Consider the following 1,098,798-nt stretch of genomic DNA (forward strand, 5'->3'; position numbering starts at 1 on the left):
GGAGAAGTAGAAGGGGTGGCACCTGAAAGTGAGGTGATGCTGACTGTCTGGAGATCCAATAAGGAAGTATAGTTAACAGATTGGGTAACTGATCCCTGTGGAAGAGCTAAGGTGGATAAAGGAGCCTCTGGGATACTGGGATTCATTGAGGGAATTTGGGCCATCAAGGGAGTTTGGATCAGGGGTGGGGTCAGTGGGAGATTTGCCTGCAATGGAGAGGTGAGATCCTCTGAGAGCATGGGATGTAATGGTGGGGCCATGGCCACCAAAGGGGTGGTTTCCATGGAAATGCCTGGTGTCAAAGAAGTGGGGACAACAGTTGAGGTATGACCCAATACAGATATACAGGTCCTGGAAACCATACTGGACTGTGAGAACACTGGGACTGCAAAGGGGGATTTGGTCTGAAAAGGGGTAGTAGGTGAAGATGGGGAATGGGGTAAGGAGAAATTGATGTCCACTGGGTGCATGAGAGAAAGAGAATGAGGATGATCTGGTAAGATATTGGCAGCTGAAGACGAAGAGGAATTGAGGGATGAAATTGAATCCTGTGACAGGCTGGGGACCAGGGAAAAGTTTGAATGCAAATTGAGAGGTAGATCTGATGGCAGGGCCCTGTGGGCCAGTTCAGGCAGAGTAGGGTTGAATAGTAGATCAGAGTCCAAAGCCACAGAATTGTACACTCCAGAGCAGTTGTTTGTGTTTAGCATCTGCTTGACGCTGCCCTTCTCCAAGAGCTTGGCCCTGTGACTGCAGGAAACAGGAATGACTAGCTGAAGGCTGGACAAGGTTAAACTGGCAGGAACTAGGGAAGGGGCATTTGAGGTATCCTTGTCCCTCCTGTTCCAACCCCCCATTCCCCATCCCATAAACCCCCCTCAGCACGCAGGCCTTTCATTAATTCTTAAGTCTTTGATTCTCCCACTCTATGATTGACACAAAGACCTAGAACTGATGCAGTTGGGAAAAGGGCATAGGTTACCTTTTCAGGAAAGATTGCAACTCCTGGGAGAGCTTTGTTTCTTCCTGGTAAAACCTCGAAGCTATGAAACCAGAAAAAATAGTATAATATTTACAGCTGGAAAAAAAGGTTTCAAGATCAACTAAGTTATGTGCTGGGTGGGGAAGAATTGTGGGGGGCACTGAAGAGTCAGGAGTTATGTTGGGAGGCCACACTCCCCAACTACCCTGAGTCCATGAACAAGTTCAAATAGGCCAGGACAGTGCAATTAGTCACTCTCCTGCCTTCCATATCCTTCATTCCCTGAATAAATAAAGAGCAGAGAATAAATTGTCCTTATTTGCTTTTGCAAGTCACCAGACTAAGACTAAATATAAATATAAATACATCCAATCATACCAGGAGAATTGACCAATACCATTGATGGCCAACCTTAAGTGATGTTTGAAAGATCACAGACACTTTAATCCGTAGATACCACTACTAGGCAAATAGTGCAGTGGAGTCAAAGAGAAAGGAAAAGGTACCAGTATTACCAAAATATTTATGACATAACTTTTCATAGGATTATAGATTGGGAACCAGATGTAACTTTACTGGCCATTGAATGCAAACTCAATAAAAATAATTGTATAAATGATAAAACTAAGAAATGGAGGTTAAGTGACTTGCCCATAGTTGCACAACTACTTAGTGTCTGAAGTGGCATTTGAACTCAATTCTTTTTGACACCAGCTCTAGTGCTCTACCCATTATGACTCTTAGCACCCTACCATGGCACTTAGGTGCCCATTAACTTGAGAATGGGTGAAAAAAATGCAATACGCAATGTAATATTATCCCATGAGAAATGATGAATAGGAAAAATTCAAAGAAATAAGGGAAGACTCCTATGAAATGATGCAGAGCAAAGTAAGCAGAACCAGAATGATTAACACAAGGATGACACTAAGAGGAAAGGAACATTGAAGGACAACAGAACCTTGATCAATGCAATGGCCAATCATAACATCCAAGAACTGATGAGAAAGCATGGTACCTACTTTCAGTGGACAACTTACTGTCAGATATAGCACATGTGTTCATTTGTTTTGATTATACTTTGTTATACTTTTTTGGCTGTTGTTGGTTTTGGTTTGTGTTGTTTTGGTGGGCAATGAGGGTTAAGTGACTTGCCCTGGGTCACACAGTTAGTAAGTGTCAAGTGTCTGAGGCCACATTTGAACTCAGGTTCTCTTGAATCCAGGACAGGTACTTTATCCACTGGGTCACCTGGCTGCCCTAAGCTATACTTTTGGCATAGGAAAGATTCTATGGTGAGAGAGGGAAAGTCAGAGGGAAATATTACTGATGGAAAAAATGATATGAGTATTTTTAAAAAGAGTGAGTAATCATAGAAAAGGGGAGAGTTACCAAGGAAGTGGAGAAGGGCAAATATCCTGCCTTTCCATAAAGGGAAGAAATAGCATGGAGTCTTCCAGCTATCAAGCAGTGAGCTTGATTTAGATTCTTGGCTAAATTCTAGAATATAATATTTAAAATGGGGGGCAGCTGGGTGGCCCAGTGGATAGAGCACTGGCCTTGGATTCAGGAGGACCTGAGTTCAAATCCGGCTTCAGACACTTGACACTTACTGGCTGTGTGACCCTGGGCAAGTCGCTTAACCCTCATTGCCCCACCAAAAAAAAAAAAAAAAAAAAAAAAAAAAAAAAAAAAAAAATGACTGGTTAACAGACATAGAAAATAGGAAACAGGGATCACAACAAGGAAAATGGCTTGATGACGAACAAGTTATTTCAGATCAAGTTTACTTGCTTTTTTACAAGGAAGAAACTTGCATATATGGCCTCCTTAGACTCTACACAAACAGTTGAGTAGTGCTCATGCTGTTTTTGGGGTCAAGATGAAAAGTTGTTGTTTTGTGGCTTGGCTGGACCCAAAGAGTAGTCAATTCAGGAAGAAAGGGAAGAGGAGAAACATGAAGTGCCAATTATGTACCAAGCACTGTGCTAAATACAAGTATCTGATTTTATTCTCACAACAACCCTGAGATAAAGGTGCTCTCATGATCCCCATTTTACATTTGAGAAAACTGAGGCAAAGAGAGTCTTAAGAGACTATGTCAGCACCACACAGCTATTATGGGCCCTAAGTCTTCCTGACTCCAAGTCCAGCACTGTAACCCCTGTAACACCTAAGTGCAGTGGAGTGCCCCAGTGGTCTGGATTTGGCTTGTTCTGGTTAACAATTTTATCAGTGAATTAGATAAACACATAGAAAGTGTGTGTGTGTGTGTGTGTGTGTGTGTGTGTGTGTGTGTGTGTGTAATTTACAGATGAAAATCAAGTTAGAAGGCAATCACTAATACATTGTATGACTGAGTTGTAATCCAAAAGGATCTCAACAGGCTCTCATGTTTGAAGCAAAAGCAATAAAGCAAATTTCTTTCTTTCTTTTGTTTTTTGGTGGTTTTTTTTTTCAAGGAAAATAGAGTTAAGTGACTTGCCCAGATTCACACAGCTAGTAAGTGTCAAGTGTCTGAGGCCACATTTGAACTCAGGTCCTCCTGAATCCAGGGCCTGTGCTTTATCTACTGTACCACTAAGCTTCCTCTAAATAAAATAACATTTAATAAGACTAAGTGCAAAGTCTCATACACGGGTTCAGAAAATAACCTTCACAAATATAGGCTGGGAGGGGCATGGATAGATGGCAGTTCATTTGAAAAAGTTCTGAGGAAAATAGCAGATATTAGACAGTGGAAAGACAATAAGTCTGGGAGTACTGTGAGTGAAACATTGCCCTTGGTGCAATGGAACTGACTTGGGAAATCTGGGCTCTGGTTTCAGTTTTACCACTGGCTAGCTGCATGACCTTGGGCTGATCCCCTTATCTCAGTCTCCTCAGTTTCCTCTTCCATGGAATGAAGGGGTTGGAATAGATGATCACTGAGTTTCTATCCACCTCTCAAATTCCATGATCCCATATGACACTTTTTGAATGGGGAAGTGAGGAGAGTGTTTCAGAGGTTAAGGATAAGACATGTGCCAGATAGCTTTCTGCTTTATTCAAAGATGGTTCCCATTTCTTTTTCAATCCAAAGCCACAGGGCTATGGTTGACATCTCAGAAACATTGGAAACCCAAAGTTGTCTAAATGTGTCAGCTCTGACTTGGAGGTGCCATATTAGGGAAGAGCAAGCCCAGCCAAACACATCATCCTGCTTCAGAAGCCCAGATAAAATCAATATGTATCCAACTGTAGTTAGAAAAAGTGGGAGGGGATAGGAGAGGGAGGAAGAGGGATGGATGTATAGCAGATGATGCTACAGTGGGAGACAATATCATTCTTATCTGAAAATTGGCCACCCCCTTCTTTTCATGGATTTTTTAGTTCAATAAACATTTTATTTTTGGCCACTTTTCCCTGTGGCCCCTTGCCACACATACAGAAAGAAAAGAAATGTCCACAATAGGATATAGCTACCATGAATGCAATTTCCTACTTAGGCTGCAAACTTAGTCATGTTGTCCAGAACCAGTAGGTGATTTTGTGAATTTGTACCATAGCAATATGTTGTTCAGTTCTAGGTGATCACATATTTGGAGGGTGATTGATAATAAGACAAGAAAGAGCCTCAAGATCATGCTGTGTGAGGGATTCTTAGTGCCTCCCCTCTGAGAGTACTTCCAATTTATCTTCCACATATCTTCTTCGTATATAGTTTTTTTCTCTGTTGTTCTCCCTCTCCCCCTGCCATCATCCCCTGTGCTTCTTGAAAACACAGACTCTTTCCTTTCTTTGTAATACCAGTGCTTACCATAGCACCTGACATTTAGTAAGCATTTAAGAAATGATTCTTGAATGACTGACACAGTCTGAAAGAGAGCATATTTTCAGGGGGCACAATAACTGTCTTGTCTGAAGGGCTTCCCCATGAAAGGAGGATTTCACCATTTCTTTTGTCCCAGAGGAAAGGACCAGAAGCAAAGGGCAGAAAAGATGCAATGAAGCAAATTTAGGTTTCAAATGAGATGGAACTTCCTAATAATTAGAGCTGCCTCAAGCTGAAATTGACTGCCTTAGAATCTATTGGATTTCCCTTCACTGGGTGTCATGTAAAACCTTTATCAGTGGTCATTGCATATGGGGTGGGGGAATTTTTGTCCAAGGATGGGTTGAGCTAGGTAGCCCTTGATATCCATTCCGACTCTGAGTCTGTGACTGAAAATGGAGATGGGAATGAAATTTGAGATGGGGATGAGATGGGCATGGGGATGCGGATGGGAATGAGCTGGGGATGGGGTAGATAGGATAGACTGCACCTGGGGGTGGGGTGGGGTACGGGTGAGGATAGGAATGAGGATGGGGATGGGCCCTTGAGGGGATGGATCACAAGCCTTGGGGACCCAATCCCAAAGAAGTTCTCTCTTACCTCTCTCTGCAGATTCTCTCCTCCCTGGTCTAATATGCTGAAAGACAAAAATGAGGAAAGAGTTAGAAAACTGATCTGTCTGAGAAATTAGAGAAACTTCACCTGGAACCAAAACCTGTCCCCAAAGGGCCCAGTCTCCAAGCTAGATTCTATTTAGAGCCTCCTGTGCATGGAAAAGAATTGGACTCAGCAGCAAGGAGGCTGGGCTAGAGAGATGGGTTAAGGGAATCCTCCATTTGACCCCTGGGCCATCCAATCACTAACAGCTCCTTAAAACTAGCACCGAATTAATTATAAATGCCTGCCAGTGGAGACTTACCTGATAAGTCTGTCTACTTTCAGAGATATAAACAAGTATAAGTAAAGCATTTTGCAACCCTTAAAGTACTCTATAAAGGCTAGCAATTATTATCATAGAACATGCTCACCTAGACCATGCTTCAAATAAACCTATGAAAATATCCTCAGGGGACCTGATTGAGCCTCAGGAGCCACAAATAAATTGAGGGAACTTTCTAACTGTAAGGTGAGGAGTGGTGTGTGTGTGTGTGTGTGTGTGTAAGCAATCAATGCAGATTCTACTCTTCCCTCCACCCACCCAAAAAAAACCCCTTGGCTAATGGGAATTAGAAATGGAAGGGACCTTCAAGGTCAACTAATCCAATCCCCTCATTTTATAGATGAGGAAATAGAGATTCAGGCAAGGGATATAACTTTCTCAAGGATAATTTATGCAGAAGCTTTATGTCTACTAAGGCCCACTCATCACAACCTCTGCTCCTCTACCTCATCTCTCATAATTTTGACCTCCTCCTCATTACTTCATGCCTGGATCATTGTAATTGTGTCCTCTTCAGTCTCCCAATCTACCACTCTTTTCAGAAACACAATGTTTCATCCACAGTCATTTTGATTCTCACCCCACTGCCCGTGGAGGCAGGCAATGACAAAGAAAAGCAAAAACATACAGTTTAGGGACCCCACTTGACAGTGGATACAACATTCTGCCCTAGTTGTCCTCTGCCTCTGTATAATGAGCCAGAAGGCATGATTTGTCTGTGACATGGGAACTTCTCCAGTTATTCAGTCACTCCAAGTTGTGACCTTTTGGGGATCCCAGCTTAAAATGTTCTCTTGCATCACGAGTTACTGTGAATCTTCCCATGTTTCTCTCAATTCTTTACATCCCCAATTTCTCTGTGATAATTTTCCATTACATTCATGTACTTGTTGCTGCAGCCCATCCCCATCACTAAATCTATGACCCCAGGGTCTTTTCTGGGTGAGGGAAAATGAGTAGTTTTGTGTAGTAGCTATGTGCCAGTAATAGTAGGACCACTGGGCCAAAGGGTATAGAAAGATTAGCTATTTCTATTGTCTAATTCAAAAATAATATCTTAGTCAGTTGGCTGAAGTCAGAGTTCCACCAACAGTGAATTAACATGCCTTGTCTTCTCACAATCCTACCTATATTAACTTCCCATTTTTTATCACCTTTGCAATTTTTTTATATAAGATGGAATCCTGGGTGTTTAATCTTGGGTGTCTTCCTCTTAATATTAGTGATTCAGAACATATTTTCACATGGTTATTTCCTTAGCCTATCCTTTATAAGGCCAACAGCTATATTAGTCTTCAGCCCTCTCCATGTCTAGATCAAAATGGAAATCGACTTCCTGCTTGTCCCTATGGCAGGGGTGGAGAACTTCTGCTCCATGGTTTGCATCAAGCCCTTAGTTTAATTTCATTCCTACAGAGTACCAGCAACAGATGTCCTGCTTTCCAAGGACCACCCACCACATCCATGCCATTTCTACTACAACTATCACATCTATTTCAGAGCAAATACCAAGAGGAAATCTTCTCTCTTTTTCTTCTGTGTATAGTTTTAAATGGATTTAAAAGTTTTTAGCATGAATCTCCTCAGAGACCCCAAGGTGGAGATGAGTTCTTTTCTCTGCTTTCTGTGAGATTGTCTTTGGCTTTCCTGTTTCTCTTCCCTTCTATAGGTCTCTTTCTTCTTATACAACTCATGTATTATTTGTTGTACTTACTTCAACAGTTCTATGTTCCTTCTCTGACTTTATTGGCAAAAGTTCTTAAGGAATATTTTCTATTCCTTTGTCACTTAAAGAAAATTATAATGACCTGCATTTCTTTATGCTTTCTTCTTTTTTCTTTAATTTGCTTCCTCTTCATCACTTATAATTCAATAATAAAACAAAACAATGTTGACCTTAGTACAATGATCAGATTTGGCCTGGGAGGAAGAGATGAGATGATGGTAGAGGCAGAAGACTATAGGTTTAGAATGTTGCATATGCCATCAGACATATTTTGTTTTCATGATATTCTGTCTTTGTGTGTGTGTGTGTATGCATGTGTGTGTTTTAATTTTTGTTACAAGAGAAGATTCAGTAGGGAGGAGTCAGGAGAGTAATATGCTAGGTAATGCAAAACCAAAAGACATCAATAACATTGTTAAATGATAAAATTAAATAAATATTGTTGGTTACTATAAATTATTAAAATAATGTCACATGAGTATATTATTAATTATATCAATTGTTAATTAATATCGATTAAATAAAAATGTTGATAAGCAATAAGCAAATTCATACTTATTCTCCCAAAAGAAAGAAGGTTCTCAGCCTCAGGCCTATATGATTATGGTGCCTGTCAGATTGATTTTATTTCCAAATCAAGCTATCTCCTATCAGAAAAAGGCAGAGCTTCTGAAGGGCAAAGTCCTATCTTCTCTTTTCTCATTTCCAATAACAATGAGTACAAAGAACCAATTGAGCCTTGAAGAATTCCCCTTATGAGTAACTGGTCTGTAAGGGACTCTGTGCCCTCACTTAGGGGCCCTCTTAGTGCTCAGTCACATTCAGGCTTTTCCTGTCACTTGCCATCAGGTAACAGGCACATTCTCTGACTCTAAAGGGATCATGATCCTTTAACTCAATTTACGTTACCCAGGACACTCTGTGGGAATTGAGGGAAAACCTTTTAAGAGGTGATGCTGAGAAAAGAAAGAAATGAACATAAGTCAGAGTCACCAGAGCAGTTGAGGGAGAAGAGGGGACAGGGAGGGGAACAGAAGAACTGGTCTCCATGGCAGGCCAACCTCACTGAAATGGCCTTTCCCCCTAAACTGAGACTTTGCATAGAGGCTTCCAAGGAGAAGAATGCTGCTGCAGTAGATCAAAGAAGTCATATCTCCTATAGTCAGGACTTGGTTTATCTGTATCTGAAGTAAATCCCAGGTTGGCCCAAAAGTTGCTGACATTCATTTTCTCCAAAGAGAATATCAAGAAGTGATTCTGGCCCTAAGAGTATCCAAACTGTAGTAGGGGTTCAACCTCCACATCACAGCCCTGGAACGTGGGTCATGGTGACTGTCAAAAAGGTACCTTTATGGCTTGGTTAAGCTCTAGGTAGGAGGGTGCAGGGTAGTGGGGGCAAAGGGAGATCAGAGGGAGGGTGACAATCGCCCCTCTCTCAATAGTCCATCTTAGCACTACCCCATTTTTGCCTCTGAGATCAGGGACTTCCATACATGGACACTTATTCATCCTACCTCCAGCTACCTCCTCCAGGGAGTTTTCCATGATTATTTCCTCCATTTCCCATCTAACCAGAAAAATCCTATGTTCTCTCAATGTATTTCTGTAATGAGATTACAAAGAATTGGGTTTTTTTTGTTTGTTTTGGGGTTTTTTTGTGTCTTGTTATTTTGTTTTGTTTTGTTTTGGTGGGGTAATGAGGGTTAAGTGATTGCCCAGGGTCACATGGCTTATAAGTGTCAAGTGTCTGAGGATGGATTTGAACTCAGGTCCTCCTGATTCCAGGGTCAGTGTTTTATCTACTGAACAACCTGGCTGTCCCACAAAACATTGTTTTTGAGGCCATCAGGATTCACCCAAGATGTTCCAAGAGTCACACAGTTACTAAGTGCCTGAGATTGAATTTGAACCCAAGTCATAGGTCAGTCTTCTATCCACTGGGCTACATACCTGCCTGAATCATAAAACACTTGTAATCCACAGCTCTGGGTCTCCTACACACCAGTTTCTGTCCTGGGAAACAGGCGGAACATGAACCTAAATCTTATTCCTGCCTCATTTTGTAGCCATATAAAATTTCCTCTAGTATCCTCAGAAGATCCCTCATTGTCTGTCTCCGCAGATATCACAAAAGGGTCTCCACTTCCCATGAAAGTCTCCTAAGGAGCTCCATTGAATAGAAAACAGCCTTTATTTGAACCCATAGCAAATACTAAATATTAAGGATTCAGCGGTTCCTAAACAGTAGCAAGAACACTCCCCCTTTCTTGGATTCCCACCTTCTAACCCAGGAATATATAGCATCTCCCATGTTTAGAATCCTCCCTTAAAGTTTGGCCTCCTCCTTAGAAGGAAAATATTCAACAGGCAACTCCTCACATTGCAGTGATGAGCACCTTCCACGCCAGTACACCTAGTACTCTAGTCCTGTGCTACTTAGGAAGGCTGGATAAATAATAGAGGAAGACTCATATCTCCTGTTGCTCTTTTACCTCAGTTTTCTCATCCCTAAAGTGAACTAGAGGAGAACATACCAAACCACTCTAGGATCTTTGCCAAGAAAACTCCCATTGGATTGACAAAATGTCAGACACTACAAAAATGACTAAACAAAAACAAAGAAATACCTCCTTCTCTGTCCCACCCCTCTTCATTGATCATTGGTTCCTCCAGAACACCTGTTTGAAATCGAGTGGGGAAAAAAGTGTTGTGGAAGGTAGAATGGTAGAACAAAAGGGAAACTAAGAAACATCAGTCCTCAGGGAAGAACAGGGAGGCGAATGGAAAGGTAGGGGAAGGAAACTTTTTTACCTGAAATCAGACTGGTTCCCCTTACCTTAGGGCATGTTTTCTTCCTCTGGAATGGAGGTTTATGGTCAGGCTTATTGACACAACAGAGCATTAAGAGGAGCAACAAGCAGCCCAGGATATAAAAGTGAGGGTCAATCCCATATTCTCTCAGCACTGAATCCAACAGGCATTCTGTCCTATTTAAGGTCATCTCAAGGTTCCTCAGGAGGAGAGAACAGAGTTCCATCTTCTCCAGAGGTCAGTCTCAACAGAAGCAGCTCAAGCAAGCAGAGTGCCCAACCCTAGACAGAATTCCAGGTCTGCATCATAGAGCCCCAGAAGCTGGGTCATGGACACTGTCATAATGTGACCTTCACAACTTGATGAAGCTTGAGGTGTGGGAGCAGAGGGAGATCAGAAAGATATGAACAACAGCCCCTCTCCCCAAGGTCACTCTTAGGACCTCCCCATCTTTTCCTCTACCTCCCACTCTGTTTCAGGGCTCTGAGACTTCTTTACATGGACATTTACTCATCCTACCTCCAAGCTACCTCCTCAAAGGGAGTTTTCCATGAATGTTCCCTTCCATCTGCAATCTAACCAGGGAAGTCCCATGCCCCTTTAATGTGCTCATGTAATCAAACACAAATATTTTTGAGGGAATAAGCATGAAGGCAGGACTTGTGAAGGGTCATAGGAGGACTAAGTGTCTGAGGCTGAATTAAACACAAGTCCTCTTGACTTCAGGGCCAGCCTTCTAACCATTGGGCCACCTAAGTAATTGTAAACCAAAGCAGTTGACCTGGAGAGGCTGTTTCTGCCTCAATTGCTCCCCACCTAAAATTTCCTCTGGGAACCTCAGAAGACTCCACATATGTCTAGGTTTCCACTGACATCAGGAAAGGGATCTCCAGTAGAGTAGAGCCTTTATTTGACCCAACAGAATACACAAAATAATATAAAGCATGCAGTTGGTTGCTAAACATTAGCAAGAAAACTCCCACGTCTGACATTGCCACCTTGTAAGCCAGGAACCTAAGGAATCTCCCATCCATAGAGTACTCTCTTCAAGGTTTCTTCTCTGCCTAGAAAGAAAATTCTAACTAGGCAGCCCTATTTAATCCCTCCTACTACCCCAATACAGGTAGGTCTCTTGGCTAGGTTGATCAGAGGATGGAGCACCATGTCTGAAGACTCATTCTGAGCTCACATCTCTGCTGCCCTTGTTTGCCTCACTTTCTCCAGTGGTAAAATGATCTAGAGGAGAAAATGGTGCAAAGAGCAGAAAAGTGTCAATAAATTAAGATATGGCTTGAATGCTTTTACATAAGGAATATTGTATATTTTATGGTTTTAATAAAACCATTATACTATTCCAGGAAGTCAGCAGAGACTTGTTACATCTTTTTCTTTGCTGAGAGCTCTAGTTTTAACTGAAGAAGAAGCCCAAACATGTTAAGGGTCATCACCTTTTACAGGGTCCTCTGCCTACAGAGTTACTGGAGTAATTAGGCTGGGCAGGGGGTCCCAAACACCGCCGCCTGTCTGCTCGTCAGGGATGTCCCAGCAAATGATGTGGATGCCTGTGTATTCAAGAATCCTGAGAAAGGACTGAGAGTTGCATAACTCAGTACATCATTTACATAGGAAACTGAACACCAGGGAGAGTAAATGGGTATAAGATACATCAGGGGGTTTATTGAATATCATTGGCAATTATTCCTGACTCTTTGTAATTCTTTGTTTGGGGCAAATAATTTCTTCTTTTGGTACAACCTTCCATCTTACTATATACTTTTGGTATTCACAGAATGTATGCTAGATGAATAGAAATTCCATTGTATAAATCAATTGTGTAAGGTTCCTGGGTAAATGTTGTCAGAAACCTCTTGAGCAGTATAGACATAAAATTCTTTCATTCATTCAAAAACACTTATCAAATGGAGGCTGTTTACAAGCCTTTGTTCCTTATACTGAGAGAGATATAAATTTAGATCAAACACAATTTCTACCCTCATAGAGCTTATAGCCTAATAAAGGATGTAACTCAATCACAATAAACTTCAAAATGTGATATTCCATGAGACATTAGGTTTGCCAAACAAAATGCTATGTGAATTCCAAGTGGGGGAGGGGAAATCACTACAGATCAGGGAAGGATTCACAGAGAAGATGGTATTTGCCCTGATTACTAAATGACAGGTAGGAATCCAACAGGTGAAGGGGGGAGAGAGACATTCCTAATAGTGAAAACCCCATAAACAAAGGCAAATGGGCAAGAAAGTGTCTAAAGAGAGCAGTATAGACATTGCCCTTAAAAAATATTAATGAATATTAATTACCTCAGGAAATGGTCCACAGAGGGCTAGTGCCATTGCCTCTCAAGGGCTTAATTATCTCTGGGAGGATAATTCCCTGATCCAAATGAATCAATTCCAGGCCTCTCAAACTCAGAGCTCATGATTTTCCCCCCAACACTCCTCCTCCAGACTCTCCTATTCCTACAGATGGTACCACAGCTCCTGTAGCAGCCCGGATTTGAGGCTGCTGCTGTCCTCAACTCCTACTACATGCCTATTCAGTTACCAGATCTCAGCAATTCCACCAGACTCTGTGGTTCCTATCTCCCCAAACATCCTTGCTTAGTTCAGGCCCTCATCATACCTTGACTGGACTACTGCTCAATTCTCTTATTCTGTCTCCCTACCTCAGGTCTCTCCCCACTCCACACAGTGTAATTGCCAAAGTAAATGTTCAAAAGCACAGGTGTCAAAATTATAGTGGCTCCCTATTACTTCTAGGTTAAAATCTATGCCTTTGCGGGGCAGCTAGGTGGTGCAGCGGGTAGAGCACTGACCCTGGAGTCAGGAGTGCCTGAGTTCAAATCCAGCCTCAGACACTTAACACTTTACTAGCTGTGTGACCCTGGGCAAGTCACTTAACCCCAATTGCCTCACTAAAATAAAAGTTAAAAAAAAAAAGAAAGTTAATAAAATCTATGCCTTTGCTTGGCATTGAAAGCCCTTCACAAGCTGGCTCTCTATTCTTTTTAATGGGAATGGGTGCTGTATTTTGGCAAAGGTCTTTTCTGCTTCTACTGAGATAATCATATGATTTCTGTTGCTTTTGCTACTGATGTGGTCAATTATGCTGATTTCAGATTGGACTTGTATGAACTAATGATGAGTGAGATGAGCAGAAGCAGAACATTGTACACAGTATCATCAACATTATGTGTTGATCAACTGTGATAGACTGGATTCTTCTCACCAATACAATGGTACAAGAAAGTTCCAAAGGACTCATGATGGAAAAGGCTCTTCAAATTCAGAAAAAAAAAAAAAAGAACTGTGGAATATGGATGCTGATTGAACCATACTATTTCTTTTGTTTTTGGCACTATTTTTCTTTTTTGAGGTTTTTCCTTTTTGCTCTGATTCTTTCCTTATAACATGACTAATGCAGAAATATGTTTAATGTTATTATATATAAAACCTATATCAGATTACCTGCTGTCTTGGGGAGGGGGAGAGGGAGGGGAGGGAGGGAGAAAAAATTGAATTTGGAAATCTTATAAAAACAAATGTTGAAAACTATCTCTACATGTAACTGGAAAATAATAAAATACTTTTATTCAAAAAAAACTTATGGAGGGGAGGGGAAGAGAGGGAAGGAGTAGGGGAGTGAGTGAACCTTAATATCATCAGAATTGGCTCAAAGAGGGACTAACATACATACTCAAGTAGATATAGTAATATATTTTTTTTGCCCTGGCAGGGGAGGGAGACAAGGGGGGTGGGGTGGAGAAGAGGGGAAGGAGGGAAGGACAGATTGGGGGAGAGAGCAGTAAAAAACAAAACACTTTCCAGGAAGGTGAAGATGTTCTGCATTACTGCACAAGTATGACATATTGAATAGCTTGATTTCATAGGCAGGGTTGAGAAGGGAGGGAAGAAGAAAAATTTAGAACACAGAATTAGTTCAAAGACCTTCACCTCATCAGAGTGGGCTCAAGGAGGGAATAACATTCACACCCAATTTGGAGGAGTAATCTAAGGAAAGTATTTTAAGGAAAGTAGTTAAGTATTTAAGGAAAGTAGAAGGGGAAGAGGATAAGGAGAGAAGGGTGAAAAAAGGGAGTGTAGAGTGAGGGAGGGGACAGTCAGTAAAGCACTTTTGAGGAGGAATAGGTAAAAAGAAGATAGAAAATAGAGTAAATATCGATGGAAGGGAATAGGATGGAGGGAAATAGTTATGATTATTGATTATAATGGCCAAATGTATGGTACCTACTTTAGCATCAATATTCATTAGGGAAATTGGTCTATAATTTTCTTTCTCTGTTTTTGCTCTGCCTGGTTTTGGTATCACCACCATATTTATGTCATAAAATGAATTTGGTAGAACTCCTTCACCTACTTTTCCAAATAATTTGCATAATATTGAAATTAATTGTTCTTTAAATGCTTGGTATAATTCACCTGTAAACCCATCTGGCCCTGGGGATTTTTTCTTAGGGAGTTCATTAATGCCTTGTTCAATTTCTTTTTCTAATATGGGCTTATTTAAGGATTTTATTTCCTCTTCAGTTAACCTGGGCAGTTTGTATTTTTTTTTTAACATTTATCCATTTCATTTAGATTGTCAAATTTATTGGCATACAGTTGGGTAAAATAGTTCCTAATTATTGCTTTAATTTCCATTTCATTGGTGGTGAAATGACCCCTTTCATTATTCACCCAATTGGGAGGAGTAATCTATTTAACCCTGCAGGAAAGTAGGAGGGGAGAAGGATAAGGAAGGAAGGGTGAAAAAAAGGAGTGCAGAGTGGGGGAGAGGATAGTCAGAAGTAAGACACTTTTGAGGAGGAATAGGTAAAAAGAAGATAGAGTAAATGTCATGGGAAGGGAGTGGGATGGAGGGAAATAGTTAAGATGATTGATTATAATGGCAAAATGTATGGTACCTACTTTGCTGGGCTATTATGAAGAAAACTCTGTCAAGCTTAAGGTACTATATACAGCTTATGTTGAACAGGATACTATCAGAAAAACCTGGAACGACCTACATGAACTGAAGCAGAGTGAAATGTACTGTATACAAAATAACAGCAGTAGTGTGAGATGATCTGCTGGGAAGCATGTGGTTATTTTTAGCAAGGCAATGATAATATAACCCTGAAGGACTTATGAAGATTGCAGCCCATCTGCAGAGAAAGAACTGATAGTATCTGAAAACAGATGAAAACACATTAAAAAATCTTTTATTCTTTTCCTCTTTGACAATTCCTTAATCTGAAGTTTTGGGGGTTTTTGACTGTTTTCTCTCACAACTAGCTAAATTCTCCCATGACTACTCATGCATAACTTATTTTGAATTGCTTGAGTTCTTGTGGGTGGGGTTCGAATGGAGGGAGGAAGAGAAGTTGGAACACAAAGTTTTTAAAAACTGATGTTAAAATATGTTTTTACATATATTTTGGAAAGTAAAATTCTATTCACAAAAAAAAAAAATCAGCTTCAGGCCCATAATAGCTGTGTGGTGCTGAGATAGTCTCTTAAGACTTATCTTGGCGACCCTGAAGGGACCTTAAGGACCCCTCCCACCCTCCCTAGTTTGGCCACAAGCTGGCTAATTCGGTGGATTTTCCAAATACCACCCCCCCCCCCACGGACTTTCTCTTTGTCTAATCTCCCTTAAAGACTTTAAGCCTCTAAAAGCCTTGTTTTAAAAAGGTCTATCTAGAAAACCAAAAGCTTCTTCCATTTATTAGTCTGGGAGATAAATTAAGGGAAAGGTTAAGTAGGGGAGATTTATGATCTAATATCCAATTTTAAATCTCCAAATCTCCAAAATTTCCAAGGGCCTTCACCTGTGGGAGAGGGTGAACAACCACACCCAATAGACCAAGGGACCAAGGACAAAGGACAAGGAAAAGAACCCATTTCTTTAAAGGACCAGACATCTGATAATAGGTGCCCATCTCTGAGTCCTCCAAGCCAAGTTTTATGTGTCCTAAAGGAGGAGAAATTTCCCCAGTGCAAAGGGAACCTCCCTAAACACCAAAGAGACCAAGGAATGAAGGAAAAAGGACAGGGAAAGGACTCTAGTTCATCAAAGGGCCAGCCTTCAGAGAGTAGATGGCCATTTCTGAGTCCTACAAGCAAAGTTTTATGGGTGACAAAGAACCAGAAAGCACCCCAGTACAAAGGGAAGCTCTGCAAACCCCAAATAGACCCAGTGATGAACAACAAAGAAAAAGGAAAGGACCCCAGGCCACTAATGGACCAGAGCTCTGATAGTGGGAGGCCATGTCCAGGTCCTACAAGCAAAGTTTTATTGGTCACAAAGAACCAGAAAGCACCCCAGTGCAAAGGAAAACTCGCTAAACCCGAAATAGAAAAAGGACAAGGAAAGGACCAAAGTCCATTAAATGGCCAGACCTCTTATCGTAGGAGGCTGTCTCTGAATCTTAGAAGCAAAGTTTTATGGTTCCTTTTTTCTTAAGTTTTATGTTTCTTAAAGCAAAAAGTAGCCCAGTGGAAAAGGAACCTCCACAAACCCCAAATAGATCATGGCATACAGGACAAAGGACAGGGAAAATCCCCAATTCATGACAGGGCCAGACCTCTCCTAGTGGGCACCCTTCTGTGGGTCCTCCAGGCCAGGTTTTATGGTTCCCAAAGAAAGAAAAAAGGCCCCAGTGCAAAATGTTTAAAAAGCATTTAGCTGAAAAGATGAAGAGCTTCTTCAAGTGGCTTGTCTCCAAGGAGAAAAGCAGAGGGGCAAAAGAGCCTAAGGCAGAGGCAGTGAAAGCTGGGGAAGAGACCTCTAAGCAAAATCCATTCACAGTCATGCCTCCCTGCCAAGGCAGTAGGGCTTCTTTCAGAACTGAGACTCCTTCAACTCCAGAGGACATGTTAGGTGCTGGCCTGATCTTCAAGAAGAAGACAGGGTCGGAAGAGGAACAGGCTGCTTGGGAAGAGAACAAGCAACAGCAGAGGAAGCTCCAGATCCTAGAGACCCAAACAGAGGCCACTGGTGGTAAATTCAAGGAGCTCAGGGCACATACCTCTGCTAGGGCTCAAGAGAATAACAGCAAGTCAAGTGGTCATGCAAAAGGTTATGAAGACCATTGGACCCTCAGTTTGGAGAGCAGGTGCAGGACAGAGAGAAAAGAAGTAAGAAAACTGTAAGATTCAAGGATCAGTCAGCATCTGCCCCCTGAGAAGCTAACTTCCAGTGCCAGTGAGGTGTCAGTCTCTTCTGAGCAATTCTGTTTTCAACAGAGAGGGACAAGCTTCTCTCCTACTTGAGGCCACTCCCAATACCACTCCAAGCCACCTCGTGGGGAATCCTACTCCCTTCAGCGTGGATCCCCAGATCTTCCTCCTCAGCATGCAGAAATTTGACTCCCTCCAAGAGAATGCAGGATCTCAGAGGATAACTAACTTGTTCTTATGCCATGTGACACCATTCGTCCTTTCAAAGAGGATGGTTATGATTCGGTTAATCATCCTTCCCTAATAAATTAATACTTTATAATACATTGATTAATAAACATAATTCATTGTACTACATAACAAGGGTAGCTGTTCTCTATGGCCCCAACCAATGTTTTTTGAATTGCTTTGGGTGGTCTGGGTGAGGGGGGAGAATTCTTTTGATTGCCCAGGAGATACATGCTCAGAGGCAGCTTTTGTTCAGGAAAGCACTTTGAGGTCAGGTGCTATGTCTTGGAGATAACCTGCTGGTTACTAGGGGTCAGCTCACACATGGGGCTGTTGATTATGGGCCTTCTGGCTGATTTCTAAAAGATGGGAGTGATATAGGTCTAGCCTAACTCAGGTCCTCTCCTGGAGAAGCTAAGCTAAAGGATGGACACACCTAAGAAGTAAGGCAGATAAGCCCATTAAGTGTGTCTGCTGACTGATTGGTGCCAGGGATCAGAGATAACTCCAGAAGTCAAGAACCCCAATCCTCATTCAAGCCTTTCCCATCCTTCCCCTCATTCAAGCTTTCCCCACCCCCAAAGGAAACTTTCCATAGTCAGATAGTCAGCCCATCCATCCCCCTCTCCTCCATTTGTCCTCTCTAAAGACCTTGGCCTCCCTTCAGGTTGAGGACAGAGAATCATGCCTCTAAGCCACTTCCTCCCCTAGAGGCAAAGGCTTTACCTTCCCTCTTGGTCCCTTTCTCTAAGTGCCAAAATGAAAGACCATTTTATTCTAGATTGTGTTTGGAGAGTTGTCATACTTTTTAATATTCTTTTTTATCATAAATGTATTTTATTATTTTCTAGTTACTTGTAGATATAGTTCTGAACCTTTGATTCTATAAGATTTCTAGTTCCAATTTTTTATCTCTCCCATCCTTTGCTCCCCAAGACAGGAAGCAATCTGATATATGTTTTTTGTTTTGTTTTGTTTTTGGCAACAAACATTTATTTTATTTTCCAGTTACATGTAAGGGTAGTTTTCAACCTTTATTTTCATAAGATTTAGAGTTCCAAATTTTTCTCCCTCCCTTTCCTACCCCCTCCACAAGATTGCAACCAGGTTATATATGTACAATCTACAAGTGTTCTTATCAGTTCTTTCTATAGGGATGCATAGTAAGCTTCCTCACTAGTTCCTTGGGATTGTCTTGGATCATTGCACTGCTGAGAGTAGTTAAGTCATTCACAATTGCTCATCGAACAATACTGCTGTCACTATGCACAATGTCCTCTCAGCTCTGCTCACTTCACTATACATCAATGTTCATTAGTCTTTCCAAGTTTTTCTGGGATCATCCTGTTTGTCATTTCCTGTAGCACAAGACCATTCCACTACAATCATATAACACAGCTTTTTCCATCATTCCTCAATTGATGGACATTCCCTTGATTCTCAATTCTTAGCCTCCACCAAGAGTTGCTATAAATATTTTTGTACAATTTTTCCCCCTTTTCTCTTTTTCATGATTATTATTGTTAACTGTTTCCCTTCCATCCTATTCCCTTCCCCATGATATTTATTCTATTCTGATATATGTTTTATATGTACAAACACATTAAACATATTTCTGCATTAGTCAGGTTGTGAAAGAAGAATCAGAACAAAAGGGAAAAACCTCAAAAAAGAAAAAACAAAAACAAAAGTAGAAACATTATGATTCAATCTGCATCCAAATTCCACATTTTTTTTCCTGGATGTGCAGAGCAATACAATGATACAAGATAATTCCAAAGGACTCATGATGGAAAATGATCTACACATCGAGTTGTAATTCTTTAAAGAGGAATACCTAAAGATGCCCACACCACCTACTTTCCCCATGACATATTTCTGGAAACCATTAAACCACAAAAGCCCCAAAACCCAGAGGTAACATCTCCATTATGTTTATTCTCTCTCTCACACCGTGACTCTATCCTTTGCCTTTGCAAGTGGAGGATACTGTGGTTCCCATTTGCGGTGGACAACAATGGGCAGCAAGCTGTCTTCGTCCCTCATGAAAAGCTCAGCAAGACATCCAAACCAGGTTCAGACCCTCCTGTGGAACAGAGTGCAAATATTCTGAGGGATTCCCCTTTGGGTGTATTGGGCTAGATTTGACCTTGAACCTTGGATCCTTGATGAAAACACACCACCAATTGGACTCATCTTGTGCTAGAAAAAGTCCTCATGCCCTTAAGCCAAGTCAGCCTGATAGAAATGGTGTGTCTACCTCATTTGGCAGGATACATTTTTCAAGTCCTGGAGCCTTCTCCCCCATCTCCACCATTCCTTCCTTTTCCCTGCTGAGTCAACAGAGGTTTTCTAAAGTTAGATAACAAAGAATCATAAATTTTCAGGGTCTCATCTTCCCAGGGGTGTAGGCAGCCACTGTGGTGCCACATCTGGGGGTGGGGGTGGAGAAGGGGGTGGTCTATATGTTTAGAAGTGTCAGTGAAGGGGGCGGCTAGGTGGCGCAGTGGATAAAGCACCGGCCCTGGATTCAGGAGTACCTGAGTTCAAATCTGGCCTCAGACACTTGACACTTACTAGCTGTGTGACCCTGGGCAAGTCACTTAACCCCCATTGCCCCACAAAAAAAAAAAAAAAAAAAGAAGTGTCAGTGAAGAATGTGAACCCAGATAGGGGAGGGACCTTGCATTAGATCTAAAATAAAAGAAGGGGACTTCACTGGAACAAACTGTAGTACCCAGAAGCAGTATTTGCCCATCCTTGCAAGGTCGGGAATAAATGGCCTTCCTGCTTTGCATGGCCTTCCTGCTTTGCATCAGCCTGGGGCTCCTGTCTCAGTTCACCTATTTCTTACAATTGGGGGCCATCCGGGATTTGGAGGTGGTCAGGTGAGAGGAGATTCCACCAGGGACGATGGGAGGTGCATCCCACTAGTGTTTGGTGACCCGTGGGCCCTGGTGGCTTCCCCTCTGACCAGCATCATGGGCCAGAGACTGTTGAATGGGATCTGATGCAAAACATGAAATGCAGGGGAAAGCTAGCTAGCTGACTCAGCCATGGGAGCAGAAAAATCTATGCACAGATCAAGGTCTGAAATGTGTCATCACTGGGACACAAAATAAGGCCTTGTTGTTCTGGGGGTCCGACCTGGAGACTGAGATAGGCAGATCCCAGTCAGGAAGAGGGGTAGGATGTGGAGTCAGGAAAAACGTGGGAGAGCTAGCTAATTGACCCGGCCGATGGGAGCAAGCAGAACAAGGTAAGAATGCTTTGTCACTCCAGAGGGTCCTACAGGGAAAGACTGGTTGTGTGTGTTGTGTGAATGTGAGACACACTTTGGGTGTGAAGTGAGTGGGAGTCCTAATTCACAGTTCTGATAATCTGTGAGGATTTCCATCGGAGAAGGACGAAACGTGACTATACTGAAAGGCACCAGTCAGTGGTAGGATGGGGGTGGGGGTGGGGGGGTCAGGGATCTAAGGTACCTGGGAAAAATTAAGAGAATAGGATAAAATTCCCAGAAAAAGAGTAAAAAGGAAATGATAAGGTATTGCTGTTTTATATGGACAAGGGAAAGCCTTACCGTCCTTCCCCGGACTTCTGGCCCAGACATGGATCAGAAGAGGACTGGTTGTGCCAGAACCTTAATATGAACAGCAAGAAACCATTCAATCAAGAGGAATTAGATTATGCCCTTTGCTGGTTAAAGGGGAGACCAGTAGGAATGCTTCCCCTTAAGGCTTCCCAGGCAGACAGGAATGAGGGAGGAAGTGAAGGCGAGGAATTAAAAAAGAGAGACTGGGACACCCTTTCAGCTCTTCCCCCTCCTTATGTTCTGGGGATTACTGGGGAAGATAGGGGAGAAGCCTAAGGCCCCCATGCTAAACTTCTGAAGGCATTGGAACAGTTCCAGAAGGATGTTTAGAATTTCCCCCTTCCAGGGAAGGGAGACACTGAGAAACCTGAGCCCTCCTCCAACTCCAAGGGCACAGGAAAAGAGGTTCCCCAACAGGAATTATTCCCTCTTAGAGAAGTTCCCCTAAGCAGGGGAGAAATCAGTTTCATTAATTCCCCACTTTCCAGCTCAGAAGTGAGATCCTTTAAGAAAGAGACAATGTCACTGGTGGAAGACCTGGTGGGGTTAGCAGAACAATTAGATCAGTTTCTTGGACCTAATATATATACTTGGTCTGAGTTAATGTCTATTATGAATATCTTATTTTCAGGAAAGAAAAAAGGAATGATGAGGAGGGCTGCCATAAAACAATGGGAGGATAACAACCCTCCTGGGCCAGGGATAGTCCAGGCTGAAAGAAAATTCCCTAATCAGGACCCCATGTGGGATAATAATGATCAGGAAGATAGGGGCCATATGTAAGACTTTAGGAGAATGATTCTGGAGGGAATAAAGAAGGCAACCCCAAAGGCTCAAAATTTGTCCAAAGCTTTCAAGGTCCAACAGGATAAAGAGGAGTCATTGAAATTCAAGGGGGAAGATAGCAGGATTGTAAATTACTCAGAATTTGAATTAAGCCACTGGAATGTGGATTCCCTGCTATCCATTCACAGCCTTAGGTAAGAACTGAGCTGCTGACCACAAGAGAAGGGGTATGTATGATTCGTTAATTTCAGCTTTGTTCAAGGAGTTCTTAGGGAACACCTGAATTTTGTAACAGGCAGATTAATGAAGAGAATCCCCTGGGTCTATCTTAAAAAAAAATATATATATATATATATGTATATATATATATATATATATATATAGAGAGAGAGAGAGAGAGAGAGAGAGAGAGAGAGAGAGAGAGAGAGAGGAGGTTTTTAGTGAAATATTGGCTAACCTGCCACTTTGCTAGTTTCAGATTGTTTAAGCATGTTGAGGAAGTTTGATTTTGTTTTAAGTAATGTAAGGAATTAATTGTGATTTGGGGTTTTTATAACCCTATCTTTGCTTCATTATGATCAGACTGAAAAAAATGTAAACTTAAAAGCCTAAGAGAAGATGAGTGTGTACTTTGGGAGGTAATTGAACAAACAAGAGGAACTCTGACCACAGGGAACATTTATTGAGTCAAAGTATCAAATTAAGTAACCAAGCCTCCCCAGATAGCTCCCCCACACCCACATGGGCCTGGCCAGATTATAATGGGGACAGCCCATGTGGGTGTGCTGAGCCAATTGGAGACTCAGCATGGCTAAGAACTGCCCCTTCCTGTGGGAAAGACAGAGGCAGTTAGAGGAAGAGGGAGAAGGGAGTTTTTCTGAGGAGAGTTTTCTGACAGAAAAGGGAAGGAAGGTAGGGACAGGTAAAGGAGTTGCTGGTGTTTGACCTTCAGACAAAAACAGAAGAGACTACACGGCTAATTCTCCTTGGAGCTGAGTTTGTGTTTTTGAGGCAAAGCTAGCTCTTTAGGCTGGAGGCAGGTTTGGGGTGCCTGGGGCCTTTTTACCTCAGAGATTTAGATTCTTTCTCATTGTTCCTAGCTCTGTTAGCCTCACTTGTGTTTTAAATTTGTTCCCATTAATAAACCTGTTTTGTTTTTAAAGAGTCTATTTCTTTTCTTACCCCAATATTAATGTGAGCCTCCCAATTAACTCTTCCCATACTAAATTTGGCCCTTACAGTAAGAAGGAGGAATGAATGGTTAGGAAGCTGTTTGCTGACCAACATGGTCTGAAGTACTGTGTTTAAGACATTGTTTTAATCAAGTATTTATGATTGGTAAAAGAAAGGTGTGCCCTGTTTGCATTGACAGTGTGAACAGGAATATTAGAGTAAATAGTTGGGAATTTTTGAGAAAAAGAAAAAAAGAAAGAAAGAAAGAAAAGCCCCCCCCTCCCCCTTTCCACATGGCAGTTTCTGCTGTGGGGGGAGGAGAGAACCAACTGAAAAACATCTAGTATCTAAGTATTTGATCTGTCTTAAAGTCTTTTTGTAGTGGAGTAGGTTACAATAAGGAATTATTTGTAATGTGTGAAAGTTTCAAGGAAAAATATCTTTTTTAAATCTCTAATCATTGAACCACACTGCCTAAGTGCAGTTTTTGGCTTGGAAATACAGGATAGCCATCAAACTATTTCTAGGGGCTAGGAATGTCTCAGGGTAAAAGGTGGGGGCATATCTAATTTAGTGGAATCTTCCTTGAGATCTGTTGCACTGCAAGTGGTTAGGAAATATGCTTTTGATGTGCACAAAGGTTGTTTAAAAATGATTAGAATTAAGTAAAAATAATAAAGTAAATTGGCCTATTGGAACTCCTTTAACCAGTCTAAATTAGGTTTAAAAAAAAAGAAAAGCTAAAAAGAAATTATATGTGTCTAAGTTTGTGCTTGGAATCCAGAAAGAAAAGTTTTATTTAATTGTTTGATAAAGTGTATGGGATAGGTGGACTTGAGTCAGTTTAGACTCTGAGGATGGGGTCTGGAAAGTACTCAGCCCCCAGTCTCTGTTATAGTCAGTTCCATTTGTCTCTGTCTAGTTTTATTGCTTGTCAACTCCATTTTAGTTGTATTGCTTGTAATAGAAGTCATGTATTTTGCTTTGCTGAGCACCCTGGTACCCCCTTTCCCCTCCCTTGCATACATTCCAAACCCCCCAGTCCTTGTTATGGATTAATTAGGCCATTGCTACCAGACAGGAAGATGTTTCCTGCCTCCCCCTTTTAGATTCCTAAGCCCTGGCTCCTGGTACCCTTACTTCCTTCTTCCCCCTTCGCTCAGTTTGACCTTGTTCCCCCTCCCCTTTCCCCCTTGTTCTTGGAACACGTATACATGTATCTATACCTTGATCACGAGCTAAACACACACCCTGGGTGAGACAGGATTGGATGTTAGATTGTGAACTCACCCAGTACATGAGGGGACATCCCCCCCCCCAAATCCCTATAAAAATTCAAAGCATGAGCCCCTTATTGCAGTCCTCATTCCTGGCATTGAGGTTGCCCATTCTCATGAGAATGTAATAAATCTGTCTCTGTTTGACTTGGTAGTCTCCTCGAGTTATTTGGGTAAGCTGAGGCAGTTTGTCCCAAACATAAAGCAACCCCAAAAACCTGGCTAGGTCAAGGAAATGGGGGAGAGGGAGGGGCAATCTTGCTGCTCTGGCATTGTCTTGCAGACTGATTAGAGGATTGAATGTGGCATTAAAATATTCATTTAAACCAGCACAAGAAAAGTTTGTGTTATTAGGAAATTGGATTTAATTGGGCTATCTATTTTAAAAACTTTGGGAATCATACAAACTATATACTGCCACTTAAAAAAAAACACCTCTTGTGTGGTGGAAAAGTTCAAAAAACAAGTGCTTAGATTAAGTGGTTATGGGATGAATTAATACTAAAATGAAATTATCAATGAGGTTCTATATGATATCATTTGGAAAACAAATTCAGGTGTAATTGAATTAATTCTGATTTAATTCTAAGTGAAATATATTACTGTGATGCTCTATTTGTATAGTTTTAAGATGGCTACCTTAAGGTGATTTGTAATATGTAAAGGAAAAGTGCCCAACTGTTTAATAGTTCATTGTATTAAAGATATTGTCAGATTTGGATTCTCTAAATTCCTTTGGGTTATGACTTTAATTGAATGTGATAATGGTTCTCTATGAAGTGGGCATAGTAAGAATATTCTGAGCTGTATATTAAGGCTTTAAGATCTAACAGATCCTCAGTAAAATTCAATGATTTTCTTTTTTTTAAGAGTTAGAATTTTGATGGGATTTTTTTGTGAAATGCAATTTTGTGTTGGGGGGATGGGACTTGAAATCCTTAGCGCAGTCTCTTATCTTGAAGGACAGGAAGCAAAGAAATCTAAAGATAAAGACCTGGTCTGGCTAAAAAGAACTTCTGGGTTATTTTAAGTTGTATTGTGATCTGGGATACTGTAATTTGAAACAGCAACAACAATAACAACAACAACAAAAAGGAGATAATGAGAGAATTTTTCAATGGGCCTAGTAAAAATTTGTTATTATAATAAAAATAAGTTAATTGAATATTTCCTTTTTGGTTTCAAAGAAGCTGAAACTCCTCCCCACTGAAAACACTTTGGATGAGAGAGAAGGAGAGCAGGGGTAAAGTTAAGTTAACTTTCCTCAACTTAATCTTGGAAATTTCTAATCTTTTTTTTTTTTTTTTGCAACAAACATTTATTTTATTTTCCATTTACATGTAAGGGTAGTTTTCAACATTCATTTTCATAAGATTTAGAGTTCCGAATTTTTCTCCCTCCCTCCCTCTCTTTCCTCCCCCCTCCACAAGATTGCAATCAGGTTATATATGTACAATCCACAAGTGTTCTTTTTATCAGTTCTTTCTATAGGGGTGCATAGTAAGCTTCCTCACTAGTTCCTTGGGATTGTCTTGGATCATTGCACTGCTGAGAGTAGTTAAGTCATTCACAATTGCTCATTGAACAATACTGCTGTCACTATGCACAATGACCTCTCAGCTCTGCTCACTTCACTATACATTGATGTTCATTAGTTCTTTCCAGGTTTTTCTGGGACCATCCTGTTTGTCATTTCCTGTAGCATAAGTCCATTCCACTACAATCATATAACACAGCTTTTTCCATCATACCTCAATTGATGGTGTGAGGGAAAAATTCATCCTCTTCTCAATAATTCTCAGGAACTCAGCAGCAAAGTGACAAAAGCTCTTTTATTTCCTTCTCTTGAAGAGGCACCCTAGTGGGCAGTTAAATTGGTGCAAAGAAAAGGGGCTCGAAGGTCCTGTTTTATACCCTAGACCCTGGCACAAATGGGCCTTCCCTTTTTTCATCATTGGTCTGATTACTCAAGGGTTATAATCTACACACAAAAACTAGCTAATCGGAACACAGTGTTCCCATCCCTCTTCCTTATGGATACAACTCGGGAGGACCTTGTTGAGAACAGGACTCTTTGAACCATGTGACTTTAGCCTGAGGGGGAGGAAGGGATATGAGACCTTTGTCCTTCAAGCAGGTAAAGAAGGGTATGATTGACTGCTGTATCCACATTGAGAGGAGGCAACTACCCATTTTCTCACAGATGGACATTCCCTTGATTCTCAATTCTTAGCCTCCACCAAGAGTTGCTATAAATATTTTTTGTACAATTTTCCCCCCTTTTCTCTTTTTCATGATTACTATTGTTTTTCTTTTTTGTTTTTGTGAGGCAATTGGGGATAAGTGACTTGCCCAGGGTCACATAGCTAGTGTCAAGTGTTTGAGGCTGGATTTGAACTCAGGTCCTTCTGAATCCAGAGCCAGTGTTTTATGCACTGTGCCACCTAGCTGCCCCATGATTACTATTGTTAACTGTTTCCCTTCCATCCTATTCCCTTCCCCATGATATTTATTCTATTATCCATCTTCTTTCATCCTATCACTCTTCAAAAGGGATTTGCTTCTGTCTGTCCCCTCCCCCACTCTGTCCTTCCTTCTTTTGCCCCTCTCTCTTTATCCCCTTCCCCTCCTATTTTCCTGCAGGGTTAGAGAGATTACTCCACCCAATTGAGTGTGTACATTATTCCCTCCTTGAGCCAATTCTAATGAGATTGAGGTCTTTGAGCCAATTTTGAGGAGTGTTAGGCTCATTTACTGCCCAGTTGGGTGTGTCTGTTAGTCACTCCTGGAGGCAGCTCTGATGAGTTTAAGATCTTTGAGCCTTTTCTCATGAGTGTAAAATTCATTTACTGCCCTGTTCCTCTCCCATCTCTTCCCCCACTCCATAAGCCTTTTCCTGTTACTTTCATGTAGGATTTCACTTCTGCCCTTCCCCCTCCCCCAGTGAATTCCCTTCTCCCCTCAATTTAACTCTAAAGATGTTATCATCTAGCTAAGTGACACAGTGGACAAAGCATCAACCCTGGACCCAGGGGGTTCCCAGCCAAAACCCAGCCTCAGACACAAGACAGTCGCCCACTGTACAACCCCAGGTATGTCCCCCAGCTCCAATTTCTTATGGTTCTCTAGGGTCTTGTATTTGAAAGTCAAATTTGCCACTCAGTTCAGGTCTTTTCATCACAAATATCTGAAAGTCTTCTTTTTCATTAAAGTCCCAATTTTTCTGCTGAAAGATAATGCTGAGTTTTGCTGGGTAGGTGATTCTTGGTTGTAATCACATTTCCTTTGCCCTTTGGAATATCATATTCCATGCCCTCCAGTCCTTTAATGTAGAAGCTGCTAGATCTTGTGCTATGCTGACTAGGGCTCCACAGTACTTGAATTCTTTCATTTTTGGCAGCTTGCAATATTTTCTCCTTCACCTGAGAGCTCTGGAATTTGGCTATAATATTCCTAGGAGTTTTCTTTTGGGGATCTCTTTCTGGAGGTGATTGGTGGATTCTTTCAATTTCTATTTTAGCTTCTTCTTCTAGAATTTCAGGGCAATTTTCCCTGAGAATATCTTGGAAGATGGTGTCTAAGCTCTTTCCTTGATCATGGTTTTCAGGTAGACCAATAATTTTCAAATGATCTCTCCTGGACCTATTTTCCAGGTCAGCAGTTTTTCCCAGAAGATATTTCACATTGCCCTCTATTTTTTTATTCATTTGAATTTGCTTTATTGGGTCTTGGTTTCTCATAAAGTCACTGGCTTCCATTTGTTCAATCCTCATTCTTAGTCAATTATTTTCATCAGAGAGCTTTTGTACCTCCTTTTACAGTTGACTTTTCAAGCTGTTGACTTTTTTCTCATGTCTTTCCTGCATCACCCTCATTTCTCCTTCCATTTTTTTCCTCTACCTCTCTAATTTTACCTTCAAAGTCCTTTTTGAGCACCTCTATGGCCTGAGACCAATTCATATTTTTCTTGGAAGCTTTAGATATAGGGGCCCTGATCTTGACATCTACCTCTGAGGGTGCCCCTTGGTCTTCCTTGTTACTGAAGAAACTTTCTATGGTCCTCACCTTTCTCTGTTGGCTCATCTTGCCTTTCTTTTACTAGACTTTTAGCTCCTTAAAGTGGGACACTGTTTCCAGGCTGCAGTATCCCAAGCTTAAGAAGTCCCAGGTGGTATGATTTAAGGAGAATCAGGTTCTTCCCTTGCCCGGCCTGTTTCCTGGTCCTAGATGACCCCAGACCAATTTGCTAATCAACCAGCTTTGTGTGTTGTGGTTGTTAGCTCCAACAAGCCTGTGCCCCTCCCCCACCTGGGCCACTTCAACTTGAGCCTACCTCCTGGTTCTCAGTAGGGGTGTAAAATCCAAGTTCTGCCTTAGCACCAGCATAGACCCCTGTAGTCTCTCCCCTGCCCAGGGCTCAGTCCACTCACCAGACTGTGAGCTTAGGTCCAGATACACTGGTGCTTCAGCTGATTCAGAGGCTCTGGGGGTCTCCTTCTCTGGTGAGGACTTCCTGAGACTGGATCTGTGTCAGGGTGACTGTGGAGTTGGGCCTGGCTCCTGTATCAGCACAGCAGCTCCCTCCTTCTAACCTTCCAAGCCGTTCTTGGTTAGAAGATGATTTCAGCACATTCTTCTGTGAGTTTTGTTGCTCCGGGCATTTTCCTATGGCATTATTTGGATGTTTTTGGAGCAATCGTGTCATGAATTCAGGAGCTCACTGCCTTTCCTCCGCCATCTTGGCTCCTCACTTTGTTTTTCCCCGGAAATTTCTAATCTTAAAGGTTTCTTTCTGACTTTGAGGATTGAATAAGAGAGATATATTTAGCATTTGAAAGTATTTTATGTCATGAAGGGTTGGTGAATATTCCTTTGCACATAAGGATAAATTTTAAGCTGTTTCTTATAAGGAAAAAGTAGATTTTTCAGGATATAATGTGTAACATGTGTGATTTTGTAATCTGATTTGTTGCAATGGCAATTTGATATTGATAACAATCATGTCCAAACCTACTGTGATTTGTGAAATTATATTAATTGATGGAAAAAGCTTTTGTGGAATCCTGAATATTTGAATATTTGAGTTTCATTCTTAAGGTATATTTCTATTATGAGAGTAGACAAAGTGGAAGTTTGTTATTGCAACCTTGAATCAATTGGTTATTGAATTAATACTAGAACATCTAAATAACTAGCAAACTATAAGAAAGATCTTGCTGTTTTGATCTGAATTTATTGGTACTAAGCAATAGTTAAATTGGTGCCTGAACTTGTCATGTATGACATGTCAGTGGACAATAGTAACTTATGAGCTGTTTTATATCATCTTAATGGGGAATCTGAGTTTATTCATGTTGTTAATTGGAATTAGAACATGTGTATAAACACATGTGTTAAGGCTAGAATTCTAGCTAAACTGTCTAAAATATCTAATGAGTGGTCGCCAATAAATTATAAGCTTTAGCAAGAGTTAGGCTTTTAAGCATTTATTAAGGAGAATAAGAATTTGGTAAAGAGAGAGAGAAAGGCCTACATTCATCTATCTATTAAAGGGAGAGCACATTTCTAGCTCCGCTCTCCACCAGAGTCCAAAGGAAAGAGAGAGAGACAGAGCACCCGGCTCCCCCTTCCTCCTCCCACCAGCACTTCCTGACGCCAAAGAAAAGACGCATGGCCTTGCCCTCAAAGACCTTCCTTTCATGGCGGAGCTTTTCTACAGTAAGTCTCCAGCAGGTGGTGTCATTCCAATCATTACACATGCAAATTAGTTGTCACTTTAAAGATGTTCCCATTGTCTAGGGGAAGTCTGAGGGCAGTATCTTATGTTTAATACCTAAATTGTTTTACTATGTGCTATTGTGTGGGACATTTCCTAGTTTGTTCCCAGACTGCAATTTAATATTGTTGACACTCATTTCAACCATTGCTTGTTATTGAGCATCTCAAGGCAGATTCATTTGTGTACTGCTAACTTAGGGATGAAAAACCTATTTAAGTACAAGCATAGTTAAAGCTTGCTATCTAGGATATGTGATCCTTGAGAAGTGAATTCCCCTTTAGTACTGATTGTTGGGACTTGCTATTTCAGACGTTATGGGACTATTAACCATTATTGCTCTGAGTCTGACTCCAGTTACGACCATCAAGGAAGGATGAGCCATAGGATCCATGATGTCAGCAACCCTATGGGGTTTTTACATGTGTGCACTGCAGGTGGAGTTCGCTTGGGAAAGACTGGGAGACCAACTGTTTGGAAAAATCTGAGGCAGGTGTCTCCTAACTCAATTTCCCTAAATATTACATATGGAATGTAAACTCTCCCACCTGGCTGATGTTAAGTCTGGCATATTGCATTGGCTGTATACAGAACTTCTACTGGGATTTGGGAAGCATCTTTCCCTCAGAGCTTTTGTTCTTTTTCTTTTATGTAAGTTCCTATAATCATGTCACTTGATCAGCATGAACACAATATTGTCTCTCTCTCTTTTTTTTTTTTTGGTGAGGCAGTTGGGGTTAAGTGACTTGCCTAGGTTCACACAGCTAGTAAGTGTCAAGTGTCTGAGGCTGGATTTGAACTCAGGTCCTCCTGAATCCAGGGCCGGTGCTCTATCCATTGTGCCACCTAGCTGCCCCACAATATTGTCTCTTCATCCCTAGGTTAATACTGTAATATCTGGGTGAGATTCAAGCTATTTGGCTAAGAAATTCTACTCCCTTTCAGATTCTAAACAACTAGAATGTATAATCATTCAGCCTTGACATCTGTCTGTTATTAGTTGTACATTTCAAAACTGAACCAGAAACATCTCAAGTTTGTTTCAAGAAAAGTAGAAGTGGGGTAACTTATAGAATGTTTTGTTACACCTATGGAAAGGTCAACTATAAGTTTATTATGTAATGTGGAAATAACATCTGTCTATAGATCATGTCCTGTAATACAAATATGGTTTATTATGGACAACTTATTTGACATGCACTGTTTTGAAATTAATTGGTTAAGTGTCATCCTAAGTCTTTTATTAGAATTGAAGTTAACTTGGTAACTTTTATGTAAGTTCATTTGTGGTCATCTTCTTACAAAGGTATTCTGTAAACTAAGTTTTATGTGAAGATTAGATCTTAAACAATTGAGTGAAAATTTTTGGAGAAATAAGGTGAAATGGATATATATGTAACTTGGAAAGATTTAAGGGTTCTGCCTTCTGTGGCATTTTGAAACATTTAGGTTATATGGCTTGCATGTAGCAAGGTAGTGGTAACCCTTTGATCTGTTGTTAATAATGTCTGTCAGATACAGAATTAGGCATTCGTGACATCTCTCACTGGATGGACATTTGTGAACAGCTTTTCACTCCTGAGGTAGGATCCTGGGGTTCCTGGATTCTCTCTCTCAGTTTGCCCCTCTTCCCTATAGTAATACTGGTTCTTGTCCTTTTAATTTTTAGCCTTTGTCTCTTTAACCTCTTGGTAGTTTGTTTTATCTAGGCTCAAGGCTTTCAACCTTATGGTAGCAATTTCAGCCTATATACCTGCAAGGATTTCTGCTCCTTCCACTACCAGTTCTACACCCATATTCAGCTTGAAGTAGTTACAGAAGAAGAAATCTTCTCCCTCTTTTCCCTTAGCTATTGGAAGAAGGGGTGGGGAGATGTAGTGGTAGCCTGGTGGGCCTAAGTCCACTTGGGGATACCCTGGCCTGGAAGGAGTCAGTTAGATATTACTCTTTTCTTGGAAAAGAGTTGGGGAACAGTTGTATTTGCTATTAAAATTTGTTTTGTAAGATGTTTTAATAGGGACATCTGAGGAGTCACCACAAGGTTCCCCAGGGACAAGACATCTTCTAGACTGCCCCAGGAAAAGGACTTCCAGAGACCAGATAACTACATGAGACACCTGAGATCCAAGATGAAATTGCTAATTGAATGGACACTGGGAGCAAATCACTGATATGACAAAGAGACTTTAGCCATGTATGCTGTTATAATCTTGGTAGTTACTGACATCAGTTCCTTGTGTTATATCTGACGGTTGTTACCAAAAATATGATGAAAATAGAATTTTTCAAGGAACAAAACCAGTCTTGAGAGGACACTATTGGATTTGTGACCAAAAGCTGCTTACACATGCCTTCCCAAGAATTGGACAAGTATATGGTGTATTGGGATAATTAGGCACCAATTTTCCTCCTGAAAGATACCTATGGGACAGGATTAGATATTCAGCTGTTAAAGCTATAGCCACAGAAATTAGGAAGGTGGCTCATGTACCTGTTCAGAAATGGAATTCTTGGTTTGAGGGTGGATGGTTTTCATGACTAAATGGAAGCTAGAGGAGGCAACTGGAGCTCTTTCTCCTATGTGCCCTGGCAGCTCTATTAGTCATACACTGCCTAATTCCCTGCTTTATTAACTTAATTATTAGAGTGGTGGAGGGAATGCAGGTAGTAACCCTACCGAAAAGAGTAGAAGGGTATCAAAGGATGATCCTTCAATGAGGGGTTAAATAAATTCTAGATCAGGAGATGAAAGAAATGGTGGATATGATTTATTTGGCATGGGAGGAGAACAAGGGGTGAAGAGAGACACAAATGAAATAAAAAGAGAAGGGATTGATAGAAATGGTATGTCTGCCTCAGTTGGCAAAATATATTATTCAAGTCCTGGGGCCTTCTCCCCCATCTCCACCATTCTTTCCTTTTCCCTGCTAAGTCAACAGAGGTTTTCTAAAGTTAGATAACAAAGAATCATAAATTTTCAGGGTCTTGTCTTCCCAGAGGTGGGGGCAGCCACTATGATGCCACATCTGGGGGGGGGAGGGGGGGAAAGGGGGTGGTCTATATGTTTAGAAGTGTCAGTGAAGAATGTGAACCCAGATGGGGGAGGAACTTTGTGTTGGATGTAGGATAAAAGAAGGGGACTTCACTGGAACAAACTGCAGTACCCAGAAGGGGTATTTGCCCATCCTTGCAAGGTTGAGAATAAATGGCCTTCCTGCTTTGCACCAGACTGGGAGTCCTGTCTCAGTTTACCTGTTTCTTACAAGCCCCGACTACACAGGAGTGGGCTCTAGTTCCCTTAGTTTGTTTCTGTGTCTAATGTGCATTTATGTGTCTATCAGTCACCATAATTGTGTGTCTGGCTTACAAGGGTAATCACTGCAAGACCATGAGAGAAGGATGAGTATGATGGATTTTGTTTTTAATTTCCAAAATCATTACAGGGGGCTAGAATCAAAATGGAGGGTGCCACGTGTCCTAAAGCCCCTCTCTTTTCATGTGGCATGAACAGCTCTTCACTTCTGGCTCTGGATCCTTTGGTTCCTGGCATTTCTCTTGGTGGATCTCCTTTCTCCCTATAGTCCTTTTGATTCTAGCCCTTGCCTCTTTAACATCTTTTTAAAGTCTTTCCCATCCAGGTTCAAGGCTGCAACCTCATGGCAGCTACAGCCCATGCGTACAAGTCTCCTCTCACCCTCCAGACCAGGGCCTTCCCCCTACCCCCTCAACCCCATGATTTCTTCCGACCCTGTTCAATCTTGAAGCAGTTACAGAAGCAGAATCTTTGCACCTTTTCCCTTAGATATTACAGAAAGGGTGGAAATGATATAAGTCTGGCCTAATTAGAGGTTTTCTCCTTGAGAAGAGAAACTAAAGGATGGACACACCTAAAAAAATAAGGGAGATAAGCCCATTAGGTGTGGCTCTCTGCTGACCTCCTGGAACAAAATAATCGATTTCTTAAATGCATAAAATATACAATATTACTTATTTAAAAGTATTACAGGGACAGCTAGGTGGCGCAGTGGATAAAGCACTGGCCTTGGATTCAGGAGTACCTGAGTTCAAATCTGACCTCAGACCCTTGATGCTCTATAGCTGTGTGATCTTGGACAAGTCACTTAACCAGCATTTCCCCACCAAAAAAATGCTACAGGCATAGTTTATTTATACTTTTCTGCTCTTTGCACCATTTAATCCTCTAGCTCCTTTTCCCTTTGAGGAAACTGAGGCAAACAAGGGCAGCAGAGATATGAGCTCAGGAAGATGAGCCTTCAGGCCTGGTACTCCATCCACTCAGCAACCTAGACTAGAGACCTACCTTTACTAGAGTGGAAGGTGGGACCAAATAGGGCTATATATAGGAGCCCAACCCCCATTTGTGCATATTAGTATTTGAGGACCTGCCTCTATGCTAATCAAGTCCCCTGCTGAACCTGAGTCCACTTCCCAGACATTAAATCACCTGTAATTGTTCCCCCAGGCTGCTCTAATCCACTGAGAGGAGCCCAACTTTTCCTCACACAGTAGAACAAAAAGGTAAATAAGAAAAAAAAAAGTCATTCAATGAAGCTAAACAGTTGCTATCCCTACAGGGGCAGATAATCCTTATAACTCTTGAGAACTGTATCTTTATTGGGGCATATAGAAGGAGTTTACATAAAGGGTATAGGTATAAATAGACTTTGAGGTAATGATATTGTTGTGGGCCCAAAGTTCCCCAGAAGTTCTCTGGGGCACATAGAGGAATCTTCTCCTTGAGAAACTAAACCAGAGGACAGATACACCTAGAGAGATAAGCGGAACCAAATCAGACTGAGTTAGCTTCTGGGACCTCCACCCTTCATTCTGGTCTCCCTTACCCCATGGAAGATAACTTTGGGTGTGGCTGCGGCCTTTGTGTCCTGAAGAGAGAGATGGTTTGAGAGATCCATAGCCACCCCTCACCCAATTCCTCCAGTCACTACCAGTGGGGGGATGGTCCTCCCTCACTAAAGGAACTTTCCACAGGCCCGTATGAAAGTACCTGCGGGTCTCCTCCTCGAGGATATTGGTACCTCAGAGCACGTGCTTTGTTCCATACCTCTCTCCCCATGAGAAGTCCAAGGATTTCTTTCATGGTTTCCCTGCCCCCCCTTCCCTTCCCTTGTCCCTAAATAAACTACCATCTTATTCAAATTGCTTTTGTGTGCAAGAGGGTGTAATTCTTTAAAGAGGAATTCCTAAGAACCCCAACCCCTAACCCAAACCTGTACCCCACTTCCCCTCATAATATTTTGGCGCCCAAACGTTTGAAGGGACACAGGAATTTCCTCTTTCCTCTTAGCACACAAAACCGGGGGGGGGGGGACCTCCCTTCTGGGTTTCCTTTCTCCCTCTCCCGCCTGACTCAAACTCCCGTTCGAGTCACAGAGAGGTAGAGAGAGGGTCAGCTTCCACATGAGAGCTGAGGACAGCCTGGGTATCCCTTACTGAAAGCTCAACCAGACGTCTGGACCACTCTTGGCACACAAAACCTGGAAGTAGGACCCTCCCTTCTGGGTTTCTCTTCTCCCTCTCCCACCAGACTCAACCTCCCGTTTGAGTCACAGAGAGGTAGAGACGGTCGGCATCTGCACGACAGCAGAGGGCAGCCTGGGACTCCTATATGTCCGAACCACCCTCAGACTCCACGTTTCTGGGCAAGAACTTTTTTGCTTGTGTGTCTATCCCTCGCCAGCGCCCTGATCTTCCACGAGACAGGCAGCTGCGTTTCTCTCCCTTGAGAAAGTTAACCTCATGTCTGAACCATGTTCAGACCATTCTCCTTAGACAGTAGTTATGGGACAGAAAGGGAGCGTTTCAAAAAATTCTCCTCTGGGGTGCATCCTAAGAGATTGGACCAAACTAGAACTTAAAAATTTGAGAAAGAGATCCATGATACATTTTTGTAACAATTTATGGCCACATTATCTGCTAGGAACTGAAGGAAACTGGCCTGTACACGGCACCCTTAATTGTAATACCATTTTGCAATTGGACAAGTTTTGCAAGCGTGAAGGGAGATGGAAAGAGATTCCATACATATCAGCTTTTATGACTTTAAGCCAGAAGTCAAAAGGAAAGGATGAGGTTCCCTTGCCAGTTGAGAATCACCGCAAGTCCAAGCAATTAGCTAACCCTTTGGGCACCTCCTCTGAGACCCCAGCCCCTCCTGTTCCTCAAACTCACTCTCTACCTGCTTCTTGTTTCACTCCTTTCCCAACTGCTTCTGTACCTATGGATCAACCATTGTCATATCACTCTATGTTTGTTTTTTGTTTTTTTTGTTTTTGTTTTTTCAGGGCAATGAGGGTTAAATGACTTACCCAGGGTCACACAGCTAGTTAAGTGTCAAGTGTCTCAGGCTGGATTTGAACTCAGGTCCTCCTGAATCCAAGGCCAGTGCTTTATCCACTGTACCACCTAGCTACCCTATATCACTCTATGACTGAGACCTCTCCTTGCCCACCGGCTGATCTCAGAACCAATTCCCTGTGCCCTCCACAGCCGAGCTCCAGCCACGCAGGAAGTGAATGTCAGTATCCTATCCTGCTCTATCCCATTTACAATCTGGGGGGACTCCAATACTTTCCCATTTCTCCTGTTTTGTCCATTCAGCAGCTGATCCCATCTGCATTACCTGGTCTACAATCGCCTATGCCCTTTGCTCCACCTCCACCCACGATGGCCATCCCTCCCCCACCCACCACCCCCTCCACTCCTCTCCCTCCATGTGACCCTCCACCCGCTGATCAGACAACCCCCTCCGCTCCTCTCCCTCCACCTGATTCTCCACAGGTGGCTATCTCCACTCCTTCAGTGACCACACCCAGTCCTACTCAGCCCTCTAGCCTGGCCAGGCCTCAGGAAATCTGCATACCAATTCCACCCGCTCCTGTATCCCCGCCAGCCCCCCTGCTCCCCCTATGGGAAGTCCCCATGGGGGATTGCACAACTAGGGTCCATATTCCTTTTTCGATGGGCAATATGTATCAGATTAAGGAGAAATTAGGTGTTACTCAGAGAACCCCACAAAGTTTATAGATGGCTTTAAGTCTGTGACACTGGAGTTTGACCTTTCCTGGACCAATTTGCAAATTATTCTTGCCAGCTGTTGTACCCCTGATGAGAAAAAACAGATTTGGGACCTGGCAGTACAAGTTAGGGATGAATACTCACAGGTTGGAAATTGGGTTGGGGTCCCTGGATTTACAGCTGTCCCAGTTGTAGAACCGAGATGGAACTATGATAACAGGGAAGACAGGGCTTGTAGAAATCACATGGTCACCTGCCTGGTTGAGGGAATGAGAAGGGGGGTCAAGAAACAAGTCCATTATGGAAAGGTGAGGGAGATAACACAGGGGTCTGACGAAAATCCTGCTGTCTTCATGAGCCGCTTAGCGGACTCTCTGAAGAAATATACCAACCTAGACCCCCCAAAGAGATGTAGGAATAACTGTCCTCAATATGCACTTTATAGGCCAATCCGCTCCTGATATTAGGAGGAAACTCCAGAAATTAGACTGGAGTCCCCAGATCCCATCCTCACAACTTCTTGATATTGCTTTTAAGATTTTTAATAACAGGGACCTGGCAGTAGCCAAAGAGAGAGAAAAGAAGGCTTGTGCCCACTCCATAGACCAAGCTTCTATAATAGCAGCAGCCATCACCACATCTGTTACCAGCAGAACTCCAGGTGGCTGAGATTCTGGCAGTTGCAGTAAACTGGGACACAGAAGTGGGGGACGCCGCACAAAGGTGAGGCCAGCTCTCCTACCTCTTTGTCCCCAGGGTAGCACCCAAGAGATCAGCTTAGTGAAAATCCAGCGCTCTGCAGCTTGCTCTCCTGGCCAGCACCTTGTCAGGCCCATGGCCAAGCTGGACATAGGACGCAAGCCTAGGAATAGTTTGGGGGCGGCCTCTGCCTTACTCTCTGGTTCAGGTCCTAGCATTCAATCAAGGCACAAAGTGGGGATGGGGTAAAAGGACCCTAAATGTAAACAGACACTGCCTCACATAGAACTGGGCTTTGATCTGAGTACTTAACTTCTGTAAAGCAGGCCACGTGCTGTCCTGCATTCAGCCTTTCCAGCTTCCACTGGGAAAAAAGCAGTCACACTTTACTCCTGATCTGATAAAGTCCCTTTTCATGTTTGCCCTGGTCAGTTTCAATTTTTTGTTTAAGTCTGTTCCATCTAGGCTCAAGGGTTCATGGCACTGTGCCTACCTGTCACCTCTGGGCCTCTCACAGCTCCTCACACTGGGGACCAGGCCTTCTCCACTTCTCTACCCTCCCCCTCCCTTGCGCTGTGATTTCTTCGACCCCCAGTCAGCATGAAGCAGTTGCAGAAGAATCTTCGTCCCCTTTCCTTATATATAGAGAAGTGGGGAAATGTTGTGGGCCTAAAGTTCCCCAGAAGTTCTCTGAGGCACATCAAGGAATCTTCTCCTTGAGAAACTAAACCAGAGGACAGATACGCCTAGAGAGATAAGCAGAACCAAATTGGACTGAGCTAGCTTCGGAATCTCCACCCTTCATTCTGATCTCCCTTACCCCTGGGGAGATAAATTTGGATATGGCTGCAGTCTTTGTGTCCTGAAAAGAGATCCTTAGCTACCCCTCACCCAATTCCTCTAGTCACCACCAGTGGGGGGTGGTCTTCCCTCATTAAAGGAACTTTCCACAGGCAGATGGTCACACCCCCATCAGCCCCCTATAAAAGTACCTGCCAGTCTCCTGCTCCAGGAGATTGGTACCTCAGAGCCACATGCTTTCTTTCTTACATACCTATCTCCCCATGAGAAGTCCAAGGATTTCTTTCATGGTTTCCCCTCCCCCCTTCCCTTCCCTTGCCCCTAAATAAACTACCAACTTATTCTAACTGCTTTTGTGTGCAAGAGGGTGTAATTCTTTAAAGAGGAATTCCTAAGAACCCCTACCCCTAATCCTACCCCATACCCCATTTTCCCCCATAACACTCTTCAGTGCATTTACTTCCATGATTCCAGATTACTTCATGTTGGAAGTCCAAATCTAAATACCCCTGGATTTAAAGTAATTGCAGAAAAAAGAGGACCACCAATGAATTTCCATAAAAGTTATCAAGTGAACTTCAGTTATAGTAAAGGACTTAAGGTGACAAGGAATTAATTTCAAAAGAATGCATGTCAAATAAGTTGTAGTTAAGGTGTTTCAGATTCAGTTTTGAAATTCGTAACTAATAGCAGACAGAAAACAAAGCCAGATGCTCATGTACTTTAGTAGTTTAGAATATAAAAAGGAGTAGAATTTTTAGCTTAATTAATTTAAACCTTATATGTGCATCTCACTCTAGTAACCCATTTGTAGCAGTAAGATAAGGGATGAAAAGTCCCTATGGTGTTCATGCTGATCAAATGATATGATTATAGGAATTTGCCATAAAAAGAGGAGGGACAAAGTTCTAGGGGAATAATGTTTCCCCAAACTTCATGTTCACTCCAGGCAGAAGTGGTATAGATAGTCATTTGCAGTGAGCCCTTCTTAAAATCAGTCAGGAGGAATAGTTTTCAATGCATATGTCATATTGAGGAAATTAAGTCAGGAGAATCCTACCTCAGTCCTTGCTAAAAGTCATTCTCAGGGCAGCTAGGTGGTACAGTGGATAGAGCACCGGCCCTGGAGTCAGGAGTACCTGAGTTCAAATCCGGCTTCAGACACATAACACTTACTAGCTGTGTGACCCTGGGCAAGTCACTTAACCCCAATTGCCTCACTAAAAAAAAAAAAAAAAGTCATTCTCCCAGCCTTTCCCATGAAAATCCCCCACCTGCAAAAACCCCTTAGGGTTGCTGACCCCATGTCTGATTGACTCTGTAGTATTCCTCCATCATCATACCTAGAGTCAGACTCAGAATAATATAACAGTCCCATAATATCAGATGCTTTTCATGCTTAAGGCAGTATTACACAAATGAGTTTTGCTTTAAGACACTTACTAACCAAAGAGTTGGGATAAGGGTACTAGTAGCCTTCAGTATTTCTTAAAACAATGAGAACAGGTGGCAAGGAATTGGAAACTGAGGGGATGTCCATCAATTGGGGAATGGCTGAACAAGTTGTAGTATATGAATATAGTGGAATACTATTGTGCTGTAAGAAACGATGAGCAGGAGGAGTTCAAAGAAACCTGGAAGGACTTGCAGGAACTGATGATGAGTGAGATGAGCAGAACCAGAAGAACATTGTACACAGTATCATCAACATTATGTGTTGATCAACTGGGATACACTTGATTCTTCTCACCAATACAACAGTACAAGAATGTTCTAAAGGACTTATGATGGAAAAGGCTCTCCAAATCCAGGAAAAAAAAAAAAACCAACAACTGTGGAATATGGATATACATTGAACCATACTATTTCTTTTGTTTTTGGTGCTGTTGGTTTTCTTTTTTGAGGTTTTTCCTTTTTTGTTCTGATTCTTCTCTTATAACATGACTAATGCAGAAATATGTTTAATGTTATTTTACATATATAACTTATATTGGTTTACCTGCTGTCTTGGGGAGTGGGGGAAGGAGGGGAGGGAGGGAGAAAAATTTGAAATTAGAAATCTTATAAAAACAAATGTTGCAAAATATCTCTACATGTAACTGGAAAATAAAATGCTTCTATGGAAAAAAAAACAGTGAAAACACATTTAAAGGTGACTCGACTAGTTTGCATGCAGTTGCATGCATGTTTTAATTCCAGATTAAAAAGCAAAGATAGGTAAAGTCAGATTTCCCATTTTAACAGAATTTTTTTAAAAAATCTGAGAAATTGATTTTCCAACATAGCTGATACAATTGCTCACCAATTTATACCTTGTAAGGAAATTTAGAAATGCAATACCTTAAAACAATATTGGGAAATTTGAAATAAAACCAGTTAATTACCAATCAGGTGTTCTTAATCCAGTGGCATGTGCTTTTGCTCTATACACAGAGATTTTATCATCATGCCCTATGATACAGTAAATGGAAAATTTTAACTTTCAGATAAAAATTATCAGATAATGATTTGGAATTAAAATGTGGCTGCTTTTGGTATTTTGTTTGTTTGTTTCTCTGTTTGTTTTTGGTCAGGGCTTTTTTTTTTGGTGAGGCAACTGGGGACTTGCCCAGGGTCACACAGCTAGTGTCATTTGTCCAAGCCTGGATTTGAACTCAGGTCCTCCTGAATCCAGGACTGGTCCTCTACCAATTCACCACCTATCTGCCCCTGCAGCCCACAAGTCTTAATGCAGGCAAGGTGTGGACTATTTTAACAGAGTTAAATAATTAAACCAAAGCCAAAAGATGCTCTTAGGGAAGTGTGGTTCAATGGTTAGAGATTTTCAAAAACCATATTATTCTTTGCAACTATATGGGATAGGTAGACTTGAGTCAGTTCAGATTCTGAGGATGGGGTCTGGAAAGTACCCAGCCCTCAGTCCCTGTTATTGTTAGATTATTCTGTTCATCTTTTATTCCATAGATTATAATAGGAATCATGTATCTTGCCTTACTGAACCTGATGTACCCTGGTACCTCTTCCCCCCTCCCCCACCTGCCTACATTGCAAGCCCCCAGTCCCTGTTATGGGTTAGTTATGCTATTGCTATGACCAGGCAGGAGAAGATGTCTCCTGTTAGTGCTAGAGCAGACCCCACCCAGATACTACCTCTCCCCTCTTGCATTCCTAAGTCCTTACTCCCCCAGGTACCAGCTCGTGGTACCATCACTCCCTTCTTCCCCCAGCCCCTCCTTCCCCGGGTGGAATGGTTTGTAGGGGTTTCACCCTTTCCCCTTCTCTTGGTTTGACCTTTTCCCCCTCTCCTTTCCCCACAGCTCTTGGACATAGCTGAGCATGCATCATACCTTGATCATGAGCTGAACATGCACTCTGGGTGAGATAGGATTGGATATTAGATTGTGAGCTCACCCTGTGTACAGGAAGAACCCCCCCCCCCCAAACCTCTATAAAATCCCCACTCATGAGCCCTTAACTGCGTTCCTCATCCCTTGCAATGGGGTCATGGGGCTGCCCATTCTCATGAGAATGTAATAAATCTGCCTCTGCTTTACTTGGTGGTCTCCTTGAATTATTTGGGTAAACTGAGGCAATTTTGTCCCAAACACAACTTTTATACATTACAAATAATTCATAATTTTAAACTATTCCACTACAAAATGTTTTACAAGTGGCAGTATATAACAGTATTTTCAACCATGCTAAATTCTTAGGCACTAGATGCCATCAGATTGCTCCCCTCCCCCATAGCAGAAACTGCCATGAGGAAAGAGAGTTCAGCCCCACAGCACAAACTGCCATGTAGAAAGAGAGGGGCTTCAGGACATGGGGTATCCTCCATTTTGCTTCTAGGCCCCTATAATGATTTTGGAAATTAAAGACAAAATCCATCATACTCACCCTTCTCTCATGGTCTTACAGTGATTAACCATGTAAGCCAGACACACAGTTATGGCAATTGATAGATACATAAATACACATAAGACACTGAAACAAACTAAGGGAACTAGAGTCTGCTCCCAGTGTGGTAGGGGCTGATTTGGCTTAAGGGCATAAGGACTTACTCTAGCACAAGATGAGTCCAATTGGTGTGTTGTTTTGTTTTGTTTTTTTCAAGTATCCAAGTTTCAAGGTCAAATTTAGCTTAATTGAGGAGAATGTGCCCAAAGGGGAACCCCTTAGAATATTCTCTCTCAGCCCCACAAAAGAATGTGAACCTGGTTCAGATGTCTTTTTGAGCTTTTCATGAGGAAGACCCCTTGCTGCCCATTGTAGTCGACTGCAAATACTGACCACACTACCCCTCCACTATCAAGGGCAAAGGATAGAATCAGGGCAGGAGAGAGATAATAAACATAAGGGAGATGTAACCTCTGGGTTTTGTGGATAGAAGAAAGAGAAATTTCCCCTGCCCCACTGTTGGGTACCAGAAATATGTCACACATAAATAGGTGGTATGGGGGTCTTTAGGTATTCATCCTTAAAGAATTATAACTCTCCCAACACAATCCAATTAAAATTAAATGGACTTCTATTTGGGCACTTAGAGAAAGGGACCAAAAGGGAACTCAAAGACTTTGCCTCCAGGGTAGGAGGTGGCTTAGAGACATGATTCTCTGAGACATCTTTCTCCTCAACCTGGAGGGAGGCCAAGGACTTTAGAGGGGACAAATGGAGGAGAAGGGAATGGATGGGGTGACTACCTGACTATGGAAAGTTCCTTTTGGGGGTGGGCAAAGCTTGAATGAAGGGTGGGATGGGAAAGGCTTGAATGAGGAGTGCTGGTCCTGACTTCTAAGTTATCTCTGTCCCTGGCACCAATCAGGCAGCAGACACACCTAATGGGCTTATCTGCCTTACTTCTTAGGTGTGTCCATCCTTTATCTTAGCTTCTCAAGGAGAAGACCTGAGTTAGGCCAGATCTCTATCACTCCCATCTTTTAGAAACCACCCAGAAGGCTCTTAATCAACAGACCCATGAGTGATTTGACCCCTAGTGACCAGCAGGTTATCCCCAAGACCCAGCATCTGACCTCAAAGTGCCTTCCTGAACAAAAGCTGCCTCTGAGCATGTATCTCTTGGGCGATCAAAAGAATTCTTCCTCCTCACCCAGACCACCCAAAACAATGCAAGAAACACTGGTTGAGGCCACAGAGAACAGATATTCTTGGTCTGTAGTATAATGAATTTTATTTATTAGTGTATTAGGGAAGAATGATTAACACAATCATAACCATCCTCTTTCAAAGGACTCAGTGTCACATGGCATAAGAACAAGTTAGTTATCCTCTGAGACCATAGATTCTCTTGGAAGGAGCCAAATTTCTCCATGCTGAAGAGGAAGATCTGGGGATCCACTCTGAGAGGGATAAGATCCCCCACGAAGTGGCTTGGAATGGCATTGGGAGTGGGCTAGAATAGGAGAGAAGCTTGCCCCTCTCTGTGGAAAACCCAATTGATCTGAAGAGACTGACACCTCACTGGCACTGGAAGTTAGCTTCTCAGGGGGCAGTTGCTGATCCTTGAATCTTACAATTTTCTTACTTCTTTTAACCCTTTCCTCTCTGTCCTGCACCTGCCTCTCCAAACTGAGGGTCCAATGGCCTTCATAACCCTTCCCATGGCCACATGACTTGCTGTTATCCTCTTGAGCCCTAGCAGAGGCATGTGCCCTGAGCTCCTTGAATTTACCACCAGTGGCCTCTGTTTGGGTCTCCAGGATCTGGAGCTCCCTCTGCTGTTGCTTGTTCTCTTCCCAAGCAGCCTGTTCCTTTTTCAACACTGTCTTCTTCTTTAAGATCAGGCCAACACCTGACGTAACCTCTGGAGTTGAAGTAGTCCCACTACTGAAAGAAGTCCCATTCTCTTGGCAGGGAGGTATGAATGTGAGTGGACTTTGCTTAGTGGTCTCCTTCCAAGCTTTCGCTGCCTCTGCCTTAGGCTCTTTTGTTCCTGTGCTTTTCTTCTTGGAGACAAGCCACTTGAAGGAACTCTCCATCCTTTCTGCTAAATGTTTTTTAAACATTTTGCACTGGGGACTTTTTTCTTTCTTTGGGAACCATACAACTTTGCTTGTAAGACTCGGTGATGGCAACCTACTTTGAGAGGTCTGGCCCTTTAATGGGTTGGGCTCCTTTCTGTGTCCTTTGTCCCTCATTCTTTGGTCTGTTGGGGGTTTGGGTAGGTTCCTGTTGCACTGGAGAACTTTCTCCTCCTTTGGGAAGCATAAAACTTGGCTTGGAGGACTCAGAGATGGGCACCTACTATGTGTTGCCTGGCCCTTTAAGGAAATGTGTTCCTTTCCTTGTCCTTTGTCCTTTGTGCCTTGTTCAATTGGGCATTGTTGTTCACCCTCTCTCATAGGTGAAGGCTCTTGGAAATTTGTAGAATCTTCAGCTACTTCATTCTCTTTCCTAGAATGGTGTCGGTTTTTTGAGGCCATTTCTTGAGACTCCTTTACCAGTAAGGGAATGCCCCAAACCTTTTCTACCATCTTTTTCTTTAGATGAAAATTGAGCTTTGAGAAATTGATGGAGTTACTCAATAGACATGGTTTCTCAAGGAGGTAATTTCTTTTTTGCCTTGCTGCTTCTTTCTCTTCATTGTCCTTGACAAGGGAAAATGCCCTTTGCCTCTCTGTTCCCTCTCCTTGATGTTGCTTCCTGAAAATGGGAGCTAGGTCCTCCTTTTTTAGAGATGAAGCTGAACTCCCAAACCCCGTCTCAATCATGTATTTTCTGGCTCTCTTATCTATTAAGGTAGGTGTGGGGGAAAATGTCTTTTCTTCCCAGTCCCCTACAGCCTGAGGTGCCTCCCACATTTCCTTCCCAATATTCCAGGCACTCTTCTCTGCCTCTAAGATATTAAAAACAGCTAAGCCCTCTCTTGCAATACCACCTACCCGGATTTTGCGGGAGGTTCTTTTCCCTACCCTAGTGTCAGTCCCCAGGTGGCAGGTATATACAGTAGGGGAAGAAACACCATGTAAACGATTTTTTCTTTGAAACATGTAGATGGACTCAAGCACCCTTTTAGGTAGACCCTGTTTCAGCTGTATGTTCATATGGCGAATATGTGATTCTAGTGTTTTCTTCATCTCTGCATTAAGGAATGGAAGGTCCTTGCAGAGCTCTGCTTGGTAAACCATTTCTTCAGTGGCTGAAAGTGCCTGGAGGTGGGATTGTGGTTGGGGCTGGATTTGGGCTTGGGGTTTAGGCTGGATTTGAGGTTGGGGTTTGGGCTGGATTTGGGTTTGGGTTTGGGACTGAGGTTGGGTTTGAAGATCTGTATTTTCAACAGATGAAATTGAACAGACAATCTCTCTCTCTTGGGAGTACCCATGTATGAGCTGAGTTGGCTGTAATGCTAAAGACGAACTGCTTGCAGTGTCCCAGGGACGGATCACATGCTCAAGAAGAATTTTTTGTTGTATTGCTACATTCTTCCTAAGAAGATGTTTCTGCAATAACTCCTTTTGTCTTGGAAATGGACTCATCTTAAGATCCCTCTTTGGGCTCTTCCCTGTGTGATTAACTGGACCTATCTCTGGGACTATTGCTGATGCCACACCTGGACCAGCTGCTGAGTCACTTGCTGCATCCTTTTTACCAGAGCTCTTGAGGCCTTGGAAAACAGAAGGCTTAGGATTTATGGGCCTTGCTGAATCTCTCTGAAACATGGTATGAGGCATAAGGTGTTTGATAGATTCTTCGACCCTCCGGGCTGGGCCCCCATGGTGTTGGATAAGCCTCCTTCGGAGATGGGTCTCCAGTACCTTCTTGATATCATCAGTTAAGAAATGTAGGTCTTGGGGCACAGTGGAAAACTGCACCTGGGAGCAAGGGGACTTTTGGAAGTGGGGCAGCTGAAGTGGTGGAGGGTTAAAGGCTTCATAAGATTTCTTAACAATATGGGGCACACCCCATAACTCCTGGAGATGTTTCTGGAGCAGGTGCCATTCCAAGGCCTCAAACTTGGACAAGGGGATACTTGGGATTTTTACTGAACTGTTTTCAGGGCCAGTGCTGAAGGTCCTGATCTGGGCTGGGAATGAGGATAGGGATTGGGAAGGTGCCAGAGGTGGGGATGGGGGTGGAAGTGGAGTTGGGGGTAGGGATGGAGGTGGTTGTGGTAACGGGGTCGGGCATGAGGTTGGAAGTAGTTTTAAGTCTTGATTTGCAGAAGGCAGAGTGGGTTGATTTGCTGGGGTAGGCAGGTGGAGGTAGGAAAGATTGAATAATTCTAGGGAATTATCCCCTGCTTCCAATTTGGTGGTAACTCTAACCATCAAAGGTGTTCTCCTAGGAGTATCACTCTGAACTGGTGCAGAGGTGGACTTCAGCAATGATGTGTGAGTGAGAGAGCCTCTATGGGCCCTGGGAGGGTTGTGGACTACAGGAGTAGTGCTGCTCAGTGGAAATCTAATGATCTGAGAATCATTTGTTTCCTGGAGGGTAGCCGTGGTTCCTGAAGTTTTGGGAGCCATAATCTGTGAGCAAGCTTTCTTTTGGAAGGTGGAAGAGGCCTGAGAGAAGGTAGTGGCCACAGACATGGTGGCAGCTGTAGAGGTGGTACAGGCTGTAAGGGAAGTATGGACTACAGAGGGAGAGCAGACTGTGGAAGAAATAAAAGCCTGGGAAGGGGTGTGGGTAAGAGATCCAGTGCAGCTCACTGTGGGGGTACAGATCAGAGAGGGCATATTGACCAATGGGGGATGATGAGCCACAGAAGAGGTGAAAGCATGTGCTCTGTCTATAGATGAAGTTTGGGCTATACAGGCCTTGGGGGCTAGTGGTGAGGTATGGAATCTTGATGTGTTGACACATTTTGTCGATGTAGTGGGAAGTTTTAAGGGGCCTATTGAAGGTCTTGGATGTAAGCAGAAACCAGGGCTGCTTGAGAAGGGGGCAACTGAAGGGACCTTTGAGGAGGTGAAGGCTGATGAATGTGTGGGAGCTAAGGAGGGAGGAGAAGCCACAGATGTGGTGTAAGTCCTTGAGTTGTCAGAGTCCAGTGAGGAGGTAGGTGTCACATAAGGAAAATGGCAAAGTTGAGGGTAGGCCTGTAGGCAAGCAGGGTCAATTAAAAACGATCTGTCCAATGCTGAAGTTTGGTCTTTGGAGAAGTCAGAAGCCCCAGAAGGGGTGGGAGCAAAAGATGTGGTAGGAATAATAGGAGAGGTGGGATTAATTGGAGGGGGAGGGGGAGTAATAGAAAGGTTGGAAGCAATGGGAGGGGGAGGAATCACAAGAGGGGCAGAAATAATAGAAGGGGGAGGAGGCAAAGGAGGGATGGGAGTAATAGAAGGGGAAGGAGCCACAGGAGGGGTGGACCCCACCAAATTGGGGGCAGCTACAGGAGGGTTGGGAACCACAGGAGGTGTGGGAGCAATAGAAGGGGTGGGAGCTGAAGGTGGGGTGATGCTGACTGTCTGGAGTTCCAATAGGGAGGTATAGTTAACACACTGGGTAACTGATCCCTGTGGAAGAGCTAAGTTGGATAAAGGAGTGGAGGCCTCTGGGATACTGGGATTCCTTGATGGAATTTGGGCCATCAAGGGAGTTTGGATCAGGGGTGGGGCCAGTGGGAGATTTGCCTGCAATGGAGAGGTGAGATCCTCTAAGAGCATGGGATGTAATGGTGGGGCCATGGCCACCAAAGGGGTGGTTTCCATGGAAATGTCCGGTGTCAAAGAAGTGGGGACAACAGTTGAGGTATGACCCAATACAGATATACAGGTCCTGGAAACCATACTGGACTGTGAGAACACTGGGACTACAAAAGGGGATTTGGTCTGAAAAGGGGTAGTAGGTGAAGATGGGGAACGGGGTAAGGAGAAATTGATGTCCACTGGGTGCATAAGAGAAACAGAATGAGGATGACCTGTTAAGATATTGGTACCTGATGAAGAAGAGCAATTGAGTGATGAAATTGTGTCCCGTGAGGGGCTGGGGACCAGGGAAAAGTTGGAAGGCAAATTTAGAGGTAGATCTGATGGCAGGGCCCTGTGGGCCAGTTCAGGTAGAGTAGGGTTGAATAGTAGATCAGAGTCCGAAGCCACAGAATTGCACACCCCACAGCAGTTGTTTGTGTTTAGCTTCTGCTGGATGCTGCCCTTCTCCAAGAGCTTGGCCCTGTAACTACAGGAAACAGGAATGACCAGCTGAAGGCTGGACAAGGTTAAGCTAGAAGGAACTAGGGAAGGGGCATTTGAGGTATCCTTGTCCTTCCTGTTCCCACCCCCCATTCCCCATTCCATAAACCCCCCTCACCATGCAGGGCTCTCATTAAGTCTTAAGTCTTTGATACTCCCACCCTATAATTGACACAAAGACCTAGAACTGATGCAATTGAGAAAAGGGGATAAGTTACCTTTTTGGAACAGACTGGAACTCCCAGGAGTGCTTTGTTTCTTCCTGGTAAAACTTCCAAGCTATGAAACCAGAAAAAACAGTATAAGATTTACAGCTGTAAAAAAAGCTTTCAAGATCAACTAAATTGTGTGCTTGGTGGGGAAGAATTGTGGGGGGCACTGAAGAGTCAGGAGTTATGTGGGCAGACCACACTCCCCAACTACCTTGAGTTCATAAACAAGTTCAAATAGGCCAGGGCAGTGCAATAAATCACTCTCCAGCTTTCCATATCCTTCATTCCCTGAAGAAATGAAGAGCAGAGAATAAATTGTCCTTATTTGGTTTTCCCCAATTCAGAAAATTGCCCAAATTGGGCTTTCCTTTTGATGAGCCTCTCTTTTGGGAACTTTCTTCTCTAAAAGCCACAGGCAGGCCAAGGACATCCAGGGATCAAAGACGATATACTCATATGAGAAAACCTAGGAATCAGAGTTGGGAAACATGGTGGAAGGCATTCAGGTGAAGATCAACAGATGGAGAAATAGAAGGGAAATTGTCGTTCTGGTATTATCATCTGTCTCCCAAAGAAAGGAAATACATCAGAAATTTCAGAAGTTTTAGAATTCAGAAATTTGAAACAAAGAAATTTCAGGTAGTAGGTGATATCATTCAGTTGGCAGAGAGGCCTGATATTCAGAGGGGCTGGAGCACTTTAATTCAGGTAGCATTTATTTAGGCCTACTCTGTGGACATAAGATAAACCCTGGAAGGAAGCAATAAGTCCATTTAAAATAGCCACAAAGTTAATTACGGGTGGGTAGCACAAACATCTCTTGTAGGGAGATAAAGACAGACTTCTTCCTAGATGAGGTGGCACTTGAGGTAAGTCTTGAAGGGACAAGAGTTATTCAAAGTGTAAGAGGGGAAGGGGGAAATCATTTTTCCTTAGGCATTCCAGGTCCATGGAATCATCTTTAGAAAGGTCCAGAGTGACAAGAAGAATGTCTCATTAGGGGAACAATAGGTAGAATAATTTGGACTTAATTTGTGTGAGGGAGATTCACATGAAATCAGTCCGGAAAGGTTCAATTGGATCCAGATTATAAAGGACTTCTAGATGAAATCTGAAGCTTCTAGATCTACAGGCTGATTGATCAGATGTCCCTCTTCCTAAATTCCCTTTGTAGGGCACCTCCATTCTTCCAGGTATCCAGGTTTGAAAGCTAAGAGTAAGAGAATAGGTATTTATATAGTACTTACTTCATGCCAAGCACTTTTTTTTTTACTACATGCTAAGCACCTCTTTTTAATTTTTTTAACAGATATTTCATTTCATCCTCAAATATCCCTGCAAAGTAGGTGCTATTATTATCCTCATTTTACAGTGGAGGAAATTCTTTATTCTAAGGCGAGTCTTTAAGTTTCACCAGACTGTCCAAGGGGTCCAGGACACTAAGAAGCTAAGAAGTTTTCTTTTCTTGACAAGCAGACAACAGTAACAGCTCCTCTCAATTCACTTATGTTTTCTGTTCTAGTCTTTGGTCAGCAAAGTAGAGAATTTTATAAGTGGTTAATAAAAATAATGTAATAGCTATCATTTATGTAAAGTTTGCAAAATGCTTTACATATATTACCTCATTTTATCTTCACAATAACCCTGGTAAGTAAATGCTAATATGAACCCTATTTTCTCGATGAGTAGCCTGAGGCAGACAGGAGTTAAGTGACTTGCCTAGGATCACATAGCTAGTAAGTGTTTGAAGCTAGATTTGATCTTAGGTCTTCCCGACTTTCTAGGTCTGGTGCTCTACCCATTGTGCCACCTAAGCAGGAAAGAGTATGAGAGGTCCTAGATGAACTCAAGTCACCAGGCTAAGACTAAATATAAATACATCCAATCATACTAGGAGAATTGACCAATACCATTGATGGCCAACCTTAAGTGATGATTGAAAGATTACAGACACTTTGACCCACAGATACCACTACTAGGCAAATAAATAATGCAATGGAGTCAAAGAGAAAGGAAAAGGTCCCAGTCATACCCAAATATTTATGACTTAATTTTTCATAGAATTCTAGATTGAGAACTGGCTGTAACTTTACTGGTCATTGAATGTAAACTCAATAAAAATATTTGTATAAATGATGAAACCAGGGGCAGCTAGACAGTACAGTGGATAGAGCACCAGCCCTGGAGTCAGGAGTACCTGAGTTCAAATCTGGCCTCAGACACTTGACACTTACTAGCTGTGTGACCCTGGACAAGTCACTTAACCCCAATTGCCTCACAAATAAAAAATAAAATAAAAAATAAATGATGAAACCAAAGCAAACGGAAGTTAAGTGACTTGCCCGTAGTCACACAACTAGTTAGTTTCTGAGGTGGGATTTGAACTCAATTCTTTTTGATTCCATCTCTAGTGTTCTACCCATTATGCCCCTTAGCAGCCTACCATGCCACTTTAGGTGCCCATTAATTTGAGAATGGGTGAAAAAAATTGTGATACACAATATAATATTATTATCCCATGAGAAATGATGAATAGGAAAAATTCAAAGAAATAAGGGAAGACTCCTATGAAATGATGCAGAGCAAAGTAAACAAAACCAGAATGATTAACACAAGGATGACACTAAGAGGAAAGCAACATTGAAGGACAACAGAACCCTGATCAATGCAATGACCAAACATAATGTCCAAGAACTGATGAGAAAGCATGGTACCTACTTTCAGTGGACAACATACATACATATACATATATATACATATATATATATATATATATATATAAAACATGTGTTCATATCTTTTGCTTAGCTATATGGTTTTTGATTGTTGTTGTTGTTTTTGGTGGGCAATGAGGGTTAAGTGACTTGCCCTGGGTCACATAGCTAGTAAGTGTCAAGTGTCTGAGTCCAAATTTGAACTCAGGTACTCCTGACTCCAGGGCAGGTACTTTATCCACTGGGCCACCTAGCTGCCCCAAGCTATACTTTTGGTATAGGAAAGATTCCATGGTGAAAGAGGGAAATCACAGGGAAATATTACCAATAGAAAAAAATGATCTGACTATTTTTTTAAAGAGTGAGTAATCATAGAAAATGGGAGAGTTGGGGCAGCTGGGTGGTGTAGTGGATAGAGCACCAGCCCTGGAGTGAAGAGTACCTGAGTTCAAATCTGGCCTCAGATACTTGACACTTGCTAGCTGTGTGACCCTGGGCAAGTCACTTAACCCCAATTGCCTCACCAAAAAAAAAAAAAAAAAAAAAAGAAAGAAAAGAAAATGAGAGAGTTATAAAGGAAGTGGAGAATGGAGTCTACAAGCTATCAAGCAGTGAGCTTGATTTAGATTCTTGACTAAATTCTAGAATGTAATATTTAAAATGACTGGTTCACAGACATAGAACATTGGAAACAGGGATCACAACAATCAAAATGGCTTGACCAAGAACAGGTTATTTCAGATCAAGTTTACTTGCTTTTTTACAAGGAAGAAACATGCATATATGGCCCCCTAAACTCTAGTCAAATAGTTAAATAGTGCTCATGTTGTTCTTGGGGTCAAGATGGAAAGTTGTTGTTTTGTGGCCTGGCTGGACCCAAAGGGTGGCCAATTCAGGAAGAAAGGGAAGAGGAGAAGCATGAAGTACCAATTATGTACCAAGCACTGTGCTAAACAACTTACAAGTATCTTACTTTATTCTCACAACAACCCTGAGATGTAGATGCTGTCATGATCCCCATTTTACATGTCTAGGAGACTATCTCAGCACCACACAGCTATTATGGGCCTGAAGTTGAATTTGAAGGCAGGTCTTCCTAATTCCAAGTCCAGCACAGTATCCCCTGTAACACCTAAGTGCAGTGGAGTGCTCCAGTTGTCTGGGTTTGACTTGTTCTGGTTAACAATTTTATTAGTGACTTAGATAAACAAATAGAAAGCATGTGTGTGTGTGTGTGTGTGTGTGTGTGTGTGTGTGAGAGAGAGAGAGAGAGAGAGAGAGAGAGAGAGAGAATATGTGTGTGTCTGTGTGTCTGTGTCTGTGTGTAATTTAGAGATGACACAAAGCTAGGAGATGATCACTAATACATTGTATGACAGAGTTGCAGTCCAGAAGGATCTCAACAGGCTCTCATGTTTGAACCAAAAGCAATAAAGCAAATTTCTTTCTTTCTTTTGCTTTTTGGTTTTTTCTTCAAGGCAAAGAGGTTTAAGTGACTTGCACAGATTCACACAGCTAGTAAGTGTCAAGTGTCTGAGGCCACATTTGAACTCAGGTCCTCCTGAATCTGCAATAAGGTAAAATTTAATAAGACTAAGTTCAAAGTCTCATACATGGGTTCAGAAAATAATCTTCACAAATACAAGCTGGGAGGGGCATGGATAGATGGCAGTTCATTTTGTGATGAAATAATGGGATTTAGCAGATACTCAAAGACCCACCTGGAGATTAATCAAGACTGATTGAATCAAGTGAGAGTAATTGAATGCTGATTAAGCCTACTTCAAGTTAATTGGATTGTAATCACACCTGGCTATCCCTTAAGAAGGTATTGTTCTCAGAAACTAGACTGTGAACTCAACTTGAGAACATCTTCAAAGACAATGGATTTGGATGATGCCAACCAATCACCTTGAAGCAGTGTGTAAGGACCACCTCTGTTCCAGATCTATAAAAAAGCTTCCACAAACAGCTTGCTGAGGAAGGCTGATTAAAACAGGCTGGTGAAGGGGTTCCTGATTAAAGCAGGCTTGGGAGGAGGACTTCAGGAAGAACCCAACCAAGCTGGAACTCTAGGCTAGGTAGGACTTCTTTTTCATAACCTTCTGAACTCTTTGTAAATATCTGTATGTTCTAATAAATGTTTAATGCCCAAAGACTGGTACTGAAGCCTTTCAATTATTGGCAACCTCAATTAAGATTTTAAACATCACAATTTGAAAAAGGTCTGAGGAAAATGGCAGATATTCAACAGTGGAAAGACAATAGGTCTGGGAGTGCTGTCAGTGAAACATTGCCCTTGGTGTAATGGAACTGACTTGTGAAATCTAGATATTCAACAGTGGAAAGACAATAGGTCTGGGAGTACTGTCAGTGAAACATTGCCCTTGGTGCAATGGAACTGACTTGTGAAATCTGGGCCCTGGTTTCAGTTTTACCAATGGCTAGCTGCCTGACCTTGGGCTGATCCCCTTATCTCAGTTTCCTCAGTTTCCTCTTCCAAGGAATGAAGGGGTTGGAATAGATTATCACTGAGTTTCCAACTACTGATCAAATTCCATGATCCCATATGACTCTGTTTGAATGGGGAAGTGAGGAGAGTGTTTCAGAGGTTCAGGATAAGACATGTGCCAGATAGCTTTCTGCTTTATTCAAATATGGTTCCCGGGGGCAGCTAGGTGTCGCAGTGGATAAAGCACCGGCCCTGGATTCAGGAGTACCTGAGTTCAAATCTGGCCTCAGACACTTGACACTTACTAGCTGTGTGACCATGGGCAAGTCACTTAACCCCAATTGCCCAGCAAAAAAAACCAAAAACAAACAAACAAAAAAAAACAAAGATGGTTCCCATTTCTTTTTCAATCCAAAGCCACAGGGCTATGGTTGACATCTCAGAAACATTGGAAACCCAAAGTTGTCTAAATGTGTCAGCTCTGACTTGGAGGTGCCATATTAGGGAAGATCAAGCCCAGCCAAAGACATCATCCTGCTTCACAATCCCAGATGAAATCAAGTGGGATGGGATAGGAGAGGGAGGAAGAGAGATAGACATATAGCAAATGATGCTACAGTGGGCATGCAAAAGAGTATGAGCCAATATCATTCTTTTCTGAAAATTGGCAACCCCTTTCTTTTCATGGACTTTTTTGTTCAATAAAAACTTTATTTCTGGACAATTTTCCCTGCACCTCCCTTTCCCAGCCCCCCCCACACACACACACACAGAAAAAAAAAAGTCCACGATAGGATATAGCTACTGTGAATGCAATTTCCAACTTAGGCTGCAAACTTAGTCATGTAGTCAAGAACTCAGGCGGTGATTTTGTCCATTTGTACCATAGCAATATGTTGTTCAGTTCTAGGTGCCCACATTTTTGGAGGGTCATTGATAAAAAGCCAAGGGAGAGCCTCAAGATCATGCTGTGTGAGGAATTCTCAGTGCCTCCCCTCTGAGATTACTTCCAATTTATCTTCCACATATCTTCTTTGTACATAGTTTTTTTCTATATTGTTCTCCCCCTCCCCCAGCCCCCACCATCATCCCCTGTGCTTCTTGAAAACAGACTCTTTCCTTTCATTGTAATATCAGTGCTTACCATAGCACCTGACATTTAGTAAGCATTTAAGAAATGATTCTTGAATGACTGACACAGTCTGAAAGAGAGCATATTTTCAGGGGACACAATAACAGTCTTGTCTGAGGGACTTCCCCATGAAAGGAGGATTTCACCATTTCTTTTGTCCCAGAGGACAGGACCAGTAGCAAAGGGCAGAAAGGATGCACTGAAGCAAATTTAGGCTCCAAATGAGATAGAACTTCCTAATAATTAGAGCTGCCTCAAGCTGAATTGACTGTCTTAGAATCTATTGGATTTCCCTTCACGGGGTGTCATGTAAAACCTTTATCAGTGGTCATTGCATATGGGGTGGGGGGAATTTTTGTCCAAGGATGGGTTGAGCTAGGTGGCCCCTGATATCCATTCCAACTCTGAGTCTGTGACTGAAAATGGAGATGGGAATGAAATTTGAGATGGGGATGAGATGGGCATGGGGATGGGGATGGGAATGAGTTGGGGATGGGGTAGATAGGATGGAGTGGACCTGGGGGAGGGCTATGGGGTGAGGATAGGAATGAGGATGAGGATGGGCCCTTGAAGGGATGGAGCACAAGCCAAGCCTTGGGGACCCAATCCCAAAGAAATTCTCTCTTACCTCTCTCTGCAGATTCTCTCCTCCCTGGTCTAATATGCTGAAAGACAAAAATGAGGAAAGGGTTAGATAACTGATCTGTCTTAGAAATTAGAGAAATTTCAGCTGGAACCAAAACCTGTCCCCAAAGGGCCCAGTCTCCCAGCTAGATTCTATGTAGAGCCTCCTGTGCATGGAAAGGAATTGGCCCCAGCACCTAAGATGCTGGGCTAGAGAGATAGGTTAAGGGAATCCTTCATTTGATCCCTGGGCCATCCAATCACTAACAGCTCCTTCCAACTAGCACCGAATTAATTATAAATGCCTGCCAGTGGAGACTTCCCTGATAAGTCTGTTTACTTTCAGAGATATCCACAGGTGTAAGTAAAGCATTTTGCAACCCTCAAAGTACTCTATAAAGGCTAGCAATTATTATCATAGAACATGCTCACCTGGACCATGCTTCAACCTATGAAAATATGCTCAGGGGACCTGATTGAGGCTCAGGAAACAACAAACAAATTGAGGGAACTTTTTAGCTGTAAGGTGAGGAGTGGGGTGTGTGTGTGTGTGTGTGTGTGTGTGTGTGTGTGTGTGTGTGTGTGTGTGTGTGTGTGTGTGTGTAAGCAATCAATGCAGATTCTGCAGATTCTACTCTTCTCCTCTACCTACCCAGAAAAAACTCTGGGTTAATAGCAATTAGAAATGGGACCTTCAATGTCAACTAATCCAATCCCCTCATTTTACAGATGAGGAAATAGAGATCCAGGCAAGGGAAATCACTTTCTCCAAGATCATTTATGCAGAAGCTTTATGTCTACCAAGGCCCACTCATCACAACCAGCTCTCATCTACCTCATCTCTCATAACTTTTACCTCATCCTCAGTACTTCATGCCTGGATCATTGTAATTGTGTCCTCTTCAGTCTCCCAATCTACCACTCTTTTCAGAAACACAACGTTTCATTCACAGTCATTTTGATTCTCACCCCACTGCCTGTGGAGGCAGGCAATGACAAAGAAAAGCAAACACATCTAGTTTAGGGACCCCACTTGACAGTGGATACAACATTCTGCCCTAGTTGTCCTCTGCCTCTGTATAATGAGCCAGAAGGCATGATTTGTCTGTGACATGGGACCTTCTCCAGTTTTTCAGTCACTCCAAGTTGTACGTCCTTTTTGGGATCACGGCTTAAAATGTTCTCTTGCATCATGAGTTGCTGTGAATCTTCCCATGTTTCTCTCAATTCTTTACATCCCCAATTTTTGCGTGATAATATTCCATTACATTCACGTACTTGTTTGTTCAGCCCACCCCCATCACTAAATCTATGATCCCAGGGTCTTTTCTGGGTGAGGGAAAATGAGTAGTGTTGTGGAGTAGTTATATTTGCTCAGTAATAGTAGGACCACTGGGCCAAAGGGTATAGAAAGATTAGCTACTTCCATTGTCTAATTCAAAAATAATATCTTAGTCAGTTGGCTGAAGTCAGAGTTCCACCAACAGTGAATTAACATGCCTTGTCTTCTCACAATCCTACCAATATTAACTTCCCATTTTTTGCCACCTTTGCAATTTTTTGATATAAGATGGAATCCTGGGTGTTTAATCTTGGGTGTATTCCTCTTAATATTAGTGATTCTGAACATATTTTCACATGGTTCTTCTCTTTCCTTAGCCTATCCTTCACAAGGCCAACAGCCATATTAGTCTTCAGCTCTATACTTGTCTGGAACAAGATGGAAATAGACTTCCTGCTTGTTCCTATAGCAGGGGTGGAGAACTTCTGCTCCATGGTTTGCATCAAGCCCTTAGTTTAATTTATTTCCTGCAGAGTACCAGCAATGGGTGTCCTGCTTTCCAAGGACCACCCACCACATCCATTCCATTTCTACTGCAACTATCACATCTATTTCAGAGCAAATACCAAGAGGAAATCTCTCTTTTTATTCTATGTATACTTTTTAAAAGGTTTGAAAAGTTCTTAGTGTGAATGTCCTAAAAGACCCCAAGATGGAGATGTAGTTCTTTTTTCTGCTTTCTGTGAGATTGTCTTTGTCTTTGCTGTTTCTCTTCCCCTCTATAGGTCTCTTTCTTTTTATACAACTCATTTATTTTTTGTTGTACTTACTTTGAAAGTTCTATGTTCCTTCCCTGGCTTTATTAGAAAAAGTTCTTTTTTTTTTTCAGCAACAAACATTTATTTTATTTTCCAGTTACATGTAAGGGTAGTTTTCAACATTCATTTTCATAAGATTTAGAGTTCCAAATTTTTCTCCTTCCCTCCCTCCCCCCTCCACAAGATTGCAACCAGATTATATATGTACAATCCACAAGTGTTATTTTTATCAGTTCTTTCTATAGGGGTGCATAGTAAGCTTCCTCATTAGTTCCTTGGGATTGTCTTGGATCATTGCATTGCTGAGAGTAGTTAAGTCATTCACATTTGCTCATTGAACAATACTGCTGTCACTATGCACAATGTCCTCCCAGCTCTGCTCACTTCACTATACATCGATGTTCACTGGTCTTTCCAGGTTTTTCTGGGATCATCCTGTTTGTCATTTCCTGTAGCACAAGACCATTCCACTACAATCATATAGCACAGCTTTTTCCATCATTCCTCAATTGATGGACATTCCCTTGATTATCCATTCTTAGCCTCCACCAAGAGTTGCTATAAATATTTTTTGTACAATTTTCCCCCTTTTCTCTTTTTCATGATTACTATTGTTAACTATTTCCCTTCCATCCTATTCCCTTCCCCATGATATTTATTCTATTATCCATCTTCCTTCATTCTATCACTCTTCAAAAGGGATTTGCTTCTGTCTGTCCCCTCCCCAACTCTGCCCTTCCTTCTTTTGCCCCTCTCTCTTTATCCCCTTCCCCTCCTATTTTCCGGCAGGATTATAGAGATTAGTCCACGCAATTGAGTGTGTACATTATTCCCTCCTTGAGCCAATTCTAATGAAATTGAGGTCTTTGGGCCAATTCTGATGAGTGTTAGGCTCATTTACTGCCCAGATTAAACAGATTACCACACCCAGTATGGTGTGTCTGTTAGTCCCTCCTTGAGGCAGCTCTGATGAGTTTAAGGTCTTTGAGACTTTTCTGATGAGGGTAAAATTCATTTACTGCCCTGCTGCTCTCCCATCTCTTCCCCCACTCCATAAGCCTTTTCCTGTTTCTTTCATGTAGGATTTCACCTCTGCCCTTCCCCCTCCCCCAGTGAATTCCCTTCACCCCTCAGTTTAACCCTAAAAATGTCATCACCTAGCTAAGTGACACAGTGGACAAAGCATCACCCCTGGACCCAAGGGGATCCCAGCCAAAACCCGGCCTCAGACACAAGACAGTCATCCACTGTATGACCCCAGGTATGTCCCCCAGCTCCAATTTCTTATGGTTCTCTAGGGTCTTGTATTTGAAAGTCAAATTTGCCATTAATTTCAGGTCTTTTCCTCATAAATATCTGAAAGTCTTCTTTTTCATTAAAGTCCCATTTTTTCTGCTGAAAGATTATGATGAGTTTTGCTGGGTAGGTGCTTCTTGGTTGTAATCCCATTTCCTTTGCACTTTGGAATATCATATTCCATGCCCTCCAGTCCTTTAATGTAGAAGCTGCTAGATCTTGTGCTATGCTGACTGGGGCTCCACAGTACTTGAATTCTTTCTTTGTGGCAGCTTGCAATATTTTCTCCTTCACCTGAGAGCTCTGGAATTTGGCTATAATATTCCTAGGAGTTTTCTTTTGGGGATCTCTTTCTGGAGGTGATTGGTGGATTCTTTCAATTTCTATTTTAGCTTCTTCTTCTAGAATTTCAGGGCAATTTTCCCTGAGAATATCTTGGAAGATGGTGTCTAAGTTCTTTCCTAGATCATGGTTTTCAGGTAGACCAATAATTTTCAAATTATCTCTTCTGGACCTATTTTCCAGGTCAGCAGTTTTTCCCAGAAGATATTTCACATTGCCTTCTTTTTTTTTTTATTCATTTGGATTTGCTTTATTGGGTCTTGGTTTCTCATAAAGTCACTGGCTTCCATTTGTTTAATCCTCATTCTTAGGCAATTATTTTCATCAGAGAGCTTTTGTACCTCCTTTTACATTTGGCCAATTTGACTTTTCAAGCTGTTGACTTTTTTCTCATGTCTTTCCTGCATCACCCTCATTTCTCCTTTCATTTTTTCCTCTACCTCTCTAACTTTATCTTCAAAGTCCTTTTTGAGCACCTCTATGGCCTGAGACCAATTTGTATTTTTCTTGGAAGCTTTAGATATAGGGGCCCTGATCTTGACATCTACCTCTGAGGGTGCCCCTTGGTCTTCCTTGTTGCTGAAGAAACTTTCTATGGTCCTCACCTTTCTCTGTCGGCTCATCTTGCCTTTCTTTTACTAGACTTTTAGCTCCTTAAAGTGGGGCACTGTTTCCAGGCTGCAGTATCCCAAGCTTAAGAAGTCCCAGGTGGTATGATTTAAGGAGAATCAGGTTCTTCCCTTGCCCGGCCTGTTTCCTGGTCCTAGATGACCCCAGACCAACTTGCTAATCAACCAGCTTTGTGTGCTGTGGTTGTTAGCTCTGATGAGCCTGTGCCCCTCCCCCACCTGGGCCACTTCAACTTGAGCCTACCTCCTGGTTCTCAGTAGGGGTGTAAAATCCAAGTTCTGCTTTAGCACCAGCATAGACCACTATAGTCTCCCCCCTGCCCAAGGCTCAGCCCACTCACCAGACTGTGAGCTTAGTTCCAGATACACTGGTGCTTCAGCTGATTCAGAGGTTCTGGGGGTCTCCTTCTCTGGTGAGGCCTTCCTGGGACTGGATCTGTGTCAGGATGACTGAGGGGTTGGGCTTGACTCCTTTATTAGCACAGCAGCTCCCTCCTTCTGACTTTGCAAGTTGTTCTTGGTTAGAAGATGATTTCAGCACATTCTTCTGTGAGTTTTGCTGCTCCAGGCATTTTCCTATGGCATTATTTGGATGTTTTTTGGAGTGATTGTGTCATGAGTTCGGGATCTCACTGCCTTTCTAGAAAAAGTTCTTAAGGAATATTTTCTATTTCTTTGTCACTTAAAGAAAATTATAGTGACATGCATTTCTTTATGCTTTCTTCTTTTTTCCTTTAATTTGCTTCCTTTTCATCAGTTAGAATTAAATAATCAAAGAAAACAATGTTGAACTTTTGTATAATGATCAAATTTGGCCCGGGAGGAAGAGATGAGAAGATGGTACAGGCAGAAGACAATAGGTTTAGAATGTTGTATATGCTGTCAGACACATTGTGTTTTCATGATATTCTCTGTGTGTGTGTGTGTGTGCGTGCGTGCGTGCGTGCGTGCGTGTGTGTGTGTGTGTGTGTGTGAGAGAGAGAGAGAGAGAGAGAGAGAGAGAGAGAGAGAGAGAGAGAGGGAGCATACATTTCTGTGCTTTAATTTTTTTTTTGTGAGGCAGTTGGGGTTAAGTGACTTGCTCAGGGTCACACAGCTAGTAGTTGTTAAGTGTCTGAGCCCGAATTTGACCTCAGCTCCTCCTGAATCCAGGGCCAGTGCTCTATCTACTGCACCACCTAGATGTCCCTTAATTTTTGTTACAAGAGAAGGTTCACTAGGAAGCAGTCAGGGGAGTAGTATGTTAAGAAATGCAAAACCAAAAGACCTTAATAATATTTTTAAATGATAAAATTAAATAAATATTGTTGATTACTATCAATGATTAAAATAATGTCACATGAATATATTATTAATTTTATCACTTGTTAATTAATATTGATTAAATAAAAATGTCGATAAGCAATAAGCAAATTCATACTTATTCCCCCAAAAGAAAGAAGGTTCTCAGCCTAAGGCCTATAGGATTATGGTGGCTGTCAGATTATTTTATTTCCAAATCAAGGTACCTCTTATCAGAAAAAGGCAGAGCTTCTGAAGGGCAAAGGCCTGTCTTCTCCTTTCTCATTTCCAATAACAATAAGTACAAAGAACCAATTGAGCCTTGAAGAATTCCCCTTATAGGGAACTGGTCTGTAAGGGACTCTGTCCCCTCACTTAAGGGGCCCTCTTAATGCTCAGTGAAATTCAGGCTTTTCCTGTCACTTGCCATCAGGTAACAGGCACATTCTCTGACTCTAAAGGGATCATGATCCTTTAATTCATTCTACGTTACCCAGGAGACTCTGTGGGAATTGAGGGAAAACCTTTTAAGAGATGATGCTGAGAAAATAAAGAAATGAACATGAAGGGGCAGCTAGGTGGCGAAGTGGATAAAAGCACCGGCTCTGGAGTCAGGAGGACCTGATTTCAAATCCAGCCTCAGACACTTAACAGTTACTAGCTCTGTGACCCTGGGCAAGTCACTTAACCCCAATTGCCTCACGAAAAAAATTAAAATAAAATTAAAAAGAAATGAACATGAGTCAGAGTCAAGAGAGCAGTTGAGGGAGAAGAGGGGACAGGGAGGGGAACAGAAGAACTGGTCTCCATGGCAGGCCAACCTCACTGAAATGGCCTTTCCCCCTAAACTGAGACTTTGGATAGAGGCCTCCAAGGAGGAGAATGCTGCTGCAGTAGATCAAAGAAGCCATATTTCCTATAGTCAGGACTTGGTTTATCTGTATCTGAAGTAAATCTCAGGTTGCCCCAAAAGTTGCTGACTTTCATCTTCTCCAAAGAGAACATCAAGAAATGATTATGGCCCTAAGAGTATCCAAACTTTAGTTGGGGTTCAACCTCCACATCAACTGAGCCCTGGAACTTGGGTCATGGTGACTATCAAAAAGGAATCTTTATGGCTTGGTAAAGCTCTAGATAGGAGGGTGCAGGGGAGTGGGGGACAGGGGGAGATCAGAGAGAGGCAGACAACAGCCCCTCTCCCCATGGTCCATCTTAGCACCACCCCATCTTTCCCTCTGGGATCAGGGACTTCCTTACATGGACACTTACTCATCCTACCTCCAGCTACCTCCTCCAGGGAGCTTATCATGATTATTTCTTCCACTTTCCATCTAACCAGAAAAATCCTATGTTCTCTCAATGTATTTCTGTAATGAGATTACAAAGAATTATTTTTGTGTCTTGTTATTTTGTTTTGTTTTGTTTTTTTGTGGGGCAGTGAAGGTTGAGTGACTTGCCCAGAGTCACACACCTAGTAAGTGTCAAGTGTTTGAGGCTGGATTTGAACTCAGGTCTTCCTGATTCTAGGGCCAGTGCTTTATCTACTGAGCAACCTAGCTGCCCCACAAAGAATTGTTTTTGAGGTAATCAGGATTCACCTAAGATGTGCCAAGGATCACACAGTTACTAAGTGTCTGAGACTGAATTTGAACCCAAGTCATAGGGTCAGTCTTCTATCCACTGGGCTACCTACCTGCCTCAATCATACAAAACTTGTAATCCACAGCTCTGAGTCTCCCCCACACCAGTTTCAGTCCTGGGAAACAGGGGAACATGAACCTAAATCCTATTCCTGCCTCATTTTATACCCATATAAAATTTTCTCTAGAAACCTCAGAAGATCCCTCATTGTCTGTCTCCGCAGATATCACAAAAGGGTCTCCACTTCCCATGAAAGTCTCCTAAGGAGCTCCACTGAATAGAAGACAGCCTTTATTTAAACCCATAGCAAATACAAAATATAGAGGATTCAGTGGTCCCTAAACAGTAGCAAGAACACTCCCCCTTTCTCGATTCCCACCTTCTAACTCAGGAATATATAGCATCTCCCATGTTTAGAATCCTCCCTTAAAGTTTGGCTTCCTCCTTAGAAGGCAAGGACTAGGGGGCAGCTAGGTGGCGCAGTAGATAGAGCACTGGACCTGGATGCAGGAGTACCTGAGTTCAAACCGGGCCTTAGACACTTAACACTTACTAGCTGTGTGACCCTGGGCAAGTCACTTAACCCCAATTGCCTCTCCAAAAAAAAAAAAAAAAAAAGGCAAGGACTAAATAGGCAACTCTTCACATTGCAGTGTTGAGCACCTTCCATGCCAGTACAGGTAGTGCTCTAGTCCTATGGTACTTAGGAAGGCTGGTTAAATAATAGAGGAAGACTCATATCTCCCGTTGCTTTTTTTCAAGGGCAATGAGGATTAAGTGACTTGTCCAGGGTCACACAGCTAGTCAGTCTAAGTGTCTGAGGTTGGATTTGAATTCAAGTTTTCCTGAATCCAGGGCTGGTGCTTTATCCACTGTGCCACCTAGCTGCCCCCTCCTGTTGCTTTTTTACCTCAGTTTTCTCATCCCTAAAGTGAACTAGATGAGAACATACGAAACCACTCTAGGATCTTTGCCAAGAAAAGTCCCATTAGGTTGACAAAATATCAGAGCCTATAAAAATGATTAAACAAAAACAAAGCAACACCTCCTTGTCTGTCCCCCCTCCCCCCACCCCTGTTCATTAATCATTAGTTCTTCCAGAACTCCTGTTTGAAATGGATGGGAAATAAGTGTTGTGGAAGGTCGAATGGTGTAGAACCAAGATAAAACTAAGAAGGATCTGTCTTCAGGGAAGAACAGGGATGGGAAGTGAAAGGGAAGGGAAAGAAGCTTCTCTACCTGAAAACAGACTGGTTCCCCTTACCTTAGGGCATGTTTCCTTCCTCTGGAATTGAGGTTTATGGTCAGGCTTAGTCACATAACAGAGCATTAAAAGGAGCAACAAGCAGCCCAGAATATAAAAGTGACGGTCAATCTCATATTCTCTCAGCACTGAATCCAACAAGCATTCTGTCCTATTCAAAGCCATCTCAAGGTTCCTCAGGAGGAGAGAACAGAGTTCCATCTTCTCCAGAGGTCAGTCTCAAGAGAAACAGCTCAGGAAAGCAGAGTGCCCAACCCTAGGTAGAATTGCAGCTCCGCATCATAGAACCCCAGAAGCTGGGTCATGGACACTGTCATAATGGAACCTTCAACTTGGTGAAGCTCAAGATGTGGGAGCAGGGGGAGATCAGAAAGATGTGGACAACAGCCCATCTCCCCAAGGTCACTCTTAGCACCTCCCCATCTTTTCCTCTACCTTCCCACTCTGTTTCTGGGCTCTGACCCTTACACATCCTACCTCCAAGCTACCTCCTCCAGGGAGTTTTCCATGAATGTTCCCTTCCGTTTGCAATCTAAAGGTCATACGAGGAATTAGTGTCTAAGGCTGAATTAAACACAAGTCCTCTTGACTTCAGGGCCAGCCTTCTAACCATTAGGCCATCTTACTATCACAAAGCAATTGTAAACCACAGCTGTTGGTCTGGAGAGGCCATTTCTGCCTCATTTTCTCCCCACCTAAAATTTCCTCTGGGAACCTCAGAAGACCTCCACTGACATCAGGAAAGGGGTCTCCAATAGAGTAGAGCCTGTATTTGACCCCACAGAAAACACAAAAGAATATAAAGGATGCAGTTGATTGCTAAACATTAGCAAGAAAAGTCTCGTGACTGAAATTGCCACCTTCTTAGCCAGGAACCTAAGGAATCTCCCATCCTTAGAGTACTCTCTTCAAGGTTTCTTCTCTGAAAGAACATTCTTCTTAGAAAGAACATTCTAAATAGGCAGCCCTATTTTATTCCTTCCACCCCAATATAGGTAGTTATCTTGTCTAGGTTGCTCAGTGGCTGGAGCACCATGCCTGAAGACTCATTCTGACCTCATATCTCTGCTGCCCTTGTTTGCCTCAATTTCTTCATTGGTAAAATGATCTAGAGGAGAAAATGGTGCAAAGAGCAGAAAAGTGTGACTATATTAAGATTTGGCTTGAATACTTTTACACAAGCAATATTGTATATTTTATCAAATTAATAAATCCATTATACTATTACAGGAAGTCAGCAGAGACTTGTTACCATCTTCTTTGCTCAGAGCTCTACTTTTAACCCAGGAAGAAGCTCAAACATGTTAAGGGCCATCACCTTTTACAGGGTCCTCTACCTACAGGAGTTACTAAAGTAATTAGGCTGGGCAGGGGATCCCAAACACCACTGCTTATCTGCTTGTCAGGGATGTCACAGCAAATGATGTGGATACTTATTAAGAGTTGCATAACTCAGTACACCACTTACATAGGAAATTGAACACCAGGGAAAGTAAATTGCTATATGATAAATCAGATGATTTACTGAATATGTGAAATATTTTTAAATTGACTAGTCTAATTTTGCGGGGGCTAAAGCTGATTGGGGTACTTAATCTGGGACTGTTGACTGTTTGGCTGACTGCTATTAATTTAATATGGGGCTTTTATAAAGGTCCACCACACTGCTCCCAAATTGATAAACTAAATATTAAGAAGCCTCTTAACTAAATAATCCAAGCAGAGTTTATTTATTAGATACTATTTAAAATTAAGAATACAGGGAAATAAAATGTACAACCTGACTGCTTTCCTGCAGTCTCTTTCCACTGCATCTCTTTCCCACCTACTGTGCTTTGAACTTCTTGAATACAACAAGGGCCTTAGCCGCCTCTCACCTCAGGGCACGTTGCTACTTTCTTCTAAATCCTCTTAATTTTCACTTTCTCAACCTGTACCCTGTGCTGATCACTACTTCTATGCTCTCCGCTGCCTCCTGCTCAGTCTGCCCTCTGCCGCCTTTGCTGCCCCTCTAATCTTGTCCGCCTCTCTTAATCTTGTCCACAGGCCTTTTCTCCTTGCTCCTAGTCCTGCATTACTGTTCGTCTTGTCCCCCTTGGCAGATCCCCTTCTAATCTCGTCAGCTGCCGATTGACCTCTTCTCTGCCTCGTCTCGTCCGCCCGAAGCGCTCTGTCCCCCTTCTCAGCCTCTCTCGTCCCTCCAAACCTCTTCAATCTTGTCTCTCTATCTAGTCCGTCGCCCCCTCATCCGACCCCCCCCCCCCTTGCTATCTAACTCCCAGGTCTATATATACCCTTCTTATCTCCACTCAAATCTCAGGGCTTTTTTTGCCCCCAGAGACCAAGCTGATCCACCAGCCAGGGCTGCAGCTGGTGGGGGGCGGGGGATGTGCTCTCAAACCTCAGCACAGGCTACGCCAGAGCCCAGCAACTCTCAGATACCTCCGCTCAGGTCGGAGGGAGCTGGGGCCTTTTATTCCCCCCAGCTGTCTGACCTGGCGTCTTGTACAGCCCACGGGGCTTTTTGACTCAGCTGAAGCAAGGGGGAGGGGCACCAGCCCCTCTCACACAGAAGAGACCCTGAGGGCCTAAGGCTTTCCAATCTCAGCCCAAAGGTAGGGTCCCCAAATCAAAATAAATTTCCACAAATATCATCATTGGCAATTATTTGTGACTCTGTAATTCTTGGCTTGGAGCAAATATCACTTTCTTTTTTGTTACAACTTTCCATCTTACTATATACTTTTGGTATTCAGAGAATGTATGCTAGATGAATAGAAAAGTCTAATGTATTAATCAGTTGTGTAAGGTTCCTGGGTAAATGTTGTCAAAAGCATCTTGAGCAGTATAGACATAAAGTAGGTATTCTTTCATTCATTCAAAAACACTTATCAAGTGGAGAGTGTGTACAAGCCTTTGTCCTAGGTACTGAGATATAAATTTAGATCAAACACAATCTCTACCCTCATAGAGCTTACAGCCTAATAAAGGATGAAACACAACCAGAAGGAACTGCAAAATGTGATATTCCATGAGACATTAGGTTTGCCAAACAAAATGCTATGTGAATTCCAAGTGGGGGAGGGGAAATCATTACAGATCAGGGAAGGATTCACAGAGAAGATGGTTACTGATTACTAAATGACAGGTAGGACTCCAACAGGTGAAGGGGGTAGAGAGACATTCCTGATAGAGGAAACAGCTTAAGAAAAAGCACATAGGCTAGAAAGTCTGTAAAGAGACTGGGATAGATGTTGCTCTTAAAAATTATTAGTCTTATTAATTACCTCAGGAAATGGTCCACAGAGGGCTAGTGCCATCGGCTCTCATGGGCCTAATTATCTCTGGGAGGATGATTCCCAGATGCAAATGAATCAATATGAGGCCTCTCAAACTCAAACAGAGTTCATGATTCCCCCACCCCACCCCCACCCCCAGGGACTTGGCTGCCACTCCCCCATCCCAGGTGGTGAGGGCTGCTGAGGCATGGGGCTAGGTCTGGTGGCAGAGGTCCCCTGGCTGCTCGAGAATCCACCCTCCCTTGCCTTGTGGAGGCCTACAGCCTTGAGCATTGCCGGTCTTGTAGACTCATCACCTGCCAAGCATGATACACAGTAGGCACCTAATCAATACTTTTTGACTTGGGAAAGGACTTGTCGTTGCTTTTTTTTTTTTTTGGCAGGGCAATAAGGGTTAAGTGACTTGCCCAAGGTCACATAGCCAGTAAGTGTCAAGTGTCTGAGGCTGGATTTGAACTCTGGTCCTCCAGGATCCAGGGCCGGTGCTTTATCCACTGTGCCACTTACCTGCCCCCATGGTCGTTGCCTTTTGCACCCTGCAAAATGTCTGACAAAATGACCCTGCCAGGACCCAGAAGGTGCTTTGGGATCCCATCCTCAGGAGCTCCCCCTGAACTTGACCATGGGAAGGAACTGTGGGGAAAGGGCCCTGGAAGGTGCTCAGAGAGAAAGTTGGAGCTCTGTAGTTGGGGGAGGCAAACTAAGAGGTATAACAATTATTTTAACTTATGGGCCTAAATCTGTGGATTGTCTATTTGAGTGCTTTTAAATTAGTATGGGCCATTTAAAAATTCCCACACTGCTTCTCCCAAATTGATAAGCAAACAGCCTCTTTTATTTTTAATAAACAAAGCAGGGTTTACTTATATGAAACAAACTTAGAATTAAATGTAGAAACAAGCAAGGAATATGACCTGACTGCTTTTTAAACTTTCTTTCCTGCAATTGCGGTTTCGACTGATGGTATGCTGGCATCAGCCTCATCTCTGTGTTAAGGAATGGAAGGTCTTTGCAGGGCTCTGCTGGGTAAATCATTTCATCAGTGGGTGAAGGTGCCTGGAGGTGGGATTGTGGTTGTGGCTGGCTTTGGGGTTGGCTTTGGGGATGGGGCTGCATCTGAGTTTGGGGTTGAGGCTGTATCTGGATGTGGAGTTGGGGTTGTGGCTGGATTTGGGAATGGGGTGGGGGCTGGCTTTGGGGCTGGAGCTGAATTGGGGTTTTAGGTTGAGGCTGGAACTGGGTTTGGAGTTGGGGTTGGGGCTGGATTTGGGGTTGGGGTGGGCAGAAGGGGAAAGGTCATACACACCACATATGTTTACTTTTAGGCTTAACTAAGGGGGCTGGGAGGGATTTTTGCATTTTTGTACTGGGCAGCTCTTTGGTGCTGCTAGCCTTGACCAACACCTTCTGGGAATGCAGGGTCACAGCAAAGATGCCCTGGCCTCCCTGACACAGGGCTTCAGGCATGTCAGAGCAGGTCTTTCCAGGCCTAGGGCATTCCATCTCTGTGGTCCTTTCCCTGGCCTGTGGAGCTGTATTTGTCCTGTCCTTGGAGTCTGGGGAACCCGTAATGTTCCACACACTTGATGTTCCGCACTGTACAAGTGTATATTCTTCTGAACAGCTAGGAGCCTGAGGAAGGAGTTGTTGACTCTGGCCTGGTCTGTGGATACAACCTAAGGAAATGGGGTGAGGGCTTTCTTGTCTTTTCTCATTTTGATGAGCCCTGGAATCTTTTTATAGTCTGTTTTGGCATTTTTTTGTAATGACAATATTTTTAAAAAATAAAGTATTTTAAAAATAGAATATCTGCAAACAACTGAACTACAGGAAGGTGAGGAGAGGGGGCAAACAAGGGAAAAGGAGGGATTATAGTATCTTTTCAACCAGCACCCCTTTCTCTAGGGTTTCTTCCTCTCATGGGGAGAAATATCTTATAGGGGAAATAGGTGGTGGGGGGGGGGTTCTTAGGTATTACTCTTTGTTTTTATCTGTTTCCTTGTTTGTTTTTTGCTGGGCAATGAGGGTTAAGTGACCAGGGTCACACAGCTAGAAAGTGTCAAGTGTCTGAGGCCAGATTTGAACTCAAGTCCTCTTGAATCCAGGGACAGTGCTTTATCCACTGAGCCACCTAGCTGCCCCCTACTATACTTTCCTTTGGTTTAGTTTGATTTTGTTTGGGTTTTTTGTTTGTTTGTTTGTTTGTTTTAGTTATTGCTCTTTAAAGAATTAAAACTCTGGCACACAATCCAATTTGAATAAAGTGATCTTTTATTTGGCCGTGTAGAGAATGTGACCAAGAGGGAAATCAAAGACTTTGCCAAGGACAGATATGAGGGGGTTGGGGGGGTGGGGAAAGATGGGGAGAAACCCTTCCTATGGAAACTTCCCTTTGGGATGGGGAAAGTTTGAATGAGGAGTGGGATGGAAAGGCTTGAATGAAGTCCTGACTTCTCCAGTTATCTCTGTCCCCTGCCAGCAATCAGGCAGCAGCCACAACTAATGGGCTTATCTCCCTTATTTTTAGGGGTGTTCATCCTTTAATTTATCTTCTCAAGGAGAAAACCTCTAAGTTAGGACAGACCTATATCATTTCCCCCCTTTCTCTAACATCTAATGGAAAAGATGCAGAGGGAATGCCCTGCGCTGGAGGGTGAGAGGAGACTTATAGGCATGGGCTGTAGCTGCCATAAGGTTGAAGCCTTGAGCCTGGATGGGAAAGACAAAATGTTAAAGAGACAAGGGCTAGAATCAAAAGGACTGTAGGGAGAAAGGAGATCTACCAAGAGAAAAGCCAGGAACTAAAGGATACTGAGTGAGAAGTGAAGAGCTGTTCATGAGTGTCCATCAAAAAAGAAATCCCACTGTGCATTGCCCATAGTATTTGCAGGGGCTTTGGGGTTCCTCTTCAGTGGATTTACTTCCAGAATTCCAGATTACTTCATTTTGGAAGTCCACATCTAAATACCCCTGGATTTAAAGTAATTGCAGAAAAAGAGGACCACCAATGAATTTACATAAAAGTTACCAAATTCACTTCAATTGTAGTAAAGGACTTCAGGTGACACTTAAGGAATTAATCACAAAAGAATGCATATCAATAAGTTGTATTTAATGTGTTTAGATTCAGTTTTAAAATGCATAACTAATAGCAGACAGAAGACAAAGCCAGATGCTTATGTACTTTAGTACATATACATATACATATAGTACATATAAAAAGGAGTAGAATTTTTAGTTTAGTTTAAACCTTATACCTGCATCTCACTCTAGTAACCCATTTGTAGTACTAAGCTAAGGATAAAGAGCCCCTATGGAGTTCATGCTGACCAAATGATATGATTATAGGAATTGTCCATAAAAAGAGGAGGGACAAAGTTCTAGGAGAATAATGCTTCCCCAAGCTTCATGTTCACTTCAGGCAGAAGTTGTATAGATAGCCATTTGCAGTGAGCCCTTCTTAAAATCAGTCAGGAGGAATAGTTTTCAATGTATATGTCATATTGAGGAAATTAAGTCAGGAGAATCCTACCTCAGTCCTTGCTAAAAGTCATTCTCCCAGCCTTTCCCATGAAAATCCCCCACCTGCAAAAATCCCTTAGGGTTGCTGACACCATGTCTCATTGACTCTGTAGTATTCCTCCATCATCATACCTAGAGTTAAACTCAGAATAATATAACAGTCCCATAATATCAGATGCTTTTCATGTTTAAGGTAGTATTACACAAATAAATTTTGCTTTAAGACACTAACAAAAGAATTGGGATAAGTGCACTGCCTCCAGTATTCCTTAAAACAGTGAGAACATGTTTAAAGGTGACTCAACTGGTTTGCATGCAATTGCATGCATATTCTAATTCCAGATTAAATTGCAAACCTAGGAAAACTCAGATTTCCCATTTTAACAGAATGTTTGTTTGTTTTTTTTAAATCTGACATCCAGATATAAGAGAAATTGCTTTTCCAACATAGCTGATACAATTGCTCCCCAATTTATGCCTTGTAAGGAAATTTAGAAACATAATACCTTAAAACAATATTAGGAAATGTGAAATAAAACCAATTACTAATCAGGTGTTCTTAATCCAGTGGCATGTGCTTTTGCTCTATACTTTACACAGAGATGCCATCATCCTGCCTTCTGAAACAGTAAATGGAAAATTTTAAGTCTCTGAGGAAACTTATCAGATAAGGATCTGGAATTAAAATATGGCTGCTTTTGGTGTTTTTGTTTGTTTGTTTGTCTGTCTGTTTGGTTTTGGTCAAGGCTTTTGCAGCCTAAAATTCTTTTTGTTTGTTTGTTTTTTGGTGAGGCAATTGGGATTAGGTGACTTGCCCAGGGTCACACAGCTACTAAGTGTCAAGTGTCCTAGTCTAGATTTGAACTCAGGTCCTCCTGAATCCAAGGCTGATGCTCTATCCAATTCACCACCTAACTGCCCCTGCAGCCTATGAGTCTTTATGTAGACAGAGTGTGGCCTACTTTAACAGAGTTAAATAATTAAATCAAAGCAAAAAGATGCTCTTAGGGAAGTGTGGTTCAATGGCTAGAGACTTCAAAAAACCATATTATTCTTTGCAACTTTTACACATTACAAATAATTGCCAATTTTAAACTATTATACTACAAAATGTTCTATAATTGGCAGTATATAACAGTATATTCAACCATGATAAATCCTTAGGCACTAGATGCCATCAGATTGCTCCCCTCCCCATAACAGAAACTGCCATGAGGAAAGAGAGGGGTTCAGCCCTGATGTGGGCTGGAATTTGGGGTCAAACTGATCATGAATTGTCCCAAAAGAATTATAAGACTCAGTGACTCAGTTTCCCAAGTTTTATTGCAATACTGTGAGTGATCATAGGGAGAGAACCAGAAGAACAGAAAGATAACTCTCAATTAAGGAAAGGTAGAAAGTTATATTTATAGTATGTATAAATTGATTATCAGTCTCATTATAAAAATCTACACCGTAGGGATGTACGGGGGAGGGCCTGTCCTCATTATAATATTCTCCACCTTGGGGAGGTACAGGGGAGGGCTTATCCTAATTTGGAGTTCCTGGGGTCCTAAGCCACCCTCTGAGGTGGGTGCCTTTTTCTGTGGAGTTGTGTTTTTGGGGTTCACATGGCATAAGGTGAATCTGGGGACAAATCTGGCCTTTTCTGCACGTTTCTTTCTGGTTCCCATGCTTAGTTTCAAAACATCTTCATTTATCATTTATTCCTAGTCTAAATTTCTATAGTCTGTCATTTAGTCTAAGGTCTTCATGGCCTCTTTCCTTCTCTTTCCATTATGGGTACTGATTGCTGTGGGTATAAGGACTAGCATCCTGAATTGTAAGTTATCCATTAACTGGGGGTCTGAATCCTTCTTAGAGCTCATATCTGAATTAGAGCTTGGGCCTTAGGTTTTTCTATTAACCCCTTTTTTTCACCTCCTACATCAAGCCCCACTGCACAAAATGCCACATAGAAAGAGAGGGGCTTTAGGACATGTGGTATCCTCCATTTTGATTCTAGCCCCCTGTAATGATTTTGGAAATTTAAGGCAAAATCCATAATATTCACCCTTCTTGAAGTCTTGCAGTGATTAACCTTGTAAGACAGATACATAGTAATGGCAATTGATAGACACATAAACACACATAAGATACCCCTAAGACACAGAAACAAATAAGGGAACTAGAGGCTGCTCTCAGTGTGGTAGGGGCTGATTTGGCTTAAGGGCATGAAGACTTTCTCTAGAACAGGATAATTCCAACTGGTGTTTCTTTTTTTTTCAAGTATCCAAATTTCAAGGTCAAATTTAGCTTAATTGTGGAGAATATACGCAAAGGGGAATCCCTCAGAATCTTCTCTCTCTGCCCCACAGGAGGGTCTGAACCTGGTTCAGATATCTTGCTGAGCTATTCATGAGGAAGACCCCTTGCTACCCATTGTCAAGGACTGCAAATACTGACCACACTATCCCTCCACTATCAAGGGTAAGGGATAGAGTCAGGGCAGGAGAGAGAGAATAAACATAAGGGAGATGTTACCTCTGGGTTTTGCAGTGAGAGGAAAGAGGAATTTCCCCTTCCCCACTGTTGGGTACCAGAAATACCTCACAAGTAAATAGGTGGTGTGGGGGTCTTTAGGTATTCCTCTTTAAAGAATTACAACTCTCCCAACACAATCCAATTAAAATAAAATGGTCTTTTATTTGGTCACTTAGAGAATGGGACCAAGAGGGAAGTCAAAGCCTTTGCCTCTAGGGGAGGAAGTGGCTTAGAGACATGATTCTCTGAGACACCTTTCTCCTCCTCAACCTGAAGGGAGGTCAAAGACTTTAGAGAGGACAAATGGAGGAGAGGGGGATGGATGGGCTGACTACCTGACTATGGAAAGTTCCCTTTGGGGGTGGGGAAATCTTGAATGAGGGGTAGGATGGGAAAGGCTTGAATGAGGAGTGGTGGTCTTGATTTCTGGAGCTATCTCTGTCCCTTGGCACCCATAAGGCAGCAGCCACATCTAATGGGTTTATCTCTCTTCTTAGGTGTGTCCATCCTTTAGCTTGGCTTCTCAAGGAGAGGACCTGAGTTAGGCCAGACCTATATCACTCCCAGGGCCAGAAGGCCCTTAATCAACAGTCCCATGAGTGAGCTGACCCCCTAGTGACCAGCAGGTTATCTCCAAGACCCAGCACCTGACCTCAAAGTGCCTTCCTCAACAAAGGCAGCCTCTGAGCATTTATCACTTGTGCAATCAACAAAATTCTCCCTCCTCACCCAGACCACCCAAAGCAATGCAAGAAACATTGTTTGAGACCACTGAGAACAGCAATTCTTGTTATGGAGTATAACAATTATGCTTATTAATGTGTATGGAAAGGATGATTAACACAATCATAACCATCCTCTTTCCAAGGACTAATATACTAATAGACTCTATTCACTGTTATACTGACTTTCATTCTCTTCCCAAGAATGTTCTAAAGAAATATGGGAGGGGGCAGCTAGGTGGCGCAGTGGATAAAGCACCGGCCTGGGATTCAGGAGGACCTGAGTTCAAGTACAGCCTCAGACGCTTGACACTTACTAGCCTTGTGACCCTGGGCAAGTTCCTTAACCCTCATTGCCCTGCAGAAAAAATAAAAGAAAATAATTTAAAAAAAAAAGAAAAGGAAATATGGGATATCAAGGGGTTCCAGCCTTAGCCATTAAGCTATTCACTTAGCTGTTAAGGCTATAGCATCAGAGTAAGATTCCCTCAGACACCCCAAGCACACCCAGTGGGTGGCCCTTCCCCCTGAGAGCCTGGGCAATCTCAACCAACAAGCACTTCCATCCTCACCGTAGGTTCTCCCTAGTTCTTTGCTGAGAGCACCCAGCTCTCCTCACTAGTCCCCACCCCAACTTTTTTACTTACCTGCTACTGTAAATAATTTATCTGCATTGGATGCAGCTGTTCAAGAGAAAATAGGGATGTAACACACACTCCCCTGCCTACACCCACACTCTCTTGCTGTCAAACAGATACTTCAGACAGACACATCTCTCACTTTTAGTTGGCTGAAATCCTTTTGTCCAAGCTGTCCTTCATCACTTTCTCCCCTATCCTTCCCAACTTGCTCTTCTTCCTTGCCCAACCTGACATCCCCCACCTGGGATCCTTTCCATCCTTCCCAAAAGGTCCTTATTCTCTAACATTTGTATTCTCCTCCCCTTACCCAAAGTCTGTTTCCTGGTAATCTCCTATGCATAGAAACAAGTGAGCCCAACTCTATCTACTAGCCAAAGAAACAGTCCTGAAGTTGCTGATGCCTGGCAGAGCCACTGCTTGGCTCACCTTACCACCACCCACCATACTTCACTAGACAAGAGACTTTTTCTTAAGTAGGATTTATTTAACAAGAACAAACTTAAAAAACACAAACAGGATCAGTAGGATTAAGGGAAAGGAAATAAAATGGGGAAAGGGAAATAATACAACCTGAATAACACCACCACCCAGGAATCAGCTGAGAACTCACAGCAGCATTCTGTTGCCTTCCAGCTTCCAGGTAGAATGGCGAAAAACCTTTCTTCCCAGCAGGATCCAGGCTGACCACTCACAGCCCCAAGCCAATTAGCTGGAAGCTCTGACTGACAGTCACATGACTGCCCTCACTGGGCTTCCAGTCATTATAGTTTTGCCAGGCCCATGTAGGCATTGGCAAGTGGTGGTGACGTGAGATGCCAGCACCATGGTGACGGCAACAACCAGTGGATTGAGCACCATGCCATTTGCAGAGGTGCTGGCCTGAGCCCCAGGCCAGTGCGCACACTGGGGTTTTTTAAATTCTAGCCAAAAGATGGGGTCATAAAAACCTCAAATAACAATTAATTCTATACAGATCCTAAAAATTTTGCTTGTAGGACTCACAGATGGCTACTTCCTATCAGTGGTCTGGCCTTTAGTATCCTGGGGTCCTTTCTTTGTCCTTTGTTCTTCATTCTATGGTCCATTTGGAGTTTATCGAACTTCTCTTTGCACTGGGGGACTTTTTGCTTCTTTGGGAACCAACAGATGTTGCTTAGAGGACCTGGAGATGACTGCCCACTATCAGAAATTTGGCCCCTTGATGAATTGGGGTCCTTTCCTTGTCCTTTGTCCTTCATTCCTGGGTCTGTCTGGTGTTTAGTGAGGTTCCCATTTAACAGCAGGTCTTTCTTCTTCTTTGGGAAACTTAAAACTCTGCCTGTGAGACCTGGAGATGAGCACCCTCTCTCAGTCTGGCCATTGGAAGGACTCCAGTCCTTTCCCTATCCTTTGTCCTTCATTTCTTGCTCAACTTGAAGTTTAGCAAGGTTTCCTTTGCACTGCAGTACTTTCTCCTTCTTTGGGAACCTGAAAACTTTGCTTGTAAGACCTGGAGATGACCAGCCACCCAAGTTAAAGAGGTGAATAGAATGTTAGAAAAGTTAGATATGATAGATGTCTGGAGAAAATTGAATGGGGACAGAAAGGAATATAACTTTTTCTCAGCAGTACATGGCACATTTTCAAAAATTGACCATGTATTAGGGCACAAAAAACATCACAGTCAAATGTAGAAAGGCAGCAATATTAAATGCATCTTTTTCAGATCATGATGCAATAAAAATTACATGTAATAAAGAGCCATGGAAAGGTAGACTGAAAATCAATTGGAAACTAAATAATCCCATTCTAAAGGATGAGTGGGTCAAACAACAAATCAAAGAAACAATCAATAAATTCATCCACGAGAATGACAATAATGAGACAACATACCTAAACTTATGGGATGCAGCCGAAGCAGTGCTTAGGGGAAATTTTATATCTCTAAATGCTTACATCAATAAAAAAGAGAAAGAGGAAATCAATGAATTGGGCGTGAAACTTAAAAATCTAGAAAAAGAACAAATTAAAAACTCCCAATTAAATACTAAATTAGAAATCCTGAAAATTAAAGGAGAAATTAATAAACTTTAAAGCAAGAAAATTATAGAATTAATCAATATAACTAAGAGCTGGTATTATGAAAAAAAACAATAAAATAGATAAACCATTGGTTAATTTGATTAAAAAGAAGAAAACCAAATTACCAGTATCAAAAATGAAAGGGGTGGCTCTTCCTTCTTGCACTTGGGACCTGTGAACATGGGTTCTCTTCTCTCTCTCTCTCTCTGGCCTGGAGTAAGGGGTGCGGGGGAGGGGGAAGAAAAGGGACAATCAGAATTTGCCACTCACCCGGCACCCTTCCTGGGACTGACTCACACACACACACACACACACACTCTCTCTCTCTCTCTCTCTCTCTCTCTCTCTCTCTCTCTCTCTCTCTCTCTCTCTCTCTCGTAGTGCTTCTGAACTCTACTTTGGAGCCTTATGCTCCCCATGGTGCTGGGAGTTTTTGGCTTGTGTTAAATGTAGTCAACACTTTACTAACATTTAATATAATTTAATAAATCCTAAATGCCAAAAAAAAAAAAAAGAAGAAAGGGGTGATTTCACCACCAATGAATTGGAAATTAAAGCAATAGTTAGGAAATATTTTGCCCAACTGTATGCCAATAAATTTCATAATCTAAATGAAATGGATGAATATTTACAAAAATACAAACTGCCCAGGTTAACTGAAGAGGAAATAAAATCTTTAAATAAGCCCATATTAGAAAAAGAAATTGAACAAGACATTAATGAACTCCCTAAGAAAAAATCCCCAGGGCCAGATGGGTTTACAGGTGAATTCTACCAAACATTTAAAGAACAATTAATTCCAATATTATACAAATTGTTTGGAAAAATAGGTGAAGAAGGAGTTCTACCAAATTCGTTTTATGACATAAATATGGTGGTGATACCAAAACCAGGCAGACCAAAAACAGAGAAAGAAAATTATAGACCAATTTCCCTAATGAATATTGATGCTAAAGTAGGTACCATACATTTGGCCATTATAATCAATAATCATAACTATTTCCCTCCATCCTATTCCCTTCCATCGATATTTACTCTATTTTCTATCTTCTTTTAACCTATTCTTCCTCAAAAATGCTTTACTTCTGACTGTCCTCTCCCTCACTCTACACTCCCTTTTTTTACCCTTCTCTCCTTATCCTCTTCCCCTCCTACTTTCCTTAAAGTACTTTCCTTAGATTACTCCTCCAAATTGGGTGTGAATGTTATTCCCTCCTTGAGCCCACTCTGATGAAGTGATGGTCTTTGAGCTAATTCTGTGTTCTAAATTTTTCTTCCTCCCTCCCTCCTTAACCCTGCCTATGAAATCAAGCTATTCAATATGTCATACTTATGCAGTAATGCAGAACATCTTCACCTTCCTGGAAAGTGTTTTGCTTTTTACTACTCTCTCCCCCAATCTGCCCTTCCCTCCTTCCCCTCTTCTTCCCCGCCCCAACCCCCCCGCCCCTTATCTCCCTCCCCTCCACCAGGACAAAAAAATGTATTACTATATCTACTTGAGTATGTATGTTAGTCCCTCTTTGAGCCAATTCTGATGATATTAAGGTTCACTCACTCCCCTACTCTTTCCCCCTCTTCCCCTCCCCTCCATAAGTTGTTTTTGAATAAAAGTATTTTATTGTTTTCCAGTCATATGTAGAGATAGTTTTCAACATTTGTTTTTATAAAATTTCCAATTTCCAATTTTTCTCCCTCCCTCTCCCCAAGACAGCAGGTAATCTGATATAGGTTTTATATATAATAACATTAAACATATTTCTGCATTAGTCAAGTTATAAGAGAAGAATAATACCAAAAAGGAAAAACCTCAAAAAAGAAAAAAATAGTGCCAAAAACAAAAGAAATAGTATGGTTCAATCAGCATCCAAATTCCACAGTTCTTTTTTTTTTCCTGGATTTGGAGACCCTTTTCCATCATGAGTCCTTTGGAACTTTCTTGTACCATTGTACTGGTGAGAAGAATCCAGTCTATCACAGTTGATCAACACATAATGTTGATGATACTGTGTACAATGTTCTGCTTCTGCTCATCTCACTCATCATTAGTTCATACAAGTCCAATCTGAAATCAGCATAATTGACCACATCAGTAGCAAAAGCAACAGAAATCATATGATTATCTCAGTAGATGCAGAAAAGACCTTTGCCAAAATACAGCACCCATTCCCATTAAAAACAATAGAGAGGGGCAGCTAGGTGGCACAGTGGATAGAGCACCAGCCCTGGAGTCAGCAGTACCTGAGTTCAAATCCAGCCTCAGACACTTAACACTTACTAGCTGTGTGACCCTGGGCAAGTCACTTAACCCCAATTGCCTCACTAAAAAAAAAAAAAAACAAAAAAAAAACAATAGAAAGCCAGTTTGTGAAAGGTTTTCAATGCCAAGCAAAGGCATATATTTTAACCTAGAAGTAATAGGGAGCCACTATAATTTTGAGACCTGTGCTTTTGAACATTTACTTTGGCAATTACACTGTGTGGAGTGGGGAGAGACCTGAGGTAGGGAGACAGAATAAGAGAATTGAGCAGTAGTCCAGTCAAGGTATATGAGGGCCTGAACTAAGCAAGGATGTTTGGGGAGATAGGACCCACAGAGTCTGGTGGAATTGCTGAGATCTGGTAACTGAATAGGCATGTAGTAGGAGCTGAGGACAGCAGCAGCCTCAAATCCAGGCTGCTACAGGGACTGTGGTACCATTTGTAGGAATAGGAGAGTCTGGAGGAGGGGTGTTGGGGGGAAAATCATGAGCTCTGAGTTTGAGAGGCCTAGGATTGATTCATCTGGATCAGGGAATTATCCTCCCAGAGATAATTAGGCCCATGAGAGCCAATGGCACTAGCCCTCTGTGGACCATTTCCTGAGGTAATTAATATTCATTAATATTTTTAAAGGGCAACGTCTTTACTGCTCTCTTTAGACACTTTCTTGCCCATTTGCCTTTGTTTATGGGGTTTTCACTATCAGGAATGTCTCTCTCCCCCCTTCACATGTTGGAGTCCTACCTGTCATTTAGTAATCAGGGCAAATACCAACTTCTCTGTGAATCCTTCCCTGATCTGTAATGATTTCCCCTCCTCCACTTGGAATTCATGTAGCATTTTGTTTGGCAAACCTAATGTCTCATGGAATATCACATTTTGCAGTTCACTTTGATTGAGTTTCATCCTTTATTAGGCTGTAAGCTCTATGAGGGTAGAGATTGCGTCTGATCTAAATTTATATCTCTCTCAGTGCCAAGGACAGTGGCTTATACACAGTCTCCACTTGATAAGTGTTTTTGAATGAATGAAAGAATACCTACTTTATGTCTATACCGCTCAAGAGGTTTCTGACAACATTTACCCAGGAACCTTACACAATTGATTAATACAATGGATTTTTCTATTGATCTAGCATACATTCTGTGAGTACCAAAAGTATATAGTAAGATGGAAGGTTGTACCAAAAGAAGAAATTATTTGCCCCAAACAAAGAATTACAAAGAGTCAGGAATAATTGCCAATGATATTCAATAAATCCCCTGATGTATCTTATACCCATTTACTCTCCCTGGTGTTCAGTTTCCTATGTAAATGATGTACTGAGTTATGCAACTCTCAGTCCTTTCTCAGGATTCTTGAATACACAGGCATCCACATCATTTGCTGGGACATCCCTGACGAGCAGACAGGCGGCGGTGTTTGGGACCCCCTGCCCAGCCTAATTACTCCAGTAACTCTGTAGGCAGAGGACCCTGTAAAAGGTGATGACCCTTAACATGTTTGGGCTTCTTCTTCAGTTAAAACTAGAGCTCTCAGCAAAGAAAAAGATGGAACAATTCTTTGCTGACTTCCTGGAATAGTATAATGGATTTATTAAATCCATAAAATATACAATATTCCTTATGTAAAAGCATTCAAGCCATATCTTAATTTATTGACACTTTTCTGCTCTTTGCACCATTTTCTCCTCTAGATCATTTTACCACTGGAGAAAGTGAGGCAAACAAGGGCAGCAGAGATGTGAGCTCAGAATGAGTCTTCAGACATGGTGCTCCATCCTCTGATCAACCTAGCCAAGAGACCTACCTGTATTGGGGTGGAAGGAGGGATTCAATAGGGCTGCCTAGTCAGAATTTTCTTTCTAGGCAGAGTAGAAACCTAGAAGAGAGTACTCTATGGATGGGAGATTCCATAGGTTCCTGGCTTAGAAGGTGGCAATCTCAGACATGGGAGTTTTCTTGCTAACGTTCTGCAACCATCTGCATGCTTTATATTATTTTGTGTATTCTGTTGGGTCAAATAAATGCTCTGCTCTACTGGAGACCCCTTTCCTGATGTCAGTGGAGACCTAGTCATGAGGGGTCTTCTGAGCTTCCCAGAGGAAATTTTAGGTGGGGAGAAATTGAGGCAGAAATGGCCTCTCCAGATCAACTGCTTTGGTTTACAATAATTTAGGTGACCCAATGGTTAGAAGGCTGGCCCTGAAGTCTAGAGTATTTGTGTTTAATTGAGCATCAGACACTTACTTCTTCTATGACCTTTCATAAGTCCTCCCTTCGTGCTCATTCCCTCAAAAATATTTGTGTTTGATTACATGAACACATTGAGGGGACATGGAACTTCCCTGGTTAGATTGCAAATGGAAGGGAACATTCATGGAAAACTCCCTGGAGGAGGTAGCTTGGAGGTAGGATGTGTAAGGGTCAGAGCCCAGAAACAGAGTGGGAGGTAGAGGAAAAGATGGAGAGGTGCTAAGAGTGACCTTGGGGAGAGGGGCTGTTGTCCACATCTTTCTGATCTCCCCCTGCTCCCACTCCTCGAGCTTCACCACGTTGTGAAGGTCACATTATGACAATGTCCATGACCTAACTTCTGGGGCTCTATGATGCGGAGCTGGAATTCTGCCTAGGGTTGGGCACTCTGCTTGCTTGAGCTGTTTCTGTTGAGACTGACGTCTGGAGAAGATGGAACTCTGTTCCCTCCTCCTGAGGAACCTTGAGATGACCTTGAATAGGATAGAATCCCTGTTGGATTCAGTGCTGAGAGAATATGGGATTGACCCTCACTTCCATATCCTGTGCTTCTGCTTGTTGTTCCTTTTAATGCTCTGTTATGTGACTAAGCCTGACCATAAACCTCCATTCCAGAGGAAGAAAACATGCCCTAAGGTAAGGGGAACCAGTCTGATTTCAGGTAGAGAAGTTTCCTTCCCCTACCTTTTCCATTCCCCTCCCTGTTCTTTCCTGAGGACTGATCCTTCTTAGTTTCACCTTTGTTCTACACCATTCTACCTTCCACAACACTTTTTCCCCCTCCATTTCAAACACGTGTTCTGGAGGAACTAATGATCAGTGAAGGGGGGTGCAGGGAGACAGAGAAGGAGGTGTTGCTTTGTTTTTGTTAAGTCATTTTTTGTAGGGTCTGACATTTTGTCAATCCAATGGGAGTTTTCTTGGCAAAGATCCTAGAGTGGTTTGGTATGTTCTCCTCTAGTTCACTTTAGGGATGAGAAAACTGAGGTAAAAAAGCAGCAGGAGATATGAGTCTTCCTCTATTATTTATCCAGCCTTCCTAAGTAGCACAGGACTAGAGCACTACCTATACTGGTGTGGAAGGTGCTCATCACTGCAATGTGAGGAGTTGCCTGTTGAGTATTTTCTTTCTAAGGAGGAGGCCAAACTTTAAGGGAGGATTCTAAACATGGGAGATGCTATATATTCCTGGGTTAGAAGGTGGGAATCCAAGAAAGGGGGAGTGTTCTTGATACTGTTTAGGAAGCACTGAATCCTCTATATTTTGTATTTGCTATGGGTTCAAATAAAGGCTGTTTTCTATTCAATTGGGCTCCTTAGGAGACTTTCATGGGAAGTGGAGACCCTTTTTGTGATATCTGCAGAGACAGACATGAGGGATCTTCTGAGGATTCTAGAGGCTACAAAATGAGGCAGGAATAGGATTTAGGTTCATGTTCCGCCTGTTTCCCAGGACAGAAACTGGTGTGTAGGAGACCCAGAGCTGTGGATTACAAGTGTTGGTTGTTTTTTGATTGAGGACAGTTGGTAGCCCAGTGGATAGAAGACTGACCTATGACTTGGGTTCAAATTCAATCTCAGGCACTTAGTAACTGTGTGACTCTTGGCACATCTTGGGTGAATCCTGATTGCCTCAAAAACAATTTTTTGTGGGACAGCTAGGTTGCTCAGTAGATAAAACACTGACTGTGGAATCAGGAGGACCTGAGTTCAAATCCATCCTTAGATACTTGACACTTATAGGCCATGTGACCCTGGGCAATAACTTAATCCTCACTGCCCCACCAAAACAAAACAAAATAACAAGACACAAAACCCCCCAAAACAAAAAAAAAAACCAATTCCTTGTAATCTCATTACAGAAATACATTGAGAGAACATAGGATTTTTCTGGTTAGATGGGAAATGGAGGAAATAATCATGGAAAACTCCCTGGAGGAGGTAGCTGGAGGTAGGATGGATAAGTATCCATGTATGGAAGTCCCTGATCTCAGAGGCAAAAATGGGGTGGTGCTAAGATGGACCATGGAGAGAGGGGCTGTTGTCCCCCTCCCTCTGATCTCCCCCTGTCCCCCACTCCCCTGCACCCTCCTACCTAGAGCTTAACCAAGCCATAAAGATTCCTTTTTGCCAGTCACCATGACCCAAGTTCCAGGGCTCTGTGATGTGGAGGTTGAACCCCAACTAAAGTTTGGATACTCTTAGGGCCAGAATCACTTCTTGATGTTCTCTTTGGAGAAGATGAATGTCAGCAACTTTGGGGACAAACTGGGATTTACTTCACATACAGATAAACCAAGTCCTGACTATAGGAGATATGGCTTCTTTGATCCACTGCAGCAGCAGTAGCAGACTGAATAGGACTCAATTACAATGATCCAGACATGAAGTACTGAGGAGGAGGTAAAAGTTATGAGAGATGAGGTAGAAGAGAGGAGGTTGTGATGAGTGGGCCTTGGGAGACAGAAAGATTCTGCATAAACGATCCTTGAGAAAGTTATATCCCTTGCCCGAATCTTTATTTCCTCAACTGTAAAATGAGGGGATTGGATTAGTTGACCTTGAAGGTCCCTTCCATTTCTAATTCCCATTAGCCAAGGGGTTTTTCTGGGTGGGTGGAGGGAAGAGTAGAATCTGCATTGATTGCTTACACACACACACACACACACACACACACACACACACACACACACATACACACACAAAGACATAGCATTCTTCACCTTAGAGCTAGAAAGTTCCCTCAATTTGTTTGTTGTTTACTGAGGCTCAACATAGTTTTATTTATTTTTTATTTATTTTTTTTTTTAGTGAGGCAATTGGGGTTAAGTGACTTGCCCAGGGTCACACAGCTAGTAAGTGTTAAGTGTCTGAGGCTGGATTTGAACTCAGGTACTCCTTACTCCAGGGCCAGTGCTCTATCCACTGCGCCACCTAGCTGCCCCATTTTCATAATTTTATTGGAAGCATGGTCCAGGTATGCATGTTCCATCATAATAATTGCTAGCCTTTATAGAGTGCTTTAAGGGTTGCAAAATGCTTTACTTATACCAGTGGATATCTCTGAAAGTAAACAGACTTATCAGGGAAGTCTCCACTGGCAGGCATTTATAATTAATTCGGTGCTAGTTGGAAGGAGCTGTTAGTGATTGGATGGCCCAGGGGTCAAATGAAGGATTCCCTTAACCCATCTCTCTAGCCCAGTCTCCTTGGTGCTGAGTCCAATCCTTTCCATGCACAGGAGGCTCTACATAGAATCTAGCTGGGAGACTGGGCCCTTTGGGGACAGGTTTTGGTTCCAGCTGAAATTTCTCTAATTTCTCAGACAGATCAGTTATCTAACCTTTCCTCATTTTTGTCTTTCAGCATATTAGACCAGGGAGGAGAGAATCTGCAGAGAGAGGTAAGAGAGAACTTCTTTGGGATTAGGTCCCCAAGGCTTGTGCTCCATCCCCTCAAGGGCCCATCCCCATCCTCATTCCTATCCTCACCCAGTACCTCACCCCCAGGTCCAGTCCGTCCTATCTACCCCATCCCCAACTTATTCCCATCCCCATCCCCATGCCCATCTCATCTCATCCCCATCTCAAATTTCATTCCCATTTCCATTTTCAGTCACAGACTCAGAGTCGGAATGGATATCAAGGGCTACCTAGCTCAACCCATCCTTGGACAAAAATTCCCCCTCCCCATATGCAATGACCCCTGATAAAGGTTTTAGATGAAACCCAGTGAAGGGAAATCTAATAGATTCTAAGGCAATCAATTTCAGCTTGAGGCAGCTCTAATTATTAGGAAGTTCCATCTCATTTGGAGCCTAAATTTGCTTCAGTGCATCTTTTCTGCCCTTTGCCCTGGTCCTGTTCTCTGGGACAAAAGAAATGGTGAAATCCTCCTTTCATGGGGAAGCCCTTCAGACAAGACAGTTATTGTGTCCCTTGAAAATATGCTCTCTTTCAGATTGTGTCAGTCATTCAAGAATCATTTCTTCAATGCTTACTAAATGCCAGGTGCTATGGTAAGCACTGCTATTACAAAGAAAGGAAAGAGTCTGTGTTTTCAAGAAGCACAGGGGATGATGGTGGGGGCAGGGGGAGGGGGAGAACAATATAGAAAAAAACTATGTACAAAGAAAAGAAGATATGTGGAAGATAAATTGGAAGTAATCTCAGAGGAGAGGCACTGAGAATCCCTCACACAGCATGATCTTGAGGTTCTCCCTTGGCTTATTATCAATGAACCTCCAAAAATGTGGGCACCTAGAACTGAACAACATATTGCTATGGTACAAATGGACAAAATTACCTACTGGGTTCTCGACAAGATGACTAAGTTTGCAGCCTAAGTTGGAAATTGCATTCACGGTAGCTATATCCTATCATGGATAGGTAGGGGGCCGCAGGGAGAATTGGCCAGAAATAAAATGTTTATTGACTAAAAATATCCATGAAAAGAAGGGGGTTGCCACTTTTCAGAAAAGAATGATATTGGCTCATACTCTTTTGCATGCCCACTGTAGCATCATCTGCTATATGTGCATCCCTCTTCCTCCCTCTCCTATCCCCTCCCACTTTTTCTAACTACAGTTGGATACATATTGATTTTATCTGGGCTTGTGAAGCAGGATGATGTGTTTGACTGGGCTTGATCTTCCCTAATATGCCACCTCCAAGTCAGAGCTGACACATTTAGACAACTTTGGGTTTCCAGTGTTTCTGAGAGGTCAACCATTGTCTTGTGGCTTTGGATTGAGCCATCTTTGAATAAAGCAGAAAGCTATCTGGGACATGTCTTATCCTGAACCTCTGAAACACTCTCCTCACTTCCCCATTCAAAAAGTGTCATATGGGATCATGGAATTTGAGATGTTGATGGAAACTCAGTGATCATCTATTTCAAGCCCTTCATTCCATGGAAGAGGAAACTGAGATAAAGGGATCAGCCCAAGGTCATCCAGATAGCCAGTGGTAAAACTGAAACCAGGACCCAGATTTCCCAAGTCAATTCCATTGTTCCAAGGGCAATGTTTCACTCACAGCACTCCCAGACCTATATTTTTCCACTGTCTAATATCTGCCATTTTCCTCAGACCTTTTTCAAATGAACTGCCATCTATCCATGCCCCTCCCAGCCTATATTTGTGAAGGTTATTTTCTGAACCCACATATGAGACTTTGCAATTAGTCTTATTAAATGTTACCTTACTTCAGGGGCAGCCAAGTGGTGCAGTAGATAAAGCACTGGCCCTGGATTCAGGAGATCCTGAGTTCAAATCTGGCCTCAGACACTTGACACTTAACTATAGCTGTGTGAATCTGGGCAAGTCACTTAACCCTCTTTGCCTTGAAAAAAAAAAACGGAAAAAAAAGAAAGAAAGAAATTTGCTTTATTGCTTTTGGTTCAAACATGAGAGCCTGTTTAGATGCTTTGGGATTGCAACTCAGTCTTACAATGTATTAGTGATTGCTTCTTAGCTTTGTGTCATCTTTAAATTACACACACACACACACACACACACACACACACACACATGCTTTCTTTGTGTTTATCTAAGTCACTGATAAAATTTTTAAATGGAAGAGGCCAAACCCAGACCATTGGAGCACTCCACTGCACTTCAGTGTTACAGAGGATACAGTGCTCGACTTGGAGTCAAGAAGATCTGCGTTCAGGGGGCGGCTAGGTGGCGCAGTGGATAAAGCACCGGCCCTGGATTCAGGAGTTCCTGAGTTCAAATCTGGCCTCAGATACTTGACACTTACTAGCTGTGTGACCTTGGGCAAGTCACTTAACCCCAACTGCCTCGCAAAAAAAAAAAAAAGATCTGTGTTCAAATTCTGCTTCAGGCCCATAATAGCTGTGTGGTGCTGAGAACTATCTTAGACTCTCTTTGCCTCAGTTTTCTCAAATGTAAAATGGGGATCATGACAGCACCTACATCTCAGGGTGATTGTGAGAATAAAATCAGATACTTGTATTTAGCACAGTGCTTGGTACATAATCGCCACTTCTTGATTCTCCTCTTCCCTTTCTTCCTGAATTGACCACTCTTTGGGTCCAGCCAAGCCACAAAACAACAACTTTTCATCTTGACCCCAAGAACAGCATGAGCATTATTCAACTGTTTGTATAGAGTCTAAGGAGACCATATATGCAAGTGTCTTCCTTGTAAAAAAGCAAGTAAACTTGATCTGAAATAACCTGTTCTTGGTCAAGCCATTTTCATTGTTGTGATCCCTCTTTCCTATTTTCTGTCTGTTAACCAGTCATTTTAAATATTACATTCTAGAATTTAGCCAAGAATCTAAATCAAGCTCACTGCTTGATAGCTTGCAGACTCCATTCTATTTCTTCCCTTTATGGAAAGGCAGGATATTTGCCCTTCCCTACTTCCTTGGTAACTTTTCCATTTTCTATTATTACTCCTTTAAAAAATACTCATATTGGGGCAGCTAGATGGCACAGTGGATAAAGCACCAGCCCTGGATTCAGGAGTACCTGAGTTCAAATTCGGCCTCAGACACTTAACACTTACTAGCTGTGTGACCCTGGGCAAGTCACTTAACCCCAATTGCCTCACCAAAAAAAAAAAACAACTCATATCTTTTTTTTTCCATCGGTAATATTTCCCTATGACTTCCCTCTCACATCATGGAATCTTTCCTAAACCAAAAGTATACCTTGGGGTAGCTAGGTGACCCAGTGGATAAAGTACCTGTCCTGGATTCAAGAGAACCTGAGTTCAAATCTGGCCTCAGGCACTTGACACTTACTAGCTGTGTGACCCTGCGCAAGTCACTTAACTCTCATTGCCCACCAAAACAACACAAAACAAAAATAGCAACAACCAACAAAGTATAGCTGAGCAAAACAAATTAACACAAGTGCTATATCTGACAGTAAGATGTCCACTGAAAGTAGGTACCATGCTTTCTCATTAGTTCTTGGATGTTATGATTGGTCATTGCATTGATCAGGGTTCTGTTGTCCTTCAATGTTCCTTTCCTCTTAGTGTCGTCCTTGTGTTAATCATTCTGGTTTTGCTTATTTTGCTCTGCATCGTTTCATAGTCTTCCCTTATTTCTTTGAATTTTTCCTATTCATCATTTCTCATGGGACAATAATATCACATTGTGTATCACAATTTTTTTCACCCATTCCCAAATTAATGGGCAACTAAGTGGCATGGTAGGCTGCTAAGGGGCATAATGGGTAGAGCACTAGAGCTGGAGTTAAAAAGAATTGAGTTCAAATCCCACCTCAGACACTAACTAGTTGTGCGACTATGGGCAAGTCATTTAACCTCTGTTTGCCTTAGTTTCATCATTTATAAAATTATTTTTATTAAGTTTACATTCAATGGCCAGTAAAGTTACATCCTACATCTAGGATCCTATGAAAACTTATGTCATAAATATTTTAGTAATACTGGCACCTTTTCCTTTGTCTTTGACTCTACTACACTATTTGCCTACTAGTGGTATCTGTGGTTAAAAGTGTCTGTGATCTTTCAATCATCACTTAAGATTGGCCAACAATGGTATTGGTCAATACTCCTGGTATGATTGGATGGATTTAGTCTTAGCCAGGTGACTTGAGTTCATCTAGGACCTCTCATACTCTTTCCTGCTTAGGTGGCACAATGGGTAGAGAACCAGACCTAGAAAGTCACGGAGACCCAAGATCAAATCTAGCTTCAAGCACTTACTATGTGATGCCAGACAAGTCACTTAACTCCTGTCTGCCTCAGGCTACTCATCAAGAAAATAGGGTTCATAATAGCAATTACTTACCAGGGCTGTTGTAAAGATAAAATGAGGTAACATTTATATAGCATTTTACAAACCTTACATAAATATTTGCTATTACATTATTTTTATAAGCCACTTTCCAGAGTGATTTCCTACGAATCCCCCACACATATTAAGTCCATATTATTCTACCTATTGTTCCCCTTATGAAACATGCTGTCTGTCACTCTGGGAATTTCTGAAGATTATTCCATGGGCCTGGAATGCCTAAGGAAAAATGATTTCCCCTTTCCCCTCTCCCTCTTAGAATAACTCTGGTCCCTTCAAGACTTGCCTCAAGTGCCACCTCATCTGGGAAGAAGTCTGTCTTTATCTCCCAACAAGAGATGTTAGTATAACACACCCTCAATTAACTTTGTGGCAATTTTAAATTAACTTAGAGCTTCCCTCCAGGGTTTGTCTTATGTCCACATAGTAGGCCTTAATAAATGCCACTTGAATTAAATTGCTCCAGCCTCTCTGCTAACTGAATGATGTCACCTGCTACCTGAAATTTCTTTATTTGAAATTTCTGAATTCTAAACCTTCTGAAATTTCTTATGTATTTCCTTTATTTGGGAGCCAGATGATACCAGGATGACAATTTACCTTCTTTTTCTCCATCTGTTGATCACCTGAATGCCTTCCACCATGTTTCCCAACTGTGATTCCTAGGTTTTCTCACATAAGTATATCTTCTTCAATCCCTGGAGGCCCTTGGCCTGCCTGTGGCTTTGAGAGAAGGAGGTTCCCAAAGGAGAGGCTCATCAAAAGGAAAGCCAAATTTGGGCAATTTTCTGAATTGGGCAAAACCAAATAAGGACAATTTATTCTCTGCTCTTCCTTTGTTTGGGGAATGAAGGATATGGAAGGCAGGAGAGTGATTTATTGCACTGCCCTGGCCTATTTGAACTTGTTCATGAACTCAGGATAGTTGGGGAGTGTGGCCTCCCAACATAACTCCTGACTCTTCAGTGCCCCCCACAATTCTTCCCCACCAAGCACACAACTTAGTTGATCATAAAACCTTTTTTTCCAGCTGTAAATCTTATACTGTTTTTTCTGGTTTCATAGCTTGGAGGTTTTACCAGGAAGAAATAAAGCTCTCCCGGGAGTTGAGATCTATCCTGAAAAGGTAACCTATGCCCTTTTCCCAACTGCATCAGTTGTAGGTCTTTGTGTCAATCATAGGCTGGGAGAATCAAAGACTTAAGAATTAATGAAAGGCCTGCATGGTGAGGGGGGTTTATGGGATGGGGAATGGGGGGTGGGAACAGGAAGGACAAGGATACCTCAAATGCCCCTTCCCTTGCTCCTGCCCCCTTAACCTTCTCCAGCCTTCAGCTGGTCATTCCTGTTTCCTGCAGTCACAGGGCCAAGCTCTTGGAGAAGAGCAGCATCCAGCAGAAGCTGGACAACAACAACTGCTGTGGGGTGTGCAATTCTGTGGCTTTGGACTCTGATCTACTATTCAACCCTACTCTGCCTGAACTGGCCCACAGGGCCCTGCCATCAGATCTACCTCTCAATTTGCCTTCCAACTTTGCCCTGGTCCCCAGCCTGTCACAGGACTCAATTTCATCACTCAATTCCTCTTCCTCTTCAGCTGCCAATATCTTACCAGGTCATCCTCATTCTGTTTCTCTCATGCACCCAGTGGACATCAATTTCTCCTTACCTCATTCCCCATCTTCACCTACTACCCCTTTTCAGACCAAATCCCCTTTTGCAGTCCCAGTGTACTCACAGTCCAGTATGGCTTCTAGGACCCGTATATCTGTATTGGGTCATACCTCAACTGTTGTCCCCACTTCTTTGACACCGGACATTTCCATGGAAACCACCCCTTTGGTGGCCATGGCCCCACCATTACATCCCATGCTCTCAGAGGATCTCACCTCTCCATTGCAGGCAAAACTCCCACTGGCCCCACCCCTGATCCAAACTCCCTTGATGGCCCAAATTCCATCAATGAATCCCAGTATCCCAGAGGCTCCTTTATCCACCTTAGCTCTTCCACAGGGATCAGTTACCCAATCTGTTAACTATACCTCCTTATTGGATCTCCAGACATTCAGCATCACCTCACCTTCAGCTCCCACCCCTTCTACTACTCCCACCCCCCCTGTGTTTCCCAACCCTCCTGTAGCTGCCCCCAATTTGGTGGGGTCCACCCCTCCTGTGGCTCCTTTCCCTTCTATTACTCCCATCCCTCCTTTGCCTCCTCCCCCTTCTATTATTTCTACCCCTTTTGTTATTCCTCCCCCTCCCATTGCTTCCACCGGTTCCATTCCTCCCCCTCCCCCTCCAATTAATCCCACCTCTCCTATTATTCCTACCACATCTTTTGCTCCCACCCCTTCTGGTGCTCCCACCCCTTCTGGGGCTTCTGACTTCTCCAAAGACCAAACTTCATCATTGGACAGATCATTTTTAATTGACCCTGCTTGCCTACAGGCCTACCCTCAACTTTGCCATTTTCCTTATGTGACACCTACCTCCTCACTGGACTCTGACTACTCAAGGACTTACACCACATCTGTGGCTTCTCCTCCCTCCTTAGCCCAAACACATTCATCAGCCTTCACCTCCTCAAAGGTCCCTTCAGTTGCCCCCTTCTCAAGGGGCCCTGGTTTCTGCTTATCTCTGATACCTTCAAAAGCCCCCATAAAATTTCCCACTACATCCACAAAATGTGGCAACACATTAAGATTCCATACCTCACCACTAGCCCCCAAGACCTGTATAGCCCAAACTTCATCTACAGACAGAGCACATGGACATGCTTTCACCTCTTCTGTGGCTCGTCATCCCCCATTGGTCAATATGCCCTCTCTGATCTGTACCCCCACAGTGAGCTGCACTGGATCTCTTACCCACACCCCTTCCCAGGCTTTTACTTCTTCCACAGTCTGCTCTCCCTCTGTAGTCCATACTACCCTTATAGCCCGTACCACCTCTACAACTGCCACCATGTCTGTGGCCACTACCTTCTCTCAGGCCTCTTCCACCTTCCAAAAGAAAGCCTGCTCACAGATTACGGCTCACAACACTTCAGGGGCCATGGCTACCCTCCAGGAAACAAATGATTCCCAGATCATTAGATTTCCATTGAGCAGCACTACTCCTGTAGTCTACAACCCTCCCAGTGCTTATAGAGGCTCTCTCACTCACACATCATTGCTAAAGTCCACCTCTGCACCAGTTCAGAGTGATAGCCCTAGGAGAACACCTTTGATGGTTAGAGTCACCAACAAATTGCAAACAGGGGATAATTCCCTAGAATTATTCAATAATCTTTCCTACCTCCACCTGCCTACCCCAGCAAATCAACCCCCTCTGCCTTCTCCAAACCAAGACTTAAAACTACTTCCAGCCTCATGTACAACCTCATCCCCAGCACCACTTCCATCCCTATCCCCAACAACATTTCCCCTCCTACCCTTTACCCCACCTGTGGCCCCTTCCCCATCCCTACCCTCATTCCCAGCTCAGATCAGGACCTTCAGCACTGACCCTGAAGACGCTTCAATAAAAATCCCAAGTATTCACTTGCCCAAGTTCCAGGCCTTGGAGTGGCACCTGCTCCAGAAACGTCTCCAGTCCTTATGGGGTGTGCCCCATATTGTTGAGAAATCTTATGAAGCCTTTAACCCTCTACCACTTCAGCTGACCAGGCTCCAAAAGTTACTTCCCTCCCAGGTGAAGAATTTCAATGGGCCCCAGGAGCAACATTTATTAACTGAAGATGTCAAGAAGTTACTGGAGATCCAACTCCTCCAAAGGAGGCTTATCCAACATCATTGGGCCCTAGCCCAGAGGATGGAAGACTCCATCAAACACCTTATACCTAATACTATGCTTCAGAGAGAATCAGCAAGGCCCAGAAAGCCTAATCCTTCTATATTCCAAGGGCTCAAGAGCTCTGTTAAAAAGGATGCAGCAAGTGACTCAGCAGCTGGTCCAGGTGTGACTTCAGCAATAGTTCCAGAGACAGGTCCATCGAATCACACAGGAATTAGCCCAAAGAGTCATCATGATAAAAGTCCATTCCCAAGGCAAAGGGAGGCATTGCAGAAAAATTGTGTGACAAGTGAAGCACAAATGAAAGTGCTTCCTGAGAGTGTCATCCATCCCTTGGCCACTGCAAGGCGTTTTTCTATGTCATTAGATCCTTCACAGCTGTCACAGAGAAGCCCCCCAAAGAGAGTGATTGTCCTTCCAGCTTCATCATTAGAAAACACAGATCTTCAAAGACAATCTCAGCCTCAACCCCAACCCCAAGCCCAGGTCAAGCACCAATCCCAAATCCAGATCCAACCACAATCCCAAACCATGCACCCAGCCCAACCCCAACCCCAAATCCAAGCCCAACCTCAAATCCAGCCCCAACTCCAAGTTCAGATCCAGCCTCAACCCCAAGTCCAGATACACACCCAACCGCAAAACCAGATGCAGCCCCAACACCAAACCCAAACTGAAATCCATCCCCTACCACACCTCCAGGAAACTTTACCCACTGAAGAAATTATATACGAAGCAGAGCCCTGCAAGGACCTTCGGTTCCTTCTCCCAGAAACTAAAAAAAAACTAGAATGGCACATTCAACATCTAAACAAGATTCAAAATCCCTTAAAAAGAATGTCTTCCTCTACTGTAGGTAGCCACCGACGGGGGACTGACACTAGGGTAGGGGAAAGAAACCCCCGACAGATCTGGGTAGGCAGTTTTCCCAGAGGGGCCTCAGCTGGTCTTTTAGATATATTAGAGGAAGAGAAGAGTTCCTGGAATATTGGAAAGGAATTGTGGGAGGCACCTCAGGCTGGAGGGGACTGGGAAAAACATACAATCTCCACGAGATGTACTTTAATATGTAGGAGACCTCAACCATACATGAGCAAGACGGGGTCTAGGAGTACAGCTTCATTTCTAAAAGAGGAAGACCTAACTCCAAGGCTCAGGAAGCAACTTCCAGGAGAGGGAACACAGAGGCAAAGGGCATGGTCCCTTGTCCAGGACAAAGAGGAGAGAGAAGCAGCAGCAAGGCAAAACAGAAATTGCCTCCTAGAGAAGCCATGTCTATTGAGTAATTCCATCGAATTTTCAAAGCTCAATTTTCAAAGGAAGAAAAAGATTGTAGCAAAGGTTTGGGCAATTCCCTTCAGGGTAAAAGAGTCTGGAGAAATGGTCTCAAAAATCCCACACCATTCTATGAAAGAGAAGGAAGTAGCTAAAGGTTCTAAAAATTTCCAAGGGCCTTCACCTGTGAGAGAGAGTGAACAAGCCCCCCCAACAGACCAAGGGATGAAGGACAAAGTAGAAGGAAAGGAACGCATTTCTTTAAAGAAACAAACATCTGCTAGTAGGTGCCCATCTCTGAGTCCTCCAAGCCAAGTTTTATGCTTCCCAAAAGAGGAGAAAGTTCCGCGGTGCAAAGGGAACCTCCCTAAACACCAAAGAGACAAAGGATTGAAGGGAAAAGGACAGGGAAAGGACTCCAGTCCATCAAAGGGCCTGCCCTCAGAGAGTAGATTGCCATTTCTGAGTCCTACAAGCAAAGTTTTATGGGTCACAAAGAACCAGAAAGTACCCCAGGGCAAAGGGAAGCTCTGCAAACCACAAATAGACAAAGAACAAGGAAAAGACACCAGTCCATTAAAGAGCCAAACCTCTGATAGTGGGAGGCTGCCTCTGAATCCTCCAAGCAAAGTTGTATTTATCTTGAAGGAAAAATTAGCCCAGTGGAAAACGAACCTCTGTAAACACCAAATAGATCATGGCATGCAGGAAAAAGGACAGGGAAAAAACCCTAGTTCATTACAGGGCCAGACCTCTCCTACTGGGCGCCCATCTCCGGGTCCTCCAGACCAGGTTTTATGGGTCCCAAAGAAAGAAAAAATACCCCAATCCAAAATGTTCAAAAAACTTTTAGGTGAAAAGATGAAGAACTTCTTCAAGTGCTTTGTCTCCAAGAAGAAAAGCACAGGGACAAAAGAGCCTAAGGCAGAGGCAGTGAAAGTTGGAGAGGAGACCAATAAGCAAAGTCCATTCACAGTCATGCCTCCCTGCCAAGGGAGTGGGGCTTCTTTCAGAAGTAGGACTACTTCAACTCCAGAGGGCATGTCAGGTGCTGGTCTGATCTTCAAGAAGAAGACAGGGTCACAAAAGGAACAGTGTGCTTGGGAAGAGAACAAGCAACAGAAGAGGGAGCTCCAGATCCTCAACACACAAACACAGGCCACTGGTAGTAAATTCAAGGAGCCCAGGGCACATGCCTCTGCTAGGGTTCAACAGCATAACAAGTCACGTGACCATGGAAAGGGTTATGAAGGCCATTGGACCCTCAGTTTGGAGAGGCAGGTGCAGGACAGAGAGAAAAGGGGTAAAAGAAGTAAGAAAATTGTAAGATTCAAGGATCATCTGCCCCCTGAGAAGCCAACTTCCAGGGCCAGTGAGGTGTCAATCTCTTTAGAGCAATTCTGTGTTCAACAGAGAGGGGCAAGCTTCTCTCCTACTCTAGGCCACCCTCAATGCCATTCCAAGCCACCTCGTGGGGTATCCTACTCTTCTCAGAGTGAATCCCCAGATCTTTGTCCTCAGCATGGAGACATTTGGCTCCCTCCAAGAGAATCCAGGATCTCAGAGGATATCTAACTTGTTCTTACACCATGTGACACTATGAGTCCTTTCACAGAGGATGGCTATGATTGGGTTAATCATCCTTCCCCAATACATTAATACTTTATAATACATTGATTAATAAACATAATTCATTATACTCCTTTACAAAAGTAGCTGTTTTCTGTGGCCTCAATCACTGTTTCTTGCATTGCTTTGGGTGGTCTGGTTGTGGAGGGAGAATTCTTTTGATTGCCCAAGAGATACATGTTCAGAGGCAGCTTTTGTTCAGGAAGGCACTTTCAGGTCAGATGCTGGGTCTTGGGGATAACCTACTGGTCACTAGGGGTCAGCTCACTCATGGGGCTGTTGATTAAGGGCCTTCTGGTTGGTTTCTGAAAGATGGGAGTGATAGAGATCTGGCCTAACTCAGGTCCTCTCCTAGAGAAGCTAAGCTAAAGGATGGACACACCTATGAAGTAAGGGAGATAAGTCCATTAGGTGTGGCTGCTGACTGATTGGTGCCAGGGGACAGAGATAACTCCAGAATTCAGGACCCCCACTCCTCATTCAAGCCCTTCCCATCCTACCCCTCATTCAAGATTTCCCTACCCCCAAAGGGAACTTTCCATAGTCAGGTAGTCACCCCATCCATCTCCCTCTCCTCCATTTGTCCTCTCTAAAGTCTTTGGCTTGCCTTCAGGTTGAGGAGGAGAAAGGTGTCTCAGAGAATCATGCCTCTAAGCCACCTCCTCCCCTTGAGGCAGTCTTTGACTTCCCTCTAGGTCCCTTTGTCTGAGTGCCCAAATAAAAGACCACTTTATTCTAGATTGTGTTGGAAGAGTTGTCATACTTTTTTATGTTCTTTTTTAAATCATAACAGTATTTTATTATTTTCTAGTTCCAAATTTTTCTCACTCCCTCCCTTCACTCCCCAAGACAGCAAGCAATCTGATATAGGTCTTATATGTACAAACACATTAAACCTATTTCTGCATTAGTCATGTTGTGAAAGAAGATTCAGAACAAAAGGGAAAAACCTCAAAAAACAAAAACAAAAAACGTAGAAACAGTATGGTTTAATCTGCATCCAAATTCCACATGTCTTTTTTATTTCTGGATGTGCAGAGCAGTGCAATGATCCAAGACAATTCCAAAGGAGTCATGATGGAAAATGATCTCCACATCAAGTTGTAATTCTTCAAAGAGAAATACCTAAAGACCCCTAGAGCACGTATTTCCCCTGTGACATATTTCTGGCACCCAACCGTGGTGCATGGGAAGTTCCTCTTTCCTCTAGCCACAAAACCTGATGTGGGATGGCATTTGGGAGCCAATTGATCATGAGTCATCCCAAAAGAATTACAAGACTCAGTGACTCAGTTTCCTAAGTTTTATTGCAATACTGTGGGTGACCACAGGGAGAGAACCAGAATAGTGAAAAGGTATCTCTCAAATAAGGAAAGGAAAGACAGTTATATTTATAGTATGGATAAATTGATTATCAGTCTCATTATAATAATCTCCACCTTGGGGAGGTACAGGGGAGGGCCTGTCCTACTCATTATAATATTCTCCACCTAGTGGTGTTTCAGGGGAGGGTTTATCCTAATTTGGAGTTGCTGGGGTCCTAAGCCAACCCCCGAGAAGGGTACCTTTTTCAGTGGAGGTGTGTTTTGGGGATTTAGACGTCATAAGGTGAATCTGGAGACAAATTTGGTCTTTTCTGCCCATGTATCTTTCTGATTCCCATGGCTAGTTTCAAAATGTCTCCACTTTTCATTAGAATTTCTATACCCTTATCATTTCCTTTATTGTTATATGATGTGTCCCATGGCTAGTTTCAAAATATAATCATTTTTCATTAGAATTTCTATAGGTTGGCTTTTTCCTTTATTGTTATTTTGACCTGACCTGTTCTGGTCCGTTATGGATGTTAATCACTATGGGTACGAAAACCTAACATAAGTTATACGTTAACTGAGGTCTGACTCCCTTTTAGAGCTAATATCTGAATTAAAGCTTGGGTCTTAGGTTTTTTCTATTAACCCCTTTTTGCCTCCTACATCAAACACAGAGGTAACATCTCCGTTAAGTTTATTCTCTCTCTCCAGCCCTGACTCTATCCTTTGCCCTTGCAAGTGGAGGGAGAGTGTGGTCAGCATTTGCAGTGTATGACAATGGGCAGCAAGGCATCTTCCTCCGTCATGAAAATCTCTGCAAGTCATCCAAACCAGGTTCAGACCCTCCTGTCTGGCAGACAGAAAATATTCTGAGGGATTCCCCTTTGGGTGCATTGAGCTAAATTTGACCTTATGGGGCAGCTAGGTGGCACAGTGGATAGAGCGCTGGCCCTGGAGTCAGGAGGACCTAAGTTCAAATCCAGTCTCAAACACTTAACACTTACTAGCTGTGTGACCCTGGGCAAGTCACTTAACCCCAACTGCCTCATCCAAAAAAAACCAAAAACAAAATAAATGTTGAAAATTTGACCTTGAAACTTGGATACTTGAAAAAACACACCCCACCAATTGGACTCATCTTGTGCTAGAGAAAGTCGTCATGCCCTTAAGCCAAATCAGCTCCTCCCACACTGGGACTGGGCTCTAGTTCCCTTAGTTTGTTTCTTTGTCTTATGTGCATTTATGTGTCTATCAATCACCATAATTGTGTGTCTGGCTTACAAGGTTAATCACTGCAAGACCATGAGAAAGGTGAGTATGATGGATTTTGTTTTAATTTCCAAAATCATCACAGGGTGCTTGAATCAAAATGGAGGGTGCCACGTGTCCTAAAGCCCCTCCCTTTTCACCTGGCAGTTTGTGCTGTGGGGCTGAACCCCTCTCTTTCCTCATGCCAGTTTCTGCTATGAGGGAGGAGCACAATCTGATGGCATCTACTGCCTAAGGATGTAGCATTGATGTGGGCAGGAAATTTGGGGACAAATTGACCATGAGCCGTCCCAAAAGAAGTACCAGACTCAGTGACTCAGTTTCCCAGGTCTTATTGCAATACTGTGGGTGACCAGAGGGAGAGAACCAGAATAGTGAAAAGGTATCTCTTGAATAGTGAAATAAAAGACAATTATATTTATAGTATGGATAAATTGATTCATCAGTCTCATTATAATAATCTCCAACTTGGGGAGGTACAAGGGAAGGCCTCTTCTACTCATTATAATATTCTCCACTTTGGGGAGGTACTGGGGAGGGCTTATCCTAATTTGGAGTTGCTGGGGTCCTACGCCAACCCCCGAGGCAGGTACCTTTTTCAGTGGAGGTGTGTTTTGGGGGTTTACACGTCATCAGGTGAATCTGGGGACAACTTTGGCCTTTTTTGCATATGTCTCTTTCTGATTCCCATGGCCAGTTTCAAAATGTCTCCATTGTTCATTACAATTTTTATACCCTTGTCATTTCCTTTGTTATATGACCTGATCCTTTATGGTCCCGTTATGGGTACTGATCCCTGTGGGTAAGAGAACCTAGCATAAGTTATCCATTAACTGGTGTCTAACTCCCTTTTGGAGCTAATATCTGAATTAGAGCTTGGATCTTAGGTTTTTCTATTAACCCCTTTTTGCCTCCTACATCAGCAATCTTAAATATACTGTTATATACTGTCACTTTTAAAACATTTTATAGAGTACAGCTAGGTGGTGCAGTAGATAGAGCACAGGACCTGGATTCAGAAGGACCTGAGTTCAAATCCAGCCTCAGACATTTAACACTAGCTGTGTGACCCTGGACAATCACTTAACCCCCAATACCCTACCCCCCCAAATCCAAAAAACATTTTGTAGTGGAAAAGTTTAGAATTGGGAATTAATTGTAATGTGTAAAAGTTGCAAAGAATAATATGTTTTTTAAAAGTCTCTAACCACTGAACCACACTTCCCTAAGAGCATCTTTTAGCTTTGATTTAATTATTTGACTCTGGTAAAGCAGGCCACAGCCTGTCTGCATTAAGATTTGTATACTGACAAAGAATTTTCTTCACAATAGCCTAGCAAAGTATGTACCCTACATTTTGCTATTATACTTAATCATCATAACTATTTCCCTCTATCCTATTCCCTTCCCATGATATTTACTCTATTTTCTATCTTCTTTTACCCTCTTCCTCCTCAAAAGTGTTTTAATGGGGGTAACTAGGTGGCACAGTGGATAAAGCACCAGCCCTGGATTCAGGAAAGCCTGAGGTCAAATCTGGCCTCAAACATTTGACACTTACTAGCTGTGTGACCCTGTTGCCCCACAAAAAATAAAAGGGGTTTACTTCTGACTGTCCCCTCCCCTGTTCTACCTTCCCTTCTTTCATCCTTCTCTCCTTATCCTCTTCCCCTCCTACTTTCCTGTAGGGTTACATAGATTACTCCTCCCAATTGTTTGTGAATGTTATTCCCTCCTTGAGCCCACTCTGATGTGAGGAAGGTCTTTGAGATAATTCTGTGTTGTAAATTTTTCTTCCTACCTCCCTCCTCAACCCTCCCTATGAAATCAAGCAATTCAGTATGTCATACTTGTGCAGTTGTGCAGATCATCTTCACCTCCCTGGAAAGTGTTTTCATTTTTACTGCCCTCTCCCCCAATCTGCCCTTCCCAAGTCCCCTCTTGAATAAATCCTCTTCTGGGAAGAACAGAAAGGAAGTCAGTCAGAAGTAATGGCACCAGCCCTCCGTGGACCATTTCCTGAGGTAATTAATAAGACTAATATTTTTTTAAGAGCAACGTCTATCCTAGTCTCTGTACACACTTTCTTGCCTATGTGCCTTTTCTTAAGCTGTTTCCTCTGTCAGGAATGTCTCTCTCCCCCCTTCCCATGTCAGATTCCTACCTGCCATTACTAATCAAGGGAAATACCATCTTCTCTGTGAATCTTTCCCTGATGTCTAATGACTTCCCCTCCCCCACTTGGAATTCACATAGCATTTTGTTTGGCAAACCTAATGTCTCATGGAATATCACATTGTGCAGTTCCTTCTGATTGTGTTTCACCCTTTATTAGGCTGTAAGCTCTATGAGGGTAGAGATTGTGTTTGATTTAAATTTCTATCTCTCTCAGTACCTAGGACAAAGGCTTGTACACAGTCTCCACTTGATAAGTGTTTTTGAATGAATGAAAGAATACCTACTTTATGTCTATACTGCTCAAGATGCTTTTGACAACATTTACCCAGGAACTTTACACAACTGATTAATACATTGGACTTTTCTATTCATCTAGCATACATTCTGTGAATACCAAAAGTATATAGTAAGATGGAAGGTTGTCCCAAAAAGAAAGTGATATTTGCCTGTGAGAAAATGGGTAGTTGTCTCCTCTCAATGAGGATATAACAGTCAATCATACCCCTCCTGACCTGCTTGTAGGAAAAAGGTCTCAGATCCTTTCCTCCCTCTCTGGCAAACAAAATCACATGGTTCTAGGAGCCTGAGCTGGTCTCAATCAGGTCAATAATTAGGGTTGGAAACACTGCATTCTGATTAGCTAGTTTTTGCTAGTAGATTATAACCCTTGAGTAATTGATTAATTAGTGATGAAAAAGGGGAGGGTCTATTCTTGCTAGGGACTAGGAGATAAAATGGGGACTGCAAGCCTCCATTCTGGGCACCCACTAGCTGCACACTAGGGTGCTTCCTTCTCACAGGAAGGAAATAAAGAGCCTTTGTCACATCGCTGCTGAGTTCCTGAGAATTATTGAGAAGAGGCTTGTTTTTTCCCTCACATTGACCCAAACCAAGAATTACAGAGTCACAAATAATTGCCAATGATGATATTCAATAAATCATCTGATTTATCTTATAGCAATTTACTTTCCCTGGTGTTCAATTTCCTATGTAAATGATATACTGAGTTATGCAACTTTCAATAAGTATCCACATCATTTGCTGTGACATCCCTGAAAAGCAGATAGGCAGTGGTGTTTGGGACCCCCTGCCTAGCCTAATTAATCTAGTAACTCTATAGGCAGAGGACCCTGTAAAAGGTGATGGCCCTTAACATATTTGAGCTTCTTCCTGAGTTAAAAGTAGAGCTCTGAGCAAAGAAGAAGATGTAACAAGTCTCTGCTGACTTCCTGGAATAGTATAATGGATTTATTAATTTGATAAAATATACAATATTCCTTATGTAAAAGTATTCAAGCCAAATCTTAATATAGTCACACTTTCGGGGCGGCTAGGTGGCACAGTGGATAAAGCACCAGCCCTGGATTCAGGAGTACCTGAGTTCAAATCCGGCCTCAGACACTTGACACTTACTAGCTGTGTGACCCTGGACAAGTCACTTAACCCCCATTGCCCTGAAAAAAAAATATATATATATATATATAGTCACACTTTTCTGCTCTTTGTACTATTTTCTCCTCTAGACCATTTTACCAATAAAGAAATTGAGGCAAACAAGGACAGCAGAGATGTCAGCTCAGAATGAGTCTTCAGGCATGGTGCTCCATTCTCTGAGCAACCTAGACAAGAGACCTACCTGTATTGGGGTGGAAGGAGGGATTCAATAGGGCTGCCTATTGAATATGTTCTTTCTAGCAGAGAAGAAACCTTGAAGAGAGTACTCTAAGGATGGGAGATTCCTTAGGTTCCTGACTTAGAAGGTGGCAATTTCAGAAACAGGAGTTTTCATGCTAATGTTTAGCAACAAACTGCATCCTTTATATTCTTTTGTATTTTCTGTGGGTTCAAATAAAGGCTCTACTCTACTGGAGATCCCTTTCCTGATGTCAGTGGAAACCTAGACATAGGTGGGGTCTTCTGAGGTTCCCAGAGGAAATTTTAGGTGGGGAGAAATTGAGGCAGAAATGGCCTCTCCAGATCAACTGCTGTGGTTTACAATTACTTAGGTGGCCCAATGGTTAGAAGGCTGGCCCTGAAATCAAGAGGACTTGTGTTTAATTCAGCCTCAGACACTTACTCCTTGTATGACCTTTCATAAGTCCCCCCTTCGTGCTCATTCCCTCAAAAATATTCGTGTTTGATTATATGAGCACATTGAGGGGGCTTGGGACTTCCCTGGTTAGATTGCAAATGGAAGGGAACATTCATGGAAAACTCCCTGGAGGAGGTAGCTTGGAGGTGGGATGAGTAAATGTCCATGTAAAGAAGTCTCAGAGCCCTGAAACAGAGTGGGAGGTAGAGGAAAAGATGGGGAGGTGCTAAGAGTGACTTTGGGGAGAGGGGCTGTTGTCCACATCTTTCTGATCTCCCCCTGCTCCCACTCCTCGAGCTTCACCAAGTTGTGAAGGTCACATTATGACAGTGTCCATGACCCAGCTTCTGGGGCTCTATGATGCAGAGCTGGAATTCTGCTTAGGGTTGGGCACTCTGCTTGCTTGAGCTGCTTCTGTTGAGACTGACCTCTGGAGAAGATGGAACTCTGCTCTCTCCTCCTGAGGAACCTTGAGATGACCTTAAATAGGACAGAATGCCTGTTGGATTCAGTGCTGAGAGAATATGGGATTGACCCTCATTTTTATATCCTGTGCTGCTTGTTGCTCCTTTTAATGCTCACTAATCCTGACCATACACCTCCATTCCAGATGAAGAAAACATGCCCTAAGGTAAGGGGAACCAGTCTGATTTAAGGTAAAGAAGTTTCTTTTCCCTACTTTTCCATTCCCCTCCCTGTTCTTCCCTGAGGACTAATTCTTCTTAGTTTCACCTGGGTTCTACACCATTCTACCTTCCACAACACTTTTTTCCCCTCCATTTCAAACAGGTCTTCTGGAGGAACCAATGATCAGTGAAGGGGAGTGGGGGGGGCGAGAAGGAGATGTTGCTTTGTTGTTGTTTAGTCATTTTTGTAGTGTCTGACATTTTGTCAATCCAATGGGACTTTTCTTGGCAAAGATCCTAGAGTGGTTTGGTATGTTCTCCTCTAGTTCACTTTAGGGATGAGAAAACTGAGGTAAAAAAGCAACAGGAGGGGGCAGCTAGGTGGCACAGTGGATAAAGCACTGGCCCTGGATTCAGGAAGACCTGAATTCAAATCTGGTCTCAGATGCTTTTACTGACTAGCTGTGTGACCCTGAGGAAGTCACTTAATCCTCATTGCAGTCTTCCTCTATTATTTACCCAGTCTTCTGTGAGATTCTAAATTGGATATATGAGCATTAAACTCCCACTTTTAACTTTTCCCATACATATATATATATATATATATGTATATATATATATATATATATATATATATATATATCTCCCAGACCACTAAGAAAAAGAAGCCTCTAAGCTTTAATCTGTGAGGGATTAGTTTTTATTGTTTGGGAATTAATTAGACAACAAATGGTGATACCAATTAGGGAAATGGAGAAGTAGAAATACAAATGAATAATCTTAGATCTAAGCTTAGTCTATTTTCCTTTATAAAACTCACCGAATCCCAAACTGCCCACGAGGTCAAGAACCAGCACACCCAGAGCCGAACACCAACCGCGTGCACCGCCATGGCTAAGTTTAAAAGCCAGAGAAAGCGAAAAGTTATATCCAGTTCTCAGTCTAGAATTCTATGAAAAATGAAGTCATAAATATTTTGGTATAACTGGGACCTTTTCCTTTCTCTTTGACTCCATTGCACTATTTGCCTAGTAGTGGTATCTTTGGGTCAAAGTGTCTGTAATCTTTCAATCATCACTTAAGGTTGGCCATCAGTGGTATTGGTCAATTCTCCTGGTATGATTGGATGTATTCATATTTAGACTTAGCCTGGTGATTTGAGTTCATCTAGGACCTCTCATACTCTTTCCTGCTTAGGTGGCACCACACCTAGAAAGTCAGGGAGACCTAAGATCAAATCTAGCTTCAAACACTTAATAGCTTTTTGATCATCCTAGGCAAGTCACTTAACTCCTGTCTCCCTCAGACTACTCATTGAGAAAATGGGGGTCATAATAGCATTTACTTACCAGGGTTGTTGTGAAGATGAAATGAGGTAATATACGTAAAGCATTTTGCAAGCCTTACATAAATGTTTGCTATTACATAATTTTTATTAGCCACTTATAAAATTCTCTACTTTCCTGACCAAAGACTAAAACAGAAAACATAAGTGAATTGAGAGGAGCTGTTACTGTTGCCTGTGTGTCAAGAAAAGAAAACTTCTTAGCTTCTTAGTGTCCTGGACCCCTTGGACAGTCTGGTGAAACCCAGAGACTCCTCCTTAGAATAAGGAATTTCCTCCACTGTAAAATAAGGATAATAATGGCACCTACTTTGCAGGGATATTTGAGGATGAAATGAAATATCTGTTAAAAAAAAAAAAAGAGGTGTTTAGCATGTAGTAAAAAAAAGTGCTTGGCATGAAGTAAGTACTATATAAATGCTTATTCTCTTACTCTTAGCTTTCAAACCTAGATACCTGGAAGAATGGAGATGCCTTACATAAGGAATTTAGGAAGACTATGACTCCCCTTCACACACATTAAGTCCAAATTATTCTACCTATTGTTCCCCTAATGAAACATTCTTCTTGTCACTCTGGACCTTTCTAAAGATGGGCCTGGAATGCCTAAGGAAAAATGATTTCCCCCTTCCCTCTCCCTTTTAGAATTCTTCTGTCTCTTCAAGACTTGCCTCAAGTGCCACCTCATTTTGGAAGAATTTTGTTTTTATCACCCCACAAGAGATGTTAGTGCAACCCACCCTTAATTAACTGTGGCTATTTTAAATGGACTTATTGCTTCCCTCCAGGGTTTGTCTTATGTCCACAGAGTAGGCCTTAATAAATGCCACTTGAATTAAATTGCTCCAGTCCCTCCGAATACCAGGCCTCTCTGCCAACTGCACGATATCACCTATTACCTGAAATTTCTTTATTTGAAATTTCTGAATTCTAAAACTTCTGAAATTTCTTATGTATTTCCTTTCTTTGGGAGCCAGATGATAATACCAGGATGACAATTTCCCTTCTATTTCTCCATCTGTTGATCTTCACCTGAATGCCTTCCACCATGTTTCCCAACTGTGATTCCTAGGTTTTCTCACGTGAGTATATCATCTTCAATCCTTGGAGGCCCTTGGCCTGCCTGTGGCTTTTAGAGAAAGAAGTTCCCAAAAGAGAGGCTCATCAAAAGGAAAGCCCAATTTGGGCAATTTTCTGAATTGGGCAAAACCAAATAAGGACAATTTATTCTCTGCTCTTCCTTTGTTTGGGGAATGAAGGATATGGAAGGCAGGAGAGTGATTTATTGCACTGTCCTGGCCTATTTGAACTTGTTTATGAACTCAGGGTAGTTGGGGAGTGTGGCCTCCCAACCTATCTCCTGACTCTTCAGTGCCCCCCACAATTTTTCCCCATCCAGCACACAACTTAGTTGATCTCGACAGCATTTTTTTCTAGCTGTAAATGTTATACTATTGTTAAGGCTAAAATTCTAGCTAGTCTGTCTAAAATATCTAATGAGTGGTCACCAATAAATTATAAGCTTTAGCAAGAGTTAGGCTTTTAAGCATTTATTAAGGAGAATAAGAATTTGGTAAAGAGAGAAAGGCCTACATTCATCTATGTATTAAAGGGAGAGTGTATTTCTCGTTTCCTTCTCTACCAGAGTCCTCACAAAACATCCCGAGTCAGAGCACCAGGCTTCCCCTTCCTGCTCCCACAAGCAATCCTCACTTCCTGACCCCAAAGAAAAAAATGCATGGTCCTGCTCTCAGAGGCCCTCTCCTCAGGGCGGAGCTTTTCTATAGTAAATCTCCAGCAGGCGGCATCATTCCAATGGTTACACTATTTTTGCTGGTTTCATAGCTTGGAAGTTTTACCAGGAAGAAACAAAGCTCTCCCGGGAGTTGCGATCTATCACAGAAAGGTAACCTATCCCCTTTTCTCAACTGCATCAGTTCTAGGTCTTTCTGTCAATCATAGAGTGGGAGAATCAAAGACTTAAGCCCTAATGAGAGGCCTGCATGGTGAGGGGGGTTTATGGAATGGGGAATGGGGGGTGGGAACAGGAGAGACAAGGATACCTCAAATGCCCCTTCCCTAGCTCCTGCTAGCTTAACCTTCTCCAGCCTTCAGCTGGTCATTCCTGTTTCCTGCAGTCACAGGGCCAAGTTCTTGGAGAAGGGCAGCGTCCAGCAAGTGCTAAACACAAACTACTGCTCTGGAGTGTGCAATTCTGTGGCTTTGGACTCTGATCTACTATTCAACCCTACTCTTCCTGAACTGGCCCACAGGGCCCTGCCATCAGATCTACCTCTAAATTTGCCTTCCAACTTTTCCCTGGTCCCCAACCTGTCACAGGACTCAATTTCATCCCTCAATTCCTCTTCCTCTTCAGCTGCCAATATCTTACCAGGTCATCCTCATTCTGTTTCTCTCATGCACCCAGTGGACATCAATTTCTCCTTACCTCATTCCCCATCTTCACCTACTACCCCTTTTCAGACCAAATCCCCTTTTGCAGTCCCAATGGTCTCATAGTCCAGTACAGTTTCCCGGACCTGTATATCTTATTGGGTCAAACCTCAACTGTTGTCCCCACTTCTTTGACACCGGACATTTCCATGGAAACCACCCCTTTGGTGGCAATGGCCCCACCATTACATCCCATGCTCTCAGAGGATCTCACCTCTCCATTGCAGGCAAATCTCCCACTGGCCCCATCCCTGATCCCAACTCCCTTGATGGCCCAAATTCCATCAATGAATCCCAGTATCCCAGAGGCTCCTTTATCCACCTTAGCTCTTCCACAGGGATCAGTTACCCAATGTGTTAACTATACCTCCTTATTGGATCTCCAGACATTCAGCATCACCTCACCTTCAGCTCCCACCCCTTCTACTACTCCCACCCCTCCTGTGGTTCCCAACCCTCCTGTAGCTGCCCCCAATTTGGTGGGGTCCACCCCTCCTGTGGCTCCTTTCCCTTCTATTACTCCCATCCCTCCTTTGCCTCCTCCCCCTTCTATTATTTCTAGCCCTCTTTTGTTTCCTCCCCTTCCCCCTCCAATTAATCCCACCTCTCCTATTATTCCTACCACATCTTTTGCTCCCACCCTTTCTGGTGCTTCTGACTTCTCCAAAGACCAAACTTCAGCATTGGACAAATCATTTTTAATTGACCCTGCTTGCTACAGGCCTACCCTCAACTTTGCCATTTTCCTTATGTGACACCTACCTCCTCACTGGACTCTGACTACTCAAGGACTTACACCACATCTGTGGCTTCTACTCCCTCCTTAGCCCCCACACATTCATCAGCCTTCACCTCCTCAAAGGTTCCTTCAGTTGCCCCCTTCTCAAGCAGCCCTGATTTATGCTTATTTCTGATACCTTCAACAGCCCCCTTAAGACTTCCCACTGCATTGACAAAATGTGTCAACACATCAAGATTCCATACCTCTCCACTAGCCCCCAAGGCCTATGTAGCCCAAACTTCATCTACAGACAGAGCACATGGACATGCTTTCACCTCTTCTGTGGTCCATCACCCTTCATTGGTCAATATGCCCTCTCTGATCTGTACCCCCACAGTGAGCTGTACTGGATCAATTTTCTCCTAAAAAAAAGAGTTGCAGAAAAGATTTGTGGAATTCCCTTCAGGGTAAAAGAATCTTTTTTTTTTTTTTTTTTCCGTTTATAACACCTCTATTGAGGAGATGTTTTTTTTTTTTTGAGATATTTTATTTTTTCCGTTACATGTAAAGATAGTTCTCAACTTTTGTTTATACATGCTTTACAATTTCAGATTTTTCTCCCTCCCTCCCTCCCCTCCCTCCCCCCTCCCCTAGACAGCAGGTAATCTGATATAGGTTATATCTATATATATCTATACATATACATATAGATATATATATACACACACATATATATACACATAATAACATTAATCCTATTTCTGCATTAATCCTGTTACAAGAGAAAGAATCAGAGCAGTGATGCAAAACCTCAAAATAGAAAAAAAAACAACAGCACCCAAAACAAAAGAAATAATATGGTTCAATCAGCATCTATACTCCACAGTTCTTTCTTTCTTTTTTTTTCTTGGATTTGGAGATCCTCTTCTATCATGAGTTCCCTGGAACTCTTCTGTACCATTGCATTGGTGAGAAGAATATAGTCCATCACAGTAGGTCAACACTCAATGTTGATGATACTGTGTACAATGGTCTTCTGGTTCTGCTCATCTCACTCATCATCAGCTCACGTAAGACCCTCCAGGTTTCTCTGAACTCTTCCTGCTCATCATTTCTTACAGCACAATAGTATTCCATTGTATTCATATACCACAACTTGTCCAGCCATTCCCCAGTTGATGGGCACCCCCTCAACTTCCAATTCCTTGCTACAGGGTAAAAGAATCTTGACAAATAGTCTCAAAAAACCCACACCATACCATGAAGAGAAGGAAGTAGCTCAAGGTTCTAAAAATTTCCAAGGGCCTTCACCTGGGAGAGAGGGTGAACAACCACACCCAACAGACCAAGGGAAAAAAGGACAAAGGACAAGGAAAGGAACCCATTTCTTTAAAGGACCAGACATCTGCTAGTAGGTGCCCATCTCTGAGTCCTCCAAGCCACGTTTTATGCTTCCCAAAGGAGGAGAAAGTTCCCCAGTGCAAAGGGAACCTCCCTGAATACCAAAGAGACCAAAGAATGAAGCAAAAAGGACAGGGAAAGGATTCCAGTTCATCAAAGGGCCAGCCCTCAGAGAGTAGATGGCCATTTCTGAGTCCTACAAGCAAAGTTTTATGGGTCAGAAAGAACCAGAAAGCACCCCAGTGCAAAGGGAAGCTCTGCAAACCCCAAATAGACCCAGTGATGAACAACAAAGAAAAAGGAAAGGACCCAAGACCACTAATGGACCAGAGCTCTGATAGTGGGAGGCCATCTCCAGGTCCTACAAGGAAAGTTTTATTGGTCACAAAGAACCAGAAAGCACCCCAGTGCAAAGGAAAACTCACTAAACCCAAAATAGATAAAGGACAAGGAAAGGACCAAAGTCCATTAAATGGCCAAACTTCTGATAGTGGGAGGCTGTCTCTGAATCTTAGAAGCAAAGTTTTATGTTTCTTTTTTTCTTAAGTTTTATGTTTCTTTTTCTTTTTTCTGACCAGTTTTCTGAGGCAGTTGGGGTTAAGTGACTTGCCCAGGGTCACACAGCTAGTAAGTGTTAAGTGTCTGAGGCCCAGTTTGAACTCAGGTCCTCCTGAATCCAGGGCCAGTGCTCTATCCACTGTGCCACCTAGCTGCCCCAAGTTTTATGTTTCTGAAAGCAAAAAGTAGCCCAGTGGAAAAGGAACCTCCACAAACCCCAAATAGATCATGGAATACAGGAGAAAGTACAAGGAAAAGTCCCCAATTCATCACAGGGCCAGACCTCTCCGGCACCCTTCTCTGGGTCCTGCAGGCCAGGTTTTATGGTTCCCAAAGAAAGAAAGAAGTCCCCAGTGCAAAATGTTTAAAAAGCATTTAGCTGAAAAAATGAAGAGCTTCTTCAAGTGGCTTGTCTCCAAGGAGAAAAGGAGAGGGGTAAAAGAGCCTAAGGCAGAGGCAGTGAAAGCTGGGAAGGAGACCACTAAGCAAAGTACATTCACAGTCATGCCTCCCTGCCAAGGCAGTGGGGCTTCTTTCAGAACTGGGACTACTTCAACTCTAGAGGACATGTCAGGTGTTGGCCTGATCTTGAAGCAGAAGACAGGGTCGAGAAAGGAACAGGCTGCTTGGGAAGAGAACAAGCAGCAGCAGAGGGAGCTCCAGATCCTGGAGACCCAAACAGAGGCCACTGGTGGTAAATTCAAGGAGCTCAGGGCACATGCCTCTGCTAGGGCTCAAGAGGATAACAGCAAGTCACGTGGCCATGGGAAGGGTTATGAAGGCCATTGGACCCTCAGTTTGGAGAGGCAGGTGCAGGACAGAGAGGAAAGGGTTAAAAGAAGTATTCCAGCCATATCTTAATATATTCACACTTTTCACTCTTTGCACTATTTTCTCCTCTAGATCATTTTACCAATGAAGAAATTGAGGCAAACAAGGGCAGCAGAGATGTGAGCTCAGAATGAGTCTTCAGACATGGTGCTCCATCCTCTGATCAACCTAGCCAAGAGACCTACCTGTATTGGGGTAGTAGGAGGGATTAAATAGGGCTGCCTAGTTAGAATTTTCTTTCTAGGCAGAGAAGAAACCTTGAAGAGAGTACTCTATGGATGGGAGATTCCTTAGGTTCCTGGCTTACAAGGTGGCAATGTCAGACGTGGGAGTTTTCTTGCTAATGTTTAGCAACCAACTGCATGCTTTATATTATTTTGTGTATTCTGTTGGGTCAAATAAAGGCTCTACTCTACTGGAGATCCCTTTCCTGATGTCAGTGGAAACCTAGACATAGGTGGGGTCTTCTGAGGTTCCCAGAGGAAATTTTAGGTGGGGAGAAATTGAGGCAGAAATGGCCTCTCCAGATCAACTGCTGTGGTTTACAATTACTTAGGTGGCCCAATGGTTAGAAGGCTGGCCCTGAAATCAGGAGGACTTGTGTTTAATTCAGCCTCAGACACTTACTCCTTGTATGACCTTTCATTAGTCCTCCCTTCATGCTCATTCCCTCAAAAATATTTGTGTTTGATTACATGAGCACATTGAGGGGGCTTGGGACTTCCCTGGTTAGATTGCAGATGGAAGGGAACATTCATGGAAAACTTCCTGGAGGAGGTAGCTTGGAGGTAGGATGAGTAAATGTCCATGTAAAGAAGTCTCAGAGCCCTGAAACAGAGTGAGAGGTAGAGGAAAAGATGGAGAGGTGCTAAGAGTGACCTTGGGGAGATGGGCTGTTGTCCACATCTTTCTGATCTCCTCCTTCTCCCACTCCTCGAGCTTCACCAAGGTGTGAAGGTCACATTATGACAGTGTCAATGACCCAACTTCTAGGGATCTATGATGCAGAGCTGGAATTCTGCTTAGGGTTGGGCACTCTGCTTTCCTGAGCTGTTTCTCTTGATACTGACCTCTGGAGAAGATGGAACTCTGTTCTCTCCTCCTGAGGGACCTTTAGATGACCTTGAATAGGATAGAATCCCTGTTGGGTTCAGTGCTGAGAGAATATGGGATTGTCCCTCACTTCTATATCCTGGGCTGCTGCTTGTTGATCCTTCTAATGCTCTCTTATGTGACTAATCCTGACCATACACCTCCATTCCAGAGGAAGAAAACATGCCCTAAGGTAAGGGGAACCAGTCTGATTTCAGATAGAGAAGCTTCCTTCCCCTACCTTTCCATTCCCCTCCCGGTTCTTTCCTGAGGACGGATCCTTCTTAGTTTCACCTTTGTTCTACACCATTCTACCTTCCACAACACTTTTTCCCCCTCCATTTCGAAGAGGAGAGATACTTCAACTCGAGAGGACATGTCAGGTGCTGGCCTGATCTTCAAGAAGACGACAGGGTCGAAAAAGGAACAGGCTGCTGGGAAAGAGAACAAGCAACAGCAGAGGGAGCTCCAGATCCTCGAGACACAGAGGCCACTGGGGGCAAACTGAAGGAGCTCAGGGCCCATACATCTGCTAGGGTTCAAGAGCATACTCCAAACCCAGGTCAAGCACCAACCCCAAATCCAGATGCAACAACAATCCCAGCTGCAGGCAACCTCTCCCACTGAAGAAAAAGCGTTTACCAAGCAGAGCCCTGCAAGCACCTTCTGTTGCACAGCCGTAAAGGAAGAAAAAACTACAATGGCACATTCAACATATTAACAGAGTTCATCGCTGAACTGAAAAAAAACAAAACAAAAAAACCTTACATAGAATATCATCCTCTACTGTTGGTAGGCACCAACTGGGGACTGAGACCGTATAGGGTACGGGCAAGAAACTCCCCCAAAATCTGGGCAGGCAGGCAGTTTTCCCAGAGAGCCCTCAGCTGTTCTTTTAAATATCTTAGAGGAAGAGAAGAGGTCTGGGAACATCTGAAAGCAATGGTGGAGACAGGGAAGAAAAGACATTCTCCGTGAAAAGTATCTTAATATATAGGAGACCTCAACCAGACATGAGCAACATGGCATCGAGGAGTACAGCTTCATTTCTAAAGGATGAGGACCTAGCTCCCAAGTTCCGGAAGCAACTTCCAGGTGATGGAACACAGAGGCAAAGGGCATTTTCCCTCATCCAGTACAATGAGGACAGAGAAGCAGCAGCAAGGCAAAAAAGAAATTGCCTCCTCGAGAAGCCATGTCAACTGAATAATTCCATCTGTTTCTCAAAGCTCAATTTTCAAATGAAGAAAGAGATTGTAGGAAAGGTCTGCGCAATTCCCTTCAGCGGAAAAGAGGCTCCAGACATGGTCTCAAAAAGCCCACACCATTCTATGAAAGAGAAGGAAGTAGCTCAAGGTTCTAAAAACTTTCATGGGCCTTCGCCTGGGAGAGAGGGTGAACAAACTCCCCCAACCGACCAAGGGACCAAGGACAAAGGACAAGGAAAGGAACCCATTTCTCCAAGAAACAGACAGCTGCTAGTAGGTGCCCATCTCTGAGTCCTCCAAGCCAAATTGTCAGCTGCCCAAAGGAAAGTTCCCCAGTGCAAGGGAAACCTCCCTGAAGGCCAAAGAGACCAAGGAATGAAGGGAAAAGGACAGGGAAAGGACTCCAGTTTATCCAAGGGTCAGAGCTCAGAGAGTAGATGGCCATTTCTGAGTCCTTCAAGCAAATGGCCATCGTTTACAAAGAGCCAGCCAGCACCCCGGTGCAAAGGGAAGCTCCCTCGGCAAACCCAGAATACACCCAGTCGTGACCAACAAAGGAAATGGAAAGGACCCCAGTCCACTAATGGGCCAGACCTCTGAGAGTGGGAGGCCATCTCCTGGTCCTACAAGCCAAGTTTTATGGTTCACCAGGGAAAAAGTAGCCCAGTGGAAAAGGAACCTCCTTCAACTCCAAATACATCGTGGAATACAGGACAAAGGTCAGGGAAAATTCCCCAGTCCATCACAGGGCCAGACCTCTCCTAGCCGGCACCCTTCTCCGGGTCCTACAGGCCAGGCTTTATGGTTCCCAAAGGAAAAAACAAATACCCCAAAGGAAAGCATTGAAAAGCCTTTTCGCTGACAAGATGAGGAGCTTCAAGGGGCTTGTCTCCAAGAAGAAAAGCAGAGGAGCAAAAGAGCCTAAGGCAGAGGCAGTGAGAGCTGGGAAGGAGACCACTAAGTAAAGTCTCTTCACACTCATGCCTCCCTGCCAAGGGAGTGGGGCCTCTTTCAGAAGTGCGACTACTTCAACTCCAGAGGAGAGATACTTCAACTCGAGAGGACATGTCAGGTGCTGGCCTGATCTTCAAGAAGAAGACAGGGTCGAAAAAGGAACAGGCTGCTTGGGAAGAGAACAAGCCACAGCAGAGGGAGCTCCAGATCCTCGAGACACAAACCTAGGCCATTGGTGGTAAACTGATGGAGCTCAGGGCACATCTCTATGCTTGGGTTCAAGAGCATAACAGCAAGTCATGTGGCCATGGAAAGGGTTATGAAGACCATTGGGCCCTCAGTTTGTAGAGGCAGGTCCAAGACAAAGAGAAAAGGGTTAATAGATGTAAAACAAGTGTAAGATTCAAGGATCAGCATCTGCCCCCTGAGAAGATATTTTCCAGTGCCAGTGAGGTGTCAGTCTCTTTAGATCAATTCCATGTTCAACAGAGAAGGGCAAGTTTCTTTTTTTCTCTGGGCCACTCCCAATACCATTCCAAGCCACCTCATGGGGTATCCTGCTCCTCCCCAGATAATTCCTCCCCAGCATGGAGAAATTGGCTCTCTCCAAGAGAATCCAGAATCCCAGAGGATAACTAACTGGTTCTAACACGATGTGACACTCTGAGTCCTTTCATAGAGGAACGTTATGATTGGGTTAATCATCCTTCTCTAATACATTAATACTTTCTAATGCATTGATTAATAAACATCATTCATTGTACTATGTAACAAGAGTAGCTGTTCTCTGTGGCCTCAACCTGTGTTTCTTGCACTGCTTTGGGTGATCTGGGTGAGGGGGGGAGAATTCTTTTGATTGCCCAAGAGATACATGCTCAGAGGCAACTTTTGTTCAGGAAGGCACTTAGAGGTCAGGTGCTATGTCTTGGAGATAACCTGCTGGTCACTAGGGGTCAGCTCTCTCATGGGGCTGTTGGTTAAGACCCTTCTGGCTGGTTTCTAAAAGATGGGAGTGATTGATATAGTTCTAGCCTAACTCAGGTCCTCTCCTTGAGAAGCTAAGGTAAATGATGAACACACCTAAGCAGTAAGGCAGATAAGCCCATTAGGTGTGTTTGCCTCCTGATTGGTACCAGGGGATGGAGATAACTCCAGAAGTCAGGACCCCCACCCCTCATTCAAGCTTTTCCCATCCTTCCCCTCATTTAAGTTTTCCCCACCGCAAAGGGAACTTTCCATAGTCAGGTGGTCACCCCATCCATCCCCCTCTCCTCCATTTGTCCTCTCTAAAGTCTTTGGCCTCTCTTCATGTTGAGGAGAAAGATGTCTCAGAAAATCATGTCTCGGGGCAGCTAGGTGGCCCAGTGGATAGAGCACCGGCCCTGGAGTCAGGAATACCTGAGTTCAAATCCGGCCTCAGACACTTAACACTTACTAGCTGTGTGACCCTGGGCAAGTCACTTAACCCCAATTGCCTCACTAAAAAAGAAAAAGAAAAAAGAAAATCATGTCTCTAAGCTACCTCCTCACCTGGAGGCAAAGCCTTTGACTTCCTTCTTGGTCCTTTTCTCTAAGTGCCCAAATAAAAGACCACTTTATTCTAGATTGCGTTTGGAGAGTTGTCATCCTTTTTTTATTATATTCCTTTTTATCATAAATGTATTTTATTATTTTCTAGTTTCATGTAGAGATAGTTCTGAACATTTGGTTCTATAAGATTTTTAGTTCCAAATTTTTCTCCCTACCTCCCTTCACTCCCCAAGACAGCAAGCAATCTGATATAGGTTTTATATGTACAAAGATATTAAACATATTTCTGCATTAGTCATGTTGTGAAAGAGGAATCAGAACAAAGGGGTTCAACCTCAAAAAAGGTAAAAGGAAAAACCAAAAAACGTAGAAACAGTATGGTTCAATCTGCATCCAAATTCCACATTTCTTTTTTTTTTCCTGGATATGTAGAGCAATAAATAAAATGATCCAAGATAATTCCACAGGACTCGTGATGGAAAATGATCTCCACATCAAGTTGTAATTCTTTAAAGAGGAATACCTAAGACCCCCACACCACCTATTTCCCCCATGACATATTTCTGGAACTCAGCAGTGGGGCATGGGAATTTTCTCTTTCCTTTAGCCAGAAAACCCAGAGGTAATATCTCCATTATATTTATTTTCTCTCTCCTGCCCAGACTCTATCCTTTACCCTTGCAAGTGAAGGGAAAGTGTGGTCAGCATTTGCAGTTGACAACAATTGGCATCAATGGGTTGTCCTCATGAAAAGTTCAAGATATATGAACCAGGTTCAGACCCTCTTGTGGGGCAGAGATAGAATATTCTGAGGGATTCCCCTTTGGGTGCATTGAGCTAAATTTGACCTTTAACCTTGAATACTTTAAGAAAAAATACCACCAACTGAACTCATCTTGTGCTAGAGTAAGTCCTCATGCCCTTAAGCCAAATCAGCCCCTACCACACTGGGAGTGGGCTCTAGTTCCCTTAGTTTGTTTCTGTGTCTTATGTGCATTTATGTGTCTATCAGTCACCATAATTGTGTGTCTGGCTTACAAGGTTAATCACTGCAAGACCATGAGAGAAGGAATAATATGATGGAATTTGTTTTTAATTTTCAAAATCATTACAGGGGGCTAGAATCAAAAGGGAGGGCACCACATGCTCTAAATCCCCTCTCTTTTCATGTGGCATGTACAGCTCTTCACTCCTGACTCTGGATCTTTTAGTTCCTGGCTTTTCTCTTGGTGGGTCTCCTTTCTCCCTATAGTCCTTTTGATTCTAGCCCTTGCCTCTTTAACATCTTGTTAAAGTCTTTCCCCTCCAGGCTCAAGGCTTCAACCTCATAGCAGCTACAGCCCATGCCTATAATTCTCCTCTCACCCTCCAGACCAGGGCCTTCCCCCTACCCCCTCAACCCCATGATTTCAAAGTGTCCATGAACTGGGGTGAGGATAAAAATGATATCTCAATTTCAATACAATTTATTTCCTTTGTAATTCTGTGTTTTTTATTCTATTCATTTAAAGTCATTCTGAGAAGAGGTTCACAGACTTCAGCAGACTCCCCAAAGGGTGCCAAGTCAAAATTAGGGATGGTACCCTGTGCCTGAGTTCCACTAAATCCTTGCAGTATTCAGCCTATCTAGAGCTCAACTTAGTTAAAAGGAGAGAGTTGGAAGGGACCTTAGAAAACACTTTTATATCATCAACATTGAGTGTTGATCTACTATGATGGACTATATTCTTCTCACCAATGCAATGGTACAGAAGAGTTCCAGGGAACTCATGATAGAAGAGGATCTCCAAATCCAGGAAAAAAAAAAAAAGAACTGTGGAGTATAGATGCTGAATGAACCATACTTTTTCTATTGTTTTTGGTGCTGCTGTTTTTCTATTTTGAGGTTTTTCTTCATTGCTCTAATTTTTCTCTTATAACATGACTAATGCAGAAATATGTTTAATGGTATTATATGTATATATATGTATATGTGTGTATATATATATATATATATATAAAGTCATTGCATAAAAAGAGGACAACCAATGAATTTACATAAAAATTACCAAATTAACTTCAATTGTAGTAAAGGACTTATGGTGACAGTTAAGGGCTTGATTTCAAAAGAGTGCATGTCAAATAAGTTGTACTTAAGGTGTTTTAGATTCAGTTTTAAAATTCCTAACTAATAGCAGACAGAAGAGGAAACCAGATGTGTATTTACTTTAGTAGTTTAAAATATAAAAAGGACTAGAATTTTTAGGTTAGATAGTTCAAACTTTATACATGCATCTCACTCTAGTAACCCATTTCTAGTACTAAGGTAAGGGATGAAGAGCCCCTATGGTGTTCATGCTGATCAAATGATATGATTATAAGAATTTGCCATAAAAAGAGGAGGAACAAAGTTCTAGGGGAATAATGCTTCCCCAAGCTTTATGAGTACTCCAAGCAGAAATTATATAGATAGCCATTTGCAGTGGGCCCTTCTTAAAATCAGGCAGGTGGGATAGTTTTCATTGCATGTCATATTGAGGGAATTAAGTCAGTAGAATCCTACCACAGTCCTTGCCAAAAGTTGTTCTCCCAGGGCAGCTAGGTGGCACAGTGGATGGAGCACCGGCCCTGGAGTCAGGAGTACCTGAGTTCAAATCCGGCCTCAGACACTTAACACACACTTACTAGCTGTGTGACCCTGGGCAAGTCACTTAACCCCAATTGCCTTACTAAAAAAAAAAAAAAAAAAGTCGTTCTCCCAGCCTTTCCCATGAAAATCCCCCACCTGCAAAAACCCCTTAGGGTTGCTGACACTATATCTCATTGACTCAGTAGAATTCCTCCATGATTATACCTAGAGTTAGACTCAGAATAATATAAGGGTCCCATAAAATCAGATGCTTTTCATCCTTAAGGTGGTATCACACAAATGAGTTTTGCTTTAAGATGCTTACTAACAAATAGGTTGGGATAAGTGTATTGCCTTCAGTATTTCTTTTCTTTTCTTTTTTTTAAGGATGTTCCTTATCTTTTTTTTTCTTTTTTTTTTTTTTGTGGGACAATGCCAAGGGTCACACAGCTAGTATGTGTCAAGTGTTTGGGGTCAGATTTGAACTCTGGTCCTCCTAAATCCAGGGCTGGTGCTTTATCCACTCTCCACCTAGCTGCCCCAAATGTCAGTATTTCTTAAAAGAGTGAGAACATATTTAAGGTGACTCAACTAATTTGCATGCATGTTCTAATTCCAGATTAAATAGTAAGTGTAGGAAAACTCAGATTTCCCATTTTAACAGAATTTTTTTTTAATTGACATCTAGATATGTGATATTGCTTTGCCAACATAGCTGATACAATTGCTCACCAATTTATACATTGTCAGGAAATTTAGGAACACAATACTTTAAAACAGTATTAGGGGAAATAAATTCAATTTGAAATAAAATCAATTAATTACCAATCAGGTGTTCTTAATCCAGTTGCATGTGCTTTTGCTCTATATTTTAAACATAGATTCTATCATCATGCCTTATTAGAGAGTAAATGGAAAATTTTAACTTTCTGAGGAAACTTATCAGATAATGAGTTGGAACTAAAGTGTTGCTGCTTTTGGTGGGGTTTTTTTGTTTGTTTCTTTGCCTGTTTTTGGTCAAGGCCTTTGCAGTCTACAAGTCTTTTAATTTTTTAATGTAAAACAATGCCACTCCATTTATTAAATTTATTTTGAAAAATATAGGTTTCTTTTTTTTGTTTAGAATTTTATTTTCTGAGGTATACATAAAAACAAATTTTGACATCAATTTTTTAAAAACTTTGTGTTCCAACTTCTCTTCTTCCCTCCTTTCCCACCCCACACCCCCAAGAACTCAGGCAGTTTAAGATAAGATATACATGAGTAGTCATGGAAAACATCTCCACATTAGTTAGGTTGTGAGAGAAAACTGTTAAAAAATAAAGTTTCAGATTAAGGAATTGTCAAAGAAAAAAAAATCTTTCAAATGTGTTTCAATCTGTTTTCAGATACCATCAGTTCTTTCTCTGTAGATGGGTTGCAATTTTCTTAAGTCCTTCAGGGTTATATTGGATCATTGCCTTGCTGAAAATAACCACATGATTCTCAGCAGATCATCTTACACTATTGCTGTTATTTCGTAAACAGTACATTTCACTCTGCTTCAGTTCATGTAGGTTTTTCCAGGCTTTTCTGACAGCATCCTGTTCATCATAACTTTTATATAGTACCTTAAATTTGACAAAGAATTTTCTTCACAATAGCCCAGCAAATAGGTACCATACATTTTACTTCTGACTGACTTCCTTTCTGTTCTTCCCAAAAGAGGATTTATTCAAGAGGGGACTTGGGAAGGGCAGATTGGGGCAGAGGGCAGTAAAAAGGAAAACACTTTCCAGGGAGGTGAAGATGATCTGCATAACTGCATAAGTATGACATACTGAATTGCTTGATTTCATAGGGAGGGTTGAGGAGGGAGGTAGGAAGAAAAATTTAGAACATAGAATTAGCTCAAAGACTTTCATCTCATCAGAGTGGGCTCAAGGAGGGAATAACATTCACACCCAATTGGGAGGAGTAATCTATGTAACCCTACAGGAAAGTAGGAGGGGAAGAGGATAAGGAGGGAAGGGTGAAAGAAGGGAAGGTAGAACAGGGGAGGGGACAGTCAGAAGTAAAACACTTTTGGGGGGGGGGGGGCAACAGGGGTTAAGTGAGTTGCCCAGGGTCACACAGCTTATAAGTGTCAAGTGTCTGAGGCCAGATTTGACCTCAGGTCTTCCTGAATCCAGGTCTGGTGTTTTACCCACTGTGCCACCTAGCTACCCCTAGTAAAACACTTTTGAGGAGGAAGAGGGTAAAAGAAGATAGAAAATAGAGTAAATATCATGGGAAAGGAATAGGATGGAGGGAAATAGTTATGATGATTGACTATAATGGCAAAATGTAGGGTACATACTTTGCTTGGCTATTGTGAAGTAAATTCTTTGTCAGCATACAAATTTTAATGCAGACAGGCTGTGGCCTGCTTTACCAGAGTTAAATAATTAAATCAAAGCTAAAAGATGCTCTTAGGGAAGTGTTGTTCAGTGGTTAGAGACTTAAAAAAAACATATTATTCTTTGCAACTTTTACACATTACAAATTATTCCCAATTTTAAACTTTTCCACTATAAAATGTTTTTTGGGTCTTTTGGGGGCAGTGTAGTGGGGGTTAAGTGACTAGCCCAGGGTCACACAGCTAGTAAGTGTCAAGTGTCTGAGGCAGTATTTGGACTCAGGTCCTTCTGAATCCAGGTCCTGTACTCTATCCACTGCACCACCTAGCTGCCCTCATATAATGTTTTAAAAGTGGCATTATATAACAGTATATTTAACTGTGCTGATGTAGGAGGCAAAAAGGGGTTAATAGAAAAACCCAAGATCCAAGCTCTAATTCAGATATTAGCTCCAAAAGGGAGTTAGACACCAGTTAATGGATAACTTATGCTAGGTTCTCTTACCCACAATGATCAGTACCCATAATGGGATCATAAAGGGTAAGGTCATATAATAAAGGATATAGAAATTCTAATGAACAATGGAGACATTTAGAAGCTAGCCATGGGAATCAGAAAGAGACATGCTCAAAAAAGCCCAAAGTTGTCCCCAGATTCACCTGATGACGTGTAAACCCCCAAAACACACCTCCACTGAAAAAGGTACCTGCCTTGGGGGTTGGCTTAGGACCCCAGCAACTCCAAATTAGGATAAGCCTTCCCCAGTACCTCCCGAAGGTGAAGAATATTATAATGAGTAGGACAGGCCTTCCTTTGTACCTCCCCAAGGTGGAGATTATTATAATGAGACTGATAATCAATTTATTCATACTATAAATATAACTGTGTTTTCTTTCACTATTCAAGAGATACCTTTCCACTATTCTGGTTCTCTCCCTGTGGTCACCCACAGTATTGCAATAAGACTTGGGAAACTGAGTCACTGAGTCTGGTACTTCTTTTGGGATGACTCATGATCAATTTGTCCCCAAATTTCCTGCCCACATCAATGCTACATCCTTAGGCAGTAGATGTCATCAGATTGCTCCCCTCCCCCATAGCAGAAACTGCCATAAGGAAAGAGAGGGGTTCAGCCCCACAGCACAAACTGCCACATGAAAAGGGAGGGGCTTTAGGACACATGGTACCCTCCATTTTGATTCTAGCACCCTGTGATGATTTTGGAAATTAAAAACAAAATCCATCATACTCACCCTTCTCATGGTCTTGCAGTGATTAACCTTGTAAGCCAGACACACAATTATGGTGATTGATAGACACAGAAATGTACATAAAACACAGAAACAAACTAAGGGAACTAGAGCCCACTCCCAGAGTGGTAGGGGCTGATTTGGCTTAAGGGCATGAGGACTTACTCTAGCACAAGAGGAGTCCAATTGGTGGGGTGTGTTTTTTCAAGTATCCAAGTTTCAAGGTCAAATTTAGCTCAATGCACCCAAAAGGGAACCCCTCAGAATATTCTCTCTCTGCCCCACAGGAGGGTCTGAACCCAGTTTGGATGACTTGCTGAGTTTTTCATGAGGGAGGAAGACGCTTTGCTGCCTATTCTCATCCACTGCAAATACTGACCACACTATCCCTCCACTTCCAAGGGCAAAGAAGAGAGTCAGTAATGGAGATGTTACCTCTGGGTTTTGTGATTAGAGGAAAGAGGAACTTCCCATGCCCTACTGTTGGGTGCCAGAAATATGACACAGGGGAAATAGGTGCTCTAGGGGTCTTTAGGTATTCTTCTTTAAAGAATTACAACTCGATGTGGAGATCATTTTCCATAATGAGTCCTGTGGAATTATCTTGGATCATTGTATTGCTCTGCACATCCAGAAATAAAAAAGAAATGTGGAATTTGGGTGCAGATTGAACCATACTGTTTCTACATTTTTTGTTTTTGTTTTGAGGTTTTTCCCTTTTGTTCTGAATCTTCTTTCACAACATGACTAATGCAGAAATAGGTTTAATGTGTTTGTACATATAAAACCTATATCCGATTGTTTGCTGTCTTGGGGAGTGAAGGGAGGGAGAAAAATTTGGAACTAAAAATCTTATAAAACCAAGTGTACAGAACTATCTCTACATGTAACTAGAAAATAATAAAATACTTTTATGATAACAAAAGAATATAAAAAAGGATGACAACTCTCCCAACACAATCTAGAATAAAATGGTCTTTTATTTTAGCACTTAGAGAAAGGGATCAAGAGGGAAGTCAAAGACTTTGCCTCCAGGGTAGGAGGTGGCTTAGAGGCATGATTCTCTGAGACATCTTTCTCCTCAACCTGAAGGCAGGCCAACGACTTTAGAGAGGACAAATGGAGGAGAGGGGGATGGATGGGGTGACTACTTGACTATGGAAAGTTCCCTTTGGGGGTGGGGAAAACTTGAATGAAAGGAAGGATGGGAAAGGCTTGAAAGAGGAGTGGGGGTCCTGAATTCTGGAGTTATGTCTGTCCCCTGACACTAATCAGGCAGCAGCCACACCTAATTGACTTATCTCCCTTACTTCATAGGTGTGTCCATCCTTTAGCTTAGTTTCTCAAGGAGAGGACCTGAGTTAGGCCAGATCTCTATCATTCCAATCTTTTAGAAACCAGCCAGAAGGCCCTTAATCAACAGCCCCATGTGTGAGCTGACCCCTAGTGACCAGTAGGTTATCCCCAAGACCCAGCATCTGACCTGAAAGTGCCTTCCTGAACAAAAGCTGCCTCTGAGCATGTATCTCTTGGGCAATCAAAAGAATTCTTCCTCCTCACCCAGACCACCCAAAACAATGCAAGAAACATTGGTTGAAGCCACAGAGAACAGCTACTTTTATTATGGAGTATAATGAATTATGTTTATCAATCAATGTATTATAAAGTATTGATGTATTAGGGAAGGATGATTAACCCAATCATAACCATCCTCTTTGAAAGGACTCATAGTGTCAAATGATGTAAGAACAAGTTCGTTATCCTCTGAGATCCTGGATTCTCTTGGAAGGAGCCAAATTTCTCCATGCTAGGGAGGAAGATCTGGGGATTCACTCTGAGAGGAGTAGGATCCTCCATGAGGTGGCTTGGAATGGCATTGGGAGTGGCCTAGAGTGGGAGAGAAGCTTGCCCTTCTCTGTGGAAAACCCAACTGATCTGAAGAGACTGACACCTCACTGGCCCTGGAAGTTAGCTTCTCGGGGGCAGATGCTGATCCTTGAATCTTAAAATTTTGTTACTTCTTTTAACTCTTTTCTCTCTGACCTGCACCTGCCTCTCAAAACTGAGGGTCCAATGGCCTTCATAACTCTTTCCATGGTCACGTGACTTGCTGTTATGCTCTTGAACCCTAGCAGAGACATGTGACCTATTGTTCCCCTTATGAAACATGCTGTCTATCACTCTGGACCTTTCTGAAGATGATTCCATGGGCCTGGAATGCCTAAGGAAAAATGACTTCCCCCTTCCCCTCTCCTTTTGAGAATTCCTCTGTCTCTTCAAGACTTCTCTCAAGTGCCACCTCATCTAGGAAGAAGTCTGTCTTTATCTCCCCACAAGAGATGTTAGTATAACCCACCCTTAATTAACTTTATGGCTATTTTAAATCAACTTTTTGCTTCACTCCCGAGTTTGTCTTATGTCCACAGAGTAGGCCTTAATAAATGCCACTTGAATTAAATTGCTCCAGCCCCTCTGAATATCAGGCCTCTCTGCCAACTGAATGATATCACCTATTACCTGAAATTTCATTATTAGAAATTTCTGAATTCTAAAACTTCTGAAATTTCTTATCTTTTTCCTTTCTTTGGGAGCCAGATGATAATACCAGGATGACAATTTCCCTTCTATTTCTCCATCTGTTGATCTTCACCTGAATGCCTTCCACCATGTTTCCCAACTGTGATTCCTAGGTTTTCTTACATGAGTATAACTTCTTCAATCTCTGGAGGCCTTTGGCCTGCCTGTGTCTTTGAGAGAAGGAAGTTCCCAAAGGAGAAGCTCATCAAAAGGAAAGCCAAATTTGGGCAATTTTCTGAATTGGGCAAAACCAAATAAGGACAATTTATTCTCTGCTCTTCATTTATTCTGGAAATGAAGGAAATAGAAGGCAGGAGAGTGATTTATTGCACTGTCCTAGCCTATTTGAACTTGTTTATGAACTCAGGGCTGTTAAGGAGTGTCGCCTCCCAACCTATCTCCTGATTCTTCAGGGCCTCCCACAATTCTTCCCTACCTAGCACACAACTTAGTTGATCTCAAAAGCTTTTTTTTTCTAGCTGTAAATCTTATACTATTTTTTCTGGTTTAATAGCTTGAAGGTTTTACCAGGAAGAAATAAAACACTCCCGGGAGTTGCGATCTATCCTGAAAAGGTAACCTATGCCCTTTTCCCAACTGCATCAGTTCTAGGTCTTTGTGTCAATCATAGGGTGGGAGAATGAAAGAATTAAGAATTAATGAGAGGCCTGCATAATGAGGGGGGTTTATGGGATGGGGAATGGGGGGGTGGGAATACCAGGGTCAAAGATACCTCAAATTTCCCTTCCCTAGTTCCTGCCCCCTTAACTTTCTCTAGCCTTCAGCTGGTCATTCCTATTTCTTGCAATCACAGGGCCAAGCTCTTGGAGAAGGGCAGCGTCCAGCAGAAGCTAAACACAAACAACTGCTGTGGGGTGTGCAATTCTGTGGCTTTGGACTCTGATCTACTATTCAACCCTACTCTGCCTGAACTGGCCCACAGGGCCCTGCCATCAGATCTACCTCCAATTAATCCCACCTCTCCTATTATTCCTACCACATCTTTTGCTCCCACCCCTTCTGGTGCTCCTGAACTCTCCAAAAACCAAACTTCATCATTGGACAACTCGTTTTTAATTGACCCTGCTTGCCTACAGGCCTACCCTCAATGTTGCCATTTTCCTTATGTGACACCTACCTCCTCACTGGACTCTGACTACTCAAGGGCTTACACCACATCTGTGGTTTCTACTCCCTCCTTAGCCCAAACACATTCATCAGCCATCACCTCCTCAAAAGTTCCTTCAATTCTCCACTTCTTCCCAAGCAGCCCTGGTTTCTGCTTATCTCTGATACCTTCAAAAGCCCCCTTAAAACTTCCCACTACATCAAAAAAATGTGTCAAGACATCAAGATTCCATGCCTCACCACTAGCCCCCAAGGCTTGTATAGCCCAAACTTCACCTACATACAGAGCACACGGACATGCTTTCACCTCTTCTGTGATCCGTCACCCCTCATTGGTCAATATGCCCTCTCTGATCTGTACCCCCACAGTGAGCTGTACTGGATCTCTTACCCACACCCCTTCCCAGGCTATTACTTCTTCCACAGTCTGCTCTCCCTCTGTGGTCCATACTTCCCTTATAACCTGTACCACCTCTACAACTGCCACCATGTCTGTGGCCACTACCTTCTCTCAGGCCTCTTCCACTTTCCAAAAGACAGCCTGCTCACAGAGTATGGCTCCCAAAACTTCAGGAGCCATGCCTACCCTCCAGGAAACAACCAATTCCCATCTCATTAGATTTCCACTGAGCAGCACTACTCCTGTAGTCCACAACCCTCCCAGGGCCCATAGAGGCTCTCTCACTCACACATCATTGCTGAAGTCCACCTCTGCACCAGTTCAGAGTGATAGCCCTAGGAGAACACCTTTGATGGTTAAGAGTCACCAACAAATTGCAAACAGGGGATAATTCCCTAGAATTCTTCAACAATCTTTCCTGCCTCCACCTGCCTACCCTAGCAAATCAACCCACTTTGCCTTTTCCAACCCCATGACCAACCTCATCCCTACCACCACATCCATCCCTATCCCCAACCCCACTTCCACTCCTACCCTTTACCCCACCTGTGGCCCCTTCCCCATCCCTACCCTCATTCCCAGCCCAGATCAGGACCTTCAGCACTGACCCTGAAGACGCTTCAATAAAAATCCCAAGTATCCACTTGCCCAAGTTCCAGGCCTTGGAGTGGCACCTGCTCCAGAAATGTCTCCAGTCCTTATGGGGTGTGCCCCATATTGTTGAGAAATCTTATGAAGCCTTTAACCCTCCACCACTTCAGCTGACCAGGTTCCAAAAGTCACTTCCCTCCTGGGCCCCAGGAACAAAATTTCTTAACTGAAGATGTCAAGAAGTTATTGGAGACCCATCTCCTCCAAAGGAGGCTTATCCAACACCATTGGGCCCTAGCCCAGAGGATGGAAGACTCTATAAAACACCTTATGACTCATACTGTATTTCAGAAAGACTCAGCAAGGCCCAGAAAGTCTAAACTTTCTACATTCCAAGGCCTCAAGAGCTCTGGGAGAAAGGATGCAGCAAGTGACTCAGCAGCTGGTCCAGGTGTGGCATCAGCAATAGTCCCAGAGACAGGTCCAGCTAGTCACACAGGGAAGAGCCCACAGAGTCATCATAATAAAAGTTCATTCCCAAGGCAAAGGGAAGCATTGCAGAAAAATTGTGTGATGAGTGAAGCACAAATAAAAGTGCTTCCTGAGAGTGTCATCCATCCCTTGGCCACTGCAAGGCATTTTTCTATGTCATTAGATCCTTCACAGCTATCACACAGAAGCCCCCCAAAGAGAGTAATTGTCCTTCCAGCTTCATCAGTGGAAAACACAGATCTTCAAAGACAATCTCAGCCTCAACCCCAACTCCAACCCCAAATTCAGCCTCAAACCCAACCCCAAACCAAGGTCAAGCACCAACCCCAAGTCCAGATCCAACGACAATCCCAAACTCATAACCCAACCCAACTCCAACCTCAAATCCAGTCCCAACTCCATGTTCAGATCCAGCCCCAACCCCAGATACAGGCCCAGTCCCAGGTTCAGATCCAACACCAACCCCACGTCCAGATACACACCCAACCCCAAACCCAGATGCAGCCACAACACCAAACCCAAACTGAAATCCATCCCCTACCACAATCCCACCTCCAGGCAACTTCACCCACTGAAAAAAATTGTTTACCAAGCAGAGCCCTTCAAGGACCTTCTGTTTCTTCTCCCAGAAACAAAGAAAAAACTAGAATGGCACATTCAACATATTAACAAGTTTCAAAATCCCTTAAAAAGAACTTCTTCCTCTACTGTAGGTACCCCTGACTGGGGACTGACACTAGGGTAGGGGAAAGAAACCCCCAACAAATCTGGGTAGACAGTTTTCCCAGAGAGGCCTCAGCTGTTCTTTTAGATATATTAGAGCGGGGGCGGCTAGGTGGCGCAGTGGATAAAGCACCGGCCCTGGATTCAGGAGTTCCTGAGTTCAAATCTGGCCTCAGACACTTGACACTTACTAGCTTACTAGCTGTGTGACCTTGAGCAAGTCACTTAAATCCCATTGCCCTGCAAAAAAAAAAATTAATAATAATAAAAAAAAAAGAATAGGTTGCAATATATATATTAGAGGAAGAGAAGAGTGCCTGGAATATTGGAAACGAATTGTGGGAGACACCTCACACTGGAGGGGACTGGGAAGAACATACAATCTCCACAAGATGTATTTTAATATGTAGGAGACCTCAATCATTGTGGTAAAAAATTATTTGTGGTAAATATATATATTGGAAGTTTTAGCTGAATCGTTTGAGAGATTGCACATGCTACTGAAGGGGCTTTTGAAGGATCTCCATTTTGGGGGCAATGAATGGGCAATGAACTTCCAGATGCCAGCTTAAAAGTGAGTGAGGAATCGAAGTTCGCTCTCTCTGGCTTTTAAACTTAGCCAAGGAAGTGCGCTCGGGTGAGAGGAAACACGTGGTTGGTATTCGGCTTTGCGTGTGCTGGTTCTTGTCCTGGTGGGCAGTTTGGAATTCGGTGAGTTTTATAAAGGAAAATAGACTAAGCTTAGATCTAAGATTATTCATTTGTATTTCTACTTCCCTATTTCCCTAATTGGTATCACCTTTTGTTGTCTAATTAATTCCCAAGCAATAAAAACTAATCCCTCACAGATTAAAGCTCAAAGGCTTCTTTTTCTTAGTGGTCTGGGAGATATATATATATATAAGGGAAAAGTTAAAAGGGGGAGTTTAATGCTTGTATATCCAATTTTGAATCTTACACCATCCATGAGCAAGATGGGGTCTAGAAGTACAGCTTCATTTCTTTGTTTGTTTGTTTGGGTTTTTTTGTTTGTTTGTTTTTTGGATGGGCAATGAAGGTTAAGTGACTTGCCCAAGGTCACACAGCTAGTAAGTGTCAAGTGTCTGAGGCTGGATTTGAACTCAAGTACTCCTGAATCCAGGGCCAGTGCTCTATCCACTGCACCACCTAGCTGCCCCCACAGCTTCATTTCTAAAAGAGGAAAACCTAGCTCCCAGGTTCAGCAAGCAACTTCCAGGAGAGGTAACACAGAGTCAAAGGGCATTTTCCCTTGTCAAGGACAATGAGGAGAGAGAAACAGCAAGGCAAAAAAGAAATTGCCTCCTTAAGAAGCCACGTCTATTAAGTAACTCCATCAATTTCTCAAGGCTCATTTTTTACCTAAAAAAATTGTAGAAAAGGTTTGGGAAATTGCCTTATGTGCAAAGGAATCTTGAGAAATGGTATTTAAAAACCCAGACCATTATAAGAAAGAGAATGAAGTAGCTGAAGATTGTAAAAATTTTCAAGGGCCTTCACCTGTGAGAGAGGGTGAACAACCACCCCCAATAGACCAATGGAGAAAGGACAAAGGATAAGGAAAGGAATCCATTTCTTTAAAGAATCAGACATATGGTGGTAAGTGCCTATCTCTGAGTCCTCCAAGCCAAGTTTTATGCTTCCCAAAGGAGGAGAAAGTTCCCCAGTGCAAAGGGAACCTCCCTAAACACCAAAGAGACAAAGGATTGAAGGGAAAAGGACAGGGAAAGGACTCCAGTTCATCAAAGGGTCAGAACTCAGAGAGTAGATGGCCATTTCTGAGTCCTTCAAGCAAAATTTTATAGGTCACAAAGAACCAGAAAGCACCCCAGTGCAAAGAGAAGCTCTGTAAACCTCAAATAGACCCAGGGATGAACAACAAAGAAAAGGGAAAGGACCCCAGTCCATTAAAGGGCCAGACCTCTGATACTGGGAGGCCATCTCTGAAGCCTACAAGCAAAGTTTTATGTTTCTTTTTTTTTTTTTTTTTAGTGAGGCAATTGGGGTTAAGTGACTTGCCCAAGGTCACACAGCTAGTAAGTGTTAAGTGTCTGAGGCCGGATTTGAACTCAGGTACTCCTGATTCCAGGGCCGGCGCTCTATCCACTGCACCACCTAGCTGCCCCGTTTTATGTTTCTTAAAGGAAAAAGTAGCTCAGTGGAAAAGGAACCTCCGTAAACCCCAAACAGATCATGGAATACAGGACAAAGGACAGGGAAAAGACCCCAATTCATCACAGGGCCAGACCTCTCATAGTGGGTGCCCATCTCTAGGTCCTCCATCAGTGCATAAACGTAGCTTCTTCTTGGCTTTGTGGGAAGGCATATAAAAATTTATTGAACGAAGCTCAGCTAACCAAAAATGGATGCTCTCCAAAGTTACCTGACTGATTGGATCAGCATATTAAATGTTCTATCCTTTCAATGCTCTCTTTATACAATCTATTGTTCTTTGAATTACAAAAATAATCACTATTTAAATAAAAAATCTCAGTAGTTAGTAATACTCCTGTAATGATCTTTGTAGTTCATTTAAAAAAAAAAGGATTCTGACAAAAACTTCGAACAAGTATTCACCAGCACAAAGCCACCTTATGTCTTGACTAAGCTCTCTGTGAGATTCTGCATTTTTCTTACCTAAAATGGCTCAAATTCCTTGGCCACACTAGGTTTGTATGTGCAGCAGTACTGTAAGAAACAAGAAAACCATCAAAATTAGAACCTCTGGATGTTAAACAAGCTACTTTTGTAAGTGACATAGCTTTGATTTTGAAGAGAAACTGAGGATGCAACAGAATAGCACTCTGCTAATGATGCTAACTTACTTGCAACTTTTGATATGAGCAAATTAGAAACTGTGCATAAAAGGTAACTTGATTAAATACTATTTTTAAATCACTGTGATTTGTTTCTGGGATGCTTTGGGAAATTTGCAAAACCAAGCTTAGTTGCAGGACAACTGGTAAAAAAAAGAGAGAGAGAGGGAGAGAGGAGAGAGGAGAGAGAGGGGAAATAGAGGAGAGAGGAGAGAGGGAGAGAGCAAGGGAGGGAAAGATGGAAGGAAGGGGAGAGGCAGAGAGAGAGAGAAGAGGATGCTCATCTGCTTGATAAAAAGCCTCTGGCTAGTGAAGTATGGTGGGTGTTGGTATGGTGAGCCAAGCAGTGGCTCTGCCAGACCTCAAAATCTTTATGACTGTTTCTTTAGCTGGTAGATAAAGCTGGGGTCACTTGTTTCCTTGCCTAGGAGATTACCAGGAACTAGAGTTTGGGGTAAGGGGAGGAGAATACAAATGTTAAAGAATAAATCCTCTTTTGGGAAAAACAGAAAGGATCTGAGGTGGGGGATGGAGGGTGGGACAAGGAAGAAGAACATGTTGGGAGTGAGGGAATATGTGATGAAGGGCAGCTTGGACAAAAGGCTTTGAGCCAACTAAAAGTGAGAGATGTATCTGTCTTGAAGTGTCTGTTTGACAGCAAGAAAGTGTTGATGGAGGCAATGGAGTGTGTGTGTGTGTGTGTGTGTGTGTGTGTGTGTTACACATCCATTTTCTGTTGAACACCTGCTACTAATGCAGATAATTATTTACAGCAGCAGACAAACAAAAAAGCAGGGGTGGGGACTGGTGAGAGCTGGGTGCTCTCAGCAAAGAACTAAAGAGAACCTACAGTGAGGATGGATGTGCTTGTTGGTTGAAATTGATGAGGCTCTTTGACGAAGACCACCCACTGGGTGTGCTTGGAGTGTTTGAGCAAATCTTACTCTAGTGCTATAGTCTTAACAACTGAGTGAATAGTTGAGACAAAGACCATATTTGGACTCTTCTCAGAACCCTAAAGATAGAGAGTTTAGTTTCAAACCCCACAACTTTGTTGCCCACATGCCCCAGTAAGGGGTGACCCAGCATACAAAGCTCTGAGAAGCCAAGGTCCCTGGGACTTAGGCCTGAACAGGGCTTGGAACAGGGCCTCTGCTTTGTGGGAACTGAGCTAAACTGGGAATTCAGGATGAGGTGCCTGAGGTGATTCCCATGTGACCCCAATGTTCAAATCCCCACTTAAGTTTTTTTTTTAACTTTCCTACATTTATTTATGTTAACACAGCACTGTTCTAGTGAGGAATGGACATTTTTACTCAGAATAAGGTTAAGCCCTAGTGTCACAATCTGATTGGTCAACTGATTGGTCAACTGATACAATCAGATTGGTCATTACCATTAGCATATATAGGGGATTGGTAATATATGCTGTGATTGGTTGTTTCTATAATGCTGGATGTAAATGGAAACTGTAACATGATTGGTCAGGAGAAACCCTTGGTGGGTATAAATAACGGTGTGGGACCTCATTTCAGTGCACTGTCCAGCACATTTAGAAGAGTGCCCATCATTGCAATTAACCACATTCTGCAGGCTGCTTGGATTCTTTGAGCTGCCAGCAACACCTGAGCTGTTAACACTTGAGCTGCACCATACTATTTGAGCTGTTAGCTGTGTTTCTAACAGCTTAATAGCTAAGGCTGAGACCCCTTGGTCTCATATTTCTTTAGAATATTCTTAGGAAGAGAAGGAAAGGCAGTAGAACAGTGAATAAAGTCTTGGAGTAAGGATGACCTGAGTTCAAATCTCACCTCTGACACTGAAAGCCTGTGTAATCATGGACAAGTGACTTAAGATCTCTCAGCTTCAGTTTCTTCACTTGGAAAATGGTGGCAATAACACCTGTTGTTTCTACCACTGGGGGTTGTTGTGGGGTTCAGATGATATAATGAATGTATGGAAAGTGTTTTGCAAACTGAAGAGCTGTTTCTCTCTGTCTCTTGTACATAGTAGATGAGCAAAAACAGTTATTGAATGAATGTGTTGTGGGAGACTGGGAAGAGCTTAGCATTTATTTTAGTTCTTCCTCAATAATAGTAATCTACATTGACATCGCCCTTGACAGCTAAAAATTATTTTCACATATATTATTTCATGTGATTCTCATAAGAACTTTTTTGGGACAGCCTAGATAAGTACCCAGGATTTCTAACTTCAAGTCCAAGGGCTCTTTTTATAACCATATTAAAAAATTTCTCAAGATGGAGAAGTAAGGTTCAGTGAGACTAAATACTCACCAAACATATACCATCACTTACATCTATCTTGCTTCCCCAGTAGTTAGGCTGCCTAAGAAGTAAGAACAGGTTCAGCAGAAATGAAAGAGATTCAGCACAACTGATGGCAGTGTGGTGACTTCTCTGACCACAGGACACAGCTAGCTAGGTGTGGGTTTTGGTACTCATCCAATTACATAAATCACACTGGCAGAACAAGGGAGACTAACAATGCCAAAGTCAATATGGTGCCCAGTGCTGGGGTCATGTCCTGGAGTACCCAGTCCTCCCACCAAAGAGAGCTCTTGGCCTTCCACAGTGTGATGAGGTTTGATGTCTATTCCCTCAATCTAGTAGAAATGTATATCTTGAGTTCCTGCTGATACATAAGGATCAAGGCACTTAGCACTCATCTTTCTGGAGAATTCTAAGAGCTCAGTTTCCTCATCTCTAAAAGTGTTTTCTGAGGTCCCTTCCAATTCTTTCCTTTTAACTAAGTTGAGCTCTAGATAGGCTGAATAATAAAAGGATTTAGTGAAGCTCAGGCACAGGGTACCATCCCTAATTTTGACTTGGCACCTTTTGGGGAGTCTGGTGAAGTCTGTCAACCTCTTCTCAGAATGTCTTTAAATGCATAGAATAAAACACACAGAATTACAAAGGAAATCAGTTGTATTGAAATTGAGATGTCATTTTTCCCCTCACCACAATTCATGGACCCTTTGAAATCTATCCTACCCACCCTTTGTGGTCCTGTGCACCCCAGGTTAAGAACTCCTAGCTAAGTAGACTATCTTTTCATCCTTGGGATCTTAATGCAGCACATCCACAAACACATTCTTTCCTGTCTCTAAGTTTGCCTTCTCTCTTACCTTCTCCTAACCAAAAAAAAGCACTCAGCAGCTTTCTGCATCACTAGCTAAAATCCACCTACTTGGCTTTCTCCTTGTTCATTGGCTTTGTCTCCAAGCTGAATACAAACCAAGCCAGGAATGCACATACAGGTACACCACCTACATTTAAAGCAGCATAGAATTTGACATGGCACTTGGGAACCTGTATACTATTCCTAAAAAACCTAAAGCATCTTTCTGGAATGCCTGTGCCAGCAGACCAAATACTCCCCAGTTTGGAAATCTTTTCCCTTTCAGAATCTTTCCTTTTCCATTGTGACCACCATGCCAAAACCTTGCATCTTTCTCTGGGTTGCCTCCACTGACTACAGAGCTCCAACTTTGGCTCTGAGCACCTGTCTCAGGGGCCCTTTCCCCCACAGTTCCTTCCTATGGTCAAATTCAGGGGGAGCTCCTGTTGATGGGATCCCAAAGCTCCTTCTGGATCCTGATGGGGTCATTTCCTCAGACATTTTGCCCGGTGCAAAAGGCAACGACCAGTCCTCTCCCAAGTCAACAAGTATTGATGAAGTGCCTCTTTTGTACCATGCCTGGAAGGTGGTCAGCCTGCAAGACAGGCAATGCTCAAGGCTGGACACTGCCACAAGGCAAGTGAGGGTGGGCTCTCCAGCAACCAGGGGACCTCAGCCACCAGACCAAGCCCCATGCTATGGCCCTCAGAGGCCTCACCACCTGGGATGGGGGAGGCATTCACATCCCAGGGGAGCTCAAGGCAGCGTGAAGCCAGGGTGAGGGCAGGTCTTCAGGCCATTGATGGCTGTGGGCAGTCCCTGGACATGATCTTGCTCAGAGGGTGCTCCACTACCCTTCCCTGCCCAACAGCCAGGTCGGGCCCCAAGTTCATACCTCACCACCTGCCTCCCCTTCTTTGACTCCCGCCCCTTAACTGGGGAATCACCTCCAGCTCCAGTCCGGAACTTAGGATGTAACTCTCTCCCTGCACATCTATCCAACTGACACCAGCAAGGTCGGTAACAAGCCAAGCCCTCCCTTGCCAGGCCCCTTGGCCCAGCCCGGAGGGAGGGCATCTCTGTGCATGCATGCATACATTCATTTCAGCTGCAGATTGCAGGGAGTTTGTAGAAGTATACATGCATTCATCCATTCCTTCAGTCATCCTTCACCCATCCATCCACCCATCAACCCATTTATTCAATCTTTTTTTTTTAATTTTTTTTTTTTTTAGTAAGGCAATTGGGGTTAAGTGACTTGCCCAGGGTCACACAGCTAGTAAATGTTAAGTGTCTGAGGCCGGATTTGAACTCAGGTCCTCCTGAATCCAGGGCCGGTGCTCTATCCACTGCACCATCTAGCTGCCCCCCATTTATTCAATCTTGAGCCCTCATCAACTTCTCCTCTGGACTCAAGTCTCTGGAAGCATCTTACAGAGAGGGGGCATCAGAGGGACAGTTGCTCTGGGAGGAGTCACCAGTCCAATCCAATGTGAGCTTCCTTTCTGAGGATCTCAATTGACATAAGGAAAACGGATACAACCCGAAAACTGAAACTGAGGTCAGGCCTCTCCCCCACTCTCCTCCCATAAATGCAGAGGGTGACGGGGGCCATCCAGAGGGCTTCACCTTTGGCTGTAGCTTGCATTCACTCCTACCCTGCCCCTAGTTGGGTGTACAGGTGTAAGATACCTTAGGAAAGCATTCCCACTTGAACCCAAGAAGGGAAGTGTAAACCTACAGGAGAGCCAGGTTGGCAATTTGAGAGGTACATGAGCCTCTGCATTGCACACCTGTCTTGGGAAACAGGAATGACCGATAAGGAGGTTTAGCTCCAGCTGGAAGATACCTTCCAGCACTTCTAGCCAAGTCTTTGCTTTACATGGGAGGAAACTGAGGCCCAATGAGTTTGTGGCTTTTCCAAGGTCAAGAAGGCACTAAATGGATTCAGGACTAGAGTTGTTGTCTCCCACCCTTTCCCTTGCATAGTGTGGGAAAAAGTACTCTGATCTTCTCACATACTTTGGGACTTTGTCCTTCCCTTCCTTGACTTGGTTCAGGCAGAGCCTTCCCATTACTGGAGCTCATTTTCAGCAGCTCTATCATTGTTTTAATATATGCCATCTGTTGGTTGCCTGATGCTACCTGTTGACTAGTCATATTGTTCCATCAACAAGCATTTATTATTATTATTATTATTATTAGGCAATATCCCAGATTCTGGGATAGGAACTCATTATTTGACAAAAACTGCTGGGAAAACTGGAAGAGAGTATAGCAAAAATTAGGCATAGACCAACATCTTACACCTTATACTAAAATAAGGTCAAAATGGGTACATGATTTAGACATAAAAGGTGATACCATAGGTAAATTAGGAGAGGAAGGAATAGTTTACCTTTCAGATCTTTGACAAGGAGAACAGTTTATTTTATTTTTTTTTTAGTGAGGCAATTGGGGTTAAGTGACTTGCCCAGGGTCACACAGCTAGTAAGTGTTAAGTGTCTGAGGCCGGATTTGAACTCAGGTACTCCTGAATCCAGGGCCAGTGCTCTATCCATTGTGACATCTAGCTGCCCCAAGGAGAACAGTTTATGACCAAACAAGAGATAAAGAATATTATGAAATGCAAAATGGATGATTTTGATTACATTAATTTAAAAAGGTTTTGTACAAACAGAAGCAATGCATTCAAAATGAGAATGGAGGCAGAAAGCTGAGAAACAATTTTTATAGCCAGTACTTTTGATAAAGGCCTCATTTCTAAAATATATTGGGAACTAAATCAAATTTATAAGAATCCAAGTCATTCCCTAATTAAGAAATGGTCAAACAATATGAACAGGAAATTTTCTGATGAAGAAATCAAAGCTATCTATTGCCATATGAAAAAATGCTCTAAATAACTATTGATTAGAGAAATGCAAATTAAAACAACTCTGAGGTACCACCTGACACCTATCAGATTGGCTAATATGACAAAAAAAGGAAAATAATAAATGTTGGAGAAGCTGTGGAAAAATTAGAACACTAATGCATTGTTGGTGGAGCTGTAAACTGATCCAACCTTCTGTAGCAATTTGGAACAATGTCCAAAAGGCTATGGGACTGTTCATACCCTTTGACCCAGCAATACCACTATTAGGTCTTTTTCCCAAAGAAATCATAAAAAAGGGAAAAGGACCCACATGTACAAAAATATTTATAGCTGCTCTTTTTGTGGTGGCAAGGAATTGGAAATAGGGGCATTGCCCATCAACTGGGGAATGGTTGAACCAGTTTTGGTATATGAATGTAATGGAATACTATTATGCTGTAAGAAAAAATGAGCAGGCTGATTTCAGAGAAACCTGGAAGGACTTGCATGAACTGATGATGAGTGAGATGAGCAGAACCAGGAGAATATTGTAAACACTATTATCAACATTATGTGTTGATCTCCTGTGATAGACTTGATTCTTCTCAGCAATACAATGGTACAAGATAGTTCCAAAGGACTCATGATGGTAAGTGCTCTCCAAATCCAGAAAAAAAAACAAACCGTGGAATATGGATGCAGATTGAACCATACTATTTCTTTTATTTTTTGGTGCTGTTGTTTTTCTTTTTTGTGGTTTTTGCTTTTTGCTCTGATTCTTCTCTCACAGCAAGACTAATGCAGAAATATGTTTAATGTGATTGTACATATATAACCTATATCAGATTACTTGCTGTCTTGGGGAGGGGGGAGGGAGGGGAGGGAGGGAGAAAAATTTGAAACTAGAAATCTTATAAAAACAAATGTTGAGGGGGCAGCTAGATGGCGCAGTGGATGAAGCACTGGCTTTGGATTCAGGAAGACCTGAGTTCAAATCCAGTCAGACACTTGACACTTAACTAGCTGTGTGACCCTGGGCAAGTCACTTAACCCTCATTGCCCTGCAAAAAAAAAATGTTGAAAATGATCTCTACATGTAACTGGAAAATAATAAAATACGTTTATAATTTTTTTTTTAATTAAGAAACTGAAGTCCAGAGAAGTTGAAGGATTTGTCTAAGGTTGCAAAGTTGGTAAATAGCAGAATCTAGATTTGCTATTTGCCAAGGTCCTCTGACTCCATATCCAGAGAAGAATGGTCAAGAATATGTGTATGGTGGGCGGAGCCATGGTGGCAGAGGAAAGGCAGTGAGTTTTAAAACTCACGACATGACTGCTCCAAAAAACATCCAAATAATGCCATAAGAAAATTCCTAGAGCAGCAAAATCCACAGAATAATATTCTGAGGTCATTTTCCAGCAAGAATGGCTTGGAAGGTTGGAAGGAGGGAGCTGCTGTGCTGAGACAGGAGTGGAGACCAACCCCACAGTCACCCTGACACAGATCCAGTCCCAGGAAGACCTCACCAGAGAAAGAGACCCCCCCGGAGCATCTGAATCAGCTGCAGTGCCAGTGTCATCTGGAACTAAGCTCACAGTCTGGTGAGAGGGCTGAGCCCTTGGCAGGGGGGAGACTACAGGGCTCTCTGCTGGTGCTGAGGCAGAACTTGGGTTTTCCACCCCTGCTGGGAACCAGGAGTTGGCTTGAGTAGCAGTGGCCCAGGTGGGAGAGGTGCACAGGCTCTTCTGAGCTGACAACCATAGCACACAAAGCCGGTTGATTAGCAAGTTGGTCTGGGCTCATCTACAGACCAGGAAACAGGCCAGTTGAGTGAAGAAACTGCTCCTTAAATCATACCACCTGAGATCTCCTGAAGCTTAGGATAGTGCAGCCTGGAAACAGTGTCCCACTTTAAGGAGCTAAAAGTCAAGTAAAAGAACGGCAAGATGAGCAGACAGAGAAAGGAAAGGATCATAGAGAATTTCTTTAGTAACAAGAAAGATGTCAACATCAGGACCCCTATATCTAAAACTTCCAAGAAAAATATGAATTGGTCTCAGACCATAGAGGCACTCAAAAAGAACTTTGAAGGGGGCAGCTAGGTGGCACAGTGGATAAAGAACCAGCCCTGGATTCAGGAGGACCTGAGTTCAAATCCAGCCTCAGACACTTGATACTTACTAGCTGGGTGACCTTGGTCAAGTCACTTAACCCCCATTGCCCTGCAAAAAGAAAAAGGACTTTGAAGATAAAGTTAGAGAGGTAGAGGAAAAAATGGAAAGAGAAATGAGAGTGATGCATGAAAGACATGAGAAAAAAGTCAATAGTTTGAAAATCAAATGGAAAAGCTCTCTGAAGAAAATAATTGCTAAGAATTAGGATTGAACAAATGGAAGTTAGTGACTTTATGAGAAACCAAGAAACAATAACGCAAGCCCAAATGAATTTTTAAAAATAGAAAGCAATGTGAAATATCTTCTTGGAAAAACTGCTGACCTTGAAAATAGATCCAGGAGAGATAATTTGAAAATTATTGGTCTACCTGAAAACCATGATCAGGGAAAGAGCTTAGACATCATCTTTCAGGAAATTGTCAGGGAAAATTGCCCTCATATTCTAGAAGCAGAAGGTAAAATAGAAATTGAAAGAATCTACCTATCATATCCTGAAAGAGATCCCCAAAGGAAAACTCCCAGGAATATTATAGCCAAATTCCAGAGCTCCCAGGTCAAGGAGAAAATATTGCAAGCTGCCAAAAATAAAGAATTCAAGTGGGGCAGCAAGATGGTGCTGTGGATAGAGTACTGGCCCTGGATTCAGAAGGACCTGAGTTCAAATCTGGCCTCAGACACTTGACATTTACTAGCTGTGTGACCCTGGGTAAGTCACTTAACCCCAATTGCTTCACAAAAAAAAAGAAAGAAAAAAAAGAAAGAAAGAAAGAATTCAAGTACTGTGGATCCCCAGTCAGGATAGCACAAGATTTAGCAGCTTCTACATTAAAGGATCAGAAGGCATGGAATATGATATTCCAGAGGGCAAAGGAATTGGTATTACAACACATATCCAACAAAACTGAGTATAATCTTTCAGAGGAAGAATAAGTATATGACACTCAATTGGGTGGAGTAATCTATCTAACCCTGCAGGAAAGTAGGAGGCAAAGGGGATAAGGAGTGGGGTGAAAGAAGGGAGGGCATATTGAGGGAGGAGGCAGTCAGAAGCAAATTACTTTTGAGGAGGGATAGGGTGAAAGAAGATCGAAAATAGAGTAAATATCATGGGGAAGGGAATAGGATGGAGGAAAACAGTTAACAATAGTAACTGAAAAAAAATTTTGAAGCAGAGGCAAGAATAATGTAAGATGATGATAATTAATTGATTATTGGATGAAGATGGGAATTGATTGATGACAAGGATGGGTTGATGATGATAAAACATATAATACTTACTTTGTTGGGTTATTGTGAAGAAAATTCTTTGTCAGGTATAAGGTACTATATAAATTTTATGTATTACTGTTGCTGCAAGAATCAATCTCATGGGTTTGTTGTAAGGAAATCTCTCTTTAAAGTACAATATAAATGTAGTTTACTATAAAAAAAATTATGCTAGCAGGATACTATCAGAAAAACCCAGAAAGACCTACATGAGCTGAGGCAATGTGAAATATACTGTATACAAAATAACAGCAATACTGCAAGATGATCTGCTGTGAATTAATTACTTATTTTCAGCAATGCAATGATCCAAGTCAACTCTGAAGGTCCTATGAAAAATGCAATCCACCTACAGAGAGAGAACTGATAGTGTTTGAATACGGATTGAAACATAATTTTTTGTTGTTGTTAGTTCCTTTATCTAAAGTTTTGTTTTTGTCTGTTTTCTTTCACAAACTGGCTAATGTGGAAATGTTTTGCATAACTGCTCATGTATAGCTTATATTGAATTGCTTGAGTTCTTGGGGGGGAGGGAGGAAGAGAATTTGGAACGCAAAGTTTTTTTTTGTTTGTTTTGTTGGTTTTGTTTTTGGTTTTGTTGTTTTTGGTTTTTTTGCAGGGCAATTGGGGTTAAGTAACTTGCCCAAGGTCACACAGCTAGTAAGTGTCAAGTGTCTGAGGCCAGATTTGAACTCAGGAATTCCTGAGTCCAGGGCTGGTGCTTTATCCACTGTGCCACCTAGCCGCTCCCGAAGTTTTTTTTTTTTTTTTTAAGGCAGCTGAATCAGTAGTGAAGTCTGGAGAGTTATAAGCACAGCAGGGAGGATCTTGAAAACTATTCTGATTTTTTCTATTCTTTTAAAACAAAACTTTAAGAGGCTTAGAAAAAAATAAGTGCTAATATCTCTTTGGAAGCATTTTTGCTCTACAATAAAGCCAGATAATCACTACAGTTTATAAAAGAAATGAACTGATGCTCATAAAAGTATTTAGTAAAATTGTGAGTAATAAGAAAATGTATTATGCCATTTTTGGTTTTTATCCCCATCACATAACAGTGACAACACATAATAATAATAATAATAATAATAATAATATGTGTAAGGGGGCAACTAGGTGGCACAGTGGATAAAACACTGGCCCTGGATTCAGGAGGACCTGAGTTCAAATCTGACCTCAGACACTTGACACTTACTAGCTGTGTGACCCTGGGAAAGTCACTTAACCCTCATTGCCCCCACACACACACAAAAAGAATATGTGTGTGAGTAGAGATAGGAGACAAAAGGGATATTGTGGAGGTTGAATTTATAATATTTGACTATTGATTGGGTATGGGAAGGTAAAGGAAAAGACAGAGTTGATAATTTTGAGGGGGTTAACAGTGGTGTCTGGAAATACGGCTGGACCTTCAACCAAAATAGGCAAGTATGGAGAAGGGGAAGATGAAGGAAATAAGAAAATAGGCATGTTCTGAACCCAGGGGAGTGATGAATTCTCCAATGTGTTGAGAGAAAAGAGAAGAGTCCAGAGCAGAGCCTCGGGGTGAAGCATGGTCTTATTTTAAATGTAATTTCTTTTCCAAACTCTTCCTTTGGGATTTTGTTAGTAATATATAAGAAAATCAGATTAAAATTTTTTTCCTGTCTTTTCTTTTGAAGTGGGGAGAGATGAAGGTGAAAAAAAGAAACAAAGTAGAATAGAGTCATGTTCCACCAGAACAATAGAGAAATAATAGAAGTCCTAGAGGTGTATTCATAAAATTGTAGCATTAAAGCTGGAAGGCACCTTAGGAGTCCATTTTGTCTTCTAACTCTGACTCTGGTTCATGTCCTGGTTCTGACATTTGCTTGCCATGTGACCCTGGACAAGTCCCTTAAGCTCCAGGAGGCTAGTGTTGACTGTAATAATAATCTTTGCACCCACCAGGTAGTTGTGAAGAAAATGACTTTTTTTAAAAAGTCTTACTCTGTATAAATAGGTTACAATGTGAACATTCCAAAGGACTGGATTTAGTTCAAGCTGTAGTGTATCTCTTGAAACATTAATACTGGTATGGTCCTGTATCTTCCTAACACCAGAACAAAGACTTCAGGCCCTATTGTGTATGTGGAGTCATTAATATTTGATAACTGGTCCTTTATGTTTTTGTAAGTGTGTCTCCAGACCTATGATTTTCATCTGTATGGGGAACTCCCCAACAAATGCAGATAGGCCTATATCCTGCAACTTATGGTCTTAGAAAGTTGTTTAGGATGCATAAGTCAAGTGACTTACCCAAGGACACACAGTTACTATGTGTGAAAAGTGAGACTTGAATGTGGGTCTTCCTGATTTCCAAGACTCCTATGTTATACTTCTCTTTTTGCATTTATTTTTGTTGATTCAGTCTCACTTCAGTTGTGTCCAACTCTTCATGACCCCATTTGGTGTGTTCTTGGCAAAGATACTGGAGTAGTTTGCCACTTCCTTCTCCAGCCCATTTTATAGATGAGGAAACTGAGGCAAACAAGGCTAAGTGACTTGTCCAGGGACACACAGCTAGTAAGTAAGTCTGAATTTGAACTCAGATTTTCCTGACTCTGGGCCCATTCTATCCAGTGAACCACCTAGCTGCCCTTAAGCATTTATACCTCATTCAAAAAATAAGCAAAAGGGAGCCGCTAGGTGGCATACTGGATAAAGCACCAGCCCTGGATTCAGGAGTACCTGAGTTCAAATCTGGCCTCAGACACTTGACACTACTTACTAGCTGTGTGACCCTGGGCAAGTCACTTAATCTTCATTGCCCCACAAAAAAAGGACAAAAAACAAGCAAAAAACCCCAACTACTTCAGAGTTTATGAAAGATGAACCTATCAGAAAAGTAGGTATTTCAAAAGATCCACCTCCTCCCTGATTTTCCTTCTTCGCCTCCCTCCCCAAACCCAAACCAGAAAGCATTTTCTCTCTTTCCAGATTCTCTATGGAACCTTGAATCTCTTCTTTGCCATCACTATTGCCTATTTTGTTTAATACTTACCTCTGCTTGTGTACCTTTCCTCTGCTCCCTAGCCCACCATGTAAGTTCTTTGAGCATAGAGACACTTTCTTGGCACCAACCTTGCACAGAGCACAGACACTTGAAAAGGATGTGTTGCATCAAATGAAATTCATTCACATTTATTTATGTGCTCAAACATGGCACTTCAGGTAAATTACCATATAGGAAAAAGTCTCAGCAGATTAAACAAACAAACAAGCAAGCTATTTAAGCAAATGCCTCAAAATACAGGAAATTTTTACATCCCTGACACACTCTCCCTTAGAGCCCTCCTTCTAGGAACTCTTTTTTTTTTTTTTTTTAAGTAAGGCAATTGGGGTTAAGTGACTTGCCCAAGATCACACAGCTAGTGTTAAGTGTCTGAGGCCGGATTTGAACTCAGGTCCTCCTGACTCCAGGGCCAGTGCTCTATCCACTGCGCCATCTAGCTGCCCCTAGGAACTCTTTTTGACAGACTAAAATGTCTCTTTGGACCTATTGGGATAATTGCAGGCTGCAATCCTCATTTTGTTCCTTTAATAAAAAGGCCCTTCATTATGTAGTCGTGAATTAGAGAAGGTGACCCAAAGATCCTTTCATGGAAACTTGATTCTTTACAAAGAAATGGATACCGCTCCCCCCCCCCAAAAGGCCAAGCAACAGCTATCTGAGGGGTCCTCAAGCACTGTAGCTTATGTGGCCATAGGAAGGATGACATAGCTTGTTGCTATGTCTCCCTTTTTAAAAAAGTGTTACTTCTGTCTATGACAACAATTTTGGAAAAGGGGGGGGAAACCAAGATTTCCATGGCAACTAATTCTGGAGCTAAAAGGGCTGGGAAACTACACCTTTGATTTATTTATAGCATATTGGCCTGAAGCAGGGGCAGCCAAGACAGCTATTTCTGGATAACCATCTACAGCATGGTGGATGAGACTGAGCACCAATCTATGACCCAAGGCCTCATAGGAGAGTTGAGAAATACCCCCAAGTTTTGGTCTTTCAAATACCTTTCTTGGGGAAGTTCTCTATATCACCAACAAAATCTGGCAGCTTCCTTGTGAAATTAATTTTGAAAATAGAAGTTTTCCTCCACCAGTATAGTGTTTCTTTCCACCCAGTAAGGAACCCTTTGAAATAGCTGGTTCATGAGGCCGACCCCCCACCAGGTGGCACTCTAGTTTTCATGATCAGTTTCCCTGGTCCAGCTACTTTTCTTCAAATGGGATCCACACCACAAGCGATTCTGGTTATGGGGTTTTAGGCACATCAGCTCAGTCATTTCTCAGTGATCTCTCCTTGCTTGCAGGCTACAACCCTGTTAGGTTTGGAGACAGTGGGTGGAGAGATAGTGAAAAAGAGGAAATTTAGAGGAATGTTAATAACAGCAAAGTTTAGCCACCAAAACAAACCTACTGCTTTCTATCAAACCAGAGTTCATGGGGCTGGGGGTGAATCAGTCACTGACCACATATTCACTAAAGATGTGACAAGGATTTAAAAACAAAAACAGAAACAGGCTATGGACAGACATCACCTTGGAGGGAGGCAATAGCAGATGTTTACGAGCAGGCAGTGCCCATTGCTGAGATGTGCCATGCATGTCATAAAATGAAATTAATGACCCCTCGAGGACAACTTCCAAGTGCCTAGGTAAGCCTGCCAAAAACTCGACAGAAGCCCTTCTTCCCTCTGCTCCAAGATGTTTGGACATCTTCACCTAGATCAAGCAGCCTTCTGGTCTCTTCCTTTAGCCCCTTTAAACATGCCTTTGTTACTTCACTACATAATTCCCAGTGGGGAAGCCCAGGGTCTCCCAGGCACGTCTGACTGAGAAACTGCGACCTGGTCATTCAGCTAGAGTTCCTTCCTAAGTGAAGGAAGCATGATGAAGGATGTAAAGAGGTGACAGTCTTTTACCCACACTGAAGTGTCGAGTTTGGGACCACAGTAAAGGCAAAGATGATAATAGATTTGGGGGGGGGGTGAGGCAATGAGGGTTAAGTGACTTGCCTAGGGTCACACAGCTAGTAAGTGTCATGTGTCTGAGGCCGGATTTGAACTCAGGTCCTCCTGACTCCAGGACTGGTGCTCTATCCACATGATAATAGATTTAGAACAGGAAGGGACATTAAGTCTCATCCCTTCACTTTACAGATAAGGAAACAGAGACCAAGAGAGATGAAATGACATATCCAAGGTCACACAGATTGTGTCAAATCTTTGATTTGGATTTGAGCTGTCTCCAAATTCAGGATTCTTTCCTCTCTACCATAGTTCCTCTTTAGGGCTTGGTCATTTCCCTCAAGAAGGATGGCTTTGCTGGATCACCCTTTTCTGTCTCAGCAGAAATGTACCATGCATGTAGGGAGATGAATAGCAGGACCTTTGCTGCTGGGATCAGACTAGAAACCCACACAGGGTTCTCATAAAGTGATTCTGGGGGATTTTTTTGACACTACCTGGTCTACTGGCCATCACTATGGCTCCAACAATGACTGTCCAAAATTGGCTGGTGTCTCTGCAACAATAAGTGAAATATATATGTGCAATTTTGTTGCAAAGAGGTCCAGATCCATGGGAAAGTATGTCAGCTTTATTTCTGCAGAGCCTCTATCTGGGCTAGCCAAGTTTTAGATAAATCCTACTGCACTAAATATACTCTGTGAGCTGCCATCCTCTCTACAGATAGATGTGTGTGTATGCAGATACGCTGTGTATAGATAAACATGTATCGCTATAGAGACACATATAGGTATATATTCAGTGTATAATATATAACAATCTCCTGGTTATTCTGTCAATATTGTCAACATAGGAGAGTGAACACTGAAGCCAGAAAGGACATTGGCACCAATCCCAGCTCTGCTACTTAATGCATGACCTTGAAAAGTCCCTTCTGCCTCTTCATCCTCAGTTTTCTCATCTGTAAAACGAGGGGGCAGAGAAATTGACCTCTGAGCACTCTTTGAGCTTTGAGTCTATGATGCAATTACAGTCTGTGCCTCATATCAACCTAGAGTTGATGGCTGCAATTGCATGTATTCACTCAGCTCTTTTTACCTTTTGCCAGACAGTAGGTAAACCTTGTAAATTAAATTGCTTAACCATTCCTGGAGTGCCTGCCTGACCACAGCAGTATTGTTCTGAGCTTGAATGTCTCATTTATTTTTGTGGCAGGTGGGAGGGCTGTAAACAGGCTTCTGGGAAAGGTAAGAACTTTAACACACAGGAAATAAGAAATAATATCAACAAAGTAACTTTTTGTAGCAATTCATAGTTTACACTACACTTTCACATACATTATCTCATTTGAACCTTATAGTCACTCTGTAAGGAAAAGCAAAAATATAGTAATAGTTGACCCTTATACAACATTTTAAGATTTTCAAAGCACTTTATACACAATCTCATTCGAGTTTTACAATCATCCTTTGAAATAGGTGCAATGGGTATTACTATTTCTAATTTTTTTGGATTAAGACACTCAATATAAATGACTTGTTACAGTTTAACAAGGAAGTGGTGAAGCCAGGGCTAGAACTCAGGTCTCCTGATTTTTAATCTAGTATTCTTTCTCTCTTCCAAAAACTCCTTTCCTTAGGAGAGGAGGTATGGAGATGATGAAGTTTTACAAAAGTTTGTGGCACACAATGGGGAATGATATACTTGACTGTTCAGAGAGCCAACTTTTTAAGGTGAAAAGAACTTAGATAGGCACGTGCCTACTTAGTCTACTAAGATACTTAGTCTACAGTTTTGTTTGGAAGGTAAGTGGTTAAATGACTGTGAAACTGACTGACAATCCAAATGGTCCCAGTCACTCTTTGGGAAGCTACTTAACAACAAATGCATCACAGAAAAGACAAAATAGCCACAAGGTTGGGGGGAAGGGGCAGCCAACAGCATCTTCAGGCACTTGGAAGATAGTTATGAGAGGCATCATCTTTACCTTACAGACTTGAGACCTGAGACCTATCTCTGTCCCTTTATTAGCCCTTGGCCAAGCCACTGGACCCTTCTACATCTTAGTTTCCTCATCTGTTAAATGGGAATAGTAAAACAAACTATTGGACCAACTGGATGGTACAAAGGATAGAGCACCAGGCCTTGATTCAGGAAGACTTATCCAACTCTGGACTCCAACACTTACTAGTTGTGTGACTGTGCAAGTCACTTAACCTGTTTGCCTCAGTTTCCTCATTTGTCAAATGGAGATAACAATAGCAACTCCCAGGGTTCTTGTGAGGATAAAATGAGGTATTTCTAAAGTGCTTAGCACAGTGCCAGGCACATAGTAAATGCTATATAAATGTTAGTTGTTGTTATTATTATTATTATTAGCCTCACAGAGTTATGAGAAAAGTGTGAAAACTTTATAAATTATAAAGAGCTATTCAAACTTTTATCATTTACTGTTGCTATTGTAAGCCTCCATTTATGTCCTCATCATGCTGTAGAGCTGGCTTGAGGTTTTGAAAACTAGGCTAGTGTATTCTGAAGGTTGTACAAAGCTAGAAAGACTTTGAGTGTGGGCTCAACAATAAAATATAGGCTTGGGCCGGTTCTCAGATCACACATCACTATATTACTGGGTTTAATAACATTTGAACACATTTCATCAGTCTGGTCACTCCTTCCACCAATGCAGATTTAAACTCCTCTATACCTTTTGTAAGTTTTTTTGTTTTGGTTTGGTTTTTTGTGGGGCAATGAGAGTTAAGTGACTTGCCCAGGGTCACACAGCTAGTGTCAAGTGTCTGAGGCTGGATTTGAACTCAGGTCCTCCTGCATCCAAGGCCAGTGCTTTATCCACTGCGCCACCTATCTGCCCCTATCTTTTGTAAGTTTAATGAGCATTTGTGGTTAAAAACAATTATCTATTGACCAACTAAAGATAAGCAGTAAGTTTCTCCTAACTTAGGCTGGTCCTCAGATGACCATGCATATAAAACTAGTCCAAGCTGGGAGAGGCTCGTCACTTTCCCCTAGATAGTCAGTGGATAATTTTTTTTAAATCACAATCATTCATCAAATCTTCCACTAAGGCACTGAGGAATTTAAATCTACATTAGGATAAAGAATGCCCAGATCAGTGAAATCAGGTTTAAAATGTTATTATACCCAACCATTATGGGCTAGTGGCCTTTTGGAAACTAAAACAAAATAGAAAAAAATTTGTCACCACATATTTCTCTTCCTCTTTTCTGATGCAAAAATTTTTTAAAATGACTAAAAATCAAAGTGCAGTCTATATCTGTAGCTGAGAAGAACAATTAGCAAACTCATGAGTGCTTTGCACATAGTAAGCATTCAAAAATGTCATGTTCATACATCATTTGGAAAGGTCCATTTCATGAGCTTAGATAATTTACTAGGAACTGGTTACATGGATTAGTACTGGAGTAGATCCACTGAGCCTAGATCCCTGCTGCAAAATTCAAGCTAGGTAACATTTTAAAAGCATTTCCATTTGTTAAAGCACTTATTAAAGTGAATATTAAAAAGCTAATTTGTTCTTCTCAGCTATAAACATAGGCTATAATTTCTTTTTGTTTTTGTTTTTTGGGAGTTTTGGGGGGTGGGGCAATGAGGGTTAAGGGCTTGCCCAGGGTCACACAGTAAGTGTCAAGTGTCTGAGGCCGGATTTGAACTCAGGTCCTCCTGAATCCAGGACCAGCACTTTATCCACTGCACCACCTGGTTCCCCCCTACAATTTAGTTTTTAGTCAAACATTTGCTTCAGAAAAGGTAGAGAAAATATGTGGTGACATAAGGTTTTTTCCTTTTGCTTTGTTTTCCAAAGTTAATACTATATTATACTAATAATATTAAAGGTGGGCAATAGGATCACCTCCCTTAAAAATCTGAAAGATCTTCTATAACTTATCATTTTAGAGAGTTACCTGGGGCACTAAGAAGTCATATAACCAGTATATGTATTCCTAATTCCAAGACCAGATCTCTATCCCCAGTGTCACACAGCTGACCTTAGTATAAAAGGGATTCCAGTATATGAGTTCTGTCGTTGTTCCCATTGCTACAAATGTTAGTGTAGTCTTTGGCCATGACACAGAACATCACTCTGTGAGAACTGGAGGGTGGAAGGGGGGAGATTGATTGGTAGGTTTGTGTCCATAGCTTACCCAGAATTTCCTATCCCTCCTACTCCATCCTCTCCTGGGAGCAATTTCAAGCCCAACCCCTATCAGATCTCATCCTATGCCATAGCTTCAACCTCTTTGGAGATGTCTCCCAAATCAACATCATGAGATCATAGATCTAGAACTGGAACACAATTCAGAGGCCCTGTAGGCCAACCTCTTCACTTTACAGATGAGGAAACTGAGAAACGGATAGTGACCAGCCCAGAGTCACAGAGGTCAAAAGCATCAGAGGCAAGACTTAAACCCAGGTCCAGCCCTGACTCTTTACTCTTGACTTTTCATTTCAAGTGTTTATTGGTTATATCCATCTGGATGTCCCACCAATATCCCACATTCAGTATGTTGACAACTGAATTTATCATTTTCTCCAAAGCTGGCCCCACCCAATTTCTCTATTGCTGCTGATGGTGCCCATAATACATCTACTCATTCAGGCTCAACATCTCAAGTGTTATCTTTGACCCTTCCCTCTCATTTCACTCCCACATCCAGTTTGTTACCAAATCTTTTTGGTACTATATCTTGCAACATCCTTTTTGTTCCTACTGCCACCACCCTAGTCCAGGCTCTCATTAACAAGCTATTGCAATAGCCTGCTTTTACCTTTTTCAGTCTTGCCCCACTAAAGGCTGTCCTTCACTTTTCCTTTTGCAAGCCCTAATCATACACCTCCATCCAGTACTCAGAACTCTTCAATGGCCCAATTGCCATTAATTTAACAAATTAGAGATCCAAGGACCTCTGTTGCTTGACATCAATTTACTTTTATGGCTTTATGTCAGCCTTCTCTTTTCTCCACTTCATATGTTCTATGCTTCAGCAAAACATCCCGTGTTTTCTTATCCCTTTGCTTTTGTTTACTTCTTCGCACCCAGAATTAGTTTTCCTCCCCACATCACTTCATTTCGACTTGCAGAAATAATGCCCATTCTAACAAGACCCAACTCAAAAGCCACCTTCTCCCCAAAGCCTTTCTTGATCCCCTGAGTCAGAAATTATTTTCTCTTCCTCAGACTTAGAATAGAACTTTATTTACATGACTCGTGTATTTATTCTCTCTTGGGTATCTTGGTTACTTGTGTATCATATCCATACACACCCCCCACTGGATTATCAGCTCCATGAAGGCAGGGACTGGGTCATTCCATCTTTGTATCTCCCCCGTGCCTACAAGTAATACTCTACACATTTGGTAAACATTGTCCATGTTCGATACATTTTGGTTGAACTGAATTGAATTGGGAAGAGATTGAATTGAATATAGAGGGTAAGGTGACTAAATGAAACTGATCTCAGATAGAATGTTACCCTTGAGTACTGCAATTTTAAAAATTTTGTGTGTGTGTGAGGCAATTGGGGTTAAGTAACTTGCCCAGGGTCACACAGCTAGTAAGTGTCTGAGTCGGGATTTGAACTCAGGTCCTCCTGAATCCAGGGCTGGTGCTCTATCCACTGCGCCACCTAGCTGCCCCAAGTACTGCAATTTTTAAATGGAAGACCACCCCAAAACTTTTAACTTGCCATTGTTTTAGCCCAAGAGTTAAGGGGGAAAGATCTGCTTCTGAGGTTCATTTTTCTAAGTAAGGGCTATCTGTCCACCCAACATTGTTCAACCACATCCAGGAGACCTCAAATTCAATTCAATTTAGTTGAATGCTTAATTTAGGGCCTCCTATGTGGGCACTGTGGAAGACACAAAGTTTAGACAAGATAGTCTAGTTAGATGGGATATATACATAAAAGGAGGAGGGATGAATGAAGGATTATAAATATCTAGCAGAACACATGTATAACTTATACTGAATTTCTGGAAGTCTTAAAGGAGGGCAGGGAGGAAGGGAGGAAGAGAATTTGGAACACAAAGTTTTAAAAATAGATGTTAAAATTTGTTTTTACATGTAATTTGGGAAAAAATAAAATTCTAAATTAAAAAAAGAAATATATAGCAGATTTAAGATTAGTCTGACTAACTACTACTCCTCAGGACAATTCAGTATTGATAGGTCCAAATAGGCCATGAGAATGTCTATTTCTTTAAGGAAATCTGTTCTTATTTATCCCAGAAATCAACTGTTTGCTTTTATGTGATTGAGCCAAGGGGATGCTGGTCCTCAGCTCTCATTTTCTCAGCCCTGATATGGAGGTCATTCAGCTTCCTAATGTCTAAGTTCCTGTTGCTTCCATGGTGCCACAATGGTTCTTCTCTAATTGTCTTGGCTGTTCTTCCTCCCTTTGAGAAGATAAGTTGTTTCAGGATTCAAAATCATTCTGAAACTATAAAACCTGCAAGGGTAGGAAGTGTGTCTTCCTTATCTTTGTGAGAAGACACTGTGTCCTCATATGCAAAATAATCAGAGGGTGAGGTGACTTGGTTGACCTCTGAGTGCCTTTCCAGCTCTAAGTCTATGCTCCTACTAAATGAGGACCCTAAATCACAATACTTGAATGAGTATACCATAGACAGCCCCCTTAGAATGCATATGAGAGGAGACCCAATGTCTTGGCAATTTAAGGTTAACACATTTTGTTCAGGGCCGGTGTGGAGGAAGGAGGTACCCGAAATGGTGAACCCTGGTAGGTGTCTAGAATGGGAAGTAGTACATATTCACTGTATCCCAGAAAGAGTCAACTGTTTATGGCAGGAAGCCCAGGCAGTTAATTAATACAGTTGATGACAAATAGACTACTGCTCTTCTTGGGAGGCTTGTTAATTATTAAATGTAGGGAGGCTATTAAATGTGGCCATTTTTTTTTTTGCAGGGCAATGGGCGTTAAGTGACTTGCCCAAGGTCACACAGCCAGTAAGTGTCAAGTGTCTGAGGACGAATTTGAACTCAGGTCCTCTTGAATCCAAGGTCGGTGCTTTATCCATTATGCCATCTAGCTGCCCCAAATGTAACCATTCTTAAGGAAGGCTGAAGATGGGTGGAAGAATGTGGCAGAGACAAAAAGAAGAAATATTTTTAGCTAAGGAAGGCTAAGCCTAGTAGAAAGATCCTACACTGGACTATGGCTCTTAGCTCAGAATTCTGGGGAGTTACTTGCAAAGGAAACTTGGGTCAGTGCTCCATGGAGTAACCGGGCATCCTAAATTGGTGGGTCTCAAACATTTTTTTAGTCTATGGACAATTTCAGGAGAGCTAAAGGTTTCACAGATTCCCCCCAGCCTTGATCTCTCTCCATCCATTCCAGTACAATCCTCCCTTCTTCCCTTTCTACCCCGCCCCCACCCCCACCCCCCCATGCTAATGGGAAGAATGGAACTTCTTGGGGTGAGGCACTAATGAGTGGATGCTTCCTTCTTATCCAACTTAATTCTTATTCAACGTAGCTCTGATTGCTCAACAGTGGCCCCGTAAATGATTAATTTGGGCTAAGAACCACAAGTATAGATGTGCTCATGTTAGAAACATGCACAGTAAAAGAAGGCAGCCCCAGGACTGGCTGCATTCTTGTTAATATTTGAGAACTACTGTTACAGTGTAAGGTTTTTGTAGGATAGGAAGAAGATAGAAGGAAAGAATTATCCCCCACCCCCTCTACTCTTCCCTTTGCCCAGCCAGGCTGCCAGTGTTTTCTTTTTACAAGTGATGTTATATGTCTCAGTATGACCCTGGTCCAGTACTGTAGGAAGAGATAGACCTTATAAACAAAGAGGTTATCGAGTGCTGGGCCACCAAATGCCCAGATGCCTTTAAGGCAGTAGTTACTTATCAGTTGATATGAACCAAACTAAGCTTAAAAAAACTATCTGTGATTCAAAGGGGGTTCTTTATACTTATGCCAGTGTCTGATTTCAAGAAGTAGAACGGGGATCCTCTAAATAACTTTTCATTGCCAAATGACCGAGTCTGGTTTTCAGTTTACCACATGTACTAGTGGGAAATTCTTAAGTTGTCGTACTTTCAGCCTGGGATTTCTGTGGGGAAGATAGCTGCATTCAACTTCTTCCTCTTGAGGTCACCTCCCCAGGACTTTATAAATGGGATGATATGAATGCCCTTTTCCCCCAGAAGCTCCCTGCAGATGAACCATCTCTCTTGCTCTCAACTGTAATAATAGCAGCACCAACAGAATAGAACACACACAGTGACCCTTACCCAATAGGAATGATGCTCAAGAAAGCAAGGAAGGATGAGAGGGCAAAGCAAAAACCCGTGAACTTATCCATGGTGAGTTGATAGATCTCATTGAAGGTTGTGGATGTCACCACCCCAGTGAGGGCCAGTGCCAGCTGCAGTATCACAAACACCTTTCCTGTAGGAGGATCAGAAGGGTTACTGAGAAGGACTTTGTCACGATATCCCCTTCTATTCTGGAACTTCAGAGAGCTTCTATGGGCTCCTTCACAATGTTCCCTCACCTCCTTCCCCTTCTAGGCAATCACAATCTCTCTTCCAGAAATCTTTTTTCCTGTATCTCTTTGGACTTTCTAGAGACAGCTTGGTAACAGGACCAAGAAGAGTGTTTTCAGAGTATTTCCCACTTTTTCTTGGGCTCTATTCTGATTCTTACCCAACACTATTTGTGCACTGACCAGCATTTAGTGTGCTCTCTCTATTCTATCCCATCTTTTACTGGAAGCTGTCCCCCAACCCATTAATTAATTCTTCTTTCCTTTCCTTTTTTTTTTTTTTTTGCGGGGCAATGAGGGTTAAGTGACTTGACTGGGGTCACACAGCTAGTAAGTGTCAAGTGTCTGAAGCTGGATTGGAACTCAGGTTCTCCTGAATCCAGGGCCAGTGCTTTATCCACTGCACCACCTAGCTGCCTCCCATTGATTAATCCTTAATTCTAGTGCCTTCCCTCTCTTATCTCCCATTTATCCTATACGTAGCTTGTGTGTACATATTTGTTTGCTTGTTGTCTCCCCCATTAGATTGTGAGCTCCTTGAGGTTAGGGACTGTCTTTTGCCTCTTTTTGAATCTCCAGCACCTAGCTCAGTGTGGGCCACATAATAAACGTTGATTTGTTGGGTAGCAGCCAGCAGTGAGCATTGTTTACTGGCATAACCCCATGAATTCTCCAAGACCTTAAAGTATGCCCTGGGCTTCCCCATTCCCCCAAACCAGGCCAGGTTATCTGAGAACAGCAGTAATCCATAGTCAATTTCTCCTCACCATAGGAAGATCCCTTTATGAGCTTGGACAGTGCCGATCGGATGGTCGTTATGGGGATGAGAGCAAACAGCATGACAGCCCGGGCTGCAACATGACCAAACGAGAAAAATTAGTGAAGCCTGACCTTGCCTGTAACTCAGCCTCCTCATCAGGGTTCGGTGTTGACCTTGGTGTCTGTCCCAGAGGACCGAACTGCTAGGAAGCTGGGTGGGGTCTATGCCTAATCCTGCTGGCAGGGCACTTGAGGCAGCCCTAAGGTGAGATGCTGAAGTAATCCTCCTCGTCCTCATTGAGAACAATAAGTGCCTCTTTGTGCTCCCTCCCTCTCACCCTCCTTCTTTCTTTGTACCCAGTGAAAAACAATACTTGGAGGAGCTGTCTGGAAATGGCTTTTTCCTGGAGCTAGATCATAAAGCTAGAACTGCTGGAAGAGACTTTAGAGATCATCCAACCCACCCCCCTCCATTTATAGTGAAAAGTGAGATCCAGCGAGGTTAAGGGACTTCCCCAAGGTCACACAGGTAGAAGGGGGCCAGTGCAGAGTCAGGATCATACAACAGGATTGTCAATTCAGAGCCTGAAGGGTCCTTAGAAATAATCAAATCCACACCCCTCATTCCTCAAATGAGGAAACTGAGGCACAGAGTGGTTAAGTGGTTAAGTTGCCCAGGGTCACACAGCTAGTAAATATATGAATCAGGATTTGCACTAGGATCCTTTGATTCCCAAACCAACATTTTTTCCTACTGTGCTACAATTACATTTTGGATTAAAATCTTCTTCCTTCCATACATCAAGGCTACTTTTCCTAGTGTTTGAGTCTGATGGAAATTGCTCTCAGGAGCAGGTTAGTCTGTCTCTGAAAACTGTTCTTGAGGAGGAGAGGGAAGGGGGATTTGAAAGAGAAAGGGGAGGGGACCAGAGTCTTTTCTTCTCCTTCCGTCAGTTGGGGAGCAGCATCCCTCAAGAGCCAGTTCCTTGCCACCGATGACCTGTCTTCAAGGAGCAAGTCCCTCTATAGATAGAGCCCCATTCTCATCCTGTCTCCCAGTGCTTTTCCTCTGTCCTTTTGGAACCTAAGAGGGAAGCCTCACTGGGAAGCTGTGGTACTTCAGCAGCATGTTTTCAGAACAACAAATAGTAGCCGCTCCAATCAGCCCACCATTTGGGAAAGAAAAAGGAGAGAAAAGGGTGGGGAGACAATGGGGTATGATGGAAAGACCTCTGGGTTCCAAGTCAGAACACTGGAGATTGAAACCCACCTCTGCTATTTCCTACCCGAGGGATGTCAGGCAAGCCCTTTTACCTCACTAGGCCTCAGTTTCCTGATCTGTACAATGAGAGGCTTGAACTCAATGGCATCTAAGGTCCCTTCCAGCTCTCAATATATGTCCAAACGTTATCTGAACACTTATGAATACAATAAATGATGTTCATATGAATTAGCATAAATGCATATCCCTTTTAAAGGATGCCCAAAATACTCTCAGCATAACCAGTCCTTCCCCCATGCCACCTAAGGATTATTTTTTTGTTTTGTTTTGGTTTTTTGTGGGGGGGGGGGCAACGGGGGTTAAGTGACTTGTCCAGGGTCACACAGCTAGTAAGTGTTAAGTGTCTGAGGCCGAATTTGAACTCAGGTCCTCCTGAATCCAGAACAGGTGCTTTATCCACTGCGCAACCTAGACGCCCAATGATTATTTTTTTTTAATGTAAAGCCTCATGTGTGCACCTTCTTCCCTCTGTAAGAAGCCTTGGGGTAACATCCTCATAAGTCTAGAGGTAAGAGTTGCTCATGCAAACCCTGACGGGACAACATATTAAGCATGACAATAACACAGAGTCCATTTGTGAAGAAAACAGGCAAGGGCAAGAGTAGATATAGATCCAGCAGGCTTCATCCTCTGTGATTACTAACCTCCTACCTCCCCCACCTGTCCTCCACCATCCACCATCCAAACTTTACTAGAGTTCGAGCCTTAATCTTTCCCATGAAGCCTTCAGGGATCATTTCCCCAAACTCCCAGCACTTCTTATCTCTATTAGTCATTCTAGCACCCAGTCCATTCAGTTCAGTCATTTTTCAGTCGTGTCTGACTCCCTGTGCCCCATTTAGGGCTTTCTTGGCAAAGATACTGGGAAAGGAATCTTATAGAACAGGATGAGAAGGAAATGGCAAACCACTCCAGTATCTTTGCCACATGGGTAGTAAGTAAATAAGTAAGTGACAGAGCTGGGATTCGAACTTGGGTCTCCTGACTCCCCTAACCCCCTTTCTACCATTTGAATTGGAAGCAGCCAAACTCACCAATATAGAACATGTAGGTTTCCTTCACAAAGGTCAGGAGCAGTGAGCCGGCTCCAAAGGAGACCATCCCTATCATGATCATGGTGGTGTCCCGGCAGCACCTAGAGAAAACCAGGACTCCCAGGAAGCTGGTGATGAAGATGGTGTAGCCAGCTGCCATCCCATAGCCCACTTGCACATGGTTCCAGCTCAGTGGCTCCCTTAACACAAAAAGGGGCATCACATCAACTGTACCCACCACGGCCAAATCATAAATGATGGCCCCTGCAAAGAGCAGAGCAATGATAGTTTTGCGAGGCTCTCCTTTCCCCAGGGAAGGAAGCTCCACCACCCCTCCCCTCTTCTCTGGATGGTCAGGGTCCAGAGTGCGATAAGTGCCTATGGTCCCAGACACGGTGTCCACTACACCAAAGGCTTTACTAGGCTTGACCTCAGGCTCTGGGACCTTAAGGACAAAGAGACTGTAGAGGAAAGCAAATGTGGCACAGCCCACACTAGAGACGGCAAGGACGACACCTTGACGGTTGCCTACTCGAAGCAAGTTGAAGAGGTGACCGGAAGCGATGCTCCCACAGAAGCCTGCCAAGCCCAGGATCAGGTCAATGATGATGAGCCTCACAGAGCGGCGGCCCTTAGAGGAGCTCAGTGAGCCCAGGGCCATGACCCCAGACCAGAAAGCCGTGAAGCCCCCTGAGAGTCCTGCCAGGGCTGCAGCCCCATACATCACTTCCACTGGCCAGTCCAATAGGATCTTCAGCAAGAGGAGGAGGCGGGAGAGGAGGTAACCCAAGAGGGGAACGCAGATGGAGATTTTCCGGTTGTAGCGGTCGCTGAGCCATCCCAGGCCATAGGCTGAGAGCAGTGGGGTGAGGCCTACCACAAGGTTGTAGATGATGTAGAAGTTGGAGATGGCTTTCTGCTGAGCATCCTCATTGGCCCCCCTGGGAGTGGAGGAATTGGTGTGGTTAGAGAAACTGGAAAGGTTGTAGTAATTCTTGACCACCAGTAACAGCCCCGCATCATAGAAGGAGGCTGCTACCTGCGCTGAGGCCACCACTGGTTCAATCCAGGTCCTCATCACTCCTGTCTCCAGACAGCTCCTCCTCAGGTCCTGGTCCATGGTGACCAGATCCTCACTGAGAGCTGGGGTCCTGGCAGCGGGGTGTTGGTAGTTTAAGGGAATGAAGGGAAAGAGACCTGCTGGCCCAGCAGAGAAAATCTCATAATTTGCTCCCTCTCAAAAGGAGAGATGAGTGAAGTTCAATGAAGTGGGAGAAAAAGGAGGGAAGGTGACAGAGTCAGAGAGAGACACTGATGGCAAGAGTGCCCCTCTCTGAGCTGTGTGTGCGTGTGTGAGGGAGGCTGCCTTTCTAATAGACAGAAGCAGCTCCAGAGAGGCCGTGCTTCACTTGGCTCTCTTCTTCCCTCCCACTGTCAGGAGAAGCCCAGCTGCTGAGAAATCTACCTCGAGCTCCCCGCCCACAGTGGGAGGGATCGCTTCTGCTTTCGTTGCTCTGAGAGGCTACAGGGCAGGAGCCCCTGAAGTGGGCACGGTTCACTGTGTCACTCTGGGGGGGAGGAGGAGGAGGTGGCACTATTTCCACAGACAAGTGACTGTCCCTGGGATTTGATGCACCCAAAGCCAGATGACTGTATTCAGTAGGGGCAGGGGTGGAGCCAGGTCAGGAAGAAGGAGCCTTAGCTGTAGCTCAGGGCATTCAGCCTGAAAAGGGCAAAGACCGTGGGGAGGGAAGGAGGGATGTATGGAGAAAGAAGGTATGGTACAAGGGAAAGTGCACTGGTTCGGAGATGTGGGTTCAAATCCCGGCTTTGCCATTTAACTTTGGGCAAATTACTTAACTTCTCTAGGCTTTGGTTTCATGTATAAAATGAGGAGGTTGTATTAGATGACCTCTGATGTCATCAGGATCAGAAACTTAGAGCTAGGACGATCAAATACCATCCCTTCTCTCTGTAGATAAGAAACTAAGGTCCAGAGATATGTCATGACTTAAGTAAGTGTTGTAGATGGGATTTGAACTCAGGTCTTCCTGATTCCAAGTCTACAGCCTTATCAATGGAACCAAAGTAAATCCCTCAGTATCCAAACAAACTTTCCTTGGGTCCATGTGGGCAGGTTCCTATCCTGGAACTGATTGGTCAATGACATACAGAGGGGGCAGAAGGGGGAGACAGGTTTAATTTTTTTTTCGTTTTTGTTTTTTTGTATTTTTTTTTTGTAGGGCAATGAGGGTTAAGTGACTTGCCCGGGGTCACACAGCTAGTAAGTGTGAAGTGTGTCTGCGGCTGGATTTGAACTCAGGTCCTCCTGAATCCAGGGCCAGTGCTTTATCCACTGTGCCACCTAGCTGCCCTGACAGGTTTAAATTTTAGGGTAAGTAACTAATAAGCTTCTGATCAGGTCAATTTCTTTGTAGCCAGACTGAACTCCTCAGGGAAATCTTTCAACTGTAGAGAACTCACAGTGATGCAGGGTAAAGGACCTTTTCTTTTTTTCAACAAAGTAAAAACTGAGAACATTTAGTGCCATTCTTCCCATTCAGCATAGAATGTTCTGGAGAACTGGAGAACCAAGGGTCTGTCTTCAAATCATCTCATTTGTGAGGAAGCTAGGTGGCAAAGTGGATGAAGTATTGGACCTGGAGTCAGACAGACTTGAAACTAATCTAGACTCTAACACTTCTAAGTTGTGAGACCCTGGACAAGTCTGTCTACCTCAGTTTTCTCATCTATAGAATGGGGATAATATTAGCACCCAACTCCTAATGTTGTCATGAGCATGAAATGAGATAATATTGATTAAAGAACTTTGTAAATACTCACTATTATTTACAAATCCCATCACTATACAGAAACACATCTGTGGCAGCTGGCAAGTAGCCAAGGGTATGGATGCTGTGCCTGAAGAGATATAATCCAGTCCAAGTAGCACAAAGGCATCCCCAGTTTCAAACTTATCCTCAAGGGTAATAAGTGGGGTGGGGAAGATTCTACGGAAGGGGTTGAAAACAGGAATCGGAAGTACCCACTGATAGAAACCAAAGGGAGCCTGTGTTGGCAGTTAAAAAAATACTACAATTCTAGAGATGGGGGAATTACTTCTCATTTCTGACAGACAAGACTTCCTCCGTAGGCTTTGTGGTCCTTAGCTTTCAGGGGCAGGGAAAAGGAGGGATCCTTGAGGTAGTAGACACTATGGCAAGGGCATTTTTTACACTCTGGGCCCTTGACTAGTCATAGAAAGAGGAAAGGAAGACCTGGGACTAAATTGAGAACACAGGAAAGGCCAGAGGTACAGGGGTGATATGGACCCCACGCCCCACCCTTGTAACCCTCATCCTCTGAATCGATCCTCTTGGCTTGAATTGAGAGCTCCACATTTTCCATAGCTTCCTTTTCCTCACCTGCCCCCACATCACCAGCCTCTGCTGCTTGAGATCAGCCTTTCTAGGCCTCAGTTTAAGGTGTGTGTGTGTGTGTGTGTGTGTGTGTGTGTGTGTGTGTGTGTGTGTGTGTGTGTGTGAAATCTGTAAAATGAAGGGGTTGAATTACATTGGGAACTCCTAACTTGGGGTTCAGATTCCATAGATCTGGGAGTTCACAAACTTGTATAGAGAAAAAAATGACATCTTTATTTTAATGTGATGGTCATCCTGTGTATTCAATACATTTAAAACCATCATTTGGAGAAGGGATCCAAGGAAGTCAAAGGCACACAGCACACATGCATGCATACATATGTGTGCACATTAAGAACCCCATGGCCAGATCCATTCCCTCCCCCCACCATCTCTCTTCCCTCTCTCTTTCTCTCTGTCTGTATGTGTGTCTTTCTCTCTGTCTCTGTCTCTGTCTCTTTCTGTCTCTCTGTCTTTCTCTCTCTGTCTCTGTCTCTCCCTTCCTTTTTTTTGTGGGACAGTGAGGGTTAAATGACTTGTGCTGGGTTACACAGCTACTAAGTGTCAAGTGTGTGAGGCCAGATTTGAACTCAGGTCCTCCTGAACTCAAGGCCAGTGCTTTATCCACTGAACCACCCAGTTGCCCCCTCTAAGGTCCTTTCTTTTTCAAAACTTTCAGGCCCATCATCTTCCTTTCTGCCACCAAGGTTACAGAATTGTGAGGCAAGCGCCTTCAAGAAGGTTGACATGGCACTGTTGGGCCCACAGTAGAGGACTAACGGGCCTTTCTCCTCATGTGTGGACATCTCCCCAATAGTCCCATCGAAGTGAAAAAAGGGTAAAAATGAATATTAAAGCAATTTTGAAGGAGGAGATGGTCACAAAGGGGAGAGTAGGGAAGAAGTTTGAATCTTGGTCGCAGATTTCACAGAGAGTATGATGACTATACCCCTGTGCGGGTCCTTGATTTAGAGATACAAGGAAGCCGGAAAGCTATCTAGCTGAGCTCCCACTAGGGGCTTGCTCGTGGTGACGCAGCTGATCTTCAAGCCCTGTTGTTGGTAAGACTCATCTCCTTTTCACTCACACTTGTAGTCACTTCCTGGTTCACTTTTAGTCACTTTCCTGAAGTCTAATTGTAGACTCAGGGCTTTGTAGTTAGAATGGGTCTAGCTTCTTTGCTTTACAGAAAGGAAAACATAGAAACCTCTCTGTTTATCTCTTAAAGCCCTATGCAATCTGGTCCCACCTCTATTTTCAGGTTCATTAGCTTCTATTCCCCTTCCTGCAATCCTTGATCCAGCCAAACTGGCCTTGATTGTATTTCTCACAAGTGGCATGTGCTTGTTCCTTATACATGGTACAACATCTCCCATTTCTATACCTTTGCACTGGCCATGCTCTGTGTGAGGGATGCCCTTCCTCCACACCTCTGATTCACAGAGGCCCTCTCTCCCTTTAAGATGCAGCTTAAGCATCATCTTCTCTGAAGGGCCTTCTTTCATACTCCCAATGGCTAGTGCCCTCCTGCCCCAAATTTTCTACCTTGAATTTAACTACTTTGCATATCTTGGTGTTTATTCAATTCCTATTTATGCTGTGTATATTAAATATATGATATCTTTATATAGAATTGTATTGATTATATCTTATATTACATATATTAATTCTACATAGCATATGTGATATGTTTTATATAATTCTATATAAATATAAATACTGGTTTTCTCCCCCCTCAGAAATATAAATTCCTTACAAGGAGTGATTGTTTCCTATTTTGTATATCCCCAGTACCTAGCACATCATAGGCACATTGGTTACAGATATAAAAAACTGAGGTTGCATAATTTGCAGCTAAGACATGTCTGAAGCAGAATTTGGAACCTGGATCATCTTTCTTCTAAGTCCATATCTCTAGCCTCTATACCAGATAGGTCAAGCACAGAGCCTACAGGTCACAGGAGACCCACAACACCCCCGAGTGTTTCCCAAATCTACTGTAATTCTTGTCTTCTCAATGGGTAGGAGAAGGCCTGGAGAAGGGTAGAGAATTTGGAACAAAAAATAAAAATGAAATTGATTTTTTAAAAGAAATGTAATTAGAAAATATTTAACAAAATAAAAATGCAATAAAACAGATAATGTTTTGGGTTTTGGGTTTTTTTTTAAGAGGCAATGGGGGTTAAGTGACTTGCCCAGGGTCACACAGCTAGTAAGTGTTAAGTGTCTGAGGCCGGCTTTGAACTCAGGTCCTCCTGAATCCAGGGCCGGTACTTTATCCACTGCGCCACCTAGCTGCCCCCAGATAATGTTAATATATAGTTTTCTGGGGGCAGGTAGGTGGTACAGTAGATAAGGCACCTGCCCTGGATTCAGGAGGACCTGAGTTCAAATCCAGCCTCAGACACTTGACACTTAACTAGCTGTGTGACCTTGGGCAAGTCACTTAACAACCTTCATTGCCCCACCCCACCCCCCCAAAAAAGAGAGAGAGAGAGAGTGTGTTTTCTAAGCCAATATGCGGCCTTCAGAAATCTTTATGTAAGGGGCCCCATTTCTATTTGAGTTTGACACCACTAGCTTATATCACTTGTCTTCCAGATCTGGGGTTTATTGTACCCAAGGAATAAAACTCTTGTCTTTTCCTTTGAGAGAAGAACCCCCCAGATCCCTGTCTGCACTAAGCAAAGACAACTCTGTGGGCTAGCCTGGGTATCTTAGCTGAGGGCCAGCCAGTTCTCCTCTGGCTTCCTCACAGGTTGTTTAGGTGTGCCCCTGAAAACTTGGCTACTACCCCCAAAAGACTCCACCGAAATCTTGCCTCCTCTGCTCTTTGCAGGCTCACCCAGGGAGGTGCTGGTTTCTGCCTTAGTCCACTGGGAGTCCTCCCCCTCCATTCCTAACCCTGCTCTGCTGGAGTCAGAGAAACCCTCACAGCAAGGTGCCGAAACCAGTGGGGTTTCTTTAGCATGAGGAGGGGCAGAGTTATAAGGAGAGCGGCCTCTAATTAGATGTTGGAATTGAAGACAACACACTAAACCTGCGGAACCACATGACTGGAGGAGGTGGAAAGGAGAGCAAAGAGCTACAAGCCAGGCCCATCCCATTGGATCAAATTCTTACTTAGTCACATGACCTCTCTTAAGGTCTTCCTCTATTCTAGGAGCTGTGAACATTTGAACGTGAGGGTTTCATAATAAGTGTCATGAGCCCTGAATCCAAAATGCTGGATCTGGGTCTAAACAGGTCCAGGAGTCATCAAGTCCTCTCCACACCATAGATTGCTTAGAAATCCAGGGCAGTTTGGAGACTGGCTAACTTGGAATCTAGTGCTAACTTGGAATCAGTTAAATAGAACTTTAGAGTCAGGAAGAACTGAGTTCAAATCCTGCCTGTAAGGGACATTTCCCATTCTACAAATGAGGCAGTTGAGTCCCAGAGAGGCTAAGTGACTTGCCTAGCATCACTAGCCAGGCTTATAGGTAGGCGGGAGATGAAGAGCTATTATCATTTGACACTGAATTCCCAATGAAGTGGCTTTACTCTTGGCACAATTCAGTAGCTCAATTCTCCTTTCCGGTCCCTCATCAGTGTCCCCTTAATGTAATATATTCCATTGGCAAAACAATAACAACAAGAACAAAACAAAACAAAACAAAACCCTGCTATCTCTTCCTTGTTCCTTCTGTACACCCTCTTTAGATTCCTCTTTCGCCTTACATACATTAGAGAATTGCAAAACAAAGCATTATGTAATGTCCAAAGGGAAATGTGGTCCAACAAAAGCAAAAATGATAATAATAAATATTATAATAATAATAGCTAGAATTTCTATATTGCTAACCCCCTCCTACATTTCCAGTCTCCCTTTACCTTACTCCCTATCAAGTACTCTTCCATTTTAGTGACATTGGTCTTCTGGCTGTTTCGCGAACCAAATACTCCATCTTGACTTGGATTTCCTCTTTCTGTCCCCCATCCTGAGAATCCTCTCCTTGTTCATCTCCACCTACTGGCTGTCATCATAATAATAAATGTGAACACGTTTGAGGCAAAGTGATACACATGGGGTGAATGTAGAGAGTTGGAGCTGGATCTATTATGCTTTTTTAGCTGGAGCAGGGTTAACAGTCATGATTTCAGACAGAACAGAGGCAAAAATAGATCGAGTTGGGGGAGATGGGGAGGAAAACTATATTTTGCTGAGGGGTACCATGGAAAATTAAATAATATCAATACTTAACATGTATACACCAAGTTTCTTTTGAAGGAGAAGTTGAATGAGTTACCCAGGCTTACTTAAAGACTTTCCCAACCCTTAATCGTAGCACCTTCCTTCTGTTCATTATTTCCTATTTATGCTGGATATAACTTTGTTTGCTTGTCATCTCCCTCCATTAGACTGTGAACTCCTTGAGAACAGACACTATCTTTTGCCTCTTTTTGTATCCCCAGTGTGCACTGCATGGTGCACCATAAACAGTTGGCGCTTATAAATGTTCATTGATTCACTGGCCTTGTATGGCAGGCAAAGGAGTTTTAACTTTAGTTAACCTCCAGAATTTTTTTTTTGGTGAGGCAATTGGGATTAAGTGATTTGCCCAGGGTCACACAGCTAGTAAGTGTCAAGTATCTGAGGCCGGATTTGAACTCAGGCTCTCCTGATTCCAGGGCCGGTGCTCTATCCACTGCACCACCTAGCTGCCCCCAGAATATTATTGATAATAATGATATGATCATATCTGTGTCTTAGAAAAATTGAGGCACAGAGATGTCTTGACTTTGGAATCAGAGGGTCAAATCTTGCCTCTGCTGCTCTTATCTCTAGGCTTGAGCAAGTAACTTTCCTTCTCTAGGAGTATTTTCACATTGGTAAAATTAAAACACTTGGATGACATGACCCCAGATGAGATCCCTACACCCTGTTCCCCCCATTCCTGGATTGCACTCTCTCTTCTCCACTGTCTCTTAGAAGCCCCGGTTTCCTTCAGATCTCAGCTCAAGCCCTGCTTCCTATGGGATGCTTTTCCTGAACCGTCCCCCTGCCCAAGTTCTAGTACCTCCCTACCCCTGTGATTACCTTGTCATGTTTTCTCCCCACTTATGGGTATACCTGTTGTTTCCTTCAATCGAATGTAAACTCTTTGAGGTCAGGACTTTGTTTTCACTTTTGTTTTTGTACCTCTAGGGCTTAGCACAGTGCCTGGTCCATAGAAAGTGATCAATAGGGGTAGCTAGGTGGCGCAGTGGATAGAGCACCGGCCCTGGATTCAGGAGTACCTGAGTTCAAATCCGGCCTCAGACACTTAACACTTACTAGCTGTGTGACCCTGGGCAAGTCACTTAATCCCAATTGCCTTACTAAAAAAAAAAAAAAAAAGTGATCAATAAATGCTTTTTGATTGGTTTCAGGGCCTGAAACCCCCTAGCCAGGAGAGGCTTCAAAATCCTCTGTTTTAAGAAATACTGCTAGAAATGACATTATGTTCCCACCCCTCCTTAGGTTATGGGCCATCGAATGAAACTAAATCCAGTGAAATTCAAGAAGCATAAAAACCCAAGCCATAGGAGGTTTTTGGCTCCCAGAGCTTAAAGTAATCCTTGATGCAAAAACATAAGGAAATTACAGTATGTGATTTGGGGAAGAAGGAAAGAAAAATCAAAGGTGGCACCATCATTATTAAAATGAGGGGTAGGGACTGGATCTACAATTTCATGTGAAGAATTCCCAGATGAGGAAATTCCCTCTTCTGGTGCAGATTGACACCTCCTTTTGTCTTAGATTTGCCCAGAGCAGGGGTAGGCAAACTATGGCCCAAAGGGCAAATCCAACCAGCTCCCTACTTTTGTACTGCCCATGAGCTAAGAATGGTTTTTGCATTTTAAAATATAATACTTTATTGAAATAAGAAATAAGAAATTTAAAACAATAAAATAAGAAATAATAAAATGATTTTTAAATGTAAAAACCATTCTTGGCTGGCAGAATACAGAAAACCAGAAGGTTGGCTGGACCAGGGTATAGTTTGCTGACTCCTGATCTGGAGCATTGAGAAGTTAAGTGACTGAGGCAGCTAGGTGGTGCAGTGGATAAAGCACTGGCCCTGGATTCAGGAGGACCTGAGTTCAAATCCAGCCTCAGACACTTGACACTAACTGTGTGACCCTGGGCAAGTCACTTAACTTCTCTCTTTCTCTCTTTGTGGGGCAATGAGGGTTAAGTGACTTGCCCAGGGTCACACAACCATAATGAGCCAGAGGAAAGGGTCAAACCCAGGTTTTTTCTTCTGTGCCATACTATCACCAGTGAAGAATCTCCAATAAATTTGAACTATGAACACATTTTATAACATGTCAAAACACTTATCAGCTCTCTTCTTTCTTAAGACTTTTGGTGATTCTCCTAAAATTACCCTCTCCTTTCAAATTATCTTGTATATATTTTGGTATATTTTTATATGTCTACAGGTTGTCTCCCCCTACAAAATGAAGGTTCTGTGAGGTCTGGGACCATTTCCTTTTTTGTCTTTATATCTTTATATGGCACCTAGTAGGCACTTTAAAAATTATTTTCATCCATTGGCATGTCACTGATACACTGGTTCAAACAGATTGTTCACCATGTCATTATCTCAATAAAGTTACACATTCTAAAGGGGAAAATGACAATACCCAGTGAAAATACTGAGGCCATGAGGTAGAATGGAAAGAAACTTAGGGGTCAAAGCCAAAAGACTTGAGTGCTGGTTTTTTTTACTCTACCACTAATAAACCTGGGACAAGTTACTTTTCCTTTCTGGGTCTCAGGTTTCTCATCCATACAATGGGTTTAATTAGACGGTCTCTACGATTCCTTCTTACTTCAACATTTTGGGATTCCTTTTTTAAAATAATAAACATTTTTATTTATAGTTTTGAGTTCCAAATTTTATCCCTCCTTCCCTCCCTCCCCTCCCCCGCTCAGGTGGTAAGCAATCAGATGGATTACCTTTTAATCATTTTATATAAGAAAACTTTAATAAAAGAAAAAAATGAAAGAAAGTAAAAACACCATGCTTCAGACTGTGTTCCATCAATATCAGTTCTTTCTTTGGAGGTGGATAATATGCTTCATCATTAGTCCTTTGGGGTTGTCTTGGATCATGGTATTTCTGAAAATAGTCATTCACATTTCTTCATCAAACAATATTGCTGTCTCTGTGCACAACATTCTCTTGGTTCTGCTCACTTCACTATACATCAGTTCATACAAATCTTTCCAGGCATTTTGGGATTCTATAACTCTCAACAGATGGAAATGGAGTGGCCAACCAAATTTTGGATTCAGAGGAATGAAGTGTTCAAATAAACTATGTGAAAAGGATGAAAAACATGTGAGCCAACAGATAACGCAAACCATTGTTAATCTTACTCAGCTTCCAAAACTACCAATAGATCCATTTTACCATCAGTCTCTTCTTCTCGTTTTTCATTTTTAAGATCAGAGCTGATAGATCAGAATTGATGGAGTTATCTCTCTAAAAAAGGGACCTGAAATTTCTTTACAATCCAAGGGCATTGACTTTTCAAGAATTACTGGGGACTTTAAAATGGGCTCAGGTCCCCTCTCTGACCCATCCTTACTGTGTGACCCTGGCCAAATCAATTAACCTTTTTAGTACTCCAGGCCAGTATTTCTCAAACTGTATTGAAAGGAATCCTGGAATTCCCTGAATTTTTTTTTAGTGAACCTTATATTGTTTGTTGATGGATACTAAAATTAATCAAATTAATTTTTAAAAAATAAAAGCATCAATTTTAGAGTATTTTACAAGAAGGCCAAAGTCTTGTTTAAACTGAAGATTTACACTGCTGTAGAAAAGTTTGAGGAGCACTGCTCTAGACTGAAAGTTGCAGAAAAGGTTTTTGGTAGAGGGAGTTTCTACATCTGAGAGTTTGTTATACTAATGAAATCATTATGATGACAAAATCGTATGATGACTAATGAATAGGGTCTAGTCCCTAACTCTAAACCTATTAATTCAGTAAAGATTTATTAAACTACACCATGAAGAGCATCATGCCAGGCAATGGGGGAAATAAAAAGTTTAGGTTAAGACATAGTCCCTATTTTCAATGAGGTAATGTAGGCAAAGCGCATTGTAAACTTGAAATCCCTATGTAAATGCCAGTTGTTACTATTACAGACTAATCAAGAATGACACCAACACAGGTAACCATCATACTCAAAGTTACTTGACAAAGTGTTATGTGAGGGCCAAGGTTTAAGGCCTTTCTATGGGGAGATACTATAGGAGGAAAGGATGAGGGAACAGAGATTGCACTTGACCCCTGCCCTCTCCTAATTAAATTCAAGTAGGCAATCCCCATTTGAATCAAGTCATCAACAAGCATTTATTAAGTGTTGTACCCTGTGACACTCTGCTAAGCAAAAAAAGTCCCTGGCCTCAAAGAGTTTACAATCTAATGGGGGAGACAGCCTGAGAACAACTACATACAAACAAGATATGTACAGGATAGCTTGGAGATGATCTCAGAAGGAAGGCACTAACATGGGGGTGGGGGGGGTCAGAAAAGGCTTCTTGCAGGAGGTGGGAGTTTAACTGGGACTTGAAAGAAACCAGGGGGTCCGGATGAGGAGGGGAAGCATTTCAGGCATGAGGGACAGCCAGTGAAAATTGATGGTTTGGGGAGATGGAGTGTCTTGTTCAAGGAACAGCATGTCCCTGGATCACAGAGTACTTTGAGGGAGAGGGAAGACTAAGATGTAAGAAGATGGGGAAAGGAGGAGAGGAGCACATCATGAAGGGCTTTGGTTTTTTGTTTTGTTTTGCTTTGCTTTGGGTTTTGTTTTGGGGTTTTTTGGTTGGGCAATGAGGGTTAAGTGACTTGCCCAAGGTCACACAGCTAGTAAGTGTCAAGTGTCTGAGGCTGGATTTGAACTCCAGTACTCCTGAATCCAGGGCCAGTCATGAAGGGCTTTGAAAGTCAAAAAGAAGATTTTACATTTGACCCTGAAGGTGATAGGGAGTCAAAGGAGCTTATTGAATTGGGGGAGAAGGAAGAGAATGACATGGTCAGATCTAATCTTTAGGAAGATCACTTTGACTGCTGAATGGGGGTGGGAGGGTGTGTGGACTGGATAGGGAGAGACTTACAGGAGAAAGAATAATCGATTAGGCTGTAGCAATTGTCCAGGCATGAGATGTTGAAGGCCTGCAACAGGGTGGTGGTAATATGAGAGGAGAAAAAGGGACATATAAGAAATGTTACAAAGATAGAATGGACAGGACTTGGCAATATATTGGAAATGGGAGGTGAAAGAGAGAGGAGGTGAAGGGAACACCTAGGTTGTAAGCCTGAGTGACTGGGAGGTGGGTGGTACCCTCAACAGAAATAGGGAAATTAGGAAATGGGGAGGGTACGCAGGGAAAGATTATGAGTTCATATGAGACATGTTGAGTTTATGATGTCTGTGGAACATCCAGCTTAAGATGTCTATTACATAGTTAGAAATTAGAGACTAGAGGTCAGGAGAGAGGTTAGAGTTAAATAAATAGATTTGAGAATCATCAGCATAGAGATGAGAATTGAAGCCATGGAAGCTGATGGCATTACCAAGCAAAATAGTATAGAGGAACAAGGGAAGAGGGTCCAGGAAAGAGCCTTGGCTGATGGATACCCATTGTCAACAGTCAGAATATGGATAAAGACTTGGAAAAGGAGACTGGGAAGTCCCAGAGGGGTTGTGGTCTTTGATTGATGGAACACCCCCAGATGTCATGTTCTTCCAAGGTTCTAAGTGCCTTAAAGACAGAAACTGTTTCCCACTTGTTTTCATTTCTCTCCCCTATCTATAATACTTAGCATAATAATAATAATCAGCATTCATATAGGTTTGCAAAGCACTTTACATATGTTATCTCATTTGATCCTCACAATAACCCTAGGAAGTAGGTACTATTATTCTTTCCACTTCACAAGTGAGGAAATTTAAGACCGAGAGAGGGTAAGTGTCTTAGTGTCTCAGTGAATTTAGGTTTTCTTGACTATGAATTTAGCACTCTGCTATGCCATTTAGCAGGATCAGGGTGGGTACTCAAATGTTTGTTGACTTGAATTTAAATTTTCTCTTGATTTTTCTAATTTGGGATAGACAGGATTTGAGTGAACATTTCTAGTGAAATTATCCAAAGGATCTTTCCTTCTATTATTCACTAGACAAATTCTATTTAACATGTGACCCTTTTACCTTTAAAGACAAACACACACAGTGGATAAAGCATCGGCCCTGGATTCAGGAGTTCCTGAGTTCAAATCCGGCCTCAGACACCTGACACTTACTAGCTGTGTGATCCTGGGCAAGTCACAACCCCCATTGCCCCTCAAAAAAAAAAAATTAAAAAAAAAAAAAGACAAACACACAAATAAAAACCCTGGAAAAAATCAGTGGCTATAATCTTGGAAGCCACTCTTCAGGCTCCCTAAGGAACAGCTACCAGTTCTTTTCACATTTGAACAACAAAAAAAATCATTAAGGAGTGCTGGGGATCAAAGGCTAGCCAGACACAAAGGGTTGGTCTGAAGTTAGGAAACTCAGACAGTTGTCACTTTCCTGTGTGATCATCTGAGTATGTCAATATCTGCTTAGTGAGTTCTTTTGCTCCATGAAACTCATATGTAACACACCAATCATCTAGGGGACTTTATGTCTTGTGGCATGAGTGTAATAGAATAAAATAATGTCCCTGGCGCCCATGTCAGAGGGCCCACAGTAGGTCTCCTTATCCATTCTGAATGGCCATTTGCTCCAGAGCCCAGGGCTGGGGAAGTTTGGAGACAGAGGAAATGAGAGTGGAATGTTTTGGCTACAGTCATGTTGGGCTAAGTTTGGCAGTTGGGGGCAGGGACTGAGTTCTGTTTTGACCATGTTGAATTTTAAAATTTCAGACACCTGCCCCTCAATTCTTGTGGAAGCAGGAATAGGAAGCTGCCATGCCAGATGTCAGCAGATGTGTGTTGCATACACATCACCCTGTTCCCTTTACCCCACTCTTTCTTCCTTCTTTTTCCCCTCTGAGAGACCATTCCAGTCCATATACCCCAGGGAGCAGATCTTTTAAAGAGAACTGAGACTTTTTCCAGGCTTTTAGGAAGATGGCAGAAGCTTTGGGGGATGGGGGTGTCAGTCTTTGTTGCAGGTGCCTATGATCTGAAACTTTATCTACTGTGGTCAAAACTGAGTCATGGCTACAGCCATGGGAACCTTTGATGGGATCACCACTGAGGAAGCAGTCAGAGAAGGAGCAGGGGAGGGGATTGAGAGAGGATTCAGAGTAGTGGACAATAAGCTATTCTATTTTTTTGTGTGTGAGGCAATTGGAGTTAAGTGACTTGCCCAGGGTCACACAGCTAGTAATTGTCAAGTATCTGAGGCTGGATTTGAACTCAGGTCCTCCCGAATCCAGGGCCAGTGCTCTATCCACTGTGCCACCTAGCTGCCCACAATAAGCTATTCTAGAGCACAGAGCTCAGGGCTGGGAAGACTGGCCTCTCTATGCAGTCCTTGTTTTTCTGTTGAAACTCTGAGGATCAGAACAGGAGCCATGGACTTCTCGCTCTTTCCCCTTATTATTTCTCCATAAGGCCCAGAAACTGATCATGAAAGATTATCCCCCCAGTCACCCCCAAAGAAGGGGGAAGCAAAGTGGAATGGGGTCTGCATACCGCTGTGTAAAACACTCCTTGAGAACGGAATACTTGATAATTTCCTTGTGGTATCTGAACTGGAGTATGTTCAAAAAATTTTGTGAAGACAAAAAAATATAAAGACATATGTAGACAGAAAGTTGTTAGGAAATTTCTCAGAGAGGGGTAGTTTCCTATAATTCTTTTTTTTTTTTTTTAGTGAGGCAATTGGGGTTAAGTGACTTGCCCAGGGTCACACAGCTAGTAAGTGTTAAGTGTCTGAGACCGGATTTGAACTCAGGTACTCTTGACTCCAGGGCTAGTGCTCTATCCACTGCACCACCTAGCTGCCACCCTATAATTCTCCAATAAATCAGAGTCCCTAAAGAGGAACTTTGGGCCAAGCAATAGGGTCTTCCTCATTGTGTAATTTAAGATTCTAAATGTGGATTCTAATCTGTTCCCCCAGTTTGGGGGAAACTGACTAAAAATCACTGATAAAACGAGTTTAGGTTTTTAAGGGTTTATTGGAAAATAGAAAGAAAAAGATTGAGAACAGAATTCTAACAGCCTGGCATTCCTATCTTTCCTCAAATTTCCTGTGAAGTCCTCTGCCGCCACCACCATCAAGTCAGGAAGCCAAAAAAGGGCAGCGCTCTCTGTGCAGGCTCCCTTTCCTCCTTCCTGTCTCCTCCCAGACCATAGGAGGCTCCTCAAGTTGATTGGCTGGTAGCCTTGATAGACAGCACCCATGAGCAAATGTCATTTCCTGACACCAAGGAAAAGCCACAATGCCTCTGAGGCATTTTCCTCATGGTGGAGCTTTCCCACAGCAAGTCTCCAGTAGGTGGCGTCATTCCAATCATTACATCATTATTGAGTTAAGTGACATCATGCTTTTCTGCAGATTTACAGAAAGCAGGACATGAGGAGCCAAGAGTGAGCTGTATAGACAGTCTGGTACTTCAAGTTTCATTTGGGATATATGCCCATGGGGCAACTAGGTGATATAGTGGATATATTGAGGCACCGTCCCTGGAATCAGGAGGACCTGAGTTCAAATTCAGCCTCAGATACTTGATACTTACTAGCTGTGTGACCCTGGGCAAATCACTTAATAGTGAGAGAGAGGGGGAGGGGGGGGATAGACTAAATGATCTTCCAACTTTAAATGCTACTCTCCTTTGCCCTTAGGAAAATTATACATTCTCCTCCTTTCTTCATCTTTAAGAGGCAAAAATAAACCCCTGCCAGACATAGGAGGCAAGGTCTGCCACTCAGAGTCACTTCACCCTGATGTGGGTCAGTTTCCTCATCTGTAAAATGAGAATAACATTATATACACCTCAGAGTGTACCTCTGACCTGTATGCTGGGAATAGGGACAATTATTGCTCAGGCCCTTCCCTCTTTACCCATTTGGTAGGAATGCAGTGATTTCACTTTTCCTTTTTTATAGTCTAGAATTAATTCATTCCTTCCATCTGACCATATAGTTATTTCACTTTATAACTTTCCTTTACTCACTTTACTGCCCTCAATAAATAGATATAGATCCCTTTATTTAGATAAAAACATAAATTTTTTAAAAAGTGACATAAAGGAGGGGAAAAAGCTACCCCCTTTCTACTGCTGGTATAAAGGAAGTTTGTTCATGGGGAAATATGGGATAGATGAATTGGTAGCTCAGATCAGTAACTTGAAATGTGCTATCCCCCACCCCAACCCCTTATCCAAGAAAGATTAAACTGTAGAGGATTAGTTAGTAGCAAGGCCTCACAAATTTGTCTTTCTAATTCCATATAGTTCCCCATACCTTTCCCAGTACTGTGCTCTGGATGTAGTGGGTACTCAACAAATGCTTCTGAGGGGTGGAGGTGGGGGTGGCAATCAAAATCTAAGGGTCCAACTAAACACCCTAGTTACCCACCAGGAAAATCTCAAATCTAGGAAATACAAAACCAGAGAGGAAATGAATGTGGTTAGAGAAGGGATGCCTACACAGGAAAAGAAGACAGGACTAGCTTGGAAAATTCCCCATGAGCTCCTCAAATTACAAGGACCATAATTTTAGAAGCACATAAACTGTATTTCTATAAGATTTTACAATTTAAGATTACTTCTCTTACCTTCCCTCCCTCACTCCCTTCATGAAAACTCAGGATCCCACAGAGGGAAGGAACAAGTTGATACCTTTTCATTTTTGTCCCTAAAGCACTAAAGCCCATGTAACTCATGTCTATAACTCATGTCTGCAAAATCTTGAGCAAGGTAGAGGTGCTCAGTGACTCTTGCGTCCATTGACCAAAAGAGCAAAGTGGGAACTGAGAGAAAACCAGGATTTTCTTGTTGACTTTTGTCTTGCCTGTGACTTCCAAAGTGGTAGAATCAGATTTAGAGGTAATGTCATCTAACTCCTTCACTTTAGGTATGAGGAAACTGAAGCCTACAAAAGCCAAGTGACTTTATATTGACCAGGACTGTCTTTTGATAGTTCAGCATTTGAATCCTTGATTACAAGGTGGAACCTGTCCTAAGGGAGGAAGAAGAAGAGGAGGAGGAGGAAGAGGAGGAGGAGGAGGAGGAGGAGGAAGAAGAAGAAGAAGAAGAAGAAGAAGAAGAAGAAGAAGAGAAAGAAGGGAAAGAGGAGGAAGAGGAAGTAGTAGTAGTAGTAGTAGTAGTAGTAGTAGTAGTAGTAGTAGTAGTAGTAGTAGTAGTAGTAGTAGTAGTAGTAGTAGTAGTAATAGTAGTAGTTAACAATAAGGTCTGATTGCAAAAGCCTTCCATGGTCCGTACTGGTTCCTAAATATGGTCAATGCTTTTATGTGGCAATTCTCCCCATCCCCCCAAAAAAACTCAATAGCTTTTCTCATTTGAGCCCTGCAAGGAAGATGGACTGGATCTCTGATTTTAGTGGTAAAGGAACATGCAGGAGAGCAAATGCCTCTACTAGTGTAGGTTGGTTCCTTTAAAACTTTGGGCTTTTAGAGAGTTGCCTAAATCACTGAGAAGTTAAGTGATTTGCCCAGGGTTTCACAACCAGCATGTCAGAGGCAGGTCTTGCTGATTTCAGGACAAGCTCTACAATACACTACACCCCACTGCCTCTACTCAGGAGATAATGCAACTATTCTTAACCTTCTTTCTCAGTGGGTGGCATTTTTCAGGATAGATCAAACTGCTCCTGAAAGATAGGAACCTGAGATTTTGGCCTCACCATTGCAGCTAAATGGCCCATGAAATGACCGAGGCACGGCTAAAATTGGAAGAGGAAGATGGAGGAAGCACATACAGTGTTCTCATAAATAATGATAATATGCACCTGCAAGATTTTCCTTTTGTTTCATTTCACCATCTGGTCTCTGGGGAATTCTTCCCCCCTGATCCATTCTGGGGTTGCTGATTGGGACCTGTGGAATGACACCCAAAGTTATTTTCTCTTTTTATTAATAGCAGGTAAAAAAAATCTACTTTGAATTAAATAAAAGTAACACTGATTATAATGAAATCACATAACAACAAAGCTCATATTTACATAATTATTCATTAATAATTTGTTATGTGTTGTGATCTGCTTACACCTACCACGTGCCTCTTCATTGCCCTCTTTATGATTTTCATTTTTAAATCTTTGGACATCATTGCATTCCATGTTTTTTCAGCCATACATCACTGCCAGTAGATTATTGTGGTCAAAAAGAAGGGCCTATATTTCTGGGAGAAGTTTGGAGACATGAAAAGAATTCTGCAATTGCCTGAAAGGCCACCCAGTCCACTCCTCCAGCCTGATTAATTCTAGGACCAACTCACTCTCATTTGCAAATATACAGCAATATCAGTTGGGGAATGGTTAAACAAATTTTGGTACATGAATGTAATGGAATACCATGGTGCCATGAGAAATGACAACAAGGGATGGTTTCAGAAAAACCTGAGAAGTTAGTATGAACTGATGAAGGGTGAAGTGAGTAAAACCAGAACAATTTAGATAGAATAATTAAACTTTAAAGACTTAATAACTCTGATCAGTGCATTGGTACAGCATGCTACCCTCTTCCTGGCAGAGAGGAGATTAACTTAAAGTGCAGAATGAAACATATATTCTTGGGCATGGCTATTATTAGGATTTGTTTTGACTCTCCATATTTGGTACAAGAGATTTAAAACTTCTTTCTTTTCATTAGGGGTGAGTGGGAAAGGAAATAAATGCTTGTTAATTGGAATTTTAAATTAAATTTAGAATTTGACAGTAATGATGGACAAACTCTATAGGTTGTCTATCTGACACCAATTTATAGTCTGGACAAAAGGAATTCTTTATTTAATTTTCCCTTCCTAGATTGTTAAATCAAACTCTTGAGTGATTTGGTTGATAGGATCAACCAAAGAAGCTCTCTATAGGAGGGACTATGTGAGTATACATCTATATATCTATATTTATTATATAGAGAGAGATACATATTTATATTCATATAGATATATAGATGTGTACATATATCTGTATACACACAAATTCATCTATCTATATCTATATACACATATATCTATACCACACACACATATATAAACATTTATATATCATCTATAAAATATATAATCTGTTTCAATATAGTTAGTTTCCTATGTAATCCTGTGTATTTTATTTTACGCATCTAAAAAATTCCGAGGAGTACATAGATTTCACCAGGCTGCCAAAGGGGTCTGAAAGCATAAGAAAACTTAAGAACTTGGAGTCTCAAAGTATTTTAGAGCTTAATGCAATCAGTTCAAGGTCATTCACAAGCTGGAATCTGTGGAGGTTCTTATCATCCACAGGGAATCCTGGAGATGAGAAGGCTGCAACATAGCAGGAGAAGTGGGGAATTTCAAAATTATCTTATCAGGGAAATATATGTGAGAAAGAATAGATGTATTAGTTAATTTGGTGAGAGCAAAGATTGACAGGTTTTACCATTACAAATGATGTCTAGAGAGAGTAAGGAAAACCAGGTTAGGTGGATGCCTTATGTTGAACTGAGGATAGGACATGGACAAGAGTCACATAGGATGGACCAGCATGGATTGGTTGCAATCTCCATAGTAGAAGGAAACATCCACACCAGTAGATAATAATAATAATAATTATTATTATTATTATTGGCATTTATAAAATTCCTTTATATATACATCTCTCTCTTTCTCTCTCTCTCTCTCTCTCTCTCTCTCTCTCTCTCTCTCTCTATATATATATATATATATATATATATATATATATATATATATGTATATATATATATATACACACACACACACATATATATAAATCTCATTTGGTTCTATCAACAACCCTGTGAGGTAGATGTTATCTCCATTTTACAGATGAGTCAACTGAAGTTGTCAGGCCCAAGGTCATACCACTAGTAAGGGTCTGGGCAGGAATGTATAGAGTGTTAAGGGAGGACTAGGACCTCTGGTGTGAAGGCTTACCAAGCCCTTTTCAGGGCTGCTCATCCACCTTTGGCTCCCACTTTTCAACCAACTCTCACCTGTGGCTCCAAGAAGCTGTAGCGTGTGGAGCAGCCACACGCCCGTAAAACCATCTCTACAGACAGGCTAAAGCAATTTGAGGGTAATTGACATGCGTCGAACCCAGTGGTGGGTTAGGGGGGTATGTCTACCCTAAGCATGTGAAGATTTCCCCTGGTGGAACAAGTGGATGAGAACAATTCATTCAAAAGGTCATGAAGGAAACTGAAGTAGGCACAATGGAGCTTTTAGCACTTGGCGAAACATCAGTACCAAAGTCAGACAAAGATGACAGTCATTCATTGCATCCTGGGCCATTGCCAGTCACCCTGACTTTTGTCTTGCCACTGGACTTTGATGACTCTGGAAGAAAGATTGAGGGTAATGACTTCGTACAATTCTATCTCATATAAATCCAATTCACTTGCAAGTCAAGACATCACCTCATGATGTTATTGATCCTCTTCAATAACCAAGAACAATGTCTGAACAGGATTCAAACTCAGGTTTTCCTGACTCCAAGTCCAGTACTCTACCCACTATGCTATCTAAATGGCTCAAGATTATATATTTAAGGGAGGCAGCTAGGTGGCACAGTGGATAAAGCACCAGCCGTGGATTCAAGGAAGACCTGAGTTCAAATCTGGCCTCAGACACTTGACACTTACTAGCTGTGTGACTCTGCACAAGTCACTTAACCCTCATTGCCCCACCAAAAAAAAAAAAAAAAGATTTTAATATTAGTTTGCATGATAATGAAACATAATGACACGTAGTCAAACAGCCCCCAATAAATGGTGGAACCCACGTCTTCCGACCAGACATCACCAGAATTCCCAGTTGGAAGCGATTTTGGTGATTTTCTCATCCAATCCATATATGAAAAGGGATGCTATTACTCTATATTAGACAGCTGATTAGCCCACCTTTATTTGAAGTTGATGTACAGGCATGTAAAGCCCATCACTTCCTGAGGCAGACCACTCTATTTTGATTATTTCTGATTGTTAGGTAGAGTTCCTTTACTTCAGGCCTAACCTTGCCTCTCTACAACAGCTCTTTGCTCCAAGGTCTGTCCTTTGGGGCCAAATAAGTCAGTCAATCAATTCATCAATCAATTTAAGTATTTATTACATACCTACCATGTACCAGGCCCTGGACTAGGTACTAGGGATACGAAGACATAAATGAAACAGTTCCTGCCCTCAAGGAGCTTATGTTATTTGGGAGTAGGCATCTACATCAACATATGTATATAAGCACAATATAAATAAAAAGTGATCTCGGAAAGGGGGCACTAGCAACTAGGGGTGATCAGGAAAGGCTTCATTTAGAAGGAAGCAATTGAGCTGAGCTTTGGAGGAAATAAGGGATTCTGAGAAGTAGAGGTATAGCCAGTAAAAAGACCTAGAGATGGGAGGAATAGTAAGAGACTGTAGACTGTGTAAAGAAGAGTTAACATATAGGACTGGTAAGGATGGCATGGATAGAGCTCCAAGACTAGAATCAGGAAGACTCCTCTTCCTGAGTTCAAATGTGATCACAGACACTTACTAGCTGTGTGACCCTGGGCAAGTCACTTAACCTTGTTTGCCTCAGTTTCTGCATCTGTAAAATGAGCTGGAGAAAGAAATGGCAAACCACTTGAGTGGTCTTTGCCAAGAAAACCCCAAATAGGGTCACAGAGACATGACTGCAAATGACTCAACAACAACAAGGTAGTTGGAACCAGGTTGTAAAAAGAGCTTTAAATGATAAACACAAGAGTTTTATTCTAGAGCCACTGGAGTTTATTGAATAAGGCAGGACCATGGTCGGATGTACACTTACAGAACATCTCTTTAGCAGCTATGTGAAAGTCAGATTGTAGTGGAGATGCACTTGCGGGAGGGAAACTGATTGCTGAAATATCCAGGTGACAGGTGATGGTCCAAACTAGGGCATTGGACTTGAGAGGATAGAGAGAAAGGGACAGATGTATCAGATGATGTGGAAGTAGACGTGAGCAACTTGGCAACTGATTATATATGTGTGGTGAGAGAGGGAGGGGAGGGGATGACTCCTCATTTTCTCATGACCACAATTCAACACACAGATCTCAAAACAAATCGTAACTGCACAGCATGTGCCTGAAAATAGCATGGTTTCAGATTCAGTATTGCTGTGACTGGCATTACCTACTCTCATTTCCCGATTTATGTAGATGTGCACATTTCTTTTCCTTCCCTTTCTTCTCTCTTGTCCTTTATTGACAGATCCTACTTGGGAGCATGACCCTCCTTGGTCTAAACTCTCAGGTCTATTTGATACTTGCACGGAGTGAAGCATCCCTATGTCCCCTCTTTCTGACTTTTCCCCTTCTTCATTCCCTACCCTCTACCTTATTTCCCACCCAAGCCCCTGCCAAGAGTCAATGAGTCAGTAGTCAATAATCAAACTGTTGACTATTTGCTAAAGTAAGAGTTGATAGTATCATTCAGAGGTTTAGAGCTAGAAGGGACTTCAGGGATTGCTGAGTCAAATCCCTTCATTTAATAGATAAGGAAACTGAGACCCAGAGAAGTTAAATTGCTCCAGGTAACATCGTAAGAAGGTAAATGTCTGAGGCAGGATTTGAATTTTGGTCTTTCAAATCCAGTGCTATATCTACCACACTGCAGTGCCTCTCAGAAGTTTAATATCTTCTTTCTTTCCCTGAGTGATCCTGGCAAAGGGATGATGGGGACAGGGGAAGGGGAAGGGCATGCTCCTTCCCTTTGTAGCTCAAACTCCATAATTTCCTATTCACTGGCTCACTAGAGGGTAGAGGAAAACCCCGAGCTGGGACTTTTTCCTTTCCCTGAAACTCTAAGTTAGATGAAACCCCTGAGTACTGGTACAGCTGTGTCCTCTCAAGGGCCTCATCTCCGGACCACGCTGGCTCATTTGGGTCAGCCAAGCAACACCTGTATGTCAGGCAATTCCACTTCTTTTATTTTCACCTCTGTGGCTCCTGACCATATCAAATCAGAGCAGTTTGCCATGGAGTGGTGGGAAGAGCCCTGGCTGAAGAGTAAGAGTACCTGGGTTGAAAACCTACCTTGAGTAACTACTCCCTGTGTGACCTTGGGTAAGTCTCCTAACATCCTTGGGTTTTAGTTTTCTGATCTATAAAGTTAATATGGTTTCTGAGTTCCTTACAACTCTAAGTGTGTGTGTGAGAGAGAGAAAGAGATGGAGAGAGAGAGAAAGAGTTGAGGAGAGAGAAAGAGATGAAGAGAGAGAGAGAGATGAAGAGAGAGAGAAAGATGGAGAGAGAGATGAAGAGACAGACAGAAACAGAGACGGAGAGACAGGGACAGAGAGAGATGGGGAGAGACAGAGAGGGGGGAGGGAGAGACGGAGAGACGGAGAGACGGAGAGACGGAGAGACGGAGAGACGGAGAGACGGAGAGACGGAGAGACGGAGAGACGGAGAGACGGAGAGACGGAGAGACGGAGAGACGGGGAGACGGGGAGACGGGGAGACGGGGAGACGGGGAGACGGGGAGACGGGGAGACGGGGAGACGGGGAGACGGGGAGACGGAGAGACGGAGAGACGGAGAGACGGAGAGACGGGGAGACGGAGAGATGGAGGGGGGGAGAGACAGAGACAGAGACAGAGACACGGAGGGGGAGAGAGAAGTGGTAATTAGCAGGGATAGCAATCACTAAGGAGGCATTTATGTTTATGAATGATATTAACGAGGCAAGATTGGTGACTCTAGTGATGAAGACTGATCTTTGAAGCATCTTGGCCACCAGCTCATGCCTCTGCATATTAAACTGGTATGTGCCTAAAGGTATCCTGCCATCACTAGTAGTATAAACTTATATATACACTTGTATGTAAACAGTATATATACTTGGGCCTCAATTCCTATATCTGTAAAATAAATAAAAAAGAGATTTAACAAAAATATCACTGATAAAGGCTAATAAGGATTAACCCAAAGTATCACTGATAAGGGAAGGTATCACAGCTTTAAACTAGGCTAAGACTTCTGGGACACCTTATACTTTTATGTGTTTATTCATGCTGTCTCCCTCGATAGAACACAAGCTTCCTGAGGGAAGAGATGGTTGCACCATTTTTTGTCTCTCTGCCACCCTTCCAGCCCCCAGCCCCATCATAGTGTCTGGCACAGAGCAGATGTTTGATAAATACTTGTTGATCCATCGATTGCTTTTTTGGGTGGGCTGCGAAAAGGGAAAGTTTTGTGCTCAGGTTAATACAACTGTATTTCTTTAATTGTTTTGAATGAAATCCAATCCAAAAAAGAATTTGTTTATTGCCTGGTTAAGTTGAACTTGCTCATTCAACTTCTTTTTGCAAACACATGGGCTTTTCTTTTTTTGTTTTTTTGGGGGGTTTTTTGGTGAGGCAATTGGGGTTAAGTGACTTGCCCAGGGTCACACAGCTAGTAAGTGTCAAGTATCTGAGGCAGAATTTGAACTCAGGTCCTCCTGAATCCAGGGCTGGTGCTCTATCTACTGCACCACCTAGCTGCCCCCACATGAGCTTTTCTATCTCTGCTTCTCACACCATTTCCCCTACCAGGGATGCCTCTGTTCTACTAACCAAACTCTGTTCAACTAACCAAACTGTGCCCATTCTATGTACTATAAATAAAAATACAAAATGAAAAGCAGTACTTGACCTCATATAGCTTAAATTCTCCTTGGGAGGGGTTAGGAATCAATATGTGAATGGAAGTGTAGAGACATGATTATTTGATGAGGGGTAAGGCACCATTTCCAATCATATTAAGCCATAACCAAACCTAGAATCAATAACTGTTTGTCTCCCTTTGTAGCAGGAGAGGGGCAGGGTAGAAGGACAGGAATCTTTTTCCCAAGAGACACCCTTGGGCACAAGACTCCCTGTCTGTATAGGGATTCCCAGTGTTTTTCTAGTACCTGCCATTCTTTCGGCTTCATGACCTGTCCCTTCTCCAAGTGTATTAATTCCAGGGCAGTGGATAAAGTGGATAAAGTGGATAAAGCACCAGCCCTGGATTCAGGAAGACCTGAGTTCAAATCTGGCCTCAGCCACTTGACACTTACTAGCTGTGTGACCTTAGGCAAGCCACTTAACCCTCACTGTACTGCAAAAAAAAAAAAAAAAGAAAAGAAAAGAAAAAAGAAAGAAAAAAAAGAGTATCAATCCATAGGGTCAATTGAAAGGAGGAGTGGCAGGGAAGAGATTGGACTCAGAATGGTCAATTTAGCTCCTTACCTTTAGTGGGTATGTGGAATGAAAATTGATGAATAAAATAAAGGTTTTTATTTTTTACTTTTGGTCATCAATATTGGGGTCCTTCATTAGGTAGGTTGTTATACATTTTTTTACATGGATAGCATGGAATTTTATTTTTGCTTGACTATGCTTATTTGTTACAAGGTCATTTTAAATTTATTTTTTGTACAAGTAATGGTTTGTTGGAATAATAATTAAAAATTGGGGCCCCCTTCCTTCACCTCTCCCCTCAGTACTATAGATAACTCTAAGGTGGCTACAATGGATCAGGATATCAGTGCCAAAATCTTATTCTCAAAGTCTCAACATGAAGATAATAATCTATCCCTGGAATGACCCCCCCAAGGGTCAGGTTACATGCAAGGAGGTCACCTTTGATAGTCAGAAAGTGACCCAGCCTTTAGAAATATGCACAACAGAAAAAAAGAGAAAAGAGGTTGAGAGGCAAGAAAATAAAAAATCCTTTTAAGCCTCAGAAACTGGTGAGAGCAGTAAGTCATTGTGAAGAGGGGAGAAACTTTCCCATACTTCTTTCTGTGTCACCCAGATCTCCATCACTTGGCAATGCAGTAACTTCCTGAGTCTACCTACCTCCAATTCATCCCATACATCACCAGGTTAATGTTATGCACTCATTGATCATGTCACATGTTCTGCTCCTTAAACACCTTTAAAGGATCCCTCACTACCTACCTACAAGACTCCTTAGCCTGGAACTATAAAATTTAGGCTCATGCTTTCCTTTCCAAAATTCTATTATTACTCCTGAAAGAAAACACCTGATTAAATTGAGCTTTCTTATTCACAATTCTTTTGAAAGCACATGGACTTTTTTTTAACCTCTGATCCCCATGCCCCCCCCCCCCGACCTGGGATTACCCCTGTTCTCCAACTAACCAAATTACACCTATCTTAAAAACTCAGCCCAAATACTATGAGTTTGATAGAGTTTTCTTTCAGGGCACTAGTTGGAAGTGTTCTAACAATATCTCATTCCTATTGTCATTACTTATTGTTCGGCACAGGAAACAGTGTGCTGGTAAATGTTTAACAACTGGCTCTCCAGAAAAAAAACTTTATGTACAACACACTTTTAAGTTTAGTCTGCATTATTAACATTTCTTCATTACTTTCTCTTGTCTATGCAATCAATCAAATAATAAATCAAGTCCTGATTTGTAATGTTTGCTAATTTCCAAGGTATAAATGTTCACATTGTGAAAAAGGGGCTGAGAGCTGGCTCCAGAACAACATTGGGTATAGGTATATATTTAACTTTTAGATTTTTTTTCTACTGCCTGCTTTGAAAACCAGAGCTGAGATGATTTTTACTACAGTTAGATTAACACATCAATGTATTCTCTGAAATGTTACATATTTTTATATGTGGAAACTCATTCTAGTTTTGTAACTTACTGAAGATCACAGTGTGCCTGCTCATTACCCTGTTAGTCTTGCAGTGGCTTATATCCAAAAGCATTAGAATTTGCTGACCTAAATAGGGAACTCATTATTTCCTGCCTTCTATTTTGGTAATTTGTGGGCTAAAAAGAGGCTGATATTATTTGCAAAAGGGCTGTCATCAAGAATCCCCTACAAACATGTTAACATTTTAGGATTTGATATAGATTAAGCAGAAAGGGCCTGGGCAGTGGGGGGAAGGGCAGAGATCATAGATCATTGTGTCCTAGTTATAATGCTGGAAGAAGCTTCAGAAACCATCTAGTGTAACTCCTTAATTTTATAGAGGAAACTGAGGTACAGGTAGGTTAAAAGACTCACATAGGTAGTAAACAGAGGTGGAATTTGAACCTAATACCACTTCATGCTTATGTGACCAAAGGAGACCTTGTTCAGTTACCTTTACTTTGTCTCTTTACTTTTTTCCATCCTCTTCATCTATGAAAGAAAACAAAAAGGGGTTGGAGTTGGGAAACTAGAGAACCCTAGAATTCCAGAAACCTTTGGTAATTGTTAGGTGAGTGGTAATTATGTGATTGATAAGCAGGTATAGTCTAGCCTTGAGAGATTAAAGTCAGGAAGTATATATGGAATACTTACCATAAGCAAGAGTTTTTGTTTCTGTTGTTTAGTTGTTTCAGTCATGTCCAACTCTTTGGGACCCCACTGGGGGTTATCTTGGCAAAGATACTGGAATGTTTTGCTATTTCCTTCTGCAGCTCATTTTACAGACAAGGAATTGAGGCAAACAGGGTTAAGTGACTTACCTATAGTTACACAGCTAGTAAGTATTTGAAGGCCAGAGATGAGTCTTACTGACTCAAGGCCGGGCATTTAATTCACTGTTCTACCTAGCTTCACTAAGCTAGAATTAGGTCATGTCTATTGAAAAGGAAGTTTAGAATCTTTAAAAGTTAGACTTGGGGGTCTAAGGGCATTAGTTACTCGGCTAGGGGTAGTTTTGGGTTTTGCTGTAAAATGTTTCACACCTGGAATCTTCTGTTGAAGATGAGAGGGTTGGGGCAGTGGATAAGGTACCGGCCCTGGATTCAGGAGGACCTGAGTTCAAATCTGGCCTCAGACACTTGACACTTACTTGCTGTGTGACCTTGGGCAAGTCTTTTAACCCTCATTACCCCTCAAAAAAGCCCCCAGAAAACAAATAAACAAAAACGAAGATGAGAAGGCTCATAGCCAAAATTATGTAGGAATAAGATATATAAGGTAAAACTCTGAAAATATTCTTTCCCCTCCATCCCTAAGGACATTTTTTGTTGGTCCATGTCTGAGAGAACTGTTTTTCTAAAAAAGCTTAAAAAGAAAACTTTGCCTTGAACTAAAAGAGTATGGTAAAGCCCACTCTTCCAATGAGGAGCAGATAATATCATAGCTAACTGAGCTGTGAGGAAAGCTAAGCATTCTAAGAAACAGAGGTATGGAGAGGTATATTCCAGGCACACTCACATGAATAAATGGAGGTGGGAATGCCAAACTCTGAGAATAGATTGGTTGGAATGTAGATTACATGAAAGGGAGTAATGTGAAATAAGAGTAAAAAGGACTTTGGAGACATATGGTAAAAGGACTTAAACATCAGTTTGTATTTTATTCTAGAGGTATAAGGGAATCACTGGCAGTTTTTGAACAAGGTAAGTGATGTTTGCCTTTAGAAGAGAATGTTGGGAGCTGTGGAAAGGATGGATTGGAGAGAAGAGAGGGTGGAAAAATTTAAGAGGCTATTACCATAGTCCACATTTGTCTTTTTTTTTCCTTTTTTTTTTTTTTTTGGTGTGTGTGTGGGGGCAATGGGGGTTAAGTGACTTGCCCAATGTCACACAGCTAGTAAGTGTCAAATGTCTGAGGCCAGACTTGAACTCAGGTCCTACTGAATCCAGGGCCAGTGCTTTATCCACTGCACCACCTAGCTGTGTCTCCCCCCCCCACACACACACACACCTTTGTCTTTAGAAGATAATGTTGGCAATTATGTGGAGGATAGATTGGAGAGGGGAAGAAGTTGGAAAAAATGGAGACCGATTAAGAGGCTTACCACAGTCCACATTTCTCTTTAATAGATAATATTGGCAGCTGTTGTGGAGAATTGATTACAGATGCTGTGGTTATAAGCCAGAGTTACTGGGAAATGGGGAAAGAAGACCTAAACATAATCAGGGAAGTTTGGTGAGGAAGATAAATTCCCTTCACAAGGTATGAACAATTTTGTAGCTATTGTACTTCGTCACATTGCTTTCCAAAAAGATTGTATCAACTTATAGTTCCACTATAATAGTATGCTGGTTTTCCCACAGCCCTGCCAGTCCTGAAGTATCATTTTAAATTTCTTTGCCAAATGAATGCATTTTCATTTGCATTTCTCTGATTAGAAGGTATGAATAATGTTGTTCATTATTTGAGTGTTTCTTTTTAAGAAATATCTTTTCAGGGCAGCTAGGTAGCATAGTGGATAAAGTGCTGGCCCTGGATTCAGGAGGACCTAAGTTCAAATCAGACCTCAGACACTTGACACTTGCTAGCTGTGTGACCCTGGGCAAGTCACTTAACCCTCTTTGCCTGCAAAAAGAAAAAGAAAAAAAAGAATTAACAGGAAAGAAATATCTTTTCATAGATGTTATTATTGTTAAATTTGATATCTACCATTCTTTGTAAAGTTATTTTAACAAGATATGTTGTCTCCCTTGATTGAATACAAACTCCTTGAGGTCAGGGACTGAGTCATATTTGGTTTTATATTGACAGTGTTTAGCTCAGTAACTGAAACATCATAGATGTTTAATAAATGCTTATTGAATGATTAGTTTTGTGAAAAATGAATATATTTTTCTCATTTTGCTGATATTAATCCTTACATACATACATACACACACATCCAAGATAAATAAAACTTCCATTACTTCATACTGTTAGCTCTCAATTTTGTGAAAATTATCATCATTTATAATTGAATCTATTGGCTAAAATGCTGTTCTTGGTGACTTAGGAGTGTTTGAATTGTCTTGCTCTTGTCTACTCATTAAGTCAAAAGCTATTCTCCATGAACTCTCACTATCACTTTGATTTTTAAATGTCCATATTTTCTTTTTGAAAAGAATACTTAGTGTGGCTGGGAAGCAGATTTGGGGATTGTTGCGAATAAAATTATATGTGGTCACCCTATTTCTGTCCCAAATTTAGGGAAAATTAGCTGGGGTTTATCACATATTTGTTACTTAGAATTTAGAGGCTACTGCACCAGTTTGGGGGCATTAAGCATTTATTAAAGCATATTAAATATTCGTAAAGATAGAGCACATGTCCCTGAAAGTTAGGAAAGCCTAGCTAGGAGGGAAGAGAGAGAGAGAACTGGGCTGTGTGGCTCCCCTTCTACATTCCCAGGCCAAGAGAGTGATCATCAAGCATAAGCTCTCTGAGGGAAGGACAAGATGCAGTCCTTACACACTGCTTAAAGCTAAATGGCTAGGGCAGCTAGGTGGCGCAGTGGATAGAGCACCGGCCCTGGAGTCAGGAGTACCTGAGTTCAAATCCAGCCTCAGACACTTAACACTTACTAGCTGTGTGACCCTGGGCAAGTCACTGAACCCCAATTGCCTCACTTAAAAAAAAAAAAAGCTAAATGGCTAGCATCATTCAAATCTATTGGTTCACTGGATTTGAGGGTGGTTCAGCGAAGTCGTGCTGATGTCAGAGTCTAGAGAACAGATCCTCTGGTGGGAACAAAGCTTTCAGGTGGGTGTAGTTTTGAGTGAGGTAACTTCCTGACTCTGAGCTGGCCTTAAGAAAAGTCAGGCCAGGCTCTCTCAGTGGGGGCCTCTGGGAGTCCCAAAATCCTTATTATTAATAATTTTCTCACAGGATCAAATCCTATGTTCAGTAACTTTTGGCATGTCATATAATTTCTTATTTTCATAGAAATACTTCATGTAAACTATCCCCAAAGGGCTATAGAATTGTGTATACCCCTTGATCCAACAATACCACTGCTAGGTTTATATCCCGACGACATCCCCAAAAGGAGAAAAATACCTATTTGTACAAAAAATATTTATAGCAACTCTTTTTTGTGGTGGCTAAGAATTGGAAATCAAAGGCATGCCCATTAATTGGGGAATGACTAAGTGAACTGTAGTATATGATGATAATGGAATATTATTGTGCTATAAGAAATGACAAGCAGGATGATTTCAGAAAGGCCCGGAAAGACTCATATAAACTAATATATAGTGAAGTGAGCAGAGCTAAGAGAACATTGTGCACAGAGACAGCAATATTGTTTGATGAAGAACTGTGAATGATTTAACTATTCTCAGAAATACAATGATCCAACACAATCACAAAGGATTATTTTGGGGAGGGGGTGAGGCAATTGGGGTTAAGTGACTTGCCCGCGGTCACACACCTAGTAAGTGTCAAGTGCCTGAGACTGTATTTGAACTCAGGTCCTCCTGACTCCAGGGCCAGTGTTCTATCTACTGCGCCACCTAGCTGCCCCACAAAGGATTATTGATGAAACATACTATCCACTTCCAAAGAAAGAACTGATATTGATAGAATACAGACTGAAGCATGCTATTTTTCACTTTCATTTTTTCTTTTATTCAAGTTTTCTTATACAAAATAACTAATAAGATGATATTTTACATAATCATAACCCATATCTGATTGTTTACTGCCTCAGGAAGGGGAGGGGAGAACAAGGGTTAAAAAAATGAAACTTAAAACAATAAATAAAAAGGTTTATTGCTAAAAAATAAATGAATGGATGAATGAATAAAATACTTCAAGTAATTAGGAATGGTATATTTTGTGTCATTTCTTTTAGGCTGCCTATAGAATAATTTCCTTATTGTTAAAGTCTTAAAGCATGACAATCATATCTATGGTTAATTCATGAATGTTCATCTCTGCTGGTGATTTGTGAATTTGATTTGTAATCTGTCCCATATTTTCAATAGTTCTGGGAAACTTTTTTCTATAATTGAATCAATTAATAACTCGCATTTATTTAGCACTTACTATGCACTAGACACTGCTCTAAATGTTTAGGAAACTAAGAAAGGCAACAAGAAGTCTCTGCACTCAAGGAGCTTACATTCTAATGTGAATGTAAATAGGTATATGTAAAAGATAGTATATGGAAGGTAATATTTTGAAAGGAAGGCTCTTGAAACTGGAGGGACTAGGCAAGGCCTCCTCTAGAAAGGTGGCATTGGAGCTGAATTTTAAAGGAAATTGGAAATTCTCAGAGGTGGAGATGAAAAGGGAAAACATTGTAGGTATAGAGACTAGTCAGGGCAAAGTAATAGAAACATAGTGGGCCAATTATTTCTCTGTGAAATGCCCTTCAGATTTATGTTCACAGCCTTGGAGTCAACCTTGGACTCTTCATTTAAACTCGCCCCATATATCTAATAAATCTAGAAGTCTTGGGAGCAGCTAGATGGTGCAGTGGATAAAGCAGCGGCCCTGGATTCAAGAGGACCTGAGTTCAAATCCAGCCTCAGACACTTGACACTTACTAGCTATGTGATCTTAGGCAAGTCACTTAACCCTCATTGCCCCACCCCACCCCCCAAAAAAAGAAATAAATAAATCTACAAGTCTTATTAATTCTACCTCTTTCACATCTGTCCCTCTCTCTCTGTTCACTACAGCCATCCCCATTCAGGTCTCATCACCCCTTGTCTAAGCTACTGTGACAGACTCGTAATTTGTCTTCCTGAATCTAGTTTCTCTCCTCTCCAATCCATCTTGAACACAGCAATCAAATTAATATTTTTAATAATGCTTAAATATTGAATGTTACTCCCTTAATCAAAAAGCATTAGAGATTACTTCTTCTCTCTAGAAGAAAATACAACTTTTCTGTTTGACATTTAAAGTCCTTAAAAATCTAGTTCCAACCTAACAAGCTTATTGCATATTATTCTCCTTTACTTGTCCCTCCAGTCAAAGTGCCAGCTACTTGTTATTCCCTAACAGGGCTGTGCTGAAGCCAGCTAGCTCATAATAGCTCCATGGGGCTGATTGTTAAATTTTCAGTGTGAGCAATGCTAATAATGCAGATTAAAGTTAAAAGAATGTGTGTACAGATTTCCTTTTAACCCAGAGAGCTGATTGTTAAACATTTACCAGCATACCTCTCCCTGTATCTGATATTCCACCTCCTATGCCTGTACTTTTGCAAAGACTATCCCCTATACCTTGGAAATGTTAGCTCCCTTAAAGGTTCAGCTCAAATGCCACCTTCTACAAGAAAGATTGCCCTAGTTGTAACACTAGCTTCCTCTCAAAATTACTCCACATTAGTATAGATGCTGATTGAACCATATTATCTCTTTTGTTTTGGGTGCTGTTGTTTTTTTTTTCTATTTTGAGGTTTTGCATCACTGCTCTGATTCTTTCTCTTGTAACAGGATTAATGCAGAAATAGGATTAATGTTATTATGTGTATATATATATATGTGTGTGTATATATATATATATCTATATGTATATGTATAGAGATATATAGACATAACCTATATCAGATTACCTGCTGTCTAGGGGAGGGGGGAGGGAGGGGAGGGAGGGAGAAAAATCTGAAATTGTAAAGCATGTATAAACAAAAGTTGAGAACTATCTTTACATGTAACGGAAAAAATAAAATATCTCATAAAATTACTCCACATTTTTGGTATATATTTTTATATTTCCTTAGGGGTTATATTATATAACCCCACTACAATGTAAGATCCTCAAGGATATGGATGGTTTCATTTTTTTCCCTTTGTATTTTTATTGCCAAGCACAAAGCAGGCATTTAATAAAGGTATGTTGAAATATTAAAGTGTCTCTCTAGCTCCCAAGGTGTTTTTTTTTTTCCAAATTGGGTAATTTTCTGAGTTAACTTTTCTACTTCTATAATCCCTTCTGCTATTTTGTGGGCCTCTTGAATAATGGATTCAATGAAATTTACTATTATCTTCTACATATTCTCTACAGTCCCTTCTAAGCCTTCTCATCATCTTGTCCTCAAGATTCCTTAGAAGCCCTTAATTCTTTTTTTAAATTTTGTGATCATTTTAGTTAATTTCTACATTAATTATTGTAGTACTATCTGCATTAATTATCTGCTTTATTATGTCAATTTAATCCTAGCTTTGTTTGATATTTCTCCTCAAATCGTTACAGTACATTTTTTTCTTCTAATTTTTTTTTAGGTTTTCTATAACATGGTTAGATATGCATGTTTGTTTCTCTGTGTGTGTGTGTGTGTGTGTGTGTGTGTGTACATGTGCATGCTTTGCTCATTTCTTTGATTTTAAATTTTATTTTCGAGAATTCTTGCTCATTTTACTTTTTTTGTTTGATTCTTTTGTTGGTTTTTGTTGCTGAGAAAAGTATCAGTTTTATTTTTAAGGAGAAGTTGGAAAAGGTGGATTTCCTTATGTATAACTTAACTGGAGTCCCAGAAACTTCACTGATGCATTGTCATGGTATGAATTGATTTTATCATGGAGGTGAAAGGATTTTAAAAAATAACTCAGTTTAAAAAAAAAATTCCAGGGAGTACTAGTTCTTTGGCTCACTTTGCTTCAAAGGGTTGGAGGAGGTCTATGATTCTCTTTGGAAGTTGTACTTTTCCTTGGAAGTCCCAGGACTCTTATATGTATTTATATTTAAATATATATATATACACACACACACACACACACACACACACACACGTATATGTGGTTATATTATATATATATACATATATGTGTCTGTATGTGTGAGATATATAACACATACATATATACATATACACATACATGCATACATATACACACAGATTTATTACACACTTAGAGGTAGAATAACTCGTCTAGTTAAACCCTCTTATTTTATAGATGATGAAACTAAGGCAGCCTTCATCTTCTTATAGGACCTTCAGCCAGATTAAATTTAAAGGTGAAAAATATAACTGTCCCAGTGTCACTGAATTGTAGAGTATATGGAGGAATATGTGACAATTGGAGTGACGCCACCTGCTGGAGAGTTACTGTAGGAAAGCTCCACCATAAGGAGAAGGCATCTGAGGGCAAGCCATGTGGCTTGGAAGGTCAGTTCCTTGGTGTCAGGAAGTGACGTTTGTTCATGGGTACTGTTGATCAAAGCTACCAGCCAATTAGCTTGGAGCTGTGTGTGTGTGGAGACAGGCTGTTTCGGTTTTTGAGGAGAGGCTTCTGGGAGGAAGAAGGAAGCATTGGGTCCTTTTTGTTCCTGACCTCGCTATGGCAGGTCGGATGATGGGGTCTCTTAGAAATAGATTTTTACCTTTCTCTTTGATCATTAGATACTAATTAGATCCTCTTTAATAAATACTTAAAAGTCTAAACTCTTGTTAAAGCTTCTAATTTATTGGCAGTCGCTCATTAGCTTTTTTTAGACAGACTAGCTAGAATTTACAGACAGCAACCATTCAAATATAAGGTTTAAGAAGATTGGAAAGGAAGGAAGGGCCAGGTTATAAAGGGCTTTGAGAGAATTTTATACTTTATCCTGGAAATGACAGGAAGCCACTGGGGTTATTGAACAGTTGGGTTAGACCAATGCTTCCAATGAACTGGAGTGGGGAGAGACTTATGACAGGGAAACTAACCAGAATCTATTGTGAGGTGATCAGGACCTGCACCAAGGTGGTGGCAAGGTCCAAGGAGAGAAAGGGGTATTTATGAGAAATATATTGTCAACGGTAAAATTGACAGGCCTTAGTAACAGATTGAATGTGGCAGAGGTGGAGGGTGGGGTGAGAAAGAATGCAGACTTGAAGATGACACCTGGGTAACTGGAAAGATGTTGGCGCCTTTGACGGTGTAACCTAAGTCTCCCAAACCTTACTACATGAGAGACTTTGGGATATTTTGACTTGGGTGAGATCTAGGACTCTCTTGGTTGAGCTGTTCCTGCAATGCGAGAGTTCCTTATTCTTGTCTGGCATGTATTTTCCTTATGTATACCTTTTCTGATATAGATATATTTGCTATTGTGTAATTTAAATTTCTACAGATAGGTTCTTATCTGTCCCCCCAGTTTTGGGGGGAAACTGACTAAAATCACTGATAAACTAGTTTAGGTTTTTAAGGGTTTATTGAAAGATAGTAAAAGAAAGAGAAAGATTGAGAACAGAATTCCTATAACCTGGCAATACTAGCTTTCCTAAAACTCCCCTGTGAAGTCCTCTGAAGTCTTGTCTCCACCATGGCAATGTCTTGGAGCCCAAAGAGACCAAGCTCCCTGGGCAGTCTCTGCTCCCTCCTTCCTGTCTCCTCCCAGAAATGGGAGGTTCTTCAAGCTGATTGGTTGACTGGGCTGGAAGGTGGACAAAGTTCAAAGTTGTTAGCTTCTGAGAACCATGCTTTCTTAAGTACTCTCAAGTACCAGCCAGATGTGCTTAGAATCTAGTTAACTAGAAGTCAGCCAGTAATCCAGTCATCAGTCAGTCACCTTATCCAATTCAGTAAGTTTAAATTAATCTCCAGGTGGGCTCCTGAGTATCTGCTAAATCTCATCTATCACATTCCATTATCTTGACACACTATCAACTTGGAAAAATAGGTTTCTTTGTACCTACTATGTGTGTTCATTGTAGAACTGGAGTTTGTGGGGAGTCAAGTCTTGGATATAAAGCTTGGTTCCTTCTTTCCTAAATAATGACCAGTGATTAGAACTTTAGCTTGAACCTGAAAACCACACCTCCTACACTAACAATATTTAAGGAAACAGGCATAATTCTAGCCCAGCAGCCTCTTTCTCTGAGGAGAGCAGAGTGGCCAAGCTTCTGTCTCCAACCTCCTGCTTTCCCTCTGGGTTTCAATCAGTCCCTTGTAGAGAACGGTGGAGAGGAGAAAAAATTAATGTTACTTTTTCTGCCTCCCCTCATGGCACACAATGAAAATCCCATGTGGCATGTTGGGGACAGCTCTGCTACTACCATAATAGGGAAGTTTGGGAGGAAGGAAGGTTTTTTCAGGGCAAAGATGGTGGGTTCAATTTTAGGCATACTGAGTATTAGATATCTACTTTTAGGTAGCTATCTAGATATCATCCAGTTCTAGATGTCCAATAGTCATTTGCAAATGTAAGACTGGAGGTTGACAGAGAGGTTAGGGCTAGATAAGTAGATTAGAGACTCATTGCCATAGAGATGATAACTGAATCCAGGGGAGCTGATGAGATCACCAAGTGAAATAATAGAACCCTATGGAACACCTGGATATTGTTAGTAACTTTGGATAAAGTTTTGATTGAAAAATGAGATTGAAGCCAGACTCTTGAGCGTTAAGAAGACAGTAAGAGGAATGGAACTGGAGGTACCAACTGGAGAGAGCTTTCTCAAGGTATTTAGCCACAAAAGGGAAGAGAGATATGGGACAATAGCTAGCAGGGATGGATGGAGCCAATGAAGAAGGTTTTTTGTTGTTGTTTGGTTTTTTAGGACAGAAGGGACATGGGCATGTTTGTGGGCAAAAGGGAAGCAGCTAATAAACAGGGAGAAATTGAAGATGAGAAAGTAGGGATGATAGAGAAGACATTACGGGAGAAGACAGGATACAATGACATTACTTGTACATGTAGAGGGGCTTGCCTTGGGGAGGAGAAAGGCAACCTCTTTCATATATGGCAGAAGGCATCTGGGTGATGTGAGATGAAGAGGAAGGTAGAAGAAGGAGTTCTTAGCAAATGGCCTCCATTTTCCCAGTAAAATATGAGGGAAGGTTCTCAGCTGAAAGTGTGTGTGGATCAGGGGGGACTTGGACGGTTCGAGGTTATATAACATACATTTTAGTGGACCCGCTCAGCATGGTTTCCTGATTTTCTCCAGCTTCTTTCAGAAGCAAGTATTGGAGTGAAGGCCAGTGGATCATGAGAGTGACCCAAAGCTGAAGCTTTGGCGAAGGGCAAAATCAGTAATAAAATAAGAGGGACAAAGGACCTGAGAAGAAGACAATCTAGGGATCAAGATAGGGAAAGGAAGAGAATGTGACTGGTTTGGGGGTGATAGCCTGGGAGAGAACTGAGGGGTTCAAGAGCTGGAAGTCATGGTGTGAGGGAAGAGCCGGGCTTGGGGTTGCCAAGCAGAGAGGAAGAGGTGGAATGATAACATACTGTGGTCAGATAAAGAAATATCAGAGTTCCTGAGCATGGAAGTGGGGCATTTGTGGGCGATGGCAAGATCAAGTGTCAGGGAGGTCAGTAGACAATAGCTATCAGAATTTTGATTAGATGGTAGATATGGTTTGAATGAACCTCAAATCATTTCCCTAGTGTCAGATTAAAGATAGCAACACTTTTAAAGTATTGTTTAAGTTGGAGCCTTGCTCCAAGGCTTGAAGGGCTAAGTTAACAAGGACTTCAGTAGAACCAGAATAGAAGATACAAGGCTTCCTTTCCTACTGGACAGAGAGTGCACACTGAAGTCAGGAAGACCTGGCTTCAAGTTTCCCCACTGGCAGTGTGATTCTGGACAAATCATTTAACCTCTTTGGACTCTAAAGACTATAAGTTTCTGTAAACGTGCTGATTTTCTTTGATAGCATTTCCTCATTAGGAATTACTTAGATCAGCAAAATCACAGGTCTGGTCCAAATATATGTGTATATATACACACACATACACACATGCACATATATATAGACAGACAGCAGCTGGACTCTACTAGTAAGTCCCTAGCACTTAATCTAATTGAAGTGTTCAGTGTTGCTTGATATCCAAAGGCTTTATCTGTATTATTTAGTGTATTTTGTGTATTCTCTGTACATGTTCTATTCCCCGCCCACCCCCAGTAAAGGTAAGATCCTTGAAGGCAGAGACTATTTTATTTTCACTTTTGTATCCTTGGTGTCTAGCACATAGTAGATGCTTAATGGAATATACGAGTTGTTCAGGAGGCCTAGCATCTTTGGTATGAGGTCATGCCATGACCTTTTCAGGGCTGCTCATCCACCTTTGGTGTCCACCTTTCACCCGCTTCTCAGTTGTAGCTCCAAGAAGCTATAGCATGTGCGGCAGCCACATCCCAGTAAAACCATCTTGGCAGATGGGCTAAACCGGGTTGAACATAACCTATAGGCCACAAACCTATCGGTGAGTTAGGGGGGTGTCTACCCCAAGCATACAAAGACTTCCCCTGGTGGAATAAATGGATGAGAACAATTTGTTTAAAAAGACCATGAAGGAGGCTGCAGCAGGCACCATGGAGCTCTTAGAGCTTGGCCGTACATCAAGGATGTATCCCCGGCCAATGCCAGTCGTCTTGACTTTTGTCTTGCCACTGTACCAGGATGACTCTGGAAGAGAGAGCAAGGATGATGATTTCGTGCAATTCTGCCTCCCTTAAATCCAATTCACACACAAATCAAGCCATCATCCATGATATCATTGATCCTCTTTGAAAATGAAGTACAAACAACACAGTTGCTTAATAAACGTTTGATTGTTGATTGATTATTCAAGGGCTTGAAGCTTCAGAATCTCTTCTACATCAAAACACCCAAAAGGATATTACCATGTTGCATTTTTCATTTGAGAATTCTATTATCTCTTAATGGAGCAACCTGTACTTACCTAAGCATGGCTGCTCCCTTCCTGTTACATTATGATCTCTTGGGGACCCCATAGAGAAAGGGTTCAAGTCAAGTCAGCCTCAGGGCTGAAAGGGACATTAGAGGCCATCCAGTGCAGCCTGTACCTGACTAAGTCCTCTCCAACAACCCACCAAGTGACCATTCTGCTTTTGATGGAAGAACTTGAGAGAAGAACAACCTATGACCTCCAGGGGCAGCACATTCTATTTTTTGACATTTCTAATTGTTAGGAAGTTTTTTCTTATTTCAAGCCAAATCCACCCTCTGCAACTCAAAACCTTTTCTCCTTGTTCTGCCCTCTGGGGCCAAACCCAGCAAATCTAAGCCCTCTTCCACATGGCAGCCTTTCAGATATTTGAAGTCGATTACTCTATTGCCCCCAAGTCTTCTTTCCTCCAGGCTATACCCCACCCCCAATCCTCTAATCATTTTGTACAAAGCCCAGGACCTAAGTAATACTTAGTAACTGCCTGTAACACTTACTAGCTGTGTGACCATGGGCAAGCCACTTTCAACCTCAGTTTCTTAATCCGTAAAATGGGGTTAATACTTGTAGTACCTGCCTCAAAGAGCTATTATGAGGGTCCACCAAGATAATGTATGTAAAATACTTTGCTGATTATCCTTACCATCATCATTTTTAGAATTATCTCAAGGCCCTCCACCATTCTGGTCATTTCCTTTCTCCAACATATCTACCTCCTTCCTAAAATGTGGTGTCCAGAATTGAAAGTGATATTCCCTAAGTGGGTCTGACCAGGGTGGAGAACTTTACCTTCCACATGCCTCTCAAGATTGCATTACCTTTTTCAGCTGTCATATCACACCGGTGATCCTTACTGAGCAATTTTTTTCTATTCTATGCTAATGTACCCACCTAACATCTGAAGACACTAGTAACAAACATTATTAGATAGATCTCATTCAACAGGTTCCTTCACATATTAAAGATTTGGCAATTTACGCTCTGGTATCTGTCACTTGCAATCACAGCATCCTGGACTTGAAAGAAATCTTGAAGGAATTTCATCTAACATTTACCTTCCTTAAGCTAGACCACAACTACAGTAAAGCTAAAATATGGTTGAATTGACTGCTTTCTAAATCGGTGCTTCCTAGCATCAAGTTGATGGCACATTCTTATCAGTCTATACAAACATTTTCTACTGAAGGGTCTTACTTAATTAAAAAGTTATTGATACCTTTTGTTTTAAAATCACCTTAATTCCTGGATATATCCCTTTCCCCAAACCCTAACCATCAAGCTATCCTGTGTAAGAAGGAGAGAGAGGGAGTGAGTCACAGTCACAGAGAGTCACAGAGACAGAGACAGATGAGGGAGGGGAAGAAGGAGAGGGCAAAGGAAAGGAGTTTACTAAAACTAACTATGCAGCAATTGGGTCTAACTCTAGATGTAATGTTCCATAGCCATAGTTTTCTACCTCCGCATCAAAGGAAGGAAGATGGTTTTCTCAACCTTTATCCAGTGTTTTCATTCTTTTTTGGTTCTATTTACATTACTATAATTATTATGTGCATTGTTTCCTGGTTGGCTTATTTTACTCTCTGTTTCTTCATATAAATCTTTCCCATGATCTCTTGAATGCATCATTCTTGCACCATAGATACATTGCATTATATAGAATGACTACAACTTATTTAGCTACTCTCCAATTCATTTGCAGTTCTTTGCTACCACCAAAAAACAGTGCTATGAATATATTAATGTTTCTGGGACCTTTCTCTCTGTCTTTGACCTCCTAGTGGTAAAGACATAGCAGTGGGCTGTCTGGGTCAAAGAGTATGAATATTTTAGTTATTTTAAAGCATAATTCCAAATTGTTTTCCAGAATGGTTGGACCAATCCACAGCTCTGAGAGTGTATTGTCTGAGTGTACTGTCTTTCTGCAGTCCCTCTAACACTGCCTATTCCTATCTTGTGATCTTTGTCAATTTGATGGCTGTGAATTGAGACAACGGGCTTGTCTTGATTTTCAAGTCTCTTATTATTAGTGATTTAGAGCATTCTTTCATATGGTTGTTAATAGTTTGCAAATCTTTTGAGTACTGTTTATTCATAGCCTTTAACTACCTATCTACTGCCATCTTCCTTACTTTTTGTTGTTTATCGTTTTTATTTTTAATTTTTTTTTAGGCAATTGGGGTTAAATGACTTGCCCAGAGTCACACTCAGGTCCTCCTGAATCCACCTAGCTGTCCCTAGTTTGTTTATTTTTAAAGACTAAGTTGTTTGTTTATTTTTAAAGACTAAGTCTTGGGGCAGCTAGGTGGCGCAGTGGATAGAGCACCAGCCCTGGATTCAGGAGGACCTGAGTTCAAATCTGGCCTCAGACCCTTGACACTTACAAGCTGGGTGACCCCGGGCAAGTCACTTAACCCCAATTGCCTCACCAAAAAATAAATAAATAAATAAAATAAAGGAAAAAAAATAAACAGGGAACAGTTAGGTGGCACAGTGGATAAAGCACCGGCCCTGGATTCAGGAGGACCTGAGTTTAAATCCAGCTTTCAGACACTTGACACTTACTAGCAGTGTGACCCTGGGCAAGTCACTTAATGCTCATTGCCCTGCAAAAAAAATAAAATAAAATACTGTCTTCCTATTTTATCCATTATGGATATACAGGAAATTATCCTGTACTTCCTATAGAGCTCTGACCTGCTCTTGTTTCCTACCTACCCGGGCCAATTTATCCCTCCTTACTAGGTAATGTAGTTCCCCTCTCACTTTTTCTACATTCCTCCAGGGATTTACTATAAAGATGCTGAACCTAGTGCAGACACCCATCAATGTAGCCCACCAAAGCTCAGAACGCCCACGTGGGCTCAAAAGATCAGCCAGCTTCAACTTCCCTGTGTCAGAGGTTACAGATGTGGGTTACTGTACTATGTTTTCCCTCCCTCAAAAATAAAAATGAAACAACAAAAAAAATTCTGATTCTTCCTTGCCCCCTCCACCTCTGGTTCCCTACTTTTTGCTATTGTCCTGTCCCCTGCTTTCTGATTTGCTGAGAAACATTGTACCCGGGCTGTGAAAGGCTGAGCTGGTATGCAGAAGAATCTAATTTGCCCCATTGGTTGAGAACTAAGATCTTTTACTGATGCCCCAAATAGCTTCATTTGGGAAGCGTTGTTTTAAATCACTGGAATCCAACATTTCTTTGTCATTCAGCCTCATGTCAGGTTGCTCAGTATGGCTTTCAGGTGGCCCCATCTCAGGATGGGAAAGGTCAGAGAATCACCCTCCAATGGTGCCCAGGAATGAGGAAAACTAGGAAAATTGGCTGATTTGTGAATAACATTGTTGTCCTCTAGATGTCACTATTCCACTGTGGAAAGTGACAAAAATCATTCTAAGGAATCCTGGATTAGGGACTGCTCCCAAGTAGCTTTTCACTAAAAAGAGAGAGGGAGCTTCCTATGGTTCCAAAGGGTCTTTGCAGTTGTGTTGTTTTCCTTCCTCATTGGTTGCTTTACAAATTAACAGGGTTTTACTTCCTTGTTCTGAGTCTCCATTGTCTCTACCCACTTAACTATCTGTGCAAGTCACTTTATGCCCCCTGGGCCTCAGTTTCCTCATCTGTAAAATGAAGGGATTGGACTAGATGGCCTCTGAAGTTCCTTTCAGGTCTAGGCCTATGATCCTACTCCATCAACAAGTCTGGTCAGCCAGGTCTTTAAAAGTACTTATAACACATCTCTATATAGAACCATAGACGAACCAAATGAGTCCTTGTATGGCTTCCTTTTCTCTTTCTTTCTTTCCTTCTTTCTCTCTCTCTCTCTCTCTCTCTCTCTCTCTCTCTCTCTCTCTCTCTCTCTCTCTCTCTCTCTCTCTCTCTCTCTCTCTCTCTTTCTCTTTCTGTGAGGCAATTGAGGTTAAGTGACTTGCCCAGGATCACACAGCTAGTTAAGTGTTAAGTGTCTGAGGCTGAATTTGAACTCAGGTCCTCCTGACTCCAGGGCTGGTGCTCTATCCACATTGCCCCACCTAGCTGCCCCCTTGTATGGCTTCCTACATGGTTTGGTCCCTTAGATCCTGACTTGTGGTATTCTTTGCCTGGAATACCATTCAACAATTTAATACTTTTGCTGTGGTGGGAAGTACACACACACACACACACACACACACACACACACACACACACACTACCAGTTGGAGCAAACTTTATAGATGCTTCCTTACAGTTCATCTAAAATCTTCATGCTGAAGCCAACTCTTTTCTTTCTTTGGTACCCAGTGAAAATAGCTCTTCCAGTTGGCTCAAGGCCATCACAGGCATCGGGTTCATTAAACCGCTCCTTAGCCAGTTCTCTTTATTGTTTATAATCATATTTGCCTTCTCAAGGTTCACAAAAGGATTTCCTTACTACACTATGAGTTAGATTGTACAAGTTTTATTGTCTTCATTTTTCAGATGGAGAAGCTGAGTGAGGTTCTGAGGATAATGACCTACCTAAGGCATTAATTAGCCAGGATTAGAACTCAAATCCTCTCATTCCAAGATCAATGTTTTCTCCTTCTGAATGGATTAACTTAGGTTATTTAACTCTTGCACAGAGATCTAATTTTCCCATTTTTTTTTTTGCCACATGTAATGCAATTTAATCTAAAAAAAAATTGTTAAACGTCCACTATGTGTAAGACACCGTGCTAGTGGTGCTAGGGATATAAAGCCAAAAGCAGTATAAGAAATTTACTCTTTAAATAAGTACAAAGTAATTGAGGATGATACAAACAACCTGGGGAGGGGAAGACACTAGGAAACCGAACCTTGGAAGGAGTTAGGAATTCAAAGGCATAAAGGTAAGGAGGAAGGGAATTCCAGGCATGAGGGATAGCCAGGTAGAAAATGAAATACTGAGTTCTTGGAAGGAAGAGAAAATTCACAGCTGGGAGAATCAGGAAAGCCTTTAAAGAGAAGGTAGATACATGAACCTTTAAGAAATCCAAGGATTCAGGGGGCAGCTAGGTAGTGCAGTGGGTGAAGGATTGGCCCTGGATTCGGGAGGACCTGAGTTCAAATCTGGCCTCAGACACTTGACACTTACTAGCTGTGTGACCCTGGACAAGTCATTTAACCCTCATTGCCCTGCCCCCCCCCCAAAAAAAATCCAAGATTTCTGAAAGACAGAGAAAAAAGAGGGGCTACATTCCAGGCATGAAGGCAGAAGATGGCATGTCAAATTCAAGGAATAGTTAGACCAGTTGGGCTACAATATATAGAGAGAGTGAATGAAAGCAAGTAATAGAAAGTGGGGCTGGAAAGGTAGATTGGAACCAGATTGTGGAGGATTTTATATTTGAAGCTGAGGAGTCTGTATTGTATTTTACCCTAGAAGCAATAGGGAACTGCTGAAGATGCCTTAAGGAAGACTCTTTTGGCAGCTTTCTGTAGGATGCATTGAAGAAGGGAGAGAGTAGATGCAGGAAGATCAATTATAGTAGTCTAAGCAAGAAGCAATGGAGGCTCAATCAAAGATGGTAATCATGTGAGTGGTGAGATGGAGTTCCATATGAAAGATGTTGTGGAAGAAGAACCATCCAGATTTGACAGGACAAGATGATGGTGGGGAGAGTTACCTGGGATGATCAACTCTGGTAGTTTTCCAATCAAAAGAGTGGAAATACCTAGAACTCGGGAGAATTTGTTTTTTGACTTTTTTTTAATTGGGGGGGCGGGGGGGGGGGCAATGAAGGTTAAGTGACTTGCCCAGGGTCACACAGCTAGTAAGTGTCAAGTGTCTGAGGCCAGATTTGAACTCAGGTCTTCCTGAATCCAGGGCCGGTGTTTTATCCACTGTGCTATCTAGCTGCCCCCTGAGAATTTGTTTTTGAACACAGAAACAGTAACACATTAGGACCATATTTAAGTCCTATGTAGACATTATGTGGATGTGTAGACAATGTGTGAAATCCAGGATGACTCCAAGAATAGAAACCTCGATGACTTGGAGGATTGTAATGACAGCAAGAGCAATAAAGCAGTTTGGAAGGGCAGAATTAACAAAATAAAATAAAACAAAGATAAAATTGTGTTCTATTTAGGATATGTAGAGTTTGAGATGCTAATGGGATGTCCAGATTAAAAATGTTGGTGATAGGGGCAGCCAGGTGGCACAGTGGATAGAGCACCGGCCTTGGAGTCAGGAGTACCTGAGTTCAAATCTGGCCTCAGACACTCAACACTTACTAGTTGTGTGACCCTGGGCAAGTCACTTAACCCCAATTGCCTCACTAAAAAAAAAAAGTTGGTGATACAGGATAGGGGTACAGGAGAAAGGGGGCAGCTAGGTGGCACACTGGGTTGGGAACCAGGAATACCCATCTTCCTGAGTTCAAACTGGCCTCAGACATTTCCTAGCTGTGTGACCCTGTGCAAATCACTTAATGATGTTTGCCTCACTTTACTCGTCTATAAAATGAGCTGGAGAAGGAAATGGCAAACCACTCCAGTATCTTCGCTACAAAAACCCCAAATGGGGTCACAGAGAGTTGGACACAACTGAAATGATTGAATAATGACGACACAAGAGAAAGATTGAGACTTGCCATGTAGATATGGGAATCACCTACACAGATATAATTGAACGCATGCCTGGGAACTGATGGGATTATTAAGGGAGAGTGTAGGGTTAATAAAGAGGACCTGCAACTGAGTTTTTGAGGACAACCATTTTTAGGGGCAGGAGATGGATGATAATCTAGTAAAAGATTAAAAATTACTAGGAACAGTGAGAAGAGAGACTATATGAGGTAGTCAACACTGTCAAGAGCTATCAAGAGCTCAAAAAGAATGAAATCTCAGAGAAAGCCATTGAATTTAGTAGTTAAGAGGTCACAGGTAATCCCAGAGGAAACAATTTCAGTTGAGTTGTGGGTGTGGAAAATTGATTTTAGGTGTTGAAACTGGGTAAGGAGGTGAAGGCAGCCAGGGTGTACAATTTTGTCTGGCCTCAGTTTTTTCAATCAAGTCTATATATTTTATCACCTTGGTCTAACAGAAGTTACTTGAGAGCAGGTTCTGTTTGGTTCCTGTCTTTGTATCTCCAGTGCTTATCACAGTTCTTGGCATGTTTTTGTTCATGTGTTGATTGTGGACCAGATTTCATTGGTACAGCGAATTCCTAATGAGGAAACTTCTTCCAATGATGCTAATTGACTCCTGCTTTGCAATGTAATCTTTTTTTTTTTTTTTTGTGGGGCAATGGGGGTTAAGTGACTTGTCCAGGGTCACACAGCTAGTAAGTATCAAGTGTCTGAGGCTGGATTTGAACTCAGGTACTCCTGAGTCCAGGGCCGGTGCTTTATCCACTGTGCCACCTAGCTGCCCCCAATTTTTTAAATTTAATTTAATTTTTTTGTTGCAATGTAATCTTAAGAGAGTGGCACAGGGTACCGAGGGGTTAAAGTCCATGATTTGGACAGGGTAGCCAGGATGTCTTAGAGCTAGGACTCGACTCAGATCTTCCTGACTTGGAAGATAAGTTTCAGTTCTCCAGGAAGCCTTAGTTCTGGCACATTGTAATGGTTAAATTGAATTGAATTGATGTGAGGCCATCTGCTGAAAGTGAAAGGTGTGAAGAAGTCCCATGATAATCATTCACAGAACCACTTGAGTGAGTGTGACACCATCAGTTGGGAAAGAATGAAAGTTTTGCTATCTAGATTAGCTCAGTAACACCAATTCACATTGGACTTGTTTGGCACAGTGGCACCATCTCCAGTGGCATTTGGGGAACTGGATGGGATGATGGCAGTGGCCCAGGGTTGAAGGATCACTGGGTATGAATGGTAGTGGTACAAGGTGCCAGAGGACTCAAGGGTGGAAAACAAATATATTATTTAATCATGATCATATATATGGCTCTAAAGTTTGCAAGGAGCTTTGCCTATATTATCTCATTTATTCCTTAAAACAATATGGGAAGTAGGTGCAATTTGTGTCGTTTGTCCGTTCTTGAGGAGGATCATGACATCAGGAGATGATGTCATGACTTCCAGTGAATTGGATTTAAGTGAGGGAGGGCTATAAGACCTTAGCTTAAAAAAGCCAACGTCTCCCACTGAATCCAGGGCCATCTCTAGTCAACCTGATGTATATCTCGCTACTGGTCCCAGATGGCTCTAGAGGAGAGGGTGAGGCTGGTGACTTTGCACAGCCCTCCCTCACTTAGATCTAATTCCGTGCAAGTCATGACATCACCCCCGATGTCATGGTCCTCTTTCAGAATGAAAAACTAACAACAAGGGTGCTGATTTATAAAGGAGAAAACTGAGGCTTTGAGAGATTAGTTTGCTTACCTGGTGACAGAGCTAGTAAATATCTAGAGCAGAACTCAAACTAGGATCTCCCAGATTTCAAGTTCAGTATTCTATCCATTACACCATGCTATCTTACTAGCACTAGTTAGCCATAGGGTTGAGACTGGTGCAGGGGAGGATGAAATGGGAAAATAGAGTTATGGAGGGACTGAGGGTCACAGAACAACTGAAGAATAGTATTAGGAGGGGGCAAGAGGGACGGAAGTCATAAAGGAAATTAGGATGACAAAGATTTTCAAAGTTTGAAATCCTGCATGGGGGGAATAGCGCAGGGAAAGTGATCCTTGTGGGTGAATGGATGGTTAAAGTAGAATGAACTAGGTTATGGGAGTTGAGGTTGTTGAATTGGGAGGCTAGGACCTTCAGAGGCCTCACTATGGTACTGAAATCCCCAAGGATGAGGTAAGGGTTGGAGTAGAGAGGGAGTTGGCCAACTATTCACTGAAGAGGCAGCTGCTCCCCCGACTCCCAGCACTAAAACGTGACAAGAATCTGAGCACAATAGATGGGAAGGGCAGAGAAAATGGACTAAAGGAAAGGCAGGGTTGAGGCGGATACGGATGAAAGCTTGGTAAAACTTGACTTCTCAGGATGGCAATCAGCGAATGGAGAAAGGACTCTCATATGGAGAAAGGCCCCTTACTCCCTGACAGAATGGGGACATCACCAGTGTAAAGGTGCTGGTCATCTGCTTTCATAGTTTCTCTCCCCAAAACAGGAGAGATGTAGCTGGTGGGAAGAGGTGGCACGGTGCTCTGGCTAGGCTTGTGTGTCAACAAACATCTGATGATTAGGTCCTGATGGGGCTGGACTCACACTCAGCTCGTTCCTTAACCTTATACCAAGAAGACGGAATGAAACCACCTCCACAACACTCCCCACCCCGCCTCCCCGCCCAAGAAAACAAGCAGTCTGCTTTTTGCCCCTTGGGTGCTGAGGCTTGGGATTGCTCACGGACAGGTACCCTGTCTTGTCAGGGTCCTCTATTACCTCTGACTCTGAGGCTCACAATGAAACAAATTCTAGGTCAAGATTAATCATTTTTGATTCCTGGACAGCTTTGACAGTCTAGTGAAACCTAATGGGCCCCTTCTCAGGATATTTTTAAATGAATACAATATAAGGGAGAAGTTTATGAAGGAATCTAACTATATTGAATTAGTTATCAAAATGTATGTTTTAGGAGCAGCTAGGTGGTGCTCAGTGGATAAAGCAATGGTCCTGGATTCAGGAGGACCCGAGTTCAAATCAGCTTACTAGCTGTGTGACCCTGGGCTAGTCACTTAACCCACATTGCTCACCCCACCCCCCAGCAAAATGTATTTCAAATAAAGTTCTTGGTCCCAGCTTAAGAACCCCTGCTCTAGTCTGTTATAGAAAGTCCTAAGGACTTGACTCCTTATCACCTGGGGGCATTTTTTAAACACTATCTTTGAACTTTCTCCTGAATCCTTTCTCAAGTCACTTTTTTGGGGGGGAGTGGAGGGTGGGAAGGTGTGGAACTGTTACAGAGGATTCTGGTCAGGCCTGCCCACTAGTGAAGATTACTTCATAGCTATTATAGATAGGTGTGTTTCACATTAGGAAATGTACCATGCTAAAAAAGTACACATCACAATTTGTCAAAGGACTATTAAAATGAACAATCTTCCCACTGATTTATATTATCATTTCAGAGAAGTTAATTCACTGACTTTACCAACAGTTCATCATGTCCTGGGGCTTTAGAAAATAGCTAATTACAACAAAATACTTAAATGTTCAATATGCTAATGTGCCCTGGGCCACAGGTAAGTGGTGCAGAGGATAGAGGGCCAGGCCTAGAGTCAAGAAGACAGGAATTCAAATCCAGCCTCATTTGACACTTACTAGCTGTGTGACCCTGAGCAAGTCACTTAACCTTCATTACCCCCCCAATATATGCATATATAAAAATTTATATAAATATATATATATAAATTATATAGCACTTAAGTTCTCATTTATATATGTGTGTGTGTATGTATATACATATGTGCATAAATATAAACATCCAGCCTCGGGTATTTACTAGCTGTGTGACCCTGGCAAGTGACTTAACCGTGTTTGCCTCAGTTTCTGCATCTGTTAAATGAGCTGGAGAAGGAAATGGCAAACCATTCCAGTATCTTTGCCAAGAAAACCCCAAAAGGGGGTCAGGAAAAGTAGGACACCCGAAAAGACCAAATAGCAAAAGCCCTGTGCTGGGGTGTGTTCACTTGGAAAACAAAACCATTAATCCTAGCAGTATCTGTTTGTAGAGATGTACATAATCCAACCCATTTATTTTCCTGATAATTCAATCAAAAACCATTAATTAATGATCAATAGCTCATGCTAGGTATTGGAAGATATTTTAGAATGTCTCGTGTGCTTAGATTATATCACCATGTTTGTGTGTATCTGTCAAACCGGGTATGAGAGGTGTAAGAACTGGCTTTATTATTTCACTTGGTATAAGAAACTCATTGAGGAAAAAACTCCATTAGGTAATTTGCCCAGTCACGACTGAACATGTTTTCTTGGCTCTTGAGACTGATTTTCTATTCACTACACCATGCAGTCCCTAAAGTGGGCCATATTATTTATCTACTTTAGCACCATATAGACTTTAAAAATTAGAATACTAAATGATTAATTCATTTTATTTTGTTCACATTGGCTTTGGCCTCCTTGGGTTATAAACAGGAACTAAAAGTCACTTAGTTAATAAGTTAACTAATTCTTAGCTAATTTTCTCACTTAAACCTTCACAAAATAGGCCTCATTCCCAAATCAAGTAACTTCCAGTTCATCAGTCTGGATTACCGCTGGAATTGGACCTCAGAGGCTCACATCAGACACAGGAGGCCTATGGCAGCAAAGAATCAGTGTTAAATGTCACACTTGCTCAAATTCTCCTGGAATCATAAGAATTTAAGTACTTCCTACCATGTGTTTGGCACCGGAGATACCAATACAAACTTCAGGGGCCATTTCATAAGCATTCAAACTTCTCTTAAGCCAGGAGTTCCAACAACAATACCAAATCTCATGAAATTTTGAAGAAAGGAAAAATGGCATCAAGTTATCACATCCTTAGTCAATTTCCATTAACACTTTTATTAATGGGTATTTGAACTATTTAGAAATAAAAGCATGACTTCATAAATCCTCCACAGGACAAGTTTCACCATAAAAGCTAGCAAGGTTTGTAGTATGTAGAAGGCCCAAATAAATGCCAAGTGATTTATTTAATTCAGGAAAGGTATGGTTCTCATATCGCTTAGCAAGTATAAACCAACTCCAATGAACTAGTTACACTATCACATTTTATATTTTGTGTCTTCAAACTGCCAGCTTTGAATTGATTTAATTTTTGTCTTCCCTTCCCCAAGTGCCAGATCCATAGCAGGCCCTTAATGATGATTCGTTTTAATTCAGGCAAATAAGGCAGGCATCCCACATTTAGGATATTTTCTAAGGGGGAATCCCAGTGGAAAACAAGTCACAAAATATTTCCAACCACCATACCCTGCCCCCTTACAGAATGTCAGTCTCTCCAACATTTTCTCTGCATTGTTTTTTGTTTTTTTCCTTGACTGTTTTCCTTTGTTTCAGGGGAGATTTATTTTAGTGTTGGGGAGGAGGGAGGGTGAGAGGAAAGGATGGAATGAATCAGGTGATTATTATGGGATGAAAACAAAAGGCAACATACACCCCCAAAAAGGAGGTAGGCGGCTATATACTCTGACGGGATTCCCAGGCTTTCCCCAAACCAGTAGAGGGCATGGAAAATGGTTTACTCTGGGAGCCATGCTCTCTTCTTGACGAACTCACACTTCATATGGATGCACTCAAGTTGGGACATTTCATGGATGACATGTGATAAAGGGCATTTCATCCTCAAAGCCTGCTGTTACCTAATTGCCTTCCTTTAGGTTTCGTTTCTGCCACTGGGTACATCTTCTCTGGGCCAAAGTCAGTGACTGAGATTTAAACAGCAGTCATTTATAGAAACACAACACAGGCTTTGGTTTTAATGAGAAAATAATCATATACTTGCATTGTATGTCTCACAGTCACTATAAAACAGAAGCAGAATAATTACATTTAAGAGGTTAACATACACAGAAAGCCAGGTATACAGTATGATTGACAGGTCATAGCCAACCGCTCATGGCTGTTTTGTTGAACAAAAGTATTGTTCTTTTTCTTTTCTTTTCTTTTTAATGTAATATGAATCAAGAGCAAGACAAAAATCAAAGTTTGGCAGCTCCATGAACAGTTCAGGAAATTAGTGCTGTAACCAAAACTGGATATATTTACTGATTAATGCTGAAGATATTATTTTCCCCAATGCAATTTCATTACATCTATCTTTTGGCTGGAGAAAGGTTTTATTTTTCCACAGAGATAGCATTAACTTTGTAATAGTATTCCTTCTTTGAATTTCATATATATGTATGTGTGTGCATATGGATACATACATGTATGTATATATATATATATATATACATACATACTATATATACTACATATATATATGGACACCTACGTGAGAACATGCAAGTGATACTGACAAGGAAAGTAAACTGCATAGCTTGATCCAAGGGGCACACAAGCCCATTCCTCCTGCTGTGAACAAAATCTTGTTTCCATAATTTCTGGATGAAAAAACAAAAGGTGAAGAGGCAAGAGTCCCATCTTGTCCCATCAACAACTGAACTGATGGCCCACCAGGGGATTCAGTTTTTAAGTGACTTGTTTTAGGGTCACAACAAAGGCAGGATTTGAACTCAGGTTCTCAGATTCCAAAATCTGTGTTCTTTCCACTGTGTGCTTGGAGGGGGAGAGGAAAAGACTGCTTTGATTTCATCAACAATACAAATATTCTATATACTTGAGTATTTTTCTGTGGGTATTTAGGGAAAAGATATGAGTTTGGGGTGGGGAAGGGACAGCAAGCAATTCTTATCCTTTTCACTTGAAAAAGTAAAATAATTTCTCTTCCTCAGTGACCAAATCTCCCCCTGGGGTTCTTACTGATGGAGTCTAGTCTGGAGCTATGCAAACAACAGGTGCTCAAGAATGCTTAATTGCAAAATGAATAAACATTTTGGAAAATCCAGATGCTCTAAGGGAAATCTAATTTGCAGTCCTCCCAGAAAGGATATTTTGGGGTGAGGAAAGAGAACAAATAGCCAAAAATGCAGCACTCTTAGATTAGAATAAATGCTGGATGAGGAATCAGGAACTTGAGATTCAAATTATGAACTATTTGGTGTGACTCTGGGCAAGCCATTTTAGCCTCAGTTTTCTAATCCATCAAAGGAAAGTATTAGCCTAGATGACTTCCTCGTTTCCTTGTAGCAATAAAACTCTGTGGCCCTTAGAACAAGAAATGTCTTCTGAAGGATTTCAGTCTGTTAATGCAAACCCAGATACATTAGGTCTGTTTAGAAGCTTACCCTTCTACCTGTATATTTTCTCAAAAATAGTCTGAATGTGTGCAAAGGTTCTTTAAAAAAAAGAAAGAAAAAAAAAAACACCACAAAAAAATCCAAAAATTCAACTCAAGCTCAAGCCAGTCTTAAAAACATCCAATAGGTGCCTAATTGCTACACTTTGGAATTGTTTGCTGATTTCTATGGACAATGTAGGACTCAAAGAGATTTCACTTTATTACTCATAGAAAACAAAACAATACAAAATCCACAGGTCCAGATACATCAGGTTAACAGCAGGTGCAATTTTTGGTTCACATTTCTAAAAATTGGCTTCAAACAGACAGCTCTTTGGCAGTCTACTATTTCTATCCCCTTTGCTAATACCACTTTTGCTTACATCCCCCCCCCTTTCCCCCCATGTCAACACTTATAATATCTACTAAAAAAAAATGCATTGTGGAATTTACCATATGCTTTAAGTGGAAACTGCTCCCTTAGAGCAACACACATCATATCATGTGACATACCAGGAACAATGTAGGAGTGAATTTTAGTGAGACTAAATTTAAGTATTGCCTTAAAAAAATAAAAATACTAGTTATGAAGAAAAGGAAGCAGGTTATTGTTTCCTCACTGTCAGATTAAAAAAAATTCTCCAGATATTATGGCACCCAATTATAGAATATCATCATTATATTGCTTTAAATGAAATAGAGTAAAACCAGCATCCTCTAGTCTATCTATGAATACAATGCACAAGAATAAATATCACAATCCTTTTCCTAAATGTCAATTTACAAAACTGCCTCAAAACATTGCAATTGGGCCTCATGCAAATACCATGTTGGGTCAATTTAATATTACAAATACTGCCTCAACTCAGTGCCTTTATATTCCTTTTCATAAAAAAGAAATTCTCAATCACTGAGCAAACAGCTCAGGAGAAAATAATTTTACAATCCTAAACCAAGGTCATTCTGGAATTTTAACACACACACACACACACACCCCTGTATACAAGTGCACATATTACATTTTATACATGTGCACACACACACACACACATTTTAGTATTTGTAGCTGACTCCAATCTTTCAAAGTCCTATTTTTATTTGTTTCCATATATCATTCTGAAAAACACTGGCTGAACAGCAAAAATAACCTTTCTCCCTCTCCTTCTTTCTCCTTTCCTCCTTCTTCTTTTCTCTACTTCCAAGACCTCTCAAATTTTTTCATGTTCTGAAAATCCAAAGATTTCCATTTCTCACACTCTTCAAGGCCTGCTTTAGCATTACAAAATATAGTTATAAACACAGCTATTTTCTCCTTGGTTCATACATCTAAGTCAAAATGTGCCCTTCTTTGTTTTCAATTATTGCCACTCTAAAAACTAGATTTATTCTCCCACCCCTAAACTTTCTGAATCATTTGCTTAATGTGTAAAGACTGTACACAAATACGGCCCTCTTCCCATCATAAAAATACTTGTTGCCCACTAAATACAGATTTTGATATTAAGAAACGTAATTGTGTAAATATGTTCTCAGGAACTGGAGACCATGTGATATTACAAGCAGACAGCATACTAAAGCTAAAATAATTCATTTGTGTTGGCTCCCCTCCCTGCCACTCTTCAACCTCCTAATCTAAAAGAGATTGTGTTTGTAATACAAAAAAATACTTTATTAAGTTGACTGATTGTTGTAACATGTGGATTGTACATTTTGCAGTGATAATTCCTGATTTTAAAAAGTTAAATTAAGAGAAAGAGAGTAACTTTACCTCTCCTTTGAAAAATTCTTAAAAAAAAAAAAATACCATCCTATTTATGGCTGTTGAGTAACTGGGGTGATCATGATGTTCCTAGCACGGCATGGGGAATGGGGACATGGAACTGTAGGAGGATCCAAAGAATACCATGTGCCTTGCTAAATTGCTTCTGCACAAGATGTGTTCTTTTGATAGAGCCCACCACGGACTGCTTGCTCTTCCATAGCACAAAGCTAGGCAGGGAGTCCTGTTGGAAGGGAGCACATTGATGTGCTCAGGTTTCTACCATTTGTAATTGCTTAGACCTTCAATGGTTACTTGCCGGAGGCACCACAGCTGTTGCTGTTCTTACTGATGGTGGCGATATCCCCCTTTTGGATAGACCCAATAAGTCACAGAAATCCTCTCTTGCTCTCTTTCCCCCTTGGGGTATGCTGAGAGTTCAGTAGATGAGTTTCCATTTTGTTTTAAGTTTCCTCCCAAATATATTTATTGCAGTGTTTCTGGTCTAAATCACTGAGCTTGTTTACTCAATAAATATTTCATTAAAAAGGTTTACTTTCTTTTTTCTTTTTTCTTTTTTTTTTTTTTGGTTTCTTCTTGTTCCATGCACCAAAGGAACTTGGTCGGGAAATGTTTATTCGTCGTCCTCCTCTTCCCGGTTGGCATATATTCCTGCTTCCCAACGCAAGGCTAGTGCACTCTTCCGGCGATTCACCCGGGTTGCCTCAAGGACCTAAAGAAAGGGAGAAAAACCAAATTTTCATGATCAAGGGTTCTATATAGACATTATCCTATCCCCTCAGTATTTTCCCTTTCTCCCTCCCTTAAGTTTGGTCTGAAATCTTGTGTCATCAGCAGCACCACAGAGGCCAAATGAACAAGTTTAATGACAACATGGACTTTTTTCAGGTAGAAGGTAAGATGGATCTAGTATTATTTTGGGAGATGAGTCAATATGCCTTGTGTCCTGTGATTGCAAACACTTTAAAGTACAAAGGTTATTTTATAGGGAAATGCTTATTCCCTTGGGATCTGGTATCACAGAACATCTACAACCATTTTGGTGAAATATTCTGAAGACTTCTTTGAACTCAATCTTAACCTTTATCACGTTATAGACAGGCAGCGTGTAGACAGGCAGTGTGACAGTGCATTGAAAGGTGGTTTTGAAGCAAATCAACATCTCTAACACATGCTGTCTGTGTGACCCTGGGCAAGTCACTTTCTCCATTCTCTAGACAACTCTTTAAGATTAGCAGTTGCAGAGAAGGTGCTGACCTGTATGGATAGGGGGATTTTCCCCACCTGGGAGTTCCTCATACCAATAAAAAAAAAAAAAATCACAGGTCTGGGTCTTATTTTGATGATGATAAAACACATCTTTGAATGTTGTAAACACAATACCAGTCTTCATATGGAGGCTTTGGGCCTCTTCATAAACAAGAGGATGGAGGATAGAAACTTATAAGCAAGTGGACAAGTCTGAATTAAACCGGTAGGGAGAGTGCTACAAGTAGAATCCATCAATATCTGTGAACCCCAGAAGTTGTCCCTGGACAGCACTAGAGAGTAAAATGTGTACATACCTGAATAAAAGCCAGGTACCTTAAAGTGGTTCAATGAATGATAAGAAGCCAAGCTGGTGACCCCTATTTTATTTTCTAACTTGGGAGGAAAAAAAAAGAAGGGAGAAAGAACTAGTTGCTTCAGGGAAAATTATTAGTCATGAAGAGGAAAGACACTAAGTGTTAGCCCAGTCCCAACATTTATCACCCAAAGTTCAAGAAAAGAAACTTCAGGTTAATTGAAGTAAAAGAAAATAAAGAAAAATGCAAGTCAAGCAAAGAGGAGCATTCAAGGCAAGATATTAAAAGAAAATATAAGCAGCCAAATGTGATTTCAGGCCAGTAAAGCAACAAGAGCATCTTAATTAGTAATTACACACACACACACACACACACACACACACACACACACACACACACACACACACACCCCATTTGGTGTCACCACCACTTTCACATCTGAAATCATAATAGTTGACATTTATATAGCTCTTTAAATAAAGCTTGTTAGGCACTTTATATGTAGTATCTCTTTTGATCCTCACAACAACCCCTGTGCAACTGTTATCCCCATCTTACAGATGAGAAAACTGAGGTGAGATGCTGAGGTCACTAGTGAAGCCCCAGGGGCAGCCTTCTAGCAGGACAGAATGAGCTATTAAAGGAAGCATCTATGATGAGATGCTGCTGGGTTTGGGATTTTTTTTTTCCTGATTATGAAAGTGGAAAAGAACATATTTCTTGAGGCAGAGGGCACAGGACAGATATTAATTCATGAGATATAGAATCAGATTAAATTTCAGAGTGAAGATAAATGAAGACAAGATGGCCATTTAAAGTTACTGTTTATTATGCGGCAATGTGTGCTGGCATAGAAATGGATGCACAGGGGCCAATTATAGCTTTCCCTTGAACCGTAACACGGGATTTTCTTACTAGAACCCTGAATGGCCATTTTGAAAAGAGTGGAGAACCAAGTAGGTTTAACTCTTCCCAGCTGCCTCAGTGGCAATAAACATACGCCCATCCCATGAAAGAAAGAGAGCATGGTTGTAGAAAGGTCACGGGACTTGGGGACCTGAGTTGTCTCAGTTCTACCGTGAGCAGCAGGGTGACCTTAGGTGAGTCATTCAACTCTTAAAGAACCTTGAGGCTCAGAAAGTTTAAGTGACTTGCTCAGGGTCACACAGCTAATATGCGATGGAACTTGAACCAAGCTCTCTTGACTTGAGGTCTGGTGCTGTTTCTACTATTTTGTGCTGCCTTCCTTCTTAGGATTAAATAAAAGTAAGTGTAAAAGAAGCCCTTTGCCTTTCTCACTTTTAGGCAGGGGTTCTCAAGCTGGGGTTTGTGCCTGTGGACAGATTTCAGGGAGTCTGTGAACTTGGATGGGGGAAAAATAGACATTGTTATTTTCACTAACATTTGGTTTCCTTGGCAACCCTAAATATTGTATGCATTTAAAGACATTATTCTAAGAAGGGGTCTATCACACTCACTCACACACACACACACACACACACACACACACACACACACACACACACGAAAGAGAAGATGCAGTTTCTCAGCAGCTAATGAAAAGCGAGAATCAAACTTTGAAAAATGTTTTAAGGGAGGCAGACCCCTTAAGGCAAAATTTGATTTTTTTATACACATTATTTGCTTAAAATCTAAACATAACTATGTGTACATTTTGAATTACTAGGTAGTTATCAAGATTTTTGTTTCTAAAATTAAAGATTTTAGGATGAGATTTCTATAGGACCACCTATTCCAACTCATCCATTTTACAGATGAAGAAAATGAATCCCAGGAAGGTAAAATACCTGGCCCAGGGTCAAACTGATCTAGAGTAGCAGAGGGGGTTTTGAATTCAGGTCCTCTTAATTTGAAAGCCAGTGTTTTCCACTGCACTATGATGTACTTACAACTCACCTTGCTTACCAACCCTTATATTTTGTATGCCTTTTGTTTAAAAAAAAAAAATTAACATATTTCCTAGGAGGAAGCATGCAGGTGGATAGTGAGATGGGTTCAAGTCCCACCTTTGACATAATGGCTGTGTGACTTTAGGCAAGTCCCTACCAGGAAAATAATTAAGTCCAGATGTTTCAGAGGTGGGGCCTGACTAGCACTGGTAGAAGGGGTCTCCCCACCAAAGAGCTGTTTGTACCAATGAAATCACAGGTCCAGTGTTCCTCGAAGCAGGAATCAACTAAACCCTTGAAGGAATATATGCCTGACAAACGTCCAAACTGAATGGAGCATTGGGGGGGGGGGGGGGGAAAGAGGGGGAAGGAGATATATATAAATAAAAATATATAAAATAAAATAACAGGAAACAATTATATTTGGGGCTTTGTCATTTCTACAAAGTAATCCATGATCTGCATGATCACCTGAACACTCAAATGAGATGATCGTTTTAGCTTTGAATAGCAGCCAATTCTTTCATTTTTCCAATAAATGTGAAACAATGGATATTTTGCCGTATTGGAGACCATAAACTATTAAAAGAAAAAGGTTAAAGAAAAGTGTCTAGACTTCATAGGATAGGATGAAAAGGAATGAGGGGGTCATGTTTTGCACCAAATGAGGGAGCAATCAGTGAGAGCGAAGATGCAAGTACATGACATGAGAAATTTGTATATTGCATAATGTTACCAAATTCCATGCTAATTTAAAATATGAATGACTGAGTTTTGAGAGTTCCATTTGGGTATCTGACTCTAAATTTTCATTTTTATCAAACTAGGGCAACTTGGAGCCAATACAGTCTGGGATGTCACTCTCAAATGCTCGTATTCTAAATATGAAGTTTAGCAATCTCACTAGTAGATGTTAAGGAAGGTGTTATGAATTAAAGATTCCCAACATTCATTAAATATCTCTGGAAAACAAAGATGTACTTAGTGCCCAAACCATATTTATGGTATGACAACTAAAGATTAAAAAAAAATAGGGGCAGCTAGGTGATGCAAGTGGATAGAGCAGTGGCCCTGAAGTTGGGAGGACCTGAGCTCAAATCTCACCTCAGATACTTATTAACTGTATGACCCTGGGCAAGTCACTTAACAATGAAGGATACTACTACTAAAAATGAAAATAACCAATCAAATACATTGTAAAAATCAGCACACCTTCTTATCGATTACTTGCAAAAGCAATTTACCAGTGCAAAAACAGCCAACTGGAGGGATTGGAAGACAGTCTCAGAAAAAGGCAGGAGACACTTTTCATATAATATTTCTGCTTAGTGCATAGCCTATGGAACTTCCAAAATACAGGAGTACAAGTTCAACCAAAAGTTTTCTTTGGGAGTGTTGTGGTTCTCATTTCTAATGACTCACTGCAAGAATAAAGAATGTATGAATGTGAGAATAGGTCAATTTACTTCAGGGAAGTCAAAGGATTATTGTGATAAAGCTTGCCAAACCAAAACTTGAGAATGGACTGTTTGGGGAATTTCCTTCAAACAGCAACATTTCCAAGTGACTCAAAGCCAAAGGTGCCAGAAGGGAAATAGTTCAGTCCTTGGCCATGTAGAGCAACAAGAAATAAATACCTAGACTGAAAAAGTTCATTAATGTCCATCAGTCAAAGCACTAATGCAGACTAGTTACCAACGAAAAGGTGCTCCTCCGCCCCCATCACTCTACACAACGCAGCACCATCTTGTTGAACACAACATAGCAATTCTCTCATCCTTTTCAGCTATTACTAGACATCAAAAAAGGACAAACAGGGAAAAAAGGTGGGAGATACTGTTTCTCCCTTGGAATTGTTTTTAAGATCTCCACTACAGTTCTACTATTATACCTCACTGTGGCATGGAAATGACCTTGGCCTCTCAAAGACAGGGATTCTTAACCTAGATCCATGAACTGGTTAAAAAAAATTTGGGGGTAACTATTTCAACATAACTGATTTCTCTTGTAAGACTATATATTTCATTTTATTCATTTAAAAACAGTATTCTGAGAAGGGGTTTATAACAGAAAAGAAAGGTTAAGTCCTGCTCTGAGGGCAGCTAGGTGGCACAGTGGATAAAGCACCAAGCCCTGGATTCAGGAGGACCTGAGTTCAAATCTAGCCTCAGACACTTGACACTAGTGTGACCCTGGGCAAGTCACTCAACCCTCATTACCCTGAAAGGAAAAAGAAAAAAAAAAGTCCTGCTCCAAGGATCTATCCGGGGAATGCGAATTCTGGTAGATCTTTATCACGTAGGGCAAGGATTCCCAACTTAGGGCACATGGATCCACAAGGTGTAAGGGAAGAAGGTTGTAAGAGACTATTCTGTAAATAATTCTATCATCCTATTAAAAGAGTTTAATCTATTTTATTTCTTATGTACATATGCAGAATGCATTTCCTTTCATACTGAGTAAGGAGTATGGGCAAGCTTACTAAATGCTCATGGGTATGGGCACTGAAAAGGTTGGGAACCTTTAGAGTTGGGAGCGGGGGTGGGGGGAAGAATAATGGAATGTATGTCTTTTTATCAAACATCAGCCTAGATAAGTTCAGAGAGACTCATCACCAGAAGTTTGGCTACCAGGAAATGAGGTCCCCCTTGCCCTCCTGCTATCTCAGGAAAGTTCACAAAATGGTTATGGTGTAGAATAATCCCAATCTTTATCAATTTATAAATTAAGGCTCTTTCAAACTATAGAAAAGTTTTTTCATTGAAAAGCACAACCAACATGAAGCATCAAGCCAAAACAGCATGCATTTGTAAAACACCATGCAAAGAGAGAGAAACCAAGAAAGGCAAGTTGAAAAGTACCTCAGAAGTAACCTTGCTGTTAGACAGTAATTTACAGGTGTACTGGTAGAGAGGGAAAAGACCAACATTAGTACACTGAACAGGCATGCCAACATTTTCAAACCTTCCATAGCTGAGAGCAAGTCTACCTCTAGGTGATGGACTGATGCTATTCGGAAGTGTTTTTTAGAAGGCAATTCCAAATACAGTAAAGGCTTCATGGCTCTGATATTTATTTAAAGTTTTGTGTGCTTTGAAACAATGAGATGTCCCATTTTTTTTTCCTTTAATAAAAATATCAGCTAAGCCATACCTAGTTAACTCAAAATGTTGCCCAGCCCTCTGCTTTTTGAATTAACAAGGTTTTACTGTATATCACCAGTAAGTTACTGACACCTTTGTTTGCTCTTAACAGAGGGGATTTCCTAGTCCCTCCTGCCAAAAGAACTTCATTTCTCCTTGACTCCATCTACCCCAAACATAGTGCTACAACTTGCATCTTAAAAATACCTGGATTTGATTCAAATGCAAGTTATGTCTATGTTGAATGTCAACAGTGGGGCTGAAAATGGCCCTTTCCAAAGAAGCTGCCACTTCAGATTATGTGATCATGACTTAACTGGGTACTTGAACAGCGTCTCCCTCCCAAATTGTTAGATGAGAACATAGTTGTTGGAACACTGACCCGATCACGTGGGACACTAAATGTGAAAAAGCATTAAAGAGCGTTCCAATGTTGCCCAAGTTGTTAGGACTTGTAGATCATTCGTCACAGATGGCTTGTGTTACAGCTGTACTCCTCCTGCAAGGATCATTTATCAAAGGGCCATTAAAAAATGTAAATTTTATAATGCTGGGCCAGTTCCACAGGGGAGGCATCAATGCCAACAGGAGGCTTAGGAGAAAACAATAGTGGGTTGGTAACATTTCATATTGATATAGAAAGAAACCTTTCCTAAGCTATAGCCCTACTAGATCTCTACGCCAGAGTTCAAAGAAAGAGGAAATAACCCTATATATACAAAAAATATTTCTAGCTGCTTTTTTCATAGCTCCAAACTGGAGCTGCCCCACAAACTGGGGTGCCCACCTCTTAGAAAATGGCTAGCCAAATGAGGTTTATGGAATATTACTTTGTGCCCTGAGAAATGACAAAATAGTTGTAGGAGAAACTAGCAAAGCCTCTATGACCAGAAGCAGGCTAAAGTGAGCAGAAATGGGAAAAGAATTTAGAAAATGACAACATCATATGAAAAAGCCAACTCTGAAATTCAGACTCAAGAACTCTGATCAATGCATGATTCCAGAAGATTAATGATTAACACACCTTCTGCTGGGGAGGTTTTAGACTTAGTGTAAAAGAAGGCATACATTTCTGGAGAAGGCCACTTGTGTTATAAGGATTGAATTTAGAGTGGGAGGGAGAGACAATAAATGCTTGTGAAATAAAAATAAAACATTTTTAATGTTTTACTTTTACATAAATGCGGGATGAGGAGAGGGCAATTTTAAGAAAAAAAAAATTAAGCTTTATTCATTGAACTCAAAGCTCTCTATAAATGTTCTACCAGAAGGCTGGATCCTATGATATGCTTGAATAGCACCAAAAGGAAAAAAAATTGCCTTCCCACAAATCTCCTTTCAATGTACCAAGTTGCCAAGAAGTATGTGGGAGAAATTATTTGAAAAAATTTTTAAAAATAAAAAGAATTTCCATGTTTATCCACAAAGATTTACTAAAAACCCAGAATTAGGACCCTCCATAGCTTCCGTATGAGAAAGGTTAAAGCAATCCAGCCCTTCTCTGAGAGTCATTACAACAGCAATGGCTGGGGCAGAAAGGGAAATGATATGGCACATGGAGAGGAATGCCCAATAGGTCTTGGGGACACAGCTGAAAAAGAATAGCTATGCTAGGATATAGCTGCCTACTATTTCAAGGGCATATTTAGGAAGGTCAGAGTATCCTCTTGAGGTTGGTGATCAACTGGTACAGTGTGCCTGGAAGGAAACGAGAGTCAGAGGGACTGAATCAGTGTGCAAAGTGATGAGGGGAAGGAGAAGAATGGCATGAGAACCAAAGTATAAATGACTAGCCAACCCGGCATTCATAAAGGAGTGTTGGGGGACTTGGAAGTCTGAGTGGTGAGTTGAATAAGTTAGAGGAAAAGATTCAACAGGAGGAAGAGTGAGGTCTAAAGGTCTTGGGGCATGTGCCAGCATTGTTGGAGACTATGTGTTATGTGTTAAGCTATGACACGGCTCTTTGCAGCCCCCCTCTCCAACTCACCACATACATACACATTAACACCACATTGAGATCAATGATGAGCTTGATCAATTAGTTAATAAACATTTATTGAGGGGGCATCTGGGTGATGCAGTGAATAAAGCACTGGCTTTGGATGCAGAAGGACCTGAGTTCAAATCCTACCTCAGACACTTGCTAGCTATGTGACCCTGGGCAAGTCACTTAACCCTCATTGCCCCACAAAAACGAAAACAAAAGTCTTTAATCAGCACTTACAATGTGCCAGGCACTGTGCTAAGCATTGTATCAGATTCACTATATCTGAATGGTACATTCTGAAGCTCCAATAGTCTGTCTGTCACTTTTTTTTTTTTTTTTTTGTGCAGGGCAATGAAGGTTGTGATTTGCCCAGAGTCACACAGCTAGCAAGTATCAAGTGTCTGAAGTCAGATTCAAACTCAGGTCCTCCTGAATCCAGGGCCGGTGCTTTATCCACTGTGCCACCTAGCTGCCCCCCTCCCATAGTCCCTTTATAAAAAGAAAGGACCCAGGGATGAGGATGAAAATAGACTTGGAGCTTGGGGTTTAGGTGAAATCAGTGACAGTAGCATAACTGTAATTGGATGTATATAAGTGGGTCTGTGACAGAGTGTAAAATAATTTAAATTGCTATCCAAATATACAGCTCTAAAGAAAAAAAAAATAGGTTCAAGAACAAAGAAAATCCTTGTGGCTCCCAAAGAGCAGATTTAGGGTTTCTAGGTTACTGATGAGATCTATCTCCCCACCCCCCAATCCAGTTAGAAAGGAGTGGAGGTTGGGGAGGGGGGAGAAACCCTGTTACAAATACATAGTCAAGAAGAATAAATTCTCACATTGGCCATGGCTTCTTTTAAAAAAAAGTCTCAATCTGCATTCTGAGTTCATTGCTTCTCTGTCAGGAAGCGAGTAGCATGTTTCATCATGAGTCCCCTGAAATTGTTTGGTCATTGCACTGATCAGAGTTCTTAAGCCCTTCAAAGTCGTTTGTCTTTATGATAATGTTGATATTGTATACTTTCTTCTGCTTTACTTTGTACGAGTAAAGTCTTCCCAGGTTTCTCTGAAACTATCATTCTCATCACCTCTTTACAGCACAATATATTTCATCACATTAACTCATTCAGCCATTTGCCAGTTGATGGGCACCCCGGATCCTTTTCCTAATGGAAACTACTTTATCCTTTCTATCCTTACCTCTATCGTCTTTCTTCACCATCTAGGAGTTAGCTGGAGCACTGAAATTGTTAGTAGTGGTTCTTAGGATAGTGGCCTCCTTTACTAAAAACAACCCAAATCTCTCAGCTCGGCTGCAGTCGGCTTGGATATTGGGGCAGCTTGACAACAAACCCATCTAGGCTTAGGAAAAGGTAATCCAGACATAACTTAGTACCATTCCTTACCTTCATACCCGCTCTTACTTCTGGCCTTGAGTATTGGCATTTGAAGGTTGTGGGGGGAAAGGTTAAGGAAATCCCTAGGGCCCTGGACAGATGAATATTAAGCCACAGTGACCACGAAAACTGCTCAAAGTGGAATGGTCTGAAACCTCAACTCGGCAGAGCCTGGGTTGTTCTATCACAAAGAATAATTTGTTAGACAGTGAGCTGTCGAATTTGCTTGAGGGGAAAGAAACCACAACTTTCTACTTTTCACCAAGAACATGCATCTAACTTGCACACGTATCCAACAAGACTGCCAATCCACCATTTGAAAATTTAGCCTTCCTCTCATGAAGTACACAAGAGAAACATTCTTTTGAATACAATTCAACAGCCAACTGTGACTTTCTATGAATAAAACTGGTAAGGGGTTACTTGCAAGGCTAATCTGATTGGTTTGTTTTTCTGGGCTTTCAATTTCTTCAGCAAGTTCCCCAGTGAAGGGAGATAGTCAGATCACTGGATGCGGATAAATTTGTGCTGAGTCATTATCTGATAGCTGCTTAAAGGGATGTCTGGAGGGAGGGAGGGGCAGGACATTGATGGCTTTAGCAGTAGCTGCAAAGGTCCTAGAGCAGGTGCAGGAACTGGAAAGCCACATTTTTAGCTTTGAAATAGGTCGTGTGCACAGGATCAATACATGACAGCCACAGCCACAGCCTTAGAGGCAACAGAAGGTGCACAGTGCAGTTACCAAGCGGTTAATAACACTGCTAATCTACCTATCACAATTTTTTTTCTTACTTAAAAGATGGGGCCACAAGAGAAAACAAACACATGTTCATCATAATCAACTTTCTGATCCAATGAATACTTTCAAAGAGAGGCTCTTCATGTGAGAGGAACACAGTGGAGCTGAATAAATATTTGAGAACAACATAAATCCTATGAATGACAAGCCTGATCTTACACCCTATGCCTGACTGATAATTATACATTAGCTCAGGTGAGATAATGGTGGATGCTCTTGGTGATTTGGTCCTTAATGAGAGATGCAGTGATCCAGATATGTTTTCTTTTGGAAACTGTGGGCCGGGGGAAGAGAGAAGTTGGTGTTCTCATGCTGCAAAAAGAGCTTCCATCCTTGGTCAATACTACTTTTGGCAGTGTAAAAATATTTAACTTCTAATCCAAGAGAGGACTGGTTGGCTGTTCTCTTTCCTCTTCCAACAGATGTGCTATCAGAAGGAAAGAGAAGACAGAAGTTGGAGTGGGGGGAGAGAACATCAGCTGCCCTGGGGAAGCTTCTGCACCAGCATTTCCTTAAATAGGAACTGTGAAAAATAATAGGACCAATGAAACAAAACAGATTCCAAATGAATTCATTAAGCCAAAGGTGCCAAGTCAACACACTTGGTGTTAATTACTTGGCAGCTTGACAGTAACAAATGAACTAAGCCACAGTGAGAATGCAAAAGGGCTGCTGGAATGTCACGTACTTAATTCCTTGTGCTGGTGGTCCCATTCATTGCCTAGACACTGTTCTCAGGTAAGGCTTAGCAGTGCATGACTTCAAAAGGGAGAAACCTTATCTCCAAGTGGGAGCAAAACTTAAAACAGAAACACTTGCTAATGATGCAGATCCACGACAAAGACCAGAACAGCAAGGAGAGACCATTATAGTTGGGAGTGTGTGCAAAAGCAGATTACATTTGTCCAAGCACATCCAATACCACAGGGAAGAGCATGGGGTGTGTCGCCAGGCTTACCTTTCCACAGAGCTGCTTAGGTACTGTGCAAGATTAAAAGAAGAAAATAAATAGGAAGCTGAGAGAAATTAATTTCAAAATTGTTACAGCCTCCAGAAGGGTCTGATTGAATAGGATGCTTCAGAGAATTCTAGGAAGGATAGTCTAATGTTAAGGGGTAGGGCCCGTTGATAATCTGAGTATAAGTACTCTAAATAGGTCACCCATATCAAAGTTTAACCAAGTGGAAGACACAAAGGTATCTAAATTTGAGTTTGAATTTTGGGGTTGTCTGACAGTTCCACCCTACTCCCCTCTGCAAATGAAGCAAAGTTCCAGACCTACCTTCTTCCTCCTTCTGTGCAATGCACAAACCGCTTGTGAATCATACACGGAGTCATTCATTCCTTCATGATATGTTCCACATAGAAAAGTTCCAATTTTACAGAGTATGCCCCAAGGCACTTTTGAATGTAAATGCTGATACAGCCACACAAGAAAACTTTGGGACTTCTTAGTGACAACCGAAGAAATAAATTTCAATACCTCACACTTACTGTGTCTCTTTCAAACACCTCTTAGTATCTGGCTCAACACACATAAAAACCTCTTTTTCTGTTCTAATTTACTTGAAAAACAAGAATACAATAAGTGAAGGCAGCATTGACATGGATAGGTCCTATCCAGTATGGAAGCCAGATGCTTCAGAAGTATTTTATAGGGGCGAGTCTTTCAAAATTACTTGTGGTACATGTGCTCACAGTCCGCTAAGGCAGGAGTCTCCAAAGTTTTTGATAATACATTCCCATCAGAAAAAAACAAAACAAAATAAAAAACCAAAAACTTGAATATATCCCAATACATATAAATGTACTTATTTGTAAATTGTGCTATTACACAAGTAATTCTGGGCATTATAAAACTTCCACAAAAATAGATATTAAAAATGATGAGATAAAGATTTTAATCCTAGAATCACTATGGCACCATATTTTAGGAAAACCACTAAGACAGTGCCGTGTAAGATTGGTTAGGAGAGGGCAAAGCCTTGAGACTATGGGAACAGTCCAGGGGAGAGGGTATGAGTGTCTGAGATAGGGTGGTGCCTGTTTGAGAGAGAAGGGACCAGATATGAAGGATGCTGAGGAGCCTGCTTATCCTATGTGACTCACTCTGCCCTATCCAAAATAAAAAGGAGGGAGAACTATTTTTCGAGGCCATCTGCCATAGCCACCAAGTGATTCTGGGGGACATGAGGTGGGTATTGCTGGGAGGGGATTTCCCCCAGTGGTATCTAAGGCTGCTGCCAGTGCCCTGATAACAGTGCCATTAAAACTGCCCAAGGGGGCAGCTAGATGGCGCAGTGGATAGAGCACCGGCCCTGGAGTCAGGAGGACCCGAGTTCAAAACCGGCCTCAGACACTTAACACTTATTAGCTGTGTGACCCTGGGCAAGTCACTTAACCCCAATTGCCTCACTAAAACTGCCCAAAAGGATCAACACTAAACTTAGAAAGGGGTTTGTTGGGAACTGGTACAGGGTGGAGAGGGGACGTTTTGAGGATATGGATAGGTGTTGTTATGTTGGAGGCTAACGCAATGAGTGATTATGGGGGACTAAGAGGATTGGTCCTACCTTGGGGGCTTTAAGAAGTCTGATCATGCTCAGAAGGCTAATTTGGAAAAGAGTGTTGACTATGTCAACTGTGTGGGGTTTAGAGCTCACAGCCAAGTCCAAGGAGTGGTTGAGTAGATGGCCCGGGGACATTGTCAACATGTACACCACGTACAGGTCCCAAGTACACCAATGTGTATGTTAAACTGTCATTTTAAATCATCCTTTCCCACCACAATAAGCACAAAGATTTGAAACTACTACTAACCACATTCACTCTTCCAAGCATTCTGTCAGCAGTGAAATGGACAGTCCCATGAGGGATTCCTATTATCACTCTATTTGGAAAGCCAAAAGTTTACTGAAGAAGCCAAAGAGTGCCCACGGTCACCACTGTGGTTGCAAGACTGTCCTTAATTGCCCTGGTAGATATCCAATTCTCCCCTTATGTTCCTCTCTCTGCTTCTGAATGCACCAAACAGCTAAAAGTAAGCTCAAGGGTGTGGCTGACACAAATTCTGTCAAAGGCCTGGCAATCAAGCAGACTTTCATTGAGCATCCATCCTTCAGCCCATGGCACTCTGCATGCAATCAGTAAAACAAAAAAGACCAAACTTCCCACGGAGTCACATGTTTTCAAAATAGTTAAGGAATCTTTCAAATAGTCTGAAGTTGGGAGGCTAGAAAACCTTGGCCGTGTCCTTCCCTATAAGGTCAAAGCCCCTAGCAACGGCCTTAGAGTAAGTGAAAGGAAAGGAAAGACTTACACTGCTCTCATCCATTTTCTCACGCCTTTTAGATTTGTGTGTTTCGTAATCTTCCATGAGAGTCTGCATCAGATTCTTGGGCCGCTGGGATCCGGCAGCCTCTTCGGGGAGTATATCAGACTGCGAGCTGGGGCCTTCTGTTGTGGGGGATGGAGGAGGTTTGACTTTCTCTATTTTCCCTGCAACAATAGGAAGAGAAGACCCTTTCTAAGCTGGTCAGCTCACGATCGCTGTCAGAATGAGAGATAATTGGCAAAAGAAACCCCTGGCATAAAGAATGTCAACCCCAAAGCCTCGAAACAGAAAGATACATACAAGCACCTAATTCTAGTAGACACCAAAGAGTACCTTAGGGGTTGGACTGCTAACCTGACTGCCAAAAACTTCAAGTTAACTGGTTTTAAACAGTCAGATGGGTAGCTTTGGCAAATAATTGGCCCATATACACAAAGACTCACAGAGACTGGGATACCCACAGAGCATCTCTGTTACCCAGCATCTGAGCCAACGCAGATCTCCTTAATACACGGATATCTAGAGAGAGTGCAGATTTTTCTGTTTGGTTATTAAAATGCCTCCTGAAGAAACTTTCGGGGGGGGGGGGGGGGGAAGGAGAGAGGATGGTGAGTGACTGACGGTGGCTCCTATACAGAGATGCTGGCTGTAACAGAACATTCTCAAGGTCTGGCCCCCTTAGGGCCAGAAGCATTTTGCTGCATCATTTAAAATCAATCCCCCCCCCCCCAACACCCTTGCTAAGCAGCCTGTGAATGGCTGCTGCCCCAACATGATAGAATTGCCTCCTGGGAAGGGGCAGCTAGTTGGTGCACTAGATAGAGTGCTGGCCCTGGTTTCAACTCTAGCCTCAGGCACATACTAGCTGTGTGACCCTGGCCTAGTCATTTCACCCTGTTTGCCTTAGTTTCCTCATCTGTAAAAAGAGCCAGAGAAAGAAATGGCAAACCACTCCAGTATCATTGTCCAAAAAAAAAAAAAGAAAAAGCCCAAATGGGGTCATGAAGAGTCTGCAACAACTGAACAACACTCTTTGGGGACTTCACAGTTGGAAAGGAGGGCAAAAAAAGATCATTTTTGTCAGGGGAGGGGTCAGCATTGGGATGAAGGTTTGTGAGACATGTGCTTCCTGTCACTCTACATGTAAAGCTGGGCAGAGAAGGAGGTTTAATGAAAACGAATCCCCTGCCCCAGCTTTCCCCGACCCCCCCCCCAAATGAAAAGGTGCTTTACTTCTCTTTGTCTTTGATCTCCCAACCTCTAACCATCTTATCTGCCTGGTTTCAGATGTTCAGTATTGACAATAATCCCCGAGTCACACTTCAAGGTTGGAAGGTCAATGTTAACATGCTGGGGTTTTGTGTGGCCAGGCCAGACTGCTGATCCAGTAAAACTGACACATAAGTGGAATGTGTGTGGCTTCGACTAAGGAAAGCAGGATGCCTGAGAAAGGGACTATTATCAATTGTCTGATAAATCTGGGCTGTGTAGACCAGAGGTATCAAACATACTAAAGCAACTGGGAAATTTTTAACAAAATAAATAAAAATACAACATAGATAATGTTGATATGTGGGGTTTTAAATTAACATATGGCAGGCAGAGATCCTTGTGTATAGTTTAGTGGCCCTATTTCTAGGTGGGCTTGATATCACTGATGTAGATATAACCAAGAAGAATGGTTTAGAAAAGAACATTGGCCTTGTAACTCAGATCATTAATAGTACTGCAGTGTATTCTGACAAGGGCAAGTCTGAGCTCTGAAAACCTTTCTGGGAGGCAGAAAGGTCGCCGAGGTAGCAACAACAAAATAATCCAGTGGGAAAGAGCACAGGGCTTGGGGTCAGAGGAACAAAGTTCAAATCCCAGCTCTGTCATTTACTTGTGACACCTGAGAAAGTATTTTTTTTTTTTAAATCTTTAGGTCTTAGATTCTTCACCTGTGAAATGTGGACATGGACTACATCAGAAGTTCTTAACATTTTTTGTGTCATGGACCCCCCTTCTCAGGATAATTTTTTTAATTGAATAAAGTACATAGGATTGCAAAGGAAAGCAATTATGTAGAAATGTAGTTATCGGGGCAGCTAGGTGGCGCAGTGGATAAAGCACTGGCCCTGAATGCAGGGGGACCTGAGTTCAAATGCAGCCTCAGCCACTTGACACTTACTAGCTGTCAACTCTCATTCCCCCGACCCCCCAAAAGTTATCAAAATATTAAAAGAACAAATCCACAGACAAGAACCTCTGGAAGAGAGGTTCATTCAAGCCTTAAGTCTATGATCTTACATACACTGGACAGTCAGGAAGCTGGCTTAAGCCTCAGCGTTGCCAGTTATTATATGATGTTAGATGAGGCCCCTCTCAGCCTCAGTTTTCCAAAGAGATAAAATGAGGGCACTGAACTAAAATTTCTCTAAGTTACCTTCTGTTTCCAAAAATTGAAGCATTCTGTGACTAGATCTCAATTGAAGGGCCACTTTTAGCTCTAAAATTCTATATTTCCTCAAACTGAAACCCATCTTCTTCCTTCCTAAATCTGGCTTTCCTCCCAGTTTCCTTGTTTCTGAGGATGGTGGCATCTGAGCACCTCCCTTTAGTCATCTTTGACTCTCTCCCTTACCCCTACATCCAATCTCTCTGTTGATAAAGTCAGTCCATCCAATCTTCCTTTCTCTCAAGTGTCATCAGTCTCATCTTCCCCATTCACACAGTACTGCTCCAGTTCAGACCCTGCCCCTGTCTCCTCTGGTCTATTCTAATGCTCTCCAGCCTCTCTCCCCTTTCTTATCTGTCCTTGACACAGCTGCCATCTTAATTTTCTGACATCTGACACTCCTTTTCAAAAATGTGTGGTGGCTTTCTACTATGTCACCTACTACAATCTAGTTCCAACCTACCTATCCAGACTGATTTCACACGACTACCCTGCAAACACTCTGTGGAATCTGCCATTTAAAGTGATTCTCAGGGCAGCTAGGTGGCGCAGTGGATAGAGCACCGGCCCTGGAGTCAGGAGGACCTGAGTTCAAATCTGGCCTCAGACACTTAACACTTACTAGCTGTGTGACCCTGGGCAAGTCACTTAACCCCAATTGCCTCACTAAAAAATAAAAAATCAAGTGATTCTCTAGTCCCTAATATAGTATTATGTTTCACTCTCCCACCTCCATGTACTCATGTTTCACACCCCCCCCCCCAAGGCCCTGCGCAGATGACATTCTCCATAAAACCTTCTTTGGTTTTCCCAGCTAAAAGTGATTCCCTCCTTCTCAAAGAGGTTGTTTTAAACACACTTTGCCTAGATCTTATCAAAAACCCCCAATGATACTATAAATTCCTAGATGGTGGTATCTTTGGTGCAAAATTGCTGACGTGAACTGAAAGAAACTCAGAACAAGGCTAATGTAATGCCTTCATCAAAGAGAAGGATATTTATTGAGTCTGAAGATCAGGTGGGATGTATTTTTTTAAGTACTGAGGAAAACAGCCATACAAAGTACTTGGACTTAGGAAGGCTTAGCTTCAAATCCCATCTCAGATATGTCTTGGCTTATATGACCCTCAAGTTATATAATCTCTCTGGGTCTCAGTTTCCTCATCTATAAAAAGATAGGGTTGGGTTAGATGGTCCCTTTTAGCTCTAAATCTATGATTCTATGGTCTTATGAAAAGTAGTTCAATTATCCTCAATATTTAGCTAACTCTATGGATTCACTTGCATCATATTTGTGATTTTCTGTTTCTTTGTACTGTTAAGGGCTAAAATTCTAGCTAAACTGTCTAAAATATCTAATGAGTGGTCGCCAATAAATTATAAGCTTTAGCAAGAGTTAGACTTTTAAGCATTTATTAAGGAGAATAAGAATTTGGTAAAGAGAGAGAAAAAGGCCTAGATTCCTATCTAGTAAAGGGAGAGCACATTTCTAGCTCCGCTCTCCACCAGAGTCCAAAGGGAAGAGCGTGAGACCGAGCGCCAGTCTCTTCCTTCCTCCTCCCACTCGCCTGCGTCACTTCCTGACGCCAAAGAAAAGACTCCTGGTCTTGCCCTTAAAAACCTTCGCTTCATGGGTGGAACTCTTCTACAGTAAGTTTCCAGCAGGTGGCGTCATTCCAATCGTTACAGTACATATGACTTCACTGTTTAAATACAAGTGACCAGTAAGGATTGTCCTCATTTTTCTAAAGGGAAAAAACAAGGTACAAAGAGTTCGAGTAATCTTCCTATAATCACCCAAACCCCCCAGGTTTTCTGAGATCCAGCCAAAAGCACCAGCCAAAAATTCTGACAGTGGCTCAAACGCATTTTTGAGGAAAATTAATAAATTAGGAAGATATGCACCATACGACTTTCAACAGAATTTTTCATTTCTCTGCTGAGGATCAATGAAGCAGAAGATTCCAATTAAATCCAGTGTTCTCTACATTAAAATCACAAAGACCCAGGATTGCAGTCTTGGCTCTGACTTTCTTTCCTTTGCATCCCGAAGCAAATCATTTTACCTTGCCTTGTAGCAGTTTCCACATATATAAAATTAGGAGGCTGGACTAGATAATCCGTAACCTACCTTCAAATCCTATGAGTCTAAGATTCTATCATTCTGCTCCCAATCCTGGAGAACAAAAAATTTAGCCCATCCATTAAATCAGTTGTATGAACTTTGTCCACTAGAGGTCATACAATCCAAAGGCAAAGAAAAACTTTTAAAAGCCTGAGAGGCTGTTGCTTTGAAGATGAGAGGAAAACACTGAGAAAACAGATCAGATGGCCAGAGTATTTAGCAAGGCCAAGAAATCTCCAGAAAAGGAGTCTGCAGTGTAAATTATTAGCACATTGGAAGGCCTCCTAACAGCATATTAAAAGTTTTAGCAGGAGGTGGTTTCCTTCTGCAGTGTCCCCACACTGTGAAAATAAACTCATTACAACTCAAAGTGGTGTCTTAAAGACTCAAATTGCTAATTGGTTGTCAAACTTTCCCATAGCACAAGAAAACCAGAAAAATGATCTGTCTCAAACCAAAAACACCCTTTACTGAAGTTAAAACTGGATTGCAGAAATATGGACATTCCTCAGTATTTCCTTTGTGACCAATCAGTTCCTCACTGGACATCTGTCATCCCAATGGTTGGTTTTTTTGTTTTGTTTTGTTTTGCAGGGCAATGAGGGTTAAGTGACTTGCCGGGGGTCACACATCTAGTTAAGTGTCAAGTATCTGAGGCTGGATTTGAACTCAGGTCCTCCTGAATCCAAGGGCAGTGCTTTATCCACTATGCCACCTAGCTGCCCCCAGTTGGTTTGTTTTTATTCTTGTTCTCTCTCCCCCTCTTCCCCCTCTCCCCCTCTTCCTCTCTTTTTCTCCCTCTTCTTTGCCATACTATTGGGAGAAAGAAATTCACACAACTAGCTTCTCCCATAGAAACTTCTCAACCTTCATGACACTGGGTTTCACTTTCATTTCAACTCTCAAAGCACTCCACTATTCTGATACCGTCTCAATGATAATTTATTTATGCTAACCGGTCAGTCTCATGTTGTTTCTGCGAGGTAGGAAATGGTAATTTATTCCTTAGGGAAGAAATATCTTCTTCAGCATTCTGTCTGGCAGGTTTTGGCTGGGTTAGTAAATTATGTGGCACATTATTAACAAATGAGCTCTAGGGGCAGCTAGGTGGCATAGTGTATAGAGCACCGGCCCTGGAGTCAGGAGGACCTGAGTTCAAAGCTGGCCTCAGACACTTAACACTTACTAGCTGTGTGACCCTGGGCAAGTCACTTAACCCCAATTGCCTCACTAAAAAAACAAAACAAAACCCCAAAACAAATGAGCTCTAGACAAAAATTGGGGAATGGGTGAAACTTCTTTGTTCACCATGTACTTCCTAATACCAATGGTCTCTTCTCTTTTTCTGTGGCGCAATGGAGAAAGTGGTGAATTCAGAGTTAGAAGATCTAAGTTCAAATCTTGGCTCCACATGTACTAGCTGTGTAACCTTGAGCAAGTTAACCTTGCTGGGTCTCATTTTACTTTAACTGTAAAATGAGAGGGTTGGACTAGATAGAGTTTAACGTCCCTTCTAACTCTAAAGCTTGAGCCTAGGGCTCTCAAATCTCCCCATTCTTTCCTTCTCTTCTTCTATCAAAATCTTCAAGGAAAGAAGAAAGGAAAGGGAACAAGGGAGGGAAAGGGAAAAATGGAGAGGGAGAGAGACCAAGAAAGATAAAGAGACAGTAAAATGTCAGAGGAATGTAAATAAAAGGTAGGAGAAAAAGCAGCAATTGGTACGATGGATTAAATGCCAGATTTGAAGTAGGAAGACCTGGGTTGAAATCTCACCTCAGATACTACCTGCGTGATCTGGGACAAATTCTACCTCACTGGACCAGCTAGGTGACACAGTGGATAGAGCACCGGTCCTGGATTCAGGAGGACTTGAGTTCAAATCCGACCTCAGACACTTAACACTAACTATGTAACACTGGGCAAGTCACTTAACCCCAATTGCCTAACCAAAAAAAAAAAAAAAGCTTGGGGCAGCTAGGTGGCACAGTGGATAAAGCACTGGCCCTGGATTCAGGAGGACCTGAATTCAAATCTGGCCTCAGACATTTGACACTTACTAGCTGTGTGACCCTGGGCAAGTCACTTGATCCCAATTGCCTCACCAAAAAAAAAAAAAAAAAAAGAGCATCGGTAAAAGAAGTAGGAAGACCTGGGTTGAAATCTCATCTCAGATACTACCTGTGTGACCTGGGACAAATTCTACCTCACTGGACCTTGGTTCCTTATCTGTAAAATGAGGGATTTGGACCCCATGGCCTCTCTAGCCCTAAATCTACGATCCTATGAGAGAAAAGGAGGGATGGGGAGAATATATAAATTAGCTTTTTAAAAGGTACTTTTAAGTGTATACCTTACTAGTATATAGTATGAAAAATAATTTTCAGGATGGGATCATTCCCTACCTGTCTATACTATACTATACTATACTATACTATACTATACTATACTATACTATACTATACTATACTATACTATACCATGACCTTCCATCAACCAGGAAAATGAATGGAAATGATCTCTGCTATGTAAGAGGTAACGAAAAGACTATGCCTATGTGCTGATCAATTTATAATAAGAGCTGACATTTTATAAGATTTTAAGGCTTAGAAAGTGCTTAATGTAGAATATATCTTGTGATCCTCACAATGAATGCACTTAGAGAGTCAAAGGTATTATCATTCCACTTTAAAGATGAAGAAACTGAGGCCCAGAGAGATTAAAGTGACTTGCTTATTTATTGTCACAAAAGTTTGGAGGAAGGATTCAAAGCCAGGTCCCCCCCAACTCCAAGTCCAGCAAGGTTTTCCTTTCCACTATGGCAAACTACCTCCCATCTCACTTTATGAGTTTTGTCTTTGCTTTCACATAGGAAAAAAAAAAAGTGGGGTTGGGGCTGAAGGTAACGTAGGGCTGCCAGCTTACCAAGAATGGCTTTGTTGCTGTTCTCTGCAATGGGGCAGATCAGGCAAGATCATGGTTATGATACTTGTCCCATCCTGGTTGACTGATGCTCCAGAGGGAGTGAAAACCCTCCCTCTGCCATCTTTCTGCATTTTTTAAGGTGATTGCATTTCCCCTAAGATTTGTGACAAATCTATGCTCTGACTGTGTGAGGATTTATAAACGTCAGTACTTCCTCATGCCAAAGGAGACCCAATTCATTCTACAGCATTCTCCATTGTACTGCTGCTACCCACACACAAGTGGGAAAAGATCAAAATGTGGGTTGTGAATAGCTGTGACTCTCACTATACTTGCAGAAACACATTAGACCTATTCCATAATTAATTTTAAAAAAACCTCACAAACTATGAAGCTTGTACCAAGTTTCATTAACTAAATCTCAATTACAAAAATCAGCTCTATTCTTTTGGGCAGGGTTCTGAAAATCTGATGCTTCTACAAATTAGAGAAATGGTGTTTGAGGGTTTCATTAAAAGGGAACTTTTTGGGGGCAGCTAGGTGGTGCAGTGGATAAAGCATCAGCCCTGGATTCAGGAGGACCTGAGTTCAAATTTGAACTCAGACAGTTGACACTTACTAGCTAAGTGACTCTGGGCAAGTCACTTAACCCTCACTGCCCTGGGGGGAAAAAAAAGGGAATTTTTTCTGAATATTTTGCCAAGTGAAAGTAGTAATTAATCACCCACCATGAAGGGGAAAACCCAATAAAATAAACCTAGAACATACTCCAAAAAGGAAAAAGAAATACAACAAACCAAACAAAAGAGCCCATTAAAGTAAATGTGCTAGAAACTGTGCATTGGATATAGTATTTGCTAAATAAATGTTGAAGTGAATTCTACTTTTTCTGGGTCCCCCCCCCCCACGACAACCTAACTTTAATTTCTATGAAAGTCTGTAGGGGGCAACTAGGTGGCACAGTGGATAAAGCACTGGCCTTGGATTCAGGAGGCCTTGAGTTCAAATCCGACCTCAGACACTTGACACTTACTAGCTGTGTGACCCCTGGGCAAGTCACTTAACCCTCATTGCCCTGCCCCACCCCCCAAAAAAAAACAAGAAGGAAGAAGGAAAGGAAAGAAGGAAAGAAAGTCTGTAATATTGTGGGCATGAAGATGACCTTGGGTTTTCACTGGATGATGTACATTTACTGATAAACATCTAAACCATACAGCAAAAAGGAAACAACACACTGAAAGGATTATTTTTTCAAGGGAGTTTTTGTTGCCTCAAAATGAGACACTAAATCATGTGAGCAAGGATGGTCCAAGCAACAGAGACTCATCCCTAGTTGGGTTGACTGCCACCTAATGCCATTATTTGGTGTCACAAAAATATAACATTAAGCAAGTAATTCCTAGTGTGGGAGTAAATTAACATAGTAACAACCTGTGTCTCAGGTAACTGGTCTGATACAGCAGGGATTCATGATGTTACAGTGGGAGGCAGGGTTCAATTACAATATATTAATGACATTACTGTGGAACCACGAGGATTCCACCTGTAGTTTGAGATAATAACAAAGCACTTTACATATATTATCTTGCTTGATACCCTGTGAGTTGAATTGTTAAAGTGTTCTTAGTTCCATTTTATGAAGAAACCTGAGGCCCAGGAGGGCCGAAGGGCTTAAGGTTGAATGGCAAACATGTGGAAGAGTTTGAATCAGTATACGAATCAAGATTTCCTGATTTTAAAACTAATAATGTCCAGCTCATTCTCATACACTGAACCTGAGGGTAAGGAAAGTAACAAAGAACAATATCTCCCCTGGTGAAATGTAATACAGGCTGGGGGGGGGGGGGGAGAATTATGGTCATAACTCAAAAGAGGTAAAAGAAAAAAAGATTAAAAAATGGAATCGTGGCTAAGGAAGTGGACTTTTCTTTTTAACAGAGGCTGTTTTATTTGCTTCATATTTTAGTATTTATCATCACATGGATTTTTATAAAGAATTATAATTTGTCTATTATATATAAACAAATATATTATTAATTTATTGTATTGTGTTTTATTAACACATTTCTACAAACATGTTAGAGATAATTATCCTATTTGGGAACTGAACTGTATCAGGGTTTGAAAAGCAAACACATTTTTTTAATAATTGTAGTGAATTGCTTCAAATCATATTTGGAAATAGGTAGAATATAAATTCTTAAATAACCACTATTCTACAGTCACCCAAACCTTCCAAATTAAAAGTTCTTAATCATTTTTTGTGCCATGGATCCCTCTGTCAGTTTGGTGAAGCCCATGGACGCTTTCTCAAAATGTTTAAATAATAGAAGGAAATGCTGAGTTTCAGTAAGCGGTCAGTGAAAATATCTGTGCAAGGGGGCAGCTAGGTGGTGCAGTGGATAAAGCATGATCCCTGGATTCAGGAGGACCTGAGTTCAAATCCAACCTCAGAGATACTTGACCCTTACTAGCTGTGTGACCTTGGGCAAGTCACTTAACCCTCATTGCCCCCCCCATTTTTTTTTTAAATTTGTGCAATGTTTTTCCCATCTAAGTTCATGGACTGCCTGGTTAAGAACCTTTGTTTGATATGAAGAATGCCTTTCAGTATCTGGTTTAGAAAAGTGACAGCCATTTTGTTCAAGTATCATCTCTGGGTGGAAGGCTTTGGCATAATCTTTGAGAATTTAGGGTTACCACCTCACCAAAATGAGGCATAGAGGTAGGGCCATGGTGAAACTATTCATCTCAATTTTCCCCCCATACTGTAGCATAAGTTAGATTTATAATCATATTTTTAAATGACCTTCACTTTTGTACAGGTATTTTTTTTCCATCTGACTCTGAAAATGCTTTAAAAAAAAAAACCAGAGTATGAATACATTGTAAATACACATCAATGGGAAAATGGGAAAACCTCCCTTAAACTATTACATGTGTAAACCTAGAAGCCAGTTTGAGGTCACTTTACAAACATGACTCACTAAAGGTACATTCTGCCTGATGCCCTACCCCCACTCACCTCCAACAGATAGGTTTTGTTTAAAAAAAAAAATCGGGGCGGCTAGGTGGCGCAGTGGATAAAGCACCGGCCCTGGATTCAGGAGTACCTGAGTTCAAATCCGGCCTCACACTTGACACTTACCAGCTGTGTGACCCTGGGCAAGTCACTTAACCCCCATTGCCCCGCAAAAAAAAAAAAAAAAAAAAATCACCTTAGCAATTCACCTTCACAGCCAAAAAGAAATGATCGTTTTATGAAATACAGATGTGTTTGATTTTCATTCTCCAATAAAGGAGCTGAAGCCCCCCTTTTTCCTCACTGTGAAGTAATAGCTTATTCCTAAAAAGATCAAAGAAGGCTTTTGGAGCGGGCAGCACAGGGAAAGAAAAAGGCAGCAATTACTGCCACTAGGCATCAGTCACATCCTGTCCTCGATTTCCCATATTCACTGATGGAACATCTGGCATCTGTGCCATTTCAACTGAACCATATTTCTCACCAGAAGCAGGATTTTTATCCCAATACAAATAAATAGGAACTCTGACTTTTCTTATGTCAGCTAAGCATTTCAATGGAAAAGGAACTGAGAGTGTGCTTGGTGTTGGCAATACCAAGTAAAAGTGAGCCAGGCCACTGTGGGTATTGTGCCTAACCCTCTCATTTGCTTGTTAGCTGCATCCCCAAGGGCTTAGCACAGTTCCAGTAATGTTAGTGAGCTTTTAAGAAATGGTTTTTCATCCAAAAGTGTCTATGTAACCACACTGCACTGCATCCTGGGCCATTGCCAGTCGTCTTGAGTTATGTCTTGCCACTGGACTTTGATGACTCTGGAAGAGACTTTGTGCAGCCCTACCTCACTTAAATCCAATTCACATGCAAGTCAAAACATCACCAAAGAAACAACTACTCTAAATGAAAATATGGATACTTTTTACAAAGCCATACAGATTACAACCTAGTGTATAACAATTCTCTGCCTTCCGACCTACATTAGATGGTCTTCCTTCCCTACTAGTGAAATTTGGTTTGCTTTTTTTTTTAGTTTGTTTGTTCTCTTTAATTAAAATTATGCACTATTATTTGCCCTTAAAATTTTTTTGTTTTGAAAAATTGCCTGGATGAACTTGGACAAATCATTTCACACTTAGAGGGTTACAGCTTCCTGGTTCATCAAATGAAGTAGGACTAAATAATTTGTATGGTCCACTTCTCTAAAATTTTATTCTATGTCAGTTGTGGACTGAATGCCACCAAAAAAAATTCCATTGCAAAATTCTAGCCCTGTTATTATGAAACTAAAAACGTGAATTCATAATGGACATCCTAGAAGAGAGGTTCTTGACCCTCAATCCATGAACTAGTTTCAAAAAAAGATTTTGCTAACCATATTTCGATATAATTTGGTGGTAATGAATGAAAGGAAAAGTTTCCTTTATAATCCTATGTATTTTATTTCATATATTTAAAAACAAGATTCTGAATAGGGATCACAACACTGTCAAAGGGATCCAGGAAACAGAAAAGATTTAGCACCTCTATTTCTAGAGGCTAATGGAAGTCCACATGGAGAATCACAGATTTAGGAGGAACCTTGGAGACCATTCATTCCAATTCTACTTAAAGCAGAATCCTCCGGGGTAGCTAGGTGGCTCAGTGGATAGAGCACCGGCCCTGGAGTCAGGAGGACCTGAGTTCAAATATGGCCCCAGACATTTAATACTTACTAGCTGTGTGACCCCGGGCAAGTCACTTAACCCCAATTGCCTCACTAAAAAAAAAAGAAAGAAAAGAAAAAAGAAAAAGCAGAATCCTCACTTATAACATACCTGATTATCCAGTTTTTACATCCAATTCTTGACTTCTCTGCAGCACTTCATTCTCCTCCTGGCCCCTCTCTCCTCTAAATTTGAAACCCTGCTCACTCTGAGTGGCTCCTTCTAAGTCTCCTCTTACGGACTGCCATCCATGTCACACTCACTAATGTTGTGTACACTCCAGGGCTTTGTCCTGGGCATTTTTTTCCTGTCCTGTGACACTCTCTCACTTGGTGACTTCATCAGATACCATCATGTCTAAGCGGATGACACCCAGATCTCTACTTTCAGCCCAGATTGCCTATTAGATACTGCTGGCTGGCCTCTCAAACTCAACATGTTCAAAGCAGAACTCATTAATTATTACTGTGAATTCCCTTCCCTCTTCTCACCTTCCCTGTTTCTGCAAAGTCAACCAAGCAGAAAGTATTTATTAAGAGTTTATGGGGGGCAGCTAGGTGGCGCAGTGGATAGAGCACCGGCCATGGAGTCAGGAGTACCCGAGTTCAAATCCAGCCTCAGACACTTAACACTTACTAGCTGTGTGACCCTGGGCAAGTCACTTAACCTCAATTGCCTCACTAAAAGAAAGAGAGAGAGCGCGCGCCCTAATAATGTACCAGGTACTGAGCTAAGTGCTGGAGATAAAGAAAAAGATAAGACACCCCTTGCCTTCAATGAGTTTAGATTCTAAAGGGGAGGAAACATACATGTATGTATTTACATAGGTATGCAGTGTCTTAATGAAAATTTAGGCAGGTCAGAATATTAAAGTCTCATGAAAGGAAACTGAGAGGATACAACAAGACTAAATCAAACAAGCTTTTATTGAGGGATGATAATCACAAAATGAAGGGGTGGCGCGGGAGGGTATATGTAGGGTAGCCTGGTGGCATCTTGGATGGAATTTGGTTCCATCAGGAAGGGAGTGGGGTACCCTTTCCCAAACCCTTAATTCATGTTGGTGGGGAAAGGGAAGACTCCTGGGGAATTGGCAGCTAGTGTCTATCAAAGTCCTCACTAGGTGGTTTTCCTCTGACAAGTGGAAACTCGGTGGTTTTGAACCTTTGAGAGGCTTCTTTGTTTAGCAGGTCAGGGGAGGCTCCTATATTACTTACATACAGAGTAGATCTTAGAGAGCAGACATCAGCAGCTAGAGAAGACTGGGAAGGGTTTCCTGCAGAAGGCCAGAGCTTCTGAGAGGCAGAGGTGAGGTCTGCAGAGCCTTCTAAGCCAAAGCTAACGAGTTCACTGGAGCTTGTTTGTCACCACCCTCAGAAACACATTCAATTAACTTAAAAGAAAGTTTTCTGCATTCTGCCTTGTGTAATTTAAGATTCTAAATGTGGATTCTAATCTGTTTCCACCAGTTTGGGGAAAACTGACTAAAAATCACTGATAAAACGAGTTTAGGTTTTTAAGGGTTTATTGGAAAATAGAAAGAAAAAGATTGAGAACAGAATTCTAACAGCCTGGCATTCCTATCTTTCCTCAAATTTCCTGTGAAGTCCTCTGCCGCCACCACCATCAAGTCCGGAAGCCAAAAAAGGGCAGCGCTCTCTGCGCAGGCTCCCTTTCCTCCTTCCTGTCTCCTCCCAGACCATAGGAGGCTCCTCAAGTTGATTGGCTGGCAGCCTTGATAGACAGCACCCACGAGCAAACGTCATTTCCTGACGCCAAGGAAAAGCCACAATGCCTCTGAGGCATTTTCCTCATGGTGGAGCTTTCCACAGCAAGTCTCCAGTAGGTGGCCTCATTCCAATCATTACAGCCTCAAGATTGGGGGATAGATTCATCATACACAAGGGCCCCATTCTTTAAATGACTTCAGGAACTGGTATTCCTCTTGCAATGAAAGCATTAGCTTATTCATGAAGAATGAAGTTTTGGAAAAAAGATTTGTAGGAATATTCTGGCTAGACGGTTAAATCCTAACTGTTAAATTATCTCTTTTACCATGTGCCTGCCTGCCCCTCCCCTTTCAAACTGAAAAGTCAGCTGCTTTTGAAAGAGATGGGCCATCACCATATCCAGCAGTTTTGTCAGTAACTATCTGTAGGCACCAAGCTCAACTCGGAAAATAATATAAGACCATCCAAGGTCACTGGAACCAAACCCACTGGCCTAATCAAATTTTTGTGATTCACTACAAAGCTTCAAGGCAAAAGGGCAGTGGGAAATCAGTGTCTATGCCAGGCTCATGGCAAATGTCAAAAAGATGAAATAAATGGAAGCAACTAAATTAAGTAGACAGCTTTTATCCTCCATACCCAAGTCAAGATCTTTAGCGAGTATACAAACTGACTACCAAATGCCTATAAAACCTTTCTGCCCAAACCCAATTCTCAAGTGGGATATTTTCCCATTTCAATGGAGGACCTCTACACATAGCCACAAATATTGTTTGGCAATCCCTATCCCTCTAGGGAGTACCCATGAGAAGGACAGTGGCTTTCACATTAATAAGGTGATTTCATCCATGGGGCTGTGACGGAACTTTACCCTGGAAGCACAATTCTGCTGCTACTAGAAAAGGGCTTTCAAAATAGGTAGAGGGGCTGATGTTTCGAATAGTGCTAGGACATGAGTATAGCTAACCTAATTAGAGATGTGAATCTATCATGAAGTAAATAAGATATGCCTTAGCAAATATTCTTCTGGCCAAATATATACAAGTGTATATAAAATTGAGACATTTTCAGAGGAAAATGGAGAGAGAAAAAATCCAAGTTAGCAAGCTTTTATAAAACTATATGTTATGGGGTAGCTAGGTGGTACAGTGGGTAGAGCACAGGCCCTAGAGTCAGGAGTATGTGAGTTCAAATCCGGCCTAAGACACTTGACACTTACTAGCTGTGTGACCCTGGGCAAGTCACTTAACCACAATTGCCTCACTAAAAAGACAAAACAAACAACCCCCCCAAAAAACAAAAAACTATATATTGGGGGGGGGCAGTCAGGTAGCACAGTGAAGAAAGCACCAGCTCTAGATTCAGGAGGACCCGAGTTCAAATCCGGCCTCAGACACTTAACACTTACTAGCTGTGTGACCCTGGGCAAGTCACTTAACCCTCACTGCCCTGCAAAAAAACCAAACAAACAAACAAAACAAAAGCAAGGGGGAGAAAACTTATATGTTGGTGATCCTTTGTCTTCTTTGGAGTGAATGCTTCCATCAAATAAGGACAAAGATCTTTTTTTTGGACTGTCTATGAGTATTTAAAGAGTATATTAGATTGTAATAATTATCCCAAAATCTTAATCCTAACTATTTACAGAGGATGAGACTAGTATGCAAGTTTTATTTTTATAAAATGTTTTATAAAACCTTATTGCATTTTAAATGTAGGCAACTGGGTGGCTAAGTATATACCTGGAAAAAAGAGGGCCTGTGTTCAAATTCTGTCTCAGACACTAACTGTACCACCCTGGACAAGTCACTTAATTTCTGTCTCAGTATCCTCATCTGCATAATCAGGATATTAATAAGAGCACCTATTTTATGGTGTTGCTATGAGATCAAATAAGATAACATTTAGCAAGTGTTTGCAGCACTATTTAAATGTTATTATTATGAAGATGCTTAAAAGTCACATCTTAAAAAACAAGAAAAAGTAAAAATCCTTGGTTATTAAAATCTATAGCAACATGTCCTTTGTTGTTACTGTTCTGTTCTGAACCCTATTTTGAGGTCTTCTTGGCAAAAATACTGCAATAGCTTGCCATTTTCTTTTCCAGCTCAATTTTCAGATAAGGAACCGAGACAAAAAGGGTTAAGTGACTTGCCCAGGGTCACATAGCCAGCAAATGTCTGAGTCCAGATTTGAACCCAAGTCCTAGGCATTGTGCCACCCACCACTCTCACAACAAATAGTCTCATTGGATAAATGATAATACTCCTGAGAGTTCAACATCTGGTATGTTTTTAACATGAGAAGTGAAAGGAATATCCTATCATCCAAACAAAAGACCGCTAAAATACCTGCTGACCCAGCTAGTGGATTTTTTTTTTTTTAAGCAAGCCTATAATTGGAAAGTGTAACCAGGACACCTAATCTCATTTCAGATGCTCTCCCAGTCAACGGCACTAAAACTAGTCCTTTGTCAGCTTCCTCAAAACACAAAGCCATTTAGAAAGTCTCCAACACTAACTTTAATGAAACTTTTATTCCTCAGCTCTCTCGATTTATAAATTTGTTCAAAAGTGTGGTCTGTTTGGTAAAGAATCCCTCCTTTTTAAAAAAAGGGTTATTGTTAAATTGCCAAAAGCTAATCTTTAACTTCCTGTTTTTGCTTAAAAGTCCTTATCAATGATGATGCAAGATGAATGATATTTAAAAACCTATGCATATTATCATCCCAGCACTTTAGGACAATGAGACAGCAATATATTAACTTCCACAAACATTTAATGCAGCCTTTGTTCTCACAGATGCCTCTGCAAAACTGCCCAAAGCATGGGTAATTAAGAAGGTGAATCAAAAATCTTAATGCAAGGAAGCAAATGATTTTTATAAGCAATGGAAAATGGCAGCCATTTGGTAAAAGTATAAGCTTTATGAGGGTCGGGATTGTTTTTCACTTTGGTTTTCTATCCCCACAGTGCTTATTAGAGCGACTTGTTACTAGTAGGCACTTACTGAATTGGGGGGCAGGGAAGAGTATGCCTTATTGAAAAGAAAAAAAACCAGTAAAAGGGGTTATGGAATATCCTGGGTATTATGAAATACTCATGGGGGAAATCCAGAAAAATTAAGGAGGAAGCATACTGGAGAGAATTTGGGTCAGAAAAAGCAGCATTACTGTCATTAGGACATACTTATAGATGACCTGGACAAGAGGAGGAAGTAGACAATGAATAAAGGAAATAGCCTGACATGGTGTAATGATCTGGTAGTAAATGGGAATTTCAATTACATGAACATTTGTGGGAGTTCTGTCTTTGACAAAAAACGGGGAAGTTGATAAATTATTGAGTTGCCTTATTTAAAAATTCAATTTTTCAAAAGGCTGAGGAAGCAAGAAAGGGAGCTTTTTCTATTTTGGACCTGATTCTGAACAAAGGCAAGATTAGTTGCTTAAGTAGAAATGATGAGAATCTTGGGAGCAAAGGACCAACCACTCTATCTTACAATTAGTAAGAGAGGAAAGGAAAACTAGGTTTAGAATGGCATATTTCCTAAAATCTGGAATGGGATTTCAAAAGGTTAAGAGAAATTATACGTGTATATGTACATGGATGTGTATACATGAATAAGTATACAGAGGTACCTATACATGTATGGAAATGTATGTATATCCATATATATGTGTGTATGCATCCACATATATACATAAATGCATATACATATGCAGACCTGTATGTGTGTATACATAGGCACATAATCTAAAATGACAGAAGCCATTCCATGAGATAGAGGAATGGGTTTCCAATGATAGAAACAAACTCCTGCAAATGTGGAAGAAAAAAATGTAGCTGTCCAAAGAGTGTGATGTGGATGTACAAGGAATCCATCCAACAACTTGGGTTTTTAAGAGATGTGCAGGGAATGGAAACAAAAGGCATGTAACCAAAGGTGAATTTCAAAACGTGACATGGTCCTAATAAAAAAAAAAAGCAAGCAATAATGCTAAAACTCAGAACAAGTTAAAACGAGTGAGAAATGTGAAGAACAACAAAATGGACTTTAAAAAACAATTATACTGACAAGAGACAGAGGGAGATCAAAGAAGGTATGAGACCTTTACTGTTCAAGATAAACAGGTTCAGGATAATGGACAGAAGGCATAATTATTCAACTCACTGTGCTTTCATTTTAAGTGACAAGAAGAATGCTTTTCAGACCATCAAGAATAGAAAAAAAAAATTGCTGAAATTAAGATAAGTGAGTATGTGATGAGAGCACACCTCAGCTGCTCTCAACTGGTTTCATGGAGGAACGAAATCTCCAGGGTCCTCAAAGAACTGAAAGATATGAATGCTAAGAGCAATGATCTCCAAAACAAAAAACAGACACTAGGAGAAGAGATATTGGTTTGGAGACAGACACATGTCCTAATTCTCAAAAAAGGGAACTAAGTAGAATCTAGTAACCAGAGGTCAGAAAGCTTGACTTCAATTCCTGGCAAAATTCCAGAATGTGACACGAAAGGGTTGGTTTGTGAACATTTAGAAAGAGAAAGGGTGATCACTGTAAGCAGCATACCTTCATTAAGAAGAGTTCATGGTGGGGGGCAGCTAGGTGGCCCAGTGGATAAAGCATCGGCCCTGGATTCAGGAGTACCTGAGTTTAAATCCAACCTCAGACACTTGACACTTACTAGCTGTGTGACCCTGGGCAAGTCACTTAACCCCCACTGCCCTGCAAACCCCCCCCCCAAAAAAAGAAGAGTTCATGGGGGGCAGCTAGGTGGTGCAGTGGATAGAGCACCAGCCCTGGAGTCAGGAGGACTTGAGTTCAGATCCGGCCTCAGACACTTAAAACTTACTAGCTGTGTGGCCCTAGGCAAGTCACGTAACCCCAGTTGCCTCAAAAAAAAGAAGAAGATGAACCTCATTTCCTTTTTTGGGGGGGTTTAATAGACTGGTAGAACATGGAAATGCCACAAAAATGTCCCTAACATTCAGTTAAACATGCTATCCTCAAGGACAAGATAGAGAGCTGTAAATTAGACATATTTAGAACTGGTTGAGTAACTAGACCAACATGGAGTCACTGGGTCAAATTGGACAGAGGCTGCTCAGGAATCGCATCATGGATTTCTTCTGAGCCCTGTGTCATTCAATATTTTTTAACCAATGATTTGGATTAATGCATAGATAAAAGAATCAGTCAACCAGCATTTATTAAGAACCTACTATATGCCAGGAACTGTGCTAAGCGCGGGAGCAATAAAGAAAAAAATGAAACATTTCTTAGGCAAACAACATGTAAAATATATGCAAAATACAAAGTATTTTCAGTGGTGGTGGTGGAGGAATCACCAACAGCTGGTGGGGAAAGCAGGAAAGGTCTAATGTAGAATATGGCTCTTAACACGGGTTTTGAAGGCAGCCACGGCTTCTAAGAGATAATAAGATGGATATTAAAGGTCCCCTATGAGGAATGTCAAATGGGCCAGTTTAGCTGAAACTGGGTAGGTGAGGGATGTGATGTGTAGTAAGCATGGAAAGGTACACCAGAGCCACACTGTGAAAGGCTCTGAATGTCAAACAAAAACGTTCATAATTTGCCCTGCAGGCAAAAGGAGAGCTCTTTGACAGACAAGGGATGTGGGACATGATCAGACCTATATTTTAGGACTATCACATTGACAACTGTCTGAAGAACAGATTGAAGTTGGAGGCAGGGAGACTACTGCAACAGTCCAGGTGAGAGGCAATGAAATTCTAAAACTAAGGTGATGGCAGAATTATTGGAGAGAAAGGGATGAATGCAAGACATGCTGTAAAGGAAAAAGTGACAAGTCTTGGCAAATGAGTGAACATGGACGTGGACGGGGTGAGGGAGAATGAAGAATTGAGCATGATTCTGAGCTTGAGAATTTAGGGGACTAAAAGGATGGTTGTCCCCTTGAGAGAGGAGTAGGTTTAGGAAAGATAATGACGGGCAGCTAGGTGACACAGTGGATAAAGCACCGGCCTTGGATTCAGGAGTACCTGAGTTCAAATCCAGCCTCAGACACTTGATATTTAACTAGCTGTGTGACCCTGGGCAAGTCATTTAAGTAACCCTCATTGCCCTGCAAAAAACAAAACAAAACAAAAAACCAAAATAAATAAATACCCTAATTCAAGGGGGCAGCTAGGTGGCGTAGTGGATAGAGCACCAGCCCTGGATTCAGGAGTACCCGAGTTCAAATCCGGCCTCAGACACTTAACATGTACTGGCTGTGTGACCTTGGGCAAGTCACTTAACCCCAACTGCCTCACCAAAAATAAATAAATAAATAAACAAATAAAGATAATGACTAAGGGGCATCTAGGCGGTGCATGTGCTCCTGGATTCAGGAGGACCTGAGTTCAAATCCGGCCTCAGATACTTGATACTTATTAGCTGTGGTACCTTGGGCAAGTCACTTAACTCTCATTGTCGCCCCCCCCCCCCAAAAAAGGGAAAGATAATGACTTTTTGAAGTACCTGGGGACATCCAGTGGGAAATGTCTAACAGGCCTGAACCTCTGAAGAGAGGCTAGGGCTAGAATATTAAGTCTGGGCATCATCTGCAAAGAGATCAGAGTTGAGCCTATGGAAGCTGATAAAATTACTGAGAGAGAGTGCCTGGGACACAGCCCTGGAGCATATCCAAAGTTAGGAGGTGGGATAACAGTGATAATCCGAGAAAAGATGGGAACCAACAGAAAGCAATGTCATAAAATGCAGAGAAGAGAGAATATACAAAAGCAGAAGGTGGTCAGTCATCAGCTATCAGACTTTGGACAGGTTGCTTAACTTCCCTGGGCCTCAGTTTCCTCCATTATAAAATGGAGAGATAGGCTCTGCAGTCCCTTACAACTCTAACATGGTGTAAAATACTGCAGAGAGGTTAAGAAGGATAAGGACTGAGCAAAGATCATTTGCATTTGACAATTAAGAGATAACCAGGGGCAGCTAGGTGGTGCAGTGGATAGGGCACTGGCCCTGCATTCAGAAGGACCTGTGTTCAAATCCAGCCTCAGACACTTGACACTTACTAGCTGTGTGACCCTGGGCAAATCACTTAACCCTCATTACCCCACACACACCCCCCAAAAAAAAAAAAAAAAAAAGAGAGAGATAACCAGTGTCTTTGGGGAGAACAGTTTCATTTGACTGAGGTCAAAAGTCAGGATGCAATGGATTGACAAGCAAGAGTAGAGGAAGTGGACACAATGAGGATAGAGTGTGTTTTGTCAGAGTTTGGCTGTGAATGGGAAGCTTAAGTGAAGAGCTCAGTAAGGATGAGGGTGACCTTGGCATGTTTGCAGACAGCAGGGAATGAGCCAATTTGTTGGGAAAGACGGAAGTTTAGGGAGAAAGAGGGCAAAGATAGCCGAGTAACAATATGCCAGAGGACAGGACCAACTGGAGGGGTTGGCTTCTGTGAGAAAGGCCACTTCTTTATCATAGTCTGGAATATAGGAAGACAGAATGGGGGGTAATGTCAAAGGGTCTTGAGGCACAGAACAGGGTGGGGAGCTCATGGTAAGAATGACATCAATTTTTCTGTCAATTAGGAGGTGAGGTGCTCTTGTAGGATGGTAATATGGGAGGCTTGGGGAGAGAAGTTTGAAACAGCCCCTATATGGAATGTCTCTACACAGAGAAGAATCAAAGATTGCCTTGTAGCAGACTCAGTACGGTTGTGTGTTTTCTTCCAGCATGGTTCAGGAATACATAAGTAGGAAAGAAGGCTGGGTCGATGGTGGAGGAAAACAGGTTAGATTTTAGCAAGTCATGAGTAAAAATAGGTCAAAGGTGCAAGGCATTAGAGGGTAGAGGGCACTGTAAATTGAGTAGCTTAACTACTATGTTAAGGGAGGAAAACTGAAGCAGAGAAGGGGTTATGGTCAATGGGTGGAGGTCAGTTAAGATGAAGAACAGGCTAAGGTGGAATGAGGCCCAGGGAGAGATGAAATGATAGGAGTTTATGCTCAGATACAGGACATCCAGAGTTCTTATTCAAAGATGGAGAACATTTCTAGGTGATGGTGGAATCAGGCATGACAACCCTAGTGAACAACTAAGATGGAGAGAAAGAGAAGGGTCACTAGGAGCTGAGGAAGATGATTAGCTGGGAGGCCAAATTGTCAGAGGGAATATCAGCATGAATGCTGAAAACTGTCAGGATAAGACCATGAGATTAGTACTAAAATTGACCTCCTTGAGAACCAGAGAGAAGAACCCAGTGCAGAAATGCAATATGGAAAGAACTATGGCTAGTCAATTGTTTCTGTGCAAAAAAGATTTTCATTGGTCTGCAAACTAAATATGAGCCAACCATGTGATGTGGCAGTCAGAAAAGTGAATCTGATCTTCTGCATCACTGAGAGAAAAATAGTGTGCAAAACACCCACTCCATTCAGCCTTAGTCTGACCTGCGTGTACCTCTACAATGTTTGGTTCAGTTCTGGGAGCCACATTTTAGGAAGGACACAGATAAACTTGTAAGGGCTAAAATTCTAGCTAGTCTGTCTAAAATCTAATGAGTGGTCGCCATTAGACTTTTAAGTATTTATTAAGGAGAATAAGAATTTGGTGAAGAAAAAGAGAAAGGCCTAGATTCATCTATCTAGTAAAAGGAGAGAGCATTCCTAGCTCCGCTCTCCGCCAAAATCCACATGAAAGAGAGAGAGTCAGAGCGCCAGCCTCCCCCTTCTTCCTCCCACAAGCAAACGTCATTTCCTGATGCCAAAGAAAAGCCCGCATGGTCTTGCCCTCAGAAACCTTCCTCTCATGGTGGAACTTTTCTACAGTAAGTCTCCAGCAGGTGGCATCATTCCAATCGTTACAAACTGAACAAGTCAAAAAGAAGTTTCTGATAAGGGTCCTTGGGACCATGTCGTACATGGATCAGCTGAATGAACTTCATTAGCTTTGAGAAGAGGTTACTTAGCAGGGACATGGTGGCTGTCTTGTATTTGAAGACAGGTTATGTGAAAGACATTGTTCTGCTTGGTCTGAGGGCAGAACCAGAAATAATGATCAGAGAAACAAGGGTAAAGCATGACCCAACTCTTGGCAGAGAGGTAGTGGTAAGGGGCAGCTAGGTGGCACAGTGACTAGAGTGCCTGGCCTGGGGTCAGGAAGACCTGAGTTCAAATCTAGCCTGACATTTATTAGCTGTGTGACCCTGTGCAAGTCACCTCACCCTGTTTACCCCAGTTTCCTCATCTGTAAAATGAGCTTGAGAAGGAAATGGCAAAACACTCCAAGAAAATTCCAATTGGGGTCACAAAGAGTCAGACATGACTGAAAAATGACTGAACAACCACCACCCCACAGCTGGAATGGCCTGCCCAATCATTTGTACAAGACTGGGTAGAGGAGATTCCTGCTTAGCTGAGGTTGAACTAGGATCAACTCAGGTGATTTCCAATTCTCAGATTCTGTGACTGAAGTCCTGGCCAGTGTTTTCTTTCATTTGTTTGCCATCACTGATTTCAATAGAACTATAAAATGCATCTAGTTTTATTTGACACATTTTGTGCTACTGAACCACGATGCTGGAGGGAACAAGAACGCAGGGGCTGGAAAGAGCCTGTGACTTTCGGGGAAGATTTTCTATGTTGTAGGTGCTGGAGATAAACATTACACAGGGCATGGGGGTGCACACCTATACGCAGTCCCTGCTGATGGGGAAGTTGAGGCTGGGGAATCGCTTGGGTTCAGAAGTTCCAAGCTATAATAGGCCTGAAGCTGACTGAATTTCCACACTAAGTTAGGCACCACCCTGCGGGGAGAGGAGGAAGAATCTAGTGGGGGTGGAGTGGGTACCAGGCTGCCCAAGGATCAGCAATGAGGCTAGTCTCTGAGTAGCTGCTGCACTTCCAGCTCTGGTAGATAAGGAGGCAGTCTCTCTCCTTCCCCACCCCCCAAAATATGTATAAGGGCAGAATTTTTTCAATGTATTGAATGGTTTTGCTGATTTTCCCCCCAATTCTTTGTTATGAGGGATGGGTACTTTGGAGAGGGAAGGGGTAAGATATAGCGGGATAGGTAGGTGATACAAAAATAAGAGATGCCAATAAAAATCTTAAAAAGAAGATAATGTGTGCAGGTGACATTATTAGCAAAGTTTATAATCTGATAGGCATGCCCAATTAAACATCATTTTGCAATGTGAATGCAGCAAGATGGATGGCCATCAAACTGAAAATGAAAACTAAGTGTCTATAACAAAAACAGCTTACATTCATAAGGAGCACTATGGTTTACAAAATGCATTGCACACAGTGTGTCATTTAAACCTCAGCAAAGAACTAGAGAGGTATGCTGACTTCTCTAAAGGTAAATGGCAGATCCTGGATTTCAACTCAGATGCTTTAATTCCAAACTCAGTAGGCTCTACACTATACCATCCCATCTCCACTTTGTTGTTTAGTCAATTCAATGATGTCTGACTCTTTCTGATCCTATTTGGAGTTTTCTTGGCAAAGACATTGGAGTTGTTTGCCATTTCCTTCTCAAGCTCATTTTACAAATGAGCAAACTGAGGCAAACAGGGTGAAGTGACTTGCCCAGAGTCACGCAACCAGTGTCTGTAGCCAGATCTGAACTCAGGCCCAGCATTCTAACCACTGTGCCACCTTGTGGCCCCCCTGTCCCTATACCTGTATGTTTTATATCTAGCCAACAATCTTCCCTGAATTAAGTTATTTTATCTGTGTACTTTTATTTCTAGGTAAGATACTAGAAAACAACATCAAGAGCTGGATCAAAAAAAAAAAGCTTATAAATATAATCATACTTATTTTATGCTATTAATGTTCAGATTTTGTGGGAAAAGTCATCAAAAAAAGCCCACAAAAACCAATTACAAACAATATCAATGGACTATCCAAAATACTCCAGAAAGACTGAGGAACTCTTGTCATCCACAGGAATTTTCATCTTGACTCATTTTTTTTAAAAGAATGCTCATAAAACGTAATTAGATGACCTCCATATGTAAAAGTAATTTCTTTAGGGTAATGTATAGATAGACATCTCCTCACAAGATGGGCAGAAAAAAGACCCCACAGCATGCCCAAATCAACATGATATACTAAAAGATACAATGATGGCTAGATAGTGATGGTGTGAAATCTCAAATAGGTTGGGTTAAACTTTAACCAGTATCCAGGAAATAGAGCCACAGTCACCTGGGGAAAGGGCATTAACCATAGCATTCCCCCCGACACACACACACACAAAATCAGTGGTCTGGACTGTGGGTCCCTCTCACCCATCATCAACATTAATGCACACAAACAGAACCTTAGGATAAAAAGGACCATAAATTTCAAGGTGAGTAACATAAGACACAAACAACAGACTAGGAAGAACGCTATTTTACCACATACAACTCTTCCAGTTTGTTTTTTTTGCAGAGAAAAGAATCTGTTTCTTTGTGCAGAGGGCATTCTTTCACCCACTGGAGATGAAATAGAAATCATGAGCTCACAATGATGGGTAAGAACCAGTCTTGGGGTACTTGAATATTAAAGGCTATATTCATGCTAGCGTTTTAATTCCATCAAAAAACAATGGAAGCGGAGGCAGGTGGATGGCGCAGTGGATAGAGCACTGGCCCTAGATTCGGGAGGACCTGAGTTCAAATCTGGCCTCAGACACTTAACAATTACTAGCTGTGTGACCCTGAGCAAGTCACTTAACCCCAATTGCCTTTCCAAAAAAAAAAAAAAAACCCCAACAACAACACAATGGAAGCTATTTGAAAAGAAAGCTTAAAATGGAATCAAGCTTCCTTCATTCCAGTGGAGACCTCTTGTCCGGTGTGGAACTCCTCATCAGCCTCAGCCCCATGGGGTACCAGATGGTGACAAGAACAACACTCCTGTCAGATTTCCCTAACCGACTCCTGCTCAGATCCTGAGCATCTCCCTTTTCCAAGGAGTGTGGGTCTTGGCTGCAGAATAGACATGGATGCCTAGACCCACTGCCATTAGCCCTGCTGCTACCCCCTTATGAGTCTTTGCATCTACCATGCATCTGAACTCTCCTTAAAGTATAAGCTGAGATCTGGCACGTTTCGCTTTTTGATTTGTATTTCCAGCACTTAGCATAGTGTTTAACCCACGGTGTATGCTTAAAAAGTGCTTTTTTGAAATATCCCTTTCCAAATTCTGTATCAAACACTTACCGGGTGCTGTTTTGTAGCATACTGTTCTGGAGGGCAGGGTAGGAGCGTTCTTCACCCTGGGGCTCTGTGTCGTCTGTAAGACTTGCCTCTGCCTCTTCAGTTCCTCTTCTCTCTCCTGGGCTGCTCGGATCTCTTCTTCTATCATGGACAAAGTCCTCTGCTTCCTGGACCTTAGCTTAAAGGGTCCCACCGTCACCTCTGATTCTTGAGTGGCCAAGAGGGAGGCTGTACTCCTCAGCTCCGCTGCCTCTGAATACTTGCTAAAGTAGCTCCCTTCTGGCCTACTCTCCTCAATATGGACCGGATGAACAGGATGAACAACGGGGAATTGCTGGGGAGCCAACTCTTCCCTGAGTTCTCTGTCTTCGGCTGACGTTATCTTTGGTAGCACATCTCTTTTTTCTTGAACGGGAGAAGACACTTGAGGTGGCTTAAATGTGCTCTGAGGCTTACGTGAGCTGGGAGCCACTGTCCCAACTTCGTCCTGGACCTCCCCCGGGCAAGTCTTTTGTTCAGCTGGGTCCTTGTTCACTTTGGAAACAGCTCTGTCGGCCTGCTCGGCTATGGCTTGCTGGATGGCATTCTGCACCAAGAGACCAGCATGATATTCCAGTGGGTCATCTGCAAGCAGGGAATCTCCGAGCATCGAGGATGGGGAGTAGAAACCATGATCACTAAAAGACTTGGACACTCCTTCGGCCCGTCCCTCAGAGGGCAGATCAGTCTGCGGGGTCTGGGGCAGAGAGAAATCTGTCAAGGAATTTTCCTGGAGGGCGTTCATTGTCTCGTTGGATGCCCCGCTGTCGCTGAGGTTGTCCATGCTGAAGTCATTGGACAGGGTCTCCAACACGGTGGTGCCCTGAGACCTCACCGACAGTTCCTCCAAACCAGAGTCCAGCTCCTCTGGGGGTGAAGAGACATAGACCGACCTTGTAAATGGATCTAACATGCCAGGGTCCTCGTCCTTCACCACTGTGAAGACAGCCCGGGCACTCGTAAACTCGCCCTCCTCTGCCCACAGCTTGGCCGATGGCACGTGTTTTGAAGCATCAGCACAGGGAGGTTCCTTTTCCGGGCTAACTGTACTGTTCTGGTTCTCTGGAAGACAGGAGCCCTTCTGCCCTTTGGCTGCAGGTATCCCATCATCCTCCATCCGCCCCACAACTGAAACGGGCCTTGTGATGGTGGACGGCTTATCCGAGAAGCTGGAACCCAAGGGTCTATAAAAGGGTTTGATGGAAAATAGTCGGGGTGCTCCCTGGCCCCTGGCCCCCGTTTGCCGGGAATTCTCCATCAGCTGAAATTGCTTCCTCGCAGCAGAGAAGTCTATTTGCTCTGTGACAACATCCTCCTTCAGACTACTGGATGGGTCTGGAAGTTCAAAAGGGCATACTGTCTGTTGAGGGGAAGTTGGAATCGGAGAAGGCTGCAGTGGCAGCTGCTGCTGCTGCTGCTGCTGCTGCTGCTGCTCTTGTTGCTGCCTCCTCTCCTTGCGCTCCTTGTACTTTCTATGCGATTCTAGTGGCTCGCTGTCCAGTTGCTCCTCCAGGGTTTTCTCCTGGGGTGGGTTCCACCATTTGGTGGCGATAGCGGGGTTTTTTTTCACTGCCTGACTCCGGATTAATTCTCGCCTTTCTTTTTCTAGCTCCAGCATCTCCTCTGATGGTCTTACTTTTCGGACCCTGTATGTATCTCTCTCCCCGCTGTCATCCTCAAAAAGTTTAGATGGCTTCTTATCTTCATGGAAGGCCCGCAATTCAAATTTTGCTTCTTTCTTCAGAGTGGTGAGAGTGGTCTCCCCATCTCTGAAAGACCCCTTTGAACTGGTTGAAGAAGTGGGGCTCACAGGGGCTTGAAGGCCATCCCCAAACGCCTCCCTCTGTCCATCTGGAGAGTGACCATTTGCCCGGAAGGTGTCTGCCATGATTTCACCTTCACTCAGCTCTATGAGAGGAGGGGCCTGCCTGCCAACAACGAAAACTGCCTCCCTCTCAGTGGGTTCTGTGTGGTTTGTTGTATGGACAGATGGGCCTGGGCTGCCCACGGTGATGGTTACGCCTGGCTCTGGTGAAGATGTCCCGTTGTAAGCCACATCAGCAGCAGAGTCACAACAGTTGGCCTCTAACACTTCATCCAGATACTGGATCTCTCTAGCCACTTCATTATCCAGGGATTCGTGGTGGTCAGAGATGAGGCCATTATGGGGGGAATAAAAAGGGGAGGAACTGTCCACGGAACGTGATGTTGAAGAGACCCCAGAGACACTTTTACATTCTGCAATGGGGATTTCAATTTCCATGTTCTTGTTACTGGAGGGAAGAATGCTGGTAGGAGGTTCCAGCAGATTGGCACTATAGTGATCTCCACCTTTTGTCAATCTGATGTCATCTTCAAGGAGCTGGTGAGGTTTCTAAAATATAGAGAAAGGAGAAAGAAAAGCCAGAATTAGACACCTCTACTACATATTTCTCTTATCTAACTATGGCACACAATGTTCTGGAGGAGCTATTGAAATGGCCAGAAGGTTTTTCTCCTTCTGATCCTTTGATCATCCCTATTTTTTGCTCTCTGGGGGAAAATAAATATATTTGAGACATAAATAATACCCAGTGTTTCATGTACGTGAACTACATGCCAAGAAGAATATGACTTGTATTGAATAGTTTAAAAAATAATTTCATGGTTTAAATATTAATAGTAGTTTGGTATTAACTAATCTAGTTACTATTAATTAACTAATTTGATAGCTTAATGGTTAAGGAGCTTCTTCCTTCTGTTGAAGGAAATTTAGTGTGAGGTAATGGAAAGACTGCTGGATTTCTAGTTAGAAGGCCCTGAGTTCAAACACTGCCCTGGAATTTACTAGACCCAGGGTTCTGGAGGAGTCAGTTAATCTCACTAGTCCTCAGTTTACTTTTCACTGAAGTGAGGTGAGGAGTTTCTTCTCTAAGCCCTTTTCAATTCTAAATATGATTCTTGAGTAGACTTTGAAAAAGAAATCTTTTCTTATTCAAATAAACACAAGCATTTTGATATACGTAGAAAGCTAGAAAACCATAATATGTACAAGAAACCACAGATGTACTACATATCCCTTATTCCTTTTTTTTTTTTTTTTGGTGAGGCAATTGGGGTTAAGTGACTTGCCTAGGGTCACACAGCTAGTAATTGTTAAGTGTCTGAGGCCGGATTTGAACTCAGGTACTCCTGACTCCAGGGCCGGTGCTCTATCCACTGCGCCACCTAGCTGCCCCCCTTATTCCTTTTTTTTTTTTTTTTGGTGAGGTAATTGGGGTTAAGTGACTTGCCCAGGGTCACACAGCCAGTAAGTATTAAGTGTCTGAGGCCAGATTTGATCTCAGGTACTCCTGACTCCAGGGCCAGTGCTCTATCCACTGTGTCACCTAGCTGCCCCCTCCCCCCACCTTATTCCTTTTAATAAAAGCAGTCAGAAGTCACTTCACCTCTGTTTGTTTCCTAGTCTGTAAAATGAGAATGGTAATACCATCTACCTCCCAGGGTTGTTGTAAGGCTCAAATGAGGTAATTTGTAAAGTTCTATATAAATATTAGCTATTATTATTTTTTATTATTATTTAATATAACATACAATAAATTTAATGTGGTAATACCAACACTGCCCGGCTTGTTCCATCTTTCCACCCATTCCCACCTTGAGTCACCTCAGTATATATTTTTAAAGGTTTCATGGATCCTATTTTCTTCACCTCCCCCTCCTTTTTGTATAACAATCACTACTCCTTTTCTTCTTCTTCACCCTCTCCCCACCCCACCAAAGGCCTTTCTTATAGCAAAAATATAGTCAAGCAGAACAAATTTATGTTGAAATGTTCCTATCTGGAAAGGTACATCCCATTGTAAACCTACAGCCCATCACCTCTCCACCAAGAGATGGAAGGCTTGCTTCATCAGGCTTCTAGAATCAATGATCAGTTCTTGCACTGACCAAAGATCTTTCAAAGTTATTTCTTTTACAAAATTGTCATCATAATCCTCCTAGTTTGGTTTCTTCACTCTACATCAGATTATACAAGTCTTCCCAGGTTTCTCTGAAGCCATGCTTTTCATTATTTCTTATGACACTGTAATAGACAATCATTTGTTTAACCATTTGATGGGCACCTCACATCACTTGTTTCCAGTTCTTTGTTACAATAAAATGTACTGCTATAAATATTTTTATACGTGACTCCATTTCCTTTTTCTTTTATCTCTTTGGAGAGAAATAGATATTTCTATTTCTAACTTTTAATAAGGGAAAGTAATCTCAGAAAACTGCCACACCAAATCGGGGAAATATAATATAGTTCTACCATCGAAGAAATATCTTTAAATGGAAACTGATTCTTTAAAATTTATATATAAGGGGCAGCTAGGTGGCGCAGTGGATAGAGCACCGGCCTTGGATTCAGGAGGACCTGAGTTCAAATCTGGCCTCAGACATTTGACACTTACTAGCTGTGTGACCCTGGGCAAGTCACTTAACCCCCAATTGCCTCACTAAAAAAAATTAATTATACACACACACACACACATATAACATGTATGTATATATACACACAAAATTCTCTTTAAATTTTGAGTTCTAAATTCTCTCCCTCCTGCCTGCCCCTTCCCTATCCACCAAGAAAGCAATATGATGTGTATATATATATATATATATATATATACATACACACACACACACGTATGATTATATGTGTGTGATTATAATTATGCAGGTGAAATCATACGAAACATTCCTGAAAGCCAATTATAAACATTTAGGACAGACTTTATCCATGCTACTTGCAAAAGTGACACCATTCAAGACCAACCACAGGTGACATAGTCCTGCAGATACTTCTTAGGTGGGATATAGGAGTAGTTTTATTTTCCTCACAGCGAGAAGAAATGCCACTGAGTTTAAAAATCATAACCTCTCAAGAAGCACTGGCCCATTTTCATCTGTGGAATAAGACCCTTTTTATGAGCTAGATTTAACACAGGAGGCAAGGAATTTAAAAAATGCCACCCAAAAGAAACCATCTAAAAATAGGCCAAGTTTAAAATGAATGGTCCCTTTACATCTAAAGAACCCTTCTGACATGGCGCTATTTTATATGTTTACTGTTAATACCAAAACTCAAGTCACCAAACAAAACCATTCTGTTTTCCCCTCGTTGCTGACTTTTATGGTCATTATTTTTAGTAGCAAATTAGATAGTTAGTTTCTAGATAGGTAGTTTCTAAACTCTTCCAAGTCTAATTATTTTAAATGTTTGCTTATGTAAGCAAATTCACATAGATAATAGTACCACTTAAGATATTATCAGTTTTCTATCATTCTTATTTCTGTTATAATTTGTGTACACATACACACACATATTATATATACTTGCACCCATATATGTAGCAAGCATATGTATGGTAGTTTCTCACAGGGGAATGAGTAATTTTTAACATCAGTTTTCACCCCATGTAATTGGGGGGGGGCTGGAGGTGGGGGTGGGGAAGGCAATGAGGGTTAAGTGACTTGCCCAGGGTCAAACAGCTAGTAAGTCTCAAGTGTCTGGGGCCAAATTTGAACTCAGGTCCTCCTGAATCCAGGGCCAGTGCTTTATCCACTGCACCACCTAGCTGTTCTGAAACCCTTCTTTTTAATGGCAATATTCTTCCAGTAATGCCATAGGGTTGTGAATCATGGAATATCATCATGGCCAAAGAATCAAAATTTTTGGTCATCTAAAAGAAAATGGGAGAGACAACGAATGGTAGGTTGTGGGAAATCAAGGAAATAATGTATGTCCAGGTGAAAAGGTAGGCCACAAAGGCCCTTGTTTTGGTTAACACCACACCCCCCCCCCCAAAAAAAAACCATGCACAGCATAAAGGCCTCAAACTAAGGTTTGAGAATTCAGGGCTGGTTTGTGGGAAGCTTTAGGTTTCTTACTAGATGTATGACCCTGGGAAAGTCACTTAACTTCTGCCTGCCTCAATTTTCTTAATTGTAAAATAGTGATGATAATAATAGCACCAACCTCCCCAGGACTGTGGTGAGGATTAAATGAGATCATATTTTTGATCTTAGCACAGTGCCTGACACATCATAAGCATTTCATAAATGCTTGTTTGTTTCTTTCCTCCTGGGCTGGCACACAACTTCTCTGCAATACCATGTTAACAAATACAGTACATAATGAAAAATACTTCTCAAAAAGACTGAAAAAGAAGAGTTCAAGAGTAAATTACAACCTTTAAGTCTAAAGACCCTTTTAAAGGAACTAAAACTTTCAGACACTATTTGTTAGTAACTGTACTACAGGTAGGGAAGGGAGAATAAGCATTTATTAAGCACCTACTAGGTGCCAGGCAAAACTGCTAAGTGCTTTACAATTATCTCATTTGACAACCATAGAAGGTATTATTATCCCCATTTTACAATTAATGAACCTGAGGCAGATTAATGTTAATTGACTGTCTCAGGGTCACGCAGCTAGTGTCTGAGGTGGGATTTGAATTTAGGTCTTCCCAATTCTGGGCCCAGCATTCTCTCTTCTGCACCATGTAGCTTTCTCTACTAGTATGCATTGAGAATTCAATGAGTCTTTAAAATGAAAATAGATTTCATTAATCACATCATTGATACATAAATAGTAGATTATTTTTTAATATATTGATGCTATTGTAAAATTTTTTAAAACACATCTTCATTTGAAAGAATCACTGAATTTACAATAGCTTTTGGTTAGTATATCTCAACCAGCCTACAAAGTGATCATGGTAAAGCAGAGCTCCCCCCTTTAGACTGGGACTTCATTGGACTTGGGAGTCAGGATGACTTCAAGTCTTGCTTCCAACACTTAATGAGTTGTATGAAGCTGGCCAAGTCACTTAACCCTGGTTTGCCTCAGTTTCTTCATCTATAAAAGGAGCTGGGGAAGGAAATGGCAAACCACTCCAGTATATTTGCTCTGAAAATAGCAAATGTAGTCATGGAGAATCAGACATGACTGAAACAACAAAACATACTTTATTAGAGCTCTATGATTATATCGTAATAGAGAATTCAAGAGTAAGAAGGCTTTACCCCTACTTCACCAATGGTTCTTTCCCATACCTCGTAAGTCACCCTAATCCTATGTATTGGCCATTCTAGCTATAAACAAATGTACACTGTATTAATTTTACAGACTATGAATTTTATCTAAGTCATCCTTTGCCAGAAACCAGAAGCTCATTCTATCTGAGCTTAAAAAAACATGCCATCCAGTTGAGCTTCACCTTGGTTAAGCTTCACTTGCAAATGGAATTAATTCATGGGCTCTACCCCCATCCCAGGGCCAAAACACTGTTCTATTTGCAATGCTACATTATTTGCCCTTCTGGTTTTTAACAAGTTAGAAAGAAAAACCAAAAACCAAAACAAGCCCTCACCCCCCCCCAAAAAAAACCACCAAAATTAAGTGCTCAGGAACATCCTTCTTAGTTACAGAACTAGAAGACATTTGTGTCTTTTGCCAAAGAGTTTAGTACACCAAAGCTGGGCTACATGTTCTGAACATTTCCATTTTTAAAATAAATATTTCCATTTTTAAAGTCTAAGTTTCCGTTCTTCAGAGTGTCCCTGGGAACAGAAGCCTATCGTGAATTACACTTTTCTTTTTCAAAGAGTCCCTCTAAGTTTAATAACACATGCCATATCATACCTTCGCTGGGTATTATATGAAGCAGCTGGGCACTGCAATGGAGAGTGCTGGGCCTTGAGTCAGGAAGAGTTGGGTTCAAATTCAACCTCAGACACTTACTAGCCATCTGATATTGGGCAAATAAATCACAACCTCTGTTTGCCTCAGTTTCCTCCTCTATAAAATGGGGACAATAATAGCACCTATCCCCATGGTTGTTGTACGTATCAAATAAAAATCTCTCTAGGCCCTGGTTTCCTCATCTATAAAATGAGGGTGCTGGACTAAATGACCTCTCTGAATCCTTCCAGCTCTAACTCTGTGATCCCATGATTTAGTCCAATTAGAAGAGAGAAGGTGATCTCATTTCCTAGCATGTGTAAAAAACAAACAAACACAAAAACTGCAATGCTTGTTTTTTTTTTTAAAACATTTACTGTGCTCCCAGTCTTTATGCCTCTCACCATTATGATTTCTTTTCTGCTGTCTCCCATGATCCTGCCCTAGATATATATATACAGTGACCTGAATTACTCAAATATCAGAGGCCACTGCTATAAAATCAAGCTTCTATTCTCTAAATAATCCAGGTTACTTCCCACCAAGACCAAGATCTATTAGAAGAGGTTCCCTACCCCCACACAGATAATAGGTGACCTGATCCTTTAATCTGTGTTTTTTTTAATTCCACTTCAGAGTTGTTTTAATTTGCATTTCTCTAATCAATAGTGATTTAGACCTTCCCCACCCCCCAAAAAGAAAAGCATGGAATGGTGATTTAGAGCATTTTTTTCACATGGCAATAGACAGCTTTGATTTCTTCATCAGAAAACTGCCTGTTCATACCCTTTGACCATTTCTCAATTGGGGAATGACTTGGATTCTTGTAAATTTGATTTAGTTCCTGATATATTTTAGAAATGAGGCCTTTATCAGAAGTACTGGCCATAAAAATTGTTTCCCAGCTTTCTGCCTCCCTTCTAATTTTGGATGCATTGCTTCTCTTTGTACAAAACCTTTTTAATTTAATGTAATGAAAATCATCCATTTTGCATTTCATAATATTCTTTATCTCTTGTTTGGTCATAAACTGCTCTCCTTCTCAAAGATTTGAAAGGTAAACTATTCCTTCCTCTCCTAATTTACCTATGGTATCACTTATTATGCCTAAATCATGTACCCATTTTGACCTTATTTTAGTATAAGGTGTAAGATGTTGGTCTATGCCTAATTTTTGCCACACTCTCTTCCAGTTTTCCCAGCAGTTTTTGTCAAATACTGAGTTGCTATCCCAGAAGCTAGAGTCTTTGGGTTTATCAAACAGTACATTACTAATGTCATTTACTACTGTGCTCCTGTGCCTAGTCTATTCCATTGATCCTCCACTCTATTTCTTAGCCAGTACCAAATAGTTTTGATGACTGTCGCTTTATAGTAGAGCTTCAAGATTTGGTACAGCTGACCCACCTTCCTGTGTATTTTTTTTTTCATTAGTTCCCTTGATAAAGCTATGCATACCCTTTGACCCAGCAATACCACTTTTGGGTTTTTTTCCCAAAGAGATAATAAAAAAGGGAAAAGGACCCACATGTACAAAAATATTTATAGCTGCTCTTTTTGTGGTGGCAAGGAATTAGAAATAAAGGGGTTGCCCATCAATTGGGGAATGGCTGAACAAATCGTGGTATATGAATGTAATGGAATTCTATTGTGCTGTAAGAAACGATGAGCAGAAGGAGTTCAGAGAAACCTGGAAGGACTTGCATGAACTGATGATGAGTGAGATGAGCAGAACCAGAACATTGTACACAGTATCATCAACATTATGTATTGATCAACTGTGATAGACTTGATTCTTCTCAGCAATACAATGGTCCAAGATAGTTCCAAAAGACTCATGATGGAAAATGCTCTCCAAATCCAGAAAGAAAAAAGAAAGAAAGAAAAAAAAATGGTGGAATATGGATGCAGATTGAACCATACTATTTCTTTTGGTTTTAGTGCTGTTGTTTTTCTTTTTTGAGGTTTCCTTTTTGCTCTGATTCTTCTCTTATAACATGACTAATGCAGAAATATGTTTAATGTTATTGTACACATATAACCTATATCAGATTACTTGCTGGGGGGGGGGGGGGAGAAAAAATTTGAAACTAGAAATCTTATAAAAACAAATGTTGCAAAAAAAAAACCCAAATGTTGAAAACTATCTCTACATGTAACTGGAAAATAATAAAATACTTTTATAATTTTAAAAAATCCACTAGAAATATAAACTTCCTTCCTTCCAATGAACAGGATATGAAATAAGATTTCCGGATTGCTCTAAAGTCAGGTAGAATGGGCCTTTTCCCTCTTTTCTACTTCTCCTTAGACTCATTTCTTGGGACCTGGTTTGGGTAACTCTCTAACGGTATCCAAAACGTTTTCACATCTGCTAGGATTCCACAAACTACAAAGTTTTAGCTAGATCATGCCCAAGTATTTAGGGAGGACCAAAAAGCTCTGTATTTTGTAACTGTTGCTGCTCAATTATTTTTAGTGATGTCTGACTCTTTATAACCCCATTTAGGGTTTCCTTGGCAAGTATACTTGAGTACATTTGTCATTTCCTTCTTAGGCTCATTTTACATATGTGGAAACTGAGGCAAACAGGGTCTTGCCCAGGGTCACACAGCTAGTAAGTATCTGGGGCTAGATAGATCTGAACTCAGGAAGATGAGTCTTCTTGACTCTGGGCCTGCCACTCTATCCACTGCACCACTTTAACGATCAACCCTATTGACTAACGAATCAACTTCAGAGGGCGGATAGTGCTCACATTAAAAAGTGAACAATCATCTCTTGAGGAACTCCAAGCTGGCTTTAGCATAGCCCTGGTTCTATTGCTTGTCAAGTGGAGGCAGAATAGGCTATTGGGCTGTGATGGTGATCTCTCTTTTTAAAGAGCACCAATTTTTTTTTTTTAAGGTCAGGCAATTGGGGTTAAGTGACTTGCCCAGGGTCACACAGCTAGTAAGTGTCAAGTGTCTGAGGCCGGACCTGAACTCAGGTACTCCTGACTCCAGGGCCGGTGCTTATCCACTGCACCACCTAGCTGCCCCCTAAAGAGCACCATTTTTGAAATCTTTGCTGAAGGGCTTAGAATGAAACACCATACCATACGGTTAACAAGTTAATGGTCACATGTGCAAACCGTTGGTTGGTAAGTTGCTGATATGGAAGAAAATCAGTATACAAACAAATCCTTTTGATGCTTGCACCACATGAAATCCTTTAACCTTTTCGAGTCTCATTTTCCTCATCTGCCAAAATGCCTCTATCCCAGAATCCCAAAAACAGATCATAGATAAGCCTAGAAGGAAGCTTGCAGATCACACAACCCAACCTCTTGATTTTTCAGATGGGGAACCAAGACCTTTAGTAAAGACACATTACTAGTGACAGAGGAGGGGTGTGAATCAAGGTCCTCAAATTCCTAATGCAGCACTTCCCCACTGGAACTCCCTTTTGTCTTCTACTTTCATTCCTATCAAGAATGTCAATATTGACATGATTCAGAGGGATGTGTCATATACACGTAAAAGTGTATCCACAAGACAACCAAATATATTGTAAGCACCAAGTATAAACGGTAAGGATAAGGGTAAATAAAAAGTACTAATTTAGTTCAGTCTTTAAAAAGCTAGATCCTGCCTGATTATGTCAGGGGGGTACTGATGAGCTCTCTATTTTGGAATTAAGAGAAGATAAAGACCAATCCTAGTGACTTGCCTCTGATGCCGGATCATAACTCAAAAGGCATCTTCTAGGCAGACCATGCAATCCATATTTCCCTCATTTTAGAGATAAGGAAACCAAAGCCCAGAAGTTGTTAAATGATTTGCTCCGGGTCACACAAGTAAGCAAGTAACAGGATAGAGATCTGAAACAAAAGTCCAATTCAAAAGCCAACATCCTTTCCAATGTGCCTCCACACTGCCTTTTAGGCTGGGTTGGTGGATCTTTCTGGGTAACATTAAGGCAAGAGGCATATAGAAGAGGAAAGGAGCTACTGTTGACAGGAAGAGGGAGAAACAAAACAAACTCTTCTCTTCCTTGGCTCTTTGGTAGGCTGCAGAGCCAGGAAGTGAAGGGGAGAGGCCACTGGGTAGTAACCTGAACAAAAAATCTATTTAGTCTCAAGGAGCCTTTCCTTTCTGTTCCTCCCCTCTCCCCCCGAAGTGAAACTTCTTCCTTCCTGCCTAAGAAACTACTGGTTTGAATTGGCCGTCTGAAATCTGATCTGCACCTCTGAGTCCAAGCTCTTAGGGATATATATATATATGTAATTACGGTTGGACTTACACGATAATCCTGGAAATCTCAACTTTAAGACAAGTTATTCCACAGTTGCTGCACTGAAGCCGATGTACACAGAAACATGTTAATGTGTTATCAGAAGCTGGTAAAACCAATAGGGCCTCTCAACTTTACTCCAAGAGACCACCATGGGGTGGGGGAAGGTTGGAAAGGGGAAAAGGCATCAAAATTTACTTATTCTTCAACTTTCTCTTTTTGCTCAGAATAAAAGGATATTTGAATAGAGACAGTGCAGACTGGAAATTATCTACTGGCCTGAAGAGTATTTTGGATAACCTGGATGAAAGGAACCCACGAGCAATTTTGTAGCTGTGGGTTTACTGTATCATATTCATCTCCATATCCTCTCCAATGGCCAAATTACATGGGACCTGGGTGATCATTTGAAAGAATTTTCCTTTCATCAGTATGGGTCCTCTCCCGCCATCAACAGACTGTTACTCTTCCACATTTCATGAGCTGCCATAGTTAAAAAGCAGCAACAATTTATCAGTCCCATTCCTTGCCCTGATTTGAGTGCCTCCTTATCGATGTTGACAAGTCGCCAACCTAAATGTCAGGGAGCACATCTGGAAAACATTATGGTATTATTTGATTAACACATTTACAACTTGGACTTTTTGGGGAAAAAAATTAAATTGTGTGTGTGTGTGTGTGTGTGTGTGTGTGTGTGCGCATTTGTCTTGGGCGGGGGAGGGGTGGAAGGGAGGGGAAAGGGAAAAGGGTTCCTGTTTCCTCTTCCTCAGAACTATGAAGGGATCTGTTCTTGCAATTACCCAGATGCCCACATTCAAGGTGGCTGGTGAACACTGCGCTGGTAAGCTGCTGAGTTTCCTTTCTGAATGAGTGGAGGCATTTCAGTTTAAGACCTAGAATAGACAGTAATGTTCTCTGCGCTTGATGCCCTCTCTACTCCATATTGCAAGATTTCTCCTTGAGAATTCCTATCTGAGTCTGAGAAGAAGCCTTTGAATACAGCTTCCGGAAGGCCACACCAAAATAAAGAGATGTTATCACAGTAGCAACAGTGGGTTCCCAAAGCTCCTGGAAGTGTTTTTTGAGTTAGTTGACAATGAAAAACAAACTTAGGTTTACCTACCCTTCCCCTTCCCTCCTGCCCCCCACCAAAGGGACTCTATCAAATCCTCAGTCTAAAGCAGGGGTTCTTAATTTTTTTGTGGGTCCTGGACCCCTTGGGCAATCTGGTGAAGTGAATGGAATGTCTTCACATGCATGAAATAAAATGTTTCAGCTTGCAAAGGATGCCAATTATATTGAAAAAAGTTATAAAAATATTAGAAAAAAAAAGTCCATGGACCCAAGGTTAAGAACCCCTGGAAAGAGAAGCCTTTTGCTTTTTTTAAAAATAGTACAAGATTCCAAATTTACAAATCCCCTAAACACAGGGGGCTATGAAAAGTTAGCAGTACCATGAACCCAATATAGGTAGCACAACACAGCTAGGCTACAGAGCTAAGAGAATGAGAAGACAACACACCAACATACTCTTAGTTAACAGTATGATTACAGCCTATTTTTAGCATCTCCAAAACAGGGGATGCACTTGTGCCTGGGGAACAGCCGGAAGGAAACAGGACAAAATACAGTACACAAATGTCAGTCACTTTGTTAAGAAATGCCCGCAATAAAGAAGAAAAATCGAAGGGGAATTTAGCACTTTAACTTAGTTAAAGTAATTTATGGGCAGGATTTCATTTGCAAATTGGAACTACCAAAAATATAAGTTTCTAATTAGGAATTGTAAAAAATGGTGGAAAAAAAGATAAATAAAAAATAAACCCCTTAATGTTCTGTCCTGAAAAGCTTGGTAAAAGACAAGCCCGATTGGAATGCCTGTGTGCCCTCTGGACTTTGTTTTCCCTCTTCATCGATCTATGGTTTTAAAGGATGTGTGAGAAATGAAAAGAAAGTCACCAGTCTTAGTTGAGCTGCTCCCACCCCCTGGCCTGATGGGACTAATTACCCAGCATATGCAAATCCAGACCTAGGAATTCCACAGCTAGCACTACTTTGGACTGAAAGGCAAGCCAGGTCTTTTCAGATTAGAAATGGAAGGACAAAACCACCGGTCAGTCAGCAAATTTACTTACCCCTGCCCCAGCATGTGTGCGTCCCAAGCGTCCTCAGTCTGAAACTGCCCTGGGTTTTTTTTTTCTCCCTCAGATTCCTTCATACTGACTGGCTCATCACGCTAAATTCCTCCCCTAACTCCTTATGCCTCCTTACTGTGATGTCACAGCCTCCCCTCTCCCACCCCTTTCATTCCCTAGAAGCCCATTCATAGAGAGGCATTTCCCTCCCAATCCCTCCCAAGTTTATGGGGGGGGGGGGGGGGGAAGAGAACAGATCCCCTTTGGAAAATACAAAAAAGAAACATCATTAACCTCCTACTGACAGCCCAGTGAGTGGTCAGGGTCCCTCCAGCTTCTCTCTCCCTACAGCTTTGCACTTATTTCAATTTCTTATCTATGCTGCCCTCCTTCCCTGCTACCACCCCACCACCAGGAGAATAGAAAAGGAAGAGTCTAGTCTCCTCCTTGGGGGGGTGTGTGTGTGTGTGAGAGAGAGAGAGAGAGAGAGAGAGAGAGAGAGAGAGAGAGAGAGAGAGAGAGAGAGAGAGAGAGAGAGAGAAGGGAGATAGACTGAGGAGGCACAGAACAGAGGATTCCCGGATCACATCTGAAGAGTGAGAAGCTTAAGGTAGCAGCTGTCACATTTCCAAGGGAAGCCAAAGTATTGCACCAGCACCTTCTTAGTAATTGATGGATGGCAGTTAGGACACAGGATCAATTTCTTAAATGCTACTAATGCACTTGTGGAAATGGTTAATTTTACTCTTAACTTGCAGCTCTGTCTTTCTCTTAGACCTTGGGAGTGCTACAGGGTCAGTTAGTCAACAAGCATTTATTAAGTACTTCTTGTATGCCAGGTGTATGCTAAGCAACTGTGGATACAAACAAAAGCTTAAAACTACAATTGAATTAAAACCTAATAAAACTTTTAGTGGAAGGGTTCTAGACCTCGGGTCAATGAAACTTTAAAATGTATAGATAACAGATATATAGTTATAGATAACTATTTCAAGATAATTGGTTTCCTTTGTAATCCTAAGTATTTGAAAAATGCATAAATGGGGGACAGCTAGGTGGCACAGTGGATAAAGCACCAGCCCTGGACCCAGGAGGATCTGAGTTCAAATTTGGCCTCAGACACTTGATACTTACTAGCTGTTTGACCCTGGGCAAGTCACTTAATTCTCATTGCCCCTACACACACACACACACACACACACACACACACACACACACACACAAATGCATAAATGGTTTTTCAGTCCTGTCTGACTCTTCATGACCTCATTGAGGGTTTTCTTAGTAGAGATATTGGAGAGGTTTGCCATTTCCTTCTTCAGCTCATTTTACAGTTGAGGAAACTGAGGCAAACTTATGGTCATTTATATAGTGCTTACTATGTGCCAGGCATGGTGCTAAGCATTTTTAAAATTATTATTTTAATGGATCCTCACAACAATCCTGTGAAGTAGTTCCTTTTTTTAATCCCCATTTTATGGATGAGGAAAACCAGCCAATCAGAGGTTATGTGACTTTCTCAAGGTAACACAGCTAATAAGTATCTTTTTTTTTCCCCAGGGCAATGGGGGTTAAGTGACTTGCCCAGGGTCACACAGCTAGTAAGTGTCAAGTGTCTGAGGCTGGATTTGAACTCAGGTACTCCTGAAGCCAGGGCCAGTGCTTTATCCACTGCACCACCTAGCTGCCCCCGGCTAATAAGTATCTGATGGAATCTGAACTCAGGTCTCTCCTGACTCCAGGCCCAGCACTCTATCCATAGCACTGTCTTCTGAGAAGGGGTTCATTCATCATGTTCACCAGGCTGTCAAAGGCCTCCTCCATGACAGATGCCCCTTTATATACAATATTACTTTGTATGTAACAATGTGCTCCCAAAGAGCTTCACTCAGAGACCTGATGGCTACTAGAACAATCTCCACATGGTGACGTCTGATTGATCATGGAGACATTTATTATGTAACCAGCAAAGCTGAATGATGGGTTACACATCTCTACTCTGAACACCACCCTGAGGGCCTTGGGCCAGAGCTCTGAACCATGTTGTTGGACCCTCTCTTCAGACCTCCTACAGTTTGGGGGAAGGGAAAGGCCTTTCCCACCTGCCACTGACCTTTTGGAACTCACCTGAATGTGGACATATTTACTCAGAATGGCCAGGAGCTTAAGGGGAACTACTGAGGCTTATTCTCTCTTCTGACCTGAGTCCTTGAGGGAAGGCTAGGGGGTGGGGGTGACCTGCTACCAGTCAGGTATCTAGAGAATAAAATGTCAATGCCACCTAGCTGCCCCATAATCTCAATTCTTTTTTTTGCAGGGCAATGAGGGTTAAGTGACTTGCCCAGGGTCACACAGCTAGTAAGTGTCAAGTGTCTGAGGCTGGATTTGAACTCAGGTGCTCCTGAATTAAAGGCCAGTGCTTTATCCACTGAGCCACCTAGCTGCCCCAATCTCATAATTTTTAATGGAAGAAAGGAATATTTCCAAAAAGTATAATCAAATTAGACCTGAAACTGTTACATCTCATACCAAGGCCATTTTAAAAGAATTGTGTGACATTTTCATTTTTTAATAACCCCAAATCTTCAGTGAAATTACAATATATAATAGTAGGGGGCAGCTAGGTGGCACAGTAGATAAAGCACCGGCCCTGGATTCAGGAGGACCTGAGTTCAACTCTGACCTCAAACACTCGACACTTACTAGCTGTGTGACCCTGGGCAAGTCACTTAACCCACATTGCCCCACACCCCCCCAAAAGAAAGAAATTACAATAGTAATAATAATAGATAGCATTTATAGATCATTTTGAGACAACCAAAGTGATTCACACAGTAGGCCACTTGATTCAACAACACCATAAGGTGGGTGATATTAAAATCTCTATTTTTCTGGATGAGGTTAAATGACTTGCCCAGGATTACACAACTGGTAAATGTCTGAGATGGAATTTAAACTCAGATCATCAGATCACCATGCCACTTAGCTGCCTTAGGTATTCAAGAGAAAACACACCCAGCAATATTAAATTGACACTGGTACTTGAGATTAGCTGGATGTTGGTGAAAATAGTCAACTGGAAGAGACGCCACTGAAAAAAAGTTATAGAGAGGCAACCTGTCACAGTGTCTAGAGATCTAGCTCTGGAGTTAGATGTCCTGGGTTCAAAACCTGCCTCTGACAGTACCAATTTTTCCACACCTGTACCTCATGGGGTCATCCACAAGCCAAGTCTTTTGGTAACCTTAAAACACTACTGACATTTTTATTGAAGCAACTGAATAGAGATAGGTGACGGACCTCCAATTTCATTGGTAGGGGAAACTGTTTTTACTGATGCAATTGAAACCCCTCTGAAATTTATGTTAGAGGACTGCCTAGAGCCATTACAAGTTAAGTGGCTTGCCCAGTGTCAAACAGCCAGTATATGTCAGAGATAGGATTTGAACCCAGATCTTCTTCACTTTGAGACTGACTCTCTATAACCACTACTCTATGAGATGCCTTTTCCAAAGCAACCGAAGGTACTAAAAAAATGTTATTTATGTTCTAAATGAGATGAGAAATCAGACATGACAAATTTGGCCTAAAAATTCTCATTATTGATGACTAAATATGGAGAATGACTTCATAAGGGGATGGGGGAACCTGTGGGGTACATCCAATCACAGAGGTGGGGGAAAGAACCAGGAGGAATACCTGACCCTCTCCTTTTTCAGAAGGGCATCCTTATAGGGTTTTTTTTTTTTAATTAAAAAAACAAATCTACCTTATTATATAAGTGAAAACTCACAGGATTTAGAGTTGGCTGAAACCTTATAGGATATTTAGTCCAGTCCTCTCTTTCTCACATATAAAGAAAGTGAAGCCCAAAGATGCTAAGTGATTTATCCAAGGTTACACAGGTAGTAAGTAGTACAGTGAATCTCAATACCACATTGAGTGTTCTTTCTACTATAATTCCCCGTTGCTTCTTATAAGTCACTTAGTCAATAAGCATTGATTAAGCACCTACTATGTTTCAGGCACCTTGCTATGTACTGGAGATACAAAGACAAAGGACAGTCCCTGCCCTCAAGGGGCTCAAAATCTAACAGCAGTAATACCAATAACCTTGATTCCTCGTCCTTTGGGGTAGGAGCAAGGCTATTTTTGAAGAGCTAGAATGAAACAAACCCAGACCTCGGCACCATTTCCTCTCAGTAACATTTGTAACAGAACTGTTTATTTTCACGGGGATAGGGATGAAAACCAGTTTTGATGACAGAACTCAGAAACATTAAACTGACAACCTAAATCCCCTCAGCCTCTTCCCTAATGGAAAACAATGCTATAGTCTGTAATTGTCCAGAATGTAATTTAACATGAGGACTGAATGGCCTGCCCTTCTCCCATCACCTGAAGTACAGGCCCAGAGACTGAAAGTGGTTTCTGTGGGAACAAATTCACGCCGTCAGTTTAATTTTGCCTGCTGCTGTAACCCAATCTTCAATTTCATTTAGTTCTATTTAGGGTGAATGGAGAAAAATGAAGCTATTTTTGCAACTAAGGAGTCTAGTCAGAGTCTAATGGCAGTGACAGGAAAGGAGGTACTAGCAAGAGATAAGTGTCTAAATGCCTGCATTTGAGAAGAATGAGTAAGGACAGACAAGTCACTGAGTTGACTCACACCCTCTTACTTGATATGGGCAACTAGGTGTATAGAGTTAAGAAGATCTGAGTTCAAATCCAGCCTCAGACATTTACTAGCCTGTGTCACCTGGTGAAGTCTCTTATTCCTGCTAATCTCAGTTTCCTCATCTGTAAAATGAGCTGGAGAAGGAAGTGGTAAACCACTCCAGTGTTTTTGTCAAGAAAACTCCAAATGGAGTCATGAAGAGTCGAACACAACCTAAATAACTGAACAACTTATTTGATTGAAGCTGTTCCTATGATAGAAAATATATATATTTTTTTAAAAGGGAGGGGCAGCTAGGTGGCGCAGTGGATAAAGCACCGGCCCTAGATTCAGGAGTACCTGAGTTCAAATACGACCTCAGACACTTGACACTTACTAGCTGTGTGACCCTGGGCAAGTCACTTAACCCTTATTGCCCCACAACAAAACAAACAAAAAGAAAAGGGAGACAGTGATGAGCATGAGTTAGCACAGAGCAGAGTAGTATAGGAGATAAGGTGCTGCACCCACAGCCAAAAAAACATGGGTTTGAATCTTGCCTCACATACTTATTTCCTAGCTGTGTGACCTTGGGCAAGGAAGGTCTCTCTCTTAACCTCTCCAGATCTCATCTTTTTCCCCTATAAAATAAGGGGACTGGATTTGATGACCTATAGGGTCCCTTCCAGCTTTAAACTGATTATTCTAATAATCTTGCCAGATGATTCTCATTTCCTTTTTAGACAGTACTGGACAGAGTTCAGATATGTCACAGATAAAGCATACCTACTATGCTTTAGCAAAACATATGACAGATTCTTAAAATACCTTTGTAGTCAAAACAGGTATATGAGCTTGATGATAATCCAGTTATATGAGGATAGAACTGAGAGAACAAGACCCCCCAAAATGCTAAGTAATGGATCAGTATCATCCTGAGGTCTCCAGTGAAGACCCACAGGGCTCTATAGTTTTCCCTGTTTTATATAGGACATTTCTGTCAATGACTTAGATAAAAATATAAATGGCACATTTATCAGATTTGTGGTTGACCTGAAGCTGGAAGTAGTTGCTAACTCACCAGATAAAAGAATCAAAATGACCCACTAATGAGAAGTGTATGTCAAATATAAGAAGATGGAATGTAAGATCTGAGTTTTAAAAATCAACTTTCCAAATCCAGGCTAGGGGAAATATGGCTAGACAGTGGGCTGCACAAAAACAAAAAAATCCAGTAGTTTTAGATGCCTCTAAGTTCAACATCAATCAACAGCATGATGTCAGCAAAAGAGTTTAATGAAATCCTAGACTGTATTAATGGAAGCACATTGTGTATAAGGAGGGAGGTTAGAGGCCAGCTATATGGTCTGCCCTGGCATGGAGAATCATGGCCTGCTCTTTATGTTGTTCAGTCATTTCAGTTCTATACAACACTTCATAGAGTGTCAGGTCTGGAGTCAGGAAGACCTGAGTTCAAATCCAGTCCTGGACAAGTCACCTCATCCTGTGTGCCTCAGTTTCTTCATCTGTAAAATGAGCTGAAGAAGGAAAGGGGCAAAGCCAACCCAGTATCTTCAGCAAGAAAACCCTAAAAAGGGGTCACAAAGAGTCAGACATGACTGAAACAACTAAACAACAAGAAGAGAAAAGGAAAAGAAACAACCAAGGGGACATAATTAGACAGGCTCCCATTTAATATTTCACTAAGAATCCTAACTCTTGCCAGACATCACATTCTCCAACTCACCTTGCACACATTCTATTAATGGCACTCCACCATCAATCAAATCATCTCTGAAACTGAGGACAGAACTACAACACTCCAACTGCACTGTTTTCTCTACAGTCAACAAAATGACGATGGTGTTTTTCTGATATGTACTTGTTAAAATGTATTTTTATACCATACTATAAATTCTCAAAAGAAAACACTAATGATGTGTTTCCAAAAAGGCAAAGGAAGTGACACAAAGTTTATAGCATTGCTTGGCAGCACATCTTTGAAAATTAGATACACCCTGCCTGCCACTACTGCATAAATGGCAACTCTTTTGGAAAATGGCCTCCTTGGTGGAGCAAATATATTTTTTTCATAAGAAATATTATAGCTTCCACTTAGATGAAGAGAAAGTAGTGGGGGCAGCTAGGTGGCGCAGTGGATAAAGCACCGGCCCTGGATTCAGGAGGACCTGAGTTCAAATCCGGCCTGAGGAAGATACAAGCACCAGAACTGGTCGGATCTGAAGGCTGTGATTGCCAAGTGGTAGGATTTTTGAGGGGCTAGGAGGTTTCCCTTTCCTTTCTCCATACCTAAGCTAATACCTGAAATTAGATAGTCAGTTTCATTCCTTTAGGAGTGTCATTACAATTAAAATGCACTCTCCCTTAATTGAAGGCTATTATCAGTCATTTATACATTAGTATAAAGAAGCCCCAAGAGCAATTTTTGACAGGGAGAAAGAATAATGGGCAAAATTATAGATCCTTGAGTAGAAAGAAAGAAAAGAATGAAAAAGCTGGTCTTGATTAGAATTTTTTAAGGAAAAAAAGACTAGACTGAACTGGGATAAAAATCTGGGCTTCTCAACTTGTTTTGATACCTTAATGGAATGTTGCTAGTCCTATGCAAAACTTCTAGGAAAGCAGTCTTCACATCTCTTTCTGAACCCTTCTCCTACCACCTACTTTCAATTCTATGCTATTCAAAACCCCAGGACTCTCATTCTGCCTGGTGGGTGTCCAAAGTCATTTATCTCACCAAGGCCTGCTCCTCTGATCCAAAATTTCACCTCCCTTTGCCCTATCCCAGTGAAAACTCGAATCCTGGACTGTTGTTGACCTAGTAATCTGTTTAAAATAAATTCACACTAAATTGGGTATGAGGGGCAGCTAGGTGGCACAGTGGATAGAGCACCAGCCCTGAAGTCAGGAGGACCTGAGTTCAAATCTGGCCTCAGACACTTAACACTTACTAGCTGTGTGACCCGGGGCAAGTCACTTAACCCCAACTGCCTCACCAAAAATCAATTAATTAATTAATTAATTGGATGGATGGATGGATGAATGAATGAATGAATTGGGTATGAAATTTAGCAACAGTGGGGCATTGGGATCAGGAGTTCTTAACCTGGGGGCTGTGAACTTGATAACTGCCTTTCAATATTATTGCTTTTTAATCTTTGTGATCTTACATATTTTATTTTATACATTTTAAAATATTATTCTGGGGCGGCTAGGTGGTGCAGTGGATAGAGCACTTACTCAGGAGTCAGAAGGATCCGAGCTCAAATCCGGCCTCAGACACTTGACACTTACTAGCTGTGTGACCTTGGGCAAGTCACTTAACCCCAATTGCCTCACCAAAAAAAAAAAAAAAAAAAAAAAAAAATTTTCTGAGGAGTTCAGAAGTTTCCATAGACTCCCAATGGGATACATGACCTAAAAAAGGTTAAGAAGGTCTGATTTAGATTTTAAAGATAGGAGCTTGTTAGCTGTCTCTGGGAGAATTGTGGGAGATATTTTTGAAACTAGAGAGAAGAATTGAGGACCTGTCTGTTCCCTCTACACCCCCTCCAAACCCTTAACTATTCCCTCAGGGTAAAATATCCGAACTGTACTGAAACTCACACCCAACGACCCTTTTTCACTCTTGGAGTTATTTTTTTTTTTGGTGAGGCAATTGGGGTTAAGTGACTTGCCCAGGGTCACACAGCTAGTATGTGTTAAGTGTCTGAGGCCAGATTTGAACTCAGGTCCTCCTGAATTCAGGGCTGGTGCTTTATCCACTGTGCCACCTAGCTGCCCCTCTTGGAGTTATTTTTAAAAAATCATTACTGGGAGATATGGCAAAGTGAACATTAAAAAAAAAAAAGCAATCCCAGTAAGATGTCCTCCCATAGGTTTAACAAAGCAGCTTGTGAGTTGTGAGTAGTTAACTGAATAAGTGCCCTTGGTCAGGGTTCTCTTCCTCTTTTACCTTCAGAATGGCATGAAACACTTGTCCAAATGAAATCTTCCTCTCTGAGGATTAAATACATAATTGAAGAGTTTGTACAACAGACAATGGCCTTGTGCTGCCTTCAGAAAATCTTACTGGGAACCTGAGCACCCATGCTGCCTGGCCGAACACTTTTGAGAACTTAAGATTTCTACAGGTCTCCAATTGTCCTTCCCTGAAAAAAGAGTCTCATTTTAGCTCTTAAACTCTATTAACCATTGGAAGCATAATAAGATAGGCCAGAGAGAGGAAAGAGTTATATCTGAAAAAAGTTGATCTAACAACAAAAGTTATCAAGAATTTTTTTTAATGTATAAAGAACATAAGCTTAAACACTTATCTCTCAAGGAAGTATATTTTCCAAGTACAAGGTATTGTCATTACTATTTTGGGGGACAGATGCTCATTTTGTGCAGTTCTATGAACTTAATTTTCCTTTTTATGAGAATTGCTGCTATTTGTAGTAATTTGCTTTTTATTGCCTGCCCATTCCCAGAAAAGCTGTTCTGAAGAAACATGTGAATAAACAAAATTCCAATTTGGGAGTCATAAATGTCACATGGAAATTACTGCACGATTTCATAAGTTTCTCATGAACAGACCACATCACAGGAAAACCCCAACCAAGTGTTTCTCAAGCAGGGCAAGTCATTAAAAATTATCTGGGAGTTTGGGAGACACTTCGTTATCCCTTTCTTTACATAAACTAAAATAGTTTTGCTTCTTAAAATATGCAGAGATAGAACCCAGCAAGTCTTTCCATGGGTGCAAAATGCAAACAGTAGCATTAAGAGGTACCCTGGATTTGAGTAAACAAAACGCTTGAAAATCTGGCAATGAGAAAATAACATTTTGCCAATTCTGAAAAAAAAATAAATAAATGAAATTAGGTCCTTCATCAGTTTATAAAGTGACCAGATAATGAAGTTATTTTGGCCAATTGTCAGTGACTGTCCAACTAAAGTTAGTCAGCATCACAGGTGCTGCTGGGAACACCTGCTACCACACCAGGATTTCATGCTACAGCTCTCTGTCGACACCACGCTGAGACCACTGTTGGTAGACTGAACCCAGACCAAGACCAACACCTTGCATATTTCATCGTCCATGTCCAGGTCTCAATTAAGGCCTTGGGTCAGACCTCAAACCTCTCACTTCTAGGACCATTACCCCAGACACTGGAGCCCTCTTTTCATCTCCCACCTACATGACTTTGCCTAGGCTCTCTTCCTGGACACACAACCCTACCCAGGAATCCCTATTTTCCTTCAAAGTCCAATTCAAAAGCCATCTCTTAGCATTTTCTGATCCTTCTCCCTATCCTATCTGATATTGCCATCCTCCTTCACAGAGCTGATCCCCCACAATTATCTTTATATTTTGTATTTACTTCTTCTTCTTCTTCTTCTTTTGGTGAGGCAATTGGGGTTAAGTGACTTGCCCAGGGTCACACAGCTAGTAAGTGTCTGAAGCCAAATTTGAACTCAGGTCCTCCTGACTCCAGGGCTGGTGCTCTATCCACTGCGCCACCTAGCTGCCCCAATCAAGCTTTCTTTTATAGAGGGCCAGGACCTAAGCTTATTCTGCACCTCTGCTTGGTTTGAACTCCACAGAACATGATTCCTGTGTGCGGCTGCTCCATGTTCTCCTCCCCATCGCTTTCCAGTCTCCTTTTCCTCTATCAGACTGTAAGCTCTTTGTTCTTATTTGTATTCCCAGGGCCTGACACATAATAGGTGCTTAATAAATACTGACTGAATTGACTTGATGAGAGCATTGATGTAGTTCTTTTTAAGTTTCACAACAACCCTACAAGACAGGGACTATCATTATGCCCATTTAACAAGATGAAGAAATTGAGGCTCTGAGAGGTTTCAGTGACTGGCTTAGGGTCACACAGCCGGCACAGGATTCAAACTGGGGTTTTTATGACTGAGTTCAATTCACTGCACCACTTTGCTACCGCTATAAAATAAGGGAATTGAATCTGATGGGATGTGAGGCCTCTTCTAGCTTTAGTCCTACAATCCCATGATAGGTGCAACGATCCTGAAAAAAACACACCACACACACACAAAGGAAACATTTCCAGCCTTTTCAGCTAATTTATGAGTTAATATAGATGCCCTGAGTTGAGTTCTGGCTGCCCAGCAATAGATTTCCACAACAGCACCGTTTTTCAGGAGAGAAAATGACCACTGCAAGGATAATGACACAGCTGGACTAAGAAAGCTCAGGTTGTGTCCTAGCTGACCAAGAGATCTGGACCCTGTGAGCTGCCGGGACAGTACAGGTCTGAGGTGAAGGGAAAATATTCTACCTGTTTAGTCAGCAGTCCCAGAAAGGACTTCTCCCTTTCAGCAGGAGTATGAGAGTATGTGGCCTTTTGAAATATTTCTTAGTGTACAACTTTGAGGTTTATGTCAAACATTTCCTAGGTAGATAAAATTGTCTTATACCTCACAGTCACATAGTATACCAAAAGTAGCTTTTCTGGAAGAGACCCTGTTGATCTTTTTTTGGGCAGACCCTAGACATGAGACACACCAAAGCTTTGTTTTAAAGATTTTCTCATAGTTTTTCTCTGTTAAAGGTGGAGGGAGACAATCTGAGTAAGAAAGGCCTGACCTTCCTCAGATTGCCTCCAGAAGAACCAAGTTCCTCTGAGCCCAAAGCCAGAGTCCCATGTGGGTATGGGAAAGAGACTCCTAGGGACTGGCAGCATTGGTGGCTCAAAGGTTTTACAGAACGGCTTCCTCTTCACACCTCATCTTTGAAAATTAAAAGTCTTTGTCACAGGAGGCTGGCTCACTGGGTAGAAGTGGATATATTTAGAGATAAATGTGATATAACAACAAAAAACATCAATAAAAACACCTGTGTGAACTGCAACAAGTTTGTTTCAAGCACTATAACAATTACTAAAGAAAGGAAATTTAAAATAAAATCTTCCTCTGCTGGGGTTGTCAGAAGACAATTTAGTACACACAAATATATGATTTGTGCAGCCTCCATCAAAATCACAGCATGAAACAAAATGAAACCTTCAATACGATAACCTCCTATTATAAAAATGATTTGTTGTGCTATCTTCACATTTTTAATGAAAATGTGTTGGGGGGAAAACATCCAAATGTTCTAACCATTCCCTCTCACAAGAACAAGAAGACTAGAAATTGAAATGGCTGAAACAAAAGCTCATGGCGTATTCATCCTCTCTCCCTTTATGCTCTAGCCTTTTGTTTTCTTATCCAGAAAATGGCAAACCTTACACCTCTGTCACACAGGAATTTTAAGTATTAGGATGCTTGAAGCCTGTTGCCTTCTTGTTATCTTTGCATTAAATATCTTCCCCATCCCACTTAGTTACACACATGCACAAACCTCAGGAGGCTTCTCTGTTACGTTCGCAGAAGAGAGAGAACTAACCCTGACATTTTGCAGAGGCTTACCCTGAAATCTTAACCCTTCAGCTCACCTTCCCTCCCATATATCCTCCATTTCACGCTTAAATCCCTAGAAGGTGCTGTGTACTGGTCTTTTGCTTCTTATTAGATTTGCTATGCATAGCAACTACTAGTTCTATAATGATAAGTAAAGGAAACATAAGTTTTTTGTTTTATCTGTTATGGGGTCTTTTGGCAGGGGAGAGTCATCTAAGCCCACCAAATGTGTTTCTCAAACTTGTGGTGGCTTCAGAATGCTATAAATAAAACAAAGTTTTGGTAAAACTCCTTCAAGAACAATATATTAAGTGGCTTTTTAGTAACTAGTAATAATAACAACAAAAATAAGGCCAATAAAAAAACTTTCAGATCTATATATTCCAAATCTAACAATATGCATATAATTTAGTGAGAAGGAGCTGGTTGTTTGCAATCAATCTGTGTTCAATAACTGGGAACAATATCACAAGTTCTTGCTTACCACAGATTATGAGTCATGGTAATTTTTCCCTCTGCCTATAATAAAACTAGTATTTTTTTTAGCAGGGAGTATAAACTTTTTCAGTTCAGACTTTCATTGACAAACTAGAGTTCTGTGGTATATGATTGTGTTGGAATATTACTTAGAAAAATATGGATAGGGGCAGCTAGATGGCGCAGTAGATAGAGCACCGGCCCTGGATTCAGGAGTACCTGACCGGCCTCAGACACTTGACACTTACTAGCTGTGTGACCCTGGGCAAGTCACTTAACCCCCATTGCCCAGCAAAAAAACAAAACAAAAAACAAAACCATGGATAGACTTGAACCAAATAACAAAGAGCAGGATGAGCAGAAGCAAGAGAACATTGTATACAGTAAGAGCAATACTGTTTTAAGAACAACTTTGAGTGACTAAGTCATTTTGACTATTATAAATACCCAATAACTACAAAGGACCTAGGAAGGAAGGCACTATGTGCATCCAGAGAAAGAACTGATAAACAGAAGTGTGTATAGAAAGATTTTACATATATACACCTATTTGTGACTAACAGTAGTCATCTCTAGGGTGGGGAATGGGAGAGAGAAAAAAGGAAAAAGAAAAACTAGAGTTTTGCTTTTTAACTTGCTAGGCTTTGTTTTGGAGCAGCTAGGTGGGCACAGTGGATCAGTGCTGAGCCTGGAGTCAGGAATACTCCTCCTCTTGAGTTCAAATCTGTCCTCAGATTACTTCCTAGCTGTGATACCCTCCACAAGTCATTTCACCCTCTGCCTCAGTTTCCTCATGTGTAAAATGAGGTGAAGAAGGAAATGACAAGCCACTCCAGTATATCTGCCAAGAAAACCCCAATGGGGTCATGAAGAGTTGGATATGACTGAAAAATTACTAAACGGCAATGCTTTGTTTATTCTTGTATAATTTTGTAGAAAGTATAGGACTATTTTTAAAATGTTTAATAAGAAACATTTTATCATACTATATGTCAGGAGCACTAGAAATAAATCTACTTGGGAGACGGATATATTTTTGTTTCCTCTGTTTTCCAGATTTGGTGCTTTAACTAGATTCCTGCATACTTGTTTCATTATCGATCTTGGTTATTATTAGCATTTTTGCTTTCTTGGCTCTCCAGATGTTCCAGTTTCCTTCAACTGTAATGGATGTTGTTGGGACAAAAAATATTATTATAGGAAAAAAAAAATCTTGAAAACTACAATATATAAAGACATTGATTATTTTTTTTAAAAAGAACATGAAATGGGGCGGCTAGGTGGCGCAGTGGATAAAGCACCAGCCCTGGATTCAGGAGTACCTGAGTTCAAATCCAGCCTGACACTTGACATTTACTAGTTGTGTGACCCTGGACAAGTCACTTAACCCCCATTGCCCCACAAAAAACAAAAACAAAACCAAAAAAACCTGAAATGAACTTTTCTGAATATAGGGCTTTCAGGTATTTCTGATGAAAAGACCAGAACTGAGCAGGAACTTTGAAATAAAGCAAGAAGTCCAAAGAAACTTAGGAAAGCAAATTTACTGGAAGGAGTTATATGATGATACAGAACATTTTAATAGGGAAAGAAGAAACAAGTATCCCTTCAGAAAATTCCCCTATTGATAGTTTTCCTTTTTTTAATTACATAAAACGCTATGAAATTCTTTGTCCAAAAATGTTTTATAAATTGCCATTTCAGGGCCCATTCCCTACAGTGGAATTATTAGTTCAAAGGCTAAGGTTATTTTTCTAACTTTTACTTAATATGGTGTCAGATTGTTCTCCAAAAATGTTTTACCAGTCGGTATCCAGCAGGATAAGTGTACTCATTTATCTACAACCTTACAAGCACTGAGTTTTTATTGCACCAAGTTGTTTTTCATTTGCATCTATGTAATTATTAATGAAATTGAACATTATTCCAACCGATTAACAATGAGTGTTGCCTCCTGCTCACTGTGTGATTAAGCTAGATCAATCTTTGATTAAACATCAGCTCGGTGATGATACATGTTGTGCTTAACTGGAGTCACACAATTTTAGAGATGATAAAAGATCCTGGTGGTCCTAAAAAAGGAATCCCCTTTTCAACATACCTAATGTGGCAGCTAGGTATCATGGTAGTGCCGGCCCTATATCTCCCTGCACAGCCAAGGAGTGTTCACTTGTCACAGATTGGGAATCACCCATTTCAAGCAATGTTCCTCAAATTGTATTATACATGTTGCTGAGGCATTTCTATGAAGCAAGAAAAAATAAAGCCCTACAGCAAAACTGTATACTTTGCTCTGGATTGACCAAAACCTTGGCAGAAAGTTTCTAGTGAAGTGCCCTGGGGCACTGTGCTTGGCAGTGTGCTATTTACATTTTTATCAGAGACTGAGATAAAGGGATAGGTGGCCTACTTACCAATTTTGCAAATTGTAAATGTGAGACAAAACTGGGAGGGATTACTAACACACTGGATGACAGGTCAGGACCCAAAAAGTTGTTGATAGGCAAGAACATTAAACTGACTCCAGTAAGATAAATTCATGGCTATGTAGTGTTGTGCTTGGGCCAAGAAATCAATTTCAGAAGCCCAAGATGGAGGAGGCATCACTTCAACTTACATAAAAAAGAACTTGGGCTTGAAATAAACTCCAATTCAATTTGAGGTAGCAGTGTGACAAGGAAGTCCAAAAAGCTAATGTGATCTGGGGCTGAATTAAGAGAGGCAGAGTTTACAAGATGAAAGAGGTAATGGTCCTTCTGTGCCCTGCCCTGGTCAGACCACAGATGGAATACAGCTCTCAGTACTGGACGGTATAATTTAGAAAAGACATTGATTGTCTGGAGACCAGCCAAGATCATGAAGGGCTTTGACTCCAAATCACATGAGGATCAGATGAAAGAACCAGGGATATTTAGCCGAGAGAGGAGAAAACTTGGGGATATATGAACATATGCACCGCAAGTATTTGAAGCAAGGTCACTTGGAATAGGGGTTAGATTTGTTCTGTTGGCCCCAGTAGCAATGAATGGTAAATAGAGGCATGATGTCAGGAAAAGCAATCCTTAAGTGAAATCAGTTGTAATAAGAGGCTATAGGTTTTCTTTTATTGAGAATCTTCAAAAGCTCAGGTTGGATGACCACATATTGTTGTGGTTTTTCATTCATGACTAGCTCTTTATGAGCCCATTGGAGAGTTTTCTTAGCCAAGAAAATGGAATGGTTGGCCGTTTCCATTTCTAGCTCATTTTATAGATGAGGAAACTAAGGCAAATAGGATGAAGTGACTTGCCCAGGGTCATACAGCTAGTAAGTCTCTGAGGGCAGATTTGAGCTCAGGCCTTTCTGCTTCCAGATCCAGAGGCTCTATCCACTACTCTAGGTTTATGGATAGGAGAAAAGTTCATGACCAAAGGACTAAAAAGATCACAGAAGAGATAATGAGCAATTTTGTACAAATTAATGAAGCTAAAATCAAAATAAAAACAACTGAGAAAAAAAATCTTTGCTACAAGTTCTTCTGATAAAGATCTCATTTTTAAGATATTTAAGAAACTGAATCAAATTTATACTAAGAGTCACAGAACATAGCATAGTGAATACAGATGTTTAATCACTGGTCTGTTGAATGAATGAAAGGCTATATAGGCCCTTAAATGGGCAACTGTCCCTTCTAGTCCTTTTTTCTTTTTTTTTTTTTTGGGGGGGGGGGGCGGCGCGCGGGGCAATGAGAGTTAAGTGACTTGCCCAGGGTCACACAGCTAATAAGTGTCAAGTGTCTGAGGCCAAATTTGAACTCAGGTCCTCCTGAATCCAGGGCTGGTGCTTTAACCACTGCACCACCTAGCTGCCCCTGAAACTGTCCCTTAAAGTAAGGATGAAGAGGGAGTAGCGAGGCATGGAGAAGGGTATGGCAAAGGAATCTTAGGGGTTGGGGACAGAGGGCAAAAGTTGTCAAAGGAACTTGAAATATTTTACTATTTTTATCTAAAACTGGCCTGATACTTAACCATCTATACAAATCCTTCTTCTTTAGCTTAATTTCACTGTTTTCTGAGAAAAATGAAATGATGCCCCGAAGAAGCAAATTTTGTCATCTGTTCTCTTAAATAGAAAAGAATATGCCACTGATTAGCTGACGGGGAAGATTTCTGTTTGGGCTTCAAGTATGCCTAGATAATCTCCAACTCCAATAGAGACTGACCCTCCTAGAAATTTCAAATGTTTTCCCTGTTTCTCTGGAGGTGAGTAAATACTTTGGTTGGGCAGTGAATGCTGCAGATAACTGGTGACGCCAACAGAGAATGTCAGTAATGCGCACACAGTCTGTTGTCTCTCTGAGCTTCCCAAGTACATTCCTGGCTTTGATCATTCCCCCAGACAAGCTCTCCTGAAGGTGGGAATCCTAGGACAGGAAATAACACAGGCAGGAGTGTTCTCTCCTTATGCAAAAGAAAGCAACAAAACCAAACAACTGTGCACCAGAAGCACTCTTGCCTGAATCATTCTGTTTTCTTATGTCAGGATGCTGTTAATTTATATTTAAGTTTTTTAATGCTAAGAGAAAACTTGAGGAATAAATCTACCCCCAAAATAATAGATTTCACCTTCTGCACAAATGCTCCTTGGTCAGAACTGGCTTTTAAAGCTTTCCATGATCTAGATCACAAATACTTTTCTGGTCTCTCTTCATGTTACTTCCCCCTTTCACTCACTTTCAGTTCCATTCCAAACGGTGTGCTAAGCTGCTTCCTGTTACATGACATGTAATGCCCCACCTCTGTCCATTTGCACAGTAGTTCCTCATATCAGCAATGCTTGCCTTCCTTACTGTACCAAATAGCTAACTTCACAATACAGTTAAGGTGTGTCACTTCCTTTGTGAATTGATCACTCCTGGTATTATCATTTTCCTTCTTAAAGTAACTTTATGCTTAACTTGTATTTATTCATGACAGCATTGTATCATGTCTGAAAATAGAAACTCCTTGACTGTAGAATTTTTGTCTTTGTATGCCTAACGCGGTGCTTGGAACACAGTAGGTGCTTAATAAGTATTTACTTGAGTTCGAATGAGATTAGGAATAAGCTGTCCTCTTAAGTTAGCACTAATACATTCTTTTCTTAACAACAATGGTGTTTAATAAAAAGGACCAGAAGGATTCTATTTTAGCTCCAAAGTCCTTAGCACTATCAATGATTATATAACCACCTCTACTTTTGTTGTTGTTATTGTTGTTCAGTCACACCCAACTGTTTGTGGCCCCGTTTGGGGCTTTCTTGACCAAGATACTGGAGTAGTTTGTCATTTCTTTCTCCACCTCATTTTACAGATGAGGAAACTGAGGCAAACAGGGTGAAGTGACTTGCCCAGGGTCATATGACAAATAGAAATGACACTCAAACTGAGGCCTTCTTGTCTCCCAATTTCCTACCATATTGGGTTGTTTCCTTCTATGGAGAGCATTCTTTAAAGGCCACCATTTGATTCCACCATCTTCTAAGTGACAAACCCTTTATGTATCATGCTGCTTACATTGAGTTTCCTTATTAACAAATTCTTTTTTTCAAAGCAGTATCTGAAAAATTATCTTCATTATATGAAAACACTCAGCTTACCCTATTATTCACAGCATCTCTTGTCTTAACGTCACAATTTAAATTAGTTAGGAATTCAGGGGCACATGTAAAAGCCAAATCAAATTCTTTTGGATCTGACTGCAAAGGACACATCCATTCTATGTCCACATGTGTACACGTGGTAAGAAAATGAAATGTGGGGTGGCTAAAATTACCCCCAAAGGGTCATAGCTGTGGGTCTGTTACCAATATGAATTAGTCAACAGCTGCAGTCATCTAAATCTCTCACAAAGACCTCCTGTGTGCATTGTTCAACATGTAACCAAGTTAGTTTTCATTTAGTTGTGCCTAAAGAAAAGTCAGCCCCCTCAATATTTTTACCTCAAATTTCTGCCTCTGGTTGTCAAATATTATTTGAACACGGTCTAGATGTCAGGTTCTATGATAGTTGGTAGAAGTACAAAGATTAGAAAAAAGAAAACAAACAGAAAACAAACCATTATCCATGTCTTCAACTTGATTACAATCTACTGAGGGCAGGGAGAATCTCTGACATGTCTAGAAATAGGAATAATACAAATGTGACAAGGACAAAGAAGAGATCTGGACCTTCCCCCCAAAAAAATGCTATAGGGAGGTTTAAGAAGGTTAAGATGATGTTCAGTAGGAGAGAGTCCAGAAGGTTCCATAAAGTAAGACCCATTTTATCAAAGTTTTACAGCAAGAAAAGGATTTTAGCCAGAGGTGATAAAGACGGGTACACCAAGGTGGGAGACAACAAGATGAGTCTGAAAAATGATTAGAGAATAGTTCAGATTGACTGCAATAAAGAATAGACAGGAAGTAATGGGAAATAATGCTAGGGCCAAAGTTCACAGAGAACCTTAAAATGTCATTGTAAATGTTTTTTGGGGTTTTTTTGTTTTTTGTTTTTTTAATTTAATCCAGGAGACAGCTAGATGGCGCAGTGGATAAAGCACCAGCCCTGGATTCAGGAGAACCTGAGTTCAAATCCAATCTCAGACACTTGACACTTACTAGCTGTGTGACCCTGGGCAAGTCACTTAACCCTCATTGCCCCACCCCCAAAAAATTAATCCTACAGGCAACAGGGAACCAGTGGAAGCATGTGAATAATAGCATGTCATAATCAGACCTATGCAGTATATTTGAGCAGCTATGTGAAGGTCAGACCAGAGAGGGGAGAGACTAGGGGCAGAAAGACCAGTTAAGAGACTATTACGGGGCAGCTGGGTGACACAGTGGATAAAGCACCAGCCCTGGATTCAGGAGGACCTGAGTTCAAATCCAGCCTCAGACATTTGATACTCACTAGCTATGAGACCCTGGGCAAGTCACTTAACCCCCACTGCCCCATCCCCCCCACAAAAAGGGGCGGGGGTGGGGCGTGGAAGGTCTTTTTAGGATAAGGTATATTTGAAGCCAGCAAGGAAGGAAACAGTAGCTAGGAAAGAGAGAGTAATCAATGAGATCAACTCTTGGGGAAGATGGAAGGGATGGAATCAAGGGAGAGCTTAATCTTTGCAAAGAGGAGGGTCTCTTTATTCTGATGTTTGAGCAAAGAAGAAGGCAGCCAAACACTGAGGGGTTTTTAAGGCCCTTAAGGATGTGGGATGAGGGAACTCAAAATAGATAATTTCAATCTCAGTAGAAAAGGTGAGATCATATGGTACCATGGATTTGGGGGCTTGTGGAAAAGGTTTAGAACAACTGTTGTGGGGAATGAGATAGGAACCAAAGCAAAGGTAAGTAAAAAGGACTGCCAAGTAGCAATTGAAGTCTATTTAAAATTAGACAGAATGCGTATGTGATAGACCAAGTCAACATGGCTTCCCCCAAAAGCACTTGGATAGCTAGGTGACCCAATTATTATTTGAAATTTGGCAACGTGTATCATTTATATGGCAACCCTTGATTCACCAGCACTCTAATTCCCTAGAGGAATAGGCCAGTTAATGGTGTTTTATTATATAAAGTAACTTCATAAAAAATGACTAAGTAAAAATTCAAAATATTCGATACCAAGTAACATTTTGGGAAACATGGATAAACTATTTCAACTTTAAACAGTTAACCGTTGTCAGTATAGTTGTCTTTCTAGGATGAAAGGCATTTACTAATATTCTTAGTGATAATAGATGTTCAAAGGTATGGCAATTGCCATCAATGGTTACTATTTTCCTACTGTTGCTTAAAATGGTCTTAAAGAAGATTGTCCAGCTATGTGGAAGGAAAGAAAAACTGTATCTTATATGAAGGGTTTTTATTTTGTTTGTTTTTTTAAAAAGGAGAGGGAGCCCAAGTGGGTCTCTTACACTTAGGTGGCCTTGGGTGGTAAGATCATATATTTAGAGCTGGAAGTGACTTGAGATGTCCTTTGATCCAACCCCCGTAATTTTACAGATGAATAAATTTATGTTAAATTACTTACCCATAATGACAAAGGTAGGTGATAAGTATTAGAGGTAAAATATGAACTCAGGTACCCTGACCCCAGAGCCATCATTCTTTCCAATGAACCATGAATGCTGCCTCAATTCTTGGCTACTATGGAGACCAAGTCACTTATCTGAAAGCAACAGATCTATAATTGAAAGCAGTGAATTCATAACCTCAATTTTTTAAAGACAGCTCTTCTGATGAAAAGCAATCCACCCTGAGAAACTCTAACTCAAAGAGGAGTAAAGTAGGTGCCAATAGACTTTGGTCCTCTTAGCAAAAGAAGTGGTCACAGGACTGAGATATGAAAAGGATATTAGAGGTGATCTAATTCAACCCCCTTCTTTTACAAGCAAAGAAACTGATGCCCTGAAGGCTTAAGTAAACCCAGGTCCTCCAATTTAAAAATCTAGGACCCTTCTACTGTGCAAAGCTCTTTCTTGAAGGAAAAATTCTACCGTAATATGGCTGGTAGCTTATCTGTAATTCGGTTTCTCTCACCTATTAAATCATAATAATCTAAACCATAACAAAGCATAACATAAGGGTGTGCAAACTTAGAGTTGCTTTGAAAGTATCTGGATAATAATAATAATAATAACAACAATAATAAGGGAGAGAAGGGTCTTATAGAAATACAAGTATTATGGATAAATCATAATTATTTCCTATAAGAGACCTTAGAAATTTCATAAGTTTTTTTAAAAGTTTTAAAATCCCCAATTATCTTTTCTCTGCTGAAGAGAGAATCTGTCGTCATTCAGTCATTTCAGCCGTGACCCCATTGGGGTTTTCTTGGCAAAAGATAGTGCCATTTCCTTCTCCAGCTAATCCTACAGATGAGGAAACTGAGGCAAACAGAAAACATGATACTAAAACAACATGGTTCCTCTAAAGATACTGTCAAAAGGCCAGTTTCCAACAGAGTTGGATGAAATCATTTCTCTTACCTTCAGAAGGGGTTCCATAGACAGGCAGAGAACTTGCCATGGTGCTGTGTACTTAAACATCTTTGGCAATGTCGGGAGGTAATAAAAGACAATATTCCTGCCCAGGTATTCCTCGAGCCTCACGGAGTCAATGCCTTTGGTTGCGTTTTTAAATTTTCAAGTGACCTCTTTTCAGTAGGACCAGAGGGATAGTTTTCAGTGTGCGATCCCTGTGCTATCTGTTCCTAGGGCCACACTAAATAAGTAATTCACTAAGAAGCTTTCTTTCCCCTGGAAGAGCTTAGCTAGAGCTCAATTAACATGGACAGGGTGATAACCTCTGAACTCAAGTCCACAGGACTGTGTTTTAATACCACTATCTCTCTCCATCACTTATACATTTCCTTGCTCAAGTTTGGTTTTGTATTTTTTTTTTTGCTTGTTGATGCTGTTTTGTTTATGTTATAGTGATGGGTTATTAAAAAATTTTTGCATGTAGAAAGGGGGAAACTTTTCCTTTAAAAAGAATAACAGTCTTATGAAAACTGCCCCGGGTCACTATTTCCAGATATCCCCAAATAACTATAAATACTCCACCTCTCCAGTGGTTGCCTAACTTAAAGGGAAAACTATTTAGCTAAGAGGAAGAAGGAATGTAATATTGCAGAAGAAGGCAATGTGGTCCTGTGGAAAAAGCTTTGGGAGAGACAGTATGGCGTAATGGGAAGAGCATTGGCTTTACAGTGGTTGTTGCTCAGTCATTTCAGCAAGGTCAAATCACATGTTTCTGGGTCTCAGTTTCTGCATATATTCTCAGCCCACTGCATATAAAAGTACTTAGGGGCAGCTAGGTGGCACAGTGGATAGAGCACTGGCCCTGGATTCAGGAGGACCTGAGTTCAAATCTGGCCTCAGACACTTAAAGAACCTTTTTAGAAATCCTGGCAGTGTGGACAAGAGGTCCTACATACTGGGCCCCAATTTCCTCATAAAAAAAGCTGAGGGCTGTCTTTTACAATCCAGATGTGGAGATCGATATTCAGTTCTTGGGGTCATATATTTGGGAAGGACACTGACAATCTGGAAAGCATACAGAGCAGGCTAGTGAAGGTTCTCATGAACATAACTGAACTCAGTGAACCCAGAGGTACAAATGAGATCATCAGTGGAATAAGTACTGAGAGAAGAGACAAGAGAGTACAGGATAGAGCCTTGGGGGACACCCATGCTTAGGGGAGAAGAGATGGATTTGATAAAGATTGAAAGGGTGTCACCAGACAGGTTAAAAACAAACAAAAGAAGATAGTGTGATAGAAGATCAATTGAAAGCCACTGAAGCAACTGGGGGTGTTTGGGCTTAAAGGACAAATACAGCCCTCTTTTCAAGGTGCTTTCAACCCCTAGATTTGTATTTGAAGGGCTGCCATGTGGGAGGGGATTAGCCCTGTTCTGCTTAGCTCCAGGGGGCAGAAGTAGAAGCAGTGGGTGAGCAGATTTAGGTTTGATGTCAGGAAACTCCCATAATTAGATCTGTCCAAAAAGGAAATGGGCTGCTTTGGGGGATGGGGTTGGATTCCTTCCCACAGAGGACTTCAAATGAAGACTGCATGACTATTTGTTGGGAATGCTGCACAAGTAGGTTGGGATAGAAAGCCCCTGAGATCCCTTGCAACTCTAAATCCTATAAGCCAATGATTTCATGTATGCCCAAAGTGCCCCCCATGCCCATCCCCACCACAACAGTGCAGGGGCAACTCCTGAGTCCAAGCCTACTGTTTATCAGAATGGGAGCTGTGAGTCACTCCATTTCCAATCTGGGCCAGTTTGTCCTCCTTGGGCAACTATGTGCCCCATGCCCCACACCATACTGATGCTAAAACAAGTACAGACACCCAACTGGCTTAGCCCACTGCAACTCAGAACTCCTGAGCTCAAAAGATATGCCAGTCTAAGCTCCCCTGTTAGCTGGTATTACAATTGTTTTTTTTAATCACTAGAGAATCCTTCTAGATGCCAAGAAAGTGGTACCCATAGGTCAAAATATGATTTTTAAATGAATATTCTTTTTCCAGGGGAAAAGAATATACTGGAAAATTTATAGTAAGACATTCAGAATATTATTTCTCTTTGCATCAATTCTGGTATTTGGTGGATTTATATATACTCACACCTTGAATAGTGATGATAAATATAAATGGGAATGCTAAATTATATAAGCCTTAATTATTAAAATTAGGTGGCCCTACTTAGAAAACCTAGCAGATAGAATTTTTTTTAATTAATAAAGTATTTTTTTCCTAAGCTTTCCAATTTCAGATCCCTCTCCCTCCCTCCCCTCCCTCCCCCAGACAGCAGGCAATCTGATATAGGTTTTATATATATATATATAAAAAATATATTATGTATAATATTATCTATTATTATATATAATATACATAATACACACACACAGACATAATAACATTAAAATATTTCTGCATTAGTCATAAGAGAAAAATCATAGCAATGACGAAAAACCTCAAAATAGAAAAACATCTGCACCAAAAACAAAAGAAATAGTATAGTTCATTCAGCATCTATACTCCACAGTTCTTTTTTTTTTTTTCCCCTGGATTTGGAGATCCTCTTCTATCATGAGTTCCCTGGAACTCTTCTGTACCATTGCATTGGTGAGAAGAATCTAGTCCATCACAGTAGATCAACACTCAATGTTGATGTTACTGTGTACAATGTTCTTCTGGTTCTGCTCATCTCACTCATCATCAGCCCACGCAAGACCCTCCAGGTTTCTCTGAACTCCTCCTAGCAGATAGAATTTTTAAGGCCAGTAATTCCTGAAGACAGGCATTTAAAAAATTTAATATCCACTTAAGAAAACAAACTAAATCTCTCTGCACATGCTGGCCAGCCTCAAGAGGTTAAAAATTCTCTATTAAGAGTAATTTTTTAAAAAAGAAGAAGAAAAGAGTAATTTTAAGAACATACTAATGACTGCAACAGTATTGCATTTCCGAGTACAAATACCTTAGTTGAAGCCTAGAGAGTTAAGGTTATTATATCTAGGCTGGCTAATGTCCATTAGCAAAGGACAGAGTGGGAAGCAGATGGCTCTTGTGCTGATAATTCTGTTTATTGAACCTTTTATGTTCACAAATGTTTTAATGTTCTAACAAAATGATAGATGGTGCTTATATTTACTTATTTTTTTCTTTCTCAAGGGCAGCTTAAAAAAAACAACAACTTTCACTTTGATGTGGAGATCTCTTAATGAAGGTCCCCTCTTAGCTAAGTAAATAAACTATTGGGTGGAGAACAGCAGCTTTGACAACTTTTTTTATTGTTAATGTACACATTCACAATAGACAAGGCCTATCCTTTTGGTACACTCACTTTTACCACTTAGCGGTCTCAATCTCACTAGGCTCTATGGAAACGCACAAAACACCCATCACTACCACTCCTGCTCCCTATGCCTGGCTATGTCCCTTGCAGTTTCCATGACAGAGGTCTGTTTCCGAGTCATTTCAGCTGCGTCCCACTCTTTCTCACCCCTTTTTGGAGTTTTCTTGGCAGATACCGCAGTGGTTGTTTGCCATTTCTTTCTCCAGCTCATTTTACAGATGAGGAAACTGAGGCAAAAAGGGTGAAGTGATTTGTCCGGGTCACATAGCTAGTAATGCCATCTAAGGTCGCATACAAACTCAGGTCTTCGGGATTCCAAGCCCGGTAGCATGCTATCTACTGTACCACCTAGTTTCTACTCAACCGCAAACAAAACAGATGTCATAAAGCTTGCTTGGTTAACCCAATTAATACCAGCACCACAAAAACATCCAGAAGATTCTAAGCCTGGGGATATCATTGGGGAATTTTGTTCTCCCTACATTGAAGATGTGACACTATCCTCCCATCCCACAGTGACATGAGCTTTTCCCTTTTTTTAGCCCCAGAACTTAAATCAAAATGCCACTCCTTTAGCGACTGGCGATCCCAATCATAAAAGGGGGCAAGGTTAGGAATGATACAAAGTTTCTTTTCCTAAAGTTTATAAAGATCTTCACCTAAGAACATCATACCCACAAGAAGGCCTTGCACCTGTTTTAGGCCAGCAAAGATATCATATCTTAGTTATCGAGTCCAACTCCATTCTACAAATGAGGAAAACCAGCTCAGATGGAATTAACTTATCCAAAGTTACACAAGTAGTACTAAGCAGCAAAGCCAGCCCATGAACCCAGATTCTCTGACATGATAATCCTGGATTCTAGAAGCAGCTTTCAAACATTTCCAGGATCCTGAGTTGTGCCTCAACCACAAAGAAACCAGGAGACCTTTAGTATTTAAAGGAGTGGCACCTGGCTTAACTAGAGATAGATAGAAATGTAAATAAATGCAGAGAACACAACCTCAGCCTAAATGTTAAGAATTTTCCTAACTGGGGGCTCCAAACTATTGTGATTGAACTCATAACTTTTCATCTAAAATAAACTTACTAAAGACTCAAAGGAAAAAACCCCAAGGATCTCAGGAGCCTTTTGTTTCTTTTTGCCTCCAGCCTTAAAAAGAGCTAATTATCATAACAGGTTATTACATGTGTTTCATTCCAAAACTTTTTGTACCATTTTGTAAGATATCTTCATCTAATAAGGAATGATATTTCCTGTTGTTATTTATACTTTTCACTCTTCCCTCAACACAGTGCTCTTAACTAAAATTTGTTCTAGTATTGGAACATGCTACTCCTATGTGGTCCATAAACATGGGAACCAATTTTCTTGTCCGTCATTTTAGAAATTGAGTAAACCTTTACTTTTATAAGCTGTGACATACAGCTTAACTTGTCAACACGAGTTAAATGAAATTTAAGTGATGGAGGAAATACACCAAGTAGAGCAAGTGTCTTCTTCTGAAGTAAAATATGGGATCGTAATCACCCCTGTTGGGAAGGTTTCTTTGTGGTCGAGGCACAACTCAGGATCCTGGAAATTTGTGGAAAATGAAATAGATTACACCATAGTATGTCTGCATAGACAGACACTGGAGAAGGGGTGGAAAATTTGGAAAGTTTCTGCCTCTTGGAATTACTTCTGGGATCAGCCTTCCTTCAAGGATCACCTCAAGTGCCACTTCTCAAATGAGGCCTTTCTTAAACTAGCTGGTCATCATATACTTTGTATGTATTTATCTATGAACATGCCAGTTAATCAACAAGCATTTATTAAGTGCTTATGTATTTTCTTTTTCTATCACTGGTGCCTAATATATAATGCCTGGCATATAATAGAATCTTAATGAATCCTAGTTAAATGAATGGACCAATTAACCAATCAAGGCACTGAATGGGGGTCTTCAGTGCCTTGTCTGGCAATGTGGTTCATTCATTCAGCACAGGATTGTGTTCTCATTGCCTTGATTTGTGATTGGTTTATTCATTCAACAAGGTGCTTCTCCCCTTGTGTTTTGTCAATTTAAATGGAGCTTAAAAATTATCACTAGTCTAAGTAGGATGCTAGAGATTTTTAAAAATGCATCCCTCTGACTACATTCTCAAATGAAACAAATTATTTAAATTATCATATGGACTAGATATTCACATCTCTGTTCAACTTCAAAAGGTACGGATAATTGAGAGTTGATTATACAGACAGGTATCATAGACTTGACAGTATAAAAATACCTAAATATTAATAACACATTTCTAATATGTCTCTTCATGGCTCAAAGACTGGCCCTTTGTCACCAACAGCCATTCATGTCTGGACTTTTCACCTAGGGGCCCTGCTTTGCTCTCTCTCTGGTGGTTATCTCAGTTGCCTACATGTAGACCCTAGTTCCAGCCACACTTCCCTTCACCAGCTAATTATTTCCTTGCCAGCTTCCAGGATACTTGGAGTACTATCACTCCTGCTTCTCCCATTCTGGAACTTTATTAAATTATCTTTGTCCCATATGGTTCCAATCACAATCCCTCTAACTTTTCAAACCAACTAGCCTTCCCTGGCCACAGCTCTTCTCTATGTATATTTCCTATTTTGGGAATGTAAATTCCTTGGGGTAGCTAGGTGGCGCAGTGAAGAAAGCACCGGCCCTGGAGTCAGGAGGACCTGAGTTCAAAACCGACCTCAGACACTAAACACTTATTAGCTATGTAACCCTGGGCAAGTCACTTAACCCCAATTGCCTCACAAAAAAAAAAAAAAAAGAAGGTAAACTCCTTGAGATCATGAATTGTCTTTGCTTTTGTATTGTAATCCCCGGATTTAGCACATTGCTTTGCACATAATGCTTAATAAATGTTGTTTTAACCTGGACTTATATGACCTGATGCAAAGTGAAATGAGTAGAACCAGGAGGACATTGTACACAGGAACAGCAATATTGTAAGATGATCAACTGTGAAATGACTTAGCTATTCTCAGCAATACACCACAACTCTGAAGGACCTATGATGAAAAATGCTAGAGATCCTCAGAGAAAGAACAAATGGAGTCTGAATACAGAAATAGCCATAATTTTTGCTATTCTAGTTATGCCATATAGCATCATCTATGAATGCTGATTGCAATAAACTTAGGAAATGTCTTGACCAAGGACTGACGATAAAGTATCCTGCCCACCTCCTAACAGATAGATGATAAACTCAAAATACAAAATATGACATCTTTTTAGACACAATGTGGGAATTTGACTTGCTTCACTAGGTATGTTTTAAGTCAAATCAATAAACATTTATTAAACCCTAATATGTGCCCGGTGCAATGCCAACCACTGGAAATACAAAGAAAGGCAAAAAAACGTAGTCCCAAACCTCAAGGAGCTCACAATCTAATGGGGGAGACATAATGCAAACAACTATATACAAACAAAATATACAGGATGAATTAAAAATTATCTTAAAGAGAAAGCATTAGTACAAAGGAGGACAGGGAAAGACTTTTTTGCTGAGAAGCTAAGATTTCAGCTACAATCTTAAGGAAGCGTTGAGGAAGGAAAAAATTCCAGGTCTATGAAAGCCAGCAAAAATGTCAAGAGTTGGGAAGGGGAGTACCTTGTATTTAAAAAAAAAACCAGCAAAGAGGCCAAAGTCCCTGTAATTGTCATAAAGTAGAGAGTTAGGTGTAAGAAGCCTAAAAAGTTAGTAAGGAGCCAGGTTAGGAAGGTCTTTAAAGGCCAAACATCTCTAGGGATGTATTTGATCCCAGGGAGGTTATGGAACAGAGAGCTAGCCCAGTCAGATCTACACTTTGGGAAGATCTGAAGCACAGAGCCCAACCAGAGACTACTGAAATAGTCTAAGAGGTCATTATTATCATAGTCAGTGCCAGAGGAGAGATGAGCATACAAAGGAGAGATGAGCATACAAAGGAGAGATGAGCATACAAAGTTTAGTTTTAGACACATCAAGTTTAAAATATCTATGGGACATCTAATTCGAGATGTCCAATAAATAGGCAGCTGGAGAAGTGGAACTGGAGGTTGAGAGATAGATTACGGCTGGATAAGTAGATCTGAGAATCATTTGCAAAGAGATGATCATTAATATTTGCTACAAAGGTTCTGATTTTCTTTTTTCTCATGTTGAGGGGGAGGATAGGGTAGATATAGAAAACTAGGGATAGGATTGAAAATAAGAAAAGAGGGTTATTGAAACCTACTTTTGAAATACACAGATGAGAACAGAAAGAAGACAAGAAGAAATCACAGATAGGCAGGTCAACTTTGAAAGTAAAAGACTGAATTATATACTTAAAAGTGAAAGCAAGTTGTACACAATAATCCATGGTTTCATTAAAATGGGGGGGGGGGTGTGAAAAAAATTCATGGGTCTCTAGAGAAAAAAAAAAAAAGAACTAAGCAGAATAGTGGTTCTTATAGTAAAGCACTTTAAGAATCACAAATCCCTGGGACAGCTAGGTGGCACAGTGGATAAAAAGCACCCGCCCTAGATTCAGAAGGACCTGAGTTCAAATCCAGCCTCAGACACTTGACACTTATTAGCTGTGTGACCCTGAGCAAGTCACTTAACCCTCATTGCCCCCCCACACACACACACAAAAAAAAAAAGAAAAAAGAATCACAGATCCCTGGGGTAGCTAGGTGGCGCAGTAGATAGAGCACTGGCCCTGGATTCAGGAGTACCTGAGTTCAAATCCAGCTTCAGACACTTGACACTTACTAGCTGTGTGACCTTGGGCAAGTCACTTAACCCTCATTGCCCAACCAAAAAAAAACAAAACAAAACAAGAATCACAGATCCCAAGATTCATAAAGCCAAAAGATTGCTTAAATGGACAGGTAATTATAGTATGTGAAGCATATATTTGTGCTAAATACAAGTAGCTGTAGCCAAGTCTCAGCTACTGTGGTTCCCTTTCCATATGCAAGAAAGAAAACATTCCTATTCTTTTTATCCCTCTTACCTTAGTATCTTCCAACATAAAATGATGTATATGGCAAGGAAGGACCCTACAGGGTAAAGACATTTCCTAAGGCTATTGCAATCAGCATTCAAGCAATTTTAAAATATATGTATTAATCATTTTTACTATTCTTAATTGTATTAGTTAACTTACTATTATCCCCATCTTTTACAGATAAAAGACACAGAATTAAAGACAGGAAAAAATTCTAAGGAGGTATTACAAAATCTTAAGTGAAGTAGAATTCTCTTAACACTCCAACTTCATCAGAAGAGCCTGCCACTCAAAGATGTTTCATTCCATACCTGTGAGCTTTGGCAACCTTCTATCTGTATTCTACCTTCTTTGAATTCCTAAACCAGGCACATACTTTCAGCCCCAAAGGTTGGATTTAAGAGAGACCTTGAGGCTCCAAGTCAGTGAAGCTGAAAACCTGGGATTTACATTTGTGTAAACACAGTCAAGAAAAACAAAATGCAAACTATAAGATGAGCACCTTGTGCTAATGTTGGGGTGTGTTTTCAATTAACAAAGGGCCCACAATCAGCTTAATGGTTAGCAGTTTTCACCACCCAAGTTTACAAAGAATTGCAAGAGACTCAAGACGTTAACTGAAGATGGCTTCCTGGCTGGCATGGAACTCCTTGTGCTCTGGGAAGAAGCTTAAACATAACAAGATTTGAACTGGTCTCAGGCTCAATCTGTTTTGGTTTCAACAAAAATCTGGATAGGAGGACTCTATTAGAAGCTAAAATGAGGGCAGCTAGGTGGCGCAGTGGATAAAGCACTGGCTCTGGATTCAGGAGGACCTGAGTTCAAATCCCGCCTCAGACACTTAACAATTACTAGCTGTGTGACCCTAGGCAAGTCACTTAACCCCAATTGCCTCATCAAAACAAAACAAAACAAAACAAAACAGAAGCTAAAATGAACTCAAGTTACTAGCATGAATTTAAGAACACTGTATCTCAACAATGAAATGTATTTAGACACTTCATTAAAAATAAAAATGGAGGACTTTCACCGTTTCTAAGAACAGCTTCCTTTTCCCCCTCCCCCCTTATTCTGAAGTTTTCAAACATCAAATAAAATGAGCATTTCCTTATTTATTGTACAAAAGAAGGGGATTATATATGAATCTGTCCTGCAAGCTTAGCACAACTTGTTTATAGGTTGCCAATTCAGTGCAAGAACAAACAGTAAGCAAGGTAGACAACTAACTGACTAGGTCTCTAAGATCAGGAGGAGACAATGACATACAATTCTTAACGTCAAATTTTATAATTTAAAATAATTTTGTGTCAGAAAACTCCACACACAGTTACTTAGTGCTCAAAAGCCAGTGAAAGACGGCTCAAAATTTCTGATGGACAGTAAGAGAGGAAGAGGATGGTGGTGGCACAATTCTCAAGCCTTCAAACATACAAATTCCTCATTTCAATTCCACTGCACTGCAAGTTACAACTAAGGCAAGGAAGGAGGATTAAACCCTGCAGTAGGAGAAAGAGATTCCAGCAGTAACAGAGAAGAGTAAGTGTCTCAGGGAAGGAAGGAATGAAGATTTCTACAACCTATAGGTCCTTGTGCCATAGCTATAGAGCATAAGGCTTCTGTTGTTTACTGGAAGAATCAAAGTCATGGTCAGGAGGGGAAGAAAAGAAAGTCTGGGCAGGAAGGGAGTGGGTAAAAAAGCCTTGTTTGTGATCCCTTGCCAGTAAGGAAATGAGTTACTCCCTATTCAAAAGAGCTCTGGGTGTACATGCATATGCCTTAGTTAGAAAACTCATGAGATACCATGAGGTTTCAGCAAACTCTGCTGGAAAAAATAAAGTAAAATCTAGAAGAAATACTATTACAGTAACTTTCACAGCCTAACTGGATTGACTGGGGCATTTCTTTTTTTCCTCAAAACTGAAAAAGTGGAGGAAATATCACTGTGACCAAGTCATTGCTAGTTCAACTTCCCAAGAGATGTGGTGAGAATGAAATGCTCTCAGCTGCATTTCCCAGACAGAAAGCATGAAGTCATCAAGACCTAGTCTTTATCAGGGCTGAGAGCCTTTTTTTTCCCCTGGGTTCCAAAACTGTGAGATAATCATCAGTCTTTGGCTACCAGCACCATATACTGGGAAGTGAGTTGTGCGTATCTTCCTAACTCACTGGTCCAAAAACATTAAAAAATCTTTTAGTTTCTTACTGCTAAGTGAGTGAACTTACCAATTCCTTGGTCTGTTCCTCCACAGCCTGACATCTCATAATTTTCTCCCTGAACTGCTAGACCAGAATGAACTATACACCCTTCTCTATACACTCTTCTGTTTCTGGTGTACCTGGAATAGGGCCAAGGATAGAGGCTGGACCTGGGAATTCATTTGTCAAAGCAAATCCTAATTAGTCAATTCCCTCTAACAATCCTGGACGGACTTTCAGTTGCCTAGAGCAGGGCTTCTTAAACTTTTTCCTCTCTCGAGCCTTTTTTGCCCAAGAAATTTTTACACAGAGCTGGGTAAATGGGTATATAAAATAGATATCCATAACCTTTTACTGTTACCAAATTTTTCTTGACCCCCACACTCAGTTACTTGACTTCAGTTTAAGAAGCTAGGGCCTAGAGCACCAATAGATTAAGTTTCACCTTTGCAATATCTCCTGAATGCACCCCCTTCCTTACTATGATACTGCCATCAACTTCTGCAGGCCCTCATCAACTTAGGCCTTGATTACTCCAATAGCTGCTGGTGGGTCTGCCTGCTTCAAGTCTCTCCCTTCTCCAATTCATCCTCCATTCAGTCCTTAAGTGATATTGCTAAAACATAAGTCCGATCATGTCACCCTTCTGACATTACTCCAGTGGCTCCCTATTGCCTCTTAGGAACAAATACAAACTGCTATGTCTGACATTCAAAGCCCTTCATAATCTTAATCCCCCCCTCCCCCTTTTCCAGTCTTCTTATACCGTACTCCCTAACCTGTATTCTTTGATCCAGTGGCACTGGCCTCCTGACCGTTCCAGAAACAAGACATGCCATCTCTCAGCTCTAGGCATTTCTTTCTTTCTTTCTTTCTCTCTCTCTTTCTTTCTTTTTGGTGAGGCAATTGGGGTTAAGTGACTTGCCCAGGGTCACACAGCTAGTAAGTGTTAAGTGTCTGAGACTGGATTTGAACTCAGGTACTCCTGACTCCAGGGCCAGTGCTCTATCCACTGTGCCACCTAGCTGCCCCTACCCCTAGGCATTTTCACTGACCATCCCTCATGCCTGGAATGCTCTCCCCTCCTCCACTCTGACTACTCACCTCCCTGGCTTCCTTTAAATCCCAAGCAAAATCCCACTTTCTATAGGAAGCTGTCCCTAATCCATCTTCATTCCAGTGCCTTAGCTCTGATAAATATTTCCTCTTTATCCCATAGCTTGCTTCCATGTATTTGTTTGCTGATAGGCTCCCCCACCAGATTGTGAATTTCTTTAGGACAGGAACTTTTGCCTTTTTTTGTATCCCCAGCAGTGGCTGACACATAGCAGGAGCTTAATAAGTGTTTATAAAATTGAATCAAGAGGTCTCACAGGCTGTGCGCCAGTGGTGAAACTTGAACCCAGGTCGTTCTGGTTCCAAAGGCAGGTCTCTATTTTCAATAAAACACTACCTCTCTATACTTGCTATGCTGTTTTTAATTGATCTTTGTATACCCGCAGTAACTAGAAAGGCCTCATTTATTTTCGTAATCTATATATTGCCTTGCCAAAATGGATATAATGGATAAAATGTGGAACCAGGCCCTACATTTGGCCTGTCCTGACGCCTGTACAGGCAGTTGCCATTCCAGCCCAGGTGCTTCCAACTAGGTCTGGGGTTAATTCCCAGCATGGATGGCAATGCTCTGGCTCAGGGAAGGTCCGATCAATTGAGGATAAGGAATATACCATTCCCCCATAAATCATCAGTCTCCTCTCCACCCCACCCCACCCCACCCCCACCCCACACAATACAATCCAATATTGGTTGTGGAAAGGTAGCTTTGCCCAAAGTTGCAAATTATCTACTGTCAGCCCTGGTCCCACTTCAAAAGGTTAAAGTTGTTTTGGACAGGACTAAGAGATGAAGAGAAGAAAAAAAATATGTGGGTTGCTAGGAAAGGAAAATACTCCATTCTCAAAGATCTCTATTCAGATAGCTTGGAAACTTTCAATTCAGGAATGAAAAGTTCTTTGCAAATGAAAAGGGAATCTGGACGGGGCTTTCCCCTCAACCTCAGAAAGAATAGTCCAATGAGCTACAAGAATAGAAAACAATATTTGAATCTCAAGGGGATTATATGCAAATCAATACTTTAGTGCCACAAACAAACAAACAAAAAAAACCTAGGACTCAGGGGGCAGCTAGGTGGCGCAGTGGATAAAGCACCAGCCCTGGATTCAGGAGGACCTGAGTTCAAATTCGGCCTCAGACACTTGACACTTACTAGCTGTGTGACCCTGGGCAAGTCACTTAACCCCAACTGCCTCACCAAAAAAACAAACAAAAAACAAACAAACAAACAAACAAAAAACAAAACCTAGGACTCAGCAGCTGCCAGGTCATAATCTATTCTTTGTAACTGAATTTTAAGGGGCTTCCTAGGGATAGGAAGAGGATATATACTCAGGCCAAATTCCTAGGATCAAAGTAAAGTAGATTTTTTTGTTGACGGAATCATTCAGGCATACATCACTGGCCGGAACTTTACAGATAGTGATATTTTTTTTAAGTCAGTAGGTATCAACAACTCTGGGGCAGCTAAGTGGAGCTGTGAATAGAGCACTGGGCCTGGAGTCAAGAAAACCTGAGTTTAATTCAGGCCTCAGCCACTCACTAGCTGTATGACTCTGGGCAAATCACTTAACCTCTATTTGCCTCAGTTCCTCATCTGTAAAATGGGGACTCACTGGAGAAGGAAATAGCAAACTGCTCTAGTACCTTTGCCAAGAAAACCCCATGGACAAGTCCATGAGGTCACAAAGAGTGGAACTGGAGTGAACAACAATAACAAGGTTATCTTGTCTAAGATAAGGGGAACGCAGCTTTCTATTTTGCTATCCACACCTGGCCTTAAAAATCCAGCTGCCCCAATGGAATAATCCAGTGACCAATAGAAATGCAAATTTCAGTTTGAAAGATTTCCTGAATCCCTAGGGCTGTTAAAGATTGAATAGGCTGATTTCTGAGGTAGTGGGTGTATCATTATTTGAGAGATTTTTAAACAGATACTTGGCTTGGTGATTCCTGTTTAAGGAATGGGTTAGACTAGGTGATCTAGGAGGGCCATCCTTTCCAGTTTTGAGAGTCCATGAATGGATAGATCTCCCTCCCTTTCTTCCTTAGTCAAGAAACTCTAGTGGCTCCCTGATACCTTGAGAATAGAATATAAATTCCTGTTTGACATTTAAAAGCCCTTTACCGACTGGCCTCCTCTTACCCCACCCCCCACTCGTTGGTCCAGTGACACTAATGTCCTTGCTCTTCCTCATACAAGACACTCTACCTCAATTACATTTTTACTGTTGGTAGCCCATGACTGGAATTCTCTCCTCTCCGCCTCCTCCTCCTCCTCCTGGCTTCCCTGTCAAAGTCCCAGTTAAAACTCCACCTCTACAAGGAGACTCTTCTGATGCCCCTTAATGCTAGTGTTTTCCCTCTGTGGTTATCTCCAATTATCCTGGATAGCATAAGTCATTTGTACACAGTTGTTTACATTAGGCTTTGAAATCCTTGAGAGTAAAAACTGGGTTGTTTGTGGGGGGTTTTTTGGCCTTTCTTTATATCCTCGGGCTTAGGACAGAGCCTAACACATAAACGGTAGGAATTTAATAAATGCTTACTTGATGTAAATAAGAGTAAATTTTTCTGACTGGTATAAATATATGAGCTCTTAACAATTTGATCTTTCCAGGTTATGCCCTGGGTTAGTGACATCACTGTTGTGGGAAACTGGGGGGAAAAAAACACAACCACAACAACAATAAATGAAAGGAATTAGGTAACTATATATATTTGAGGAGCAGCTAGGTGGTACAGTGGATAGAGCACCGGCCCTGGAGTCAGAAGACCTGAGTTCAAATCCGGCCTCAGACACTTAACACTTACTAGCTGTGTGACCCTGGGCAAGTCACTTAACCCCAATTGCCTCACTAAAAAAAAAACAAAACAAAAAAATTATATATATTTGAAATATCTGCTGCCTTGAAATACCTCCTAATCAAGGGAACCACCACTTTACAGTGACCCAAGCCCACAAACTTCTTGTTATCCTCAAATAACTTACTTTTCCTGGTCCTCTATATTCAATCTGTTGTCAAATCTGGTTGTTCATTTAGATAGATGCACCTCTCTACTCACAAAGTCCTTATCACTTCTCTCCTAGACTATTCTCATAGCCTTTTTAATTGGTCTTCCAGTCTCACCTCTCTGGGGCAGCTAGGTGGTACAGCAGATAGAGCTCTGGGCTTAGCATCAAGAAGACTCAGCTCCAGGAGTTTAAATCCAGTCTCCAAAACTTACTAGCTGTGTGACCCTAGGCAAGTCACTTAACCCAGTTTGTTTCAGTTTCCTTAACTTTAATGAGACAGGGAAGGAAATGGAAAACCACTCCAGTATCTTTGCCAAGAAAGCCCAGAATGGGGTCACAGAGTCCAACACAACTGAAATGACCTCATCCTTCCCTACTCCAATCCAGCTTGCACTCCCCAGGCAAAGCAATTTCTCTACTGTTTTGATAATGCCAGTCCCTACTGGGTAAAGAATACTGGCTCCCTCCAGGATCGCAGCTAAAAATAGAGAAACAGGGCTGCATCCCCACCTAGCAGTAAACACTACTCCGCTTAGGCTTTTAAAAAATTTAATCTAGTCCTGAGGTCATAAAGCTACAGATATAACCGTTGCCAAAACACACTGCTTGCAAAAGGTGCTCAATTAGGAGATGATGTCAAGTGCTGAGAAACAACAAATTACAATTATTCTGTGTGAATTAAGAGGATAAACTACAATAGCTTTTTGAGAACACCTATGAGATAATTTGCTAAAATTTCTGGGTCTGTGTGTGTATGTGTATGAGAGAGGTGCATGCGTATATACATACATACATACATACATACACACACACACACAACACAAACTGGCAACTCTACAGTACAGTAGGCTTCAGAGTTCAACTCCATGTCTAGGACAATGTTACCCTAATTCTAAAAATATGAGAACAGCTGGAGGGTGGTTCCAGGAAATCACAGTCTGTTCTGTTCTAATTGGTAGAAGTGACAGAAACAGCTGCTTCTGCGTTTTGGAGTCAAAGATGACATATACAATGTGTGTAAGAAAAAGCACATGGCCCTTCTCTATCTAAATTATCCTGAATAAATCTCTCTAAGATGCAATGATATATTACTATTATTTATCAACTTTCTGGAAGAGTCAGAAACCAACCGTGGAGAAATGATCAACTAGATGGTTTTTCTTGTTGTTCAATCATTTCTGTCATGTCCAACTCTTCACAGCCCCATTTGGGTTTTTCTTGACAAAGAAACTGGAATAGATTTGTCATTTCCTTTTCTAGCCCATTTTAGTGATGAGGAAACTGAGGCAAACAGGGTGAAATGACTTGCCCAGGGTCACACAGCTAGTGTCCAAGGCCGGATTTGAACTTAACAAGTTGAGCCTTCCTGAATTCAGGCTTGGCACTCCATCCCCTGTGCTACCTGGCTGCCCTTCAACTATATGCTAGTGGTCTGGAAATATTAAGGGGGTTCCTGGTCCACTTCCAGGCAATAATCTGAGGTACTCAGTAGAGCAAAGAGAGAAGATGAACAGGGTTATCACTAAGACTTAACTGAATTCCTCCCACCCCCAACAATATAGCAGTGAAATACTAGGTACTTGCTCTTGCTCAGAGTTCAAATCCGCTGGAGAAGAAAATGGCAAATCACCCCAGTATCTTTGCCAAGAAAATTCCATGGATGATATTCGTTTGATATGGTCCCTGGGGGTCACAAAGGGTTGGACACAACTGATCGACTAAACAATAACAAAAATTTCCCTTTAGAAAATAATTCTATCTACTTAATTAACACCCCACCCCCACCCCCTTCAGTATTACCATGCTCTGGGCTGTTTGTGTACTCTGTGTCACACAAAGGGGTCTAGCTATCTCTCATGGTCCTTTAAAAATTCTTGACATTCTTTATACAGATTTCTCCTCTTCCTGGATTCCACAGGGAAGAATGCGTAGATGAGGTAGATGGAGAAGAGAGAGGTGTGAGCCAAGAACGGAAATACAGGGAACATCTGTTGGAAGTTGGTTGGGTTTTTTTCTCTTGAAGTTTGATACAAAGTCACTGCATTTTTGGATGCACAACATTTTTGCCAGCTTGAGCATTCCAACTCCTCATGAGCAATCCTTAAAACTTGCACAGTAGATAATTACTGCCTGGTAAGAGATCCTAGTCCTCTTTGGGTCAGATTAGCACAAGAGGCACTTCCCCCTTCCCAGCCCACTTCACTCCTCACTCCCCCTTTCCCTAGGTTTAGGACAGCCCCATTTGTCTAGGCAGAGAACACTTCACCTATCAAAATCAAAACATTCTTGAGAAGTTTCACCCAAAGTAAAACTTGAAAACAATGACACTTCAAAGTGGGTCTGTTCAATCTTCAGGGTCAGAGAGAAATACTGGTAGAGGATGATGGGGTTCCCTCCCTTAGCTTCTCATTTCAACTCCCACTTTTCTATATCTACCTATGGATCATGCAATCCCAGATTTAGAACTGGAAGGGAATTTAGTGGATTTCTAATCTAATCTCCTTCATTCTATAGATAAGGACACTGAGGCCTAGGGAGGTTAAGGTAATTTTGCCCCAAAACACACATTAATTGAAGAGCTGGGATTTGAACCCAGGACCTGACAGCAAATCCAATGCTCTTTCCACCATATCTGGCTTTTCCCTCACTGTGTGATCAGAATGGATGTTTCTTTTTGGCCTCTTCTGGCACAAAAAACTTAAGTTGAGGAAAGGGTAGAAAAATGGTCCTTAAAACCATAACCAACAATTTTCCCAAGGCCCTCTGGAAAAGATCCTCTCTTGGCGTGAAGCCAAAACATTATTTATAAAGAATAATATGGGGGCAGCTAGGTGGCGCAGTAGATAAAGCACCAGCCCTGGATTCAGGAGGACCTGAGTTCAAATCCGGCCTCAGATACTTGACACTTACTAGCTGTGTGACCCTGGGCAAGTCACTTAACCCCCACTGCCCCACCAAAAAAAAAAAAAAAAGAAGAAGAAGAAGAATATGGGGGAGAACCACCGATCCTATTACTAATAATGCCTCTAATGAAGAAAGAACTTGATGGAATGGGAATAATTTTCTTACTCGCCTCCCAACCTTCTCCTCTCCCTTCCCCAAATACCTCATATTTCACTCTTTCCCTTAAGTGTGACATGCTCTAGGGTCAAGGCAAATCCTCAGGTGTTCATGGCAAAAGAGCAGAGGTCAAGAGGGCAGAAGGTGGCTAACACAGACTTTCATTCACCCCTAAGAAATGGACTGAAAGCTCTTCCCCACTCAAATACATAATCCATGTGTAAAACTGGGAGAATATCACTTCCCAGGTCAGGGTAGTATGAAGCCAAGTCAGATTTAATTTGTAATAGTTCCCAATCACTGTAAGGTAATTCACTATCTTATTATTATTTTTTTTTGCAATTTCTCATTTTTCAACTTTAGTACCTTATGATTTCTGATCTGAAATCATGAGAGAAAAAAAAATAATTTTAAAACTAACATAATCTGTCACAATTCCATCCCCTGGGGCTATCGTCTTCTATTTGTCCATGAGGTAATACATCCCATCTGCCTAGGAAGAGTCTGTACTTTCTGGATGACTGGAGAAGGGAATTCATTTTGAGGAAATCTACGAAGAGAGCAAGGGGATGTGAAGATAGCTAATCTCCCAATTTTCTCCCTAATGAACACTGCCATGAAACCACTCAGGAAATACTTCTAACTTTTTCAGTGCTAACTGGGACACCTCTGCATCCCTTCCTTGTTTCCCCCAAGTAATTCAACTAGTTAAGGGAGAAGCTCAACAAAAATCAATATACTCTTTACTTTTTATTTCTCTCTTTTTCAATATTTTCTTTTACCAGGTATCACCTGACAAGTCCCAGACACAGAACACTGGGACCCAGCTCAAGAGACACAATTCTGTGCAGGCCACCGGTGGAAAGAAGGATGAGAACTGGCAACTTCTATCACAGGGAGCCCAAAGTCTGCTATGCCCTTCAAATAATCCCATAAAGACAATCCTTCTGGTGAAGTACTTTTCTTTTTTCAAGATGGAGACTTGGGGGGCAGCTAGATAACGCAGTGGATAGAGCACCGGCCCTGGATTCAGGAGGACCCGAGTTCAAATCTGGCCTCAGACACTTAACACTTACTAGCTGTGTGACCCTGGGCAAGTCACTTAACCCCAATTGTCTCACAAAATAAATAAACAAATAATTGAAAAGTGATCCATACAAAATAGCAAACACGCTTTAAAAAAAAAAAAAAGATGGAGACTTGGAAGGCTGGGGCTGGGTAACAATCTGTTGTACTTGGTAGAGAGGCAGAAGCCTAAATTCCAATTCAGAGAGTCTATTAATGCAGGGAACTGACTATGTGAGAGCCAAATTAGATTTCCCTCACTGTGAGGTATAGGACACTACATTTGCTATTTTCCATCAGGCATGTCCCAGAGAAAAATAAAATATAATTTAAGAATACTGCCTGTGACAACACTAAGTGAGGAAAATAAATTCAAATCAGAGGTAGAAAAACATACATAATGGAGAACGCCCATTTACACTGATATTTTAAATATATGCATGTGAACCCTCTGTTTAAGAAGACAATAAGTGCTTAGAGAACAGTTCATTAAATCCTAATTGTTGTGTGTCCTTCATTTTCAAACAGTACTATGACATCAGGGCAATGTCATCCCTTGCACTGAATTGGATTTAAGTGAGAGAGGGCTGTGCAAGGTCACCAATCTCACTCTCTCCTCCAGAGCCATCTTGGGTCCAATGGCAAGATATACATCAGGATGACTCGAGAGGGCTCTGGACATTTAAGGCAATTGGGGCTGAGTGACTTGCTCAGAGTCACACAGCTAGTAAGTGTCTGAGGTGAGATTTGAACTAAGGTTCCCCTAACTTCAGGGGCCAGTGCTCTAGCTACTGTACCACCTGGCCACCCCAATTAGATCCTAATACTCAACAAAGGGCAGCTAAGTGGCACTGTGGACAGAGTATCCAGCCTAGACATAGTTCTTAGCTTTGTACACAGTCAATACTTAATAAATGCTTCACTGGAGCATCTAGGTGGCATGGTGGATAAAGCACCAGCCCTGGATTCAGGAAGACCTGAGTTCAAATCTGGCCTCAAGACACTTGACACTTACAAACTGTGTGACCCTGGGCAAGTCACTTAACCTTCATTGCCCAGCCCACTCCACCTCCCCCCCCCCCAAAAAAGCTTCACTGGCTGGCCTATCAGTCATTTAATAAATGCTGAATTGAAGTAGCAGACCAAAACCAACGGAATTCAGTGATTTATTATTAACTCAAAAATGGCACACAGAACAGATTCAGGCAGTTGTGCCACACTTTTGTGTTAGTGTGAGAAAAGTGACTGATGATGAAGAAGGCAACAGTGAATACACATGCACAGCTATTCATTCTGTTGCCTATCCATGCATCTTTCTATTAATTATTTCTTATTTACTCTGCACATGGCTTGCTTCATGTGTATTTGTTTATGTATTGTCTCCCCCATTAGACTGTAAGCTCCATGAGGGTAGGGACTGTCTCTTGCCTCTTCTGTATCCCCAGTACTTAGCACAGTGTCTGGCACATAGTGTTGTTGAGTCACTGCAGTTGTGTCCTACTTTGGGGTTTTCTTGGTAAAAATACTAGTCATTTGCCATTTCCTTCTCCAGCTCATTTTATAGTTGAGGAAATTAAATCAAACAAGATGAAATGACTTGCCCAGGGTCACACAACTAGTAATACTCTGAGGCCAGATTTGAACTCAGGTCCTCCTGAAACTACACCTGGCACTCTTTCCACTGTGCCACCAACTGCCCTAGCACGTTATTATGGTGACTCATAAATATTTATTGAATTGAATTCCGCTCTGCCTTCTAGAGACCAAGAAAATCTTGGGGGGAGGGGCAATGTGGGTTAAGTGACTTGCCCAGGGTCACACAGCTAGTGTCAAGTGTCTGAGGCTACATTTGAACTCAGGTCCTCCTGAATCCAGGGCTGGTGCTTTATCCACTGTGCCACCTAGCTGCCCCCCAAGAAAATCTTGATGACCTATGTGGTATTCTAATCCAGACTTTTAGCTGCTACAGAGCTATTTAGATATCACTTCTTTTTTCATAAAAAAACAAAACCCAAAACCAGTCAACTACTAAGGATTTTCTTCATTTTAAAGTTGCATTGCAGATATGAGGACTTCTTGACCTTTGATGGTGATGATGTAAATTTGGAGCTGGAAAGGACTTTGTAATAAGAATGTAATGTATCTAGAAGCAAGGAAGTAACCTAATGGATAAAACACTGGCCTTGGGCGGGGGTCGAGAAACCCTGACTTCAACTCCTACCCTAAATCAGACTCCTCATCTGTAAAATGGGGAGAATAATGGCACTTGTCTCTTTGGAATTGCTTTGTGGCTTCAGTGAGATCACATATGTAAAGTAATTTGCAAACTATGAAGTGGCATCTATGTGCTAGCACTTATACAGCCGTCTGCAAAATGATCTGATCCAAGTGAATGAATGCATGAGTTTAGACAGAAACCTAGCTGGATGCCAAGCTCAGCCAGGAGGCTTCTGTGGCAAAATACCAACCAAAACATTATCGGAACAAGATAAAAACCAGGATTCTGAACCAGCCTCTTAGCAACCAGCAAAGTTTAAAAAAAAAAGAAATCTTCCTTTATTTTGGAAAGTCCCTTGAATCAAGTATTTAATAATTATGTTTCCAGTGATGTAACATGGTGCAACAGGAAGAGTAATGAAGAAGGAATCAGGATGCCTGGATCAGTATACAGGGCCTGAGTCCCAGGTTGGCTACTCACCAGCTTTATGACCTTGGGAGAGTCAGTTAACCTACTTGGGCCTCACTTTCTTCATTTATAAAATTGGGGGTGGAGGAGGAAGAGTAGACTGAATGGTATCCAAAATCTTTTGTAGCTCTAACAGTCTGAATACATTCAGAGTAGCCCACATAAAAATGAATAACCTATTTAAATAGTTTAAAGTACTGTTCTGGTTCTCCTGAGGTTCCCAGGAAATCCTTCATTTGGGGGATGGAGGGAAACTAACCATACTTCCTCTTTTGGCAGAAGCCTAAATTCCATAAAGGGTTACTATTCTGTAAATGAGAGAAACACAGCCCCTGGAATTCAGCTATACCAAAAACTTTGGAAATAATAATACAGCCCTAAAGATCAGTTCCCATTTGCATCCTTTCTCCTATTTCTCACCCAGCATCATTAATCCAGATTACCTATGAAGAAATAAAGGAAAGCAACAGGCATTTATTAAGTGCCTACTATGTGCCAGGCACTATGCTTTTAAAAAAAAAAAAAGAATTTGGGACACTTCCTAGCTGTGTGACCCTGGGCAAGTCACTTAATCCTCACTGCCCCACCAAAAAGAAAAAAGAAATAAAAAAGAATTTTATACCTCTATTTCAATATAATTAGTTTCTTTGATAATTCTAGCTATTTTATGTGAAGCATTTAACAACAAAAGGTAATACAGTAGTTCTATGTAACTCTGGGTAGGTCACTTAACCTCACTTAACCTCAATTTCTACACCTGTAAAATTGGGATAACAGCAACTACCTCGCTGGGTTGCTGAGCTTTACAAACCTTAAGGCCCTACATAAATATATATTATCACTCTATGATGACGTTGGTGATGATGATGAAAAGGGATCTGACTAATGGGTCCATGACACGAAGAGGGTTAAGAATCCTTGACTTAGAGAGTGAGGACCTAACAGTGCAGTCATTTTCTTGTGAAAATGTAGTAGAATCATAGAACATTATAATCTGAAGCAACCTCAGGGGTCATCCAGTGCAATCTGACTACCTGATTCAGGAAGCCTTTCTATAGCATCAGGTGGCCATGCAGCCTCTGAACATCTGCATCAAGAAAACTTAGAGGCAGAGGGTTATATAAGTCTTTTCCAGGGTCAGCTAGGTGGCGCAGTGGATAAAGCACTGGCCCTGGATTCAGGAGTACCTGAGTTCAAATCTGGCCTCAGACACTTGACACTTACTAGCTGTGTGACCCTGGGCTTAACCCCCATTGCCCTGCAAAAAAACAAAAAACAAAAAACAAACAAAAAGAAAATTAGTCTTTTCCATCTTTCACTTCCACAGTAAATGTATGAAAGCAGATACTGCATCTTCTTTGCTCTTTGCTCTTCTGTTTTTCATAAGGTTTGCTGCCCTCTTGCATCCCCCAATAATATTGCCTCAAACAGCATAATTTTAAGTAACATGATTATAGTACTATATTGCAATTGATAATCTGGAAATTCAAGGTCTGAATCTTGTACTTACTAGCTCTGAGATTGTAGGTGATAACCACAATTTACTGAGAACTGACTGGTCCTCACCTGTTCCCCATTCCCAGGCCAAGTTTGTCAATTCCAGACTCTTGATTTGTTTTATGGAAACAAACTATCCCCTTCCAAAGATTCCCAAGGTTACTTCCTGGATTTTAGGTTATTATGCAAAAAGGTTCATTTACATTAAGTAGTTTCTATTTGTGAGAAACTTACTTTTCCCAAGGGCAGTCTCATAGCTCCCTCTGTTCCATTAGCCCTTAAAAACCCGGTGTTCAGGCCCATCTTTGGGTATTACTAGCAATCTTGCTTTGTGATGCTCTGAGTTATAGTTCCTCTGAACTTAAATCTCCTATATTGATTGTTTCATTAATTTTCAGGTTGACATAGGCAATCCATTGAATCTGCTTCCTCATCTCCCAAAATGATTACATTAACCCCTACACTGCCTATTTCAAGAGTTTTATACTAGCTGTACTTTATAGGTAAAAAGGGATATTAATAAAAGCAGTTATTATTAACAAATTCTATCATAATTTTGGAAAATACACTAGAATTCCTTTTCAGCTGATATTCTGAGATGCGAATCAGTGATGACTCAAAATAGGGCTTGAGCTTCAGCAGGCCTCTGTTTGGGCACAATAGCCCTCATGGGCAATCCCTGGGTCCAGATGCTACTGTGGGCCTTAGGCTCTGCCTGGTTTAGTACTGGGTCCCCTGTGAGGACCCCTCTTCCTACACTCCCGACCATCTTCTAGCTTTAGTCCTGGGCTGGATAAGGAAGCTCACCATTGTTTTTCTTTGATTTCTTGATCATTATTCAATCAGAAGACCTCTTTAGGTTTCTCCTCAAGTCCATGTGGAATAAGTAGGTTCCTCTGAGAACTTTCTTTTTTTTTTTTTAGGCAATGGGGGTTAAGTGACTTGCCCAGGGTCACACAGCTAGTAAGTGTCAAGTGTCTGAGGCCGGATTTGAACTCAGGCACTCCTGAATCCAGGGCCGGTGCTTTAACCACTGCGCCAGCTAGCTGCCCCTCCTCTGAGAACTTTCACATCAACATCTTTAAACAGGGATCTCTTGAAAGGCTTCTCAAACATGAATGAAAAGTAATGTCCAAGAATAGAACATGGACCTATGAAGCCCAGATTACAGTGATGCATCAGAAACCTGATTTATCTGCAAATACCAAGTGGGATGAGAAACCAGACAGAGAGGAAGGTTTGATCGCACAGAATCCCATTTCTACAGCTGAGAATAAAACCCCTCAAACTCATGGGGCCTTATTGACAGAAGAATCATATCACATTTACATTGGAATGTAACATCAATTCTTAAGGTCATTAAAAGCTCAGAATATATAATTCACATACATCTTAAGGTTGCTTTGTTGTGGCCATGACATCTCTTTGATGCTTCACATTAATACTGTGACCAATGCTCAATGTGCTCTGTGTCTTTTCCTGTGTATCTGAATACCAGACTAGGTCCTATATTCCCCTCTCTCATCCTCCAAGTTTCTGGTCTACCTCTCTGTTCCCAGGGATTGCAAACTAAGTTTAAATACAGGCTTAAGAAAATAAACTAGGGCAGCTAGATAGAGCACCAGCCCTGGAGTCAGGAGTACCTGAGTTCAAATCCGGCCTCAGACACTTAACACTTACTAGCTGTGTGACCCTGGGCAAGTCACTTAACCCCAATTGCCTCACTAAAAAAAAAAAAGAAAGAAAGAAAGGAAAAAAAAAAAAAGAAAAGAAACTAAAAAAGTTCAAGTCCCTGAACGCATTCCCTATGGTTTTGGAGACAGTCCTCTGGGGTCAAATACTGACCACAATTTAACATGGTTTTTCTTTCTGAGATGATGCATACAAAATAATGCAAACATGATTATGTAATATTCTCATTTCGTACATGCCTACAATTTTAACTTCTAGTCTAGAAATAGCCACATAATGCTATGAATAAAGAGACAGTAGCACTCAAGCACAAACTGAAAATAATAAGGTAACAAGGGGATGTGGAATGTTTCTAATTACTAAATGCCTATGCTTAGAGTGCAAAGCATGCACTGGACTTCTGTCAAAAACCATTATGTAAGTTATTTATACTTACTTTATTTACATTTATTTTAAAACGTGTCATCACATGACCTTATTTTACTATTCCTATAATCAATGGATATTAAATTCCAAATACTGAAGCTACAAAGAAAAGAATGAAACTATCTCTGCCTTCAAGGAAATTACATAACATTAGGGGGATAAAACATATACAACTAAGTATGTAAAAATAAATGAAAGATAATGGGAGAAGGACAAAAAAGGCTTCAGGTAGGAAGTGGGATTATAAGCAAATATCTATGTCTCAGCTGTAGGCTACCAGTAGCTTTTCCTGTACTGTGGGCCTAAAGCACGGTTCAAGACAGGAGCTGGGCTCTTTAGAAAGTGTCCTAAATTATTAGGTGTGTTCAAGAAGAGGGCAAAGCCACTGAATTTTCCTTTGTGTGTCCCATTTAGGAAAAAGAAAAAAAACAACTCCAGATTTATAATTATCCATTTTGACTCAACGCTCCCTCATTTTTCTCTCCTTTTTCCATCATACTGTATCAAAGCTCACACAGGATCTTTCTTTGTGCTAGAAACAGGAAGTATTGTTGCAGGGTTGGAAAAGAGAGGGAAGCAAGAAAAATGCAGTATCATCCCTTATGAGAGCTAAGCTAGGGCTATAAGGCTAATTTTCCCTAGCCAGTCTAATTTGTCTAATATCAATCTTGATAAAACAAACAAAAAAACCTCTTTGACTTTCTCCCGCTAATTTTAAAGAAATATGAGAAAAAAATTAATTGGGATGATGATCAACTGATGAATTCTTACTTCAAATAATTTTTCCTGGAGATAAAACATTTACAACCTAGGTCCAATTCTAGCAAACTTCTTAAGAGGATGTATTGAGAAGTGGGGCTGGTGAGGGGATAAAGTGAGAGATAAGAATTTAGATATCACTTAGCTGCCCTAGGCACTCTAGATGATAGGATTTTAGGAACAAAGCTGACTGAACTAACTAGTCAGGTGGGTTGGACAAAAGTAGTGTCCCTCAGTTCTGACACTCCACTCCTCTCAGAAAAAATAACTTAAGCCAAAAATGTAGAGCAAAACCAAAGTATGTTAATTCCATTTTTTCCCAGGAGAATTAGGGAGCAACTGCCCTAATCCATGTTTGGCAAATGCCCAAGGAAATAAGTGAAGGCTAAGCCCTCAAAATTATGGAAGAGCAAAGACTGATAAAATGCTTAAAGGGTATATATGGTCAACATAATATTCTGTACTGATAGATTTTTTTTTTTTTTGCAGGGCAATGAGGGTTAAGTGACTTGCCCAGGGTCACACAGCTAGTTAAGTTTCAAGTGTCTGAGGCTGGATTTGAACTCAGGTCCTCCTGAATCCAAGGCCAGTGCTTTATCCACTGCGCCACCTAGCTGCCCCACTGATAGATTTTTTAAGTCATCAGAGGCAGTGTGGCTTAATGGATAGAGTTGTTCAGTCGTTTTTCAGTCATGTCCAACTCTTCATGATCCTGTTTGGGGCTTTCTTGGCAAAGGATACAGGAGTAGTTTGCCATTTCCTTCTCCACTTCATTTTACGGATGAGGAAACTGAGGCAAACAGGGTGAAATGACTAGCCCATATATTTAAGATATATTTAAGCCCATATTTGAACTCAGGAAGATGAGTCTTCCCACCTCCCAGCAGTGGATAGTGCCAGGTTCAAAGCCAACCTGACACATTAGATAAGTAAGTAACTTAACCTCAGAGCTATCGTCAGCTCTCTGAGACCATATTATTGCAAAGGAGGTGCTGTCTTGAACTTGTAGAGGGAGTTTCTCACCTGGGATTTCCCCATACCAATGAGATCAACAGGTCCAGTTTCAGTCCATTCTTGTCTTGGGAGAAAAGCTTAGCAGCTGGGTTTGCAGATGAATTAAATAAATGCAATAAATGCCTTGGTAATAGGAGCTTCACAATTTTAAGATACGTTTGGAATAAACATTTAACAATCAACTGCTTCCTTTACAAGTTTCTAAAGGATATTACTTAGTTCTACCCAGTCCACACTTGGGATTCTGGAAACCCCATGAAGGACACAGCTCACTTGCAAGCAAGCTATCTCTCCATAGTTATTAGCATATAGTATTTACTATCTGCAATACATTGGGTTTTTTTAAACCCTATGGTTTTCACAATCTAGACTTGACTTATCAACTGAACATCTCTATTACATGGCACTTTTATAATAATAAGCGTCTGAGGCTAGATTTGAACTCAGATCTTCCTGACTCTATAGCTTGGTGTTCTCTCCACTGGGTTAAATGCCCAGGATGCCCAGGCTAGCCAGTTAACAGTAGAACTACACCTGGAATCTAGGTCTCCTGGTTTTATCGCTCTCTAGCTTTTAAAAAATTAATTTGCACCAATCCTTTGTTTTTCACTTATAAAATTCATCCCTTTTTCCTCCCCTTATTTCCCAAGTCATCTCTTATAACAATTTTTTTTTTAAGCAGTTTAGCAAGGGGTCAGCTAGGTGGATCAGACACTTGACACGTACTAGCTGTGTGACCCTAGGCAAATCACTTAAGCTCACTGACCCGCAAAAAAAAAAAAAAAAGAAAAAAAAAAAAGAAAAAGAAGAAGCAGCTTATAAAGGGAGAAGAGAATACAATATGTATACAGATGAATATATTAAAAATCTATACTATAACATACTAATCAGGGGTGGTTGCCAACAACTGAGGAACCAGGAAAGGTCTCTTTTCTGAGGTTAGCCTTGAAACATGCTAGGGGGCTCAAGAGGCAGGGGTGAGGAGGGAAAGGATGCCAACAAGGAAGAACATCTTGTATAAAATCAGAGATGGGAAATGGAATGTTGTCTGTGGGGAACATTAAGAAGCCCAGGTTAGCTGAAAGACAGAAAATATGAAGGGGGGAATGGTGTATAGTCAGCCTAGAAACACAAGTTGGAGGTACAGTGTGAAGGACCTAAATTGTGAACAAAGTTCACAACAGGGAAACACCAAAGTTTCTTGGGCAAGGGAGTGGCATACTCAAATCTATGCTTTAGGAACATCAATTTGGCAGCTTTGTAGAAGGTTGGGTTGGAGAATTAAGGTGGTTGTAATGGAAGTAAAGGTTGAAGATGAGCTATGTGGAGGAAAAAATAGAACATGACAAATGATTGGATATGATGGGGCCATAAGAGCAAGAGAGAAAAGTAGATGACTCTTGAGGTTATGAACCTGAGATTAGAAAAATGGTGGTACCCTTGGCAGAAAATAGTGAAGTCACGGGGAAGAGTGAATTGGACATTGCTGAGTTTCAGCATGGGACATTCAAGGAGTTGGAAATGTGGGCCTAGAGTTCAGGGGAGAGGTGAGAGAGAGAAGGCGAGAGGGAGGGAGGGGGAGGAGAGAAGGAGAGAGAGAGAGAGAGAGAGAGAGAGAGAGAGAGAGAGAGAGAAGCAATCTCCAAAGTGACTAAGAGGGGGCAGGCAGCTAGATGGATCAGTGGATCAGTGAATAGAGCACTGACCCTGCCTGGAGTCAGGAAGAGGAGGTTCAAATCAGGCCTCAGACACTTATCCTGAGCAAGTCACATAACCCCACTGCCTACAAAAATAAAAACAAAAAAAATTATTTTTAAAGTGATGGTGTCAACAAGAAAGTGTGGAGAGAAAAGAGAAGAAAATCCAAGAGAGAGCCCCAAGATACACTCATACTTAGGGGTCAGGACATGGATTACAATCTTCAGGAGATAAGGAAAAATTGGTCAGACAGGTAGGAGGAGATTCAGGTCAAAGTAGGGTCACAAGAACCCAGGAAGGACGCCTCAAGTTTCCAACAAGGAGGGTGTAGTCCTTTATGTCAAATGATACCATACAGAAAGGATTTAGCAAATGGAGTCATATAGAGATGAATTAGCAATAAGGAGATCATTGGTGACCTTGGAGAGAGCGTCTATTGGTAGGAAAGGATTGCTTATGTTGGTTTCCACTATTCTCATGGCTACACTTCTCAGTGTTTAAACTTCACTCGGTCTCCAGTCCTGTAGGTTTGTACCCTGCCCCCCAACCCAATCTTTCAAATTGCAGTGAGAGCTTGCTCGTTTGATCTTGGAATAGTTACTTCGGTTCCCTAATTGTGTCAGTATCTTTTACATGTTAAAGCACACTAGAACCAATTTAAACAATTCTCCTTGCTCTTTCTACTAACCCAGAAATCATCATTTTGCTAAAATGAAAGAATCATGCTAATTAGAAGTCATGTAATATAATTTTATTTTTTTGGTGAGGCAATTGGGGTTAAGTGACTTGCCCAGAGTCACACAGCTAGTGTTAAGTGTCTGAGGCTGGATTTGAATTCAGGTCCTCCTGAATCCAGAGCCGGTGCTCTATCCACTGCACCACCCTCGAAAATCATGTAATATAGCAGTTAGTATCTTTTTTTTTCCTACTTAACTGCAATGCCTCTCACACCAAGAAAATAGTTCAGGTCACACAAGTCAGATATACCAAGCAAAAGTGAAATAAGATTAGGTAATTATAGATCAGTCAATAAACAATACTTACTAAGTACCTACTATGTGCCAGGCACTGTGATAAATAAGCACAGATAATTTAATAGAATCATCAGAACAAAATAATGTGCTTTGAGCTTATCACTGATACATTTAGGCAGTGTAGCCTGAGTTGGTAGAAGTTAAATCAATGAGCACTTAAGCACCAATCATATGCAGGTCAAATAGTCTCAACTTCTACTTTTTGCAGGAATTCTTCCAAGTGGCCAGCCATTCTTCATTTGATACAGCACAGACCTTCCCTAAGGGGCAGCTAAGTGGACAGAGTACCAGTCCTGGAGTCAGGAAGACCCGGGTTCAAATCCAGATTCAGATACTTACCAACTGTGTTACCTTGAGCAACTCACTTCACTCCGTTTGCCTCAGTTTCCTCATCTGCAAAATGAACTGGAGAAGGAAATGGCAAACCACTCTAGTATCTTTGCCCAAGAAAATTCCAAATGGGGTCAGGTCATGAAGAGTCAGACAAATGACTGAACAACAACAGATCCTACCTAAGCACCTGAAATGTTGCCATTCAATTCATTCAGATTCAACACATGTTACACTGCTTTGCAAAAAAGGGCTATAAACAACACCCACAACAGGATGTTCCTATGTGAGAGAATATATAGGGATAGAACAGACCAGTACAATGGAAAAAGTTCTACTGCTCACTACCCATGTGACCTTACTCTTAGCTTCTTTCCAGATCTCAATCTATGACTTTATAATTCTGTGAACTATACATGTGTTTTTCTAACCATGCAGTAAAGAATGTTTGCCTATATAAAGTTTTTGAAAGGGAAGTCATCTACCCATTTTCAAACTTGAGATCATTCTTAATCTCTATACATATACCTGGTTCCAGGATTTTCAAGGTCAGCAGGTAAACAGCTTGATCAAATTTTATCGTGTACTCCTGAATATATTCAACAACATACTCCGGATCATGCATTTACACCAGGAAGAGAACTTAGAGGTAATCTCATTGAAATCTCTCATTCTTATAGGTAAAAAAAACAGACCCAGGGGATTAAGTGCTTTTTCCCAAGGTCACACAGGTAAGAAGCAGAAAAAAGATTTAAATGCAGCTCAAATCTAGGACTATATACATATGTGTATGCATCCACGTAAACTACGTTTGACCAATTCTTAAGAAGTAGATCTATAAATAGAATGAACCATTTCATCAATAAATGAAAGTTACCTGGCTTATCAAAATTAACTTTAAATCATAAAAGTCCTAACTAATCTTTATGTTTAAGATATGATTATTGCCAGAAGAAAAGTGTTAGGTAACTCAAGGGTACCAAGGCACCAGAATAACCATCATTACTTAGAAAACAAATAATTTCTTTCTTTCTTTCTTTCTTTCTTTTTTTTTTTTTTTGCAGGGCAATGGGGGTTAAGTGACTTGCCCAGGGTCACACAGCTAGTAAGTGTCAAGTGTCTGAGGCTGGATTTGAACTCAGATACTCCTGAATCCAGGGTCAGCACTTCAACCACTGCGCCATCTAGCTGCGCCCCCCTCCCCCCGCCCCGAAAACAAATAATTTACAACAACAAAATTGAAAGTTAAAGCTGAATAGCATTTTTATCTGACTTAAAACCATCTGGTTTCAGCTCTACTAAAGAAAAACATATTACACAAATAACAGTTATTTTCCTGAATAGAAAGACTTGTAGTAATAGAAAGGCAAGTAAAATTTTGTCTCCAAGGCATGATAATACCTTGGCTTGACAAATATCATTACCCTAAACAACAAAATGAAACGGGTCTTAATGACAATGGCTGGGTTTGAATTCAGAAGATGTAAAGCATTTTCCTAGTTCCCAAACTACAGTTTAAAAAAAAAAAAGAGAGAGAGAGAGACATACCGAAAAGAGAGAAAACAGCATCCAAGTAGCAATCATGACCTTGTTAACTCTGCTTTTTGGTCACAACCTGCTCTCAAGAATGTCTTATTACTAACGATCCACATAAGTCTTTCTTTCCCCCTTTCTCCGGCTTCATAAACAATGGGACAGGCATACAATAAGCATGCAGCTGCTGAGTCCCAGGGTCACCAACTTGAAGGCTAAGGAAAGTGGGAAGTGAGCTGCTTAGTTTGTTGTGTGAAAGCACCTCGGGATCCTGCTGCAATAAGCCAGAAAGAAAGTCGTGTAAGCCAACCAGACCTCTCCAGCTGAAAGGTGCAGTCTGGAACCTTAGCAGAGAAGCCTTCACGGGTAAATGAAATGGAAGGAGGTGTTTCTTTTTAAACAGCTACTAATCTTCACATGACATTTTATCATGTTGTGACTTAAAAAAGCACCTTTAGATTCAACTGATAGTAACAGGTCCACCTCATCTGCCCCTATTTTCCAAAGGTAGTTTCCAGACTTTTAAAAACCCCTAAAGATACTTCAGTATCTTTTTCAGGAAAACTTTTTTCTTATTTTGTTTTATATAAGGAAGAAGAGTCACGGGGAATTGCGTTTACTGTAAAGACAAGTTAACAGTATTAGCTGAAACAAAAGCCCTTTAAGAAGGAGGAGGAGGAAAAAAAACCTGTTTAGACAAAAAAAAGACAGACAGATATGCAAAGGAAGAAAAGCATTCTGTGAAAGTTGATCTGAAATGGAAGTTAAGCATAAACATCCTTGTTAATGGAATATGGGAATGCTTCTAACCTGGACAAACTAAAAATTAAAATCCTACACTATATTATTGAAATTGTTTAGAAAAATGATGGATTTGTTTTGTTTTGCAAAGAAAGAGACTCTTTAGGAAAGGGCTAAATTGGCTAAAAAAGTAACCAGAGATGGCTAAATAAAATTAAGTCATTGAGAGGCAGCATAGCCTTCTTAGTCTAGTAGAGACACAGTGTCAGAAAACGTATGTTTAAGTCCTTTCTTAATCACTTGACAAGTCAGTTTCTTCTTCAACTCATAACCCAAACTGATCCCAGCTGACACTGTTACAAACAATACCAGTGGGTTGATTGACGGTGTTATCAATATCCAGTGCTCTGGTGTAGTCTGTGACCAAAATCTCAGGCAAAAGACAGTACAACCAAACATAAAAGGGCTTTCTCCAAAGCACACACCTTCTACCCTGACACAAGGGAAGTTATCCTGGTTCCCAGACTCTCTAGAACAGCAATGCTTTTCCATCAAGAGTTCTGGTCTGCTTTCCTTCTTTTCAAAAACACAAAACTCAACAACCAAAGTATACTGGGTTAACCTGATACTAGCTCAAAAACCTAGGCTGTCCTTTTTATTTATTGCCTATAGATAAGCCTCAGAGTGAAAGAGGGGCTGGTAAAATTGTGTGATGAACAATGGTTGATAGACTTGGCTCTTCTCAGCAGTGCAACAATCCAAAACAGTTTCAAAGAACTCATGATAGAAAATGTTCTCAACATCTAGAAAAAAGAACTATGAATTATGAGTGCAGATTGAACCATACTGTTTCTACTTTTGGACTGGTTTTTTTTTCTCCTTTTTTGAGGTTTTTCCCTTGTGCTCTGATTCTTCTTTCACAAGATGACTAATGTAGAAATATCTTTAATGTGATTGTACATATACAACCTATATCAGACTGCTTTCCGTCTTGGGGAGGAGGGAGGGAAGGGAGGGTGAGAGAAAAAAAATTGGAACTAAAAATCCTGTGAAAACAAATGTTAAAAACTATCCTTAGGGGTGAGTAATTTAAGATTCTAAATGTGGATTCTAATGTGTTCCCCCAGTTTGGGGGAAACTGACTAAAAATCACTGATAAAACGAGTTTAGGTTTTTAAGGGTTTATTGGAAAATAGAAAGAAAAAGATTGAGAACAGAATTCTAACAGCCTGGCATTCCTATCTTTCCTCAAATTTCCTGTGAAGTCCTCTGCCCCCCCCCACCATCAAGTCCGGAAACCAAAAAGGCCAGCGCTCCCTGCGCAGGCTCCCTTTCCTCCTTCCTGTCTCCTCCCAGACCATAGGAGGCTCCTCCAGTTGATTGGCTGGTAGCCTTGATAGACAGCACCCATGAGCAAACGTCATTTCCTGACGCCAAGGAAAAGCCACAATGCCTCTGAGGCATTTTCCTCATGGTGGAGCTCTCCACAGCAAGTCTCCAGTAGGTGGCGTCATTCCAATCATTACAGGGGCAGCTAGGTGGTGCAGTGGATGGAGCACCGGCCCTGGAGTCAGGAGTACCTGAGTTCAAATCTGACCTCAGACACTTAATACTTACTAGCTGTGTGACCCTGGGCAAAGTCACTTAACCCCAATTGCCTCACTTAAAAAAAAAAAGGGAATCAAAAACTATCCTCATATGTAACTGGAAAATAATAAAATACTTTTTAAAAAAGACTATAAATTTAAAAAAGAAAAGAAAGAAAGAGGAGCTGGTGCCCTATTGAAGAACTAGTGGCAGCAGCTGCCAATCAGTCAATAAATATTTATTAAGCACTTATTAAGTGCCAGGCACTATGCTAAGAACTGGAGATACAAAAAGTGGCAAAAGATTGTAAATTCCTTCAGGGCAAGGACTATCTTTTGCCCTGAAGGAATTTACAATCTAATTTAATGTAAATAGCTGTTAACCAGGATCAACAGATCAATTAGCTTGCCTTCCAGACTGTGGTAGCAGATGAGTTTCATAAGTCACCACATTGTAGCTTTTACCATTAGCACTGGAACCCAGAGACTAGGAGCTGAACCATTCCTGATGAATTTTTCAGTAGAAATCCAAGACAATTCAAGAAACCCTCAGTAAATCCAAATATAAATCATTAGTTTTAGAAATCAAATTCAATAAATTTCCCTACACCAGTAGATCAAGTGTAGCTCAACTGTGCTTGTGTCCTTTAACAGATGTGCTACTTTTTTCCACCAGTCAAGTCAATTTTTTCAAATTGTTTTCAGAAAGACTGAAGAGTCACCTTAGTTTGAAAGCTTGGAAATTAAAATAAGATACTATGTAAACATTACTGTAATCTAAACATACTTCCCCTTACAAAATGTTAACTAGTCTTTTTAAAAAAGCAAATGGGTTTAACAATTCTTTTCCAAAAACTCTATAAATTGAAAATATCACCGCTAGTAAGTTGGTACACAATAACAGCAGCAGTGTAATATAGCACAAAGAGTAACGTATTTTGAATCAGAAGACCTGGGTTGCTCACTAACTTAGTTAATTAAGGTGAATCACTGAATATTCTGAGGTTCCTTATTTATAAATGACGATGATAGACCAGGACTGAATTTTTAAAAGCAAACAGAATAAATATCACAGCCTACTCGACTGAACAGGATAGAACTGCCCAGAGTAGTTTGTTTCAAGGTAATGTAGATAACTTCCAAGTTACTCTTGCCAGACCAAGTGCAACTAAATTCATCCCCAGTGTGAGCCAGTCACATTGGTCTATTAAGTAGAGGAATAAGTCATGAAGCACACCACTATGAGAAATACTCGAAGGTCAAATACCCAATTATGAATGCACAAGCAGACCTTCCCCCCTTAAACAACAAAATATTGTTTTCTCCTGGGATAAAATAAATGCATCCTTTGTTTTTATTTTTAATGATTTAAGAGGCATGACAGCTTCAACAAGATTTATTTCTAATTAAAGCAGCAGTAGCCTAAAGAAAAGTTTTTGTTGAAAATTGCCCTTATCTCAATAGTACTTAGAAATGGAAGATAAACACTGATAGTATTTGGATGGTACATGGACACTAATAAGTTTATTTCTAAAATACTATGTATGATAATAAAAGTAATTTCTCTCTAAACTTGCATTTCATATGTCTGTTTTGAGGAGGCAGGCAGACACCTGGGGCTGATTAAAAATGATGACACATGAGTACAAATACAGTCAAGCCTCAACATTTAACTTCCATGATGTGTTGGCTAACTTGCACATTCATGGCTACACTATGTAGAGAGAAAAAAAAAATGAAGCCAATTCCTGTACTTTTGTGGAGTAGCTGCTATCCTACTAGGTGCTTCACTGGTCTTGTTCATCCTACTGTTGTAAATAAAGAGCTCCCTCTGCATTGCTTGCATATTTTCATGTTTTCTACCCCATTAGATTGTGAGCTCCCTGAGGGCTGAGACCATCTTTTACTTCTTTTTGTATCCCCAGCCTTAGCACAATGCCTAGCACATAGTAGGCACTTTAAAATGTTGATTGATTGTTTCTTATCTACTTACTAGACTCTAAGTTCTAGGAAAACACAGACTGGTCAGTCAACAGTTTAGTTTGCCTTTAAAACTTAACTTTTGTGTTGGACAACCTTGTGAGGTAGGTGCTATCATCATCCCCATTTTTCAGATGAGGAAGCTGAGGAGGTTAGGTGACTTGTCCAGAGTCACAGTTAAGTCAGTGGTCAAGATAGGATTTGAAATACGGTATTCCTGACTTCAGGTCTAACATTCTATCTGGTGTGCCAGTCAAGTGATATGAAATGGAGATAGTTTCATATAGAATCATCTTTTTGCATTCTACCGTGTTTATGGAAATGCTTTTTGTTTATGTATATGTGTGTTTAAATTCAAAACAATTTTTTTTAATCCTTAAAAAAAGAATAACGTCAACCTTTTAGGCGTACTTCTAGAATTCCGAAGGGGGAAATTTAGCCTTGTGCTGGGACAAAACTAGTGAATGAGAGTTTGTATAAGGACCACCATTTTGGTGGTTGGTCGCATTATCAAAAATTATCAGAAATGATTTCTTCTTTTACAACAAGATTCAACAGATCACTTTAAAATTAGCGAGCTTCTTGGCATACTGAAAATACAACAGAACTTAAATTTCCAAATGGCTTATTATATAAAGTAAGGTATTCCTAGATAATACACAATTGCAAATGCCAAATACTGATTTATATGCTCAGTTATACTACAAGAGGAATTTTTAAAAGTTACAAGGCAGCTATGGCACACTAGAACAAAAGAATCATATAAACAGAGCGGCATATTACATATAGTTGGAACACTACAAGTGCTCAGATGATGCCTTCTTACAGAAATGTATATTGTAAAAACCTGGTATCATTGCTGATAAAAAAGGCTTGGCCCTTAGGGAAAAAAAAAAGCAGGGTTACAAAGAATGCCACATTATTATTCATTCAACAAGCATTTACTGAGCACTCCACATCATCCTCTATTCAGCTGTAAAATTGATCTCCTGAAATAAAACTACACACAATGAATATCAACATCAATGAAATTCACTTGTAGACTCACCCAACAAAATGAACCTCCAAGTGGTAAATTGTACATGTTCATTAAATATACAATTTCATGTTCTTTTTTTTTTCCTGTTTCTGTTTTTGGTGTGTCCATATAAAAATACAAACAAAACCTCCAGTGGCTCCCTATTATCTAAAAGATCAAATATAAAGTCCTCTTTATTGCATTCAAAGCCCTACACAACAATCTAGCCCCCTTCTTACCCCCCTTACCCCACATATTCCTTTTGTTGTTCTGTTGTTTCAGTGTTGAGTGCCAGGCAGACACCAAAGGTGAATGAGCGGCCCTGAAAAGGACTAGGCAAGCCCTCACTGAGCTAGTCCTCCCGAAAACCCCACATACCTCCAATAGGTATTGACTTATTAATCCACTTTTTCCTAGAGCATAGAGTCTTGTAAGTGGATAAGACATAATCAATCAACATAAATAAGTGCCTACTAAGTGCCAAGCCCTGTGCTAAGGCTAGGGATACAAAAAGAGGCAAATGACAGCCCCTGACCTCAAGGAGCTTACAATCTCATGGGGGAGACCATATGCAAATACATACAAAGCAAGCTAAATATAGCATAAATAGGAAATAATCAACAGAGGGAAAGCATTCCATTTAAGAGGGGTTGGGCAAAGATTCCTATAGAAGGTGGGAAGCCAGGGAGGTCAAAAGAGAGGAGGGAGAGTGTTCGGCTATGGCAGACAGCCAGAGGGAGGTGAGAGATGGAAGTATTTTCTCTGTGGAACATACAAAAAGCCAGTGTGACTGGATGAAAGAGTTCAGGTCAGGGAGTACCGAGTAAGGAGGGTGGGAGGTGAGCAGGAGGGTGACACAGTCAGACCTTCCTTTTAGGAAGAGTGCTTTGAGGTAATAATCAAGGCAAGAGAGGATGAGGGCCTGCACTACAGTGGGGGCAGTATCAGAGGAGAGAAGGGGATGAATTCCAGAGATCCTGGAAATTCAAACTCTGCCAACAACTCAGATGTGGGCCTTGAGGAATCCAGGACTCCTTCATGGTGAGTCTGAGGGACCAAGTATAGTTCTGCCTACAGTAATAGGGGAAGAGGGGTTAGGAAAAAGAGCACAGGGCAGCTAGGTGGCACAGTGGATAGAGCATCGGCCCTGGATTCAGGAGGACCTGAGTTCAAATCCGGCCTTAGACACTTAACACACACTTACTAGCTGTGTGACCCTGGGCAAGTCACTTAACCCCAATTGCCTCACCAAAATTTAAAAAAATAAATAAATAAAGGGAAAAGAGCATGAGTTCTGTTTTTGGACATGTTGAGTTTAAGATGTCTACTCGGACATCTATTTTGAGATGTCTGAAAGGCTGTGGAGGTGTGAGACTGGAGGTCAGGGCATCTGGATAGAGGCGGTAAATAAATCCCATGGGAGCTGAAGAGATCAGCAAGTGACTTCGTATAGAGGAAGACGACAAATGCAGACAAATATATATTTCATGATAAGGGCACTGGAAAGTAACCCAACAAAGTGTCGGGTGAAGTCAGAGGAAAGATGACTGGAGGGTCAGGCAAGGAATCAAGGAGAAAGCAGCATTGATTTGAGCTTTTAAGAATCAGTAGGAGGGGGCAGCTAGGTGGTGCAGTAGTTAGAGCACCAGCCTTGGAGTCAGGAGTACCCGAGTTCAAATCCGACCTCAGACACTTAACACTTAGTAGCTGTGTGACCCTGGGCAAGTCATTTAACCCCAATTGCCTCACCAAAACAAAACAAAACAACAAAAAAAAGAATCAGTAGGAGAGGCAGCTAGGTGGCGCAGTGGATAAAGCACTGGCCCTGGATTCAGGAGAACCTGAGTTCAAATCCAGCCTCAGACACTTGACGCTAGCTGTGTGACCTTGGGCAAGTCACTTAACCCTCATTGCCCCGCCAAAAAAAAAAAAAAAAAGAATCCGTAGGAATTCAACCAGAAAAACACCAAGGGAAGGAAAGAACATTCAAGGCAGAGCACAGGAAGAGAATGTATCCAAAGGTATGGAGGTGAGGCTGTGCATAAGGATGTAGTATGCATGGGAAAGAAAGTCCGGGCGCAGGGCAACTGTGGGGAGATGTGAATGCTAAGTTATGGTCACTGGTCTTTATTCACAATTGACAATGGTATGACTTGTGGATTAGAGGGTATAGAAAACAGAAGCAGGAAGACTAGCCAGGAAGCTATTACAATAGTCCAGGCAAGAAGGCCTGTAGGTCTTTACATTGTTGCGTTGCTGTTCAGTCATTTTTCAGTTGTGTCTGGCTCTAGTTGACCCCCTCCCACCTATTTGGGTTTTTCTTGGCAAAGATACCAGAGTGCTTTGCCATTTCCTTCTCCAGCTCATTTTACAGATGAGGAGAAAGAGGCAAATAGGGCAAAGTGACTTGTCTAGGGTCACACAGCTAGTAATAAGTGTCTAAGGCAGGACTTAAACTCAGGAATTCCTGACCCCAGGGCCAGCACTTTATCCACTGCACCACCTAGCTGCCCTAGGTCTTTACTAAAGTAAAGAAAAAAAGTAAGGGCTATATGGTATAGTGGACATCTTTTTTTTTAATTTGTTTATTTATTTATTTATTTATTAATTAGTGAGGCAATTGGGGTTAAGTGACTTGCCCAGGGTCACACAACTAGTAAGTGTTAAGTGTCTGAGGCCGGATTTGAACTCGGGTACTCCTGACTCCAGGGCCAGTGCTCTATCCACTGCGCCATCTAGCTACCCCATATAGTGGTTATCTTACTAAGCTTGCCCTCAAGAAGTCCTGAGTTTGAGTCCTGACTCAGATATTTAATAGTTATTTGATCCTAGGTCAGTCACTTAACTTCTTAGACTCAGTTTCTTCATGTGTGAAATAAGGATGATAAATAACACAACCATACAAGAGTTTTATGAGGATTGAATGAGATTATTTATGGAACGAACGTTGTAAAACTTTAAAAATTATATGATGATGTGAGACACTGGAAAGGTAGGATTGACAGGACTTGACAACTGACTGGATGTGGAAGTTGTAAGAGAAGATTTCTTCAATCAAGGACGACTGTGAGTTTTCTCACATGGGTGACTAAGTTAATGGCAAATGTTTAATCACTAGGAGAATGAAACAGGTAAGAGATACAAACTGCATTTGCACCAAGTAAAGGGGAAAACTAAGTAAGCATAGTGCAAATTCAGTATTTGTAAAGGCATCCTCAATTCCTGAGAGGAGTAACACATAATAGTAGATTTGAATGTATGTTTGGAAATATGCTCACATATGAAGAAATATAAAAGACATAAAATTTATGGTAATTCAATGAAAATATTTTCTATAGATGCTACAATTTTGCATGTTTATGCTTCAATAATGCAGGTAATAAAAAGAACCTTTAAGTTTCTTTTTTTTAGTCTTGAGAAGAAATGTAATATCAATCGAGGTTTATCATCTTGAATGTTTATATTTAAACTGCCAACATTTCTGCTAAGTAAACTGTTCTATTGGATAAACATGTGTTACTACAGTCAACCTGTCTTCAAAAGTGTCATATTTTAAAAGGTTAGGTTGCACTGATACACATAATGAAATACTCCATCTTAGAAGATAAGGATTTTAAATCCTAAACTGATTATTATCCTGTTTATATCAGTAATCTTACTTAGCTATATTCCCCAGGAGAACATCTAAAATCACTTTCTCTTTACAAGCCTCTGACTATACATCATAAATTTAGTGCTAGAAGGGACCTCAGAGGCCATTTGGTTCAACTCTTGTCATTCTATAGATGAGGAAACTGGGGCCTCGGGAGCCTAGTGTCTTGCCATGGTCACATCAGAGATAAGTATCAATGTGGGATTTGATAACAGCTCTTCTGACTCCATTGTACCCACCATGTCACCTCCCAGACTAGAAGGGCTTGATTTCTGGGCACACTGTATCTAAACAGCTGTTTGTCAATGAGCAGGAAGATTTCAGAGACACCTAGAAGGACTTACATGAACTGATGCTGACTGAGAGGTGCAGAACCAGGAGAACATTGTACACAGTAACAGTAACATTGTGTGATGAACAACTGTGATAGACTTGGCTCTTCTCAGCAGTGCAATGATCCAAAACAATTTCTTTCTTTCTTTTTTTTTTGGTGGGGCAATGGGGGTTAAGTGACTTGCCCAAGGTCACACAGCTAGTAAGTGTCAAGTATCTGAGGCTGGATTTGAACTCAGGTCCTCCTGAATCCAGGGCTGGTGCTTTATCCACTGTACCACCTAGCTGCCCCTCTTTTTGCAATTTTTAAACATTTATTTTAAAAAGAAAAGCAACTCCCAAAGTAGATGGTGGATTTTTTTTTAGAATAGTTGTTTACAAGAACAACTCTGAAGGGCTGAACCACCTTTGGAATCAGTCTGGTTGAATTTTGTTTTAAATGGTTTTAGTAGGTTCAAATCCTACCTCACATTTGACACTTACTAGCTGTGTGACCCTGGGCAAGTCACTAAACCCCCATTGCCCCACCAAAAAAAAAAAATTGCAAAAAGAAAATTGTAGCAATTTAGCAGATCCTCTGTTGTTTGGGATTAATGATTGAGAAGCTAATACATTTGAATATCTGAACTTAAACTTAGATCAGCTGAGGAGGCCTGTTTCACAAATGATCCATCAGACTTCCTTAAAACATTAAGCTTCCCCAAAACATTTTTTTTATGCTTTAAACAATTTCCTGCAGCATGGTTTTATGAAAATAACACTGGACTGGCAGTGACTGTATGGAGCTGTCTACATCATGTTGATGGAGCTGTCTACATTGTGTTAGCATCTGAGCTGACATTCCCCATCAATTACAGAATCACAAAATTCACTTCAACTGTCATCCAGGCAAACATGCACATGAAAAATACCCTTCACTCTAATATATTTGATAAATCATCCAATCTTTGCTTAAAATCTTCCACAGAAGGAGAACTCCACTACCTCCAAAGGTAGCCCACTCCATTTTTGCACCGTATTAATTGTTAGGAGGGCAGTTAGATGGCGAAGTGGATAGAGGACAGAGCCTGGAGTAAGGAAGACCCAAGTTCAAATTCGACCTCAGAAACTCATGACATATGTGATACTGAGTAAGACACTTCACCTGGTTTGCCTGAGTTTCCTCATCTATAAAATTAGTTGGAAAAGGAAATAGCAAACCACTCTAGAATCTTCGCCAAGAAAACCCTAAATGGAGTCATGAAGAGTCAGATACAATTGAAATGACTGAACAAAAATTGTTAGGAAGGTTTTCTTGACATCAAGCCTAAATTTGCTTCTTTGCAACTTTGGCCCATTCTGCTCTCTGGAATCAAATGGAACAAGTTTAATCCCTCTTTGGCATTACAGTTTTTTAAATACTTAAAGATAGCTACCATGTTTCCCCTAAGTTATCTTCTTCAGAACATTTCTAGTTCCTTCATGAGATCCTTATATGGCAAGGACTCGAGGCTCTTAGGCATCCTGGCTGCCCTTCCTAGAACACTCAACTTATCAGTGTCCATCCTAAAATGTGGTGCCCACAATATTCTAGGAACTGTGTGACCAAGTTAGGAGTCCTGAAGGGTTATTATCTCCTTATGGGACACTAATCTCCAAAAGCATCCTAAAACTGCTTTTGATTTTTTAGATGTCATCTTATGACATGGTCTTTTTCAAATAAAATGTGGTCTAATCATAATTTTCCTATATTTTAATTGTAAATTAACCTTCTGAACCAAAGCGTAAAACTTTACATCTATCCTTGTTAAATTTCACTTCATTAAATGTGTAATCTGAGCCTAGAAGGGCCACTTGTATGGGACTGTCTCCTCACTGGCAGAGAAAGATTACTCAATGTCCTGCACCTGTCAGAATTGGTGAGAGCAAGAGTGAAGAGAGATTCAGGATTTTCTGTCTTTCAGCATCAGGTGAGAAAACGCACAATTCCAACAAGTCTATGAAAGGAGAAAGACTCTGGAAAGAAGGTGACATGTAGAGAAGCTGGCAATCTCACCTGCTTGCTACACTAGAGACTTTGGGCATTTTCCTCTTGAGTGACATCTGGAACTCACGTTCTCATTGGTTTATTATTTGCTATGGTGTTCATAATAGAACTGGCAGCTGATGGGAAAAGAGTCAAGCCATGTATTTACACTTAGGGCACCCCTTTTCTGTTAAGGAATAATGAGCAGGGTGGAAAAATTGGAACACTAATGCATTGTTGGTGGAGCTGTGAACTTATCCAACCATTATGGAGAGCAATTTGGAATTATGCCCAAAGGGCTATGGGCATACCCTTTGACCCAGCAATACCACTATTGGGTCTTTTTCCCAAAGAGATCATAAAAAAGGGAAAAGGACCCACATGTACAAAAATATTTATAACTGCTCTTTTTGTGGTGACAAGGAATTGGAAATTGAGGGGCTGCCCATCAACTGGGAAATGCCTGAACAAGTTATGGTATATGAATATAATAGAATTCTATTGTGCTGTAAGAATCGATGAGCAGGAGGAGTTCAGAGAAACCTGGGAGGATTTACATGAACTGATGATGAGTGAGATGAGCAGAACCAGAAAAACATTATTCATAGTGTCATCAGCATTATATGTTGATCAACTGTGATAGACTAGATTCCTCTCACCAATCCAATGGTACAAGAAAGTTCCAAAGGACTCATGATGGAAAAGGCTCTCCAAATCCAGAAAAAAGAAAAAAAAAGGGAATACGAATGCTGACTGGACCATACTATTTCTTTTGTTTTTGGTGCTGTTGTTTTTCTGTTTTGAGGTTTTTCCTTTTTGCTCTGATTCTTCTCTTATAACATGACTAATGCAGAAATATGTTTAATGTTATTATGCATATATAACCTATCAGATTACCTACTGTCTAGGGGAGGAGGGGAGGAAGGGAGAAAAATTGGAAATTGGAAATCTTATATAAACAAATGTTAAAAACTATCTCTACATGTAACTGGAAAATAATAAAATACTTTTATTTTAAATTTTTTTTAATGGAATAATGAGCAGGAATAATCAGAATTATTTCAGAATAATCAGAAAATTATTTCTCCTAGAATAATAATATTTAAGGAAACAGATGGGTATAATTCTAGCCTGGTACCCCCCTCTCTCTGAGAACAGAGTAGCCAGCCTCTGGTCCTGACATGCTGTTATCCCCTGGAAACAATCAGACTTCCTTGGAGAAGGATGAGGGAGAAGACATTATAATATATTCTTACTTCCCTGTGAGCCATCTTTCAATTTCAAGTCTATGATATATAATGCTATGATATTCCATATATTTAATATTAAATAGAGAGGCTAATTTTTTCTCATAACTTTGAGGATACAAAATTGAATGGATCAAGATGCAACAATTAAATTGATAAGATGACATAAGAAAATCTACAGACCTTCATAGGTATTAGGTATTTTTAAATTCCATTTGAATGCATCTTTAGAAAAAAATTCCTAGAAGCAGGCCATAAAAATAATGCAAGGAAATTCCCATGATGCAAATTCATTCAACAGCTATCTCAAGTCAAACTACTTTACTGTTCTAGAGCTGCAAAAATTATAAAATGCAGAATTCGTTTTTTGTCTTTTCTAAACATAAGCACATCATCCAACAGAGGTACATGATATCTGGTCCTTGCTTTGACAATTACCACTTATACACCCTCAAACAAGTCACTTAATCTCACTGGATCACAAGGAGGAAGTTGGACCAGATAGCCTTTAAAGTCTCTTCTAGTATCAGATCTGCTATGATCCCAAAATGAGGATCTGAACTTGACTGTTTCTGTTTTTAAACACAAGGCATTACATCGACTCCCAAGACGATGTGCATAGAACTAAAAGTGTATGGACAAGATTCCAACGATGACTAATGTGTTGTCAACACTTCTCAGAGTGTCCCATAATAAATTAAACACATCATCCTCTTCACAACGAGTTTTATAGTGCTGAGTTTTACATTTTAAACTATTAACTATGCCAAAAGAAAAAGTAGTGTTTTGGGTGGAAGCCACTATCCTCAGTCTTTTAGCTTTGCTTAATGTGCCTTCTTCCTAGTTTATGGCAATGACAAATCCAGTTTGACTCTGTGGATCCCCTGGGGAGTAGAATTTATAGGTGTTCCATCTTTGTCAAGACTGGCATGGTTAATAAATTGGTTTGGGGTACAACACTTAGGGAAATGAAATTCTGTAAAAAAAATTAAAAATCCTTTGCTGGGACAAAAATTTCTTCCCCAGTCTAGTTCTTGGGTCTCATCTAAACCATGCTTGAAAGAAAATGACCCTTGCTCAATAATTATTTAGAACTGGGCAGCGATGTGTCAAAGGCTCATTTATTTTCATTCTCATGAGAATGGACACTTGCAAATAAGTGCTACAGCCAGCAAGTGTAAAGCATAGGACTGCAGGCCCCATTTTAGTCCCTAGTCCCTAACATGAAATGGACCTTCCTCTTGTTCATCATTGGCTGGTTACAATCTAAGAGGGGAAAGATAGCTAAAACGCAGTATTCTTAACAATAATTTCCATAATTATTCTTTGAGTTCATAGCTAACGGGGAGGTGACACAGGGACATTCCTTCAATCCTCCTTTACATGGACACCGGGAGAGGACCTAGTTGAGACCAGTTCAGGGATACTTGAACCATGTGATCTGTCTGCCTGTCTGCCAGAAGGAAGGGGGATTGAGACCTGAATCCTCAAACAGGTCCGGAGGAGTGTAATTTGAATGGTGCTGGTTATGTCCTACTGAAAGGAGACCATTACTCCTTTCCTCACAATGCTCACTGATGGGGCAGTCCAAGAACACTATTGGGAGACCCTGCTAATATCTCTCTCACTAAAGTGTTTTGTCTTCCAAGAAGCTTTGTGTTGGGTTGAAAAATATGACTGATAATGAGGCACTCATCCTGAGGACAGAGTTATTAAGATAAACTGAGAGACTGAGCCTTCAGTATTGTGTATAAAAGGGTAAATACCCTGTTTCTTTACATTCTGTGCTTTGGAATCGATGACCAGGTTATTACACTAAATCCAGACCTATGAATTACAAACTCAGTACATTTGAGTTTGTTACAAACTCAAGCAATTTTATTGTACCTGACAAGCAAAATGATAGAAATCTGTCCTAAGAAAGGTCTTAAAATTTGGGCTTTGTTTCTTAGTCAAGTTTCTAAATCTGGAGGAGGGATTATATTAAAGAATTTAAAAGTTGCTTAATAATACCTTTGAGTTACTTAGCTCAAAAGAGCAAAGTGACTCTATCTAACTAAGATGTCCATTTAGAAACTACCTCTATTTTCTTATTAATGTTCTCTTTTTATCATCATGACCTGAGCTTCCCAAAAGCAAATATGGGTTCAGCCTAAGTCAGATTTGAGTGCTTCCAAATTGGTATCATGCAACAGAAGTCCAGAAATCTGGGTTTCAGTGACTTTGAACAATTATTTCATACTTATTATGTGTTGTTTTATGTGTGCACACATAGATATAAGCATATACAGATGCATAATATACATATACACCTACACAGAGATCTATATATAGAAATGCAAATACACACAGACACACAGGTGAGACACAGCATAGAATATTGGACAGGGAGCCAGCCTCAGAGTCAGGAAGATTGTGAGTGAGATTTTCCCCGTCCCTTAGTTATAAGAGATTTACTATAGTTTTAAGTGATTTAATTAAAATAATATTCAATATATTAACAAAAAATAATTGTGATTCATATAGATTGCATAAGGTTAGTAGGTCAAGTCCTTTTTCCATGTTTCTCAATTTTCCTATGACATAGTGTAGTAGATCTTGTGATATCCACCCTAGGAAATGTCACAGGGTCTGTAGGTGGTCAGTAATACTGTTCACGCCGCTTTACATTGGCCTACTGTTCATGCCGCTTTACACTGGCCTAACAATGATCCACCCTATTGATATCATAGTGCTGATCCCTTGTTATTACTCAAGACTATGTCCTAATTTTAGATAATGCCCCCCCGGGGTATATAAACCTATGTAGTTTGTACTTCTGGGTCTTTCAGGCCCAAAGCCTGGATGACCGGTTTTGTTGAGGGACGAGCTCTCTCTCAATAAACCCATTTGCTTCAGCCTGGAAACTTTGTTATTTTCATTTTTCCGTCGGACTTAAAATTTTTTCGCGACAAGATCCACCCCTAACACATATGGTGCCTTAGTGACCCTGGTTAAGTTTCCAACCTTTGTAATGCTCTGTATACTGGGTGCAGAGCAGCTGCCACCTGCATTGGCAGAGGGATGTTGGGGAGGTGGGAATGTTTATTTCACCCAATGGGATTTAAGTTCCTGGAAGGCAGTGATTGTTACATGTCTGGTTCTGTATAGCCAGCATCTAGCACAGTATATGGCATGCAGTGGGCACTTACCAAAAGTTTGTTGATCTATTTTTAAAAGTTATGTATGCGATTAGGCTAGATGATTTCTAAGCTCACTTTAAAGATCTAAAAGTCTATATGATCCTGGGCAAGCCACTTAGCTCTTATTTGCCTCAGTTTTTTCACCTGTAAAATGAGCTGGAGAAGGAAATGGCAAACAACTCCAATGTAGTCACAAAGAGACATGACTGAACAACAACAAATTACTTACTTTGTATATGCATTTATTGATTTAAATGAGTTCATTTTGGCATACATTTTACATACCCTTTGCTTGTCATTTTTAAAAAAAATAGTCAGGGGCAGCTAGGTAGCACATTGGATAGAGCACTGGCCCTGGAGTCAGGAGGACCCGAGTTCAAATCCTGCCTGAGACACTTGACATTTACTAGCTGTGTGAGTCACTTAACCCCAATTGCCTCCCCCCCCAAAAAAAAGCTTTGCTACAAATAAATAAATATGCACTAAAAACAGTCACCCTCATAAGTAGAAAACTCAAGTCATGTCACATGGGCAGTGCTTCAAGTTTATCACTGAATGTTCTGTTCTTTTTATTTTCCTGAAAGGGATACCAAGCCCCTATATATACTAGCTTTGGAGCAGAAAATAGTTTGGAATTTTGCATTTAAAGGGACCACTAGGCACCACCAATAGAAACAAAATATTACTAAGGCATTTATTTAATTTGGCACAGAGAAGTAATGGTATGAGTCAGGGATTGAAAGGAGAGAAATTTGGGGAAACCCATTAAAATGGGGCCTGTTTCAACAAAAATCCTTTAATGATATAAAATTTAAACAGAAATAGGGGCCACTAAATAGGATATAAAGATCCCTGCAGGCTGCATACTGACTTTGAAAACCACATATTAACATCTACGCCTTTTATTTTTTAAAAAAACATTTCTCAATTGCAGGTTAAGCTTCTCTTTAGTGTTGCTGGCCATGTTTGATACCTCTGCTTTAAAGGACCCTCAATTCCTTTTCAATTTAATTGATAAAACTCAAAAATGTGCTGAGCATTTGTTTATTTTTTCTTTGAAATAGCTATCTACTGTCCCCCCACCCCCACCCCATGCAAAAATCAAATATAAATAGATCATCAAGGCAAAGATGACTTAAAAGAAACCCTGGAAACCACAGTTTTAGAGAAAAAAATCTCTGGCTTAAAATAGTCATTAGCAGAACAGAGACTGGAATAAAGGTCTTCTGATTGCCAGCACAGCTCTTTTCACTATGTCCAATGTGCTTACATCAAAGTTAAGATTTACTTTACCAACGGTTCACATAGTCAGCTACTACTCCTTTCATTCAGAGCCCAATGAAGGAGGGGCCAATAAAGTCCTGGGTGATTGGAAAGCTGACCAAACTTGCAATTGTTACACTATGGGTATGTTGCAGATTCAGAAAAATTGCTAAATTACAAATAAGTTGCTCATCAAAGGATGTTTGTAAATTTGTTCTTTAGAACTCAGATCAAGCCTGCATTTCCATTCCCAGGCCAAAAATCTATTAAATCCACGGCATAGTTAAAATCCTCATGAATGGCAAACGTGCAGAGTAGAAATACCAATAAAACAAAGTTATTTAAGAAACTGTTTTTATTGCCTTTGAATACTGGTTTTTGAGGACACAAATGATGATGACGACGATGATGACAGTAATGCTGACGATGAGGACTAGCACTTATGTGGTACTTTAAGAATGGCAAAGCACTTTATATAATGTATCATTTGATCTTCACAACCGCCCTAGTAGTTGTGTTATACTGTAACCTCATTTCACTGATGAAGAAACCGGAGTTGAAAACAGTTGTCACACAGCTCATGCCTGAGACAAGATTTGAACTCAGATATTTCTGACTAAACCTCATACCATCTTTCTTCACTTCCTAGGGTGAAGGGGGGGGGGGGGGGGAGAGAATAGAGATTTGAGACAACTGGGATTTTTCAAGGGCTTTGGTGGTTGACAGTACTGGTCCTTTATTCAGTATAATTCCTTTTTCTTTAATAGAGTTGTGTCATTAATATTATACTTAGTTATGAATCAGAATTGGGGTTTTTGGCTTATAAATGGAATGAAGAAATTTAGAAAGGGGAAAAAAGAGAATGGGTGAGATGGAAAGAGAGCAATGGGACAGATGAGGAAGAATGAAGGTGATCAGAAAGAGGAAGAGGTACAGAGTTGTCCCAGAAATTGCCAGGGGAAGAGGTAACAGTGCAGTGAACAGAGAAAAAGAGAAAGAAGGGGGGGGGAACCCAAAACCCAAGAAATACTGAGGGCCAGAAAGCAGACAGTGCTACTGTCCCATAAAAACTTGGCAACTAACCAGACTTGGGGGAAGAGGGCCTATACAGGATACCTTTAGGGGAAAAGTAGGGGTACAAGGACATCATACAAACTGTTCATTTTTATATATGGAATTTGTAAATCACAATTTCATAATTCAAGAGGTATTTACATGGAGATATAATATAAATTATCTACATGTTCTAAAGTCTCGGAGGAAGAAAGGATTATCTTCTCCCCTAACCCCAAAAGGAAAAAGAGAAAGTTTGAACCAAACTTTCCTTAAATACACACATACATACATATACATACACACACACACACACACACACACACACACACACATATACAGAGTCTTTATAGGTTAAACTATGTTTTGGGTTTGGAAACAAATATAATCACTGTTGGTATACTGAGTATAAATTTGCCCCCCCCAATTAAAATTTAGCAATAACATTTATTTTAATATATTTTAATGTTTGCTATTCAGGGAATGGCAAGCTGTCAGATTTTTAAGGAATCCCTTGGTTTCTGTCAGGTTTATGGGAAGCAGGCAAAAACTTTGAGAACAAAAGAAACCATCAACATTAAAATAAAATAAATTCAAGGCTCAGCTTCCCAGTCCTTTGAGGCCAAGCCAGAAAGAAAATAACAACAAACTCTAGATCAAAAGTCAAAAGGAAGCCTACTAGCAAACAAAGAATTGAATGCTTCTTTCCTTTTCTTGTGTAAATGACAATGCCCCCAGAGGCAGAAATGCTTATTACTCTTTCTCTACAGAGCAGTTTGTTCTCTATGTACAGGTTTTAGAGCAAGTGATCTGATGCCAAAGACAGTTTTGTATTAAAACCCTTCTGTTTCCTTGTTCATGGAACTTATTTTAGAAGAGCAAAAACTGATCAGCAACGGATGAGTACCTTATAATAGTGATTTTCTTCATTCTTCTTTTAAAAAGTCACAATCCAACATTTTTTAACTCTTGCAAATGGGTAGGGATGGAATAAGATTGGGGAAGGGAAGTGGGCAGTGAACTAAGTCCCCAGAAAATAAATTGGATTTCCCCCCTATTTTTTTTATCTTCTCCCCTGACCTTTATTTCTCTGATCAAACACTGCTTTTAAAACATGAAAGTATTTTTCCTGTATTTTCAGTAGGAAGTCCAATGGTTAACTGAATCTTAAAACAAAGGAACTGTATCACATTCATAGTTTTAGTGACCAAGGTAACTATTTTTGATAAAGAAGTGATACTCAACCAACTATTAATATGGGGAAGTTAAAGATGCGAGTATTATTTTGGGTAGCCTGCACATGTATCAGGTCTCTGAACACTGACTATTATTAGTGCTGCTTTAAGAAATAATTCATTAGTATCTTCTTTAAAGACAGGTGCACAGCTTTAAAAAAGAGAGAGAATGAACTCAACTAGTTTGGGCTCCAGGGAAAGATTTCATTCCATAAGATAGTTAATGCTCGGGGCAGTTAGATGGTGCAGTGGATAGAGCACAGGCCCTGGAGTCAGGAGTACCTGAGTTCAAAGCCTGCCTCAGACACTTAACACTTACTAGCTGTGTGACCTTGGGCAAGTCACTTAACCCTAATTGCTTCACTAAAAAAAAAATATATATATATATGTAGTCAATGCTCTCCTTAGAAGGGTCCTGTCACTCAACTACTATCATCTCCTGAAAGCCACATACAAAAATAATACTTTCAGAAAAGTTCATTTACATTGCATGCTTTTTCCAAGAATAGGCAAAATAACATATATACAGTACAGGGGATACAACTTATGTTGGATTTTTTCTCCAGAGACCACAAAAAGCTTTCCCCTATTTTATCTTATGTCAACATATTGGAAGTCTGTTTCATTAATATTTAAATTTCAACATGATGTGATATTAAATTAGTACTATGACAGTGTGCTGAGGGAGGTGGTGGTGGTGAGGGATTTGCTGTATCCAATTCATGAGATGTGGTCAAGAAAAGGTTAAAGCCTTGTAACTGAGAACCCAGCTGCTTCTACAATCAATTGTTCCTGGTCTTTTCTGACTCTTTCCCTCTTTAACTTTACCACATACCCACTGCAGAGACAAATAAAAAGAACACTTGGATTTCCTCACCTCTCTTAACAGGCCCATTGCTATGCTAGGGCTTTAAGCTCGATGGTTACTATGATTTGACTCAAATTCTCAACCCACAAGGCTACTCCAGAAACTAGATTAGATGAGTACGGTATAATCAGAAGTCTACCCCACCCGCCAAAAAAGCAAAAGGACAAAAAGTCAATCTAGACCAGTATGTTTTTTTTTTCTTTTTTTTTAGTGAGGCAATTGGAGTTAAGTGACTTGCCCAGGGTCACATAGCTAGTAAGTGTTAAGTGTCTGAGGCCGGATTTGAACTCAGGTCCTCCTGACTCCAGGGCCGGTGCTCTATCCACTTCGCCACCTAGCTGCCCTCCAGATATGGTTTTAGGCCTTCGCTCTTTCCCCTTCCCCCCTCTCTGTCCTTTCCGCCCAACCTCCCCCCTCCCATTTTGTTATTGGTACTGCCACCCCCACTCCCACCCCAGGGAAGGGGTACTAGGCTTAAAGTCAAGAAGATCTACTTTAAATCCCATTGCCAATACTAAAACCCTTGCTAACTGACCATGGACAAATATTTTCAGCTCTGCAGCCACAGCTTTCTTACCCATAAAGCTGTGATAATATTTGTGCTCACTACCTCATAGTAAACATCTGTGGTGAAGTTCAAATGAGACCCCATATTATAAAGCACCTCAAAAAATAAGTATTACATAAATGTCAATTAATTATTGTTGGGGTTTTTTAAGGAAAATGATGTCAGCAAAACTCCAACCCCCTCCCCTTTTACAAAAGATTACATATTCATGAAACTTCATTTACCTCCCACTAGCCAGTAGAACTGAAACAATAAACAATTACTGAGTCCTCTTGGAAAAATTCCTACTTAAACTCACGACTTTTTAAAAAGCCCCATGAATGACAATTCAGTTACTGTCTCCTAGTTAATCTTTAAAAATATTATAAATTGAATAATTATCAATAAAAACAATCACAAACAAATTCCTGTGTACTAAAAGGGGATATTAAAAGCATTCTAAACTCTCAGAAGCATATGGGGGCCCTAAAACAGGTAAAGTAAAACACAAACTATTCTGTTTTGTTTAGCATTTAGATGGAAGTTTTAACCTGGGGAAAGCTGAGAACTTGCTATTTTTTCCTCTTTCACACACAATATTAGCTTACAGCTTAGCAAAAACAAGGGAGGAAGAGAAAATTTCTCTGTTCTCACCCTCCCAAATTGTTATTTTTTTAAAGTTGTATAAAATGTAGTGATGTACTGTTTGGAAGGGGTGGGGAAATTATATCTTTTCTTCTGACTAACGAGTTTGACTATGCCAAAGATATGTAGCTACAGAGGTTTGGGAGGGAAGGAGGGAAGTGTAAAATAGACAAGACTTAGTTTGTGGTAACAAGTCAGAGAGACAGTTTAGCTTTAGAACTAGAAGAGACCTTAGGGGCCACTAAGAGCAACTCCTTTTTAATGGGAGATGGACACACACACACACACACACACACACACACGTGTATAATATATAAATAGATGAGAAAATTGAAACACAGAAGAAGTGACTTGCCCAGGGTCACACAGTTAGAATGGGCCTAAGGCAGGAATTGACATCTTCTGATTACAAGTCCAGGGCCCTGTAAATATAAAACTCAGCTCAGTAATACTTTAAGACCAGCTTCAATTGTACATATTTCACTCAGTAAGTTAATATGGAAGCTAACAGAATTCTCTAAAGAATCCTAAAATAAGGAATCTCTAAAATATGGCAGCTAAGAGGAATTCTCTTACTATCCCCACAGGTTTGCACAGAACATGTATGGGGCAATACTTTCCCCTGACACACAAGTGTGTGACAGCACTAAGGAGTCCTTGCCATATTTGAATGAGGAGCCACTGGCAACTTCTGTGTGTGTGTGTGTGTGTGTGTGTGTGTGTGTGTGTGTGTGTGTGTGTGTGTGTGTCAAGAGACAGAGACTCAGAGAGACAGAGAAACAGATTCTGAGAGAAAGACACAGATTCAGAGAAAGAGACAAAGAGAGACAGAGACAGAAGCACAGAGAGACAAGAATTTTAAGATGACAAAGCAATCTTCTATTGGCTGCTTGGCCTGGAGAGCTCTGTGGATCTTTAAAAGGGGGTGACTCTATTCACTCTCTCCATATCCCAGTGAAGAGTGGAGGGAGGGTTGGCCTTCTTCCTCTGTCCCAGAAGAAATGTTAGACTATAAGGTGGCTATAGCCCATGTCCTGCAAAGGCATAACTGAGTGTAAGCCCCATTTTGAGCTGCCTCCTTTGTTTCTGCCCTCTCATAACCTTAGGTGAATGACACCGTTCCCTAGATGGACATGCCCAAACTTGAAGGCCACCTTGTGAGTTTAAGTAGTTCAGAGGTGCAGAGAAAATGTAAACTGCTTGAGAACAGTATCCCCAGACTAGCCCCAAAAACTAACACAGTGCTCACTACATTTAAAGGTACTGAATTCTAATTTTAAAAACCAATAACACACTTTTATGTTTGAGTTTTTGAAAGGAAATACAGTTTGTTCATGCTTATAGGCAACTCTTAGTTAAGTGAGATGATTTTGTGAAAGCTCTTTCTAAAACTGAACCCACTATAAAAGCTTGGTTCATGAACCTCCATATAGCACCTGGTGGAGCAATATAAAAATGTTTTGTAATATTAACATTATTACTCCTAAAGCCAAATGGACCCTAGTTTATTACATACTACCATCTTACTTTAAAACTGATTCAAAAAGTTTGTCAGATAGTTGAATATCATTTGCATTAGCTTGTTTACCCAAGCAGTAAAAAAATATGGATGCAATTCCCTTTCTGTCATTTACCTGAGTTTTTGTACTGGCAATTCAAACAAACAAAACCGTCAATTACCCAAATACATTCTTCATAAACAGGAACACAACAATTTATTGAGATTACCAAAACACAAAGCTAAGGGAAAAGAAGAGGCAGGACTTTTATAAGGCAAAGGGGATGTCAAGTTAAATCATTCATTAAAATTAAACTATGGTGGGGGCAGCTAGGTGGTGCAGTGGATAAAGCACCAGGCCTGGATTCAAGAGTACCTGATTTCAAATCCAGCCTCAGACTCTTGACACTAGCTGTGTGACCCTGGGCAAGTCACTTAACCCCCACTGCCCCACAAAAAAAATAAAATAAAATAAACTATGGCATAAATGTATGCTTATACATAGCATGTCCCAAAGTTTTAGTGCTTCAGTGCTTAGTGTTTTACAGGCTTTAAACTGCACTAAGACTTTTGGGATGACCCAAATACATGGAGAAGCAACAATAACAATAATAATAATAAACCAAGAATCCCAGGAAACAAGTTTAATTAAATGCTAAATCTAAAAGCGATGATTTACCTTGTCTGGAACACACAAGGCCCTTTAAGGTTTGCACACTTAAGCAAATGAATTTCCATCCTCTGAGGATTCATGCCCAGAGTTGCAATCCATTTTCCCCTGATCACTGGTAGAGCCTCTCCTTCTGCTTGCCAAACACCATTCCTTCTGAAATAGGATCCTATAATTTAGAGACTGAAGGAACCTAAAGAGGTCTTTTAGTCCAGGCAGCTCATTTAGCTGATAATAAAACTCAGGCCAAAAGAGAGGAAATTACTTGCCTAGGGTCACAAACAGCTTGGATCTACAACCAGGTCTTGTGATTAAATTCCAGTTCTTTTTCCATCCTGCTACTATATGCCTGTGGAGGAAGTAACTTCAGCTGAATCTAACATTCAGAGAAATGGTACTACATCAAGGGTTTGCACCCTGGAAGGCTGTGAATTTTTTTGTCTGTTTTTTTATTTGATAAGTGTATTTCAATAGAATTAGTTTTCTTTATAATCCCATTTTTATAACCCCAATATTTATAATCCCATTTTACTTTATGCATTTAATCAGATATTCCGAGGAGTCCATAGGCTTCATGAGATCATCAAAGGGGTCTATGACATACACAAAAGGTTAAGAATGCCTGACCTAGAAAGACTTTGATCTTAAAGTTTTTGTTCTTGCTCAGGACACGTTAACAAATGCTGGGGGGGTTGGAGGGGATGGAGTTGGGGGTACTAGCAACCTGGTAACAAACCTTATTCCTCGGGGCAGCTAGGTGGTGTAGTGGATAAAGCACCAGTCCTGGATTCAGGAGAACTCGAGTTCAAATCTGGCCTCAGACACACTTACAAGCTGTGTGACCCTGGGCAAGTCACTTAACCCTCATTGCCCCGCAAAAAACAAAACAACAAAACTTATTCCTCCTTTATGTACTCATAACAATGACCATGCAGAATTTCAGTGGCAACTCAGAGGGATGTTATACCGTTTTTTTGGTTTTGGGTTTTTTTTGCAGGGCAATGAGAGTTAAAGTGACATGCCCAGGGTCACACAGCTAGTAAGTGTCAAGTGTCTGAGGCCAGATTTGAACTCAGGTCCTCCTGAATCCAGGGCCAATACTTTATCTACTGCACCACCTAGCTACCCCAACAGCTTCATTTCTAAAAGAGGAGGACCTAGCCCCCCTGCCCCTCCCCCCAACAGTAATTGATAATCAAACCAACATGATTATTGCTACTATGAAGGGTGCAAAAATCTACTGTCCTGTAGTATCACTTCAAAATCTGATCCTGAATCATAGACTGTCTAAGATAAGTCTTCCTGACAGCTAGGTGGTGCATTGTTTAAAGCACAGGCCCTGGATTCAGGAGGACCTAAGTTCAAATCCAGCCTCAGACACTTAACACCTACTAGCTGTGTGAACCTGGGCAAGTCACTTAACTCTCATTGCCCAGCAAAAAAAGAAAGAAAAAAAAAAGATAAAGTCTTCCTTCCCTGACCACTAATTCCAGGGGCCCTCATACCCACCATTCATCTCAACTCTATCCCCTGTGTACCTATCTCACTCTATACTACTCTTACATTGTGCACTTTGGAATCCCCTTTCTAGTTAAATTAACAAACTAAAAAATGATTTTTCATTTAAGACCTTTTTTTTTTTTTTTAGTGAGGCAGTTGGGGTTAAGTGACTTGCCCAGGATCACACAGCTAGTAAGTGTTAATTGTCTGCGGCCGGATTTGAACTCAGGTACTCCTGACTCCAGGGCCGGTGCTCTTAAAAAATGATTTTTAAAAAATTGTCCTTCATGTTAGAACAATCTTCTCCTTGGAAATTACTTTCTATATACAAGGGTCTCCAAAAGTCTTGGTGCAGTTTCAAGCTATTTAAAATGCTGCTGCATTGTCCACTGTTTTGAGTATACAAAAGGAGAGTAAACTTGTGACCAGGTTGCTATCACCCAAACTCCAATGACTCATCCATCATTTGTCAGTATGTCCAGAGCAAGAACATAAGTTTTATTAATTTTTCTAGGTCAGAGGTTCTTAACATTTAAGCTATTTAAAACTGTACTAAGGCTTTTGAAACACCTTGCCTATTTTAAAAATCGAATTGTCTACATATATCAGGGGTTCCTAACTTTTTTGTGTGTGTATTGTGTAATCTTTGGGCAGTCTGGTGAAGTCTATGAAACCCTTCTTAGAATAATTTTTTTAAATGCATAAGATAAAACACACAGGATTACAAAGGAAACCAATACACTGAAATAGTTATCAAAATATATTTTTTAAAAGCCCAAAGTTCATGGACCTCTGCCTAAGGGTGGGGTGATCCCCCTAACACACTCCAACTAACAGAATGCAACCTCCACCCAATATACACAAAACTATAAAGAAATACTTTTTTCTTCTCCCCGCCCCCCTTTTTGTTGCAGGGCAACGAAGGTTAAGTGACTTGCCCAGGGTCACACAGCTAGTAAGTGTCGAGTGTCTAAGTCTGGATTTGAACTCAGGTCCTCCTGAATCCAGGGCCAGTGTTTTATCTACTGTGCCACCTAGCTGCCCCCATACCTTTTTCTAAAAGCAAAAACTAGAAATAAATTTAATGCCCATCATATGAGGTATGGTTAAAATATGGTACTAAAACTCAGTGGAAAAGTACTATACTTTAAAAAATAATGAACATGAATATAAAGAAGAAAAGAAACAAATATTCATTAAGTACCTGGTACATGCCAGGCACTCTGCTAAGCACTTTAAAAATATTACCCCATTTGATTCTTACAACAACCCAGGAAGGCAGGTGCTATTATTATCCCCCATTTTTACAGCAGGGGAAATTAAGGCACAGGTTAATTGACTTGCCCAGGATCACACAGCCATTAAATGTTGGAGGTTGACTTTGAACTCATGAACTTACAGGAAGTTATCATCAAGAGTCACACAGGACCAACTGTGATAGACTTGGCTCTTCTCAGCAGGGCCATGATCCAAAACAATTTCAAAGAACTCAAGATAGAAAATGTTCTCCACATCCAGAAAAAAGAACTTTGAATTGTAAGTGCAGATTGAACCATACTGTTTCTACTTTTTGGCTTTTTTTTTTTTTGGAGGTTTTCCCCTTGTGTTCTGATTCTTCTTTCACAATATGACTAATGCTGAATTATGTTTAATGTGATTGTACATATATAGCCTCTATCAGATTGCTTTGTGTCTTGGGGAGGGGGGAAGGAAGGAAGGGTGGGAGAAAAATTTGGAACTAAAAATCCTATGAAAACAAATGTTGAAAACTATCCTTACATGTAACTGGAAAATAATAAAATACTTTTATAAAATTTTTTTTTAAAAGAGTCACACAGGATAAGAAAGCATTGATGGACTGAGATCTACATAAACCATTGAGTGAATATGGGAAACTACTACATAGGGTTATTCTGACAAATTCAGAGAACATTTATCAGGTATTTGTAACCATTAAAAGACTATATAAATGACAACTGTCACATTTAAATGTCAGCTATCATTTAGCCCTGGCATTTGCTACATTCTATATACATAAGTGACTAATCCAAGCCTTGGCTTCATTTCCCAGCATCACCAATTATCTAAATCTTAGTAGGCTGGGGCATAAATATCATACTTGGGGCGTCAATATAATTCTGATCCTAACTTTTGTGATTTTTTAAATATTTATATTCATCCACAAATGTCATAGATGCCAATTCTAAGTCAAAACAACTTGGTGAAATCACTTTAAATCTCTGACTTTTTATTATGTGCTTTATAATTGACTTGTAGGTAGCCTCTTTTTTAAAAAATGAACAGGTAGCATGGAAAGCCAATAGATTTTCTTGACAGAGATTTTCTCTTTGCTAGGTTTAAAATACAGTAATTTAAAAGTAATTTGGATTGTGCATTGATGTAAGTAACAATGAACCGTTAATGGCATTCCCATCACCTCTCAGGCTAAAGCCTGCCATTTTTCCGCCCACTTGTACACCCACCTGAGTTGTTCTTTAGTGCTCCTTGAGAACAAAATGATTGCCCATCAGCCTTGTGAGACACTGCCTATAAGTGCAGTTAAAAATGTTGTGCATTTTCTGTGTGTACGGTGGAGTGTGTACAGTGAGTCCCTGAGGCTGAAGGAAAACTCTTGGTAGAACGTACTTAAGACAGCAAGATTTCAAAGCTGGCGAGTCCCATTAAAAAGCATCTGAAATACACAGCAAGGTCCATGCTATTTTTTCGTAAATCATCATCATTTTTGGTGGTTTATAAAAATAAAGCTTTATTTTTAAATTTATCTTCTGAGTGTTAAAGTTATTATTCAAGTTATTCAGGAATATCATCTGATTTCAAGTACAGGAGAGACTCATACAGCTAGAGGTGGGAAGAATCTGGATATTTAGTTTGATGCCCTCATTTTACTGATGACTTGCCCAAGTTCACATGGGCAATCCAGTAGCAGGGCCACAATTTGAACCCAGGTCCTCTGATTCCAAAAGCTAGCACTCTTTGCACTGTACCAATATACCTCATACATTAATGATGCTGAAATCACAGAGCTTTGACGTTTAGTCCAATTCTAAAATATAACACTGATTCAACAGGCCACCTTTTAAATACATTTTTTTAATGGACCCTAAAATGTCCTCTAGGTTTCTATTTTCATATTGTTTCTCTAGCACCTGGGTGGCCAAGGCAGAAAAAGCACTGGGTCTGGAGTCAAGAAGGCCCGAGTTTGGGGCAGCTAGGTGGCGCAGTGGATAGAGCACCGGCCCTAGAGTCAGGATACCTGAGTTCAAATCTGGCCTCAGACACTTAACACTTACTAGCTGTGTGACCCTGGGCAAGTCACTTAACCCCAATTGCCTCACCAAAAAAGAAGAAGAAGAAGAAGAAGGCCCGAGTTCAAATCTTGCCTCAGGCACTTCCTAGCTGTGGGACATTAGTAAGTTATTTCATGCTGTTTGCCTCAGTTTCCTCATCTGTAACATGGGCTGGAGAAGGAAATGGCAAATCCCTCCAGTATCTTTGCCAAGAAAACCTCAAATGGGGTCACAAAGAGTCGGACACGACTGAAATAACTAAACAAACAATTGTTTCTCTTGTGATAAATGAAAAGCATTTGGTCTCCAAAAACTACAGTGGGATTAGGTCAGCCTTGAAATATCCAGTTCAGGTAGCCCCTCAGAGAACTGATTCTATTTGGGGTTATTTCTGGCCTGGGGTATTGCTGAGAGGTCAGACTCATGCCTATTCTGAATCAGTACAGTTCTAGAACTCTGGTTCAGTCGTTTCACTTGTGTCTGACTCTTCATGACCCCATTTGGATTGGAGGGGGGCATTGTTTTTGGCAAAGATACTGGAGTGGTTTGCCATTTCCTTCTCCAGATCATTTAATAGATGAGGAAACAGAGGCAAACAGGGTAAAGTGACTTCCCCAGGGTCACACAGCTAGTAAGTGTTAAGTGTCTGAGGCCAGATTTGAACTCAGGTCCTCCTGACTCCAGGGCCGGTGCTCTATCCACTGCGCCACCTAGCTGCCCCGACAATGTATTCTTAAATTGTACAAGAAAGGACCCAGCCTACAACAATTGTACTTCCCTACTACCTACCAGTAGAGATCCTATGTATGCCATCTTGTGGGTATGGTCCAAAAATTATGGAGAAAAATGACCACAGCGAAGCAGTTCCTTGGGTCTGTCAACCATTGTGTTTCTATAGCTTTTCCACATAGCACTGTGATCTACCTGCCACATTCTTCTTACACCTTTGAAGGTCCACAGAAAGGGAAGCTATGGCGGGAACATAGCAAACACCCTTTCCTGTTTCAAAGGCTTTCCAGGGACAGGATCCATACAAGTCTGTGATGTTAGTCACCTGTGCCAGAGCTGGCTCTCTGGATGTGCCAGAAGACAAAGACAGATCCCATTTGGCTTCTCAAAAGGTTGGGGGGATGGAGGTTGGGAAAGCACCAGCTGACCTGTGATGATTGTTCAAATTTGGGCAAAATGTACCTTGTATGGGGATTGAAGTGTTGCAGAGGTTCCTGTACTCCCCCCACTGTAACTGTGGTACTGCCACCATCAACCCTGCCATCTCATCCTATTCAGTTTCCTCTCACAAGGAACAGGGAAATAAACTGGTTTATCTTTTGGCCAAGGTCACACTAGCACTGTGGACAGCTAGGTGGTGCAGTAGATAGGGCTGCTGGGCCTGGAGTCAGGAAGACCGGAGTTCAAATTCTGCCTCAGACACTTAATTGCTGTGTGACCCTGCGCAAATCACTGTTTGCTTCAGTTCCTCATCTGTCAAATGAACTGGAGAAGGAAATGGCAAACCACTTCAGTTATTTTTGCCAAGAAAACCCCAAATGAGGTCACAAAGAGTTGGACAAGACCAAAATGACTACATGACAAAAACACACTTGCACTATTTAAATGCATCCTTCCCCTAGAGTTACTCATTTGCTCATTAACAAAAAGGACTAGAATAAGATACAGATGGACTTTCTTCTAGCTCTAACATGAAATGATAAACATAAAAGCCAAGTAGTAAGCATTTTAATTATTATGCATTTCTCATGGAGTTTCTTTCATTCTTGAGTATGAAGTCTTTACAATCTCGGAAATACAGAAAATCAACTTTTTAAAAAGTAGAATTATTTATCTTTCTGATGAGATGATAACCACTTACTGGTGGGAATGTTACATGGTGCAATTTGGGGGGATTGTATAATATACTATGCTGTTAATTTTTCATCAAACACAACTTGTCTTCAAAAAAAAAAAAAGATTAATCTGTTATAATGTGGACAGCTAGGTGGCACAGTGGATAAAGCACCAGCCTTGGATTTAGGAGGATCTGAGTTCAAATCCAGCCTCAGACACTTGGCACTAGCTGTGTGACCGTGGGCAAGTCACTTAACCCACCTTGCCCCACAAAACAAAAACAAAAACAAAAAATCTGTTATAATGTATCCTAAAATCCATAGTGACTATTCTTATGTACTCAAGTATTTTAACAATCAATTGTTGAATAATTTCTGCTAGTGTTTTCCAGGCAGCTTTTGATAGTGTTGCTTCTGATGTTTTTCACCTTCAGCAATGAAACAAGGTCAAGACCAATAAGGGGGCTTAATGCAAGACTCCCAGAAGTATTGAAGGTTGTGTGAGACATGGGAAGGCACTAGGATATGGGATGTAAACAGGGTTATAAAGATGCTAAGGTATCAAAGACCTACTTCTTTTAGCTGTGGCAACTACCAAGAAAACTTACTTTGATGGATCTGTGATCACATCCATTGGGAGTACTTAGCAATTCAATTCCTCACTTCAGTGGAAGTATCATCCAATGAGGCCATTTGCCCCAAAGGGAACCTTATAAATGATTTATCTTCTTCTACAGAAATATCTAAAACATTCCTTATAGGGTAGGCAGAACATCATTAACAAACCTTTTTCACAGTTCAAAAATAAACCCTAAGGTACAGAGCTAAGACAATTTACTCAAGTCTCATAGGAAACCAATTCTCTTAATCTAGTTCAGCCCTCTCCTTGCCAGATTAAACCACCCTGAATTTTAGGATCTTCCACACTGCTAGTAAATCCTGTACTTTGTAGAAAGTAGGCAGTACTTGGCCTACTGGGCAAGCCAGCTCCTCAGTCCTACACTATGGGTTTTCTTTTTCATTGTTTGCTCACAACTATGACAGCAGAAGCAGCACCAAGGACTAACTGCTCCATCAACAGAAGGGAGGGGGCCGGGGGAATACAGCATTAAACAAGTCTACCAATCCTCTAAATCTACAAATGCCTTATCTAACATCAGTGTTCCAAGGTGCACAAATATGTTTGCATTAAACAAGATACTGTCAAGATAGGAGCCTTAAAACTCACATATGGAACTTTAGAGTCAGACTCTTGTTAAGTCACTTTGGTCTTGGGTATTTTAAGGATAAAATGAGGACATTATGGGGGCAGCTAGGTGGTTCAGTGGATAAAGCATAAGCCCTGGATTCAAGAGGACCTGAGTTCAAATCCGGTCTAAGCCACATGACACACACTAGCTGTGTGACCCTGGGCAAGTCACTTAACCCTCATTGCCCTGCAAAAAAAAGAAAGAAATTTTGCAACATTTCACCCTCATCCACATTTATTTTATGTCCTAAAACAATTTTTAAAAGAGTTTTCTTAGACTTTTCTTAGACTTACTTATCCAGCTAGTCAAGTACAATGAGAAGCAAAAAATTTCTGTATAGGTAATATAAAGGGGGTGGGGGAATGGAGTACAATAAAGTTTCAGTAATAATTACTGAGATGGTTGGGACCAGAAGAGTCTCTGTGTACTAAGCTACAAGCATCTAGGAACAGTAAAGATATACTAGGAATGTCAATCCTAATCACATTTCTGTTTTAAGCTCCTTAAGGGCAGAAACTGCCAAATGGGTTGAGCCCAAAGTTTCATCTCTAATTTTTGTTGCTTGAAACTCTAAATGTCTTTTCCCAATAAAACAGGATTTAAAATGGTAGCAAGATTTTAAGACTATTCCCCAGAAGTCTAGAAATGGGTAACATTTAAAAGACCATATGAAACAGAGTAGAAAAATCTTATTTTTCCCAATGGATAGAGCACCAGCTCTGGTGTCAGGAAGACTTGAGTTCAAACCCGACCTCAGACACTTGACACTTACTAGCTGTGTGACCCTCAGCAAGTCACTTAACCCTAATGGCCACACACACACACACACACACACAAAATCTTATTTTTGAAAGATTAGTAATTAACACAGCAACTTGGAATAGTAGACAGAGGGCCTCTGGGTCAGGAAGGTTCAAGTTCACGCTGACATATGTTGGCTATGTAACTCTGGGCAAGTCACTCTTAGATTTTTAAGTTGCAAAGAGGTTGCTGGCCTATTATGGTTCCAAATTATTTTCTCTCGTAATTAAAAGTAAAATGAAACTAAAAATCAAAATGTTGAATGGTGATGCTTGAGGAAAAGCACATTTAATTACAGATTGTCCTACTTTAAAAGAGATTCTGATGGGGATTTCAGGTACTTTGAAGAGCTTTAGAAACTTACGTCAAATTTCTTTATTATATCTAATTTCATTTAATATAGGTAAACTATTAGTATTATGTTTATCTTCCAAGGAACAAAGAAAAAGGGAGAGAGAGGAAGACTTGCCGGAGATGGAAACCCAGTGGTTAAAGGGAAAATATTAACAAGTTGTTTCCCTTTCTACCCCAAAATGTTCACCCCTCCTTTAAGCCCAGGAGAATGGTAATAAGAAAAAGGTTTCCCCATTTCCCCCTTTTTCCCTCCCCAGCCACTAGGTGGCACAGTTGGTCCAAGACAACCATCTTGCTTTAGGGTAATGGGGAAGCAACAGTCAATTTGTATGCTAATCTTGAAAAGCTTTTACTTGCTTTAGTGAATTCCCCATAGCACTGGGCACACGGTAAATGCTCAATAAGTATCTTTCATCTGATTAACTTAATGAGACAGCTCCCTTGGTATTTTGGGAAGGACAAAGTCTTGAGTTCCTTATTTCTGAAATTTATGCCCATTTTCTTGGCACTTTGTGGACACAGTGAATATTATCTGATCATTATTTCTAAGAGAGATATTCTGATATTAGGAACATATAGTCTTCTCTGAAAGCTGTATGAGATCTCTTGGATAGAGATAAACAGATCATGTATGCTCTCCTGGGCATAGGACTGGTGGTCTTACCCCTCTTTCATCCTTTCCCCCCTCCCCTACAACTAACCATGTGGCTTGGTTGGTTATCCATACTGGGGGACTCTCAGGAAAAAGAGTCTCAAAAATTTTCCATAAATGGTAGGAATTCCTATAGCATGGTACAGTGGAAAGAGTGCTGTATTTGGAATTATAAGACCTGGTTATATCATGTAAAGACATCCTAGTAAATGTTTTAACAACCAGATCTGGGGATGGGGTTGGGGAGTGGATAAGGACACTTTTAAGTATAATCTGTTCCCTTGTTTTTAGTCAATCAATAAAATAATAAAGCAAATCTTGATTTGTATGGTTTGCAGATTTCTGAAGTGTAAATGAAGCTCACAAAGAAAATTTAACAATTGGCTCTCCGACTAGAGCTAGCTCCTGTACCTGTGCTACATACAATTCTAAATCTATGCTCCTTCAATTCCATCCTCTTTGCTTTTGTCCACCTTCCCTAGATTCACCTTTTCCCTAGAAATCCAGTAACGGGGACTTTAATTCAATAAACACTATTAAGTGTCCACTCGGTGCTGTTATTTATTATCTGCGTGAATTTGAACAAGTCATGTCATCTCTAGGAATCTATTTCCCTACCTGTAAAATGTAAGGTTATCACTTAACCCTGACAAAAAAAGGTTGGCTAGACTTTAAAAGTATACCTCCGGGGCAACTAGGTGGCACAGTGGATAGAGCACTGGCCCTGGAGTCAGGAGTACCTGAGTTCAAATCTGGCCTCGGACACTTGACACTTACTAGCTGTATAATCCTGGGCAAGTCACTTGACCCCAATTGCCTCACTTAAACAAAACAAACAAACAAAAAAAAAGTATACCTCAAGGCCTAAATTTATGAGACTATAGTCCCATTCCTATCACTCCACATTTCCTTGAACCTCCTTTACATAGAAATATAAAAATATAAGAATTTCAGGGCAGCTAGGTGGCGTGGTGGATAGAGCATCGGCCCTGGATTCAGGAGGACTTGAGTTCATATCTGGCCTCAGACACTTGACACTTATTAGCTGTCTGAACCTGGGCAAGTCACTTAACCCCAATTTTAAAATATATAAGATTTTCGATTCAATAAACATTTATCATGTGGCCTACTTTATACAGAGTACAGTCAAGTCACTAAGCATTTATTAAATACTTACTATGTGCCCAGGCACTGGGAAGAGAAATACAAGCAAAAAGATAGTCCATTTCCTCGTGGAGCTTATATTCTAATGAGGAAAGTCAATGAATAAAAGGGAGCTAAAAAGGTGAGGTGGGTGGGAAGAGAAAGTATATAAAGTGTTGAATTCAGGCTTAGAGTCAGCAGAGGGTAAAGGACTGAGAATGACCGTCCTGGGCTGGGCATTTCCACTTCCTGGAGATTCCAGGAGGACCCATCAATGAGGAGGAAGCTGCAGGGGCAGAGGGATTTTTTAAGGGGAGCTACAAAATGTAGATGATAGATCTGATTATGCCTTGGGAGTCTGCAAGGTGATAGGATTTGTGTAGATATGAGGCAAAGTGATATATGGCTGAGGGGGAACTTGGAGTCCCAAGATAAGAGTTTGAACTCTGGCTTGGAACTTTACTACCTGTGTGATCTTGCCAAGTCACCTAACCTCTCAGGGCTCAGTTTCCTCATATGTCAAATGAGCTTGGAATCGATGGCCCCATATGTCCCCTGCAGCTCTAGAGCTATGATCCTACCTACCATAAAGGTACAAAATGAAGTGTTTTGAGATATCTGGGATCACATTAAAAATAAGGACAAGAAAAGGCGATATAGGAGTTGGGGTTTCCTCCCACTGTAAAGAGCTACCCTAGCAATTTAACAACTTTCTTCCTTAGAGCAACTACCATCAAGTTTTTGTTTTGTTTTGTTTGTCTAATCTTTCTATTAAATTCTAAGTTTCCTGAGGGTAGGATCTTACCTGATCTGCAGATACTCAGTACACAGCTGGAGGTGATAGGATGAATGAACAAATGAAAATTTAGTAGGCAATAGGGACAGAAAGTGGATAAGATGGATAAGTAGTGTAATGGAAACAATGAGCATGAACTTGGACAGACCTCAAGACATAGCGAAGGATAGAAGGGCCTGGCATGCTGTGGTCCATGGGGTCTCATAGAGTCGGACGGGACGAAATGATTGAACTACACAACAGCAACAAGGCAAAGATGGAGAGGGAAGTACACTCCAGACGTAGGGAAAAGCAGCAGGAAGGCAGAAAAATATAAGGCTGATTGGGAGTGGGGAACAGGAGAGAACAGTCTAGTTTGACTAGTGCATTGAGTACAGAGCAAGAAGTTACTTTGAATGCCAGGCATTTATTCAGGTTTCCCTTGTTTGGTTAAGGGAATACCCCGGGGCTCCACCTCATTCTACTCTGAACCACAGATGGTAGCTCAGGGTTGTCGCCTTCCTTCCCCCACTTCCCAGTCAGAGGCACGGTCACATGTGCATTCAGCAAACACTCAGCGATGACTGTTCCCCCAAGGAGGTACAGCCGGCTTTCCTATCTTACATCCTTTATGCTTGTCACAGTGGAACATCTGTCATCCTTTTGGATGCTGAGAATTGTTTTCATAATTAAATGTATGATGAAAAGAATATTTCCAAACAATGTACACATTGTGATTTCATATAAAAGCAATGTCCACCCACTCTCCCCTGTCACGCCTCTCCGCCGCACTAAACACTAATGTGAACTTTCCTCAAAAAAAGGGAAAGAATCCAGAGCTGGGGAACACATTCTCTCAAGTATGTGGTCTTATGCTCTCAACACCATTTATTCTTCCTTTTCAGAAGCACATGGACTTTACTAAACTGCTCTGGCTTTTATGCCATTCTTTGGAAGGATGAAATAAATGACTGCAGAACACCACTTTGCCAGCCTAGGATATTACAGTCTTGAAATCACACAGCAGAGGTTTAAAGCGTGTATTTTAATACCTATAGGAAGAGGGCATTTCAATTTGGAACTGATAACTATCTGAGTTAGCCAGAATCTTGACTGACAAATCCTCAGCCACATAAAATAGAGGGAGATGTGACAGTGGCGCATTTCTCATCCCTCCAGTTTGTGTTGCCTGGATAACACAAGCTTTTACTCTGGAAAATAAAGCAAGCTGCTGCATTATTCCTCTATAGAGATGACATCACCTTAATGTAAAGCAATGAAGTCAGCCAAGGAATGAGAAAAGTGAACTTGGGCCAAACAGCTGGAGGGCTAAAACATTCATTTGGCTCCCCATCCCAAATCTATACTTTAGGAAGGGGTTATGATAGGCCATAAAAATAAATAAAAATTAATTACTAACTATATATCAATATCAGAGGCAGGCAGCCTGGCTTAATGGATGGAGAACAGACCTTGAAACCAGGGCCTAGTCTTACCGGTGTGACTTAAAGTCACAAACATTTCAGCAGTCCAGAAACCTCTTTAGGAAAATAAGTCACAGAAAAGGTGTGATTTACATTGGCAGAGAGTTCCTTGTCTGATATCCAAATGAAATCAAGGGGGAGCAGCTAATGGTGCAGTGGATAGAGCACCAGCCCTGGATTCAGGAGGACCTGAGTTCAAATCTGGCATCAGACACTTGACACTGGCTGTGTGACCCTGGGCAAGTCAATTAACCCTCATTGCCCTGCCAAGAAAAAATTTTAAAAATAAAAAATAAAAACCATCCAAATGAAATCAAGGATCCCAGGGCAGCTAGATGGTGCAATGGATTCAGGAGGACCTGAGTTCAAATCCAGCCTCAGACACTTGACACTTACTAGCTGTGTGACCCTGGATAAGTCACTTAACCCTCACTGCCGAAGAGAAGAGAAGAGAAGAGAAGAGAAGAGAAGAGAAGAGAAGAGAAGAGAAGAGAAGAGAAGAGAAGAGAAGAGAAGAGAAGAGAAATCAAGGATCCAGTCCCGATTTCTATAACTGTTGAGGGTACCACTATCCTCCCAGTTACCCAGGCTACAATCTAGCTGTCATCCTCAACTCTTCCCTCTCCAAACTCCCCCAATATACAATCTGTTACCAAGGCCTATTGAGCTTACCTTCCTAACATCTCTCATGTGTGTCCCCTTTTCTCCTCTGAAACTGCTACCACAGTGGTGCAGGCTCCTCTCCCCTCACATCCAGACTTATAATAGCCCTTGGTTGGGCTCCCCACCTCAGGTCTCTCCCTATTTTAGTCCATTCTCCACTTAGTCTTCAAAGTGATCTTCCTAAAAAGCCCAGATCTGACCATGTGACACCCGCTCCCCCTACTCAAACTCCAGTGGCTCCCTATCACTTCAAGTATCAAACCTTCTGTTTGTCATTCAAAGTTCTCCCTTTCCCCCCTTTCCCACTCTTCTAATATCTTACATCCACTACCCTTTTTGAACCAGAGACACTGGCTTCCATGCTGTTCTTCATACAAGATGCACTGTCGCTGGCTGAACTCTACACCTGGTAATCCTCTCCCTCTTCATTTCTACCTCCTGGATTGTCTAGCCTCTTTTCAAGTCCCAACTAAAGTCCTGCCTCCTACAGGAAGCCCTTCCCAATCCTGCATACTTCTAATACCTTCCCTCTGTTGGTTGTTTTCAATTTATCTTGTCTATAACATGTTTGCACCTGGTTGTTTGTATGTTGTTCCCCTCATTAGACTGAGCTCCTTGAGAGCAGGTCCTGTCTTAGGCCTTTATTTGTATCTCCAGTGGGGAACATAACACATACACATAGATGAGTGCAGTTTTGAGCTTTGATAAGGTTAAGTAGCTTAAAACTACAATAAGACTTTTGGGACATCTTATATATAAAAGAAATCAAAGTAATTTTGGGGGGGTAGGGGGAGTAGTACCTACCAACTGATGAGATCAAGAAAGATCTTAAAGTTTAGGACGTATCCATTCAGCTGTACTTTAGGAATTCTTGGGGGATTGAGTGCATTCCAGGCATAGGGACAGTCAGATTCAAAGGCACCAAACTGGAAAATGAAATCCTCATTAAAACAATACAATTCTGGGCAGCTAGGTGGCGCAGTGGATAAAGCACGGGCCCTGGATTCAGGAGGACCTGAGTTCAAATCCGAACTCAGACACTTGACACTTACTAGCTGTGTGACCCTGGGCAAGTCACTTACCCTCACTGCCCTGCAAAAGGAAGGAAGGAAGGAAGGAAGGAAGGAAGGAAGGAAGGAAGGAAGGAAGGAAGGAAGGAAGGAAGGAAGGAAGGAAGGAAGGAAGGAAGGAAGGAAGGGAGGGAGGGAGGGAGGGAGGGAGGGAGGGAGGGAGGGAGGGAGGGAGGGAGGGAGAGAGAGAGAGAGAGAGAGAGAGAGAGAGAGAGAGAGAGAGAGAGAGAGAAAGAAGACAATAAAATTCTATGAAAGGTTCACTGGCCCTCGAGTCTTTTGGACATTTCCAGCAGCGAGGATAGAAGTTTAAATGCCATCAGGATTTAGGGCTGGAAGGGGCCTTAGACACCATTTAGTCCAATCCCTTTATCTTACTGATGAAGAAAACAGGGCTCAGAGGTAAAGTGACTTGCCCAAAGTCACACAGGGTAGTAAATGGCAGAGTCAGGATTCGATTGTAGATTCTTTTATGACTCCAAAACCAATGCTGTCTCCAAGTAGAAATCACTTGGCCTAAACTCTATTGTGCATCCTGTATGGGAAGAATTTCCAAAGAATAGACCTGCTTTCAGTTTGAGGTTTCCCCAAATGACCAAATAAAAAACTAAAACTTTCACATTTGCACTCATGGTTTCTCATACATGCTAGGTTAACTTTTACAATTTTATTACTTATCATTCTCATTTAATTCACATTTAAAAAAATGTTTTTCTTTCAGTTGCCTCTGCTTAATAAAAAGATTTTTTTTTAATTAAAATGTGTAAAATTTGACCAAATGGCAAATTTAGTGATCTACCATTCAGTTCTAATGCTCTTTTTTTTCCCTATAATTTTGTCAGTAGGTTGGAAGGTAAAGCAAAATGGACATCTTACCAATATCACTTGTACTTATATACAACCACATGCATACAGCAGATGTTTTTGTGGGCCAACACAAGCCATTCCACTTCCTCTGATGTGGCTCTGTGAGCGGTTAACTCCTTTAACATTATTCAGCAGGGCCCTGTGAACATTTGTGAAGAAGCTAGGACCTATCATAAAAGGAAGCTGCAAAGCTTGTTTTATCTCTACTCAAGAAAGGAGTAAGGATTCTGCTTAACTTGATATTGTGGTTAAATCAAAACCCTTTGTTTCAGTTATAACTGCCTTAGCCAGGAGAATACAAATAACCAACTGAATGATCAGGAACACAAAGTTTTTAAAAAATTGATGTTAAAATTTTGTTTTTACATATATTTTGGAAAATAAAATTCTATTTAAAAAAAAGAATCTTCTAATAGCTCTCTCGTAGCATTCTCAACATTAGAACTCACAACATAAATCTGAGGAGGTGGAAATAAGAATAATAACAACAACAATAATAATAAAACAATAGCAGCTACCATTTATCTAGCTTTACTATGTGCCAGATGCTTTACAAATATTTCATTTTATTCTCATAACAACTCTAAGAGGGTGCTATCACTACCCCCATTTTACAGTTGAGGAAATGGAAGCAAGCAGAGGTTAAGTGATGTGCCCAAGGTCAAAAAGCCAGCCCCAGACAATAACCCGCTGTCTCATTTAACATCCATCTGCCTCAGTTTCCTCATTTGCAAAATAGGGATAATAACAGCACCTACTTCCGGGGCTGTTGTGAGGATCAAATCAGATAATAATTGTAAAGTGATTAGCACATTTCCTGGCACAGGGTAGGCCTATTTACATGTTAGCTATTATTATTATTGTTGAAAATGTCTGAAGTTGGATTTAAACTCGGGTCTTCCAGACTCTGGTCCCAGCACTCCATCCATAAAGCCACCCAGGGCTCCTACTACTCTACTGTTTGACTTCCACCAATCCGATGCCACCTTACATTTCCAGCCTTCTTTTATTCTGTTCCTCTTCAAACCTCCGTGGTCAAATTGGATTATTCTCTATGATTTGTAAAATCCCATATATTTTCTTGCTTAAATTCACTCATGCTGTTCCTGGGCCCTAGAATGTTTTCCTTTCCTCTCTTCACCTGCTGAAATCCTAACCACCCTTTAAAGTTCAATTCAAATGACACTTCCTCCACGAAGCCTTTCCAGATACCAGCAGTTGGCACAGCACATTCCTTTTTGCCTTCACATAATAATGTGCTTTGTACCTCTCTAACACACTTACATGGGTGATTATCAGTAGCTGTGTTTTTGTCTTATCCAAATCCTAGACTCTAAGTTGTTGACTGAACATGTGCTTACCCACCAAGATGTATGCCAGAAATGAAGATTTCAGTCAAGAGAACAAAGAAAAAAAAAAACAACCAAACAAACCCCCCCCCCCAAAACCCTATTCTTCAACCTAGGATTTAGACCCAGGTCTTCTGCCATCAAGTACTCTTTCTACTCTACCAAGATGCTCTGATTAATTATTTTTTCAGTTGAGTTGTGTTTTCAATCAGACTGTATTTATTGTAATTTTTTTAATTTCTCCATATTGGTAAAGTAGTGATGTTTCTTTTTAAGGTTTTAAACCAAATATCCTTTAACTGTAAATAAAATTTAGATAAGAAAAAGTCCCTGCCCTCAGTGGGATTTCTAGTCTTCTCCAGATATAAGATGTACCCCCAAAAGAAAAAGAACACTGAACAGGCTGAGGATGGACTTTGATAACCACAATTTACAGACAACAGACTGATCCTCACCTATTCTCCATTCCCAGGCCAATGAATTGCCTGAGGCTGACGGACCTTTGTCAAAGATTCCCACTTAGGGGGCAGCTAGGTGGCACAGTGGATAAAGCACCAGCCCTGGAGTCAGGAGTACCTGAGTTCAAATCTGGCTTCAGACACTTGACACTTACTAGCTGTGTGACTCTGGGCAAGTCACTTAACCCCAACTGCCTCACCAAAACAAAAAAACAAAACAAAACAAAAAGATTCCCACTTACTTCGGGGACTTTTAAGTTATCATGTAAAAAGATTCATTTACATTAAGTAGTTTCAATCAGTGAGAAACTTAACTTTTCCCAAGGGGAGTCTCACAGCTCCCCCAGTTCTGTTACCCCAAATAAACCCTATCCTCAGTCCCCATCTTTGGGTATTCCTAGTAATCTGCTTTGTGATACTCCAGGTTATAGCTTTTCTGCCCTATAAAAGATCTTAATTCTCTTACATTGATTGTTTCGTTAATTTTCAGGTTGACAACTTCAGCCTTTTAAATAATGTACATCATGTCCATCTCAGACCTGGTCACCTGAAGATACACAATGATGATAGCAATTATAATGATAACAGTAACGACAGCTAACATTTATAGAGTATTTTAAGATTTGCAAAATTTTTTACAAATATCTCATTTGATTCATATTACAACCCTGGGATGTGGGTACTATTATCATCCCCATTTTACATCTGTGGAAGCTGAGACAGACGGAGGTTAAGGGACCTGTTCAGGGTCACCAGAGTTTTCTGACTCCAGGTCCAGCACTCTTATCCACTGTGCCATCTATGATACCAATAACAAAGTTACAGTAATAACAGTAATAAACATTGGGTGTTGCAATTCATACACGGTAAGGAAAACCCATTATTGCCCTTCAAACTTTTCCAAAATTTACTACCTGATTAATATGTTAATCAATCATTTCAAATTTCCAACTGCTGGTATAGAAATCCTGAGAGCAACAATCAAACCAGACAAAGATAGGCAAATGAACAAAACAAAACAAAACCAAAGATAGACAAATGAGACTTAACTCAGACTTCACAGAGGTCAAAAGTCAAAGCTAAACCTACTGGAAACTTAGCTTAGGGACTTTATCTACTGATCCTAAAGATGTTATAGAAAATTAAGAATGGAAATAACTACAGCTGTCCAGGTCATATGGAGACAACTCTCATTTTAACCTGTTTCTACTTTCAAAGTAAGCATTGTTTCCAAATGGATTTTATGGCAATAGCTTCTGGTGCTAAAAAAAACCCACATATTTAAGGAGAAGGAACCAAGCAAATCTAGCCACTGACTGTCAGGCGGACAATGAAGGTAATAATGACCTTCAAATCAGAGTGTTTCTCGGTTTGCCTTTGTAGTTCCCACTTTTTGTCTCTGAATAAAAGGTACCTATCACCATAACCATGTGGTAAAAATTATTTGGGGTAAAGAGTAATATTCCTGTTTTTAGCTAACTCATTTGGGAGGGGCCACACCTGGCCCACCTTGAGATTATGAAGGCAGCTTTTTGAAGGACCTCCCCTTTTGGGGGAGGGCACATTGAAGGGCTCCTGGAAGGGAGGTGAGCTACTTCCCGTATGCAAGCTGGCTTCCTTCTTTTTGGCTGGGGCCCTCGAGTTGGTGGTGATCAACTTTAGACTGACTGGTCAGGCTTGGGTGAGTTACTTACAGAAAACCCTAAATTCCTTTGAACTAGCTTAAGTGGAAATCAGTCTGGGGTTGCATAGGTTAAGTTTGGAGTTAATAATATTCATGTGTATTTCCATTTTCCTATTTCCTTATCTTTGATTTTTATTAGTTTCACCTTTGTTGCTTAATTAATTCCCAAGTAACAAAATCTGATCCTTTTGTGAACTAAAGCTTTGAGGCTCCTTTCTTATTGGCCTGGGAGAAATAACTAAAAAAGGGCTGTTCAGAGGAGAGGGTTAAACCTTAAAGGTCCCTCATATTTCTGGGACCCCAATATTAAGGCAAATCACCCAAATAACACTCAGTATATCAAATTTTGGCCCTCACAACCAGCACATAGTGTATGCACTTAGTCAACACTTATTTAATTGAATTACAAATATCTAATATTATAGGGGCAGCTAGGTGGCGAGGTAGATGAAGCACCGGCCCTGGATTCAAGAGGACCTGAGTTCAAATTCGACCTCAGACACTTGACACTAGCTGTGTGACCCTGGGCAAGTCACTTGACCCTCATTGCCCTGCCTCCCCCCCCCCCAAAAAAAGATAAGGTAAGTACCAGAATCTGCCTTGAACTGATAAGATAACCACCACTACCCCAAATCAAAAACACAGCCAGGTATTCTTGTGGGTGTGATGATTCTCCAGTATTATTAGATAATAAGGTTAAGTAATACAATAAATGTTATGTCTTATTTGCAGCTCCTGAGGCTGAGTCAACAAGACAAAGTTTGTGAAAGTGAAAAAGATTTGGATGGCTTAGGACAACATTGCACAAAATTCAGTAGAGGTGAACCCCGTGCCAGCTGACATGCTTGACTTATGAGATAATAGCAATTTCAAAATGTCCACTGCATCTCAAAATAAAGCAACCCTTTTCATCTTGCCCTCAACATTCTTATAATTAGTAAGCTGATATGAGAACACTGCTTATTCCAAATGTAAGCCATTAACATCCCCATCACATACACACAACTGCTGAGACTGAGATGAGCTAGTCAGTGGTGTGTGTGTGTGTGTGTGTGTGTGTGTGTGTGTGTGTGTGTGTGTGTGTGTGTGTGTGTGTGTGTGTATAGACACCCCAAGCTTTGCATCTTTCCTTCATTACTGTTTGTGACTAATTGTGCTGCAACCCAAATAGTTACAGGATGTGTGTAATTCCTGGTGCACCCACTCATAAGTGAAACTGTCCTTTAAGGAAATGGCAAATGGTCATGGCTGGAGACAATGAGCTCATGAGTGACCACTGTTTTGAAAGCATTTCTGGCCTTTAAACTCCCACACATGGCAAGGGGGAAAAGACAAAGCAAAATCATTAGCAGGTGCAGATTTTTTCCAGGCATATGTTACATTTCAAATCCTCTTTATGAATGTAAAGTCTACAAGAAAGGGGGAGGGAGAGGAATAATTAAAACTTAAACCTCTAAGTGGCTAAGGGAAATTTAATCAATCAAAATAAGTAAATGTAGCTTTCAAATTCTGGGGGTAGATCTCATATTCAGCCCCATACAGTTAATAGCCATGCATTTTAAATGCTACTACGGCCAGTTCATTCATCAAATGAAATGCATCTCCTTAGAATCCATGATGTAGACAAAGAGTTAGCTCTCAGATAATAAATATATTCAAAACAAAATGCATAAGAAGCCCCCTTCTTTGTGCAAACAAAAACAAAGAGCTGACTCCAAGTTCCTAGCTCACTCAGTGCTTCAAACTGCATGGGAAAAGTTACTATCTATAGCATCTTTCAAAACATGGACAAATACTGTATCGATAAACATCAACACCAAATTCTTAGCGTTATATGAGATTCTTGACAAGGTTAAGACAGGAGATGTTGCACACTAAAAAACTGAGAGCTATAATGCACTATAGGACTTATCAATTAAGCTTCCATTACCTCACTCTGCACCATCCTCTCCTTGCTAACTCATATCCCTAGCCTCTTCCCCCTTCTCCATCCCCCCCATCTTATTTTGGGTGGAGGGAGCTCACTGCTGCAAACCGAGCATAGCAACAGTAAAATGCACCATTGAATGTTAACCTGTTTGAATTCCACGCACATGAGGTTTCAGACCCTGAATTTCATGTTTCATTCTTCCTGCATTTCTTTTCCTCCTCAGAGCACCATGCATTATCTGTTGGTTGGTACCACAGGGAAAAGATACTATATTTTTTCTAGGTTCAGTTCAACCCTACAACCTTAACAAATTCTGCAACCTTGCTCTAAGGCTCCATTATTAATACAGTCTACCCTTATCCCTATACTTTTCAACTCTGGCATCTGAAATCCGTAAAACCTGGCCCAGTACCCCACAACCCATTTTTACCATCACTTCTGAGGCAAAGACAGGCACATTCACATTTATTCCATCAGTGTATCAATTTGTGACTACTAGAGACAAAAGGAAAGAAGATTTCCACCCTTGGATTCCCCCAAACAATACAAGAAGACTCGTATCAGGTATGATTCTCAACCTCAGGAGAAATTTCCCCTGGACATCCCTAAAAGCTTAGGAAATTACCCTCCTCCCTCAAAGGAACCAGAAACAGTACAGAAAGCAAAAAGTCCCTTTCTCCGTCCACTTATCACAGCTATCCAAAACTGCTCTTCCCTCAGCTCCAGATTTCAGTGACTCTCACTTGAGATAACACTATTACACACCTAAAGACCCAGAGTGTCCCAATTATCCTGGTGACTTCCAAAAGATGTTAATTAATATTCCCTTTCTCATATTTCTCTTGATTATTTCATTTTCAAACATCCTGCAATGAAAACAGTGTGGTGACTAGCGGCTATAAGAAAGCTGCAATGTATTACTAATATTATTTTCATGTATGGCCGAGTGGTGTAAATGGCCAAGAAATAGTGTAAAGTAGATCACCAAGGACATGCATGACTGGGAAAGGAGGTGGATGGGCAGGATGTCCTGAAACCTCTGGGATAATCAGACATCTTAAAGGGAGGTGTCCAGTCTCCCTTAGCTACAGACCCAAGGAAGTCTTAGGGAAGGACGAGGGCAAGAATTACCAGGATGAAAAAAACCGCAAATGGGCTGCGATTTTGCCCTGGGTGAAGTGAATAACCATACAAATGACAACTTGTACCTAGAGATAGACTCTCTTTATCATTGATCCCGTGGGGTAGGGTGAGAGGGGAGGTAAGTTTGTTTTAAATAAAGCCAGAATCAGGAAGGAGGCCCAAGGAAGAGTTAGGTGGACCCCCCGTAGGGAATTAATGGGAGGGCAAGGAGGCTGGCGAGGAGGAGTTAGGATCCATACCACTATGAGAGGGGGGGATAGCCCCACGTTAGAGATCCCAGATGCACCGGAGTAATGGAGCCTATAGAATTACTTCGGCTACAAATAGAACTAGAAATATTAAGGGTCGCTTCTTCCCCAGTAACCCAGGCCACACACAAATCCACATGTCCTGAAAGCCTTCCCTGCATCCCAACTTACTGTTCCTACTCATCAAACTCTTCCAAAACTTGCACCCTGCAGGCTACCCCCTCAGTGATGCCATGCCTCCCTCTCTCAGTCTGACCCCCGAATCTCCGGCCAAACGTTTCCACCCCAAGCCACCTTCCTTCCCTCGAGGTGTTACGAGAGGCTCCCTCTCAATATCTAGATTTCCTCTCCCTTAGCAAAGAAAGAAGCGGTGTAGGAAAGAGGGGCCCTCTGCTCTCACCACTAACTCATTGGGAGTTAGCAAATGTAACACCCCCCCCCCAGAGAAAGAGGGAAAAGGGAATGTCCCTGGCCGGCCTGCCTCCCTCCCTCCCACTCTAAGGGTGGCGGCGAACCCCGCCATCTCCGCACTGGGCTCGGGGTGCCAAAGCCCAGATCCCCATCTCTCAGCGCTGGGGCGCGCGGCTGGCCAAGCTCACCTCCAGCTACGGTCCCAGGTCCCGGGCTGCCACCACCTCCCGCGCCTGGTACAGCCTTCCCTCCGGCGTCGCCGCCTCCTCTCACTTCTCCTCGTTGAGCAGGGCTGCTAACAACTCCCGGGTAGCAGTTTGGGGGAGATTGTGGCAGCGCCGGTGCCGGGGGCGTGCGCGCCCGCCGCCGGCTCGGCTGACCTGGAGCGCCGCGCCGCGGGCAGAGCCGCCGCCGCGGTGTTCTCCTCCTCTTTCTTCCCTCCCCTTAATCAGCCTCCCCCCTCCCTCCTTAGCCCGCTCCTCCTCCTCCCTTCGAGCTCCGGTCCTCCCCTCCTCGGCCTCTCCGGGGCTACAGAAGAATAGAAAGATATATGAATGAATGGGCGAAGCCCCGCGGCCAGTCCCGGGGAGGGCTTGGCTCGGGGTGGGGTTTGCGCGCGGCCTCCCACTGCCTAGCGGGGATCCCCGAGCCTGGAGCCCCGAGGCTGGAGCCGCCTGCCCGGGTCGGGTTACACGGAGCTGGAAGAAGCCGCGGTCGGCTGGGCTTCGGGCCGGCCTGCATGTGTTTTAGGGACACAGCCGGCGCGCGCCCTGCGGGGGACTGTGGCTCTGCATTGTCCCCGTAACACGTGCGTCCCTCTGTGCTTCTGGAGGGAGACCCGGGAGTTGCTTTCGCCGTTATTGATTGCAGGAGGCTTATATTGGGCAATCAATCAACAAGCACTGATTAAGCACCTACGGTATGCCCAGCAATAGAGCTACAGGACAATCCTTATTATCCTGGAGTCTTTGGATGGGTTTTTGAGTTTTGGTTTCTTGGTTTGGTTTTGGGCTTTTGCCCCTCTTATCCTTAGGAACATAGGTCTACAACTAAAAAAGACCTCAGAGGCCATTTAGGCCAGTGGCTCATTTTACATGTAGGAAAACAGATTCTGTAAGAAACTCGTTCAGAATCACACCAGTGTGGATCAGAGTTTGAACCCAGGTCCTCAGATTCCAAGTCTCTTCCCTCTGAATCATTCACTATGCCTTCAATAATTTGGGGGCAGTCGATTGAGATATCCTCCTTCCCCAAAAGACTAATAAGAAGTGATAGTGGGGCAGCTAGGTGGTGCTGTGTATAGAGCACCGGCCCTGGAGTCAGGAGGATCTGAGTTCAAATACGGCCTCAGACACTTAACACTTACTAGCTGTGACCCTAGGCAAGTCACTTAACCCCAGTTGCCTCACCCAAAAAAAGAAAGAAAGAAAGAAAAGAAGTGATGGCCATGTGTGTGTCTGAACATCAGAAGGTGACCAATTGTTCCACATCAAAATATCTTCCTCCCTCCCTTGCCCCCATCATGAATATTTTAGTGATGATAATATTCCTGCTTGTTTTCTTTGAAAATTGGCAGCTTTGGGATTAAAATGAATCATATCAATCAAGGCAAATTTGAGATGGCCAAAAAAAAGACTCTGCAGCCTCCTTTCTGCTTAATAGCTACATTCAGTTAAACTGTACAAGTGTGATTAATTTATCTTTCTATTTGTTCTCATAGTTTTAAATGTTCAGAAGAATTAAGTACATTTTCCCTATAGATGGTAATTCTTGCTCTTTCAATTCAACAAATATTTAAGTGCCTAATATGTGCAAGATACTGCTAAACACTGAGACTTCAGAGACAAAAACTGTCCCTATCCTCCAGAAGCTTTCTTAAACCATCTTAAGATCCATCCCCCAGAATCCCTAGGCAAAATTTGGAGTTTCCCTATGGTCCCGGTCATCTAAAGAACATGAAGATTTTTTAAAATCTGTCTATCTGGCCTACTAATGAAAAATATTTGACCATAGCTCTTGAACCTCTTATTACAATTTCTGTCATTTCACTCCATTGCCACAGATGAAATAAATATAGCAACAATTACAAATAATGGCCATAGGGGCAGCTAGGTGGTACAGTGGATAGAACACCAGCCCTGGAGTCAGGAGGACCTGAGTTCAAATATGGCCTCAGATACTTAACACTTACTAGCTGTGTGACCCTGGGCAAGTCACTTAACCCCAAGTGCCTCTATTAAAAAAAACTACAAAAAACAACAACAAAAAAACCAAATAATGGCCATAAATGGGACACTTTAAATGTGATCCTTTTCAAGAAGTTGACCTTTTAATTTAACAAGATAAAACAATGAAATAAAATATGATTCTTGCCCTCACAGGGTTTTTAATCCAATATGTACAGTATAATCTCTATGATGCCTTTTTTCATATAATTTACCTCTAGGGCCCGATTCACCTCTGATAGAGACATCATAGTATTTTGTTTAGAGTTTGCAAGTGCCAAGAGGTTTCTTTTTATATTAAGGAAACCTATTTCTTCCCTTTCTGTTCTAGCTGTCATGTTTAACTCTTTTTTTTTTTTAGTGAGGCAATTGGGGTTGTGACTTGCCCAGGGTCACACAGCTGGTAAGTGTTAAGTGTCTGAGGCCGGATTTGAACTCAGGTACTCCTGACTCCAGGTCCGGAGCTCTATCCACTGTGCCACCTAGCCGCTCCCATGTTTAACTCTTAGATTTCCATGGAAAGACTTCTAGTTATAATGGCAAATTAATAAGTCACAGAGAAGCCTGTCTCAGCCACATAAATCTCAGCAAATATATGGAAATGACACCAGAAAAGACAATGATAAAGAAAACTAAAAAGAGACAGAAACAAGCTCCTGCATCCAGTCTAGAGCTGGGAATGTGGAAGTGAGGGGAAGATTTGAGGAGCTAGGGAAAGGAGCCAAGGGAAGAAGAAGACAAATGAGCTCCAAAACCAGGTATGAATTCAGTCAATGCTCTAAATGGGGTAGGTCACAAGCTTGCTCAAGCTCCAGTAGTCAGGTACCTGAAACTAGATCCTAGCCCTGGACTCTGGGAACAAAAAGGTCAGGAGCAGCCTCCACTGGTCACTGTTTGAGAGGGGCAGTACCTAGTCATGCAAAATACTTTTTAGAGCACTGACAGCCACAGTAAGAAACACAGCCAACTTGGCAGTCAGGAAGGCTGGTCAGGAAGCTTGGGAGCAGCACAATTTCCAATACTCCACTAAGCCCTATCAGAGACCCATCAAAGGAAGGAACCAACTCCCATTTGGGGATTGTGCAAGAAAACAGAGACTAGAACCCACACTGGATTACTAGGAGGACAAAAGAGAAACCAGAGACTAAGACTTAGGTCCCAGAGAGTGGGACCCCATTCTCATCAGCATCCAGACTACAGATTGGACAGGACTAAACAAGGCCTAACTAACTCATCCTGGAGTGCCCGAGGGAGCTGGCCCAAGCACAGAATCCCAGTCCCAGAACTGATCCTGAAAATATGAGTAAACAGAAGAAAACACTGATCACAATGAAGAAAAATACTTGTGATTAAGAGAAGCCCTAGAGGGGCAGCTAGGTTAAAGCACCAGCCCTAGGGTCAGGAGTACCTGAGTTCAAATGTGACCTCAGACACTTAATACTTACTAGCTGTTTGACCCTGGGCAAGTCACTTAACCCCAATTGCCTCACTAAAAAAAAGAGAGAGAGAGAGAGAGAGAGAGAGAGAGAGAGAGAGAAGCCCTAGAGGTAAATATAGAAGAGAGTAACCTTATAACAACTACAGAGTCTCAAAGAAAAAAATGTCTTGGCTTCAAGGATTTTAAAAGTGGCTAGAAGGAATGAAGATTTGTTTAAAAAATGGAATTATAAATAAAATGAGAATTTAGAAAGAAAAAATAGAAAACAAGTAAATAGCTTAGAATGGAGGGTGGAAAGCCCTACTCAAGTAGTGGATTTTCTGAAAAATAAAATGGAGCAAATAGAACTCATTGACTACACTGAGACAGCAAGAAGTATTAATACAAAGTCAAAAGATTCAAGATATAGGAAAAAAAACAGTTAGGTATTGATAACCACAATTTACTGAGAACTGACTGATCCCCACCTACTCCCTATTCCCAGGCTAATGAATTGCCTGGGGCTAACCAATCTTTGTCAATTCCCTACTCTAGATAGACTTATGGATCTCCCCCAAACAAACTATCCCCTCCCAAAGATTCCCCACCTTATTCCCTGGACTTTAGGTTATTATATAAAAGGGTCCACTTACATTAAGTACTTTCTATTTAGAGTTAAGTAGCTTCTATACTTAACTCCAGGGCAATCTTATAGTTCCCTTTGTTAAAGGTTCATTTACATTAACTAGTTAAGTAGTTTCTATACTTAACTCAAGAGCACCCTTATACTTCCCTATGTTCTGTTTCCCCATATAAACCCTGTCCTCAGTTCCCATCCTTAGGTATTCCTAGCATCTTGCTTTGCAATACTCTGAGTTATAACTCCTCTGCCCCGATTCAAGACCTTATTTCTCCTATATTGATTGTTTCATTAATTTTCAGGTTAACTATCTCCTATCAAAAATAACTGATGGAAAGGCCTGGAAAGACTTGTATGAACTTATGTATAGTGAAGTGAAGCAGTACCAGGATGAAGAAAGGTGAATGACTTAACTATTCTCAGCAATACAATGATCCAAGACAATCCCAAAGGACTAATGATGAAACATACTATCCACCTCCAAAGAAAGAACTGATATTGATTGAACACAGACTATAAAAATAGCATGCTATTTTTCACTTTCATTTTTTCTTTTATTCAAGTTTTTTTATACAAAATGACTAATATGGTAATGTTTTACATAATTACACATTTATAACCTATATCTGATTGCTTATTGCCTGGGGGAGGGAGGGGAGGAAGGATAAAATTTGGAACTCAAAACTTTAAATTAAAATGTTTATTATATTTAAAAAAAAAACAACTGATCTGGAAAATAGAGCAAAGAGGAATAATTTTTAAATTATTTTATTCCCTGAAAATCATGGCCAAACAAAAAACCTGTATACCTTATTTCAAGAAATCATAAGAGAAGAAATTCCCAAATCTGTTTTAATCAAAGACCAAAGTAAAAAACAGACTCTACCAATCACCTCTCAGAAAAAAACAAAAAACAACCTCAACAACAACTCCAAATTGAAAAACATCCAGGAATATCATTACCATTTCATTACCAAAATCCAGAGCTTTTAAATTTAAAATTTCCATGGAACTCTGGGAATGGAAAAGGAGTCTAAAGAGCTCCCACATTTCTTCTATTGGCCAACTTTTGCACATAGACTCTGGAGGTTGTACTATTCCATGGATTTGTAGAAGTATTAGATACTATTGCATAGGAAACTCATGCACAGCTAAGTTAGTTCACAGTTCTTAACAATGGTAATTAAGTATGATATTTAGCAGTTGCCAATTGCTTGTGAGTATATATTGTTTTTGTAGAAAAAATGAGGACTTTTCAAGAAACTATTCTAAAAACATAGCAGCAGTGAGGTGTTATATATGTTCTATTCACCTCCAAAACTAGAGGTTCATTAACACTCTCCTAATAATAGTCCTTTTCCTTTAAAAGAAAAAAAAGGAAAAAACCCACTACAAATTAAAATTTTGTTTTATTATTAGAAGTCATAAAGCAAGTAACCTAGATTCTGTTCTGATTTTCCCTTTTGCCTTACAGGAGGGACATGAAATTGGTATTAATTATACAGTGCCAGAAATATTCTTTTTGGAAAAGGTAGTACCTAATAGCTGACCACTATATTTGATCACTGAATTTGGGGCAATCTGTATTATTGATATTTTTAAGAACTGAAAGAGAAGTGTTTTGGTGTTGTAGAAATAGTTTGGGGGCAAGAAATCCTGAATTAAAATAATGCCTCTGTCTCTTACTAACTGTATGATTTTGGTTGTATCACTTAATAAGGGTTAAGTTATATGTTAAGACATATAAGGATATGTCTTAGTCTCTTCATCTATAAAATAAGAGGTTGGACTTGATGGCTTCTACCTCCAATGATCTGAATACTGGATGGGGCTGCCAGGTAGCACAGTGGATAAAGCACTGGCCCTGAAGTTGGCAGGACCTGTGTTAAAATTTCACCTCAGACACTTACTAGTTGTGTGACCCTGGGCAAGTCACCTAACCCCAATTACCTTAAACATCTGAGTCATCTCCAGTTGTCCTGATATATATCTTGCCACTGGATCCAGATGGCTCTAGAGGAGAGAATGATGTTGGTGACCTTGCACAGCCCTGCCTCACTCAAATCCAATTCAGTGCAAGTCATGACATCACCCCCAATGTCTCTGTCCTCTTTGGGAACAGAGGACAAACAACAAAGAATACTGGATGGATGGAGATCATGTTATGGGATGACAGAATTAGAGCTCAAAAGGTATTGTTATTTTTTTTTTGAGGAGGAACATTAGTCCAGATCTGTGATTTCATTGGTGGGGAAGGATCTCCCTCTTTCACTGCCGATGGGCAACTATTTTGCAACTTGCAGTCTTAGAGAGAGTTTCTTGGGGTACTCAGATACTGAGTAATGTACCCAAGGTATCACCCAGGGGCCAGAGGCTGGCTTGCTATTATGCCACACTACCAATCTTAAAAAGGGTCTTAAGGATATATTTTGTTAATGCGATTTAAGGGAAATGTAGTTAAGCAGAAGTAGGAAGTATACACAAAATGGGCAGAAACAGGCACAGACAATAGTTTTTCTTTAAAAAAAAAACACAAAACCTTACAAAAGCATTTGAAGCATGAGCTTTTCTCATTTTAGGAAAGGTAAAAAAAAAGCTTTAAAGAAATTCAACAGAAATTATCAGTCTACAGCCATTCTTTATGTCCATGAAAGTAAAACTAAAAGTACGTTTTGAATCATTTTTGTTAGTCTACAAAATAAAGGAAAATACAGTCCCAATTACTCACTATGCACACAGGGATTTTCTGTATATCTTTTTAATGTAATAAAGGTTTTTATATATGAAGTTTTTTGAAAGGGGTTCATTTAATTCTCCCAGATGTGTTTTTCAAATATTCTTGAAGCAAAGAAACTACTATGATTTCCAGCAGAAACCAGACATCTGGGATATCCATAGATCCCAAGGGCACTAAAGTAAGCCATCTAGGACACCTCAATTTTCTTCCTTGAAAATAGCCTTTTAGGGAAATGTTGTGTTAGGGGAAGAATGATCTTCCTTTCAAAGTGGCCTTGAAGACCATTTCGGCTCAAATTATTTCTACCACATGATTCTGACCCATTTTAAATGTGCCCCTACGTAGGCACGACCTTCAGGAAATGTGGAAAATAGAGTTTACTTAAAAGGAAAATAAAAGAGAACAGAGTGGTGCTGTGAGATCTGGGAAACAGAAAGAGAATTAGCAGGATCACAAAAAAGGGAAGATTCCTGGAGCCTTAAGAATCTGAGCAAAGGACTAAACTAAAAAAGAAGGAAAGGAAAAGATCTTCTCTCTCTCTCTATCTCTCTCTCTATCTCTATAGATTGTGATATGCATATTCTCACAGGAACACAAACACCCACAGGGTGTGCCAAAAATCTTAATGCAATTTTTAAGCTTTAATAGCTAATTATGGGGGGCAGCTAGGTAGCGCAGTGGATAGAGCACCTGACCTGGAGTCAGGAGTACCTGAGTTCAAATCCAGCCTCAGACACTTAACTTACTAGCTGTGTGACCCTGGGCAAGTCACTTAACCCCAATTGCCTCACTTAAAAAAAATAGCTAATTATGGAACTAACACTTTATATACATATATACATGAAAGAACTGATTGTTTTCTCTTTTATGAATAATAATTGATAAAATGATATTAATTACCCAGAAACTATGTCTCTTGGCCTTTTCAGTCATCACAGTATATATATATATATACACACACACACAAATTTGGAGGGGAGAAAAGGAATAAGGGAACTTAACATTCCAGAATCAAAGTAATCTTAAATCTATATCTTGAAGGGATCTTAGAGGTCACTTAGTCCCAACTCCCTCATTTTTGAGATAAGGAAACTAAGACTTATTATGATTTAGTTTCTTTTAATGATACCACATAGCCCGTGTATTTGTTAGGTCATTCATGGATCATTTACTAAGCACTTACTAGGTACAACACACTATGCTAGTTGATTGGTGACATGGGGCTTAGAATAAATCAGAAGAAGCGTCTCCTGTGAGAAGCAAAACCAAAGATGACCAAATAACGGGGCAGACATATCAAGGAATCAAGGGACTATTAAAGTTTGGATTGACCAACTAGTTATCAGAACAGACACATCGAAGAAGTAAGGGAAGATAAAATTCTATAGCAGGAAAATCAATTAGGTGTGGCTACTACCTGAACAGAGTTAGGAGACAGAGATAACCCCAAAGGTCAGGACCATCATTTTAAAAGAAAAATCCCCCTTGATTCTCAGGAATATGACAAGAATCTGGGCTTTCCCCATCCCATCCCTAAAAGGATCTTTCCAATTTCAGGAGGACACCCCATTTATCCTCTACAAAACTTTTGCCTTCCTTCTGTTCTGGAAGGATTTTCTTTCTTTCTTTCTTTCTTTCTTTCTTTCTTTCTTTCTTTCTTTCTTTCTTTCTTTCTTTCTTTCTTTCTTTCTTTCTTTCTTTCTTTCTTTCTTTCTTTCTTTCTTTCTTTCTTTCTTTCTTTCTTTCTTGCCTTCCTGCCTTCCTGCCTTCCTGCCTTCCTGCCTTCCTGCCTTCCTGCCTTCCTGCCTTCCTTCCCAATGAAGGTTAAGTGACTTGCCCAGAGTCACACAGCTAGTAAGTATCAAGTGGTCAAATTTGAACTCAGGTCCTCCTGAATCCAGGGCAGGTGATTAATCCACTGCACCACCTACCTACCCCTGGAAGGATAATGTTACTAACCTCTTCTAGGCTTAAGGCAAAGTTGTATTAGTGCCAAATAAAAATGTAATTCTAATCAGACTGTGTGCAAGAGTGTAATTCTTTATTGAGGAATACCTAAAGACCCCCACCTCTTTCTTCTGTGACAACTGGGGAAGTCTTTTCCGGTTTTTGGGTTTTTTTGAAAAATGAATATTTTGTTGTTTTTTGTGAGGCAATTGGGGTTAAGTGACTTGCCCAGGGTCACACAGCTAGTAAGTGTTAAGTGTCTGAGGCTGGATTTGAACTCAGGTCCTCCTGAATCCAGGGCCAGGAAAAATGAATATTTTGAACAAAATGAAATTTTTTTCATTTCCTAAACTTTAAATACAGTTAGTGCTTCGCATGCCTTAGTAAGATTTTTTGATAAAAAAGTTATTATTCATACATGTTTCAGTGTGTTACATAAAACTAGTCCGCGCTCTCAAGAAGCTTATGATGTAGCAGGAAGGAGGAAATGTACTCAAATAAATTCAGTGGAAATGAGGATGTGATTCCTTCCTTAGGTGTTTTGTTTTTTTTTAAAGTGAGGTATTTGGGGTTAAGTGACTTGCCCAGGGTCACACAGCTAGTATCAAGGTTCTGATGCTGGATTTGAACTCAGGTCCTCCTGAATCCAGGGCTCTATCCACTGTGACACCTAGTTGCCCCTCCTTAGGTGTTTTTAAAGTATCTATTATATCCCAGGCACTGTACTTTCTGCTGGGAATACAAACAAAAAAATGAAAGTGTCTGCTCTCAAGGAGCCTATGTTCTACTGGGGATGAAAGACTTTATGAATGTAGGTAAGTAGATATATGATATATACAAAGTAATTGGGGGGGGGAGCATTAATAGCTGGAGGGATCAGGACAGGTCTTATGTAGAAGACTGCACTTGAATTGAACCTTGGAGGAATCTAGGGACTCTATGAGGGTGAGGTGAGGAGTAAGTGCATTCCAGGCATGTGGGACAGCATGTGCATGGAAACAGGAGGTGGAATGCAGTGTGTAGAGAACAACAAATTAGCCAATTTGACTGGAATGCAGTATTCAAGAAGGAAAGCAATGTGCACTAAGCCTGGAAAGTAGGCTAAAGCCAGTCTGTGAAAGGCCTTAGTGATTGTAAATGATACTTAAATGACATAAGTGGAATATAAATAATAATAGGGTCAGATGAAGAATTTCCAAATTGGAGTAGGACATGGGGAGGGGAGGAGGGAAGAATCAGGGAAGGCTTCATGGAGCAGGTAGCATTTGAGCAGGGCCTTGAAGGATGAGAAGGGGGATGTCAATAGGCCAGAGACGGAGGGAAGAGGATGCCAACCTTTTAACAGTAACTAGATATTTTGGTCATTCTCTATATTAACTGATAACATCTAATTTATATATCTGTGTATTTATATGTCTGCCCATATTTTTATGTCCATGTGCTTATGTCTGCCTTTTCTTTTTCAAAATGGATGTCTTCCTATCTCTACTACTACTTTTTAAGGACAAAATTTAGATCTGATATATACTGGTGATGCTCTATTCAATTGCAACATTTTAATTTTTTTTGGTCAGGGCAATGAGGGTTAAGTGACTTGCCTAGAGTCACACAGCCAGTAAGTATCAAGTGTCTGAGGCCAGATTGGGACTCAGGAGGACCTGAGTTCAAACTCAGGTCCTCCTGAGTCCAGGGCTAGTGCTTTATCCACTACACCACCTAGCTGCCCTTCAATTGCAACATTTTTAGTGAGGTCAAATGCTGCATTACAACCACTTCAACCATTTGTGATTCAGATTCTTTACACTGATTTAATTTTATTAAGTTTTCTACAGAGATTACAAACTTGTTCCCACTTATTGATAAAAACATATGCAAGATTTGACTTGGTGTGTGTTCCCTATTTGTGTTTTGTCAAATTGAAGATGCTCTAATAAAGCTTTTCTGGGAAGGCAGATTGGAACTAAATGCCAGGTAATTATAATGATGGAGAAGCTTTGCCCTGAAGATGAGTACAAAAATGTATTGGGAAATAAAAGTGATATTGTAAAAACCAAAGATACTCAAATACAAACGCACTTAGCATAGTGTCTAGTGAATAGTAAGCACTATATAAATGTTAGCTATTGACGATAGGTAGGTGGTGCAGTGGATACAGTGCCAGGTCTGGATCTCCCTGACTTCAAATCCAGCCTCAGACACTAGTTATGTGACCCCGGTCAAGTCACTTTACCGTTTGCCTAAATTCCTCATCTATAAAATGAGCTGGAGGGGGCAGCTAGGTGGTTCAGTGGATAGACCACTGGCCCTGGATTCAGGAGGACTTGAGTTCAAATTTGGTCTCAGACACTTGACACTAACTAGCTGTGTGACCTTGAGCAAATCACTTAACCCTCATTGCCCTGGGAGAAAAAAAACCCTAAAGTAAGTGTCACATCCAAAGAGCCATAATTAGTCTTTCTAGATTGATGAGCATGGGGAACATAAATTCTGGGGGGTGGGGGGAGGAGGGGTTTGTTTTTTTACAAGGCAATTGGGGTTAAGTGACCTGCCCAGGGTCACACAGCTAGTAAGTGTCAAGTGTCTGAGGCTAGATTTGAACTCAGGTCCTCCTGAATCCAGGGCTGGTGCTCTATCCACTGCGCCACTTAGCTGCCCTTTTTTTGTTTGTTTGTTTTTGGGGCAATGGGGTTAAGTGACTTGCCCAGGGTCACAGAGCGAGTAAGTGTCAAGTGTCTGAGGCTGGATTTGAACTCAGGTCCTCCTGAATCCAGGGCTGGTGCTTTATCCACTGCGCCACCTAGCCGCCCCTAAATTCTGAATCCTTAAATAATTTCAAATGGAGAGCTAACCCATAACAACAACAGTGATGATGATGACGATGAATCTGTGATCTCATGAATTCAAAAGTTCTTTTCAATGATAATGATCTTGACTCATCCATGCCTGTCCAACCTGTGTGACTCATCATCTATGTCCTCCCATAAATTCACCTCAGAGGGCCCACCCAGCATGGAGGTGGAGGTCTTCCTCTTTTCTCCTGACATCACAAGTGTAACTGTGAGGCACTATTGCTGTCATCCCTTCTTCTCAGGATCTAATAGCCTTTTCTATTATATAATTCCTTGATGGCATTTCTTACTTCCAGTTCCCTTTCGATTTACTGACTGGTTATAAGTTGCAGCTTATTCATACCATGATTCGATTCTCCATGGCTTTCTGTATGATGTCCATTTAAAATTTTTTGTTTAAAAAAAGTAAAAATAGGGGGCAGCTCAGTGGCGCAGTGGATAAAGCACTGGCCCTGGATTCAGGAGGACCTGAGTTCAAATCTGACCTCTGACACTTAATACTTACTAGCTGTGTGACCTTGGGCAAGTCACTTAGCCCCCATTGCCCTGCCCCCCCCCAAAAAAAAGTAAAAATAAAAGCTAACTTTAGGAGAGGAAGGGATAGAGCTAGAAATTCTAATAAAGGAGGAGGAGATATTTGAGAATGTTTGGCCACCAGTAGTTCTAGTTACTTATACGATTGGTGTAATTTAGGAAGCTTTCAACTCTTCTCTACCACCTTCTCCCTTATAGGTTCTGAGTAAACTGCTTTCCTGGGTGTACCGTCTTTGTTTTCTTTTCCTACAGTTATACATTAATGCTTTTTTTAAATACTGTATTTTTTCTCAATTACATGTAAAAATAATTTTTTAACATTCATTTTTTTGTAACTTTTGAGTTTCAAATTCCCTCCTTCCCTTCTTTTTTTTAAAAACATTTTTAAGTTTTAAATTCCAAATTCTATTCCTCCTTTCCTTCCGTCCCTGAGGTCAGATATAGGTTATACATGGGCAATTATGTAAAATATTTCCACATTAGTCATTTTGTACAAGAAGACTCGAATAAAAGAAAAAATTAAAGTGAAAAATAGCATTCTTCGGTCTATATTCAAAAATATCAGTTCTTTCTCTTTCCCTTCCTCTCCCCTCCCCTTGCCCTGAAAAGGCAAGCACAAGATCATACATTCTGTACATTAATTCCCAGCTGCCAAAATCCACTAGAGGAAATGATAACCCGATTATATTTATTCAAGCTGCTTTTTTGTTGTTGTTGTTGTTAAAGATCTTTAAAAGTCATTCTGGTTCAGTGAAGCGTTCCAAACACCAATGGGTATTTTTTTTTTGCCAGTCTATTTCTTTTCCATGTTATTCTTTGTTCTACCTGTAACCTGCCTGCTATGACCAAGCATTCCTCAGAACACCAGGGCCCCAGTTGCTGTTTGTGTCACACAAGTTTAAACTTTCTAATGCCCAAGTTAAATGGTATCATAAAAAAATATTGCAATGTCACACTTCCTAATAAAATGGCTAAAAGATGTAAAGGGACCTGTATGTATGTGAGGATGGTACAAGTAGGGGACCGATATAGGGGAGGTACAGAGGAGCAGTAGAGACATAAGAAACCAAAGTGGGAGGGAAAGAGAGAAGCTATGTGTGGAAAGAGATACTTATCTCATATTCAACATTTCTAAGTGTCAGTGGCCCTCAAAGACTCATGTACTGCATAGTCTATGGCTGGGAAGTTAACCTCTGTTTACAACGGAAACATTCTTAAAAATCCAATGAACACTTCAGAGTTCATGCCCTAAGAGAGACAGCTTAAAACAAGTTACTTTTTAAATATGGCACTGTAAAACTATCAAATGGCTAAAAGTTCAAACAAACAAACAAACAGCAAACCATACTTGGAATTTATATGGCTTAATAGAACCCAAACCTAAAGAGTTTCTGATGATTACCTTTCTACAAGGTCAACAAAATGCTTTCAAAGTAAAATTACAAGCTTTAATAAAAAATTGCCTTTCTCTTATTTTATAAGATACTTCACCTGTAAACAAGGAGGTAGAAAGGTTTAGGTTTCTCCTGAAAGATTGTTTTGTTTTGTTTTTTAAAGCCTCAAAAGAGCTGTTATATTTATAAACCAGGCCATTTTGTTTTCTCAAGAATTCCAAGTGTTTCTCCCCAGGCTCAGAAATATAAGCTAATAAGTGATGGAAGGAAACATACATATTAAAAGATCACTCAAATGAAGAAAAGGAAGCTGCCTTAGCAAAGTCAGTAATTCTGTGGCCTTGGGAGTCTGGAGAACTGTGTTTAAATACCTCCTCTGCCCCTTACTAGTCTTGTGACCCTAAAGAAGTCAGTTAATTTCTGTATGTCTCAGGCAACTCCATAGGCTACCTACCCTACCATCTCCACCATCCCTGGTCAGCCACCATTACTTTTTTTTTTTTAATTAATAAAGTATTTTATTTTTTTCCTGTTACATGTAAAGATAGTTCTCAACTTTTGTTTATACAGGCTTTCCAATTTCAGATTTTGCTCCCTCGCTCTCCCCCTCCCCCCTCCCCTAGACAGCAGGTAGTCTGATATAGGTTATATATATATATATATATATATATATATATATATATATATATATATATATACACACATATATATATATACATATATATATATATATATACACACACACATAATAACATTAATCCTATTTCTGCATTAGTCATGTTATAAGAGAAAAATCAGAGCAATGATGAAAAACCTCAAAATAGAAAAAACAACAGCACCAAAAACAAGAAATAGTATGGTTCATTCAGCATCTATACTCCACCGTTGTTGTTTTTTTCTTGGATTTGGAGATCCTCTTCTATCATGAGTTCCCTGGAACTCTTCTGTACCACTGCATTGGTGAGAAGAATATAGTCCATCACAGTAGATCAACACTCAATGTTGATGATACTGTGTACAATGTTCTTCTGGTTCTGCTCATCTCACTCATCATCAGCTCATGTAAGACCCTCCAGGTTTCTCTGAACTCCTCCTGCTCATCATTTCTTACAGCACAATAGTATTCCATTGTATTCATATACCACAACTTGTCCAGCCATTCCCCAATTGATGGGCATCCCCTCAACTTCCAATTCCTTGCCACCACATAAAGAGCAGCTATAAATATTTTTGTACATGTAGGTCCCTTTCCCCTTTCCATGATTTCTTTGGGAAAAAGACCCAGAAGTGGTATTGCTGGGCCAAAGGGTATGGACAGCTTTATCGCCCTTTGGAATAATTCCAAATTGCTCTCCAGAATAGTTGGATCAGTTCACAGCTCCACCAACAAAGCATTAGTGTTCCAATTTTCCCACAGCTTCTCCAACATTTATTATTTTCCTTTTTTGTCATTTTAGCCAATCTGATAGGTGTCAGGTGTTACGTCAGAGTTGTTTTAATTTGCATCTCTCTAATCATTAGAGATTTAGAGCATTTTTTCATGGTGCTCTATCCACTGCGCCACCTAGCAGCCCCAAGGCTTATGTTTCTTAACTATGAATTTGTTTTTCTGTATTCCCAGAAATCCTTCCTGGAGCACAGCCAGTCAAAAGGGAATAAACATCTTCTCTGATTTTGGGGTTTTGGTTGTTGTTTTGCTTTTCTCTATAAGAGTAACTCTTTTGGAAAATCTGGTTGAATTTTGTACTCTGTGCATTTCCCTTAAGTTAAAAAAATTGTTGATTAGTGACTGTATTGTGGGGTTTTTCTTTCAGGTACCAAAATATTCAGTTCAAATCTTGTGATTTATTACCAAGAAACTTCGAAGTGTATCTTAGGAAATCCAGACCACTGGGTGACATTATAAATCTGGGAGGGATGATTGTATAGGGCCCTGTCAAAGGGCTAAGTTTGTCAATAGAATGTCACAGAGTTGCTTTGATAGTAACCTCAAATTTAGTTCCTATCTGAGTGGAATGGATGGATTATTCTAGTGTTTTATGTATTTTTTATCTGTATTGATGGGTTCCTGTGAGTTCTCTGAACCTAGTTCATTTTCTGTGGAGTAAAATAAAGCTTGCCCAATCAAATGTGCATTTAATACCTTGAGAGGAGCAGGCCCTCTTATCCACATCCAGGGAACCCTAGGCAGGTGTTGTAGTTAAGCTTTAATTTAGCGATTTTCCTGGAGTTACTCCATATGGTAGCAACGAACTAAAGAAAGATAAAACGGGCCTTTGGGGGTCAGCTCCCAAAATCAGCCCTCCTCTATTTAGATGAGAGTCTTGGGAGTAGGGGGGGGTATTGGATTACATTTCATTTTGTCTTTTATGCTTGATATCAAGGGGGCTTATGAAATAAATACACATGCATATGTGTTCCTAATAAGAAGTCAATGGTTTATGTTCAAAGAACAAGAAATAACCATAATATTTAAGGGGGGTGGGGAATGAGTTTGATGAACTGTCCAAACACTTGAAAACTGCTTACAACAGGATAAAGATTTATTTTACATGGAGAAAAACAAAGAATCTATTGGGTTGCATTGGAATGACATCTCTTAAGAGGGATTTTCCTGTATCATTCATGTGATAAATTTTATGATGAGTCTTGAAATACTTCTCATATTTAAGGTTGGGTTTTGTTTTTGTTTTTTTGCTCCGGGTTACCATTTCTAGAATGCATATTTTAAAATAAAAATAATAAGTCTTTACATTTGAATATTCATTCATTTAAAATCTGAATAAACCTTTTGTTCACAATACCAAAATTTGAGAAATTTTAGTGAAAAAATAAAAGTTGGACAAGCCTTGAATAGGACATAATTTGCAAGAATTCTGCGTGCAAGACTATGTAATATTTTTTCCCAGAGTTTTTTAAAAAATCACTCAAAAAGCAACAAACACTATTTTATTTGTGGGACTAAATATAAAAACAGTGATACCACTGAAAACTCTGAAATAGACATTCTCCCAATTCCAGAATTAGAAATCTTTCACCATCAGTTTGTACAGAAATCATAACTTCCTATTCCCAGCCCCTCTCTAACTTTCCTCCACCTTGCTTATATCATATTTATGAATCAAAGGAGTAGAATGATAATGAAAAATATGTAACCACAATACTGAGAATGATAATGGAAGGGCAAACCTTACAAATAATGCCCTAGAGATGAAAATCTAATTTGAAATCATCAAATATGTATTTGCATTTGAATATACAATTTTGCATTTGAAGAGTTGATGCAAAAGGAGTCTCTACAAGGCTGTCTTATTCATCTTGGGCTATGAAACAAGGTAGTTTATTATGTACGGGTTTGATATAATCATCTTTTTATTGATTACTTCTGAAAGTTTCCAAGGTTAAGCTCACTAATAAATTTATGTTAGAGGATAAATAAGAAGAGGTTAAAAAAAAACAAATAGAATGTCATTTTCATTACACCACACCACCATGCACACCTCGGTCAAAATTAAAATGAGATGTGAAATGAACAACTGTAGGTCCTAAAGTGTGCTTTCATTATTCCCCAGTAATTTTTCAAGTGGTGGGCTTTAGAGATTCAAACAAGATTGGTCTAGAACACAGATTCTCAAAGCATGCTCTGAGGGTCCCTTTGAGGTCAAAACTATTTTCATACTAATACTAAGATGTTATTCATCTGTTAAAATATTTCTCCCTTTTTAAAATTACTTATCTGAGGGGCAGCTAGGTGGTGCAGTGGATAGAGCACCGGCCCTGGAGTCAGGAGTACCTGAGTTCAAATCCGGCCTCAGACACTTAACACTTACAAGCTGTGTGACCCTGGGCAAGTCACTTAACCCCCCAATTGCCTCACTAAAAAAAAAAAATTACTTATCTGTATGAGGCTGAGATTTTCTTCATATGTTTCAATCAAAACAACACAATGTAATAGGTCAAATGCAGATATGAGAAGCCAGCTGTTTTCTATTAAGCCAGATATTAAAGAGATTTGCAAAAAATACATAAAACAATACCATTCTTCTAATTTTTTACAAGATAGGTTTTTTAATAAAATGTTATTTATGTTAACATATAATTGATTTGTTACTGTTTTAAATTAATTAATAAGTAACATTTTTATCAGTTTTATTTTTAATATGTTAAATATCTCACTCTATATATACATATGCATATATGTGTGTATTTATCTCTGTCTATATCTCTATGTACCTATCAATCTAAAACCCACATAAACAAAAACCTTTTGAGGTCTTTAACATTTTAAATAGTTCAAAGGGGGTCCTGAAACAGAAAAAATCATGTAGTGCAGTGGTTTAACTTCACACAAACTAAGGCAGCCAGAATAATCTTGTAAGGGCCGAAATGTACCCTTTCATTAAAAAAAAAAAAAAACATCTGTAACTGTCCCACCTTAACTCTTTCCCTTTGATACTTGTGAGAAAAATGACTCCTCAATAATTTTCTGTAACTCAGCGGTGGAGATGTGTCAAAGGCTCATTTATTGTCATTCTCTCGAAAATGGGCCCCCCTGTGTGTAGTTAGTGAGTGTCCAAAAATGGAGTCTCACAGGCCAGTTTTATCACCTAGTCCCTAATTTGAATGGATCCTCCCCTTTTTCATCATTGGTCTGATTACTCAAGGGTTACAATCTACGTGCAAAAACTAGCTAATTGGAATGCAGTATTTCTTAGCCAATGGGGGAGGTGATACAGGGACAATTCTTCAATTCCTCCCTAACATAGAGGCGGCTCAGGAGCAGACCTAATTGTGACCAACTCAGGGTTTCCCTGAAGCATGTGATTTTGTTTGCTGGGGGTGGGGGTGGGGAAGAAGGGGGTGAGGGAGGAGACCTTTTTCCTTAGACAGGTTTGGATTGAGAGGAGACCAATCTCCATTTCCTCACAATACTAAAGAAGGTTCTCTGGTAGTGGTGGTAGTAAGTCATGTAGTTACTACTTAAGACTAGATTATAGTTAATTCAATGGAAAACATTCTGTGGAGAGACTGTGTGAGACTATAGGAAAGTTCTCAGGAACTTACAAATAGTCGCAAAATGAAATTTTTTTGGGGGGGGGCAATGCTAAGAACTATGACTTCATTCTTGTTCTGTAATTTATGGTTTTAAAGAGTTGTCTGGTGGATTTCAGAAAAACCTGGAAAGACTTACATGAACTGATGCTGAGCAGAACCAGGAGAACATTATACACAGCAACACTGTGTGATGATCAACTGTAACAGACTTAGCTCTTCTCAGCAATACAATGATCTAAGACAATTCCAGAAGACTCATGACCTAAAAATGCTCTCCACATCCAGTGAAAGAACTATGGAGTCTGAATGCAGATGGAGGCATACTATTTTCACTTGTTTTTTCTTTCTCATGGTTTTCCCCTTTTGTTCTCATTCTTTTCTCACAACACGACTAATGTGGAAATACATTTAACATGACTGCATTGTATAACCTATATCAGATTGCTTGCTGTCTTGGGGAATAGGGAGGGAGAAAAATTTGGAACTCAAATCTTACCAAAATGAATGTTGAAAACTATCTTTACATGTAACTAGGGAAAAAATACTATTAAGTGAATTAAAAAAAAAAGGAGTTGCCTGGGACTCTGCAAGTTTCAGTGACTCACACAAGGGACACATAAGCCACGAGTCAGAGGGAGGATGTGAACCAAACTTTTCCTAACTCGACAATGTCTCTTCAGAGAATTCATACTGCAGAGAAGCTCTTTAAGTATAATGAATGTAGAAAGTCCTGGGAATGTGTATGAGGGTAGGGGGTGGTGGGTGGGAGGTGGAGGGTGAAGGGTAAGCAGGATGCCTTATTAAACATTAGGGAATTCATGGTGTAGACCCTTTGAAAGTGGAAAACCTCAAGTAAAATTGACAACCTTCCTGAACACAAGAGGATGAATTCTAGAAAGAAGCCTTGTGATTTCAACAATAACTGACATTTTTATAAGGGGGGGGGGGGCGCTGTGCAAAGAGAATAGGGCTGGAGACCACAGACCTGGAGCCTGAATGGACCTTAAAGGCCATTTTATTTAATACCTTAATTTTTACAGATGACAAAACTGAGACCTTGTAAGTTTAAGAGGGGGCAGCTGGGTAGTGCAGTGGATAGAGTGTTAGCCCTGGAGTCAGGAGGACCTGAGTTCAAATCCAGCCTGATATGTACTAGCTGTGTGACCCTGGGCAGGTCACTTTACCCTGTTTACCTTAGTTTCCTCATCTGTAAAACGAACTGGAGAAAGAAATGGCAAATCACTCCAGTATCTCTGGCCAAGAAAACCCCAAATGTGGTCACAAAGAGTCAGACATGACTGAAATGACTCAGTGACATGTTAAGAGACTAGCCCCAAATCACAAATAATATACATCAGAAGCAAGATCTGAACCCATGTCTTTTGTAGCTAGCATTCTCTCCCTCACTTTTAAGACTTCAAAGCATTTCACACATATTATCTCATTTGAGCCTCACAACAGTCCTTTGAGGTAGATACTATTATCTCTATTTTATACACAATGAGACTGAGCTTCAGAGCTATTAAGAGACTTGCTTGTGATTGCCCAGCTAGGAGGGATTAGACACTGGATCTGCAGCCTGCACCATTATTCCACTATGGCTTCTCAATGCAATTGGTGGACTCTCATGTGTTGATACTAACCAGACTGCTTTTCTTTATCCCTTGATTGTATCATGCTGTGGGATGCTTTATTCTACATAAGGAAATTCATATTGCAGAGAAAGCATTTGAATTTAATGAACTGGAGGGCAAATGTTAATGAACACAAATAGTGGAAAGAACAGTGATTTGGAGTAAGAGGACCTGGGTTACCAAAAGGTAGGGGAAAAAAAAGTACTAAAAAGTACTTGTGCGACCTTGGATAAGTTACTTTATTTGATCAGACCTCAGTTTAGATACAAGGGTTGTGGGACTAGAAAAACACTAAGGTTCCACTCAACTCTGGGGTCCTATTATTTTCACTTTTGCCATTAATTTAAGGATGCAAATGAAAGCAAATAATTAAAAACAAGAGAAGTTTAGTGGTAGTTTCCTGTCTTTGATATTTATTTCCTCAGTCTGATGACTATCCTATCTCTGATGAATATTTGTATAAGAGGTGGTGCAATGGATAAAAGCACAGGCCCTGGATTCAGGAGGACCTGAGTTCAAATCTGGCCTCAGACACTTGACACTAGCTGTGTGACCCTGGGTGAGTCACTTAACCCTCATTGCCCCACAAAACTAACTAACTAACTAAATAACTAAATAAATAAATGCATAAATAAATAAATAAGAGGGTGGCAACATATTTCTTCTATCCTCCTTTGACATTAGAATTGTAGAATCATAAACTTTAGAGTGGGATGAGACTATAGGGATCATCTAATCATTCATTTCATTCTACTGATGGGGGATACTGTGGCCCAATGGGCAGGCATCTAGGTGGCTCAGTGGATAGAGCACTGGGCTGGGAGTAAGGAAGGCCCAAGTTCAAATTCAGCCTCACACACTCACTAGCTGTCTGATATTGGGCAAGTTATTCAACCCTATTTGCCTCAGTTTCATCTATAAAATAAACTGGAGAAAGAAATGGCAAACCACTTGATCATCTTTGCCAAGAAAATCCCAATGGGGTCATCAAGAGTTGGACACAATGAAAACAAGTGAATAACAACAACACTGAGGCCTAGAGAGATGTTGATGATGATAGTAACTAATATTTATACAGAGGTGCTTTAACAGCTTTGTCGCATTTGATCCTCACAACAACCCTAGGAGGTTCTGAGGAAGAGTCCATAGGCTTCTCTATACTGCTAAAGGGGTCCAGGACAGAAAAAGGGTTAAGAACCCCCGGACACAATCTCAAAGATCCCTTTGAACTCCGAATTGATGATATTTTTAGATGCCACCCTTATCTTTGCATCATCTTCTGTTTGTAGACCTGGCCTATTTTATGGACTTATGGGCAGTATCATCTATAGACTTAATACCTTGCTGCATTGCCCTTAGCCACCTCCTGGTTTCTGACACACAGAATGTTTGTCAGGGAAGAGCTGAGAAATCACCCAGTCTACTCTGTTCATTGACTCTTTGGTAACAAAACAGAGAACAATATGTATATTAGGGGAAGCCCCCGAATAATATCAAAGTTGAAATAAATGAGAAAACAATACCTTTTTGGCCAAGGAAACAAACACATTGAGAACACGCTACATATGCACAATACAGAAAGGAATGCTGGTCACATATTGTCAGCTTTTTCATGGAGATCTGGTTTCCTTCCCTCTTCCCCCCCTCCCATACATATAACAATCACCGTCAGTAATGAAGTCTTCACATGCAAAGGGCAACTCTATATGTGGGTTGGGCCATAAAAGAGGCTCAGCAGGACAGATCCATTAAAAGCAGAGGGTAAAGAAAGATGTAACATGTGACATCGCTTCACTACAGGAAGAGAAGCTAACCGCCTTGATGCTTTGTAGCAAAGAACATCTGCCTTTCCATTATGGTTTGCTATTTTTCTCCCAGGAATAATTTTTGATGTCCACAGAAGTAAAGGACCTTGTTTATCTTGCATTCCCATTTTCTGGACTGTGAATGGGGACCCTTCGACAAATGCTTCTTGCAATCAGATTCTTTTAGCTTGTCAGAATGGGATCTATCTTGAATATGAGGCTGTAAACAGGGATTGAAGAGTGAGGAAGGATCGGTTTTGATATTCAAAATACAACAAAGTCGGTGATATCTTCCTTAGAAAATGAGAACTGAGTTTGTCAGGCTTCACTTGGCAAAGATTTTTTTTTTATTCAGTCTCCCCTTACCATAAGGGGAAGGGGAAATTTGCCATTTATTTGATGACTGCTAGGCCACTGCCCCCCTTCCCCCCCTTCCCGAAATCACAACATAAATAGCCCAACACCCAGGCCATATACTGTATGAGTGTTTTTCAGTGAAAAGATCTGAGGGTGCCAACTTAACTGGCCCAAAGCTCACTTAAGAAAGAAAAATTATTACAAGCAAATGCAGTTGATTATATCATGAATTTTCAGAAGGGTGGTTTGGGCATTTTTACACTGAAATACATCATAGGACTGAATAAAGCCAGAGAAAAAGAGTGAGCAAAGCACGTGTGTGTGTGTGTGTGTGTGTGTGTGTATGTGTGTGTGTGTGTGTTACCCCCAAAATTCATTTCTAAGAACAGTCCGAATAGCTTTTACAATGCAAATGAACAGACTAAGAACAAGTGGACAGTTTTTGAATGTGCTAATGCTGCAGGTTCCCATAAAATAAATTAGATCAATTTTATTGTCCTTTAGCTTTCAAGGTGGGATACTTATCTATTGCTTACTGTCTGCAAGCTTCTTTTTTTTTTTTTGGTGAGGCAATTGGGGTCAAGTGACTTGCCCAGGGTCACACAGCTAGTAAGTGTTAAGTGTCTGAGGCCAGATTTGAACTCAGGTCCTCCTGAATCCAGGGCCGGTGCTCTATCCACTGCGCCACCTAGCTGGCCCTGCAAGCTTCTTAATGGATGGATGGACAAAGAAAAAAAATTTTTGATGGTTCTATAACCCCATTTCAGAAGCACAGGCCAGCCTGAGGACAACAAGGCTATTTTGTAAAGCTTATACTGAAGAATCAGCCCAAATGTCCAGGAATAGATTTAAACATCTTTCTGTTCAACTTTATCCCGTTCAGCCTTACACATTCCACTTCTATACCTGAGGGGAATTCAGAATACCTTCATCCTTAAAAGGTTTGTGATTTTTTCCGCATGGCTGCTTGGTCTCCCAACACTGATTGTGACATCTCAACAACTTAGTGGACAGTCTCTGAGTGTTGCTGGGGCCAAAACACTTATCAGCCTGCAGCCAAACTGGCAATGAGCCTTTCCAAACACGGCTAAGCTGATTCTCAGACAACAAAAATTTTGTCCATGCCGAGGACTGTGATTCACCACATGACATTATTAAGGAAGAAGTTTCATAAGAAAAGTCGGTCCATTAGCCAAGCACTTAAAAACCAGCTAGAACATTAATGATTAAGTTGTTAACATTGCTTGTGCCTAAGATTCTGTTAAAAGACAAACATTAAGGATCATGTGATGAGAGTATATTATAGATCACTGAGCCAAAAGGAAGAAATATCAAGTAAGTCCAGGAAAAAGATTACAACCTTGGCATGGGAGATCTCAGTTAATTGGACATCTGCTGTTGTTCTCTCTTTCAAAAACAGAGGAACTAATAATATCTTGGTTTATATTAATGAGAATTAAATTTTTCCAATAGTTGAAGAACTTAAGACTGGAACTGCTACTCTGTACCTGGTTCTGACACTTAATGAGGAATTGGTTGTTGAAAGAGAAGGGATATGAGCCTTCAGAGTAAGGTGCCATTTTGGAGTTTTTGATAGCAGAGATGATAGCTTGACAGTCTGACTCATACCCTAGATTTGGTAGAAATAGGTTTCAAGAGTTTGGAGCAAGGATAGGTAGTATCCCATGGTATCATAGTCTATAGGCCAAATGAGCACCCAGTAGGAGCTCAAGAAGGAACTTTTTACAGCATAAATTCAAATGATTCCAATTGAGGAAGAAAAAGGGTAACCATGTAAACAGACTACTATAGGTACATAGGACTCTCAGGGCAGCTAGGTAAAGCCAGGTCAGGAGTCAGGAAGACTAATTTTCCTGAGTTCAAGTCTGGCCTCAAATACTGTGTGACCCTGGGCAAGTCACTTAACCCTGTTTGCCTCAGTTTCCTCATGTGTAATGAGATGGGGAAGGAAATGATAAATCACTCCAGTATCTTTGCCAAGAAAACTCCAAATGGGATCATGAAAAGTCAAACATGACTGAAAAAACAACTGAACAACTTACACAAGAATCTCATCAGTCAACTTTAAAAAGACAATATGGTATGGAGAACCAGTCTTGGGGCTAAGTAGACCTGAATTCAAGTCCCATCTCCAACACATACTGGCTGTGAGCAAATGATTTAACTTCTCAGAGCTGTAAGCAATTCCCTCAGACTAGAAATAGCAGAGAAGGGACCAAACAGGGCATTTGTAGAGGAATTCTTTACCTGGCAGTTGCCTGTACCAATAGAATCACTGATCCAATGCCCATCCACTCTAAGTATAGACAACAGAAGCCAAGGCAGGTATTTGAAGATGAATATCAAAGAGTGGCATGATCCTAGAAGATCAGTGTCCGTAATAAAGCATAGAATGAGCTAGACTTAACAAGGAGTGCCAAAAATAACAGAAAGATCAATTAAGGGAAACCACACTGCAGTGGAAAGGACAGAATAAAAATAGAAGGGAGATTAAACCTAATGCAAGTGAGGAGATGATAAGAGAGTACTAATTTGTGCTCAATGAGTTCAAATCATTAGACCTACCTGAAATATGGTCCTTGCTTCTGAAATAACTGGTTTACACCATTGTGATCTGTTGTTGATGATCCTTTAAGAATCATGGAGAGGGGGCGGCTAGGTGGCACAGTGGATAAAGCACTGGCCCTGGAGTCAGGAGTACCTGAGTTCAAATCTGGCCTCAGACACTTGACACTTAACTAGCTGTGTGACCCTGGGCAAGTCACTTAACCCCCATTGCCCCGCAAAAAAAAAAAAAAAAAAAAGAATCATGGAGAATGGGAGAAATGGCAGTGGACTAGAGATAGGCAAATATATTCCTGATTTTCAAAAAGGAGAAAATAAGAGATTCTGAAAACTATAGAGACATGAGATTATCTTTGATTTTGGGGGAAAATTTATGAGCATTTATAAAGGGAAGGGGTGATAGCTAAGAGCTGGCATGGTTCATCAAGAATGTGTCATGCCACGAGTACAAAGGACTCATAAAGGAAAATGCCATCCACATCCACATAAAGAACTGATGGATTCTGAATGCAGGTTGAAGCATATTCTTTTCACTTACTTTATTCTTTTTCATGGTTTTTTTTTCCTTTTGATCTATTTCTTCTTTCACAACTGTGACTAATTGGGGCAGCTAGGTGGCGCAGTAGATAGAGCACCAACCCTGAAATCAGGAGGACCTGAGTTCAAATCTAGCCTCAGACACTTGACACTTACTAGTGTGACCCTGGGCAAGTCACTTAACCCCAATTGCCTCACCCCAAAACAAAACAAAATAAACAAACAAAACAAGAAATCCCACAACTGTGACTAATATGGAAATGTTTTACATGATAGCACATGTATAACCTATATCCAATGCTTACCATTTTCAGAAGAGGGCAGGGGAGGGGAGGAAGGAGAAAAACCCCAAATCTTGTAAAAATGAACTGCTAAAAATTGTCTTGACATATAATTGGAAAAATTACTACTAAAAAAAAACTGGGTCATGCCAGTTCAACTTCATTTCCCTTTTTGACAGTTGCTAGACAGGTAGATTGGGGAATACTATAACATGGGATTGGCTAGATTCATCAAGGAATTTGAAAAACTCTCCTATGATATTCCCATGAAAAAGGTAGAGAGAAATGGTCAACATGAGATGATAGCTACATAAACTTGGACTAGGTTGAAGGGGGTAGGAAAGCACTGACTATAGTTAAAGAAACTAGGCTCAAGTCCCTCCTTTGGCATTTACTACCGGAACAGCCTTGGGAAAGTCATGAAAACTCTTTAAGCCTCAGTTTCCTCATCTGTAAAATGGGAGGTAGTTGAACTAGATGACTTCTGAGATCCCTTTCAGTACTAGGTTATGATCTGATATCACTTGCTGGTTTATACCATGTAGTCATCCTTCTAGAGTGCTTAAGGTTTGTGCTCATTATTCTGAAATTTTGTTTGCACTACTCATTTGTTTGGTAAATGTCTTCTTCAAACACAATATGAGAGTAACCTTCAGTTCTCCCCTCCCTGTTTGATTTGTCAAAAATTCCAAATGAGCAAATCTGAATTAACTTCAGCTATTTGTCCAGTATTCCCTTTAGCTTATCCCGTTCATTCATAGCTTCTGAGTTTCTAGTCTTTGCAACAAGTCAATAAAATGCCAACACATCATTACAACTTCGCTTAAAGCTCTGTTAACCATAATAGCAATCATATGACTTAGTTGAGATTATTTCAGACCAATCGCTATACTAACCTATCTGTCCAGTATTAATTTTCCCTTGTGACAGCATTTTGTTGGCTTTAAGGAAAAAAATGCCCATTATACTGATAACGCAAACTCAGCCTTCTTATCACAATGGAAAGCCAGCAAAGTCAATTCTGCTCACAGATCCTCCTGCACAACTGTTACTGATGACAAATCCCAATATTACAACTGCCTCCTTTCAGAGAATCAGAGATGTCATTATTTTTGGCCTCTCAAAGCTGACTCTCAAACATTTTATACACAGGAATTCTTTTTAAATTGTAACTAGTCATAAGTGTGAGTTTAATTTGGTTATGTTATTGTTTAGGGCCTACAGGCCCAAATGAATTATTTAAATAAGAAAAGAAATATCTGAATCCCTAGAGTTAGGTTTTAATCCTGGGTCCCTAAGGGGAAGAAAAAGAAATGGAATATAATTATTTGTCCTTGTACTCCAATGCCTGCCTAGAATGGTGTCCTCCACATAGTTGGCACTTAATAAAATTCCTTTAAATCTAGATTGGATTGAACTTGACATGATTGTATACCAAAAATCCAGAGGCTCAACAAACTATTGCCTACTTCAATGTGTCAAGTGCCTTATTTCATTCACGTGGGTAGGCATTCTTTCCCTAATATACTTTAGCATATGGTCCTTGTAAATTTCTGTGGCTGAAAAAAATGTATCATCTGGTGCCTAACCATGTAGTGATAAGTTTCTTTCAACATACTTTGTCTCCACTGAAGTCCTGGAGACTGTCTCGTGGTTGGATGGGACCTTGGGCGAGCAATGCATGACTTTTCCAAGGTCTGGCAGAAAAGTGCAGACTGGTAGGTCCTACAAGGTAGAAAAAGCTTTATATACAGATAATAAACTGTATACTTGTCATCCAAAGACTAGTTCAACTGAGTTCAGGGAAACTCAACAAAAACTTGAGATAATAAATAATTTTTACCAAGGCTGAAGATACAAGTTAAACCTACAAAATATATATTTTATTTTTATATACCACTGATGAAGATGAAAAATTAGATTAAAATTCTATTTGCAAAAATAAAATATTATATACTTTGCACTAATTTACCTAAACACATATGAACTTTGTAAATCTTTTATGTAGAAATAAAGGAAGACTATCAGTGTTCATTGATAAGTCAGACCAAGTAAAATTGTCATAATTCCCAAATTAATTTATAGAAAATGCAATTACAATGTGAATAGGTTTATTAGGACAAGATAAAACCCTAAAACACAGATGGGGAAAAACAAGTAGACAAGAATATCAAAGGGGCACTGTCATAAAAAATGGATGAAGGTATATGACTAGTCTAGTCTAGGTAATACCATTGAAACAATTTGTATCCAGGTTAAAAAAAAAAAAAGACTAACAGAAATAGAATATGTAATCCTTATCTAGAATCAAGTATATTTGTAACTAAATCTGAGGAAAAATAAATACAAGGGCAAGAATTAATTGCTAATAAATATTGGAAATTGTATAGCAACATGGTAAAAACAAATTCAGATTATCTTCTCCCACCATATCCCATAATAAATTGGCTAGATTAAAGAGATAAACATAAAAATACTGTACATAAAAGTACTGTAGCAATTAATATTTAACCCACTTGGAAAAAGGAAGATAAATTTTTCTCTACAGAATAGAAAAAAAAGAAATTTTTGGAGAAAAAGTGAGGGACTTGATTACATAGAAATAGAAAATTTGACAAAAACAACATAACAGATGAAAAATAATAAAAATATTTGCAATGATATCAGACAAAACCTGATAACTAAAAATTACAAAGAATGCATATAACTATTCAATAGCAACATCACTTCTCCAATGGTGTAAAGGGATAATAGAGAAAATTTACAAGAGAATAAATAATTTGACAGTAATTTTAAAAGAAAGAAATTATAAATGATAAAAAATAGAAGTAAAAATAATTTTGAGCATTATTTTGCCACAGAAACTGATAAGAATGACAAAATTCAATTCTGGTAGCTGCTAGGGAGAAATAGGTATGTTTATATACTGCAAATTGGTGAAATCCTTTCAGAGAGCAACCTGGCAGAATACTAACAGGACTTATGTTACAACCTTTGACCCAATAGTACCACCACTGGGAATATACCCTAGTAGTGTTAAAAAAAAAAAAACGGGGGGAAAAAGAAACTATTTTTACAAAGGTATTTATAGCAGTATAATTTATAATGGTGAAAATCTAGAAACAACCTAAATATCCAGCAGTCGGGGGACAGTTGAACAAAATATTTTATGTTAGCATGTTGGAATATATAATAATTTTGGTTTTGGTTTTTGTGAGGAAAAAATCCATCCTCTTCTCAATAATTCTCAGGAACTCAGCAGCGAATGACAAAGGCACCTTTATATCATTCTCATGAGAAGGAGGCAGCCTAGTGTACCGCTAGTGGTGCCCAGGAATATATAATAAAACTTCAGAAGGACAGATAGGAAAAATACAATGACATTTTTGCCTCACCAAAAAAAAAAAAAAAAGATTATGAAAAGCTTCCTATAGAGGATAGGTTTTTGTTTTGTTTTTGCAGGGCAATGAGGGTTAAGTGACTTGCCCAGGGTCTCACAGCTAGTAAGTATCAAGTGTCTGAGGCCAGATTTGAACTCAGGTCCTCTGAATCCAGGGCTGATGCTTTTCCCACTGTAGCACCTAGCTGCCCCAGGGAAGATAGGATTTTAACTGGGACTTAAAGAAGCCAAGGGGGGCAGGCTAGGTGGCGCAGTGGATAGACGCACCGGCCCTGGATTTCAGGAGGACCTGAGTTCAAATCCGGCCTCAGACACTTAACATTTACTAGCTGTGTGACCCTGGGCAAGTCACTTAACCCCAATTGCCTCACCAAAAAAAAAAAAAAAAAAAAAAAAAAGGAAGCCAGTGGATGGGAGATGGGGGAGGGAGAATATTCTGGGTGTGAGAGATATAAAAATCCCTAGAGCTTAGAGATGGAAGAGCCAGGAGTCCAGTGTCACTAGATTGAAAAGTAAGCAGCAGGGAATAAGGTATGAGAAGACTGAAAATGTAGAAGGGGGCTGGGGCCATGAAGGTTTTTTGAACCTAGCAGATGATTTGCTATTTAATCCTGGAGGTGCTGGAGTTTATTGAACAGGAAGGGTGACATGGTCACCTAGGATGATAATAGAATTAGGATAACAATGATAGCAACTACCTCCCTGGGGTGTTGAGAGGGTGAAATGAGATAGTTTAATAAAGTGCTTTGGAACCCTTAAACCTCTATATAAATGCTAGCTATTAGGAAAGAAAGAGGAAGTTCATTCTTTTTTTTTTTTTAAAGGCAATGAGGGTTTAAGTGACTTGCCCAGGGTCACACAGCTAGTAAGTGTCAAGTGTCTGAGGCCAGATTTGAACTCAGGTCCTCCTGATCCAGGGCCAGTGCTCTAGCCACTGTGCCACCCTAGCTGTCCCCAGAAGTTCATTCTTAATGTAATTAGTTTCAAATGTAAGCATAATCAATTTTGTTTAAAGAAAAACACACATTCCTTTAAATGAATAAATGGCATGCTATCCTTTTTCCTCTTTGCCTGTGATACAGGAACTGGATGGGCAGTAATTTTCTAGATCATATATTTGCAGGATTTTAGAGCTCGAAAAGCTATTTTTATGCATCTGACAACTTCTATTACAGATTCAGCCATGATGATCTCATGCAGCTAGTTCATTGGCGTAATTTGATTTGGATTCCAGAATGACCCATTTTATCACCTTTGGTCACTGTGGGCTGCTCATTTCAGACAGCAGCAGAAATTATGTGTCTGGATCAAAGCTGCTTTTTTGTGGTTCTTTCACTGCGACCATAGTGGCAAGAGCTTCCAGCTTGCTGACTTCCAAATAGGTATCTACACCACACAGTGGTAGGTTGAAACTGCTGAAATACACTGTGTGTAAAAATGTAGCCCAAGCTATAATAATCGCTCCTAGCTGCATAGTCAGACAGTCAACAAGCACTTATTAAGCACCTTTTATGAACTAGGTACAGTGCTAAGCCCTGCCTATACAAAGAAAGGCAAAGGGTTGTCCCTACTCTCAAGGCACTCACAGTCAAATTGTTTTGGATGAGGGATTCCCAACCCCCAAAGAATCCTTAAATTTTCCCGAGGAAAAGTAGCTCTGCCTCCCACCTCAGGAATATAGTGTGGCCAAGCATGGAGACCCTGGTCTGCAAGGAACAAAGATGATATATTGATATGGATGGGTACTATTTATACCCAGACAGTCCTTTCCAGCTGTTTCCCTTCTACTTGTTTTGCCCCATCCCAGCTGCTTTGCATGTAGCTTTTGTTTGTAAACATAAAAAAGACCAGGTCTTCTTCTTATCCAGCCAGCCAGTCTCCATAGTGATTCGGTCCCCCATCCATATATTCCTCTCTCCTAATAAATCTCTTTTTATTTGACAAGATTCGTGATGAACCTCCAATTCTTTGGGTGAGCTAGCTCCCTAATCCACATCACAAGTCCCCCCAACAAAATGAGGAGGTACTACTGGTTTATAAAGTGCCTGCCTGACAATAATTCTGCACAGTAAGTGGTCCAAGTATCTTCATTAGTGAGGAAACAGATTTAGAGAGTTCAGATAATCTTTCTAGTCACATGCAGGAGCCATCACTCAAACCCAGATCTTAATTCCCAGTATAAGACACTTCCAAGTACATCATGATGCCTTATGTCAGGCTACCCTTGACATACATGTTTGAGAATCTGGTTCAAAGGTATTTTCCTAACCCGGAACCTGAATTGAAGGAAATTCCACATCTGGTCCCTTCATCAAATTCTGTAATTATCTAGAAAGGAAATCCTCCCTCCGGAAGTCAGTCATCGAAACTGCTGGTCAATGAATCTGCTACATTAACACTTTGCTTGAGTAGAAAAGGAATACCCCAGATGTTGGATGATGGGTTGGCAGTTGTCCCTAGGAAAGTTGACATGCTTCTGCAGTTTGTGACAAAAACAAAGTGTAGGTAGACTTACCTGTACAGTCATTTCTATGTCAAAAGTTTCTAATGGATTGAAGGTTTTTTGATCACCACACAGAAGCACACTGTCCCACTGAGATCCTGCAAGGAAAAGCATATATTTGTCAATAATAAAGTTCTCTGTTTTGGACTAATAATATCTCATTGCATGGTATTTCAGGAAAGAAAAAGAAAAACAAAAGAAGCACAAAACACTTGACTTAAACTAAGAAAATGCCAGGTCAAATATTGCTTCTGTCCTTAAATAGCTGTGAGACCTTGGACAACTCATAAAAAGATAAACAAACAAAAACAACCTCTGTGCCCCAGTTTCCCCTTCTATTAAATAGAAATAATACTTGCATTAACTATTTCATAAGGCTATTGTAAGGAAAGTCTTTGTAAACTGTAAAATAGTATTATGAAGGAATTATTATTCTAAAGGTTCAGCTGTTATTTTTATTTAGTTAAATTGATTAACCCTAGGAGGATTACCTCTAATAGCTTCCTACAAATCTTGTTTTCAAGTTCAATGTCAATTAGTTCCTATCCTGCTTAAACACTTACTTTGCTGGCTTCTGACTCCCTCTATCTTGCAGAAAAGCCCTTTTAAACCCAAACTACTTAATCATTAGCTGTCAAGAAAGGTTCGAGAAAGGGCACAGACCTGGATCAGTGTAAAATAAATATTTCCAGCATTGAGTGGGTTACAGGAATGAGGGTCAGGGGGTCAGGATGGGGAAACTGGAATGCTTTACAATTCCAGTCTTCACAGTATGGCTTCATTATTTAGTTTGAAGTGAATTCTGGGAACACTGAAATACACATTTTTAAATGTAAGTATAAAAACACAATCCAAAGTCAAGTAGCAAAAGTTTTTGGATTACCTCGCTGCCTTCAATTACTCATACCCTGCAACATTCAAAGGCTGACTCATTTTTGTTTTGTTTTGTTTTTTAATATATTCCTTGCTTCTCCTAGGTGCCCATATACCCTGCCCTTTTCCCTTTTCCCTCCTTGTACTTGGGTAGATTTGAAAAAGCAAATAGGCTGCTTTGGGAAAGGGTGAATTCCCCATCACTGGAGAGAGGGAGGAAGAACATTTGTCAGGGATATTAATGGAGATTTCTACAAAATTAGGAGGTTGAATGAAATGACCTTTAAGGTCCCTTCTACATCTGAAATTAAATGAAACATCAGCTTTCTTTCTTTCTCTCTCTTTTCTTTCTCCTTCCTTCTTTTTCTTTCTTTCTTTCTTTCTTTCTCTCTTTCTTTCCTTCCTTCCTTCTCTCTCTCTCTCTCTCTCTCTCTCTCTCTCTCTCTCTCGCTCTCGCTCTCTCTCTCTCTCTCTCTCTCTTCCTTCCTTCCTTCCTTCCTTCCTTCCTTCCTTCCTTCCTTCCTTCCTTCCTTCCTTCCTTCCTTCCTTCCTTCCTTCCTTCCTTCCTTCCTTCCTTCCTTTCTTTCTTTCCTTCCCTTCCTTCCTTTATTCTTTCCTTTATTTCTTTCTTTGGCAGTTAGGTTACACCTAAGTTTAAACATCTAATATTTCACAAAATATTGTTGCTTCCAACCTCAAAGTGGAGAATATGAACTGATCTCATGAACTAGTTCAGAAGATAATATAGAAAAACTTCACTAATTTAGATTAATTTGAGTAAGGTCAGTTTGAAATGGCCCCAAAGCCAAAATCAACAACTTTTTTTAAAATGGCATTTTATTGTTAATTTTATTATTTTCAAATCCAATGACTCCAATTAGACAAATAAACTATTGTTTAGTAGAATTCCTCAAAGAAACTGCTGAAATAGGAAGAGCTAAGATAAGAATACTTTATAATTAGTATATCAAGTAATTTGTGAATGGGGTATTTGAAATTAAAGAAAAGTTTAAGGAAGTTAAACATTACATGTTTGTGTGCTTAGAAAATATTTCTTCCCTTCTAGATCATGCAAGTGCAAACTTTAACCTAGTTCCTGACTGATTATCATAAATTCTAGTAAAGTTTAACTGTACTTATTTACTCTCTTAAGAATTCTCTCTTCTGGGGCAGCTAGGTGGCACAGTGGATAGAGCACGGAGTCAGGAGTACCTGGGTTCAAATCCTGCCTCAGACACTTAACACTTACTAGCTATGTGACCCTGGGCAAGTCACTTAACCCCAATTGCCTCACAAAAAAAAAAAAAAAGAATTCTCTCTTCTCTTTTCTTCCTCGTGTCACAAAGTCCCTTGATTTCAAATATCTCCCAAATATTTCCATCTTTCCTCAAGTGTCTGGTAAAGAGATGATCCTCCCCTTCACCAAGGCCAACTCCTCTACTCATACCCTTGATCCCATCCTCTTCTGCCTTCTTCAGCATTCTTTGATAGTCATCCTCCTCTTCCTCCTTCTTCCTCTTCCTCTTCTTCCTCCTTCTTCCTCTTCCTCCTTCCTCCTCCTCCTCATCTTCCTCCTCCTTTTCCTTCTTTTTCATCATCGTCTTCTCTTCCTCCTTTTCTTTCTTTCTTCAGGAATGTAATATCTCTTTTGTTTTTTGCTATAATATCCCTAGACCTAGCATAGTTCCTTGTAAACAGTAGTTACTTAACAAATATTTGTTGAAACGATAGTTAATGAAATGGATCTGAAATCAGTACAAATAATATTTTTCTGTTCACTTTTTTAGATCTTGCACAAGGCAAAAGAAATTTCTTTTTTGATTATAAGGCCCCTAACTTTCAGTCTAACTCCAAGAGACCAGATAGGGAAGGGGTTCCAAGTAAATTCAGTAATGCAGTCAATCCTTGAGGTAATAAAATGCAATGAAAAGAACTCTACAACTCAGAAGACTGGAATTTGAGTCCTACCTAGTCTTATTATTAGCCTTGTGACCCTGAGCAAGCCTCTTCTCTTCTGTGGGAACTGGGCCTTTAGTTTCTATATCTGTAAAATGGGGTTAATAATTGCCCATTTCACAAAATTGTTGCAAGAAAAATGATTTGTAGACCTTAAAGTGCTATGAAAACATGAATAATTGTTATAATCTGATAAGAGTGTATCATTTGCCTGGTCTAGAGTCCTCATTCAAACTAGGAAATTGCTCTTCTCAAAACTCTCCTTGGGGGTAGCTAGGTGGCGCAGTGGATGGAGCACTGGCCTTGGATTCAGGAGGACCTGAGTTCAAATCCAGCCTCAGACACTTGACACTAGCTGTGTGACCCTGGGCAAGTCACTTAACCCTCATTGCCCCCCCCCAAACAAAAACAAAAAAACCTCTCCTCAATTTGTTCAGTTTAATTGAGTTCTGATAACACCCAGCTTGCACTTATATTTGCAAAGGAACCTTTCATTCAAGAACCTCAGCTTTAAGTCATCACCTGGTGCCAATGACTGCAGAGACTGACAGCTGTGGAAACTAAGTCAGGAAGGTTTAGTGACTTGTCACACAATCCATTCTCAGACTGAGTAATAAAGAGGGAAAAGTCTTGAGCTAAAAAAGACAGATGGAAGGAGTCGCCTCTAAATATTGTTTCCTGGAGAAGAGTGTCTGTTCTCAACCGATCAACTCAACCATCTTTCTTCAATGGGGCTAAAAGGGCCTAGAGCCTAGAGGGCAGTGTCGGCAGTGAGATAGTGTGTTTGCTGATGTCAACAAATGATGTTTAGAATGAGTATGACTTCATTCAACAAGCATTCATTATGTGCCTAATATATGCAAGAGATTGTAATAGGTATTAGGTACTATAAAGATGGAGGGGAGAGGAAGAGAGGGAAGGAAGGGGAGGGAGGGAGAGGGGGGGAGGGAGGGAGAGAGGGGGAGAGGGGGAGGGAGGGAGAAGGAGAGGGAGGGAGGGAGGGAGAGGGCGAGAGAGAGAGAGAGAGAGAGAGAGAGAGAGAGAGAGAGAGAGAGAGAGAGAGAGAGAGATCCTCAGCTTATATCCCCCTGGAAGAAGAAAAAAGGATGAATGCTAGAGGGGGGAAAGATGATGTCAAAGTTACTATTTCAGCAACAAAAATTGACATCAAAGAATCCTTGTCTTAGAAAGGACCTGTGGGGGTAGCTAGGTGGCAAAGTGGATAAAGTACCGGCCCTGGATTCAGAAGGACCTGAATTAAAATTCGGCCTCAGACACTTGACACTAGCTGTGTGACCTTGGGCAAGTCACTTGACCCTCATTGCCCCGCCCCCCCAAAAAGAGAGGACCTGTGAGGATGATTTATCTTTGCTATTAGGCAAGAACATGCCTCAAGCAGCCCAGCAATAGTTAATCAGCTTTACAAACAAACAATCATAATCTTAGAGCTGGGAGGAATAGTAAGTGCTTAGCAAATGGTTGCTGACTGGCTGAATAATCATTGTTTAATACTCGTGGTCTCATTTTGGTGTTCCATCAGCCATGTAAAGCAGGCAGGTATTTTGAATATTATTATCCCTATTTTGAAGATAAGGAAATTGAGGTGAAATCACTTGAGCAAGGTCATCAACTTGTGAGTAAAGGAGCCAGGACTCAAATCTGGGTCCCTTATTTCCAGGGCCAATGCTGTCTACTACAGTCATTAATTATACTGCTTACAAAGTTCCCTCCAGCTTTAGTAATCATTTCTCTGACTTCCAAATTCTTCCCTCAACTTAGAAGACTGTCCTCAAAGTCTTAGTGCAGTTTTAAGCTTTAATAACTTGTGAAGTGTACATGTCACCAAGTTACAAAAAGACCCCTTAAAAGTTTGATCATTTAAATTTATTTTATACTTATTCAGTGTTGTGAAGTTTGAATAAAACATTTTTAATTTCCATTTTTAAAAAGCTTCTGGATGAGACTTTCTCACACCAGTGCATCAGTAGAGGTTTTCTTATTTGGCCACCTTGGTTACTTGATTTAGCTCCTAAAACTATGTTGGATACAGCAAAACCCCAATCTATTGATGATCTTAGGGCTAGGATGATAAATGCAATCTTTTCAGTCACTGAGTATCAGCTGAGGAAAATTTTTACAAAGTTCAAAAATTGTCTAGAGTGCAGAATTTTAATATGAAACAAATATTTTGAAAACTCAGATAATTAACATTTCCATTTGTAAAGTTTGTAGAATTTATACTTCTGAAGTTATTAAAGCTTAAAACTGCACTAAGACTTTTGGGACACTTTGCATCTTCCTGGTAAGAACTTCCATTCAAATTCTGACCTATAGTATCCAGTCTCTAGATGATAACTTATAATTATAGCATCTAACTATAAACTACATTTAGGTTATAACTATAAATATAAATAGAATAGATTATAGACTGGAGTATTTTTGTCTACTGTCACACAGGCATAGCTCATCCTGATTTTAGAAGATGCCATGTGTAAATAATTTGACCTATAAATATTGATAATAGGGTATTTGTCCCTAAAATATTTGTTTTTGCACTGCCACAATTCTTCTCTTCCTTCCTCCTTTTGCTTAAGATATTACTTAATAAGATTACAAATCCCTCAGAGATAATAATACTTTTCCAACCCCACCACCCCCCTCTCCCCCCATCTTATAGAGTGCTTAGTACACAGAATCCCTGAATCTCAGATTTGGAAGATATAGCTGGCATTATTTAATTCAGCCCCACAGTTGACTGAATTGTTGCATCACCTACAAGAGGTTAGCCATCCTTTAAGGCCAACCATCCTTCCTTCCTTCCTTTCTTTCTTTCTTTCTTTCTTTCTTTCTTTCTTTCTTTCTTTCTTTCTTTCTTTCTTTCTTTCTTTCTTTCGTGGGGCAATGAGGGTTAAGTGACTTGCCCAGGGTCACACAGCTAGTAAGTGTCAAGTGTCTGAGGCCAAATTTGAACTCAGGTCCTCCTGAATCCAGGGCCAGTGCTTTATCCACTGCGCCACTTAGCTGCTCCATCCTTTCTTTTTTGGATCTCAAATGATAAAGACTATACCCCTGGGACAGCCCATTCTCCTGTCAGAACTACAGCCCTAATTATCAGGGCTTTTCTTTATGGGGGTGCTAAATGGGCCTCTTTCAAACTCCCACCCAGCCACTCTTCCTAGTTCTGCCCTCCAGGGCCAGGCCAAGCAAGTTGAATCTGTAGTAAGAATGTAAGTTCTTGGAGATGGGCCTGCTTTTTGTGTTTGTATCTCCACTAGCCTAGTACTGTGCCCTGAGTGAATAGGAAATGCTTTTAAAATTGAAACATATTTCACTGCTGTCCTCTGGCTATAAGGAAAAAGGAAAGAAGGTCTCAAAATACCTTGAATGGACCTCTACAGTGAATTTATGGGAGGTCATAAAAAAGAGTTTCTCAGGAGGGAAGGCATGGAGAGGTGGTGATTTGAATCACTGGTGAAAAGCTCCAGATTAATGGGATCTTTTGGATCATTTAAGGTGAGACAGCTCTCCACATACCTGAAGACAGTTGTGATAGGCTCCCCAAATCTTCTTTTCTAATAGGCAAAATCCTCATAATTCCCTCAAGGGCATCTTGTATGGCATGATTTTGAGAGCCTTCATCTTACTCTAAACATTCCTCACTTGTCAATTCTCTTTCTAACACGTAGTGCCAAGAACTAAACACAATATTACAGATGTGGTTATAATAGATAAGAAGTATTAACTTCAAGGTTCTGGACACTGTATTTTCCTTAATGCTTGTTGAATGGAATTGAATGGAATCTTAATAAAGTCTATCATCATATTAAATTTTAAAAATTTTATATTACACTGTTGACTATTGAGTTTGTAGTCATCTAGATCTGCCAGATTATTATTATTTTTAAACTTTCTTGGGGGGGGCAGGGCTATGGGGGTTAAGTGACTTGCCCAAGGTCACACAGCTAGTAAGTGTCAAGTGTCTGAGGCTGGATTTGAATTTAGGTCCTCCTGAATCCAGGGCCGGTGCTTTATCCACTGCACCACCTAGCTGCCCCCAGATTATTTTTTAAAAGCAAATTGCAATCTTACCATGACTCCCCCAACTTCTGTTTGTGACTGATATTTTTGCAACCCAAGTATAGGACTTAATATTTATTACAATTCAATTTCATTTTACTAGGCTCAACAAATAATATCTATAGAACTCTTCACCTAGGCAACTAATCTTAAGATGTTTCTTAATGGATCATTTGATAAGCATTTACTAACTATCTACTATGTGATGGTCACTATCCTAGGCCCTGAGAATGCAAAGATAACATAACAATTCCTGCTCTCAAGGAATTTACTGGAAAAAACAACATGTAGACATATAAGATATATTTAGATATATGCATATACACACCAATATATGTGTATGTACACATATGTGTGTGCGTATACATATGTATACACACACATATGTGTATATACACATATGTGTGTGCGCGTATACATACATATACACACACACATATATATAAAAAGAGAGAGAGAGAGAGAGAAAATCTGGATTTATCTACCTACATCTGCATAGTTTGCCTATATCATTAATTCTCTACCAAAAATCCTATTGACAAGCAGCATGATCAAATTTCCTATACATTCCTAATTTTAGGGTACCAAATCTTAGGTATAGGAGGAAGTCTGGTACATGGTATATATACTGGGCTGTTTGTAGAGTCTATATTCTAATTTCTTTTTATATCGCTTTCCCCCTCGGAACCTGCATGACTGACAGTGGAATTCCTTATGAATATAACTACTATACTAAGTATGATAAATAAGAAAGCAATATATAAAGATACAAGTTCGCCAGAAAGATCTAATATTTAGCAGGGACAACAGGCTACATGCTTATTTTTGTGTGAAGGAGATGGTTTTGATTGGGTTTTTTCACATATATGATTTTATATTTGATGTGTATATGTATTTACATGGATGTCTCCTCTTGTTGGATCTGAGGAAATGGCTATATATCTCAGGTTAGTATTTAGAAGATAAAGGGAAGCCAACTATACTATATCATCTTATTGTTGGTTTGGGGAGAAAAAAAAAATCTAAAATTCGATGACTGAAGGCAGAGCTCAGGAAAGGAGAGGATAGCTTCTCCTTGCTCATGTTATGGTTGGTGTTCAGTTGTTTCAGTTGTGTCAGGCCTTGGTTGACACCCTTATCTTGGCAAAGATACTGGAGGGGTTTGCCATTTCCTTTTCCAGCTCATTTTACAGATGAGGAAACTAAGGCAAACAGGGTGCAGTGACTTGCCCAGGGTCACATAGCTAGTAGGTGTCTGAAGCCAGATTTGAACTAAGGAAGATGAGTCTCCCTGACTCCAGACCCAGCACTCTATCCACTGTAATGAGTAGCTTATACTTATGCTTATGCTTAAGTAAGGAAAACTCTTGGGAATAAGAAAATAGCAATGGAAACATCCTAGTTCTGGTGTTATTAAGTCTGAGTTTGAATCTCAGCTTTGCTATTTATTATCTGGGCACGTCATGTAACCTTTATAGGTCTCAGTTTCTTCATCTGTAAACATGAAGGGATTGATATGAGAGAGTGCTCTAAATCTCTAAGAACAAGAGAACTATAAATCAGAACAACTTTGAGCTTTCATCATGGACTAAGTAAACTTGCAAAGGTGACAAAATATGGCAATGGTATTAGAATGGTTGCAGCAAGATGGGCATACAATGCATTGTTAGTAGAGCTTTGAATTGATCCATCCATTCTGAAAAGCAATTTGAAAATCCGCAGACAAAATAACTGAAATATACAGTTAGGCATATACTTCATGGAGGTCAAATACACAAAAGAAAGGCTTCCTAGACACCAAAATATGTACAACAGCATTTTTTGTGTGGTGAAAAAGAATTGGAAACAAAGGAGGTGACCATCAATTGGGGAATGGTAGATCAGATTGTTATACATGAATGTAATGTAATATTTTTTTCTATATGAAATGATGACTACAAAGAAGTATGAGAAGTTTACATGAACTGATGAAAAGTGAAGAGCCTGAACAATATAGATGTTATCTATAAAAATTTATTAACTGAACATTTATGCTATATACATTTATGTATGTATAGAAATACTATAAACATAAAAGCATATATTTATACTTAGAAGCATATTTATATTTATGTATATATTTTTAAATGTACCTCTCTCCCCTATTGAATCTAAGTTACTTGTAGGGATTGTTTAATTCTTTGTATTTTTATCCCCAGAACCTAGCATAATGACTGGCATATAAAAGGTACATGTTGATTGATGATATAATTTAAATGGAAAGAAAGCAATAAAATAATCACACTGAATTATGTGAAATAATAATGGCTAAACTTGGCTCCCAAGAGACAGATATTAGAATGTACCTCTCCCTGCTTTTTTGTAGAGGTGGGGATAAATTATTATTATTATTGTTGTTATTACTGTAGGTATACAATCCCAAAATTTTCTATGTGTTTTACTAAATTTTTCTTCCCTTTTTTTTATTCTTCGTTATAAGGGCTGACTTTTTGGAAGGGAGAGGAATACAGTGGGAAGTGTGGTGATATAAAAATATCAATAAATGGTTTTTAAAAGTTTTGGAGTTCCCACATGTACAAAAATATTTATAGCTGCTCTTTACGTGGTAGCAAGGAATTGGAAGTTGAGGGGGTGCCCATCAATTGGGGAATGGCTGGACAAGTTGTGGTATATGAATACAATGGAACACTATTGTGCTGTAAGAAATGATGAGCAGGAAGAGTTCAGAGAAACCTGGAGGGTGTTACATGAGCTGATGATGAGTGAGATGAGCAGAACCAGAAGAACATTGTACACAGTATCATCAACATTGAGTGTTGACCTACTGTGATGGACTATATTCTTCTCACCAATGCAATGGTACAGAAGAGTTCCAGGGAACTCATGATAGAAGAGGATCTCCAAATCCAAGAAAAAAAAAGAAAGAAAGAACTGTGGAGTATAGATGCTGATTGAACCATATTATTTCTTTTGTTTTGGGTGCTGTTGGTTTTTTTTTTCTTTCTATTTTGAGGTTTTGCATCACTGCTCTGATTCTTTCTCTTGTAACAGGATTAATGCAGAAATAGGATTAATGTTATTATGTGTATATATATGTGTGTGTGTATATATATATATATCTATATGTATAGAGATATATAGATATAACCTATATCAGATTACCTGCTGTCTAGGGGAGGGGGGAGGGAGGGGTGGGAGGGAGAAAAATCTGAAATTGTAAAGCATGTATAAACAAAAGTTGAGAACTATCTTTACATGTAATGGAAAAAATAAAATACCTCATACATTAAAAAAAAAAAGTTTTGGAGTTCTCCTAGATCAGATGGGATCAGACATGGCCTGTAACACTCCCCAGTGTGGCTGGAAACAGACTAAAATGTAACTGGGGAATATTTAAGAAAATAAATAAAACTACAATAAGACACAGACAATGTTAATATGTAGTTTTTCTAAGTCAATATGTTGCCAGCAAAGTTTGATACCACTGTACTAGATAACCTCTTAAGTCCTTATCAACTCTAAATTTGTGATTAGTGTTCTAGCCTTCAATGTTCTTTCTGGATCCTAACTCTATTACTTAATCTGTTATTACACCTCTCAGCTTTGGCTCATCTGAAGATTTGATAAGCAGGCCACTATAACTTCATCTAATCAATGATACAAATATCAAACAGAGCCCACAGATAAATACCTACAGGTACCTCCATCCAAATTAACATTGTTCCATTAATGAGTACTGTTTGGCTTGGGTCTGGTCATTCAACCTATTAGGAATCCATCTCACTGCTCATCTAGCTCATTCTGCTTCATCTTGACCACAGGACAGCATGGGAAACAATGTCAAATGTTTTGATGAAATTTAGATAAATTACAAATGCAGCATTCCCCTTATCTACCAGTCAATCAATTTATTCTGTCAAAAAAAGGAAATGAAGCTAGTCTGGTATTACCTGTTCTTGATGAAGATGTACTGACTCTTTGAGGTAACTGCTTCCTTTTCTGGAAGTTCATTAACCATCCCTTTAAATAATATTTTCTATAATCTTGCTTGAAATCAGTCTAGCTCACCAGTCTATGGCTAGGAATCTCTACTCTCTTGCCTTTTTGATGGTGCATTTGCCTTCCTCCAGTCCTGTTACCTCCCTATAGTCTTTCTTTGTGTGTGTGTGTGTGTATGTGTGTGTGGCAATTGGGGTTAAGTGACTTGCCCAGGGTCACACAGCTAGTAAGTGTCAATGTTCTGAGACCAGATTTGAACTCAGGTACTCCTGACTCCAGGGCCGGTGCTTTATCCACTGCGCCACCTAGCCACCCCTCCCTATAGTCTTTCTTTCTTTTTTTTTTTGGGGGGGGGCAGGGCAATGGGGGTTAAGTGACTTGCCCAGGGTCACACAGCCAATAAGTGTCAAGTGTCTGAGGCCGGATTTGAACTCAGGAACTCCTGAATCCCGGGCCAGTGCTTTATCCACTGCGCCACCTAGCCACCCCTCCCTATAGTCTTTCTTTTCTTTTCTTTTTTTTTTTTTAGTGAGGCAATTGGGGTTAAGTGACTTGCCCAGGGTCACACAGCTAGTAAGTGTTAAGTGTCTGAGGCCAGATTTGAACCCAGGTACTCCTGACTCCAGGGCCGGTGCTCTATCCACTGCGCCACCTAGCTGCCCCCCTATAGTCTTTCAAAGATCACTGACAATTGTAATCACACCCTCCAGTTTTGTCAGTACGCTGGGATGAATTAATAACTCATTAAAGACAGCTCTATTTTCATCTTCTTACTTTTCTTGGGTTTCAGCTCACAGTTTTTTTCCCCAAACTTTTCAGTCCGAAGATCAACCTCCTTGGTAGAGACAACAGAAATAAACATTAAGTAGTTAAGTAGTTTCCCTTCTCCCACTGTCTACTGTCATTGTCTCATCAACTCCAAACTGTGCTCCTCATCCCTTCCTTAATCTCCTTCTTTTTCCCCTAGTTGCTTTAAAAAAACAAAACTGTTTAACACAGTATGTATTGAATAAAATTTTTTCCATTTTTTAAAAGAGATTTTGAAATAACTGGAATAACACTTTTTTTTTTGAAAGAGAATAATCTCACACAAACACTTTTCTCTTCAGGCCTCAAAGGAAGAAGTGTAGGAGAGGAAAGGATTAGGTTTACCACTGTGTGTGAGAAACTGAGATTCTTCTATTGTATTAAAAATACCTGTGATAAGAAACTCCAGCTGGTGCCTTTTTGTAAAATCCACTTTTAAAAGTGGATAAAATCAACCAACAGTTACTTTTATTGTCTTTCATTTATCTCATTATTCACATACACAGCCCACATTAGACAGACCAGTCCTTGCAGCTAGAGAAAAACCTCTATCTGCAACTCTCTAGCTTTGATCTGCTTTAGTTAGAAACCCTTTACCGATTTGTTTCCTTTCATTTGCTATTGATTTCAGCTATGAATGGTGGTTTTTGATCGCTGATGAGGCCTCTACAATAAAATGACAGGACAACATAATAAAAATGAAGTGACACTAAGAGTCTCTCTCTCTGTCTCTCAGATGCAGATTTGCGAAAAGGAAATCACGGTAATTGAAGATGGAGAGGGATTTGTACTGTTGGTTTAGCAGGTAGCAGGGCCTAAGTGCATTTATCCTGGAAACCAAATAAATGCTGCATTGTTTTAACAAAGGAGACAGGATGTGACACTTAACAATGGAAGGCATGACAGCTTGTGTGGGACAGCAGCTGATGTCAACATTCCAGATCAGAACACTGCCCCATTTCCTTCGTTCTGTCCCTGTTTATAGTTAGAAACCTGTAAAAAGGCAAGAGGCTCTGTAGCAGAAAAGCTGCAGATTACAGCAGTACACCTCCCTGAAGTCAACCCCCAAAACCAAGTATACCCTTCCTAAGAAAGAGAAAAGGATAACTGGAATAACAGGATTTGAAATCAACTATTATTTTTTGTAATAAATTAGAACCTTATCATAACCTGGGGCAGCTAGGTGGGACAGATAAAGTGCCAGGACTGGAGTCAGGAAGATTCATCTTTCCAAGTTCAAATCCAGCCTCAGACATTTATTAGCTATGTGAGACCCTGGGCAAGTCACTTCGTCCTATTTGCCCCAGTTTCCTCATCTCTAAAATGAGTTGGAGAAGGAAATGGCAAGCTACTCCAGTATCTTCCCCACAAAAAAACCCAAATGAGGTCACAAAGAGTGGGTCATGATTGAAAGTACTAAACAACAATAACTACTGTAATAATAAACAGGTACATTGCAAGCCTTTCACAAAAAAGAAATTTTCAAAAGGATGAAATAAAGATAAAATAATATTTGATCAGAGTCAATAGGGAGGCACTAGAGTTTATAGGGTAGGGGACTAGCAAGGTTGGGTCATTAGAATGTAAATTCCTTGAGGGAAGGGACTGTTTTTACCTTCCTTTGTACCCACAACATTTATTTTGCTGGCCCAGAGTAAGCACTTAATGCTAGTTGTACTTTGATTGAGGTACATTTTTGCAGCTAGGTGGAGGATGAATTGGAAGAATTTTGTTGAGGAAAAAATATAAGAATTGTCAAATGATCAAGGGAGAGATGAAATGGAGGTTGGGTACCTAGGTGACTAGAAGGAGAGTTGGTGCTCTCAATAATTTTGGATAAGTGGAAGAAGGGTAGGGTTGCTGGTGTTTTTTTTCAATACATGGAACAAAACAAGCATTTCCATAATGCAGTACAATAAAAAAGATGATTGCACAGGAAACTACAAATCTACCATGTACAACTTGCTATTCCCTCTAAATATACAACAAAGTTATCATGTAAATTTCGTTTTTTCTTTTCTTTCTCCCCAATCCTTCCCCACTAGACACAAATAGCTATATATATTATACATTAGGCTACCATAAGACACAAATAGGAGTATATATCATATATTTGTAAAATTATTCTAGACCTACTTCTATTTATCAGTTCTTTGTATAGCTGCAGATAGCATCTTTCTTCATATGTCCTTTATTTTTAATCTGTGTATTTATAATACTTAAAGTGACTTAGTCACTCAAATTTGTTTGTTCAACAGTATTGCTGTTACTGTATACAATGTTCTCTTGGTTCTGCTCACTTCTCTCTTCATCATTTCATGCAAGTCTTTCCATGCCTTTCTAAGATCCATGCCTGCTCATCTTGTGTGGCTTTCTTTCTCCCATAATGAAAAAAGTGGATGCAGGCTCTTACTTATGGGTCACTGACCCAGAAACCAGAGGCCATCTTCCATTCCTCTAGTTCTTTGTCCTTTATTTTCAAAGAGGACAATGACATTGGGGTGATGTCATGACTTGCACTGAATTGGATTTAAGTAAGGGAGGGTTATGCAGAGTCACCAACCTCACTCTTTCCTCCAGAGCCATCTGGGTCCAGTGGCAAGATATAGATCAGGATGACGGGAGATGGACCCAGGTGTTTAAGGTAATTGGGGTTAAGTGATTTGCCCAGGATCACACAGCTAATGAGTATCTGAGGTGAGATTTGAACTCAGGTCCTCCCAACTACAGGGCCAGTGCTCCACCCACTGCACCACCTAGCTGCTCCAAGGAGTACCAACAAAAACCACGAGGTGATCTGAAGGACAGGAGAGTAGGTATTGGTAGGGTGGGGAATAGGTGTCCTGGTAGGTGTGGTAGGGCAGGTTACAACTGCCCTGAGGAGTCTACACCTACTTCAGAAGGAGAGAGGTTGTGAGTTGGCCCAGTGGAAGGATGGCAGATTGGGAGAGGATGAGAAGAGGTACAGTTGGGTTTGAAACAAACCCTATCCTTGGCTAGTGTGTGCAAGGTGGGAGTCACCGTTTCTTCCTATTCTCTGAATTGTAAATCTCATACACATTGCTGATGAGGCCTCCACTTTGGAGTCTATTGCTGTACTAACATCATGCTTTATTATTTTCTGAATGGGACAGGTTTTCTTTCTCCTAATTACATTATAAACCCCTTGAGGATAGGGGCTTTATCTTATAATCTTTCTGTGTCACCCTCAGTAAGGCCTTGCTCACATCCCTCCTGTCTCTCTTTCCTCCATGTCATGGTTCACCCATCTTAATTTGTAAAACCCAGTTCATGTCAAAGATGCTCCATGAAGTTTTTCTTTTCTATCTTCTGTATCCTTGGGGATAGCATTCATTTGCTAATTAATTATGGGCTGCCTGGCCCCCAGTGGTCTTGGATGTTAGAGGATAGGAGAAAAATGTGAGGATTAATGGGAGGGTCAGTGCTGTGGAAGAAGATGCTGGTATATCATCTCTGCCAGGTCCTAACCTTCCCAAAAAAGAATATAGATGGGCTACTTATAGGCTCTTCTAAAAGTTTAAGTGCCATTTTAAGCTATTAAAGCTCAAAACTAGGGGGCAGCTAGATGGTGCAGTAGATGAAGCACTGGCCCTGGATTCAGGAGGACCTGAGTTCAAATCCAACTTCAGACACTTGACACTTACTACTAGCTGTGTGACCCTGGGCAAGCCACTTAACCCTCATTGCCCTGCAAAAAAAAAAAAAAGATCAAAACTATGCTAAGACTTTTGGGACACCCTTATAGATTCTCTATTTCTCAATGTGTAACAATTGGCTGGTATAGAAAGTCTCTTTCTATACTCATTTAGAACAATTGTTACTCCGTAATTTGTCATTTTTGGAGAATTGCTTGGGCTACTGATAAGGTTAAGTGACTTGTCCGTGATTACACAAGTCAGGAAGGGTCTGAGAGAGGTCTTAAACCCAGGTTTCCTTGACTCTAAGGTTGGCCATCTATTCACTTTGCTTCCTAGCTCAATAACAATAAAGCCTAGTTCTTTTAGTCTGGACCTGTGAAAGTCCTCAGAGCAGAGGGCTCTCAGTAAGACTGGTGAGTGCTCTTTGACTTACAGTCTTAGAGAGTTGCCTGGGGACACAGAGAGGGTAAGCAATTTGCCCAATGTCACACAGTGTGTGTCAAAAGGCAAGCCTTGAAAACAAATTGCCCTAACTATTCCTCCAGCTCACTCTGTGAGCTGCCTTTCAAATGCCTGATCAGTAACAATCTAATTAATCTAAATCATCTCCTTTCAGCCTTTTTTGACACAAAATCTTTTTGCCATTTCCAAAGGAGAAGAAGATGAACACATTTCCCCTGTGTAGACCTATGAGCTAAGCCCATGGGTCTATCCAGAGGATAGACTCATGGATTTATGGATGTCATATCTCTTATCTAAAGACTGAAGAGAGGCAGCTACATCGTACAGTGGATAGAATGCCAGGAGTGGAGTCAGGAAAACCTGAATTAAAATCTGATCTCAGATACTTTCTAGATGTGTGACCCTAGGCAAGTCACTTAACCCTGTTTGCCTCAGTTTCTTCATCTGTAAAATGAGTTGGAAGACATGGCAAACCATTTTAGTATCTTTGCCAAGAAACCCCTAAAAATAGGGTCACAAAGAATTGGACACAACTGAAACAAATCATCATTATCATCGTCGTTGTCGTCATCAACAACAACAGACTGGGAGGATCATACAAAGATACCACTAGCAACAGTTACAGCTTTCCTAGGTTTATGGAGAGTAGCAGTAAGGTAGGGAGAGTGTTTTTCCTAGGTAAGGTATAGTTTTAGGTGGTGGACGGCTACTCCTTTTCTGATATCAGTTCCTGGAGAAGCTGTTGGCCACAGGAAAGAGAGGTTATTTATTAGCTTGTGCCTGACTTAAAAAAATCAAAACAAAACTGGTGTGTGTGTGTGTATACGCTTACAATGGGGGCAGTTTACTACTACAGTAACCTTCTAATCAGTCTCTCCCCAATTCAATCCATCCCCACTTAAGCTGCCAAAGTGATTTTACTAAAATGCTTGTTTAACCACGTTAATACTCTCATTTCTGCCACTCCTAACTCAATAAACTTCAGAAGCTCCCTCTTATCCCCCGAATGAAATAGAAATTCTATGATTGTCATTTTAAGACCTTCATAATCTGCTCCCTTTCCTACCCATCTTCTTACATTTTGTTCTCCTTTACATGTTTCATAATCCAGAGACACTGGAGAGCTTATAATTTATATACGACCCTCAGCTCTTAACCCATACATTTGTACCAGCCATTGGCCATGCCTGGAATGTTCTCCCCCTTCACTTTAGGCTCCTCATTTCCCTGGATCAAATTCCACCTTCTGTAGGAAGAGACTTTTCCCACTTTTTTCTCTAGGATAACCTTCCATTTATAGGGCATATTTTTAATATATTATTTTCCCATTAGATTGTGGGTGCCTTGAGATCAGGGAAGTGTTTTTGCCTTTCTTTGTTTCCCTAGCACTGAGCACAATGCTTGACAGAATGTACGGCTAGGTGGCAAAGTGGTAGGAGAACGGGCTGGAGTCGGAAAGACTCATCTCCATCAGTTCAAGACTGGCCTCAGATGCTTACCAGCATAATGTGACCCTGGGCAAGGCACTTAACCCTATTTGCCTCAGCTTCATCATCCGTAAAATGATCTGGAGAAGGAAATGGCAAAACCACTCTTTGCCAAGTGTCTTTGCCAAGAAAACCCCAAATGCGGTCATTAAGAGTTGAACATGACTGAACAAGAACAACAGACTCAAAGTAAGGGTTTAATAAAAGCTTTTTAAATGACTGCAGGTTCCTAAGATTTTTATGGAAGAGCTTGGTTTGAGAGCACTTGATGTTCATTTTATTCATCATTCACCCAATCATCATGGGCCCTGTATAGTCCGAGGGCCCATAAACAGAAGATGTTAAGATGGAAGGGACCAGTGATAACTAATAACTAATCCAATCTTCTCATTTTCATAGGATCATAGACTTGGAGTGAGAAGGGAACTTTGGGTCCACCTAGTCTGACTTCCATCATTTTACCAATGAAGAAACAAGTTCATAAAAATTAAATGACTTGCTCAAGGTCACTGAGGTGGTTAGTAGCAGAACCAGGATTTGAATCCAGGTCTTCTGTCTCCAAATATAGAATTCTCTATTGTACCACAATCTAGAAAGGTGAAAAGACATGCCAACATGATACCCGCTCCCCAACAGACACAACTGGCATTCAAATTTGGGTATCTTAACTCCTGGCCTAATGTTCTTTATACTATATCATACATTTTATAGAAGAAAAATTGACCCACCCTGACAAAGGACTGTTTGTTTTTTTTCATAGAAAATGACTGATTCACGAATAGTACTCAGGTCTCTAATTGCCATGACCCATATTCTTACTGTAATTAAAAAAAAAAAAATGTTCATCTGACAGTTCTGGTTAATCAGGGGTTTGGAATTCAAACTTATTTTCCCCTTTAATTGTTTTTGGCTCACATTAACTCCATGGGTGGTGGTGGTGGTGGTGTGTATATGTTTTTTAAATTTCACTTTGTTCTTAGAGGATTTCTCAGTAGGTTGGTCATTAAAACTCAGAGGAACTTCTAAACAATGATTTCCCTTTAAATGCTTGGTTTTGGGAAACCCCACCCAAAGATGAGCTGATCAGATTTCCTTTGGGTGGGAAGCCCTACTCATGAGAATGGGATTAGGGGAATAAGGAAGGGAAGCAACCCAGCCCCTAATTCCACTCCCAAGGGGTGGCTCATCATTGTACTTATGAATTCCAGTGTACCTACTCCTTGAGATAGACAGTGGGCCTATGACAGTATGGCTGGTTCATGGTCAGCCATGTGACTGCACTGAATGTCCTAATACTTTATTATTTTGAGGTAGTGGAGTCACATCTGGTTAATCAGGTTGGCTTGAGTTACTCTAGGATTGAGGACATTTCCACTGTGTTCTCCTCTTTCACTATCAAGAGAGAAGACCAAAGGTGAAGGAGGCAAGTGGAATAGGGCCACAATGCCAGGAAGTTTTTTCTCTCTTTAATCCACGAACACAAGAAATTATGATTGACATTACTTTATGCAGTATTGTCCTCTGAATCTTGAAGAGTGTGAATGTTAGATATCACTGAGATCCATAGGTAGATCACAACTCAATGGCCTTTGTTCTGAGTCAGGCATAATTCAAGCTGGTCTAAGTGGGTCAGTTTCAGGATTGGAACAAAATGGGATACTCATAGACCATCTAAGAGCTAACAAAGAGAAGTTTACTTAGCCTTGGTATGGAAAGGATATTCAGCAAGGATACAGCATTGATTCACTTTCCTGTCTCAGTGCTGGCCATGCTGGTGAATTGGTATGTGACAAGCTTGAGGTAGAAGCATTGTGTCTTCTTACTCTGGATTGTGTAAATAGTTAGGGAACTAGAAAGCTACATCAATGGTGAAAACATGAGTTATGGTATTATGCATTTAGAGCTGTTGTTGTTCAGTCATTTCAGTTGTGTCTGACTCTCTGTGACCCCATCTGGGGTGTTCTTGGCAAGTTGGAATAATTTGTCATTTCCTTCTCCAGCTCATTTTACATATGAGGAAACTGAGGCAAACAAGGGTTAAGTGATTTCCCCACGGTCACATGGCTAGTAAGTATCTGAGGCCAGATTTGAATTCATGATGGTGAGTTTTCTTGACTCCAGCCCAACCCTGTGTCCGCTGTATCACCTAGCTGCCCTTAGAAGAAATCTTACAGGCTGTCAAATCTGATGTCACTTTATAGATGAAGAAATTGAGGGTGAGAAAGGTCAAGTGACTTGCTCAAGGGCAAATTAAATCTTGAGGATAACTTTGATACCTTTTAAGGCAAAACAAAGCTAACCTATGTGGTACAGATGATGTTCCTACAACAGCCTCATATGAGAGGTGGCATGATGCCTGTATCAAAAGCTGGAAAGGACTGCAGAGGTCACCTAGTCCAGCCCTTCTCCCTCTCTCCTCCATCCCATTTTGCAGGTGAGGAAACTGAGCCCTAGAGCAGTAAGGTGACCTGGATCAAGTAACAGACTAAGAGTCAAGAAAATCTGGTTTTGAGTATCATATTAGATTCTTACTATGTGACCATGGGCAAGTCACTTTACTTGGAGTTTTAGTTTCCTTATGCATAAAATGGGGAGAATAATACTTATAATACTTATCTCAGAAAGTTGTTCAAAGTGCTTTACAAATAGATCTTGTCAGTGTGTGCATGTATATATGTGTGTGTATGTACATAATGTATATATACATATAGAATATAGAATGTATAATAAATATAATGTATATGTATGTGTATATCAACTTTTATTCTGTGTTTCTTCCAATGAGATCCAAGGGGCATCATCTCATTCATTTTTTTTTTTGCAGGGCAATGAGGGTTAAGTGACTTGCCCAGGGTCACACAGCTAGTAAGTGTCAAGTGTCTGAGGCCAGATTTGAACTCAGATCTTCCTGAATCCAGGGCTGGTGCCCTATCCACTGTGCCACCTAGCTGCCCCCTGTCTCATTCATTTTTACCACACTTCCTTTTTCTCCCTCAGCACCACATCAGGAAACTATTATCCCCATTTTTCACAAAAGAATAAACAAGACAAAGGAAAGCTAAGCTACTTGCTTGAGATTACAAAGGAAGCAAGTGATAGGGCTGAAGCTAGAAGCCTTGGCTCTTCAGATCGACTATCCTTCAGAAAGGGAAGCCCCCACATGTGGGTTTCCAAATTTTCCTACAGCCCTGAGGGATGCAATAATGAAAGCACGTAGGCATTATATTCCTCTAAATCATCCTACAGCTGATAGATGGTTCCTCTAAGCCCTATTCTTCACCAGAGGCCTTCCATAGAAGGCAGGACCCAGAGTGCTTTATTCAGCAGGAAGGCTAAGTCTACCCCTAATTCCTGGGTTCGTGATCTGACCCTCTGACCATGATGATTTCTGAATAAAAAGGAATGATTGCTACACTACTTCATTAGCATCATGGCAATGCATTGGGAGAACAGCAATGGCTGTGGCAGAGCATGGGAGCATGTCTGCTTTCTTTAACTCTTGATTATATAGGCTACCTAAGATAGATTTTCCGGTTGATTCTACCCTCTTCTCTAAGCCTTTCCTGCTTACTTGGTTACTCTACTGGCCATATTTTCCTTTATTTATTATTTTTTTTTCTATCACAACTCCCTAAGCAGCAATTTCCTCTTCTCTCTGTCTCTCCTCACTTCCTGGGGAAATGCCTCCCTCCTCCGATGTGTTTTGGTGGGAGGAGTCCAGTTGCTAAATGAACAGGGTTGCCAGCTGGCTCACACAGCTTGGATGGTCAGGAGCAGTGGGTAGGAACTGAACACTCCCTTGGGGACCACTTAAGAGGGCAGTCTGCCCTGAGGTTTATGCTGATTAAGTGGTTTGCTATGCACCCCCACCCCCATCCCATAGAAGCAGGCCCAGCATCACACTATTATGGAGAGGCCTTGCCATCTGCTTTGCTGCAGTCCCCTGAGGACTGTGGGGCCTTTCCATCAGACTTGCAGCTGAAACCTTTCATATGGGTTATGTGACAGCAAGGACTGTCCTTTCTCTGTATCCCCAGGGCTCAGCACAGTGCTTTGTACATGGTCAAGGCTTTTTTTCATAGAAAGTCACCTCATTCTAACAAGGGGTTAAGTGTGGGGAGAGACTGCTGTCTGTGTGGGATGCTCGTCTCTTTTTTTTTTTTTAACTTATTTATTTTACTCTGAACTTAAGAAATAAAGTAAACATTTCCATAACATAGTAGAATAGAAAAAAAGATGATTATACATGAAACTGCGAATATATTATGTATAACTTGCTATTCCTTTTAAATATAATAAAATTATCGTGTCACTTCCTATTTTGTTTCTTTTTTCTTCCTCTTTCCCCAAGATGGTTAGCATTAGACACATATAAATGCATATACATGTGTGTATGTATATGTGTTAAACCATTCTATACATACTTCTATTTATCAGTTCTTTCTCTGGATGCAGATAGTGTCTTCCTCCATATGTTCTTTGGTTAATTTGGTTGAGTCACTTTGACTTAGTCATTCAAAGTAGTTTTTAAAATAATGTTGCTGTTACTGAATACAATGTTCTTTTAAATTTCCATCTCTTATTAAAAGGGTCTTATTTTTTTTCCCTTTTTTATTTAGTATTTTATCCTCCCAATTACATGTAAAAATGTTTTCAATATAAAAGGGTCACATGTGGAAAATGAACCTGAAAAAAACTTGGGATTTTTTCCCCTTGCATTAAAAAAAGAAAACTGTTGTGTTCCCTCACCCACTCCAAATTTATTCTACTCCCTCCCATCTACTCTCTTTTTTTTTCTTTCTTTTTTTTTGGGGGGGGGTAAGGCAATGGGGGTTAAGTGACTTGCCCAGGGTCACACAGCTAGTAAGTGTTAAGTGTCTGAGGCTGGATTTGAACTCGGGTACTCCTGAATCCAGGGCCAGTGCTCTATCCATTGCGCCACCTAGCTGCCCCCCCATCTATTCTCAATATCTTTATCCAAGTGAAATCAGACAAAATCCAGGAGAGGGATAAGAGTTGGGCCTGTGATTTCTTTACTATAGGGAACTCCCAAGTGAGGAAATTCCCTCTACCAAAGTAGGTTGGCACCTTTTCTGCAAGCTTACAGTCTTAGAATTTAAGTGACTGGCTCAGGGTCCCACTGATAGTTTATGTCAGAGGTGAGACTTAAGCCCAGGTCTTCCTGACTTCAGGGTTGGCTCTCTTCCACATTGGCTCTCATCAGGCTAAACTGAAGAGACAGATTTGGACTTGAGGTAAGGAAAATCCTCTTCAACAATTAGAGTTGTTCAAAAATAGAATGCGATGCCCCGGGGAGAAATGGAATCATCCTTACTAGAAATCCTTAAGAAAAATCTGAAAGATCTCTTGATGGAGATGGTGTGTGTGTGTGTGGGGGGGGTAAGTGGTGGGGGAGAGAGTTCTTATTTAGGTGTAGGTTTTACTAGATGGTTCTACAGGTCCCTTCTCATCAGAGACTCTGTAATTCTAGGATCAAAGGCGACCTCGAAAGGGAAAAAAAGTCACAATATGGAAGCAGGGTAAGAACTACAGCTGTCATGTTAGTGCCTCAGGCAAGTGTCATGATATGTAATAAACATTTTAAGACAAATTCCATTGATGTGCAGGTGAGGTGTACGTCCTGGGACATCGCCCCATGGTTTGGAGACAGAGCTCTGGGATAGTGGTTCTTGGTAATGGAGGTCTCTGAACATTGAGACTCTTGCTAGGAGTACAGCTGTTGGAGGGATGGGTGGGTAAGGAGGAAGCTATCCAAACAGCTTTCTATTTTAACTAATTAATTTCAACTAATTAATCTTGCTAATTAGGTGCTCGGCTAAGTTATTTCTATAAAGCTGAAGGAGTGAAAATGCTATTAGCACCCTCTAAATTTTAGGACCCTAATGTAAAATTCAGATCAGATCATCCCTGCTAATGACTCAGATCATGGGAACTAAGGAAGATAAAGAGGAATTACTGCAAAGAATTATACTCTAACTTGGTTGTCTTAGATGTGAGTGCCCTTGTCCCCAGCTACTCAGAAGTGTCAGGAGCTTTCCCGATGTTGGCATTTCTAGTGTAAATAAACAAACAATAAATGAATGAAAAAAAATTTTATGAAGTGCCTACTGAATGCAAAGTTGTGCTGAGTGCTGGGGATGCAAAATGAAAAACAAGACTGTCTCTACTCTCAAAGAGCTCACATTCTAATAATGTCGTCATTAAGCTGATCCTTCCATGGTAAAGCTCAATTCTAATGAATGAAGTTAAGATTCAGCTTAGTTGTCCTACCTATGTTGAGTTTCATGAGAGTGTATGGAACAACCTCAGAGCAGGAAGGAGCCAACTCATACCTGAAAAAGAATTCTCTCTATCACCTCCCTGACAAGGGAACAAGCCTTAATGTCACGATTTCCAATGAAAAGGAACAAAACTTATCACTTTCTGAGACAGCCAATTCCATTTTTCAAATTCTCTAATTGACTGGAAATACTTCTTTACATGCCCAAATCTGCCTCATTGAAACATCCACCCATTGTTGCCTGTTCTGCCTTCTGGGGCCAAGAAGAACAAGTCTTGTCTCTCTTGAACATAAGAGAGTCTTTCAAATAGCTGAAGACAGTTAGTATAGTCCCTTCCTCCCATAAGTCTCTTCTCCACACTAAGCATCCTCAATTCCTTCAACAGGCATTTCTTTCTTCCTTCCTTCCTTTCTTTCTTTCTTGCTTGCTTTTCTTCTTTCCTTCCTTCCTTTCCTTCCTTCCTTCCTTCCTTCCTTTCTTTCTTTCTCTTTCCTTCCTTCCTTCCTCTTCCTCCTCCTCCTTCCTTCCTTCTTTCTCTTTTTTCTCTTTCTCCCTTCTTTCTTTCAGTTCTTAACTTAACCAACACCAAATAAGAGACCAAATAAGCAGATCAGAAAAAAAGAGGACAATACATAGTCTCAAAGTTTGCTTTTCTCTTTAAGTAAATAATAAATTCAACATGTTATCTCCAAAGCTGTCCTGCTTGTCTGTATTTTCTACTGGTTTGTGTTTCCCTACTAACCTTTATTCTGCTCATACTGATGTATTTTAAAGATCCTTCAATGGTCTTCTTTTATTACTTTTCCCCCTCATTTTAGTAATCCCCTAACCTCTTAAAAGTACAAATGGGGCAGCTAGGTGGCACAGTGGATAAAGCACTGGCCCTGGATTCAGGAAGACCTGAGTTCAAATCCGGCCTCAGACACTTAACACTTTACTAGCTGTGTGACCCTGGGCAAGTCACTCAACCCTCATCGTCCCACCAAAAAAAAGAAAAAAAGTACAAATGAAGAAAAATAAAATCCTTGTAAAAATCCTTATAGTTGTACCACTTATTCCCCCCAAAAGTTGAAAGATAGAAAAAATAAAATCCTTGTATTAGGTATGTATAGTCCCATAAAGGGATAGGTAGGTGGCTCAGTAAATAGAGCTCTGGGCCTGGAGTCAGGAAGACCTGAGTTCAAATTCAGATTCAGACACTTACTATCTGTGACCCTAGACAAGTCATAACCTCTGTTTCCTTTAATCCACTGGAGAAGGAAATGTTGAGCCATTCTAGTATCTTTGACAAGAAAACCCCATGGAAAGGTATTGGCATGCTATGGTCCATGGAGTCACAAAGAGTCATAAATAATTGAACAACTGAACAACAAGTCCCATAAAACAAATCCCCAAAATAGCCATGTTCGAAAATATGTTTGATCACACCTTGAGGTCATCCCTCTCCATCAAGCTGGGTAGGCTGCTTCATCACTGGTCCTTTGGAATTATGGTTGCTCACTGTATGGATCAGGGTTCTCAAGTATATTAAAGTTATTTTTCTTTTAAATATTATTGTTAATGTAAAATTATTCTATGGATTCTGCTTACTTTATATTGCATCTGTTCATATGTCTTTCCAGGTTTGTCTAAAAACTGTCCCTTCTGTCATATCTCACAGTACAATAAAATTACATTATGTTCACATTCATATATCATAGTTCTATCAGCCATACATGAATTAATAGATACTTCCTTACTTTCCAGTTTTGTCACAACAAAATTAGCTGTTACAAATGTTTTTTTGGTATATATATATATATGTGTGTGTGTGTATATACATATACATATATGTGTGTATGTATGTATGTGTGTACATGTCCTTTTCTTCTTTCTTTGATCTTTTTGGGGGATAGGCCTAGTGTTGTATTACTGAGTGAAAGAATATGCACATTTAGTGACTTTTGGGATACAAGTCCAAATTGCTTTCCAGAATGACTAAACTAATTCATAATTCTAACAAGTATTTTTTTCCACCAATAGAGGACAACTGTCATTTTCTATTTTTGTCTATTTTCTATTTTTGTCAACCTGATGGGTACAAAGTAGAACTTCATAGTTGTTTCCATTTGTATTTCTCTTATTGTTATGAGTTTGGAACATTTTTTCAATTATATTAAACATTACATATTAGTCATTTTGTATAAGAAAACTTGAATAAAAAATGAAAGTGAAAAAATAGCATACTTCAGTTATTAATATCAATTAATATCAATTCTTTCTTGGGATGTGAATAGTATGCTTCATCATTAGTCTTCTGGGCTACTGTATTGCTGAGAAAAGTCATTCACAGTTCTCCATTGAACAATGTTGCTGTCTCTATGCACAATGTTCTCCTGGTTCTGCTCACTTCACTATACATCATTTCCTATAAGTCTTTCCAGGCCTTTCTGAAATCATCCTGTTTATCGCTTCTTATGGCACAATAATATTTCATCACAATTATATATCACAGCTTGATGGGCATGGCTTTGATTTCCAATTCTCAGCCACCACAAAAAGAGCTGCTCTAAATATTTTTGTACAAATAGGTCTTTTTCTCTTTTTTTTTGGAAGGTATTTAGGAGATAAACCTAGCAGTGGTATTGCTGGATCAAAGGGTATGCACAGCTTTACATCCCTTTGGGCACAGTTCCAAACTGCTCTCTAGAATGGCTGGATCAGTTCATAGCTCCACCAGCAGTGAATTAGCGGTCCAGTTTTCCCACAGTCCCTCCAACATCCAACATTTTCCTTTTTTGTTATATTAGCCACTCTGATTAGCGGTGGTACCTCAGAGTTATTTTAATTTGCATTTCTCTAATGTTTGGAAGATTTTAAAATTTGATTGTCGAGTGCTTGGATTTTTGCCTGTGAGAACTGCTTATTCATATTCTTTGGCTATTAATATACTGAGAGAATGGCTGTGGTTCTTATATATTTTAATTAATTTGTTATGTATTGGTGCTTTGTCATAACAAACTTGCTCCAAATATTTTCCCCAACTATTTTCCTTTTAATTTTAATGACATTAATTTTATTTGTGTAAAAATTTTCAAATTTAGGTAATCAAAATTATCCATCTTTTTTTCTATGATCCTTTCTCCCTCATTTGATCATAAATTCTGACCCTATCCATAACTGTGATAGAAATTTTCTTCCTTTCTCCTCTAGTTCACTCCTTTTATATCTAGGTCATGTATCCATTTAGTAATATATTAGTATATGGTATGAGATGCTGGTCTGCCATTAAAACAATCTTCATCTCAAGGCCTTTTTTTTACCTAGTGACACCTTAAGCTCTTCTCATTAGGTTTCATGAATCCCTCGAATAAATTTTGTACCAGCTTGCCCATAGGAGCCTGGATAGATGCACATGGCTTTACTTCTGACTCTGATTGATCACTGGAAACATGCTGGGATCAGAAATAGCTTTTTTAGTATACAAAAGTCAAAGCAGAAGTAAGAGGAGAATTAAAACAGAAAAGCAAGGTGTCACAAACTTCAGTTCTACAGGAGCTTGGCATAATACTTTGTTTTGGGGTGGGGCGATGAGGGTTAAGTGACTTGCCCAAGGTCACACAGCTAGTAAGTGTCAAGTGTCTGAGGTCACATTTGAACTCAGGTCCTCCTGAATCCAGGTCTGGTGCTTTATCCACTGCGCCACCTAGCTGCCCCCTTAGCATAATATTTATTACCCTGTTTAGACCCTATTCTAAATCTGGTCTAGATGTGCTGCTTCTTTTTCTTCTTCCATTTTAAAGATCTTATTACTAAGCCCATTTTCCTTTCATTCTTCCAAAGAGAGGCTAATAGGGGTTAGTATAGAGTCAACCATACTTTTTCCAGGAAGAGATTCACAGCTCCAATTTCTGAACTTTCACTTAAAACATAAAGGGACCAGGGGGTGGCTAGGTGGCTCAGTGGATAAAGCACCAACCCTGGATTCAGGAGTTCCTGAGTTCAAATCCGGCCTCAGACACTTGACACTTACTGGCTGTGTGACCCTGGGCAAGTCACTTAACCTCCATTGCCCCACAAAAAACAAAAAACAAAAACCATAAAGGGACCTTCTTAACTTAGTCCATTGGAGAGGCATTTATAGTACACTTATAAAAGGCATGTGAGAGGGTTGCTCCCCTAACAGCCCAGCTTGACCTGAAATTCATCTTGGTTAAATAATAACTGAATTTAAAATGGCAATCACACCTTATGCTGTTACACTTTTCATATGGAGCTGGGGTAGCACATATTAAAGGGGACCACTTGAAATAAATACCAAGACACATTTCAATTGCTAACCCTTGCCTCTTTCTACCAGAATAGCAGAATAAATTATTGAATGCTAAAGCTGGAAAGAAGAAAACATTTTTCAAATTGTAAAAGGTTAACTAATTCAATGTTTTCATTTTACAGATAAAGAAACTGAAGAGGCCCAGTGGGACTGAGAATGGAGTTGTCTTGTTTCCATGATGTCAATTGTTCAGCAGAAAGAGCCTTGGATTTGGAATCTGTTGGGTTCTAATTCCCTCAGTTCTTGGGTTCAAGTTTCTTCCCTACCATTTATTTTTGGTTTGTAGTTGTTTTTCAGTCATGTTCGAGTCTTTGTGACCCCATGGACCAGAGCATACGAGCCCCTTTTATCTTCCACTGTCTCTTGAAGTCTGTCCAGGTTCATGTTCGTTGCCTCTGTGACACTATCTCTCCATCTCATCCTCTGTTGTCCCCTTTTCCTTTTGACTTCGATCTTTCCCAACATCAGAGTCTTTTCCAATGAGTCCCATCTTTTCATTATGTGGCCAAATTGTTTAAGCTGCAGCTTTAGTATCTGAGCTTCCAGTTGTTAGCCTCAATTTCTTTCTTTTTCTTTAAAAAAAAATTTTTTTTAAGTGAGGCAATTGGGGTTAAGTGACTTGCCCAGGGTCACGCAGCTAGTAAATGTTAAGTGTCTGAGGCCAGATTTGAACTCAGGTACTCCTGACTCCATGGCCAGTGTTCCATCCACTGCGTCACCTAGCTGCCCTTCAATTTATTTCTTTAAGTATTGACTGATTTGATCTCCTTGCTGTCCAAGGCACTCTCAAAAGTCTTCTCCAGGGGCGGCTAGGTGGCGCAGTGGATAGAGCACCGGCCCTGGAGTCAGGAGTACCTGAGTTCAAATCCGGCCTCAGACACTTAACACTTACTAGCTGTGTGACCCTGGGCAAGTCACTTAACCCCAATTGCCTCACTAAAAAAAAAATAATTAAAAAAAAAAAAAGTCTTTTCCAGCACCACAATTGGAGAGCTGTTGATACTGCAGGGCTCAGCTTTCCTCATAGTCCAATTCTCATAGTTGCTACTGGAAAAAACACAGCTTTGACTATATAGATCTTTGTCTTCAAGGTGATATCTCTGCTCTTTAGTATGCTGTCCAGATTTGCCATAGCTTTCCTTCCAAGGAGCAAATGTCTTTTAATTCCTGGCTGCAGTTGCCATCTGCAGTGATCTTTGAGCCCAAGAATATAGAACTTGACACTGCTTCCATTTCTTCTAAACAGGGTAATAAATATTATGACATGCACAGATAGATCAGACTAGTTGCCAAGACCTTGGGTATTTTTTTATGTTAAGCTTCAAGCCAATTTTTACTTTCCTCTTTCACCTTCATCAAAAGGCCTCTTTTATTATTATTATTTTTTTTTTGGTGGGGCAATGGGGGTTAAGTGACTTGCCCAGGGTCACACAGCTAGTAAGTGTCAAGTGTCTGAGGTCGGATTTGAACTCAGGTACTCCTGACTCCAGGGCTGGTGCTTTATCCACTGTGCCACCTAGCTTCCCCCATCAAGAGGCTTCTTATTTCTTCTTCACCTTCTGCCATGAGAGTAGTATCATCTGCATATCTGAGTTTGTTGATATTTCTCCCAGCAGCCTTAATTCCAGCTTTTGATTCATCCAGCCTGGCATTTTGCATGATGTACTAAGCATATCTTAAATAAACAAGGTGACAATACACAGCCCTGTCTATACTCCTTTTCCAATCTTAAAGCCATCCGTTATTCTATGTTGGTTCTAATTGTTGCTTCTTAACAATCATACAGGTTCCTCAGGAGACAAGTGAGATGACCTGGTGTTTTCCCATCTCTTTGAGGACTTGCCACATTTTGTTGTGATCCACACAAAGGCTTTAGTGTAGTTGTGAAACAGAAGTAGATGTATTTCTGGAACTCTTCCCTTGCTTTTAGACAAAGCACTGTCCCTCAGTTTCTTCAACTAAAAAATATGCTTGTTTTACCAGATGACCTTTTAGGTATCATCTGGCTTTAAATATATGGTCCGTGATCCTCCTTAGTCTTTGTTTTCTTGGTAGTATGTACCAGCAGTCATTTTGGCCCTCCTCATGACACCTCTACTGCTTTAAGACAGTCTGATTCTGACATGTTGTGCCTCAACTTTTTTTTTCTAAACTATATGCAGTCAAAAGTCTTAAGTGCAAAATATGGGGGTAGGGAAGGGAAATAAGACCAAGGGGTGGGAAATTCAAGGTCCTGTGACCTCTCTCTGATGTTCGCATCTAGGAAAATATGACAAAATGAGTCATATCTATAGTTGTCACTGACCACAGAACTGCACTTTCGTGTTTGATGTGCCTAACACACAGATCAGTGTTACAGAGCAGCCCAAAGTACAAGACCTTTCCTAAGGGCACACACAATAAAGAGTAACAGAAATATAAACACAATGGGAAAGTCAGACCAGGAAAACAGACTCCCCAGTACAGGGCTACTATGATACCAGGTTTTGCCTGGCTCCCTCATGATTACTCTATAAATTAGTGTTATATAGAGTGCCCTGGACTGATCAGGGGAGACAGTGATTCAAATACTACCTTTCACACTTGATAGCTGAAAAACTCTGGGCAAAGGACTTCATCCCTGATTCTGTTTTTCATTCTATACAACAGGGACAGTTGTAGTATCTACCTAACAGTATTATAAGAATGAAATGTGGGGATAAAGCACCAGCCCTGGATTCAGGAGGACCTGAGTTCAAATCCAGCCTCAGACACTTGACACTTATAGCTGTGTGACCTCGGGCCAGTCACTTAACCCCAATTGTCTCTCATACACACACACAAAAAGAATGAAATGTGGTAATAATGTATATAATAGACATAAAGGTTTATATATATTATGATGTATATAAGTTTTTCAAATTTCTATAGAATACACAGTATCAACAACATTATGCGATGATCAACTGTGATAGGCTCAACTCTTCTCAGCAATACAATGATCCAAGATAATTCCAAAGGACTCATGATGGAAAATGCTCTCCACATCTAGAAAAAAGAACTGTGGAATCTAGATGCAGATTGAACCATACTGTTTCTTCTTTTTTTGTTTTTCTTTTCTGAAGTTTTTCCCTTTTGTTCTGATTCTTCTTTCACAACATGACTAATACAGAAATATGTTTAATATGATTGTACATATATAACCCATATCAGATTGTTTTCTGACTTGGGAAGGGGAGAGGGAAGGGAGGGAAAGAAGGAGAAAAATTTGGAACTAGAAATCTTATAAAAAACAAATTTTGAAAACTATCTTTACATGTAACTAGAAAATAATAAAATACTTTTATGATTAAAAAATAAATGTAAGTTGGTTTTATACCCTTCTGTCAATGCATTCAGCTCTACAGTGACAAAATAAGAACACCTTCCTGGAGGCCTAACTTGACTCTCTCTGCTGTTATATGCTTAACTTCAGAGTTGGAGAGATGCTGATGCCTTCATTTTGGGGGTATTGGCAACAGTGGCTACCTTCCTATTCTCATAATTAAACTCTGCAGCCACTCTGATTATGGTGACAATGAGAAAAGGGACCCCATGAGCCAGCTGGCATGTCAGGAGTGTTGACTAAACAAAGGTGTCAGGCTCAATAGCTCAGAGCAGAGCTGTTTTCCAGAAAATTCTGGGCAAAGTGACTGGTTTCAAGCTCTAAATGCCATTAGTCTTTGGAGTTGATAGGAAAGTATTCGGCCTCTTTTCCTCCCTAATTTTCCCCTCTAAATCTGATTCTTCTCTGGCTGTCATAGTATAGACTTATTTCTGAACTTCTCCTGCCCCCAACAAAGGGTAAGGAAGATGGAAAGGGTGGAGTTAGAAAAGGGTTAGGATGGTGGAAAAGGCAGTATGAGGGCTCAGTGTTTAGGTGAAGTGAAATAGAATGGTAGAAGGAAGGAAAGATGGGAACAAACATTTATTAAGCACCTATTATGTGCCAGGAACTTTATAAATATTATCTCATTTGATTCTCATACTTTATATATTTTTAAGCACTTTACAAATATTATCTCATTTGATTTTCACATCAACCCTGGTAGTTAGGTGCTATTATTATGCCCATTTAAAATAAGTCAGCTATAGGTTAAGTGACTTGCCCAGGGTCACATGGCTAGTATGTGTCTGAAGCCAGATTTGAACTCAAGTCTTCCTGACTCCAGGCCCAGTGCTCTATCCATTATGCCACCCCTTGGAGATAATGAACCACCAATAAATGTGTGGATCTTGGCTAAAACTATAGATATGATTGGCACTTAAACTGAAAACTCCTTTAGAAAATCCCAGTCAGTCTTTAATTGCTGCTCAAAGGACAACATCATTAGATCTCAGAATTTAAAACTGAAAGACACCTTGGAAATCATCTCATCATCAATGAGATCCAACCATCTCGTTTTGTAAAAGAGGAGAATAAGGTGCAAGAGAGGTAGGTGCCTTGCTCAAATTGCCCATATGATTAGCCAGTGGAAAAGCTGGGACCACAGTAAGGTCTTTGGGCTTCCATGTCACTGTTGTTGGTTGTGTCTGCTGTGCCAGACCCCCTTACTAAATAAATACATGTGTATGTAATGAATTCTGATCAGCTACTTTTCTCCTATAGATCACTGTGAGCTCATCCATCAATTCTGATTTTCCCTTGGCCACTTTATGTGGGTAAGTGAAGTAAAGAGCCAGACACATTAACATATTCTTTCCACTTGTGCACCCTTTCTTCTCACGATCAGATTCTGCCCAAGAATCTGATATTGTTATTCTTTCTTTATTTTTTTTTGGGGGGGGCAGGGCAATGAGGCTTAAGTGACTTGCCCAAGGTGATATTGTTATTCTAATTTTTAGATTCCATGATTTTACAAAATCAGGAAAATGCAAGAGTCTTTGGTCCTGACCCACAAATGAGGATTATTATGGAATAATAGAAAGTAGAATATAGAACCTTTAGAATTTGACTAGTAAGAAGAGAAAATGACAATAGCAGAAAGGCACAGAAGTGATTTGTCACAACCTTTTCCCCAGGTTTGTTCCTTTTCCTACTGCCTTCTACCCAGAAATGTCCCTTCTGCCTCCAGATATATTTAAGGCTCTCAGAGCCAAAAGGTATCCCTGGAAGCCGGCATTATGCCCTGGGTAGCAGCTGCTATTTTAATTATTAATGAGACCTCAGTACCCTCTGTTTTCCTAATCTGGGAACCGAATCCACAATCAGACTTGGATTTTAGTTGAATTTTAAATCATTTTATTAGATAGGAACCACCCTTCCAGTTAAATAAATTCAGACTGTAGTCTACAGATAACATGGGCACTATGTATATCTATTAGAGGCATTCAGAAACCCTGAAGAGAAAACACAGTGAACTGGAAGATTGAGTAAAGGAATTAGAAAATAAAACAGGTTCATTACTTTTTAATCTCTGGGACATCCTTCTGAATTTGGAAACGTTCCTCTACTCCCCCCCCCCCAAAAAAAGGGCAACAAACCCAAACAATTCCTTAAATGTCCTAGAAACAACCATGTGGTTAACTAGAAAAACATTCATCTCCAAAGGCCAAATTACTAGAGCACAACAAACCATTTAAAAATAAAATTGGTTTGAGCCTTGGGGGCCTTTAAAACCTCATTTTAAATAATGTACCATGAACCCTTTTCTCCCTCATTTTCATCAAATTAGATTCTCTTTTCCCCTTCAGGCTTAGGCGAGTACTCAAAATGCTCAAAAGTATGGAACACTCAGGATTCCAAGATTTTCAGAGACAAGGATAGGAAGGAGGCTCTTCTCACCTCCAGATGAGTTCAAAGTTTCGTAACAGCAGTCACTACTACAGCTCTGGTGTGGGTACCTATTCCCTTTTGGCATTCAGTTATTTCAGTGCGACTCTTTGTGACCTCATTTGGGTTTTTCCTCAGTAAAGATAGCAGAATGGTTTACTATCTCCTTCTCCAGCTCATTTTACAGATGAGGAAACTGAGGCAAACAGGGTGAAATGATTTGCCCAGGGTCACACAGCTAATAAATGTCTGAGGACAGATTTAAACTCAGGAAGATTCCTCTTCCTGATTCCAGGCCCAGAAGATGGGATTTTAGTTGGGACTTGAAGGAAGCTAGGCAGCTAGATGGTTGAGTGGATAGAGCACCGGCCCTGACACTGGGAGGACCTGAGTTCAAATCTAACCTCAGATACCTACTATCTGTGTGACCCTGGAGAAATCACTTAACCCCAATTACCTTAAACATCTCCAGTCGTCCTAATATATATCTTGCTACTGGACCCAGATGGCTCTGGAGGAAAGAGTGAGGTTGGTGACCTTTCATAGCCCTCCCTCACTTAAATCCACCTCAGTGCGAGCCATGACATCACCCCGATGTCATGGTGCTCTTCAGGAACAAAGGACAACAACCACCACAAAGGGAGTCAAGAGCTATAGATGAGGAGGGAGAGGATTCCAGGCATGGCAGACAGCCAGGGAAAATCCTTGGTGTTTGTCCAAGGAGCAGCCAGGAGGCCAGTGTCACCAGATCACAGAGTATAAGACTAGAAAGGTGGTGGGGGCAGGTTGTGAAGGGGTTTGAATGCCAGACAGAGGATTTCATATTTGATCCTGGCTGGAGACCAGACAGAAGACCTGGAAAAGGAGAAATGCTGACGGTGTTCCAGGCACTGTGCTAAGCTCTGGGGAGCCAAAGGCAAGACCCAAAGAGCCCCTGCCACCAAGAACCAGTGAGGTGCTTTGTAAAGACTAGGCACTGAATGGAACAATGTGTAGTGAAAGGCCATTTGTCCTGGAGTTTCTTGTGAATTTAGGCACAGGGACTCCGGTGCTTAGCATAGTGCCTGGCATATAGTAGGCCCTTAATAATAATTGATACGGACTAGACCTGTGATTGCATTGATGCAAGGATTGCCCAGTAAAGAATTTCTCTATCAATAATGCAAGTCACTAAATGTATTGTCTTAGGAAACTGCCTAGGGCACTGAGAGGTTAAGGGACTTGTCCAGAGTCACACAGCCAGGATGTACTGGAAACAAGACTTGAATCCAGGGCTTTCTGGCTTTAAGCCTATCTTTCCTTTCACTATGTCTTCTTTCACGTGCTTTTAGGATTTTTTTATGGGGTGGGGCATAATGTGAGGATAGCCTGTTTCATTTTCTAAGTCTTCTATTTCAAAATGAGATATTGTTTTGACAAACTGTGGAAATGTGTTTGTGACTTAGAGCAGGGGAATTTGTGTTGTTTTTCTCCATCACCATCTGTAAATTCGCCTGTTCAACTACTCAGCAGACCTGAGCTTCAACAGTCTCTCTTGTTCCCAAACTAAGAGTCAGAAGCAGCTTAAGGAGACAGGACGGATCCTTTATGGAAAGAGTTTGTCACCAGGTGCCTCTTATAACAGGAATGCTGATGGTTTTCTTTAAAAAGCAAATGAGGTTTCAAAAACTTTGTTATTATTTTGGTAGATTATCTGTCTGTCCTTAGACTCTTTTTTTTGCAAAGCAATGAGGGTTAAGTGACTTGCCCAGGGTCACACAGCTAGCAAGTGTCAAGTGTCTGAGGCCAGATCTGAACTCAGGTCCTCCTGAATCCAGGGCTGGTGCTCTATCCACTGCACCACCTAGCTGCCCCTTCTGTCCTTAGACTCTTGACCAAGGGTTTCATTATAGATATTGGTAGATTCTATCCTTTGTGTTGTTGTTGAGTTGTTTCCGTTGTGTCTGGCTCTCTGTAACCCCATTTGGAGTTTTCTTGGGCAAGGTACTGGAGAGGTTTGCCATTTCCTTTTCCAGCTCATTTGACAGATGAGGAAACTGAGGCAAACAGGGGGAAGTGACTTGCTCAGGGTCAGTGTTGGTATATTCAAAAGGTAGCTGGGAATATGCACATGCTAGATAAGTGCATTTGAAAAATGCTTTCATTCCTTCTGCTCTCTTCAGTATAAAAAAACAATGTCAGCCTTGACTTTTCTATAGTCATTCAGACCCTGATAGCAATTTTGGGCAGGGCTGATTTCTTGGAAGGACCACAAGTGCTAGTTTGTCTCTCAGAGACCAGAACAAGACGAGCCTTGAAAATAAGAAGGCAAAGAGCACACACGTCCTTGTATCTTTCTACGTATGCCAAATGAGGACTGAATAGTGTCAACAAGCCGCCCTGTACTTAGATTCAAGGAATATGAGGTTGTGTTTCTGTTTCTTGAGACTCAGAAACTGACTGAGGGCCCCCAAACTTTTGGTAGGCTTCAGTTTTAAGGTACACTCTCCATACCAGAATACCTTGATATTTGGGTTAGCAGTATATCCAGGTAAACTGAGGCTGCCTAAAAATGAATTTGTTCTGGTCTCACAAGCAGTGTTTCTTTTTTTTTTTTTTTTTAGTGAGGCAATTGGGGTTAAGTGACTTGCCCAGGGTCACACAGCTAGTAATGTTAAGTGTCTGAGGCCGGATTTGAACTCAGTTACTCCTGATTCCAGGGCCGGTGCTCTATCCACTACGCCACCTAGCTGCCCACAAGCAGTGTTTCTTATTTGCTTTGATCTAGTGTTCAGTTTACATTGATCATAGTGAAAGCTAGAACAGTCTTCCTCCTTACTTACATAAGGATGTAGAGATAGGTGGTATAGTACAGCTGAGAGAGTACTGGGTTTGGCACCAAAGGACCTACGTTCAAATCCGACCTCTGTCACTTATTACCTATATAATAAGGCAACTAGGTGGTATAGTGCACAGAGAGTTAGGCCTGAAGTTAGACCTGAGTTCAAATATGACCTCAGATACTTATTAGCTGTGTGACCCTGGATAAGTCACTTAACCATTGTCTAGCTCAGTTTCCTCAACTATAAAAATGGGGATAATAAAAGCACCTCCCTTATAGGCTGGTTGTGAGGATCAAATGAGATATTTTTTTGGGCAGGGCAGTGCCGGTTAAGTGACTTGTACAGGGTCTGAAGTCATATTTGAACTCAGGTCCTCCTGAATCCTGGGCCAGTGCTTTATCCACTGTGACACCTAGCTGCTCCAAATGAGATAAAATTTATGAAGTACTTAGAATCTTTCCTGGCACATAATAGGTACCTAATAAACCCTTCCTTCCTCTCTCCCTCTTTTCTTTTCTTTCTTCCTTTCTTCCCTCTCTCCTTCCCTCTCTCCCTCCCTCCCTCCCTCCCTTCAGTTCCCCTTCCTCTCTGACCCAGAGTTTGCTCACGTATAAAATGAGACAGTTCAATTAGGTGGCCACTAAGGTCCCTCCCAGCCCTGAACCTATAATCCTTGTTTCTGCCAACTCTTCAAGAAAGGACACACTAAAGAAGAAGGAAAGTTTTGGATTTGTTTAAGTAGATTTTGATAAATAATCACTTGTCTCTTTCCAAAAATGGACGGGAAAAAAATTGGCAGAAAACAATCAACAGCAGTTTTAACACAGCTCATAGAACAGTAATTCTGGTTCTCTGAGACATGGCTAGACAGCAGAGCTAATGTTTTAAGAGTCTAAATTCTATTTACCCTATTAAAAAAGCACTAGGGTTAGCTTCTGGCTTAACATTTTAATGACTCCTGGATGTTAGGTAAAGCACAAGGAAGGTAATATAACTTAAGGATACTCCAGCGCCATCTTCTACATGGCCCCTCATTAGAACTACTTCCAACATTACCTTTATTTTGTGTGTATTTAGGTATGTAAAAATATGTGTTTATGTGTATATATAACCCATACATGTATATAAAATTGATATAATAATACGTATATGTAAATATGTGTGTATATGTGTCTGTCTGTCTATCTTTTAGGGCCAGAGAGTGTTTTACTTTTATATTTGTATTCCAAGCATCTAACATAGTTTCTGCACATAGTAGATATTTAATAAATTCTTGTTAATCAATCAATTGCCAATGAATAACAAAACTTATGCCAGCTATGTGGTAATTTCTCTGCAGATCTCTTGGTTAATTCAAACTTCTGGACCAGGGTTAGGGTGCAAGTAGGGAGGAGAGAAGCAAATCAGAGAAGGGATCTGAGTAATTTGCCCAATTAGCATCTTCTTAGCTTCTGATTTGAATTGGCCTTTCAAGCCAGAAGTTCCTGTGGTAGGACAGGAATATATCCTTACTGCTTTGTTTTTGGGGTTTTTTGTTTTTTTTTTTTTGCGGGGCAGTGGGGGTTAAGTGACTTGCCCAAGGTCACACAGCTAGTAAGTGTCAAGTGTCTGAGGCCGGATTTGAACTCAGGAACTTCTGAATCCAGGGCCGGTGCTTTATCCACTGCGCCACCTAGCCGCCCCCAGACTATTCCTTTTCTAACTTTAAAAGGCAGACCTTTGCAGTGTTGTTTGCATGGGGTTTGATCCAAAGATTGGTTCACAGAATATCAAAGCTTGAAAGGCACCTTGGACATCACTCCTTCATTTTGCAGGTTGGGAAACTGAGACTCAGAGGCCTGACATAACCAGGACTGGGACCCAACGTAATGCAATTCCATATCAAAATTTACCTAAATAAAAATATCTAAGAGGGCAACTAGGGAGGGACAAAGACTCCAGTAATACTTAGATCCCTTTAGCATTGGTTATGTGAAAGACAGCATAACATAGTATTATATTGTGTGTGTATGTGTGTGTGTGTGTGTTTTTAAAAAAAGCACAGGACTTGGAAGTCAGGAGACTTGGGTTTGAATTTTGGCCACACCATTTACTACTTGATCCCTCTAGACTCAGTTTCCTCATCTGTAAAATAAGGGGATAAAAGGTAGCAAAACGGATAGAGTGCTGGACTTGGAATCAGGAAGACCTGGATTGAAATTTTGCCTCAGACATTTACGCTGTGTGATCCTGAGCAAATCACTTAATCCCTGTCTGCCTCAGTTTCTTTATCTGTAAAATGGCGCTAATAATAGCACCTACCACACAGGGTAGTTGTGAGGATCAGGGAGATACCATTTAAAGTACTTTGAAAACCTTAAGGCTAGGGGGTGGCTAGATGGTGCAGTGGATAAAGCATGGGCCCTGGATTCAGGAGTACCTGAGTTCAAACCCGGCCTCAGACACTTGACACTTACTAGCTGTGTGACTCTGGGCAAGTCACTTAGACCCCATTGCCCTGCCAAAAAACCAAACAAACAAAAAGCAAAAAAAACTTAAAGCTAAAATAATGCGATAAGAATTAGATGAGCTGTCAGATACCGTTCAGCTACCGATAATCTGTGCTCCTCTGATCTTCCATAATGGGTATAAAGTAGTTCCTCCTTTTTAATGTGGATAGTTTGTTTACCAAAAGGAGGAGGAAAAAGAACATTTGTGTGAGAAACAGAGACAAGCAACCTGAGGAGAAACACCATTCTGAGAAGACCTGAAAGATAGCCTCTCCAAGGCAAAGGTATTTTACTGTAGTAAAATATAAATGCAGTGCATTATTTCCCATCGGCTAATTTACACACAGGAGTATGTTAAAGTGATTGCTAAATTTTCAGTGTGATCATATATACTTCAGTAATTGGAAAATGTTACACGTTATTTTGTTGATTACCTACCTTTAAGAAAATATTATCAAAGCAGATTAAATCTAAAATTGTATGCATACATCTTTCCTCCACAAGAACCTTGTTATTAAACCTTTAAGACCCAACTAAAATACCTTCTTTTTACTAGAAGCCTTCCCCAAACCCTGGGGACCATCACTAGTCATCCTGACCTATGTCTTGCTACTGGACTCTGAATGGCCGGAGAGAATGAGGCTGATGACTTTGCACAGCCCTGCCTCACTTAAAACCAATTAACTAGCAAGTCATCCCTTTCCTAACGTCATTGGCCCTCTACAAGAAGGAAGGATGAACAACAACAATCCCCAACCCCTATAATTCTAAAGTCTTTCTTCTGTTAATTACTTCCTATTTACCCTGCATAGAGCTTGATTTTCATATGCTGTATTTCTTTGCAGGTTGTCTCTCCTTCCTTTCCCAATTAGACTGGAAACTCCTTGAGAGCAGGGACTCTCTTTGTATCCACAGAACTTAGCACAGTGTCTGGCTCACAGGAGGCACTTAATAAATGTTTGGTGATTGATTGATTAAACATTAACCAGCACACTCCTGTATTACTCTATAAACATTGCTAGAGCTCAGCAGGAGTGTGGTAAAGGGCTCAGGAATGAAGTCATTACCATGCTGGAAGCCTAGTGATGGTAAGTGAATAATAATTATAATAACTGGTATTTATATAATGCTTTGAGGTTTGTAATATGCTTTATATTCATTATCTCACTTGAGTCTCACACCACCCCTGTTTACATAAGACAGTTTTTTAGGACTTGAAAGTTTATAGTTATAAAATCCTGAATCAAGGGGCTTTTGGGGAACTGTGGGCCAACTGTATATTGACTATTTGTATATTAACTGTCTGAAATGTGGAACTGGGATTTTTCAACCCAAGATAGAGCTGGGTCATAATATGTGAGGAGGCCTTGATTTCAGGCAGGAAAGTCACGGAGAAGAGAGAATAGAAGCTGCAGAATTAGAAGCCCAGACATCAAAAAGACAGGACACGGAGACTGACAGGGCTGAGAAGCCAGCAGAAGCAGACAGGCAGGGCCAAGAAGAAAGAATATACAATCGCAGCTGCTTCAAGCTGAGACCAGCTGAGCACATCTGACTGGAGGCAGAGACAGGCTCTGCAGTGGATTCTGGGGAGCTCATTTGGAAGAAAAGGACTGCTGTTTGAAAGAGCTGACTACAGGAAAAGAGAATTCTCTGGAGTTTGAGTTACTGTACCCCAAAAGGAACTCTCTAAACAGAGAATTGGGCATCTAAGTGGCTCAGCAGATAGATGGACCCTGGTCAAGTCACTTCACCTTGTTTGCCTCAGTGTCCTCATCTGTAAAATGAGCTGGAGAAGAAAATGGCAAAACACTTCAGTGTCTTTGCCAAGAAAATGCCAAATGAGGTCATAAAGAGTCAGACATGACTTAACAACAACAAATAGGCTATTGGGACTGAACTTATCTAAAAACTGAGTTTAGATACTTTCTCCCTCAACCTGTTTCCTTCTTCCTTAATCAGTGGCATGTCCATTCACTTAGAATTCTATGTTCACAACTTTAAGATTATCTTTGCTTCTTCCCACTAGGTCTTTCTTATCTAGTCAGTCCTGTTGATCTTTTCTCATCTTTCCCTCTCATATACCCATACCTCTATTGCTGTTACCATTCTAGTACAAGTTTTCATTTCCATTGCCTCAAACTATTGAAATAGTTTCCTGATAGGTCTTCCTGCCTGGATTTTCTTCATATTATTGCCAAATTAAAATCCCATATGCAAAGTTCTGGTCATTTCACTCCCAGGCTCAACAATCTTCAATGGCTCCCAATTTACCTGCTACATACTCCTTTGACTAGCATTCTTGTCCTCCACAATTCTGCAACCCCCTGCCTTTCTAGTCTTATCTTTTATGTTGCTTTCCAGGTGCAGTATTCATTAGTCAAACTGAGCTCTTTGTGCTTTAAAAATGCCTCCAGATGATTGCTTACATGGCATCCAGCACCTGAATTATTTTCCTTCTCTTTGCATTCTACCTGTCCTTTAAGGTTCAACTCAAATATCTCTTTCACAAAGTCTCTTAGACTTTTTTTTAAAATCGAGAAGTAGGGGATGCTACAGCTGTGGAATGTTGCATGCACTTTCAGATGATGTCAATGTACTATTTAGTTTTACTTAACTATTATTTTGTTTCAAGAGATTGCTCAGGAAGTGGGAGTAATCCAAAAAATGTTTGTAATATAAAAACAAAACACATCAATAAAAAAAATAAATAAGGGTTCTCTTACTTGCAAGTCCAGCACTTTCCTCAGTGTGTACCGCATTTTCTGATGTACTTATTATGCATTATTATGTATTATAGTCATCTGAATATATATCTTAATGCTCTACTAGACTGTAAGTTCTAGAAGGAGAGGACTTAGTAATATTCATGTATTCTTCAAGACCTGGAACAATGCTTTCCACACAGTAGGTACCTAATAAATGTTTGTTTAATTTAACTGAATAGAAAACTGGAATACAACTTGGAAGATATTTGTAAAAGTGACTTAAAACTTTTATACCATGCCATTATACAGTAAATGTCCTTAAAAAAGTATACATTTTCCATTAGTTCTCCACTAAGATTAAGCTAAAAGAGTAATAACAAAATGATGATATTCAAAGGTCAAGAAAAAGAAGTCCAGTATAGGCCTCCAACATAAACTTTTGCATAAAGTGAATGACAAGAAACAGGTTACTTGAAAAGTAGTCTGAGTATTAGAAATGTCTCCCCTCTTCCCTTCCTCTCCCAGCAAATTATTATTTTGTGTTATAGACTGGACCCGTTGGCATCTCAAATTCAACAAGTCCAAAACAGAACTCATGATCTTTCTCCCTAAACCCATTTTAATTTCAAATTTTCCTATTATTATTAAGCAAAGCACCATTCTCCTTTTTATTCAAGTTTCAATCAGTCAACATTTATTAAGCACCTACTATGTGCCAAGCACAGTTGGAACCTTGTTGTCATTCTCAGTTCTTTACTCTCATGTGTGTCATGTACCTAATCAGCTGCCAAATCTTGTTGTTTCTTTCTCTACCACATCTATCAAATATGCTCCCTTCTATCCTCACCCTCATTCAGGCACTCATAACCTCTCCTCTAAACTACTGTAATTGTCTCCTTCTGAGATCCTTCCTCAAGTCTCTCCCCATTGCAATACATCTTCCATGAAGCCCCACAAAGTGATTTTCCTAAATTGCAGGTCTGATCATGTTATCCTACTTCTCAATAAACCACAGTGGCTCCCTATTATCTCTACGATCAAATGTATACTCCTCTGTTTGGAATTCTCCCTTGTTTAAGAAGCCTTGGTTTAGGGGGCAGCTAGGTGGCTCAGTGGATAAAGCACAAGCCCTGGATTCAGGAGGACATGAGTTCAAATCCAGCCTCAGACACTTGACACTTACTAGCTGTGTGACCCTGAGCAAGTGACTAAACCCCCATTGCCCTGCAAAAAAAAAAAAAAAAAGAAGAAGCCCTGGTTTAGAGTGTAAATAATCCTGTGGAATCTCTCTCATTTTAAAGCATTTGATTTGGGTAAATCACTTTTTTTTTTTTTTTTTGTTTCCTTTAAGACTCAGTTCAAGACATTCCAGTATCTTTGCCAAGAAAACCCCAAACGGGTGGAGGAAAGTTGAAGATTACTGAAACGACTCAACAACAAGTATTATCTCCTGCAGGAGGCCGTTCCTCGTCCGCCCAGTCATTAGTGCCTTCTCCTCCAAGGATGCTTTGCATTTTGATTGCATATGTCTGATATATACCTAGATAGAAACATGTTCCTCCCCCTCATTAGAATGTCACCTTCTCAAGGACAGGAATGGTTTTGCTTTTGCCTTTGTATTATTCCCAGCACTTAACCCCTCATAGGTGTTTAATAAATAATATTATGGAGGGCAGCTAGGTGGAGCAGTGGATAAAGCACTGGTCCTGGATTCAGGAGGACCAGAATTCAAATCCGGCCTCAGACACTTGACACTTACTAGCTGTGTGACCCTGGGCAAGTCACTTAACCCTCATTGCCCTGCCCAAAATATTAATAATAATAATAATAATAATAATATGATAAAATTAATAAGTAGTCTTGACACCTCAAATTTTGGCTTATGTGAAGCACAATGTCAAAAGGCAGAAAGGCCAGAGCTACAAGGGACTGAGAAAAAAAGAAACTGTTAATTTGTGAAAAGTAAAAAAAAACCCCAAAACAGTGTAGGAAAGTATGACCATTTCTTGCACAATTTGTGAAAACAGGTCTCTAAGTCTAAGGTTTGCTTTAATTAACAGGCAAAAATATGAATGAGAAAAGGCAGTATTATTACTGAGCAGAAAATCTATCTTTCTTTGAATGCCTCTAGAGGAAATAGGGAGAAAAAAAGGAATTTATAAGAAAGAAGACTTATCAGACAGATATCAGTTTAATATACTGATGGGAAAGGTCCTAAGGGAGCCCAGCTCTTCCATAAACTTGCTGACAGTGTTTTAAAAATGCACCAGAAAGAAAATCAAAGAGAAAAACCAGTAAGTTCCACCACCCATTCTAGCAAGATAACTGACATAAGCCTGCCAGCATCTGGAGTGGAGGCAAGCCAGGGGGGTTGGGGGAGGAAGACAGGACCCACATCTGGGGCTGGAAGCCAGTGAGATTTGGCTCTTGCAGAATGGGGGAGGGTGAGCTCCCACAGATCACTACACAGGCAGGACCTGGCAGAGTGTGTACGTCTGGGGCTTTCCAGAAGGCTGGAAGCCAGAACTCCAGAGGCTCGCACTGGAGCCACAGCAAGAGATGAGGCCAGTGCATTCACTCCCCAGACGTATTTATGTATTATATTTATCTTAGTGTATGTCTTAACTAAACTATAGGCTCTATGAGGAGTGGGACTTTCTAACCTTTTTGTGCTCCTCAGGACCTAAACAATGCTTTGCACATAGTAGTTGCTTAATCAATGTTGATTGAATTTAACTGCACTGCTGAATAGAAACCTGGGATAAAACTTGGAAGGTTCTTGTATAGATGACTTAGTACATTTTTCTCATGACATTCCACTGTAAATGCCCTTCAAAAATGTTTGGATTTTCCATTAGTTGGCCCATCTCCATCAAGCTCCGGCACCCATGGACCCTCTAAGAGGTCAGAAATCTGTGCTTCTGTGCCAGTCAACACAAGAGACAGGGCCAGAACAGCACCCGCCCCAGGGCAGCCTCAGGATAGGCAGAGCCTTACAGGCAGGGGTGTGCCCCAGCCAGCTCAACCCAAGGCAGATTGTTAAATTGTCAGTGTGAGCAGAAAGCTCACAAACTGGCAAACACCACAAATCAGGGCTTGATTTGGTGTTTTCTTGATTGTCTAGACTTAAGAAAGGATGGACAAAATGTTAATAATACTAATTAAACTTAAAAGTGTGTTGTGAGTATATTTTCCTTCCTTCTTTCCTTCCTTCCTTCCTTCCTTCCTTCCTTCCTTCCTTCCTTCCTTCCTTCCTTCCTTCCTTCCTTCCTTCCTTCCTTCCTTCCTTCCTTCCTTCCTTCCTTCTTTCTTTCTTTCTTTACCTTCCTCCCTTCCTCTTCTCTTTCCTTCCTTCCTTCCTCCTTCCTTCTCTCTTTCTTTTCCTTCCTTCCTTCTTCCTTTCTCTCACTTTCTTTTCCTTCCTCCCTCCCTCCCTTCCTTCTTTCCTTCTTCCTTCTCTCTTTCTTTTCCTTCCTTCCTTCTCTTTTTCTTTCTCTTTCTTTTTTCTTTCTCCCTTCCTCTTCTCTTTCCTTTCTTCCTTCCTTCATTCTTCCTTCTCTCTTTTCCTTCCTTCCTTTCTCCCTTCCTTCCTTTTCTCTTTTCTTCCTTCCTTCCTTCCTTCCTTTCTCCCTTCCTTCCTTCCTTCCTTCCTTCCTTCCTTCCTTCCTTCCTTCCTTCCTTCCTTCCTTCCTTCCTTCCTTCCTTCTTTCTTCTCTTCCCCCTTCCTCTTCTCTTTCCTTCCTTCTTCCTTTTCTCCCTTTCCTTTCCTTCCTTCCTTGTTACTTTCACTCTCTTTTCCTTCCTTCTTCCCTCCCTCCCTTCCTTTTTCCTTCTTCCTTCTCTCTCTTTCTTTTCCTCCCTCCCTCCCTTCCTTCCTTCCTTCCCTTCCTTTCTTACCACTGCTTACAGGGTTATTGCAGGAGACTTAAAACCAGCACAGTTTATGACATCATGTTGTAATCTGGTCAGACCATAACAAATGATGAAACCAATGCCAAGTTGTAAAATGAGAAAGGGATACAAAAAGCTGCCCAAAGCAGTGTGGGTTCATTGGCATATTGAACCAGAATCCAAGTATTCTGACAGAAGGTAGAGCCTAGTCTTTAATAGCTTAAAACTTCACTGAGACTCTTGGGACACCCTGTAAAGAGAAAAACAGCCTCTTTGTGGTGTGAAGTCCTCATTAAATTCTTTTTGGTGGGAAAATGTTCATGTTTGTTGATGTTTATCAAGTTCCTAATAATAAAACAAGAAAAAAGACATCTAACCCACATTAAATAAAAATGCTCTAGGGGTCCTTCTCTTAGAGATTTGTGGGGTTTTTTTCAATCTAACCACTTGGAATTCCTTTAAAAATAGCTCTTTCAATAGTTAAATAAATCTGTAACTAATGAGATTTTTCATTCATTTAAGGATTTATTGAATACCTAATGACATGAGGCTTAGGATAAATCAGAAGTTTCTCCTGTGAGAAGCAAAACCAAAGATGACCAGATAACAGGACAGACTTATCAAGGAATCAAGGGACTATTAAAGTTTAGATTGACCAACTAGGTATCAGGACAGACACACCAAAGAAGTAAGGGGAGATAAAATTCTATATAGCAGGAAAGCCAATTAAGCGTAGCTACTACTTGACAAGAGCTAAGAGACAGAGATTAACCCCAAAGGTCAGAACCATCATTTACAAAAAAATCCCCCTTAACTCTCAGAAATATGACAAGCATCCAAGCTTTCCCCACCCCATCCCAAAAAGGAACTTTCCATTTTCAGATGGACATCCCGTCTATCCTCTATAAAAGCTTTTGCTTTCCTTCTGTTCTGGGAGGAGGATGTTTCTAAGCCACCTTCTCCCAGGAGTGAAGTCTTTGACTTACCCTTGGTCACTTTGTCTAGCGCCACATAAAAGACCACTTTAATTCTAACTGGACAGTGTGAGAGAGTATAATTCTTTACAGAGGATTACCAAAGGACCCCCATCATTAAACCTGTGACACCTATCATGTGCTAGGCACTAGGTACACACACACACACACACACACACACACACACACACACACACAAGATACAAACCCTGAACAGACCCTGCCCTCAAGGAGTTTATATTTTATTCTTCAGGAGAAACAACACAAAATCCAGCTAAGTAAACATACAGGGCAGTTGCTAACTAGGTGCCATCACAGTACACTGTAACACTATTTACAGATAGTTGTGGGAGGGAACTCTCACTCAGATGAAAACCTTGATCATTGGTATCCAGCTAAAGGTTTAAGTTACAGATCTCTGAAGGCCTCAGTCAACAAGAGGCAAAAAAAAAAAAGTCAATTGAGAGTTTGAGCTATGAAATAGCATTCCAAGGGATCAGACAATCACAGATTTAGAGCTGTGAGGAACCTTAGAAGTTCATTTAGTCCAATCATTTTACAGATGAGCAAATTGAGGCACAGAGAGGTCAATTAACTTGTTTGCTCGTAGGGGGAAATGTACCATGCCCCAAAGAATACCTCAGCTCTACAATCCCTGAAACAAATATTAAAAGATGTTAATTAATTTATTGTGTGCCTACTATGTGCCAATAACTGTGTGTGACATTATGAGGCAGAAAGAATAACTCACAGCCCCTCCCTTTAGTGCCTTGCAATCTAGTAGGAAGAAATACTGGAGTAACTTATTTCTAATGTGTTGCTGAACTCTTATCATTCAGAGGAGTTAGATTTAGGCTCAGTGTATTCTATATTATGTCAGGAAGTTCCCTACCTAAAGTGTGGATATACTTTTAAAAGGGGAGAAAACAGAAAGTACAGTGAAAGGAAAACCTAGAATAAATGTTTCAGACACACCCAACTTAAGGTTGTCTTTACCAATACAATTCTTTTTTGTTTAATGTTTCTTTATTCCTTATTTGTTTTGTTTAATGTTCTTTTATTATGAACTTTATCAATATTAACAAACACTAATATTTCCCTATTTAAATAAAAACACAAAGAAAACTATACATGAAACCTTGAATCTCTGCTACATACAGTTTTGGGTTGGGTGTTTTTTTTTCCTGTATACTTCAAATTGACCAATATAGTTCTTTTTTTGTTTGTTTGTTTTGTTTTGTTTTTTAGTGAGGCAATTGGGGTTAAGTGACTTGCCCAGGGTCACACAGCTAGTAAGTGTCAAGTATCTGAGGCCGGATTTGAACTCAGGTACTCCTGACTCCAGGGCCGGTTCTCTATCCACCCAATATAGTTCTGAAAAAAAATATAATCCAACCTCACTGTAAATTCATGAAACCTATCTTTGTGCTTATGGGGAACTAGTTATCAGTGTATACCTATAATGCATTTCTATATATTAAGCAATTATCATGTATGCTGTAACATAAATCAGTAACTAAGAGGTAAAATGGGTAGAGCACTGGACTTGGAATCAGGAGACTCAGACTCAAGTCTCAGTTCTATTACTACCTAGTTGTGTGACCTTGGGCAACTCACTTCACCAGTCTAGTCATCAATTTTCCCATCTGTAAAGTGAGGGAGTTGGAGCTCTAGTATCCTTTCTAGTAAATTGTTTTATTCTTTGTACCTATTACTCCAACATCTAGCCCAGTGCTTGGCATTTCAGAGGTGCTTAATAAATACTTGTTCCTTGGCTGATCTGATCATTTCAAAAGTCCTATAATTTAAAGATGATTTAAGAAATAGATGATAATTTGTTCATCTTTGTTTTCCTCCTGGTATGTAGGTTGCACCTGGAAGATGATTAATAAATATTTTCTGAATTAAATTATGTTGATCTGTTCAGTGATACTATCTAGACATATTTTTATCTCCTTTAAGGGGAAAATGATATTTAAAAATTGCAAAATGGATAAATTAATTATTTGCATTGTGAAAGGATTCTTTAATTGAAAAAAAAAATTCCTTTCATATTTCCCTTAAAAATCAGTTCCTCAGGGGCTGCTAGGTGGCGCAGTGGATAAAGCACCGGCCCTGGATTCAGGAGGACCTGGGTTCAAATCCAGCCTCAGATACTTGACACTTACTAGCTGTGTGACCCTGAGCAAGTCACTTAACCCTCATTGCCCCCCCCCCAATCAGTTCTTCAGTGAATTTAAATTTACTTGATTTGCAATAATTACATTTATACAGAAGCATTCAGGAAGACATCTATTCCTTAAAGGGGATTAAATGTATAGCATTATAAAGGGAAGTAAATCTACAGTCTCATAAATTTCATCACACCAGGTCTGGCTTTAAAGATTCCAATAAACAAATTTCACTTGTGGAGTGTATGATCTGGAAAACAAGACATTTTCTCAGAAATAAATAATCTCTTTCAAAAGTGTATGAGGCTAAAAAAGGGACAAGAGCACATTCATGGAAATAGACATTGGAAATCTTGCCACAATTGTTTGCTCCCAAGGGGTGCTTCTCCTCCATATGCTAAGAGAGATATTAAAGACGTTATTAAAGGATAAGGCAAAGTGTTACCTGCATCCCTGATTAGATTACAGGGCTAGACAAAGAGTTCAACATCCTTAATCCTGTGGTCTGGTGGTCAAAGTTACTGTTTTCAATCTGTCAATGTGGTCAATATGCTTTACAGATGAGTCACTGCCAGATCCTTAATCAGAAGGGAAGCTAAACAATTTACTGAGATTTACTGAGTTAGCATGTTCAACTAAGAATTCGCTATTCTATAAAGAGCCTATCCTATCAGAATGCAGAGAATAGCCGAATACTAGAATCTGCAGGCACTTTAAAAACCAGGGGTTCTTAACCTCTTGTGCGTACTGGAGCCCTGTGACAGTCCAATGAAGCCTATGGACCCCTTCTCAGAATAATGTTTTTAAATGTATAAAATGGAACACATAGTATTACAAAGGGTAGCTAGGTGGGGCAGAGAATAGAGCACTGGGCTTGAAATCAGGGAGACTTCATCCTATTTGCCTCAGTTTCCTGATCTGTAAAATGAGCTGAAGAAGGAAATGGTGAGCCACTCCACTTTCTTAGCCAAGAAAGGGGTCACAAAGAGTAGGACATGACTGAAATGACGCAGCAGCAATTACAAAGGAAACCAAATGTACCAAAACACAGTTATCAAAATATATTTTTTAAAAAGTTCACAGGGCTTCAGGTTAAGAACCCCCATCTCATTCAACCCCTTTATTTTACATAGGAAGAGACTGTGACCCAAGGGATTTCCTCAAGGCCACACAGCTGCTGTGGACTAGAGCCAGAATCAGAAACAGAACTTAGACCTGCTGACTCCAAGGCCAGTGCACCTTCCTTGACAGCAAGCTGATGTCTCATTGGTTTTATAAATATTTCTTAGGGGACACTTGGCTCCCTCATGCAGAAATTGATGCCTGTTGTGCCGCTAAACTTAGTTCCTAAATACTGATTTGCTATTTTGTAGTTATAAGCTTGGTAGAGGGGGCAGCTAGGTGGCGCAGTGGATAAAGCACTGGCCCTGGATTCAGGAGGATCTGAGTTCAAATTCAGCCTCAGACACTTGACACTTACTAGCTGTGTGACCCTGGGTGAGTCACTTAACCCTCATTGCCCCCCCCCCAACAAAAAATTATAATAAGCTTGGTAGAACAACAACAGCAGCAGTAGCAGCTTCTGTTTATATATTGTTCAGTCATTTTTCAGTTGTGTTTGACTGTGACTCCATTTGGGGTTTTCTTGGCAAAGATACTGGAGTGGTTTGCTGTTTCCTTCTCCATCTCATTAAAAAAATTTGTGTGTGTATGTGTGTGTGTGTGAGGCAATTGGGGTTAAGTGACTTGCCCCGGGTCACACAGCTAGTAAGTGTAAAGGCTCTGAATTCAGATTTGAACTCAGGTCCTCCTGAATCCAGGGCCAGGGCTCTATCAACTATGCCACCTAGCTGCCTTCTCCATCTCATTTTACAGGCAAACAGGTAAACAGGGTAAAGTGACTTGCCCTGGATCAAACAGCCAGTAAGTATCTGAGGCCAGATTTAAACTTACAAAGAAAAGTGTTCCTGACTCCAGGCCTGGATCTCTATCCACTGAACTTCCTTGCTACCCATAGCACTTTTTAAAAAGAGGCTATGGTGACAATGACACACAATAGAGTCTAGGATTTAGCATAAAACTCTATTATACTATATATTTTTAAAAAATCACATAGTGATGATGTGTTAAGTTCTCCAAACTTTATAAGCTTATGACTATAATGACGGTTCATTTACTGAAAATAAAGATAATGATGATAATAATAACTGACATTTATATAACAATTTGAGGTTTGCAAAGTGCTCTACATAGATCACTTCATTTGACCTTCACACAATAATTCCTCAGGGTAGGTAATATAGTTATTAGAAAGAGTGAGGTGAGGGGGCAGCTAGGTGGTACAGTGGATAAAGCACTGACCCTGGATTCAGGAGGATCTGAGTTCAAATATGACCTCAGACACGTGACACTTACTCGCTGTGTGACCCTGGGCAAGTCATTGCCCCACAAAAAAAAGAGTGAGGTGATCTGTAATTTCATCATACAAGGAACTCCCCTGACAGGAAACCCCTTCTACCAATGCAGGTTGTGGCACCTTGTCTGAAACTTATAGTCTTAGAGCACTGAGAGTTTTAGAGTCTTATCTGGGGTCACCCACACAGTATATGTCAGATGAAGAACTTGAACTCATGTCTTCCCAGATTTAAGGTCAGCTATCTATTTACTAGCCATGCTGCCTCCCAATGTAGTTATTATTATCCAAATTTTACTGATAAGGAATTGGATATTAACATTATATATATATATATATATATGTACATATGTGTATGCATACGCCCCTATATATGTACATACCCACACAGATACACAGATACATCCACAGGGGTGTATACATATATACCCATACATATCCACACATACAGACAACATACATACATTCTAGTAGTTCCCTCCAGGACCAAACACAAAATCCTGTGTTTGTATTCCAGAGCCTTTGTAACCCAGTCACTTCCACCCTGAACCTTTCCAGTTTTCTCACACCTTATGCTCCCATGAGCAAGACATTCTCTCTCTAGGCTCCCAGAATTTTTTCTGGTTTTCTCCCTTGTCTGGGAAGCTCTCCTTCCTTATTTCTGCTTCTCTGTTCAAGTCCCAGCTAAAATTCCATCTTCTACAAGAAGTCCTTCCTAATTCCTCTTCATTCTAGAGCTTTCCCTCTGTTATTTCCTATTTCTCCTGTATATAACTTGGTTTTTTTTTTTTTTTTACACATTTGTTTACTTGTTGTCTCCCCCATTAGATTGTGAGCACAGGAGGAACTGTCTTTTGCTTTTCTTTGTATCTCCAATGCTTAATTAGCATAATGCCTGACATATAGTAAAAGCTTATTAAATGCTTACTGACTCTCTCTCTCACACACACACACACACACACACACACACACACACACACACACGCACGCACGCAATGTATATTTTACAGGTTGCATATACAAGAAATTTGTCTTCCTTAAAATAAGTTAGAATTGGCCTCCAGGGCACTAAATCGTACAGGTTATATCTTTATATACAAATGGCCTGACCATATTGACTGGTCTGATAAACAGTTATTTGACAAAAGTCATTAATAAACAATTAGAAGCCATTCCAATCAAGTAATATATCAAACTAGGTGTTCTTGTAGCTAGCCTCTAAGGCTTAGAGGCTTTGATAATGCAGAGTATATACTTAGGTATAGGTAATCCTTAGATTTATGAACAGGTGAAAAGTTTTTAGTAAGTCAATTATTTGGAACTCAAGAATATCTTTTGCAAAAGAAATCTTAATAACTGACATTTACTTCATGCTTTGCATATAGCATTTCATTTGGGCTATTTAACAACCCTGTGAGGCTAGCACTACATGTATTATCCCCACTGTGTTCTTAGAACAGCACTTGGCTCACAATAGGTGCTTAAGAAATGTTGATTGATTGAATGAATGAGGAAATTGGGTTTGGGTAGATTCAATGAATGAATGAGTGAATGAATGAATAAATGAGTGTAATGGAAAGTATCAAGCATTTACTATGGATCAAATAAGAACTTTACTAAGCACTGAGGATAAAAATAGAAAAGATGAACTACCTATTCTAAAGGAGCTCACATTCTAGTTGGGGATAACACATAGAAGAGAATTTAGTTGCAAGATGGATGGAATGGCCCAAAAGTCACAGGTACAGTGGTTGACAAGGATCAGGAGTTCTTAGGGTACATCAGTAGGTCATGTGGCAGTGTCTTCGGGTCTAGAGGGCAAAGTGATCGGGAGGACACTAAGGTCTTTGGTATCAGAATGACTGACTGCACTGCAGGTGGTGATTCCTAGGTCATCCACATGGTGTGAGCTCTTCCCCACTAGCTTCCCAGATGAGTCTAGGAAGACCAGGGTTAGGGGAAGGAAAGGATGAAATGACTTGCTCAAAGTTATTAAGTGCCAGAGGCAGGATTTGAACCCAGGTTTTCCTGGCCAATCTAGTGTTCCACACTTCCTACTGAGGTTCTTAAAGTGGAGCTTAATAGTGAGCCATTATGAAGAGGAAAGGCATGAAGTAGTTTTTAACATGAGGTGCAAAAGATGACCTACTGAATGAATGACTGTTATCAGCCTGTAAAGTTAAGTATAGCGGAGTAGTGTTCAAAAGGAGGGGAAAAAAAGTAACAAGATTATCCATGGTGGCTGTGTTCCCAGGCTAGTCTTCAAAGGACTGTTTAACCCCAAATGTAGCTAAATTATCATATTAGTCTAAGTTCTGTATCTTGGATGAACAAGACCATGCTTCCAAGGAGGAAGAATAGAGAAAAAAAGGAGGGAAGAGAAAGGAAAAGCGAGAAGGAAGAATCAAAGAGGATTGTAAAGGAGAAGGGAGAGGAAGAACAGTACAACCTGATAGAAAGAAGAAGGATTTACTCCTTCCTGGGAACAGGGTTGATTCTAGCTAAACATTTAAATAGTGGGTTGGACTAAATGACTTCTAATATGCTGTGATGAAATAATGGGATTTAGCAGATACTCAAAGACCCACCTGGAGATTAATCTATACTGATTGAATCAAGTGAGAGTGATTGACTGCTAATTAAGCCTACTTCAAGTTAATTGGATTGTAATCACACCTGGCTATCCCTTAAGAAGGTATTGTTCTCAGAAACTAGACTGTGAACCCAACTTGAGAACACCTTCAAAGACAATGGATTTGGATGACGCCAACCTTGAAGCAGTGTGTAAGGACCGCCTCTGTTCCAGATGTATAAAAAAGTTTCCACAAACAGCTTGCGGAGGGGAGTTCCTGATTAAAGCAGGCTCCTGGAGGAGGACTTCAGGAAGAACCTAACCAGGCTGGAACTCTAGACTAGACTGGAGCTGAAGCTTCTAATTTAAGGCGACCACAATTTAGATTTTAAACATCACAATGCTCTGTGAATGAGTCAAGTTTGGTAGTAATGGAGGAAAGAGGGGATATATGGGCAAGAGTCAATGACTTAAGAGTGTCTTGCCCCATCTTGGGATTCATATGGGGGGTCAGCTCCCCAAAACTCCTCCTCCATTTTATAGCTTCTTTCCCCTACTTTTAAACCCATATGTTCTCTAAGTACCCCAAGTTTTATTTTCACAACAGTTTCTATGGCAAGATAAGGGGATCAAAGATTTAGCACTAGAAGGGATCTTAATGGCCTCCTGGTGTAGCTTCTTCATGGTGCAGATGAGGAATTTGGGACCCAGAGGTTGTGACTTACACAAATTCACACAGGCAATAAGTAGCAGATTCAGGATTCTAACTTGGATCCTCTGAGTCCAAATTCAGAACCATATTGATTTGTGAGCTTTCTAAGTATGGGGATCAGGGTGTATACAAGTTGGAGAAAAGTCAAATCTAGGTATAAGGCATACTAGCATAGCTACCTCTTTTTTTTTTTTTTTTTTGCAGGGCAATGAGGGTTAAGTGAGTAGCTACCCCTTTAGGTCATTTTTGCAACTTTCTCTTGTACTATAAGGTTCTGACGACAGAAGACATCTGTTAACTGAGATTCTAGGGTATCCTGTGGATCTATACTCAATACAAAACTCATGAGCCCCCTCTGGTCTGCTTCCCATTAATCGTGGAGTAGACAAAATGAGAGTAGTTCTTAGAAAAGTTATTTACTAAGATGGCATATTAAAATGAGAACCTACAAAACATTCTTGCCATAAACCTAGGGTACAATTTCTCATTAGTACATATAGTATCTGTGGAAATAGTAGGCACAAATCTGGATCACAATATTAGTACAACACACATGTAGGGAAGACATATGGCCAAAGCTAAGCATTACTATGGTATTGCAGGTCCAGGAAGTTTTTTCTCTCCCTAGTGGAATCCCCACAAACCCTTTCTGAATGCAGTGGTCTCTGCAGGCCAGGTTGCTCAGCTGGAGTCTACTTTTTTTTTTTTGGCGGGGCAATGAGGGTTAAGTGACCTGCCCAGGGTCACACAACTAGTGTCAAGTGTCTGAGGTCATATTTGAACTCAGGTCCTCCTGAATCCAGGGCTGGTGGTTTATCCACTGTGCCACCTAGCTGCCCCCTGAAATCTACTTCTTTAGCTATGCCTCGCTCATTCTTGACTTGATTCTTTTCAGCTTCTGGATGTCGGCTTCTGGAAGAGGAGCTCTGCTACTAGGTGCAATGGTCACCGTGGGGAAGAAAGGAGGGAGAAATTCCCTCTTCAAAGGAAGCTCCTGGCCTACACTCACCCAGAACTGCCAAACTCATCCAGGGAATAGCTATTTAAAGCCCTGAAAAGGATGGTACAATTTTGGCTTGTCTAATGAGATTGCTCCCTTTAATTCTGTCAAAGAAAAGTATTCATACTACGTAAAATGATCACAGTTTTAGAAACTCTAAAGAAACCATTCATAATTTGGCTTACTGGAAATGTGAATTCTACTTACAAAAGAAAAATACAGAAATTGTTTCATTGTATCATCTAACCAACTATAGAATACAGAAGTAAAAAAACATGCAGTGTATTAGATGAGACACAGAAAAAAGTCAATTGAGTATTCAGACCCTAGCTGGATTTCTTCTGAATTTATATTACCTTAAAATATTAACCATGAAAGACTTTTAAAAAAAATTAGGATTTCCTAACATAGCATCTTGGTTCATCTTACTGAAGTTGTGATGATCACTTTAACTGCCTAAAGATTAATTAAGATCACTACTAAGGAAAAGCATATGATTTTGACAAGATAATTCATTGACTTAATTATAAAATATCATTTTCAAGTTAGTGAGTTAAAAAGTATTATTATTAAGTATTATTATTAAGCACTTACTATTGGTGAGAGACCTTGTTAACTAAACCCCGGGATATTAAAAAAAAAAAACATTTTAAAGAGAGAGACAACATGCAAACACACTTAAGTAGATGTAAGGTATATATAAAGTAAGTTGAAGGTGATCTTAGAGGGAAGGCACTGGCAGTGGGGGGAAGAGAACCAGGTTAGGGAGACCAGAAAAGGCCTCTTGCAGAAGTTAGGATACGAAATAAACTTATTTTTTTATTTGTTTGTTTTTCATGGAGCAATGGGGGTTAAGTGACTTGCCCAGGGTCACACAGCTAGTCAGTGTCAAGTGTCTGAGGCCAGATTTGAACTCAGGTCCTCCTGAATCCAGGGCCGGTGCTTTATCCATTGCGCCACCTAGCTGCCCCCGGATACGAACTAAATTTAGAAGGAAGGAAGAAGAGGGAGAAGAGGAGGGAGAACATCCCAGCTCTCTTAGCCAGTGAAAATGTACAGACTTGGGAGATAAGAGTGCTGTGTTCTATTAACAACAAGGAGGCCAGTGCCATTGGCTTGTAGAGTATGTGGAGGGGAGAGAAATAGAAGACTAGAAAGGGGGGAAGGGCGCCACTGTGAAAGACTTTAAAAACTAAACAAAGGAATTGATATTTGACCTTGGAGGTGATAAGTAGCCACTGGAGATTATTGAATGGGGTGAGAAGTGTGTGACATGATCAGACAGCTGAATGGAGGGTGGCCTAGAATGGGGAGAAACTTGGAAGAGGGAGACACTTGGAAGAGGGAGACGAAGGCTGGAGGAATTATTAGCTTCTCTGTCACGTAAGATGGGAAATGACTTTTTTGTTGTCCTTTGGCTGAGTGGGGCATATAAGTCAACTGGACCACGTTCTCAATGATGGCTTGTGTATGAAAAGATAATACAGAGGGCATGAACGACTTGGAAATGAGGCAGCCTGATCATGTAGCAAGAACAAGACACTGGCGGCCCACTCCTGAGATATGGAAAGAATCATAGGAAGGAATTCAACCATACCGAATGGACTGTCTATAGGAGATCTATTGGAAAACAGGAATAGGGATTGTGTAAACTGAGAAGGTGTGGATTTATATCTGTGGAATGAGTACCCACACTGAAATAATCATTATTCAGACTCACAGAATATCAGGGTTAAAAGTGATCTCAGAGGGCAGCTAGGTGGCAAAGTGGATAGAGCACCAGCCCTAGAGTCAGGAGGACCTGAGTTCAAATCCTGCCTCAGACACTTGACATGTACTAGCTGTGTGACCCTGGGCAAGTCACTTAACCCCAATTGCCTCACCATTAAAAAAAATAATAAAAAAGTGATCTCAGAGATAAACTATACTCGACTGAGAATCCTTTATACAACATTATTGTTTTCAGTCATGTCTGACTCTTAACAACCTGTGGACCAAACTGTCTATGGAGCTTTCTTGGCAAAGATACTGGAGTGGTTTGTCATTTTCTTCTCCAGTAGATTAAGGCAAACAGAGGTTAAGTGACTTACCCAAGGTCACATAAATAAGTGTCTGAGGCTGAATTTGAACTCATGTCTTCCTGACTCTAGGTCCAACCTCTCTATCCACTGAGTCATCTAGCTGCCTCCTTCTACAACATACTTCACAAGTGATCATGTAGTCTTTGCTTGAAAATTTTCTAGTGAGAAGATGGGTGGAGGTGGAGATCCACTCGCTTCCCAGGAATCCTGTTCCAAAGTGTCATTAAAATATTAACATAAAGGTATGGCAGTACCTGGAACTTAATGGAGTTGGGAGTGGTGAAAGGAACTCGAGGCAGAATGAGAATTGAGAGGCAGTATGTCATATACACAGAAAGCCCAAATGAGGGAAAAAATGAACTTGGGTTCCTGTAATGCCTCTGATATATACAGGCTGTGTGACCTTAGGCAAGTCATTTAACTTATAAACTGCTGCTAAAAAAACAATCTCCAGTGGCTCCCTATTACCCCACCAAATAAAGCTTATACTCCTTTGCCTAACATTTGAAGCCTTTTGCAATCTGCTTTCACCCTAACTTACAAGTCATATCTATTATTATTCCCACCCATTCATAGAACTCTGTTCTAGCTGATCTACAATGCTCTGGATGTGCTCTTCCCTCTTTCACTTCATTTCCTTTATTCCTGTTTTTATATATGCCCAGTTTTTCCTCCATACCTACCTTTGCCTACTGAATTCTTGAAGCCTAACTCAAATGCCTCCTCCTTCAAAAATTTGTTCTGATGACCTCACTCTGACTGAGGTGCTTTGTACCTCTCCATTGTACTTATCAGTCAACTGGCAATTATTAAAGGTCTACTGTGAGTCATGTACTGTGCTAAGTGCCAGATACATAATATGAATTATAGTTATTTGTATATGAGGGTCTGATCCCCCTAAGGGGAACTTTAAACTCCAAGTGAACAGGGAAGATGTCTGATTTACATTTTGGTTTTTTTGTTTGTTTTTTTGTGAGCCAATTGGGATTAAGTGACTTGCCCAGGGTCACACAGCTAGTGAATGTCAAGTGTCTGAGGCTGGATTTGAACTCAGGTCCTCCTGAGTCCAGGGCCAGTGCTCTATCCACTGCACCACCTAGCTGCCCCCTGATTTACATTTTGTATCTTCCTCAGTGCCCAGGACTGCACACCACACACCACACACAGCAGAGCCCCTAATAAATGTCTGTTGAATGCATGTTGTTGACTGAAACACTTTTATACATGCAGATTTTTTCTTGCCTCAAAGATGAATAGCTCCAAATTTCAATTACATCTTAATTGAGTCTTTCACTGAAGGATTCTATAGGCTGTCAGGAAATTCTAAATTTTACTTTTAAAATGAGAGTTTTTTTTCTCTTCAGAACATCCCATCATGAAGCCTATAGAACCAGGGGAAGAGGAAGATCATCTGCACCTTCTCCAATCCCATCCACAGATGAGTGTATTCTCAAATATTCTCAAAGGAACCATTTGCATGAGGTTTATTGAGAGTAGAATGCAAGTTCTTTGAGGGTAGATACTTTTGTCTCTGCTACTGTAACCCCAATGACTTGAGCAGTACCTTGTCCCTAACAGTCTCTTTGCTGTTGTCCAGTTATGTCCAACCCTTCGTGACCTCATTTGGGGTTTTCTTGGTAGAGATACTAGAGTGGTTTGCTATTTTCTTCTCTAGATCATTTTACGGATGAGGAAACTGAGGCAAACAGGGTTAACTGACTTGCCCAGGGTCACACAGCTAGTTAGTGTCCGAGACCAGATCTGAACTTAGGAAGATGTGTCTTCCTGACTCCAGGCCTGGTACTGTATCCACCTGTGCTTAGTGAATTTATTTGAGAGGTATCAAGTTACAATTTTATTCTAATTTTTTTCTTCCCTCCCCTTGTCTATACATGTCAAATACATCATCATATATATGATATATACATATATATGTATGTATATGTCTCTATGTCTGCCTATCTATCTATATCTCATCCTTCAAGGCTCAACTCAAATTCTTTCTTTCACGAAAATTCCCCTGATAACTGTAGCAAACATCATACTTAAATGTGAAATCCCTACATTTCCTGCAAAGTACTCATTTGAAGGTTACTCGTGTATTGTCTATCTGTATTGCACATTTATTATATTAATTATTATATTGTTATTTAGAGTAATAGGAATATTTTAGTAACCCGAAGATCAGCCAATCTGGTTTAAGTCATCAAGAAGCATTTGCTAAGCATTTATCATACACCAGGCACTATCCTAAGCACTGGAAATGAAAATACAAGCAGATAGAAAGGCAGTTTCCCTCATCAAGGAGCTTATTTGCTAACAGGGAAAGATAATACATAAGAGGAAGCTGAAAAGTTTTGGGGAATGGGGTGGGAGATAAAGGTGATTCTGAGAAGGGGTTCATAGGATTCGCCAGACCACCAAAGGCATCCATGACACAAAAACAATTTAAGAATTTCTGCTACAGAATGTGAAAAGAAGATCTCTTTATGGAGGAAATTATTTTAAAAGGAACGGATTGCTAAAGGCTGAAGGACCTGAAAGAGAATGGAACATGAAAACAAAATGACATTGTGCTCAGATTTCTTTTCTTTCTTTCTTTTTTTTTGGGGGGGGGGCAGGGCAATGAGGGTTAAGTGACTTGCCCAGGGTCACACAGCTAGTAAGTGTCAAGTATCTGAGGTCAGATTTGAACTCAGGTCCTCCTAAATCCAGGGCTGGTGCTCTATCTACTGCGCCACCTAGCAGCCCCCGTGCTCAGATTTCTGAAGGAAATCAAATGTGAGTCATTAGAGTTACCACAACTATCTGATTTCCGTCATGGGGTTGTAGCCTCCATGATGATTTCACAGAGATGAATCCAAACCCCAAGTCGTTCTTTCTAATTCACAGTGTTGTCCATCCTCCTTGGACCAAATGCCACAGTCGCAGGGGAATTGGAAGCAGTCTTCTTATTAAGTGGTAGCATATTAAATGAGACAAGCCCAGTCTCAGAATAAATCTCCCTGTGGAATTCATAAACAGAATCCAAAATACAGTAAAGAAAAAAGTCAAGAGTGTCTTCTCTTATCTCTCAGGAGGCGTTTCTATTTCTAAATGCATCTTGTGCTGTGTATGCTTTTTACCATATCACTACCTCATTAAAAATCAGTCTACTTTGCAGCTCATCCACCATCTTCATTTGATGAGTGACTGCTCACTTCTTAATTGGCTGTACTTGTGGGGAGGAGGTAGCATGGGGGCATCCGGAATAATAAATATATTCACTTAAAAAACATCCCATGCTTTCATACTAAGATGGATGGTACGGTTTTGAATGTTGCAGAAAGAAGAATCATTTCCCCCCTCAATACTTTAGCCTGCCGCTCTAAAATCTGAGGCCAATAACATCTAAGGGAAGTGAAAATGACCTGTTTTGACAAGCCAACATGTACTCTGTCACAGATGACTGAAATCCAATTCAAATCTTGTTTCCCTTTCCTCTTCTCAGGCTGAATCTGAATTGTCTTTGTCTTTTTTGTTTTCAGGGTGTTCTGTGGTACACAAATCTATGATAAAGTCTTAGCAAAGGGTCTGATTAAACATTGGATTAAAATCCTCAAAGCATCTGACAAAAATCTCTCACACTAGCCTTGTGGACAAGATGGAGAGATGAAGGCTAGACAAAGTAGTCAGGCATATTCACAGCTGGTTCAATGGTCAAGCCCCAAAGAACAGTTATTGGAGGACTGATGTCAACCTGGAGAAAGGTCTATCCTTGCTCCTTCACTGTTAGACATTTTTTAAAAGTAATTTAGAAGGAGAAAGCAGATGATAGGTAACCGGGAGGGGGTAGCTAACATGCTGGATGACAAGAGTAAAATAGATGCCCCCAGGTTAGATCATTGGGCCAAATCAAATATGATGAATTTTAGGCTTACTGCATTTAGCACTGGAGGTGACTTAGACATAATTTAATTCAATCCCTTCCATTTTATAGATGACCAAATAAATGAATAAAGCATTTATTAAGTGTTTACTATGTGCAAAGCTAAGTGCTGAGGATACAAGTCTCTGATGTCAAGAAGCTCACATTAAAATTAAATATATATAAAAACATTATATAATTATAACATATTATAATTATATAAACAAATATAATTAAATTATTATATATTTACTTATATGATTATAATAGCATTATATATGATAGCATTATATATTATATTTAATAGTGTTATAATTATACGATAAGTCATATATCACATATTTTATAATAGAAATTTATACCAGAGAATTAAGTGACTGTTTCTAACATCTCAAAGGTATTAAATTACAGAAATAGACTGTAACCCCAGGACTTCACATCTAGAGTTCTTATTATACCACTGATAAATGTAACAGAAAATCAACTGTGCAGATATATGATATTAGGAGGGGAAAGTAAAGGTTAGACAACAGCTCCTGCACAAAAATAGCCTGGGGATTTTAGTGGTTTACAACTTTGCAAAAAAAAAAAAAAAAAACCACACACACACAAAAACCCACACACGACTTTTTTTTTTTTTAAACTAGACCTGTGATTTCATTAGTTTAGGGAGATGCTAGTGGGGAACTCTCTCAATCAATCTCCTTTACTGGGTCTACCATTGTCACACTACCAGCTTTTCACAAGTTAAAATGTGAACAAAAAACATGACAGCCACGGTAGCATGGTTAAATTGCCCTTATTATTTCATTGACGCAGTGTTTCTTAGATATAGGGAACGATCTGCTAGTTGGGGAAACTCTGTCAGAGCACATCAGCAACTACTCTGTACCTTAGAATTTGGCGGCGGCGGCGGGGGGGGGGGGGGGCAGAGCAATGAGGGTTAAGTGACTTGCCCAGGGTCACACAGCTAGTAAGTGTCAAGTGTCTGAGGCCAGATTTGAACTCAGGTTCTCCTTACTCCAGGTCTGGTGCTCTAGCCACTGTGCTACCTAGCTGCCCCCTTGTACCTTAGAATTTTAGAGTTGCCTGAAGAACTATGAGGCTAAAATACTTTTCCAAGGTCACAGAGTCAGTATGTGTCAGAAGCAGAACTGAACCCACACCTTTCTGACTACCTTTTCATCCACTATACCATACTGCCTTTCTCTAACCCAGCAGTAGACTGCATTAAAAGAGATAGCCTGGGGTAGTGAGGTGGCACAGTAGAGAGAACATTGGCCCTAGAGTCAGGAGGACCTGAGCTCAAATCTGACCTCAGATATTTACTAGCTTTGTGACCCTGGTCAAGTCACTTAATCCCATTGCCTCAAAGGGGGAAAAAAAGAAACTGTTCAGAACAAGGGCAGTAGAAGTATCTTGTCCTGATCAGATCACATCTGGAGTATTAAGCTTGACTTTAGGTATATTTCTCCCTGGGAAGGAAACTGAAAACCTAGAGACTATTCAGAGAAGGGAAACCCAGATGGTGAGTAGACTGGAGATCCGAGTGAGGAACAGTTGAAGGAATAGGGAAGGGGAGGGGCAGTGTTTTGTGTGGAGGAGTGTGAGAATCAGGCTACCACCCCCTGCTGAGAAAGACATTGTGAGAACCAGGGCAGTGCCACCTTGAGGAGAAAGCATGTGACTAGTGTCCTGTAAGTCATGTCAATCAATGCTACCAGCCAATTAGCTTGGAGCTGTGTGTGTGGGCTGCCCCTCTCTTGTGGTCCCTCAGGTAGCTTCCGCTCAAGTAGAACATGGAGTGGGGTAGGGGTGGGGATCGGTCTTTTGGTTGGAGGTCCCGGTAGTAGCAGCTGGTCCAGGGAGCTAGGCTCTTTCTTTCTGAACTCCACATGTTCTTCCTTTCTCTTTTTCTAACTTCTAAATATTTTAATAAATGCTTAATGACCAAAGACTTGATGTAGGAGGCAAAAAGGGGTTAATAGAAAAACCTAAGACCCAAGCTTTAATTCAGATATTAGCTCTAATGGATAACTTATAAGTCAGAATGCTAGGTTCTCTTACCCACAGAAATCAGTACCCATAAAAGGACCATAAAGGGTCAAGTCAAATAACAATAAGACATAAGACACAGCTATAGAAATTCTCATGAAAAATGGAGATATTTTGAAACTAGCCATGGGAATCAGAAAGTGACATGCGCAGAAAAGGCCAAATTTGTCCCCAGATTCACCTTATGACATGTAAGCCCCCAAAACACCTCCACTGAAAAAGGTACTTGCCTCAGGGGTTGGCTTAGGACCCCAGCAACTCCATATTAGGATAAGCCCTGCCTTGTAACACCCCAAGGTGGAGAATATTATAATGAGTAGAACAGGCCCTCCCTTGTACCTCCCCAAGGTGGAGATTATTATAATGAGACTGATAATCAATTTATCCATACTATAAATATAACTGTCTTTTCTTTTACTATTCGAGAGATACCTTTCCACTATTCTGGTTCTCTCCCTGTGGTCACCCACAGTATTGCAATAAAACTTGGGAAACTGAGTCACTGAGTCTTATAATTCTTTGGGGACGACTCATGATCAATTTGACCCCTAATTTCAGCCCACATTAGACTGATGCTATAAGCTTCTAATTTAAGGTAATCACACCTTAGATTTTTAGTCACACATTTAGATTTTAAACATCACGGAAGAGAGGACTTCTAGGGGAACTTCCCAATCCTGACCCTTTAGACTGCCAGCCCAGCTCCATGCTGTTCTCTACTCTGGAATCCCATGCTCACTTGCTCTATCACAAGTCACATCTTGCCAAACCCAGACCCTGATTATTCCCATCACCTGGCTCCCTTTCTCCTCCTCATGTGCTTTCAGAAAAGAGCTGGAGGAAGTCACATGCTTCTGCTGGGTCCTTACTGCACATCCCTTCTCCCCTGTCCCCTTTCCTCTCCAGTTTTCTCTGGTCGACAGCCCACACTATCAGCCCTGCCTCTAATCATTCTTTTCTCCCTGTCTACTGGTTTCTTCTCTGTTGCTTATATACATCGCCAAGTATTTCACATAAAAAAACCCCAACCCCCTCAAAAACTCCCCAACTCATCAGACTTCACCATCCTTGCCATGATCTCCTGTCTCTCTTACCCTTCTTAGCCAAACTCTTTCCTCTCATTCTTCTAAAATATTTTTGTTATTTTTGTTGTTTAGTTGTTTTTGGTCACGTTCAACTCTTGATAACCCCATTTGGGTTTTTCTTGTTTGTTTGTTTGTTTGTCCAAGCCAAACTGCATCCAGCTTTATTAAAGACACTTTTCATAAACAATCACGGTTATTCATGCAGGACATGGCCTATGATCAGTAACAATATACTTTATTTAATAGTATATTTCTTGGCAAAGATACTGGAGTAGTTTCCCATCTCCTTGTCCAGCTCATGTTACAGATAAGGAAACTGAAGCAAATAGGGATATGTGACTTGTTCAGGGTCACACAGCTAATAAGTATCTGAGACCAGATTTGAACTCAGAAAGATGAGTCTTCCTGACTCCAGGCCCTATACTCTATCTACTTTGCTACCTAGCTGCACTGAAATTTCTATCTTTTGGCTTCTAACTTCATCACTCAGTACAAATTGCTTTCTCTGGTGATCAGTGGTTTCTTAATGGCTAAATATGACAGCCTTTTCTCAATCCGCATCTTTCTTGACTTCTCCATAGTATTTAACGCTACTGACTAGCCCTGGATATTCTTTCATTTCTGTTTTTTTTTTTTGCAGGGGAGGAGGAAGGAAAATGTGACTGTTTTATACTGATTCTCCTTCTCCCTATTTGACTGATGCCTTCTCAATCTCCTTTACTGGATCATCACATACTTTACATTCACTAACTGTAGGTGCACCTTATTTTTCTGTTCTGGTATTTCTCTCTACATTCTCTTATATGGGAGTTGCAACATTCTCCATGACGAACAGTAGTAAGGCCTAGTTAAACTAACCGTAAAATACATGTAGGGGAGTATTGTTATAAGACTGAAAGTTAGGATGGAACAAGATTGTAAAGAGCTTTAAATAGCGGCTAGTTGGCACAGTGTTTAAAGCACTAGACCTGGAGTCAGGAAGATCTGAGTTCAGATTCAACCTCATATCTCCCATGGATTCAATAATCATCTTTCCACACATGACTGCCAAGTTACTCCTCTTTTTTTTTTTTTTTGGCAGGGCAATGAGAGTTGAGTGACTTTCCCAGGGTCACACAGCTAGTAAGTGTCAAGTATCTGAAGCCGTATTTGAACACAGGTCCTTCTGAATCTAGGGCCAGTGCTTTACCCACTGCGCTACCTAGCTTCCCGAACCCATTGTCTTTCACCTCAAACCCACCATTCTTCTGAACTTCCCTATTACCAGCTAGGGCACCTCCATCCTTTCCAATAATAATCCACTTATTGCAACTTTGGTGTTATTCTCAACTCCTTACTCTCATTCATCTTAGATATCTAAGCAGTTGCTAAATCTAGTTATTTCTATTTTGTGACAAATGAAAATCCCTGCGAGATAGAGTTTCTGGGCAATTAAACAATTAATTTATTGACTGGGCTAGCTAACAATCAATAAATTAATGGTCAATGATTTCTCTCAGTAACTAAAGACAAACCCATGGAAAGCTTGAAAGTCTTAAATACTTTTTGAAAAGGAATGCCCCTGATGAGTGAAAATCAACCCTGATTGGTGGACATTTAATGAGGAGGTGGGCTAAAATCCTTCAGTTCCTCCTGCTGAGAATGGGGCTTGATCATGAGACTCAGCTGTCTCCAGCAATCTGAACCAGTGAATCCGTCTCGATCCAGACCACTCTGGTTGGTTTTCTCCTTCATGAGCTGGGTCATGCTAAACTTTAATGGAAAGGTACAAGGTAAGAAATCACCCAACCTGGATTCTGTTTATACTCTAAACAGCAATTTGTTCTAGTTGGGTGAGGCCCTGACTAAGATTAAAGAGTATGTTCTTTGAGAGTGGGGGTAAATCTCACCATCCTTCAGACACTGACTTTTTTTAAAAAATAATTTACACTTCTGGGGGTTTTTTTGGTGAGGCAATTGGGGTTAAGTGACTTGCCATGGTCACATAGCTAGTGTCAAGTGTCTGAGGTCAGATTTGAATTCAGGTCCTCCTTAGTCCAAGGCCAGTGCTCTATCCACTGCACCACCTAGCTGCCCCCAGAGACTGACTTATTAACAAGAGTTGGGCCCTAATGAGAAAATTGAGGAGAAACGCTTGGATCCCAATTTAATAATTGGTTATCAATATAATAATAAAACAAGAATTTCTCTCAATATCAACATCGTTTCTCATATATATTTCCTTCTTCCCACTTACATTAGCTACCAAAAATAGTTAAGTCTTTCATCACCTTCTTGCCAATGTCTGGCACATAGTAGGTACTTAATAAACACTTCTTCTCTTCCTCTTCCACTCCCGATACAAAGTCAGATCTTGAGAGCAGGAATTGTTTCATTGTTACCTTCATATTTCTAATGCCTAGCATGGTTGTCTGGTATGAAGTAGGTATATAATAATAGGCCTCCAGCAGTCGCCGACGACCATGGATCAGCACCTTGAAGAGCCACAGGCCACAGTGTGGCTGTGCAGTCCTATGTGGGAGCCACAGCTCCTGAGTGACTTATAACCTGTAACTGCCACATCCCGTGTTGTATCTACCCCATAAGGAGTAGTTGGATTTTCTTCTCTAGGGCACTGGCCTGGGCAGATCAATATGGAAAATAAGCTGTTGCCCATGCAAGTATATAATAAATGCTGTCAATTAACTGAATACCTCAAACTGACTTTAAGCCAAATTGAGACTAAGATTAGGCAATCATCTATTTAAGATGAAACATTCTAATGGACAAAAGACCTATTTTCATATAACTAAAACCCATTTTTAATGGCAGAAAATTGGTTTGTAGGCATTTTGTAATAAGTTGAAATGCATATGTTTCAATAATGGTTAAAAGCCTCTGCAGTATGTTGTTGTTCAGTCATTTCAGATATGTCTGACTCTTCATGACCCCATTTGGGGTTTTCTTGGAAAAGATACTGGAATGGTTTGATATTTCCTTCTCCAGCTCATTTTGCAGATGAGGAAAGTGAGACAAACAGGACGAAGTGACTTGCCCAGGGTCACACAGCTATTAAGCGTCTGAGATGGATTTGAACTCAGGAAGAAGGGTCTTTTTGACTCTAGAAACAGCACTAGATAGTTGCCCCTGGAGAGGGCAACCCACAAAGGGGTAAGGAAAATAACAACCAACTTGGAGTCAGAAAATATGGATCAGAACCCAGCTCTTCCACTCTTCTACAACTGTCTGACATTGATCATGTTACTTTCACCTCTAGGTACCTCAATTTCTTCATTTTGCAAGGTAAGATTTTTACATTACAAGATTTTTAAGGTTCTTTACAGCTCTAATAATCTATGATATAGGGAACTCGGCCACAGCCATCCCCTATGGTAGGGATGGCTTCCAGAGAGTGAGGGGAAGCACACTTGCCCTAAGGCACATAAATGTCTCACTGACTTCTGGCTTCAAGTGACATTCAGCCAAGTGACTCCCTAGACCACCATCCTTTGAATTTCAGTACATGTGTGTTGATTTAAGGGCAAAGGCTATGCTGGGGGCAACTGCTGCCTAACCCCATTTGGAAACAATTAGAATACTGTGGCCTTGAATTTTCTCTGAAAAGCTTAAAGTACTTTTTATGTCCATTTTAAAAAATTTGGTTGTTTTGTTTTTTTGTTTTGGGGTTTTTTTTGCAGGGCAATGAAGGTTAAGTGACTTGCCCAGGGCCACACACCTAGTAAGTGTCAAGTGTCTGAGGTTGGCTTTGAACTCAGGTCTTCCTGAATCCAGGGCTGGTGCTTTATCCACTGCACCATCTAGCTGCCCCCTCCTCCCATTTTTTAAAAACAAAATTCTGAAGTATGTTTTCTTTCCTGAAATAATTTCTGAGTTATTTAATGTGAAGGAACAGGTGCTATTATTTCACTGTTATGGATTCTGAAACTGAGATCCTAACAAGTGAAGTGTTTTTCTCAAGGTCAGAAGGAATGAGAGTCCATGATTCATTGAGATTCTCAGTATGGTATTCCCTCATTTGGACTCTGATTTTGCAGGTAGAACTCTGCTGCCAGAAAAAGCCATTACAAGACCAGGATGGATATCCAGGGTTCTGGTCAAATACTGTCAAGTATTCTGTTCTCACTGCACATGTGTCCATCCAGATTGAGTTGGATTCTCTGCATGTAGGGTTTCTTAACTGGACACGCAAAGAACTCATTTTTAAAAAAATACTTTGATAACTATATTTCAAGATAATTGGTTTCCTTTGTAATCCTATGCATCTAAAAACATTCTTCTGACTTTTCCAGAGAGTTCACCAAACTGTCAAAGGGGTCCCAAAACAAAAAAAATGTTAAGATACTCTGGTCAATAGTCTGTTTGTTTCATGTACACTGGGATGCAGTTTAATTCTGTTTTGAAACTCCTGGTTCCTGCTTGGAGCTGAGAGATGAGCCTCCTTTCATGTAGTTAAGCATGACAATTAGCAGCTGTGGGAGAATACCATGCTAGGGAGCTGATTGCCTTTAATTAGAGCTATTTTTTTGGTCATTAAAAATGAGAGCTGGTTTCTTAGTAGAAAAATTATGTGACTCTGAGGAGGTGCAATACAGCAGAGTAGAAAAGTCTGGGACCTGGCATCAGAAGATGGGGGTTCAGAGCCCAGGTCTGACACTTACTTGTGTATAAAAAGTGTTGATTAAATGTCAGGTATTCCAGCAGAACGTAATTTCCTTAAAGGCAGCAACAGATTTTGTATTTGTACCTCCAGAACCTATTACGGTTCTTCACACATAGTTGGGGCTTGATGAATAGTTGTTGAATTTAACTGGCCATGAGTAAATCTCAAGGGGCAGCTGGGTGGCACAGTGAATATAGAGTGCTGGGCCTAGAGTCAGGAAAACTCACCTTGCCGAGTTCAAATCTGGCCTCAGACACTTTCTAGCTGTGTAGCCCTAGGCAAGTCACTTCCCCCTGTTTACCTCAGTTTCCTCATCTGTAAAATGAGTTGGAGAAGGAAATGGCAAACCACTCCAGTATCTTGGCCAAGAAAATCTCAAATGGGGTCAAAAGAGTCAGACACAACTGAAAATGACTGAACAGCAACAGATTCTATAATGTTTGCTATGTGTCAGCACAACAAGGAAAGGACCGTCCAACTCCTGGAGTGGAAAAGTAGCAGCTATGATCAACTGACCATTCTCAGGTCTGTACCAGTCTCTCTCTTGCTTGGGCTGCTTTCAGCCTTTCCATGAAAGCAAGGAGAAGCTGGCTTTTTCTCTTTTCAGAAAAAGGGCTAGTTTCAAACTACCCTTCATGAAACTGCATATGGAAGAGAGGAAAAAGAGATAGCAAGGCTCAGGTATTCCCAGATATCTTTGCCTGTGTGTCTTGTAGTGTTCATTCTGTGCTATACATGTTTCCCCAATGGAGAATTTTGTGCTGGGCCAGGTTGCTGAGTTGCTAGAGGGTTGAAAACTAGAGAATACCAAGTGAATTGGCTGTGATGAACTGCTCATGGTGGTGAAGGAAGGAAAAATCCCTTCCTCCCTTTACTCTTCATCGTGCAGCTATACTTTTTTTTATTTTGGTGGGGCAGTGGGGGTTAAGTGACTTGCCCAGGGTCACACAGCTAGTAAGTGTCAAGTGTCTGAGGCCAGATTTGAACTCAGGTCCTCCTGAATCCAGGGCTGGTGCTTTATCCACTGCATCACCTATCTGCCCCGAAGCTATACTTTTTTTTTCCCAAAAGAAATAGTATGGTTCATTCAGCATCTACTCCACAGTTCTTTTTTTTTTTTCCCTGGATTTGGAGATCCTCTTCTATCATGAGTTCCCTGGAACTCTTCTGTACCATTGCATTGGTGAGAAGAATATAGTCCATCACAGTAGATCAACACTCAATGTTGATGTTACTGTGTACAATGTTCTTCTGGTTCTGCTCATCTCACTCATCATCAGCCCACACAAGACCCTCCAGGTTTCTCTGAACTCCTCCTGCTCATTGTTTCTTACAGCACAATAGTATTCCATTGTATTCATATACCACAACTTGTCCAGCCATTCCCCAGTTGATGAGCATCCCCTCAACGTCCAATTCCTTGCCACCACATAAAGAGCAGCTATAAATATTTTTGTACATGTGGGTCCCTTTCCCCTTTCCATGATTTCTTTGGGAAAAAGACCCAAAAGTGGTATTGCTGGGTCAAAGGGTATGCACACCAAAGCTATACTTTTAAAGAAAACAGAAGGGGAAAAAGTAAAGAGTGAGCACTCAAGAGGTAAGCACCTCCAATAGGGATATAGGATAAGAGGCTATGATTAGTGGTGACGAATCAGTCAGTCAATCACTGTGTCCCTTCACTTGCTTTTAAACTAGGACCTATAATTTCATCATTTTGATTAGGGAACTTATTTTATTTGGGTATTTTATTACCAGGGGCCTACAGTCTATAATCTTATCAGGTTGATTAAGGAACTTCCTCCGCCTCTCCCCCACCTCTATATCATTTCATCAGAACCGTATAACAGCCCCATCAGACAGGGCTTCACTCATAAAGGGGAAATTGAAGTTAAAGAGTACACAGCTAGTTAGGCACAGATAAGAATTCAAGCCTTTTTTCTCTTTGCCCAGTACACCATTATACTAATCCGGGCTAGATAACCCTATAGTATCTAGGTCTCTTGACTTCTTGTCCATTTGCTTTGTTGTTAGAGCTACCAATTGTTACTTGAGCTAGGTAGGACCCATTCTAACTGGCCAGTGTTGTGGGTATGCGTGCCATTTTTTTTCTTTTCTCCTCACTCCTCTCCCTTTCCAAAATGTTGTCTTATTTTCTCCTTCTCTGGCTATCCAGAAAGGTACTTTTTTTTTCAGCCCTTCTCATATTCACAGGATTTCTCATATAGTCCTAGTACTTAAGAGATCTTGGAGTTCATTTAGTCTAATCTCATTTCATAGATGAAGGAAGTGAGGCCCAGAAAGTTAAAGGAATTTACTTAAGGTCACAGAGGTGGTAAACGTCAGAGCCATCATTTACACCCTGATCCCCCGATTCCAAGTCTGGAGCTTCTTCCACTGTCCTACGCTTGCTTCATTAAGGTGAAGACCTTACTGCCTCATACAGGGAGCCGAGATGTACATGGGAGGGAGGTGGGAATGCAGAGTTATATTGTTTTGGTGTTCACATAAAAATGGGGCACTCTAATTCTAAAAAGTGGGGCATCAGGGGTAGCTAGATGGCGCAGTGGTTAAAGCACCGGCCCTGGATTCAGGAGTACCTGGGTTCAAATCTGGCCTCAGACACTTAACACTTACTAGCTGTGTGACCCTGGGCAAGTCACTTAACCCCAATCGCCTCACCAAAAAAAAAAAAAAAAAAAAAGTGGGGCATCATTGCTCTAAAGATATGCAAAACATTGTTCTTATGGAATAAAAATGATGCAGTTATAGTTGTGCTTCTGCAGTTGTTATAGGTCTAACTTGGTTTCTCCCCCTCCCCCTTTGCCATTCCATCTTTGTATTATTTTGAGGGCAGAAATTATGTTTATTTTAGGTGTTGCCAATCTTAGGACCACTGAAGCATACTTTCTCAGATATCATAAATTCAAAAACCAGCTAGTTCTTCAAATGGTTAAAGTGTACGATGTAAAAAGAGACAGCCATTAGCCACTGTGCTGAAAGTGAAATGCAGATGCTCAGATAGTAAGTAACCCAGTACAGTTCCTGATAATCACCAGGGGCCAGATCTCAATTCTTCTGTGTGTCTCATGACTTCTTTGCTTTCACGGGAAGGAAATGGGGCTACCAGTATTGCAGTATGGACTGAGAGCCATCCTTCAGAAACCCACATTTTTGCCCCAGCTATGCCAAACTGCATAGATCTGTCAAAACTAGCCAGAGGATGCATCTTCTTGGGAGAGCCCTTGGGACTATTTCCTGTTTCTGATCTCCCTAGAAATCCCCACACAAAAACTCCCTTATGAGCAATCATGCCACTTCTGCCTCTCAGTTCTATTTATAAACAGGAAGTGGAGAGAGCTAGGTAGAAATATAAAATAATAATAATCAAAATAGCTACTAGTAAATTGTATTTTTTCCTTCTAAAACTCAAATTTCAATTAGCATGTGGCTAAGAGCTATGAGCAGAGTTAGCTAGGTGGCTCAGCAGATAGAGTACTGGGTCTGAAGTCAGGAAGGCCTGAGTTCAAATATGGTTTCACTCTTACTATCTTTGTGACTCTAGGCAAGTCACTTAACCTCTATTTGCCTTAATCCACCGGAGAAGGAAATGGAAAAGCACTCCAGTATCTTTGCCAAGAAAACCCCATAGATAGCACTGCTGCGATATGGTCCATGTGATCACGAAGAGTTGGACACAACTGAACAACGAGGACAGAGCTATGAGGGGAGGTGCCTTAATAATAAACAAAGTGAAAACGTATATTAATTAAATTACCACTAGGCATTATGCAAAGTGCTAGGGAACCAAAGACCAAATGAAATAGCCCCTCCTTGCAACAAGCTCACATTCTACTGGAGTAGGATACCATATATGTATTTGTAGGTAAATAAATAAAAGATATATGCAAAATAACTACAAGGTAATAGGAGACACTAACACCTGGGGGAATCAGGCATGGCCTCTTGAAGGAGGTGGGTCCTTGAGTTAAGATCTGAAGGGATTTAGGGCTTCTAATAGGAGGAGATGAGGAAAAAGGGCATTCTGGGCATGGAGGTGGGAGATAGGATATTATGGAGAACAGCAAGTAAGACAGTGTGCCTGGAACACAGAATGTGAGGATATGTAATCAGTCTGAAAAGGTAGACTGGAGCCAAACTGAGAACCTTAGAGAGGTTCCTCAGGAACAAGGAGTATTGGCAATAGGAATACACAGAATGTACTTCTTGATATACTAATTCAATTGTATTAAGTTCAATTCAATTAATTCAATTCAATCCAGTCAAATACCAAATGGTACTCACAGCTATGAAGCAATAAATGTGTCTTCCTTTAGCTCGGTCACAGGGCTGATATAATCTCTGAGGTCAACAGAACTCTGTGGTTCTGATTTTTTTTCCAAACTATTTCTATAACACCAGCTAAGACCTCTCAAAAATGGCCAGCTAGGTGTCATAGGGACAGAGTGGCAGGCCTGCAGTCAGGAAAACTCCTCTTCCGGAGTTCATCTGGCTTCAAACACTTACTAGTTGTGTGACCCTGGGCAAATTACTTAACCCTGTTTGCCTCAGTTTCCCCATATATAGAATGAGCTGGAGAAGGAATGACAAATCACTCCAGTATCTTTGCCAAAACCCCCCCAACCCAAATGGGGTCATGCAGAGTCAGATACAACTGAAATGACTGAACAACAATAAATACCTCTCCTCTCTTTTGAGATTTATTATCACATTTACAACTCCCTGATGGACATTTATACTTGCAGCCACCTTACAGTCACCAAGTCCCAGCCCAAGCTCATCATTCAAGTCAATACAACAAAATTTTCTAGAACTTACTGCGTGCAGGATTGGACACATAATTATGAAATAATAACACATGACAAGTGCACTGGAAATTATGGAAACCTACACTGAGAAGAGACAATAGAATTCTAAAAATATTTGAAGAGTTGTCATGTAGAAGAGGGGTTAATCTGGTTTTGCTTGGTCACAGGGGGAAGAAGTGGGACCAATGTACAGAGGTTATAGAGAGATTTCTGCTAACATGTGGATTAAAAAAAAAACTTCTTAAGTGTCCCAAAATAGAATAGACCTCCATGTCTTTGTAACTAATAAAAAAGGTGGGATGTCCTGTTTTTAGGAAAGAGCAGTCAGTGGTGTCAAACATGCATCTCAGAGCCACATGCAGCCCACCAAACTCCTGAGGAAGGCTTGAATCTGAATAAAATGTAATTGGTAAATACCTTAAATGAAATGAAAGTTCCACACAACACAGATAACAGGACATTTAAAAACTAAACCAGTATGTGTGGCCTGTAGGGATCCTTATGTACAGTTTAGTGGCCCCCATTTGAGTGTGACACCACTGTTGGAGATGAGATTCCTCATTTTGGATGAGGTTAGGACAAGATAACCTCTGGAGTCCTTTCCAACCCCAGAGTTCTATGATTCTGTGTTCCTATTAGGGATAGACAATTAGCAGGCGATACAGTTCAGCTGAACTTCTTTTCTTATCCTGATACTTTTGGTTGTAATTATGTTTCCTTTTCTCACATTGTTAAGTAATTTCTGACTTGACTGGTTCAATGTGGTCACCACCTTTACAGTAACAGGAAAAATATCCTGTGTAATTAACACTAGGGAATTTTGCTAAGCCTAATTTTTTGGACAGGATCCTTGTTGTTGTTTGTCCTTCATTTTTGAAGTGGACCATGGTATTAAGGTGATGTCATGACTTACACTGAATTGGATTTAAGTGAGGGAGGGCTATCACCAACTTCACTCTCTCCTTCAGAGCCATCTGGGTCCAGGGGCAAGATATATATGAAGATGACTTGAGATGTTTAAGGTAATTGGGGTTAGGTGACTTGCCCAGGGTCACACAGCTAGTAAGTGTCTGAGGTGAGATTTGAACTCAGGTCCTCCTAACTTCAGGGCCAATGCTCTACTCACTGAGCCACCTAGATGCCCTTTAATCTATTCGATAAGGATGAATGGATTTACTGATATGAAGAATTTTCCTTTGGAGAAACTGTGGTCCCAAAGCTCCTTTAGCCATTGGTCAAAATTGGTCTGCCATTGATATACTTGGCAAAGGATCTGAGCATCACTAGCATACCACCTAAGATGGTAGATACATACCATCTAAGCAATTAACATTTTAATATTTTTCTTATAATATAGGTATACTCTGGGAATTAATCCTATCATATACAATGGTGTATATACTCCATATACAGGAGCCAATGAAATCTTAGTCGTTTTCCATCATCTCTTCCTAGATAGATGTATCTTGGGCATCAAAATTGTGGCAAATATACTGACTTGCTACTCTTTAGTAGAGCTCTCCCCAGTAAATCTGTAACTGGGGGAATGGGTTTTGTCCCTTCTAGTAAAAGAGTAATCAGAAAATGAATTTTTTTGGTGAACAATATCTGGGTGGAAATTAGTATTCATGCAACAGAGTATTCAAGAATCTATTAAGTTATTAGTGTAAGTACACCATCCAATCATGTCTATTACACCACTACTATACCTTAATGGACTGTTTGCATGAATTGTCATGACTGAAAAAAAAAATCCATTAATGAGTGGCAAGCCTCCAGGTAATAAACCTTTCTTAATAGTAGCTAGGCTCCCCCCCCCCAAAAAAAAATTGTAGCTAGGCTGGGGGGTAGCTAGGTGGCACAGTAGATAAAGTACTGGCCCTGGATTCAGGAAGACCTGAGTTCAAATCCAGCCTCAGATACTTGACACTTACTAGCTGTGTGACCCTGGGCAAGTCACTTAACCCTCACTGCCCCACAAAAAAAAAAGTACCTAGGCTGGTCTTCAGATGACATACTGCCTATTGCCAGTTCTGTACGAGAAGTTCTTATTCATTAGCAAAAAGTTATTGTTATTGTTGTTGTTCAGCTCTGCCTGTCTTTTTGTGACCCCATTTAGAGTTTTCTTATCAAAGATACTGGAGAGATATGCCATTTTCTTCTCCAGCTCATTTTATAGATGAGGAAACTGAGACAAACAGGATGAAGTGACTTGCCCAAGGTCACACAGCCTGTAAGTATCTGAGGCTGGATCTGAAGTTATCTTCTTGACTCCAGGTCCAGCACTCTATTTACTGTGCCACCTAACCTTCCCTAGTAAAAAGTATAGTGGCCCAAATCATAATATAGAGACACAGACACAAAATAGAGATAGATTCTGGCCACCAGTAATCACAGTTGCCTTTATCTAGGCCAAAGGTGGATATGCTAGATATTACCACTTCTAACAATTTTAGAAAAAGCTCCAACTTCCAATATGGAAAGGGAATTATTAAAGTCTTCAAGAGGATTTTCAGAACAGGAACATCTAAGTCCTTTTTTTCCTGGGCTCAGGATGGATACAAAACCCAATACACTCCCCTTCACAGACAAACATCCTTGAGACTAACACATCTTTATTCCAAAAGACTGAGAAGGTTTCAGAAGAAGAGACTTAAGGCAAAGACTCTAGCTTTCTTTCATATTTTGTATTGGTCAGGTTGCTCGAGTTTCAGATGGCAAAATGGGATAAAAATGTGGACGCTGTTTCAAAGATAACAAAAGCATTGCCAAACAGGGAAATTGTAAACAGTTTCATTGGTCAAACATCTGTTCTTAGCGTGAACATCTGTCTTAAATTCCCTGCTTTGGGAACTTAGTCTAGTCCAGCCCCTTCACTTTATAAATGAGGAAATAGAAGCCCAAGAAAACTCAAGTGATTTGCCAAAAGTTATTTGAAAGTTAAAGGGGGGGGGATTCAAACCAACTCCTTCATCCCAGATGCAGTGACCTTTCCACTGTACCGCAACATCCCCAAAAGATACTTCTTATGGGAGGTTATGGAGTCTCCTACCTTGAAAATTTTAAATTTAAAAAATAAGACCATTCCAATTGGCCTGGAACATCTCAAGTGAAGCCATGAATAGGACTAGATTTGGAATCAGACTAGATGAAAATACAGCCTCTGGCTTTGATAAAGTCATTTAATCAATCTGAGACCCAGATGTATCAAGGAGATAAGCACACCTTAGTGTTTAACTGGAAGGGTCGTTTTGGTTTTGGTGAGGATTCAAAGAGATAACACATGTAAATCACTTTGCTTACCTTAAAGAACTGTGTAAATATTCAGTTTAAAAAAAAAATTTTTTTTAAGTGAGGCAATTGGGGTTAAGTGACTTGCCCAGGGTCACACAGCTAGTAAATGTTAAGTGTCTGAGCCTGGATTTGAACTCAGGTACTCCTGACTCCAGGGCCAGTGTTCTATCTACTGCACCACCTAGCTGCCCCATAAATATTCAGTTTTAATTATTGTGCTTGAAAGAGGTGACAGACCAGGCCATTCCCTCTAACCCTTTGAGTGTCAGGCTTTTCCCATACTGAGAATGCCATAAATGTAAAGGGGAAATGACAAGTGAGGTAACCGTCTAACCAGGATCTTCATTGCTCCACCCGATTCCTGGTTCCCTTTCCTCACTCTGCCTGAATTTTGGACTTGATCTAGCTTTTCTGAAAACATTTTTCTCTGGTCACCTTCTGACATGCTTTCCTGGCTCCCTGAATTTCAGAAATGGAGATTCCTTCTTCTGATCTATCTTTCTGGTTCTTTCTCAGGGACTATCAACAGGCTCCTTCTCAGGATTTTTATCCCCCAGAGCCCAAGCCCTGCTACCCCTCACCTACTCCAATTCTGACAATGAGTGTATGATTCTATATTATAAAAGCCTATACAATTTTGAAGTGTGTGTTGTCAAACGATCATTTTAATGGCTATCACAAGGCTGTGTGCACAGTAATTTTTTTTTTTTTTGGTGAGGCAATTGGGGTTAAGTGACTTGCCCAGGTTCACACAGCTAGTAAGTGTTAAGTGTCTGAGGCTGGATTTGAACTCAGGTCCTACTAAATCCAGGGCCAGTGCTTTATCCACTGCGCCACCTAGCTGCCCCGTGCACAGTAAATTTAATAAGTGTTTTTCATCCATCCATCCATCCACCCACCCATCCTCTTAGACAAGGCAGGAAGATGAGGCAATCTTTTTTTTTTGGAAAGAAGATGCAATTCCCAAGGGAATTCTAAGTGAGGCATTTAAGTCCCACAGTGATTTTCATATGAAAGATGCTCTCCTATTTGAATCATTACTTCTAGGCCAAATTCATTTCAGTGGAATAGCTTTTTTTCTTAGGATCTGTGTTTTGAGTGATTATGGAATATAACTATAACTAAAATCTACCAAAAAAAAAGTTTTTCTCCCTGTTATTAACCTAGCGACCATGAATTTCAGGTTGTATTGATTTTTCTGTTACAGGAACTTGTTTCTCACTATGCACCACATAATCCTTTTTAAAGATTACTGCTACTCTGCACAGTTTTAGCTATTCTAAAAAATTCAAACAAAACATCAATTAGTATAATTGATCTTGTAGCTGGCACATGGTGAGGTGAGGTCTGTTCTACTGTAAGTGATTAAATGAGCAGGAACTAATGGTGAACAAAGAAATATGTGAATTTTGCTGAGTAGTGGTAATAGTGGGAAGAAGTCTGTGTATGGACTCAGGAGACCCTATGATCCAGAAGACCCTACGTGCTGTCTCTGCCATTTACTATTTGTGTGAGGCGAATCACCTCACCTCTTTCTCTTTCAATTCAGAGATGGTTAGTGCTAGAAAGAGACCAACTCTTAGTCATTTAAACCTTTTTGGATAGTCTCTAAAATGGGGCTAACAATACCTGTATTAATCAGCACAGGAAGTTTTTATGAAGATCAATTGTGCTAATGGTCTTTTCTCAGCCCTCATCTTTGAACTCTCTCCGATTTTGACACCTTTCCTGTTGGATATTCTCTCCTTGCTTGGCTTTCATGACCAGGCTATCTCCTGGTTCTCTTATCAATTTGCTCCTTCTCAGTCTCCTTTGTTGCTTCTTCATCCCAGTCATGCCCACTAACAAGACTTTGTCCTGGGGCCTCTTCTCTTTTAACTCTATACTATCTTACATGTGATCTAATTAGCTATCAGGGATTTCAATTATCATCTCTCTGCAGAAGGCTCTCCCAAGTACCACATTAACAACTCCCTCTGGGACATCTCAAATTGGATGTCCTGTGAGCATCTCAAACTCAATTCAACAAGTTGGCGTGGACTCAAAAGTCCAAACCAGAATTCATTATCTTTCCACCTAAACCCTCCCTTCTTCTTTTTTTTTTTTTTTTGGTGAGGCAATTGGGGTTAAGTGACTTGCCCAGGGTCACACAGCTAGTAATTGTTAAGTGTCCGAGGTCAAATTTGAACTCAGGTCCTCCTGACTCCAGGGCCGGTGCTCAATCCACTGCCCCACCTAGCTGCCCCCCTAAACCCTCCCTTCTTTCCAACTTCCTTATTCCTACTGAAGACACTATAATCCTTCTAGTCACTAAGGACCACACCTGGTACAATGACTAGCACAAAGCACTTAATAAATGTTTATTGATCAATTGACCTGGGAATTATCTTTGACTCCTCGTTCTTATTCACCCCACACATATCCAATATGTTGCCAAATCTTGTTCCTACCTTCACAACATTTCTCATCTAGGTTCCTTTCTCTGCATTCACATAGCAGCTACCTTAATTCAGATCCCCATCATTACTTCTTCCTTGGATTAATACAATGGCTTTCCAATTGCTCTTCCTCCATCCTCTACTCAGCAGCCTGAAGTTGGAAGGACCTAAGTTCAAATCTCACCTCAGACGTTTACAAGCTGTGCGACCCTGAGTAAGTCACTTAACCCCAACTGCCTTAAAAAACATCGAGGACCACTTCCAGTCATCTTGATAGATATCTTGCCATTGGACCCAGATGTCTCTGGAGAGTGAGGTTGGTGATGTTGCACAGCCCTCCCTCACTTAAATTCAATTCACTTGTAAGTCATAACATCGCCTCCCTGATGACATGGTCCTCTTTGAGAATGAAGGACAAACAACAACAACTCAGCAGCCAAAGTCATTTTTCTAGAGTGTAGGTATCACTTCCTTTCTCTCCCATCCCCTGCCCTCAATAAACTTCAGTGGCTCCCTATTAACTACAGGATCAAATCCTCTATTTGGCATTCAAGCTCTTTATAACCTGGCTCCTTTCTATCTTTCTAGTCTTTTTACACTTGACCCCATTGCATGAACTCTATCATCCAATGTAGCTGTCAGTCCAAAATGTACTCCCTCCTCATTGTCACCTCCAACTTTCCTGTATTCCTTTTTTTTTTTTGTGCGGCAACTGGGGTCAAGTGACTTGTCCAGGGCCACACAGCCAGCAAGTGTTAAGTGTCCGAGGCCGGATCTGAACTCAGGTCCTCCTGAATTTAGGGCCAGCGCTCCATCCACTGCACTACCCAGCTGCTTCCTGTATTCCTTTAAGACAACTTAAATTCCACTTTCTGCTGGAGGCCCTTCCTGATCCTCCCACAACCAGCATCTTCCCTTCTCAGATTGCCTTTCATAGATCTTCCAGGTACCTAGTTATTTACATGTAGTCTTCTCCATTAGAACGTAAGGTCCTTGAGGGCAGGGATCCTGTTTTGGCATTTCTTAGACATCCTCAGCATTTAGTACAGTGCTTGGTCTACAGTAAGCACTTAAGAAATGTTTGTTAACTGATTAATGTATGGAAAGTGTTTTACATAGCATTTAGTGGTTTATAAAGCATTTTTATTATTGGTGTTATCAATATGATTTATTATTAATGCCATTATTGTTTTTATTTATGTTATTAGTATCCATAAGCATTTACGGTGTTTTTCTATGGGTGGGTTTAAAATCAAGACAGCCTTGGAATGCAAAAGATAACACAGGCTAATAAAATGTAGGACAATGAATGAGTTATTCTTCTTCTTTTTAATGGGTAGCTAGGAGATATAGTGGATAGCACTGCACCTGGGATGAGGAAGACCTGAGTTCAAATCTGGTCTTAGATACTTACAAGCTGTGTGACCCTGGGAAAGTCACTTAACCTATCTGCCTCAGTTTTTTCAACTGTAAAATAGTTATTATAGAGCTATTGTGAGGATCAAATGAAATAATAGTAAAGCCGCCACATAGTAGGCACTTAACAAATGCTTCTTCCCTTCCCTCTAGGTGTTGGTAATCTCATTTCTATCCCTGAGGTTTTTTTTTTGTTTTTTTTTTACTGTGGTTTGACTCTCTGTCTTTGTCTCCCTCCCTCTTGACTTTTCTCTAAAACCCGAATTCTATCTTTACTCTCTGATGCATTAAGCTGCTTATAGGCAGGTATTTATTCGATTATGTATGTGGTGACTTGTCTGCTGGGATGTTCTTTGTAAGGCTGTGAGTCTTAGATGGTGACTGCTAGAAGGCAGGCTCTGTTGAATTTTCTTTCAACAGTGCCGAGCACATCACACAATTGGATTCAGAAACATACTTAATGAAGAATGTACTTTATTTTTTTTTGCTTTTTTTTTTTTTTTTTTTTTGTGCAGGGCAGTGGGGGTTAAGTGACTTGCCCAGGGTCACACAGCTAGTAAGTGTCAAGTGTCTGAGTCTGCATTTGAACTCAGGTCCTCCTGAATCCAGGGTTGGTGATTTATTCACTGAGCCCCCAAGAATATACTTTATTAAGTAGGAAGACCGGGGGCAGCTAGGTGGCTCAGTGAATAAATCACCAACCCTGGATTCAGGAGGACCTGAGTTCAAATGCAGACTCAGACACTTGACACTTACTAGCTGTGTGACCCTGGGCAAGTCACTTAACCCCCACTGCCCTGCAAAAAATTAATTAATTAATTAAAATTAAATAGGAAGACCCAGCTTTGTGATCACACAACCTAAAGTGAAGACCAAGTTCTACCACATTCCAGGTGAATGACCCTGAGAGAAATCACTTAGAATGGATGTTCCTGTACTTATAAAAGAGGGATGAGTTCTGTAGAGGTGGCATAACCTAATGGATAGAAAGAAAGTTGGCCTCAAATTCAGGAAGATCTAGGTCTGAGTTGACATGTGCTGGCTATATGATCCAGGAAAGTCACTTCACATCTCTCTGCTTCAGGCAATTTTCTAAGACTTGAATTTTCAGAGCAGATGCCATCTGCATTGGTAGAGGGAGTTTTCTCACTAAGAGTTCCTTCTACCAATGAAATTATAGGTCTTGTCCTTACCTATCCTTCCCCCTCCTTCTTCAGGGAGGGGTGGGAGTAATTCAGGAAAAAGTAGTTTCTCCACTTCTCTGCCAGATTATTGTGACTGTTCAGGCCTGCCCTAAACCAAGATGCTTCCTTAGAGCAGCAATACCAGTATCATTCGTGGGATCTTAGAGGCATAATACTGCCTTATCTCTCTATGAAAGCTCTTTTTGTCTCCCACTGAATTTTTGATAGGAGGCAACAAAACTAACACTCTCATTAAGCAAGCCTTAACGTGATAACCCTCCTAAGTGTCATTCTCTGGAACAAAAAACAATTGTGCAAATGTAGCTCTCTGAAGGGTGAGTCCCTGCCACTGATATGATTGTGTATGTACCTGTGTGGACTTGCATCCTCTCTCCATCCCTTCTTAAGCTGATATGATCTAGCCTGCTCTCTATGGGTGGGAGTGATTGGGGAAGGGGAATGGGTGGGACGTTCACCATTTTTACTGGCATCATGCTTCCCGATGGTTTTCATTGGGTGTTCTTCAATGAATTCGGCCAAAGCTTTCCAAGGAGCAGAGATACAATCTAATGCAAAGCCCCAGTCTGTAAGGAGGGTTAGCTGCAGGTTTTGGTCAGGTACAAGGAAAGCAGGGTTCAACTCAATAAATAAGCCTGTTCTTAGTTTTTTCATGGTTTATTTAGAATCTAAGTCATGCTCACCTAGAGTCAAGGAAGACTCATCTTCTTGAATTCAAATCTGGCCTCAGACACTTACCAGCTGTGTGAACCTGGGCAAGTCATTTAACCCTGTTTGCCTCAGTTCCTCATCTGTAAAATGAGATGGAGAAGGAAACGACAAACCACTCCAGCATCTTTGCCAAGAAAACCCTAAATGGGGTCATGAAGAGTGGGGCATGACTGAAATGACTAAACAGAAAAAGGTGGTCAAGACAATTAAGTTCTTGTCAGGGGTGTTCTTCTTTGTTCCTTTTAATTGCTTTCTCTCACCTCATTTAGAATGACTTCCTGTAAGGGAGTTTTTGTAGTCTCCCAGGGGAGAGTAGTCATTCAACAGACATTTATGAAGGACTTGGCATGTGTTAGGTGCTAGGCACATAACCAACTCCTGCCCCTCCAAAACCAAACAGAAACAGTACCCTGCCCACAAGGAATTTACATTCTTCACTTTCTGCTAGGGAAATTTCTTAAATAGCTTAAACTTCTGCATGTTGTATTCTTCATTCCTCCCACCTCCTATGACCTCAATGGTGTTCTTGACATAGTCCAAATTCCTCATTTTACAAACGAGGAAAAAGGAGGCCCAAGGAGGTTGTGATTTGCCAAGAGTGAAACATCTAATAAGTGCCTAAGGCAGGATTTACTAAGTCTAGCACTCATGATCTGGTTGTAGAGTTACCATCTCTTTCCTTGATGTTCCAATACACTAACTGATGGTTTGTTTCTCATACATACCTGATTCATTGTTTAACATAATTACATAGGTTCATACATTTATCTAAATCTGTGGACAATTTGTTAATAACTCTTAGCCTTCTCAGAACTTGATCCTTGTCCCACGACATTTTGGTATCTACACTACACAAACATGACAATATGAACACTAGTGTGAGATGATTTCAAAATTCCACATGAAAGGAAAGATCTTATATTGTTCAGACCAGTCATTTGGTACTGGGACAATTATCAAGAGTTCCAATAGGATTCTGGGTTCACTGGCCTTCCTGTTCTTCTTCCTCCAGAAGAGCTATGGGAAATGAAACATCCAGAAAGCTTAATATTGGCTCTTGAACTTTTAGGTTACATTAGGAGTGTTAGGAAAGTTCCACCTGGCTAATGCCAGTCAAAGAATAAAGATAGTGCATAATTTGAGGAATTCATGGATGGTTTTACCCAATAAAGCCTTTAAAATACTTCTGAATTATTCTGGGAGAGTTTTAGCTTCATGGATGCATTGTTTTGGGTCTTCTCTATGTCAGCACATAGAGAAGATTTCTTTTGTGGCACTGTCTGTTGTGATGAGTATCCTCCCCTCCTCTATTTGGTTCTCCTTTGAAAGTGATAGCCATATAACCTCCACACATTACATAGGTAGATTTTGTCAACTTCCAGTCTCTATTACCTTACATAGCTTTTCCATAGATACCTGATTTATTTGCTTATACTAACAGGAAATAGGGGTAGGGATTGGACCTGTGATGTTCCTAGTAAGGAAGTCCTTCTACCAATACAAGTTGACACCTTCTCTGCAACTTAGAGAGTCACCAAGAGCAATGAGATATTAAATGTTTAACCCAGGGTCACAGAGTCACATTGTGTTAGAGGCCGGACTTGAACCCAGGTCTTGTTGGTTCCAAGGCTACTGCTGTCCTGGGCCACTTCCTTAGTGTAAGGGAGAAATATTAATTCTTTTAAGCCATAAGCAAGGATCACTTAATTTCTGGAATCAGCAATGTATAATCCCAGTACAATAATAGTTTACAAGCATTTTCTCAAACTATATTATTAGATCCTCTCAGCCATGTGAGATTGGTGGTAGTTTTCAAAACACTTTCATAAATATCTTATCATTAGATCCTCACAGCAACTGTGTGAGGTAATAGTCTTCCCATTTTGCAGATGAAGAAACTTGATCCCCTAAGTCTGTTGACTCAGGCCAGTGCTCATTCCAATATACCTTGCTGCTCTTTGAGAGAGTTAATGTGCTTGCTTAAATGCCTACCCAGAAGTGATTTGCTCTCTGGGGAGTCTGAGGCTCATGAAATAGAAAAGAAAATAGAAGGAGATGGAAAGTTAACACTTAATGTCGCTTTTGTGAGGTCTTGTGAATAATGCCCCTCCTCCACTTTCCCTACCCCCACAGACTGTTTATTTCTCCAATTGTGAGTGAACCAAGGCTGCTGTATTTACTGTTCTTGTTTACTAATCCCCAGAGTATTCAAATAGCAATCAAGCAATCTCCAGGCCGTGTTATATGATGAAACAACAGTAGCTGCACATTTCCAGGTGCACGGAACACAGCCCTGCTAGGTTCTTGGCACAATGAGAAGGCTTGGTATTTGTCTGCTGCTTCGGTTTCTCCCATCTGTCTAGAAATTCACATCTGGCCCCATAAAATTGCTCTTATAGCTCCAGCAGAAGCCAATGAGATCTGCTTTTCATCAGGGAGGGATTTTTTTTTTTTTTTTTTGCTAGGGACAGCTGTTCAGCTGGAAAACTTGTTACTATTGTTTTGTCTGAATTGGAGGTCTTTAAGGAAGAATCTAAACTTCATGGTTGATATATTCAGTTTACTTCTTCTAAGACTGGCAGGTTTTAAAGTTCATTCCAGAGATGAGAAAAGTTCTGATTTCCACTTTCAACCTATAGGCTGAAAGCAAGCATCAATAAGACTTTCCAGTCTAGGAGATGCCCTTGAATCTGTCCATGTATTACAGTATAAGGGATGCTCTCAGTTAAGAACAACTTGAGGCTATATTCTAAAGGACAGAAAATTCCCATTTAACTATTTTTTGTGTGTGTGAGGCAATTGGGGTTAAGTGACTTGCCTAGGGTCACACAACTAGTAAGTGTTAAGTATCTGAGGCTGAATTTGAACTTAGGTCCTCCTGACTCCAGGGCCAGTGCTCTATCCACTGCGCCACCTAGTTGCCCCCCCCCCATTTAACTACTGACCTCTCTCTCTCCTCTTTCCTTTTCTTCTCTCTCTTCCCCCTTCCCCTCTCCCTCTCCCCCACTCCCTCTCTCCCCTTCCTACCTTCTCCCCCTCCCCCTTCCCCCCTCTCTCCTCTCTCTCCCTCCTTTCCCCCCCAACTCTAGGGAGAAACTGAGACCTACTATGAGACACTAATTATTAGTTCAGGGTCCCCAGAATAAATGGGTTTTGGTTGAGTGGGCACATTTTAGTCATAATTCTGGCCCAGAAAAGCAGAACATAGTAACCAAATTAAACAGCTTTAAAATTGAGAAGATATGATGAAGTAAATATATATGTGATGAAACAGTATAGTTTAGTGCAGTGTTTCTCAAACTTCTTACACTTAATGGTTAAACTTATACTTTTATATTTAGTCCTTTTGGCACTCTGAAAAATGACTAAGGACCCTAAAGAGTTTTTTGTTTATGTGGATTCTATCTTTTGATATTTATTATATTAGAAATTATTATTAATAATAACAGCTAGCATTTATGCATTCTTTAAGATCTGCAAAGGATTTTATAGTATTATCTTATTTTATCCTCATAACCACCATGGGAGTTAGGGGATATTATTAACAGCATTTTACAGATGAGGAAACTAAGGCAGGAAGAGTGACTGACTCTGGGTCACTCATCTGGTTAGTGTCCGAGGCCAGATTTGAACTTAGGACTTCCTGACTTCAGGTCCAGTGCTCTATCCACTGTGCAACTAGCTAGCTGCCTACATCTTAGTGTTGCTATAAAAATAGTTTTAACTTCAGGGACCCTCTGAAAAGTTCCTAAGGACCCTCAGGGGTCCCTGGATCATACTTTGAAAACCACTCATCCAGTAGATAGAAAGCTGATTATAGTTGGAAGATCAAGGTTCATATTCTGAATCTCATAGCAACCACTGGTAAGCCCCTCAACCCTTAACAGGTCCATAAAACCTTTTTTTTTTTGGTGAGGCAATTGGGGTTAAGTGACTTGCCCAGGGTCACACAGCTAGTAAATGTTAAGTGTCTGAGGCCAGATATGAACTCAAGTCCTCCTGAATCCCAGGCAGGTGCTCTATCCACTACACCACCTAGCTGCCCCCATAAAACTTTTAAAGTTGATTTGAGTTGCTAATATGCATTGGTTGGAGGGAGTTTCCACACTAGGAAACCCCTATCCTAATAAAATCACAGGTCCGGATCAGAAATAATAATAGCATAAAGAAATGGTTAGTAGAAAACCTGCATTTATGGTAACCAAAAGTGACACATTTTCCAGAGAAGTCTGAATCTCGAGAAAATCTTGATAGAAAATAGATTAAAGACAGACTTTTTTTTTTTTTTTTGCAGGGCAATGGGGGTTAAGTCACTTGCCTGGTGTCACACAGCCAGTAAGTGTCAAGTGTCTGAGGCTGCATTTGAACTCAGGAACTTCTGAATCCAGGGCCAGTGCTTTATCCACTGTGCCACCTAGCCGCCCCAAGACATAGACTTTTAACAGGGCTTTACAAAAGGACTATCTTCTGTCAGATCATGTGTCCTTTATTTTTGATTTGGAAAACTTATTCAAGGAATCTATGTCCCTGTTCTTCTTACTCCTTTCCTGGAGACAGATTTTTAAATTTTTCTCTGCCTGTATCTGATTTTATGTTTGAGGGGATTAAGGTTATGTTAACATGAAGCCATCACAACCTAAAAATGAGAATTTACTGTGGATACATAGGCAGACTGTAAGTGGAAGAAATTCTTAGTGTAGTGAGCCTACATCTTTGCTACTGAAAAACAAATACTTTTTTTTAACATATAAAAATAGAGAAGGAAGCATTTGGCAAATAGAGGGACAAAAGTAGCTATGGAAAAACATGATATGGGAATACCAGCAAAAAAAAAAAGGATTAATATTCAATGGACCCAGAGAGGACTTTTGGAAAATATCTGGCTTTGCTGGGGATAGAGGAGAAGCAAATCAGTTTAAGAGGCAGGAGGCCCACATTCTAGGCTCAGCTCTGCTATTGGGCCACTGTGGGAAAAACTAGGTCTCAATTTGCTCATCTGTAAAATGGAAAGGCTGGACTGGATACCTTCCAGGCCTAATGTTATTAAATGGTGCCAGTCATTGCCTTTGTACAAGATGGAGCAACTGTTAGAGGAAAGCAGAAGTCAGTTGCATGTAGACTGGTGAATGGCGAGAAGGACTTACTTAATAAAGGAAACATTTTTCAGGGTGATAAATGCAGGTATGAAAAGTCTTAGTCTAAGCTGCTGACCAGGCAGCAGTGTGGGGTATTAGTTGATGACTTGGGAGTGAATAAAGAACCATAGTTTGACCTTTTGCCATCCAGAAAGTTGAACCCAGTAAGCAACATTCCCTTGGAAGGCTTTCAGAGGTGGTAAGTGCTAAGAAAACCATTTTTTACACTTAGTACTTTCTAAATGAGGGCTGTTAGGTGTTGCAGTGGAGAGAGTGCTGGGCCTGGAGTCAGGAAGACTCACCTTCCTGAGTTCAAATATGACCTTAGACTCTTTCTAGCTACGTGACCCTGGGCAAATCACTTAACCCTGTTTGACTCAGTTTCCACATCTGTAAAACGAGCTGGAGAAGAAAATGGCAAACCACTCCAGTATCTTTGCTATCATGACTAAACAACAACTTTCTAGATGAGCCTTGGAATAAATACCTGGACTTTCTCCCTCTTTCTCATCTTGATTATGAGCCTCTCATTGAGGCCTAATGGGTAGTCAGAGTAGGGTAGAAGGAGTGTTGATTTTGGAGTCATGTAGACCTGTCTTCAAGACCCACCTCTGACTCATACTGGCTTTGTGACCCTGAACAAGTAACCTGACTTTTCAACGCCCCAGATAATTCTTCCAAGATTGTAAGTTGCCAAGCAGGTGTTAATGGGCACTGGTAAATGGGAGTTTGCTGATCAATAGACACTTCCCCATTCCAGGGGTTCTTAACCTATAGGGTCCAGGTCCCTAGATATATTTGGGGAGGGAGAAAGGGGAAGGATACTCCATGACCTAAGATGGAGGAAAAAAATTACATTTTTATTTTCATTAACCTATAACTGAAATTTAGCATTTCTCCTAATAATATAAAAACAACATTTTGAGAAAGAATCCATAGGCTTCACCAGATTGCCAAAGGAGTCTATGACAAAAAAGATTAAGAACCCCTGACCTATACCAGTGAAATAATGGGTTCAATTAAAAAAAATTCTCTTCACTACCCTCTATTTAGTGTAGTGGCAAGAGCACTGGAACATGAGTCAGAGGACCTGGGTTCAAATTCTGCTGTGATCTATATAATGTGTTAACTTGGGCAAGTGACTTAACTTCCCCTGGGCCTCAGTTTCCCCATCTGTAAAAAGAGGGAGTTGGACTAGATGGCTTCTGAGGTTCCTCTCAGCTCCAATATGGCCCTTAGCTTGGGACAGAGGGGAAACTAATTTTTGATCTTTGTGGTTTGAGAATAACTGATTTATCAAGTAGCTGTAATTTCATGTTGCCTTCCATATTCCAAGGATCTTTGCTAATCATTTGTGGGGCTGGAAGTGGTGGTGGAAACTCACTGACTTTGGGGCCAGAAAACTGGGGTTGAGGCACCAGTTCTGCCACTATTTGTGTGACCTTGTCCAAGATCATTTTACTTTTCTGGGGCTTAGTTTCCTCATTTCTAAAATGTTCAGTTTTGACTACATACCTAACCTGCATAAATGTGAAACATTTTGCATAGATTGTTTTCATTTGATCCTAACAACAAATTTATGAGGTGGGTGTTATGATTATCCCCATTTTACAGATGAGGAAACTGAGATTGAGAGAAGGCCACACAATGTGGCCTGTTGTCACAAACTAGTCATTGTCCCAGGTAGGATTCAAATTCAGATCTTCCTGACGCCAAGTCCATCACTCTCTCAACTATGCCCTTATAGCATGAAATCTGACAGAAATAGGTTTTACATTAATATGAGTGAAATTTACATTTAGAGATAAAGAAGGACTTCCTGATGGAAAAGAAGGTTTAAAATGATCAAGGCAGACTATGAAGTGTCCTTCTGGCAATTTAAAAAGTCTATCATCAGGGGCAGCTAGGTGGTGCAGTGGGTAAAGCACCAGCCCTGGATTCAGGAGTACCTGAGTTCAAATCCAGCCTCAGACACTTGACACTTACTAGCTATGTGACCTTGGGCAACTCACTTAACTCCCATTGCCCTGACCCCCCTCCCCCCAATTTTTAAAAAAAAGTCTATCATCTCCCTTGTTTGACCTAAATCACCTACAATGCTTTGTCTTGACCTCTTTGTTCTGTATTTTTTTCCAGCAGGATATATGCTTTTTTTTTTTTTTGGTGGGGCAATGAGGGCTAAGTGACTTGCCCAGGGTCACACAGCTAGTAAGTGTCAAGTGTCTGAGGCTGTATTTGAACTCAGGTCTTCCTGAATCCAGGGCCAGTGCTTTATCCTCTGTGCCACCTAGATGCCCTTCTGTATTCTTTTAAAATCTAAAATGTCATCCCCACTCTGCTTAAGTAGAGTTGAAAAATCATGAAACCACAAGAACTTTATCTTGTTCCATACTATAATACACCACAGCACAGCTAGGGGGCCCAGTGGACAGAGTGCCAGGCCTGGAGTCAGGAAGATTTGAGTGTAAATCTGGCCTCCAGACACTTAGTAGGGTTGAAAGGACTGAATGATTACAAAAATAGTGTATCTCTCTACATATCTGATTTGGCCAACACTGCCATTCTTTTAAAGAGCAAATGATTTGGTGTGGCCTACTTCCAGAAAGTATTACCTCGCCTACTTCTTGGGGAAGGAAATCCTACTTTTCTAGTTAGTTTGAAGGGAAGTGGAGTCATGACTGATGTACAAGGGGAAGTTTAAAACATCTATAAGATACATGGGTAATGGACTCAAGGACAGGCCATTCAGCCAAGAGGGAAATCACCTGGTCACTTTTAGGAACTTTCTGAAGCCAACTAAGGAGTCTGTCACATGATCAGATAAAATACTAATTGCTATTAAGGTACCCTTTTCCCATTTTATGCTGTGGTTAAGAATGAGAAATTATTTCGCTCATCACTGGCTGGAGTGACTGGCATCTCATTTCATTTCTTTCTTCAAAACCTTGGAATTTCACTCTAAATGTGCACTCTTAGAATGAAATTGGACTTATGGTGGGCTGGGTCTATTTTCAAGTGTTGGTAACCTGGGGTCCATCAATGTTTTAAAAAATATATTTTTGATGATGATGATTCTAATAATAGCTAGCATTTATACAGTACTTTAAGGTTTACAAAGCATTTTGTGCATATTATCTCATACTTTAGGAGGTAGTTGCAATTATTATTACCATTTTACAGATAAGGAAACTGAGGTAGAAAGAAGTTAAGTGACTTGTCCAGTGTTACACAGCTACTATCTGAAGCCACATTTGAACTCAGGTTTTCCTGATTCCAGGTCCAACACTCTAGCCACTATACCAGCTAACTGTATTTCAATGTAATTGGTCTTGTTTTTTGTAATTCTGTAATCCTATACATTTTATTTTATGCATTTAAAAAACCTTATTCTCAAGATTCCATAGGTTTCACAAGCTTTCCAAAGGACTTCATGACAAAAATTGGTCAAAACCCCCTGATTTAGTCCCTTTGGTCAGAGCTCAGAGTACCTAAAAGACCTTAACTTATAAGATAGTTTTGCTTACTGAGGTGATCCCTGAAGCAAGGATGACCTTTCCAGAAGACTCAGTTTTTTCCTGTCCAAGTCTAGGTAGCTTACAAAGAAACTTTCCAAGTGTAAATTTGTCCTCTTTGGACAAAAGTTTATACGGTGACAGATTTAGACTTGAAAGAACCTTAGAAGTCCACTGAGTCACCCTTCTTCCTTTTATAAATGAGGAAACTAAAAATGAAAGAGGTTAAATGACTTGGCCAGGGTCTCATAATTAGTGTAAGAGGCAGAATTCAAGCCCAGTACTCTAACAACTGTACCATCTTACCATCTACCTGCCTTTGGCACTAAGTGGAACACTGTAAAACCAGGTGGCTATGGATTCCAAAGGTGAGGGGGGTGAAAGGGCAGAGATAGACTGAGGATCTGTAACTAGAAGAAAACTGATCCTTTATGATCTTGTCAGTTTATGGTAAAACTTAATCCCCCCCCCCCCCCAGCACTTTGGTAAATGCTATCTATAGCTCTCAATCCAGACACTTGTAGAGACTTTACTACAAGGAATGTAAAGGAACTGTCTACCTAAGTAACTGTATTGCCTAAGGGTTTAGCCCTGTTTTGCTGAAACTCCCAGAACCTGAAAAATGTTCTAAGTGCCTAAGGAAAGCAAAATCTTTTTTAAGTGAAAAGAAAAGGAATGGCTTTATCCAGACACACAGAATAAGAGGCTGGTGCAGGAATGGGATGGAAAGTAGCAGGGAAGGTGAGTTAGTAGTCCTGGGTGAAAGCTAACAGCCATGGATTAGTAATCAGTACAGAATGTGAACCCAGACACATTTGTTAGTGTTTATTTGTTTATGAACAGCCTCTGTCACAGCGTGTCACCCCAATACAGAAGATCTTGGCAAAGTGGGAACTGAAAAGAATTCAAGCACAGAGACACAGAGGTAGGTGCAGTGAAAAGGCAGTTTATTTTCTATTAATACTGTACAGAGGAAAAGAGAGAAGCCACAGTTACAGTTTGACTGTCTCTGGCAGTGTTATTTCTGATATCTTTTTTTTTTTTAATCATTAATCTGTAGGAGACAGAACGGTCAACATAAGCTTCAGGTTACAAAGTTTAGCAGCTAGGCCAGAAATTCTAATTCAGTGTGAGCACAACAGGTCCCCTTTCCCCCCTCCCCCAACAAAGTGGATCTATTTACATATATAAGGCTCACCCAAAATGAGCAGCTAAAGCTGAAAATTTCCATCGACAACCTACATTCACTGTAAAGCTGCATTTTTTACACAACATTTTCTTAAACCCCTGTAAGAATCAAACATATCTAGGTTTGAAGTTTGAGAGGAGGGAAAATATGTAACCCCCCTTTGTCCCCCTCCCCCACCAAAACCCCAACAACCAGCCAACCATGAAATAACAGGAACTTCTTTCCATTTTCTGAAACATTATTTCACTCCACTGGATTCTTTTTGTTCTAACCAGGGCTTAAGTTTTGTCTCCTACAGCATTAGCTGTTGCTAACTGCTGCAAAACTCATTTTCTTTCTGAGCTAAGAGATGCTTCCTTCTTTTTCAGCTCTAAGACAAAACAGGCCTTTCGGGGTTAGAGTTAGCTCCTATGGACAATTGCATAGTTCTCCTCTTACTAGACTTTGGTTGCAGAGATGCCTCTGTTAAAGGGGTGCTCGGTCAAAATAATAGCTGAACTAAGGGGGGGCCTATTTGAAAGGAGCCCCAATGACATACAAGAGAAAACTGGACGAGACACGGAAGGGCTTCTCTCCTTTGTTAGACTGTGAATTCCTTGAGAGCACTGGCCTTTTTTTTTTCCTAACCTTTTTTGTGTCTCCAGAACTTAGGACAATGCCTAGCATGTTGTAGGTCCTTAATAAATGCTTGTTATCTAGACTGCTGGCAACTTTCTAAAGCCAACTGAGGAATCTATTTGCCTGATCAGATAAAACACTCACTGCTATTAAATGATCTATTTTCCATTTTATGTAGTGACTAAGAATGAGAAAAATAAATCCCCAATGGGGATTCAGAGGGTTTAATGCTGAATGCAACCTTTAGGGTCTGGTTTTCTCAGGTTTGAAGAAGCTATCTGTGCTTGGAAAATTGTGTGTGAAGATGCAAGACATGGGGTAACTTCTTTTAAATGTTGTTGTGTGTGTTTTTTAAATAGGTAATGCTGACTGAGCTATGATGTTGCACCTGGGGAAAACTGAGAACACATGCAATTGGGAATGGTGACATTCAGCAGAAAGAGAATGAATTTGAGAGCTTGTGGGTGCATTTCACAACACATTGGAGATCACTCATATATGGAGAAGAAGAATCAGTCCATTTCTGTCTCTACTTGACTGTTTTAAAATTTATGTTCTTTTTCTCCACTGATATTTATAGGGCAGGGTATTAGGAGACTCTAATTTGAACATTGTGGTTTTATACATTTATGGACATATCTTAGGCACACAGATGTTTCTGAAACATCTTGTCACAACAAAATACAGGATGGTGATTTTTTTTTTATTCAACCTTAACTATACTATTATTCCCGAAATAGCTGAAAGAATTTGACTTGGACACTTCCTGGACTTTATTAATATATTAGATATCCATAGCTGCTGGGATATTATTAATTCTTTCAAAGGTTCAACTGATGAGATATAACCAATAGTACAATTAAATTATTTTTTAAAAATGTTATCTCATCTAATGGCAGGTATAAAATTCAATCTTTTGGTCAGTGTTGACTAAAAACAGTGATAGAGTGGGAAAGAATGCTAGATCTGGGACCAGTGCATGAATTTGGGCTCCAGCTCTGTTGTTTACCACCTGGGTGACTCTAGGCAAGTCACGTAACCTCAATGTATCTTAGTTTCCTCATTTGTAAAATGAGGACACTGGACTAGATGATCTCTGAGGTCTCTTCTAGCTCTATCATTCTGTGGACAATCCCATCACCTGCTTTCATTCAGTGGTAAGGTAGGGTCAGTAATCCCTCTGAGAAAGGTATTTGTGAACCTGTTTCCCGAACCAAGGCCTAGGTGAGTTCTGTAAACTCCACTGCAAAATTGTCATCCTAAGAGTGGGATGGAAATGCTTCCATTTGTCAAGAGTGCAGTGCTTCCAAACTAAGCTTACAGAATATGTTATCTCATTAGAAAAATATTATTCCTTTAAAAAAATACATAAATGTAAAATACTACATTTCATTAACTCTCTTCACTTATTTCCATAGCACATTATTAATAATATTAAGCAAAGTAAATGAATAATACCCTTCTTTCATACTAGACATCAACATTGGATTTCCCTTAATATATCTGCATGCCATTATTATTGTGCTTAATTAAAAAGAAAAAAAAAAGCTCTCTTAGACCTAGATATATATTTTCGCTATACTACCAACTCTGGGCAAGAGCAGCAAAACCAACTGCAAGTTGGCTACTAAATGGTTTTCACTGGCACTACCATATTATGAGGGTGTCAGTAACTAAGGTGAATTTCAGCATACCTTCAAAATATCTTTCAGAAACAGGAATAAACATTCTGTCAACATTGCACTGCAGAGACTATTACAACCACACATTTAGATATTGGATTAAGGGTGTATAGAAATGCATACACTACAGATAAAAATTTTTATATGGGAGAGAACCCTGGTGGGAATTCTGTATAACTGTGAAAAATGAAACTTTACCTTAGCTACTGCCTCCTAAATATAGAATATAGCAGCACGATTAATGACAAGGGTCCTAGCCTGGGGTTCTATTCTCAGCTCTTCCACTAACTGTGTCATACTTGGTAGATCATTTTCTCTGTCTCAACCCCAATATCATCTTCTGTAAAATGAGGGGATTGATAAGGTGACCTTTGGCATCCCTTTGAACTCTGACATGCTATATATTTATGGTATCACGTACTCAACTGGAAGCATAGAAAGGTGTCCAAATGGCTGGCCCAGATGCAAAGATATTGCCTAAACTATATAACCTCTGTACATCACTTGTGCTCATGGGATGTGTGTGTGTGTGTGTGTGTGTGTGTGTGTGTGTGTGTGTATGTATCCTGGATTTTTATCACATTTCATAGGAGTCTTGGGTTCTGATAATTGCACTAAGGGGTTGCAAAAGATAATGTTGTGTTTATACAGCTTTGGAATACAGCCTGAATTATCGAAAAGGACAGAAAAGAAGAAAAATAAATAGAGTACTAAGGCAAACAGTCAAATGGCCCATCAGACCTATATTATCATTCATTTAGGTAACTTCACAAAGGCAAATCAGATAAGTTCTGTAAACATAAACCATACAGTACATCAGCCATAGGTAAATGAATAGAAAGCCACCCTGTAATTCTTTTCTTTCTGTATCTCTGTTCTTTTGTCCCGAGGGTATTTTTTTTTTAACTTTTTGATAAAAATTCAGTGCTTTGCAGAAAAACAGCCCCAGATGAATGAGGGACAATGGGGAGGGGAAAAGAAACATCACAATACCCCAAAGTGTAGAAACTTAGAAAAAATTCACAAAATATTAAAAAAAAAATTTCACAGGCAATCAATTTCTCCCTATTTAGTAAGAGTGAATGAACACTGAAAAATGTGTTTTTATAAAAGTTAAGGCTAACCAGTTCATTGCTGTAGGAAGCATGCAGTTCAGTCCATTTCTGATTTTCTCTCTTTCCCCTACAAGGAGTTTTTCATGTTGTAGTTTTGATCTACATATATTTAACTTTTAATGGAGTTCAGAAATTGAGGTCCTTTTAAACCAAGAAAAACCCTAGTAAACATTTTTAAAGAGTACACTTGATAACTTGTTCTGTATCCCTCATGATGTGGAGTGCTTTGAGGGCAGGGACTTTTTTTGGTTGTTTCTATAGCCCCATTGCCTTGCTCAGTGCTTGGCATACAGTAGATGATTAATAAATGTTTGTCAAATGAATGAAAGAATGGAGCTTTTGTCTGAATCTAAATTGTGCAGGTATCCATGTTCAACTTCTAGAGGGTTTTTTTTTAATAAAAAGTTTTTGTTTTTTTAATGCAGTGAGTTAATTGGAACAATGAAACAATGAAAATGCAGATTGATTACCAAATTATGATCCATAATAAGAAATCATGGTGACAAGTTAGTGCTATAGGCAAATGCTCAATTCAATGCGATATTAAAATAGAAATCTTTAATTTTCAGAAAAGACTAGGCCAGGTCTACAAAGTACCAGTGAATTAGTCAAAGAAATGGAAAAAAAATCCAGTCCAGCTGATTTGCTATAGTTGTCTACACCCAGTAGGACTAATATTTCCAGGTTCCCTGAATGGCTTTATGGGTTAACTCTGGCAAAGATGACAAACTAAATCTTCTTGATCAAGTCTTGTCCTATTCAGCAGATATGACTTGCTTAAGCACTAGGTTTTTTTCTAAAAAGTTGTGAACAGGTAGGATTTGGGGAACTCACATCGTATTTTAAATGCACAGAGGAACCTGTGATTTAACTTTATGCTGCTAGTTGTGAAAACACAACGCTGTGTTTAAAAACTTTTCCATCAATATACTAGGGTTCCCACAAGTAGGGATTTTACTACATGAGTCTCTGGTTGACAAAACCATATATCACAATCCTTACTTTACAGATAGTAAACCACTCTTTTACCACTCTATAAAGAGAGAACCACCCCTTCTCTTAAAAAAAAAATCCTGGGTGGTTCAGTGGATAAAGCACCAGCCCTGGATTCAGGAGTACCTGAGTTCAAATCTGGTCTCAGACACTTGACACTTACTAGCTGTGTGACCCTGGGCAAGTCACTTAACTCCCATTGCCCCGCCTAAAAAAAAATATCCTGTATGTCTACATTTTGGGTAAAAATTAGAATATATCTTAGTAAAAATTGTGACAATATTTATCCATGGTTTTACTATACAGCATTGGCATTTTTTATTAAGGTCATTATGCTTTTGCAGTTATAAGCATGCCAGGCCAATTTCCTTTTGCCTTCTTCCCCTCTCCTTAAGCAATAAATTTGCACCACTGGGGTATTTTTCAGTGGCCTTTCTACAGTCTCTGTAATGTATATTATAGCAAGAAGGATGGAAGGCAAACTGTTTTTGCTTTTTTTTTTAAACCTTGCCTGAATTCTAGGGATATTCTTACGTTTTACGCAGGTGGTTGGTTTTCTATCAAGAATTTCTCCAAAATTAGTAAAAAAAAAAAGACACTTACTTTGTCCTTTGGGCAGATGTTTTTCATCACCTGGACAGAAGAGTAAATGCAAACTCCAAGGTAAGAGTCATAAATTACTTTTTTTTTTTTTTAAAACTAGCATCTCAAAATGTGCCCAAATGACTTCTGAAGGTATTTGGCTTGCCTGAAAGCCACTGAGTGATGTCCAATTACTTTGGGGGCCTCAAGCAAGAAGGCTGTGATTTCAGTTTTAAATATAGTTTTAGAGAACTGTCATATCATAACCGGAGGCAACTTTTTAATGTTAAGTCTAATGATGTAAAACATACAGTTACTGGCAATGGAGGCACAATTCCACCATCTCCCAATTTTCCTCCTATATTTTGTTTCTTGAGAATGAAAAATTACAAAATTCACCTAGGATGAAAAAAAAGCCTTAAGCTTTAGGAGTTCCTTTAGGAGGAATCAAAAAGCCTTGTTTGAACTGTTTAATATTTTTTTAATGACTGTATCCATGGGTTTTGTGAATATGTTTTTAAAATATTTTGATAACTATTCCAATATAATTTTCTTTGTAATCTATATATTTTTAATTATACATTTAAAATCTTTATTCTGAAAAGGGGGTCCATGTATTTCACCAGACTACCAAAGGGTCTATGACACACATAAACACAAAAGGTTAAGAACTCCTGATGTAAAGAATACTGTCTGGCTTTGAAGAGAATGACACCAAATATTATACTGTAGCTGAAGGCAGAAAATCTAACAAGAGCAATAGCAAAGAACAATTCGGACCTTCATAAGTCTCTGATCTCTTTATTATGTCTATTACTTAGAGTATGAAAGCTGAGTGAGACTCTGTTAGGAAGTATAAGACGTGTAAAGTTCAAAGACATAAATGATTCTTCTTGGACATGAATTACTTTAATAAAGGTAGAAGGGAGAATATTTTAATTTTAAAACTATTGACTAATCAGCCTTGTAACTACAATTATAAATAGAAACTTAATTTATTTAATTTGCTAATTGTTATTTTTCTGTGCTAAATATTAGTTGACTTTTGGGGGATTTCAAAGTGAAAAACATTCTCCAAACACACAAAGTGTTATGTAGGAATAACTCAGGCACTTGTGGAAGTTGGAGTTTCTTCTAGGTCACAGCTTTTTACCTGGGAGAATTAGACTCAGTATCTTTTTAGAAAGAAGCAAAAAAAAAGCTAAATTTAGCTTATCATTCCAGTTTCACCTGCTCATGGCTTGGAAAAAAACCCACATTGGAAAGTACAAAGTCTTAAATAAATAAAAAAAGATAAGTTACAACATGCTTTCACACTGTTTCTTCTCTAAAATAAAACACAAAAATAATGTATTGTCAAAACCAAGATGCTTCTGTTTTAAGCTAGTTTATTTCTTTTAAACTGAATGATTTTTCTTTTCATATAGGTAGGTATCTGCCTATAAGTTGCATTAGCTGATTATCTCACTGAATTCTAAAATAAATATTAGTTTGTAGAAAGGAATATAATTGAGGTTAGCCAAGTTTATTTCAAATAAAGTTTGGCTTCTAAGTTAGACAGCTTTTTCAAATTCAGTTGTTTTGGCAAACCACATCTTTAAGAACTTCTCAAAGTATCATCCACAAGTGGCTATAGTTTCCCCATAGAATTAAAAAAAAATACCCCTTTTAATTTAATTCATCTGTGAAATTAATGGTAAAATGATAGACCTCATATTCTGGAAAGCTGTACATTAGATATTTAGGGGCCATAAATTGCTTTTAAAAACCCAAAAGGTGTCATGAAGATAACAGCATTTGCTCATCTAAATAAGAATAAATAAACTTAATGTCAGAACAAGAAATTAAAACTGGAAATTTTTTAAAAATGGTTTTGTAAACTAGTATTAAGCAAGTTGTCATTGGGGCCAATTTAGCTAGTACTAGGTCTACATTCACAAGACTGCCTTTTAAAAATTTGTATTGGTTTCCCTAAGAAATTGGATCTGATCATTTGATCTCAGCTCTAGTTTAATATTTATGGAGCTTTTTTGGTCTTTCATTTTGTGGTGAAGTGGGCAAGATTTCATGTTAAAGTTATCTATAAAGCACTCTATCTTGGACAGAAAGAAAAGAACACAGAGGAAGGGCTCAGTTGAATTTGATGGGTATGTAGATTCAGCAGTTAATGCATTTAAAGCACCATCCATGATGGAAGAGAAACATCATAGAAAACAAGCTTAGGTTGGGAAAGACTACTTCAGAAATATGGTCACTTTAGAGAGAGATTCTTTAAAATAATCCCTTTGTTAAAATGTCAGAAAATAGTCATGAAAAAAACACACAAATGTCTTAATAGAAAAAAATTTACATTTTTTTTTAAAGAGAATAGAAACTAGATTCATGTTTCTGTCTGCCTCCTTCAAGTCTGGAGATAAGTCAATACTTAAAACAATGTTCATTTCATGTTCTTAGAAAATTAAAAAAATGGCAGCTTTTATACACAGAGATCATCAGTTGTGATAGACAGTTCCTGACAGTCAGGTTATGGAATGAGTATCTAAATTTCATTTCAGTTGACCCGTGGATTTTTTTCATGCCCAGTTCATTTCAGTCTTCACTGAGGGAAATATGTAGCTGCACAATACTGTAATCTGGAAGCTTAAATCAGGTTAAAATAGGATGAAGCATCATCCTCAATCCCTAACACCTAGGTATAGCCAACAGTATTTTATCACTCATGACCTAAAAATGAAGGCTCATGTTAAAAAAAAAAAAGTCATTGGGAATGGTTGGGACTACATTTCAGAAACATGCCACAGAATTAAAAACAAACAAACCAAACAATCCAAATATTCTATTTCAGAGAAAGGACTTAAGGCTGGTGGATATAGGTGGTTAACTGTGAACAGCAGACTTCAACAAAGCAGTATAAATTTGAGTCACTTTTTTAGACCCACATCAAAGAGTAAATGTGTGTGTGTGAGAAGCAACTTCATAAGGAAAAAAAAATAAGATAAATATAATTACACGCACTTCGCCCCCTGATTGGGAAAACTGGTAAGAAAAAAAGAAAAGCAAAAGAGAAAGAATGCATCTGATAGAGGGGGAAATCGTGGTTCAGTCTGTTGAGGAAAGAAATCAAAAGCCATCCAGCTGCGAGGCAATGAAGGCGTCTACTTCCAGTTCACAGTATTGCAGTTAGTTGGACAGAGAGGTCTATGTGAGTGACAGAGGGAGCAGAGGCTCCTCAGAAGGAGAGAGGAGAGAGAAGCGGTCACATGACAACACAGCACTGACAGCGTTTTTTCTTTTGGGTACCTGGAGCTGGTTCTGTGGCCAGGCTCTCTTCCTTCACTTCAGGGGAGGAGGGCTCCGTGGTGTCGGAGACAGGCTTCCCGGAGACAAGCTCGGCAGCGTTCCCATCAATGGTGGACACGTCTGTCACCGTCTTCTCTCGCAGGGACTTCTCATCGTCTTCATCAATGAGGACCAGTTCTGCTTTGATGGTCTCATCATAGCCTAGCACCTTTTTGGCCTCCTCTTCGCCCTCTATGTTTTGGTACCCCATGAAAATCATGGTCACCGGCTGGTCCACGCTGGCATCAGGGACTTCCGCTCTGGGGACTTGAGCCTGTTCTGTGCTCTCGGCAGAATAGTCTTTCCTAGCTTTGTGTACCATTTCTAACTTTGCCTCCTTGCAGAGCATCTGTTCCTTCGTGTGGCTGAGTCTCCCGTCCGCTATCACAGTCCTCTCCGAGCCGGCCTTTGCCTCGTGTCCTTCTCTTATGTTTGATTGTCCGGCTTTCTGAATAAGTTCATCTACATCCTTTGAGCTTAACTTATGCACTCCGTTCTCTACCACGGTACCTCCCGAGTGCACCTCATAGACTACTTTGGTACCATCATCATAGACTTTGGCTCCTCTCTGATGGACCCCCTCTGGGCCAATGGTTGATGTAGAGAGAATCTTGGTCTCTCCTGTTTGTTTGTCTTTCTCCACATTAATTTCCATGGCGTACACAGCTTGAATGAAAACAAGAGAGGAAGTGCATGTTACAACAAAAAAAGCCAGTGAACGGTTAATTGCCAAACAGACCAAAAAAAAAAAAGTTATCGTGCCCTTTTGCCTATCGAGCTATCGCTAAGTGCCAAGCATCCCGCATGTTAGAGTGAGGTACATAATGGTGAATAGAAATGGTTACAGAGAATACAGCAGTATGTGCATTACAAAGACAAGTATGGTAGAGAAGCACCACGCACCAGTAGTGATCAGCCTGTCAAGTCCTGTGCAGAAGAAGTTCAGTTAAGAGAGTCATCAATGGGATGCATTAAAGGTTGAGAGCATGCAACCTGACCTAGACTATGCGGCTTACCTCTGCCTGACAGAAGAGGGAATTTTAAAAGCACTTAACATTCAAGTGGACTAACTCTAGAGGCCTTTGCCCATTTCTAACTTCCCCTCTGTCTTCTTGGATGCCAGGCGGGCTCTCTCAGAGCAGTTTCACATTCTACTCCAAAAGAAAGTAAATACTTTTTTTTTTTTAATAAGTTGTGGAAGTCTTCCGGTGAGGTGAGCGCTGGAGACATTTGGCTTGCTTTCTAAATAAGTTACTAGAAGCGGGACAAGACTGCATTTAGACTATCCATACAGACTGATGTATGGGAAGGATGGTCATTGGAGATCTAGCTGCATGCTCCATTTCTGAAGGCCAAAAGCCCTTCTGCACACCATGGCATTGTTCAAAAGGTGTAGGGAACAATTTCACAGTTGAATCAGTCACTTGAACGCATGTGATTAAAAAAAAAAAAAGATAAATATAGCATTTCTGGAAAAGATAAGGCAACCTGCATGCTGGTCATTTTTTTTTTTAAAGATTCCAATAAAAAATTCAGTTTCATCTCTTCAAGGTATCTAATCATTAAAATTTTACTTAATCCAAGGGAAATCTTATTTTTTTTCTCAAGAGGACACCCATACAAGTCTCTTACATACACACACACACACACACACAGAGCAGTGGTTAAAAAAGCAGATATAGGGATAGCTGGGGGTTCAGTGAATAGAGCACTGGCCCTGGAGTCAGGAGGACCTGAGTTCAAATTGGGCCTCAGGCATTTACTGTGTGACCCTGGGCAAGTCACTTAACTTGGACTGCCTTCAAAAAGGGGGGAGGGGAGCAGATGTATAACTCAGATGTTGTCAATGTTATCAGATACACTCATAATTGCTACTCCACAGTGATTAGTTAGAATAGGCTTTTAAAATGTCGGAGATTCCTTAAAAAGACTGTATTTCAAAAGTTAAACTTGTGTATGTATTTTAAAGTGTTAATTTACTTTTAACAGTGAGAGGTGTAGTGAATAAAGAGCTGGCCTGAGAACCAGGAAGATCTGGGTTTGAGTCCTGCCTCTGATACTGTGTGACCCTGGGTAGCTCAGTTGTCCTCTCAGCCCTCTGGGTGATCCTCTTATAAGTTGCAGAGGAAGTGCCAGCCTGAATTGGTACAGGACATTTCCTCACCTGGGAGTTCCCATGTCAATGAAATCACAGATCTCTATCCCTATCCTAATTTACATTAAATCTTGACTTCCCCTAGTTAATTTTTGTCTATCTATAGGAAATCTTGGGGAATATTTATAATTAACAAAGAGAAATTATGAGGCTTAGGTATAATAACAATTATCCCTCAAACATCCAATAAACCACAAAAAAAGAGGATAACACTTTGATCTTCAATAGAAATAGTATGCGCAGCTAGGTGGCACAGTGGATAGAGCACCGGCCCTGGAGTCAGGAGTACCTGAGTTCAAATCCGGCCTCAGACACGTAACAGTAGTTGTGTGACCCTGGGCAAGTCACTTAACCCCAATTGCCTCACTAACCCCAAAAACAAACAAACAAACAAAAAACCACTATGGGACAAAATGCTTCCACTTTTAGTCACACACATGTATATTTTCTGCACATTAATATTTGTTTATTCTATTGCTCTCAAAGATAGCAGCTAAACTGGGAAAAATAGAGATATTTTATAAGGTATTTTATTCCCTTAAAATCTGGATCTTTATAGCACGAATCATTCAGAGATTTGGTCAAAATGAAGCATACTAGCTTTATCCAAATCATTGGGATCAGAGGAAAATATATATTTTTAAAAATCATAATTCTAATCTGAGACACTGATGTGCAATGTTAAATAGTAGAACGAACACTTGGTTTGAAGCAGAAGGACCTAGTTTCAAATCTCACTCAACTCTATCACTTACTACCTGTGTGACACTAGGTAAGTCCCTTAACCTGTATGGGCCTCAGTTTCTTTATTTGTAAAATGAGGAATTTGGACTAGAATGCTTCTGAGAGAAACTTTTTTGGTCTTAATTAATGATCTTAAAAATCTTATCAATCTTTAACTGTTTAAGAGTACAGAAAAGTAGTTTCACTCTGGGTAATTGGGAGGTTAGGTTCCAAAGTAAGCCTTCCTGAATAGATAAAATTACCCCAGAAAATCCCAACAGTCGCCCATAAAGTATAGAACAATACCGTTAAATAATTGTCGCTGGAAGTAGATAGCGTCTCTGTAAAAGGGAGCAGTCTGTGCAGGCGGAGATGAGAAAACAGTTGAATTTGAATGTTATTTTTCATGAATTCTTAAGTGAGAGGTTCTCAGACTTTTTGGTCTCAGGATTCCAAAGAGCTTTTATTGATGTGGGGTTATATCTACTGATATTGACCATATTAAAAATTAAAGCTGTTAAAAATTTTAAAATGGTTAATTAATTCATTTAAATTGATAATAAACACATTACATCTTAACATAAATGACATTTTTATGAAAAATAGGTGTTATTTTCCAAAACAAAAAAAATTCTGTTGAGAAAAGTGGCACTGTTTTATATATTTTTGCAAACCTCTTTAACGTCTGGCTTAATAGAAGATAGGTGGATTCTCATATCTGCTTCTGTTGTGCTAAGTTATTTTGGCTGAAGTAAATGAAGAATCTCTGGTCTCTCACAGGTAATGTAGTTGGAAAAGGGAAGGGAATTTTAGTAAGCAAATAATGTAAATAGTTTTGATTTTATGGATCCCATGAAAGGGTATTGGGGTACACAAAAGTATACTCAGAGAACTGATGACTTAAACCTGATGATCAGAAGAGAGTTGGAAACAAGGACTTCTAATCAAATAGAAGAAAGTGAAAACAAGGGACAGCTAGGTGGCACAGTGGATAAAGCACTGGCCCTGGATTCAGGAGTACCTGAGTTCAAATCCGATCTCAGACACTTGACATTTACTAGCTGTGTGACCCTGGGCAAGTCACTTAACCCCAATTGCCTCACCAAAAACAAACAAAAAAAGAAAGTGAAAACAGGTGAAAAAGCATACTGTGTGACCCTGGGCAGCTGGCAGGAAAACTAATGATTAAGGGAGGTGTGGGGTAAGCCACATGTTTCATAATTTTAAAAAAAGGCATGGACACACTGAAAGTCTTTCAGTTTATCAGAAATACTAGGCTGGTCAACTAAAGTTGTCCCTCTCGTCAACTCTACTGGCTTTTAAGTAGGATGATGAGACTGTCTATGGGTATGATGAAGAGGAGATTATATAATAACACAGTGCAAGGAGCATGCAGGAGGGAGACTGCATGAGGATCAGATTAAAGATTTTCATTTTAATGCAAGGATTCGTCATCTTTCTTATGTCATAGACCCCTTAGGCAGTCTGGTGACGCTTATGGACCGTTCTCAGAATGATATTTTTAGTTGCATAAAATAAAACACAAAGGATGACAAAAGAAATCAAATCAGGATGGATTCCCCTCCCCATCCAAGTTCATGGACTCCCCAAAATTTATATATCAACCCAGGTTATGAACCCCTTATTTGATATCTAATTAATCTGGGGCCTACTGAGAAAGGCAGTTGTAAGTATTGCACTATTTAAACTGTTTGTCTATCTATCTGTCTATCATCTATCCATCTATCCATCCATCCATCCATCCATCCATCCATCCATCCATCCATCCATCCATCCATCCATCCATCCATCCATCCATCCATCCATGTGTCTGTGTCTCTATGTATGAATGAAGCTGAGTGGATCTAGTTGAATTCCATTAAGTTAAATAGCCATATGATAGACTGAACCTAGGATGTCAAGAGTTGGAAGAAACTTTATAGAAGACATTTGTAAAGTCCCTTATTTTATATACAGAATCTGAGCCCTAGAAAAATTCAGACTCGCCTAAGTCCATATAGTGCTTAGGCATAAAGTTGGTCTAATATGACTCCATCATACATTCTACAATATCTACACTGCCGGGTCCACATCATTTGCCATTAATAAGCTGGAAATGTAAAAAAAAAAAAAAAATCTGTGGGGCGGCTAGGTGGTGCAGTGGATAAAGCACCGGCCCTGGATTCAGGAGTATCTGAGTTCAAATCCGGCCTCAGACACTTAACACTTACTAGCTGTGTGACCCTGGGCAAGTCACTTAACCCCCATTGCCTCACCAAAAAAAAAAAAAAGCTGCAAATGTGGTATAAGATAAAGTAACATAATTTTATATTTAATAGTTTTATTGGTTAATATTAAGGGCCTTTTATGTTCCTCCTGCTTCAGGAGGCATGCCTCTGAAAGTCAGAGGCTTTCAGCATGTGTATATGGAGCTTCTTGGGAATGACAGGGGTTCAGTGGATACTGATTTAACTTCATTGCAGTCAGGCTTCTTGCCTTGTGAAGGGGAGGAACCTACTAAAAGAGAAATCATACAGTAGAAATGGAAAGTTTTTTTCAGCAAGAGCTTTATGAGATTTCCTGATGACAGAAGCCAGCTAAAAAGAGAATGATTGGGACAAGAAGCAAGTTCACTGGAAGGATGAAATAAACTGTGGGACAATTCTTTTAAAAGAGAGGGCTAGGGGGCAGCTACATGGCACAGTGGATAAAGCACCAGCTCTGGATTCAGGAGGGCCTGAGTTCAAATCCAGCCTCAGACACTTTACACTTACTAGCTGTGTGAACCTGGGCAAGTCACTTAACCCTCATTGCCCCGCAAAAATAAACTAAAAAAGAAATAAATAAATAAGTAAATAAAAATAAATATGAATTGACAAATAAATTAATAAATAAAAACAGACAAAATGAATGAATGAATAAAAATAAATAAAAGTAAGTAAAAGAGAGGGCTATAAATCTATCTTAGTATAAACACGTTTAAATGGCCCATCCTGAATATGCTTTAATGACAATAAACACTTGTACACAAATACATGCATGTCATATATACCTAAAGCTTAATGCCTCTACTTTCCACATACTCTCTCTTTTACCCTTTGCAATGTGGTTTTTTGGTTTTGTTTTGGTTTTTTTTGTGGGGCAATGAGCGTTAAGTGACTTGCCCAGGGTCACACAGCTAGTGTCAAGTGTCTGAGGCCAGATTTGAACTCAAGTCTCCCTGAATCCAGGGCCAGTGCTTTATCCACTGTGCCACCTAGCCGCCCCCCTGCAATGTGTTTTTTTTATGTGTTTTTTTTCAAACTTATTTATTTATTTATTCATTCATTCATTCATTTATTTATTTTGGATGAGGCAATTGGGGTTAAGTGACTTGCCCAGGGTCACACAGCTAGCAAGTGTTAAGTGTCTGAGGCCGGATCTGAACTCAGGTACTCCTGACTCCAGGGCCCGTGCTTTATCCACTGCACCACCTACCTGCCCCTGAAATATGGTTTTAACTCCAGCACTCTTCTGAAACCAATCTCTAAGGTCCCCAATGGCCATCGTATTGCCAAATACTTTTTCTTTTTCTCAGATTCTATACATTCTTGTCTTCTCTATAGCATCTGACACTATTGACCACTCTCTCCTACTGGATCCTTTTCCTTTTCTCTGTTGGCTTCAGAGTCACTATACTCTCTGTCTGAGACTGGATTTGAACTCAGGTCCTCCTGACTCCAGGGCCAGTGCTTTATCCACTGTATCACCTAGCTGCCCCGCTTTTGTCTCATCTTGAAGGGAACCAAACCTCCCTGTAGGGGCATGTTGGAACCAAGTCTAACTGGCTTGACAGAGCTGGTTGTTAAATTTTCAGTGAACTTGACAATTCAGAAACCTATGATTGTTAACTAATCAGGGCTTGACTTATTGTTTTCTTGATTGACTAGACTTAAGAAAGTGTTGATAATTCAGATTAAACTTAAAGGTGTGTATGCATAATTTTTTTTTTCTGGACAGCCTGGTTGTTAAACACTTAGCAACACAACCCTGCCTCCATGATACCTCCTGTGGTTTCTTATATATGTATATGTCTAGCATTTATATAGCACTAATTGCCTCTAGGCAGTTCCTTATCATCCTTCCCATGGGTACCCTACTTTTTTTTAGCACCCTTTTACCTGATGTCTTCCTCCATTAAAATGTAAGTTTATTGAGGATAGAGTGTCTTAAAAATGATCCATCCTTCCTTCCTTCCTTCCTTCCTTCCTTTCCTATTTCTCCTTCCTTCCTGCATACACACATATGTATACACACAATATAAATTTTGTGTGTGCATACTATGCGTGCATCTCCCATTTTCACCCTCATCATTAGAGAGTTGGCCACTAAATGTTTGGCCACGTTAGCTTATAAAGACCATCTACTAACACATGGAGGGGTTTGAGATTTCTATCTATGGAAGGAGGGAGTCTGTAGGGAAATCATGACTCTTTAGCATTTTCACTTTACTAGTATCTCATATTCTGCACACAGTGTATATTTCCAGAGGCAGCATGGTACAGCAGATGGGCAAAGCAGAGGATTACCCTCAGACTAGGAACATGTGGGTTTAAATCCTGCCTTGGGCACATTACTTAGCCTCTTAGTGCTCCCAGCAGCGCTATAAAGACTCTAAGTCACAATTCATCAACACTGATAGAAATTGTTTCCTCAGTGGGAGTTTTTCTTGCTAAGAAGAGCACAGATCCATTCCTCTCCTCCCCAATGTATATGCAGATATCTATACCAAATATATATATATATATATATATATATATATATATATATATGTGTGTGTGTGTGTGTGTGTGTATATATGTGTATATATGTATGTATGTATATATATATGACATCTATACCAAATATATATATGTGATATCAATACCAAAAAATATATATATACATAAAATTTGTATATATACATACACACATTCATATATGTGTATGTATGTATATATGTATATACAAATTACTTTAAAATAATTTTCCTTCCCTCCTTACAACCTGAGGGTGGTAGTGGCTGGGGAGACTGTATTTTCATTGCAAAGATGATGACAATAAGACACAAAACAGTTAAATGACTTACTTGCCAAGGGGCCCAAAGCAAGTGAAAGGAAGCAGAGCTAGCATTACATTTTGTGGCCTCTGGGTTTAGTTTGGCTGATGAATAATGCAGGAGGCTATAAAATATCCCCTTAATCTCTTTTATCATGAGGACAGCACCCTTACAGAGATTAGGGTTATATGAGGGTAGCTAGCATCCAAGTAAGGGCTTCAATGGATGTGAGGCCCTTGATAAATAAGAGGGCCAGGGCCAAGACTGGGGACTGAGGAGGAGGTAGGAGGAAGTGAGAGAGAAGTGGGCTGGGGGCATGAAGGACTAGACAAAACTGTGGCTCCAGGAATAGTTTTTGTGGCTCTTACACTATAATTCTATTCTTCAACGATTCCATGTTGTCTCTAGATACAGATGGAACTAGGTGGTGCAGGAGATAGGGTACTGGGACTGGATTCAGAGACAGAATTTAAATCTGGCTTCTGCCACTTACTAGTTATATGACCCTGGGCAAGTCACTTAACCTCTGCTTCAGCTCCTCAACTGTAAAATGGAGAGAATACTAGCATCTACCTCAGAGGTTACTATGAGGATTAAATGAGATATTTGTAAAGCACTTAGCATGGGGCCTGGGACATAGCTAATAAACTCTTCTTTCTTTCCTTTCTTCCTAACAGATTTGAAAATGAAAGGGAATTCAATTTGGTACTATTGGGAATATACAGAGTGGGGAAAAACAAGAGTTTCTAACATGGAGGTGACTCAAATTCAAGGGCATATACAAATGATAATCAACAAATTAGCATGAATGATGCATGCATTGTTGCTGTTTAGTTGTTTTCCAACATGCCCAACTTTTTTGACCCCATTTGGGGTTTTCTTGGCCAAGATACTGGAAGGATTGGCCATTTTCTTCTCCAACTCATTTTACAGATGGGAAAACTGAGGCAAATAGGGTGAAGTGACTTGCCCAGAGTCACATAGCTAGTAAATGTCTGAAGCCAGATTTGAGCTCAAGAAGATACATCTTCCTTACCCCAGGCCCTCCACTCTATCTACTGCGCCACTCATTGTTGTTGTTGTTTTTAAAAATTCAAATAAAATAACTTATTTAAATCAAACAATATGATTTCATCTTTGTATAGTTCAGAATGTCATCTAACCCAGTGTTTCTCTCAATTACTATTTGGGGGGGGGGGGGAAGTGAGGCAATTGGGGTTAAGTGACTTGCCTAGGGTCACACAGCTAGTAAGTGTTAAGTGTCTGAGGTCGAATTTGAACTCAGGTCCTTCTGAATCCAGGGCTGGTGCTCTATCCACTGCGCCACCTAGCTGCTCCTCAATTTACTACTTTTAAAAAGAAAAAAAGACTAAATTTTGGTTAGGGAAAAAGGTTGTAGTTCTTGCATGGATAAAGTTACAGATCGGTGTTAAAAAAACAATTATCTCCTGAATAACCTTTTCAAAAACTGACCATTATCTTAATTAAGTGAACTCTTTTTTTCAAGGATAGAACACATCTGATATACTTTATTTCATTTTAGGACTGAGAAATAAATGCAATGTGGTATAAAAAATACTAAGCTGGGCATTTGGAGTTTCAAGTTCTAGTTCTCAGCCTTCCTTCAACTTGTGTGGTTTGACAATTTGAGCAAATTACTTCCCAATTCAGATTCAGTTTCTTCATCTGTACAATGAAGAATTAAACCTGATGAGCTCTAAAGTCTCTTTCACCCCTAATTCTGCTCCCAATTGCAACCATACAGAGACCAAAACACTAGCTTCAAGGTAAGATATCACAGTCACTTCTTTCTCCAGGCTTTCTTCCAAGGGAACAACAAACTTGGAATGTGAGTATGCTGGGGGCATCCCCACTTACTCCCTCCTATATGTTGTCACTAAAGGAAAAGGGACTAGATGTTGTATATATATGCATCAAAGTGAAGTAAATCTTACTATAACGGGATCTTCTCCCCTTATAATGTGTGATAGAAGGCTACTTACTGTAATTTAAATTAACATTCTGAAGAACTGATAGACAAATCTTGTATCTATCGAGTATGGTTCTCTGCACAAAAAAGAAAGTGAATCAATACTAGTTGAATGAGGGAGGGGCAGAGGAAGGGAGACAAGGAAAGGAAAGGAAAGGAAAGGAAAGGAAAGGAAAGGAAAGGAAAAAGGAATGGGACTGAAGGCTACCTATAAAAATAATAGCCAGCATTTATTTGGTGCTGTAAGATTTGCAAAGCACTTTATAAATATATCACTTGATCCTCACAACCCTAGGAGGCAGGTGTATTATTATCTCCATTTTACAAATGAAGAAATTGAAGCAGTAGCAGTTAAGTGACTTGTCCAGGATCATATAGCTATTGTCTGAGGCCAAATTGAAAATCATGTCTTTCTTTTTTTTTTTTTTTTTTTAATATTGTTTTATTTTATTTGTATTTATTTTGTTAAATATCTTCTAATTACATTTTTTTTTTTTTGCAGGCAATGGGGGTTAAGTGACTTGCCCAGGGTCACACAGCTAGTAAGTGTCAAGTGTCTGAGGCCGGATTTGAACTCAGGTACTCCTGAATTCAGGGCCAGTGCTTTAACCACTGCGCCATCTAGCTGCCCCGAAAATCATGTCTTTCTGAATCCAGACCCAGTACTCTATACACAGCACAGCATGAGTTGTCTCTTACAAACTATTCTCTTAGTGACTGTGGATTCTGAAGTACATCGATTTGCCAAATGTCACACACACACACACACACACACACACACACACACACAAGCAGCAGAGTCTGAATTTAAACTCAGGTCTTTTGATTCCAAATATATATAAAACCCCATTTTCCCCTCTATTATGTCTTTGCTAAAGGCACTATTTTCCCACAGCTTTTCTTGATGTTGGTGATATAAAAATATGGCTATTATTATCTCATCCATCACTATTATATTATTACTAGTAATAATTCAGAGTGGTGTTTCTCTTTCAATTCAAATATTGAGCTAGAACAGAGGTGTTGTGGTTTAGGCCACAAACAGGTCCCCACAACACTCCTGCCAGCCTGGGGAGGGAACTAGGGGGAGGAATAGATCAAAATGTAACTGGGAGATTTTGATTAAATAAATAAAAATACAACAAAACACAGATAATGTTAATATCTGGTTTTCTAAGCCAATATGTGCCTACAGGGATCCTCATGTATGGTTTAGTGGTCTCATTTCTCTTTGAGTTTGACACTACTGATCTAGAACAATCAAAGAAAGGTCTATTATTTGTCTCAGAGTCAAAATTTGAATAATATTTGTACTACTTATTTCACAAATTTGAGAAGAAAATGTTTTGCAGACCTTAAAGTGCTCTAGAAGCATGTTATTACTATTTATTCACATTATTTGGATTGCTGAATTGCCATAGCATGTTCAAGTGTGAGGGAGGAGATTTATATTTATGCTCAAAAACATTTGTTTTCTCCCTAATATCTACTGTTCAAAGCTCAAACTGCTTTTTCTGGAGTCCTGTTGGGGTATTTTCATTCTCTGATTGAGGAGGCAACATGGTTGTTGTCTGTCCTTCATTCTTCAAGAGGACCATGGAACTGGGAAGTGATGTCATGATTTGCACTGAATTGGATTTAAGTGAGGGAGGGCTACGCAAAGTCACCAGCCTTACTCTCTCCTCCAGAGCCATCTGGGTCCAGTGGCAAGATATATATCAGGGAAACTGGAAGTAGCCCTGAATGCAGTGGGAGGCCTTGGCCTTTTACCTAGCACCCCCATTTTACAGATGAGGAAACTGAGGCACAGAAAGGCCAAGTGACTTGCCCAGGGTCATATGGCTAGTAAGTGTCTGAGGCCAAATTTGAACTAAGGACAAGTTCAATGCTTAATAAAAATAATAAAAAATAATAATATTTAGTATTTATATAGTGCCTACTATGTGTCAGAGACTGGGCTAAGTGCTTTACAATTATCATCTCATTTGGTCCTCACAATAACCCTGAGGTGTAGGTGCTATTATTATTTGAGTTTTACTGATAAGGGAACTGAGGCAAACAGAGGTCAAACGCCTTGCCCTGGGTTACACAATTATTAAGTGTCTAAGGTCATATTTGAACTCAGGTCTTCTTCCTGATTCTAGGTTCAGTGCTCTGTCTACTGTGCTGCTTGGCTGCCTACTTAACTTCCTTCACAAAGTCTTCTTTGGTCCCTGATTGGGACCTCTTGTGCCTAAATGGTACCTTTGCTTTATACATTTCTAATGCACTTACAACGTATTACTGTGTATTATTATCTGGGTCATATTTCAACTCCTTATTTCATTAAGTCCCATAACATCAGGGATTCAGCCTTGCTTAGCTCAGTGTTCTACACAGTGTAAGCATCTAAGATGTTTAAATGTTGAGTGAAAGAAAAGAATGCAGGCACATATGCATTTAATTTTCTTAATATTGATGTTACATTTCTATGCCTTTGAATGGTATATCCACTGAAAGCCATCTACAGATGGACTTTTTTCCATCTCTATTTTTTCATCATTTCTTATTCTGCCTCTACAGTGATTTCTTTGAGGGGAGGGGAGGGCAATGTGAATGTCAGGAAATGACTAAGAAAGGGATCTATGCACAAGTGATTTTCAAAACAAAGAAAGAAAGATGAGGCCTACGACTAATGGGATACCCAATGACAAAAGGAATGACCTGTGATTTTTGAACACTTGATAAATTGTGTTGACCTTGTAAGAACTTTCTCTCTTCCTTTGGCACCATTACACAAACTCTTTGTGTTCAGGAAGCTGAGCTTCTCATCTTGCATGTAAACTTTTAGCCATTTAACCTCAGGGTAAGAAGTCCACATCCAGATTTACTAATGACTATAAATTTAAGTGAGAGGCAAATCCAGTGTCCTGCCTGCAGCTTTCAAATTCTGATTTTGTAAGTAACAAATAAATGCTTAACTGTAAATCTACCCTTTTGTCATATAGTGTGGCTTTTATACTTATAATACACTCAGTAGACTAGTATGTAGAGGGCAGCCATGTAGTTCAGTGAATAGAGTGCAGAGCCTGGAGTCAGGAAGACTCAACTCCCTGAGTTCAAATTTGGTCTCAGACCCTTACTAGCTATGTGACCCTGGGCAAGTCACTTAACTCTGTTTGCCTCCATTTCTTCATCTGTAAAATGAGCTAGAGAAGAGAACGGCAAACCATGCCAGTATCTTTGCCAAAAAACCCTCCAAATTGGGTCACAAAGAGTGAGACACAACAGAAATGACTACACAAAATGGAAATGTAGGGAGGCAAAGTGAAGTAGCAGATAGAGGGCTGGCCTTGGAGTTAGGAAGACCTGTGTTCAAGTGCTGGCTATAATGTATATTAGCTGCAGACAGCTCTCTAAGATTCTAAGTTACAGATGAATTGTGTATGTGTAATGGTAAATCCTTGAATCGCATGTGTCTTTGTCTTTCCCTCCCTTCTTCTACCTCAGCTTATAAAATAAGTTCAATAGTCTATTAGATTTACATGGGCAGCTAGGTGGCATTGTGGATAGAGTGCCAGGCTTGAAGTCAGAAGACTCATCTTTGTGGGATGCTCTCAGAAAAACCTGGAAAGACTTACATGAACGGATGCAAAGTGAAATGTACTTTGTACAAAATAACAGCAATATTGTAAGATGATCAGTTATGAATGATTTAGCTATTCTCAGCAACCTAATGATCCAAGACAATTCTGAAGGACATATGATGAAAAATGCTATCCACCCTCAGAGAAAGAACTGATGATGTTTCAATACAGATTGAAGCATATTTTTTTTTACTTTCTTTTTTTGTTTTTTTCTTTTTGTTTATGTTTTCTTTTGCAACATGACAATATGGAAATATTTTTCATGACTACACATGTATAACCAATATCAAATTGCTTGCCTTCTCAATTGTGGAGGGAAAAGGGAGGAGGGGAGAGAATTTGGAACTCAAAGTTTTAAAAACAAATGTTAAAAAATGTTTTTACATGTAATTGGGGAAAGATAATACTAAAATAAAACAAACAAAAAAAGAACACTCATCTTCCTGAGTTCAAATCCAGCCTTAGATGCTAATTAGATGTGTGACCCTGGGCAAGTCATTTAACCCTCTTTGCCTCAGTTTCTTCACTTGCAAAATGAGCTAGAGAAGGAAATTGTATCTTTTCCAAGAAAACCCCAAAATAGGGTCACAAAGCGTTGGACACAACTGAACAAACATTTTACATGGGTTCTTTACATGCGTTCACTTTCAGATACCAGTAACAAATTTTCTTGTACCATGGAACCTGTACCAAATGAACTTATATTATGTTTTGAATTTATATTTATATTAAGTGATTGATATGCATAGGTATATATGTACTGCTTTAAGGAACTCTTTATAAAAGCTTTAACTTAGATGAAATAAATATTAAAAATGAAAAAGATATGGGTTAAACAAGATCATTTCTATGATCTCTTACAACTCTAAAATTCCATGATTTTATGTTTCTTCTCTTTATGAGGGAGGGCAGAGTGGTGGAGTGGAAAGTTGATATGGAAGTCAGGGAGATCTAGGTTCACTTCTACTTCTGACATGTGACTGGCTGGGGGACCCTAGGCAAGTCACTTAACCTCTAAATGTTCCATGAAACTTTCTAAGACAAGAGATGCAGAGAAGATGCCAGCCCGCATTGGTAGAGGGAGGGTCCTCACTCAGGAAATCACAGCTCCAGTCCTTGTCCTTTTACAAAAGGTTTCACCAAAGAGCTCCTTTAAATAGCAAGTTCTCCTAGTACACTGAAAGCTTGATTTGATATGTTGTTTGTTTTTAAATCAACTTATACTTCACCAAACACATCTACTACAGAAAGTGAGGCATACACATAATTACATAATCTGACTCGTACATGACTTTGTAGACATCCATAAACATAAGAAACAACAGCAGAAAATACATATTCTTTGAAGGGCTCCGACTTTTTCTTCAGAGGCCAGTAAGGCTGGGAATGACCCTACCCACTTGCCTCTCTCTGAGTTCATGTGGTGGGTGGGTGTGTTTGTGTGCTTATATGGATAAAGAATTCCCAAAGGGTTGGATAATATGCAATCCATTTAAAACACTGCACACAGATCTTAACCCTTGTTCTCCTCTCCAGTCGTTGAGTTCCAATTGGGGTAAATGTACGATACTGAAGAGAGGACACTGATGTTTAATTCATACAGACTTACTTTAACACGAAGTGACAGAGAGAAAGCAAAGTAATGAACAAGGCAGACAAATATGCAAATTCCCATGGGGATTCTCCACCCCCAACCCCCAATATTATTGGTTTCCCTGTGGTGGTCTCTAGTTTGGTCATAAGATCTTAAATATATCTCATTTCTTTTCCTCACACAGTTCTTGGGAGGGGGCTTGCCTGAGAAAGGATGACCAACAAGACTGAGTCCGGTAGAAGGGTATCTTGGTAAGAGGCCCATGATTAAAATTAACAGGGAAAAAGGACACAGGCCCTGGTCTGACTTTCATAAACACAGAATTCCTCCAGACTTACCAGCTACCCTGCTCGTCCCGTCTTGCTCAGGAGATGATTCTGTTGTTCGTGAATAGAGGATTGGCAAGTCAGGGGGCTGGGTGTAAATGTAATTTACTGCATCTGGTATCAGAGAACAGGGAATACAATTAGGGACAGTGTTTAGAGGCTCTGATGCCTTCACTGCTTAGGCAGCAGCATGTTCATTTATCAGCCACACACAATAGACATCAGAGCTTCCCACTGAATAACCGGATAAGGTAAACAAAATGCAGAGCCATTTGCCTAGGGATCCAGATTCAATAGACTAGCTGAGGTAGGAGGGAATTGGTCCAGATGAGTCCAGCCCTGGGACCACTGCATGTGCTCGATTATTTGTCAGGAGGTTTTGGATCTAGCAAAGCAGTGACCTCGAAAAGGATATAAAGAAATGGGGACAACAAGAGATGAGTTATTAGCCCTATAAACCCTGGTGGCATTGATGAATTAGTGATGCCTAAATAAACCTGTATAACATAGTATTTTAAAATCCATCTTGGGTTTACCTTCTATAGTAGAAAGACTATTTAATAGTTCATTGACTTATTACTACTGATTTTTTTTTTTTTGGATACATCTTCAGGTGTTGTAGAATTTGGTTTCTGAAATCAATACAGTAGACAGTCTGGTTTAACTGGTGATGATGAGTATTGAGATTCAAATGAACCCACATTGACTTTTATCTCAGAAATCCAGCCTGTTGGAAAGGAGCTGTCTTGCAGTGGCATGGGCTACCTTGGGAGGGTGTAGCTTCTCTTCCTTGGCCATCTGCATATAGAAGCTGCAACAAGGTAGGGCAGGGGATAGAGTGCGGGGCCTGGAATCAGAAAGACTTGTCTTCCTGAGTTCAAATCTACCTCAGACACTCACTAGCTGTGTGACCCTGGGCAAGTCACTTAACCCCCTTTGCCTCATCTGCAAAATGAGCTGGAGAAGAAAATGACAAACCATTCCAGTGTGTTTGCCAAGAAAACCCCAGAAAGGGTCATGAAGAGTTGGACATGACTTAAAAATGACTAAACAGTGACATGTAGGAGCTGGATGAACACCTCATAGAGAATCCTGTTCAATTATGGGTTGGATTAGGTGACCTCTCACATGCCTCTGAACCCTAGGAGTACTGTGATTCTGAGATGATGGCTTCCTGATGTAATTTTTATGAAGATAAATATGGCAGTATTATTTAGAATAAATGGGAGGTGGAGAGACCAGTTAGATGGCAGTTGGAAGTAGTTCAGGCTAGAAAGAATAAGGGTCTAAACTAAGGTGGCATTAGGCTCAAGAATATTGGGATTAGGGGCATCTAGGTGGCGCAGTGGATAAAGTACTGGCCCTGGATTCAGGAGGACCTGAGTTCAAATCCAGCCTCAAGACACTTGACACTTACTAGCTGTGTGACCCTGGGCAAGTCACTTAACCCTCATTTCGTTGCCAACCCCCCCCCCAAAAAAAAACCAAAACAAAACAAAACAAAAGAATATAGGGATTGACCGATCTATGCAAAGCAATGATGACATTCCAAGTGATGTTGCTTTTTCCCTTTGTTCAAGTGGTACAGGTATTAGAGGCATAATTGGGGTTTTCAGCCCTAAATTTGTTATTTACTGAAAAATCTTCTCTAATGTGATGAGGCCTCTTTAAGAAGAAAGCATTCTGTGAGAAGAAAATAAACAGGAAATGATCTCTCCTTCATAATAACCGATATTTTATGGGGTCTTTTAAAGGTCCACAAAGAACTTTCCAGTATTAGCTCATTTCAGCCTCATTAGAACCTTGTGAACTAAGTGCTACTAGTATTAGCAATCCCATTTTACAGATGGGCAAACTGAAGCGAAGGTAGTTAACTGATTTACCAAAGATTCCACAGCTGATAAGATGGGAAAAGAAAAAAAAGAATGAGTATTTATTCAGTCCCTAGTATGTTCCAGGCCCTGTGCTAAGTGCTTTTTTTTTTTTTTTTTTTTTTTTTAGTGAGGCAATTGGGGTTAAGTGACTTGCCCAGGGTCACACAGCTAGTAAGTATTAAGTGTCTGAGGCCGGATTTGAACTCAGGTACTCCTGACTCCAGGGCCGGTGCTCTATCCACTGCGCCATCTAGCTGCCCCGCTAAGTGCTTTTTAGAAATAGTATCTCATTTGATCTTCACATTTAAGGTAGGTGTTATTATCCCCAGCATTGGAGGTAGGATTTGAACCCAGTACTTTAGAAATCCAATATATCAGGCTGCCCCTTTATCTCTGAGGCTAGAGGAAATTCAATGTGTGCTTGGTTTTCCTCTCCTGCCCCAAGTTCCCCAGAACTTCCTTTTATCATTCTATTACTTTGAGATCCAAGCTCATCTTCTCCCTTCTTTTGAGGCAGTATAGTGGAGAATGTGGGGCTTGGAGCCAGAGGATGTGGACTGAGGCTCTAGACTCTTATACTAACTGAGGCTGTGGTGCTGGGCTAGCCACTTAGTCTCAAAGTGTCAGTTTTCTCCTCCATATAATGGAGGTAATACTTCACCAGACAGTTGTGAAGAAAGTATAATGTAAGTTGTAAAGTTCTACAAATATAGAGGGAGGCACTGGGGACTAGTGTTTAGAACAGGGATTCTCAACCTCGTTTGTGTCATGGACCCCATTGGCAGCCTTGTAAAACTTTTGTATTTCCCTCCTGCAGTAACATTTTTTTGTTTGTTTGTTTTGTTTTTTTGCAGGGCAATGGGGGTTAAGTGACTTGCCCAGGGTCACACAGCTAGTAAGTGTCAAGTGTCTGAGGCCGGATTTGAACTCAGGTCCTCCTGAATCCAGGGCCGGCGCTTTATCCACTGCACCACCTAGCCGCCCCCCTGCAATAACATTTTTAAAAAATAACTGAAGGAAATGCTAAATTTCAGTTAGAGATTAGTGAAAATAAAAATGTGAGAGGTTTATATATGATCCTAATGCAGACTCCTCTGTGGACCCTGGTTTGAGAAATCCCTAATGTAGAAGGAGAAAGATGGCCTTAGGAAGCTTGGGTTCAAATCATCATTAATACATATTGTTTCTGTGACCCTGGGAAAATCACTTTATCTCTCAGAACCCCAGACCACTAAGATGCTCAACTGCAGAGCAGGTACAAGTATAAATTGGGAGTTTCTTTCCTAGAAGTTAGTTCCTTATACCAATGAAATTATAGGTTTGATACCCCCTCCTCCCCAAAAGTGCCATATAAATTCAACATATTATTATCATCCTTTTTCACTGACTCTACATCGATATTAGATACTTCCAATCCTTTCTATATCACAGTTATATATACACTTGTTCCTCAGCCTCTTGTGATCTATCCTCTAAAGAATAGTTTAGGGCAGCTAGGTGACGCAGTGGATAAAGCACCGGCCCTGGATTCAGGAGGACCTGAGTTCAAATCCAGCCTCAGACACTTGACACTAGCTGTGTGACCCTAGGCAAATCACTTAACCTTCATTGCCCCGCAAAAATAAAATAAAATAAAAATAAAAAGAATAGTTTAAACTAATCAGTGAGAGCAGAAGTCAATGTTATTATTCAGTTATTTTCAGCCGTGTCCAACTCTTCATGACCCCATTTGGGGTTTTTCTTTTCTTTTCTTTTTTTTTTTTTGGCAGGGCAATAAGGGTTAAGTGACTTGCCCAGTGTCACACAGCTAGTAAGTGTCAAGTGGTTCTGAGTCTGGATTTGAACTCAGGTCCTCTGTACCACCTAGCTCCCCACTATTGCAAACATCAATAGCGGCCTCTTAATTCCCAAATCCAGTGGATTTCTTCCTCAGTCACCATCATACTCCTTGACCTCTTTGAAGAATTTTATATGGCTGACCATGGCCTTTTTGAAAGTCTCTCCTCCTTCAATGTCTGTGATGCTACACTTTTGGCATCTCCCTGCCCCACCCTCTGCTCACCATCCGTCAACTAGGTTTACGGTAATAACAGAGTGGATTTGGTAACTTTGAAGGCCTTGGAAAACAGGGCCAAACAGCAAGAGACTTGAAATCAAAAGACCTGGGTTGTTGTTATCAGCTGATTTGTGTCAGGGTGCACACAGGGTATACACAGACTTCCACAGCATAACCACCAGTAGAGTCAGTAGCTCCTGGTGAATGTATCAGAGGAGTGGAGATGGATCCAAAGGGTCTCAGGTTTCCTTTTGTGTCATCAAACATGGATGTGTGAAGGGGGGGAATGAAACTGGACCTCTTAAGCAGTCTTGCTTCATGTCTCTGGTTATGGGGACAGCTCTGAGCTGGTTCTATTATAATATTACATACAGACTGTAGGATGTCAATGATCTGGAGGGGAGTTCTAACTTTTTTTTTCCTGTTGGAGTGAAGGGCTAATAACTATATTTTTGTAGAATATAAGTTTATTAAGGTCAGGGATTTTTTGTTTTGTTTTGTTTTTCTATTCTCAGTTCTTAGAAAATGTTTGCTAAATCAAATGAAAGGTTTTTTTAAAAATTAAATCTGTAATTTTATTGGCATAGGGAATTCTCAGTAAGGAAACCCCCCCTACCAATGCATATGACACTTGTGCAATTTATAGTTTTAGAGATCTGTTTGGGAGTACTGAAAGATTAAGTGAATTGCCCAGAAAGTATTTGTAACAGGTAGGATTTGAACCCAGGTTTTCTCAACTCTGAATCTTGTGATCTATCTACTATACCAGTTTCTATAAATAAAAGATTAATAGCCAATCTAGAAAGGTCATGGTAATAGTCTAAAATATTTTATATTCACTGTTGTTCATGCTAACCATGCTTATAACACCACTGTGAGTTAACAATACATTATGATTCTTAGAAGGTTTGTCTCACAGTGTCATGAAGTAGCTAATCAAAAGGGCTTCTGACCATGAGTTTACCAGTGCTCAAGCCACAAGATAACATAATATTTACCTTCCTTCAGCCTGACATTTGAGGCTGGTCATGGTTGGGTGCTACCATACCTTCACAGCTTTTCCTGACACTATTCTCCATCGTTTCTATTAGACACCAATCAGATTAGTTTATTCATTGTCCCCTGTACCAATCTGTACTTTACTCGCATGATGCCTTTAGCTGTGCTATTTTTTGTCCCTATAATGCCCTTTGCTAATATCACTAGCTATTCATTCAATAAACCTTTAATTCAATAAACATTAATTGATTATTTGATGTTTTGAAAGTCATTGTGTATGGCACTGAGGATAGAAAGAAAGAGAGAGAGGGAGGGAGGGGGAGAGAGAGAAAAAGAGAGAAAGAGAGAGAGAGAGAGAGAGAGAGAGAGAGAGAGAGAGAGAGAGAGAGAGAGAGAGAGAAAAGAAACAAAACATAGAACCTGCCCTCAAAGAGCCTGGATTCTAGTTGGGGGAATCACAAACACAAATAGCTACTCCAAATTAGAAAATGATCAAGCACATAAGAGAGTGACCTGAGATATTCAAGGAAGGAATAAAAAAAATACCTGCATGACTGGGAGAATTAAAAAAAAAAGTTAGAATGAGAAGGTAAGCTTAAGAGGGACAGTGGTAAATACAGTTTGCTACAAATTGAATTTGAGGTTTACTTTTAGGGAAAACATTTGACAAAAAATTGCTGGAAAAACCGGTAAACAGTTTGGCAGAAAGTAGGCATATAGACCAACATCTCACACCATATACCAAAATAAGGTCAAAATGGGTAAATGATTTAGACATGAAGGGTAATATCATAAGTAAATTAGAGGCATGGAAAAATTTCTCTCTCAGATTTCAGATGAGAGATAGAGAGGATCACATGAAGTAAAATGGAAAATTTCGATTACATGAAATTAAAAAAGTTTTTTGCACAAACAAAACTAATGAAGTCAAAATCAGAAGGAAAGCAGGAAAAAAAATTATAGCAAATTTCTCTGATAAAGGCCACATTTCTCATGTGTATAGGAAACTAAGTCAGATTTATAAAAATAAGAGCTATTCCCCAATGGATAAATGGTCAAAATATATAAATAGGCAGTTTTCAGAAGAAGAATGCAAAGTTATAAATAGTCACATGAAAAAATATTCTAAATCACTATTGATTGTTGTTATTCAGTAATTCAGCCATGTCTAACTTTTAATGATTCCATGTACCATACTGTCCACATGGTTTTCTTGGCAAAGATGTAGAACTGGTTGGCCATTTCCTTCTCCAGTGGATTAAGGCAAACAGAGGTTAAGTGACATATAGCTATTAAGTGTCTGAGGTCAGATTTGAACTCAAGTTTTCCTAACTCCAGGCCCAGCCCTCTATCACTGAGCCACCTTGCTGCCTCCACTGTTGATTAGAGAAATGCAAATTAAAACAACTCGGAGGTACCATCTCATACATATCAGGTTGGTTAACATGACAGAAAAGAAAAATGGTAAATGCTGGAGAGGATGTGGAAAAACAGATACGCTAATGCACTGCTGGTGGAGTTTTGAAACTAGTGTAACCATTCTAGAAAAGAATTTGGAACTATGCCCCAAAAATGTGCATACCCTTTGACCTAGCAATACCACTACTAGGTCTGTATCCCAAAGAGATCAAAGAAGAGAGAAAATACTTGTATATAAAATATTTATAGCAGTTCTTTTTGTGGTGGCAGAGAATTGGAAATTGGGGGGATTCCTATTCATTGGGGAAAAGCTAAACAAACTGTGGTATATGATTGTTCTGGAATACTACTGTGCTATAAGAAATGATGAACAGGATGGTTTCAGAAAAGCTTGGGAAGATTTATATGAACTTATGCAAAGTGAAGTGAGTAGAACCAGGAGAACATTCTACATGGTAACAACGATGTCGTAAGGATGATCAGCTGGGAAAGGCTTAGCTACTATGATCAAGATTATGATCCAAGACAATTCCAAAACACCCATGATAAAAAATGCTATCCACTTCCAGAGAGAGAAATGATGAACTCAGTGCAGATCAGAGCATACTTTTTTCACTTTCTTTTTCTTGCTTTGTTTTTATTTTTTGCAACAGGGCTAATATGGAATTATGCTTTGCATGAGTTCACATGTATAACTGATATCATATAATTCACTTTTTCAATGGAAGGGGAAAGGAAGGGGAGAATTTGGGATTCAAAATTTTGAAAAACGAACATTTAAAATCAATAAATAAATTTGAGGGGCTTATGGGACTTCAAATTTCCCTTAGGTAGATGTGAGGATGGAGTTCAGGACAAAAATGAAGGCTGAAGACAGACTTGGGGGTCATCTACATAATAGTTGAAGCCATGGAAGAGGATTGGATTTCCAATAGAAGAAGCATAGAGAAAAAAAGAGTCAAAGACAAAGTTTTGGGCAACATCCATAATGCACCAAGAAGAAGATTATTAAATAGTGAGGGAGATAGAGTTTTAAAAATACCTGAATTGGGCACCAGCCCTGGATTCAGGAGGACCTGAATTCAAATCTGACCTCAGACACTTGACATTTACTAGCCGTGTGACCCTGGGCAAGTCACTTAACCCTCACTGCCCTGCAAAAAAAATAATAATAATACCTGAATCTTTATTACTTATGAATGGTCTGCAGCTGGTAGATGATGGGCCCAGTGTATGGTCATTAGGAAATAGCCTTTAACTACTTGGACAGAGTGAACTGAGAGGCTAAATGGGGAGATCAGAAGTGGAAAGAGAGCTGTGTTTCTCACGGTCATCTGAAATGTTGAAGTCAGCCATCTGCATCAGTATCAAGTATGGAGTGAGGGAGATCAGCTGGGACCCCTCACTGGAGAGGAACATGAACAATGAGCATGGAATAGAGGAGCTCAGTTCATGAGAGATAAGTATCAGTGTTAGCAGTGAATACAGGGACAGGCGAGAGAACTAGTATTATACTAAGTATTAAGTGTTTTCGTTTTGTTTTGTTTTGTTTGTTTTGAGGGGCAATGGGGGTTAAGTGACTTGCCCAGGGTCACATAGCTAGTAAGTGTCAAGTGTCTGAGGCCGGATTTGAACTCAGGTCCTCCTGAATCCAGGGATGGTGCTTTATCACTGTGCCACCTAGCTGGCCCCTAAGTATTAATTGTGATCCACTCTTTTTCCTTCTATTTTCTGCAAAGGCCCAACTCCTATTAATATCAGTCAGTCTCTGAAGGGCATGGCTGATTAATGAGATTGCTCCTAGCCCTCAAGGAACATGTGGGCTAGACCTAATTTCTGTTTAGAATATAAACAAAATCCAGTCTGGCCAAGCCCTTGCCCCGAAGGAGGGAACCCCTGTCCTTGTTCCCCTCCATTAGAATTTAGGGTGACTCAGCTTATGAAGGAGAAAACCAGCCAGAGAAGTCCAGATGGAGATGGCTTCCCCCTGTCCAGACTTGCTGGAGACAGCTGAGTCTCATAATCAAGTCACATTCTCCGCAGGAGGAGCTGAAGATTTTTAGCCCACCTCCTCATTAAATGCCCACCAATCAAGTTTATTTTCCCTTTTCAGGGGAATTCTCTTTCAGAAGATACTTAAGACATTTCAAGGTCTCCCTTGGGGTCTTTGGTTACCAAAAGGAACCACTGACCATCAATTTATTGATTTCCAGCTAGCCTAATTAATAAATTGATTATTAATTACCCAGAAACTCTGTCTCTTGAGCTTTTAATTTGTGTCACAGGTGAATTCAGCTAAGGTTATGCACTAGAGATAAACATCAGGGATTTCACCCAGAGTCAGTAGGTGTGTAAGCCAGCTCCATGTTGCCTGTGGTGTTGGTAAGTCCTGGTCAGATGGATTGGCCCTTGTGTGAGTCTCACTGCAGTATATTATGATGAAAAAGCAGATGGCAGCTTCTAGTTGCTTAGCTGTGGTGCTATAGAGTTTTCTCCTGTCTTCCCTGATGTGATATGTGGCTCCGGCTGTTATTCTACCAGGAGTGCAGTAGCTTAAGAGCTCACTTGATGTCTTGTTTTCTTGGCAGTGTTATGTGCTCCATGACTGGGTCCTATGCTAAATGAGATTTAGGAAAGGGAACAAATTTAAGGGGGGTTCTGAGCAGGGATGGCATGGCATTGAGATTCATCCTCAGGGTCACAGATTTGAGTTCCAAGTGTACTCACTCACTGGGGAAGTTTGTCCAGAGTTGGGCATCTCCATTACAGACTGTGATAAATTTACCTGTAATAAATAGGGTCATCTTCCCTGCTCCCAATGATCTGAGACAATCAGGTGACAAACAGGTTGAAGAATTAGTTACTAGGACTATGGCAAAAATAGTACTTGAAGTTAATTATCCCTCAAACAGGAGGGCTTCCCTTCTGTCAGATGCCACTATGATGTTCCCACCTATTATCAAGGGAGAGTAGGGGAATATATTATCTTTACTTGGTCAGTGTGAGTTAGCCCTTTGAGACATAGATCTGCACCTTTGCAACTAATCAGGCAGGGATAGCATCTATCATTGGGAGACTAACCATGCTTGACTGGGTGGTACCTATAGAGAAGGACTGAAGTTCCTTGCTTGGGAATTGTCCATGATTCAAAGCTGAGCTGCTGCTAATCTTTGAATATACAGAGGAAAAAGGACACTGTGACCTTCATGGAGGCATCAAACATGGCAAGAGGCTGCTAATTAAATACATAAATGCATTTCATATATTCACATATACATAAATGCTAGTTTACTCTGGAAAGAATCATGTTCAAGGCTTTTGGGGAGAGAATTGAAAGATGAACTCAAGGTTTGATTAGTAAGGATTATTTGGCAGGCTTAATATATACATGACCAAACAGGTTACTTATAGACTAGAAAGGCAGAAGAAGGGTTGAACATTTCACCAAGAAATCAGAATGGGCTGGGCAAAAGTATGTTAATGCAGAACTACTGCAGCTGGGAAGCCATTAGGATGATGCCCCAGTTGCCCAGGTGACAAGAATTTAGGGCAAAGTGTCAGGTTTATTTTAGATGTGGGAATCATGTAGCTATTTATGCCAGGCATTCCCCCAAAATGAAACTATAATGTAATGGATATGGAGTAACTGTTAATTCATATGATCTGTTAAGGATATGATAGGGCTTGATACCTGATAATGGTCTTTAAAGATTATAAAATTTAGAAATATTTGGATGAAGCATGTAGCCTGACTAATATGCATTCTAAGGATCAAGAAGAATCCCAAAGAAAAATGCTTTATGTATAAGTGTTAGCTAATCAAAGAGGTAGCTATGTGACTCAATAGACACAGAGCTGGGACTGGAGTCAAGAAGATCTGAGTTTAAATTTAGCTTCAGATATTTACTAGTTGTGTGACTGTGGGCAAGTCACTCAACCCCTGTTTGCTGTAATCCACCAGAGAAGGAAACGGCAAACCATTTCTTTGCCAAGAAAACCCCATGGAGAACATGGTTCATAGGATGATGACAATCTGGACATGACTGAATGACTGAACAATGATGAAGAAGCAACATGGTATAGATAAAATTCTAGCCTTGGGAGTTGAATTCTCTCTCAGACACTTCAAGTCACATAATCTCTTAGGGCCTCAGTTTCTTCATGTGTAAAACAGGAGGGCTGGAATCAATGGCTTCTAAGGTTCCATCTGGCTTTAAATCTATGCTCCTTTGTACTGATCTGGGGTGTGGGAGGAATTTATGGAAAGAGAAAAGTCAGAAGTGATCTTTGTACCAGGCATTTTTACTGACATATTAAAAGGTGGGGGACAAGTCTGTGATTTTTCACTTGATTAAAAAATTAAGTCATAATTTATATAGGGATTTAAATTTTGCAAAGCACTTTATGGATATTTCATTTTATCTTAACAATGAACCTAGGGCAGGGGGTGGGTGCTTTTATTATCCCCATTTTATAGATGAGGAATCTGAGGAAGACAGAGGTTAAGTGACTTGCCCAGAGTCACACAGGGAATAAGTGTCTGATACCAGATTTGAACTTGTGTCTTTATTTTTCAAAAAGAGGATTAATGGAGTCTTTGCACAATAAGTTATCAAAGGGATGCCTAGTGAATGTTTAGAAAAGGGAAATACTGATCATCAAGAACCACATGAATCAAGAACGAGCAATGCCACGCTCATTTTTTTCCTTCGATAGGGTTTTTTAATTGGTAGATCAGGAGAATGTTATAGTAATTGAGATCATAGGCTTATAGATTTAGAGCTAGAAGAGACCTCACAAGTTATAACACACAGCCCTTTTATTTTACAGATAAGGAAACTGAGGCTCAGAGACAATAAGTATCTGGCCTCAAGTCATACAGGTAGTAAGCAGCTCAGTAGGGATTAGAACCCAGTTTTTCTGACTTTATATCCGGCATTCAGCAACACATTTGACGCTGTTTTTGTGGACAAGATGAAGAGATGTGGGCTACCATGACAACACAGATCCATCATGCTACCACCTTTGATGCTGGGGTATCTTTGGTCAGACTGGCCCAAAACTCGTTTCATTTATGAGACTACGAAAGCATGCTAAGTGAATGGCAGGTAAGATGCCGAGAAGCTTGTTCCAACTCAGCTGCTGTGGTTCACGGTTTTCCCTCTTGTTTTGCTTTTGTTTAACGTTTAACACATGGCCTTGACTGCTATAGCATTACTGGGAAAGCATTACTCTCTTTCCTTGGGGGAAGGGGTCATTTTATTGGGAGATTTTTGGAGTCTGTAGACTGCTTAGGAGCCAAGACATAAATCATATTTAAAAGGAGGCTTGAAGATTTGGCCTTGAAAGTCCATACCTAATTTTTTCATGACCCTTTATTATTGGGGAAGATTATACAGTGGCAGTCATTTTTATGACAGACTACTTGAATTTCTGTGGTTATTAATAGCTAGAACATGAACATAATAACAATGAAAAATTCTGGTGTCTAAGAATTAAACACTAACATTTCCCAGGCCATCTCTGGAAATGGCTTTTCTTGGGACTCCATTGGCTTTGTTTTTTGTTTTTTGTTTTTTCTTTTAGTGAGGCAATTGGGGTTAAGTGACTCGCCCAGGGTCACACAGCTAGTAAGTGTTAAGTGTCTGAGGCCGGATTTGAACTCAGGTACTCCTGACTCCAGGGCCAGTGCTCTATCCACTGTGCCACCTAGCTGCCCTTGGCTTTGTCAAAGAATTGAGAGAGAGATTTTGTAAGTCTAGTTACTGAGTGAGGTTTACTGAGGCCTTCAAGGTTATTTGACATATATGAATTAGGAATGGTTTTGTAATTGGGGAATGTTAACACATCTGCTGACATTCATGACTATTCAATATATATAAAGATTATACTAGAACTGACAAAAAAAGGAATTACCACCAATTTTCCCCCAGCAACGAGCCAAAGACAAGAAGCCAACTTCCATTCTTCCCAATCTCTCTGGCCCTGATTTACAAATAGGGGTGGAGCCTTTGAGTATAAACAGGAGCTGCAGCAATCATTTTTTTTATTCTGTTCTTTTACTTTTTGCAGATGTGTGCATGTGTGTATGTGTTGAATTAGTTGTGAGGAGGGTTTCCAGATCTGCTACCACAACAGATGCAAAAGTCTCTGACCTGTGGATGGGCTCCAGGCTCTGTCTCTTGAATCTCTGTGGGCTAACCTTCTCCTAACCCTTGGCCCACTCTAGAAAGCACTGCAGAATGTGCAGTGGCAAAACCAGCATGGAAATCTGGCAGTTTGAGGAGGTGGGTCAGCTTGAGAGTGTGCAGTTCAGGGAATTCTCTGTAAAAAGGAAGCCTATGTATCTCTGACATCTGAACTTAAAAGAACACCTAAATGGTTTCATTGAGGCCACGTCGCTGGATGAAATCTCTATTCCAGAGTAATGAACTGTTGGATGTGATCTCCAAGCTGCTCTTGATTTCTGAAACATCACCGGGTGTAGGAGAGATGCGATAGGAATGGAGACAGGAAAACTGTCCTCATTTCAAAAGTGGGGAGGGTATTCTTTCAGCCATATGCCAGTCAGCTTGATTCTGATTTTTGGGAAAATTCTATAGTGTAGATTATTTAAAGAGATAGTTCAGAGAAAGAGAAGCAGAACTCACTAAAAGACAGCCTGGTTTATCAAGAATAGGTCATGCTTAGCTTTTCTCAGCAATAAAATCATCCAAGACTATTCCAAAGGACTCATGATGAAAAATGCTCTCCACTCCAGAGAAAGAAGTGATGGAGTCTGGATGTAGATCAAAGCATACTATTTTTCATTTTCTGTATTTTTCTGTTTTTTTGTCTTCTTTCACAACATGACTAATATGGTACTTTGTTTTATATGATTGAACATGTATAAGCTATATCAAATTGCTTACTGTCTTAGGGAGAGAGAGAGAAAATTTGGAACTCAATTTTTTTAAATGAATGTTAAAAATTGTCTTTACATGTAACTAGGGGAAAATGGAATAATAGGTCATGACACTGTATATGTATAACCCTTATAAAATTGTTTTCCTTCTCAATGAGAGGGGAGGGGAGGGAGAATGGGGAGGGAATTCAAAATTGTAAAAAATGAGGGTTAAAACTTGGTTTTGCATGTACTTGAGAAAAATTAAAATACCAACATTTTTTTAAAAATAAAGAAGGGGAATCTGAAGGGGAAAAAAGAAACTTATGTATTTCTTTTTTTTTTTTTTTCAGGCAACAGGGGTTAAGTGACTTTCCCAGGGTCACACAGCTAGTAAGTGTCAAGTGTCTGAGGCCGGATTTGAACTCAGGTACTCCTGAATCCAGGGCCGGTGCTTAACCACTGTGCCACCTAGCTGCCCCCGAAACGTATGTATTTCTTACACATACACAGCATACAGAAACTACAACCCAAAGGCTGCCTACCATCTCTTTTTGTATGTCCCACAAGTTAAGCCTGGGGAAGGCAGAAGGCCACATTTGGTTCCCAGGCCTTAGTTTACCAACCTCTAGTATAGATGGGGGTCTAAAGCTAATCTTGACAATTCAGAGTTGTGCTGCAGAAAGGACTGACTACATAGGAAGAAAAATGACTTCAAGGGCCAGCAGTACAGTGTTCCACTGTCATTGTAGTCTAAATATTTGGCCATCCTTTCCACAAATGCATGTGTTTGTGGAAATGTGCCCTAAGTTTGCTTTTTCTTCTGGGGGGGGTGTATTTTATAGCTGCTATCCTAACTATGCCATATTAATAATAAAAAAGAATAGGTCATGACACTATTTTTCTATTTTGATATGGTTACAAAACTGCTAGAAGAGGAGATTGCTGTAGATATCTCTCTAGAGATGGAGGAGACTTCAGAGGCTGCCTAGTCCAAATCCCTTATTTTACAAACAAGGAAACTGAGGTTTAGGGAGGTTTGAGGTCTTGTCCAAGGACCCCTAGCTGTTATCATCAGAGGCAGGATTTGAACCTAGGTCCTTTTGACTCTAAAGACAGTGCTTTTTCCATTGTCCTACATAAGATACATGGATTTAAGTAAGTCATTTGACAAAGTCTTTCATAATATCCGTGTAGACAAAATGGTCAGATTTGAGATGGATGACAATACTGTTAAGTAAATTTGGAACTGGTTGATAAGATATAAAAGACTGATTAATGGGAAAATGTCAACATAGAGAGGAGGAAGGGAAGAAAGAAAAGAGAGATGGGGAAGGGGGAAAGGAGAGGGAAGGACAGAGACAGAGAAAGACAGAGGGAGGGAGGGAGAGAGAGAAACACAAATATAAATCAATTATTAAGCACTTACTATGTGCCAGGCACTGTGTTAAGTGCCTAGGATTAGGGAACAGTCCCGCAAAACTGTCCTGGCCTCTGTTACATTTGACACATTTTGTCAATAACTTGGAGGTACATGTATGCTTGTCACATTTGTAGATTACACAAAGCTGAGAGAGATATTGTTGGGTCATGATCCAAAAAAAAAAATGCTTACATTATAGAACTATAGGCAGGATCCTTTAAGATGACATTTAATATAGGTATAATGTGAAGTAGTACACTACAGTTTAAAAAACCAACAAACCAAACCCCTAAACTACACGAGTAAGGGATCCACACAATATAAATGTGTACATAAAAAAATACACATTGCCTCTAGGCAACATACACTATACAGTGGAAACAGCCAGCGTCTGGAGAAAGTAGTCTGTGACTTTTGTTTTTGACTCATTAGAGCCTTGGACCATCATAAACAAGCTGGGCTTTGATCCACTGATTTGTGGTTTCTTGGCATCCATGTCAAATGTCCTGGGAGTGGCTCTAAAATGAGAGCTGATTCTAGCTACTTATCTTTATGCAGACCTAAAAGAGGATATCTTTCATGTGAGTATGTGACCTTTACCTGATAGAATATAGGAGTATGTGCATGTGTGTTTGTATGTACACATAGGGATGAGCACACCCAAGCATAAACTTGGTCAAATTAGATTTAGATGAATACATTTGCACAAGGCAGTCTTCAGACTGCTGTCTCAGAAGTTGGGTGCTTTCTCCTAAAGTTCCCAAACTATGATTATTTCATACAAAGTTTTAAAACACAGAAATGTTGTTAATTATAAGAAATGGTTGGATCCTAGATTACCTCTGCTCCCCAGGACCTACTGAATCTTTGAGGGATGAAAGTATTAAGTCAAGAGAAAATAATAAAAATGTCTAATGCCTCACTATTTTAGAATTCCATTCTTCCTCAGAGAACTATTCCATTGTCTCTTGCCCAAGGCCATACTGTGACCTAAACACTTATTGCATTCTTTAAAGGGCATTTACTTTCCTTCAAAACCTTCCAAGCAAATCTTACTACACATGCAGTAAAAAAAGAATGGTATTATTGATTTAATTACAAAAAGAAAATAATCTTAACACAGATTGGACATTTAAAAGCAGATTAAAAGCAATGTAGCATTTTAGTGCTTGATGGCATCTTAAACTCAACAGGTCAAAAACTTAATTGTATTTTCTCCAAACTTGCTCTTCTTCCAATGTCCCTATTTTTGCTGAAGGCAACACTGTTCTCACAGCTGTCCAGGCTTATAACCTAGTAATTACCATTGACATTGCTGTTTCAATTAGTTGCCAAGTCCCACTGATTATGCCTCCCTAAACTCTCATCCACCCCATATTCTTCACTCTTACTGCAATCACTACCATTCAGACCATCATCCCTTCTCATGTAGGTTACTGTAATAGACTGCTAATTGGTCTTTCCATTTCCAGCCTATTTCTTCCCTAATCCATTCTACACACTGTTGTCCTAATACTTTTTCCTTTTTCCTTTTTAAATGCTTCACGGATGCTCTTACATATATTTTATTTTTTTTGGGGGGGGGTGAGGCAATTGGGGTTGAGTGACTTGCCCAGGGTCACACAGCTAGTAAATGTCAAGTGTCTGAGGTCGGATCTGAACTCAGGTGCTCCTTAATCCAGGGCCGGTGCTTTATCCATTGCACCACCTAGCTGCCCCTCTTACATATATTTTAAAAAATCACTATCACCTCTTAATAACTCCCTCCCCACAAATAGAAACCTCCCTTGCAACAAATAAGTCCAGATGAGCAAAACAAATAAATGTATCGGCCACATTTGCAAAGGTATGCCTCATTCTGCATTTATAATCTCTCTGCTAAGAAGTGAGTGGCATGCTTTATTACCAGTCGTCTGAAGTCACAACTAGTCATTGCCTTGATTGGAGATCTGAAATCTTTCAATGTTCTCTTCTTCCATGTCACTGTGGTCATCACATAAATTCTTCTCTTGATTCTGCTTATTTTATTTTGTATCTGTTCACACCAATTTCACAGATTTCTCTGAATCCTTCATTCAAATAATCCTGTTAACACATTGCTATGATTGTGTCTGAAGAAGACACTTCACCATTTCTATCTGACAAAGTCTTTTCCTTCTTCAAGGCCCAATGCAGATGCCATCTTCAGGGAAAGCTTCTTTCTCCCTTCTCTTGTTCTCCTCACATTTCTCACAGGACCTGGACTGGACCTCTCATTTGCACTTCTCATTCTCCCTCACATCCTAACGATCTGTAGATATTTCCTCACTCCTTGAAAGCCTAGTCTGTATCTTCTCTTTATTTGGGCCTTATACACAGTAGGCTTTTAGTAAATGTTTGTTCATGTGAATGGACTAAAATAAAGAGGGCTCGATGAGCATGTCATGAAGCTGGGAGTTCTCAGTTTGAGAAATAAAGTCTATTTGGAATTTTGCATCTTGGGTGTCTTTAAACATTTTGTGTCCGTGAACTCACTGACCTCCATAATATCCACATACCAAATTAAGGACATGTAATGCTTTGCCAAAGGTCACAAAAGAAGAATGTCACAGAATCAAGAAAACATGTAGGTCTCCAGTCTTTTGCTTCCAGAAACACTAATAGTTTAGTATATTTTGACTAAAAGTAGATACATCATAAAATCTCAATTTCCATAGATGATTTGTGAATTTTTACTCCAAAAGTTTTCAAAAAGCATTCTAATGATAGCTTCAACGTGACACTTTATACTTATATATGGATATGTTTTCTCTCCCCACTTGATTCTGTCTTTGTATGCTTAGGGTCTACCACAGTGCCTAGCATAAAGTCCTTAATAAATACTTTTTTTATTGATTGAACAGACTCACTTATAAATAGCAGGCTAGCTGGAAATATATGGACATGTTTACATTGTGTGTACATTTCAAAGGAAATTTACTTTATAGGCATCTCCAAAACTTGGTAGGAAGCATTTTGTGAAAACTGAAAACTACCCACTTTTCAGAGCTTTATGACATATTTAGATAGGGTAAAGAAAAGAACTGGCAACACCAATTCAGTGTCCACCTCTCTACCCTACACACACTCCTCCTTCCCAAAATCCCAAGAGGAGAGAAAGGAAAAGGTTCAAGGGGTTTAGAGCTTCCCAGGAAAGGTAAAGAGAGGAGAATAAAAAGAATGGAAATGAGAAGAGGCATAAGTAGCATGCTGTAGTAGAATGAGCACTGAGTAGATTTGGAGTAAATGGATGTGGGTTTGAATCCTAGCTCTGGCAAGCATTAGCTGTGACCTTGGACCAATCACTACCTCCCTGAGCCTTGGTTTTCATTTGTTTTTTGTTTGTTTGTTTGTTTGTTTGTTTTAGTGAGGCAACTGGGGTTAAGTGACTTGCCCAGGGTCACACAGCTAGTAAGTGTTAAGTGTCTGAGGCCCGATTTGAACTCAGGTACTCCTGACTCCAGAGCCTGTGCTCTATCCACTTCGCCACCTAGCTGCCCCGTTGGTTTTCATTTGTAAAGTATAGGGGTTGGACTGGCTGAATTCTAAGGTCCTTTCTAGCATTCCATCATAACTTTCTCTGGGCCTCAGTTCCCTCTTCCAGGCCCTTAGGGAGCATCCAGCCCCCTCATCTTACAGAAGAGGGAACTGAGGTCCAAATTGAGGACATTTAATGCTTTGCCCTAAAAGGAGAAGTGGGAGGGGCTAAAGCAGTTTGCTCTTCCGTGCTCAAAATTTGGGAAGCAGAACATCAAAAGGCAGAACCCGGTGGCTGGGTTCATTGCACTTTTATGATAAAAAAATGACTTTTTGATGCAAAGAAGGGAAAAAAGGAAACTTTAAAAAAGGCTCACAACATACAGAACATCAGAGAGCTTTGACTAAACATTTTTGGGGACTGGGAGGAGACTGTAAAATCCTCAGAAATGCATCCAGACACATCATGATAACTACAATAATGGGAACAGAAGATGATGCCACTAACACCATCATCTTCCATTTGGTGAGTACTTTTTTTCAGGAGAACTCCAGCAGTCTGTGGGAATTGTTCAATTTGTTCCCTATGCCCCGTGGGGTGGAGAGGGCGAGGATAATGGGAGAGACTATTAATTTCATTTGGCAGATCAGAAACTGGGGCCCAGAGAAGTCCATAATAACATAAGCCAAGATAAAATTCCCTCCAAATAGATATACTGGGAACTTCAAAGCAACCCCCCACAGGCTTTCTGACATTTTGCTGCATTCCAGGTACAGCTGTTTTGTTTCATCCCAAGATGCTTCCAAACCAGTAAATCATATCTTCCCATAATAGCCACTCATTCATGAATTCTACTAAAGCAACACTCTTCCCTTCCACTCAACAAATTTGTAGTTCATCTGATAGTCATCTAAACATTTCTTTTTTTTTAAAGCAAGAAGAAAAACAAAAAGCTTACCTCCATCCGCATTGGAAAAGCTCTGTGGAAACAAAAGTAGGGCAAGCTGTTACATTTCTGAAGAACATCAGGGCTTTTCATTTAATCCTGACTTCTCTAGATTCACTACAGAGTCACTATATGCCCCAGAAGCAGAATTTTAATGGGAACTAGCATTTGGCAGATGTTATCCCCTTGGAAATAACTCCAATGAGTTGGCTGTGTTGTTTTTGTTTATACGTGTTTGAGATTCTTTTGCCTAGATTAAAAGTGCTGTGGCCACTCATGGTCTGATGCCAATACTGATCAGCACAGAAGCTTTGACCTGCTTCATGTTTCTGGCCTGGGTAGTCTGGTATCCCCCTGCTCCTTGGGCTTCACCAGACTGGTGCCAGACTCAGAATTGACCTTTGGCTGCCGACAGCTATATCGTGGCTTAGAACTTCCCAACTCAAGCAATCCAGTGCCTCAGCTTGCCAGGGAGCAGGGATTACATTTATATGTTTCCACACTCAGCAAGAGAGGGAGATGTTTTACAGTATCATGGTCAAGGTAGGATTCTGTATGAAAGACAATAAAAAGAGATGCAGACATGGCTTGGTACTAAATGCCTGTAATGGTTTCAAACTAGCCTAGGAATACTTCCTCCCATTTAATTTTTTGTTGTGAGTGACACTTATGCTCAATGAGCAACACTATATGAAGACAGTGTACAGGGACAGTTCAGCATTAGAAGCAAATAATACTCACAAAAAGTCCATTTGACATATATTTGCATGGGCTTACATACAAAATAGTCACTATTCTTCAGGTAAATGAAGCATAAGTCTGCATTACTTTTTTCTTTCTTTCTTTCTTTCTTTTTTTTTTTTGCAGGGCAATGAGGGTTAAGTGACTTGCCTAGGGTCACACAGCTAGTAAGTGTCAAGTGTCTGAGGCTGGATTTGAACTCAGGTCCTCCTGAATCCAAGGCCAATGCTTTATCCACTGTGCCACCTGGCTGCTCCCTGCATTACTTTTTCACAGTCAAGTCAAGAATTTTGAGGATCACTGGCAACCCCAGGACTGATGAAGCAGTAGTCGACCCTCTTTATTTTTTTTTCTAGCAGGGGTTACCCATGACCTGGGTATTTTGAAAGCAAAGGACTAACAACTTTCCTTTTCCTTCCCTTCAGCCAGGACCATCATTAAAGGTGGAATGAGTGGAGTAATGTTATTTAAGGAAAAGGCCCCCTGTATTCAGATAGCTTTCTCCCAGTGCCCAAAATTTCACTAATTAGATATAAATTTGGATTGATAAAAAAATTAACTTGGAAAGGCAAAGATGGGGGTAGAGGAGGAAGACAGGTAAAAGTAAAAATCTAATGTATACATTTAAAAATGATATTTATTTATGACTTACTGTGGATTTATTTAATGAGTTTGCTTTAGGAGAAAAGATACAGAGAGGTTTTATTGGGAGTGTGAAGGGGAAATAATATGGAGTAATTTGGAGTATTTTTTCTTGGCCATATAAGGGGAGGGCAGGCCAGGATGTGTCAATAGAGCAGAGGGCTTTGGATAAGCAAAGGGAAGTACAGGGTTGAATAATTACCATACAATTTTCCCAGCTGGCTCCTCCCCTGCCCTCTTTTGGGAAGCCAAATGAAGCTGAGATTTAACTCCCCTGTATCATCCTCCTGCCTTGCTCCATCTAGAATGTCGAGGTGGGGCACATTTAACTTTAAAGAGAGCTGGGGTTTTTTGGATATTAAGAAAACAGGGTTGGACTTTATGATCACGGAAGTCCCTAATAGTTCTCACTCAGGAGATCCTCTACGAACACAAATTGTTTGAGTTCAAGTAAATGTAACTAATTATCTACAACTCTGATATAATTGTTAAGTCTGGCCAAACCAGACTGCTACTATGAAATTAATAGCAAGTAATCCAATTGAATTAAAAAACAATAGCCTGTGTTAATTCAGACTCTTCACTAATGTAGACTGGCCTTCTCTCAGTCATAATGGGTGAGGTTATACCATATTCCTTTAATTTAATAATAGAATTACACTGAAGGACATCACCACTTGGGCGTTTTTCGAGGGGATTCGTGGCTGGGCTAGTGGCCTCTGAGGTTCATTCTGGTTTTTTAGATTCCATGACTCTGTAATTCTTTCTGGATGGAAACATTCTTATAATTGTTTCTTCACCTTTTGAAAGTCCTTGAACGATTTCTCCGTTTCCTTTAGTTTCTCTAGGATGATTTGCTCTTTGGCAGATATCTGGGACTCTTCCCTTTCTAGTGTCTGTATCTCTTGCTCCAGCCTAGAAAACACACAAAGGTCAGGTTACTCCATCATACTGTATCATATTAAAGAGAGCAACTTCTATTTACTGGGTGAACAGTAGTAGCCTTCTTGATCTTACATTTCAGTGAATCACCGGGCTAACCATCATTACCAGGATTTATATAACATTTCAAACTTGAAAAATGATTTACATAGATCTCATTTGATTCTCACGACAATCCTGGGAAATAGGGGGTATTATTACCCCGAATGAATAAACTGAGGCTGAGAGAGATTAAGTGATTTGCCTAGCTAATAAGTCACCCAGCTAATAAGCAGCATTTTACTTCAGGTTTTTATGACTAAGTCTACACGTCTACCTAGTAGGTACTTTAGCTGCTTCATCCTCTTTTGTTGTTGTTCAGTCACTTCAGTTGTGTCGGACTCTTTTTGATGCCATTTGAGATTTTTCTTGGCAGAGATACTAGACTGGTTTGTCATTTCCTTCTCCAGCCCATTTTACAGATGAGAGATGGAGGCAAACAGGGTTAAGCGACTTGTCTAGGATCACATCGCTAATAAATGTCTGAGGCTAGATTTGAACTCAGGGAAATGAGTTATACTGACTCCAGGCCTGGTGCTCTATCCACTGTGTCACCTGGTTGCCCTTTCATCGTTTTTTACACACATACATTATCCTTCAGTAAGATCCTACTCATGTCTCCTCAAGGGATGGAGTAAGACATTGGCTTTTAAATCTATGCCCACAGAGCATAAGCTCAGACAGGTGCTATAAAGTGGGACAGGTTGTAAGCATGGACCCAGTGATGGACTGTGTGCCTGTTATCCAAGTACCAGTCTAATGGTCTGAAGAAGCTCATCCCCATTTGCAAAGGAAAACATTTTTTGACCATAGCAACTCAGGAACATCAATGTACTATGGCACAGTGATTTGTGCTGGCAGAAACAGGGTCCAATGAGTCCAGATTATAAGTTAAAAGAATAAAGAGTAGAGTTTTGTTAGTTGGGGGAAAAATCAAATGTCTTTGTGTTTAGGTGATGCATCTGAACACATTATAATGTTTGATGCTGTTCCTTCTCCCTGATGTCTCCTAAAGCTATGCTTGTCTAATTTGTACCATCCTTCAAACTGGTATAGAGTAATAAAGACAGGTCAGTACCTTATGTCAGAAAACCTGGTTTCAGAGATTTGGTACCTCTGAGCCATGTGCATTGTGCCTATCTCCCCATGAGAAGTACAAGGATTTCTTTCATGGTTTCCCTCCCCTCACCCTTCCCTTCCCTTGGCCCTAAATAAACTACCACCTTATTCTAAAAAAACAAAAACAAAAAAACAAACAAAAAAAACCCCCTGGTTTCAAGTCTCTGCCAATTATTAGTGATAGTGACTTGGGCAAGTCATATATTTCCAAGTTTTTCCTTCTTTATAAGATGAGACTAATAATGCCTGTGCTTCCTATCTCATAAGAGTAGAAGGAACTCTGTTGAAAGAGTTTTTTAAACTGTGAAGCTGCATGCTTATGATTAGAGCCCAAGTTAAATGCCATCTCTTTCATGAAGTCTTCCCTGATTTTCCTAAATAGAAATAATCTTCTGAACATCTCTAAGTTTAGAAGAAACCTTACACCTTTTTATTTTCAGGTTCACATTTTAATTTTTTAAACATATATGTCAGCAATTAATCTCTCAACAAACAAGCATTTATGAAATGTTTACTATGTACTAGAGGCATCTTGGTAGAGTGTGAAAAGAGAGCCGGCCTTGAACCAGGAAGCACTGGGTTCAGGTCCTACTTCGGACACATATTTGCCCTGTGACTCTGACCAAGTCAGTAATATCTCAGTGCTCCACACTGCTCTCTAAGATTGTAACAGAAGGTTGTAGCCTAAATTGGTAGAGGCAGCTTCCTCTATCAATTTGAGAATTCCCTGTGCCAATGGAATGACTGGTCCAGAACCTGTCTCTATCTATAACTGTCAATCTAGCACTATGCTAAGAAATGAGATCATATTTGTAACGTATTTTGTAAACCTTAAATTTCTAGATAAATGCTAGCTATTACTATTATCATTACTGTTGTTGTTATTATTATTACTAATACCTGCCTTTAAGGAAAATGTATTCTAATGGAGGAGAAAATATATAAATAACTAGACACATAAAAGATATGTACAAAGTATATGGAAGCCAGTCTCAGAAGGGCAGACATTTATAGCTAGGTGAATGGAAAAGGCCATTTTTATCTTCCCTCTCAGATTATAAACTCTGTGAGGGGAGGAATAGTTTCTTTGTATCCTCTTGCAATGCTTAGCACAGTGCCTCCCATATAGTAGTAAATGTGTGTTGAATGAATGAATAACAAGGAAAGAATAAATGGATGGAATTTCCCTTTGACTCCTTTCATATACATAACTTTTATTTGAAGGATAATTCATTTTTAACTAAAATAGAAAATAATGTCCAAAGCAGGAATACTTGATTGGGAGGGGGGGTGTCATTGATCCTTCTGGCAGTTTGGTGAAATTTATGGATCCCTCTTCAGGATAATGATTTTAATGGGTAATAGTAATAATAACAACAACAACAATAATAGCTAGAATCTCTATAGTGCCTTAAGATTTGCAAAGCATTTAATGTATTAATAGATATGAATATATTATGTATTAATATATAAATGACATAAATAATTCTATATTATATTAATATACATATAGTAATATAAATCTCATTTGATTTTTACAATAGGTGAGATAGGTGATATTATTATCCCCATTTTACAGATGAGGAAACTGAAGCACAGAATGACTTGCACAAGGCCATAGAGCTAGTATATGAGGCAAGATCTAAATGCAAGTCTTTCTGACTTTAAGTCCAGCATTGTGCCAACTAGCTGCCTCAAATAAACACGTGGGTTTACAAATGAAACCAATTACACTGAAACATGTTTATCAAAAAAAATGGGGGGGGGGTGTTAGGTCGCGTAGCGGATAATGCACTGGCCTTGGATTCAGGAGGACATGAGTTAAAATCCTGCCTCAGACACTTGACACTAGCTGTGTGACACTGGGCAAGTCACTTAACCCTCATTGCCCTTCAATAAATAAATAAATAAAATTTTTAAAAAGTTTTTTAAGTTAAAGTTCACATATATTAAGCTAAAAACCACTGGTCTGTATATATCAGCACTCTCAGCATTCTACCAAAGGGATCAGGGAAGGACTGATGCAGTGGCTGCTGTTCCTCAGGAAAAACTCCCAATTGTTCCTGATAGTCTAAAGTCTGAGGAGTGATAGTGGGCCATATTTCAAGAGTAGCGGTAATTTAGGGCTAGTCTTATTAGCTGAGATCCCCCAATGATGAGAACTCAATCCAGCCACAAACATTAGCAGCTCCCTCCCTTCATTGTAGAAATGCCAGACTGTGGGAGTACAGTATTAGTTGACTTTGTTCAACTGCTTTTGTCTGTCTTTCTTACTCCAAGAGCAATGGCAGGGATCTTAGCTAACATCCCAATCAGCTCAGGTATCACATAAACCCATGTGAATTTCTTTGTGTGAATGAGACAAAGGGGAAACCTGGCAGATTTCTTGTTTTTAAAGATGTCACCCATACTTATTATTTAGCAATTATTGGAGAATTAGATGAAAATAATACCATCATATTATAAAATTAGAAAAATGGAGTGATAAGAAAAGTAAGGTTAAGCTAGATGGCAAAGTGGATAGAGTGCCAAGCCTGGAATCAAGAATCTTGCTGAGTTCAAATCTGACCCCAGACACTTACCAGCTATGTGACCCTGAGCAAGTAAGTCACTTAACTCTGTCTGCCTCAATTTTCTCATCTGTAAAATGAACTGGAGAAGGAAATGGGAAACTACTCTAGTATCTTGGCCAAGAAAACCTCAAATGGGGTCACAAAGAATTAGACACAACTGAACAACAAAAAGAAATATAAGCATTTAATCAAGGTTTTTAACCTTTTCCTTATCTTTTAGGTTGATCTATTCTCTTTGATACATGATACAGTACTACCCCCATTCATCTAGCATTGCCTGAAAATTATGTGTTCCACATAAACTTTCTGGAATAAATGAAGTTTATTCTTTTTTTTTGGGGGGGGGGGCAGGCAATTGGGGTTAAGTGACTTGCGCAGGGTCACACAGCTAGTAAGTATTAAGTGTCTGAGGCCAGATTTGAACTCAGTTCCTCCTGAATCCAGAGCTGGTGCTCTATCCACTGCACTACCTAGCTGCCCCTGGTTTATTCTTTTAAACACTAATTTAGAGGTGGAACCAAGATGGTAAAGAAAAGACAGGCACTTGCCTGAGCTCTTCCCAAATCCCCTCCAAACAACTTTTAAAAATGCCTCAAAGCAAATTCTAGAGCAGTAGAACTTACAAAAGGACAGGGAAACAATTTTCTTGTCTAAGATAACTTAGAAGGACTGTAGGAAAGGTCTGTATCACTCAGATAAAAGGAGAATGCAGCTCAGCAAGGCAGTGTCCAGGTAAGGCAGCAGGAAACCCCTAGGTCCAGCACAGGTCAGCAACTGAGGCCCAGTGGCCCCAGTGCAAGAGACAAGCAGCACAGTGGGCCAGCTGTGAGGCCTTTAGCAGAAAGTGAACTGTTAGCCCTGGAGGCCCCAGTGCAGCAGGCAAGCATCCGAGCTTAGAGACCCTGGCATAGCATGCCAGTGGCCAGGACCCAGCTCCCCAAAGCAAGTAATGTAAAACACTGTACTTCTGGAGCAGAGATCAACTTTAAAAGTCACAAGACATGCTGAAAAATGACCAAAAAACAACCAACCTCTCCCCTGACCATAGAAATCTACTATGGTTACAGAACTGATGAAAGCACAAACTCAGAAGAAAACAACCAAGTCAAAACACCTTCATGTGAAGCCTCAAAGAGAAAAAAATATGAATTGGTCTCAGGCCCAAAAAGAGCTCCTAGAAGATCTCAAAAAGGTCAAATATGAGAGGTGGAAGAACAATTGGGAAAAGAAATAAAAGTTATCTAAGAGAGTCATGAAGAAAAGAATCAACATCTTGGTAAAAGAAGTGCAACAAATGGAAAAAGATGTACAAAAATTCACTGCAGAAAACAATTCCTTAAAAAGTAGCATTGGCTAAATAATGGAAAAGAAGGTACAAAAGCTCACCAAAGAAAATAATTCCATAAAAAGTGGAAAATCTTGATTTGATCTTGGGCAAGTGGAAGCTAATGACTCCATGAGACATCAAAAATCAATCAAACAAAAATGTGAATTATATCATTAAAAAAACAACTAACTTGGAAAATAGATCCAGGAGAGATAATTTAAGAATTATTGGAAAACCTGAAAGATATGATGAAAAAAGAGCCTGGACAGCATCTTTTAAGAAATTATTAAAGAAAACTGCCCTGATATCCTAGAACCAGAGGGTAAAATAGTAGTTGAAGATATCCACCAATCATTTCCTGAAAGCAAGATTTCCAAATGAAAACTCTCTGAAATATTACAGCCAAATTCCAGAACTCTCAAGTCAAGGAGAAAATACTACAAGCAACCAGAAAGAAGCAATTCAAATGTTGAGGAGCCACAGTCCAGTTACACAGAATCTAGCAGCTTCTACACTAAAGGATTGGAGGATATGGAATATAATATTCTGGAAAGCAAAGGAATTTGGATTACAACCAAAAATCACCTACCCAGAAAAACTGAGCATAATTCTTCAGGGGAAAAGTGGATATTCAATGAAATAGAGGAATTTGAAACACTAATTTTTAAAAAATACTTTACTCACTTTGGATGGAAAACTTCTTGGAAAATTCCTTGATTTAAGTAGTCTATACTGAACTTTCTTGAAATCTTTTCTTTTTATTTATTTATTTATTTATTTTTGGGCAGGGCAATGAGGGTTAAGTGACTTGCCCAGAGTAACACAGCTAGTAAGTGTCAATAAATCTTTTCTTGATGAAAATGCCATCATTATGAATTAACTTGTAATTTAAAAAAATTTTGTGGGGCAATGAGGGTTAAGTGACTTGTCCAGGGTAACACAGCTGGTGTCGAGTGTCTGAGGCCACATTTGAACTCAGGTCCTCCTGAATCCAGGGCTGGTGCTTTATACACTGTGCCACCTAGCTGCCCCCTGTAATTTTTTTTAAACCCAATACTTTGTAACCATCATCAGAAATATTCAAATAAATAATATTCCACAATTAAATTGTACTATTATATTGTGCTGTGATATCCACAAAAGCTCTTGAGTTAAATAGGACTATCTGCCCCTACCTTATTTATTTATTATTTTTTGTGAGGCAATTGGGGTTGTGACTTGCCAAGAGTCACACAGCTAGTAAGTGTTAAATGTCTGATGCCGGATTTGAACTCAGGTCCTCCTGAATCCAGGGCCAGTGCTCTATCCACTGCACCACCTAGCTGCCCTGCCCCTACCTTAAATAGTCACCAAGTACTATACTTCCCTTTCAGGTTGTCACCTATCACTTCTTCCTGCTGGTAAGTCTTCCTAACTCTCCCTGACCATTTCTTAACTGATTATTTCTAATCTGTGGTTGGCAGGGAAACCTAAGGATCTAAATGAAATTAATGAGTTTTTAGTGAAGTGGCTTATTGATAACTCTTTTTGTTGTCCTTTTGCTTACTACCCATTCTTAGCTGTGTTCTGAGAACATGACATAAGAACAATAGTAACCCTATCAAAATAGTACAGGATAAATCTCTTAAGTTGTAGACAGATGGGAAATCACAGGTCCTTGAAGAACTAGCTAATGATTTAAGCCAGTTAAATCTCTGATGCCTCATCAAGGAAATGTGGTAACTCAGGGTTCTCAAAATCTATTCAGTCAAAAAGGGAGAAGACAAGATGGGCAAAATGTTGAACATATCATCCAACATGGTCACTCTATCAGTTCTTTCTTGCTTATTCATGTTTCTTTGTTGCAAGGGAATGTTTGACTCCTGGGATTGGGGTTTAAGTGGCTATCTAGAGATAATTGAGATGTAAAAACAAAAGGGCATATATAAAATGTATCTTAATTTTTTTTAAACTAGCAGATGACATATAGGTGTCCTAAATATCTTCAATTTAGGTTTAACAGCTGAAGGACTAAGACTTTTGGAAATATATACAGGCAATTTATGATCTACAATGTCCTTTGGAATCAGTATACCAATTGACCACACAGTAACAGTCTAGGTACAAATAGCAGTGTTATAATTTTACATATAAGAAAACTGAAACTAAGTTAAGATTGTCTCAGATCATGCATTTAGTAAGTGACAGAGCTACAATGTTGTCCCAAGTCTTCTGTTTCCAGATCTGAGCATTTCCCGCCCCCCTATTCTACCTAAGTAGAATATAACTGGAGCTTCTTTTGATTATAATATATATTTTTTGCAGGGCAATGAGGGTTAAGTGACTTGCCCAAGGTCACACAGCTAGTAAGTGTCAAGTGTCTGAGACTGGATTTGAACTCAGGTCCTGAATCCAAGACCAGTGTTTTATCCACTGTGCCACCTAGCTGCCCCTGATTATAATCTTGATGTCTTTGTTTCTACTCCCATTCCTTTCTTTCTAAATTAGTCCAACATACAAATGAAAACACAATGATATTTCCATTAACCACAGAAACAATCTAGACCATCTCTGGTTCATCCCTGTTTTAGAGGATAAATCTCAGCATGTTGACTAGGCTGCACAGTGGTGAGAGTGCTTTACTTAGAAGGGAAAGAAAGGGAAGAGGAGGGAGGAAGGAAAGGAGCAGACATTCATAAACACCTGCATTTATTAATGCCTATGTACCATCTGCTAGCTGTGTGACCTTGGGGAAGTTCATCTCTCACTCACGGATGGCTTAGCATCAGAAGGCCTATAAAGTGCTTTGCAAACCCTAAAGCATTATATAAATGTTAGCTGTTGTTGTTGTTATTATTATTATTATTGTCAAGTCTATGGAGTTTCTTTGAGCTAATACTTCAGGGTCATTCCCTAGATGGGACCTAGATTTTCCGCAGCTACCTGGATTGGGAATAATCTGGGCATGGGAATACACCTGGAGGTATGTTTAGACTTTGACTTTCTGGTGTGTTCCTCTCTGCCATCTTCTTGGCTGTCAAAATTGAACCATCTTCCAAAAACAGAGATGAAAGGAGGGCTCTTTAGGTGAAAGTATTTCCCATAACACATTCATAGACTCTTAGTATCCTGTCCATTTTGTGATTGTTGTTGTTGTTGTTTGTCCTCTGTTCCTGAAGAGGACCATGACAGATGTCATGACTTGCAATGAATTGGATTTAAGTGACGGAGGGCTGTGCAAGGTCACCAACCTCACTCTCTCCTCCAGAGCCATCTGGGTCCAGTGGCAAGATATACATCAGGACGACTGGAGATGTTTAAGGCAATTGGGGTTACACAGCTGGGGGTCTGATGTGAAATTTGAACTCAGATCCTCATGACTCTAGGGCCAGTGCTTTATCCACTGCACCACCTAGCTGCTGCTATTTTTGTGTGTGATTACTCCTCCTGGGTCAAATGAAGACATATGTGTATGTTCCCTGTATATCCCTAAATTAATGCTATGACATCTCTCTGAGAATCTCTTAGGGACATGCAAGATAAGAAAAAAATTCTCTGTCTACAAGTTAGTAATAATTCAGTGGGTTTCTCCTGGAGCAAATGCTAAAAAAAAATCTTGTCTCTGCACTTGGGAGATTTGGCCTTATTCTTTGGGAAATATGGAAAATGAAGCACATAAAAGTGAGATCATTTCTACCTAATACCTTTTAAAAATCATGCCAGTTGGAAGTAGGAGTATTCATTTTTTGATATTTAGCATTTCAATTCCACACTGAATGCATGGGAGAGCTGAGTGCTTGGCAGGCAAAAAGATCTTGCCTCCATTGGCCTGTTTCTTCAACTATTAGATGAAGGGGTTGGAACAAATTATCTGTAAGAGCCCTTCCGACTAAACCTTTTGGGAATAATAAGAGCTCTCGCTCATATGTTGCTTTAAGGTTTGCAAAGCACTTTACAAATATTATTTTGTTTTATTCCCATGACAATCCTGGGAGGTAGGGTGCTATTATTATCTCCACTTCACAGATGAGGAAATTGAGGCAGACAGAGATCAAGTAAGTATCTGACGCCACATATAAACTTAGGTCTTCCTGACTTCAGGTCCAGCTCTCTATCCACTGTGTCACTTGGTAGGGTTAGGGACTAGAACCTGTGATTCCACTGATATAAAGAACTTCCAGGCTTATGACAAACTCCCTCTAACCAATACACAGGGGCATTTTGCTAACAACTTATTAGAGTCTCACAAAGTTGTATAGGACACAGGGAGATTAAGTGATTTTTAAACCAAGCACATCTTACTATGTGGGCAAATCTCTGCCCCTCTACCATTCTGTTCCTCTCTAACATAGAGTAGTGTGGGAGTACTTTTAATATGCACTGGAAGTGGCAGCACAGTAGATAAAGCACTGGGCCTGGAGTCAGGAAGACCCGATTTCAAATATATTCAAATAATATATTTCAAATAGCTGTGTGACCCTGGGAAAGTCACTTAACCTCTGTTTGCCTTAATCCATTGAAGAAGGAAATGGCAAACCCCTCCAGTATCTTTGCCAAGAAAACCCCAAATGGGATCCCAAAGAGTCAGACACAATTGAACAACATGACTCATTTAGGTATAGTAATATGTGGTGCAGTAGAGAGCTGGAATCAGGGAAACCTGAGTTCAAATCTGGCCTCAGACACTTACTAACTATGGGGTCCTGGGCAAGTCACTTAACTTCAGTCTACCTCAGTTTCTTCAGCTGTTAAACAGGGTGATAATAACAGCACTTCCCTCTCAGGGTTGTTGTGAGGATAAAATGAAATATTTGTGAAGTGCTTAACATACTAGGTTCTTAATAATAATTGTTTCCTTCCTTTTGTTCTTGCTTTTGGGGGGGGGCGGCAATGAGGGTTAAGTGACTTGCCCAGGATCACACAACTAGAAAGTGTCAAGTGTCTGAAGTCGAATTTGAACTCAGGTCCTCCTGACTCCAGGGTTAGTGTTCTATCCACTGCGCCACCTAGCTCCACCCCCCCCCCTTTTTTAAAAGAAAACTTTAGAAGCTCAAAATTCGATGTCAGTCTGACGGTCCAGCAAAGTGTTTTGGAAACCCTCAGGATTACTCCCCCATTTTCCCCTGGCTCAACATGTGCAACTCATCTCTAAAGCACAGTTAAGGTTTTAGAGATTTGGGTCAGTGATAGTGAGAAACTGAGAAGGAAGAGAGAAAAGAAAAGCAAAGAAACAAAAACCTTCAAGATAACTGTAACAAGAACTTTTTCAAAAAAAAATGGAGTGGGGATAAAGTGCAATTTATGTAGGGGCAAATAAATACATTATATTTAAATGACAGATCATTTAAAGGAATCTTTGGAACTCACATACCTGGATACTGGGCCAAATCTTGGTGGAGTACATTGGATCAGATCAGGGGGTACACTTTTTAATGTGTTATGGACCTCTTTGGTGATCTGGTAAAGGCCTATCCAACCTTTTTCCAGAAAGAATGTTTTAAAATAATTGAATAAAATGCTCATCAATTAAAGGTTAGTGAAAATAAAGCAAGATCAAGAATCACCTAAAATCTATCCTGGGGGGAGGGGGTGAGCTAGGGTTAAGAACCCCTGGATTAGATGAATATCTAATTTCATGAGGTCTGGGCTCCAGGGCCGAACAGCTACCCCCAAAGCAAGTGGTCCTGGGGTTGACAGGTTCTCCCAACAGGAAAGGAAATGTCATTGCTTTTGAGTTTCCTGACCAAAATCCCAGATTCCAAAGATCAAGAGCCAGGGATAATTGCAATAAGCCTTGAGAAGCCAAATCGACATTTTCAGTGCTAAAAATAAAGCATCTGAAGGATAAGCAATTTATACTGAAGGTTAATTTTGTCTCTGGGATGATGTGACAAGTATGCATAATAGCCTAGCATTAGCTTGTTTAATTAATTTCTCCACAGCTGAAAGGAAAACAGGAAAGGCTATGTGTGTGAGGAGAGAAGGGGAGTGGGTGAAATACTATAAGTATATGGGTTTAATTCATAGGCCACAGTTCACGTACAAGGCCAAATGGTCTTTAAATTCCTTACCAAAGCTCAATATTCCAACCTAAAAATGACCTAACCTTCTCATTTATAGATGAATGAAAGAGTAAAGCATTTATTTTGCACTTACCTTGGGCAACTGTGCTAAGTGCTGGAGATATAAAGGGAAAAAAAAAAGTAAGCCAGTCACACTGTTTTCAAAGAACTCACATTCTTTTTCTTTCTTTCTTTCTCTTTCTTTCTTTCTTTCTTTCTTTCTTTCTTTCTTTCTTTCTTTCTTTCTTTCTTTCTTTCTTTCTTTCTTTCTTTCTTTCTTTCTTTCTTTCTTTCTTTCTTTCTTTCTTTCTTTCTTTCTTTCTTTCTTCCTTCCTTCCTTCCTTCCTTCCTTTCTTTCTTCCTCTTCCTTTCTTTCTCTTTTCTTTCTTTCTTCCTTTCTCTTTCTTTCTTCCTTTCTCTTTCTTTCTTCCTTTCTTTCTCTTTTTTCTTTCTTTCTTTCTTTTCCTTTCTTTCTCTTTTTTTTCTTTCTTTCTTTCTTCCTTTCTTTCTCTTCTTTCTTTCTTTCTTTCTTTCTTTCTTTCTTCCTTTCTTTCTTTCTTTCTTTCTTTCTTGCAGGGCAATGAGGCTTAAGTGACTTGCCCAGGGTCACACAGCTAGTAAGTGTCAGGTGTCTGAGGTTGGATTTGAACTCAGGTTCTCCTGAATCCTGGCCTTTATCCACTGCTCCACCTAGCTGCCTTAGAGCTCACATTCTAATAGGGAGAAAGTATCCAGTGTTTTTCTCACAACAATCCTGTCAGTTAGAGCAAGTATTATTAATATTAATGAATAATGTGCAAATGTTATTATACTTATTTTATAGATACAAAGACTGAGCTTTGAGAGACTAAGAGCCTCCTTGCCCATGGTTCAATAGCTAATAAGTATGTGAGGTCATATTCAAACTCAGGTCTTCTGACTCCAAGTCTATGTCCTGTGCCACAAGTTTGTGGAACTGTTGTGAAAAGAACTTTATTTTTTCCCTAGGGCCAAATAATAACTATGGGGAGGTCTGAGTTCTGCTAAGTATAAAATCATATTATGGACTCCCTTCTCCACATTCTGTTTTTCAGCTTCAAAACACCTATCATTCTTCTTTCTTGTTTATCACACAACTGGAAAGTCATTAAAGAAGCTGAAAAATTTGAAAAAAGGAAGGAAGACTCTCTAGGGACTGTGCCCATTTCTTGGTTTGCCACCAAATATGAGCAGCACTACTGTAAATGTCATGGGTCCAACAGAAAGAGCTGGTTCTAGAGACGAGTTTGGTTGCCTTTTCACCTAGCACCAAAAATAAGTCATCTCGGGTCAGTTGTTTTTACTCAAGACATGAGCTATCCTATAGATAGGCTTTACATACAATGTATATTACACTCTGTAGGAGCATTCCAGGCACTGGGGTAGTTATGGGGGCTCTGGCCCAGTAGACACGTGGTAAAATCCTTCTTATGATGGTTCACCATTGTATTAGAGTGAGTCTGGGTTCTTGTGGGCAGCTCTGGTCCCAGATGGTCGGTCCCACCCATCTGACAAAGGCTTTGAGCATAGGCCTGGTAAAAGACTAAATGTTTCTTTTCCAGGAACCACCTTTGCTAAGTTTGGAGAGGCTTCTCATAAACAGGTTGGCCGTAGGCTGATTAATTTTTCATCCAGAGAAATTCATGAAGTCAGAAAGTGTGCTACGGCATTGCAGCCTGCCTTGGGAAAGGGATTTGTGGATGACCCCACTGGCTGCCAGTATGATCATCAAGCTCTCAAGCTTTCAGTTTTACTTTTCTGCTTAAATTTCTGTTTCCCAGAATGATTTTATCTCAGCTCATGTGGTCCCTCTTCCAGGGTGAAGAAGAGTTACTGGAAGTTTCTTCCAATCCCTTGTTTTCTCCTGGGCGTACCTTCTTTCAAGAGATATGACAACACTGATGAGGGGACTCTCAGGCCCTTTTCCATTTAGGTCTCCTTTTGGAAATAAAGATCCTTTTTAGCTGTGGGGAAGGGGCGTGGTGGGCTGGTTCAGTGCTGAAACAATCTCCTGCTTTTTTTGTTTGTTTTTGCCACAAATCTTTGATTTGTGGGAACTATATCACATTGTAAACAGCAGGAAGTTGGGGCTGCAGGCCAGCTATATTAAATGAGACTGCCACTTGAGGGGAAAAGGGAATGGATCATGGAGCTGCTAATCTCCATGGGACCCCACATATCCTTTAATGAACACCTCTAATCTTGTAACTTTCCCCATTTCTCCCTATGGCCTCAAGGAAAATATATGAAATCCTCAGCCTGTCATAGTAAACATTCCCCAATATGGTGCCCACCTGCTTATTTTAATATGACTTCCTTTGACTCCCCTTTGTGTGTTCTCCATTATGGTCAAACCGTGTGGCTAGCTGTTCTTGGTATGTGACATTCCATTTCTTGCATATCTGTGACTTTGTACAGGGAATTCCCCAGCTCAGGAATGTTCTCCCCACCCCCCCCATACCAAACTCCTGAGATTCTTTTGAGGTGTGGCTCAGGTGCGGCCTCATATGCCAAGCCTTTCCTGATTCCCCCCACATAATTAGTGCTCTCTATATTTGTGGGCCCCCTCCTGGATCACTGCCTTGTGATGGGAGAGGGGCTTTCATAGCTCAATTAATTCATGCAGTGTTTCCCAAGATGGACAGGTGGAGAATTCCAACAAAAAGTGATCCACTGAAGAAGGAAATAGCAAACCACTCCTGTATCTTTGCCAAGAAAACCCCACGGACAGCATAGTCCATGGGTCATGAAGAGTTGGACACAACTGAACAACAAAAATACTTGTGGGTGGAACAGAAGTGTCAAATGTGGGGCCTACCAGCTGCAAGTCTCCTGCAACATTTCCATATCCAGATTAAAATGTAATTGGGAAATGTTTAACAAAATAAATAAAAATGCAATACAACACAGATCGTGTTAATATGTGGTTTCCTAAGTCACTTCCCAGGCCAACGGGGATCTGTTTCTATTTGAGTTTTGACACCACTGGTGTAGATTATTTTTATATGTATAGAGTATGTGTTGCATCCCCCTCCCTAGAAAGGGATTCTTAACCTTTTTTTTGGTGTCACAGACCCCCCTCTGGCCATCTGGTGAAACATATGGACCCCTTCTCAGAAGAATGTTTTGAAATAACTGAAGGAAATGCTAAATTTCAGTTAGAGGTTAGTGAAAATAAAGATGTGATTCCCTCCCCCCATCTATGTTTATGGGATCCCCAAAATCTACCCACAGGTCCCAGTTTAAGAGTCTCTGCCTTAATAGACTTATAAACATCTTGAGATCAGGGATGGTTTCATTTTTGTCTCTGTATAAGTCATTTACAGCACCTTTATAATTTGAACCTGAGCACCAATCAGCTGGACAGTCTACAGTTTCCCCTTATGCTTTTTCTTCTTAGAGAGTTTTAGATGGATTAGCATTGCCTGCCATCCCAAGAAATGCTGGTTAATGACTGAGCATGGAAGTTCCCAGAGTTTGCCCTGTGATGATGCTTCAACCCTGGTAACTTTTATAAATATAAGATGAGTGGAGTATCCCTTAGCTAGATAATTTATGATTGACTTTTGGGAGAATTACTATTTTTTTGTTGAGTTTCCCCTGTTATTTATTTTGACAGTGGTTGAGTATTCAGTTATGTCACTGAGTGCCCACTTTGATGTCTGACAACAAGCTCCTCTCTGTTGTACCAATAGCCTTGGCCATAACCAGTTTTTCAAGTTCATAAACCCAGTCACTGTGAGGATACATCAGTTGTCATCAGATTATATCCTTTTTAATCTTGCTTGCAATTACATATATGAATCTTTCATTCCTTCTTTATCCTGAGGCTGGATATTAGCTTCTTCATTATCTGGGTCCTCCATTATTCTTTTTTTTTTTCAGGGCAATGAGGGTTAAGTGACTTGCCCAGGGTCACACAGCTAGTAAGTGTCAAATGTCTGAGTCCTATTTGAACTCAGGTCCTCCTGAATCCAGGGTAAGTGCTTTATCCACTTCGCTACCTAGCTGCCCCTTCCATTATTCTTTTAAGTGAATTCATTGTGCTAATATTAATGGGGGTCTGACTTGGACATGCAGTTTCTTCCCACACAGTAGTGTGGAATCACTGGAAATGACTGTAAATAGTAGCAATTTTCTAAATTTCTGGAGAAGACAACATTTGAAATGAAGAACTCCTTTGCACCAGGAGGTCAATTTCCTTGAAATGAGCTTCAATTTTTTGATTCTCTTACAAATGATAACTGTTAGTTCAGCAATCCGGTTTTGTGTGGTCTCAGCATTTAGTTTCAGCTTTTACTTTAAGTGTATTTGTCATTTCTTTCTTCTTCAGTCTCTAAATGTGCTCTTCAAATCTTCAGAATCCTGTGTTGTTCTTATTGTTCAGTTCTTCTAGTCACATCTGATTCTTTGTGACCCCATTTGGGGTTTTCTTGGTAAAGACACTGGGGTGATTTACTTTTTCCTCCTCTACCTCCCAGCATGAAAAGCTGCCTCAGTGTCCCAAAAGACAATTGCACTACTCAGATTTAGGATGCTACAGAGTGGATTAACCTCTCTGGGTTTCTCCAGCTCATTTTACAGATGAGGAAATTGAGGCAAACGGGGTTAAGTGACTTGTTCAGTAAGTGTAAGAGGCTGGATTTGAACTCAGAAAGATGAGTCTTCTTGATTCCAAGCTTAGTGCTCTATCCATTGCACCACCTAGTTGTGTCTCTGTGCATACATATATACACACAATATACATATATGTATACACACACGTACACTAGAAACTGAGGTGGGAGGGGATTCGATTCTTGGTGCATACCGCTGGACTATAAAATGGTGATAGAGACTATAAGATGGTGATAAGGCTGGTGAAAAGTTCTTAACTCTAGCCTGTACTCTGATCTTGAACTGGAATTTCATAGTTGGGTAGTCAAGTAGGATGCCCATCTAGCTTCTCAGTGACTGCCAAAATAAGACCCTTCAGAATAGCCTATGCTATTTGAAGGGAAGATAAGATAGGGTACCTTGTATGTTTCTCAGAAGTATTCTGGTTATTCAGGGCAGCTGCTAATCACCAGCATGGAGCCTCATTAACAGCTTGGTGGTAGGAAAAAAAAATACTTTGCACTCTGAAGAGTCTGAATACATTGCTGATAATCAACATTTATAAATGGATTTTGTCCATACGTTGGAAAGCCAAAATAAGTGCTTGTTTCAATGAGGAAAACTCCCTACCCAGCAAAGAAATAAATTAATATTCTGCTCTTGGCCTCAACCCCTGCCCCCAAATTTTTTAGGGCCTACCAAAAGAATGTAAGTTCCTTGATATGAGACTTTAATCTTTTCTTTGTTCTTTATATCCTTAGTGACTAGCATGGTATCACCCCATAAGAGATGCTTAATAAATCTTCCTTCCTTCCCTCTCTTTCACCCTTCCTTCCTTCCCTCCCTTCATCCCTTCTTCCTTCCTTTCTTTCATTCATAAATGCTTGTTGAATGAATGTGTTTGTTGTATGTATGCATGTGCAAGCTAGTCTGCATCCCACTGTGCAGAGACTATTGCTGTAGGGTCCTGTTCCGTAGAGTAAGCTGCTTGCTGACCACTTATGCATCAAAATTAAACAGCATCAACCTGCCTGCTTTGTGAGTGAATCAGCCCAATAAAAAATGATGGTACATTTGCCAAAATGGTTGTGGTTCCCTTGGCAGATGCCAGTGATTCTGCTATTTGTATCCTGACAGAGATGTGCAGAAGCAAGAGGTGGAAAGAGGTCTGTAATTAAACTTCTGGATTGTGTGTGTGTGAGTGCTCTTGGGGGGCACGGGAGGGACGTGTGTGTGTGTGTGTGTGTGTGTGTGTGTGTGTGTGTGTGTGAGATATATCTCAATGTTTGCTTTTTCCTCCTCTAACTTCCAGCATGGAAAGCTGCCCAGTGCCCCAAAAGAAAATTGCACCACTCAGATTTATGCTGCTACAGAATGCTTCTGATGTTTCTAAGGGCTGGGGCAACCAGACCACTGAGAAGTGGTCTTAGAACTGAGTTCTAGTTCCCGCTTGTTCACCTGTTAGACATAGCACTTAACTACTTTGGGCTTCAGTTCCCTCCTCTATTTGTTTATCTTTTTGGACCAGATCCACTATTTCACAGGTGTAGGGAATTCTGGGATGAGAAAACTCCCTCTACCAAAGCAGATCAGCTACTCCCTGTTCTGCATCTTAAAGAGCTGCCTGTCCTAGGGCACTGAATAAGCAGAGGTTTGCTGGCTGACTCAAGGCTCACCTCATACTCTGCATCAATTAAATGGGGATAAACCAACTTTCCAAGTTTATCTTGTGGTGCTGGTTGTTAAGCAAAGTGATGTAACTAATCTATATGAAAGCACTTTAAAAACAGCAACACACTACACACATGTAAGCGATTATTACTGTCGTCGTTGTTCTTACTTCTTTCTACCCTCTAGCTCAGGGATTCTTTGCTTTTGCGGGGCAATGAGGATTAAGTGACTTGCCCAGGGTCACAGAGCTAGTAAGTGTCAAGTGTCTGAGGTCGGATTTGAACTCAGGTACTCCTGAATCCAGGGCCGGTGCTCTATCCACTTTGCCACCTAGCTGCCCCCATTATTATTGTATTGCAAGAGTACAATATTTTTTTTTTTTTGGTGAGGCAATTGGGGTTAAGTGACTTGCCCAGGGTCACACAGCTAGTATGTGTTAAGTGTCTGAGGCCAGATTTGAACTCAGGTACTCCTGAATTCAGGGCTGGTGCTCTATCCACTGTGCCACCTAGCTGTCCCCCTAGCTCAGGGATTCTTAACTAGGGGTCTATGAACTTTAAATGTGTATACTGATAACTGTATCATCATTTTCAGCATCATCAGTTTCCTTCATAACCTATGTACTTGAGGCATTAAAAAGACATTCTTTTGAGGAGGGGTCCATAGGCTTCAGCACCCTGCCCAAGGGGTCCATGATACACACCTGGTTCCAGTTGATTTTCATCACTGGCCTGAGTTTAGCAGATTCAGTTGAATGGCAAGTAAGAATTCACCAGGCTTTGGGAAGGCCTTACATTGCTGTTGAACCTGGGAATCTCTTGCGAAAGGTTGCATAGGTCACAGGAGGGAGCAGTCCCACCAAGAAAAGGGGGCAATCCATGGCCACAGAGTCCAGCACACCTCTTCCCCCAACACCGACACCCCACCCATGTCTTTGTCCACTCACTCCATGGAAACAGAACAACCAAATTAGCAAGCAAGGAGGTGAGATACAGAAGAGAGGCTTGAGGTTGCAATGGAAATCTTGGGCTGGAATCCTGGAGCTACTTATGGAAAAGGCTAGCCATATGGCATAGAGATGAAAAGACTAAGGCCTGCTGAAAGGAAGAAACTGTACCCTTCTAGATGTTGGCACCCTGAACAAAGACTTTGATGCCCAATCTTAATTACATCTCTGAATAAGAATACTATTCTCTAGATGGGCAGCAATGAAAATAAAAGCATCTATTGATAGTTAACCATCACTAATTGTGACTGGATCATCTGAGCACCATGGTTGAAGAAACAGTGGTCATAAGACCTAGGTTCTGGTTCCACACTTACTACTTCTAGGTTCTAGATTCTAGTTTGACATTAGCTGGTTGAGTGTATGCAAACCACTTCCTTTCTTCATGTGTGAAATAAAAGTTTTGGGCTAAATAATCTCCAAGGTTCCATCCAGATCAACTCTTCATAATTCCCTGACACAGGTACATATTGTCTGAGGCCGGATTTGAACTCAGGTACTCCTGACTCCAGGACCGGTGCTCTATCTACTGCGCCACCTAGCTGCCCCTGCACTTAATAATTATTATCTCCTATGATCCTCATGACAACCCTGGGAGGTAGGTGTTATTAGTATTTCTATTTTACATATGAGGAAAGTGAGGCAAACAGAGGTTGAGTGACTTTCTCAAAGTCACACAGCTAGTAAGTGTCCAATGGCTAAGTTGAACTCAGGTCTTCCTGACTCCAGGTTCAGCTCTCTATCCACTGTACCACCTGAGGGGAACAGGACCTTGGAGGTCACTGAATCCAACCCCTTCATTTTACAGGTGAGGAAACTGAGGCACAGAGTGGTTAAATGACTTGACAATGGTGAAACAGCTAATAAATGTTTGAGATGGGAATTGAACCCATGTCCAGTGCCCTCTTCTCGATACCACTTGATCATCTCTAAGATCCCTACCAATTTTAACATAATATGATTCAATGATCTTTAGCCCATTAATCAACCAACCAATAAACATTTATTATGTACCAGCCACCATGCTAAACACCAATCCTATGCAGAACAATAATATGGAATGGGTACCAGAAATATTGAGCAATAATAACAAGTACAGGAGATATGGAAATGCTTAATTCTTATAGACAGAAGCTCTCAATCAAGAGCACACATAAATCTCAGTACTGAGAGAATCCCATGAAAGGACATTGCCCCTCTCCCTTAGCAATCTGTTAATCTGCCCTTAATCAAGAGCAATGAGGTCCTTTCCTTTCTGTAGAATTTATTCTTAAGAACTGACAGGGGATTGGGATTGATGAGACTCTTGGCCTTTGAATCTTGGCTAAGGGGGCCAGAAGTTAAATTTAGACGGCTATTATCACATCTGATGGAGGTGCATTTGGCAGTCCAGGAGGAGAAAGGAGGGAAAGAGAGGAGGGGAGAGGAGGGGAGAAAGCAATTGGTAGGCCTGCTCCCACCATAGGACTTGGTAGAACACTGAGGAGTGAAGAGCGGGGAGACTTGAGTCTGAGATTTCATAAGGAGAGGCCTCTGATGAGATGACACAATCCAAAGTATGGCTAGGCCAGTGGGATACTAATGTGGAATGAGGATGAAGAGCACCGGAATGGAGGCAGTGATTGGAATTGGTAAGCAAGGTATAAGCTCATCAAAACTCAGACTGAATTCATTCAGGATGAAGGCATGTGACAGGGTGGAGAGGAAACTGAAGACCAGGGATTTAAGTCAATGAGAGAGGTCTAAATATATGACAGGTTGACAGGTGATGGCCATGAATATGTGGAGAGAGTGATCTAAATGGATGTCACAGACCTCAAAAAGAGCATTCTGTGTGATGATAATGGAGCAGTGTGGTCTGGGAGTGGCACTGAGGAAGCTACTTTTAATCTTCTTCCTTTCTCTTTTTGTTTTGTTTTTAGTGAGGCAATGAGGGTTAAGTGACTTGCCCAGGGTCACACAAACTATTAAGTGTTAAGTGTCTGAGGCCAGATTTGAACTCAGGTACTCCTGAATCCAGGGCCGGTGCTTTATCCACTGTGCCACCTAGCTGCCCCTTTCCTTTCTCAATAGTGAAAAGTGGTGGTTTGAGGGTGGGAGTAAAGGGGAAATGTTAGAGGGGGCTTCTGGAAAATCTAGCTTTCAGTGAAGGCAGAAAATGAAGGGTACTTGTGTAAAAGTTCAAAGAGATAAGTGGGTCTGATTTTAATGGGAATTTCACAAAAAGTTGCTAATGGAAGGTGGGGAAATTATGGGGGTAGTGAGCAGAATCCAGCTGAAATAAATGTCAGAGGAAAGTGTTCCTGGGGCAGTATGAAAACGTTTCTAACTTTGTTGCTGTTCATTCGTTTTCAGTCATGCCAACTCTTCGTGACCCCATTTGGAGTTTTCTTGGCAAAGATACTGAAGGGGTTTGCCATTTCCTTCTCCAGCTCATTTTATAGATGAGGAAACTGAGGCAAACAGGGTCAAGTGACTTGCCCCGGGTCAGACAGCCAGTAAGCTATGAGCATTCTATCCACCTTGCCACCTAACTGACTACTTTTACTGTATAGTGCATTTAAAATATCGCCCCCTCCTCCATCCAATACTAAATGCTGAAAAGGGGAAAACTGCTCAGCTCGCTAACTCTTTTGCAGGAGAGCCCCTCATTTGCCTATCCACCCCTCAGATCTTTTATTTCTTTACTGTGATGTGACTGGGCAAGAAGGGCAGAATGATGGGCATCTCCTCTTCCCCAAGAACCCCCCACCCCCACCCTAGACAATAGTTTGAGTCTCCACGGGTGGTGGTCTTGCCTCCAACTGCCATGGAATCAGGATAGGGGGTGTGTAGTAGGGAGAGAGGGAGCAATGACACAAACAATCCTCCTGCCATCTGCCTCTTCTCCTTGATCTCTGTCTTTGACAAGAGCTTTCAAAGCAAGATGTACTCTGCTCTTTCTGTAGAATCTATTCTTAAGAGCTGGCAGGGGACTGGAATTGATGAGAATCTTGGCCTTTGAACCTTTTAGAGAGGGGAATTTTTGTCAGTCTCCAACCCTTGTTAACCCAGGAAGGTCGAGCATGGGGAGGGGTGAGGGATGCGGATGGGGGTTGGGGAAGCAGGTGGGGGCTGGAGGGTCCAAGAAAAAAACGTAGCAAGAATCATAGGGCTCTGCTTGAGGCGGTGACAGTCCAATAGCTAAGGGTTGTGATTGTTTTGCTTTTATAATGCCATAGGTCAGTAATCACCTACCCCTCCCCCCCCCCTTTTGGGGAAGAATTGAAAAAGTAAAGCTGTGTAAACTGACTGAATTAGAATCTTTTACAACGCAATTCCTTCATGATAATCACTTATACCCTTAAAACCTACTAGGTTTCTATCTAGGACACTGCTCTATTCATGGACTAAATTCATTCACTGAATTGACCTAGATATGAAGAAGACCAGAAACCATCTTATTTATTGGTTCTAAAAGTTTAAACTGTTTTACGCTTTGACTGGCTCAGGGCTTTGAGTCTCATTATGTGTGTGGGTCACTAAATCCATCTTTGGTCCTCCTTTAAGCTTTCTGGTTTGCCTACTCTATAAAAGTTAAGATACTGGTACTTGATACTGGTGACAGATTTGTGAAACAAGCCATCTAAGCAGCAGCTAGGTGGTGCAGTGGATAAAGCCCTGGCCTTGGATTCAGGAGGATCTGAGTTCAAATCTGGCCTCAGACACTTGACACTTACTAGCTGTGTGACCCTGGGCAAGTCACTTAACCCTCACTGCCCTGAAAAAAAAAAACCCAAGCCATCTAGTCCTCTCCATTAGTCTATACAGAAACCTAAAAGTTCTTAATTAGCTTTATTTATTTGCTACAGGTTGAGAATTTGAATTTTTATGTGTTCAGAGAACACTAGTTTTAGGTTTTTGTTTTGGTTTTGGTTTGGGGGTGTTTTTTGTTGTTGTTGTTGTGTGTTTTTGTGGAGCAATGAGGGTTAAGTGACTTGCCCAGGGTCACACAGCTAGTAAGTGTCAAGTGTCTGAGGTCCGATTTGAACTTAGGTCCTCCTGAATCTAAGACCTGTGCTTTATCCACTGTGCTACCTAGCTGCCCCCAAAAATTAGTTTTTAAAAAAAGGTTTTACAGTTGATATTTGTGTCACTTTTAGTGCTGAGTTTATTGTATATCTACATATATGTCTGAGTATTCAGATATACCCAAATGCATATGTATATATGCATATATGTATACATTTATATACAGACATACATATATACACATATTGCTAGGATACACACTCATATATACCACACACATATATGTATAGATGTATGGTATATGTGTGTATATACATATATAATGTTTTGTATATATGTATATGTGTATATATGTATGTATGTGTTTATATATATACACACACACACTCACATGAAAACACACACATTTTTTCTTTTCTCCAACCTCTTATCAGGTCAGCTAGGTAGCTCAGTGGATAGAGCACTGGCCCTGAAATTGGGAGGATCTGAGTTCAAATCTGCCCTCAGACACTTACTAGCTATGTGACCCTGGGCAAGTCACTTTACCCTAACTGCCTTAAACATCCAGAGCCATCTCCCATCATCCTGATATATATCTTGCCATTGGACCCAGATGACTCCCTCACTTAAATCCAATTCAGTGCTAGTCATGACATCACCCCAATGCTATTCTCTTTGAGAATAAAGAACAACAACCACCACAACCATCCTCTTACCCTTCTCCTTTTGGGGAAAGGGCAGAGATTTGGGAATTAGCCTCCCAAGCTCCAAAACCTTTCTAGCAATCACTTTGATCGGCATTTAGAATCTAGAAAGTCTTGTTTTAGGAGGTTCTGGGACTTTTTCTGTTCTGATTACAGCTCCTCTTTCAAAATGAAGGCTGTCCCCTGAGGGAACATATGTGGGAAGATTTGGGATAAGCACAGCTTCCTATCTCCAATTTCTAGCTTAGGTGAAGCCAATAGTTAACAGGGAATGTTGACAGCCCTGAGTGATTTGAAAAGTCTCACCCAGTTGTTGAAAACTTTTTAGTGCTTAAGGCAGGAATTCTTGACCTTTTTGTGTGTGTCATAGACCTCTTTCAATAATCTATTGAAGCCTATCTTTTCTGAGGACAATTGCCAAAAATAACATTTATAAGCTACAAAGAACACCAAAAATTAGTAAAAATAAATACATTTTTCCCCCATCCAAGCTCATGGACTTTCTGAAATCTATCCAAGGACCCTATATCATTCTTGATATGTGTGATTTTAAGGTTACTTAGGGAGAAATGGAGGTGCTTTGTTGGCTCCTCCTCAATAAGGCGGGAGCATTCCCTCAGGTGAACACAAGTAGCAAGACTCACAGGGCCTCTCTACACATGGTGACAACAGTGAGACAGCTAAGCATTGCCTGTCTGTTTTACAATGCAGTAGGTTTTGAGACATAGATGTCAGGTGTTTTTTTAACCACATCTGAACTTGGAGTTGAAGACAAGAATGATCTTAAAGCTGCCTGCTCAGTTAAGCATTCAGGGCATTAGTTTCCTCATTTATAAAATGAGGGAGTCAGATTAGATCAGATGTTAGATTCAGTAACATTTTATTTTAAAATATAAAAGAACATCTTTACTCATGGGTCAGATAAAACCAGACCATGGGCTGGTCACTGAGGTCTCTTCTAGCCCTAATCCCATGATTGTACAGTTATCATAGCTAGGTGATTCAGAGGATAGAATGCCAGGGCCTGGAGTCAGGAAGACTCATCTTCCTGAGTTCAAATCCAGCCTCAGACACTTACTAGCTGTGTGACCCCTAGGCAAGTCACTTCACCCTGTTTGCTTCAGTTTCCTCATCTGTAAAATGAGCTGGAGAAGGAAATGGCAAACTATTCTAGTACCTTTGCCAAGAAAACTTCAAATGGGGTCATGAAGAGTTAGACATGACATTGAAACAACAAAACAACGATGGTTATTACAAAATCATAGAGCTGGAAAGACTTCAGAGACTATACAGCCCAACTTATATGATCTCTTCTTTTTTTTGTTTATATATATATATATATATATCCCAACTTATAACTGAAAAAAGATTCCCTCTACAACCGACTTGAGAACTTTTCATCTAGAATTTGTTTGAAGAACTCAAGGGAAGGAGAACCCATAACCTTTGGAGGCATCTTATTCCCCTATTTCCCTTCTGGATTGTTCTAATTGCTCGGAACTTTTTTTTTTTAACATCAAGGCTAGGGGCAGCTAGATGGCGCAGTGGATAGAGCACCGGCCCTGGATTCAGGAGTACCTGAGTTCAAATCTGGCCTCAGACACTTAACACTTACTAGCTGTGTGACCCTGGGCAAGTCACTTAACCCCAATTGCCTTACTAAAAAAAAACAAAAAACAAACAAACAAACAAAAAAAACATCAAGGCTAAATCCCTCTGTCATTGCAACTTATGCTACAAGTTCTATTCTTTGGGGTCAAGCAAAGTAAGCCTAATCTCTTTTTTACATGGCATGTAGCGCCTCAAATATATGAAGGCAGCTATTATCTTTTCACACCCTCCCCCAGTTTTTTCTTTTACAGTTTAAGCTTTCCTAGTTCCTTCAAATGGCATGAACTCAAAGTTCTTCAACATCCTGGTTGGCTTTTGGAGTATGGTATCCAATTTATGAATGTCTTTTTTTTTTTTTGTGGGGCAATGAGGGTTAAGTGACTTGCCACACAGCTAGTAAGTATCAAGTGTCTGAGGCCAGATTTGAACTCAGGTCCTCCTGAATCCACCTGTGCCACCTAGCTTATCAATGTCTTTCTTAAAGCAAACAATTTTAAAGTTGGGTAGCTTCAGTTCAAGGAAGTCCCTACTTGAGTGCTGTATTTCTTTCTTTCTTTTTTTGGTGAGGCAATTGGGGTTAAGTGACTTGCCTAAGGTCACACAGCTAATAAGTGTCTGAGGTCACATTTGAACTCAGGTCCTCCTGAATCCAGGGCCAATGCTCTATCCATTGTGCCACCTAGCTGCCCCGAGTGCTGTATTTCTTAGAGTTGGGACACAGGAAGAACCGTCTCCTGGGGAACAAGGAAATCTTGGAAGCCTTTCCCTATGGGATAGCAAACAATGCAATTCATGACAAAGAAAGATCTGCTTTCATGAAGGGTTTTGACTTTCTTTGCTCATAATGGAGCATCTGGAAGAGCTACAACCCAGGTTCTTGTTGGAAGCATGTACAAAAAGGGATGAGTAGAGAAGACTTCTGGTGATACCTTCTGCAAGCAACAAGGAAATGTAAGAGAATGTCCAGTATCACTTCATGTAGAAGCTTGGAACTAGAGTAGAAGAGACCCTTGCACAGACCTTTGGGCTGGAGAAGGACCAAGTTGTAATTAATTCATTCATGCATTTTTATTATCATAAGGAAAAAACAGAGATAAGTAATTTTTTTTAAATTTCAAAGTAAAATTATAATATCTGATTGTAATTATCTGTATTTTAAAACACAGAAAAGGCAAATTATAATAGATGTCCCTAATTTTTCTCTCACTAAAAGGCTTTCTTTATTTTATTTTTCTAAAACTTTTCTCCTTTAATTATGTGTTGTAATGAGGGGGCAGGGAGAGGAGTCAATTTCGATATAATGGAAGTCATCATGTATATATTTTCTTCAAGTTTCCTGGGTGGGGAGAAAAAACCCCAAAATGCATCCAGGTTCCCTTTGTTTGCTGAAAGACTCCAAATCACACATTTGTGTATTATCTTGACTGTGGCTCCACAGTATTTGAATTGTTTCTTTCTGGCTGCTTGCAATATTTTCTCCTTGACCTGGGAGCTCTAGAATTTAGCTATAATATTCCTGGAAGTTTTCATTTTGGAATGTCTCTCAGGAGGTGATCAGTGGTTTCTTTCAATTTCTATTTTACCTTTTGCTTCATTATTAACCTTGAGTCCACAGAATGAATTTCAGGCTGGGACCAATAGCCAGCAAAGCTGCATCCCCTGAAAAGCAAAAGCCTACCAGGGGCTGCAACCCTGTAGCACCAACACTACAAAGCACTGAACTATTGGTACCAGGGAAGACAACCCTGTAGCACCAGGTTGGCAGTTCTCTAAACTGTCAGTGCCAGGCCAGACAACCAAGTAACAAGGAAGACAGGTCACCAAGCCAGGATACTGTGTGTGTGTGTGTGTGGGGGGATTGGGGAGTGCAGAACTCTACTAAGTTTGAGGGAAGGAGCACGGCATCCACCTGGAACCATTTCTTATAACCCAAAAGCCACTTGGGGCAGAGAACTAGTCTGCTGAACTGTGAAGTGCTCGATGTGGGAGGAGGCTGAAATAATTTGATATCTAGCCCCCAAGGAAAGCACCATCAGAAGAGAAAGCTTCAGAAGGTGAATAGGGGAAAATCAGAAGGAAAAAAAGACTGAAATTACCAAAGAACTCAGGAAGAAAACTCAAAGACCTTGGACACAAATAGATAAATCAAAAACAACAAAAAAATCATTTAACAACAGAAAGAAATATGGCTTCTAGAGCTAGTAAATGAGTTCAAATATTTACGGACAAATACTACAAAGCAAAGGAAAATGAGTCCAGTACTTGATGAGATATATGATCTGTGGAATTTGAGAACATGGAACCACAACACTCTGTTATTGAGTTGTTTGATTATGATTATAATTACCATAATCATGAGAACAGAATTTATGATCTGCACAGCAAAACTGAGTGGAATCTTCAATGGCAAGGAACAAAAGAGAATAATTAGACGGGGACACAAATATATAGAAGTAAAGAACAATTCAGAAGAAGAGAAGCAAAAAAAATTGAAAGAAAATATACTTACTATTTAAGCAAAACATACTGTTCTTGAAAACAGGACGTATAGAGATAACCTAAGGATCACAGATGTCCCAGAAGAATATGGTGGGATTAAAAAAAAAAACCCTCAATACCACAATGTAGGAAATAATAGAAGACAATTGCCCAGAACTCCTGAATATAGAAAATGAAATCTCAATAAAAAAATTCATAGATCACCTCCAGGAAATAAACAAACAAAAAAAAACCCAAGGCTGCAAACACCAAGACACATACATTTCAATTCAGAAACAAGTTCTGCAAGTGATCAGGAGAAAGACCTTCATATACAAAGGAAAGGAAATGTGAATAATGCAAGACTATTGTGCACCCACCAACAAAACACAGGAGGGAATGGAATAATGTGTTCTGAAGAGCAGTGGAGCTCAGGAAGCATCCAATGATGACCCACACTGCAAATCTGAGCTTACCCATACATGAAAGAAGAATAACATAGAGACATTTGAATCATTTTTAGAAAGAAGATCAGAAATACAGTTATGTGCTTCTTGAACATCCTAAACAACAGAAATACAAGAGGAGTGAACAAATGCCAAGGACAGCAACAGCCGCATAGTAACAGCGGACAGACCAGTAAGAAATTACTAAGTTGGGACATTATGGATGTAACTAATACAGCTGCCTATAGGTGAATGGTTATGTTGGGGTTGTGTGTGTGTGTGTGTGTGTGTGTGTTTGGAACTACATTACACCAAGGTAGAGAATGTTTAAAAGGGAAATAAAAACGGGGTAATAGGGAGGAATATGTGATGTGTTGGGATCAAATCACAGGCTAGCAATGAGGGGAAATGACCCCTGAGGTCTTAGAAATAAAAGAGCCAGGGGCAGCTAGGTGGCACAGTGGATAAAGCACCTGCCCTGGATTCAGGAGGACCTGGTTTCAAATCTGGGCTCAGAGACTTGACATATACTAGCTGTGTGACCTTGGGCAAGTCACTTAACCTTCATTGCCCTGCAAAAAAAAAAAAGAAAAAAGAAATAGAAAAAGAAGTAGAAGAGCCAACAGGAGGCCTGGCTTTAGTGGTGGGAGAAGACTCTACAGATCGATATTCCTATGGATAAAGGGAGGTTGTCTGTGAAGGGAGATGAGTACTTGGACTGGGTGTGTCCTGGAATTGGAGCGGGGTTGGAACTCCTGGGGGCACACAGTACCTAGGGGAACAACAGAGCATGGACAAGGGAGGAGATTTTGAGGCAAGTGGGAGGAAAAGGTAAGCAGGGAAGGGTACACAGATCACTGGTGGACTGCATAAGTGGAGGCATGGTGGGTCAGTGTCTTCTCTGACCCTGCAATAATTGTCATTGTTCTGGGAGTGAGGTACAATGGAAAAGGAGAATCCAGGGGGCCACCTCTTTAAGGCAATGGCTGAAACTGCCAAGGGAGGAGAGAATCTAGAACGGATACTTGGAAGCTTTTATTGCATGGGGAACACAGAGAAACCAAATAGTTAGAGGAAACATGAATGAAAAAATGAAGGTCTAGAAAAAAAGGGTAGATAATGAAAAAAGAGTGTCAGAAATACTTTTCAGAGACAGGAGTTAAAAAATGAAAAATAATTTAATGAATAGGACTAGTTGAAGGGGAGGAGAAGAAGGGGGGGTCTATTTGATTAACTGAGAAGAAAAAAGGAGGAAAGAATTATATAACAAGATAAAAACAGGAAAGTCAAAGGAACTAATAAGCAAAATCCCAAAGGGGTAACAAATGAGAGGAAGGGGTCAGGGGTGAGAGAATCACTGGGAACAGGGCCATGTTAAAAAAAAAAAGATTAAGGTAAAGTAACTGAAGGAACATAGTACTGTGTGTATAGAAGAAGAGGAAAAAATTATCACTTAAAAAAACAATATTAGAGACAGATGGAGGATAATATAACCTAATTCTCATAACATCAAATGTGAAAGGAATAAACAATCCGATAAAACAAAAAAGACTGACAGATTGGATAAGAAAACAAAATCCTACAAGCTGTTGCTTACAAGAAACATTTAAAAAACAAAGATGTATGCAAAATAAAACTGGAAGGATGTAATGATTTTACTGTGCATCATGTATATGTCCCACAGAGCATCAAGAACCCCAGTCTAGGTGCCAGGTGGAAAGGTGGCAAGTTTAAAATTCAAACAAATTGGCTTGTTCATTCTAATCTTCTAATCCCAGTTATTTACATAATTTGAGTCAGTCCACCAGTTAACAAGCATTTATTAAACATTTACTATGTTCCAGGAATAGACAGCTAGGTGGCACAGTGGATAGAGTGCCAGACCTGGAGTCCAGAAGACTCATCTTCCCAAGTTCAAATCTGAACTCAGACACTTATTATCTATGTGACCCTGGACAAGTCACTTAACCCTGTTTGCCTCAGTTTCCTTACCTGTAAAATGAGCTGGAGAAGGAAATGGCAAACCATTGTAGTATCTTTGCCAAGAAAACCCTAAATGTGGTCACGAGTCAGACATAAACAACTGAATAATGTTGACCTTCTAATGAAAATTGGTATTTTAATTATAGTGCATTTATGTAAAACTACATGTAATAAAGTCCATTTTTTTAGGTTGTTTCTGAGTTTTAGGGAACATCTATCTCAGGTAGAACATTGTGTAGATCTGTAATGACTTTTGCAGTGAGGACTCTTTTCCATTTCCCCAAAGACAATACACTGGTTTCCATAGTGGTCACATAAATATTTTTCATTTGTGACTCAATTCATTTAAACAAACACACACACACACACACACATCCTTCAGTCAATTTTGAGTCATGCCACTTTCTTTGGTTTTCTCTTCTGAAAGGCATTTAAAAGGACCTTAGACAAACTCAGAATTTCCATTTTTTACTTATAATTGACAAGATCTTATATCACCAAAAGGTAGGAATAGAAAATGAAAGTTCATTCAGCTTGTGAAATGTTATGAAAGAAATTTCTCCCTTCAGATAAGAACTAGAATATCAGCTTATAATTCATAGAAGCTGATATAGAAAAATCCATATTAAGTATGGAGAAATAATTTTTTCATGTTCCCAACAAAAATGTGTGTAATGAGAAAAAAGTAAAGTGATGGTAGCATGAATTCATATTTGTATGTGAGTATGCAGACAATGTTCATTCTATAATGAATGAGTGAATCAATACATGCTTTACACAAAGCCCTTACTGTGTGCCAAGCACTGTGCTAAGTGCTAGATATACAAATATAAAAGCAAAACATATTGCTTCGTCTTTCCTCTCTCTCTTTTTTAATGTTTTGCAGGGCAATGAGGGTTAAGTGACTTGCCCAGGGTCACACAGCTGGTAAGTGTCAAGTGTCTGAGGGCGCATTTGAACTCAGGTCCTCCTGAATCCAGGGCCGGTGCTTTATCCACTGCACCACCTAGCTGCCCAAAACATGTTGCTTCAAAGAAGTTTTTGTTCTAATAAAGGGAGGCAAACATATTGGTGGCCAGGAAAGGAGGGTTTGGTCTTGGAGGATACAAGGATGGTTAGCATGACCACAGTTAAGTTAACTGCTCTACTCTTTCCAGAAGCAGTGGGAGTGCTGGTTGGATTACGGTTCCCAGAGCAAAAGGTGAAAAACAGGTGACGGGGTAGATGAAACACATATGGTGAACGAGGCAAGAAGATGGGTCGGGAAGATGGCTGAATTGAATAAAAAGTTGACTGTAGTCTGATTTGGGGCTAGCTAGATACAGAGGACTAGGTGAATTTATATCTATTCACTGACCAATCGTGGCCAGTGTAAAAGCAGAATATTTGTAAAAAAGAAATTTAATGGCTTGATACACATTTTAAACACACTGGTTTCATGGAAAGGCAGCAGAGTATGGTAGAAAGAAACCTGGATCAGGAGTCAGAAGATCACAAATTTACGTTGTTTAAACTCAATCTTAGCCTAAACCATGTCTCTAGGGTTTCTCAAATCCAAGCCCTGATTTCAAGGGTGTGCTGAAGCCAGCTCTAAGTGGCTGGAGAGCCAACTGTTAAATTTTCAGCAAGCATTTACTTCTCAGAAATCAGCAATTGCTAAAAATCAGGGCTTGACTTATTGTTTTGTTCATTGTTTAGACTTAAGAAAGTGTTAATAATGCTAATTAAGCTTTAAAGTGTGTGCTCATGCATTTCCTCCCCCTCTGGATAGCCTCATCCTTAAACATTTACCAACACACTCCTGTCATGATGCTCTGTAAATGTTGGTGGAGCTCAGCATGAGTTCAGTATTAGGCTCAGGGCATGAAGCCAACCAGAGACTGGAGGCCTGGAGACTGGAGGCTAATTACAACAATTAACTGCAGTTATGCAGCTCATTTATATGGGTTTGCAAAGTACTTTGAATTCCCTATCTTATCTGAGCCTCCCAAAATCTTTGCCTGTTTCCCAGCATGCTCATCACCATCTCTGCCTTCTTGCTGAAGTCATCAGGTATCTTTTTTTTTTTTTTTAAGTTCTCTAGAGTTTTATTCTGCTTATAAAGTCTGGGCCAACAATACCAATAATTTTCAGTATCACCAAGACTGATTTTCCCTCCTTCCTCCTCTTTCCCCACCTTTTGAATAATGCTAAGCTGGGCCAAGTGCAATTTGACATCTGAAAACAGACAAGTTTCTGCATGAAGACTCTTGGATAGACTATGGAAATTTACATAAGTGACATACTCTCAGAAGATGTCTTTGCTTAGTGCTTAGAAGCCTTTTTTGTTTTTGTTTTTGTAATGAACATTTTTATTCAGGGCAGCTAGGTGGCACAGTGGATAGAGCACTGGCCCTGGAGTCAGGAGTACCTGAGTTCAAATTCGGCCTCAGACACTTAACACTTACTAGCTGTGTGACCCTGGGCAAGTCACTTAACCCCAATTGCCTCACTAAAAAAAACCCGACAACAACAACAACAACATTTTTATTCATAGTTTGGGGTGCCAATTTTTATCCCTCTTTCCCTTCCTACTCCCTGAGGCAGTAAGCAATCAGATAAGGTTATACATGTATGATTATGTAAAACATTACCATATTTGTCATTTTGTACAAGAAAACTTGATTAAAATTTAAAAAAATGAAAGTGAAAAATAGCATGCTTCGGTCTGTTCCATCAATATCAGTTCTTTCTTTGGAGGTGGATAGTATGTTTCACCAATAGCCCTTTGGAATTGTCTTGGATCATTATATTGCTAAGAATAGTCAAGTCATTCACAATTCCTCATCAAACAGTATTGCTGTCTCTGTGCATAGTGTTCTCTTGGTTCTGCTCACTTCACTATACATCATTTCATACATGTCTTTCCAGGCCTTTCTGAAGTCATCCTGCTTGTCATTTGTTATATTCCATTACCATCATATACCACAGCTTGTTTAACCATTCCCCAAGTGATGGGCATTCCTTTGATTTAGAATTCTCAGCCATCAGGTATCAAATTAACTATTAATCAATATGGTTTGGAGGATTTTCTCAAGTCCTTTGTGACATATCTCTCTACCTCTTCATTTCCTGTAATAGGTATTATAATTATGCTGTTTTTGCTATACCCTGTACTGCCTTTAGCATTGCTGATGTTGGGGCCTTACTTTCCTTCATCCCCATATAGGATATGTCTCAATTTCCCATATATTTGGTGTAATGATCCTATTTAAATAGAAAAAAAGGTTTCAAAATGACAATTCTTTTAAAAAACAAACAACACCTTATTTAGGGTTACTGGGAGAATTAATCTGGAGGCCATATTTAAGAGGGATCTTTAATCTCTTTACATCCAATTTAACTTTAAAAGCCCCCTTTTATTAACATCTTTTCAGTAGACAATCTTCTATGTGACACCTTTTACTGTCTGTGATAATAGCTAGATTGGCAGATGTATGTAGGTAGTTTTCTCTTTCCACTAGTCATCTCCATTTAAATCAGACGCACAAATACCCAGAAAAAATTATATTATTCTTTGTTTAGTGTACCCTGACCAAGAGCCCATAATCCCTGTATTTTAGGTTATAACCCAGAAATCAAAATCATATTCTCAAATCATTTCCAAAGCTGCCATTCTGCCCCCCCCAGGGCAATGGGTGTTAAGTGACTTGCCCAGGGTCACACAACTAGTAAGTGTCATGTGTCTGAGGCTGGATTTGAACTCACGTACTCCTGAAACTAGGGCCAGTGCTTTATCCACTGTGCTACCTAGCTGCCCCTGCAATTCTGTTTTAATGTCCTTTAATATTCATGGGCAGTAGTGGTGAAAATGCCAATGATATAGCAAGGGCTTTTTGTTTCTTTTTGTCTGATACTTCATAATCCTTAGTAATCTTTTTTTTTTTTTTTTTGTGAGGCAATTGGGGTTAAGTGACTTGCCCAGGGTCACACAGCTAGTAAGTGTTAAGTGTCTGAGGCCGGATTTGAACTCAGGTCCAGGGCTGGTGCTCTATCCACTGTGACACCTAGCTGCCCCAGTAATCTTTTTTAATATTACTTCAAGTAGAATTGTTTATCCCCACATGTATGATGATTTGTCCCAGGGTAGTGGATGCTGAGTTCCATAAGTCTCAGAAAACTCTGTGCCGCATCCTGGGATGGTCATGGGGTTATTAGATCACAGATGTAGACCTAAAAGTGGTCATCAAAACCACTGACAAGTCCATTTTAGAGATAAGAGAACTAAAGCACAGATGGCAAGTGGTTTGTCCAAGGTCACACAATTAGTAAGTTTCTGGGGCAAGATTTGAACACAGATCTTACTGAATCCCAAGTTTAGTGTCCCATCTACAAAGTCAGCATACCTTTCTATTGTTCATATCAAGTGGCCAAAGGAGAGAGGGCTTACTGATTACAGAGTTCAATAATTGTATGGCTATTGCAAAGGGCTGTTTTAGGTCTCACCTGGAGAAACAGAAGTTACAGATGAGGGTGAGGGCAGAAGTCCCTTGGAATAAATAAAAGAAAAAGAAAAAAAAACTCAGAAAAATAAAGGATTTCTCTCAATCTCTCTCCCAGTCCACAAATTCCATGGTTAGTCAGTGAGACCTGGAAAATTCTTCAAGTAGACTCTATTAGGAGCCATTCTTGCATTAGAAAAAATATCAGTTTTCTGGCAACCCAAGTTGAAACTCAGAAGTCATTTCCTCAGATAAACCTACTTATACATGTTAAGTTCTACCTTGTACTCCTGATAGACTAAGTTCTATACTTCAGCCAGATGGGTCAAGCACTGTGCTAAACTCTGGGGAATACACATAAAGGCAAAAACATTCCCTGCCCTCAAGAAGCTCATAGTCTAGTGGGGAAGACAACATCCAAACAATTATGTGGTAACAAGCTCTCTCCAGCCATAGGGGACAACCAGTAAAAATGTCCAGGAGATGGGTTGTCATGTATAAGAGGTAGCAACAAGTCTAGTGTCACTGGACTGCAGAACACTTGGGGTCAATGTGTTTGTGGGCGGAGATTATAAGGAGTACATAAAGGTAGGAAGGAGGAAGGGGGAAGGTTATAAGGGGCTTTAAAAGTCAAACAGGGGGCAGCTAGGTGGTACAGTGGATAAAGCACCAGTCCTAGAATCAGGAGGACCTGAGTTCAAATCTGGCCTCAGACACTTGACACTTACTAGCTGTATGACCCTGGGCAAGTCACTTAACCCTCAATGCCCCACAAAAAACAAACAAACATACAAAACCAAGAAAAATGTCAAACAGACTTTTAGAAATTTCATCCTGGTGGCAATAGGGAGCCACTGGAGGAATAGTATTGTGACAGACAGACACACATACACAGAAGATCACTTTGAAAAACTGAATGGAAGATGTTTGGGAATGGGGAGAGACTTGAGGTGGGAGTTCAACTAAAAGGATATTACAGGGGGCAGCTAGGTGGCGCAGTGGATAAAGCACCGGCCCTGGATTCAGGAGTACCTGAGTTCAAATCCGGCCTCAGACACTTGACACTTACTAGCTGTGTGACCCTGGGCAAGTCACTTAACCCCCATTGCCCCGCAAAAAAAAAAAAAAAGGATATTACAATAGTCTATTGTCCTATAGCAGAGTAGTGCCAATGTCAGCGGAGACGATTGTTTTGCTAATTATCTAAACTGAAGAAAGTGTTAATCATGCTAATTAAGATTTAAAGTCTATGTTCCTGCATTTTTCCTCCACTTGAGAAAAACCTCCAAACTATATACAATATGGCATATACAATAGATTCTGTTAAGGTAGAGGCAACTGCACTTGGCAACAGATTAGATACAAGGGGTTAGAGAGGGTGATAAGTAAAGACACCTAAGCTATAAGCCTGGGTGACTTCAAGGATGGTAGTGCCCTTGATAGTAATAGGGGAGGTAGGAAGAAGGAAGGGTTTAAAAGAAAAAATGATGAGTTCAGTTTTGGACATTTTGAGTTTAAAAAGACTATGAAATGAGAAGAACCAAGAGAACACTATATGCAGTTAACAGCAATAATGCCTTAAGAACGACTTTGAGCAAATAAGTTATTTTGTCTATTATGAATACTCAAATTAACTATAAAGGACATATGAAGATATTATCTGCATCCAGGAAAAGAATTGATAAATAGAAGTATGTAGAGAATAATTTTACATATATATGTGTGTGTATATGTACACACACCTATTTATGTCTAATGGTAGCCACCTCTATGGTGGGGGGGGAGGGTAGGAAAAAATGAAATTTACCTTTGTATATGTGAAAGGGATAGCAACTTGTGCATAGTAGATTTGCAGTTTTATGTGCAATCATCCTTTTTATTGTACTATGTTATGGAAATGCTTGTTTTCTTTTATAATTTTTTAAAAAGACTATGGAATATTCAGTTCCAGATATCTAATAGGCAAAGTTGGAAATGTGAGAATGGAGGTCAAGGAGAGATGTTAAGGTTAGATAAACAGATCTAAGAATCATCTGCTTAGAAATTATATTATATTAGCCTACTAGCTAGATCTGAAAAATGGCATTATTTTTGAATGTTTACAAAATTGGCTATAGTTCTAGTTCTGAAAAACTCATCAGAGAAACCACCAAAATGTATACTCTCAAATATCTTGCTCCATTCTTTTAGCATTGAAGGCCAAATGATAAAGAATAAAATGATTAAAAAATTGACAGGTTCAAAAGTCAGTTTCAAAATGAAGGCTAGATCAGTAACAAAGGAGATAGACAGAAAGAAACCAACTGAGCTACTGATGTGGCAAACTCAATCTAGAGTAGGGGTCCCTTTATCAGCTGCAGGGTGGGTAGATGGAGGACATTTCGCCTTTCCCAAGTGGCCAACACCCCACTTTATCTTCTAACTCCACTCTTGCAAGCTAGTCAATTCTCTCTACCTCACCCAGTCCTGGCTGCTATCTAGTTGCCACCATTGCAGTTATGCAGGTTGACATAAAATTTTACCCCCTCCATTTTCCTAGAATACCCTTGTCATGCCCCTTAGATCAGCTCCTCGCTGTAGGTGCTCTGAGGGGCACAGTTTGGTGCTCAGGAGCAGTGACTTATCAGTAAGAGTCCACCTCCTCCCTTTTCATTTTAGGTGAGACAGAGTGAGTTGTACAGGATGAGCTAGTATGCACTGAGATCTTCATTCTTGACTCGGCCCTCTTCTACACTTCCCTTTCATCCTTTCATCCACCTTGGTTTTACAACCATCCTTCCATCCGCCTAGGATTACAACCTGAGTATTATCTTCACCTCCTCACTCTCCTTCACCCCACATAACTAATCAGTTGCCTAATTTTATATTTATCTCCATGACATCTCTCCTAACTGTCCCCTCCTCTCTATTTACACAGTCACCACCTTAGTTAAGCACCTTATCATTTCTTGTCTAACTATTGAAAAAGACTCAAAAAAAAAAAAAGACTCATCTGCTTCTTCATGACCCCATCTTTGGGAATTCCTTGGCAAAGATACTGGTGTGGTTTCCCATTTCCTTCTCTAGCTCATTTTACAGATGAGGAAACTGAGGCAAACAGGGTAAAGTGACCTGTTCAAAGTCACACAGCTAGTAAGTATCTAAGGCTGGATTCGAACTCAGGACTTTTTTAAATCTAGGCCTGGTGTTCGATCTACTGTGCCACCTAAGTAAATTGAGTACCAGGTCTGAAGTCCGAAAGACTCGTCTTGTATGGCTGATCTAAGTTCAAATCTGGCCTCAGACACCAGCTGTATGACTCTGGTCAAATCACCTAACCCTGTCTGCCTCAGTTTCCTCATCTGTAAAATGAGCTGGAGAAGGAAAAGACAAACTACTCCAGTATCTTTGCCAAGAAAACCCCAAATGGGGTCAGGAAGAGTCCTACATGACTGAAACAACTGAACGACAACTTAAATCATCCTCCATACAGAAACCAAAGGGATTTTTATAAGGCTAAAGTCTACCCATATTATTCCTCTAGAGGAAGCTATTGGAACAATGGCCTAGAATGAGGAAGAGCTGAGCTTAAATCTGGCCTCAGACACTTACTGTGTACCCCTGGGCAAGTCACTTAACCTCTGTTTGCCTCGGTTTCCTCAACTATAAAATGGGGATAATAATGACAATAGTACCTACTTCCCAGGGTTGTTGTGAGGTTCAAATGAGATAATAAAAAGCTCTTAGTACAGGGCTGTGTACATAGTAAGAACGATATAGATAATTATTCCCTTCCCTTCTCTTCCCTTTCCTTCCTCTCTTTTTCCTCTCCTCAGTAAACACCAACGGCTTCTTGTTGACTCTAGAATCAACTTTCACTTCAGTGTTATCTCATCCTTTAAAACTTTCTTTTTTCGAGAGGTAAGTTCATAAATAAATATACATGTCTATGAGGTGTACTCAAAACCTTTTTTTTTAACCAATAGAGGATCGAGATCAAGAGAGATTGGAGACCATTGTTCTAGAGTACAAGCATGGTAAACTCCAGATTCATCCTCCCAGTGACCCTGTTAAAGGATGTTGTTTTTCAAAGCTTCCCATGTTACACATGGTCACATGATGAATTCCTCCTGAACACAGAGATATGTCATCCCATGGGGATAATCTCAAGGTTATTCTAAGTGTTCCTGCTTGGTGGTGATCAAGCCAATCAGGAAGCTCCTCCAACTCTGGGTTGTGTTCAGTTTATTGTTTCCACCCTTAGAAGTTTCCTGCGATTGTTCTTGGTCATTTTTCTTAGTGGTGTGGCCACCATGGGCCCTCCTGTTTCTCTCAGGGTTTCTAGGCTTGCCTTGCCTGCAGTAGGTTGAGACACCACACTTGTTTGCTTTTGCCTTGAGATGACTTGGCTCTGTGATTTCCCCAGATATATCCAGGCTCTGGGATGACGCACCTGGAAGTGATAAATGGGCTGGAAGTTTAAGGGAGGCCACCCAGTATCTCCCCATGAACACTGTAGCAGGGTGACAGCGGGTGAAGTTGTATCACAGAATGTTAGAAGAATATGGCTCCATGCCCGGAGGAAGTGCCATAAGTCTTGATGGAAACAGAGAGGGAAGGCTATCTAACTGAAAGGTCAATGGCTAATTGTGAGAAGTCACTCGGGGATGAAGATTCATGGAAATGATACCATCTGCTCATTCCTTCCCTACATACATTTCCCACTCATGAATGGAGAAAAATCCGAAATCCCAGCTCTGTCTTCCTCTCATCTTTTAATCTAGAGTCCTGGTGCCAGGGATTCTGGGTGACATGAAAGATGTGGTATTGGAATTGGGACTGCTTGGGATTGGTTCGTGCCCTCTAGAAAGAATGCCTGCAGAAACCCTTCAATCCTTTAGCTTCATTTGACTTGGAATCATTGGATTCCAACTGTCTGATTTTGAATGGACTGAATTCAATGCAATTCATCTCAAGAGACACTGATCATATGGCAGTAACTGTAGTAGAAAGATCATTAGGGGCAGCTAGGTGGCGCAGTGGATAGAGCACCAGCCCTGGAGTCAGGAGGACCTGAGTTCAAATCCAGTCTCAGACACTTAACACCTACTAGCTGTGTGACCCTGGGCAAATCACTTAACCCAAATTGCCTCACCAAAAAGAAAAAAAGAAAAAGGGAAAAAAAGAAAGATAATCAGTTTTGAAGTTGGAAGGCTATGGTTTGAATATGAGTTCTGTTAATGGGGGCATCATGGTACAGTAGATAGAGAGTTGGACCTGGAGTGAACCCTGAATTCAAATTCTGACACTGATGCTTAGATGAGTAAATCACAACTTTCTGAACCTTTTTTCCCTTCAAAATACAGATAATAATAATAATAATTGTAGTTCAAGTGAGAGAATACAGTGTGTCCCAAAAGTCTTAGTGTAGTTGACACTAAGAATGCACTTTTGGGACAACCTGTATTTTCTCACTTGAGCCTGACAATAGTTCTGTGAGGGTAAGCTATTGAAATATCACCACTACCAGCACAACAAAACAAAAAACAAAACCCTTAAGACAGCACTAAGACTTTTGGGACACTGTATATGTAAGGCATGTTGCAAATTTTAAGTTGCTATAAAAATGTTAGGGAGAAGGATGAACCTTTGATTTCACTGGTATGGAGAATTCTGGGGTGAAGAGGTCAGCAATTTCTCTGCACTGAGAGGTCAAATGATTTGTCCAGAATCACATAACCAGGGTGGGTCAAGAGATGAGATTTAAACTCAGTTCTTCCTGGTTTTAAAGACATCTACCGTGTCACATAGTCTCTTATAACAATGTTAGCTTGGTTTTTTTCCTTGAGGAAAAGAGGGTTTTGGTACATGGACAGACCACATTAGTTGGAGATGGTCTTTCCCATCCTTGTGGGAGATGCCAGGGGGGAAACTCCCTATTACAATATGTCTGTGTGCCATCTTGGGCGAATCCCTAAACTTCCTGTGCCTCAGTTTCCTTATATGTGTAATGAAAGTTTTGGAGATCCTACATTCACTGGGCTATGTGCTGGGGCTACAAATATAATAATAGCTATTGATATAATGGTGGAAGACTCCTTACTTTGGTGTTCTAATTACTGCACAGTAAAACGTTTTAAGAAAAGCTAGAGAACGAAGTGGATAGAACACCCACTCTGGAGTTAGGAAGACCTGAGTTAAAATCCAGCCTCAGACACTTAGGAGCTGTGTGACCCAGGGCAAACTACTTAACTCTGTCTGCCTCAGTTCTTCATCTGTAAAATGAGCTGGAGAAGGAAATGGCAAACCACTCCAACATCTCTGCCAATAAGATCTCAAATAGGGTCATGGAGAGTCAAACAAGCCGGAAACAAAACAACCAACAATCACCACCACCAACAACAACAATGTATTTTATCTTCTGGAGTGAAAGAAACTCCTAAGTATAGAAAACTATTACAAATCAGCACTTCCTAATGAAGAGGCAGCTGGCAGCACAGTGGATATAGACTGATGATCTGGAGTCAGAAAGACCTAGGTTCAAATCCAGCCTCAGACACTTAGGAGCTGTGGGACTCTGGGCAAATTACTTAACCTCTCTCTGCCTCAGTTTCTTCAACTGTAAAATGGAGATAAATTGTTCACCTCCCAGGGATGTTGTGAGGATCGAATAAGATAATTTTAAAGTACTTAGTACAGTGCCTGGAATATAGTAAAAGCTACATAAATGTTACTTCTTATTGTTATTAATTTGCCTTAATTTCCTCAACTGTAAAATGGGGTTAATAACAGCACCTACCTCCCAGGGTTGTTGTAAGAATCAAATGAAATAATAATTATAAAGTTCAATAAGCACCACTTCAGTATCAGTTATTGTTCCCAAACCTTCTAGGTTTTTATCTATAACATGAGGGTAACGAGAGTCATAATGCTTATATCACAGGGGTTACTGTAAGGATCAATTAAGAGATCATATGTGAACACTCTGCAAACCTAACATCTGTCAGCAGTTGTTATTTCTAAATTTGTAGGTGGAAGGGAAAGGGGAGAAGCACTTACACAGCACCTACTGCATACCTGACACTGTATTAAGTGCTTTTACAGACACTCAAACAGAAATCTGCCTGCTACATGCCTGTCTTTTGGAAGGATGCAGGAATTTATCATTTACACCCTTTTTGGGTGGGGGGGAGTGGGGGAAAAGGATCAGAATTTACTGTTCTTAGTCATTTGTTTCCTGTACCTTGCGATATCCTGGTATTTCAGAGTCTGTAACTATGCATCATTTACTTTCCCCCTTGTCTTTTCCCTGAAACCTTGCCTAATATCTTTTCACTTTTTTCTTCTTAAGAGATAACATAAGAAATTCCTTTCCCGGCATGGAAAGTTGGAAGGCGGTCATCCTGAGCTGTGGGAAGGTAAATTTCACATTCGTTTCTTGCAGAGAGCAAGCTGTGGGGATGAAGCACAAGTCGGCCCATTTCCTGCTTGTGTGTGGCTTAGTCCAAAGGGTCAGGAATTTCACCCTCAGCCCAGAAAACTCGTTCAAAGGTTTCAATTCCATTGGCCCGTAATGATTCAGAGTACAAAAGGGCCGTGGATCTGCCATGAACTGAAATTCACTGGAAACCCACCCGCTCTTCTGGATACAAGGAGCCGGGAGATTTAGAGCCAGAAGGGACCTGAGAGATCTTCTTGTCTAACCCATTCATCTCACAGACGAGGAAACTGAGGCCAGGTGATTGATCCAGGAAGAGGTGGCAAAGTTAGGATTTGAACCCAGTTTCTCTGACATAAAATCTTTTCTACTGCTCCCTAATTTTAGTTAAGGAGCTGAGGTGGAAGATGCTGACCAGAAAGGTGTATTTAAAAAAAAAAAACTTTGAGAGGCCTTAGGTTATTCGATCTTTAATGAAACTTTCTTTTATTTGTATATTTTAAAAAAACCCAACCCCAAACCTAAGATTTACAAGGTATGTCTGTAGCCCCCAAATTTCTGTGGGTTTTTTCTTGTGGCAGAGGGAAGAGTCTTCAAATTATCCTATCCATTGCACACTGGGTGAATAATAATAATAATAATAATAATAATAATAATAATAATAATAATAATAATAATGGTGGTGGTAGTGGTAGTAGTAGTAACAATAACAATAATAATGGCCAGCATATAGGGAGCACTTTAAGGTATATAAAGCACTTTACATTTGTTATGTAATTTGATCCATGTGACAGAGAGCGCTGTGAGGTAGGTGTTATAATTGTCATTCACATTTGATACATGAGGAAACTGAGGGTGACAGAGGTTAAGATACTTGTCCAAGATCACACAGCTGATAATTGACTCTGAGGAGATTTGAATTCAGGTCTTCTTGAGTCTCCATCCAATGTGACTGACTGTGTGATGTAGCATCCAGCCCACTCAAAGACCTAAACTTCAGCTTTGTGCATTCTATCAGGAACCAATATTCTGACATGCAGAAAGATGGTTGTACACACAGTGTTGTAGGTGAGAGATGTCAAACATGGCTTTCAAAGTCAACATTCAGCTCATGGGGATCTGTTTCTTTTTGAGTTTATTTACACTGCTGAAGATGTAAACGTTCCTGTCTTGTTCTTACAGGTGGTGAACTGAAGCACTGGGCCTGGAGTCAGGAAGGCCTGAGTTCAAATCTAGCCTCAGATACTTGCTACTTGTGTTATCTGAGGCAAGTCACTTAAATTTTATTTGCCTCAGTTGCTTCATCTGTAAAATGGGGATAATAATCACACCTACCGCCTAGGGTTATTGTGAGTATAAAATGAGATAATATTTGTAAAGCACTTAGCATTGTACCTGATACATAGTAGGTGCTATGTAAATGTTAGGTATTATTATCATTATTATCATTACCTCCTCTTTATATTAAAATCTAAAACAAAAGTCACCTGGACCCACCTGAAACCAATTCCCCATCCGGGCCATTTCCCCTCCCATCTCTTCATTCTTCCTCTCTTTGCCTTTCCTTTTGAGTGGCTCTATCTCACTTAGGCTGGAAGTATAAGGACTCTTCACAGGTTTTGTCCCTTTGCATTTAGCACAGGGACTTTGGACTTCTCTGTTTCTAACCTGGGCTATTTCACTCCTTCTCTGGCAACCTGGTGGCTCCCCTCCCCTCTCCTGTCCCAGTTCTTAGGGGAACACTGTATTGAACCTTGTGCAGGTATCTCATCTAGTCCCTGGAGCTAAGAACTCTTGAGCTCAAAGAGCTCCACCAAGCCTTAGTTTCCCTGGTAGCTGGAATTACTGGCATGCACCCTCATGCCCAGCAGAACCCCTTATTTTCTCCCTCTAAACCCATCCCTCAGATAAACCTCTCCATTATCCTTCCAGTCACCCAGCTTTACAATCTCAGGGGCATCCTGGACTCCTCAATCTTATCCCACAAATCCATTTCCTTCCCCCCCAAAATCTTATCATTGTGTAACCTCATAGGGACAATACTATATAGTTCAGGCCCTTATCATCTCCTGTCTGGACTATCACAACAACCTCCTAATTTGTCTCCTTGCCTCAAGCCATTTCCCACTCCGATCCATCCTCCACTCAGCTGCCAGCGTAGTTTGGCCTACCAGAAATTCCCACCAACGAGGAAGCACAGATGTATGGGTGCATGTCCTACTTTCAGCAATACTTCACATGGACAAGATGGCAAAGAATTTGTGACTTAGTCTGGAAAAAATTAAGACTTAATTACATCGCTAATTATGGAGTCTGAAATTATTCAACTCAGGCCTCTCAATGTTTATCTTTTCACTAAATTGTTCCCTATGTAAATTAATAGTGTGAACAAGAGTATGCCATCCAAGAGAATCAAGTATTTTTTGCATAGTTTAGCATACCCATTTATAGACAAAAGTTTTCATTTCAAAAATGTTTTCAGCTATTGGTTTAAAAATAGTAGCTTATTTGGCCATTCGTTAGTCTGCTTTAGTCTAAGTAGTTAAATATATTAAATTCTTTTAAAGTATTCTAGAAATTTAAACTTCTCACTAATCTCCTTTCCCCAATTTGTCTGCATAACCGAATATTCTTATAGTGTGTGACTACTTCTGCTTATTTAAAAAGAGAAATTCTAAATACAACCACCCAGTTATTGTGCCTCTGCATCCTCCCAGCAAACACTGGGCCAGAAGGTTTCATAATGTCAGTCCTAACTGGAAGCCTACAAGCCCTCTCCTGGAAAAACCTGATCTGTTGGAAGGAGGAATTAGCCTTTGGTTATAATGCCCTCTAGAGGCTGCCTGGCAAAAATACTTCACACAATTTCCCAGGCTACTTAAATCTGTGCTCCATCACCTGGCCTAGGCAGGGAAATCCAAGTTTGAGGAAGGAAAGGTTGTGAATTCTCTGGAGTGGGACATTTATACTTATAGTTAGCAGATGGGTCTGATAGCCCATGAGCCTGTGGATTGTTTCAATTATGTGTGGTGGTGGTTTGAAATCTTGTAGTCTTCTTCACTTTTCCCTTTCCCTCTGCATACTATCAGTCTTCTAGTCCACAATGTATCAGCTCTGATCTATTCACACTACCCTTACCATCAATTAAGCTCTTGTCACCTCTTTCTGGTCTAATATAATAGTTTTCCTAACTATTCTCCCTACCTTCTGTCTCATCCTTCTCTAGTCCATCCTTTCCAGTTACCAAAAAAATCTTCCTAATGCATATGGCGGACCACGTCACTCTCCATCCAGTTCAGTAATCTCTAAGTGGGTCTTTATTATCATAAGATAAAGTACAAACTTCCTAGCCCTGCATAAAAAGCCCTACACAATTTGGATCCAAGTTATCCCATTCTTACTTTAAAATAATTTGATTACTTTAATCATCTAGTCAAACTGGACTTCAGTTGTTCCCCAAGGCATTCATAAAACATGGATTAGGCATGCCAGAACACCTGGGCACACCAAACCCCTGCTCTATGCTCACTTTTCCTCTAAGTTCATCTTTCCATATCCTACTTCTATGCATACACAGAGACCCCTTACCTGACCCTCCTAATCTATGCCTGATGCCATCTTTCTCTTTCTTTAAGGATGAGCAGGTCAGCTAGGTGGCACAGTAGAGAGAGTGCCAGACTTGGTGTCAAGAAGGGTCATCTTCCTGAGTTCAAATCTGGTCTCAGACATCTGTGTGACCCTGGGCAAGTCAATTAGCTCTATTTCCCTCACTTTCCTCATCTGTAAAATGAATTGGAGAAGGAAATGGCAAATCACTCCAGTTTTTTTTTTTTTTTTAGGCAATGGGGGTTAAGTGACTTGCCCAAGGTCACACAGCTAGTAAGTGTCAAGTGTCTGAGGCCAGATTTGAACTCAGGTACTCCTGAATCCAGGACCGGTGCTTTAACCACTGCGCCATCTAGCTGCCCCCACTCCAGTATCTTTGACAAGAAAACCCCAGATGGGATCACAAAGAGTTGGAAATGACTGAAAATGACTGAACAACAACAATAGGATGAGCTCAGGTGCTGTTTTTTTCCATGAAACTCCATCGAAGAAAGTGCCACCCTCCCACCTAAATATTTTTATGGAGAATTTTTTATGGCTCTCTTCTTTGCTGTCACACTTCTATTTGAAATTATATTTATTTGTGTACATACCATGCCCCCTAACAGAAGGCAAGATCCTCAAAGGCTGATTCTGTATTGTTTTTTCATCTTTCTATCACTGGAACATAGCAAAGTGTTCTACACACAGTGAGTATTTTACAACCACTGGTTAAATTTAGTCCAATGGGATTTGAATTCTTAAGAGGGCAATGCAGGACTCTCTCTCTCTCTCTTTCTCACAGAGACAGAGACAGAGAGAAGAGACGATGTATGAAAGAAGAAAAAGCGAGTGAAGAGAGGAAAGAAAGAATGAAGAAAGGAAGGGTGGGAGGGTAGGGGGAAGAGAGAGGGTCAGAGACAGATTCAGAGAGAATAACAGGGCCAAAAGGAGGAGGAAAAGGGAGGGAACAAAGGAAAAAAGAAAGAGAAAGGGGAAAGAGTGAGCTCACCTACTTGTTGAGGACACTATCCATTTTATATGGCTAATGTATTTTGAGTAATTTTTTTAAAAAATCAATAAAACACATGATTTCTAATTAAGTTAACAAAAGGGTGGACCATTTCAAAATATATCCTTGTTTAACCCCAAAATGGGCCTGTTCCAAGGTGGGCTACATTGTAATAACAGCATATGACAAGCCAGACTAAACACTTTGTAGGGACCCACTACCCTCTACTATAAAGAGGTGGGAAAGACTGGCACTCCAGGGGCGCCCGTGGGGAACAGGGCATTCAAAGTGAGAGGGAAGCACACACGCATACCAGGTCCTTGGGTGACAGCTCTAGGGGAACAGTTTGAAATCGGACACACTTGCGGTTGAGTGCTTCTGGCCTCACTTACAGTTTCCTGACGCCACTGACAGCATGGGCTGGCTTTGATAATACTACAAGCAGACTGTACACATGTTCTATTAATTTGGACACCCCATGTGTTCTTAATGTATTTTACAGTCACCCGTTGCCATAAAACCTGACTAGCCAGGAGCCCTGTAGACCCCATGCCTTTGCTTCCTATGTGGTACAGGTATTCTAAAAGTTTTAAAAAAATTAAGGCACCCCCTCATCTCAATTTCTACTCAGTCTATGATCCATCTAAACCCCAGACCTCTCTACATTTCACTCAAAAACAGTTCTGAGATGCAATCTAGAAGAACTGAGCTTAGTCGTCCTTATTTTAGTCACCTTCTACCTAAACTATCTTTAAAAGGGATTATTAATGATAAAGGATGGAGTTAAAATTTAGAGAAGCCTGCTTCTGCCCATGTTCTCCATATGACAGCCCTCCCTTTAAATACTTGTATTCATTCCTGAGTCTCCTTTTTTTTCCCTCCAAGCTAAAGTTGCCTAGTTCTTTGAGTCTGGCCACCTGACCACTTCCTAATCCATTTGATCATACTGTCTATACCATATCTCTTCATCTTGTCCGTAAGAATAATATAATGCAATTTGTCAAAAGCTTTGCTAAAAGTATATCCCCGGCATTCTCCTCATCTGCTAATTTCCTGATCTTCTTATTATTTTTTTTTAAAAGAAAGTTAGTCTGGGAGCAGCTAGGTGGTACAGTGGATAAAGCACCAGCCCTGGATTCAGGAGGACCTGAGTTCAAATCTGGCCTCAAACACTTGACACTTACCAGCTGTGTGACCCTGGACAAGTCACTTAACCTTCATTGCCCTGCCCAAAAATAAAATAAAATAAAATAAAAAGAAAATTAGTCTGGCATGACCTGTTCTTGATTATAAGCACTGCTTGGGTCTTTCTAGATATTCAACAACCATCTTTTTAATAGTCACTTACTAAGAGTGACTTGGATTAGAAAACCTAATAGGGTAGGGAAGGTCAAGTTTGGCTTTTGAGGGTAAAGTTCAAAACCAAATATAGGCAATTCTTGAGCTGCTGGTGGGGTTATATTCCCAGAAAATGTGCTATGAATCAAAGCCATGTAAACAGAATCTGATTTCCCCACAGGAAAAAAAATAATAGGAAATTTACATTCCAGAACTGTTACCCAGAATTTTAAAGAGATAACTGCAATATATTTATTTGATCAGCTCTGTCAATTATAAAACATATGAAGCTTCTTAGAGTGCATGTAAACTAATTAAGCAGGACAATTTGCTCAAAAATCATATAAATCTAATTAAATTATATTTATTTAAGAAACTTTGCCAGGGAGCAGTTGCCTCTGCAGGGTGGGAGGTGGTTGTGTCAGTGAAATAACAGAAAGATTCCATTAGAGGATGCTTGTGCCTGAGGCTTGGACAACTCTGAGGTACTAGAAAGCCCTTATTGGACTTATTTTAAACTTCAATTCCAGGAACAAGAATAAATTCTGGGGGAGGGTATGGGGAGAGGTATGTGTTGACTGCACTAATTGTAAAAGATGACAATGGTGAAAAGTTTGAGGGTTTGGGGTTTTTTAGTGTATATATGCTATTAGAATAACACCCAGAATTCAAGATGATTTTTGGTACAAGGAAAAACATTTTTAGTCTGTGTATGAGGCCATCTGGTGGCCAGTAAAATTATATCTTCTTCAGTGAGTAGGTTTGGGAACTTATTAGAAGCATGTGGGAAGAAATAAGCTTTTGATTATATGGATATGTGGTATGTCCATGTGTGTGTGGTTGTATATGCGTATGTTGTTGGTACTGCTTGATGGCAGTAAGGAAGGGTAGACAGAGGGAGCAAATGGTAAACAATGTTAGTACATTTATATTTGTGCCTTTTCTTTCTTTTTTCCTGCCCCAAATACTAGTTTTACATTCTAAATGAAAGCCAACATATTCTAACCAAAATGGCAGTTATCCTTTGCTTTCTGAAATACTTCCCCACATTTAGCCTTTTTTTTTTTTTTTTGTGGGGCAATGAGGGTTAAGCTGCCTTTCCATTGAGCCATTTCAATAAGTAGCTAGGCCTTCTGGTTGAGAGTCAAGTTTGACTCTGTCACTGTAAGAGACCAGTGGAACAATTGGCCCAGATTGACTGATGCCAGAAGCCATAATCAACCTTACTGATGTATGTTGCTGCAAATAATGGTAGTAGATTCATTTTCCTCATTTTATAGGGGAGTTTCAGGGACTCGATCCCAGCTTTTTGGGGAGATATAGGCATTTCTTGGCATCTTTTTATATTTTTCTTAGAGTTTGTGAGCACTCTGGGGACCACACCATTCTTATGGTAGAATGAGAGTATTTACTGAATCTATTTTCTGCCAAGGAGCCAATTTAGACTTGTTCATGAGGTATGGGTCTGTATTCATATTAGTTATCATATCCTTGGCAGAATTTACAGTGTGGAACCCCAAGTGGATTCCCAAGGTAAGAACAGGTGTTTTCCTCAGACATTACTGAGATTCCCCAATTTTCTATTTGGAATTTTATAAGGAATATCCTCTTTTTCCAGACATCAATCAACAAAAACACACATTTGGTTCCTTTAAAATGTAGTCCTGTCCACGTGGCAACCTCATGTTGTCTAGTATTTTGGTCAAGGAGACAGTGGTGTCAGTCATAATAGCTAAATCATCTGTGTACACCAGGACATTAATTTTTCTATTGCATAAAACTTACCCTAGGTCTTAGTCTCTTCAGACTGAGGTCTTAATATCCTGGTAAAGTCTGTCTACAATGCTAACTGGTTCTTCATGAAAACTAGCCCATTTCAGTGCTAACCATGTTTCATGTGACACTGGGTTGAATACAGTAGTTAGATCGGGTCAGATTGCCGTCCAATTCTTTGTGACTCCATTTGGGGTTTTCTTAGCAAAGTTATTTGGGTGGCTTGCCCAAGGTCACATAACTAGAAAGTGTCTGAGGCTGGATTTGAACTCAGGTTTTCCTGACTACAGGCTAGGTGTTCTATCCAAGATAGATTGTAATAGGAAGTTATGTCCTCTGCAGTTGTTAGTAGGCATGAAGCCCTTTTGATTTCTATTGATGTGTCCATTTCTTATACTCCAAATGATGAGTCTTTTATACAGAACAAAGGCATAAATCTTACCCATGATGTTACCCAGGGAAAGAGGTCTCCAGTTGAAGAGTAGATTCCTATTACCTTTATTTTTTATAAATTAAAATGGTTGTAGATGACTGCCACTTCTTTGGGAAACATAACTGTATTATGTGATATATTAAAAAACAGTGGTTAAAATATATCCCTATATTGAACTTCTTCCAGAAGATTGGACAGTGGAACGGTTTCCATTTATCCAAATTCACTCTTATTAATATTCAGATGTCAATACTTCAACAATTCTGTGATCTCATCAATGTGGGTGCTCCTTCCAATAAGAAAATCCCAAATAATCCATGCCTGACTATTCTCATTCATGTCCTGATGTAAATTCATCAAGGGAAGTCCATCCAACATGATAGGGGGCTTCCTTTGAATCTTTTGACATCACATTCATAACAATGGAAAACACAGGATTTCCACCAGATAGTTCTGTTATCCATCACTACATGACGGATCCTTTTTTAAAATGTTATACATTTCTTGGATAAAAAGTAATTTTGCGGGGGCGGCTAGGTGGCGCAGTGGATAAAGCACCGGCCCTGGATTCAGGAGTACCTGAATTCAAATCCGGCCTCAGACACTTGACACTTACTAGCTGTGTGACCTTGGGCAAGTCACTTAACCCCCATTGCCCCACCAAAAAAAAAAAAATTAAAAAGTAATTTTGCCACTTCTCCTGCATAATTCCTCATCAATAATGTGCTGTAGCCTGTTTATGTCCACCATGTTTTTATATAATTCCAATTAGTATGCACATACTGCTTTTCCCCCTACTTCATATTTCACATAAATATCTCCATATACTGTTGTAATCCAAGTATTTGCCATTTTCAATAAGCATGTAGAATTTCATCACGTTAATGAACAACTTTTTCAGTGATACCCCTGCTGTTGGGCATTTAGGTCATATCCAATTTTTTTCCACCCAAGGTAACTTTTTTTTAAAGTATACTAGTTTCTAAACCAAACTGAATGGTAGTTTAATCCCAAACCCTATGTCCTTAAACTCTTTATCTCCTTCCTTTTAGTCCTCCAAATATACAATGGCACCTTGAAATTCTCATGAGGCACAGGAAGAGGCATGAGACCTGAAGGCTGCTTTCCTTTCCAATGAGGGCTGATAGTGAATAGGACAGTTCTCTCCTGGTTCTCCTCCTCTTCTTCCTGATGCTTCTCAGTCTGCTTTGAAGAATCATCATCACGATCTCCATTGCTCAGGCACAGATGCCCCCAGGACTCTGTCTTGTTTTATTTTCTCTCTTTATATTCAGTTGGTGATTTCATCAGTTCCCATGAGTTCACCCATCATCTCTATGCCAAGTCTATATAGTCTATGTCAAGTCTACATAGAGTCCTCATTTCTCACTTACTCTTTAGACATATATCTCCAATTGCCTACTGCACAGCTATGTCTGGAAGCACCAGACACATCAAACTCAACAAACTTGAGTTTGATGTGCTGTTTGAACTCTTTTTTAAAATATTTTTAATTTATGAAATAAAACAATCACTTCCATAACACAGTATAACAAAAAATATGATTGCACACGAAACTGAAAATCTATTGTGTACAACTTCCTATTCCTTTTAAAAACATAGTAAAATAGGGCAGCTAGGTAGCGCAGTGGATAAAGCACTGGCCCTGGATTCAGGAGTACCTGAGTTCAAATCTGGCCTCTGACACTTGACACTTACTAGCTGTGTGACCTTGGGCAAGTCATTTAATCCTCATTGCCCAGCCCCCCCCCAAAAAACATAGTAAAATGATGAGCAGGATGCCATGAGAAGGACTTATGGAAGGCAGCTAGGTGGCACAGTGGATAAAGCACCAGCCCTGGATTCAGGAGGACCTGAGTTCAAATCCAGCCTCAGACACTTGACACTTACTAGCTGTGTGACCCTGGGGAAGTCACTTAACCCTCATTGCCCCACAAATCAAAACACAACAAAACAAAAAAAAAAAGGACTTATGAAAAATACAATCTATCTACAGAGAAATAACTGATGGTAGCTGAATACAGATTGAAGTATAATTTTTTTGTTAGTTCCTCTTTCTAAAGTTTTTTTGGTCTATTTTCTTTCACAACTTGACTAATGTGGAAATGTTTTGCATGACTGCACATGTATAACGTACATTGAATTGCTTGAGTTCTCAAGAAGGGGTGGGGAGGGAGGGAGGAAGAAAATTTGGAACATGAAGTTTTAAAAATCAATGTGAAAATGTCTTTATATATGTAATTTAGGGAAAATTCTAAATAAATAAATAAATTTTTAAAATGAAAAACTTAGTAAAATTATGTAAATTTCTTTTTTTCTTACCTCCCCACCATACTTAGAGATGGCTACCATTAGACACAAATATGTATACTGATATAAAATCATCCCATACATACTTCTATTCATCAGTTCTTTGTCTGGATACAGATAGCATCTTCCTTCATAGGTCCTTTGTAGTTAATGTGGGTATTTATAATAGTCAAAATGACTTGCCCACTAAACCCACTCTTCCTAACTTCCATTTTTCTGCCGAGTCACACACACCACTCTTCTAGTCACCCAGATTCTTAACCCAGTAATTATTCTTGACTCTCCACCCTGATTCACTTCCCATAACCAGTCAGTTGCTATGTCTTATCAAATCTATTCCTAAAATATCTTTCGTATGTATCTCTATCCACTTATGACTATGATCCTAATTCAGACTCTCAGAATCTCTCATCTGAACTATTACAGTAGTCTCCCAATTGGCCTTCCTACCTCTAATTGCCCTCCTTACCAATCTTGTCTACTCACACCTGCCAAATTGGTGTCGCCAAAGGATAAATTTTGCTCCAGAACTTGTAGTGGCTCCCTCCAGCCTCCAGGATTAAGTACACATTTCTCTGTTTGTAATTTAAAGCCTTTTACAATCTAACTCCAATCTCTTTTTCCAGGCTGATTACTCAGTAATCCCCCCCAGGCACTCAACACTTGAGCCAAATTGGACCACTTGTTTCCCACATATTACATTACAACTCCTGTCGGCCGGCCGGCCGGCCTTTGAATAGGCAGTCTCCCATGCCTGGAATGCTCTCCATCCCCCCTTCTGCTCCATTAAACACATCCCTGATTTCCCCAGTTGTTAGCTGTCCTCCTAAAGTCTTTGGATGGATTTTGTATATATTAATATGTGCACATGTTGTTTTCTTCTAGTCCATTGTAAGCCTGAGGGGAGGGTTTGGTTTGTTTATATCGTTGTATTCCCAGGCTTACCAGGTACCTGGCTGAAAGCAGGCATTTCATAAAGCCTGTTGAATCATTCTGCCACTTACTCTTTCTGGGCTGCTATTTCATCATTTCTGTCCTAATTCAAAGTTGTCCAAACTTGGACACAATTATAGATCTATCATGCCTTAAGAAAAATCTGACTCAAAAATATGAGCTTACAAAACAAACATATTAGGAGGCAATCATTTATAGACAGAGGGTTCTCTTAAATAGCCAGCTTCTCAGTGCAAATGAATATTTAGGCATGGCATTTGAACACATTGTCTAAAGCAAGTTATGCTGAATTGCTGACTTCAGTGGTTTGAGATCTCTTCTAAGAGGTCTAAAAGCTAGGATCTATGGGACTTTCATTAGACATGATCCCTCATGATGAGGTCTCAAATCAGATCAGAAGCCACGGGCCCTGCCTTCTGATGTTTACATCAGAAAAAAACAAACAAAACAAAACCTGTCCAGAGAATAAAGGCATCACCACAGTAGGGACTAAGCCTGCTCTTACCACACCCAACCCCAACCACAAGAATGGTACAAGGTCCCCACAGAAATTAGAGTTCCATGAAGAAATATTTGAATGAGCCAAGGGCTTAGACGGTAAAACGTTTCAGACTGACTTCAGCTTGTTAGATAAACTTCTTTCCCAGGGAACCTGTTGGGCTCAAAAGGTTTGCTTTGAAGTTTAATAGGGTGGGGAAAAGGAAGTCATTGAACAAAAGGAAGGATACACAAATAACAAAATATTTATAGCAGCACTTGTGGGATAGCAAAGAACTAGAAAAAGTAGATTGCACTGACTGGGGGATGGCTCAACACATTGTGGTACATATGAATGTCATGCTATGAGAAACAATGGATATAATGAATACACTGAAGTACAGAAAGACTTATTAAGAACTGATGAAAAATGGAATAAGAAGAGCAAATGTCTATGGTGATTATAACAACGGAAATGGATCCTGCAAATGAATGCTGTGAAATTATCAAGAACAATCATGGCCTCCACATAGAGATAGAAATAGGGGGTCCTGGGGGGCAGTTAGGTAGCACAGTGGATAAAGCACCGGCCCTGGATGCAGGAGGACCTGAGTTCAAATCCTACCTCAGACAACTGACACTTACTACCTGTGTGATCCTGAGCAAGTCACTTAACCCTCATTACCCCTTCCCCCGCAAAAAAAGAAAGAAAGAAAGAAATAGAAATAGGGGGTCCACTGTGGAGAAGGAATGCTAAATAAAATGAAATTTTTTTTCAATGCATCGATTACTTTTGCTGAATTTTTCTCTCTCTCCTTTTAAAAACATTTTTGTTCTAATGGGTAGCTACTTGGGAGGGGGAGGATATAGGAAGAAATATAGGTGAGGTAAAAATAAAAGGTATCAATAAGCTCTATTAAAGGAAGGAAGGAAACTAGCATCAATTAAGTACCTACCATGTGCAAGGACTATGCTAAGAACTTTACAAATATATCTCATCTCATTTGATTCTCATAAGAACCCGTGAAGATAGGCAAAATTATTATTCCCATTTTATAGTTGAGGAAATTGAGGTATACAAAGGTTAAGTGACTTGACAAGGGTCACATATGGACTAAATATCTGAGGGAAAACTTGTACTCAGGTCTACCTGACTCCAGGCTCAGCACTTTATCCACCGGCCAACTAGCTGCTGCCAGAAATTTATAAGGGTAAAGGTGTGGAGTTAAAGAGTAACTGCATTATGGGTCAAAATTATGTCGATGCTGGAAGAATTTCTATGAGAACCTAAGCTGGTGGGATGCATCTGCACCATTCTATTTGGGAGGACTGCATGACTTTAAATACAGGGTACAGGGTAACCACAGAGCTTGGGGAGTCAAAGAGCTTCCAAAAGTTGCCCTAGAACCATCTGATGTGTAAGTTTGCTTTGCCTCTCTTCCAGTCAACCCTCCCTTGAAGAAATTATGAAATGCTCTTCATGCACAGAAAAAGGGACAACATTTAAAAGCTACTGGAATGGTCATTGTAAATGGGCAGAAGGAAGAAGAAAGGGAGAATCTGGGAATCCTACATCACAATGAAAGGCACAGTAGGGTCAAAGTCTTGCAAGATTTCTGGGAAAGTAGACTACTTATCATCCTCCTCCTCCTCCTCCTCCACCCCGCCCCCCACCACCCCCATCACGATCATCATCATCATCACCACCACCACCATCATCAGTGGGTGGTTCAATGAATAGAGTGCCAGGCCTAGAGTAAGAAAGACTCATCTTCCTGAATTCAAATCTGGCCTCAGACAGACACTAGCTGTGTGATCCTGGGCAAGTCACTTCACCCTGTTTGCCTCACTTTCCTCATCTGTAAAATGAGCGGAAGTAAATGGACAACCACTACAGTATCTCTGCCAAGAAGACCCCAAACTGGGTCAAAAAGAGTTGGATACAATTGAAAAAATGACCAAACTGATCTTCCTCATAATCCTCTCACAATAATCCTGTAGGGGTAGGTAATAAAAATATTATTATCCACATTTTATAGAAGAGGAAACTGAGGATCTGAGAAATTAGGTGACATGCCCATGATCACATAGCCTTTAAGTATCAGAGTTGTGTTTGAGTTCAGAATTTCCAACTCCCAAATCCAGTGTTCTGTCCGTAATATTCATAGCACCAGGCAAACTGATTTCCTTGCCTTGGTCTCACTCCACGTGAGCAAGATAAACAACTAAAGTTTGTGTCACTGTGTTAGCCTGTGACACTGGACCACTATACACAACAGAAAGGTCACAGCTAAAATCCTGACTTTATTGCTATTAATTTCTAGAGCAGATGTTCTTAACCTGGAGTCTATGAATGTGCTTTATTTTAAATAATTGCATTTCAGTGTAATTGGATTCCCTTACAATCTTATGTATTTTATTTTATGCATTTAAAGACATTGTTAAGAGGCTGCCAAAGGGTCACACACTCACACACACACACACACACACACACAGAGGCACAAAACATTAAGTTAGAGTATTGAGTTTCTGCCTGCAGGTCTTTCTAATGCAAGGTCCAGAGTCCCTTGTTTCTGTCTGAAACCTTTGAAGGGTCCTCTTCTACTACCCTTAAAGCCATTTTCCTGCCCCCATCTGTTTTTATCACCACTTCCCAAGTCAGCTTCGAATCCCTGTAATGTGTGGTTTACCTTTTACTAATCCCTCCCCCACATCCTCCAATTGCCCCAATCTGTACATTATGTGATTTCAACTACTTCTACATGAGTTACTTACTATGGCCACTGGCAGCCTCATTTCTTTCTTTTTTTTTTTTCAAATTAAATTTGTTATTTATTTTTTTTTAACATTTTCTTTTTTAAAAATTTGAGTTCTGGGGGCAGCTAGTTGGCGCAGTGGTTAAAGCATTGGCCCTGGATTCAGGAGTACCTGAGTTCAAATCCGGCCTCAGACACTTAACACTTACTAGCTGTGTGACCCTGGGCAAGTCACTTAACCCCCATTGCCTCACTAAAAAAAAAACCCCAAAAAACCAAAAAAAAAACCAAAAAAAAATTTGAGTTCTCAATTCTCTGCTTCCCTCTCTCCACTCCTCCCCTCCCAAGGCAAACAACAGAAATCAATTATACATGTGAAATCATGCAAAAATAATTTCCATATTAACCATGTTTTTAAAAAGCAAGAAAAAATAAAGAGGAAAAATTATATTCCAATCTGCCCTCAGAGTTTATCAGTTCTCTCTCTGGAGGTGGATAGTATTTTTTGCAATGAGTCCTTTGGAATTGTGATTGATCATTGTACTGATCAGATAAGCTAAATCTTTCATAGTTAATCATTGTTACAATATTGTTGTTACCATACACTGCTTTCCTGGTTCTGTTAATTTCACTTTGCATCACTTCATATAACACTTCCCAGGTTTTTCTGAAAACATCCTGCTCATAGATTTTATAGTACAATAGTATTACATCACGTTTATATGCCAAAACTTATTCAGCCATTTCCCAATGGACGGGCATCTTCCTCAATTTCCAATTCTTTGCTACTACAAAAAGAGTTGCTATAAATATTTTTGTATATATAGGTCCTTATCCTTTTTCTTTTATCACTTTTAGATACAGACCTTCTAGTGGTATTTCTGGGTCAAAATGTATGCCTAGTATTATAGCCCTTTGGGCATAGTTCCAAATTGTTCTTCAGAATGGTTGCATCAGTTCCACTAATAGTGCATTAGCATCCTAATTTTTCCACATTTCCTCCAGTATCTGTTGTTTTCCTTTTCTATCATGTTAGACAATCTGATAGGTGTGAGATAGTACTTCAGAGTTGTTTTAATTTGCATGTCTTTAATCAATAGTGATTTAAAGAATTTTTAGCCTCAGACACTTGACACTTACTAGTTGTGTAACCCTGGGTAAGTCACTTAACCCTCATTGCCCCACAAAAAATATTATATTACTATAGATAGCTTTGATTTCTTCTGAAAACTGGCAGCCTCATTTCTGAAAACTTCCTTGCTCAAAAAAGTATAATGGCTCCCCATTGCCTAAAAGAAAAAGTTCCAAATCCACAGCTTACTCCTTAAGGTCTTTCACAATCTGATTCCCTCAATTGGCTTCTCTCCTACTTGAATACTCCATTGTGACCAAACTGATTATTCCACTACAAAAATTCATCCTGCCTCCAAAGTCAGAGGATGGATGCCACAATTCCTGGCAAGACCAGCCTCTTCTACACACCAAGAGCAATGGGAAGGTAAGATATGGACCACTGTGCCAGGAAGAGCTGCGGGTACCTCACAGGGAGAGTAGTGATTTACAGATCATGGTACTCCTTCCCACCAGCCTGTTCTCCTCTCTCACATACCAGAGATGGTGTCAACCTCAAAATGTGTATTAATTCAGTCTGATTTGTTTATGACAGGTGGATGTGCCTGAAAGCCTGGCTGTGCCAAAAAACCTATCGGTCTGCAGAGAACTCTCATGACACATTGCTAGCTAGCACTTAATGTAGACTCTGCCAAGCATTCATGCTCGAGTCTGGGTTCCCATCTGGCCATAGTTTACTGATGACTTTATCAGTCAGTGACTCAATGTCCTGCTCCAAAGCTCTGATCCAGTTTCCAGGGCAAAGTGGCCTATGGAGGAGCTGAGCTATTGGCCTCAGCACATCAAATAGAATAAATAGATGACATTTGCAAAGGCCCCCACAGTGTACATTTTGATTGTTTTTCCCCTGCACAAACATGGATGACATGTTCTTCAACTAAATTCCAGTCATCCAAATCACTCCACAACACGCCTTCTATATTTCTTGGCTTCCAAGGCTGGAATTTCCTTTTGGAGGAAGAATGAAACACTGCTTTTCACACTAGGCCTCCCTGATTTTAAAAGGTTTTTTTCTTACAGGAGAAAGCATCAAAGATCCATATTTAGGAAGACTTGGAGTGATATAAAAATGCACAGGTTAAAAAATTGGAAACAGGGGCAGCTAGATGGCGCAGTGGTAAAGCGCCGGCCCTGGATTCAGGAGTACCTGAGTTCAAATCCGGCCTCAGACACTTGACACTTACTAGCTGTGTGACCCTGGGCAAGTCACTTAACCCTCATTGCCCCGCCAAAAAAAAAAAAAAAGCTATATAAATGCCAGTCATCATCATCATCCAGTCACCAGGCTTCATGCCTGAGCCTCCTACTGGACTCCTGCCGAGCTCAAGCAGTATTTATAGTAGAATACAGGAGTAGCCTGGTAAATGTTTAACACTCAGGAAACTGGAAAAATGTATGCACACAGGTTTTAAATTTTAATCTGTATTGTTAACATTTTCTTAAGCCTAGCCAGCCAACAAAACAAGAAATCAAGCCTTGAGTGTAGGGAATAGTCTTTTTGAAGTGTAAATGCTCACACTGAAAATTAAACAATGGTTCCCATAAAGCTGGTGTGAGCTGGCTCCAGCACATCCCTGACTAAATGACTAGATTCAGAGGTAAATGGGTGATATCATGAATAAAGTGCTAGATTTGAAGTCAGGAAGAAGGGGAGTTCAAATCCTGGCTCAGGCCCTTATTTGCTGTGTAACTTTGCTGTGTAACTCAGGAAGACCTGAGTTCAAATACTGCCTCAGAGACTTTTTGCTCTGTAGCCTGTGAAAGTCACTTTCTCAGTTTCTGTGTCTTACATATACAGATAATAATAGCCCCTACATTACTGGGTTTGAGGGTCAGCTAGGTGGCACAGTGGATAGAGTATTAGGCCTGAAGTCAGGAAGACTTCCCAAGTTCAAATCAGGCCTCAAACACTTACTAGCTGTGTGACCCTGGGCAGGTCACTTCACCCTGTTTGCCACAATTTGCTCATCTGTAAAACGAGCTGGAGAAGGAAATAGCAAACCACTCTACTATCTTTACCAAGAAAACTCCAAATGGGGTCATGAAGAGTCAGACATGACTGAGAAAAGATTGAACAATCATAAATACTGAGTTTTTTGTAGCAAGATCAAATGGTGTAGTGTTCTTTACACTATAGAACTCAGTATAAATGTTAGCTATTATTATTATTATTATTATTATTATTTTGTACTACTCATTGCATAAGCACTTAGCACAGTAAGGGGCACAATGAGCCTACTTAAGAAAAACTGCTGATGGAACCTTAGCTGTCTCTTCTGTAAGAGGGGTTAATTACAACACTGACTTCACTAGGTTGCTTTGAGCACCAAATGAGATAATATATGAAAAAGGGGTTTGTAAAATTTAAAGCACTATTTAAATTGAACTATTGTTATTATTTCTATTGACATTTGAAATGAAGTCTACATCAACTAACTCAAGTTAATAGTATGGCAGAAAGATAGTATCTTTTCATGTTTTGATCAAACTTGACAAACCCCATAGCAATCCACACCAAGGAAATTGCATCAAGTTGTGAGAACTCTCTCCTATAAACAGTTACAGAGATCACACAGAATATATGCACAATTTATAGTCTAAAAAAGTTGCCTGAGGCCAAGAGAGTGTAGCCACGCAGCCACTGAGTGTCAGAAGTGAGATTTAAAACCAGACCTTCCAGGGCAATATTCCCCGCAGTTCAGAGGCGTCAATTACATGGCCTACCACACTCCCCAGTCCAGGCCAAATAAGATTAAAATATAATTGGAAGATATCTAACAAAATAAATAAAAAGGCAATAACACAGAGTCAATGCTAATATGAGGTTTTCTAAGTCAAAATGCGTCTGCAGAGACCCTTATGTACAGTTTACTGTTTCTATTTGAGAGCGCTACATAGCACCACACATCACTACCTCTCAAGACAATATTACCCCTTTCAAAATTCATAGCCCCATTGCAGTGAAAACAAAGGCTTTCATTTCCACCCAGAAATGTGTGGGAACAGACAGAAATCATGTGGGTTTTGGTGCCAGAGGCCCTTGCTGATTTCAGGTTGTTGCAAAGCTAACTACGCCTTTCTAGGAAGTTCACAGAAATGGGCCACGCTGTCAGCTCTCTTAATCTGGTGTTTGGAGGCTGACTGAACAACTTGCAATAAAATGACAACAGAGAATAAATATTTCCTGCTGAAGGAAACACCTGTCAACTTTTGTCAGTGTGAAAATTAGTAGGCCCAGCCCCAAACATATTTTTTAATACATGCACATGTACGGAGAGAGAAAAGAAATGTTATCATCATGAGAAAGCAATAATTAAAGGAAAAAGGAACAGAGGCCTCAAAGGTATTTGCATTCAAAGCAGGGGCTGCAGAGAGGAGATGACAGGAAATCTTAGCTGGCACCTGAACTTTGAAGAGTGTCTGTGCAGATGGATAAAACTGTCGTCCAATTGGTGGTAGGTTTCTTGTCCATGCAGAGTAGGGAAATAACACAGGGGTATCAAACAAATAGAAATGGGGGCCACTAATGCAGGCCACACACTGACTTAGAAAACCACATATTTATATAATCTCTGCTTTACTGTTATTTTGTTAAATATTTCCTAATTACATTTGAATTGGGTTCTAGCTGAACTTGGAAGCACTGTTGGCCACAGGTGGCCTCTGGGCCATATGTCTGACACCTCTGGTATAGAATACATTAGGGTTGGAAGAGAAGTAGGGCATTGCTAAACTGTGGGACCTCATTTTAAGAAGTTCTTCAACGACCTTTAAAACATTAAATCTTGGGGGCAGCTAGGTGGCACAGTGGATAGAGCACCAGCCCTGGAGTAAGGAGGACCTGAGTTCAAATTCGGCCTCAGACACTTGATACTAGCTGTGTGACCCTGGGCAAGTCATTTAACCCCAATTGCCTCAACGAAAAAAACAAAAACAAAAAGATCTCACATTAAATCTTGATTAATTCGTCTTTGAGAACAGAGAAAACCACAAAATAAGATTTCACATTTACACTTAAGTGACTTATTTTTTTCCTACCAAATTCTAACCTCAATAGTAATTTTTTGGTTGGTTAATGTGATTACTTATAATTTATTTTAATACAAATACATGTGCTACTGTGATTAAGAAGTGTTTTAAAATAAACTATTCCTAAATTTTCCAGGCTACCATGTTTAATGAACTCATTAACTAGAGGCAGGTAGGTAGCTTTCTAAGCCTTGGGTCAGGAATACCTACCTTCAAATGCAGCCTCAGATATGTATTAGCTATATGATCCTGACCAAGTCACTTCACCTCTGTTTGCCCCAGTTTCCTCAACTGTAAGATTATAACAATAATGACACCTACCTCCTAGGGTTTTTGTGAGGATCAAATGAGATAATATCTATAAAGCACTTAGCACAGAGTCTGGAACTTAATAGGAGCTTTAAAACATCCCTCCTCTTTGCCCATTTAAGAAAAGGAATATTTCAGGAGAACCTGAGTTCAAATCCAGCCTCAGATACTTGACACTTACTAGCTGTGTGACCCTGGGCAAGTCACTTAACCCTCATTGCCCTGCAAAAAAAAAAAAAAAGAAAAGGAATATAAATGAAATTAGGAGAGAAAGCTGGGACAGAATCGGGTTGTTCTTCTGTTAGCACAGTTTGGAAGGCAGTGCAGTGGGCTATTGGGAACAAGAAAGTTACACCAGCAGACAATGGCTCCAAGAAGCTGCCCTGCCTTTTTTTAGGCTGAAGCTTCCTCAATCAGTATTTATAGGGAAGAAGCAGATGCCATATTGTTTTCATTTAGAGACTAGCTGCCACCATTATGTGAGCACAGAGCATCCTATGCAAGGTAAAAGGGACGGGGGCGGGGGTGGGGGGGGCAGCGGAGACAGGTAGGTTGAAGCAGGATAATACACCTGTCCCTACAAATGTCTTAGGTCTTTAGATATCTGCCTTTCCCTGTTTGTGTTAGTGAAATAGCCAGGAAAGCAGGTGGAATATCATCAGGAAGACCCTTTCTGTGGGCCAGGCTGAGACACTGCTGCTCTAGAGGTTGAATACATCTAGCACTGTTCAGGAGGTAATAAGTGATGGTGTCGTGTATTCAGCTGGAGGGAACACTGATTACAGATTACAGTTATCCTTTCAACATTGCAACTTTCCCCATCACAGTTTCAGTAAATTGCAGGTTGGAATAAGAAAGTAAATGGGAATTTTTTGGGAGCTTTGTGGAAGCTTGCAGATGACATGTGAAGGCCAGAAGATGACACAGGAAAAGTTTAGAAACTAAGAAATGCATAAAATATATGTACAGTATTGTATAATATCAAGAAAAAAGAGAAGGAAATCTGTGAAGACTGAAGAATTCTCTGGTTTGAAGAGAGGGCCAAAAAATTTTACACAGACTTTCCAGATTGTGGGGAACTATGCCCCTAACTCCCTTGATGTGGAAAGGATAACTGTAATTCAGAAGTGTTTATGTTTAACACCCAGCTTTCCAAAAACCATAATACTTTTAACTTTAATCTGAGTAATTTACATTTTCTCCATTACTTTTTAAGTCTAGACATTCGACAAAATAGCAAATTAAGCTTGCAGCTTTTGCCAATATGTGAGGTATAAATTCACTAAAAATTTAACAATTTGTTTTAAGCTGTCCAGTCAAGAGATGGTTCCTGTACACCCCTGGATTAATCCCTGTTTGAGATTATTACTGTCATGGAGAACAGTCAAGGAAGATATAGAACAGAGGTGTCAAAGTCAGCTTCAAACTGCCCACAACAGTCAGACTGAGCACAACCACTCCAGTGCTGCTGAATCAGACTGAAATGTAATTGGGAAGTATTTAAAAAAACAAATAAAAACACAACATAGATATCATCACATTTTAAAACTAAGTCAATATGCAGCATTTAGCAATCCATACGTACAGATTAATGGGCCCCGGTTTCTATCTGAGTTTGATACCACTGATCTGGAGTATGACAAATTTCCGCTTATTTAGAGCAGTGATTTCCAACTATTTAGGAGTTATAAAACTCTTAAAATGTATTTCATTTCAATGAGCATCCATCTATCCTTTTAAAATGAGCTTTGGTGTATTTGTATATGTATATGTTGTACATATACTTTGACATATATAAACACACACATTTATATATACCAATACAGTACATATATATATATGCCAATACATGTGTGTTTGTGTATATATGTGTGTGTGTGCATGTATTGGTGTATATAAATGTATGTGTATTGGTATGTCTGTGTGTGTGTGTGTATGTACATATACCAATGGTCTTTATATATATTTACACATATAAAAACACCAAAGTTCTTTTAAAAGGATAGAAATAGTATACATGCATATATATGCATTCACACATGTACACACATGTGTATCCCCACAAGTTGTGTGTATATACATGCAAATGTGTGTATATATTTATATAAGTATACTATAGGATAGTGGAGCAGCTAGGTAGCATAGTGGATAAAGCACTGGTCCTGGAGTCAGGAGGACCTGAGTTCAAATCTTACCTCAGACATATACTGGGTGACCCTGGGCAAGTTGACTGGCAAGTCAACTGCCTTAAAACATCGAGGGCTATTTCCAGTCATTAAACTCTATATCTTGCCACTGGACGCAGATGGCTCTGGAGGAGAGAGTGAGGCTGGTGACCTTGTACAGCCCTCCCTCACTTAAATCCAATTCAGTCCAAGTCATGACATCACCCTGATGTGATGGTCCTCTTCAAGAATGAAGGACAAACAACAACAACTATAGGATAGAGTAGGATGGATTTTTTAAAAAACTGGACTTGTGATTTCATTGTTGTAGGGGATTTCTGGGGAGGAAGCTCCCTCTACCTATGCAGATTGACAACTGAACTGCAATTTGTAGTTTTAGAGAATTATCAGATATACTGAGAAACTAAGTCATTTACCCAGAGACTCATTACCACTAGGTATCAGAGAAAGGACATGAACCCAAGTCTTTCTTTGTTTTGTGTTTTTTTTTTGGTTTTTAGTGAGGCAAATGGGGTTAAGTGACTTGCCCAGGGTCACACAGCTAGTAATTGTTAAGTGTCTGAGGCTGGATTTGAACTCAGGTACTCCTGACTCCAGGGCTGGTACTCTATCCACTGCGCCACCTAGCTGCCCCGAACACAAGTCTTTCTGATGTCAAGCAGAGATCTCTTTCCACCACTCAATACTTTCTCTCAGTTATATGTGTATGTATATGTGTAGAAGTATACACACCTATACACACAAACATATATACACACATATTTTTACATAGCTTAAATGCATCCAAATGAACCTGAGAATTTCATGATTCACTTTCAGATAACTGAAGCTAATCTGGGATATTGAAATACCTAGAGTTTACTTGCGGTACTAATGGTCATTCTCCAAGTAGGAAAGACTCATGAAAAGGTACCTCAGAAAGGGTAGCCAGAATACATCTAGGAGACATAATAGATAACAAACTGAGCCCAAAGCAATGATTCCAGGCTGTGACACCAGGAATTTGCACAAGGACCCTAATTTTCCTTCTACATGGGATTATTCAAATAGAAGGAAAGGAAAAGAACTGGGAGAGGATCCTCAGGGGAAATAATCGGATGAGAAAAGCACTGGGACTGAAGGGAGGGGAGTGAGAAACCAATTAGGCAGAGTTAAAGGGACTGAAATTATTTAGTTTGGAGAAAAGTCTGAGTGGGAAATTCAATAACAATCTTAAGTTTATAGAGACCTTTTATGCAAATTGTGTCTGACTCCACTGAGAACAAAACAGGAGAAGCTGGGCTCACGCTGTACCATGAGGAATTTGGGCTAGATACCTATTTGCTCCTCTATAAACACATGATAGGACTGACCTACTGTCAAAACAAATTACATTTAAGTGTCCATTTATATACAGATACTCTGTATGCTAGCTATTAATCATTCTTTTCTATTTCATAAAGCAAGTTCCTCTAGGGTTGAGTAAGATAAAATGTGCAAAGCACTTTTTTTGGTATTTTGCTTGATGCATTTTTAAAAATTTATTTTTATTTTCAAGGTTGCAAATTCTCTCCTTCCTTCCTTCTACACACATTGAGAAGGCAAGAAATACATATCCATTGTACATATTAAGTCCTACAAAATGTATTTCTTTATGAGCCATACTGCCCCCACCACCAAAAAAGCAAGAAAAGGAGGAAAAAATACATATTCAATCTTTACTCAAGGTGGATAGCATCGTCCAGCATGAGTCCTCTGGAATTGTCATGGATCATTATATTGGTCAGAGTTGCTAAGTTTTTTCACAGTTAATTATTTTATAAAGGGGTTTGTAAACCTTAAAGCCTATCTACATCTGAGCTATATTATTATTACTATTATTTAGGTGAGGGGGTTAAGTGACTTGCCCAGGGTCACACAGCTAGTGTTAAGGGTTGGAGACCGGATTTGAACTCAGGTCCTCCTGATTCCAGGGCTGGTGCTCTATCCACTGTACCACCTAGCTGCCCCTGAGCTATATTATTATTACCAGCTCCTTTATGCATCAGTCTGACAACATGGGTGAACTTAATGAGTGTTCTCCAAAGTAACAGACCTATCTTTCCATTAGTCTACATTCATTTCCAAATCAAAGTCCAGCAGTGACCTGTTTCTTTTTGCTGTGTTTGCTGGGAGATTGTATACCTGTCCTCTCTCTTTATGCTCAATTGAGGCTGTGAATCTCATACCTGGAATTCCTGCTGAAATCCCTGAATGTAACTAAATTGGAGCCCAGAGCCCCAAATGGAACCTCATCCTAGGGCCCACATCCAAGGTTCTAATACATGTGCAGGAGTTTGCTGTTCCCTGTCACTTCAGTGTCATGACTGCCCCCTTTCCCTTCCCCCTACAAAAGTGGTCTGTGAAAGTACATGTGTTGTCTAGTGACTTCTCAGCTCCAATGCCTTGGAAATTTGATACTAAATGGGAATTATGAACATCACATACTTTACAGCAGCTATCTGTACTTTCCACCAGGAACATGCTTTTAAACTTAGGTCTCAGTTTTCTAGTTCTAGGTTGAACTTTAGTAGGTCTTTCACATCCATTATCCAATCTGAAACTCATAATGATCCTGTAAGGCAGGCTCACTAGCTGTTGTAAGCCTTATATTACAAATGAAAACATCAGGAGGCCTGAGAGGCAGCTTGAAGTGATGGATAAGAGTTTGGCCTTGGAATCAGGAAAACCTGGGTTCAAGTCGTGCCTGGCACATACTAACTGTGGGACCATGGTCAAGTCAATCAGCATTTCAGTGCCCTAAGTAACTCAATTGAGATGAAAAGTTGTATTTAAATTACTATAATCTGTATCAGTGGAGGGAGTTTCCACACAGGAAGTTTCATACCCTAATGAAATGACAGGTCCTGACCAAATCCAAAGGCAACTGAAAATAAGTGATTCAGAGTCACAGTTGTGGAGGGTGGGCTGGGTAAGTAGGCACAACCAGTCACACTCCTCCCCATGATCTATGCACACTTACATCTAGTGTATAGGAGCCAGGACTAGGACCAGGTGTTTTTTGTTTTATTTGCTTGTTTTTACAATGAGTTTTGTATAATAAGAAATGGACAAATCGTCTTTCTTTTCAGAACCAAAATGTAGAACAAATAGGGACAAAATTATGGTTCCGGACCTTCAACACTTTGAGCCTTCATAGATAACACAACTGAGTTTTAAAGAGCTTTTCTATGTATTACTCCATCGTTACTATTTGGCTCCATAGTTCATCTTCAGATCCCAGCTCTGCTATTTCCATTGTTTTGTTTTCTGTTTGTTTGTTAGGTTTTTTTGTTTTGTTTTGTTTTTGCAGGGCAATGAGGGTTAAGTGACTTGCCCAGGGCCACACAGATAGTGTCAAGTGTCTGAGGCCGCATTTGAACTCGGGTCCTCCTGAATCCAGTGCTGGTGCTTTATCCACTGAGCCATCTAGCTGTCCCCCTACCAATTCCATTGTTATAAAAACCCATCCCAGTTATTGCCAAGAAGTTCTGCTTAGCCGATCCCTTCCTCTACCCACCAAACTACAGAGAGGATGGAGTGTAAGGTGAATGGGACAAGGCTTTCCTAATGCACTGTTTCTTCTAAACTGTGTCACAGGGAAGGGCCTGGGATGGGCTACTAGCTGAATGATTCCAGAAATCAAGTAAGATAGTTACATGAATAGTACAATTGGTCCCAATTACATAATAAATACAGTTTAAGGCATTATAAGATTTGTATTTCGAAAATCTAGCCAACCTCCTCAGATTATAGCAAAACCTCAGCAATCTAGAACGTTTAGTAGATAAGTCTGGAAAGAAAGGTTTTCTAGAGACCCGAGGATCAATCTTAACTCTTAAAATGGAAATCTGTCTAATCCTCTCTATTTATTTCCCTGCCTCCTTAGAGCATTCTGAACACTATTTTTTCTTGATGGGCTATGATTATTAATATCCCAATCAGTGAGTGTGTGGTGTGTTATACTTACTAGCTGTTGACCCTAGACAAGTCACTTAACCCGATCTGCCTCAGTTTTCTCATATGTAAAATGAGATGAAGAACTAAATGGCAAACCACTCCAGTATCTCTGCCAAGAAAACCCCAAATGGGGGTCATGAGTTAGACACACCTGAAATGACTGAACAACAAAATAAATGTAGTTACAGATGAAGATATGGTGTGGGGTCAGAAGGTAGAATAGGGATTGATCACTCCAGTCTGGCTAGAGCTCACGTTGTTGTTGTTTTAGAATTTTATTTTCCAAATTACATGCAAAAACAAATTTTGACATCAATTTTTTAAAACTTTGTGTTCCAACTTCTCTTCCTCCCTTCTCACTCCCCACCCCCCAAAACTCAAGCAATTCAATATAAGTTATACATGAGTAGTCTTGGAAAACATCTCCACATTAGTTAGGTTGTGAGAAAAAACAGATACAAACAAAACTTCAGATTATGGAACTGTCAAAAATTATGCTTCAATCTGTTTTCAGATACCATCAATTCTTTCTCTGTAGATGGACTGCAATTTTCATAAGTCCTTCAGAGTTATATTGAATCATTGCCTTGCTGAAAATAACCATGACTTTCCCAGCAGATCAACTTATACTATTGCTGTTATTTTGTATACAGTACATTTCACTCTGCTTCAGTTCATGTAGGTCTTTCCAGGCTTTTCTGACAGCATCCTGTTCATCATAACTTTTATATAGTACCTTAAACTTGACAAAGAATTTTCTTCACAATAGCACAGCAAAGTAGGTACCATGCATTTTGCTATTATAATCAGTCATCATAACTGTTTCCCTTCACTCTATTCCCTTCCTATGATGTTTACTCTATTTCCATCTTCTTTTACCCTATTCCTCCTCAAAAGTGTTTTGCTTCTGACTGCCCCCTCCCCCATAGAGCTCACTTTCTTAAAGAAGTGCTTGATATCAATTTGACTTCCAACTGATTGCCTCTATTGCAAAGGAAGAGTGGAGCATATCCAGTTGTACATCCTTGTGAGTATTATGCTTTCTATAAGTATAATTATTGAATAAAAGCAGGAAGGAGCCTTGTCCCAAGTAATTTCTAACTCTCTGGAAAATTATCATTTTCTTCAGTGTCACTAAAAGTATTCACTGACATTTTCATCATTTAAAAGGACGACCACATTTCATGTGTTACTAACGAGGTCAAATAAGATCACTTAGGTGAAGATAATACGGGTAAAGCACTTTATGGGTAAAGTACTTTGCAAAGCCTTGAAGCACTACATAAATATCAATATTATTTTTATTAACAAAATGCACCACAGACACCTCATAAGCTTTTATTCATTTAGCCTTTTAAAAAAAATTTTGGTTTTTGATGGGGAAATGAGGGTTAAGTGACTTGCCCAGGGTCATACAACTAATAAGTATCAAGTGTCTGAGGCCGGATTTGAATTCAGGTCCTCCTGAATCCAGGCTTTATCCACTGCGTCACCTAGCTGCCTCCTCACTTAGCCTTCTATCTCATGTGTACAACATTTTTTTCCCCACAGGCTTTGAAGAAGGGCATCCCTTACAGTTTCAAAAATTTGTGTTAGTGTATTTTAGGACTTCCTCCAAAGCCCACAAAGTCTTTAGCATCTTTAATCTTGCAGGCAGATAGGTAGCATGGTGGATAGAATTGGGCCTAGAGTAAGAAAGACTTGAGTTCAAATCACACCTCAGAAACCAACCCTCTATGTGACCCATAGCAACTCACTTTAACCTCTGTTTGCCTCAGTTTCCTCAACTGTAAATGGAAATAATAATGGCACCCAAGGTTGTTATAAGTATAAAATGAAATAATATTTGTAAAGCACTTAGCACAATGCCTACCTGTACAAGTAGATGCTATATAAGTACTAGTTATTATTTATTATTATTATTATTATTATAATATTTGTATTGTCCAGCAGAATAAGACTACACATGTATAGATACAACACCAGGTCACAATTTCCTCCAAGTTCTCCTCACTATTTAACCTTTATCAGAATTCCAGGAACAAGTAATGTTACAAGTTATAACTATGAAGCTATGAGACTGAAGGTCTTACATGTTATCTGAATTATGAGATTAAATTTCTAATGAAATCTCTTTTGTAATATCATTTTATATTCTGAATACCACAAGAGGATAACATCTTGGCGATTAGGCTGAGACTGTGAGATAATGTTGAAAACCAGGAAGATAGTAAAAATATTATATGACACTGACCCATTTTCCTTAGGATGGAAGCTATAATTTTCTATTCCTAGACAAGCTTTGCTCTCCTCAGGTGTTCTATGACTCTGGGATGACCTGACACTGAAATTTTTTTTTTAAAAGATGATAAAACTGATCATCCCAATGCTTTCTCTTTCCATGCATTAGTAGGCACCCTGGAAGAAGTGACGATGATGATTGATGATAGCTAACATTTATATGTTTAGTTATTGTAGTCATGTCCCTTTCAACTATAAATTTCTGTGATATCTTGAGAGTCTGCTATAAGCAATGAAATCGTTTTAGTAAACAAAGGTTTTGCTTTATAGGGGCCTGTAGCATCAGCACAAAGAACAGTCACTCTCAAATCTGTGCACATTGATTCACAGGCACCAAGAGCGTGGCAGGGAGCAAGTATCACTAAACAGATCAATTTCATAGCATTATAAACTGTTTAGCGTATGTACCATGCACAGAAAAGAGTTGTGTGAAGAAGCTATAAAATTATTTTGTACAGTCATCATTTCCTAAGTGTTTTCAATTTCCTATGTATTCATTATTTAATTCATTAAAATTCCCCTTCAATGTTGAATGTCCATTTGAAGTTACAACTGTTGTTGCTGTTGTTCAGTCAGGTCTTCCTGACTGTAGACCCAGTGTTGTTCACAGGGTACCACCTAGCTGTCCATATATGTACACATATATAAGAGAAGCATTCCTCATCTTCAGGAAGTGGCTTCCAGCCTCCACTCTCTGACTACAAGGATGCTCATCTTCTCCTTTACTTTCCACTCTCTTCTCTGCTAGCAGAATAGCCATTGCCCCCATTGCCACCTTTAATGTAGCTAGTACTGCTATCACCACCAATCTCCAACAATCTCTGACCTCTTCTTTCCACAATTTTTTCTTCCTCCTTGCCTTGCCTCCTGACATTTCCCCCACATTTCTCGGCTTTTGGGGAAAAAGACTGCTCTTTCAGAGATTGTTTCAGCAAACCCAAGTGTTCTTTTCCTTCTGTGGGGTGAATCATGAAATCACAGGGTACTCATTCACTGAGTGTAACCTTTAGATCTTTGGTTCATCTTAAGCTGTTTGTTTGCTGCCGGCTGCTTCTCTGACACCAGAGGTGGGATGGGGATACTTGGAGGCCCAGAGTTGAAATTGTAAGCATATATAATAAAAAAAACCCAAACTCACCTCATGTGATATAGTTAACTTTAAAAGCAAATGTTTATACTGGACCTCTTTAGCAAAGCTGGAAATGAATCATCATGTTGGGAATACTCTGGGGAGGTGAGTGGGTATCTCTGACTCATCATTTCATCATGGAAGCAACTCTCAATGTGGTAAATCACTCCAGTGACAAAGATAAGCAACTCTTCCATTACTTCTAGTCATGGAGAGTTGTTCACATCACTGAGAAGTTGCGTGACTTTCCCATGGCCCCACAGCGTATGTGTCAGAAGTAGGACAGGAGACCTGGTCTTCCTGATTCTTTGGAGTCTGGATTCCCACCATCCACTATATCTTCCTGCCTCTCAGGAACTATTTTAGCTAAGAAGAAACTAAACCAGGTGAGTAATTTTATACCAATGACCTGATCTTTGCTCTCACTGAAGTGGTTCAGTGTCCAATTACCTGTTAACTTCATTTGGAGGATCCTGTGAAGTTCTTTTTAGAATGTGTCTATTTTTTCATTCTCTGCAATAACTGCCAACACATAAGGTTGTCTTCTTGTTTATGATCACTGTGAGTAGTAAAAGGCATGATGCTCAAGTGTCTCACAATATGGTGTTTCTTACTGCCCCTACATAGACAATTACACCACCTCTTTCAATTCCTTTATTCACTTCTCCAAGGAGAACCTATGAACCTGGAAACTTCTTTGTATTTTCCACTTTTATATTTTATGGCCAAACCTTTTTCTTTTCTTTTTTTTTGTTTTGTTGTTGTTGTTGTTTTTTGTTTTGTTTTTGAGGGACAATGAGAGTTAAGTGCTTGCCGAGGGTCACACAACTAGTAAGTGTCAAGTGTCTGAGGCCGGATTTGAACTCAGGTCCTCCTGAATCCAGGGCCAGTGCTTTATCCACTGTACCACCTAGCTGCCCCTTTATTTTCTTATTTTATTTATAACTAGATTATCAATATTAATGTGGAAAAAACTGAAAAAGATTTCCCACAGAAGGTGATGTCCTTCAGATATTCCTGTTTACAGATGGCATTGTGCTGATTATATTAATCCATGGCACCTTGATGAGACCTATGGTCACACAGAAGAGATTGGCCTAGAAATATACAAAAGAAAATCCAAGTGGATAAAGGAAACATATTGCCCTCTTGTTGAGTAGGTTCTCAATTAAGTTAATCAGAAAGTATATCTTGTATAGACACTATCACTGGACAGTGAACCAGTCTGAGGATTGAAAAGGAGAAGGAGCATGGACTGACTGACATTTGGTCAGGAATGCCAGGTGGTTCCTTGAAACAAAAATCTATTTTTTGGGGCAGGGCAATGAGGATTAAGTGACTTGCCCAGGGTCATACAGCTAAGAGTCTGAATCTGGATTTGAATTTAGGTCCTCCTGAATCCAGGGCTGGTGCTTTATCCACTGAGCCACCTAGCTGCCCCCCAAAATTCATATTTTTTAAAAAAACAAGCATGTTCCTGGTTAACACTACATGTCTGTGGATCACAGAATACCATAATTTCAGAAGAATCAAAGATTTAGGTAATCCAGAGGGTAATAGAAAATCACATGGTAGGTCAAAGCAGGCTGTAAGATGTTATCAGGGGAGGTATTATCAGCATGAGACAAATGGCATAAAACCTATCATTTGGGCCATTTATTATCAGAAAAGGAGGTGAACAAGTCATGTAGCAAAATCAAAAACCAACAGATGGACATCTTAGGTGTTTCTGGTGTTTGTATTCATAAAGTACTTACAAGATTTAGAGCAAATACTCCGGGACATTGGATAGATTCTCTATGGAGGATTTAGAGAACAGTACAAACAATAATCATATAAGACAAGAAGAAACGGATGGGTTTTCATCTGAATTGGGAGAGGGATAAGTACCCATACCAAGGGGATCATGGACCTATTGAGGTATCTATATATAAAAATCTCAATTATGTCTCTGAAAAAAGTAAAGAAACAGAAAAGTCTCTTTAAAATGATAAAAGGGGTACCTTTTACTGTATACTTTTTTCTTTTCTTTTTTTTTGTGGGGCAATGAGGGTTAAGTGACTTGCCCAGGGTCACACAGCTAGTAAGTGTCAAGTGTCTGAGTCTGGATTTGAACTCAGGTCCTCCTGAATCCAGGGCCAGTGCTTTATGCACTGTGCCATCTAGCTGTCCCTACTGTATACTTTTATAGTGATTTTAATATTAGGGGTTTTGAAATACTTGCTATCAGTAACCTAAGGTTTCTTCCCAAATTGGATACAAGTTGCTGTTGTTTGAGGGGGGGTCTCAAGGAAGAACCTGATCGTGACTGACTGGGTCTTCTGGTCACTTAAAGCACTACCACAGAGGAGAAGTCCTGGTGGGAACAGATCTAGGTCAAAGGTCCCATGTAGCTAGTCCTCAGCATGGTGGAGCCTGAAGCAGCAGAGTCATAACAGTCCTTCGGTCATGGTGCTTTGCTTGGTAGATCTTTTCTACCTCATAGCATTTATTAAGCTCTTAGTATGTATTAGGTTCTAGGTTAAGCACTGGAGACACAAAGAAAGACAAAAGACAGTCCCCATGAGCCTCTAAGATCTATGCCACAACACCAAAAAGGATCCTTGAGTTAGGAAATCACAGATAGTTGTCTGAAGAGGACAGAGTCCACAAGAATATGGGTTTTTAAAGGTTTTTTTAATGGTATTATAGTAGATAGACAGTAAGCCTTGGAATCAGAATACCTGGGTTCAAATCTCTGTCACATACTTGCTATGTGATCCCGGACAAGTCAAACCTTTAGGCATCCCCAGGGAAATCTCTATGATTATAAATTATAAATGAGTGGTAGATCTGTATTGATGGAAGGAATTTTCACATTGTGAGTTTCCTACATTCATAAAACCAGAGGTCTGGTTGAAAAACTGAAAAAAAAAAACCCCACCAAAATAACAGGAATAACAGTTAGCATTTATATAGCGTTTTGAGGCTTGCAAAGTGCTTTATAAATATTATTTCATTTGATTCCTGGGAGGTAGGTACTATTTATTAACCCCGTTTTATAAATGAAGAAACTGAGGCACAGAAAGGCTAAGTGACTTGTCCAGGGTCGCATAGCTAATAAAGGTTTGAGGCTCAATTTGAACTCAGGTCTTCTTGACTCTAAATCCAGCTACCTCTAAAAAAATCAAACAAACAACTAAGGAGGGCCAAGATATGCAAAGTTTACTTTGCACATTTCCCTCAGTATTAACTAGTCAATATAAGGTGCCACAAACTATAATAATCTGCTTTGGTGACCTTCAAGTTTAGCTGTCCTAATTGTCCCTGAAGGACTGTTTTCCTTATGGTCTATGTTTTAGCACAAATTTTCACACAATTCTTTATGTTTGTTCATGAAAAGCCTGCAGGGCTTTCTGCAACAACCTCTCAAAAAATGAGTTAGGCAAAACTCTTTGCGATATAGAGTCCCCCAGCCAAAATACATCTCCAGATCATTAATCTCTCATTGCCACACCTACCATATATACTCACTTCTCTAACATACTAGCGAGAAACTGGCACTGTCGGCACCAATTGAAGACAACAGATGGTTCAGCTTTGTAAAATGTAACCTCAAAGGCAGCAGATTTCACCCAGTGATCAAATATTGATGAATATAATAAGCATAGCTGACATTTGGAGAGTGCATTTAAAATTTTCAAATTGCTTTACATATAATATCTCATTTGAAACTCGTGACATTGTGAGGTGAATGCTCTGGATTTTATTATCCTCATTTTGTAGATCGAGAAACCGATGTTCAGAAAGAAATTTAAATGACTTGCCCATTGTTAGTCAGTGTGTGATTTGAACCCAGGTCTTCCTGTCTTTGAATCTGCCCTTCTGTAGGCAGTTAATGTCACTGTGACAACCCTTAATATCATAAAATGTATCTTGTAAATTTGGGGGGGAAAAACCTGAAAAAGAGCTATGCTACTGTGTGTGGGCTGCCTTGTGTTGGGAAAACTGGCTATTAATGCACAGATGTGGAATATACCAATTTTCCATTCAGTGCTATAAAATAACAGAGTGTCATGCAGTTAAAAATAACCACTATGAATCATACAATGGATTCCAAAGTCTGTTTCCCCTACAACGGGGACTGGAGAAAGTATCCGTTTGAATTCACTGAATCCTTCTGTGGCTGCCTCTTCTGCGACAGACATTTGGAGTTGATTTTGGTTTATTTTTGTTGTCAAATTCCTGCAACAGTTTTTTTTAATGTGTGCTCATGCTCAATGTTACTGGGATTTTTGATGGTAAAGATATCAAACAAGAACAATAGATAAGTAATGTACTAACAGTCAACAAGCACTTATTAAGTGCTATGTATTGAGTAACTGTGTCAGGCACCGTGCTTAATGCTGAGGATACAAAGAAAGAGTAAAAACACAGTCCCTGTCCTCAAGGAGTTGACAGTCTAAAGAGGAACCACATGCAAAGTGTCATGCAGTGAAAAATCATCACCATAAATCACACAAAAAATTCCCAAATGTGTTTCCCCTTCAACAGAGACTCTAGAAGTTACAAATTCACCAAAACTCTTCTGCAGCTAGGAATTGATGGAGAATCTGTTTGTAGGTCAATTTAAACTTAAGGCTATTCAAGAAAGAGTTTAATCATATTATATAAGTAAATGGTATGCAATGATTGGCTAGAGAAATTACTTTTGCAAAGGAATCTGACCATGAGGCTTCTGTAAGGAAAACTAGGTTTGGTGGGGTGGGTGGGAGGCCTGAGGCAAGAGGACAAATGGAAAAATATGAAGGCTCCCTACAAGTGTTTGTGGGTAGTATTTGATTTAATATAGGTCACTGAAAGAACTGGCACCTAGGTGGCACAGTGAAAAGAGCACTGGGCTTGGAATCAGGAAGCCTCATACTTATAAGTTTAAATCCAACTTTAGACACTTACTAGCTATGTGACTCTGGGCAGGTCACTTAAGCTTAACCTTTTTTGCCTCAGTTTCCTCATCTGCAAAATGAGATGGAGGAGGAAATGGCAAACCACTCCAGTATCCTTTTTCCCCCTCTCCAGTATCTTTGCCAGGAAAACCCCAAACAGGGTTGCAAAGAGTCAGACATGACTGAAAAATGACTGAATAACAATAAGGGAAAGAACAGGCAAATGCAGAATTATCGGAATGGTCATTCTTCTTGACCCAAAGAGAAGCTCTGAGGCCATTTTATTGGTAGTGATTGGGAGAGCTTAAGTGACTTGCCACATTGTCACAAAATTACAAAATGGCAGATGTGGGTTTTGGAGCCCAGGCTTACTGATGCCAAGTCCAGACACCTCTATCCATTCTATCACATTGGACTTAGAGCACATAGCCATTGATTCCTTCTATAAGCTGCAATCTCAGTAATAAATAAAATATCAAATGCTTCTAACCTAACTCATTCAAGTTACCTGGTGCCCCAAGGTCTACTATTATGGAAGAGTATTAAGAGTTAATAGTAGGCTTTAATTTTCCAATTCAAGTATCCCTTTAACACTGAAAGTGAAGTGAACCCTGAAGTTAGAATTCTCTAACACAGCTGCGGCTAATAGCCCAGCTTTATCCAATTCCATTTTCCCAATATTAGATCAATTGAGTATCTTCAGCCAGGCACAATAATTGATGGTCATGCCTCCATCTTGGGAATTCTTTGGAAGATGCTAGTGGAATTGGTACTTGTGACAATATAATTCAGTGAGCATTTACTATGCCCTGTTGCAGTAGTGACTTCTATTTAGAATGTACCATCAGCTCTGGGCCTCAATCAGTCAATGTGTTGAGTCTCAATGCTTCCCCCCCACACCCCAACCCCCCCAGCGAAAAAAATTCCTGTATTTTCTGTCGAGGCTTTATAAATAAATGCCACCCATACCTCTATGTACTCTTTGACCCGGTGACAATGGCCTCTCTGCTATTTCTTTTTTGTTTATTTTGTTTTGGTTTTTTGCAGGGCAATGGGGGTTAAGTGACTTGCCCAAGGTCACACAGCTAGTGAGTGTCAAATGTCTGAGGCTGGATTTAAACTCAGGTCCTCCTGAATCCAGAGCTGGTGCTCTATCCACTGCGCCACCTAGCTGCCCCCCTCTCTCTGCTGTTTCTTGAACGAGATACTCCATCTCCTCACCTCTGGTATTTTACTGGCTGTCCTTATCTAGAATGCTACCTCGCATCTGCCATCTTTCTTCATCCACATTACTGTCAGTGCCTTCCTTCTGTTGATCATTTCAAATTTATCCAGTATTTGGCTTGTTTGTACATACAGAAGTTGTTTCCTTATCTCTTTCATTAGATTGTGGATTGGTTGAAAACAGGTATCTTTTCCTTTCTTTGCATCCCCAGGGCTTAACACATTACCTGGCACATAGTAGGTACTTAATAAATGTTCCTTGACTCACATAACCTCAGAAGCCTGAATGAAACTTGACAGAAGTCTCAGGGGAACTCAAGATGAGAAAATCAGAAGGCAACCCTCCCAGTGAAGAAGTCAAGCAGACATGAGTTGGGCTCACAACTCACCCAGAAAGCAAACATCACTTAAACACGTGGTAGACAAATGATGTAGCAGAGATAGCATCTTAAAACCAACCCAAGCAGGTGAGGAGCCCTTCTTGGTTTTCTCAAGGTAAAGGGGAAAAAAATGTTAAAATCAAACAAAAACATGTGCAAATTTTGATTTCGTCAATTTGGAACTTATGTGTTCAGCAAGGCCAATTTTCCTTCTGGCCACTAGAGAGAGCCAGGAAAATTACCTAATTGTTTGGTATGTGCACGTATTATACATGGAAAATACGTCAGAATGAATAAGAATCTAATTGTGCATGGCACTAAATGAGTTTCATTCTCCCTCTTCATGCTTTCTGATATATTTTCAGGCCATAAATCTTTTCATTCTGGCTTTAGATCCTTGAAGAGGAGGGGAGATTTCCTTAAACCTGAAACTTTCCTTAGCTTCTTCCTTATTTACATGGGTTAAGTTAGTCTGTTTTCAATCAAATTCAAAAGAAAAATTAACTTGAGGGCTCTCTCTCTCTCTCTCTCTCTCTCTCTCTCTCTCTCTGTCTCTCTCTCTCTCAAAGAATAACTATCACAGAGAAAACATATCTACATTAGTAGTTCCCAACTTGGGAGGAATTATATGATTAGTATCTGCTGATTGAGGAAATAATAGCTAATATTTACACTGAGCTTTAAAGATGGAAAAGTGCCTAATATATGTTATATTATTTGATCCTCAAAACGACAACCCTGTGAAGTTAGGTAGTGTTTGTGGGTGCCATTTGATGTTAGCATAAGGATGAACTATTATAATCAGTCCACAAGGGCCCACACTATGTGATTGCTGAGATGCGTAAATTTAGAGACATCTCCTCCCCAAATGTTCATATGGACTATTGGTGCCTGATCTATGGTAGAGGCTTCTGAGCTCATATTGCTCTGATCAGCCAAAGCCAGACATTCTTCATCTTGATCCCAATATGGCAATGTTATCTGGATTCTCTTCAAGCACAAAGGACAACAACCAAACAAACAACCATGTGACAGGTGAGCATCTAGGTGGTCCATGGATAAAGTGTTGGACCTGGAGTCTGAAAGACTCAGAATAGATGCCTAACCAAGTTTGCCTCAGTTTCCTCATCTGTAAAATGATCTGGAGAAGGAAATGGCAAACCACTCCCCTATCTTTGCCAAGAAAACCCCAAATGGGATCATGAAGAGTTGGACATGACTAAAAAAACAACTGAAGAGATAGCTAGGAGACATAGCTGATAGAGCACTGGGCCTGGAGTCAGGAAGACCAGATTTCAAATCCAGCCTCAGACAGTTACTAGTTGTGTAACCTTGGATGAGTCACTGAATCTCCATCTGCCCAAGTTTCATCTAGTGTAAAATGGGGATAATCTGTGAGGATCAAATGAGATAGTATCTGCAAAGTGCTAAAAATGTACCTGACATGTAGTAGGTGGGGAAAAAAGAAAAACAATTGTTTCCTTTCTTTCTCTCACTTCACAGAGAAGGCAATGAATCTCTGAGAAGTTCAAAGACAAGTCCATGGTCATAGAGTTAGTAAATATCAGAGGGATATTTAGAACCCAGATCTTCCTGACTCCAAGACAATAACTGATCTGTTCATTTTTTGGCGGGGGCGGGGGGGGGGGCAATGACAGTTAAGTGACTTGCCCAGGGTCACGCAGCTAGTGTCAAGTGTCTGAGGTTGAATTTGAACTCAGGTCCTCCTGAATCCAGGGCCGGTGCTTTATTCACTGCACCACCTAGCTAACCCCTGTTCATTAAAAAAAAAAAAATACATTATTTATGTGGCAACTTTTGCTGATGCCAAGTGAAGATAAAAATGACAGTGCTTGTTACACATAGGGATACAGGACCCCTTGTGATAGTTCTGTGACAACCTCCTCCCCTTCCCCCCAGGAACGCCAGGGTTGGGAGTCACTAATGTATTATTTTTATGTGCGCATTTAACAAAAAGAGAGGGTTGTATGTAAAATTGTGAATCTGTTATATACAGCTTGGTTTTCTCTCAAAATGAAGTAGGCTAACTAGGTAGTAGAGTGGATAGAGTGTTAGACTCAGAGTTTGGAAGACCTGAGTTCAAATCCTACCACAGACACTGATTAGATCTGTGACATCCCCCCTTCCACCCCCAAAAGGGTCATTTATCTTCTCAGCCTCAGTTTCCTTATCTATAAAAGGGGGATAATAATAGCACCTATCTCCTAGGGTTGCTCTGAAAATCCCATGAGATAGCATATGCAAAGAGTTTTGCAATAATAAATGCTAGTTGTGATGATTTTAAAATTCAATATGCAACTTTCACAGCTGTTCTGTCTGTGATTCTTCCTGGCCTTAAGAGGGGGCATTTTCCAAAGTGTTTTTATTGTCTTTAAGGCTGTGAGTTAGGATAAATTAGAAACAAAAAAAAGGTGGGGGGATTTCTATTTTTTTGTATATCATCAATTTTCTCGATGTCATTGTCACTTCCTTGTTATTAGAATTTTCTCTCCAAGGCTGTGAAAGTTCTGAAATGGGATCTTAATTAACTACTATATCTCACGCATGATGATGTCATAGTTTGAGTTTTTTCTCTCTAATAAATATTGGTTGGTGACAGATTTGTGCTTATGCATCATCCACATTCTTTTGTTCATTTCCTTTTATGGCCCAAGACCAGCAACATGCATTTTTCAGATGGCTAGCTGAGATTACTGATGTAATGTAGTCAGTGGTTATGGAAAAGCCATTGAAATTGGTCAAGGAATTATTTAAACCAGTTGCTGAATGGGGAGTGGACAACAGAAATGATCTTGTCACTGACTATAATAATTTCATCCAAAAGTCAAACCAATGAAAATTTGTTGCCACAAGAAGGAGTCCAAAAACACTCAGAAAGCACCGTGGGCAGCAAACCTTTGACTTACTTGCCAAAACAAAGAGTTAGTTGCCAAAGGAAAGGCCAAGTTAGAACATAAACTATTCTGTAAAATCTCACAGAGAGGGATGATGGACAATTATAAATATATAAAAACGTATACACAGGTTGTAGAATATGGGAATGGATGAAAGTAAAACAATAATTTATTAATCAGGGGCAGCTAGGTGGCACAGTGGATAAAGCAACGGCCCTGGATTCAGGAGGACCTGAGTTCAAATCCAGCCTCAGACACTTGACATTTATAGCTGTGTGACCTTGGGCAAGTCACTTAACCCTCATTGCCCTGCAAAAAAAAAGCAAAAACAAAAAACAAAACAAAAAAATATGCACTTGGAATGAAGAAGACTCATCTTCATGAGTTCAAATCTGGCCTCAGATACTTACCAGATATATAACCATAAGCAAGTCACTTAATCCTGTGTGCCTCAGTTTCTTCATCTGTAAAATAATCTGGAGAAGGAAATGGCAAACCATTCCAGTATCTTTACTTAGAACCCCCCCGCAATGGTATCATGAAGAATCAGACATGACTGCAATAAGTGAACACAGACACAACATAGACCAGAGATGGAAGGAACTAGAGATTCTTGTGAACTTCCACTACAGCTTTCACCACAAACCCTACTGTTTGACTAAGTGTATCAGTCTGAAACTCACTTTGAATATGTGCTGAATACTTGCCCACTTTGTTGGAGGAACATGTAATGATGATTTATTAAATTCAACTGCCTTTCATGTTTTGATGATAAGATCCAGGAGAACAAACAAATATTACTTAAAAGGTGTTTTATTAAGGTGCCCTATCACCACAAGAATATCAATTCCATTTGGCACAGATAATGCTGAATGTTTTTAGGATTATGGAAAGAAGGCACTTATTAAGTGCCTACTATGTGCTAGGCACCAAGATAAGCATATTCTAAATATTAACTCACTTGATCCTCACAACAACCCTGGAAGATAGGTGCCATTACTTTCCCCATTTTGTTTTTTTGTTTGTTTGTTTTTGTTTTTTTGCTGGGCAATTGGGGTTAAGTGACTTGCCCATGGTCACACAGCTAGTAAGTATCAAGTGTCTGAGGCCGGATTTGAACTCAAGTACTCCTGAATCCAGGGTGGGTGCTTTATCCACTGCACCACCTAGCTGCTCCTACTTTCCCCATTTTGGAAACAAGAAAACTGAAGCTGAAATGACTTGCCCAGGTTTGGAGGCCACATTTGAACTCAGGTCTTCCTCATTCCAAATTCAGTGCTCTTTCCACTGCATTGCCCCTTTTACAACACAGGGCCTAGGAAGAGGCCATATTGGGATCATATTGGGATTTTACTAAAATCATAAAAAAATATAGTTAAAAGAGATGTTTAGAGACCTTTTAGTCGACTCTCATTTTAAAGATAAGGGAAGGAGAAAGCTAGAGGACACTGAGGCTTAAGGAAGATTGCCTGATAGAGGTCATAGACCTAGTTAGCAGAATACACCCTGTGCTAACATAATCACTTTGAGGCAGGATGGCAGGGCCCAGGTGCATCAGTGACTCAGCCAGCCACTGGGAGCAGCTGCTTCCAATCCCTTTTCAGCACTACCAGTAATCGACAGTCAGACTATACAAGGCGATGTCAGAACACTGGCTTTTACTAGTAATGTTGACATGGGTCCAGTTAGCTCTGGAGAAGTCAGAGCATGCACATAGCACCCATGAGGCAGAACTGGGCAGGTCAGCATCAGACCATGAATTCAGGGGAGTTAATACAGTCATAGGGGTCTTGGGCTACCATCCTTTTCCATTCTCTTATCTGTGAATTAGAGCTACTCCCCAGAATTTCCTTCCACACAACTCAGAGCTCAGGAGGCTGATCATGCATGTCTGTGTTAGGGGAAACAAGTATTCTCTTACATGTCTGTGGGTTATGGGAGCAAGCGGAGGCTCAGGCTTTTCAGGTAACAAAGAGAAACCAGTCTGTGATATCTGGCCTTTCAAGTTTGGTTATTTTCAGTCATGTCTGACTCTCCATGACATTTCTTGGCGAAGGTACTGGAGTGGTTTGCCATTTCCTTTTCCAGCTCATTTTACAGATGAGGAAACTGAGGCAAACAGGATGAAGTGACTTGCCCAGGATCACACTGCTAATAAGTATCTAAAGTCAAATTTGAACTCAGAAGGATGAGTTTTCCTGACCCTAGGACTGTCCACTGTGCCACCTAGCTGCCCAATATTTAGTCATAGATTTTGCTAATTGGCAAGTTCCTGAGAAGCACTCATCTGAGGTGTGGACAATCTTTGGCATGGATATGATAAACATTTATCAGTGAACTGAAAATCTAATAAAAATGAAACTGACTATATATTAACAAAGAGGAAGTAGCTGATGGGTTGTATGAGTTGAACTAAATCAGGGTTTCTTAAACTTTTTCCACTTGCGACTCTTTTTCACTTGAGAAATTATTTTGCGACGCCGGGGTATACAGGTATATAAAATAGGTATACATAACCTTTTACTGTTGCCAAATTTTTTGTGACCCCCACATTAAGTTACAGGATGACCCACAGTTTAAGAAGCTTTGGACTAGATGATCACAAATTTCAAAAGCTGTGATTCTGTGATTGGAGCCACAGCTGTCATTTCCGATCAGCTATTTGTGTGTAATTTGTTCCCCAACTGATCAGGGCAAATGTAAAACACCCCACCAAATTAGAAGAAAAGATAAAGATGAAAAGGCTCCTCTTATAGTCTCCCTTTCTAGAGGGCTCAAAATGCCCACCAACTCTTCTTTTGCCACCAGCTGCTCTGCTTGGTTTTTACTTCACCATCATCCACCACGGCCCCTAAGTAACCACTGGCACTCTTGCCCCTTTTCCAGCTTTGTCATGTACTGGTCATCGCCCATTAGAGACGGTAAACTCAAGGCAAGGCTGTCTTTTATTTTTCTCATTTGTATCTCCAGAGCTTAGCACAGTGCCTGTCACACAGTCGACACTTAATAAATGTTTAACATATTACAAATGTGATTTCAGCATCTCCAACCTACCTTTAACAAACTGTTGATTCCCCAAGAGAAAATGTATAAAAATAAAGATCTTGACTCTATTACCATTTCCTAAAGTAATGATACAAAACAGGTGAAAACTGTAAATCTACAAAAGAAGTTCCCTTAACCATCTAGACTGAGCAAATAAAGTGGATGAAAAAAAAATTTTTTCCCCCTAGAACTGAATAGGAAAAGGAGTTGTGATTGACTTCATCTGGAAAATAACAGTGTTTTCAATGATCTCATTTGCTTCTAGAATCTACTCTTTTTTATTTTATTTTATTTTTTTTAGTGAGGCAGTTGGGGTTAAGTGACTTCCCCAGGGTCACACAGCTAGTAAGTGTTAAGTGTCTGAGGCTGGATTTGAACTCAGGTACTCCTGACTCCATGGCCGGTGCTTTATCCACTGCGCCACCTAGCTGCCCCGAAGCTACTCTTTTTGATAACGATATTCACCTGGCAAGGTTATGTTACTGTGAATCATGTAACACCACAATCTCAGAAGAATTAAAATTTCAAATACCCCAAAAGGGCAGTAAAAAGATGCAGAATGGAAGTGAGTAAGATGAAGCTTGTTACTGATCATAATGTGAATTCCAGAAGTGAAAGAAAAGTTATCAGTGGCAAATAGGATTAAGGGCAGCTAGGGGATGCAGCAGATAGAGTGCTGGGCCTAAAATGTGGGTTCAGACACTTAACAAGGCACTATCTTAACACGCTCTCATTTTATCCTCATGACATTCTGTTATGCCCATTTTGCAGGTAAGAAAACCGAGACCTGGGGAGGTTAAATGATTTGTCCACAGTCAAATAGCTACATATTGTGACTTTTCTGATTATAAGTCCAGCATTCTTTCCACTGTACCATGCTGGCTCTAGCTGATGGGGTGGATGGAAAGATAACATACCAAAATATCTAACATTATCCAATTCTAAACAATAATTAAATGCTATACTAGAATATAATAGAACCACATAAGGGATATACAGTCTTATGGGTTAGAGTCATGAAAAGTGGAAATGGAGGTGGTGTTGCAAGGGGTGGGTGGGGGGGAATCAACGAAGGCTTCATGGAAGAGGTGGCATCTGACCTGAGCTTTGAAGGCTAGGAGGGGAGGGAGGGGCAGAGTGAGTATTCCAAGCAGAAGGGAATGGTATGAGACTCTGGAAAGCACACACTAAATTGTAATTCCTTTCCATTTTTCTAATGTTTTTTGTTCTTCTGCTTTAATCCTTTTTTTTTTTTTTTGCATGTGGCAATAAGGGTTAAGTGACTTGCCTAGGGTCACACAGCTAGTAAGTGTCAAGTGTCTGAGACTGGATTTGAACTCAGGTCCTCTTGACTCCAGGGCCGGTGCTCTATCCACTGCACCACCTACCTAGCTGCCTGGCACACTTTAAATTGTATGGCTTAAAACTACATTAAGACTTTTGGGACATTTTTTAAATATGATAAATTCAACATGTAATTTTCAAAGTTGTCTTGTCTTTGTTTCCTTCTGTCTTTCCTTGTGTTCTCTTCTGTGTACTTTTTATAAAATGTTTCGACAATCCTCTTTTTCTTTTTTCTTTTTTTTTTTTTTCGGCAGGGGAGGGGGATAAGGGGACAATGGCAATGTTCTCCCCAGGCCCACTCTTTCCCTAAAAAACTTTTGTAAACCATTGTAATAAGCATGCATAGTCAAGCAAAATCAGTTCCCACATTGTGTCCAAAATTGTCATTCTATATCTAGGATCCATCACTTCTCAGTAAGGAGGTGAACAGCACACTTCACCATTGGTCCTGTAGAATTGTGGCTGGTCACTGCATCGATAAAAGTTATTAAGTCTGGAAAATAATAGTCTTTTGGTAGTCCTTTGCACAGTTTGCTTTGGTCCTAAGACTTCATTGCAAGTTATTTTCACTGCAGCATGATTAGGCTTGAAATGAGACTTTGAAACATTATTTTAATACAGTTGTTCGAACAGGGGGAAAAAATCCAAGCTTAGTTCAATATTGCAGCAAATTGGATTGAAATGACTTTGTGGCCTCTTGGGTAAGGGCAGAAAGATTCTGTTGATTGGCGTTAAAGCTTTAAATAGTCATTTCAGCAGCAGAACAAATAAGGGCAAGGTGAAGCAAAATAATATTTATATAGCATCTTCCACTTGATCTTTACAACAACCCTGGGTGATGGAAATATCATCAGTCTCATTTCCTAATGAAACAACTAAGCCTCATTTTAAAAAAAAGTGACTTGTCCCGGTTCACATCTACCCTAGTAAATGATAAATGTAAAACTCAAACCCAGGTCTTTTGCTTATAAGGTTAATACTAATTCCACTGTTACCAAAATCGGGAAGGTGGAAAAATGTCTCTTTGGGACAGGAAGATAGCCATTGTTACCAATTCTGTGATAAGGATGAAAGCATTTCTTCTTCTCTGATGCTTTTTGCTAACCCTAGCTCCTAAAAGTAGTTAGCCAAGGCTTTTGGGTTGGTGTTCCTAAATTGGTCTGTATGTTATAAGAAGGTACTGCTTGCAGAGGGTAAGAGCCCATGGGAAGAGCCTGTAGTGGCAGGAGTGCAGTTTGGCATATCTGGTTACCTAAAGCACTTCCCCTTGTGCCCATATTAGCGTTTGCTGACGGTTGGTGTCCCTAGAGAGTCTTGTGCAGCAAGCTTTGCTAAAGGGCTAGAGCTTAAGGCCAAAATGCCTTATTGATACATCAAAGCCTCAGTAGTACTGATGGCCCTGTGCCACAAGGTCACTGATCAGTGTCACTGACGATGTTTTCTGAGCTCTTGCCTATTTTTTTGGGCTTTCCTATTCGAGAGGATAGGAAATGCTAACATCTGACCCAAGATGCTCTATTCTCAACTTTCACTGAATGTCCCCCACACCTAGAATTCTTGTCCTTCTCTTCTCATTTCTGCTTCCTACCTTCCCTGGAAGGAGGCTTCAAATCCCAGCTCAAATCTGACCTTTTATAAGAAGGCTTTCCCTATCTTTCTTTTTTGTTGTTGTTGTTTGTTTGTTTGTTTTGTAGGCAATGGGGGTTAAGTGACTTGCCCAGGGTCACACAGCTAGTAAATGTCAAGTGTCTGAGGCCGGATTTGAACTCAGGTACTCCTGAATCCAGGGCCGGCGCTTTAACCACTGCGCCATCTAGCTGCCCCCCCCATCTTTCTTAATGCCAGTGTCTTTCCTCTGATGATTATCTCAAGTTTATTCTGTATATATCTTGCATATAAATAGTTGTATACATGCCATTTTCCCATTAAACTGTTGAGCTTCTTGAGAGCAAAGGGTACTCTCTGTCTTTGTGCCCCCCAGTGCTTAGCATAATGTCTGGCACATAGCTATTTATCATTTAGCAAGTTCCTACTAAGGCCATGCCCACACAGGCTGGGCTAGTTTTTTCCTAAGACCCTGCCTTATCAGCTGGGCTGGTTTTTTTCCCTAAATAGAAGAGCATCTGTTCCTGAGACTTCACTGGTCCAGGGACTGGGACTTGGTCCTTTGATGAGACTTGCCAGTCACACAGGACATAAGAAGGCCAACACAAAATGAGGTACTGACCCTCAGACTTGATGGATGTTCTGCTGTGCTATGCAAGCCAAAATGCCCTTCTGATCTAACACACCCTTTGTACCATGCATTTTCTATATGGAGATGTATCAACCTGAAGCTTTATCTTTGCCTACTATACTTTCTATGTTATTATTAGACAAACTTCTATTTAAAGTGTTGGATGGTCTATGAATATCTCATTTTGTTCTAATCCTGAACCTGAACCACTGGATACACCTGAATCGGGCCTGGCTCATGACTGCTTAAGGTGGGCATATTTTTTTTTGGTTTTTTGTTTTTTTGTGGGGCAATGAGGGTTAAGTGACTTGCCCAAGGTTACACAGCTAGTAAGTGTCAAGTGTCTGAGGCTGGATTTGAACTCAGGTCCTCCTGAATCCAAGGCCAGTGCTTTATTCACTGCGCCACCTAGCTGCCCCCTAGAAAGGTCATATGTATACCAAAATAACACCACTTTTTTTGTGGTAGAAAAAAAAATCAAAACACAATAATGCTCATCGATTAGGGAATGGCAGAAAAAAAATTAAGAAGCATACATTATTTTATTTGAATTTTTTATACAATTTAATGTATTTTTTATTATTTTAAATCCTGAGGAAAATTTTTCTGAGAAAAAATTTATATGATCATGATCATATCATATCATTGTGCCCAAATAAATTATGAATATATGGAAATCAGAGAGAAATAAGATTCTGGAGATAATGCCCACTAGATAATAAAAATCCCCAGGATTCTTCTGCTGGATCTCCTGGGAGACGGTTCTAACCTGGAGATTGGCAGAAGGGAGTCAATATTACTCATAGAGCACGTGGCTGGAGTCTCATAAGGGAAGACACTCAAGAACCACCATACCAACTCAAAAGCAAAAGAAGGTGTACTGGGACAAGGCCACAACTGAAGGTGATCTTGGGCTCCAAAAGGAAACCTCAGGTAACCACGGTGGGAATATCAGCCATGACATCCTCAGCACTAAATTTCAGGATGGGGCAAAAGCTATGTGCACAACTGCCCATGTTATTGTGATGTCAGAATAAAACATCACACTCATAAAAACATATCCAAGTTTGACCCAAGTCACAGGAAATGATGGCAGGACGGGGGAATTTGAAAACATCACCATTTCGTTAATGGTGGTCAGGGCTCCTGTCTGAAACAGTGGAAGCTAAGAGCCACTGCATAGTCCATAATGCTATACTGAATACATTGAATGAATTTTAAAATTATTTACATTGGCTTGGTAGGTTGTATAAGGTTTCTTTCTTTCTTTTTCTTTTGGTGAGGCAATTGGGGTTAAGTGACTTGCCCAGGGTCACACAGCTAGTAGGTGTTAAGTGTCTGAGACTGGATTTGAACTCAGGTCCTCCTGACTCTAGGGCTGGTGCTCTATCCACTACACCACCTAGCTGCCCCTGTATAAGGTTAAATGTAGTAGAAAGTTAACTTTGTAAAAAAAATTTTAAATATTTTTCCTTCATATTTTTTCCAACTTCCCTCATTTATTTTCCATTCTAAATTTTCCTACTTTTCTGGGTTTCCATGAACTTGCTAGGTTTCTTGTGTGTGTGTGTGTGTGTGTATGTGTGTGTGTGTGTGTGTGTATGTGTGTGTATGTGTTATATGTGGCAGAGGCTTATTTTTAAAAAGCTAAATATTACCTAAATAGGGGTCATCAGTCATTTAACAAATCTTTATTAAGTTCTTGCTATGCACCAAGCACTGGAGGTATGAAGAAAGGCAAAACCAGTCTGCCCTAAAGAAAGCTCACATAGCAATTAATTGGGGAGAAAACTAGGCCTGTGATTCCTTCAATACAGGAAACTCTCAGGTGAGGAAATTCTATCAGTTCAGGCACATTCACTTAACCCCTGTCTGCCTCAGTTTCCTCATCTATAGGATGTACCAAGGATCAAATGAGATAGTAAATGTAAAGCCTGGCCCATAGTAAGGACTGTATGAATGTCAGTGATAATGATGATAATCAAATGAAATAATATATGTAAAGCATTTTGCAAACTTTAAAGTGCTATATAAATATTATTATTATTGTTGTTGTTGTTGTTATTATTATTACGATTATCTTAGAAAGTTGGCTGAGGGCACTCAGAAATTAAGTCACTAGTCCATGGACACACAGCCCAATATATGTGAGAGGTGGGTCTTGCATTCCGGTCATCCTGCTGGTTTTCTATTCTCTATACCATGTGGACTCTTACTCTCCTAAATAGGTCAAGTATTTCTTTACTATGGTAATTTCTGAATAATGATTTTCAGTGTATGCCTCTTTGTGTGTGCACACACATATGTACAGTTTTTCTTTTCCCAAGAGATCTGATTTTAGAGGAGCAGGAAATATTTTTCTGAGGCAGGGGCATGCTTATATCCAGACCAGTATGGTAACATGATTGCATGAGAAACAGAACAGACTTTTATAGCACAGTATTTTGTCAGAGCAGTTCTAGAGATGCCGTATCTTCTTCACAAGGAGTCTACCACAATGTGAAATACAGAGGCATCCATTTATGCCACAAAATTTTTTTGGGTGCTTATCATCAGTGGGAAGAATCCAGTCTACATTTGTGGAAAGAGTTTGTAAAGGAAAGAAAAAGGGTGGCTAGTGTCAGAAGTCCAGCTGTCACCACAATGGCAAGAATAAAGTGTATGGGGCCACTTTAAGTGAGACCTGAAAGTAAACTTCCTTTTAAGTCATTTCATAAAGCTGACTTTTTCTGCCTTTCTTGTAAATGTTTCCAGTAATCCTTGGCTTGAACCACTCTCTCTAAGATTTTGGCAGACAGTACATGGTGAGCTGAGCTGCACTCAGAAAAATAAAACACACACAGTTCAACAAACTAGATATTTTAAGGTTCAACCTTCCCTCATCTTGACCAGTTGCTTCATTTTTCTAGGCTTTTTTGGGCTTCCAAGTTTTTCTTGCATATCCCTGGAAGCTTCCATTTTTCACAAGCTTCATTTGTTGTTCTATACCATTAGAGGGACTAGCTGTCTCTCTTAGAAATGTATGCTTTGTTTTTCTTCATTTGGATTTTCTGGAAACAGGTACTTCTTGACAAGGTTGCCCTAAGATTTATAGCATGAGGTTAGAACAGGGGTCCAGGGAAAAATCCTGAAGTGGGCCAAAACATGTCCTTGGTGTCCCTGGCCTCATTGCTTCATGTCCTTTTTCCCTTCAGTGTTATCTCTTAAATTCTCATGCTGTTATTTCTTCCTCCTTTTATCTTTTTTTTCTTTTTTTTTAGTGAGGCAATTGGGGTTAAGTGACTTGCCCAGGGTCACACAGCTAGTAAGTGTCAAGTGTCTGAGGCCGGATTTGAACTCAGGTCCTCCTGAATCCAGGGCCAGTGCTTTATCCACTGAGCCAGCTAGCTGCCCCTGCACCACCTAGCTGCCCCTCTTCCTCCTTTTATCAAAACCTGTTCTCACATCCTTCATTCACACTAAGGGGTACTGATAAAAAATTATAAAGAGTTCAAGATTATAGTCCTCCCAAGGAGATTTACACCTTAATAGAAATCAAAACCTTAAGTTAAGAAATGTTAGAGCTGGAACAGACCTCAAGAAATCATCCTTTCATTTCATAGAGGACAAGTGACTTATCTAAGTTTTCACAGGTGGTAGAACCCAAAGTGGTAGTAGAACGCAGGCCCCATGATTCCCAGACCAATGATCTTTATTATATTTATAAAATTTTTAAAATTAATTATAAAATTTTATTTTAAAAATAAAATATTTATTAAAATATTTATTTTTTTGATCAACAAAAATCTCTTTTCTCCTTCCTCTACCCCTCAAGTGAGAAGAAAAAAACCACCTCACTATTACAAACATGTACAGATAAGCAAAACAAATTCCTAGACTAAGCATTTCCAAAAAAAATGTCTCAGTCTGTACTCTGAGTCTTTCATCTCTATATCAGGAGGTATGTTTCATCCTGAGTATGATAGAATTATGGATGGTCATTGCACTTATAAGTCTTTCAAAGCTCTTTACAACACTGCTGTCATTGTGAAATTATTCTCCTGGATCTGTTCACTTCCTCCTGCATTAATTCAGACAAGTCTTCCCAAATTTGTCTGAAATCATCCCCTTCATTATTTCTTTCTTTTTTTTTCTTTGCAGGGCAATGAGGGTTAAGTGACTTGCCCAGGGTCACACAGCTAGTAAATGTCAAGTGTCTCGGGCCAGATTTGAACTCAGGTCCATCCTGAATCCAGGGCTGGTGCTTTATCCACTGCTCCACCTAGCTGCGCCCCCTTCATTATTTCTTACAGCACAATAGTGTTCCATCACATTCATAGAACTTGTTCAGCTGTTCCCCAATGGATGAGCACCACCCATACTTTCCTATTCTTTGCTACCAGAAAAAAGAGCTGCTATATTTTTGTACATTTTTGTTTTGCTTGAGAGTTCTTTCCCTTTAGCTATCCTCCTCCTTATTCTTCCTTCTCTATTCTCCCCTTTCCCTATTGTTTCCTTCATTTTGCTGTTCAGTGAAATGTATTTCTGTATCCAACTGTGAATCCGTGCACATTTTCCTTCCTTTGACCAGTCATGATAAGAGTGAGGTTCAAGCGTGAGCTGCTAGTCCCACCCCTCCCTCCTATTTGAAAAATTTCTCCTTGTGCACTGAGATAAATTTCCCCTATCCTTCCTCTCCCTTTTCTTCCCCTACTGTATTCCTCTTCTCCTTTCCAGTTATCTTTTAAGATTATTAAAACATAACGGGCTTGTTGTGTGCTTCTTGGTATCTTTCAAGTGTTAGGGAGTTGGTTTTTCAATTCAGCAAAATCTGTCATAGAAAAATCATTTCTGGTCCAGTGGTTGTCCTGAAACTGTTAAGAGCCTAGATGCAACACTGATAGCCTTTCTTTACTCAATCCAATGGCCTTTTTTGGGTATCCTCCCTGACAACTCTGAAGCATGTGATTTAGTGGACCATTATTCCCTGCTCCTCAACCCTGTCTCTCTTCCATGTCTTCCTAGATGTCAAACTTATCCTTTCTCATTGACTGGTTTCTCATCTTTCTCCTGTTTCTGAAATAGGGAGTGTGACCTGGCATCTGACCTGGGCCTTTTTTCTCTTCTCTTCACGTTCTTCCCCTTAGTGATTTCATCTTCTCCCATGGCTTTAACTATGACCTCTGTGGAAACTTTCCAGTCTTCATCTACACTCCCAATTTTGCCCCATACTTCTGACCCGTATTTTCAATGGTCACCGGGATATCCACTAGCACCTCACCTACAACATGTCCAAAACTCAACTCCTGATCTTCTGTTTGCTCCAAAGGATCCCTTCTTCCTAACCTTTCTATCTTTTAATTACATCACTATCCTTCCCATCACCAAGGATTGTATCCTTGAGTCAATTTAAGCTCTTTCCCCTTTCACACATCCTATTTCCCACCCATACATCTGATGGGCTGACAAGATCTATTGATTCTCCCGCTGAGATATCTCTTATGTCTATCTCTTCTTTCCAACTCCCAATGCACCTGTATCAATCTAGATCCTGATCTCTTCTTGCTTTGATTACTGGAATAACCTCCTAATGGGTCTTTATTTAATCCCTCCTTCATACTTCTTGCCTAGTCTTTTTCCTACTGTACCACTGTCATCGTATCTTCCCCCTCTACTTACAGACTTTTAGTAGCTCTCCATTACCCACCAAATAAAAGACAAATTTCTGATTTTGGTACATAAGGACATCCACAATCTTGATCAATTCTACGTGTCTAGCCTTACTACATACTACTTGCCTTTATGCACTTGGGTACTACAGTAGAACTAGATTTTTCTCCATTACCAGTTCTTGTCTTGCCTTCAGATAACCTCCCTGACAGCAGGGACTATTTAATTTTTGTTCTTGTTATCCTTGGGGATTAGTATGACACATTGTTCAGTCATGTCTGACTCTTTGTGACCATATAGACTCCACAGTATATTAATACTATCCATTGTGTTTTCTTGGCAAAGATACTGGGATGGTTTGCTATTTCCTTCTCCAGTGCATTAAGGTAAACAGAAAACAGAAGTTAAGCGACTTGCTCAAGGTGATGCAGGGGGTAAGTGTCTGAGGTCAAGTTTGAACTCAGGTCCTCCTGACTCCATGACCAGCACTCTATCCATTGTGCCTATAGATCCCTTCTTAGAATCATGTTTTAAAATGTATAAAATAGATAGGATTATAAAGGAAACCAATTAAATTGAAATACAGTTATCAAAATATTAAAAATGTTAAAAACAGTTTCATAGACCAGGTTAAGAAACCCTGATCTACTAAGAGAAAACTACTTGTTATCAAATAAACATGATAGAAGAGGAGTGAAATAGAGGCAAAGAACTGAGACAATTGAGTTTGGGGGAGATTATCTTCACTTACTAAGATCAGAGATGATGTCATGGAAAAGTGGTACCTGACTTGAGCCTAGAAGGAAGAGTAGATGGAGATCATGGTAGAAAAGGGAAGCTAATATAACAGTGAAAACATTTTTGAAGAATTCCTAGTATTAAATCATCAAGATTTTTCTCTATTTTCTTTTTCTTTGTTTACTGATGATGTGTTAAAGACCAAAGACATCCTCAATGAGGACCGTGGCATTGGGGTGATGTCATGACTTGCACTGAATTGGATTTAAGTGAGGGAGGGCTGCGGAAAGTCACCAACCTCACAATCTACCTCCTAAAAAAAGATGTTGATTTAGAAAAGGATGGATTATTTTGTAGGCTATATGGATAAAATAGCTTTGAAAACACGGTTTTCAAAGGAAAGAAAGAGGAAAATTATTAGTCCCATAGTGTTGCCTAGAACATTTGGAGGTTAAATGATTTGCCCAGGGTCACACAGGGTCAGAAATCAGTCAACCAGTGTCTACAATATGCCAGACACTATACTAAGGAGGACTTGAAATCAGGTCTTCCTGGCTTCAAGATCAACTCTCTAGCCTCTATTTTATAAAATATACCACATTACCTCTCTTTTATAAAAAGCCTTATTGAGGGCAGCTAGGTGGCGCAGTGGATAGAGCACCGGCCCTGGAGTCAGGAGTACCTGAGTTCAAATCCAGCCTCAGACACTTAACACTTACTATCTGTGTGACCCTGGGCAAGTCACTTAACCCCAATTACCTCACTAAAAAAAAAAAAAAAGCCTTATTAAAATGTGTTCTTTGTTGTGACCCCTTCCCCCATAATACATCTTAGGCAACTGTTTATTGTACCTAAACCCTCCTTGTATCCATCTTGTCCTGAGACCATTTATCCAAGTAAGGAACCTTGCTGAGAAGTCAACAGCCAAAACAAATGTCCCCAAAGCTATAGACTAACACTGACATACATATTGCTCACAGGAAAGACCCTCACAACAGAAGTGAGAACCTATTTATTGATTTAACACATGATTCTAGCACTCTAGGTGGGGCAGTGGTTAGAGCGTTGGGCCTGGAGTCAGGAAGACTGAAATTCAGATCTGGTCCCAGACACTTCCTAGCTGTTAACCCTGTTTGCTTCTGTTTCCTCATCTGTAAAATGAGCTGGAAAAGGCAAACCATTCTAGTATCTTTGCCAAGAAAACCCCAAATGGGGTCATGAAGAGCAAGACAGACTGAAAAATGATTGAATAAAAATCTAATAGTCTCGATTATCTGGTTTCCCAGCCCACAGGAAACGGTAAACAAAAACTGAAGTGGTTTGTGGGTGATATTTTCCTAGAGCAGGGATTCTTCTTAACTTTTTGTTGTCAAGGACTCTTCGCGCAGTCTAGTGAAGCCTATTCCTTCTCAGAATAATGTTTTTGAATGCATAAGATAAAATACAAAGGAAACTAATAATATTGAAATACAGTTATCAAAATACTTTTTAAAAAATTGTACATAACTCCTGACCTAGAGGTGGGCACAATGACAACAAGTAAACAACTAAAAGCTTGAGAGGGACAGCAGAGACACGAAAAATTCATAAAAAACAGACACAGGAACTCCCAAAGTGTGGCAGCTGGGGTCACTTAGCCTTACCTACCTCAATAAACCCTGAATGCATTATTGAACTATAGCACAGCATAATCTAATGATGATTCATTGTCGTCCAAAACTTGTTAAATGCTGTTCAATATACTTTGATTAACAAGGCAGAGAAGCGTATAATATGTTAAAGTTTTCTATTCAAAACAGCTTAAGTTTAAAAAAAAAGCTTTTTTTTTTTCAAGAGGACATAAGCTTAAGTTTCATGGAAAAAATACCTGCATTCCCTGACAATTTCACATAAAATGGTCCTATAAAAATTGAAGCCAAAACTAGATGTAGGAATGAAAAGAGGAGCAAGGGGGAAGACCACAGGGATTCGTTCTTTGGTTAGACAGGGTCCAGTTTGTCCATGAGACCACATACCTGTGAATATTATCTTCAAGTTTTTTAACTCTGAACTCATCTTCCTCGGATTGTCGCTTTCTAGCTTCTTCCTCTTCCGCAGTTCCAGCTGGCATTCCTTGTAGCAGCCATTTTTCTCGGAGTGCTTTGGACTGTGGGGATGAGGGAAAAGAAAGGTGTTGAGATGAATTTCTCCAACTCACTATTTCCTTTTATCACTAGAAAGGGGGAATCACATTTTCAGAGTCCTCTTTGGAGTGGCAAAATTTATAGAAATGTATAGCAGCTGCGTGGCCCAAACCTCCAGGCAAACAGTAAGGAAGGAAAAAAAATCTTTAATAGGACCTTGAAGACTGCTGTGCCCAGGGCTCAAAATTCACAGATGTTCAAGTTGTGCTAATCCCCAAAGCTTTTGCTCTGGCGACAGGGTTATTCTAACCATCTAGTCTTGTGGTTGTATCAGAGCTCCAGTCTGGTGAAAGTTCCTAGCCCTTGCTTCTTATAGAAAATGGAAGCCTGGCTCTTGAGGCTGGTTGTGTTTGTTTGGATTTTATATTGCCTTGGTTTCCCAAGGTTTTCCTGAATTCACTGCCCAAGGTCACAGAGGTATTCAATATCAGGGCTGGGATTCAAAACTAGATCCATTACTCATTCAGCACTTGTTCCCTAGTACCATGCTTATTAAAGGTGGACAGATGTGGTGATGAGGGTGGGGTGGGGAGAAAGTAAGCAAGCTGGTTAGAAGGTGGATATTTGACAAAATAGTAAGAAAAGACTGTTGTCACTGTGTCTTTTATGCCACCCTGCTCACCCTCCCCATCATTTGCTTCCCTTGAAGCCTCTTTCCATTTGCTTCACTCTGACTCTATCTGTCCTTAGTGCAATAGGCTTCCATCTCTACAAATATGAAACTAGCACAGTAACAAAAGTTGAAAACCTTATTTTGGGTCATCTTCCTTGAGCATGCAAAATGGAGAGAAAAGGAGAGAACCTTGCATGTCTTTAGAACATGCATGATTCTGTGCACAGTGACATATACATCTAAGTTAAGTGCCTCATACAGCTTCAGATGGTTTAGATCAAAGTACTAGAGACATGGTACCCATTGGGAATGCAGACTGGTAGGCATATGCACAGTTTTAAATGCATGTGTGCACAGTCTTTTACCACTCTATCTTCTTGTGGCAATGATTTCATTTTGAAGTGGCACCAATAAAATTCTCAGTTCAGGGAGACAGGAAATGATGATCTAATAAAAAGAAATGTAGGTCTCTCTTTATGAAGGCTGTTGGGAAGGTGTTTTGACATCATGAAGTAAAAAAAAAAAAAAAGCACAGTTGTTTTCTTCTTTTGGGGGCCTGTCAAGGGAAATTAACAATTCAGACACATTTAACTTCAAAGGCTTCCTTAACCCACTGCAGGTTTATTTTTTTATTTTTAGCAGAAGACTGACTTAGGCATCTGGAATATAACCACATTCATGCATACTGAACATAGGCAACCACAGAAATAGATTTTGGAGAGCAAAAAAGGGGAACAGTTTTCAATTTGTATGGCAGAGAGGGAGGGAGGGAGGGAGGGAGGGAGAGAGGGAGAGAGAGAGAGAGAGAGATGAGAGAGACACAGACAGAGAGAGTGAGAGTGAGAGAAAGGAGAGAACTGGTTAACTGGTTACCTTCAGTTATCCAGATTTTAATGGATTTAAGCAGTGATGAAAATGGTGAAATGAAAGAGTCATGTTAAGCTCATATTTCAATTTTTACCAATTTGAAAACCTTATAAAGTAAGTCTTTTCCAAAGAGCTCTCTAGATAATACCTAAGATTGGGGCTAGGAAAGATTAGAGCTTTATATCAAGCTATCTTTGTTTGTACAGCCCTGCTAGGTCCTTTCAAGGGAAAGCAAGTCCATAAATCCACCAGAAAGAACTTGGAAATGGCAGAAAATCATTGCATAGAGGACCATGGAATAGTTACTTCCTCACTTCATGTGTCGACCCAACCTTGTATGGTTTGTGTGCCTACGTTTACTTGTATGTTTATATAAAAGAGAGGGGGTAGGAAGTGGTGGTAGAGGGAGAAAGGGAGGTGGCAAGAGAAAGAGAGACAGAGAGTATGTATGAATGGAATGGATTCCAGTAGGACTTTGGTGACTCACTATAGGTTACTTCCCCCACCCCCCTGTCAGTTAAGTATGAACAAACGCTATGCAGTTTGATGACCCATGAAGCTACACTTTAATAAGCACTATTCCTTTTTTTTTTCTGGTAGGGCAATGAGGGTTAAGTGACTTGCCAGGGTCACACAGCTAGTAAATGTCAAGTGTCTGAGGTCGGATTTGAACTCAGGTCCTCCTGAATCCAGGGCCAGTGCTTTATCCACTGCACCACCTAGCTGCCCCCTAATAAGCACTACTCTTAGGGTACATGTAAAATAAGACACATTTCTTCAAACACAATCAGTGAGGGATTTTTCTTTTCCTTGATTATTGTGAGAATAGGCTTTGAACTCCTCTCAAAAAGGAAGAGATTTAAATTTAGAGACTCGAGCTTGGCTAAAGTGTAATATCCCCACAATAATGTCAGGACATGGAGACATGAGACAATCTGAGTGGAGGAAGACTTAGATGAAAGGAGGATATACAATACCAATGGATTGAGAAATACTCTAAATCGATTGGACATTAAGATATTGAATAATTATGTAAATAGGTTTTCTAAATGCATCCCTTGATTAGCTAGATTTCAGGATCAGACTGTAACTCTCTAGTAACCGGCGAATGGTGAACGAGGGAGGGACTTAACATGCGTTAGGGGAATAGGATAAAAGGAGCTTGTGCACTCCTATTCTTTGCACTTGCTTGTGGTGCCCTTTCTCACAAGAAAGAGCCATTGACACTTCGCTGCTGAGTTCTGGAAAATTATTGAGTAAGGGTCATTTTCCTCTCAATTATGCATGTTAATTTTTTTTCTTTTTCCAATGGGATGGGTATGGGAGAGAGACAAAATAGATTTCGATTCATTAAAAACATAAAACTTAATTAAAGAAAACTTCAAATCACCTTAGATCCTGAGCAAAAAGCTAACACTTCAGTGCCCCAAGGGTACTAGCAGACCTGTGCTCAGCATAGAAGATTCTTTGGGGGAGCCTCATCCCCTGCCCCTATGGGGAGAGAGGTTTATTGACTAGCACCAAATGAATTTAGCCTGGACCGAAGAACATGAAAACTTTACATGCTGGCCCAGGCAGAACTCCATACCACCTATACTCCCTATCCTACATCCCAGGCTTCACTGCACTTAGGGGAACCAGTTCTGAATGCTGGTGCCACCACCTGGCATCAATGCCATACTCAGTCATCACAGGACCTTGGCAGGGGGAAGCCCTGGTCCTGTGACAGATAAACTCTGAGCTCCTCTTCCTCTTAATCCTGTGATTAGGACTTTCTAGCTGCCTTCCCCATCCTACCTCCCCCTGTACCATCCTCCTCAGACCGATGGTCCACTGATCTCCCATTCTGTTGTATCCTCTGTAGCTCCTACTCTCTTGTTAATAACTCTCCTTCATCTTACTTTTTCACCTTATGCTTCCCCCTACCCCCTCCAATTTCTAAAGCCAATGGCTACCTGGCTCCCCCTAGAGAACACTGTGTCCCTGGTGACCCTCAATCAACCAATCTCTCAATCCACAAACACTTAAGCACTTACTCTGGCCTAGGCACTTAGGTACTAGGCATTCAAAAGACATCAATTTAACAGTCCCTGATCTCAATAAGCTTACAATGCATAAGAAGAGAAAACATGTACTCACAAAAGTATTAGCAAAATAAGTATCTATACAAGTATATACATATATGTGGATGTATCTTAATAACCATTTATTTACATATCTATGGGTATGTCTACAGACATAAATGTTTATCCATATGAATACTGATATCTATAGAGATCTATAGAGAGATATCGCTACAGATATTGTAAACGTATCCCCTCTCTGCCTTTCCATAAGCTGTCCCCATGTCAGCAATATAATCCCTCTTTACTTTTACCTATTAAAATTCCTCACTTCCTTTTTGGCTCAGCTCAAGTGAGACTTCTTTCACAAAACTTTAGTTGATTCTCCCCAATTTTAGTACTCCTCAAATTACATATTATTTATCTGTATAGATGTTATGTCTCTTCTTATTCCTGACCCCAAAGCAGACTATAAGCTCCTTGAGGACAAGGGTTGGTCCGTTTTCCCTTTGTATCCCATTGCCTAGCATGGTGGCTTGTGCCACAAATGGGTATTTGATAATATTAACTGAGTTGAGCTGAATTGGTGTAAGTCATCAGAATGGGAGCTTTTATCCCAGTGAAATTCCAGAATATGTCATTCTCTTTGGCTTCCCTACAGCACTACCCCTTACTTTCTCTCATAAATGACTCCACTGGGTGGTAGAAAATGGTTTTTAAGCACTCACAGTATCATCCCTTAGGGAGATGAGTTTTTGCTGCATGGGAACTTGTTCATCTATTTCATCTGTATTTCAATTTCTCTGCTAAGCACTTCTTGATTCTCCAAAGATGGGGCTCTGCTGTATACCTTTTCAAGAATCATTAAAGAGAGAACCCATTTTTTAGTCATTTATGGAATAAACCTGGGAAGAGTTAAAGATCTGATAATTGATGATTTAAAGACTAAACCACATGCATATCTGCTGTTCAGGGTGACCCACTGGAATATTTGTTGATTTGAGTTTCTTTCCTGTAGGTCTAGTCTTAGCAGCTCTGACTTAATATGTCAATCCTGTCACAAAAGTTAAAGGTATGATGCATATCACCTTCCTGAGATAATTCTAGAGCTATAATTTATGACAGAAAGTTATATTGAAAGCAGTCATTTTAAGGCTTAGCCTGTTTAACTGAGAACTATCTGAAGAAATATTGTGCACTCAGCCAATAATTATGTCAAACTATATGATTTCACAAGGCATCTTTGAGGTCCTCAAAATAAAATATCAGAAATCTTTCATTTGTTACATCATCTTCTGGCTCCATTCCATTATAACTGACTGGGTTCTAGGTAAAACCCAACACAGAACACAGAAATGTTTCAGAACCTCAAAAGCCATATCCATAAAGGATTATGGATATGGAATATTGAATGTACATGGTAGACATATTGGGATGGTTTTGCCAAATTGTTGTTTCTCTCTTTCTTTTAGAGTCTGTGTTTCAAGGGATGATTCCTTGGATCCTGGGAAGAGAGAGATACTCAGAAATAAATGTGGTACAATAACAAAAGGCATCAATAAAAATTAAATTTTTAAAAATTCAGGGAAGCAAAAGATCTTAAAAGGCCATCTACCTACTTGTCATAATCAAAAATAAAAAGCCTATTCAAACACAACTAATATGGAAATATATTTTACATGATCACATATATAGAACCTATATCAAATTGTTTACTATCTTAGGGAAGGGAGAGATGAGAAAGGGAGAAAATTTGGAGCTCAAAAAATAGTTTTTACATGTAATTGGGGAAAATAAAATATTAAAAATGAAAACATAAAACTATTGAAAATAAAAGAAAAGGCCTTACTCGTGTTGCTAGAACTGCTTTTAATGAGGCACCAATGATATGGTCTTCCAAATAAATCACAAATAAATTACGATTTCATATAAGGAAAAGAAGCACTGACACTTGTATTTCTGTTGTCATCTTAGATTGTAAACTGACAGCAGACAAGAAAATGTTAGATTCATTTTAAATTAAGCTTTGAATACCACATGTCACAGAAATTAAGACTAAATGGAAAGGAGTCGCAAATCTTGGAGGCCAGGGAAGAGGTAGGAAAGTGGAGTTGATTTCATCATCTGGCCAAAAATTTAAAAAATACATCATTTAATGCTGGGGTTCTAAAACTTTTTTGTGACAGAATTCTTGGGAACTCTGGTGAAGACTAACAACAACTCAAAATGGGTTTTTTTTTGTTTGTTTTTTGGGTTTTTTTGGTGAGGCAAATGGGGTTAAGTGACTTTTCCAGGGTCACACAGCTAGTAAGTGTTAAGTGTCTGAGGTCGAATTTGAACTCAGGTCCTCCTGACTCCAGGGCCAATGCTCTATCCACTGTGCCACCTAGCTGCCCCTAGAATGTTTTAAAATACATAAAGTAAAATACATAGGGTTATAAAGGAAACCAGATATATTAACGTAGTTATCAAAATACCTAATAAATACATAACGTGGGGTCATGAACCCCACATTAAGAACCCTTGATTTGGGGGCAGCTAGGTGGTGCAGTGGATAGAGCACCAGCCCTGGAGTCAGGAGGACCTGAGTTTAAATCCGGCCTCAGACACTTAACACTCACTAGCTGTGTGACCCTGGGCAAGTCACTTAACCCCAATTGCCTCACACACACACACACACACAAAAAAAAGAACCCTTGATTTAATGGGACATTTGGTCATCTCACATCATGATGAACCAAACAGACCACCGTAAATAGAACTACAACCAATATAAAACAACACAGAACATCTGCTATAGAGGAAGAGAAATTATATGAAGAATTTGATAAGATCCTCTAAAATAATCCAACATATATGTAAACACTTGGTGACTCTGCGGTAAAGGTGGGAACAATGAAAACTAGGTTATAAAATGTGACTTAGAAAAAAAGAAACAAAAGAGGTTAAAGATGCAGGCCAGCTCTCATGTCTAGGCAAGATAGTTCTGTACATGTTTCCCTTCTAGACTGTAAACTTCTTGAGAGCAAGGCCTATTTTTGCTTTTGTTTTTATATACTTCCTAGCACAATGTACGTAGTAGGTGCTTAAGAAATACTTTTTAAACTAATGCATTGTTGGTGGAGTTTTGAACTTATCCAACCATTCTGGCAAGCAATTTGGAACTATGCCCAAAGGGCTATGGGGCTGTGCATACCCTTTGACCCAGTAATACCACTAACTAGGTCTGTATCCCAAAGAGATCATAAAAAAGGGAAAAGGACTCACATGTACATAAATATTTATAGCAGCTCTCTTTGTGATAGCAAAGAATTGGAAATCAAGGGAATGCCCATCAATTGGAAATCAAGGGAATGCCCAATCAAGTTGTGGTATATGAATGTAATGGAATACTACTGTGCTGTAAGAAATGATGAGCAGGGGGCAGCTAGGTGGTGCAGTGGAGAAAGCACTGGCCCTGGATTCAGGAGGACCTGAGTTCAGTTCTAGCCTCAGACACTTGACACTTACTAGTTGTGACCCTGGGCAAGTCACTTAATCTTAATTGCCTCACTAAAAAACAAAACAAACAAACAAACAAAAAAGAGCTGAGCCTTAATGAGGAAATTGAGAAGAAAAGCTGGATCCCAGTTTAATAATTGGTTATTAATATAATAATAAACTAATCATTTTTTAAATTAAAAAAAAGAAAAGAAATGATGAGCAGGCAGATTTCAGAAAAACCTGGAAAGACTTATGTGGACTGATGCTGAGTGAAGTGAGCAGAACCAGGAGAACATTGTACACAATAACAGCAACATTGTGTGATGATCAACTGTGATAGACTTAGCTCTTCTCAGCAATACAATGATCCAAGACAATTCCAAAGAACTCATGATGGAAAATGCTCTCCAGATCTGGAAAAAAAGAACTGTGGAATCTGAATACAGATTGAACCATACTGCTTCTATTTTTTTTTTAAGGTTTTCCCCTTTTGTTCTGATTCTTCTTTCATAACATAACTAATGCAGAAATATGTTTAATGTGATTGTACATATATAACCTATATCAGATTGTTTTCTGTTTTGGACAGGGGACAGGGGAGAGAAGGGAGGGAGGGAGAAAAATTTAGAACTCAAAATCTCATGAAAACAAATGTTGAAAACTATCTTTACTTGTAACTAGAAAATTATAAAATACTTTTAAAATTAAAAAAAGAAATACATGTTGATTGATTGATGTAAATTATTCAGAAGCCTTAAAAGAGTTAGGATGTACTGGATATTGTGACTATTGAAAAACATGACAAAAAATGAAAATAATTATATCTTAACAGGTAGAAATCAAAGAGCTTACTTGAGACAGTAGTTATTTAAGAATTCAGCAGAAATTTAAATAAAAATTAAGGATGTTACAATGTTAGAAAAACTGGAGATGATAGATTTTTTTTGTCAATTACTCATTTGAAATCTTAAGTAGTATCCTTTTTCAGCATGTCTAATTACTTGATAGAAGCTGATAATTTTCTAGAATATAAAGAATCTTTAAGTAAATGCAGAAAGAAATATTGAATTTTTATGACCCATAACAATAAAATATATAATTAACAAAGAGGATATGAACAAAGGGCAAAGGCTAAATAATGTTGCCTTAAAATAAGGATATCAAAGAAGAATCTTAGAAATAATTATATTAAAGAAAGTCATTAACAAGTATTTGTGGGCTGGAGTTAAAGCAGTCCCAAGGGAGCTCTTTATATCTTTGAATGTTAGCAAAAGAAAGGAAAGGGAGATCAATGGTTTGAATATGTAACTAAAAGTGCTGGAAAATCAGCAAAATAAAATCAGGTTTTACTTGGGGGATTAGGGAATACTTCATGGAAGAGGTGACATTTGAGCTAGTCCTTGAAGAAATCTAGCAATGAAAAAAATGACAGCTTAAAAAGCACATATAGGTGGGTGATGGTTTTTCTAAGACAGAAGTGTCTTAAGTAGTAAAGAAGGCTCAGGGGAAAAATAAACCAGGGTAGGGGATCAATTGAAGGTGCCAGAAAAAGAGAATACTAGTATAGAAAATAAAGTGGCTTAGATGTCAGGGACAGGAGTAAGTTTAAGGGTTTAGCATTATTAAGTAGAATGACAGCTCCTCTCAGACTGAAGGGAACAGAAAAGCATAGGTATGAGAAAGAGATGTGCTGAACCAGGGATGAAGATAAAGGTAGGAGTTAATGTTGGATAGTCCCAATTTTCTTTGGCTAAGAATGAAAATACTGGTAGTTCAAGAAGAGAGAAGATATTCTGGAACAGGGTGTGATGAAAAATTTGCTCAGCTATCAATGAAAAGTCCATAAAAGATTTCCAGGTTGGGGGCAGCTAGGTGGCGCAGTGGATAAAGCACCAGTCCTGGATTCAGGAGGACCTGAGTTCAAATGTGACCTCAGACACTTGACACATTTACTAGCTGTGTGACCTTGGGCAAGTCATTTAACCCTCATTGCCCCCCCCCCCAAAGATTGCCAGGTCATTGAGGATGGACCCAGTTGAAGAAAGCATAATTTTGTACTGGGCTAGTTTTCTTTCTTTGGTGATATTCCATGTCCTAGGAGCAGAATAATAATAACAACAACAACAACAACAACAACAAGGAGGAGGAGGAGGAGAATGAGGAAGAGAAATGGGGAACTATTATGGTATACATGGCTGTGTGTGATACAAGTAGTGAGACAGACACAATGCAACTGAAATACCATGAAACTAGATATCATGGATTCTAGGCTGGACAGGGATTCTTGTATATACTCAGAGCAGACTAATGGACAAGATGAAGTGAGAGGAGTGAAGTGATTCACTGTTGGGTTTTTCATATATAAAATAGAGATAACACTTGCCCTGCCTCCCTCCCAGAGTTATTGCAAGGATGAACAAATAAAATATCTGGAGACATTCGCAATAAAGTATAAAACACTATTCAAAGACATTAACATTCCTTATTCTGAAAGCTTTAAGGCAGAGGTAATTTGATGATCCCATTACTGTAAGCGAGTACTGAAGCATATTTACACTTCAGTCAGCTTTGGATGCCCTTAAGTGATTTTCCACACTTTATAGATATTTGACTGAAGGAATATAATCTTATTGCCAGAGCTTTCATGTTACAAAAGCCACTTTAGGTCAACCATAGATTGTAGTATTAGGTATGTTGAAATTTGCATATTATTCCAATGGAATCAGCATGGTATGGTAGCCTCAAGCCAGGTCTCTCACCACAAATAAAACTAATTATTTTTTAAAAGCAACATTGATCTGTGGCATTTAAACCCTACCTTGATTAAAGAGAAAAGACTAAAAGGAAATAAGGATGTACTTTGGGGTCCTATACCTCTGCCCTTCCCTGGCCGATTTCCCTCTCCCTCTTCTGTTTCCTTTCCTGCTCTCTCATAATAGACTGAATTACAGACAAGCCATTGCAGTCACACTACTTTCACCGAAATGAGTATCATGTCTAGGAACTGATGTTGTTTAATCTGGAGAAGGGAAGGCTAGGGGCAGATGTGATAACTGTCTATAGGTATCTGAAAGGCCATGGTCACAGGGAGCAGGCCTAGAGGAAATGGGTAGAAGTTGCAAAAATTAACAACAAATTTAGCCTTGATGTAGGAGAAAATAACAATTTGAACCAACCCCATGTAGAATGGACAGGCTCAAGAGATAATAGGTCCTATAAATGCATTGTTGATGGAGTTTTAAACTGATCCAACCATTCTTTTTTTTTGGGGGGGGTAAGGCAATTGGGGTTAAGTGACTTGCTCAGGGTCACATGGCTAGTAAGTGTCAAGTGTCTGAGGCCAGATTTGAACTCAGGTCTTCCTGAATCCAGGGTCAGTACTCTATCTACTGCGCCACCTAGCTGCCCCCTGATCTAACCATTCTTGAAAACAATTTGAAACTATGCCCAAAGGGCAATCAAACTGTGCATACTCTTTGATTCAGCAATACCACTACTAGGTCTATGAGTCCAAAGAGATTATAAAAAAGGGACCCACGTGTTACAAAAATATTTATAGCAGCTCATTCTGTGGTATAAAAGAATTGGAAATTAAGGGGATGCCCATTAATTGGGAGGGCTGAATAAGTTGTGGTATATGAATGTAATGGAATACTATTGTGCTGCAAGAAATGATGAGCAGGTGGATTTCAGAAAAACCTGGGAAAATTTACATGAACTGATGCAGAGTGAAGTGAGCAGAACCAGGACAACACTGTACACAATAACAGTAACACTGTGTGATGATTAACTATTAATGACTTAGTTATTTTCAGGAATAATACAATGATCCAAAACAATTCCAAAGGACTCATGATGGAAAATACCACATCCAGAGAAAGAAGTGATAGAGTCTGAATGTAGATTGAAGCATATTATTTTCACTTTTTTTTGTTTTTTTGTTTCATGGTTTTTCCTTTTGTTCTGCTTTTTCTTTCACAATATGATTAATGTGGAAATATGTTTTACATGATTGTACATGTATAACCTATATCAGTTTGTTTGCTGACTTGGGGATAGGGGAGAGGAGGGAAGGGGAAAACTTGGAACTCAAAATCTTTCCAAAAATAACTATTGAAAATTGTCTTTAAATATAATTGGAGGGCAGCTAGGTGGCACAGTGGATAAAGCACCGGCCCTGGATTCAGGAGGACCTGAGTTCAAATCCAGCCTCAGACACTTGACATTTACTAGCTGATTGACCCTGGGCAAGTCACTTAACCCTCATTGCCCCACAAAAATAAACAAACAAATAAATAAATATAATTGGAAAAATAGAATACTATTAAATAAAAAACTTTAAATTAAGGAGAAAAAAAAGAGGTAACAGGTTCTCCCTCATGAGACTCCCCACTCCTGACTGGTGACTCCCTACCGAGGTCCACTGTTATAGGAATAACTCTATCCATCTTTCCCAGCTCATTCATAACAGGATGTGTTCTCTCATTCGTTCTCTCTCTCTCTCATAAATGCTTTATTTATCTATCCCAGTGTAATGGGAATTTGGCAACTATACAGATTGTCTTTCATGACAGCAAGGTGGCACACTGGACAGAACCCCAGGTCTAGAATCAGGAATACCTGAGTTCAAATCCTGTTTCAGACAGTTACTAGTTGTGTCACCTTGGGCAATTTGCTTCACTTCAGTTTCTTTATCTGTAAAATGGAGCAATGAATAACATCTATCTCCCAGAGGTTTTGTGAGGTTCAAATGAAATAGTAAGTGTAAAGAGCTTAGCAAAGTGCTTGGAACATTGTAAGGGCTATAAAAATGTTAGCTATTAGCCACAGATGGCATGCGGCATCCTGCCTATGTGCCAGACCCCTGTTATACCAGAATTATTGAACATGCTGGTGCACAGAAGCAGTCATATAGTGAAGTACCTGTTTTTTGGTGTGCCTTTACTATGCATTTTTCTCCATCAAAAACCAGGGAATTGAGTTCAGTCATTTATATACTGTCTCATAACTTCTAAATCCTTTTTTTTGGGGGGGGAAGGGCAATTGGGGTTAAGTGAATTGTCCAGGGTCACACAGCTAGTAAGTGTCTGAGGCTGGATTTGAACTCAGGTCCTCCTGAATCCAGGACCAGTACTCTATCCATTGTGCTACCTAGCTGCCCTTTTTTTTCTTTCCTTTTTTTTTTTCTAAATTCTTTTGCAGCTTTTTTGGGGGATGGGGGTGGGAAAAAAGACCCATCTAGCTTTTTTATTATCTATGTGACTTGATCATACTTAATAAATTATATATTAATTAATATATTATAAATTATACCTATAACTTTTTTTTTTTTTTTTTTTTACTTTTCGGCGGGGCAATGGGGGTTAAGTGACTTGCCCAGGGTCACACAGCTAGCAAGTGTCAAGTGTCTGAGGCCGGATTTGAACTCAGGTACTCCTGAATCCAGGGCCGGTGCTTTATCCACTGCGCCATCTAGCTTCCCCTATAACTTCTAATCTTAAAGAGTTGCCAGGGTGTACAGTTATCCTTTCCACAACACAGGGGATAGGGACATGACCCCCCTGTGATCTAGAAAATTCGTGTAAAAATTTTTGTCCTTCCTTTTGTACCAGAGAAGTCTGAATTTTTTCTTTTTCTTATATGTGGTGTTTATAGTCCCTTACTATAAAATTTGGGTTGATATTATATAATACTGTACATATATTTTATGCATTTCTGAGTTTCAAAACCTTTTTTTGTGTCATCTATTGGCCTTCGTGTGTTGTCTGAGGCTTCCGCAAAACCCCCTTCCCAAATTCCCATTTAATTTCTTATGCTTACCTGTGATATATTGAAATTGTGATGGGGAAAGTTGTAATGTGGAAGAGGGAACTCTAACCTTTGTTGGGCCATTTGACCATGGGGTCACATAGGTGATACGTGTCAGAGGGAAGACTGAGACCCAACGTCTTCCTGTCTCCATCTTCCCTGCATTGTGCCATGATGCTTCTCATGTGTGTGTACTGCAAGTCAGATTCATTACAATGAATTAAGCCCTTTACCCTCATGCTATTTGTTTCAATAGGCTTTGGACTCTACATCACTGGTTCTCACAACTCACCTGGGAAACAGGGAAAAGAGAGGTTATGCTTAGCCTTATTTTACAGGAAGAAAAGGAGAAAAGACACTTGCCCCAGACTCCTGCGTAGGTCAGAGGCAGAGTTAACACTAAGCCTTTGGAATCCTGCTCTAGCTCCTCACTGAGAAGTCCAACAATGAAAGAATGAAGAAAGCACACCAAGGCAGAAGTGGGGGAAAGAAGGGAGGAAATGAAAGAAGAAGACTGAGCAATGAGATGAGAAAGGGGAGGTGAGTATTGGTAGAGCATATGGGAAGGGGGTGCGGGCAGGAAGAAATGAAGACCAGGAAGCAGAGAAGGCATGTATTCAGGGTACATTGTGGGGTATAGAAAGGGGCACATGGGGTCATTGCCACACCCTGCTGACCAACTTATCTCTACAGACACATAATTGAGATATTGGGCATTCTGCTCAAGAGTCAAGATGATTCTTCTCATACCGTTTGGTACTTGTTTGCCCCTGGCTGAAGAGGAGATGGAATCATGTGCAGATGGATGTCCACAAAGCATATCCTTTCATTTTTACAGTCACTTAATAATTGTGAACACCTTCTTCATGGCTATGTTGTTGTTCAGTATTGTCCAACTCTTTGTGACCCCATGGGGTTATCTTTTTCTTTTCTTTTCTTTTTTTCGGTGAGGCAATTGGGGTTAAGTGACTTGCCCAGGGTCACACAGCTAGTAAGTGTCAAGTGTCTGAGGCCAAATTTGAACTCAGGTCCTCCTGAATCCAGGGCTGGTCCTCTATCCACTACATGGGGTTTTCTTGGCAGAGATACTAGAGTGGTTTGCCATTTCCTTCTCCAGTTATTTTACAGATAAGGAACTGAGGCAAATAGGAATTAAATGTCTAGCCCAGGATCACACAGCTAGTAAGTGTCTTGAGGCCAAATAGGAACTCAGATCTTCCTGATTCCAGGTCCAGTGCTCTATTCACTGTACCACTTAGCTGAACCTTCTTTATGGCTATTGGAAAGAGTTTTTTTTTCCTCCAGAATCCTGAAAGGTACATTGTTTCAATTTTTTTTTTAATTTAGGATTTTAAGGATTTATGTTAGAAAACCAATTTTTCACTGGTTTGGAATCATAAATAATATGTCAAAATGATGAATTAATTAGCTATCTTTCTTTCTCGGAATTTCTTTCTATATACTCCATATTAACTTATCTATGTACAGGTTATATCATCCACCACTCTCCAAACTCCTACAGAATGGAAACTTCTTAAGAGGAGAGACCATTTTATGTTTGCCTTTGCATCCCAGAAAGGAGAAGGTTCTTAAGAAGATGTTCGTTAATTGTTGAATTGAGACAGTTCTGAATCTTAGGAGATTTCCTCCACGTCCATCTTGGGTTATGACTGAACCTGTGACGTCATTGGTATAAGGGAACTCCTAAATGAGGAATCTCCATTTAGTGGTGAAGACTGGCACTTTATTTGGAACATACAGTCTTAGAGAGTTGCCTAGGCCACTGAGGTTAAATGACTTGACCACCGTCACACAGCCAGGATGTATCAGGGCAAGACTTGAACCCAGGTCTTCCTGGCTCCAATGTCTGCTCTTTATCCACTATCTCATGCTGCTTTGTATCCTAGCTAACATCCCAGAAAGATGCAATCATGGATCTCTTCCATCTGATGAAGAAAAAGAAAATGTATTCCTTTGATCACACATTGAGTTTTGCCTGAGTTAGATCTATATATGCTTCCTTTTAAAAATGACATTATCATTAATAAAAGAAAAAATCCATCAGCAGCTAGGTGGTGCAGTAGATAAAGCACCAGCCCTGGACTCAGGAGGACCTGAGTTCAAATTTGACCTCACACACTTGACACTTACTAGCTGTGTGACCTTTGGGCAAGTCAACCCTCATTGCCCCACAAAGAAAGAAAGAGAGAAAGAAAGAAAGAAAGGAAAGGAAAGGAAAGAAAGAAAAGAAAAAAAATCCAAAACCATTGGGAAAATGTGACTCTTTTTAAAAAATTTTCAGCAACATACATTTATTTTATTTTCCAGTTACATGTAAGGGTACTTTTCAACATTAATTTTCATAAGATTTAGAGTTCCAAATTTTTCTCCCTCCCTCCCTTTCCTCCCCCCTCCACAAGATTGCAACCAGGTTATATATGTACAATCCACAAGTGTTATTCTTATCAGTTCTTTCTATAGAGGTGCATAGTAAGCTTCTTCATTAGTTCCTTGGGATTGTCTTGGATCATTGTATTTCTGAGAGTAGTTAAGTCATTCACAATTGCTCATTGAACAATACTGCTGTCACTATGCACAATGTCCTCCCAGCTCTGCTCACTTCACTATACATCCATGTTCATTAGTCTTTCCAGGTTTTTCAGGGATCATCCTGTTTGTCATTTCCTGTAGCACAAGACCATTCCACTACAATCATATAGCACAGCTTTTTCCATCATTCCTCAATTGATGGATATTCCCTTGATTCTCAATTCTTAGCCTCTACCAAGAGTTGCTATAAATATTTTTTGTACAATTTTCCCCTTTTCTCTTTTTCATGATTATTATTGTTAACTGTTTCCCTTCCATCCTATTCCCTTCCCCATGATATTTATTCTATTATCCATCTTCTTTCATCCTATCACTCTTCAAAAGGGATTTGCTTCTGTCTGTCCCCTCCCCGACTCTGCCCTTCCTTCTTTTGCCCCTCTCTCTTTATCCCCTTTCCCTCCTATTTTCCTGCAGGGTTAGAGAGATTACTCCACCCAATTGAGTGTGTACATTATTCCCTCCTTGAGCCAATTCTGATGAGATTGAGGTCTTTGAGCCAATTCTGATGAGTGTTAGGCTATTTGATGCCCAGATTAAATAGATTACTCTATCTAGTTGGGTGTGTCTGTTAGTTCCTCCTGGAGGCAGCTCTGATGAGTTTAAGGTCTTTGAGCCTTTTCTCATGAGTATAAAATTCATTTACTGCCCTGTTCCTCTCCCATCTCTTCCCCCACTCCATAAGCCTTTTCCTGTTTCTTTCATGTAGGATTTCACCTCTGCCCTTCCCCCTCCCCTCACCCCTCAATTTAACCCTAAAGATGTCATCACCTTGCTAAGTGACACAGTGGACAAAGCATCACCCCTGGACCCAGGGGGATCCCAGTCAAAACCCGGCCTCAGACACAAGACAGTTGCCCACTGTACGACCCCAGGTATGCCCCCCCAGCTCCAATTTTTTATGGTTCTCTAGGGTCTTGTATTTGAAAGTCAAATTTGCCATTCAGTTCAGGTCTTTTAATCACAAATATCTGAAAGTCTTCTTTTTCATTAAAGTCCCATTTTTTCTGCTGAAAGATTATGCTGAGTTTTGCTGAATAGGTGATTCTTGGTTGTAATCCCATTTCTTTTGCCCTTTGGAATATCATATTCCATGCCCTTCGGTCCTTTAATGTAGAAGCTGCTAGATCTTGTGCTATCCTGACTGGGGCTCCACAGTACTTGAGTTCTTTCTTTTTGGCAGCTTGCAATATTTTCTCCTTGACCTGAGAGCTCTGGAATTTGGCTATAATATTCCTAGGAGTTTTCCTTTTGGGATCTCTTTCTGGAGGTGATCAGTGGATTCTTTCAATTTCTATTTTAGCTTCTTCTTCTAGAATTTCAGGGAAATTTTCCCTGAGAAAATCTTGGAAGATGGTGTCTAAGCTCTTTCCTTGATCATGGTTTTCAGGTAGACCAATAATTTTCAAATTATCTCTCCTGGATCTATTTTCCAGGTCAGCAGGTTTTCCCAGAAGATATTTCACATTGCCCTCTATTTTTTTTATTCTTTTGGGTTTGTTTTATTGTGTCTTAGTTTCTCATAAAGTCACTGGCTTCCATTTGTTCAATCCTAATTCTTAGGAAATTATTTTCATCAGAGAGCTTTTGTACCTCCTTTTCCAGTTGGCCAATTTGACTTTTCAATCTGTTGACTTTTTTCTCATGTCTTTCCTGCATCTCCCTCATTTCTCTTTCCATTTTTTCCTCTACCTCTCTAACTTTATCTTCAAAGTCCTTTTTGAGTACCCCTATGGCCTGAGACCAATTCATATTTTTCTTGGAAACTTTGGATGTAGGCACCCTGACATTGACATCTTCCTCTGAGGGTGCACCTCAGTCTTCCTTGTTACTGAAGAAACTTTCTATGGTACTTACCTTTCTCTGTCTGCTCATCTTGCCTTTCTTTTACTTAACTTTTAGCTCCTTAAAGTGGGGCACTGTTTCCAGGCTGCAGTATCCCAAGCTTCAGAAGTCCCAGGTGGTATGATTTAAGGAGAATCAGGGTCTTCACTCACCTGGCCTGTTCCCTGGTCCATAGATGACCCCAGACCAACTTCCTAATCAACCAGCTTTGTGTATTGTGGTTGTTAGCTCCGACGAGCCTGTGCCCCTCTCCCACCTGGGCCACTTCTACTCGAGCCTACCTCTTGGTTCTCAGCAGGGATGTAAAAATGCCTCAGCACCAGCATAGACCCCTGTAGTCTCCCCCCTGCCAGGGCTCAGCCCACTCATCAGACTGTGAGCTAAGTTCCAGACAACACTGGTGCTTCAGCTGATTCAGAGGCTCTGGGGGTCTCCTTCTCTGGTGTAGCTTTCCTGGAACTGGATCTGTGTCAGGGTGACTGTGGGGTTGGGCCCAACTCCTGTGTCAGCACAACAGCTCCCTCCTTCTGACCTTCCAAGCTGTTCTTGGTTAGAAGATGATTTTAGCACATTCTTCTGTGAGTTTTGCTGCTCCAGGCATTTTCCTATGGCATTATTTGAATGTTTTTTGGAGCAATCGTGTCATGAGTTCGGGAGCTCACTGCCTTTCCTCCTCCATCTTGGCTCTGCTTGAAAATGTGACTCTTAATCAACGTTAAGTGCTTTTACTAATCTGTTTAAAATTATTTTTCAATGAAAATTCATTTTATCTCTCTTCCACCACCCCCACTGAATAAAAAAAAGAGAAAACCCTTTGTAACTAACATGCATAATCAAGCAAAAATAATTTCCTCATTGGCTATGTCCAAAAAAAAAAATCTATCATTCTGCTCCTTGAGTCAACTACCTCTCTTTCATGGGTTCAATCATGGTTGGTCACTTCACTGATAAGAGATCTTACAGCTTTCAAACTTGTTATAAATCATCCCAGCTCTGCTCATTTCACTCTGCACCAGTAGCTTCAAGTGCTTTTTGCAATTCACCAAAAGTAGTAGTCAAGGGGAGAACTGAAGAGGGTCAGAACACCGACAAAGGCACGAGTTGCATCTCCCAAAGTGTACTCTATGAATCAAATGGAAAGACTGCTACATGAATTAGATTGCTTACACCTATTCATGAAAGTATTTTGGCTACATTTTTAGGTTCTCCCTACATTCTGGGGGTCAGAATAAAGAATTTCATTTTGCCATGGTAATATCCACAGTCCAAAAATACAATTATCATACAGGAACACCTCATTTATTGCACTTTACTTTGTAGATACTGTGGTGTGTTGGAGGTTTTTTTAGAAATCAAAGGTTCAAGGTTACATTAAACAAGTCTATGGGTACCATTTTTCTAACAGCATGTGCTCACATTGTGTGTCTGTGTCACATTTTGGTAATTCTCACAATAGTTCAAACTTTTTCATTATTATCATATCTGTTATGGTGATCTGTGATCAGTGATTTTTGATGTTACTGTTGTATTTGTTTTGGGGCACCATGAACCTTGACCATATAAGATGGCTAACTTAATCAATAAATGTTGTGTGTATTCTGACTGCTCCACCTACCCACTATTTCTGTCTGTCTGTCTGTCTGTCTGTCTGTCTGTCTCTCTTCTGCCTACCTATCCTGAAATACAACAATATTGAAATTAGGCCAGTTACTAACCCTACAATGGCCTCTAAGTATTCAAGTAAAAGGATGAGTCAATCAATGTGGCAAACTTCACCGTTGTCTCATTTTATTATTTAAAAAAAATTTTTTTGAGGGGGTGGCCAGTCAATGAGGGTTAAATAACTCGCCCAGGGTCATACAGCTAGTAAGTGTCAAGTGTCTGAGGTCATATTTGAACTCAGGTCCTCCTGAATTCAGGACTGGTGCTCTATCCACTATGCCACCAGCTGCTCTCCATTGTCTCATTTTAAGAAGTTGCCTTTGTTTTTGGTGCTGTTGTTTTTCTATTTTGAGGTTTTTCCTTATTGCTATGATTCTTCTCTTATAGCATGACTGATACAGAAATATGTTTAATGTTGTTATGTTTATGTATCGTGTGTATATATATATATATATATATATATATATATATATATATATATATATATAAAACATCTATATCGGATTGTCTGCTGTCTGGGGGAGGGGGGGGAGGGAGGGAGAAAAATTTGAAATTGGAAATCTTATGTAAACAAATGCTGAAAGCTATCTTTACATGTAACTGGAAAATAATAAAATACTTTTATTTTTAAAAACCTAAAAACTAAAAAAAAAACGTTGCCATGGACACCCCAACCTTTGACAATCACCAGACTGATCAGTCAACAGCCATCAACACTGAAGCAAGACCCTCCACCAGCAAAAAAAACCCCTACAATTCACTTAAGACTCAGATGATGGTTAGCATTTCTTAGCAATAAAGTATTTTAAACTAAGGTATGTACATTTTTAGACATAATGCTATTGCATACTTAATATACTACAATATAGTGTAAACATAACTTTTATATGCACTGGGAAACCAAAACCTTGTGGGACTTGCTTTATTGCAGTGGTCTAAAACTGAACCCACAATATCTCTGAGGTATGCTTGTGTGTAAAAAGAAAATAAATTGTTGACTTAAAATTTCAATGACTCCTTATCCTCTCTAGGTTAAAATATAAACTCCTATACCTCTCATTTAAGCCCCCTCCAGAATTAGGCTCCTATTTATGCTTCTAGCTTTATTTCACACTACATCCCTCTCCCATACACATACATTCTACAGCCCAAACTCCTATAGACTCTTTTCTTTCTTTCTTTCTTTCTTTCTTTCTTTCTTTCTTTCTTTCTTTCTTTCTTTCTTTCTTTCTTTCTTTCTTTCTTTCTTTCTTTCTTTCTTTCTTTCTTTCTTCTCCTCCTCCTCCTCCTCCTCCTCCTCCTCCTCCTCCTCCTCCTTCTTCTTCTTCTTCTTTTTTTTGCCAGGCAATTAGGGTTAAGTGACTTGCCCAGGGTCATGCAGCTAATACATGTCAAGTGTCTGAGGCTGGATTTAAACTCAGATCCTCCTGAATCCAGGGCTGGTGCTTTTATCCACTGCTCCACTTAGCTGTCCCCCAAACTCCTGTAGAATGGAAATGTCTTGAGGGCAGGGACCATTTCATTTTGGCATAGAGGCCATTCACCAACTTGGCAGGGCAGAACCTGATGTGGGCCAGTTCACCTTTCCTTAGGTAAACTGGGAACACTCTGTTCCCTGGAGTTCAGCAAGTTGGTGCTACACTTAAGTGTTGGCCAGACTGTTGCTCAGAACTCCCTAACTCCAGCGATCCACTAACTCCAGCCTCTTCTTCAGCAAGGATGATAGGCGTATGCCACCACACCTGCTGTTTTATTTATCTGCACATGTTTTATTGGAGAAGGAAATGGCAAACCACTATAGTGTCTTTGCCAAGAAAACCCCAAAATGGGCCTGAAGAGTCAGACACAACTGAACAACAACAAGACAACACATGTTTTATCTCGCTTTGTAGAATGTGCATTCCTTGAAAGCAGGGACTGTGGCATTTTTATTTATTCCCTAGCACAGTGCTTTGCACAAAGTCATAATAATTACTGATATTTATATAGTGTTTTAAAGTTCAAGAAACACTTTACAAGTATTATCTCATTCTGTCTTTACAACAACCCTGGGAGGAAGGTGCTATTATTATCTTCCTTTTACACGTGAGGAAACTGAGGCATAGAGAGGTTAAGTGACTTGCATAGGGTCATACAGCTAGTACTGAGGTTGAATTTGAATTCAGGTCTTCCTAATTCCAAATCTAACATTTCATCTACTATACCATCCAGCTGCCCTTAATAGGTTTTGTTGTTTTTTTGCTGGAACTAGTTTCTCAACTTTATTGTGAAGGGGTTATAGTCCAAGTTGCTATCCAAGAATAGAAGAGTAAGGAAGTAACACTGGCTCAGGGGCCAAAAAAATATGTTTTATGTTTTTCAGTCCACTCTCTGATTAGGTAAATCCTTTCATCAAAGGAATCATTTGGGTATTTTTTGTTTGAATTTACATCTATGACAACACTAGAGGTTTTTTTGTTTGTTTGTTTTGTTTTGGTTTAGGCAGGGAAATGAGGGTTAAGTGACTTACCCAGGGTCACACAGCTAGTAAGTGTCTAGCATCTGAGGTCACATTTGAACTCAGGTCCTCCTGAATCCAGGGCCAGTGCTTTGTCCACTGTGCCACCCAGCTGCCCCCTAGAGTTTTGAATATTCAGGCAACTACAACCTATTTCATTGGTGGCAAACATCACATCATGTAATTATGGATTACATGTGAATCATACAATTTAGTACCTCTTCCATTCTTTCAAATGCTGTTTCCTATAAGCTTCCCCAAAACCAGTGACTATATTTTCTATTTCTTTTGCATCCCTTACGTGACCTAGGGTGGCATTTGTCACATAGAAATGACTTGATAACTACTAGTTGCCACATACTCCCTTTAAAGGGTGTTCTCTTTGTACCACTAAATAGAGTAATACTGTCAGGAACTTTACACAAACCTCTAACACAGAGGGTTTTAACCTGAGGTCCATGAATTTGTATCTTTAGAAAATATTTTGATAATTGTATTTCAACATAATTTACAATCCTTTGTATTTTATCTTATACATTTATAAACATCTGAAAAGAGGTCTACAGGCTTTGCCAGGCTCCCAAAGGGGCCCATCACACTAAAAAAAACCAAAAAACTCCTGCCCTAAATGCTGATACTCATCTAAGAAGCAACAGACGTAGCAGAAAGTTCTGACAACAAAGTTCATGAGTTTGCTGTAGGATAGACTCAGATCCAATGCCAGATTAATTAATCATTTATTATTTGCCTACTATGAGCCAGGCACTGCAATGTTGTTATTTTTCAGTCATTTTCCGTAATAGGCAACTCTTTGTGACCCCATTCAGGGTCTTCTTGGCAGAAATACTGGAGCAAATCAATCAATCAATAAAAAAGAAATACCGTTTGCCACTTCTTTCTCCATCTTATTTTACAGATGATGAAACTGAGGCAAACTGGATTAAGTGACTTGCCCAAGGTCACACAGCTAGTCATTGTCTGAGGCCAGATCTGAACTTAGGAAGGTAAGTCTTCCTGACTCCAAGCCTAGCACTGTGCCATCCAGCTGCCCCAGGCACTATGATAGGTTCTCAATATAAAAGGCAAAAATGAAATAACCCCCAAACTCGAAGAGCTTACATGACACATATGGGAATATATTTAATATTTAAAAGTCCAAGGGGGCAGCTAGGTGGTGCAGTAGACAAAGCAACGACCCTAGATTCAGGAGGACCTGAGTTCAAATCTGACCTCAGACACTTGACACTTACTAGCTGTGTGACCCTGGGCAAGTCACTTAACCCTCATTGCCCCACCAAAAAAAAAGTCCACACAAAATTTATACAAGGTTCATTTTGGGGCACTAGCAGCTAGGGTTATCAGGAAAGGTTTCCTGTCAGATGGAGCATTTGATCAGAGCTTTGAGGAACTAAGGATTCTAAGAGGGGAAGGGGAGAAGGGACTACATTCCAGGAGTAGGGGACAATTGGTACAATGGAATGGAGATGGGCAATGGACTACCATATGCAGGGGATAGCAAGCGAGTTTTTTTGGCTCAAACACAGAGGATGTAAAGGGTAATAACACGACTGCAAAGGTAAGCTGGAACCACCTCCTTGTCTTTAAATTCATTATACAGGGGTGGCTAGGTGGAGCAGTGGATACAGCACCAGCCCTGGAGTCAGGAGTACCTGAGTTCAAATCCAGCCTCAGACACTTAACATTTACTAGCTGTGTGACCTTGGGCAAGTCACTTAACCTCAATTGCCTCACTAAAAAAAAAAAATTTAAATTCATTGTACAGTGGCAAGAGCATCGGTTCTATAATCAGAGACCTGAATTCAAATTCCACCTCTGATATTTGCTACTTTTGTGACCTAATTGGGTAATTGACTTAACTTCCCTGGGCCTTCAGCTTCCTCCTCTAATATGTGGGGGTGGGACTCCATGGTCTCCAAATAGGTTAATACACTTTAACATTGAACAAGGCTGATTTTGTAGGCATTTTAAAGAGCTGATTTGCCTGAAAAAATTCAAGACCCTGCAGCCATCCTGAAGAAGATCCTCTCTGAATTAAGCCAGGCTAGCACCTGGATAACAAAGATATTGATATTGTCTATAACTAGTTCCTCCTGAAATCTTTTCAGCTCAATGAGAACTGCCTTTTAGAATTCAAGGTCAGAGGCAGCTAGGTGGCAACACAGTGGATAAAGCACAGGCCCTGGATTCAGGAGGACCTGAGTTCAAATCTGGCCTCAGACACTTGACACTTACTAGCTGTGTGACCCTGGGCAAGTCACTTAATCCTCACTGCCTCACAAAAAAAAAAAAAAAATGAAGGTCACCTCCTCAGTGAGGCATTATAGTAGGAATTTAGTTGAACAGGCTAACAAAGTTTGCCGGATTTTTTAAAAAGAAAATCAGATGTCTTTGAAGGAAACTACTTTAAAATAATGTATTATGATTTAGAAATTACTTTTTATTTTTGTACAGACCTGTGATTGCATCAATGGGTAGAATGCCTGGGAGTAGAAACTCCTACCTCCAATTCATATTGGCAACTCACTTATAATTGAGAGTCTTAGAGAGAACCTTCTGGGACTCAGAGAGACCATGATCACACACAAAGTGAGTATGTCACAGGCAGAATTTGAACCAAGGCCTGTTTGAGTCCAAAGCTGCCCCTCTACTCACTGTACCAAGCTTGAGTTTTCAACTTGAAAACTGTAATCTCTTAAAGAGATTACACATTTCCTCTCCAATCTTGTTCATAGCACTTGCTTAAGAAACTTTTTTTTTTCCGTAAAATTTGGGCAGAATTATCACAGATATCCAATTAGCTTAGCTAAAATTTATAGGTAGTTTGTTAAAAAGTAGTTATTACAGGGGGCAGCTAGGTGGCGCAGTGGATAGAGCACCAGCCCTGGAGTCAGGAGTACCTGAATTCAAATCCAGCCTCAGACACTTAACACTTACTAGCTGTGTGACCCTGGGCAAGTCACTTAACCCCAATTGCCTCACTAAAAAAAAAAAAAGTAGTTATTACAACACGTGTATTTTCCCATCATCCTCACTCTGAACTGTTATTACAACAACAAATATAGATGAAGCTCTAGAAAAGAGAAATTAAGGAATCAATTGGGTGAGGTTCCTCACAGTTCTCAGACTGCTAAAGCTGCAGGAGCCAATGGATTAATATTCCATATTCGGGGCTCTCATTCCTAATAGCTGTTCTCAATTTGGTGCTAAAGGAATTTATTATTGGCCAAATACAAAGTGGGGCTAGTTTAATCAGCCAGTCCATTCACTGTGCAACCAACATTTAGCCAATTAAGTGAATCAAAGCAGGGCAAAATTATCAAGACACCAAAAACTGTATGCCGCCTATTTTCATAACTGAAGAGTGGTTTAATTTAAATTATTCATGATAACCTCCTAGTGAAAACTAATAAGACTTCTACAAAATATTTAGAAAAGAGAATGATAGTTTCATAATATTAAAACTTAACTTCAGTGCTCTGCTATTTGTGGGGGGTTTTCTTTGTTTTTGCTAAGAGAATCTATTTATTTTGGTGAAAAGCCAATGGCTTTGACACTTACTAAAGTAGAATTTCCATATTTGAATTATCATATGCAGCAACTGAGATCACTATTATGTAGTGTGGCACAAGGAGAAGAGTATAAGAGTTTGAGTCAAAGACATAATTTCAAATTCCAGCCCTTCTGTTTACTTATGTGACCCTTCTAAACCTCAGATTCTTTAGCTATAAAATGGGTATAAATGGCATTTACTGTTGTTCAATCCAGTCTGATTCTCCAAGACCCCATTTGGTATTTTCTTGGCAAAGATACTGGAGTGGCTTGCCATTTTCTTCTCTGGATCATTTTATGGATGAGGAAACTGAGGCAAACAGGGTGAAATGACGTGCCCAGGGTCACACAGCTGGTAAGGGTCTGAGGCCAGATTTTAACGCAGGAAGACTCCAGAACTGGCAATCTATCCACAGCATCACCTAGTTGCCCAACAGCATTTATACCACCTATCTTTTTGTTTTTCTTTTGGGGCAATGGGGGTTAAGTGACTTCCCCAGGGTCACACAGCTGGTAAGTGTCAAGTGTCTGAGGCTGGATTTGAACTGAGGTACTCCTGAATCCATGGCCAGTGCTTTATCCACTGCGCCACCTAGCTGCCCTATACCACCTATCTTAAAGAAAAGCAGTCTATGAACTTAAAATAATGAGAAATTATGAGCTGTTAATAGACTATTGGTTCTTCTGTGCAAAAGAACCACAACAAATTCTTGTGAGTCACCTCATCGTCTAACCAGAGGTGTTGAATTCAAGGCCAATGGGCCACAAATAGCCTGCAAAACTCCTGCATGCAGTCCAGATTACAATGCATTTGGGAAATGTTTAACAGAATAAATATACAATATAACATGGAGCATGTTAATCTGTGTGTGTGTGTGTGTGTGTGTGTTTTAAGTCAATACGCAGCCACAGGGATCTGTTTCTTTTTGTGTGTGACACCATTGGTTTAAACTTTGGAAAACCAATGACCACAGACTTGGGGAAAAGGGTTCTAGTGATGATAAGCACAAACATTTTCCTGACAAAAAGCTGAGAATAAAAAATGCTAAATGAAGTGATGAAACGGTATCTCATTATTTTTCTATTTACATATAGGGAAGAAATGTCTAAACTATAGAAAATATTGTTTGTCTTTTGTAAGGGACTGATTTCCTCCAGAAGGCACCGAGTCAATGTCTGGATAGTTAAGTACTCTCTGTCTAGATTACATCTCCCAAAAGGATTTGGGAGAAAGACTGAATGGATCCTGAAGATTATTTCCCAGAGAGCCATGCATGATGCAGCCATTCATATCACTGTATGGAGGGATCTCTGAAGGGCTAATATGCAGTGGAATAACAGCAATGACATAATCTCTCCCCATTTCCAAGACTTCAGAGCTGGACTGGGAGGTTCCCCATGCCAGTAACCTACAGAGGCCCACAAATGTGAACCAGATAGGTAAGGAGGTAGACTAAAGAAACTGGGACTGGGAACCACTGGCCAGTAGAGAAAAAAAGCAGCTTAAAGTGTGCACTTAATGGTACAAGCTATCCTTCCCAGTCAGTCATCCTCATCTAGGTCTTACCACTGGACTAGATGACTCTGGAAGAGAGGGTGAGGCTGATGACTTTGCTCAGCTCTACTTCACTCAAATCCAATTCATTTGCAAGTCAAGATATCACCCTCTTGATGTCATTGGTCCACTTCAAGAACAAAGGATGAACAACAAACAACAAAAACCTTTCCAGTAAAAACCATCCTGCAGACTGCATAATGACTTAAAAAAAACCACATTTTAACATTATCTATGTTTTATTATATTTTTATTTATTTTGTTAAATATATTCAAATTACATTTTGTTCTGGTTCAAACTCACTGGGAAGTATTGGGTGTTTGAGGCCTCTGCATTATAGCACCTATTTGGAAGTTAAATAGGGTGATTAAATATTTTGTTGTTGTTTGTCCTTCATTCCCCAAGAGGACTATGATATTGGATGACATCATGACTTGCAGTAAATTCGATTTTTTAAGTGAGGGAGGACTGTGTAAAGTCACCATCCTCTCTCTTCTCCAGAGCCATCTGTGTCCAGTGGCAAGATGACAGGAGATGGCACCAGATGTTTGAAGCAATTGGGGGGTGGCTTGTCCAGGGTCACACAGCCAGTGAGATTTGAATTTAGGTCCTCCCAAATTCGGGGCTGGTGCTCTCTGCAATGAGTCACCTAAACTGTACCTGATTAAATATTTTAGTCCCTTATTCCTAGCAAGGTGTGGAGATGGGAGATTTTATTAAACAAATGATCTTCCTGGTTATCTCTTTCTTGCAGTTTACAGACTAAAGAGAAGACTCTAACCTAAGAAGTAGGGTTTGCTTTGGTAGTTGAAGCTGATGAGAGTTTAGAATGTCACATCCTTGATACAAGTGCTTAATGCTTGGGGCTTTACCAGGCTTTTAGCAAATCTAATTAAAATGTTTGTTTAACCATGACATTGAGATTTGAATGACTGAGACAATATGTACATGCTGGGAATGGTAACAGATGAGTGGCAAGGCATGATCCCTGAACTCCTGGACTTAGACAAAGACCCTGGGACGTGGGTGATAAGAGGCAGTGTAGAATCTCGGCCAATTGATGGTCACCTCCTCCAGATTATGTTATAGCCAGGGGAAAGCAGTCCCTCTAAAAGGGCTGAATGGGATACCTCTATACACATTTTTTTAAAAGAACAATATTTTTATTAGACATCTCTATACAAAATAGTCTTAATCTGCAATCTTTATGGAACAAAAAAAGCTTTCAAAAGATACCAGTCACCTATAAAAAACGCAGTCCATCTACAGAGAAAGAACTGATGGTACCTGAATATAGATGGAAGTATATTTTGTTGTTGTTAGTTCCTTTTTCTAAAGTTTTTTTTGTCTGCTATGTTTTGCACGACTGTACATGTATAACATATTGAATTGCTTGAGTTCTTAAGGAGGGGGTAGGGAGGATGAGAATTTGAAACATAAAGTTTTAAAAATCAAGGTTACAATTTGTTTTTACAGTAAGGTGGAAAAAATTATAAATAAATAGATAGATGATTGATAGATAAAAAGATACCAGTCTATAATAGGGGGTCCAAATCATTCAAGAAAGCAGATCCTAAAAATGACCCTCATTATGTCTGCTACTAAAGCTGAACCACTGGTGCCTTTAAAAAAAATTAAATCAATGATGTCTTTTGTTGTTAGCATTGAGTAAATTTCCCCATGCATCCTCCTCCTGCAGTAAGAGAGTCATCCCATATAACAAAGTATTTTTTAAAAGAAAAAGGTAAAAGAGGAAGGGGGGGGGAATCAACAAAACTTGATCAATACACTGAAGAAATCTGAGAAAATATGCAATGTTCCACACCCATAGGGAACGCAGCCCCTCCCTCTCCCCAACACATACCCTTCAGCAAAGGAGTTGTGGGAAGTGTCTTCTCCTCTGATATTTTTTTTCATGTGAGACTCTTAACATTTCCTCTTTATCTTTGGAAATCTTAATGGAGTCAAGAGCATGACTGAAAATACTACTGCATTAGAGTAAGGTGTTCTGACATTCAACATGTCCTAGTTAACACAGGGGGATGAAAAACCAGTGAGGTTTCAAGGCATATTTCTAGCCTATTATTATGCAGATGAAACTGCAGTCTAAATGAAGGCTGCAGTGGTGGTAAGCAATCACTGCAAGAACTCATTAGTATGCAGGATCACTTTACACAGCACAGGTAAAGCTGGCCACTTGGCTGTCTGGATCCTGCTGAGCTTTGCTGCCTGCAAGCTTCTTGACTTGGAAGTTTTAGATTTCTGGATGGAAGGAATGCTGGTGGCTGTCTAATCAGATCCCACCTTTGTTGATAGATGAGAAAACCCAAAGAGGCAAAGACTTGCCCAAAGTCACAAAGGATTTGTGCTCTGTCCATGAAACCATGTACAACATACGAGATGTTCAAGGAAACATACAAAGATCCAATTCTCAGAATAAACTGGGCATGGTTAGTTGCTCAAATAGCAAAGGTGGGGGGATTATCTTTTTCTTTTTTTTAATGAGAAGGCCTTAAGAGCCAGATGACTAGGAAAACATAAAATAAGACAGATATCAGGCAAGTAAAGAAAATAATTTGAGAAGGGGGAAGGAAGAAGTGAATAAGTATTTAGTAAGCACCTACTCTGAGCCAAGGACTGTCCTAGATCCTGTCTCATTTGAAAGTCTTACAAGTAAAACCAAAGCTGATAGAAGATTGCAGTTAATTTTTTTTTCATGTTTGGAAAGCTGGCTTAGACACAGGAACACTCTCCTTCCAATGCTCTGACTACAGACCCCCCCTGGCTTCCTTGAAGTCCCAACTAAATCCCACCTTCGACAGAGAACCTTCCCTAAACCCTCAATTCCAGTGCTCTCCCTCTTTTAATTATTTCCTATTTATTCTGTATATAGCATGCTTTGTTTGCATGTTGTCCCCAGACTAGATCATAAGCTCCTTGAGGACTTGTTGTTTAGTTGTTTCAGTGGGGTCTGATTTCTCATGACCCCTTTTGGGGTTTTCTTGGCAAAGGGGCTGGAGTGGTTTGCCATTTCCTTCTCCAGCTCATTTTATGGATGAGAAAACTGAAGTAAACAGGGTGAAGTGACTTGCCCAGGGTCACACAGCTAGTAAGTGTCTGAGGCCATATTTGAACTCAGGAAGATGAGTCTTCCTGACTCCTGGCCTGGTACTCTATGCACTTCATCACTTAACTACCCTGCCTTGAGGGCAGGGACTGTCTTTAGCCCCTTTTTGTATCCTCAGTACTTAGTACAGTGCCTTGCACATAGTAGGTGCTTAATAAGTGGTTTTTGACTAATAGATTGAAAGGAGAAGGTAACTAGGCCCTTCTCTCTATTCCCATTTCTTTAAAGTTCATTAATAACAATGGAATTCCTTTTTCTCTGGGGATGTTGAAACCAATCTTATTTAAAACATTTTGATTAGTTCAACTGGAATAAGGAATTCAAAGCACTCTCTCCAAGTAAGTAAGCTCTTCCAAGTAGTAAAATATCCAACTTTTTTGGGAAAAGGGCAGGAAAAATTGTAAGAACAGCAGAAAATTCCAAGTGAACTTCAATAATGGTAGATAAGCTGTCATTTTGGGTAGGAAATAGTTCAAATTATTCTTATAACTCAAGATAGGGAAAGAAGAGCTACCATGTGTAGACTATTCTATGAAAACAATGGCATAATGCGTCACTCATGAAAAGGACTCACAAAATGCTTGATATTGTCAGGAAGAATTCCAGAAACAAGCCAAAAGACAACAAGGAAGTCCACAAAGTGTGCTGGAATCTTGCTTTTCCTGTGTTCAATCCAATTCTCCAAATAAACCAGGAATAACAAGGCTACCATTGTATAAAACCATGGCATCTCTGTATCTAGAAACTAATCCTATTCCTCTCATTCTTTCTCAGCACAGGAAGGGGAAAAAGATATTTGCATTTTTTTTTCAAGTAAAGTTCTTGAATTTCTTTGAGTTCCTTATACGTTTGCTCTCTTATGGGGAAGCAAAATTCAAAGATTTGGGCCATCTATTTAAGACCTGGATCTGACTAGCAAGCTATCTGACCTTGGACTTGCCCTTGCTAAATGTGTTTAGGTTGTCTTTAAGAAGAAAGTAATGTTCCTGGTCACTCATTGACCGTAGCTAAGGAATCTTGGGAATATGGAAGTGATTCCATTCTTTGTTATATATTTTTAAAATTCTGAAGAACAGGAATTGTGCATATGTTCTACACAAGGTAGGTAAATGTCTTGATTTTCAAAACAAGAAAAAAAGCAGATTCTTAAAGTATGGGCTTGGAAAGGGTAGGGATAGGAGAGTGGAGCTGTGATTGCATTATTGTTGTTGAATCATTTTTCAGTTGTGTCCAACTCTTTTGGGGTTTTCTTGGTATGGATACTAGAATGGTTTGCCATTTCCTTCTCCAGCTCTTTTTTTTTTTTTTTTTTTTTTTTTTGTTTGGCAATTGGGGTTAAGTGACTTGCCCAGGGTCACACAGCTAGTAAGTGTCAATCGCCTGAGGCCAGATTTGAACTCAGGTACTCTTGACTCCAGGGCCAGTCCTCTATCGACTGTGCCATCTAGCTGCCCCTCCAGCTCATTTTACAGATGAAGAAACTGAGGCAAACAGGGTTTAGCAACTTGCACTGGGTCAAATAGCTAGTAAGTGTCTGAGGCCGGATTTGAACGCACAAAGAGGAGTCTTCCTGACTCTAGGCCCAGCACTCTATCATATAGCTGCCCTGTGATTTCATTAGTAGTGGGAATTTCTGAAAGAGAAAATTCTTTCTACAATTGCAAGTGTGCATCTATGATCTTGAAGAATTGCTGGAACATTGAGGGGTTAATGATTTGGCCAGGATCACCCAGCCAGGATATGTCTGAAGTAGGATCTAAACCTGAGTTTTCTTGATTCCAAAGGCAACTCCTCATCCATTTCGTTGTGCTGCTTCTAATGCTTGTGAGCTTGGATGAAATTCCTGGCAAAATTTTAGACCTTATTATTAAAGGGTAGGTTTATAATCAGCTCCTCAAGAGCAGGTCATAATCCATTATCCATATTTACTTTTTTTGGACAGGGTACAATCCTGGTAAATTGAGGGGATGATATAGAGATAGAACATCTAGTTTTCATCAAGGTATCTGACAAGGTCTTTTATCATTCATATCCTTGTGGACATGATGGAGAGGCAAGGGCTTTATGTTAATATGGTAGGTGGATTTGAGCTGAATGACTGACCACCATGATTAATAATCAACCGCTAATTAATAATTAACCACTGGGGCAGCTAGGTGGCACAGTAGATAGAGCACCAACCCTGAAGTCAGGAGGACCTGAGTTAAAATCCATCCTCAGACACTTAATACTTACTAGCTATGTGAGCCTGGGCAAGTCACTTAACCCCAATTGCCTCAAAAAAAAAAAAAAATCAACCACCATGATTAATGGATTTATATCACCCTGAAGGTAGGTTTAGAGTGGAGTGTCTACTCCAAAGGATACGTCTTTGCCCTTGTTCTGGTCAATATGTTTATTAATGACTTGGATGGAGTTGATCAAATTTTCAGATGACAAGAAGCTATAAAAGAAAGCTAAATGCTAAACCCTAGAATAGAGATTTGGACAGGCTACGACAATAGGTCAAATTGAGAAAGATGACATTTTTATAGGAATAAATATGAAGTCTACATTTGGCTTAAAAATCAATTATACAGGGGTAGCTAGGTGGTGCAGTGGATAAAGCACTGGTCCTGGATTCAGGAGGACCTGAGTTCAAATCTGAAATAAAACACTTAACACTTACTACCTGTGTGACCCTGGGCAAGTCACTTAACCCTCATTTCCCTGCAAAAAAAAAAAAATTATACAAAATACTGTTTGTATAAGGGAATGGAAGGGGGAGGGATATAAGGAGTAACTTTTATATAAAAACAGAAAACAACAAAAAAAATTTATTTTAAAAAATCAATTGTGAGGGCGGCTAGGTGGCGCAGTGGATAAAGCACCGGCCCTGAATTCAGGAGTACCTGAGTTCAAATCTGGCCTCAGACACTTGACACTTACTTAGCTGTGTGACCCTGGGCAAGTCACTTAACCCCAATTGCCCTGCAAAAACAAAAACAAAAACAAAAAAATCAATTGTACAAGCATAAGATGGGGGAGGCATGGTTAACCAATAGTGCATATAAAAAATACCTGAGAGTTTGGTGAATTGCAAGCTCAATATTTGTCATCAGTGGAACCTGGAAGTCAAAGAGACTCCTGCAGTTTTAGGCTATATTAATGGTGTCCAGAGTGAGGAACATTGTATTCAGATTGCATTTGGAGTATTGTTTTCATTTCTGAGGTCCACATTTTAGAAGGGATGTTAAGAACATCAATGAGTTCAGAGGAGGGGGATATAAAACTATGCCTTATGAGAATAAGCTAAAGGAATTTTGGATATTTAGCCTGGTATCTACTCGGCGGAGGGGAACAGACACAATTTCTGTTTTCATGTGGAAAATGGAAGCTCTGAGTGAAAGTTGACAAGAGTCAAGTTTTGACCGAAAATAAGGGAAAATTTCCTAACAATTTTAGCAGTCCAAAAGAAAAAGGAGCTGACTTGGTGGTGGGAGTTGAAAAAAAGCCTGAAAGTCAGTTGGATGGTTATTCTTCTTATGTTACAGAGTGAGGGGTTGTTTTTGTTTTTGTTTTGGTGAGGCAATTGGGGTGAAGTGACTTGCCCAGGGTCACACAGCTAGTAATTGTCAAGTGTCTGAGGCCGGATTTGAACTCAGGTCCTCCTGAATCCAGGGCTGGTGCTCTATCCGCTGCACCACCTAGCTGCCCCAAGAGTGAGTATTGCACCTCTGAGTCCCTACCAGTCCTGAGAGTCTGTGATTCTGTATTTCTAAAGTAATTTCCTCAAAAGAAAGGTCTCTAAAAGGATGACTTGCCAAAAGGGAGCTATTGTTGTTGTTCAGTCATTTTCAATCGTGGCTGACTCTTTGTGATTCCTTTTGGGGTTTTCTTTCTTTCTTTTTTTTTTAAAATAAACTTTTTTATTTATAGTCTTGAGTTCCAATTTTTATCCCTCTTTCCCTCCCTCCCCTCCCCACTCCCTGAAGTGGCAAACAATCATATGGTTTATACATGTATGATTATGTAAAACATTATTTGGGGTTTTCTTGACAGATACTGGGGTGGTTCGCCATTTCCTTCCTCTAGCTCATTTTACAGATGAGAAAACTGAGGCAAACAGGGTGAAGTGACTTGTCCAGGGTCACACAGCTAATAAGTATCTGAGACCAGATTTGAACTCAGGAAGATGAATTAGTCTTCTTGACTTCAGGCCTGGTGTTCTATCCACTGTCCTGGCATATGTTATTCTCCGTTTATCGCATCTTTGTGCATTTAAAAAAAATTCCTGGTAGAGTTTTTTTTTTTAACAATGAAGTATTTAGATATAACTTCTCAAATCAGTAATTAGCTTGTCAAAAATCCCAGTATGGGAAATTAAGCAGAAACCTGTTTTTAGGGGGCAGATGAAAAAGCAATGGATGGAGGCAAAACCCTGTTAAATGTACACACACACACACACACACACACACACACACACACACACACACACACACACACAGAGAAATATCCTGAAAATCAATACTAACTCCCTAGTCACTATCACATCCAACAACACATTCAACAAAATTCAACATAATTTTTTTTTTTTTATTAAGTGTCTCCTATTTACAATGAACTGTTCTGGGGGCGCTGTGGGAAATAGAAAGATAAATAAGACACGGTCCATTACAGATGATGCCATTTTGCACATTCAGCGTCACAATAACTTGGGGTGAACAGTACAAACATTTTGTTAAAGAACCAATAGCAATCTCAGTGAAATGGTAACTCTTGCTGCTCCACAAGAATGCAGTGGCTTTATTCTCTGATAATGCAGGAGGCTGCATTCTGTCACCAGAAGGTTCTAGGGGACAGTGACAGAGCTTTAGCCTAGGCTATAATCAATTACTGTGCTTAAATGTATTATGTTAGAAAAATGCATTCTGCTTTTCCCCACCCTCAGCCACCCTCCCCCCTTTTTTGGCTGAATGATGCAATTAAAGATAAAAAGATATTTTGGGTACAAGTGAAATCTGTAACCCACTACCAATATAGCCTCTCATGAGCTACATTTTATCAAATACAATGATCACACTTAATTTAGAAACAGTTAAAAGGCATTAACGTGAAATAATCTGAAGTGATCCTCATTATCAGTTATTGTTAACCTCCCCTTTACGACATCAAGAAGTTATTTATTTTAAAGTGCCTCTTTAAAACAAAACATAATTATGTTATATTCAACAAACCCACACACAGACACATACATTGAAAGCCTAAACATATGGACAGTGTCTCATCGGAATTATATGCTCTCAATATGCAGTATTCCTCTCTAATATCTCTATTTAACAATTGTATTTCAGATGCATGCCAAATTAGAAATCCTCCCCCGCCCCATCCACATGCACAGTGTCATCTCTTCATCCTTGCTGAAATCCAAATGTTCCTCTAACAATGCACTCCCTGCATATGAGAAACACCCAAGAAAAAGCCAAGTGGTGATTTTATAATTAACTCGACCCAGCTCTGTCCCTGAAACCTCCTTCATGGCAGTGCAGGCTCTCCCTGGTTTTTCGAATGTGTGATCTGCATGTCTAATAATGAATAGATTTCGCCAGCTTTGGCTTGCTGGCATCAGCCTCTTACCTTGGAATGCTGCAGCTGAAGGATCTGCTCTTCAAGCTGCTGCCTCTTGCCTTCTATTTCAGTCTGTCTTTTTCTTTTTTCCTTTAAAAAGAAAGTGAGAGCGGCTGTAAGACCGGGTAGGTGTTGGTCCCTGGGATTTTAAAATAGCAAAAAGAAGCAGAGGCAGGGAACATCTGTACACATACTTCCAGGGATGCTAGGCACACACGCAGTGTCACCTGCCTCTGTCTGCAAGCATGTTGCAAATAGCAGTGTTCTCAGAACGTGTCGGCTGTGGGTTAGCTACTTGTTCAGCAAGTAGGAGGAATCCTCACTCAGCCTTAAACCAAGAAGACTCGGTTTAATCCAGAGCAAAAGGGGAGACCTTTTAACCCAACCTCCCCATTCCCGGTTATGCTGGGTATTCTGCTAATGTTACTGAGAAGCGTGATTTATTCAATGAAAAATAATAAAAGCCAGGAGTGCTTGCATATTTCAAATATGATAGATGAAAAAAAAGGAAAATTCCATGGTTAAGGCTCTGTTAGGGCAAGATGATCCTTACATTTATAGAGTCCTAACCCCTCTCCCAATAAAGTAAAATTAATTGTGCTAGGCAAAGCTACTGAACATTTTTACTCACTAAGGAACAACACTGAACTACCAAAGAGATGACAGAATAGCTGTTTGAAAACTCCAGTCTTTGAGGATTATACTGAATAAACGAACTCCAGGTTCCAACTATTTTTTAAAAAATTGTATGTAATGCTAGTGTGGAATTGAAGATAAGATAGGTGGCCTGGGAGTCTGGACAACCTGGGTTCAAGTTGTCTGTGTTGTGAACTCAGGCATGTCTTTCTCAGCCTCTCAATGCCCTGAGTACCTCTACCTCTCTAAGCCTAAAATACCTTGTAGAGTAATTGCTGACCTGCATTGGTTGATGGAGTTTACTCGCTAAAATTTCCCCATTCCAGTGAAATCACAGGTCCAGTCCAAAAAAAATCAGAAATTTTGGCTCTCTGTCTTACAAGCAGTTAGGTGGCCTAATGGATAGAGCACTACTCTTGGAATCAGGAAACTTCATCCTCATGGGTTCAAATTCAACCTCAGACACTTACTAGCTGTGTGATTCTGAGTAAATCACTTAAACGTAGCCCTGTTTGCCTCAGTTTCCTTATCCGTAAAATGAGCTGAAGAAAGAAATGGTAAACCATTCTAGTATTTTTGCCAAGAATACCCCAAAATGAGGTCACAAAGACTTGGACACGACTGAAATGACCCAACAACAAAACACCTCTCCTAAGTCCTATACCAATAGTTAGTATGGAGGTGAACCTAGGTTTCTAAAGGGCATGCTTACAGAAATACAGGTTCCAAGGGGTCTTTTGAAGTTTAACAAATCTTTCATTTTTTTTTTAAATGAGCAAGTATTTATTTTCTCTTCCTCCCACATGTTCCTTTGGGAGGAAAAAAGAAGGAACAACAACCCCTTGTAACATATGCATAATCAAACAAAACAAATTCCAGATCCATCAAGTTAAAAAGTTTATGACTCCCGTATCTTGAGTCCATCACCTCTTTGTCAGGAGGTGAGTGGCATGCTTTATCAGTGATCATCTGGTATTGTGATGGGTCACTGCAACTGATCAGAATTCTTAAATCTTTCAATGTCATTTAATAGAGTTGTTATTGTCCAAATTTGCTCTACATCAGTTCATTTGAGTCTTCCCAGGTTTCTCTGAAGCCATCCTTTTCATCATTTCTTATAGAGCAATATTATTCAACAACATTCATACACCACGTGTTCTTTGACCATTTCCCAATTGATAGGCATCCCCTGAGTTTCTGGTTCTTTCCCACCAAAAAAAAGAGCTGCCACAATATTTTTTGTACACATAGGTCCTTTGTCTCTTTCTTTGATCTCTTTGGAATACAGAAGTAGTAATGGCATTGCTGGAAGAAATGGTGTGCACAATTTAGTGATTTGAGGGACAAACTTTCAAACAGCTTTCCAGAATAGCTGGACCAATTTGTAGCTCCACCAATACTGAAGTAATGTTCCTCTTTTCCCACAGCTCCTACAGTGTTTTCCTTTTTTTGTCAACTTTGCCAATCAAATGAATGTGAGATCTTTTAAAGTTTGAAAGGCTTAGAGTATGGACTTGGTGAGTATGATCTAAAAAATAGTCTAGTTGAGTTTGAAAAGGCTAATAACTAGAAGGCTTATTATTGAGTGCTTTTTTTGCTATAGTAACTCATTAAAATGTACTAAGTGGTTACAACTTGAATTGGTATAAGGAATACCCACAGTGGTGAAATCTTGCAATCATGTAATATTTGAAAAGATGTTGTATTTTACTTATCTTGGAAATTTTAAAATGTACTCCCTAGAAAAATCATCTTCCCATCAAGATATATACCACTTCTCTACTACCTATCAATTGAAATAATTTTTTAAAAAGATTTTGAGGGGGCAGCTAGGTGGCTAAGAGGATAAAGCACTGGTCCTGGATTCAGGAGGACCTAAGTTCAAAACCAGCCTCAGCCACTTGACACTTACTAGCTGTGTGACCCTGGGTAAGCCACTTAACCCTCATTGCCCTGCAAAAAAAAAAAATTCAAGTTGAACCAACTTTGAAATAGAATGGGCTTCATTTTGCCATAGCTTGGGTTGGTTTCCAATCCTGCACAGAGTAGCACACTGAACTAGAATCTCTTCACATGCAAGGTAACACACTAGGGCAGTTTACTACTACATTAGATTTTCTGTCTAATAAAGTGGAAGGCCTTCCACTTAAGGAAAACTTCCTAAGACAGATTTTCACCAATGATTTTATGCTGTTGAGAATACTATAATTCCACAATCTCTCAAAAACCTGAAGTTGTGAATGATCTAAACAGTCATGATGGTAGGCGAAAGTAGTCTTCGGTTTGTTTCCAGTTATGACTTATGTGCAAGAAGTGGTATAAAATCATCAAAGAAATTTATTATTGGACAAGAGGTGAGCAAGTCATGTTGAGAGTGAGGGATATATGGAGTGGTCAACTTCAGTGTTGCATGTTGTCCAGATTTTGTGTCAGAGAGGGAGAAGAGAATAAGCATCTATTAAACGGCCACCATGTGTCAGGTACTGTGTGAAGTTCTTTACAAATATCATCTCATTTGATTAGAGGCAGGACCCGAATGTGGAACTTCCTGACTCCAAATCCTTATTCCATCTACTACTAAGTCTCTACCAACACACATACTGAGAGATTAAGAGGGGAAACCAATTAAGAGGAATGTAATTTATTTTCATTTTAGGTACCTCAATCTTTTTTTTTTTGAGGTAATCAGGGTTAAGTGGCTTGTATGAAGGCCAAATTTAATATATGGAGAGTTCATGGTTGAAGCAGGCTCATGGTGGGTGGGTTTGTTAGCTCCTAGCTGGCTTGCCAAACTGTGAGGGCCAAATTTAATATATGGAGAGTTAATTGAGTGGCTCACTGTAATATTGGGGTCCTGGAAATAATGAGGGACCTCTAGGTCCAAAACTCCCTCCCCTCTGAACTGCCTTTGGCATTGTGATATAGTCAATTTGCAGATGCTCAAAGGGTGTATATGCTAAAGGACGTCCTCCATAAGCTTTGGCCTTTCTAGAATGACCTCCTAACTGGTCTCCAAGGGTTTTGGGTTTTTTTTTAAATTCTAGTCAAAAGATGTGGTCATAAAACCTCAAATAACAATTAATTCTTTACATTTGCCTAGGGTCACATAGCTATTAAGTGTCTAAAGTCAGATTTGAATTCAAGTCCTCATGTATCCAGGGCTGGTGCTCTCTCTATTGTGCCACCTACCTGCCCTAAGGTACCTCAATCTTGAGGAACTGGAGGGACACTCTGACAGTTAAATCCAGTAAGCTGCTTGGAGATAAGACACTGGAGTTTAAGAGAAAGGTCAGGTTTGTTGATAAAGATTTCTCAGTTATTTCCCTAAAGGTGATAGTCAAAGCTAATACTATGCAAGGGAAAAGAAGAGAGAGAAGATAAATAAATATCTTGCCAGATTTTAGAATTGAATCTGTAGATCATGAAAGGTCTAAAGCTAACCCTCTTAGAGACACTATCTTAATGGCTCTTTCTCAGAAAGGTTATGAGTGATGTTCATAGCTAGTGCTGACTGTTTCACCTTGTAATTATTATATGGCACAGTGGAAAGAGGAATGGATTTGGAAGCAGGATACATGGGTTCATATCTTTGCTGTCCCTTATGCCTGTGTGACCTTGGGTAACTTGTTTAAACTTTCCAGGCTTTGGTTTCCTCATTTTTTTTGGAGGCAATTGGGGTTAAGTGACTTACCCAGGGTCACACAGCTAGTACTATCAAGTGTCTGAGGCTGGATTTGAACTCAGGTACTCCTGACTCTAGGTCCAGTGGTCTACCCACTGTGCCACCTAGCTGCCCCTGGTTTCCTCATTTGAAAAATGAGTATGAGACGATGGTCTCTTCCACCTCTAAATCCCAAATACTGTATTGGTCTTAATACATTGGGTAAATACAGTTTAATCCTATCTTTACCACAAGTCCAATAACCTATTACTGTTTTGTTTTATACAAAGTAGAAATTCCATGAGAGCTTCAATGCCAATTTCAAGTGACACTAAAAAAAGTTAACAAGAGTTTCATTTATAATGGCCCAGATTCACCTAGTAGAGGAATTCAGTGTGATTCTAACCTGCATTTGTGGTTAGAGAAGGAGTAAGGTTCGTTTAGATTGGATGTACCAGCTCCAAACCTCAGCCTACTGTATCTTTCCAACCAGTCAGAAGTCACATTCTCTTGGAGCTCAGGTAGATCAGTCCACTTCCACAAAGGAGGCAGGCTTTATTCCCACGGTGCCAGGTTGCTAGGCAGAATTTCTTGCTCCATTACCCTCACTGGCAAAGTACTTGAAAAAGCTCAAGTTACTCAACAGGCCACTGGGCAAATGTTCAGTTGCTCCCCCAGGGTTAGTCTAACACTGGTAAAGGGTCCAACTACCAAAATATATTAATAGGAAAAACATTCTTTGAAACCAAGTCTTCCTGACTCTGGGGCCAGCTCTCTAGCTTACTACATCAGAATGTCTTTCAAGAAAAGCTTAGGGGGGCAGCTAGGTGGCGCAGTGGATAGAGCACCGGTCCTGGAGTCAGGAGTACCTGAGTTCAAATCTGGCCTCAGACACTTAACACACACTTACTAGCTGTGTGACCCTGGGCAAGTCACTTAACCCCAATTGCCTCACTAAAAAAAAAAAAAAAGAAAAAAAAAAAGAAAAGCTTAGGGGGCAGCTAGGTGGCGCAGTGGATAAAGCACTGGCCTTGGATTCAGGAGGACCTGAGTTCAAATCCAGCCTCAGATACTTGACACTAGCTGTGTGACCCTGGGCAAGTCACTTAACCCTCATTGGCCTGCCCAAAAAAAGAAAGAAAGAAAGGAAGGAAGGAAGGAAGGAAGGAAGGAAGGAAGGAAGGAAGGAAGGAAGGAAGGAAGGAAGAAAGAAAGAAAGAAAGAAAGAAAGAAAGAAAGAAAGAAAGAAAGAAAGAAAGAAAGAAAGAAAGAAAGAAAGAAAGAAAGAAAGAAAGAAAGAAAGAAAGAAAGAAAGAAAGAAAGGAAAGCTTAGGAGGAAAATGGAAACCTATGAAGTATAGTGTATTTTAGTGGAAATGATGATTGGATTAGAAGTTAGGGGAGTTTCATTCTATCCCCCACCATCTCTATTAGTCCAAGAAGTGACTTCCCTTTTCTAGATTTCATTTTCTTCATCTACCTGTGTGACCTTGTACAAGTCACTTAACCTTAATGCACCTCAATTTCCTCTTCCAGATCTGAATCTAAATTTAACTTCCCTATACCTTGGTCTCCTCATCTATCAAACAAGGGGGTTAGCCTAGGCAGGTAGGTAAGATAGTGACTAGAGACTGGGATTTGGAATCAAGATCTGAGTGTGGATCCTCCTTGAGATAATTACCATTTAAGTGGAAGCCTCATTCACCCTCAGCTTCTTCATTTGTAAAAATTTGTAAAAAGATAAGAATACCTCACAGGGTTGTGAAGATCAAATGAGGCAATATATGTAAAGCACTTTGCAAATCTAAAAAGGTTAGATAAATGTTATATATCTGGCTTCTGAGGTCCTTTCCGGCTCTAAATTTATCATCCTTTGATCTATAAAATGAAGAAGTTGGAGAATGTGATCCTTTCTGTATCAAAAATGCTGCCATTTTTTTAGGCAGTGCTTAAAATTTCATGAGATAGGTCTTTATTTTGGGGGGAACTTTCATATTAAATATATTTTTTTCCAATTAACCCAAATCTGTTCTCTCTCCTCACTACCTTCCTCCCCCAAATGAACAATAAAGAAAAACAAACCCCTTGTAATATGTATAGTTAAGTAAAACAAATCTTGCTTTGGCCATGTCCAAAGAAGTAAGTAGCAACCTGCACTATGAGTTCATCACCTCTTTATCAGGAATATGGTCCCATGTTTCATCATGAGTTTTTCTTTAGAATTGTGGTTACTCACTGTGCTAATCAAAGTTTCTAAGTCTTTCCAAAATTTTTAAATTATTATTATTTTTTTATTTTGGGGAAACTTCTTTCTTTGCAAGGCAATGAGGGGTTAAGTGACTTGCCCAGGGTCACACAGCTAGTAAGTGTCAAGTGTCAGGCTATATTTGAACTCAGGTCCTCCTGAATCCAGGGCCGGTGCTTTATCCACTGTGCCACCTAGCTGCCTTGCCCCCCCCCCATATCATTCTAAAGATTTGCACACCTTGCTTAGGCACACTCCAGGTTGACATTGACCTCTTGAGATTCAAATGCTTTTACCTTCAACGACTAACTCTTCGGTACAAGGAGAATACATGTAGCTAGTTATAAGCAAGTGCAATTTACAAATTATTGCCAAACTTCATTTAAACTAAGAACTTTCTCCTTTACTCCCTTTGATACCAGAATTGCTATCAAAGATTTTTTGCCTCCTTTACCCCAAGTTGAGACAATGGTAACAAGGAATGAAATGGTCTGAAGGCAGCAAGGTGAAGCAGCTCTTTACTATCTCAAAGCACAATACAACAACTAAATGAGAGTTCTCTGCCTAGCTGACTTTGTAGAAATAATACAAGCCTGAACAGAAGGAGAAGGAGAAGAAAAGTGTCTTAATAATCCACAAAGCCAGTTCCTAAATTAATAACAGGGAGTTTCCTGCATATATAGAAACCAATGTCACATTGCTGGAAGACTGGGGATCATCTACCTCTAATGATCACCAAATCACAATAAAATAAATCAAATGTTTATTCAATATACATTCAATAATGTAACTTAGAGAGAAAAATAGTGTCGTTTAAATGCTAAATGATTATATAAGTATGAACCACTTATATAAGCAAACTGATGTTATGTTGGAAAACTCAATGAATAAGTCTGACTATATCACTCCCTTATTCTGTAAGCACCAGTGGCATCCCTTTTCCACTACAATACAAGCCTTAGCATGGCATTTAAAGACCTTCACAGCTTGGCTCTCTTATATTTCCAACCTTCTTTACACACCATTACTGCCCTCCACACTCTTTAAAATCCAGCTAAACTGGTCTCCTTGCGGTTACTCAAACTTGAGCAACACAACACTCCCATTTTCATCTCTGTGGCTTTGCAATGGCTAGTTTCCATGCCTGGAGTGCACTCCTTCCTCAGCTCTAAATCAAAATCTATGATCTATTATTTCATTTGTAGAGCATGACCTATTTACAAAGCGAGAGTCATAGAATGGGATAGAAATATAGCTATAGAGACATACAGATTAGATACATAAATGGATACATGTAAAATTTCTATATGATATATAGATACATATGACAATTTTTGTATATGTATACATATGTACCCCTACACATATAGCTATATCTATATATTTTAGATGTGAAAAGGAACTTAGAAATCTAATCCAACTCTCTTATTGTACAAATAAAGAAACTGAGGTACAAAGCAGCTGTTCAAGTGGTTGTCAAAGGTCATTCAGTGAATTAGTAGTTGTTTTTTAAGTCTTTTTCTAGAATGATCTAATGTTTTAGATTCCTAGAGCATAATTTGCAACTCAGTTAAAAGACATGGTGGTTCCCATTTAGTGGTTTGCAAAACACTCGGGGGTTTGTGATGATGCTCTAAGAGGTCCATACTAAAAATTATTATTTAATGGTGCCAGCAAAATATTATATGCAATGTACTAAATGACCCTGGGGTTAATAACACATTTTTGTTATTGTTGTCAAAAGGGGTTCAAGGAATAAAAAACATTGGGAATCACTTAATTAGAACAAGATTCCCTCGGTTCTTTTTTTTCATGTGTGTGTCAATCATGGTCCTTAGTTACAACTAAGTCTACAGACACTAGGAGAAACAGGCATGGTCCACTCTTCAGAAGACAAATGTAGCATTTTCTGCATTGAATCATTCCACTTTTCAGCTTAAGAAGAGGCGGGAAAACAATCCCTTTTTATAATAGTTGCCTTTATCTCTCTGCATTTTTTTATAACTACGACAATTACTTCTCTTGATTCAATTTGTGATCTAGAGTCCTGTCTTCCATCCATTCTAGCCACTTCCTTAGGATGGTTTGACCTATTTTTACTTGCTTCAAAGAAAGAGCTGAAGTCGTGCTTCTCAGAAGCCAATTGTTTTGACTTATGAGAGTGTGACAGAAAAGCCTGACCAAAGTAGAACAGAAAGGTTTTTCTCTTCTTCTGTCAAAAAGAACACTCAACAAATGAAGTAATAAGTATTTATTAAGTGTGTGCTACCCATCCTTACAGCGAACTAGCACTTTACCACAGGCAAACACATGAGAGTTAATAACCTGATTATCCATGACTCTTATAAATGGAATGCAATGAATACTACAATACCAACAACTTAACAAACATGTAGAGGCAGTGTTCCAGAGTGGTCAGGGTGCTGGACTTGGGAGTTAGGAAGAAATGGCTTCAAATACTACATTAACTGTATAATCAGGGGCAAGTCACTTAAACTCTAGGACACTTTGTGTCTCCATCTGCAAAAGGGGAACAATAATAGCACGGACATGGCAAGGTTGTTGTCCGGATTGAGTGAGAGACTGTATGGAAAATACTTTTCAACTCTTTTTTTGTTTTGTTTGGGTTTGTTTGTTTGTTTGTTTGCAGGGCAATGAGGGTTAAGTGACTTGCCCAAGGCCACACAGCTAGTAAGTGTGAAGTATCTTAGGCCGGATTTGAACTCAGGTCCTCCTGAATCCAGGGCCGGTGCTTTATCCACTGAGCCACCTAGCTGCCCTTTTTTCAACTCTTGAAGGGCTATATGATTATGAACTGCTGTCCTCACGATTCTTCATCATGATCATTACAGGAAAGATCATTTGAGTTCTTTTGGCCATGTATTCTGACTATAGTATCTTCTAATAGACATACCTCCCAGGAGGGGAAAAAGCATATCTTGTAGCGGGAAGTTCATTTGCACTAATCTATCCATAGACTTTTTTTTGTTTAATTCTCTCTAACACCAATTCACTTAAGGAGCCACCATGAATAAACACTTTTAGAAACAGAACAAAGACAAAAACAAAGCATCATGTCTATAAGCTATTTACATTAATTTGTATGAGGGAGTGTGGGTGGGTGTGGGTGCCAGTGTGTGCACAAAGAACTAGGAAAGATTTAATTAGGGAAACCTCTATGGAGGATTGTACCTGAGTTTAACTACTACAGTTATGTAGGACAAATGATTAAGGACTTGGATAAAGCAATGAAAGTCAAACCAACTTGCAGAAATCAAAACACAAGATATCCATTGTTACCACTATTATATAATATAGTTCTAGAAATGCTAGCTATTGGAACAAGACAAGATAAATAAATTAACAGAGGAGTGCAGGCAAAGAAGACACAAAATTACCATTTCTGTAAATGATATGACAAATTACTTGGAGAACTCTAGAGATTTGACTAAAATTGCCTGGAAATAATTAATAATTTTAATAGAATAGCAGGATAGAAAATGGACCCATGAAATGATCAGCTTTTCTGTATATTATCAACTAAACCCAACAGGAAATTATAGAAAAAAATTACATTCAAAATGACCACAGCTTGTATAAAATATCTTAGAATCTATCTAACCAAGACACACTCAGGCCTTGTATGAATACAACTATAAAAACTGAATTATTGGGGCAGCTAGGTGGCGCAGTGGATAAAGCACCGGCCCTGGAGTCAGGAGGACCCGAGTTCAAATCCAGCCTCAGACACTTAACACTTACTAGCTGTGTGACCCTAGGCAAGTCGCTTAACCCCAATTGCCTCAAAAAAAAAAAAAAACCCAAACTGAATTATTAGAATGATATTAATACTCATGATTAGAATGTGTTAATAGACTTTAAAATGACAATAGTAACTAATGTACAGATCTAGTGTCAGATACATCAGACCACTATAAAGTTACTATATAGAACTAGACAAAATAATAACAAAATCCACATCTAGAAAAACAAAAGGTCAAAAGGCAACATAGGAGGACATGCACACTGATGCACTGTTGATGAAACTATAAATTGGTCAACTCGTTTGGAATTACCCAAAAATGTCAATAAACTATGACCCTTTGACCGAGTAAACGATAGGCATGTACCCCCAAAAGTTCCAAGTCTGCAGGAAAGGATCCCTATGTACAAAAATACTTATAGCTGCATTTTTTTGTCATAGCAAAGAACTAGAAACAAATTGGGTATACATAAATTGGAGAATGGATCAACAAATTTTAGCATATGAAGGTAATGAAACATCATTGTGGTGTAAGAAAGGATGAAAAGGATGGTGAGTAGGCACAGTATCTGTTTTATGTAGGCTGAGCTGTTTTTTCTTTAAGGGAGTGGGAAGGCCACTCTTGGGATCATCATTGGTTTGGTTTCCTGGCTTCCTGAGGCATAAAAGCCTTAGCCTATTGGGAGATGGTTTCAGAGATTTTAGTGGAATTCCTACTGCCCTGGAGGGCTATCTGTCTGATCTGCAGATGCTAAAGGGAATAGTTTTTTTATCTGACTCAATATCCTTTTAAACTTTAGGAACTGTATTATTTTATGTAACCCAAGTTCCGGAAGCCATAGGCATGGGACTATCTCCTCAGCAGAGGAGATAAATGTATCACATCTGTCTAAGGTGCAAGGTAGAGTTGGTGAGAGCAAGAGAGAAGAGAGATCAGGTCTCTTCAGGTTGCTTCTGGCTTCCAGCTTCAATAGAGTTGCTCAATGTCTTCAAATAGCTTAAGGGAGAAAAAGACCATGGGAAGAAACTGACATAAGAAGAGCTGGCAATTTACATGATGACCCCATCCCCAATTTACTACACTAGAGACGTCAGGGAATTTTCCTACAGGTGAGATCTGGAATTCTCTCTCTGTGTGTTTAACTGTGTTTCTTTGCTCCCAGTGGAAGAGTTCTTTCAACTGGCATTGTCTGAAATATAGCCTCATATGTATACTTTCTTTGATTTGTGCTATGGACTTGAATAAATGACTTTCTTTGCTATGTGTGCTCCTTGTAGAACTAGTATTTGGTAGAAAGGAAATCAAGCTTTTGATATAAAACTTGGGGTTCGCCTTTCCTGCAATAGCGATTTGGAGTTCAGCTTGAATATGTGACCCATGTGATGATTTGCTTTGCTGAACTATACACATTTGTTACAAGAGAGGGCTTTTAAGGACACCTTGGTGCTGCAGTGGACAAAGTACTGGCCCTGGATTCAGGAAGACTCATCTTTCTGAGTTCAAATCTGGCCTCAGATACTTACTTGCTGTGTGACCCTGGGCAAGTCACTTAATCCTGTTTGCTTCATTTTTTTAATCTGTAAAATGAGCTAAAGAAGGAAATGGCAAACCACTCCAGTATCTCTGCCAAGAAAACCCCAAATAGGGTCATAAAGAGTCAGACATGACTGAAAAATGACAATAACAAGGGCTTCCAAAGGAGAGGGAGAGTTAGTAGATAATGATGCTGAAAAAAATAAAAGAAAGGGGGGAAAGGGTCAAGGAAACATTTTTTTTTTTAACATTTAGGGTTTTTTTGTTTTTTAGTGAGTGACTTGCCCAGGGTCACACAGCTAGTAAGTGTTAAGTGTCTGAGGCTGGATTTGAACTCAGGTACTCCTGAATCCAGGGCTGGTGCTCTATCCACTGCACCACCTAGCTGCCCTGGAAACATTTTTTTAAAAATACACAGAAGGATGTAGAAAGAAATTCAGAAAAGGAGGCAAGACAAGCAGGGACACTACTGTTGTTCTCAATTCAATATATGTTTAAAAACAAAACGTATGTAACAAAACTTCACTCTTTTCCTGTTCTTTATGTATTGAAATTTTCATGTTTGTTAAGTTCATAATAAAAAAAGAAATTCAAACACAAAATCATTAATTTGGCTACTAAGAATCTCGATGAAGACAGATTAAAACGAATGATTGGGGACCAAAAACAGAAGCAGAGACAGACCATTAGGACAAATCTTGGCCAGCGCCCTATTCTTCTGAAGAAAAGAAATGGATTATGTGATGGTATAAGAAAGAGGAAAGTGGAATGAGGGTTGGGCATAAACCTGTCCACGACTATGTTTACAGTATTATTACTGGATCCCTCTCAGCTGTAGTGCAATTGGTAAGACAATTAAAGCTGTTGGCCAGGTTATTCCCCATTTCAGGGAATTTGTGCTCAGCTGCACAAAATATGGATAGAGGACAGAGAAAGAGGCAATTTCCTCAGTGCCCAGGACAGTACCATGACAAGTAGCCTTCACAGTCGAAGGGTCAAAAATAGAGTCCATTATATTTTCATGGACTGACATTCATGCCTTTCCTTTTTTTTCTTAAATGAGCCTGTTCCTTTAATCATTTATTTCTAGGTCTTCTTTGTACCACTGCAGGCTTATAATAAGTTTTCCATGTCATTTTTATTGAGTGAGTTTCCTAACTTTTGGGGCTATGCTAAAAGAAGACATCAATTTTCTTGCCAACAGGCTGAAAACTAATTAATCTATAAAATAACCACCACTTCTTCTCTTTGGAATTTGCCTGTAGGGACAAAGACTGATTAAGACCACAGTGGGCAAGGTAGATCTCATGTCATCATTTATGCAAGGTTGCCCAATACCCTTCTTGGTCTACTTACCAGCAGTTCTATACTATTATCTGGGCAGTTCTCCATTCCCCCTATAATTAGAGCAAATTCACTGGATGCAGCTGTGTATATAAATATTACTGTAGGTGAGACTCAAACCACAGGAGCATGTTCACAAACGCTACCCTCCCCAAAGAAGCTTAAACAGGAGTTTATGCTTCCTGTAATGATTATCATATTTATTTAACCTTTTAAAAGTTCAAAGCACTCTCACTGTTGTTTGATTTCTGTAACGGCCCTTTGGCAAAGGGTAGAAATTATCCTTCTGTTCAGAGGTAAAGGAACGGAGGACCTAGGAATTTTTGCAGGCAGTCCTCCATGCCTGGAATCCTCTTCCTCCTCATCTCTGCCTCCTGACTTCCCTCAAATCCCAGCTAAAACCCCACCTTCCAGAAGAAGCCTTTCCCCGTCCCTCTTAATTCTAGTGCCTTACATCAGTTGCTTATTTCCTATTGGTCCTCCATATAGCTTGTTTGTACATGGTTGTCTCCCCCAGTAGACTGTGAGTTTCTTGAAGGCAGGAATTGTCATCGACCTTTCTTTGTATTCCCAGCAACACTTAGCACAGTGCCTGGAACATAATAGGTGTTTAATAAATGCTTATTGACTGACTGAGGCTTTAAGAAGTTAAGTGACTTTCACAAAGTCATGTAAGTGGCAGTTCCTAGGCAGACTAAGATGCAGGTCCTAGGTTTTATTGTAGTAATAATAATAATAGCAACAATGACAATTTACTTTCTTTATCCATCAGGGTTTTTTTTTTGGGGGGGGGGCAATGAGGGCTAAGTGACTTGCCCAGGGTCATACAGCTAGTGTCAAGTGTTTGAGGCTACATTTGAACTCAGGGCTGATGCTTCATCCACTGCCCCTATCCATCAGTTTTTTATTACTTTAATTGCTCTTCACACATCATGATACTGCCTTGGTTTCTAGTTTATGCCTGCTTTCCTTACAGTGTAGGGATTTCCTGATGTGGAAACTCCCTCCTCTCTTTAAAAAAAAAAATTATTTATCCATCCATTTATTTATTTATTTATTTGTCTATTTATTCATTCATCCATCCATTTATTTATTTATTGTTTGTTTTTATTTATCTATTTATTTGTTCATTCATTCATTCATTCATTTATCCCCCCCCCCCTTCTTGTACACAGGCAACTAATTTGTATCTTTCAGTCTCTGAGAATTGCTTAGGGTTGTCACGAGTCTCAAAGGAGATGGTCTGTGTAAAGTGTTTTTGCAAAGCTTAAAGCATTAAATAAATATACATTGCTATTATTAGAACCATTATTTCTCTGGGTTGTCCTCCTTGGTGGCACCTCTAATCAATCAGTTGGCTCACCTGTTTACCCTGGCCTCTATCTTGATACATTTAGACCCATAGAAATAGTTTTGTTTTGGGGTTTTTTTGGCGGGGCAATGGGGGTTAAGTGACTTGCCCAGGGTCACACAGCTAGTAAGTGTCAAGTGTCTGAGACCAGATTTGAACTCAGGTCCTCCTGAATCCAGGGCCGGTGCTTTATCCACTGCGCCACCTAGCTGCCCCCTAGAAATAGTTTTTTATGGAAAATGATGGACTATTCTTACATAAACTCCACATGTACCACTTGAAGGGGTACAGCACACCATCTTTGCCCATATACTGACCATATGAATACAGTACACACTCAGCTTACCCTGTAATTTAATCAGTGCCATTTTTACATTAAGTTCAATTTCACTACTACCCATATCCTGAATTGCTATCATGGGAGAGATGGGTTCTTAGGAAAACACGTTCAGAAGCAGTACGGTGGTAGTGGTTGTTGTTCAGTCATGCCAGGCTCTTCATGACCCCACTGGGGCTTTTCTGGTGAAACATACTGGAGTGGTTTGCCATTTACTTCTCCAGCTTGTTTACAAATGAGGAAACTGAGGCAAACAGTGAAGTGACTCACTCAGCCAGAATCACACAGTGCTCTATCCACTGCACCTGAGCTTGCCCTAAGGGAGTATGGTACAGTAGGATAATGATGGCTTTGAAGCCTCCAGGCCCAGGGTACAAGTTCTGGCTCCACTTACTATCTGTGTGACCTTGGGCAAGTCACTTTACTTCTCTGATATCTTCTTCTTTGTTTTAGGGAAGCAGCATGGACTAGTGAACGGAGAGACATAGCATCAGGTAGACCTGGATTTAAATCCTGCTTCAGACCTGACTAGTTCTAGACAAGTCATTTAATCTCCTGGAGTGTCTCCTAGTCTATCACACTATTCATCTAACTTCCTTGGGTTTCATTGCTCCTCTGATAACTGGATACTGCTTTGGTTTCTAGTTTACTCCTGCTTTCCATAAAAAAGAGTAGCCAGGTGACAGTGTGGATAGAATCCAACTTCAGACATTTACTTGCTGTTTGACCTTTGACAAATCACTTATATTCTCTTATCCTCAGTTTCCTCAGTTGTAAAATGGGAATGTTAATAGTACCTACCACCAAGAGCTGTTGTAAGGATCATGCAAGACTGCCTGTGAAGGGCTTTGCAAACCTTGAGGTGCTATATAAATGTTAGCAATTATTCACCACTCAGAAGTGTCCTCTGTGCCTGCTGATAACTGTCCTTCTCCCAAGTACTGGTTTGGGTTTGTGTATATCAGCCCTCAGTTGAGCAGAACAGCTCTGAGAATTGAGAACAGGTACTAGTGAAGGTCCAAACTCTGAAGTTTGTTAGAGTGTCCATGAGACACTGAGCTGAATGCTAGGCAGGGCTGGGCTAAGACATTTATGTGCTTTGGGCAAGGTTTTATCATTGTAACCCTTGCACCGACAGGCTTGCTGCATTCATCAATTGTTCAAGGATTCATGATTCCATTGTACAGGTAACCCCTCTGCCAGAACAGATAGCAACTCCTCTATACCCTAGTAAAGTGTGTTCATGAGTTGCTGTTCCTGAAAAAAGAGTCATCACCCAGTGGCCCCCACATAAGCATCTCTGGACTTAACTAAGCTAGTCCTCAGAGAGCAGACAAATAGTCCACCACCAGGCTAGTAGTCAAAGTCCTACCAGACTGGAACCCATGCCAGCCTCGATCCTATTGCCACCAAATTACAAATGAATGCAGCATTAATTAAAATGATGTGCCTCTATAAAGACTAACTTTTAAAACTTCCTCATCATTCCCTGCCCTTTCCCACCTTCTGATGAGTCTCTGCCCACATCTATTCCTGATTTAACTATTTGGCAAACTAACCACACCCGGATTAAATGAACAACCCCAGCCTCTTTCTCATTGGTCTCTCAGAGAGAAACTAGGAGGGGCCAGGGAAAAACCATGGCTGCAGAAATGGGAAACTTCAAACAAAAGAGAATGAACAAAATAAAATAAAAATCTAGTATGAAGCATTACACCATGCTGACAAGGAATATATACACATACACATACACATACACATACACATACACATACACATACACATACACATACATATACATATACATATACATACATATGAGTGTGTGTGTGTGTGTGTATATACTGAGAAAAATAGCTTCCTTCTAGATAAGGGTGTCATTTTCTTTGGAGAATTTGTTGTGAAGCTTCCTTTGCTTCCTGAGACATTATTTCTAGATAATATGGCAAACGCCCTCCCTAACCACCCCCCTTGGTATTTTTAAATGACTTGTTTTGGTAGTAAGTTTTTAAAATCACTTCACAAAATTGGGAGTCTTCCTGGTCCTCTTTCTTTCTCCTCTTAATTCTCCTCCAGATGACCTTAACAGGTAGTTTGAGAACTGAAACGACTTTTTAAAAGAACCTCATGTTATTGGTATTTTGGGGGGTTTTGTGTCATCCCCATTTTGAATGCCCCCTCCCCTTTTTGTTCCCCATAAAGCCATCCCTTGTAACAAAAGTGAGGAAGATTAAAAAAACAAAACAAAACAAACCCGGTTCAGCAAAACCAACATATAGACCAAGTTTGACAGTCTGACACGCCCATGGTGCCCCGCCTCTGCAAAGAGGAGAGGGAAATAGATTTCCTCAACTTACTGAAGCCACTTTTCTATGAAATAGCATATCCGAGGGCTTGCTAAATAATGGTAAAGGCCATTTTCAACAATGTGGGACAAATTGTTTCCTGATAGGGATTATATGATTTAAACCCTGCCTTCGACACATCCTGGCTGTGTGACCCTGGGCAAGTCCCTTGATTCTCTATAGTCAAAATCAAATGCAGAGAAGATAGTTTCCTCATCGTGAGCTCTGTATTCCAGTAACATCCCAGGTCCATTCCCTCGGCCTCTCCCTCTGTATGTGTGTATGCCTACGTGTGCACATGCATATACTGACTGATCAGCTCGGTCAGCTTCTGCTGAGGAGAAAAGGCACAGCTTTCCCCACAGCGTGGGGAGCCACGCCATCGCTGCATTTCCAATGCAATGTTACACACAGCCAGCACTGCTCCTGCAGTGAGAGAGGCTCCCCGGCTTTCTGTTCCCTCACTGCCTCTCATGTGACTCCTCCTCCCGTGCTTCCAAAGTGGAAAATCTAATTGCACCAACCACGGCTCACAAGGCTGCTGCCTAGCACCAAATACTCCTTGTCCATGATGGCTCCCAGCATCTTCTGAGACTGCGATCAGAACACCTGGGAAACCCGAGCGCAGGGGAAGAGAGCACCAGACTCTTCTGAACCCCAAGAGATCCCACCCTACGCCTTAAAAAAAAAAGAGTTTTACAATCCAGAATTACCTCCTGGGGGCTCCTGCCCCGGGTCCTCTCTCCCTGGGCTTTCGTCTACAGTGTTCCCATCATCTTTTCTAGGAGGTCCTCACTCCAGAGCCACTAATTGAAGCAACCCATAGTTCGGAGCCCCGAGGGCGTAGTGAAAGTGGCTTCTAAGGCAGGTGTTAGTGAGCAGAGCAGGCTGGGTTCTGCTTTCCATCTCCAGGGGCTGAGAGTGCCCGAGGGACCTCCTGAAATGTATCACAACAGTCCAAGCCCAGCGCTATTCCCCCAGCTACCTGCCTTCTGGAGAAGGAAAACAAACACACGCCCAAAAGATCACAAACTTGTGCATCCTTACAGTGTTCACAGTTTACCTGGATCGGTTCCTTTTAAAAAAACAAACAAACAAACAGAAAACCCCCAAAACCCCTTATTTTTTCAATAAAAAGTCAACAACTGCGGGGCAGCTAGATGGCGCAATGGATAGAGCACCGGCCCTGGAGTCAGGAGTACCTGAGTTCAAATCCAGCCTCAGACACTTAACACTTACTAGCTGTGTGACCCTGGGCAAGTCACTTAACCCCAATTGCCTCACTAAAAAAAAAAAAAGTCAACGACTGCGCTAGTGAGTAATAGCCAGGTGCTTTCGCCAAATTACTTGTCCTCTCCAGGGCTTCCTCCACCACATATATAGAAATGGGGAGGGTCGACTAGATGACACTGGAAGTCTCTTCCTATGATTGATGCTGTTTTTACCACTGCTGCACGAATTGACCAGGCTCTCTGTTTGATCATTAAAGGTGCAGGAAAAGACTGGATTTGGACGGGGATTCATACTCCATTGTATCCAATTCGATTCGATTCAACACACCTTTACTAAGTGCCACTGCTAAATTCAGATCCTGGGGTTGCCAAAAATAAATGACAACCCAGCCCCTGCCCCTAATGGAGCTGATAGTCTATTGGGGCTGTAACCAGATCTGTAAATATAAGGTAACTGGAGGAGGGAGATAGCTCTAACAACTAGGGGAATGATGAAGGCTTCCAATAGGAGACAACCAAGTTGAACCCTGAAAGGAAGCTGAAACGTCTAAGAGTTGAGAGGCGGGAGGAATGCATAGTGGGTTCAGGAACAAAAAATAGATCAGTTTTGAGGGAATGTGGAAGATATGAGGAGGAAAAATGTGAAATAAGGCTGGATTATTTCCAATTTGCCATGAATATATCGTAAGGCACAGCTAGGTGGCATGGTGGATAGAGTGCCAGGCCTGGAGTCAGGGACACTCATCTTTCTGAGTTCAAATTTAGTCTCAGACACTTACTAGGTATGTGACCCTGGGCAAGTCACTTAACCCTCATTTTCCTCATGTGTAAAATGAGCTGGAGAAGGAAATGGTAAACCACTCCACTATTTTTGCCAAGAAAACCTCAACTGGCATCACACAGACTTGGGTACAACTGAAAGTTGACTGGATATCTTGTTTGTTCCTTGTTGTTTGCATGTGGGGGTCCCCCATTAAATCTGTACAGAGGCACTGGTTTTACTTTTGTCTTAGTATCTCCAGCATTTGGCATCGTGCATAGAATACAGCAGGTGCATAATAAATGCTAGTCCACTGGTAGATTGGCTATGACCTTACTGAAAGGATAAAAGAACAACTGCGAATTTTGAACTGGTTTTCAATGCCCTCCATGATCTTACTAGTAACCAGAGTTAGAAATGATTATTGATGTTGTGTAAGCCTTATGTTTAGAAGGTGACCACTCTCAATTAAATGCCAGGGTTGTTGTTGTTTTTCTTTTCTTTATTCACAAGAATTATCAGAGCTGGTGCTTGGGTAATTCTCCCCACTCCCATTCACCTCCCCCTACCCACATCCTGCCATTTGGGACTGAAATTAGTAAGTAAAACTTTCCTTAACTGAAGGAGAGTAGGGAGCTGATCCCGTGGGATCTCCCATCCCACTACTAGAATAGTAAGTTGGGGGGAATTCCTGGGCTAACACAACAAATACTCAATGAGCCATTTGAGAAATCAGAGATACAAAGGGACTCCCTGAATACACTTCAATTCACAATATCACGATCCTCATCCTCAGAAGACACTCTTTCTCTCTCTCTCACTCATTGTCCTTTGTATTTGGAGATAATGTCCCTATCCTCGTATACAAATACTGCAAAGCCCAGATGTTCAAACCACAGCCTTTTCCATACTGAGGATACATCCTAACAACCCATGAAATTTTCCCTTTGGTTAATCACCATTTGGGGGATTTTTTTTTGGTTGTTTTGTTTTTATAAACCATGTCACTGGCTCTGGCCATGCTCAAAATGAATTAGAACTTTGGAGTTTTTAAGGGACCTTAAAGATTAATCCCCTGGTTTTATACATAAGAAAACTGAGGCTCACAGTGGTGAAATCATAGAATCCTGGAGTTGGAAAAGACCTTGGGAGACCACTAAGTCAACCTGTGAATTGCCCAAGATCAGAGAGCTAGTAGGCAGTATTGAGATGAAGACCCAAAGCACTCTTACTTCCAGGTCCAGTTCACTGTGTTTCCACACAGTTTACACATTCTGCTTTGCCTGTGATGATGACTGTGTGCCAGACTGCTCTGTGCTGTGCCCAGAGAGAGCTCTTTAATCAATGTGGCATTTTTCATGTTCTTTTCATTTACCCAATGTTTTGGATCAAAGAAAAGTCGCCTAGGGCTCACCTGTCCTTAATTTCACTTCATAATCACATGAGGCTGTTTTTTGTGTTTGGTTTTGCCCCCTAGCTCTTTTGCTTTGAAGAGTCCATACTACCTATGCAACCAAGAAATTAGGGGGAGAAAAATCATTAATGGTTGATATGTGTTTTCTAAAAAAATTTATGTGTGTTTACTCATTTAAGTAAAATTGAGAATTGTGACAATTATCCAGATGATTCTGGCAAAACAAACAAAAGCTTTGTGGGAAATCTCCAGATAATCTTGGCATAGGATCATCTCTGGGCCCAGCTTAAGTTAAGTGACTTTCTTGGGGTCACATAGGTGACAATAGTGCCAGAATTAGAATGTGAACCCCAGTCCTTTGACCCCGAGCCCAATGGCTTTTCTGAAGCACTAGGCTAAGTATTCTGCAAAAGACTGATACATTCCATTAACACAGCCCCATAGTGCCCTTTGAATTATGGGATTTGATGCCAATGTGTGATCCTACCACCTTATCAGGCCTTTGAAATACAAATTCCCATTTGTTGGCTGAGGACCACAAGGCATCATCAACAAATGCAGCCCTGGTGCATGGTACTGACATTTTTTCCTTTTTTCCATCTTGGATTGTGCTTGAGATAAATATCTTCCATTCAACTGGCTAATCCTCCCTAGAGGCTTGAAGATAATTGGAAATAGGAAATTAAAAGTGACCTTCTGCTTTGCAGCTCTTGAGCAGGTCTATGAAGGCAGCATAAAGGGTTGGCAAGTCAGCTAGAGATTTTTGGGGGGGGGCGGGGAGGAGAGGGATGTCTAAGGCCCTGCCTAGCTCATTACTTGATTTAATACCTAACTCAATGTGGAATGTTTTAATGCAAGAAAAAGAAAACAGCAAGCAGCCAGCAGGTGTAATTTCTTTCCCTTTGCTCATTATAATGCATTGTAGTTCCAAAATTTAGGGATGAGCCCTAAATGATTTCTCAGTGAGATTCTCTATTTGCCTTGTCCTGTGATATAGCCTATCTCCCTGCAAGAAGTAATATACTCTCCAAGGGGAAAAATGGAATTATAGGAAGAAATGCCATGACATGCTGCTAAAGGGAAACCCTTCATCTGTTTTAATCAAAGGTAAGAATGGCTTATTACGACGTCACCTGTATGTTAGCACTGTAATTAATAGTGTATAATTGAGTACTTCTGAAGTCACTGAAAACAGTGTTCTTGAGATGGTTTAAACATTCATCTAGTCACAGAAATAACTGAACTCAATAACCCAGTATTGGATAACCTCCCCAAAATAAATTCCCCAGCAGGGAATCCCTATTTGGGAAGAATTAGGGAAAACTAAAAAGAGTCTGGCAAAAAATTAGGCCTAGGCCAACATTTTACACCATATTTTACAATTGTTCATATGAATGTATGGATCACCTGGATTTGATGGAGGTGCCTTATTATCCAGAAGTATTTTTTATGAAACCCTGGGTTAATAGGAGCAAAATGTCCTTCAACTCAACTCCAAACTGAACCCAGATACCTAGCAGATAAAAGTCCCTACTATTTACTTCTTTCCTCAGGATAGTAAGTCCCTATCTTATGGGGACATCTGGGCGTCCTCATCCTTGCCAAACTCCTTTTGGGAATCCTGTAATCTTATCATATCATGCTTCCATATTTCCTCCATACTTGTTATAACTGAAATTGCTAAAAACTGCTTTGCATTACATCCACTCTTGCTACAGTATTTGCTTTTGCGTTGATTTGTATCATGCTGATGAAACTGACAACACCCTGTAACCAGTGAACAAAAAAAAACCTAATATACCCTCAGAAAGAGGGAGTTCCTGAGCTTCTTCTTAGGAAGGGGTCTCCATATGATCATGTTTCCTTCTTCTTGGGACAAATAAACTGGTACAATGTTTTTCCTGTCTGTCTCTGATCTGTTTACATTATGTTCTCCAATCTGCTTTTTTGGTAGTAGGACAGGTATGGAAACAAACTGTAGGAGATATTATACAATTAATTTCTCTGATCTGTTTATTATTTTTATAGGAGACAGGTAAATAAAAACTATATTTAATTTTTGACACAATGAATCAAAATGTATGTGAACCAAATATTAAAAATTATACATAAAATATATCACATACCATTCACAGCAATGGGTAAGAGGTGAATTCTTAACCAAACAAGAGATAGAGTTAATGGCAGAAGATAAAATTTTGATTGCATTAAATTGAAAAGGTTTTTTGTTTTGTTTTGTTTTGTTTTAGTGAGGCAATTGGGGTTAAGTGACTTGCCCAGGGTCAGACAGCTAGTAAGTGTTAAGTGTCTGAGGCTGGATTTGAACTCAGGTATTCCTGACTCCAGGGCTGGTGCTCTATCCACTGCGCCACCTAGCTGCCCTGAAAAGCTTTTTAACTCCTCCTATTACCCTCCAACCCTATTCTCCCCCACCCCCAAAAAATTAAGGCATCTTGTATAAGAAGGGAAGTAATCAATTGGAAATACTTTTTAAAATCATACATATATAAATCAAATATATAATATATAAATATATTATCAAATATATTTTAAGATACAGAGCTGACCTTGAAGCCAGCCATCTCTGGGACATACTAGGTGTATGACCTTGGTTGAATCACTTCCACTGGTCTATGCAACTGTAAGTTTTAGTGAAGGTGCTGATCTGTATTAGTATAGGAAATTTCCTCACCTGAGAATTTCCTATAGCAATGAAATAAAAAGATCTCATTTCTATTCCTATCCCTAAGAATATTCAAATAAATATTCAAAATAGAGAGACAAATAGAAATATAAAAGACCAAAGGCCATCTCTTAATAGATACATGGGCAAAGGATGTGAATAAAAAAGTCTTAAAAGAATTTTTAAAAACTATTAACCACCACATTCAAGAATGCTCAAAATTACTAATTACAAGAGAAATGCAAATAAGAATAACCCTGAGTTTTCACCTCACACCAAACAAACTGTAAAAGATGACAAAAATTAGGAACTATAGGAGAAGCTGTGAAAAGACAGGTACACTAATGCATGGTTGGCTGAACTATAAAAAGGCCCAGCCATTCTGTAAAGTAATTTAGAATTATGCAAAGAAAGTGGCTAAAATGTGGTTTTTAAAATTCATTTATATTCTTTTCTTTCTTTTCTTCTTTTTAAAAGAATCTCTGTTTTAAAGTATACTCCCAAAACTCTCAAGTTTTTACCTCCCAAAAAAGAAAAAGTCCAACCTTTAACAAAAAGTTAATGATGTAAAACAAAGTCACATATTGGCTACATCTGATAAATGTATGTTATTACCACCTGTCTGCCAGAATTAAGAGAACAATTTTTGTTCAGTGACTAAAACATTTTAAAGAAAAAAAATACTGTAAAACATTGAAGAGCAATGTTCTACTCAATGACCAATTATCTCTCCAGACTGATAATGAACCAAACTTCCCAACTCCTGGCATTTTACAGTTGAGGAAACTGAGGCACATGAGACACATGACCTAATAAGTGCCTGAGGCTGCATTGAATTCATATCTTTCTTTCTCCAGGCCCAGCCTGTGATACCAGCTGCCTCTATTTTGTCAAGGATGTTTCCTTTATCCGTAGTTTTTAAAGGCATCTTCTTCCTGTTTCTCTAATTTATTCATGATATGACTTTTAATATCTGGTTCTTTTTATCTATTCAGAGATTATTGTGGTTTATGGTGTGAGATTTGGGTCTAAACCAAATTCCTCCAGATTCCAGTTTTCCAGCAGTTTTTCTTAAATGTTTAGTCCCTACACCTATAGTTGTAGCCCTTGGGTTTATCAAACTGTATGTTAATTTACTTTTAGGACTTATGAGCCTAATATGTTCTGATGATATGCTTTTCTATTTTTTAACCACTACCAAATAGTTTGTTTTTTGTTTTTTGTTTTTAGTGAGGCAATTGGGGTTAAGTGACTTGCCCAGGGTCACACAGCTAGTAAGTGTTAAGTGTCTGAGGCTGGATTTGAACTCAGGTACTCCTGACTCCAGGGCCGGTGCTCTATCCATTGCGCCACCTAGCTGCCCCCCAAATAGTTTTGATGATTACCACTTTGTAGTACATTTTCAGACCTGACACTATTAAACCAAATTTCTTTCCCTTTTTGTTCCATAGGTCCTTTTAGATTCTTAACCTCTTGTTCCTTTATATGAATTTTGTTGCTGTTTTTTCTAGTTCTATAAAATAACATGTTGGTAGTTAGTCATGGCATTGGATCTGTTAATTTAATATTTTCATTTTTATCATATTGACACAGGCTAACCATGAATAGTAATTAATATTTATCTATTTATTTGTATAATTCCTGTCCATTTCTTGGTAGCTGTACTCCCAGAGATCTTATTCATTCTACAGTTATTTTGAATAGAATTTATTAGCTATTACATATCTACTATAATAGAACTAATCTAGCTCTTCCTACTATATTATGTGGGTAATAATAGAATGATTATTTTGGAGGGAGTTATTTTATATATTTCTCCTTTAATAAAGCTATTGTTTCAATTAATTTTAATGGTTCTCTAAGTATATCATTATGTTATCTGCCCAAAGCAATAATTTTGTTTCTTCTTTGCCTATGCTTAATCACTTCATTTCTCTTACTCATCTCATTGTGATAGTTGGCTTTCTAGAACTATGTGATAAGGAATATCTGAATTTTACCCCAAATCTTGCTAGAAAGCCCTGTAGCACTTTTCCATTACAGATAATGCTAGCTCTTGGTTTTAGATAAATACCATTTACCATATTAAAAAGTTATCCACTTATTCTTATCATTTTCATTTTTTTTAAAAAACCAAAATTGGCGGTGTATTTTGTCAGAAAAATTTTTCTTCATCTCTTGACATAATCACATAGTTTTAATTGTTTTTATCTCTTTGGTCTGTTTTGTTTTTGCTCTCTTATATGTTCAGTTGTCCTAATGTTTGAACCAGCTCTGCATTCCCTATAATTGTAAAGAAATTCCTCACCTGGAAATTCCCAATACTAATGAAATCACAAGTCCAGTCCCAATTCCCATCACTTTGATAAAGTTTATCATGTGATTCTATGGAGAAGATGAAAAGATGTAGATGAGATGAGAGGACAATCAGATGAATTCAAAACAAGTTGAAAGGCCAGACTCAACAAGTAAGCCTTAATGTTCAATGTCAAATTGGCAACAGATTTCTAGTGATCTGCTCTGAGGAGTTGGGCTTGGCCCTCAGTTGTTTAACATTGGGGGGTGGGGGGTTGCTTTTATTAATGCTTTGGAAAAAGGCATAGCTAGCATGCTTAACAAATTGGGCAATGTCACAAAACTGGTGTGGATAGCTAACACATTGTATCCTAGAGTTAGGGTCCAGAAAGAGCTTCCTAGGCTTGAAAACTGGGCCAAATACAGTAAGATGACATGGAAGCAGGATAAAGATAAAGTCTTTTCCTTAGATCCAAAAAACTGACTTCAGAAGTACAATATGAGGAAAATGTGGTTAGACAGAAATTTGTTTTAACCAAGACTGGAGAGTCAATAAATAGTGGGATACAGAAACAAACAAACAAAGTCTGATTTCACTGCATGAAGGGAGGTATAGCTTCCTAGAACAAGGCAGGGAGAGTTCCTCAAGATTCTGTCTTGGTAAGAGCACATCTGGAATTTACTGTGCTACATTTCCAGAAGAAACACAGATAAGCTAGAGAAAATCTTAAAGGAAGGCGAACAGAACAGTGAGTGGGAAAAGGAATTGAAGATGTTTAGCCTGAAGAAAAGGAGACTCCAGGGACAGGATATTGTGGCTGACTTCAAGTCATTTTGAAGAAGAGATTTATTCTATTTGGTCCCAAAGGACTGAACTAGCTGGAAGGCAGATTTAAGCTTGAGGCAAGGAAAAACTCCCTAACAATTAGAACTATGCAATGTAGAATCTACTGTCTTGGGGTGGGGGAGGTTGGGGTTCCCCCTCACTGGAGTTCTTCAGTTAAAGGTTGTATAACCACTCACTCATTGGATATGTTGTTCTGGGGAATCTTTGGGAAAGTTATGGGTTGGAATAGGTGGCCAAGGTCTCTTCCAACACTGAAATTCACTGAGCCTGCATTTGCTGGGCCAAGCTCCCTGCCTTGAAATGTAAGCCTTATGAAATTCAAAAATACTTGTGAAATGCAAACATACTTTATTGCTTCAGTAGGACTGCTTTCTATTAAAGGAAAGCAAAGATGGAAAATATTGCTCCCAAGGGGTTCTTCTGTAGCAATGACAATGTCATTCTAACATCAAAATATGAATCAAACTTTTTTTTGTCAGTCTCAGATTTATTATAGTCCTCCCTGAACAACTGACATTTTCTGTAACCATTTAATGCTTTGAATAAAATAACCTACCAGGGAATGTTCCAATGGGAAATGTTACTTTGGTACAAGGGTATTTGAATGTGGGTCTGTGAACTTGATGTGTAATGTGTGGGTTTTATTTTTAAAAATATTTTGATAACTATTTCAATATAGTTGATTTCCTTTATAATCCTATGCTAAATTTTATTTTATGCCTTTACAAACATTTTTCTAAGAAAGGGACCAAAAGGCTTTACAAGACTGGCAAAGGGTCCATGACACAAAAATGGTTAAGAACTCCTACTTTAGAGGAAAGGGGGGTATGGGCATATAGCCTATAGATCTCTATGACAATCTGCCAATAAAGACATCTATAGGACAGGTCTCAATCCCATAATTTTTTTTAATATGAAGAATCTCTATTGTTATTAGTTTCCATCATTTGTCTAAGTTCTTGTCTAGTCTTTAGTCATTGAATGGGTGTTGCATCAGACAATGTGAGGCCTGGGAAACAACCTTGATAGAGAAAGTCACTCATCCTGACTTTTGTCTTGTCACTGGCCTTCTGTGATTCTAGAAGAGAGAGTGAGGCTGACCACCCTGTGCAACTCTGCCTCACTTAAATCCAATCCACCCACTAGTCAAAACATCACCCCATGATGTCATTAGCCCTCTTGGAAAAGAAGGGACAAACAACAACAACAACAGCAATGGGTTCTGATGTTTAATTGTTTGTAAGCAGCCTGAGACACACATAAACAATAGTATTATTTCCTATAAAATGCTAATGGCCATTTCTCTGCAGCTTTATAAGGCAGAATGGTGCTGGACTCTGGCATTAGCTTTACGATTTATCTACCAATGCACTTAATGTTTCTTGGCCTCAGTTTTCTCATCAATAAAATGAAGAGGCAGTGTGGTGCAATGGAAAGAGCACCAGCTCTAGAAGTGGAAGATCTAGGTTCAAATCTGCCCTCTGATGTTATAATCTGTGTTACTATGGACAAGTCACTTAAAATCCACAGACCTCAGTTTCCTCAATTATAATGTAAGGGACTGGTTCAGATGACCCATAAAGTCCCTTTTAACTCTAAGTTTATGATCCTGTGTTCACAACAACCTTGTAAAAGACGCAAAGAGATTGTTTATCCCCATTTTGCAGATGAGAAAACTGCCTAGAGATGAAGTGTTTTACCCAAAGTCATACAAATAGTAAATGTTGAATGTCTGCCTTCCAACTCTGAGGGCAGAACTTTCTACAAAATAGCTTGATTCCTATCTTCTAAGAACAAAAGGTGGCATTAGGGTTAGGAATCTCCTTTCCTATACAATGAGCATTAAATATATGTGTGTATGTGTGTATGTGTGTATGTGTGTATATATCTATTTATGTATATGCACACACATATATGCACATACACATGTATATTGTATTGCACATGTACACATGCATGTATATTTGGTGTGTGTTTTATATGTGTATGCATATGCATATATACACGTGTATATAGTATATTCATACACATATACACACATATAAGTATATATAGTATGTGCTTTCTATATATATGTGTGTGTGTGTATATATATATATATATATATATATATATTTCCCCTTTTTCATTAATCTCTCAATCCTTTTACTACTCCTTCATTCCCTGCCCTTAATCTCCCCATGTCAATCTGTAGCCACCTGCAACTTGGTGACTAAGGTATGTACATGGAGATATGGGAGTAAAACCAAAATTGCAAATGGGAAGAGAGCAGAGAGAGATTAGTTATAGAATAATGGGACAAATATTCCATTAAGATTTCTATAGGCTGGGGCAGCTAGGTGGCGCAGTTGATAGAGCACTGGCCCTGGAGTCAGGAGGACCTGAGTTCAAATCCAACCTCAAACACTTAACACTTACTAGCTGTGTGACCCTGGGTAAGTCACTTAATCCCAATTGCCTCACCAAAATATATATATTTCTATAGGGTGTCCCAAGAGTCTTAGTGTGGGTTTGTTGTGGTTGTTATTGTTCATCTTTCATTCTCAAAGAGAACCATTATTTCTGATCTATTATTAGAATGAGTAATAAATAATTGGAACATGAATCAAGAACAATTATTTTTAAATTCTGAGGTTCAAAATCAAATTTCCCAAAGGGATCTCTCCTGTATTTCACCATACTCAGAAATACTGACTGGATACCCTTCTTTTTATGGACGCTAGCTATGGACACATGGCCAAAAAATGTAGCTTGTATTATTCTCATTTTAAAATTTAATTGTTTACCACTTTGGGGTCTTTTTCCCAAAGAGAGCATAAAAAAGGGAAAAGGACCCACATGTATCAAAATATTTATAGCTGCTCTTTTTGTGGTGGCAAGGAATTGGAAATTGAGGGGCTTCCCATCAATTGGGGAATGGCTGAACAAGTTGTGATATATGGATGTAATGGAATTCTATTGTGCTGTAAGGACTGATGAGCAGAAGGAGTTCAGAGAAACATGGAAGGACTTGCAGGAACTGATGATGAGTGAGATGAGCAGAACCAGAAGAACATTGTACACAGTATCATCATTATATGTTGATCAACTGTGATAGACTAGATTCTTCTCACCAATACAGTGGTACAAGAAAGTTCCAAAGGACTCATGATGGAAAAGGCTCTCCAAATCCAGAAAAAAAAATAAAAAGAACTGTGGAATATGGATGCTGATTGAACCATACTATTTCTTTTGTTTTTGGTGCTCTTGTTTTCCTTTTTGCTCTTCTCCTCTTATATTCTCCTCTTATAACATGACTAATGCAGAAATATGTTTAATGTTATTTATATGTGTGTATATATGTGTGTGCGTGTGTGTATGTATGTGTATATAGATAGATATAGATATAGATATAGATATAGATATAGATATAGATATAGATATAGATATAGATATAGATATAGATATAGATATAGAACCTATATCAGATTACCTGCTGTCTATGGGAGGGGTGAAGAGGGGGGAAGGGAGGGCAGGGAGGGCAAAAAATTTGAAATTGAAATCTTATAAAAACAAATGTTGAAAACTATCTCTACATGTAACTGGAAAATAATAAAATACTTTTATTTTTAAAAATTTAATTGTTATTGATATCTTTTGATTTTCATCACCTCCACTCTCCATGTCTTCCCTTTCTCCTATCCCTCCCAGAGGGCCATACACCCTTTTACTTTCCCTTCCATAACCTAAGTACTGCCTGGCCCTTCCATCTTCCATAAATTAAACATAAATAAGAACTCTCTTTTATGTGCTGCTTCCCTCAGTTAGAATGTAAGCTTCTTTAAAGCAGGAACTCTATCAGTTTTCTATTTGGATTACAATCCTTGATACATAAAAATCACTGAATACATGTTTTTCCATTCCGTTCCATTCCAACAGACATGCTTCTTTTTTGTTTGTTTGTTTTTGGGGGTTTTTTGTTTGTTTTATCGGGGCAATGAGGATTAAGTGACTTGCCCAGGGTCACACAGATAGTAAGTGTCAAGTGTTTGAAGCCAGATTTGAACTCAGGTCCTCCTGAATCCAGGGCCGGTGCTTTATCCACTGTGCCACCTAACTGCCCAGGCATGCTTCTGAAGAAGAGAAGAAGTATGTCCCTTGATTATGAAGTAGATGGGAGTGGTATTAGAAAGCACAATAGATTGGAATTCACTTTGCTGATCAAAGGAGATAACATATGGTCAGAAAGACCTGATTTCAAATATGGTGTCAGACACTTAGTAGCTATGTGACCCTAGGAGAATCACTTAACTTCTATCTATCTCAGTTTCCTTAACTATAAAATGAGGATAATAACAGCACCCATCACCCAGAGCTGTTGTGAAAATTACATGTTCTGCTCTGCAAATCTTAAAGTGCTATAAAAATGTTAGCCATTAGTAGTAGTTGTTTTTCACTCTATCCTCTGTGCCACCTAGATGCCAGTTGTAGACGTGGTAGTGGTGGTGGTGGTATTAGCAGTGGTGATGGTGATGCTCTATACAAATGCCAGCTATTATTATTGTTATTGCTGATTTACTACCTGAATTTGGGCATGTTTCCTCCTCAGTATAATGAGGGGCTTGGATTGAAGGATCTATGTGGCCCCTTTCCAGCTCTGACTAAGGCATAGTGGCCAATCACACTTGTTTGCAGTCAAATGTGTTCATATTTTAGCATGTCCCTAACAACCGTGGACATGAAAAATTAAAATTCCTGACCTTGAGTTCCTTTTCCTAATGACACCAGGCATTTATGGCTCTGGGGTTCAGGGACTTGTATTGGTGGTAACAGTCATTCTGCCAACTACAGAGACCACAATTCCTAGCTTCTTTTTCCCCCTCTCGTTCCACTCGGATCATATTCCCAATGGAACATAATGAAATGCTCTTTATCCAGTGCTAGCGGCTGTGGGGATAAGACACCTGGAATAGTGACCCTAGTTCCTGTTGTCAGGAGCTGAAAATACAACAGGAGACGAGCCCACAAGAATGACAAACAGATTCCAAAGAACATTAAAAAAACAAGGACAGTGCTAATTATAGCTCTTTAAAACAGTAGCAGAAAATGTGGAAGGCTTGTTGGAATCAGTGAAGAATGCAAAGATAGAAACAGTTAGGAAGAATGGTAAAGGAGGGAAAGGTTTTAGTCTAGCAGAGAGGAAAGGGAGGGCTTTTCTCTTTAGGAAACAGCTGATATATATAGTGTATAGTGTGTGTGTGTGTGTGTGTGTGTGTGTGTGTGTGTGTGTGTGTGTATATATCTGTATATATAGTAAGCTCCATTAGGAGCTTTTATTAAAATGCTTATTGGGGGGCAGCTAGGTGGCACAGCAGATAAAGTGCTGGCCCTGGATTCAGAAGGACTTGAGTTCAATCCAGCCTCAGATACTTGACACTTACTAGCTGTGTGACCCTGGGCAAGCCACGTAACTCTCATTGCCCCGCAAAAAAAAAAAAAAATGCTTATTGACCGAATGAGTGAATGAATGAAGACTCAGAGATGTGAATAATAAGTGCATTACTTCCTAAGCTGGATGGAGAGTCCAAGCTAAGAATTTATGAAATGAAAAAAGATTGATCTTTCTCTCTCCCTCTCCTTTCCTTCTCTCCTCATCCCCCAAAGTCTCTCTCCTTTCCTCCTCCATCCTTTTTCCTTTAATTTCACCCCCTTCCAATGACCTAGGTTTAAGTCTCATCTCTTCCATTTGGTAGACATGCAGCCTGTCTGATTAGACTGTGAGCTTCTTGAAAGCAGGAACTGTCTTTTGCCTTTCTTTGTAATCCCAAACGCAGTGCCTGGCACATAGTAGGTGTTTAATATATGTTTATTTACTGGCTGACTGACTATATAAGTAACTTCTTAGGGTTGAATTAATGTACCTCAAACTCAAAATAAATCAACAGTATGATATAGAGGCCAAAAAAGCTATTACAAACTCAGTTGGCATTTAGAAAATCCAGTACTAAAGAGGGGATGGCTCAATTGTCCTTTCCTGTAGTCAGACCACATTTAGAGTATTGTGCTCAGTTCTAGATTCCACATTTTATTAAGCACAATGATAAGCTGGAGGGCATCTAGAGGAGGGAGTACAAGGTGATGAAGGCTTTAAATTAATCTCATCTTACATTTGGTTGAAGGCACCAAGGCAGCTAGGTGGCATGGCAGATAGGGTACTGGGCCTAGAGCCAGGAAGAGGAGTCTTCAGGAGTTCAGATCCAGCTCCAGGCACATATAACTTTGTGACCCTGGGCAAGTCACTTCACCCTGCTTGCCTTATTTCCTCATTTGTAAAATGAGCTGGAGAAGGAAATAGCAAATCACTCCAATGTCTTTGCCAAGGAAACTTCAAATGGGGCCATGGAGTCAGATTCAACTGAAAAATGAATGAACAAGAGAGGGTATTTATTCTGGACAGTCACTGAGTTTCTGATCTATAGTGAAAGGAAGGATGGATCACAATAGCATCAATTTTAGAGCTGGAAAAAACCTTGAAGAGTCATCTAGTACAACACTCTCAAGTTACAGATGAGGAAACTGAGGCTGAAGAGGTTACATAATTTGTCCAAGGCACTTGGGTAATAAATTGAAAGTCTAGATTAAAATCCCAGCGAGGTGGCACAGTAGATAAAGCACTGACCCTGGATTCAGGAGGACCTGAGTTCAAATCCAGTCTCAGACACTTGTCACTTACTAGCAGTGTGACCCTGGGCAAGTCACTTAACCCCCATTGCTCAACAAAAAAATAAAATAAAATAAAATCCCAGATTTACTAATAGCAAATCAGGTGTTTTTCCATCTACCTCTCTGTTATTGACACAATGCTTGATGACAATGACCCATATCACTGAGCATTCAGGGGCTGAGATAAAAGAAAGCAACGCAAATTAGGATCAACTCAGCTTTGGCAGAGCCTTCATTCAAAGCTAAATGACTTGAGACGTGTATGTACCTACTGTGTGCTTAGACAGGTATGGAACTGCTGTGTACTTAGGCTTGAAGATGACATTAGGTCTCCCACACCTGAGATGAAATATGACTCTCAGTTAGCCTATGAGTCATGCTGTGGTCAGAGGTTTCAGTGGATCGAAGGATAGGTAAACCCAGTTATCTTTGCTGCATATTATTTGGGTTAAATCACCTGCTCAGTTTGATATTATAGTTTCCCAGCTCTAGCACACATGCTCCATTCAGAAGGGAAAGGGAGAAATAAGGAAATAGGTAATATCAAGAACTGAAACGCCAGGAAGAAACAAGATACCTAATTATGTAGAGATTGATATGTTTGTTTTCCTCCTGAATGTAATATTCTCTTGAGGCTATCTTTAGCATATTCCGGCTTGGGAAGTTAATTTTAAGACCATTGTGTTGCTGAATTTATAGTCCCCAAACACTGGGTTTAAATCCTGCTATTCTTAACACCACTATACATGCACTATTATGTAAAACCTATTTCCATATTAGTCACAGTTGTGAAAGAAGAAACAAATCAAAAGGGAAAAAAACAAAAAATAATAAAGTTAAATGAAAAAAGTATGCTTTGATCTGAATTCAGAGTCTATCAGTTCTAGATGTGGACAGCATTTCCCTCCATGAGTCCTTTGTATTTGTCTTGGATCATTGTGTTGCTGAGAAGAGCTGCGGCATTCATAGCTGGTCATCACAGAATGCTGCTGATACTGTGTACAATGTTTTCCTGGTTCTGCTCATTTCACTTTGCATCATGAAAGACCCTAGTCTTTCTGACTGCAGTGGCTCTATCCATTTGGCTACCCAGTTCAATTTCTAAGGAATCATTACTCGAACCATTACTCAAAGAGAGGGAGAAAGGAGAGAGAAAAGAATGAAAAGAAGGGAAAATAAGAAAAAGAAAGGGAGAGAAAAGGAAGTGAGAAAAGAGGAAGACAGATGGAGGTGAGAAGGAAAAATGTGGAGGGTGTTCTGAAATGGTTTTTCACTTTTTTCCATACCAGAATGAAATCAGAGGCTGCTTAAAAATAAAAGGAAGGCATCAGTTGGAGGATGGCTGAACACACTGTGGTATTGTAATGGAATGGAATATTTCTGGGCTGTAAGAAGTGATGAATATGAGGAATTCAGAGAAACTTGAAAAGAGTTGCATAAACTGATGCATACTGAAATAAGCCAAATGAAGAGAACTATAATTGTAATGATGTAAAGGAAAACACAAGACATCAGAACTTAGAGCAATGCAATGATTGATCTTGTTTCCAAAGGAAAGATTGATGAAATAGACTTCTTTTCATTCAGTAGCAAGGTAGGGAACCACAGATTCAGAATGAGGTATCCATTGTCAGACATGGTTAATGTGTTAGCTTTGATGAATTACACTTTGTTACAAGAGAGGATTCAATCTCAGGAAGGGTATTGGTATGTGACAGCATTGTAAACAAACCCAAGAAAGGCATCAATACATTTTTTTTTTTAATTTCAAGAAAGGAAATGCTCTACCTTATTACACCTCACCCCATACACCAGACTTCACCAGAATTCAGGACAGCAGAGAAGAGGTCTTAATTAGAAGAGTCTTAAATAAATTTGTAAGCAATTACACATAGAAGACATGATGTTCCTTTTCAATGACTAACAATTGTATTTCAGGGTTTGGTTTTTTTGTTTGTTTGTTTGTTTATTTTATGAGGAAGTCAAATAAAGCCAATGCACAATTCATCAAACTCCTACAATACACAAACTACCGGACATGATTCTGAATGGACAGCTACTTCTCCGAGAGAGGCGCCCAGGCCAGGCACAAGCTTATGGTGCCTTTACCCTACTATAACCCCACATTTCCATTTTAGGCTGCTTGCCCAGACTTCAGCTAAGCCTCTCACAATTGTGTTTCTGTGCTCACTCTTTCTGTTTGAATGGAATCGTGATCCCATTGTGCTGTTGCAGAGTGTAACCTATCTATACATCCCATGGAACTCTTGTCCGTCCACACTGAGCTACCTGTGCCCTCTTTTCTGAAGAGACTAAAGGGGGTACACAGGATTGAAGGCTTTCTCATATTTGTCTTAGTTTCATAAATTTCTGTATCCTAAGAATTCATTACCTGGTTGTTACACAGCCTCCCAGTGATCTCTCTGTGCTTAAACTAGGCTCATCCCTGGAAAGTAGACACAATTGGCCACAGGGACCTTACCTTTCAAAAAAGTAAACATTTCAAGCAAGTAGATGTAGAACTTTTCTCTGAATGCCTGCGGGAGGGACCTGATTTCTTACAGGTGGTAAAGTGATAAGGCATCATACTCAAATATAATTGTTAAGTTAAATTATATAGAAAGGGAATTCTCCACTGCAAATTATTCATGTCCATTTTCAATCTTATCCTGCTTTTGTCTTGAGGCAGTATTCCTGAAGGACACCCCTTCACAGGGTGACTCCTGACTGGCTGAGAGCATGATGAGCTAATATGTCTTGTAAGTACAGATGGGGCTTACTTCAGGGAGACAGGACCTCGAGAAAAATGGGTTGAGAGAGCAACAAGATACAAACTTTTCGATAGATTGCAACTGCTCTGAAGGCTCAGATCTGAAGAGAATGATAGCTCCCAGCAGCATATCCCTTGCCTTCAGACACCTGCAGAGAGCAGTGTCCCCCTTAATAAGAATGTTCTCTCTCCTGATTTGGGCTTAGATTTTTATGTTGCTCCCAGGAGAAAAAGCCCTATGCCTGTCTCTTGTGTGCTCTTTGGAATATTCTAATCTTTATCACTACTCCGATTTCTGTTTTCTGATTTCTTTAATAAAGAGGTTGACTAGCTATTCATGATGGTCTATTGTATATAACTGGCATTAGGTAAAGAAGGGACTAAGCTGTTCTACTTAAGCTAAGAACTATCTTCCCCCTCCACAGAGATAAAGCAAAGTACTTTTTACTTTGAACCCATCATATTCCGTATCTATTCTAAATAGAGATGGCTGAAAGATTTCAGGCAGATATCATTTCAGCCTTACCTCCCCCCTGCCTTGCCCCTGCCTTGGAAACTATAGGGGAGATCTCTCAACCTCAGCCGTCCTGGACCCTGCCTATATTCTCAGTTAACCTGCTGGTGATGCTAAAACAAACCCCTTCCTAGTTTCTGCAAAGGTAAACTATATCCCAGGTCTTGCCTTCCCATGCCACTGGTGAGGCAGATCATTTATATATTATACAACAACAAAAATATGTATGTATGTGAATATATATGTATGTATGCATGTATATGCATATCTATATATACATATATAATCATATCTATAAAAATGCTTCCATAAATATTATCCTACTACACTTATATAATATATATAAAATACATTGTTACAGAGAACCAGGTAAGGAAACTCCTTATACCAATGGCAGTCTGCACCTTAGAGAGTTTCCAGGGGAGTGGTAGGCAGCTAGGAAGCACAATGGACAGAGAGCCAGGCCTGGAATCATCTTCCTGAGTTCAGATCTGTTCTCAGACACTAGTTGTGTGACCCTGGGCAAGTCACTTCATCCTGTTTGCCTCAGTTTCTTCATCTGTAAAATGAGCTGGAGAAGGAAATGGCAAACCACTCTAGTATCTCTGCCAAGAAAACCCCAAATGGGGTCAGGAAGTCGAACCTGACTGAACAATAACAACAAAGAGCAATATAGTTGAACGCAAATAGATCTCCCCAGATCACAGAGGTCTGAACATGGAATCAGGAAAACCTGAATTCTAATCCCACCCCTCGGACACTTGCTATTAAAACTCTATGAGCCTTACTTTCAACATCTGTAAAGTGTCTGCTGTGAGACTTAAATAAGATAATAGCATGTAAAACATTATATAAACATCAGCTATTATTATAGACTTTATGGGCCTATAGAGTAGTAGAATTTAAATAAACTATCTATGCAAAAGTATTTATTTAGTCACTTCTGCCTCCTTCCTGATAGAATGAGGGTTTTTTTTTAATGTTATGATTTTATTGTTTACACACTATTACTTCTTGAGTGTATCTGGTGTTTTTTCTCTCTATTCAAATTTGCATACCACTTATTGCACTAAATTATTTAGCCCCTTTGTATAAGCCAATTAAATTTTGATGGGGCTGTCATTAACCACAATGTGGTATCATGATGCAGCTTGAGCAGGAAACAATTACAGAGTCAGAGAAGGGGGTGCTGTCCTGTGGAAAGGCTCGCCAACACATCTGAAGGAGAGCATTCTGGGAAGTGACACCACTGCCTTGGCAAATTGTTTCCATCCCTCTCGTTATCACAAGCAGCATCCAATGAATGTAAAGAAAAGGCAGGAGAAGAGGAGGCCAAAACTTGTTTTTTTTCTGAAACTACTCAAATAAAAATCTAAGCCAGTGGCAACTTTTACAACATGAAACTGGGATTCCCTCCAGAATGCATCTCATTCCTCCTCTCAACCTACCTAAGCTAAAAGGGTTAAGGAGCTTCTTGATTTCATTTCCCTTACTTTACTGGTGAGAAGACCATACTCCTCCCTCCCAGCCTCTCCTCGTCTGGTTCCTAAAAACGAGGCTAATATAAAGATTTCTGTATACTTAGCTTGGCACTTGAGTATGGCTTGCTGCTTGGTACTGCTTGGACCTTTTACTTCAGTTTCATTCATGAAGTAGCTACCTGGCATAGTGCATAGAGCACAGGACTCAGAGTTAGGAAGACCCAAGTTCAAATTCTACCTTATACACTTACTAGCTGTGTGACCCCAGGCAAGTCACTAAATTCCTCTCAGCTTCAGTTTCCACTTCTGCAAAATGGAGAGACTAATAGCACCTACCTCACAGGGCTGTTGTAAGGATCAAGTGAGATAGCATATCCAAAAGGTTTTGTAAATCTTAAAGCGCTATATAAATGCTAGCTATTATTACTATCACATATCCTCACATGGGGTGGCAGATATAGATTGTTCCCCTGTGTTTGATTACCTGACTTGGTCACGGCCTGGGGATTATCCTAGTTCCTTCAGGACTGAGGTTCTATACCACTTCCACACATACTCCCATACTTTCAGCTTTCTTCTACCTGCCCCTGAGCCCCAGTTGGCAAGGAGGATTTCCTACTATGTCTAATAGAGCACCCTGGTACTGACAGCCTGCCTTTCTAAACGTTTGCCACTGAGTTCCAGGTGTTGCTTGCAGAGTCATAGAAGTCTAGACCTATGGTCCAGGCTACTGCAACAATTATCTACCTGGTGGCATCTCTGCCTCTTGTCTCCTGCTGAATCTTTAAATTCACACTCTCCTCCTTCCTTACTATCAAACGAGTCAGGCTCCCAACTCTGTCAATGACTTCGGGGCCCTCTTCTTACTTGTAGGCAACCTACTCCCAACTTTTTCAATGACTGTCAAGGTCAAGGTCTTCCTTGACTTTCAAGGTCTTCTTTTCCACTCTATCCTCTGCCGTCATCTTTGGGGAATTTAATATTCATGACGATTCTGCTTATAACGCATCACACAATTTATCAACCTCTTAAAACTCCCAAATTCTCCTCTAACCCAACTTGAGCTATACACCCCATGGCCACACATCAGCCCACACCATCTCTGAGGATTCAGCCATCTCTGAGATTCAGAACAATGCCACAACCAATGTTTCTACCTCTCCTCCTCTCCTCACAATACACTTATTCTTCATCCTCATATGACCTCCTATTACTTTGTCCATCCTTATCTCCTCAGTTCACTTCTACACTGGCTTCGCTTGCCTCCATACCTCACCACAGTTAACCACTAGGTCTCATTTTAGAACCCTTTATCTCTGGCTCTTCCCCCCACCCGTCTTCCCTTCACCTTACATATCCAGTCAATTTCCAAGCACCCTTTCTACAACGTTTCTCATATTTCTATCTTTCACTTGGGTCCACTCATACTAGAGTAATATAGACTTTCATCCTGACCTGCCTGAACTATAGCAGTAGCCTCCTTACAAGTTCTTTCTAACTCTGTGGTCTCACTCCTCCAACCCATCCTTTATAACGCTGCCAGAATTCACAGATCCAGCCGGGTCACTCTTCTGCTCATAAATCTTCAGTGGCTTGCTAATGCTTCCTGATTGAAGTTTATCCTCCTCTGCCAGACATTCATGGATCTCCGTCATCTATCTAGTGGCTAGCCCCTATTTATAGCTCTGAGTCATATTACTCCTTCCATACTAAATTCCAGAAAAACTAGATTCCTTTTTCCCTCAAAACATATCCTACAGTCTCAATAGAAAGGGAAGCAATCTCCACCCTTGGCATTTCGTACTATTTATTCAAGCAATTACCTCTTTACCTGTCTTCATCATCCTTTTTAAACTCCACTCAAATTTTCTCTAAGAAGATCTGCTCCCTGTCAGTAACAGTCTTCTCCCTCAGCATTTTTCTTTATTAGTTTTTAATTCTATTCTCCAAAATTATTTCATTTCCTATCACCATACCTTTGCATTGCCTTGGAATCCATGGGATTCACTCTCATCGCCCCTGCCTCTTATAATCCATAGCTCCTGATGGCCCTTTTCTTTCCCCTTTCCTCTCTTTTCCTCCTCTCCATACCCTTCTCCTTCCTTCCTTCCCTCCTTCCTCAAATTATCTTGTACTACTTCTCTCTCTCACCTTCCTCCTAACCACAATAATATCAGTTCCTTGAGGGTAGGGACTAGCACACAGTAGGTACTAAAAAAGTTGGTTAGGTTAAATGACAATTACAAAATATTTCTTGTTTTTTATTATATATTTATATCCCACCCACCCCTAGCCAAAAGCACAAAGAGGTAAAGGGTTATGTCTCATCTAAACTTTGGGTCTCTCTTCAGTTCCTAACAGAGTGCTCTAAACACAGTAAGTACATAATAAATGTTGTTGTAAAAACAGTATAAATGGGGGGAGGGCAGAAAGGGAGAAAGAACTTGGAATTCAAAAAAAATTTTTAATGAATGTTAAAAGGGGGCAGCTAGGTGGTGCAGTGGATAAAGCATTAGTCCTGGATTCAAAAGGACCTGAGTTCAAATCCAGCCTCAGACCCTTGACACTTACTAGCTGTGTGACCCTGGGCAAATCACTTAACCCTCATTGCCCTACCCCCCAAAAAAATGAATGTTAAAAAAATTTCTTACATGTAATTGAGGAAAATAAAATTTAAAAACCCTAAAAAATAAAAAAAGAATTATAAAAAGATATTTTAAAGAAATACAAATAAGCAAAATTTAAGAAATTATAGCTACATTTCTTTTAGTAGAATAGGGGCTTACAATATTTACAGGAAACAGTACTCTAAAGCATAACATTTTTACATTGGATATATTTGATTCTGCCACATTACTTTAATATATTGGACTAGTCTTGACTGACAGCTGAGAGGTCATTCAGGTCAAACAGAAGCAGGATCATAAACCTTTCAGAATTTTTTTTTTCTATTAGAAGAAAGGAAAAATAGCTTAGTGATCAAGAAGAGCCAATCCTTCAGTAATTTCAATGGGTGGCTCATCCAAACCCAGATCTGGGCTTTTACCGATTTGTCATAGCACTACATTCTCTAGCTTTCCTAATCACAGTTTAAACAAACAAACAAAAAAGCAAAACACCACAGAAGCAATACATTTCCATGGTAAGCAAGTATTAGCTTTAAAAGTACAGCTCTGATGAGCTGAGATTTTTTTTTTTTATTCCTTTAACCACATCCTGTAAGATTAATTTTATATACAAATGGAAAACATCTAAGTGCAGTGAGATAAATTTTCCCTGGAAGATTCAGTGATTGGATAACAGGATGTGAGTGAATGACTCCCTAGAAAAGTGAAAGAAGAAAATAACTATAAAGTAGCCAAAATCTTATATTTATTAGCTCTTCCCCCACCTCCCCCACCCCCTTAGCCATGGTCCTGGAGGCATAGAATTACTTGAAAACATTGTCGAAGTAAGCATTTGATACATTTACCACCCATGTAGAGCCCTCTAAGGGGGCAGGCCGGCTCAGCTTTGTTTATCTTTTCTGTATAATAGGATGGAACATTAAACACTATTCCTAAGCAGAGGGAGGGAGAGAAGGAAAGAAGGGAGGGAGGGAGAAAGAGAAAGGGATGAAAGAGAAGGAAAAAAAGGAAGGGTAGAGGGAGGGAAGAAAGCAAGGAAAGGAAGCAAGGGAGGGAGGCAGGGAGAAAGGAGAAAAGAAAGAAGGAAGAGAGGAAGAACAAAAGGAAGGACAGAGGAAGGGAAGGTAGAGAAGGAAGGAAGGAAGAAAAGAAAGACAGATTTGTTAAGTGCCTACTATGTGCCAGGCACTATGCTAAGCACTTTAAACTCATCTCATTTGATCCTCACAACAACCATGGAAGGTAGGTTCTATTGTTGATCCCATTTTATAGTTAAGGAAACAGAAGTAGACAGAAGTTAAGTGACTTGCCCAGGGTCACAAAGCTAGTAAGTGTCCGAAGCCATATTTAAACTCAAGACTTCGCAACTTCAGGATGAAAACTCTATCCATGGTTCCACCAGCTACCTCTTATGATCTATGGGGAAGGAAGAGCCATTGAGACGGTTATTATATAACCTCTACTCTTCTTTGCATGTCCAATTCAGCATCATAATATTTCTTAGTCTTAGTGTCTAGTCAAACTCAGTTCCACACACTTGTGACCTTAAGGTACAACTTTTACGGAAAGGGTTTCTAGACAATTAGTGAGTCCCTCCCATCTTACAAGATACTATAATTTTGTTTTTGTTTTGGGTTTTTTTTGTGAGACAATTGGAGTTAAGTGACTTGCCCAGGGTCACACAGCTAGTAAGTGTCGTGTCAGGCTGGATTTGAACTCAGGTCCTCCTGAATCCAGGGCCGATGCTTTATCCACTGCACCATCTAGCTGCCCCCATAATTTAGGCTTCCTGTAAACAGGTGGTTCTCAGACAATCAACATACATTCTTTATCATATGTCTCTGTTCTACTCATCTACCCTTGAAGATTCCCACTACTGCAGATTCTTATCCTTATAAAAACTCCTGTCTCTGTCCAACAGAGAATAACAATATGAATTCAATTTAGTTCTTTATCCATTCACTCAATTCATTCCATAATGAATGAAGATTTCCCCTACTTACTGGAACATCCTGGGATTAAGTCACCTAATCACAGAAAAATGTCTGCACCCAGATTAATCGGATGGTCCCATTATTTCTACTATTATTTAAAATGTACTTTTAAAATCCATTTTCCAATAACAACAAAATCTAACTTAAATCGAGGTAAATTTAGGCAATTTCTGAAAACCTATTTAATCTCTTACTTTGTGTTTACCCCTTTTACACTGAACTTGCTCCCTTTCTCTCTGCCTTTTTTTTTTCTAGTGAGGCAATTGGGGTTAAGTGACTTGCCCAGGGTCACACAGCTAGTATGTGTTAAGTGTCTGAGGCCGGATTTGAACTCAGGTACTCCTGACTCTAGGTCCAGTGGTCTACCCACTGCGCCACCTAGCTGCCCCACTTGCTCCCTTTCTAGAGAACATAAATCAGTCTCTTCATCTCAGTGTCAAGGGGTACAGCTTCTTCTAAGCAAATTAAAAGTCGATAATCCCTCCTTAAGCTTTTCTTCTTCAAGATATGAACTCAAAGTTGGTGAAGAAATTGTAAGAGGTAAACAGATTGCAATCAGCCTTGCTAGAGATAGATTACACTCAGTCTCTCTGTCTGTCTGTCTCACTGTCTATCTCTCTGTTTCTGTTTCTGTCTCTGTCTGTCTGTCTTTCTCTCTGCTTCTGTTTTCTTTTTGCCTATACAAGGAAGTGATTGGCCTTAATGGCTGTTAAGGTCACTTCTAGTTCTGTGTCTACAATCCTGTATGACCTGAAAGGAAGTATCCAGAAAGTAGGCTTGAGACAACAGTCGAGGAATTTCCATGAAACAATGGTGACACCTTCTTCCAGCCAGAGAGGAATAATAAATTCCAGAGTAAAAGGTAGGTTCTAGAGTTCATCTATAGCAACTTTCTTACTTTATAGATGAAAAAACTGAGACCCAGAGAAATTAAATGACTCACCTAGTGTCACACAAAAACTAAATAATATAGCTAGGATTTGAGCCCAGGTCCACTAGAACCAATCTAGTCATCCAGCTACAACTAATAGGACCCTGTAACATAAGGAGAAATCCTGAGGAAGAAATCCCCCTAGAAGAAGTAGCTCTCTTGAGGATCCTAAGCAAGTAACAAACAGCTTGAAGCCCAGAATTCCCGGTCAGTAGCAGCAGAGGCTCCCTTAAGGGCCCCTAGGGTAGCAGTAACAGCAACCTTCTCCTAGGGCTGACATGAAGTTTTGAGCAGCAATTTCTTTTCTCCCTGCCCTGCTTTGCCTCAGCTTGGCCAGACCAGGAGCAGCTGCTTCGTCAAGTGGCTTAACCCCAGAAGCAGCAGCAGCTGCTGCTAATTTAACAGCCAACATGAGCAGAGCTTGCCAGGGGCCAGCTCCTGAGACAGAGACCACAGAAGCCCCTCCAAAATGGGGCGTGCCTCAAGTTGCCAAGAGTTACCAACTTCCCAAAGATCAACAGCAAGAATCACTACCACCCTACAGCAGAAGCTGGCAGTAAGAGTCCCTACGTGGCTACTGCCTAGGTCGGTATATGTAAAATGTAAAATAACACCCCCCCCCCAAATGAACCCAGAAGAAAACAGAGCACTTATATGGTCATTTCAGAGAAAAGATTGCTGTAAGTGATCAGTAAATTCCCCAGATAAAGAAAGCTTCCAGGCAGATGGCTTGCTTCATGGAGAAATTTTTCCAAACCTTGAAAGAACAAATCATCCCTATATTACATGAATTATTTCTAAAAATAGACAGATGGAACACTGCCCAATACTTTTTATGAGGAAAATATGGTCTTGATTTTCAAACCTGCCAAAACACTGAAAAAGAAAGCGTATAGATCAATTTCACTAATTAATCTAGTTAATCATAACCAAGTAGGATTTATGCCAGGAATGGAAGGATTGTTCGATACTAGAAAAATCATTACTATAATACATCATATCAATAAGAAATATTTTTAAAAGACCTGTCAATAGACACGGAAAAGCTTGATATGATTTAAAAATAATTGCTATAACAGTAGAAGCAATAAGTATAAAAAGATTCTTTCCTAACATGATGTAACACCACTCAGCAGCCTACAAGCTCTGGGAGGTAAGGGGCAGGCATAGCTGAGAGCCTGTTTGTGACCATGTGTACTGGGAGAAATATATCTTTTCTAGAATACAGTATGTGGGAGAGAGGGAGCTTGGGATGGTGGATAAAGAGCTGACCTCCTAATCAAGAAGACCTGGTTTAAAGAGTTACCTTCTGATATGTCACTGATTATGGGATGCTGAACAAGCTTTTTTGTCATTCAGTGCCTCACATAACTCTCAGACCGTAACTTGAAGAGAAAGTGCTCACCTGTCTCAATGAAGGAAGTCCCCTCTTCCTGGGAGTTCTCAATGAAATGAAATGAAATGAAATGAAAGATCTGGTCCCTCTCCCTGTCCTTATAATGTATAAGGGGAAACTAGGTGGTGCAGTGGATAGAGCACTGACCCTAGAGTCAGAAGGACCTGAATTGAAATCTCATCTTAGATACTTAATCAGTTGTGTGACCCTGGGCAAGTCATTTAACCCCAATTGCCTTAAATATTTGGGCCATCTCCAGTTGTCCTGATCTATATCTTGCCACTGGACCCAGATGGCTCTGAAGGAGAGAGTGAGGTTAGTGACCTTGTACAGCCCTCCCTCACTTAAATCCAATTCACTGCAAGTCATGACATCACCCCAATGTCATGGTCCTCTCTGAAAAAAAAGGACAAACGACAACAACATAATGTCTAAACAGCACTGGTAAAACTTCCAAACCTTCCTCTAGAGAGGGCTCAGATCAGAACTTAGCAGGTAATTCCAGTTTCTATCAGTATCTCTGCTTGGTTTCAGCTTCACAAAGAATCATGGCTCTTGGCTCCCCCACCCCTCAACCCTATTTCCAGTTTCCCTTTGAAGTCCTTCCCCATTAGATTGTAAGCACCTTGAAGGCAAAGTTTGTATCGACCATGCTTACCACAGTGTCTGGCACATAAGTGCTTAATAAATGTTTTGAATTGAATACATACATTGTAGGTGCCCAATAAATGGACACTAAATGAATGGTCTAATTTAGGTGTATTGGTCATTGCAACACAACAGAAGGCTGCCCATCACATTCTCTTATGGGACAATAGTAAGAATCATACAAACTGAATCTTCCAATCTGGGCCAGTTTGGGTGAAGACCCTACTCTTCTTTCCAGAGTCATGAGGGTGGATCATGCGGTTTTTGTTTGTTTTTGTTTGGGGCAGTTGGAGTCCTTTTTAAACTCTACCACCCTGGGTTCCTTAGGTCACTTCAGGAAACCCATAAAATAAGGTTACCATTGTAATAAAAAAAAATACTCATCCGGAAGCCATTTTCTGAGCTTAAAGTCCGATGCCTGAATACTGGTGATTTAACTGCAACACAATCTTTGGTATTACATCAGGCTAGGTTTGAATCTAGTCTAGGTGGGAACTGATTAAAAAATTTTTCTCAAGCCAAGAGGGAGCTACAGAATCATGTCATTGTCTATTTTGGAGGGGTGGGGGCGGGGCAATGAGGGCTAAGTGAGTTGCCCAGGGTCACACAGCTAGTAAGTGTCAAGTGTCTGAGGCCAGATTTGAACTCAGGTCCTCCTGAATTCAGGGCCAGTGCTCTACCCACTGCTCTACCTAGCTGCCCCTCATGTCGTTGTCTATTAAAGAGTCTTCTAAAAGCACATTATCTTTCTACCTTCATCAAGCTCTCTGAACATACTGAATGATTTGTTGTTGCTTAGTCCTGTCTGCCTTTGTGACCCCATTTGGGGTTTTCTTGGCAAAGGCACTGGAGTGGTTTGCCATTTCCTTCTCCAGCTCTTTTTACAGATGAGGAAACTGAGGCAAAAGAGTGAAATGACTTGAATAGGGTCAAACAACCAAGTGTCTGAGTCCACATTTGAACTAAGGAAAATTATTCTTCCTGACCCCAGGCCCCATGTTCTATCTACTGCATTATTTAACTGCCTTAGATATTAGAGGTATATTGATTACTGAAGGTAAATGGGGAGCTTCCAAACATCTTCTCTTGCCCTAGAATAACTGAGGCTGTGGGTTGGTAGGAAGGCATCCCTGTTTGGCACGCAGGCATCCCATGGCTGCAAGCCTTTGTGACTTACTTATGGTTGTTTCCTCTCTTGCACTCCCTTCAGAATTGTTTTGCAAATATCTTGACCATACAACATTTAGGGTTTGCACATTGCTTGCTACAGCCCCCTCCTCCAACCTCAGCAGCACATGTCTGATGTGGGGAATTATCTGACCCAACCACCTCTTGGCCATATTCCTTGGATTCCCAATTTCCTCTCCTCTGCTTTATAATTATGTCAGTTCCATTTCAGGCAGCTCTCTGCCAACTTTTCTCATTTTAACCCAGGAAGCTCTCTCCATTTCTTTTCATTCCATCTATGAGCCCCAGATGACCCTCGGCATGTTACCGACAAAGTAAAGTAGAGCATTTTGGATAGTTTTGAAGTAAAATTAGATAAAAGTCTTTTAAAATTAACCATCAATTAGTTGATGCTATTTTAGAGTTTCTGCATATTTCCATCTACCTCTTTGTTGTTGCTGTTCATTCATTTCAGTTGTGTCCAACTGTTCATGATTCCATTTTGGGATTTCTTGGCAAAGATACTAGAATGAATGGTTTGCCATTTCCTGCTCCAGCTCATTTTACAGATAAGTAAACTGAGGCAAACAGGGTGAAGTGACTTGCCCAGGGTCACATAGCTAGTAAGGGTCTGAGGTCACATTTGAACTCAGGAAGATGAGTCTTCCTGACTCCAGGCCAGGCACTGAGAGCCACCTTAGCTTCCCAGTCATCTATTCATATTCCCCTAATTAATCCTACTTTCCCCCAAATCCTAGCACTAATGATACATTTTCAAAGTATTTCTTAAGTTTTATTTGGAAATTTTGCTTTAATGACTAGCACTAAAATACTTGAGGAAAAGCTGGCTGGCAACAGAGTCAAGAAGAAATGTATTTGAAATCCTATCTCTGACACATAATGACAGCATGACCCTGGGCAAGTCACTGAATTTCTCAGTGTCCCAGGAAGCTCTCAAGGCTACAGGTTAAAGAGAAATTGCTGCTCTGCTTTGGCAGAGGAATTTTCCTCATCCAGAACTTCTTTTATCAATCAGTTTACAGTTCTGATTATTACAAACAATATGATTTCCTACCATTTCCCTACTGCAAGAGGTAAAACCATTTGGCCCCATTACGGGTTAAACAGGCTTTTGTGGCCTGGCCTGGTAATCTAACCACCGTCTATAACATGGTTTCTGTGGGAAACCATGTTAGAACGTTTTCACAAACAACTAATCTATAAATAAACTTTTGGAACCCAATTCATTTGTAAGATGGGAACTTCCTGTCGTCGTTTAAAAATCTACCTCTTAAAAAAATTCAAAACCTACACATGTGATTGACTTTGCCTTTTAGATGTAAAAGATAGCCACAAAACAGCCTAAACTTTAGTTCCCTTTGAATCTGAAAAGTTACACAGCTGTTCCGTGGCCCATGAGAGGAAGCCTCTGGACCTGGGCAGTCCAGAGAAGCCTGGGGAAACAGAGGTCCTTTCAGTGCCAATCACAAAGGCCTATATGGTGAATCCTCTTTTTACCATGTGCTGTGTGCACAAAATTTTTTTTGTCTGTTTGGATGTATTTCAGTTCAAGATTAATAATATATTTTTTAAAAAGACCTAAAGCCTCACCATAATCAGAAAAAGAGATTATATGGCGCAGCTAGGTGGCACAGTGGATAAAGCACCGGCCCTGAATTCAGGAGGAACTGAGTTCAAATTTGGCCTCAGACACTTGACACTTATTAGCTATGTGACCCTGGGCAAGTCACTTAACCCTCATTGCCCCACAAAAAGAGAGAGAGAGAGAGAGAGAGAGAGAGATTATAATGTTATAAATGCCCAAACTGGCTCAAACCAGAACTAGGGGACAGGGTGGGGGGCAAGGGGAAGCAAAGCCAACAAAACAATGAATTTACAACATTTTTTAAATATTTGGGAATGAATGGATGTAATTCATCAATAAAAATGACACCTAAAGAAGATGCATTACCATTTGTTTTGCAGCTAGACCCTGGGGACCACTGATATGTTATGTTTGACTCACAGCTGAAATTTCCTATATGACTTGTCTTCTCATATTAGCATGTAACTTCAATGATAGTAAAGACTGTCCTTTTCTGTTTGTATCCCCTACCTAGAATAATTTTGTTGTACTTGTAAGTGCTTAATAAACACTTTTGTACTTGGTAAGCACTTAACACTTTTTCATCCACTAATTCATTCACTGAAAGGAAAGAAGGAAAGAAACAGGCATTTATTAAATGGCCACTATGTACCAGGCTCTGAGTTAAGATGGTACTTAAAGGTAAAAAAAAAAAAAGTACTAATTCCTACTTGGGAAGGAATTTAACCCTTTGATAATAGTATCACACACACATGTATGTATGTATAGCATTGAAAACTTTAAGAAACATTTCATTTGATCGGTACCGTAGAGTTTGAACTATATTTACAAGCTGTGTGGCAAGTCATTTAAGATCTCTAAACCTTCCTTAGTATCTTCACCTGTGAAATGGGAATAATAATACTCACACGGTTTACCTAACAGAGCTATTTGAGGGAAATGCTTCCTAGACCTTAAAATTCAACAAAAACATAAGCTATTACTATTGTTCTTTAGGTTCAGAGAAAAGTATGCCTATCATAAGTAGATGTGTATGCTTCAGAAGCCAGAAACATTTTATTCCTTAGCAAAAAGATCATTTCACAAATGTAAATAAGTAATTGGGTTACCACCCCTGTGGAGTCAGCTCCAAGAAGAGAATGAAGATTACAAAATAAGGTTTTAGTGTGTTAGCAAGCCAGGGTAATTTCCAGCTACTAAGACTGTCTACACAGAGATTATTAACCTGGAGTCCAAGGGGGTCCATGAATAGATTTCAAGGAGTTTGTGAAGTTGGATGAGAAAAAAAAATTTCATCTTTTTTTTCACTAACTAAAGTCTAGCACTTCTTACACACACACACACACACACATATGCGTGCGTGTGCGCTTAGAACTGGCAGATAGCAAACAGCTAGTTTCTACTCTTTGGCATATGACTCAAAAATATGGTAAAGAATCATAGAATTTTTAGAACTAAAAGGAAGCTTAGTGATCATCTGGTCCAGACCCCTCTTTTTTTTAATATCTCAGCCTCGGAGTGGTACATCAACTCAAGGTTACATAGACAATTAGGTTAAAGTTCTTAGGATCACAGACCTCAGAAGTTATGTAGTTTAAACCCATTTATTTGGCAGATAAGGAACTGAGGTTCAAGCAGATGAAATGACCTGCTCAAGGTCACCCAGGTAATAACTAAAAGAGGTAAGATTTGAACCCAGGCCCCCTGACTTCAGAACCAAAGCTCTTTCTACTGAACCATTCTGCCTCTATCTGCTGAGCTGGGTCTAGAACCTGGCCACATTACTTCTAGATATCACAGGAAGCCATAATGAAAAAAGAGATGTCAAGGGTTTCAATGGCTTAACCAGGGTGGATATCATGGGATCTTGCATTTTCTTCCTCTCCTGCTGGTTTGGACTAAAGTTATCCCCCTACCTACATCATGAGGGGTTAGGGACACGGTACCCTCACAATCTGGAAAACCCACATAAAATTTTCTGGCCCTCCCTTCATACCAGAGTTAAGAAGTCTGAATTTTGTTTTCTTTTATTATGTGTTTACAGTACCTTTTTGTAAAATTCAGGTTGGTATTATACAATCTATACATACATACATTTTATGCATTTCTAAGTTTCTAAACTTTTTCTATCATCTGCTGACCTTCTATCATCTGTGGCTTCTGTAAAATTCTTTTGAAAATCCCATTTAATTTCTTGTGCCAACCCTACAATGTAACAAAAATGCAATAGGGAAAGTTGTGATGTGGAAGGGATAACTGTTGGAAAAGTTTGTGAAAGGAATGTTATACTTGGAGTCAGGCAAGACTTGGGTTCAAATTCCACCACTGACATTTACTCAGTTTCCTTATCAGTAAAGTAGGACTGCTACCAGGATCTGCTACAGATCTAGAAATAAAAAGGACCCCTGTGGCCATGTGGTCCAAACCTCTCATTTTATGAATAAGGAACCTGAGACCCAAGGAGGGTTAGTGACTTGTTATAGTCATACAAAGTTAGGATTTGAACCCAGGCTCTCTGACTCCAGAGTTACTACTGTACCAATTTCCCTCCCTTACCTCACAGACTTATCATGAAGATCACACAAAATGAGATATGTCACATAGCACATAAATTTCAGCAGCTATTATTCCTGTTGTATTGAGGGGATAAAGGAGGGAGATCCCTTTTAGTCTTACATGTTACTGGATCCATACCACAAAGATGGCAATAGACACCCCCCCCCCCTGCAAAGACCCAAATCAAGATACTATATGCTACCTGAGAGTTAAGAGGACAGCAAATATGAACAGCAGAACCCAGCTAGGATGTGTTGGGATGGAAAGGTCTCAAGTAAATGAGAGCCAGAATGATGTACTCATTGAAATTCCCAGATGGTCTGTCTTGGTTATGTCCTAAGCCTCAGGACATAATATTTTAGCAATCAAAAGCCAAGATTACAGATATAAAGCCTTCTTTACCTACTGATCAATGGGGAAGACCTGATGCTCTTTTTTCAAGTATTGCCTGCTTTCTCTCACTACAAAGGCTGAAAAAGCTTTGGGATCACAAGTCTCAGAAATCCTGGCTAAAGCTATAAAGGAGTCTACTCCTGACATAAATCTCAAATTATATCTCACAGAGTAGCTGTATCCCTTGGCGTACCTAATGCTCTTTTCTAAGGAGTCCCTGATGGCTGATTCTCATCTTCGTCAAGCACTTGGGTGAATTGGGCAGTTATGGGCCATCAGCATCACAGGAAGCCTCTGAGGTAGACAGGCCAAAGAAACAGAGCACCCTAAAACCCCCTCGTTCTGTGGCTTCATGAGAACATTTGGCAAAAGAGAAAGCAAGATAGATTCCTGCAGCACTTAAGGCTTCCCCACTCTGTGTAGGTCAGTCACCAAGCCATTGAGTGTGTTAGAATTAGGACTTGAGCTCAGGTCTTGGGACACAAACATCTCATTTGTCTCCTAATTAGTGAAAGGGACACTGGACTTCTTGATTTCATTGGTATGGGAAAGTCCCAGGTGAAGAAAATTCATTTAGGAAGGTGGCCTAACATCTTCTCTGCAAAGTATATAGAACAGTGAGAGAGAAATTAGGGACTTGGCACACAGCCAGTATGTCAGAGGTGAGGCCTGAACCCAGGTCTTCCTGGCTCTTAGGCAAAGCTCTTTATCCAACAGGACACTCTGAAATTAGGGGATTAATAATATATTATAGGAGGCAGCTAGGTGGCGCAGTGGATAAAGCACTGGCCCTGGATTCAGGAGGACCTGAGTTCAAATCCAGCCTCAGACACCAGCTGTGTAACCCTGGGCAAGTCACTTAATCCTCATTGCCCTGAAAAAAAAAATAATAATAATATATTATATTTGGGCATCACTTTATAGTTTACAAAAGTGCTATCACATAGATAGGGGAAAGGACAGGAGAAGGGAAGGATTTCTATTTTGCTGTTCAGTCATGCCTGACTCTTCACGACCCCCTGGATGACAGCATTCCAGACTATCTCTTGAAGTCTCTCCAAACTCATGCTCATTGTTCCCATAACACTATCTCTCCATCTCATCCTCTGTTGTCCCCTTTTCCTTTTGCCTTCAATCTTTCCCAACACTAGGGCCTTTTCCAATGAGTCCTATATTCTCATTATGTAGCCAAAGTATTTAAGCCCAGCATTTGACCTTCCAGTAAAGAGTCCGAATTAATTTAAGTATTGACAGATTTGACCTCCTTGCTGTCCAAAGGACTCTCAAAAGTCTCCTCCAGGACCACAATCCAAAAGCATCAATTCTGCAACACTTGGCTTTCCTTATAATCCAGTGCTCCCAGTCATACATTGCTACTGGAAAAACCATAGCTTTGACTATACAGACCTTTGTCAGCAAGGTGATGTCTCCGCTTTTTAGTATGCTGTCCAGAATTGCCATAGTTTTCCTTCTAAGGAGAAAACGTCTTTTAATTGCATGGCTGCAGACACTGTCTGCGGTGATCTCTGAGCCTAAGAATACAAAATCTGACACTGCTTCCATTTCTTCTCCCTCTGTTTGCCAGGAAGTTGATGGGACCAGTTGTCAAAATCTTAGTTGTTTTTTTTTTATTTTCAGTTTCAAGCTTGTTTTTACACTCTCCTCTTCCACCTTCATCAAACATTTATATAGCACCTTCTATGTGAAGCAGTTTGGGATTGTTTTGTTTGTTTACAAATATTGTCTCATTTGATCTTCACAACAACAAGGGGGGGAGGGGTACTATTTTATTCTACCTATTTTAGAGTTGAGGAAACTGAGGTAAATAGAGGCTAAGTGACTTGCCCATTGTCACACAGATAGTAAGTGTCTGAGGTTGGATTTTAATTCAGGTTTTTCTGACTCTAAGACCAGCTATCTATTGAGCCAGCAGCTGCCTCTGATGACTGCATTTGACTGTCATAAGAATTCCATAAGGGGGGCAGCTAGGTGCTGAAGTGGATAGAGCACTGGCCCTGGAGTCAGGAAGACCTGAGTTCAAATCCTACCTCAGACACAACACTTACTAGCTGTGTGACCCTGGACAAGTCACTCAACCCCAATTGCCTCACCAAAACCAAAAAACAAACAAACAAAAAAAGAATTCCATGAGGTAGGAAAGGCAGATATTACTATGTTGGCATAAATATAATCTGCGATCCTAAATATCCCCCCCACCCCTCTCCCTCTCCCTCCCTCTTTCTCTCCACACACACACACACACACATCTACTATCTGTATATAGTTATATACCAGATATATCTGTAAAATACATATATACATATATACATAAATCATGTGGATATAGATATATATATCATCTACATCTGCATCTCTATACATATATACACCTTCCTGAGTACAAATAGCTGTGACCCTTTACCCTGTTTGCTTCAGTTCCCTCATCTGTAAAATGAGCTGGCAAAGGAAATACCACTCCAGTGTCTTTGCCAAGAAAACCCCAAATGGGATCACAAAGAGTTGGGCACGCCTGAAAACCAAATGAACGACAACAAATATGTATGACAGATTGAGACGAGTTAATCATCTTCATAGATAGTTCAACAGGGTAGAGGCCAAGGAGACCAGAGAGAATGGAGAAGATAGCTAAAGAAATAACAACAAAAAATTTATAACAACAATAATTGACGCATGTAATGCTAAGATTTACAAAGTCCTTCACACACATGATTTCATTTGATAAACAAGGGAGACTCTTAACTCTTCTGAACTCATATACAAAATGGGGGGGAGGGGGTTGCCATTTCTGTAAAGCTCTGCAGAAATCTCTCTTGCTTTTTCTCCTGCTGAATGTCTTCATGAGGCCACTTGGGTAAGGTTAGAATTATTAAGGGGTGTAGAGCAGTTCATTTCTTTAGCCTGTATATCTCAAGAGTTCTCCTGGTTGGTGGTGGGGGGGTGGAGATACACGGGGATACAGGGGTTACTTTCTTTCATCAAGGAACAAGTACACGAGCTGAGAGAGACCTCAGAGATCACCTAGTCTGACCACTTCATTTTATAAGTGAGGAGACAAACTGACCTTGGGGAATATGCCTGTGTGGCAGAAGAGGCGACAGAGAAGATGACACGTGAAAGGTCAAGGAAACTGAAGAAAAACTCCAGTGTCCCACAAATCAAGGGAGAAGAGCACATCGAGAAGGATGAGGTGATGTGGTAAAAAAAAAATATGAAAGTTTTTAACAGTCGGTTAGGATAACTGAAAGACGCCAGTTTTTTTTTAAGGACCACCCTTTCGGGGAGGAGACCAACGGCATGAGCTACGCACTCCACTTCCGGGGTGCGAGCTTAAAAGGCAGACTAGCTGTGTGACCCTGGGCAAGTCACTTAACCCCCATTGCCCAGAAAAAGGGGAAAAAAACAAAAACAAAAAAAACTGGCGTCTTTCAGTTATCCTAACCGACTGTTAAAAACTTTCATATTTTTTTTTACCACAGTGAGCAGTGTCAGATGCAGCTCACTGAGGATGGGCACTGGGGAAAGGCCATTAAACTTGACAATTATGCAGCCACTGCAAGAATGGTTTTATTCAGCAGTAGGATCAGAAGATAGATTATAAATCTCCTACAAGAATGGAGATGAAGTGAATGCTAATATTAGCTATTCTTTCTCATTCACTCATTTATTCATGTATCTGCCTGTTTATTTGTTCTTTGTTTAATTATGTATTTGTTTTTTATTTGTTTATTCATTCATTCATTCATCTATTAATCTATTTGCTTATTTATTTTTGTTTTTGGTGTATAGAATAAAACAAACAATCTATAACATAGTATAATGATGATGATGATGGTGATAGATGCACAGGAAATTGCAAATCTATTATATACAACTTGCCATTCCTTTTAGATATATAATAAAATTATCATGTAAATTTCTTTTTCCCCTTTTTTCTTCCCTCTCCTCTCCCCTCTGTCCCCACCCTAGAAATGGCTACCATTAGACGCAAATAAGTATGCATATATGTAATATTATTCTATATTTATTTCAATTTAGCAGTTCTTTGGATGCTGATAGCAACTTTCTTCATATGTCTTTAATAGTTAATTTGGGTATTTATAATAGTCAAAATGACTTATTCACTCAAAGTCATTCTTTTTTTCTCTTTATTTTTTACTCAAAGTCATTAGTAAACAATATTGTCGTTACTGTATACAGTTATGCCTACCACATTGTGTATGTGTGTGGGGGGGGGAAGTGCAGCACCCCCTAGACCTGGAAAATCCACATAAAAATTTTGGCTCTTTGTTCATACACCAGAAGTCTGATTTTTTTTCTTTTTCTTTTATGGCATGTTTACAGTACCTAACTGTAAAATTTGGGTTAACGTTAAATAAAAATACTGCATGAAAAATAACTTTTTCTAAACTTTTTCTGTGTAGTCAGCCGGCCTTCAGGCTTTATCTGTGGCTTCCACACAACTCCCCATTTAATTCCCATTTAATTTCTTATGATAACCTACCATGCATTGAAATTAAGATGGGAAAAGTCAAGATGTAAAATGGATAACTGGACAATATTCTCTTGATTCTGCTCATTTCACTCTTCATTCTTTCATGCAAGTTTTTCCATGTTTTTCTAAGGTCACTAAACTCATAATTTCTTATAGCACAGTAGTACTCCATCACAATCATATACCACAACTTGTTCAGTCATTCCCCAACTGATGGGCATCCCTGCAATTTCCATTTCTTTGCTGCCATAGAGAGATAGCAATTTTTTTCAAAAAGGGAGATGAGGGGACTAGAAGAGAAATAGGAAAGTGGCTTAATGACAGTGTAAGGTTTATTTGGTTTTTGAAGGAGATATTGAAAAGAAAGGATAATTGAAAGAGCAATGCCAAAGAAGGGATGATACAGGATAAAATAAAAAAGTAAGGGAAGTAAACTTCTTTAGAGATAGGAGTAAAACAAGATAAAGTGAGTAAAAATACCAAGAAATTCTATTTGAGGTGGCCAACAGGGAAGTTCATGGAGCTCACAGTTACCCTGGATAGCAGAAATGAAGTCACCTGCTGAGAGTGAAGTTGAAGGTGAAAGAAAATAATATTATGTCATTATATTCATAATTAATTACTAATTTGTGATCCCTCCTTTTCCTTCCATTTTTGTTAAGAACCCACTCCTGAAAAGGTTAAGTCAGTCTCTGAAGGTTCTAACTGAGGAAGGTAATCTACCTGGGCAGGGACCCTAGCTTTTGTTTCTAGGATAAACAAAAAGTAAGGGTGGGGATCCTTTCATTTTGCTTACTCTGTAAACAAAAGGCAACCTCACCTAGATCTCCTTGTCCTTGACCCTCTTCCTTTAGAGATTAGGGCAACCCAGCTCAGGAAGGAGAAAACTAAACTGAGAGGTCTGGATGGAAATGGCTTCCCCAGATGCCTTGAGGCCACTGAGTCTCGTGATCAAGCCATGTTCTCAGCAGGTAGAGCTGAAAACTTTTAGCTCACCTCCTCATTAAATGTCCACCAATTAGGGTTTCACTTGTCAGGGGAGTTCTCTGTCAGAAGGTTTAAGGTGTTGGGGAGTGGGGAGGGGGAAGGAGTCTTCTTTGTTGTCTTTGATTACCCAGAAAAACTACTGACCATTAATTTATTGATTATTGGCTAGCTTAATTAATAAGTTGGTTATCAATTAACTGGAAACTCTGTTTCTGAGAATTTTCATTTACCACAGGCTAATGAGAGAAAGGATTAGGGTGAGAACATGAGGAAAAGGCAAAATTTGGTAACAGCAGCTGTGGGGACTTTCATTAGGAGTCAAAAAAAGATGAATAAAAGGATTATTGATTGACCTTAAGATCCTAGTGGAGGTTGCCATTTGTTTCTTTGGGTTTTGGAGGAACACTTGCAATTTTATCCATGTACCCAAGACCTGCTGTGGAGATTCCCTCCACCACTGTGGTTCAACAACTCACTTACGTAGGAAATTATAGTTGATCTAATCAGTACCATTTTGCAACTTTCCCCAGAAATGAATGCTTAGGAATAGGAATAGAGCACACAGACAATGGGAATTCCTTGGGGACAGCAGATTGTTAAAGGCAGGGTAGGAAGACTCAAGAGGGAGGAGGAAGGACTCTGCCGTGATAGCTAAGCCCATATTTGAACTTCTAAAAATCACTTGGCCCTCTTTGAATCTCTTTCTCTCACAAATTGCTAATGTGAGAGGCTGAGAAATCAATTTCAGTTTATCAGAATGCATTGCCTTTGCCTCTTTCTTTATCTCAATTACCCTGCTATGACAGAGTCATTCCACATTTGCCCTAAATTAAATGTTTTCTAATACATTATAAGGCTTGAAGGAACCTGGATATCCTTGAATAATTTAGAACTCAGACTGTGGCAAAGTTAATTTCCCATTATCATGTTGACCTGCCATCTTTGCACTAGTAAATAGTCCCTTCTTGAACACTCAATGACAGATTTCACATAGCTGAGGGAGCTGTGAAATATATCAACAACAGCCATGCGTCCATCCATCCATCTACCTTTCCCTTCTAAGACAAAATGGGATTATTTCTGAATGTGGGATTCTTCAGAGAGATTTATTCTTATTGAAGGAGGCTGTGAACTACATGTTTCTTCTCATCTTCTGCCTTCAATTGGAGGGAAAAACTGAACACTAATCAACCAAATAATTATTAAGTCCCTGTGATGTGCCAGGTACTATACTGGCCACTGGAGATAAAAAGACAAAATGAAAACAGTTCCTGCTCTTAAGAAGCCTGTATATTATCAGTATGTAAAAATATGTAAATAAGCATAGGCTAGGCCACAAGCATTTTTTAAAAATTTTTTTAATTTTTTATTTTTTTGTGGGGGCAATGAGGGTTACGTGACTTGCCCTAGGTCACACAGCTAGTGCGTGTCAAGTATCTGAGGCAGGATTTGAACTCAGGTCCTCCTGAATCCAGGGCAGGTGCCCCCAACAAGCACTGATTAAGTGCTAACTATGTGCCAGGCACTGTACTATGGGCTAGAAATACAAATACAAGCAAAAAGAAAGATAGTGTCAGCCCTCAAGAAGTTTACATTCTAATAGAGGCCTGACTACAACATAAAAAAAGCTAGCTGAACTGCTGAGGGAAGAAAAAGGGAGAAGGTCCGCATGTAGTAGCATGGTATCCAAATTCAGAAAGAAATTCATAGAAGCTGACCAGACAGGACCCCTCCCCAAATGGAGGCCCAGGAGAAATCCATTAGTGGGAGAGGCGGGGCATGCTGGGGGAGAGGTGGGGCATGCTGGGGGAGAGGTAATGGATAGTCCAGGGTGAGAAGGCCCCAGGTGCTGGGGGAAGCTCCAAGGTGAGACTGTACCTGAATCATGGTGGTAAAGAAAGTCAAAACAGAACCAGGAGCATATACAGTATTTTGTATGTAAACACACAGGCACACACAATAAACATAAGGTAAATTTTGGGGCGGGAGGCTATCAGCAGCTAGGGAATCAGGAAAGGCATGAAGGTGGTGGTGTTTTAGCTAGGTTCTGAAGAAAGGGGAGATCAAAGAGCCTCACAGGGATGGAAGATGGCCAATGCAAAGGCAAGGAGATGGACTATGGAGCATCCTATATGAGAAACAGCAAGAAAGCCAAACCACGGAATGTGGGAACAATGACAAGTTTGGAAAGGGAGGTTGGGCCCAAATCGGGAAGGGCTCAAAAAACTGGATCTTGTTGTTCCTCCTTCATTCTGGAAGAGAACCAATGACATCACAAAGGTGATGTCTTGACTTGCACACAAAATGGGTTTAAATGTGGCAGAGCTGAGCACAGTCATAAGTCTCAGTCTCTCCAACAGAAAGTCATTGGAGTTTTAAGGAAGCGACATGGTCAGTTCTATACTTTAGGAAAATCCCTTTAGTGGCTGGGTGCAGGATAGGGAGAGACTTGAGGCAGTGAGTACAATTAAGTACATTAGTACAGGAGAGAAATGATGAAGACGTAGGGCAATAATCATATGGGTGATGAGAAGGGGAGAGAGCAAGCAATATCATGGAGGTAGAAATACAAGATTTAGTAACTGACTGATTATTGTCGGGGGGGGGGGATCAGGAGTTAAGGATAATGCTGAGGTTGTGAAACTGGGTAACTAAAAGGATGTACACTTGACAGTAAAAGAGAAGTTCAGAAAGGGGTAGGTTTTGAGGGAATGATAACGTGTTTTCTATGAGTTTGTAGGAGGTAGAAGATGACAGGGTCCAGAGTGGGATTTTTAAGGATCAGGGAGATGTGGTTTTAGGGAGCAGAGAAGGAACCAATAGATAGGAAGAGACTGAAAGACTGGAAAGTGAGGAAGGAGATGACTGTGGGGACAGTATGCTGAATAAGATGGAAGGGTGTGGAATCAAGGGATCCTGCATCAGTTTCCTCATTAGACAACTGGAGTAAAGGAGAAGAGAATGAAAGTTGATGTCAATGGGATTTTGAGATAGAGAGAAGGGAAAAAGAGCCTCTCACCTTTTTGCACAGTAGGTGGTTAATAAATGTTTGCTGAATTGAATCAAGGAAAGAAAAATTGGTGCCACGCAAGGGGTAGAAAGCTCAGATTCCAACAGACAATACCACCAAAGTCTACAACATGCTGAAAGGAATGAAGTCCCTGTTTAAGCAAGCTCTGATTAGATCTTAAAACTGCCACTGCTCCTGTCAACACTGTTTTCAAAAGTATGGAGACATTCTATAATTGACTTTATTTAAAATACCATCTCCTCCACAGGACTCCAAGTTTTGTGGGTTTTTCTTTTGGATGGAAGCTCTGGCCACCCAACTGATGGGCCTCCCAAGATAGAAGCTGGCAGACAGGTCATTTCTACCAACTGTGGTGGCTCTCATGAGTAGGAACCTCTATTTTCCAATTTGGTAGAAAGTGGCGTTCTCTGCTCTGCCCACAAATGTCAGCCCCCATTAAATGAGCGTGCCTTGAGAGAAGCTCATTGTTCCCAGGGAAGTCACAAACTGGGGAACATGTCTAGAGTCGGCATGGCTAATTTTTTTTTAAACATTGCTATGCATGACAGGGTTCCACTAACTTAAATTCAATATCAGGGTGGACCAAGGTCTTAGTGAATGGCAGTGTTCAAAGTGTGAAACTGTCTTTCAACAATTACTTTCTCCTCTAAGCAGCCAAAGTTTAAAAAAAAATGAGGGAGGGGGGCCAATCACATTTGAAACAGACAAAGGGGCCCTGTTTCCAAGCATAAATGAAATACAGCTGGTTTACATCTGTGCTACCTTTCCTCAATAAACCAAAGCTCAACACAGAATGTAACCCAATAATGCTTTCTCCACAACGACTCTGATGTTAAGGAATTCGGTGTGTCCCTGAGGGTTCCCACATCCAGGGGACAAGCTATTTGTTGCTGATACCTCCTGAATTCCAATTTTAGACCCCCATTATTGTGCAGCTTAGTAGAGAAGTGAATTTTAACTATAAACATTTAAATACCCATCCACCTCTACCCCTGCTGTTTTCCCAATTAAAGAAAACTGTGATTAATACATTTCTGGTATCACCTTAAAACTTCAAAGATGAAGATATTTGCCTGGTTTCAGATTAAATTTGGCCTCCTTATCTGCTTCAAGAAGATTTATGTCTAATAAAGCACATGACAGCAGGCTTTCTTCTAAGACACCCAGAGACTTCCTGGATGAGGTGGGACGTAATTTATATGGATAAATACTTAGTCTTGTTGGATGTATGACCCAAAACCAATGGCTTAAAGAAACAATAACAAAAGCAACCTCGAATGCCAAACTGGATGTTTTTTTGATGCCCTTAGAATTCTGGGCTATCAATTTATAATATTAATTTTCATTTCTCAAACAAGTTTTATGACACAGGCTCAGCTTTATGATGCCTATCATTCTGTGCTTCATGCCCTTCTTGAAGAAGCATTTATTAGAAGTCTATTAATGTCCAAAGCACAGGGGATGGAGAGGGAGAACTATAGGAAGGGGAGAGAGGACTGTGGGAGACTCGAGAGAAAAAGATAAACTCAACCATCCCTGCCCTTGTCAAGCTGACAATTTAGCAGGAAGAATGCCACCCATGTACAAATAGCCAACGAACAAAGAAAGAACCAAATGATTAAACATATATGTAGATAAGCAGATTGGGAGTGGGAAAAAATGGTTGAATGAGGTGGAATATTATTGAAAATTGTTGATACTTCCCTCGGGAGGTATCTATTCAATTGTATGTAGACCCCTGTGGCTAGACCATAGTAGTTACTCCTTTGCATCAGGAAAGTAATTTTGTTTTGTTTTATTTTTAATTAGATTTTACAGAAAACTGAGCATCCTAAGGAGGGGGGGGGGGACATCCAGAAACAAAAGGATATCCCAAGAAAACAACCTTTAAAAGAATCTTGAGAAGTTCATGGTTGTACCTGAGAGGAAGAGGAAAATGCACACATATGAGGGGATTTACTATTTTGGAAGATAACAAAAAGAATGCTTAAAAAAAAAAAAAAGGATAACTAGTCTGGTGTGAATTAGCAATGTAGTGCAGCTGTTGTAGGCCAAACAACACTGTGAAGCAATGCTAAGAATACAACATGTCAAAACCCAGAGCTCAATTCCCTACTGCACTGTATTTTGGTTATACCGATGCTGTAGGGTAAAGAAGGCTGCTTAGAGTTGTAGCTTTGATACTTAATATCTATATAACTATGGGCAAACCAGTCAGCCTGAGACTTTAGTTTCCTCTTCTACTAAGTGGGGTAATAATACTTACCCTACCTACACCTCATGAGGTTGTTATGAGCAAAACTTTTGTAAACCCTAACTAATAACAGCCATTATTCTATTTTTATTCTGAGCTATTACTCTAAGAGAACAATTCTATATGACTCAACTAAAGAACTTAAGGAATTAGCAGTAGTTCTTAGGATAGGCGTAGAAAAGGGGGAGAACAGAGGGAAGAAGAAAAGCTAATGGGATGAGTATTCTGTATTGTGCATATTGTAATTTGCTTTGGAATGCTTGGGCATAAAAAAGAGGTCATGGAATTTCCTTCTCTGGGGGTCTTTCAATTCAGGATTGTTTTTCCCCTGGGATAATTTTATTCATTTAGTGTTTGATTTGAATCTGTCATCACTCAACTTATTTATTTTTCCCCCATATCTTCTAAACATCATTCTGTCCAAATGATCAGACTATTTTGGCTTTCCCCTCTGGGTTTTCAACCTTCCAATAAGCCTTTTGTGATCCCCAGAATCATAGATCTAGAATTGGAAAAGATCTTAAGGGCATGCTATCAAAAAGTTAAGTAAATTACTCATTCACACAGGTGCTAAAAGAATCAGTATTTGAACCCGGGACCTCTGAATCCAAATCCAATGCTTTTCTCACCATACCACCTAACACCACCCTTCCTGGACATCTCCCTGGAGTCTTATTTTAAATTCCCTATAAGAGAACAAGACAAACTTTTATGTAATCCTATCCTTTGGCTTTTGAAGATATTATCACAAAAGGCTGCATTTTTCATAACTATAAGCTTAACTAGAGTATAATGACTAGCTAAGTTCCCTGACCCTCCATCCCTGCTTAAGGTTCACGGTCTCTGGGATCCAGTCTCTAAACTGGAGGTCCATTTGTTTCCTGTCTTTGCTACATGACTAGCCCAGCATTCCTTTTCACAGTAAATGACCTATAGGATATTCATCACCCTTGACCTTATATGGGGCTCTTCATGTGTTGTGAGATCATACAGGAATATCATTCACCTTTTGCATTCCATTTTTCTTTGAGTAACTGGCAGCTTCTCCTGTTTCTTTGCTCTTTATTACTGACCAGCATTCCACCATGGTACAACTATGTGGAACTGAATATTTCTGCCCAAGGGTTAAAATTAGGGTATTCAATGAGATGATCTTGAAAGTTTCTTTTAGCTTCAGAGTCTATGAGTCCATGTTTCTACCTCAAGACAGGAGCAGATATTATTTGACCTTACCAGCTATATTAATTGACCTATATGCCTCTTTGGCAAGAAACTTATCATTGTGCTGATCTGTGATTTCCATTTTACCTGTTATAGAGAGTTGCCAATAATGTCAACTTTTATTTCTGCCATATATGGAATTCCCATACAAGGAAATCCCCTTTACCAAAGCAGGTTGGCACCTTCCCTGAAACTTAGAGAGTCAAAAGAAAAAAAAAAGAAAAGAAACTTAGAGAGTTACTTTGAGGTTAAGTAATTTGCCCAATATGTGTTGGAGGCAGGATCTGAACCCAGGTCTTCCTGACTCCCAGGCTAGTTTGCTATCCACTATGCTCCATTCACACACAGAGACAGTGTCTATCTGTCTGTCTGTCTCCATATACACCTAGCCATTTAGGACAGTTTAGCTGGGATATAGAAAAAAAATAGGTTGGAAGCAAATTGTAAAGGGCTTTAAAATGTCAGACAGCATTTTGTTTGGGAAACACCTGGGAACCACTCAGGTCCTTAATTATGATAGTAAGACGGTTGGAATCATTCTTGAGGAGTATCAATTTGGTGGTTGTATGGAGGTTGAATCAGAAGGAAGAAGAGATTGGAAGAAGGCTCTGCAACCACATTACCAAATCACTATCCGCAGACCTGGGACGCCTAGCTACATAGTTTGGGAGAAGTTAAAACTGCAGATCTCCCTTATTTATGTGATGGAAATCGTGCTACTGACCAGATAGGGCCATGCTTTGAAAATGCAGAAGCATAAACAGCAATGACAACAAGAGCCAGGGGTTTTGTCCAGATCTTTCGGAAGCCAAGGAGAATGATGATGCCAGAAACTGTTATAGATTGTTGGCAGCTGAAGTTGAAATCTTAGCATTTAGTCTATAGATCTGATTTACTGATCCCAAGGGCTTCTGAATCAAATGGGTTCCAATTCATTACAGCACTCCAAGACAAGGGCTACATTTTACTGTTGTTGGGTTTTTTTAAGAGTAAATCTCCTCTTGGTTTTTGACAAATGGAGGTACAGTTAGCTCTGAATTCTGACTGTGGGTTTTCTATCATTTGCTCTCATAAAACTCTTTTGGGGGAAATCTAGGTCATTTATAGTCTATTACTTTATTTACAGTGATTAGTCAATTTTGATTTCAGCTCCAAGTGAGCTCCCTGAGAAAGTTTTCTCAACAGTTATGAAACTTCCCATTTATACCCATTTATACAACTTGAAGTTTTCAAAAACCATTCAACCATCAAAGATTTCATATGATTCATTAATTTTAAATAGATTATCCCTCCCATATACAATAATGGTGGGGGGGGAGGGGGGAGAGTTGATTAGGATGCCCCAAGTCAGTTGATATAATTGCATAAAATAATTGGGAGGTGACAGACACAACATGGTATTAAGTAAGGTTTTAAAAGAAGGGTTTAGGGGGGCAGCTAGGTGGTGTAGTGGATAAAGCACCAGCCCTGGATTCAGGGGGACCTGAGTTCAAATCCAACCTCAGACACTTGACACTAGCTGTGTGACCCTGGGCAAGTCACTTAACCCTCATTGCCCTGCAAAAAAAAAAAAAAAAAAAAAGGAGAAGGGTTTACATTCTTTGTCACCCTCCTTATAAGGAATAAAGCAGACATTCAGAGCAGATGATGGCATTAGGAGCTAGCTTGCCATTGTTGTCTGGCTAGAAAATTGTTCACACCCATGGTGTCCTATAAAAAGCAAATTTGACATCTATGAAGCCAGCTGAGGCAACTCCAAAGAGTGTGACCCCACCTTGGCAACAGAAAGAAGAACCCTATTCTTGAGAGGGGATCTCTTTCCCTTGCCCCTGTACCAGAGAGCAGTGGAGGTGGGGGAAATCTCTTTCCTCTTAGGCCTTCCCAGACATGGGGTCTTATAGCAGAGCTTTGTCTAATAGGAGACACTGAATCAATTGGGGAGCAGGAAAGAAAAGAGTCAAGGCAGCCCCCAGGAGTGTGACCCTTGGCCACACAAAATAGAGCCAGCTATGGATTAAAGAAAGAACTAGCCCCGGAAGTCAGGGAACACAGATGATCAAGTGGCCTGTTTAAGAGAGATGTCAGGGGCAGCTAGGTGGCGCAGTGGATAGAGCACCAGCCCTGAAGTTGGGGGGCCTGAGTTCAAATCCGACCTCAGACACTTGATACTTACTAGCTGTGTGACCTTGGGCAAGTCACTTAACCCCAATTGCCTCACCCCCCTCCAAAAAAAGAGAGACGTCATACCCAATGGGGACCTGTGTGAGGACACCACAAGACAAGAAAGGACATCAGAGTTATGCAGGGCCCAACATATGAAGTGCCTTGATCACACATGTGTGTCTTTCTTCCAGAGCACCCTACATATGTGTGTTGTGTGTATATGTATGTATGCATGCTCATACTTCCCACTAATACTGTGTGTATATGTGGGAGAGTGTGTGCCAGGTTTATGGGCAAAATGTTTTTGTAGCTAACTTTTCTTCCAAGGCCATCTTTGTAAAAGCCTTACTTTGACTGAAATGTGCCAGTTTGATGACTATTAAGGAGACATGCGGGGGGTCGGGGGGGGGGGTGGCTTGTGAGATCTAGTTTTCCAAATGGAGACCTATGGAACATCTTGAGCCTGGAGGTGGCAATCACCACCACATCTGTGAGTTCTGAGTTGGGGGAGGGTAGTAACAGAAGGGGGAGTTACACTACAATGGTCATACCATTTAATAACAGGCCCTTACATTCACAGAGTCCCTCATAATCACAAAAACATATCCATACCCATTATTGCACTATATCCTCACAAAAACCAGAGAGATCAATGGGCTAAAAACTATAATTTCTATTACTTAGCTGAGGAACCAGAGGAAAAAATGTGAGGTTATAGAAAGAACAGTGTATCATCAACAAAAGACCTGAGTTCAAATTCTGACTTTGCCACTTTATAACTCATGTGACTGAAGGTAAGTCACTTCATTTATCTAGGGGATTTTCTTCATTTATAAAATGAAGAGTTGATCTAGAATGGTCTCTAAGGTCCCTTCCTTCCAGTTCTAAATCCTGTCTTGTCTGAGGCCACAAAGGGAATCAATGGCAAAAGCAAAAGTAGATCTCCTGGATAAGTATTATTTCCACTAAAATGACCAAGACTTTACCTATTGTTCTACCAATATCACTAACCTAAGCATTCATAAACGTCTGCCCAGGACAAATGCACTCAAAATTGTGCTTCTTTCTCCAGAAAATCCTCTTTTGCCTTAGATTCCTTTGAAAAACAATAAAGTGGAAATGGAAAGTGAACCAAGAAAGTATATTACATTTTTTAAAATGGCCCTTTGCCTGATTTCCATTACTCTCATCCTGAACTTATTTTAGGTCCTGAACATAAAAGACTTATTCTCTAAGAAAAAAGACTGAAATGGTGTATAGGTATCTGGACTCTCTGAGAGTAGCATATATAGAGATGTCCAGGAGTATATTGGTAAATGTTTAATAATAAGCTCTCTTAGGGGAAAAAAAATAGTACTCAACACACTTTTAAATTTAATCTGTATAATTAACATTTTCACTATCACTTTCCTTAAGTCTAGACAACCAACCAAATAATAAATCAAGCCCTGAATCGTAGGTAGTGTTTCATGATTTCCAAGATTTAAATGCTTACACGGAAACATTTTAACAATTGGTTCTTAAGAAGCAATTCAAATTGGCTTCAATACATCCCTGACTGTATGCTCCACTTTAAGAAAAACCAACACATAAGAGATATGAATTTATTAGACAGTTTAAATCAGAAGGTGGTTATGCCTATTACTAAATCTCTCTCCACCTTATATAAAAATTAAATACCGTACAGGATTCTTTAACATAGTGAAGCTCCTTATTGCATTTAACACAATTCAATTTACAAAAAATTCCATTTGTGTATATCTTTTTTAGGAACACAGTTATGACATAAGGTAGAAAGTTGCATGAATAAAAATAATTATAGTAATTATACTTTATTAACTCGTTATATGGTGGGAAAACCTCTATCTCTGTAGTCAGTGTGTTCAGTTGGGGCCAACTCTTCGTGACCCTATTTTGGGTTTTCTTGGCAAAGAGACTGGAGTGGTTTGCCATTTCCTTCTCTAGCTCACTTTACAGATGAGGAAACTGAGGCAAACAGGGTTATACAGCTAGTGTCTTGAGGCTCCATTTGAACTCAGATTCTCCTGACTCCAGCCAGAGCTGGTGCTTTATCCACTGTACCACCTGGCTGACCATAGTTGGAGTATCTAGGTACAAATAACACTTCCTGATGCTTACTATTTATAGGAACTTGAGCAAATCCCTTAACTTTCCTGGGCCTCAGTTGCCTCATCGGTTTCCTTATCCTTATTCCTCATCAAATGAAGGGGCTGAGTCAGATGTTCTCTGAAGTTCCTTCTAGATACAGATCAATGATCTTATGAATTCAGAGACTTGGATGTAATGTGCTATAAAAGGTGGAGATTAGATGTCTGCTTAGTAGAACTGTTTAAATCCAGGGTGATAATTAAATAGGTCTATAATTTGGGAGTTCTATGATTCCCTTCAATATAAATATGTCTTCTATTGCTGTAGACTGCAATCTGTTCCATCCTATAAGATTCTGCATAGTGGATAGAACTCTGGCTCTATCAAATCCAGCCTCAGATACTTACTAGCTGTGTGACCCTGGGCAAGTCACTTGACCTCTTATTGCCTCAGTTTTTCCATCTGTAAAATGGGATAATAATGGCACCCCCCCCAATGGAATAATAATTGTAAAGTACAGTGCCAAGCACAGCACATATTAGGTGTTGTATAAATGTTGGCTAGGATAATGATAATGGTGTGATTCAATGAATACTCAATCTACCCTATGCCTAGGAGGTCTTCTAGTTCTTACTCTGATTTGTGAGTACCAGTACAGTACCTGTTCTATCTATGTTATTACTCTTCAGCCTCACTACGTGAGTGGCCCATTTCTTTTTCTAGTCATACATGTCCTTGATGACGTCAATCATGCAACTTTTGGATTTAGGTCATCTTGGTGACTGGACATAGCTTTTTTTTTTTTTTTTTGGTAAGTGAGGCAATTGGGGTTAAGTGACTTGCCCAGGGTCACACAGCTAGTAAGTGTTAAGTGTCTGAGGCCGGATTTGAACTCAGGTCCTTCTGAATCCAGGGCCAGTGCTCTATCCACTGCGCCACCTAGCTGCCCCTGGACATAGCTTTTTTATATCCAAGTAAAAGCAATGAGGCCATTGCATTGAAATCTTTACAATCTGACAGCTGAGAATTGCCAAGCAATCAGGTAAACAGAGAATCAGAGATCTAGAGCCAGAGGATATCACTGGCCATGTAGTCCAACCCACTCATTCTCCATGTGAGGGAACTGAGGTCCAGGAAGGTTAACTTCCCTAAAGTCCCACAGATAATAAACATCAGGGCAAGGATTTGAACCCAGGTCCTCTGATTCCAGTGGTAGCACTCTCCCATACCCCAGTGCTAATAATACGGATTAAAAATTGATAAAAATTACTCCCAACTATAGTAAGTTGAGACAAATGCATGATTTCAGTATTGCTGAATAATAATGAATGATTGAGACTAAAAATAGTCCTTATTAAGTTAACAAGTTTTAGAATGAGCATTTTTAGTTCCTTAAAGAATTTAGAAAAAACTGGGATGATCTGTTGGATGCAGAGCAAATTAAGCACAACCAGGATAACAATTTATGCAATGGCAACAACATTATAAACAAAACCAACCAACTTTGAAAGGCTTTATAATGCTGATCATTGCAATGAACAACCCCAGTTCCAGAGGATGGATGATGAAGCATGCTGCCGCCACCCACCTCCTGACAGAGGGTGATGCCTGTAAAATGCAGAACGAAGCAGTCTTTTCTTTGGCATGGACAATGACTGAATCTGATTTGCTTAATCATGCATATTGCACAAAGATTTTCTTTTGTGGTTGTTCAATTGAGGGGCAAGGGAGAGGTGAAAGAGAGAAAATAAATGCTTTGTCATTGAAAAAAGAATAGACAATTAAATTTAAAAATAAAAATAGGTATTTTAAATGAGTGGTAGGTAAAAACTTATTTAGTACTTTATCTCCTTTGAACGTCACAAATGTTATTATCCCCATTTTTCATAAGACAAAACTGAGATGTCCAGAGGTTAAATGAATTTTCTATGGTCTTAGTTCTTCTTAACTCCAAATTCTGCCCCTCAGAGGTGCCAAATATGTGACCGTTGGGCTGCATGCAGTCTATAACACCCCTGAATCAGATTAAAACGCAACTGGGAAAGGGGCAGCTAGGTGGTGCAGTAGATAAAACATTGGCCCTGGATTCAGGAGGACCTGAGTTCAAATTTGACCTCAGACACTTTACACTTACTAGCTGTGTGACCCTGGGCAAGTCGCTTAGCCCTCATTGCCCCACCCCGCCAAAATGCAACTGGGAAACGTTTAACAAAATAGAAATATAATAAAACATAGATAATATTACATTTTAAAACTAAGTCAATATGCATCCTACAAGTATCTTTATGTGTGGTTTTGTGTTCCCCCTCCCATTTCTATTTGAATTTGACATCACTGCACTACAACATATTGCCTTCCTACAAAAACACAATAAATTTTTTTTGAGTGGAGAGGGATTTAAGTGCAGGCATACTTAATGCAACATTTCATCTTCTAGTGTGGAACTTAATTACCCCACTGGTATATAATTAGAATAAAAATATCCTTTTTGTGACCCTATTGTATGGCCCCACTGGCTCTCTTATTTCACTATTATGATTCTATGTTTCTTAAGGGGAATACTTTAGGGAGCTGAATGATGACATCGTCAATGTTCAGATGGCACCCAGAGAGCATGACACCATTTTCCTTGAAGTGAAGATTTGTGCGTGACTTGGAGTAAAGGAGAAAACTTGGTTGGAGTTAAACTCTTTGGGCAAAAATCCAAGATGATTCTGGCAAGCAGAACTCTTCCCTGGTTCTGCCATAAGCCAGGTTGTGAACACTCTGTCTCCATAGCAGAGTCCAGTGAGGTGGCACTAGCATCAGTACCAAAGAGTTTTTTGGTTGGGTCAGTTCAGTGATTTCACTGACACAGGAAACTCCTTGGGGTTTGGAATTGTGGTCAGAGGTCAAACCCCATGGGCACTATCTTAGTACAATTACTATTACTAGGATGATGGAATCAGAAGGTTGAGACTACAGCTGGATGCTTTTTTTGATTCTCCCCATTTCATTCCCATATTTGAAAAGGCATTTACCCCCTCAAAAAACCATTTCCTAATCTAATCAAGTGGTTATTTCACAGATTAATTAGGTAGCACTAATGATGAGCAATCCTTCAATCCAAGTTTTCTAGAGACCTGAACCTACCCCAGGGGAGTTAATCCACTGAGTTTTTCCCTGGAGCAGAGCTGCCCAGACTGGAAGGTCAATCAATCTTCACCTTAGCACCCTATATATAGCCAGCCCAAGCCCCCCAAGCCATGCCTCATTTCACCCAGCCAGACACAAGGCCACCAGAGTGTAGCCAGCATAGACATCTTGCCATCTGGCCTATACACACATATACTCCTTCTCTCCCCCCTCCCCATTTTCCACCTCTTGTTCCAGAAACTATAATCAATACTGCCATTGTTACTGGAAAGGATAAGACAGTATCTTATTATATTGTCCCACTAACAATTCTTGTGACCACCTACACCAAAACTCTCTCTCCTGGGCACCACTCCCTGATACCTGCTGTATCTCTCTAGCGGAAAGTAAGCTTCTTCAGGTCAGGAACTCTCTCTGATTTGTGTTGGTATCTATAGCACCTGGTACAAAGCAAGTGCTTCAAAATGCTTGTTTGCTTGCTTGGTCAAACAGCACAAATAACTCAGACATGGAAGGGAAGGCAAAGGTCATCTGGTTCAAGCCATATGTGAGCAAGCATCTCCTCCAGAGTGTCCCTGACAAGTGGACAAGCTTACAGTCTAATTAAGGAGGTGAGTCACACATGGATAGGAATCTTCTCTATATGACCAGTAACTAATCATCTGGACCCCTTAAAACTTTAGATTGATTATCCCAAGGCTTGTTTCTGATCAGACAGAAAGGGAAGACTCGAACTGGTATGTCTTTGTGACATTTTTGTTGGCAAGAATATATACTACTGGGGGCAGCTAGGTGGCGCAGTGGATAGAGCACCAGCCCTGGAGTCAGGAGTACCTGAGTTCAAATTCGGCCTCAGACACATAACACTTACTAGCTGTGTGACCCTAGGCAAGTCACTTAACCCCAATTGCCTCACTAAAAAAAAATTTTTTTAATTAAAAAAAAAAAAGAATATATACTACTACCATCACCCCATCCCAGTTGTTCCTGCATTCTTTGGGGGAAAGGACTGGCAAGCTAGGTTTTTTTCTGACCCATCCCTGCCTATCAAAAGCCTTGGAGCTACCAGTGCTCCCTATATACCAGATGATGTCCTAGTGAAACTTTTTTTGAGGTTCCTTAATATTCTTGGTGAATCTACTTGAACTTTTAACCTATTGCTGGGTACCAGTGCAACAGAGCACAACAGTACTTGGACCATAGATTCCTCTCTCTGAATAAACCAGTATGCTTCATTATAATTAATGGCTAAAAACTGCATTCCTAACAGTCATTTTGACAGTTTAAGACACTGATCACAAAAGGAACCATTTTACAGGGCGGATATTTCTATCACTGCCTGTCAGTAAGTTAGGCAATCAATAAACATTTATTAAACATCTACTTTGTTCTGTAACGGATATAAATATTGGGGGGGTGGCTCCTTCCCCCAAGAAGCTTACAATCTAGTGGAAGACCATACGCAAAAGGAAGATGTGAGGGAAAAGGAATTTACCCAGGTCATAATAGGGAAGTCCAAAGTAGTGTAGTTGGGTGAGAAATGAAGACATGACTGGCTAAGTTTAGGAAATAGCTCTTAGCTCCACCCCAATCAGAAGGGCAAAGGGTATGGTGAGGTGTAACTACCAAGACTGATGCAATGAATATGGGCATAATGGAGAAGTCCCATAAAGTGCAGTCAGGTGGAAATGAAGAAATACTTAGCCTGGGAACCCCTCTTTAAATGGAGGTTTAGGAAGAAGCTCTTTGCCCTTACATTTGGATGCATCAGTATATACCTACCGCTTCTACAGAAGAAATCATTCAAATAGACCCTACTAAATGCAGATCTTCCTCCTCTATTTAGGGCATTACATTAGTTTTATGGCTGGACAATCTTTAAGGAATCACTTCCCATAAGTAGCAATAATTATTTTTAGTGTCTGAAAAAACATTACTAATGAAATACAAAAGGGAAAAAAGTAGCTATAAAATAAACCGAAAATTGGAAAAAATAAAACATGTAATTGAATAAAGAGTTAGGAGATGGACCAAAACCCACATTATCCCCATACCATTTATCTGGGCCAGATATGGGAAACTGTAGGAAGCTTGGCCTCATGGCATAATTTATCATTCAGCAGATGGGGTCACTGGCAGCTCAGCTTCCTCCTACCACTCCTCCTTGTTGGTATGTGTACTATGTCTCCCAACAACATGTTTCTCTAAATAAACCTCTTCATTAACACCACTATGCCTTCAGATATGTAGAAACATTCCTTTGTCTTTGGGAATGAGATGGGGATAGGAATGAAAAGTCCAAAGGGATTTTGGCTTTATATGGAAGTGAGTGGCTGTTTCCATTTAGGTACATGACTGTCAGAGAGTCTACCGATACAAAAACCTGCTATTCTTCATCTTAGCCAAAATTGACTACATGTCTTCTTCCTTCTCTCATTTTCCCTAGAGGGAAGAATCACAGAATTCCTGAATTCCAGATTTAAGAAAGCTTCAGGAGCAGCTAGAGGACCTGAGTTCAAATCTAGCCTCAGTCACTTGACACTTACTAGCTGTGTGGCTAGCAAATCACTTAACCCCAACTGCCTCACCAAAACAACAATTCTTTGTAGAGGGAGGGAACTATGGGTGCAGAACTCTGTATATATTGTCATAGTTGATGCATTGGCTTTTTCTGCTGAACTGTTTTTTAGGACTCATTCTTTGTTATAAGGACTCATTCTTTGGCTTACCGAGAAGGACAGAAGGAAGACATTCAAAAAGATAATGTAGGGGGCGGCTAGGTGGCCCAGTGGATAAAGCATCGGCCCTGGAGTCAGGAGGACCTGAGTTCAAATCCAGCATCAGACACTTGACACTTACTAGCTGTGTGACCCTGGGCAAGTCACTTAACCCTCACTGTCCCACTAAAAAAGATAAAAAATTTAAAATAAATTAAAAAGATAATGTAAAAACAAAATATATTAATAGAAAAATGTTTAAGTTGATGTATCTGAAAAATGGATTTAAGCATAAGGAGATTAATAATTGAGAAGAAAATTAGAAGGATCAACCTATAGTGTTTTTTTTGTTCTGGTACTATAACAACTTATTACTCCTATAATCCCTTTTAGCGCCCCGTGCAAAATCACACATAATATCTCCACTATAATTACTAAACACAATATGCTTATTTTGTTTCTAAGACAGTCCTACCCCCAACACACAAGTGCACATTAATATTCCCACTCTCTGGTGCCCAAAAGACATATCCAAATAGCAAATACAAGTATACACACTAAAGATACAGATTCATCACACATTATTAGCTTATCAAGACTTTGCAGTCTTTTATCTCCAACCACTATACTATCAGTACCCTGAAGTCTGCTCTTTCATCTCTGGGCCCCACAAATTCTCTTTCCTCATAGACCAAAGGGCTGTCCCCACCAAGATCTTCTATAAAGAAGGGACTACCCCCTGGGGAGCTGAAGTAAAAAACATCTCTCCCACAAGCTCCATGAAGTCAGCTTGATCGCCTGGATTCCCATAACCCTCATCTATTCCCTCTTGGGAGACACTAAAAAGATCTGCTGTTCCCACATAAAGGAAGAGCTTTCCACTTTCCACGAAAGTTTAAATTCATAACCCCTAGAACCAGAAATAACTTAATGTCTAGGCTGCTACATGAAATGGAAGAGCATTTCTTGAATTTTTACCATGTCAGGGACTGTGCTAAGAAGGCACTAGATACAGAAATTGAAGAATCAAACAATTCTGACTCTCCAGGAACCCACATTCTAATTAGGTGAGAATACATAAAGCAAAGTTCTGTAAAGAAAGGACTCTTCCTTGGTTCAGATAATAAAAAATATATTGATGTAGGCAGCTAGGTGGTGCAGTGGATAGAAAGCTGGCCCTGGAGTCAAGAGGACCTGAGTTCAAATCTCACCTCAGACACTTACTTAGCTGCATGACCCTGGGCAAGTCACTTAACCCCATTGCCTTAAACATTCGGGGCCATCTCCAGTTGTCCTGATCTATATCTTGCCACTGGACCCAGATGGCTCTGGAGGAGAGAGTGAGGTTCTCCCTCACTTAAATCCAATTCACTGCAAGTCATGGCTTCACCCCAGTGTCATGGTCTTTTTTGAGAATGAAGGATAAACAACAACAAAAATATATTGGTGTAAATGTTCCCTCTACTCTCCCTACCCCGCCTCTAACACTGCCTAAAAAGCTTAGGGGCTAGAAATTAAAGGTTTTCCAGGCAAATTATATGCCCCGATTCTGCTATACGTTTTTCAAAGAATGTCTTAAAAAATGTTATCAAACTCTGAAGGCTTCAGAAAACCTTGAATTTCATTATAATGAGTATTCAACTAGTAACTTCAAATCTTCAACAAACTATTTCACCAGTATGGTATTTCCCTTCCATCACTACACATCACCAACTCCTCATGACTTAGCAGAAGGTCTTCAAAGGTTGTTATGGCTGAAAAGAAAATTCATCACCCCGCCCCCAATTTCGTAATGAGTCCTTCTGAATTTAGCAAGGCTTGGCCTTAGATAGTTATAGTCTGTTACTAGGCCCACACTCAAAAGCTTTCCCAGATAGGGAGGAACCTAAGAGAGTTTTCACTCAACTGTCAAAGCTTCCAAGAATTTATACAGCTGAGTGCTGAACTCTGCAAGAACTGGATTCAAATCCTGCTTCTGATACTTGTGTGAGTAATTCAGCCACCCTGAGCTTTAGTGTCCTCCTCATAAAATTAGAAGATTGGATTAAATAGTCTCTAAGATCCCTTCAAGCTCTAAATTTATGATTCTACTATAATCTTATGACTACAAGCTGGGGCATCAGAATACAATTTTAATAGAAGTATGTAGAATTAAGTGAAAGCCACCAAATTGTAGTTGATTTAAAAAATCATATTCAAGTAGACAATACTGGGATACTTTCTTGAAAGTTTTAATTAGGAGCAGCAATTTTCAGATGAAGAAATAAAAGTGATCTATGGTCATGTAGGATAAATGCTCTAAATCACTATTGATTAGAAAAATGAACATTAAAATAACTCTGAAGTACAATCTTACACCTATCAGACTGGCTATTATGACAGAAAAAGAAAATGCCAAATGGTGGAGATGTAGGAAAACTCAGACACTGAGGCACTATTGGTAGAATTGTGAACTGATCCAGCCATTCTTGGAAAACAATTTGGAACTAAAACCAAAGGGCTATAAAAGTGTGCCTAGCCTTTGATTCAACAATACCACTATGAGGTCTGTATCCCAGAAATCAAAGAAAAGGGAAAGGACTTATTTGTACAAAACTACTTATAGCAGCTCTTTTTTTGTGGTGGCGAAGAATTGGAAACTGAGGGGATGCCCATCATTTTGGGAATGGCTGAACAAGTTGTGGTATATGAATGTAATGGAATACTATTGTGCTATAAGAAATGATGAGCAGGTGGCTTTCAGAAAAACCTGGAAAGACTTACATAAACTAATGTAGTATGAAGTGAGCAGAACAAGGACAACTGTATACAGTAACAGCAATATTTTACAATGATCAACTATGAAGGACTTTTAGCTCTTCTCAGCAATGTAATGATCCAAGACAATTCCAAAGAACTCATGATGAAAAATGCTCTCCATCTCCAGAGAAAGAAGTGATGGAGTCTGAATGCAGATCAAAGCATGCTATTTTTCATTTTATTTTTTATAGTTTTTTTTGGGGGGGGTCTGTTTTCTCTTTCACAACATGACTAATATGGAAATATGTTTTGCAGGATTGCACATGGATAACCTGTATCAAATTGCTTACCATCTCAGGAAGGGAGGAAAAGGGAGTGAGAGAATTTAGAACTCAAAATTTTTTTTAAAATCAACATAAAATTATTTTTACATGCAATTGGGAAAAATAAAATATTTTTTTAAAAAAAGTTTTAATTGTGGGCCCAGAATAGAATCTTGTATCCCTGTTCCTTTGCATGAGTCTTTGGGGTGACTCAGAGCCTAACTTCATTTAGAATATATAATTTTAGGAGTAATGCTCTAAGGCAGGGGTTCTTAACCTTTTGGGGCTTCACAGACCCTTTTGGCAGACTAATGAAACTCCTTCTGAAAATAATGTTTTTAAATGCATAAAATGTAAAGGATTAAAAAGAAAACCAATTATAGTACAGAAAAAGAGATATCTTTCACCCCAGTCAATGACTCCCTAAAATCTAATCATAGAAGCCATGGAGAGTTGGGGTATTCTATGGACTTGACTTCTAGTTGAGAATCCCAAATCTAAGATTATTAGCTGATAAACAGTTAATGATCCACATTGGAAGAGGGGGTTTCTTCAGGAATTCCCTATATCAATGGAAATTGGACCAATTTTAGGGGTAAAAGGGCCCTTAGATATTCTTTAACCTCCTTATTTTAGAGATTAAAAAACAAAGGCCTAAAGAGGTTAAGTTACTGGTGGTCACACAGTAAGTCAGAGATGGAACCAAAGCCAAATCTCCTAATACCCTGAGCATGCTCTTACCAATGCATCTGAATGCCTTGCCCACATACTTTGGGTGACATATAAAACCAAAGGCAAGTTAAATTTGTCACTAAAGTAGGACTGCCCCTTCATCAGCAAGCTAACTTCTCCAAGTCAATCCATTCATCCATTCATTCATTTTCCCTCCCCACTAACTATTGACTTAAACTCTCCTTTACAGGAACTGAATTTTCCAATGTAATTTACTAAGTAAAGACTATATTTGTCTAACTAGACTTTGGGTTCTAGAATAGAGCCATTCCAACTAGAGACTGGAGCCATCCTATGAGGTTTATAGGTGAGAAAAGCAATATGTTTCCCAGTCCCTGTATTATATTCAGAAGTCAATATGAACTTTCATATAGAGAGAGGGTTGTGTTGTTTTTTGTTGTTGTTTTTTTTAACTGGCTTAATGGCAATTTTTCTACTGGAAAACAAAACGTGACACATTATCATAAAGCAGCCTAATCACAGGAACACAAGTTGCCTCCCGGGCCTTCATGAAAAATGTGGCCTTGGCTGTGTGTGTGTGTGTGTGTGTGTGTGTGTGTGTGTGAGAGAGAGAGAGAGAGAGAGAGAGAAATACTGTGTATGTCTGTAAGAGAGATACATACACATAAATAATGTGATTTCCTCCCACCACATATTCATTGTCTGCACCAGAATCTTACCTTTGAATACTTAAAGAGTCATTTTTTTTTTCAGTTAGAAAACAAAACTCAGACTGAAATGCTCTAGTGTTAAGCTGTCAGATGCTCCCACGTTTTGAATTTGAATTTCATTCAGAGAATCAGCATGGTGTGGTGGAGGCAGGAGACTGCAGTCTAATCTCCTGCAAGTTGCTTTATTTCTCCAGTTTGAGTTTCCTTATGGGATACAAGGGTTGCGTAAAGGGTTAGGCCTGATGATTTTAGGTCCCTTTAAGGTATAAAACTAATGCTTTTATGGTTCTACGTGTTGAACCTACTAACAGTAACTCAAAAAGGATTGGCATATTAATTGAGGTAGGGAAAACCAAGGAGATGAAGAATGTAGAAAGTCCAGACTATGATGTGGACTTGGAAAGGAAGCTCACTCAGGGAGAGAGAGGGAGAGAGAGGGGGAGAGGGAGAGAGAGAGAGAGAAAGAGAGAGAGTCCTTCCTCATGACCTTCCTTCCCTTTGTCCCTCTATCTCTGTCTCTATGTATACACATACACATATGTATATGTGTGTATATGTATGTGTATATATGTATACAAAATATGTGTGTATACCATATTGTATATATACTCGTACATATATAAATTATACACATACCATACTCTAACACTTTCATTGCTGTAGGCAACCCCTGGGTGAGGAAACTCTTTCTACCAAAGCAGTTTGGAGCCTTCTCTGCAACTTACAGTCTTAGAGAATTGCTCAGAACACTGATGACCTAGCCCAGGGTCACACAGCCAGTATGTATCTGGGATAGGATTTAAATAATAGGTCTTCTTGACTTTGAAGCTAGCTAGCTATCTATTATGCCCTATTTATGTGTGTGTGTGTGTGTCTGTGTATATACACACATATACATATATTATATATACACACATATATACATATTCACAGATATCTGTATATGTGTGGATATATGTGGGTGTATATGTACATGTAGAGATGTAGAGATAGATACATGTACACACACACACACACACACACACACACGCACACACATATTTTGAACAAATCCTTCAGACAGACAATGAGCTGGGCCCAGAACTGCCTAGGAACAAGATGGGAGCTAGATAGTAACTTGAAGCTGTTCTCTGACAGCAATGCCCATCTTTCTAACACCAGTATTCTCCCATTGATAATATATGGCTATGAAATATGGGACACCATGATTTCCCAAGAATTTGAATTGTAGGTGTGACCCAAAGTAGTTACATCAGCTGAAGACTCACTAGTTATGTTCTTGTCCAGCACTAGCACCAGCACTAGCATCCATGTTTTGGCACTCCTTAGAGACTAATCAAAGGGTTAAGACAGGGGCAGCTAGGTGGTAGAGTGGATAAAGCACTGGCCCTGGATTCTGGAGGACCTGAGTTCAAATCCAGCCTCAGACACTTGACACCTACTAGCTGTGTGACCCTGGGCAAGTCACTTAACACTCATTGCCCCGCAAAATAAAATAAAAATAAAGAGTTAAGACAATCCATATGGAGAGCATGATGGATGGGAGTCAAGAAGCCCAACAGAGAGGAGCAGAAAACCTTCAATATAAATTGGACACCGAGTAGAACCCTGGGGCAGGGAAGAGGTCAATGAAAGTCACTGCCCTCAGAGCGATAACAAAGGGGGCTCCAGCTCCTCCAAAGAGAGGGGGAAGCCAGGAAGTATTCCCGCAGCCACTGCTGCAGAAAGGGTCTTTTTGGGTGCTACTTAGCAGAACTATGAGGCAGATGAAAAAGCGAGATGAAAGAACATGATGAATAGCTCCTTTTATTACTGTAATAACACTTACCTGAGGCCAGAGGCTGAGGCTGTGATGATTTGAATTTAAAAGAACATTAAACAATAGCATTCCCCCTTCTCTAAGGCCTGCAGCCTAAAAGGGGGAAAGGAGAAACAGTGAAGTTTTTCCAGATTGCAGCCAAAGCCAAGAAATTTAGGACTAGGATGGAATGAGTTGAAGGCAGTGCTTGCTTGCTATCAGTGCTTAGGAAAGATGAACTATATAAAGCATATTTTCTTTTGGTATACACCAGAGGCAGCTGGGTAGAACAATAGCTAGAGGGTGGATAGAGTGTTAAAATTGGAATGGGGGGAAAACCTGATTTCAAATGTTGTCTAAAATACTTGTTGGCTTTCACATTCTCACCCTCAGTTTTATCATTCGTAAAATGGGTAGTAATCATAGCACCTACTTCCTGAGAGAAATGATTATTTCTCTCTTATATTAATAACCAATTCATATGAGAGAGGGGAGATCCAGGCTTTTTTTTTTCCTTCCTATTTCCTCATTCAAAGTCCTCTCTCTCAAGGAAATTACTGACCTTGCCTCAAAACATCTTATCTAGATGGCATCCATTGGCATAACAAAGTGTGTTTATTTGTGATTGTGAATAGAAATATATAGGAAGGAGGTAGCTAGGTGGCACAGTGGAGTCAGGAGTATCTGAGTTCAAATTTTGTCTCAGATGCTTACTTATTATGTGACCCTAGATAAGTCACTCGCCCTTTTTCCTCTGTAAAATAGGAATAATAGCATTTACTTCAATCAATCAATAAACATTAATTAAATGCCTACTGCTTCAAAAGGGTATGGTTGAAATTTAATGATACTTTAAAAATATTAATTGTATCATGTATGTAAAGTGCTTTACTTCAAGTGCATTTTTATTATTAACATTTATTTTGGTAAATTTGATTTTATTTACATTTAATTTAATTTAATTTTAGTAAATTCAAGTACTATATAGACATTTGTTGGTACTAACATTTATTATTAATTTTAGTAAATTATAATTCTGACTAATTTTAATAAATTTAATATTTTATTACTAATTATAATAAAAATAAAATAAACTCTGAAGTTGCATGACTTAAGTGTTATAGCTCTTCTGCTTCTCAAAAAATTAGGAAATATATATGAAAGTCCCCTTCTCATACTTCCAGGCAGACTGCAGCCAAAACCAAATCTAACATTTTATTTTATTTTATTTTTTTAGTGAGGCAGTTGGGGTTAAGTGACTTGCCCATGGTCATACAGCTAGTAAGTGTTAAGTGTCTGAGGCCGGATTTGAACTCAGGTACTCCTGACTCCAAGGCCAGTGCTCTATACACTGCGCCATCTAGCTGCCCCAAAATCTAACATTTTTGACAGAAAAAAAAAATGGAAAAGACACAAAGATAAATAGTGCTTGACCTTATTCAGAGGGGCTGGTACTGAGTGGTCACCAGCAATTTTTACTTGACCCTGAGATGAAAATGATGAGTAGTTTATTTGCACCCTGAAGGTCAATGGCACATTCCCTGATATGGGCTGATGCTATGGGGGCTTCAACATAAGGTGAAAGGAGGAACAGTCCAACTTTCTGATTCTTGATTCCTCAACAACATGTGGGTATTTTTGGCCACTGAATCCTTGTTGTGAAAAACAACTCTTACCCTGAAACTTATCAAGAAAGGGCAGGATATTAGAATGTTAGATGGCTGATGTGGGAGTCGGGAAGCCTGGATCTTAGGCTTGGTTGGCTCTGGAACTAATTAGCTGTGTGACCTTGGACAAGTCAGCCTCTCCTGGGTTTTTGTCTCATCAGCTATAAAATGAGGGCTTGAAACTAAGATTCCTGCCAGACTTAAAATTCTATGAAATCCCAGAATTTCAGAGTTGGAAAGGGCTTCAATGACCAACCTATACATAAATGGAAATCCTCATTACAACTTAGTGGGCTAAACAGGCAGCTGACAAGTAGGTAGCTAAGTGGTGAGTGCTGGGCCCGAAGCTAGGAAAAGCAGAATTTAAATCTGGCCCCAGACAATTGCTGGCAGTGTGACTGTAGGCAAATCATTTTGCCTCTGTTTGCCTTAATTTCCCTATCTGTAAAATGGGCAATTAATAACACCTCCCTTACAGGGTTGTTTTGAGGATCAAATGACTATATGTGTATATAAATTTATATTTATATTCTATATAAATTTATATATCATTATATGTTATATAATATAATGATATATTATATATGTATAATTTAATGTGTAATATAGTAATACTACAAATATATAAATTTATATATAAAATATACATATACACATAATTTTGTAAAACCATGCTATATTAATACTGTTAATATATAACATGAAATATAATAATTATATGGTACTATATTAATATGTTACATTAAGTACTATACTAATGCTAGCTGTTATTAGTATTATATCATATATATATGCTAACTGTTATTAGTGTTATTACTGTTTTATCGCTTTGCAAAACCTTAAAGCACTATATAAATGCTAGCTGTTATTATTACCTAGTCAATCCAGTCATTTTAGAGGTGAGGAAACTGAGGCAGACATAGGTTAATTGACTTGACCAAAAGCACACAGGTAGGGAGCATCAGTCAGGAATGAATCCAAGTCCTAAGGTTCCACAGCCAACCTTCTTTCCACAGTTACAGCCCTGGATGCCCCTCTTGCTTGAGGACAGTGCTCATGTCTCCCCGCCCCCAGTCTCTCTTCTTCCTGTTACATATCCTCAGCTCCCTCAAGTTCACCCTCACATGGTATAGGTCTATGCCCTTTGCCCTCCTGATTGCCTGGATTACCAACACCCTTCCTGGAACACAGTGGCCCCAAATAATATTCCAGATGGGGTCTGATCAAGCCAGAGTATCTGTCAGGACCACCCGCTCCTTATTCCTGGAAGCAGTGCCTCTCTTATAGCAGCCCAAGATCTCATGACCTTTTCTGGCTCTTATGAGAATAGAGATTTAGAGAGGGGAAAAAAGAAGGAAAAAGACACATCAAAGGAATCTTAGAAGAAATTAGAGTCAGAGACAAAAGGGAGCTTAAAAGTCCCTAAACTTTCCTGACAAGAAGTCATCAAACTGTTCCTTGCAGACCTCCAATGCTGAGGACCTCATTATCTTATAAGGCTGTGTAGTGTATTTTCAAATATTTCCAAATTGCTAGAAAGCTCCTCCTCCTATTGCACTGAAATCTGCCATTTTTATGCCTCATTATTCCCATCAGAGCCAGGCCAAATAAGTCTGATTCCTAGACCTTCCTTCCCGACAGACTCTCTCCATGGAAAACAGGATTGTTTTTAAAATGCAGCGCCATTTTGAGACTAGCCAAACTAGCACAATATCAGATATGCAGATTTAAAAATATAAACATGCATTTGGCTTGGGCAGTCAAAACATAATGAGAAAAAACTGCAGTAATAAAAACCACATCAAAGTATTTAATAAATGTAAAGTACTTGACACTGTAGCCCAGAAAACTGAAGAATTTGTTAAAGAAGTTTTATTGTGTTCCTTGCAATAGGGAAACAGTTCACTTTGCTGAGGTCAAAGAGTCTCTTTATAGTTGCTAATCACAAATTAAATCACTGGAGAAATGTTTTCTGGAGAACCCAAACCAACAACTAATTTCAGAGCCAGGGATGATTTTTGTCCTCAATTGCTGTTTTCCCTTCTTCTTCCTCACTTCCTCAACCCCAACAGGGACTAGAGTGATTTTGGTGAGTTTCTTGAGAACAATCAAAAAAAAAAAAAGCAAACAGATGAAGAACACAAACCAAATAAACAAACCAAAAAGAAACAAAACAAGACAAAACTCAACGACACAAGTATTGAAAGTCTCAGCAAGATAAGTGAGTTGGAAATGATCTAGTTGAAACTGAAACAGGACCTACTCACTGAATGTCACATGTCACCATCCTGCTCAATCCTGTGCAACAGGTCTGACTTCAAACCTGTTAAAGGATAGTATTCCAGTTGTATTCTAAAGCTTCACAAGAGCCTAACCATCTCCATGCTAAGTCCCTGCAATTTAACACTGCTTGAAACTATTATCTGGTTCTCTACTAAGATCGTTTCAGTTAACCATGCAAACTTCTTGTATTATATGCATTATACAATGCATATAAAATATATAATATGAATTATACACTATATAATTATGTAGTGTATAATGGCAATTATATATACTATATATAAAATATCATATAATCACATAGCATACATCGATTATATACTATATACAAAATATAATTATGTATATACCAACCATGTGCTATATAAAAAATATAATTATCTACTATATATAAAATATAATTATGTAGCATATATTAATTATATACTATATATCATTATATAGTACATTTAATATCACTATGCTATATATAAAATTATGTAGCATATGTAATATCAGTTATATACTATATAATATTATATTATGTTAATAATATTATATTAATACTATATAATATTATATTTCTCAGAAGAACCCTATAAGGTAAATTATTACAGCTACTCTTGTCTCCATTTTGCAGGTGAGGAAACTGAGGCTTAGAGAGGTTAAATTAATTAGCCACACTCATTCCCCTGGTAGCAATTTGGAACTGAAATTGAAATTCTACTCTTTCCATTACTGTCTTCACTTTAATCTACTGATAAAAGACTAACAACATTCAAATATGTTTTCTATTTCCCTGGAAATATGCTAATATTTTAAAAGAAAGACAATTTTTCCTTGAAAAGAAATCATAGAATTTCTGAGCTAGAAGGAGCTTTAGAGATAATTTAGTTGAACTACCTTATTTTATATATAAGGGAACAGAGGCCCAGAGAGGGTTAAGTGAATTGCCCAAGGTCACAGAGAAAATCCTCTTCAGTCTAGCTATCAGACCTCATCTCTCAATTGAAACTGCTCTCTCCAAAGTTAACAATCATCCCCAAATGCCAAATCAAATGGCCTCTTCTCCAATTCTCATCTTTTCTGATCTCTAGGAAGCATCTAACAATGTTAAACAACCCTCTCCTCTCAGGCGCTCTCTCTTTTCTGGGTTTTCATGACACTGCCCTTTCCCAGCCTTCCTTCTACCTGTGTGGTTGCTGCTTATGTCACCTTTTTCTGGATCATCATCCAAGGCACCCTGACCACTGTGGGTGTTCCTCAAGGCTCTGGCCTAGGCCCTCATCTTTTTTTCTGTCTATACTGACCTCATTAGGTCTCATGGGTTCAATTATTTTCTCTATGCTAATGACTCCCAAGCCTATATATATCCAGCCGTAGTGTCTCCCCTAAGCTCTAGTCCTACATCAACAAATGTCTTAGACATTTATAACTGTATATGCCATTGATGTCTGAAAGTTAGAGTGAATACGTAGTACTTCTGGGAGGCAGGGCACTGGCATCTGGGGCGAACAGAAAGGCTCCAAGAAGGTGCCGCGTAAGCTGAGTCTCAAAGCAAATTGAGGATTCCAAGGGGCCTAGGTGAGGAAGGAATATAATTGAAGCACTGAGGAAAGTCAGTGGAAAGGTACAGAAACTAGAACTCATTATCTTCTGCCCCAAAACTATCCCTCTTCTGAAATTCTGAACTTCCTCCATTAGAATGAGTTACCACTACCACTAGTATTATTACTGCTGCTGCTGCTGCTGCTGTCTGTGACCCCATTTGGGGTTTTCTTGACAGAGATACTGGAGTGGTTTGTCATTTCCTTCTCCAGCTCATTTTACAGATGAGGAAACTGAGGCAAACAGGGTGAAGTGACTTTGGTCACACAGCTAGTAAGTACCTGAGGCCAGATTTAAACTCAGGAAGATGAGCCTTCCTGACTCTAGGCCCGGAACTCTATCCACTACATCACCTAGCTGCCCTTGGTACATAGTATACAGTTAATAAATGCTTATTGATTGTTTGAATGACTGATAGTGATAGAGCCAAAACCAGAACCCAAATATTCTTTCTTTTTATTCTATTGTGCTAACTTATTCTTTTTGTTATATTGTGCTAACTTTTATATTTGCCTATCCTTTATTACCTTATTAACAGAGAAAAATATCACTTAAAGGGCAATGCACTCAAATCTATTTTTCCCCTTTCATTCCTTCAATAAATATTGACTGAAGATCTCCTATGTGGTGAGCACTGTGCTTTCTAAAAAATTAGACTAATTAGACCAAAAACTGAAAATCTTCTTAAAAACAAAACTCTATTCTAACTTGATAATATTCCATTTTTGGAAAGATAGAAATACCAGGGTTAAAGGACTAAAGATCAACTGTTGTAGGTTCAAGTTTTCCTCTTGTCCTGTTGATACCACCCTTCCTATGTTTTGAAACACTATAAGCTGATTTGGAAGCTAAGAGTATGAAAAACCCAATTTGACAATTTAAAGAATTCCAATAAGTAAAATGAGGCCAGGAATACTCTCCTTAGCTAGTGTGGCAAGATGTGGCTCCATCTACTAGAGGAGGACTGGTGAACGGGAAGATCCCATGAGATTAATGAATCTTTTTGCGGGGGGGGGGGGGGGGGGGCGCGGAGTGGAGCAATGAGGGTTAAGTGACTTGCCCAGGGTCACACAGCTAGTAAGTGTCAAGTGTCTGAGGCCAGATTTGAACTCAGGTCATCCTGAATCCAGGGCCAGTGCTTTTATCCACTGAGCCACCTAGCTGCCCCCAGAGATTAATGAATCTTTAGGGGTGACCTAATTAAACATGAAAGAAACTATATCAGCGCAGATGGCCACAGTCACTTCTGATAGGTAAATTCATAGATAGATAGATAGGGCTTCCTGGCCATGGATTGGTTAATTTGTAAAGCATACCTAAGTAGTTTTTGTTATTCTCGAGCATCAGGGAATGGACTTCTGATAGGTAGTAGGTCATTTGTGGAGAGTTAGCAGGTCCCAGCAGGACAGGCCACCCACTTGTACTTACGGAGAAAATGTATCCCAGGGATGGATGTGCTTATACACTTGGGTGCTTCCATTTGCAGAAGTTTATTTTCACTGTTTTTCTAGCTTTGACATCAATATATTGATTTGGCAAATTTTCTACAAGTGAGCTGGGTCGATCTTCTTTAAATCCCCAAACAAACCCATATCCTTCAATCCTTCCAGTCCCCAAACAGGGTCCCATAATTTTGGCCCATCTACTATTTGCCACCTTGGAATATCAGACTCTAAAACATGACACTTATCAAAAAAACTCTTGATTTTTATTTTTTTTTTAGTGAGGCAATTGGGTTTAAGTGACTTGCCCAGGGTCACACAGCTAGTAAGTGTTAAGTGTCTGAGGCCAGATTTGAACTCAGGTACTCCTGACTCCAGGGCCAGTGCTCTATCCACTGCGCCATCTAGCTGCCCCAAAACTCTTGATATTTTTAATCTCAAAACTGTCTACCTTAGCACCCAAGAAAACCCCATATCTACCATTAAAGGGGTTAAGGCTTTCAAACATGTTTTTCTTTTCAGAATAACTTTTTTTTGTTGTTGTTAACTCTCAACAAGTTTCAAATTTCAGGCTTGAATTTAAAAATAAAGTGAACACTCAAATGACTGTTTGGTTATAATTTAGAAGGCAAAAAATAACAAAAATCCCACCCACCTAGAATAGTAAGTAAAGCAATATAATTCAGCTAAAAGTGAAGGGAAGGCAAGAGTTGGCAAAGGACTGGAAAGACAGTTGATTTATTGAACACCTATAATAAGGCACACTAGTCTGAGGCAGCTGATGGGGAAGTGGATCAAGCACTGGCTCTGGAGTAAGGAAGATAGATCATATCCAACCAAGATACTTACTAGAGGGGCAGCTAGGTGGTCCAGTGGATAAAGCACTGGCCCTGGATTCAGGAGGACCTGAATTCAAATCCAGCCTCAGACACTTGACACTGTGTGACCCTGGGCAAGTCACTTAACCATCACTGCCCCACAAAAACAAAAATAAAAAAAGATACTTACTAGCTGTGGGATCTTGGGCAAGTTACTTAACCTCTGTCTGCCTCAGTTTTCTCAAATGTAAAATGTGGGTAATAAAAGCACTTACCTCACAGGGTTTTTGTGAGGATCAAATGAGAAAGCTATAAAGAGCACTTAGCACGTAGTAGGCACTATATAAATGCTTAAAAGGGAATAATTTATTCCCTTATAATAGCTCCCCCTAGTTGTTTTTATAGACTATACGTGTGTGTACCTGAATCTAGAACCCCAGGGATGCATGAAATGGATTATAAAAGGGGGAAGGGCCGTGATTGTTAGCATGACAGAGAGTACAACAAAAGGATGGGTAGACAGCAGATGTGATGCTTCAGCTGGGAGGGTATGTCTCCTCCATCTGGGACAAAGATGAGATTAGCCACCTCCTCTCCCAAAAGTCACTAATGACCCAATCACCAAATTCATGGCTTTATTTTTTTCAGTCCTCACCCTCCTTGGCCTCTCTACAACTTCAGGGACCCTGCTGATCAATTCTGCCTACTTTCTATACTCTCTCCCTTAGCCTCAAAGGCACCAGAATCTCAAAACTCTAGCAATCCTCGAGTGAAGCTTTCTCTACTTTCCCTTAAACTGATTTCCCCTCTTTATTTCAATATTTCTGGCTATAGCTCCATCTAGTCTCACATGACTGAAATATGATTATCTTTGACTCTTCCTTCTTTCTTACTTCTTCTATCCGATCAGTTACAAAGTCCTGTCAGTTCCATCCTGCAAAATCTTTCAAATCTTCTCTATATACATCTACTGGAATCACCCAAATGCAAGCCATAATTTACACCTGCCTAAGATATTAGAATAGCTTCTTCTTTTTTTTTTTTTTTGGTGAGGCAATTGGGGTTAAGTGACTTGCCCAGGGTCACACAGCTAGTAATTGTTAAGTGTCTGAGGCCAGATTTGAACTCAGGTCCTCCTGAATCCAGGGCCGGTGCTCTATCCACTGCACTACCTACCTGCCCCAGAATAGCTTCTTAATAGATCTTCTTGCCTTAATTTTCTACCCCCTCCAATCAATCCTTCATATCATGGCCAGAAGAATTTTTCTTATTCACAGAACTAGTCCAGTTATTCCTCAAAAATCTTGTAGCTCCCTCTTGTCCATCAAATAAGATTCAAGCTCCTTCTGCTGGGCATTCAAATTTCTTCACAATATGGTACCACTGTACTGTCAACTCCATGCCAGTCTTATTTTCTAGTACTTCTCATTATGGAATAGGATATATAAGGACAGTCATTTCTACTATGAGATGACAGATGTATTCCCAAAAAGGACTTCACTATGCAAAAATATACAAATAAAAAACACAGAGTTTATGGGGGAAATGGGATTAGGGGTACAATACTCCAGACTTTGTTGGTGACATATTTAAAAAAAGATAAGAACTTAATAAACACAGTTGTATATGTATTAAATGGTTAAGAAATACACAAATAATACAATAAATGGTAGCTGTCAGATGGCTGTTTGGCCTGCACCCTAGGTTGTATGACCAAGTTGGTCCTCCAGTGGGTCACAGAAGGATTGCAGCTTGCAATTTAGTGAAGTGATACCGTTTTCTGAGTCTTCTCTGTTTCTCACAGAAGAAACTGAACAGAAGCAAACTCAATCTTGTTATGTTCCATGGGGCAGCTAGGTGGCGCAGTAGATAAAGCACCAACCCTGAATTCAGGAGGACCCGAGTTCAATTTTGACCTCAGACACTTGACACTTACTAGCTGTGTGACCCTGGGCAAGTCACTTAACCCTCATTGCCTTGAAAAACAAAACAAAACAACAACAATTTTGTTATGTTCCAAATGTTTCCAAATACATCAATCGGGTTGAAACACATTGGCATTTTCAAAGCAAGCATTATAGCAGAACTGACTATACTCTATACTCCAACCATATTTGAGTACTCCGGATTCTCTTGAAAATACCTTGAACTTTCCCACGACTCTACTTTGGATCCTGTTGTTCCCTATGCTTGTCATGGTCTCCACCCTAATCTGATGATTGCCTACCCTCCCTTTTGAAGTCCACCTCAAAGGCCACTTCTTCCTGACCTACCCCATACCCCAAGAGTGATGAATTTTGTTCTTTGGATTTTTTATTTTGCATCATGTTTGGTTTTTCAATTTGCTTTTTTTTTTTTTTTTTTTTTTTAGTGAGGCAATTGGGGTTAAGTGACTTGCCCAGGTTCACACAGCTAGTAAGTGTTAAGTGTCTAAGGCCAGATTTGAACTCAGGTACTCCTGACTCCAGGGCCGGTGCTCTATCCACTGCACCACTTAGCTGCCCCTTTCAATTTGCTTTTACACCTTTTTAACACATCAATGATAAATTGCTGTAGGAACCTAGAGAAAAAGTGGAAAACCTCAGGGATTTGGATTTAGGAGATATATGTCCAGGTTATCAAACTCATTATAATAGTACTAATGGTCATACCAATCAATTTCCTCAACAGTAGAATGGGAATTCTACAGATTCTATTAGGGAAGCTAGGTGACACAGCAGTCCTAGTCAGGATGATCTGAGTTCAAATCTCAGACACTTACTAGCTAGGTGATCCTGGGCAAGTCATTTCACCCTGTTTGCCTCAGTTTCTTCATCTGTAAAAATGAGCTGGAGAAGAAAATGGCAAACCACACCAGTATCTTTGCCAAGAAAATTCCAAATGGAGTCAAGAAGAATTGGACACGACTGAACGACAACATAATGAGGACAATAACACATACCCCTTAACTCGGGAGACAGTTGTGACCAAAGCCCTTGGTAAATCATAAAGCACTTTGTAAATGTAGTTTACTGTTACCACTGAGAGGCTGCATGGCGCAACAGATGGCCTCAGGATGATCTGGGTGCAAGTTCTACTCTGACACATACTAGTTATCTGAGCAAATTATTTCTCAGTGCAAAGGCAATTCTCAAAGATTATAAATTGCCAAACAACTGCCAATTTGCATTGGTAGGAGTTCTTCCTCACCCAAGAGTATTCTATGTCCAACAAAAGGATAGCTTCAACCATCCTCCCCCAACAAAAAAAGAAATTCTTATTACCATTGTACAGTGCTTTCACTATCAGCTCCATGAGGGTCGGTACTATGTCTTATTTAAGCTTACTACCTCCTGGAGCACGCAACATAATGCTCTGCATACAACAGGTACTTAATAAATGCTCACTGGAACCAAAATGAATCTTTGACCATCTGAGGTGCCTGACCTCCACCCATTTAGCATTCCCAGGATGTCTGCTAACATTTTTGCTGAAGCATTTAACACATGGAACTTCAAGGCTTACAATAATCTTTTCCGAAACTCAAGCTCTTGCTGGCTTGTTGCTAAATCGCCACACCACTCCTGGCCATAAGACTAGGCCAACTGGCAGCTGTAACTATTAGAAATAATACCTTGAACCTATTCTCAGCTCTGCCATCTTGACTGTTCCCCGGGGAGCCTAATAAACGAACACAGTCAAATGGCTCAAAACCAGAATCAATTCAATAAGTACATCTTGGTTCAAGGGTTCTTAACCTTCTTTGTGGCACGGATACCTCTGACAATCTGGTGAAGCTGAGTCCTTTCTCAGGAAAATGTTTTGAAATGTACAGGATTACAAAGGAAATTATATTGAAATAAAAATGCAATTTTTAAAATTCCTTTCCTTCTTTCCTTCTTTCCTTCTTTCCTTCTTTCTTTCTTTCTTTCTTTCTTTCTTTCTTTCTTTCTTTCTTTCTTTCTTTCTTTCTTTCTTTCTTTCTTTCTCTTCCTTCCTTCCTTCCTTCCTTCCTTCCTTTCTTTCTTTCTTTCTATCTTTCTTTCTTTCTTTCTTTCGGTGGGGCAATGAGGTTTAAGTGACTTGCCCAGGGTCACACAGCTAGTAAGTGTCAAGTGTCTGAGGCCAAATTTGAATTCAGGTCCTCTTGAATCCAGGGTGGATGCTTTATCCACTGCACCACCTAACTTGCCCCCACAATTTTTTTTTGGTCCGACTTCATAGACCCCATTCTTCCCCTGAAATCTTAGGAGTTCTTGTTCTAGATGTGGATAATTTCAACAACTTCTTCTTTTAATGTAGTTCTACACAGATCTAGCATCTTCTAAAAATTATTTCCTAAGTCAAAAGACCAATGCAATAGGGCAGCTAGGTGGCTCAGTGGATAGAGCACCGGTCCTCGAGTCAAGAGGACCTGAGTTCAAATCTGGCCTCAGACACTTGACACTTACTAGCTGTGTGACCCTAGGCAAGTCACTTAACCCCAATTGCCTCACACACACAAAAAAAGACCAATGCAACAGAATGTAAGCCCCTTGAAGACGATGAGCTATGCCTTTTTAAAATCTCTGTACCCTCATTGCTCTACACACAGTAGGCATTTAATAAATGTTTGATGAATTGAAAGAACTTTTAAAATTTTTTCTCTAAATTATATTTTCTGTTTGAACATTGAGATACTTAGCAATTGGCAGAGGGGATAAAGGGCAATTGTTGGAGTCAGGAAGCCTGGGGTCATGCTTCTGGCACATATCTGTATATGACCAGCATCCTATTAAGACTATAAGTTACAGGCAAGTTGAATCTGCACTAGTGGAGAGAGTGTCTACACTTTCTAAACCAGGAATTCCTCAAATTGATGAATCTTACTTCCCACCCTTCCACCCCTGAAATGTGAATTAGTTGAGTAACCTACAGTAATGCTACTGATTACAGGAAAAACCACAGGGTTAGAAGATATTGCCTGCTACTCCGCTGATTCACAAACATTCTGATTTCAAAATTTCTCGTAATTTTTGTTATGTACACAACTTGATTTTGTCCCACATTTGAAGTGTGTTGCCAAGCCAACGTGCAGGGATCTTTTATTAATCCAAACTAGAAGCATACGGTTAGAGTTAAAAGGAGAAGATTTCATTTGGATTCCTTGCCTTAGTTTACATTATTGGCTTAAACCTCTTATCTAGGCAAAAATGTGGCTATCCCAGAATTGGTTGCCATTGAGGCTCTTGGATGACTTTGTGCAACTCTGCCTCATTTAAATCCAACTCAGGAACAAGTCAAGACATCATCCAGTCACATCACTGGTCCTCTTCTAAAATGAAGAACAAACAACACTCCAGGGATAAAAAACCCACTTCTCCTCAAGACTGCTATTCCACTGTTAGATAGTTTTAATATCTTTTACTGAACCAAGTTCTGCTTTTGTCAACTCTCATTTTCAATTCAATTCCATAAACATTTATTAATTATGTGACAGGCACTGTGCTAAGCTGATATGAAGGGGGGGAGGAGACAGTCCCTGCTCTCAAAGAGCTTATAATCTAATAGTGGAAGACAACACATAAAAGAAAGCTAGGAGGGATGGAGTAACAGGGTGCGCCCAGCACGGGACATCATGTTTAGTTCAAACTAAGCACATCTATAGATGGAAAATAGAGAATTAGCTGAAAGTCAAGATCCTAGCCCTTTATAAAGAAAGGCCTTGGGATGAGTTTGATGCCCTACCCTCCAGTCCTCCAACCAGGAGAGGAGGCTGAGGGAACCGAGAAGGTGTTGAGTATCCCAAATTGAACTCATCAGTATGATGCTGAGATTTCAGGTAACCAGCTTCTCCTGTGTGAAGTATAACGCTCTTGGAGTCCAAACCAAGTACAGTACGGGTTTGGGAAAGAGTAAGTGTCCCCACTGTCAAAACAAGGAAGACAATACAGTCTGCACGCTATACGATGGTGAGCTTGATTTTGATTCTAGGGACAATTCTTGAAGAAATATTTTAAAAGATGGTTCATGAATATCTAGTTCATCCATTAGGCCATTTTGTCATCTGTGCTACTGCCATGAATTGGGATAGTGGCACACTAGATTTCACCATCATGCCCAAGTAGTTCCACTTTAATCATTAAGAATTCTGAATTTTGAAAAAAGAACTGTGGATTCTGAATGCAGATTGAACCATACTGTATTTTACTTTTGGTTTTTGGTTTTTTAAGGTTTTTTCTTTTGTTCTGATTCTTCTTTCACAACATGACAAATGCAGAAATATGTTTACTGTGATTGTACATATATAACCTATATTAGATTGCTTTCTGTTGTGGGGAATGGGGAGGGAAGTGAGGGAGGGAAAAAAATTTGGAGCTAAAAATCTTATGAAAATAAATGTTGAACATTATCTTTACATGTAACTGGAAAATAATAAAATACTTTTATGATTTAAAAAAAGAAAATCATCCTTTTTATTTGTAAAAAGAAAAAAATTCTGAATTTCCTCTGACTGACCACAAACCCCTTTCAATTAATTCGCCTCTGACCTCTTCTCTCCTATGCTATATCTTGAAACTCCATGACCTCATCTCCATTCTCTCCTTTATTGTAGTCTCTGATGAACAAGTGGCCCATCTCTTCACCAAAGCCAAGTCCTCTATTTGTACCCTTGACCCTATTCCCACCAGTCTCCTCTGACAAATTGGCCCCACAATCACAGCCTTCCCTCTGTAATCTTCAGTCTCTCCTTATCTACTGGCTTTTTCTGTGTTGTCTACTATAGTCATGCCCAGGTCCCACCCCACCCCCATTGTGTGTGTGTGTGTGTGTGTGTGTGTGTGTGTGTGTGTGTGTGAGGCAATGGGGGTTAAGTGACTTGCCCAAGGTCACACAGCTAGTAAGTGTCAAGTGTCTGAGGCTGGATTTGAACCCAGGTACTCCTGAATGCAGGGCTTGTGCTTTATCTACTGTGCCACCTAGCTGCCCCCCTCCACTCCCATTCTTTAAAAAAATCCAAAAGCCTCATTTCTCTCTATCATTCTATAGTCATTATCCTCACTAGTATAGTCAAGTTCCTAGAAAACCTTTTCTACATACATTCACTTCTCACTTGTTAGGGGGAAATTTCTAGCTAGTCTGTCTAAAATATCTAATGAGTGGTTGCCAATAAATTATAAGCTTTAGCAAGAGTTAGACTTTTAAGCATTTATTAGGGAGAATAAGAATTTGGTAAAGCGAGAGAGAAAGGCCTACATTCATCTATCTATTAAAGGGAGAGCGCATTTCTAGCTCCGCTCTCCACCAGAGTCCACAGGAAAGAGAGCGAGTCAGAGCGCCAGGCTCTCCCCTTCTTCCTCCCACAAGCAAACATCACTTCCTGACGCCAAAGAAAAGACGCATGGTCTGGCCCTCAGAGACCTTCACCTCCTGGCAGAGCTTTTCTACAGTAAGTCTCCATCAGGTTGCGTCATTCCAATCGTTACACACTCCTCCACTTTTTGCCGTATAGCCAAACTTCATCACTGTAACTGCTCTTTCCAATCTTCCAAGTTACCAGCAATCTCTTAACTGCTAAATCCAATAACCTTTTCTCAGTGCTCATCCTTTTTGGCCTCTCTCTAGCATTGGTCACTTTTAGCCTTCCTTTCCTCCTAAGTACTCTTTCTTCTTCGAGTTTTCATGACTTATCTCCTTTCTTGTTCTCTTCCTTCCTGTCTGACCACTCCTTCTCAATCTCCTTTGCTGGATCCAAATCCATGTCGCAAATGTTTTCCTCAAGGTGTTGTCCTGGGACCTCCACTATTTGTTCTTGACATTCTTCTCTTGTTGATCTTATCAGCTCCTGTGGGTTCAATTATCATCACTATACAGATGATTCCCAGATGAATTTATCCAGCCTCAGTCTCTCTCCTGAACTCCTGTCCCATACCAACTGCCTTTTAGATATTTCCAACTGGATCTCATAGGCATCTCAAACATGGGTTTGCTAGAGACAGAACTCATCTTTTCCCCCAAGTGCATCACCTTCCTAACTTCCTTCTTTCTGCCAATAGCAACACCATCCTTCTGGTTATCTGGGTCTGCAATGTCCCATTCAACCTCCACTCTACTTTTTCTATCCAATCAATTGCCAAATTTTGTTGATTCCACGTTCACAACATTTCTTACATCTTTCTTTTTCTCACCACTCACAAAACACCTAACCAAGTATGGGCTCTCATCCCTTCTTACCATGGACTACCACAATAGCTTCCTAATTAGTGTCTACACTTGAAGTGTCTCTTCTCTCCAATTCACTTTCCACAGACCTGAGAAAGTGATATTCTTAAAACACTGATTTAAACATGTTTCCCATGCTCAAAAATCTCTAGTGACTCTAAGATAAAATACAAACTTCTGTGTTTGTCAGATAAAGCTGCTAACAATTTGGCTTCAGCCTACCTTGCTGGTATTATTACTATACCATAATATATTATGGAATCTACCTATTCCACAACATACTCTGTGGTTCAACCAAACTAGTTGACTAGCCTGTCCGTCTCTCTTTCTCTGTCTCTCCCTCCTCTCTCTCCTTCCCTCCCTCCCTGTCCTCCTCTGTCTCTCTCCTTCCCCTCTCTCCCTTTCCTCCATCTCTCTTTCCCTCCACCCTCCCCATCTCCTCTCCTCTCCCTCCATCCTCATCCTCCCCCCCACCTCATTCCATTTCTCTGTGATACACCTTTTTACAGTCTATCTGTCCTCAACATGACTGAAATGAACCCCCACCTCATCTCTGCCCATTAAAATCTCTGCCTTCCTTCCCTCAACCCAATGAACTTATACTTTTCTGCATAAATGTTTGTGTTTATTTATTTATCAACAATTTGGCAAAATTTTATCAAGTGGCTGCTATACTCAAGTAACTGGGAATAAAAAGATAGAGTGAGACAGCTCCTGTATTCAAAAAGCTTAGAATATAATGGGGAGATAAGAACTGGATGCAAACAAGCTCTCTTCCACATGACAGTCTTTCCAATATATGAAGACAGCAATCAAATTCCCATGGTTTTGCTCTTTGCATCACTCTTTTCCTTTTCCTGTCCATGTGGTAGTGGAAGGTACCAACCTAGGTGCTGTGAGAGGCAGCAAGGTATGATGAAGAAAACACTAACCTTGGAGCCAGAAGACCATAGTTTAGGTTCTAAATTTGCCACTTCTGAGTTGTGTTACCAGGGGTAAAGTCATCTCGTCTTTTTAGACCTCAGTTTCCCCTAAGAACCATTCAAACTCACTGATAGGGCAAAAATCCCATAAGCAAGAGCAGTGATAAAAATGCTGATAGCACCAGGGAATAGTAGTGCCAGGTAACTTGGAAACTGAAACATTCACATCTCCTGAGAATTGGCTTTGAGAATTGACTTTCTTCTAAATGCTGCCAAAACCTAATCAATACATACTTAGCTTTGGTTGATTTCAGATGGCAGCTATGATTCTCAGTGCACCACAGAGTTCACTGTGGTCTTTGCTCCCAGCAGGCTCAGGGCTGGAATGTTGAGATGCATGTTTCTCATGTATCAAGATTGCAAACATCCAGCAAGGTTAGAATTGCAAACCCTATTCTCGCTTTGTGCATTGTTCCCATTGCTTGTCTTCTTTGAGGACAATTAAACTACTAAATTAAATATTTATATGAACTCTGGATACTTACTACTGTCCAACCACAAAGTATCTAAAGTCGCCTACCTGTCTTCATGTTCTTCACAATGGTCAAAAATCAGTCGCTTCAATAAAAAATGTTCCCTAACCTACTGAGATGCTTACTCAAAACAAAAATAACTTTTTGGTCTAAGGAATTTTTTTGAATTATCCTTTTTTCTTATGATTTATAAAACGTTTTCATTTGAACAAGAATTAGAATAAGAATACTCTTTTCTTGCTGAACTATCACCCTGGTCATATATTAAATAAGTAGTCCCAATACTAATCAGAAAAACATTAAAATGAGACAAACCTTATTTTTCTAAAAAAAATTTAAAACTTTTATTCACCAGTTCCTTGCTCAACAACTTTGCATATCTCCCTATTTCCTAGCCTAGTGAATTCAAATTCTTCTGTATACTATTTTGACTAACTACCCTTATCTCTATTCCTTTTTTCCCATTTATTGTTACTCATCAACAGCCCTGAATCTACACTGATTTTTTTTTACATTTCCAGATTTCTCATTCCTTTCACCTGCAAAGTCTTCTCCCATCCTTTCTGCTAGTTCATTGGACTCTTATCCTTTAAAAATAATACTTGGGCATCTAGATGGTACACTGGATAAAGCACCTGCCCTGGATTCAGGAGGACCTGAATTCAAATCTGGCCGCAGACACTCAACACTTACTAGCTGTGTGACCCTGGGCAAGTCACTTAACCCTCATTGACCTGCCACAAAAACAAAATAAAACAAAACAAAAAAATAATACTTACCTGTTGAAAGCCTTCCTTGATTAACACTATCCACCTTTATACTTTATATTGCCTCAGCACTTACTCATATAGGTCTGAGATCTCCTTGATGTGGAGATTCTCTCCAACCCCAACATGTTCATGCCTATCTATCCCACAAGCCTCTTGTCCATCCCCTCCCATGTCTGCCACAGGGATTCCATGCAATGTTCTGGGAAGTATTCCTCACCTTCTCTTGACATTGCAAAGATACCAGCGGAGCACTTGAGCTTTGCCTTGCTCTTAGCCCAGCTCCATTTTCACTTTGATATTTCTTTCTTTTTTTTTCCAAGTGTCTGAGGACGGCTTTGAACTCAGGTCCTCCTAAATTCAGGGCCAGTGCTTTGTCCACTGCGCCACCTAGCTGCCCCTTAATATTTCTTTTGGATGACATCCTTTACTCCACTTCTCCTCGGAACGTATTGTCCATCTTACACTATATCCACTGCCTTTGGGTGATACTCACTTTCAATTTTTTACAGATTGTAGTGTTCCATGACAGGCAATCGTACAACAAGAGCACTGGATTTGGAGTTGAAGGGGCTGAGTCAAGATCGGAGCTCTGTTGTATAAATTGTATAAATGTGGTATAAATTGGCTCCAAATTAAAGCTTAAGCACACCCACATTCTCAAGCTTTATTCATCTGTTATAAGCCAAAGGGCATTACAGCCTGGATGTTCATGAATTTTTCCCCAGAATGCATTTTCCCAAGTTGACCCCAAGGCTATATCATAACTCAATGGAGGAAGGGAGAAGCAGGTTAATTTTGGATCCGGTGGAATGGGAATGCTTTTGTCATCCTTTCTCAAAGCTCAGACACCACACTTCCTTCCCTACATTTGGTTTCCATTTGGTCTCAGTGGCCTCTTCAAAATGCAAACGTTATTCATTAAGATACAACTGACATTGGACGGTTTACATCCACTGAACCAATTCTTGGAATATTTGTAACAGGATGTGGGCCCCCAGCTTACCACTAATACCAGTGGGCTTCATGGTTTCCTCATGCCAACGGTACATGTCAGGCTGCTTAGTAGTGTTCTAACTTCATCCCTCAGGAATTCTGAATCGCCCACACTGCTCATGGGGAAAAGAAGATACAGACATGGTATCCAAAGACACTTTCTTGGCCCGAGACTCTTTGGGGCTCCTTCCGTACTTAGACTATCTAATCTTTCGTGTCTAAAACAAGGAAAGGTAATCATAAAGCCCCCAGCTGAAGAGAGATAGCAAAGAGAACAGTGGAGGCCCTCTGTTGATTATCTCCAACACATTCTGTCTCTAGCTTGTTTGCGCACAGTTGTTTGCATGCTGTCTCCCCCCATTAGACTGTAAACTCCTTGAGACCAGGGACTGTGCTAAGCACAATGCCTAGCATATAGCAAGTGTTTAATAAATGTTTGTTGCTTGATTGACTAATTGGACAAAATGGATTTTTAAGTGATCTTGCTTATGTGATTTCCAATCCCTCTTGGTTTTGGCAAGAAATAAAGATAAGAATAATCCATTTCTGGCTTCCAGATAAGAGACTCAAGCTGAAAAACTCAAATAGAGCACAATAAAAAAAATTTTGGAGACAGTTGGAGCAGAGTAGAAGATGGAGAAGGACTGGTTTGCTTGGAAATTAAAATTGTCCAAGACCATGAGATCATTGTAGGACCATATGTTTAAGGCTATATGGGAACTTAGAAATTATTTTGTGTAATCCCCTCATTTTACAGATGAAGAAATGGAGGATGAATTAGTGAGGTGAATTGTTCAGTCACCATGTGACCCGATTATTTTAGGTAACATGACTATCTGTTATTTCACAGCATTAGTTATCACAGTGCTAAATCTCCCCCATGCCAGTTGGTATTTACAGATAATCTCCCTTCTTCTACTAGTGTCTTATACAGAACAGGTGCTTAAGAAATACAATATTTGTTTGTGAATCTGTCATAATCATAAAGCACTCACCTAGGGGGCCTCCAGTACCCGCTTCCTATCTCTTACCACTTCAAACTGGGCTCTGAGTCCATAGCACCGGGTGCTGGTACCCTGTCTGAGCTGATAAAGGAAAGTGCTCCTGCCTCAAGAACCTGAGGAAATCTATGTAACATCATTCCAGATGATAGGGATTTCTTCTCACACTTCCATCTTAATCTTGAATATTTATGGAAAACGTTAAAGTTTTGCAGAGGGCTTTTACATATGTTATCACATTTAGTCCTCACCACAACCCTGTAAGGTAGGCACTATTTTACAGATAAAGAAACTGAGGCTGAGAGAGGGTAAGTACCTTGCCCAGAATCACACAGCTAATAAGTCAGAATTCAAACGCAGGTCTTCTTGATTCCCAGCTCAGAAATTTTATTAACTACACCACCTAGCTGCCTTTATTTTTCCCTGGGGAGCTCTTCCAGTATCCGGGGTCCTGGAGATAAGGCTTGAGGCAGGGAAGGTGGAAGGATACCCCTATTCCTCTGCAAGTCTGGGCATAAGGAGGGAAACCCTCTCCTTTAGGCTGTATTTGCATCGAGGAAGTATGCCCCTGAGAATAGGGGTGGCAGAAAACAACCCGGTGAGGGGTTCTAAACCTTTTTGGGGTCACTGAGCCCTCTTCCAGTCTGGTGAAACCTATGAACCTCTTCTCAGAATGTTTTGAAAAGCATTCAACAAAATTCATGGGCTTATAAAGAAAAACAATCATACCAAAAAAAAACAGTTATTAAACAATATTCTTTTAAAAGTTCACAGACCCCAGGTTAAAAACCAATGAAACTAGATAATGAGGTCCCAGAGCCTACAGCCCAAAATGATGTAATCTTCCTCCACAGTGCCACACTGACAGCAATCCTGGAAAGTATAGGACATGTATTTGTCAAAATCTGTCGATTTGCTTATTTGCAATTGACACTGACAAGCCTCCAGATCTACTCACAAAGAATTATAAAGGCACAAGGGATATCCATATTCTTACAAAATATGTGTGTATAGGTTTATATACATAAACAGATATAGAAGATATATATGTATACATATGTGTGCACATATGTATACATACACACACACACACAGAGGAAAATCCTCAAAGATTGTGCCAAACTCCTTCCTAAAGTAACCCTAGCTGCCACTGCTCAGATTAGTCAGTCACATTTTGAGACACTTGGCACAAGAAGACCTGCACTGCCTCTCTCCATGTGCAGAAAGCCTGTCTTTAAATGGGCGCCAGCTTTTGCTTAGCCATTCACCGAAGGAAACCGGGATGCCAAGTCAGAAATGTGACAGCTATGTGAAGGAAGCCCTCAGCAGAAGCCTGGAGCATCTATCACCAGAGGCTCTATCTAGGATGCCTGTAACTCACTCAGTTCTCTGTGCCTCAATGCCAACTCCAGTTACAGCCTCCTATTATGCCATTGATAACAAAACATCAGCTATCTACATGGCACCACGATTTGAATATCCCTTTTCTTATCAAGGGCATGACATACTGGCAACACTGGCTTGCTATGGAGTCTTGAAGCCATGAGTGACTTCATGCGCCATACATAATGACATAGCTTATTGAGTTCTGGAGGCCCCAGTTTTCAGAAATTTTCAGGTTAGGTATTGTTGGAGGTGACCCTCTCAATTTAACCAGTGGCATCTCAGAGCAGAATCTGAGTTTCAAGAGTTAGGAAGGAAGACTTTCAATCTCACAAAGCCTCTCTTCATGCCAGAGGTCTTAAAGAGAAAAAACAGCATGGCCCTAATGCCCCTTTCCATCAGAGACATGGCTTAAAACCTGCTGGAGGGGGAAAAGAAAAACTTAAAAAAAACCAAACCATACCTTGCTGGCAAAGTACCACCCCCTACTCCCCTCCAGTAAATTTATATTTTCCCCCAAGAAACTTTGGGGCAGAAGACATATTTAATCCACTCTCCGTCTGGCAATTCTACTGTGCTAGGATGTTATTAGACCTATTTTTTCTTTCTTCCCTATAAGAGCAGTAATCATTCCCTCATCTACAAGGGAAATATATAATCCAGCTGTGGCCTTTATAGTAAAAACACAACATCTGTTGATCATTGGTAACACTGGTCTAAGGGAGGCTAAAATCTCGACAGATTTAGGCATTTTAAGACCCAAGTAGCACATTCAGCGACCCTATATTGCACAAGTTTTTTGAACGGACATCTGAACTTTGCCAAAAGGCATTGCCTTGAACCCAGTTAGACGAGGTGTCTAGAATATCCAAGCCCTAGGACGGAAACTGCTTTAAGATCACCCCCAAATCCCAGGAGCTCTAAGCTGTGGCCAAGCGTGGGCCATTTTATAAACTGGATTTTCCCCCCCTTTCGTGTGCCCTTTTTTCATATGACACCAGCAAAGGGGAGGTGAGGCTCAGGGCTTCCAACCGCATCCAGACATTTAGCTCAGTGAGATAGTAGCATTCTACTCTAGCAGTTTGGGGAGCCACATACTTTTTTAAACCTTTAGCTGAGAGAATGGCAGGGAAAGTAAAATCACCCTCTAATTCAGTTTCCCCACCCTCCGAGTCCATAAAGCAAAGATATTCCTGGGCACGGCATGAGAACATTTTTAAACCATTCCATTCTTTCCCTTCCCGTCGCCCATCAGTCCTTAAATAAGACATCTCCTTTCTAACCCCTGTACTAATTGCTCTTAATTCACCCCCATTCACATCCCCAGTGCCAAGCACACTTTAGTTTTATATGGGTGCATATAGATAGAAACATGCATGTGCTGACCTTTATGCACACGTCTAAAGAAAAAGGCAAAGCGAATCCTTGGAAACTTCTTTTTTCAAGAGCATGCCAATGCAGCTACTGCGCCGGAATGCTCCCCCCCTCCCCAACCCCGAAACTCAAGGTCCCCCTCCATTGCCAGACAATAGAGCAAGTAAAATGAAACTAGACTTACAGCGATGGCTTGCAGCCTTTCCTTGTGCAATTCTGCCTCCGCCATCCTAGAGAAGAGGACACGGGAAGGGGAAGAAAAAAAAAAGAAGGGGGAAAAAACACCGCAGTCACCAGGAGAAACTGAGTTGCAGCGTAGGGTATTTTCGCACCGAGCCCCGGCACTGCTGCAAGGAGAAGCCCCGGGCCCCTGGCAGGCACCGCAGTCGACCTGAGCAAGCTCACGGCAAGCTCATTTTCGTCACTGGACCATCGCCTCTTGCCCGTCTCCCAGCTGTACTGCTAACTGCATTTCAACGCGGCTTCTGTGTTCCGATGCTGTCACACAAGCCATGGATGTGGGCTGGGAGCAGCTGAGCAGAGGGAGAGCTTGCATGGCTAGGATGGTTTTTTTTTTTTTTTTTGCCCTGACGTCTCAGCTTATTCGCTCCGCCTCTGGGGTGTTGGGTCACAACAGGAGTTGAACATCAAGAGAACGCATAGTAATCAGAACCTGCATGAATGCAGGGGTATGAGACAGCTGTAGGATTGCAAGTCTCTGATGAAGTGCGGGGGCTGGGGAGGCGGGGAGGGGGGGGGGGGAGAATAGAACTCGCCAGACAAATTCCTTTGAAAAGGATTCGGTTCTTTAAAAAAAAAAAAATGGCTTGTTTGGGGATCAAACTGCAGTCGGGGACAAATAACGGGGAACGTAACGGGCGGCTACTGCCGTACAAGGGACGTTAGGACGCGGCAGTTGGTGCATGAAAATGTAATACTGGGCTTAACTTCAGAGCAGGAATGTGGTCTGGGCTATTCTGGGTATGGATGGATTGAGGAGTGCTGCACAGCTGGGTGGAGCGGGGCGGGGTGGGTTGGGGTGGGGTGAGGGAACCCTCTCTGGGCAGGATCCCCGGGGGCTGAGGAGTCAGCATCCTTGCAATCGTGTATAGCATTGGGTTACATGTGTGTGGCATGCCCTGCCCTGTGGACTTTGCAGCAGACAGCGAAGGCTTCCCTCAGCCGCCTTTGGCTTTGTATAAATTTGCTTTTAGGAGGCTCGCCGTGTTTATTATGTTTCCTCTCCTTCCTCGGCAGTAACCCGGGCTTGAAAGTCAAGCGAGTTTCTGGATGCCCTTCCCTCGGCTTCCTGAGGCTGTGCTCCTCGGCCCTTCTTTTCTTGCTCTCCCAAGTAAGGTTTCACGTTTATGGCTCTAGATGAGCTAGTACTCCACGTTGAAAACTACCCCTCTGCAGTGTCCAAAAGAATACTGGGCTCAAACCCAACAAAATTATTGACCTAGTGTTTACCCAAGGCTTGGAAAGAGCAAAGGGTGCAAAGTGCGGGAATCTACAGGGCACACATGCCCTGAGATACTTGTTCCCTTGGCTAATTCGGTTGGTTTGTTTTTGGGGGAACTTTTTTTTGGTCTTGTGCCAGTTATTGTTTAGGCTAGTCTTTATCAAAATTTGCTTTTACTGTCCCCGAAGGCTCTTCTCTTCAGCTTTTGAAATGTTTTATTTTGCACAGGCTGTCCTCACAACAGTCTCCCTGGCAGGCTGCAATGTACTACGTCCTCGAGTCCACTTCTTAGAATCTCTGGTTTCTTAGTTTAACTCAAGTACTGGAGCAGCTAGGTGGTGCAGTGGATAGAGCACTGACCCTCAAGTTGGGAGGATCAGAGAGAGTTCAAATATCACCTCAGACACTAACTAGCTGTGTGACCCTGAGCAAGTCACCTAACCCCAATTTCCTTAAAAACAACCAGGGCCATCTCCAGTCCTGCATGTATGGATGTATGGATGTATGGATGTGTACATATGTATATATACACATATATATACACACACACATATATACATACATACATACACAAGAACACAAACATCTATATATTTTGCCACTAGATCCAGTTGGCTCTGGAGAAAGTAAGGTTGGTTGCACACCCCTACCTCACTTACTGCATGCAAGTCATAATATCACCCCTTTTTGGGAAGCCATATATGCTGTCTCCCAAAATAAGCAGACAAAGCAGTTTGAGTTTTTTATATTTGTACCCCCAGCAACTTGCACAATGCCTGGCCCACGATAGGTGTCTAATAAATGCTTGTTGATTGATTATTAATAAGGAGTGGGGATGGATATTATTAGTAAATACTAATCAACTTAATAAATAACATGAGAGGATGTCATAGGTAAAGTAGAGGCTGTTGGGGGGGCAGGAAAGAGCTTTTAAGAAGTTAGTTTTGGAATTGGTAACTTCTAAATTTTGCTGAGTATGATTTATTATGAATAAAATTAGAGTAGGCCTTGGGTTTAAATGAAGAAATTAACAGCCCCAAATATAAAGGTTTGTAGTCTTTTTAACCTTTAACACAGACAAGGTTATTCTAGGCAAATAGATAGATTATCTGGTATTCTTAGAATACTTCCATGACAGGACTTTGTTATCTTGGTGTTGGAGCCCCTGAAAACCATTCCAATGACAGCATTTCCTGCCTGATGAGTTGCTAATTCCAGCTTACAAATCAACACTTTCATTCTATAATCCATTTGTTCTTAGTCATGGTTAGTAGGGTTTGTTAATGCTCACATTTGTGGGTGTGGGATAAGGCTTACCATAAAAAACCACACAAAAAAACCCACTGACCAACTTAATTATTTTAAGTAATGGTCTTAAATAAAACTATCAGAATTTACTGTATTAAATAACTCACATTTACATAACAGTTTAAGATTTGCAAAGCACTTTCCTCACAACTTTTTGAGGTACCTTTCAACAGAGGCAACCAGAGTATTGGTGTGCCAGTGGCATAGGGCACTGAAGTTATTTATGTTTTAATCAAAGGGTTTTTTTAAATGAACAGAAATCAATTTCTCTCCCAAACCACCTCTACCCCACTAGAAAAGAAGAAAAAAATTCGTTGTGATAAATATGCATTCAAACAAAACAAATTCCCCTCATTGACCTCATTCAAAAAATGTCTCATTCTGCCCCCTGAATTTATGACCTCTCTCAGTAAAATTATGAAACCCTAAGAAATTTGTCTTCAGGCCTATATATACCAATGTATTCATAGCAGCACTTTTTGTGGGAGCAAAATCTAGAAACAGGGGAGATGCTTATCTATTGTAAAATGGCTAAACAAACTGTGGCACATATTACTAAGCCATAAGAAATTATGATCATGAAGGATTCAGAGTAGTATGGGAAGTAGTATCTGAGCCAGATCTGAAAGAAATAAACAAAACCAAGAGATCAATATAAACAGTGCCTACAACAACATAAAAGGAAAGAACACCACCACAAAAAAAAAAAAAGACTACTCTATGATTATAATGGTCATACTTGGCCCTGAACAAAAGATGAGAAAATTTCTTTTTCTCTCTTCCTTCTTTGCAGAAGTAGGAGACAATGGGTGTGGAATACCCATAGTCTTTATTACAATGAATGGTCTGTTGGGCAATGGGCAGGGTAGTGGAAGGGATATATATTTGGAAATGAAGGTGATATCAATAGAAATGATAACAACAAAAATGACAAATTAAAAGGAGAAAGCAGAATTTGTAAAAAAAAAAAAATTAGTTCCCCACCCTTCTTTTTTTTCACACTTTCATATCTTATACATCCTATCTCCTCCTAAAAACTCTCTGCCGGGGTGGCTAGGTGGCGCACTGGATAAAGCACTGGCCCTGGATTCAGGAGTACCTGAGTTCAAACCCTGCCTCAGACACTTGACACTTACTAGCTGTGTGACCCTGGGCAAGTCACTTAACCCCAATTGCCCCACAAAAAAAAAAAAAAAAACCAAAAACCTCTCTGCCCACCCATGGCCTCACATTGTCTAAATTGTGACCTTCTAAGATCTGTTAGTTCAGGCTTCACTTTCCTCCCTTCTCAATCTTGACCCTAGATACAGGGCTTTCTAACCTCTTTTTGTCATGGATCTCTTTGGCAATTTGGCGAAGCCTATGGATGTCTTCTCAGAATAATGTTTTAAATGCATGAAACAAAATACATAGAGTTACAAGGGAAACCCATATATTGAAATGCAGTTATCAAATATTTTTAAGAGTTCATGGACCCCAGATTAAGGAACTCTGTGCAGTTAACCAACTCAACTTTCCCCTTAAACCTAGATTACCCCTGCTAAAACCTTCTTCCCTTTGTAATGATTGGAATGATGCCACCTACTGGAGACTTACTATAGGAAAGCTCCACCATAAGGAGAATGCCTCAGAGGGCAAGGCCATGTGGCTTTTCCTTGATGTCAGGAAGTGACATTTGCTCATGGGTACTATCAAGGCTACCAGCCAATCAACTTGAGGAGCCTCCCATTTTCTGGGAGGGGATAGGAAGGAGGAAGGAGGGCCTGGGCAGAGAGCTCTGTTGCTTTTGGTTCCTGACTTCACCATGGTGGGGAGGAAAAGAGAGAGAGAGAGAGAGAGAGAGAGAGAGAGAGAGAGAGAGAGAGAGAGACTCCAGAGGACTTCACAGGAAAATCGAGGAAAGATAAGATTGCCAGGCTGTTGGAATTCTGTTCTCAATCTTGCTCTATCTTTCAATAAACCCTTAAAAACCTAAACTTGTTTTATCAGTGACTTTAGTCAGTTTCCCCAAAAACGGGGGGAACAGATTAGAACCCACATTTAGAATTTTAAATTACACACCTTCCAAACTATAGGCTATTGAGTTTGACTTCATTTTGGGAAAGTTCTAGAATTATCATTAAAGAGATGGCTAACAAACACCAAGAAAGGAAAGCAGTGATTACAAAGAGCCATCCTGGCTTCATCAAGAACAGGTCATGCCAGACTAACCTCAGGATTAATAAACTAGTAGATAAGAGGAATTCTGTAGATATAATTTATCTAGATTTTTTAAAAGAAAAAAAGGAGAGACAGGTATACGTAAGTCCATGGTTTGCTTATGATGGTGACTATGTAGAGCACAATTACTAGGCACAGTCCAGTATTCATCCTCTCTCCCTCCTAATTTAACCTAATTCTCTTCTTGTAGAGAAGATGGAGAGATATGGATCTGGCAATAACACAGTCAGATGGCCCTGTGCTTTTTATCATTTTTATTGATGACTTGGATGAGGGTATAGATGATATACTCATCAAATTTGAAGATGACACAAAGCTTGGAAGGCTAGCAAACATAGCTGATGAGAGAGTCAGGATCCCAAAAGGTCTTCACGAGATAGAACATTGAGCTAGATATAAGAAGATGAAATTCAGTAGGAATAAATGCAAAATCTTATACACTAAATGAATTTCACAAGATGATTGAGGCATGGATAGACAGTAGTTGTTCTGAAAAAAGATCTATGGGTTTTTTAGTGCATTGCAAGCTCAAAGTGAGTCAACAGTGTAAGGTAGTGGGCCAATGGAATCTTGGGCTGCATTGAGAGGAACATAGCTTCTAGGAATGGAGAGGAGATAGTCCCACTATACTTACGCTGTACTGGATTCTCTTCTGGGTACTACAGGTTTAAGATGGGCATTAATAAGCCAGAAAATGTCCAGAGGAGGGCCACTAGAATGTTGAATGACCATTATCCTCTCTTCTTCCCTAATGTTCAACAATCCTTGACTTGCTCCTATCATTGTCCTCTATCTCTCCTCCCTTTCACAGCCAAACTCTTAGAGGGAAAAATGGTCTCCATTTTGTGCTTCCCCTTTTTTTTTTTCCACATCCCACTCCTGTCTATACCTTTTGCAATATGATTTCCCTCTCTGTTAATTGATAAATTGTTCTCTCTAAGGCTCCTAATGATCTTTTTATGCTAAATTTGATGACTTTTTTTTTTATTCCTTATCCTTCTTGACTTCTCTGAAGCTCTGGACATTGCTCATTCTGTGTATTCTCTTATGCCCGGGTTTTCAGGATATTGGTCTCCTGGTTCTCCTATATCTGCCTGATGAATCCTTCTGTTTCCTTCTTAGGATCATTCCTCAGGATTCTGTCCTGAGTCATCTTTTTCCTTTCTCTTCAAATTATCTTTTGGTAATTTCATCAGTTTGCATGGATTCAACTGTTTTCTCTTTGCTGATGACTCTCAAATCTACATATATTCAACCTTCATTTCTCTCCTGAACTCTGTTTCTCCATCTCCAGGTGCCTTCTGGGCAGCTTCACTGTTATGTTCCAAATTCAATATGTCTAAAACTAATCTCAAGATTTTCCCCTCAATGCCCATCAACTGGGGAATGACTGAACAAGCTGTGGTATAGGAATGTAATGGAATAATACTATTGTGCAATAAGAAATGATGAGCAGGCAGATTTCAGAAAAGGCTGGAAAGATCTTTATGAAGTGATGCAAAGTGAAATGAGCAGAATCAGGAAAACATTGTACACAAGCAACATTGTATGATGATCAACTATGAATGACTTCACTCTTCTCAGCTATACAATGATCCAAGACAATTCCAAAAGACTCACAATAGAAAATGCTATCCATATCTAAGGAAAGAACTGATGGACTCTGAAGGCAGATCCAAGCATACTATTTTCATTTTATTTTGTATGTGTATGTGTATGTGTATGTGTTTTTTTTATTTGGTCTGTTTCTTCTTTCACAACTATGACTAGTGGAAATACGTTTTACATGATATAACCTTACTCTTTTAGGAAGAGGGAAGGGGAGAAAAATTTGGAACTCAAAATTTTGTAAAAATGAATATTCAAAATTGTCTTTACAATTGGAAATTAAAGAAATACCCATCAATTGGGGAATGGCTAAACAAGCTGTGGTATATGATTGTGATGGAGTATTACTGTGCTATAAGAAATGACAAACAGGGTGATTTCAGAAAGTCCTGGAAAGACTTATATGAACTGATGTATAGTGAAGTGAGAAGAACCAGGAGAACATTATGCACAGTGACAGTAATATTGTTCTGCGAAGAACTGAATGACTTAACTATTCTCAGCTATCCCAAAGGACTAATATTAAAGTATACTAGCCACCTCCAAAGAAAGAACTGATATTGATTGAACACAGACCGAAGCATGCTTTCACTTTCTTTTGTTTTTTTCTATTATTCAAGTTTTCTTATAGAAAATGACTAACATGGTAATGCTTTACATAATTGCATATGTATAACCTTTATCTGATTGCTCACTGCCTCAGAGAGGGGTAAAGGAAGGAGGGATAGAATTTGGAACTCAAAACTTTACAAATATTTATTATTTTTTAATTGTCTTTACATATAATTGGGGAAAATAATACTATCCCCCCCAAAATATTTTCCCCTCAAAATTCCTCCCTTCCCCTGACATTCCTATTTCTGTCAAGGGCACTTACCATGGTTTTCAATCTAAGAATCACCTTTGCCTTCACTTGCACTCACCCCACTAACCCTGTATCTAATCAGCTGCCAAATCCTTAATGGTCTCTCTTCTCCCCTCACCCAGCCACCACCCAACAACAAAGCTATTGCAACAAACTACTTATTGGTCTTCTTGCATCCAGTCTTTCTCCTCTCTGATCTATTTCCCACACAACTGCCAAATTGATACTATTAATATTTCATCATTCCCCTGTTCAAGAAACTCCCTGCTGCCTCTAGGATACAATGAACACTCCTCTTTTGGGCATTTAGAGCCCTCCAGAATCTGCCTCCATACTACCCTTCCAAGTCTAGGTTTCAGGCAAACCGATATACTTATATGGCACTTCATTTCCCACCTCCATACCTTTGCATAGGCTACTTCCCATGTCTAATATCCTTTTTCCCCTCACCTCTGCCTATTGGAATTCCTAGCTTCCTTCAAAGCTTAGCACAAATGCCACCTTCTTCAAGAAGCTTTTCATAATTTTGCTAGTAGGTAATACTAGCAAATCACTTTGTATTCATTTTGTCTATATTTAATTCTCTTACCTGTGAATGTACCGCTCCCTCCCTCTCCCATTTGAATGTAAGCTCCTTGAGGGCAGGGACTGTCTTTGCTTTTGTATTTGTATCCCCAGTGTTTAACACAATCTCACACAGCAGTGCTTAATATGTGCTTGTGGATTAACATTGATAGTGCAAATATTATCCTCATTTATATGTAAGGAAATGGGCCCAAAGAGGGTAAGCGACTTACTTAAGGTCCCAAACTGGGAGAGTGGCTCTACCAGGACTTGAATCTGAATTGTCTACTTTGATTTATGGTACTGTTTCTGCTACATCATTGGAATTTCAGGCCACTGTAAAAGACACGTGTGACAGGATAATGTGGTAAGTCAGGAAGAAAGGGCCTTCTGGTTGTTTGGGTAAAAGGCCTTTTAAATCTCTGCTGCCTAGACTAGAGAGATCCCATCCTGTTGAAAGGAGACAGTCATTGAAGATCTTTTCCAAGTAAATTGCCAAGACCACCTCAAACATCCTGTCCCCTGAAACCTTGATCTACCAGATTTCTAATATTCATCATAATAGCTAACATTTATATAGCACTTACTATGCACTAAGTGCATTATAATTATTATCTCACCTGATGCTTGCAACAACCCTGGTAGGTAAGTGCTATAATTATCCCTGTTTTATAGATAAGGAAACTGAGGCAGACAGGTTTAAGTGACTTGCCTGGAATCACACAGGTAGTAGGTAGCTGGGACCACATTTGGACTCAGGTCTTCCCAGCTCCAGACCCAGAACTCTATCTACTGTACTACCTAGCTTAATATTGGCTTCTTTTGTCTCTGAATTTGCTTCCTCCCTTCTACACCCTCCACTAACACACCTCACTCTTCCCAGGAAGCTACAGATCTGAAATGTCTCCTACTGCCCTTGGACTACCAGACCAGTGTACTTTTGCATTCCCACACGGTCCCTTGGCTTTGATGAACTGGTTCAAACCTGAATGCCTTCTAAACTCATCACAATCAGCTGCACCTGTCCCTGGCTTTCTGCTCTCCCTGGGTGGCCATTTCAACCTATGGCCTATTTTTGCTCTAAGTTAATGCCTTATGGGGTAGAGGCACTTGTTTGGAACTGACTTTACATCATAAGATCATAGATTAGGAATAAAAGGACCCTCTGAGGCCATTTATTTCCCACCCCCCTTTCATTTTATAGATGAGTAAACAGTTATGGGACTTGCCCAACATCATACAGTCAGGAAATCTCTGATAGGATTTGATCCGAATCCTTCTTACACCAAGGCCAGAGCCTTGGATAGAATCCATTATGCCATACACCTATCAGATCACATGGTATGAATAATGCCATACTCTGCTGACCAGTTCATCAATCAGTCCACATTTATTAAGTGCTTACTATATGCCAGGCAATATGCTAAGCACTAGGAATATCAGAAAAGACAAAAGACAGGATCCAGCCCTCGGGGGAAGACAATATGCAAACAAATATGTACAAACTATAGCCAGGATGAATAGGAAATAATGAACAGAGTGAAGTCACTAGCATTAGAAGTCAGGGAAGACTTTCTGACAAGGTACTTTCAGTCACAACCTTTTGCTTCCGAGATAAATTTTGACCAGTAGTAAGAGAGGAAGATTTTGTAGAAAAGATAGGGGAAAACAGGCTCACGAAGTGGAATATGCTTCAGAATTCTGGCATCCTGATTGACAGACTTTGCTAACATGAACCCCATGAGGAGCCACTCAGTCAAGTTTTTCTTCCTAGCAAGAAGTCCAGATCTGACTTGAGCTGAGTCTGCACTGGCTCCTCCCTTTAAGAACAAAACTAATATTCTTGAGAAAGGGGGAATTTCAGAAGCCAATAGCAACAGTAGTGTGGCTCAGACCTCAAGCACAGAGCTGTGTCTCACTTCCAGCATCTAGCCCAGAGGAACAGTCAAGGCAGGAATCCCAGAGAGACTCTCCTAAGAGAGAGCCAATAATTCTGCCATTCTGAACCAACAAAGCTTTCCAACTGGCTGAAAGGGGTGGAGTTCAGCAGCAGTCTTCTCTTGCATAGAACCAAACCCAAATCAGTACCTTGCAAGAGCTCAGATGGAGGGGGGGGGGGGCAGGACCAGCAATCAGACTTTGGCTGACATCAGAGAACCTTGGGAGCCCTGAAAGCTTGCAGAAGCCCAGCTTGTCCCTGAGATCCTGGAATAACACAATAATGAATTCCCCAAGAAAGCAGCAATAGGACCAGACCAGGCCTTCCCTTCAGAAGTGTATCAGAGCACAGACTTAACATCAAGTCCAAAGTCAGGAAGTATGCTGGAACGATGAGCAAACAGAAATAGAATGCCAACATAATGAGCTATTATAGTTGCAAAGACACTCAAACACAGAAGAGAATGGCTTCAAAACATCTACAAGTATAGTCTCAAAGAAAAACACAGCTGGGCATAAACTCAACTAGAATTACTTGAAGAGATGAAGCAAGAGGTTTTTTTTAAAAGAGTTTGAAAATGTTTTTATAGATGGAATGAGAGCACTTGAGGAAAAAACTGGAAAAGAAATGAGTTATGGAAGAAAGAATTGGAAAGGGAATTAACAATTTGGCACAAGAGGTACAAAACCTTGCCCAGGCAGAACACTCCCTGAAAATTGAAATGGTCAAAATAGAAGCCAATGACTTCATGGGGCAACAAGAAATATTACAAAAAAGCCGAAGGCTAAAAAAAGTGAAAGAAAATGAAAACATCTCTTAGAAACTAAGATAGAAAACAGACTAAGAAAAAAAATTTAAGAATCATTGGACTATTTGAACATCATGACATCATGTTTCAAGAAATCTTAAAAGAAGACAGCCCAGATTTTTTAGATCCAGAGGATAAAGTAGAAATAGAAAGAGCACACACATAACCTGTTGAAAGAAACCCCAACATAGAAACTCCCATGAACATCAGAGCCTAAAGCCAGAGTGTCCAGATCAAAGAAAAAAAAATACTACAAGCAATCAGAAAGAAAGAATCAAAGTCCTGAAGAGTCACAGTTAGGATCACACATGACTTGGGAGTCAGCATTATGAAGGAGAAGAAAACTTGTATTACAGTATTCCAGAAAATAAAGAATATGGGCTTACAGCCAAGAACAACTTAAATGGCAAAATTGAATTTAATATTATGGGGCAAAAAAAAAAATGGATCCTTAATGAAGTATTTCCAAGCATTCCTGATGAAAAGACCAAAGCTGTGGAGAAACTTTGGTGTTCAAATACAGTAGTGAAGAGAAAAAACAACAAAAGTAAATTTGAATGAACAATGACAAAGTACTAAACTAGAATATACAGCTTACATTCAAATATAAGGAGATGATACATATGTCCCCTCTGAACCCTATCATCATCAGAGTTCATAAAGGGGGTCCAATTAGACAAGGCCTGGGAGTAGTACTATTACAGCTTGATCTTAAGAAAAGAATGGAAACAGAAAGAAAGAGGAATGTGCCCAGGATGGTGCCAGTGCCAGGGTGGGGGGAAGAGAATGGAAGGTGAAGGAAAATTATCTCACATAATCAGAGTTCACAAGTAGACATCTGTACAAACAAGGAGGAGAGAGTTGCAGGGGGAGCAGCTGACAAACTTCATTCTCATGAGAACTGATCAAAAGAAGGAAGAATGAATATATACAAAAACACGCACATGGCTACAAAAATATATTTCACTCAAGGAGGAGATAGAAGAGAAAGAGAAGGGGAAAAGGGGAATTAGAGAGAGGGCAGATTAAAGAAAGATTAGTTCTAAGCAAAACTCTAAGGTTGTACAAAAATATTTATTGCTTTTTTTTTTTGAGGTGGCAAAGAATGGGAATCTGAGGGGGTGCCCATAAACTGGGGAATGGACTAACAAGTTATAGTATATAAATATGAAGGAATTCTATTGTACTGAACACTTATCGACATGACTAACAAGGATTCCAGCAGACTAATGATGAAACATGTTGCCCACCTCCTGATAGAGAGGAGCACTCAGAATGCAAAATGAAACAACTTTTGGGGAGGACATGGCCGATGTGAAAATTTGTTTTCATTGACTATACATGTTTATAATGAGATTTTGAGTTGTGTGGGGGCAGTTAGAGGGTGAATCTTGGCTAATTAAAATGAATAAAAATACTTGATACTGAAAAATAAAAATAATAAGCTATTTTTTAAAAATCTTAGTATCTGTGTATCTAAAACAGACCTGGTGGTATAGCTGGAGATCCTGATCCCCAAGGTAAAAATTTAAGAAGACTCTTTTCTCCCCACTCCAATCTTTGTTTATTGTAAAATAAGCAAGTCACCGGCTTCTCTGCAATGCAGAGGCTATTTGGGTACAGAATAGATGTTCTTAATCTTTTGTGTGTCAAGGACCCCTCTAGCAGTTTGGTGAAGCCTATTATGAACCCCTTCTTAAAATAATGTTTTTAAATGCATGAAATAAAGTATATAGGATTACCAAAAAGGTTCGTGAAAATAAAGGTGTAATTTTTCTCCATCAAAGTCCATAAACCCCCTGAAATCTATTCATGGACCCCTTGGTCTGTGGACCCCAGGTTGGGGTCTCTGGTATAGAAGAAAGAAGACTTTCTATGCATTATGGCATTGCATGGTGGTTTGACAACCCTGGGGTCATACTGGCTGTTTGATACTGGGAATGTCACAATATCTCATTAATTCCCAGGGAATTCTTTAAGACTATAAACTGCAATACAGTGACCACTCTGCTTTGATAGAGGTTTCCTCTCTTACCCAGGGTTCCATACCCCTATGAAAACATTGGTCTGGAAATTGAGACATGTATCCTAGTCCTCACTCAGCCACTAATTATATGGATTTTGGTAGGTCACTTCGCTTTTCTGTATAGTAATACACTTCTTTGAATGTGACTTCTAAGTTCTCTTCAACCTATAACAATCAGTGGTTATTTCTATCAATAAGAGACAAAGAATAGAAAGAAGGTAGAAAGGGTCTATATTACTTTAAAGTCAGTATTCTCTCTATTCTCTCTCATCTAATTGTTTTGGTTTGTTTGGTTTTGTTTTGGGTTTTTTTTTTTTGGCATACATTGAGGAACAGATAAATTACTGAACTGTGAATTAGTATATATTTGGTGAGCAGGTAAATTGCTGAACTGAGCAGCAGGAAGCTAAGAAAGTTATGATGTTCATGTGCTACCACAAAAAATATTTAGGATTATAGATGTTTTATCACATTTTCAAAGGTGGTAAATGGGCCATGGGAAGGCAGGTACAGTAACACACTATTGGTGGTGTTATTAATTGGTCCAACCATGCTAGAAAACAAGTTGGAATTATACAATAAAAATAACTGTTCATATCCTTTGGCCCAGTGATCTCAATACTAGGCAAACACACCAAGGAGATGAAAGAAAGAAAGGTCCTATGTATCAAAATATTGGCAATATCACTTTTGCTATTAGAAAAAAAAATGGATGACCATTGATCAGGAAATGCCTGGACAAATTATGATACCTAAACATAATGAAATATTATAGAATTACAAACAACAACATATGTGGGATCACTGGATCATGACTTTAGAAATGGAAGTGATCTTAGAAGCCATCAACTCACATTAAAGATGAGGAAATTGAGTCTGAGAGATTTCAATGACTTCTTCAAGGTCACATAGCTAGCAAATACTGGAGGCAAGATTTGAACTTGGGTTTTCTTATCTCTAGTTGCAGCATTCTATCCAGTATTCCACCTAGCTGCCAAATTGTCAGAGAAACATAGGAAGACTTTTATATGAAGTAACTCAAAATGAAGAAAACAAATATATGTGATTACAATAATGTAAGTGACAATAATGCCAAAAAGCAATCAAATTCCAAAGAATTGTCATGAACAATCTCTGTCCTAGAAAAGTGATGAGGGAGACACACCTTTTTTCTCAATAAACCAGAACTATAAACAGAGAATGTATCATATACAGCTCTGTGCAGTTGCTGCATTCATAGGATTTTACATCTAGTGCTGGAAGGGACCGTAACAAATCCATGTAGTCCAGATCCCTCATTTTACAACTGAGAAAAGTGAGGCCCACAGAAGTTAGACATTTTGCCCAGTGTCACACAGATAATATATATCTGAGGTGGAATTTCTCAACTCCAGATTTAGCACTCTATTCACTCTGCTGTGGATGTTTTAGCATTTTTTGCTGTTCCAAGAAAGTGGTCAATGGTGGAGTGAGGAAGGAGAACATAAAGGGGAAATAACTGAGATATCAAAACAAAAGGCAACAATAAAACAAACAAAAATTATTGCTGTTATATGGTCATTTGTCCTCTTGTCAACAGTTTCTGGACACCCCTCTTCTGTTTCCATTCACTCTTTGCCCAGGATGGTACTAAAGCATCATCAAGGTGTATCTTTTCAGCTATTTCTCTTACTCAGCTCCCTTTTCCTCTGATCTTGACAGGAAAACTCAAAACCTTGCTCATTTGCTCACCCTCCTCCAAATTTGCTACTTTCTTAGGCACCACATGCTCTGCCCAGAGTGAGCCCAAGCTTCTAACTTTTCATATCATAACTTTTTTAACTTTCAGAGACCTCAGGAAATCCCACACCCTCAATGCAGACAAATCTTTCCCACTTGGTTTTTGTTTTTTGTTTTTTTTTAGTGAGGCAGTTGGGGTTAAGTGACTTGCCCAGGGTCACACAGCTAGTAAGTGTTAAATGTCTGAGGCCGGATTTGAACTCAGGTACTCCTGACTCCAGGGCCGGTGCTCTATACACTGTGCCACCTAGCTGCCCCAAATCTTTCCCACTTGGAAAGAAGAGTTAATATTCTCCACCCTCCAAGGGGCCAAATCACTTCACTCTGTTGGCCTCAGTTTCCTCATCTGTAAAATGAGCTGGAGAAGGAAAAGACAAACCACTCCACTAGCTTTGCAAAAAACAAACCCAAATAGGGTCATGGAGAAGTTGAGCATGAATGAAAAAATGACTGAATGACAAATCCTTATACCACTTGTGTACTTTTCTTTTTTTCTTTTGAATAGAATTTTATTTTCCAAAATATATGTAAAAACAAAATGTTAACATCAATTTTTTTTAAAACTTTGTGTTCCAACTTCTCTTCCCCCCTCCATTCCCATCCCCCACCCACAAGAACTCAAGCAATTCAAAATAAGCTATACATGAGTAGTCATGGAAAAATTCCCATATTAGCTAGTTGTGAGAAAAAACAGTCAAAAAAACCAAAACTTCAGATTAAGGAATTGTCAAAGAGGAAATGAAAAAAAAATTTTAATGTGTGTCCTTCTGTTTTCAGTACTATCAGTTCTTTCTCTGCAGATGGACTGCAATCTTCATAAGTCTTTCGGGATTGTATTGGATCATTGCCTTGCTGAAAATAACCACATGCTTCCCAGCAGATCATCCCCCACTATTGCTGTTATTTTGTATACAGTACATTTCACTCTGCTTCAGTTCATGTAGGTCTTTCCAGGTTTTTCTAATAGTATCCTGTTCATCATAACCTGTATATAGTACCTTAAGCCTGACAGAGAATTTTCTTCATAAAAGCCCAGTAAAGTAGGTACCATACGTTTTGCCATTATAATCAATCATCATAACTATTTCCCTCCATCTCACTCCCTTCCCATGACATTTATTCTATCTTCTTTTTACCTATTCCTCCTCAGAAGTGTTTTACTTCTGACTATCCTCTCCCTCACTCTGCACTCCCTTTTTTCACCCTTCCTTCCTTGTCCTCTTCCCCTCCTATTTTCCTGCAGGGTTAAATAGATTGCTCCTCCCAATTGGGTATGAAAGCTATTCCCTCCATGAGCCCACTCCAGTGAGATCAGGGTCCCTGAGCTAATTCTGTGTTCTAAATTTTTCTTCCTCCCTCCCTCCCTCCTCAACCTTCCCTATGAGATCAAGCAATTCAGTATGTCATACTGGTGAAGTAATGCAGAACATCTTCATCTTCCTTGAAAGTGTTTTGCTTTTTACTGCTCTCTCCCCCAATCTGCCCTTTCCTCCTTCCCTTCTCCCCCCTCCTTTTTCTCCTTTCCCCTGCTCAGGGCAAAAATATATTACTATACCTACTTGAGTATGTATGCTAGTCCTTCTTTGAGCCAATTCTGATGATATTAAGGTTCACTCACTCCCCAACTCCTTCCCCCTCTTCTACTCTCCTCCATAAGCTTTCTTCTTATTTCCTACATGTGAACTATCTCTCCCCAAACCATCTCTCCCCTTCTCTCTCCCCCCGTTTATTCCTCCTACACCTCAACCCTATTTTAATGATGTCATCATGGATTAGTTAGGTGGCAAAGTAGACAAAGCACCAGCCCTGGACCCAGGAGGCCCCAAGCCCAAATCCAGCTCCAGATATAAGACATCCCACCTTGTCTGCCCTACAAAGAACAAAACATAAATGCTTTACAGATATCATCCCTTCACATTCAGTTCAGCCCTGTCTTCTGTGAATTTCTTACTGAGATAGTACTTATGATTTCAAAATATTATCTTCCCTGTAGGAATGTAAACAGTTTGATCTTTTAATATCCTTCATGAAGTCTTTTTCCTGTTTACCCTTTTATGCTTCTCCAGGATCTTGTATTTCAAAGTCAAAATTTCTGTTCAGTTCAGGTCTTTTCATCACAAATGCTTGAAAGACCTCTTTCTCATTGAAATCCCATTTTTGCCTCTGAAAAATTATACACAGTTTTCCTGGGTACATGATTTTTGGCTGAAGTCCCAGTTCCTTTGCCCTCTGTAATATCATATTCCATGCCCTTCGGTCCTTTAATGTAGAAGCTGCTAGATCTTGCTTTATCCTTATTGGAGCACCACAGTATTTGAATTCCTTTTTTCTAGCTGCTTGCAGTATTTTCTCCTTGACCTGGGAGTTCTGGAATTTGGCTATAATATTTCTGGAGGTTTTCCTTTTGGGATCTCTTTCAGAAGGTGATCAGTGGATTCTTTCAATTTATATTTTAGCTTCTGCTTCTAGAATATCAGGGCAATTTTCCCTCACAATCTCTTGGAGGATCGTGTCTAAGCTTTTGTTTTGGTCATGGTTTTCAGGTAGTCCAATGATTTTCAAATTATCTCTCCTAGATTTATTTTCTAGGTCAGCTGTTTTTCCAAGGAGATATTTCACATTGCCCTCTATTTTTTCATTCAGTTGGATTTGCTTTACTGTGTCTTGGTTTCTCATAAGGTCAGTAGCTTCCATTTGTTCAATCCTAATTCTTAGGCAGTTATTTTTATCAGATAGTTTTTTCATCTCCTTTTCCATTTGGCTTTTCAAACTGTTGACATTTTTCTCATGACTCTCATTTCCCTTTCCATTCTTTCCTCCTTTTCTCTATCTCTTCTTTATATTTCTCCTACTTTCTCTTCAAAGTACCTTTTGAGAGCTTCCATGCCCTGAGACCAGTTCATATTTTTCTTGGAAGCTTTGGATGTCGGAGCTTTGACCCTGTTATTATCTTCTTCTTCTGAGGTTGTATTGTGGTCTACCTTACCCCCAAAGAAGTTTTTGATGGTCTTCTGCTTTCTCTGCCTACTCATCCTGGCTTACTATTTCTTGGCTTTTAACTCCTTCTTAAAGTGTGGCGCTGCTTCCAGGACACACTGTTCAAGCTACGCCATGGCCCGGGAGATGGTTGGGCTTCTTCTCGGCCTGCCTGGCCTCGCTTTCATTTGATTTTAAACTCTCCACTGGGGGGGGGGGGGCTGCTTCTCGGCTCCACTCCTATTCTCAGCTTCAGAGGGTCCCAGGTGTTTTGGGTTGAGAAGGGGCAGGCTTTAATTTCACCTGGCCTGTTCTCAGGTCCAGAGATAACCTCAGGCCTACTTTACTAAGTAACCAACCAGCAAAGCTTTCTGTGGTGTGGTTCTCAGCTTCCGACCCTGCTCCCCTCCCCAGCCTGGGTCTCCCGCCACTCAGGATTTCTTCCTGGTTCCCCGCTGGGGTGGGACAGTCGAATCCTTCCCCCCAGTCCACTGGTACCCCTGCACTTCCCCCGCCCCTCGCCCCCACCAGTCTGACCATGTGCTCGGTTCCAGAAGATGCCAGTGCAGCAGCCAATACAGAGGCACTGGGGCAAATTCCTCTGGTGAATGTCTGGTGTGTCAGCCCGATTGTGGGGTTAGGCTTTATTCATGGCCCAGCACGGCCCCCTGAAATCTATCTATAGCTGGAGAAAACTCTCAGTCCGTATTTTTGTGTGTTTTTCTGCCCCAAGGGTTCTTTTATTGCTATTTTGGGGGTGATTGTATCAGGAGCCCTGTGGGTTTAATGTCTTTCCCCCACCATCTTGGCTCTGCCCCCACTTGTGTACTTTTCACAGTGTGTGCATTTCACAGTTCATTCATTAGTTTAGTGTTTCTCAATGTGTGATCCAGGGACCCTTGAATGCCTTGTCAGGGCGGGTCTGTGAAGTCAAAACAATTTTCATATCACTACTAATATGTTTTAACTTATAATATGAAAAATATCAATAGATATAATCTTCATAAACAAAAGCTCTTTGAGGGGTTCTCAGCAATTTTTTTTGTGTGGGGCAATTGGAGTTAAGTGACTTGTCCAGGGTCACACAGTTAGTAAGTGCCAAGTGTCTGAGGCCAGATTTGAACTCAGGTCCTCCTGAATCCAGGACTGGTGCTTTATCTACTATGCCACCTACCTGCGCCCCCCCCCCCCTTTTTTTTAGTAATTTTTAACAATTTTAAGGGATCCTGAGATAAAAAGCTTGAGAACTGCTGAATGAAACAAAGGCACATATTTCAACACTTCAAGCATGTCTGATTTCATCACTGTTGTTCTCTTCACCAATGCAGATTGCAACCCATCTAAGACCTGTTATTGTCATAGGAGCAGAGAAGGAATTTTAGAGACAATTAAATCCAGGGATTCTTAATCTGGAACACACATACAGTGGGTATATGAATAGATTTCAAGGGACCTTTGAACTTGGATGAGAACAAAATTACATTTTATTTTCATTAACCTTTGTATTTTATTTTAGGCATTTAAAAAATCTTTCCAAGAAGGGATCCATAGGCTTCACCAGTCTGCCAAAGTGGTCCATGACAAAAAAAATTCAGAACACATGATCTAGTTCAACCCATTTGTTTTACTGAGGTAGCTAGGTGGCACATGGGATAGAGCACTGGCCCTGAAGTTAAAGGATCTGAGTTCAAATCTCACCTCAAGCACTAGAGTCCTGATACATACACACACACACACACACACACACACATATATATATATATATATATATATATATATATATATTGTCACTAGACCCAGGTGACTCTGGAGGAGTGAGGTTGGTGACCTTGCACAGCCCTCCTTCACTTAAATCCAATTCAGTGCGTCATGACATCACCTCCTGATGTCAGAAGGACCAACAACATTTGTTTTCCAGATAAGAAAAACAAATCTCAAAGTGTGTATGGAGGGAAAAGGGGGGCAGGGATGACTTGCCCCAGGTCACACAATAAGTAGCAGAGCTAGAATTCCAACCCTTTGACTCCAAATACAATAAATTCCGTAGTCTCTGTCTGAAAAAGACTCTCTCTCTCTCTCTCTCTCTCTCTCTCTCTCTCTCTCTCATTTTTGTTGTCATTCAATTGTTTCACTTGTGTCCAACTCCCCATGACCCTATTTGGGGGTTTTCTTGGCAAAGATGCTGGAGTGCTTTCCCATTTCCTTCTCCAGATCATTTTACAGATGAGGAAAGTGAGACAAACACGATGAAGTGACTTGCCCAGGGTGACACAGCTAGGAAGTATCTGAGGTCACATGTGAACACAGGTCTTCCTGATTCTAGGCCTGCCTCTATATTGACTGCACCATCTAGCTGTTTCTCTCTTTCTCTCTCTCTCTTTCTCTCCATACATACCTATACTTATACCTATATACATATACACATACATATATGTGTATATATACTTCTATACATATCTCAGAGGAATATATATCATATTATAATTATATGTACACAACATAAATAACCATCATATACTCTATAAGCCATATACACATATACAGATATGCAGATATACATATGTACACATGTATATGTATACATATGTACATATATGTATGTACATGTGTGTGTTTTATATTACACATATATATTCACATACAGCCTGTGATTCTACTGTGATCAATAAAGGATCCTTTTAGAACTAAGGAACTATTTAAATATGAAAATTTTCAATAAAGACATAAATAACCTAGACAAATAAACATTAATAATAATAATAATAATAAAATTTAAATATGAAAAAATCAACTGGGGCTTGAGATAAAAAGGAAAAGATGGGGCAGAGTTAGAGAGTTATAAAATGTTACCTAGTTTTCACATAGGGTTGGGGGCCTGGCTTGCAGTCAGCTTGGTGGCCAGCTGTCTTTAGCCTTAGTTAGTGTGATCCTTGTATAGCAGACATACTTTCCATTACCAGGCCTGTCCCCAAATAGGAAGCCCTTGTGCTCCTCTGCCATAGCCTTTGAGAACCCAGGGCCACCTCCAGGCCACCGTGACACATCAGAATAATTTATACATTATATATAAAATATATTTATTACATACAAAATATAATCTACATCTAGGTACAAAACAAAGAGAAAGCTGAGTCATAGTCCTTAAGGAACTTACAATCTAATAGTGTTACTTTACAAATAATTTTCATACTCATTATCTCATTTGACCTTCACAAAACACCATGAGAGTCATCAGGGCAGGTGATCAGCTCCATTTTATGTATGAGGAAACTGAGTCTCAGAGACATCTCACAAACTTTGTCTAGTAATATTAGTCTAATTCTTTTTGCTGTGTAATGTATATACTTAAGTTGGTCCCATCTGTTTATTGATGCTTGCTCTGCTGTGGCTGTAAATGTCCCTTTTATATTTGACCATGTTTATGAAGTCTGTTATAACCCTTTGATTCCCTGGTTGCTGCCCCGAGAGCGTTGCCATAGAGACGCCAGACTGCAGAAATGGATGAATAGACTATGTCGAAGAGTTTGCCTGTTTGCTGATTTTTTTTTTTAACTGGGCTTTGGGAATTGTGGGAAATAGGAGGGGAAAGATCTTCCATCTTGTGTGCCATGCAGGAACAAGGACTGCAGGCAGGATTTAGCATGTGCATCTAATCTCTGAATGCCTAACCCCCTGACCCCCTTCCTAAGGGATTCTGGAGGACTGCAGTTTGCAAGATGGCAGTCATCAGAATTACTGGGATGCCCCCTATCCATCCTCCCTTGTTTCCTGCTCCATTAGGGGAGGAAGACAGCAGAAGAGAGGAAAATGTGTCCCTCTTGGCTGCTACCCAAAAGCAGCCAGTGCCTACTGACTTAATTTACCTCTTGACTGTATGTCCTTTGCATTTTATGAATGTCTTTGTGTCTGATAAATGGGGGAAAAAATCAGGTGGCCACCTATATGTTTGTTTGTGTGGTAAATGCCAGCCCAAATAGTGATTTAAGAGGATAATTTTGAGAGTTTCATGACAGAATGAGCTGAATTGTTGAGAGGGAGACATGAATCCTGCTTAGATTTCTCAAACACAGGAGGAAGATGTTAAAGCATACTCCCTAGTTATTCATAAAAATGCAAGTTTTTCATAAAAAGGGAATATATAAGGACATATGATGATTTTGCTGACCCCTTGACCCAACATATTATCTTCTATCTTGAGACAAATGAGGCCCAGGCAGGATAAGCCTCATGAGGGAATCAGCCTCTCCTTGACCTGTTTCATGGAGGGATGGGGGCTAAGGGTGGTGATGTTGGGGAGTCACAGGGATACTTTCCCTCAAACTACCCTATAGCCACCTGGTACCACAGGACATATATGAGATTATATGAGACTGGAAGCTTCTTGTTGATCTTCTCACATGTTCCAGCTCCATCTCTGTGTGACTTTGCACAGTCTGTGTCCCTGTGCCTAGAATTCACTCCTTCCTTACAGCCATCTCTTGGAATCCCTAGTTTATTTCAAAGCTCAGCTCCAATGTCACCTCCAACCTGAGGTTTTTTCCTGGTCCCCCAACTCCTAGTGCCCGCTTCCCATTACCTTGACTTTGTTTACATAAGTATGTATGTGTGTGTGTGTGTATATATATGTGTGTGTATATATACATATATGTTAACATATACATATATAAAATATATTTAGCATATATTTATATGTCTATATGCTGTTACCCCTGCTAAAATGTAAACTGCTTAAGAGAAATAAGTGATTTGTTTTCATCTTTGTATTAACTGGCACATAATAGTAGGCTACCACCAGTCTCGGACAACCATGGATCAGCACCTTGAAGAGCCACAGGCCACAGTGTGGCTGTGCAGTCCGATATGGGAGTCGCAGCTCCTGCTGCAACGAGGACATCGGAAAACTGCGCTCTCTATTGCCTGTCGGTTCCTGCAGCTCATTCGTTTTTCTTCCTCCAAAGCTCGAAAGGCCCATCTCAGCTGTGCGCAAGCTGGCACATAGTAATTACTTAAATAGGGTCAGCTAGGTGGCAGAGTGGATAGATTGCCAGATTGGAGTCAGGAAGACTTGAGTTCAAATGTGACCTCAGACACTTAATGGCTGGGGACCCTGGGCAAGTCACTTAACCCTGTTTGCCTCAGTTTCCTCACCTTTAAAAAGAGCTGGAGAAGGGCATGGCAAACCATTCTAGTATCTTTGCCAAGAAACCCCAAATGGAGTCACAAAGAGTCAGATGTGACTGAACAACAAATTACTTAAATGTTTATTGATTGATTGATTAATTTAATCCTTATTTTTTCCAAGAGGATTTAGTTAACCCAACAGAATCTCTAATTGGTAAAATTTCAGACAGTGAAGTAGAAAAAAATGTAAGCAGCACCAGGTAAGATATGTTTAGACAAGATAAAGTGGTAAGGGTGTTAACCAAAAATGTTCTTCCTGGGAGTCTACCCCAACCTTCAGCTCCCCAAAATTGTTCCTGCTTTTTCAAGAACGTTTTGACCTCCCATTTCTGAACTTCTTGGTTTTCTGAAACCTTCCTTTAAAAAAAATTCACACGTTTCCAGTGGAATAAACGAAGGCGAGGAGGGGGAACAGAAGGGATGTAGTGGTCACTTTTGTGTGTAGATCATTTGTGAGTTGTTAACAGCTTGTATTTGGTTTCCATAGCTTTAGTCAGCATCACAGCCTGCCAGAGAGGTGTTATACCTCACATCCGGATCTTGACTCAGAGACAGCATCACAAGAAATAGTTTTAAAGGACTGGAAATGACGGTACCATAATTCCTAATACACTAAAAAAAAAAAAACTCACTTCTCCAGAATGCTTAGGAAATAAGCCTCTCTGGATAAGAGTTCCTCTAAATACTTGAAGAGGTAACCCTTTACACTCCAATTTTTTTTATTCTAGAAATATTTTATTATTTTCTAGTTGCATGTAGAGATAGTTTTCAACATTTATTTTTATAAGATTTCTAGTTCCAAAGTTTTTCCTTCTTCCCTCCCTTCCCTGCCCCCTCCCCAAGACAGCAAGCAATCTGATATAGGTTATAAATGTACAATCACATTAAACATATTTCTGCATTATACACTCCAATTTTTAAAAATATATTTTAATAGCAACATTTACAAGATCTATTATGCACGTTCCTTTTTCCTTTAAAAGAACACATATGAACATATTTTAATGTTTTCTTCATAGTCTGGCCAACATTGTGGATATCCTTTCTTGACTAGTGCTATAAATGTAGATGTTGCTGATATAAAATATAAAACCAAATGGATTCTTCCCCTTGTGACATTCTGTGAATGTCTCACCCAACTCCACCTTTGACTTTGACTCTGAACCCAATTTTTTTTTTTTAAATAAAAGGACATTTGGGCAGCTAGGTGGCGCAGTGGATAGAGCACCAGCCCTGGAGTCAGGAGTACCTAAGTTCAAATCCGGCCTCAGACACTTAACACACACTTACTAGCTGTGTGACCCTGGGCAAGTCACTTAACCCCAATTGCCTCACTAAAACAAAATAAAAAACATATAAAAAAAAGGGGGGGCAGCTAGATGGCGCAGTGGATAGAGCACCGGCCCTGCATTCAGGAGTACCTGAGTTCAAATCCGGCCTCAGACACTTAATACTTACTAGCTGTGTGACCCTGGGCAAGTCACTTAACCCCAATTGCCTTACTTAAAAAAAAAAAAAACCAGATAAAAATAAATAAATAAATAAATAAAAGAACATTTTTATTTAAAGTTTTGAGTTCCAAATTCTATCCCTCTTTCTCTCCCCCCTTTCCCCTCCCTGAAGCAGTAAGCAATCAGATATAGGTTATATATGTGCAATTATGTAAAAAATTACCACATTCGTCATTTTATACAAGAAAACTTGAACAAAAGAAAAAATTGAAAATGAAAATTAGCATGCTTCAGTCTGTGTTCAATCAATAGCAGTTCTTTCTTTGGAGGTGGATAGTATGCTTTATCATTAGTCCTTTGGGATTGTCTTGGATCTTTGTATTCCTGAAAATAGTTAAGTCATTCAGTTCTTCACCAAACAATATTGCTTTCACTGTGCACAATGTTCTCTTGGTTCTGCTCACTCCACTATACATCAGTTCATATAAGTCTTTTCAGGCCTTTCTGAAATCATCATTTCTTATATATTATATATTATATATTATATATATATATATATATATATTATATATATATATATAAAATATTCCAACTGAACCCAATTCTGAAGGTTAATTAGCTGGGTTGGCAGTTGCACGGTTAGGAAGCATAAAAGAGTGAACTCCTTAGGTTTTGGTTAGCTGAACTGACCAATTGTGGGATGGTAGATATCATAATCTTTGGGTCTTTAGTTCCTGTTAGCTGTTTGATGAGTTTAAGTGGATATTCGCTTTATTGATGTATTCTGCTTTTATAACACAATCATTGGCAAGTACTACCCTGTGAGCCCTCCCTTAAAATAAAGCAAAACCAATTCAGCAAAACCCACTGACATTGAATACAACATTCCATACTCCTCACCTTTTTAATGCAAGGTGAAAAGTGTTTCCACATCTTTTCTTTGGGCTTAGTAAATTTATTCAACATCTGGATGTTGACCATTAAAACAGGAAAATACCTGGAAGATGGAGTATCAATGTCCATAAAACACCAGCCTTTTCGAAGAATGTTGTTGTTCAGTTGTGTCAGTTGTGCCTGACTCTGTCACCCCATTTGGGGTTTTCTTGGCAGAGATACTGGAATGGTTTCCCATTTCCTTCTCCAGCTCATTTTACAGATAAGGAAACCGAAGCGAACAAAATTAAATGACTTGCCCAGGGTCACATGGCTAGTAAATGTCTAAAGCCAGATTTGAACTCTGGAAAATGAGTCTTCCCGACTCCACGTCCAGCACTCTATCCACTGTACCACCTAACTACCCACTTTTGAAAGAAGCAGAGAAACAATGGGAGACAGAAGGGACAAGAAAAAAGAAAATCAGAGAGGAGAAGGACAAGAGTGGGGAGAAGCAGCCATACTAACTAGATTAATTTTTTAATTAATCTGAGAAGCAGCAGCCCTACTAACTATGGCAACCATGGTGGAGATTGGATATAGAGAATCACTGGTGAAGAGACGGTAGATACAATAACCCTGAAAAAAGGAGGGAAAGATAGTGTAAGAACTGCCTCTATCTTGGCAGCCCTGGAAGACACAAGTTCAGAACATGTCTTCCCCTGTGCATTGCCACTGAGAGCACTGGTGAGGATTTTTCGGAAAGTAGATTTGTCCATACAGTTTACAATGCGGGTGTTGACAAACCCAATTTACTGAGAACTGATTGACTTCATTTAGTTTCTTTCCCTAGACCAATGAAGGACCCGGGGCCCACCAAACTTTGTCAATTACAGTCTCTGATTATTTCATAGATCTCCCAAAGGAATCTTGTTACTCTCAGTTTATATAAAAAAGTTAACAGGTGAAACAAAGGGTAATCAACCTGAAGGGCATCTTTTGTGGAGTTTTGTTGTTGGTGTTGTTTGTACCCTATATAAACTCTGTTTACAGTCCCACCCTTTGGGTATTCCTAGCTTGCTATGGCAGTATCACAAGTTAATAACTCCTCTGCCCTGATTAAAGATGTAAGGTACAATAACAACCTGTTAAAAGAATGGACTCTTCTCAGTTAGGGAAAAGCATACTCATATAAGGAACAGCAAGGCAATATTATCTAGTGAATTTTGTCAACTCAAGAATTTGAGAAAAATGAGTTTTTCAGGGTTAGAGGGAGAACTGGTAAAAACCAGTCTGAGCTGACTTTTGCTGGTGTTCTAGTAAAAGTAGGTAAAAGTTCAACCCTAGTCACTCCTGTGCTTGCTTAATAGACTTGTGAATATTAACTTCTCCTCCGCTGCCTAAAATCTCCACCCTATTTTTGATCATGGGTTGCATGAAGATGTATATGGATGGGAGAGGTAACATATCAAGGAGAATTTAGTTAGAACTCCTCCGGGAAGACTGTGAACCCGAGTTTAACAACCTATAGTAACTCAGGAGAGGGACTTACTGAGTTAGGGTTTAGGATAAATATGGGTTGCACTCTCTTAGCACTCACGCTCACCTATTGTTTTTACTGTGGGTGCCCATCCTGGTGAGAATGCAATAAAGGCTTTTGTTATACCAAAGCTGCCTCTGAAAGAACTTATTTTGAGGCAGTCATCACCCATTTCTCATAAGGACCTTAATTTTGTTTTATTGATTGTGTAGAGGTGCTGCATTTACTGTTGTGTTAAGATAATAGAATTTGGTAGACACCCGGGGGTCTGACTTGATTGACTTAATAGTGTTTGAATTGGGTGTGAATGAGGAACTACTGGGTGCCCACTTAGAAGTGATTAGATCTTGAATTTTAATTTGGCCAGCCCTGAGAAGGAGTATTCTCAGAGGCTGTGGACTGCTGCATCCGCAGGAGACCACTCTCAGCCAATCAACTTGAAGCCTCCCATTTCTGGGAGGAGGACATGAAGTAGGAAGCAGATGCTGGCGGAGGGCTTCTTCCTCTTTTTGGTTCGAGACATTGGCTTGGTGGCAGGACTTCACATGAGTGGTTAGGAAGGCTAGGATTTACATGCTATAAGGAATTTGTTCTCAATCTTTCTCTCTCTTTACTATCTTATATCTTTTAATAAACCCTTAAAAGCCTAAACTTTTGGTGAATTGATCAGTGATTTTAGCCAGTTTCCCCAAAAAAACTGGGGGGGGGGACAGATTAGAACCCACATTTAGATTTTTAAACAACACACTATATATTAAAGGAATTAGTCTCCATCCACCCTCATGTCTTTTATTAGCCACACTGTCACCTATAGCTACCATCTAGAGGAAAGGGAAGAGGAGGGGAGGAACATTTATATAGCTCTTACTGTATGCCAGGTTCTTTATAAATGTTATCTCATTTGACCCTGGCAACAAGTCTCAGAGGTAGGTATCGTTATTATGCCCATTTTACAGGTAAGGAAACCAAGGAAAAAAGAGATTAAGTGACTTGCCCAGAGTCACTCAGCTATTAGATGTCTGAGGCTGGATTTGAATTCAGATCTTCCTGATTTCAGGCCCAGAACTCTATCCACTGCATCACTAGCATATTAGTGACTTGGAGTCATCAAGTTAATGTTATTTTCAGTATCCTTTATTTAAGAAGGCAGGTAAGTATACTACACATTTAAAAGAATAAAGACTTCTATTTAAAATACATTAAAAATAAAATCGTTCTGGTACTACATCCTTCATTTATCTCTTCTTCACAAAGGTTCATCTACTGATGATATCATGCCACTGGGACTGCTTTACTTTCTGTATATACACGGAGCAAGATTTAAAGAAATAAGTGTACAGTTAAAATAATAGCATGGTAAGGTTTGCAAAATTATTTACAAAGCAAATCTCATTGAATTCCCACAATAACCCTGTGAGGCAGGTGGTATTTTTGTTACTTACAGGTAAAGAAACTATGGATGAAAGGTTAAGTCACATGCCCCAGGGCTCTATGACCAATAAGCTCTGACACAAGATGTGAACTCAGATCTTCTTGATTCCCAGCCCAGCACTCATCCACTGAACCTCTTAGCTGCCCATTAAAATTTGATAACTTTCTCACTGTTTCTTAACAGTTCTGACTAATTATCATTTCCCTTTTTTACCTTCTGACCCTTTTTAGCTCCTTCTCTCACCTAATTTGGTATTGAAACCCCCACAGCCCTGTGGTACAATCCATTGGCCTTAATGAACTTATACTTTTTGGGGGGGGGGGTGTGAGGCAATTGGAGTTAAGTGACTTGCCCAGGATCACACAGCTAGTTAAGTGTCAAGTGTCTGAGGCTGGATTTGAACTCAGGTGCTCCTGAAGCCAGGGCCAGTACTCTATCCACTGTGCCACCTAGCTGCCCCTGAACCTATACTTTCTTCTGTCATTGTATCCTTTTTCTTCATTTCACCAGCTAGCAGAGGAAAGGTAAGAGAAAATGTCTGTCTCTTCCCCAGGACCCTATCCTTAATATGAAATTCATTCCCCTTACAGAGTCATTCTTATAATCCTCTCTCAAAGACTTCCAATAAAGCTGCTGTTAGACTCTAAGCTTCTCATGGGCAGGGACTGTCTTTTTTGGGGGGGGATCATAGGCCAATGAGGGTTAAATGACTTGCCCAGGGTCACACAGCTAGTAAGTGTCAAGTGTCTGAGGCCGGATTTGAACTCAGGTCCTCCTGAATCTAGGGCCAATGCTTTATCCACTGCACCACCTAGCTGCCCCCAGGGACTGTTTTTGCCTTCCTTTGTACCCTTAGGGTTTAGGTGGGTGCTGGACACACAGTAGGTGCTTGATAAATGTTTGGCTATAGTTTGACTGTCTGATATCTTCAAAATTTCAGCTTTCTTTTCTGTTAGAGCTTTTCTTTCATTTCTGAACAGCTGTTGTTAACAGTGGAAAAGCTAACTTCATTAGGAAGTTGGTGTACTTCCCGAGAGAATGGTTTGAAATGAGTTTTCATTTTCTTTTAAATCTGATTTTTAATTAATGTCTTTTGCCTTTAGATCACCCTAATTCCTAGAAATTTCCCTCTCCCTTCCTCTACTCGGCAAGCTATCCCTTGTAAAACAAACAAATCAAAAATAACATCAACCTACAGAGTTTCTGAGAGCACATGCAGTATTCTTTACCCATAGTCTCCCACTTCTGCAAAGAAGGAAGAGGGCTTATACGACTTTTCTTCAAGAGGTTTCTCCATCTGTCCTTCTTAGTGAAGTTTGATTTTGTTTTTATTTTTAGGGGCTCTCACCCCCCATTCCTTCCCACATAGTATTTTTCTCATGTTGTTGTTATTATTCAGTAATTCAGTTGTAGCCAGCTCTTCTTGATCCCATGGACCTTAACATGCCAATACTGTTCGTGGGGTTTTCTTGGCAAAGATACTGGGGTGTTTGCCATTTTCTTTTTTTGTTTGTTTGTTTTGTTTTGTTTGTTTTTTGGGGGGTTTTCGGGGCAATGAGGGTTAAGTGACTTGCCCAGGGTCACACAGCTAGTAAGTGCCAAATGTCTGAGGCCGGATTTGAACTCAGGTACTCCTGAATCTAGGGCCAGTGCTTTATCCACTGTGCCACCTAGCTGCTCCCTGTTTGCCATTTTCTTAAGGCTAATGTTAGATGTTAAGTGACTTACCCAGAGTCACACAGATTGTGTCTTTTTTTTTTCTTTTAACTCTATATAATTATCTTCCTTATTAACTAGTTCTAACTCAACTTGTTTGTAAATAGTCTACATTGTTAGAAACACAATTAACAGCTCAAATAGTGTTGCGCAGCTCAAGTGTTAGTAGTTTAAGTATTGCTAGAAGCTTGTAGCTTGCAGCTCAAAGAATCCAACCAGGCAGCAGAGTGTGGTTAAAGGCTTCTTTATTCATCTTTGTGAAGATGGACACTCTTCTGAATGTGCCAGCCAGTGCACTGAAGTGAGGTCCCTCCTGAACAATTGCATTACAGTATTACAATATCTTATTTACATCCTATTTCCCCCAATCAACCAATCAGATTATACTAAGTAGACCAATCACAGTGCTAAGAACCCATCAGGTGGTACCAGTTGACCCATCAGATTGCAACACTAGGCCTTAACCTTATTCTGGGCAAGAATGTCCATTCCTCACTAAAACAATGCTATGTTAACATACATAATCATACATAAATTGTCAAGAAACAAAACTTAAATCAGGGTTTGAACATTGGGGTCATGTGGGAATCACCTTGGGCATCTCAAGGTGAACTCCCGGCTTAGTTCAGCTCCCACAAAGGATGGGCCCCGTTCCAGGCCCCACTCAGGCCTAAGACCCAGGGGCCTTGGCTTCTCAGAGCTTTATGTGCCAGGTGGCCTTCTGCTGGGAGGTTTGAGCAACAAAGTTGTGGGGCTTGAAACCAGACTCACTCTCTCTTTAGGGCTCTCAGAAGAGTCCAAATATGGTCTTTTCTCTCACCATGTTGTCTCCTCCATTAAACTGTGAACTCCTTGAGAAAAGGGACTGCCTTCTGCCTTTCTTGGTATCCCTGGCATGTAGTACGAGTTTAATAAATGCTTGCTGACTAACTATGCTTCAGTTTAATACAGTTTAACTTCTTAAGCACATTTGAACAAGGGTTAAAAATAGAGAAGTTTACATCTTCACCCCATCTCAGAAAAGCATTGTCTTGCTTCTCAAAACGTCATCAATCCTTATCAACTAATAGACTAGATTCAGGACAGATATGTTATAGAGGAAATGGGGTATGGGGTAGGATTTCTTAGGAATTCCTCTTTAAAGAATTACACCCTCTTGCACACAAAAGCAGTTAGAATAAGATGGTAGTTTATTTAGGAACAAGGGAAGGGGTGTGGGGGGGAGGGGAAAGGGAAACCATGAAAGAAATCCTTGGACTTCTCATGGGGAGATAGGTATGGAACAAAGCAAGTGGCTCTGAGGTACCAATCTCTCTCTTCAGGACACAAAGGCAGCAACCACACCCAAACTTATCTCCCCAGGGGTAAGGGAGATCAGAATGAAGGGTGGAGGTCCTGAAGCTAGCTCAGTCCGATTTGGTTCTGCTTATCTCTCTAGGGTATCTGTCCTCTGGTTTAGTTTCTCAAGAAGAAGATTCCTTGGGGGCAGCTAGGTGGCGCAGTGGATAGAGCACTGACCCTGGAGTCAGGAGTACCTGAGTTCAAATCCAGCCTCAGGCACTTAACACTAGCTGTGTGACCCTGGGCAAGTCACTTAACCCCAATTGCCTCACTTAATAAAAAAAAATGCTATTAAAAAAAAGAAGAAGATTCCTTGGTGTGCCCCCAGAGAACTTCTGGGGTGCTCTGTGCCCTCAACAGATATGTATACAAAATCTGCTTTCCAAAAGTTTGCCACATTTTTTAGCAATGTGGGGGTAGTGGAAAGAATAGTGGATTTGAAGTTCAATAAACTGGTCTCCCATCCTAGCTCTTCTGCTGACAAGTTCTGCATCCTCAAGTTAAGTCCTATAATTTCTCTGAATCTTTTTCATCATCTATAACTTAAGAGTATTGAAGGAATTATGACCTCCAACCAAGGCGCTTTCCAAATCTAAAGCTAGGAGGCAAAGTCATTTTGTTTCCAATCTGCTCCTTCCAGCCAGAACTATGGTTTGATCTCAGACCACAGGGCTCTTAAGCTTCCAAAGAAAGCAATCTGTCACTGAATTCAAGGGATGGCTGAAGCTAATGAAGGCCAACACAAACTGGGTAACAGGCTCATTAATAAGGGAGAAAATTGCCTTTCCAATCCAATGACATAATACAGAGGAGGAAAAGGTAAGTGGGTTTTATGTTTCAATTCCCAGGGCCATTTTTGGTTAGAGAAATTATACTTCTTTAGGGCCCTTAACCTCCCCCGATGTTGAACTCTCCCTTGTAATAAAGAAAAATATTTATGCAAAACCAACTGATACAATGGGTCTTCCATGCCAGAATGACACATTCCAACCTCTATACTCTCCCATCTCCATACTGAGAGGAGGAAGTATGTTTCACTATCTGTCTCCTGGGACCAAGATGGTTCATTACAATTCATCACAGTTCAAATGCTTTTTAGTGTTATCATTTACATTACTGTACTCATTGTGTATATGGTTATCTTGATTCTGCTTTCTTTGAGGGCATTTATTTTCATCGAAATGCAAATATTAGTCAAATGGATGGGATTGGGGCAATGTGAGGTTAAACAGTGAGAAACAGTGTTCCATTTTTCACTTTGAAATGATTGTACAGCTCCTTCTTTGTCCTGCCATAACTTCTAATAAGAAAGAAATGAATGAATATAAAATGAAACATGGGCAAGGTTTCCAAATCTCTCCCTGTATGATTTCCTTTCTGGATTTATCAAAATAATTGGTTGGATGTTGCTTTAAAGTGAAACTGGGGCTAAAAAGTTGATGACATTTCATGTTCTATTTTATAATGGTCACCAAGTGCTTTTAAGAATAGTCTGTACCCCACAGGCCTTTTATTGCCAGGCAAGAAGGCCCTGCTTTTTAGCTGGCATGCAAGCTATGGGTTTATCATCTGATGACTAAGATAGCATAGAAACATCAGATCATAAGATTCAGAACTTCAAAAAATCATCTAGTCAAGCCCCACCTTTTATAAATCATGAAACTAGGACCCAGAGGGGTGAGTGGTGAGCAACTTCTCCACTGTCATTGAAGTAATAAGAGGCAGGGTTGGGGATTTGTTTTTGGTGACAGTTGCTCTAGAAATCTACACCACCAGTAATCTTCCTACTACTTAGCTCTAATCACTCACTCATACCCCAGATATTATAAATGGCTCCCTATGAGCAATCCCAGCTCCTTAGATTGGCATTCAAGGGTTTTTGTAGGCTGTCTTCAATTTGGGATGGCATAGGATCATGAGAGAGTTTAGAGTTCTTTTAACCTAATCTGTGCCTGAAGAAGTCCTTTCTACAGCATCCCTATGTGCCTGATAGCTTAATAACTTGATAAATCATTCACTATGTGCTGGAAGAGTTCTTGTCAAAGGAAATTCACAGCCTCCCAAGGCTTCCCAACTCCCTTCTTGAATAGCACTTGTTAGGACATTTTTCCTGATATTGAGCTGAAAACTATCCCACTATTTCTGCCAAGTTCTACCCCCTCGGAGCAAACAGGATAAACCTAATTTCTCTTCTATATGACGGGCCTTCAATATTGATAGAGATTGTTCATGTCCCGCTCTTCATACTTTGTGGACCATACTGTCCATGGGGTTTTCTTGACAAAGATACTGGAGTGGTTTGCCATTTCCTTTTCCAGTGGATTAAGGCAAACAGAGGTTAAGTGAATTGACACACAGCTATTAAGTATCTGAGGTCTGATTTGAACTCAGGTTTTTTCTGACACCAGGCCCAGCGCTCTATCCACTGAGCCACCTAGCTGCCTCCAGCTAATCTTTAGATAAAGATTGTTGTTTGGTTTTTTTCAGTCATATCCAACTCTTCTTGACCCAATTTGGTGGGGTTTTGGGGCAAAGATACTGGAGAGGTTTGCCATTTCCTTCTCTGGCTTGTTTATATATGAGGAAACTGTGGCAAACAGGGAGAAGTGACTTGCCCAGGGTCACACAGCTAGTAAAGTGTCTGAGGCCAGATTTGAACTAAGAAGATGTATCTTCCTGATTCCTAGCCCAGCACCACCTATTATATTCTCTCTAATGCTTCTCTTTTCCATGGAAAACATCGAAATAATCCCTTCCTTCTTTGATTGGCCCCCTGAACCTCTTGGATACCCTCCTTTGGATTCACGGTAGTTTATCAGTCTCCTTCCTCAAGTATGGTAGCTCAGACTTAGTACAATATTCCACAAGAGTTTAGATGAAGGCAGAATACAGACGGAATATCACCTCCTTTGTGCTGTATAATCTAGTCTAAACTCTTCACCACATTTTTGTGTGCTGCTGTATGTCTCTGTTGATGCAGTCCACTAAAATGTGAGGGAATTTTCAAAACAAACTGTTGTTCAGCCCAGTCTTCTCCCTCATGGACTTGGGCAGTTGAATTTTTAAACCCTACTATAATACTTGACATTTTTCCAAATTAAATTTTATTTTCTTAGAGTTGACTGATCTCTGCATTCATTTACCCAGGTCAGGCTAAATTAGGGCAGGATTATTTAGACCCAGGTCCCTTCTAGCTTTGTGTGATCTGTAAGTTTGATGAGCATACCACCTATGCTATACCCACATGCACTGATAAAAATATCAAATAGAACATGACTAAGGATTAAGGAATCCTCCACTAGACACTTGCTTCTAGGCTGAGGTAAATCTAATAATAGCCATTATTTATTGTGCCTCTTCAACCAGTTCCAAATCCACCTAACTGTGCTTATCTCTCCATCTTGTCCACGAGGATATCATGAGAGACCTCGCTGAATGCTTTGCTACAATTCAGTTATATTAATTGGAAAAGTGCAGAAGGATTGAATGTTCTGGATTTATAAAAAAGGGAACTGAGTTTGGTTTGATAAAACTTGTTAATAGGCATGTGTTGGTCCACAGTGATTTCTGCTTCCTATTTTAAGGGTTCATTAACCATCTCTTTAATATAATGTGATCAGTGATTTCCTAAGAATCAAAATCAAGCTTACCTGCCTATAGTATAGAGAATCTACCTGCTTACTCCTTAATTTATTTTTGGAAATTGGGATTTTTGCCTATAGCCAACTCTGCAACATGTTGACTGTTTGCTATGATTTTTCAAAGATCACCAATAACAATTCAATATTTATATAATCATTGAATGGGCGTTGCCTCAGACAAACTGAGGCCAGGGAAAGATCTTAATTTAGAAAGGTCAATTTAGAAAGGCATCCTAGACCATTGCAGTTATCTTGACTTCTGTGTTGTCACCGGACTTCAATGACTAGAGGAGAGAATGAGGCTGATGACTTTTTGCAGTTTTGCCTCACTTAAATCCAATTTGCTTGCAAGTAAGGATATCACCCCCATGATGTCATTGGTCCTCTTGGAGAATGACTTTGCTTCTCGGCCTTTTGGCTAAGATCAAGTGAGAATGAAGGACAAACAGTAACAACAACATTGCAAATTATGTCACCATCCTGGGTAAATGTCAAGATACATGACACTTGTCTCTCCGTCTTTTATAAACATTAAGGTGTAAGAGTCCTTTCCTCCAAATATTCCTGTCATTTCTATTTTACTAGTTAGAAAATATAGATTCCTCCCATTGGTACATTAGTACAACTTAGTGTATTTAGTTCAATTCAATATACATTGATTAAGTGCTTACTATATACAATGGGCAGGGCCCAGAGTCAAGAAGACTCATTTTTCTGAGTTCACATGTGGCCTTCAGACACTTACTAGCTATGTGACCCTGGGCAAGTCACTTAACTTTGTTTGCTTCAGTTTCCTCATCTGTAGAATAAATTGGAGATAATTAAGAGAAGAACAGCACTAGCATTCAAGGGGACAAGGAAAAGCTTGTAGAAGGTGGGATTTTAGCTGAGACATGAAGGAAACCAGAAAGTAGAAACGAGGAGAGAAAGCATTCCAGGCATGGGACACAACCTGTGAAGCTCCTCAGAGTTGGCAGATGGAGTGCCTTGTGGGAGGAAGAGCAAAGAGGCCAGTGTCACTGAGTCACGGAGTATGGGGGTAGGAGAGAAGAGAGGGGAGGAAGAGCATGGGGTTGGGGGAGAAGTAAGGTATAAGAAAGCTAAAAAGGAAAAAAGAGACAAGATTATGAAGGACTTTGAAAGCCAAACAGAAGGCTTTCTATTTTGATCCTGAAGGTGATTGGGTGGATGGACTGGAATCTATTGGGAGGGAGAAGTGGTGCTGAGAGATTGAACAGTCAGACTTGGCTTTTAGGAAGATTAATTTGATATCTGAATAGAAGTTGGACTGGAGTGGGGAGAGTCTTGGAACCCAGAAGGCTGTTGCAATAGTCCAGTGTAAAGTGATGAGAGGCTATACCAGAGTGGTGGCAGGGTCAGAGGAAAGAAGGGGCGTATCTAAGAGATGTTAGGCTTTTGCTGGGAGACTGAGTCTCATGAATAAGAAATAGCTAACAGACCTATTGAATTGGAAAAGACTACATGAAGGGAAGCAATATAAAATAACACTGGAAAGGTAGATGGGACCACAATTGTTTTGGGCCCTAAAAAATAGACTGAGGATTTTGTACATTATCCTTGAGGCAGTAGGGAGCCATTGAACTTTTTGCATGGAATGGGAGTGGAGAGGGGGTGTGTGAAATCATCAGCTCTGTGTTTCAGGAATATCAATTTGGCAGCTGTGTGAAATACGGATTAAAGAGGGAGGAAGACCGGATGCAGGGAGACCAATTAAAAATATAGAATGCTTCACAAGAGCTGATTGTCCCCAGGCGAAGCACACATTTCCTAGACCTAGGAGGAGGAGATGCAGGATGGGAAAATTTCAGCTGTAGAAGAGAGTGGCAAAGATGGTATTGGCAAAGCCTCATTTCTCTAGCAAGCAGAATGAACACAGTGTAGAGAGATATTTTGGGACATCCAGAGCATTACTAAAGCCTCCTAATTACACTTTCAGGGATGGTTCTGCCAGATCAGAGAGCCAGCTAAACCTACACGAAGGAATTAGAGATGTTATAACTTGATCCCTTCTCTCTCAGTTACTACTCTATTTTAGTGAAGCATTTCACAAAGTCTCTCATGAAATCTTTGAGGATAAGATGGGGAGATAAGCACAGTGAGGTGGATTTGGAACTGATTGAATGGTTAGACTTCTAATAGCACTATTAACCATATTACTGGTGACTATGCAAAGCACTATACTAAGCCCTGGAGATAAAAGTGGAAAAAGCAAGATAGTCTCTGCTCTCAAGGAATTCACATTCTAATAAGGGTGATATGTGTGTGTATGCATTCATATAAATATATACACATGCATATGTACACACATATAGGAAAATAGATAGAATATATATGTATGTATGTATGTATATATACATATGAGAATGTGTGTGTGTATATATACATATATACATACATATTTATATTGTTTGCCTCTGAATGTGAAATCCATGAGAGCAGAGAACACCTTGCTTTTTGATTTATATCTCTAGTGATCAGCATAGTGTTTTGCATAGATTAAGTGCTTAATAAATGCTTTCTTCATTCATTTGCTTAAGGTTTGAAAAATCTTCACTGGTTTTTCCTCTCTCTTCCCATTATTCTGCCCCCATTTCTCCTGTTTTAAAAACAAGTTTGTCATTTCAGACATGTTGCCTTTTTTAGGATAAAATCAGCATGATGCAATGGGATACACACACACACACACACACACACACACACACACACACACACACACACACACACACAATTAGATTTGGAGTCAGAAAACTCCAATCTGAGTACCGGATCTGTCACTAGTCATGTGCCCTTGAGTGAGTCATTCAATTTAACCCCCAAATAAAGCATTTATCTCTGGAACAATCTTCCTGGCAAATGTTCATGAATCTTTACTTGACTACCTCCAGCAATGGGGAACTCATTACCCTACAAGGCAACCTGTTTCACACTCAGACAGCTCTAATCACTAAGAAGAACTCCCTAATATTCAACCATAACCTTTCTCTTTTTCTCTCCTATCTTCTGCTGCGAGTTCTATCACATCAAATAGGTTTAATCCCTCTGCAATATGTTGGCCCTTCAAGTCTTAGAAGGCAGTGAGCAGCTTCCCTACTTCAGAAAAATACCCCAGTAACCTTCTACCTTTCCATAGAGAAGGCATGATTGTGAGCTCTCACCATCTGGGTTTCCCCAAGTATATGGAGTGCTCAGGGAGGACTAGCACCTCTGCTTTGAGGGCATGCCAAGGCATTTTCAGGGCTGCTCATCCACCTTTGGTGTCAACCTTTACCCAACTCTCAGCTGCGGTTCCAAGAAGCTATAGCATGTACAGCGACCTGGTAAACCATCTTGGCAGATGGGCTAAACCAGGTTGAGGATAACTGATGGGCTTCAAACCTGCCAGTCCCAAGCATGTGAAGACTTTCCCAGGCAGAATGGACAGATGAGAACAATTTGTTCCAACAGCCATGAAGGCAGCTGATGCAAGTGCTGTGAAGAGCTTAGAGATGAGTCAGACATCCAAGACTCCAAAGTCATCCATTGAATCTTGGGCCATCATCAATTGTTCTGACGTTTGGGTTAACACTGGACTTTGGTGACTGGAGGAGAGAATCATTTTGATGAGTTTTTGAAGCTTTGCCTCACAAATCTAATCCATGCACATGTCAAGACATAACCCTCATGATGTCATTGGTCCTCTTTGAGAATGAAGGCTAGGGGACAGCTGGGTGGCACAGTGGATAAAGCACCAGCCCTGGATTCAGAAGGACCTAAGTTCAAATCTGGCCTCAGACACTTGACCCTTACTAGCTGTGTGACCCTGGACAAGTCACTTAACCCTCATTGCTCCAAAAGAGAGAGAGAGAGAGAGAGAGAGAGAGAGAGAGAGAGAGAATGAAGGATGAACAACAACAAGAAGAAGCAGCAGCTTGTTCTCAATCCAGAATCACAACAAGCTTTTCTAGAAGTCTTTACTCTCCTAGTTATGATCTGAGGTATAATACTTCACCTTTACCTAGTGCTTCACAGTTTACAAAGTGCTTTCCTCATGACAACCTTTTAAACTAATCCCCAAAGTATTATTATCTCTGTTTTAAAGATGAGGAAACTCAAAGCCTGAGTGGTTAAGTAACATGTCAAAGGACAGAAATATAGCTTATTAGATGCAGGACAGGAATAAGAATCAAGGTCTGACTTTAAGTCTAGGTATCTTTCTTAGGCAGCAAACTGGTGTTGAGGATAAAGTGCTAGACCTTGGGAAGTGCTAGATTTGGGAAGATCCGAGTTCAAATGCAGCCTTAATGGCCCTGGGCAAGTCAGTTAACTTCCTCTCTTCATCTATTGTTATGAGAAAAAATTACTTAATATGTATAAAGTGTTTTGCAAACCTTAAATATGATATGTAAATGGAAGTTGTTATAGTCGTCATCATCATCATCATTGTACCTCATTGCCTTTCACTATGGCTAAGCCTTCCCCACCCTGTCCCCCCATCCATGAAGAAAACCTGTCCTGGTTTCTAGTTCCTGCTCTTTTTTGTTCCAACAAACTTCCTTGGACTCCAGTCCAGATGCCTCCGTGTCTGTTTTATCTATTAGTCTCTAGAGCTCAGGAGGAGTATAGGATTTGAGTTTAGGTATTCCTGCCTCTAGATTCTACCCAATAGACTACATGGTGTACCACACATATGAAACTGGGACTTCTCTAGTCATGCCCATGTCTCCTTACATGGAGATGCCCTTGAGGGGTGAATAAGGAAGAAACAGCAGAGAGAGAGAACAGTTCTGTCTCATTTTAAAGACACAGGCAGCCAACCAAAGGAGCAGGGGATGCAGCAGCCTCCATGTTAGGCAAATGAGGGAAGCTCAAAAGACCCCTCAAAAGTATCTCCATGGTTGGAGAACTGGGCATGCCCAGATCAACCTGGGTTACACATAGAATACCTAGAACATGTAAGGGTTCATTGACATCAAGAAGTAAAATGTATTTCTCTGGTTCCTTCTAAATTGAGTAGAGGGGGTAGATTGAGGAGGGAAGGAAGGAAAGTCTCTGAGATTTCACTGGCATAGTAAATTCCTGGTGGGGAAATAATTTCTATCATTGCCCATCATGTTCTGCAACTTATAGGCATAGAGAATTGTCTGAGGCCTTGAGAGTTTAAATGACTGGCTCAGGGTGATAAAGCCTGTGTATGCTAGAGGCAGGATCTAGAACCCAAGTCCTCCTGAGCTTTCTACCAATCCTGCCATTCTGCCTCTCTGTAAAGTGATTGTTGAACCTTAAAGTCTCATAAAAATAGGAGCTCTTATTGTACTGTGATGTGTGCATTGTCTATTAATATGGCTCTACCTATAGATATGTAGCAAGAGGGAAAGATGGAGGGAAAGCAAGGCTTTTGCCCTGAGCCTTGAGGCACGGCCACAATGAAAAAGTAGGAGAAAGAAAAAACACTTAATGTCCTGGAAGCCAAAGGCGAGTTTCCAGAAAATACTGTTAAGTCATGCAGACGTACCCTCACGTACATATTTATTATAGTATATTCCCAGTACTCTAATGAAAGAAAAAATGTTCAAATCAGCAGATCATTTGGGGGGAAAAATAATGTCTTTTCTTTTTTTTTTTTTTTTTAGTGAGGCAATTGGGGTTAAGTGACTTGCCCAGGGTCACACAGCTAGTAAGTGTTAAGTGTCTGAGGTCGGATTTGAACTCAGGCACTCCTGACTCCAGGGCTGGTGCTCTATCCACTGCGCCACCTAGCTGCCCCGAAAAATAATGTCTTTTCAATGATGTGAGGAACCTAGGAAGATGGGGGAAAGCTGTAATCTCGTGGCTCAAATAGAGGAGGAAACACAAAAACCTTTCTAAACTCCAAAAATGCAACATACAACTTGTCATGTTGCTGAGCTCAGACTGAAAAGAACTGGGAAGAGGGAGGACAGGAGGCAGATGCTTTATAACAAAGTGAAATGAAGGGCAATGTACATCTCAGCTTGTTAAACCATACATTTTCTCCATGTCTCGTGCTTTGTTTTAGCCTCAAAATACACTGCAACAACAGATGCAGACTTTTGACAAGTTTGTCAGCATACATCCATCATTTGTCACTGTTAGTACCAGTGGATACTGGCTTTAAAAAACACCATATTTGGGGGAAGCTAGGTGGCACAGTGAATAAAGTACCGGCCCTGGATTCAGGAGGACCTGAGTTCAAATCCAACCTCAGACACTTGACACGTACTAGCTGTGTGACCTTGGGCAAGTCACTTAATCCTCATTGACCCGCCCAAAGACAAACAAAAAAACCCACACCATATTTATACTATATATACATACATACATACATACATATATACAAAGAGACCAACACATGCATTCACACATACTTATCTATAGGTCATCCACATTCATTGCTATAAGCAATATCATCCCTATCTCTTTCTCTATGATTTAACAATATTTCCTGAAACTCCCCTGCCCCCTTGGTTTCTGTGACATTGCACTCTTCTGGTTCTTTTCCAGAACTTCTATCTATTCCTTCTTTGTCTTAAATGACCTTTCTTCCTTCTCATGCTTAATAATTGGGCTCACTTTCCAAGGCTCAGACCTTGGGACTTGTAGCCTGTTATACCCTCTCACGAGGACAGATACAGTTGGGAATAAAAGTTCTGCTGGTTGGGATGGAAAATCATCAGTTTGTTATGACCCAGAGACTAAAGAGGATTGTGTTTTAAAGGGATAGTGCTGCTTTTCATCTTGCCTTGAAGTGATAGTGAGAGGCATGGATACCCTGAGAGCACCCATGAAAGGAAGAAAAGAGGAAGGAAGGAAGGAAAGAAGGAAGAAAAAGGAAGGAAACAAGGAAAGAAACAAGAAAGGAAGGAAACAAGGAAAGAAGGAAGAAAAAGGAAGGAAGGAAACAAGAAAGGGAACAAGAAAAGGAAGAAAGGAATGAAGGGAAAAGTATTTATTAAGTACATCTGATATGTACCAAACATTGTCCTAAATGTTTTACAAATCTTATTTCATTTGATCCTCACAACAGCTCTGGGAGGTAGGTGCCATTATTGTCCCTATTTTTCAGTTGAGGAAACTGAGGTTAAGTGACACAGTGTCTGAGAGCCGATTAGAACTCAGGTCTTTCTCACTTCAGGCTCAGTGCTCTTCCATTGCCACCGTACCTTTTTCACAAGTATGAAAAGATGAGGAGCAGCTAGGTGGTGCAGTGGATAGAGCATAGGCCCTGGATTCAGGAGGACCTGAGTTCAAATCTGGCATTAACATCTACTAGCTGTGTGACCCTGGGCAAGTCACTTAACCCCAATTGCCTTACCCCCCCCCAAAAAAATGAAGGGTGATTTGGAAGAAAAGTAAAATGGACTAGAGAGGAGAAGAAAAACAAGAAGGAATCACTGGAGATATTGGTGTTTGAGGAGTTGCCTCTGCTGCTGCAGTTTCCTTCATCTGTCAGGACCCCAATGAGTGGTGGGACTGCAGCAGAGCAAGGCTGTGGAAGTTTCCTTCCCAGGGAACTGATAAAGGATAGTGACATGCTTCATTTCTCCTTTCCCCACCCCTCAACTCTTCTTTCTACCAGAGAAGGCAGGCATTAAATCTAGATTTCCTGTTATTTAAAATATATTTGCACTTCCTCAGTTTACCTAATACCACAGTTGATTTTGATAAAGATTTGATCAGTCATAACTTCTTTGGTTGACAAGCTTTATTATTTGTATTTAAGGAGTTGCAAAGGAGAGATGATGGCATATATACATAAATACACACATATCTCTGTGTGTGTGTGTGTATATATATATATATATATATATATGTATATATAAGAGAGGGAAAGAGAGACAGAGTGAGGGATGGAAGGAAGGAGAGAAACAGAGACACAGAGAGAAGAGACAGAGACTGGAAATAGAGGTTCTCCTCCTTCCCCCTCACTAGAAGTTCAGAACCTCTAAGAGAGAAAATCTCATTAATTGTTATGTTGGATGATCTTCATTAAAACCCAGAGATTAAGCCATGTGGATCTAGTCCTTTTTTTCCATTTGGCTAACACTAGTGGTTTAAAAAATAGCAGTGTAGCTAATTGGTAGGGCTCTGGCATCACACCACCACAAGAGAGTATATTGGGGCAGCTAGGTGGCACAGTGGATAGAGCATCGGCCCTGGATTCAGGAGGACCTGAGTTCAAATTCGGCCTCAGACACTCAACAATTACTAGCTGTGTGACCCTAGGCAAGTCACCCCAATTGCCTCATAAAAAAAAAAAAACTAAAAAAAAGAGAGTAGATTACTCATTGGAAGGAAAAAGGGAGTGTCTGGAAAAGAACTGCAATGCCCATGGAGTGTATGGGGTGTTCAGGGAGGACTATCACCTCTGGTGTGAGAGCTTTCTGAGCCCTTTTCAGGGCTGCTCATCCACCTTTGGTATTCACCTTTCACCCAACTCTCACCTGCAGCTTCAAGAAGCCATAGCATGTGCAGCAGTCACACCTTGGTAAATCATTGCAGCAGATTGGCTGAACCACGTAGAGAATAACCTATAGCCCTCAGACCCCTCAGTGACTTAGGGGGATGTCTACCCCCACCCAAGCATGTGAGCATTTCCCCCTAGCAGAATGGGTGGATGAGAACAATTTGTTTTAGCAGTTGAGCTTAAAGCCTGATCAGGAAGATGCCAAGGTCATTCACTGCATCCTGGGCCACTGCCAATTATTATGACTTTTGTCCTGCCACTGGACCTCAGTGACTCATGAAGAGTGAGGCTGACAACTCTGTGCAACTCCATCTCATTTAAATCCAATTCACACTCAAGTCATCACCCCATGAAGTCAATAGCTCTCATCCAAAATAGCAGCAACGTTGCCCATATTCCAAGGGTGGGGACCAAGAGCTAGGCAGCAGCTAGCTTTTTTTCCCCTGTTTCTAGATCTTTCCAACACTGCCACACATGCTCTATATAGCCGTATGCTACTGTCTCTCTGTAGCTTCTCCCACAGAGAATTCATCACCTTCTATTGTTTTAATCATCACCGCTCTCCTGATCTAAAATTTTCAATTGATTCCTGTGTCACATGATCTAACTTTGAGAGCTTCTGATTATCTTGTTCCAATTTACTCATCCAAATTCATTTCTGAGGGAGCTTTCTATAATGATAGCCTCACTCCAGGTTGGGATAAATAGTTTGTACCTGATTATGTTGCCTCCAATGGGACATTTTAACACAGTTAATTAACAGTGCTACAAAAGATAAACCTGAGAGTATGGGTGTTCATCTGCCACTACCTTTTCAGGATGTTAAGAGGGGGTGGGGTAATGAGATAACATATGGAGAGGGCTTTGCAAACTTGAAATCACAATTATGATCACTCTCATACTGGATGCAACTGGGATACAAAGGGTCTGAACAGGAGTTCCTAGCCTACCATTATTCTCGTGTTTTAGAGTTTGGAAGACTTGCACAAGTGAATAAAATGATTGGAGTTTTTTGTTATTAAATTAGAATATTGGGTTGTATGGCTTTGGTAGGCTCAGTGAAAGCCTCTTCAAGATGACTCCACTAATTCTATAATTAGGTATCAGTATATATTACACTATAGATAAGTATTAATGTATAATACATATATAATATGGTAGACATTTTAATACCTAATATACCTATAATTCAGGTAAAATGTAGCTCAGTTTTATTTTTAATCATTTGAATGGTGTCCATCACAGACTCTTACCACACTCTCTTCTTTTTTTATTATAAAAGTATTTTTTATTATTTTCTAGTTACATGTAGAGATAGTTTTTAACATTTGTTTTTATAAGATTTCTAGTTATAATTTTCCCCCCTTCCTCCCCTCTCCCCTTCCCAAGATGGCAAGCAATCTGATATAGGTTTTATATATATATATATATATATATATATATATATATATATATATATATATATACACACACACAATCACATTCAACATATTTCCACATTAGTAATGTTGTGAAAGAAGAATCAGAACAAAAGGGAAAACTTCAAAAAAGAAATACAAAAAAAAGTAGAAACAGTATAGTTCAATCTGCATCCAGATTCTACAATTCTTTTTTTTCTGGATCTGGAGAGCATTTTCCATCATGAGTCCTTTGGAATTATCTTGGATCATTGTAAAAGAGTTAAGTCCATCACAGTTGATCCTCACACAATGTTGTTGATACTGTGTGCAATGTTCTTCTGGTTCTGCTCATTTCACTCAGCATCAGTTCATGTAAATCTTTTCAGGTTTTTCTGAAATCCTCCTACTCAACGTTTCTTATAGCACAATAGTATTCCATTACTTCGCATACCACAAATTGTTTAGCCATTCCCCAATTGATGGGCATCCCCTCAATTTCCAATTCTTTGCCGCTACAAAAAGAGCAGCTATAAATATTTTTGTACATGTGGGTTCTTTTCCCCTTTTTATGATCTCTTTGGGAAAAAGACCTACTAGTGGTGTTGCTGGGTTAAAGGGTATACACAGTTTTATAGCCCTTTGGGCATAGTTTCAAATCGCTCTCCAGAATGGTTAGATCAGTTAACAGCTCCCCCAACATGAGTGTTCCAATTTTTCCACAGCTTCTCCAATATTAATTATTTTCCTTTTTTTGTAATATTAGCCAATCTGATAGGTGTGAGGTGGTACCTCAGAGTTGTTTTAATTTGTATTTCTCTAATCAGTAGTGATTTAGAGCATTTTTTCATTTGGCAATAGATAGCTTTTATTTCTTCGTTTGAAAACTGCCTGTCCATATCCTTTTTTTTTTTTTTTTTAGTGAGGCAATTGGGGTTAAGTGACTTGCCCACGGTCACACAGCTAGTAAGTGTTAAGTGTCTGAGGCCGTATTTGAACTCGGATACTCCTGAATCCTGGGCCGGTGCTCTATCCACTGTGCCACCTAGCTGCCCCTGTCCATATCTTTTGATCATTTCTCAATTGAGGAATGATTAGCATTCTTATAAATTTGATTTAGTTCCCTATATATTTTATAAATGAGACCTTTATCAGAAACATTGGCTGTAAAATTTTTTTCCCAGCTTTCTGCTTCCCTTCTAATTTTTGATGCATTGCTTCTGTTTGCACAAAACCTTTTAAATTTAATATAATCAAAATCATCCATGTTGCATTTCATAATATTTTCTGTCTCTTGTTTGGTTGTAAATTCCTCTCCTCTTCATAGATCCAAGGGGTAAACTATTCCTTGCTTTCTTAATTTACCTATAGCATCACCCTTTATGTCTAAATCATGTGCCCATTTTGACCTTATTTTGGTATATGGTGTAAGATGTTGGTCTATGCCTAGTTTCTGTCATACTATCTTCTAGTTTTCCCAGCAGTTTTTGTCAAATAGTGATTTTTATCCCAGAGGCTGGAGTCTTTGGGTGTATCAAACAGTATATTACTAAAGTCATTTACTATCGTGTCTCCTATGCCTAACCTATTCCATTCATCTACCACTCTATTTCTTAGCCAGTACCAAATAGTTTTGATGACTGCTGCTTTCTAGTATAGCTTCAAATTTGGTATGGCTAGCCCACCTTCCTATGCATTTTTTTTTCATTAGTTCCCTTGATATTCTTGACCTTTTGTTTTCCCAGATGAATTTTGTTATTATTTTTTCTAGGTCTAGAAAATAATTTTTAGGTAGTCTGATTGGTATGGCACTGTATAAGTAAATTAATTTAGGTAGAATTGCCATTTTTATTAAATTAGCTCGGTCTATCCATGAGCAATTGACATTTTTCCAATTATTTATATCTGATTTTATTTGTGTGAAAAGTGTTTTTTTGTAATTGTGTTCATAGAGTTCCTGGATTTGTCTTGCCAGGTAGACTCCCAAGCATTTTATATTGTCTACAGTTACTCTAAATGAAATTTCTCTATCTCTAGTTGCTGAGCTTTGTTGGTCATGTATAGAAATGCTGATGATTTATGTGTATTTGTTTTACAACCTGAAAATTTGCTAAAGTTGTTCATTGTTTCAAGTGGTTTTTTAGTTGATTCTCTAGGATTCTCTAAGTATACCATCATATCATCTGCAAAGAGTGATCGTTTTGTTTCCTCCTTGCCGATTCTAATTCCTTTAATTCCTTTTTCTTCTCTTATTGCTAAAGCTAATATTTCTAGTACAATATTAAATAATAGAGGTCATAAAGGAAATCCCTGTTTCATCCCTGATCTTATTGGGAATGCCTCTAACATTATCCCCATTACATAGTATGTTTGCTGATGGATTTAAGTAGATACGGCTTATCATTTTAAGGAAAGTTCCGTTTATTCCTATGCTCTCTAGTGTTTTTAATAGGAATGAGGACTGTATTTTGTCAAAAGCCTTTTCTGCATCTATTGAGATAATCGTATGATTTTGGTTAGTTTTGTTATTGATGTGGTTGATTATGTTGATAGTTTTCCTAATATTGAACCAGCCCTGCATTCCAGGTATAAATCCTACTTGGTCGTAGTGTATTATCCTGGTGATAAATTGCTGTAATCTCCTTGCTAATATTTTCTTTAAGATTTTTGCATAGTTATTAATTAGGGAAACTGGTCTATAATTTTCTTTCTCTGTTTTGGCTCTGCCTGGTTTAGGTATCAATACCATATTTGTGTCATAAAAGGAATTTAATAGAATTCCTTCATTTATTTTTCCAAATAATTTATAAATTTTAGAATGAATTGTTCTTTAAATATTTGGTAGAATTCACTTGTAAGCCCATCTGGCCTTGGAAATTTGTTCTTGATTCATTGATGGCTTGTTCAATTTCTTTTTCTAAAGACTTAAGGAATTTGTTTCCTCTTCAGTTAATCTGGGCAATTTATATTTTTGTAAATATTCATCCATTTCATTTAAATTGTCAAATTTAAATGAATACAGTTGGGCAAAATGACTCCTAATCATTGCTTTAATTTCCACTTCATTGGTGGTGAATTCACCAGCTTCATTTTTTATACTGGTTATTTGGTTTTCTTCTTTCTTTTTTTTTTAATCAAATGAACCAAACTTATCTATTTTATTAATTTTTTTCATAAAACCAGCTCTTAGTTTTGTTGATTAATTCTATAGTTTTCTTACTTTCAATTTTATTAATCTCTTCTTTGCATCCTGTCTCTTCTAATGGTTTATCTGAATCATGTTAGTAGTAGTAGTAGTAATAATAATAATAGCTAATATTTATATAGTAGTGCTTTATGAACATTATGTCATTTCATCCTCACAAAAACCCTGTATAGAAGGTGCTATTATTATCATCTCCATTTTACAGATGAGGAAACAGAAGCAGACTGAGGTTAAGTGACTTATCCAGAGTCACACAGTATCTGCAGCTGGATTTGTACTCAGGTCTTCCTGACTCTAGGTTCAGCTCACTATCTGCCACACCATTTAGCTGCCTTGTTAAGTCTTCAAGAGATACTTTTTTCTTTCTTTTCTTTCTTTTTTTTTACAATTTGCAATGAAATATGGAAGTGTTTCTGACATTTGTAAAATCAGTCCTAACCAAGTAATCTGAGTTCCTTAACAATGACAATTTGTCATTTCTGGTGGCAATAACCTGAGTTTCTATCATCCATCATCATAAACTCCATCCCCATTTCTGTTAATAAAGCCACATGACAGCTTCTTTGTCAGCATACTGCTAATTGATTTCCTTTGTTAGTGGTGTGGTTGTTGTTATTACTGTTCATGGACTTATTGCCATGTTTCTATTTTATTTCATTCAACAAATACATTCTATGCACTCACCATAGTCATCCTTGCTTTGCCTGTGTATGTAGCAAATATAACAAGTCAACACTTTAATTCCCAAAGATGAATACCCATGTGTCACATTGGCTAGGGAAGCTCCCACACATAGTAAATAAATGGGGAGGTTCCCACACATAGCCTTTAAAGGGAATTGCTCGCTTTGGGGTATGATTCCAATGTACCTCCAATGCGCTTGTGACTTCTACACTGCTGGCTGCCCAGGCTGAATCAGCGTCTCCTCCTGAACTCCACCCTCTCTTAAAAGGAGGAGAAATCACCTACCAGCTTAACACAGGTGCAAGCTCTGAGCAAGTATCTTTCTAGCAAGCAGGTGGGGAGAAAGGTAGCTCCCTCCTTCTGCTTTACAAGCTCATCAGTCCTCATCCAGGGAGAAGGGGGAAGGACCCTTCTCAATGGCCAATTCTCACTATGACAGGAGCTCATCAAGTGAAGGAGGCAGAGTAGGGGGAGCCAGCACCCAGAGACTGTGTTGACCTATGGGCCTTGTCTGCTTTTCTCCCTGATTGTAGGGACAAAAAATGTCTACTTGTTCTAAGGCTTTTCTTTCCCAGAAGATTCCAATAACATAGTCCCAGAAAGTAAAGCTCCAATAAACATCACCAACTGGTGAACTCTGGGCTAATATCTGCTTGATTCTCTCATCTCCTTAGCAGCACTAGCAGCAGAATTGCTGCACAAATTTGACATTTCCCCATTTCTGGTGCAGATTAAGGGAGGCATGGAGTATTTCCATGTTCTTGATCTCTAGTTCCCAGTATTCTTTTGCTACCTTCTTCACAAGATTTTAAAAGGAGTTATAGCCTTATTATGCTGTGCTCCCATTTCATTCTTTTTCTCTCATTTTAACTTTACCTTATTTTAGGTGAATATTGGATTGACATTTAATGGGTCATCTGCAGTATCATCCATGATTGATTGATGATGGTGATAGGAACAACCATTTATATGTCATAAAACTTTTGTGAAGCATTTTATACATATTTGATCCTCACAACAATGCTAGGAGGTAGGTATTATCATTATCCCCATTTTACAGATGAGGGAACTGAGGCAGACAGAGGTCAAATGACTTGCTTAGGGCCACACAGCTAGTAAGTAGCTGGGACCAGAGTTGAACACAAGACTTCCTGACTAATTCCAGGTCTAATACTTCATTCCAACACATTATCCAGAGTGCTACCTTGCTGATTGATGGATTGGTTCATGTACAATCATCAACATAAGAACTGAAATGCTCAAGCAAAGTAAATGATGTTTATTCACAAACTCCTCTTTTTACTTTTATTCAATGTCTCCCCATGACAACATAAATATTACAAAAGGTTTTTCACTGGGTCTCTAACTATAAAAAGAAAGTTCTTGTGTACTATAATTATTCTTCCAGACCGTCTAATCCTATAACATATCCCTTCTTTATCAAGTTAATTGAACATGTATTAGCATGTTCCATTCAACTATTGTTAGAGAAGACATGGTATCTATCTTCAAGTTTAAGAGCTGTCTCAAATGGAAGAAGGATTGTAGTTGTTAGCTTTCCCCCACCCCAAGAATTCAATGTAATGAATGGAAGTTGCAAAGATGAAAATTTAGTCTGGATTTAATAGAAATTATAAAACACTGTCATCCACAAGTGGAATGGTCTGCTCTGGGAAGTGATGTATACATTCCTTTCCTTGGAGGCCTGGGTTGAATATGTCTTAGAAGAAAGTTGCTTATGGAATATGAGTTGGGCTAGATGGTCTCTGAGGTCCTTTCCAACCCTGATATTCTGTGACTCTGTAATATTTAAAAGAAAAAAAAAAGAATTTTTAATTGGAGTCAAACAACTTTCCTCTCTGAGCCTTAGCATGCTTATTACCCAGGTTTTATTGGTATAGAGAGTTTTATCAAAGAGAAGTTTTCCAATAACAATATATCTTATATTTGGCTGCAGCTAATCTCTGTAGCCTGGAGCACCTTTCATCCCATTATAAATCCCCATGTGAATGTAAAGTCTATGCTTACAAAAATAATTGAACTAGTAGTGCTCCATGCAGAGAGTAGACATCAATAGTACATTCAGTCAATATGAGGGGAAATGAGAAACCCAAATGGAAAGTTCAGCTTTACGACTGAGCATTCTCACCTTTGTCTGCTTCTTATGTTGTTTTATCCAAGAGGCTAGAGAAATCGCAATATACAAGGGCCTCCTTTCTGAATATATACTTGGTCTTCTTGCTAGAGAACAGTGAAAGTATTTTATTGGTGGCCATTACTGATGGCAACATAGAATGAGCATGAAGTATTAGACCAGATCTAGCTCCATCATATCATTAGATAAATGCTCATGGAATAAATGTGCTATCAGAATGTTATTCTAAGTTTTAGTCGATTACAACAACAAAATATGAATAGATTCTTCAGTCTCTGAGATCTTTGGCAAATTAACCTCTGCATGGTCTCTTTGTTCATGTGAAAAATGAAGAGATTGGGAAGAACAGAGATTTTTTTTTTTATTGAATAGAATTTTATTTTCCAAAATATATGTAAAAACAAATTTTAACATCAATTTTAAAAAAATTTGTGTTCCAACTTCTCTTCCTCCTCCATTCCCACCCCCCCACACCCACTAGAACTCAAGCATTTCAAAATAAGTTATACATGAGTACTCATAGAAAACATTCCCACATTATCTAGGTTGTGAGAGAAAACAGTCAAAAAACCCCCAAAACTTGATTGGGGGAGAGAACAGATTTTTTTTAAAAGCCTATTTCTACTTATTACCTATATGATCTCCTATAAGTCACTTACCTTCTCTGGGCCTCAGTTTCCTCACCTAAAAAAACAAGAAAGTTGAACCAGATAGCAGCTAAGATCCCTTTTAGCTCTAAGTTAAGGATGCAGAAAAAGCTTTTGACAAAATACAACAACAATTAAAAAGCTTAGGAATAAACAGAACATTTCTTAATTTGGTAAATAACATCTTTTTTAAATCAAGAGTTAGCATTATTTATAATGCAGAAACATTAGAGGCCTTTCCAATGGGATTAGAGGTAAAGCAAGCATGTCTATTATCTCTAGTATTATTTTATATAATCTAAAAATGTTAGCTATATATGACAAGAAAAAGAAATTGATGGAATAAACACAGGAAAAGAGAAAACAAACCCACTACTTTTTGAATATACATGATGCTTTACTTAGAGAACCCTAAAGTCAACTCAAAATTAATTGAAACAATGAAAAGGTAGGAAGACATTATGTAAATTCATAAGATTATTGGCTGTTCTGCACATTACCAAAACAAATAAACAAAAAAACCCAATGGGAACAGAAAGAATGTAACTTAATTCTAAACTGCAAAATTTATCAAATACACATTAGGATTCCAGATTTTGTGTGTTGTTGTTGTTCAATCATTTCGGTCGTGTCTGATTCTTTGTGACTGCATTTGGGGTTTTCTTGGCAAATATACTAGAGTGGTTTGCCATTTCCTTCACCAGCTTATTTTACAGAGGAGGAAACTGAGGCAAATAGGGTTAAATGACTTGCCCAGGGTCTAAGTATCTAAGTTTTAAGACCGAATTTGAACCTGGATCTTCATGACTCTTAACCCTGCACTCTATTCACTGTGCCACCTACCACCCCAGCATTCCAGCTACCAAGACACAAAGGCATTATATGGAGACAAGTATATGACACTCTTTACAGATTTAAAAGAAGCCTTAAATAATTAGAGAACAAAATGCTAATAGTTGGAACATGCCAATACTACTTAAATTATTTTATGGATTCAATTCCATAACAATCACACTCCTAAAGATCACTTTATAGAACTAGAAAAAAAAATTTTTTTCTCCTTTGCATTTTATGTGGGGTTTTTTTTGTTGTAATTCAGTAATAATTATATAGTATATATGTAGTTAATTATATAATGTCACTATGAACAGGGATAAAAGAGACACTTTACAAGTTTGTAATCTTAACAATAAAACAATGCTTCAATAGACTGACTTTATGTGCCACTTAAAATGTTTTTAAATAAAATTATGAGTTGTTTCTGTTGTAGTTTTAAAATATAGAACATGTAGTACGGTATAAACTCTTTCTGTCCCTTTTTCTTTTTAAAGCAGAAGATAATTTAAAATACTCTATGTTATATGTAGTCTCCTACTGTTATATCTCTTTTTTTCCCCATTTTTAAAAAAATTAATAAAGTATTTTATTTTTTTTCCGTTACATGTAAAGATAGTTCTCAACCTTTGTTTATACAAGCTTTACAATTTCAGATTTTTCTCCCCCCCTCCCCTAGACAGCAGGTAATCTGATATAGGTTATATATATATATATATACACACATAATAACATTAATCCTATTTCTTCATTAGTCATGTTATAAGAGAAAAAAAAAAACAGAGCAATGATGGAAAACCTCAAAATAGAAAAAAAAAAACAACAGCATCAAAAACAAAAGAAATAGTATGGTTCATTTAGCATCTATACTCCGCAGTTCTTTTTTTTTTTTTTTCCTGGATTTGGAGATCCTCTTCCATCACGAGTTCCCTGGAACTCTTCTGTGCCATTGCATTGGTGAGAAGAATATAGTCCATCACAGTAGATCAACACTCAATGTTGATGTTACTGTGTACAATGTAGAACTAGAAAAAATTTTTAAAAAATTTATTTGGAAGAACAAAAGGTGAACAATCACAAGGGAAATAATTTTTAAAAGTGTGAAGGAAGGGGGCCCAGCCGTACTAGATCTCAGGATATACTACAAAGTAATAATCATCAAAAATAATTGATATTGAGTAAAAGTATACAAAAGCTTGGGGCAGCTAGGTGGTGCAGTGGATAAAGCACCGGCCCTGAATTCAGGAGGACCTGAGTTCAAATCGGGCATCAGACACTTGACACTTACTAGCTGTGTGACCCTGGGCAAGTCACTTAACCCCCTGTTGCCCCACCCCCCCAAAAAAGTATACAAAAGCTTATCAGCTGAAGAGATAAGGTCCTTGAGACCCCGAAACAATCAAACATAACAGCCTAAGTATGTCACAAACCTAAGTATTCTAAATACTGGAGTAAGGACTCACTATTGGACAAAATCTGCTAAAAAAAGTTAGAAAGCAGCCTATCATAATTAGGTTTAGACAATCATTTCATACTACATCCCACAATAAGCTCCAAACAGATATAAGACCTAGATATAAAAGGTCATAGCACAAATAAATCATGGAAACATGGAAAGAGATTCCTTTCACAATTATGATTAGTGGAAAAGTTCTTGATAAAAAAATGATAATGTGAATCACAAGAGATAAAATGGATAATTTTAATTACATGAAATTGAAAACTTTTTACCCAAGAAACATAACTACAATTAGAATTAGAAGGGAAATAGTTAACTAGAGAAAAATATTTTATAACAAATTTTTCTCATAAAGTTCTGCTATCCAAGAAATACAAGGAATAGATACCAATAAAAAATAGAACCACTTTCCACTTGACTGTCAATTATTAGAAAACTACAGAATACTACAATTTAAAAAAATTATAACCCTTTTCCCCTCAATATGATTTTTTATGGTCCCCACCAACAAATACATCATTACTGAGATGTTAATATATGAAAAACTAATGGAAAAATGAAAGATTCTGAATTTTTCAGAGAGATTAATTAATTCTGAAAACTCTTTGTAAATTTGTGTAAATGTTATTTTAATGATAGCATATTTAATATTTTGATCAGTTTTCTTGCTGTTTAGTTTTCATTTCATACCTCAATATTTAAAGCTTCTATGATTTCATTAACGTATTATCACCACTGTCACAGATTGGTAACCCCTCTGTGTTGTAGAAAGTCTATTCAGTTTGGTGTAAGGCCTTGGGTTCAAATTCTAGTTTGGCCACTTATTACTACATTTGTGGAATTGGACAAGTCCTTCTCCTTTGTGGATCAGTTTTCTAATTTGTAAAATGGAGGTGTTGGAATAAATGACCTCTAAGCTCCCTCCATCAGCCCTGTGATCCTATCACTTAGTAAAAAGCTTCTTAAACTATGGGTCATGACCCCATATGGGGTTACATAACTGAATGGGGTGGGTGGGAGTCGTGAAAAATCTGGCAACAGTAAAAGGTTATGCATACCTATTTTATATACCTATATACCCGGGATCGTGTAAAAATTTCTCAAGCGAAAAGGGGTTGCAAGTGGAAAAAGTTTAAGAAGCCCCGACTTAGGAGATAGTCTTTGAGAGTTGTGGCTAAAAATGGTAGCCTCTGTAGTAAGTTAACAGATCAGGTAGATGGTGTTTCCTTTTTTAAGAATAATTTCTTTTTTTTTTTTTTTTGCTTTCAGATGTCATTTAGTTTTTAATGCTATATAAAGTTCCTTAAATTATATTATAATATAATGAAGTCATAACAATTTTCATAGTAATAGGCAGCTAGGTGGCACAGTGGATAGAGTGCTACACCTGGAGCAAGGAAGACCTTAGTTCAAATCCTGTCTCACATACTCGCTATGTGACCTCACTGCAGTCTGCCTCAGTTTCTTCATCTGTATAATAAGGAAAAAATTAGCTCCTACCTCCTAGGGTTGTTGTGAAGATAAGATACTTGTAAAGTGTTTTGCAAACCTTAAAGTGCTACATAAATGCTAGTTGTTATTATTAATAACAAGGATTGACATTTATGTAGTACTTTAAAGTTTGCAAAGTGCTTTTAAATGCATTATCTCCTTTGAACTTCACAGGCACTATAAGTATTATTATTCCCACGAAAGACAATGCTTTCCCCAAGATCACACAGTTAGTGTCCAAGTCAAGATTTTAACCTTTTAATGTTTTTATTGGATCTCATTAAGTAAATACTATCCTTGGTCAGTTGACTGCTGGGAATTTATAAGAAACTGATTTTTACTCAACTTTGATTTCATTTGTCTTGAACTAGACACATTGCACTTTCAAATGACTGACTAATATCTGCAATTGGAGAGCTATTTAAGGAACCTAAACTATACATTCCATCTCAAGGCCATAAACTCCTGTGAACTCTAAATGGAAATTTTTCAGATCCTTTCAATATTTGTGTTCTAATAAGTCACCATGGCATAATACATGTGAGAATATGCGTTTTGGCTTGAATGTAAACAGCAAAAAAAATTAAAAGAAGAAAATATTTCTCTTTGGTAATCTACTTGAAAAGCAAAAGATAAGTATTCTCATCACAAGACTCATTGCTTCTCAGTTAAGAATCAGAATTTGAATGAGATAGGAGTATAAGAATGATTTATCTTTTCTTTTCCTACTCCCGTCTCACCAAGTCAGGCTGTGAGATAATTCTGTGCCTTTACAGCCAGGGCATAAGAGGAGAGGCACAGCCAAGAACGCAGAAAGGATTATGGAATTGTCCATTTAGAGCTAAGACTCTGGAGACTGAGTCATAACTTGTTGTTGTTGTTCAGTCATTTTAATCATGTTTGACTCTTCCCAATTCCATTTGGGGTTTTCTTGGCAAAGATACTGGAGTAGTTTGCCATTTCCTTCTCCAGCTCATTTTACAGATGAGGAAACTGAGGCAAACAAGTTTAAGTGACTTGCCCAGGGTTATTCAACTAGTAAGGGTCTGAGGCTGAATTTGAACTTGAGTCTACCTGACTCTTCTAGGTCCTGCTCTTTATCCACTACCCTGGGCACATTTCTTTTTCCTAGGCAGGCATACCCCAGATGGTTGGTTTCTTTATATTTTATCTCCATTCCTTTTTTTTTTTTTTTTAGTGAGGCAATTGGGGTTAAGTGACTTGCCCAGGGTCACACAGCTAGTAAGTGTTAAGTGTCTGAGGCCGGATTTGAAACCAGGTACTCCTGACTCCAGGGCCGGTGCTCTATCCACTGTGCCACCTAGCTGCCCCTCCATTCCTTTTTCATCACCTCCCTGCCCCGTTCTAGTAACAGTCAATCCTTCAGCAATGTAGAACCTTGTTGCAATATCTGGAGTGTTGCAGCCACACTCCAGATAAATGCCTTCCTCCTCCTCAACCACTTTATTCCCCGCCCCACCCCAGACCCAAAAGATCCTATTTAAGGTTCTGCTTAGAATTTATCTCTAATTTTACAGATAAGGAAACTGTGCTAATGTGGTCAAGTGACATCCTCAAGGTACATGGGTAATTGGTGTAAAAACCAGAATTCAAACCTAGGTCTCCTAGTTCCAAATCCAGCACTCTTTATACTGTCTTATGCTGCCTTCTCTAGGGTAGTGCTACTCCCACTTATCCCTTTGTGGGAGCAGATCAGCCCTCTGTGCCAGCAAGGAGGACTTATCTTGATGGAACCACTTCCAGAGTGAATGGCCCCTAGGGCGAGGGCTAGCACTTAGCAACACTAAGATGTCAGTGAGTCAGAAAATTGTCCTGGTGAGGGAAAGGCAGTCAAAGATGAAGGACTATGGGCTATTATGGGAGAGGAGATGGCAGAGAAGTTTCTCCCTGAACACCATTAAATTATGTGAGCCTTCCTCTCTCCTAAGCCCAACCCCCACTGCTTTTCAGCTTCCTTTTGGGTGTTTTCCCCTCAGGAGAGGGACTATCTTTGTTTGTATTATTAGTATTTGTATCTCCAGCACTTAGTACAAAGCCTAGCACATAAGTAGGTGCCTAATAAATGTTTACTGACTGATTAGTACTCTAGTTTCTCTGAGGCAGAATCCCAGCTGGTTTTATCTATTCAGTGATCAGATTAGAGAAAGAGGTTCCAAGGGAATTCTTAGAAAAGAACGTGAAGAATGGGAAATCCAGCACTCCATGTAGCACTCCCAGTCCAGCACTGCCAATGCTTTGGTGTCATTAGTTAAAAAGAAAAGTTAGGAACTAAGTCTCTGTCATGACTACTGAGTCCTCAATACCACCCCACAGAGGACCAGGACCCTCAACCCAAGGGTTTATTTTACCTGATGCCATATTGGAATTCCGGAATCAGACAAACTGGTCTGCATTGTTGTTACTGGTGCTGGTGCTGATGATATTGTTACCATTGTTGTTATTGCTGATTTTCATCCTTCGATTTCAAAAAGGACCAGTGACATCATGGGGCGATGTCCTGACTTGCTCATGAATTGAATTTAAGTGAGGCAGAGTTGGGGAAAGTCATCAACCTCGCTCTCTAAAAAAAAAAAAAAAAAAAGACCTTTCATATCCAAGATAGCCTGCATGAATCCCTCTCCCAAGAAGGATTCTCAGAGTGTGCAGAAGAAAAAAAAAAAGAAAGAAAGCCAGAAAGAATTATGGACAAGCAGGACATCTTTGAAAGCTACAGGTTAAATTTACTATGTAATTACAATGAAAAGCAAGTTTTATATAAGAGAAATAGGAAGTTTCATGTATGATCTTTTTATGTTCTACTATGCATATGTAGAGGGGCAGCCAGATGGTACAGTGAGTAGAATGCAAGTCAGGAAGACCTGAATTCAAATCCAGCTGCAGACACTAGCTGTGTGACCCTTGGTAAGTCATTTTACCCTGTTTGCCTCAGTTTCCTCATCTGTAAAATGAGTTGGAGAAGAAAATGGCAAGTCACTCCCATATCTTTGCTAAGAAAACCCTGAAACCTCAAGAGTCAGAAACAATTGAACAACAACAAAAATGCATATGTAAATGTCTATTTTAGAATTTCTTAAGCTCAGAATAAAAATAGATTATTTTTAAAGACTTTTCTCTCAGTGGCTAGGTTCTTCTTCAGTTGATAACTCCTATGAGAACTCAAACTGACTTGATCATATTTATTAGATGGCAGGGATAGGGGAAGGTGATTAATAATTTTTTGTGATGACACTGCTCCTGACTAATCAAAGAGAGGTCCTCCTATTTCATAAGTATAACCTTCAAAAGGATAAACAGTGTGGAGCAGGGTACCTAGTAATTGATTAATAAATGCTTGTTGCTTGCCTTCATAAAGTAATAAAAAGATATTAACATCTAGTTAATGCCTTAACTGGTCATCATCTATGATTATAATGCATGACTACATCTAGTGAGCTGGGGGAGGAGAGGGCCACGTTTCCTCCCTCTCCCAACCCACCAGAGTAGGTAATGTTGTTTGGTAAAAAGGTATGCCAGGGCAGCTAGGTGGCGCAGTGGATAGAGCACCGGCCCTGGAGTCAGGAGTACCTGAGTTCAAATCCAGCCTCAGACACTTAACACTTACTAGCTGTGTGACTCTGGGCAAGTCACTTAACCCCAATTGCCTCACTAAAAAAAAAAAAAAAAAAAAAGGTATGCCTACAGATTTTTTTAAGTTCACAGATTTGGGGTCTCAAGGCCTGCTAGACTGAAGAAAACGTGATTTGATACCATCATCCTACATCCTTTCCCGTATGCCAAATTGGTTTAAGCCATCCTCCAGCAGATATACCAGAACCATCTATACCAAACTAGAAAAATATCAGTTCAAGAAGGAAGAGACAGAGTTCTAGAGAACATTAATAAACAAGTGGATATATCAACTTATACAAGAAGCACTGAGTCTCCCAGAACCAAGATTATGATGGGAATGTCTCTGCCACCTCCTCTTTCATAGTGGCAGGCAGTCCAGGCCTTTGTTCTCTGCCAGGGTACTTTGTGTGCTAAGGTGGCAGAACTGGGTCTTAATCGGTATCAGTTAATCTATAAAAGTCTCCTGCCCCCTCTAAGAACCATTTCCCAGGTAGCTTAAGATGATGCAGGAGAGTCTACCAAAAATTTAGCCACGATCAAAGGTGGGACTTGATGTGCACACACTGCCAGATAAGTATCCGCAGGTTGGTAGCTATGTTCAGTCAGGCCAGTATGGATGGATTCAACTGCATCCTTCAAAAATTAATCCACCAGAGTCAAGGTCATAACTTGGGGTCTAGGAGGAGCTAGGATGTTCTGTGATTGTTATTTGTGCTGGAGACAGCTATGTTGCAAGCTAGCCATCATGGTCTTAATGCCATTGACCATGTCCTTAAGACATTGAATAAATCCTATGTTGTCCAATGGAGGCTACTATCATCATGACAGTCCAATGGGTAGCCTGCCTGTTAAGGCCACTTTGGTCTCGTCCAGTGGGTTAAAGAGTCTTCTGATGAATGAGAGAGCCTGGGGTTGTTGCTCTTGTTCTCATATAGAATCTTAGACTTGGAGTTGGAAAGAAAGAATCTCTAAAGGGATCACTGAATGCTTCCCTGCACCCTCTATTTAACAGATAAAGAAACAGGCACAGAGATTAACTCGCTTGGCCAGGATCACACAAGAAATTGCGGAGTTAACATTAGGCCCCAGAACTTCAAACTCCAAATTCAGAATGTTTTCCTTTAAGTTATAATCCCATTACATTATCTCTCATGAGCGGAGATTCAAGCCTGAAGGTCCATACTAAATCAGGAAGCAAACTTTAAGTAGTGCTGAATATCTGATTATTTTTCTGGCTTAATCTATCTTTTCAGAGGCATCTAGGTGGTATTGTGGACAGAGTGTTGGGTCTAAAGTCAGGTTCAAATCTGGCCTTAGACACTTGCTAGTAATGTGATCCTGGGTAAGTCACTTAACCTCTATCTGCTTTAGTCTCTTCAACTATAAAAATAGGAATAATAATAGTACCTACCTCCCGACTTATTTTTGAGGGTCAAATGAGACAATATTTGTAAAAATATCTGCAGAGAGCAGGGTGCAGTGTAGGTGCTTAATAAATGTTCACTTCCTTCTTTCCAAGGCTCTTTCTTTTCATGGACTTACTGGAATTCCTGGAGGTCCAATAACTCTGTAGAGTTACTGGAATTCCTGATTCCTTCTGCCTCTTTCAGTTATGTGCTGTTGTGGTCAAATAAGGCTCTCCATAAATAATCCCTTCCTTTTAGCTAATTTTCTAGGACTAAATGCTCATATAAGAAGCAAGCAAAAGGTTGAATGAGGCCAAAGGATAGTTTCTCACCAGATAGCGAGTCTAGCCTAGGGCCAATGGCAGGAGGCACGCTCAAGGTTTCAAAATACAAGTCAGCTTTTGAAACAGACCAGCACTGTTTAGAAAACAAGGTGGGGTCGAAAGGGTCCCAAGGGGGAAACCAGGCCAAGGGTAGGTCAGTGGTTAAGCACAATTTCAAAGGCTCAGGTAGACAAGTGGATTTGAGCTGATGCACACCATAATTTCACATGAGACTCAGGGCAAAAATCACACTCCTGTCCTTTTAAGCCCTAATGTTTGTGGAAAATCTCCCCCTCCTCAGTATCCCCTACTCCTGTGTTTCTGCATGAGTTAGCTATGAAAAGCCCTCGGTTTCCTGATATGGAATTTGCTATATATTTGCTGATTTGGTATTTCATTTAATGTAAACAAAGAGATTTCACATGCTGGTAAAGAACTCCAAAGAATAAAGGAAAACTATTTTATATAGGCACAGGGGATGGTGTCAAGTATTAAGGTATTGAGTAAAGTACAATCTGCAATGCAAAATTATCAGTGTTGTCTGAAAAAGTAGTAATGCATCAAATCAGGCAGAGACTTTTGTCTTCAGAGACATAAGGGCAGTGCCTAGGCCAAAAATAACAGATTATCACCAGGTTGGTAAGAAAATACACATTCAAATTAGGTCCAGGCTTAAATACCCCAATATCCTCCATTCAATTACTGCCATAGTACAATGTTAATAACCTCCATCACCACCACAATTGCTAGCATTTATTTATTTTTTGTTTGTTTGTTTTTGTTGTTGTTGTTGTTTTGTAGAGCAATGAGGGTTAAGTGACTTGCCCAGGGTCACACAGCTAATAAGTGTAAAGTGTCTGAGGCCAGATTTGAACTCAGGTATTCCTGAATCCAGGGCCAGTGCTTTATTCACTGCACCACCTAGCTGCCCCCCACAGCTAGCATTTATAAAGCACTTTGGGGTTTGAAAGCACTTACATGTTATCTCATTTGGTCCTCACAACAACACTGTGCTATTTTTATTCCCATTTTATCTATTAAGAAACTGAGAATAAGAGAGGATATGTGACTTGCTCAGAACTGCACAGCTAAGAAATGGATTGGGGAAGGATTTGAACTTACTTCACCACTTGTCTGCTTTACTGTGTGATTGAACAATCTTATTATAGATCGTGGGTACCTGCCTCCACGACATTCTACATGTACTTCCACAGTGTACTTCCCTCTATCTCTGGTAAGCTTTCTTAAGCAATACTGTTTAGCACAAAACTCATCAATACAATGTGAATGAGAACTGAACTCCCTTCTATCTAAATGCAGTATATTAAGCCCCTGAACTTTTGAGATTCCTCTTGGAATGGACCCAAGATCAGGAAATCAGTTTTGCACTATTCTTGGAAACTGTTTCAATTCACTTGCTCAAGAGACATTCTTCCCAGAAGGACTTAAAATATTTGCTGTATTATTGAGGATAATTGCAGGGCTGCTGCCGCTGTGAAAAATATCCAAGCCAGTGCTTTTAGGTTGGGCAATTCTGTAAGCTTTCTAGAGAGATACTGTGGAGACCCAGCTTATTGCTAAGTGAGTGTGTTAGGCTACATGAGATGGCATTTGGCACTGATACAGATCCCATCTTCCTCTTACCATTATACTTTAACCAAGGGCCTTGTTGTTAGAAACTCACTGACAAAAAGTAGAAATTGTTGACACCAGACCTAATAGCAGCACAATATGGAATTTTAAAAACTAAGCATCCCATTGCAAAATACCAATTCCTTTTCTATTTGAATATTTGTCTCTTAATTTGAAACATATAATAAAATGGTTTTAAAATATATCTGTTGGCACCAATGAAAAGTTGAGAAAAGATGCCTCTTTCCTTTCTTTGCAAAGCTGGGAGATTATAGATGCAGAACACAGTTGATCTGGTGATTGATTTCAGGGAACTAGTTTTTCTCCCCTCTTTTAAAAATCTTTGTCACAAGAAATGCTTTTCTGGGTAGGGTATAGAGTAGAGTAGAGAAAAACATATGTGCGTGTGTGTGTGTGTGTGTGTGTGTGTGTATGTATATGTATATGTATATATATATATATATATATCTCACCTATTTCTCTGTCTTTCTCCATATGCATGGAAATAAAGGTGATTTTAAAATGGAGGACACCAATACAGATAAAAAACCCCCAAAACAAAAACATAGCTGTTAAATAACTCATGTGTCAGACATTCCAAATATGGATAGCTTTGCTCCAGTCATCAAAAGTAGCAGAATAATTCTCTAAATTCTCTGAAGGTCAAAAGGAACCTGAAATACATGTGTTGTCACTCAGAAATTTAAATAACTTGCTATGTTCTTAACTGTTTTCTTTTTGTTTGTTTGTTTTTTGGGGATTTTGTGGTGCTTTATTCACTGTGCCACCTAGCTGCCCCCTTAACTGTTTTCTTAAAAGATAGCATGAAAACTCATGTCACTGAGTAAAAAAACCAAACCATTTATTTAGTGCCTACAATGTGCTTACCCAGCATTGTGCTAAACACTAGAGAAGAGAGAGAAAAAAACCAGCAGAAGCCAGATTCAGGAATGTGCTGAAACATGTCTCCTGCTTCTAACCCATTTCATTAGAAAGTACATAAGTAGGGGCAGCTAGGTGGCGCAGTGGATAAAGCACCGGCCCTGGATTCAGGAGGACCTGAGTTCAAATCCGGCCTCAGACACTTAACACTTACTAGCTGTGTGATCCTGGGCAAGTCACTTAACCCCAGTTGCCTCATTAAAAAAAAAAAAAGAAAGTACATAAGTTATTTAAGCAATTAGAATGACAAACACTAAAGAGAGAGGTGACATCATATAGGGGATTGAGTGCTGGGTTAAATCAGGGAGAAAAATAGGTTCAAATTCTAACGCCGGCATCTGACCCAGATCAAGTCACTTACCTCCTACGTGCCTCAGGTGTCTTCTTAGGGCATACCCAATACATCATAGATGGATATGCTCTGTGTTGATGAAGAGTGCTCCCATAGATTTACCCTGAACAAGTGTAGTGACTTTTCTTTATCATCAAACTCACTACTCTCATTCTGGGATAACCTATGTGAACAGGAGCTGCGACCATTATTCGAGTTCTTGAGATATGAGCAAAAACTTGGCCTTATTCTTCTCTTACGAGGAAATTGAACTTCAATCATTTTCCCCTTGATATCAGTGTCCGTGATTATGCAGAAACATTTTATAATAGGTTATTCAGAAAAGTGGGGTGTCAATGAAAACCAGGGCTACTACAAACATCTCCAGTATGCCTCTGAAAGAAACCCCTTACAAGGGTATGGGGAAGATCAAGTGAGATCATGAATGTAAATACAAATGCACTAGATAAATGTCAACTTTTATTTTTAATTACTGCTATCCTGCTATTATTCTTTGACATATAAAATTCTGCAGAGTTCCTTCATGTGGATAAAGTGACCACTTTTGAAAATTGAATAAGAGTACTGGGAGGTAAACTCATTTTCCAAAGACTCACCAAAAGCATTTCTAGCACAACTCCAATAGCAGGCAGGATGACAGGGATACTGTGTATTTCATTCTGTTCCCATTTGTTTTGAATTTCTTCTTTTATCATCATCATCATCATCATCATCACTATTACCGATTATTAATAGTATCAATATCATAAGGACGACAAAAAAGAAACACATGAGATTGAATCTGTAATACAAAAGCACATTAGAAATTTCAGATTTGCTTAATTAGCAACTGTAAGTAAAAAGTCAAAAGATTAATGTGAAAAAAAGGAGTCAAAGCATTGTAAAAAAAAAAAAACAAATGCTGCCTCATATACTTTTTTTTTTTTTAGTGAGGCAATTGGGGTTAAGTGACTGGCCCAGGGTCACACAACTAGTAAGTGTTAAGTGTCTGAGGCCGGATTTGAACTCAGGTACTCCTGACTCCAGGGTCGGTGCTCTATCCACTGCGCCATCTAGCTGCCCCATATACTCTTCTTTGTAGGTCCTGAAATGTTTCTTATACTTTCTGTCAAAAACCAATGGGAGAATTTGTTCATTCAGGGTGATTGTAGCAGATATCAGCTTTTGGAATTGTTTTCTATAATTGGTCTGCTAATTGGACTGATGTTAAACTCAAAAAGAGGATTTTTGGAATTCCAAAGTATACCCTTCTCCTTTTCAAAATTATCTGGGTCTTCTGAGATGTTTCTGTTATCTGCTCAGGGGTATGCTGGTAAGTGTTTAACTGGTTCTCTGGGAAAAAAAAAAAAGCACATGCAACACTCAAGTTTAATCTGGATCATTTACATTTTCTCCCTCACTTTCTTAAGTCTAGACAATCAACAAAGCAATTAATTAAGCCCTGATTTTTGGCCCTTGCTACAAATTTGTAAATGCTCATGCTGAAAATTTAGAGATCACCTTTTAAGCTGGCATAAGCTGGCTCCATCAAACCTCTTCATTGGCTCCATTAGGTCTGCTAGACTGAGGAGTTTGTATTAAGTAAAGATTTTCAGTGATGTGAGGTTCTTCAACTTTTCTCTTTTTCAGGTATTTCACCTAATTGAGGCATATAGATATGATTATTTTTATTATTCCCCTCACTGTTCAGCAATATATTGATGTGTGACTTAAGGTTAAGGGTACTAATGACAACAACCACCAAAAAAAGTATGAAGTTCTTGCCTATAGCTAGTGATTTGTTTCCAGTTTTGCTCTGAAACAGCGCTGGTAGGTAACAAATGAATCAATAAATGAAAAATCATTTATTAAACACTTACTATATACCAAACATTGTGCTAAGCACTGAGGATACAAATAGAAAATAAGGCAGTTTCTATAGTTCAGACTAAAGTTGAGGAAGACTTAACATGTGTGAGAATACAGCTGCAATTCAGATGGAAACCCCCAGAGATTCTAATGGTGAATCAACAGGGCAGGTGGAAAGGATCAAGAGTCCCTTGGATGTCTGTTCCACCTGGAAGGTAGCATGGAGGGGAGTGGTCTACTACTAATGGGACTGGAGGGAGTAGGAGTAATGGTTGGAATAGAGTGAGGATTATAGCTTTCCTATTAGCAAGGGTGAGGATAGGGGTTCAACGTTTGGCCAAGATGGAAAGAGAGCACTGGAAGAAAAGTTGGTGGTGGGGCTCTAGGATGATCTGGGGTGGGTCTTACTTGGGACCAGCACTGTCTGAGTCCCTCCAGGTGTCCTGATCTGGGGCAACCTGTACTGGAAGGAGGACCAAGAGAATTCATGTATTTAGTTCATTTCATGACTTGTGGTTTAACTTTGACAGTCAGGATCATCATCGGCTGAATCTGATTTGTTCTGATATATCTTGCCCTTTTGTAGTATCAGAACATGAAGGAGCACCACATGCTCTGATGTCAAGCTAATACTCATGACAGTTTTGAGTAGGACCAGACTTCAACCTTATGCTGCTTCATCTATTTCTTTGACTCTTGGGAAGAGTTTTAACTCAATTGGTGGTTATCACCAGAACCTTAGAGCTACTGTAACAGACTTAGGCCATGTGCAATCCCTGCTGTATATCACTCTGGCTGGCAATCCCCTATTTTGCTTCTCCCTCCTTTTCTACTCCCCCTCCTTATCATGATATGGAAATTGGGTTGGATTTCCAGAAAATTACTATTATTTTCTGTTCCTGAAGACCCAATTATATTAAATAGTGTTTGCTTAAATAAGAGTGCTAATACACAGAAGCTCTCCTCTAAATAGAAGTTGAGAGAGTTGTAATCAGGCCTAAGATACTAAAGTACTTTCCAACTCTGGATTTTGATTATTTTCTCATCCAAAAAAGTCATGGATTCTTCATATTTCCATAATTATAAAGATTACATCTAATCATCTGAATTATACTAAAGTCTTATACCATTCATGGGGTCCATCTCTAAATCTATAATACTATGATCCAATCTATAGGTGAAATGGCCTTAGATCCTTTTGGTACTTTAGGATTTATATTACTTTGGACAGAGTCCAAAATGAGGAGTCCTCTTTGTTTCAATTATTGCTGATACTAAATTGTGATATCACAAAGTGTGTGTGTGTGTGTGTGTGTGTATATATATATATACATATATATATATATATACACACACATGTATACACATTTATATACACATATGTTTTTTTAAAGTTTTACACACACACACACACACACACACACACACACACACACACACACACTTTTCTGAAAGGCAGGCAAGTGATTCACTTGGAATTAAGAAAGGCCTGAGATAAAATCCTGACTCTAAAACTTACTAGCTGATTAGCTCTGGGAAAGTCACTTAACTCTCTTGGCTTTTTTTTTCCTCATTTGTAAAATGAGAATAATGATAGCAGTTACCTCACAGACTGTCCTGAAAATAGTGCTTTGCAGATCTTAAAGTGCTATATAAATGCTAACTCTTATCACTGTTGGGGCAGTATTTCTGTTTGTCTTCCGTTCCCAAAGAGGAACATGACATTGGGGTGATGTCATGACTTGCACTGAATTGGATTTAATTGAGGGAGGGCTGTGCAAGGTCATCAACCTCACTCTCTCCTCCAGAGCCATATGTCCAGTGGCAAGATATAGATCAGGACTACTGGAGATGGCCCCGGATGTTTATGGCAATTGGGGTTGTGACTTGCCTGGGGTCGCACAGTGACAGTGTTCTATCCACTGTACCACCCAGCTGTGCCTAGGTGGTGCAATGGATAGAGAGCCCTGACTGGAGTTAGTAGGACCTGGGTTCAAATTCATCCTCAAATACTTACTAGCCTTGTGATCCTGTACATGTACTTAATCCTGTTTGCCTCAGTTTCCTCCTCTGTAACATGAGCTGGAGAAGGAAATGGCAAATCACTCCAGCATCTCTGCCAAGTAAACCTCAAATGGGGTCACAAAGAGTCAGGCACAACTCATCAACAAAACATTTTTCCCCCACTGCATTGCTGGGCTCATACCTGAGGTCTCTCCAGGTTAATCAAATCTGTGAGAACTTGTCTGGCCTTTGAGAAGACAGAATCACCTCCATACTCTAATACACAAAGTACTGGAGTAAGATTTTTGTGGAGGTTTTGAACGATTTTTCAAAGGGGGAAACATAAGATCATAGACAAAGAGCTAGAAAGGACCTAAGAGGCCTTCAAACCCATCGTATAGATGAGGAAGCTGGGGCTGAGAGAGGGTGAGCAATTTGCCCCAGGGTTACATACATGGCCAGTGTCTGAGGCAGGATTTAATCTCGGGTTTTCCTGATGCCAAGCCCAGCACTCTGGCCCAACTTGGGGGGGGGGCACGGGAAGTTCTGCACCTGTGATTTCATTAGTGTGGGGGAAATTCTGATGAGGAAATTACCATCTCATCTATGATATAGAATCTTGGAGAGTTGACCAGGACACCAGGAAGTTAAGTGACTTGCCCAGACTCACCCATACACATAGAGGGTCTGCTTGAATCCAGGTCTCTCTGACTCAACAGCCAGCCCTCAGTCACTGCAGAGTGCTTAAGAAATGGTTGCTGTAGGGGGCAGCTAGGTGACGCAGTGGATGGAGCACCGGCCCTGGATTCAGGAGTTCCTGAGTTCAAATCCGGCCTCGGACACTTGACACTTACTAGCTGTGTGACCCTGGGCAAGTCACTTAACCCCCATTGCCCCGCAAAAAACCAAAAAACCGAAAAAAAGAAAGAAAAAAAAAAAGAAATGGTTGCTGCCATTGCCAGTCAGCCACGCATCCGTCCATCCATCCATCTGTCCATCCAACTGTCTTTCCGTCCATCTGGCCAGCATTTAAGGAATGCCCACTGTCTACAGGGAACCACAGCTGGCCCTAGAAATACAAAGGCATTGAAACACCTCAACTATTCTTAGGCATTTTCCCCCCATTGCATTTGCAAAGCATTTTGTGCTATACTTACCCTGAATGTATGAACTTGACTGATTTATTAGGCAAAGCAGAAATTCAACCAGAAAATGAAGCAGGTGTGCTTATTTAGTAGGTCTTTTGCAGATTTGCTGAATTCCCCAGACTGGAATAGGCTTTCTTTGTGGTTCATCCCACAGCCAATTACAAGATGATTACCTAAGAAAGGACAAAAGCACCCTTGGGTGTGTGCATTTTTACATCCACTCTCTGCGCCAGTATCCACATACATTTCTACAAATTAAACCTCCTGTGAACTCTGCTGCTAGACAGGAATTCCCTGCATACAGGTCGCATTTTGGAAGAACAGGAAAGTAGTGGCGTCATCTCCCTTCCAAATCTAGATCTATGATGCAGCTGTGAAATGTGCTTCTGGAAGAAAGGAGAAATCAGCTCTCCTTTCGAGGGTAATCTCCAAACTCTTTCACGCTAGTTACAAACTTTCTAAACAAGCACTTTTCCAAAATGGCCATTAAAAAACAGAGGGGAAAAAAAAAACCACAACACAACAGACTACACTTGGGAGAGAGAAAAGCAGGGTTACCTCTAGTAATAAGAATGATCTTTGAAGTTACCTTTGCCAAGTCAGCTGAAAAAAAAAAGATGAGAGCAGAAATAAAACGTGGCTAGAATCCCCTCTGTGGGGCTCTGCCACACCAATGGCAAAGAAAATCAAACAGAGCATTCTTTTCACTTGTGAGTGAAACAAAGAACCTACAGAAGAATCTAAAGTGGGCATATTTAATGTAGAGTAACAACGGAAAGCAGGGCTGTCTGCCTCTGGGGCATCTGGTTTCAATGTAAACATCTTACAAATGTTTGGGGGAAAGGATGGATGTACACTTGAGTCATTCATCACTTCAAAATATTTATATATGTGTGGAAGTATGAAAGTATTATGTACATGTGTACATACATCTGTGTCCACTATGGGGGGATGGATACTAAAGGTTCTTTTTAGACAGGTCCTAGGTAAATACCAATTTTCTTATTTGGGGCAGATCTTATTTTTGACATATATACATATATGTGTATACATATACATATATGTACACAATCCTCTTAATTTTGTGGAATCCATGAAATTATAATTAGTACCTTCATTCACTCTTTTTTTTTTTTCTTAAGTGAGGCAATTGGGGTTAAGTGACTTGCCCAGGGTCACACAGCTAGTAAGTGTGTGTTAAGTGTCTGAGGGCCGGACTTGAACTCAGGTACTCCTGACTCCAGGGCCGGTGCTCTATCCACTGTGCCACCTAGCTGCCCCTCATTCACTCTTTTTTTTTTTTTTAATTTTAGCAGGGCAATGAGGGCTAAGTGACTTGCCCAGGGTCACACAGCCAGTAAGTGTCTGAGGCTGGATTTGAACTCAGGTACTCCTGAATCCAGGGCTGGTGCTTTATCCACTGTGCCACCTAGCTGCCCCCTCATTCACTCTTAATAATATCTGAAATTTATTAATTATTTTTGATATTGGAATGAAATGAGACCCTGGTAGGTCATTTAATCAACTAAAAGCACCTTGGCTATATTGGCAAAGTAGATACAGTGCTGATTTGGAGTCAGGAAGATCTTTTCCATTTGACTTTATTAACTAGCCTTGTGTCTCCCTCATTCTTAACTTGTGCCATTGACTTTTTTTTTAATGAAAGCAAATGACTTAAATGTATCCTTATTACATTTCATCTTAGTACATTTAGATCATTGTTTTTAGTCAGTTGAAATCTTTTTATACTACCCAGTTTGTATCACCTACAAACTTGATAAAGCATGCCACCCAAATCAATGCTAAAAGTGTTAACTAGCTCAGTGCCAAGCATAGGTTTTTAGGGCATTCCATTAGAGGCTTCTCTCCAAAGTGATGATGACAGAACTACTTATTGAATCTAAGTTTTCATCCATATAAATTCTCATTTCTTCATTTAGTCCATCAGGAGGGTCTTCGTCCAGTGATTTTACTTTTAGGGAAGAATCATAGTTATTGTTATTATCTTTTGATCTTTTATATTAGAATATTTTGAGAGAATTTGTCAAATGCCTTTCTAAGATTCAAATACAGCATGTCTAGAAACATGAGATGCGCAAATTTGGAGCTATCTCCACTCCAAATGTTCATATGGATTATTTGTACCCAATCTGTGGTAGAGCCCCCTGAACTCATATTGATCTAACCAGCCACAGTCAGACACACCGTACCTTGACCCCAACATAGTGATGTCATTTTGGTTCTCTTCAAGCATGTAGGAAAACAACTGTTTCCCCAATCTATGAATCAAGTGATCCTATCAAAAATGGAAATGGAGTTTAGAAGCATGACTTCCTGATAAGCTTATCATAACCTGAATTTCCAAAGTCCTTTTATGTGTTTCTCTCCCAGAGAATGTCTAGGACCCACATATCTCTAATCCAAAGAATGTGGAGCCACATGTGTCTCTCCTCCAAGAAACTCTAGCATCAAATCCACCCCTTCTACAGGTACTCTATTATGTCCCATTTAGCATTCTTTCCACCAATCAGGAGTCATGTTGGCTTCCTCATACACAGACATACAAAATGCCCACGGCTTAGTTGGAAACCCAGGTTTCTCTGTGTTAGCTCTTTATAATCACCATTTCCATTTCTAAATATCCACAAACTAATTCTGAATGTGAAAACAGAGGACCTCCTCTGTCAATTACTACCTGTGCCTATCTACTTCTGTTAGTCTTGGGTAGTTTTTAGTCCAAAGTCCCCAAAATGAAAATTGCAAATGGTGCTTATCTGTTTCCTCTACTACTATATAAAGTTTCATTTTGCTTTACAAAACCTTAATAATTTGCTTCCATATTTAGCTGAACAAAGGGACAAAGAGTTTAATAATAAACAGATGGGGTTTGAGGACAAAGAGTATTGGCTGCATGGTCTGCATTTAATCTCAATTCTAATCCATGTTCCTCATTTTACAGAAGAGGAAATTGAGACCCAGAGAGGCAAGAGATTTACCTGAGGCCACACAGCTAAATAGTGGCAAAATTAGGATGAGTATTCAGGCTGCTACGTACATAATCCCCTGCAATAATGTGTATTTACCCAGACTTCTTATACTTGGCCCCAGAGAGCAGAACTAGGAGCAATGGATAGAAATTATATAGAAATAAATTCAGGTTTGACGTATGGAAACACTTCCTGATAATTAGGGCTGTGCAAAGATAGAATAGGCAGGTAGTGAGACTTCTCTAGAGGTCCTATAAAAAAACAAACCCAAGAACCGGGGCAGCTAGGTGACACAGTGGATAAAAAAGCACTGGCCCTGGAGTCAGGAGGACCTGAGTTCAAATACGGCCTCAGACACTTGACACTTACTGGCTGTGTGACCCTGGGCAAGTCACTTAACCCCAACTGCCTCACCAAAAAAACAAACAAAAAAGAAAAAAAACAAAAACAAAAACCAAGAACCTAAATGACAACTTGTTGGATATCTTGAATAGGGAATTTTTTTCAGATATGTATGGGTTAAACTCAATGCTTTTTGAGGTCCCTTTCAGCTTTGAGATTCTATGATTCTGTGACTTCCTTATCTAGGGTTCCCTGTTCTACACAGATAAAAGCCCATATCACCCGTCTCATGACTCCCATGTCTAGCACTTTCCCCACCCCAAATGGTTTTTACTTTTTTTGTTCTTTTCTTAAAGGACTGGCTAATGCTAAGGGACACTACGATCATATCCCCTGCGCTGTTCTAATAACTTTTGCCAGCAACAATAGATTCCTGGCACCTACACTTTCCTTTCTTGCTGTATCCCATACTTCCTTTGTTATTATTTCCCCATCTAGAGTAGAAACCTAAATTTAAAATTACTATCTCTTGTGGTCTTTTCCTTGCCCTTGTAAACAAGGTCATCTGGACTGGCTAGAACCCCAGATAATACAATGGAATCCTTCCCATTTCCCAGAGCTCACTGGCTATTAGTTTTACTGTGCCTAAAGGTACAAAGGTAAGCCAGTCTAATTAAGTCTGCTGGCACTGGTCACTGCCTTTCCTCTGCCTAATTATTCCTAATAATGCCTCACTATACTGCCACAACAGCAGGGGATTTCAGAGTTAGCTGTAAAGGCACCATTGATACCTTAGCGATGAACCAGCCAAGATGTAGCCACCTTTGCTTCAAATATTTGTCCTGGTGCTCACTACTTCTCAGATAATGCTCACAAATAAAAGAGAGGAATAATAATATACTTTGCTTAGCATAACTATTTGAATTGGGTGCAATATAGTTTTCAATAAAATTCCAATGGTAAATTCTAAGTTTCCTTAAATACTGTGTATTAGTAGAGAGTCAAAAATTGAGTTGTGGTGTATAATAACCTGGTCTGAACTTTTGCTGCTGCCTAGTAATCCTACTTTACTCTTGTTGACTCCCTACATAATTCTCCACAATGACAATTCCAAACCTTTTCCTCTCTCCTCAAGCTCCCAACTATATCTCCAATCTACACATTTAATGCAGACAATTTAACTTTCTATTTCATTGAGAAAATTAAAACCGTAAAATTAATTTTCCTCGGCTCTTCTCTTCCTTTCCACAAAGCTTCTCAGTATCAATACCCATTTTCTTCCCAACTCACTTTTGTGAAAAAGAGATATTCTTACTCTTTAGTAGGCTGGTGCTTCTGTTTGTGCAAGTGATATCACACCCTTCTACCTCCTCCTCTTTCCAACAATCATCCCTTTGTTCACTTTTCTACATGGTTTCTCTCTCTTGATCTGCCTACAAACATGTTCAAAAGTACCTAATCCTGAAAAATTCTTCCTCTGGCCCCTTTAGCACATGCAGGCACCATCCTATATCTCTCCTTAGCTGATAAACTTCTTGAATAAGCAATCTCCACTCCACACCTCTGGTTCTTGACTATTCACTGTCTCCTCAGTCCCATGCCATTTAGGGCCACCACCATTCTCCTGAAACTACATTCTCAAAGGTCACCAGAGACCTCTTAATAGTCTAACCCTTTGGTCTGTTTAAAGCCATCCTTCTTTATCTCCCTATTGTATTTGAGAATGCTGACCATGTACTCCCTCTAGATTCTTTGGCTTTGACTTCAGTAACACCACACAGTTTCCTAAACTGGAAAATGGGGCTAATAATAGTACCTACCTTGCAGGGTTGCTGTAAGGATCAAATGAGATAATATTTGTCAAAGTGCTTAGCACAAGGCCTGGCATATATTAGAGGAGTAGGTGCTATATAAATACATATTCCCTTTTGTTTCCCTATAGTCTCCTGATACTCTTCCCCCCTCTCTAAACATTCCTTCTCTCTGTCCTTTGAAGGATCTTTGTCCTTTTCCTAATCCTTTCGGGGAAACAGGGAAGAAGGGGTTGAATGCCAAGGTTCTATCTACAGCCTTCTTTTCTCTTTATATCCCATGGTAATCTAATTTACTCCCACTACTTAATATACCATCTCTATGGTATATGTAGATGACTCCCAAATCTGTATTTCCAAGCATTCATTGAAAAACAGGATAGAGTGGGCGTCAAAATCACTGTAATAACAGGCAGGAAACTTCATTCTAGTCCAATCTGTCATTGACTCAGTGTGACTTTATAGAAGTCACATAATCTCTGTGTCTCAGTTTCCTTGTTTATAAAATAGACATACAATTCTATGAGGACAAAATGAGATCATATGTGTTTTGAAAAATCTAAAATGTTTTATACAAAGATAGTTATTGTTATTATTACTGACGCCTATAATAAAAAAAATTAGTCACTGAGAGTGCTTAATGTAGTAACATTGAATTTCTTTAAAAAACAGTCCTTTTAGTAACTGACACTGGTCCTCCCACACTAATACAATTCAGTAACAATTCCAATGTATGTAACTAATAAGCTTCCATTAAAGTCCTATTCTGGAGAAGGAAATGGCAAACCACTCCAGTATCTTTACCAAAACCCCCCCAAAAGGGATCACAAAGAGTTGAAACAGCTGAAATGATGAACAACAAAATCCTATTATGATACTACATTGTGACACTGAGGAAGGAGTCTGCTGATAAATATTTAACAACTGGCTGTCTTAGGAGGGGGCTACAGGGAGGGGAAAAGTACTCTCAACATACTTTTTTTTTTTTTTTGCAAGCAATGGGGGTTAAGTGACTTGCCCAGGGTCACAAAGCTAGTAAGTGTCAAGTGTCTGAGGCCGGATTTGAACTCAGGTACTCTTGAATCCAGGGCCGGTACTTTAACTACTGCCATCTAGCTGCCCCCTCAACATACTTTTAAGTTTAATCTGCCAATTAGGATTTTTACCATCATTTTCTCAAATCCAGACAACCAACAATATAATAAAGCAAGTTCTAATCTGTACCATTCGCCAATTTCCAAGGTATAAATGCTGACCTTGAAAATTTATCCATCAGTTCTCACAAAGTGGTACAAGCTGGCTCAGCACACCCCTCCATGGAGGTGACTCTGGATGGCCAGATCAAAGGCTAAATTCTGTCAGATGCTACCAAACAGGTAAGGCTTCAAGACCATGGGCCTGTTTTCCAAGGACAAGTCTAGGGATGTCCAAAAAGTCTTATCATCGGGTTAGTCAATAGTTGATTAGTTTTTCAACCAGAGAAATGTTCAAGGGCTATCACCAAGTTACAGAGGAGTTGTGATAGCTAACAGTGGAGGGAGTACACACATTGACAAAAATAGGTAGGCCTGTGATGTTTGGAAGTACAGAATGGTAAGAAAGGTGAATGTGAGAATGAAGTAAGAAAGGGAAAGTTAGACAGTAGGCAAGGTAAAGCCTTCCTTGTGTTGAGAGTGATTTGTCTGGTCATGGAAATGATGAAAATTGTTGCTGAAATATTTTTTTCATCCATTAGGGAGTGCTCCCTTTTGGGACCAAGGACCCATGCTAATCAGCAAACACAATCATACTTGAGCATACTTCCTATTCTACTAAAGAGTCATAATGAGGAGTTCTGGATTCTGTGGTCAATTTGGGGGAAGACACTGATCAGCTCTCTAGTCCAGGGCTTCTTAACTTTTTCCACTTATGACCCCTTTTTGCCTGGGTATATAGGTATATAAAATAGGTACACATTACTTTTTATGACTGCCAACTTTTTCCCAACCCCCAGAATCAGTTAGTGACTCCACATGAGGTCGCTACCCAGAGTTTAAGAAGCTTTGGTTTAGACCTATATTGGCACAACAAATCACCAGTTCTTCAATTGCTCAGTTATCTGTTCATTTATTTGTTATTGCATGCCTAATAATGAAGTTCAAATAATTTAAGTCCCAGCACTGGTGCTCTACTAGTGGCGTGATTTTGAACAAATCACTTAACTTTCCTGAATATCCATTTTCCTTATCTGTAAAATGAGATTACAACTGATTATAAAATTCTTAACTTTTTTTGCATCATGGGCCCCTTTGGCAGTCTGGTGAAGCCTATGGACTCCTTTTAAAAATTATTTTAAATGGCGGACATAAAATATATAGGATTGCAAGGCAAAGCAATTATATCAAGATACAGTTATCTATAAATGGAAAGGACAACCCCACATAAAACCCAGAGGTGACTGTAGCAAAATCATAAAGAGCAAGAATGACAAAAATGAAAAGATATGAGAAGACACCCTCAAGGCACCCTTTCTCGGGGTGGGAGGTCCACAAGTGTTGCACATCAACCATGTTCTCAGACTTCTTCAGTGTATTAATTGGTTATACTGATTGTTTTCTTTTCTTTTGCTTGTTTTTTATTTCTCTAAAAATACTTTTTGTTATTTGGATGACTCTCTGGGAAGGAAAAAGGAAAGGATACTGGGGAAAACTATGATGATGTACAAAATAAAAGGCATCAACCCAAACTTAATTTTTTAAAATGAAATACAACTATCAAATATTTTTTAAAAAAACAATTTCAAAGATCCCAGGTAAAGATGCCTTGCAATAAAAGATCTCTAAGGTCCGTTCTCTAGCTATAAAGTTATATGATTCTAGCTTTCCTTTTGTCCTCCCCATCATTTTTATTCCTCTTATTCACTACCCTTGTTAATATACAGGGATAGAAAAAGAAGCTATGTCTTCTAAAGCAGAAATGCCTATCTAGTTCTTGCTGACTTAATGCTTCCCAGGTCCCCAATCCTTCACATTCCTGAACTCTTTATCATCGTGAAGGCTTGAAGGGGAACAGTTCGAGGCAGATAGCACAAAGCCGGCCCTAAAAGCGGGGTAAATTGTTGCTTGTCATCTGGTCCCAACAGGCTTGCACTTGGAGGGGCTGTCATTCCCTTGTGGTGAAGTGAAAATGCCTTATAAGGAAAAGGCTGAGCAGCTCATTAAGCAGCCTGAAGTGTTCCTCAATGCAGAAAACCTCCTGGCAATGTACAGCACACCCCTGGCAAAGATTACAGCATATTTTATGGCAAACTTGTGGAGTAACAGAGCACATATTGTTAACTCTGAATTTCAAACTCTACAGGCCACTTTAAAAAAAATAGTGTGAATCCCACTTACTATATACCTTTTTAATGGGATGAGGGGGATTGCCCCGACTATAACATAGTGGATGGAGTCATAACACAAGCTCTAAGTCAGGGGGTGAGTTTATGTAACAGAGAGCCAAACTGCAAGGCCAGGCAGAGTAAGACCACTATTATTTCTTAATCATGTGGATAAGCCAAAGAGAACTTTCTTCTGGCAGTTGTATTGTTGTATACTTGTCTGTGGAGAGAGTTTGTTTGAAATATTTCCCAGTTGTTTTAACTATCTGGCGGCTTTCTTCCCCCCTAAACTTGCTTACTATTAATAGAGCCTCTGCTTTTAGACCAACTTTCTCTCTCCCCCCACCCCTCTCTCTTTCTTCCTTTCTCTTTTTCTCAACAAAGAATTGGCAGCTAAATAAAACTTTGGACACCATGGTATAAAACTAAGTATCTAGAAGTCTAATGAAGAAAGAGATATCTGAATATTTGAACATTTGACTAAAGCATTTTGATGTTGTGATTTCTTTAATCTATCTACACATACACACAGACACACACACAATTATTCAACATGAAATAATGAAAAGGAGAAAAGGGAGGTGAAGGTCAAGAGAAAAGGGGAGAAAAGGAAAAGGGGGGAAACAAGATAGGAAAGAGGATACACTATCCAAAACATTTCTTAAAAAAGGGAAATAGAAATTTAGGAGAAGTGAAAACTTAAAAGGGGGGGGCATTTCCTCCTTAATCACATCAGATATCATAATTACAAGGCACAGGACATATATTCCCCCATTCTAGATTAAGAGTAGGACTCATGGCTAAGATCTAAGAAATGGCCTCTAAATAATAAATGATTAAGTTCAGTTCGGTCCCTCCCTTAACCAAGCCACTGAAATTCATACCTCAGTCACCTCATCTTGTAAATTGGCTTAATTTGTTGGCAATGGTTCTTATATTTATATGAATTGCCATAATCCGTCAAATATTCCACAGTATGAAGGATAGACAGTTATGGAAGAATACAACAGAAGAACTATATAGAATAATATTCTATTATAACAGAATAATGATTCTAAAAAGCCAAGAATCATTCATTAGGCAAGTGGGACCTAAGAGTAGAAAAAAGACATGACTTCTCTTCAAATAATAAATCTCCTGAATTGTGTTTGTTTTAGACTCAGAATAACCTAAATTTTATCCTCTAGAAATTGTTTTTGGAACCCTGAGAACTATAGTAGGAATGATGAAGGAGAACCTTTACAAACCAGATTCTGGAGGTAAGGAGTCAGTATGGTGACAAGGTTGGGGTTGCCTCTTCTCCAACTGGAGACATCAAGGAGTCATCACATCACTAGTTGCTGGCATAGACACTGTGTTATCGGGGCAGATTCAGGGAGTCAAAGTGGGAGACCATGCTGTTGAGAATGCTCATGCTGACATTTAGTGAACGGAAGGAGTGGGGAGAATTTCATGGTTCTCCTGGATAAAATGAAATAATATTTATAAGGAACTTATCACAGGGCCTGGCACCTTAGAATAGGAGTGTCTGGAATTCTTATAAAAATTCCTGGATCCACAACTGATTGTAGGGAGAATATTAAGTTAAAGAGAGAAATAATTAAATCTACTGAAGGAAATCTCTAGCATTATTAGAGTTTATTTACCTTGGTGCAGGAGTCCTTAACCTTTTTGTGTGTGTCATGGACCCCCTTTGGCAGTCAGGTGAAGCCTTTGAACACTTTTAGAAGAATGTTTTTAAATGCATAGGATTTCTTTTTTAAAAAAATTTTTTGTTTGTTTTTGTGGGACAATGAGGGTTAAGTGACTTGTCCAGGGTCACACAGCTAGTCAATGTCAAGTGTCTGAGGTCATATTTGAACTCAGGTCCCCCTGAATCCAAAGCCAGTGCTTTATCCACTGTGCCACCTAGCTGCCCCCAGTGTATAGGATCTCGAAGGAAACCAATTATATTGAAATAGTTATCAAAATATTTTCTTTAAAAAAAAACAAGTTCATTAATCCCTGGTTAAGAACCTTTGTATTAATGAAATATTAAAGGCAAAGGCAACAAGGATGATAAAGCAACCATAGGTGATGTTATATGAGAATCATAGGAAAGGACTAAGAATATCTAACCGAAGAAGAGTTAATTTCGGAGAAACAGAGCTGTTTTTTAAAATGTGAAAAGTGTTACTTTATGGAAGAGAGATTAGATTTGTTCTACTTGGTCCTAACGGGGAACAAGAACTAGGAGCCACTGGTAGAAGCTGAAAAAGACATTTAGAGTAAATATAATGTAAATTTCCTAACAATTCAAGTTGTTGAAAAGTGAAATGTATATGTGGCTATCTTCAGACATTTTTTTTTTTTTTTAGTGGGGCAATGGGGGTTAAGTGACTTGCCCAGGGTCATACAGCTAGTGTCTAGTGTCTGAAGTAGGATTTGAACTCAGGTACTCCTGAATCCAGGGACAGTGCTTTATCCACTGTGCCACCTAGCTGCCCCTCATTGGCTATCTTCAAGTAGAGACTGGATAACCAGTTATTAAAGATATCACAGAAGAGATTTCCGTTCAGGTGTATTTTGGATAGAATGACTTTTAATTTTTCATTTGATCCTGATCTTTTGTGATTTTTCAATGCATCATTTATTCAGGGTCCTCTAAAATATTCTTCTTTCTTCCAAAGAGAACTTGAATCTTATTTGATTCAGAAAAAACATTTCTCCCCTTTATCCATAGGATTATTTTTAGCTTGTGATCTTATGATAGTTGGACTTGAGCCAGCAAGGATAATCTTGGTTCTCTCCCCACCCCCCACTAACTACTCCACATGTAGCTAGAACTGGAGGTAAGAGGTGGACAAAGATCTGTGCTTACTTGTCTTATGGTGAGTAGAATTCCTGGCACTTAAAATTGCTTTAGTTTAGCTTATATAACTGAAGCTCCTTTCTCTCCTTCCTGCTCCCCCACAATTCAATTCTTAAGATTGGCTTGGGATCTTGAAAGAGTCATAATAGTAATAACTACTTCCATTTAATAGCACTTTCTTCACATAATTTTCACCTACATTATCTCATTTGATAAATGTTCATTATAATTACTAAAAAAGTATTAGCTGGTCATTCAATGATGGAATCAATGCTGAATTCAAATTTGCTGTTCTCCACAATTTCCTCTTCACACTAGAAGGCAGGACTGTCCTGCCTAAGTTACAAATTGGCTGGTCCCACCAGCCTTTAGCTCTGCCATTGAAGAAAGCAGCCCTAGGAATTCTCTGTCTCAAATCCAAGATGCTGGCTTTCAATTTTATGCCCCAAACATTAAACAAAATTTCTAGCAGAAACCCTTATCAGTAGAAATCTGAGGTTCATTTTAGTCTTCCTTTTACTCTCCAGTTTCAAAAGAGCACTGGGGGCAGCTAGGTGGTGCAGTGGATAAAGCACTGGCCCAGGATTCAGGAGGACCTGAGTTCAAATCCGGCCACAGACACTTGACACTAGCTGTGTGACCCTGGACAAGTCACTTAACCCTCATTGCCACCCCCCCCCAAAAAAGCACTGATCTGGGGGCAGCTAGGTGGCGCAGTGGACAAAGCACCGGCCCTGGATTCAGGAGGACCTGAGTTCAAATCCGGTCTCAGATACTTGACACTTACTAGCTGTGTGACCCTGGGCAAGTCACTTAACTCCCATTGCCCCACAAAAAAAAACCCCAAAAAACCCAACCCCCCCCCCCAAAAAAAAAGCACTGATCAGAGAATCAGAAGCCTGGGATTTGAGTCCTGGCTATGACTTATACTAGCTGTGTGATGTAGGCAAATTTCTTAGCTCAATATCCTCATATGTAAAATGGGAATAAAACTGTTTACTTCAAGTCTTTTAAAACCTTAATGCACTGTATGAATATGAAATATTCTTGGGGAATCCAATGAACTTTTCAGTTTGCTAAGGGAATAAAAATTAACCCACCCCCCCCACCCCCGCAAAATGGTTGAGACCTGTTCAGTTTAGGAACCTCTCAGTTCATTTAGAAATTAAGTGGGTTTTTTGGGAAAGAATTTTGTGTTGAAGGCTATCCCATGAATATTTGACAGCCATGATAATGATCGAGAAACTTACCAACTCCCTTGTTCCTGAATTCTGCATGATACGTTTAGTCCCCTTCCCCTCCCCAGAGACTGAAGTAATACAAAAGATGGAGGAGTGGAGAGAAAAAGATTATGCCACCCATGTGTCTGGGGAGTAAGTTTATATATTTGTGATCATACTTTCTAGACGAAATATTTCTGTGTAAAGGCATTTTAATAATGATGATGAACATTCATATAGAACATCAGGTTTACAAAAGTGTTTCCTTACACCAAATCTGTGAGGTAGGTAGGGTAAATATTTGGTCTGCATCTTGTAGTTGCAGGTAGTATTTATTTCCATTTTATAGAAGAGGAAACTGAAAATAAGAGGTTAAGTGACTTGCTCAGATTTATACAGCTAGCAAGTGACAAAGTCTGGACTTAAATTCAGATGGCAAATCACTCCCACCACCACCACCACCATCTCTAAACCACATGCCTTTAAAAGTGGTCACTACAGCAATTTTGTTTGATGAAGAACTGTGAATGATTTAACTATTCTCAGCAGTACAATGATCCAAGACAATCCCAAAGGACTAACGATGAAGCATACTATTCACCTCTGAAGAACGAACTGATATTGATTATATACAGATTGAAGCATACAATTTTCACTCTTTAATTTTTCTTTTATTCAAGTTTTCTTATGAAAAATGACTAATATGGTAATGTTTTACATAATTGAACATGTATAACCTATATCTGATAGCTTACTGCCTCAGGAAGGGGGAAGGGGAGAGAGGGAAGGAAGTTTAAAATTTGGAACACAAAACTTTAAATTAAAATGCTTAGTGTTTTTAAAAATAAATAAATAAGGGGGCAGCTAGGTGGTGCAGTGGATAAAGCACTGGCCCTGGATTCAGGAGTACCTGAGTTCAGATCCAGCCTCAGACACTTGACACTTACTAGCTGTGTGAACCTGGGCAAGTCACTTAATCCCCATTGCGAAAGAAAGAAAGAAAGAAAGAAAGAAAGAAAGAAAGAAAGAAAGAAAGAAAGAAAGAAAGAAAGAAAGAAAGAAAGAAAGAAAGAAAGAAAGAAAGAAAGAAAGAAAGAAAGAAAGAAAGGAAGGAAGGAAGGAAGGAAGGAAGGAAGGAAGGAAGGAAGGAAGGAAGGAAGGAAGGAAGGAAGGAAGGAAGGAAGGAAGGAAGGAAGGAAGGAAGGAAGGAAGGAAGGAAGGAAGGAAGGAAGGAAGGAAAGAAGGAAAGAAAGAAGGAAAGAAAGGCAGGTCCTTCTCAGTGGAATCCCCCCTCCCCCTGCAAAAAGTGGTCACCATATCCCGAAAGCTCAGAGTGACAGATCAATAGTCATTCAACTCTACTTGAAGATCTCCAGGGAAGGGGAGTCCACTGTTCCCCAACCCCAAAAGTTAGCCCATTCTACTTTCATACAGTTCTCTCTAGTTGACCCCTCAAACTTTTCAATCACTTGAAACAACAATCTTTTCCTTCCTCCCCATCTCCAAACCCAACCATACTCTAGTAGCTGAATTACCGACATCTAACTTTGTTGGCAAAGAGGTGTGTTATTTGTGAATGGGGGCCTAATGTTCTGTCATTTACTATTTAAATGACATTGGGCCAAGTCACTTCACCTTTGAAGGATGACAGTTCCTCAGGGGTTGGGCGAGGTGATCTCTAAGCTCTCATATAGCTCCAAAATCTCTTGACCTTTAAAGCACTATGGTTTTCCCTCCATCATCATCCTTGATTGCAACATGTGAGTTGGATCTGCCTTCAGCTGTCATGTCCCAGCTGTCCACAGTTCTGCAGCATAGCTTTACACAGTATTCAACTGTGTTTCAAAAGCTTTCCTCCTGTCTGTCCAGCTCATACTTGCCCCACTTCTGGCCACCCCAAGGCAGTTGCTGATGTGTCCTGCTGACAGCTGTTCTCTACACACATCAGCCTTTTTCTGTGGTAAGCATTCGTTCACTGCCGGTAAAACTGGTGGTGTTCCAGGGCCCTGCTGTTAGATATCAATCTTGTGTTTTCATATACAGCACTGACCAAATAGTTCTACAGGATGAATCTGACCCTCTCCCGTGGTTGCTGTGGTAGAGTGGAAAGGGGGCTGAATTTGGAGTCAGAAGGTCTGGATTTAAATCCCAGGGTTTCTAGCACCAGGGATAGTCTCTTAATGCAATTCAATGAACATTTGTTAAATTCACTGTTGTTGTTCATCTTTAGTTTTCAAAGAGGACCAATGGCATCATGGGCTGATGTCTTGACTTCTGCATGAATTGGATTTGAATGAGATTAAGTTGCACAGTCATCAACCTCATTCTCTTTTCTGTTCAAAGTTCAGTGGCAAGATAAAAGGCAAGATGACTAGTGATGACCCAGGTCTTGGCATCTTTGGTGTCTAAGCACTCCACAGTGCCTTCTTCAGTCACTTTTGTGGCTAAATCGTTCTCAACTGCCCATTCCACTGGGAGAAGTCTTCACATGCTTAGGATAGACATCCTTCTAATCCACAGCTGGACTTGAGACCCCTTGGTTACCCTCAACCTGATTTAGCCCATCTGCCAAGATGGTTTTACCAAGCTGTGGCTGCTGCACATGCTACATCTTCTTGGAGCCACAGGTGACACAGGTATCAGGTGGATACCAAAGGTGAATGAGCAGCCCTGAAAAGAAAGGGCTCAGCAAGCCCTTACACCGGAGGTGCCAGTCCTCCTTGAACACCCCATATACTCCTAATCACCTGTTACCCATAAGGCATTGTGTTAGGACTGGGGATACAAAGGTAGATGTGATAAATATCCTATTCTCAAGCAAGTCTTTGGAAAGAAATGTAAGCATGTAATGTAATGTAAGCATGACTATGATGCCTGGGAGAGTGAGGTAAGTGCAAGAGCTGAGTCCAGGTAAAAGGCCATGAGAAATCTAAGGAGTTTGAATCAGAAGTCATTGGAAAGCACCTGGAGGAAGTGGCACCTGAAGTTGGCCCTAAAGGAAAAGAGGGGCTAAAGCAGATGGAACTGTGTTATTGGAGATGAGGATGGTCTTTTCCCAGCTTGAAGGGAAGCTTAAGCAAACCACAGAGATTACAGAGGGAAGGGTGAGAACAAGGGATAGAGAACAGCTCAATTAAAGTGGAACATGTGGCAGATGATGGGGAATAGTAGCAAAAATGGCAAAGTAAGAGAGCTGGAGCCAGATTGTGGTGGGTCTGAAATATATTTTAGGAAGCAATAGGGAGCTACAGAAGATTTTTGAGTGAAAGAGTCCACTGTCACTCATTCATGCTCACTCTCATCACTTAATCTCCTGGAGCCTCAGGTATTTTATTTATTAAATGGGAATAATCACATTTGCACTATGTCTATGAATAGGGCTGCTATGCAGATCAACTAGGTTAACATATGCAAAGTATTTTAGCCAATACTGTAATCTAAGAAGTGGCTAAGATACATTGCTTCCGTGACAGCAGGTGTCAAATGCACTGTAATTATTTTAAAAGGCTGTTATGGTTATTTCATTGTTATCTCCTGGTATAGTGAAAGGGGCGCTGAATTTGGAGGAGTCCAGCTCTGCCACTTTCTACTTGTGTGACTTTGCACAAGTCATTTTAGGTCTCTGAGACTTAGTTTCCTCATCTATAAAATAAGGGGATACTCTCGTAGCTGACCTTGCAGGGCCTATCGATTCCAAATCACCGATCCAATGATCTGGTTCCTCCTTGCACAGGAACACAATTCATAAGGGCTGAACTAAAATGCAATATTATCATTCCTCATGCTTAAGAATAAGCATGTTCCTGGGTGCTGGGATGAAGGGAGAATTTCCACTGTGAATTTGGATGACTGCCTGAAAGCATGAAGTAGATTTTTTTTTCCCCAATGGGAAATGACCTCAACATGGACTAAAGATAACCACTGTGGGAGAAATTTCTACTTAGCTTTCATCTTTATGCTTTGCCAAGTTCCTTTCCATCTGAGAAAGACCAAATTCCTTAAAGTTCACCGCCCAGTGAAATCAGTTATAAATGAAAAGAAGGTAGACCAAGATATAGCTCAGGAAAAAAAAAAACACCCACAAAACAAAATGCCAACAACAACAAAAACCAGACCAGAAGCTGACTCTCCCACTCATCAGTTTAATGACAAAATGAATCAGAATCAGGAATCAGGAGAGCTTGAAAGGCACTTTAGAGGTCAATTTGACAGATGAGGAAACTGAGAGCCAGAAAGTCGAAGCGAGGCCTCTCTAATCACAGAGTTACTAGCAGGATCAGAACTAGGGTTTGGGGCTCTAAGCTCCCTATGGAGATTGTTGCTAATACTTTAATAAAGGAAAAAAAGTGTCTGCTCTTTGGGCCTCAGTTTCCTTATTTGCATATGTGGATAGTGGGTCTGTATTGGTGCACTTTCTGTGGAGCTGGACATGTGCCCTTTGAGTTCCATGGGGATGGAGCTGGGAAAGCGCAAATAAAATAATGAATATAAAACACTTTGCTAATCTTTTTATTATCATTATTATTATTATCATTATTAGCCTACAGTCACCAGGCCTCCAATTTAGCGATCACTTGATTCCTGAGCCTTCTACTGCACTCCTACTGAGCTCAAGCAATGCTTATAAAGCCATACAAGGGTTTTCTGGTAAATGTTTAACTGCTCTCCAGGAAAAAAAAAATGTATGCACACCCACACTTCTAAGTTTAAACCACATTATTCATACTTTCTTAGATCTAGACAATAAATAAATCAAGCCCGAATTTATAGCAACTGCCATTTCTGAGATGTAAATACTCACACAGAAAATATAATAATCTGGCTGTGAAAGCAGGTTAGAGCTGGTTCAAGCACACCTCTGGGAGTGACACAAGTGCACTGACCCCTTGCTTTAAATTAAAAAAAAAACAAACCACGCACAACCAGAGGCTCTTGACTGCTTCCTTTGTTTCCAGGAAGTGGGGTGCTATGACAAAGAGGACTGGCAGCTTAACCAGAAAAAGCCACCCCCTCTGTGTGCCATAAGGTGCTATGGAAGACATTTTATACTCTCATTCAAGAAGCCTTTTTGTTGGGACACAGTCAATGCTAGCTCTTCATTGGCTTTTTAGAGACAGAGATAAGAGATTTTCCCCTTCTTCCTCTCCCCAAACAACCACAGTTTATACACACATACATGCACACACATATACATACATATGTGTTTATAAATGTATGTATATGTGTACACATGCATGTATGTGTACACATATAATATACATGCACGTGTATGTATATAAATGGAGAGAGAGATTGAATGCTTGAGGGAAAAGGCAATGAAATTATATTATATTAGATATAATTATATTAGATGAGGGGACTGAGTTTGCTGAGACTGAATGTCTATTTCTTTTCTTGAGCCTAATTCACCAAAGAACAATCATGATTGATTTACATTTTCAGCCTTGGCAATGAATGAATGTATGAATGAATGAACAAATGGATTTTTAAAGTATTTATGAAGTGCTTACTTTGTGTCAAGCATTGTGTTTTTAGCTCTGAAGAGACAAAGAGAAAAATTTAGACAGGCTCTGCTCTCAAGGAGCACATTCTCTAATTGGGGGAGACAATAATTTTTTTTTAAATTTTTTTTTTAGTGAGGCAATTGGGGTTAAGTAACTTGCCCAGGATCACACAGCTAGTAAGTGTTAAGTGTCTGAGGCCGGATTTGAACTCAGGTCCTCCTGACTCCAGGGCCCGTGCTCTATCCACTGCGCCACCTAGCCGCCCCAACAATAAATTTTTTAAAAAGTTCTACTTCAGGGCAGGTGGCAAAGCCTAGGTTCCTGGCATTTCCTTAGCAGGTGAGATAACAGTGCCAGATATCTTGAGAGGATAAAGGCAGGGCAGATAGTAAGGCCTGGAGGACCTTAGGACTGCATGGTAGGCCAGGTGGTCCTCCATCCCACCTGAATGAATAGAGTTGGTGATTCCCTCCTCATCCAAACACTGTGAGTAATCAAAGAGTCTAGATGGGGTCCTGAGTGACTGAGGCCAGGAGAAGGAGGAAAAAGAAGAAAAGGAGTGAGTTCAAGAAGCCTGGAGTCTTTGAACGGAGTGTTTGTTGCCTATTAGGAGGCAACTGAAATACACCCTTCTCAGAGGAAAAGATGACCATCTCTACAAGAATAAGCTATGCCATGACTGGCCAGTGATCTGCTGGATCAGTGGAGAATGAGGTGAAAGGACAGTTCGTTCTACAGTCCCACAGGTCTCCCAAGATCTTTTCAATAACCTTTATTATATATCCCAAGAGACAGAAAAGCCTTGCTACACGTCCAAAGGAGAACTCATGTTGAGTGTGTCCTGACAAAAAAGGCTCTCTTAAAAGAATGGAAGGTTTACTCCTTAGGGCCCACCATGTAGACCATGCTTCCTGACTCAATCACCAATTATATATATATATATACACACACACACACACATATATATATGTATATATATATATATGTATATGTATATGTATGTGTGTGTCTATATATATACATATGTATATATACATATATATACATATATATATATTTTTTTTTTTTAGTGAGGCAATTGGGGTTAAGTGACTTGCCCAGGGTCACACAGCTAGTAAGTGTTAAGTGTCTGAGGCCAGGTTTGAACTCAGGTACTCCTGACTCCAAGGCCAGTGCTCTATCCACTGTGCCACCTAGCTGCCCCTATACATTAACTTTTAACAAAATCATAAGAAAAACCTCTTATTTGCTTCTCTGACTCCTTGCAATCTCATTTATTTCTGAATATTTTTTCATTGTTTGTTGTAGTTATTTTTCATACTTTGTGTTGTAGTCAGCATGTGCATTTTTCTCATTTGGCTTTCTTCATTTTGCATGACCTCATACAAACCTTTCCTTATTTAGTTCCGTTACAAGGGCAGAAATCATTGTGGAGAGGGGGCCCACCTTTCCCATCATCACCAGCAGCAACTGCTGACCAACTGCTACCAACAGCAGATGGTCACAAGAACCCTGAGAATGACAGCACCTCCCAGCTCCTGTTTCCAGCTCAGCTCTCACGGTCATCATCCAGGGAGGCAACTCTTTGAGGAAAAAGGGGAAGCCATCCCATAGCTGGCAACCAATGGCCACACATAAGGCAGGCCAGCCAGTCTATATGAAAGAGTGAGGTTCCTTGAGGAAGAGACAGGAGGCAGCACGTGCCAGGCAAGTTAAATGATTAGCATCACTTTGACCACTATCTATCTCCTCTCAGACCTGGATGAAAACAGCCTTAAACCTAAAAAACCTTGAACCTAAAAGTAACCCATGTGTAGAGAGAGCCTTACAGCTTCTGTTGCATAAATACTAAAGATCCACAAAAGAACATTCTTGCCACCAAAATCCTTGGCCCTGTCAAGTGGTTCAATATCAGCAACTGACATTATTTTACCAATGGAAATGACACTAAAGAAGAATTATCAGCTTTGCCAGTGCACCTTAAGGATCATGGTCAATCAATCAACATTTATTAAGCACCTACTATGTGCCAGGCAATCAGGAAGGCTCATCATCCTGAGTTCAAATCTGACCTCGAACATTTATTAACTGTGTGACTCTGGGCAAGTCACTTAACCCTATTTGCCTCAGTTTCCACTCCAGTATCTTTGCAAAATTAAAAAAAACAAAACCCAAATGGTGTCACAAAGAGTTGGACACTACTGAAAAACAACTGAACAACAACATATGCCAGGCACTGTGCTAAGTGTTGGGATAAAAAAAATGTTTTAAAGAGGCAAAAGAGAGTCCTTGCCCTCAAAGAGCTTACAATTTAATGCAGAAGACAACAACCATGTACAAACAAGCTATATACAGGATAAACAGGAAATAATTAACAGAAGGAAGGCACTAGAATGGAGAAGGGTTGGGAAAGGCTTCCTACAGAAGGTAGGATTTTAGTTGGGACTTAAAAGAAGCCAGGAAGGTCAATAGTAAGAGCAGAGGAGCAATAGTCTTCCAGGCCTGGGGGATAGCCAGAAAAAAAATGCCTGGAGCCAAGAGATGGAGTGGAACAACCAAGAAGCCACTCATTGGATTTAAGAGTGTGTGGTGGGAAGTAATGTCTAAAAAAGACTAGAATGGCAGAAGGGGGTTAGGTTAGAAAGGTCTTTGAATGCCCAGCAGAACATTTTATGTTTTATTCTGCAGGTAATAGGAAGCCATTGGAGTTTACTGTGGGGTGGGGGTGGGGGGTGACATGGTCAGACCTGTGCTTCAGGAAAATCACTTTAGTAGCTAAATAAAAAATGGATTGAAAGGGTAGCTATGTGGATAGAGCACTGGCCCTGGAGTCAGGAAGATCTGAGTTCAAATCTAGCCTCAGACATTTGACACCTACAAGCAGTGTAACCCTGGGCAAGTCACTTAACCCCGACTGCCTTGCCAAAACAAAACAAAACAAAAACAGAACAAAAATGGACTTAAGTGGGGAAACAAGATAGACAGACCCACCAGAAGGCACAGAGATGGTAATTAAATCCATGGAAACCTGATAGAATCACTAAGTGAGAAGAGAGATAGGGAAGAGGGCCCAGGACAGAACCTGTGCCACACCTATAGTTAGAGGATCCAGCAAAGGACACAGAGAAGGAGTAGTCTGATAGGTAGGAGAAGAACCAGAAAAGACTGGTGTCCTGAAAACCTAGAGAGAAGAGAGTATCCAGGAGAGTGATCAACAGTGTCAAAGGCAGCAAAGAGAAGAGAATAAGGATTGGGAAAAGGTTATGGAATTTGGTAATTAAGAGATCATTGGTAACTTTGGAAAGAATACTTTTAGCAGAATCATGAGGCCAGAAGCCAGACTGTCAGGGATTAAGAAGAGAGAAGAGAGAAAGTAGATGGTCTCCTCAAGGACAGAAGAGATATATGATGATTGTTGTTGGGGATAGAAGGATCAGGAGAGGGTTTTTTGAGAATGGGGGAGAAATGGGCATGTTTATAGGCAGTAGAGAATGAGCCAACAGACAGGGAGAGACAGAAAGTAAGTGAAAGTGCGAATGATAGAGTGGGCAATCTGTTGAAAGAGATTGGGATTTGTATCCCCTGCAATTAGCACAGTGTTTCGGACATAGAAAGCACATAACAAATACTATATTCATTCATTCATTCATTCATTCATTCATAGGCCATGACTATTCCCCAGTTGGTGAACACTAAGATTGTTTCCAGTTTATTTTTTTTTCTACTACTACTAGATCTACTGTGACATTCATAGTGGCATAGTAGATAGAGATCCAGGTGTGCAGTCAGGAAGACCTGGTTTAAGTCCCACCTCTGACACATGCTATATAATCCTTGTATAGGGCTGTTGTAAGAAAAGCATCTGGTAAAGTTCCATATAACTATGAACTATTCTTATCATGTGCTGGTGCCCAAACCAAATTAAAAGATGTTTCAAAAAATGGAAACTACTATTTATTATAATTCTGATCTTCAAAAAATATGCCCTAAGATTCTCAGGCCCCCCAAATATATTTCTTGACCCCATTTACTAAATAGAGACCCAAAAAAGTAAGTTTTTTAACCAAGGTCACCCAAAAAGCCATCAGACTGCTTCTCTGGGAATAGAAAAGGCTATGCTCAGAAGAGCAAAAACTTTTTGTTTAGTAAATAATAAGTACAATGCCACAGATGCTTTCAATAACTTTCTAGACCCAGTTAACAACTGGGGAATAATGGAAGTATTTGAAATTCAACTCAAACCAATTCAAAAAACATTTATTAAGTTCCTACTATGTAAAAAGAATTATGATTAGTGCAAGAGATTTTTGCTGTTCAGTCATTTCCAGTCATGTCCAGCTCTTTTTAATCCCATTTGGAGTTTTCTTGGAAAAAATACTATAATGGTTTGCCATTTCCTTCTCCAGTTCATTTTACAGAGAAGGAAACTTGGGCAGTGTTAAGTGACTTGCCCAGGGTCACACGACTAGTAAGTGTCTGGGGTCAGATTTGAATTGATGAAGATGAGTCTTCCTGACTCCAGGTCCAGCATGCTATCCACCATACCACCTAAGCTTCTCTTTAAGAAACACAAAGATGAAAAACAACAGACATTGCCCTTAAGGAGTTTTCAAGTCATCAGGGACACAGAAATGATTTAAGATAAAATGTAATGGGGCAAAGGAGAGATTAGGAGAATGGGCATTAAGAAAATTTGAGGAGGGAGAAAATTCAGGAGGGATACCAGGGATGGCTTTATGGCAGTGCAACTGATCTGGGCCTTGAAGAAGAAGAAGGATTTCAAGAGATGATGAACAGTATGTCTTTGCACTGACTGTCCTGCTTTGATGGATGGTTTTGATCTTCTCAGTTGAAACAAGTCAGTAAAGAGAGATGGCTTGAGGTTGAGGGGGGTGCTCATGGAAAGGAAAGAAAGTTTATAGAAACCACTTTGGGGAGTATGATTTGGAACAAATTGAAATTAGTAAATGGTTCTTGTGAAGCATTAAAGGCCTAGTTGAGCTCAGATAGAATGAATTTGTAGTAAAACCAGTTAATGGTCCCCTGACTATCTCTAATATCACTCTGAGCTGGTGATGGTGACCTATAATTGGAGATGATTATAGAAGAAACCTTAAAGATGAAAAGGTAAGGCATTCAAGGATGGAAGGCATTGCATTGTTTAAGTATCTTATTTGCAGGGGCAGGATTGTGAAGAGAGAGAAACAAAGTCAGAAGAGGGACAGGCCTCAGTTTCCTTAGCTAAAAAAATGAGAGGACTGATTATTTCTTAGGGTCCCTCCAGCTCTAGGATTTTATGAATCAGGACTTATTAGCACTTATGTGCAAAACATTGCTAGGTGGATAAAGCACTGGCCCTGGATTCAGGAGGACCTGAATTTAAATCTGGCCTCAGACGCTTGACACTTACTAGCTGTGTGACCCTGGGCAAGTCACTTAACCCCCAATTGCCCCACAAAAAAAGGAAAAAAAAGAAAAGAAATGCTAGGAATACAAATAAAAGCAGTCCCTGTTCTCAAACTCACATTCTATTAAGAGGAGACAGCAATACTGTATAGGTTTCAGCTCCACGGCAGTTGGAAAGGCCCAGTGGTTCTTGGGGCATAATAGCAAAGTAGACAGTAATAGTTCTTTAGTGTAATTTCCATTGATAAAACCATACATGTTTCTGACATTGATCCATTTGACAGTGCCAAGGACTTTGGTGGTGAGAAAGACAGAGAAATCCATAAAATATTTAACAGGTCAATATTCTTTATATAGAAAGAGAGAAATAAGTGGAAGGAAGATCAAGTAATCAAGACAAAGTATATGTTAAAATAAATCCATTGCTAAGCTAAAGAGAAGTGAGGAGTGAAAATTGCCTCCTTCTCTTTGAATTAGGTTGATGTGAGGCAAATATAAATGGTCTAACATTATGCTTTAAGGGTGAAAGAAAACCCTCAAGATTTTCTATGGTCAGATTGGTAGAATGTAACTGAGATTATTGTGCAATATAAACATACTACTGGATGTCCTATTAGAACCAGATCAAAGTTTCTTTTAGTCTTCGACAACCCTTTTTTGTGGTGGAAAATAAATTATTACTTAGAATAAGTGACTGACAGAGGCAACTTTCCATTTCCGGCCATAAGAACATCAAAAGCAGCTCTTCCAGCACTCATTTTCATAATCACTATCTTTAGTAGGAGTCATGAAAACAACAAAAGGACCCCAAATGATTTCCAGTTTGACTTCCAAATCATCAGGGTGAGTGGATTATCTATCAGGGCTGCACAAAGCTTGGGGGCACCAAGAGTTGAGTGGAACAGAGAGGAAAGACTGCTCTAGTGAGACCAGATGTGCACTTCAGGCAGACAAGGCACTAGCCTCCAGAGAGTCACAAGCATTCTTGGGAGCTCTCTCATTACTAGTCCTTGGAAGCTTGTGGGAGGGACTACTATAGCAACTACCTCAATTAGAATGAAAGCTGGCAAAACTCACAAATTTAAAAATGGAGGGGACCCTCAAGGCTATCTCATCCAAGCTCCTCATTTTAGATGATGAAACTGAACTCCACAGAGCCTGTAACTTACCAGAGGTCACACAGTAAACAAGGGACAGGGGCAGAGTTTGTACCTAAGTCCTCTGACTCCAAGCCTCCCCTCTTTCCATTTCATCTCCCAACTCTGGTCATTTAGACCAGCCAATTCAATTTATAGATGAGGGAGCTGATGCCGAGAAAAATTAAGTGATTTGTCTAAAGTTGCAAAGGCAACGAGTGACAGGGTTGGGATTTAAACCCCGAATTTTAAATCCTGAGCACTTGTTTTTCTTTAGCCTCTTTCTCTGACAGATGAATAAAAGTTATAGAATCATAGATGTTTAGTCATTTAACACCTCAGATTCCCCTTCCAAACAAGGGCTCCTACCTTGGGGTGAGATCACAGACTTTTTAAAAAGGGTATGCCAAAGTTCTAGACCTGCTTGCTTCTGCCATATTGGAGTCTGGGGTGTGATACTGACTGCTGACTTAAAACCAGAAATGAGTACCCACTTGCTGGATGAATATCTCCAACAGGGTGGAAAACATGCAGAAGATGCCAACTGTCATAGCAACAGCTTTTCTAAATTATAGAGGAAGGATGTGATGGTGTCAGTCAATTTGCAGTTCTGCTTATGTGCTGCCTTTGACTCTTGTGAATGAGCTGCCAACATTTGTTTTAGTTTTACATTTTTAGAGCAATTGATGGTTACAAAGAGCTTTGTCTACATTATTTCATTTAATCCTTCAAACAATTCTCTGTGAGCTACATAATAGTGTGAGTATTCATAGAATCATAGATTTTAGGATAATGGAATAGGAGTTAATGGAATAGGACAGTAGAATGGGAGTTAAGAGATCATCTAGTCAATGAAATTAATATTGCAGATGAAGAAATAGAGACCCTGAGGGATGACATAGCTTGCCTGAAGTCATACAGATGTGTACAGTAGGAACCCAGCTAAAGCACTATATACAAGGAATCATGGTAAAACAAGTTTTCCAAAGAGTCAAAAGAAAGTGGATAATCAGGAGAAATGAGGAACTTAAATCAAAGGACAGACTGGTGGTGTGCGACTGGATCTTATCATTCTATTTCTGAATCCAACTTGAATATGCCTGGATTATGAGATGCCAAGAGGTGACTGGAAGTCACAGATATCACGGTTTAATAGATTGTGCATGGGGGAGGGGGAGCCTACATTTCCTTGAATTGTGTTTCAATGAAATATAAGTATAACAATCATCTTGTATTTTTTGCCTTCTAAAAGCCATTATTATGTTAGAAGAGGAAGAAATTCAGGTACAGAAAATGTTTTGAAAGCCTAATTGATGGTGCTTAGTGACTGTTGGTTCTAAAGGTCCCAAAAAAAGGAAGCCAAAGTTCTCAAACTGCTGCATATTTGACAAGGAAATATATTTTTGTCTTCCGATCTACATTTATGACCTAAGTCAGGTAAATAAACCTGGTTTATTTCTTAAAAATTTATGCAGACAGTCTATAATGCACTGTGGTTTCAATGTGCAATAAATGTGTAATGTTTTATCCCCAACTATGCCTTAAGTAGAACAAATGTTTTTCTATAGTTCTTTACTTAATAAATATGTAATATAAATTTGAGCAAACTACTATTTTGTATATTTGTAAACTACAAAGTAAAATGAACATTTTGTTGGAGTTTGTATTTTGTATACTTGAGTTGAGTGCCAATGAGCCTTACACTTCCAGCCTGTGTAAAATAGGGAAATCTAATTTTTTTATTAAAAAAATGTTAAGTGATGCCTCCTTCTTTAAACCTCTCAGATCCCTCACTTGGACCTTACCTATGTGTTTCATGTCCTAAATTACATTTTAGTTATTGGTGTGTATGCCTTATCCCACCTCCTAGGGAAGGAATCAATTTTCATTATTGTATCCCCAGTGTCCATCACGGCACCCTGGACAGTGGTAAGTTAATTCGATTCAATGCAACACAACTCAACATTGATTGAGTGTCTTCTGTGTAGAGGATCACCACTATAAATGTTTACTGTTGTTAATGATCCTTAGGAAAGGTTCAGGAAAATAAATCATGTACTCATTGTCAAGATACTGTTCCCTTTGGATCTCCAACTACAGTTTGGACTCTTTCCTTCCTCAAAAGTACAATTTTAATAAGACATTCAAAGGCTAGAGTTTCATAACACTTTTCAGACACGTGCTGCACATACCTTGGCTATTTCTTTCTTGAAGCAGCAATTTTCATGGTGCTTCCCACTTGTGTGATGAGTGATTTCTTTTGTTTCTTAAGGGCTTTTTGATCTTCAGACACAGGCACCTTGATAAGGAGATAAAGATGTTTCAGAAGCAGGAATCAGAAAGTGCCACAGACCTCTCAAGCCATACCCAATTATGAAGCCTTAGAAGTGCACTGCTTGCAAAAACAAGGCAGTCAGTCAGAGATCAGCTCTAGAAACATTTCCTACTTACCAAACACAGAGGCTATTTTGTTAGCCTTATAGACCCATAATTCATTGGTATGCCCAATGACTAAGTCAAATGCAAAGCTGTAGAATGTATTAGAATCTGTGAACCACTGTTATAAAACCAGTAGGGGCTGACGTGGTCAGTTTCTCAAAGTGTGCATAAAGACTTCCCCTTGCTACATAAAACTTCCCTATGGAAAATGGCCACAGCAAGGAAGGACAATTAGAAAATAAAGGAAATGGGATTCTGTTTATACTTTTATTATAAAGGATTTGTTTACATAAGTAAGATCCTTTCTGTGAATTAATAATAGCTTACATTTACACAGTGCTTTGCAATTTCCAAAGTCCTTTATAACAGCTTTCTCTTTGTCCTCACAAAAACCCAATGATGTAGGTAGTAAACACATTATCTCCATTGCACTTTTATTATAAAATATTTATTCATTTAAATAAGACCTCATTCATGAATAATAAGAACTGACATTTATATTGTACCTTGTTGATTACAAAGTACTCTGTTATCTCTTTCAATCCTCCCCAAAACCCTATGAGATATAAAATATACATATTATACCCATTTGGCAGATGAAGAAACTAGAGCTCAGAGAAGTCAATTCATTTGCCCAAGGTCATAGAACAGTCAGGATCACTAAATCCAGTACTCTCTTCATTATCCTGTTTCTTGAGTACAGTAGTTGTAGAACCTAAGCCTAGGTCCTTGCTGGGTTAGAGATATGAGGCTCAAATGTAAGGGTGAAAATTCAAACACATTTTCATTTAGTGATGGCCATAGGTGCCTTAGATGAAGATAGAACATGTTTTTAAAAGATTACATTCGGGGCAGCTAGATGGTGCAGTAGATAGAGCATCGGCCCTGGAGTCAGGAGGACCTGAGTTCAAATCCGGCCTCAGACACTTAACACTACTAGCTGTATGACCCTGAGCAAGTCACTTAACCCCAATTGCCTCACTAAAAAAAAAAAAAAAAAGAAAAAAAAAAGATGTTACATTTATCAAATTTAAATAACACTTACATTTATAAAAAATGCTCCGTACCTTTAAAAAATATCCTGTTTAAGTGTAACTAGAACCTTACTTCATGTGTTTTCCCTGCTGTAGCCATTTGCTAGTGTTTATTTTTCAGAAGGGTCTCAGTTCCCCAAAGAACCACAAAAAGAGAGTAACTTTATACATCAGGAACCTCAGAAGCCCTGATTTCCTCACATTTCCAGACCCACTCAGGACAGCCCTTTAAGGAATGTAAGAGTACATGTGTGGTAAGGGGTGGCTAGGTGGCTCAGTGGATAAAGCACCGGCCCTGAATTCAGGAGTACCTGAGTTCAAATCCGGCCTCAGATACTTGACACTTACTAGCTGTGTGACCCTGGGCGATTCACTTAACCCCCACTGCCCTGCAAAAAAACCCCAAAAAACAAAAAAACAAAAAAAAAGATTACATGTGTGGTAGCAGAGAATACACTGAACCAAGAGGAAAACTTGGGTTCAAATACCACTTCATTTATTAACTCTGTGACTTTTGGCAAATTGTTTTAATCCCTTATGACATTCTGTGTCCTAATCTTTACAATAGGGATAACAATAGTACCTACTTCACAAAGGTCCTATGAGACTCAAATGAGACCAAATGTATAATACACTATATAAAAGGGATCCATGATTACTATTGTACAGAAAAAAAGGTATCAAATCCTGTAAACCTACATGATAGAGCTATAATCTGACCATGTGTCTTCTGACTCCCAATCCAGTGTTTTTAGCTTTAAAAATTAATGTTGTGGGCAGCTAGGTGGCGCAGTGGATAGAGCACCAGCCCTGGAATCAGGAGTACCTGAGTTCAAATCGGGCCTCAGACACTTGACACTTACTAGCTGTGTGACCTTGGGCAAGTCACTTAACCCCAATTGACTCACTAATTAAAAAAACAAAACCAAAAAAAATTAATGTTGTATTTAAAATGTAATAAATTACAGCCACCTAAACTTGTACAATAACTATTTATTGTTCAATTAATTTCAGTGAAGAAAATACATATTGTTTCTCTTTTTTCCGTGTCCATTATAATCCAGTATTCCACCATCACACTCTCTCTCCCTAAGGTAAAACAATCCTTTATAGCAAATATGTAAAATCAGGCAAAAAAAAATTCAACACTGGCTGCGAGTCTTAATGCATACCTGGTTATATAATCACTACTTCATCAGCTCTCAGCAAAGAAATAGAAGGTATATTTCATCATCAGTCCTTTGAAGTCATGATGAGTCAATGCTCTGCTGAGTTCTGAGTTCTTTCTGTTTTCCCTCACGTTGCTATGATCATCGTGTAAATTGTTCTGACTCAGTAGTCAGAACACTACACTGCATCAAATCTTGCAAGTCTTTCCACATTTCTCTGAATTTATCATGTTCCTAATTTCTTATGATGTAATAAAATCCCACTATTTTCATATGAGGAACAATGTGGTATAGTGAATAGCAAGCAATACTTGAAGCCAGTTATTTAAGCCTTGAAGCTAAAACTGGGTTTAAGTCTAGCCTCTAATTCATACTGGCTATGAAACCCTAGACAAGTCATTTTAGTTTCTTAATGCTCTAAGTATTGATTTAAAACTTAAGTTACAGAGAAGGTGCTAACCTACATTTTAGAGGGATTTACCCATAACTATGAAATCATAGGTCTAGTCTTTATCCTTACATTTTATAACCCAATTTGTCCATCAATTCCCAAATTGATGAGCATTTATTTTCTGATTATTTACTACAACAAAAAGTGCTACTATAAATATTCTTCTTCATATATATCTTTTTTTTTCTGTTGATATCCTTGAGGTACTTGACTAATTGCATTGTTGGGTCAAAAGATATATACAGTAAGGTCAAAATAGGTACATGATTTGCACAGAAAGGGTGATACCATAAGCAAATTAAGAGAGCATGGAATATCTTAACTGTCATATTTATGGACAGAGGAAGAATTTAGGACCAAAGATGATAAGAGAGAGCTATACAAAATGTAAAATAGATAATTTTTATTATATAAAATTAAAAAGCTTTTGCACAAACAAAACTAACATAACCAAGATTATAAGAAAAGCAGAAAACTGGGAACCAATTTTTGAGGCCTGATAAAGGCCTCATTTCTCAAATATATAGAGAACTTAGTCAAAATTATAAAAATAGAAGTCATTCCCCAATTGACAAATGGTCAAAGGATATGAACAAGCAGTTTTCATGCAAAGAAATCAAAGCCATCTATTGCCATATGAAAAAAATGCTCTAAATCACTGATCAGAGATATGCAAATTAAAACAGCTCTGAGGTATCACCTTATACCTATTAGAGTGGCAAATATAATAAAACCAGAAAATACTGGATGTTGATGGGTAAGTGGGAAAACTGGGACACTAATTCACTGTCAGGGGAGTTGTGAACTGATCCAACCATTCTGGAGAGCAATTCTGGAACTATGCCCAAAGTGCATAGTTTGATCCAGCAATACCACAGCTAGGTTTATATCCCAAAGATGTCCCCCCAAAAAGAAAAAGACTTATTAGTACAAAAACATTTCTAGCAGCCCTTTTTGTGGTAGCTAAGATTTGGAAATCAAAGGAATGTCCATCAACTGGGGAATGGCTACACAAGCTGTAGTATATGATTATGATGGAATATTGCTGTGCTATAAGAAATGACAAGGAGGATGACGTCAGAAAGGCTTGGAAAGACTTGTATGAACTGATGTATAGTGAAGTGAGCAGAGCCAGGAGAATGTTGTGCACAGTGACAGCAATATTGTTTGATGAAGAACTGTGAATGACTTAGCTATTCTCAGCAATACAATGATCCAGGACAATCCCAAAGAACTAATGATGAAGCATACTAGCCACCTCCAAAGACAAAACTGATGTTGATTGAACACAGACTGAAACATGCTATTTTTCACTTTCATTTTTTCTTTTATTTAATTTTCTTATACAAAATGACTAATATGATAATGTTTTACATAATTGCACATGACTGCTTACTGCCTTAGGGATGGGTGATGGGAGGAAGGGAAGGAGGGATAGAATTTGGAACTCAAAACTTTAAATTAAAATGTTTATTATTTTTTAAAAAGACTCAGACAATTTTTGTGTCTTTGGGGATATAATTTCTTGATGTCTTGGCTTCCACTTGGGGCAACTAGGTGGCACGGTGGATAGAACACTGGTTCTGAAGTTGAGAGGACCTGAGACACTTACTAGCTGTGTGACCCTGGGCAAGTCACTTCACCTCAACTGCCTTAAACATCTGGGGCCATCTCCAGTCATCTTGACATATATATCTTACCACCAGACTCAGATGGCTCTGGAGGAGAGAATGAGGTTGGTGACTTTGCACAGCCCTCTTAAATTCAATTCACTACAAGTCATGATATCACCCCGACATCATGGTCCTCTTTGAGAAAGAAGGACAAACAACAACAAAAACAGCTTCCACTTACCCAGTTCTAATTTTTAAGGAGTTCTTTTCTTCAGTGATGTTTTTTGTACCTCTTTCACCATTTCTCCAATTCTGGTTTTTAAGGAGTTATTTTCTTCAGTATTTTTATGCCTTTTTTAAAACCAAGCTATTAATTATCTTCATTTTTTTTGCATAGCTCTTATTTCTTTTCCCAAATTTTCCTTTACTGCTTTTTTGGGGGGAGAGGGGGGGTCAATGAGGATTAAGTGACTTGCCCAGGGTCACACAGCTAATAAGTGTCAAGTGTCTGAGACCAGATTTGAACTCAAGTTCTCCTGAATCCAAAGCTGGTACTTTGTCCACCATGCCACCTAGCTGCCCCTTACTGTTCTTTTTATCTTTAAAGTGTTTTTTGCTCTTTTTTTTTTTTGCAGGGCAATTGGGGTTAAGTGACTTGCCCAGGGTCACACAGCTAGTAAGTGTCAAGTGTCTGAGGCTAGATTTGAACTCAGGTCCTCCTGAATCCAGGGCCAGTGCTTTATCCACTGCACCATCTAGCTGTATTTTTTGCTCTTTCAAAAAATCTTTCTTTAGCTCTTCTAGGAATTTTTGTTGGGCTTGAGTCCAATCTGCATTTTTTTTTGAGGCTTTGCTTTTAGATGTTTCAAATCACTGTCTTTTTAGTTTCTCTTGCCTTTCCTTGTCACCATAAAAGTTTTTTATGGTCAGATTCCTTTTTGTTATTTGTTCTACTGTTTCTATATTACAGAGAACAATGGGGTTTGGTTTTTGCTAATGGTTATTTGCCATTTTGAAGAAATGTCCACTTATTCCTATACTTTCTAATGATTATACACATTAAATGTATACATTTTGTCTCAAATTTTTCTGAATCTCTTGATATAATTATGTATGTTTATTGTTATTATTATTATTCAAATGGTATATAATATACATTCCTAATGTTGACTTATTACTGTATTCTTGGAACAAATTTAATTTAAAAATTTTTTTTAATTTTTAATTAATTTATTTATTTTTATGTGGCAATGAGGGTTAAGTGACTTGCCCAGGGTCACACAGCTAGTAAGTATCAAGTGTCTGAGGCCAGATTTGAACTCAGGTCCTCCTGCATCCAAGGCTGGGGCTTTATCTACTGCTCCACCTAGCTGTCCCTCTTGGAACAAATTTAAACTGATCATAATGGATAATCTTTTGAACATGTTGTTGTAGGCTTTTCCAAACATTTAATATTTTGCATCAATACTTATTAGGAATATTTGTATTTTTTCCTGATTTGACCCTCCCCAGCTTAGGTATTAGAATCATATTGGTTTCATAAAAAGAATTTGGTAGGATACCTTCTCTCTACATTTTTCCAAATAACATATAACATTTTCTTCCCTTTGTGAGTTCACTTATGGTTCATTCAATTTCTTGTTCTGTAATCAGGTTATTAAAATCCTCTGTTTCTTATTCTGTTAATCCTGACATTTCATATTTTGTAAGTATTCATCTGTTTCTAAGTTAATTGGTTTTGAGAGTATGTAATTGGGCAAAATAGTTTAACAATTTCTTTTATTAATTCTTTATCTGTTTAATTTCTTCTTTTTTCATTTTTTATATTGGCAATTTTGTTTTTCGTTTTGGGGGCAGAATGAAATCAGGTCTATTTTAATAGTCCTCCCCCAAAATGCTCTATCAGACCACCACTGGCTCTTCAGATGGAGCAATTTTCCCATAGAGTCCCAGATACCCAACACCTTTTTCTTCAACAGCAATGTGTCAGTGAAGGTGTTGCTTTGGTAAGAAGACATAGTTAAGTGTGATTAAGGCCAATGCCAAAATGTATTAACTCAGGGCAAAGACAAAGGTAAATGATGGTGTTGGGACCCAGCATTACTTAGCATAAAGAATGCTAAACTTGGTCTCAGGAAAGATAGTTCCACCTTTGTGTGACTTTGGGCCAGAAAATTCACTTTCTTCATCTGTAAAAAAAATTCACTACCTATTGCCCATGGTTGTCACAAGGAAAATATACTGCAAAACAAAGATATTATTTATATGAGAGGTTACATGGCATAGTAAATATAGAGCCAGTCTCGAGGTCAGAAAGTCTTGGATAGCCAGAGGTATCCTTGTCCTCTATTTTACAGATGAGAAAACTATAGGACAATATATTCAGAGATAGAAGGAGCCTTAAAGGTCACCTAGTCCAATTCTCTCTCTCTCTCTCTCTCTCTCTCTCTCTCTCTCTCTCTCTCTCTCTCTCTCTCTCTCTCTCTCCCTCCTTCTTTCCTCCCTCCCTCTGCCTCTCTTCTCTTCTCTCTCTCTCTCCACAAAGCTCTGTTTTGGACATGCTGGATTTCAGATGCCTATAGGATTTCTAGTTCAACCTGTCTAATAGGCAGTTGATGAAGCAGGATTGAAGCTCTGACTTGCATTGTAGGTGCTAATCTGCATTGGTAATGGGGGTATCTTCACTGCTAATTCCCTATAATAATGAAATATCACATCTATTTTTTAGAAGGTGTTATGTGTGTATATATATTTATCCATATATACAGTCATATAATATGATTTCTTTTTATTATGATGATCATCATTATTACTATCTTCTCTCCTTTGTGAAGCATGCAGAAAAGCTGCAACATCAATTCAACATAGGATACTGGGAAGTCAAGAACTGATATTAACTTAAAGTTAAGGGGCAGCTAGGTGACACAGTGGCTAAAGCACTGACTATGGATTCAGGAGGACCTGAGTTCAAATCCAGCCTAAAACACTTGACAGTTACTAACTGTGCAACCCTGAGCAAGTCACTTAACCCTCATTGCCCCCTCCCCCAACACACACACACACACACACACACACACAAGCTTAACGTTAAGCACTTAGCACAGTACCTGGCACATAGTAGGTGCTTAATAAATGTTTACTGACTGACTGAGTTACTTAAAGATGTAACAGAACCCCAGGAAAGAAGTGCAATTCAAAGATCAAAGAATATTTTGCCTGAGGTGGAAATTGGAGGAAGTGAGAGGTATCTCTGTAGAAACTACTATGTCACAGAAAAGAAGATATCATGTTTTTTTGTATCTCTCTTGAAGAATACAGGACTAAGCTTTCTCCTCACTCTTCAGTAGACCCCAGCCGCACACGTGAATACATGAATGCAGACACACACATACACACACACGGAGGATGAATTATTTCTACCCTAGCAGTACACTATAGAATGATAACAACAATACCATTTGTTTTTATCACAGTAATATAGAAAAATTACTGTTGAAAAGGCAATGTGATCTAAAGGAAAGAACTTTTGTTAAAATGAGATCTCTATCGAACTGTGTGATTTTGTGTAAGTTCTTTAACCTAGTCATAGCTCAGTTTCCCATTCTCTAAAACAGGAATATCAAACTGTGCTTCTCCTGACCCCAAAGCCATTTGTAAGGTTGAGATCCCAGTAATGGTTTCCCTGGACCTGTAAGGAACTATATACATGCATATACATATACATATACATATACATATACATATACATATACACATACACATACACATACATATACACATACACATACATATATATATATATATTGTGTGTGTGTGTGTGTGTGTGTGTGTGTGTGTGTGTGTGTAAAACATATTTGATTCAATTCAACAATTACTTTCTAAAGACTTACTAAAAGCAAAGTACTATGACAGGTAATGGAGTTGCGAAAATGAGCAATACACAGTCCTTGTCTTCAGAAGGTTTACAATCTAATAGGAAACTTAGGAAATATTACACAGATAAGTAAATTACAAGATTGAATAGGAAAGTGCATGAAAGGTAACAGATAGAAATTCAAGTTCATAATAGGGAGGAATTTTAACTCAATGCATGGAAAGTTACTTTAGACATGCATGGTTGTGAGCAGTCATTCATTGTCCATTTATTTATTAAGCCCAGAGCCAGGCTTTCTCATCCTTACTGTGTAAAGTGAGAAAGAGAATTCTTGTTTTTCAAAATCGGAATGTATTATCAGTCAGCTTCTCTACTTTCTACATGCCTCTGGGCCCATGAGATAAGGAAAAAATTATATCCTTACTTTATACCTGAAAATGGCACCCTATTCTCTGAGAAACCTAGTCTTCTAATCCTGGCGTTATCTTTGGTGCCTCTTTCTCCTTTGCCCCCAAACATGAATGTTGCCAAGTCCTATTGTTTCTTACTTCCCAATATCTCTTGCATCTGTGTCCCTTTCTATCCATTCCCATGACCCAAGTTCAGTCCCTGATTACCTCATGCTTAGACTTTTATAATAGCCTCTTAATGAGTCTCAAGGCCTCCCGTCTTTTCCTTCTCTACTAATGCCACCAGATTAATTTTAATGTGTGGCTGTAATAAAATCATTTCATTGCTCAAGTATCATTAGTGGTTCTCATTGCCTATTGGATGAAGACCAAACTCACTAGTCTTGAATTTAAGTGTCTCCAAAATTTGGCCTCAACTTACTTTTCTGCTTTATCCTCTATTATTCCCCAACATAATTTAATTCAAGTTAACCAACATTTAGTAAGAGCCTACAGCTCTGTAACGGGCACTAGACTAGATAATGGGAATAGAACAAAAATGGGGAAGATATCTGCTTTTGAGGAGCTCATATTTTATTGAGAGCAAAGAACTTCACAGATATGTATATATAATATTTTATTATATATATTATAAATATATAAATATACAGAATATTTAGGGAGAACCAACAATCAGGAAGGGTCTTTTATAGGAGGTACCATGTAAGTTGAGCATTTAATGAATTTAGAGCTTCCAAAACATGGAGGCAAAGAGAGAAAGCATTCCAGGCATGGGAGACAGCTCGTGGGAGGTGTGAGACACAAATCTGTAGAAAGAGAAAAGCAAGCAGTCCAGATTGTCATAGGAGGGAATGGTGGGAAATATGTGACTCTTTTTCTCTACCAAACTGGACTAACTCACTCTTGCTGAGATATCTTATATTTTGTTTCTGTCCACTTTTGTTCAAGGTAAAAGGTCTTTTCCCCCATGTCTGTCTGTGGGAACCCTAGGCCATCTTTCGAGGCCCTATTCAAATGGTAGCTACTGCATAAAGTTTTCACTGATGTCACTTTCCTCTGAATGACCATAGCTTTTTTTCCAATGAGGGTGCAACTCTAACGTGTAATTTATGAGACTGTAAGTTTAGTGAGGGAAAGGGTCTATGTCTTATTCGGTTTTGCATCTTCCATCATTCCTTTCATATAATGATAACACACTTATATAGAATAGAGATTTTAAATGTATAAAATAAAATACATAGAATTACAAAGCAAGTTAGTAATATTGAATACAGGTATCAAAATGGATATTAAAATAAAGAGCTTGTAGACTCCAGGTTAAGAACCCCTGCTCAAATGCCTCAGCTTGACATTTGAAGACCTCAGTCTGACTCTAGCTTACCTTTTTAAGTTTTAAAACACATTTTTCTTTGTCAGTAGATGGCCCAGTAGATAAAGCAATGTGCCTGGGGTCAGAAAGCCCCTAGTTCAAATGTGGTCTTTGTCACTTATCAACTGTTTAACCCTGGGTAAGTCACTTAACTACTGTCTGCCTCAATTTCCTCCCCTATGAAACAGGATAATAATAACACCTACCTCCCAGGGTTACTGTGAGGATCAAATAAGATAACGTTTGTAAAGTACTTAGCATAGTCCCTGGCACATAGTAGGTGCTTAATAAATGCTTTTTAGGTTCCCCTTTCCCCCATCATCTCTCTGCTGCCCCCCACATACTGTTGAGCCAAATCTGCTGTTTCCAGTGTATGACATTCCTTTACATAGTCTGCTCTCCAGGTATGTAATGCTCTTCCCCCTCACTCCTACCTCTTGGAATCCCTAGCTTCAGCCAAGGCTCAGTTCTGATGCCTCCTTCTACAGGATGTCTATCCTTATCATCCCAATTGTTACCACCCCTATCGTTTACTTTGTACATAACTTGTATTGACCTCTCAGACTGTAAGATTCCTCAAAGCAGGAACTGTTTCATTTTTCACCTTTGTAGTCTCAGCACCCAGTATTATACCTGATGCATAAAATGCTCTGAGTGCCAGAAGGGTAAATTGAGGTATTCCCTTTATGTCAAACAATCTAAAATAAAATATCCTTCAAAACTGTTTTTTATGATTTACAGTTTAAAAAGTGGTTTCCCATACATTTAACTAGATCCGCACAATGAGCCTGGTGACATAAATCATGCAGGAGTTATTATCCCCATTTTACAGGTGAAGAAATTGAGGTTCAAAGTTAACAGGGCTAGGGGGAAGCTAGGTGGTGCAGTGGATAAAGTAGCGGCCTTGGATTCAAGAGGACCTGAGTTTGAATCCAGCCTCAGACACTTTACACTTACTTACTAGCTGTGTGACCTTGGACAAGTCACTTAACCCTCATTGCCCCCCCAAAAAAGTTAAAGGGGCTTGACTAAGTTCACAAAGCAAATTAAGTACCAGAGACAATGTTGTTTGTTGTTTAATCAATTAGTCATGCCCGCCTCTTTGTGACCTCATTTGAGGTTTTCTTAGCAAAGATACTGGAATGTTTTGCAATTTCCTTCTCCAGCTCATTTTACATATGAGGAATTGAGACAAACAGGGTTGAGTGACTTGCCCAGGGTTACACAGCTAGTAAGTGTCTGAGGTCAAATTTGAACTCAGGTCCTCCTGACTCCAGGGCTACTTGAATTCAAATCTTTCTGACTCTAAATCTGTGTTTTTTCAATCATGCCATCTCTGACTGAAGCAGGAAAGTCATATAGACACCTTGAAATAAGTAACCTAAAAAGTTTTGATGAGTTGATCAGAAGAATAAGGAGAAAAACAGCAGGAAAGGGCTTTTGACACCAAGCTAAAATTCAGATCTGATAAAGGTAAAATCTGATCCGATAAAGATAAGCTATAGGTTAATGAGAAAGTTAAAGAATTATATGCTAAACATTTTTTTATTTAAAGATGCTCTAACAATTTGGAACTCTGCCCAAAGGGCTATCAAACTGTGCATACCCTTTGATCCAGTAATACCACTGCTAGGTTTATCTCTCAAAGACATCCCAAAAAAGAGAAAAAGACCTATTTGTACAAAAATATTTATAGCAGCTCTTTTTGTGGTGGCTAAGAACTGGAAATCAAAGGAATGCCCATTAATTCAGGAATGGCTAACTAAGCTGTGGTATATGATTGGTATGGATTATTATTGTGCTATAAGAAATGACAAACAGGACAATTTCATAAAGGCCTAGAAAGTCTTATATGAACTGATGTATAGTGAAGTGAGCAGAACCAGGAGAACGCTGTGCACAGTGACAGCAATATTAATGACTTAACTATTCTCAGCAATACAATGATCCAAGACAGTCCCAAAGGGCTAATGATGAAGCATATGATCTACCTCCAAAGATAGAACTGAAATTGATGGAACACAGACTAAAGCATGCTATTTTTCACTTTCATTCTCTTGGTGTTTTTCCTTTTATTCAAGTTTTCTTATACAAAAGGACTAATACGATAATGTTTTACATAATTGCACATGTATAACCTATATCTGCTTACCACCTTCGGGAGGGGTGAGGGGAAGGAGGGCAAATGTTTATTATTTTAAAAAGATGTTCTAAAATATAATTATAGAAATAAATGATTGACCAAATTTTAAGTTTAGCAATTTATAAAAAATTATGTAAAACAAAAACAACAACAACAAGAAGAAGAAATGCAAGAGATAAAACACTGGCCTTTGAGTTAGGGTCAGTTTCAATTCCTGATTCAAACATTTACTTGCCATGTGGCATTTATAGAGTGCTTTGAAAACTTCAAATTGCTATGTAAATATAATGATGATCATTTTTATGTTTGTCAAAGAATGTGCAGAAAATTTATAAATTTTTTATTATAAATGTATAGACAGAAAGGAGATGTCATTGTGACAACCCTATCTGAATTTTAGGCATAGCAGGTACCCTACAAGAGAACATGTGATTGATTTACCACCACCACTTGGCATAAATTCCAATTTTGTACTGGTTGGTGATACTCTCTGTATTTTTCTAATCATATTTTCAGGCATACTGCCTATTTTCCCTTTGTGAAGGACTGGCTCTGCTCTATGGCCACTATTTTTTTTTTAATTTTTTTTTGTTTTTTTTTTTTTTTTAGTGAGGCAATTGGGGTTAAGTGACTTGCCCAGGGTCACACAGCTAGTAAGTGGTTAAGTGTCTGAGGCCGGATTTGAACTCAGGTACTCCTGACTCCAGGGCCGGTGCTCTATCCACTGCGCCACCTAGCTGCCCCTATGGCCACTATTTTTGAAAAATATTTCATTAGATCTGTGATCTTGTAAATGTGGGTACACTCTTCCTTCAAATCTTCTCTTCTTGTGTGATCCTTATCTATGTCCTATAAATCTGTCATAAAAGATTCCCTCAGCATCCTGGAAGCATCCTTTTAGCTCCATTTGCAGCAATGCACCATTCCACAAGAATGGCTGAGCCCCAGGAGACAGCAATATCTGTCAGGACAGTCTAAACATGTCTCAGGAAATCTAAGAAGATCTAAGTTTCCAGGAAGCAGCTTGAGTGTTCTCTTTTCTGCAGTCCCTGATTTATGGTCCCCTCATTTTTGACAGATTTCTAAAGCTCTGAATCCTACTCTCTGTCTTAGTCTCTTGGATCACTTGAGCCCTGTGGTCCCTCTGGTAATGACTCAGCCTAACCTTCACGTTACATCTTCTCGAAGCTATTCTACCCTTAGAAAGGCACTGGGGTTTAGTGGAAGGAATATTGTAAATCCCCACTGTGAACTGGAAGACATGCTGTTTGATTTGAATCCTGGCTCTTTCATATATTATCTATGTGTTGGGCAAATTACTTAAACTCTATGATCCTCAGTTTCCTCATAGGTAAAATGAATAAGGGAAAGTTGGACCAAATAGTCTCTAAGGTTCAGCCCAGCTCTCCATCTAGAATTTAAAAATCTCTAGAGTCTAGTAAGGATTATTCTTTCCTGGCCTGAAGATTTATTTAATACATATACGCACTTCCCCTACACCCACACACATAGGGGTACCATGACATACTTGGCTCGTCCCTCTGTTGTTCCTCTAAATATATAATCAACTGGGGCAGCTAGGTGGCGCAGTGGATAGAGCACCGGCCCTGGAGTCAGGAGTACCTGAGTTCAAATCCGGCCTCAGACACTTAACACTTACTAGCTGTGTGACCCTGGGCAAGTCACTTAACCCCAATTGCCTCACTTAAAAAAAAAAATTATATATATAAAATCAACTCTCCTCCCTTCCTAAGCATACATGCCCTCGATAGTGGTTTTAAAAACATATTTTAAAGTGACTACTTCTGACATGACCTTTACACTGCTTTCCTTGAAATGATTTTATTATAGATTGAGTTATTTAAAAGTGCTATTGAGGAAAAAATTACAAGCCCCTTTAGTCATGAATGCTTATAACCTTTGCAAAATGTTACTTTCCCAAGTCCTTTAATATCTCACATGGTAGTGCTTTGAAGTTCATAAAATACATTCATGTGACTGTTATTATTCTCATTTCATGTATTAGGAAAGTAGGGTTTGGGGAGGACATGGTTAAAATGGTATAACATCCAGTCAGACTTAGGGCTTCTGACTCTAAGTCCAATCATCTTTCTACTATATCAAACTACTCCTATTGTATGCACCCGTGTGCTCATCACCTCCAATAAACTGTTTGAAACCACTCCATAAAGAGGAGTATCATCAAACAGCTTCTATTTTACCATAGTGGCAATATTATTATTGAGGGGGAGGCTCCTCACCAAAAACTCAGCATCAAATCAAGCACAAATGGGGGCCCTTAACCACCATCATAGAACCATAGACATCAGAGATCAGGAAGGGGTCTGAGATCTTTATCAATCAGTAAACATTTATTAAATACCTCCTGTGTTTCAAGATAGTGTGCTAAATGCTGATAATATGTTGTTGTTCAATCATTAAAGCAGTGTCCAACTCTTCATGACCCCATTTGGGGTTTTCTTGGCAAAGATACTGGAGCGGTTTGCCATTTCCTTCTCCAGCTCATTTTACAGTTAAGGAAACTGAGGCAAACAGGGTAAAGTGACTTTCCCAGGGTCACACAGCTAGTCTGAGGCTGGATTTGAACTCAGGAAGATAAGTCTACTGATCTACTGCATCACTTAGCTGAGTGTATAAAGACAAAAAAGAGTTTATTAGAGAATTAGAACTAAAACCTCTGTCTCCTTACTCCAATTCCATGTCACCCCAAAGGATACACAGGAATAACCATTAAATTTTTATAGCAAAGTTATCTTTTATTCTCACAGCATTTCAACTTAACGTGTGGAAAAAATACTTCTAGGTGACCATAAATTGTTTATTGCTTTTCCAATTTCCTACCAACTAGTCCAAATTTTCATAATTTTATATCTTCCCTTCCAAACTTGATACCTTCATTAATATCTTTGATATCTTTCCTTTGAAAGAAACAAAATTGATGCTGAAAATCATAGGCAAATATTGCTAGTTAATTATAAGAGTTTAGTCTTTTTCTTTTTTACATAAGTCTAGAGGAGTAAACCTTCTTGAAGTTGGGTAAAATGGTTTCTGTCTGATAAGAGGAAGAAGTGAATTCTAAAAACCAATAATTCCTGAAGGACAATACTGTAGATCTCAAATGTCAAATTCAGGGTGCCAAACCCCAGTTTAAGTTGTTTGTGTGAAACCTCCCTATGCATGAGGTTACAGATGATTACTTAGGCTGTAATCAAAACCTGTTTATGCCAAGGGATTTGCATTGTTGTTAATCCAAGCCATTCAGAATTGAATTAAATTTAGATGTTCTACACTTGGGAGGGGGGCTATGTGGAAACTCCCCAACTACTCAGGTTTGGAAGTCTTTCACTTTAGTGTCAGAAACAATTAAAATATTATGATGAATTTTGGCATTTTCTGACAAATAACTTCATCCTATAAGCAGCAAAGCTTAAATGTTGCCTCAAACTTGACTTTAATAAGGCTGCTTTTAATTAGATAAATGGATAGGGTGCCAAACCCAGAAAGGAAATGTTCATGTGATGACCTTTAAGTTTCAAGTCAAACTCTTAGCATCTCTCTCTCTCTTTCTCTCACTATGTGTATGTATGTGTATATGCATGTACATATACATATATAACCTTTATATTTGCCTATATTCATATTTATCTATATTCCTAGATATCTTTAAATTATAGAAGTAAAATTTTGGAACTTTTAGGGACCTTTGTTACTGTTCAGCTGTTTTTCAATTGTGTCCAACTCTTTTTGACCCCAATTGGGGTTTCCTTGGCAAAGATGTTAAAATGATTTGTCATTTCCCTCTCAAGCTCATTTTATAGATGAGGAAACAGACAAACAGGGTGAAGAAACTTGAAGTGACTCTACAACTAGAAAGTCAAATTTGAACTCAGGAAGATGAGTCTTCCTGACTCCAGGCCCAGCACTCTGTGAACTATGATAACACCTAGATGTCCTTTAGGGAACACAGGAAATACTTAACACAAAAGGACAGAGACCCAGAAAGGTTAAGTGACCTTTCTCGAGACTCACAGATAGTGACAAATATAAATCGAGCCAGGTCTCCTGACTGTTGGCATACTGGCTCCCTTTCCCTATATTACTTCAGTATGTAGACTTGGACCTACTTAAACCCCTTCTGCAGACTGAACCTTGCCCCAGATTCCTATACAGGGAAAATATGAAGACCCATGAGGTCATGGCTTCGAATGAAGTCACCCTTGACACACCTTGGTCTCTGACCTCTTATTCTGGTTTAGGTGGCTGGGTTATTGCTATTCTTAACAAAACCGCTGCCTTGTTTCCTAGTTCTAGGCTAGCCCTCCCTCTGAACTTTACACAATTTACACTCAAATGTTGGTTTAAGGGGTGGAGGGAATCAATTACCTCAAGTTTAATATACTCTATGGGGTCCACACTCCTAAAACTATAGTTCATGAGCCCTAACTTGTATGCTTCCTTTACTAGTTAGCTAGTAGATATAATTAGCTCAAAACAAAGACACACATTGACTTCTAAGTACAACAGTAGCCAAACACTCAGCAGCCCCCCCCCCCATAAACCCCAGTCACACTGTCCCACAAATACATGGAGTATCAATGGGTCCATTAATAGAGAGGCACACCCTTAGAGAACGCATCAGCCAAGGCAACTTCCTCCTCTGGCCCAAAGTCCTTTCTCTTCTTGTGGTATCTAAATGACTTTCTCCTTGCTGGATATTGAACTCCTCTGGTATCCTTGGGCCTGCTCTCTGCTTCTGTCCTGCATCTCTTCAACACTGGACCCATTTCATTGTTCATCTACAACACCCATTGAAGATTCACAATAACATTGTCTCTAATACATATTTCAAGGAATCTTTTATTTTTGACATATGCACGAAACACTTTGCTGAAGGATATTCTTCAAGATGGCATTTTCTCCATCAGATAAAATGCTTTTTTTATAGTTGACAAATAAACACAATGGGACCTCATATTCTTTATACCTTTCAAATGTGTGACTGTAATGGTGGGGTTTGTGATAAAAATATCATTTGTGAAAGCCCACCTATTTCCTTCTTATACCCCCCTAGTGAAGATCACCTTGATCCTACATAAGTAAATTTCAAAATAAATGAATGAACAAATAAACAAATAAATGTATGTATGTATTATATATATACACACACACATATGTTTATGGAAAATAGTCATATGGATCAACAATCATTATATTGTCTTGATAACCTCTTTTTGTTCATATCTGTGACTATTTCTAAACATTGGGTATCATTCCCTCATTATTATTTTATATCTTGATAATCAGTCCTTCAACTCCCTCAAAATTGTGTCACCTCCTCTGTTTATACTTGATTTATTTCAGCTACTCTTACTACCTTTGTTTTCTTTAGTAAGTGTCTGAGGCCAGAATAATGAGTCCAAATGTAGTGGCTCCACTTCCATGGAGTTTCTTATAAAAATCTTATTAAAAGAGTTTCTTATAAAATCCTGGGGCAGCTAGGAGGCATAGTGGATAGAGTACCAGGCTGGGAGTCAGGAAGACTCATTTTTGTGAGTTCAATGTGGCCTCAGACACTATCTGCGTGATCCTTGGCAAGTCACTTAATCCACCCTGTTGGCCTTGGTTTCCTCATCTGTAAAATGAGCTAGAGAACAAAATAGCAAACCACTCCACTATCTTTTTTCTTTTGCGGGGCAATGAGGGTTAAGTGCCTTGCCCAGGGTCACACAGCTAGCAAGTATCAAGTGGCTGAGACCAGATTTGAACTCAGGTCCTCCTGAATCCAGGACCAATGTTTTATCCACTGCACTACCTAGCTGCCCCAACCACTCCACTATCTTTACCAAGAAAGCCCTAAATGGGGTCACAAAGAGTTGGACACAACTGAAAAGTGACTAAACAACAACATAGAATGTTGAAAAATCTTTTCTATTTCTTATGTATTTCTTTTCTTTCTCCCCATTTCTTCCTTCAATACCTTTAGGATGATTTTGCTTAGTAGAATATAGCCTGAGTCTGGGGTAAGACACCAAGGTTTCTCTAAATTTGCTTTCCCCTCCACTGTTTCTTGCCTTATGAGGCAATTCTTGTGATCTTCCACATCCTGAATAAGATCTTACAAATGTTTTATAATCTAAATCAACATTGCCCTTGACTGTCATCTCTCTCTCTCTGCTTGTCAAGGAGATCAGGTGTTTGCTTACTGAAATTGTTTCTCACCTCACTGTGGTGACTGATTTCCATGAATTAAAATTCATTAGGAAATGATGATAGTCTATGCCAATGTCTGTTCTTTCAGCCATTTCCAATATTCAAAAACAATGGTTCATTTAAATGGGTCAGGTTGCAGCTGCTTCAATTGTTTACTATATCTTAATTGTTCTTCTTTCTTCTAATTTAGTAGTGATTTATAATCGTTGCTCTAAAAGTTTGTGGTCTGACTATACACAGATGGCCAATTTAGAAATGGCCCCTGCATCAGTAACCTTTCATCTTTTATATGTTTAAAAATACAACCAATTTAATTTTTATTTTATTCAGTGACAGTCATCTCTAGAACCTTTGGACTTTTTTTCTTGAAGAAAGTGTTCTTGATATAAAGGTATGAATGTTTTGTATAAATATAAACATTTGGCTCCTCTGGTTTATTTTTTTAATTAACTTATTTCCTTTATTGTTACACTTTAAATTCTGAACTGCCTCCCTCTCTACCTTCTCATTTTGCACTAGAGAAGATCACTATTTGATACAGATACATACATATATAGAGAGACACGTATGTGTATGTGCGCGCACACACACACACATATACACACACATATGTCAAACCATACTCTGCATACGTCTATTTATCAGTCCTTTTTCTGTAGGTGGATAGCATCTTCCTTCATAGGTCCTTTGTAGATGATTTGAATATTTAAAATACTCAGAATAGTTTAGTTATTTCCAGACATTGCTGCCCTCTGGTTTCTTACTCCTGAAGCATGTTTTCCAACATTTTTTACTTTTTGTCCCTTATGTCCATTTTGTATTGAAGTTGTTGAGTTCTTAAGTGTATATTGATTTAATTTAGAAGATTTTTATCATATTCTTTGCAGAATTTTTATTTATTTTCCCTCATCTGTTGCAACAGATATTGCCACATTGTCTGCAATTTTTGTGGTGGTCTTTTTGCAAATGCTAATCAAATATAATACAAGATGACCAAGTATCCCATAAAATCATGTTCCTTATTGTCTTTTGATTCACATTTAAAGAAATTGTGCTAGCCCAATTGCTTCTCTGCAGAGAATCCATGACCATTCCATCATTCAGCTATAACTCCCTGATATCTTCATCCTTCATTTATAGAAAGAATGTCAAGATTGAGACAATATGATTCCATTTATCCCCTAGTATGTCCATTTGTTGATCAACGGACAAGAATTTCACATTTAGAGTGTGAACAACTATTAATGCTTATTGACAATATAAAATCTGTATAATTATTAACACCTTCTGTTGTTACTGGAGAAGTAGAATGGGGTCCCCCACAGGACTGAGGTGCATTTGGTGCTTTTTCTCTTTCCTGGATTACCACAACCAAAGGATTTGTCACTAAGTGGACAGCTTACTGATGCTGAGTATCTCTGTACCAAACTAGAAAGTAGATGTACTCTAGTATGGAAGAAACTCCTGAATCTTTTGTTCCATTGTCCTAACCTTTAAGAACTCAAGGTGAGGTAGGAGTTTGTGGAGGAATGATTCATCTTCACAGTAAATTATAAAAAATAACACCAAAAACCTATTTGTGGGTCATCATACTTAAGCATGCAGGAAAAAAATGCTTTTAAAAATTCTATACATAAAGAATTAGAGAGAGTAGGAGTCAACAGAAACCAAAATTTATCTTTCCAAGCACATGTGAGTATAGTATTATGTTAAATTATTCCCAGTATCTTATCTTAGAACTTCAAAGGTCAAAATCTGCCAGTGCAAATATTTCAAATATACATAGGATGTTTCACTAGAAGGCCATATGTAGTGATTCTTCAGTGTACTTTCAAACTTGAAGTGCACAGAAGGAGAAAGTATAGTGAGGTCAGTACTCAGTCTCAACTTTCTGCCAATCCTTTTTGCTATTGTTTAGTCAATGAGTTGAGTCCAACTCTTTGTGACCCCATTTGGGGTTTTCTTGGCAAAGATACTGACGTAGTTTGCCATTTTCTTCTCCAACTCATTTTACAGATGAGGAAACTGAAATAAACAGGTTTAAATGACTTGCCCGGGGTAGTGCCTAAGGCCATATTTTAATTCCAAGCCCAGTCCTCCACCCACTGAGCCACCTAACTGCCCTTGCCAATCCTTAAAAGATACATTATAGAAATTTTTATTCTGAATTTCTTTAAATAGAAAAAAAAACTGAATTCATTTTCCAAATGGTCTTGAATTCAATATTCATTCCTTGACATATGAATAGCTATCTTCAATCCTATGATTGAGCATTACCTAAAACAGCATGGTACAATGAAAGGAGTATTGACTGTAAAATGAAGGAATGATTAAGCAGCTCCTGCAAGTATGTCATGCAGAGTTTAAGGCAATCTTGTAGGCTTTGCATCCCCTTTACAACTGTGTAGTTATAGGGGAAAATCCTCTGGACTAAGAGTGAATAGACTTGGGTTCACCTCCAACTCCTAACATATTAGTTTTGTAATTATAATCATGTTACTTAACTTCTTAGCCTTAGTTTGCTCACGGGGAACAAAGAGATAATATCTATACTACCTATCTCATGACTGTTGAGAGGAAAATCTTTTATTTTTGGAAATTTGCAAAGCATTCTGTGTGATTTAGTATAATACAAATTAATGTAGTCCTATGGCCTAGAAGAATTTGGGCTGCATTTGAAAAAGATCAAGCTGTTTGCAAATCAGAATTTTCATTAAAAAGGAAAATTAACCGATAATTTCTTCAGAATATTGAACTTTTCACTGTTATACTAATTCATTATTATGTAGTCCTTTAGTATTTCCAAAGTGCTTTCCTTAAAACAATACTGTGGCCTAAATTGTAAAGGGATACCATACTCCCTTACTAATCTGTAAGCTTTTGGGAGGCAAAAGCCTTACCATTTTCATTTCTGAATAGCCAACTGTGCCTAACAATAACTTGGACTTTTTTTTTTTTTAAACAGACCGGTGATTGCATTGGTATAGGGAAATCCTGGATGAGGAAATTCTCTCTACCAATGCAGTTAGCACCTCCTCTGCAATTTATAGACTTAGAAAGTTACCTAGAGTACTGAGAGATTCAATGATTCCCCCTGGTTCACAAAGCCAGTACTTATCAGAGGTGGGACCCAAACCCAAGCCTCCTTGGCATGTCCTCCCTACATGATGCCAGGATACTTTTATGACCTAAATAGTATGTCCTTGTTGCATAGACATTGAAAGTGAGGCCCAAATATCTGTTTATGTGTGGCGTTACAGCTAGTAAATAGGGCCTATACTCTTCCTGTATTTTAAGTATCTTTTAAACATAACATGGCTGTAAAAATTTCATCTGGCTTGAATCATCCCATCATTTTGTCACTGTGACCTCACAATGCTAGTCGTATGAAAATTCACTGAAATAATTTGTGGGTTCTAACTATTGGTTTCAACTGAATTTCTTTTTTCCCCCATTTCCCTTCCATTTTTCATAAGCATCAACTAAAGCCAAGGTAGAAAGAGACAGGGCAGCTTGGTGGTGCAGTGGAGTCAGGAAGACCTGGATTCAAATCTGACCTCAGATATTTACTAATTGTGTGACCCAAGGCAAGTCACTTCCCCCTGTTTGCCTCAGTTTCCTCATGTGTAAAATGAGCTAGAGAAGGAAATGGCAAACCACTCCAGTATTATCTTTGCCAATAAAACCCCAAATGGGGTCATGAAGAGTTGGACACAACTGAAATGATGGAACAACAACAAAAAAGCAGTGTGATGTAGGGTACTGAGAGCCAGATTCAGAGCCAAGGAATATCTAGATTCAAGTCTTGCCTTTGACTAGCTATATGACCCTGGGTAAGTCTCTTAAACTTTCCAAACCCATGGCAACTCTTTAAGACTATAAATCACATATCTCCCTGATGAGTCATAAGTCACTGAGAAGTGGCACATAAGTCACTGATCTCCCTGAACACAGGAAGTTTCTTCCCCAGAAGTCCACACCAATATCATTACAGGTCTGCTAAAAAACAAAAACAAGAACAAAGTACTACTGGGCACAGTTGGAGATTCAAAACTTAACCATCATGTCAAAATGATGGCCCACATGTCTGAGCAGAGTATAGTAGAAATGCCACCTACTCTATTCTAGACATTATGCCTCATCTAAAGCAACTAAAGATCCCATTAGGAAACTACAGGGTATTGTATAATCTGTGCTGTTGAGTCATTTTTCAGTTGTGTCCAATTCTTCATGACCCCGTTTGGGGTATTCTTGGCAAAGATACTGGAATGGCTTGACATTTCCTTCTCTGGCTCATTTTACAGATGAGGAAACTGAGGCAAACAGGGTGAAGTGATTTGCTCAGCATCACACAGCTAGTAAGTGTCTGCGGCCAGATTTGAACTCAGGTCCTCCTGACTCTAAGATCAGCACTCCATCAATTGAACCACTTAGCCGTACCATGGCATAATAGACAGCATCATAGATTTAGAGCTAGAAGGGATCTTGAGTATCATAAATTTAAAGCCAGTGAGTCTGATCATTTTACAATTTAGGAAACTAAGGCCCAGAGAGATTAAGTGACTTGTGGGGGCTGGAGAAAAAGGATTCGAAGCCACTTCTCCCTGACTCTGAATCCAGCATCCTCATCCATTATACCAAAGCTGCTTCAATAGTCAATTAAACACCACTTTGGAATCACAGCTCCCCAGGTATCAGAAGGAACCTCACTTTCCCCTAAAAATTAAAAGAGCATAAAAATAATCATAAACTGAGAAATCTGCCAAGATTTCACCTCTGAGGCTTCTTTTTTTTTAACTTTCTTTTCAAAAAGCCTCATTCACACATTCTGAATCTGGTAACAGGAGATGTATTAGGAGTGTCAGCAGAGGCCATCCAACTGTTTCAGCAATGGAATTCCTGTGCTGCATTTCAAAGGGTCCAGAAAAGCACCAACACCATGGGGAGTCTCAGACTTGCACCAGGGGGCATGAGGTGACTGGCCTGGAGAGACATCTTTGAGAAATGTGTTTGGATTTTTTTTTTCCCAAAGAGCATCTAGTTAATTATTTGTAACAATGATGGAATCTTGTTGAGTCAAATATGTTCCCACAGTCAGGGTTTAGGTTCAGACAACGGATCCAAAGCTTGGACGCCCAAAGAAGAATGACAGGTTTGAAACCACACTTACTGCTGAGTTGTCCCTGAATATTTTTAGAACCATTTTTCAGACAAGCCATATACGGAAGCTGCTGACCCAGAAAATGAGTGCAGAAACAGTCAAAACATGCCAGGGTGATGGGCCCATAAAACCATGCCCAACAATACCTAGCACAGTCCAGAACATCTGGGAGGACTCAATAAATGTTTGTTGTTTCATTTTTGCTTTAAACATTTTGCTTTTCCTGGCCTCATCTTTGTCATTTGTAAAAGCACATATTCCTCGATTTTGTAAATAATATTATTAAATAATTGTAGCTAATATATTTCATTTACTATGTGCCAGGTACTGTGCTAGGTACTTTATAATTATTATGTCATTTGATCCTCACAACAACTCTGTAAAGTAGGTGCTATCATCATCCCTATTTTATAGTTGAAGAAACTGAAGCAAATGGGGTTAAGTGACTTCCCCAGGGTCACATGGCTAGTAAATGTCTGAGTCCAGATTTGAACACAGGTCTTCCTGACTGCAGGCTCAGTATTTTATCCCTTGTGCTACCTAGCTGCCCACATATTATTATAGGATTTATCACCAGAAAGTTGTCAACTAGATGGTAAATATTTTCACCTAAAACAACTCATGAGATGCCTGAAGACACACAACTAGTTGGTTACAAAGCTAGGACTACAGTTTAAGGGGGAAAATGGTTTCTTATATACTTCCATGTTCATTCAAATTTTTCAAACCATTGTCTTTTGCCTTTTGTGAATGTACAGTTGTTTTCTAAGAGGGGTGGGAAGCAAGGCTTCAGAATCTCAGAGACAATACTTTTAAGGTCCGTTCTGCTTCTACATCACATCTTTTACTCCAAACTCATTTGACCTTCAGAAAATAAATTCGGGTTTCTATTGAATCAAAGTGCCCACCAAGTTAAGCACTTTACACATTGCTTTAGACTAATAAAAACAATCCCATTAACTTTCAAATTGGATTTCCACCTACATTACTATAAAAATATAAGCAAGTGACTCAATCCTTTAAGTAGAATCTTTGCTTTTTTTTACTCTGAATAAAAAGAGGAAATTACATTCAAAACCCATCTGGGAGTAGAAAAATAGTGTAGACACAAATACAGAGGGTGTCAGAACCCACTAAGTCACCTGAAATAAGGCATTATTTAATCAACTAAACATTAACCTAAGCATATCAATCATGTGACCAAAAACAAGTCACTCTCAGTGCCTTCAGAGAACTGTAAAACTATAAGTCATCATCACTGTAGATCTGCTTGGAGAAGAGAGTTTTCATACCAAGAATTCCCTATACTGATGAAATAATAGGTCTCAACAATAGCAAAAACATTTGTTCAAAAATTGTATGTATAGTAAGAATAATTTAATGTGACTGAGAATATGATCTCTTGTTATTCAAATATCTGAGCTGTCCTGTAAGCTTCATGAATAAATAACCATACTCATAAGAGTTTGAAAAGATCTCAGTGGGGTAACATGATGGGTCTAAGCTAATAAGATGAATTTTTGTGGGTATAAATGCAAAAGTGTTTTTAAAATATCAATTGCAAAGAACATTAGAATCCTAAGTACCCATCTTATCAACATATGGCCTTGCACATTAGGAGGAAGACCTGAAAGAGCATGAATGTATGAATATAAATCTATTATTCCTACTGGACAATACTTCCCTCTTCCCCCTTAAAAGGATTCCCTACAGAGATGGGGGAAAACCCCAACAAACATTATTATTGGCCTCACAGGAAGTACTAAAAAATGGCACCCTGCCCTAAAGGCTGTAACTGGCCATCTCTCTATTAGCCCAGAATTGTCTTTTCTCACATATCCCCATACCCACCTACCCCCTAACTATGGGTATACCCCAAGGATCTATCCTGGTCTCTCTTCTCTCCTCCCTCTAAACTCCTTCACTTGGTGAGTGCATCAGCTCCCATAGTTTTCTTAATCATCTCTTTGCTGATGACTCCTGGATCAAGTAGTAGTCTCTCGCCTGAGTTTTAGTCCCACAACTCCAACTGTTTATTTAATATTTCAAACTAGCTGTCCTATAAGCATCTCAAACTCAATACATCCAAAAGTGAACTCATTTTCTTTCCTCTCAAATACAACCCTCTTCTGAACTTACTTGTTCCAGGCAAGGGCACCACCATCTTTCTAATCACTTATGTTCACAACCTTGTAGTCATACTAAAGTTTTTATCCTTCTTTGCCCCATATTCAGTCAATTGCCAAGCCTTGTCAAGTCTTTCTCCACGTCACCCACATCCATCCCTAATAGCTTCGTGGCCTCTTACTTGGATACATATACTTACTTGGGAATAGCTTCTTCATTGGTCTTCCTACATCAAGACACTCCCCTTTCTAAAGCATTTTTCTGATCATGTCACTCTCCTGCTCAATAAACTCCAATAGCTTCTTACTATCTCTAGGATGGAATATAAAATCCTCTGAAATTTGATGCCTCTCACAACCTGGCTTCCACCAATCTAAGTGGCTTTCTTGCTGTTCCTTACATACAACATTATACAATTATCCCTTCCACATCATAGGAGTTAGGGGCATGGCACCCCTGTGATCTAGAAAATCCATGTAAAAATTTTGGCCCTCCCTTCATACCAGAGAAAAAGTCTGAATTATTATGGTACTAAAAGATAAAATATGTTGATATTATACAATACTATACTTATATTTTAAGCATTTCTGAGTCTCTAAACTTTTTTCTGTGTCATCTGCTGGCTTTCACATGTTGTCTGTGGCTTCTACAGAACTTCCAAAAAATCCCTTTTAATTTCTTATGCAATACATCAAAACCACAATGGGGAGAGTCACAATGTAGAAGGGATAATTGTATATCCCATCTCTATGCCTTTCCTGTCACCTATGATTGGCATGCTCATACATGTACAAAATTACTTGTATTAGCTTGGTCTGACATTTAATGCCTTTCATAATGTAGCTCCAACATACCTTTCAGAATGCATCTCATACCCCCTCAAATGCTTTACATTCCAAGCAAACTGTTTGCTGTTCCCCATATATGACTTTCCAATTTCTACCACCATGCTTTCACACACGCTAGCTACCATGTCTGCAATTCTCTCACATGAAACCTCTGCCCTACAGAATCTTTCCTTCAGAAAGCAGAAAAAGGGGTGGGTGAGTCTGAGGGTGGGTGGGTAGAATTTTACAGCAATTTTCTCTGATAAAGGCCTCATTTTTTCAAGTATATAGGGAACTAAGTCAATTTTTTTTTTTAAAAAGAGTCATTCCTCAGTTGATAAATGGCCAAAGGACAAGAATAAGCAGTTTTCAGGAGACAAAATAAAAGCTATCAGCAGTCACATAGAAAAAAATGCTCTAAATCACTACTGATTGTATTGTTGTCTAGTTATTCAGGTGTGTCCAACTCTTCATGACCCCATGGATGATAGCATGCCAATATAGTCAATAGTGTTTTCTTGGAAAAGACGTTGGAGTGGTTTGCCATTTCCTTCTCCAGTGGATTAAAGTAAACTGAGGTTGAGTGACTTGCCCAGGGTTATATAGCCAGGAAGTGTCTGAGGCTGAATTTGAACTCAAGTCTTCCTGACTCCAGGCCCAGCACTCTATCCTCTGAGTTACTTATTGTTTAGAGAAATATAAATTAAAACAACTCTGAGATAACACTTTACATCTATCAGTTTGCCTAATATGACAAAAAAGAAAAGTGACAAATTCTGGAGGGGATGTGGGAAAATAGGAATACTAATCTACTGTTGGTGGAGCTATGAACTTGTCCAACCATTTTAAAGAACAATTTGGAACTATGACCAAAGGGCTATAAAACTGTCCATACCCTTTGACTCAACAATGCCACTACTAGACCTTTATCCCAAAGAGATCAAAGGAAAGGGAAAAGGACCTATTTTTACAAGAAATATCTATAGTAAGTCTTTTTTGGTGGCCAAGAATCAGAAATTAAAGAGAGGCCCATCAACTGGGGAAAGGCTGAAAAAGTTGTGGTATATGATTGTAATGGAATATTATTGTGCTATAAGAAACAATGACGGGGCAGCTAGGTGGCGCAGTGGATAGAGCACCGGCTCTGGAGTCAGGAGTACCTGAGTTCAAATCCGGCCTCAGACACTTAACACTTACTAGCTGTGTGACCCTGGACAAGTCACTTAACCCCAATTGCCTCACTAAAAAAAAAAAAAAGAAAAAAAAAAGAAACAATGACAGGATAGTTTTAGAAAAACCTGAGAAGTCTCATATGAACTGATACAAGGTGAAATGAGCAGAACAAAGAAGATGATGTATACAGTAACAGGAATAGTGTAACAGTGATCAACTGTGAAAGACTTATCTACTCTGAGGAAGACAATAATACAAGACAATTCCAAATGACCCATGATGAAAAATTCTCTTTGCCTCTAGAGAAAGAAGAGAACTGATGAACTCTGAATGTAGGTTGAGGCATACTTTTTTCACTTTCTTCCTTTCTTGAGGTTTTTTATATATATGTTTTCTTTACAATATGGATAATATGGAAATGTTTTGTATGACTTCACATGTATAACTGTTATCATACTGCTTGCCTTCTCAAGGGTAAGGGAACAGGCAAGAGAGGGGGAGAATTTGGATCTGAATTTTTTAAAATGAATGTTACATTTTTTAATGTAATCAGGTAATATTTAATGAAATTATTTTTAAAAAAACTAAAAACAAAAAACTAGAATCTTTCCTTCCAAACATAGCCAATCTACCATTTCCTACAGGAGGCCTTTCCTGATTTCCCCAGTTTTGAGTCATTAAAGTTCTTTATACTTATTCTCTATATATTTTGAATATACTTATGTGTTTATATGCTACTTTTTTCAATAGAGTGTAAGTTCCCTTGAGGGCAGGAAGAGTTTTGTTTCTTCTTTATGCCCCCAGTGACAAGTGCAGTTCCTCACAAAGAGTAAGCATTCAATAAATGCTTTTTGAGTTGAATTGGTGAAAATAGATCAAAATAATATAATTGTAATAACAATAATCATTCATATATTTAAACATAACCGTCATACTTTATAAAGTATTTGCTTTAAGTGAAATGAGCAGAGCCAGGAGAACATTGTACACTGTGAAAACAATACTGTACACTGATCAAGTGTGAATAACTTAGCTATTCTTAGCAATGCAGTGATCCAGGACTTAGGATGAAAAATGCTATCCACCCCCAGAGAAAGAACTGATGGAGTCTGAAAGAAGATTAAAGCATACCTTTTTTTAACTTTCTTTTTTTCTTAGTTTTTTTCTTTTGTAACATCGCTAATATGGAAATATGTTTTTCTTGTCTGCAAGTGTATAATCTCTATTAAATTGCTTTCCTTCCCAAGGGAGGGGTAGGAAAAAATTTGGAACTCAAAATGTAAAAAAAAAAGTTTAAAATTTTTACATGTAATTGAGAAAAAATAAATTAAAAAATAAAGTACTTGCTTTATAGCAAACCTATGAAATGGGTAATAAAAGTGTAATTGTAAAGTACCAGGTGCTCAAGGAAATGAGGTAACTTGTTCTAAGTTATGTCAAACTAGTAAATTAGTGGTGAATTTCTTTTGGAATCAATTACCATAGTTAAGATTTATAAGGGATAAAACAATACCCATGTCCTTAAAAACTTACTAGTAAAAATAATAGGGGCAGCTAGGTGGCACAGTGGATAAAGCACTGGCCCTGGATTCAGGAGGACCTGAGTTCAAATGTGGCCTCAGACACTTGACACTAGCTGTGTGACCCTGGGCAAGTCACTTAACACTCATTGTCCCACACACACACACACAAAAACATAAAAAAAACAAAAATAAGTACTTTTTGCGTGTGTACAGGAAACATCAGGCACACCATTACAGCTGTGGCAACAGGTGCTATTCTTCTTCTGAGATCCATGAAGATATATATAGATAAATATATAGGTACATGAATATGTGTGTGTGTGTGTGTATATATCCCTTAAATATATACTTATGTATATACATACACATATACATATATATTCATTCATTTCCACCCTAACTTGTATTCATACATATGTGTGCATATACACATATATGTATACAGACTTTTAAAGACAAAGTGAAATCATAGGGAAAATATTTTTTAAAATTTTTTTATAAAATTATCAATAGTTCACATTTATATACAACTTTTTAGTCTAAAATGCATTTTCTTCACAATGACTCTGTGCCTAGGAAATAGAGGCATTATACATGTTTTACAGATAGAGAAATTGAGACATTTAGAGGTAAAGTGACTTACCTACGGTCACATGCCTAACATGTTTAGGGACACATACAACTACTCTAAACAACCAGCAAAGGAAAAAGATATTAATGTATCAGGCATTAACATTTTGAAATAAAAAGGAAATATTAAGGTAAGCAAAGATGCTGACAAATTCTGGATCAGGTTAGCTGCTGTCAAATTAACCCTGCTAATATCCATTTTTGGAACTATTAGTATACAGTACATCATAAATTAGCTGATGGTGTGAGATGAATCCTAGAATTCAAAGAGTCATTTAGACAAAGTTCTTGCTTCTGGATGAATCCCTCCTATGGTGTCATCAACAAGTGATCTTTCAGACTCTATTTGAATACCTTCCATGATAGATAACTTGCCACCTATCAAGACAGCCTGTTCCCATTCTCAGATAGCTCTAATTAGAAATAAAACCTTAAGACACTTACATGACAACGCTTCTAATTAAAGTGAGAATAAATGTCTCATGTATTATAGCTAAAAGGAAATATCTTTCTGTAACTAGCCTCCTTATCTACTTCCTTACAATATAAACATTTTATGAGATCAGTCAAGACTAAAGTGAAGGAAGAGTTGGTACACGACTTTTTGTTTGCAGATGATTGTTTACTCAATACAGCCTCTGACAGGCTGAGATGCAACAGAGTATGGACTGATTCTCTGCCGCTTGTGCTAATTTTGGCCTGACAATTAATGCTAAGAAAACAGATGTTCTCCACCATCCAGCACTGTACCATCCAAACATGGAACCATCAGTTACAGCAAATGAAGAAATGTTGAATGCTGTAGATAAGTTCACTTACCTTGGCAGTCTGATTTCTGGTTCACACACACACACACACACACACACACACACACACACACACACACACTCACACACACACTCCCAGAACTAGGTCAGTGTTTTGGAGGCTCCGAAGGAAAATGTGGGAGAGGTGGTATTAGGCTGCTTACCAAATTGAACATCTACAGAACTGTTGTGCTGACCTTATTGTTTATGCCTGTGAAATCCAGATGGTATACCAATACCATACCAGGAAACTGAACCACTTCCATTTGAATTGTCTTAGGAAGATTCTCAAGATCACCTGGCAAGATAAGGTGCCAGACTTTGAGGCCCTTTCTTGAGCTGAACTGCCAAGCATTCAAACTCTACTACAGAGGGAAACTCCTATGGGCTGGCCATGTTGTTTGAATGCTGAATGTTTGTTTTCCTAAAAGCCATTTTACAGAGAACTCACATAAGGAAAGAGCTCAAATGGATGTCAGAAGAAGCAATACAAGAACATTCTCAAGGTCTCTCTGAAGAACTTTGGTATTGATTATGAGGCATGTAAGACCCTGGGACAGGATTGTCCAGTATGGCATGCCTGAATCACAAAAGGTGCTATGCTCTATAAGCAAAGCAGAACTGCAATAGCTCAAAAATAACTTGAGATGCAAAAATTTAGAGACATCTCCACTACAAATGTTCATATGACTACTTGTGCCGGATCTGTGGTAGAGCCTTCTGAGCTTGCATTGGTCTGGTCAGCGATAGTTGGACATACTGTACCAACACTGACTCCAACATAGTGATATCATTTGGTCCTCTTAAAGTATGAAGGACAAGAGCCAACCAACAATAGAAACATTTTATGAGGTCTTGTATTATTTCATAAAGATTAAAATACAAATCTGTTTCTTAAAAAGTTGGCATGTTTTCCTTCTTAACAAATGAAGAAAAATCAGCCGTTTTTAGGATTTTTTTCCCCAGACACCATTTTTATTGAATTTTATATAGCTCTGAGAATGATTTCAAAATGCTATGCTGAACCACACAGGTTTTTCAATGAACTACATACTTTGGTCTCTAATGAAAGAATCCTCTTCCCCTTCCCAATCCAGTGCCATCCTTCACTATCCTCATTATATTAGCTCATTATTATTATATTATCTTTAAAATTTGTGTCTGATTCATTTCTCAACAAGTCTAAGGAAATTACTTTTTTTCCTTCTCTCATGTAAATCCACCAGAAGACAGTTATGCTGCGTAGCTTAATGGGACAGCAATCCAATCCAATCCAATCCAATCCAATCCAATCCAATATGCATTTATCAGAGGCTTAGCTCTACTCTCTCTCCTTTATTATTATTTTTTTCTTTTTTAAGGGATGGGTGGAGGTGGGGTCATTGCTGCTAAATTGGGAGAGCTTTTAAAAAAATGAGCAATGGAGAATTCTGGTCAAGATGGCAACCTAAAAGGCTACAAAAGAGACCAGCTCTTCCACATACACCCTTAATGATTTTTTAAAAATTAGATTCAATACTGATCAAGAAATTCAAAGAGAAATAACAATAAGAGACTTCATCTAGCCCAGAGCAATATAATGAGAAAGCCAGATACCACCAGTCTGGGAAAGCCAGCAATGATGAACTCAGGTCAATAGACCCGTGAGACATGCAAGCCCACAGGATGGCCCCCACTAAGAGGGTCTACAGTTGGGGCAGAAACCTAAAACAATGCCCTGACCAGAGAAGTGCTGAGGGGGGTGGAAATTTGGAAGCCCATAGCCACATCCTGACATGGGGTGGGGGGAGAGGAAGAGAGGGAAAGGAATAGATGCTATGGGGAAATACAAGGCAAGCATTGGGAGCCCAGGAATTCAAGGTTGTGACAAATGGGGTTTAATCACCCCATCTAGGAGTATGATTGGAGGGGGGCGGAGCTTGGCCCTAGCACAAAGTCCCAAATCAGTAACTGAGGCTGGAGATGTAATAAATAGAAGAAAGCACAAGACACTGTGAAGAAATGAATCAAGACACACGAGAAGTAAACCCAGAAGAAGATTGTTGTTCCACCAAAGTGGAGGGTGTTGTTCTGTTTTGATAGTCTTAATGGAGGAAAGAAAAAGAAAGAAAAGAGAATATATCAAGAAATAAATGAGAGAAGGGATATAAAGTATTATATCTCATATTTTGAATGCACGAGATTACAAAAACATGAAGGCAGGGATGTGCAGATCATGCGTCACGTGAACTTCACTATCTGAATGTGACAAAGAAGAGGTCAGCATATATAGACACAAAAAGACCGTTGTACTACTATATTAAACTCAATAGGGAAACAGATAGGGAAAGGGAAGAAAAGGAATTTTGAGGGATGGTAGACTTGAGGAGGGGATAATCATAAGCAAAATGTATTTCAAAATCAAAGAGTGGATTGTAAAGGGGAGGATTATAAATAAAGTATAAGGCCAGAGATCAGGGTCTTGGTGAAGAAAAAGAGAGGAGAAGCTATGCAGTGGAAGCAAATACCCTTAATTATAGATCACTAACACTGAACACATTCCTCCTCTTTTTCTATTGTCTTCTTTCTTGTAAATGAGAGAAGGGGCACAAGGCACAAAGAGGAAAAAATTTTTTTTAAAGTATGAGAGTTTATGATGGAGGGAAATATAAAATTAACATTCATAACCATTATGTAGTGTAGTGTATAAAGTGTTGAACTTGGAGTTAGGAAAACTTAAGTTTGAAGCCTGCCTCAGACATTTAATAGCTGAATGACTCTGGGCAAGTCTTGTAAAATGGGCCTAATAAACACATATGTCTCAAAGGGCTCTTATGAGGATCAATTAAATGATACATGTAAAGCACTTTGCAAAACTTTAGTTCCTATATGTATTATTATCATTAGTATTATTTGAATAGGATAAAATCATCTATAAAATGAATGCAAGAAACATTGGATTGGAAAAAAGAACCCAACAATATATTGTCATTAGGGGACAAAGAATACCACAAAGTTAAAATGAAAGGCTAGAACAGAATTTATGCTTCAAGTAAACTAAAAAAAAAAAAAAAAAAAGCAAGGGCAGCAAACATGATCTAGAACAAGACAACAGCAAAAACAGACATTGTGAAAAAAGATGAAAAGGGAAACTATGTTACAATAAAGGCTTCATAGATAATGAAATGATATTAATACTTAATATAGCTACACCAAATGGAGAAAAAAGAAAGAAGTGGAAAGGGAGGGTAGGATGGTGGGAGGGAGGGAGGAAGAGAGAAGAGGAAAGATTTATTAATTATCTCTCATGTGCCAGGCACTGTGCTAAATACTTTACAAATATTATTTCATTTGATCCTCATCACAACTGTGGGAGATAGGTGCTTTTACTATATTCATTCTACAGTTAAGGAAACTGAAGCAGACAAAAGTTAAGCGACTTACCCATGGTCACACGGCTAGCAAGTGTCTGAGAACAGATTTGGGCTCAGGTCCTCATCTAAATACTTAAAGTCAAATTTATTTCAATTACAGGGAAGAATAGAAAGGAAAATATAGTTGGGGACCTCAGTGTATCCTTTCCAATTCTAGACAATACTATCCAAAGGATAAACAAAAACAAAGTTAAGCAATGGAATAGAATTTTAGAAAAGGTAGATGTAATGTATCTGTCAATTACTGAATATGAATAGGAAGGATTACACATATTTCTCATCTATGCATGGCACCTTTACAAAAACTGACCATGTACTAAGACAAAAACCTCATAACATGAAGAAAAGCAGAAATATTAAACATCCTTTACTGATTATAAGACTATAAAAATTATAGTCAATAAAGGGCCTCCAAAGAAAGGATTCAAAATTAAATGAAAATTAAATAGCTTAATCCCAAAGAATTCATGTATCAAAGAAAAAGTGATAGAAATAATAGATCATTTTGTCAAATAAGATTTATGAAACAACATTAGTGAAATGATCTCCATGATTGAAATGAAACATTTCAAAATTTGGGGGGTATAGCCAAAGTAGTCATTTAGGCAATTTATATTTCCAAGTTCTTTCATCAACCAAAAAGAAAGAAAACAGATCAATGCATTGGACATGTAACTATGGACAAGTAATAAAGAAACAATAAAGTTTTTGTTTTTGTTTTTTGTTTGCTTGTTTGTTTTTTTGGTGAGGCAATTGGGGTTAAGTGACTTGCTCAGGGTCACACAGCTAGTAAGTGTTAAGTGTCTGAGGCCGGATTTGAACTCAGGTACTCCTGACTCCAGGGCCAGTGCTCTATCCACTGCACCACCTAGCTGCCCCCAACAATAAATTTTTTAACCCCAAATAAATAGCAAAATGGAAATTCTGGAAAAAATTCAATAAATAAGACTTACATGAGCTGATGCAAAGTGAAATGTACAGTATATAAAACAACAGCAATGCTGTAAGATGATCTGCTGCGAATGACTTAAGTTTTTTCAGCAATGCAATGATCCAAGACAACTCTGAAGGATTTATGAAAAATGCAATCCTTCTACAGAGAAAGAACTGATGGTGTCTGAATACAGATGGAAGTATATTTTGTTGTTATTGTTAGTTCCTTCTCCTAAAGTTTTTCTGTCAGCTACGTTTTGCACGACTGCACATGTATATTAAAAAAAGGGAAAAAAAGAAAATTGGTTTGCAGTATTTGTGGTGTCATTTCATTTCTTTGTTATTACATTTAACTGAGAATTGGTTGGATGGATATCTCTTTTTCCCTCAAAATGGCATCTACAGGAGAATATGTGAAACATCATTCCAACTCTCAATTTACCTTACTAAATCAAAAGCAATTTTCTTCTTCATATTGAAAAGTGAGCAAATCAGTGGGTAAAAGAGGCAGAGTAGGAACTACTATCTATGTTTCATCTTTGCAATCTCCCCCACCCACTTTATTCACCTCTTCTATTTCATGCCCTTCAAATTCTTATCCATCCTTTCTGTCCCCAGATTCATATGCCTATAAGCATAAACACCCAATCACTTACCTATATCCCCTTATTTATCTTCTCTGTAGGTTTTGCCCCCTCTAATTCAATTTAACCAATGTCTAACTCATACAGAGCACTATACATTAGAGGAAATTCAAAGATTACACAGACAGGATCCTTGCCTTCAGGAAGCTCATATGTCTTGTATGAGCCAACTGTAGGAACTCTATTACTCTATAATTTCAAAACGTTAGTAGGGGGAAATGATGATAGTGGTGGTAAATTTGGTGAATTTGGGGGAGAGGAGATAGTGTAAAGGAGAGGGAAATTTCTCATCCTTCTTGCTGGATAGATCTTTCCCTGTTCTGCTTAGAGTGAGAAGTCAGGTATCAGAACATCATAATGGCATACTATAATAAAATCATTTCCAATGGAAAGCCATCTCTGCAGTCACTGTCCTCAGAACTCTCCCTCTCAGTTGTAAATGATGAACTCTGCTGTTCCCCTGGCATCCCCTAAAGACTGTGTGATGGGAGATCAAGGTACTGCCCTTGCCTCTGAGGTATGAGATCACCATTCAGATGTATGACCACCCTGTTAATAGAAGCCAGATGCTAAACCAGCTTGGCTTCCTCATTAGCCATGAGCTCCCTTTAAGGGAAGCATACTTTGGCAAAGATCCTGAAATTTAACCATTGGGTTAACTTTTCAAGTGAAATGAAGATAAATAAAATAACAAGGGCAAACTGATGTGTTGGTGGTGATGACAGACAATGTTTTGAGGTCTTCCCCTCACAGGAGATGAAGAATTCCGTCCAGTAAAAATATAGGTTTGTCCAAGTTCTAGTATACATCACAGGAATTGGCTTATAAAGATCTGTTATGTTTTTATATATATATATGACAGATATAACATATATATATATATATAAACATTTATGCCATATATGTGGGAAGCTAGGTTGCACAGTGCATAGATTACTAAACCTGGAGTTAGGAAGACCTGAGCTCAAATTCAACCTCAGACACCTAATAGCTGTGTAACACTAGATGAATTTATTAACCTCTGTCTGCCTCAGTTTTTTCATCTGTAAAATGGCGAGAGTCCTTGTGAGGATAAAATGAGATAATATTTGTAAAGTGCTTTGCAAACCTTAAAGTGCTATATAAATGTTATAATAATGATGATGATAGCCATATTGTCTGTGTGATTGTAAAAAAGCCATAATTTCCCACTAACATCTAATTTCATTGATTCAATGACCTCTTTGTCAAGCAGTAAGAGGGCATCTAGGTGGTGCAGTTGAGTGGATAGAGCACTGAGCTAAAAATCAGAAAAACACACTTTCCTTTGTTCAAATCTGGCCTCAGACACTTACTAGTTGTGTGACCCTGAGCAAGTCATTTAACCACATTTGCCTAAATGTTTATATGGGTTTTTTTGTATTTTTATTTATTTTGTTAAATATTTCCCAATTAGGGACACTAATGCATTATTGATGGAGTTGTGAAGTGATCCAACCATTCTGGAGAGCAATTTGGAACTATGACTAAAGGACTATAAAACTGTGTATACCCTTTGATACCACTCCTAGGTCTACATCCCAAAGAAATCAAACAAAAGGGGAAAAGACCTATTTGTACAAAAATATTTCTAGCAGCTCTTTTTGTGGTGGGTAAGAATTGGACATCAAAGGGATGTCCACCAATCAAGGAATGGCTAAACAAGCTGTGGTATATGATTACAATTGAATATTACTGTACTATAAAAAATGACAAGCAGGATGATTTTTTTCAAAAAACCTGGACTTATACATAATGCATAATGAAGCAAACAGAACCAGGAGAACATTGTACACAGTAACAGCAATAGTGTTTTTTAAAAAAAAAACTGTGAATGACACTCAGCAAAAGAAAAAAAATTATCTAAGACAATGCCAAAGTATTAATATGAAGGGTACTATCTGCCTCCAGAGAAAGAACTGATATTGACTGAATCCAGATTGAAGCATGCTAGTTTTCACTTTCTTTCATTTTTTCCTTTTATTCAAGTCTTCTTATATGAAATGACTATTATAGAAATGTTTTACAGAATTGCACTTGTATAACCTATATCTGACTGCTTACAGTCTTAGGGACAAGGGTGGGATGTAAGAAAGGGAGGGATAAAATGCGGGACTCAAAACTTTTTAAAAAATGTTTTAAAATTAGAAAAATAGAAAATAAAAATAAATATTTCCCAATTACATTTTATCTAGTTCAGGCCATACTTAAGAATGTTGTGAGCCACATGATAATAGTCACATGTTTGACAACTATGGTTGAGAGTACTATCCCTTACAACTAACATTAGCATTTTAAACAGAACCTTCAATTCTATAACTCAAAGGAGTTAATAATCTGGGACTTTTATATAACATAGTAGGGCTACTAAGGATCTTTTGTGGCAAAGGGGCTTTTAGTATCCTTTGTTTATCAGTTGAGGGTTTCCTTTCATGCCAATTTGTAAAATTGACCATAATTTTAGTGGTTGTAATCTATTATATTCTTTGGGACAACTCAGTGGATAGTTGGGACTGGATTCAGGAAAAACTCATCTTCCCAAGTTCAAATCTGGCCGGGGTCAGCTAGGTGGTGCAGTGGATAAAGCACTAGTGCTGGATTCAGGAGGACCTGAGTTCAAATTCGGTCTCAGACACTTGACAGTTACTAGGCGTGTGACCCTGGGCAAGTCACTTAACCCTGTTTGCCTCAGTTTCCTCATCTGTAAAATGAACTGGAGAAGGAAATGGCAAACCACTCCGGCATCTTTGCCAAGAAAACCCCAAATGGGGTTTAAAAAGTCAGACTCAACTGAAAATGAATGAACAGCAATATATTCTATAGGAAATTATGAGCAGGCACATTTCAGAAAAACCTGGAAAGATTTACAATGAATTGATGTTGAGTGAAATGAGCAGAATCAGGAGAACGTTGTACACAGTAACAGCAACACTGTGTGATGATCAACTGTAATATAGCTGGCTTTTCTCATCAATTCAATGATCTAAGACAATTCCAAAAGACTGGAGATCGAAAATGCTCTCCACATTCAGAGAAAGAACTATGGAGTCTGAATGCAGATCATAGTGTACTCTTTTCACCTTATTTGTTGGTTTTTTGTTTCTTCTTTCTTGTGGTTTTTCCCTTTTGTTCTGATTTTTCTCTCACAACATGACTAATGTGGAAATGTGTTCAACATGATTATACTGTATAACCTATATTGGATTGCTTGCTGTCTTGGGGAAGAGGGAGGAAAGGGAAGAAGGAAAAAATTTTGGAACTCAAAATCTTGCAAAAATTGGTGTTGAAAACTATCTTTACATGTAACTGGAATTTTTTTTAAATACTATTTTTAAAAATAAACTAGGGGCAGCTAGATGGCGCAGTGGTTAAAGCACCGGCCCTGGATTCAGGAGTACCTGAGTTCAAATCCGGCCTCAGACACTTAACACTTACTAGCTGTGTGACCCTGGGCAAGTCACTTAACCCCCATTGCCCCGCAAAAAAAAAAACAAAACAAAAAACAAAAATAAATAAACTAAACTCCAATTCCTACTGGACCTAAATGTCCATATACACACACACACATATGTATACATATATGTGTGTGTGTGCACTACAATTAAACTTGGAGTTTAATTTTATTTTAATAAATGGTTATAAAACTATTATTTACTCTATCTTTAATAGCATATGGCCACAGCTATGATTTATATGGCGCACAGTTCCTAATAAGGAACAGAAAGCAGCCCAATTATAACATTTTTCCTATGGACAAAGGGGCCATAGGTTTACAACTGGAAAATACTTCAGAAGTTCTCATAGTCAAACCTCTCCCCATAATTTAATAGTTAAGGAAACCCAGACCCAGAGAGGTTAAGTGACTTCTCCAGGGTCATACAAGGGAAAGGTAGCAGGGGCAGAACTTAAACCCAGGTCCCCTGACTCCAAATCTAATGAGCCTTCCTCTGTACCACAGTGGCTCCATGTGATCCACATTATGCTGCAGTTTCCAAGAACGCATTGCAGAAGGGGAAAAGGAACCACTTCTATTCCAGGGTAATCACAAATCCCACATAAAGCTGCCAGGACCCTCCCCCCTCAAAAAAAAAATGGCCAAGACAGTTCCAACCAAAATGAAGAAACATTTCAGGAAAGCCCTGTCTCTATTCCTGGCAACCCCAGCTGGTTCTGGGTGGGGTACAAGGGTGGAACACCAGACTTTTCTTTGTGAGATATTACTTTCCTAAGTCCCCCTTTCAAGCAATTCCTTTTATAGACAACAATCAAATTCCTCTAAGTACCCTTAGATAACTGCATACCAGAGGAGTCTTGTTAGCCAACCAGTCTTCTTTTGTAACTGCTATGAAGAGTAGAAGCTATGCACAGGTAAACACCAGGTCAGTTCCTAGGCTCCAAAAAGCACAGAAGCTTCCTTGTTTATGCTGGAGATCAGTCTGGTTGATGGGCACCTGTTCTATGGGACATTCCAACAATACCCATCAATTACACTCCCTAGCATAGTCAAGATTCCCAAGACAGCAAACTGTACTTCATTAAATAGTTGTATAGAACAATCCAATTAATTTGAATTTTAAATCAGTTTAGTGGGAGAAAAGGGCATCATCACATTCTATGTGTATTACTTAGCCCAGGTTATCCTTTTGAATCTAAATTCCAATGGTAACAAAGGCATTTGTAGGAAAATAGTTACTGTATTCTCCTTCTTGACTAGCTGGTCAATTGCATCCCTTCTCTCAGGGACAAAATTTGCAAGATACTATTTGATATATGCCCTAATTACCACATTTAATGACACTTTTTCTGAAAAGTATGTGTCTACACACACACACATTGATAAACATTTGACTTTTAGAAATATCAACAAAATAAGGAAGCAAATGGGTCTGCATGTCCAGAGTTAAATATTTGAGTAGAATCAATATACTGAATATAATATAAAACATCAGAAAAAGATATCTGAAGGATCATAGATTCAGAGCTGGAGGTAATCCAGCCTAACACCATTTTACAGATTTAAAAAAAAAAGAGGCCCAGAGAGACTAATTAACTGGCCCAATGTTACACAATCGATAAATGAGAGTCTGGATTTGAACCCAGATGCTCTGGTACCACTGTACCAAATAGCCTTCATTAAGGGATTTGATGATAAGTATTACCCATCCTTTCACTTTGTTTCATATCAGAGTTCTTGTGAGGTTAACTACTATGGGGTTTGAAGAGTAGAAAACTAAACTGACTTTCTATTTTATCGATTTGGCAAGAAATTGATTTTTATTAATCGGCTGTATCTTAGGCAAATCATTTAACTTCTTAGTGCCTCCAGGGAATTCTCTAAGACTAGAAGTTACTAGTCAATTGCCAGTGAAATCATAGTTCTCTTCCAAAAAATAATAACGTTTAAAATATTAACTACCAATAATCTTTGGCACTATTAAATGGTTCAACATCGGAAACCGAAATGATTTTTATCAGTGGAAATAACATTGGAAAAAAGGTACTAATAGATCTACTTTGCTACTATACTGTAAGGACCATAGGATCCTTCCTACTGACCTACAGCTAAAACCTTCCATACGTGTTGTTTCCCCCATGACAATGTGAGCTCCTTGAGAGCTGGGACTGTCTTACTTTCCTATTTGAATCTCCAATGATTAGAACTGTGCTATACACATATTATGGGCTTAATAAATGATATATTCATTTATTCATTCATTCAACAATGGATTCATTTGGGGTGGATGGGTGTTCAAGGAGGACCAAGCACCTCTGGTGCTTTTCAGGACTGCTCATTCATCTTTGGTGTCCACTTGCCACCCAGCTCTCACCTGTGGCTCCAGGAAACTGTAGCCATACCCCAGTAAAGCATCTTGGACAATACGCTAAACCAGGATGAGGCCACAAACCCACTTGTCTACCCAAAGCATGTGAAGACTTCCCCTGGCTGAATGGGTGGACAAGAACAATTTGTTCCAATAGGCATGAAGGAGGCTGAAGCAGGAGCTGTAGACCACCCAGAGTTTAGTTTAGACATCAAAGATGCCAAGGTCATTTACTGCATCCAGGCCATCCATTAGTTATCCTGACTTTTGTCTTGTCACTAGACTTTGATGACTCTGGAAGAGATAGTGAAACTGGCAACTTTGCAACTCTGCTTCACAAGTCAATCACCCTATGATGTCATTGGTCCTCTGCAAAAATGAAGGACAAACAACAACATTCAACAGAAATGCACTGGTTTTAGAAGGTATTTAAATTTACAATGCAATTTCCACAGAACTATCTTCTAAGATAGAGTGCAAGCATTATTCTCTCCCTATTCATTCAACTGTCATTCAACAAACATTTATTGAATACCTCCTAGGTCTTGTGCTAGACACAAGGATACAAAGAGCATGAAACAATCCCTATCTTAAGGGATTTACATTCTATTGCAGGAGGTGGGGATCAAATCATATGCAGAAAAGTAAAGGAAAAACAAAATAATTTCTGAGCGAGACAAAGCAGTAATGAGGGAAGACTAGGCATTAGGATGGACTTCCTGCAGGAGTTGCGCCTAAACTGATCTTTATCCCCAAAAAGAGAAAAAGACCTATTTGTACAAAAATATTTATAGCAGCTCTTTTTGTGGTGGCTAAGAATTGGAAATCAAAGGAATGCCCTTCAACTAGGGAATGGCTAAACAAACTATGGTATATGATAGTGATAGAATATTATTGTGCTATAAGAAATGAGAAACAAGATGACTTCAGAGAGGCTTGGAAAGACATGTATGAACTGATGTGTAGTGAAGTGAGCAGAACCACGAGAACATTGTGCACAGTGACAGCAATATTGTTTGATGAAGAACTGTGAATGACAAAGATTCTCAACAATACAATGATCCAAGACAATCCCAAAGGACTATTAATGAAACATACTATCCACCTCCAAAGAAAAAACTGATATTGACTGAACACAGACTGAAGCATACTATTTTTGCCTTCTTTCACTTTTTCTTTTAATCAAGTTTTCTTATACAATATGACAAATATGGTAATGTTTTACATAATCATACATGTACAACCCATATCTGATTGCTTGCAGCCCCAGAGAGGGGGGAAGGGAGGGAGGGAAGGAGGGATAAAAGTTAGAACCACAAACCACAAATAAAAATGTTTATTACATTTTTTTAAAATGTTGATAATAGAAAAAACTGAGCTTTAAAAGAAGTTTGAAATCTATTATGAAGGGATGAGGAAGATGAAGAGGGAGGGCCTGGGAGAAGAGGGGCAGAGAGGACAGAGATGGGAGTAGAAATGTTATTTGAAGAACAGCAAATAAGCCAGTTTGATTAGAACAAGGATAGCAATGTGCAGTAAACCCAGAAAGGTAGGCTAGAGTCAGAAGATTGTGAAGGGCTTTAAAGAAAAATAAAGGAATTTGTGTTGGATCCTAAGGGCAAGAGGGAGCCACTGGACATTCTTGAGTAAGGGAGTGACATGTTCATATCACTGTATTTTGCCAAAGGAGGAAACTGAGGCTCGGAGAGGTCAAAGGAAAGAACTTGCCCACAGTCAATTGGTTAACAATCACTCAACAAACATTTATTAAGCACTTTTTTTGTGCCAGGCACTGTGCTAAGCTTTGGTAATATAAAGAGAGGCATGTACAGGCATACCTCATTTTATTGTGCTTTGCTTTATTGCACTTTGTAGATACTGCACTTTTTTTTTTTAACAAATTGAAAGTCTGTGGCAACCCTGAGTCAAGCAAATCTATCTGAGCCATTTTTCCAACAGCATGTGCTCACATCTTATCTCTGTGTCACAATTTGTTGATTCTCTCAATGTTTCAAATTTTTTCCTTATTATTATTTTTATCTGTTATGGTGATCTGTGATCATTGATCTTTGATGTTATTATAGTGTTTTCGGGCACTATAAAACAGCACTCATAGAAGATGATGGACTTAAACAACTCATGGTGTCTGTGTTCTCCACTGACCAGCTGGTCCCTTGTCTCTCTCCCTCTTCTCAGGCCTCCCCATTCTCTAAGACACAACAATATGGAAATTGGGCCAATTAACAACCCTTCAACAATCTCCAAGTGTTCAAGTGAAAGGAAGAGTCCATTCATGCTGCAAACTTCATTGTCTTATTTTAAGAGATTGCCACAGCCACCCCAACCTTCGGCAGCCACCACCCTAGTCAGTCAGCAGCCAACACTGAGGCAAGACCCTCCACCAGCAAAAAGATTATGACTCACTGAAGGCTCGAATGATGGTTGCCATTTTGGGGCAATAAAGTATTTTTAATTAAGGTATGTACATTGGGTTTTTTAAGACATAATATTAATGCAAACTTAATAGACTACAGTATTATATAAACATAGCTTTTATATGCACTGGGAAACCAAAAATTCCTATGACTTGCTTTATTGCGATATTTGCTTTATTGAGGTGGTCTGGAACCAAACCTGTGGTGTGCCTGTAGTTAAGAAAGCAATGGTGTTGAGACCTGAACTCAAGTTCAATGCTTTTTTCTGTTAAACCGAGTGGCCTCTCAGTCAGAAGACCTCATTTAGCAGACATGCCAGAAAAAGGAGAGTTTACCATATGTGTTCCTTGATATCTTTCAGTAAAGGAAGGGATTATTTCAAAGACTTTTGTGAAAACAACAGGCCGGGAAAATGCAAAGTTTTGTCCTGCACCTTTGATGGAAGCTTCAGATCACTGAAGGCTCCTTCCACCCCCAACTCCCTTGGTATATCGCTCCTTAAAATAACAATGCATTTTTGACTGGTTCAGATTTTCTTCCCCCTAAGGGTACAAGTCATTTTGAAACAGTTTTATTTTACAGCCAAAAATGTAAATGGAGATTTTTGTAAACAAAAAAGTCAAATAAACAGAAGCTGAAAAATGATTTTAACTGGGAACAGATAGCAACAAGAGTCTTATACATGGAAGTTCAGGCTCATGGGCTATTTAAAATAAGTTTGCATGCGGAGATGACTCCTCAACTTCTTGCAAACCTGAGAAGTTCAAGCAGGTCAGTTCAGAACTTTGTATACATTTAGGAGAGTACTTTAGGGCCAACTGCTGGGATCTCCACTCCAGACTGATGGATTCAGTGTTTTAGTACCACTTCTGAGAAAAAAGACATGCTGACAAGGAATCTATCTGCATTATTGCCTTGCAGAAGGCAGTAATTGCTATTCAAATAATGTTTTCCTTCAAAATCCAATTTAATTGTAAAGGGATAATGAAACTGGATACCTGGAAAACACTAAAAATCTTTAGATTGTTCACATTCTTTTATAAAGCAATGGGGAGAGAAGAAGAAAGGAATACTACACAATTACATAGCACCTACCTATGTGGTAGGCATGGTGCTAAGTGCTTTTTGCAAATATTACTTCATTTGAAAATGGCAATAAAGGTAAATCAGAGATACTTCACGTTTCCCAAATTTCTCTCTCTCATACCTCTCCCTACTGCAGACTCCCTCTTCCTCTCACTTGCTACACTGTGGGAGTGGTGGGGAAAATTCTGGATTTAGAGATAAAAGATCTATATATTTCAATGTTATTTCTGCCACCAACTGTGTGACCTTTGGAAAAATGTTTAACCTCTCTGGTCTTGTTTCCTCAGCATAAAAAGTGAATTCTATTACTACTAATGGCAGCTAGGTGGCGCAGTGGATAGAATGCTGGGCCTGGAGTCAGGAAGACATCTGAATTAAAATCCAGTCTTGGGGGCAGCTCCATGGCACGGTGGATAGAGCACCAGCCCTGGATTCAGGAGGACCCAAGTTCAAATCTGGCCTCAGACACTTAACACTTGCTAGCTGAGTGACCCTGGGCAAGTCATATAACCCCAATTGCCCAGCCCCCCCCCAAAAAAATCCAGTCTTACTAATTGTGTGACCCTGGGCAAGTCACTTCACCCTGTTTGCCTCAGTTTTCTCTTCTGTAAAATGAGCTGGAGAAGGAAATGGCAAACTATTCCACTATCTTTGCCAAGAAAACCCCAAATGGATACGAAGAGTTGGACACAACTAAAATGACTGAACTACATCACCACCACCACTACTACTAGCTAGTATTCACATAGAGTTTTAAGATTTGCTTTAAAGTTTTCAAAGAACCTTAAAATTGTCTCATTTTATCCTTACAGCCACCCCAATAGTGCTATTTTTATTCTCACCTTACAGATGAAGTAACTAAGGCAAACAGAAATTAAGTGACTTGCCCAGGGTCACAGCTAGTAAGCATTTGAGGCAGGATTCAAACTCAGGTCTTCCTGACTCCAGGCCTAGCCCTCTAGACTTTCCCTACCATAGGGTTATTGTAAACATATAAAGTGCTATTTAAAATGAAAGCTATAGAAATATGCCTGGTAACTTACAAATTAATCTTTTATATTGTAGATCAATTTTCACCTTTTAATGTGCTTGTTTATTGTCTCTGTCAAAAAGAAAACCTCCCAAATTTGCTTTCTTCATCTGGAAACCAAGGCAAGGCCACAAGAATTTATTAAATACTCACTATGTACTAGGCACTGGGCTAAGGACTTGGAATACAAATACAAGCAAAAAGGAAGGCAGTCCCTGCCTTCAGTGAGCTTACATTCTAATTCAACATACTTTTCCTTCAACAAGAATACTCCTAGTGCAAAGAATGCTAGAGACTGGAGGGAGAAAGAGGGGGCTGACTTGGGAGAAAAAAAGACAAAAGAAAGAGAAGACACATCCCTTTCTTGGAGAGATTTTAGTCTAATCCATGAGAGGAAGTATGTTAAGTATAAAGAAACTTAAGTTTAGAAATTAACATAATAAACCTTGCTACCTCTCTGTGTTATTCCGAGCTTTGACCTTGTCCTATAGACTCCTGCTTCTATGATGCTTGTCCTCACCTCTCACTCACCAAAGCCAGTCAACTTTCTCCAACAGAAATACTGTAAGGAATGTTCTTTCCCTGAATAACATCCTCCCTCTGTCCATTGTAGAGTGAATTTGCCTATGTGACAGAAAATGTCTCATCTAGGCTCTCCTTAGTATTTTGTTAGCTCTCAATTAATGGAAAAGTAATAATAAAAAGCAAGTTTAGAAACAGAAAAGACATTTTCTTGCAATTGATATGGCCTAAAAAAAAAACCCTCTCATCAAGGAAAAAAACAACAACAACAACAAATCAGATGAGTTACCATAGGAATTTTCTTTTTCTTTTGGAGATGGTGGTGTATGTGTTGGGGGGAGGGGGGAATTTCGATTTAATCAGTCTGGGGGAGAATTCCTAATGTGGGTCCTTCCTCCAAGTTGCAGAAAAGTTGTAACTTAAAGTCCTGAAGAGTGATCTAGGGCACTGAGAGGTTAAAGGACTTGGTCACACAACTAGTATCCACTAAGGGCTGGACCTGAACGTCAGTTTCCCTGCCTCTAGGTCCTGTCTTCTCACAACCATGCCAAAATGCTGCTCATCGCAGCACTAGCTTCATTTTCTCATACATTCCATCGTCCCAGAATAACGTAATGAAACAGTTGGGGCTCATTTTGAATTTTATTTTGGATATAGCTGACATGGGCAGAAGTTCTCACGTTAGTAGACAGACCTCTTGTGATTGCACAACTGCAGATGCTAAAGGGCCTTAGTTATCCTAAGCAATTTACATCCACTCTTTAGCTTAACTCCAGAAGAAAAGTCTATGCATAAGCAACATATGCTAAAACTGTCTGAAAAAATCCATAGTGATAATAGGTGGTGGATGGATATGCATTTGTATATCTGCTTAGTAACTGTGGTGGCAGTTGTTGCTTTTATGCCTATTATTATAAGGAGCTGGAGGGTTGGGTTGTAAGATTAATTGGGATCAATCAGAGAAGACTTCCTGGATTTGGCAATTTAGAGATTATACTATGAAGGATACAATAACCATGGCATGAAGAAGGCTCATTTTGGATGAAGTGTGCAAAAGCAAGGACCTGGGACGTGGGTGAATCAATCTCCTGAGAGCCATGGCAAGTAGATTGATTTGGTTGGTGTGGAAGTTCCATGTAGAGGAGGAATTAGAAATAAAGTCGATACCATAAGAGACAGAGGCACTGGTCAGAGTGAACAAAGCTTTTTATCAGAATTGAGGCTTGGATAGCAATGAGATGGCCTGATCAGACTGCACCAAGTGGGGCCCAAAGGCTACACCAATTTCCTTGGACATGTAATGAGGGGAGAGCCAAGCAACAAGCTTTAAAGGGAAGAAATATAGACAGGTGGGTGGAATGTCAGGGGATTCTGGCAGCACAGTTGCAAACATGGGCATAGGCTGACAGGCAGACAACACTATGGTATCCCAGTGGTATACCAAGAGGTGTCCCAGCAAGTTATCAGTGTCACAGAAGCAAGACAAGTAAAAGGAAATGCACTGTGGGAGATTAATAGCAGGCCAGGTCTATATTTCAGGAAAGCACTGTAAGAACAAGGCAGTACTCTGTCCTACAGGAACTGGGGTATTGGGCAAGGCAGATGTTAAAGCCTATCTTCTCCCTTCCCTGGACCAGTGACTCTAGCTTTCTGAAGACCCTTGGGAAAATATAGCTGGCCCTTAAAGTGCCCTCTGTCTGTTAAGGAGCCAAAAAGTTAACAACATTATTCAAATTTCAACCTGCAAGGATTGATCGGTCAACATATATTTATTAACAACCTACTATGTGGCAGTCATTGCACTAGGCACTGGGAGTATAAGTACAAAAAATGGAATAATCTCTATGCATAATGAACTTATATTCGAATGGAGATCAATTCCTTCTGCTTAGAAAAGGCTACTGTTAATTGGCAACCTTTCCAACAAATGATCAATTAGAGACTTGAATGGTACATTTCAGAGTTATCTTGTCTAACATGTACTTTTCATTCTTCAAGGTTTTCCTTCCTGTTCTCCCAAAGGACTGTGCTCTGCTGACAACCATTCTAGTAACTTCCTCTCCTAATTCATACTGCCAGGATGAACTGATTGTCTAATGTCTGTTCAATTTTTCTTGTAGCTTCCCAATGCCAGGATTACATTCATTAGCAGACTAGTGCCACACAAGGGAAGAAGTTTCAAAATTGATCATTTATAGTGTCCAACGCACTACTTTGACTGCTGGCTTTATAGGACCCATCCAAGACCTAATTCTTTCCTGTATTTCCTAGACTTTCAGTAGCATAATTAATAATAGCTAATGCTTATTTTGTACTTACTATATGCTAGATACTGTACTAAGTACTTTACAATTATTATCTCAATTGATCATTACAATAACCCTGTGAGATAGATGCTATTATTAGCCCCCTTTTACAGATGAGGAAACTGAGGCAAACAGAGGTTACATGATTTGACCAATGTCACACAGCTAGTGTCTGAAACTGAATTTGAACTCAAGTCTTTCTGACTCCAGAGTCAGCCCTCTACCAACTGCAATGCCTGGCTACTCAATTATTCTTGATTATCCTTTCCTGGGTATAACTAACGTCCCTTCTGACATGGGGGGTTAGGACATATTGAGGAATTAAGGGACTATTAAAGTTTAAACTGGCCAACTAAATAATATCAGGAGGGACACACCTAAGAAGTTAGGGAAGATTAAATTCTATAGCAGGAAAGTCAGTTAGGTGTGGCAACTACCTGAGCTAAAAGACAGAGATAACTCCAGAGGTCAGGACTATCATTCCAAAAGAAAAATGCCCCTGACTCTCAGGAATCTTTCCCCACCGCACCCCCAAAAGGAACTTTCCATTGTCAGGTGGTCACCCTATCTATCCTCTATAAAAGCTTTGGCCTTCCTTCCATTCTGTGAGGAGAATGTTTCTAAGCTATCTCCTTCCCATGAAGGGAAGTCTTTGACTTTACTCTCAATCACTTTCTCTAACACCCAAATAAAAGACCATTTTATTCTAATTGAACTTTGTGCAAGAATATAATTCTTCACAAAGGAATACCTTAGGACCCCCATCACCTATTTCCCCCATTGCTATGTCAAAGATGGATTTCCTCCTAAAAGACCATAACTTTGATTTGATGAATGCTCCCAACTTTCCCCTTCCTCAGCACTTTTTCATCCACATTCCCTGAAGACTAGTTTGACATTCAGACCCAAGAATATTTATCACCCCCACCTCAATGGATAATGAGTAACAAGTAGTTAGTCTGGATGGGACATTCAACCAAGAGTAGAAACCTGAATTTAGAACTTTTATACAGATTAGACCTTCTAATCTCTGCTAACAAGATGCCCTAGACATCTTCATGGTACAAAGGATGACAAAATTATCATTTCTCCATGGACATCTTGACCATCTGTGGGCCATTTTTCTGGGTTATCCTGTGCTCAGGTTCTTGCTACCACAATGAAGTCCTGAGAATGCAACAGATAATTGAAACTTTCCTCTGTTAGGCTGGTTGGGGGAAGGCACAGGTGGCACAGGGAAAGAACACAAGACTTGGATTCAAGAAGACTCGAGTCTGAATCCAGCCTCAAACACACACCAACTGTATGACAAGTCACTTGATCACTCTCTGCTGAGGTTTCCTCGACTATAAAATATAGATGGTAATAGCACCTACCTCCCAGGATGGTAGCAAGTACCAAATGAAATCTTTGTAACGTGTTTTGAACAGTGCTTGGTACACAGCAAGTGCTTAATAAATGCTTCCTTCTTTCATTCCTTGCTGCTACAACTCAATTGACTTTAGAAGACAAATCTCTAGAAGACCCATCTGTATTATTCACAGGGCTGTTCTTTCTATCCTTGGGCTTCCTCTCCACTGTACTTTACTTGCTCCTTTGTGGTCATTCAATGGTGCTAACATACCCCCTACACTCACTAAATTATGTGAAAAGGAATAACCCACCAACCAGTCTTAGCTTCTTATTGCAGCCCTATTCTTAACAGCTCTATCAATATTGACAAATGCTTTGATAAAATTAGATAAACCATATTTATAGCATTTCCCTTACTTACCAATGCAGAAACTGTTAAAAAAAATAAAGGAAATGATGACTATCTGACTTGGACTGTTCTTGTTAAGATCATACTGGGGTGGGTTTTTTTAGCACTCTTTCCTCTTTTAGATGTTCAATAACCACACTTTTAATAAGACACTACAGATTTTGTCAGGAATTGGAGTCAAGATCAATGGGTTATAGTTTTCAGGCTTCATTATTAATCCCTTTTTGGAAATGGTGCAGTAGATAGAGTGCTGAGCCTGAAGTTAAGAAGACTCATCTTTATGAATTCAAATCTGGTCTCAGACACTAGCTGTGTGACCCAGGGCAAGTCACTTAATCTTGTTTGCCTCAGTTCCTCATCTGTAAAATGAGCTGGAGAAGGAAATGGTCAACCACTCTAGTATCTTTCCCAAGAAAACCCTAAGTAGGGTCACAAAGAGTCAGACATGCCTGAAGAATTGAAACATACATACACACATGCATCCACATACATCCACATGCACACATGCGCGCACACGCATGCACGCACACACACACTTTCTTCTTTAGACCTATCTTTGTGCCATTTTTACTGCCTCAAATGTTGAATAAATTCCATATCCTTTACATTTAAGAATCCTCATCCTCCACTGAATCCTTCATTTTGCCAATGAGGAAACTGAAGTCCAAATAAGGAAAATGACATTTTCTTGGTCACTCAGCAAGTTAGTGGCTGAGTTCAGAATAAAACCCACCATCCTTCCACTACAATACACTATAGTTCTTTATACGACTTGGGAATTTTTGCCTATACACAACCTTAATTCTATAAGGAGAAGTTCATCCCATTACTTCTTCCTGTCTAATGGTATTTTAATGAGAGAAGACAATGCTATAAGGGGAGAGGACCTTACGTCCTCTCCAATCAAGGCTAACATGTAGTCCTTAAATAAAGAACTGGAATTTTAGTCTCAGAATTTTTTTCCTTCATTTTAGGTAAAGGAAACTGGAGGCCAAGACCTAATGAGCTTTGAAAAATCTGGGAACAGAGTCCATACCAGGGTTTGTAGCCAGTTAACCCAGCTCTGAAGCCTCCAGGATCTAGTAGCAACCTTTTAGATAAAAAAGGACAAGAGCTCATCCAACAATGATGTTGCATTTGGATATTAATTTAGTGGAACCAATGTATAGAAACTCCGTGAGATCTCAGCTCACTCTTCCTAGGAACCAAGGTGATATAAGATATGGTTGCTATAGTACGCCCAGAGTGCTGGAGAGAGGAGTAAAAATGTTTATCTTTCGGTTCTAGCTAAATCTTCTTCTTCTTCTTCTTTTTGACAAGGCAATTGGGGTTAAGTGACTTGCCCAGTGTCACACAGCTAGTAAGTGTTAAGCGTCTGAGGCAAGATTTGAACTCAGGTACTCCTGACTCCAGGGCCGGTGCTCTATCCACTGTGCCACCTAGCTGCCCCCTAGCTAAATCTTCTAAGTAAATATCCCTTCATAAACACACACACACACACACACACACACACACACACACACACACACACACGGAAAAGAGAAGACTAAATAAAGACATGACTATCTTCAAGTAATTATAGATTTTCATAAAGAGTGAACAGATTTTTTCTGTATTGCTTCAGAAGGTTAAATCCACGAAAGATGAAGAAAATTCTAGTGTTAAAACAAACAAAACCTTTCTAATAAATTGAGCTAACAGAATAAGTTTTCTCAGAAAGCAGAGAGCTCCTTTTCATTGGAAATTATTAAGCAGAATCTGGATGCACTCCTGCCACAGTAGAGGGGATTTCTTATAGAATAAGAGGTTGGATTTGATGACCTAGATGGTCTCTTTCAACCCTTTGGATAACTTGGACATTCTGGGATTCCTTGTGCTAACACTTAAGTTCCCAAATGAGAAACAGCTGACTTGTTTAAATGTCAACAGGCCATTAAATAATACTTCAGTAGGCCTCAACCATTTTGCAGATCAGATTCTGTCTGCAGCCCTTATTAGAGGCCACATGAAATACTGAAGGATATCAAAATAAGTATTTCCATATGGCTCAGACTAGTTAAATTGTATGGAAAAAAAGAACTCATTGGGAAGACTGACTTACTGCTTATTATGTAAGTTCTCTAGATGCCATCTCAGAAAGCAATAAAGGGCCTCCCCTTGAAGAAATATAATAAAATGTTATTTGCCCACCATTGGTTTTTTTGTTTGTTTGTTTGGTTGGTTTTGGTTTTTTATCAAGTGGTCTATTCTATTTTTGTCAATAGTCATAGCCTAAGTCTGTTAGGTCACACACAAAAGTACCTTAGCTTAGCATTTCCCAAACTAATTTCATCACAGAACACCTTCAGGCTTAGACTATATTAAGCAAACCTAGAAATGCTGATCCAAAGAACCTGGGAGCAAACAATACCTGCCAGGAATAAAAGGTAAAGTAGTGTATTGGGGAAAATTGTGGAGAAAAATTGGGGAAATTAAGCCTATTTTTGTACCAGGATTACTATACATAGGTACAATTGATAAATGTATTAATCAGACTTGACATTTTGGGGGGGCAGGGCAGTGAGGCTTAAGTGACTTACCCAGGGTCACACAGCTAATAAGTGTCAAGGCCGAATTTGAACTCAGGTCCTCCTGAATCCAGGGCCGGTGGTTTATCTAGTGCACCACCTACCTGCCCCAGACTTGATATTTTAGAGGAAGAATTCATTACTAGCATATCAAAATGTTCTTGTAATTTTATTATTACCTTTTATTATTATTTATTTTATTGTTATCTTATTCTTTTATTATTACTTGCATGAGCATTCCAGGCAATGCACTTTGGGAAATATTGCTTAGGTAATACTTTAGATAACACTTAAAAATACATAGCTGCTAAATATTTCCAATCATCCCCTGGAATTCGACTTGAAGAGTTAGAAAACTCCAGGCATCATATGCCTAAGATCCCACAGATTTAGAGCTGGAATGATACTTAGAAACCATCGAAGCCGATTCTACCCTCCCTTACCCTCTCCTCATTTTGCAGATGAGGAAATTAATTCACACGGAAGCTAAGGACTTGTAGAAGGTCATGCAATTCAGAATTGTCTGAAGCAGAATTTCAACCCAGGTCCTTCTGACTTCAAGTCCGGCATCCTATCCACTATCTATTCTGCTCCATTATTGCTTCATCATAGATAGAGGTAAACTTCATCTCTTGAAGACTATAGTGGTGAGGCACAAACTCTGATAGTTGTTTGTCTCTACCATGTTGATACCTACCATTAAAAAAAATATTTACTAGTGATTCTGACCTTGTTTGATTATTATTTGAGTTTGGGAAGGGTTATATAGAAATACTTTTTCTAGAAGAGATGTAGTGCTCAACAGTAGCTAAGCTGGGAGTGGAGCCAGATAATTTCAGAAAGTGAAATAGAGGCACTACCATTTCTGAATGTTACCAGAATTTATTTGGGATTCATAAATACACTCCTAGAAAGTCACAAAGCCACCTCTACAGAAAAGCTACACTGTGAGAAAACGCAATCAGACAGTATGGAAGTATTTTGGAGGGTAGAGGGAGAAGGGAGCCCTTTAGGTGCAGTAGCTGAGACGGTGAACTTCAATTGAGCATGTGTAGTTGGCCCATCAATACTCCCAGAGTATACAAGTGATGCTGCCATTACCTAACCTTGCTAAAGAATTCCTCACTCCATCCCTTACCCCCACTAGTTAGATGAGATTTCTTTAACAAATTCTTTTCTCCATCAGGGACAACTGAACTACACCATAGTACTCAAACATCATAATCCCCAGTATATTCCATGATTAAGTAGAGATGGAACTAAAGAAAAAAATGTGAAGAGCAACTGAATTAAACCAAGTGCATACATAGGAAGTACATATTAGAAGCAATATAATTTTGAGGACAACACTGGATTGATTCTTAAGATATCTGGGAGGCAGCTAGGTGGCACAGTGGATAGAGCACCAGCCCTGGAGTCAGGAGTACCTGAGTTAAAATCCGGCCTCAAACACTTTACACACTTACTAGCTGTGTGACCCTGGGCAAGTCACTTAACCCCCATTGCCTCACTAAAAAAAAAAAAAAAAGATATCTGGGGAAAAAAAGATAAGGACTTGAGAAAAATCCCTGGACTTTTTTACTTTAAAAAAATTATGATCAAGAGAAAAACAAAAACTACCACTCTACTTTCTCATCTCCTTTAGTGGACATATGCCCCCAAAGAAGTTAATTCCATAAAGAAAAGACTCCTATGTATAATAAAATATTCATAGCAGCACTCTTTGTTGGAGCAAAAAGCTGAGTGTGAAGTGGATGCTCACTGGCTGAAGAATGGCTAACAGACTATAGAAAATGTAGGTAAGGTTATATTGTCATGCCATAAGAAACGACAAATATGAGGAATACAGAGAAATATAAAAAGACTTATATGAACGGATACAGAGCAAAGAGATTTTAACCCCCAAAAAGCAAAATACTGACAACGATGTAAATGAAAACATCAAAATGCTGTCAAACTCATATTTATTGCAATTACTAATCTCATAATTTTAAAAGGGAAGATACATATCCCTCTCTTGTCATTAGAGGAGTAAAGAATAATGAGTGTAAAGTGTTGGAGACAGAACCAGATGAAGTTGATATGGTGGTTAAGTTTGGTACAATGGGGGAGAGGGATGATATTTTGGGAAATCACTCTGATGTAAAAGGAATAAAGTTCTTAATTGGAAAAATCTTTATGAAAATAATCTTTTCATACATATATATGTGTCCTTTATCAATGTGTGCTAAATAAGCATGATTTCACAAATGATCATTTATAGCTAAATTTTTATAGGCACATGATTGATGGGGGAAAAAAATTCCACCATACTTATTATTGTTTGTTGGCTATAAAAAAGCATTTGATTTAGGAGAGCAAAAAGTCATTTAAAGACTCTCCTACAACAAGTGCTTGTCCTACATGTCTCAAAATGTCAAGATGTAAAAATCGAGATAATTCTGTTTGATGGTTTTCTGACTATTAATATCAAGCAAAGCATAAAACAGAGACACAGGCTTACCACAGGTACTTTCCACTGGCATGCATCACATGGTCCAAATGAAAGATAGATTTCTTATAAGTAGTGGAGTCTTCCAGATACTCCTGTTTATAAATGATACTGGACTTATTCAATAAAGCCCTGTTTCATTGTGGAGACTCCTGAGATCCATAGTCACACAAAACAGTTATGCCTAACTATCTACACATAAAATAATTCAGTGGATGAAAAATGCCTACTGTTCAGACTATGATAAGCAGTTGCAGAGAGCCCATAGAACTGGTCCATTGGTATATATCTTGGACATACACTATCCAGGCACACAATGGATGGGACTTAGAATTGTAAATGATTGGAATGATGCCACCTGCTGGAGAGCTACTGTAGGAAAGCTCAGCCATGAGGAGAAGGCACCTGAGGGCAAGCCATGTGGCTTTTCTTTTGCTTCGGGAAGTGACATTTGCTTGTGGGAGGAAGAAGGGGCAAGGCTGGCTCTCTCACTCTTTCATCAGGACTCTGGTGGAGAGTGGAGCTAGAGATGCGCTCTCCCTTTAATAGATAGATGAATCTAGGCCTTTCTCTTTCTCTTCACCAAATTCTTATTCTCCTTAATAAATGCTTAAAAGTCTAACTCTTGCTAAAGCTTATCACTTATTGGCGACCACTCATTAGATATTTTAGACAGACTAGCTAGAATTTTAGCCCCATACAGAAATGAACAGGAGGAAGAGAATAGGTTACATCATATTTGATATTTTTAATGACCCCAAGTTTCTCCCTGAAACAGAGGCCCATCTTTTTATCATCAATATACTTTTAGTAATACTGTATAGATGCAAATCACAGAATAAAAGTCCCTGAAAAAAGTTATGTCACCCAAAGGACAAAAGAGAAATACATGGGAGCCATGAATAGATTGAATGCATTATCTTACCAATTAACCTCAATAAAAAATTTTTAAAAGGACTATTCTGCAAAATAATCACAATTAATTGCTCAGAAGAAGCCATGTAAAGCGTTCCATCAGAGAGTTACCAGAAAAGGACATGAGCTGCTGTGTGGTAAGAACAAAGGATAACTGATGGAGAATCCATGTGTTCAACTGGTATTCATGCAATAGCAAGAGATTTAAAAGAAGGCCTCCAGAAATCTGGGTGGACCTTTTATGGAGGATTTATGTAAAGTTGTGGAAAACATTTTCTTAGGATGAGAAGGTATGGAAGGGTTGTGATTTGCACAAGGAGTACTAACATCTATGAGATCACAAGTGAATTGAGAAATGGTCAAGGGATATGAACAGGCATTTTTCAGACAAAGAAATCAAAGCTGTCTATTGCCATATGAAAAAAATGCTCTAAATCACTGTTGATCAGAGAAATGCAAACTAAAACAACTCTGAGGAACTACCTCACACCTAACAGAGTGGGTAATATGACAAAAAAAAGGAAAATATTGGATGTTGGAGAAAGTGGGAAAACTGGGACACTAATGCACGGTTGGTGGAGTTGTAAATGGATGTGGAGGGCAATTTGGAACTATGCCCCCAAAGGGCTAACAAACTGTGCATACCCTTTGATCCAGCAATACCACTGCTAGGTTTATATCCCAAAGACATCCCAAAGGGGAGAAAAAAGACCTCTTTGTACAAAAATATTTATAGTAGCTCTCTTTGTGGTATCTAAGAATTGAAAATCACAGGGATGCCCATCAATTAGGGAATGGCTGGACAAGCTGTGGTACATGATTGTAATGGAATATTATTGCACTACAAGAAATGACAAGCAGGATGATTCCAGAAAGGCCTTAAAGACTTATATGAACTGATGTGTAGTGAAGTGAGCAGAACCAGGAGAACCTTAGGCACAGTGACAGCAATATTATTTGATTAATAACTGTGAATAACTTAACTATTCTCAGAAATACAGTGATCCAAGACAATCCCAAAGGAGCAATAATGAAGCATGCTATCCACCTCCAAAGAAAGAACTGATACTGATTGAACACAGACTGAAGCATGCAATTTTTTCTTTCTTTCATTTTTTCTTTGAGTCTTCTTATACAAAATTATTTCTATGGTAATGTTTTACATAATTGCACATGTATAACCTATAGCTGAGTGCTTGCTACCTCAGGGATGGGGGAGGGAGAGAGGAAGGTAAGAAAAGATAGAATTTGGAATTCAAAACTTTAAATAAAAAAATGTTTATTAAAAGAAAATAGGATATGTGCATTTTTCAAGCTATATCTGTATCATTTTGTAATCCACAGTATACACAGACACATGCAAGTACATACACAAACATACAAAATGAATAGGTCTTGTTCATAAGTTCAGTTCATCATTATTTCTTTAAAAATGAAGTAGAAAAGTCCAAATTATAGAATATATTTAAAGAAGGTCAGTTTTACTATTTTATACATAGTACATTTTATAAACTAATGTATAAACATATTAATAAGTAAAATGGAATAAATGAATGAAAGCTATAATTCACAGTAGGACTACATTATTTTATGATATGTTTTTTTTAAAAAACTCCTAAGTTACACTCTTCTTTTGAATCTTTTACTCATTAAGAATCATGTTACTATGCTTAAAATTTGGCAATGTCTAAGTTAGTGGAGTAAGAATTAATAAGAAAGAAAATGGCTTAATTTACCTAAGATTTTCTTTTTGCAAGGAAGGTCATATAATCTCCAAAATCCAGTGTAATAAAAATTGAGATTCAAAATTTTTCAAGCATTTTTATTAAATAAAAAAGTCAACTAATGGATATAGCATGTAAGAAAAATGAGAAAATTGATCAGGATATTGAGAGATTAAGAGAAGGGGTTCCCATGAAACATCCTTAGGAGGTAAACTTGTCTGCTGAGAAGGGAGGGAGGGAGGAATTGGAGACAGAGATTTGAAGGTTTGAAACAGTCATGGGAAACACAATCAAAAGTCATTAAGAGATGAATGGAGAGATTACTGTAGAATAGTTAGAGATCAGTTGAGGATAAGTTGAGTTAAGTTTGTAGTGGATTCAGTCAACAGGATTTTCTGATTTCCTGCAGCACCATTTAGCATCTGGAGTAGGAACACAGGAGTTTACTGAGGTTGAGACATCCAGATGGTACAGTGAATGAAGTATTAAATTTGAGGAAGACTTGAGTTTAAATCTGGCCTCAGACACTTACCAGCTGTGTAACCCTGGACAAGTCACTTAACCTCTATCTGCCTCAGTTTCTGCAGCTTTCAAGTAAGGATAATAATAGCACTTACTCGAAGAGTTGTGAAGATCAAATGAAATAATATGTGTAATATAAATACTGTCTATTATATTTTATAGGAAGCAGCTAGGTGGCTCAGTGCATAGAGCAATGGGCCTGGAGTCAGGAAGAACTAAATTCAAATCTGGACTCAGTCACTGACTAGCTGTGTGATCCTGGGCAAATCACTCAGTGTCTGTTTGCCTTAATCCACTGAAGAAAGAGATGGCAAAGAACTCCAGTATCTTTGCCAAAAAAAACCACCTAAAGTAGGGTACAAAGAGTTGAGTATGACTGAACAACAACAAAAAGCAATTATATTACATATAATAACATACTATGTATTATGTAATGCTATGTATTACTTAATATTTAAAATGTAATGGTTTAATAATTATTTCATATAAATTTAATTACATATATTATAAATATTGTAATATAAATATTAACTACTATTATTGAGGGTTAGCAGGGTAGAACAGCAGAGGGCAATGATGCAAGGGTGGAGAAGTGAGCAATCCTGAAATAGTGTACAACACTGTCAGAACTAGTTGGGGGGGCTGCTAGGTGGCGCAGTGGATAGAGCACCAGCCCTGGAGTCAGGAGTACCTGAGTTCAAATCCGGCCTCAGACACTTAACACTTACTAGCTATGTGACTCTGGGCAAGTCACTTAACCCCAACTGCCTCACCCAAACCCCACCCCCTAAAAAAAAAAAACTAGTTGGGGACAAAAGTTGGGTGAGACTGAAGTCAATGTACTGGATGATATGCTGATAGAATAGAAAGAAACTGGGTAGTCAAAGGTCATAAGAAGGATGAAGGATTGGAGGGGAAGAAAACAGGGAGATATAAGGTCATAAGATTGTGCTCAGGGAAGAGAATTTTTTAAAGTTTAGGATTTGAGAGGTGGAATAGTTTTGAGGTATAATGAAATCTAGTGTGTAGCTACTCTAATAAACCACTGAAGTAGATTAGAGATGAAGGCCATAAAAGTTGAAGAAAAAGTCCGAGTTCAAGAGGTTGTTTTGCTGGGACATCAGAAGGCTTTCTAAAATAGTAAGCAAAATAGTGAACAAAGTCTCTGAGGCAAAGCGACAGAGTTCTAAGTGGCAATTATGGAGCCCTCAATTTAACCATGGGACAAAAGGCCCTGCTTTACCAATTCCTACCTCCATGGATGAGATTATCCACCACTGATCATGCTGAGGAGACACCAAGGGAGACCAGAAGCCCAGAGGAAAGCACACCATCTGATAACTTCCTGCTTTAACTAACTGTTCTTGCTAGATGTTTCTTTCCCTGAAGAAGTGAAAGTGCTGATAAAACATAAATGTAACAAGTTTTTAAAATTATGCAATCTTTTAATGTCATCAATTTTAAACCTGTGACCTCCAAATTCTGGTGTTTTAGGGCAAATCTCCCATCACATCAATAATTATGGCTATGTCAAAGGGTAGAAAGCTAGACTTGGTGGATAAAGCACCGGCCCTGGATTCAGGAGTACCTGAGTTCAAATCCGGCCTCAGACACTTGACACTTACTAGCTGTGTGACCTTGGGCAAGTCACTTAACCCCCATTGCCCCACAAAATTTAAAAAAAAAAAAAAAGAAAAGAAAAGAGAAAGCTAGACTTGGAACTACCATTAACCCTCTAGATGGGTTCACCATTTCCTTCACACACACTAGCCATCTTCCCATGGCTGGCAGGGAGATCCTGAAAATAGCAGAACCCTGCCCAAATCACAGGACCTGCTTTCAGCACAGTCCCTTCAGTCATAGTCCAGGGGAGCAAACCTTGTGAAAACTGATACAGAGAGTAAGTCTAAGAGCCCTGGCAATGGCAGCATGCCCCAGGGCACTGGCCCTGCCTTCAGCCATCGTCCTGGCAAGCAAACTTTAAGTAGGTTTAACCTGACAATTGCCTCTACAGTTGTCACTACTCCCTCCTCGGCAGCCATAGCACTGAAGACCCAGAAAAGAAAGTTCTCACCATCAAAGTCCTTTGTGCTATCAAATGGTTCAGTATCAGAAACAGACATGGTTTATACAAAAATTAGGCCTGACTGTCTGCTTTGCTGCCGTATCGCAAGAATCTTTCTTAGTGCTAGCCACCTATATAATATGTCTGTCTTGTCTCTCCACTATTGAATTCCCTAAGAATGTGAATTCCTTAAGAACAGGGACTGTCCTGGTTTTCTATATGTATTCCCTAGTACTCAGCATAGTCATTTGCAAAGGAAAAACTTAACTGAGAAAAAAATCTTTGCAGCAAATTTCTCTAGATCCAAGGCATATACTTGTTGTGATGTTTGTTTTTTGTCCTTTTGTTTTCAAAAAGGACCAATGACATCATGGGATGATATCTTGATTTGCACCCAAACTGGATTTAAAGTAAGTCAGAGTTGGACAAAATCATCAGCCTTATCTCTCTTCCAGTACCACTGAAGTCCAGTGGCAAGACAAAATTCAGGATGACTGAGCAATGGGGCCATCACCAGGGAACTGATACAAATATGCTTTTGTGTGTGTATAAACTATTCCCCAGTAGCTAGATGGTCAAAAAATATGGAACGCAATGAGTTATCAACCACCATGTGAAATAAAATAATAAAGTGCAATTAAAACAAATGAGGTTCCAGCTCACATTCATCAGATTAGCAAATATGTCATATTTATGGAGTATAGAAGGACAGGTACATTAATGCATTGTTGATAGAGCTGTGAATAGGGCCATACATTCTGGAAAGCAACTTATAACTATACCCCAAAAGTCACTAAACTGTGCCTACCCTTTGACATAGAAATACCACTATAAGGCTCATACCCCGAAGAGATCAAAGAAAAAGGGGAAGGACCTATATACATATTTATTTATTTATTCATTCATTCATTTATATTCCTGGCAGCACTTTTTGTCATAGCAAAGATCTGGAAATAAAATGGATGCCTATGAATTTGGATATGACTAAACAAACTACGATATATGAATATAATGGAATATTACTGCATCACAAGAAATTATGAAAGAGATGGATTCAAGGAAACCTGGAGGGCCTTGTATGAACAGAAGCAGAATAAAATAAGCAGAGCCAAGAGTCAGTCAGTCAGTAAATATTTACTGAGCATCTGCTATGTGCCAGACACTGTGCCAAGCTGGGGATATAACTATGAAAAGAGTCTCTGCCTTCGTGGAGTTTACAATCTAATGGGAGAAGAAGCTGAAATGGATGGGGAGGGAGGAACAGTATCCAGTGTGAGGGCATGATGGAAAAGTCCAAAAGAGTATAGCCCAATTAAGAAAGGAAGACATGGGGGGCAGCTAGGTGGTGCAATGGATAAAGCACTGACCCTGGATTCAGGAGGACCTGAGTTCAAATCCGACCTCAGACAGCTGACACTTACTAGCTGTGTGACCTTGGGCAAGTCACTTAACCTTCATTGTCCCACTAAAAAAAAAAAAAAGAATTGAAGACATGGCTGGCCTGGGAGCCCTTCTTAAGTGGGGCAGAGCTCTTTCCTCCAACTGCCAATCAGAGAGCTAGTGGTTACTGATGAGTTGTGAGTGCCACAAATGGTATGATCTTGTGAGATGCTTATGTTCCTGATGATGAAGTTGCATGACAAGTAAAGTACAAAGGAATTAAGCCTAGTGAGAAATGAAGAGAACAATTTATACAATGACTACAACTTTGTAAGGGAAAACAACTGTAAAAGAGGTAAAAAATGTGATGAATACTTCAGAAGACCAATGATGACTCATACTTTCCTTCCCTTGGTAGAGAGGTAACAAACTAGAGATGCAGAATGAGACATATGTTTTCAGACATGGCAAACATGTGGATTTATTTTTCTTGTCTATATTTATTCATTACAAGGGAGGGTTTTTTTGAGGGGAGACAGTTTTTCATTCAGGGAGCAGAGAGGGTGGTGATAGTGATTCCAAAAATGGAAGAAAAGAAAGAAAACATTCTGAATGAATAATAAAGTTCAGAAAAGGACACGGGTATAAAAAATAATTTAATTAATTAGTTGATCGATTAATTAATTCATGAATAGTTAAATAAAGTGAATAGATAGATGAATTTTTAAAAAGAAATTGGGGGAAAAAAGGATACAGATAAGCAGGGAAGTAGAACTACCATTTTCAATTTGAAATATCTTCCCTCCAAAAAACCCAAGCTGTACATAATGAAAATGAACAGTTTTATATAGAATATTCTTTTTCTGGTCCTCTTTGTGTAGGAAAATGTTCAATTTTTTTTTATGTTTGTCAAGATCACAATAATATAAGGGCAATTTTTTTTAGAAGAAAAGAGATCAATCCTTGATGAGTCTCTTCCAATTAAGCTAAGAAACAAGCAAATTTGTATTGCAGCTTTATTTATGGGTTTAATACCACCAAATGCCAGATTATTGGATAAAAATAGAAATCCAGACACTTTCTAAGAATGCTAAAGTATAAAAGAGGCTTGCCCACATTTTTTCAGAGAATAAAACTCAACTTCATTTCAGGGTTTGTATAGTATTTCAAATTCTCCAACTTCTAAATAAAAATGTCTGGGAAGCCACATTTTTTTGCAGTGTTTATTTTTAGTAAACATTTCCCATTCCACATTGATTTCAACCAAAGAACATCACATCCCTTTAGATTTTAACATACAATTTCTTATCTTCTTTTTTAGTGTCAAAAATAGTAATTTTAATAGGTTCTTTGGTCTACAACTGAAGAAGGACAAACAAATGAACAGCTACACCTTTAATGGATAATGAAGCCCTTTCTTCTTAACAACACCATTTGGTAGTGCTTATACGTTTTATTATCCCCATTTATTTTAGAGATGATGAAACTGAGACTCAGGTTGAGTCATCTTCCCAAGGTCACAGAGCTAGTGTCAGAGGTAGAACTCAAACCCAAGTTTTGACAATTCCTAGTTTAGCTCTCATTATACTTTATCACATGACTTCACACCATGAGGTAAGCAACAACAGATTATTATACGTCAAAATTGGAAGATATTTTATAGATCACCTAATTTCTTCATTTCATAGATGAGAAAAATGAGGCTAATAGAGGCTGATGTCACACTGCTAATTAGCAGCAAAGCTTCTGCCTCCCTATCCAACACTCCTGCTACAAGATAACAGTAAACCAAGACTCTGGGAACCAGAAAAGAGGAAAGTTTAAAAAAAAAAAAAAGCTAATGGTATTGGTGAATGAACTATTTCAGTAAGGTAGGAGCACAGGCTAGTAGAGCTGCTGGGATGGAGGTAAGGAACAAACATTTATTAAGCTCCAGGTAATCTGCTAAGCACTTTACAAATATTATCTCATTTGATCCTTACAACCCTGGGAGGTAGGTGCTATTATTAGCCCCATTTTACACTTGAGGAAACTGAGGCAGGCAGAAGTTAAAGACGCGCCCTGGGTCACACAGCTAGTAAGTATTTGAGACCACATTTGAACTCAGGTCTCCCTGACTCCAGGCCCAGCTCTCTAGTCACTGTACTTCCTAGCTGAGAGAAAGAGAAAATGCTGCTTTCTCCTAATATAATAATAGGTAAGGTTGTTGTAGTCAACAAGGGAAAGCAACAAAGTAGTGTAACGATTGGAATGATGCCACCTGCTGGAGACTTACTGTAGAAGAGTTCCGCCCATGAAGCGAAGGTATTTGAGGGCAAGACCAGGAGTCTTTTCTTTGGCGTCAGGAAGTGACGCGGGCTAGTGAGAGGAGGAAGGAAGAGACTGGCGCTCGCTCTCACTCTCTTTCCTCTGGACTCTGGTGGAGAGCAGAGCTAGAAATGTGCTCTCCCTTTAATAGATAGGAATCTAGGCCTCTCTCTTTCTCTTTACCAAATTCTTATTTTCCTTAATAAATGCTTAAAAGTCTAACTCTTGCTAAAGCTTATAATTTATTGGTGACCACTCATTAGATATTTTAGACAGTTTAGCTAGAATTTTAGCCCTTAACAGTAGAGACTGGGAAGTTAAATTCAACTATAAAGGATCAGATATGTGACTCTGAGACTGAAGCTGTAGGCTCTCTCACCTCTCAGATCCTCTCTTAGAAATACTCAGTATTGGAACAGCTAGGTGGCACAGTGGATAGAGCACCAGCCCTGGAGTCAGGAGTACCTGAGTCCAAATCCAGCCTCAGACACTTAACACTTACTAGCTATGTGACCCTGGGCAAGTCACTTAATCCCAATTGCCTCACTAAAAAAAAAAAAAAAAGAAGAAGAAGGAAGAAATACTCAGTATCTTGACTCCCAAAGAGCATGTTGACCAAACTATAGAAAACATAGGATTCCTAAAATATGCCAAACATGTCACACAAGTATCATACTGCCCTTCCTACTGGTTCAGCAGCCAGGGCCATGCAAAACAGAAGGGAAGAAAGGGGTGAAAAGCCCTGCACTGGTGTAGTAGCTGAACTGTTACATCCTTTCCCTTTTATTCATTTGTTCATTCATTCATTCCTTGGCGTGTGATCTCCTGTCTACTTTTCTAATCTCTCATACATTGTATTGTAAATCATACAAAGGTTGGGCCATTCTGACAAGATTACATCAATAGAAGGTATTATAAAGCTGGCTGAAATGCTTTCTCCTACCCTATTAAATAGGATTATCTCCAGTGCCCAGTTTCAAATAAGTTAATGATAATAGCTAGCTTTTTTATAGCATTTTAAGGTTTGCAATGTACATCACATGTTAAATTGTAGATACTATCATTAAAATGTATTACAGGAATACACAAAGGAAACTGAGGCTGATGAAGGTCAAATAACTTGCCCAAAGTCACAAAACTAGTAAACATCTGATACAGGATTTGAACTCAGGTCTTCCTGATTATACTCACTATAATGCATAATTTCCTTCCCTAAAACCTACCCCATGCTTACCTAATAGCTGGAGCATGTCAAATGGAACAGTTACAGTACTCTCCATGAAACTATAATTAAAGTAAGCCTACCACATACCTCTTATTCGGTAGCTCTCTTTTCCCAACCTGAATGGATGGGGAAGCAAAGAACCCCTATTAAATAAAGGTTACAAGGAATTTCTTATCTTCTTTCAAATAGCTGTCTGAAATAACAAACTATGAGTCAGCCAATTTTAATTCATTTTTGTCACCCTACTATAGTGGTTCTGAAACTTTTTATTTGTCATGGAGCTCTTTGGCAGTTTGATGAAGCTAATGAACTCCTCAGAATAATGTTTTTAAATAATCGAAGAACATGCTATTTTTCAATTAGAGGTTAGTGAAACTAAAGATGTAATTTTTTTCCCCATATCCAGGTCCATCAGTAGACCTCTTCATGGACCCTAGGTTTAGAACACCCTCTGTCCTAGAGGAATTCTTGCTTAGAAAATTATTTATCAGCTCTTTTTCTCATACAAAAAAAAAAAAAGAGATTCGTTTATCCTTCAGTAGGTTAATACAGTCAAATGAAGAAAAAGTCAATTAAATCTTGACTCTGGCTATATTATAGACTTATTGAGGATTTGCTCTTCACTTTCAAACAAAGTACAGTTTCAAGATGAATCCCAGATACTCAACTCTGTCATGAGGGTATATACAGAATGGCCACATAAATTGATCATCACTGCAGTTATCTCAGAAGCTAATCCAAAATAAAGCAGGGAGATCTGCCTTTGTGTGATTTATTAGAAAGCTTATAATGGTACCTAAAAGGTAGAATGGAGCGTGAGTAGTGCCCTTCTAATGGGTTCTTTGATAAATGGCATACACAACCCGAGATGTCTGGTTGGCCTTCAGGTCCTATTCCCCATTCCCCATCAGGGCTGTGACTCAGACTTGGGAAAAGTTCTGAAACTTTTCATGTGTCATGGAACATGTGGGCATGTGTTGGCAGCCTGATGAAGCTAATGGACTCCTGAGTAGAAAGAGCCCACTATTCAGTGAACTTTAAAAGGAGAAACAACTTCTGCTTTCTCCTGAACATGTGACTTGAGACTCTAACAGCTTATTTCTCAGACTACCATTAACAAAGGAGCAGAGAATGGGGAACAAGAACATTTTTCTCCTCTCCTTTTCCCCCAGCAAGTACGATAGCTATTCAAACATGGTAGCCAGAGTGTGTTAGGTCCAGACAAACCTGAGACTGGACCTCAAGTCTCTGGCTGCCTCTTCTGCTTTATGTTCCTTCATTGGGTGAAGGTGATTAAAAATTCATTCTGAAATGGATGTTTTCTAGCCTTGGAGGGAACTTAGTGAGTTCAAGAGGTTGGAAACTGCAGGGTACAGGAGCTTGTTATCCACCAGAGGTCAAACTCTGAAACAACTTCTAAGAGAAAGTGACTACTGCAAGGAAGATGAGCCCAAAGCTATGCTCCAGCTGCTAGAAAATATGGATTTTGTACTGTTAGGACAGGAGCAAGCTGAGTTGAAGGTGAAATACCTGTTTAGCAGTTCTGCAAGTGTTTCATGGCTTAAGTATCAGCTGCCCAGAAGAGCTTAAATTTTCCCACTATTTAAAAAAAATTTTCCCTACTATTTCAGAAGCCAATTATCTCCATTGGTAAGAGGACCACAATAATTCTTAGTCTGAACTTGCTTTCTAGCCTCAGCTAAATGACTTTAATAAATTTCTATGAGAATAAACATGTTAAATACATATGGGACAAGTCTGTGAAAGAAGTTCTTCTTTCTATTTTAAATAGAATCATTATCCTTAGTGATTTTACAAGGACAGACCACAAAGATTCATGTGATTATTTCTGCCACATCTTGTTAGTCTCTATATCAGTTGTCATGCTTCATAGTCCATGTTTCATACCATGTTTCTACATATCATAAGATATGTGAATCTACTTCTATATTTGAGTCATTAAAGTACTGTCATTGATATATGAGGAAGATTTTTGGTCCTCATAACAATAATAAAAATGTCAACTATCAATTGCCCCTGCAACCCTAGAGTGTATGTAGTTAACAGTTAATGGGGGCAGCTAGGTGGCGCAGTGGATAAAGCACCGGCCCTGGATTCAGGAGTACTTGAGTTCAAATCCGGCCTCAGACACTTGACACTTACTACTGTGTGACCCTGGGCAAGTCACTTAACCCCCATTGCCCCGCAAAAAAAAAAAAAAAAACCAAAAAAAAAAACAGTTAATGCCTGCCCTGAAAACATATTTATGATTTGGTCTTTCACACTAATATCATGCCTCTTTCCCTTCAGTCATTTTTTTTAAGTTAAACCAAAAAAGTTAATATACAATGAAATCCGTTTTATGAAAAATACTACCCTCCAGAGATTTTGTATATTCTTTAAAACTCACAAGATATTTCCCCCATTCTCTACTTTTTTTTCTGGGTATAGAAAAAGAGTTCTCAATGCAACCAAGAATATAAAGAAAGCAGAAAGCTGGGAAATAATTTTTATAGTCAGTGTTTCTGATAAAGGTCTCATTTCTCAAATATAGAGAGACCTGAGGAGCAGCTAGATGGCACAGTAGATAAAGCACTAGCCCTGGATTCAGGAGGACCTGAGTTTAAATCCTGCCTCAGACACTTGACACTTACTAGCTGTGTGACCCTGGGCAAGTCACTTAACCCTCATTGCTCCCCCCAAAAAAAGAGAGAACTGAGTCAAATTTATAAGAATACAGTCATTCCCCAATTGAGAAATGGTCAAAGGATATGAACAGGCAGTTTTCAGATGATGAAATTAAAGTTATCCATGGTCATATGAAATAATGCTCTAAATTATTATTGATTAGAGAAATGCAAATCAAAACAACTAAGGTACTACCTCACATCTAACAGACTGGCTAATATGACAAAAAAGGAAAATGATAAATGTTGGAGAAGATTTGGGAAAACTGGAACACTAATGCATTATTGGTGGAGCTGCAAACTGATCCAAGCAGTCTGGAGAGAAATTTGGAACTATACCCAAAGGACTATCAAACTATGATACAACAATACCACTACTCGGTCTATATCCAAAAAAAATCATTTAAAAAGGGGAAAGGAACCACATGTAGAAAAATATCTATAGCAGCTCTTTTTGTGGTAGCAAAGAATTAGACATTGAGGGAATGCCCATCAATTGGGGAATGACTGAACTAGTTGTGGTATATGAATGTAATGGAATGCTACTGTGCTGTAAGAAATGATGAGCAGGTGGACTTCAGAAAAACCTGGAAAGGTTTATATGAACTGATGCTGAGTGAAATGAGCAGAACCAGGAGTACCTTGTACACAATAAAAGCAACATTGTGCAATGATTTACCTCTTATTAACAATGCAATGATCCAAGACAATTCCAAAAGACTAATGATGGAAAATACTCTCCACATCCAGAAAAAGAACTCTAGAGTCTGAATGTGGATCAAAGCATACTATTTTTACATTTTGTTTTTTCTTTCTCATGGTTTTTTTCTTTTGTTTTGATTCTTCTTTTACAACATGACTAATGTGGAAATATGTTAAACATGCTTGTACTGCATAAGCTATATCAGATTGCTTTCTATCTTAGGCAGGGGTAAGGGAAGGGGGGATAAAAATGTGGAACTCAAAATCTTATAAAAATGAATGTTGAAAACTATATTTACATGTAATTGGAAAAAATAAAATAATATTAAGATAAAAAAGAAAAATTCTTATATTTTATGTAGAAAGTGTTTATGGAAAATATTGTCTTTTCATAGATTAAGTCTAAAAACTGTTTTTGTTATTTTTAAAAGGGGAATTTGGAGAATTTTTAAATGCAAGATAAATTTTCACCCCCAAAATGTTTTTGAGCTTACAGGTTTAAAATCCAAGTAATAAATATGCTTCTCTTCAGATACAGACATACATATACATACATACATACACATGAACATACATATAAATGAATACTCTAAACCAAAAAGTGTGCCTGCCAATTTTGAATCTGGAAAAGTTTTTTATGACTTAGTTATAAAATTGATGAAAAAAAATTTGACTGGAAAGACTGACATGCTTACCTATAACACTGCAAATGGGCACTAAATGAGGGGAAGATGCCAAGTTTTTAAAAGGATAGAAAGCATGTTTCTAATTTTATCCTAATGAAAAAAAATGTATGAAAAAATTAAAAGTTAAGAAATGTCCCCAAGAGAATATCTAAGGGTTAATTTTATAGCTAGAAAATGAGCTCAACTTTTTTGGTTGCCTGCTGACCCTACCATCCTATTTGCTCTCCTCATTTGATCAGTTTTTATCAAATAGGAACACCCAACCATTCATTATCTCTTTGGCTATTAGATAGAACAATGCCCAAGATAGAACATTTTTTAAAAATTATTACTTCTTTTTTATCCTCTGTTGTAAATTATCCCATCACATCTAGTTTCTATGACTACCATAATATCCAATACTTTACTCTCATTCAATTTCTGGCCACGTAATTTGCTTAACACCATTTTTTTTTCAGATCCACTCATGTTTTGATTGTCAAATGGAGGGCAACATTACTGGATGATAAGGAACACAGATTGCAGTTATAGGATGGGGGTAGGGTGATCACTTGGAGAAAAGATTGATCTGATTTCACTATTTTTTTTAATCCAAATCCCCCAAGAATCCTAAATACTTTCCATTTTCTCACCATAACAAAGATAACCACGAGGAATTTAAAAGTACACTTCTATAAGGGGCTCTCAAACTTCTTATATTTAGGTCAAAGGGAATGTTTCAGTTCTGGTACTGTCCATCAGTGACAGAATATGTGATGACAACTACTGTCATTTGTAGAGGTTATATGCAATGTGGGGAATTAAAGCTAAAAAATACCTGCCATAGTCTGATACATTTCAGAAAGACAAAAGAATTCTGGAAAAGGATGTAAGATTTTTAAGTATCCATAAAATATTTGACTTTGAGATTACTTGAATATGGCAGAGGATGAACAATGAAATCCTATATTCTCCCTTTCTGTTATAATCCATTCCCTATCTCGGTATCTTTGTTCAGGTCCCCATGCCTAGAATGAATTCTTTCCTAACTTCCCCCTCTTAGATTCCATCACCTCCTGCAAAGCTCAATTCAAGGGCCACCTCCTAAATGAGGCCTTTCCTCAGTCACCCCAGTCACCCTACTTGGTACAGCTACTTATATGTGTATAAGTTGTTTTTCTTTTAGAATGTAAACTCGGGGCAGGTAGGTGGTGCAGTGGATAAAGCACTAGCCCTGGATTCAGGAGGACCTGAGTTCAAATCTGACTTCAGACACTTGACACTTACTAGCTGTGTGACCCTGGGCAAGTCACTTAACCCTCATTGCCCTGAAGGAAAAAAAAAAAAAGGAATGCAAACTCCTTGAAGGCAGGAACTGTTTCCTATTTCTCTTTATATCACCAGGTTTTCTCCCCACAAACTGCTTGCTATATATAAAAGGTATATTTGGTGATCGAGTGATTTTTCTTGTTGTTCATTCTTCATTTTCAAAGAGGATCATGGTATTGGGGTGAAGTCATGACTTGCAGTGAACTACATTTAAGTGAGGCAGGGCTGTACAAAGTCACCAGCCGGGGCAGCTAGGTGGCGCAGTGGATAAAGCACCGGCCCTGGATTCAGGAGTACCTGAGTTCAAATCCGGCCTCAGACTCTTGACACTTACTAGCTATGTGACCCTGGGCAAGTCACTTAACCCCCATTGCCTGCAAAAAAAAAAAAAAAAAGTCACCAGCTTCACTCTCCAGAGCCATCTAGGTCCATTGGACAGATACATATTAGGATGACTGGAGATTACCCTGGATGTTTAAGGCAACTGGGGTTAAGTGAATTGCCTAGGGTCACTTAAATGTCTGAGGTGAGATTTGAACTCAGGTCCTCCCAACTTCAAGGCCAGTGCTCTATCCACTGTACCACCTAGCTGCGCTTAATAGATATCAATTCACCAAAGATTAGATGTATAATTTTTGTTGGGTTTTTTTTGGTGTGGCAATGAGGGTTAAGTGACTTGCACAGGGTCACACAGCTAGTGTCAAGTGTCTGAGACTGGATTTAAACTCAGGTCCTCCTGAATTCAGAGCCAATGCTTTATCCATTGCGCCACCTAGCTGCCCTAGATGTGTAATTTTTAATTGAAGGACAAGTCTGCTGTACTATTTATTATTGGTAGGGGAAGAAAAGGTATCTTTCAAGAAGACAAGGAACAAGTCTATATTCAATAAAACTAGCAATGTCAGTGATGAATAGAAGAAATAAATAAGCCAGAAAACTAGTAATGAAGAAAATGAAGGAAACAAAAGAGATCGTAAACAAGTTAAAATAAGACAGCATTAATTTGGACTCCATTCATTTGGAATTTGCCTTTATTTAGCCTATCCATAAAAGGCCTGCTCCGGGGCAGCTAGATGGCACAGTGGATAGAGCACCAGCCCTGGAGTCAGGAGTACCTGAGTTCAAATCCAGCCTCAGACACTTAACATTCACTAGCTGCGTGACCCTGGGCAAGTCACCTAACCCCAACTGCCTCACTAAAACAAAACAAAACAAAACAAAACAAAACAAAACAAAACAAAACATAAAAGGCCTGCTCCAGCAATCATTGTAGAATGGAGGTAATATCAGGGTCTGGAAGGCTACACCAGTTTTATACATAATCCAACAGGTTCTGCCAAGTTGTTGTTGTTGTTGAATTGTTTTTCAATTGTGTCTACCTCTTCCTGACCCCATTTGGAATGTTCTTGGCAAAGATATTGGAGTGGTTTGCCATTTCCTCTTTCAGCTCATTTTACAAATGAGGAACTGAGGCAAACAGGGTTAAGTAAGTGACTTGCCCAGGGTTACACTGCTAGTAAGTGTCTGAGGGCAGATTTGAACTCAGGAAGAAGAATCTTCCTGACTCCAGGTCTGGCACTCTATCCACTGTGCCACCTAGCTGCTCCTTGCCAAGGTGGAAAAGCTTCAAATACAAGTCTAAAATTCTGAAAAGAGATAGTGTCACATGCCCCAGGACCAGCCTAACTAAGTTTAGGAAGGAGAAGCTCCATAGAATTAGTTTAGTCAGCAAGGAGTGAAAAGCTGTGGCCTTAGAAAACCTTAACACTGTCATGAAGGAGTTGTGCTCTGCAGTGGTGGAATGAGCACACTGCTGATATCATGAAATACTGAAGTATAAAAGATCATGTGCATAATACAGTGATGATTATTGAGTATAACACTCCATATATAACTCCATAAAGAAAGAATTTGCCAAGAAAATCAATAACATAAACAGGAAATAAGACAGGATGCTGAAGAAACTTGAGGACAAATTCTTTCCAAGAACTCTTCACTTTAGAACAGGAGTTCATAGCTCTTTCCTTTGGCAGTCTGTCAAAGCCTATAGATTCTTCTCAGAAGACATTTGGGGCAGGAACTCATCACTTGGACAATTTCCATAGCACACTGATTGGTCTGCCTGATACAAGTTTACCCCTACACTAGTCCAGCTTCTATTCAATGATTAAAGCAAAATGAAGGTCAAGGTCAGGTGCACGCGCTCGCGCTCTCTCTCTCTCTCTCTCTCTCTCTCTCTCTCTCTCTCTCTCTCTCTCTCTCTCTCTCCAACAGTGGCTCATTTTGCCCCCAGGATCAAATATAAGGTCCTTTGTTAGATATATCCAAAGTTATTTATAACCTGCCCCTACCCACCCAACTTTCCAGCCTTTTAATACCTCATACTCTTTACACACCACTCTCCCATGTTCTCTGTGATCCAGTGGCACTGGCCTCTTTGTTCTTCCTCAAACAAGACACATCTTCTGATTTCAGGCATTTTTATTGTTTGTTCCCATGTCTGAAATTCTCTCCCTCCTCATATCTGACTCCTGGCTTCCTTCAGGTTGCAGCTGAAATCCTACCTTCTTAGGAAGCCTTTCCTTTCTGTTGATTAAGTCCAGTTTGTCTGGTCTACACCTTGTTTGTACATAATTATTTTCATGTTTTCTTTCTCGTTAAATTGAGTTCCTTGATAGTAGGAACTGTCTTTTATCTTTCTTTGGATCCCTAGCATTTAGCACAGTGCCTGGCACATAGTAAGTACTTAATAAATGTTTATTGATTGACTAAATTACATGGGATTGCAAAAGAAGCCAATTATGTTGAAATATATAAATTATCTACATATTATGTACATAGATTGTCATATTATATTTTAGAACGATATTATCTATAAAAACAGTATATCTACATATATTTAAATATAATTGTATATTGAAATACAGGTATCTATATGTTATGCATTATATATACATATAGGTCATATACATATTTTTGTTTTTAATTTGTAATACCATAGCATCACATATAATATATGTATATAGGAAATGAATTTAGATTACATGTAAAAAATCAAATTTAGTAAATGGCAAAAAAATTTTTAAGAATTTTCAAAAAGTTATTAAAATATCAGACCCCTTCATGACTTTTGGCCTGCCCTGTATATGTAAATAATTATTTATGTAGTGAAATACAGTTATCTATATTTACCTCTATTTGTATCCAGATAAAGATAGATATCAAACAAATTCTACCACCTCAATGACGGATCCAGAAAAATTCAACTTTGGCCCTTCTCTAGAGCCTGAGGAATGGAAGGATCATTTGAGGAAGAAACTGAGCGCAAGGACTCATGTGTTCCCTCTACACAAATGGGATGTGGGTTGTGCCTGAAAAGCAATGCACAGAATCCAGCTCAATGACTCCCAGCCCTTTTGAGAGCAATCCCAGATGACTGCCCTCTTGCCTATGGAAGACTTCGGAATGTGAAAGAATTGTTAGCCAATGGCATCATTACAGAGTCCATTGTTCCATATTCTCCCCCTCTAGTGGTAGTACAAAGAAAACTGAAAAGATATGAATTATATAGGGTACTATACAGAGATGTATGCAAGCGAGACTTGAGGGCTCTGGGAATAGACATCGGCAGCTGGGAGGAAATGGCCAAGGACCTCGCCTGATGGAGTTTAGTACTCAGGAGCAGCTTGTGAGCAGCTGAAATGGGCCTCCAAAATCTGGAGGAAGAAAAAACGAATGAGACACAGGAACTGATGGGCAACAGAGAGCCCAGTTTTCCAATGTCTTCGTGCGGCAGGAGCTGCGGCTCCCTGTATCAGACTGCACAGCCACACTGTGGCCCATGGCTCTTCAAGGCACTGATCCATGGTCGTCTGCGACTGGCGGAAGCCGACTACTACTACTATACATTGAACAAGAGAATGAAAGTGGACCAGGACACCATGCTGCAAGTCACCTGCTAAGGGGGGATCATAGGAAAGTCACCCTATAGGTACCTCAGTTTCCCCATCTTTTAAGTGAAGGGGATCAATAGTATCAAACTCAGATAGAAAAAGGGGCCACTAACCCATACATAAGGATACCTGTAGGCTGCATATTGGATTAGTTTGAAAATATAATATTATTGCAGAAATATGCTTAATGTGATTGTCATATCAGATTGCTGTCTGTCTTCGGGAGGGGAGAGGGAAAGGAGGGAGAGAGAAAATTTGGAACTCAAAATGTTATAACTATCTCTACATATAACTGGAAAATAATAAAATACTTTTATGATTAAAAATATAATTGGGAAATGTTTAACAAAATAAATTTTAAAGATACAATAGAACAAAAAATAATATGTTTTATTGTATTTTTATTTATTTTGTCAAATATTTCCTAATAACATTTTAATCTGATTCAGATAGCACTTGAGAATGGTATGGATTACATGTTGCCCACAGGGACATTACAGAACCACCAACATATTTTGAGGATGTTATTAAGCCACTCTCACTGTTCTGCCTTGCTCCCTATAGAATTTGATGTCCCTGCTGCATATGTGACTTCACTTGGTTCCTGCTGCATTTGTAGTGACTATTGGGAATATAGTACTTGTGAGCATCGATGGTCTTATAGTGGATGCTAGGCCTCCTGCTGCCATCTTCTGGACTTTATCTCTTCAGAGATGACTTCAGGGCCATCTGATTTTTAGTATGCTTGATAAAGGCAAAGCTTTAGTCACAACTACCACACCTATATAATAAGATCAAGGAAAAGTTATCTCCAGGCAAAAAATTAGTCCTTTTTTTTGTCCCCTCTTTCTGGGCAAAGATGGCGGACCTGAGCAACTTGGCAGGGAAGATTGTTTTATTTCTTGTATTTATATCCTCAGGAGTTAGAATGGTGCCTGATACATAATAGGCACTTAATAAATACTTGCTGATATTGACTGATAAAGCAGTCCTAAACAATTCTCTGGCTTAGCTTGACAATAAACTTGAGCCCAAACAATAGGTAAGCTAAGGAGGCTAAGGACAGCTAGGTGGCACAATGGATAGAGTGCCAGGCCTGGAGTCAGGAAGATTCGTCTTTCTGAGTTCAAATCTGGCCTCAGACACTTACTAGCTGTGTGACCCTGGGGAAGTAAGTCACTTAACCCTGTTTCCTCAGTTCTGCATCAGTAAAATGACCTGGAGAAAGAAATGGCAAAACCACTCCAGAATCTTTGCCAAGAAAACCCCAAAAAAGGATCACTGTGCCATGTAAATGATTAAAAAACCATCAACAACACTCAGATATATTCATTCACAGAGGTCTTCTCACATCTGCTTAAAATATTCTTCTAACGACTTTTTAATCAATTCATGTAAAGTCAATTTTAGTTCATTCTAAGTAACATCACTTTCAGTCACAGGAATCAGAGTTTACAGATCTAGAGCTGAAAGGCAGACCTAGACCTGGGATGCCATCTAACCCAACCCTTTCATTTTACAGATGAGAATACTGAGGTCCAGGAAAGTTAATACCCTAAGCAACTTAACCAAAGTCACACAGGGAGTAAACATCAGAGACCAGATCTTAGTTGCTCAGTCAAGTTCTGGTTCGTTTTATCCATTACAATATATGCCTTAATGGAAGCTCTAAAGTTTCCGGTTTAATTCAGATCAGGATCTATCCACTACTTCTTATATTTGAAGCGTATAAAATTGAGCAGAAAGCTTTAGAAGAAGTTAGCTATGGCAAAATTACAACTTGCTAATTACAAAACCAAAGGAACAGAATACTTTTGCCCTTTCTTTTCTGGATATTAGCCAAAGATCCTCCTCTACTTCAGAAAAAAAATCTGTTAAAATACTACTGCCAAATTTACAGCCCCTTAATCTTCAAGAATCTACTGTATTTGACTATTCAGTGTTGTCAACCTGTTTCTGAAATGCCTTTTAATCATAATAGTTAAACACTAGTAATTTGGGAGGAACACCTAAAGACCATCATTTTGCAAGGGATAAATATATCTGATTTTCATTGACATATGAAAGATTTCATCTTTTAAAATGGAATTTATTAGTACCACTTTTTCTCTTTCCAAGATAAAAGGAGACTTAGAATTGGTGGTACAGTGGTTAGAGTGCCAGGTCTGTAGTCAGAAGGACCAGAGTTGTGACCCCAGGTAAGTCATAGAATCTCCTAATAGTGCTATTGCAGGGCAAAGGGTATGTGCAATTTAGTGAATTTCTGGCTAGAATTATCAATTATTTTCCAAAATTATTGAAGTAAATTCACAAGGTTCATTAAGGGTATATTAGTGTGTCCGTACTCCCATAATCCCTTGAACAATTGCTATCTTCCTCTTTTGTGATCTTTGCCAATCTAATAGATTGTGAGTAGTTCTAATTGTTGACATTTGTCCTCAGATAGCTATTTACAGAATTTTAAAACTTACAGTGGAAGAAATACATTTTAAGTTAGTGAGATATTTGAATTATTCTATATAATTCATACTCAGCAACATTTTGTCCAGTGTTCAAAGAAAAATGATCCAGAGAATGATTTAATAGCACACAATAAGAACACGGTCTATTTCTGGTTTTCTGATAGCTCACATGCTGGTCATATGACTTTATAAATTATATTTTAAAGATACATTTAGCCTTCAAAATCTTTCATTATAAATCAATACGCACCTCATTAGGACAAACAGAGCTATTACTCTGATGATGTCCCTTTAATTGCTTTAACTGGTCCAGGAAAATGAAGTGTGCCTTAGAATAGCACAAAATTGCTACATTATTAATCCTCTTAAAATTTCCATTTAAGAAAATTACTATAAACAAAAATACAATGAAGTGTTTAATTACTGTTCTGTATATGTATTGAATGAAATGCTTTGGTTTGGCATCATTAGGTTGGAGGTAGAGGTTTCAAGCCCTCTGTTAATAGGTTGGCAATAAAGAGTGCCACATCAGTTTTATTTTGCAACATTCACAAAGGGGATTTTTAATGTGATGCTTGTTCAGATTAATGAAATGAATAAATCTCCTCTGAGTGGCTCATACAAAATCACTGCACACTGCTTTTGAGTGGAGCACAGAATGATGTGGAACAAGGGAGACAAAGACAGACAGAGTGGGTAGGGCAAAGAGGGAGGGCAAAGAGGTGATGGAGGAGGGAAAGAGAGGGAAAGAGGGAGGGAGGGAGAGAGGAGAGAGGGGTGAAGGGGGAGGGAGGAGATGGGGAGAGGTGAAGGGGGAGAGAGAAGGGGGGAAGGAAAGGGGTGAAGGGGAGGGGGAGGAGAAGGGGAAAGAGGGAGGAGGGGTGAAGGGGGAGGGGGGGGAGAGAGAGAAGGAGAGAGACAAAGAGGGAATATCAAAGATTTAGATTTGAAAGAAACCTAAAACGGATTACCCAATCCAACCCCCTTATTTTGTAAAGGTTGAAAAGAGCCAAAATTTGTTTTAAAATTAATTCCTCTTCTTCCTGAAATAAGTCAATAAGCATTTATTAAATGCTTACTATTTGCCAGAGAGTGTACTGAGTGTTGGGGATATAAAGGAAGGCAAAGAGTCCCTGCTTTCAAAGAGTCCAATGGGAAAGAGAATACACAAGCAATATACCAACAAAATATGTAGAAGATAAACCAGAAGTAATCTCAGAGGGAAGGCTAGCATTAAAGGGAGACTGAGAAAGGCCTCTCACAGGAGGTGAGGTTTTAGCTGATACCTGAAGGAATCCAGGGCCGTCTGGAGATGGAGATGAGAAGAGAGAGCATTCCAGGCATGGTGGACAGTAGGTGAAAACGCATAGAGTGACATAGCAAGGAGGCCAATGTCACTGGATGGTAGAGTCCGTGGAAGGCAATAAAATATAAGACTGGAAAGATAGGAAGAAGCCGGGTTATGAAGGGATTTTAAAACCACAGGACTTTATATTTGATCCTAGAGGTAATTTAAAGCCACTTAAGTCCATTAATTGGGATATGAAGGGATTAGAGTGTCATGATCAGACATGATTTAGGGAGATCAATTTGATTGCTGAGTGGAGGGTGGGCTGGAGTTGGGAAAGACTTGAAAAAGGGAGACCAATAAGCAGGTTATTGCAATAGTCCAAGTGTGAGGTGAGGAAGATCTGCAGAAGGGCAGTGTACATAAGAAATGCTAGGAAGGTAAAATTGACAGGATAGCCAAGTCAAATGGGAGTGGCCAATGAGTATGTATTGCTACCCATTCTGTCTTTAAAATAAAAGATAAATTCTGTTTTCTCTCTCTTTCCTTGGACTTCCCATTGGGAAAAGGCCTTCTCCTCCTCCTCAACCCTTTATCCCCCCAGCAGCTATGGCAACTGCTTATACCTGTCAGTGAAGATATCTTCTGTCCAGGTAAGCCTGAGCTTGAGCCTCAGCTTCCTGATTGCCTCTGTCTTTCTTTTCCTGACCAGCAGTCATGAAAGATGTGCTCTGGGGGAGTAGCTCCTTCAAAAGTCTGGGGCTTGGGGCAGCTAGGTGGCGCAGTGGATAAAGCACCAGCCCTGGATTCAGGAGGACCTGAGTGCAAATCCAGCCTCAGACACATAACACTAGCTGTGTGACCCTGGGCAAGTCACTTAACCCTCACTGCCCAGCAAAAAAAAAAAAAAAAAGTCTGGAGCTTCCTAGGCTCATCAGTCAGAACTGATTGCCACTAGGAGGTGCTTCCTATAACTAGTAAAAGCACATCTTAGAGGAGACGACCAAGCCGTGCCCTGGCTCACTAGGTCAGCATCAGGCTTCTGCTGAATATCGTTGATAACCCAAACAGAGTTCCATGTCTGCCCAAGTATGAATGACTATGTACCCATATAACAAGCATATCCATATAGAGCCACGTATGTGTTTCCATAGCCCATTAAAAGAGAAAGAATGAAATTGAGAACACAAGGTTTCATAGTCCAAGATCTATGATTTCATTTATATGTCACTTCCATATGAAGAAACTCCCTCAAAGGATGCACATTGGCGACTTTCTTTGCAAATGTATAGTCTCAGTGACTAGTTTAGAGCATATATGCCCAAATGTGGTCCGTGGACTGCATTTGCAGCCCCCAACACTACTGAGTGTGGTCTGAACAAGATTAATACATAGTTCCTATCTGATTTTAATGTATATATTAATTTTATTTAACGTATATATTAATTTTTTAAAAGGAATGTATAAACATGTGTGGTGGTTTCCTGAGTCAAAAATATGTAGCCCAAGAGCTCCTTATATACAGTTTAGTGACCCCCATTTCCTTAATTTGACACAACTGGTCTAGAGAATGAAGAAATTAAATGACTTTCCCAGGGTCACCATAGCCAATAGTATCAGATACAAGACTTGACCTCAGGAGTCCCTGGCCCCAAAGCAAGCTTTCTATCCACAACAAGCAGTTCTCAAAGGGGGCACTGTGGATTCCTATGGCATATAATAAGATTGTTATTAATGAATTAATATTTTTAAATTGTTTTAATTTCTAATATGATAAATACTGATAGATATAATCCACATAAACAAAAGCTTGTTGAGGTCTTCAATAATTTTTAAATGTGGAAAGGGGGTCCTGAAAGCAAGACCATTGCACCATAACATGCTGCCTCACAATTGTACTTGAACTTTAAACAAACTCATTTCATGGATAAAAGACCAACCAGACAATTATGGCCAGAAGAACACCTAAAATCCTTTTTTTTTTTTGTGGGGCAATGGGGGTTAAGTAACTTGCCCAGGGTCACACAGCTAGTAAGTGTCAAGTGTCTGAAGCCAGATTTGAACTCAGGTACTCCTGAATCCAGGGCTGGTGCTTTACCACTGCACAATCTAGCTGCCCCCAGAATCCCTTTTTTAAGATTAAATTAATGTTTTAAAATTAACAATTTTAACAGCCCCCATTCCTATTAAAAACACTAGAGAACATAGGAATAAATGGAGCTTTCCTTAAGATGATAAACAGTATCTACCTTAAACCATCAGCAAACATTATATGCAATGGGGTAAGTTGGAGGCATTTCCCAATAAGATCAGGGGTAAAACAAGTGTTAAAGCTAAAATTCTAGCTAGTCTGTCTAAAATATCTAATGAGTGGTCGCCAATAAATTATAAGCTTTAGCAAGAGTTAGGCTTTTAAGCATTTATTAAGGAGAATAAGAATTTGGTAAAGAGAGAGAAAAAAGCCTACATTCATCTATCTATTAAAGGGAGAGCACATTTCTAGCTCCCTTCTCTGCCGGAGTCCTCAGGAAAAAGCCCCAGTCAGAGTGCCAGGCTCCCCCTTCTTCCTCCCACCAGCAAACGTCACTTCCTGATGCCAAAGAAAAGACGTATGGTCTTGCCCTCTAAGACCTTCACCTCATGGGCGGAGCTCTTCTACAGTAAGTCTCCAGCAGGTGGCATTATTCCAATCATTACAGTCCCTGCTTTGTTTCTCCAAGAAACGGGACATTTCCTTGATGAAACAGTCAAAAATAACAGAATATAATGTGGTAAAAAAATGGAAGTTTTGGCTGAATCATTTGAGAGTTGAGCGCATGCTACTGAAGCAGCTTTTGAAGGACCGCCCTTTTGGGGAGGAGACCGCGACAAATGGCGGTGCTCCTGCTTCTGCCCGAAGAGCATGGCCAAGCATGCTGTACTTCCAGGACGCCAACTTAAAACCAAGAGTGGGAACGGAAGTTCGCTCTCTGGCTCACTCACTCTGGCTTCTAAGCTTAGCAGTGACGGCACATGCTTTGGTGATCGGCCTCTGGTTCTCGGCCTGGCAGGCAGTTTTGGGATTCGGTGAGTTTTATAAAAGAATATAGACTAAGCTTAGATCTAAGATTATTCATTTGTATTTCTACTTTCCTATTTCCCTAATGGTATCACCTGTTTGTTATCTAATTAATTCCCAAACAATAAAAGCTAATCCCTCACTGATTAAAGCTCAGAGGCTTCTTTTTCTTAGTGGTCTGGGAGATATATAAGGGAAAAGTTAAAGGGGGGAGTTTAATGCTCGTATATCCAATTTTAAATCTCACACAAGGATGTCTATTATCACCACTATTATTCAATATTGTACTAGAAATGTTAGCTTTAGCAATAAGAGAAGAAAAAGAAATTGAAGAAATAAAACTATCACTCTTTGCAGATGATATGATGGTATACTTAGAGAATCCTAAAGAATCAACTAAAAAACTACTTGAAACAATTAACAACTGTAGCAATGTTGCAGGATATAAAATAAACCCAAATATCAGCATTTCTATATATGACCAACAAAGTCCAGCAGCAAGAGATAAAAAGAGAAATTCCATTTAAAAAAACTGTAGACAATATAAAATACTTGGGAGTCTACCTGCCAAGGCAAACCCAAGAATTATACGAACACAATTACAAAACACTTTTCACACAAACAAAATCAGATCTAAACAAATAGAAAAATATAAATTGCTTATGGGTAGGCTATGCTAATATAGTAAAAATGACAATTCTACCTAAATTAATTTCCTTATTCAGTGCCATACCAATCACACTTCCAAAAAATTATTTCATAGAGCTAGAAAAAATTATTACAAAATTCATATGAAAGAACAAAAGGTCAAGAATATCAAGGGAATTAATGACAAAAAATGGAAAGGAAAGTGGCCTAGCTGTACCAGATCTAAACGTATATTATAAAGTATCAATCATCAAAACTATTTGGTACCAGGGCAGATAGGTGGCGCAGTGGACAAAGCACCGGCCCTGGATTCAGGAGGACCTGAGTTCCAATGTGGCCTCAGACACTTGACACTTACTAGCTGTGTGACCTTGGGCAAGTCACTTAATCCCCACTGCCCCACCAAAAAAACCCCCACAAAAAACCAAAAAAACAACTATTTGGTACCGGCTAAGAAATAGAGAGGTAGAGATCAGTGGAATAGGTTAAGCACACAAAACACAGCAGTAAATGAATATAACAATCTCCTATTTGATAAACCCAAAGACTCTAACCTTCAGGAAAAGAACTCACTATTTGACAAAAACTTTTGGGAAAAGTGGAAAATGATAGGGCAGAAACTAGGCATAGACCAATATCTTACAGCATACACCAAAGTCAAGTCAATATGGGTACAAGATCCAGATATAAAGGGAGACACCTTAGGCAAATTAGAAAAGGAAGGAATAGTAAGAATTTATGACCAAAGATGAGATAGAGAACATGATGAAATGCAAAATGGATCATATATTTATTTATTTACTTACTTTTAACTTTTTTTTTTTTGCAGGGCAATGGGGGTTAAGTGACTTGCCCAGGGTCACACGACTAGTACATGTCAAGTTTCTGAGGCTGGATTTGAACTCAGGTCCTCCTGAATCCAGGGCCGGTGCTTTATCCACTATTCCACCTAGCTGCCCCAAAATGGATCATTTTTACTACATTAAATTAAAAAGTTTTTTGCATAAGCAAAACCAATACAAACAATATTAGAAGGAAAGCAGAAAGCTGGGAAACAATTTTTACAGACCGTTCCTGATAAAGGCCTCATATCTAAAATGTATAGAGAACTGAATCAAATATATAAGAATATGTCATTCCCCAACTGAGAAATGGTCAAAGGATATGAATAAGAAGTTTTCAGATGACAAAATTAAAGCTATCTACAGCCATATGAAAAAAAATGTTCTCAATCACTATTGATTAGAGAAATGCACATGAAAACTACTCTGAGGTACCACCTCATGCCTATCAGATTGGCTAATATGACAAAAAAGGAAAATGATAAATGTTGGAGAAGATGTGGGAAAATTGGAACATTAATATACGGTTGGTGGAGCTGTGAACTGATCCAACTATTCTGGAGAGCAATTTAGAACTATGTCCAAAAGATTTTTAAACCGCATACTCTTTAACCCAGCAATACCACTACTAGGTCTATATCCCAAAGAGATCATAGAAAAGGGAAAAAGACCCATATGTACAAAAATATTGATAGCTGCTCTTTCTTTTCAAGGAATGTCCATCAATTGGGGAATGTCTAAACAAGTTGTGGTATATGAATGTAATGGAATACTATTGTGCTGTAAGAACGGATAAGCAAATGGATTTCAGAAAAACCTGGAAAGACTTACATGAATTGATGCTGAGTAAAATGAGCAGAAACAAGAGAACATTGTACATAGTATCAACAATATTGTGTAATGAGCAACTGTGATAGACTTAACTCTTTTCAGCAATACAATGATCCTTGACAATGCCAAATGCTCTCCACATTAAGAAAAAGAACTATGGAGTCTGAATGCAGATTGAAGCATACTATTTTCACTTTTGTGGTTTCTTTTTTGTTATTGTTCTTGTTTATTCTTCCTTGTGTTTTTTCCTTTTGTTCTGATTCTTCTCTTACAACATAACTAATGTGGAAATATGTTTAACATGATTGTAATGTATAACTTATATCAGATTGCTTACTGGCCTCAGGAGGAGGGAAGGAAGGGAAGGTGGGAGAAAAATTTGGAACTCAAAAGAATATCTTTACATGTAATTGGAAAAAAATTTTTAAAAATTAAATAAATTAACAATTTTAATTTTCCTCTCATTTCCCCTCAAACTTTACTAAACAACAACAACAAAAAGTAAAGCCTTCATGACAAATATGCATTGTCTTAACAAAGCAAATTCCCATTGTCCAAGTCCAAAAAACATGTCTCCCTCTGCAATATGAGTCCATGAGTTATCTGTCAGGAAAGGGATAGTCTGCTTCATCTTTAGTCCTCTGAAACTGTGCTTTGATGTTTCATTGATCCGAGTTCTTTTTCTCTTTAATGTTGTCAAATAAATTGTTCTGTTGGATCTGCTTATGTGATTACACTGGTCCATATGGTTCTTTCCAGTTTACTCCAAAACTGTCCATTTTGTCAGGTCATATAGCATGATATTTCATTATATTCATATACCATAATATGTTTAGTCATTCCCTGATAGACAGGCACCCCCTTAGTTTCCAGGATTTTTTGTTGCTATTTTGAAAAGAGCTGTTATAGATATTTATGTATATATAGGTACTTATTCTATATATTCCTACCTCGTTAAAAGATATTTCTGCTTCTCAGAAACAATGCAAAGTAAAGTCAAGAGACAGGACACCACTGTATACACTGTTTAAGCCACACTATGCTACGAACACCTGGAGGGACTCCCTCAGATACATACATCTTCATCTCCCTCTCTGATGTCTTTGCTTTCTCCACATTAGCAACACCTAGAATTTATAAATATCTAACCTCATATCAGGTGAATTTAAAAAAATTAGAAGGCTTTACCCTCCCCATTCCTCATTACATAATTCATAGTTTTGAATATTCAAAATGCACCAAGTATGGGCAGCTAGGTGGCGCAGTGGATAAGCACCGGCCCTGGAGTCAGGAGTACCTGAGTTCAAATCCAGCCTCAGACACTTAACACGTACTAGCTGTGTGACCCTGGGCAAGTCACTTAACCCCAACTGCCTCACTAAAAAACAAAAAAACAAAACAAAACAAAAGAACATATTCAGGGGTCTTCTGGTAAATTTTTAACCACTAAGTTGGAGGGAGGGAATTTAAATAACACATTTTAAGATTTAATCTTCACTAACATTTTCTCCAACACTTTCTTAAATCCAAACAATCAACAAACAATAAATCAAGCCCTGATCTATGGTATCTGTGAATTTATAAGATGTAAATGTTCTCTCTGAAAATTTAACAATAGGCTCTCAGGATCCAGTGCAACACCAAATGTAAAAGGCCTTCTGTACGTGCCCCTGCATCCACTTTAGTCCAACAATACAACCTTTGATAGCTTTGTCTTCTATTCAAAGAACAGTTTTCCTTCTAACCTTGGTCTCTTAGAACCTTCCTGTACCTCTTCCTACCATTTGTGACACCACCAAATGATTGATTCACATAGTCCTACATTAGGTAATGTATATTTAGGATTTACTCACCTGTGTACATGCCATCAAAGGAGGGGGGGAGGCTAGTGGGGGTAGCTAACATAGCGGATAACACAGTGGGGATCCAAAAGGGTCTTGGCAGGATAGAGCTCATGCCAGCCTTGGAATTCACACATTGCAAATACCCTATACACCTGCTGCCTCTCTCTACTCCTCCCAGAACCTCCCATTAAGGCAGAACTCAGGACAGACATCCCTCATTCTGGACTTCCTATCTTGCCCCCTGGAGAAATATTTTCAGGAACATTTCCCACCCCCCACCCCCAGCTTCTAGTTATAAGTTGTTGTCTTCACCTCCATTAGAATAAAAGTTCCCTGAGGACAAGGACTTTCTTTCTCTTTTTTAAATTAAATTAAATTATATTTATTTGTTACATTTAAAATTCCAAACTGTCTCCCACCCTCCTCCCCACTAGAGAAAGCCACTATTTGACATAGCCCTCTCCCTCTCAGTGGGTAGCATCTTCCTTCATTGGTCCTCTGGAGTTCATTTGAATATTCATAATACTCAGAATAGCTTAGTCAGTCACAGTTATTCTTTGAACAATACTGCTGTTACTGTATGAAACATTTTCTTAGTCCTGCTCATTTCATTCTTCATTATTTCATGCAAGTCTTTCTGCTCAGCATTTCTTAAAGCACAGCAGTATTCCATCACAATCATAGACTGCCTTTCTTTCTAATTGAATTTGTATTCCCAGCACTTAGGCAGCTAGGTGGCACAATGGATAGAGTGCCAGGCCTGAAGTAAGGAAGACCTGAGTTCAAATACAGCCTCAGACACTTAGCTATGTGACCCTGGGTAAGTCACTTAACCCTGTTTACTTCAGTTTCCTCTTCTGTAAAATGAGCTGGAGAAAGAAATGGAAAACCGCTCCAGTATCTTTACCAAGAAAACCCCAGAATAGTATCACAGAGTCAGATACATTGAACTCCTAGCACTTAGCAAAGTGTCTAGCACATAGTAAGTGCTTAAATAATGTTTATTGATTGACTGAATCTAATAAGATGAAAATCAGTAAAAAGTTTTATGCCCTAGTATAAAACACCAACTTCACAAGTTTAAAATGGGGAAAACAGGACAGCTAGGTGACACAGTGGATAGAACACTGGCCCTGGATTTAGGAGGACCTGAGTTCAAATCCAACCTCAAACATTTGACACTTAGTAGCTGTGTGACCCTGGGCAACTAACTTAACCCCAATTGCCTCACACACAAAAAAGAATTGTAAAATGGGGAAGACATGACTAAACTGTAACTATTCTAAAAAAAAAAAGTTGTTGTTCAGTTGTGTCTGACTCTTTGTGACCCCATTTGGGGTTTTCTTGGTAAAAATGCCATTTCCTTCTCTGGCTCATTTTATACATGAGGAATTGACCCTGTTTAACGGAGTTCTTTGTTTAAACATATTTGAAAACTATTATTGATAAAATTTTGTTTTTTTTAAAAAAAAGTCAAATATTCAGGCATCCTTGTCTTTGGGAAACCCTTCCTGTTTAAGTTGCCTGTTAGAGCATTTGCTTTAGGTTGATTTGTATCATGCTAATGAAACTGATGTTACCCTGTAATCAGAGAGCAAAGAAACCTTATATACCCTTAGAAAGAGGGAGTCTTTGAGCGCCTTCTTTGGAAGGGGTCTCCACGTGAATGATGCTTGCTTGTTCTTGGGACTGCTACTTACCTTTTTCCTGTCTCTCTCTGATCTGGTTTTTCTTGTAGGAGACATTATGAAAATAATTTCTCTGATCTGTTTATTGTTTTGTAGTAGACATTATGTTCTCTGATCTGTTTTTTTTGTAGGAGACAGGTAAATAAAAACAATATTTGACAGTTTAAAGCCTATTACCAGGAAAAACTTTTTTTTAACAATTAGAGATGCCCCAAAGTAGAATGGCCTATCTTGAAAAATAGTAGGTCCCCTTTTGCATGGAAGTCTAGAAACAGAGGCCAAGCTTCCACTTAGTGGGCATATTGTAGCTGACATGGGGCTTAGGATAAATCAGAAGAAGTTTTTCCTGTGAGAAGCAAAATCCAAGATGACCAGATAACAGGACAGACATATGGAGGAATCAAGGGACTATTAAAGTTTAGATTGACCAGCTAGATATTAGTGAAAGAGTAAAGGGAAATAAAATTCTATAGCACGAAAGTCAATTAAGTGTGGCTAACTACCTGACCAGATCCAGAAGACAGAGATAACCCCAAAGGTCAGGACCATCATTTCAAAAAAAATCCCCCTCGACTCTCAGGAATATGACAAGCATTCAGGCTTTCCCCACCCCAACCCAAAAAGGTGGTCATCCCATCTATCTTCTATAAAAATTTTGCCTTCCTTCTGTTCTTGGAGGAGGATGTTTCTAAGCCCTTCCAACTTGATCACTTTCTCTAGCACCAAATTAAAGACCACTTTAATTCTAATTGAACTGTGTGGGAGAGTGTGAGTCTTTATGGAGGAATACCTAAGAACCTCCACTTCTCCCCCATGACAGTAGCCTAGATTTCTTTCACATCTTATTTGGACTAGATGATCACTGAGGCCCCTTACAAATTGCAAATGGTGCATCTGTTTTCCCCTTTTGCTCCATATCCAGTAGAATATAAGCTACTTGAAGGCAGGGACTGTTGCATTTTGTGTTTGTGTCCCTTAGTACCTAGCCCAGTGCCTATAACATAGTAGGAGCTTAGTAAAAATAATTGTTGAATGGAATTTAATCTAATTGAAATCTTTAAATGCCTAACATTGATATCTACTTTATTAATCAGCACAACCATGATGCAGACTTCAGAGAGATGAACAAAAAGTTTTCTAATCCAAAATTTTCTTTCCACATTTAAAAGGGAAATGTAATTATTTCTGCAAGAGTCCTTTAATTTCCTTACTGGTGTGATTTATCTTTTATTAAAATTTATCACACGACTACCATCAGGAGCTTAATAAAATTTTAACCAACCTCTAGCAGAAAGGGTATCGCTCCTTTCCACCAAATAAAATTTGGTCAGGTATGATTTCCTCTTTTTAGGATTTAATTTCCTTCTATTGCACCATGACTATTATCTCCTGTATTTTGAATGACAGAAAAAAATAAGGCCCTCAAGACATTAGTGTACCCTGAAAAACAGAATCCATTGGAATTAAATAGTGTAAACAAAGATGTATCTGTCTCAGTTTGTTCTCTCAAAACTGTCCTCCTTATCTTGCTTTAAGCCATTGTGCTTAATGGTTTGAGAACTGTATTATAAGAGCCAGAAAATCTCCTGGGTTCAAATCCTGACTCTGTGTGACTCTGGGGAAGTCACTTCACCTTGTTAGAACTTGCTTCTTTCTCATCTCTGTAAAATTAGGGAGTTGTATCAGATTTTTAAGGTCCTTTCCAAGGTCCATCTAGTGATCCAGCTGATTTGCATAATAATGGGAAGAGTATCTGAAGCATAGAAAATTTAGTTATCTGTTACATGAGAGGCAATATGGTGTAGGATTTAGAGAGCCATGCTCAGTCAAGAAGACCTGGATTCAAGTCCTGCCTTTGACTTATATACTGGCTGTATGATTTTGGGTAGGTCATTTAACTTCTCAGTGTCCGCAGATAACTAAGACTGTAGGTTGTAAAGAAAGTACCCATCTACAGTGGTAGAGAACATTCCTATCTCAGGTCCTGTCCAAAAAACGCAAAACAAAACAAAACCTGGGATACAAAACTAGTTCTTTTGCTTCACTGGTTTTCTTGGTTCACCAGGAGAATGTAAATTAAAATTATGATAGAGCACTTTATAAATATTATATAAATTGTTATTTATATAATATTTATTCAATATAATTATATTTATAATATATAAATTATATTGGCAGAAGTCATGATAAAGTTATCCTGAATCCCTCTATCAATTTTTTAGGAGCTACTGTTTGACAGAAAAGGAATATGATAGGAATGAACTACAGAAGGAGTCTGCAAAATATTAATGAAAGTCAGGAGCCAGCAGGAAGATCATTGATTTTAGTCAGGAGACCCGAATCCCAGCCCTGATCTTTGCCAGTTGTGTGACCTCAGGCAAGTTAGTTGACCTCTCTAAGCCTTACTTTCCTCTTCTATAAAATGAGTTGGTTATATTAGATAACTTTTTTTAAAATTTTCACATTAGTCATGTTGTGAAAGAAGAATCAGAACAAAAGGAAAAAAACCTCAAGAAAAAGAAAAGTAAAAGTAAAAAAATAGTATGGTTCAATCTGCATTCAGATTCCACATTTCTTTTCTGGATGTGGGGGAGCATTTCCCATCATGAGTCCTTTGGAATGTCTCAGATCATTGTATTATTCAGAAAAGCCAAGTCTATCACAGCTGATCATCACACAATGTTTCTGTTACTGTGTACAATATTCTCCTGGTTCTGCTCACTTCACTCAGCATCAGCCCACTTAAATCTTTCCAGGTTTTTCTGAAATCTGCCTGCTCATCATTTCTTATAGCACGAGAGTTAGATAACTTTTAAAGTCTGTTCCAGCTTTCAGTCTATGACCTGGAAGTCAGGAGACCTGTTAAAGGTAGAGCATTAAGATGGATCATTCTTTTGCTATAGAGAGAATACTATGAATCCATCAGTCTTTATACCTAAAGCCTCTATGAACTCTATCATCACTGTGAGCAATTTGAGGAAATAAAGGAACCTAAGAGAACATTCCTCTTATTTGGGTACTATGAGGGACAAGGTTTTAAAATCCCCACTACTAAATTTACGACTCACCATAGGTTTACCAAATCATTTTGGGAAAGGAATTTTTTTTGGTGGGAGAGGAGGAGAAGGAATTTAATAAGAAAATTTTTATTGTTGTTCAGTCATTTTTTTCAGTCATGTCTGACTCTTCATGACCCTCTTTGAGGTTTTCTTGGCAAAGATACTGGAGTGGTTTGCCATTTCCTTTTCCAGTTCATTTTACAGATGAGGAAACTGAGGCAAACAGGGTTAAGTGATTTGCCCAGGCTCACACAGCTGGTGTCTAAAGCCAGATTTGAACTTGGGAAAATAAGTCTTCCTGACTCCAAACCTGGCACTCTATCCACTGTGCCACTTATCTGGCCTACTTGAGAAAATATCATGAACATAAAAAAATCAATCTAGCTTTCCACCCTCTAAATTATTTGCTATATTCTATAATAGCAATTAAATTTAGTGATGAAAAAGTTCAGAGGAAAGATAGATAGAATCCCAGGGGCAAAAATCCCATGGGGAAAGTCAGGCTGAGAGGTATAGGAAATGCCCAAGTATGAAATCCTGAAGACATAAAGAGAAGTATTCCAAGCAGGAGGAGAAATAGCATATTTCTGAAGAGGCTGATGTGGATTCACAGAGGAATCACCAACCGATTTAGATTTTAAAAAGAAAAGTACAAAGATGGAAGCCAGGCCAGGTAACACAGGATGAATAAAAGAACATGGAACAGTTAGATAAAAATAGCATTGGGAGTGCTATACCTCAGAATGTTAGAGACAACAAAAAGAAAAGGATTAATCCCCCCTCCTTGGAGTTCTTTCAGCAGGAAATGGATAACCATTTACTGGGTATGTTAGAGTGAGCATTCCTTTCATGTGTAAGTTAGGCTGGATGGTCACAGAGGTCCTTTCAAACTCTCAGATTCTGTGATTTTACCAGAGAAATTCAATTATATACATGTGGGGGAGGTGAGGGGATCTGAAATCTCTGATACCTTATATAGGAAAATATCCTTGGCTCCTCCTAATATGGGCAATAGCTTGTGAGAGGATGTTTAGAAAAGCAGAGGAACACATAATAGGGGTTGATTGAACCAATTGTTTGGCCTGAATATAGTTGACAGAATAAACAGAATGAAGTTCGATAGAAAGTGGACAAAAAAGACCCTGCCCATATCTTACTGCTGATAAATTCAAAGAACTGGTAAAAATTGAGCAAGATGAACTAGATTGCGGTATGTGAATGTAATGAAATTTGATTTCCCTCTAAGAAATGATGAAGATGAGAAACTTAGGGAAAAATGGCAAGACTAAAAAAAATGGGGAAAAAAACACAACTGAAGAAAGATGAACTGAAATGGAACAACAACAAAAAAGTGTAACCAGGAGAGCTGTAGAAGCAGTGACTACCATAATGGAAATGAAGAAAAAAACCCAGAGATAGCAGAAATCACGTTAAATGCACTGACCATTGTTCGTTTCAGATTGATGAAGCACACTTCTGGGGAAGACCTTAGTGTGCATTTGTTTGTATATATGTCTCTTCTCAGCTTGAATGCAAACTTCTTTGCTATCCCCCAAGTGATTAGTATAGTATTGTGCACACAAATCCTATGAAGTGAAGGCCAAAATGATGCCCTATTTGGTCTATACTTCCACCTCTGAATGCAATAGGCTGGAGCAAAACCCACAAGTCAGATAAAGTGAATAGCTCATTTATCATTCCTGGCCATCTCAGGAAAGGTGATGGCATTCTCTGAGCTCATCAGCTAGTTACACAAATGATGAGGGCCCAAGTTAGGCAATAAGTTTTTTAAATCTGCAATCTGCAGAACTTCAGGTCCTACCTTGCTGTAAGAGGTAGGGAAGGAGAATGGAAAATTAATTGAATTGACCAGGTGGATAAAAACAGGGAGACACTACTTGGAATGTGGAATTCTCAGAAGGCACTCAGAGGGTCTCAAAAGACCACTTTAAAACTGGTCCCACTGTGACCTCTTTTGGTCCTCGTAGCTCCACAGCCTTGTAAGACAATAGGAAGATGGAACATGGATCACTGAGGTCCTTGATCGATTTAAAATTCCCCAGCTCTCCAGCTCTCTGATGCTTCTGCAATCCTGGCCAAGGGGCAGTGGTTTGAGCAATTTAGACAACCCTAGGTGGGCAACTAAGTAAATGCCAAACTTCAACAATGGATACATTTCCCAATGAAGCAATCTGTAAGGCTATGTAATAACTACCCTTTACTCAAATTTAGATCTTTGAAACTACAGTTTGAGGTTATATTTGAAGATAACTGGTATAGAAAAAAGTAAAAGTCATCCATACAACTTTGGGGAGGAGAAAAAAAACACCAAAAACCCTGAGAATGATACTTGTATACTCATTTTATGGATGAGAAAATTGAGGCTTAGTGAACCTGAGTACCTTCCCCAAAGTAAATAAATGTTGGAGCTAAGACAAGAACTCAGGTCTTCTGACTCCAAATCTATCTACAATGCTATGTGGCTTTCTCATTTAAAAAAACATTAGTGGGGGCAGCTAGGTGGCGCAGTGGATAAAGCACCGGCCCTGGATTCAGGAGGACCTGAGTTCTAATCCAACCTCAGACACTTGACACTTACTAGCTGTGTAACCCTGGGCAAGTCACTTAACCCCCATTGTGCCACAAAACAAAAAACAAAAACCAAAAAAACATTAGTTATTTTTGCCTGGGAGCAAACAAAAAAAAAAGTAAGACTAGCAAAGAATTACACCAATCCTAAAGGCTGAAGGCACTAAATTATTTATCTTTGCTCTTATATGTCACACCTGAGGTTATGAGAAATGGGATAATAACTACAGTTTAAACAATTAACTATATCACAAGTTCAACTGCTCTGGACATAGAATTTCAGTCCAGGATACTGCTTGCACAGTGCCAAGCATTGTAGTTAATATATAAAGCTGGGGAGGGGGGAGAGTGAGAGAGATTGAGATAATAAGGGAAAAAATAATATATGAAGGTTGATAAGAAAATGGTGACTATCTTTGATTACAGCTTCACATTTTGATCATATTATATTTAGTTATATTAATTTATGATTGTTGCTTAATTTATATCTTCATTTTATACCTTTTTTTTTTTAAGTGAGGCAATTGGGGTTAAGTGACTTGCCCAGGGTCACACAGCTAGTAAGTGTTAAGTATCTGAAGTCGGATTTGAACTCAGGTACTCCTGACTCCAGGGCCGGTGCTCTATCCACTGCGCCACCTACCTGCCCTATATCTTCATTTAAGAAGACAACTACATGGTATTTAGAAAGAAGAATCTATAGACCTCACAGTCCTTGATGTAGAAACAAGCCTCAAGGATCTGAAAATCTTGCCAAGTGAGGTACAGAACTATATGGAATTAGCCCGTTTGTTCACTCACTATTATCAAATCCTTGTGGCTTTATATTCTTTTTTTTTCTTTTTTTGCGGGGCAATGAGGGTTAAGTGACTTGCCCAGGGTCACACAGCTAAAGTGTCAAGTGTCTGAGGCTGGATTTGAACTCAGGTCCTCCTGAATCCAGGGCCAGTGCTCTATCTGCTACACCACCTAGCTGCCCCTTGGCTTTATACTTTTAAAAAATTGGTGGAAAAACAAAAGGATACAAAGCATAGGACTGCCTCACCACACCCTCAGAAATAAAGTTTCTTTCCTTTTCCTTTTTTTTGGGGGGGGTGTGGGGGGGGGTTAGGTGGGGAAGGGGCAAGAGGTATGATTTCATCTGTGTAGGGAACTGTCCAGTGAGGAAATTCCTTCTACCAATGCAGATAGGCGACTATTCTGCAACTTAATAACAAGCCCTTTAAGGTTCACAAAGCATTTTATATAAAAAAATTATTTCATTTTATTTTCACAGCAACCCTAGGAGATAGGTTTTATTATTATCCCCATTCTACAGATGAGAAAACTGAGAATGAGGAAGGTTAAATTATTTGCCCAGTGACTCACAGCTAGTAAATGACTAAGGCAGGATTTAAATTCAGGTCTTTCTAATTCCAAGTATTGCCTTCTGTCCATTATAAAATCTAGCTTCCTCTAGGCTAAAAGAATTATCTGGGGCACTGAGAGTTTGAGTAACTTAGTCAAGATCATAGAGCCAGTATGCGTCAGGTTAGGACTTGAACTCAGGTCTTCCTGACTCTGAATCCTTCTCTTTAATCCACATGTCATATTGCCTTACAAAATAGTAAGTACTTAATAAATATTTATTGAAATGAATGTTGTTTGAGCCATGAAAGCCCAACTACCATTAAAATTATCCATACAATTCCCAGAGTGACCTCTCTCCCTTGTAATCTGCCTATCATGCTGAGGGAATCATCTCATACCATACTGCTCCCAAAGAATAATTTTCTACCCTCACAGACAGCCTTATGGCAGTTGACTGGCTCAGTAGATTGAGTGTTGAGCCTGAAGACAGGAAGACCTGAGTTCAAATCCAGCCTCAGACACTCAGTCACTTACAGTGTGACTCTAGGCAAGTCGTATTGTCTCTTACCTTTCTTAGAGGGACTGAGACTCTTGATATCTCAGAACTGAATATGGCTACAACAAAACAGAGTTCAGAGAGGCCATTTTGGGTTTGGGAGGAGAGATGCTAAACATAGGGACTGGCATGGAGTCAAGTGAGAGCACCAAGAGGGAATGGAAGCTGAATTGGTGGACTAAACAAATCCTGGCCATTTGAGGCTGTTGGGCCATATTGGCCTCTACCTCCAACCTGCTGGGACCTTATAGAAAGTGTGATGGAGGCTGCCCAGTCTGTTCTGGGGCTGGGGCTGGGGCTGGCTAAGCTTTGTAAAACCTTCACAAAATCTTTCCCCTTCCTTCTCTCTCTCCACATAGCCACAATCCTCCTCACCTCTTGCCTAGAGTCATAGCCTCCTAATTGGTCTCTTTACCTCAACACTCTCTCCAATCCAACCCATGAGATATTCAGCTACTAACATGACTTTCTTAAATCACAAGTCTGATCATGTCATTCCCCTACTCAATAAACTCCAGTGGCTCCCCATTACCTCCAGGATCAAATGAAATCCTGTTTGGCTTTTAAAACCTTTTACAGTCTGGTGCCTTCCTCCATTTCTGATCACCTTCTACTTCTCTCCCTTACATGGACTGTATGATCCAGCTACCCTTGCCCGCCTGATGCACCTTGAACATAATGTTCCGTTTCCCATCTTCATGCCTTTCTATCATGACTTTCTTTCCTCCCCTCCACCTTTTAATTTATCTGCCTTCCTTCAAGATTCAATTCAAATCTAAATTTCTGCATCTTCTCTCTATCCAGCTGTTTCTAGTGCCTTCACCTGGGCAGCTAGGTGGCACAGTGGATAAAGCACAAGCCCTGGATTCAGGACGACCTGAGTTCAAATCTGACCTCAGACACTTGACACTTAAATAGTTGTGTGACCCTGGGCAAGTCACTTAACCCTCATTGCCCCACCAAAAAGAAAAATTGTCTCTCTAGTGCCTTCACCTCTGAGACACTCCCCCCACACCCACCGCTGGCCCCACCTGCTGTTGCGCTGAGGGAATTCTTTGCATGTTGACGCCCTCTGTGAGTTCCTTGAGAGAGGGGTCATTTATAATTTTCTTTGTACCTCCAATGACTAGCACAGGGCCTGGCACACGGAAAGCAGTTAATAAATGTTTGTTGCTTTATTGATTACTCCTTGTTCTTTGGTCCCTTCTTCCCCTGCTGCCCAGGCCTCCCTCCCCCAAATTTGAGTGTTCTCACACTCTTTGCATTGGGGACTTTGGGACCCCAGACTGAGTCCCTTCTCAGAGCAAAATTCAAGTAGAAAAGTTAAACTCATGTCCCTATGTTTGTAGCCTACTTTCCATCCAAGATAGCGTGGGGTTTCTCCTTCTTTTGTGAGTTCAGCTTTAGTAATTCTATAGTTGCAGTACAATTTCTTATTCTAAGGTTTGGAGATTTGTTAGGTCTGAGGCAGATCATGTGATTCCCTCTATCCTTTAAAAAAAAACCCAACACTTTCACTCAGCCATGCCTTTCATTTTTTTCCCAAATTATCATCTTTTGTCTCTTCTCCCTTTTGAAGCCAACTCCTTAGAAAGGTTTGTGAACACTCCTGCTCCCTATGCCCTAGACTCCCACTCCTCAGTTCCTTACAATCTGACTTTGATCCCTAACTCTCAAAAGAAATGGCTCCCTCCGAGGTTACAATGCTACAATCACTTAACTGACAAATCCAATGGCCTATTATCTGTTCATTTTACTTGCCTTCAATATACCTTTAAGGCAGTCAACTGCCTTTTTCTATTAAACACTCAATCTTCCCCCTGGCTATTGTAACACCTCCCTCCCTCCCCAACCCCCACCCCCTCCAGAATCCTTTGCTAAAGCATCTTCTTTTTCTTGTCCAGTAACTTTCCTTCCTTAGATCTTTTCTCCTATCCCCAAATTGCCTCCCTTGAGGTCACATAAGCTCCTGTGGGTTCAATTATCTTCTCAATGAAGCTAATTTTAAGATCTGTATATCCAGGCTTTACTCTCTCCTGAACTCAGGGGTGTACTGGAACTACCTCAAATTGAGCTGATTGTTAAATTTTCAGTGTGAACACTTATACCTTGGAAGTCAGCAAATTCTACAAACCAGGGCTTGATTTCTTGTTTTGTTGATTGTCTAGACCACTGGCCGCAAACTCAAATATAAACGGGGCTGCTACATACATAAGGATCCCTTCGGGCTGTATTTTGATTTGAAAAACCACATATTAATATTATATATTTTAATTGTATTTTTTAAATTTTGTCAAATATTTTTCAATTACATTTTAATCTGGTTTGAGAGCATTATGAGCTTTATGAGCCTGCAGGCAGGGTGTTTGACACCTCTGCTCTAGTCTCAAGAAAGTGATAAAGAAAATGTTTAATAACCCAAATTAAAAGTAAACCTATGCCATGCACACAGTCTCCCCTCCCCTAAACCCAGAACTGGTGATGATTCCAAGGTTTCAAACCTGAGTGACTCTTCCCTGTCCTTCAATCTCATATGCAATGAATTGTCCATTCTTGTCAGTTCTACCTCCCCAATATCCCTCACATCTGTCTCTTTTTATGCACTCATACAGCCTCCATCCTGGTTCACATCCTCATTAATTCTCATCTGGTCGAATGTAATAGCTTCCTAATTGTCTCTCTTCTCTTTCATCTCTAATCCACTCTCCATAAAGCTACCAAAATGATATAGATATTACCATATAACACCTCTATGCAGAAATCTTCAGGGATTCTATTTTACCTAGAGAAAAAATGCAAATTTCTTACCCTAGCATTTAAATCTCTTTAGAGTATGTTTCCCCTACCCCTTAGAGAAAGCATAACACTGATTTCATATAAATGTTATTGTTGTTCAGTTGTATCTGACTCTTTGTGACCCCATTTGGGGTTTTCTTGGCAGAAATACTGGAGTAGTTTTCCATTTCCTTCTCCAGATCATTTTATAGAAGAGGAAACTGAGGCAAACGGGGTAAATGACTTGCCCAAGGTCACAAGCTATTAAGTGTCTTGAAGCCAGATTTGAACTGATGAAGAGGAAAATTCCTCAATCAGGAAGATTCCTATTCCAAGCCTAGTACGCCACCTAGTGGCCCTTTTGTGGGAATGGAGACAGGATTTTTAAAACGGCAGAAAGTCCAGGAGGTGAGAAATTATGGGTAGCTTTAAAAGGGAAAAAGGAAAATGCGGAAAACTATGCCTCCTTCACAATTTTGCTTAGGGTCAGCCTTAAGCATGGTTCTCCTGCTACATGGCAACTCCTCAGCCTTTTTTTCCAGAATCATCATTCATGTCCTGCCCTCTAATGGTAGCTGTATTCTCAAGGTTTTTTCTTGATTCTTCTTTTCCCTTTTTCTATACCTTCTTCGTGATCTTAGCAGCTCCCACTGATTCACTTATTATCTCTCTGCAGATGATTCCCAGATTTACATATTCAGCCCTAATCAGTCTCCTAAACATCAGTCCCATGCTACCAATTGCCTCTTGGACACCTCCCACTGAACATCTAATAAGTATCTCAAACTTAACTGCAAAACATTGTTATCTTTCTGAAACCCTCATCCAAAACCCTCCTCTCTTATAATTCTCTATGTTTGTCAAAAGTGCCACCTCTCAGGTTCCTAACTAAGGACTCATCTTTGACTTTTCACCCCTCTATCACCATCCAGGTCCAATTGGTGACCAAATCATTGTTTTTGTCTTTTTATACCTAATTCCTTTCATGTGGTAGCTACATAATTGAAGGAAAAAAAATAATTTTCATTTGTATAGCATTTTAAGGTTTATGAAAAGACTTCCAGGCAAGAGAACAGAAAAATAATGCACGTCATTGTTCCCACTTAACAAATGAGGAAACTAATTTCAGAAAGGTTGTGACTTAATTATATAGTTAGTGTTAGAAACAAGTTTTGAACATGGCCTCCAGATTATAAGCCAGCACTCTTTTTACTGCACCATAGGAACTGTTTTGATTCCTACAAATTTATGTTATCTAATCTCAACTGAACTATTATTCCTTTTATTCCTTCCTAAAGAATTGACATGGGGCAGCTAGATGGCACAGTGGATAAAGCACTGGCCTTGGATTCAGGAGGACCTGAGTTCAAATCCAACCTCAGACACTTGACACTTACTAGCTGTGTGACCCTGGGCAAGTCACTTAACTCCCATTGCCCCACCCAAAAAAAAAAATTGTCATGCTCCCTAGAGAAGCTGTTCCAAATCTTTCCCTCTCTTCCCAAGCCTCTTACATATTTTCCTAACCCCCAAACTCACTCAGCAATCCCCAACTCCTATTAATTGAAAAAAATTGAGATCATTGACTTTGAGCTCTTGTCTCCCCACTTCACTCTTCTAAATCTTTTTGTATTCCAGCATCTGAGGAAGGAGGTAATCCTCTTTGCCTAGACCAGTTTCTCTACTTATACCCTTGACTCTATTCCTCTTTGTCTCATCATTCTTCCTTTCCTCTCATCTCTATTTCTCTCCATACACAGTGCATGGCATATAGTTAATGTTTTTGTTTTGTTTTGTGGGGCAATGGGGGTTAAGTGACTTCCCCAGGGTCACACAGCTAGTAAGTGTCAAGTGTCTGAGGCCGGATTTTGAACACAGGAACTCCTGAATCCAGGGCTGGTGCTTTATTCCACTGTGCCACCTAGCTGCCCCCTATAGTAAATGTTAATAAATATTTATTGCCTACCTGCCTCCATCTACTGACTCTCCCACACTACTTAAAATAAGTCTAGGTCTTTCCCATCCTTTAGAAAATCTTATGAGACCTTGCTATTCCATCAAGCCCTCTGTTGCTCTGTAACCATCTATACCTGATGCTTCCATTTTCTTACCTTCTGCCCATTCCCTTGTCAATGTGGTTTCCAATACTCTTCTGAAACTACTCAAACTCAGTTACCAATGTCTTTTTTTTTTTTTAGTGAGGCAATTGGGGGTTAAGTGACTTGCCCAGGGTCACACAGCTAGTAAGTGTTAAGTGTCTGAGGCCAGATTTGAACTCAGGTACTCCTGACTCCAGGGCCGGTGCTCTATCCACTGCGCCATCTAGCTGCCCCTACCGATGTCTTTTAACTGCTATATATCAACCGTTGCTCACCTCTTTGACTTACAGCTATTCTAGCTGTAAACCTATATATACTGAGGATCCCTAGTACCTTTCTGCAGTTTTCAAAAACTATTGACCTCCACTCCAGCTGGATGGTCTGTTCTGTTGGCTTTTTTGTTTGTTTGTTTTCTTTTTGTGGGGCAATGGGGTTAAGTGACTTGCCCAGGATCACACAGCTAGTAAATGTCAAGTGTCTGAGGTCGGATTTGAACTCAGGTCCTCCTGAATCCAGGGCCAGTGCTTTATCCACTGTACCACCTAGCTGCCCCACTCTGTTGGCTTTTATAACACTAGTGTCTGTCTCCTGCTCTTCTCCATCCATGCTGGGGTGATCATCTATCTTCAGCACCCTAATGGGAGGGATCCTCTAAGGTTTCACAGCTTTCTTCTTCTCCTCTTTTCACTTTCCCTCCCTTGATGATCTCATCTATTTCTGTGGGTTAAATCCTGACCTTTACAAATGATTCCCAAATCTAGAATCCTCTTTAAGAGGATTTATCTCAGAGAGCCACACCTCTGTGCCATGCCCTCTCCCCATGAGAAGAAGTCCAAGGATTTCTCTCTTGGTTTCCTTTCCCTAGCACCTAAATAAACTATTATTTTATTCTAATGCGATTTGTGTGTAAGAGGGTGTAATTCTTTAAAGAGGAATTCCTAAGAACCCCTATCCCAAACCCCCACCGATTTCCCCCATAACAATTTGGTCTGACATAAAGGTTCTGCTCCCAGAAAACCATGTTATTTTCTCCTGGCTGAAGTAGGATGTAATACAGTCACAGGACTCAGGGTGTCACTAGAGAATAAAAGAACAGAGAGATGATGAAGCGAATGGCCTCTAATAGCTAGCTGAAAAAAGTGATCCTTTTCTTAGAGTTCCTTGATACCAGTACCTTAGAATGATGCTGCAGTAAGCAGCATCTCTGTGATGTAGGAGAGAAATACAGAGGAGAAAGGGAAGAGATAAATCATGACTCATCATTAGGCAGCATTTTCATTTTCATGGTTTGCCGTCTTGATTTATCCTTTGCTCTCCCATTCTCTCACCATGGTCCTTTCTATTCAGTGGTCATGGTGCTGAATGCTGGTAATTCAGCCCTTGTTTCTATTTGATTCTTCCCTATTGCCAAAGATATTTCCTTCCTTCCCCCCTCCCCGCCAGGTTCCAGCTCAAAAAAAATTCTAGCATGGTCTAATTGTGTTTTGGGTGGGTAGGGCATTACAGCCCAACCACAATGTGTTTCTTCTAGCCTAAGCCTTTTTCCTGAGCCATACTTGCTTTAATTTTTTTTTTCAGCTGCAGACCAATAATGTTGACGTGGTTATGAAAGGAAATAATGGCTCTTGCAGCCACTTAAACAGGAAAAACGCAATGCTGACAGAATAATGCAGAAACAGGGGAATGGACAAAAACTCGCCTTTATGTTAAAAAAAAAACCCCACAAAAAAAAAACCTTCCCCAAGAGATAAAGGTTACCAGTGGGGGTAATGACATAAAATGAAGCCATCCTACTTCTCTTCCACCCCCTTCTTCTGCTGCTATAGAAACCTGAATATACGCATAAGCCTGAATAAAACAAAAATGAATTAGATGGTTGCCAGGCACCAGCAAATCAACCTGACGAATGTCACCATAGCAACGTGCTGAAGGAAAGGAGAGGGGGAAGGAAAATTGAGAACATCAATACTCACACCCATGGGGGAGGGGAGGAGTGCCTCCTCTGCAGGTATGTGAGCACTGCAGTGCAGAAGCATCACGTGGTATTTTTCCTGTGAGTCCTTTCTGTTGTACACAAGGTGGCGCTCTAATCTTTCTCTTCTTTCTCCCTCTCTTTCCACCGCCCTTCCCCCACCTGCGGTTTTTCCTACAGAGTGTCATAATGCAGTAGCTCTCAGCACACAGCCCTGTAAATAAAAAAGGGAAGCGATTGGCCAATAATCCGTATTGGAAATGACAACAACAGCCCATCTCCTTAAGCCTTTTTTTTTGGCATATCAATTAAGCAACAAGCATTTATTAACTTCCAACTGTGTATAAGGCATTGGGAATACAAAGAATGAAACAATCTTCATATTGAGAAGCTCGCCTTTTGTCGCATTAATAGCTAAGACAACTTGAGAGGCTGGCAGTCTCACACTGCATGCTGATGTTGGCAATAAAATGACATAGAACAAGCTTTCCAAAAATAGTGTTTTTGAAGAACTTTTATTAAGTTCCTATCATGTGCCAGGTAGTATGGTATGGGGGTAGAGATCTGGCCTTGGGTTTGGGAAGACTTGGGTTCAAGTCTCCTCTGATATATCCTGCTGATGACTCTGAACAACATTGCCTTATGCAATTCTCCAAGACAAAACATCTTGGAAACAGTTGCTGAAGAGTTTCTTATAGGTTCCCTATACCAATGAAATCAAAGATCTGGATGCAAAAAAATATATATTTTTTTTTAATTGCAAGGCTCTAATAGGTACTGCTGATACAAAGACCATTTGTGCTAACATTTCTTTCCCCCCAAGAGCTTACATTTTACTGTGAAAGATACATGTATACAAAAGTACATACAGGGTATTTTGTTGTTATTTAGTTGTTTGAGACATAGCTAATGTTTTTATAGTCATTTTCACTCATGTGTGCCTCTTCTGCAGTCCAACTGTAATAGTCTTGCATATTGGGATATGTTTAGTATTCTTTTTAGTTCAAAAGGTTAAAAAAAAATTCATTTGCTTTTTAAGAACTCTTAAGTTTGTTTAAGAACACTGCCCAAAAGATGACATATGTATATCAGAATAACCAGTTGTTATATCTGTACCAATGTAGAAAGGACATTTGTTATACCGTTGCCAAATATGACCTAGTACAGAAGACAAACATAACCTATCAGAGATGCCAAGGACACCATGAAATCGTAAAGGAGAGTCTGACAAGATATAACTACTGACCTTAAACTTCTCTTGGGGAAAAAAAATCCTAGAAAATGTCACTTACAAACAAACCTGATAACACCATAAATCTGTTTGGTGCCATGATTCCATAGATCTTTAAGCCTTAGACATGGAGTTGCAGCAATGATGAATCCTATAAATTAAGTGTATCATTTGCCAATAAATATGTAAAGGGAACGACCAAGTATGTGGACTATTAGGACAAAACGTAAAATCTGAAACAAACATAAAACCAAACAGATGGACAATTAACTAAAAGTATTAAACCTAAAATGGCTTCTGTATCATGGAAAACAGAATCCTTAGGACAATAACTGGAAGAGGAAATAGCAAACCACTCTAGGTATCTTAGCAAGAAACCCCAAATGAGGTCACAAAGAATTGGAAATGATTGAATATCTTTTAATCCAGTGAGATTACTAGGCACATAGCTCCAAAAGAGCAAATACAAGGAAAAAGGATGCATATGTATAAAATTGCAGCATTTTTTGTTTTGTTTTACTAAAGGACAGGATACTATGAGAGACTCTATCATTTGAGGAATGGCTGAATTATAGCATATGAACATAATGGGTACATTACTGGGCCATAAGAAATGATAAAAGGGAAAGATTCAGAGGAACCTGGGAAGACAAATGAATTGATGCAGAGGGAAGTGAGCAGAACCAGAACAATTTATACAATGGCAACAATATTGTAAGAAAACCATTTGGGAAGATGTAAGAATTTTCATCAGTGCAACAACTAATCTTAACTCCAGGGGTCTTAGGATGAAACATGCCTCCCACATCCTAACAGAGAAATGATGGGTTAGAAATACATATATTTTTGATCAAGGTCAAGATTTGCACATGTTTTACATGACTTTGTTTTATACAAGAAGGGTTTTTTGTTTTGTTTTGTTTTTTAATTTGAAGTGGCAGTTTGGAAGGGCTGGAAGTATTTGTGGAAAGTGACAGGAAAAAAAGGAAGGAAGGAAGTAGGAAGGAAGGAAGGAAAGAGGGAGGGAAGAAAGAAGAGAGGAAAGGAGGGAAAGGGAGGGAAGGGAGGGAAGAAGGAAGAGGAACTTTTTTTAATGCATAGAAGAAAACAGAGGGTTTCAGAGGGAAGCACAATAGGACAGCCTTTGCAACTCATGCAGAATCATGAACATTCTTGAAACTAAGCTATAGACAATAAGCTATACAATACCCTGTCATTTTCGTTTTTGTATATAAAAATATGCGTGTTTGTTGGTGTTTGTGTCGGGCCAAAAAAATGTGTATACATCCAAAAAGGTCATATAAATGATAATAAAACTAAAAGTTGGTTCTTTGAAAAGACTAATAAATTAATAAGCCTTTAGCTAATCTGATTTAAAAGATGGCAGAAAATCAAATCAATAAAATAGCAAATAAGCAAGGTGAACTCACAACAAAACCAAAAGAAATAAAAGAATAATCAGAACATATTATTAACATTTATGTTAACAAAACTGAGAACATAAAAGAAATAGAGTAATACCTTCAAAAATAAAAAACATCCAAACTCTCAGAAGAGCAGAATAGAGACCCTAAATAACCTAATACCAGAAAAGGAAATAGATCTAAATTTAAAGGAACTATGAAAAGAAAAAACTACTGGTCCTGATAGATTCACAGGATATTCTATCAAACTTGTAAAAAACAATTTAAACAATTTTTTAAAAAACCCATACTATACAAACTATTCTCAAAGACTGAGAAAGAACCCTACCATAATCCTTTTATGAAACAAATATAGTCCCAATGTCTAAACCAGAGAAGGATAAAAACACAAAAGGAAAACTAGAGGCCAATATCATTAATGAATATTAACTCAAAAGTTTCCAACAAAATGCTGGCAAACACACTACAGTGATTTATCCAAGAAATCATTCATTTTTTTATTTATACCAGGGGTGCCAGGATAGTTCAACAGTAGGAAAACAAGCAATATAATTAATCATATCAACATCCAAAACTACACAATTATCTCAATAGATGAAGAAAAAGTCTGACAAAATATTATACTCATTTATGATAAAAACCCTATAAGCACAGGTGTGGAAGGACCTCTTTGGGGGCGGGGGAGCAATGAAGGTTAAGTGACTTGCCCAGGGTCACACAGCTAGTAAGTGTCAAGTGGTCTGAGGCTGGATTTGAACTCAGGTCCTCCTGAATCAGGGCCCGAGCTTATCTACTGCACCACCTAGCTGCCCCCAGAAGAATTCTAGATGTTACAACCCAGACTAGTGATTCTGGAGATGTTGAGAGTTTAGATGGTAGTGCTCATGAGAACATATATCACCATATGACACATGAGGTAAAGGTAACAGAATTACTTCCAAGTATTCCTATACTAAAGAGATCTTCCATACATGGTTATTACGAAGACAGTCAATGGTATTTGTAAGCTTAGGAGAATTTATCACATTTTGGCCAGTTGTCCCTATTTGTATATACAGTATGTATTATTTCTGAAAAAAAAAACCCTAAGCAAAAAGTCTTGTACAATTGATTAATTTAAGATCTTTTTACTGTGAGCTTGTGTTCTCATTGAAAAATTATTATGGATGGAAATTATGCATTAATTAATCATGTTACTATCATTATTATGTAATTTAATTGCAATGTAATTATATATTTATAGTAATATTTAGAATTGTTGTATATTATATCTGGAGTCAAATACCTAATTCACATTCTTTATTATCATTACTATGCTCAATGGTTAATCCATATGAAACTTTGATTGTTGGAAGTTATTATTTAAGACATTTTGGGACTGCTAATTTATATTATTCTGAGTCTGACTCCAGGTATGGTCATCAAGGAATCCTGTTGAGCCAATGAGTCATGGTGCCAGCAACCCTTAGGGGTTCTAAATCCATGAATTGCAGGTGGTGGAATTGTCATGGGAAAGGTTGGGAGAATGACTTTTAGCAATGGCTGAGGTAAAATTCTCCTGACTTAATTTCCCAAATGTGACACATGGAGCAGAAATATCCCACCTAGCTGACTTTGAGCCTGACTCAATGCACTTGGCTATTTGCATAATCTTTACCTGGAATTGTTCTGGATTGGAGAAAGAATACCTTCCCTTACTGTATAGTTTATTTCCCTAACCTTTTTTTTGTTTTTTTGGTGAGGCAATTGAGGTTGAGTGACTTGCCCAGGGTCCACAGCTAGTAAGTGTTAAAGTGTCTGAGGCCGGATTTGAACTCAGGTCCTCCTGAATCCAGGGCTGGTGCTCTATCGGCAGCACCACTAGCTGCCCATTTCCCTAATCTTTTGTAGTAACTTCGTATAATCACTTCAAATGTCATATGATTAACACAATATTGGCTTTGGCCTTGACATATATTACTAGCTATGTTAGATCCTTTAATTTCTCATAATGGTATGAGGATAATTAGAAAAAATGATACAAAGAGTGGTGAAAACAGGATATGAATCTGTTTCTTAGTCCATATCACACTTGTGTTAATCCTGTGTTAAAGAAAGATATGTCAACATAATTTTTTATATATTTTGCTTTAAAGAGACATCTAGGGGCAGTTAGGGTGGCACAATGGATAAAGCACCAGCCCTGGATTCAGGAGGACCTGAGTTCAAATCCGGCTTCAGACACTTGACACACTTACTAGCTGTATGACCCTGGGCAAGTCACTTAATCCTCATTGCCCTAAAAAAAAACAAAACCAACAACAACAACAACAACAAGATACATTTATTGTTGTTAGAAGTTATTTAGATATTGTTAAAAGTTAAAATTATTTCTATAACTTAATTGATAAACACTACTGTGAAATTGATTACTTAATATTTTATATATTCTCAAATCTTCCTTACAACTAAAGTTAATCTGACAACTTTTATATGATTTTGTTTTTTATATTGGATTTTGTACTATTATCAATCTTGTGAATTACTTGGGGTGATATTATTAATTATGTTGAGGAATTATAAAAAATTATTGATAGTACTTTGCAAATAGAACAACATACTCATGTACAAGAGGGTACTACTTCCTAGTGGTACCCCTCTTCCTGGTTTTCCTGGATAGCTTCATGGTTCAGTAGTGGAGGCTTATTACAATTTAATTTTTAAATGGATTTTAATCATTTTAGGAGTTCTTATTCTTGTTAAAATAATTGTGAACTGCTGTACTTCTCAATTTTCGAAATGTTAACTTGATTATAAGATATATGTTCTCTAAGTGTATTTCCTTGGGCATGAACTCTTCAAGATACTACACATATTTTGGACCCTAATTTAATATTAGTGGACTTCATCTCACCTATACTATTTAGATTTTAGCCTTTTCTGGTGATAACAACACAAATAACAAACAAGAACCAGTACCTGTCACCCCTGCTTCTGAGTCATCTGAGCCTACTACGTCCTCAAATGTTAATATGGAAGAGTCTGTTCCTAAATTAAACAGTGTTCAATCTTCAAACACCATTGCTACTACTATGTTTAATACAATTTTGCTGTGTATGATTTGTGGCAGGGGAGTACATAGGCTTGCAAATGGAATCCCATGATGTAATAGCTGTTATGAATTTTATAGGAAGACTGTAAGATCAACCCATACAGGAAGGCTTATTGCTGGCAATGACTGTCCCACATCTTCCAAACATCAGAAGAATCCACAATGGTTACTTAATTGTCATTCGTTGCAGATTTAAGAAATGTGTTCAGGTTAGCTTGCGGTTAAGACCTACAGTAATAAAGTATCATCTGATGGTTTTTTTATGGTCCCCCATATATAAAATGTTTTAGGCCATCACATTATGGAAATATTAACTATCCCTTGTTGCTGTCATTATTCTAGTAAGTATAGTAATTTATTAAGCAAGAGCTTTACTGTGTTTCTGATTCTGTTTAATTGTATACATTTTTCTATATTGTTAATGATCCAAGAGAAAAATTTAAGCACTTGTCTTTGGATGAAAGGAGGGATAATATTGAGTGAGATTTTCCCCACCCCTTAGGTATAAGTGACTTAACTATGGTAATAATCAGTTTATAGACTACAAAACTCTGATTCATATGTCCAGGTATTCTTTAGTAGCTTAAGAAAAATAATAATGAAGAAAGTAAGATAAATACTAGTAGAGCAAATTCAAATGCTCTATTGCTATCAGGTCTAAGAAACCATCTAACTGACATTCATCTTTGGCTTGGTGGATTTGAATTCCACCTTAGTGACCAGCAACCAAGGAGGCACCATCTTAAGTGGAAAAATGAAAATCCAATGGGTTAGCCACTTGGATGATCAAAGACTGATGATTTCATTCTCTCTACTTCAAGACTTATTGTACATGTACCACTTGGGATGTGTTTAAATTGTGGGAGGAGTTATTGTGCATAAATATCCAAGGATCCTGAGGCTTGGGATCTTTGGGTCCTAGACCTGAGACCAGCTTTATTATGAGACAGGGTCCTCTCTCAAGAAACCTATTTATTTTGGCTTAGAGACTTTGGTTTTTTTTCTTTATCTAACATTGGGGCTTAGAAATTTTCAAAACAAGCCTCTTAGTTCTTGTCCAGTGATCTTCCAATGTACCCTAGGTTCCCAAACTTGGAAGCTCTGGTGAACAAATCAAGTCAAGTGAAGTCAGCAGGCATTTATTAAATGCCTACTATTTGCTTTCCACTGTGTCAAGCACCAACGATGTGAAGAAAGGCAAAAATACATCTTTGCCCTCAGGAGCTCGCTTTGAAATGCTGGAGACAACACACAAATAACTGTGAAGTGAAAGGAAGGGAATACAAATAACAAGATATATAAAAGGTATAAACAGAGTAGGTAGAAGGTAATCATGGAGGGACAGACTGGTACCTGAAAAGGCTTCCTGAAGGAAATGGTTTTGAGCTGAATCTTAAAGGCAGTCAGTGAAGGTGAGGGTTGGAGGTGAGGAAAGAAAGTATTCTAGCCATCTGGTCTGCTAGTGCAAATACAAGGAGTTAGGAGCTAGAAGTGTCATATGTAAAGAACAACACAAATGCTAATATGGGGTAGATTGAAGAGTAATTGGACAGCTGTAGAAAACTGGAAAGATTAGAAGACAGGTTGTGAAGGCTTTAAATATACACATAGGATTTTATATTTGGTCCTGGAAGTAATGGGAAGTCACTGGAATTTATTGAGTGTATATATGTGGTGGTGATGGGGAAGTGGGGTTACATGGTCAGATAAGTGATTTAGGAAAATCACCTTGGCATCTGAATGAAAGATGGATTGCCATGGGAGAAGCAGGGAACCAATTTAGAAGGCCGTTACAATAGTACAGAAAAAAAGTGATGCAAACCTTACGGAGGGTAAGTGGCTAATGATTGGAGAGACAGTCTTTTTCAAGAGTTGTTGCCAACAGATTGGATATTAAGGGTGAGAGTAAGAAGCCAAGTATGAGGTTGTGATCTGGAGGGACTATAAGAAAAGTAATAGGAAAGTCTGGAAGAGAGGTGGGTTTAGGGAGAAAGATACTGAGTACTATTTTGCACACACTGAGGTGCTTATATAACAACAACTGGAAATGTCCAATAGACAACTGGTCATGTGGAACTGCAAATCAGGAGAAAGACTGAAAATGGATAATTGTATTTTTTGAATCATCTGCTTGGAAGTTGACAAGATCACTATGGGGGGGGCTGGGCATAAGGAAACTCAAGATTTGGGGGATTTCTTTGTTGGGTGGATATAACTGAAGGATGGAACAAAGGTGACTGAGGAGTCAAGCAAGAGGTGAACCAGGAGAAAGCAACATTGTCAAAACCTAGGAAAGAGTTTAATCGTAAGCATCAAAGTTGCACTCAAGAAGGGTGAAGAAAAAGAAAAGGCCATCGAGAGGATCATCACCACTGAGTTTTTTTAAGGACCATACCTTAACCCCAAATTACTCTGACTCATGGCCAATAGGTCTCTCTCTCTCAATCCCTCTTTCTTTCTCTCTCCTTCCTCCCTCCATTCATTTTTTAATTTGTTTTGACTAGGTAAAGGACACCATTTTTCGCCTTATCTACCATATCTATTCCTAATCACTGAATGGGCACTCCCTCAGGCAACTGAGACCTGGGAAAAACTCTATCTTAAAAAGGTCAATGCCTCCCAAGGCCATCTCAAGTAGTTCTGATGTCTAGCTTGCCACTGGACCCAGATGGCTCTAGAAGAGAAAGGATGGTGACCTTGCACAGCCTTCCCTCACTTAAATTCAATTCACTGCAAGTCATGACATCACCCAGATGTCATGGTCCTTTTCCAGAAGGAAGGACAAACAACAACAATGTGCATGGCAAGCTGTAGAACTTAGTCCCTTTTCTTGGCACTTGACTCATATTATTTAAACTATAATATTGATTTTGTTTAAGAGTACTTTTTCTTGGCCTCCAACCTGGAATTTCATTGGTGGAGACAGCAGTTTCAGGTGAACATCAAGGTTAGAACATGCCACACCAGAGGCAGGAGAGAGGAGGGGAAGTAGAGGCAACCAGAGCAAGGGACCTTTGAAAGTAATGCTTTTGTTTATTTGCAAAGTAACCTGTTAGAACTTGTTTCCTGTGAGAAACAAGTCAAAATAGTTCTTTTGGAGGCAACTTTGGTATGACAAAAGCCATTATTGCATTCTGATGAGAATGGGCACCCACAGTAAAACCAATTAGTGAGTGCAAATGCTAAGAGTACTCAGCCTCTATTTATCCTGAGCCCAACACATTAAGTCCCTCTTCTGAGTCACTACTATAGGTTGGTAGGGCACAGGTTCACAATCTTCCCAGAAGAGTTCTAACTAAATTCTCCTTGATATGATACCCATCCCATCCACATCCACCATCATGCAACCCATGATCAAAAATGGGGTGGAGATTTTAGGCATAGAAGGAGAAGTTAATATTAGTAAGTCTATTAAGGAGGCAGCTAGATGGCACAGTGGATAAAGAAGGGGGTGGGGGAGACGGGGCAGCTAGGTGGTGAAGACCTGAGTTCAAATCTGACCTCCCACACTTGACACTTAACTAGCTGTGTGACCCTGGGCAAGTCACTTAACCCTCATTGCCCCGCAAAAATTAATTAATTAAAAAACAAAAAGAACTGGTCCTGGATTCAGGAGGACCTGAGTTCAAATCAGCCTCAGACACTTGATACTTACTGGCTGTGTGAACCTGGGCAAGTCACTTAACCCTCATTGTTCTGCAAAAAAAAAAAAAGTCTATTAAGCAAGGACAGTAGTAACTAGGGTTGAAATTTACCTACATTTACTAGTGCACTGGCAAGAGTGAGCTAAAACTGGTTTTATCAATTCTTCCTCTAACCCTGAAAACCTTACTTTTCTCTTTCTTGAGTTAACATGGTTTACTAGATAATATTGCCTTGCTGTTCCTTACATGGGGCATGCTTCTCTGAGAAGAGTCCACTATTGTATCAGGTTGTTACTGTATTTCTCACATTTCCATTCTTACTGAATAGGGAACAGTTTATTTTTTTCCTTATATGCATATTAATGAGAAAAAGTGTAGAATATATTTCTTTTCATAACGAATTGAGATAGGGGAAAGTTGTACTGAAACCCAAGGGATACAAAAGTGTTTGCTCAGTTTCTTCGTCTATAAAAAGAGCTGGAGAAAGAAACAGCAAACCACTCAATATTTTTGCCAAGAAAACTTAAATGGGGTCACCAATGAGTCTGACACGACTGAAATGACAAGAACCTATGCTTAGGCGAATAAGGGGAAAAGGTACTTTTATGGAGGATTCTGGAATCGTAGTTCTGAGACCTAGGAATGGCGAAATACAATAATCGGCCTGGCAGCTATGTTGACGCATGCGCAGCATCTTACCCACTGCGGTAACCGCCTTACCCATTGCGGTTCCAGTGAGCTTTTGGTGTCTGGGAGAAGTCGGAGCCACCCTACAAATCCAGGTACCCTGAACTCACCGCCCAAGGTGAGATCGGGTCCGCAAGTGTGATCGGGGTCCGCGGCTGTGATCGGGTTCCGCGGCGTGATCAGGGTCCGCGGCGTGATCGGTCCGGCGGAACCTGGCAGGAGTGTATGTAAAGAATTTGTGTGTGTGTGTGTGTGTGTGTGTGTGTGTGTGTGCGTGTGCGCGTGCATTTCTGTGTGTACTGGAGGTCTCGGCCTAGCAACGGGAGAACCGTAGCCGGGGTCATTTGTCACGGGAGTTGGGGAGGAAGAACCCTGTCGCGGCATCGGATCCGGATAGTGGCCGCCCAGGAGGAGAATAGACAAAGGACGGTGTGGGCATCCTCCGCTTTTTGCGCAGTTTTGCCCACGCCGCGCCTTCCGTCCATTTTCCCTTCTCAGAACTGCAGGCCCACAGCAGCCTGCCCGCACGCCCCTCGGAGGAGGTAAGGAGCTCGTTTGCGCAGTAAATGGACAATGAGGAGAGGAGGGATGAAAGAAAGGTCTGAAAGAAGAGGGTGAGAGGGGCTTGTGTAAATTTTCACTCTGCCCAGATTTGGGGTTAGGTTTTTTGGTGACAATTAGATTGGATGGATTAGCGATTCTTCAATTTAGCGGGGGTTCCTAATCTAACAGGCCGTGACTTTGTATTTAAAAAATGGTTTTTTTTTTGATAATCGTATTTCAATATAATGGGTTTCTTTTTAACCTATTTTATTTTATGCATTTAAAAAACGTTATTCAGAGAATACGTCCATAAGCTTCACCCAGCTTCAGAGGGATACATGACACAAAAGAGGGTGTGGCCATTGTCTTCCCTGGTTTCCTTAGCACTTGAGCTGTATCATTTAACCTAAAATTTGGATTTCGTTTGCCAGTACTTTTCTTTGGTATTCGACCTGGAATTTCATTGTTGCTGAAACTCCCTCTTCTAGTATGGCTAGGGACCTGCTCTTCATCTTAGCCTTGGAGCAGAGGCTCTTAACATGTAGGCCATGAATTTTTTTTTAATTTTCTTTTTCATGAATTCTTATTAAAACAAACAACAAACACCTTGATCATTGTATTTTATAATTTTATGTATATGCATATGTAATTAGGTAATTGGTTTTTCTTTTAATCTTTTTTATGCATTTAAAACATTCCGACAGGGCTGTGTCCCCAAACTTCCAGAGTGGTGCATGACAGAAAGAAGGTGAATTGTGAAGGATATTGAGAGGTTAAATGATCTATCTGCCTAAGGTCATTAACCAGTGTGAGAAGTAGGACTTGAACCCATAATCTTCCTGACTGAGAGACTGACCTTGTATTCACTGAGCCAGTTAGCCTTTCAGGATACAAATCACTTGTAAGCACACACAGTACCTTGGGTCACTCCTAAATATTGCCTCTGATTCTGTCATACTCAAAGGCTTTTAAAAGAGTTTCCTTTCAGTGCACAAATTCAAAGTTGCTAAACCCTGACTTTAAAATGGCAAATCAAAGGCTGGTTCTCATTTTACACAGAAGTGTTCACTTAGGAACCTCCCCCTACCTAAAATATGTTTCCAGTAAAGGAAGTGGGAATCTTCCAAATACTAGGCAGGATTCTTGATGTTAAGGGTAGTTTCCAAATAGCCTATTGACGTGTGCAATTATTGAACATAATGTTATTAATGGCTTTGTTCATCGCCTTGTTCTAGTTTGATTCTTAATCTCTACTCTTTGCCAGTCATTTTGGTCTATTTCCAATGACATTCATACATTCTACATTTATTTAGTATCAACTGTGTGTAAGGCGTTATACTGGGTGCTATGTCTGATTAATGAAAGAATAAAATAGTCTCTGCCCTTGTAAAGTTTGTTTATACAAGGAAATGCATGTATTTTTCAGCTCCAAATGTCATAGAATCAATTTCTGTGTTTGTCTCTGTTTGTATGTTTTTATAGACCAAGAGACCTAGATTTGACTAGATTTCTGTATATTCAACTAAACCAAGAGGTTAGAGATCTAATTTCAAGTCATGGTTCTGCTTTTATTTATATGACCTTGAAGGAATTATCATGGTTAAATCTTAGTTTCTTCATCTGCATGATCCGATGATTAGACTTGTACTGTGTAGTTGTGAGACACTTAGGTAAACTGTAAAGCACTAAATACCTCTGAGCAATTATTATGTATACTTAAGCCAATGCTGAAAACTAAACACCTTTCTTAACAACAATATACCATGTCATCCCCTTAATCACTTTCTCTGCAGTTTGTATGTCTACAGTGTCTTAACAATCTCTATAGGCTCAAATGATATAACTGGTGCTTCCGGTTCCCTCCAGCCACCTTGATGAATTTCTACCTACAGTATACAGCAGGAATGTTTTCAGGTGTTCAGCCAGAAAGGAAATGACTCCTTGCTAAGAATGTAGATTTGAAATCCCTAATGATGGTCTCTGATGGAAAGATGCTGACCCTGAATAAGATGATGACTCTAAGTCCCCAAATCCGGGCTGTATATGAACAAGGATAGATTACTGAGAGAAGAGCCCAAATGAAAGGGTAAACACCCTAGGAAATGATAAATTTAGCCCTGAGGCTTCTCGCCAGAACTTCAGATGTTTTCCATACCCAGAGAAAGCTGGACCCCGGGAGGCTGTGAACCAGCTCGGGAACTCTGCCTTCAGTGGCTGAGGCCAGAGATTCACACAAAAGAACAGATCCTGAGCTGCTGGTGCTGGAGCAATTCCTGACCAACTTGCCAGTGAAATCAGGATTTGGGTGAAGTCACAGCATCCAGAAAATATTGAGGCGGTGGTCACTATAGTGGAGGATTTGACCCAGATGCTTGAAGAAGAAGTGAGAGTTACAGAGGAATAGAGAGATAGAGTGAAGTCTCTTCAGGATATGAGAAAAGATAATATATAACTTGAGGTGTCCATGAAGAAACACTAGTTAGTAAAGGGAAGAAATAATAGGGAAGGGGGGAGATCTCTGATTGATGAAGGTGAGGGAGGCAAATACCACCTACTTTCCTAGGTACTGAGAACCTTTTTAGCCTCAGCATTAGTCCTCTGTCTCATTTATCCAATTCAGTCCCTTCCTTACTGCTTTACAAGCATGTTTTTCACTGGCTTTTTTTTTTGGTAGAGAAGCAGGGAACAGTAAAACCATTTGGCTCTTGTGAAATTGCACAGGTTCTTTCCAAAGGTTTATTGGAATTGTCCACTCATCAACCAATGATTCAGCATTGGGTTCCACAATAATAACCTGAAATTGTAATGGTTTTTATACCTTGAAGATCCTTGTGATCTTCAAATGAAGTATTTACATTACATATTAAATGAAGTAATTACAACTATTCCAATTTCACAATTGGGAAAAACTAAGATAAATATAATCAATTGACTTGCTCAGGTTTACATAAGTAAGGCAGGAAGTTAAGGTAGGTCTTGGTCCCAGGTCTCTTTACTCCAATTCTTTATTTTTATAAGATAAATGATATTAAACTTCTCCAAATTAACTTTCCAAAAGGAACCTAGCAAGCTTATCATTCCATATTTCCTAATCAAATGGAGATGTTTCTGTTGCAGAGAGTTTTATTACACATTCCAGGGGAAATATTAGATTAGAGACAGAATTGTGAAATTAACCACGTGTCAACTCCCAAACTAGGCCTCTGTCCTTGAAACCTGTTATAACCACACAAATTCATGGTCCCAGGTAGCATCATCCTCTTTGAATTTTTCTTAGCTTATAGGCTAATCCTATTCCAATCTTTCTCCTTCCCAGCTGTATGTTCTCAGGATTCTGTGTTCCCCAAGAGGGAAACAGAGAGAGAGAAGGAACGCTGATTGTGATTCCCAAACCAGTTTTCAGGTAAGTTAATTTCCTCTCCCTTTCCTGGAGAGGAATCTTGATTGTGTGTGGAGACATTTTTCCTTCCTTTACTCTAGAGTTTCTTTGTCCAGGAAAGCCTGTAAAGGAGATCTCAACCCCTGTTGTTTTAGCCACAAGAGACTAGGCTTATCTTGGTAGATGATGGACAACCAATTACTGGTGCATTCTCTTCTCTATCCAGCATTTACTTCTGTCTACTTTATGCTCAATACTATGATAATCGTCCTGAAGTTTACAAAAGCAATACTGGACAGACTTTACAACTTTACAAAAGGCTTTACAGCTTCTTTGAAGAACAAAGGACAATACATACTGGGAATTCCAAAAGTCCTCAGTGCTATTTTAAGTTGTTAAAGCTTACAACTGCACTGAGACTTTTGAAGACAATGTAATTTTAAAATCAAAAGACGAAGTACTAGAAGGTGTGGTATGAGATGAAAGAATGAAGAGATTCTACTTGGGTCGAAGAACAGTCTGTGCTGGTCCTGAAAGATGGCTAGCATTGAATTAGATAAGAACATAATGGGAAAGATGGATTCCAGGTGAGGGAATACCGCAAGCTCATGCGTAAAAGTGGGTGTGAACATGTTTCTGCAGTAGCTATTGTGAATATACTGGCCTAGGTAGATTAGAAAGGTAGGGTAAGGGGAGCTAGGTTTGAAAATGTTTTCTCAAATGTCATTGTGACTTTATGTTGTGGACCCTAGAGAACTATTGAAGTTTTCTGAAAAGGGAATTGAAATTATGAAAAGAGCGTGTTAGGAGTAAATGGTGATTGTTTGGATAGTAGGGTGAAGGACAGAGAATGAGTCAAAGTTCAGGGGGTTTTGCCTGGAATAATGATGTTATTTATGTGTGGTTATTTTGACTTTGTTTGGCTGACTATTTCAGAGTGTCAAGAACAGAATATTCTACTAACCCTTAACTGCAGGCCAAGCCTCTTCCACACTCATACTTCAGTTCTTCTAGGCAAGCCAGCATTTATGTGGCTCTGAACCTTCTAGCCAGCTGATAGGAGCAAGCAGCCATCTAGGAGATCTCCAACTAGAGCAAATCTTTGGTTGTGTTATTTAGATTCATACTGGGGGGCAGCTAGGTGGCACAGTGGATAAAGCACTGGCCCTGATTCAGGAGGACCTGAGTTCAAATCCAGCCTCAAATACTTGACACTTACTAGCTCTGTGACCCTGGGCAAGTCACTTAACCCTCAATGCCCAGCCAAAAAAAAAAAAAGATTCATACTGGGGCTGAGAGCATGAAAAGTTCAAACTGGGGTTAGAGGGAGAATTGGGAGGGGGAGTGGGTAGAAGGCAGCAATCAGACTTTGCCTTAGATCAGACCACTCAGGAAATGCTGAAAGTTTATAGATCTCTGAAGAACACAATACTGATTACTCAAAAAAAAAGCAGCAGCAAAACAGAGAGAACATCATGACCAAACAAGGCCCCACATTCCCTTCCAGATATGTGCAGAGCTTATTTCTAACACAAAATCCCAATTAGGAAGTAGGGCTGGAAGAAGGTATAAACAAAGACACCCAGAAAAAAGAGCTGTTACAGAGCCAGGAATGCCCAAGATACAACCTCTAATTCCAAAATATCTATAGGCAAAGCCTCAAAGAAAAAAAGCTTGACCACAAGATCATGTAGAATTCTTGGAGGAAATGAAGTAAGATTTTAAAATCATAAATTAAATGAAAGCTTTAGAGAAAAGAATTGAGAGCAGTAAAGGACATAGAAAAAGTAACAAGTTAGCATAATAATACAAAACTTTACCCAAAGAACAGATTTCCTGAAAATCAGAATGAACCAAACAGAAGTTAATGAATCCATGAGACAACAATAAATATTAAAAATAAAACAAATATCATAATGTTTTACATAATAATACATATATAACCCATATCTGATTATTTGCTGCCTCAGAGAGAAGAGGAAAAAGGGATAAAAATTGGAACCCAAAAATATAAATAAAAAATGTTTATTATAAAAAAAAAAATACATGTAAGCACTTAATAAATTCTTAATTGTAAAAAAGAAAAATGATCTATCCCAATCCTTCATTTTGTGATAATTATAATTTTTAATATATTTTTTTGTTGTAGTTATAAGTGATAGGATTCCAATATGGAGTCACTTAGGCTAAGCAGTCTTAAAGACCATAAACTTATAAGCAGTAACAAGTAACCTATAATTTTCTACTGTCCTGATTCATTCTGAGCCTGTGTCAAACATGTTGCCAAACTGACCCAAGTGCAAGGGAACCAGATTAAAATGGAGTTATGGAATTATGGAATGTTTAACAAAATAAATAAAAATGTAATACAACATTTTAAAAAACCAACCAAAAGGGTGGAAAAAATAAAAGAAATATAAGGTACCTAATACTGAAAACAGCTTACCTATAAAGAGATCAAAGAGAAGTCTATCATTGGATAACAAAAATTTAGGACCCCCCCCCCCCAAAAGAGGTTTAATACTATATTTTTAAAATAATGAATGAATTCCAGACATATTAGAACCAGAGAGAAAAATGAAAATAGAAAAAAATCCTCTGGTCACTTTCCAAAATAAATCACACAACAAAAACTTCCAGGATCATCATAGCCAAAATCCAGACCTCCCAGCTCCAAGAAATTTTACTTTAATTTCTAGAAGGAATGTTCACATACCAAAAAGTCATCATCATTATCACATGAGATTTAACAGCTGCCATAATGAAGTGGAGAGCTTGGAATACAGTATTCGAAAAGTCAAGAGATAATCAGCAAAAACTTACTAAGTAAAAAGAGTGTTATCCTATGGGGGGAAATAGTCCTTCAGTAAAAATTGATGACTTTTATAAGAGGAAAATTTAGTTTGCTAACAGCAAAAGAGAGAAAACAGATCAGAGAGTTGGCCATGCAGCTTAAAAAAACTAAAAAACAAAACAAAACTAAAAACAAATTCTGAAAAAATTAATTTGATTTTTTAAAGAAAATAGTAAAAAATGAAAAAAGAACTCATAATATGTAAATAATAAAGGCAATTATTAGAAATTATTTTGTCCAATTATATGCCAATAAAACCAACAACTTAAACGAAATGCATGAATATGTACAGAAATATAAAATGGCCAGAATAACAAAAAACCAAGATAGAAAATTGACATTACCCAACCTCAGAAAAAAGATATTAAGCCATAAACTAACTCCTGGTATGGGGAGTGGGGGCGAGGGTCCCAGATGAGATGGCTTTTTGGTATCCAATGATAGACTTCTCTTTGATCTCTTTATAGGTCAGCTGTTTTGATATTATAAAAATAAATACTATTCTCCAATTGATAAATGTTCCAAAGATATGAATAGAAAGTTTTTCAAAAGAAGAAAGAAATCCAAGCTACCAACAACCAATTTTTAAAAAATGCTCCAAATCTTTTGGAGTTAAGTGACTTGCCCAGAGACACCCAGCTAGTAAGTGTCAAGTGTCTAAGGCCGGATTTGAACTCAGGTCTTCCTGAATCCAGGGCCGGTGCTTTATCCACTGGGCCACCTAGCTGCCCCTCCAAATCATTGTTAATTAGAGATATAACCATTGCAGGGATTAGTTTTGCTTAATCATAACTATTTGTTATAAGAATTTGTTTTCCTTTATGTTTATTTGGGGAATGGGGTGGGGGGGAGGGGGGAATAAATGGTTATTGATTGAAAAAAAGTAAAATTCATGTTTAAAATTTCATTTTATTTTAGATTCATTAGATTCATTATTATCTTTCTTATGAAATAGCACAATCAGTTCTCAGTTCTTACTATTGATATGGAACAGGATACTGTGGGAAGATTAAATTTAGAAATAATCATCAAACCATGTTTTCATCATTGAACTCCTAGTATTGATTCTCCTATTAGAATTTTTATTAATTGGCAAAAATGGACCCTGCCACTCCTGTATTACAATAAGTAATAAAGTACTAAGTAAAATAAAATGGTAAAGGGAAGGTAAATTTCAGACACCTGTATGATCCACAATTTGAATAATACAACACCCTCAAAATATTTAAGTTCAATGATATTAATGTATTTTATTAAACTGCAACAGATAGTAGAAAGAGCTTTGAAGTAGGAAGCGGTACACCTTAATTTGAGTTATACAAACCAGACAAGTGATCCTGAGCAAGTCAGTTAATGTCTCTGGGTTTCAATTTTTTTCACCTATAAAATGAAGCTACATGATCTCTAAGGTCCCTTCCATTTCTGGAATTTTATGATTCTTTTAAATATATGCTCTTGAGTCCATTTAACTACTCCCTCTTTGTTAGTTTTTCTTATTTGTGTAAAAATCCAAGTGCCTGAACAGGCACTGTTAGTGAACCATGTGAATGGGTCTGTACTTCTTCTGGAATGCAATTTGGAAATATATACAAAAAGGTACTTAACAGTTTATGCCCTTTGACCCAGCCATACCACTGCTAGGCCTATACCCAAAAGAGATCAAGAAAGAGGAAAAGGTCATATGTGTATTAAAATATTTATGAAAGCTCTTTTTGTTAGGCAGAAAAATTTCTAAAATTGAACATTTTTGACAATTTTAGAAAGGAATGAGATGAGTAGAACCAGAAGAATTGATATACTAATAAGATAGTAAAAGCAGTATTAAAGGTATAAGAACTATGATCAATACAGTGACCATCCATGATTCCAGAGAACTAATGATGAAACATACTATCTACCTCCTGGCAGAGAAGTGATAGATTCTGGGTACAGAATAAAATATATGTTTTTGTATGCAAACAATGAGGGGATTTATATTGCTTAACTATGCATTTTTGTTAAAAGGAATTTGTTTTTCTTTTTTATTGAAATGAGAGTTGGGAGGAAGAAAGAATAGATTTGTTAATTTTTTTTTATTTTAAAATGGGAGTAGTGTTATAGTTGTAGAATGTTGCATGTTTTTTCAAATGAGGTCACTATCATTAGTTTTGGCTTAATTCTTTACTTTACTACAAAAGACCTCTCTTAGAATGATGATAATCTATAACTTTTGCAATATTAAGGAAAAAAAAAAAGCCAATGGGCCCAGGAGGTGAAGATGCCTTCATTTCTAAAGGGTCTCAATTCTAAGGTCATGTGCACTAGGTTCATGTCCTAGGGTATCCTGACCCAGAGTAAAGAGATCAGGCCCTTTTCACATGCTGTAGCTTTTAACCACCACTTTCCCCTTCCATGGAGCCCTAAAGAGAATATTTTAAAGCCTAGGAATAGCTTCTGTACAGGGCCAATCAACAGCATTTATTAATGCTTACTATTAAATGCCTTCCTAAAAGAGATTATACAATCCCTAATAAGAGTGTAGGTACAAAGTAGATCAAGTATAGGAAAGCTATTTCCTTCCCTCGCCAAAGAAATGCTTAATGCAAGACTCACGAGCACATACTGACATGTTTAAAACACTGTATAGTAACCCATTACGTTATAAAAGGTTGATGGCCAGCTAGGTGTGCAATGGAAAGAGTGCTAGGCCTGAAGTCAGGAAGACCTGAGTTCAGATACAGCCTCAAAACATTTTCTAGGCAAGATATTTACTGGGCAAGTGACTTAACCCTGTTTGCCTCTTTGCTCTTATGAATAATGAGCTGGAGAAGGAAATGGCAAACCACTCCAGTATCTTTGTTAAGAAAACCCTTGGGGCAGCTAGATGGCGCAGTGGATAGGAGCACCGGCCCTGGTGTCTGGAGTACCTGAGTTCAAATCCGGCCTCAGACACTTAACAGTTACTAGCTGTGTGACCCTGGGCAATTCACTTAAACCCAATTGCCTCACTTAAAAAAAAAAAAAAAAAAAAAGAAAACCCTTAATGGGATCATAAAGAGTTGAATGTGATTGAAATGAGTGAACAACAACAAACTAAAACATAAACAAAAATTTAAACATAAAAAATATACATATAGCACATGCTGACATATATAAGTAGCTGCCATAGAGAATGAGACTGTCTCTTTAAATTCTATTGAGGTGCAGTGGATAAAGCACTGGCCCTGGATTCAGGAGTACCTGAGTTCAAATTCAGCCTCAGACTGACCCCCGTGTGACTCTGGGCAAGTCACTTCACCCTCATTGCCCTGACCCCCCCCCCCCCCCAAAAAAAAAGTCTATTGAGTGGGAGGATTTTTTTTGGTCATGGAGATCAACCAAAAGCCTCTAGCAAGGGGCCCCACCCAGTAAAAGGATGATGGCACATGTTCATTGACAAGGAAAGTACTGTAGCTAGAATGTATGTGTCCATGTATCACTGGAAGAGATTGGGGAAAGGGATCAATTCCATGCTTCCTTCATTGTATGGCTCCTGTCATGCCTAGCTGTGTTCTACCATGTACATTTGCAGAAAGAAGGATTTGAACTACATGTTCTCTGAAGTGTTTTGAAGCTTTAAAATGTCAGGTAAATTATTCTACAAGTTTTACTTTCTATAAATTAACCTAGTATCAAGTTCTGATTCTGGTGCCTGGTTATGTAGAAATAGGTCTTGCCTGTTGATTGACTTACATTGATCTGCCATTCTATGTGTATGCTTAGCTTGGAATGGAGAAGACTTAGGAAAAACATGATAATAGTGTTCATCTGTGTGTGGCATTGTCATGTAAAAGAACATCTGACTTATAACTCAGCAGGTAGACTTTGCAAAAAGACATGTTTAGTCTCACAAGGAAAAACTTGCTGATGATTAGATGTCTCAAAATAGACTGAACTACCTCAAGAAGTAGTAGATGCCCCCTTACTATTAGTCTTCAATCAGAGGCTAAAAGGCAATTTTCCAGGAATTTTGTAAGGGGGATTCCTCTTCATCCAATTTATAAGGGTTGACTGGATGGCCACTGAAGATCCCTTCTGACTCTGAGATTCTTTTATTTTTTTCTTTAAAAAACATTTGATATGAATGTAATGGAATACTGTTGTGCTGTGAGAAATGATGAGCAGGCAGATTTCAGAAAAACCTGGAAAGATGTACATGAACTGATATTGAAATGAAGTGAGCAGAACCAAGATAACATTGTACACAGTAACAGCAACACTGTGTGAGGATCAACTGTGGTAAACTTAACTCTTCTCAGCAATACAATGATCCTAGATAATTCCAAAGGACTCATGATGGAAAATGCTCTCCACATTCAGAAAAAAGAACTGTGGAATCTGGATGTAGATTGAACCATACTGTTTCTACTTTTTTTTTTTGAGGTTTCCCCCTTTTGTTCTGATAATTCTTTCACAACATGACTAATGTAGAAATATGCTTAATGCGATTGTACATATATAACTTATATCAGATTGCTTGCTGTCTTAGGGAGGGAGGGAGAAAAATTTGGAACTAGAAATCTTAAAAGCAAATGTTTTAGGGGCAGCTAGGTGGCGCAGTGCATAGAGCACTGGCCCCGGAGTCAGGAGTACCTGAGTTCAAATCTGGCCTCAGACACTTAACACTTATTAGCTGTGTGATCCCAACTGCCTCACTAAAAAAAAAAAAAAAAAGCAAATGTTTTAATAAAGTACCAGCCCTGGTTTCAGGAGGACCTGAGTTCAAATCTGGCCTCAGATGCTTGACACTTACTAGCTGTGTGACATTGGGCAAGTCACTTAACCCTCACTGCCCTGCCCCTCCAAAAAATGTTGAAAACTATCTCTACATGTAACTAGAAAATAATAAAATACTTCTAGGATAAAAACAAAAAAACTATTTAATATGGTAAAATACAATACAACTGAACAAAAAGAGATCTCACATGCATATGTTAAAATCAAACAAGATTCCTTTATAGTTGCATTATCAGGACCAGTATAAAATGAATAGGGCTATGTTCCAGTATGCAGAGCTCAAACTGAAGATACCCTAAATGTCATTAAACAGGTATTGAGTGAATGCCTGCTGTATTCCAGGATCTGTGCTAGGAGCTAGAGGTACAATTACTGGAACCCTTGCTCACAAGGAGATCACCTTCCAATGGGGAACGTTCTCCAGATAACCCCGTTTCAGGTCGTCGTTGTTGTTTGTCCTTCCTTCACGAAGAGGACTGTGACTTCAGGAAGTGATGTCATGACTTATAGTGAATTGGGTTTAAGGGAGGGGGAGAGCTGTGCAAAGTCACCAGCCTCACTTTCTACTCCAGAGTTATCCGAGTCCAGTGGCAAGATATACATCAGGATGACTGCAGATGGCCTCAGATGTTTGAGGCAATCAGGGTTAAGTTGATTTGCTTAGGGTCACATAGCTAGTAAGTGTCAAGTATCTGAGCCTGGGTTTGAACTTAGGTCCTCCTGACTCCAGGGCCAGTGCTTAATCTACTGCACCACCTAGCTCCCCGTTTCAGGTAACACCATGATAATTTCATAGAGCCCCAGAAAGTTTCTAGACAGCCTAAATGATCATATCCTATGCCTGTACATGGACAGTGAGCTAGAATTGAATTTCAGAATTGAATAGCTTGATCACAGCAGGACAAGAGTAAATAGAGAGAAATTCTTGTTAAGTTTCAACCCAGAGTGTTACATTATGACTTCATTCCTAGGTTTAGGAAGATCCTTATTATTTCTGAGTTCATATTCCTTTCTTCACTGATTATATATTACCACTGACAGAAATAGGGAAATTAGAAAGAGGAATTCTCTTGGTAGGGGGAAAATAAATGATGGAGGAGAAATTTTAAGTATTTCTGAATGAGCACAAATGTGTTTGGTGTTTCAGGAATCAGTGACATTTAAGGATGTGGCTCCAGATTTTACCTGGGAAGAGTGGACACAATTGAACCCTGTTGAACAGGCCCTCTGCAGGGAAGTGCTACTGGAGACTTACAGGAACCTAGTTGTTCTTGGTAAATATTTCCCTTATTATTACAAATCTTCACTTTGATGGTATTTTTGCTTTAAAATTTTTTTAAAACAATGGGGTACTAGAAGTATTTAGTGGAGTTTGTTCTTAATTTGTAGAAAATAGGTTCTAAAATGCTTTTGGACCAATCAACAAGATACTTATTGTGTGTTTGCAAATGAAAAATCTTTTTGCCTTATAGAAATAAAAATGAGACAATTTAACTAATTCATTGATGCAGCACTTTCCCCAAGCTCTAGTCCTCCACATGTCAAGCACATTCTACTGATACCAAGTACATGTACCTCAAAGGGAGAAATTTATACCCTCCTAGGAAGAAGAGGAAAGACCAGTAACTTAAGTATCCTTCTCAACCTAAATCAACCCCATGGACTCATCTACTTAGACTTTATAGAAACATGATATTGGATACGCTTCAGAAGTCATTTGAACTACTCTTTCGATCTTAGCATATCTTCTTCTTGTTTCAATATGAAGAAGTCTGAATTATAGTCTGAAATGTCTCTCCTTTTTTTTTGGAGGAAAAACAATGTCTATTTCACTTTTCTTTTCCATGAGCAGGTCTTTCAGACAACAAACCAGATGTTATTTCTCAGTTGGAGGATGGAGAAGTACTAGAAATGCTGGATAATGAAACCCCGAAAGGCACCTGTTCATGTGAGTGTATTAAAACTAGCAGATGGCAATTTATTACAAGCAACAGATTGGGTAGGGTAATTAGTGAGGAAGAAAACACTTTTGAAATGTTGCCTCTCAGTAAGTTCTCCTTACAGTCTTTCAGGAGTGAGAAGAGCAGGTGTTGCCTTGAACTCCCACATATTTTTTTTCATTTTCAGCAAATAGTTTATTCCCCACCTCTACTTCCAAATTACCATTCCCTTCTTAACTTCTTGAAATCGGGTTTTGACCTTCATTTATTTCATAATAATTTATCTTAAAGTTCATTGATTTCTTCTTTATATTCTTTTCATATTTAACCTTCCTGCCTCCTTTGATGGTACTGTGCACACAGATAGATTAAAAGATACTTCAGAGACCAACTAGTCCAACCTACACCTGAGAATCTTCCCTTTCCCTGAGGAGTTGTCACCCTGTCTCCATTTGAAGAAATGTTATGAAAAAGGAATTCACTACTTTCTGAGTCATCTGATTACACTTTGGACAGGGGTGTTTTAATTTACCTTCTAGATCAAGTGGAATGACATTGGTGGATCATGACATAAGTGCGCTGTTGTAGAAATTTTAATCTGACAATTAGGTGTGATATACATTGGAAAAGTACAGGTGTGATGTGAAGAGGTCCTACATTCTGATCCTGTTCTCATTAACATTTGCTTTATATCTACTTTGTACAACCTCTGCCCTTGTTTACTTTCCCCCCCCTTCTCATTCTCTTCAAAGATAGAAATTCTATGTGAGAACTGTCAATAATGACAAAAACTCACAGTTATATGGCATATTTTTCCTTTTTAAAGCTCTTTTAACTAAAAACTTCTTTTCTCTTGAGGTTGTTAGTTAAAAAAAATAACCTGCACACCATGCTGTAATCAAAACAATGTGCTTATCTGGAAAGAATTCTTAATTCAGTCAGAAAACTTGGTTTTAGATCTTGGCTCGGCCATTTAAGAACTGTGTGACTTTGATCGCTGAGCCTCTCTAGGCCTTATTTGTCTCACCTGTTAAATGAAGGGACTAAAGTCATATATGACCTCTAAAGTCCCTTTCTGCTCTAAATTTATGACCCTATGATAAAAATGGCTACAAATTCCAGCTCCACTACTTATTAGCTACATTTTGATGTCTTACTAATTTTTCCACAGGAGTCAGGGTTATTTGGAGAGTTTGTAGAAAATAAGTAATGATGGGAATTGATCAGATTCTTATATTTACTCAGTGAATCACTTGTAATAAATTAACTTTCCAGTCCAACACCAGGCCACATGCATAAAACTTAGAAATCTACTGGCTACTAAGAACATCCTTTATCGAAACTTAGAGTTCTCGGCTCCAGTAAAGCTAAGATGACTTCTTCCTCAGGTCAGTGTTGTAAGTTTGATCTATACCAGTTATCTGAGACCATAGGAACTCACTATCTCAATCAGGCAATGGAGGAAAGGAGGATGGGAAAGGGCAGCAGCTTCTCAAGGACCTCTGGTGGTAAAAGAGTGAATGGTGTCCCCCATAGGCATCAAAGAAAGTTGTAGGACCAAGGAAGGGTTTCCTTCTGCTAGCTAGACAGCATGAAATATGGGGAAGAATGAGGAGAATAGCAGTTCAAAACCCTTCCAAATACCAATCAGCCTATTATTAAGCAGCTACTAAATGCCAAGCACTGTTGTAGGCACTAGGGATACAGACAAAGAAATGAAACAGTCCCTTGTTGCAAAGAACTTACATTCTTTTGGGAAAAACAGCATGTACATAAGTAAGTATATACAAAATAAATACAAGGGACATGAAGATACCAGTTTGGCTGGAACTAAAGCATATGAAAGGGAGTAATTTTTAATAAGTTTGGAAATGTAGTTGAGGCCAGATTGTAAAAATCTTTGAACACTAAACAGAAGAGCTTATATCCTAAAGATGAGGGAGCCATTAGAGTTCATTTAGTGGGGGAGTGACATAGTCAGACATATACTTAAGGAAAAAAGAGTAGCTAGGTAATCGAAGTGGATAGAGCACTGGGCTAGAAATCAGGAAGACATCTTCCAGAGTTCAAATCTGGCTTCAGACACTAGCTGAGTGACCTTCGGCAAGTCACTTAAACATGTTTGCCTCATAAAATGGGCTAGAGAAGGAAATGGCACACCACTCTAGTATCTTTGCCAAGAAAACCCTAAATGGGATCACCAAGAGTCAAACATGACTGAAAAAACAACTTAAGGAAAATATTTTGTCACTAATGTGGAGGATGGATTGGAAGGGGATGAAAATAACTACCATAAAGATGATAAACACATAGGATAGGATGAGGTCACAAAGTGAGAAAGTGTAGAGAACAGAAGAAAGCTCATGAGTTTTTCCTTTTTATACAAAAAGTGACATCTATCTAGATATTTCAGTTTTTTTTCCGTTTCCAGGGATTCTAGTTCTGTTTAGCATTTGAAATATTACCTGTGAGAACTAGGATGCTAAAAAAAAATTACTTCAACTGGATTTGTCTGAGAATTACCACATTTTCAGAAATGGGTATTTTTTTTAAGGGTTTTATGGATCAAAGGGAAAATAATGAAATGGCATAGGTAAGAGGGTATAGCTAAGATGGTAGAGTAAAGGCAGTGACTTCCTGGAGCTCTCCCAATGATCCCTCCAAATATCTCCAAATAATGCCATAGGACAATTGCTGGAGGAGCAGAACCCACAAAAGGTTGGGGTCAGATTATTTTCCAGCGAAAGATGACTTAGAAGGTCGGCAGGAAAGGTCTGTTGTACTGGAGTGAGACTAGTGCAAATATGGGCCACACCATGCAGACCCAGCCCTAGCTCCAGAGAATCAGGTCTCCAGAGCCTTGGAATCAGCTGTGGCAGTAGCTACTTCTGGAATTCAGTTCACAGACCCATGAGGGGGGGGTCCAGCAGTTGGTGGGGGGGTGGGGGGGGGAGATGCTGGGAACCAGGAAACAGTCTTGAGTAAAGGCTTAGGTGGGGGAAGGGCACAGGCACACCAGAGCTTGCAACCCATAGTGAAACAGGATTCTGTTCCGAGGTTAAAGCACAAGCAGACCTGTGGTTATTTACAGACCAGAGCACAGGCCAGGAGAGTGGAGAACATAGCTCTCTTTAAATCATACTACCTTGGACCCCCTGAAGCTTGGGTCCTGGAAGCAGTGTCCCACTTTAAGAAGGAGTTAGAAGTCAAGAAATAGGCTAGGAAAATGAGCAGACAGAAAAAAATGCTGACCATTGAAAATTTCTTTGGTGACAAGGAAGATCAAAATACATGCTCAGAAGAAGATAACAAAGACAAAGCTCCTACATACAAACCTTCCCAAAAAATATATGAATTGGGTCTGAGGCCACAAAAGCACTCAAAAAGGACTTTGAAAATAAGGAGAGGTAAAGGAAAAAATGGAAAGAGCAATGAGAGTGATGCAGGAAAATCATGGGGGAAAAAAGTCAACAGCTTGAAAAGCCAAATGGAAAAGCCAAAAGCTCTCTGAAGAAAATAATTGCTTAAGAATTAGGTTTGAGCAAATGGAAGCTAATAACTTTTAAGAAAAATCAAGACGGGGCAGCTAGGTGTCACAGTGGATAGAGCACCGGCCCTGGAGTCAGGAGTACCTGAGTTCAAATCCGGTCTCAGACACTTAACACTTATAGCTGTGTGACCCTGGGCAAGTCAACTTAACCCCAATTGCCTCACTTAAAAAAAAGAAAGAAAAATCAAGACACAAGAAAGCAAAAACAAAAGAATGAAAAAATAGAAGGCAATGTGAAATATCTCCTTGGAAAAACAGATGATCTAGAAAATAGATCCAGGAGAGATCATTTGAAAATTATTGGACAACCGGAAAACCATGATCAAAAAAAGAACTTAGACATCATCCTCCAAGAAATAGGGAAATTTGCCCTGATATTCTAGAAACAGAAGGTAAAATAGAAATTGAAAGAATCCATGGATTATCTCCTGAAAGAGATCCTACAATGACAACTTTCAGGAATATTATAGCCAAATTCCAGAGCTCCTATGTCAAGGAGAAAATATTACAAGCAGCCAGAAAGAAACCATTCAAATACTGTGAAGACACAGGATAACACAAGATGTAGCAGCTTCTACATTAAAGGATTGAAGGGCATGGAATATGATATTCTGGAGGACAAAGGAACTGGGATTACAACCAAGAATCACCTACCCAGCAAAACTACATTACTACATAGGAAGATGATACTTCTAACTCATAAGAACTTTCTCTGTATTAGGGCACCTGAATGGAATATATTTAGACACAGGACACAGGTGTGAGTTGAATATGAAGAGATGATATCAGTATAGCATAATTTTTTTTTGTGGGGCAATCAGGGTTGGGTGACTTGCCCAGGGTCTCACAGTTGGTGCATGTCATGTGTCTGAGGCTGGATTTGGGCTCAGGTCCTCCTGGGTCCAGGGCTGGTGCTTTATCCACTGTGCCACCTAGCTGCCCCATGACGACATATTTAAAATAAAATTAAGAGGTGAGAGGAATGCACTGGAAGAAAGGGAAAAGGAGAGGTGGAACAGGGTAAAGTATCTCACATAAAAGAAGACAAAGCTTTTGGAATGGAGGGGAAGATGAGGGAGTAGCGGGTGAGTAAGCCTTACTCTCATCAGAATTGGCTCAAGGAATAACACACTCAAGTGGGTATAGCAATATATCTTTTCCTGTGGGAAAGTGGGAGGGGAAGGGGATGAAGGGGTGGGGTGAAGGGAGGGCAGATTGGGGCAGGAAGAAGTCAGAAGAAGAACACTTTTGAGGAGGGATAGGGTGAAAAAAAGATTGAAAATAAAGTAAATATCAAGGAGAGGGAATAGCATGGAGGGTAATCCAGTTAGCAATAGTAACTGAAAAAAATCTGAAGCATGTTTATTTGATAGGCCTCAATTCTCAAACACAGAGAACTGAGTCATTCCCCAACTGATAGATGATCAAAAGAAGTTAAGTTTTCAGATGAAATAATCAAAGCCACCTATAGCTATATGAAAAAAAAAATCCTCTAACTCACTTTTTTTGGTGAGGCAATTGGAGTTAAGTGACTTGCCCAGGGTCTCACAGCTAGTAAGTGTTAAGTGTCTGAGGCTGGATTTTAACTCAGGTCCTCCTGAATCCAGGACCAGTGCTCTATCCACTGTGCCACCTAGCTGCCCCTCTAACTCACTATTCATTGGAGAGTTTCAGGTCAAAACAATTCTGGGTACTACTTCATACCTATTAGATTGGATAATAGGACAGCAGAGGAAAATGACAAATGTGGGGGATATGGAGAAAGTGAGACATTAATGCACTCTTGGTAAAGTTGTAAACTGATTTAAACATTCTGTAGAGCATTTGGGAACTATGGTCAAAGGAATAAAAAAATGCATATTCTTCTATGTAGCAATACCACTACTAGTTGGTACCGTAAATGATATTGAAAAAAAAAAGTTGAATTCAAAATTGGAGTGATGCCCATCAATTGGGGAATGGCTGAACAAACTATGGGATGAAATTAGGATGGAACACTATTGTGCTGTAAGAAATGATGAGCAGGATGCTATCAGAAGGTCTTAATGAAAAATGCAATCCATCTACAGAAAAAGAACTGATAGTATCTTTATAATACCGATTGAAGTATAATTTTTTTTGTTAGTTCCTCTTTCTAAAGTTTTTTTATCTGTTTCCTTTCACAACCTGACTGCACATATATAACTTATATTGAATTACTTGAATTCTTAAAGAGGGATGAGTAGAGAGGGAGGAAGAGAATTTGGAACACAAAATTTTTTAAATTGATGTGAAAATTTGTTTTTACAAGTTAACTTCGGGAAAATTTTAAATAAATAAATTAAAATGTAGGGGGAAGGGGAATGGCATAGGTAAGTAAAAGACAAAGTATCCTAAGCTGTTAGGTTTTTTTTTCCCTCTTGCTAACTGGCTTGATCTATACCAAGGTTAAAGACCTTGAAGCTTCTCAAGGGAAAACAATGCAAACTTTGTTGTTGTTTTTTTAAGAGTTAAAATTTCCTCTTGGATTATGCATTATGAATACTAATCTAAAGCAGGATAGAGGAAAATCTTTCACAAGGATTCTAATGTGAAAAAGAAAAGGGCCTTAAGTTAGTAATATAGCTGTAATGCATGTATCCATTTTCTAGCAAGCAATATGAATTCATTTACATAAATAGGAGATTGTCACTTCAAGTTGCAAAAATCCTAAATAGCAAGTATATCCTTACATACATTATTTAAAAGGTTTAGAACTATAGACCAGATATTATGGAAAGGACCATAGCAGTTAAAAGTTCTACTTTGTGCCTCTGTTGCACTGTGGGCAGGTCATATCATTTATCTAAATCTTACTTTCCTCATGAAGAAAATGGCGATTGTGACAATACTTGTAGTACAATACCAAGTAATCATAGATTCCCTTTCTTCAGAATACTTTGTTAACTTTAAGGGATTTATAAAAATTTTAAATAGTTCATTTTATATCAGGTTCCTAATACTTTTTGTGTCATAGACTCTTTTGGCAGTCTTGTAAAGTCTCTAAGACCTGTCTCAGAATGTTTTTAAATACCCAAAATAAAATGCATAGAATTACAGGGTGGGCCAAAAGTCACAAATGGGTTTTAATATTTAATAATTTTTATTCATTGTTTTTAATTCACAATACCATAGCATCAATATACAGTGTATATATGGGAAATGAATTTACATTATATGTGATCATTTTTTTTTTGGTGAGGCAATTGGGGGTTAAGTGACTTGCCCAGGGTCACACAGCTAGTAAGTGTTAAGTGTCTGAGGCCGGATTTGAACTCAGGTCCTCCTGAATCCAGGGCCGGTGCTCTATCCACTGAGCCACCTAGCTGCCCCCACATGTGATAAACTGAAATCTCGTGAATGGTGAAAAATAAAGAAATAATTTTCAAAAAATTTTTAAAACATCATGACTTTGGGGGAAGCTAGGTGATGAGGTGGATAGAACACTAGCCCTGGATTCAGGAGGACCTGAGTTCAAATCCAGCCTCAGACACTTGACACTAGCTGACACTAATTGCCTCACAAAAAAATCCAAAAAAACCATCATGACTTTTGACCTACCCTGTATAATTATTAAAGTATTTTTAAAACAAGTGCACAGATCTCAAAGTTAAGAATCCCTGTCAGACATTTTTCTACTTGGTTATTCCATTCCAGTGGCAACAGGTTTTTTTTTCCTTCTGGCATGAGAGAAATTTATATTTTTTTTTCATTTTTTTTTCCAGATTGGGACACTGTGCCCAAAGGCAAAGAGTCAGTTACAAAATGGGACACTATTGTGAAAGAATCATCTCAGGGGGTGATAATGGAAAGCTCCACAAAGCATTGCTCTTGGTACTCTGAACTGGGTGAATCCTTTAAATGTTATGATGCATTAGTAAGGCAACAGATCCACCATGAGAAACTGGCAAAGCAATTAACAATCACAGTTGAACAAACATCAAGTAAAGAGAGAAGCTTTGAGAGAAATGAATTTGGAAAAAACTTCAGTCTTAGGTCAATCCTAGTTACACAGGAGAGAGTTCCTACAGTAAAGAGTTTCTATAAGTGTGATATGTATGGAAAGAGTTTCAGAAATGATTCATATCTAATTAAATGCCCAAGAATCTATGCAGGAAAGAAACCTTTTAAGTATACTGAATGTGGGAAAACCTTCAACCAGATTTCACAATTGAACCTTCATCAGAAAATTCATTCAGAAGAGAAACCCTATAAGTGTAATGAATGTGGAAAAGCCTTCACCAAGCGGGCAAATCTTACTCAACACCAAAAAATTCATTCTGGAGAAAAACCCTATAAATGTAATGAATGTGGGAAAACTTTTAATAAACGGGCAAACCTTACTCAACATCAGAAAATTCACTCTGGCGAGAAACCCTATAAATGTAATGAGTGTGGGAAAGCCTTCTCCATCAGATCACACCTTACTCAACATCAGAGAATTCATTCTGGAGAGAAACCCTATAAGTGTAATGAATGTGGAAAAGCTTTTACTCAGAAAACACACCTTAATAAACATAAGCATACTCATATTGGAGAAAAACCATTTAAGTGTACTGAATGTGAAAAAGCCTTCAGCCTAATTTCACAGCTTAATCTTCATCAGAGAATTCATTCTGAAGAGAATCCCTTTAAATGTAGTGAATGTGGTAAAGCCTTCACTGTCAGATCACGGCTTGCTGAACATCAAAGAATTCATGCTGGTGAAAAACCTTATAAATGTAATGAGTGTGGAAAAGCCTTTACCAAGCGGGCAAACCTTACTCAACACCAGCATACTCATGTTGGAGAGAAACCATTTAAGTGTAATGAATGTACAAAAGCCTTTAGCTATATTTCACAATTTAATCTTCATCAAAGAATTCATTCTGGAGAGAAGCCATATAAATGTAGTGAATGTGGGAAAGCCTTCACCAAGCGGGCAAATCTTAATCAACATGAGAAAATTCATTCTGGAGAGAAACCTTTTAAATGTAGTGAATGTGGAAAAGCATTCACCATCAGGTCTCGCCTTACTCAGCATCACAGAATTCATTCTGGATAGAAAAATAAATGTAATCCATTTGAGAAAGCCTTCACCATCAGGTCATGCCTTACTGAACATCAAAGAATTCATTTTATTGAGTAACATTATTAGAAATGGAGATGATCAGAAAGGCCTGTGGCAGTAGTGTGACCTGAGGACATACTCCTCAGCATCAAAGTGGGTGTACTGAATAGAAACTATAAATTTAATAACAGTTATTTTAATCTTTAGCCAGAGTTCGTTTCTTGAAATCACATAATATCAAGACCTGCTATTTGAATTCACTGTTCTTAGTTCTGTTTTCCAGGGCCAAGCTAAACACATTTTATTTAAAAATAAACACCTGAGAGCTGAAAGGGCCTGCCAGCATCTTCCAATTTAAGCAATAACTTAGCAAGAATACCTTCTGTAACATTCCTAATGAATGATTATCCAGACTGGGTGAGGACATATAATGACAGAAAACCCACTGCCTCCCAAAGCAGTCCATTCCCCTTTTGAAATAGCTCTCATCATTATTTTTCCTTCCATGAAACTTAAATCTGACTTTTTGTAACTTCTAGTCATTGCTACTAGTCTTCTCTCAGGCAAAGTGAAACAACGTGATGATTGATTAGCAAGAGCTTTGTCCCAGCCCTTCTACTTTCTCCCCTTTCTCAGATATCTCATCAACTACTGTGGCTTCAATCATTAAATTACACGACAGGCCTTCAGATATTTGAAGACAGGTCTCATGTCTGCTTTATCTTTTTCTCTTTGGGTTAGATCTGCCCATTTATTTTAATTCTTATTTGGCATGTTATCCTGTCCTCCCACTGTTCTGATCACATTCTTCTGAAAATGTTAAATTTACCTATGTCATTTCTAAAATTTGTTATTTGAGATATGGCCTGACTGGGGTAGAATATAGTGGGACTATTAGCTTCCTCATTCCAGACATTATTTTACTCTTAATGAAGCTTTTTATTCCCTTGGCATCCTGTTGTCTCGCTGAGTTTTCAGTTCACACATCACTACAGATGTTCACAGGAACTGATCTTGCTACACAATACACACACACATCCCTCTGGTATTTATCAAGTTGGTTTTTCAAACCCAACTGTATAACTTAACATTCACTCTTACTAAGTTTCATCTTATTTATCTTATTATCCTAGTCTATTGAGATATTTCTGAATCCAGATTCTCAGCTGATGTGTTAGTTATCCCTTGTAGTGTTATTTCATCTTCTAGCTTGACAAGCGTACCATCCAATGCTATCTTCCAAGTGACTAATAAAAATGTTGGGTACCATAAGACCAAGAACAGATCTTTGAGTCACTCCACTAGGGAACTTTCTCCAATTTACTATCAACCAGTTATTGGGTATACTTTAACTGTGGTAATTCATTTGGGTCCAAATCCACCTATTGTACTTTTATCTAACACAGTTCAATTTCATCAACAAAGGCAATATGAATAGTGGTCACACCAGCCACAAAACCACACTTTTTCTGTCTCATTTTCTGGTCACCAATCATACCTTCCCCTCTTAGCATTCCATCTATTAGAATATAAGCTTCTTGAGGGATGGGTCTCTCTTGCTTTTGTATTTTTATCCCTGCCACCTAGCAAAGAGTCCAGCACAAAGACACAGAAGATATTTGTTGATTGATTAGCATGGGTATTCACAAGATATTGGGCCTTGGCCTTCTGCTTACTTGCAATCCTTTCAGATAACTACTGTGGGGTTCAAGTATTCTCCCAGCTGATGATTCCCAAATACATAATCTCTCTTCTGAATTTCAGCTCTTCAATGGCACCTGCTTATTACTAAACAGCTCCACACAGAGGTTGTATCAGCCTCTGTAACTCAAAATGTTAACTTAGCATTTTCTTCCTAAACTGGGATATCCTACCAATTTGCTTATTTTTGCTTATTTTTGTCCAAGGCATTACCATCCCTAGTTACTCAGTTTCTTAGCCTTAGTGTTATCCTTGACTCTTCCCTCTGCCCCATTCTCCCTCCCTTCAAATCTGATCATTTACCAAATCTCATTGATTTTATATGAACAACATTTTTGTCTTGTATTACTCCCCTCTTTTTCGTTCACATAACCATTATCTTAATTCACACTCTGATCACTCTTCACCTGAGATGCTAAAAATAATCTAATTATCTTATTTCCAATCTTCTTCAATCCATCCTCCAAAAGCTGTTAAAATAATAATCCTAAAACAAAGTCAAACCATGTCTCTCCCCTGCTTAAAAACCCTCATTGGCTGTCAGTTGCCTTTAGGATTATAATATAAACTCTTTAACTTGGGTGCTATATCTGAGGGGAGCTTCTTTTCAGACATTGGAAAGGTGATTTCATACTTGTAATCTGATATATCTTAGCAAGGTTTGTTGAAGGCTATTTTTCATAGCTAGCCAGGATCCTGTATAAATAACTGAAGGATGACTACATAGGCACAGTAGAGTTTTTTTTCCCAAGTGCTTCTAGAACCGAGGTACTTAACTTTTTTTGTGTCATAGACTCTTTTGGTGGTTTGGTGAAGCCTATGGAGCCTTTCTCAGAATAATGCTTTTAAATAAACAAAAGACATGGTATTACAAAGGAAGCCAATTTTTAAAAATAGTTATATATGTATGTGTGCATATGTATATATATATATATATATATATATATATATATATATATATATATATACACATGCCAAGTTCATAGACCCTAGGTTAAAAATACTTGTTCTAAAAAGAAAAGTATGTCTTTCTCTAGCCCTACAGGTAGCCATATGTGCCATGCAAGTACATAGCTCCTCAGATTGCTTTATGGCATACAGTATCATGAAAACAGCTTTCCTGCTTTCCTCACAGATACAGAATGTCTCGTCTCTGATGGGAATTTTTGAAGCTTCAGTGATTTTCCTGCTTTTGACATTTTTTTAAACTATGTATCTCATGAGAGTAACAGTAACCAAAAATGTTGTTTGTCCACTACTACATTCTTGACTCTTCAACCTCTTAATTTTAAAGCGTGCCATCAGAGAAGTCTAGGGGACAAATCAAACTTTGGAAATAATTCCAATTTCGGCCTCTGGGGTAGGCAGTTTCTAGGAAGGCTTATACTTGGGAGAGAGAACGAAGTCTATTGGAGAGTGGATAAGGAGAGCAGGCGTCAGAGGCTATGCTCCTCTCAAATAGTGTGTACAAATGTAGGGATTTCCATATTAGGGTTATGTCTATGTTATTGCCTGGTAATGCCAGAAAAGAAAGCAATTCTCACTGGGGATATGCCCCTAACATGTAAAAGGTAAATTTTGTGTCATTGCTTGGATCTAGATATATTCATCATCTTGTCATAATTCTGCTATCATCCCTTGGGTAATGATTTCCTTTATACAATTCTTGTTTCTTTATATTTTAGGGGTTGATAATAATGAATATCTTACAGTAAATATTGCTGGAAAGATGGCTTTCCAAACTGGCCTTTCAAGATGACAATCAGTTACAGGTTCACTATTTGTATGCCAATAACTTTTACAATATGTAGTTATCCCATTTTGAAATCGTGACTATATTCCAAATATTTGAAGTTCATTTGGCTTGAATTGTTTTCAAAAAGAACTCTGTGTTCTCTCCTCATGTTGTAGGGTCCTCAAAAGTGGCACTGCATAACTTACTCTTCCAAATGCATTTAGAATCAAATCAACCCTAATGAACTACTACAAAATGAATATTCACCAATATGAGGGAAAAGGCTCAAATATTCTGAGGTACAGTGCAGAAACTGTTAACCTTTTTTTAAACCTGGCCTGTTTGGGTAGTCTAGTGAAGCCTATGTACTCCTTAGAGTAATGTTTTTAAAATGTATAGAATAAAAGGTGTAGGACTACAAAGGAAATATGCTGATATAGTTACCAATAGTTTGCAAACCCCAGGCTAAGAACCCCTGTTAGAGAGGGAAAACATTCACATCAACAAGCTCATATCTTAAATATATATTTACAAAATCCATATAGCTTTTTCATTTTCCCAGTTCCCATGTTCAGGATTTCTGTTCAAATGTAGGAGCTCTTTCCCCCATTTTTTTCAAGTCCTATGAAATTTCATGAAACTTGTCTGTCTTTCATAGATATTGACAGCAGATAGGCTGGCATACAAATAGAAGTCTGATAGGATTTATGATTTCCCAAGGCCTCATGCACTTTACAATTACTAGAGAATTATTTTCTCAAACCAAATTAACCCACGACACATTGACATACATATATACATTTATTAGACATAGGCCCACAAAAGCTTATATAATAATCATTTGCTACATGGAGGATAACAAATTCCTCAACTGAATGTTCACATTATGATTGTTCCAGTATCTTTTCCAAATTCCTATCAAGATTTTAGCAGCTATGAAATTAAGCTTAAAAATAATTGCAAATCTTTCCAGTCATCTAATGATGATCTCATGTGATGTTATTAGCTCTCAATTTAGGACTACTACTGCATGAACACAGTAAGCAGAAAATTGACTTAAAGAAATAGCTGCTGATGTAATAAGTTACAGAAACATCCTTTTAAGTGACATGAAAAATTGCAAAAGACATTTCACATGTTATCTCAATCAGTCTTTCCTTAATTCTGTGAGGTAAGATAAACTAGGACATATGTATAAAATGAGAACCAAGAGGCCATGACCTTTTTTAATTATATGGCTAACAAGCAAAGACATCTGAACTCAACATGTTCCAAACAACTCATCTTCCCTGCATAACACCCGTCCTCTTCCTCAATTCCTTATTATGTTGAGGGTACTACCTACTTATCATGTTGAGGGTACTACCATCCTCTCAGGCTCAGTATATGGTACCTTATCTCCTCTGACACTGCTATGACCCTGGGAAAGGCCCTCATCACCTCATGCCTGGACAGTCGCAGTAGCCTTTTGGGTAGTCTCCTTGCCTCAAATTTCCCCCCACTCCAACCCATCCTCTACTCAGCTATCCAAGTGATTTTCCTAAAATACAAACCTGACCATGTCGAACCCCCTTCCCAATTCAATAAACTCCAGTTGCATTGTAGTACCTCCAGGATCAAATACAAAATCCTATATTTGGTTTTTATAGCCCTTCATAACCTAGACTGTTCATACCTTCCCAGTTTTCTTACATCTCGTCCCCCTCAAAGCACTCTATGATTCAGTAAGGTACATGTTTGTATATACATAGACATATGCATCTACATATATACATATATAAGAATGTGTAAATGTGTATGTATATACAGTTTGTATAATGTAGATATAAGCTATATACACATTTTTAAATTATATATATATGTGGAGTGTGTGTGTATATATGTAGCACATATTTGTTTGCATTCTATCTTCCCTATCATATCATAAGCTCCTTGAGTCCAGTGACTTATTTTTTCTTTCTTTGTATCCCTAGTGCTTAGTAGGTGCCTGGTGCATAGTAGGCACTTAATAAATATTTATTGTTGAGAGCGCCTGAACCCATCTGTGTCCAAATTTACCATTCTTTTTATTAATGTTGCTATTGCCTTTTTAACAGTTGTGGATGGAGGCTTCTTGTTGCTAATTTCTTGAGGTTGAAAGTATTACAGGCCTTGGGCTCCTCTTTAAAAATTTTTTCTGTCCTTATAAGAATTTTTTAAAAACGGTACCAAGGTTCTATGTTGTCCAAGAACTTAAAAGGTTGTTAAAGGAATTATTTTCAAATACTAGTACTTCCTGTTTTGTTAATATTTTACATTTATATTAAGAATACACAGACCCAAGATGATGCATATCAGATTTTTATATGAAGACTGTTTACTTTGCAATTTCAATAACAACAACAACAACAACAACAACTAGCATTTATATAGCATCTACTATGTGCCAAGCACTTTACAAATACCTCATTTGATCCACACGACAACCTTGGAAGGTAGGTGCTATTATTATTCCCATTTTACAACTGAGGAAACTAAGGCAGAGAGAAATAACGTGACTTGCCCAGGGTCACACAGCTAATAAGTGTCTGAGGCCAGATTTGAATTTAGGTCTTCCTCAATCCAGGCTTAGTGCTCTAGCCATTTCACCACCTATCTGCCACTATAACTGAAGCAATCAAACAGCTCACGAACATTTATTATTAAGTACTTATTATGTGCCAGGCCCTGTGCTAAGCTTTGGGAAAACAAAAAGAAGCAAAAGACAATCCCTGCCATCAAGGAAGTAATGGGGAAGGCTTCCAGTAAAAGATGGGATTTTAGTGGGGACTTAAAGGAAGCCAGGGAAGTCAGTAGCTTGATCAGAGGGAGGAGAGTATTCCAGACATGGGGGACAGCCAGATTAAATGCCTGGGCCTGAGAGAGAACATCTTGTTTTATTGCTATCTTTTGTTTCCACTTCACCTATCACACCCTCCCTCTATATTCCTTCCTTTCCTTCCTCCCAGGAAGACATCCCATGTAACAAAGAATTTAGTAGATTGCTTTTAAGGGAGGCAACACGGTACAGTGGTGAGAGTGATGTCATCACACCTGAATTCCAATCTTCCTTCCCTCTTATCATTTTCTACCTATATGACTCTGGGCTAGTCACTGAAATTCTCAAAGCCTGTCCTGGCCTTATTTTTACTGATGTTTAATGCTGTTTCAGAAACAACAACAAAACACAACCTTTATTTTTTAAACGGTCCTGGAAGGTGCGTGGTTAGAAAATTCTAGAAAACGTAGTCCTGAAAGAGGTTTGGTTTAACACATCCCCCCTCCCACCTCGCCCATCCTTCCCCCACCCCTTCCACCTCGCCCACCCCTCCCCCCTTCCACTTCGCCCATCCTTCCCCCACCCCTTCCACCTCGCCCACCCCTCCTCCCTTCCACTTCGCCCACCCCTCCCCCACCCCTTCCACCTCGCTCACTCTTCTTCTACCTCGCCCACCCCTCCCCCACCCCTTCCACCTCGCTCACTCTTCTTCCATCTCGCCCACCCCTCCCCCACCCCTCCCACCTCCCCCACTCTCCTTCCACCTTCCCCATCCCTCCCCCACCCCTTCCACCTCGATCACCCCTCCCCCATCCCTTCCACCTCGATCACCCCTCCCCCTTCCACTTCGCCCATCCTTCCCCCACCCCTTCCACTTCCCCCACCCCTCCCCCCACCTCTCCCTTACCCCAGACCCCCCCCCCAATTATACAGCTGATGCTGGACTAGGGACATCAGCATGACCACCATTACCGTAAATGTCTTAGTAGAAACGGCTCTACTATGCGGTAAGTCTCGCCTTGAAATCTGAAGGAACACGCCAGCAAGGTAGGGATGACGGAGAATGTCTGTCCTTGATCCCCCGGCGCTGCTTTCAGGTCTGCGTACCCAGCTGCAGTCTCCGTGGGAGGAATTAGAGCGTTTGGGGGTGAGGGGAGGTTGTGGTGTGAGGTGCTGTTATGGGGTCTGTGCGAGGGGTGTGGTTGGAGGGGGTTGGAGAGGATAGGGGTGTATATGGGTGTATTTGTGAAGATGTATATATCGTATGAGTGTGGGTTTGTGAGGTGCGGATGTGGTCGTGTCGTGGTGAGTGTATGGGTGTGGTTGTGAGGGGGAGGATGCGGGTATATGTATGGAGATGTGGCTGTAGGATGTGGGTCTGCATGAGAGTGCGGGTGCAGTGGTGAGGGAAGATGCGCGTATGCGTATGGGTGTGTCAGTGTGGCTGTGTGGTGTCCTGTGTATGCGTATGGAGGGAGGGAGAGATGTGTACAGCCTGCATTCCCGACAAGCTCCGTCTTGTGCACAGTTTTGCCTCCGCTCGCTTCCCGTAGCCTTCTCCCCCCATGAGCCTAAGACCCGCCCCCCGCCCCCATTGGCCAGGAGCCCTCCCACCCCCGTGGAGCGGAGGGATCTATTGTGAGGGATGTGAGACCCAGAGAAGGAGGAATGGGGCGAGGCCTGAAAAAAGTGCGAGAAAGGGGCTGGGCGAGGGGGCATGGGGAGACCTTCTTCACTAGCCCAGATTCGGGAATAGACTTTTGGGGGGACTGCGGGATTGATTGCCAGGGTCCCCGGGGGGAAGGGGGTGTCAGCGGCAGGCTCTCAGCCTCCGAACCCGAAGACCTTTTCGGGCTCTTTCTCTTGTAGATGTCTCTGCAGCATTTGACGTAATTGACCACCCCCACCCCTCCTTTGCGCATTCCCCCCTCCCGCAGGTTTTTCTGCGGCAGCTCTGCCCTGTTTCTCCTGAGACCCTGCACAGGCATATCAATGCGTTTGCTCTGCAGAAGTATACGTCCGCCCTTCGTCTCCTAAGCGCCATGTCGCATCTCCCACTGCCTGGATGGCCATAAGTATCTCACCATGCAACGTTTCCAAAACAGAATTCATTTTCTTTTTGAACCTTCTTTATCCTCCTGGTTTCCCTGTTTTCCCCATTTGCTTTTTAGAACCTTTTTGCTGCTTTTTGGGAACCTTTTTTACTGATGTATTTTGCCTTTACGTCACTGTTTTTCTGTGAAAGAAAAAAAAAATCAGCCTCTCCCAAACCCTCCGCATTGAAGTCTTCCTGGTGACAAAAGGCAACAAATCAAAACTGAACACGAATTCCATATGACAAAACAAAAAATCAAACCCCAAATATTCATAGCAGCAATCTTTATGATAACGACCAAATGGAAATAATGTGGATGCCTATTAATTGGAGGAATACTTGAAAAAACGTACTTATAAATGTAATATTACTGTATAGTAGATGATGAATGCTTAATTCAGAGACAGGAATTTTTCATTAACTAATGCAATATCAAAATAAGCAGAACAAAAAGAACAACATGTATTCAACAATATAGATGAAAAGAATACTAAAAGAAAGGTGAACTCAGTACCAAAACACTAATACAGCCTTTCTTCAGGGCACAATATTATTATATCTGTTGTCAGATGCAATTAGTGTATAGTTTTGATTATTATTTTTTTTCCGTATACTGCTACCTGAAAGTAAAACCTCAATTCACTGATTCCCTAGAATTTTCTAGGTGCACTATGATGTCATCTGCAAATAGGGTTAGTTTAGTGATATTTGTGCCTCCAATTTTGTTTCCTGATCTTATTTCTGTAGCATTTCTCAGATTATGTCATAGTGGGAGGAGGCAACATCCTTTCTTTGCTTCATTTTTAATGGAAAAGCTTCTAATATTTCTCCATTGCAAATTATGTTAGCTCTGGGGGGTTTTTTAATGTGTGGTTATCATTTTTTTTAGATTTAAAAAATTTTTATTTTCAGTTCCAAATTCTTTCCTTCCCTCCACTCCCTCTTGCATCCATTGAGAAGGCAAGAAATATGGTCCATTATACAAATGATGGTCATACCACATTAGCCGTGTTTAAAGAAAAAAAAAAGACAAAAATAAAGAGGAAAAAAAGATGCTTTAATATGTACTCTGAATCAATCAGTTATTTTTTTTTCCCCTCTGGGAAAGGTACTGATTATTTTAATTACACAGTATTCAATTTCATTTTAGTATTCTCTAAGTTCACTTATTATAATTACTGTATATAAATACTGTATATTATAATTACTGTAGTTCTGTTCACTTAATTTCACATCAATTCATACAAGTCTTCCCATAGTTCTCTGAATTCTTCATCCCTGCTATTTTTTAAAAATTTAATTATATCTATAGTTTCACCCAGGAATCTCTGGTTTCAATCAGTTCTTTATCTGAAGGTGGATAGGATTTTTCATCATGAGTCTTTTGAAATTGTGGTGGGTCACTGTATTGGATCAGTTACTAAGTCTTTTAAAGTTTATTATCTTGTCCATATTACTGTTACTATATACATTGTTCTGGTTCTGCTCACTTCACTTTGCATTCATTCGTACAAGTCTTCCCAGGTGTCTCAGAAACCTTCCCCTTCATCATTTCTTACAGTGAAAGAGTATTCCATATTATTCATATTACATAAGTTGTTCAGCCATTCCTCAACTGATGGGCATCCCCTCAGTATCCAATTCATTGCCACTGTAAAAAGGTGCTATAAATATTTTTATACATATGGGTTCCTTTTTCCTTTGATTTCTTTGGGATATAGCCCTAGTAGTGGTATTGCTGGGTCAAAGAGTATATGCAGTCTCATAGCTCTTTTGAGTACAGTTCCAAATTGTTCTCTAAAATTGGAGACTAGTTGAACTATTTCACAGCTCCCAGTGCATTATTGTACCTATTTTCCTACATTTCCCTCCAGCATTTGTCATTTTTATTTTCTGTCATCTTAGCCAATCTGATGGGTATGAGGTGGTACACTTCAGTTGTTTTAATGTATATTTCTCTAATTATTAGTGATTTAGAACATTTTTTTCATATGACAATTAATGGCTTTGATTTCTTCCTCTGAAAATAGCCTGTTCATATCCTTTGACCATTTATCAATTGGAGAATGGCTCTTTTTTTTTAATGGCTCAGTTCTCTCTATATTTAAGAAATGAGACCTTGATCAGAGAAACTTGCTGTAAAAATTTTTCCACTGTCTTGTTTTTCTTCTAATTTTGGCTGTATTGGTTTTATTTGTGCAAAATCTTTTTAATTTAATATAATCAAAATTACCATTTTACCTCCTGGAAACCTCTCTATCTCTTATTTGGTCATGAACTCTTCCCTTATCCATAGATTTGACAAGTGATTTTTTTCCAAGCTCTTTTAATTTTCATGTGTTATCAATCTTTATGTGTAAGTCATGTATCCATTTTGAGCTTATCTTAGTATATGGTGTCTACATCTAGTTTCTGCCAGACTGCTTTCCAGTTTCCCAGAAATTTTTGTCAAAGAGACAGTTCATTGACCATTAGATGAGGAAAATCTGTTCCAGTTATGGATTCTTTGATTTAAATTTCTCCATTTATCTTGGCCATCCTTTGTGGCATTTTCCCCCCAACATTTGATAAAGTTAAAAAATAATAATTGTGTACTCGTGTGGATGATGGTATATCAAGTGTTATAGCAAATATAAAGTAGGAGAAGATAGTCTCTGACTTTGTGGATTTTACAGTCTAATGTGCTATCTTCCCCAGTAATACTATGTAAGCTACTTAAGAGCAGGGATGGTGTTAGGGGCTATCCTCTGTTCAAGTTCCATGTTCCATGACAAAATGAGACATTAGCAAGTCACTGGAAACAGTTAACATAAGGAGGCTTCTCTGGTTTTGGGGCCTCTCATCTACCATGTGGGAATAAATGTCTGGTCAGCTAAGCAGGATATGGTAAATGATAAAGAAATTCACATGGTCTTCAGAAAACTATCAAAGTGGAGGGGCCCCACCTCCACCTGTACAGGGCTTTTCATGCTCTTACATGACCAAAGAATTGTGTCAGAGGAGGAAGAGGCCAGTCGAGTCTCAAGGATACCTTTGTTACCCTTTAGGAAAATTAATAATCTCTGTTGTGAGAAGCAGGGAAAACAAATCCCTGTTACAGTAAGTGGGGGGACCATAATGATACTACATATGAGTTCATTTTTGTTTTGATATCCCTAATGCCTCAGATGGTATTTTAATGGATGCTTAATCCATAATGGATTGGATTGGATTGGATTGAACTGAACATGCTATAATGTGTTAAAGACCTCACTGGAAGTCAAGAGATCTGTATTCAGGTACAGGTTCCACTACCTACTTGTAAGTATCTGAGTCTTTTTTCAGCTGAACAATAAAAAGTATATTTGTACTCCCTAGCTAACAAGGTAATTAAGAAGAAACTTCTTTGAAACGGGATATAACCAGTAGCTCTTCTGTATGTTTGAGGCAATGCTGATACCTTAACAGTTTTGCTTAGTAAATGTACTCCACTGCTGTACTTCTTTGTGGATGATGTGCATGTCCACAATCTCTGCAGGGTCCTGATATCAGATGGTACGACTGAAATTTCTGGATCGCTCCAGCTGACCATGATGCATCTCTGTCCACTGCATCTTTGAGGAAAGTTTACAGATTTCCAGTCTATACTTCTGTTGACTATGAAGATTTTAAGTACAAGGCAATGGTCCCAGATAGAGAGATGCTGACCTTGAATAAGATGATTACCATCTCCCTCAACCCCCAGATGTTGGCTATACATGAACAAAACAGGTTACTGCAAATAGATGCTCCTGATGATCAGATAACCATCCTAGGAAGAGAGAAATTTAATCCCGAAATTTCTCGCCAAAGCTTCAGATGTTTTCCGTACCCAGAGAAAGCTGGACCCCGGGAGGCTGTGAACCAGCTCTGGGAACTCTGCCTTCAGTGGCTGAGGCCAGAGATTCACACAAAGGAGCAGATCCTGGAGCTACTGGTGCTGGAGCAATTCCTGACCATCTTGCCCAGTGAGATCAGGATTTGGGTGAAGTTGCAGCATCCAAAGAGTATTGAAGAGGTGGTCACCCTGGTGGAGGATTTGACTCAAATCCTTGAAGAGGAAGGTGAGAATTACACAAGGAAAAAGGTAGAGTATTAAATGTCTTCAGGATGTGAAAAGGGATAATAATCAACCCAGTCCTTGGAAAACCAGGGAAAAAAGGAAACAACAGGAGGGAAAGGGAAATCTCTAGATTGGTGGTGAAGGAGCAGGCATTGTCCACCTTATGGGGACAGTGAGTGAGAACCTTTTTTACCTCAACATTGTTCCCTTGTCCGTGTTATCCAGCCTAGGCCCTTCTTTGCATTTCTAATATATTCAAAGCACTTAGTCACAAAATGAGATAGCAACCCTCATGGGCTCTTCTTTTGGGTAGAGGGAGGGGGCTTCAAAATGGGATCATATGGTCATAGATTTAGAGCTGTAAAGAGTTGTAGAGGCCCTCAAGTCCAAACTCCTCATTTTACAGAGGAGGACACTGACACACAGAGAGGTTTGGTGATTTGCCCAGTATTATACAACTATAACGTCTGAGACGAGATTCAAACTCAGGTTTTTCTTCAGTATAGGGTTTTATACTCACAACCTATTTGTCTTTGCTTACAGGGGCAGCTAGATGGTGCAGTGGATAGAGCACTGGCCCTGAAGGTGGGAGGACTTGAATTCAAATCTCACCTCAGATACTTACTAGCTGTGTGACCCTGAGCAAGTCACTTAACCCCAATTGCCTTAAACATCCAGGGCCAACTCCAGTCGTCCTGAGATATAGATAGATAGATAGATGATAGATAGATAGATAGATAGATAGATAGATAGATAGATAGATAGATAGATAGATAGATAGATAGATAGATAGATAGATAGATAATAGATATACTAGACCCAAATGGCTCTGGAGGAGAGAGTGAGATTGGTAACCCTGCATAGCCCTCCCTCACTTAAATCCAATTCAGTTCAAGTAATGACATCACCCCGATGTCATGGTCCTCTTCAAGAATGAAGGACAAACAACAACAAGCCTTTACTTACGGTAGTCAACCTTGCTATAAACTATCCCAGTCCATAAACCAGTGAATCTAAACATTGGGTTAAGCCATAATATTTTGAATTTATAATACTTTTTATCCTTTATGACACTGATAAGGTGAATAATGCAAATATGATCATAGTTCTACTGATGAGAAAAGTAAGGTACAGTATGGTTATTTGATTTGCAAAGGGTCAGGCAACTAGACAGTATTGAAGTTGAGCTTGGTCATAATCCCATAGCTCTTAAATTCACCTTGCAGTCTTATCACCAGACCACACTTCCTCTTTGATAGAAGATTTTCTTTCTACTTTCTGGAAGAAAAGCAAGAAATTGACTCATCCCACATTCTGTAATAGAGGAATGAAGGGTAAAGGAAAAGAGATCGTTAAACTAGGAGGTGACTTTAGCAGAAACCTTGAAATACACATTCCAATGACATAATAATGTTAAACCAGTTCATGTGTTTTCACTCCCATCCAAAATTTTGACCTTGAAAATCTGCTGTGAGTACAGGGTCAAAGTCAAGGCTGTCGACTACACTGTCCTTCTCTCTTAGTTTGCCAGATCCTGTGGACTGATCCTATTTCTGTCCTTTCTCCTTCCAAGCCCTGTATTCTCAGGATTCTACCCTTCCCCAAGAAGGAAATACAAAAAAGGAAGGAACAGCTACTGTGATCCCAGTAGCAAAATCTCAGGTGAGTTAGAGTTTGCTTTTACTTTTTAAAAATATGATTTTGAATAAAGGCTTTTCTTTCCTTCTTCCTAGGCATCCTCTGCCTTAAGGCCTAAAAAAAGGCCATTCCAGAAATCTAAACTCCTCTTATTTTCTTTCAGGAAACAGGTCCATCCTGGAGCATGATAAATCCCATGGGGAATATTCCCTACTTCCTAGTGCCTTCCTTTTTCTGCTAAGTGGCACACTGGATATAGCACTGAACCTGGAATCAGAAACTCATCTTCATGAATTCAAATATGGTCTCAGACACTTATTAGCTGGGCAAATCACTTAACTCTGTTTGCTTCAATTCCTCACCTGTAAAATGAGCTGTAGGAGGAAACGGCAAACCACTTCAGTATCTTTGCTAAGAAAACTCCAAAATGGGGTCATTCAAGACTTGGACATAACTGACTGAAATGACACAACAACCTAACATTTACTCAGTCATTTCTCTTTACATTGTGCTGAGTGCAGTGGTCATCACCAAGGAATACAAAACAAATGTAAAATCTAATCCTTGGAATATTAAAACTTAACCACTTCACTGGAAGGACAAGGCCTATATATGTGTGTCTGTATGTGTATGTGTGTGTGTGTGTGTATAAAATGAAAAGAAATACAAAGATTAAAGCATCATAGATCTAGAGTTGGTAGGGATCCTAGAGCCCCTCTAGTCCAATTCTTTCATTCTATAAATGAGGAAACAGGCCTAGGGAGGTTAAATATTTTGCCCAAGGTCACACAGATGGTATGTCGGGCTGGATTTGAATCCAGGACAAAGTACTCTTCCTCTGTACCACATTGCCTTTCTAGTAGTGAGCTTAAATTCCAAGATATGCAGAAAGTAATCACTATATGTGATGAGAAGGAAGAGATCTATGAGATTTGTGCTGGATTTGTACCTCCCATTTCCAATGTATATATCATATATTTACATAGTAGGTTACATGTGTTCTATCCCATTAGAATGTAAGTTCCTGGGGCAGCTAGGTGGCGCAGTGGATAGAGCACCGGCCCTGGAGTCAGGAGTACCTGAGTTCAAATCTGGCCTCAGACACTTAAAACTTACTAGCTGTGTGACCCTGGGCAAGTCACTTAACCCCAATTGCCTCACTAAAAAAAAAATATATATATACACGCGCGCACACACACACACACATATATATATATATATATATATGTTTTTGCCTTTCTTTGTGTCCCCAGCACTTAGCACCATACTTGACACATATTTAGTGCTTAATAAATGTTTGATGATGATGACAAATGATGTTCCTAAAAATAGATAAAATTGTTTAGAGAGAATAAGGAACTAGATTCCAAGGAGATAAGACTAGCAGAAACACATGTTCAGAAGTGGGTGTGAACATGATATTTATAGGAACATCTATGGCAGCAAGGTGGTGCATTGGATAGAGCTCCAGGCCTGGAGTCAGGAAGACCTGAGTTCAAATTCCTCCTCAGATACTGTATAACCGTGGCAAGTCACTTAACCTGTCTGCCTTAGTTACCTCAACTCTAAAATGATCGCAACAATAGCACCTACCTCCCAGGTTTGTTATGACGATCCCTTAGCACAATATCTGATATATAGTAGACTGGTGGTGGTGTTATTGTTTGTCCTGCATTCTCTAAAAGGACCATGACATTGGGAGGTGATGTCATGACTTGCAATGAATTCAACTTAAATGAGGGAGAGCTATGAAAAATCACCAGCCTCACTCTCTCCTCTGCCCTCCCCAATTCCCACCTGGTATCCAATGTGAATATCTGACTAGATTAGAAGGTTCATGGTAGGGAGTTGGGTTGTTTATGGGGGTTTTGCGGGGCAATGAGGGTTAAGTGACTTGCCCAGGGTCTGAAGCCAGATTTGAACTCAGGTCTTTATCCACTGCGTCAAGTAGAGAGTTTTAAATGCTTAATCTCATCCAGGAGATAATAACCATTAAAGTTTTTCAAGAACAGAATTTAAATGAGGGAAATAGTATGTAATGAAGAAGTGGTTAGCTGGGGAACTATAGATATAGAATGTTCATTTGTTCTTTAGATGTGGTCACTATGTTGGGTAGTTTTGCTGTTTCTTATTTTTGTTTTTTGCCCTTTGTCATAAGGAAAGTCTCACTGAGTAGGAGAGTAAGAAGAGGTATATTTGGAAATGAAATGTTATATAAAAACAGAAAGCATCAATGAAAAAAATAGAAGAGTCAAAGACAACTCCAGAATTTTGAGTAGTAATCTTAGAGTTGTCAGGCTGACTGTTGTAGATTGTCATGAACAGATTGGCTTACTAACCCCAAATATGAGCAATGTCTCTTTTCCGCACTCATGTCAGTTCTTCACAGAGAGCCCATTTCCTGCCTTAGGAGATCTTAGCTCACCATGAATTCATTCATCATCCTTCTTACTCCGGAGATCCTAAACAACACTATAAAGGTATTTTCTTACCCTTCTGTCCACTTGAATAAATCAACCAACAACCATTTATTAAACACCCATTATGTTCCAGGCATGATTCTGGGGATACAAATTCAAAGAATGAACTCATCCCCATTCAAAAAAAGCCTATATTATACTAGGAGACAAGTACTTATACAAATGTATAAAGAATAAATAAAAAGAGAATAAACACAAAATATTTAAATACAAGGTAGACTGAAAGGCAAACACTAGCAGTTGGATATTACAGGAAAGGATTCATGTAGAAAATAGTGGAGAAGGGGGTGAGGTCAAGATGGAGAAATCAGAAGCATTTTTGCCTAAGTCACTCAGCATTTCTTCTGCAACTTAGACAATGTAGCAGACTGAATTTGATTGGGAAAGTAAAAAAAAAAGTCAGTGAGTAATTTTTCCATCCTGAGCCAACTTAGGACCACAAACAGAAAGGTCTATGGACACCAAGGTATGAGTTAGCCAGGAGCATACTTGCAGTGGTGGCAATAGTAGGGGGCATTCCAGTGCCCAGGAATAATAAGGGGACTTAGAAGCACTTGGGTAGAAAGAAATTGCAGGGGACCCCTGAACTAGCACTGGGAATAGGAATAGGTGCCAACCAGCAGCTATGCTTCCCATTACCCAGTTTGGGGTTACAGTTGCAAGATGAAAAGGAGCATTTACAAGCAAGTGGGGCCCTAGCTATGTACAGAGCAAAAAATAAAGTCCAGAAACTTAGCTCTTGAGGATCTGAGCCCAAGAGGAAATCAGGGACTTAGCTCTAACCTTTAGCCCAGCACATAAACCTGCCGTGTGATAACGAAGACCAAAGGAGAGCTAGTTCAATATACTCTGAACCTGCAGAGCCCCACAACAGACTAACAATGAGTGAGTCCAATAGCAGTCTACTGCAGCTCAATCATGCACAAGCCAACAGACCCAAACCTGGGTCAGGAAATTAGAGATCTCAAATCAGGATAGTGAACAGACCTCTCCCCTCCAATCATACCACTTTGAAGGTATCAAAAAATAGCTGGCCTCCCAGACTGAGCTGTGAAAGAAGTAGAAGGACATAAAAAGACAGACATTCAGGCCAGATATTTCTGCCCGAAGCCCAACACTAACACAGTCCACAGTTGAAAGTAGACTGAATGAAGAACAAAAAAAAAAAGAACCCAATCATTAAGAGCTACTATGGTGATAAGGAACCTCAAGACACAAAATACAGAAGAAGACAATGACTTGAAAACATCTAACACTTCAAACCTCAAAGAAAAATGCAGACTAAACATAAACCCAACAAGAAAATGTTGTTTGAGCTCTATATGAAAAGAAGAAAGAGATTTTTCTAGATCAGGGTGAGAAGGGAATTCAGGCATTGAGTATGGACTATGGAATATGCAGAAATAAGAGATGGAATGCTATGTGTGAGGAACAGAGAGAAGGCCAGTTTGGCTGGATGGTGAGGATGGTGGTGAGCAAATGAAAGTATAGTGAGGCTAAAAGGTAGGTTGGAGCTAAATTAAAAAAAAAAAAACTTTAAAAACTGGACAAAGCATATTTTATTCTAGGGATACAGGAAGCCAGTTGGGCTTATTGAGTAATGGTATGACATAGAGCTGTACTTAAGGAAAATAATTTTGGCAGCAGTATGCAGAATGTATTGGAATGGGAGATGAAAAAAGGAGACCAATTATGAGGTCAATGGAATAATTTAGGTAAGAGATGATAGAGTTTTGAATTAAGGTAGCATCAGAGTAGAAAAAAGGGATAAGATGTGAGAAATATGGAGGTAGAAATACAATTACATTTCTCTAATTATTAATGATGTGGAACATTTTTTTTTCATATGGCTACTATCTCTTGTTTGGTCACTAACCCATCCCCTATCCATAGATCTGAAAGGAAAATTTATTGTTCGTCTAATTTGTTTATGATGTAACATTTTATATTTGTCATGTGTCATTTAGAGCTAATCTTGGTTTATGATATGAAGTGTTGATCTAAACCCAGTTTCTGCTATACTCCTTCCCAGTTTTCCCATGTAAATAAGTCAAGTACTACTAGGGGCCATTCCCTCCCTTTTTTTTTTTCATTATTTCCCTTCAGATTCTTGACCTTTTGTTCCTCCAGATGAATTTTGTTATAATTTTTTCTAAACATATGAAATAATCCTTTGGTGGTGTGAGAAAATAATTATTAATAATGTTTTTTCATGGGGACACAGGGACCCCCCCCCCCTCTCCACTTGGGGGCTCTGGTTGGTTTCTCAGAGCCAGCCCCAAAGGTACATTAGAGATCAGATTAAGTCAGTAGACAATAGAAACCACTGAAACTACCTGAAAGCCTTTGCCTTCAGAGCAAAGGTTCTGACCTTGAGCTCAGCCCAACACTGCTCTTTTTTTTTTTTTAAAGTGAGACAATTGGGGTTAAGTGATTTGCCCAGGGTCACACAGCTAGTAAGTGTTAAGTGTCTGAGGCTGGATTTGAACTCAGGTACTCCTGACTCCAGGGCCGGTGCTCTATCCACTGCGCCATCTAGCTGCCCCTACTGCTCATTTTAATATGGACCACCCTCAGATCCAGTAACCCAGCAGATTTGAATGATGCTAGCCAATTAGCTTGGAACAGTGTGTAAGGGCCTTCTCTCCTCTGGTCTGTAGGAAGCTTGCTCTCTTTCTTGGGCTGGAATGCTGAAAGAGGCAGCCACGGGTACCCCCATGCTTTCCCCTCTATCTAGGTGTAATGTAGGGCTTCTGAACTCTACTTGGAGCCATGTGCTCTCTCTTTACTAACATTTAATATGATTAATAAATGTTTAATGCCAAAAATTGGTGCAATAGCCTCTAATTTAAAAGTAGCAATATATTAGAAACACAGCTAAATTCCCTAAGAACTTAAAACAGGGACAGGTTTCCCCCCAATATTTCAAACGACACAGTAGTTTGGCACTGAATAAATAAATTAATTTTTATTATATTAGCTTGGCCTACCCATGAACAATTAATGTATTTCAAATTATTTATGTTATGTCTTTTTTCCATAAAGTATTTTGTATTTGTATTCATATTTGTATCCAGTATATCTTGTGGGTATTCTATATTTTAAATGGAATTTATCTTTCCAATTTTCTGCTGGGTTATGCAGATTTTACATACGTACACTTATATATATGTATGTATGTGTATATATATATATATATATGTATAATTTCTGTCCATTTATTTTATATTCTGTCATTGTTGCTCCATTTCATTTAAATTAAAAGTCTCTATCTGCTGTCAGTCACCTGTCAGGAATTGGATAGCATTTTTCATCATGAGTCCTGAAGTTGTGGTTGGCTAGAGTTCTAAAGTTGTTTGTCCTTACAGTAATATGATTGTAGAAATTGTTCTGGTTCTGCTAACTTTACTCTGTATTAGTTCATACAGGTCTTCCCAGGTTTCTTTAAAATCATCCCCTTCATCATTTCTTGTAGCAAAGTAGTATTCCATTATAATTCATATACCTTAATTTGTTCAGCCATTCCTCGGTTGATGGGCACTTCCTCAGATGCCATTTCTTAGCTACCACAAAAAGAGCTGCTGTGAATATTTTTGTACCATTTATCAATTGGAGAATTGTACTTAATCTTTTTTCTTTCAAGTTCCAACTTTGCTTTTTATTAGTTGTATCAGCAGCAGCAATTAGTATTTATTAAGCACTTACTTTGTGCATTGCACTTATTCTTGTAAATTTAAATCAGTTCCCTTTGTGTCTTATAAATGAGACCTTTATCAGAGAAACTTGCTGCAGGGATTTTTTCCCCATTTACCTGCTCTTCTACTTTTAGCTGCAGTGGTGATAGAAAAACAAAATTATCAATAAATTTTTAAATGGTAATGAGTAATCTTGGTTCCAGGCAAATGACAATTAAGGACATTTCCCTCTCAGAAAATTGGAGGACTATCCATGTAAAATGTGGCTTACACTGTCAAGCATGGTGATTGTGTCCATTGTCTTTACTTAAATGTTTTTTCTTTGATGAAAAAGAAAATTTAATGGAAAGTGTCGATTTGGGGGGGGGGGGGGAGGCCGGGCAGTGAAGGCTAAGTGACTTGCCCAGGGTCACACAGCTAATAAGTATCAAGTGTCTGAGGCTGGATTTGAATTCATGTCCTCCTGAATCCAGGGCCGGTGCTTTATCCACTGCTCCACCTAGCTGCCCCGAAAGTGTCAATTTAAGAGCAAAGAACTGTAGTGTTAAAAAAAAAAAAGGCACCAGTAATACTGGTAAAGATAATGACTGTGACATTCCTTTATTATGTCTTCCAGCAATGTAAAGTATTAGATGTAAAGTGATAGATATGGTAGTGATGTAGTGACTCAATTAAAGAAAATGATTTGGGGCTCATTTTACACCCTGAACCTTATCAGAACCACTTTCTATACTTTTCATTCATTTGTTCAAAACTGCCCACCTCACTCCTATGACTATTGAAGGGAGCTAGTTCTAGAAAAGTATTAATGTATTTGGTGTTTCAGGAATTGATGACTCTCAAAGATGTGGCTCCAGACTTTACTTGGGAAGAGTGGATACAATTGGATCCTGTTCAGCAAGACTTATACAGAGATGTGCTGCTAGAGAACTATAGAAACCTGGTTTTACTTGGTAAATCTTCCCCTCCTTACTCACAGTCTTTACTTAGGAATGTTTTAACCTCATTGATATTTTTTTTCTGATAAAAGTATTTTATTTTTTTCCAGTTACATGTAAAGATAGTTCTCAACATTTGTTTATACAAGCTTTCCAATTTCAGATTTTTCTCCCTCCCTCCCCTCCCTACACCCTCCCCTAGAGGGTCATATTATAAGAGAAGAATCAGAGCAATGAGGGAAAACCTCAAAATAGAAAAACAACAGCACCAAAAACAAAAGAAATAGTATGGTTCAATCAGCATCTATACTCCACAGTTCTTTTTTTTTTTTTTCTGGATTTGGAGATCCCCTTCCATCATGAGTCCCCTGGAATTCTCCTGTACCATTGCACTGGTGAGAAGAATCTAGTCCATCACTGTAGATCAACACACAATGTTGATGATACTGTGTACAATGTTCTTCTTAACCTCATTGATTTTTTTTTTTTACATTTGTTTTTTTGGTGAGGCAACTGGGGTTAAGTGACTTACCCAGGGTCACGCAGCTAGTAAGTGTTAAGTGTCTGAGGCCAGATTTTAACTCAGGTCCTCCTGAATCCAGGGCCTGTACTTTATCCACTGCGCCACCTAGCTGCCCCAACCTCATTGATTTTTAAGGACTGTGGAATGTCAAAAATGTTTAGCCAAGTTTTGTCTTATTGCATAGAAGTCAGAGATTTTTAACCCCTTTGGGGCCAATCAACAAGTTTTTTCTGCTTGGTTTCCCTAGTAAAATGTCTTTGGAGGGGGCAGCTAGGTGGTACAGTGGATAAAGCACAGACCCTGGAGTCAAAAGGACCTGAGTTCAAATCCGGCCTCAGACACTTGACACTTACTAGCTGTGCGACCCTGAGCAAGTCACTTAACCCCCATTGCCCCACCAAAAAAAAAGAAAAGTCTTTGGCTTGAATAACTAAATAATCTACCCCTGATACTGTCATTTCCCTATCAGCCATTCCCTTGTGTCCAGAATTCTCTGCTAAGATTCCAGTCAGGGTTTTTCCAGGGAGAGAGATTGGCAGCCTGCTAGCAAAAGGGACAAATAACCTAGGAACCATAGGATCACAAGGCTAGATAGAGCTTGAAGGGACCAAAAAAGCCATCTTTGCAAATAGGGAAATTCAGACCCAGAGAAGTGATGTTTAACTCTAGAACTAGAGATCTTTCCATTGTATTACTCTGCCTCACTAAGGACCTTTCTCTGCACAATTCAACTCCCCAGGTCATCCCATTATAGTTTTCAGGAAACAGAATACCAATCCAAAGTTCTTTGACTTACTCTGGTATTTCTTAGTATTTTCCTCATTAAATATGAAAGACCCTGATTAGATTATGGAGTGATTCTTTTTCAGGAGCTCAAACACCCATTTTACTTTTCTTTTGCATGAGCAGGGCTTTCAGCTTCCAAACCAGATGTGGTCTCACAGTTGGAGAACGAGAAATTACCATGGATGCTTAAGAATGAAGACACAAGAAACATCTGTCCGTGTGAGTGAATCAAAAACTAGCACTTAACATTGTGAGCATTAGCTCATCTGGTTAGTCAGGGTTATTAGAAAGCATTTTTGAAATGTTGATTTAAGAAGCTCCTTTCAAAATTCTCCTAGCCTATGAAGGTTAGAGGCTGTTGTAAACTCTACATGTATTCTCTGTACAGAAGTGGTATTTGCCTACCACCTTCACTTCTTCAACCCCAATTCAATTAATGTCCTGGAACATGACTTCTGCCCTTCATTTCTTTTTTTGAGCTAAACCTATGATTTCATTATTAGATAAAGGGCTCAAAGAGGCAACTCCCTCCTCCATTGCAGATGGATATTTACTACGCAATTTATAGTTATAAAGAGGTGCCTGGGGCACTAAGAGGTTGAAATGTGCTCAGGGTCACACAGCTAGTATTTTTTAGAGGGAGGATTTAAACCTGGGCTCCTAACTCTATCCACTATGCTACACTATCACTTTTACTTTATGGAAATTGCTCTTGAAGCTCATCACTGATTTAATATAAATGCGTTAATGCAGAGAATGTGCTTTCCTCACCACAACCCTGTGAAGAAGATAGTACAATTATTCTCATTGTTACCATTTTCTTGATGAGGAAACTGAGGTTCTCAAAGAAGTTAAGTGCTTTTCTCATGGTCAAATAGCTAATAAACAACAGAACTTGAATTAGAACCCAGGTCTTTTGTCTCCATTTCCAGAGCTCTTTGCACTACAGGAAAGAGTGTAGACTTTATACAATCTATCTCACAGAAAAAACATGCTATTTAAATTTCAGTCAGCTAGCATTTGTTAAACATTTACCATCTGCCAGACACTCATTGATAGCTCCCAAATACTTGCCATTGTAAAGAGGTTCAGAGTGATGAAGCTAGAGATCTTTCCAATGTCCTACCCTGCCTCCCTAAATACCTTTCTCTGCACAAAACTCCCCAGTTCATCCCATTGTGCTTTTTTTTTTTTTTTTTTGCAGGGCAATGAGAGTTAGGTGATTTGCCCAGGGTCACACAGCTAGTAAGTGTCAAGTGTCTGATGCCAGATTTTAACTCAGGCCCTCCTGAATCCAGGGCCTGTGCTTTATCCACTGTACCACCTAGCTGCTCCCCCCCCACCCCACCCCCACCCCCGCATTGTGCTTTTAAGGAATAGAATCCTGAATACCCATCAGAAGTCCTTTAAATTACTTTGGCATTTCTTAGTATCTTCTTCATTAAATATGAAAGACCCTGATTATATTATAGAGTAATTCTTATTTAGTAACTCAAAAACCCATTTTGTTTTTCTTTTACATCAGCAGGGCTTTCAGCTTCCAAACCAGATGTGGTCTCCCAGTTGGAGAATGAGAAATTACCATGGATGCTTAAGAATGAAGACACAAGAAACATCTGTCCATGTGAGTGAATCAAAAACTAGCACTTAACATTGTGAGCAACAGCTCATCTGGTTAGTCAGGGAGAAAGTATTATACTCCATCATATAATCAAAGTCTTTCATATTTAATGAAGAAGATACTAAGAAATCCCAGAGTAATTCAAAGGACTTCTGACAGGTATTATAATAATTAAATTCAGAGGCTTTTTCATGGTCTGCATATTCAATATTAGTGTCTCATTTGATGGTATTGAGCAAAATCATAAATTATCTGAGTTGAAAGAGACTACAGAGAACATCTAGTCTATTCCATATCTACATAAGAAATCCCTGTATAACACACTCAAGAAATACTCACTGCTTCTGCTTGAATACCTCTTCTAAAGAGAAACCCACTACCTTCTGAGGTATTCCATTCCACATTTGGCCTAATAATTGTTTTTTCTTTGTTTGTTTTTGGGGTTTTTTTCGCGGGGTGGGGCAATGGGGGTTGTTAAGTGACTTGCCCAGGGTCACACAACTAGTAAGTGTCAAGTGTCTGAGGCCACACTTGAACTCAAGTCCTCCTGGATCAAGGGCCAGTGCTTTATCCACTGTACCACCTAGCTGCCCTGAAACTCCCTCTTTCTGAGGGTATATAAGGTGTTTTTTTGTTTTGTTTTGTTTTTTTACTCACTGGTTACAGGTAGAGGGTATTGTCAGTTTCATTAGCATGATACAAATTGACCCAAAAGCAAATACCCCCCCCCCAAAAAACCCAAGAATGGATGTAATGCAAAACAGTTTTAACCATTTCAGTTATAACAAGTATGGAGGAAATATAGATGCACCATGATAAGATTACAGGATTCCAAAAAGGAGTTTGGCAAGAATGAGGATGCCCAGATGTCCCCACAAGATAGGGACTTACTATCCTGGAAAAAAAAGTAACAAGGTAGAGGGACTTATCTGCTAGCTATCTGGGTTCAGTTTGGAGTTGAGTTGAAGGAAATTTTGCTTCTATTAATCCAGGGTTTCATAAAGTACTTTTAGAAAATAAAGTAGCTTCCATCAAATCCAGGTGATCCTTACATTCATATTAACAGATCAAATGGTAGGACATTCATTGGTAGTTTATAGTATGATAAAACTAGTATTATGGTAAATTTAATGAGAAGCAGCATGGCAAAATGGATAAAGAGCCTGTCTCAGAGCTAGTAAGACTTTGGTTCAAGTTCTACCTTACAACATCCTGGCTGTCTGACTTTGGGCAATTCACTTAACCCCACAGTGTTCTGGACAATGCTCTAACACTATAAGTTATAGAGAAGATATAATCTTGCATTGATAAAAAGAATTCCTTTACCCAGGAGTTACCTATGCATTTGGCATCACAGACTTAGGGCATTCCCCTAAAATAAATACAATTTGACAATTATGTGCATGATACATTGAAAGGGAATAAAAATAAACCTACAGAGATCATCATCTGATATATAAAATATGTAGCAAATCAATATAATATATAATAAGACTAAGAGCCATTACCCAATTGAAAAGTGATTAAAGAATTTGAAGTTTTCTGAAATAAAATGAAATGATTAAGTCATATAAAAATTCTTAGGTTTAAACTCATATCCATCCAATTGTAGAAGATGATAAAAGACAAGTATTCAGTGTTGGAAGGGACTGTGGGAAGACTAGCACACTAATGCACTACTGGTAGAACTGTACAAGAGGGGAAGCTAGGTGGCACAGTGGATAGAGCACCAGCCCTGGAGTCAGGAGTACCTGAGTTCAAATCCAACCTCAGACACTTAACACTTACTAGCTGTGTGACCCTGGGCAAGTCACGTAACCCCAATTGCCTCACTTAAAAAAAAAAAAAAGAACTGTACAAGAATGGAACTCAAAACTAAAAAAATGACAAGTGTTAAAAATTGTTTTTACATGTACCAGGGGGAAAATAAAATATTACTTTTTTTAAAAGAACATTAAAAAGAGAGAAATTTTTAAAAGAATTATTCAAGAAAAGTGATTAAAGTTCATATGCTTTGGTTCAGTGATCCCACTACTGAGCAAATATGAAGATGTCAAAGACAGAAATAAATATAGCACTTATATGCTAAAATATCCATAGTAATACTTTTGGGAATAACAAAAAAAACAGGAAACAGAGTCAGTGCTCCAGGATTGAGGAATAATTGGGACAAATTGTGGAATATATATGCAGTGGCATATTAATGCACTGTAAAGAACAATAAATATGAGGACCTAAGAGAAACATGAGTTTATGATCCTTGTTCACTTTTCCTTTACTTTGAACCTCTTTACAATAGCAAGTATTTGAGAGCCATCAACAAGTGTCTGGCAGATAGTAAATGTTTAACAAATGCTAGTTGACTTGACATTTAAATAGCATGTTTTCTCTGTGAGATAGGTTTGTACAAAACCTACAGTCTTTCCTGCAGTGCAAAGAGCTCTGGAATTGGAGACAAAAGACCTGGGTTCTAAGCCAAGTTCTGTTGTTTATTAGCTATTTGATCTCAGTTTCCTCATCAAGAAAATGGTAATGATGAGAATAATTGTACTACCTTTCTGAAAGGTTGTGGTGAGGAAAGCATGTTCTCTGCATTAAAGCATTTTTATAAATATCAACTAATTCATCATAGCCATTTATCCCATCTTCTTATTCTATTCCTACAATAGTTCTCTTTCTTCTATAATAGAGATTTATATTTTTACGTTTTTTCTATACTTTTTTACATTTCTTTCAGACTGGGAAACAGGGCTTAAATCACAGGATTCCATTCCAAAGCAGAAAACTTCTATGGAAGAGTCATCTCAGGAGATGATAATGGAGAGAACCACAAGACATACTTCCTGGAACTCCAAACCAAAAGAATCCTCTCAATGTCATGGCTCACTAGTGAGGCAGCATGGTTACCAGGAGAAAAAATTGAAGCAAGTAACAGTCACACATGAGGAAAAATCAAGTAAGGAAAGAAACTCTGACAGTAATGAGTTTGAGAGAAGCTTCAGTCTAAGATCAATCCTGGTTAAACAACAGACAGTTCCTATAGTGAGAAGTTTCTATAAGTATAATACTTATAGAAATAGCATCAAAGATGATTTGCATCTAATTGAACATCCAAAAATCTTCACAATAAATAAACCTGTTAACTGTAATGAATTTGGGAAAGACTTAAACCTGATTTTACAGCTTAATGTTCAGAAAATTCATGCAGAAAACCAAACCTATAAATGTAATGAATGTGAGCCAACTTTTAACAAGCAGGTACACCTTACTCAGCATCAGAAAATTCATTCTGGAGACAAATCCTATACATGTAATGAATGTGGGAAGGCCTTTTTTTTCAAGTCACACCTTAGTCAGCATCTGATAATTCATTCTGCAGAGAAGCCCTATAATAAATGTATTGAATGTGAAAAATTCTTCAGTCAGAGGACACATCTTGCTCAACATCAGCACACTCACAATGGAGAGAAACCATTTAAGTGTACTGAATGTGGGAAAGCCTTCAGCCTAATTTCACAACTTAATCTTCATCAAAGAATTCATTGTGAAGAGAACCCTTATAAGTGTAATGAATGTGGAAAAGCCTTCATTTTCAGATCCCGACTTAATGAACATCAAATGATTCATGCTGGAAAGAAACCTTATAAATGTAATGAATGTGGGAGAACCTTTACAAAGCAATCAAATCTTAATCAACATGAATATACTCATATTGGAGAAAAACCATTTAAGTGCAATGAATGTGGTAAAGGATATAACTACATTTCACAATTTAATCTTCATCAAAGAATTCATTCTGGAGAAAAACCCTATAAATGTAATGACTGTGGGAAAGCCTTCACTAAGCGATCAAACCTTACTCAACACCAGCAAATTCATGCTGGAGTGAAACCCTACAAATGTAACGAATGTGGGAAAGCCTTCACTAAGCGATCAAACCTTATTCAACATCAGGAAATTCATGCTGGAGTGAAACCCTACAAATGTAACAAATGTGGGAGAGCCTTCACTAAGCGATCAAACCTTACTCAACATCAGCAAATTCATGCTGCAGAAAGATCCTAACAATCCAATTAATGTGAGAAGGCTTTGCCCAGCAGTTCACAACTTCCTGAACATCTGAGAATTCATACAGAAGAACAATGTTGTTAAAAGTAATGATAAAGGGGCAGCTAGATGGCGCAGTGGATAGAGCACCGTCCCTGGAGTCAGGAGGACCTGAGTTCAAATCCGGCCTCAGACACTTAATACTTAACTAGCTGTGTGACCCTGGGCAAGTCACTTAACCCCAATTGCCTCACTAAAAAAAAACAAAAAAAACAAAAAAACAAAAGTAATGATAAAGGAAAAAAGTAACAATAGTCCTTGTGCATACCCTTTGACCCAGCCATCCCACTATTAGGTCTTTATCCAAAAAAAATCATAAAAAAATTTTTAAAAATCAAAAAAATCATAAAAAGGGAAAAGAATATTTATAGCAGCCCTCTTTGTGGTGGCAAAGAATTGGAAATCAAAGGACTGCCCATCAATTGGGGAATGGCTGAACAAGTGGTGGTATATGAATGTAATTGAATACTATTGTGCTATGAAATGATAAGGAGGCAGATTTCAGAAAAACCTGAAAAGACTTAAGTGAACTGATGCTGAGTGAAATGAGCAGAACCAGAACATTGTAACATAGTAACAGCAACATTGTGTGATGATCAACTGTGATAGACTTAGTTCATCTCAGCAATACAGTGGTCCAAGACAATTCCAATGGACTCATGATGGAAAACGTTTTCCACATCCAGAAAAAAGAACTGTGGATTCTGAATGCATATTGAATCATACTGTTACTGCTTTTAAAAAAAATTTTTTTTGAGGTTTTCCCCTTTTGTTCTGATTCTTCTTTCACAACATAACTAATGTAGAAATATGTTTAATGTACATATATAATCTATATCAGATTGCTTTCTGTCTTGGGGAGAGGGGAGGCAAGAGTGGGAAGGAGAAAAATTTTCAACTAAAAATCTTATGAAAACAAATGATGAAAACTATCTTTACATGTAACTGGAAAATAATAAAATACTTTTATGAATAAAAAAAAAGTAATGATAGTTCCAAGAAAATAAATTTTAGTTGGGGAAGAACTGCTTATTTCATAAGAAATGCAGGAAAGAGTACATTGGAAGAAATTGGGTTTAAACCAGTGGTGTTAAACTCAAATAGAAATGGGAGCCACTAAACAGTACATAAGAATCTCTTTGAGCTGCATATTGACTTAGTTTTAAAATGTAATGTTATCAGGGCAGCTAGGCGGCGCAGTAGATAAAGCACTGGCCCTGGATTCAGGAAGACCTGAGTTCAAATCCAGCCTCAGACACTTGACAATAACTAGCTGTGTGACCCTGGGCAAGTCACTTAAACCTCATTGCCACAAAAACAAAAACAAACAAAAAAAGTTATGTTATCTTTGTTTCATTGTGTTTTTATTTGTTTTGTTCAATATATCCCAATTACATTTTAATTTCATTTGGGCTGCACACAACAGTGTTGAGCCATGTGTTTGACACCTCTGGTTCAAACATCTTACACAATATCTCATAAATGAGCTCAGAATAGATATGTGACCTGAGTGTTAAAAGTCACATCAAGAGGACTAGGTAAGGTTCCTTTCACAGCTATAGTGATGCAAGAATTCTCAGGCAAACGAAAACTAGAGGTGATTAGGAAAATAAATTATTTCAATTATATGAAACTGAAAAGCTTTTCCACAAATAAAACCAGTGCAACTAGGACAAGAAAGGAAATGGTTTATTGGGGGGGAAAACTTTGCATCAACCATCTCTGATGCTAAAATATGTAGGAGGACAGCTGGGTGGCGCAGTGGATAAAGCACCAGTCCTGGATTCAGAAGGGCCTGTGTTCAAATCTGACCTCAGACACTTGACACTTACTAGCTGTGTGACCCTGGGCAAGTCACTTAACTCTCACTGCCCTTACCACCCCTAAGTCCTTTTCTCTCCATGCTCTTTAGATTTAATTAACTTCCATAGGCTCAAGTATCATCTATGTAGAGATGATGCCCATATCTATATATTTACTCCTGAATTACTAACTACCTATTGAACAGTCAAAACTGAGCATTCCATCTCAAACTCAACATGTCCCAAGCATAATTTATCTCTTTTTCCCAAACCCACCCATCTTCTTACTTTTCCTATTGTTGTCCATGGTACCAGTGAGGGAACCTCTTACTCACACAGGCTCACAATCTCATTATCACATTTTGACTCCTCACTCTCACCCCACATATTCTTCATTATACCTTACCTTTTCTACATCCACACACTCATGCACCTGTGTCCCTACTCACTATTCACAGCCACCATTGTAATTTAGTCTCATCACCTTTCACCTATACTACTGTAGTGTTTTTCTAATTGGTATCTCTATCTCATTTCTCCCAACTTCAGTCTGTCCTCTATATGGATGTCAAAGTAATTTTCCTTAAGGGCAAGTCTTAACATGTCACTCCTCACTCAATAAACTCAAATGGCTCCATACTGACTCTAGATAAAGTACAAACTCCCCCACTGCTGTCTCCCAGTGCACAAAGCCTACCTAGCCTTAGTTTCAAATTTAAGGCCCAGAGGTGGGTTGATTACTTGATGTATATTGAAAGGATGTTGAAATCCTTAACCAAATTAGACATATCCTTTAAATCTATAAGGAGAACAAACTATCCAGAGTGCTCTAGTTCCTGTTTATGAGGAAAGTTTCATATTCTCCTGTCCACTAGGGCCCAGGCCTATCTACTTCCAGTGGTATACTTGAGCCAGCTTATGCTGATTCAAAAGAGCTCACTGTTAAATTTTCAGTGTGAGCAATTATACCTCAGAAATTGGCAAACTCTACAAATTAGAGTTTGTTTTGTGGATTATCTAAACTTAAGAAAGTAAATGATGGAGAAAACAATAATACAAATTAAATTTAAAAGGCTATTGATGAAGGAAGCTAAAAGGGTTAACAGATAACCTAAGACTTGAGTTCTTATCAACAGAGTTCTTATATCCAGAAGGGTTAACAGATCTTATCAACAGTACAGTGACCAGAGAGTTTGAGTCCTTATCAACAAACATGATCAACAGAAGCCAGAGACCCTAAATAGCTATTAATAACTGAAATGTTTAAATTGGCATTCTTAGATGACAGGAAACTGAAACTGTACCTAGAAACCAGATCTTAAAGTAAAGAGATATCTTAAATAGAGAAACCCTTGGGATCTGACAAGTTTAAACATGCTTTAAAAACATGTGCAGAAGGACCAAATGTGTCCTTACGATCACCATATGACTTTTTTTTTTTGAGGCATTTGGAGTTAAGTAACTTGCCCAGGGTCACACAGCTAGTAAGTGTCAAGTGTCTGAGGCCGGGTTTGAACTCAGGTCTTCCTGAATCCAGGGCCAGTACTCTATCCACTATGCAACCTAGCTGCCCTTTTTTTTCCACTTTTCATTTTCTCTTTTATTCAAGTTTTCATAAACAAAATGACTAATAGTTTATACATGTACGATTATGTAAAACATTACTATCTGATTGCTCTCAGCTGGTAAGAGCCAATCTGAGGACAATGGAGATAATTGTTTTCTGAACCTTGAAGTAAAAGGTCAGTGTGACCTTGGTTTTATTAAGAGTTTATTATGTTCTTGAATGGGGTTGACATTTTTCCCATGGAGAATTCTGCAGACTGACCAGTGTTAGAGCCACCTTCCTTGGCCTTGTTGTTGGCTAGGGTCAGAGCTGTCGGAACTCTTAAACTCTATTTAATATTGGTGCGTGGCATTCTTATCCCGTGCTTAGTTGGAGGGAGGGGTCATAGAAGGGGAGGGGGACTTTGTGAAGAGGTGAAAGGTGTGAGAATTCAGGCATTCCCATTTCTCCATGGTTTTGCTTTGGTTTCTGCAGGAGGGAAGGGGCTTGTGTTGGTCAAAACTAAGGATACTTGAAACACGGATGCAAACAAACCAATATCACCTCTCCCTCCTCCCCACCCCATTCTCTTCTTTTGATGTAAACTTCTCTTTGGAAAACTCCATTTAGAACAGGTGGGGCCTAGATGCTCAGGCTAGATGCTCTATCCACTGTGCCACCTAGCTGCCCCCACCACAGTCTTTTAATAAAACATAGTTAAAATAAAAAAAAACAAAAGGGGGCGGCTAGGTGGCACAGTGGATAGAGCACCGGCCCTGGATTCAGGAGTACCTGAGTTCAAATCCGGCCTCAGACACTTGATGCTTACTAGCTGTGTGACCCTGGGCAAGTCACTTAACCCCCATTGCCCTGAAAAAAAAAATAAGAAAAAAACAACAACCCATAGTTACTGAGTCTTGTAATTCTTTAGGACATCTCATGATCAATTTGATCAATTAAATCCATCCCAAATTCATTTCTGGTACCCCATGTGAGGATGTTTAGTCCCTGACTCATACTATTGAGTGGGGTATGGTAGACTTGAGTCAGTTTAGACTCTGAGACTTATTATCAGATTTTTCTGTCTGTGTTTAGTCCCATTGCTAAATCGTATATCTTGCTTTGCTGAACTTAGTGTCTCCTGTTAGCCATCCCTCCCTCCCTGCATGCATTCCAAAGCCCCCAATCTTTGTTATTGTTAGCCATTCTGTTGCTACAATACCCCTCTTGTCCCCCTTGTTTTATGACCTTGTTTTATGACCCAGCAGGAGAGCTGTCCCCTGTTAGTGCAGACTCACCCTGACACTATCCCCTCTTGCATTCCCAAGCCCCAGCTCAAATAAATCTGTCTACCATCTCTCCCTTTCTCCCTCCTTCGACGCCTCCTTACATGGGTGCAGTGGTTTCACCCTTTCCCCCTCCCCTCTCCTCCCCCCAGCTCTGGGATGTAGCTGAGCATGCATCCATACCATGATCACGAGCTGAACACGCATCCTGGGTGAGACAGGATTGGATGTTAGATTGTGAGCTCACCCTGTGCATGAGGGGACCCCCCCCCAAACTTCCATAAAAACCCAACTCATGAGCTCATTAGTGCACTCCTCATCCCTTGCATGGGGTCGCCCATTTTCATGAGAATGAAATAAATCTGTCTCTGCTTGATTTGGTGGTCTCCTTGAATTATTTGGGTAAACTGAGGCAATTTGTCCCAAACACTCTTTTTTTTTTTTAAAGAAGCAGTGAGGTGAGACCTTGTCAGGGCAAGTTAGGGATTTGCCTCTCTCTATCCTGGACCCACTGTGTGAGAAAATAATGGGTTTGGGGGATCCCAGAGACCCCACCACCACTCAAGGGCCTAACTGCCTGAACTTTTAAGACCAGCTCAGAGTCAGTCAAGTTGGACCTTGGACACCTACCTGAAAGCCTTTCCCCTCAGAGAGTCTGTCCTCTGAGACTCTGACCTCAGTATATACCATGGACTACCCTCAAGTCCAGTAAACCAATAGATTTGAATGATGTTAGCCAATTAGCTTGGAGCAGTGTGTAAAGGCCCCCTCTCCTCCAGACTGCAGGGAGCTTATACTCTCTCACAAGTGCTTGGCTGGGGAATACTGGAAGAAGCAGCCACACACTTTACTCTCTCTCCCCTCTATCCTATGTAGGGCTTCTGAACTTTTGGAGCCATGTGCTCTCTCTTTACTAATATTTAATATGCTTTAATAAATTCTTAGTGCCCCAAACCGGTGCTATAGCCTCTAATTTCTAAGTAACAATATATTAGGAACCCCAGCTAAATCCCCTAAAACTTGGGATAGACATAGGCACCCCCATCTAATTTCAAATGACACAGTAGGCAGGTTTATCCCAAAAGGAGTGGGGATTTCTCATTGACCATCTGGGATGATCAAGAGATTTGCCCTGTGGGGTTTCCCATTGATCAAGGGTTGATCAAGGGATTTGCCCTGATGGCAGAACTCTGTAGTCTGGGGGACTCTCTGGATTGAGTTTTGTTTTATAGTTGACACTTGCTTGGATGAAGGTGCAGTGTCAGGTTACAGATGGGACAGAAAGTTAGGGGAGTCTGGGGTTTATTTTGATGAATTGGGACAAGTTCAATCTCACTGACCTTAAAAGAAAATGAATGTTTTATTGCAACACTGTCAGGCCACAGTAATCAGCTCATTTGGGTCTTGGATCCCCAGGTGGCATATGCATTGTGTTTTTTCTTCCACCAGCTACCTTAGTCACTTTGGGGAGGCCCCCAAGGTCTAAGGTCCCTCAAGTGTATCCTTACAAATTTGAAAAAGAAAAAAAATGGACTTTCCTATTGTAACATCTAATGGCTGTTTTTGGTTTTGTTTTTTTTGTGGGGCAATGAAGGTTAAGTGACTTGCCCAGGGTCACACAGCTAGTAAGTGTCAAGTGTCTGAAGCCAGATTTGAATTCAGCTCCTCCTGAATCCAGGGTCAGTGCTTTATCCACTGTGCCACCTAGCTGCCCCCCTAATGGCTCTTATTTGAAAGAGAAAGGAGAATTAAGGTAACAGACCTCCTGATTAGCCCCTACCACACCTTAGAGTGGGCTGGACAGGAAGAAGTAACATCTCACAGCTGTTCGTTTATTTGTTGTCTTGTACACCTATCTGTGTGTTAAACGTTGTAATTGTGTTGTACAATCTATGGGAAATTGGAGGGGGTTCAGCAATTGACCAGGGGGAGATAGCAGGGGTCCCTGCTGGAGCTGAAGCCAAGCATCGTTGTGTTGCCCAGGAAGCAGGCTTGAGGGGCAGCAACACAGTGGGATAGGGGCACAGGCACACCAAATTTGCAACCACAGAGAATCAGATTTCTGCTTCTGAAGGCCAGGCAAGCTGAGAACAAGCCTCTCCTTAAATCATCCCTGAAACTTGGGCCAGTGTGTCCTCCTGGAAGCAGTGCCCCCACTGTAAGAAAGAGTTAAAAACCAAGAAATAGGCTAGGATAATGAGCAGGCAGAAAAAACTGCAGACCACCCAAAGTTTCTTTGGTGACAAGGTAGATCAAAATACACCCTCAGAAGATAATAAAATCAAAGCTCCTACATCCAAAGCTTCCAAGAAAAATATTAATTCATCTCAGGCCATAGCAGCACTCAAAAAGGACTTTGAAGATAAAAGTTAGAGAAGTAGAGGGAAAAGTAAGAGAGGTAGAGAAAAAAATGGGAAGAGAAATGAGAGTGATACAGTAGGGTCATGAAAAAAAAAGACAACTTGAAAAGCCAAATCAGCCAAATAGAAAAGGAGGTAAGAAAGCTCTCTTAAGAAAATCATTGCTTAAAAATTAGGATTGAGCAAATAGAAGCTAATGACTTTATGGGAAATCAAGACACAATAAAGCAAATCTAAATGAATAAAAAAATAGAGAGCAATGTGAAATATCTCCTTGGAAAAATAGCTGACCTGGAAAATAGATCCAGGAGAGATAATTTGAAAATCATTGGACTACCTGAAAATCATGATCTAGGAAAGAGCTTAGACATCATCTTCCAGGAAATTGTCAGGGAAAATCGCCCTGATGTTCTAGAAGCAGAAGGTAAAATAGAAATTGAAAGAATCCACCAATCACTTCCTGAAAGAGATTCCAAAATGAAAACTTCCAGGAATATTATAGCCAAATTTCAGAGCTCCCAGGTCCAGGAGAAAATGTTGCAAGCAGCTAGAAAGAATCAATTTAAGTACTGTAGAGATACAGTCAGGATAACACAAGATCTAGCAGCTTCTATATTAAAGGATTGGAGGGCATGGAATATGATATTCTGGAGGGCAAAGGAACTGGCATTACAACCAAGAATCACATACCCTGCAAAACTGATCAAAATCTTTCAGGGGGGAAAATGGGACTTCAATGAAAAAGAGGACTTTCAGGTATTTGTGATGAAAAGACCTGAACTGAATAGAAAATTTGACTTTCAAATACAAGACCCTAGAGAAGCATAAAAAGGTTAACAAAGTCCAGTACCTATACCCAACATCCTTTTGGAGATGCAGCCTGGCCGTTGCTCCTATAGGTGCTACAATCACAGTTACTAAAGACTCAAAAAAGAAAAATCTTGCCACCAGAATTCTTAGTACTGTCAAATGATTCCATATCTGAAACTTATAAGATGTTTATCAATCAATGACATTATCATTGGCTTTGTTGCATGACTCTAAAGACTGTGGGGATAAGGGAAAGGGAAGGGAACATGTATTTATTATATACCTACTATGTGCCAGGCACTGTACTAAGCACTTTGCAAAGATCATCTCATTTGATCTTCACAGCTCTGTTAAGTAGGTGCTGTTATTATTCCCATTCTACATTCTAGGAAATTTAGGCTTAAAAATGACTAATCCAAATGTAGAAATATGTTTAATGTTATTATGTGTGTGTGTGTGTGTGTGTGTATATATATATATATATATATATATCACCTATATCAGATTACCTGCTGTCTAGGGGAGGGGGGAGGGAGGGGAGGGAGGAAGGGAGAAAAATCTGAAATTGGAAAGTTTGTATAAACAAAAGTTGAGAACTGTCTTTACATGTAATGGGGAAAAAAATAAAATACTTTATTTAAAAAAAAATTACTAGTCCAAGATTACACAGCTAAAAAGTGCTTGAGGCTAGATTTAAACAGAGGTCTAACAAAGTTTAACTCCAAGCCCACTGCTCTGATTTGCAACTGAAACTTTTCTAATGTACTTGTCTCCCCCATAAAATGTAAGCTCTTTGAGAGCAAGTGCTATCTTATTTCTATTTCTATATCCAGCTCTTAATTCAGTAATTAATATAGTCTTAATATATAGTAAGCGCTTAATAAATGTTTGCTTTGTTCATTCATTCAAATATAAGTGACATTGAAGAAATAACAATGAGGAAATATTAGACTATGATGGCTTTGGTCTTGCTATATTTGAGTTCCCTATGCATTGTCAGGGACCCTGTGTAAAGATTCTACAAATAAGAGTATCCTTCTCAGATATCTTAGTATTGGAGAAATTTAAGAGAGGAAATTTAGTATTTATTTTGTTTTAGATTGTTATTGGAAACTCAGTTTTCTGATGTTTCCTTTATGGTTTCTTTGAGAGAAACTCAAATTAAAAACATCCATCATCATTACTAATAGTTGACATACTGTTAGAAATTTTAGCTATAACAATAAGAAAAATAAATTAAGGGAACAAGCTTTGGGAAAGGCAAAACACAACCTTCTCACAGTTTACATGAAGATCTATGTAGAGAATGCTAGTGAATCAACCAAAATTTATTTGAATCAATCTATTTAGTAAAATTTCAGCATACAAAATAAATCAACACCAGCATTCCTCTATATTAACCACCACCAGAAAGAGATAAAATTATATTTTTTTAAATTCCCTCAAAGTAACCATGGAATATACAAAATATTAAAGAGTTTTTCTACCCAGACACATACTAGAACTATATTAATTCAACTATAAAGTATTCTTTACAGAAATGCAAATGTAAATAAATGGAGAGAATATCAATAGTTCAAGAATAAACCAAACCAATGGTAATTTTAAAAAATACAATCTATGGGAAATTTTTGGTTGAAGCTGTGATTGCCTTTCAGAACTGTGACATAGTTCTAAAGGTGGGGGAAGGGCAGTCTCTGACTTCTGGATATCTTTACATTGTGAACCACTCAAGAGTTTGAATTTGGAATTGAAATGTAAATTCTCTGCTAGGCATTCATAGCCTTAAATGAACATTGTAAAAGCTGGTTTAAAAAATACCACCACTCTTGAAATCTTGAAATTTGTAATGTGTAAAAGTTTCAAAAAAAAAGAACTCTGATGAAGCAGGGTCATGCCCTGTCTGCATTAAGACTTGTGGCTGCTCAACACCCCTATTGATTGGGTCATTATCCTGTTATGGGAGTATTATGGGCTCTGGTTACCCCAGAAGTTGTCTGGGGAGGTCAAGGAACTTTTTCCTTGAAACCTCAGGAGTTTTCCTTAACATTAAGGAACCTTCTCCTAGAGCTCAACCAAAGGACAGATACACCCAAAGAGATAAGCAGCATCGGTTTGAACTGAGGAAGCTTGAGGACCACCAACCTGCATTCCAGTCCTCCTCACCACCTCAATGAGGTAATCCTGTTAGGTGTGGCTGCACCAGGGGGAGACACAGGAACCACCCACCAGCAGACTGCTTGCGACCTACCAGGATGGAGTTAACAGCCATCACCAGATTGCCCATGACCCATCATCAAAGTACCCCAACGCACCGCCAGACTACTTCCAACCCATCACCCAATAAGGGACATTTTACCCATGCCATCTTAGCCCTATAAAAGGTTGCTCCCCAGGCTAGTCGGGGAGGAAAGTGTTTTTTAAACTTTCCTTCCGGACAGTTTCTCTTGTACCTCAATAAATCTGTTCTTTTATTCCTAAATAGGACTTGTGAGAGTGTAATTCTTTACAGAGGAATCCTAAGGACCCATGTACTTTCCCCCCATATCAATCCCAAAGAGATAAAAAAGGGAAAAGGACCCACATGCACAAAAATATTTATAGCTGCTCTTTTTGTGGTGGCAAGGAATTGGAAATTGAGGGGATGCCCATCAACTAGGGAATGGCTAAGCAAGTTGAGGTATATGAATGTAATGGAATACTATTGTGCTGTAAGAAATAAGCAGGCAGATTTCAGAGAAACCTGGAAGGATTTACTGATGCTGAGTGAGATGAGCAGAATCAGGAGAACATTCAACAACATTGTGTGGTGATCAACTGTAATAGACTTAACTCTTCTCAGCAATACAATGGTCCAAGATAATTCCAAAGGACTCATGATGGAAAATGTTCTCTGTGAGGGAAAAAAACTATCCTCTTCTCAATAATTCTCAGGAACTCAACAGGGATGTGACAAAGGCTCTTTATTTCCTTCTCATGAGAAGGAGGCACCCTAGTGTGTAGCTAGTGGGTGCAAAGAAAGGGGGCTCACAGGCCCTGTTTTATACCCTAGTCCCTAACGTGAATGGACCCTCCCCTTTTTCATCACTGGTCCAATTACTCAAGGTTACAATCTACACACAAAAACTAGCTAATCGGAACGTAGTATTCCCACTCCTCTTCCTTGTATGGACACAACTCTGGAGAGGACCTTATTGAGACCAGGACTTCTGAACTATGTGATTTTGTTAACCTGAGCGGGAGGAGGGGATCTGAGACCTTTGTCCTACAAACAGGTCAGGAGCAGTATGACTGTTATATCCACATTGAGAGGAGACAACTACCCATTTTCTCACACTCTCCAAATACAGAAAAAAGAACTGTGGGCAGCTAGGTGTCACAGTGGATAAAGCACTGGCCCTGGATTCAGGAGTACCTGAGTTCAAATCCGACCTCAGACACTTGACACTTACTAGCTGTGTGACCCTGGGCAAGTCACTTAACCTCCATTGCCCCCCCCCAAAAAAAAAGAACTGTGGAATCTAGATGCAGATTGAACCCTGTTTCTACTTTGTTTTTGTTTTTTGTTTTTTTGAGGTTTTTCCCTTTTGTTCCAATTCTTCTTTCAGAACATGACTAATTGAAAAATATGTTTAATGTGATTGTACATATATAACCTATGTCAGATTGGTTGCTGTCTCAGGGAGAGGGAGGGAGGGAGAAAAATTTGGAACTAGAAATCTTATAAAAACAAATGTTGAAAACTATCTCTACATGTAACTAGAAAATAATAAAAAAAACCTTATGATTTTAAATAAATAAATAAATTTTATTGCAATTGCAAAAAACAACTGATATGGGGAGAAAGCACATGGGTCCTTAGGATTCCTCTGTAAAGAATTACATTCTCGCACAAGACCTAATTAGGAATAAAAGAACAGGTTTATTGGGGTACAAGAGAAACTGACTGGGAGGAAGCTTTTGGAGAAACAAAATGCTTCCCTTTTATAGGGTTTAGATGGTGTGGGTAAGAGTGTCCCTTATTGCGTGAGGGGCTGGGGGTCCTCTAGTGTTGTGCTGGGGTAGGAGAGATCTGGTGATGGGCGTTAACTTTGTCCTGATGGGTCTCAGCAGTCTGCTGGTGGGCAGTTCCAGGTGGTCTTCTCCTGGGGTAGTCTCTCCTAACGGATTACCTCATCCAGGTGCTCAGGAGGACTGGAATGGGGGGGGGGGGGGGCCTGGAGCATGCTCAGTTCGATCTGGTGCCGCTTATCTCTTTTGGGTGTGTATGTCCTTGATTGCGTTCAAGGAAAGGCCTACTTGATTTCAAGGGAAAACTCCTGAGGTTTCAAGGAAAAAGTTCCTTGACCTCCCCCAGAGAACTGTTGGGGTAACCAGGGTCCATAATCCTCCCATAACACAAACAAACAAACAAACAAATACTTTTGGCTGCAAAGGCTTTGACAAAGAAAAAAAACACACTGCTCTCTTTCCCTCCCTACCTCCCTCATGCAGACTGCAGCAGCATCAGGCAGTGGGTCAGAAAATTTTAAGAAAGCTAGTTTATGTTGTGGGGAAAATAGGTGTGAGGGAAAAATTCATCCTCTTCTCAATAATTCTCAGGAACTCAGCAGCGAGGTGACAAAGGCTTTATTTTCTTCTCATGAGAAGGAGGCACCCTAGTGTGCAGCTAGTGGGTGCCCAGAAAGGGGGCTCGCAGGCCCTGTTTTATACCCTAGTCCCTAACGCGAATGGACCTTCCCCTTTTTCATCACTGGTTGGGGTTACAATCTACGAGCAAAAACTAGCTAATCAGAACAAAGTATTCCCACCCCTCTTCCTTGTATGGACATAACTCAGGAGTGGACCTTATACTTCCTTATATGGACAGAACTCTGGAGAGGACCTAATTGAGACCAGGGCTCCTTGAACCATGTGACCTTGCTAACCTGAGGGGGAGGAGGGGATCTGAGACCTTTGTCCTACAAACAGGTCAGGGGAGTATGACTAACTTGTTATATCCACATTGAGAGGAGACAACTACCCATTTCTCACAATAGGGTAGGGGGTTTGGGATAGGGATAGGGGTTTGGGGTCCTTAGGAGTTCCTCTTTTAAGAATTACACCCTCTTGCACACAAAAGCAGTTAAAATAAGATAGTAGTTTATTTAGAGGAAGGGGAAGGGAAGGGAAACCAAGAGAGAAATCACTGGACTTCTTCTCATGGGGAGAAAGGCATGGCACAGAGCATGGCTCTGAGATACCAATCTCCTCGAGCAGGAGACAGGTAGATACTTAAGAGGACTGATGGGGGTGATTATCTGACTGTGGAAAGTTCCCTTAGTGAGGGAGGACCCTCCCCCACTGGTGGTGGCTGGAGGAGTTGGGTGAGGGGTGGCTGCAGATCTCTTAAGCCATCTCCTCAGGACACAAAGGCAGCAGCCACACCTAATCTTATTTCCTCGGGATTGAGGGAGACTAGAATGAAGGGTGGAGATCCCGAAGCTAGCTCAGTCCGATCTGGTTCCACTTATCTCTTTAGATGTATCTATCCTTTGGTTTAGTTTCTCAAGGAGAAGGTTCCTTGATGTACCCCAGAGAACTTCTGGGGTGCTCTGGGCCCATAACAAGTAAGTAGAAAGAAAGTGGTGCCATTTGTACTGACAGTGAAAGGAATTTTGAAATTTAAGGGAAAAAAAGGGAAGTGTACTGTCACTTTAAGTGCTTTAAGGTATACTGTCACTTTAAGTGCTTGCTTGCAAGACCTGCAAGGTCTGTGAATCCTGGAAAAACCAAAGAGTAATACTGGTCAATTCTAAAATCACTTTTAAATTTGTGTAAAATTAGAAACAACTATAAATTATTATATTCCTATTGATATGGTGGGAAATGGGGTACGGGGTTGGGGTAGGAGTTGGGGTTCTTGGGAATTCCTCTTTAAAGAATTACACCCTCTTGCACACAAAACTTAGAACAAGGTGATAGTTTATTGAGGAACAAGGGAAGGGAAGGGTGGGGGGAGGGAAACCATGAAAGAAATCCTTGGACTTTTCATGGGAAGATTTGGCACAAAGCACATGGCTCAGAGGTACCAAATCTCCTCGAACAGGAGACCGGAAGGTACTTTTATAGAGGACTGATGGGGGTGACCATCTGCCCGTGAAAAGTTCCTTTAGTGAGGGAGGACCATCCCCCACTGGTGGTAGCTGGGGGAATTGGGTCAGCAGTGGAGGACCATCCCCCACTGGTAGTGACTAAAGGAATTGGGTGAGGGGTGGCTACAGATCCCTCTTCAGAACACAAAGACCGCAGCCACACCCAAATTTATTTCCCCAGGGTAAGGGAGACCAGAATGAAGGGTAGGATTCCCAAACTAGCTCAGTCCGATTTGGTTCAGCTTATCTCTCTAGGCGTTATCTGTCCTCTGGTTTAGTTTCTCTAGGAGAAGATTCCTTGGTGTGCCCCAGAGAACTTCTGGGGTGCTCTGCACCATGATATTCCCCACTTCTCTATATATAAGGAAAGGGGACGGAGATTCTTCTGAAACTGCTTCATGCTGACCAGGGGTCGAAGAATCACGGCGCAAGGGAGGGGGAGGGGAGAGAAGTGGAGAAGGCCTGGAATGCACGGAGTTGTGAGGGGCCCAGAGAGTCCAGAGTCAACACATAGGCACAATGAGTATCTGCCATGAATCCTTGAGCCTAGATGGAACAGACTTAAACAAAAAAATTAAAACTGACCAGAGCAAAAAAAAAAACAAAAAACGAAAAGGGACTTTATCAGATCAGGAGTCAAGTGGGACCTTTTTGCAGGACAGGGTGTGGCCTGCTTTACAGGAGGGAGTTCAAGCCTAATTCTGTGATAGGTAGTGTCTTTCTACATTTAGGGTCCTTTTATCCCATCCCCACTTTGTGCCTTGATTGCATGCTAGGACCTGAACCACAGAGTAAGACAGAGGTCACCCCAAAACCATTCCTAGTGTCATGGGGCGCAGAGCACCCCAGAATTTCTCCGGGGCACACCGAGGAATCTTCTCCTTGAGAAACTAAACCAGAGGACAGATAACACCTAGAGAGATAAACTGAACCAAATTGGACTGAGCTAGCTTCGGATTCCTACCCTTCATTCTGGTCTCCCTTACCCTGGGGAGATAAATTTGGGTGTGGCTTCGGCCTTTGTGTTCTGAAGAGGGATCCATAGCTACCCCTCACCCAATTCCCCCAGCTACCACCAATGGGGGATGGTCCTCCCTCACTAAAGGAACTTTCCACAGGAAGATGGTCCACCCCCATCAGTCCCCTATAAAAGTACCTTCCAGTCTCCTATTCGAGGAGATTTGGTACCTCTGAGCCATGTGCTTTATGCCAAATCTCCCCATGAAAAGTCCAAGGATTTCTTTCATGGTTTCCCTCTCCCCACCCTTCCCTTCCCTTGCTCCTAAATAAATTATCACCTTGTTCTAACTAAGTTTTGTGTGCAAGAGGGTGTAATTCTTTAAAGAGGAATTCCTAAGAACCCCAACCCGTACCCCATTTTCCCACCATATCACTAGGCTTGCCTCCTATGTCCAGCTTGGCCATAGGCCTGACATGATGCTGGTCAGGAGAGCAAGCTGCAGAGCCGATCTCTTGGGTGCTGCCCTGGGGACAAAGAGGTAGGAGAGCTGACCTCACGTGAGGCGTCCCCCACTTCTGTATCCCGGTTTACTGCAGCTGCCAGAATCTCGGCCAGCCGGAATTCTGCTGGTAGCAGATGTGGTGATGGCGGCTGCTATTATAGAATCTTGGTCTATGGAGCGGGCACGAGCCATCTTTTCTCTCTCTTTGGCTACGACAAGGTCCCTGTTATTAAAAATCTTAAAAGCAATGTCAAGGAGTTGTGAGGATGGGATCTGGGGACCCCAGTCTAACTTCTGGAGTTCTCTGCTAATGTCAGGAGCAGACTGGCTGATACAATGAATATTGAGGACAGTTATTCCTACATCTCTTTGGGGGTCTAGGTTGGTATATTTCTTCAGAGAGTCCACTAAGTGGCTCATGAAGACAGCAGGATTTTCGTCAGACCCCTGTGTTATCTCCCTCACCTTTCCATAATTGACCTGTTTCTTAACCCCCCTTCTCATTCCCTCAACTAGGCAGGTGACCATGTGATTTCTACGAGCTGTCTTCCCTGTTATCATAGTTCCATCTCGGTTCTACAACTGGGACAGCTGTAAATTCAGGGACCCCAACCCAATTTCCAACCTGTGAGTGTTCATCCCCAACTTGTACCGCCAGGTCCCAAATCTGTTTTTTTTGTCAGGGGTACAACAGCTGGCAAGAATAATTTGCAAATCGGTACAAGAAAGGTCAAACTCCAGTGTCACAGACTTAAAGCCATCTATGAACTTTGTGGGGTTCTCTGAGTAACTCCCCGATTTCTCTTTAATCTGAGATAACCTGCTTATAGAAAAAGGGGCATGCCTTAATGTTGTGCCCTTCCCAATGGGAAATTCTCTTAATGGAAGCAGGGAAGCAGTGGGAGACACTGGTAAATACCTGGGTTGGGGAGATAGCTCAGGTGGAGACAGAGGATTGGGCGCAGGGCCCAGTGGGGGAGGGGTGACAGCCTTTGGCTGTGGAGTAGGTGGGGGAGGGGAAACAGTCTTTGGCTGCAGCATGGGTGGAGATGGGGAAAGGGAGATAGCCGTAGGTGACTGCAGATTAGGTAAAGCAGATGGGGTCGGCTGAATGGAAAAAAACAGGAGAAATGGGAACAGATTGGAGTTCCCCCAGATTGTAAATGGGGTAGAGCAGGATAGGAGGAGACTGATATCCACTCCCCGTGTGGCACAGGGAATTGGTTCTGAGATCAGCCGGTGGGCAAGCAGAGGTCTCAGTCATAGAGTGATATGACTGTGGTTGACCCATAGGTATGGAAGTAGGCGGAAGAGTGGAACAAGAAACAGGTAGGGAATGAGTTTGAGGAGGAGGGGAGGCTGAGGTCTCAGAGTAGGTGCCCAAAGGGTTAGCTAATTGATTGGGCTTTCGGTGATTCTCAACCGGCAAGGGGACCTCATCCTTTCCCTTTGACTTCTGGCTTAAACTCATAAAAGCCGATACGTATGGAATCTCTGTCCATCTCCCTTCACGCTTGCAAAACTTGTCCAGTTGCAAAATGGTATTATAATTAAGGGTGCCGTGTACAGGCCAATTTCCTTCACTTCCTAGAGGATAATGTGGCCATAAATTGTTACAAAAATGTATCATACACCTCTTTTTCAGGTTTTTAAATTCCAATTTAGTCCAGTCTCTTAGGATGCACCCCAGAGGTGAATTTTTCAGAACACTCCCTTTCTGTCCCATAACTACTGTCTAAGGAGAATAGTCTGAACCAAGAGCAGAGAGCTGGTAAGGGATAGACACATAAGCATAAATGTTCTTACCCAGAAACGTGTAGTCTGAGGGTCCTAGCGTGGTTCGGACATCTAGGAGTCCCAGGCTGCTCTCTGCTGTCCTGCAGACACCGACCGTCTCTACCTCTCTGTGACTCAAACGGGAGGTTGAGTCAGGCGGGAGAGGGAGAAAGGAAACCCAGAAGGGAAGTTCCCACCCCCCAGTTTTGTGTGCTAAGAGGAAAGAGGAAAATCCCACGTCCCTACAACGTTCGGGCGCCAGATGATATGGTGGGAAAATGGGGTACGGGTTGGGGTTGGGGTTCTTGGGAATTCCTCTTTAAAGAATTACACCCTCTTGCACACAAAACTTAGTTAGAACAAGGTGATAGTTTATTTAGGGCCAAGGGAAGGGAAGGGTGGGGGGAGGGAAACCATGAAAGAAATCCTTGGACTTTTCATGGGGAGATTTGGCATAAAGCACATAGCTCAGAGGTACCAAATCTCCTCAAACAGTAGACTGGAAGGTACTTTTATAGAGGACTGATGGAGGTGGACCATCTTCCTGTGGAAAGTTCCTTTAGTGAGAGAGGACCATCCCCCACTGGTAGTGACCAGAGGCATTGGGTGAGGGGTGGCTACGGATCCCTCTTCAAAACATAAAGGCCGAAGCCACACCCAAATTTATCTCCCCAGGGTAACGGAGACCAGAATGAAGGGTAGGATTCCCAAGCTAGCTCAGTCCGATTTGGTTCAGCTTATCTCTCTAGGCGTTATCTGTCCTCTGGTTTAGTTTCTCAAGGAGAAGATTCCTTGGTGTGCCCCAGAGAAATTCTGGGATGCTCTGCACCCCATGACACTATCTATTTTTGTTATAGGCTATGTTAATTGTTTTGTTTCCTCTCTAAGACAGAGGAAAACACTGGAAGAATTTTAGAACCAAGGGTAAATTATTACACAGAAAAAGACCTAGACTTCTCTTAATTTGTAAACTTGCCAGAAAAGAGCTTATTATGGGTTGTGAATTTCCTAGACAATGAATGGTCTTACTGAGAATTTATAAAGTTATAGAAGTAATTGCTAATGATTTTACACCAGGATAAGTTTAAACTGAAGAAGAAGGAAAGAAAAACCAAGCAACAAGAGTGGGTTTCCTGGTAAACATTTTTGCTCATCGCAACTTCATGAGAGTAGAGATTTGCTATTTAAGATAAAATATTTTTGGACTGTAATTTATATTGTTTCGAGTTTTGAATTCAGGTATAGTTGTCTGGCTCATTAAGCCAGTAATCCACCACTGGAGAGAATGCCACAAATCATTGCTACAAAAGGAATGTGCTGCTTACAGGTGGAGGTATTTGGAAAAAAGCCAAGAAGACAATCTTGATCTCATCCGAGGTAGGATCCTGGCTTAGCTTCCCTATTGTATTCCTGCTGAACAGGAAATGTCTCCCACCTGGCTACTTCTGAGTCTATCTGACTATTACTGCATGACTGTTGCTGCTTGTGACCCTTACCTGAAATCAAACAGAGCTAAGGATGCTTTATCCTGGCCTTATTTTCATGTCCCTGCTTTTTCTTTTATAGCAGATTTCTATAATCAGAGCAATAGAAGAAATGAGCACAATGCAAGTATGTAAGATCTTACTGTTTTCAATCTAAATGTGTGGTCACTTGATATGCCAAACAACTAGGTATATTAATATTCAGGTTTGCCATCTGCCTACTAATGCTTACATGGTATTATGACAAGGCTCAATTAACTGGGTATCTTTTTGGTTTAGAAGAAAGTGAAATTCCTCCCCACTGAAAACACATTTTAGGGGGCAGCTAGGTGGCCCAGTGGATAAAGCACCAGCACTGGATTCAGAAGGACCTGAGTTCAAATTTGACCTCAGACACTTGACACTTACTAGCTGTGTGACCTTGGGCAAGTCACAACCCACATTGCCCTGCCAAAAAAAAGAAAGAAAGAAAGAAAATACATTTTAATGACAGGGAAAATGGTAACTAGGAGGATTTATGTAGGCGAAACATAGTTATGCATTTCATGTTTTCCATTTAGAAAGAAAGAGGACATACTTGTCATGGGGCACAGAGCACCCCAGAATTTCTCTGGGGCACATCAAGGAAACTTCTCCTTGAGAAACTAAACCAGAGGACAGATAACGCCTAGAGAGATAAACTGAACCAAATCAGACTGAGCTAGCTTGGGATTCCTACCCTTCATTCTGGTCTACCTTACCCTGGGGAGATAAATTTGGGTGTGGCTGCGGCCTTTGTGTTCTGAAGAGGGATCTGTAGCCACCCCTCACCCAATGCCTCTGGTCACTACCAGTGGGGGATGGTCCTCCACTCCTCACCCAATTCCCCCAGCTACCACCAGTGGGGGATGGTCCTCCCTTACTAAAGGAACTTTTCACGGGCAGATGGTCCACCCCCACCAGTCCTCTATAAAAGTACCTTCCAGTCTCCTGTTAGAGGAGATTTGGTACCTCTGAGCCATGTGCTTTATGCCAATCTCCCCATGAAAAGTCCAAGGATTTCTTTCATGGTTTCCCTCCCCCCACCCTTCCCTTCCCCTGCTCCTAAATAAACTATCACCTTATTCTAACTACTTTTGTGTGCAAGAGGGTGTAATTCTTTAAAGAGGAATTCCTAAGAACCCCAACCCCTGATCTATCCCGTACCCCATTTCCCCCCATATCATTCTTGAGGTCATAAACCTGCCCGGTCAGATCTCTGTTATGTACTGCCAAGGGCACCAAGCTATTAACTCCATAGCATAAGGGAATCATAGGGCAGACCTTGCTGCTAGATCAGCTACCAGATTCATTCACCCATCCACCCTAGCCCTGGTCCCTATTGTGCCCCAAGGTATCCCCCCTTCTTATATGAAGAAAGAGACTAAGGTTAAAATTCAAGGTTTTGTTCCTGAGGATACAGGATGGTGACACTGTTTGCTGTTTTTGGGGGTGGGGTGGGGGGTTATGATGTGGAAATTTGCAGTGGGCCTCCACAATTCCACTCACCTGGGTAGGGAAGCTCTAACCACTTTAGTAAAGCCTCTTTTTACCAGCAAGCACATCTCTAAGACCATCCGAGATGCCTACAATTCCTGTGCCCTTTGCACCCAAATTTACCACTGGGCCCCAGTTAGAAAACACAAGGAATTGTTCAAAGTACTCCAGAGAGGGGTAGCTAACAAAGGCGAAGTAGTCAAGGAGGTGGGAAGGGGATAGAAACAGGTAGTATTCAAACTAGAGCAAGAGGCAGGGGGTTAAGTTCACTTTGGGGGTGTCCTTTACACACCCAACAATCATTAGGTCCTGCTTTGGCCACTACTTCCCTCAATTTAACAAAAGCATTATACCAGGTGGAACTGCAAACAATCGTAGGATAAGAAAAGAGTCTGTATGGTTCAGAACACCTCCTGCTGCATATGTATCAACAATTCTTGGAAAGTTGAGCTCCTCTTCTTTTTATACTTCTCTTGAGTCTTGTATTTGAAGATCAAATTTTCTGTTCGGTTCTGGTCTTTTCTTCAGGAAACCTTGGAAATTCCCTATTTCATTGAATGTTCATCTTTTCCCTTGAAAAAGAATGATCAGTTTAGCTGGGTAGTTGATTCTTTCTTTCTTTTTTTGGGGGGGTGGGGTGGGGTGGGGTTGGGGCAATGAGGGTTAGGTGACTTGCCCAGGGTCAAACAGCTAGTAAGTGTCAAGTGTCTTAGTCCGGATTTGAACTCAGGTCCATCCTGAATCTAGGGCCAGTGCTTTATCCACTGCAACACCTAGCTGCCGCTGGGTACCCAGGTAGTGGATTCTTGGTTGCAATCCAAGCTCCTTTGCCTTCAGGAAAAAGGTAACTGGGAGGGTGGAGGGGAGTTATTCAATAAAGTTAAACTGTTTACATCCCTATGAGGGAAGATAATACTTTTAACTCTTGAGGTCTGTATCTCTATTAGGGTATAGTTACTAAATAGACTTCGATGTGATGATTTAAAGAAACTTAAGGGGCAGAATAAAAGGAGAATAGGAGGAGGAGAAAGAAGGGGAGGTGGAATGGCATTAATTACATCATATGAAGAGGCACAAAAAACCTATTACAATAGAGGGAAAGAAGAGAGGAGTGATCATTGTTTCAACTTTACTCTCATCAGATTTGGTTTAAAGAGGGAATAACATATACACCTGTTTGGATAAAGGAATTTAACTTACTCTTTAAGGAAGTAAAAGGGTAAGGGAGAAAGGGTGGTACTGACAGAAGGGAGGAAAGGGGAAAGAAAAGGAAGGGCAGCTGATAAAAGGGAGGGCAGGCTGAGGGAAGCAGTGATCAGAAGCAAAACACTGGTGAGGAGGAATAGGGTGAAAGAAGAAAAAAGTACAAAGGGGAAAAGAGAATGGAGGGAAATACATAGTTAGTAATCATAATGTGAATGTGAATGAAATGAACTCTATCCCCAAAACGGAAGCAAATAGCAGAGTCCTACAATATGTTGTTTACAAGCAGTACGTACAAATAGACCTAACATAATGCAAAGCATCATTTGATAAGACTACTTCAAAGACTACAGATTTAAATTACATGTAGAACATAATACCTGCACATGTCACAGCAGCATATACATATCCATATAACAAGTAAATACACATAAAAGCATGAAAAATTAAAGCATTAACAATACTAATTGGCATATAAATTATCATAATATACAAAAGCAGTAAATTCACAAATAACTAGTAGCAAAACATGCATAAATAACAAGTAAATGTAGCTATAACACAGGCAAGATAACTAGTACAAAAACAAATAAAACAAGAATCAATACATGTAATATTAAAATGTACATCAATGAATATATGTATTTATATGCAATGTATACATTATGGGGTAAATACAGCATTATCCTCTGGATATATGTGTAACTATTTCACCAGTTTCTCCTGGGATATCAAAGATTAAAATTTGGCTGATCCTACCTGTCCTACAACCTATTGATCTGTCTTCTCCAACAGCTGAGATAGTCGATGATCCGAGCTGATCATAATTCTCATAATTATAGAGGGTTCAGGCTGGAGAGCAGAATTACAATTCTTTATGGGGTGTATATGTACCCTGGGAATCTTTAGAGTTGAAGTATGAAGCAGAAAAAATATTGATTTGGTTCAGTCATTATTCGAACTAATTGTTGGAGTAGAGCAAAGCTTCTTCACTTGAAATATTTGATTCTGAGCTATTATCTAGGTCAGGCACAGTGTTTGCATGACAGTTGGGTTGTCTCTTTTGGTAGAGTCCCAAAAGGTTAATGTCCATCAGTCTATCTTCTCATCAGGGATTCCTACTAATTCACCTATAGGCAATAAATGGTTGTGGATTTTTTGTAGGGGCTCTGCCCATCTCTGGGACTATTTTGTAAACAATTAAGTTGCTTAGTCTTTCCACAAGTGGATATGGAATATCTTTCCATCAATCTGCCTACTTTTATATTTCATGAACAAAAAGATTTCTCAGCACATGACCTTTAGAACAGGATATCTGTATCCACATTAATCTTCCCTGACCAGTAATGCATGCTGTGAATTCAGATAGCCAATGCTTCTACTTGTCATTGGAAAGCAACATCTAACTTGGCATTGGTCAGAATATTTCAATAGATTGTTGTTGGTCCATACTTGCAACTTCCCTTTATATGTGCAGTCTTTGAATTTATCAGTAACAACCCATTTTAAAGAGTTCTAACTTGTGTACAGGATCATCAGTCTGACTCTTTTAAGCCTCTGCTGGCAAATGCAACTAGTTTCTGTAAATCACCACCGTCTTGGTACAGAATTGCTCCTAAGCTCTCTAAAGCTGACATTGAAGTATAGTACAAAAGGCTTGGTCTACCTAGGCCAACATTAATTCATGGGTGAGGCAACTGACCAAATTTCTAAAATCTTGTTCACATGGGCCTACCACCAGCCTCATGAATGCTTTTCTGATTTTAAGATAACTTTGTATTTCTTGCCCTTCTGCTTCTAAATCTCTTCAAGTCATGTATGCTCAAATGAGGTCATTAAGTGGCTTAGGAAAAGCAACATAGTGTCTAACAAATTTTGTGATTAATACCTGCCAAATCCTAGAAAAGTCACTAGATCTTGAAAGTGCTGACCATGTTAGAAGCGCATTTTCTCTGGGTCAGCACTCATACTTTGTTGTAATACTATGTGATTAACATACTTGGCAAAACTGGCACTTTCCAATTCAAAGTTTTAGGACATTTTCCGCTAAGCCAATATTTTCATCAGTTTTTCTTCATGTTCTTCAATGATCTTCCTAAAGACAATGATGTCATCAAGGTACACCAGCACTTGCAAGTAGTTCTGTCTCCAACTATGTTCTCCATTGATCTTTGGAAAATCCCATATGACTAATAAGATACCTTAAGGTATGTAGTCAAACTGGTAAAAATCCAGCCAAACAGATGAAAACAGTCTTATTTGCCATAGAAATCTAGTAAACAATCATTGAACACATAAAATAATAAGAACAACTGGTTGCCTAAAAAACTGATCCAGAACATGGTTTATTGGTCCACTTTAAACTCTTGGTATGGTATACTGGTTCATTTTGGAGCTTTTGTCCAAAGTCCAGTAGTCTACATATAAATTCTTCTTTCATTCTTCTGTAGTATCCCCCTTGTGGCCAGTTTTAATGGAATATAACTGCCTTTCTGGTCTTTCTCCTGATGGTGGTATTCATGGGGCATCTGCCTTATACCTTTCCAGGTGGAAAGGTCTGCCCTCAGTCCATGCCTCACCAGATTTTCTGAGTTTCTTCATTTAACAATACACTTGCAAGGCTGTTCTCCTGCTTGGTTTCCTTTAACCATGCATGAACAGATGTTCCTAAGGTGATGGAGTTACATACATGAGTGAGTCTTTTGTTGAGCTTTTCCATTAGCTCATATGCTTTCATGTATTGTTTTAATTTATTACATGACCAGGAGGGTATTTTCCTACAGCACTGTTTAAGGATGCCAGGTTTAATGTGTTCATATCTTTTTTAGGACTGATCTTTTCTGTACTAATCTGACAAGGTGTCAATCCATTCTAAAAATTGGGATGGTAAGTACCTGTTGTGCTTACCAAATTCTGAAGGCACCATATTCTCTGATACTTCAAAAAGACATAGAATATTTCAAAATCTTTTAAACATTCTAAATACATGACTCTGGGATTTCTATACCTTAGAGCTCACAAGTAATCAAATATGGGGCCTTTGGGATTTTTCCATCAAACAATCCATCTTGTCCCTATCTGATGCTTGCCAGCCCAGAGCTATACTGAGTCTTCCCCAGAAGGGCAAGAGACCATGTGTAAAAATAAAGTTCCTAGGCTGAGTCTCTTTATTATCTGTAACATGCTCACAAGTGGTGTTTCTCCACAATTAGAGGGTTTAGCTTTCACATGATATACCAATGAATTCTCTTTCCACTAGAGAAGACCTAGTTTGGGGCACTCATGTAATTGTCACACTGCTAACCTGACTCAAGGAAGTTAGCCTTTCATATATGCCCAGGTAAAGCCTGACACAGAAAACATGAAATTATCATCATTCACAAATGAGGAGTATAAATCTTATGATAATAATCTGCTTAGTTTTCTGTGAAAGCCCAAGTGTATTCAAAGGTTGCACCTCAACTTCTGTGTTATGTCAGCTTCATTAACCAATATTGTTATATTTTTATAGTGCTTCCCTACTTTTGAGAAAGGATTATTAGCCATTTTCCTGGTACTATTCTATCTGAATTTTATCAAGTATTTTTAAGTGGTCAAAGGAAAGGGTAATTGAAAGAACACATCCTTAATGGATTTTCCTAACTTGGTGCCAATATAGACTATTCCTCAGTCTTTCAATTCTTTTACTTTGTCAGAGGATCATAAGATCATAGATTTTGAGATGGAAAGGATCTCAGAGACCATCAAGTCCAAACCCTATCATTGTACAAATGAAGAAACTAAGGCACAAATCAATTAAGTAACTTGCCCAAAGTCACACAGCTAATATGTAGGGTCACATTTGAACCCAAGTCTTACTAACTCCAAATCTAGTGCTGAGTCCACTATATCACAATGCCTCTTCAAGACTTCTACTCCATCCTCAATTCCATATATGGAATCTACTTTAAATATAAATAATTCTTTATAAATGTCAAAATTCATCAAGTAACAATATTTGGGGGGGGGCAGGGCAATGGGGGTTAAGTGCCTTGCCCAGGGTCACACAGCTAGTAAGTGTCAAGTGTCTGAGGTCAGATTTGAAATCAGGTACTCCTGAATCCAGGGCCGGTGCTTTATCCACTGCGCCACCTAGCTGCTCAACAGTATTCTTTAAGTACTACACATATTTTCACAATAACTGATTCATAATAACATTTAATGTATCACCAAAAGGCAATTCACCAACTGACAAAATAATTTAGTCAAACTCCAAGACAATGGATATTTATAAAATATCAGCAAAAATAATTATACAAATTAGCAGTAATAATGACAACAACATATGTTAACAATTTATCAAATACCAGCAAAGTAGACAAGCAAATAAAGATGCTACAAGGGCAATGACATTTCCCTTCCACATCAACAGGTAATTAATTATATAACAATGTTCATTTTGGCACTGTCAAATAACAAGCATTAATAAGATGCAACACAGAAGTACAGTAGAATCAAGATGGTGAAAGTTAGTACAAATACACACAAAAGAAAAACAATTTTAAAAAATAAATTTAAAAAATAACACAAAGAGGGGCAGCTAGGTGGTGCAGTGGATAAAGCACTGGCCCTGGATTCAGGAGGACATGAATTCAAATCCGGCCTCAGACACTTGAAACTTACTAGCTGTGTGACCCTGGGCAAGTCACTTAACCCTCATTGCCCCCCCCCCCAAAAAAAACCACCACAGATACAACTGGTAACTTCATTGCTAGAAGAAAAATAGATAAGAGAAAAGCAAACTTCAAAAGGAAATTATAGCGACCTGGTGTGAAAGGTCAGTAGAAGTGTGCTGTCTTCCTTTTGGCTGTATGAGCATCCCGCTTCATGTTGAGATGGGCAAGTTCATGAAACCTGTGAAGGTGGTACTGGTCCTGGCCGGACAGTACTCCAGGTATAAAGCCACCATCATCAAGAACATTGATGATGGGACATCCAACAGGCCCCACAGCCATGCCTTGGTGGCAGGCATCAACTGCTACCCTTGAAAGGTGACCACAGCAATAGGCAAAACGAAGATTGCCAAGAGATTGAAAATCAAGACCTTTGTGAAAACTAATAACTACAACCACCTCATGCCCACCAGATACTGTGTGGATATCCCATTGGACAAAACAATTGTCAACAAGGATGTGTTCCGTGACCCTGCACTAAAACATAAAGTGAGAAGGAAGGCCAAGGTCAAATTTGAGGAGAGGTACAAGACAGGCAAAAACAAGTGGTTCTTCCAGAAGCTACAGTTTTAGAACTACTCTGTTGGTCAGTAAATAAAATGTCTATTAAAAATGGGGAAAAAAAGGAAATTGTAGACTTCCAAGCCACAACTAACTGATCTTCACAATCTCTCAAATCTCTCCAAAATAGAAATTATAAAAATAAAGCAATTGCAGCTGCCTCCATCTGTCTAATTCAGAGGTGTTAAAATCACAGTCAGTTTGCTATAGCCTAAAAAGTTTACCAGTGCAGCCCAAACCAGATTAATATGTAATTGGAAAATATTTAATAATAACAAAATAAAACATAGGAAATGTTTAATTTGTGGTTTTCTAAGACAACATGGAGCTTATGGGTCCATTTCCACTTGAGTTTGACACTACTTGTCTAGAATACCAAGAACTCAAAGGTAAAAACTTAATGCAAACCCACACCCTGACCCTTCCCCTTCTATCCTTCCAATGCCAGGGAGATCCTAACTACAGAAATTTGCTGAGGCTATGTTAACCAGTGCCCCCAGCAACATTCTGTGCTGAAGCAGAGCTCTGTAGAAGAGTGGAGGAACAGAGGGAACAGGGCAGGACAGTGCTCAATTCTCCATTTTGGCCAACCTCTCCTCCCAGTGCCTTGGACATCCAGACTCCAAATAATGGACATCTGTCTAGGCTTCAATATCTTTAGCATGGCAATACTGTAACAATTGTGCCCAAAACTGAGGTACAGAGGAAATAAGACAGGATACTAGATGTAGGAAGCTGTGTGGCATTCTATGAAGCCTGAAGGAAAAATCACAACATCTGGCTGGGGACAACTATCCTGGCAGAAGTCAGGGCAGAACTTGTGAGGCAGCTAGGTGGTGCAGGAGACAAAAAACTAGGTCTAGAGTCAGGAAGACATGAGCTCCAATCTGGACTCAGACATTTACTAGCTGTGTGACACTAGGTAAGTCACTTAGCCTCTATTTGCCTCAGTCTCCTTAAGTGTAAAATGGGGACAATAACAGTATCTACCTCACAGGGTTATTGTGAGACTCAAATGAGATATTTGTAAAGTACTTAGCACAGTGTCTGGCATATAAAAGGTGATGAATAAATGCTTATTCTTTCCCTCCCTCCCTTCCCAGGTGAATCATGAACTATTCAGCATGGGAGGAGGCTGAGGTACTTTGGGATCTATTCACCAAGGAAACTACTACCATAGGGGAGGGAGTCAAAAGTGAGCAACAGGGAAAAATAAAGAGAAAAAAAAAAGACTGACATTACCAAACATCTCAGAAGAAAGAAAACTCAAAGACCTTGAGCATAAATAGACAAATAAACAAACAGGGAAAATATTAACAGCAGAAGGAAATATGGCCTCTCAAATATGGTAAATGAGTTTCGGCATCTATGAATAAATAAATCTTAACAAAGGAAAATTAATCAACATTTGATGAAGCAAGTAACCCTGCAGAGTTTGAGGAAAATATGAAATTACAGCATGCTGTTCCTGAATGGTTTAAAAGAGAATGAAAATTGTGGGAACAGAATTTATGGCCTACATGGCAGAAATAATTGGCAGAGTAGAAAAACTTGAATCCATAGTGACAAGTCTCAGCAAAGAAACATTAGAGAAGACAACTTATTGGGAATGAAAATACAAAGGGTAATCTGGAAGAAGAGAAGCAAAAAACAGTAACATTAAAAGAATGTGGGGGAAGCTAGGTGGCACAGTAGATAAAGTACCAGCCCTGGATTCAGGAGGACCTGAGTTCAAATCTGGCCTCAGGGACTTGACACTAGCTGTGTGACCCTGGGCAAGTCACTTAACCTTCATTGCCCTGCAAAAAAAAAAAAAGTAAACACGTTCTTTTGATCAACACATATTGATCTCAAGGACAGGATGTGTAGAATTAATTCAAGGATTATGGGGCTTTCAGAACATAACTCAAAAAACTTGAATGCCATAATGCAAAAAATAATATAAGAAAATAGTCCAGAATTCCTGAACACAGAATACAAAATACCAATCCAAAGAATCCATATACTGCCTCCAGAAAAAAAACCTCAAGGCTGCAAGTCTAAGGCACATAATCCTCAAATTTAATAATTCTATTATGATGCAACAAACTCTGCAGGCAACAACTAGGAAAAAGACCTTAAAATACAAAGGAATTTCAAATCTGCACCCAGTCAATGCAGGAGAGAAGGGAGTCGTGTTCTGAAGGGCAATAGAGCTCAAGATCCAGCCCAACATGACTTATCCAATAATTATGAGCCTAAACATAAATGAAAAAAGATGAACTTCAATAATAAATGAAGGTTAATTGAGTCAATCAAATCACCTCCCCACTCCATTTAAAGTTCCATCGTGGGGCAGCTAGGTGGTGCAGTGGATAGAGCACTGGCCCTGGATTCAGGAGGACCTGAGTTCAAATCTGACCTCAGACACTTGACACTTACTGGCTGTGTGACCCTGGGCAAGTCACTTAACCCTCATTGCCCTGCCAAAAAAAAAATCTAATTAATTAATTAAGTTCCATTGTGCTACACTCTGATACTTCATTCAACCAGGCAAGAACACTTCTTTATTCAATCAATCAAATCCTTTACTGAAAAAAAAAAAGTTCAACAAATTAGATGTCTGTGAAAGCCATTGATGAACTGAAATTATGCAGAGGGAATGTATTCAGATTGGTTAAGAAAACCTGGTCACATCATGTGCTTTGACCTCCTTAGGATATATGCCCAGGAATGGTATCTTGGGAAAAATGGATACACATACATATGTGTGTATGTAGATATGTATACATATACTGCAAATTAACAGTAATGTATGTGTGTGCACACAGGCAAATACTTATCAACACTTTTTTGTGGTACTGAAGAACTAAAATGAAAATAGGTCCCAATTAAGTACATTCTAAGTAGTATTTCCCTTGGACACAGAAAGAAATTAGATGGAGCATTTGGATTAGAAACCTGAAACAGAAGCATAACAGTGATAGAGGGTTCTCAACTATCCATACTTTGCCAAAAGTGGTACATTTGATAAACTAGATAGTTATTTCAAGCTTCAAAAGGTAGAAGAAAAAATATTTTGGACATTTTGACCAATATTCTGGGAGGAGAGGAGGAAATGAATTAGTATTCTGGAAATACTTTTGACCAATGAGAAAGAACTGATTGCTGAAACAGAAATGACAGCTTTGGAGGCTAGAAGCTACTGAATCCTAGAGTCTGTGATGCTGGAAATTAAAGCCAGGTAGTCTGATGTGTACCCATAATGCAGCTTTTAAAAGGTTCAGAAGAAGAATAGCCTATATGCATACATAGCAAGGGAAGTCAGTCCATGAATGATGAGACACAGGATTAAAATTAAGATAATCTAATGAGGAACTACTTGCACAAATTAGTGTATATGCATGGGAATTTATCACTGAAGTTCTTTTAAAAAATAGCTAGTTAAGGAAAATAAAATTAAACAAAAAAAAATAGCTAGTTAAATCATAAAAAAGGGAAAAGGATCCACATGTACAAAAATATAGCAGCTCTCTTTGTGGTGGTAAAGAACTGGAAATTGAGGGGATGTCCATCAATTGGGGAATGGCTGAACAAGTTGTGAAATATGAATGTAATTGAATATTATTGTGCTATAAGAAATGATGAGCAGGCAAATTTCAGAAAAACCTAGAAAGACCTAAGTGGACTAAAAATGAGTGAAGTGAGCAGAACCAGGAGAACACTGAACACAGTAACTGTAACACTGTATGATGATCAGCTGTGACAGACTTTGCTTTTCTCATCAAGACAATGATCCAAGACATTTCCAAAACATTAATGATAGGAAATGCTCTCCACATCTAGAAAAAGAACTGTGGAATCTGAATGCAGATTGAACCATACTATTTTTACTTTTTCTTTTGATTTTTCTTTCTTGAGGTTTTCCTTTTTGTTCTGATTCTTCTTTCACATGACTAATGTGGAAATAAGTTTAATGTGATTATACATATACAACCCATATCAGATTGCTTGCTGTCTAGGGGAGGGGGGAGGCAAAAGAGGGAGAGAGAAAAATGTGGAACTCAAAATTTTATAGAAATGAATGGTGAAAACTATCTTTGCATATAATTGGAAAAAATAAAATACTATTAAGGAAAAAAATTCAATACTGCAAAAAAACCATAGCTAGTTAACAATGATAGCTAGTATTTATAAAGTGCTTTAATATTTGCAAAATACTTTACAAGTAGGGGCAGCTAGGTGGTGCAGTGGATAGAGCACCGGCCCTGGAGTCAGGAGTACCTGAGTTCAAATCCGGCCTCAGACACTTAACACTAGCTGTGTGACCCTGGGCAAGTCACTTAACCCCAATTGCCTCACCAAAAAAGAAAAAAAACCCCCAAAAAAACCTTTACAAGTATTATCTCGTTTTATCAACCCTGGAAGGTAGATTCTATTATTATCCCTATTCTACAGATAAGGAAATAGAAACAAGTAGAGGTTAAATGATTTGCCCAGGGTGACATAATAAGTGTCTGAGACTGAATTTGAATTCAGGTTTTCCTGACTCCAGGTCCAATACATTATCCACATTCTCAGAAGTTCTTAAAAAGACAAGTTTAGAAAATGAAAGTCAGGATGAATCACTGAGGATAAATACAAAAAGAGTAGGGAAGTCTTAGAAGAGTTGTCTCAGGAATAATAAAACCTAGAATGAAATGAGGTTGGCAATAAATTAACCTGAATTACTTATCATTTATTTTAAGCCCATTTTCCTTTCCAAGGAGAAATATCTGTGTATAAAAAAAAAGGGAAGAATAAAAATGAAAAGAGAGGATAAATCCAAGATAATATGGAAGACAATCAGGCAATATCTTAATTAGTTTAAGTTACCAGGGTTAAACTACAACTTAGGATGCTAAATGAATTGACACATGAGTGTGAAGGCAGCTAGGTGGTACACTGAGGCTGTAGTCAGGAAAACTTGGGTTCAATTCAGCCTCAAATACTTATTAGCTGTGTGACCCTGAACAAGTCACTTAACCTGTTTGCCTCAGTTTCCTTGACTATAAAATGGAGATGATAATAGCACTTATCTTGCAAGGTTGTTTTATCAAATATTTGTAAAGTGCATAGCACAGTGCCTGGCACATAGTAAGTACTATACAAATACTTATTCCTTTCCCTTTGCCCCTTCCCCAAGCCAACATTAATAATATGTATTAAAAAAAAAAAAACTAACTCTGAGAATGAAGGAGCCATAGGATTGGAGAAAGATAAGCATTCCAATTTCCAGAAAGTTACAAATGTAAAATAATCCAATTTCTATTTCTGGGAAATTCCTAGAACACATTATTAATGGATGGTTTATAAGACAGAAAGGGAAAAACTATGGTGTTTTAAAAGGTTTGTGTGATCCAGAGAAAGAACTGTGGAGTCTGAATGAAGATTGAGGCATACTAGTTTCATTTTTTTTTCTTTCTCATGGTTTTCCCCTTTTGTTCTGATTTTTTTTTTTTTACAACATGACTAATGTAGAAATATGTTTAACATAATTGTACTGTATAACCTTTTTCAGACTGCTTGCTGTCTTGGGGAGGGCAAAGAAAAGGAGGAAGAAAAATTTGGAACTCAAAAATCTTACAAAAATGAATGTTGGAAATTATCTTTACATGTAATTGGGGAAAAATAAAATGCTATTAAGTAAAAAAACATTTTGGTGTGGCTTTATTAAGAACAATTAGCTCATTTTCTTTTCTGAAAGGGTACCAAGACCAATAGAACAAAGAAATGTTGTAGACATGAGACTAGTTGGTTTTCAGCAAAGTATTTTTAACTTACTTCACTTTTAATTAACTTGAATTCACAAATATTAATTAAATGACTATGATGCACAAAGCATTTCTCTTATGTGAAGTAACAAGTGCTCTGGGTAAAGGCTTTTCCAGATACATTACACTTAAGGTGATTTCATACCGTTATAACTAAGTTGATGTTGAATAAGCTGTGTCTTCCGGCTAAAAGCTTTACCACATTCAATACATTTATATGATTTCTCTCCAGAGTGAATTCTTTGATGTTGAGTAAGGTTTGTTCCTGAGGTAAAGACTTTCTCATAATCATTATATTTACAAGATTTCTTTTCAGAATGAATTCTCTGATGTCCAGCAAGTCTCTTCTGCTGGGCAAAGGATTTTCCACATTCCTTACACTTAAATGGTTTTGCTTCACCACACTGATGTTGAATTAAGTGTGTCCTTCCGCTAAAAGCTTTCCCACATTCAATACATTTACAGGATTTCTCTCCAGAATGAATTCTCTGATGTTCATTAAGGCATGTTCTCCTAGTGAAGACTTGCTCACATTCATTACATTTATAAGATTTCTCTACAGAATGAATTTTCTGATGACGAGAAAGGTTTGTCTTCAGGTTAAAAGCTTTCTCACAAACATTACATATATAAGGTTTCTCTCCAGAATGAATTCTCTGATGTTGGGTAAGGTTTGCCCTATAGGTAAAAGCTTTCCCACAATCATTGCATGTATAGAGTTTCTCTCCAGAATGAATTTTTTGATGTTGAGGAAGGTTTGATTTCTGGGAGATAACTTTCCTATAGCCATTACGTTTAAAGAATTCTTCTCCAAGATGACTTACTTGATGTTGAGAAAGTTGTGTCTTCAGAGTGAAAACCTTCCCACAATCATTACACTTATAGAATTTCTCTACAGAATGAATTTTCTGATGTCGAGAAAGGTTTGTTTTTAGAGAAAAGGCTTTCCCACATTCATTACATTTATGGGATTTCTCTCCAGAATGAATTTTCAAATGTTGAGAAAGGTTCGTCCTCAAGGTGAAAATTTTTCCACAATCATTACATGTATAGAATTTCTTTCCAAAATGAATTATTTGATGAATATTAAGCTGCGAGCTCTGGATGAAGGCATTTCCACATTCATAACACTTAAATAGTTTATCTCCACTATGAGTAAACTGATGTTGAGTAAGGTGTGCCATCTGGATGAAGGCTTTGCCACATTCATTACATTTATAAGGTTTTTCTCCAGAATGAATTTGCTGATGTTCAATAAGGTTTGCCTGTTTGTCATAGGTTTTCCCACATTCATTACACTTATGGAATTTCTCTCCAGAATGATTAGTATGATGAAGATTAAGCTGTGAAATCTGGCTGAAGGCCTTCCCACATTTATTACATTTATAAGGTTTCTTGCTAGAAAGAATTCTCTGATGTTCAGTAAGGTTCACCCACTTGTCGTAGCTTTCCCCACCTTCATTATACTTATAGTTTTTCTCTCCAGAATCATTTGCATGATGTACATTAAGCTGTGAAATCTGGCTGGAGGCTTTCTCAAATTCTTTATACTTCAATCTATACTTCCCTATGTAGATTCTTTGACATTTATTTAGTTTTGAATTATCTTTGAAGGTCTTTCCATGTGTATCATAGTTACAAAGACTGTTTACTTTCTGTTGTGTAATTAGGGTTGACCTTAGAGTGAAACATCTCCCAAATTGATTAATTTCAGAGTCTCTCATTTTATTTACAGTTTCTTCATGTGCAGTTGTTAATTGTTTCAAATCTGCTTCCTGGTGGCCTTTCTGCTTTTCCAGTGAGTCATGACATTCAACAGTTTCATTGCCCATTTCAGGATCCAAGAAACTATCCTGTGTAGTTCTTTCCATTACTGACCCCTGAGATGATTCTTCTACAGAACATTCCGACTTTGGATCTGACTCTTTATCTTCAGTTTCAATGTCCTTGTCTGAAAGAAATTTAAAAATATAAATGTCTCCTTATCTAGAAGAGAGAAAATTGCTATTGTGGTAATGGAATAACAAAAGAGGGAAAATATCTCTTGCAATAACTCATATTTTATAGCCCCATTAATAGCAACAAAGTACTTTCCTCACAGAATCACTGTGAGGTATTTATTACAAGTTTTATTTTCATGAAGAACTCTATTCCACCCCATCCTCCACCTTCCCACTACCCAGGGAAACCAAAAGGCAGAATTTTGCTTAGGCTGAGACAGCAGTGCAACAAAACTGTGAAGTGAAACAGAACTGAGTCAGATAACGGAGAAACAAAGAGTACTGGAGCAGGACAAGTGTATGACTATGTGTCACTTTATGAAGATTGAGGCAAAGGGGCAGCTAGGCAGCACAGTGGATAAAGCACTGGCCCTAGATTCAGGAGGACCTGGGTTCAAATCCAGCCTCAGACATTTGACACTTACTAGCTGTGTGACCCTGGGCAAGTCACTTCACCCTCATTGCCCCGCAAAAAAAAAAAAAAGAAAGAAAAGACTGAGGCAAAGAGCCTACCCCATCCTCTCAGAAGTTACTTGAGGCAGAGACTGAGGCCATAAAATAGTGAATTGTCCAGTGAGGGAAGAGGCTGACACAGCTGTTAGGCCCAGAACTCAGGAAAATGCCAATCAAAGGAAAAGAAGTCAGAAAGTGAGTGATAAAGACTATAGGGGGCAAAAATAACTGAAATTTCCAAAAATCTCAGGAAGAAGAAAACTCTAATTAAAGATCTTGAGCATTATCATATAAGTCAGCAAGGAAGATATTAATAATAGAAGAGAAAAACTTGAATCTATGGTGGCAAGTTTCACTAAAGGAGCAAAATTGAGAAAAATCAGAAATACAAATATAGAGAAATAAAGTATGATCTGGTATGAACATGCAGTTTTCCAACAAAAGAAATCAAAGCTATCTATAATCATATGAAAAACTGCTGTAGAGCACTACTGATCAAAGAAATGCAAATTAAAACAACTCTGTGGTATCACTCACACCTATCAGAATGGCAAATAAAATAAAAAAGGAAAATGCTGGATATTGGAGGGGATGTAGGAAAACTGCAGTGCTAATCCACTCTGGAGAGCAATTTGGAACTATGCCCAAAGGGCTATAGAACTGTGCATACCCTTTGATCCAGCAACACCACTGCTAGGTTTATATCCCAAAGACATCTTCCAAAAGAGAAAAAGACCTATTTGTACAAAAATATTTATAGCAGCTCTTTTTGTTGTGGCTAAGAACTGGAAATCAAAGGAATGTCCACCAACTGGGGAATGGCTAAACAAGATGTGGTATATGATGGTGATGGAATATTATTGTGCTTTAAGAAATGACAAGGAAGATGATTTCAGAAAGGCCTGGAAAGACTTGTATAAACTGATGTATAGTGAAGTGACCAGAACCAAGAGAACATTGTGCACAGAGACAGCAATACTGTTGGATGAAGAACTAAGAATGACTTAACTATTCTCAGCAATACAATGATCCAAGACAATCCCAAAAGACTAATGATGAAGCATACTGTCCAAAGAAAAGAACTGATATTGATTGAACAAAGACTGAAGCATGCTATTTTTCACTTTGATTTTCTTCTTTTTTTTCAAGTTTTCTTATACAAAATGACTAATATGATAATGTTTTACCTAACTGTACAAGTATAACCTCTATCTGACTGCGTGTTGCCTCAGGGAGGGAAGAGTGGAGGAAATGAAAGAGGGATAAAATTTGGAACTCAAAACTTTAGATAAAAATGTGTTTGTTTTTTTTAAAAGAATGATCTGTCTGGAAGAAGAGAAACAAAAAGAAAACATAATCTGCATACAAGCAAAACACACTGATCCTAGAAGATAGCCTGTGTAGAGACAATTTAAGAATTATAGATATTCAAGAATAAAAGTAAAAAACTTGAATACCATAATGCAAGAAATAATACAAAAATACCACCCAAAACTTACAAACACAGAAAACTTCACACTTGGACTCTATTATACTGTATTTTTCAAACAACCATCAAATTAAATTACAGCATTGATTCCATCTAGTCATAATATAACAATACCCTTATACTCTACCTATTAATTAAATCATAACTGCTGAACTAAAAATAAAATGGGCTGACTCAAGAGGTTGCACATTCCTCTTCATGAAAAATCTTTAAGCAAGGCTGGATTAGAGGCAGTGGCCATATAATAGAGTGGATTCTTGTTCAAGTATGAGTTGAACTAAACAGCCTCTAAGGTCCCTTTCAATTCTGATATTCTGTGATTCTGTTCAATACTACCTAACAAGGCAAAGAAATTTAACATAAAGATTATGAAAAGGTCCCTGGATTTAAATAGAAGAAACCAGGGATCCCTTTTCGGAGAAGTTTCCAAAAATCAATGCACTCTGAAGCCAGGTTCTAGGGTATAAAAAAAGGAATATATCCAGAGGCAAAGTCCTTAACTACTGTGAGTCTCAGTTTCCTCATTTGTAAAATGAGACAGTTGGAGGTGGCCTCTAAGATCCCTTAGAGTTCTAAATCTATGATCCTAGGAATGAATGTTGAGGGATTAGAGGCATTGGGTACACATTACTTGTTGGTAATGAAAATATATGCAATAGCTCAAACCAGTTGGTTTCACCCCTTCTCCAAAAATCTAGAGAGTTTTGAGGAGGAGTTGCTGGAGCATCATTTTTAAAATGTTTTCTCCCTAACAAACCATCTGAGCAGATGCTGGTTATTATTTCACATCTGATAGTTTTTCATTCACTCACATGGACAGATGGCTTTTGAGGCTTCATTCTTCAGTAACCATGGTACTTCTCCATGCTCCAACCGGGAGATCACATCTGGTTTAGAAACTGAAAGTCCTATGAATGGAAAAGAAAAGCAAAATGGAAATACACACTAGAGGAGGAATCATTTCAGAATATGATCCAAACCCTTTAATATTTATGGAAGAGAAAATATGGTTAGGTGACTCAAAGGATTCTTCAAGAGATTTCAAAAGGATATTCAGTAATGGATTTTTAAAAGTTATAAGGAAAATGGACATAGACTTGATTTCAGTTCAGAGAAACACTTAAGTCCTTGTTCATAGGAGAGTACAAATCCCCCAACTTGATGGCATCTGCAGTAGGATCCAGGCAGAAAATCTTGGACAGAGGGAAGCAGATGATTGGGAAAGAATATTATCAGGGATAGTGAGGTTGTGAATAGTGGGGAAGTGAAGTTGCTCCATTTTTATTTACAAGGTAAAGATCTTTAGCCAAGAAAGAAAAGGAAAATCCTGTGGATTCACCCAAAATGAACTAAAAACTTGCTTCTATGTACTAAGACAAAATTGACCTAAGTACTTCTGACATTATACAGGTTTTAATAATCAATGAAGCAAAAACACCCCAAAGTGAAAATTAGGAGTTATGAGGGAAAGATTTACCAATAAAAGCCAAGTTGCTATAGTTTTCCATCAGCACATCCCTACAGAGGTCTTGCTGAACAGGGTCCAATTGTGTCCACTCCTCCCAAGTGAAGTCTGGAGCCACATCCTGGAATGTGATGGTTTCCTGAAAGAACAAACACATTTCTGCTTGCCTGGTACAAGCTTCCTTACAGTACTAGTAATGAAGTTGGCAGCAGTAGAGATATGAAAAGGGTACATAATAAGTAAGACATTTTAACCTGCAGACTGATCCTGAATTATTTGTCTATCCATAATGCACATAATTTATTTAACCTCTTATGGGAAACATGAAAGAAGAATGTGACACAGCCTATACTTTTAAGGAACTTGGAAATTTTCTTTTTAAACCAATGAACCCTGTTAACCAACAGGAACCACCCTTTCATAATTAGCATTACTGCTTATTTTACTGAAAGATCCTCAGGTACACATAGTATGTAGACAGTGCTATTAACTTGGTGAAAAATTAATTCATATTTTCCTTCCAAAATTCCATAAGGCCACCAATTTAACAAAACTCATCATAAGATATATTTGGCTAATATCAATCACATCATTTTATGATATATGATGAGACATATCAATCATACTTCAAATATTAATTTCCAATTGAATACAGTATGGCAATTATACTCGACCATGAAAGATTGTTCATTTATTCATTTTTTAATAAAAATACAAGTCCCAGACATTTTTTTATTAGAAACATTTTCTCATCATGTAGTTATTTGTCAACACTCTGCTAGGGAGAAAGGATACAAGTATAGGAAAAACCATCCCAGTCCTCCAGGAGTATAGTCTTTTGTGAATAAAGAAAGTTAGAGATAATAAATACAAAACATATGCAATAAAAATAAAAAGTAATTGAAGGGGGATGAGTATGAAGAGTGCTAACAATTAGGGAGACCAAGAAAGGCATACTATAAGAGGTAGCACTTGAGCTGAAATTTGAATGCACGTAGAGATTTTTGGAAACTGTAAGTGATGAATGAGAACTTTTCAGTCATGGAGAGCAGCCTGTGAAAAGACATGCAGATAGGAGATATCATTTAACAAAAGTAACAAAAAAAAAAGACCATTTTGACTAAAATGTAGAGTTTTAATGTTTGACACTGATTATTTAGGTTTTGATTTTTCCATCCATATTTATATACTATGAAGCCTAGTTTAAGTCATCAATAGGACATAAACTGAGGAAGGGTGAGATGGACTAGGAAGGCAAATAGCCAAGATGGTCCAGTAGGGATGACAGAGATTAGTGTTCTTTACATGGAAGGGACACATGGAGGTCATCAGGAAGGCAGGAGATCTTGTGAACTGAGGAAGGGGAAAGGGGAGAGAAAAAGGAAGAGAAGGAAATGAGTATTTATAATGTACCTACTATGCGTCAGGCTCTATGGTAAGTGCTTTACAAATATTATCTCATTTGATCAGGAAGGCTATAAGTCTAGCTACATAGATGGGGCTCCACAATCTGGCATGTGGACCAAACTGAAGGGCATAGAAACATGGGTGTTCCATAAACAGAACCCAAATATGTTGTTTAGGACTACTGTATAAAATTCAAATGGTTTTTAGTGTTGAGAGACTGACCTTGACTAACCAAAGAAGGACAATGTGGTTGAGGTTGGAAGTATGATCAAAAAGGACAAACAAAAGCTTTTTTTCAGCATTATAAAAACAGAGACTGATTATCTAGAATAAAAATGAATATGGTATGGGTCTTCAGGAACAAAGGACTAGAAAAGCTCAGCCTCAGAGGAACTCTGATGAGGAGTTAGAAACTAGGAATAAGATAATATGACTACTATTCAGAAACTGTCTTAGTTACACATAGATAGGACACCAGAACCTGAGACTGGGCAACAGAAATGTGAACTAAGCATTTTAACTCATAACTTGGTAGGATGAAGAAATATTGGTAATTCTTACCAACAAATCATTATCTGACATGAATTTTCTTCAATGATAGGTTTGGATTAGCTATTGCAATATTTTGAAATTTCTACATGAAAATGTTTCAATCCGCTATTTTCTAAAGAAAGCATCAAGCTAGGGGCAGCTAGGTGGCACAGTGGATAAAGCACCGACCATGGATTCAGGAAGACCTGAGTTCAAATAGGGCCTCTCAGACACTTGACACTTACTAGATGTGTGACCCTGGGCAAGTCACTTAACCCTCATTGCCCTGCAAAAAAAAAAAAAAGAAAAGAAAGAAAGCATCAAGCTAGTCTAATGTTCTACCATCTGTCTTGGTCACAACCAAGTGAATCTTTGAGAAAAAAAATCCTTATCATAATAATTGTAATTATAATAGTACTCAAATGGTTTTGGAGTCTCATCTATTTAGAAGTTCCCTCTAACAATGCAGATCATAACACATCCATACTGAGCTATCCCCTAAGATTCTTGTCTTTGTCCTCATATAAGCTCATGACTGAAGAAAAAGTGCTAGGGAATTTTCTTCCTTTTCTCCTGACATCTTAAAGATACTGTGGAGCACTCAGGCTGTTTAGCTCATCTTTTTATACAGTGCTTTAAGGTTTGCAAAGTGCTTTATATATGGAAACTCTAGTATTACTCATACAACCCAGAGATTTCAAAGGGAAAGGGGAGTAGGGGTTACTCTTCACTTACTTTGAGTCATTGCCTAATCCATAAAAATAAGTTGAAGAATTTCTTGGAAACTGAAATTATTGGTAAAGTACTAGGCACCCCTTCTTTTTTCAGAAATCATGTTAAGTTAAAGTTACATTTCAGAGAATACTGCCTGAAGTAACTTTCACTCTAAGCAGAACTTGGATAACTACCACACTAAAACCAATAGATTCTCTTACCTGGTTCCCTATTTTCATAGTTAAAAACAAAAGAAAACAATTTCTTCTTTTCAAAAAAACTGGCAATATGTGAAACTTGTGGAGAATAACTGTCTAAAGAGTGTAGAGGCCTAAGAAAATCTTTTTATTATGATGTTCAAAGTGAGTGGAAGGCTGATGGCATCAATGCTAAACTGAGGCCTCCTGAGGCAGGGGCTCCCAATTCACTCTCCATTCAAGAGAAAGTGAATTCAGAGTATGGGAGGGACATGGCCCAGAAATAGGGATAAGCAGACCAATCTATTCCTAACAGTCTGACATAGCCATATAGTCAGCCTGACATAGCCATGATTATAACATATAATACCATTCTTTTAGTCTGAAAAGTTAGAAATCCTAGGGCTGACTTTGATTCTTCTCTATCCTTTCACCCTTTCAAATACCTTCCCAGAAAAACTTAAAACACAATCCATTGCCCCTGAATAAAATTCAAACTGCTCAAGCCAGTATTCAATATTCTATTCAAACCTAGCTTCCACCATTATTTATTAACCTTCTACTCTAACCAGGAAATATATAGACACTGCTTATTACAGATAACATGTTCCTTATCTTCTATTCTTTTCACTTAAAACCTATTTTCCTATCCTTGCTAGTCAAATACAATCCATTTTTCCATGATCTACTCTTCCTATATTGAAACTCACTTTTGATCTCTCCTTTAACTGATAGCACTTCCTTTTTGGACTATGCATTATGAGATTTAGTTATGCACTTTCATTTATTTTCCTTTTTTCCTATCTGTGGTCTTGTCATTACAATGAGGCTATAATTTCTTTGATTCCAGGGAATGTGTTTATATTTCTTTTATATCCATCAGAGTGACTGCCTCTATAATAAGCACATAATAGATATAACTGGAAGTTGGGTAGAGAAGGGAAGACATAGCAAAACAAGGGAATATTCCCTATAGAGTTCATCATCCTCAGGTCCAATTTAATGGAAGAAAACAATGGACGTTTGAAACTTCTAGATTACATGACCAACAAGATGAAGGACTAGATATTTTCTGTGATTCCTACAACCAAACCTCTCCAAAACAGAAATTATCTGCCAAAGATAAAGAAACTTCATCAATATCCATGGTCTAGGACACCCAGAATCCAAAAGATTTTTTTTTAAAAGCTGCAAAAGTTTTCTTGGGCAATTTGCTCAGGGAGTAACCAACAGCCAGTGTTGTGCCAGCACTCCAGGCTGCAGAACTAGCCCGGGCTACAACAGACAACTACTGCTACAGCACCAACATTCTATGTTGTAAAAGATCTTTGCAGAAGAGCCAAACAGAAAGGCAGGACACATGTTTAAGTTTAAAAAAAAAAGACTTCAACCTCACACCCCACAAGCCCCTTCCTCCCAGAGCCTCAGAGATTCAAATCAACTTCATAGCACCACATGGCAGTTCTTTGATGGTGCTGGACCACAGAAACGAGGAACAAAGGTAGCAGGACAGGATAGTGAGACAAGACATTCAGAAAGGGGGCTGGAAGGGGCACAGGAGAATTCCATTAAGCCCAAGGGAAAGAGCTCAGTATCCAGCTGAGCCAGTTCTGTCTACCCCAAAGTCACTTGGGACAGAGACCTAGGCTGATAAAGTGTGAATTGCCCAGTGTGGGAGGAAGCTAAGGTATTTGAAGATCTACGGAAACCACTATCAGAGGGGAAGGAGTCAAAAAGTGAGCAATAGAGGAAAATAAGGAAGAAAAAAAAAACCCACTGATATTACCAAAGATTTCAAGAAGAAGAAATCTCTAAGACCTTGAACATAAGCATCAACAGAGAAAACATTAACAGCAGAAGGAAATATAGCATCCAAATCTTGTAAACAAGATCTTATAAAAGAAAATTCATGAATCTATGAATAGATACTGCAAAACAGGGAAACCATCCAACATTTGATGAGACAGAGGACCCTGTAGAATCTGAGGAGAACATGGAATCACAACACACTGAGTGGTTTATAAGAGAAATGAGAATTATGAAAGCAGAATTAAAGACTTGTCTAGCAATAATAATGGGCAGAATAGTAAAATTTAAATCTCTGATGCCAAGTCTCAGCAAAGAAACAAAAGAGAAAACAATAAACTGGGAATACAGATACACAAAATGAAGGACAATCTAGAAGAAGAAAAGTAAAAAAATAAAAAGATAATATGCTCACTATCCAAGCAAAATATATTGATTTCAAAGATAAAATGTATGCAGACGATAAGGATGATAGGTCTCCCAGAAGAACACAAGACAAAAAAAACCCTCAATACCATAATGCAAGAAATAATACAAGAGAAATGCCTAATACTTCTGAATACAGAAAATAAAATATCAATTAAAACAATTAATAGATCCCTCCAGGGGGGAAAAAAACCCCTAAGTCTGCAAACTCCAAGATATATGGTAGACATATTTAACAATTCAATTCAGAAACAAGTTCTGCAAGCCATCAGGAAAAGGGCTATTAAAATCAAAGAAAAGGAAATTCAAATAGTACAAAACTATTCTGCACCCACCAGAAAATGTAGGAAGGAATGGAATAATGTGTTCCAAAGAGCAATGAAGCTCATGATGCAGGCCTAAAATAAGCACAAAAGAGGAAATATTAAAAATTAGAGGAGAAATAAATAAATTAGAAACCAAAATCATGTAAACTATAAAAACTAAAATCTGATTTTTTGAAAAGACTTCAAATTCATTAATCTTTAGCTATATCATTAAAAAGAAGGGGGTTATTAAATCAATAAAATAGCAAATGCACAAAATGAAATAACAAAAACAGAAGAAATTTTAAAAAATAATCATAAAGTATTATACACAGATATATGCTAATAAAAATGAGAACATAAAAGAAATAGAGGGAGACCAATAAAAAGTATACAAATTATCAGTGATCAGAAAAAAAATCTTAAATAACCCAATCTCAGATGAGGAAAGAGAACTGTGACATATAAAAAGTTTGAGAGACATAGTTTCTGGGTAATCACTTTATTAATCATGGTAGCATATAATTAAAAAAGGGGGTCAGTGACACTCTCTAATACCAAAGATCCCACATGGAACCCACTCAATATATGCCCTTGGAAGAGTGGGTGTTCCCGAGGGTGGCAATCGACTCTAGATTGGTTAACAAGTAAAGAGAGATAATTAATGAGGTTGACCTAATCTAATGAAGGGTGGGGGGAACATGACTTTGATCATGTCATTTACTTCCAAATCATCCCCAGCCTTGGAAAATCTAGACAAAGGATCTATCCCACTTCCCAAACCTACCTGATTGGAATATAATGGGCCAGAATTCACTTCAGATTAAATTCTTTGTAAGGTTTTCTAATTGAGTGAAGCAACAACTACACCTAGATAAGACAGTCTAGGTGGGGTAAATTTTTGGGAAAGGTAAGGGATAACAATAATTTGTTATTTAATAATCATTTCTCTCAGATCTAACTGTAAAGGAACTATGAAAGATAAAAACTCCCAGTCTGGGTGGATCCACAGGAGAATTCTATCCAACTTTTAAAGAACATTTAGTACCCAGACTTTATAAATTATTCTTAAAAGCTGAGAAAGAAAGCACTCTTACCAGAATCCTTTTATGAGAAAAATATAGTAATAATGCCAAAGCCAGGTAAAGATAAAAAAAAGAAGGAAAACTATAGGCTAATATTATTAATAAATATTGACTTGAAATTTTAAATATAACCCTGTTCTATTTTAAATAGAACAATTTATCCAATAAATCATTCATTATGACAAGGAATTTTAATTCCAAGGATGCAAGAATGATTCTACATTAGGAAAACAATCAACATAATTAACCACATCAAAAACCAAAACAACAAAAATCATATGATCATTTCAATTGATTCAGAAAAAGCCTTTAACAAAGTATAGCACTCTTTCATGCTAAAAATCCTACAAAGTTTAGGTACAGAAGGACTTTCTAAAATATCATAAAAAAAATCCATCTAAAACCAAAAGCAAATGTCATATGCAATGGAGATACACTAAAACCTTTTCCATTAAACAAAGGAGAAAAGCAAAAATGCCCACTGTCTCTGCTATTATTTGACACAGTTCTGGAAATGCTAGCAACATTAATAAGAGAAAGAAACTAAAGGCACAAAGATAGTTAGGAAGAGATAAAAATATCTCTCTTTGCTAATGATATGATGGTATACTTGAAAAATACTAGAGAAGGGGGCAGCTAGGTAGTGCAGTGGATAGAACACCAGCCCTGGATTCAAGAGGACCTGAGTTCAAATCTGACTTCAGACACTTGACACTTACTAGCTGTGTGACCTTGAGCAAGTCACTTAACCCCAATTGCCTCACCAAAAAAAAAAGACAACAACAACAAAAAAATACTAGAGAATCAGCAAAGATACTAATTGAGACAATTAGTAGCTTCAACAAAGTTGCAGGCTACAAAATAAAACCTCAAAAACCAAGAGCATTTCTGTATAAGAATAACGAAACCCAAGTGAGTAGGAAGCAAGCCTAAGCTAATAATCTAGGCCCTCACCCCTAGGAACACTGGCATCATTTGAAAAATCTGCCAGCAGGAGTTGTGGGGCTACCCTTTTCCTGATAAGCCTGTGAAGGAATAAAATGCTCAGGCTCCAACAGCACAAATGCTGACAGTACATGAGAAGAAAGCTCCTTACAACTTGCTGGGGATAAATGCTCTCTGTCTTGTGCAGGACCCCACCCCCCATTACTGTGTAAGTAAGAGTGTGAGTGTGTGTGTATGTCACCCCATCCAGTCATTCCCACCCCATAACTTCCCCTGCAAGGCTAATAAACAGTTATGGAAGTCAGTATTTCCAGGTGCTTCTACTTCCTTGAAGAACCTGAACCCATGTTAGCAAGATCACCAAGAAGCAAAAATACCATTAAAAATAGCTACAAAATGCATATGAGAATCAAGTTAGAGAAGCACACAAAAGACTTGTATAGATTCAGGTACAAAGTGCTTCTAAAAGAAATAAGGAACAACTTAAATAGCAAGAGTACTCATAGCTCAGTACTCATAGCTAGGCTATGCCAATATAATAAAAATGCCAATTCTACCAAAGTCAATTAATACTTTCAATGCTATACCATTACATATATATGTATATGTATATACACACACATATATACACATATATGTATATACATACACATACATATACATATACACACACGCACATATAAATGCTATTCCAAATTGCCAATGGGACACTCTATAGAATTTGATAAAAATTATTACAAAATGCATTTGAAAAAAACAAAATATCTAGTATATCAAGGGAAAGGATGTAAAGAAACAAAAGTGAAGGAGGAATTGCACTTTCAGATCTCAAACCATATTAAAAATCAGCAATAATCAAAACTATATGGTATTTTTTAAAAATAGAGATAAATAAGGAACATACTAGCAAGGGAGAATCAGAAACTACAGAACTCAAAAATATAGTGTTTGACAAAATAGAAAAATAAATTACCTATGAAAAAACTCCTTTTTTACTAAAAGCTGCTGGGAAAACCAAGAAGTAGTCTGGCAGAAATTAGACTTGGGCCAACACCTTATACCACATTCCATAATATATTATAAATGGATATGTGACCTTAATATAAAGGATCATACTTTTAAAAAATTAGAAGAGAAGCAATAATATACCTCTCACAGCTCTGGGTAGGAGATTTCTTAATAAGTAAGTGGTCAAAAGATATAAACAGACAGTTTTCAAAAGAACTGCTAAGTATTCACAACCACATGAAAGAATGCACCAAATTGTTAACAATAAGGGAAATGAAAATCAAAACAACCCTGCTATTTCACATCTCAAACGTCAAATTGGCAATGACAAAAAATGGCAATAGTCAATGTTTTGGGTTTTTCAGGGTTTTTTGTGGGGCAATGAGGGTTAAGTGACTTGCCCAGGGTCACACAGCTAGTGTCAAGCATCCGAAGTCGGATTTGAACTCAGGTCCTCCTAAATCCAGGGCCAGTGCTTTATCCAATGCACCACCTAGCTGCCTGCCCCCCCTTTTTTGTTTTTATATCCCCTTCCTTTCTTTTTCTTTTTTTTTATTGAATAGAATTTTATTTTCCAAAATATATGTAAAAACAAATTTTAACACCAATTTTTAAAAAATTAGTGTTCCAATTTCTCTTCCTTCTCCATTCCCACCCCCCACCCACTTGAACTCAAGCATTTCAAATTAAGTTATACATGAGTAGTCATGGAAAACATTCCCACATTAGCTAGGTTGTGAGAGAAAACAGTCAAAAAACCCCAAAACTTCAGATTGAGGAATTGTCAAAGAGGAAAAAAAATTTTTTTTTAAATGTGTTTCCATCTGACAATAGTCAACATTGAAGGGATTGTGGAATAATAAGCACACCAATACACTGTTGTGTAACGATTGGAATGACACCACCTGCTGGAGACTTACTGTAGAAGAGTTCCACCCATGAAGCGAAGGTCTTTGAGGGCAAGACCAGGAGTCTTTTCTTTGGCATCAGGAAGTGACGTTGGGTAGTGGGAGGAAGAAGGAAGAGACTGGCACTCTGTCTCGGGCTCTCTTTCCTGAGGACTCTGGTGGAGAGCAGAGCTAGAAATGTGCTCTCCCTTTAATAGATAGGAATCTAGGCCTTTCTCTCTCTTTACCAAAATTCTTATTCTCCTTAATAAATATGCTTAAAAGTCTAACTCTTGCTAAAGCTTATAATTTATTGGTGACCACTTATTAGATATTTTAGACAGTTTAGCTAGAATTTTAACCCTTAATAGTTGGTGGTGCTATTAAATGGTACAACCATTTTGGAAAGCAATTTGGAATTATGAAAATAAATAAAATGTTCATGCTCTTTGAACCATTATTATTGAGCTATACACCAAGGAAACCATCAATACGAAGAGAATCCCCATATACTTCAAAATATTCATAGTGGCACTTCTTGTGATAGCAAAGAATTGGAAACAAAGTAGATGTCCATCAATTTATGAATGGTCAAACAAATTTTTAAATGAAGTATGTGATAAATGCAAAAAAGCATGGAAAGATCTACATGAATTGATGCAGAGTAAAGTAAGCAGAACCAAGAAAAAAATATACATAATAACTGCAACAACACAAACAAAAAGAACAAGCATACACACCAAAAAATCCAAAGTGAATCCAACGAAATTATAAAGATCTAATATCACTCAAATGAAAAGATATGAGAGGATACTTCCAAACTACCCCTTCATGGAAGCAGGAGATCCACAAGTATTATACCATATTTTTAGACTTTTTCAATACAAGTAGTTGCACTGATTTTTTTTTCTTTAGAAAATACCATTTGTAATATGAGGTAACTCTCTTGTGATAATTATAAATGATGTAAAAAACAGATCACATCAATAAAAACTTACTCAAAAAAAAAAGAAAGAAAGAAAACAATAAGGCATGTCTGGACAGACCTTTCCTGGGAAGAAAAACCGTAGAGCAAAAAAGGATGAAAAAGTATAAGTATACAGAGACCCAAGATGGCATCGCAGGAAAGACAAAGGACATTTCAACCCACCTGAAATCTGGCTGTTGGTAACACAGAAGATATTTCCACCTTCTCAGGGCTTCTCTCTTGGAGAAAAGAAGAATCCTGCAAAATCAGAGCTGGGTAGACAAAAGGATGAAAAAAAATAAAACAGTGACTAGGCTATAACAAATTCAAAGCAAATGGTAGTGCCACATGGATCCTTGACTCTATGCGTGCGATGACAGAATGTTTTTAAGGACCAGTCTATTGAAATAGCCTTTCCAAGACCTAGCCTACTGCAAAAACCTTCTGGTTGGTCTTCCTGCCTCCATTCTCTCCCCATTTAATCCTTCCTTCACTCAGCTATCAATTTAATCTTCCTAAAGTACAGTTAGACCATGTTACCTACCACCTACTTCCTATTTGATAAACTCCAGTGGTTCCCTCAAACTTCTAAGACAAAATTTTAAATTGTTTTGTTCTTAAAACCCTTCATAAACCAGACCTTTTCTACCTTTCCTGTTATACTTTGTTTCCTTCCACGTACTCAACAATACAGTGACTCTGGCCTTCTTGCTGTTACTCACCCAAGATTATCCACCTCCCAACTCTTGGCATTTTCACATACTGTTCTTAGGCCCAGAATGCTCTCCCTCCTCATCTCCATCTTTAGATTTCCCTGACTTCCTTCAAGTCTCATCTAAAATGCCACCTTCTGCAAGAACTCCTTTAATGGTATTGTCTTCCCTATGAGATTATCTCCAATTTATCCTGTATATATCTTGTCTGTATATAGTTCTTTGCAAGTTGTCTCCCCATTTAGAGAGTGAACTCTTGTTTTTGTCTTCCTTTGTCTCCCCAGCACTTAGCCAAATGCCTGATGCCATAGTGGAGAGAATGTTAATTTGAAAATCAAGATACATGGACTAGTTTTATCATTCCATCTCCAATTTGACATAGAATTAATCAGTTTACTGAAAAAACTGCTTCCCCAAAATTTTTATTTTATTTTTAAAAATTTATTACACAGCAAGCAATATCTAGTGATAACAATACAGTCTAAGAGTAAGGAGACCAAGGGGGCAGGTGGCACAGTGGATAAAGCACCGGCCCTGGATTCAGGAGTACCTGAGTTCAAATCTGGCATCAGACACTTGACACTTACTAGCTGTGTGACCCTGGGCAAGTTACTTAATCCCCATTGCCCGGCCAAAAAAAACAACAAAAAAAGAGTAAGGAGACCTAGAATCAAAATGAAGCTTGGTCATTCCCTAGCTGTATAAACTGGAGTAAGTCAATTGATCATACTACACCTTAGTTTTTCTCATCAATAAAGTCAGACTAGTCATATTGCTTTTCACAGGCAACTAAAGGATTAAAAAACATGATAAATACAAATTTTTATTGCTGAGCACTACCATTCCCCAGTCCCTCATACCAGACCACTGTCAGCCTTATTCTGCCTAAGTGTCTATCCCTCTCTTCCCATCCCTCCTTCTTTTTTTTTTTTTAAATTTTATTTATTTGTTTGTTTGTTTGCAGGGCAATGAAGGTTAAGTGACTTGCCCAGGGTCACTATGCCTTCTTGAAACCTCATTCTATTTTTAATATATTAAAGCTTATGTTAAACTTAATTTCATGCCCCATTCACCTCTTTGAAATCACAGAAACTTCTTTCCAGAAGACCCCACATTCTTGGGCATGCGTACTTATTAGTATAAGATGCATTTTCTCTCATTTTCCCTGTCCCCTGACACACTGGGTCAACATGATGAGTAGCCATGTTTCTTACTTCTCACTGGCAATTCCAGACACTCCTTCTACTATGCTCCCGCTATAACATCTCTTCTGAGGTTCACTCTTTCCAGATATATCACCCCAGGGGGCAGGTAGATGGTGCAGTGGATAAAGTACCTGCTCTGGATTCAGGAGGACCTGAGTTCAAATCCGACCTCAGACACTAGACACTTACTAGCTGTGTGACCCTAGGCATTGCCCTGCAAAAAACAAAACAAAAACAAGCAAACAAACAAAAACCAGATATATCACCCTGTCCATCCTGGTGACCATTAACTCAATGGGTTAGATTCTCCACTCTTCTTTCTCAAGGAGTTCAGTACCTGGTTCAGAGTCTTCCTCTCTATTCTAATCTATGTCCTTATATTTAGGCACTTCAATTTACATGTTGATGTTCCCTCAGATACATTTACTTACCAGTTTATCCACTCTAAGAACTCTTATAATTCACACCCCAACTCCACCAGTCACACACAGGTCCAGTCATGCCCTTGATTTCATCATCTTCCACAATCCATCCATGTTATCCATCATCCACATTGACCTCCACAAACCATAACTCTGAAATTCCTCTAACTTCCTCTTCTTTCATTTCTTCCTCTGCCTCACTCCTTCTAAATCTATTCTCTAACCTCACCACTTCCTGCATTATCCCTGTTCTGGCTTCATTTTCTTCCCCTTAGAATCTTGACCATTTTATTTTTTTGGGGGGAGGGGGGTGGGTAAGGCAATTGGGTTAAGTGACTTGCCCAGAGTCACACAGCTAGTACGTGTCAAGTGTCTGAAGCCAGATTTGAACTCAGGTCTATCCACTGTGCCACCTAGCTGCCCCTCTTGACCATTTTAGCTAGCCATTTTACTGTCCTTGTTCCTTGAATCTCATGTCCCATTGTCCTATTACCACTCAAATCTTTCCAAATCCAGCCTTGGAGCACTTTCCCCATCTGCCTTCTTAGCTCCTACTGTGGTGCTTTTGTATGCCAAAAGAATTCAAACAACAATCCTGACTAGGTCAACTAAAAATATGTTATCCAATCTCAATTCAGCCTTCATTGATACAGAAATAGCCTTTTACTCTTCCTTAACAATTTACTATCACACTCCAAAGAGATTGTTCCAAACCTCTCCTCTTTTCAAGACACCTAAGCTGCCCCCCACTTCCTCTTCTTAACAGAGGACCTTGCCTCATAATTCCCAGAAAAAATGGAGGTCATCTGTCTCTAGTTTCCTCTTCCCATTTCACATTTCAAATCTCTTCAAAAGCATGTATCTCGGGGCAGCTTGCTGCTGCAGTAGATAGAGCACCACTGGCCCTGGATTCAGAAGGACCTGAGTTCAAATTTGACCTCAGACAAATTAGCTGTGTGACCCTGGGCAAGTCACTTAGCCCCAACTGCCCTGAAAAAAAAAAAATGTATCTCCCATTCTCTCCTCCTTTGCTCCAATTTCAAAAGATGATCTGGCCCTTCCCTTTGCCAACTTAAATCCCTAAAAAAACTTCACATTAACCAACTATCCCCTCAAAATATTGCTCTATATCTTTCCTCCTAATGACAGTGAAATCCCTCGAAAAAGTTGTCTATATCCATTATTGCATTGAAGTCTGGCTTCCATACCCACCACTTGACAGAAATTGTTCTTTACTGATAATCATTTTATTGCTAAATCCAATAAAGAAATTGTTTTTCATTAAAAATCTCTTTATTGCCAAATCCAATGGGATTTTCTTAGTCTCCATCCTTCCTGATCTCTTTATACAGTATTTAACAATGTCGACCACCTCTTCCAGGATATTCTCTTCCCTGGGTTTTTGCATCACTTCTATTGCATTGTTTTCTTACTTTTTAAACTGATCCTTTTCAGTTTCCACCTAAGGCACACACAAGTACCACAGGTCTCCATCCTGACTCTTTCCTCTTTTTTTTTTGCTTTATACTATCTCTCAGTGATATCTACTTCCTCAACCCCATCCATCCAAGAGACCTTCTTTTCTCCAAGGGCCCCTTTATCTGTGTTGTCTATTTTCCCCACTCATACCCTGAAGAGGCTTTGCTCTTTCCCTCCATCCTTCTGCAGCTCTCACCTTCCTCCTCAAGTATTTGGGTCAAATCCTCTGCCAAAGTGACCGCCTCCTCAATGTTCTCTGGATGCTGTGACTTCACCCAAATCCTGATCTCACTGGGCAAGATGGTCAGGAATTGCTCCAGTACCAGCAGTTCCAGGATCTGTTCTTTTGTGTGAACCTCTGGCCTTAGCCACTGAAGGCAGAGTTCCCGGAGCTGGTTCATGGCTTCACGAGGCCCAGCTTTCTCAGGATATGAGAAATATCTGAAGTTCTGGCGAGATGCTTCAGGGTTAAATTTTTCTCTTGGTAAGGTGGTTACCTGTTCCCTCAAATCATCTCTATTTTGTTCATGTTGAGGGCTCAGAGATGCGGTCATTACATTATTCAGGGTTGGCATCTCTCCATCTAGGACTGAAACCATGGACTTCAAATCCACCTTCTCACTTGAGAGCAAGTTCTCTTCAGATTTAGGCTGGTCATCTACACACATTCCTGAAGTTTGCTGTGGACAGAGATATATCATAGTTAACTGGTAGGACCAAGATTCCTCAGTCATACCACCTTACCTGCAGAAGGTCCTGGGAGCAGCTGGGTAGCACAGCGGATGGAGTCAGAAAGGCCTGCCTCAGATACTTACTAGCTATATGACCTTCAACAAGTCACTTAAAACCTCTGCCTCAGTTTGCCTCAATTTTCAAATGAGGATATTAATGTAAAATAAAGATATTAATAGTACCTATCTACCAAGGTTGTTGTAAAGATCAAATGAGATGGGGCAGCTAGGTGGCGCAGTGGATAGAGCACCGGCCCTGGAGTCAGGAGTACCTGAGTTCAAATCCAGCCTCAGACACTTAACACTTACTAGCTGTGTGACACTGGGCAAGTCGCTTAACCTCAATTGCCTCACTAAAAAAAAAAAGATCAAATTAGAATATAACTGTAAAGAGTTTAGCAACAGGCCTAGAACATAGTAAGTACCATATAAATTAAATATGATGATGATGATGATGATTACTAAAGAGATTAAGTGATTGTAGACATACAAATGACCCAGAAAGTAATTAGTAGCCAACAGTGTTGTTAAGGAAGGTATTAAGCTCAAAGCTTAAGGACATACAGCAACCTCCTAGTTACACAGTGTTTTTAATTTACAAAAGAGTTTCCTTACTCTACCATATAATCAGTACAAGGTCATGCAAAAAAGTAACAGGACCAGTTCTTGAACAAAGATCTCTGGACTCTTAGTTCAATGCTCTTTACACTAAAACTTCTCTCTCTATAGAAATACATACATAATAGAAAAAAAAGAAATTATTTTCCCCACCACATCCAAGCTATTCAGAATTGAAAAATAAATGCATTTAGGTGTATCTTTTTCTTCTGTCAATCGGCCATAGAACCTGATACATCTTTCATATAGCATGCCATTAATGCCATTTTTGTCATTGTTTAATGTCATTCGAAACAAAGATATCAAAAGGGTGGCAAACAGTTCTGAATCAGTGAATCCATAACTAGAACAAAATGCATTTATTTACAAGACACCAGGCTAAACCAATTTTTGGTTTTTAAAGGGGTGAGAGAAAACATTGTGCCAGAAAGATTTAATTTTTCTGTTCAGTAACTGCATTATTATGTCAATATGCTAATAATACTGTTAATAAATAGCCAAGAAAGCTAGTATTTGGAGAAAGTAGTCCTCTCTTACCAGATATACCTAAGTCATTGGGGGTCCCAAGTAAACATCTCTGAGTAGAAAAGAGAGAATCAATCACTGTTTTAAGGCATGCATCTAGTTCAGAAATCTGCATTGAAAGTCAGTCCATCAATGAGCACTTTGTTGAGATGATTACATGCCAGGAACTGTGACAAGAACTGAGAGTGTAAAGAAAGGCAACGTAAAGAATGGCAAAAACAGTCTCTATTCTTAGGGAGCTCCCATCCTAAAGGAGAAGGCAAACATGAAAATAGCTGTGTACAAATAAGATATGTATAGAATTGATGGAAGATAAACTAGGAGGGAACAGAACTAGCAACCTGAGAGGTACCTAGGAAGGCCTTCTTGCAGAAGGTGAGATCTGAAGTGAATCTTTAAGGAAACCAGGGAAAGTAAGAGCAGGAAGAAAGCATTCCAGGCAAGTGAAAAGCTAAGGAGACTAGTTATACAGTGTCAAGGAAGCTGGAAATGAAGTGTGGTGTGGGAGAGGAGCAGCAAGTAAAGCAGGGTGGCTGGATAGTAAGCAGTGTGAGGGAAGAATAAAGTGTATTGTTGTTCAGTTCTATTTGACTCTTTGTGACCCTGTGGACTGGACTGTCCTGGGTTTTTCTTAGCTTTGTCATTTCTTTCTCCAATGAATTAAGGCAGACAGAGGTTAAGTGACTTACCCAGGGTCACACAGCCACAGCTAGTAGTGGCTAAAGCAACATTTGAATTCAGGTCTTCCTAACTCCAGTGCTCTATCCATTGAGCCACCTAGCTGCCTTCAAATACTTACACTTAAACGACCAAAAAAGGTAGCTAGGATAGTGGCAGACTCGTGCACAGAGGACATCGGCGTGCTCAGCTGATGCACACTCCCCATGTGGGAGAGGCTTAGATTGGCTCTGGGAGAATGAGCCAGAACATAGTCAATGTAGTAGGAAAAGGTCAGATTGTGAAACGCCTTAAATACCAGGCATAAGACTTAATATTTGATCCTAGAGGCAACAGGGAGTCAATTGGGTTTATTGAGGAGAGGGAGTGGCAACACTTTGTTGACAAGACACAAACAGAGGAAACATTTGGGAGCCATTTAAGGCTATTTTAACTACCCACTAAAGAAAATACCATTATGAGTTTAAATTCTAGTCCTTAAGGAAAAAGGAAAAGAAGTCCTATTCTAAAACCCTAAAGAGCTGGAAGGTAAATGGTCAGAAGGAAGGCAGGTGAAGGGAAAACTGTGCCCAGGAGCGAGTTTGCCTCGGGTGTCACACAGCTCCAGGCCAGAGCCATCCAATCTGCCTCCATCGCGCAAAGCTAGTGACCACCTAAAAAACCAGTGACCACCAAGAAGCCTCTCCCCAAATATGGGCGAAGAAATCCTACCCGCCTCTCTCTTCTTTCTGACCTCTCCCTTTTCTACCTTTCTTCCTTTCCTGCAGTACACCTGGCCAGCCTCGCTCTTTCACCACAGTGAGAAGGGGTCTCGGGCGGAGTACGAGAACCACCCTGGGAAGACACCTGGAAGACCCGTGTACGGAGAGCAAGCTGGGGCAAAACTCATCACAAAGCGGAATTTTCTTCGAGCTTCGGCCCCTGGCGTTCACTGGCTCTCCCAACAGTGACCCTGACACTGCGCCCCTCCCCGAGACTGAGACGCCTCAAAGCGATTCTCAAACCACTCCAGCTCTTCCAGCCGAGAAGCCCTAGTCACCTGTTGGCTGAGTCGCCCTTACTTCACCGCGAGGCAGACCACACTCCACGAGCGCGCAACTATGAGGGCAACGTAGATGCGCACGCATTCAGGGGGCGTGGGCGGAATCCACTTTTCCTGGGAACTACGACTCCCAGAAGACTGCAAGCACATACTTTCTGCGCGCCGTTTCTGGAGCATGATAAATAAAAATTCCTAGATTTGTTGGAGTCAGAAGACTTTTTCCCCTCCTCTCCAAAATGAGGGAGTTAGACTAAATTATCCAATTTCCTTTCCAATTTTAACATTCTGTCACTGATAAGTACTAGCTGACTGACTCTCCTGAGGAAAAAGAAGTTGGAAAAGTAAATTGGAGTTAAACTGTGGGAGCCCTTAAATGTCATGCTGAGGATGGTATATTTTATCTTAAAGACAGTAGCCACTGAATGTTTCAGAGTAAAAGTAAAATGGTCCAATAGGTCTGTCTCTAAAAGGACATTATTGATAATGAGATTGAATTAACTTTCTTAACAATCTTGTTCAGGTAACACACAGGTGGGGAAGCCATTGTGTTCTACTCAGATTTGGGTGGGGATAAATTCTTTGAATAAATAAATAATAAATTTGTATTGCTTTTTATCTTACTTTCACCATTGTATATGTTGTTTTAGTCCTTCTACTGGCTTAAATCTTCATCAGTTCTTATAAATCAACTTTTTGTTTTTGGTTTGGTTTTTTTTTTTTGCAGGCAATGGAGGTTAAGTGACTTGCCCAGAGTCACACAGCTAGTAAGTGTCAAGTGTCTGAGGTCGGATTTGAACTCAGGTACTCCTGAATCCAGGGCGGGTGCTTTAACCACTGCACCATCTAGCTGCCCCTTAAATCAACTTTTGAAAGCAGTTTTATACAATGAGAACAAACAGAGAAGAGAGGTAATAATAGCATTTTGTCAGGTTAAAACAGTTTATACTTAGGTTTATGCAGTCTGAGGGTTGCTGGTCCAAGTTGTGAGGGGTTAAGCTAAGAACATGATTAGAGAGCCAGCTTGGTAACCGTAAAACCAGGAGTCAGAGCAGAAGTTTAGATTCAGGTTAGAAAATGGAAAAGGCTTAGAATCAGACACATAATATTAGAATTAGAAGGGATGAAACAGATTGTCTTGATGTAGGGATGGATTTAATTGATTGAAATGATCGTGAGGCATCCCAAAGAATTACAAGACTCAGTGACTCAGTTTCCCAAGTTTTATTAAAATACTGTGCAGCCACAGGGAGAGAACCAGGAGGTGTCTCCAACAGGGAAATGAAAATGGTTATATATATAGTGAGAAAAGTAGGTTATCTCCTCATTATCTTAATCTCCTCCTTAGGGAGGTTCATATCCTAATTTGGACTTCCTGGGGTCCTAAGACATCCTCCAAGGTGGATACTTTTTTCACTAGGGGTGTGTTTTGGGGGTTTAAGTGTCATAAGGTGAACCTAAGGGCACATTTGGTCCATTCTGTGCATGTTCCTAAAGACATGCTTAGACTTGTCAGAGCCAGAGGGTCTCTCTGTTTATGTTATCTACCTTAAGATCTGGTTTCTAGGTGTCCTGTCATCTAAGAATATTAATGGCTATTAATGGTTAATGATCCTTGGTTACTGTCTAAGCTTCTGTTGATAGTATTGGTTGATAGGGACTCAAACCCTCTTGGTTACTATGCTGTTGATAAAAACTCAAAACTTAGTTTCTCTGTTAACCCTTTTAGCTACTATTGATAACTCAAGTCTTAGGTTATCTGTTAACCCCTTTTAGCCTCCTCCATCAGTCTGATCCACCTCTCTTTTTATAGTCAGGGAAACTGAGGTTCAGAAAATAAGGACATGACAAGCAGAATGAGTATAAAGTCAAGTTAAGCATTTAAAATAAAAATTAAGGATGTCTTTTTGTGGTGAGACACGAGACCCCAAGAAACTTAAAGACCTTAAACTTTAGAAGTGAAAAACAATCTTTAAACTTTAGACACTGAAACCAAAGATTTCAGAAATGAAAACAATCACTGTTTTACACCTCAAGCATATGATGTTGCCAGGACACATAGACCAGGGGTCATGTAGACCCTGGGATATTTAGAGACATTTCTATCTATGATGTAAACACCAATAAGCATATCAAGGTCTGCAAGGAACATAGATGATATTCAAGTTCCATACTTGCATATCAGCAAGATCTATACATCACTTGACCCCCGAATACCCCCTCCTTGGTAGTTTTTGCAATCTCATTACTCTTGGCATGTAGTCTTCTTTGTCTGAAATTGTATAAAAGGTCAACTCCCCTTCTATTTGGAGAGACATCTCCTTCTTATCACTGTCTCCCAGCCATGTATTCCTCTCCTAATAAATCTCTCTATTTTACAAGGTTTGCTGTAAGCCTACCAATTCTTTGGGTGAGCCAGCCCCCTGTAACAGCTCCCATGAAAATGGGTACCTTGATTTGCTTGAGCACCCCAATTATCCAGGCAACCAGAACAACTGTATAAAGACTGGCTTCACTGGCTAACACAAAAAATCATGACCAAGAGTAAACCTAGCTAGACTGGCAGGGAATCAGTAACTGAAGCCAATCAAAGATTTAACTGACTGCTGGATATGTGTCTACCTTATCTTCAGCTGTACACACACACACACACACACACACACACACACACACACACACACACACACACACACACACACACACCTTCCTTCCTCTCTCCCCTCAGGAATGGGCCTTTCTAAGCCCACTTTCCTCCAAATTCCTCACCCACCTTTGTTTAAACTGTATATAAACCCTTGCAATCTATTGTATGGTGTCCTATTCTACAATAAGCTGGATAGCACTCATGATCATGTTAGCTTTTCTTCCCTTTCTTTTAATTTTTACAGACAATGTCTTTCTCTGGTTTTCTTCTTTTTTAGGAAGAATGGGATTTAAATCTAGAGAACTAGCCTTTATGTTCTCTGGTTTTCCCTTTTGTGGAAAGAGGGATCTAAATTCCATTAAGAGAGCATTTATTACTAGCTGTGTGACCCTGGGCAAGTCACTTAAACCTCATTGCCCTGTGGGGGGGAAAAAAGAAAAAGAAAAAAGAGCATTTGCCTTGGTTTACAAATGCAAAAAAAAAAATCTACTTACACATTGTACAAATTAACAGGGTTAAAGTAAAATAATTAAATTTATTAACTAATACAATAAGCTATACAACTTTTCACAACTTTTAAAAAAGTTTTAATATTCAATATGCCCTCCTTATGAATTTATTTTATGCAAAGTGGTATTAAGTTCACAAGATTTTCAACATATTCTCTAATTCAACATAAAACCACACTTTTATCACACTGAATATACCTTTATAACATTGAACATACCTTTGACAACCCACTTTTTCAAGACTAGCCTTGATCATATCTCATAGGTTTTCTTTTCGTTTTTGTTTGTTTGTTTTTCTTTTTTTGTGGGGCAATGAGGATTAAGTGACTTGCCCAGGGTCACACAGCTAGTGTCAAGAGTCTGAGGTCGGATTTGAACTCAGGTCCTCCTGAATCCAGGGCCAGTGCTTTATCTACTGTGCCACCTAAATGCCATCTCATAGGTTTTCAATGAAGGGCTTAAATTATAGGCAAATTCCCAGGGCATTAATACAAGTTTATATCCCTCTCACGTAAAGTTCTTCACTTACTGTGTGGCATGGTAAAAGGTCTTATTTCAGCATTTTATCTTCATTTGGGAATTTCTGTCATTTTGGAACAATTCTGCTTCTCAGCATGTCAACATGTTTATCAAAATCCATCATTCCCTCAAAGGGAACAACAAGACACAGGGATACTGGAAGTAAAAAATATCACCAAACTTTTGGGGGGTTGATGTTTTACAGTCTGTTGAAGATACCCAAATTATATAGGTTTCCCTGGTCTTCTTATGACAGTGATTTTGGCATAACCTTGAATCAAAAAGTGTATTTAATCAGGAAAAATTACCCTTTTCTAATTTTCAGTATTCCAGGCTTTGTATTTTCTCGCTCATGACAACTATTTTTTTCTTTTTAGCAATCTGGTAGTAGCTATTTTTACACTGTTCTTTATATTCTTCCATCTTCAAGAAACCTTTGCCATACCATCCAGGAAATCAGTATTAAGCCCTTAAGCCATCAGATTTCTCTGAAGGTCTGTTTTTTTTTTTAATTTTTATTTTTTTGTGAGACAATTGGGGTTAAGTGACTTGCCCAGGGTCACACAGCTAGTAAGTGTTAAGTGTCTGAGGCTGGATTTGAACTCAGGTCCTCCTGAATCCAGGGCCTGTGCTTTATCCACTGCACCACCTAGCTGTCCCCTGAAGGTCTGTTTTTAAAGTATTAATTAAGCTGCATAATAGTAATAGTTAATGTCTCTTGACATTGCTTTTAATTTCCTACCTCACTTTCCACTATGCTTTAGTGTGACAGATCCTGTTTCTTTGAAGACCTGAATGAGCCTTTGAATGCTTGATTTTCCCCACCCTAAAAAGTGCTGTAATGTCTACTAGTCACCAAAATATTCTCTTTAAAAGGTACAACTTTTGCACAGTTCCTTAAGGTAATATTAATCCTTAGAATCCACAATATTTGAAAAATAATTTTAAAAATATCAATGAAATACATGCATAGGATGTAATAGAAAACTAATAGGAAAATCAGCTCAATCCAGGTTCATTTGGTCACAGTCAGACATTCTGAGTGTCAATAAAAACACATATGGGGCAGCTAGGTGGTATAGTGGATAGAGCACTGGCCCTGGATTCAGGAGGACCTGAGTTCAAGTCCCACCTCAGAAACTTGACACTAGCTGTGTGACCCTAGGCAAGTCACTTAACCCCAATTGCCTCACCAAAAAAACCCCAAAACAAAAAAACAACACATACACATGACCATATTTTTGCAAAATGAAATTATATCAGAATTATTGCAAGTCTCAACTAATTCATATATTACTGTATAGCAATGAGATAAGAAAATGAGATTGACAAATGTGGGCAACAGGAAGTAAAACTGTCTCTATTTGCAGATGGTATAATGTATTCTTTAGAGAATGCTAAAGATTCTACTAGTTAGTATTATTATTATTTTTAAATCATCAGCAGGAGGCAGAGAAAGGTAATCCATTCAGAATAACTACAAAATGCAAAATATCTGGGAGTTAACCTACCAAGACATACTTGTCATGGGGTGCAGAGCATCCCAGAAGTTCTCTAGGGGCACATCAAGGAAACTTCTCCTTGAGAAACTAAACCAGAGGACAGATAACGCCTAGAGAGATAAGTGGAACCAAATCGGACTGAGCTAGCTTTGGATTCCCACCCTTCATTCTGGTCTCCCTTACCCTGGGGAGATAAATTTGGGTGTGGCTGTGGCCTTTGTGTCCTGAAAAGGGATCTGTAGCCACCCCTCACCCAATTCTTCTAGTCACCACCAGTGGGGGATGGTCCTCCCTCACTAAAGGAACTTTCCACAGTCAAATGGTGACCCTTCCCCACATCGGTCTTCTATAAAAGTACCTACCAGTTTCCTGCTTGAGGAGATTGGTACCTCTGAGCCACGTGCTTTATGCCTATCTCCCTATGAGAAGTCCAAAGATTTCTGTCATGGTTTCCCTTCCCTCCCCCCTTCCCTTCCCTTGCTCCTAAATAAACTACTGCCTTATTCTAACTACTTTCGTGTGCAAGAGGGTGTAATTCTTTAAAGAGGAATTCCTAAGAACCCCAACCCCTAACCCAACCTGTACCCCATTTCACCCATTACATACTGAAGACTTATATGACCGCCACTACTAAACACCTTTTACAGAAATAAATGAATGTCATTGGGTGCAGAGCACCCCAGAAGTTCTCTGGGACACATCAAGGAACCTTCTCCTTGAGAAACTAAACCAGAGGACAGATAATGCCTAGAGAGATAAGCTGAACCAAATGGGACTGAGCTAGCTTGGGATTCCTACCCTGACATTCTGGTCTCCCTTACCCTGAGGAGATAAATTTGGGTGTGGCTGCGGCCTTTGTGTTCTGAAGAGGGATCTGTAGCCACCCCTCACCCAATTCCTCTAGTCACTACCAGTGGGGGATGGTCCTCCACTCCTCACCCAATTCCCCCAGCTACCACCAGTGGGGGATGGTCCTCCCTCACTAAAGGAACTTTTCTCGAGCAGATGGTCCACCCCCATCAGTCCTCTATAAAAGTACCTTCCAGTCTCCTGTTCGAGGGATTTGGTACCTCTGAGCCATGTGCTTTGTGCCTGTCTCCCCATGAAAAGTCCAAGGATTTCTTTCATAGTTTCCCTCCCCCCACCCTTCCCTTCCCTTGCTCCTAGATAAACTACCACCTTATTCTAACTACTTTTGTGTGCAAGAGGGTGTAATTCTTTAAAGAGGAATTCCTAAGAACCCCAACTCCCACCAACCCGTACCCCATTTTCCCACCATTACATCAAGACTCTAAGAAACAGATATTTATTGTTCCTGGCTGGGCTGTACCAATACGAATTAGACTATTTAAATTAATTTATAAATTCAATATCATACTAATCAAACTACCATGGTAAGGCCAAGATTTTATCTTATGCAATTCTTCCCATAACATCTACTTTCAGTAGTTCTATACCTCTGCCTTACTTAAGAATATGGTTTTTCTTCTTAAAATTCTGTAAATGCAAATACTATCCTTCCTTACTCTGAGGCACGTAAGTTAATTAATATTGCTTGTTATAATATATATATATATATATATATATATATATATATATATATATATATACAGGAGACACAATAGTAAATGACATTAGTAATGTAGTATTTGATAAACCCCAAGACTCCAGCTTCTGGGATAGGAACTCAGTATTTGACAACAACTGCTGAGAAAACTGGAAGATAGTATGGTAGAAATTAGGCATAGACCAACATCTGACACCTTATACTAAAATAAGGTCAAAATGGGTACATGATTTAGACATAAGAGGTGATACCATAGGTAAATTAGGAGAGGAAGGAATAGTTTACCTCTGCTCTTTTTGTGGTGGCAAGGAATTGGAAATTGAGTGGTTGCCCATCAGTTGGGGAATGGCTGAACAAGTTGTGGTATATGAATGTAATGGAATTCTATTGTGCTGTGAGAAGCAACGAGCAGGAAAAGTTCAGAGAAGCCTGGAAGGACTTGCATGAACTGATGATGAGTGAGATGAGCAGAACCAGAAGAACATTATACACAGTATCATCAACATTATGTATTGATCAACTGTGATAGACTAGATTCTTCTCACCAATACAATGGTACAAGAAAGTTCCAGGGGACTCATGATGGAAAAGGCTCTCCAAATCCAGAAAAAAAAAAAAAAAGAACTATGGAATATGAATGCTGATTGAACCGTAATATTTCTTTTGTTTTTCGTGCTGTTGTTTTTCTATTTTAAGGTTTTTCCTTATTTCTCTGATTCTTCTCTTATAACATGACTGATGCAGAAATATGTTTAATGTTGTTATGTGTATATGTGTATATATGTATATATGTGTGTGTGTATATATACATATATATACGTGTGTATATATATATATATATATACACACACATACATACATACACATAATATAACCTATATCGGATTGCCTGCTGTCTGGGGGGGGGGAGGGAGGGAGAAAAAAATTTGAAATTGGAAATCTTATGTAAACAAATGCTGAAAGCTATCTCTACATGTAACCGGAAAATAATAAAATACTATTTAAAATTTAAAATATATATATATATATATATATATGCACACACATTTATACAGGTATGTTTATAAGTAAGGCCTATATCCCCTTGTTAGGATCTTTATTCCCCTTCCCTTACAGAATCTGAAGAGAAAAAATAACATAATCACTTCTAGGAGGGCTTTGATTCTTGACAGAGTAACCCAAAGTCATTTGCCAGCTAATTGGTACGGTATCAGTGTTAACTGTTCTGTGTTTTTCTGCTTTTACCCCTAATGCCAATCGAGAAAGTTGCTCCCTTTTTGCTCAATAATTACTTTGCAAACACCCATCCAAATCCAGAGCCCCCCCCAAGCATAATGCCCCTAAGGCATTATAGATAAAATACGGGTAAATGATGAAACACTCCCTATTCTTGATCTTATCCATTCCTCTCTTTTGCTATAGTCCTTTTCAACTAATTATTATGCTCAAAGATCCCCAAGCAGAGATCTGGAATTACTTATCACAGATAAATACACCAATTACTATCCTGGAACCCCCTAAAGAGAAGAGTCTTTAGAACACAAGTCAGATAAGGGATTTTACCAATATAAAAAGAAAGCTGATAAGTCATTTTTAGAACTGCCTTACCACAAAAATCTGGAGAGTTGCCATACCATTGACCCAATCTGGCAGATTAAGAGGCTGGCAATATACCACCCCCATCTCCACTTGACTGATAATAATCTCTTTTGGACATGTAACTTTGGTATATGTTTCCCTTTCCCCTCCCTGGTCTGAATACTTTGAGAACTACAAAATTTACTGAGAACTGATTCCCCACCCAGTCCCCTCTTTCCCAGGCAGGTGAATTGCCTGGGGCTGACTGTCTTTGTCATTTCCAGACTCTTGATGGACTTATGGACCTTCTGCCAAGCATCTTATCCCTTCCCAATGTTCCCCACCTTACTCCCTGGACTTTATGTTATTATGTAAAAAGGGTCCATCTACATTAAAAGTAGCTTCTATTCTATTAGGAGCTGTTCTATTATTTCTTTTGTCAAAGGTTCATTTACATTAATTAGCTATATGTCACTCTAGAGCAATCTTTTGGTTCCCTTTTGTTCTGTTTTGTTCTGTTACCCCATTAAAAACCCTGTCCTCTGTTCCCTTCTTTGGGTATTCCTAGCTTCTGAGATTTGCGATACCAGGAGCTATAGTTCCTCTGCCCTGATTAAAGACCTTATTTCTCCTATATTGATTGTTTCCTTAATTTCCAGGTTAACAACTTGTTACCAGATAATGTCATTTGGAAGGGTATTCAATGTCAAATGGAGAAACTGAAATGGGTAAGAAAAGCTGATCGAGTGTCATTTAAAAATTTCTCAAATTCAAGGAGCTCTCAATCTAATGGCTGTGGTGAATGGTCCAAATTTTAATTACCAAGGGTAACTTTATAGAGTGAGACAAAATGATAAAATTTATCTGGTGGGCAAAAGGTCAAGAATTTCAAGAGAAGTAGGGGGAAAAAAACCAGAAGAGGATCTAACATTATGCAGTCTCAAAGTGAATCATAAAGTAGTAAGCATCAAGTAAGAGGCTGTGGAATCATGAAGCCCAGAGTTCAAATGTGGCCTTAGACACTTCCTAGCTTTGTTACCTTGAGCAAGTCAATTGACCTCTAACTGCCTGACAAAATAGATCCACTGGAGAAGGAAATGGCAAACCACCCCAGTATCTTTGCCAAGAATACCCCAAATGGGGTCATAAACGGTCAGTCATGATTGAAACAACTGTGCGGGGGCAGCTAGGTGGTGCAGTGGATAAAGCACTGGCCTTGGATTCAGGAGAACCTGAGTTCAAATCCAGTCTCAGACACTTGACACTCACTAGCTGTGTGACTCTGGGCAAGTCATTTAACCCTCATTGCCCTGCCCTCCCCCCCCCCCCAAAAAAAAAAGAAACTGTGCAACAATAACAATCATCGAATAATTTGGTACTGGTTAAAAGAATAGAAAGCTTGATCAATGAAATAGATTTGCTAATGTAATGATTGGAATGACACCACCTACTGGAGACTTACTATAGGAAAGCTCCGCCATGAAGGAAGGTCTTTGAGGGCAGGACCATGTGTCTTTTCTTTGGTGTCAGGAAATGACATTTGCTGGTGGGAGGAGGAAGGGGGAGCTGGGCGCTCTGCCTCTTCCTTCTTTCCTTTGGACTGTGGTGGAGAGTGGAGCTAGGAATGCTCTCTCCCTTTAATAGATAGATGAATGTAGGCCTTTCTCTCTCTCTTTACCAAATTCTTATTCTCCTTAATAAATGCTTAAAAGCCTAACTCTTGCTAAAGTTTATAATTTATTGGCGACCACTCATTAGATATTTTAGACAGACTAGCTAGAATTTTAGCCCTTAACAGATGGCTGACCATGAAGAGGAAAGCTGAACCTCACTCTTCTGATCTTCCAGTAGGGTAAGAAATTTCCCCTACCCTGTCCCTTTAAACCCTTTAAGTTTTTTCAAATGGACCTTTTAAACTCCCTAATTACCCTATTTTTGATTTTAGTCTGTTTAACCAAACAAATGGGAGATAATATCATGTTAATGCTTTGTTTTTGTGGATTTTCTATTTTTATTTTTATTTTTGTTAGAAGAGCCAGCGGGCAGCTAGATGGCGCAGTGGTAAAGCACCGGCCCTGGATTCAGAAGGACCTGAGTTCAAATCCGGACTCAGACACTTGACACTTACTAGCTGTGTGACCCTGGGCAAGTCACTTAACCCCCATTGCCCCGCAAAAAAAAAAAAAAAAAAAGAAGAGCCAGCAAGGTGCTTACACAAGGGTGCTCCCCCTCTCCCAGCCATGCTTTTTCAGAGAAGCCTTGCACTCCTGTATTTTTTTCAAATTCTAATGCTGAGAGATTTTCTAATTTTGCATGCCTGGGGGCACCCACCCAACCTCTAGAAGCTTTTAATCCCCTAGCAGTAGGGGTAAGGCCTGAGTTCAAAATCAAGTCTGATTCAAATTGCCCTGGTCCCTCCCCTCCTCTCCAGACCCCACCTTCTACACCTCCCATGTCCAAGCCCATTGCTTCCCCTGCCTGGAAGTCTAGAGATCTGATGTGCATGCGCAGCTTTCTCTACCTGCATTTGTAGCTTCAGGCTCAGCCCTTCCCTGGCCTGGCTGTGCTTCTGACTCAACCTTAGAAAGCCCTTTAAATTCCAGATATGCTCGTTTTGTTCATAATTTTGCTAACCTGCTTTTGTCTTTAATTAGTAACCTTATAAAGCATTTGTATTATGAAAGGACAGACAGACAATATAGAGGGGTTAAAGAAGAAAAACTTAGGCTGAATAGTTCAAGACTCCACTTCTTTTGCCATGGAAGGGTACATATTTTACAGAAATGTAGAAGTAGGCAGCAAGGTATTCATATGAGTATTGGGGATTTTAGATACCGGAATCAAAAGTGTTCTGAATTCAATCAGAGTAATAGTGTCAGTTCAGAGGTTACATAGGATTTCTATGCTATTACATATACATTTTGAAATTAATGCTATGGGTTTATTTTCATGGAGAGTTTCATGCTTTATACTTAGTTTTCAAAACAAGGAGAATATTTAAACTTTTTATAGTCATGTGATCAAGTTTATATTTTATAATACTCTTATTAAGTTCATATTCATTTAGATTTCCTTAGTTTGAATTTCATTGTCTTTTATTGTTCCATGTGTATTTTCTTCTATTCATTCATCTATCTAGTTTTGAAACATTGCAAGATGGCTTTGATTTCATAATACAATGTTAATTCTAGGAGTATTGTACTCCCATATTCTGAGTTGTTTGTTTTTGTTATTTTTTCTCAACTGATTATTTGATCAAACTCTTTAAAGCATTTCCCTGGCAAATTGGTTGCCATGGCAAGTGTAAATTGATTCCAGAAGTATTATTTTTGATAAGCATATTCCAAAAAAAAAAAAAAAGAGGGGAATATTTGTAAAAGTTTTTTTTTTAAGTTTTCTTTGAGATTGTGTTGTGCTTTAACTTGTATTTAAATGTGTTCTGATTTTTCACAAAAGTAATTGTATACTTAGTAAAAAAGGTATTATTTGAAATTGTTGCATAATTATATATTATATTCTGAGTCAAGATATATTCACATTTTTTGTGATCATTTATTATCCTCAATTTTAAAATCCATATGAGACTTGGATTATGGGAACTTATCATTTAAGACATTAATTGCCTTTATTCTGAGTTATAAGATGCCAGTTGGCCAAGATGCCATCCAATCACAAGAGGAATACATGCAAGAGCAGACATTGAACTGTCACATGAGGGGAGACATGCATGAAGTCAAGGTATGGCCGAGGGAATGGCTTTTGACAAATGTTGAGGTTGGATTCTCTTGGTTTAATATTTTATTTTATTTTTCCCCACAATACTGTACAGATGGCTGGAAGTTTTGATCCTACCCATCTCATTCTTCACCTGGCTTCTATGCCCCCTCCTATATGCCTGATGCCATGGACATCTCAAGCCCATGCATCTGATTAAGTCTGACTCAGTTTCCTCCAATATGTTCAGTGGCATGGACATATATTCCATCCACCTATTTTAAGCCTGGCATACTGCATAGGCAGTATATAATGCTCAAGTGTGGGAATGCTCATATCCCATCATTTCTCTGTTCTTTTATGGTAACCCCCATAATTATCTCAGGTGTCATGATAGAGTGTTGAATTTGGCCTTGACATCTGTTACCAATTATATTAGATTTTTAAATTTCTCATAATGGCATGAGGATAATTAGGCAGATGATGAAAATGTGATGAAACAAAAATAAAAATTATTATAAAAAATTAATATCACAGCAATTGTCTTCTCAATTTACCCTCCATAAGGGGGGGGGACTATAGTAATAGTAATTTTAAAGAATGTTTCAATTTTTGTTTTATTATATGTTTCATGTATAACAACTAAGATTCTGAATTCCCTTAGACATGTTTTTGAGAACTTTCATTGTTTGATTTGATTATTGACAAAGCTATTTTAAAGTTGTGTTAAGCTCAATTTTGTAGGAAATTTTCCTGTCTGATTACCAGCATCCACACATCAATCCCTGAAAAGACTTCCATTCCACGACTACACTTAGTGGACATCTGAGAAAAGACTTTCGGAGACTTTAAATGAACAGTTTTGTTACTGTTGTTGTTGTTGTTTTTCTTTTTCTCTTTCTGTTATAATATACACCATCTGTAACATGTACTCTCTGCAGAGGCCCTCCCTTTGCAAGACCAATGTCAAAGTGTCGGTTCATGAGGACAAAAAATTGCCCCTCTGGACAAAACTTTCCTCTCTTCCTTTTCTATATTGTTATTAACATATTATTAGTTAGCATAGGTTATTATATTCTGTTATTTTTGACTGTTTCATCAAGGAAACGCCCTGTTTCTTGAGGAAACAAAGGGGGACTGTAATGATTGGAATGATACCACCTACTGGAGACTTACTATAGGAAAGCTCCACCATGAAGGAAGGTCTTTGAGGGCAGGACCATGTGTCTTTTCTTTGGTGTCAGGAAGTGACGTTTGCTGGTGGGAGGAGGAAAGGGGAGCTGGGTGCTCTGCCTCTTTCCTCTTTCCTTTGGACTGTGGTGGAGAGTGGAGCTAGGAATGCTCTCTCCCTTTAATAGATAGATGAATGTAGACCTTTCTCTCTCTCTTTACCAAATTCTTATTCTCCTTAATAAATGCTTAAAAGCCTAACTCTTGCTAAAGTTTATAATTTATTGGCGACCACTCATTAGATATTTTAGACAGACTAGCTAGAATTTTAGCCCTTAACACTAAGCAAGACTCAGAAGCAAGTGAACTTAGAAGCCAGTGTTTAATAAGGCCAGGAGGAACACAAAACTACTGGAGTAAGAATTCCCTATTTGACAAGAATTGCTGGGAAAACTGGAAAACAGTTTGGCAAAAGTTAGGTTTATACCATATACCATCTATATGCCTCCAATATAAAAGATCACTAATAAAAAAAAATTACCAAAGAATGAAAGGAAGTACCTTTCATAACTACATATGACTAAAGAGGAAATGCTTAACCCAATGAGGGATAAAGGTAATTCTAAAAGATAAACTGGACAACTTTAATTATATAAAATGTAAAAGCTTTTGCACAAATCAAATAAATGAAGCTAGAATAAAAAGCTATTAACTGGGGGGGGAAACTTTTCATCAAAAATATACAATAAATGATAACCTAAATATTTAGGAAATTGATACAAATATTTTTAAGAACAAATAAGAAGTCTTTGAGAAGAATTCCCAAAAGTAATAAAAAGATATTAACAAAGTTTTAGAAGAACTCAAATTATCAATCATCATATGAAAGGCTCCAATTAATTATAAAAATACAAATGTAAACTCAAATTTCATCCCATATCCATGAGGTGGTTTGAAATAGTTTCAATACTGAGTGAGCCTTGGGAACACTGTTACACTATTGACACTGATGTTATAGTTTTAAAAATAAGAAACTCTAAACTTTTATTATACACAGCTTTTAAAAAATATATATTTAGGGGGCAGCTAGGTGGTGCAGTGGATAAAGCACTGGCCCTGAATTCAGGAGGACCTGAGATCAAATGCAACCTCAGACACTTGGCACTTACTAGCTGTGTGACCCTGGGCAAATCACTTAACCCTCACTGCCTCACACACACACAAAAAAAGTATGTATTTGGGGCAGCTAGGTGGCGCAGTGGATAGAGCACCGGCCCTGGAGTCAGGAGTACCTGAGTTCAAATGCAACCTCAGACACTTAATATTTACTAGCTGTGTGACCCTGGGCAAGTCACTTAACCCCAATTGCCTCACTAAAAAAAAAAATTAAAAAAAAAAGTATGTATTTAACACAATAGTAACAAAGTTACCTAGCTTGTTTGTGTCCCCTTCTGAATGGGGTAAAAATTATTGGAGTTTAGCTGACTCACTTGGGAAGGGCCACACCTGGTCCACCCTGAAGTTATGTATGCTACTGAGGTCAGAAGCAATAAACTTCTCCATAGGCAGTTTTTGAAGGACCTCCCCTTTTGGGGGAGGAAGATTGAACACTCGCTGAGGGGAGG

The 1,098,798-nt window shown here is 39.8% G+C and overlaps 4 protein-coding genes, 1 long non-coding RNA gene and 1 pseudogene across 23 annotated transcripts; 2 read left to right on the forward strand and 4 right to left on the reverse strand.

Annotated features, from left to right (window-relative positions):
- Positions 1 to 144,395: 144,395 nt before the first annotated feature.
- SLC46A2 (solute carrier family 46 member 2) lies at positions 144,396 to 158,220 on the reverse strand. The gene is made up of 4 exons (XM_043979836.1): positions 157,101 to 158,220; positions 154,793 to 154,876; positions 153,772 to 153,928; positions 144,396 to 144,822 (listed from the first exon to the last, which is right to left on the reverse strand). The coding sequence occupies exons 1-4, from the start codon at positions 158,218 to 158,220 to the stop codon at positions 144,783 to 144,785; spliced, it is 1,401 nt and encodes a 466-aa protein (XP_043835771.1). The 3' UTR covers positions 144,396 to 144,782.
- A 51,238-nt stretch (positions 158,221 to 209,458) lies between these two features.
- On the reverse strand, positions 209,459 to 771,231 carry PALM2AKAP2 (PALM2 and AKAP2 fusion). 9 transcript variants are annotated; one of them, XM_043965480.1, is made up of 12 exons: positions 770,722 to 771,145; positions 667,967 to 668,047; positions 632,485 to 632,615; positions 536,629 to 536,743; positions 534,458 to 534,479; positions 515,362 to 515,463; positions 398,551 to 398,636; positions 252,948 to 255,357; positions 226,783 to 226,961; positions 224,422 to 224,444; positions 219,002 to 219,043; positions 209,459 to 213,377 (listed from the first exon to the last, which is right to left on the reverse strand). In XM_043965480.1, the coding sequence occupies exons 1-12, from the start codon at positions 770,764 to 770,766 to the stop codon at positions 213,356 to 213,358; spliced, it is 3,258 nt and encodes a 1,085-aa protein (XP_043821415.1). In that variant the 5' UTR covers positions 770,767 to 771,145; the 3' UTR covers positions 209,459 to 213,355. The 9 variants fall into 9 exon arrangements, with proteins under 9 accessions (XP_043821415.1, XP_043821395.1, XP_043821442.1 ...); XM_043965460.1 differs by lacking the exon at positions 224,422 to 224,444 and having other exon boundaries at positions 770,722 to 771,144; XM_043965507.1 differs by lacking the exons at positions 224,422 to 224,444; positions 770,722 to 771,145 and adding an exon at positions 685,887 to 685,905.
- A 49,413-nt stretch (positions 771,232 to 820,644) lies between these two features.
- LOC122735405 lies at positions 820,645 to 944,880 on the reverse strand. Of its 2 annotated transcripts, none has more exons than XR_006354130.1 (9): positions 944,756 to 944,880; positions 865,717 to 865,823; positions 838,916 to 839,079; positions 835,407 to 835,544; positions 834,503 to 834,687; positions 827,991 to 828,202; positions 821,850 to 821,874; positions 821,185 to 821,276; positions 820,645 to 820,835 (listed from the first exon to the last, which is right to left on the reverse strand). It is a non-coding gene; the product is annotated as an uncharacterized LOC122735405 (long non-coding RNA). The 2 variants fall into 2 exon arrangements; XR_006354129.1 differs by lacking the exon at positions 944,756 to 944,880 and adding an exon at positions 925,948 to 926,072.
- Positions 944,881 to 978,138: 33,258 nt separating this feature from the next.
- On the forward strand, positions 978,139 to 1,028,609 carry LOC122735403 (zinc finger protein 570-like). 9 transcript variants are annotated; one of them, XM_043976932.1, is made up of 10 exons: positions 978,185 to 978,263; positions 982,005 to 982,091; positions 990,824 to 990,950; positions 991,529 to 991,624; positions 1,012,080 to 1,012,644; positions 1,014,217 to 1,014,305; positions 1,021,283 to 1,021,409; positions 1,022,827 to 1,022,922; positions 1,024,232 to 1,024,327; positions 1,027,062 to 1,028,609. In XM_043976932.1, the coding sequence occupies exons 5-10, from the start codon at positions 1,012,224 to 1,012,226 to the stop codon at positions 1,028,387 to 1,028,389; spliced, it is 2,157 nt and encodes a 718-aa protein (XP_043832867.1). In that variant the 5' UTR covers positions 978,185 to 978,263; positions 982,005 to 982,091; positions 990,824 to 990,950; positions 991,529 to 991,624; positions 1,012,080 to 1,012,223; the 3' UTR covers positions 1,028,390 to 1,028,609. The 9 variants fall into 9 exon arrangements, with proteins under 9 accessions (XP_043832861.1, XP_043832867.1, XP_043832859.1 ...); XM_043976924.1 differs by having other exon boundaries at positions 978,186 to 978,263; positions 1,024,229 to 1,024,327; XM_043976926.1 differs by lacking the exons at positions 982,005 to 982,091; positions 990,824 to 990,950; positions 991,529 to 991,624 and having other exon boundaries at positions 978,139 to 978,263; positions 1,024,229 to 1,024,327.
- Positions 1,028,610 to 1,054,505: 25,896 nt separating this feature from the next.
- On the forward strand, positions 1,054,506 to 1,055,198 carry LOC122735988 (annotated as a pseudogene).
- Positions 1,055,199 to 1,060,932: 5,734 nt separating this feature from the next.
- LOC122735132 (zinc finger protein 2 homolog) lies at positions 1,060,933 to 1,084,041 on the reverse strand. 2 transcript variants are annotated; one of them, XM_043976458.1, is made up of 7 exons: positions 1,083,971 to 1,084,041; positions 1,080,576 to 1,081,059; positions 1,076,744 to 1,076,832; positions 1,071,699 to 1,071,761; positions 1,066,295 to 1,066,421; positions 1,065,630 to 1,065,725; positions 1,060,933 to 1,062,826 (listed from the first exon to the last, which is right to left on the reverse strand). In XM_043976458.1, exons 2-7 carry the CDS (start codon positions 1,081,045 to 1,081,047, stop codon positions 1,061,004 to 1,061,006), a joined length of 2,670 nt encoding a protein of 889 aa, XP_043832393.1. In that variant the 5' UTR covers positions 1,081,048 to 1,081,059; positions 1,083,971 to 1,084,041; the 3' UTR covers positions 1,060,933 to 1,061,003. The 2 variants fall into 2 exon arrangements, with proteins under 2 accessions (XP_043832393.1, XP_043832392.1); XM_043976457.1 differs by lacking the exon at positions 1,083,971 to 1,084,041 and adding an exon at positions 1,083,643 to 1,083,768.
- Positions 1,084,042 to 1,098,798: the final 14,757 nt, after the last annotated feature.

Source organism: Dromiciops gliroides, chromosome 1, assembly GCF_019393635.1.
Source record: "Dromiciops gliroides isolate mDroGli1 chromosome 1, mDroGli1.pri, whole genome shotgun sequence".
In the NCBI taxonomy this organism is placed as follows: Eukaryota; Metazoa; Chordata; class Mammalia; order Microbiotheria; family Microbiotheriidae; genus Dromiciops; species Dromiciops gliroides.

Bases quoted from the DNA above. Each gene is read 5' to 3' on its own strand.
- SLC46A2 (XM_043979836.1), bottom strand. From the start codon at position 158,220: ATGGACCAGGACCTGAGGAGGAGCTGTCTGGAGACAGGAGTGATGAGG. The intron at 153,929-154,792 runs GTGAGGAGAAAT...ATCCTCCTACAG, and splicing joins CATAAAGGGATCTTCCTATG to GAAAGGTGTTTGTGATACTG. The intron at 144,823-153,771 runs GTAAGGGTCACT...CAAACCTAACAG, and splicing joins TTGAGCATCATTCCTATTGG to GGTTGTAGCCTGCAAGCAAG.
- PALM2AKAP2 (XM_043965460.1), bottom strand. From the start codon at position 770,766: ATGGCGGAGGCAGAATTGCACAAGGAAAGGCTGCAAGCCATCGCT. The intron at 226,962-252,947 runs GTAAGTGTTTGA...CTATTGTTGCAG, and splicing joins ATGCTACAAAACAGCACCCG to GGAAAATAGAGAAAGTCAAA. The intron at 219,044-226,782 runs GTAAGTCTTTCC...CCTCTCTACCAG, and splicing joins AGAAAATGGATGAGAGCAGT to TACACCTGTAAATTACTGTC.
- LOC122735403 (XM_043976926.1), top strand. From the start codon at position 1,012,224: ATGGTCCCAGATAGAGAGATGCTGACCTTGAATAAGATGATTACCATC. The intron at 1,022,923-1,024,228 runs GTGAGTGAATCA...CTTTTACATCAG, and splicing joins CACAAGAAACATCTGTCCGT to CAGGGCTTTCAGCTTCCAAA. The intron at 1,024,328-1,027,061 runs GTGAGTGAATCA...CATTTCTTTCAG, and splicing joins CACAAGAAACATCTGTCCAT to ACTGGGAAACAGGGCTTAAA.
- LOC122735132 (XM_043976458.1), bottom strand. From the start codon at position 1,081,047: ATGTGTGTAGATGACCAGCCTAAATCTGAAGAGAACTTGCTCTCAAGT. The intron at 1,066,422-1,071,698 runs GTGGGTGCAGAA...TTGTTCTTTCAG, and splicing joins ATTCCTTCCTACATTTTCTG to GAAACCATCACATTCCAGGA. The intron at 1,062,827-1,065,629 runs GTGAGTGAATGA...AATTTCTTTCAG, and splicing joins CTCAAAAGCCATCTGTCCAT to ACAAGGACATTGAAACTGAA.